Source organism: Delphinapterus leucas, chromosome 8 (genome assembly GCF_059928025.1).
Source record: "Delphinapterus leucas isolate spDelLeu-1000000601 "Yukka" chromosome 8, BTC_Dleu_Yukka2, whole genome shotgun sequence".
Classification (NCBI taxonomy): domain Eukaryota; kingdom Metazoa; phylum Chordata; class Mammalia; order Artiodactyla; family Monodontidae; genus Delphinapterus; species Delphinapterus leucas.
In genome coordinates, this window is record NC_143136.1 from 91,750,931 (window position 1) to 92,904,363 (window position 1,153,433).

Below are 1,153,433 nucleotides of genomic sequence, written 5' to 3' on the forward strand. Positions count from 1 at the left end.
TGATAGCAGTATTACATATTTGTTTCTTTACTTATTTATTGTCCATTTCTCAACCTTCTTAAATTTCACAGACAGGAAGTGTGTCTCTTCTCTCATACAAAGCTAGTTCCTGCTACAGTGCCTGCCATATAATAGACACTTAATAAGTATTTGTTAAATAAGTATATATATATGCTTGTTTAAGCATATATAGGATAGATGAATGGGTGGAGAGCTATCTTAAATTTCAAACACAAAATCTAAATTCTTTAAAATAATTTATAAGACTCTCCACAACCTGGCTCCTAGTGACTAGTCAATGAGTGGCTGAACAAGAAAGACTTGGTGTTGGAATCGGACTCTTCTGAGAGGTCACTGATCTGATCCATGGATATATTCACAGATCGATATTTTTTGAATAATTATTTATGCCAGTTGCTATGCTAGCTCCATCTCTCCCCAGTCTCCCTTTACCCTACACTTATGTGCAAATCATAGTGAACTCATTGTATTTCCACCAGGGTCAATGCTCCCTTTGTGTTGCTTATCCTTCACACATACTATTCTTGCTGCCTAACACGCTTTCTACAGCCACTTTCACTTGGATCATCCTATTCATCCCTGTGGTTTTGGCTTTGATAAAAGAAAATTTCACATACTGAGATATAGGGAAGTCATTCTGGCTTATACATGAGTTAACTTGAATTTTATGCTAACTACAACAGCCTGTTTGTGACCTATCACACATACATTGTGCATCTGCTTTAATTATTAGAGAAAAGGGCACACCAGAAGTAAAGAATGTCCATGTTAAAAATAAAGATGAAATGCCCCTCTTCTTGGGACACCAATGCTGGTCGTCCTTCAGCGATAAGACTCCCTTTCCAGATGCCAAGGCTGTACTGACTTGGTGTATATGTGCTGATCTGGTTTTTTTTTTTTTGAAATCTTCAAGGAATGTATCCCTGACTTGTTTGATATTCTTTGTTCTGAAAATATATAAAACTGTGCTGAAAACTCTGCTTCTCTGGAGCAGTTTCTAAGAGTTATCTGGAAAGCGGGCTTCCAGGCTAGGCCTCAGTTTGGCTCAAATAGAACTCTTTTCTATTCTTATTATTGATTGTTTATTAATTATTTTCATCAACAGCTTAAACATCAATTTTGAAAGGAAGGCTTTCTATGCTTCTAGATTAGTCAGGCCTCCTGCTGTAACTTTCCCAACCCCTTGAACTTTTCCATAACTCTCTTCTCACAATGTCATTATTACTTGTCTTAACTGTCCGCCCTCCCCTTAGACCAACAGCTGTATGACATAATGGACTAGGACACACACTTGTGCCCTGCCAACCTCTAGGAGGTAGCACAGTGACTAGCAAAAACTATCTGTGGGATTAGCTCGGTGTTCTCTAAGTTAGCAAAGTTAGATTCCAACTCTAGGCTTTCTGGATCAACCATCCATCAACTGGTGGTTGTTAATATGAAGACCCTACTTACCAAATTAACTTCAGAGCTAACAGGTTGTAAAACTCTGCCTTTAAACAACGTGTCACAGTATTTTGTGACCGGGCAGGCTTTGTACCAAGGTACTTGACTCTCTACCCTTCATTCAGTCCTTCTTAAGTCAATGGTTCTGAAACCATGGGTAATCAGTCAAACCCATTTCACCTGCCTTTAATAATCAAGGTCGTTTTAATTGTTGCCACAAAAGATTTGCATGTCTTCTGACCACTCATAGCCTAAACAATAAGACATTGCCTGAGTTGTTTTCCAGGAACTTGGAGTCAGTTGTGTCTAGTTCAAGCTGAGCTGGTTAAGACTGGATAGGACCAGTGACCCTTTAACTGGGCATGTGCGAGTGTCTGCTTGGTGACCTTTTGAATGTGCAGAGGCCTGTAGCTTGGTTACACCTGCGTAGAACTATGATTATCACACGTTTTTCCAATCACATTTCCCCATGCTCCCCACGCCTCAGACTGCCCTGCTCCTTTATTCTTTATCCCATAAATACCTCAATCCCCTTGCCTTTGGGGAGGTAGATCTGAGGCTTGCTCTTTTGTGTCCTCACTTGGCTGCCTTGCAAATAAATCCTCTCTGCTGCCAACCTCGGTGTCTCAGCATTTTGGCTTGCTGTGTGTCAGGCAAAACGAACCTGGTTCGGTAACAGTTCTACTTCAGAGGCAGTGATCCTTCAGCAACCAAGAGGTTTTGTGAATGCTTAAATGAGCACAAAATGGAATAATCCCCATTTTTCTCTGTGTTTTAATTTCTTGGCTCCTTAAATAGGATTTAAATAAGCCCAGTGCTTCCCAGAGAAAGCAGGCTTCTGCTGGCTCTGGATTTTCACATATGATTGCAGTGTTAAAGAAGACTGGTCGGTACCCTTGTCCAAAGACAGACATTTTACTAGGAAACCAAGCATTACATTGGTTCACTGAGGCTGGTTGGTGGAGACCAACATGCAGGAGTATACGATCAAGAGGCAGAGACCTTGGTTACTGGGAACCTGTGGACTAGTACAACCTGCAAGACATCCCCTGATTCACTGGATGCATTGGGTGAGTGGACCAAGTTGTGTGCCTTAGACTATTTCTTGACCTGTGACCTATCCTCAAATCGTTGATGCTGACACATGTCTCATGTTCCATACCAGCCTTATCTTCCTCTGCTCCGTTTCTTCTACCTGTCCTACACGTCCTTTAGGCTCTCTTCTTTGACACAGAACCTTGATTACACTCTAGCAATGCTGCTTTCTTTATCTCCTAGCTAATTCCACTCTTTTTAATTTTACATTTTGTACAATTTTAAAGGTTACTTTCCATTTACAGTTATTACAAAATATTGTCTGTATTTGTACAGGATGTTTAGAGCCTCTCTCACACCCAATAGTTTGTACCTCCCACGCCCCGACCCCTATGTTGACCCTCTCCCCAACACTGGTAACCACTAGTTCTCTAGATCTGTGAGTCTGCTTCTTTTAGGTCATATTCAACAGTTTGTTTTATTCTTTAGATTCCACATAAAAGCGATGTAATACAGTATTTATCTTATTCTGTCTGACTTATTTCACTTAGCTTAATGCCCTCCAAGTCCATCCACGTTGCTGCAAATGCAAACTTTAATTTTTTTTATGGCTGAATAGTATTCCATTGTGTGTGTGTGTATGTATATATATATATATATATATATATATATATCACATCTTTTTTTTAACATCTTTATTGGAGTATAATTGCTTTACAATGTTGTCTTAGTTTCTGCTGTTAACAAAGTGAATCAGCTATATGCATACATATATCCCCATATCCCCTCCCTCTTACGTCTCCCTCCCACCCTCCCTATCCCACTGCTCTAGGTGGTCACAAAGCACCGAGCTGATCTCCCTATGCGATGCGGCTGCTTCCCACTAGCTAGCTATTTTACGTTTGTTAGTATCACATCTTCTTTATCCATTCATCTGTTGATGGACACTTAGGTTGTTTTCACATCTTGGAAACTGTAAATAATGCTGCTATGAACATTAGGGTGCATGTATCTTTTCGAATTAGTGGTTTTGTTTTTTTCGGGTATATACCCAGGAGTGGAATTGCTGGGTCATATGGTAGTTCTAATTTTAGTGTTTTGAGAAACTTCCATACTGTTTTCCACAGTGGCTGCACCAATTTACATTCCCACCAACAGTGTAGGAAGGTTCCCTTTTCTCCACATCCTCGCTAACATTTGTTATGTGTGTTTTTTTTAATTAATTATTTTATTTATTTATTTTTGGCTGCATTGGGTCTTCGTTGCTACGCGCCAGCTTTCTCTTGTTGTGGAGAGCAGGGGTTACTCTTCATTGCGGTGCACAGGCTTCTCATTGAGGTGGCTTCTGTTGCAGAGCACGGGCTCTAGGCATGCAGGCTTCAGTAGTTGTGGCACACAGGCTCAGTAGTTGTGGCACCCAGGCTTAGTTGCTCCGCAGCATGTGGTATCTTCCCAGACCAGGGCTCGAACCCATATCCCCTGCATTGGCAGGTGGATTCTTAACCACTGCGCCACCAGGGAAGCCCCATGTGTGTTCTTTTTGATAATAGCCATTCTGACAGGCGTGAGGTGATATTTCATTGTGGTTTTGATTTGCATTTCCCTGATGATTAGCTATGTTGAGCATCTTTTCATGTGCCTGTTGACCATCTGCATTTCCTCTTTGGAAAAATGTCTATTCAGTTTTTCTGCCCATTTTTTAAATTGGGTTGTTTTTTTGATGTTGAGTTGTGTGAGCTGTTTACATATGTTAGATATTAATGCCTTATCGGTCTTAACGTTTGCAAATATTTTCTCCCATTCAGTAGGTTGTCTTTTCATTTTGTCGATGGTTTCCTTTGCTGTGTAAAAGCTTTGAACTAGGTCCCATTTATTTATTTTTGCTTTTATTTCCTTTTGTACTCTGAGTAAAAGATGATTTCTCATTTTACCTTATTATATTTTAATACATCAAATATTGCAAGGGAGAACAATACAGTCTGAAGCATCTTAAACAAACTAATAAAATAGAAGGCATTTATTGGCTTAGGAAGCTATAAAGGATACCAAGATTTGAGGAAGAGCTGGAAGAACCAAGGCCTCACCCCACAGAATAACCCTGGGATTCAAGTCCCATTTCTGTTTTTTGTTTTTAACCTTCACTTTGAAAATATCCCTCTAAGTGGATGGAAGACACCTTCCAACAGCTCCAGATTCATACCACCGGTTTATTAATTCCTGCGCAAGGATGGCTTCATTTTCTCAGCATCTGCGTATGCAAAAAAACACAAAAAACAAAAGTCAAAAAGCAAAAAAGGAATGTCTGTCTCTTGGACCAGATGGTTGTTCAGTTAGACGGTATATAAAAATTGGCCAGACTTAGAACATGTGCCCATTCCTATATCCTAAGGAAAGTAGATTAAGGAAGTGTGGTTCTCTGGAAGGAGTGGGAGAGACCGACATTGGGCATATCTGCTGATGTGCGGTAAGAATCCTGTGATAGTAAAGAGCTCATGGACTGACTCAGCCAATAACTAGCTGAGTGGCTTACCTTCCCTGTGTCTCAGTGTTCTCTTTTTCCATCCCACCTAATAGATTTATTGCATTATGAGTGCAAGGACATAACAAACTATTTGAAAACTTTTTAGAATGTTGTACCTAATTAGGGGGTTGACATCTTCCAAATTTTGTGTAATAACTTTTAGCTTTTGATGGTTGTCGTTTTTTTTTTTTCCTCTTTACCATGGCAAATCCTGGCTTAGATGACTTCTGGGGTCATATCACATCTGACCAATTTGAGTTTCAAAATAGGACAGTTTCTGCTATGTCGTTTTAACAAAGTTGTATCCTAGATGCATTAAGCCCCACGTAGGCCTGGAGGATTGTCACTCTATGCATGTCCCAAGAGAGGGCTGCAGATGTGGTCACCTGCCCTGGCTAGACAGTCTGCTGCCTGGTGGCTGTCTTGTAAGTTACTCTATCTTAAATCTGAGAGGTGCCCTGCATCCTGGAGGCTAGAGCATATGCCCAAATAAGACTAGGGATAGCAGTCATTTTTCCACAAAGCAAGTGCACTGAGACACCTATAGATACAAGATGACGCAAACTGAAAGTTCAGGCTCACGTCACTCAGGCGTCAAACCAGACAGTCAAGGAGGTTGAGAGAATATATTTTAGAACATGATCTTCCTGTTCCTGTTCCTCACTTGTTCTGACACAATGATATCTCGCTTTGAACTCAATCCATTTATCCACATCTGTATCTGAATTTCTTTTTTTTTTAAGGTTGCAAGCAGGAGGTGTAAACATGTTTCATTTGGTAACACAGCTCTTTCAAAGATACAGAGATATGAAGGGCAGCAAAGAACTTCAGTACTTCATCCAGATAATTTTTCAGGCTTCCAGTATTTCTAAGACTGGGAGGGAGGCAGGTCCTATGGAAAACTACAGAAATGTCTCAGAATTCTTCAGAGATCACACCATAGGCATATGTATTGCCTCATCTTTGCACCTATGATTTTATTTCCACAAGAGTGGAACTGATAGGCTCTTTGGCTACCATACAAAAGAGCAACCCTACTGGGTAGAATTTTGCCCCAATATATTTTACAGGCTGCCTTTCCTTCAAGCGCTAATCCATGACCTAATGAGTTAAGACTAAGAGAAAAAGTTTGCGATTATACAATACATGAACCACAGTTATTCCTGCAACTTCTTTTCTGCAAAAGTACCTGGGCTTATGGCAGGAACGTGAGGCTTCATTGTCTGGTGAACATCCTTTCCCTAATCTAGAAATTCAGACCTAATTTCCAAAGGGAATAGACCCAAGAATTTATGCATGAAATTCACTCCTTCTTTCACTCATCAAATGAATATCACTTAAACATTGCAGGTGCTGTTACACTCTGGAAATTGAAAGATAAATAAACCAATGTCCTTAGATCTGGAGGAGCTTAAAGTCAAGTGAAAGAGACAGATATGTAAATTGTCATTGTAACTTAATATGCTAAGTTCTGTGAAAGATATCCAAATAGAATGTTGTGGAAACACAGAAAGATGAGTTGAAAACCCTGGAGGCATTTCTGGAGTGACTAGAATACTCCAGTTATCCGTCTCCTAGAAGATTGCAAGAAGAGGAAGTGAAGGACTGTTTAGAACTGTTGGCTCCAAACTACATCTTGAAATACAGGTAATATTTTCTGCAGTTGAGTCCAACAATGATACATCCTGATATATAATGACAAGGCTGACTATCAGCTACCTATCTATCCACCCATAAGCTGAGAAACCTGAGGCAAAGAAGGCTCTTTTCAAAATTACCCAAGGACAGCAAGCATGTCTCAGGGTTTCTTCCACCAGATGCAGAACTGGAGACAAGTGTTTGAAAAATAAGCCACTTATTTGGGAGGTTCCAGGGAGCAGCAGTGGGACATGGAAGAACTAAGACAAGAACAGGAGGGAGGCCAGTAATAGATACACATCAAGTCAATTACCATCATGGTCATCAGGGGCCCAGTCGCTCTGAGAAGCTCACTTTAGAATACACCTCAGAGTTATCCCCCAAGGTAAAAAGTGTTTATTCTTCACCTTCCATCTTTCAGTGTCTGAGGCTCAATCTCAGAAGCATAAACAACTATACACTCTGGCTCGCCTCTATTTTGAGCCAAGAGAAAGCCCTTATAGAGGAGAGTCCCGGGTGCCTACACTGGGACACCTTAGACACGGACTTGAATGTGACGCCAAGGTGTTATAGGTGAAAACCAATAGCATCTTCTATGTTAACTGAGATTGTCTGGGACATATGGTCTCCATACTGTTGGCCTCATATATTAGGAATATGTTTGTCTTTCCCTCCTTGAATATGAATCTGAAGAGTTAAAAACAATTAAATTTGGGGGAGGCAAATAAAAACTTCCATTATTAGATTTCCACTAAGATCCTCTCCTGATATCTTGCTCATAGAATCCACAGCTATATAAAAACTCAGTGGCTTGCATTGCTGTTTCTTCATTCAGTTACGTTTGCTCCATCTGTACTTGCTTGTGGAAATTCTCTATCAAGCACACATTTAATTAAGCACCTTTTTAGTCACTTAGCATGAAGTTGTGAAAGTTGAAAAAGTGAGAGTCATATGAGGCGAATAGCAAAAAGCATAATAGACCCACCTGTTCAAATTGGTGGGATAAAATGAGTGTGTAGAGTATTAAATATTCCGAGGAGCAACTTCCACTTTATTGTTTTGCAAAATGGCTTTTGAATCATCATTAATGTTCTTAGTAATGAATGAACACCAGATGGAATATGCACGACGGGACCGCATCCATCCAGAGGTGTCTTCTCAGAGTTAAATGAGGCAGATCTTGGAAAGTTTCCTCCTCCCTTAGTCTTGGATCAAGAAAGGTCCTTAGATACATTTTTACATACTTTGGAGGAAACCTAAATGCATGCCTTGGTCTCTCTGATACCCAGATATGAGACACTGCACTTTCCTGCCACCCATGTATTTCTAATACAGAATTCTGCGATCTGACACCAAATGTCTTCAAGCAATTTTCCTTCTTTCCCACTAGGTAGAAAGAACAGTTTTGAGAAACTACAAATGGGTGAAAAGAGGAATAAAGCAAGCCGTATCATTCCATGTGGCTGGATCATGGAAGTGAATGAGCCAGTTGTTACTCCATGACTTGGGAAAGCAGGTGTACATCCACAGCTAAAGCATATTAGTATTAGTACTTCCAAATAGTAATAGAAACACAAGTTTTGAGGTTCTTTATGGTCCTGAAGGACAGGGTATCAGGGGCATAATTTAGGGAACTTCAACGTGCAGAGGACTGATTGAAGATGAGATATGGTGGGATTAGGTAGTAAATCAAGGTGCAGTGACTATGCACCATAATACAAGAATGAGAAGATGATCTGTTCTTTAGACTTTTCTATAGTTTTTCTTTTATCTGAAACTTGGAGAAGTCTCAGAGAATGGAATGAACTCTTTAGTTCTAAAAATAAAAATTATTAGAAGAGGTGGAAAAGAATCAGAGATGGAGCAAGGGAGGATGAGCTATAATGTAGGGAAGTTCTCCTAAGAAGTGAATAACACACAAATGTATATGGATAGATTTGTTGATTATACTCCAGGTCCTGAGTTTGCTTCTTATCCAAACCAGTTAGAAAGTTGGAAATAGGTGTTATGTAAGTTGGAAATAGGGGTTAAAAATGAACAAATTTCTACCTTTCGAGAATAACGATATATTGAGCTGTTTCCTTGTTTGACCTTACCATGCTCACTCTCAAATCTGGGCCCCTGGTCATGTAGTCCCCATTAATTGAATTACTGTCACCCATTATCTTTGCCCTTCCATCTATCTATATGATGGAACTACCTACCTTAAAGGCCCAACAAAAGTCTAACCCTCTCTGGGAAGATTTTCTTTATCCTTCGAGTCCACCCTGATCTCTCCCTCTTCTGAAATATTTTGACACTCATGATCTGTTCCACCCAATTCATGACTGAAATACAGTCTGTTCTATAATGGTTGCTATTGCTTTATGTGAATAGCCTTATATCTCCAACTAGACTATAGGTTCCTTGAGTCATGACTGTGATTTATACTTCTTCTGTATACCCATAGCACTGAACATAGAACAACATGGATTCATGGACTGTTTGAGCTGAAATAGATTTAAGTTAAAGTCCTGTATTTAAGGATAAGGCAAGTGAGACCCATAAAAGGAAAAATACTTTTCCAATGTCTTTTAAAGAGTAAGAGTGTCAAAACTTGGGTATAAAATTCGGACCCAAGTCTAATGCTTTTTCTTTTATACCAGATAGCCTCCGACATCTGATATGTATTGGGACAAATTTAATTACTTTAAAGAGCTGGAAATGCTTAGGGGCATTCTCCAAAACACATGGATCGGAACCCACCACTTCTTTTGTAGGGGGAGCATTTTTCAAAGTTGGCAAACTGAAGAGTTTCCATTGAAAGAACATTTAATCCATTTTGGTTGGAGCAGAGAGCTTTGGCTTTTCTCACCACTGTCTCTGCTTTTTGGTTCTACCTAATAATCATCAAGAAGGAGAGTTAATATCATTTAAAGTAAATCACCTACATGACTATGAGAGCTTCTTTCTGTCTCCTCTAGCAGTTAGGAAGTCTGAATGTGGTGACAAGTGCCAAGTGGAAAAGGTCTAGCTCGAACTTAAGACTTCACCAGAACCCCGCCTGTCCCTTCCAGCTACAGATCTCTCAGCATTTTCCCAGCAGCATATAAACTTTCTTCCAAACGAAAAGAAACGAACATGCAGTAAGAGAAGGAAGGAAAAGGGCAGACAAAAAGCAAAAGTGACAGAAAACACCAGACAGGTCTCTCTCTTGCAGAGATTATACTACCTGACCCCCATCCCAAACCTTACCCACAGACAGGTATGTGGCAGCTGCCAGCCTGCAGACACAGGCGTGAGCTGCCAAAAAATGTACACTAGTCGGGTTTCTGAAAACCTGAAAGCAAAGATTAGCCTGATGGAGTTTAATAGGGACAGTGCACATTGAGCATAAGGACACAAGTTGCTTGAGAGCAGCAACGATGGGGATGTACAGAGCGCTCTGTGAAAGTAGCAATCAGTATACATTTCCCTTGAATCCTGAGCAACATAGCTGAGCCTTAATCTTAGGGGAAAATGGTGGCCAAATAATGAGTCCTAGGCTTGGAAACTTGAAGTGTTGCTAATCAACTTCTTGATTTTTAAATTTAGTTTGGACTAATATTTTTTCTTCTCTCTGCTGGGCTAGGAAGCTATCAGAGCTGCCTTAAAATCCTCTCTCACATTTCTTTCTCTTTTCAAATGCGTTCGCAAAGTTGGATTTCTCAAATGTGCCAATTTATAAAAATTAATTCACACAGGAGAGAAAACACCAGGTATCTTTTATGTTCTGAATATCTCAGAAAAATAATTGAGGCTGTACTGGACAACTAAAGCAAATTAGAAAACATTTTATGCTTATGCCTCTTTGAAAACCACTCCTTCACCATACCTATGATTTTCTTTCTGTTGTACTGAACCACAGTGGTTCCTGGAACCAAAGATAGTAAAGGCATGTCCTACATGGTGTTGATTAGTTATAAAATAGTCTGTTACTGAAATATATTTGTGTATGGTGTACACAGTTTAGCACTGACTTATAGTATAGTTCGCTACAAGTTAAAGCTGATTTTTTTTTTTTTTTTTTTTTTTTTTGCGGTACATGGGCCTCTCACTGTCGTGGCCTCTCCCGTTGTGGAGCACAGGCTCTGGACGCGCAGGCTCAGCGGCCATGGCTCACGGGCCCAGCCGCTCCACGGCATGTGGGATCTTACCGGACCGGGGCACGAACCCATGTCCCCTGCATTGGCAGGTGGACTCTCAACCACTGCGCCACCAGGGAAGCCCAAAGCTGATATTTTTTCCAAGCTTCAAATGCTATTACACGTTTATAGCCAAATGTGATGATACTGTCGCAGTTCAGGGCCAGGACTAGGGCGAAATTCAGGAGACACTCTCAGAGCTGACACTGTATTTACACGACTCTCTGAGTGAGCACCTTCTTAAATTTTGCACCCTAGGAGTTTCACTGGCCTCACCTTGGTCCCAGCCCTAGTTGCAAATTGTGTTCTTCACTCTTTGCTAATCAATGATCTGCCATATTATCTTGAACTGAGTATTGCAGTGTTGTCTTCCCTGATAGTCTCTCTTCTTATCACCTCTTTGTGTTGTAGTAAAGAATTTAGACCTATAAGTGTCTGATTAAATGTGTACAAGGGATAGGCATGGATCAAAGGCCCAAAAGAGAATATCACACTAGAAGCTAAAATGCCAACTTCATGGTGACTGAAAGAAATGGAGGAAACCGTGGTCAAATTCCAGAAAGTAATTGGGATGGCGGAAGAGTTTTGGAATTATTTTTTTCTTTCATAGGCTTTTTTTTTTGATCTTTCTGATGTGCTGTGCTTTATTAATTGTGTTATTGAAACCCCATTGCACTTTATATTTTCCTAGGTTGAGTTTTGGAATTATAAGGAGCATTATAAATTTCTCCATCTGGGATTATTTACCAACAGTTATTTCAAGTGTAGGTAGAAGAAACTATGGGTGGGAACATGTCCAAACATCAGGGGATTTGAAGAGAACAGAAGAAAAATTGCCAGTTTATGGATCTGACAACCATCTCCTCAGACACTAACCTATAGAAGCTCAGCATAGCCGTGATTCAGCTATCTCTGGAGCTCACCATTTTGGGAGCGTTATTGACCTTGTTCCAGATATTTTGCTAGATATCCATCTAATTTTCACAGCAACCCGTTTTACAGATGATATTACTAAGTATCAGAGTGCTTGGAGTAATTGTTTGCACCCATAAAGCTAACAAGTGTCAGAACCTACATTTTAAGCCAAGTTCCTCAAACTCCAAAGCCTTCAGTATAAACCACTGTTTGTGTTACATGATTGTAAAATGTAAACAAACAAACACTACCATAATTAAAGAAGCCAGGATGATGTTATAATCCATTAGAATATATTGTGATTAGGCTTATGACTTGGGCAACATTTAAGCATCTCACCCTAAAACTGTTGCTGACACTTCGGCCTCCGTTCACTGGTGCTGAATAGAAATGCGGAGGCAGAGTTTTGGGTGAAGTAGAAAAGAATAGCTTTATTGCTTTGCCAGGCAAAGGGGGCCACAGCGGGCTAAGGCCCTCAGAATTGTGTGTCCCACCCTGGGGGGGCTAGTGAGGAGACTTATCGTGTTCAAGGAGCAGGGCCTGATCAGCTCGTGGGCATTCTTCTGATTGGTTGGAGGTGAGGTAATTGGGAGTCAGCGTCATCAACCCTCTGGTTCCAACCGGTCTGGGGTCTGCGTGCTTGTGGGCCGCATACGGTTAACTTCTTCCACCTGCTGGGGGTTTCAGTAGCTGCAAAACAGCCCAAAGGAGGTGGCTCAGAATATTATCTATAGCCCTTGAGGAGGAACTAAAGGTCCTTGGCTTTGTTTAATGGCTAAAGTATTATTATTTTGTCTTGCTTGACTGTTTTCCTTTCTTTCTGCATTTTCTCATTTCTCTGATTAAATTTATTATTTGACTCAAGTTTTTCTACAGACGGAAGGCAGGCAGAGGACATGGGTGGGGATCTATTCTGGGAAGGCCTCATAGATCCTGCTCGGTTCCAAAACCAGATCACTAGACTCTCTTGATTGGATGTATTCTCACTGGGTTTCCCAGTAGAAACACTGAACTACACTGGAACACAGACTCAAACAGAAAAATGTTTCTCTCATCTCAGTACGCAGAATTAAAGATCATCTTACTTCCTCAGTGCTTTCTGGGTTAGTATAACCTTGCAAATACTCAGCTTCCCTATAAACTTTTAGCAAAGCAAATATCTCAGCCAACTGGCAATCACAGCAATGTTGCATGGGTTCAAGAAGATTAAAATTCCTCATATTTTAGCATTATGAGCCTTATTTATCAATAGGAAAATTTTCATTTGCGTTTGCTTTTCATGTATTTGAAGAGGAGCTGCTATATCTAGTGTTTACAGAAAGTGAGAAAAATAACACTCTCCTTTACAGAGAACACATGTGCCTGACCCCATAGTTATTAAGATATATTTTTCTAAGTTGTTCCTTTCTGATTTGGAGGATACATTTGAATTACTCCATCTGTTCTCATACATGTATCACTGTTTGTGTTAGAACAGGAAGTGTGTATGGGGGAGGGTGGGAATCTGTTAAACATCTTACATGTGACCTGTTCAGCTCTTTACGTTGTTTTTCATTTCACTGTCACAAAATTTGATGATGCTCTATATTTTTCAGAACTTACAAGTGACAGAAATACAACTCAACATGGCTTAGGCAAAAACAATGGTTTATAAAACAGGCTTATATAACCACAAATTCAGGGGCAGCCTGGCTGCAGTCACAGGTGAATTCCAGGGGCTCATATAATATCATCAAAATGCATTCATACTCTCCAGCTCTGAAGTCTAAACTGTGTCATCTTGGCTCAGTTGTCCAGGAATCTCAAATCATATTAGCAAAATGGCTGCCAGCAACTTTTATCTGTATCTCATCAGCCCCAAGAGAAACCAAATTCATCTTTCAGTTACTTCATCGTGTCCCAGGATTGAGTCCACCTGGACCTCTTTGGGTCCCATGACCAGCTTTGAGCAAGAAACAGTGACAAGGAGACTTTAGTGCCTGATTAGCCAGACCTGTGTTCTATTGCCTGTTTAGTACTGAGGCAAGAAACTCTCTACCAGAAACACATGGGCTTACTTTGAGGGTTGGGTAGTTTCCCAGGGAAAATCAGGAATTCTCAGAGAATAGGGGGATGGGCGAAGCATAGGGTTGCTGGATAAAATGACAGGATTCTCATTTAAATTTGAATTTCAGACGAACAACGAATGTTTTTAGTATAGGTATGTCCCCAATGTTGCATCAGTTTTAGTATAAATAAGTCCCATGCAATATTTGAGACATTCTTACACTGAGAAATTATTCATGTTTCCTTGAAATTCAAATTTAAATGGATGTCCTCTACTTTTATTTGCTAAGTCTGGCAACCCTAAATGAGCAGAAACAGCAGGGGTCCACTACAGAGATCCTATTATTTACATTTTTCACATGGAAATATTTTAGCCCAGAGCAATTTTGTAACAAGCCCCCAAATCATACACATATCACAGATCTCGACAGGATATTATCTCATGGCTACCTGGTTATAAAGCCCCTGTTTATTCTACTCCCAACCTTACTGATCCCAAACCCCTTAAAATAAGAGGTACCAGGCCTTCCCTGGAACTAAGGAACTAATCTTGGCATTCAGCTTAGTAGTGCTTACCTGGGGTTCATTGAGATTAGCTCCTGACTCATCAACACTAACTTCAGGAAGATCAGCAAACATTTGCAAGCTTCACTTTTTTCTAAGAATTCAAATTAGCCAATATTGTATAAAACGTTCCTTTTCCCACTGGGTCCCTTGAAGAGAAAGATAATCTGGGAAGGAACACAGAGATTACACAGAAACTGACCTCCGTCACACACAGCTTACTGAAAAAGCAATAGGAAAGGGGTTTTTGTAGTGTTGGAGCCAGAGGGTTCCTCGTGACAAGAAGAGCTGACAACTTGGATTTTACAGCAGATCAGGAAGGTAAAAACCTAATAGAGGGCTTAAAAAGAAAAATCTTGTTTCGTTGGCTTTAAGTACATAAACTAAACACCTAATTTTAGACTCAGTTTTATCACACCAGTGTTACCTGCTTTGCTGTCATTTCAGGAAGAAAAATGCAACTGGTTCCGTTTCGTTTCCTGATACAGCAGATCCATAGTTTTCTTTAATCACCTCACACAAATTGTATATTAAGGTTAAATGAACCTTTATTTTAACTACCGATCTTCTCACTGTGCTTACAAACGTCCCTCTGGAGACAAAGTACAAAGAATTGAGAATGTAGACAGGGAAAGGGCCAAGAGAATGCCTGCTTAGATGGATTTATTAGCTCATTCAGATGAACGTTAGCCCCTGTCACTTACGGACACTCCGTCTAGATGAAACCAAAACAAGAGGTTGCTTCAGACAAAATAGTAAGGTGTAGTAATGAAATCAATAATTGGATTCAGTTGAGGAATAATAATCGGAGTCAGTTAATGATGACTGAGTCCTGTTCAGTCCATCCATGTTTCAATAATTGAGATAGGCTGGAGCCCTTTCCCAGAGTACTTGCACTTGCACCTGGACAGATGTCTCCTCCAGCAACAGCATACAAAGAAACCAGACGGGACTAAAAGTAACTACACAAATATTATAACTACAGGCATGGGCGGCGGGGGGTGGGGTGGGGGTGGGGTCGGGGGGAGCAATTATGAACAATAAGATACAAAAAGGGCACAAATTAACTGCCGCTTCTGAAGTCCTGGGAGCAAAAGCAGGGTACTCTGCACACATAGCACCACCAAGGGGGCGGGCAGACCACCCAAGCCACTCTCCAGCCCAACCCACCAGCCCACCTACCCTCACCCCATTTAAGGACCAGTTTCTTGTTTTTGCTCCCTCTTGCTGCCACACAAGCCCCAATGAAGCCTTGCCCGAATTCTTCCTGTGGTCTCCTATCAGTTGCTATTGATTAAAGAGTCCAAGGACCCTAGTTGGTAACAGAACGATCCAGCACCACCAAGTTGACATAATCAGGAAGAAAACAATCATAACCATGACAACAACACCACTTTCAATGATGTAGACTCTAAATACTTGTATTAGCTTATTTAACATTTGCAACAATTACATGAGGTAGGTTTTATTTTCACATTTTACAGATCAGGAGCCTGGGGTTGCAGGATTTGTAATGAAACTTGCTCAGTGGCAGAGCTGGGGTTTTAACACAAATCTATTCAGTTTCAAAATCCATGCCGTTTACCACTGCACCATACTGCATCTCTGGGTTGCAAAATAAGTATGAAAGCAACGTCAGAAAAAGCTTTAAAAAACCTTTTAACAATGTTCGAAAGCATCTTTATTCACACACTGGCTACTCATCAAAATAATGTAAGTAGATGACCTCTAAGATTCTTTTCAGGAAAATAATCAGGGAATCTGTCTTAACTGTGGGACGCAGAGCTTTTACCTGTGCTCTGATGCTCAGGGCTCTCATCTCAGGGCCTAACCTAGCACTTCCTTCCCTGTTTGGCGCCTGAAGGTCCCAACAGAATTCCCCCACCTGGAATGGGCACTGCGGCTCTTATTATGTGGAGAATCTCGGGTGGCTCTTTGTGGCTAACACCCCAAGCAGAAGGGGATGAGACACCCTCATCAAACACCACATCCTGGGTGCTGTATTCTCAGCCCTGCTGCTCCTCTCTGTACCCCCTTTTATTTCCAGTCCAGAATGATCCACCAACTAGTTAATTTAAAAACTACTATTCTTCAGGACACAATTAAAGAACCATCCAGACATATATTTTGGAGGTAAAACTCATATAGGGGCTGGTATTCATTTTTCCTGATGCCCCCAAATTCCCAACCTGACCTCCCACCACTTACTCAGCTGTTCAGACCACCAATCCTGATGGATTGGTCAGATAACTAATCACCTATGGCTGTGGGGTTGATAGGGTGCGTGTTAGGGTGGAAAATAAACCACAGCCATCTGGCTGAGGACTCACAACTTGTTTAACTCTGATCAGTTTTGTGCGTGCTGTTAGCTCTCAGATTAACTGTGTGCTCTTTAACAAGGACAATACGGAGTGACCTTAAACCCAGGAGAGTGAGTCCCCAATCCCAAGTGGTGAGTACAGAGAGTTACATAAGGAGAACTGTTATTTTTTTCATGCCTCGTCATGCTTTCACATGTGGATGCCATTTCATGTTTATCCAAAGCCAACCTTAGCAAGGTTGAAGGAAAGAGCCTGTACTGGGAACTGAGTCCAGAGAACCCTGTTATTATATTGGCTGCCACTAAAAAGGGGGGGATTTGGGGGAAAAAAGCCTTTTAATCCCTTTAAGACTGATTACAGAATTGTAGAAGTTCTCTAGAACTTTGTCCAGATTGCTATGCTTTTCTGATTCTATATACTCTAGTAAGAGGAATCTTTTTACCTAGAAGCATCTGAGTACTTGACTCAGTTCAGGCTGCTGTAACAGAATGCTTTGGTGGGATTGGGTGAGACCGTGTCTCTGGTTTGCAGATGGCTGTGTTCTTGTTAGGACCTCATGGAGGCTGTGCGGAGTGGGTAGGTCTAGTGTCTCTTCTTTTTATAAAGGCATCACTCCTATCTTAAAGGCCCCATTCTCATGGCACACTGGCATCAGGGCTTCAACATATAAATTTTGGGGGGACAAACATTTAGTCCATAATAATACTTTCTGTCTAAACATTATCATTATACTCATTAAAAAGTATTTAAGCGTCTGCTAATGTTTCTGTGCCCACAAGAATTCCACAGACAGGGAACTTTCCTGGGTAATTCTTAAATAGTGCTTATTAAGCACTTGCTATGCTCCAAAAACTGTGCTAATACGTGTTCTCATCTTTAAAATAACTCTTTAGGGTAAACATTATTACTCCCTCTTTGCAGGTAAGAAGACTAAAGCTCAGTGAAGTTTGTAACTTACCTAAGGTTTAAAAAAGCTAGCTGGTAGATGCAGTAAGATTTAACTCTAAAGAACTAGATTCTGCTTCTGGTCATAGGTATGAACAGAAAATTAGTATCCTTTCTGTATTACTGTGTTGATGAAAGTAATAGACAACCTAAAATAGGAAAAGAAAAGATTTTTATTTGAGCCAAACTGAGGACTGTAGCCCAGAAACTAGCTTCCCAGATTACTCTGAGAAACTGATCCAGAGAAGCATGGTTTTCAGCACAGTTTTATGTCTTGTCAGAACAAAGAACAACATCAAACGAGTCAGGGATATATTCCTTCAAGGTTTCAGAAAAAAAACAAAACAAAAAACAGGTCAGCATGTACACAGTGAGTCAGTATGGCCTTGGCACCTGGGAAGGGAGTCTTATTGAAGGAGGACCAGTATTGGCGTCCCAGGAAGGGAGGCATTTAATCTTTATTTTTAACACGATATTCTTTACATCTGGTCCGTGTGCCCTTTAATAATTAAAGCAGATCTACAATGTTCGATAGACCACAAACAGGCAGTTTTCATTAGCGTAAAATTCAAGTTAACTCATGTATAAGCCGGAATAATTTCCCCATACCTCAATATGTGAAAATTTCTTTTATCAACTGCTAAGTGGAGTAAACTGGACAGAAAATGCAAGAGATGGAGGAATATCATGTCATTCCTCTGATGAAGTATAGCAGAGTTATTAAGGGATTGATAGTTCCGTAGCCAGGGTTCAAATTCTGCTTCTGTTACTAGCTTTGTGACCTTGAGTGTTACCATGTGTTTCTGATGTTCTGACATCTGAGACCCCTGGAGAGGCTGCCCCTCCCAGGCTTAGCCTATTTCTAGAAATATTAAAGGACTCACCTGGAAGTTCACCTTTTCCCTGCAAACCGACCAATCCAGAGTCTGTGTCCTCAACAGCCTCCATTAGGGGACTCCTACACACCAGGCCACTCTCCGCCTGCCTTAATCACCCCTACCAGACAGCTAGGGGCAGCCCTTACACCCTAGAGCCAGCTGAAATTGTTCAAACTAGCCAACCAACCCTAAGCCTGTTTACCCTGCCTCGCCCATTCCTTGTCCTGGAAGGAGAATAAAGGCTCTGGCCATGTCTTCCTCCTGCTACTTCTGCCTGCTGACCAGCCCTGGTGCTTCTCTGCGTGGCCTTCCGTGGCGTGGCGTCATCAGTGTGGTGTATCTCCTCCACTCGGTAACCGTAAGAAGCTCTTTTTTAAATTACAGTTGTTTCCTGATCTGTTGGCTTTTCCATACCTGAAAGTTAATGAAATCTATGTTTTGAAACACCTTGGGAAATTCATTTAGCCTCTTTGAGCCTCGATTTTTTTTCTTTTTCTATGAAATTGTTGCTCACAGGTTTCTATATGAAAATGTGCATGAAAGGTTCAGTACAGAGCCAGGCTTGTGGGAAGAATTCAGCTGGTAGTATTGATATTATCCTTAATCAGATTATTAGTATTGTTACATAGTACGCCTCTGGAAAGCATAGGCCAAATCTGGTTCACCTCTGCATGCATCTCTAGTAGCTGACAGAGAGAAGACGCTCAAAAAAAGTTTGTTGAATTTTAAGTAAGTTAAGGCGTTTATTCTTCTCAGAGGTCCCTGTGACTGAAATTAAAGACCTACTTAAGCAACCTGCTTTTATGAGCAGAGTGCTATGAATTAGCAGCACCTTTGCAGGATGGCCGAGCAAAACCATTCATTCTTGGGTATATGTATTTTAATTTATTTTCTAGGTAAACACATGAACATAGCTAAACACACAAAAACAATAAAGTGACGGGACAGTTCTTCCACGTACACTTTTCTCAATCCTGCACTATAAACTATTAAGAGTTTGGAATTTGGGATATATCCTTTGAGGAAAAGAATTTTTAAAAATGCAATAAATAGTAAATGTTCTTCCCTCAGAGCCTGGTGTCTGCCGGGGACGAATGATTGCCACATTAAGTGGAAACAGTGCGCATCCTTTATTAACAGGGCTCTTCTAAAATTGCTGCATCTTCCTTGTTTTATTCTGATTGTGAATTCCAGTGGCATAGCATAGCAGTGAGTCCTGGTAAGTGAAGTGAAGCCACTCTCAGGAAGGCTTTGGACTAAAATGACAATTAGTGAGGAATGAGATGGTCTGAATTTCTGTCCCATATGTGCAGGCTCTGATCTGCCTCCAACATGGATTTCTTTGCTCTGCTGGGGAGACGTTACCCAGTGCGCCAAGCAGGAAGTGTTAAGAGCAGATACTGTTGTGTCTGGGCAATCATTTCTTGGAACCTAAAATTCTCTATAATAATTTCAGAACTTATGGTGGCTATGGGGGAACAGGATATGAGAGAGAAAAAATGTGGTGCTGTGGGAAACTCCTAAATACCATCAGCGGTGATGCTGACTGATAAGGTGATTAAGCGGTAATGGCTACAGAATTGCGCACGGATCCCCTTCTCTCCTTAATCTTGCCTCTCACGTTGCCCTCTCTGTGGGCTGATGCGGATTGGTTTAAAAAGGAACATAAGTTCTCTTTTTCCAGGTCATAGAGTCTCCCTTCTTTTCTTGCTGTTTGTCTTTTCACTTGTGTTGCGACATTTAGCCCTTATTTCAATATATATTAGGGCAATAGACAAGTTTGGACCCATATCAAGAACACATACCTTCTTGAGAATTTGATTTTTTTTTTAGAATTTATGATTTTTTTAAAGTACTTTTAAACACTGATTTTACATGGCCAAAATTGCTTGTTTTTTTTCCAACAATGGCTAACTATTAGGGTTGCCCTGAAAAAATAATCTATAAATAATATTAAAATCATTACTTACTGTGTGCTAGACACTGTGCCAAGTTTATTGCATTTATTACCTCTTATCATTACAAAAGTTCTCCAGGTTATACATACGCATGTTACAAACGAGGAAACTGAGACTCAGGTTCAGGTGGGCAGCAAAAGTCACTCAGGTGTAAGTAGTGCCTTATAAATCCTACAACTGAGGTATTTTTCTATGTGCTCCATTTTAGTGCTTCAAATCACTATCATTTTCAGTGAATTCCTAAAGTATGAAAAAAGCATTTATTTGGTTATTTAACATAGACATTCACATTATTTGTGTCCTTGGGTAGATTAAGAAACAGGGAAAAAGGATAGATTTTCTGGTTGATTCAGATAGGTCTAATTCCATAGCATTTCTGAGGAAAGCTGATCTTTTCAGTCTTGTCCAGGCTCCAAATTGCGTGTCTGTAACTGGATGCTTTTTCATTTCCTGTGGAAACCTTCTCCTCAATTGTGAGGAATCCCAGGAACGCACCAGGCCCCCTCCTGATGTCACAGTCCCCAAAGCTGAGTTAGGGTGGCAGACATTACAGGATTTCATGAAAACCTGGGATTAGGTGGGCCTTTTGATGAGGCATTTAATTTGGAGTTTAGCTTTAGCACTCTTTCACACAGCAGTTACCGCTGAGTGGTGGATAATGCCTGGGGCCTAGGCCTTTAATCACTGGATGTTTGTTCTGTCTTGCTAGAGTGATTTCTTCAACTTAGCATAGAAAACAATACACGTTATCAAACAAAGCTGCTAGAATGCCAGCGAACAAGCACGTGTCTGAAAAGTTTAATAAAAGTCATCCACAAAAGGCTCATCCTAGGGATAAACAGTGAAATACAGAGGAAGTAGAGGGCTGAGTTTCTCCCCTCCCCCTGCCCAGGACCCAGGGAACCAAAGGGCAGCCAGCTTTCTGGTTTGTTCCCTCTGTTAGCACCCACATGAACCGAAGGCCATTGTGGCTGTGATTTTCTTTTCCCCCATCTCTTTTTCTTTCCTTTGTTTTTGCTTCTCAAGTGTTCAAGGCTTAAAGCAGAGGGGGTTTGCTTGTTGTTTTCCCCCAGCCTTATCATAAAGTGTTAATGCTGAGAAACTGGAAACCTCTCAGGACTCATGCCCCTCTGTGGCTTCAGCTGTTCAGTGGTGTCAATCCCAAAAGGCTACATACTGTACAATTCCAACTATATCGCATTCTAGAAAAGGCAAAAATATGGAGACAGTAAAATGATCAGTGGTTGCCAGGGTATGAGGGAAGAGAAGAGTACATAGCTGGAGCACAGAGGACTTTTAGGGCAGTAAAACTATCTGTATGATACTATAATGGTGGATATACGTCATTAAATACGTGTCAGTACTCATAGAATATACAACTCCAAGAGTAAACCCTATTGTAACTATGGATTTGAGGTGATAATGATGGGGCAATGAAAAGTCATCAGTTGTAACAAATGTGCCACTCTGGTGCGGAATGGTGATAGCAGGGGAGCTTCGCGTGTGTGGAGAGGTGGACAGGGCAGATGGGGCATATATGAGAACTCTCCCTGTACTTTCCACTCCGTTATGCTGTGAATCTAGAACTGCTCTAAAATATTAAAAGTACACACAAAGATGAAGTGTTAACAAAAATAAGAGAATTTTTTTTTAATCAACATAGTTCGATGTTATTTTCTAGATATCAAGATAGGTTGAATGATTTATAAATAGATGGATAAGATAAATAGATATAAGTACTTGTATAAAATTTTAAAGTACATGCTATTTTAATAACAAGGTGTTGACTATTCTGGGTCTTTTGCCTCTCCATATATACTTTAGAACCAGTTTGAGATAGCTATAAAATAACTCGCTGTTAATTTGACTGGGATTGCATTGAATCTATAGCTCAAGCTGGGCAGAACTGACATCTCGACAATATTGAGTCTTCCTATTCACGAACATGGAATATCTCCCTCTTTTTTCTTTGATTTTGTTCATTAGAATTTTATAGTTTTCTTCATATAGATCTTGTATGTGTTTTGTTTGATTTATATCCAGGTATGTCATTTTGAGGGGAGGTACTAACGTAAATGGTACTGTGTTTTTAATTTCAAATTCAACTTGTTCATTGCTAGGAAAGCAGTTGACTTCTGTAATCGAGCTTTGTATCCTGCAACCTTGGTGTAATCACTTATTAGTTCCAGAAGATTTTTGGTCAGTTCTTTCAGGTTTTCTGCCTAGATGATCATGATATCCATAAATAAAGACAGCTTTATTTCTTCCTTCCTAATCTGTATCTCTTTTATTTCCCTTTCTTGACTTACTGTATTGACTATGACTTCCAGTATGATATTGAAAAGGAGTGGTGAATGGGGACATCCTGTCTTCTTCCTGATCTTAGTGGGAAAACATCTAGCTTCTCACCACTAAGTATGATGTTAACTATAGGGTTTTTGAAGATGTTCTTTATCAAATTGAGGAAGCTCCTATCTATTCCAAGTTTGCTAAGGGTTTTTATTATGAATGAGTGGATTTTGTCAAAGGCTTTTTTCTCCATCTGTTGATATGATCATGTAATGTTATTGACTTCCATATATTATATATTTTTTGGAATTGATACTTTTACAGTCAATTTCTCTCTGATTTAATCTTCAGCCCACCCCTTCTAAAGATTGACTTTGCTTCTGTTACGAGGTTAGGCTAGGGCAGACTAATCCAGTCAGGAATTGAGCTAATTTGAAATTGGGTTTCTGTCTTTGAAATCTCCCGATTTCCAGTTTACCTTTATTTCTTGTGTGTGGCCCTCCTATTGTGTGGTCCTTTAGGGTTGGTTACAGCTGGAAATCTGGAATACTTAACAAGGCTCTTTCTCCCTAGTGGTTCCTGAGCTCTAAGTTTTGTTGTTCATTCCTGTGAAATAGCCCAAATCCCTGCTCAGATTCTCAGTTTCTCTACCCTCTGCTCATATTCTCAAACTCTATGCCACAACTTTGAACTAGCAAAGTTTAAAGTGAAAAAGTGGCACAAATATGGGCTTCACCTCTCTGGGATTCCCCTCACTCTATGCTTTTAGCCCTGGACTAACTTTTTGCTTTGTTTCTTTTTTAATCTCCAGTAGTGAATTTAAATATATTTAATAATATATTCGTGTTTTTATTTACTGAAGGAGATTTGGTCTGAATTGTTTGTCCACCAGTGCCAGAAATGGGATTTTTGTTTTTGAAAGATATTTTAGCTAGGCAAAATTTTTTTGACTGTCTTTTTTCTCAGAACTTAGAAGTCATTGCTGTTGTCTCTGACATTGAATAATGCTGGGAGAAATCTCAGTCTCACCTTGACAATGGATTTGAGTTTTCTGCTTAGGTACCTAGCCTAGGTATCTAAAAATAACTTTTCTGTTCCTGACCTTTTACAGATTGCCTAGTGCATGTCTTTGTATAAAGCTTTCGGATATATTTTTCTTAAAAATGAAATAGAAATTTTTTGATATACAAATTTTTGTCTTTAGAAATTAAAGTATTCTTGCATTGTATTTTTCCTATTTCTTGTAGTATTCTCTACCAGTTAACATTGTGGTATACTGTTGTCTGTTGAATTTCTTTAACTTATTTTTACTGTCTGTCTTTTTTATTTTCTGTGTTTATATTATGTTTTACATCTATGTCAGTAATTTGAATAACAGAAATATTCTGTTACTTTCTAATTTATTTAAATGCATAATGTTTTTGGTTTTCTTTCTCATAACAATGGTTTTTGTACTAGTTCCCTTCTTATGCATCACTTTGTTTTAATATGTTGTCTTTTGAGTTCTTTTTGCACTAAGATTTTATAATTTGAAACAGTGAGAGACATTTACTTCTAATCTTTGAATTTTATTTTCATCTATCATGGACTTGTTTTCTATTATTTGCTTACGCAGTGCATTTGTTAAGGTAATGCTAGCTGCCATAACAAAGAAATAAAAAATATCTATAATGTTTCATATGCAATATAAGTTTATCTCTTATATGGGCATTCCTGAGAGTAGACAGCTCTGACAGGTTTCCTCCCAAGAACCCAAGCTCTTTCTCTGTTGTGGCTTTACCATTTTCAACCCGTAATTTTCAGAGTCAACATATTTGTCTGTATCAAGCTGGTAAAATGCAAGCAACCATATTGTATCTAATGTGGAATTTTTGAATGGGCCAGTTCGTTCTTCCTTCTTCCTTTTACCCTCCCTTCTCTTTCTTTCTTCTTTCATCCTTTCTTTTCCTTTTATTTTTTCTTTAGACTAGCCTAGTAGCCAAGGTTGCTTTATTTTCTATTTTGCTCCTTTTTGGGAGTCTGTATCTACACATTCTATTTCTTCTGATACATTGTGGTTAACTTTTAGACACGCCCCATAGAAGTATATCTTTGCTTTATTATTTTATTTTTATTTTTCATCATGAGCTCTAGTGGGAGCTGAATACTTTGTATTATTTCCATTTTTCTGCAGCCTGAGGAAATGGCAAAGAAATGGGTAAAACTTAGCTGAGGTGGTATGTATTCTTAGTTGGAATAGTTTTAATCTGTTCTCTCTCCTGAGACTTTCATAATGGAAATAATGAAGTAGTAACATTTATTACTGTGGCTAGGGTGAACTGGTTACACCATTCTGATGGGAATAGACCAGAGAGATTGGTTTTATTGCACTTATCTAGGTGGGGGAGGGAGGGATGCACTATTTCCTTGGCAACACACCTTTATATAGCCCTCAGGCTTTTCCATCTCTACAAGAAGGTTAGTTCCCTACTTCACTTTTTTCAATTACCTATTATAGGGATTTACAGTCTTCTTTCCAGCATTCTTGTCATTATAATCCAGAATTTCAAAGTGTTCTCAAGTATGCAAGTTGTTCAGTTCCTCTGGATCCTTAGAAGCTAGAGTAAAAATCCATTACCATACAGTCACACAAAGCAAAATAAACATGTCACCTCATGTCCCCTGACTATAAAGAGGGCAACAAGTAATAGATTCCTGATAGACAAGAAGCCACCTTACTGTAAAAATAAATGTTCTACCTACATCTCTAATAAAGGAAAAGTGATTCCTAAATCTTATTCCCTCTAATTAGGCTTTTAAATTATTTCCTTTTGCCAAAGCCACACAGAAAACTTAGGGCTCCCCTAAAGAAAAGATTGCCTTGGATAAATTGGATCTGGCCTGGCATTAAGTGAGGGTTTCTACCTCAAAACTCTCCTTTTGGCAATGCAAATAATATATTTAAGGGTAAGACATTTATAGTCAATTTAGATTTATTAATGAAAAAAAAAGAAACAACTTTTATGTTCCCAAATAGAGAAACAATTATGTAAACAATTGTAGTTCTCAATCATGGAAGGATTGTGATGCCTAAAAATGCTTAAATAGTTGTAAACGACATAGCAAAAACTGTGATAAAATGTCATACCAAGTTGTCAACTCTGCAAAGTCAGATACAATGTCTGCTCTTCACCATTTTATCCCTATGCCTATTACAGTGTCTGGCTGTATAAATGGACTGGAGGAACAAATAAATGAAAGGTCAGATCTGACTATAGTTGACCCCTGAACACGTGGGGGTGGTGGCGCTGACCCCCGCACAGTCAAGAATCTGCATATAACTTTAGAGTCAGCCCTCCATATCCAAGGTTCCACATCTGCAGATTCAACCACCCGCAGACCCACAGGTCATGTAGCACTACAGTACGTTTTTTTGTTTTTTTGTTTTGGATTTGCTTTTGTGTATTTTGTTAACTTTTTCCGTGTAACAGATTTCCCTAGAACTTTGTGGTAAAATTTATTATCACACACTTTCTGTGGGTCAGGAACCTGGGCATAGTTTAGCATGTGCCTTTTTTTGTTTTGGATTTGCTTTTGTGTATTTTGTTAACTTTTTCCGTGTAACAGATTTCCCTAGAACTTTGTGGTAAAATTTATTATCACACACTTTCTGTGGGTCAGGAACCTGGGCATAGTTTAGCATGTGCCTCTGACTCAAGGTCTCTTAAGGGGTTGCAGACACACTGTCAGCTGGGCTGGAGGTCTTATCTGAAGACTTCACTGGTGAAAGATTCATTTCCAAGCTCACTCATGTTCTTGGTAGGATTCAGTTCCTTCCAGGTGGTTGTTGAACTGAGGGCCTCAGTTCCTCACTGGCTATTGGCCAGGGGTGCCTTTAATTCCTTGACACATGGGCTCCCCCATTGGGTACAGTACGTATTTATTGAAAAAAATCCACATATAAGCAGATCCATGTAGCTCAAACCCATGTTCAAGGTCAACTGTACTTTCCTTCAAGAAAAGGCAGATCAGGTGATAGGTGCTCAATGTAATCAATTCCAAGACACCACTTCCAAATAGAGGTACATATCTAAAGGACACTACCTAAGATACTACACAAATTAACTTTTTTTTCTCCAAATGGAATTTGAAGTTTTTGAGTCTTCTTAATGAATTCAGTCCATTTAAAAATCTCAAAAGAAATATATCACATTGAAATTCTACCAAGTTCTAAGCAGCCACATTCTTTTTTTCTTAGCTCAGCTCCTAATTACTATAAAATTTTAACAAGTAGTTCACACATTCAAAATTCTGTGCTCTGCTCTTCAGATACCCCAAATCCTTTAATCATCTCAGCACTGCCAGCTGTGTCGGCACAGAACCAGGGAGGACTACCATAGCCAGTGAGGAGTGGAGTGGCCCAGGGCTTCCTTCTTTCAAGCCTAGAGTAGCAGACAGGATGCAAAGTAAATCACAGTCACAAAGCTTGGGTGTGTTTTTCAAAGACCAACTGAATATTTAATGAAAGGGGAAAGTTTTCAATAAGCTGAAGAATCAGAGAAACCAAAAAAGTTTGAGACATTTCTCTTTTAGTAGAGTCAGGAAATAGCAACTTTGAAATCAAAGAATGTTTAGCGTTTTGAATACATGGTCAGGTATTTTTAAAATACCGACTCTGCAAAGTTACCTGTAAGCGTACAAAGAAGAACAGTATGACAGTTTTCATTTCTCAGCACTTCAAAGTTTATTCATCTGATCATCAGAGTTTTGTGAATTATTTGACTTATACTCAATGAGCTAATAATTCATAAAAGAGATATGTTGTCCATTCATTCATTTATTTATTCATTCAGCAGGTGAGTGTAGAGTTGCTTTCTAAGCACAGGAGAAAAATAGACATCCAGACCATGTTGTGCACAGGCAGACAAATGAACAGATACGTAAGTGCAGTAAAATTCTGGCTGGCTATCAGGAAAAGACACATAGCTTGATCCCTACCTCATTCTGTGAAGTAAAATAAATCCAAAATATTCGTGTGGCATTGCTTAAAATGCATACAGAAAGACTCAGCTTAAATGTTTATGCCTCACTTTTTGAATGGTGGGAACAGACAAAAATAGTTAAGCAGGAAACACGCTATTATATGTAAAGACTTCAAGTTCTTCCAGGTTTTCTAGGGGCCAGCCAGCCAGCAGAGGGAGAAGAGTGTGATTACCTATGTTTGCATCCCAGCTCTGCTTCTTTCCAGCTGGGCGAACTTGGCTAAATTATTTAATTCCACATACCTCATCATCCTGAAAGTTGAACGGTAATAGCACTTAGAGGGTTTGTCTGGGAAGTCCAATTCGTTCGTAAGTCCAACAAAATTAGCCTAGGTACCCAACTAACACAATCAGCTATATAGTACTGTACTGTAATAGGCTTATAATACTTTTCACACAAATAATACATAAAAGACAAAAAATAAAGCAAACATTTTAAATCTTACAGAGCAGTACCTTAAAGTACAGCAGTCCAGTACAACAGCTGACATACAGGGGCTGGCATCGAGTGAACAGGCAAGAAGAGTTACTGACTGGAGGAGGGAGAGGAGATGGGAGATGGTAGAGCTGAAGGATCATCAGCAACAGGAGACGGAGGGCAAGCTGCAATGTCACTCACGCCTGACGTTGACAGAAAGCACGTTCACATCTTTGAAAGTGTGGAACTTTGAAGGTTCGTATGTGGGGGACTTACTGTATACGCAACATGAATATTTAAATAAAGTAGTAAAACAAAGGTAGAAAAAAAAATCCCCAGAAAGCCGAGATACCAACAACAAGGTTACAGGAATATATCATGTATTTGAAATAAGCTTGGATCTGGCAGAAACTAAAGAATTTCTGCTCAACTCAGCAACATAAGTATATGTGAATATTCTGAGAGTTTTGCCATCATCAGTATGACTCGGCTCCAAACTCCCAATCTCTATTTGCTTCTATTACAAGTTACATATTCCCTGAAGGAAAAGGCTAATGGGCCCCATCTTTATTTGGCTGTGGACAAGAGGAGAGGGTGATATTAAGCAGACCTGGGCTAGTAGCACCCTTGCCAGTACTCTCAGAGAAGAGGAAATAGTTTTGAGCTAGGAAGACACACCAAGATATTCATACTACATCAAATGTCCAGTTTTCTTTTATTATTCTCCATCTTTTATTCCCAATTTAGAACATTTGTTATTTCTTTTGTTGAAATTACCTTCTTGCATGTATCTCAGGAAAAGCCAGACAGGATTTATCTAGTTCCATGCCAGTCATTTTTCTCCAGCTGTTCTAGTGGTGATAAGTTTTCTTAAAACATTTATTTGAAGAATCATCTAGATCAATTAAGTAAAAAACTAACAATGAGACTTTTCACATTGTTTCTCTGAGTCTTATATCATTAAATTAAAAAGCAGTTCTAGGTTTACATTGAGTAAGCCCAGTTTAGCTCTCAAATAATTACTAGGTAGGTCATGTGAAATTAATTTTTTAAAAGTTACGTTATGAGGCCATTAATTTTATCTCAGTTACCTAGATTTGTCCAAAGAAATTCTTGAACCTTAATTATTTGCCACATACTGTCAAATTCAACAATTCTATAGCATTAAATCAAGAAAGTAAACAAATTTAAAGATACACATATTAGGAGTAAAAATATTAATTGCAGTTTATCAGTTTCTCATTGTTAATATTTCATTGCTGGCTTCATGAGGAGATTAGATTTAATAATCCATATAGTTTTCTCATGCTACCATTTATAAAAATGGTACAATAGAAGGATCATTGGCTTTAGGAGTAGACAAACTGAATTCAAATCTTAATTCTGCTCTTTTAGCAGGCATATAATTGTCTTCAATTTCCTTAACCACGGTGATCTCATTTGAGTCACATATAATACAAAAATGATGTATAACATGATTTGTTATGAAATAAATTGATAATGAAAACATTAAGGCAGAACCTCACACATAGTGGTTGTTTCATAAATGGTTACACTTATAAGTTTTTCTTATAAGATATGAGAAGGAATGAACAGAGAAATGCTGACACATGGCTGAACATAAAGGATAGTGAATGAATCCTTGCTTAAGAAGGGGGAGGGGAGAGAATGAGAATGAACAGAGAGAATTTTATGATTAATAGCAGGAGACATCAACAAAGGTATGGAATAGACAATCTTAAAAACAGCAAATGGAAAACAAGAAGAAAAGCTAATAGTTTTCTATTTCCAGAAGCTGTATTCTTCTTCAAATATACAGAATCTGTGGTGCTTTAGAAATAACAAAATGCTCTTTGATAATTTTATCTACGTTCTGTGGTGATAAATAACCTTTCTTACGGCCCCTATGTCAGATAACTTAGACTAAGTATCAAATAACTCCCTAAATCTCAGTGACTTCAACAGAAGTTTCATTTTTGCTCAAGCTATATGTTCATTTGGGGTTAAATTTAACTCCTTTTCTTCATTCTGGGACACAGGATGAAGGAATGACCCCCATTTGGGACATTTCCAATCTCATGGCAGAGGAAGAAGGGAACAGTGACAGAAGGACATGATAGTTCCAAAAGCTTCTACTCATCAATAATACCCATCACTTCCGCTCACATTTATTGGGCAAAACAAGTTATGGATAAGACCGAAGTTAATAATTTGGGATATTTAGTCTTCCCACAGGAAAAGTAGAGAACACGTTGTGTAGTAATATAATAATCTAAAAGAGGCTCCATCCCTTTCTTCTCTTCCAAAAAACAGTCTTATGGATTAGATAAGTACTTAAATACTGCTATGGCCGTAATTTGATACTTTGCTTTTCGTTAGCAGTAGAATGCAGTATCCTTTCCCTGTATGTCAGGTATATCCTAAACAAACAAGAATTCTCTCACATGTCTGGTGATGATCTCAAGATATATAAAGGGTTGAACACTGGCCTTTCTCATGCTATCAAAATATTATCTTCAGCTGACATGAATTGTTATACTACCAAAATATTTGGAGAACTATTGAAACCCAATTCTGAGGAAAATTTCTGAAATCTAAAACATGTAAGAGTTAGGAAAAAACCAAAACTTTAGAAGGAAATAGAGAAAACTAGCCTTGTTAGTTCAGCAAGTTCATCGCTGATATCTGCTGGATAGAAAATTAAGCAAAAAATTGAGTCAGCTTAGAACTGTTGTTCTGATTGGCATATGTTGCATTAAAAAAAATTCTAGAATTGGCTATTAATTTTGGGGGGGGACCCATCCAATTACACTTGGAAGTCACTCTTTTATGGTATTATGATAGTAGCTATGGCCACCCTCCCCCCACTATTTCACAGTAATAGTTTATTGAAAAATTTGACCAATCGCTCTGTCAGTATACATTAAGCTTTCCTATGTGCTAAGCATTGTGATATGCATGGGAATGATGTCTAACAGCTTCCAGTATTAAGGTTACTCATTGTATTAGAAACTTGATTAGCTCCCTATGTATAATGTTTCACCTTGCCTTATTGTCATGAATTCTGAAGGTTCTGAGATTTTACTCCTCTTGCAGACTAGCAAGTTAACCTGCCACAGTTTTATGGATGCTGGTAGATTACATACAGAGACTCCTGGTTCAGAAAAGGACTGTTTATTACTTTTTTTTTTGGCATTGTGAGTCCAAATCCCAATTCCTATGTGGTTACGTGAAGAGGAACAGAAAGCACTTGCACATGTTTTACAGGAGACAAACTGTGATTAGAACCCTAATATTTTGTAATAGGAACTAAGCATGCCTGTCCTTTGCTCCAGTGGGAAATGTTACTGTCATTATATTTGAGAGTAAGCATGTTTTCTCTTAGCTCTGGTGTGGGTGGGGGGGGGGGGAACACTGTATTTTCAATGCTGTTCTCTCTACAAACATCTTTAAAAGGATCAGAATAAATGACTGTAAATTCCTCCTTTTATAAGACATGCAAAAATATGAGAGGTCCCTGGAGAATTCTTTCCCAACAGTATCTGCTCCTCATTGGTACTCATCTTGTCTTCTGGCGAATTTCCCCATGAGTACGCCACTGTTTTTCATGCTTATTGATCTGAACAATGTAGGATGGGACCAAGTCCATTGATTTGCTTTATATGCCTTAGCTATTTACTGTAGTTACAGTTGATTTAACATTTTTTTGTCTTTTAACCTTCATAGTAGCTTTTTAAGTGGTCGATCCACTGTGCTTACCATATATTTGCCTTTAGTAGTAAGATTTTTTTCTTTCATATATTTTCTTATTTCTATTTATGGCCTTTTTTTGCTTAAAGAAGCCCTTTTAATATTTCTTGTAAGGCTGGTTTAGTGGTGATGAACTCCTTTAGGTTTTGCTTGTCCTGGAATTCTCTCTCTCCAATTCTGAATGATAACCTGACCAGGTTGAGGATCCTAGATTGTAGCTTTTTTCCTTTCAGCACTTTAAATGTTATCACACTGAATGAAAGAGGTGGGAGAGTTGGGTGAAATAGGTCAAGAGGATTAGGAGGTACAAAACTACCAGTTATAAAATTATGAAATAAGTCACAGGGATGTAAGGTACAGCTCTGGGAAAATAGTCAATAATACTATAATAGCTTTGTATGGTGTGTAATATATAAAAATATCACTATGTTGTACATCTGAAATTAATGTAATGTTGTAAGTCAACTATACTTCAAGAAAAGAAAAGAAAAAGAATGCATCAGCAGGACTCCAACTAGCAGGAGGCAGCCAGTCTGCAATATTGACCATTCCCCACAGCTGGACTCAGCCAGCCGAATGAATTCCGTAAATCTTCAGGGCCTATTACAGAAATACAAGTGATTTTCTTAAAAATATGCATTGACCTTTCTACTTGGCCCAAAATCGTAATCCAGGTACAATAAGGGGCATCAGTGATTTCAAGTTTCATCTTGTCCCACAAAGAGGAAGTCTATGGCAATTCTAGCCCATATCACAGCTCTGGCCATTGAGTTGTTGCTTACCTGAATGGATTTTAGAGCTGAGATGGTATGATTGATCATGTCAGCCAAGTTAAGGGCCAATTTTATACAATCTTTCCTAACTGTATATCTCCCATTATAAGAATAACTGCCCACAGGGTGTGTATAAATAATGAGCCATTTATCTCTCAAGAAATCTCCTGAGTAAGTAAGGGTGACCAGATTTGGGGGAGATTTCCACAGTCATCTGAGGGTTATATGGTCTACTGATAGTGTTTTCTTAAATACTTGAAGGTCTTCTGAGGTCAAGTCATCGTGCTTTCAGGAGGAAGTCAAGTTAAAGCCTGACTTACACACAAGAAGCAAATGGACATGGTACCCTTGGGAATAAAGTGCTATTTACAATTGTTGGTGCCCCCAAAGTAAAACCTCCATTGGTCAGGGTCACAGGTTAACAGGGCATCCAACATGGTCATTTGTTTAGTCGATAGATCTTAGGATCCCCAGCTCAGTTAGATGAGAACTTGTCTCAATTATATTTGGAGGAACTGCTTGAGGGAAGCCTGTCCCGTTTGTCTGTGCTACCAGTTGGGAGGAATTAACCTCATGGGACTGAGGAAGGGCTTTAAGAATGGAGGTGGGAAAAAGATCCAGATGTGTTGACAGATGTACTAAATGGGAGATATAGGAGATGCTTTTTCCGATAGACTTCTCTGTGAGGTTAAGAAAGATGGTGATCAAATCACGGTCACAGATACCTGGTGGGGGATGGAGGATGGTACCTCAAGTGGTCAGTTCAATTTAAAGCTCTTACAGCATTTTTGGAGGACAAAATCAGGAAATTTTCCTTTGTGAAAAGGCTCTAGAGGTAGTTCTGAAAAACAAAGATTGTTAACATTCCTCCCTTCTGGTGTCGGAGCCATTTCTCGCTCTGGTGCCAGGATGTTGTTCTCTCTCCACTGCCGCAAAATCAGTGTGCCCCATTTCATTATCAGTAACTTCACTTTTTTTTTTTTTTTTTTTTTTTTTACGATCATCCCCTACTCACAGCTAGACTTCTCATTGAGAAAGCCCATGTATGAGAAAAAAGGGCATTTTTACAAAATTACAGAAACCTATTATGTTCCCCAGTTTGGCCTGGATGGGCCACTGCCGGGGGACTCAGTGAGCAATGTAGTCAACCATTATCCTGATAAAGGACAATGTCAATCCACCAAGAGAACTCAAGTGGTTGAACCAGAATTAAGTTTATGTCCTTTATGCCCCCTTTTGGCTGCCATCCAAAGAGTATACCAACCAAGCTGGCCTGGGCTTTCCCTTAGGGGAAGGTAAAAAGCTTCATGCCCAGGAATGGTAAGGGAGGAATCCTGAATTTTTAAAATAGGTTTGTATAACCTTCTACCCCATTGATTTTGATCATTACCCAAGAAACAGCTGAAAGGAGATGATACTTTTCTGGGGATAGTTGCATTCAGCGTCCAAACTGCCTTACTCTAACGTAGGTTGGAGCAGGAAGAAATGAGAAAGGTAGAATTAAAAACTGACAAACAATTTCAGGGAATGATTTCGCAATGCACAATATCAGATATATGTGGATGGAAGGAAACATTGAAATTTCATCAAATATCTTGATAATCAACTCATTAAGTGATTTTTTTTGTGATAAAAAACACTTATTAGACTGCAAATGATTTGGAAGGCCAAATACATGACAAGGATTGGTTTCAAAGGACACAACTGTGGCCAGATACAGCTGATCATACAGGAACATCATGACAAAAAGTGTAAAGAGTACTGAAACACCACTGTTAGCCTTCAGAAGGAGTCAAAGCTTTGATCTAGTCAAGCTATATGAGTGGGTAAGAGCTATGCTTTGTCCAGTGTGGTTTCCCACGCTACAAGACAAATGGGTCAACTTTTGTCATGAGTAACAAATCTGGCAAGTGGTGGTAACAGAAATGGTACATGGGACTTCCCTTGTGGCACAGTGGTTAAGAATCCACCTGCCAATGCAGGGGTCGTGGGTTTGGGCCCTGGTCTGGGGAGATCCTGCATGCTGCGGAACAACTAAGCCCATGTGCCACAACTACTGAGCCTGCACTCTAGGGCCCACGAGCCACAACTGCTGAGCCCGTGTGCCACAACTACTGAAGCCCACATGCCTAGAGCCTGTGCTCCGCAACGAGAGAAGCCAGTGCAATGAGAAGCCCACACACTGCAACGAAGAGTAGCCCCCGCTCGCCGCAACTAGAGAAAGCCCGTGCACAGCAACGAAGACCCAACGCAGCCAAAAATAAATAAATAAATTTATATATAAAAAAAGTGGTACATAAAAAATGGAGTCCTTGAAATTGTGTCCAGCCTATGATGGTGGCTGTGTTGCCCTATCTGGTATGATGCTGAATTCAGGCAGCAGTGATGGCAATCTGAATAGCACAAGCTCTAGCCATCAGTCTTATCAAAGAATGGACCCTGACCATGGTCATCTACATGAGTAACCAAGATGGCTCCATTAATAGCCATGATTTGTTTTCACAGTTTGTGGCCCCAAAGAGGGTTTACTTTAGTCTACCAGTATGTAATGTAACAAGTGGTAGACCAAACAGCTAGGCTATTGGCAAGAGCCCAATAGCCAGTAAAAAATAAGAAGGTTCACCAAGGCAAGTATTACCCGCCAAAGAGAGCGATCGCATCCATTTTGGTTCTTCATAGCTGGTTGAACAGCACCATTGGGTTTCAGCTTAGGCATGCCATCACAGCAAAGACACACAGCCCAGGCAGTGTATTGAGAGGACAACTGCACCAGTTGTGCTCTCAATACACTGCCTGGGCTGTGTGTCTTTGCTGTGATGTTGCTTCAGACAGTGGAGTAAAGGATAAAGATTCCCCCGAAGTGATAGTTGTCAGATTAATATAACACCAAGTTGCTGCCTGGGACAGGCTTACTGATTCCATTTGGCAAGTGAGACTTGATGGGCCCTTTCACAACCTGTTAGCCATTGAGTCTAAACTGACCCATGCCAAGATGGGACTATCGGGCTGGAGAGTCATTAAAGCTGCCATAGGGCCAATGTTCAGTATCAACAAGAACCCGATAGCAAGCCAGTAGCTGCTTTTCCTTAAGGATGTTCCTGGTAGCCGTGGGAAGAAGTGGCAAGTCCAAAACCCAAAGGAATGCCTGCAGATGGAGGCTGTCTCTCTTTGCAAGGGGATCGAGTCGACAGAATCATCAGTTACAGAGATTTGTAGCTTAAAGGGTCATTGCAGAAATCCAAGCAAGATGAATATAATGAAAGCTATACCCAGGCACAAACATAACCAACCTGCTGAAATCTAGGGATTAAAAAGAAATTCTTTCAAGAAGTAAGAGAAAAAGTGATACATTACATAAAGAATAATAACCATAATAGCCAACTTCTTGTCAGAAAAAGGTCAGCAGAAAATGGAAGGGCATCTTTAAATTGCTGAAAGAAAAAAAATTCTTTATCTAGAAAAACTATCCTTCAAACCAGAGGGCAAAATAAAAATTTTAGATTAAAAAAAAAAAAGTAGAGAATTCATCTCAAGCACCTTGTGTTGTAAGAAATGCTAGAAAAAAATCCTTCAGTCTAAAGGAAAATGATACCAGATGATAACCTGAATCTCCAGAAACAAAAATCATGGGCAATGGTAAATACAGAATACTATATATATAAAATACCAATTTCTTCTCTTAATTAAAAAAACCCATATATTTAAAACAAAAATTTAACACTGTATATGTTAATATATATGGATATGAATATATGATAGCACAAAAGGCAGGGTGTTAAATGAAAATATTGTTACAAAGTTCTTATACTTTACACAAAATATATATTAATTTTAAGTATATTGTGATAACTTAATGATTCATACTGTAACCCCTAGAGCAACCACTAAAAAAAAGCAATGCAAGGAAGTACAGCAAAAAAGCTGAAAGATGACTCAAAATGGAATACTAAAAGTATATTTGTTTAACCTAAAACTGGAAAGAAGGAACAGAGTGACAAACTGATGATCCAAATAGAAAAATATTAAATGGCAGATTTAACACATGCATATTAATATATAGGTGGGCATCAGCTCGGTGCTTTGTCATCACCTTGAAAGTGGGATAGGAAGCATGGGAGGGAGACGCAAGAGGGAGGAGATATGGGGATATATGTATACGTATAGCTTATTCACTTTGTTATACAGCAGAAACTAACACAATAATGTAAAGCAATTATACTCCAATAAAGATGTTAAAAAATAAAATTTTAAAAAAATGTGAAAGAACTTTAAAAAAAAAGGCAGAAATCAGACTAGATAAAAAGCAAGACGCAACTATTCTCACAGAGATGCATTTTAAATATAGAGTAATTTGTACTTGATATTCTCATTGACAATAGTCACACTGTCTTAGCTAAACTTAAGTCTATAGTTTGCAAATATCTAGGTAAAAAGTGTAGAGATTTAGAGAGTCAGACTGGAATTTATTATTGTTATTTTCATAAGAGAGCAGTCCTAAGTCCTACAGAGAAAAACATGAAACTCTGAAAGACAGAAGAAAAAACTGGAATGGGGGACAAATTGGATACAAAATGGGATGAAAGTGTGAGAAATGACTTAGGACTTATTACAGAGGCATTTTGAAATTAACATTGAGCAGCGTTTTTTTGCCCAGTGATTTTAGTGGTTAGCATAAAGAGAGTAAATATAGTTCTGTGCATTTGATTTCTTCTCTCTCTTTCCCCCCCTTTTGACCTCAATTAGTGACAAATATGTTCCAGAATGGGGAGAAGCTACCATCCAGAGCCTTAAATTGTAAGAAATGGCAGAATTCAAGCAATTCATGAGAGAAGAGAAATTAAGTTTCTACCAATTTTGTTCATAAAGGTGTTTTTTTTTCCCTCCTACTCCTTAGTTAAATTTCCCCTTCTAGTACTGTCAAAATGCTCAGCTATCTTTTTCTCCTTACTAATTCTTACATATAATCTTACATGTAATGGAAAAGCTTATCTTCCCCAGGAAGTAAAACTCCAGGTACAAAATTTAGTCATAGTACAAAGAATCCATAGTGTGTTCGCCATCTCAACTCAGTATACAGAGACATGCACGTTATCACATTATGAGAATCCGAAGTGAATTCCACACATACAAACCTATTCAATTTCAGTATCTCTACCTTTTGAATAAGTGATACCTAAAATCAAATCTGCTTTGGTTTTTCCGTGAAGCAAAAATAGGATTCATCCTATAGGATGAATCCTATTTTTGATCCTATTTATGATCCTATTATAGGATTCATCCTATAATCATTCTAGGGACCCGCCTGGAGGGTTGAATTGATTGGAGAGAATGTTGTGTTCATTACCCTTTATATTTGTTATTTTTTGGCCAAGTCTCATGGACATGTTTTCTGAACAGATCTTTTGATTTTTTTTTTAATGTCAGTGGTGCCCCTATGTTCAGATTAGTTTTATAAGCTCACAGCAGGATAAAAAATAACCTCATGGGGAGAATATCCCTGCAAAAGAGACATTAATAATCCAAATAAACCCACTGTCCTGAAGAGATAAGATATGAAGAAATGAGTAGAAGGCTGAATGTAAATTGAACGAGAGACATCAGGTACACAAAAGACTATTCTAGGAAGGAACCTACCTAGTATTCTCCGTTTGAATACACACAGTGTTAGACACTGATGTAGTGATTTACTAGAGTAAGCATTGCTAAGGCTGATAAGAGTTCCTGTATCTTCCAAAAGCACATATCCTAAGTCTTAAAACGTATTGCATTACAAAGTCAGTTGAGAGAGCACCATATAAAGTAATTCTACAGTTTCCTTCCTTTCCCAATCCTGATGAGATGTCATCAGCTAAAGCAAGGAGACTTCGCATTCAATGGTAAATAGAAAGTATTTTGGAATGTAAATCTGTTTCCATAGTGTTAAAAAGTACAGTCTTGGATAAAATATATATTTTTGGAATAGTTATTGATTTTGTGTCTTGGGCTATATATTATTCATTTGTGTGGAGTGTACAGGACAGAAGCCTTATTAGGACTGTGTTCTATACACACAACTGCTTACCTGTTCCATCCACTCAGGGCACCAGAGTTTTGATTCTAATTTTATAAGATGGTTTCCATTCAATCCTGTATCACAACAGGGAGGGCTCTTTAATTTGGTAGTGTATGAGAGGACAAAAAAGGACCATAAGAACTACATAACATTTCATGTGCCCACATATAATGAACTCTAAAGTAATTCAATGGCTTTTGGTGTTTATTTGCTGTTCTAATTACCAAGGAGCAGATAATTTCTAACCGTGTAATAAGGGTCTAGTTCTGCTCTTCTCTGTGTTCTCTTTTTGGCTATGCTCAAAAAGAGAAGTCTGCTTCTTTCTTTAGGTTCTAATGCCTTATTTTGTTTTCACTTTTGCTCATGGGACAGCCTTTAGCAGTTGATTTCCATAGAAGCTGTATTTTACTCCCGTGAGTTCTGCTCAATGCTAGCTTCCAATTTTTCATATTATCAAAAATAGCTGTGGGGGGGCTTCCCTGGTGGCACAGTGGTTGAGAGTCCACCTGCCGATGCAGGGGACACGGGTTCATGCCCCAGTCCGGGAAGATCGCACATGCCGTGCAGAGCGGCTGTCCGGAGCCTGTGCTCCGCAATGGGAGGGGTCACAACAGTGAGAGGCCCGCGTACCGCAAAAAAAAAAAAAAAAAAAATAGCTGTGGGCTCTTGCAAGCTCCTCCCCTCTCTCTGAGGCCTGTGGCTGTGCTCTCTGTCATCTGTGTCCTCTCTGTGAAGTCAGTATTATCCTGGATGCTGTTGAGATGGGAGGGGCATTTCAAAACCTCTTCAGTGGAGAAAGTCATTTTCTGCCCAGAGACTTTATAGAAAAGGCACTGCACTCTAAGCCAATGTAATATGATGTTTCAAAATTGTGAGACTCTCTTTTGGTTGATACTGGGAAGTCTCCAGTACCTTGGAGGTGGTTGAGAGCTATAGATATTTCCCTTACAGACTCACTATGAGGTAGTAGGTTACAGTAAAAACAGATTCTGTTATGCATATCAGGATTTGTTAGCAAGCGTGCACAAAAATAATCATGGAACGTGTTCGGTAATATTGATGTGGTCCCAGGTCTCTGTCCATTTCACTGTTCCAACATCACCGTATGTGATGACTAAAGGCAGATGTGACATCATTCTAGAGGCAGCACTGACAATGTTATAGTTGGGGCAGATGTCAAATTCTCTGATAGGCGATTATGATGGTTAATTTCGTATGTCAATTTGACTGGGCCATGGGGTGCCCAGATATTTGGTCAAACGTTATTCTGAGTGTCTCTGTGAGGGTGTTTTTGGATGTGTTTAACACTTAAGTCAGTAGACTGGGTAAAGCAGATTGCTCTCCCTAATGTGGGTGGGCCTCAGCCAATCAGTTGAAGGCCTGATAGAACAAAACAGCTGAAGTTCCCCCAAATAAGAGGGGAATTCCTTCTGCCTAAATGCCTGTGAGCTGAGACACGGGTTTTATCTTGACTTCAGACTCAGACTGAAACATCAGCTCTTCCTGGGTCTCAGACCTGCCTGCCTTCAAACTGGAGCTTTCACCATCAGCTCTCCTACGTCCAGCTTGCCTCCTGCAAATCTTGGATCTTGTCAATCTCTGTAATTGCTTTAGCCTGTTCCTTATAACAACGTAATCTCCTGTTGGTTCTGTCTCTCTGGAGAATGCTAATACAGTGATAACACACAGGTCTCATTGCAGAATCCTAAGCCTAAGACAACGTTCTGTAGGACTGGGTTTGCTGTCTCTTACTCTCTGTTCTCACAAAGGTGCTGGAGTGGGCCCTGCTGCCATGAGCAATAACTCTCCTCCACACTCATATTAAATGCCACTCAGTTCACTGATGAAAACACATTGTATCACCCAGTATGTTAACTTTGAAGGGCCCTGATGGTGATTGGAGATAAAGACAGCTAAAGCCTCTGGACAGGAGAATACAGAGTTATAGGCTGGTGTATTCCCAGTCAAGGCACTTTAAATGTTCACTCAGTGCCCCTAAGTTATAGATTAAAAATAACAGACACACATATATTGTCTGTACTGAGGTATTTTAAAAGTAAGTACAGACAATATAACAAAACAGGCTCCTTATTGCCGGTACATGGGCAGCAGAACCCTTTCTACATAAGCTAGTAATTTCCTCTCAGCAGTGTAACTTGAGCCCTTCCTGTTTTATTCTACATTCTATATTATGGGGCTTTGTGAGAAATATGGCATTTCATATTTTGTACAAGACCAAATCTTCAGATTCAGGCTTTCTTATCAACTTTTAAGAGCATTTAGAGACAGGTGTCTTAATGTGACACATTCTCACAGGCTTGTATTCAGAATCTTAGCATACAGGTTTTTCTGAAGATAGGACATTTCATTTTCCAAGTATAAATGCATCTTGCAGCATTTCATGGAAGCAAATTGCATGGCTTCTGGGTTCTTTTGAGTACGTGAATTCACAGACACAAAACAGATACTCACTCCGTATTATCCCAGCCTCTCAGTTGGATAGCTCTTTCTTTAAAATGATTCCAGTTCCTACACACTTTCCTTCATATTCATATTCATTTCCTTGGAATAAGAAAATAATATATACTTCCCTGTCTTTTTACAATGTTTTAAAAAAGAATACCTTAGGACATGGGGCTGGTCCTCACTACCCCCCTGTGAGACCCTGGCATATAGATGGGATTATCCAGGGACTAAAACCTCTTCTCTTTCGATAATAACCTTTGTACTTTAACATCGCCATTGCTGGTCACCTTCCAGTGTTGACTCAGCTTAGCAATGCCACCAACGCACTGGTTATCGGTAACCACTAGCTAACCCTGCTAATTGTGCTGGTTTTCAGCCTCAAATGCAGTGACCAATTTAAATTCCACATACATGAAAAACATGTGGAAATATCAAGCCAAAGGCGATATCAAATAAAATGTCTCTCCCATCAATTTGGTACTCAACACAAGAGAGCAACACATTGAGGGAACTTCTGCATCTAACCTGAGCGCTTCTGGGGAAACAGTTGGTTCCTTTCTCCTGGATCCTTCTCGAGTCTCATTAGGCCATCAGGAAAGCTTCAGCTCCATTTTGGGTTTTTCGGTATCATAACAACATACTCCTTAATTAAGCTCACAGCTTATTATTGGGGTAAAATGTGGGCTGTTTCCCTTGGATACAATCTGAAATGGAGGCATCAGGCCTGGTCCCCAGGTTCAGCCAACTAATGTGCAAAAATAGCTTTCACAATTCCTTAATAACAGGTCAATTAGCTAAAAGCAATAGGCCAGTGAGTTATTTGACTGAGCTACCCTGTTAATTGACTGAATTTAGCAGCCTGTTTAGTTAAAATAAGTAACCTGGAAATATCAAGTTAATTAAGTGGGGTCCCTTCTTTCTAGTATGTTAGAAACTACTAGCAGTCTCTGTGGCCTGATTGGATTGTTGTAGCACTTTCTAAATTCGATGACACAACCAGTGGGAGAGGAAACGGTGATTTTATGATTAATTTTGCTCTTGCATCCTCCTTCCCATCTCCAGAGTGATTTTGGAAGCCCCTGTGAAGTCCAGAGAGGCCGCTAGAGGCTACGAATGTCAGACAGTTTTATTTTGGCAAGTTTTAGTTTTACTCCATGGACCTGAATGCCTGGTGGGTATGGGAGGGTACAGGGCTGCAGCTTCAGACTGCCTTTGGGTCTCAGGTAGAAAAAGTACCTTGAAACAAGATTTCAAGGGCAGAAAAAGAAGAGCATAGTAGAAGCTTATGTGGGTGACAGGGAAGAAGTACAGTGCAGAAAGCAGAGAACGTAATGACCTGGCGTGACTGGGCATCACCCCAGTCACCCCCAAAAGTGACACAGCTGAATTGGTTGGGAGGGATTAGAGCACCTTCATGGGCTGGGGCAGCAGAGTGAAGTGCCTATTTAATAATCAGATTAGGGGCTTCCCTGGTGGCGCAGTGGTTGAGAGTCCGCCTGCCGATGCAGGGGACACGGGTTCGTGCCCCGCTCCGGGAAGATCCCACATGCCACGGAGCGGCTGGGCCCGTGAGCCATGGCCGCTAAGCCCGCGCGTCCGGAGCCTGTGCTCCGCCACGGGAGAGGCCACAGCAGTGAGAGGCCCGCGTATTGCAAAAAAAGAAAAAAAATCAGATCATTAGCCGCCTGTGCACTGCGATAAGGAAATGCAAATGTGACAGGGTTCAAGTAGGGGGGATAACGCACCATATCTTCAATTGACAAGTTCTAATTGTCCTGTAGGGCTGGGAAAGGCTCAGCTTTCTAAGGAATGCACTTCTAAAAATACCAGGCAGAAACCTCAGGCCTTTCAGGCTGCTTGGAAATCTGCGTGCCCTTTCGGTATCTCTCATTTAAGGGAGCACGCAGCCTTGCAGCGTTCAGCTGGTGTTAAAGCCACCGAAGGGGAGGAGCTGAACAAATGGGCGTATAGCAGGCCGAATTTCCAGGTCAGCATTTTGGAAGCCAGGGTTACGACTGGTTTTGTTTTTTTGTTTTGTTTTTCCTTAAAGCAGTATTGGTAACTGTTCAGAAGAAAAGTTCTGGAGTCATATGGATTCACATTCTAAGAGCTCTGCCACCTGCTCTGCGACCCTGAGTCGCTCAATTTCTCTGCCTTGCTTTACTCAACCTGTAAAATGAGGAGACTCATGTTGTTGGGAGGATAAAAGGGACGATGGGTATGGAGGGCTTCGAGGAACTTGGCACAAAAGGATTGATCAACCAGTGTTCGCTGTGATTTCTCTTGGAGCCCACATCCTGTATGTGCCTCGGCTGAAAGAAAGCCTTTAGAATTCTATGCCTATCTATGAAACAGAAACAGAATCATGGACATAGAGAACAGATTGGTGGTTGCCAAGGGGGAGAGGGTTGGGGGAGGGATGGAGTGGGAGGCTGGGGTTAGCAGATGTAAGCTTTTTTATATAGAATGGATAAATAAACAAGGTCCTACTGTATAGCACAGAGAACTATAGTCAATATCCTATGATAAACCATAATAGAAAAAAAATAGAATTCCATGCTTTCTCTTGACAATGAGAATGTGCATGGTGGCGTGGTCCCTTTCTGTGTGCCTTTTTAAGGGAGGGATTTGGGTGGTGATTAAAGGAAGGAAGCTGACAAAGAGACCTCCAGGGAATGGGGGTCTCCCTCAGAAGTCTGCTCAGAGGAGAGTGCCAGGCTCCCACACACAGACAGGATTGGGGGATCATTGCTGTTTTTGTCTTCTTTTCTTTCCATATTTAACTGAAGCAACAAAGCTTCTTCATGTCCATTCTTGGCATTTTCATCACATGCCTTTGTCTGATCCCTGGTTTCACAGTGGGATAGCTTGGTGGTGCTAAGCTATTTCCAAAAATCTGTTGGAAAACAGCTTTTGAAAGAAAGAGGCCAAGCACCTTACCCAGCTAAACTACATCACATACTGTGAGGAACCAAAACCGTTTGCTCAGTTAATGAAATAACAGTCTTTCACCTACGGCTTACATCACCTTGTCAGTTCAATTTACCTTCTTGCCCATTTTCCCTTCAGAATGCAAGGCTTTCGGAACTGAGCTTCATTTCTTTTTGTGGAGACACTTTTTATATTCATTTAGTTACTGTGTGGCATTTTTCTGCCAGAAAGACCGCATTTGCTGTCATGAAATGACCCTAACATAATAAACCATGAATTATCTTTAAAACCTGGTAAAGGATTTTGAAGTTATAAACAAGTAATAAAATAATTTGCAGGCACTGTTATTTCCCCACCAGATTTCCCTAAAGAGACTATTCTGTGGCAAGATCGATTTATTATACAAATCATTGTAACACTGGTTAATGTCTATTCCGATTTTCATTTACTTTCAAATTGAGAGAGAGCTGCGGGTGGAAGGTGTGAGGGAAAGTTCCAGTATCAGGTTCATTGAAGAATTAGAGAAAGAATTTTAAAGTGAGTAAGCACTCTTAAGGTCTCACATCATGTTTAATGTAAGTATAAGAAAGGGGGGAAGTTGCTTTGAATCTGGTATGGAATAAAATTTTAAATGTTCTTGTATATGCATACACATTGACATTTTATGACAGCAAGTGGTATGTCATGCTATGAAAATTGCTAGGATCAAAGATGTAGCAAGAGGACTTCTATTTTTCTTTTTTTTTTTTTTTTTTGCCAGTAACGTGTTATCATTTTATAACAAAAGCTCTCTCCAAAGAACACTGACCAAGTGTGTGTATAACACACGTGTGTGTGTGTGTGTAGCTAGTTCACTGACACTGTTAGTCATTGTGTTTGCCTGCTAAACTATCTCCTCTTTTTATTTTCCAAGATTTCAGTACCGCAGGCATTTGGGACGGTGAGAGAGAGAGAGAGAGAGAGAGAGAGAATCAAATATTAACTGATTTTTCATAGCTGTATATTTTAAAATGCATAAAATGGAAAAATAGATTAAAGAAGAAAAGAAATGGAGGTGAGGAAGAAAAGATAAGAGAAAAAAGGCAAAGAAAGGTAGAACAAGAAGGAAAGTGATGGGATATTGAAGAAAAAGAACTGGAAATCAGGGAAAGGAAGTGAAAAAGAAAGAACGCGGAGACACTGTCTCTCAATTATCCACAAGTAAGAGGCTCAGAAATAGTTCCTTGAGGGAAGAACAGCTTTATTAAAGAATGGGAGAAAAAGACAAGGAAATGACTACTGCCTGTCTCATGATTGAAGAGATGATGGGAAAAGGAAATCTTGCCAACCGTATACTAAAAGGACAGAAAGCAGACCTGAAAACAGTTTTGAGAAATCATCATCTCTTATACTCCACCTCCTCAAATACACATAATTCGCTCCCTTTTTATTTATTTTTCCCTGAGCCCTGTAACTATTAGGGGTTGAATTTGTTTGCCTGGCTTCCTGTCATTTAAACAAATTGGGGATTTACAGTCCACTCACACAAGAAGTCTGAAGCCAGGTACTTGCAGACATTGGTCCTGCTGCTAAAAGGTCTCCACACCAGGTTTCTGTGTCTCTCTTGGCTTTTCATGAATAGTTTTAAGAGGACTATTGCAGCACCAGCTCTCATTCTGGCAGCAGGCAGGAGGGAAGGTGATGGCAAAGGGTAGAAGGGTGTGAATCCATTGAGACTATTCCCTTTAAAGAGGCTTTTAAGGAAGATCTGTTAATTACTTGGACTTAGATCTAGTTGGTCAGAATTGCTCACTTGGCCATCACTGTTTGAGAGAGGGACAAGCTAAAGCAGGGGTTTTGGTTGTCTGTTTTTGCTTAGCCCTTTGTTGCTGCCCTTAAAATTGGATGCCAGTAAAGAAGGAAGGAATGAAAGCTAGGTAGACAGCTCTTTTCAAACTACATACATTAAATATACTGATGTTAAAATAACAGATGGGACTGGCCTTACCATTTTGTTGCTGATGAGATAAAAGTGTTGTATATTTCAGTGACTACTTACGTCTTAGAAAAAATGATTCGTCCTAAAACAGAACTAAATGTTTACCAGTGGCTGCATTTTCTTTCCTTGTTAATATACTCCAGATAATCACTGGGTGAAGTTGAAAAATTGACTTAAATAAATGTAATAAATGAACTATCTACATGAATGAAATCAACAGGAATAAAAAATATGAAAGTACTTTGTGTCCATGACATGGATGTCCACAAATCTCTGGAAACACTTGGGAATCGTTTGTAAGCAAGATTCCTTATTTTAAAAATAATAACAAGCATGTTTGGCACTTTCTCATGGGCTTTTATGATAAAATAAGTTAGGATTAGTTTGTCTGCATGAAAGAAAAAAATAACAATGAGATAAAAACACGTAAAAGGAAGCTAATCCAGTCTCATCTGATGACTTCACGAATGACTCAGCCACCTCCTAGTTTTCTGCTCAAATATCTTCACTACAGGGCTTCTATTTTCAAGTTTGCTTCATGAACAAAGATGACTTCTAGGGTTAAGTCATCTTTATCTTCAATACAGACAATACACAAGTAGAAGGAAGGACAGAGAGGCTGTGGAGCTCAGTCAACTCCCCCCTAAGTAACTTTTGTGGATGTCCCATACCGCACCGCTGTATATGTCTTACGGGCTGTAATGTAGTCTCATGCCCACACCTTGTGGAAAAGAAGGCTGGAAAAAGTAGTAGAAGGTTGATTATACTGTCACTCTAAATAAAAACTGAGTTCTGTTTTTATGGAAGAAGTAGAGAATGGATATTGGGTGGCAATTATCAGCATCTCTGCTTCCAGCAGTTAGCAGGGTTCTTGACACACTGTGTACCTCAGTAAATAGGGCAGTGGCCACCCAGCCCAATGCATGCTTAGAAATAGCTACTTCATGGCATACATAATGCAACAATTACAGCAAAGCCAAAAGGTTTTGGTTGCTAGCGGTAACATGTGTACCTTTGCAGCCTCTGCCCTGCTTGTGCTCATGGTCAGGCTGGTCTTAGCTTTTGATAGCCAAACCCCCAAATCCCAAATATCCGACCTTGAAAGCTTTGCTAAATAATAAAGATATCAAGGAAGCTTTGTGTGGGGAAAGAGATGTTGATCACTGCACGTCCTGCAGGAAATGTCCCTGGAAGACACTTTAAACCACTTGGTCTTCCTTCATGGGTGTTTCCCTCTGGTAACATCTCCCCTCTCTTCCAATCCTTTCTTCAGAAGTTTCTCCTGCCTTCTGTTCGGGCCAAACTCTTACTCAAATTCCCAAAGCCTTCGTATTTCATTTATGGTAACACCAACAGCCCGGAAGTCCTTCAAACAAGGACCAGTGTCCCTTATTTAACCTTATTACTTATTAAACAGTTGTTAGCTAATAGATACGACAGGGTTCTGGATTCTTAGCAGAGTACAAACGTGTATAAAGCATGGTCACAGGGCTCCAGAAGTTTGAACTTTGGTATAATGTAGAATGTCAGTTCCATGGGGACAAAGCCTTGCTGTGCTTGGTTACCAGTGAATGCTGTGAGCATCAGTGAGAAAACTCGTCAACAAGGCTTCATTTCTAATGGGGCCCAACATACCTTTTCTGCAGCTCCTTGATTCGAGAGATTTGATTTCTTTGTAACAGGAGAAGAAGGTGTGCTCCCCACAGGGCTAATAAACATAGCTATATTTATTACACTTTAATGTGTGCCAAGCACAGTGCTAGGTACCTTACAGACGTAATTTCATTTCATCCTCTAAACAGTACATTGAGCTAAGTATTTCAAGCAGAGCATAACTAAAATACTTGAGGGAGACAGGGGTCTTGACTAAAATTGGGTAGTGTTTTCACCAATACAGAAAAAAACTATAAATTGTGTTTCATAATTTATGTGGATGTTGTTTTCTACTTTTGACGGTTTTATTATAATCTCAGTGATTAAGATATTTCCTACCCAGCAATCCCTGACCTGCATTTTGGAGGTTGAGAGCAAGGTACCTGTCTCTGTTCTCTGTACCTGGACCACATATACCTTACCTAAGATAATTAACATATCTATGAAGTATAGGTGAAGAAGCTGAAGCCTAGAGACATGAAATAACTTGCCCAAGGTTATGTAACTAGTAGCAGGGCAGGCATTTAAAGCAAGAAGTGATCAACCAGAAAGTTCATTCTCTTAACCATTATGCTGTTCAGTTTTTTAGGTTCTTAATATTAGGGGGAGGCTTTCCCATAAACAAAGAATTAAACTTTTGGGGGTCAAACTTTGAATGACCAGATCACTCATTAAAAAGAATATCCTGGTAAATGTTTAATGACTGGCTGTCAAAGAAAGAAAACCAGCCCCGATTTTTAGCGTTTGCCAATTCCGTGCCATAAATACCCCTCTCCTGGCTGATTTCAAGCAACCAAGGTGACAACATCCAAAGAGGGGCTGGGAAAAGATGTACACAAGAGGCTCTTGTTGTTAGCCAGTTTGAGCCCACATGTCACTGATCTATGATCATTAGTAACAATATCTGTGCTCTGCATTCACAGTTAATTAGATCATTAACCAATCTGTGAACTAACAAAGGTAGTATGTTGTGTGGCAAAGGCTTAAACGGTTTAGCCAAGTCAGTCAGAATTGAATCCTGGCCACACTACCAAATAGCTACGTGCCCATGTGATTGTGGGCAATTTACCCACCCTCTTGGAGCTTCAATTGCTTTATCTCTTACATGGAGGTTAACACCACCTACCTCAGGAGATTTGGTGAGTTTTTAATGTAATAACTTATGGAAATTGCCTGATACAGGGTGAGTGTCAAGTATATTTAGTTGCCTGTATACTAACACTTATTTCTCTTCACTCATTTCATTGACAAGCACTAATTGATTACTAAAAATAAAAATATTTACTGGCTTTATGAAATATTTTTGTTTTCTTAATCATATGAAATCTTATACCTTTTATTTTCCAACTTTTCAAAGCGATGCTGATGTAAGAAGTATTTTACTTTCCTCTAATGCTACTATTAAACAAACAACAAACAAAACGACACACAAAACTAGCACAGGTTAAGTAGTGACTATTACCTTGGTCTCAGTAGGGAGTAGTGGGGTTTGCTCCATCTAAATAAAGCAGCAAATACTCAGATCCTGCCAATTATTCAATACTATGAGACAGGGGCTTCCCTGGTGGCACAGTGGTTAAGAATCTGCCTGCCAACGCAGGGGACACGGGTTCAAACCCTGGTCCAGGAAGATCCCACGTGCTGCAGAGCAACTAAGCCTGTGTGCCACAACTACTGAGCCTGCGCTCTAGAGCCCCTGAGCCACATACTGAGACCTCATGCCACAGCTGCTGAAGCCCATGTGCCTAGAGCCCATGCTCCACAACAAGAGAAGCCACCGCAATGAGAAGCCCGTGCCCCGCAACGAAGAGTAGCCCCCCGTTCACGGCAGCTAGAGAAAGCCCACGTGCAGCAACGAAGACCCAACACAGCCACAAATAAAATAAATAAATTTAAAGAAACTACTATGAGACAACATGCAGGCTCAGTGTTGCCAGATCGTTCCATTTTGCTGAAGAACCAGGAATCAATCTTTTGGTGAAACCTCCTAATTTTTAAACACCTTCTTTTAAGATACTATAAAACCAGTACTCTGTAAGCCAGATCTGACAGATCAGCTACCAGTCTGCAGCTTCCGAATTAATGGATAAGGAGGGCTTGGGTAGTAGAAAAAGTGGAGAGAGAAGCCTGAACTAGGCAGAGAGGCAGGAATGATGAAGGGAGGGGCATACTCCAGGCGGAGTAGGGAGCCTGCCATGCTGGAGAGAAGCACTCTTGCGTAGATAAGCTTGGACCAGTACCTTTGGGAGAAATTGAGCCCAGTCTATCTAGTAGTCCAAGAAATAGGATTTTTCTTCCATTAAAAAATGGAGAATTTTTTTTGTCACGGAAAGTGATATAATGAATCTGATAGTTGGAGATGAATTCAAGAACGGGAAGTGGAACGTGTGTTTTCAGAGCCTCATCCTTGGTGCCAAACTTGGTGCCAAGTTTATATCTGGCTTAGCACTTTATACTTCTGCTGTAAATGGGGAAGATATTTTATCCCTCTGGGTCTCACAGTAATAAGACTGTTGTGAAGATTAAATGAATTACTGATTCTGAAGTGTTGAGGCAGTGCCTAACACATAGGAAGCATTCAAAACAAACTTAGCTGTTATTGTCAGCGTTCGAATAAAGGAAATGAGCAGCGTGAACATTAGTTAAGAGGTTGCTATAAATTGCAGGTGTAAATGGTTCGATGAAAGGAAGTCGTTTATGGCCATAGATAGAGAAAGAAATGAAAGTGTAAAAGTAAAGACAGTGTTTTTACATTTTTAAAAACATGGCTAACAAGAAAAATGTCCTACCTTGACAAATATAAGGACTTGTGAAAGAGGAATCTTATGATCATGGGAAGATGAGTTCAACTTGAGATGTGAGTAGAATTCGCGGTAAAATATATATAATGTGCTGTCATCAGTTGTGTAGAGCAAGATAGATTGCACTTTAGATACGACACTTTTACTGAAAAGGGAATGGTGTGCAGCACCTTGTGTTCAGTGCTTAGAAGAAAACCAGATATGTGAAATGCAATCTAAGCCCTTCATCAAACGATATGCGTTTTTTTTAACATGGCAAATTAGACAAGGACACACATGGCCATTCCACCAGTAAACGCTGGACAAATGGCGGCTCTGAGTGTTCACAGGACAGAAGGATAAAGTAAGTTGGAGATGGAGGAGCGTGGGGGACTAAGTCTTCCTATGGGATGTGTGACAACGCGGTGCAGAATCTGGAGGGAAGAAAGTAAGCTTGAGAAAAGATACACTGGGGAGTATATAGGTACGTTGGTTGGGGATCAAGAATCAAGTTAGTTTGGCTGGAATGTGGAGTTTTTTGGGTGTGTGTACACATTGTTGAAGCAGGAAAGATTGGGTAGGGGCCTATTAAAGAGGGTTCTACTGTCAGGATGAGGACTTTCCCTGTATAAGGTGAGGAGTTTGCACTGTGCATTTTGGCAATGCAGTAATACAAGGAATCTCTGCTTTTGAAACATGGCCATTTGTCTACGGGACTGAGTCGACAGATGAGGCAAGTACATGAGGTGCGATCTGCATGATTTTGTTCTATATGAGGGTACTTGGAGGAGGAGATTAGATATGCCTTTAAGAAAAGCAGCAAAATTCTGCAAAGCAGCTGGTGCCCAGGAAAACATCTGTAATTCAGGAAAGAGAATGGGATTTAAATTGCAAATTTAATAATCACCTAGAAAGCATCGTTGAAAGCAGAAAGTAAACGAGATTTTCAAAGGAGCATATTCAGAATAAAAGAGATTCTGTGTTAGAGCCTTGGGTGATACCCACATGGGAGGAATGGGAAGAAGAAGAAAACTTAGTTTTCTAAGTTTTCTAAGGACAGAGAAAAAGGGTCATTGAGGTGGAGGAAAAGCTGAGACAGGGCCCTGTTATGGAAAACAAAGATGCCAGAGTGCTGGGCAGCAGAGAGCCAAAATCATGCTTGGAGGTGAGTTCCTGGGGCACCTCCACTCTTTTCCCCCAAAGAAAAGAGGACCTGTGGAAAAAGGATAAGGGACCCCTGAGCTCAGCCAAGTCTGCAGAAGTCCATAGTATTCCAAATTATAACTACGACTGCAATTGGATTTATTGGAAATTCATCTATGTGATATATGCCTATATAAATTAAACTTATTTAGATTTTATAAAGTTGCTTACTTTTAATGGAAATGTCTGGTTCTATGTAGACATATCTTGATAATGAAACTCCAGAGCATTAAGGTAATAATTCTGTAGTTCAAGATTTATCAAACTTGGCACTAGTGACATTTTGGACTGGATATTTTCTGGTGTAAGACTGTCCCGGGACTTGTAGGATGTTTAGCAGTATCCCTAGCCTCTGCCCACTAGATGCTAGAAGCACCTCTCAACAGTTGTGACAACCCAAAATTTCTTCAGTAGCCAAATATCCTTGGGAGAGCAAGATTGCCTCTTCCCCCTGCATTGGGAAGCAGTGCTATGGTGTAACAGTAGCCAAGGAAAGTTTTTTTTCCTTCTTTCCTTCTGCAAGGGGAGAGAAAACATACCTAGGCAATGAAGTTCTTGGAGTAATAAAATTATAGTTACCATATTTGTGACATCAAGATCTTTATGTATATGACAAAGACATATACATATTCATATATTTGCAAAGAGAAAGTTACACTTTTGACCATGAAGAGGAAGAGGCTGAAGTTATAAAACCACAAAATAAATTATTATATCTAAACAGATATGCCAGAGGGTAGTATTTTCATTTAGTGGCAAATACAATTAAACAGACATTCAGTTTGAAGCAAATAAAATCCTCCACGTATCTGGTGGCATCTTTATACTGATATAAATTGCAGTGAGAAGCAATTTGTATAAATCACTATTATTCCAGAGAGAGAGATATAGACCAAGCAAATCTAATGTGACAGATGTTATAAATGTCATCATTATGGTTTTTCGTTTCAATTCAAACAGTTCATAGACTTCTGATGGTATTAAACAGGGGATTGGAGCTTCTACTGTCAAAAAAGACAGTAGGCTTGTCACATAGCAACTTTGCGCACGTTGAGCATTTTTACCTTTTTGTGGATAAAATGGGCTCCATTATATGGTCTTCAAAGCAAATATCTTAGAGTCTCAGCCTATTCCTGATCCATCTGAAATAACAGATTAAGACAGAACAAGAGAGAAAATAATTCTAGTCAGTATGTAAACAATTTTTGATGTCTATGTAAAACAATAGTGGATTTTATATTTTTCATATCAAAAAATATTAAAGTGCACGATACAGGGCCATATCGATAGTTCACAGAGGTCTCAGTTCTCATATGCAGAGAACATAAAACTGTCTTGTGCAGAAGTTGGCAATTTCTTTTTACTCCCTCAAATGCAGTGGATGATGTAGAGCAGAATTTATGTGTCTATAAATGTAGGTTTGTAAGGCTATTTCATGAGAAATATTATTTCCCCTGAAGATCTTTCCTAAAACAGCAATATATGGCTATCTACTGGCTAGAGAGTCCATCTTCCATATTTGTGGGTTTCTCATCTGCTGATTCAACCAACGGCAGTTCCAAACGTGGTTAGTTGAACTTGTAGATGCAAAACCAGTGGATACAGAGGGCTGAGGGTCAAGCGTATTCTTTGCACTGTACCATTTTATGTAAGGGACTTGAGCATCAGGAGATTTTGGTATCCAGAGGGACTCCTGGAACCAATCGTCTGTGGATACAGAGGGAGGACTGTATATTCTTTTTTTTTTTTTTTTTTGTGGGGAAAGTTTAAGGAGTTTACTTTAGGTTAATACTATTTAAAATATGTGACAGCATGATTTAAAATATGTGACAGCATGATTTACTATTCTTTTTTTAAATTAACTGTAGTTGACTTACAATATTATATTAGTTTCAGGTGTACAACATAATGATTTGATATTTTTATACATTACAAAATAATCACTAGTGATTTAGTTACTCTGAGTCTAGTCACCACCTAGCAGCAAAGTTATTACATTAGTATTGACTACATTGCCTATGCTGTACATTATATCACAGTGACTTATTTATTTTGTAACTGGAGGTTTGTATCTCTTATTCTCCTTAACCTATTTCACTTATCCCTCTGCCCCTCTCCCCTTTAGCAACCCCTAGTTTGTTCTCTGTACTTATGAGTCTGTTTATGTTTTGTTATGTTTGTTCAATTGTTTTGTGGATTCCACATATAAGTGATATCATACAGTATTTGTCTTTCTCTTTCTGACTTACTTCATTAGCATAATGCCCTATAAGTCCATCCATCCCTTATTGGACATATCATGTGCAAATATCTTCTTCCATTCAGTAGGTGGCCTTTTCATTTTGTTGATGGTTTCCTTTGCTGTGTAAAAGCTTTTAGTTGAATGTGGTTCCATTTGTTTCATTTTGCTTTTGTTGCCCTTGTCTGAGGAGACAGATCCAAAAATTACTGCTAAGACTGATGTCAAAGAGCATACTGCTTATATTTTCTTCTAGGAGTTAATGGTTTCAGATGTTACATTTGAGTCTTTAATCCATTCTGAGTTTATTTTTGCGTACAGTGTAAGAAAGTGGTCTAGTGGCCATATTTTTACATGTCCAGTTTTGCCATAAACATTTATAAAAGACTGTCTTTTCCCCATGGTATATTCCTGCCACCGTTGCCATAGATTAACTGACCATATAAGCATGAGTTTCCTTCTGGGCTCTCTATTCTGTTTCATTGATCTATGTGTCTATTTTTCTGCCAGTGCCATACTGCTTTGATTACTATATCTTGGTAGTATAGTTTGAAATTAAGAAGCATGATACCTCCCGTTGTGTTCTTCTTTCTCAAGATTGTGTTGACTTTTCAGGGTCTTTCATAGTTCAGTACAAATTTTAAGACTATTTGTTTTCATTCTGTGAAAAATCCCATGAGTATTTTGGTAAGAGTTGCACTGAAACTGTACTTTGCTTTGGATAGTATGGACATTTTAACAATATTCTTCTAATCCATGAACACATTACATCTTTCCATTTATTTGTGTCATCTTTGGTTTCTTTAACATCTTGTAGTTTTCAGAGTACATGTCTTTCACCTACCTGGTTAAATTTATTCTTATGTATTTTATTATGTTTGATGCAATTGTAAATGGGATTGTTTTCTTAATTTCTTATTCTGATAGTTCATTATTAGTCTATAGAAATGAAACAGATTTCTTCACATTTATTTTGTATCCTGCAACTTCACTGAACTAATTTATTCTAATAGTTTTGGGGTGGAGTCTTTAGGGTTTTCTAGATATAGTATCATGTCATCTGAAAATGGTTGACAGTTTTACTTCTTCCCTTCCAATTTAAATGCCTTTTATTTCTTGTCTGATTGCTGTGACTGGACTTCTAATACTATTGTACATTGATTAAAAGTGATAAGAGTGGGCATCCTTGTCTTGTTCCTGATCTTAGAGGTAAAACGTTCAGGTTTACTGCTGAGTATGATCTTAGCTGTTGGCTTGTCATATATGGCCTTTATTATATTGAGGTGTGTTCCCTCTGTACCCACTTTGTTGAGAGTTTTATTTTTTAAACCATAAATGGATGTTGAATTTTGTCAAATGCTTTCTTTGCATCTATTGAGATGACTGATCACGTGATTTTTATCCTTCATTTTGTTAATGTGGTATATCATATTGATTGATTTGTGGTTATTGAACCATCCATGTATCCCTGGAATAAATCCCACATGATCATGGTGTATGTTCCTTTTAATGTATAGTTGCATTCAGTTTGCTAATATTTTGTTGAGAAGTTTTGCATCCATGTTCATTAAAGATATTGGACTGTAATTTTCTTCTTTTTAGTGTCTTTGTCTGGTTTTGATATTAGGTTAAGGCAGGTCTTGTAGAATAAGTTCAGAAGCTTTCCTTCCTCTTCAATTTTTTGGAATAATTTGAGAGAAACAGATACTAACTTTTCTTTAAATGTTTGGTAGAATTCACCAGTGAAACTTTCTGGTCATGGGCTTTTATTTTGGGGGGAGTTTTTTGATTACTGAATCAATTTTACTGATAATTGGTCTGTTCAGATTTTTTAATTTCTTCCCAATTCAGTCTTGGAAGATTGTATGTTTCTAGGAATTTATTCATTTCTTCTACAAGGGCTATCCGATATTTTGATGTATAATTTGTATTTGTATTTTTGTGGTATTGATTGTAAATTCTTTCATTTCTGATTTATTTGAGCCCTCACTCTTTTTTTCTTGATGAGTCTGACTAAAGGTTTGTCAATTTTGTCTTTACAGAGAATCAGCCCTTAGTTTCATTGATCTTTTCTATTTTTTTAGACTTTATTTCATTTTTTCTGCTCTAATTTTTTTCTTTTACTAATTTTAAGCTTTGTTTTTTTCTTCTTTTTTTTTAGTACCTTTAGATATAATGTTAGGTTGTTTATTTGAGATTTTTCTTGTTTCTTGAGGTAGGCCTGTATTTCTATAAACTTCCCTCTTAGAACTGCTGTTCCTGCAGCCCACTGATTTTGGAACATTATGTTTCCATTTTCACTTGTTTCCAGGTATTTTTGGATTTTCTCTTTGATTTATTTGTTGATACTTTGGTTTTCAGTCACATGTTGTTTAGTCTCCACATGCTTATATTTTTTCCAGTTTCTTCGTATAATTCATTTCTAGCATACTGTTGTAGCCAGAAAAGATGATTAATATGACTTCAATCTTCTTACATTTACTAAGACTTGTTTTGTAGCCTAGCACATGATCTATCCTGCAGAATGTTCTATGTGCACTTGATAAAAATGTGTATTCACAGTTTTGGGGTAGAATGTTTTGTAGATATCTATTAGGTCATCTAGTTTAATGGTGTCATTTAAGGCCAGTGTTTCCTTATTGATTTTCTGTCTGGATGATCTATCTATTCATGTAAATGGAGTATTAAAACCTCCTACGATCATTGTATTGGTGTCTGTTCTATCTTTAAGTCTATTAATATTTGCTTTATATATTTAGGTGCTTCTATGTTGAGTGTATATATCCTTACAAATATTATGCCATCTTCTTCGATTGGCTCTTTTATCATTATTTAATGCTCTTTGTTCTAGTCTTTGTTTTAAAGTCTATTTTGTCTGATATGCGTATTGCTACCCCAGTTTTTTTTTTTTAACATCTTTATTGGAGTATAATTGCTTTACAATGGTGTGTTAGTTTCTGCTTTATAACAAAGTGAATCAGTTATACATATACATATGTTCCCATATCTCTTCCCTCTTGCGTCTCCCTCCCTCCCACCCTCCCTATCTCACCCCTCTAGGTGGTCACAAAGCACTGAGCTGATCTCCCTGTGCTATGCAGCTGCTTCCCACTAGCTATCTATTTTACGTTTGGTAGTGTATATATGTCCATGCCACTCTCTTACTTTGTCACAGCTTACCCTTCCCCCTCCCCATATCCTCAAGTCCATTCTCTAGTAGGTCTGTGTCTTTATTCCCATCTTACCCCTAGGTTCTTCATGACATTTTTTTTTCCTTAGATTCCATATATATGTGTTAGCATATGGTATTTGTTTTTCTCTTTCTGACTTACTTCACTCTGTATGACAGACTCTAGGTCCATCCACCTCATTACAAATATCTCAATTTCGTTTCTTTTTATGGCACTACCCCAGTTTTTTTGTTGTTTTGTTTCCATTTCCATGAAATATCTTTTCCCATCCTTTCACTTTTAGTCTTGGTGTGTTTTTAGATCAGAAGTGAGTCTCTTGTAGGAGGCCTATACAAGGGTCTCATTTTTAAAATCCATTCAGCTACCATATGTGTATGTATGTGTGTGTGTGTTTGTGTATATTTTAATTGACTACAGTTGATTTATAATGTTGTGTTAACTTCTCTACAGCAAAGTGATTCAGTTATACATATACATACATTCTTTTTTATATTCTTTTCCATTGTGGTTTATCTCAGGATATTGAATATAGTTCCCTGTTCTACACAGTAGGACCTTGTTGTTGATTCTGTATGTAATAGTTTGCATCTACTAACCCCAAACTCCCAGTCCATCCCACCCCCACCCCCACTTGGCAACCACAAGTCCGTTCTCTATGTCTGGAACTCTGTTTCTGTTTTGTAGATAGATTCATTTTTGTCATATTTTAGGTTTCACATATAAGTGATATCATATTTGTCTTTCTCTTTCTGACTGACTTCACTTAGTATGATAATCTCTAGTTGCATCCATGTTGCTGCATATGGCTTTATTTCGTTCTTTTTTATGGCTGAGTAGTATTCCCTTGTATATACGTACCACATCTTCTTTATCCATTCATCTGTTGATGGACATTTAGGTTGTTTCTATGTCTTGGCTATTGTGAATAGTGCTGCTGTGAACATATGGGTGCATGTATCTTTTTGAATTTTAGTTTTGTCCAGGAGTGGGATTGCTGGATTGTATGGTAATTCTATTTTTAGTTTTCTGAGGAACCACCATACTGTTTTCCACGGTGGCTGTACCAGCTTACATTCCCACCAACAGTATAGGAGGGTTCCCATTTCTCCACACTGTCTCCAGCATTTGTTATTTGTAGGCTTTTTTTTTTTTTTTTTTTTTTTGGCGGTATGCGGGCCTCTCACTGCCGTGGCCTCTCCCGTTGCAGAGCACAGGCTCCGGATGTACAGGCCCAGTGGCCATGGCTCACGGGCCCAGCCGCTCCATGGCACATGGGGTCTCCCCGGACCGGGGCACGAACCCATGTCCCCTGCATCGGCAGGTGGACTCTCAACCACTGCGCCACCAGGGAAGCCCATTTGTAAGCTTTTTAATAGTGGTCATTCTAACTGGTACCTCATGGTACTTTTGATTTTCATTTCTCTAAGAATTAGTGATGTTGAGCGTCTTTTCATGTGCCTATTGGCCATCTGTATTTCTTCTCTGGATAAGTGTCTATATAGGTCTTCTGTTCATTTTTGTATTGGGTTGTTTTTTGTTTCCAGCTTTCTAATTGTTGCCTCTGCACTTGGACTTGGAGTGAGTTTGTGCATGAGCCCTTTAAGAGCATAGTCTCAATTTAGTACAGCCCTCTGGCTCTCCCAGACTGAAGCCCCATTGGATTTCAAAGCCAGTTATGGGAACTTATCTTCCATGTGCCTATCGTCAGACCTGGGGTGTTTGATGTGGGGGTTCAAACCCCTTGCTTCTTGGGGAGGACCTTGATGGTTGTGATGTCCCCTCCTGTTTGTAGGTCACCACACTGGGGTTTGGGTCCTGACTAGATGGTGTCTCTGCTCCCTTTATCCATCTCAATGTATTCTTTTCCTTTATATCCTTAATTGTAGAGGAGACGTTTGGCTACTCTTTAGGTTGTTCTGAGAGTGAGTTGCTCTATATATTGTGGCTTTTGTGTGTTCGTGCAGGAGATGAGCTTAGGATCTTCCTACTTCACCATCTTTTTTTTAAATTTAATTTTTATTTTTTATTGGAGTGTAGTTGATTTACAATATTGTATTAGTTTCAAGTGTACAGCAGTGACTCAGTTATACATATACATATATCAATTCTTTTTCAGATTCTTTTCCCATATATAGAATACTGAGTAGAGTTCCCTGTGCTATACAGTATGTCCTTGTTGAATATTTATTTTATATATAGTAGTGTGTATATGTTGATTCCAAACTCCTATTTAATCCCCTGCCTCAGCATTTCCCCTTTGGTAACCATAAGTTTGTTTTTGAAGTCTGTGAGTCTGTTTCTGTTTTGTAAATAAGTTCATTTGTATCATTTTTTTAGATTCCACATATATGATATCATATGATATTTGTCTTTCTCTGTGTAACTCACTTAGTATGATAATCTCTAGATCCATTCATGTTGCTGCAAATGGCATTATTTCACTTTCTTTATGGCTGAGTAATATTATTGGGTTGACCAAAAAATTCATTTGGTTTTAAGTAACAATAAAAGACACATTTTTCATTTTCACAAAGAACTTTATTGAACAGTGTATTCACTAACCAAACAAACTTATTGGCCAACTGAAAACATTGTATATATGTACCGCATCTTTATCCATTCCTCTGTTGATGGGCATTTAAGTTGCTTCTATGTCTTGGCTCTTGGGAATAGTGCTGGGATGAGCATAGAGGTGCATGTATCTTTTCGAATTACAGTTTTCTCTAGATATATGCCCAGGAGTAGGATTGCTGGGTCACACTGATAGTTCTATTTTTAGTTTTTTAAGAAACCTCCATACTTTTCTCCATAGTGGTGGTACCAGTTTACATTCCAACCAACATTGTAGGAGGATTCCCTTTTCTCCACACCCTCTCCAGCATTTATTGTTTATAGACTTTTTGATGATGGCCATTCTGACCAGTGTGAGGTGATACCTCATTGTAGTTTTGATTTGCCTTTTTCTAATAATTAGCGATGTTGAGCATCTTTTCATGCTATCTCACTGGCTTGATCCCATCTCTTGACCATGTAATCTTAACAGCAAAATGAAGACTTTATTTTGAGAATCTTTTCAGAATTTTAAGTGTAATACTCATTATATGCATAAATATGTATTATATAATAATCTTTATATGATTTATTTTATATCAGAATGCAGCAACATTAAAGATTATTCCTTTGACAGGGCAGATACCCATGATATCCAAGAATCCCGAGTTTTTATTAGATCTTATGGGCTGGATTGTGTCCCTCCCAAATTCATGTATAGAAGAAGCCCTAACCCCCCACTGTGACTGTATTTGGATATAGGGCCTATAAGGAATTAATTAAGCTTAAATGATGTCCTAAGGGTGATGCCCTAATTCAATATAATTAGTGTCCTTATAAGAGGAAGAGACATCAGGGTTGCACATGCTCAGAGAAATGGCCATGTGAGCACTCAGTGAGAAGTTGCCATCTGGAAGCTGGGAAGAGAGGCCTCAGGAGAAACTTAATCTTTTGACACCTTGATCTTGGACTTCCAGCCTCCAGAAATGTGAGAAAAGTAAATTTTTGTTGTTTAAGACACTCAGTTTGTGACTGTGATATTTTGTTATGGCAGTCGTAGCAGACAAATACACCGAAGAAGGTCACCTTTGCCTGAATTTCCCAAAAGTCCTATGCTCACTGCTATCATCTCTTAGACTTACAGGAACATACAGACTTTGAAAGATTCTGCCTCTTCAAACATCTCCAAAATTCCCTAGGAATGCATATGTTTATATCCACAACTGAGAATTTAGTGAGACTTGCTGTTCTCTCCCAGTAGAATAGCAATGCATGTGTGCCTTTCAAGAGAGGATTCTACAAACCTTTGACTTAATGATGTTACCCAGGAAAATTTGGACTACTACCATCTTGTCCATTGCTCCACAAAGATAATCATATAAAATCTGACATAAATGCTACTGTTCTTGACAGATTATCCTGGAAATTTCATTGCTGCCATGATATTCTAGATGTCATTTCTACAGAAGTGAATGGGGCTGCTGCTACCACCTCTGTGGTATTTTGTGGGCACAGATTTAAGAGCAGCAAGGGCAAAGCCCCTAGGCACATGAAGCTTGTAATATTGTGGGAGAAGCAGCAATTAAGTTATCTTGTAATTAAAATGAGAGCATTTTCATGTAACTGAAGTACCTAATCTTGGAAGTTGGGGAAATTTTCTCTGAAGAAGCACCTTTAAGGCTGAGGCCAGAATGATGAATAGGGGTCAGCTACTTGAAGAGTTAACCAATGAAGAGAATTAATGAAGACCTGAGGAAGCACAGAGCTGGGGGAACCCAGGCAACAGAATACCCATATGCTAGAACATAGTGAGCATGCTCAATGGGGCTGGGTTGGCAGTGGGAGAAAAGCCTGGTAAGAATACACACTAGAGGAGGATAGGGAGAGCCCATGTGACATGATACCTTGGAAACCACATTTTGTGTCTGGCAAAAAGTGAAATCTACTTTGTAATACTTCCAGGTGATTGATTTTACTACACCAACTAATCATAAAACAAATTACCTTGAAGTGATGATTTAACATGTGTATTGGCAGTAACTGAGTGGTCAAGTGAGATTAATTCAATTGATTTCGTATGTGAGAGTATTTCTTTGGAGCTGGTGCAGAGACTACCTGTGTTGGGTCTGTTGCTTGAAATATATTCCTGTGGGAAGCATTTAAGGTGTTGACGACAGAGCTAGAGAGTGAGTTTCACAGTATGTAAAAACTCTTGACTCTTGATAAGAGTCTCCGCTTGCCCAAAAAAGAATGGGGTTGTCTCTTAGTTTGTGGCAGCCCCAGAAGTCAGCTGCCTGAAGACCTCTGAGACTAATTATTTGCCAAACCAGAGAGTTGCCCAGACTCTGAGAATTGATACTGCTAGGACCAGAACTCCACCTTTCTGCCATATGCTGTGTCTCCAGCAGGAAGGCAGAAGTGTGGGTTCCTTCTGCTGCATTAAATGCCTCACTTAGTCTTAGATACAAGAACATTATCTTTTATGACAGGTCAACAGAGCTAGTGAGTTTATCCTCAGTTCACATTGTCAGTAGAGAAATACTCCTGCTTACTTTAGAAATTATTTCTAAGTCAAAGTAGCTTTTGAAAGTCTTAAGCAGCAGGTGCCTCAGCCACAATCTGTTAAAACGCAGCCTGATAATTTTCAGCAAATGAGTCTTAAATGCAAATGGCTCAACAATGCCTTTAGCTTATAATTTATTTCTAAGACACTTACTATTGTCTACCACAGAGCTGTTGAAATTGTTTAAGCTAGAAAAATAGTGATGCCTTTAAAAATGAAAACTAAGTAATTAGGGATGGCCCTCACAATATCCCCTGGGTAATCACTGGATCCATAAAGCAAAGATAATTGGTGAAATAAGACTTTGTTTTAAGTGTGTATCATTGTGGAACTAGTTGGTAGTCTCTACAGTAAAGATTGGGACATTGTAGGTAAAAGAAATCTTGGTTTGCCCAAACTTTATTTTCACCTATTTCTCATTCAACCACCCACTGAATTCTTTTTTTTTTAATCAATTGCTCCTGGGTCGCATGCATGGCACAACCTAGCAACTTATTACTGAGCACTGGCTGTACATCAGACATATACTAGGGGCTGCCTGGGTATGATGGGGAAGATGAAGATAAATAAGAGCAACACTTTTTTTCCTCAGGAGAATAACACTTAATGGAAGACAGAGAAAGATACATTAATAAATATAATACTGTGAAATGACAGGTACTAAAAGTGAGGAATGAAAGGTGCCATCAGACCAGGGCTTTGGTGCCAGTTGATCATGAAATAAGGAAAATGTATAGAAATTTTTCATAAAGTTAAATATTTAATTGAAAGGACTTAATTCTAAGGTAAATGTCCTTCCTGATTTTTTTGAGGTGAACATGATTCTTTTATGAAAAGATGGTGATAGAGATGGTAACTTGGGAAATTCTGTGATGGACTCAATCTCTTTCCTTTAATGGATAGAACAGCTAAATATCTGAGATCCACTGTTTCGAGAGCTGAAGAGGAACCATTCTGTGCCTGTATTTAAGGATGTCTTCAGGAAGGAGGTAGCTTTGAGGTGGGTCTGCCTTGAATGAACTACTCAGCATTCTATCTGATTTTGTTCTCTGCTGCCCACAATTCAAAACTAAAATGTTGTTGATAGAAGAATAAATGTTGAACAGATCAATCTAGTCACCTTAGCATTCTGAAAATAGTGAAAATGCTCTTTACAATCAAGAGATGTAACTCATACATATTGTATTAGTAAAGTCTCTTTCACTGAAAGAAAAAGAAATCAGGTCAAGGAAAAATGTAAACACTAAATATAAAAACCCATAATTATTCCCTAAAAGTCAAGAGATAACTACAGCTGGGCCTCAACAACAACAGCAAAATTAAGCATAGCCACAACCACAACTCCTAAGTTCACTTGTTCCAATTCAAGTTATGAACAGACACTAACCTGTTCTCTCAGTATAAATTCCATATTCCCAGTAGATCATCTGCTTAACTCAGCATGGAACAGTCAAATTAATTCCATCCTGGGATGAAGATGGGGAAATGGACCCATGGGTTTCTGTAAAGTAATAATCATATGTCAGATACTCTCTTAAAAGCAGTACTTGTATCAATATTATTTAGTTACATTAGAGAATCAGTATTGTATTTATTATTTAGTCCACCCAGCAATTCAGTGAGGAAGTATTATAATCATCATCCTCAATTTGGAGAAAGGGAACTAAGGCCCAGTAAGGTTAAGATGTTTGTTCAAGATCATATAACACTTAAGTAGAAGAGCTGGTATGAAAACTTATGTAACTTGGCTGTGGAGCCAGAGATTATGTGACATAACCCCTAGGCTCTCATGCCTGTGGATGAGAGAGCAATTCCCTCAAAAGGGGGGATCATTGTGAGCTGCAGGGTAAATATATGAGAGCTATTCTAACTGCAATCACTGAAGGATTCAATCATTCAAATTGCAGGAGGAGCTTTATTTTTTAAGACAACTACAAATGGAAAGTTAATTTTTAGAATGTGCAGTTAGGATATAACCACAGATATAGCATATTATTGATCTTGTTCTCATTTTGATACAGTTATGTAAATATGTTCTACCTGACAGAGAAAAATCAATTACTCTGTATTAAAATAGGGGTAAGATAATTGTCATGCTGAATTCTTTCTTATTGAAATTACAATATTATATAATCTTAAAATTAGAGAGAAGAACAACTTATGGATATTTTAGTATCCACACATTAATGAATATGCTGCTTTGGACATTAGAATATATCTTGACCATAACAGTTATAAATATCAAGTCATTTTAAGTACCATAAGACAATGCAGGATTATCATTGTGATAAAACACAACATCCAAGATGAGATGGGGAAATGTTATTTAAAAGATAAATTTGTGCAGTCCCTCCCATTAGGAAACTTGCACAAGCCTCTTAGATAGCCTCATCCACCAGAGGGCAGATAGCAGAAGCAAGAACAACAATCCTGCAGCCTGTGGAACAAAAACCACGTTCAAGAAAGATAGATAAGATGCAAAGGCAGAAGGCTAGGTACCAGATGAAGGAACAAGATAAAACCCCAGAAAAACAACTAAATGAAGTGGAGATAGGCAACATTCCAGAAAAGGAATTCAGAATAATGATAGGGAAGATGATCCAAGACCTCGGAAAAAGAATGGAGGCAAAGATTGAGAAGATGAAAGAAATGTTTAACAAAGACCTAGAGGAATTAACAATCACCTAGAAGAATTAAAGAACAAACAGGGGCTTCCCTGGTGGCGCAGTGGTTGAGAATCTGCCTGCTAATGCAGGGGACACGGGTTCGAGCCCTGGTCTGGGAGGATCCCACACGCTGTGGAGCAACTAGGCCCGTGAGCCACAACTACTGAGCCTGCGCATCTGGAGCCTGTGCTCCACAACAAGAGAGGCCGCGAAAGTGAGAGGCCTGCGCACCACGATGAAGAGTGGCCCCCGCTCGCCGCAACTGGAGAAAGCCCTCACACAGAAACGAAGACCCAACACAGCCAAAAATTAATTAATTAATTAATAAACACCTACCCCCAACGTCTTCTAAAAAAATAAAAAATAAATAAAGAACAAACAAACAGAGATGAACAATACAATAACTAAAATGAAAAATACACAAGAAGGAATCAATAGCAGAATAAGTGAGGCAGAAGAACGGATAAGTGAACTGGAAGACAGAATGGTAGAATTCACTGCCACGGAAGAAAATAAAAAGGAATGAGGAGAAATGAAAACAGCCTAAGAGACCTCTGGGACACATTAAATGCAACAACATTCGCATTATAGGGGTCCAAGAAGAAGAAGAGAGAGAGAAAGGACCCATGAAAATACTTGAAGAGATTATAGTCGAAAACTTCCCTAACATGGGAAAGGAAATAGCCCCTAAGTCCAGGAAGTACAGAGAGTCCCGGGCAGGATAAACCCAAGAAGAAACACGCTGAGACACATAGTAATCAAATTGGCAAAAATTAAAGACAAGAAAAAATTATTGAAAGCAGCAAGGGAAAAACGACAAATAATATAAAAGGGAACTCCCATAAGATTAACAGCTGATTTCTCAGCAGAAACTCTAAAACCCTGAAGGGAGTGGCAGGATATATTTAAAGTGATGAAAGGGAAGAAGCTAAAATCAAGATTCCTCTACCCGCCAAGGATCTCATTCAGATTCGATGGAGAAATCAAAAGCCTTACAGACAAGCAAAAGGTAAGAGGATTCAGCACCACCAAACGAGCTCTACAACAAATGCTAAAGGAAATTCTCTAAGTGGGAAACACAAGAGAAGAAAAGGACCTACAAAAACAAACCCAAAACAATTAAGAAAATGGTTATAGGAACATACATATCGATAATTACCTTAAACATAAATGGATTAAATGCTCCAACCAAAAGACACAGGCTCGCTGAATGGATACAAAAATGAGACCTATATATATGCTATCTAAAGAGACTCACTTCAGACCTAGGGACACATACAGACTGAAAGTGAGGGGATGGAAAAAGATATTCCATGCAAATGGACATCAGAGGAAAGCTGGAGTAGCAATACTCATATGAGATAAAATAGACTTTAAAATAAAGAATGTTACAAGAGATAAGGACACTACATAATGATCAAGGGATCAATCCAAGAAAAATACATAACGATTATAAATATATACGCACCCAACATAGGAACACCTCAATACATAAGGAAACTGCTAACAGCTATAAAAGAGGAAATCAACAGTAACACACAAATAGTGGGGGACTTTAACACCCCACCTACACCAATGGACAGATCATCCATACAGAAAATCAATAAAGAAACACAAGCTTTAAATGACACAAGAGACCAGATAGATTTAATTGATATTTATAGGACATTCCATCCAAAAAGAGCTGATTACACTGTCTTCTCAAGTTCACATGGAACATTCTCCAGGATAGATCACATCTTGGGTCACAAATCAAGCCTCAGTAGATTTAAGAAAATTGAAATCATATCAGGCATGTTTTCTGACCACAGTGCTATGAGATTAGAGATCAATTAGATGGAAAATAATGTAAAAAACACCAACACATGGAGCCTAAACAATACACTACTAAATAACCAAGAGATCACTAAAGAAATCAAAGAGGAAATTAAAAAGTACCTAGAGACAAATGACTCTGAAAACACGACGATCCAAAACCTATTGGATGCAGCAAAAGCAGTTCTAAGAGGGAAGTTTATAGCAATAAAGCCTACTTCAAGAAACAAGAAAAATCTCAAATAAACAATCTAACCTTACACCTAAAGGAACTAGAGAAAGAAAAACAAAACCCAAAGTTAGTAGAAGGAAAGAATTCATAAAGATCAGAGCAGAAATACGTGAAATAGAAACAAAGAAAACAATAGCAAAGATCAATAAAACTAAAAGCTGGTTCTTTGAGAAGATAAACAAAATTGATAACCATTAGCCAGACTCATCAAGAAAAAGAGGGAGAGGGCTTGAATCAATAAAATTAGAAATGAAAAAGGAGAACTTACAACAGACATTGCAGAAATACAAAGCATCCTAAGAAACTACTACAGGCAACTCTATGCCAATAAAATGGACAACCTGGAAGAAATGGACAAATTCTTAGAAAGGTATAGTCTTCCAAGAATGAACCAGGAAGAAATAGAAAATATGAACAGACCAATCACAAGTAATGAAACTCTGATTCAAAATCTTCCAACAAACAAAAGACCAGGACCAGATGGCTTCACAGGTGAATTCTATCAAACATTTAGAGAAGAGCTACACCCATCCTTCTCAAACTCTTCCAAAAAATTGCAGGGGAAGGAACACTCCCAAACTCATTCTATGAGGCCACCATCACCCTGATACCAAAACCAGACAAAGATACTACAAAAAAAAGAAAATTACAGAACAATATCACTGATGAATATAGATGCAATATCATCAACAAAATACTAGCAAACAGAATCTGACAACACATTAGAAGGATCATACACCATGATCAAGTGAGATTTATCCCAGGAATGCAAGGATTCTTCAATATTTGCAAATCAATCAATGTGATACACCGTATTAACAAATAGAAGAAAAAAACCATATGATCATCTCAATAGATTCAGAAAAAGCTTTTGACAATATTCAAAACCCATTTATGATAAAAACTCTCCAGTAAGTGGGCATAGAGGGAAACTACCTCAACATAATAAAGACCATATATGACAAACCCACAGCAAACATCGTTCTCAATGGTGAAAAACTGAAAGTATTTCCTCTAAGATCAGGAACAAGACATGGATGGCCACTCTCACCACTATTATTCAACATAGTTTTGGAAGTTCTAGCCGAGGCAATCAGAGAAGAAAAAAAACTAAAAGGAACACAAATTGGAAAAGAAGAAGTAAAACTGTCACTGTTTGCAGAGGACACGATACTATACATAGAGAATCCTAAAGATGCCACCAGAAAACTATTAGAGCTAATCAATGAATTTGGTAAAGTTGCAGGATACAAAATTAATGCACAGAAATCTCTTGCATTTCTATACACTAATGAGGAAAAATCTGAAAGAGAAGTTTAGGAAACACTCCCATTTACCATTGCAACAATAAGAATAAAATACCTAGGAATAAACCTACCTATGGAGACAAAATACCTGTATGCAGAAAACTGTAAGACACTGATGAAAGAAATTAAAGATGATACAAACAGATGGAAAGATATACCATGTTCTTGGATTGGAAGAATCAATATTGTGAAAATGACTATACTACCCAAAGCAATCTGCAGATTCAATGCAATCCCTATCAAGTTACCAATGGCATTTTTTTACAGAACCTGTAAAACAAAAATTAAAATTTGTATAGAGACACAAAAGTCCCCCAATAGCCAAAGCAGTCTTGAGAGGAAAAAACGGGGCTGGAGGAATCAGACTCCCTGACTCAGACTGTACTACTAGAGCTATAGTAATAAAGATAGTATGGCAACTGGCACAAAAACAGAAATATAGATCAATGGAACAGGATTGAAAGCCCAGAGATAAACCCACGCACCTATGGTCAACTAATCTATGATAGAGGAGGCAAGGATATACAATGGAGAAAAGACAGTCTCTCCAATAAGTGGTGCTGGGAAAACTGGACAGCTACATGTAAAAGAATGAAATCAGAACACTCCTTAACACCATACACAAAAATAAACTCAAAATGGATTAGAGACCTAAATGCAAGACTGGATACTATAAAACTCTTAGAGGAAAACATAGGAAGAACACTCTTTGACATAAATCACAGCAAGATCTTTTTTGATCCACCTATAGAGTAACTGAAATAAAAACAAAAATAAACAAATGGGACCTAGTGAAACTTATAAGCTTTTGCACAGCAAAGGAAACCATAAACAAGACAAAAAGACAACCCTCAAAATGGGAGAAAATATTTGCAAATGAATCAACAGACAAAGGATTAATCTACAAAATATACAAACAGCTCATGCAGCTCAATATTAAGAAAAGAAACAACCCAATCAAAAGGCAGAAGACCTAAATAGACATCCCCAAAGAAGACATAGAGATGGCCAAGTGGCACATGAAAAGCTGCTCAACATCATTAATTATTAGAGAAATGCAAGTCAAAACTACCATGAGGTATCACCTCACACCAGTTAGAATGGGCATCATCAGAAAACCTACAAACAACAAATGCTGGAGAGGGTGTGGAGAAAAGGGAACCCTCTTGTACTGTTGGTGGGAATGTAAATTGATATAGCCACTATGGAGAACAGTATGGAGGTTCCTTAAAAAACTAAAAATAGAATTACCATATGACTCAGCAATCCCACTACTGGGCATATATCCAGAGAAAACCATAATTCAAAAAGACACATGCACCCCAATGTTCATTGCAGCACTATTTACAATAGCCAGGTCATGGAAGCAACCTAAATGCCCATTGACAGACGAATGGATAAAGAAGATGTGGTACATATATACAATGGAATATTGCTCAGCCATAAAAAGGAATGAAATTGGGTCATTTGCAGAGACGTGGGTGGATCTAGAGTCTGTCCTACAGAGTGAAGTAAGTCAGAAAGAGAAAAACAAATATCATATATTAACGTATATATGAGGAACCTAGAAAAATGGTACAGATGAACTGGTTTGCAGGGCAGAAATAGAGACACAGATGTAGAGAACAAACGTATGGACACCAAGGGGGGAAGTGGTGGGCAGGGCATGTTGGTGGAATGAATTGGGAGATTGGGATTTACATATATACAGTAATATGTATAAAATGGATAAGTAATAAGAACCTGCTGTATAAAATAATAAATTTCAAAAATCCAAAAAAATTTTTAAAACAGAATAAAAATAAAAAGGTAAATTTTCTTGATTCAGGAAAATAATATGATAAACTAGAATTTGCTATGGAAAACTATGATGTATCTCAATGTCTTAAAGGAATATCCAAGAAAAATTAATAAATCAACTGAAGGGTGGAAGAGGCCAATTATTCTTTTATATAAACATAAAAGGTTGAAAAGTAGATTAAATATACATGAATCATATAAAACAGCAATTTTTATTGTTAAATATTTGCCATAAAAAGATGAAGAATAAAAATATATTCATAAGGAAGAAAAAATCAATGTTAGAAAAGAGAAGTGTGGAATCCTCTATGTAATTATTAACTATTCAAATAAACATATATTGAGTATTTCAGATGCAAGGTAGCTGAATGGAAAATACAATTTCATTAAATTAGTAGGTAAATGTTTTGGTTTAAAAATTCTATCATGAAAATGCTCTTTTTATAAATGTATTAAAAGTCTTGCGTAAACAAATAGTATGAAAAGTACACTTATTTTTAGTCAGTCTAAAGTGAACATGAAGATGTTTTTAACCCTTAGGAAGGTGGAAATAGGAAAAAACAGCCCTATCTTTTCAGCCTAAAAAAGAGCTGGATTCCCCCTTTTCCTGTGTTGCAGGTCTAAAATCTAGGCCAGCTGATCCTACAGGTACCTCAGATTAGATGTGTCCCCAAATCATCTCATCATGTTTTTTCCTCAAACAAGACGCACATAACTTTTCAGTTCATCTCCTTTTCATTTCCATAGCAACTTCCTCCTTGCCTCTATTACCCTGCCCCTATTCCATGTTACTAAAATACAGATCAGAGTTGTGTTCTGCTTAAGTATATTGAATGGATCTCCAGGCCTTTGGATAATTTGCACGCTGCTTATTATGTTATGCATAACTCTCTAGAATTCAACTCTTCTCTACTTCTCAAGAATTCATTCCATATCCCCACTTATATCTATGCTCCTGTAATTATGGTCTAATTATAGTTTCTAAGTATTTCAGGTATCCTATACCTCCATGATATCCTGCCTCTGTTTTATTTGCCTGGAATGCCATTCCCCAGTCTATCCCAAAACTTAGTTCTAAATCCTTTGAGAAGACTTCTGATCATTCCAGGCAAATTTAGCATCTTTGGGCCTCTAATATATTCTGAACATGCTTTTTATAATGCTAAATATTTTATTGCTGAATGTTTTATTGTACCATACCATTCATGAGTCTTTCTTCCCCATAATAAACCATAAGTTTCTTGAGCATAGCATGCATATCTATTTCATCTTTCTGTCCCCCAACCCCTAATGTTGAGTAGGTGTGGTTACATACTAGTATCCTAGCAGTTGTGGCTACACAATGTCCTAGATAAACTAGAAAAGACAAAGACATCCTGGATTGTAATGACTTATGAGATTTTATTATCTTTCTGAAATCAGGACTATCAAAGCAGGTAGCAAACAGAACTCCCATGGCTATCTCAAAGGCATATATTTTGACATACGTTTATATCAGAAAAAATATTTCTTCTCTCTTTTTAGTTATAATTTGCTTATGGATTTTGGCCTTTATATGTTAACAGTGGCGTCATTTTGAATAATGACAGTGCCTTTCCATTATTTGTCTTACCTTACCACATGCGATAGGACGTTTAAAATAATATTGAATAGTAGCAGTCATACTGTGCACCCTTGAGTTACTCCTAATTTTCAGAAGAATACCTCTGACATCTCCATTAGCAACGATAAGTCATGTAGATGACTCACATTAGGCTACGGGAGTTCCCATTTATTGTTAGTTTGCTAGAAGTTTTTATCATTAATGAGTATTGAATTTAATCAAATGCTTTTCATAATTTTGAGATAATAGATTATTTCTCTTTAATTTCTAAATGTAGATAGTTACACGTATAAATTCATTTTTAACTGTTCACCATCATTCTTGGGAAAAACTGACAGAGTCATGACATTTAAAAAAATTTTATTTTGTATTGGAGTATAGTTGATTAACAATGTTGTGTTAGTTTCAGGTGTACAGCCAAGTGATTCAGTTATACATATACATGTATCTATTCTTTTTCAAATTCTTTTCCATTTAGGTTATTACAGAATATTGAGCAGAGTTCCCTGTCCTATACAGTAGGTCCTTGATGGTTAATTTTTAAAATATAGTAGTGTGTATATGTCAATCCCAAACTCCCAATTTATCCATCCCTCCCCACCTTTCCCCTTTGGTAACCATAAGTTTGTTTTCAAAGTCTGTGAGTCTATTTCTGTTTTGTAAGTAAGTTCATTTGTATCATTTTTTTTAGATACTGCATATAAGCAGTATTATATGATATTTGTCTTTCTCTGCCTGACTTACTTCACTTAGTATGATATTCTCCAGGTCCATCCATGTTGCTACAAATGGCATTATTTCATTCTTTTTAATGGCTGAGTAACAGTCCATCGTATGTATGTATCATATCTTCTTTATTCATTCATCTGTTGATGGACATTTAGGTTGCTTCTCTGTCTTGGCTGTTGTAAACAGCGCTGCAATGAACACTGGGTGCATGCACGTTTTGAACCATGGTTTTCTCCAGATTTACGCCCAAGAGTTGGATTGCAGGGTCATATGGTAGTTCTACTTTTAGTTTCTTAAGGAACCTCCATACTGTTCTCCATAGCAGCTGTACCAATGTACATTCCCACCAACAGTGTAGGAGGGTTCCCTTTTCTCCACACTCTTGTCAGCATTTGTTTATAGACTTTTATGATTGCCATTCTGACTGGTATGAAGTGATATCTCATTGAACTTTTGATTTGCATTTCTCTAATAATTAGTGATGTTAAGTATCTTTCTATGTGCTCTTGGCCGTCTGTATGTCTTCTTTGAAGAAATGTCTATTTAGGTCTTCTGTGCATGTTTTGATTGGGTTGTTTTTTGATATTGAGCTGCATTGGCTGTTTGTAGATTTTGGAGATTAATCTTTTGTCGGTCGCACCGTTTGCAAATATTTCCTCCCATTCTGTGGGTTGTCTTTTCATTTTGTTTATGATTTCCTTTGGTGTGCAAAAGTTTTTGAGTTTAATTAGGTCCCATTTGTTTATTTTTGTTTTTATATTCATTACTCCAGGAAGTGGATCAAAAAAGATATTGTTGCGATTTATGTAAAAGAGTGTTCTGCCTATGTTTTCCTCTAAGAGTTTTATAATATCCAGTCTTACATTTAGGTCTTGAACCCAGTTTGAGTTTATTTTTGTGTATGGTGTTTTAAAATGTTCTAATTTCATTCTTTTACATGTAGCTGTCCAGTTTTCCCAGCACTACTTATTGAAGATACTGTCTTTTCTCCATTGTATAGTCTTGCTTCCTTTGTCATAGATTAGTTGACCACAGGTGTGTGGATATATTTCTGAGCTTTCTTTCCTATTCCATGATCTGTATTTCTGTTTTTGTGCCAGTACTGTGTTGTTTTGTTGACTGTAGCTTTGTAGAATAGTCTGAAGTCAGGGACCCTGATTCCTCCGGCTCATTTTTTCTTGCTCAAGATTGCTTTGGCTATTGGGGGTCTTTTGTGTCTCCATACAAATTTTAAGGTTTTTTTTTTCTGGTTCTGTAAAAAAATGCCATTGGTAATTTGATAGGGATTGCATCAAATCTGTAGATTTCCTTGGGTAGTATAGTCATTTTGACAATATTGATTCTTCCAATCCAAGAACATCTTATAACTTTCCATCTGTTTGTGTCATCTTTGACTTCTTTCATCAGTGTCTTACAGTTTTCTGGGTACAGGTCTTTTGCCTCCTTAGGTAGGTTTATTCCTAGGTGTTTTATGCTTTTTGATGCAATGGTAAATGGAATTGTTTCCTTAATTTCTGTTTCTGATCTTTCATTTTTAGTATATAGAAATGCAAGTGATTTCTGTGTATTAATTTTGTGTCCTGCAACTTTACCAAATTCATTGATGAGTCCTAGTAGTTTTCTGGTAGCCTCTGTAGGGTTTTCTATGTAAACAGTGACAGTTTTACTTCTTGTTTTCCAATTTGGATTCCTTTTATTTCTTTTTCTTCTTTGATTGCCATGACTAGGACTTACAAACTTATGCTGAATAAAAGTGATGAGAATGGAAATCCTTGTCTTGTTCCTGATCTTATAGGAAATGCTTTCAGTTTTTCACCCTTGAATATGATGTTAACTGTAGGTTTCTCATATATGTCCTTTATTATGTTGAGGTGGGTTCCCTCTATGCTCACTTTCTGGAGAGTTTTTTTTTTTTATCATAAATGGGTATTAACTTTTTTCAAAAGCTTTATCTGCATCTATTGAGATGATCGTATGGTTTTCATTTTTCAATTTGTTGTCGTGGTGTATCATACTGATTGATTTGCAAATATTGAAAGATCCTTGCATCCCTGGGATAAATCCTGATCTAGTCATGACATATCTTTTTGAAGTAAATGTTTGGATTTGGTATGCTAATATTTTTAAAAAGATTTTTGCATCTATGGTCAAAGTTGGCCTGTAATTTTCACTTTACTTATTTTTGGTCTTTTATACTTTCTTTTGGGGCTTTAATAATTACATTTTCTATTGTTTATCTTGTATTTACACTACTGTTCATTAACTGTAAATGTGGTCATATTATTAGGGTTGTATTTTTCTTTTTAAATGTGCCTAATTCTGTTGTTCTTGTCTTTCCTTGCGTATCAATTCTAACCTTCTATCTAAGAATGTAAGCACTATTGAGAATTTCTCCAAGATCTCACAATAATGTATAAATAGGAATATGAATATAAAAGATATATTAATATGCATTCAAACATATAGATGATTTTATAAAAATTGAAAACCCTATACCATTTTCTTACTTTTCAGCACTTTGCTTTATTCACTTGATATTTCACAGAAATATTTCCAAGTTAAATGATAACTCTAATTTCTTCTAATGGCTGCATAATATCCACTATGTGCACATATCGTTACTTATTAAACAGTCCTTACTGAAGGCCATTTACCTCTATTCTTTTACTATGAAAAATGCTGCAATTAACATTATTGTATACATGTTGTTATACACTGGTGGTCTAATTTTATTATATCCTAGGAAATAGATTCCTGGAAACATGTAAATGTATATTTGATTCTTTCTCAGTAAACTTTTAATAACATACACCATACGTACTGAATGGTGCACAAATCATAAATGCACACCACATAGTTTAAGATATAGAAGATTAGTAGTACTCTATAGTTGAACATTACATAGACTCAGACAGTATACACTCTCTTTTTTTTTTCCTCTGAGTATTTGGGTTTTTTTGTTTTTAATTTTTTTTGCCTATCTTTAATATTTTATTTTAACAAACATTTAAATGTATACATTTATTGGCAAATCTTTTAATGTGGAGCCAAGGCCTTTCATTTGACTAGGATCCAGTGATGGAGCTTCTCACTGTCTTCTAGGCATAAATAACACCCGTGATACAATGTCAAAGATTCCCAGGTTTGTTTTCTTTAACGAAGAGTGAAAATTTAAAGACACTTGTGAAGCAGTATGAAAACAGAATCTGGAAGCTGCCCATATTTTTATGATTTTCCCTAATCTTTTATAATTGACTCATCTTTATCCATCTGATAGTAATTTGTCTTTATGGAGTCTTTCCAAAGGTTTTCACGGAAATGATGGCTTTCTCTGTTTTAGCACACACATTTCATCAGTTTTCATTCATTTAATTAAATTATGCCAATCACAGTAACAAGAAGACCACATATAAACAGATTTGGGAACAGAGTGCCTCTTGGTAAGCATTTAACTCAGTGAGTGGGCATCTTCCCCTTTATTTAATTTTTATACAGCAGGTTCTTATTAGTTATCTATTTTATACATATTAGAGTATACATGTCAATCCCAATCTCCCAATTCATCACACCACCCCCACCCCCCACCCCTTTCCCCCCTTGGCGTCCATACATTTGTTCTCTACATCTGGGTCTCTATTTCTGCCCTGCAAACCAGTTCATCTGTACCATTTTTCTAGGTTCCACGTATGTGTGTTAATTTACAATATTTGTTTTTCTCTTTCTGACTTACTTCACTCTGTATGACAGTCTCTGCATTCATCCACATCTCTACAAATGACCCAATTTCGTTCCTTTTTATGGCTGAGTAATATTCCATTGTATATATTTACCACATCTTCTTTATCCATTCATTTGTCGAAAGGCATTTAGGTTGCTTCCATGACCTGGCTGTTGTAAATAGTGCTGCAATGAACATTGGGGTGCATGTGTCTTTTTGAACTATGGTTTTCTCTGGGTATATGCCCAGTAGTGGGATTGCTGGGTTGCATGGTAGTTCTATTTTTAGTTTTTTAAGGAACCTCCATACCGTTCTCCATAGTGGCTGTATCAATTTACATTCCCACCAACAGTGCAAGAGGGTTCCCTTTTCTCCAGCATTTGTTGTTTGTAGATTTTCTGATGATGACCATTCTAACTGGTGTGAGGTGATACCTCATTGTAGATTTGATTTGCATTTCTCTAATAATTAGTGATGTTGAGCAGCTTTTCCTGTGCTTCTTGGCCATCTGTATGTCTGCTTTGGATAAATGTCTATTTAGGTGTTCTGCCCATTTTTGGATTGGGTTGTTTGTTTTTTTTTAATATTGAGCTGCATGAGCTGTTTATATATTTTGGAGATCAGTCCTTTGTCCTTTGATTCATTTGCAAATATTTTCTCCCATTCTGAGGATTGTCTTTTTGTTTTGTTTATGGTTTCCTTTGCTGTGTAGAAGCTTTTAAGTTTCATTAGGTTCCATTTGTTTATTTTTATTTCCATTACTCCAGGAGGTGGATCAAAAAAGATCTTGCTGTGATTTATGTCAAAGAGTGTTCTTCCCATGTTTTCCTCTGAGAGTTTTATAGTGTCCAGTCTTACATTTAGGTCTTTAGTCCATTTTGAGTTTATTCTTGTGTATGGTGTTACAGAGTGTTCTACTTTCATTCTTTTACATGTAGCTGTCCAGTATTCCCAGCACCACTTATTGAAGGGACTGTCTTTTCTCCATTGTATATGCTTGCCTCCTCTGTCATAGATTAGTTGACCATAGGTGTGTGGGTTTATCTCTTGGTTTTCTATCCTGTTTCATTGATCTGTATTTCTGTTTTGTGCCAGTACCATATTGTCTTGATTACTGTAGCTTTGTAGTATAGTCTGAAGTCAGAGAGTCTGATTCCACCAGCTCTGTTTTTTCCCTCAAGGTTGCTTTGGCTATTTGGGCTCTTTTGTGTTTCCATACGAATTTTAAGATTTTTTGTTTTAGTTCTGTGAAAAATGCCATTGGCAATTTGATAGGGATTGCATTGAATCTGTAGATTGTCTTGGGTAGTATAGTCATTTTCACAATATTGATTCTTCCAATCCAAGAACATGGTATATCTCTCCACCTGTTTGTGTCATCTTTGATTTCTTTCATGAGTGTCTTATACTTTTTTGGGTACCAGTCTTTTGCCTCCTTAGGTAGGTTTATTCCTAGGTATTTTATTCTTTCGTGGCAGTGGTGAATGGGAGTGTTTCCTTAATTTCTCTTTCTGATCTTTCATTGTTAGTGTACAGGAATGCAAAAAATTTCTGAGCATTAATTTTGTATCCTGCTACTTTACCAAATTCATTGATTAGCTCTAGTAATTTTCTGGTGGCATCTTTAGGATTCTCTCTATATATTATCATGTCATCTGTGAACAGTTACAGTTTTACTTCTTTCCAATTTGTATTCCTTTTATTTCTTTTTCGTCTCTCATTACCATGGCTAATACTTCCAAAACTATGTTGAATAATTGTGGCGAGAGTGGACCTCCTTGTCTCCTTCCTGATCTTAGAGGAAATGCTTTCAGTTTTTCATCATTGAGAATGATGTTCGCTGTGGGTTTGTCATATATGCCCTTTATTATGTTGAGGTAGGTTCCCCCTATGCCCACTTTCTGGAGAGTTTTTATCATAAATGCATTTTTAATTTTGTCAAACGCTTTTTCTGAATCTATTGAGATGATCATATGGTTTTTATTCTTCAGTTTGTTAATATGGTGTATCACACTGATTGATTTGCATATTTTGAAGAGTGTTGAAGAATCCTTGCATCCCTGGGATAAATCCCACTTGATCGTGGTGTATGATCCTTTTAATGTGTTGTTGGATTCTGTTTGCTAGTATTTTATTGATGATATTTGCATCTATATTCATCAGTGATATTGTTCTGTAATTTTCTTTTTTTGTAGTATCTTTGTCTGGTTTTGTTATCAGGGTGATGGTGGCCTCATAGAATGAGTTTGGGAGTGTTCCTACCTCTGCAACTTTTGGAAGAGTTTGTCAAGGATGGGTGTAAGCTCTTCTCTAAATGTTTGATGGAATTCACCTGTGAAGCCATCTTGTCCTGGTCTTTTGTTTGTTGGAAAATTTTGAATCAGAGTTTCAATTGCATTACTTGTGATTGGTCTGTTCATATTTTCTTTTTCTTCCTGGTTCAGTCTTGGAAGGTTATACCCTTCTAAGTATTTGTTTCTAAGTTTCTTCCAGGTTGTCCATTTTATTGGCATAGAGTTGCTTGTAGTAGTCTCTTATGATGCTTTGTATTTCTGCAGTGTTTGTTGTAAGTTCTTTTTTCATTTCTAATTTTATTGATTTGAGTCCTCTCCCTCTTTTTCTTGTTGAGTCGGGCTAAATGTTTATCAATTTTGTCTTCTCAAAGAACCAGCTGTTCATTTTACTGATCTTTGCTATTGTTTTCTTTGTTTCTATTTCATTTATTTTTTCTCTGATCTTCATGATTTCTTTCCTTCTACTAACTTTGGGTTTTGTTTGTTCTTTTTTTTCTGGTTCCTTTAGGTGTAAGGTTAGATTGTTTATTTGAGATTTTTCTTGTTTCTTGAGGTAGGATTGTATTCCTTTAAACTTCCCTCTTAGAGTTGCTTTTACTGCATACCATAGCTTTTGGATTGTCCTGTATTTGTTGTCATTTGTCTCTAGGTATTTTTTTATTTCTTCTTTGATTTCTTCAGTGATGTCTTGCTTATTTAGTAACATATTGTCTAGCCTCTATGTGTCTCTGTTTTTTTATGTTTTTTCCCATGTAACTTATTTCTAATCTCATAGCATTGTGGTCGGTAAAGATATTTGATATGAGTTCAGTTTTCTTAAATTTACTGAGGCTTGATTTGTGACCCGATATGGGATCTATCCTGGAGACTGTTCTATGTGCACTTGAGAAGAATGTGTAATCTGCTGTTTTCAGATGGAATGTCCCATAAATATCAATTAGATCTGTCTGGTCTCTTGTGTCATTTAAAGCTTGTGTTTCCATATTAATTTTCTGCCTGGTTGATTTGTCCATTGGTGTAAGTGAGGTGTTAAAGTCCCCCACTATTATTGTGTTACTGTCAATTTCCTCTTTTAGAGCTGTTAGCATTTGCCTTATATATTGAGGTGCTCTTATGTTGGGTTGATATATATTTATAAAATTGTTATATCTTTTTCTTGGATTGATCCCTTGATCATTATGTAGTGTCCTTCCTTGTCTCTTGTAACATTCTTTATTGTAAAGTCTATTTTATCTGATATGAGTATTGCTACTCCAGCTTTCTTTTGATGTCCATTTGTATGGAATATCTTTTTCCATACCCTCACTTTCAGTCTGTATTTGTCCCTAGATCTGAAGTGGGTCTCTTGTCGACAGTATATGTATGGGTCTTGGTTTTGTATCCATTCAGTGAGCCTGTGTCTTTTGGTTGGAGCAATTAATCCATTCACATTTAAGGTAATTATCAATATGTATGTTCCTGTGACCATTTTCTTAATTGTTTTGGGTTTGTTTTGTAAGTCCTTTTATTCTCTTGTGTTTCCCTCTTAGAGAAGTTCCTTTAGCATGTGCTGTAGAGCTGGTTTGCTGGTGCTGAATTCTCTTAGCTTTTGCTTGACTGTAAAGCTTTTGATTTCTCTGTCAAATATAAATGAAATCCTTGCCTGGTAGAGGAATCTTGGTTGTAGGTTCTTCCCTTTCATCACTTTAAGTATATCATTCCACTCCTCTCTGGCTTGTAGAGTTTCTGCTGAGAAATCAGCTGTTAACCAAGAGCTGATTGGTTAACATGGGGATTTCCCTTGTATATTATTTGTCATTTTTCCCTTGTTGCTTTTAATAATTTGTCTTTGTCTTTAATTTTTGTTAGTTTGATTACCATGTGTCTTGGCATGTTTCTTCTTGGGTTTATCCTGCCTGGTACTCTCTGCCCTTCCTGGAGTTGGGTGTCTGTTTCCCTCCCCATGTTAGGGAAGTTTTCAACTATAATTCTTCAAATATTTTCTCAGGTCCTTTCTCTCTCTCTTCTCCTTCTGGGACCCCTGTAATGCGAATGTTGTTGCGTTTAATGTTTTCCCAGAGGTCTCTTAAACTGTCTTCATTTCATTTCATTCTTTTTTCTTTGTTCTGTGGCAGTGAAGTCCACCATTCTGTCTTCCAGGTCACTTATCTGTTCTTCTTTCTCAGTTATTCTGCTACTGATTCCTTTTAGTGTATTTTTCATTTCAGTTATTGTATTGTTTATCTCTATTTGTTCTTTAATTCTTCTAGGTGTTTGTTCTTTAATTGTTCTAGGTCTTTGTTAAACATTTCTTGCATCTTCTCGATCCTTGCCTCCATTCTTTTTTCTGAGGTCCTGGATCATCTTCACTGTCATTATTCTGAATTCTTTTTCTGGAAGGTTGCCTATCTCCACTTCATTTAATTGTTTTTCTGGGGTTTTATTTTGTTGCTTCATCTGGTACATAGTCCTCTGCATTTTCATTTTCTCTATCTTTCTGTGAAGGTGCTTTTCATTCCACAGGCTGCAGGATTGTAGCTCTTCTTGCTTCTGCTGTGTGCCCTCTGGTGGATGAAGCTATCTAATTGGCTTGTGGAAGCTTCCTGATGGGAGGGACTGGTGTTGGCTAGTGCTGGGTGTTGCTCTGTGGGGGCAGAGCCCAGTAAAACTTTAATCTGCTTGTCTACTGATGCGTGGGGCTAAGTTCCTTCCCTGTTGGTTGTTGGGCTTGAGGCAACCCAGTACTGGAGCCCATAGGCTCTTTGGTGGGGCTAATGGCGGACTCCAGGAGGGCTCATGCCAAGGAGTACTTCCCAGAACTTCTGCTGCCAGTGTCCTTGTCCCTGCGGTGAGCCACAGCTGCCCCCCGCCTCTCCAGGAGACCTTCCAACACTAGCAGGGAGGTCTGGTTCAGTCTCCTGTGGGGTCACTGCTCCTTCCCCCTGAGTCCTGATGCACACATTGCTTTGTGTGTGCCCTCCAAGAGTGGAGCCTCTGTTTCCTCCAGTCCTGTCAAAGTCTGGTAATCAAATCCCACTAACCTTCAAAGTCTGATTTTCTGGGAATTCCTCCTGCAGTTGCCAGACCCCCAGGTTGGGAAGCCTGACATGGGGCACAGAACCTTCACTCTAGTTGGTGGACTTCTGTGGTATAACTTTTCTACAGTTTGTTTGTCACCTACCCAGTGGTTATGGGGTTTGATTTTATTGTGATTGTGCCCCTCCTACTGTCTTGTTGTGGCTTCTCCTTTGTGTTTGGATGTGGGCTATATTTTTTGGTGAGGTCCAGTGTCTTCCTGTCAGTGACTGTTCAGCAGTTAGTTGTGATTCCAGTGCTCTTGCAAGAGGCAGTGAGCTCATGTCCTTCTACTCCGCCATCTTGAACCAATCTCTACATTCTTGTGTGTATAACTGCTTTTGCTTAATCTGTGTGTGAAATTAATCATTGTTGCAAGTAAAATTGTTTGCATCCTTCTCATTGTATAGTATTGATTGTGTTACCACATTTTATCCAGTTCACAGTTTAACATTTAAGTTGTTTCTAGTTTAGGGTTATTAATAACAGTGAGGTTATACATTCCTCTACATATCTTTTGGTGCACATAGGTCCACATATACCTATAAATGGAATCCATGTGTCACAGGATGTGCCTTTATTCCACTTCATTGAAGTTTATCTAAACTTGCTGTATCAATGTATACTCCCAATTGTATTAATAGTATATGAGGGTTTTTATTGCACTACATTTTTACCAACATCTGGTACTATCTTTTTCTTTTAATTTTTTTTTTTTGTGTGTGTGAAGAGAGCAATGAGGCCTTGGGGCTTAGAGTCTTCTTTTATCAGCTTAATGCCCTGGAAGACCTCTTTACTTATAAGCTATCGATCAATTCTAGGGAGAGGCTTTGAAGGGTCAATTTGGATCTTAACAGGAGGTGCACTGTGGATTCTGCCAATATCACTTGAGAATATTGCCCATAAGGAGGGTGGCAGCTGATCCAAGAGGGACAAATGATTGGTGTCTTTGGAATTTACTTTAGCATCTTCAGAGACAAGAGCAAACAAAAGATGCTGAAGGATCATTTGATTCACCTGATTGGCTATTTTGATTGCTGCTGTCAAATCCTGAAATTATTTTTCTTTTTTAGGATAAAGTAATTCCAGCATAACATTTTTCTAAGATATCTCAGCCCAATAAACGAATAGTGACAGAGTAACTAAGGAGCAATGGGTGGGTATCTCTTAGAGGGCCTAAACAAAAGGGGATAGTTTGGAGACAGGAACTCACTGAGGTTTGGTTGAGATTCCCACTATTTGAATCATTTTAGAACTCCAAGGCAGGAGTTGTTTAATGACAGTGGATTTCAGCACAGAGAGTGTAGCTCTGATGTCATTAAAGAGAGAGAGAAATTTATTCCCAATCTAAATAGGAATTCCCAATTTCTCCAAGTTAATTATGGGGAAGGACTGGGCAAAGCCCCTGTAGTTCCTAAAAGTCCCATCATTGGGAGATAGGAGAGCATTGGAAAGACTGGTCAGAAAACTAAAGGCACCTGGAGGGCTTAAGCTTAAGATTGTAATTGCCTCTTTCAACGTCCTGCTTTTTGTAATAATGGCTAGAGGATTTTGGTTTTGTTTAGGGTTTCCACCTGTTGGAGTTGGAAATTAAGGATTTCAGTGGGTTTCCTTTTTTGTTTGTTTGTTTTTTTTACATCTTTACTGAAGTATAATTGCTTTACAGTGGTGTGTTAGTTTCTGCTTTATAACAAAGTGAATCAGTTATACATATACATATGTTCCCATATCTGTTCACTCTTGCATCTTCCTCCCTCCCACCCTCCCTATCTCACCCTTCTAGGTGGTCACAAAACTTTTTTTTTTAATTTTAATTTTTATTTTAGCCATTTGGCAAATGTGTAGTGATATCTATTTGTGGTTTTAATTTCAATGTGTTGAGGACTAATGAAATTTAGCACTTTTTCATTAATTGGCCATTTAGATATTCTCTTCTATTAATTGGTTTTTCAGGTCTTTTGTTTATTTTCCTGTTGTGTTGTCTTCCTTTTATGGACTCATAATAGTTCTTCATATATTCTGGATACATACATATATCTTCTACTTCTTGTTTTACATTTTCTCTCTCTGTAATGGTGGCTTTTGATAAATAGGTATTTTAAATTTTTATGTAGTTCATCAACCAGTCTTTCATTTCATGGTTTATATTTTTATGTCCAGTTTAAAAAATCTTTCCTAATCCCAAGCTTATTAAGATATTCTAACATATCTTCTTCCAGAAGTTTTAGTGCTTTATCTATTACATTTTATAGCCCTTCTGGATTTGATTTTTGCATATGATGTGAGGTACGTGTCAAAACTAAATATTTTTCTATATGTATATCCAATCGACTGAGCATCAATTATTGAAAAGACAGTACTTTCCACACTGTATTAGAGTCAACTTTGATATAAATCAAGTGATTATACATATATAACATATATAATAATATAACATCATAACTAATATAATTTATATTAATTATATTATTAGTGTAATATATTATAATAATTAATATATAAATAGTATAATATATATATGATAATATATATAATATATAAATCAAGTGATTATATTTATTATATATATATATAGTTTTTTATTTTATTCCTTTGATTTATTAGTCTGTCTTGAACCAATACCTTAATTGGTGTAGCTTTATAATATGTTTTGATATCTGGTAATAAAATTCCTCCAACTTTGTTTTTCTCCTACAGATTTGTCTCGTTTATTCTTGGCCCATTGCATTCTCACATATGTTTAAGAACCAGCTCATGATTCTCCACACACACACACACACACACACACACACACATTCTGAGATTTCACTTAATTTATGGATCAATTTGGATAGAATTGGTATCTTTACATCTCAAGATTGCAATTAATAAAGCTCCATTTTCTTAGGCAGACCACCTTTAATTTAAGCATAGTGGAGAAAGGTGAAGTTTAGATATTCAGGGACAAAAGGTAAACATGCATCCTTTTTCTTCATCAGACTTAACTTTCCTCTTTTGTTCCCATATGAAGTCCCAACAGACAGCAATTCAGTCATACTTCTTTCTGAAATCTAAAACACTGCTCTTTGCTCTTTTTTGTGTGACTATCTATGACTTAATTGAGATAGCAAGAAAAAATGTACATTGCAGTTTTGATATCAGTTAAGTCATAGATAGTCACAACATCAATTGATCACTCCTGTAACATTAAGAAAAAACAGATGGACTTTAAAAATATATACTTTTTATGCTACAGTAATCAAGACAGTATGGTACTGACACAAAAACAGAAATATAGATCAATGGAACAGGTTAGAAAGCCCAGAGATAAACTGATGCACATATGGTCACCTTATCTTTGATAAAGGAGGCAAGAATATACAGTGGAGAAAAGACAGCCTCTTCAGTAAGTGGTGCTGGGAAAACTGGACAGGTACATGTAAAAGTATGAAATTACAACACTCCCTAACACCATACACAAAAATAAACTCAAAATGGATTAAAGACCTAAATGTAAGGCCAGACACTATCAAACTCTTAGAGGAAAACATAGGCAGAACACCCTATGACATAAATCACAGCAAGATCCTTTTTGACCCACCTCCTAGAGAAATGGAAATAAAAACAAAAATAGCCAAATGGGACCTAGTGAAACTTCAAAGCTTTTGCACAGCGAAGGAAACCATAAACAAGACAAAAAGACTACCCTCAGAATAGGAGAAAATATTTGCAAGCAAAGCAACTGACAAAGGATTAATCTCCAAAATATACATGCAGCTCAATATCAAAAAACCAAACAACCCAATGGAAAAATGCGCAGAAGACCTAAATAGACGATTCTCCGAAGAAGATATACAGATTGCCAACAAACACATGAAAGGATGCTCAGCATCACTAATCATTAGAGAAATGCAAATCAGAACTACAATGAGATATCACCTCACACCAGTCAGAATGGCCATCATCAATAAATCTACAAACAGTAAATGCTGGAGAGGCTGTGGAGAAAGTGCACCCGCTTGTACTGTTGGTGGGAATGTAAATTGATACGGCCACTATGGAGAACAGTATGGAGGTTCCTTAAAAAACTAAAAGTAGAACTACCATATGACCCAGCAATCCCACTACTGGGCATATACCCAGAGAAAACCATAATTCATAAAGAGTCATGTACCACAATGTTCATTGCAGCTCTATTTACAATAGCCAGGACATGGAAGCAACCTAAGCGTCCATCGACAGATGAATGGATAAAGAAGATGTGGCACATATATACATTGGAATATTACTCAGCCATAAAAAGAAATGAAATTGAGTTATTTGTAGTGTAGTGAGGTAGATGGACGTAGAGTCATACAGAGTCAAGTAAGTCTGAAAGAGAAAAATAAATACTGTATGCTAACACATATATATGCAGTCTTAAAAAAAAGGTTCTGAAAAACCTAGGGGCAGGATAAGAATAAAGATGCAGATGTAGAGAATGGACTTGAGGACACGGGGAGGGGGAAGGGTAAGCTGGGATGAAGTGAGAGAGTGGCATGGACATATATACACTACCAAATGTAAAAGAGATAGCTAGTGGGAAGCAGCCACATAGCACAGGGAGATCGGCTTCGTGCTTTGTGACCACCTAGAGGGGTGGGATAGGGAGGGTGGGAGCAAGAGGCAAGCGGGAGGAGATATGGGGATATATGTATATGTATAGCTGATTCACTTTGTTATAAAGCATGAAAGTAACATACCACTGTAAAGCAATTATACTCCTATAAAGATGTTAAATAAATATATATATATATATATATATATACACTTTTTAAAGTCATCAGAGAGCTATGGGCACAAAGAAGTCTAAATAAAATAATTTATAAAGATGGTAGCCCTTCAGAAATGAGCAAAGTCCAGCAGCATTCTTTATTTCCTAGTGCTGTTGCCAAGTGTATATAAACAACTGGATGGGAAAATAAGACTGTTCTCTAATGGTCTTACGTTAATGAGAAGAGATTTGCTGAGATTTTACCACTGGAAAATGGCTTACATGGCTGCTTACCGATTCTCCACATAAAGAATTTCTAGTGTTCCTAGAAAATAGTTGGAAAATAAAGAGAAGTTGCTTAATTTCTCTTTGATTAAATTTCAAAGTCCTGCTGGAAGCCAGGGCTTGACCTCACTGCGGAGAACCAGAACACGAATCACATAAACCACTAATTAAATTGAAGTCATAAGCACCTAGCTGAATAACAAAGGAACAAAGCAAGTCCTTTCTGGGAGAATGTATTATCCACATGAGTCTCTACTGCTATTTTATACCCTAGGTACAGTGTATACACAAAAATCTAGAAGACATGAAAAGTAGCAGAACAGTGTGACTCAGAATAAAAAGTCAAAAGAAGCAGACCATACATGACACAAATGCAGTAAGTAGTAGGCTAAAAAAATAAGAAAAAGATGGATGAAGTGGTGTAAAGATGAAGAATTTCAGCAGAAAAAAAGAAAACTAAAAAATTATAAATTCTAGAACTGAAAAATGTTATATTTGAAATGAGTACTTCATTTGATTGGCTTACAAGTAGGCTGGACACAAGAGAAAAGGATTATTAACTTCAAAGAAGGGCATTTGGAATTATCTGAAGTGAATCACAGAAAAAGAAATAATAATTTATAAACGGGTTAGAAGCTCTTTAAGAGACTGTAAAATGTTCTTACATAGTTTATTAACACATAAGTACAATTGTAAAATGATACAATTGCAGCCCTCCAAAACATAAAATACTTAATAATTTTAAAGACCTATGTGTAAGACCTATATATTAAAAATTGTTAAAAGAAATTAAAGATCTAAATAAATAGATATACTATGGTCATAGATTACAAGTCTGAGTATTAAGATGCCATTTCTCCTGAAGTTGATCTATAGATTCATATTTATCCCATCCCATTCCTATTCAAATTCTTTTTTAGAACTGGAAAGTTTATTTTTAATAAAAGAATTATAAAATTATCATATATAATTATACATTAATATATAATTAATGTAATAATTGTAATGTATATGTTATACATTATATAATTATAAAACATAATACATATGTAAGTTTATAACATATACATAAATGCAGAGAAAGAAGAACCAAGGCAATCTTGAAAAAGAAAAATAAAGATGGAGGACTGACTTACCATACTTCAAGACTTAGAATAAAACTACATTAATTGAGCCAATGAGATATTAGTAGAGACAAACAGATCAAAGAAACCAAAAAGAGAGTCTATAAATAAACCTCTATATACAATTACTTGATTTTGACAAAGGCATCAGTGTGATTCAGTAGCTTAAGGAAGGGTTATTTTAAAAATTATTAGGGTTCTTCAGAGTACTAGAACCAATAGGAGAGATGATAGCTAGCTACCTGGATAGATAGATAGGAAGATAGGAAGAAAGAATTATGATAGGACCTTTCACACAGTTATGGAGGCTGTGTCCCATAGTGTCCATCTGCAAGCTGGAGGACCAGGAAAGCCAGTGGTATAATTCAGTCTGAGACTGGGGCCTGGGGCTGGGCAGGACTTGTGTATGTCCCTGGGTCCAAAAGCCCCAGAACCAGGAGCTCCAAGGTCTGAGGACAGGAAAAGATGGATGTCCGAGCTCTAGGGGAGAGAGAGAGAGAGCGCGAGAGCGGGAGAGAGAGAGAGCGCGCGAGAGAGAGAGAGAGCGAGGGTGAGGGAGAGTGAGAGAGAAGGAGAGGAAGGAGAGGGGGAATCCACTCTTCCTTCACTCTTTTGTTCTATTCTGGCCCTCAGTGGGTTGGATAATGCCCGCCCTCTTTGGTGAGGGTTGATGTCTTTACTCACTCTACTGAAACAAGCGCTAATCTCTTCCAGAAACATGCTCATAGATACACCCAGAAATAGTGTTTTATCAGCTATCTGGGTCTTTCTAAACCTAGTCAAACTGATACATTAGGTTAATCATCACCACAAGTATTGCTGGATATCCAAATGGCAGAGTGTTTACAAAATCAGTTACAATTGACCCCCTCATTCTTACTCCTTACACCAAAATTAATTTTAAAATATATCATAAACCTAAATGTCAAAGCTAACATTTGAAAGCTTCTTGAAGGAAACATAGACAAATCTCCTGGTCTAGGCAAATATCAGTATTTCTTAATTAGAATGAAAAAGGCACTACCCATAACACTTTTTAAAAATCGGGCTTAAAATTGAAATCTTCTGAACACCAAAGATAAAGAAAAGGAAGTAAAGAGACAAACCACAGACTCGGAAAGTATATTCATAAAACATATATCTGGCAAAGGATTCATATCCAGAATAGATAAATCCTACAAATCAATAATAAAACGACAAGCAACTCCGTTTCTTCAAATGAGCAAAATATTTGGATGAACACTTCAGAAAATGAGATACTGAATGACGACGAAGCATATGAAAAGGTTCTCAATGCCATGGCTAATGCAAATCACACTCACAGTGAGATTTTAGAATTAAAAACAAGCAAAAACAAAAACTACACCTATCAGATCAGCTAACCTTAGAAAGACTGAAAACTCCAAGGATTTGTGAGAATGTAGCGCAACTTAAACTCTTGTGTTGAGAGTCTAACATTGTACAACAACTTTGGAAAACTATCTGCTAGTCTTTCATAAAGATTCCCAAACTTTGATCATATAACAAGCATTTCTGCTCTAAGACTGACTTGCACAAGGTGTTCATTAAAATTCAACTTATGAAAGCTCATAACTAGAAACAACAAAAATTTTAAGCAATAATAGATTGGCTAAATGAATTGAGGGCTCCAAGACCTTCAAACACGTTAAATCCCCAGCTGCTATGAATAAGGAGGTAAAATTTCTTTGTTGGATGATTTGGTGGAATCCTAAGAGGAATCACTCCTACCCTGCAATGGACTGAATATGTGCCCCGCTCCCAGATTCATATGTTGAAGCCTAATCCCCAGTGTGATGGTCTCTGGGAGGTGATTAGGTCATGAGAGTGGAGCCCTCAGGAATGGGATTAGTACCCTTATAAGAAACACCCCAGAGAGCTCCCTATTCCCATCATGTTGAGGTTAAAGCAAAAAGACTGGTGTCTAGGAAGTGGGCTCTCACCATACATTGACTCTGCTAGTGCCTTTATCTTGGAATTTCTAGAACTACAAGTTCTTCTACTTCTGAACTGTAAGAAATAAATTTCTGTTGTTTATGAGCCATGCAGTCTATGATATTATGTTATAGAAGCCCAAACGAACTAACACACATCCCCCATTTTGATTTTACAACCTGTTCATGGGGGAGACCATTGCTGGTTTAAGACAACTTAAAGGGACTTACTGTATCCACAGTCTCCTAATTGATATCATCCATAACCAATTCCACCATTTGAGCCCGCTTCTTATGGTTTATGGAAGCATGTGGTAAGTCTACTGAATTTAGTGAGCCTATTTTCACACCTCATGTGTCATACAATGAGTTCCATAGTTCAAGGTAATATTTTGTGGAACACTGGCAAATAAGAATACATTCTGTAAGTCCTTTAATGGAGGTGCTGAAACAGGAAAGGGATACTAAATCTGACCCCAGAATGTATTTTAATCTCTGTAAGATCAACTCTTTGTTCCCCTTCTTTTTTTTCATTTTGGATTTTATTTTTTCATTTTTTTATTCAGCAGGTTCTTATTAGTTATCCATTTTATACATATAAGTGTATGTATGTCAATCCCAATCTCCCAGTTCATTCCACCACCACCAACAACAACCCCCAACGCCACTTTCCCCCCTTGGTGTCCATATGTTTGTTCTTTACATCTGTGTCTCTATTTCTGCCCTGAAAACTGGTTCATCTGTACCATTTTTCTAGGTTCCACATATATGTGTTAATATACGATATTTGTTTTTCTCTTTCTGACTTACTTCACTCTGTAGGACAGTCTCTAGATACATCCATGTCTCTACAAATGACCCAATTTCGTTCCTTTTTATGGCTGAGTAATATTCCATTGTATATATGTACCACATCTTCTTTATCCATTCGTCTGTCGATGGGCATTTCGGTTGCTTCCATGACCTGGCTATTGTAAATAGTGTTGCAGTGAACATTGGGGTGCATGTGTCTTTTTGAATTATGGTTTTCTCTGGGTATATGCCCAGTAGTGGGATTGCTGGGTCATATAGTAATTCTATTTTTAGTTCTTTAAGGAACCTCCATACTGTTCTCCATAGTGGCTGTATCAATTTACGTTCCCACCAACAGTGCAAGACGGTTCCCTTTTCTCCACACCCTCTCCAGCATTTGTTGTTTGTAGACTTTGCTGATGATGCCCATTCTAACTGGTGTGAGGTGATACCTCATTGGAGTTTTGATTTGCATTTCTCTAATAATTAGTGATATTGAACAGCTTTTCATGTGCCTCTTGGCCATCTGTATGTCTTCTTTGGAGAAATTTCTATTTAAGTCTTTTGCCCATTTTTTGATTGGGTTGTTTGTTTTTTTAATATTGAGCTGCATGAGCTGTTTATATATTTTAGAGATTAATCCTTTGTCCGTTGATTCATTTGCAAATATTTTCTCCCATTCTGAGGGCTATCTTTTCCTCTTCTTTGTAGTTTCCTTTGCTTTGCAAAAGCTTTTAAGTTTCACTAGGTCCTATTTGTTTATTTTTGTTTTTATTTCCATTACTCTAGGAGGTGGATTAAAAAAGATCTTGCTGTGATTTATGTCAAAGAGTGTTCTTCCTATGTTTTCCTCTAAGAGTTTTATAGTGTCTGGTCTTACATTTAGGTCTCTAATCCACTTTGAGTTTATTTTTGTGTATGATGTTAGGGAGTGTTCTACTTTCATTCTTTTACATGTAGCTATCCAGTATGCCCAGCACCACTTATTGAAGAGACTGTCTTTTATCCATTGTATATCCTTGCCTCCTCTGTCATAGATTAGTTGACCATAGGTGCGTGGGTTTATCTCTGGGCTTTCTATCCTGTTTCATTGATCTATATTTCTGTTTTTGTGCCAGTACCATATTGTCTTGATTACTGTAGCATTGAGGTATAGTCTGAAGTCAGGGAGTCTGATTCCTCCAGCTCCGTTTTTTTTCCCTCAAGACTGCTTTGCTATTCGGGGTCTTTTGTGTCTCCGTACAAATTTTAAGATATTTTTGTTCTAGTTCTGTAAAAAATGCCATTGGTAATTTGATAGGGATTGCACTGAATCTGTAGATTGCTTTGGGTAGTATAGTCATTTTCACTATATTGATTCATCCAATCCAGGAACATGATATATCTCTCCACCTGTTTGTATCGTCTTTAATTTCTTTCATCAGTGTCTTACAGTTTTCTGCATAAAGGTATTCTGTCTCCCTAGATAGGTTTATTACTAGGTATTTTATTCTTTTTATTGCATGGTAAATGGGAGTGTTTCCTTAATTTCTCTTTCAGATTTTTCATCGTTAGTGTATAGGAATGCAAGAGATTCCTGTGCAATAACTTTGTATCCTGCAACTTGACAAATTCATTGATTAGCTGTAGTAGTTTTCTGGTGGCATCTTTAGGATTCTCTATAGTATCATGTCATCTGGAAATAGTGACAGTTTTACTTCTTCTTTTCCAATTTGGATTCCTTTTATTTCTTTTTCTTCTCTGATTGCCATGGCTAGGACTTCCACAACTATGTTGAATAATAGTGGTGAGAGTGGCCATCCATGTCTTGTTCCTGATCTTAGAGGAAATGCTTCCAGTTTTTCACCATTGAGAATGATGTTTGCTCTGGGTTTGTCATATATGGTCTTTATTATGTTGAGGTAGTTTCCCCCTATGCCTACTTTCTGGAGAATTTTTATCAAAGGCTTTTTCTGCATCTATTGAGATGATCATATGGGTTTTTTTCGTCTATTTGTTAATATGGTGTATCACATTGATTGATTTGTGTATATTGAAGAATCCTTGCATCCCTGGGTTAAATCCCACTTGATCATGGTGTATGATCCTTTTAATGTGTTGCTGGATTCTGTTTGCTAGTATTTTGTTGAGGATTTTTGCATCTATTTTCATCAGTGATATTTTTCTGTAATTTTCTTTTTTTGTAGTAACTTTGATTTTGGTATCAGGGTGATGGTGGCCTCATAGAATGAGTTTGGGAGTGTTCCTGCCTCTGCAGTTTTTGGAAGAGTTTGAGAAGGATAGGTCTTTGCTCTTCTCTAAATGTTTGATGGAATTCACCTGTGAAGCCATCTTGTCCTGGTCTTTTGTTGGAAGATTTTTAAACACAGTTTCAATTTCATTACTTATGATTGGTCTGTTCGTATTTTCTATTTCTTCCTGGTTCAGTCTTGGAAGGTTATACCCTTCTAAGTGTTTGTCTGTTTCTTCCAGGTTGTCCATTTTATTGGCATAGAGTTGCTTGTAGTAGTCTCTTAGGATGCTTTGTATTTCTGCAGTGTCTGTTATAACTTCTTTTTCATTTCTAATTTTATTGATTTGAGTCCTCTCCCTGTTTTTCTTGTTGAGTCAGGCTAAATGTTTATCAATTTTATCTTCTCAAAGAACCAGCTGTTAGTTTTTCTGATATATGCTGTTGTTTTCTTTGTTTCTATTTCATTTATTTCTGCTCTGATCGTTATGAATTCTTTCCTTCTACTAGCTTTGGGTTTTGTTTGTTCTTCTTTCTCTAGTCCCTTTAGGTGTAAGGTTAGATTGTTTATTTGAGCTTTTTCTTGTTTCTTGAGGTAGGCTTCTATAGCTATAAACTTCCCTCTTAGAACTACTTTTGCTGCATCCCATAGGTTTTGGATCGTTGTGTTTTCATTGTCATTTATCTCTAAGTATTTTTTGATTTCCTCTTTTATTTCATCAGTGATCTCTTGGTTATTTAGTAATGTATTGTTTAGCCTCCATGTGTTTGTGTTTTTTACGTTGTTTTCCCTGTAATTGATCTCTAATATCATAGCATTGTGGTCAGAAAAGATGCTTGATATGATTTCAGTTTTCTTGTATTTACTGAGGTTTGATTTGTGACCCAAGATGTGATCTGTCCTGGAGAATGTTCCGTGCGTACTTGAGAAGAAAGTGTAATCTGCTGTTTTTGGATGGAATGTCCTATAAATATCACTTAAATCTATCTGGTCTATTGTGTCATTTAAAGCTTGTGTTTCCTTATTAATTTTCATTTTGGATGATCTGTGCATTGGTGTAAGTGAGGTGTTAAAGTCCCCGACTATTTTTGTGTTACTGTCGATTTCCTCTTTTACAGCTGTTAGCAGTTGCCTTATGTATTGAGGTGCTCCTATGTTGGGTGCATATATATTTGTAATTGTTATATCTTTTTCTTGGATTGATCCCTTGATCATTACATAGTGTCCTTCCTTGTCTCTTGTAACATTCTTTATTTTAAAGTCTATTTTATCTGATATGAGTATTGCTACTCCAGCTTTCTTTTGATTTCCATTTGCATGGAATATCTTTTCCATCCCCTCACTTTTAGTCTGTATGTGTCCCTAGGTCTGAAGTGGGTCTCTTGGAGATGGTATTTAAATGGGTCTTGGTTTTGTATCCATTCAGTGAGGCTGTGTCTTTTGGTTGGAGCATTTAATCCATTCACATTTAAGGTAATTATCAATATGTATGTTCGTATTACCATTTTCTTAATTGTCTTGGGTTTGTATTTCTAGGTCCTTTTCTTCTCTTGTGTTTCCCACTTAGAGAAGTTCCTTTAGCATTTGCTGTTGAGCTCTTTTGCTGGTGCTGAATTCTCTTACTTTTTGCTTGACTGTAAAGCTTTTGATTTCTCCATCGAATCTGAATGAGATCCTTTCTGGTAGAGTAATGTTGGTTGTAGGTTCTCCCCCTTCATCACTTTAAATATGTCATGCCACTCCCTTCTGGTTTGTAGAGTTTCTTCTGAGAAATCAGCTGTTAACCATATGGGAGTTCCCTCTATGTTATTTGTCATTTTTCCCTTGCTGCTTTCAATAAATTTTCTTTGTCTCTACATTTTGTCAATTTGATTCTATGTGTCTCGGCATATTTCTCCTTGGATTTATCCTGCCTAGGAGTCTCTATGCTTCCTGGACTGGGCGGCTATTTCCTTTCCCATGTTAAAAAAGTTTTCGACTGTAATCTCTTCACATATTTTCTCGGGTACTTTCTCTCTCTCTTCTTCTGGGATCTCTCTAATGCGAACGTTGTTGCGCTTAATGTTGTCCCTAGAGGTCTCTTAGGCTGTCTTCATTTCTCTTCATTCTTTTTTCTTTATTCTGTTCCATGGCAGTGAATTCCACCATTCTGTCTTCCAGGTCACTTATCCATTCTTCTGCCTTAGTTATTCTGCTACTGATTCCTTCTAGTTTATTCTTTATTTCAGTTATTGTATTGTTCATCTCTGTTTGTTCTTGAATTCTTCTAGGTGTTTTTTCTTTAATTGTTCTAGGTCTTTGTTAAACATTTCTTTCATCTTCTCGATCTTTGCCTCCATTCTTTTTCTGAGGTCCTGGATCATCTTCACTGTCATTATTCTGAATTCTTTTTCTGGAAGGTTGCCTATCTCCACTTTATTTAGTTGTCTTTCTGGGGTTTTATCTTGTTCCTTCATCTGGTCCATAGCCCTCTGCCTTTTCATCTTGTCTATCTTTCTTGAATGTGGTTTTTGTTCCTAGGCTGCAGGATTGTAATTCTTCTTCCTTCTTCTATGTGCCCTCTGGTGGATGAGGCTATCTAAGAGGCTTGTACAAGCTTCCTGATGGGAGGGACTGGTGGTGGGTAGAGCTGGGTTTTGCTCTGGTGACCAGAGCTCAGTAAAACTTTAATCCACTTGTCTGCTGATGGGTGGGGCTGGGTTCCCTCCCTGTTGGTTGTTTGGCCTCAGGCGACCTAACACTGGAGCCTACCTGGTCTCTTTGGTGGGGCTAATGGCGGACTCTAGGAGGGCTCATGCCAAGGTGTACTTCCCAGAACTTCTGCTGCCAGTGTCCTTGTCCTCATGGTGAGCCACAGCCATCACCCCTCCCGCCTCTGCAGGAGACCCTCCAACACTAGCAGGTAGGTCTGGTTCAGTCTCCTATGGGGTCACTGCTCCTTCCCCTGGGCCCTGATGCACACACTACTTTGTGTGTGCCCTCTAAGAGTGGAGTCTCTGTTTCCTCCAGTCCTGTCGAAGTCCTGTAATCAAATCCCACTAGCCTTCAAAGTCTGATTCTCTGGGTATTCCTCCTCCCATTGCCAGACCCCCAGGTTGGGAAGCCTGACATGGGGCTCAGAACCTTCACTCCAGTGGGTAGACTTCTGTGGTATAAGTGTTCTCCAGCGTGTCAGTCATCCACCTAGTAGTTATGGGATTTGATTTTGTTTTTGTTTTTTTTCTGTGGTACGCGGGCCTCTCACTGTTGTGGCCTCTCCCGTTGCAGAGCACAGGCTCAGCGGCCATGGCTCACGGGCCCAGCTGCTCTGCGGCATGTGGGATCTTCCCAGACCGGGGCATGAACCCGTGTCCCCTGCATCGGCAGGCGGACTCTCAACCACTGCGCCACCAGGGAAGCCCTATGGGATTTGATTTTATTGTGATTGTGCCCCCTCCTACCATCTCATTGTGGCGTCTCCTTTGTATTTGGATGTGGGGTATCTGGTGAGTTCCAGTGTCTTCCAATTGATGCCTGTTCAGCAGTTAGTTCTTTGTTCCCCTTCTGATGAGAGGTCTGTTAGAGGCAATCAGCTATCTAGTGCCTAGCTGGTTTCCTTGGAAATGGTGCCATTTGGATCTCAGTGTTGGTCTCTGTTATTAACAGGTTTTGCACACAATAAGTTTGAGCTTTGGTGAGAGAAATTTCAGGCTGCTGAGGTCTGTATAGCCTCTACCCCTCTATCAGGGGCTCATTGAACATGAGCTCATTGAGCAAACATCAGAGTGCCTGGAGAGAGAGGCTGACTTCAGAGAATGAGTGTTGTGTATCTAATTATTGAGAGCGTCTGATGTGGATAACCTCTGGTGGGTATTTATGTAGAACATTTTTATACTCTGTGCCAAGATATACATCAACTTTCTTCACTCTCAGACCTCACTGTCAACTATTTTCAAGTCTGTAATTTATCAGCCAGCATATAGTGTCACCTAGGAATTGGTGTCAGTTTTTACCATGAGCCATCTCCATCTTATGTAAAGTGGAAAACCAACCCACTGGGAAGATACCCCATCACCACTCTCTTTCTCTTTTCTCCATTTCCACCTAGGACAGAACACTGTGTATGTACAATTAATAATGCAGATCTTTCCTTTTCTCTTTTTCCATTAACGGGTCTTACAGTGTTTTCTGTGAGGCTGTAAGTCCGATGAGGAAGAGACAGTGAAGCAGAAGGTGTAGGCACTGAAATCTGAACCACTTTGTGCATTTTACCCACACACTCTGGATTGCTAGTGTTGGATTGTGTGCAATTTCCACTTTACAGTGCAGTGACTGCTGAAAATGTCCCAATTTTATGATTGGTAAATGTACAACACCAAGTACATAATAAGTGATTTAGATTGCATAGATACTTGGTACCCTGTAGTCATGTATTCAGTTTCTTCTTGTGCCCAGTCAGCAAAGCAGAGGCTGCTTTCCAACTGGAGTATAGTTGTCAGGTAAAGAAGGCCAGCAGGACATAACCCAGCTCCAGAGTGCTCAGGGTCTGCACTGTGGTTCTTCTATGGGAGTTTGCTAGATGCTTTATTCAGCATCTCTCTAGCACAGATATTTCCAGAACAGTATGTCTACAAGTCCCAAGTCCCAAATGACAGGGCGGCATGCACTGTACTCTATACTTGCTGCAGAGCCTTTTTGCTTCAAGCCCTCACTCAAAATCAGGAGGCTTTCAGTTAACACAGTAAATACCTTGAAACAGTGTGCTGGAATAAATGATAGTTACCCCCAAATTTAGAGTACCACTACCATTGTGTCTCTTTCTTCGTTGGTGAGCCGCCATCCTATCCACGGGCTCTGCTCTCACAGAATCCTCTGTGAGAACCCATACAGAACCCATGGATACAGAGGGCTGACTGCACTGCACCATTTTATATAAGGGACTTGAGCATCCACAGATCTCGGTATCTGTGGGGATCCTGGAACCAATCCCCCGCCCATATCAATGGACGGCTGTGTAGCAGGGGTTTTTTTGGTGGTGGTGGTGGTTGGGTTTTTGTTGTTATTGTTTTGTGGTGTTGTTTTTTTTGTTTGTTTATTTTATAGAAGATACTCCAGAGTGTTACAGATCAGTGGGTCCAGGAGCCTCACTGTGGCAGGCCTCTAAATGTTCATGGGTATTTGGTGCCCACCTCTGGCACACATTTGTTAGTTCTTACTCATTAGGTTCAAAGAGGAAAATATTATCAATATAAGGAGCCAGAATAATATTTTTTTGGCTATCAGGAAAATCAAGCTCCCTTTGGAATATATTATGGACAGAGAAGAGGAGGTTAGTATAGTTCAGTGACAAGATAATAATAGCATAGTCTTGTCCCAAAGATGTGAGGACAAACAGCTTCTAACTAACTTTGCACATAGTAATAAGGGGAGAAGTCGTCAAGTTAATATCTGTATACTGGGTGCCAAGGAATGTGTTGTTTTGTTCCTGAAAACGACCACATTCACGAAGACCACTGTAATTGACATCATTGCCTCATTAAGTTTGTGCTGATGTATATTAGAAAACATGATGGCTTTTGCACTGTTCAGACAAGATAAAAGGGAATGAATGGCTCTCATTACGAGGGTCAGAAGATCATTTTTTGAGGACTGCTGACTTAGAACACCAGTTGGTTACCTGAGCCAAAGAACAAGGGCTATTATGATAGGTAGGGTTCTCAAAATATGATGCCCAGACTAGAAGCATTGCTATCACTTAGAAACTTAGACATGCAGATTGATGGGCTCCATCAAAGCCCTACTGAGGCAGAGACTTTGGAGGTGGTACCCAGCAATCTGTATTTTAACAAATCCTCCAGATGACTCTGGTGTATGATAATATTTGAAAACTACTGTTCTCTACTTCTTAAATCTATACCAAGTCTTAATTCTTGGACAGTGTAAATCATCACAGGATGTCTTTGAGCTTTTGAGATGGATTGGAGTCATCAGTCTACCTATGACCTGACCTCCGTAAGTCCCCTCTGTGATTTGTGAAACATATTAATATTTTCAGTACCTAGGGATTAGCATTAGTGACTAGCCAGTACCTAATTATATCCAGAAGGTCTGTGCATTTCCACTTGTGTAATGCACAGAAATGGTGGGAAATGGCCACAGGCATCTCTGGGTAAGGCTCGATCTGTGATTTTTAGTATACTGCTCTGGTTACATTGTAAGGTCTGCTTTTCTATCAAGGGATTCTAGGTCCCTTAAATTAGTTTAAGTCTGGGCATTTTATAAGAGGCCACAATTCTCTAGTTAGTCATATCTGTGCCACCAGACATAGACTCTTTCTCCCTATATATGTAAAGCACTGCCTTAATAAACTTTAATCTATTTTTTAATTGAAGTATAGTTGATTTATAATATTTGTTAGTTCCAGGTATACAGCAGAGTGATTCAGTATTTTTACAGATTAGATTCCATTATAGGTTATTACAAGATATTGGGTATAATTCCCTGTGCTATACAGTAAATCCTTGTTGCTAATCTATTTTATGTATAGTAATTTGTATCTGTTACTCCCATAGCCATACTTTGTCCACCCCGCCCTTTGGTAACCACAAGTTTGTTTTCTGTGTCTGTGAGTCTGTTTCATTTGTATATACATTCATTTGTATTGTTTTTTAGTTTCCACACATAAATTATATCATATAGTATTTGTCTTTATCTGACTTATTTCACTAAGCATAATATTCTCTAGATTCATACACATTGCTGAAATTGACAATATTTCATTCTTTATTATGACTGAGTAATAATTTATGGAGATTTTATATATATATATAAAATCTCCACATCTTCTTAAGCCAATAACTTGTTGATGGGCACTTGAGTTGCTTCCGTGTCTTGGCTATTGTAAATAGTGCTGCTATGAACATTGAGGTGCATGTATCTTTTTGAATTAGTGTTATCATTTTTCCAGGATATACACCCAAGAGTGGAATTGCTGGATCATATGGTAGTTCTATTTTTAGTTTTTGTGAAGAACCTCCATACTCTTTTCCACAGTGGCTGCACCAATTTACATTCCCACCAACAATGTATGAGGTTCACTTTTCTCCACATCCTCTCCAACATTTGTTATTTGTAGAATTTGATTCTGACAGGTGTAAGGTGATATCTCATTGTAGTTTTGATTTGCATTTCTCTGATAAATAGCAATGTTGAGCTTTTTTTGTGTGTGCCTGTTAGTCATCTGGATGTCTTCTCTGGAGAGATGTCTATTCAGGTCTTCTGTGCATTTTCTGATTGGGTTATTTTTTTGATACTGTGTTGTATGTATATGTTGGTTGCATTGTTTGCAAGTATTTGCTTTCATTCCATAGGTTGTCTTTTTATTTTGTTGATGGCTTCCTTTGCTGTGCAAAAGCTTTTAAGTTTAATTAGTTCTCATTAGTTTATTTTTGCTTTTATTTCCTTTGTCTTAGGAGACTGATCCAAGAAAATATTACTATGATTTATGTCAAAGAGTGTTCCACCTGTGTTCTCTTCTAGGAGTTTTATGGTTTCAGGTCTTACATTTAGGTCTTTAATCCATTGTGAGTTTATTTTTATATATGGTGTGAGGGAATGTTCTAATCTCATTGGTTTACAAGTGGCTGTCTAGCTTTCCCAGAACCACTTGTTGAAGGGACTGTCTTTTCTCCATTGTATAATCTTGCTTCCTTTGTCATAAATTAATTGACCTTAGGTGCACACGTATATTTCTGGGCTCTCTATTCTGTTCCATTGATCTGTGTGTCTGCTTTTAGCCAATATCATGCTGTTTTGATCACTGTAGCTTTGTAATATAGTCTGAAGTCTGGGAGGGTTAAACCTCCAGCTTTTTTCTTTTTTCTCGGATTACTTTGGCAATCCAGGGTCTTTCATGGGTCCATATACATTTTAGGATTATTTGTTCTAATTCTGTGAAAAATGTCCTGGGTATTTTGATAGGGATTACACTAAATCTGTAGATTGTTTTGGGTAGGTTGACCATTTTATTGATAATAATATTGATTTTTCCAATCGAAGAGCATGGGGTATCTTTCCATTTCTTTGAATCATCTTCATTTTCCTTCATCAGTATTTTACAGTTTTCAGAGTATAGGTCTTTCACCACCCTAGGTAAGTTTATTCCTAGGCTTTTTTATTCTTTTTGATGTAATTTTAAAGAGGATTTTAAAAAACTTCCTCTTTCCTATAGTTCATTATTAGTGTATAGAAATGCAACAGATTTTTGTATGTTAATCTTTTTTTTTTTTTTGCAGTGTGCAGGCCTCTCACTGTTGTGGCCTCTCCCGTTGTGGAGCACAGGCTCTGGACGCATAGGCTTAGCGGCCATGGCTCACGGGCCTAGCCGCTCCACGGTATTTGGGATCTTCCCAGACCGGGGCACGAACCCGTGTCCCCTGCATCTGCAGGCGGACTCTCAACCACTGTGCCACCAGGGAAGCCCTGTATGTTAATCTTATATGTTGTAACTTTGCTGAATTCATTTATTAATTCTAATAGTTTTTAGGTGGAGATTTTAGCGTTCTCTATACGCAGTATCATGTCATCTGCAAAGAGTGACTGTTTTACCTCTTCCTTTTCAATTTGGATACAGTCTATTTCTTTTTCTTGCCTGATTGCTGGGGCTAGGACTTCCAAAAATATGTTAAATAGAAGCAGCAGGAATGGGTATCCTTGCTCCTGGTTTGGAGTGCTAAAGCCTGTGCAGGGCTTAAGGCAGGACTTCCTCTCTGCACCAGGGCTGTCAGGGGCAGAGTCTTCTCCCCAGGTGCTGGAGCAGAAGCCCTGAGGGTCAAGTTTGAGCAGGCTCTGTTCCCTTAGAGTGCATGTTTTGCCCCAAAGGAGGGGAGTGCTGAAATAAGTGAGGGTTGTGCACTCACTAAGGTTCCACATGCTGCCTGTGTAGCTGTTCACTGCTCTGCTTTGACGAAGGCCAAGGTTGTGTCCCTTCCCCTGTTGTGGTTGTCCCATATCTAGTACCAGACTGCGGCATAGGGTAGGTGGAGCTGACACATTCGCTAGGCTGGGGCTGGGGTTCGGGCCATCGTGGCTGAAGGAATTGAAGGGGTGGCACTGCTATCAGAAGTTTATGTTGCTTCTGTGGTGCTGATTGAGTATCAACACTGGCTGCTGCTGGCCCTCCTGGAACACACCTCAGGCCCCTGAGCCTCCTGTGCATCCCTGGATCAAGTCTTCTCCCAGGACCTGTCTGCCCCAGATCCCTCACTAAGCAGTGGTGTGGAGTGAGTAGAGCAGGGCTGTTCACCCAGCTTGGACTGGGGAGTGCAGCAAGGTGACAGCTGCCAGTGCAGAACTCTTTCTGCCCTGTCTATTTGCTAGATGGCACCCACACACTCCTTGCAAGTGGAGTCTAGGCTTCTGCACCCCTTTTATCTATCCTAGTGGTTCTCCCAGCAACCAAGGGGGCTTGTCTCCTCTGCAGGGGACCCCAGGACTGGGACTCCCAGTTTGAGGCTCAACCTGCTGACTCCCCAGGGTAAGTATCTGCCCTTGCTGCCCTTCTTTTCCTTTCATATCCCTCCCAGGGTCACTGGTCCCAACCTGATACCCCTTTTCCATCTACCTGGTTATGTGGAAATCCCTTGATTATATAGGAGTTCTGCTGGCTTCCAGTTAGTTTTCTGTAAGAATTGTTCTACACGTAGATGTATTTTTGATGAGTTTGTGGGGAAAGGTGTGCTCCATGTCCTCCCACTCCACCATCTTGGTCCGACTTCTCAATCTATTTTATTTCTAGGGAACTTGTGATCAATTAACAATCACCACAGACCCCTATGGGTCAGAATATTCTGATTATCATACTGTTCCTGTGAATTTTGGTGAAAATTGTGCCGAAGTTTTGTTGCTGACTTTTCAGTATAACAACCTGACCTTCCCATGTAGAGTCTTATTATTCTCTTTAGAAGCAGGGATCTCAATTCCATTGCAGCATCCTCCAGCATTATCTCTGACCTGCAGAAGTTAGCTACCAGAGAACTTGTTTTGGAAGCTGGTGCTCTGTTGTCAATGTATTTTTTTTTAAATTTTTCTTTCAGTTTTATTGAGATATAATTGACATAGAACACTGTACAAGGTTAAGGTATACAGTATAACGACTTGACTTACATATATTGTGAAATGATTACCACAATAAGTTTAGTTAACAGCCAGCTGGGGGAGCCAGATGTCCACCCCGGGTTCTCTTTATCCCAGCGGAGGAACTACCTGTAGGCTCAGGGGAGTCCTCTAGGTTTGGTGCTGTTCCAGCCCCGGGGAAGGGCGAGGTGGTCAGTGTGTAGCCATTACTGTTACCCTTCTAATGCCGTCCATCTCTGTCTCTGAGGTGCAGGGTGTGCTTCAGCCACACCCCCATGTGCTAGGATTTTCAGTGTCCATAAATAGTTCTTAGTTGTTCTTGGAAGGGGGAGTGAGGTCAGGAACAACCTCTGACACCATCTTGGTGACATCGCTCTCCCAATTTGCCAATGTATTTCTTAATGCATTTCTGAGCCTTCCATGAAGATAAACTGAGTGGGTGGCTGAGCAGCTTCAGAGTAGTTCCATTCAGACATCTCCATCTCCTTGAGCTTTTGTTCTCTTCTTCTAGAGAAGGTTTAATCCACCATTGAATCCAGGCTTAAATTAGCCAACCTAGATGTCTATTAATATGACTCCTAGATGCTCAAGGTAACACATTAAATCATGAATTCTGGGTGACAGTATAAACTCAGGTTAATAAAGTCTTATATTGTTTTGCATTTTTGGTCTAACATCCCTAGAATCTTCTCACATGAATGCTCCTCATATTCCTGCCTAAACAAATTTGATGAATATTTTCATTTTTCTCACCAGGTCTATACTTGATATTGTGATCTAATTCTGTGAGCCTCTAGGAAGTAAGTAGTGACGGTAATTGGTCCTGAGAAGAGTTGGCATCTTCTGTGATAACAACTTTCAAATGTTTCTATGCAAGGAGAAAGCTAGTTCCATTAAAAAAAATAAAATGGGGAGAGGAGGTGTCTGTTTGGTAAAGGAGTCCTAGGGATATTTGATGGTTTAAAGCAGCAGTCCCCAACCTTTTTGGCACCAGGGACCGGTTTCATGGAAGACAGTTTTTCCATTGATTGGGGGGATGGTTCAGGTGGCAATGTGAGCAATGGGGAGCGGCAGAGGAAGCTTCGCTCGCTCCCCCACTACTCACCTCCTGCTGTGTGGCAGGGGTTGAGGACCCCTGGTTTAAAGTTCACAAGATTATTTGTGTCTGCTTAAATGCCCTGTCCCCATATCTCAGAGTCCCATGATTATAATCAAGACTTGGGCTTATGTTCCAGCCATAATTGTCTGGATTCACCAGCTGGCATATAGGTGTTCTAATTTTTCACCTAAGTTCTAAATTGGCATTCAGGGCCTTTGATTTCTTTCTTTTCCTTGCTTGCACTCTCCTGCATCTTTTTAATCACCTTTGTCATCATAACAATGAAGAGTCATACATGATCTCTCAACGTGTTATATTTTATTTTCACTCCATGACACTTTACCACAAATGTTAATCTGGGTATTTGTGAATCCATTACATTGTCATCAATTACTAGAGCAAGAAAGTAATTTGTGTTCTTCTTAAACATATGAGCAATGCAATATTAGAGTCCCATTTCCTAGGGTCACTTGTACAAATTACTTGATCTCTCAGAATTTAAGCAGAAAAGAAGTAACTTACTCAGTTGATTAATTTGAGTTTAATAAAAATATTTTAAAGTAAGTGAGCAGGATTAAGGGAAACCAACAGTCACGGGCAAGTATCTCTCTTATGTCTGAAGGGGCAAAGGACAGGAGACAGAGTGAGTGGGAACCAGAACCAGGAGGGAGAATCTCTAGTCTTATGAGAGAGTCACTTGACAGAAGCTGTAACCTTCACTAAAGGGATGTAATCAATCCATTGCAATCCAGCAGGGAGGTGGGTGGATGAATAAATACTCTCTCTTTGCTCTCTGATCTCCTGCAATTACCTCTTATTGGCTGATGTCTAACAGAATCCAGAGTTCAAGGGAGCCCATTATGTAGTCCATAAATTCAGTCTTCCAGAATTGGAGAAGAATTGAGAGTAGGTCTGGAGAAGTCATGGAAAACATCTAAGATACACTCCCATTTATTTGAGTTTTCTTTATTGCCTCTAAATAAACTATTATCCTACAGAAAGGTCTATATTTGGAGGGGCTTACTATTTAAAATGGCATTTTAAAAATTGCATTTCTAACTATATTTCTGTTGGTATAAGGAACGGCAGTGGACGTCGATATATTTTTGGTTTCAGGTATACAACATAATGATTTGATATTTGTACGTATTACAAGATTATCACCACAATAAGTCTACTTGACATCTGCCACCATACATAGCTACAAATTTTTTCTTATGATGGGAACATTTAAGATTTACTCTATTAGTAACTTTTAAATATACAATAATGTATTATTAACTATAGTAACCATGCTGTACATTACATCCCCAGATCTTATTTATTTTATAACTGTAAGTTTTTACCTTTTGACTTCCTTCATGCATTTTACACCCCCCCAAAACCCTACCTCTGACAACCACCAAACTATTCTCAGAAGCTATGAGCTTGTTTATATTTTATTTTGTTTTTAAGGTTCCATATATGAGAGATCATTGGTATTTGTCCTCTGTCTGACTTATTTCACTTAGCATAATGCCCTCAAGTTCCACCCATGTTATCACAAATGGCAAGATTTTATTCTTTTCTATGGCCAAATAATATTCCATTACATAGATATACCATAATTTCTTTACCCATTCATTCATGGATGGACATCTAGGTTGTTTCCATTTCTTGGCTATTATAAATAATGCTACAATGAACATGGGGGTGCAGATATGTTCTCAACGTAGTGTTTTCCTTTTCTTTGAATAAATGCCCAGGAGTGGATTGCTGGAATATAGCAGTTTTATTTTAAATTTTTTGAGGAACCTCCATACTGTTTTCCATAGTGGCTGCATCAATTTACATTCCCACCAACAGTGCACAAGTGTTCCCTTTTATCCATGTCCTTGCAAACACTTGTTATTATTGTTTTATTGAAAATGGTTATTCTAGTGGGTATGTGATATCTCATTGTGGTTTTGATTTGCATTTCCCAGATGATTAGTGATGTTGAGCATCTTTTCACATACCTGTTGGCCATCTGTAGGTGATCTTTGGGAAAAAAGATCTAGTCAGATGTTCTGCCTAATTTTTAATTGGATTTTGTTTTTTGTTTGTTATTCAGTTATATCTATTCTTTATGTATTTGGATGTTAGCTCATTATCAGCTTTATGATTTGCATATATTTTGTCCCATTTGGTAGGTTGTCTTTACACTTTGTTGATGGCTTCCTTTGTTGTTCAGAAGCTTTTTAGTTTGATACGGTCCCCCTTGTTTATTTTTGCTTCTATTTCTTTTGCTTTGATGAGAGATCCAAAAAAATCATCAGCAAGACCAAAGTCAAGGAGCTTACCGCCTATATTTTCTTCTAGGAGTTTCATGGTTTTAGAGTTCCATGGCTACATTCAAGACTTTAATCCATTTTGAGTTGATTTTTGTGTAAGGTGTAAGATAGGGATCCAGTTTCATCATTTTGCATGTAGCTATCTGGTTTTCCCAACCCACTTATTGAAGAGACTTTCCCCATTGTATATTCTTGGCTCCTTTGTCATAACTTAATTTGTCATATAGGCATGGGTTTACTTCTGGTCCCATTGATCTATGTGTATGTTTTTATGCCAATATCATACTGTTGTGATTACTATAACCTTGTAATATAGTTTGAAATCAGGGAGCATGATGCCTCCAGCTTTGTTCTTCTTTATCAAGATCGCTTTGGTTTTTGGGGTCTTTTTTGGTTCCATACAAATTTTGAGATTGTTTGTTCTGTTTCTGTGAGAAATGCCATTGGAATTTTGATAGGAATTGCCTTGAATCTGTAGATTGCTTTGAGTAGTATGGGCAATTTAACAATACTAATTTTTCCCATCTATGAGCACAGAATATCTTTCCACTTGCTTGTGCCTTCTTCAATTTCTTTCATTAATGTTTTATAGATTTCAGTATACAGGTCTTTTACCTCCTTAATTCAATGTATTCCTCGGTTGTGTTTTTTTTTTTAATTGAATTGTGGGACATATGTTTGGCTATAATTTTTTTTTAACATCTTTATTGGAGTATAATTGATTTACAATGTTGTGTTAGTTTCTGCTGTATAACAAAGTGAATCAGCTATACATATACATATATCCCCATATCCCCTCCCTCTTGCGTCTCCCTCCCACCCTCCCTATTCCACCCCTTTAGGTGGTCACAAAGCACTGAGCTGATCTCCCTGTGCTACATGGCTGCTTCCCACTAGCTCTTCCTAGGTATTTTATTCTTTTTGATGCAGTTGTAAATGGGATTGTTTTCTTAATTTGTCTTTCTGGTTATTCCTTGTTAGTGTATTGAAATGCAGCTAATTTTTGTATATTTATTTTGTGTCCTGTAACTTTACTGAATTATTCTGTTAGTTCTAACAGTTATTTTGGTGGAGACTTTAGGGTGTTTTATATATAATATGTCAGCCGCAAATAATGAAAGTTTTACTTCTCTTTCCAATTTGGATGACTTTTATTTCTTTTTCTTGTCTAATTATTTTGGATAGAACTTCCAATATTATGTTGAATAAAACTGATGAGAGTGGGCATCCTTGTCTTGTTCCTGATCTTAAAGGAAAAGCTTTCAGCTTTTCACTGCTGATAATGAAATGATGCTAGCTGTAGCCTTGTTATATATGGCCTTTATTATGTTGAGTTATGTTCCCTCAATACCCAGTTTGTTGAGAGTTTTTGTCATAAATGGATATTGAATTTTGACAAATGCTTTTCCTCCCTCTATTGAGATGATGATATAATTTTTTTATCCTTCATTTTGCTAATGTGGTGCATCACATTTATTGATTTTGTAGATGTTGAATCATCCCTGCATCTCTAGAATAAATCCAGCTTGATCATACTGTGAATTTGGGTTGCTAATATTTTGTTGAGGATTTTTGTATTATGTTAATCAGGGATATTGGACAGTAATTTTTTTTTCTTTTGAATTCCTTGTCTGATTTGATATGAGGATAATGCTGGCCTTGTAAAATGAGTTAGGAAGTGTTCCCTTCTTTTCTAATTTTTTGGAGACTTTGAGAAGGGGGTGGTATTAATTCTTTGAATGCTTGGTAAAATTCACCAGTGAATCCATCTTGTCCTGGACTTTTCTTTGTTGGGAGGTATTTGTTTACTGATTTGCTCTCCTTACTAGTAATCAGTCTGTTCAAATTTTCTATTTCTTCATGAATCAGTCTTGGTGGGTTGTATATGTTTCTAGAAACTGATCCATTTCTTCTAGATTGTTGAATTTATTGACATATAATTGTTCATAGTAGTCTCTTATCCTTTATATTTCTGTGGCATCAGTGATAACATCTGTTTCATTTCTGATTTTATTTATTTGGGCCCTCTTTTTTTCTTCGTGAGTCTGGACAGAGGTTTGTTGATTTTGCTTATCTTTTCAAAGAACCAGCTCTTAGTTTCATTGATCTTTTCTATTTTTTTAATCTCAATTTTATTTATTTCTCCTCTGATCTTTATTATTTTCTTTCTTCTACAAACTTTGGTCTTTGTTTGTTCTTCTGTTTCCCTGAGGTGTCATGTTAGATTGATTATTTGAGGTTTTTCATGTTTACTGTTGTAAGCATGTTTTCCTATAAACTTCCCTCTTAGAACTGCTTTTGCTGCATTCCCTGTTTTGGTATGTTGTATTTCCATTATTATTTCTCTCAAGGTATTTTTTTAAATTTCTCTTTTGATTTCTACTTTGACCCATTGGTTGTTTAGTAGCATGTTATTTAATCTTCACAATTTGTGATTTTTTTCAGTTTGCTTCTTGTAATTGATCTCTAGTTTCTTGCCATTGTGGTTGGAACAGATGTTTTATATGATTTCAGTCTTCTTAAATTCATTAAGACTTCTCTTGTGCCCTAATATATGATCTATCCTGGAGAATGTTCCATGTGCACTTGAAAAGAATGTGCTTTTGATGGAATGTTCTGTATACGTCAAGTTCATCTGGTCTAACCTGTCATTTAAGGCCAATGTTTCCTTATTGATTTTCTGTTTGGATGATCTAGCCATTGATGTAAGTGGCACATTAAAGTCCTTTACTGTTATTGTATTGCTGTCTGTTTCTCTCTTTAGGTCTGGTAAATTTTGCTTTATATATTTAGGTGTTCCTGAGCTGGGTGAATAAATATTGATAAATGTTATACGGTTGATCCTTGAACAATGCAGGGGTTAGTGGTGTTGACATCCCATGAAATCAGAAATTTGCATATAACTTTATAGTCAGCCCCTTGTATAGATGGTTCCACATCTGTGAATTCAACCATGGATTGTGGAGTACTATAGTATTTTTTGAAAAAATCAACATAAAAATGGACCTTTGCAGCTCTCTCTCTCTCTCTCTCCCCCTTTCTCTCTTTCTCCCCCCCCTTCCCTCCCTCCCTCCCTCCCTCTCTCCTTTTAGGATCCCTATAATGTGAATGTTAGTCTACTTGATATTTTCTCATTAGTCTCTTAAGCTATCTTTACTTTTATTTTTAATCTTTTTTATTTTTTCTGCTCTGATTGGATGAGTTCAAATGCCACGTCTTCAAGTTCACTGATTCTTCTGCTTCATCTAGTCTGTTGTTGAACCCCTTTGGTGTAATTTTAGTTTGGTAGTTATATTTTCTGTCTCATTGTTGAAGTTCTCACCATATTTATCTATTCTTCTCCTGAGTTCAGTGAGCATCCTTATGACCATTACTTTTAACTCTTTATCAGGTGAATTACTTATCTATGTCTCATTACATGTTTTCTTTTGTTTCTTTCTGAGTTTTATCTTGTCATTTTGTTTGGAACATTTCCTTTGTTTCTTCATTTTACTTGACTCTTTGTGTTAGTTTCTATGTATTAGATGAAACAGTCAAATCTCCCAGCCTTGAAGAAGTGGCCTTGTGTAGGAGATTAACCTTATTGTTCAACCCTTCCCTAGCTCTTGGTTATCTTTCAAACCTTTATGATTGTCCCAGCAGCCTATTTTATTTCTAATAGCTTCCAGTAGTTGAGTATTTGCCAGGACCTGTCAGTATCCCACAGGGGAGGATCTCGGTCAGCACCTAGATTCAGGCTGATGCAAGCCAGATCCTAAGGCAGCAGCTTTTAAAATGATCAAATATATATAGTCCTGTGGGACCACAATTGTATGACCTACTGGCCACCAGAGCCAGGCCATCTCGAGTCGTCACCTGGGTGTCAGTTGCAAAACTCCATTCTCCAAGCAGGTGTATAAACTCCTATCTGGGTGATACTGGGGAACTGTAGCAAGGCAGAGGGAGAGTGCAAACATAGCATCCATTGGCCTACATTCCCTGAGAGCACCTCCATAGGCCTCTCAATGTGTGCCCAAACCTGAAGCCTGGCCCTCGGGCTGAAACTCCAGAACAAGCAAATAGGCCTCTTTCATAGAAAGGCTTGGGGTGTGTTTCAGTCTGCTATCTGTGCAGTGCCCTGGGGGTGTAGCCTGCCGAGAACTGCAGGGGTGTTGCAGTCCCTGGGACCCAGTAATGCAAGCCACTTGACCACCAGGGCCAGGGGCTCAAGGGGTGTCCCCTGGGTGGCAGTCATAGAAACTGGGGTGCCAGATGTGTGTCAGAGCTCCCCTCTGGGAGACACTGGCACTCAAGAGCACTGCAGAGGGAGAGCACACATATAATGCTGACCCTCCAAGGTCTCTGGAAAGCGTTATAGTCAGCCGTTAGATGTGTGTTTAATTAGAATTCTGCTCCTCAGGCTGAAGCTATGATGAGAAACTAATAGGCCTCTTTCACAGAAAGATTGAGCTCCTGGGTCTATTGCCTTTTGCTGAGCCCTAGGAGTGGTCACTCTTTAAGAATTATTTGTCGGTTGCTTTTAGTCCTGTGGGACCTGTGAGCATAAACCCCGCTGGCCACCAGGGCCAGGTGATGTAGAGCTGTCCCCTGGTAGCAGCCACTAAAATTGGGGCACCAGACAAGGGTATAAGTTCCTTTCTAGGGAATACTGGCAAGCTAGAGTAAGGCAGAGGGAGAGTGCAAAGATTGTCTCTACTGGCCTCTGTTTTCCGATAGCCCCTATGCATGCCCCTAGGTGTGTGCCAAACCAAAAGCCTGACCCTCAGACCAAAGCTCCAGGATAAGCAAATAGGCCTCTTTCTCAGAAAGATTGGGAGTGTGTTTCATTCTGCTGTCTGTGCAGTGCCCTGGGGGTGGTAAACTGCCAAGAGCCATCCCTCCGATCGTTCTAGTCCCGCAGGACTGTCCCCCTGACCTCCGGAGCCAGGTGATCAAGGCACATGCCCAGGGTGGGCCCCACAAAAACCAGAGAACCAGAGAAGAAACCCAGAGAACCAGACACATGTAAAACTTCCCCTCTGAGAGATCCTGGCACACTGGAGTGTGGCAGAGGGAGAGCGTGCAGATGGTAACTGCTGGCTGGAGTGAGGCAGAGGGGGAGAATAAGGATAGTGCCGCTGGAAGGAAAAAGAAGATGGTAAGTGAAGATGGTGCCCACCAGCCCCTGACCCCAGAGATGATCCCAGCAGACTTCTAGGTATGTGGTAATGTAGATGCCTGCCCCTCAGGCTGATGCTTTAAGAGAAGCAAGTGAGCTTCTTTCATACAAAATCTGGGCAAGATCAGCTGTTTCCCTGGGGTGAGTGAGTACTGAGTGTGTGAGCCCTTTAAAAGCCGTTTCTCAGATTGCTATTGCCTTGTGGGTCTTGTGGTCATGACCCCCAGTGGTTTTCAAAGCTAGGTATTTGGAGGCTCATATCTCAGGTGCAGGTCTTAAAAGTTGGGGTGCCCAATGTGGGGCTCAAACCCTTCACTCTACAGGGAGAAGCTCCTGATGGGGGTCATTACTCCAGGGGCGGGCTTTATGGCAAGATTGTGTCTCAGCTTCTCCTACCCACTTCATTGTGGGGTTTTTTGTAGTTCACTTGATGTGTAGTCATGGTTTAGCTAGTTTTTAGGTTTTTCTCAGAGGAAATTGTTCCATATGTAGCTGTAGATCCAGTGTGTCTGTGAGAGGAGGTGAGTTCAGGATCTTTCTATGTTGCCATCTTGAACCAATGACGTCAATATTTTGATTTCCTATCTGTCTAACTTACTAAATTCTCTTATTTACAATTTTTTAATTTTTTTTTTTTTTTGCGGCACGTGGGCCTCGCACTGTTGCGGCCTCTCCCGCTGCGGAGCACAGGCTCCGGACGCGCAGGCTCAGCAGCCATGGCTCATGGGCCCAGCCGCTCTGCGGCATGTGGGATCCTCCCAGACCGGGGCACAAGCCCGTGTCCCCTGCATCGGCAGGCGGACTCCCAAGCACTGCGCCACCAGGGAAGCCCTTACTTACAATTTTAAGTGTGTCTGTATATTCCTTTGCATTATCTATTGAGACAGCTTTTTATCTGTAAATAATTTTTTTTCTGATTTCACAATCTTTGTAACTTTTCCTCCCATCTTTTTTGGTTTGTTTCTCACTGCCTCTTTGATCAGATCTTTATTCAAAATGAGCTGTCCAAAATGATTTGACCTTGATGGAATAAATAAATTTAAGTTTATACAGCAGCCTTCTTCTGTGGATTTCTTTTCTGCTGGCTTTTCAGCTGGTGGTTTCTTGGTAGCAACAGCCTTTTTTTCTTTCCCTCCAAAGCTTTCAAACACCAACAGTCTTTTCTTTCTACCCTACCACTGGCTTCTTGCCTGGAAACCCCTTCTCATCTGATTTGGCTTCTAGTGCTGTGTTGTCTACCTGGACTTTGTGATTCTTGGCCTGGTGAGGAATGATGTTCCAGTGCATGGTTTTTGCATATGGGTTTAGCTTCAACATGATTCTCAGATTTTTAAGTGGATTCTTCTGTAGGAGTCTGTGATGAATCTTCTTGCGTGGTTCTTGGATCTTTGGATCTCTGGGCTTTTCAAGATTCTGCTAAGGTCTGTATTGAGCATTTTATGCATGGGAAGGTTGCAGTCATTCTTGAGGGAGGCAGCTTCGCATCAAGTGCCACGCACATCACATCCTTTTGTGGAAAGCACTTTCAGTCCAAATGCAGAAACGTCCCACATGCCCACCAGGAGCAAGTTTCAACATGTTCGCTTTGCTTATTTTAAGCAGAGTGATTGTAGGAATGTTTCTGAAGTCCTTGATAATGCAGGGCTCCCTGTGCTGGATACAATTATAGCTTCTCATTTTGCTTTGCCAGCTCTCATTTGCTGAGAGGCATAGACCTTTTTGATATCATTCCAGGCCCTAAGCTTCTTAAGAAGCAAGATAACCTCCTTGGTCTTCTGGTAGCCTTCAGCTTTATCTTCAGCCACCAAAGGAAGTTCAGAAACTTCCTCAGTATGATGAGCTTTAGACAGGACCAGCACGGGCAAGGCTGAGACAGGGCACAGCAAATGGCACATCACTTCTGTGTTTTTGGTTGATGCCAACATGCAGCCCACAATACATATTTCCAAAAGCACCCTGGCCATAATCATGGGCTGAATACTCACTACCTCTTAAATAAAACTGTAGGTCACTTTGAAACTTTGTGGCATCCCTTGTGTTTTCTTTCTAAGACACACACGCTTATCGGACATCTCACTCTTCAAAGCAAGGAACGGACTTACTGGGTGCGGATTGTGGAGGTACCAGCAAGGTCATGCTAGTCTAAAGAAGAGTGACTTTGTTGGCAGTTCCAACCCAGAATTCTTGATGGCTATCTGGGGGACAGGTACCAACACTAGAACAAAAACAAACAAAGGTTTCTCAAAATTTGGGAACTGGACCAATGACCAGATGAAAAGCAAGCTGGATGTGCACATGTTCTGGGATGGCTGCCTGAAGCCCAGAGGATTTCTGATGCATTGTCTTTACGGACAGGCATTGCTTGCTGTGTGTATTGAGCTGGCATGAAAGTAGAGCAGCAACTGGGACACACTGGCTTTTGTCTCTTAATCTGCAAGCCCGTGGTTTTCTAGTGGGCAGAATGGTGACAGTGTAATGATGATTCTCAGCTCATATGAAAAAGCTAATTCTTTATGGTAATATAAATCCATCAACCATGAGCTGAGTATAGCTGTGAAGAAAATTTGTCAGGTTAAGCAATTAAAGCACCTTGGTGACACAATATTTGACAGAAACCACATTTCTGTTACCTTAAGGCATCCAAGTTGATCTTTTAAAGCATGACTTTCTCTTATTTTTTAAACTGTATTATTATAACACGTCACTTTTGAGCATCTAGCAATATACCATCCTGCCCTATTGCTCTTGAATTTGATATGAGTGAATGTCTGCCTTAAAATGCTCACAGTAACACGTTCTTTGCTCCCCAGCCCCCAGGGAACAATATGTTTTAATTAACATATACATTATACAGATATCTGCTCATCCTGGTTTTCTGCGTGAAAGGGATTGAGACTTATTCCACCAAAGAAGCAAAATCAACACACTCAAAGGCTGGGTACAGGTATATTAGCATTTCAGAGGCTCAAGTGTCATAACTGGTTTAACCAAACAAAGCCGTAATGTACATTTCAGAAAACTGCCAGGAAGGAAGATCAATTCTGTATTTTAATTGAATTCAAATAAATCCAGCACCATGTATCTGCACTCAGCATATCCCTACTAGGGTTTCTACAGATTATTTGCAATCAAAATCTTAAACTTGTTTGAAAAGAGACAAAACTGAAAGGTTTGTCCTCACAGAGTTACGGAAATATTTTGTGTCCTTAAGAGTGGTTAATGGTGACAAGCTATTTTTCAATTTCTACCTTGGTATAATTATTAAAATTTTAGACTTTAATAATAAATGTATTCATTTTGTTTGGGAGATGGACTGAGTGAATAGATGGTATATAATGCCTAGAGTCAGATTGATCAATGGTAGTGAAGAAAGCATACCAGCTATTATGTGTACATTTATATGTTTCTGCAAATTGATGTACATTTATATGTTTCTGCAAATTGATAGGAAATTGGTCTTTTAAAGGAAATGTAGGAAGCTAAGGAATTGGGATTACTCTTTAGTACTTAAAAAATTATTTTTCATCTATTCTGAATCTTAGGATGAGGCAAGATGCTGGTGTAGTGTTATAATATTTCAAAGATACAGTGCAGATGGAAAGCTGACAACTTGAAGATCTGTTTAAAGAATAAAATCAACAGAACACAGTTTTTCAGGTTAAAAATAAATTTATAGGATTTCTTTTTTCCTTCAAGTCTCTGTTTATTTGGCGCTCTAGTTTGTGTGAAACATTGTACCTTATTCTTCAGTTAAAATATAAAATATGATACGTTTCTTTTAGAAATGCTAATATTAGAGGCAATTATTCCACATCATGAAGCCCACCAGAGCTGCAGCATTGCACAACTGCAGTTGGAATTGTTCACATAGAAAATGGCAGCCCCACTGTGCAACTACTTGTGAATGGAGCTTGCCGGTGCTGAGCAATGCCCGGCAGCCTCCATGAGGGCTGTGAATGTTTCTCATCTTTTGTATCAAGTACATAAAGAGGAGGACTTGAAACTCTTCACTAGTTTTCCACTCTCTGTCTCTCCCCCACTACTGACAGCTCTTTAAATTACCTGAGTATCTTCTCCATTCCCCTGGAGGTGATTAGCCTCATTGGCTTGTCCTGTTATTGTGTCCAAGGGAGATGCAATACAGAGCCCTTAAGAGAGTACTAGCTTCTTTTTCTGTTAAAGATAAAAGAATGGGAACAATAAACCAGGATTCTTCAGTGACCCTATGTAGAGCACAGCCACACGTTCTTGCTTGACATCACAGACAAATCTGTATAAAGATCTTAGTTTGCAACGTGATACCCAGCCATTCTTAACATTGGTTAGGCTAGGAGATTGCAGATCATAGCCTGTCTTGGTTAAAAGATGAATACCCTAAGTACTTGCAGGCCTATTCTAGTGGATTCGTTACAACTTATTGATGGAATCATGTTTCAAAGTACTTACCTCATCTATAAAATGAGGATAATTCTTTCTTGGCTAATGTAGTGACTCTACAATGTATTAATATATTAACTCTTGAATGGTCTCAGAGCTCCTCTTGTTGGTCTTAAATTTGGGTCCCCCGAGGAAATGCGTACACACCTATGTATCTGTGTGTGTGTGTGTGTGTGTATATGTATATACATACATGTGTATCTATGTATACACATCTCTATATGTATTCTCAGACAATTTTAGTTATGAACAAACTTTCATAAGTTGTTTCTTGTGGCAATGGCTTTGGATCCTTTCAATTTATGATGCAATATTTAGTGATTGAAGATTTCTGTACATTTTTACCTCTTTTTATTCAATATCTCTGCCACATTTTGCTATCTCCTGCCTGTGCTCCAATTGCATGTTTCGTGGTAACTTTTTTTGTTATATGTAAGTACCATGATGTTAGCTAGGTATTAATCAGAGATGTTTGGGTAAAGGGTCTGATAATAGAAAACTTGGGGGAAAGTGCATATTACTCCATTTTAAAGACACCCTCTATAAAAATAATGTCTCTACTGAACATATTTACTAGGGGTGAGTGATCACACACAAAAAGTCCTTGGACTGCTCCCCTTGTGCTTTTAAATATGCAGCAAATCAGTAGTGTTTGGTAGGGCTTCCCTGGTGGTGCAGTGGTTGAGAGTCTGCCTGCCGATGCAGGGGACTCGGGTTCGTGCCCCGCTCCGGGAGGATCCCGCGTGCCGCGGAGCGGCTGGGCCCGTGGGCCATGGCCACTGAGCCTGCGCGTCCGGAGCCTGTGCTCTGCAACGGGAGAGGCCACAGTGGTGAGAGGCCCGCGTACCGCAAAAAAAAAAAAAAATAGTGTTTGGTAGAAAGATATTTGGGAGATTTGAGAAATAAGTTGAAGCTGTATTTTTAGTATCCAAAACAACAACAACAAAATGAGGCTCAAGTGGTTATTTATCCCTGAAATGAAAACCAAGCCCATGGAAAATAAACATGCATATCTAAAACTCTAATGTATTCATGGCCCTTCAGAAACACAATTCTGATTGGCTGTGTATCAAAATCTCTTTGGGATTACATTCTCCGGATTTTAAATTTATAAGGAAAACACTGCAAAACACAGCATCTGTCAGATATGATGTGAACTACTAGCTTAAGGCAGTTAATATTCCTACATTAGTTTGTACTCCATTTCTGTCGATGATGTCATATCTTTAAGAAGCTGGGTTTTCATTGATCTGACAAAAAATAAATACTGAACAAAAATCAACATGCAATGGGAAAGGAGGGTGGCAGCATCCAATCTGATGCCTTGATCTGATAAGTTCCAAGAGTTGGGGACTTCCCTGGTGGTGCAGTGATTAAGAATCTGCCTGCCAGTGCAAGGGACATGTGTTTGATCCCTGGTCTGGGAAGATCCCACATGCTGTGGAGCAACTAAGCCTGTGCATCACAACTACTGAGCCTGTGCTTTAGAGCCTGCGAGCCACAACTACTGAGCCCACATGCCACAGCTACTGAAGACCACGTGCCTAGAGCCCATACTCCGCAACAAAGAGAAGCCACTGCAATGAGAAGCCCGCGCACTGCAACGAAGAGTATCCCCTGCTCGCCACAACTAGAGAAGAGCCTGCGTGCAGCAACGAAGACCCAACCCAGCCAAAAATAAATAAATAAATAAATTTATTTAAAAAAAAAAGTTCCAGGAGCACAAATCCATTTAGTGTGTAACTGTGGCTATTTAAAAATGAAACATATTCTTTTTCTCTTTTAATTTATATGTATTGTTGATTCAAAAGTTACTAAGTTGTTAAGACATAAATTATTAAGTTGTCTGAACCTAACTACTTCATAAACAGAATGATTAGGTGTTGCTTTTGGCCTATCAAATATCATGGAAATATTACTGAGACACTAAGTGTCCTGTAAACCAAGGGAATCTGGGAACCTCTGAATTACACAGTTTTGTTGTTTGACGCTTGAAAACTTTGGATCTGTTGTTTTTCTTTGAAAATAATCAACAAGGGCCAAGTGATACTCTAGGAAGTGTTTTTTGGGGGGTGTGCGTATGATTTCTAGACTATGGCTAAATATTCCCCAGATCACCAGTCTCTAACTCCCAATGAATTGAACTGGCGTTTTCTTATTTAGATAGTTTAGTTTAGTTTAGTTCTACTTTCCACAACCCTCACTTCTGGTGTGAGACCGATGAGGCTGCTCCACGGTAGACATAGAAGTTCTTTACTAGGGGGACTCCTAGTGATTTGGTTCTGAGAAGCCCAGCCATAAGGAGGTGTAAATGGGAAACCATTTCACACTGCTTGATGAAGGAATTGTTACATCCAGGTTTGGGATTCATTCTTGGACCAACCTGAGAATGTGAAAATTATTCTCACCTTGGTCCTCATTCCAAAGGATGTAAAAATTATCTTAAATCTCCAGGGCAGCAATACAGAGTCAATTAGCAGACACCTTTCCTCTACCTCATGAAAAAGTCTTCACTCTTCAGTGTTTAGCTCAAATTCCATTTTCTTCCTGAGTCTCGCCTTAATCCCCCAAATGAAGTTAGTCCAAGGCTTCCTTGGATACTCGTTTATATCAGTGTTCCTTATTGTTTATTTGTGCTTCCCCTAGTTTGTAAATTCATGAAAAATAGAAATATACTTAGGAAATCTTTTTCCAGTTATCCTAATGAGCTTCATAATCTCAGCAGTAGCCACAGACTCAATGACTTCTTTGTCTTTTGGAAAACAAGTATCATTAACAAATTATTACTGTTGTCCATTGCAAGACTTCTTAACCTTCTGACACTCATATAAAATGATAATAATTCTATAACATATCAGGATAAATGGATAAGGGCATGACTGACTGAGGGGGAAGGCTCTGGTCACCCCCACTGTTGTGAGGCATTGATATCTCAGCGCACCTGTAACCCATGGGTGGCACACCAGTGCACTCTGATATATTGATTGGTAAGCTGGGTTTTATTGTACTTTGGTTACAATAACATCTTTGTGTATTCTCAGAAGACAACTTATAAACATTATAACAAATGTAATGTGTAAAACTTACAAAACTCCCATAAAATCTCTCTGTTCCAAAATCACTGAGCTTGCTATTTAACGTTGTTATTGAAGTACCGTGCAGAGCTTGCCAGGAAACCCATCTTTCCCTGGGGCTTCTGCCCACAGAGGGATGTTCTGGGGTCGAGTCATTGAACACTAGTCTTTTGAGATTCCATTACTGTAATCATTTCTCATTCATGGACTATTTGCTGGACTGAGATCTGGAGTGTAAGTCAGGGAAGTAACACATGAATAGGCCTGAGTCAGTGCAGGGTAAGGAATGTAAAAAGTCATAAGACCATAGTAGTCTGGATCCATCATGTAACTCCACTGTTTAAAACCTTACAGTGACTGTCCGAAAATTTAGAATATAATCCAAATTCTTCACTATGATTTCCATGGTTGTATGCTGTACACTGCTTATTTCTCTAGCCTTTCAATCATTCCACAAATAGTCATTGAGTACCTACCGTATTCCAATCACGTGGGATATGTATGTGAACAAAATTAAGATCTTTGCTCTCATGGTGTTAACATCTGAATGTAAAGAAAAAATAGACGGTAAGCCATAAAATAAACATGTAAATAGAATTTTAGAGGCGATAGGGCTGTGAGAAAAATAGCTGGGGAAGTTATAGGGGATTGAGAGTACCAACAGGAATGGAGTCAGCAATTTTTTGTGTGTGTAAAGGGCCAGATAATATTTTAGACTTCGCAGACTGTAGGGTCTCTGCTTATAACTCAAAGAGAGCTACAGATAATATGTCAATGAATGGGCATGGCTATGCTCCAATAAAGCTTTACAAAAGCAAGCAGTTGGCCTGATTAAACTGATGGGCTGTAATTTGAAGACTCCTAGATTACAGTATTAAATCATCACTCAGGAATGCATCATTGAGAAGGTAGAATTTGGGCAAAGTTACTTTCTGTCCCATTGTCCTATATCATTTTAATCAGAGCATTTACCACGTTAACATGTTTTACTAGGATGTTTGTTGGCAAGCTTTGTTTCTGTCTCTCCTAATGAGTATGTAAGTGCCATGAGAGCAGTGAGCTGATTTCCTTTTTGCTCAGCACCTAGAACAGTGATGGCACATAGTAGATAGTCAGCAAATATTTGTTAAGTGAATGAGTGCAGAGTGAATGTCATTCTAAAGAGAGCAGCCTATATTTAGTTCCAGCAAATTATAATCATGATAGATTGAGGTGTTTGTTACTAGATCTTCTGAGTTTGCAAGAGATTCTAGAGATCCAAATTTATATGTAAAATCTCTCAATTTCAAATGACTGTAACTAATAGAAAATATAAAAACATTTGCATGTCAAACTAAATATTTGTGCAAATATTTATCCTGGACTTCTATATTCATTTATGGGGTGAATCAGTTGGTGTTTTTACTTGAGTATCTTTTCTACACTGTGTGGTATGAAAGGTGATTTAAGTGACTTGTGTAGGTCAATGGGTAGTTAGTAGCAGTATAAATTGCACTCACTTCTTATGACTTCCTACCAAATATATTCTCTGCCGGTAAGAACTGCACATGTTAAAATCTCATAGATTTTGGGTTGTTGTGTATTCCTTGTCATTTGTCTCTAGGTATTTTTTAATTTCCTCTTTGATTTCTTCACTGATCCATTGGTTGTTTAGTAACATATTGTTTAATCTCCACGTTAGTGTTTTTACAGTTTTACTTTTTCCTGTAATTTATTTCTAATCTGATAGCATCGTGGTTGGAAAAGATGCTTGATATAATTTCAATTTTCTTAAATTTACTGAGGCTTGATTTGTGGCCCAATATATATCCTGGAGAATATTCCATGTGCACTTGTGAAGAAAGTGTATGCTTTCTTGCTGCTTTCAGATGGAATTCCCTGTAAATATCAGTTAAATCCATCTGGTCTAACCTGTCATTTAAGGCCTGTGTTTCCTTATTGATTTTCTGTCTGGATGATCTGTCCATTGGTGTTAAAAGTATTGTGTTACCGTCATTTTCCGTCATTTTCCCCTTTTATAGCTGTTAGTATTTGGCTTATATGCTTATATGCATATATTTAAGCATATATATATATGCTTAAGCATATAAATTATGCTTATATATATATATATATAAGCATATATATATATGCCAAATATATATATAAGCATATAAATATATGCCAAATATATAAGCATATATTTGGCTTATATGCTTATATGCTGAGGTGCTCCTATGTGGAGTGCATATATATTTACAATTGTTATATCTTCTTGGATTGATCCCTACATCATTATGAAGTGTCCTTCTTGTCTCTTGTAACAGTGTCTATTTTAAAGTCTTTTTTTCTGGTATGAGTATTGCTACTCCAGCTTTCTTCTGATTTCCATTTGCATGGAATATCCTTTTCCATCCCCTCACTTTCAGTCTGTATGTGTCCCTAGGTCTCAAGTGGGTCTTTTGTAGGCAGCATATATACGGGTCTTTGTTTTTGTATCCATTCAGCCAGTCTATGTCTTTTGGTTGGAGCATTTAATCCATGTACATTTAAGGTAATTATTGATATGTATGTTTCTACTGACATTTTCTTAACTGTTTTGGGTTTGTTTTCGTAGGTCTTTTTTCTTCCCTTCCTCTTTTGTTATCTTCTCCTGTGATTTGCTGACTATCTTTGGTGTTGTGTTTGGGTTGCTTTTTCTTTTTTGTGTGTGTATCTCTTGTAGTTTTTTGGTTTTCTATTCCCTTGAGGTTTTGATATAGCAGTCTATACATGTACAAGGTTGTTTTAAGCTGCTAGTCACTTTCCCACCTAGAAGTTCCTTTAGCATTTGTTGCAAAGCTGGCTTAGTGGTGCTGAATTCTCTTAGCTTTTGCTTGTCTGTAAAGCTTTTAATTTCTTGGTTGAATCTCAATGAGAGCCTTGCTGGGTAGAGTATTCTTGGTTGTAGGTTTTTCCCTTTCATCATTTTAAATATTATCATGTCACTCCCTTCTGACCTGCAGAGTTTCTGCTGAAAAATCAACTGACAGCCTTATGGGGATTCCCTTGTACATTATTTGTTGCTTTTAATATTTTTTCTTTGTCTTTAATTTTTGTCAGTTAGATTAATATGTATCTTGGCATGTTCCTCCTTGGGTTCGTCCTGTATGGGACTCTGCGCTTCCTGGATTTGAGTGTTTCCTTTCCCATGTTAGAGAAGTTTTCGGCTGTAATATCTTCAGATATTTTCTCAGGCCCTTTCTCTTTCTCTTCTCCTTCTGGGACCCCTGTAATGTGGATGTTGGTGAACTTAATATTGTCTCAGAGGTCTCTGAGATTGTCCTCATTTCTTTTCATTAATTTTTCTTCTCTCTGTTCTGTGGCTGTGATTTGCACCATTCCATCTTCCAGCTCACTTATTCATTCTTCTGCCTCAGTTATTCTGCTATTGATTCCTTCTAGTGTATTTTTCATTTCAGTTATTATATTGTTCATCTCTGTTTGTTCTTTAAATCTTCTAGCTCCTTCTAGCTCCTAACTTTCTGTGTTTGTGTTCTCCTTTCCACAGGCTGCAGGATTGTAGTTCTTCTTGCTTCTGGTGTCTGCCCCCTGGTGGGTGAGGTTGGCCCAGGGGCTTGTGCAGGCTTCCTAGTGGGAGGGACTGGCACCTGCCCTCTCGTGGGTGGAGCTGTGTCCTGCCCCTCTGACGGGCGGGGCTGTGTCAAGGGGTGTTTTTTGAGGTAGCTGTGAGTTCAGTATGGCTTTAGCCATTCTGTCTGCTGATAGGTGGGGCTGTGTTCCTGTCTCGCTGGCCTGGGCGTTCCAGCTGTGGAGCCTGTAGGCTGTTGGGTGGGGCCTGGTCTTGGTCCAAAATGGGGACCTCCAGGAGAGTTCACGCTGATCAATATTCTCTGGAGCCTCTGCCACCAGTGTCCTTGCCCCAACAGTGAGTTATGGCCAACTGCTGCCTCCCCAGCAGACCCTCCCAGACCCCTAGTCAGGTCTAGCCCTGGTTCATATGGACGTCTTGCTTTGTGCTGGATCCCAGTGCACGTGAGGTTTTGTGTGCACACTCTAAGGGTGGAGTCTCTGTTTCTCCCTGAGTGTGGAGCTCCTGGACTCAGGCCCCACTGGCCTTCAAAGCCAAATGCTCTGGGGGTTCTTCCTCCTGATGCCTGACCCTCACACTGTCTTGGACGGCTATTTTAATGTGGAAACATCCCTGTATAGTGTCTGCATGTTTAATATTTTTTGATGCAAGGGCTGTTTTTATTTTTATTTATTTATTATTATTTTTTAAAATTTATTTATTTTACTTATTTTTGGCTGCACTGAGTCTTTGCTGCTGCGCGCAGGCCTTCTCTAATTGCAGTGAGCGGGCTTCTCGCTGCGGTGGCTTCTCTTGTTGCGGAGCACAGGCTCTAGGCACAAGCTTCAGCAGCTGTGGTGCACGGGTTCAGTTGCTCCGTGGCACGTGGGATCCTCCCAGACCAGGGCTCGAACCCATGTCCCCTGCTTTGGCAGGCGGATTCTCAACCACTGCGCCACCAGGGAAACCCAACAGAGGCTGTTTTTAGAATGGATGTCTGCTGCCTTTTTCCTCAGTGTATGCTGGCCATTATCCCCTTGATAGGAGATGTGACAGTTGTTGTGGTGACCTAAGCCTGCAGTGGATATTAAGCGGGGCCTCCCCTTTGCTCGGTGGCTGTGACTGCTGTCAGGGGCAGGGTGTACTCCCTAGTTGGTGGAGTAGAAGCCCCCAGATCTCTTTCTGAGCTGTGTTTCTGATCTGTGGTGTGAGCTAGGTGGGATTGGAACACTCCCACTGGGAGAGAAGCCACTGAGTTTTCCTCCTCTGGAGGTGTTCACCTGTACTCTGTTGTGTCACTTTTCACTCATTGTGCTGGCTCACAAATTACACTGTTGTTGGAACTGCTCTCCGCCCCACCTTAATCATGGGTATGAATTGATGAATTGGCCCTGGTGTCTCTCAGGCATTGTTTTCACCAGGCCACCAGCACAGATCCACCAAAGTCAGGTCCCAGAACTGCAGGAACTGTGTATGTGGACCTGCTGCGGGAGCTATGGGGGCAACTCAGATTCTGGCCTGGTCAAATCCCTGCATGTACATGCCCACAAAGCCCACAGCTGCTAAAGCTACACCCATGTCAGCTGTGGGAGCACTCGTCCGTTCAGATACTCCACAAGCACTGAGTTTACAAAGCAGCATCAGGGGTGTATGTTGGTGGTTTCTGCAGCCACGAGGAGAGATTTCAGCTCTTCTTCCTTCATTACATGACCCCTGGTTTTCAGCTGTGGTTTCAGCCCCACCTCTGCCTGTGTTCCTCCCATGAGCATCTGCTTCTCTAGAGTATCTGCTTCCCTAGAGCATCTGCTTCTCTAGGCTTCCCTAGAGCACACACAGCTGCCCAGGCAGGCGGGGGCAGCGGCAGTGACGGGTCGGGGTGGAGGTGATGATGGGCGAGGCGCATGAGCCCACTGGGCCTGGTGGGTCCAGAGGAGGCATTGGTGGGCAGGGCAGGTGAACCTGCTCAGGCACATGTCCCTCCTAGTGCCCACGGAGGCAGGAGCTGGTGCATGGGGAAGGGGGCTGCAATGGCGGCCCCGCCTCTTATGCACCACTCAACAATGACACCCTGCTTCTATGGTGGCCTGGGCTTCTTCCACTAACATTCCCAGTTGTGGAGCTCCTTACTCCCATCCCTTCACTATGTCTCTTCACAGCCAACAGCTGTCCCCTTCCTGGGTCCGCTCTCCAAACCCCATGTTCCAGTACCCAGCCCCCTTCTGTACCAGCAGACACATGACTCAGGCTGGGGCATGCAGGGTTGCAGCATGTACCATCTGTGTAGGTTTTTTTCTGTCCTGCCTGCCACAGACCAGATGCTGTGCTCTCCTTTGAGTCCCCAAAGCTTCCTTTCTGTCCCAGTTGATCTCCCTGCCACTGAGGGGGCTTCCCTCAGAGGGGGAACCTCTCCTGTCCTTCAGCTCCCCACACCAGGGGTGCAGGTCCTGTCCCATTTCCTTTTTTCTTCTTTTCTTCCTTTCACCCTAGCAGGTTGTGTGGGGATTTTTCTTGTCCATTTAGGTGTCCAAGGTCCCCTGCTAGTGTTCAGCAGGTGCTCTGTGAGAACTGTTCAATTTGTACATGTATTCTTGATGTAACTGTGGGGAGAGGCGAACTCCATGTCATCCTATTCTGCCCCCTAAAATCACATTATTAATCTTATAGTTAGTAAATGGTAACAGAACTATTAGTACATACTAGTAATTTTAGTTTTTCCTACATTTTTCTTTTTTGTTCTTAATTGAGATAAAATTCATAGATAACATTAGGTTAACTTCAGGTATACAACATAATGATTCAATATATGTATATATTGTGAAGTGATCACGGCAATAAGTTTAGTTATTATCCACTACCAAATATAGTTACAAGTTATTTTCTTGTGATGAGAACTTTTTTTTTAATACTGCAGGTATTAGTCATCAATTTTATACACATCAGTGTATACATGTCAATCCCAATCGCCCAATTCGTCACACCACCACCCCCATCCCCCCGTGGCTTTCACCCCTTGGTGTCCATACGTTTGTTCTCTACATCTGTGTCTCAATTCTGCCCTGCAAACTGGTTCATCTGTCACATTTTGCTAGGTTCCACATATATGCGTTAATATACGATATTTGTTTTTCTCTTTCTGACTTACTTCACTCTGTATGACAGTCTCTAGATCCATCGACGTCTCAAAAAATGACCCAATTTCATTCCTTTTTATGGCTGAGTAATATTCCATTGTATATATGTACTACATCTTCTTTATCCATTCGTCTGTCGATGGGCATTTCGGTTGCTTCTATGACCTGGCTATTGTAAATAGTGCTGCAGTGAACATTGGGGTACATGTGTCTTTTTGAATTGTGGTTTTCTCTGGGTATATGCCCAGTAGTGGGATTGCTGGATCATATGGTAATTCTATTTTTAGTTTTTCAAGGAACTTCCATACTGTTCTCCATAGTGGCTGTATCAGTTTACATTCCCACCAGCAGTGCAAGAGGGTTCCCTTTTCTCCACACCCTCTCCAGCATTTGTTGTTTGTAGATTTTCTGATGATGCTCATTCTAACTGGTGTGAGGTGGTACCTCATTGTAGTTTTGATCTTGCATTTCTCTAATAATTAGTGATGTTGAGCAGCTTTTCATGTGCTTCTTAGCCATCTGTAGGTCTTCTTTGGAGAAACGTCTATTTAGGTCTTCTGCCCATTTTTGGATTGGGTTGCATGTTTTTTTGATATTGAGCTGCATGAGCTGTTTATATATTTTGGAGATTAATCCTTTGTCCGTTGATTCATTTGCAAATATTTTCTCCCATTCTGAGGGTTGGCTTTTCGTCTTGTTCATGGTTTCCTTTGCTGTGCAAAAGCTTTGAAGTTTCATTAGGTCCCATTTGTGTATTTTTGTTTTTATTTCCATTACTCTAGGAGGTGGATCAAAAAAGATCTTGCTGTGATTTATGTCCAAGAGTGTTCTTCCTATGTTTTCCTCTAAGAGCTTTATAGGGTCCAGTCTTACATTTAGGTCTCTAATCCATTTTGAGTTTATTTTTGTGCATGGTGTTAAGGAGTGTTCTAATTTCACTCTTTTACATGTAGCTCTCCAGTTTTCCCAGCACCGCTTATTGAAGAGACTGCCTTTTCTCCATTGTATATCTTTGCCTCCTCTGTCATAGATTAGTTGACCATAGGTGCACGGGTTTATCTCTGGGCTTTCTATCCTGTTCCATTGCTCTATATTTCTGTTTTTGTGGCAGTACCATACTATCTTGATTACTGTACCTTTGTAGTATAGTCTGAAGTCAGGGAGTCTGATTCCTCCAGCTCCGTTTTTTTCCCTCAAGAATGCCTCGGCTATTCGGGGTCTTTTGTGTCTCCATACAAATTTTAAGATTTTTTGTTCTAGTTCCGTAAAAAATGCCATTGGTAATTTGATAGGGATTGCACTGAATCTGTAGATTGCTTTGGGCAGTATAGTCATTTTCACAATATTGATTCTTCCAATCCAAGAACATGGTATATCTCTCCATCTGTTGGTATCATCTTTTTTTTTTTTTTTTCACTACACGGGCCTCTCACTGTTGTAGCCTCTCCCGTTGCAGAGCACAGGCTCCGGACGCACAGGCTCAGTGGCCATGGCTCACGGGCCCAGCCACTCCACGGCATGCGGGATCTTCCCAGACTGGGGCACGAACCCATGTCCCCTGCATCAGCAGGCGGACTCTCAACCACTGGGCCACCAGGGAAGCCCTGTTGGTATCATCTTTAACTTCTTTCATCAGTGTCTTATAGTTTTCTGCACACAGGTCTTTTGTCTCCTTAGGTAGGTTTATTCCTAGGTATTTTATTCTTTTTGTTGCAGTGGTAAATGGGAATGTTTCCTTAATTTCTCTTTCAGATTTTTCATCATTAGTGTATAGGACTGCAAGAGATTTGTGCATTAACTTTGTGTCCTGCAACTTTACCAAACTCATTGATTAGCTCTAGTAGTTTTCTGGTGGCATCTTTAGGATTCTCTATGTATAGTATCATGTCACCTGTGAACAGTGACAGTTTTAGTTCTTTTCAAATTTGTATTCCTTTTATTTCCTTTTCTTCTCTGATTGCCGTGGCTAGGACTTCCAAAACTATGTTGAATAATAGTGGTGAGAGTGGCCATCCATGTCTTGTTCCTGGTCTTAGAGGAAATGCTTTCAGTTTTTCACCATTGAGAATGATGTTTGCTTTGGTTTGTCATATATGGCCTTTATTATGTTGAGGTAGGCTCCCTCTATGCCCATTTTCTGGACAGTTTTTATCATAAATAAAATGCTGAATTTTGTCAAAAGCTTTTTCTGCATCTATTGAGATGATCATATGGTTTTTATTCTTCAATTTGGTAATATGGTGTATCACATTGATTGACTTGTGTATATTGAAGAATCCTTGCATCCCTGGGATAAATCCCACTTGATCATGGTGTATGATCCTTTTAATGTGTTGTTGGATTCTGTTTGCTAGTATTTTGTTGAGGATTTTTGCATCTATATTCATCAGTGATATTTTTCTTTAATTTTCTTTTTTTGTAGTATCTTATCTGGTTTTGTTATCAGGGTGGTAGTGGCCTCATAGAATGAGTTTGGGAGTGTTCCTTCCTCTACAAGTTTCTGGAAGAGTTTGAGAAGGATGGGTGTTAGCTGTCTTCTCTAAATGTTTGATAGAATTCACCTGTGAAGCGATCTGGTCTTGGACTTTTGTTTGTTGGAAGATTTTTAATCACAGTTTCAATTTCATTACTTGTGATTGGTCTGTTCATATTTTCTATTTCTTCCTGGTTCAGTCTTGGAAGGTTCTACCTTTCTAAGAATTTGTCCATTTCTTCCAGGTTGTCCATTTATTGGCATAGAGTTGCTTGTAGTAGTCTCCTAGGATGCTTTGTATTTCTGCGGTGTCTGTTGTAACTTCTCCTTTTTCATTTCTAATTTTATTGATTTGAGTCCTTTCCCTCTTTTTCCTGGTGAGTCTGGCTAATGGTTTATCAATTTTGTTTATCTTATCAAAGAACCAGCTGTTAGTTTTACTGATGTTTGCTATTGTTTTCTTTGTTTCTATTTCATTTATTTCTGCTCTGATCTTTATGATTTCTCTCCTTCTGCTAACTTTGGGTTTTGTTTGTTCTTCTTTCTCTAGTTCATTTAGGTGTAAGGTTAGATTATTTATTTGAGATGTTTCTTGATTCTTGAGGTAGGCTTGTATAGCTATTAACTTCCCTCTTAGAACTGCTTTTGCTGCATCCAGTAGGTTTCATTTGTCTCTAGTTATTTTTTGATTTCCTCTTTGTTTTGTTCAGTGATCTCTTAGTTTTTTAGTAATGTATTGTTTAGCCTCCATGTGTTTGTGTTTTTTACCTTTTTTTCGCCTGTAATTCATTTCTGATCTCATAGCATTGTGGTCAGAAAAGATGCTTGATACGATTTCAATTTTCTTAAATTTACTGAGGCTTGATTTGTGACCCAAAATGTGATCTATTCTGGAGAATGTTCTGTGTGCACTTGAGAAGGAAGTGTAATCTGCTGTTTTTGGATGGAATGTCCTACAAATATCAATTAAATCTATCTGGTCTATTGTGTCATTTAAAGCTTGTGTTTCCTTATTTATTTTCATTTTGGATGATCTGTGCATTGGTGTAAGTGAGGTGTTAAAATCCCCCACTATTTTTGTGTTACTGTCGATTTCCTCTTTTAGAGCTGTTAGCAGTTGCCTTATGTATTGAGGTGCTCCTATGTTGGGTGCATACATATTTGTAATTGTTATATCTTCTTCTTGGATTGATCCCTTGATCATTACATAGTGTCCTTCCTTGTCTCTTGTAACATTCTTTATTTTAAAGTCCATTTTATCTGATATGAGTATTGCTACTCTAGCTTTCTTTTGATGTCCATTTGCATGGAGTATCTTTCTCCATACCCTCACTTTCAGTCTGTATGTATCCCTAGGTCTGAAGTGGGTCTCTTGTAGACAGCATATATATGGGTCTTGTTTTTGTATCCATTCAGCAAGCCTGTGTCTTTTTGTTGGAGCATTTAATCCATTCACATTTAAGGTAATTATCAATATGTATGTTCCTATGACCATTTTCTTAATTGATTTGGGTTTGTTTTTGTAGGTCCTTTTCTTCTCTTGTGTTTCCCACTTATTGAAGTTCCATTAGCATTTGTTGTAGAGTTGTTTTGGTGGTGTTGAATTCTCTTAGCTTTTGCTTGTCTGTAAAGCTTTTGATTTCTACATCGAATCTGAATGAGATCCTTGCTGGGTAGAGTAATCTTGGTTGTAGGTTATTCGGTTTCATCATTTTATCATGCCACTCCCTTCTGGTTTGTAGAGTTTCTGCTGAGAAATTAGCTGTCAACCTTATGGGCGTTCCCTTGTATGTTATTTGTCGTTTTTCCCTTGCTGCTTTCAGTAATTTTTGTTTGTGTTTAATTTGTCCCATGTTTATTACTATGTGTCTCAGCGTGTTTCTCCTTGGGTTTATCCTGTATGGGACTCTCTGCACTTCCTGGACTTGGGTGGCTATTTCATTTCCCATGTTAAGGAAGTTTCGACTATAATCTCTTCCAATATTTTTCTCAGGTCCTTTCTCTCTCTCTCCTCCTTCTGGGACCCCTATAATGCAAATGTTGTTGCATTTAATGTTTTCCCAGAGGTCTCTTAAACTGTCTTCATTTCTCTTCATTCTTTTTTTCTTTATTCTGTTCCGCAGCAGTGAATTCCACCATTCTGTCTTCCAGGTCGCTTATCCGTTCTTCTGCCTCAGTTATTCTGCTATTGATTCCTTCTAGTGTAGTTTTCATTTCAGTTATTGTATTGTTCATCTCTGTTTGTTTGTTCTTTAATTCTTCTAGGTCTTTGTTAAACACTTCTTGCATCTTCTGGATCTTTGCCTCCATTCTTTTTCCGAAGTCCTGGATCATCTTCACTATCATTATTCTGAATTCTTTTTCTGGAAGGTTGCCTATCTCCACTTCATTTAGTTGTTTTTCTGGGATTTTATCTTTTTCCTTCATCTGGTACATAGCCCTCTGCCATTTCATTTTGTCTGTCTTTTTGTGAATGTGGTTTTTGTTCCACAGGCTGCAGGATTGTAGTTCTTCTTGCTTCTGCTGTCTGCCCTCTTGTGATGAGAACTTTTAATAATTTAATCTCTTAACAAATTTATATATATAATAGTATATTCTTAACTATGGTTACCATGCTCTGGATTACATCTCTAGGACTTATTTATTTTCTAACTGGAAGTTTGTAACTTTTGATGTTTTTACCCATTTTAGTGACCCCTACAATCCGTACCTCCCAACTCTGGTAACCACCAAGCTGTTCTATGATTTTTTTTAAGATTACACATATGAGATCATATGGTATTTGTCCTTCTCTGATTTCTTTCACTTAGCAAAATGCCCTCAAGGTCCATCCATGCTCTCATAAATGGCAGAATTTCCTTCTATTTTATGACAGAATAATATTCCATTTTATAGATATTACATTTTCTTGATCCATTGATCTGTTGATGGAGGGAACAACTTAGGTTGGTTCCATGTCTTGGCTATTATAACTAGTACTGAAGTAAAAATGGGGTACAGATAGCTTTTTGAGTTAGTGTCTCATTTCCTTCAGATAAATACCCAGCTATTGAACTTCTGGATCATATGGTAGTTCTATTTTTAATTTTTTGAAGAACCTCATACTCTTTTCCATAGTGGCTGCACCAGTTTACATTCCCACCAACAGTGCACAAGGGTTCCCTTTTTTCCCACATCCTCACTAACACTTGCTATTTCTTGTCTTTTTAATAAAAGCCATTCTAATAGGTGTGAGATGATATGTCATTGCGGTTTTGATTAGCATTTCCCTGTTGATTAGTGATATTGAGCACTTTTCATGTACCTGTATGTCTTCTTTGGAAAAAAAAATTTCAGATCCTCTCCACATTTTTTAATAGAATTGTTTGGATTTTTGCCATTGGGTTGTATGAATTCCTTAAATATATTAGATTTTAATTCCTTATCAGTTATATGATTTGCAAATATTTTCTCCTGTTTGGGAGATTGCTTTTTCATTTTGTTGATGGTTTCCTTTGCTGTGCAGAAGCTTTGTAATTTGATACAGTTCCAGTTGTTTATTTTTTGCTCTTGTTGCCTTTGCTTTTGATGTGAGATCCAAAACTATCACCAAGAGCAATGTCAAGAAGCTTATCACCTTTGTTTTCTCCTAGGAGTCTTATCGTTTCAGGTCTGTGTCCAAGTCTTTAGTCCAATTTGAGTTAATTTTTGTGTATGATATAAAATGGGGGCTCAATTTAAATCTTTTGTATGTGGCTGTCCAGTTTCCCAGCACCATTTATTTGAAGAGACTATCCTTTTCCCCACTGTATATTTTTGGCTCCTTCATAATCAATTAATTGCCCATATATGTGTGGGTTATTTCTGCATTCTCTATTTGTTTCCGTTGATGTATATGTCTATTCCATACCAGTACCATACTTTTTTGATTACTAAAGCTTTGTAATATAGTTTGAAATCAGAAAGTATGATGTCATCAGCTTCATTGTCCTTTCTCAAGATTCCTTTGGCTATTTGAGGTCTTTTGTCATTGCATAAAAATTTTAGGATTGTTGTTCTATTTCTGTGAAAAATGCCATTTGAATTTTGATGGGAATTGCACTGAGTCTGTATATTTCTTTAGGTAGTATGCACAATCTAACAATATTCATTCTTCCAATCCATGAGCATGGAATATTTTTGCATTTATTTTTCTTCAGTTTCTTTCATCAGTGTCACGTTATTCAGTGTAAATATCTTTCACTTCCTTGTTTAAATTTATTACTAGGTATTTTTATTTTTTTTGCAATTGAAAATTGGATTATTTTCTTAATGTCTCTTTCTGATAGTTTGTTATTAGGGTATGGAAACACAACCAATTTTTAAAATATATTCATACTGCATTCTCTAAATTAATTTATTAATTCTAACAGTTTTTTGGTATAGTCTTTAGGGTTTTCTATATATAATATCATGTCATCTGTAAATAGTGAATTTTTATTTCTTCCTTTCCAATTTGGATGGCTTTCCCCCCCCCCCTTTTTTTCCCTAATTTCTCTGGCTAGGGCTTCCAATACTATGTTGAATAAAAGTGGCCAGAGTAGACATCCTTGTCTGTTCCTGATCATAGAGGAGAAGCTTTCAGTTTTTAATATTAAGTAAGATGTTAGCTGTGGCCTTCTCAAATATGTCTGTATTATGTTGAGGTACAATCCCTCTATACCCAGGTTTTTGAGAGTTTTTATCATAAATGGAGGTTGAATTTTGCCAAATGCTTTTTCTGCTTCTATTGAGATGATCATATGTAATTTTATCCTTTGTTTTGATAATGTGGTATATCACATTGATTGATTTATGGATGTTGAACCAACCTTGCATCCCTTGGATAAATTCACTTGATCATGGTGTATTATCCATTTTAATGTATTTAAAAATTCAGCTTGCTAATATTTTATTGAGGATTTTTGCATCGCCATTAATCAGGGATATTAACCTGTAGTTTTCTTTTCTTGTAGTGTTCTTGGTTTAGTATCAGGCTAGTCCTGCCTCATCAAATGAGTTTAGAAGTTTCTTCTCCTTTTCTATTTTTTGGAAGAGTTTGAGGAGGATTGGCATCAGTTCTTTAAATTTTTGATAGAATTCCCCAGATGAAGCCATTTGGTCCTGGACTTTAGTGTGTTGGGAGGATTTTGATTATTGATTCAATCTCCTTACTAGTAATTGGTCTGTTCAGATTTTCTGTTAACTGTTGTCTTTTAAGACTCCATTTCATTTAATTCCATTGTGACCTTTATTATTTCCTTCCTTCTACTAACTTTGAGCTTTATTTGTTCCTCTTTTCTGTTTCCTTGAGGTGTAAATTTAGGTTGTTTGAGCTCTTTCTTGTTTACTAATCTGGGTGTTTATTGCTATGAACTTCCCTCTTAGAACTGCTTTTGCTGAATCCCGTAAGTTTGATACGTTGTATTTCCATTTTCATTTGTCTCAAGATACTTTATTTATTTATTTTTTTTGCGGTACGTGGGCCTCTCACTGTTGTGGCCTCTCCCGTTATGGAGCATAGGCTGTGGACGCGCAGGCTCAGCAGCCATGGCTCACGGGCCCAGCCGCTCTGCAGCATGTGGGATCCTTCTGGATCGGGGCACAAACCTGCATCCCCTGCATTGGCAGGTGGACTCTCAGCCACTGCACCACCAGGGAAGCCCTCAAGATACTTTTTGAGCTCTTTCAATTTCTTCTTTGACCCTTTGGTTGTTCAGTGTCATGTTGTTTAATTTCCACATATTTGTGACTTTTCCAGTTTTCTCTATAATTGGCTCCTGTCAAAGACACTTGATATGATTTCAATCTATTTAAATTTATTAAGATTTATTTTGTGGCCTAATATCTGATTTATCCAGGAGAATGTTCCTTGTGTGCTTGAGAAGAATGTATATTCTGTTGCTTTTGGATGGAACGTTCTTTATATGTCTGTGATGTTCATCTGCTCTCATGTGTCTCATAAGGCTAATGCTTCTGTATTGATTTTCTATTTGGATGACCTATATATTGATGTAAGAGGGGTATTAAAGTCCCCCTACTATTATTGTATTCTTCTTGATTTCTTACTTTGGGTCTTTAATATTTGCTTTATATATTTAGGTGCTCCTATGGTGGGTGCGTAAATATTTACAAATGTATCCTCTTGTTGAATTGACATCTTTATTATTGTACAATGACCTTCTTTGTCTCTTATTAGAGTTCTTTGCTTAAAGTCTATTTCGTCTAATATAACTAAAGCTACCCTAGATCTCCTTTGGTTTTCATTTCCATGGAATATCTTTTCACTTTTAGTCTGTGTGTCCTAACATTTGAAGTGAGTCTCTCATAGGCAGCATATAGACAGGTTTAAAAAAAAAAATCCATATAGCCACTCTGTCTTTTGACTGGAGAATTTAGTCCATACACGTTAATGTAATTTTTGATAGATATAGACTTATTGCCATTTTGTTCATTGTTTTCTGGCTGTTTTCTAATTCATTTCTTTCTTCTACTCTTGCTCTGTTTCCTTGTGATTGGCTGATTTCTCTAGTGGTATGCTTAAATTTCTTTCTCTTTAGTATATCTGCTGTTGGTTTTTGCTCTGTGGTTAGCATGAGGCTTACATATAACAACTTATATTTATAACAGTCTATTTTAGTTCATATATCATCAGTTTGAACACCTTCTAGAGCTCTACATACTTACTCCTCCTCCTCCCACATCTTATGTTTTTGAATTCACAATTTACATTCTTTTAATCTTGCATATCCATTAACAATCTGTTATATTTTTACTACTCTTGTCTTTTAACCTTCATACTACCTTTTTAAGTGATTAACTCACCAACTTTACCACATTAGATTTTTAGATTATTCTCACTTTTACTATGTATTTGCCTCTACCAGTAAGATTTACATTTGCATACATTTTCCTGTTACTAATTAATGTCCTTTTGTTTCAGCTTAAGAAATTTCCTTAACATTTCCTGTAAGGCCTGTCTCGTGGCTTTTTGCTTCCAGACAGCTGTTGCTTGTCTGGAAATCCTTTATCTTTCTTTCAATTCTGAAGAACAACTTTGCTGGGTATTCTTTCTTGGCAGTTGTTTTCTTTCAGTACTTTGAATATATCATGCCACTCCCTTCTGGCCTGCAAAGTTCTGCTGAAAATTGCTGATATTCTTATGGGGTTCCTGTGTGTAATGAATTGTTTTTCTTGTGTTGCTTTTAAGATTCTTCCTTGTCTTTAACTTTTGAAAATTTAAATATAATGTGTCCTGGTTTGGGTCTCTCTGTGTTCATCTTATTTGGAACACTCCGGACTTCCTGAATCTACACATCTGTTTCCTTCCTCAGGTTAGGGAAGTTTTCAGCCATTATTTATGTAAATAAGTTTTCTGCCCTTTTCTCCATCTCTTCTTTTGGAAATCCTATAATGAAAATCTTGCTCCACTTAATTTTGTCCTGTAAGTCCCTTAGGTTGTCTTCACTCTTTTTCATTATTTTTCTTTTTGCTGCTCTGATTGAATAAATTTGTCTTGTCTTCAAGTTTGCTGATCTGTTCTTCCACTTCATCTCATCCATTGTTGAAGTCCTTTAGTCTGTTTTCTAGTGCAGTTATTGTATTCATCAGCTCTGTGACTTCTGTTTATATGGTCTTATATTTTCTGTCTCTTGTTGGAACTCTCAGTTTGTTCATGCATTCTCTTGACCTTGATAAGCATCTTTATGATGATTATTTTGAACTCTTTATCAGGTAAATAATTTACCTCCCATTTCATTAACGTCTTTTCTGAGGGGTTTTCTTGTTCTTTCATTTGGAACACATTGCTCTGTTTTTTCATTTTCTTTGACTCTCTTTGCTGGTTTCTATGGAGTAGATAAAACAGCCATCTCTCCCAGTCTTGAAAAAGTGGCTTTTTGTAGGACATGAACCTTTGCATTCAACCCTGACCTTTCTTGGTTCTCTATCAAACCTCTTTGATTGTCCAGTTAGCCTACTTTGTTCTTAGTAGCTACCAGTAGTTGAGGGTTTGCCAAGACACGTCCGTGTTCCAAATGAGAGGATTTCTGGTAACAACACCTAGATTCAGGCTGAATGGATGCTGGGTCCTCAGGCAGCAGCTTTTAAACTCTGCAGATATACTTTTTCCAGAAAAAGAATGGGAGATGGACATTTCTGTCTGTCCCTTCTGCACCTAGCCCTGGGGTAACAGACAGTTAAGAACTGTCTCTTTGTTTGCCATCATCATGTTGAGCCCATGAACACAGACTGCACTGGCCAGAGCCAGGCTCAAAGGATGTGTCCTCTAGGCAGCAGCCACAAAAGCTGGGGTGCCAGACATGTGCACAAGCTCCTTTTTGGAGATACCAGTGACCTGGGGTGAAGTAGAGAGACAGCCCAAAGATAGCACTCACCAGCCTTTCTGGTTTCCAGAGAGGATTGCAGTTGGCTCCTAAACGTATGCCTGTGCCTCAGAGGACAGCTATAAAGAAAAGCTAATAGTCCCCTTTCATGGAATGACTGGGCATTTCCGCCTGCTGCCACCTTGCTGTGCCCTGGTTGGGGGGGAAGCTGGTTAAGGAGTGTTTCTCTTATATAGCCCTGTGGGACTAATAATGTGTGGGCTAATGTAAGCCCCACTGGCTACCAGAGTTAGATGTTCAGGATGCCCAGATGCCTGGGTGGTAGCTGTAAAAACTAGGGCACTAGATGTGTGAACAAGCTCCTTTCCCGGAGATGCTGGGGACATGGGGTAAGACAGAAGGAGAGCTCCAGGATGGTTCCCACCAGCCTCCATGGCCTTTGGAGAGTATTTCAGTTAGCCCCTAGATGTGGATTAAATTAGATGCCTGCCCTTCAGGCCAAAGCTTTAAGATATGCAAAGAGGCCTCTTTCACAGAAATTCTGGACACTTTTCGGTTGGGTGCCTCTGTGTTAGGCCCTGGAAGGTGCCCACAATAAGTCCATGCAAGCTTCTTAAGAAGTTTCTTTGTTCACTATGGCCTTGTGTGTCTTGTGGCCACAAGCCCTGTTGGTTTTCACAGCTAGATGTTTTGAACGCCTGTCTCTCAGGTGCAGGTCTTAAAAACTGGGGTGAAATGTGGGGTTCAAACCTTTTACTTCTCAGAGAGAAGCTGGGGATTGTGTCTCCTGATGAGGGTCACTGCACCAGGGGTGGGGCTTACGGAGAGAATGTGTCTCAGCCTCTCCTACCCATTTTGATGTGGGTTTTTTCTTGTGTGCCTGATGTGTAGGAGTCACTCGGCTAGTTTCTGGATTTCTTTTGGAGGACTGTTCCATAGGTAGCTGTAGATTTGGCATGTCTGTGGGAGGAGGTGAGTTCAGAATTCTTCTGTGTCGCCATCTTGAACCAGAACCCCCTTTTACATTTATTGTTAATGTCTACCTAAGGAGGAAAATGATTTCATCATCTCACTTTGTGAGTCAAACAACTGAGGCAGAGACAATTTGTCATCCTTGCATAGGCTCATACAGGCAGTAAAGGGCACGGCTAGGATTCGATCTCCGAAGCAGGATATCTTGAACTACCATGAAGACTACTGAAGCTTTAGCTAGAGTGAACTAATGAAAGGACAATTCTAGGAGCTGTTTCCTCAACCACAGTATTGACATAAGCTATTCTCTTTTCACGTACTTTTTTCATTTAAAACCATGGTGCCACTGAAGAAAATCAATTAGTGTTAAAATGGTTATCAAATGTCCTAGTATAAATAAAAACATCCTCTGTCTTGCTCATCGTATCACACTTCTAACAAACAGTTCCATTTTCTCGGGCCTCTCAGTTCATTTACGTGTCAGTGTTTGCATTATTATTATTACAGCGGTTTGTTCTAATGTTAGCTAAGCTTTAAATATTCCTTCAAAGCTACTCTGTGTAATCATGCTTGGCTCCATTTTATAGCATAACCATTAGTGCTGAGAATGTGGGGTAAGAGTCCTTTTTCTCCGTCAGTGATTTCAGCTGTCAACCTCTAAAACAGTGACACTGGGCATCTGTTATTAAAGCTGTTTTCGTCAAAGCATGGGCTCTTCAGTAGGGAATAAGAAGTCTGCAACAGGCAACAGTTAACATTTCAGTCTCTTGAGCACTTTATTTGCTATAAATACAAGTCAATACCACAAGATGGCACCGTCTTACTTTCCAACATCTACAATTACAAACATCGATCTTCATAAAATGGTTTCAGCTTTTTCATGTGTTGTTTTAGATTTTGAAACCTTATAAAAGCAAGACTTGCTACAAACAGGATCAGCGTTCGATATATATTAAATGAGGTCAGATAATTAAATTCAGAAAAAGAATTTATAAATGTTCAATAAGAAAATTGAAATTACAAAAGCAGCGTTTTTCATCATTAAACTGAATTACGACTGTGTATGGTTAATGCTATATGACTAAGTTTTTGTTCAAATACACAGTTTTAGTGATGAAATAATTAATTTACCTCTTTCTCCAATATAACCACCTATTACTTCATTTGTACACCCTAACAAACAAACATTCAATACACATTTCATTCAAAACCACCTAGCTTTCATCTAGTCCAGCAATTACACACATTCCATTTGTTTTCAATAGATGCAACCCATGAAGTACCATCATGCCCCTGGCTACAAAACAAAATACAATTTGTAAAGGTAAAAACTCAGAGAATTTCTGAAATGGTAACCCATTCTCTCTATGTTCATGAAAATAAGCAATCCAATTTGAAAGTCTTTGAACTGATGTAAGCTCTAGAAAACTCAGTGTTGAAGTATGGGAAGAATAAGGATTTGCACTAACATAGTGCATAACAATGCAGTGTCAGGCGACTCATCATTTACAGTAAATGCCTTGGTTGGACTTTCCTCTGGATTGTCATCATGCTGCTAAGGATAAAGTTTATACTCGAGTCTGTGGGAATTCCATCATGTTTTCTTCTTCCCATTTCCAAGCAGGAAGAGAAGGGTTTTCAGGTCCCTTGGGGAAATCAAAGAATTAAACACACCCACAAACACCTTGAAAGCAAAATGGCAGACAAAATATTCCTTGACTCCGTGTCCAAATGAAGTTGAGTCAATATTACTTTCACAATATTTGTATCCTGCCTCGTATTAACACATCATGAGATTCCTCAAAAAACTGAGAATTCTGAGAGCTACAAAAGAGAAAGCAGTTAAGGCAGTTGATGTCTACATTTGGATTTCTTTTTCAGGTTACATGTCTAAGTCTCCGTCGTAGGCTAAGGTCAGAGGCTTCTGTTGGGGAGGTGTGCTTTGATGTGGTTTTGGCTTCTTGCTGTAAAGGGAAAAGAATTCCTGAGATAAAGAAAGTTCACAGAGCTCTGTTTCACGTGCCAGACACAATTGTGAGGTACAGAAATTCAAGTGGTTAGACAAAAGATTGATTTCTCTGGACTGGTGGGTTCCTTTTTGGAATATTGGTGTACTTTGACCCTTAAACCAGGAGAAGCCTTTGGTTTTTTTTTTTTTTTCAAAATCTTAAAAATGGTTTAGCGGAAACAATGAATTTGGTAAAGGCTACTTTCCTTTGTTTATATGCAGTAATGCGAACATCTGTTGCTAATTCCTGAACTACTACGACCTCCACAGCACAGATGTTTAACATCATAAGTAGCTAGAACAGCCAGACTCCCGTGCCTTACTCTGCTCTTGTTTTCAAGTAAACACGCTTCTGCTCTGGCCTGAATCCTGACATCTAGCTGCCAAGTCACCAGAGCCTGTCAGTCAGGAAAAGTTCACTGGTTCTGCACCAGGCAAAGCTATTCTCCCCTGGTCTCTGTTCTCCTTGAGGTCAACCACGTTGCCAGATCAGGGAGGGCTGCCATTCCTTCTCACAGAGAGAGAAGCTGAACTTGATTGAGTTACATTCCCAAATCACACAGCGATGCCCCAGATCTGGGCGAAACATGCTGCATTACGCCCTTTGATTCTCAGTATGCGTGAATCTCAGTTGAGGAGTATTTATAGTTTGAATTCTACCACACAGTGCCCCACCTCCCACCGTTCTGTCTCCCTTCCCTCCTCAGTGCCTTGGCTTTGCTGTGACTTCAGAGCTCAGCCCTCTTCGGGTTGTCCTCAGCAGCGGGGAGCCATCAAGTGCCAAGCCCTGTGCTGAGGATTTACAGAAGGTATCTCAATAAATCCCAGGACAGCACTGAGAGGGAGGCATTAGGATTACTGCTACTTGACGGAGAAGGACTAGAGAAGTTATTTACCTTCCCTCAAGTCACTGAGTGAGTGGCACAGCCTGGAATGTAAATGCATCTAAAACACGCAGCACAAATGCCTTTAACCCTTCAGTGCATCCTCCCTCTATCCAATTCGTTAATTAGGCACTTGGTGGAAACAACTTCTTTGTCTGTATGTATTAATTTTTATACTTCGAGTGAATGTAAATGAAAAACAGACATTTCAGTGTGTACAACTGGCTGGCATTTCGAACACTGTGTTAGAGTGTTGCATAACCATCACCCTAAAGGGAAACTGGTCCCACTAAGCAGTCTCTCTCCGTTCTCTTACTCTGTCCCTGGCAACCACATATCAACTTTCTGCCTCTGTAAATTTGCCTATTCTCGATATTTCATATGCAATCATACTATATGTGTGGCCTTTGGGGTCTGGCATCTTTCACTTAATGGTTAAATTAGAGAATCGTTTGATATGTGAATTTTACCACAAAAGAAAAAGATGTTTGATAACATGGTTGTAGGGAGAATCTCCTAGGTTAAAATACGCAGGTTCTAAGTCAGGAGAAATTTTGATGTTTGGAGCGATTCATAGATGCTAAAGAGGTAAATTACAACTACAAGGAACCAGAGATCCTACTGTGTCCCTACCCGGCACCCAGCGTGTAGCAGGTGCTCAGTGTATGACTTGCTGAGTGCTGGCTGCAGGCAAACACCTGCCTCTCAGCAGAGGGGAGGAAGAAATATGCTTTAAATTCTCTGCAGAGGCGTCCTCGGCCTATGATTTCCCGTTTCCCAGGTCTGTTCCGCTTCTCAAGAGCAGTTGCTGTAATTATCTGAATAACATTCAACTTTACCTATATTAAATATATGTATATTCCAGTGTCCCTAGTCATATTGCCAGGCCCAGGCTCCTGATCAGTTATCTATTTTATAGATAGTAGTGTGTATATGCCAATCCCAATCTCCCAATTTATCCTCCTCTCTTTCCCCCCGGTAGCCATAAGCTTGTTTGCTACATTTGTGACTCTATTTCTGTTTTGTAAATAAGTTCATTTGTACCATTTTTTAGATTCCACATATGAGCAATATCATATGACATTTGCCTTTCTCTGTCATACTGAGCGAAGTAAATCAGACAATCTCTAGGTCCATCCGTTTGCTGCAAATGGCATTATTTTGTTCTATTTGGCGTTGGCTAAGGGCTGTTTATTTGACAGAGAAATGGGAGAGCTGAGTCCTGGGGCGTGGGGAGGAGGGATAGAGATGGCTGGATCTTTACAGAGACAATAATATTTGGTTCCCAAAGTGGGTGGGGGGATGAGAGATAAATTAGGAGTTTGGGATTAATACATACACACTACTCTATATGAACTAGGTAAACAACCAGGACCTACTGCATAGCACAGGTAACTCTCCTCGGCATCTTGTAATAGCCTATAATGGAAAAGAATCTGAAAAAGAACTGATGTGTGTGTGTGAGTGTATAACTGAATCACTTTGCTGTACACTTGAAACTAATACGACATCGTAAACTAAGAAAAGAGACAATAATAAAGTTGTCCAGCCTCTAGGACTGTGCCTGGAAAATTCTGCTCAAATATGAGACAGATTTTTATAGCAGCTTCCAGGTATGGAATTATTATGAACATTGTGTTCACCTCTAGGGAAAAAAAAAAGAGAAAGGGGGCTCCCAGTATCTAGGTCTTGGAGTTTTGTGGCTCGTGGTGTGTGTTGGGATGGTTGTGATGAAGGCTTCATTTCATATGCATCTTTTCACACTGTGTAAGCTCTCAATAGACAGATACTAAAGTCACGTCTATGAATGTGCGAGATCCGAGAACTTTTGGAGAGTTTAAAAGTTAGCAACCACTGAATAAGATGGTGACTTTGCTGGGGAGCTGTGGCTTTACAAAGCTTCCTGGCTGGTTAAAAAGAGCCCTAAGAGGAAGAGCTGAGTGGGAGGCTGCCCTCTGCACAGGCAGCAAATAGGAGACTTGTCCTTCGAAGTCCCTGTTCCCTTTCCTTTATTAGGCAGCTCATTTAGGAACCATTTTGTAAGTCACTTTCTCTCCTCAACTCTGGTATCGGGGAAGGTGTGACCACCTCACTCCTACTAAATCAGGAGCCACCAATGCCTGGCCCATGGGCTGCCGCCGCCACCCCTAGGCATCCTGTACCCGCGGTGGACGTCTCCCATCCATCACATTATTGTTTACTGCTGAGCCCAGGAACAGCCTCATAACTCTTCCTAACGGAGCACTCTTGACAGCCACCATCACTTTCAGAGTTGGCCCAAGGGAGAAAACCAGTATGCAACCCCGGCTGTAAGAGATCATTGATGGACACGTTTTAAAGTCACCTCTTCCATGACCATTTGCGTTTTAGCAAAGGATAAACCCATTAAGCCAGAAAAGTGAGCTCATTGTAAACGGGCAGGCAAGTGCTGGCACTTCTCAGCACTCTTGAAGTCAAGCCACAAGGACCCATCCCCAGACCAGAAGACATTAACAGGCAGCTACGCAGGAGGCCCGGGCCTCGGAAGCGGCGACACCACCTTCAAACTTTCAAATTTGAGAGCCCCTTTCCTGCGTTGTGCTGAGCAAGGTAGAATAGCTGCAGTTCTCTGAGTAATTTCCAGGCACTATGTCTAGATTACCTACAAGCTCACCCAGTGGTCGTCCCCACTAAATTACCTCATGAGTCTTTATTGCCAGGGGAGCCGGGCATCAGTAATATTATTTCAAAAACTCCAAATGCTAATGGCAGACATGCAAACGGTCATATCTGAACGAAGCAGTCCTCGAGAAGACTATTTTTCTCACAAACATGTCCAAGTGTTATTAAATTGCCTTCATCTAAAGTGTACACCTAACAACTGGCATATTTATTAGAGGCGCTCTCTTGTCCTAAGCTTTTTATTTTGGGGGAGAAACTATAAAATCTCCAAAACTGTCATCCTCTAACTCTTCTGCAAGCTATTTAATAGAAATAGATGGTGTGAAAACACCTATTTGGATTCTTTAGGCAGCTCCTATATAACAGTAAATGCTTTGATATCAATAGGTCTGTAGCTTACTTGGGAAATGAAGAGCCCCTAAAAAAATGTGAAAGGTGTAGACACTACCTCGAGTCTAAAGAGTTTTTAGGATTACTCGAGGGAAAGAGACTGAAAGTCCAGTGGAAAGAGTGTACATTTGGGGGTTAAGACAAACCTGGAGTTGATTTCACCAGGCTGATGTCCTTATGTAAGTTATTCAACTTTTCTGAGGATTACTTACTCCCCCTTTAAAATGAAGCTGATATTAGCAACGCCTCATTGGATTATTATGAAGACTGAATAAGGCAAGGCAATCTATGCAAAGCACTTTGTTTGATGTATGAATATTCGATTTTTTTTTCCTGGCGGCCCGGGTGTGATCCCTGGTCAGGGAGCTTGATCCTACGTGCAGCAACTAAAAAATCCCACATGCCACAACTAAGAGCCGGCACAGCCAAATAAATAAATAGGCCTATCAACACACCAGGGTATAGGGAAACAGTAGAAAATGAAGTTGAAAGAGTTGTTTGGGCTCAAATAGTGGAAGACTTTAATTGACTGGTAAGGCAGCCGGAACATGACTTTCATTTTGCTGTCAATGGGTGTCTGTCTGAGGAGGAAAGGGGCTGCTCACTTGGCTACAGACTGCTGAAGGCAGCATTTGTAAAGAATCCAAATATGGAAGTAACTGTGCTACTTCCAACAGGGGATTATTAAGGCTGGGCATTGAGGATGAAAAAAATAGGTATGAGAAATACTGTACATAAGTATTTATATAATTTGGCCACAAAAAAGTAAGGGGCAATTCCATTGATCTTTTATAATAAAAATTTTCCAGAAAATTATATGTTTGTCATCAGAATTCAGTGAGGCACCTAATTAATCCCCAGCACCTAGAGTTATACAGAAAGGGCCACAATAAATATTTATTGGTGAAGGAATGGATTAAGGGTAACACAATTTTAAGGTGAAGGAAATGGAGAAATGTAAAAGGGTGAAATTTATGACTGTTATTAAATTTTAATTTTTAATCTTTTAGATATTCTAGGGAAGAAGGAACCATAGAATCTGGAATTGGGGATGTGGCTATGAAGTAGAACACATCCAAGCCAAGCTTTCACAGACTAATAGACTAGCTGATTCTCTTACACTGTATTGGGCCATTGCTTTGAGAGCAGTGTCTCTTCTGTCAACCCTTTATGTTCTTTGTTGCCATTTAAGACCTTTTCCTGCTTCTAATCTTTTTTAGTGGTGAATCTTCCTTCCCCTCTCAACCTCATATAGGGCTTTCCACTTCACATTTGTTCATTAAGACAGGACCTAGACAGTACTCACAAAACTTACCAAGTCAAACATAAGTGGTCGAATCATTTGATTCTGGGGTAAACGACTAACTGAAGGTGTTCCTTTTCACTACAACACTGTGGAAATATTAGTTGGATAGATATCCAACTTCTAGAAATTCAATTTCAATCACTATAGGTGGCAGAAAAAATGAAAGTCACTTAATTTTCTTCACTAACCTTCACCGACCAAGAGTAACCTTGGAAGTACAAGCTAGAAATACAAAGACTGGATTTGAGCTGCAATTAAAACTTGGGTGAAAATTCTCAAGGAAATAGTTAGTTAGATGATGGATATAAATATCTTGATTTAGAGAAAAAAAGGAACACTTTGATCTCATGAAAATTAAATTCTTCTTAGGAAGCTAATAAAATATTCTCAACACACTTGAAAACATTCAAATGTATTTACTTCTGTCTGGTTTCAAGACCAGCTCATCAAATAAACTATATTCTATACAATAAGCTACTCATCATTTTCTGAGAATAACGTATTTTTAGGAACTAGTCACTTACAAATTGGGGTTCCTGGAATGGACAGTCAGTTAAATTTTCTCTCATGGCTGGTCAATGTAGATAAAACCGCTGGCTCTACTATTCAAAATGTACTAATAGGTTGTTTGAACCTACAACTGGTCAATTTAACATAACTGGTCAAAATTGGTCATTCTGAGAAGAAAATTTAAGAACTAGCTAGAGTGTTGGTTCTCAGCCTTGCCTGGATACTAGAAATACCTGGGGCACTTTTAATTATTCCTGCATGTGGTCAGGTTGTTCGGATGCTTAAATCAGATTCCCTGGGGCTAGAAATATCAGAAAGGGAATGTAAAAATACAATACCTTTTAAAATCACACCCCCAAAATAAAATACTTAGGAATAAACCTGATCAAGGAGGTGAAAGACTTACATGCTGAGAACTATAAAATATTAATAAAGGAAACTGAAGATGACTCAAAGAAATGGAAAGATATATCCCATGCTCTTGGGTGGGAAGAATTAACATTGTTAAAATGGCCATACTGCCTAAAGCAATATACAGATTTAGTGTGATCTGTATCAAATTACCCATGACATTTTTCACAGAACTAGAATAATCCTAAAGTTCATATGCAACCATAGAAGACCCAGAATTGCCAAAGTAATCCTGAAGAAAAGGAACAAAGCAGGAGGCATAACCCTCCCAGACTTCAGACAATACTACAAAGCTACAGTAATCAAACAGACCTATGGATCAATGGAACAGAATAGAGAGCCCAGAAATAAACCCATACACCGATGGTCAATTAATCTTCAACAAAGGAGGCAAGAATATACAATGGAGAAAAGACAGTCTCTACAATGGAGAAAAGACAGTCTCTTCAGCAAGTGGCGTTGGGAAAGTTGGACAGCTGCATATAAATCAATGAAGTTAGTTAGAACGTGCTCTCTCACCATACACAAAAAAGACTTATACATAAGACATGACACCATAAAACTACTAGAAGAGAGCATAGGCAAAACATTCTCTGACATAAATCGTACCAATGTTTTCTTAGGACAGCCTCCCAATGCAATAGAAATAAAAACAAAAATAAACACGTGGGATCTAATCGAACTTAGCTTTTGCACAGCAAAGGAAACCATAAACAAAAGGAAAAGACAACCTATGGAATGGGAGAAAATATTTGCAAATGATGCAACCAACAAGGGCTTAATTTCCAAAATATACAAATAGCTGATACAGCTCAACAACAAAAAAACAACCCATTCAAAAAATGGGCAGAAGACCTAAATAGACATTTCTCTAAAGAAGATGTACAGATGGCCAATAGGCACATGAAAAAAAAGATGCTCAACATTGCTAATTATTAGAGAAATGCAAATTGAAACTACAATGAGGTACTACCTCACACCAGTCAGGATTGCCATCATTAAAAACTCTACAAATAACAAGTGTTGGAGAGAGTGTGGGGAAAAGGGAGCCCTCTCACACTGTTGGTGGGAATGTAAGTTGGTGCAGCCACTATGGAAAACAGTATGGGAAACTCTTTCTCAGAAAACTAAAAATAGAATTACCATATAATACAGCAATCCCACTCCTGGGCATACATCCAGACAAATTCGAATTCAAAAAGATACATGCACCCCTATGTTCACAGCAGCACTATGCATAGTAGCCAAGACAGGGAAACAACCTAAATGTCCATCGACAGAGGAATGGATAAAGAAGATGTGGTACATATATACAGTGGAATACTACTCAGTCACAGAAGAGAATGAAATAATGCCATTTGCAGCAACATAGACGGACCTAGAGATTATCATACTAAGTGAAGTAAGTCAGACAGAGAATGACAAATACCACATGACGCAAATTAACCTATCTGTGAAACAGAAACAGACTCATGGACATATAGAACAGCCTTGTGGTTGCCAAGGGGGAGGGGGTTGGGGGAGGGATGGAGTGGGAGGTTGGGGTGAGCAGATGTGAGCTTTTATATACAAAATGGATAAACAACAAGGTCCTACTGTATAGCACAGAGAACTACATTCAATATCCTGTGGTAAACCATAATGGAAAAGAACATGAAAAAGAATATATGTATGTGTAACTGAATCGCTTCTGTACAGCAAAATTAACACAACACTGTAAGTCAACTATACTTCAATAAGCAAAATTAAGAAAAGAAAAAAAAAAGAATCTCTGGGACTAGGATTCAAATATCAGTCCCCAAGAGGTGCCAGGAAATGCCAGTGTGCCATCAAAGCTAAAAAGTACTGATCTGAATCAAAATTCTAAAATGGGAAAGCCCTGACTAATGACGTGCCTCTTATACCTTCTGACAGTATTTGAAAACCAAATAAAAGAATGTTATTTCAAACAAGGACAATAAAGATAATGATTTCCCATTTCAACTATTCACCAATTCTACTGTTGATGATTATTTGTGAGTTCAAGGGTCCTGTTATAATGGCCAATGATCTGACGACATGCCACCCCCGAAAATATGGAATATTAACTTTTTACTAGTTAGTACTTACCAAACAAAGTAGGAAGTAAATACGAGGAAAATCATGATAAGAAAACCACCACCTGAAACGCCATAAACCCAGATTTTCACTCGGCCATCTGTTTAAAATAGAAAATAACAAACTTATCAACAGAAGCTTTATTTCTTATCTAAATTAGTGTATTATTTATTTCTCAGCTGAATTCTGAGATTTGCGTAAGTCAGAAGCATAGGTGGAAATACCCACATGTGACAGCTATCAAATGTCAAAAAAAAGGTGAAAATATAAAATGTAAGATAGTCTATCATTTTTTCACAATGCCAAACAAAGACCAGAAACCAGTACTTCATAAAATCTAACAACTGGCAGGATATTTTGAATTTATTTTCATTTGTATATACTTCTAATACAAAAGTACTACAAAACATATACATATGTGTACAAGTATATATTATTCTGGACTTGTTATCTGCTGGAGTTAAAAAAATAGAACCAAACAGTCTGATCTATTTTGTGATTTTTACTGTGTGAGGTATACCCGACTGTATGTATGGTGTGCATGTGTGTGTATAAATTTGAGTTGTTTCTGGAAATCTCATGGTTTTTGCTCTGTTTTACATGAGCGCACAGTTAACTAAACTTAGTAGCAATGCCTTAGCATCTCAAAGGAACTATGTTCCTTTCTGAAAGGTATACACACAAAAGGTTCATTATACTACATGAATGTAATTAACTGTGGGTCCAAAGAACATAGCAAAATCTTATGCTAAAGACTTTCGTGGGATGAAAAACAATCAAAATCTATTGTAAACAACACTTGTTTGGAGGAAAATCACAATTACTTTCCATTGTATTATGACTACCTATTACAATTTTTGCTTACAAGACACTTTCAAGCCTCAATCAGGTTTTAGAATGAGGTTTCAATGTAGTAATGATATATTTCTATGGTCATACAACTTTTAACAAAGCTTTGATTCTTATCTCTTAGAAACACTAATGATGAAATTCCCTATTCTGAATTTTTTACATTTGCAGTAAGAAAAAAAAGTCTTTCCTGAGTGAGAATGCATCTGTCATCTTACTACCCCTTAACCTCATAGAGCTGAAGTATTGGAAGATACAGTGTTTTTCAATCCCTAGTACAGAGGTATGTGGTCCATGACCTTTAAGCCATGTTACTTAAGAAGAATCAATATAGCTTTTTATGACAGCATAATGGATAGGATCAACGTTCAAACTATTAAAAAAAGATAATGTAGTGAAAAGTCAGTCTTCCTGCCACCCTCTCTGAGCGCCCTACACAGCCACTACCACTGTAACCAGTTTGCTTGCGAACCATCTTACAGTTTTCTCTGCACATGCAAGCAAATGAGTACAAACACAAAATACCTGCACTTTTTAAAAAAGACACAAATGGTGCGTATCACTCACTTTGGTACTTCTTTTCTACGTCACAATATATGTTGGAAATATTTCCATGCTAGTTCATAAAGACAGGTCTGTCTCATTCTTTTTAATACCTCTATGAGACATATTGCACAGTTGTATCTATTTTTGTTTTTCTGTTATTCTACTTATAGACATTTAGGTTATTTCCACTCACTTGCTATGTAATAAGCAATCATACAAGGAATATCATTTACATACTTCTCTTAGTATACGTGTGTGTATATTTGTACGATGAATTCCTAGGAGGAAAATTTTAGGCCAAGATGTATGACAGATTTTTGCCCAATTGCCCTCCTGAGAGGCTGCTCAAGTTTACAATCTCATCACGAGAACCTAATGAAAGTTACCAACCTCCCCAGACTAAATATATATTTTATATATATACTTACACACATACATACATATGTATACAATAGTGTATATATGAATATACATATGTGTGTATTTGTGTCTTTGTATGTGTATCCGTATATATATACACACACACATATGCACATACACATATACTCACATACGTGCTATTGATGCTTTAGTGAGACCTCCCAAGGTAAGTGTGGATTTGAACACTCATTTCCCTGGAACTTCACCCTAATTCTCTTCCTGAAATAGGGTCTACGAGCAGTGGGTGAACCTAGCTACATTTCATATCACGCTTCCCTCAAATTTAAGTCTATTGCTATAAATTAGCTAAATCACTAAACGTCACAAAATGAATAAGATGTTTTTGAATACCTATGGCATATGCCCCGACATCCACAGGAATCAAAGCTTGAGTAAGATATTGTGGCCATCCTTAAAAGTTAGTTAAGGAGTGTACATCTTGTCTCTTCCTCTAGATGTAGGGTCCTTTGTGCCTGGGCTCTGGTTTTGCTTCATTTAAGCATGTCATTGAGGCACTTTGGTATGGCCAACGCCTAGGGTCTGGGAGGAAAGTTCCCAAGGTATATTTTGGCTGAGATTTCTGTGTCTCTTCCCTCTCAATGCTCCCTTTCCTCAGTCATTCACGGCGTTTTGTTTTCTAGAAGAGGTACGTACAGTAGGCACAGAGAATTTTGCTTTCATTTTCTGCCCACTTCACAGAGTGGGAAGTAGAGACCAGTGCTTTGTAAAGATCTTATTGGCCTGCCTTTCAAACCTTCCTGTCACTTACTGGTGGTGTGTCCTTGGTCAAATTAGTTTGCCATTTTCAGCATCCTAATCACTAAAATGGGGATAATGGCATCTCATCATGTGCAAGAACGTAATGAGTCATGCACCACAACCAGAATGGAACCACAGGGTACACAGAAGGCATCTAAAAAATGTTCTTTCTTGTCCCTAATACCCACTAATTTTTGAGTCCTGCAGGCCTGACAATGTGCTAATAGTCATGACAGTCGTGCAGGGCAGGTGCCTCTAGATTGATTCGTAGATGAGGAAACAGTTCCGGAGAGGTGAAGAAACTACAGTCAGTCGCAACATCAGGACCTTCTGAGCTATGATGCCAGTTAAGGTCTGTTGGCCTCGGAAATGGATGCTCTTTACTATTTCACTGGAGTTCCTCAAACCAGATAGGGTCCCTGCACATTTCCCTAGGTACCTACCTGCATGTTCCTGAGAATCTATTCCAATTTTTGCTTTTAATTTCAATTATATACACAAATTCACAGTTATAAAAATAAAGTCTTTGGCAGAGATAATTTACAATTCAAATATTTTTAAAGATTAATATTTTGGGGCTTCCCTGGTGGCACAGTGGTTGAGAGTCCGCCTGCCGATGCAGGGGACACAGGTTCGTGCCCCGGTCTGGGAAGATCCCACATGCCGCGGAGCGGCTGGGCCCGTGAGCCATGGCCGCTGAGCCTGCGCGTCCGGAGCCTGCGCTCCGCAGCAGGAGGGGCCACAACAGTGAGAGAGGCCCGCGTACCACACACAAAAAAAAAAAGATTAATATTTTGGTTCCTTAAGTCAGTGTCTCTTAAACTGGGATTGACAGACTTATCTTCAACCACCCCATGAGAACATTTTACACCACACAACACTCAAATTTGAGAAACCTTGAACTAGACCATGTTGCTTTTTCCCTTCTCTCCTCTTCTCCTCCTTCCCTCCATTCTTTCCATCATGAGCAGTAGTCACAATCTGAACCACAATCCCCCATGAGAGAATTTACGTTTCTGACTCATAACCGATATGTACCTGGATCAAGGGGTTGAAGAGACCATCCTTTAAAAATATCATGTATTTTTGAATTCACAGGTCTGTTTTTCCCAGCAAGATTTTTCACATCAGCTTTTTTGTCCTCTGAGCCAGGTACTTTCATGCAGTAATCCAGGAAACCGTTGGATCTCATGATCTCTGTATAGCCCTTCTCACAGCCGCACACTCCACCCTATAGCAGAAAAAAATGTTGACGGTTACACAGTGAGTTGTGTAGATGAAACAAGAACGCTTTAACCGCTGGAGGCACTTAACATTCGCATGGTATGTCATGGCAATTTAGGGTTTTCCAGCACCACACTTGCCAAAGAGGTGAAAATTCAATAAACAGTTCATCTTTTTGAATTCCAAAGTCAACCGTTAAATAAATCATCAGTTCTTTCTAGTGGTTTATAATTCTTATACCTTCCAAATATGAAATCACAATTCTTTGTCAATAGTGGGCATTAACTACAACCTTTTCTCTCTTACAGAGATGTTTAAAGCGTCTAATTCAATATTAGCCTCAACTCTTCCCCCAGCCGTTTCAGATTCCTGCCCACTCACTCCAACCTGCCCTTGACACCGAGAAGCAAAGCAACAGGAATTATGTACGTATCTTCTTTGAGCTTTATGCTCTTTGAGGTCTATTTCTGCCTCTCTCATTTTCTGCCATTGATCACTAACTAGTCTGAACTGCCTCTCCACTCAAAGGCTTAGTTCTTCACTCAGAGGAGACAGCCCAAGGCTGTGGAGAAAAAAAGACTTCACCAAAGGCACATGTCCAGGAGAGGGAGGAGAGAGAGAGAGAGAGAGAGATATTGATATCTTGTAGTAATCCGAGTGTCACATCACATCATCACATTCCTAGTTGGCGTCATGACAAGATGACCTTCATATTTGTGGGTTCTTGGTAATTTTCATGTACAATAAACCTCTCCAAGAAACGGATTATGATAAAGTATAACGGACGAGGATTTCTATCTGTCTCTGGAAGTGAAACTGAAAATAACTGCTCTTCCTTCCTTCAGCAAACATAAAAGCAATAGAAAATAAGCATACGATTATGAATCTCTATAACTCTGCTATTAGAGCTCCTCACATAAAACTATATCTGGAATTTTCTGAACAGCCTTAATAGCCACTCACATCAGTCCTTATGCATCAGGTCATCAACTCTTGAACACGTGATTTTGAGAAGCAACAGATACTAAAACTAAAAATAGGGTACCACAATCTTCCACAAAAAGTACAAGAGACTTCCCCGGTGGCGCAGTGGTTAAGAATCCACCTGCCAATGCAGGGGACACGGGTTCGAGCCCTGGTCCAGGAAGCTCCCACATGCAGCAGAGCAACTAAGCTGGTGTGCCACAAGTACTGAGCCCACGCACTGCAACTACTGACGCCCACGCGCCTAGAGCCCGTGCTCTGCAACCAGAGAAGCCAACGTAATGAGAATCCCACGCACCGCAACTAGAGAAAGCCCGTGTGCAGCAACGAAGACCCAACACAGCCATACATACATATTTATTTTTAAAGTCAGAAAAGCATATAATTAATAAATGCCTACAGTTTAGGTAGCACTCATATAATAATGCCAATTATTGTAGTATTTCCAGCGGTTTTAACTGAAGACATTATTCAGTGTTCAATGGGGAGAACTAATTACGAAAAATTGGTATATGCTCGGCTATGAAAGCCATCTTTTCAAGATGCATCTCTGTTTAGTTTGAGTGAAAAGTTGTAACCAGTCACATATGCCAAAGTTTCGAGGGAAATGGTAATTTATGTTTTATTAGAGAGGGTATCCAGAGAGTTGGGGGAAAGCCACACCTTCTACTTAGCAACAGCCTTAGCCCATGAAGTTGCTGCTGGTCTCTTTTTTCCCAAACTGGAAGCTTAATCACTCACTCGCTTTTCTGTGGTAAAGAATTAACCTAACTTGAAGTAGAAGAGCCATATTAACAGGATGGAGCATTTGAACCATTTTTAACCAAATCATTTTTGGAAAGAACACACTATAAGAAGAAACTCGTTTCTTTAAAAGACAGGGCACACCTTTCTTCTATGCGCACCGCACACAATGAGTGCCACTGTTGAGAATACATGGCACATTTTGCATTAATTCCTGAGCAGTGGTTGACGGGAATTAAGGCAGAGAAAGGGGAAGAAAAATTTCTGCTTTAAAAAAATGTATGCACACACACACATATAATTATTACCCATAACCACATATTCAACTTACGTAAAATCAACTAAAATTTAGACACAGTAATCATAGTGTAATCAATTTTAATACATAATATCTAGCAAATATGAACATGCCCTTTTTAATATCTTTCAAAACAGTTTAGGTATATGAAAGGCTAAGAAGGAGGAAATAAATCAACTGAGAACACGTTGATAAATAGAGGATAAACGGAGCTAACATAGATGAGATGTCTGAAAGACGGGGTCGGCTATAGGTGGATTTAGAGGAAAAAAGGCTGCTTTCTTGAACACATGCCCTGGAAAGAAATTCTTAATAGCTGTGATTACTCCTGCAAATGCCTCTCTGTGGTATCGTGGGCCCATGGAATTGCTACTTGGGCTGCAGGAGACTGGAGAACATCAGACAGCATACATATAACACAGCGATTACCATACTTGTCCAAGCCTCCAGCACATGACTCACCTGTGTACAGTAGGAGAAAGGTTTTCTGCAGGCCGGGTTACACTGCCGAATAGCAGCAGGGCGTGCCTGAGGGGAACAGCCTCCTACAAAGGAAATCCCACCGTCATTTACAGATTTTTCTATGATGAATACTCATTTCTTTTCCTCTCTGGCACTGGCTACCTTGTAACAGTATTATCTTTAAAAAATCTGTTTGCTGACAGTGTGGCCCAGTTTTATATGATTGATTACAGTACTCCAGGAAGGGCTGTTTGAGATGGGAAACTCTGCTACAGTAGAGAAGCTGTTTACAGTAGAGATTTTATACCTGCGCATTGGCAGTGTGATTCTATCGTATGGCCATGCTTGAGGGCAAAGCCTGTGCGTGTCAGGATCGGTAAAAGAATTGATGAAATCTCAAGTGGAGTTCAGGAGCAGAAAATATATATGCGCGAAGATCTTTCTACATATTTTTTTTTCCATCTCCCGCATACCCCAACTAGGCACTAGACCAATTCCCAATAACCAAACGGTAAAAGAATGCCACTAATCGATTCATGGGACCACAATATCAAACATTTTGGTAACATTTTAAATGTATTTCAACCCGCATACACAGTCACACAGTCACATACATACTCCCACACCTATTTTTAACAGCAAATGTATACACTCCAGGAGGGATAATCACAGATCTGACATAGTACTTGCAGGTCCTTATTAAATATTTTTGAGTAAAATGGATGGAATAATGTCTCTATAATCTGAAAATCACTGAATATTAGTCATGCCTTCCTGGATTCGAGGTACTAAGCAAAGGAGTTGGCATATTACTCAAGGGCAATATTTAAACTATATTTATATACTACTGGTTGCATTTATAGATTCTAGCCTCTGCATTACTATAATTGTCAAACAATTATAGTTTATGATTTTGTAACTAGCGAAAAGCTTTGGGCTTACGGCTGTGTAGGGAATAGATCTACATTTACCCTAAGAATGAAACAGCTGAACTCTCACTGTTACTTGAAAAAATAAAACAAATAATCCTCACAGGAAAAACAAAACAAAACAAAACAAACCACCACCAGGATCCGGAATGAGCAGGTAGGTGTGAAATTGATCATGTGGGTGTTCGTGCTGCCAGCACAGCCCCGTTGCTGCCAACAGAGTTTGGAGGGGGTGTTTTGCACTCAAACCAGGGATCGCCACCATGCAGTGTGTGAACCCCATGGGGAGAGGATCTCCTGGGAGTCGGGAAGAACATGTTAGAATTTGTACAGTTTATCTAACATTTAAAATTTTAAGAATGAAATTAAGGTCTAATAATACTTAGCAGGTGACACTGGTAGCCTGAACTCATTCATCAGATGGCCCCGTGATGTACACTGGGCACTCCATACAGAGAATTTGATAGTGGAACCCTTACCAGTCCGTTAAGTCTCAGCATATTGCAGTGTGTGATGCGTTCTGTGTTCCTGGTTAGGTAGATTTACAGTATATTAAGTTTTAACAGTAACTTACAAAATGGACGAGCAGCTTAAAATAAATTATTGTATGGAAAAACTGTGGATTAAAGGGACGACCACTAATGCAAAAACAGGTAAACTAGAAAAAGGTGACGCTAACAATCTTTCTATTCCAATAGAAAAATCAAAATTCTCCTATTCTGATGAGTTCTTAGTCAGCCACAGGACTAAGTAAAAAGAATGACAATTTAATTTTCTTTGATAAGAAGGCATCAAAAAAAAGCCCTTTCAAATGACTGAGAAGACCATTTGTAGAATCAAATTGCATTCACTGTCATAAATGAAGACACCTTCACCTCAGTCTATAGTCAGATATTAAATAACGATCATGACTAACACATTGTTAAAAAGTGAAGCTTTCAGTACCTGAACATAAGCATCTATAATTTAAAGCAAAATGTTTTTTTTACATCATTAATATATTTTAATTTTTATTATATCCTTATCAACCCTTTTAATTTCACTTTCTGTACATGTTTCATATCATGATACATTAGCACAGTAGTGAAGGATTTTAGAATACGTTGAGATCTGTTCTCAAATACTTTTTACTGAAAGGTACATCTTTAAACATTTTAGAGACCATTGTTTTAAACTAACATCTGTCTCTTTCAGTCTTTGTCTCAGATCATGATATTTAAGGAAATCTTATTGTGTTTCAGCTTATTTTTTTAAGTTGTCTGATATATGGGACTTCTCAAATAGAAGTGTTTGCTTTCTAAGATGCAACGGTCTAATGGCAACTTGTCGTGAAGCTCGTCTAAGGCCACTGCCCAGTCTTCCTTTGCTTATAATTTGTACGCTAATTCTTCTCACCACCAGCAGCACTCAGAGATCTTTTTGAAGTGCCCACATGAATCTTAGGCAGGAATACCTGTGACGTTAATGCCATCTGAACGTTGGCACCATACAGTTCGTTCATTATTGTTCCAAAGACTTGCTTTCCATGTGTAGTGATAACATTTACCTCCTGCAAGTAAATATGATAACAGCGGTTCTATTATACGTCACATCAAAGCAGAAGAAGCATTGATCAGTCAAGGCTAAGAGTTGAAAAGTGCTCTTGGTACCTGTACAAGGGCGTGTTTCTACAACCTGCTGGGGGCAACTGTCTTGGTTCTCAAAAGACTGAATTATAAATGTCCTTGACCTAGACTGGCGACCCACAGTCTCGAAGCTTCTTCCCTCGATGCAGGTCAGTTCACACGTGCTCCACTCTGACCATTCCGTTAAATGGCAGTCTCCTGGAGGATTGCACAGCACAGAGCAGAGGAAAGAACGTGAAAACTGGCCCTTAACGCCATCTACACGCACAGGTTCACGGTGAGATTTGTGTGGTGGTCCAGTGACGGGGTGGGTTCCAGAAACTATGCATTCCGCACTGATAAATTTTCTAATTAGAAAATACTAAGAATGAGGAAGTAATCTATGGTTTAATCTAGTTGAGCAAAAGAGCATCAAACACTACGCTGCCATCATTTTGCTTCCAATCATGGCAGTTTTATCTAGAGAACGCTGCGACTACTAGTGATAATAACATTTTTAAAAGGAAGTGTAAAGATTACATCAACTCAGTTTTTAAAGAGCAGCGTAACATCATAAAGTAGATGTTCACAGAAATCATATAAAGGGAATAAGTCAGTTACTGAAGTGGAATGTCTTTGAACTTAAAGAATGTTTAATTTAATAATCTAAACATACACACATCTATGTGTATACATATATGTCCATATGTAGGTATGTGTTTTTACACACACATATGTTACATGCCATGTTATAAGGATATATTAAGCCACGTTAAACTCATGTCGTATAAGCTAAGCTGTGTTATTAGGATTAAGATAACCTCGTAAATCTTCTGTAACTAATAATGACCTTCACGATTACATAGAACTTGACTGTTTAACAGAGTGTTTCTGTGCACTTATAGCCTTACTTGTCCCCACCCATGTCATCACCCAGGGGTTCATCCACTCATGGATTCCGTCAGTATCTTTTGAGCGCTGGCCAATGTGCTAGGTGCTGTCATGTCAGGTATTATTAACACATTTTCTAGATGGAGCAACCATTGCTCAAAGGGACCAGACTGTATGTCCCAGGTAAAACACCAGTGAAGTGATACTGACAAGATTCTAACTTAGCTCTTAAATTTCCAAGTCCAGTGCTTTTTTTCCCCCCTCTGGCCTACTTTGCCTCTGTTGAAGCTGTGAGGTATATTCCAAAGTGATAACCACAATGACAAATGAATTAAAGTTAGTTAAAAACTTCAACTTGGAGGAGAGAGAACTCAGGAAATTAACAGAAAAGAAATGAATAGAAAGGTCACCATGGAAGGCATTCCCGATCATTTAAAATTGCCTACCTGGGCAAGGCACAGAACATGGCTGCTTCAGAAAGAAATGAATAGAAAGGTCACCATGGAAGGCATTCCCGATCATTTAAAATTGCCTACCTGGGCAAGGCACAGAACATGGCTGCTTCAGGATGCCATCTTGAAAGGGCATCTCTCCACACAGTGCATTGTCTACAGGTACAGTCCAGTGAGACATTGAACCACTGTGGACCACACAGGAGAGGCTGCGGGTCTGGACTCCTTCCCCACAGTCTCCACCCTGTCAGAGGAAAGGATGCTGTCAGCATTACCCAAATCATGATCATCTCAAAGTTTGGGCCCCTGCCATCTCTTGCTCAAAAAAACCCTTGTTGCATATCCCGGCAGCTTCCTCCTCTTGAGAGTTATCTTTCAGTTGTTGACGATAAGGCATCCCTGAGCAATTCTCCTAGAGCTGATAGAGCAACTAAAAGTACAAATGAAAATCTATGCCTTGGAATTTATGCACTCAGAATATGATGATTCATTTTGGAACTCAGCCAGGGTTGACTGAAAAAGAAAAACAATACCTAATTTGTCTAGGTGTATGTGATAAAATGGCCTAGTCCATAATCACTCCCCCAAGAGAGCATGTACAGCCACAGAGCGTATATTTCTCTTTTGCTTTGCTTGTTTTTCTTTTGTAGGGAATTCAGTACTTTCTCACATGGATTAGGTTTGGGTTTCCAGTAAAACGCTGATTTTCTCTATTGCCACGAGAAGTTGTTTTCCCAGAATGCCTTCTGTGCTGAATACTATTCTTTGAAGATATTTCATACAAGTCCCGCTTATATTATTCTTGGCGACTAGAAAAAAATTGTGCAGTGTCTCACAGAAACAGAAGTTTAGAATTGGAAGGCACTTAGTGGTTATCTAGCGCAACCATCTGCCTGATGAAAGATTTCCTACCGTAACATTTTTAGCAGATACTCATGAGATGAGTATTATCTCCTCGGTTTTAGTCAGGGGCTCATACTTCAAAAAAAGTCCACTGGCTATTTGGATAACTGTAGAGGGGTAGCTCTGTTTTTGCATAAATGCCTCAGAAAACAGAGCCTAAGACAAAGCTTCTACACTAAGGAGGTGAAATCCCGGGATAGCAAGAGTGAGGGTGAAAGAGCCATCGCAGGCATGGAGGAAAAGGAAATATAAGGTAGTGTGTTGTCAACTGGCCTAAACTTCCGAGCAAACACAGCTGGTTTCTCGGTCAATCACAACATCTTCTAGACAGGCTGTAGGACCATCCATGAGGTGGGGAGGGAGGAAAAAGGGAGAGGCATTACATGTAGCTCCTCCTTGGATTCAGTCCTCATTGATCAACCTTCACCCCATGGAGTATTAACTCCTCTGTACTTCCAAGGTATGTTACTCAGCTCCCACTAAGTCCAGAAATTGGTGGAAGAGCTACAGCTTTCATGACTACTACTGGTACGGATGGAGAGAGAGAGAGAGGGAGAGAGAGGATGACCCTCTGCACGGGCTCTGTTGCTGCAGGTAAGGATATGCTCCATGTTACAAATCATTATTAGGTGACAGTCAGACAACCGGGCTCCGTACTGGGAAACTGAGTTTCAGCTCCTTCTTATTTCCCACCCCCCTCCCACCTCAACAGAACCCAGAAACTGCATTGCTAGGCCGGGGAGCTTCTGTGGCCGTGGCAGCAGCAGGAGCGAAGAGGGACGGGGTGGGCGGCGAAAGTAGCCATGACAGTGCTTCTGGGCGTGCAGCCGTACTGGGAAACTGAGTTTCAGCTCCTTCTTATTTCCCACCCCCCTCCCACCTCAACAGAACCCAGAAACTGCATTGCTAGGCCGGGGAGCTTCTGTGGCCGTGGCAGCAGCAGGAGCGAAGAGGGACGGGGTGGGCGGCGAAAGCAGCCATGACAGTGCTTCTGGGCGTGCAGCAGGTGACCCAGGGGTTGACGGGCCTGCTGAGCACCAGCCAGGTCAAGGCACTGCGGCAGTGGCTGCTGAGCATCAAGGGCAGGTTGTGGATGGACTGCCGGATGCGCAGGATGGTACAGAGTGGCTGCTGAGAAAAATTCTTTACAGAAGGAAGTTCGGATTCAAAGCCACACTGGCAGAAAGGAAAAGGGGAGACTTGGAGGAGACTTTTCCTCTCCTCCTCCTGAGTTGCAGCAACGTAGGGCCTGATGGAACTGAGTAGACACACAAATAGGAACGACCACCTCCTCTTCTAGAGCCGTCTTAACAAGAATTATGATTTGTTTATCTAACAAGGGCAAGCCCCACACTGGATCTATCAATACCTCATAGCTGCTCTAATATCTCTACGGTCACTGTGAAATTGTTTAAAACAGGCACCCTGATTTTGAACCTGAGTGTGCTTTTTTTTGGAGAAGTAGAAGTTCAACACCAATTCACAGTATCTTCATTCAAACCAAATGTTCTGGTAAATGTTCACCCCCTAAAGTGGAAAATACCTAGTGTAAGTTAAATTTCTGTTTGGGACTCTCTCTCTCTAAGTGATAGGATTCTCTCTATCACTTATTATTCCAGATGATGGATCCACGGCAGAATTGTCTAAGGTGTACGTTTCGCTATAGAGTGTCAGAGTTCGCGAACTTGGAGTCTGAAGATACTGTAGCATGTCTGAAATTTGAAGTTACTGCTCTCTGGAACCTCCGGTAACAAGGAGATGCAACTGATTAGAGCTTTGTTTGACATTCCAGGAGATGGGGTGTGCATAGAGCTTTGTTTGACATTCCAGGAGATGGGGTGTGCAGAAATGACAGGAAACAAGTCTACATCAGGGATCACTTTCAAAACCAAGACCAACAATAATGTGCTCCTAGTATGTATCCATGATCAACCTTAATCTCATACCTTGACAACAACAGCTGCTATGTGAAGACAAATCACCGTCAGCATGATAGCTTCATTCATAAAGCAAGCATTCATTCAATCTCACTCACGAGGCTTCACACGCTAGGGCTTGAAAACAGAGCCAGGTTTCTTAGAACCAGATGGTCAACGGCAAGGATTCTGTCACTGACTCTCTCCTGTCCAGATCATTAAGGGACTTTCTGTATACCCTGAATCGGCATCACCAGATGTGGATCAGCAGATGGTGCAAACAATCATAATCAGAGCTGGAATCGAACCTGTAACAACAGCCTCAATTTACTGAGCTCTGGACTTACGTCAGACACTATGCTCAGCACTACATATTAGTTTGTCTATCCCTACCGAAAGCCCCTAGCAAAACAGCTACTCTTGCTACCCCCCATGATATACATAAGAGAACAGAGGTTTGGAGAGTTTGAGAACTTGACAAAAACTGCAGAGCGAGGAACTGGAAAAAATCTTGACCAAAATGAGGCCCTGCTGGACTCCAGAGTCTGAGCTCCGAAACGGGTTTTGCAGCATACGTGTGGATGCGTGCTATCAGCTGGGGAACTTGGGAAGAGTTAGGAAACCCTGAAAAAAAGTGAAGCCTGAGGATAAAGATTTCCATTTGCAAATCCCTTTCCACATCAGATGGAGGCAGGATTGGCATATCCACTGAGCCCTGTGCGAGCTCCTCTTATTAGGGTTCGGTACACTTGATGGCAATCAGCCACTTCAACATCTCTACCACCTCCGGTGAATGAGCTTTCAACCTGCATTTGGCAGGTATTACAGAACGAGGAGAAGCAGGACAGCTGTGGGAGAAGTGCGCTTCCTTTGTGTGTGGAGGCCCACGTGTATTTTAATCAGGAATTCCCCAAACTCAGCTTACATAAATGTTTATGAAAAGGCAACTCGCTGAAAAGATATTGTGTTAATTTACCTCACAAAGCATTCACAAGTAGGCTTTGAAGAGCGGGACTACAGTTCAAACTCAGGAAAAACTCAACTCAAATATCATCAAGATTCACTTTCTCTTTTGCCTCTGCTTTTTAGCGTCATCTTCTTTGTTCTTCTTGCTTCTAAGTGACTAACTTTACCTACAAGGTGGGAAAATGTGGCAGCTAAGAATTCCTGAAGACAGTATCTTTGAACAGCTTCAATGCCATTCCAGATTCTTGGGGAAGAATGCTGACTGGCCTCCTTTGGGTAAGGTGCCCACACAGGAATAATTACTACAGCCTTGGTTTTTGAGAGCTTTGCCTGGATTGAGTCCAACTCCAGTTGCCTCCCGACTGGAAGTGTCAGTGAGGGAATAACCTCATCTAGAAATCTGAGACACTTCTCAAATTTCTAGATACACCTGCTCTCGTGGTCTCCAGGGTCTCCGTGCCCGGGTATCTCCAATAGAAGCCACAACGCCCCCTCTCTATCCCCACCAGCACTGCTACAGAGAATGTTCGCAACCCACCACTCTGGCCCCTGTGGTTCTGGCTAAAGCTCAATACTTGACAGCAAACTGAAACATTACATTTGACATTTCCCCTTAATGTTCCTATGGGACAAATTGGCAGACATGTCTATTAAAAAAAAAAAGGTTCCTGATACCTGAGAAGGTAAAAGGGAAAGTACAAGAGAACATGTGAGGTACAGTAGCAGTTGTATGGCTGGTAAGACATGGAGTGTGGAGTTTGTCCCCCATCCTTCCCCTCTTCTTCCTGTGTTTTCTCTCCCTTCCCCTGCAATGGGTTCCTGAATTCTTTGAATTTATTTTCTGTACTTTCTCAACAATTATCAGGAGAAATCTTCCTTCCATTTTCTTAATTGTGATTCCAAGCAGCACTTAAAAAATTGCTGAAGGTTCAGGAAAGAGGGTTTTAGACTAAGACAAAGTATTCATATTTAAAGCTATTAGGTTACTATTTAATTAATTAGCATGGTTACCTTCTTTTCTGTAAAAAGGAGACTGAACAAATGTACCAGGCATTTTTGTTCCTCTGGGACTTATTAAAATACATGGGCATTTAACTTCTGCAAGATAATAATGCTGCATGACAATGTCATCCTGACAGGAACGCTAAACATCTCCATGAGAATACTCTGCAGGTTTCTTAATGCATAATCAAAGTTATTGTTACCTAATTAAAATCTGCTTTGGAATATGAACTGAAGGATAAACCAGTAAAATAAGAATAGAGAAAATCAACGTGCTTTTTCTTATACAAGAAGCCAGAGAGAAAAATGCCCTAGAGGATCTTTGCTGACCCAGCAAAAGTTCTGGGTATGTGATATATCATGATGTTACTAGGCATTTATATTTCAGGTCAATAAAAAGCAATCATTGAGGAAAATGTAGTAACCTTGGTTCGTGTAATAATGTTAAAATATAACTTTCATACACTTTTGGTTTTCTGCCCACATGCAAGATTTTGTCTAAGCCTAAAAGTGCTTTTTTAGGAAATAGAGTCTACAGCAAGCTGTGCATTTCCATAGCATCAGGGTTTTGCCTAATTGCATAATGCTTTGATATTTCCCACAAGCCAAGAAGATAGAGGATTTTTCAGAATGCCAAAGAGATTGGAAGTCCCCTGAACCAGCTTATTATAAATAGTGCCTAATGAACGGCTATTTATTTTCCTAGCAATATCACTCTGTGTGAGGTTAAGTCATTTGGTTCTTTTTTCCATGTTCTCCATTGCATAAAAATACACCGTGCCAGGCCCCTGGTATTGTGAAATTTGTGCCATCAGCACATAGGTTTGACTAGACAAGTGCTTTGGACATACTGAGAAGCATTTCTCTGTCATTCCATGACCTACCTCCAATTTACATGCAGACCAGTTGCTGAGGACCCAGCTGTAGCAGGGGGTCACTGGGCAGGTTTTCTGCTGGGTAAGCTCTGTGGGGCATGGCCGTCCTTCTCCTTGGGTTGGCATAATGATAAATCGAGTCCGGCTCATTCGACCTAAAATGATAAGGAAGATGTCAGCTTTTCCCTTAGAGTTTGGCTTGGAAAGGGAATTAAAGGACAGAATGTTGCCTTACATACAAAAGGCTTCATTAAAACACACTGAACTTTGTCATGTCCAGGTTTCAGTTTTTCTGCCATTTTAATTTAGGTTTCTATGGAGACACAAGTTATCTAAGGTCTGCATAACGCTTAAGGATCTGAAATTCTGTCTGTCTTCTACTTTAGCCGGCTTAAGTCCAAACTCTGTATTGTTGCCAAATAGACTGATCCCCATAAACACTGGCTGAATGTGAACAAATATTTATCTATTAAGCTTTAAAATAATCCAAGAATCCTGCCTTGGGCTAGGGATATAGTGGTGAAAACGCCAGATGTACCTTCTACCTTCACAGACCTTATATTCCATGCTAGGATTACAAATACTAAAGAAAAATAGAGTTGTATCTTCTTTGTTAGGTTCTAAATCAGAAAGTAAGGTAAAAATTGCATATAATCCAAATTACCCTGGAAAATTCCCTAGGAAGGTGCCACCCTGAGGTTCCAATAGTGTCTCTCCATTAATTCAACATGGCCAATTTTCCTAGATTTTAGGACCAATTTCTTTTTTCACCGAGTACAAGATAAAATTGTTGACTTCTGTGAAGAAGCCATGTTGTTTGAAACACGTATGTTCAAATGCTAGTCCTCCATTTCCTAATGAAAGGAAATTGGTTAATAAGAATAGCTCAAGAAAGAGTAGGGCTCCCATGTCATCTTATACCCACTCCTAGGCATCAGGTCATAAGCTCATTAAGTGGAAGAGTGGATAGAATTTAAGTGTCTTTGTTTCTGTCTCTTGCTCTCCCTCCTACTCCCTCTTGTCCTTACTCCTTTTTTACTGATGAGGTATGATGTGCATATAGTTTCATTACTATTAGCTATCTGTGAATTAATTATCTGTGAATCCATGCCCTTCCATTGGTGTTATAAAGTTAATTATGTAATTGTATCTGTGATAAATGTTAAAGGCAGAACAGAAGGTTCTATGAGAGCATGTTATGGGGATGCCGCCCAGTCTGGGAAGGAATCAGTTGAGCAGTTGAGCTTTAAGCAGAAATCTGAAGGAGCAGAACAGGTTTGAGGGCCTGACAGGCCAGTGTGGCTGGACAGAAAGAGCTAAGAAGAGAATAGGTTGAGGGAATACTGTTAAAGCTATTAAAAGTGGGGTCTCTTCGTTGATGTCAAAGATTCTACATTTACCTCTTAAGAGAAATGGAAAGAGAGTAATGACTTCACTTCTGCATAGAATTCACTTGAAAACCTTGGCTAAGAATTCCCACATGCCCTCAAGTTCAGGGAGAAGTAAGGGTAACTCACACCTTCAGTGAACTAGACCTCTTAGTGACCACCAGAATATTATCATAGATTTGGTGGTAAACTAATTCTCTCTGAGAAGACCCTTGAGGAAAACTAGGAAGTTCTAGTCATTGGATTCTAAATTCCTTGAGGCCTGGGATTCTGTCCCTAACATGGTACTCCATATATATTAAGCACTAATTGAATATTTGTTTAACTCATATTTTTATAAATTGTCTATATGATATTATCTGGTATCTGAAAATGTGTGATGATATATCACCGTAATTATTTGGCAGATACCATGTGGTAAGCAATTTTCTAAATACTTTAAATATACTGACTCACTGAATAATCATAACAACCCCGGAGGGAAATGCTATTATTTTTCCATATTATAGGTAACATAGGCTTTGCGAATAACAGAATCTACCCATTCTGCCCCCTGGGCACTGAGAAGAACATATGCTTTGGACAGATGTCCCTTCCCAGCACCACTCAAATCAAATCATACAGGTTGGACATCACCTTATTCATATGAAACACTGTCCCTGCTTGATGAACACATTTGGCTCAAGATTTCACATTAATTCTTGTTTAAATACTCTTCAGTTTTATGATAATCTTTATGTTTATTCTCTTGAGCTAAGTATCTATTACCCGAATGTTATTATCATTGCACTCTGTTCTCTATCCATCTATGTAAGAATAATGACAATGTAGTATCACTTTTATCACAGCTAAAGAGGTTCTATTTCATTAAAACCAAATAACTTCAAGCTTGTTCTTGAATTGATGGCATGCATCATGGCCATTACTTTAGGACTATTTTATTTATTTCCATTAAAGTGACAGATATTTTCTGCTGGACATCAAGGTGGGGGGAACCTAATGAAGTCAATGGAAAAAAAAAATGATGCCGTTACTTTTTGAAATAATGAAGTCTTACAACCACTCATTGAAAGCACATCCATGTGATTTCTCTGCCTTTTGCTATCCAAACACCAAGATACGATTTTCAAACGATGCCAACTTCTATCAAGAAGCATATAATCATTCTACATTTTGAAGTATATTATCATGTTTAATTGGCTAATATTAAAGCTCGTAAAAAAATATTGCCAATGAAGGCACGAGGGTATAAAAGGTACCTACTGCACCTCAAGTTTCTTTGGGTTCCTTGATATCTTTTAATAAGTTCCTTTTTCTAAGTCAGGGGTATTTGGCTGTATAAATTAAATAATCAGAGAAAATATCCCTTAAATTAGGCACTTTCCCCACAATTACTGAAGTTGTAAATATAAAATCTAGCTACATGGAATACAGATGGTATAGACAAGGAGGCCCACCATTTCCAATGGTCCCTGGAATTCTAAAAATCACACTGGATTTAATATTCAGCCTTGCACCTATCTCTCGGCAGTAATTATTCTATTATAAAAGGGACCTCTAACGGCAGGAGACTTAAGGAATTGTTTTGTGATAGTGATTTTTCATGAGAGGAGAAAGCAGGGGAGGATGTGGGCAAATGAAAGATATTTAAAGTTATGATCTGATATAGAATATGAGAAAAAGAACATTTTAAAATAGCTGATGAATGGCGCAAAGAAACCTGGACTTGGCATCAAAATTCTCTTGTTGGAAACAGTTCTCTCAAATTAACAGCTAGTAAATGATGTGACTGTATGAAAGTACTTTAACTCCTCTGAGCATAAATTTCCTCTCCTGTAAAATAAAATTAAGTATACGGAGAGTCACTATCTGAGGATAATTCATGCTGGGGAAGATGCCACTTAAAAATGGATGTATTTCAAATAGGAATTCAATTATTTTTAATAAATAATGAAAAATGTCTAAATGGGACTTTTTCTGCAAGTAAAAAGTATGCAAGTGGGTTTATTTTATCTAATATCAACTACCGTGCAGGTAATTGCAACTATGCAGTTATTATTAGGACAAAGAATAAATCAACCATTGATATTTTTTACATAATTTTATGATGACCCTATGAAAGTTTTATTCTATTGTGACTGGCTTTTGCAGTTTGATCATAGAATCTTTGTTATTTGAGTCACTTTTCATCAATTTTCTCAAGAGCTCCGCTTAATCTTTGGTGTACAGATTGCTCCATTTTGTGCCCCTTTTTTGTGGGTAAACATTCCATTTGCAGCTAGAGATGGACCAACAAATACCTTGATGCAATGACAGGGCATGTGCGTTAATCCAGGAGACTCGCTGACTGGGGGACGGCTTTACAAGTGGTCAGTTCAACAGCAAATATTTTGATAGTATGAGGGGTTCTGCTTCCTATAGATCTCACAATTATGCTGATTCAGGTGAAGAATACTGAGATGATGAGGACTCCTTGGACTAATCTCATGTTGTATATGAATTTAAAAATACCATATATGAACTACCTTAACAACATAACTAAAATAGAGTAGGTGCTGGCTAAATCTTAATATTTTTAATCGTTTATTTTGACAACTACTATTTCATATCAATTCCTAGACCTGGCCCTGGAACAAACCTGTAATGGGTATATAAAGCATGCTACTTGTATTCTATTGGGCTTTTTCACATTAAATGCACACAGCTACGAAGTCCATAATGATTTAGCCTGGTCCCACCCAACCTCTTACACCCTAGCCTACACTCCTTCTGCCCTCGGAGTAAGAGTGAAGGTGGCTGCCGTCCACATCCTCATGCTTCCAATCTAAGAATAAGAGAAATTTCTTGGACACTCTCCGGACAACTCTTGTTTGGGTTTACAAATCTATTTGAAACCTGAATTCAATAGTTGATATAGACAATATGTTTAATGGGTAATACCAATGAGATATAGAAACGGATTCTCTTATTCTTCTGCACTTCAGGCTATAAAAGAGAGAAAAGCACTAGCTCCAAAATGTTTCCACTTGAATAAAGACCCAGATTACAGTAGGTTAAGTTTGCTAGCAATTCTCTCTGAAACTTTTCCTCCCCTCCCTTTAGGAATATTGGGAACTCATTATAAGCAACAGTGATACTAGGCCTACTGTTAAATTAGCAATAATTTCTGGCATTGAAGGAAAAAGGATTGCATGGTAAGACTTCCAGAAGAAAACAGACAGTGGGGCACACTAGTTGTAACACACACACATCCCCCCTCAAAGAAAGGCCAATACTGGTATCTGCATACAGTTTTAAAGCATATTGGACCAGATCACACTCCCATTGAACTCAGCAGCGGTCAGGCTTCACTCTGAGGCTCCACTGACAAAGGGGATGTGGGAAATTTTAAGCAGTAAAAAAAAACCCCTCAAAACTCGTTACATAGGGCTTCCCTGGTGGCGCAGTGGTTGGGAGTCCGCCTGCCGATGCAGGGGACACGGATTCGTGCCCCGCTCCGGGAAGATCCCACATGCTGCGGAGCGGCTGGGCCCGTGAGCCATGGCCGCTGAGCCTACGCGTCCGGAGCCTGTGCTCCGCAACAGGAGAGGCCACAGCAGTGAGAGGCCCGCGTACCGCAAAAAAACCCAAAAACAACAAAAAACTCGTTATATATTTGTCAATGTATACATTCATAAAAAAGAGATGGAGTCAAACACAACGGTTCTCTGTTCTGACCATACACTCAGATACAGGGAGCCAGTCACCAACACTGTTACAGTGATAGGCTCTACACAATGGTTCTTCTGTGGCCCTGACAGATGCTCATTGAATTAACTGAAAATCATGGTTTTGATAGCTCTGGACAATTTGAATATGACCCAGGCACACAATGCAAAGTACGTTTGAATGGGAAATTGGAAAAGGAAATATAAGAATAGAGCAATGAAGAACATACCTGTTTAATCTTAAATAGTTCATTAAATATCTGAGCAATTTATATGAACATACCTATAAACTCCAACATACCGCAGCCATGTAAATACGAAGACAGTAGTATATGAAGTCACTTTGAGCTTATAGAATGTTATTTGAATATTACTATTACTGGTTTGCTTTCCACCTGGGAACTATTTTTTTTTTAACATGAGTTATATTTTCAAGGCATGTGCACAACCGTTGGCAGGGAATGGTCTTCCTGAGCTGACATCTGTAAGGGTTGGCCAACCTACACCGCAAAGAATGATGTTCAGTGTCACTAACCTCAAGGTGATGATGGTCCTTCCTGATATGCACCAAAAAATTAGGTTACTGAATAAAATGTTTCCACTTTTAAGTATTTGCTACTTTGAATTTATTCTTAAGCCTTTGGTGGCTGCTACCTAGTATTAGTCAGTTGAAAATACTAGCAGATTACAAAATAAATGAAAACAGAAGCAAAGGGATACTAACAACCACCTCGTTAATAGCTGGTCAGGTCAATCTATTAATTTTAATCACATATGTCTCTGTGGTTAAGGCAATTTATTGTATAATACCTTTTGTCATTATAAAAGTATTCCTCATTATGGAGGGAGGGTCTAAATTAATTGAGTGAATACAATGTTCTAGGATATAGAGATGATATAGCATATTCTTGCTTAGTTCTGTTCCCTTCCTTATCCTGTTTTCTTTGTTTTCTTTCCCCTGAGAGCACCTGTTCTCCCCACCCGCCTCAAATGTATCACTTCAACAAGAATCCCAGTCTCATCTCCTATGTGATAAACTGAAGCCCAGAGAAATTAAATAATTTTTGCAAAGTCACACAGCTAGAAGGATGGGAACACAAATTGCTTTTACTCCAAAAGCATCTGCTTTCCAACAAATCTCACCTGGTCCAAGTCAGGTATCAGATGCTCTGCTGAGGTCATTAGGCCACTTGAACAAGTTTGAGAAGTACACTTAGGCCTCCCCTCTGCAATAAATGGGTTACCTGTATTCATACATTTCATATTTTCCTTTAGAAGAAACTACTTACAATTATGGTATTAACACCTTACTCTGTGATAACTCTTTATTTGCTTTTGGGTACTTGGCAGAGTAAATTTCTGAAAGCAGAAGTAAGTTAGATTGTCTATAAAATGCTCAGTTAATTTCATGCAGTTCTTTATGCTGGACATCTGTTTTTTACTTCTTTTAACACACATCATCTGGAATTTTTATCCAAGTTTACTTTTTAAGTGCCAAGTTTGTTGTAAATATACAGCCTGGATTGACATGGAGTGGGGATCAAGGTTATTTTCTAATATAACGGAGTGGAGAAAAACTACGATCTTGATCTGCAGCCTCAAGATAGATCTTCAGCATGTGTTTGGCATTGCTGAAGATGGAAGGTGCAGTAACGATTCTGCCTTCAGAGCTACAGCCCATGAGTTTCCCCTATAGAGGGACTCCTCGGCTTGTCTAAAAATGGCTTCAGGCATCCAGACACCTTTCATCATAGAGAACACTCAAGTTAGGCAAGGCAAAGAGTCCATAAGTTTTTCAGAGTAAAATAGATGAGCCCCAGCCATGACCAACTATTTGGGGGTGGGGTTAGCGAAGTAAGGAAGTAACAAGACCACAGTTTTAGAGGTCAAGATAGACCATGGTATCACGGGAGTGAGATAGGTCTTTTAAAGGCAGATTAGGCACCGTTGCCTTTGCTTGGAGATAGAGCTCCAGATTTCTCTGTGACAGTGCGTATGCATTCTAGCTGCTTATTTTCAGTTCTATTCCCAACAGTCACATTTCAGACCCATTCAGAGGTATCAAAACTTGACAGACCACTGTAAGTATACAGCAGAAATACCCACAACGAGGCTCTCTCCGTGAGATGCAAGATGACAAAGTCACAGAGAGTGATTTTAGCAATCCTGGAGCTATTCTATCAGTCTCACACATTCCCTGTCTGGAAGACTGGCTCCCTGCAGCTATATTCCAATTAGATGGAAGAGATAATAATATGCAACACTGCTAATTATGAGACAAGTATACATTTAGGAGGCTTAAAATTCAGAGAGACTTAAAGCCCTCACTGCCCTTTATGTTCCAATCTGAGATCCATTTCCTCTGCTTATTCTTAAATACACCTAAAAATGATGAGAATTTTTATAAAGTGACATAGCACCCAACCCAGGACCAAGTACATAACATGAACATTTACATATACAGTGTCAGATGTAAAGGGGCACAGTGGAGAAAATGGGGCTTAGAAGACACCTGAACTTGGGTTCAAATGTTTCCTCTACAACTGACAAGCTGTGTGACCTTGAGCAGGTTACTTAATTGCCTGTCCCCATACCTGTAAAGTTATGCCTATAATTTCATAGTACTCTTGTAAAGAGCTAAAATACTCCTGGTACCAATAATTGTGCCTTTGACCAATAGATATTAAAAAGTAATTATTCTAATATTTCATCTTTTTACCAATAAAAGATAGTGGAAGTGAATTCTGCAAAGGCTGGCTCAGTCTTACAACTGGCCATTGGAAAAGCCAGCTTTAAAACTGGATATTCTCCTCTAGTCTTTCTTTTTTCCCATTCTATAATTCAGCTGCTTGTTCTCTGTCATAGGAACTAATTACTTGATATAGTCAATAAGTTTGAGCTGTTATAACTATTGGACTGTGTGTGATCAAGGATATGACACTGATCCTGTTTTATTCAGACACAAACTGAAGGTTACTGGCTTGCCTTTTAAAATCTTTAAACAAAAAGAGAAAGAAAAAAGCTGGAAAGCACAAACTTGTGGTGCTTTGGAGTTAATACAAAATTATTATTTTCATTATGGACTAGAGTGGACAGAAAAATCATATGCCATCTGTGAAACACAAGAGGCAGGCTGGATTACATAGTATAGAGAAATATTATAAACTCATACACCCTGAATTAAAAACTATGAAAGAGGAACAAATCATAATCTGGGATTAACAACCTTCTTGGAACGTTTTGCTTAAATAATAATTATGAATAATTCATGATATGCTAAATTTAGGGAGTGCTACATTCCACTGAACTGATGAAAATTCAACAAAGATCATGACTAATCCAAATATTAAGCTCTTCTATTACATGCTTTGATCTTTGAAATCTATCTAAAAAGATCCCTTAGTGGAAGTCTAGAATTAGTCTCTCTTTAACGTGAAATAAATTGGATTCAAGCTGTTCTAACCTTGAAATCTTTAACACAATTAGAAAGTATATGCCAAGCATCAGGTGTACATTAAAGAGACAACCCAGACTCTTGGAAATAAAGAGCTCATTTCAAAGTTTCCCCTCAGATCAATGTAGTTCTGTGGGTTTGATGGGGAAGTGTGGCTATGGGGGAAGCATCCAGGACACCCAGCTTGCTAGGATTTGCCAGACAGCCCGGTGATTTCCTAAACGGAGACAACGGTGTGCAGTTTGCTCTTGATAAAGAAGTCAGCGGAGAGCCGCAGGTGCTGAAGTCAGACTCCCCTGCAACTTGCTTGCGCACTTTCATGTGACTAAATAAACTCTGTCTCCTCTTGTGGTCCCTGCCCCACTGCCGTCACCACTTGGAAAAAAGAAAGCGGCTAGTACAAAAGACAGCTGCGGGGCCGCATAGCACAGGGAGATCAACTTGGTGCTTTGTGACCACCTAGAGGGGTGGGATAGGGAGGGTGGGAGGGAGACGCAAGAGGGAAGAGATATTGGGATATGTGTGTGTGTGTAGCTGATTCACCTTGTTGTAAAGCGGAGGCTAACACACCATTGTAAAGCAATTATACTCCAATAAAGATGTTAAAAAAAAAAGAATAATAAAAGGTGGCAAACTTATATTAATATAAACTGACTATGGAAAGGCCCTAAATAAATATATTCTGAATTGGAAAAATAAAATAAAGTGATTATTGAAAAAAAATTTAAAAAGACAGCTGCGGGCACACCGTTTTAGAAGAGACAAGGCGCAGGTGTTTTTCAATGATAGTTTCCAACCTTTTCGGCGCCAGAGTTTGGTCTCTTTTAAGAAACAAGTTCATCTGTGCCATACATTGCTGCATTTGATTATTTGCTGGTTGTCTGTCACTTTTAGCTTGTGCTGCATGAGGATTAAGGCATGATTTAAATGCAGAGTTGTCTCATTTTGGAAACAGTACTATCTACCAGGGGGCTGGTGATCAGAAAAGAGAGGTGCTGGAAGAGTATTGATAGTTTGAAGGCTGGTAGAATAGAATAGAATAGAATAGAATAGAATAGAACAGAACAGAACCACAAAGGCTGTCTCAGCAGTGTCCTGACGGTAGCTGCCTAAAAATTCAAGGACTATGTGTCCTATTCTTTGTACTGGTCATTTTATTTATTTTTTTAAAGATGAAGATTGGGCACAAATATAATTTATAAATAGTCCTTTTTATATTTTTGTTTGTAGGTTCTGATATAGAGCCTTGAATGCAACAGGTAGTCAAAAAATGCCTGTGAGATTGAACCCTGAGAAGCCTAGTAAAGAAAACACCAGTTACAAGAACTACGGCACCTTGTCATTCAATTCTGACATAAATATCACCTCCTCAGTGGCCTCTCTTCCCACATCCCTCACTCCCCTGCAAGACACTTGTTATTCTCCATCACATAACTTGTTTTTTGTTTCGACACAGCACTCATCAGTGTCTGTTACTTTTGTGTATATTCACCTGTCTATTTGCCGTCTCCCTGTCTTGTCATCACCGTCTAGTTTCCTACTAGAATGTTAGTTTTATGAAGTCAGGGGACTTTGTTTCCCTGGGATCTTATCCTTTCTATACATGGTGTATCCTCAGCTCCTGGGAGAATGCCTGGCTTTGGGGAAACTTCCAGTGAGTATTTGTGAAATATATGAGTAAACGTCTCTACAGCCCTGACTTCTAGAAGTCAAAATAGCAGGATGACCATATAATGTATTTTCTGCACTGCCACTTTTGACAGTGAAAGAGTGCACCAATAGGTGTCAGGATAAGGATAATAGATGTAAACTTTATAAATCCTGGTTCAATAAATAAAGGAAAAATAGAATACATATAAATTTAGATTCCTGGAAGGTTTGCCAAATATCAGGATTACGGAATATATTTTTAAAAGGCATTATTACATCTTAATTCAGGAGATCAAGGCATCTAAAGGTCAAGAAAGGATTCTCAAGAACTTATCCTAGCAGACCCTTAGAAGCTAGCTAGAGGTGATTTATAACTACTGCTATATTTATGTGCCAGTGGAAACTATCAAATGACTTCCAAGTGCTTTACACAATTCGATTTCTCTACGTAGTTAACATCCCTTCTTTAGTCCTTCTGTGCCTTAGGTCACACGATGACTTTCCTTAGGAAATTTTCCATCGTTTGTCTTTGTTTATTATTCTAAGGATTAGAAAAGGTGAATTTAAGTTCAAACTCTAATCGCCTAGAAATCTCTAATAGTGGGATTCAGATTTGCAAAGTATTTTTCCTTGTTTGTTTTTGTTTTTCAAGTAGACTAACGAGGTCTCATGAGTCCACAGCACTAACAGAACTGCTTGAAAAATTAAAGTCATATTTTATAATACTAAACTTACAACTGGGGGGTCTTAGTTTCAAAGGTAGTGTATTAGCATAACATGGAGATCTGTTATGTTTCACTGACTTTGTACAGTGGCAGAATTAGGATATCTGGGGCAAAAATAATTATAAACAGAGGTTCTGTCTCCTTGCATTGAACACATTCTTGAGTAATGATACTCAAGACTTGTGAGTTTAATTAGAGAGAGGTGAAAATAGCCCCTGGCAGGGATTGGCTGCCTTTGGGCTTACCATCCAGTCTGCAAGCTTTTCCCCTTCAAACTTTCCCCTATAGTCCAGAACCACCTGGGCAGTGACAAACGTTAACTGAGATTTCCCCCATGTGCCAGGTACTGTGCTTCATGGGAACTAGAGGGATTCACCTATGAAGAACCCAAACAAGGTCACTGATTCCTTAGACAGACGGATATTAAAATTGATTCAGGGACTTCCCTGGTGGTCCAGTGGGTAAGACTCCACACTCCCAATCCCCGGTTGGGGAACTAGATACTTGCATGCATGCCGCAACAAAGATCCCATGTGCCGCAACTAAGACCCGGTGCAGACTAAATAAATAGATAAATAAATAAATATTTTTTAAAAATGCCATTTGAAACATTGTAAAATGTCTATATTGACATGATGACAAAATAAAAATTCTAAAAAAATTGATTCAGTTTATACATAATTAAAGTATTAGAAGGTGATAGTGGGGGTGATGGTGAGATACTCCACGGGAGGCAAGGAATCAAGGTGGAAGGAAGCATACACTCAAGATCGTGACTGAAATATACTATATCACAGCAGAGAGATCCAACATGATGGTGGAGGGTGATGGGGATAGAGAGGCAGGCATGCGGGAGATCCTACAGGTCCTCGTGGACCATGCTCACAATACAGGACTTCATCCCTTCTCTACTTTTCCATGCTATCCTTTACGGCTGTTCTCATAGCTGTAGGAGAGTCACACCTCCTAGCAGAGGCCCAGGAGGACAAGACTGCAGTGCTTCTGGCTGTGGGATAACCAGGGTAGCTCACGCTGGACAGGGAAGCAACCAGTTATTCACATCACTAATGCAAATAACACCTCTAGTTTAATGAACTCATCTACATGTAATATTACCTATTTGTTTACTGTGTATTGTCCCTCAACTAGATTGTAAGCGTCATGAGAAGAGGGAAATTGTCTTCCCGCCCCCCCCACTGCTTCATGTCCAACACATTGTACTATGACGGGCAGATTAGTATTTGTTCAATGGATAAATGACTCTTAAGTCAATAGGAAAACAACTCTTTGGATTTGCATTTTCAAAATATTACTTAGACTGTGATTTTAATGTATGGACTTTGAGTGGGGTAAAAGGAGGAGATGTGAGAGTGGACCATGAGAGGAACTGAGTCTATGGGAAAATCTTTAAAAGACCCTAGGGAGTCTCTGATAACACTCTTTCCTGCTGGTGCGTAGGAAGGTGGAGATGGAAATTAACACACATAATAAACACCAATGCTCTGTCAGGTACTGTGCTAGACGCCTACATATACTTCATAGCATTTAATTCTCAAACCCCAAACAAAGCCTCTAACATGTGCATGAATTCCATTTTAGAGATGAAGAAGCTGAGACTCAGATAGAGTAAGTCATTTGCCTAAAGAGCTGCAATTTGAAACTCGATTTACCCAACTTTAAAGTTGATGCCCAGCTGGAAACTATACATGCTGCCAATCAGAATATTTGAGAAACTAATATAGGTCAATCGATCACTGAAATCTTGGTCCTAAGATTTGCCATTTGGTTTCCTGAGGTGCTTTGCAGGCTCTCAATTGTGCAGGAGATGGCATGCTGTTATTTCTGGACATTGTGATTCCCAGAGTTTCATTTTGAATGATGCTCTTTATGAAAATAAATTTCAACTTCCTCAGCTGTGGTTTTCTAAGGCATATCCTGAGTACTGTTGTCAGCTCTGCCCTCTCCAGGATCTTAGAGTTGAGTTCGCAGGTGAGCCCCTTTTCCTGCTACATCCTGCGTTTGCTCCTCAGACAATCCCAACTAAGGCAGAGAATTATCAATATGCCCAGTATGCTCATTTGTGAATAGCTTAGAAATGAGCCCATATCCTAGTTCCAGTGGTCCAGTCCCAGAGCTTCTAAAAACCTCCTTCCAAATATCTTTGTTTGGTGATCAGATCCAGGTCTTTTAACCCCTTTCCCCATCAGATTCCATGATTCCTCCAACATGCAATTCTTCTTCCCTTTTCCTCCCCTACTTAGTGACTAACCATATAGCAGGATTTTCCCTAGGTCCCTATTCCAAATTTCTGACATTTACCTTGTGATAAACTGTAACTCTTTTTCAGGATGAGAACCCTATCCTAAACCACAGCTCTGTGCTTGCCTGTTATGCTCTCCTTGTTCTCTTTATATGGACACATGTTTTGGTCCCTACTTTAGCCTGATGGCTGGAGTGCCATCTGTTGCTGCCATTTGCCTAGCTCCCGAGTATCAGCTGCCCCCTGAATTCCTTGCCATTGTTCATTATTTACCCAGGAACTTATAGTATTAATAGCTGTCTGTTCAGCAAAGATTTATACTCCCTTTCCTCCACAGGAACTGTTTCCTCCATAACACTGTTGCTAAGAAGCGACTGGCCATCCAGAAACTACATTTCCTACTCTGCTATCTTGCACTGAGCTGGAGAAGTGCAACCAAATTTTATCCGATGGAATATAGATAGTAGAGATATACACAACTTCCAATCTGGTCCATTAAAAACCTCCACAGGACGAGCTGGATATCACCCTCCAGAGAAACTTGATTACGTTTAAGCGGTAGGGCCTCCATCAATCCGTGTCCATGGTTGACTTCGTGAAGCAGAAACTACCCCTTCCTTTATGGGAGTGAAAAATTAGTTTCTAATCTATGATATGAAGCCACTGTGACTGGGGGGGTTTACCTGATACAGGAACTAATTTTACTTATAGGATACATCTTCTTCTAAAAGCCACAGAGGCTAACAAATTTTGAATTGGTTGAACTTAGGACCTTTACAATAAACACTGTCCCATGGGGTCAGCGGCCCCTCTGGGGTCTGTCACTGTTACTAAGCCAGTTCTTCACCCTCTGCCTCATTATAAAGGACTGATACTACTCAGCCATAAAAAAAGAACGAAATAGTGCCATTTGCAGCAACGTGGATGCAACTAGAGATTATCATGCTAAGCGAAGTAAGTCAGACAGAGAAAGACAAATACCATCTGGAATCTAAAATATGGCACAAATGAACCTATCTATGAAACAGAAACAGACTTACAGACATAGAGAACAGACTTGTGGTTGGTTGCCAAGGGGGAAGGGTGTGAGGGAGGGAAGGTCTGGGAGTTTGGGCTGAGCAGATGTAAACTAATATATAGGAAGGATAAACAACAAGGTCCTACTGTGTAACATGGGGAACTATAGTCAATATCCTGTGATAAACCGTAATGGAAAAGAATATTAAAAAAAAGAACGTCTACTATGTGTATAACTGAGTCACTTTGCTGACAGCAGAGATTGCCACAGTACTGTAAGTCTACTATACTTCAACAACAAAAAAGAAACATTAAAAAATAAAAAAGGACTGATAGGAGGCCAGGCTCGTTCCCTCTGCTCCCCTGGGTCAGCCTCATGTGATGTCCAGCTGGCCAACATGCCTTATCCCGTGTGTCAAGCTATGGCATATGGAGAGATACTTAAAGACTAAATTGTTTTGTGGGAACCAACACAGGGAAGCCACATACCTCCATGGCCACAAGTCTGTGAGCACTCTGTCCAAGCCGTCCACCCCGAGAGCTGACAGTTGACCACGCATTCCACCAGGCAGTGAAGGCTCATCCTCTGGGGCTTCTCCAAGTCATGCTGCAGATGGGAGGGAAATGTGATTGTACTGGAGAATTCACAGCAACATCCAATCAAATCACTATCCTTTTATGGGATAATAATCTTTATTCTATGAGAATAACCTTTCTGCATTTTTGTGGGGAAAAATATCCTGGCTTGTAGAAACTGATGGCAAGCCTAGAAAATGATGGTCCTTATTTCACGAAATAGAAACTTGTCAGCCCCAATTTTTTTTTTGATAAAATCCTCAACTTTAGAAGTAGATTGGCAGTTAAGGTACCGGGAAAGCAGGCAGTTATGTGACACAGAGATCTGTCCTGTCACTCAGCCAGCAAGGAACCAGGAGGATGCCTCACTGTTAAATCTAGGCTCCTTGCCCTCTGGATGGGCCAACAGTACATAGAGAGCTCAAATTAATAGCTACCTAGGCTAAAATAATAAATAGAAAAAGAATAAAACTCAAATCTACAAACCACCTAAAGTTTGTAAAGAAGACCAATTAGCTAAAAACAATCACGGTCTTAATCAAGGGAAAAGTTGATGATACTGTTTCTTTTCCTCTTATCCTCTCTGAAATCCACATCTAGGCAAAATTACACATTTTCTAATGGCCAAGGTAGAAGAGGTCTTAGTGAAAGAATAAATCATCCAAGAAACACAGAAAGAATAATAAAAAAATTCTGTTTTAGGAATCACACACTGTGTGATTGGGGAAAATGCTAACACTCAATACAAGTTAAATATTAGCAATGTCCACACTGAGATAAAATTAATGATTATAGCATGATTACTTGCTAAGTGGGCAAAATAGAAATGACCAATGGGACCTATGACCCATTTGAGATATATAGGTATTCTAGTTAGGTTAATTTGGGACTTTAACGTTCTTTAAATATTTGCTGGATATATGGGAATTTAGAAAGCAGAGAAACTGATTTTTCTATTAATGAATAGTTTATATCACTCTTTGTATCAAAATGAAAGATTTATTATGTACACTAAATGTAAGATTTTCACTTATTTGGAGTTGTTGTAGATTGGTGATTTATTTGTCTTGAAGCAGACAACATCTTGAGAGGGAGATGAAATTAAACAAAATGTTAAAATAAATCACTGACACTTGGTAGATGGAACTCTGCCCTGTATTAGCCAGTCTCAGCATTTCATTAAATGGGATGTTCAATATCAGATGGTCTAGTCTCAGGGCTGGTGTTGGTCCATGGTGATACTGTTGGTTTAAAGAGATGTTATGGCAGTACTTAACAAGGCTGAATCAGGATCGGTGAGGAGGGTTTTGTTCTGATTTTAATTTCCACTTGTGGACTCTTCTTACTTAAGGAGAAATGGGACAACTTTTATTTTGCTGGTTTCCGTGGAAACCTGAGCTAACTGGCCCCACCTATTTCCAATTATTCCAAAGACTGTTTTAGTGATTCTTATAATGGGACAGCGTATGGTCATCTTTATTTCTATTAAACTGCCCCCATCGTGCATTTCACTTATACGTTGGGAAGGAAACGCCAACTTTCTTGGAACAGGTTTGATTACAGTTTTTGTCCAAACTCCACATATTTTGTCATTGGGAAAAAAAGGGAGCAATAAAATTACAAAAATTCAAAAGCCACTAATTTGAAACTTGGTAGGCAGGCATTTTGACTTACCTTGAGAAGAAAAACGCAACTGTGCTAATTACCTAGCAATCATTTGCTCAGCAAATTAGCAAAGTATTCTAATAGCAAGTGTCAGTATTCATCTTATATGCAAGGAACAGTGTTTCCTATTTAGGCAAATGAATCACTCATACAAAGAGTCATATTTAAATATTAGAGTCACCTGATGCCAATAGTTTGTTGGCAAATAAGTTCTTTAAAATAATGGAAAAAACTATATTTTTAATGAATCCATTTCCCCAATGCAAAATGACCTTTCCTGGTCATTTTAACTAAGTTCAGACTAGTGAGATATAACTGTATGATACTAGTATCTCTACTCTAACTGAACCTAAGCTGTGATGAGTAGAAATCAGACTGTCATTTATATCAAGCATTGTGGAGGTTGCAGACCAATATTCAAAAAAGTAAACAAACAAACAAAGCCATGGGTGTGGGATACAAGTATACACAACTCACCTGCTCGCACTGGTCCACACTAACAGGCTTGCCATCACTGCGCACACAGCTCAGAAGGCGGGTCCTGATGCCTTGCCCACAGGTCGCATTTTCACTCAGCTGGCACGTGCTCCACTCTACAGGCACAGGGTCACCACACTGAGTTTCAAAGTTATGACCATGTGAGCAAAATACAACACACCTTTGATTCTCTGCATTGGTGGAGGAGAGTGTGCACAGAATCCTAAAACCATTTTCAAGTGGCTTCTAAAAGCATCCTGCAATTCTTTTATTGAAAAACAATCAATCAGATCACCAAATAACAAAGTGAGCTACCTTCCTAAGTTTGGTTTCTTGAGGTCAAAAGCCAAGTAATTTTTAGAAACCATCTCATAGTTGGCTGAGGTAGGAAAAGAGAAACACTAAGCACAAGGGCAAAGGAAAACCAGTTTGGAATCATCTATTTGCTGGGGATAATTGAGAGAGGAAAACAAGAACAACAACAACCAGAAATGATGCTAGTCTTTGATGTAAACTTGAAGATGTTTTCAAGGAATAAACATAATTTTCTAAATCATTTGGTATATTTGGTACATTGGAGCCAAGAGAGGTACCCCAGAAGGGAAAGGGGGCAAGATATATGCACTATTTCAGGAACTCTCATTTTAAGAAAATTATTCTCTCATGAGAGAAGCTTTTGTCAGTTTGGCTAATTGTATTACAAACTGGACACCAGGAGTTAGAATAAACCATCCCATGACTAATTCTTTTAAAAAAAATCTTATTTTGTTGTTGTGGGTAGAAAAAAAAAAAGATCCTAGATCATATACAGTAAGAACCTATCTAAGGAGATTTTTCATATTTGGTAGATGATCTAAGAGTTTAACAGGAAGAGCAAAGCCATATATAGTAAAATCAGCATTTTAAAGACATGCTCTTCCAGTAAAAGGAAATTTTACTGTATTTCTCAAAAATTATTATGAAAACTAATGATCTGAAGGACCTTTAACTAAAGAAAAAGGGAACATACGCCAGGTCAATGTTTACCTATAAAGACAATCAGACAGCCCCATAGAATTCCCTAGGAGGTTCTCTACACGAGAAATCTCGGTAGTGCCGCTGTGTCCTCAGTGGGGAATTAGTTTCAGGAAAAGGCTATTGTTTTGCCTCTGCAGGCATGTGGCCATTTGGTCATCAGTACTGAATTCTATGCTGAGACAACCGCTTCCACATTTTGTGGCATTCTGTGTGTCTGCCGCTACAGGGAATGGCAGGGAGCAGATCAATGTGACTACACAGTCCTTTGGTATCAGACACTGAGCCCTATGGTGCCCAAGAGAAACCTGAGCTGTGTCTGAATGAGGCTGTGGTGATTTTCAGTGCCTCTAAAACATCCCTATCCAGTCAGGTCCCCCATTCATCCTTCGTGAGCCCCATAGAGCAAGTACATCACAAGCTTGAATTTCTTGAAATAACAAAAGCCATGGACCAGCTCCATTCTATGACAGCTTGGTTCCTTGCTTCGTGGTTTTCAACCGTACCTGTTAGATTGTACTGGAACTGGAAGCAATTTTCATTGAGGAGGCAGGGCCGCACCTGTGAGTCTTCAGCGCACGTCCTTGAGCTCAATGATGGCCTCAGCAGATGGCGGGTCCTTCTCTGCGTTGTGTGTGGATCACATGACTGTGAAAATCAAAGAGCAGGCAGAGTTATAAAGGACCCCACGTTTGTTGATAAATTCTATGTGCTCATCTGTATACACGGAGACACATGTACAGCAGCCACAGGGTAGAGACTGTTGAGAGTATGAAACAGAATATTTAGAAAATAAAACCATTATGGGATTCAATGTAAATAGTTTTGGGGGTTTTCACCTGACAGCTCTTTCTTGTTCTACATTACAATGAAGCCTACATTTCTATCTCCCATGTATAGTTAGGCACATGAGACTATTTTCATCCATTAAACACTCTCTATTCTAAAATTCGTCTGCCATGTAGCAAGAGACGAATGCATTTTGATGTTTCAATGAATGAAAAAAAGGAAGATAATGTCCCTTGTGCCCTCAGATAGTCTAACCCAATAGAAATAATCACACAGGACATTTTAATGAGAAAATCATTTAAAAAAAACAGAGAGAGGGAATTATGAAATCAATATTGCCGATATACCAAAACTTTCCTCTTATTTGGGAGGACCTCTGATCTGCAGAAGATGAGCCACTGCATGCTGTTGCCATTTCAGCAAAATAAATGTACAAATATGAACTTCAAAGATCTCCTGCAAAAACCAAAATCTACCCAGGGGTCTCACATGTCCTCTTATAGCCTCAACTCATATGACATTCTTGAGCCAGGTAAAGCTACCTGCTACCTGTCATCCATCTGCTCTACTCACAGAGGACCTTCAGAAGTTCCCCACTACTGGAATAATCTCCTTTCACATGTCCTAAATCCTATACTTCTTCTTCTTTAGAACACTAACCAAGGCTTCATCGTTGACAGTCTTTCTCTTAAGAATGACAGATCCTTCTCTTCCTTCCTAAGCAACCCATGCTGAAGAGCACAGGCTTTGATTCTAAACCTATACATATATGTTCCACCTGCCCTTATATGATCATTCTTTGTTTATTACTCTGTCTCCTTTTCTTTATAAACTCTTTGAAGGCATGATGGATCATGATTTCTACTTTCCATATCACTCCCTGAAAATCTTGATATACATTTTACCCACAGTGGTTGTTCAATAAACACCATTAAATATGGTCACGACAATGTAATTCCAGACCTAAAAACCTCGGGCACATAGATGTTTAAGCCACAGGAAAAAGAGAAGTCTCTGAAGTGATGTCATCAAATCATCATTTCCATAATTGGGATGTTTTATTTTTTTATTCCTTTACCTTTTCAGATATTGTAGCAAGAACAACCTGTAAACTTAATCTTGGCTGTTAATTAAAATGATAATGTTGGATGGCACTGAAATATGCAGAAAAATGCCACAAAAGTCTCTTCTAATTTTAAATGTTTAGAGCCATTGAAACACATTTACTATCCATGTGGCTTTATAGTTGAATCATCTGTCAATACTTTTTTTTTTTTGCGGTACGCAGGCCTCTCATTGTTGTGGCCCCTCCCATTGCAGAGCACAGGCTCCGGACGCACAGGACCAGCGGCCATGGCTAACGGGCCCAGCCACTCCGCGGCAAGTGGGATCCTCCCAGACTGGGTCACGAACCCATGTCCCCTGCATCAGCAGGCGGACTCTCAACCACTGCGCCACCAGGGAAGCCCTGTCAATACATTTAAAGTCGTTTTATGGTTTAATTGTATCAAATTGTCTCTAGATGATCAAGAAGAGCCATTGAAATCAGGTAATTATTCTGAATTATCTGAAAAGGAATCCCATGCTAAATGCTTACAAATAATTTCTTATTAGTTCACCAATTAGTTTGTTTGTTCTCATGGGAAGGAATAATAACTTAAATGATTTACCAATGAAAGAAAATGGAAGTATCTTAAAAGATACTCCTTCTTTGAGAAGATAAACAAAACTGATAAACCATTAGCCAGACTCATCAAGAAAAAAAGGGAGAAGACTCAAATCAATAGAATTAGAAATGAAAAAGGAGAAGTAACAACTGACACTGCAGAAATACAAAAGATCATGAGAGATTACTACAAGCAACTCTATGCCAATAAAATGGAAAACCTGGAAGAAATGGACAAATTTGTAGAAAGGCACAACCTGCCAAGACTGAATCAGGAAGAAATAGAAAATATGAACAGACCAATCACAAGCACTGAAATTGAAACTGTGATTAAAAATCTTCCAACAAACAAAAGCTCAGGACCAGATGGCTTCACAGGCGAATTCTGTCAAACATTTAGAGAAGAGCTAACACCTATCCTTCTCAAACTCTTCCAAAATATAGCACAGGGAGGAACACTCCCAAACTCATTCTATGAGGCCACCATCACCCTGATACTGAAACCAGACAAGGATGTCACAAAGAAAGAAAACTACAGGCCAATATCACTGATGAACATAGATGCAAAAATCCTCAAAAAAATACTTGCAAACAGAATCCAACAGCACATTAAACAGATCATCCATCATGATCAAGTGGGGTTTATTCCAGGAATGCAAGGATTCTTCAATACATGCAAATCAATCAGTGTGATAAACCATATTAACAATTGAAGGATAAAAACCATATGATCATCTCAATAGATGCAGAAAGAGCTTTCCACAAAATTCAACACCCATTTATGATAAAAGCCCTGCAGAAAGTATGCATAGAGGGAACTTTCCTCAACATAATAAAGGCCATATATGACAAACCCACAGCCAACATTGTCCTCAATGGTGAAAAACTGAAAGCATTTCCACTAAGATCAGGAAGAAGACAAGGTTGCCCACTCTCACCACTCTTATTCAACATAGTTTTGGAAGTTTTAGCCACAGCAATCAGAGAAGAAAAGGAAATAAAAGGAATCCAAATCGGAAAAGAAGAAGTAAAGCTGCCACTGTTTGCAGATGACATGATACTATACATAGAGAATCCTAAAGATGCTACCAGAAAACTACTAGAGCTAATCAATGAATTTGGTAAAGTAGCAGGATACAAAATTAATGCACAGAAATCTCTGGTATTCCTATACACTAAGGATGAAAAATCTAAAAGTGAAATCAAGAAAACACTCCCATTTACCACTGCAACAAAAAAGAATAAAATATCTAGGAATAAACCTACCTAAGGAGACAAAAGACCTGTATGCAGAAAATTACAAGACACTATGAAAGAAATTAAATATGATACTAATAGATGGAGAGATATACCATGTTCTTGGATTGGAAAAATCAACATTGTGAAAATGACTCTACTACCCAAAGCAATCTACAGATTCAATGCAATCCCTATCAAACGACCACTGGCATTTTTCACAGAACTAGAACAAAAAAATTTCACAATTTGTATGGAAACACAAAAGACCCCGAATAGCCAAAGCAATCTTGAGAATGAAAAACGGAGCTGGAGGAATCAGCTGAAGCCCTGACTTCAGACTATACTACAAAGCTACAGTAATCAAGACAGTATGGTACTGGCACAAAAACAGAAAGATAGATCAATGGAACAGGATAGAAAGCCCAGAGATAAACCCATGCACATATGGTTGCGTTATCTTTGATAAAGGAGGCAGGAATGTACAGTGGAGAAAGGACAGCCTCTTCGATAAGTGGTGCTGGGAAAACTGGACAGGTACATATAAAACTATGAGATTAGATCACTCTCTAACACCATACACAAAAATAAGCTCAAAATGGATTAAAGACCTAAATGTAAGGCCAGAAACTATCAAACTCTTAGAGGAAAACATAGGCAGGACACTCTATGACATAAATCACAGCAAGATCCTTTTTGACCCACCTCCTAGAGAAATGGAAATAAAAACAAAAATAAACAAATGGGACCTAATGAAACTTCAAAGCTTTTGCACAGCAAAGGAAACCATAAACAAGACCAAAAGACAACCCTCAGAATGGGAGAAAATATTTGCAAATGAAGCAACTGACATAGGATTAATCTCCAAAATTTATAAGCAGCTCATGCAGCTTAATAACAAAAAAACAAACAACCCAATCCAAAAATGGGCAGAAGACCTAAATAGACATTTCTCCAAAGAAGATATACAGACTGCCAACAAACACATGAAAGAATGCTCAACATCACTAATCATTAGAGAAATGCAAATCAAAACTACAATGAGATATCATCTCACACCAGTCAGAATGGCCATCATCAAAAAATCTAGAAACAATAAATGCTGGAGAGGGTGTGGAGAAAAGGGAACCCTCTTGCACTGTTGGTGGGAATGTAACTTGATACAGCCACCGTGGAGAACAGTATGGAGGTTCCTTAAAAAAACTACAAATTGAACTACCATATGACCCAGCAATCCCACTACTGGGCATATACCCTGAGAAAACCATAATTAAAAAGAGTCATGTACCAAAATGTTCATTGCAGCTCTATTTACAATAGCCCGGAGATGGAAACAACCTAAGTGTCCATCATCGGATGAATGGGTAAAGAAGATGTGGCACATGTATACAATGGAATATTACTCAGCCATAAAAAGAAACGAAATTGAGCTATTTGTAATGAGGTGGATAGACCTAGAGTCTGTCATACAGGGTGAAGTAAGTCAGAAAGAGAGAGACAAATACCGTATGCTAACACATATATATGGAATTTAAGAAAAAAAAATGTCATGAGGAACCTAGGGGTAAGACAGGAATAAAGACACAGACTTACTCGAGAATGGACTTGAGGATGTGGGGAGGGGAAGGGTAAGTTGTGACAAAGCGAGAGAGAGGCACGGACATATATACACTACCAAACGTAAGGTAGGTAGCTAGTGGGAAGTGGCCGCATAGCACAGGGAGATCAGCTTGGTGCTTTGTGACCCCCTGAAGGTGTGCGATGGGGAGGGTGGGAGGGAGGGAGACGCAGGAGGGAAGAGATATGGGAACATGTGTGTATATATAGCTGATTCGTTTTGTTGGAGGGCAGAGGCTGGCACACCATTGTGAAGCAGTTATACTCCAATAAAGATGTTAAAAAAAAAAAAAAGATACTCCTGATTAGTGTTCTACTACTTTTCTACCTTATAAAAATCCATTAATGTGTGAACCAAAGGAGCATGTGTAAGGATTATGAACCTGCTTAGTCTAAACCATCAAATAAAACAAAAGAGAAAATAACACCCACAAACATGAACACACAATTGAAACTACTAGGTAACCTTGAACAATTCACTTATATATTCTGTATCTTAGTTCTTCACCTAGACCTGGGTGAGAAAGGGGTTTGAAGAAGACAGGGGCATAATTTGATAGTCTTTAAGAATACCTTCCCTCAGACCTTATATGCGTATCAGTCTCTAGTCCGCTGGATATGCTTTTAAGATGATACCCTCTCTCTGCCTGTCATTCATAGCCATGTAGACTTTAATTATCACTTTCTAGAAATTAATAATATTGAAAACTAACACTGCAGCTAACTGTCTTACTAACACTATCCATAGAAACAGGCAAAGAAGAGGCGCAGATGACTGAAATCCACAAACACAATCCAACCTAATCTCAAGTGATATTTGTACATTCCACCTTTTAAAATTGCCCTAGTGCTGCTAACAAGTCATAGATTGACTTAGTGTGTCTCCTCACTCCTTTCTCTTCATTAGCTATTTATTGGAAGTTCATAAGATAATGAATAGGTCACTAGGGAGATGAGGGTGGGCTAAGAAAAAAAGAATGACAGAGGAGGCTTACACCCAGATGATTTCTTTATTGGATCAAGACTCTTCACATATAAACTGGGATCTTTTCTCCTCTACAGTATTTATACAAAGACATACTGTCAACTTCCTGAATAGAGAAGCGAGAAACTGATGTGTTGATAACTAACTGAAAGTCAACTTTGGACCAGTCTCATTATAAAGGACAAAGTTATATAGCTAAAGTTTATTTGCTAGGGAAGGAGATGACCAATAAGAACCAGTAGAATCTGGTACATAAGCCCTTTTATGAGACTAGATTTTTGAACTCTGAAAACCAGCACTTACCTTAAAGTTCAATCCTTCATTACGACATTGTGCCTTCACACCTTTTGTTCTCTCTAGCAACAAGGCCTTTACCCTTGGGCCTGACCTAAATATTTGTATTCATCTGTCAAAATTAAATCAGATATTCCCTCTGAGAGCCTCCACTGACTTCCCTGTACTCTTATAAATGGACTCACCACGTGTAGTAAACATTTCCACTGCACTAGTATTGATATGTGTGTATTCCTTCCCATGGGCTATTTGGAGAGCATGTGTCTTAATTTTCTTGGACATTGAGAGCCTTGTCCTGTGTCTGACATACAGTATGTAAATAATAAATATTTGGTGGTGTAGGATAATTTGGTTCTTTCTGGGCGATAAGACTGGATTTTTGTAAGCTGCCATTAGCAGACAAAAGGTCAACCCTCGACTATGATCACACTCTCTAAATGTAAGGGTTCCCCATAGGTCTGTATGTCTGATAAAATGAGAATATAATATTTTCTCTCCTTCCCATACTTTTTCTATAAAATCCAAATGGTATTTCCCAGAATTACAGTCTATCATTAAACTAATAAATTATATCAGTAAATGAGTTTTTAATTTACCCATATAAAATAACAATTTAGATGATTTATCTTCAATAAATCCAACTAAGAATGTATAATTTGATTCTTTTCTCACAACACTGAACTATTAACAATGACAGTTTAATAAAACCTGGCATAAATCCAGGCACCTGTGAATTGAAGTCGCTCTGTAAATTTCTTGTCTTGAGATAAGCATGACTCCCTAAGGCCTGGCCTTGTCAGCGCCCATCAGATATTGAAACCCAAGGCCTTTACTCTGTTACAGGGTATCTCTGATAATTCTGAGAGTGTCTCTCCCTCATTTAGCCAATTAGCCCTGTTGTCAGTCAGTAGTTCTGCTTTCTCTCTGTCTTTCATGAGGCAAAAAAAAAACATTGCGATGCTTTGTAAGGAAATTTTTGAATGAAACTAAACCCTGATTCTCAAAGGTTGATAAGAGAAAACCTCTAGGATAGAAAAGTTGCCTGAAGAATGTTACTCATGCCTCTCTTGTTTAAAATATTTCTCAGAGATTCTGAGAAACCCATTACAGGCGTGAAAAATAAACGTTCTTTGTATATCATAATGCAACACAGACAGCAAAGTCAAAACCATACAGACTATATGCTCAGTAAAATTAAGTGACAATTTGTCTCCACAAACCTCAAACTATGAACAGGTGGGGACCAATGACTGAAGTTACGGAACTGTGTGAAATCAGCATCCAGCAGGAGAAAGGAGAAGGTAAAAATGGGGCATCTGACATACCCAAGAATACCAAACTGGAAGACTAAACCTGGGAGTAGGAGATTTTTACATTCTCCAAAAGCAGGTGGCTATAAGGGATCCGTGGAGAGATCAGTAGGTGATTATCAGTTTGGGCAAAGTTTCTCCTTACAGTAGTACTTCCACAAGTAAATGAGAAAGGATGAAAGAATTGGAAGGTTGCCATTTTGTGTTTCCTAAATGATAAAGAGTTTAGGCTTTGACCATCAATGATAGCCAAGCACATAAAAAGGGATAACCACACCTTGCGTGCCTCCTGAAAAAGAGCACATCTTCTATGAAGGAGTCTTGCCAAAGACCCAAATCTGATTAACTCTTTGCATCCAACTTCCAATTTACGGGATATTCCAGGACAGAGGAACATGTTAAACTTCACCACGGGGATGCAATTTAAGAGACAGACTGGGAAATTCAATAGGAAAGGTGACCTGTTTCCTTACCAATAAATTGCTGGAAGAAAAAAAAAAAGAAAGAAATGGAAGAAGCTAGATTAAAAGAGATTTAAAGACATACATAAAAACAAGCTTGAACTTAGTGGCTAGCCCACACAGATTACAGATCTAAAGAAAAAGTAAGAAAAAAGATTATCATAGAAGTCTGTGCAGAGTTGCCTTTTGAGGGAAGTGAGGAGGTCATAAGCTATGAAGCTTTTTGTACGTCACTGGCAAGTTTCTATCTCCTAACCTGGGTGGCTACTTCAAGAGTGTTTACCTGATCATTAAACTGTACAATTTGTTTTACATGGTTTTCTGTATTTGTGTTAAAATTAATATTTTAAAACATTTAAAAAAGTTATCTCTCCTATCATCCTTGGAAAATTTAGGTTTCTTTTCATTATGGGATTTGATAGTCTCCTGATAGCAGTCTTTCCCGAAGTATGTCGTTTTCTACAGTGTGTTAATAGGCGCCGAGAGACAAGAGTTTCACAGTCAAATGCATTTAGGAAATATTGAGCTAAATAGTGCTAAACAAGGATCTTTGTAATAGAGCTTTACTATGTTTTTACAGAGTCTTCTATTAAGGCATCAAAATCTGTTTTCTCCTTTCTTCCAGGGCACGGGAGTAGATCATATATCCCAGCCTTCCTTGCAGGTGGGTGTGACCAGGTAACTGAGTTCTGACAAATGAAAGGTAAGTAGGAGGCTATGTGTGACACCCCACCTCTCACCCTAAAACCTCCCACATGCTTTCCTCTGTGCTCTTCGCCCTCTCCAGGGATCTGGAACGGTGATAACTGGAATGGCTTTGAAAGCCAAACTTGAAGATGGCAGACGCTCCATTAGCCTGGATCCCAGGATGACTGTGTGGGGCAGAGTGTCCTATCCCTACCAGGAAATCCCACCTAGGACTGTTTGCTGGGAGATAAATAAAATTTTATTCCATTTCAACAGTTACAATTTGGGGTTGTTTTTGCAAATAATCTATTATTATACTATATATTGTGATTCTCTCAGAGTCTCAAACTTTTATGTATCCATTTAGCATTCCACATAACACATTTTGGGAAGCATGGACTTGCAGATTTTAAGATATAAATGAACAGGAAATTCTTCATAAATTACAAATTTATTAATTTATTATCTATATGAAATCAATTGCTCTCCTTAAGAACTCTTCTAGTAAGGTTTCCTTTCACTATTTTTTTTTTTTTGGCCATGCCATGCAGCTGTGGGATCTTAGTTCCCTGACCAGGGATTGAAGCCGGGCCCTCGGCAGTGAAAGTTCAGAGTCCCAACCACTGGACCCTCAGGGAATTCCCTCCATTTACTTTAAACAAATAGTTTTTGAGAAAACATTAAATGCAAGGCACTGTACCAATGAATAAAACATCATCTCAGGGAGGATTTTCCTTTTATGCTTTGGATTTGCAAGAGATCATGCCTTGTCTCCCCCATAGATTTACATTTTAGAAGAACATTTTAAGGTTTTAAAAGGAAATACAGTTTTTTCATCTTCCCTATAAAACAAAGGTGTTTACTAAATTTGCCTCTAAGGAAGTTTAGTTTACTAATTCGTGTCTGTTGTAAGGTAAGGTAGCAGGTGAGATTGATCTAGGTCATCTGAAGGGGTGTTTTTTGCAAACTTCAAGTTATGACAAATTAGTGGGTTGTGAACACACTTTTAATAACTAATAATTTTATAGTGCTTACTATGTGCTGGTCACTGTTCTAAGTTCTCTAACTCATTTCATCCTCATAACAGCCTTGTAAGGTAGATATATTATTTTCCCCATTTTACTGATAGCACAGAATAGTTTAGTAATTTCATCAATATCACACAGCTAGAAAAGGGAAAAGCCAAGATTTCAACACCATCAGTCCAATACTACAGTCCATGTGGACTATGTCCTCAGTTTAGTGGGTAAAAATCAGCACTTTAAAAACTGATAGAGCATAGCATGGAATATGTCTGTCATATACTCAGGGTGAGAATTATTTCATGAAACTGTTATTTCTGAGATATATGTATATATACATGTATGTATATATATACACACACACACACACACACACACATATATACATATCTCCAGAAGTAAGTGATGATGTATGTGATCATTTGTGATATAAAATGTATTTCTCACAGTGTGTCATGGTCGAAAATGTTTAAAAGCCACCAATCTAATAAAAAATGCTTATCAAAAGAACTTTTCCATTAAATAGACTGTCATGATCATTATTGCAAAACTGCTTTTTCCATTATGTAGGTATGTGGTTTTCATTTTCCAAGTATAAACTATTACTCTATTTAAGAGGTAGATGTTCATCCTATTTTTCATTCTACAGTATTTCTATCAAAAAACCTCTTTTATTCTTTAAATACCAGGATTAATTTCAGGATAGAACAATTATTAAGTTTTTATCTATAAAACCCACATTTGGGCTTCCCTGGTGGCGCAGTGGTTGAGAGTCCGCCTGCCGATGCAGGGGACACGGGTTCGTGCCCCGGGTCTGGGAGGATCCCACGTGCCACAGAGCGGCTGGACCCATAAGCCATGGCCGCTGAGCCTGCGCATCCGGAGCCTGTGCTCCACAACGGGAGAGGCCACAACAGTGAGAGGCCCGTGTACCACACACAAAAAAACAAAAAACAAAAACAAAACTCAGAAAAAAACAAAAATCAAACAAACAAACAAACAAAACTCAGAAACCACTGTTCCCCATTTAGGCATGAGCTAATACACAGTGATCTTAGCCCTAAGGGGGTTCTCCCACAGTAAGGCACAAAGAACATTCCAGCACCTGTGATTTCACTCCTCTCATCTAACGATCTGGGCGTTCTCTTAACCTTAGCCAACGTCTTCTGCAGATACACCCAGTACTAGAGTAGTGGTTCTCCAAATGTAGTCCCAGTACCGTACCAGCTTCGTCAACATCACCTGAGCACTTGTTGTAAAGGCAAATTATGGATCCCATCCCAGACCCACTGAATCAAAAACTCTGGGTGGAGGAACCCCCAGGAACACCAGGGGTGGGGTTCAGCAACCTGTGTTTTAAGAAGCCCTCCAGGTGATTCTGATATACTCTGTAGTTTGAAAGCCACTGTCTTTGAACCACTGTTTGAACTTTCTATGTACGATAACAAACTCCTAATTTTCCATACCCCAGCATCTTCCTCTAGTCTTTCCTATCTTTTTCAATGGCAACTCCAGCCATCCAGAGGCTCGGGTCAAAAACTCCGGAGTCAGCTTTGATTCTTATTTACCTTACACCTTATAATCATACCCTGAGTAGATCCTTTCAGCTCTAACTTCAAAGTAAAATCCATGATCCAGCTGCTTCTCATCCTCTGCACCAATCCTACCCTGGTCAAAGTCACCATCACCTTTCACTTAGATTATAACAATAAGCTCCTATCTGATTCTGCCCTTCCCATTCGATGATTATGTTGAACTATGGCACCAGAATTATCCTTTTAAGATAATGCAAGTTGGATCACGTAACTCCTGTCTGCCACACTCTTCAGTGATTTCCCAACTTAGCCTGAAAACCAAGTCCTTTCCTCGGGCCTACAAAGTCCCACCCAGTCTGGTGCAGCACTGCGTGTGAATGCTCACGGCCTTCTATGCTCCCTGTACATGGCTTCATAAACCACTTCCTAGTTGTTCCGGGACAGCTGCAAGCACTCTTTGTCTCAGGGCTTTTGTTCTTGCTCTTCCCTCTGCCTGCAATGCTCTTCCTCCCACACCTGCATGATTTGCCCCCTTACTTCTTTCAGGCTCCTGCACAAATGCTCTGCTACTTGAGAGGTTTTCTTTGAGCAGGCTATATAAAAACATCAGTAACTCTTCCATATCACTTTGTTTCCCTATAGATTTTTTCTTCTCCATATCACTTACCACTACCTGATATGCTATATACTAAGTGGGTGTTTTCTGATGTGTTTTGTTTGTTTTTAATTATCTCTCTCCCCTGTATCAGAACGTAAGCTCTGTGAGGGAGGCCTGGAACTCCTAGAGGAAAACATAGGCAGAACACTATTTGACATAAATTGCAGTAATATTTTTTGGATCCATCTCCTTAAATAAAGGAAATAAAAACGAAAATAAACAAATGGGACCTGATTAAACTTAAAAGCTTTTGCACAGCAGAGGAAACTATTGACAAAATGGAAAGACAACCTACTGAATGGGAGGAAATATTTGCAAATGATATGACCAATAAGGCATTAATATTCAACATATGTAAACAGCTCATACAATTTAACATCAAAAAAACAAAACAAAAATAAACCAATTAAAAAATGGGCAGAAGAACTGAATAGACATTTTGCCACAGAGGAAATGCAGATGGCCAACAGGCCTATGAAAAGATGCTCAACATGACTAATCATCATGGAAATGCAAATCAAAACCACAAGATATTCTCATTGATTACTGATATTTCCAGTACCTGGAATATGCCCAGGCCCATGAAAAATACTCAATAAATAGATTTTCACAAACAGTGTATTAGTGAGTGACAACCCACACCTTGCAAGGGCACTCTGGCCTTCTCATTGGCTCAAACAGAAAAAGCATTTATCACTTAGTCTCTCCAGGACTTTGGGATATTTAAGGAGTCAGATGAAATTAACGAATGTAAGCATTCTGAGTGCTGGAAATTTTGGATTTTGCAAGTGCAGGGCACTCTTATTATTACTGTATTTTGCACAGGTCAAAAGATAGCGTACAACAAAGGAATATTTACTATGACATCATAGCAAACATGATCAGAAATTAAAATACTGTAAACTAAAATTACCGGTCAATCAGAAGGGCCACAGGTTAAATTCCTGGGTCCTACAATGATTGGCTCTGTTTCTTCTGATACTTTACCCTAGATGTGAGGGGTCCAAAAAGATATGCAAACCTCTGTATAGCAGAATAGCCTCTTAGAGCTTCTGCTTGTCTTTCGAGAGATTAAATGGATAATAACAATAGAGACTGAGACTATATTCTGGATGTGGCCCTATCCCCCAAATAATAGCAAAAGGCAACATTTATAGTATGAAGACATACCTAGCATTGTGGTGAACATTCCGTGAGATTATCTCCTTAAAGCCCTTCAACCTTCCAATGATCTAGGTGTATTTTGAATATCCTTGTTTTTACACATGATAACATTGAAGGTCAAAGAATAAAACAACTTTATAGTAGGTGCTCCAATCAGGATTTATATCTGGTAGGGCCCTTTGCCCCTCAGTATCTTCAACTGTTCTGCTTGAAAAGTAGCAGTATTTGTGGACCATGTTGAGGTGGGGACAGTGGCTAAAACAAGGCATCACAGTTTCACTGTGATTACTGTGGTTATACGATATGTGGTTGTTGTGACTGCTATTTATTTTAACCTGGAAAACATTTAGTATGGACAATGGTAATGAGAGATGGAAAGGAGAGAGAGAACAGACACAAGGAACTATGGCTTATAAACCAACCAAAAAGCCAGGCAAATGACAGACTGAAGAATGGGAGAGTCAAGCTAAGGTTAGGAAAATAAATAAGGCTTCCTGCCTGCCTCTGAGGAGCCTGCGGTTCATGAAAGATATTCCCAGTCTAGAGGCTGGCTCGTCAGATTTAGGGAGTTAATTGGAAGGAGTACTAGACACGTGTCTTAGTATAATGGGACTGACAAGAGCAGGGGCAGAAGCTACGATATCATCAAGATGATATAATGTTCCTGGTAAGGCTTTGCTGGACAATTGCAAAGAGGAAGTTAGGATGACACATAAATATCAGGAGATTTTTGCTTAGCTAAGATGTTTGGGTAAAAATTTTATAATGGTCAGGGACAACCCCGCATAGTTCTTTCGGCTGGTATTTTATGACACCAAGGAGTTGTGAAGGTGCATATTTATAATCCAATCAGAGGCCTTGGAACAGATGAGTGATGTATGGCATATCCAATCAGAGAATCCTACTGTCACCTATTTATATTATTGTTGGGGCTTGGGAATGAAGAAAGGAGAATGGCCTAAACACAAGCCAAAATACTTTCAAAGTCACGAAAGAGAAAGAAAGATGGAAGAGACTTAAAGAAATATGCTTAGTGAATGCAGTATGGTTTGGAGCCTGTAATGAAAGGAATGTAAATGCTACAGAGGGCATTATTTTGACCATTGAGAACATGGGAATATGGCCTACAGTTGGCTATAAGTATTGTGTCAATATGGCCTACAGATTAGCTATAAGTATTGTGTCAATAGTCAAGAATTACTTGACTATTCTGTGATTATGTTAGAAAATATCCTTGTACTTAGGAAATGCATAATGAATTAACAATATTATAGTGTAAAGGGGCATGATGCCTTCCTCATATGCTTAAATGGTTCAGAAGTAATAATAGGGTGTGTATGTATGTACACATATACCATTATGTTTTCATGTGTGTGTGGGAGTTAATAAAGCTTAGGTGGCTAACTTAAAGATTGAGGTTATGAATTTTTTGTAAATTTGAAATATTTCTAAATATTTTTTGTTCAGTAAGAGAACTATAAGTGACACTGGCACACCAATGTTCAGGAGACACTAATGAGTGTCATAAATGAAGCTCAATTCATAGCCATCTCTATGGCACCCAGAGGATCCTAGGTGGCAACTCCTATTTGAATTGAGGGCAGATAAACTCCTAATCTCAATCTCAATCACTCTCCCTCTCCTTGCTTTCCTTCTCTCCTCCTTCTTCCTTTTAAAAAAATGTTCCATGTGATGCTTACGTCTCTTTCTTTACTCTAAACCCCAACCATTCAAGGACCAAATAAAAAGACAAGCCAGACTAAGCAATAAACTGCACTGGGGCTCCTGGCCTATAATGGGCCCCAGGATGCCATCTGGAATGAGAATCCCAGGATGAAAGGTTTGGTCTCTGTCAGCAGGGTAGGAGTGCCGGACCCCTCTTTCGACCCCAGAAAGACTGAATGAAAGTCAGTTCTGTGATATTTTTGTGCCCCATTCCATTTCCAGTCCCCACCATAAACCAAAGAAAAGGGGTCCATCACTGCATCAATAGAATGTGCCAGGGATCTCCTTCTCCACTTTTGCCTTTCCTCTCCCACCAAAGAGTACTGGGCCCCTTTCCTGTCAGAAGTATCTTATCCTCTGGTAGCCAAAGTCATTTGATCTGCTAGAGGAAGAAGTGTTACCAAGTTCTGTACACCGGGCTAACAACATAGAGGGCGCCCGCACGGCACTCTGATCTGGGTTCATTCTTCCTAGTCATACCATTGCTCTAGGCTCCCTCTCACACTGAATCTTTTCTTCCTTTTTTCCCCTCCTTCCCCATCACTCCTCCCCTCTCCTTTGCCTAACTAAACCTTACCCATCTCTGAGGTTTCCTAAGAATGTTCTCTCCCTGGAAAACTTCCCTGATCCTCCCAGAGGTTGGAAAATGTGCCAACATATGCTCTCATTACACCCTTCGCTTTTTCCCTATTAACAGCTTCTACTCTGTTGAAATGGATTAGGAATTTTCTGCATTCCCCATTAGACTGGAGGCTCCATGAGGACACGGAATCTTCACTGCCACAGCCCCAATGCTTAACATAGCATTTATCACAGAGGAGGCACTTAATATTGGTATTCACATAATACTTACAATTTATTTGTGTACTTATATGCTAGATACTGTGCTAAATGATTTACACATATGAGTCACCACTCTGACTTCTGAGATGTGCACTACTATTCCAACTATTTAACTTCCTGAGGTTAAATAACTTGCCTGAAGTGCCAGTACTAAGAAGGGAAACAAGGAGGAAAGAAAATACAGTGCATTGGGGATGCTTCTAAATCTCAGACTTATTTCCCACAATTGTTATTCAGCATTGCTATGTACCTAATGCTTGCCTTTCAACATGGAAATGAGGATCTCAAAAATAGACATGCAACCAAATTGCATTTTATCTGGGCACCTCCTGGAATGGGGGAAAAATCTGCAGGAGGAGACTATGGTTTCCATAAAATCTGTAATTATAAACTAATTTTAAGGTTAAAAACACCCATAGTATTTCTACCTGCGAGTACTATTATTTTTCTCTATTACTACCATGTAGCGAATATAGTATTTTAAAACTTAAAAATAAAAACCCTGCAAATATGAAAACCTAAGGAATACTAATAGGATATGATGAATCTAATATAGTCAAACACATTACATCCTTCTTTAAGAAACCATAGTTCACTTGAAATTATTCATAGGGATTTTTCAAGGTAATATGTATATTGTGACCAAAATGGAAAGGAAGTTAAGACTTGGAGAGGAACACATAAATTTTAAAAAGCTGAAGTGTGTACAAAAATCAGCAAGAGAGCTCTCTGTCCATTAAGACCCGTCAGACATACCATTTTACGGAGAGGTTTCCTGGCAATCAATGCTGTAGTGCACCATAAGAGAAATTATTTTTTCACATTTTTTTTTCCCATGTAACCAACCTGGGGGATTGAAACGATGCAAAGGAGGACCTGTAGGATAACCCTCTGGTTCTATAAACACATGTTTAAAATTCAAAGTGAAAACCTGGCCTTTTCTTCTTGGACATGAAACATACATTTGGGATGGAATACAAATCACAAGTAAAATGGAATACGGATCACAAACCTGAGTTCAAAACCATTAATACAAAGTAGTTTCACAGGAAAGTTAATAAAAGCCATCATAATAATGGAATATCATTGACAGTGAAGACAGATCTCACATAGATCAAAGAGGAATTGAGTCATTTCAGAAAATTAAATTTTATAGTTCACTATTTAAAAAAGTTGAAATAGTTGCTCTTTTCATACTTTTTGAAGAAAACTTTGTACCTACTTTCAGAAAGCTATGAGCAGGGCTTCCCTGGTGGCGCAGTGGTTGAGAATCTGCCTGCCAATGCAGGGGACACAGGTTCGAGCCCTGGTCTGGGAAGATCCCACATGCCGTGGAGCAACTAGGCCCGTGAGCCACAGCTACTGAGCCTGCGCGTCTGGAGCCTGTGCTCCACAACAAGAGAGGCCGCAATAGTGAGAGGCCCGCGCACTGCGATGAAGAGTGGCCCCCGCTTGCCACAACTGGAGAAAGCCCTCACACAGAAACGAAGACCCAACACAGCCATAAATAAATAAATAAATAATTTAAAAAAAAAAAAAAGAAAGCTATGAGCAATTACAAATATTTATTATAAGTGAATTTGGGCTCTGCCTCTGATGTTTTTAAACATTACTAATGCTTTTAAATATTACTAATTTTTGATGTACTTGTAATGCCAATAAAATCATATTTGATACTCCAGAAAGCAGTTATTATACACACTTTTACAGACTAGTAAACAGAGCTTCAAAGAGTGTCAGCAGCCTGTCAAAGTGACACAACATAAAAAGCAGAACAGAAATCAGAATCTCAATGTCCCCTCTTTGCTGTCTTCCTGAATGTCAAGAACTGCATCAAGTACTTTTTGTTTAAATTTGCTAACACCAACATATTCATTTATTAAACAAATTATTTTCATCCAGTACTATCTTTATATGTCTGCTTTATGAACAATGTTTTACCAATATTCATTCAATACCAAGAAGACTAATATTATTATTCTAACAGTGGCTAATTAGTCTTCATTTCCCCGTTTTAAATTATATGGGTGACTAAAATCCTCCAAGTATACTTCAATGATCTGGATGCTCCTATATCAAAACTGTCCTATAAAGAAAGAGATTTTTCAGAACCTATGTTAGCACATGGTGATTATGAAGCAGGCACTGGCAGAAGTCAATTTCCTTAAAAACCTGAAGTCATTGCCTCCATAAATAAATAAATGTAATTTTCCTGTGTCTTTGTTTCTTCACTCATCGATTTACCCTATGTGTAATTCACAATGAAGTCAAGACAGTGAAATGAGATCAGATTGAGAGTACTTTGAAGAACAAAAAGCATTCTACAAATACAAAGTAGTGCTGTCCGCACTGCAACTGGGGGGCACTCAAGTGAGGGGGGGGCTCATTCTGGGCTGTGCCGAGAGACAGCAGTTCAGCAAAGCATCATCTAAATGAAAACCAAGAGCTAGCAAGTTCCAACTCATCACCAATTACCTAAAGGTTGGAGCCACTCAGTCAAGTGCCAACAGAAACAAATTGAAAAATGGTGGAGCACAAAACAGATGGCAGTCAGACAGACCCTGGAATGTGAGTTAGTGAGCATGAGAAGGGCTGATGTCCGTTGAAGCAGTGTCTTTGGGGAGGGTAGACGCACATGTGTGGTGTGGCACTAACAGCCCCATTGCAAGGAATCTCTCTACTCCCTATTGCCACAGACTCAGAAATAAGCAACACTCTTTTTTTTTAACAACTTTATTGGAGTATAATTTCTTTACAATGGTGTGTTAGTTTCTGATTTATAACAAAGTGAATCAGTTACACATATACATATGTTCCCATATCTCTTCCCTCTTGCGTCTCCCTCCCTCCCACCCTCCCTATCCCACCCCTCTAGGTGGTCAAAAACTACCTAGCTGATCTCCCTGTGCTATGCGGCTGCTTCCCACTAGCTATCTACCTTACGTTTGGTAGTGTATATATGTCCGTGCTACTCCCTCGCTTTGTCACAGCTTACGCTTCCCCCTCCCCATATCCTCAAGCCCATGCTCTAGTAGGTCTGTGTCTTTATTCCCGTCTTACCCCTAGGTTCTTCATGACCTATTTTTTTTTTCTTCTTAGATTCCATATGTATGTGTTAGCATACAGTAACTGAAACCATTTTCACTAAGATCAGGAACAAGACAAGGTTGCCCACTCTTATTCAACATAGTTTTGGAAGTTTCAGCCACAGCCATCAGAGAAGAAAAGGAAATAAAAGGAATCCAAATCGGAAAAGAAGAAGTAAAGCTGCCACTGTTTGCAGGTGACATGATACTATACATAGAGGATCCTAAAGATGCTACCAGAAAACTACTAGAGCTAATCAATGAATTTGGTAAAGTAGCAGGATACAAAATTAATGCACAGAAATCTCTGGCATCCTTATACACTAGTGATGAAAAATCTGAAAGTGAAATTAAGAAAACACTCCCATTTACCACTGCAACAAAAAGAATAAAATATCTAGGAATAAACCTATCAAAGGAGACAAAAGGCCTGTATGCAGAAAATTATAAGACACTGATGAAAGAAATTAAAGATGATACAAATAGATGGAGAGATATACCATGTTCTTGGATTGGAAGAATCGACATTGTGAAAATGACTCTACTACCCAAAGCAATCTACAGATTCAATGCAATCCCTATCAAACTACCACTGGAATTTTTTGCAGAACTAAAACAGAAAACTTCACAATTTGTATTGAAACACAAAAGACCCCGAATAGCCAAAGCAATCTTGAGAACAAAAAACGGAGCTGGGGGAATCAGGCTCCCTGACTTCAGACTATACTACAAAGCTACAGTCATCAAGACAGTATGGTACTGGCACAAAAACAGAAATATAGATCAATGGAACAGGACAGAAAGCCCAGAGATAAACCCACGCACATATGGTCACCTTATCTTTGATAAAGGAGGCAAGAATATACAGTGGAGAAAAGACAGCCTCTTCAACAAGTGGTGCTGGGAAAACTGGACACTTACATTTAAAAGTATGAAATTAGAACACTCCCTAACACCATACAAAAAAATAAACTCAAAATGGATTAAAGACCTAAATGTAAGGCCAGACACTATCAAACTCTTAGAGGAAAACATAGGCAGAAAACTCTATGACATAAATCACAGCAAGATACTTTTTGACCCACCTCCTAGAGAAATGGAAATAAAAACAGAAAGAAATAAGCAATACTTTTAAAGGATAATTTGAAGTGTATTCCGTCAAGAAGCCTGGTGTGCTCTCTTAGCCTGGAGGCCCAATGCAACCAGAAAGAGGCAAAGGAAAGCAACAGAGGTAAACGTGTGAGGGAGCAGATCACTGCAAGTTTGGAAACTCAAGCACGTTAACGGAGGCACAGTTTCAGAGCATTCTACTGAATAGACATGATGAATTTTCATAAGAATAGAAGAGCTTACCATAGTTATGAACAAATAGGTCAAGTTGAAAGAACACAGATGCTGGCTTTTGAATTAGGCTCAATTTCAAATTCGGACTCTGCAACCTCAGGTATTATGAGTACAATTAGTTATTCTACTTCTGTATCTTTCACTTTCCTCCCTAATAAAAGAAGGCTATATTATGAGTATTAAATGCCTAGCACAGAGAAACACTTTTTTTTCACCCTTATTTACAGGAGTGGTTCCAAGGATATAACTGAAATCAGTAGTCTATATTGTTTCCAAAGCTGAATGCCCATTTTACTTCTGATGTGTCCTAAATTCTAATAAAATTGATGGCGTCCAGAGGAGACAAAATGTGTCCGCATTGGTTCCCATATGATAATGTGTGGGGGGGGGGGAAGAAGGAGGAGGAGGGAGGAGAAGAAGAAAGGGGAGAAGAGAGAGCACAAAGGAAGCTTAAAGGCATTGGAAAATGGTTACCCCCTGTGACTACAAGCCTACAGGGAATTCCCGAGTCTTCCAAGAAGGATGGCTTTGTAGGGAAAGGGCAAAAGGATACCTGAGTGATTGACCCAGCTGTGAACAGGGAGTCACTCCATATGCTTCTGGTGGATTCTTTCCTGTTATATATTAAACCCTCTACCTTCTATTAAAAAGTAAAGCTTTATAAAAGCATTCAAAATGAATTTCTTTGAGCTAGATGTTTGCCGATCTAGCTCATATGAGAAGGGAGAATAAAAAAAACAAGAGAAAAATCTCTAAGGTTTTCTTTGGAGAGTTGCAAATCATTGAATTATGAATTACACAGGTATTTACAAGCTTGGCCTACATAGAGTATAGTAATCTATAAATGCTGTGCAAGTGATTTATGGCACAACTGTTCTAACACATTAACAATAGCAGGAAATATATTTAATTTGTTCTCAGGGAGGCACATTTACATTATTCACAACAAGCCATTTACAGGGAAATGTGCAACCCTTAAACTAAAGTGAATGCATCTCTAGTGGGTTTTGAACAGTAATAACTGTCTAATAAATGCTTGTAACCTAACTTACTGTACAGCCAATGTAAATGTTCACTAGCTATCCTGTAAGCACTTTATTCTCTGAATTAGCAAACAGCTGTGGGACGCATGGCAGAATCTGTAATCTGACGAAGTTCTCTGAGTACTGAATGATAAAGAACCTACTTTCCTTGCTGAGATTTTGCTGAAGTGTGCAAAAGAAAACAGTCTTTTATTCCTGATCCTATATTCTAGATTTGTCAGATGTAGCAGAATGATATATTTCAAGATTCTGAAGATCTCTAAGCATATTTGGCAACTGTCTGAAAATGTACCACCTGGCAGACTACTATGGCATTGGACTAATTTGCATTCTACTGCACCAAGACAAAAAAGCTGTCATAAAATGTATCCTGTTTTTATAGTTCCCATATATCTTATTTTTTCAAAGTTGTGCTGAGATTTACTCTTAAACTACCCCTAACATTAGGTACTTCCAATATACTAATCTCCATTCTACCAAATTTCAAAACCACACAACACATTACCTCATACTCATGATTTTGGAACCTGGACTACTAGAAATACTAGTTTCAAACTTTTTAAACTTTTTTTGTGTGTGAAATACCATATAACAGCTTAAATATTTATGAAAGCAACAAACGTTATATTCTTATATTCTATTGTTTCTATGGCAATGCACATTCTGTAGCATCTCTGAAATTTATACATGCTCATCTTGCTTTTATGATTATTACCTCACTTCAAACCTTTATAAATAATGTCAAATATATAGTAATGGGGGAGTAAATGTACTGATCAAAACACTGTTACTGGACCATAGAAAATACCACACAGTGCTACCAATTGCGAAGAGAAATGAAGAAGAAGGTTCTTTAAAAAACTAAAAATAGAAGTACCATATGATCGAGCAATCTCACTCCTGGGCATATATCCAGAGAAAACCATAGTTAAAAAAGATACATGCATCCCTATGTTCATAGCAGCATTATTCACAATAGCCAAGACATGGAAGCACCCTAATTTTCCATTGACAGATGAATGGATAAAGAAGATGTGGTACATATATACAATGGAATATTACTCAGCCATAAAAAGGATGAAATAATGCCATTTGCAGCAACATGGATGGACCTAGAGATTATCATACTAAGAGAAGTGAGTCAGGCAGAGAAAGACATATATCATAGGATATCACTCATATGTGAAATCTAATTTAAAAAAAGATACAAATAAACTTATTTACAGAACAGAAACAGACTTACAGATATTGAAAACAAACTTATGGTTACCAAAGGTGAAACATGGGTGCAGAGGGATAAATCAGGAGCTTTGGATTAACACACACACAACATTGTATACAAGACAGATAACCAACAAGGACCTACTATCTAACACAGGGAACTCTACTCACCATTCTGTGATAACCTATATGAGAAAAGAATCTGAAAAAGAATGAACGCATCTTTATGCATAACTGAATCATTTTGCTGTACACCTGAAACTAACACAACGTTGGAAATCATCTATACTCCTATAACATTCAAAAAGAAAAAGAGAAAAAGAAGAAGAAAGAGGAAGAAGAATAATATGAAGAGGAAAAGGAAAGGAAGGAAGAGAAGGGGAAAGAAGAAGGGGGGAGGGGAGAAGTCGGAAGAGGAGGAACAAGAGGAAAAGGCGGATGGGGAGGGAAGGGGAGAGAACAAAGAGAGAAGGAAGAAAAGAAGAAAAATAAAAGAAGCTATACATGTTAGAAACTCATAGCACAACTCTAACATTAACTCAATTTGTGTGCACTTTGATTAATGTGATTGAAGTCAGTTAATTTTATTTCAATGTAAGGTAAGTACAAGTTGAGATACAGCTAGGAACTGTTTGATACCTGATCAGAGTCTGTTTAACTATGAGGATAAGATTTTGGTTTCAGGAGCATTACCTGCTCATCTGAGCAATCAGAAAATGATGTCAGAACACAGTTAAATGAAGTGCCATTAAAGGAATATTTTTAATGGAAGTCTTTAAGAAGTGTGCAGTTTTCAAAACACATACTAATTCTATATGCTGGCAATTTAAAAATAATTCCTTAATTTGCCATGCAAAACCTTTGTTCTCTGTTCCCATTTAGATGAATCCCTGCTGTTTGTTAATAGCTACACCGTACTTGAGGTAAGACACATTCTGCCCTGTCCATGGAGGATGCTATATCATACGGTATGTATTCTTGCTTTTTGCCTGTTTGATGACTTTATCATCTTTCTCAGCTTCTTGGGTTTACAATGATCTCATGACCCCACAATAAGATTTAAAGGCTGAAATATATTTGACTATTTTGTATTGCTCTCTGTTTTTGCCACTTGTACCATTATTCAATACTTAATAATTTGAACTTAAATAGACATCTAATATAACCTTCCCCTAAAGGAGTTTGTAATAAATTACATTATTTTAAGAAGTTTTGTGTGACTAATACATCATTCATGATGCATCTATACCTATGTTCATTACCGTATGTGTAAATGTGTGTATGTGTATTTTTAAAATCAGATTCCTCATAAAGGACAATCAGCAAAAAGGGATATTAGCTTATATATAAAAGATCGTTCATTCTGATCAAAGTGAAAGTTGAGTTCTCCCAAACCAAGCCAATATAGTAAATTTTACTTAAATTGCTCTGGATCAATATTTGAAAAAGTTTTAAGCTAAACTGATTTGGAAATATACAAACAAGACAACAAAAGTGTTAGGAATCAGAAAGGTTTTTTTTTTTTTTTTGCGGTACACGGGCCTCTTACTGTTGTGGCCTCTCCCATTGTGGAGCACATGTTCCGGACACTCAGGCTCAGCGGCCATGGCTCACGGGCCCAGCCGCTCCGCGGCATGTGGGATATTCCTGGACCGGGGCACGAACCCGTGTCCCCTGCATCGGCAGGCAGGCTCTCAACCACTGTGCCACCAGGGAAGCCCAGAAAGTATTTTTATGTATTATACAAACAAGACAACAAAAGTGTTAGGAATCAGAAAGCATTTTTATGTATTACATCACTCTCAGCCTTTTGAGAATGTGTGTGTCTCTTGGTTTTTAGGATGTGTCTCCTTTAGGGCTGCTTACTTGGCCATATGCTATATATATGATATAAAGAATGCCAAGACTTATGAAATGCTCCACAACAATCTTCTCATACTACTTTCCATGAGAAGATATGAACAGACTGACAAATAAAAGGAGCAGGTGTGACATTTTCATATCTTTTCATACCTCCTTTTAATTAAATATTGTCATTTGGAATAGATAAAGCAGTATAGGAAATGCATCAAAGAGGAGGATTTAGGTTTTGGAGACCATGATATATACTATGGTGATGAAATATAAGGAAAGGAGTCCATCTCATGAAGACTGGAAAGACTGTGTTTTCTACAGAAAAAACAGTGCTTTTAGCACTAGTGATTCTAGCATAGTAATGACATATAAGGTCAATTTTTGAAAATTAATGAACACCAATCAGCAATCAACAACGGGAAAGTGAAAATAGCAATTTCATTTATAGTACTGAATAACATCAAAAATACAAAAACAGAAGCAATAAGTTAACATATGCAAGACGTCTATACTGAAAACTATAAAACGTTGCTGAAAGGAACTGAAGACCTTAAAATGGAGAGACATACCAGGCTCATAGACTGGAAGACTACTTTTAAGATATTAATCCTCTCCAAATTGATCTACAGATTCCATGCAATAGCAATCAAAAGCACAGCAGCGTTGCTGGAAGAAATTGCTGATTCAATTTTAAAATTTATATGGAAATGCAAGAGACACAATAGGTATGACACTCTTGAAAATTTTAAAAATGGAAGATTTTAATTACCAGATTTTAATTCTTACTTTAAATCTATAGTAATTAAGACTGTGATATTGGTGTGTGGATACACAGATCAATGAAATAGAATAGACAGTCTAGAAATAGAAACATATATAACTGTCCACTTGATGGTATACAAAGAGAGGAAAAGAAGATCACTTCAACAACTGATGCTGGAGAAATGAGCTATCTGTATGGACGAGGGGAGCATTCATTCTACAGTATATACTCTTGGTGCACTATTTAGATTACTTTGCATATTTTTAATAGTTCTGAGTACCCTTTGTCTCTGTTTCTGCATGCTTTGCTGCTAAGGACTTATAACCGAGACTCTCAGATGATTGCACTTGGACACTTATCCTACCTTTCTGAAACCTTAAGGAGAATCAAGTGCCTATAAGATTTAATACTCAACCCAAAAAGGCATCTTATAGTGGATGAATGACTAGTAGCAGGATACATGAACCTAGTTCTTTTGTCTCAAGAAGGGAAAACTCTGTAGTGTAATGATGCTCTAGATCTGCTTTCAAAATCAGGCTGAATCGTGGACTTCATTTGAAATGGCACCCTTGCTTGGCTTCTTTACCTTTTCAATTCTGCTTCCCCACTACCTTATTGGTTTCTCCTTGGAATATTTTCTTAATAAATCATTTGTACTGAATTATTGGCTTAGGATCCAACTTTGGAAGAACCCAACCTGATACACACCTAAACCATGCTACACACATACAAAAAATTTTGAGGTGGGCCACAGGTCTAAGTGTGAAAATGAAACCCATAAACTTTTTAGAAAAAAATATAGGAGAATGCTTTTATGGCCCTGGGTTAGGCAACGATTTCTTAGGACAAAATAGATATGAAACATAAAACAATAAATTGGATGACATCAAACTAAAATCCTCTGCTAAAACAAAACAAAAAACCTATGGTAATGAAGGTAAAAAAGATAAACTAGAGATTGGGAGAAAATATAACATATCTATCTGACAAAGGATTTATATCCAGAATATATACAGAACTTCTTTAAATCAATAATAAAAATAGGAGAGTGATGTGTGCAAGATGGTGAAACAGGTGGTTCCCAACTTCAATCCCCCTCATAGAAAGGCCGAATAGCAACTATCCATGGATAAGATGCCTTTGCAAAAATCCCAGAACCTGGAACTAAGACTGAAGCAACCCCTTGGACTACAAAAACTGAGAAAAACAAACTACATTAGAAGGTAAGACAAATGGTTTCACTTTGACTGCAATGCCCCAGCCCCAGCTAAGCTAGCACACTGCTGCCTCCAGAGGGTCCCCCGGGCCTACAGTTTCTCCAGTGGGAAAAAGAGAGCTCAAGATGGGCATCTAGCTTTCCCAGTGTTGCAGGACACTTCCCAGAAGGCCCACTTAGGTCTTGCCTCATGGGGATCACTAGAATAGGCAAGCCAGACAACTGTGGGTAACCTGGAGATAGAAAAGTGGGAGGGGACTCACAGCAACCAGCACATAGCTCTTGGCTGACTATGTTTCTGCTGCTGGTGGCACCCAATATACTTTGCCCATGTGCATAGCTGAGCTGGTCGCTCTCTGTGGCCAGAGATCTCGATCAGCAGATCTGTCTGATTTGGGTCCCCAGCAAATGGGCCATCCTGGCCATGGACCCCATTTTATAGCCCAACCAGGACAATGAAGCACATCAGCAGCCCTGCTCAACTACTGAGCATAGCCTCTAGTCCCACCTAACCAGGAAGCTTTGCCAGAGACCACAGTCAGCCATGGAGTTCAGCCAATGGCCAGCCTTAGCAGAGGACCATGCCAGCAGCCCTCCACAACTGTTAGGGAGAGCTTCCAGTCATGCCTGACCAGGGAGTCCAGCCAAAGACCCTGGGCAACCATGGAGGTCATCCTACAGCCCTGCTTAGGCAGAGAGCCAAGCCAGCAGCTTGGCCCAAATGCAAAGCATAACCTCCAGCCCTGCCTAAGCAGGGAGCCTGACAGTGATCATGGGCAGGCTTGTGGCCCAGCCTACAGTACCATCCCACTTTGCAGCTCAGCATACCACCCCACCAAGCGAAAGAGCCTGTCCTGTGGTCCTTCCCAATTGCTGAGCACAGCTTGTGGCCTCACCCAGGCAGGGAACACTGCCAGCAACACTGCCCAATTATGGAGTCTACCAAGTGGCATTGCCCTATCATAGAACACCGCCTATGATCCTGTCCAACCAATGGTGGTTGCTGAGGCCAGGTAGTGGCTCCATCTGATGCCAGAGCCCAACCAGCAGCCCAGCTTCACCAGTGAGCCCAGCCAGTGGTCCCACTTGAACGTGGAGCCTAGCCAGCACTCCCATGACCTCAGAGCCTGGGCAACGGCCTGACCCAACTAGAGATCACAACAGCAAGTCTCATCTGCCTGCATATGTTACCAGATAACCCATCCAAAACCCCAAACTGAGCTGACGGGTGAGGTCTTTCCTTGCTGAAGGGAAACTATAAAGCCTGGAAGAAGAGGCTGCTTCCTCAGATGCACAGATAACAATGCAAGGACACGAAGACCACAAAAATATAAGGTAAACGTGACTATATATATATATATATATATATATATATATATATATATATATATAAAAGAATAAAGATCCAATAACTGATTCTAAATAAATGAAGATCTATGTACTGTCTGTGAAGAGTTCAGAATGATCTTCTTAAAAATTTCAGTGAACATACAAACAGCTAAACAAATTTAGCAAACACTGCATGAACAAAATGAGAAGTTCAACAAAGATATAGAAACCATCAAAAAAACAAGCAAACAAACCAAGAGCTGACACATACAATGACTGCACCAAAAACATTCAACAGAGTTTTAACAGCAGACTTGACAAAGGAGAAGGAAAAATTAGTGAACTCAAAGACAAGTCATTTGACATTAACCAGTTAGAGCAAAAAGAAAAATGAAAGAGTGAAAAAAGCCTTTGGTGCTTATGAGACAACATCAAACAAAACAATATATATGTTATGGGAATCCCAGAAGAAAAGGGAGAGAAAGGGATAGAAAGTCTATTTAAAAAATAATGGTAGAAGGCTTCCCTGGTGGCGCAGTGGTTGAGAGCCCGCCTGACGATGCACCGGACGCGGGTTCGTGCCCCGGTCCGGGAGGATCCCACATGCCGCGGAGCGGCTGGGCCCGTGAGCCATGGCCACTGAGCCTGTGCGTGTGGAGCCTGTGCTCCGCAACGGGAGAGGCCACAACAGTGAGAGGCCCACGTAACACACACACAAAAATAAATGGTAGAAAATTTTCCAAATGTGGGGAGAAAAATGAACATCCAGATTCATGAAGCCCCAAATCCCCAACAGGTTGAAACTAAAAAGAGTTAGAGCAAGACACCTAAATAAATTGTCAAAAGTCAAATACACAGAGAGAATTCTGCAATCACAACACAAAATATACATAAAAACATATGAATGTATAAAACTCACAAGTAAATATATAGTCAAGGTCAGATTCTCTAGTATGTATTGATGGTGCATAAACTGAAATGGAGCAGGACCCTATGGTCCTTCCCCCACCACATCCTCTGCCTGCCTTTTGCCTGTGGAAAAACTTTAGCCAAAGAATAAGTTTAATCAGAGAAGTAAGAAGATGCTGAAGCAAAGGAAAGCAGTCAAACAAGACAAAATAATAATAGTTTAGTCATTAAGCAAAGTCAAGAACCTTTAGTTCCTCCTCAAGGTTCTACAGATAGTATTCTGAGCCATATCCTGTGAGCTGTGTTATAGATACTGAAAGCCCCACCAGGTGGCAGGAGTTAACTACAGGATGACCAGGCTGTAGCCATAACATAAGCTGCCACCATTCCGAGAACTGGCCTCAAGGAAATGGGAACAAACTGACCCTGGAACTGAAGATTAACTGTACCTAAAACAATCAAGATGACACTGATCAGACCACCAGATGGCCAGTTTCAAGGTGTCCGTCAGAGCTCACTGTGCTGTTTCTATATGTAGCCCCCTCCCTCGCCTATAAAAGCTCTTGCCCTCGGATTGTCACTGGGGGGGAGTTGGCCTTTTGACAGCAGTCTGCCCTCCCTGCCCCCCACCCAGGTTGCCAGCATCCAAAATAAATCAAACTTTCCTTTCCACCAACCTTGCCTCTTTATTGGGTTCAGAGCGGTGAGAAGCCAGATACCCACTTTTGGTAAGAAAATCACTTTCAACTCTAGTTTAAAAGGTAAAATAAAAGGTATTAAAAGTAACTATAATTACAATAATTTGTTACTGTATATACAATATTAAAAAAGATGCCAATTGTGACAGCAATAGCCTAAAATGTGAGGTGGGGGAAGAAAAAGCATAGACTTTCTCTATACTATCAAAGTTAAGTTATCAGCTTAAAATAAGATATTACCACTATAAGTAAGGTATTTTATGCAAGCCCCATAGTAACCACAAAGGAAAAATCTGTAGCAGATACACAAAAGATTAAGATAAAGGAATTAAAGCATATCACCCCAAAAACTTATCAAGCCACAAAAGAGGACAAGCAAGAGAGGAGGAAACTAAGGAACTACCAAACAGAACACAATTAACAAAATGGCAATAAGACAACATAACAATAATTACTTGAAACATAAGTGGATTAAATTCTCTAATCAAAAAACACAGAATGGTATAATGGATTTTTAAAAACATCCAACAATATGCTGCCTACAAGAGAGTCATTTTAGCTTTAAGCACACACAAGTTGAAAGTGAAAGGAGGGAAAAAGATTCCAAGCAAATGGAAACCAAAAGAGAGCAGTAGTGGCTATACTTATGTCAGGCAAAATAGACTTTAAGTTAAAAATAGTCACAAGAGACAAAGAAGGTCATTATATAAGGATAAAAGGATCAGTTCATCAAGAAGATGTAACAATTGTTAAGTATGCACCCAACACTGGAGTGCCTGAATATATAAAGCAAATACCTACAGAACTAAAAAGAAAAATAAATAGCAAATAACAATAGTAGGGGACTTTAATACCCTATTATCAACAGTGAATAGATCATCCAGACAGATAATCAAAATGTAAACAGTGGATTTGAACAATACCGTAGACAAAATGGACCTAACAGACATTTATGAACATTTCATTTAGCAGCAGTAGAATACACATTATTCTCAAGAGTACACAGAAAATTCTTTAGGAGAGATCATATGTTAGGCCATAAAACAAGTCTTAACAAATTCAAGAAAATTCAAATTATATCAAGTATCTTTTCCTACCACAATAGTATGAAACTAAAAATCAGTTAACAGGAGAAAAGTTGGAAAATTCACAAATAAGTGGAAATGAAACAACACACTCCTGAATAACCAATTGGTCAAAGAAGAAATCAAAAGGGAAATACAAAAATATTTTGAGACAAGTAAAAATGGAAACGCAACCTACCAAAATTTATGGGATTCAACAAAAGCAGTTCTAAGAGGGAAGTTTATAACTATAAAAGGCTACATTAAGAGAAAAAAAGAAAAATCTCAAATAAATAACCCAACATTACACTCAAAGAACTACAAAAAGAATAGACTAAGCTCAAAGTTAGCAAAAGGAAGGAAATAATAAAGATGAGAGCAGAACTAAATGAAATAGAGAGTATGAAAACAATAGAAAATATCAACAAAATTAAGACTTGGTTATTTTAAAAGATTAAAAAAATTATAAACATTTAGCTAGAATCACCAAGGAAAAAAGATCGAGGACTCAAATAAAATTAAAAATGAAAAAGAAGACATTAAAACTGATACCAAAGAAATACAAAGGATCATAAAGGCCTACTATGAACAATTACATGTCAACAAATTAGAAAACTTAGAAGAAATGGATAAATTCCTAGAAACATACAACCTACCGAGACTGAATAAGGAAGAAATAGAAACTCTGAACAGACCAAAAATCAGTAAAGAGATGGAATCAATAATCAGAAACCTCCCAATACAGAAAACCCCAGGACTAGATGGCATCACCAGCAAATCCTACCAAATATTTCAAGAAGAATTCCAATCCTTCTCAAACTCTTCCAAAAAATAAAAGAGGAGGGAATACATCCAAACTCATTTTACAAGGCCAGCATTACCCTGATACCAAAACAGAGCACAACAAAAGAAACAATTAACAAAATGTAAAGGCAACATACAGAATAGAATATTTGCAGACCATACACCTGATAAGTTTATTTGAAGAAAAACTCATAAACTCAATAGCAAAAATCAAATAATCCAATTAAAAAGGGCAAAGGACCCAACTAGACATTTTTCCAAAATACATACAGATGGCCAACAGGTACAGGAAAAGATGCTCAACATCTGTAGAGATGTTGCATCAGGAAAGTGCAAATCAAGATCACAATGAAATATCACTTCTTAACTGCTGGAATGGTTATCATCCAAAATACAAGAGATAACAACTGTTGGCAAGGATGTGGAGAATACAAGAGATAACAACTGTTGGCAAGGATGTGGAGAAAACCACTGTGCACTGTCATTGTGAATGTAAACTGGTATAGCTATCATGAAAAATAGTATAGAGGTATCTCAAACAATTAAAAATAGTATTACTGGGCTTCCCTGGTGACGCAGTGGTTGAGAGTCCGCCTGCCGATGCAGGGGACATGGGTTCGTGCCCCGGTCCAGGAAGATCCCACATGCCACGGAGTGGCTGGGCCCGTGAGCCATGGCCGCTGAGCCTGCGCGTCCGGAGCCTGTGCTCCGCAACGGGAGAGGCCACAACAGTGAGAGGCCCGCGTACCGCAAAAAAAAAAAAAAAAAAAAAAAAAAGTAGTACTACCATAATATTCAGCAGTCCCATATCTAGGTATATATCCAAAGGAAGTGAAATCACCATCTTGAAGAGGTATCTGCACCTCAATTTTCATTGTAGCATTATTCATAATAGCCAAGACACAGAAACAGCCAAAGTGTCAGTCAACAAATGAATGGATAAAGAAAATGTGGCATATATATGTACATATATAGACACACATATATAAATGTAATATTATTCAGCCTTTAAAAAGAAAATCCTGCCATTTGCGACAACATGGATGAACCTTGAGGGCATTATGCTAAGTGAAATAAGTCATACAGAGAAAGAAATATACTGTATGATCTCACTTATATGTGGAATCAAACATGTCAAATTCATAAAAACAGAGTTGAATAGTGGTTGCCATGGGCTAGGGAGTATGGAAAACGGTGAAATGTTGGTCAAAGGTACAAACTTTCACTTACAAGATGAATAAGTTCTGGGGATCTAACATATAGCATGATAACTATAGTTAACAATACTGTACTGTATACTTGAAATTTGCTAAGAGAGTAGATGTTAAATGTTCTCACCACAAAACTTTTACAAAAGGCATTTATATGAGTTGATGGATGTGTTAACTGACCTTATTGTGGAAATCACTTCACAATACATATACATATCAAAATATTACATTATATACCTTTAAACTTACACAATGATATGTGTTAATTATTTCTCAATAAATATGGGGGGGAGAAGAAAACCACCTCCTCTCCCCCCAAAATAAATCGATGCATTTAAAAAACAAACAGGTAAATGATTTGAACAGGCAATTTACAAATAAGATACCTAAATGGCCATAAGCCTATGAAAAGTTATTCAATATTATTAGTCATCAGGGAAATGCAAATTAAAATAACAATGAGATATTACTACAAACCCAATGGAATGTCTGAAATTTAAGAAGGAAAAAAAAGAGAAAAAACCCCAAACTCCAAATGTAGGTGAGGTTGTATTGGAACTGAAACTTTCATATATTGCTAAAAGTAGTGTAAAATAGTTCTGTAACTTTGAAAATTGCCTGAACGTTTCTAATAATAAATATACTCCTATTTTATGACTTAGCTCTTTCACTCTTAAATATGCACTGAAGAGAAATGAGTGCATATATCCACAAAATGACTCAGAATGTTCACAGTAGCTATATTCATAATAGCTCTAAACTGAAAATGACCCAAATGCCCCCTAACAAGAGAATACGTAAGTAAATGATGCCTACAATGAAATACTATTTAGCAACAAAAAAGGACAAACTACTGACCTTCTCAACAACACTCATAAATCTCAAAAACATTATATTGAGCAAAATAAGCTAGACACACAAAAACATACTGTGTGATTCCATTTCTATAATGTAAAAGACAAAATATTAAGCTAATGATTTCAGACATAGAAGAGTACATATTGCATTATTCCAACTATGTGAAGTTCAAGGCAGGCAAAAGGAATTAGGTGTGAAAGAAGTACAGAGAGTGACAAACTTGGGGCAGGGAACTAGGCATATAAACTGAAAAGTGGCATTAAGGCACCTATAGGGTACTGAAATTAGCCTATATTTTGATGTGTTTGGTGCTTAATCAGATGTATAAAAAGTAAAAATGCATCAAGTTGTAACCTTAAGATTTGTGCATTTTAATGTATTACACTTATACCTCATCAGAAGATTATTAAAAATTTCCTAGAATTGGAAAGGGAAAATGCAGATATAAAGACCTAAGCCATACAACAGTGGATAATAGAATAATGCAACACAGATAAAGAAGCATCTAGTAATAGGTGAAAATGAGAGGTAGTGTAGGAAAAATGGTTATGGGCTTAGAATACACTAAAACACTTGAACTTGAAATTTTGTTAAAATGAAGTAAAGAGAAACATGAGGTTTCATTTCAACTTACTTGAGGTGATATAATTAAAACACAACAATTAGAGTGTAACGTGCTCTTAAAAGCAAAAATGGTCTAATAGGAAAAGAGAAAAAGATTAACATTTCCTATGTTGAAATCTACAAATAATATGTGATTATGTAAGATACAGAAACTGACAAAAAAATCACCTACCTATAATATCAGATTATATTGACAAAGATAGGAAGTTTTGGGAAGAAATAAAACAAGCTAAATATCTTTGATATACAGGGTTCATAATTTAATACTTTTCATAAGTTTAAAACAGAGATATATATTCAATATTGTTTATAAAAATGAAAGAAAGTAGTAATGTTAAATTATGCAAGTGCATAGAAAAATGAAAGCAAACGGAAACAGTCAAAACTTCAAGGATCCTTCTTTTAAAGCATAAAACACAACAGATGCCAGTTTTAAAAATTAGAATAAATTTTAAACGGTCCTATGAAAAGCCAAAGAAAATGAATGTATACTTGTAATAGAAGTCTTTTTCAAAAGAAAATAGCATAGAAAATATTGAGTGAAGATAACACAAATAAAAAGAAAGTAAAGTAGAAGGAAGACAAAAATAGAATAAAAAGGCAAAGTTTTGATGAAAAAAGATCCATTGAAGCAAACATTTATGAAGTTTATTGTGCTAAATACTATGGTATCAAACTATAGAAATGAAACACAATTATAAAAGCAAGGAGAATCTGACAGAAATACAATCATAATAGCATGCTCTAGTAGACCACTGTCAGTCTATAACTTTTCAAATGGCTAATGACAAATATGGACACAAGAATATTGAAAACTACTATAAATAGAGCTGAATTTTTCCATATATGTGCATGCATCCTAAGAAAGGCAATAACTCATTTTTTTTCAAGCATAGCATATTCTTGAAAAAAGCATATGTCAATATTTGTTGACATCAACAAATATCACACACAAGTTTCCTAAGCAAACCACATTTTTTTTTAACATCTTTCTTGGAGTATAATTGCTTTACAATGTTAGTTTCTGCTTTATAACAAAGTGAATCAGCTATACATATACACATATCCCCATATCTCCTCCCTCTTGCATCTCCCTCCCACCCTCCCTATCCCACCCCTCTAGGTGGTCACAAAGCACTGAGCTGATCTCCCTGTGCTATGTGCCTGCTTCCCACTAGCTATCTAGTTTACATTTGCAAACCACTTTTTTTTAAATGGAAATAGAAATAAATAAAAAAAGATTAAATAAGAAAAGCTCTGAAATTTAAAAACGTAAACAGCTGTTTTACAAAGTATATGTAAGACACAGAACATCTGTATTTTGATGAGCTTTTTAGATAACACTGAAAATGGGAATACTTCATATCAAACTTAAGGTCAGAGCAAAACTTAATATTCCAGCTGGTCTCACCCTGCCCAATTCTATTATAAATAAATCCTATAATATCCTTGATATTAACATCCTTGAATGTTTTCATTACTACAAAATGCAGTATTAACACACATTAACAAGTGCCTTATTCTAGTTGGAAAAATATGCACCTTAACCCCCCCCAAATAGATTAAGTACAACAAACAAAAATAAGCTGGAAAATTAAAAGACTAGAATTGAGAGAAAAAAATTAAAACTAAAATAGACAAACTTCTGGCATATCTAGCCAAAATAAATGAAGAGAAAAGAAATAAATGAGATGAAAATGAAAGGAGATACAATAACAGATACAGAAAGCCTCCTCCCCAAGGGAAATTTTAAAACTTACTGAAATATATGTATATTATTCTCACAATTAACTCAAGGGATAATATGGAGTGGAGACAAGCCCCCTTGGCTGGTTGGAGGACAAGTGGGAATAAAAGAAGGGCTGTTAGAAGCCTGGACTCTGCTCATGAGGAATGTGTGGGGCTGGCTAGCCCCCAAGGCAGGATGGAGAGGGGTGTGCTTTAGCAGCTGCTGGTTTCCCTGGGCTGCCCTGACACATGCCCCAGCCCGAGACAAATGAACACTCCAGCTCCACTCACTCCATGCTGTGACACTGGATTTGGGGTGGTCACAAGCAGGGAAAGGACTTGACCATAGGACGCAGAGGAGACCCGATCCCAGGGAGGAGCCCGGGTGGGGAGGCGGTGGCCTTTGGTGGCGTTTACACAAGCAGTGCCTCAGCAGGAGCCCAGATCTCTGATGGCAGCTGCTCCACCACAGCTCACCCCCTGATATAAGCCAAGAGTCTACAGGGGCCCTGCCTACCCTGTGGAGCAGTTCCACAAAAGGGCAGGGGCAACAGAGGCTGGGGGCAGTGATTAGCTCTGAAGGACCAAGGGGACTTGCACCTAACGCTGCATCTGAATGGAGCCATGAGCACCTGTACAGGCAGTATATCTAACCTCTGTCTGCTGCTGACATGAGCCAAGAGCCTGCATGGGCCCCTCTTGCTTCAACACTCTGCCCCTCTGAGTTAAGGGTCCTGGTACAGGGAGAGGGAAAAACATACACTTAAAGGGAACAGAACCAGCTTGGGGCCGACCCTCAGAGTTTCTGCTCTAGAAACTTGGGATCAGACCCCACCCTTGACAGTGCAGTGATGACCCTTGAGCAGAGGGGAAGTCCTGCCCAACATCTGGCACCAGCTCTAGCACCTACCCCCTACCAGGCAAAAGCTGCCAGCAACCCTGAGGAAAGATGTGACTTGCATCCACATCAAATCCAGCTCTCCCACCAATGACACAGGGCACATGCAGTCTGTATGGGGGTGCTCCCACATAAGGACACCTTTCAAGACTGCTATATTCATGAAAGGCAGAGAAAGTTAAGCCAAATGAAAAGGCAGAGGAACTAGTCTCAACTGAAAGAGCAAGAGAAAACCCCTGAAAAAATACATAATGATACAGAAAAAAACATTTTACCAGATAAAGAATCCAAGGCATTGGTAATAAAAATGTTAACTGAATTAAGGAAAAGAACTGATGTCCACAGTGAATGTGTTAATAAGGAAGGAAATAGAAAATATAAAAAAGACAAAATCATAAATGAAGAACTCAATAGCTGAAATAAAAAACACACAGGAAGGAATGAATAGCAGACTAAGCAATAAAGAGGGAGGCATAAAGTGATCTGGAAGCAGAATGATGGAAATCATCCAATCAGAACAGCAAAAAGAAAACAAATTAAAAAAATAAAAACAGGACTTCCCTGGTAGAGCAGTGGTTAAGAATCTGCCTGCCAATGCAGGGGACACGGGTTCGATCCCTGGTCCGGGAATATCCCGCATGCAGCGGAGCAACTAAGCCCATGTGCCACAACTACTGAGCCTGCACTCTAGAGCCTGCGAGCCACAACTACTGAGCCCGCACACCACAACTACTGAAGCTGCGTGCCTAGAGCCCATACTCTGCAACAAAGAGAAGCCACCGCCATGAGAAGCCCGCGTACTACAGTGAAGAGTAGCCCCCACTCACTGCAACTAGAGAAAGCCCGCACACAGCAATGAAGACCCAACACAGCCAAAAATAAATAAATAAATATATTAAAGGAAAATAAATTAAAAAAAACAATTTAAGAGATCTATGAGATAACATTAAGCATACCAAAATTCACATTATAGGGGTCCAGGAGGAGAAGAGAGAGAGAAGGGGATCAAAAATGTATTTGAGGAAATTATGGCTGAAAACTTCCCAAAACTGAAGAAAATAGATATCTGGATACAGGGAGCACAGATGGTCCCCAACAAGATGAACCAAAACAGACCCACACAGAGACATATCATAATTAAAATGGCAAAAGTTAAAGATAAAGAGAGAATTCTAAAGGTAGCAAGAAGAAAAACAAAGTGTCATATACAAGGGTATCCCCATAAAGTTATCAGCTGATTTCTCTACAGAAACTTTGGAGGCCAGAAAGGAGTGGCATGAAATATTCAAAGTGCTGAAAAGGAAAATCCTGCACCTAGGGTACCCTACTCAGCAAAATTATCAGTTAGAATAGAAAGAGAGATAAAGAATATCTCAGACAAGTAAAAATTAAGAGTTCATTGATCCTAACCTAGCCTAAAAGAAATGTTAGAAGGTCTTCCCTAAGTAGGAAAAAAGTAAGAATCTACAGGAGAGGGAAAATTCCACTAGGAAAGGCAAATTTATAGTAATGATTGAGGATCAACCACTTAAATAAGCCATTATGAAGATTAAAAGACAAAAAAAGTTGTAAAAGCAACTATAACTACAAGAGACAGTTAAGGGATAAGCATGAAGATGTAAAACATGACATCAAAACCACAAAATGTGGGGGAGGGGAGTAAAAAAATGTAGACCTTTTAGAATCTGTTTGAACTTAAATGATTACCAATTTGAAACAAGTAGATATAGTTAGAGGTCAATGTATATGAACTCCATGGTAACCACAACTCAAAACCTATAACAGTTAAACAAAAACAAAGGAACACAAACATATTGCTAAAGAAAATTATTAATCAACAAGGGAAGAAACAAAAAGAAGACATGAACAGGAAGAGCTACAAAAACAACCAGAAAACAAGTAATGAAATGGCAAAAGTACATACCTATCAATAATTACTTTAAATGTCTATGGACTATATCTTCCAATCAAAAGACATAGGGTGGCTGATTGGATAAATAAAAAGGACCATTCAATATGCTGCCTACAAGAGACTCACTTTAGAGCTAAAGAAACAGACAGACTGAAAGTGAGGGGATAAAAAACGAAAAGAAAAGAAAGCAGGGGTAGCAATACTTACATCAGACAAAACAGACTTTAAAACAAAGGCTATTACAAAAGACAAAGAAGGGCATTATATAATGATAAAGGGACAAATACAAGAAGAGGGTATTACACTCATTAAAATATATGCACCAAGTATGGGAGTACCTAAATATATAAAGCAAATAATAATAGTCATAAAAGGAGAAATTCACAATAATACAAAAAATAGAAAAATAGCTGGGAATTTTAACACCACACTTACATCAATGGAGAGGTCATCCAGACTGATAAAAAACAAATAAAACAAACAAAAAAAACAGCAATAGGACAACAGCAGTCTTAAATGACACATTAGACCATAGGACTTAATGGACATCTACAAGACATTACACCCCAAAACAACAGAATACACATTCTTTTCAAGTGCACATGGGATACTGTACAGGATAGAACACATGCTAAACCACAAAACAAATCTCAACAAATTTAAGAGGATAGAAATTATATCAAGCCTCTTTCTGACAACAGTTATGAAACTAGAAATCAATTAGAGGAAGAAAAATGGGAAAATAACAAAAACATGGTGTCCAAACAACATGCTACTAAAGAACCAATGGGTTAATGAAAAAAACCAAAGAAGAAATCAGAAAATACCTCAAGACAAATGAAAATGGAAACACAATACTCCAAAATCTATGGGATGCAGCATAAGCAGTTCTAAGAAGGAAGTTTATAGCAATGCAGGCCTTCCTCAAGAAACAAGAAAAATCCCAAATAAACAACCTAACTTACTACCTAAAAGAACCAGAAAAAGAACAAACAAATCCCAAAGTCAGCAGAAGGAAGAAAATAATAAAGATAAGAGAAGAAATAAAATAATGATTAAAAAAATAGAAAAGATCAGTGAAACCAAGAGCAGGGTTTTTTTTTTAAAAGATAAACAGTATTCATAAACCTTTTGCCAGGCTCACCAAGAAGAAGAGAGAAGGGGACAAATAAACAAAATAAGAAATGAAAGAGAAGGAATGAAAAATGATACCGCAGAAATACAAAAAATCATAAGACAATACTACAGTTATTATGTCAACAAATTGGACAACCTAGAAGAAATGGACAAATTTCGAGAAAGCTACAACCTGACAAGACTGAATCAAGAAGAAACAGATCATTTGAAGAGACTGATCACTAGTAATGAAAGTGAATACAAAAATTCCTAGCAAACAAAAGTCCAGGACTGACCAGAAGGCTCCACAGGGGAATTGTACTAAACATACAAAGAAGAACTAATACTTATCCTTCTCAAACTATTTCAAAAAATTGAAGAGGCTGGAACATTCCCAAATCCATTCTACAAGGCCATCCTTGCCATGATACCAAAACCAGACAAAGACACTACAAAAAAAATAAAATTACAGGCCAATTATTCTGATGAATATTATTCTGATGAATATAGATGCAAAAAATCCTCAACAAAATATTAGCAAACCAAATCCAACAATATGTAAAAAGGATCATACAACATGATCAAGTGGGATTTATTTCAGAGTTATAAGGATAGATCAAGATTCACAAATCAACTAATGTGATACACTACATTAACAAAAGGAAGGATAAATATCACAAGATCATCTCAAGATGCAGGAAAAGCATTCGACAAAATTCAATATTTATTCATGATAAAAACTCTCATCAAAGTTGGTATAGAGGGAATGTATCTCAACATAATAAAAGCCATTTATGACAAACACACGGCTAACATCATCCTCAGCAGTGAAAAACTGAAAGCCTTTCGTCTAAATTCAGGAATAAGACAAAGATACCCACTCTCACCTCCCCCCCCAACATTTAACATAGTATTGGAAATCCTAGACACAGCAACCATATAAGAAAAAAAGAAAATAAAAGGCATTCAAATTGGAAAAGAAGAAGTAAAACTGTCACTATTAGAAGATGACATGATACTTTATACAGAAAACTCTAAAATCTCTACCCCAAAACTATTCAAATTAATAAATGAATTCAGCAAGGTTGCAGCATTCAATATTAATATACAGAAGTTTGTTGCTTTTCTATATGCTAATAATGAACTATCAGAATAAGAAAGTAAAAAAAAAATCCCATTTAAAATCACATCAAAAAGAATAAAATACCTATGAATAAACTTAACCAAGAGATGAAAGGCCTGTACTCTGAAAACTATAAAACATTGATAAAGGAAATTGAAGATGATATAAAGAAATGGAAAGATATCCTCGTGCTCTTGGATTGGAAGAATTAATATTATAAAATGGCTATACTGCCCAAAGCAATCTACAGATTTAATGCAATACCAATCAAAGTACCCATGACGTTTTTTACAGAACTAGCACAAATAATCCTAAAATTCATATGGAATCACAAAAGACCTCTCACTGCCAAAGTAATCTTGAGAAAGAAGAACAAAGCTGGAGGTATCACCCTCCCTGACTTCAGATTGTACTGCAAAGTTACAGGAATAAAAACATCATGGTGCTAGCACAAAAACATAGATCAATGGAACAAAATAGAGAGCCCAGAAATAAACCCATGCACCTACAGTCAATTAGTCTACAGCAAAGGAGGCCAGAATATACAAGAGAGAAAAGACAATCTCTTCAATAAGTGGTGCTGGGAAAACTGGACAGCTACATGTATAACAATGAGATTGGAACATTACCTCACACCATATACAAAAATAAACTCAAAATGGATTAAAGATCTAAATGTAAGATCTGAAACCATAAAACTCATAGAAGTGAACATAGGCAAGAACACTCTTTGACATAAATCATAGCAATATTTTTTGGATGTATCTCCTAAAGCAAAAGAAATGAAAGCAAAAATAAACAAATGGGACAAACTGAAAAGTTTTTACCTAACAGTGGAAACCATTGACAAAACAAAAAGACAACCTGTAGAATGGGAGAAAATACATGTAAATGATATGACCAACAAGGGGTTAATATCCAAAATATATAAACAGTTCATAGAACACAATATCAACAAAACAAACAACCCAATCAAAAAAATGGGCAAAAGAACTGAATAGACATTTTTCCAAAGAAGACATACAGATGGCTAAGAGGCTCATGAAAAGATTCTCAATGTCACTATTAGAGAAATGTGAATCAAAACCACAATGAGATATCACTTCACACCTGTCAGCATGGCTATCATCAAAATGTCTACAAATAACAAATGTTGGCAAGGATATGGAGAAAAGGAAACCCTTGTACACTGTTGGTGGGAATGTAAATTAGTGCAGCCACTATCAAAAACAGTATGCAGATTCCTCAAAAAACTAAAAGTAGAACTACCATACGAACCAGCAATTCCACTCCTGGCTATATATCCAGAAAAAAACCCAACTAAAACAGTAATTCAAAAAGATGAATGCACCCCAACGTTCATATCAACACTATTTACAATATCCAAGATAAAGAAGCAACCCAAGTGTCCATCAACAGACGAATGGATAAGGAAGATGTATTTTATATATACAATGAAATATTACTCAGCCATAAAAAAGAATGAAATTCTGCCATTTGTAGCAATGTGGATGAACCTAGAGAATATTATGCTTAGTTAAATAAGTCAGAGAAAGACAAATAATGTAAGATATCACTTACATATGTAATCTAAAAAATGATGCAAATGAATGTACTTAGCAAAAGAGAAAAGACTCACAAATACAGAAGACAAACTAGTGGTTACCAATGGAGAGAGGGAAGTAGAGAGGGGCACGTTAGGGGTATGAGATTAAGAGATGCAAACTACTATGTATAAAACAGATAAGTAATAAGGATATATGGTATAGTATAGGGAATTATAGCCATTATCTTATAATAACTTTCAATGGAGTATAATCTAGAAAAATACTGAATCACTATGCTGTACACCTGAAACTGATATAATGTTGTAAATCAACTAAACTTCTATTTAAAAGAATGGCTCAAACATCACATTATGATTGAAACCAGTAAAAAACTGAAATAATTTTTATTTGATTTTTAGCATTATTTAGAAAGTTCCTTCTAATAAAATATGTCCAGAATAAAATGATGTAAATATCAAAAAAGCTAGATAAAAATAGTTATTTGCAGATTATATGATTATATATAAGTTGTATGATTATATGATAAGGGAAACCTAAATACAGAACCAATAAAGAAAGCTACCAGAATTAATAAGAAAATTTAGAAAACATGCTGAATGTGATATATATATATTTATATATATATATATATATATATAAAAACATCCAATAGTTTAATTAGACATCAGATCAGAGCTCAAGAAACAAAATATTATTAGCAGTGCCTAAGCCCAGATCATGCCTTCTTCTAGTCACAAATCACTCTTAGACATTGTGAATGTTACACTGTTCAATTTTTATTTTTTTTAATTAAAACAAATTTTGTCTTCCATTTAAGTGTGTTGAAGTTTGTTCTGGCAGGCAGTAAAGTTACTGGTGGATCTCCTTGATCCTTCTAAGGTTTGTCTAAATTTCATTAGGGTAATTGTAGAGTAGACTTTACACTAGGGTTAATTTAGCCCTTCTTCTAGGGCATAACCCTTGTCAGGTCATTGTCAAATGGCCTGAGGGCTTGAAGAGGTATCTCTGAACTGGCTCCGGAGTCATTCTTTGTCTGAACTCATGGAGCTTCACTCCATGCATGTGCAAATTAGTTTTAACCACAGACTTAAAGGGACCCCTATATGGATATCTAGATTTCTTTCTTTGCCTAGCTGTACTCTCTTCAATATTTTGCCCTTCAAATTTCAGCCTCCTCTACCTCTCAGACCTCTGATTTCTGCCACTTCACTATATTCTTGTTGGGATATCGTTCCTGGAACCATAATCCAGAAAATTCTCTATCCTGAAAGCCATGGTGATTGTAAGGCTCACCTCATCTGGTTTTCTTCCCTTAGGATCATGGTTCCATGCTACCTATTGGCCAATGTCTAAAAACTGTTGTTTTATATATTTTGCTCTTCTTTTAGTTGTTTACAATGGGAGCATAAATTGAATCTAATCCAAATAAAACAACTGATATTCCATCCTTGCTAGAAGTTCTCTGTCCTCTCCAATTCTCCTTGAACCTTACAATCATGCTGCTTTAATCATAAATGAGTTAATTAATTTTTGACACTTTGTATGACAGTCATGTTTTTAATTTTTTGAAAATCATCCTCCTACAAGGTATAAAAAATACTGTGGTTTTTCTGTTGTCATTGTAATTAGTCTTATTTCTTAGGAAGATATATAAAAGTATTTATGGATGAACTGATACAAAGTGTGGGATATACTTTAAAGTCATTTATAGGAGAAGGGATAAGAACTGGGGAAGAAGAAATGAGTAAAATTGTCATATGTAGATAACTACTGAAGCTGGGCGATCAATATTGAAGTTGGGTGATTAATTTATGGGGCTTATTACATAATTTTTTCTGAGAATTTATATTATAAAGTAGAGATAAAGACAGGTAGAGAGAGAGGGAGAGAGAAAGACAAGCATAGACAGACAGAGACATTGAGAGCAATGGAACCCTTATTTTGTATTTCAAGTTGGTGTTAGTGAGAGTCAGAAATTGTACTGCATAAAAAAGAACGATAACAAACATTAAATTTTAAAAACTGGAGCAGCTCAAAGACTGCTTCTATAGGATTGTCATTTGCTGCTAACCTGAATGAAATGAGATACCTTCTGTTATAGGACCTAATGTGGTTGTGGAAATAAGAATGGTTCTGAGTGATATGAAAGCTCACTGCACACAGGGGTGAAATACTCCACAAGTCCCTGAGTAATGAATTACTGGCTTCTGACAAGAGCCAGTATCAATTTAACAGAAGCAACCAGAATTTGCAATCCAGAATATAGGAAATTATCATCTTTCTCCTCTGGCTTTCAGTTGTGAGTCAAAGGAAAGCACTGGGCAGCCTGAGGGTCGTGATCATTAGACATGCCCTCCAGAGACAAATAGAGGTTGTCATGTGCATGTTACTGACCGTGAGGAAAGGCTGATGAAGCACTTGGAGCTGAGGACTAGTCGTAAACATTGGGGTAAACTGCTTTCCTGGAAACGTAACTTTCAGAGGTAATGCCAAGGTGCTGAAAATGCTGAGTCATCAGCAATAGAATGTCACTGTTGATAGCCCTTACCAAAAATAACACAGGAGCACCATGAAAAAAAAAAAAAAAGGTATTTTTCTTAACTTCAAATGTTTAATTCTGGAGCACTTATCAGAAAACTGGCATGAATTTCTCCTTCTCTTTTAAAGCAGTGTCTGTGTCTTTGCCTGCAGGAGTAATAGCAGTGTGTACATGCCGGTATATATCTGCACTGGCTTTCATTAGTGTATGCTGTATAGATAAAGAATTAGAGAAAAGAGTAAAGTATAGAAGAAATATGTATTTTGGAAGTGCACTAAGACTATGACAGGATCTAGATTTGATGACACTTAAGCCCTATATAGTTTCTTTGCAAAGTTTCCCTTTGTGATCTTTCTCCAGAGGTTGTTCTGGTGATAATGCAAAGGTTTGAATCACTGTTTGATCGTGAGGTTGTATTCGGACCACTGTTTAATGAGCCTCCAATTTCCACAGTGTGAGAAGATGCCCAGCTGCAGCTCTAGCCAGCCTTTGATGCATTCAGCTGGGAGTGAATCAACTGAAGTTCAAATACGTTTGCTAAACTTAAGTCATCTTTCTGGAGAGGGTTTGTGCAGGCTTCCTTCTGTAAAGTATACAGCAGCTTGGAAATTCATCTCCAAGACCCTCCTTGCTGCTTCTTGTCAATACAATTGTTTAAGAAATTTCTTTGCCAAGCCTCCAAGGAGAATCATAAATAGGAACTCTTTAATTCTCAATGGAGATTTTCTGTCAGGGTTGGTATCATAAATAAAGAGAACCATGTATCCCTTCAGATGTGTCAGGCTCTGAGAAGTTTGTGAATTCAGAAATTTATAAACCTCTCCTGAAGATTCTGTGAATACTCATCAGTATAATTTTGAAGTATGAAGGATAAGGAATAAAAACTGGAAAACATTAGGTAGATTAAAGAGGAATATTGGGTAATAAACAATGAACTATTAAATATATACATATATGTACTTATACATATATGTAGATACATACACATGTATACTTATACACACATGCCTGTAGAGAGTGAACACTATTTCAAAAGGTTTTATATGTATAATTCCAGAAGCTTCCTTTCACATTAAAGCATTCTACAGAAGTGAGCATATTGGAGTCAAAAAACATACATACATGTTGATGTGTGTGTGTATCTTATGGGAACAAGAAAAAAACAGAACATGAAAATCAGTGAAACACATAGTTTTCCATTTTCTTCAAATTCTGCTTTGAATTGTGTTTGTTTCTGCTTGATCCATTTATAGTCTCCAGCTCTTCCCAGGACAGTTAGAATGGTCCCATTCCAATTTTTACTGCCTCTGTCTTGTTTCCTTTTCGTTATAATTGGCAATTGGCAGCTACTGTACGTGCAGTAACCCATCCATTCAGAGTTGTCATTCGGATGCCTTGCTTTTGGGGACCACTATTAAATTAGGCATAAGTCATTTTTCAGCAAAGAAGGTGACATTTTATTTCTGTAAGACCAAGTGTTAACTCATTTTGTGTGGGGGGAAGGGATATTTCCCGTATGTCTTAGAAAATGTACAGCTGTCTTCTGTTTCCTGACATTATGAACAATATAAGGGGGAACTGTGATTTGCTGCTTCTTCTTCCTCCTTCACCTCCCGCCTCCTCTTTTTTTTTTAAACAGACCTGTATTAGGTAATATCCTGTGCTATTCATTTTATAGATATTATCTCTAATCCTTAAGCAATCTGGAAAAACAGTTGTAATTATCCTTATTTTTCTGATAAGGAACCTACAACTCAGAAGTGTAAGTAACTTGGCCACAATCACATAGCCAGCAAGTATTTCAGGGCATTAGCTCGCACCCTCTGTCATGACTCCCTTCCCTTCCTTCTTTGGCAGACTATTCAAATGAAGTAGACTGTTCAATTTAGAAATATCTTCCTTCACAAATATAATAACCACGTAAACCAGAAAAGGAGACTACAAGTTTACAGGAAGTGTGGCTTCTATTTCTTTTCCAGTGGGTAGGAGGGTATATGGTCTCCTGTGTTATACAGTCACTGTGCCTCTTCCTGCTCTTTAAAAGCAAGAGGTTACTAATTTCTCTGAGACTCAGTTTCCTCATCTATACATTGTGGGGATAATAGTATCTATTTCATACTCACATTATGCAGATTAAGTGAAATAATAAAGTGCTAAGTACATTGTCTGGCAGGTGGAAAGCATCTATAAATATAAGCTAAGTTTCCACATAATGCTAGGTGCTTATTCAGTATTCAACTGAAGCATGTTGTGTGACAGGAACTTACAAAGTGTTGTAGGTCAATTATACTTCAAAAACAAACAAACTCATAGAGAAAGAGATCAGCTCCGTGGTTAGCAGAGGCGGGGGTGGGGGGAGAGGGAACTGGAGGAAGGCAGTCAAGAGGTACAAACTTCCAGTTATAAGGTAAGTATGTACCAGGGATGTAGTGTACAACATGATGCATGTAATTAACATGGCTGTCTGTTACATATGAAAGTTGTTAAGAGAGTAATCCTAAGAGTTCTCATCACAAGAGGAAATATTATTCTATTTCTTTAATGTTCTATGTAGATGAGATGATGGATGTTCACTAAACATACTGCGGTAATCATTTCATGATGCATACAAGTCAAATCATTATGCTGTATACCCTAAACTGATACAGTGTTGTATGTCCATTATACCTCAATAAAAGTGGAAGAAAATAAATTTTAAAAATGCCAGTTCCCCCAAAAATGAATAAGTAGGATTATGCCAAAAATTTTAATTCAAATGAGATTGAGAAATAACATGACTTAGAGATAATGCCCAAGAGCCTTGTGAGTGGAAAGGTGTTTCCAGAATAGCAGAATCAACATCACCTGGAAAGTTGTTAGACATGGAAATTCATGGGAACCACCCCAGGCATGCTGACTCGGAATTTCCGGGCTGGGGCAGAGGATCTGTGTGAAAATCACTGACCCAGAGGTTAGAAAAGTCTATTTTTAATTATTTTATATAGTGCCTACCGTCTTATTAGGGAACACTGTGTGACTACTGAATCCTTTGCTACAGTACGTATTTATAAAAGATACTGAGAGCTGTAAACCCCTCGATGCACTGATACTCTGGTAGACATGTTTGGCCTCAGAGGGTAGGACACATACAGGAATTCAAGAAATAGTTTTTAATTAGTTAATTGGTTTTGCTGAGTTTCTTTTCATTAACTGCCAAATCTATTTACTTAACCATGTTTAAAAACATTAGTAAGCTTATTTCACAATAAATAACGTTTTTATAGCTAAATCAAAATATAAATTTCAGAGCATTTTGTGGATATATAACAGAAACATATTTTTGTCTCAGAAATACTGGTGGGTTTTTTTGGAACTTATTTTTTTGTTTGTTTATGCGTTTGGCTCTAAAGAACTGTCCTGGGAAGAAAAAGAAGAAGAAAAAATAACAGTGAATTGGTTTCGTTAACATATGTCACACTGCAGACTATCAAGGAGAACTTGGTAAAATAATGGCCAATATTTAGAATCCATGAATCCGCACAATTATACAATAATTGTTTCCTTTTTTCTCAGGAAATGCACACTGAAGTGCTAATTAAACTTCAGGCACGCAGATCCAGCTTGCTAACTTTGCTATAATCATGACCATGATCACCATCAAGCACCACTTATGTACCCGTGATGTTGGGGCATTATGCCAAGATGCTGCAATTTATTAAAATGATGCAACATATCTGGAGATAGAGAAGACACTCAGGCATGAGTCCTGATTACCATTTTTTGTTTCCCCCATTCTAAAGTCTTTATTTACACTTGAGAGCAGGGTGCACCTGAGAAAGAACGAGGCCATTGTGGTCGGATAGACCTGAGTGACCGTGGATAAGTGTTCTAACATCTTAGCAAAGTGTAGTTATGAAACTTCAGCATGGTGTCAGTTCCATAAGATGTGCTCAATGACAGTATTGTTGTTGTTGTCAGAGCTATTATTATTACTATGTAACAAAGAAGGAATATAAGCAGTTTAAAAAACAACCTTCTCACTTCATGCTGACAGGAAAGTGACTGTCTGTGTCATCCTCCAGACACATGAAAGGAAGTTAAAATACTCTCTCTAGCTCCAATTTCTAAACACTCCAAAAATAAAGTGATTATGTTTAAAGAAGCAGACCTTAAAGAAAATTGCCTCCAAGAAACCTGAAGAAGCAGACACAGAATGCCAGGGCCATCACAACATTGTATAAAATGCTCCCAAGACAAATATGTTAGCTCAGTGGCCAGATACCTTGACTTAAGGGGGCAACGTTTTCATGGCAAAGTGATTACAGCTTGATGGAGTCTTCTGTGAGCAAATTAGAAAAAAAGAAGTGACGGAGATAATGACCTCTGCAATTAATTAAACTTGTTCAGGTTGCTAATTCTTCTGCAAGTTGATTAATAATAAGAGTATATGCTGTCACACCTTCTAAAGTGTGAATGTATGTCCTCAGTCATGGAATAATCATACAGACAGCTCAAACAACTAGCTGTTCTTAAAATAAATGTTGCAACTTAAAGAAAGAGAAGTAGTGAGACTAAATCTACCTTAATTCTTCTAAGATAAATGAGCCAAGAATGTGAGATCAAAGGCACTGGCTCCATCAGACAGAATACAGCTCATCCCCAGCTCCAGCAATGTGTAAATGTGAAACTTTGTGAAAGCTACTTAGCCTTTCTGAGAATCATTTTCTTCAGCTGTCCAATGGGACTGGTAACAGGATATACTTAGCAGGATTATTGCAAGAGCTAAAGGGAATCATTCTTACACATGCCTTGCACAAAATAAGTCCTCATGAAATGTGAACTCTCATTATATTCAAGTTATACACAAAATAAGTGACTTAGTAGGACGAGCATTCCACTCCTACAAATTATCCTTTATTGGTGCCTCTTTATCTTTTTTTTTTTTTTTTTTTGCAGTACGCAGGCCTCTCACTGTTGTGGCCTCTCCCGTTGTGGAGCACAGGCTCCGGATGTGCAGGCTCAGCGGCCATGGCTCACGGGCCCAGCCGCTCTGTGGCATGTGGGATCTTCCCAGACCGGGGCATGAACCCGTGTCCCCTGCATCGGCAGGCGGACTCTCAACCACTGCACCACCAGGGAAGCCCCCTCTTTATCTTAATACTGTATGGTCCTATCCCCAAAGAACAAGGAAAATCCCTTTCAGGAATAGAATTATAGAAACATCAAAGATAAATTTTCAATAATTAATAAGGAATCAACAATTAAAAACTGCAAATATAAGGTATTAACTAACTTCAAAAATATTTTCCAGGCAAAACATTCTCTGACGTAAATCATGCCAAAGTTTTATTAGGTTACTCTCCCAAGGCAATAGAAATAAAAACAAAAATAAACAAATGGGACCCAATCAAACTTACAAGCTTTTGCACAGCAAAGGTAACCATAAACAAAGTGAAAAGACAACCTACAGAATGTGGAATGGGGGACAATATTTGCAAACAATGCAACTGACAAGGGCTTAATTTCCAAAATATACTAATGGCTCATACAACTCAACAACAACGAAACGAACAACCTAATCAAAAAAATGGGCAGAAGACCTAGACATTTCTCCAAAGAAGACATACAGGTGGCAAATAGGCACATGAAAAGATGCTCAACACCACTAATCATTACAGAAATGAACATCAAAACTACAGTGAGTTACCACCTCACACCGGTCAGAATGGCCACCATTAAAAAGTCTACAAATAACAAATGCTGGAGAGGGTGTGGAGAAAAGGGAACCCTCCTACACTGTTGGTGGGAATGTAAATTGGTGCAGCTACTATGGAAAACAGTATGGAGGTTCCGCAAAAAACTAAAAATATGGAGTTGCCATATGATCCAAAAATCCCACTCCTGGGCATATACCCAGATAAAACTATAATGTGAAAAGATACATGCACCCCTGTGTTCATAGCAGCACTATTTACAATAGCCAAGACATGGAAACAATCTACGTGTCCATCAACAGAAGAATGGATAAAGAAGGTATGGTATATATATACACAATAGAATATTACTCAGCCATCAAAAAGAATGAAATAATGCCATTTGTAGCAACATGGATGCAACTAGAGATGATCATACTAAGCGAAGTAAGTCAGACAGAGAAAAACAAATGCCGTATGGTCACTTATATGTGGAAGCTAAAATATGATACAAATCAACATATCTGTGAAACAAAAACAGATTCACAGATATAGAGAACAGACCTGTGGTTGCCAAGGGGGAGGGGGACAGGGGAGGGATGGATTGGGAGTTTGGGATTAGCAAAGGCAAACTGTTACATATAGGATGAATAAACAACAAGGTTTTACCGTACAGCATAGGGAACTATATTCAATATTCTGTGACAAACCATAATGGAAAAGGATATGAAAAAAAACATATATGTATAACTGAGTCACTTTTCTGTACAGAAGAAATTAACACAACATTGTAAATCAACTACACTTCAATAAAATTAAAAAAAATACTTTCCATTTTCATACAAAGATTTCCACAATCTTTCCATAAATTGTCAGTATCACCACTGAAACCAAAGTATCCTAATTCTTTCCTCCCCAACATTTGGAGCCATAAAATATGCTCCTCATTCTCATTTTGTTTTTTAGCTTTTTAGGCAGAAAGGTTAAGTCTAAAATATCCAACGTTATCTTCTGAGATCATTAAGTCGAACCACGCTACGTGAAGAATATTTTGTCATACTCCTCTTATGCTTCCATTTTTTTTTTGAAAAAAAAAAGAGGAAAAAGGCAAGTGCTTTAGACTTTAAAAAAAAAAAAGTGTTTTTTTGGTCAGCTTTGGAAGAAGACCATGGCAAAAGAACACCTCATTTTGGGAAAATAGCACAAGGCAAAAACAGATCATCACTAACGGAAGCTAAATCACACAGTGGAGTTAAGCTACTTAGATATATTGATTCTGCAAGGGTAAAAATGGATTAGAACCAACAGATTATAATGAGGATCATTTTGGTACCACAGAAGCCCCTTTAACAACGGGCGTGCATTCGAATCCTAGTGTGATCATTACAGGCTCATTTTCCTTGTTCGTGTTCCCAGGATAAAGGCCTTAAAGGAAGCACTGGCATTTTAAATTGCTCAGTTTCACATGCTGAAATTTTTTTTTTTTCTTTCTTAGGCAAAATTATTTTCCCATGTTATGAGAAGAATGCTTTGGAGGGCAGCACTGTGAAAGTGCAGAGAACAAAAGGGATGGCAGCCCTGGAGGATTAGGCCACTGACAAGGGAAAAGAAATTACCTGTGGGCATTTGCTCCAAGGTCCCCACTCAGACATGACACATTCACTGGGACACAGAAGAGAGCAAGACTGGGTTTCTGAGGGAACTTCATCCTGGTTGCAAAGGCTGTTATCCACTGCTCCCCCTTCACCATCGGCAGCATTCACGCATCTGCAAAGCAAGATCACGAGATAGCTTGATCGCTTAAAACAGTGGGGAGTAAATTTAAAATAGCTGTGATGTATCGTAATTACTTACCCCTCAGAGATAGTAAAACATAAAATAAGACCAGCAGAGAAACCAGGAAAAAAAAAATCCTTTCTCAGCCAGTCCAGCTTTATTGAGTGATAACTCAGGGCAGAGCCCTTTATTCGGCAAAGCAGAAGACAAGGGACAATTGTCATCTTTGAAGAACTCTCCATCTAAATAGAACTATCTACTGCCGTGGCCTCTCCCATTGCGGAGCACAGGCTCCGGACGCACAGACTCAGCGGCCATGGCTCACGGGCCCAGCCGCTCCGCGGCATGTGGGATCTTCCCAGACCGGGGCACGAACCCGTGTCCCCTGCATCGGCAGGCGGACTCTCAACCACTGCGCCACCAGGGAAGCCCTTTTTTTTTAATTGTAACAAATCTTGAAGACGCTCCTCTGAATAAATCCATTACTTTGTAATAACTAGACCTTTCACAGTTCCCGTGACTCTCTTAGACCTTTCCTAGACTTCTCTTTCAGAGCATCTAAGCTTCCCTAGTTTTTGTTTAGTACAATTAAGGTCATAGCAAAGTTATGCAAAAAATAATTGAACATATTTTTCTTTCAGGTATTTTCTGCATTTCAGTAAGGAAGTTTCGTATCATAAACCAAAGGGCAATTAGCAAGCATTTTCATGCAGCAATTGAGCACATGCTATATAGATGCACATATTGTAATTGCTCTGAGATAAGTGCTGATGAAGATGAGATAAATAATCATGTTATTGATTCAATCAAATTAAAACCAAAGTGTTATACTACTATATACCCGCCAGAACGGCTTAAATCAAAACCATGGTAAATATCAAGGGCCGGCAAGAATGTGGAGCAATTGTAGCTCTTCTCACTCTGCTGGCTGGAGCATAAATACTTTGGCAAACTAGTTGGCAGTATCTACTAAATCTAAACATATATATACTATGTAACCCAACAATTTCACTTCTATTTATATACACAAGAGAAATGTGTACAAATGTGGACCACCCCCCCAAAAATAAAACCTGCCTGAAAATGTTCATAGCACCACTATTTATAATCAACTGAATTAGAATCAACAGTAGAATATCTACAATATTTATTCAGCCACAGTAAAACAGAGAAATATATTGTGATAAACTCATTGAATTAAATGCTATAAAGTAAAGAGAATTCATAAACTACTGTTGTATGAATGGAGCTCACAACCATAATGTTGAACAAAAGAAGCTGGACACAAAAGAGTATAGTCTGCATGGTTCCATTCATAGAAAGTTAAGAAATAGGCAATACTCATCTATGGTGTCAGAAGACAGAACAAGCTCATATTTAAATTATTTTCTCAAAAATGTTTAATAAAGACTTGCTATATATAAGCCTCTTTTGCTAGGTGTTGGGATACAAAGATATTTATTAATAATGATTCATTTCATAAATATTTTGAGCGGCTTACTCTGCACCATGCCCTTACTTGGGTACTGGGGTACAGAACTGAAAAAAAAATAGGGACAAGATCCCTTCTTCTTCCAGTGATAATGATCAAGGTAAAGGTGAAAATGACAATGATGATGAGCTAAATGGTGCCATTTACTGATCTGGTAATTTCCGACACAAAGCCACAGCCAAGGAATAAGCATTTTAAGAGGGCTGTGCTGGAGAGCTTTTGGTGCTCCCCAAATCATGCTATGCTGGAATGAATTACCCTATACATTCTGAGTTTCTTTTATACAAACAATATTTTTTTTTGATTCAGGAAAACTGCAAAGTAGTCTATCAGCTGGTGCAAAATAAAATAAACTTTATGAGGTGCTAAGTAATACAAACTTAGATATTGTGTAAAGCAGGTTAACAGAGGATGGTAAAAGGAGAGAAAATGTCGTGCCTTCTAATATAGGGAGGCAAGGTACAGAGTCATCTACGGACTTTAATTGCTTTTGTGGTAATAGTCAATAGTGGAAGGAGGGACCACGAAATGGCTTTAATGTCTTTCCCTGGGCAAACTTAAAAGCTGAAAATTGCTTTCCTTCTTGCCTGCACACTCTCAGCTGATGTTCTTTTATGATTTCACTGAAAAAGAAGAGGTAATACTTCTGGTCAATGGTGTCCAGTTGAACATATGCATTAGTCTTTGTTCACTCCCAATAAGCCACAAAGACAATAGTAAAGGAATTTGTTACAAAAAGACTAACAAAACAAAACAAAGGAGGGAGGGTAAGGCAGTATCCTACAAGGACAAAGAACATGGGAGAGGACAAAGGCAGCAATGGAAAATAGATAGGCTAGTGGTAACTGACTTAGCACACCCAGAAAGCTGATTACTAAGCCTTGGAGGGAAAAGAAAGAAAGTCACTCCATTTACACATCAGAACACATGGAAAATTCAGGCATTTACCTTTGGAAATGTGAATGAAGGTGAGGTAGAAAAACTGGAGGATTTATTGAGAGTGTGTTTAAGAAGTACCTAAGCTCTCAAATCCCAATTCCCCAATTCCCAGAGCGAGGTGATGGCCCCAGCCCTGCCCCTGCAGGTAACTGAAGGTTTATTATCTGGAGAGGTTCACAAAACAGGTCTTTGGATTAGAGAACACATGGCCCAATTAAGGATGGGAACATCATATTGAAAACAGGGTTTAAGGAGAAGTTAACATATTGAAAAGAATGACTACTACCTTAGTGACTTAAACAATGCACATTTATTATTTTTCAGTTCTGTAGTATAGAAATCCAACATGGAACTCACAAGGCTAACATCAGTGCTCTGGCAGAGCTGCATTCCTTTCTGGAGGCTCTAGAGGAGAATCGTCTCCTTACCTCTTTCATGTTCTAGAAGCCACCCACATGCCTTGGGGCCATGGCCCCTTTCTCTGTTTTCAAAGTCAGCAGCCTTCTATCTCTCTGTGTCTTGCTTCTTTAGTCACATTTTCTGTTTTTCCTTTCCCATCTCCTCATCCACTTTTAAGGACGCTGGTGAATAAAATGTTCCCATCCAGAGGATCCGTAATCTTTCCATCTCAAGATCTTTAACTTAATCACATCTGTGAAGAATCTTTTGCTATTTAAGGTAACATATTCACAGATTTCAGGGGCTAGAATGTGGATATCTTTGGGAGCCATCATTCTGTCTACCACATCAGCCTTTTTTCATTGGGTTTCCCAAATACTGGTTGCTAGGATTATCTGTTTCACATGTGATTTAAGAAGAGTGTCTTCTAGGGGTCCTGACAAGCACAAGAGTAAAGACTTAAAAGACTGAAATTGAAGGTGTTCCCAAATAAAAATGCCCCTGTAGTTACATATCCTGCATCATCGATTTCCTTGCCATATCTCCCTTTGATCATCACCTTCATTTCCACTCAGGCTCATTACAAAACTGCTTTAAAGCATGTCTATATTTACTATCTCCACACCCTCTCTCCTCTTCCTCCATTATTACCTCTTGGACTTACTTTAATCACACTTTTACTATCATTCCAGAGAAAACTCATATCAAGATCATCAACAGAGTCCCCTTTGCCAAACTCAATAGCCAATTCTTATCTTAGTAAACTTCTCAGAGCCATTTGAAACAATTGATTACTCTTTCTTTTTTGAAAAACTCTAGTCTTCCCATTTTCTTGGTCTTCCTTCTAGTTGACTGGCTCTTTCCCAGTCTCATTTGTAAGATCTTTCCCTTTGCTCTAATCTATGAATATCTGTGTTCCCCAGGGCGCAATTTCTTTCTTTCTTATCAATATATTTCAAATTTATAGCTGACGCCTAATTTATACCCCCATTACTCTCTGAACTCCAATCTGTCACTCCAAGCCTTCTCAGTTGGAAAACTAATATCTCAAATTTATTGTGTTCCAAAGCTAGCTTTTGATTTTCTCTCTCAAATTTGCTACTAATATTTCTCATCTCAACAAATGGCACCACCATTCTCATGATTGCTCAGGCCCTGAAACCTAGCAATCATCTTCGATACTTCTCTTTTTTCCACATTCTACAATCACTGTATAAGCAAATCCGGTCATCTGTACCTTCCAGATACAGTCCAAATGTGACCACCTCACCACCTTCCCTAGTACAAAGGCCGTCTGACCATCAGCCTCTCTCACCTGGAATTCTGGGATGTCATTCAAACCTTCATCCCTGCCGCTGCTTACACACCCCAAAATTCCTTCTCTATACTCCATCTAGCAAGGTCCTTTTCAAACGTAAATAAGAGCATGTCATTCACTCTGTCTCAGACCTCCCATAGCTTCATGATGCTGTTAGAAAAATATATTTTAACCTTATTTTAGAAGACTATACAATTTGAGTACTGACACCAGCCATATGGGACGTGGTGTAATCCATCTTGTTATAACAAGCCAAGAAGGTTCCTGCTTTGGAACTCCTTCCCCTTGGAATTCTCTTAATATAGATCTTTACATTCATTCAAGTCTCTCACATTTTTCAGGTCTCTGCTTAAATGTTTTGCTGACCAGCCTCTCCAAAACAGTAGCCTCCATCACACCAATCCAATTTTATTTTTTTCTTGGCATTTCATAGCAAAGACATTCCATTATATAGTATTTTATGCATTTATTTTTTTCCCTGCTGCTCTAAGTTCTTTGAGGACAGTAATTTGTTCACTTTTGCATCCCCAATGCCTGATACATAAAAGGCAAATATTCATAAATATTTTTTGAATTCATAAATGATTGCTGTCATGTATGAACCATGAAGATGTCCTCTAGTTTGGAGGTTTCACCAAAGATAAACGGATAAACTGTTTCACTCACTAGAACACCATTTTATTAAGGTCAATAATGGTTTGGAAAGCAATATGGCTGGAAAACCTGCTTCACATATATATAAAGTATGTAACACAGTGAGTCTGCATTAGTTAGCTAGGGCTGCCATAACAAAATATCACACACTGTGTGGCTTAAACAACATACGTGTAAGGCTTGAGACTGAAAGTCTGAGATCAAGGTGTTGGCAGGGTTGGTTTCTTCTGAGGGCTCTCTCCTTTGACTTGTAGATAGCCACCTTCTACCTGTATTTTCACATGGTTTTTTCCTCTGTGTGTGTCTGTGTCCTAATCTACTCTTCTTATAAGGACATCAGTCAGATTGGATTAGAGCCTGCCCCAATGATCTCATTTAACATTAACTACCTCTTTAAAGGCCCTGTCTCCAAATACAGCCACATTTTGAGGTATTGCGGGTTAGGACTTCAATACATAGATTTGGGTCAGGGGGACACAATTCAGCCCATAACACATATCTTGTAGTTGTGTTATTTTTATTATATCAGGCTTCATCCATTTGAGCTGAGAGGCATGGCTTAAAGGCCCTCTTGTTCAAGTGTGTTTTTCCTCAATCAACCTGCCACAATTCTGCCACTAGCAATTTACTCTCTTAAAGCTTTCCTTTCTCTCCTGAGACTTTGCTTTAATACTGCTAAGAGGCCAGGCTGGGGTGAGAGTGAGAAGTGCCACAGCTCATTTACACATATTACTTGATAAGCTAGCCTGGTCAATCATTTCTCAAAGCCATGAGAAAATAGGACGTAACAGACACCGATTTACCATATGCTAACACATATATATGGAATCTAAGAAAAAAAATGTCATGAAGAACCTAGGGGTAAGACGGGAATAAAGACACAGACGTACTAGAGAATGGACTTGAGGATATGGGGAGGGGGAAGGGTAAGCCGTGACAAAGTGAGAGAGTGGCATGGACATATATACACTACCAAACGTAAAACAGATAGCTAGTGGGAAGCAGCCGCATAGCACAGGGAGATCAGCTCGGTGCTTTGTGACCACCTAGAGGGGTGGGATAGGGAGGGTGGGAGGGAGGGAGACGCAAGAGGGAAGAGATATGGGAACATATGTATATGTATAACTGATTCACTTTGTTATACAGCAGAAACTAACACACCATTGTAAAGCAATTATACTCCAATAAAGATGTCAAAAAAAAAAAAAAGAGACACAGATTTTGAAGAAAAAGAGGTAGACGCCCAAGTTTGGCAGCCTGAGCAACTAGCCCCCAGGGGAGCAGGCAGTGAACAAAGGGAAGGAAAGACAATTTGTCTATTAGCCCTTTGCCTGGGTTGGTGATCAGGAGCACGTCTATGATTATGCTAGCAGCTATTTCTTCCAACAGGCTTACCAGTGATTTTGCAACATTGCGACTAGGTAAGACTCAGAATTGGTGGGTATTGAATTACTGAATCAAGTAAGTTCACTGGTGCTGAATAACAATAAACACATAGAAGTAAGCTCTGCCTCGGCAACTGACTTCATAGATAACTTGATAGGGAGCTACCTGCTTTGGGCACCGTGTGTCCACTTGAAATGGAACTTCCTAAATCTAGCAAAATGATACACTATGCTCATGCAACTGAATAGTTGACCACACTGGGTTTTCTTCTTGATTTTACATACTAAATCATTGTTTACGATTAATATTTTGGCTTTTGCTTATTCATTCTCTAACATTTGTTGCTATTTTCCTCAGTTGGTAATAAAAGTATCCTTCTTTCTTCCCAAATCATTTCTAAATAGACTTTTTCGATGAACTCAGCTGTTTCCTTTGCATCGCTGCCATATTTACCAAACAAAAATGTTAAACTCCCTCAGTAAATAACTGAGCATTCACTAAATTCTTTCAGAGCTGTGTTCTTTTTATATTAAAATATATCATTACTGTTCACAGGTATTCTCATATTAGTTTCCAAGGCTAACGGTGGAAATTATTAAAGGCCTTAAATTGACCTTTCAATGTACTGACATCCAAAATTAAGATAATGCCCATCAATTGTACTAACACAGCGCAAAAGAGAGACATGGCATCACAGTCAGAATCACCTAATTTGTTAGCAGTGATGGCCACGTATCACTGCAGGGATGTGGGCGTGCTCCATGCAGTTGGTTTTTCCACTGATATCATTTGCAGGAAATGTTAAGGATTGTGGCTGCGATGCAGACAGAATCCCACAATATTCATGGCAGCTCAAGGCACATATACTTCCAGGGATACTTAAAGATGACCAAAAGCCAGAGGATACTGTGTGAAAATCAGAGTATACTTGGATAAGCAACACTGTTGTTTTTATAAAAATATATAAATTCCACTGCCACATTTCCCCAGTGTCTCCATTTCCACACACCTGATTTTCCTAGATTGCATTCCTCCTCCACAGCGCAGGGACCTCAGCTCATTGTGGATTTTGCATGGAGACCAGTGTTCTACAACCCAGGAATACTGATTGCACTCACTGTAACACGGGACTGCCTCGTGTACCTGTCAAGAATAGGAAAGGAAAAGAAAATTATGTGGCACTATCCAAGTTACGGAGAAACAGCCTATCTTTTAGTAAAGTCGGCTGAACAGAACCCAAGAACTGTACTCTGGCCCCAATAGCCAAGTTGTGTTCCCCAAAAGCAAGATATATTTGGCTTCTCTGAAATTACTGACTTACCTAAAGAAACATACAGGGGAAATCAACTAGAATATGATGGCATGCCTTTGCAGAAGAGAACAAAGGACAGTCCTTATCTACCGCCAAGAACAGGAATTCCATTACCTTTTCATTTCCTCAAAGAGCTCACACAGCATCTATTAAGATGGTCCAGCTCTCAATTATATGGTATACTGTATTCTCAGATGTACTTTACAATGTCAATTGACACAAATAGAGGTAAGGCAAATTTACTCTTGAATATAAGGTTCTTAGAATGCAAAAGGAAAGTGGTATTATTTGCACCAGAAATTTCTTTTTATGTCCCCAAATGATCAATGCTAATAGGCAATCATTTAGCCTTCTGGGCATTGTGGCTTTATATGAATTTAGAGATGTGTAGGGTGTTTTCAGAGCATGGCTAGAACACACAGACACACACATACACAAGACAAACACACATGTTAGAGGCTGTGCATGATTACTGACTGTGAATATATATAGATTTATAGTAGAAACAATAAATACAGTCAATGAATTCTTAGGTTACTTCCTATGCATTTATGTGTGATGATTTTCTCCTGAAATTTTATACCATTGGGTGGTCAATTGAGTTTGCCTCTTCAAGACTGAATTTAAAAGGCATTCCTCCTCAATAGTAAACACAGTGTTCTCCCTTGGTAAGAAAAAAAATTGTTGTGTCATATGATATGTTACTCTAGATCACAAAGATGGCTCTAGTGTAGCATGTCGATGAGTAGTGATTCAACCTATTACCAAAATAGTTAATTAGTGCTTTTCCTTTTAAACAAGGACTTAAGCCCCATGCCTTTCCTCCCCCTTGCCTTTCCAATTCCATAAAATTGCAAATGATGACTAGGCTGTGCTATCCAAACAGAACCATTACTTGCAAGTTTCCACTAAATGCAAGGGAAAGCACTATGTAATGGGATAACCAGAAAACAAGATTGGAGCACTGTCAGCAGGTGAGATGGAAATCAGATGAGAAAAGGTTATTGGCGAGACTACATCTTAGGAATCACAAATAATGTCAGAAACTATTTTTAACTGTGGGGTTCGATTTGACTCTCTCATGTAGAGCATACAACAATAAGGGAAACTGCAAAGTGAAAAATATGTGAGGGCAAAATGAAAGGAGATGGGAAAATAGAAGTGGAAATGGATGTGAGGAAAGGAAGGAATTAAGTAATAAAAGAATCACATTTCATGCTGTGAATGCTGACAAGAATGGAATGAAAGGGTCAGAAGCAGTGCCTACATTAGAATAAGGAAGTAATAGCTTGGAAAGGAAAAAAGTCTGCCCCCTAAAACTCATAAAGGTAAGAGAAAAAAATCTATAAAAATGAAAAGACGTGACCCAAATCTAAGAGACACCAGGGAACGAAGCTCATGACAGTTGAGGGTTTAGCTGACCCAGATTCACCATGGAAATAAAGCTGTCACTGAATTTACAGGTTTGTTCTATAAACACTTCAATATGTATCAGACAATTTAAAGAAAGCTTTTTGGCTTTCCTATGAGATATAAGAAAGTCTGCTAAAGCACTTTGCACAAACGGGGGAGATGAAGAAATTAATTAAAAAAGTAATTTTTCCCACAGCTCATGCATGAATCTGAGAGCAAGTGGATAGGATAGACTCTGAGATGGACCTATTTTTCTAAAGCTCTCGATACTAAGCAGAGCTTACCCTGTCCTCCTCCCTCCCGTATAAAGCCCCAAGGTCAGATGGAAAATGAAAAACTGTTTAGTTGCATGTACCTTTGATATACACATTTGAACACCTGGTCATGTATTGGCTTACTGTTTTTATTCTCTATGCCCCAGTGATCTACATCTGTAGCAGAGTCGCTAACCTCATCGCCAAGCTACCGGAAGGCAGGGAGCAGGTCTGTGTAGGGAGATGTTGACCCACCTTCTTGAATAATGGTGTAAAAACGGGACCTCTTGAAGGAGATTCTCCATCACATGGATTTACCTGATTTTTTCCCCAATGTGTCTGCCATTTTAGAATTGCTTATACTGTCACTTCTTGCTGACAAATCCCCACCTTCATCGAAAGTCCAACTGACTCCCACCACTTCCACAAGGCCTTTCCCGTGACTCCAGTTGGCATGTCTTTGGTGCCCAGTGAGAGTTTCAGCTTTAAGCAGATTTGTAGCCAGATGATAATGTCAGGTGCCATGTGCAAGGCTGGGCCAGTGGTGGCAATTAGGGCCACATTGTGTGGAGCTTGGGGACGAAACACATTCAATGAAGTCATCACCTTGACTCCTCTCTATGTGTCTCCTATTCTCTCATCTACTTGAGCTTTTCTGCTAACTTTAGTCTTAATGTCTCCTCTGTACTGTAAATCATACTGAAAGAATACGCCGAGAGAAACACAATGTGAACCCTCTACTCATAAATACGCTTCTGGTTTTAACCAAAGCCAGACCCGGACTCTCAGTGTTTGCTTATATGACTACCTGAACAAAACTTGTCTTAGGAAGCCAGGGACTATGCTTCTACGCTGTCCGCATTTTGTAAAACATTCCGAGGAGGGGGTGATGCCCAATCAGTATTTGTTGAATTGAAACAGATTTTTGAAGGGGCACAGATTGCTCAGTGACCCTCACTTAATTTTCCAGAGAAAACAGGCTCATAAATGGAATGTATAAGGGGTGTTTTACAAAGCTCAGAGGACAATAAGAGGGAACAAAAATGAAACCCTTTTCTTTCCATTATGGGGCTTTGGTGAAGAACAGCCATCATTACATTAGCAAAAGGTGCTGCCTGACGATTTTTGTTATGGGAAAGAAAGGCTGTCCCTAAAGAACTGTGAGAGCTGTTTGTTTAGAGACCTTGTTCATCAGGCAAGGAATCTTACCTAGAGGATCGAAAACGCCCACAAGAGGCAAAAAGGCAGCAGGCCATCAAGAATAAACATTTACTACCCAGATGCCCAATTTCTTCTCATGTCAGTCCTTTATGTTCTGGCTATTTCATACTGGTATCTGTTTGGCACTTATTATAGTTTCATAATGGAAATGTGTTAAAGCATTGACTTTATCGGGGAATCATGCGGAAATGTTCTGAAGAAGAAAAATAAGCCATGGGAAAGTTAAATGAAAATCATTTCTAAATGGTACAAATTAGGAAGAAAATAACAGGGTTTAACAGGGCCACCGATGCTAAGAAATGCCACTGAAAAATCTAAATCCTCTGAGAGAAGTAACATTTCATTCTCCTGGTAATGAGTCCTATTTATTACTTCTTTATTGGGAATTGTTTTTTTGACATCTTTATTGGAGTATAATTGCTTTACAATGCTGTGTTAGTTTCTGCTTTATAACAAAGTGAATCAGCTATACATATACATATGTCCCCATATCTCCTCCCTCTTGCGTCTCCTTCCCACCTGTCTAGGTGGTCACAAAGCACTGAGCTGATCTCCCTGTGCTATGCGGCTGCTTCCCACTAGCTATCTATTTATCTATTTTACACTTGGTAGTATATATAAGTCCATGCCACTCTCTCACTTCATCCCAGCTTACCCGTCCCCCTCCCCGTGTCCTCAAGTCCATTCTCTACATTTACGTCTCTATTCCTCTCTTGCTCCTAGGTTCTTCAGAACCATTTTTTTTTAGATTCCATATATATGTGTTAGCATACAGTATTTGTTTTTCTCTTTCTGACTTAACTTCACTCTGTATGACAGACTCTAGGTCCATCCACCTCCCTACAAATAACTCAATTTCATTTCTTTTTATGGCTGAGTAATATTCCATTGTATATATGTGCCACATCTTCTTTATCCATTCATCTGTTGATGGACACTTAGGTTCCTTCATGTCCTGGCTGTTGTAAATAGAGCTGCAATGAACATTGTGGTACATGACTCTTTTTGAATTATGGTTTTCTCAGGGTATATGCCCAGTAGTGGGATTGCTGGGTCATATGGTAGTTCTATTTTTAGTTTTTTAAGGAACATCCATACTGTTCTCCATAGTGGCTGTATCAATTTACATTCCCACCAACAGTACAAGAGGGTTCCTTTTTCTCCACACCCTCTCCAGCATTTATTGTTTGTAGATTTTCTGATGATGCCCATTCTGACTGGTGTGAGGTGATACCTCATTGTAGTTTTGATCTGCATTTCTCTAATGATTGATGTTGAGGATTCTTTCATGTGTTTGTTGGCAATCTGTATATCTTCTTTGGAGAAATGTCTATTTAGGTCTTCTGCCCATTTTTGGATTGGGTTGTTTGTTTTTTTTGATATTGAGCTGCATGAGCTGCTTGTAAATTTTGGAGATTAATCCTTTGTCAGTTGCTTCATTTGCAAATATTTTCTCCCATTCTGAGGGTTGTCTTTTGGTCTTGTTTATGGTTTCCTTTGCTGTGCAAAAGCTTTGAAGTTTCATTAGGTCCCATTTGTTTATTTTTGTTCTTATTTCCATTTCTCTGGGAGGTGGGTCAAAAAGGATCTTGCTGTGATTTATGTCATAAAGTGTTCTGCCTATGTTTTCCTCTAAGAGTTTTATAATGTCTGGCTTTACATTTAGTTCTTTAATCCATTTTGAGTTTATTTTTGTGTATGGTGTTAGGGAGTGTTCTAACTTCATTCTTCATGCCTGTGCCCATGGCAGACATTACTAGTCATGTATAGTGTTCTTTTCCAGCATCTTTTCCTACACTGAAGGCCAGGCAGCCACTACCAATGGATTGCAGTATGTGTGTGCAATCCTGATCGATGTACATTAGAGAGAGTGGGCAGCTGGACCAGCAAGACATCCCTATGACACCAGATGGGGGAAGGGGTGTATTGCTACAGACCCAAGGAAATAAAATTTTATAACATCAACTTAGGTTTCCACACCTTCCAAGAGAAATTAAGGAAACACTCCCATTTACCATTGCAGCAAAAACAATAAAATACCTAGGAATAAATCTACCTAAGGAGACAAAAGACCTGTAAGCAGAAAACTATAAGACACTGATGAAAGAAATTAAAGATGATACAAACAGATGGAGAGTTATACCATGTTCTTGGATTGGAAGAAACAACATTGTGAAAATGACTGTACTACCCAAAGCAATCTACAGATTCAATGCAATCCCTATCAAACTACCAATGGCATTCTTCACAGAACTAGAACAAAAAATTTAACAATTTGTATGGAAACACAAAAGACCCCAAATAGCCAAAGCAATCTTGAGAAAGAAAAACAGAGCTGGAGGAATCAGGCTCCCTGACTTCAGATTATACTACAAAGCTCCAGTAATCAAGACAGTATGGTACTGGCAAAAAAACAGAAATATAGATCAATGGAACTGGATAGAAAGCCCAGAGAAAAACCCACGCACATATGGTCACCTTATTTTTGATAAAGGAGGGAACTGTGTTTTTATAATTTTGTAGTTCCAGAGTCATATCATAAACTCATTCATTTAGTCAGTCTTTTAATATTTATTAAATAAGCCTTTGCTCACTGTAACTGATCAATTTAACTAAGGACTGTTTTCTGAAATTACTCTCCACCTATGGACTGACTGGTATAAACTTGGAAGCAGGGTCTCATTGGGGTTCAGTAGGTATCAATATTGTACATCAGAGTCTTAGCGTTCAAGGGCTCAAATAAAGCAAATAATCCAACAACAACCAAAATTAAAAAAAAAAAAAAAGAAAGAAAGGAAAAGTCATGGCCTCCAATTTTCTATAGAATAAATTTTTGCTCCAGTGAAGCTGCCAGTGAAGACCCAGGTAGAAAACTTCAGGCTTGAGACCTCCATGCTGGGCACTGTGCTGCTTGGAACTTGAACATGAGTTCAAAGGTCCAACTGGGACTAGAGATTTCTGCAAGGCAGAGCCAGGGTCTATCCCATTGGAATGTGAGAGGAAATGGTCTCTAGGAGTGGTAAGATCGGTAAAGCACTACGGGCTTCCTTCTCCCGCAAAAGGTTGTTAGTTCTCAGCCAAAAGTGCACAAATTTGCCTCTGATTAGGTCTACGATTCTCATCGCTTAATTCAAAGAACTTCCCTGCTAGCCATTTTCTGCTGGTCTATACTTTCTTTCTTCCTCCAGGGCTTACGCTTTCCTTTCAGAAGGGTCCTCTAGGCTACACCTTCCTTCAACTTACCAAATTCTGTCCCTTTTCTTATTCAGTCAGCCGTGAAGTTACGCTCTCCTCCATTACGACTTGTCTTACTGACTGGAAATTATCACATTTACACAAATAATCTTTTGGTTCCATTTTTGTTCATCATGCATTTATAATTTGTTTGTGTACAATGTAGTGTGTATATGCAATGCTAAAAAGTTCAGTCCTAATGCAACTGCAGCCGCATGCTTTACAATGAGCCCACCCATCACTAGTCCTTGGTCATCAGTGGTAACACAATAACACTCTGTGGATCTTTATGGCTTATACAAGACATTCCATGTCTTAGGTCTTGATCATCACAATCGTTTGAGATAGAAAATGTTGGTGGATCCCTATTTACAGGTAAAATAACTGAAATTTGAAGAAGCTAAGTTAGTCATTTATGGCTTATAAATGACGAGGCTGGTGCTTAAACTGAGATTATTTGAGAATCCCACCCTGGTGATGCCAAGAGTTCACAGGCTCTGCCTGTTTAGCTTGTACAAGCACATCACCATGCTTCGAGAGCCAGTCACTATCTTTTCAATGATGAAGATAATGCTAACATTTATAAATTCCTGAAAAACGAAAACCAAGAGCTGAATATTCAAAGATGTCTATACAGTAAACGATGCATATTACTTTATGTAGAAAATAATATTGCCTAACCAATTCATTCCTAGTCTTTAGGTATGGAATCTCTTTTCATAATTTCAAAAATCCAAAAAATGTCTCAGAAAACTTGCAAATTTAAAGCAAGATTAGGCCTGTGTCTTTTGAATGGTTGCAACCGTTTGTGTGAAGATGATGGGTTAAAACAATATTCCACAAATGGTTTTAAATTGGTATCTGTGGGAAAATCATTATGCCTGTCATTTTGTGCTATGAGTTGCTCAAAAGGGCAACACTTGGAGTCAGGATTTTCTGGAAATCTGGAGTCTGGTGATCCATAATATAGGGTGTGGGTAACTGTCAGTTTTAGCCCAGACGTTCAAGTCTGAGGCCCTGGCTAACCTCCTCTTCCCAGGTGTTTTCCCACACTACCTCCTTAGCTTCCTGAGAATTCTCTGAGCTTACCATCATCCCTGGTATGTAAGATTCACCATTGGTTTTATTTATCTATCTATCTATTTATTTATTTATTTAATATTTTGGGCTGCGTTGGGCTTTCGTTGCAGCGAGCAGGGGCTTCTCATTGTGGTAGCTTCTCTTGTTGCAGAGCATGGGCTCTAGGCACACGGGCTTTAGTAGTTGTGGCTCACGGGCTCTAGAGCGCAGGCTCAGTAGTTGTGGTGCATGGGCTTAGCTGCTCCGCGGCATGCAGGATCTTTCCGGACCAGGGCTCGAACCCGTGTTCCCTGCATTGGCAGGCGGATTCTTTTTTTTTTGCATTACGCGGGCCTCTCACTGTTGTGGCCTCTCCCGTTGTGGAGCACAGGCTCCGGACGTGCAGGCTCAGCGGCCATGGCTCATGGGCCCAGCCGCTCCACGGCATGTGGGATCTTCCCGGACCGGGGCACGAACCCGTGTCCCCTGCATCGGCAGGCAGACTCTCAACCACTGCGCCACCAGGGAAGCCCGGCAGGCGGATTCTTAACCACTGCGCCACCTGGGAAGCCCTCACCATTGATTTTAAACATGCATTATATATTTTCTTTTCAATTCTGATGTTAAAAAAATCTAAAAATGAACTTAATAATGCTGAATGAGTTTTATTTTCAAGATTTATTGACAAAGTGTTGAACTTTAAAGCCAATGGGAAGTTTATTAAAATAATGACCATGGTAGTTTCATTCCCTATCTCCTAAGAATAGTGGTTTCCAAGCTTGCAGACCCAGAGAACTGTCACATTGTTGCAAGGGGCCCGTGAATGCATTCTCATTCCAAACCTTATCTGTAGTCTCAATGAATAATATAATCACATAAATGTTAGTCCCACCACTTGTCAAATGAAGGCAGGGAATGTGATTTTAAAGTTTTAATTTCATTTGAAGGAACTGCTATCACTCATTAGGAATTTTCTCAACCCAGGCTAACTAAGAGCACAAGGTCCTCGTATCAAACACTCAGGGAACCACTGCCTTTACATGTAAAGAAGAGAATAAATAAACTGAAAAGGAGGCTATGCCCTACATTGTTTATATTTTGATAAGATGTTATACAGAGAAGCCCTCTTTCTAAAAGTGAATATTGAAATAAAATTTTCCTGAGAAGTTCTAACCTCCAGATTCTTTACTTTTTATTTTCCAGTGGTCTATAACACTTAACCCCTTCCCTCTGGTCTGAATATCACTGCTGACCTTTTAAGCACAAGGTCCTCGTTATCAAGACCAACACCCACGCACGGCTAAACTGTCTCTGCCATCCACATAGTCTTATTTTCCTCCCCCCACGGCAGGGGGTGGAGGGATGGGAGATGGGAGAGCTGGGTACTGAGATTGAGTAAATGTGGCCTCAAGCCATGCATGTACTTCTTCCCCTTCCCCATGTTTCCTTCCCATTCAAGGATGTCACACACGGGCCGCCCATTACAGAGGGTATTTAAAAGAGGAGAACCACAAAGCCCTCATCCAAAAGGCCATGGTTAAGCTCAGTAATCTGTGCTGATGTAACGTAGATTATTTATAATGGTGAATAAGCAGAAATGCCTTAGTTTTTTTTTTTACTGCAGAGCATATTTCTCCTTTAGCAGATTTACATTTCTTATTTGTGACATTTAAGCAACTATAAAAATAAACCATGGTCTTAAAGTGGACTACATGGTAAGGGACATTAGCAACAAAAGTTGTCGGTGTGCAGATCCCATAAAGCACAGGATATTCTACAGTAAAGTGTGTGTGTGCGCACACACGAGCACTAAGCAGAATCCCTCTGTGCCTGGTATGTGATACAGAACTGGCGGAACATACTGACACAGGCAACTTGGGGCAAGTTGAACTATAAAGCCCACTCTCTGTACCACAGCAGTGTAAACAATCATAACCAATAGAATGAGAGAGGGAAACTCACTCCAGAGTCTGGATTGCCTTCTCCAGTCCCCTGGGAGATGCTGCCCACTGCCATGCTGTGATATGAGAGCAGATGGAATTTTGTAGATTGCTCACAGTATACCAGGGACTACTGTCACAGTGGCCCTTTGGATTTTCATAGAACAGATTGCAGTTATCAGTCAAGCTGAAGTGGAAAAAAAAAAAAAACAAGAGAAACAAAAAGCAATCCCATGCCAGCTATGATCGATACTTCCAGAAAACTCTGGAAGAGCTGAACACGTAACCCTTCAGAAAAGAGGTTATGGATGAATCTTGAGGATATTATGTAAAATAAGCCAATCTCATAAGGATAAATACTGTATGAATATACATATATGACGTATATCCGACAGTCAAACTCACTGAAGCAAAGAATAGGATCGTGGTTGTCAGGGGCCGCAGGGAGGGAAAAACAGGGAATTGCCAATCAATGGGCAAAATATTTCACATGAAAAGTTCTGGAGATCTGCTGTACAGTACTGCCTATGGATAACAATACTATATTATCGACTTAAAATCTGTTAAGGGGGTAGGGCTATCTTATGTTAAGTGTTCTTACCACCATAAAATTAAAAAGAGTTACATGTCTCAGAGGGGGTTGGATTGTACCATGGAAACCTGACCAGTGAAAGAACCTTTCTGCTCTTAGCAGCTATAAGATGCTGTCTAGGGGTCTAGTGTACAGATTAGATAGACAGAGAGACAGATACAGACAAAGTAAGTCTGGGTCCAGAATATGACCACCAGAAATCACGTGAGAAAGGAAAACTTTCTTTCTCTGTTGCAATACAAAAGAGAGTCTGAAACAGAGACTACTTTGGCTTCTGGCAGGTAACAAAAGTTTTACAAGTTATAGGTATAAGGCAGTGCTAAAGCAGAGATTAGCGGATCTCAGTTCTCACAAACAGATGCCCAAAGGTTAAGTCAGAAAGGTATATGCTATTGTTTGAGGTTTATCAAGAAAGGGAGGAGAAGGGATTTAAGCCCGAGACTTGCAACTCATTATGTAAGTGTCCAACACAAGTGAAGGCTTTGGGGAAAACCGTTACCTTCCTTTGCTGGGAGAGGGTCTTGTATAGCTCTCACTCATTCTCAGTAGTTGAGAGCATCATGCTATCCTTACTCTAGGATACAGGCAACTGTCTCTGCACTCGAATGTAAGAGGCCTATTGGAGCATGCCTAGGAAATCAATGTAATTTGAGTTATAAAAAATGTATTTGTGTAAAGAAGCAGTATGACCTAAGTTGCACATTCCTTGGGCAAAGAAATCCTATGTTTGTGTGGCTGAACTATCAGATACAAATGGACAAGGATGGGTAGCCCTAGTTGGGATTAATCTACTAGGACCTACTTCAGATGAGAGATTTGTCAATCAAGCAAACAAACCAAAATCTAAATCTAACTCTCATAAACTATACACAAGGCCCTGATACATACAGGATGAAGCTTGAAGACTGCAGCCACCTGGGGTAAGAAAATGGGAAATTTGATGAGGTAGAATTTAATTGGTAGATAAGGGGCACGCGCCACTAAAACTTCTGAGATTTATATCAAGAGAGATATTCCAAACGAAGTTTGGGACACGTAAGTCATCTTAAATGTGAGGAAGAGGAGATGGGAATGTGTGAGGGCACTGAGAAAGGTGAAGTGGTCCCAATATGAGGTTACGGTTATGAAAAAATAATCATTATATCTACTATTTTCACAAAGCTTCCAACATAACAAGGAAGAAGAGATACCAAGATTTGGTGGTGAAAATGAAAGAGACAAGTAAAACCTTAATGCTACTTTTTGAACTCATTTAAGATTAGCATATTCTAGAACCTAGTGACGCATTAAAGTTTCCTCTTTTTTTACCAACAGAATTGGAAGAAAGAAGACAAGGCATCAGCTTCCCCAGTGCCCTGAATTCCAGGGGGTATTGCTAATGAGCAGAGCAGCAGAAACTTGGATGTTTGCCAAGAAAACTTCTTCACATAATACTTTTACCATCTTATTTCATCTTATCTTGGCTTAGTTGGGCTAAATCTGAGACCATGTGTGACCTGAAAAGCAATCTAGTCTTTGGGAGGTTTGCTCAGAACTTCCCAATATTCACAGTAGGCGAGCATAAAACTGGCTTCTAGGACCAAGTCCAAAAGGAAAGCCCCAAATTGGCAAGAAACGACTTTTCACGTGTTTCCTAACATGCAGTGAGAACTCTGGGCCCACCATGTTACCGTCTCTTAATCATTGCAACAAACAAATCTTTCCTACTCTAAAATGCATTGGTTCTCATCTGTCACTTACTCCAAAGTCTATCAGGGAGTTAGAGAGAACAGAACAAAAGAAGGAGCCATCAAAAATGGCCTTTATTCTGCCTAGTAGAAGGAAAGAGATAAGAATTGCAGTCTGCAAACTCCATTCCTAATGTGGCTAATTTCTAAATGCTCCCGCTATCACAAAAGGCAGGGGAGAACAGTGTATTTTTCACCCAAGAAAAAACAGGTAATTATTATTTTCATATAGTTTGGGGCAAAAAAGAAAGAAAATAAAAAAATATTATAAAGAGTCTTTTGCACAAAGATATTATGTGTCACACACACACACACACACACAAAGTAGTCTTTTTCTTCTGCAGATAAATGCATGAGGAAGCAGTTCTAAGGCCGCATTGTGCCCTAACAGTTCTCCCAGTTAAAATACAAGGCCAGGCACAGCACAAAATGGCTTTTAAAAACATGAACTCTTAGTGTGAGTCCTTCCATAACAAACCTGAGGTGTCCAAGACAAAGTTAAAGTGAAACAGAGCCACAAGTGATGCTTTATAACCAAGGATGGCACAGCCTGACCTTTGCAGAAATGAGAGGCAAGATTGATTGGCTAATGGAATCCCTGCCATTCACTTACATGGTGATAAATTGCGATCCTGGCTCTGATTTCCACCCTAATTTCATCAGTTGGAGGCTCTTATTAGGGACTAATTGAAAGCTGCTTCTTTACGGAATAAAGAGTATTTTGTTGGAAACAGGCTTCCCCTGAGGCAGAAAGTGAAGAAGAGATAAAGACTGATACAGACCTTTTAGGCCCTTCACAAGATAAAACCAGAAGATGATTGCTGAAGGAAAATGCTAGTTTAAGGCAGACCTGTTCCTGACCTCCATCTGAGTAAATTTTGTTTTGACCAAAGGAAAGACAGCTGATGGTAAAGTAGAAGTCATGTCTAACAAGCAAATATCACTATATACAACATAAACGATGAGCCTATTCCTGGGTACTTGCAAAACACAGGTTATTTGAAAAACTTGACAAAGAAGTTCTTAAAATGTGTTACAGGATGATCAATTAACCCATTTACATAAAGTGGGCAATTTTCTACAAACCTGGACTCAATAAAAAACTAAAACATGAATACATAGCATGTGTGCAACCAGTGACAGCTTTTCTGAGACATTTACTGAGAACTAAGATTTCCAGATACCATATTTTCTATAAACAATCCTTCCTCCACCTCCACCCCCCAAATAAGAGAACTTATACACTGTGTCCCTGGGTTATACTCTGTGCTCAATAGATATATACTGGTATAAATATGAACAAATGACTACAGAAATATTCTCCCAAGCATGTTCCTAAAAAATGTACATAGACCAAACCATGATGCTGGTATGACTTGGAGTTAAAAGTTGTGCCCTCTTTGTAGTTAACTTTACAGAAACATTAGTATTATGTATCAATTATTCAAATCTAATTGCTTGTAACTGTACTCTGGTCCCAACATTTCAAAGCAGATATCCAAATGAATTCAGAGATTTATATTTCTTAGATTTTATTATTTCAAAATTCTCTCATCTCTGATTTCATTTTTGATTTCTCTGAATATAGATGATAGTAATTGGACAGTGTAACCCCACCTCCCCATCCCAATCGTGGATGCCTTGAATTAATTATGAAAAATACAAGCTCCTGAAAGGACTTTTTCTTTCCCTGAAGGCAGGTAATATTTGAGGCGTCCAGGACTCAACATGTCTGCTAACTAAAAGCAGACCCTGCTGGTATGAGGGAGCCAGGCTCACAGTGACCACTGGATCTCTCTGAAGATAGGGACCATCTCTTGCACATCTCTTATGTTGCACTTAGCATCTGACATGTGCAGGGCCCATAATAGGCTCACGATAAATGCATGTTGAACTGAATGCTAGGAAGTATAGGGCTTATGGTTCTAGATCTGAGCTGGCATCTCACTTGGTGTGTGTGTGTAGGTCTGTTAAAATAGTCTTCCTTAGCAGGAACCACACTGCTCTGGATTGATGACATGGCATCCGTAGAGCAATTTAGGAGATGGGCGGCATCAAGTACTTTACTTGGATTGAATTCCTGTCCTCCATTATTGGATTCCTTGGTTGGATCCTATTAAGTTGATAATGAGTTCCTCTGCGGGGGTGGCTTCATTTCAGTGATGGGTGACGTGATCCTTTATACTGTGTTAAAGATTATCTGTGGTCTAGTGAGCAGAGGAGTATGAAGAGAGCCATGAGAAAGGGGTTATGATTCAGGTTCCGCCATTGATTCCTGGCAGCTAACTTAAGGGTCTCTTGGGGTCTAGCTTTTCTCTTCATAACCTGACATGAATACTTATTCTCAAGAGAAGTACAGTAATGGTATATGAGCTTTAGAAAGTCTGAGAGAGTTCACTATAAGAAGTAATGTTTGTTTGAGTAAGATTAGCACTGAGGCATGGAGTTGAAGAAATTTTGGAGTTGGAAGTAAACTGTATGATCATCTCTTCCAACTGCGTTATTTTCTTCATCAAAAATACACCTGCACTCTCACCTACATTAACCTAATTAACTTTGAACATGAACAGTTATTAACACTGCACCCTCAAAACTTGGGAGATGTGACACATTGAAAGAGACAAATGTCTTGGATTTTTATCCTTCCTCATCCTCCACATCACCTAATACATTAAAGAGGAAAAGAGATGCCCAGTCAGTAACAGCTAAGCCAGCAAAACAACCTGGATCATTCTAGACATATTATTATTTCTGATAAAGATACAAAAGACTATTTACAATTCCATAGTCACATCAATTTTTGACATTTCTCTTGAGCACGAAATGATTCCTTCTAAAAAGGAAAAGTCTTTAATTTTATAGCTGAGACATAAAACGTGCCCTAGGCTGAAAGTTTTAATTTAAAACTATTAACAATTTAGGGATCAGTTACTACATACAAGGTAGAGATTAAGTTATTGATTAGGAATAGAAAGAAAAGAGTATGAATATCATGAAAATTATTCTTCATTAAAGATAAATGTCATGTGATAACAACACTTAAGGATCTTTTAACAGTTGGAGCTTTTAACAGTTGCAAGCAGACCTCTTGTACTTACTTTTTTGCTAATGCTTTAATTCACCAGGCCTTTACTGATTTTCTACTGTGTAAAACCCAGAATCTCCTTAGACACTGGATAAAGAGCACACAAATTGTTTTCTCTTGTGTTGGTGTTGGAAAATTATGTCCATGGGTCAAATGTGGCTTACCACCTACTACTTTCCTTCTTCATTAAAAAAATGGTATATAATTTATAGCCCATGAAATTCACTCTTTTAAAGTATACAATTCTGTTTTTAATATATTTATAAAGTTGTGCAACCATCATCATTATCACTAGCTTTATAATATTTTATTCACCTCAGAAAGAAACCCTTTATCTGTTAGCAGTCACTACCCATTCTCTCCTTACCCGTCCCCCTGGCAACCAACCACTCATCTGCTTTTTGCCTCTATATGGATTGGCCTATTTGGACATTTCATATAAATGAAATCATAATACATGGCCTTTTGTGTCTTTTTACTTTGACTTACCATAATGTTTTCAAAGTTCACCCATGTCATAGCATGAATAAGTATTTCATTATTGTTTATGAATGAGTAACATTCAATTTTGTGGATATACCAGATTTGTTTATCCATTCTTCAAGTTGATTAACATTTGTGTTGTTTCCATCTTTTGGCTCTTATGAATAATGCTGCTATGGACATTTGTGTACAAGTATCTGTGTGGATATATATTTTCAGTTCTCTTGGTTATTTACCTAGGAGTGGAACTCCTGTGTCATGTGGAAACTATGTTTGCCTTTCTGAGGAGCTGTCCATGAGTTTTCCAAAATAGCTACAACATTTTACATTTCCACCAACAATGCATGAGGGTTACAATTACTCTCTCTACATTCTTATCAACACTTATTATTGTCAGTTTTTTGTTTTGTTTTGTTTTTTATTGTAAGGCCAGACACTATAAAACTCTTAGGGGAAAACATAGGCAGAACACTCTATGACATAAATCACAGCAAGATCTTTTTTGACCCACCTCCTAGAGTAATGGAAGTAAAATAAAAAATAAACAAATGATGGGCTTCCCTGGTGGCACAGTGGTTGAGAGTCCACCTGCCGATGCAGGGGACACGGGTTCGTGCCCCGGTCTGGGAAGATCCCACATGCCGCCGAGCGGTTGGGCCTGTGAGCCATGGCCGCTGAGCCTGCGGTTCTGGAGCCTGTGCTCCGCAACGGGAGAGACCACAACAGTGAGAGACCCGCGTTCCGCAAAAAAAAAAAAAAAAAAAAGAAAAATAAACAAATGAGACCTAATGAAACTTAAAAGCTTTTGCACAGCAAAGGAAACCATAAACAAGACGAAAAGACAACCCTCAGAATGGGAGAAAATATTATTAGTTTTTTGATTATAGGCATCTTAGTGGGTGTGAAGTGCCAACTCATTGCGGTTGCATTTTGTACTTCCCTAATGAATACTGATGTTCAGCATTTGAGCATCTTTTCATGTGCTTACTGGTCATTTGTATATCTTCTTTGGAGAAATGTCTATTCAAGTCCTGTGCCCATCGATTAATTAGGTTGTTTGTCTTAATTTTGAGTCATAAGATTTCTTTATATATCCTGGATACTAGATCCTTATAAAATATATGATTTCCAAATATTTTCTCCCGCTCTGTGGGTTGTGTTTGCACTTTCTCGATTACGTCCTTTGAATTGCACAAGTTTTTAATTTTGTTGAAATCCAAATTACCTTTTTTTCCCTTTGGTTACTTGAACTTCAGGTATCCACTGCCTGATCTAAGATTACGAATATTTATACTGGTGTTTTTCAAGAGTTTTATAGTTTTAGCTCTTACATTTGGTCTTTGATCTATTTTGAGTTAATTTTTGTATATGCTGTGAGAGTAGTACAGATTCATTCTCTGCATGTGGATATCCAGCTGTCGAAGCACCATTTGTTGAAAAGACTATTTTCTCTTCATTAAATTGCACTGCCATCTGTGTTACGCTGAACAATAGCTTCACCATGTCCTAGTCCCTGAGGCTAGTGAAAGTTACTTTATATAGCAAAAGGGACTCTGCAGATGTGGTTAAGTATCTTGTGATAGAGAGATAATCCTGGATTATGAGGTGGTCAAGATGTAATTAAAAGGGTCCTTATAAGAGAATCACAGAATGGTCCAATACAGAGGGTGATATGAAAATGAAGCAGAGGTTAGACTGACGTAGCCATGAATACCAGCAGCCTCTAGAAACTGGAAGAGGAAAGAAACAGAATATCCCTTGGAGCTTTCAGTAGGAACTAGTCCTGCTGACACCTGTGAGACTTATTTTGGACTTTTCACCTCCTGCACTGTAAAACAATTTATGTTGTTTTAAATTTTATCACTAACTTTGTGGTCATTTCTTATAGCAGCAATAGGACACTAATGCAACATCTTCATCAAAAATCAACTATCATATCATGGTACATGTTTAGTATATGATTATTTTAAAAGATGCGACAGATCCATATTTTCTGGCATAAAAATGTCCAAGGTATAATGTTGAATGAAAATATAGTCACAGAAAAATATATAACATCCATGTTAAATATATACACACTTAACTATGTCCTGAATATAAATACCAGTAACTGCGATAAAACATTCTGAAGTGATAGCTATAAAACTTTAGGGACTCCCCGCCGCAAAAAAAAAATCAACTATCATAAATGTGTGGTTTATTTCCAGATTCCTGGTTCTATTCCATTGATCTATAGGCCTGTCCTTATGTATAATACAATATACTGTTAATTATTGTAGCTTTGTAGTAACTTTTGAAAATGTGAAGAGTTCTCAGACTTTGTTCTAAGATCGTTTTGGCTATTCTGATCCCCTTACACACTTGGTATGATTTCAATCCACTTAAATTTACCGAGACTGTTATAGGCCCTAACATAAGCCTATCCTGAATAATGTTCCATGTGTAATTGAGAAAAACGTATATTCCAATATTATTGGCTACAGTGTTCTGTACTTATATGGTTTTCCTTTACCTTTACCAGTACTCTTTATTTCTTCATGTAGATTTGAATTACCGTCTAGTGTCCTTTCATTGTGACATGAAGTACTCCCTTTAGCATTTTGTGTAGGGCCAGTCTGCTAGCAACGAATTCTTTCTGCGTTAGTTTATCTGGGAGTTTTTAAAGTTTTCCTTCATTTTTGAAGAATGATTTGACTGGATATAGAATTCCTGGTTGAATCTTTTCTTCCCCTCCTAAATGCTGAATATGTCTTCCCACTGCCTTCTGGCCTTAATGGTATCTGATGAGAACTTAGCTGTGAATCGTGATATTGATGATCACGTGAATATGATGAGTCACTTCTCTCTCGTTGTTTCAAGATTCTCTTTGTGTTTGGACAGCTTTTATTATGATGTATCTATGTGTAGATCTCTTTGACTTGATCCTACCTGGAGTTTGTTGAGTTTTGGAATGTGTAGATTAATGTTTTCTTTTCCCACCAAGTTTAGGAAGTTTTGACCCTTATTTCTTTAAAAATTCTTTCTGTTCCATCTTTCCTCTTGCCCTGGGACTCCCATCATGCATATGTCTGTATGCTTGTTAATGTCTCACAGATTTCTGAGGCTCTATACATTTCCCTTCATTATTTTATTTTTTTCTTCAGACTGGATAATCTCAATTGACATATCTTCCAATCAAATGATTCTTTTTTTCCACCTGCCCAGATATACTGTTTGGTCCCTCTAGTTAATTGTTTAATTTCAGGTTTTGTACTTTTAACCTTCAGATTATCTATTTGATTCTTCCTTATAATGTCTATTTTGTTATTGATATTCTCTATTTAGTTCCTTAGTTCCTTCCTTTAGTTCCTTAAATATATTTAATTAAAATAACCAATTCAAAATCTTTGTCTAATAAGACCAATTTCTCAGCCTCCTCAGAAACAGTTTCTATTGCCTGCTTGCTACGTATGGACCATACTTTTTCCTTTTCATGTCTCATATTTTTGGCTGAAAACTAAACACTGAAAATAACATAATATGGCAACCCTGGAGACCAGATTTCCCCCTCTCTCTAGTGTTTGTTTCGTTGCTATTTATTATTGCTACTGTTTGTTTGTTTAGTAGCTTTTTTGAAGTCATTATGAGAAGTCTGAGCTGTTTGTCATGTCTAATGATGTTTCTGTCTGATTCCCTTTAATGGCTGGCACCAGTGAATCTCCTAGTCTTTGCTGAGGGGCTCTACGTGTTGGGGCACACATTCAACACTCAGCTAGGCTATTTACAGCTTCAAGTTTGTCCTCACTTTCTGCTTGCACAGAGACTCAAGGTTAGCCTGAGGAGAGAGGGTCTTGCCAGGGCTCTCCTAAATATGTGCACTGCCCCATGCTTGTGCATGGCCTTTTACTTTCCAGGAATACATCGGAGTTTTTCAAAACCCCTATGGACATCTCATCCCCTAGCCTTTCCTTTTGAGCATTTTTTAAAAATTGAAGTATAACTAGCATATAGTATTATACTAGTTTCAGGTGTACAACATAGTGATTCAACGTCTATATATATTTCTAAATAACCACAGCAATAAGTCTAGTTACCATCAGTCACCATACAAAGTTAATACAATATTATTGACTATATTCCCCATGGTTTATATTATATCCCCATGACATTTGAGCATTTAGACGAAGCTTAGCCACAACAGGAGTTATGACATCATAAAAGTCTTTGGATTTGCTACCTAGCCCCCAATCAACAAAAGACTGGGTAGGTCTGGAGTTGCACATTTTATACCCTCCCCAGTACATGGAATCCAAACTACTTAGCCATTTTAGTTTTCCTTAGTCCTTGTAAAACTTTGCACATGAAAAAAATCTGGATTCTCCTGTGACTGACAAACTCAGTTTAGCTGCACTTAGCTCCAGGTCCCTAAGGCATCACAAATATTACTTTAGTCTACTACACAGGTAGCCTCTGAAAATATTATGAAAAAAAAAAGTTTTTTTGTTGTTTTTTTATTACTGATGTTTTTGTTCATTATATGACCAACAATATTTCAAATAAAATTGTGGTGGACAGAAATAGCATGTAGATTTATTAAAACTATAAAAGTAAAGAACCTGAGATTTATATGAGATATTGATGTAATCTTGAAAAAAGATTAACACCTTTAAAAAACAAGAAGGGACAGAGATTGAGAGAGAGAAAGCTACTGATATTCTGAAGACTATTTGTTAAGAATTTGGTGATCCTAGAATCAGCATCTTGATAGCAGGCTACGTATGGAATTCTCCATACTAAGTCTGGAGCTACAGAGATAGTGCACAATGCCATCTAACATTACTCTGAAAGCAGAAGGTTAATATCAGAAACCTTTTCAGTCTGGTATATTCTGCTGATTCTAAAATCTCAGAGCACTGTTTTCTTTATATCATAAAATAAGCCAGGCATGGCCAATTCAAGAAGACATAAATCCGTTTTCTGGATTTCTGAAATAGTCACTTTGCTGATGTAAAGGAATTCATTCAACAGCAACATATACGTAACTAACTCTCCTATGGGAGGATTTTTTTTCTTCCATGTGTGAACGATGTTTTGATCAGGGTTTACAAAGAGAAAAAAAGCTGATTTGTGAAAGAAAACATCAAAGCTTCTTTTCACTAAATGAAAACAGTAAAGATCAAAACAGATTGCAACACCAACCTGAGCCTTTGTAGAAATCCATGTTGGCAGTGCATGACAAGCAAAAGGGAAAGAAAATTATATATGCATTAGTTGAGCTGCTATTATAATGCAAATTAGAAAAAAAGTAGAAATTCTTTCCCTTGGTTATTCAAAATTAACAGCTTATACTTTAGCTCGAATGTGAATGTTTCCCTCCCATTTTTCAAGCAAAATACCCCCTCTAAGTGGAAATCAAACGTATGGGTGTGTGGAAAAATAAAGAACACGTGGATCTGAGAAGGTTGGGCAGACTTCCTCCAGCTGTCCTCTGGTTATGATAGCTGATTCCTAAGACCAAGGCTTAAGGAAATACAATAAAGCTCTGAAGCTTATCCCAAACTCCCTAAGAAGTAGCACAAGTATCACAGTCACAGCTTATTAATCATGGCAAAGAAAGAAAAGAAAAAAATACATAAGGCTTATTATTTTTGAAGGTTATAGCACACACAGACCAGACTAAATCTTAGAATATGGATTCCATGACACTTGGTTCTACTGCCCACTCCCCCCCACCATGTATTTTTACTCCTCAATCTTACCACAATTATAATTTTTAATTTATTTAAGTGGTTATCTAATTACTGTCGTCTCTACAAATAGACTGTACGCTCCCTGAGGGCAGGGCTAGTATCATTTTGTTGTTGTTGTTCATCAGTGTATTCTCAATGCTTATCCAGTGCTTGACATTGAGTAGATACTTCAAAAATATTTTGGAAAGGTGAATGAATGAATGTAGTCCCAAGGCAATATAAATTATAAATATTTAGATTTATCTAAAAATTATAAACCAAATCAAAAATTCATGCTCAATTTGAATTCAAGTTTTACTCTTTTATGTAACAGATGGAAATCTTAATTTACAGAATATTTCCACAGGAACTAGGTTGGGTAAATTGATCAAACATCCATTTACCTGCATCTTGGGAATTCTAATCACATTGAAATCAACCCACCATCATCACAATGTATAACTAATGATTGTTTACACCTAGAAGTCACTGAACCCAAAGGGCTTCACAAACTTAGCAGGAGGCCAGACTTAACTATCACTACTTCAAAAATATTATTAAAATTGATATATTTGGGCTTCCCTGGTGGCGCAGTGGTTGAGGGTCCGCCTGCCGATGCAGGGGACATGGGTTCATGCCCCGGTCCGGGAGGATCCAACATGCCGCTGAGCGGCTGGGCCCGTGGGCCATGGCCGCTGGTCCTGTGCATCCGGAGCCTGTGCTCCGTGACGGGAGAGGCCGCAACAGTGAGAGGCCCGCGTACCGCAAAAAAAAAAAAAAAAAAAAAAAAAAAGAATTGATATATTTGCCAGCTATAAATTATATAGGTTAATCAAAAGAAGAATATCTTTGGCTTTAGGTAGAGATATTAAAAGGCTTAAAAGTCCTTAAAGATAAGAAGCTCAGGAAAATCTCTGACCTGAGAATGTCTGTTTTCAGGATAATAGCTAGATATAATTAACTCAGTTAAGTGCTCAATGAACAATCTTCACAGGATTATTTTATTGCACATTAGTATCACATCTTATGGAAATGATTTATGGGTTCTTTTAATATAACTGTCAAATCTTGATGACTATTGCCCATGATGGATTTAAATCAATGAACCAGGAAACTTGGGTGTATTGCCTCTTTCACTCCTGTTTCTGTGTAGGCCTCCTACACATTTTGGACTGTCCAGAACTTAGAGTTCTAGGTATACAGCTCCATGGTTCAGTGATTGCTAAAACTATTTAATTTCAGTTCACTGCACTTCTAGAGCAAATATGTACAAATATGTGTAAAAAAAACAAACATATTATTAACATTAAAGGCCAAGAATTCTCTCCATGAATAATAGTAGGTAATTTCCTTGATACAGATGGTTAAATTTCTACAAGGCAATAAATAAAGGCAATCAAAAGTACCTCTTTTGTTATTCCCCAGGATACATACTGAAGTTTTCCAAAGCACTGGTAAACATGTTGGATATGGGAATCTGACTGTACTTTGAAGAACTGAGCTCTCCAGAAATTACATTTATTACTTTTCCTTTTACTGCCTTTTAAAAAATTTGGTGCCATAATTATTTAATTTCTGGTTAAAATATATACATTTTAGATAAAGATTAATCCTCTATCCTCCTGGCTCAAAAGTCTTTGAGATATTTCAACCACTTTACTTCTCTATGCAGCTTCCATTTTTCTCTTTGGCTTTAGTCAAACTGCTTTTTGGCTATTTCTACTTTAAATACTACTATCATATAAATATAGGTGCTTAAATAGACCCTGCTTAACATTTCCTACTGGGCCTCCATTTCTACATGTCTAAATACTATTCTCTCCTTAAGATCAATTCAGGTCTTAATTTCTCTTACCTTAAATTTTCCCAAACCTGGGCTTCCATACTCCCCTAATTTCCTGAGGCTCAACAGATAGTTCCACAGATGTGGATTTTTATACATATGTTCTATCTCCCTAGATGAAGTCCAGGTGTGTTTTGAGACTGGGATCCATAGCACATCCATTAGACAAGTTCAGACCAATTCACTTGACTACTCAAAACACTGCAGGGCTATCACACTTATAAACATTCCTGTGGTTCTCTTCCTCATGGCCCACTGAACTTTAAGTGATTCCCACCCTGCCATTTGCCTAAAAGTACCTCCGACTTTTTCCCTCTAGCTCATTTTCTTCAGCCACACCACCCTTCATGCACATAAAATTTCCCCAGAAGTTATGCATTTATTTGGTATTTAGTGGATTGTGGTAAGAATGAATTAGGTATTATATACATTTTCCAATTAAAGATAGAAAAGTTGAACAACAGACACAACTCAAACATGCTTCCTCTTTCCTTAGAGCACCTGTTTTTTGCTGTCTCCTCAAAGACGAAATGAGAAAAAAAAAAATGCATTGTCCCGGAATCTCATCAATGTTATTTTCAAAGAGTACAACTGCTAGTTGGTCATAATATGCCATTCTATGCCCACAATCACATAAAAGGGATTGCTACACACTATTTAATAGCCTACAATGACTTCTAAAAAATAGATGTACTGCTGCTAGAACCCTGGTTCTCATTAATCCTCTGAAATCCTCCAAAAATAGGCAGGAAGGCAGAAAAAGAAATGACTATTTCTATTTGATGGTACAGAAACTAAAAATGGAGGAATAAACCTGGATCAAAGGCAAAAGGGGAAATGGAAGGATTAGGAAAATAATCAGTGTTTCAAACTCTGTGGAAAATCAAAGTTGGAACAAAACAAGCTCCTTTGCTAACACCGTTAACTGTGGTATGTGTGTGTGTGTGTGTGTGTGTGTGTATGCAAGCACATGCATGCCCATGGGCACATGTGCGAACATGTGTGCATGGCACAGTTATTTAACATATACTTAAAAAAATAAATTTATTCATTGTTTATTTATGGCTGCGTTGGGTCTTTGTTGCTGTGCGTGGGCTTTCTCTAGCTGCGGCCAGCGGGGGCTACTCTTCGTGGGGGTGCGCAGGCTTCTCATTGTGGTGGCTTCTCTTGTTGCAGAGCATGGACTCTAGGCACTCGGGCTTCAGCAGTTGTGGCTCGTGGGCTCTAGAGCGCAGGCTCAGTAGTTGTGGTGCATGGGCTTCGCTGCTCCGCCACATGTGGGATCTTCCCGGCCCATGGCTCGGACCCGTGTCCCCTGTATTGGCAGGCGGATTCCTAACCACTGTGCCACCAGGGAAGCCCTAATGTACACTTTTTACAATATTTGAATAAACAAGAGTGATATTGGAGAGAGAAAGCTCCTAAGACTGGAGCTGACAAATCAAGTGTTTAGTCAAAGTTTTCATTGTGATTCCATCTAATAAGAGAACCAATCAGGCAGTCAAACAAACAACGTTATCAGAGGCAAATTGCTGGGTCTAAGAGTCCTTTAATCAGATGCAACTTGCTGAAATCTCAATAACCTAGAAAGCCCAGTGGCAGCCAAGGCTAAGGGCATGCATGCTATGACTACATTAAGACAAATATATTAATCTATCTAGGGAATCATTACTTTCTTCTTTTGCAGAGAGCTATTTACATAACATTTGAAATGTGCTGCTTTGCCTATCACTGGACTACGTCGCTAAACAAAGCCTTTGTTGGAATGGGAGATCCAAAACAAACAAGGCAAAATCCAAAACAATCACAACAACAACGAATGCTCCCACAGCTTTGCTTAACTTCTTGCTATCTATCAGAATAGCAAGAATCTTTTTTTTAAAGTAGGGAGTTGAGATGAAGGATGGGTAATAGAGTTAGTGGATTAAGGTAAGTCTGATAGCTATAAAGTAACATGACAGAGGAGTTTTTATTCATGTGCATATAGAGAGGAGAGGTAGGTTTAACCAGTGTAGGAATAACAGGTTTTATTCTGTATTTTACTTATTTTCTATGAGACAAAATTCTGGACAGTCATGTTATAGGGAATTGGAACATTCCCAATACTAAAGGAATGAGTTAGGAATAATGCATTCTGAGGAAACTAAATTAGCAATAGGGAGTCATTTATACACAAAGCAATTTCATGAGTTAAAATAAAACAAATATATTTTGTCTTCTCCATCTAATATTTCTAAGCTACATTGTTAAAATTATGCTATTTCACTATGCATTTCTGTATCACTATGTATTTATATATAAATATTATGTATTGTGTCTATTACATAAGATACATTCAGTATTACATAGATATGTATATATACCTAGATATATACCACAGATATACCAGATATCTATACCATATAACTATATCTATCTTATCTGAGCAAACAATGTGTGGGTCAGATACTCACTGCCCCATTTTTCTAACCCAAATATTTTAAGATGTATGATTAAATTTTTAATATCAAAACCATGGCTTATCCACTACTTTGATTCATTATTTGTCATAAAACTTATTTGTCCTAATGACTGTGATTTTATTCCTACAGTCACTAACAAGTTTATGGACTTGTTTTCATCATGATCAGTTATTATAAAATTTCTAAATCACTCATCATTTAAAAAGAAACCAGAAGTGAGATCATAAAACCCTGCAGATAGGAGGAGAGTCAGAATAAGAAACAGAAACGAGGATACAAGGAAAAAGCCAGCCATACTCTGTATCTGGAGACAAACTCTGAGGGATATGAAAAATGTATTTAGTCTAAATTCCATAACCAAGCAGTTCAATTGTTTATAGCAAAGCATTTAATTTCTTGCACTCTCTAATAAGAAAATCTTACCTCTGAGATGTTAACTTTTCCCCAAAGGCTGTGATCTCATCAAATTAAATCTAAATTAAATGTGTTTTATATAGGAATTCAGTAAGTTGTAAAACAAATAGAATCAGAATAACCTAGAATAATTCTATTTTTTCCTTAATCTAAAAGTTTTACCTTTTCTATAATTAGATTATCTCTGGTTTCTTCAGTGATTAGTAATAGCAAAGATCTAAGAATTTCTCTTTTAGACGCTAAGTCAGTAATAGCTTCATCTGTTTAGAAAAACATCCTTTACTGGCATTTAATATGCAGAGAAACTAGCAAAATACATTTGATCAAGATGGTTCTAATGATACCCCAAGATGCAGATTCAAAATGGTCCTAAAATAATTGCATTCACCAAACTTTTATCGACATCTACTGTGTTCTCAATATTATGCTAAACAATTACCTTGGTAAATCAGAGCTTCTCAACTCACTTCTTGAAGATTCAACTCCAAAAATACAATTAAAATGAGTTCTTCCTTTCAAGTACACCTTGCTCTGTCAAATACACTCCCTCTGTTTATTTTATAGAAGTTTAATCATCTCTATTTGGCTCTGAGCCCTAGATTAGGGCTCATTTCTTTGCCCTAGATTAGGGCTCAAGAAAACACTGCTTCACATTCTGTGAGCAAAATACTGCAACTCACCCAAAGTCTCCATGTCACTCCAGGAAGACACTTTACCTACTGAGAATTTAAAATAATGCTAAATTAAGCATAAGATCCTAGGTAGTGACAGAAAGCACACAAGCACTGAGGGGAAACAGTCACCCAGGCTTCTTTTTTTTACGTGCACCTTTAGCCCTTGCACGTAACTGCAGGGGTACAAAATTGCATGCAGATATAACTGCACCTGAAATTAGCTGACTGCAGGTGCGACTGGTCAGTCGTACCCTCCCAAGTGAGTCTTTGGTTAATTATGCCAATTATTAGCTAATTATAGGTATAATTATATGAAGTCCCATGTAAGTTTATTGCTTAAAAAACCCTACTGCAGAAACTCAGATATGAACATAAGCTTTCATAAAGTTTTTCATTAAGTGAGAGCGCTTCTGGGTTTGAAGTGCTTAAGAACTGAATTTCCCACTAACAGTTCTTAGCCTGGGGGCCTGCCTGTGTAGGCAATCGTTGTTTACTTGAATCATACCCATAGGTTTTCCAACAAAGTGATATGGCAAGGGCATCCGTGACAGGAGATTTTCTTGGGCTCAGTGCCTAATGGGCTCCTGCCTAAATGCCATCATTCATTGTAGAGAACATTATACTCTGATAAGACTGCTTTACTGATCTTCAGAACCCAAGCAATGTAAATACTGTGCAGTCCAGTGCTGTTGTCAGAAGAAAGCAGGGTATGTACCTCACCAGGTCAGGCCTTACTGCTGTGAGATAGAATGCCTAACTCCCCTAGTAGACTGGGCCTTGCTCACTGTGATTTTATTTTCTGGCAGTGGAAACAATGAGGTTGCATCTTTAAACCCACCTTTTAAGAATAAGATCCAGGCTACAAAAATGCTCAGTACTGGGACTCCCCTGGTGGTGCAGTGGTTGAGAATCCGCCCACCAATGCAGGGGACACAGGTTCGATCCCTGGTCCGGGAAGATCCCACGTGCCTTGGAGCAACTAAGCCCTCAAGCTACAACTACTGAGCCCGTGTGCTGCAACCACTGAAGCCGGGGCGCCTAGAGCCCATGCTCTGCAACGAGACAAGCCACCGCAATGAGAAGTCTGCACACTGCAACAAAGAGTAGCCCCTGCTCGCCGCAACCAGAGAAAGCCTGTATGCAGCAATGAAGACCCAACGCAGCTAAAAGTAAATAAGTAAAGTTAAAATGAAAAGAAAAATGCTCAGTACTGATAGAAAATCTAACCCGGTTTGAGAATGGATAAATCTAGCTAGTTATACAGCAAAATTCAAAGACCAATGGTACCTCTCCTCCTGTGTATTCTAATTCCAGCTACTAAGTTCTTGCCATATTTCTTGTGGGACCATACCCTATCACTTATCACAATTCTAATCATAGGTCCTATTCTTGTTCCTACATGCTTTAGTCTACTCTGTGCTTTACACAACCCTGTTTGCTCTTTGCAGGCCTCCTGGAGTCCTGCTTCTGCACCCTGGCCCCCAAAATCAGACCTATAATATTGATCACCAGGACTCTCCTTAATGCTGCCTCTTTGGACCTTCCAATTTTGCCCGCAGCGGTGTAACTCATCTTCCTGTGTGAGTAAATGAAAGAGCCTAGTGCTAAAACAGCATCATTAACCAATCAAGGCCAGCGATCAAGCTGACTTGAAACTCTATCCTGTCATCATTGTAGGGATCATCTGACAAGTCCAAGAAACACCACTTCTTTTACAATTCAGTCCCATTTCAGTTGTGCTCCAACAACAGCATTTGCAGGGACGACAATATACATAGTGCACCTTGTCATTGAGAAACACGGTGAGGCCTGGCAGGTCTTTTGGCCACGTGCAGCAACACCCCATGCAGATCTCACAAATGGCTTAATCGGATTGCAGCATCTTTGTGGTCAAAGAAAAAGCTGTACATCTGTGAAACATTCACAATCTCTGAAAAGGTATGCAGTCAAAAATATTTGTGAGGCATTGCGTTATATATGTATGTCACCCTTCTTTCACAATGCATATTTATATATCGGAAGTTCTGAGACTACCAGAGAGAAGCGGTTTTAAATTTGTTAAAATTCATGCTTTTCAAACTTATTTTAATACAGAATCCTTTTGCGAGCAGAATATCTGATAATAGCCTTTATCACATCCCTGGGACATGCTCTGAAAAACACTGTTCAAAAGTTCCTTTTGTAAACATGGCTCACTCATTTTGGATCCCTAGAGCTTCTTTACTCACAATTTAGTCAACTGACTACTGCAAAGGGTAGAAGAGATAGACGCATCTCTATACTAATTGCAATAGCAAAGGTAGGATGCTAATTTTTTCCTACAGATTCGCACAACTTTTAAGTTCTAATCCTTCCAGGTGTGCTACAGAACACACTGCATTACTAACAGTAACTTTTTCAGTTAACAGTCAATATTTAGAGGGAGTAGTAAAAAAATTTTAAAAGGCTCCTTTCCGCTTAATTTTCCCATGCGCTGCTTAAAAGGCACTTTTTTCCCTTTTAATGTTAATTGACTGATCACCCACTTGTCACTCAAATTTCAGATGCATGCAGGACACTTCTCTAAGGGCTGCCATGTAGTTATACGGCCACACTCTAAAACCACATGTCTCTATTCTCACCTCTCGTCTCAATCACAGCAAGAAAAGCGTGATCTCTAAAGGACAGTGTCATTCTCCAGATGGTTAAAAACATCCCTCTCTAAAAGCTTCAACTTTCTATTTGAATTTCTGAAGTCTCCTATGGTTTCTCTCAGCACAGATGCACTTAAGATGAGAACAGACTTGTGCTTGCCAAGGGAGGGGGAGGGAGAGGGATGCACAGGGAGTTTGGGGTTGGTAGATGCAAATTATTACATTTAGAATGGATAAACAGTAAGGTCCTACCGTATAGCACAGGGATCTATATCCAGTCTCCTGGGATAAACCATACCAGAAAAGAATATGAAAAGTGAATGCATATATGTGTATAACTGAGTCACTTTGCTGTACAGCAGAAATTAGCACATCACTGTAAATCAACTATACTTCAGTAAAAGAAAACTGGCGGGAGGATTCTAAGTTCCTTTTAAAAAAATTAAAACAAAATTTTTGTCTGCATTGGGTCTTTGTTGCTGTGCGCAGGCTTTCTCTAGTTGCGGCGAGCATGGGTTACTGTTCGTTGTGGTGCGTGGGCTTCTCATTGTGGTGGCTTCCTTTGTTGCGGAGCATGGGCTCTAGGCGTGAGGGCTGCAGTAGTTTGTGGCTCGTGGGCTTAGTTGCTCTGCAGCATGTGGGATCTTCCCAGACCAGGGATCGAACCTGCGTCCCCTGCATTGGCAGCCGTATTCTTAACCACTGCGCCACCAGGGGAGTCCCTATATTCCTTAAAATATCCAGACTCCTTGGACATTCTACATTACACTTGCCTGTTTTTACTGCTTGTTTATTCTTCTCCTTCAAGGCTCAAGTCCTACTTCACCTTCTTTATGAGGCCTCCCTAAGCAGAGTGAAATTATTTAGCCTTTATCTTTCAAACAATAGTTAGTCCCTTAGCATGTGCAGGCCTTATCTTGTTAAATAAACCTTAGGAGAAAGAGCTAATTCCCCAATTGCACTGAAAATCCTCACTTTGCCTGTATGTCATTGTATTTCTAATGCCTGCTACAAGGAATCATTCATTCTGTCTTTCATTCATTTATTCAACACACATCTATAGAGGACCTCATTATATAATAGTGATCATATCTCAATTACTCATAGTCCAGTGGAGAAAATAAGGGAGGGGAGGTGGCAGTCATGTAAAAACAAATAATTCATAAAAGTGAAAAGGGTCTTAGAAAGAAAAAGGACTATCTCTGTCAAAGTGGGGGAACCCTGAAAGATTTCACTTAACCTCTCTCACTAGAGATAAGTAGGAATTTGCTAAAGAGTGAAGGGAAAGATTTTTCAGGTGAAAATGATCCAAGTATGAAAATTTAATGACTAAAGATAATTGTATGCTCAAGGAATGCCAAGAATTTTTGGTGTGGCTGGAATGTAGAGGATGGAGGAAGAACTAAGTGGTAGAAAGATGAGTCTGCAAAGTGCCAGACAGCTGAGAGCTTTGTGTACCATCCCAAGCAATGTGACCTTTACCCCGTGGGCCAGTAGGTCTTGAAGTTTGGCGTGTACTTCAGAAACTCCTAAGGATTCTAATGGAGAGGTCTACAGTGGAGTCGAGGAATATGTATTTGTAACATCTCTGGTGATCCTGATACAAGTTGTCCACAGATGACACCTTGAGAAAGGCCATGTGTGTGCAATAGGAAACCTAAGGGGGTTATAAAACAGGCAATGTGGAGGCCAGATTACACTGGGGAGTTTAATTCTCCATTACTTCGAGGCTTTGGCATTAGATCAGGCAAGGGGTGTCAATTTTAATGATATTGATTATAAACAGATTTATTTAGTTAACTCCTTGCTACTATTCTTGCCTAAAACAAGATTGTACCTGAATGATCTGCAAGTAAAGGCACTGAAATATCTTTTGTTTGATTCACAATATTCCAGCATCTATCACTCTTCTCTTGTTATACAATATGCTATCCCACTGAAGCCTCATAAAAACCCTACGAGGTAGTCATTGCTGTGTCTGACAGATGAGAAAACAAGGGCTCAGGGAGTTGAAATGACACGCTCAGTGTTACACAATACATACATAATAGGAATGTGAATTAAAATCTAGGTCTATCTGACTCCTTTTCCTAGCCATGTTGCCTTCCCAAATAACTGCAAAGTAACTTGCAAAGTATGCCATGAAATGCAACAGACATCAATTCTGTGCAAGACAAAACTGCACATGAATTTGATATTACTACAGGTTAAAAATGTAGGTATCCAGGGAATTCCCAGGTGGTCCAGTAGTTAGGACACAGCACTTTCACTGCCGGGGCCTGCGTGGGATCCCTGGCCAGGGAACTAAGATCCCACAAGCTGCGCAGCATGGCCGGAAAAAAAAAAAAAAAAAAAAAAAGAACAGAAAAGAAAAAAGAAAGAAAAAATATAGGTATCCAATTAGCTTGTAACAGGATTGTCCTTACTGCAAACGGCAAAAACTTAAGCCCAAAGGGTTTAAGCAAAATGGGAATGCATTGATCCTTAGGGCTGAAAAGCCCATGGTAGACTCTAGGTATTACTTGATTCAGGAAACCAAAAAAGTGACTCTAGAAAGCAGTTTCTCTCTCCGCATCTCTTGACTGCTTTTTCTGTTATCTCCGTGTCCGGTTCCACTGATCCTGGCAAGATGGCTTCCTCCAGAGCTCCAGCCTCAAATCCTCCAAAGTTCAAGTCTAATGGAATACAGTGCATTTTTTCCCCAGCAATCTCTGTCAAAGGTCAATCACAGTTCTTATTGGGTCACATGTCCACTCCTCAGTCAACCCCACACCCAGGGCCACTCAGTGCTCTGATTCTCCATGTGGGAGTCTCCGTTTACCTGTGGATCCAGCACAGAGTAAGTTCCACCCAAACATCACAGACTACATGTGGGGGAAAATGGTTCTTCAAAGTAAAGTTGGGGTTTCAACCTGGGGACGGCAACACTAGCAAATATCCACTGCGTTCAGCTAAAGAGAAGAGCAAGATAACTGACCACGGTTTTATAGTTTTATGACAGAATCAATTAAACTCATTGATGAATTAGATAATACTTCCCTAGATTGCCCTATTTCCTTAGGATAACACACCACCAAAGTAAATAAAACTTTATTTTAACAAAGAATATGTTTATTTTATTATTTTTTCACACACACTGTATTTTATTTTTACAAGAGATGAATCAACTGACACCAAGCATTGTAAATGGATGACCACAACAGAAGCAACAATGACTGCAATTACCAAACACGAAACACACTCACACTATGTCATAATATTGACATTCAGCCCAGGAATCCTCCGCTGTAACAGCTCCTTTATATCAAAGAATATGTTTTAGATGGTCTCTACACACACACACACACACACACACACACACACAGATTTCTACAAGACTCCACTGTTGATATGAATTGAAACCATAAATAAGATTACTCTGTAAACAACTGACTGAATTCTGTCATTTCGTTTTCAAAATAACCCACTGATCGATCTAATTCAATCACTTAAAAAAAAAACACTTTAATTTGTGTGCACACAGAGCTAACATCATTCCTCAGTCAAAATACATTGGTTCTTTTAATCCTTTAATCAGTACTTCCTTCCAGCAATTCATATTTCTTTACTCCCTTTCCAAAACCATTCATTTCTCTAAAGAAAGTAGAAGGTTTTTACTGATCTGTCTCTTTGGTGGTTTGTTTCAGATTGGAAAAGCAGTACAAAATTCCTGGCCGTTTTCCTGTTTGGTGATATTTTATGTACCTTTGAGTGTATGTGTTAATTTTCAACCTGCTAATTCTTCAAACCACAGTTCAAGCCTCTAAGACACCACTCCTCTATACTGATACCCCCTTATTTCAAACATTTAGCACAGTGGGTCACCATTAAGTATTCATACCATCATAATAAAATTAATTACACAAATAAAAGTAATTTAATTGAACTAAAAAAAATCAGTTTATTCCTGCATCAACTGCATTCCTGCATCAACTGAAAGCTCATTGAGGTCACAGCCCTGATTTTTCAGCCTCCAGTGTGGTGTCTTGTAAATAATAATGGTTGGCTGAATGAATGAAGATATTATATGCAGTTATATGGTAACTGAGTATTTTGTATTTTCAAAAAGCTGATTTTGCTCCATCCTCCTGGATGAAAAGGTTAGAAATGGAATATACCCAGGAGCCAGGGATGCTATTCTTGCAAGGCAGAGGCTGGTAGGGGACATAGGTCTATCCCTCCCTCTCTCTAGGCAGTAAGTGTACTGACACTGGGGAAAGGAGAGAGAAGTGAGTCAGAGAAAACAGGTCAAATAGCTGTCAGATTGGGAGGAATTGGCTCCGTGCAAATATCTGGAGCTGAAATGTCAGACGGAGCTGGCAAGCAAAGACCCAGGGGCAAGAGAGGAGATACTTACAGACTAAGGAGGAAAGGGGCTGGCTGGCACTCCAACTGTGACAGTCTGGGTGAAGCTGGCTCTTATGTGATCCCTAAATCGGGATGTATGACTATATTATGAGCTAGAAAGAGAGGGAGTCATTTGGTTACAGACACTTATCCAGCCCCCTCTGACTCATTAGATACTTATAAATGTGTGAACTCACCAGCAGCGCTTTACTCTTCAGCTTTGCTTGCCATTAGTTGCTCCTTTCCGACTGTAAGATTTCCATTTGTAAGCAGGGCACATCATGAGATAGTGGTATTAATGATATTTAAACAAGTTAAACTGCACTATTATTTTTGCCAAGTGTGGCCCACATCGATCAACACAACAAATTACAAATGTGAAATGCTACTTAGGCTGCATAATGACAGCATATTTTAAAATCTGTCCCTGAGTGGCAGAGAGGAGTTTCATGAGAAGAGAGAAGAATTGTAACATGGCTGGGAAATGGATAAATAAGTAACCTGTTCTTGCAAAAGGGTTTGCCTCATGCAATGTGTGCTCCAAAGGCATGCCAGTAAGCTGCCTGCAAAGTGAGGAGGATTTGCTGCTATCAAAGAAGTGAAAGTTCCCACCCCAGCCATCATCTGGGGCGGTGGTTCTCTTTTTCGATGTTAAGAATTAGAACAAACTGAGATGTCTGGGGTCAGTCAGAGAGAGTGCTAGAAATTGTGCATGGTATGTATTTTATTGTCTCTTTAGCAGTTCACGCTCTGGAACTATCGACTGGAGAAAAACACACAACCTAAAAATTGCCAGTTAGGGGACCATACAGAGGACTAGAGCCTGGGAGACAGCCTCTCAGATGCTCTGAGGAACTGCTCCAAAGAGGTATGGGAGGAGCCAGGACACATAGGAGTTTTTGGCTGGAAAAAAACAAAACAAAACATGTAGTCGAACATCAAAAGATTACTGCTAATCACGAAAACAGACATCTCAAGTTAATGATTTTAGCACTTTTCTATGTATGGTAAAATGCAAGAATCTGAGCTCAATGAAATTATTCTTTAGATATGCAACTTAACTTTCTAGGGCCAGTATCCAAAGCGCATAATAGGTCCAGTGTTCCTCTATCCTGAATTCCCCTAGGGCACACTGTGAAGGGGGGTAGCTGATGGCTCGATCCTTTACTGGAATGGCAGGCAACATTGCTTGTCCACAAAGCCATCCGTTTTAACCGTATTGCTCGAGTGAACAGAACAGGCATGAATGATCCCACTGCTCTTGGTACTGTGAACCTCCTAACCAAAAAATAAATATTTATTTCATACTAAGTACCAAGGATGTGCCAAGCATATGGGAAATATAAATCAAACTCAAGCCAAGGAACAAACAAAAAGTCACACCAACAACAACCCCACAAAACTCCTCTCTGTCTTCAATCCTGGTTGTTGTCACTCATGAAAAAGAGGAAGCAGCAAAATACCAAAAACTATTATCAATAATTCAAGTGAATAAAAGTTCTAGAGCAGTGATGATATTCAAAATACTTCAACCTGTTTGGCTGTGTGACATAAGAAGAAATATATATTTAGTCTGTCCCCTGTCCCTGACCCAGAGCTCCTAAATCCTAAATCCCTTGGAGTTTCCTGGGTGATAAGAGCATCCTTTGTTCTAATGAGGCAACTCTTGATGGTCTCCCAGATAGCTTCAAGATGTGGACTGGTCACCAGGGAGACCAAGCCATGATTAGGAGCCTGGATCTTTCAGCCCCAACCTTTGACTTTCAAGGTGGAGAGAGGGGCTAGAGATTGAGTTAATCACCAATGACTTATGATTCAATCAACCATGCCTATGTAATGGAACGTCCATAAACTCTAAACAAAGGGGATTCAGAGAGCTTCTGGGTTGGGGAACACATCCATGTGCCAGAGGATGACACATCCCACCTCCGAGAAGAAGAAGCTCCTTCATACGGGACCCTTCAGGACCACACGCTAAGTACCTCTTCAACTGGCTGTTCATCTGTATCCTTTAGAGTAATACCCTTCATAATAAATCAGTGAATGTAATAAACAAATAACTGTTTCCCTGAGTTCTGTGAGGTGTTCTAGCAAATTATAAAACCTGAGTTGGGGAGGACAGTGGGAACCCTTGACTTTATAGTCAAGTCAGACAGAGATGTGTTGTACCTTGGGGGCCCAATACTTGTGACTGGCATCTGAAGTGAGGACAGTGAACCCTGAAGCCTGTGGGATCTGAAACTAACTCTGAGTAGTTAGTATCAGAACTGAATTTAGTTATAGGATATCCAGTTGGTGTCCAGAGAACATGTCTGTCCTAAGAGGATGGGCTGCCCCACTTAGGAACGACCTAAGATTGGAAGTTCACCTCAAACCACTGCACGTGGACTTCGTGACCTTATGAACGCATATTCTTTTTCTGCACACTCAATGCCTAAAGAGCAGAATCTAAGCTCTTTGTGAATTGGCACTGTTTCTTATTCAACATTTAATGCATGGTGGGTGACTCTCTAACATTGGTTTGGCAAACAGAAACAAGGAAACTGGAGGCACCTATTAAAACCGGAGATACTTCTGTTCTTGATTGTGTGGGAAGCTGAGGAGGCACACTGTGCTCCAGAATACCCTGGACCCAAAAATGGTAGTGAGCAGGAAAGAAAGCAAAATCTACCTTGAGCTCTAACAAGCATGGGCCCCGTTGTGCTGCCCACCAAGCAGCAAATTCCAGTAGCCAATGGCAGGGATGGGGAGGAGGGGGTTCCACACAACAAACTCCTTCATGAGTCGGAAAATGTCTCTTAGGCGAACTGCACAGCCTCCCCAAGCTGGGCTGGGATTTTCCAGTGGCTTACCAAACCTCAAGGCATTCTTTTAAAAATGAGCTTTTGATGTCAAATCTTTTGATATTTTGACAGGCTACAAAACTCAAAGCAGCAGGAATTTCCGTTTGTTGCTGTTGTTTGGGTTTCAAGGCAGTAAACATACATGCAGTTTCACTCAGTAGACTGTAAATAGAGCTGGATGAAACCCAGACATTGATTAGTAGACTATTTTAATGGGGGAAGAAATCCATAAAGAAACTACCTTGATATAAATTAAATCCCCTCAATGTGTTTTTTAACTAAGAGGCATGTGTTGAGAATGTATTTGTTCAAATGTGCTACAGCAGTGGTTTTCCACCATGGCTTCACATTTAGAACATAAAATAATCTTTAAAAAATGATGGTACCCTATGCCAAACAACTAGCAAGACAGGAGCACAACCTACCCATTAGCAGAAAGGCTGCCTAAAAGCATAATAAGTTCACAGACACCCCAAAACACACCACTGAACATGGTCCTGCCCACCAGAAAGACAAGAACCAGTCTCATCCACCAGAACACAGGCACCAGTCCCCTCCACCAGGAAGCCTACACAACTCACAGAACCAACATTACCCACTGGGGCAGACACCAAAACCAACAGGAACTATGAACCTGCAGCATGTGAAAAGGAGACCCCAAACACAGTAAGTTAGGCAAAATGAGAAGACAGGGAAATACACAGCAGATGAAGGAGGAAGGTAAAAACCCACCAGAACAAACAAATGAAGAGGAAACAGGAAGTCCACCTGAAAAAGGATTCAGAGTAATGACAGTAAAGATGATCCAAAATCCTGGAAATAGAATGGAGAAAATACAAGAAACATTTAACAAGGACCTAGAAGAACTAAAGAGCAAACAAACAATGATGAACAACACAATAAATGAAATTAAAAATTCTCTAGAAGGAATCAATAGCAGAATAACTGAAGTAGAAGAATGGGTAAGTGACGTGGAAGATAAAATAGTGGCAATAACTACCACAGGGCAAAATAAAGAAAAAGGAATGAAAAGAATTGAGGACAGTCTCAGACCTCTGGGATAACATTAAATGCACCAACATTCGAATTATAGAAGAAGAACAGAAAGAGAAAGGGACTGAGAAAATATTTGAAGAGATTATAGTTGAAAATTTCCCTAATATGGGAAAGGAAAGAGTCAATCAAGTCCAGGAAGCACAGAGAGAACCATACAGGATAAAACCAGGGAGAAACATGCCAAGACACATATTAAGCAAAGTATCAAAAATTAAATAAAAAGAAAAAATATTAAAAGCAACTAATAACATACAAGGGAATCCCCATACAGTTAACAGCTGATCTTTCAGCAGAAACTCTGAAAGCCAGAAGGGAGTGGCAGGGTATATTTAAGTGATAAAAGGGAAAAACCTACAACCAATATTACTCTACCCAACAAGGATCTCATTTAGATTCAAAGGAGAAATTAAGACCTTTACAGACAAGCAAAAGCTAAGAGAATTCAGCACCACCAAACCAGATTTAAAACAAATTCTAAAGGAACTTCTCTAGGCAGGGAACAAAAGAGAAGGATAATGGGCTTCCCTGGTGGCGCAGTGGTTGAGAGTCCATCTGCCGATGCAAGGGACATGGGTTTGTGCCCTGGTCCGGGAAGATCCCACATGCCGCGGAGTGGCTAGGCCCGTGAGCCATGGCTGCTGAGCCTGCATGTCTGGAGCCTGTGCTCCACAACAGGAGAGGCCACAACAGTGAGAGGCCCGCGTACCGCAAAAAAAATAAAGAAAGCAAGAAAGAAGGATAAGACCTACAATAGCAAACCCCAAACAATTAAGAAAATGATAATAGGAACATATATATCAATAATTACCTTAAATGTAAATGGATTAAATGCTCCCACCAAAAGACACAGACTGGCTGAATGTATACAAAAACAACACCCGTATATATGCTGTCTACAAGAGACCCACTTCAGACCTAGGGACATACACAGACTGCAAGTGAGGGGATGGAAAAAGATATTCCATGCAAACGGAAATCAAAAGAAAGCTGGAGTACCAATTCTCATATCAGACAAAATAGACTTTAAAATAAAGACTATTACGAGAGACAAAGAAGGACATTAAAATAATGATCAAGGGATCAATCCAAGACTAAGATATAACAACTGTAAATGTTTATGCACCCAATAGGAGCACTTCAATACATAAGGCAAATGCTAACAGCCATAAAAGGGGAAATCGACACTCACACAATCATAGTAGGGGACATTAACTCCCCACTTTCACCAATGGACAGATCATCCAAAATAAAAATAAATAAGGAAACACAACCTTTAAATGATACATTGAACAAAGTGGACTTAATTGATATTTATAGGATATTCCATCCAAAAACAACAGAATATACTTTCTCCTCAAGTGCTCATGGAACATTCTCCAGGATACATCATACCTTGGGTAACAAATGAAGCCTTGGTAAATTTAAGAAAATTGATATCATATCAAGTATCCTTTCCGACCACAGCACTATGGGACTAGATTTCAATTACAGGAAAAAAATCTGTAAAAAATACAAACACATGGAGGCTAAATAATACACTACTAAATAACCAAGAGATCACTGAAGAAATCAAAGAGGGATCAAAAAATACCAAGAAGCAAATGACACTGAAAACACGATGACCCAAAACCTATGGGATGCAGCAAAAGCAGTTCTAAGAGGGAAGTTTATACCAATACAATCCTACCTCAAGAAATAAGAAAAATCTCAAATAAACAACCTAACCTTACACCTAAAGCAATTAGAGAAAGAAGAACAAAAAAACGCCCAAAGTTAGCAGAAAGAAAGAACTCATAAAGATCAGATCAGAAATAAATGAAAAAGAAATGAAGGAAACGATAGCAAAGATCAATAAAACTAAAAGCTGGTTCTTTGAGAAGATAAACAAAATTGATAAACCATTAGCCAGACTCATCAAGAAAAAAAGGGAGAAGACTCAAATCAACACAATTAGCAATGAAAAAGGAGAAGTAATAACTGACACTGCAGAAATACAAAGGATCATGAGAGATTACTGCAAGCAACTCTATGCCAATAAAATGGACAACCTGGAAGAAATGGACAAATTCTTAGAAAAGCACAACATTCTGAGACTGAACCAGGAAGAAATCGAAAATATAAACAGACCAATCACAAGCACTGAAATTCAAACTGTGATTAAAAATCTTCCAATAAACAAAAGTCCAGGACCAGATGGCTTCACAGGCAAATTCTATCAAACATTTAGAGAAGAGCTAACCTATCCTTCTTAAACTCTTTCAAAATATAGCAGAGGGAGGAACACTCCCAAACTCATTCTACGAGGCCACCACCACCCACCCTGATACCAAAACCAGATAAAGATGTCACAAAAAAAGAAAACTACAGGTCAAAATCACTGATGAACATAGATGCAAAAATCCTCAACAAAATACTAGCAAATAGAATCCAACAGCACATTAAAAGGATCATACACCATGATGGAGTGGGGTTTATCTCAGGAAGGCAAGGATTCTTCAATATACTCAAATCAATCAACGTGATAAACCATACTAATAAACTGAAGAAGAAAAACCATATGATCATCTCATTAGATGCAGAAAAAGCTTTCGAAAAAATTCAATACCCATTTATGATAAAAACCCTCCACAAAGGGCTTCCCTGGTGGCGCAGTGGTTGAGAGTCCGCCTGCCGATGCAGGGGACATGGGTTCGTGCCCCGGTCCGGGAAGATCCCACGTGCCGTGAAGCGGCTGGGCCCGTGAGCCATGGCCGCTGAGCCTGCACATCCGGAGCCTGTGCTGCGCAACGGGAGAGGCCACAACAGTGAGAGGCCCGCGTACCGCAAAAACAAACAAACAAAAAACCTCCACAAAGTAGGCATTGAGGGAACTTACCTCAACATAATAAAGGCCATATATGACACACCCACAGCCAACATCATTCTCAATGGTGAACAACTGAAACCATTTCCACTAAGATCAGGAACAAGATAAGGTTGCGCACTCTCACCACTATAATTCAACCTAGTTTTGGAAGTTTTAGACACAGCAACCCGAGAAGAAAAAGAAATAAAAGGAATACAAATTGGAAAAGAAGAAGTAAAACTGTCACTGTTTGCAGACGACGTGATACTCTATGTAGAGAATCCTAAAGATGCTACCTGAGAACTACTAGAGCTAATCAATGAATTTGGTAAAGTAGCAGGATACAATATTAATACACAGAAATCTTTTGCATTCCTATACACTAATGATGAAAAATCTGAAAGAGAAATTAAAGAAACACTCCCATTTACCATTGCAACAAAAACAATAAAATACCTAGGAATAAACCTACCTAGGGAGACAAAATACCTGTATGCAGACAACTACAAGACACTGATGAAAGAAATTAACGATAATACAAGGAGATGGAGAGATATACCATGTTCTTGGATTGGAAGAATCAACACTATGAAAATGACTCTACTACCCAAAGCAATCTACAGATTCAATGCAATCCCTATCAAACTACCAATGACATTCTTTACAGAACTAGAACAAAAAATTTTACAATTTGTATGGAAACACAAATGACCCTGAATAGCCAAAGCAATCTTGAGAAAGAAAAATGGAGTTGGAAGAATCAGGCTTCCTGAGCTCAGACTATACTACCAAGTTACAGTAATCAAGACAGTACAGCACTGGCACAAAAACAGAAATATAGATCAATGGAAAAGGATAGAACGCCCAGAGATAAACCCACAAACATATGGTCATCTTATCTTTGATAAAGGAGGCAAGAAGATACAATGGAGAAAAGACAGCCTCTTCAATAAGTGGTGCTGGGAAAACTGGACCGCTACATATAGAAGAATGAAATTAGAACACTCCCTAACACCATACACAAAAATAAACTCAAAATGGATTAAAGACCTAAATGTAAGGCCAGACACTATAAAACTCTTAGAGGAAAACATAGGCAGAACATTCTATGACATAAATCACAGCAAGATCTTTTTTGACCCACCTCCTTAGCAAAATGGAAATAAAAACACAACTAAACAAATGGAACCTAATGAAACTTAAAAGCTTTTGCACAACAAAGGAAACTATAAAGAAGATGAAAAGACAACCCTCAGAATGGGAGAAAATATTTGCAAATGAAGCAATTGACAAATGATTAATCTCCAAAATATACAACCAGCTCATGCAGCTCAATATCTAAAAAACTAACAACCCAATCCAAAAATGGGCAGAAGACCTAAATAGACATTTCTCCAAAGAAGATACACAGATTGCCAACAAACACATGAAAGGATGCTCAACATCACTAATCATTAAAGAAATGCAAATCAAAACTACAATGAGGTATCATCTCACACCGGTCAGAATGGCCATCATCAAAAAATCTACAAACAATAAATGCTGGAGAGGGTGTGGAGAAAAGGGAACCCTCTTGCTCTGTTGGTGAATGTATATTGATACAGCCACTATGGAGAACAGTATGGAGGTTCCTTAAAAAACTATAAATAGAACTACCATATGACCCAGCAATCCCACTACTGGGCATATACCCTGAGAAAACCATAATTCAAAAAGAGTCATGTACCAAAATGCTCATTGCAGCTCTATTTACAATAGCCAGGACATGGAAGCAAGCTAAGTGCCCATCGACTGATGAATGGATAAAGAAGATGTGGCTCATATATACAAAGGAATATTACTCAGCCATAAAAAGAAATGAAATTGAGTTATTTGTAGTGAGGTGGATGGACCCAGAGACTGTCTTACAGAGTGAAGTTAGGCAGAAAGAGAAAAACAGTACTGTACGCTAACACATATATATATGGAATCTAAAAAAAAAAAAAAATGTTTCTGAAGAACCTAGGGGCAAGACAGGAATAAGGACACAGACGTAGAGAATGGACTTGAGGACACGGGGTGGGGGAAGGGTAAGCTGGGAGGAAGTGAGAGAGTGGCATGGACATATACACACTACCAAATGTAAAATAGACAGCTAGTTGGAAGCAGCCACATAGCACAGGGAGATCCGCTCAGTGCTTTGTGACCACCTAGAGGGGTGGGATAGGGAGGGTGGGAGGGAGACGCAAGAGGGAGGATATATGGGGATATATGTATATGTACAGCTGATTCACTTTGTTATACAGCAGAAACTAGCACACCTTTGTAAAGCAATTATACTCCAATAGAGATGTTAATAAAAAAAAGAAAAAATGATGGTGCCTGAGTCCCACCCTTGAGCTTACAAAGAGATCTATAAGTAGAGATTGTAAGAACTGGGTCATGGGCTGACTAAAGCAGCATCATGGAATAACCATGGCTCGCTTAGACCATCTTGATAAACTCATTGGAGCTGAATGTATAATTGACTGAACACATTTGGGTTCTATGAGCATGAAGAAAGGAATGGAAAGAAGAACTGCTATTGGCAGTTAATCGTTGGGTGGGCAATCGACTGTGTCTGTCATATAATCTAAGTATCTCAAATGGTTCTTAGAAATTTTCAGAGTGAGATGAGAAACTTACCAGAGCACAGTCTGAAAATAAAGTAGTTATCATATCAACTCTTCTAGTACCCTTCCTGTTCTGTGTGAGGGCACAAAGTAATTGACAGTGGCTCAGGAATCTATGGATTGGATTCAATAATTTCTAAGCTTCTTCTTACCTCCAAAAGCCCATGATTCAAGACACTATGGGAAATTCCAAATGTGAGAAGAACCAGGGCTTTCTGGCATTGAAAATATGATGATCTCTTATGGCGACGTAACATGGACACATGGAAAACATTTGAAGACTATACTGACAAATGAAATTAATGTAGCAAAACTTGAACTTTGAATTAATGAAAGCAAAAGCGATTAAGATAACAAACACAACCTATAATCAGAGCACTGACTATCCTCACAGTCCATTTCTGTATCCGTGAATCTGAAATGATATTTATAGCATTACATTGGCCTAAAGAAAGTACATCACTCCTTGCAGATTTGTAGATTGTGGCATTTACAATGTCAAACACTAATCCTCCAGCATATTCACTCAACACACATGTCTGTTTAGTAACTGCGATGTGGAACATTCCCCACCATGTGTTAGGGGTATTTAAAGATGAGTAAGATGTGATCCTTGCCATCAGACAGATACACAACTAGTTTGAATGCAATCACCCAGCACAAATGGTAGTACCTGGCAGAGTCTTAAATGCAGAAATGATCTATCTAGAGTAAATATATATTGTATCACAACGAATAATTCTAAGTGCTCCATTCTGCTCTGCTCAGAGATTTCTAATCAAAATGTGCTTTGTTCTCATTCAAGCAGCAGGTGGGTTTACTGCAAAACTTTGCCGTCATGAAGCTGGGTTTATAACGTCAATGAAATAACACAAAGGAAAAGAAAGGGCAGAGCCAAAGCAGTTGCAACTAAGGTTTCTAACTGCTAAGGAATTTCATTGTTACCCCATCCTTATTCTTTCCTCATTTATTAAAAAAAAAGCCACTTGGAATTGCTTCCTTTCCCTCTCCTGAAATTCATTCAACAAACATTCATCAAGTCATTCCTACGTGGCCGGAAAAATGCTAACCACAGAGAAGAAAAGTAAGCATGAAAGGCAGTCACAACACTGTGGGATTTCTGGGTTGTTATCATTCTGCTTTCGAGGTGAAGAAACTGAGACACAAACTGACCTACGTTACAAAAGAAACATGCACAAACTTAGGAATTAAGTTTAGGTTTTTTACACCTAGATGCTATTTATTCAGGGCATCCATGGGGATGCTGTGGTTACTGCACCAAGAGAAGGTTATCTGAGCTGGTCCAAACCTCAGAAAAAGATGGCCCAGCCTATACAGTCCTCAGGCTGAGTTCAGGAGAAAGGGACATTTATCTCCTTGTAGGAGGCTGTACAGGTTTACGGAGGGCAGGGCCAAGGAGGACTGGGACTGTGCTTTATAACCTCCCCAGGGTGGGGGGGTGAGGTGGGATTCAAGCACTGGGTATCTCATGATCAAAAGTAACACAGGAGGACATGGTCTGAGGTTACTTAACAGACCAGGGATACCCGCCAGGGACACATGCCTGCTCGGCTGTGTGGATGCCCTATAACTGCCCTCCAAAGCTCTGCCGTTCGACACGGTGGCCACATGCTAAGAAGCACTCCTGCTGTACGGGAAGCCAAATTGTCAGAGAAGTCTCAACAGCCAGGCCGATGCCAGCATCCCTCTACTGTCCCTGATCTTCCAACAACAGCCTTGCCAGCTGTCATCTCCGCCCCCTCCAACCACGTCTGATTACAGACAACAAACAGGGCTGAGACACTAACAGCTCGATTCCCCCGTATCAGGACAACCCTGCCGGTGAGGGATGAATGCATGGGCCAGGGAAGGGGTCCAAAGAGAGGGCAGAGAGGCAAGGGGTGAGTCTGACTGTGCCTTCCTCTGGGCTTCTTTTCCTTAGACAAGCCTGCATTGCACTTTGCATGACCCATTCTAATTTATCTCTTGAGTAGTTACCCCTACCCATCAGAGTTCCAGCTTCTTGGTGACAGGGATGGTCTCACGGTCCTCAGTGGTCACAGCTCCTACCTCGCACGATGGCTGGGACAGAGTGAAAGCTCAATAAATATGTTTTGGGGTTTTTTGGTCAAGAATGATGCTGTGGTGATGAATTGAGATAGATTTCCTTCCAAACAAGGACTGTGACATTTCCGTAAGGTGGGACCCTGAGATCCCAGGAACAGCTCCTTCTCACCCAGAGATCCATACAAATTACATGTCGCTCCACACACTATGCCCAAATGGCTAATTGCCTCTATAGCAATTTCACCCCTGTGCCAGCTATACTGCCAGGCGGCAGAAACAACCACCACCACCACAACCCCACTCCAGGTCAGAGAAATGACTGGAAATCAGGAGTGCTAATATTAACTTCTGCCTGACCACTGAGTTCACCCACAACAGTTCACTAGACATAGCTTTCAAACAATTTGGAGATGTGTTCAAAGCCCAAGTGCTGATGACTTCTAAGCACTAATCATGACTCATCGAGGATATTAAATTATCAAATATAATGCTGTAGAAATTACATCACCCTCAAGCATTATGAAAGCGATAATATATACTTGCAATTCAATGTGAAGCATTGCCCTATTTATTGGTTTCCTAACATCAATACGTACAGTGTGCTGAAGTACAAAGACACAAAGATGCTGAAGATGAAGTACCTTATACCAAAGAACAGCACATGACTGGACTGGTAAAAAGGAATCAAGCATTAAATGACCTTACCATTCTCCCAGGTGTTCCTGCTGTAACAGTGCCTACCTAGAAGCCTTTGGATGTAAAACACATCTAGTTATTTACAGGCATCTTTCTCCTACACATTCAATGCTTTTATCGGAGAGTCGAAAATTAGTTTCAGTTCTGGATTCAGCTGTCTTCACATAAGCAGGGTAACTAGTTCACTTCCTTACACCTAATTTGCTCCTCTGTTAAATAGGGGTGCTTCAAATATATTAATTAGGATGGTTATTTTATGTACAGTGTAGTCTAGTGTCTGGCATATGGTTAGCTAGAATTCATAACAATTAGATTCTATTAGTTATAGAGTTTGTCCCCATCATCATCTTTGATGAAACAGAACAAAAAAGCTGGACAAGACCTTAAGAGACCTAATTAATCCAAGCTCTCTTTTTTCTCCAGAGAAGAGAAAGCACACTGTGTTAACCAATATCGTACACCAAAATCATCCAACAAGGCAGGGAGAAAAATGAAAACAGGAATGCATCCTAACTCCAGGTCTAGAGCTTTTTCATACAACTGTTAAATGACACGTTTTTAGGTTACTAAGGGCGCTGAACAGGAGGTCTCTATCTGTTAGCATATCTTTTGCCAAGTTCCTGTGACAATGCTTCCCATACCTCAGGGCTCTCTGTCAGAAAGGAAACGGCAACAGGTATTGAAAACTTTTTATAGTTTTTTGCTAACATTCATTCATTCTTTGACGTGTATGTTTTCTTTTAAACGTCTCAGCGACCAAGTAAAGTTACTGTTTCTACATTTTAAGTATTATAAACTGTTTCTAAGAAACCATTTTTAAAGAAGACTTGAAAGACATTATAAAAAGGTCTAAATGTATAAAAATAGGACCACTAAAACTCCTACCTTACGACAGATGCTTTAGCTTTTGTTTCCTTTTAATCTGTGAGACGTTTACCTATTACTTTTCAGCCCCAAACTTGTCCTTCTAGGTTGCCCTTAAACCTGCTAGGGCAATTTGCAGGCTTCCTTGCTAGCAAGTTTCTGGTTATATTCTGTCACTTAGAATTACTCCTGCCAAAATGGAAATCAGTAAGAAGTCAGACATTCTGTTTCTGGCGGACACTCTCAGAAGTGGTAGCAACAGCAGCAGGATCAGCAGCTCAAGTTCCACTAATGAAGCATTTGAGAAGCAGGAGCTCCATCAAATGAAGAGACAACGGCTCCCGCTCACAGCTACCTGCTGCCGTTTCAGCAGCACCGAACGTGGCAGTTCTAACAATTTTGGGGGCAAGAATGCTCTTATGGGTATGGGCCTGCAGCTGGTAGTGTCTACCTGACATCTGGGTAAGGTCTTCTCCTTTTACTTCTCCAGCTCTTCGGACTCTTTCGTAAGCTTTTCTATTAAAAAAAGTCCTTCTCTGACTTCAATATCAGATTGGTGTTGATTTCCTGACTGGACAATGATACTGGATTAAGATACACTTAATGTTTACAATGACTTTTACAAATTTAGAATGACTCTTCAAGTCCGTATTTTTATCTCCACTTTACAGATGAAAAAAATAATTCTTAGAAAATTTAAGTGATGTGCCCAGGGTAAGCTGGCTAACAAGTAAAAGAATTAGAATTGGAACTATAGTTTTACTGGGCTCAGATACCCTCATTATTCAATGTTAAGTACTACCTATTTAAGCAGGTTATGAACACTTTAAGTGGGTTTTATTCTAATTTTCAAACAGTCCACGGTAAATTTTAAAAACTTGGAGTAAAGGAGAAATAAACATTGCCTTTTAAGTCTCCAAATGAACTGAGCAGCTCTCTGATCATTTCCCACGGGCCTTTAATTGATGTGATATACAGTATAGTATATTTCACATACCTGTCATATATATCAGCAGTAAGGAAGGGTACAAGGTCAATTTTAAGGCATTCATCAATTTTCAGTTGCTGTCCAGTGAGAAAACACTATCAATAATGAAAAGAGACCATCATCAGAGAAAGGGGGAGAAAAAGAGAAATACAGTGAGGTATAGAGGTTGAAAACAACTGAATTACTACTTTGAGACACATAAAAATTATATTTAACAAAGGTAAATGGAATGGTATAGTCAAGCTCTGCGTCTGACACAATTCATGTGCCCTCTCAGAGCCTCTGGATATGACGTGTCTCCTAGTACTCGGGCTTTGTCCATAAAGACTCCCACCTTCCACCACTGCCCCATCTGCAAACTCTACTTGTCGCCTGGACAACCCCTGATTAAGCATTTGGTTCCAGAACACCCCTCACCACGCTTCCTCTAGATTTGTGCCAGTCTCTGTTTCCTAGGGTACCTTGAATAAGACAGAAGGCAAAGAAAATCATTCTTAACGAAAAATTTACCTATTTGAGTTAAATTACAATATTTTTGGTCAAATTCATACTACAAGATTCTTATTGGGTTTAGTACGTGACTATATACACTATAAGTTACTAAAAGTTTGAAGTTATCAGTGCACACAATGTATTTATGCCTACCTGCAATATGTGGATCATAGTTTTCTGACTATAAATTAAAGGATTTTATTTTCGCTTTTCTGCTCTATTGATCAAGTCTAGATTTTTAAGTGAAGCTGAATCCTATACTCTCCATTTCCTCCCTCTCCAATTAAAACATCAATGCTATAGAGATGTCATGAATTTTTCAACAATTCACTTTATTATGTCCTTTCAGATACATGTTGCAGCAAAACCTCCTATCTTCCCCAAATTCTTGACCTCAAAAAAGTCATACAGAATGGCAATGCAACCTACTGCATATTATTATTTCACTGGTTGACAGTACTAAGTATGGGGTGCTAGAGAAATAAACACCATTGTTAAAAATGTGATGAATATGTCCCAATGGCTTAAAGAACCTTGAATTTTTCTATGTGGGAAAGCTTTAGGGAAATATCAGAAATCTATACTTTCACCCTTCTGAGGTTTTCAGTGGTGTTGCTTGGACATTTTCAGTTTTTTTTTTTTTTTTTTTTTGGGTTAATTCAGCCAATGCCAGAAGGTGAATAACAGTCTTTGAGAACTTCTGATATGATGTCAGGTTTGTTTCTCTAATATTATGAAAGAAGAGATTGCGTTTGATGGTGATTGTCCCAGAATGCCTGAATTTGAACTCTGTCTCTGTCATTTAGTAGCTGGGTGGTCTTAGGCAAGTCATTTATCCTGTTTCTGCTTAGTTTACTCATTGAAAATAAGGATAATAATAATACTCCCTCATAGGAGTGCTGTGAGGATAAAATGAATTATTATAGGTAATGAATTTAGAATTGTGCCTGAATTAAGTTAACCTTTAGGAAGACTGGGATTGACATATATATACTAATATGTATAAAATAGATAACTAATAACAACCTGCTGTATAGCACAGGGAAATCCACTTCGCTGTACAGTAGAAACTAATCCAACATTGTAAAACGACTATACCCCAATAAAAAATAAATAAATAAAATAATAAAAGTTAACCTTTAAATACATGACATCTTTTATCACAGGCTTTTCAAGGACCTTTAAAAGTCTCTAATGCTGTTTGAAAAGAAAATAAAACTTATATACATACAGATTCTATGAATGATTTAAATAATCTATGGAAACATTTAAAATAAAGTTAAAAAATTTAAATTGGTCAAAAATATTAAAAATAATCATTTCAGGACATTGAAATATGACCAAAAGTAAGCAATTTGAAAATTGTTTATTTGTGAAACACTGCTAACTCATTCATAAGACTAGTGATTTTGTGGCCATAGTGCTGGACACATTTCCTTTCCCTCACCTCAGGTGGCACAATCCTGTAGCTTTACCAATTGGTGTTTGCAGACTCAGTTCAGGGCAGGTGGCAAAGCAACTCGAAATTTCAGTGAGGAACTTTGGAAGTAAGGAAGATATAGAAAGCCTGGAAAAATGAACTCTCCACACATCCCTGGCTTATTCTTAAACTATACATGCAAGTAGGACACACCAGGGATCCAGGTACAAACTGAACATCTGGGGAGAATTGAGCATTTGTCATGCCTTTGAGACCATTTGTCATGCCTTTGAGACCATTTGTCAAGCAACACATAGTTCAGGTGACAGAGGATGGAAATCTTACAGGAGCATAATGTCTGCATATATCACTGGTTGACCATGAACTCTACAAGGGATCCAAGATATCAAACACTGAGCAAACACATTAGAACTGTACACTGTAGGGCATACAGATATTGCAGCTTAAATCCAGGAAACCTAACTGCCTGTTAAAACAGCACAACAACCCTCAGAATAAAAGGACACTGACATAAAAGGAATGAAAACATATCATCTACATGGTTCAGTTTCTCACAAAGTAAATTACTAGACATGTAAAGAAACAAGAAAGTTACCAATGCCCAGGGAAAAAAGATAGTCAATAGAAATTGACTTGAAGTGAATTTAGCAGACAAAGACTTCAAAGTAGGTATTCTAAATCTGCTCAAACTTAAGGAAAACATATACAAAGAACTAGAGGAAAATACACTCAAAGCATTTGAAAATATGGAAATAATAATCAAAGAAATAAATCTGAGGACAGATCAATATCTCATTAAAAGAACAGAGAGAAAAAGTGCTTAAGAGAAATGAACTAGAGTCTCAGAAATCTGTAATACAGTATCAAGCATTCCAACACTCATATAATTGGAGCCCCAGGAGACAGTGAAAGCAGGAAAGGGGAAGAAAAATATTTTAACACTGATGGCCAAAAAATTCCCAAATTGGTAAAAAATATTAACTTATGAACCCAGGAAACTCAGCAAAACTCCAAGAGATTGCACCGATATACATGATAGTCTCCTGCTGATATAGACTATCTTAAAAGTAGCAAGAGAAAAATGACAAAGGAAAAACTATACAATTGATGGCAGAATTTTCTTCAGAAAGAGTGGAAGCTAGAGACATTGGGATGCCGTTCAAAGAGCTAAAAAAATTCAGAAAAAAAAAATCAATGAAGAATTCTATATCCAGCAAAATCATTCTTAACTTCTTTAAGACTTAGAATTGTATAAAGCAGAATTTATATTTGGGGGCTTATAATAATACAGATGTAGCATACTTAACAGTGCAAGGATGGGGGAAATGGAGCTACACCTGTGCAAAGTTCCTATAATTTATCAGAAGTCAGTGTTATTTTATGTTCGATTATAATAAGCTAAAGATGGTATTATAATCCCTAGAGCAATCACTTTAAAAAAGTAAAGGAATACAGCTAAAAAGTCAATAGAGGGTGAAATTATTAACGTATATAAATGAGGATAGAAAGGAAAAAATAGAGGAATGAAAAATAAAGAAATAGAAAACTAGCCAAATACCATATGTAAATCCAACCATATCAATTATTATATTAAATGTGAATTTACTAAACATATAAAATGGTAGAGGTTTTCAGACTGGACAAAAACCAAACTCCAACTATATAATGTCTCTAGGAAACATGCTTTAAATTCTAAGACATAAATAGGATAAAGGGTTAGAAAAAGTTCAACTAAATAAATAATAAATAGGAAAGAGATGGGATTGCTATACTAATACCAGACAAAACAGACTTCAAGAGAAGAAATATTAGAGAAAGTATTAGAGAAATACTAGAGAAAGGAATTTCATATTTAATGATAAAAAGAATAATAAATCATAAGCCTATAACAGTTACAAAAGTAGAAGTATCTAACCAGAGGAGTAATTGCAAAAGGGCAAGAGGGAAATTTAAGGGATAATAGAAATGTTCTAAAACTTGATTCTGGTAGTGGCCAAAACTCTTCTCACAGTATAGTTAGAATGGCTGGATTTTATTGTACATAAAGAAAGCTAAAGAAAAAATGGAACACACACACACACACACACACACACACACACACACACACACACACACACAGAGGAAGGTGACCTTAGACTACATAGGGCTGTCATAGGGGCTGCAAGTCTCTGGGCAATTATTTTTGATGGCCCTCCTGTCTCCATAAATGAGTCCTCCAAAATGAATGTCAGCACTCTTCTGGAAGCCTGATCTCATATGATGCTGAAAAAGAAATATTGCTCTGGTTGGCAAGAATAATTCCCTTGCCAGGTTCTCCTTTAAAAACCAGAACTTGGCCATCATACACTAAGACACTGGTGAGTCTTGGGAATTCTTGGTTAACCCTGCATTTCTCTGAGGCAGAAAACAAAACAAAACCCCAACTAGGTCAGGTCTAGTTCTGGCTCAGGACCCGACCCAGACAGCACTGCTGATCCTGGATGATTCTAGGCTCAGGATATTTTCTATCAAGGAGGGCATTCCAAAAACTCAAAGTCTTTGAGAAGGTACAGAGGCCCTGCTTTCCCAGGTATAAGGGCAGTACTGAGACTACACTTATGCACATAAATTCACTGAAACTAATTCACTTTCAAAATTATTTCTTTCAAGCCACTGAAATCTAAACTCAGGTCAACTCAGCTTGTCACTTTGCAAATAATACTTTAGGCATCTTTTTATTTAACAAATACAGTGATTATCATATGCCAGTCAATATTTTAACTGTTTTGCAAATATTAACTTAAGGTATTATAACAATCTCATGAAGTAGATACTATTTGTTTTCCCCACTTTAAAGATGACAAAACTGATGCACAGAGAAGTTGAGTAACCTGTCCGTATTTACACAGCCAGTTAGTGGGAACAGGATTTAATCCCAAGGAGCCTGGTTCCATAATACCTGCTCTTAATTACTCTGGTACGTTAATTAAAGCCTATATATGCAGAAAACCTATTGTTTGGGGTAATGCTTTCAGCCCAAAACATCTTTCTAAAAAAATCTATTTCATGCAACATAATTTTTTTTTTTAAAGGAGGGAAAGAAGGAAGGGAGGAGGAAAGAAAAGAAAATGGATCTGAACGTAGCAAGAAGGATTCAGGTTTGATATTAATCTACTATTTGGAGAGAAATTACAACTTTTCAAGGAGCTTGGTTTCCATTTATTACCTATTTCAGGCCTTTATTAAAGTCAAGAGGGAGGAAGTGGGGATTTATGACTTCATGGAGGTTAAGCCACCTACCCAAAGTGGCAAAATAGCTAGTAACAGAGCAGATCTGATTCTGACCCTACGGAGTTTATTCCATCAAACGGCACTCCAGAATTTTTAAATCACAAAACTCCAAAGTCAGGGGAATTTGTTGCTGAGGGCTTTCTCGTATGATTTATATTCTGAAAATCCCAAATTTACAACGCGTGATTGCTGTTTGACCTCCCCTGGGGCTGGCCATTCTTGGACTTCCTGTTGAGGTGGCCCTATTTCAGCGGTTTGAAGAGACACCTGAAGGTAGAGCGTTACCCACTTGTAACTTCCCTCCTACTGCCGTCACTGTAAGATGATGGTTGAGAGGCCAGATTTTGGATGAATGAGAATACTCCGTTCCTGGAGGGATTATCAACTTTCTTTACAAGGATATAATTATGCACTGTGCTGCACTCCCAAATATCTTCAAGCACCTCAAGTCTGCCAGCTGAGCTTCTACTGTTATTCTAAAGTAAAGGCTACTTTCTTCAGAGAATACCGATTACGATCACGTGATTGTTATGTTTTGCAAACCTCCGGGAATGAGTGTGTTTGCTTAGTTGAAGGTTGCCAACTCACCTTTCTTTAAATGTGCTGTGCAGGACTCCTTTCTGATGCAGAGATTTTTACTATTTGCTGCCTCCTGAGCCCAAGAGACCGGGCAAGTCGCCACAGCCTCCAGGACATTCCCAGACAACAAAGGCTTCAAGGGCATTACCACTGAATTGGGTTTTCCTCAGGAGGTCATCACAAAACTTGAAAGGACATTGTAAAAGAGATAGTTCTGGAGAGAAAGATGCCACTCTGAAGCTTTATTTTGTGGTAAATGCTAATGTATGAGTCTCCTTGTGGGCCTTCCTGACCCTCCCTCCTGAGTGTTTGCTTTCCACTTCCCCCTTTGTTCTCCACAAAGCAATGTTTGAAACTCAGAACTACCGGAAGCCAAAGGAAGGTAGATTCAGCCTTCTTAGAGAAATAGAAGGGTTATTTTAATTGACATTAACTGATATCTGTACAGAAGGAAGGATTCGCTTAAGTTTTCATCCAGGAGTATTAAAGAAATCAAGAGGAGGGGTAGAAAATGCTTATTCTGACTAGAAAGTAGTTCTCCCAAGGGCATAACAAACCTCTAGAGCAAACCCCCCCTTGGGAATAAGTGAAAATGCTTAGGATGAAGAGGCATCTAAGGGCTTTTTCTGCCCACAAGTCACTTCTGAAACAAAGCCCCTGGCTGTGTTAACCACAGTTCTAGCTTCTGTAAATTTCATACTTCAACATCTAACCTACAGGCATATGCCGGACATCCCTAGTTCTGGACAATCTGACAATATGCCAGAGCCACCTTGCCATGGCCTCTTGACTCCCTCATCCAGCCCCACCACTCCTCAGGAGGAATCCTTTTTCCTGGGGATGCCCTTTTCAAACACAAACCAATCAATCCAGAGCCCACATTCAACCATCTCCGTTATTGAGCTCTCACACTCTGGGCTACTATACACCTGCCCTCATCACCCTAGGGCCAGATATCAGACAGCTAGAGACAGTGCCTATGTCCAAGAGCCTGCTGGAATCATTCAAGCCAGTCCATCCTAAGCATGCTTACCCTGCCTTGCCTGTTGCTCCCTGTAGAAACCACAATAAAGACCCTTACCCGCCATCCCCCCCACCCCTTCCCTCTACCTCCTGCCAACCCTCGTGCTATCTAGTGTGGTTCCCCATGGCGTGATATGCCCCGTCCTTTTGGGATCAGTGAAACCATCTTTTCCAAAGCAGTCATTTTCCTGATCTATAGGCCTTCTAGACATCCAATTTTCTATTCATTCACTGAACGCTCTCTACCACTGCAACCCAATGGTGGACCTTGAACCAGAGGGTTAAGCAGTTCCTGGGGGCTAGTAAGAGCGGCAGGCAGAATCTCAGTTCCCTCCAAAGACCTCCTGAAACAGAACCTGCACTGTAATGGAAATCCCTAAGTGGTTTGTATGCTCACTAAAGTTTGAAAAGGACCCCGTGTGGTAGTCATGAGAATGAGCCGCTCAGTACCCCAAGCTGCTGAACTCTGAAATCCTTCACTGTGTTTGCACGGAGGCCAAGCTTCCCATGGGCTGCTCCCAATCTATGACTGATTGCAACAGGAATACTATCCAGGCCCGTTCTTGGGAAATGTGGGCCTCCCCTGACAGGTAAATTTGGCTCAAGGACTCTGATGGCCTTGGTAAATTTTCCTTAGAACGGCATTCTAAGATGTTTGCCCCATCCTTCCTTCCTTCCCTCTATCCTTCACCCAGGGTCAGACCTGCATGGTGGTCCAATGGCTCTCTCAACACACTGCCATTCCTTCTCACTGCCATTGCCCCCAATAAATTGCTCAAGACTTTAATTCTGCCTTGGAGTCTGCCTTTAGGATTAACACACAGGTCTATACCATTTCAAGTGGCAGCTTTCCAGATCTTCAGAGGTTACAAACCTGACATAAAGAAAGAAACTGGTTGGAGTTGCAGTTACATGATTAAGGCAATATATATATATATATATATATATATATATATATATCCCTAATGATGCCTCACTAACTATGCAACCGTCTTATATATCCCTTCCTGAGTTTATGATCCAAGATTGAATATTGGATAGATGTTGGACCCAAGATGACTATGCAGAAATGAGCAAAAAATGAGCAAGATGACTATGCAGAAATGAGCAAAATATGTAGTAAGACTCCTACATATCAAAGAGTTCCATTCCAAAAGTGTGTTCATAAGTCCAATTTGTTTGTAAGTCCAACAAAGTTAGCCTAGGTACCCAACTAACACAATCGGCTATACAGTACTGTACTGTAATAGGTTTATAATACTTTTCACACAAATAATACAAAACAAAATAAAATACAAAATAAAAAACAAACACAAAAAATAAAACATTTTTAATTTTACAGTACTGTACCTTGAAAAGAAGAGTAGTACAACAGCTGGCATACAGGGGCTGGCATCGAGTGAACAGGTAAGAAGAGTTACTGACTGGAGGAAAGAGAGGAGGTGGGAGATGGTAGAGCTGAAGGATCATTAGTAATAGGAGACAGAGGGCAAGCTGCAATTTCACTCAAGCCTGATGTTGATGGAACGCATGTTTGCGTCTTTGCCAATTTGCAACTTGAAGGTTCGTAGGTAGGGGACTTACTGTACCAAATCTGCAATGAGGATCTAATTTTTGTTTGACTCAATTGTATTTGTATTACATCAATAGTCTTTTTTTTTTTTTTTTTTTTCCGGTACGCAGGCCTCTCACTGTTGTGGCCTCTCTCGTTGCGGAGCACAGGCTCCGGACGCGCAGGCTCATTGGCCATGGCTCACGGGCCCAGCCGCTCCGCGGCATGTGGGATCTTCCCGGACCGGGGCACAAACCCATGTCCCCTGCATCGGCAAGCGGACTCTCAACCACTGCGCCACCAGGGAAGCCCACATCAATAGCCATTTTAAGTAAAGAGAGTAATAAGTATCCTTGTTTAAAGAATAGGTGTACCATGGAGAACAGTATAGAGGCTTTTTAAAAAGTAAAAATAGAGCTACCATATGATCTGGCAATCCCAGGCCTAGACATATATCTGGAGAAAACCATAATTCAAAAAGATACATGCATTTCAATATTCATTGCAGCACTATTTACAATAGCCAAGACATAGAGGCTACCTAAGTGTCCATCAACAGATGAATAATAATGAAAATGTGGTATATTTATACAATGAAATATTATTCAGCCATAAAAAAGGAAATAATGGCATTTGCAGTAATATGGATGGACCTAGAGATTATCATACTAAGTGAAGTAAGTCAGAGAAAGACAAACATCATATGATATCATTTATATGTGGAATCTAAAAAAGTGATACAAAGGAACTTATATACAAAACATAGATAGACTCACAGACATAGAAAACAAACTTATGGCTACCAAAGGGGAAGGGGGTGTTAAATTAGGAGTTTGGGATTAATATATGCACACTACTATATATAAAATAGATAACCAAAAAAACAAAATAGATAACCAACAAGGACCTACTGTATAGCAGTGAACTATACTCAATAGTTTATAATAACCTATAATGGAAAAGGATCTGAAGAAGAATAGATATATGTATATGCATAACTGAATCACTTTGCTATACATCTGAAACTAACACAACATGGTAAATCAACTATACTTCAATAAAATAAATAAATAATTAATTAAAGGACAGGTGTTGGAGTTGCTGCTGTTATTTTGGGTTAGCTCATAAAGAAAAAAAAAAATAGTCTATGTGGATTAGATGAGAGGGAAATAATCCAACACCACCCTTAGACCCTGATCTCTCAGCAGCACAATAGGAGTTAAGGCAGAATGGCTAGGACATACTTAGACAGATGTAAGAAAGGCTATCTTCTTAAAAACACACAGGGATAAGGCTTTTTCCTATTACACTGTATTCCACGTATGAACGTATATACTTCCCATGAATTTCTGAAGTATTCTAAGAATGCTATAAATTCAATTCATCATCCTGAACATAATAACCCATGGAGTTAGAGATATTGACCAGGGTTAAGACAGACCAGAAGTGGTCTTCAGAGTATAAGTAATTTGAGGGTAAGGTATGGCTTAGCACCTTAAAGGTGACAATCACTGCACTGAGTGAATCATCCATGGGATCTCATTTACTCTTTTGTATTCTCTATAAGTAGATGTCATCTCCATTTAACAGGAGAGGAAACCAGGCTTCACAGAGGTTATGTAACTTGAATAAGAATGATGCATCAAGCAAGTAGGTAATCTGGAATTTGAAAGCACTGAAGCCCAGTACTGTTTTTATTACTCTCCATCTGCTTTGGTTAATGTTCTCCCCATGAGAAAGGTATAAACATCAAATTTAAAAAACTGTAGTGTCTACATGTACAATTTTGAAAATATTTTCATGTGTCTCTGTCCCCTAACACATAGCATGTTTATTAGTACTGAATATGAAGACAAGCTTAAAATGGGGAATATCTCTGATTTTCAACCATACCATAGAAACTGAAGCAAGAGTGATGGTGACTGAAAAAAGGGCATGAGGAAACCTTTTTGGGGAGGAATGTTCTATATATTGATTGGGGTGGTAGAAGTATTTTGCATTTCAATTGGGTGGCAGTTACACAAGTGTATACGTTGGTCACAACTCATTGAGCTGTACCGTACACTTAGGAATTAATTTCATTATATACAAATTAAATCTCTAAAGTTGATAATATGAGTTAAAAAAAAAAAAAGTCCCAGGGTTACAATAATGGTATGCTTACAGATTATATGTTCTTTTTGGATACATGATTCTCTGCAAATAGCAATGACAGAATGAAAGTTTTACTTAAAAATATGCATTTTTCCCTGCTACTACTTTGAAAAGATTTCTTACTGTTTACAGCCTGCTATTATAGAAAATATATAATATATAATAATGACTATCATCTTCTAAAAATGACACAGGGAAAAATTTTTTTCCAGTTGCCTTGTATTCTATGAACATATACACTTTGCATGATTTTCTTCAGTACTCTAAGAAGATAAATTCTTCAGCCTGAAAATAAACATTCCAACTCACGACCAGCGTAGTCAGAGACATCATACAGGGCTGAGATTCACTAGAAGTAGTCTTCAAAGTAAGGGTAATTTGAGGACAAGGTGTGTCAGTGAAACCGAGCAGGACCCTGTGGGGCTCCTGGTACAAATCTTTTCCGTCCCCCATTTCCTGTTTGTAGGAAATGGGCTTCAGTCAGCCTCTGTGACCTTCCCGGAGTTCCAAAGGGCAGGTTCAAACAGCTGCTAATCAGGGAAGGGAGGGGATGCAGAAACAAGGGAGGAGCAGTCAAGAAACCATAGTGCAGCCTTGGGGCAGCGTCCTGTTTCCTCCTCAAGGGACATATAGAACAGTATCTTTGAGCTCTTCTGCAGAACTCAGGCCCCAACCCAGGTGGAGGATGGCAACTTCAGACTGAGCACAAGATTCCTGGAGCATCACCTTGCTACCTCACCACCAGCCAATGAGAAGAAAGTCACACACCCTGCAGCCCTCACCCCAGATATTGCCTATGAAAACTTTTCCCCATAAACCACTGGGGAGTTCAGGGTTTTTGAGCATAAGCCACCCGTTCTCCTTGCTTGGCCCTTGGAATAACCCTTTCTCTGCTGCAGACACCAGCGTTTCGGTTTGTTCGGCCTCACGGTGCACAGGGTACACCAATTTCATTTGGCAGCATCAGCTCTGGATTAAATACAGTGGGGTTGTCCCAAGGTGTACAAATCCCAATTCATTTACATTTATCCAGCTAATATTTATTGCAGCCATGATGAAAATTTTAGCTTGACAGTCAGCTGGTTTCACCACATTTTAGTCTTAATCCTCAAGAAAGGTAGTGCTTTGGAAGTGTTTACTTAGTGCCAAGGGTCAAGTTTAGCAAGAAGCTAGACTGTATTATTTTGCTCTTGAAGGTTTATTAACAGAATCAGTGCACTCCCTTTCAAATGTCAGAGTTGTCTCCTCTCTTTCTCTGGGTCTCTGTCTCTCTTTCTCTAGATGTATGTACATATGTACACTAATACATAGACACAAATACATGTATGTATGTATGTATCTAGTTCCCTATCGTTAGGATTTATGTTGCATAGTGAACTGCTAATCTGATTTATTCTCTGACTTAGTAAAAGAACTGCTAAAGTGCAAAATCATTATGATGAAAGAACATTAATGTTGGAAGAATAATAAATACAAGGATCCTATCCTTAAGGCACAGAACCTGAATTCATCATTCTTGGTTTTATTAGCTAACGTATTTTCAGATTACGCTAAAACGTTTCACTATGCATCATTCATTGGTTTATGAGTTTCTTGTATTTAGGATTAGGATAAGCACTGAGAGCTGACAAATCAACACTTTTAGCTTATGCATTGATCATCAGTGCCCATTTAATCCTTTCCTGTTTAAAACTACGCAATTCATTAGCCAAACCACAGTCACCAAGACACTTCCACTTGCATTCAGGGGAAACTCAATGTTCTTCATTGAGGGAGAGCCCAGTTTAGATTTCTATAACAATTAGCTGCTGATTTTAACTTACCTCTGCTCTTCTGTGGTTTCAGAGATGTTAATTTCCTTACTAACTCACAATTAGAGGAGTAAAGCATAGGCAATTTTCTTGAAGAAATCTTGAGTGAAATGCAAATTACTTGAGTGATTCCTATAAGTAAAATCAAATTGCTAATGCACTGATGACCCTTTGTGTGTGTTTGGAGGGGGCGGTTAGGGTGCGGAGGATAGGGACCATATATCTCTTTTATTCTACTTTAAGGAAAGTTTCCCATCTCTGAAGCAATCTAAAGAGGCATCAACCAATATGAGAAAAGCAAAATAAACGGAGGAATGGATTAATTTTCACAATGTCATAGAGTAAAACCCAATCAAAAACTTTTTTTGAGATTATGTATTTTGACCTCTGATAAAATACCTTTATCAAATATATTATTTTCTTTTAAAAGATAGATGCAGAACACCTCCATGTAACACTGACATGATCCTAACATTAGGAATAAATTCATTCAGCATTCCACACATATTGGGCTAGCATTTTTTTTGGGGGGGGGCTAGCATATTATTAGATACTTTGTGGGGAGAGATACACCCACATATTCTATTGTAGGTGAACAAAATTCTGCCACTTCTAAGTGTCTCTTTGGCATGCTGATTATTTTAGGCTAAAAACAATCAAGGACAAAAAGACTCAGGAAGAAACTTTGACCTTCTCTCTAACTGCCTAAAGAATGTAGATAGAGGACCTGTTCCAGGAAGGGAGCTATCACCATAGATAAAATAGTATGAACTAGGTGTATAGACAAGGAGGAACCTAAGAAAGTCTGTCAAAATTCCTCTCTGTGTTCCATTATCTCTTCATGCCCCAGCAAACATTTGTTTATGAAACATTTGCTTTTCCATCTCCATGTGAATTGCCTTCTTCCCCTTTGAAGTCCCAAATCACTACCCCCAACATCCTCTTTTGTCTTTAGCTGAAGATGGTATTTAAGGTGAAGGTTTCAGCCATTTTGGCAAGTTACTCAGTTTTCCTGGGTCTCTCCCATGTATATATGTTACTAAACTTTTGCTTGATTTTCTCCTGTTAATTTGTCTCATGTCAACATAATTCTTAGACCAGCCAGAAGAACCTAGAAGGGTAAAGGAAATTTCTTCCTTTCCCTGACGCTATTCTATCAAGAGAGGTATTTCTATTAGGAGAGGTAATCTGTCCCCCACCCTTTTGCTAGATTGTGGAATCTCTTCTTTTCAGTATATGAATACCCTTCAATGTTGATTCCTGTTGCCGACTAAAAACTGTCACTTGCCATCTGGTTCTACAAGAATGAAGTCACTAGCCACTGCAGTTACTGACCTTCAAGACCCCCTGAAAGGAGTTCAGGGCGGAGATCAGGATTGAGGTACTCTGTGCTCTGGGAAAAACTGGCAAAACAGGCCTTCAGATAGTTAGACATTTTCAGGAGAAGATTTTATGAGCCCAAATTCTTGCATCTCCTCATATCTAGAAAGGCACTAAAACAATTAATGGAGACATCTGCTCATGACTGGCAGCAACCTTCTTGAGACTAGCAGCCAGCCTCTGCCAAAATGTGTACTTGACTGCACGTACCCCCTGCACCCAAATCACGTATATACTGACCTCCTCCCTTGCTTCTTTGGATCAGTTCCTCAGAGCTCTCTGAGATGCCATTATCTGGGCTATAGTCCTAATTTTGTCCCAAATAAAACTTAACTCACAACTCTCATGACGTGCATTTTTTTTCAGTTGACACTGTTTCCCTATATCAATGGTATCTAATTCCAAAAGGAAGGAGGTCCTAGTTCTATGACTTTAGAAAAGGGTGCTAGGTAAAGCCCTACAAGAACTGCCCTTTTAAAGTAAATGTCACAATTCAGGCAGTTGATTTTACTCTTGTGTGAGGCACTAGAATGTTTAATCTTACAAATCTAACAAAATTGCAAGATGTTCCTCTTTTTCTTTACTTTTTTTTTTTCCTTCATAAGATAAGAAGCCACAAAATCTATAAGGCCTGAAGGTCAAAGTCACAATGCTCATTTTCAGTAATTCTTTCTTGTGCAACTGCCATGATCTAGGCTGTAGGTGAGGGTGCAACAAGGCACCAAGTGATAGACTTAGTGGATATATAGCATCCACTTCTCACGTGTACTGTAGTACTTAGAAATGCCCCAAATACGTTTTATGAATGTGTGTATAAACAAAATGATACACATTACTGAATGCTTGCTGAATGGCAGATTCCATGTTAGAAAATGTACACACATCATTTTGCTTAATCCTCATGGAAAACCTCGGAAACACAGGACATGTGTGCCTGTTTTACAGATTTAAAGAATAGCTTCAGAGCTAAGTGACTCTCAGGGTTGCACTGTTAGTAAGTGATTGAGCTGTAAAGCAAACAAAAGTGAGCCGGACTTACAACTTAGATCTTTTTCTCATTTGCTTCCTTTGCTTTGTTGGTGAGTCAACTCTATAGGCCCTGGAAACTTGACAGAACTGTGGCACATACTGAGCTGAAATGAGGACTGAGCCATCAGCCTAAATATGCACACCTACACTATCTAGATCTTTGCTACTGAGTCAGAAAGCCGTGTCTCTCAATTATCCACATAATTGCTTTAATGTACAATTCCTATGGGAGATCTAAACATAGAGTCAAAGTTTATACTTCTGTTAGGTTGTTATGATATTATCTTATGTACTCACCTAAGTTTTGTTATTCAACATTCAATTCTTTATTCTGAGATTTCAAAATGGATATCTTAATTAGGTCAGGATTTCGCTAGTGAGTGATGAAAGAATGGGTTTTTCAAAGAATAGGGAGACTTTAATTGGAATTGAGAGTTTTTGTCTCAACTCTGTGCTGAAACAGTGGGTGTCTTGAAGTCTACATGCTTTTGTTAACTTTTCTCTATATTATCAGGGATTAGACACCACTACAATTTTTTATTATCCTAATTTTCTTCATAATCTTTTTTTTTTCTTAGAAGATTTTACCCTCATCTTTTCCCCTAGGATTTGTATAGTTTCAGTATCCTCCTCATTGATTCTAGATCATACTGTATTGCCTGATCTCTTGCAATGTACTCCTTCTCCGAGAATATCTGACAGTCTTCAAGGTGTGGAGCTACATCTAGCCACTTTCTTGTCATTCAGCTACAATCACCGCATGGTATTTCTCAGTCAGTCAGTCCTCTCCTGGCCCAGCTCATGTTCCCCATTGCCGCTGTGCTCTGTTCGTGAGGCCACTTGAAGGAGCTTCAATTGTCATGGCTCATGGTGCAGCTGGAGAGAACACTATTATCCATTGATGGACTCTGGTAAGAACTTAAGCAATTTAATACTTTTCATATGTAAATAACATTTGGAACATATGAAAACCCTTTGGTGCTGTTGGCTGGTAATCTTTGCTACAAAATGTTGAAAGAACATAAGAAGAAGATGAGACGGATCCTCCAATGCAAAATTGGGAATGAGTGTAAAATTAGAGAATTTGTGAGATGATGAATGTTGCAATGAGGAAATTTTGTTGTTGCTTATGCAAGCACTCATTAGAATATACTTGTGCCTTTGCCAGGCTGAAAATATCCATACGCTTTTTTCCCCCAAGGTATATTCAAAATTTCTCAAAATTCTGCAGGTTGGACAGGTCTCTGCAATCTCTATTTTACCTTATGTTTACAATAAACAATTGAGTCTAAAAGAGAAATTGGATCCTGGAATAGAATAGTTTGAAGCAGTAAATACTCTCTGTATCCTACTATTACATATGTATAATTGGTCCCATTACACTAATTATTGAGATTTCCTGATCTTGCCTCATTTGCTCCCAACATACCTCCACATTTACCCCTCTCCTAGAAGAGGTTCCCCAACTACCCCAAGTTTCCTATAGTTCTGAACAGGTGTCTACAGATGCTTGTGAGTCAGACTCTCGATCACGATGATACGCAAGAGCTTCAGAACCTCTTTGCCCATATTCTGTGCCCAGCAAGCCACCAGAGGTAGGCTCAGTACTGCCCCTACTGGTGGTCACGGTCATGCTCACATCCATGTCAAATGTTCACTCTGTCTTGATCCCTCAGAGGTAGAACACCACTGTATTCTCAGCAGAAGTGGGGAGTATATCCCTTTCTCCAACATAGCACAGCTCACTCTCATTTGGGTCCTGGGATAGTTTTGCTCTCTCCTAGAGTTTCACAAAGGCTACCATGAAGATCATTTTCTTCAGGTTATAATACTCATCTCTCTACCTTCTTACTCACATCTAATCCAGGTGGCCAATTCCTACCTTTTCCCTTTGTGTATCCCTTTGTCTCTGAATGATTTCTATAGGTGACTACAAAATATCCAACAAACCATTAAAAGCCTCCTTCTTCCACCTTTGACTTCTCTCCTCAAAAATAAAATACCCCCATAGAATATATCCAATGAAGGTCACTGGCCAGTAAACTTTATAAACTCTGACCTTAGTTTGAGATTGGGAGGACATCTGTTCTAGATTATTCAACTTGAGAAGATACGTACGATCACCTGGTCGGATGCTTTCATTTAAGGATAAGAGACTGAGACCTCAGAGGCATACCCAGTGTCTTAGAGCTACTTGGTGATGAACTCAATTAAAATAATCCAAATCATGATAATAAACTCTGCACGTAAACCAAGACTTCACTCTCCCTTTACAGAGATGTGATATACTAAACTCAATAGTCTTAATTTTTTTTTTGATGTGCACCACTTTTAAAGTCTTTATTGAATTTCTTACAATATTGCTTCTGTTTTACGTTTTGTTTTTTTGGCCACAAGGCATGTGGGATCTTAGCTCCCTGACCAGGGATCAAACCTGCACCCCCTGCATTGGAAGGTGAAGTCTTAACCATTGGACCACCAGGGAAGTCCCTTAAATTATCTTTTTATTCCCTGTGCCTAACAAAATACCTTGGCATACAGGGAGTGGGGTGGCTCAAAAAATACCAGTGATGGGGGGGGCAATATAGGGGTGGCGGAGTGGGAGGTTCAAACTATTGGGTTTAAGATAGGATACAAGGATGTATTGTACAACATGGGGAATACAGCCAATATTTTGTAATAACTGTAAATGGAGTGTAACCTTTAAAAATTGTATTAAAATACATTAAAAAATCATGAAATCACAATAAAAACTATGTTCTCAATGAAGTCAGAGAAGGTAGTATAATCTCTAAATTAATTTCATTTCATATTTACCTGAAAATATTTAACAAATCACAAGAAACATTAGTTACCATACTACCATTTTATATCTGGCTAAGTTCTTTATGCCTTAGGTATTCAAATTGCAGTGGTAGTGAAGTCAGTATTCTATGGTACAGTGAGTTCTCCTATGGTGCTTAGCATCCAGGATTACAAGAAAAATAAATGACCATCGAATCTATACTCTCGACAGGAAGGTTACATTTTGTCTCATCTTGGTAGAAAATATTCCCTTGAGATTTCTGATCCTTAAAATGAAACCAGCTTTCCATGCAAACTAATATTAGTTTACTCTCTTAAAGTTGAACATGTGTGACTTTAAAAATGGGAGCCATTGAAGGAGTCATGAAACCTTCCTGCTATTTTAATAATGCCTTTATTTCATAAGGGCAATTTTAGTCAGCAGCCTGTAGCAGTCGGAATTAAGTTATACTGCTGTTAGAGATTTTTTAAAGTAGTCAACAATTTTTCCTCATATTTCCAAGGGAGATTCTTCGTTCAGGTAATTTCTTTTTTTTTTTTTCTATATTCTATCACAGAAAGACTATATGCAATTGGCACATTTGGAAATGAATCTAGTCTCAAAACAAGGCTAAAATAACCATGGTTAATAATATGTTGATCATGGATATCGATATAGTTTACCAAAAAGTTGAAAAAACTTTTAGGATCTCAGATTCTTTTGCCAGGAAGTTGAAAGAGAAGCTAATTATATTAAAAGTAATTGTATCATCAATGTTAATAAACAGGCCTTTAGGCAAGGGTTGGCTTGAATTAGTATTTCTTAACCTTTTTTTTTTTTTTAATGAAACTTTGAAGAACCAAATGAAAATTATGGTTATTTTCTGCAGGAAAAAAAAGAATAAACAATCACATAGAATTTTTCCTACAATTTCAAGTGGTTCACTGATCCCAGAAGAACAGATAATTGGAACCTCTCAAGGGCAACCACTGAGTGTATTAATTTTTAAATCCTTAAGGTCAGGTACATTGTAGACACTCAAAAATTGTGACTAGATTAAAAAATTATCTTTATGAAAAAAATTAATGAGAAGCCACAACTCTATGTCTATAAATTATATCCAATCTTTTAAACTGTCCCTACTCAGAGTATTTACAACATAATAATAAGTAATTCTCATCACTATAGAATTCTTCCAATTATAAGAGTTTATCTTATAAATAAGTGGATCAGAGATTTATGCTGCCAGAAAGATCAAATACTGCCCATGGTTGTTTAAAAGTACAGTTGAAAGAGAGAAGTTATTGATGTAACGGTAATTATAACTAGTAATAACTTAAAAGAGCTGGCTACATGAAAGAAAGCTGTATATAATAAAAGCTGGCCATATTTTTGGGAGTGAAAAAAAATTGTAAAACAAAGAGGACTCAAAGAGGTAAGAAATGGGCCTATGGGTGGGAGGGGACAAAATTTTGGCAGGGAGCCTGATTAATATACCTAGACTTAAGTCTATCTTTAAAATGTAAGAGGAGACAGACCTAGATTAGCTAGGGTGGTAAGTGTACTGATTTGGTTGTCAGGAGACCAACAAATCAGTCACTCTTTGGCTACAGAAGGAGACCTCAAGAAAGTCACCTAAGAGTGTTGGGTCTGGAATCTATCCATTACTTGTAAAATGAGGGGGCTCATTACCCGAGCTTGAAAGTCTTTGGTAGCTTTAAAAATTAACTTTCCTTTTTTTTTTTTTGTTTTTTGTTTTTTTTTGGCCATGCTGTGCAGCTTGAGGGATCTTATGGATCTTAGTTCCCCAACCAGGGATGGAACTTGGGTCCCCTGCAGTGGGAGCGCAGAATCCTAACCACTGGACTGCCAGGGAATTCCCCCAAATTAACTTTCTTTGACACCTCTTTACTTACAGAATTTCAAAGGATGGCTTAAACTACAACTCACCAATTTCTTTTGTACAAAAATTATTTAGGAAGCAAAATATATCTTATGACAAAAGTAGATACAAGGTAAGGAAAAATATGCAGGAAGAGTAAAAAGCGTAGTGAGGAGGGATGGTCAAGTGCTGTTTAATAAGTGCATATGCTTCCTAAGGAAGATGAGATTTCTATTTTGCTTTTATCTGCTAAACTAGATCCTTAAAAAGGGCAGGAGAATAAGTAGACAGACTGTATTCCCTGTCCATATATCCTATGATCATTTCTGGTTAGGGTACAGAATGAAACCAGAATGTATAGGATCTCAACTAAATACTATCCTCATTTTTTTTTTTCTGTACTTAACTTCCAGAAATAAAGACATATGAAGAAAAACTAGCAATAAGTACCAAATGATTTTTTTTAACAGAGTAAATTACAAGGAATATATTTGATACAAGATACAACTTACTTGCCTATATCTTACGAATTATCATCTATTGTACTCTTAGGTAAAAAATGATGATATTAAGGAAATATAGGGATACAATCATCAGAGAATATTCTATTCATTATATACAGCATACATCAGAGAATATTTTATTCATTACATCCAGAATACTATTTAATAAGGCTATGAAGTAGAATAATAATTTTTAAGCTATTCAACAGTAAAGATTAAATTAGTAACTTTCTGTTAACCACAGCTTTAAAATATAATGATAAATGTCCTCTCCTCATGCATCTTGGTTAATCAAGAGGCAGGAAGATTGACTTCTCTTGGGAAAATGATATGCTATTCTTCAATTTACTAGTAAAAATGTAGAGTCAAAAACAGCATGCATCAAATTTAATTACTAAGGAGATCATTCCATATAAAAAAGCATAAAGTAATAATGAAGTGTGAAGATTTAAGTTGAACTTTTAACACTATCATTTTCCAAAATGATGCAGAGAGTATAACATCCAATGGTAGGTAGATTTTTATGAGTATTCATATCACTCTTCTTAAAATACATCTTGATCAAAATGAAAAATTAAAAAACTAAAGTAGGAGCAGGGGATAACACTTCCATTATGTTACTATTCTTTGCCTTTTAGAAAATTTCAGATTTTAAAGGTTGTCAGCATCTTGCCTTACATTTGTGTGGCTTTGTTTCTCTATGAGCCAGAAACCAAAGGTAAAATTGGACTCATGAGCTGACCTTTACCACCAGCCATTCTATTATTTGAAGATGATAATGGATTTTCCTTATGGTGGAAGTTGTGAGCCAAGAGTGCGTTCACTTAACTTACTGTTCAGGCGTGTGAAGTGGTGATAGCAGTGGGGAGCAAGAGGAAGCAGCTCTTAGGACAACAGAAGCCAGGCATAGCTGCATCATGGTTTATTAGCCTCAGAATGTTCTCTGATTACATATAATAAAGTTAATCTCTTGCTGACATTTAACCTGCATCTTTGTGGCCAAAATAATAAGACCCATTCTACAAGCTGTTAGAGAAAGCAATTGTTAAAACTATAAAGGAAAGGCCTCTGTGAATTTCGTTCCTAGCTTCCTATAAATCTCTATCCAGAAAAACAAGAAAGATTCAAAGAATACTATGGATATAACATTAAGGAAAAAAAAAAAAAGAACTGCTGTCCAAAAATATCTTCCTTAGTTTATTGCCACAGTACTTAAAATTGCACCATTTCTAAGTGCTTATTTTTTGTATTATTTATTAACTGCAAATTTATATCAGACGCTATGCTTGGTACTTCAGATACATCATCTAATTTAATCATAGCAAGATTCCTGAAAAGTAGCCATTGTTAAACCTTTTTACAGAGGGAACTGAGGAATAAATTGTGGCTGGAATGACTACTCAAGTGTTCTGGACTCCAAATCTCAAACTCTTTCTGTTAAGCCCTTCTACCACCTCTTTACTTAGCTTGAACCGGGAATTTTTCTTTTGCAAGGCAAATTATATTGGGAAGGTGACAATACTAGGCCTATCAGCCACTTACTCAGTTATACTATAAGGTGACTTGTTTCATGTTAGATGATTTCCCCCCTAGAGTTGGTTTAGTTGATGTAAGAGTGGGAGCAGGGAGGCACCTAAATAGAGAGAGATGATAAGAGGCTCCTAGCAGGCACAGGGACAAAATGGATATTTGGTAGATAGGAACACCGAATCCTGGAAAATAGGTGTAAGATGGAATGAAAAGGAAGTTTTAAAAATTAATCATTTTGGTGTTAGCCAGCCCTACTTAACTAGGGTTAAAATCTGTTCTGAAAGTTGGAAGATAAAGTCTTGTAGATAAGAAGAACAAAGAGTGTCACTCATCATCCTGTTATATAAAGGGTTGTTACAACCCACTGAAGTTGTCCAATGACAGTGCACCCTGAGGGGAATCTGGGAGGGGAAAACAGGATGATGGCTATATGGGCCCCTACATAATGAAGGTACATATCTAAGGAAGAATTTCAATGATCCCAGGTTCTTACATCTTCCCAAACATAGAAAAGCAGTAAAATCATTAACTTGAGTTATTTTTTCCTTTAGCAGTAATCTTTCACCAAGGTGTACCCTTGACAACATGTATTTCCCAGGGAAAAAATTCATATATATATGTACTGGCTCCTCCCCTACCTCTTTGGAGCTACTGAGAGGCTGTTTCCAGTGCTATAGTCCTTAGTAAGGTCCCTGAATAAAACTTAACTCATAACTTTTCCGTGGTGCACTTTGCTTTCATTCAACAGTTTTGGCAACCACGAAGGGACCCAAAGCAGACTTTTCTCTCTCACTTGAACTCCACAAGGATCTGGAGCTTTGTTACCAGCAAGGGCCCCTTGAGACCGTTCAGCATCTTGGTGAATATGTCGTAGGCTGGCCTGACATTTTTCCTTGAATTGACTACTCTAACAGAGTTTGTCGGAATAAAAGTGAAAATACCATATGAAAGCTCTCAAAGCTCCAAAAGTAAGGGATACAGCTCCTCTTGGCTGGTTATGGCTTTCTCAGGCAACTGTGAAAACTACAGGAGTGGTAGAGGCAAGCCTTCACACTATGCAACAGTCCCATAGAGAAATCCACTCATTAATTTAAAGAAACTTGCTCATCCAGAAGCACACACATAAGGATTGGCCATCCAGTGTTCCAAGTGCCCGTGGTGGTTTTAGACTGCTAGAGGGAGAAACCAAGACACGTCAAAGAGCTGAAATGACTCTAGGGTGCCACCTAGAGGAGTGAAGCTCACAAACAGCACATCAGCCCACCACACAGTCTTCAACAGTAATTTTATCCTGACAAACTGACCCTGAAATGGAAAACAAAGCTTTCAAAACAGAAGAAAGAGGGATGCTAGAAAACTAACCTCCAACTAACAGCCTGGCCTGGTTTATGTACATATAGAACTTATACTTGCAAGTACTTATTTAACTGGGGAGTAAGAAAATCTTGCCCTTGAAATGGCCAAATGGGGCACTTTTGACATTCCCAAACTGGAGAGAACAAAAGTCCTTCTAGGAGGATCTTGCATTTCTCTCCCTGTGCCTTTGAGATGTAAATATTCTACCAGGTCAGGGAACACTTATCTAGATCATCTTCAATTCCAGAGATTAAGGGAAAAAAGGGAAAAGAGCCCTGTTTTAAACTCAAGCAAAGAAACTTAACTTATTCCAACTGTTACTTATAAACTAGTGAGTTTTATATTGTAATACCTGATTCCTAATAAGTTTTAACATAAAGCTATGAGGTCTGTGGTTATGACTGCTCTGCTTTTATGTGTGTGTACATTATAGATATGTTATATCTCTACCTTCAGATGGTATTATCTACACTGATTTGTAAAAGAGCTCTATTTAATTAACTTAAAAGTTCTTATAGGGCTTCCCTGGTGGCGCAGTGGTTGAGAGTCCACCTGCCAATGCAGGGGACACGGGATCGTGCCCCGGTCCGGGAAGATCCCACATGCCGCGGAGCGGCTGGGACCCCTGAGCCATGGCCGCTGAGCCTGCGTGTCTGGAGCCTGGGCTCTGCAACAGGAGAGGCCACAACAGTGAGAGGTCCGCGTACCGTGCAAAAAAAAAAGTTCTTATAAATTATTTCTAAATATAGTAGAAACTAACCTAAATGAACTTCAAGTTCACATGATCTGGGAAATGTTCAGTATTAAATTAACATGTGAGATTAAAGTTTGTTGGTTTAGTTAGTATAGACATGTTTTACTTCTACTGCACATAGGTTTACTAAAAGTCAAATAAGTTCATATTACCTCTGTTACAAAATATATCAACAAGAAAAATAGCTTGGGGTGATAGCTGACTTGGTCTAATGTCTCATGAAGTTTTCGTGGGTAATCTAAACATAATTGTTGGGAACAAGTGAAGTAAATAAATACAAATGGGGTAAGAGCTTTGAAGTGAATTTTTTAAGAATAATCATGCTTTATGATATCCTACTTCAAAATAGTTTCTTCAGATTTTTGGTAACTTGAAACTTTAGAGTTTTGCTAAATTAAGTTAAATGATAAAAAATTTTTGACTGTGTCATTTCCAAATAAGATAAAATACTGAACCACTAATTATGAAACAGACTTCCTTTTACAGAGAAACTAAAGATATTAGTATTACGTATGTTTGGTGCCACACTAAGAGATTTTCTATAAGAAAGCACATGTTTTTAGAAACTATAAACAGTATTTATAAGTTTGCCAATATATTGGGCTGGCCAAAAAGTTTGTTCAGGTTTTCCCATAACACCTCCTGAACGAAGTTTTTGGCCAACCCAAACCCAATACAAATGTTAATGTAAAAGAGAGTTCATAATTGCGTACTTAATAGTTTTCACTAGAAAATAAGGTTTTTAAAGGTTAAGGCGTCTAATTAAAATATATAATTAAAACCACTAAAATTAATAAGGAAAACATCTTTGTATGCACGGGAAAAGAAGGTATAAGGAATTGAAATGCATTTTGTTAAGGGAAAAAAAGGTACTTTTGTCCAAGAGAGAGGTTAAGAGAGAGGGAGGGAGGGAGGGAAGGAAGGAGGAGGGAGAGGGAGAGGGGGAGAGAGAGAGAGAAAAGAAAGTCATAGGACAAAATCTGAAGTTAAGGAATTTATAGAAGGTTATGGAAAAGGAATCCTGGGGAAAGAGTTTAATGGGTGGTCAGGACAGGCTAAAAGTAGAATAAATTTAATTGAGTAGATAAATTTTTAATATTAAAGGTAAGGTAATACAAAATAGAATTAGGTTTTCTTTCTCTGTTAAGAGGACAAACTTTTCTTGATATATTGATCTGCTTCTGATAACAGATTGTAAAGTTTCTTTACCTTTTAAGCAATCTTGTTATAACTGTAAATATTTGCTTTTAAAATCTTTTACTGTCACTTTGGTTAAGTGAATAAGTATTGTTTCACAGTGACCTATGATCCTTTTTGACAAAGTGTTTTAAAACCTTTTGACAGCTTTGAAAAACTTCCTCAAATCAAATTCTGAATGAAGTTCTTTTGATCTCTAGCTAACTTTGGGATGCTTCAGAGGGCCCATGAAACATCTCAAAGAGAGATATTAAACTAATTAGGCTTATTTGGTATGTTAAATTACACGATAAACATTGTCAAATGAGTGATGATAAACCTTCTCAGGTTATACTGTACAGCTAAATGTTATTATAAAAATTACTAAAACTTGGATATTACTAACATATGTCCTGGTATGTTATCAGTCATATTTCTAGTTATTATCTTAAAATGTTGTATGTCACAGAAATAACCAAAATTCCTTGTCAATTATATTGTAATCAGATCTTTAACCATGCCATTTAAAGCCTTTTGTCATTTCTAGACAGGTATTATTTTACTCTAATACTTTTATAAAAATGGTTCATCTTCAAGAAGTTTCATAGAAAGGACTTTTTGACATGTATAGATTTCCAGAAACATTCAGATCACACCGCTGAACTGGGTAAGAAATTAGAGAATTCTAATGGAAAACCTGATGGCTTCATAAAACTGTTAACAGAAGATCAAGATTCACAAAAATTAGTTACATAGGGCTGAATGGTAATTTTTACGGCTTTTTGTCTGAAATATTCCTGGCTTTAGATCTTTGTTTTCAAGATATGAGAAAAACCTTTCTCCCTTGGGCTAAGTATAACTTACAGCAATTAGGTAGATTATACCTTTGTAAACAGAATTGAAACATTTACCTTTGCTCGCTACCTGATCCCTCCAGAATTTGGAGACTTTTAGTGAATATTCTTATTTTCATGGCAATACAGTTATTTGCATAAGTTCAATAAGAATCTGTTCTCCTTATAACAGGACATAGTTGCTATATTACCATGGCTTTGACTAGAATGTCATATTTGAGACTTTGCATAGAATCAGATATGACCAGACAGCTTCAAAGAACTAAGATAGACTTTATGAAGTAGTAAAGTCCCTTGGAAAAACAACCGAGTACTTTGCTGAAAGGTCTCCCAAGCAGCCTTATCAAGTAAATAAGGAAGGCTACTTCCTGGCAGGTGCAGAAATGTCAAGATATATTGGGGACCTCAAGAAGAGAGGAATCCACCCAAATCTGTATGTATTATAGGCAGAATGTGATGACAAGTCCTTGGCATGGCTTTCCTGGTCTTGAGAGGCCTTCTATAGTTCAATCTGAGATACCTTATGAAAAGGTCCACCAAAGTTAATTTAAAAGAGCTTATCTGATCAATTACAGCTATGTAAATAATCAGGCCAAGTTTATTGAAGCCAGACTTATTTTGCAAACACATTAGCCTTAATTTGCCTATATTTGGTAAAAATGAGGGTAATTTTAGAGAGAAACATTATGTTTCAGTGGATATTAAGTTCTAGTATTGTTAACTGTATTTGCGGTTTGGTGTTTACTACCTAAGACTCACTTCCTAGATGGTTCCTTGTTACTATTTTGCATTATTGTAAGGTTTAATTGAATTATTAAAAGGACATCCTAAGCTTGTTTCTGGAGCTTATCACTGTAATCTATCTTTGGATGAAGATCAGATGTCCTACAACCAGGAGATTATGTATACTGGAAAAGACATCGTTTAAAGGACTCTCTCCAGCCTAGATGGAAGGATGCTTATCAGGTACTCAACCAGCTCAAGTGCAGCAAAACTGAAAGAATTGACTCTTGGACTCATATTTCACAGTTAAAAACACGAGTCACTTACAGAGAGGACTGCTGACCACAAACCCACCTTAAAACAATGCTCTAACAGAGAAGAAATGACACCTGTGCCAAGACAAGAAGACAGCATCACAAGTAGACAACTATCTTAAAAGGCTAGACCTTACCCGTATGATTATTCATAGTGTTTTCGTGAATTCTTGAACTTTTGCACAGGAATCAAATGTTTTACTGTCATAAGCACAATCTTAACGCAGATTTTATAAATCAGTCCAATTGTTGGGTTTATGGTCAATTACCTACATCTAGTACTTCTGGTTTACCCTGGTGGATTTCTCTTCTCCAAGTCTCTGATGGGATGGCCCTTAGAAATTTCATTTTAGAAGAAAAAAGTGGTAGTTCTTTCCAGGTCACTACTGATATAAGTCGATGGGATCCCCTCCACTTTGCCAATCGATCATATTTGCTCGAAAGAAAATATGAATTTTCTTTCAAAGTTACTCAAGCACAGTGAGATCAGTGAGCTGAACTTCAGTCAAAGAATATAAATTCCTGATTATTAAGAGGGACCTTTCCTCAGTTACAGGGTAGATTTTTATGACTAACACCAGGCTATTGTCATTTAAGTTTAAAGTCCCCCACTATGTTGGGAACAATTAAATTATACTAAAGATAATCAGCCTAATAGCACTTGGAAATTAGGCTGGGTGCCTTATGAAAAATGTCAACGTCTCATTTCCCTTAAAGAGAGCAATTGGTATGAAACAGACAGGGTTAGGCAATCAGGAATTTACTGGGTCCTAATGGAACTCAGTAGGTTTGCAGCACCTATCTGTGGCCCTGGCTTCTATCAGGATGGATAAGAAGATGGTCCCTAGGATTATCTTGAGTCAAGATCACATGTATACCAGTTTGGATCACATGTATACTAGCAAATTTAACATCAGTACAAGCCCAATGGATCAAGAGATCTGTATTTCACTGGTATAATCATTTAGCAGCCATTTTTGTGCCCTTGGTAGGATTGGAAGATGTAATCGCCCACATGGAGGCCTTAACAAAATTCACCTAATGGGCCTTAAAAGATAGAATCAGGCTTTTAGCTTACTGATAAAAGAGGTATTACAAAATCACATGACCCTCAATATCCTTACAGCATCTCAAGGAAGTGCCTGCAACATAATTCAAAATGAATGCTGTCTTTTTATACCAGATGAATCCTCTAATATAAGACATTTTAAAATGAAAAATCAGATTTCTGCCTTAAGTGATCCACTTTCTAGTCTTGGTTATCTTTTAAAGAGCCAGTTTGGTTCTGGAAACTCATGGTTTAAATCCATATTTATGATCTTATTACTGTTTCTAGCTATATTACCTATATCCTGTCTATTTTATAAGATTGCTGTTTCTTGCGTTACCCAATGTGTAACCAGATCTCCAACAAAATTAATGACTGTTAAACATCCTGAAGCAGTTTATCACATATATAGCTCTATATAAAGTTAAATGGAATAGTGCAACTCTAGATATGGGAAGAAGCAACAAGGGAACACATTTCCCTGATCATAATAGACTAGTAAAACAGATAACCCAGAGAATTTTGAGTTTATTAACAGGGCCTAATCCAGATATAGCACATGAACGGCCTATCACTGAAATCCTGACTTGACCTAGGCGTGAGCCTTCCTAGCACCGTGGGAAAACTGGTCATGAAATGCCTCCCAAACCTTTGTCAAATTTATGTCTAAAAGGGAGAAGCTCTAAACAAAACAAAGAATGTCACTCATCATCCCGTTATACAAAGGGTTAAGTCACAATCCACTGCAGTGGCCCACAGAAAGTGCACCCTGAGGGGAATTCAGGAGGAGCAAAACAGGGTGAAGCATTCTGTGCTTTGGACATATGGGCCCCTAGAGAGTTAAGATGCATATCTAAGGACAAATTTCAATGACCCTAATTCTTGCAGCTTCCCATAAATAGAAAAGCATTAAAATCATTAACTTGAGATATCTGTTCTTTGTGATTATCAGTAATCTTTTCCCATGATGTATGCTTGACAACATGTATTTCCCAGCCAATATATATATATATGAATATATAAAAATATATTAAAAAAATATGTGTATATGTGTGTGTGTGTGTATGGCTCCTCCCCTGCCTCTTTGGGCAGTCTCCTTAGAGCTACTGAGAGGCTGTTTCCTGGGCTATAGTCCTCAGAAAGCCCTCAACAACACAACTCACAACTTTTATATCGTGCATTTTTATTTCAGTTGATAGTCTCATTTCCCTTCCATTGCAATACTGGGTATGTACTTGTATCCCAAAGTAGCAGAAAAGGAATTCAGGGTTAAATGTAAAACTATGAAGGATGGATACATTTGAAAATAGAGCTAATCAAGAAATTGAAATGCAAAGATTAGCTCAGACCAAGACCAGATTAGAAGTAGTACTCTTAAAAAAAAAAGAAAAATAACAGCTTTAGATTTTGAAAAGATCAAACAGCACTGATTGCTTAATAAAATCAGGTAATAATCACAGCACATAGAATACCGGAAACAATCTGGAAATTAATAGAGTTGTACACTAATCTTCTAGGAATAACGTAATTCATTTCCTTCAAAGAATTTTCCCCCAACTTGTAACTTTTAAATAGTTTAGCTTTCTTCCAGTTGACACTGAAATTAGGAAAGGCAAAATCTTTCAAAAAGGAACTGGAATATAATTTCAACCAGAGTAGCATGAAACAGGTTTCAGCTCAAAGTTGTGCTGGCTTCCAGCAGGCTGGGGTGAATGAAGCTTGTCAACAGCTAAACCTATTGGCAGTCCTGCATCCAAACTTGTACTCATCTGACAGGAAAGAAATAGTCCATCTAGATAAAAATACTGAGGATAGAGGAATAAAAGTCAGCAATCAATAGATTCCTTGGTATTATGTAAATAGAACTGAGCAGTTCACTTGACTTTATACATTTCCTTTGGTTCCCAGCTGTTACATAAGCCCAGATTAATGGACAAAGTCAGAAATATTGATAGCGCAAATGAAAAAAGTTGGTCACACCTATAATTCCTGATAGTCCTTTTCAGTAGTTAATTCAGGAAAAAAAAAAAAGATGAATGTGTTTTCTCTCTCTCTTCACCCTTCTCTCTTCTCTTTTCACTTTAAATCTGGTTAAGGGTGAAAAAAAATCACTATTTCTGGTGTGTGTGTATGGGCTGCATGTGTATTTCCTTCAATGATCAACTGAAAAGTTCATCTTTGTTTTGAGAGTTCCTAGCTTTATTACACAGTGTTTATTTTTTTGCACATAGTAAGTACTCAAATTGAAAACAGCCTATCTGCTGGAGAATACATCCTTGTAATAATCTGGAACAATGTGTCTCTAACTTAAAAATACAGGGACACACAGAAAAACTGTGATCCTATGTTGACTGCAGCATTATTTACAATAGCCAAGATGTAGAAATAAGCTAAATGCCCATTGACCGATGAATGGATAAAGAAAATGCAGTATATATATACAATGGAATATTATTCAGCTTTAAAAAAGAAAGAAATCCTGCCATATGTGACAACATGGATGAACCTTAAGGACATTATGCTAAGTGAAATAATCCAGTCACAGAAAGGCAAATATGGTATGATTCCACTTGTATGAGGTCTTTAAAATAGTAAAACTCATAGACGCAGAGAGTAGAATGGTCATTGCCAGCAACTGGAGGGAGGGGGAAATGGAGAGTTGCTATTCAACAAGCATAAAGTTTCAGCTATACAAGATGAATAAGTTCTAGAGATCTGCTCTATTACAGTTTACATTTAGCTAACAATACTGTCTTGTACACTGAAAAATTTGCTAAGGGGGTAGATCTCATGTTAAGTGTTCTTACCACAATAAAACAAACAAAAAAAGAGAGTCAGCTGTCACTGTCACTAGTCTGTGGATCTCAAATTAAGATTTAAGGTAAACCATTTAACTAATTACTTGTTATTAGTGTGACTAGAAACAGAAATGTGAAAAAGGTTCAACTAATCATATCACTTGTTTGCCTATAAAGCATTTATTTGGATAATCCAGAATAAGTAATACATAAATTTCTTTTCACAAGAATTATCTTTGTAATTAAAACAATCATAAATACATGCATGCACAGTTCCCGCCAACAATTTATGGGCTGTCTAGACTATGTCCATTATCCTCTGGGGATACTTGGGCCCCAAAGGGATAAACTTTCATATAGAAGGTTAGCATATTCATCACTTTCTCAACAACAGTGCTTCTGTTAGAATCTTGTGAGGGACCACAAAAATTTGTTTTAATTTAAAAAGCTCTAGCATCCTATTAAAATCTTTAATTTACTTTAATTTCTAACATCATTAGGAATGAATTTTTTAAAATATGGTCTTGTGTATTTAAACTGTGAATTATCAACATGAAACAATTAAAATTTACACTTTGAATTCTATAACATCTAGCAAAAATAAATTTCTGAAAAGTCACCGTCCTATCAGTTACCAACTGCGCTTAGGTGGTACTTAATGAGTATCTTTTGAACGTTCATAAACAAATGCTAATTAATGGTGAGGAAATGTACACATTTTAGCTGTGCTCACTTTACCACTCTTGATAACGTCATCATCCATGCTAGCCTGGTGATTGCTCTGATTTTATGTTCTGTTCCGTGGTGAAACCCAAATTACCATGGTTTCTTTGATGGGTTTTTCTAATGGATATCTATTGTTCTTGAGTTGATCAACTTTTTTCTACATGATAAATACACAGAAAAAAAAAATGCCCTTCCATGGACTTCACAATCAGTGGTGTTTGTGTAGCAACTGGGGAAGGAGACAATGAAGGAAGGAGAGGTTTTCTCTTCAAACTCTGAGTGGTTTGAGATATGATCAGTGATTTTAGGATGGCAACACACAAAAACATTCTATATTGAGGATGTATTTAGGAGATGTGTGTGTGTGTATGTGTGCGTGTACATGTGTATACATTAGGAATAATACTGGGTTCCAATTCAGGATTTCCTTTTTATTTATTTTTTCATTTAAAAAAAATTATTTACTGATTGAAGTATAGTTGATTTACAATATTTCAGACGTACAGCAAAGTGATTCAGTTATATATACATTCCTTTTCAGATTCTTTTCCATTATAGGTTATTACAAGATATTGAATATAATAGTTCCCTGTGCTCTACAGTAGGTTCTTGTTGTTTATCTATTTTACATACAGTAGTGTGTATTTGTTAATCCCATATTCCTAATTTATCCCTCCTCTCCCCTTTCCCCTTTGGTAATCATAAGTTTGTTTTCTACATCTGTGAGTCTATTTCTGTTTTGTAAATAAGTTCATTTATATCATTCTTTTTTTAGATTCCACATATAAGTGATATCATATGATATTTGTCTTTCTCTGTCTCACTTATTTCACTTGTATGAAAATCTCTAGGTCCATCCATATTACTGCAAATGGCATTACTTCATTCTTTTTTACGGCTGAGTAATATTCTAGTGTGTGTGTGTGTGTGTGTGTGTGTGTGTGTGTGTGTGTGTGTATATGCACCACATCTTCTTTACAGGATTTCCTTTTTTTTTTTAACAGCTTTATTGAGGTATAACTGATACAGAGTAAAAGTTGTACATGTTCGACATACACGGTTTGGTAAGTTTGGCATGTGCATGTTATGAGCTTGACACGTGCATCATCAACCCATGATATCATAAGCACAATCAAGGGAATAAACATATATATCATCTCCAAAAGCTTCCTTGTGTCCCTTTCTTTGTAAGAACCCTTAAGATGAGATCTACTCTCTTATATTCTTAAGTGCACAACACTGTATTGTTAACTATAGGCCCTATGTCAGGATTTCCTATTTTCAACCATTCAAATCATGATTAATCTGGATCGTATCATCTACAGAGTGACTCAGCCATGATTTTTAAAGCTATGGTAAAATTTTTCAAATATGCATTTGATTTTTAAATCAATGAATGCACTTCTTAAAACAAAAACAAAGCAACTTATGGTCGCTAAGACTAAATTGGTAAACACTATTAAGAAAAAAACCTAATTATATCTATTCTAGTTGTTATGGGATTGAATGGGTTAATATTTTCTTGAGAAGAGGCGATATATAAGACCAAACCATCAGTTGCTATGTCTTTTCTCTTTGTTAGCATTATAATTATACCCATTGTAAATTATGAGTAGGTCCAGTCCAAAACAGTCCCACCCCCAAATCTACTTCTCGATAAATGTTTTGAAACTCAAAGTGCTTTTTCTCATAGAATTTTATATATATAGTATATAATATATATATAGGTACAAATGCATTATAATATGTATGTGTATACATACATAGGTGAGAATACCTTACCTAGTTAAGTATTATTTATTTCATAACATTCTTTAAGTATAAGAAGTTACTTCTGATTTTATTACAAAAGTTACTCTCAGTTGAAATATTTCACCCTTTTAGTTACACCTCAGTGTGTCCCGTATTGAGCATTTTCCTACACTTCAGATCTAATATCCATCTATTGATTGGAAATCCACACCTAACTACCTTAAGGAACCTCAAGCTAAGCATGTCTGAAAGTAATCACATCACATCCAGCCCTCAAGGTGTCCTCTGTCTATTAATATTGTTAGCATCTCACCATCCATCCAAGCTTGAAAGATGATTCTTCCTTAGCCCTCTCTGCCTCAAGTTCCAATCCATCAACATGTCTTATAAATTCTGTCTCTGAAATGATGCCATGAGCTATAACCAGCTGTACCTGACATCTCACTGTTCCCCGCCTACACCAGGGGCTGTGGGCATTTGTGTTTTCTCCTGCTCAGAAGGACTTCCTTCTGCTTTCTGTTTGCTAAAATCCTCCTACAGACTCAGCTCCATGTCACTTCTATGGAACCTTCCCTAACTTCATTAACTAGAATTAATTGCTCCTCCCTCAGTGCTTCTGAAAATCCATCTATAAAACAATAAAAGCAAATACACAGTAACTAGTGAAGCAATGCCGTGGGTAAGTACCTTCAGGGAAAATGGTGGATCATATTCACTTCTGAGTGTCCTGCTTCTGACGCAGTGCCCAGCACATTCAGTGATCATTAAAAGGCTTCAGCTGGGATTAGGGGTGTCTGCTCCCTTATGCACTGGGTCATTAGAGACAGGCATTAGCTAGGACTCTGGAGACAAGTTCCCCGGGGTTTCAGTCCTAGATCTACCACATACTAGCTATGCAACTTCGGGCAGTAACTTAAACCTTTTTCCTCATCTATAAAAACAGCATGATAGTAGTACCTTCTCCTCAGGGGATTAATCCAGCAACTAAAACAGATGATAGAGGTAAAACATTCTGCTTATTAGTTGGAACTCTTATAATTCCGTGGAGCAGGAGAGCCACTAAAACACCAGAAAAAAATGACAGCTGGCGGGCTTCCCTGGTGGCGCAGTGGTTGAGAGTCTGCTTGCCAATGCAGGGGACACGCGTTTGTGCCCCGGTCCGGGAGGATCCCACATGCCGCGGAGCGGCTGGGCCCGTGAGCCATGCCCGCTGAGCCTGCGCGTCCGGAGCCTATGCTCCGCGATGGGAGAGGCCACAACAGTGAGAGGCCCGCGTACCGCAAAAAAAAAAAAAAAGACAGCTGGTGCAGAAGAGGGTAATGGGATGAAGAGTGGTAGGTTCCAAGGCATCTTTGTGGGGACACTTCTCAGTTCCACGTAGGACAAAACATACTCTCATAGCTTTTACCCATGGCTTCTGTCACTTGATAACTCCCTATTCTTTCCCCCTCATTAAACTGTTTGTTAGAACCAGAGCACTCTGCATGTTTATATATCCAGAGGTCTTAAGTATATTTTATCTCTGTTTCAGAGAACCTAGGTTGTTTCAGGCATAAGGATATACCCCAGCTTTACTTTTTTTTTTTTTTTGCCGTACGTGGGCCTCTCACTGTTGTGGCCTCTCCCGTTGCGGAGCACAGGCTCCGGACGTGCAGGTCCAGCGGCCATGGCTCAAAGGCCCAGCCGCTCCGCGGCACGTGGGATCTTCCTGGACCGGGGCACGAACCCGTGTCCCCTGCATCGGCAGGCGGACTCTCAACCACTGCGCCACCAGGGAAGCCCTGCCCCAACCTTCTTTTTTTTCTCCTCACCCTTGTCCGTTCTTCCTGTTCTGGAGCAAGGGGAGAGTTCGGAACACAAAGTGGAAAAGGTGGTCTGAGAGTACAAGCTGAGGAGAGACAGCCCTAAATGGAGGCTGACGAGATACCCAAGTCAGGACTACCTAGACTAGCATTTCTCAAACTATGTTCCGTGAATCTCCCATGATTACTCCATGGGGGTTCTATGATTAAATAAGATTGGGAAACATATCATCTCCACACTGTCACCCGGAGATTTACAGTGTATCACAGTATATTAAAAGTTTTATAAATAAAAACTGTAAATAAACACATTTGATTTTGTTCAATTTCGTGTTTCTGAAAATTATTTGGACATGAGAATTTACATAACCATCTCTAACCTTATTATTAATTTCTTAGTGAACATGCAGATTATAGATGAAAAGCTGCCCTATACTAATAGCTAAAGTAGCCAACAATTTTGTATGCAAAAATGAACCTTTGGCTAAGCATTTATAGAATGCAGTTTCCACTAGCCCAAAGGAGCCACAGCATCTAATTTTAACAGGCACTGTGCCTGAGAGTCCTTGGATGTGTGAAGGGGCTCAGCTATTTATGTGATTTCTGATTTTTAATATCGTCGCTAACTCCAGATATTCTGAAAAACTCTTCATTTATAGGGATGAGGGTTGGTAAACTATAGTCCACAGGCCCAGTCCAGTCCACTGCCTGTTTGTGTAAAATTTTTTGTGGAATCCGGACATGTCCACTCGTCTACATATTGTTTATGGCTGCCTTTGCCATACATCAGCAGAGCTGAGTGGTCCTGGCAGAGAGAACATGGCCTGCAAAGCCTAAAATATTTACTAACTGGTCCTTTATAGAAGACGGTTGGTGACACTGATTTCTCAGATTATTTTTGATTTAGAAATCTTTCTAAAACTAATCTTACAGAATTTGTTGTCCACATTATTTCAATCTGCAAAATGTCTAGTTAATAATCTCCTCTAGTGCCAGGACAAAACCTTACAAGTGTCATAGAGGTAAAACTATAACATCAAAAACTGGTATTTCTGTATGAGCTGCAAAAGTCACGGCATGAAGAAAGTCTCAGAGTTTTGAGAGGTAACTAACAGTTGGACATACAGTACTTCTGGGAGAACTTTTTTTTGCAAAATTCGGACTTCATTTTTCAAAAAAATAAATCTATTTATTTATTTTTGGCTGCATTGGGTCTTTATTGCTGCGTGCAGGCTTTCCTCTAGTTGCGGCGAGCAGGGGCTACTCTTGGTTGCAGTGCACGGGCTTCTCATTGCAGTGGCTTCTCTTGTTGTGGAGCACGGGCTGTAGGCGTGCGGGCTTCAGTATTTGTGGCATGTGGGCTCAGTAGTTGTGGCTCGTGAGCTCTAGAGCACAGGCTCAGTAGTTGTGGTGCACGGGCTTAGTTGCTCCGCAGCATGTGGGATCTTCCCGGACCAGGGCTCAAACCCGTGTCCCCTGCACTGGCAGGCTGATTCTTAACCACTGAGCCACCAGGGAAGTCCTGACTTCATTTTTAAAACTTTATAAAGTTGCCTTTTTAAAAATCTAGATGCTTCCCACAGTCCTTCACATGGTTAAAATTTTAATATTGTTAATTCATTACTGAATGCACTTAAATGTAGCCTCTTCTGAACACTAATGAACATCTCTATTTGAATTATAATTAATTAGAAAGTTCTTGAAACATGCAATTTAGGTTAATCAAAAGTGAAAATTTTCATCTTTTCTCAATAAAGAGAACTCCAGAGTAATTGCTCAGTATGTAGAACACTCTACATGTGAAGTGAATAAAATAATCCAATACTTAGAGCTAGTTTTTTGTTGAATTGCAGAATTTGATGAGAACTACGTATTATGATAAATATCTTGTGTTGGTATTTTAAATTAGTGTAATATACTATAAATCAAAATGAGTTTCTGAAAACTCTGTAAGATAGCATGGGCACAGACTTTTTGTAAACATGGAGATGATAGCTATGATTTTAAACTGTAGATGAAAGAATATCCTGAGCATATTCTTTTTAGAATTGCAAACGGTAGTCTAATCTATATTCTTATCCCAAATGTTAAACATTCCAGAAGTACTTCAGAAGTGATAAAGTCCAACGACTTTAACATTCGTTAAGGTTAAATACATAAGAACAAAGACTCCAACATGATGGATAGAAATACATATATAAAAATAAATGACATCACTCAAGCACACTGAGGACACTGGCCTTTCTGAAAAGAGTTTCTTTCTTTCTTAGAGTCCCTGAAAAAAGAATACCGAGTCCTGGTGAGTCTTACACTTGGACAGAATTACATAGAGCTAAGAGGAAAAGTGAGTAGAAATGGGAGATAAGCTTTTAGAATGACTTATTAACATTAGCAATGACAGCTATCATTTATTGAGGATTAATATAGCCACAGACTGTGGCATCTTTATATTATTTTTATGTGCTAATAATGTAAATATGATTATCACCATTTATAATCAGGACACTGGGATTCTGAGAATTTAATCTTGCTGGAGATCAAACAATAAATAAATGACTACAAATTTTAAGACATGTTTACCAGACCCCAATGCCCAGGCCCTTCTAACTGTGTCCTAAGACACTAAAGAGAGGTTCCCTAATTAGAGCAGATCGAAAGATGGGCCAGGAAAATACAGGTAACACTTTAAAAAATCTTAATTGTCTAAGGTGTATGTCTTTTGATCAGAGTTTTGAACTAACGCCAAGCTTACAGGGGTATATAAAGGAATACTTCAAGGCTTCCCTGGTGGTGCAGTGGTTAAGAATCCGCCCGCCAATGCAGGGGACACAGGTTCGATCCCTGGTCCGGGGAGATCCCACATGCTGCGGAGCAACTAAGCCTGTGCACCACAACTACTGAGCCTGCGAGCTACAACTACTGAGCCCACACGCCACAACTACTGAAGCCTGTGTGCTCTAGGGTCCGTGTGCTGCAACTACTGAAGCCCATGTGCCTAGAGCCCATGCTCCACAACAAGAGAAGCCACCACAATGAGAAGCCCACACACCACAACGAAGAGTAGCCCCTGCTCGCCACAACTAGAGAAAGCCCATGTGCAGCAATGAAGACCCAACGCAGCCAAAAATAAAAGAAGTGTACTTCTTGAGAAATATCTGGCAGTCCCATACATCTTTGTCAAGTTCAGTTGACTTTGTAGTCTCTATCTTGGGAGGCTGGAGGAAGAAAGTGCCACCAGTAAAGCTAGGAAAAAAAGAGAGAAAAGCCTCAGACTTTGACAAGTAAACCTGAAGCCATTCCATTTCTTCCTTCCAGGTCTGATGACTTAAATGAGACCTGGAATAAGAAGAAAAGAATCCAAGGGGAAAGACTGATCGATGACTTACAAAAGTTTTTAAAGAGCTGAAAGTTACCAAAAACAAAAATACAGAAGATCGAGGAGCAATTTAAGAGCAGTATTTACAGAGAGGAATTATAAGTGACGTGGGAAGACTCTGTACTAACACAATGAAAACTTCAGTAGGAAGGATTTTGGTCATCAGTGAAAATAGCTTTCTGAAAGTGAGCAGCATAAGAATTGCAATGTCTTGGAAGAAGAGGTTAGGCAGCATGCTTAAAAAAAAAACACTTCAAGTTGTTTTATAATGGATTTAATATGACTAAGTGGGAAATCTAAGAGGAAAATGCAGTTTTCTCCTCCTTTATCTTTCAGAAGGTTCTACACTCATCCTTCTACTTTTAAGGTAGTGGTTTTCAAAGTGTGGTTTGTGGATACCTAGGGAGTGCTTGAGACGCTTCCAGAGAGTCTATAGGTCAAAATTATTTTCATAATAATACAGATGTCATGTTTTAAAACTCTTAAGACATTTGTAACAATTCAAAAGCAATGGTGGGTAAAAATGCTGGTCCCTAAAATGAACCAAGGAGTGGCACAAAACTGCACTAGTTGTCATTGTATTCCTCACCACTACACACTGATTACACATCTTTATAATATTCTGCCTAATTTTAAATGCGTGAAGCACTTCTACTGCATACTGAAGTCTGCTGGTTCTGTCGAGAAAACACACTTGTGAGACTGAGGCACAGGCTGAACTAGTTCCTTTGACCATAGAATAACACTTTTACTTAAAAGAATGTTTTGCAGACAAACTCTGGTTATATAGAGAGACTTAAATATTTAGCAGACAATTTCTCAATAAATGGAGTCTGTCATTTTCAGTAAAACAGCTAAGTGTATTTGTTTGCAATGATAAAATTCAAGCTGTTAAGTGAGATTAAAATTTTGGAAAACTTGATTCTGTCACCATAAGCTTGGGAGCTTCCCAATACTTAAAGACTTTTCTGATAAGTGGCGATATTAATAAACATGAATTTTTGATACTATGTAGTGAAATAGGTCAACATTTCAGAATAACTCAATAGACAAATAAATTCCAAATGACCCATGCACGATGTTACAAAATCATGCATGGATTAAAGATTTATTCAAAGTGCCAGGTAGCCCAATGGATTTTAATGTAACAGAGTAGAAAAAGTGGATTGTTATGATTTCAGATTTCACACTGCAACTAAACTTCGAAAAAAACTACCACCTGTCAAGTTTGTGTATATTATCAAACACTATCCAAAGTTACCTAAAAAAGGTCTACTAAAATACTTTTCCTTTTTCTATCTGCATATCTGCGTAAGTCTGGAATTTCTTCATGTACTTCACTAAAGCAACCTATTACAAAAGGCTGAATGCAGAAGCAGATTGAGAATTCAGCTAAATTCTGTGATGCCAGGTAGCAAAGAAATTTGCAAAAATCTAAAACAGTGCCTCTTTTTACAGCTATTTGCTTTGAAATATGTAGTTATTTTTAAATAAATGTTAGCATGTAAGGGATTTCATTTTAATTACTTCTAAATAAAGTAATACTTTTTCAGTATCTTATTTTAAATTTAGAGAACAGTAAACATAGGAAGACACAACGCATATAAACAAAAGCTCTGTGAGATCCTCATTCCTTCTTGAGAGTCTAAAGGTTACTAAAACCAGAAAAGCTGAGCATCACTGGTTTAAGGGCACTTTCCTAAAAGGCATTTTAGATGAACCTCTCCTAATTTCTTTCTTACTTCGACTGAAATAATTTAATAAGTGTTCCACAAATCTCACACTCTGGCATTGTAACAAGCAATTAATAATCGTTAGCAGCCACTATGTATCATAAGCAAGACACTACAATCTGGGCAGGAAGATGACTAAACCAAGGGCCTCAAACTCAAACACCTGCAGGCAAATACAAGGCATATGATACGAGTAATCTCCATCTGAAAACTAAGCCCTTTCCATTTTCTTGAAACTCTCTAAGTTATTTTTCTATCATTTACGTTGTTTTATGATAGAGACTTGAATTCCCAAATTAACGTTGTCATCTTAAAGGTACCCTAAGAAAGCAGTAGTGCAAGTTTCATCATAAATGGTCACTGACGGTACTGCCTTTTGGCTTTCCCCTCAGCACAGAGAAAGCTTCTCTGCCCTCCTCCAGCTGTACCCCTTCCGGATGGGTGAAGAGCCTGCGGAGACAGGCCCCTGGCAGCCTTCTCTCTGCCTCCTTCTAGAGTCTGTTAGATCACATTCCACAAACCCTGGACCCCAGAATTCTCTGCCAAATGAGTCTGAGCCACCTTCATGACCCAGATCTGTCCTCCTGAGGAGTGGGGCTGCATCCCCACGTGAGTATCCCTAGGCCTGGGCATGGGGGTGTCTATCTGCAGCTTGTCCGAGGAACTAGGGTGTCTGGACAGAGTCGAGGCTGCCAGACCAGAAGCACAAACCACAGGCTGAAAATTGGATCTCCCAATGGCATCACATTCCACCTCAGAATTTTGAGAATCTCAAATCTGAACTTAGCCTTCTGGGCTGTGATGAAGGTATATTTGGTAAGGTCGGATGATAAAACATGTTTCATGGAACAGTTCTCTGCCTTGGTTTGTAACTTAATTATGGAAACAGAGGAAATGTGGGTGTCTTTTTGTCTTCTCTCCCCAGCTCACAGATATTCAGAGATGAACCTGGCTACTGATGCTTGGCCTAGGTGTAGGGGAGCACTGTGGGGAGAGAGAAGGAAGGTGGTCATTATACTGATAGAGTCTGTTTAAAGAGGACAGGCATTCTCAGATTCACCTGAAACTGGCTAGATATTCTGATTTTAAAAAAGATTTTAGAAATCCAAATTTTCATGCAAATTTTTCTATTTTAAAAGTCTTGACAACTAGTCAAAAGTATTAACACCTGGTAGCAAACACTGAACAGTCCAAATAACACTCTGGCATCTAGAGCTTGCCAACAGACCACCAGATTAGAAACTCTGGGCTTGAAGAAAGTTTGTAATACGGTGGGGTTTCCAAAGACTTTCTCCCGGAATGCTCACCAGCCTCATGATTAATAATGATGTGACTAATAATAGCTACTACTTAGAGAATGCCCAGTACAAAGCCAGGCATTACATTAGCACCACTGAACACATTCTCTCAACAGCATTCATACTTTCGAATGATTTTTTCATCTATGAAAAAATGTTTTGGAGTTCAGCCATCAATTTTCACCTAGCCAGTCTCCTTTATAGTAAGTCTTATCAAGAAATCTGTTTATGCTTTTGCATGGTGCCTTTACTGTAGCAAGGATAAAGTATGTGCATATAAGTTAGAACAATTTACTTGGTCTGTGGAGGGATTAAACTTTGGCACAAATTGTAATTAAGCGGATTAACCTCCTTCCCATATCGATTCCAAGCCTGTTATTCAGTAACAGATTCTGGGCAAGTGAAACCTGAACCCCTCTGAGCAAAAACTCTTCTGCTTCTATGCCAATAAAGTGTCATCTCCTGATTATGACTTCATTTACACCCTTTCCATAACTCCTTCAAATGTTATTCTGGATGGGCTATAAAGTAGTTAGTCAGAATAAATTAAAATTTGTACTTAGCACTAAAATGTAAATTAATTGTATGTTTTCTCCCAAATCTAACCATTTTAAACATCTGGTATATATATTTTAGTGATTCATTCACTCTAATGGTGATAATTTTAGCAAGTTGTTAAAACTGCTTTTCACTTCCCCATCATAGCAGTCCAAGGGATGCAGCTAATGTGTCAGCATTGAAGCATCTCTTACAAACTCATTAGAAAAACAACTGGTCCACTTTGGTTCATCATAAAGTAAAATAGAGCAGAACGTTACCATCTGCCCACTGCCAACCACACAATGAAACCACTGGCCTTACTGTGAAGAAAGCTTAACGTTTTCACGAATCAAGGGCATTGAGTACAGAAGATTAATTTTTCCACTGTCATGTTTTATACTTTTGAATATCAATTTTCACCAGCTGTGAGAGCGTCTTTTGTAGCATCTGCTAGAAAGTAGAAAAAAATGTACAGCGATTGTACGTAAGCACAGCAATAGTTTTTTTGATGATTAAGGCCAACAGTATTATGGGAAATTCATGACTTGTAAAATATACAAATTATATAAGATTGAAAATGCTCATAACTTACTTTTAATTAAGTAATAAGCCAGAACAGATTTTTCTATAGTTTTGATTAATGTGCATTTCAAATGACAGGCAATAATTCATGCAAAGACTATCCCATACTGAGTTCAAGATGTCCATATTTCACTTTTACATTCCAAAGCTGTTTCAGTTCCTCTCTCTTAGTTCTTTGCTATTCTTATTTAGCATTAAATAGCTAACTTGACCAATTGTTCCCCCAGAATTATTTGGCATTTTAACTCAATTATCCTTCTGGTTTGATTTCCTAGACATAGAGGGCTTTAATTCCAATGCTTAAAATTCCAAGGAGAAAAAAACCATAATGCAGATAGGTCTATATTCAGGTCACCAAATGTTCCATTTTCATGGATTCTTTTCCCTTGACTTTACTGAATTTGTCATTTGTTTCAGCTTCATATAGACATGGCTTCAGTGATTACACATAGAAAAATCACCATTTTTTAAAAAGTGGACACAGTTAGCAATTCAGATTTTAACAAAAAGCTGCAATCTCTTTTAACCAAAAAGAGGAGAATGAACCATTCTGATATAGCAAAATGACTAAATTAAACTTTGCTTCTTACTCTAGATCCCAGGGCTTGATTCTGCTTGTCTAATTGCTAGTTCTGAGTGATAAATTCAAACACCATAATGAATCCATAAGGGCAGTAAATAATAAGGCTAAAAATGGAATCTGAACATAAAGTACCTAAAGAGTTTAGTTAGGGCTTCTATAACAGAAATACCATAGACTGGGTGGCTTAGAAACAACAGAGACTTATGTCTCACAGTTTTGGGGGCTGGGAAGTCCAAGATCAAGGTGGTGGCAAGTTCAGTGTCTGGTGAGAGCCTACTTCCTGGTCCACAGACAGCCATCTCTTCTGTTTCCTCACTTGGAGAAAGGGTTTAGGGAGCTCTCTGGGGTGTCTTTTATAAGGGCACTAATTCCATTCATGAGAGTTCCACCCTCATGATCTAATCACCTTCCAAAGGCCCTATCTCCAAATGCTATCACATTGGGAATTAGATGTCAAAATATGTATGCTGGGTAGAAACAAACATTAAGCCTACAGCACTCGGCCTATTCTACAATGACTCATAATTTACTCAGAGCAAAGAATATTACAGTTTCACCATGTCAGAAATTCTATACACATATAAAAAATCCATTTGCCTCTATAATATTTTTCTTTCCTTCTTTTTTTAATTGTTAGGGGAGCACATGGAATTTACTGACATGGTTGTGAGTGCTCAGTCCTTGGAAGAATTATGATGGCAGTAGAAAACAAGATGTTTACCTTCTAGCAGCCTAAAATTCTCAGGATGAACTAGGACAGACACACAAATAAGAAGAACATTACAGATAACTACATGGGTATGTACATATGAAACCACGCTCTAAGTGTCTGATGTCTCATTGTTTTGTATTTTCTAAGATTCCACCTGTACCTATTCTGAACGTATCATCCCTCAGGGTCTGTTAAAATGTTTCCTAGCAGCTATATATCTAAACCTAAATCTATAAATCTCTTTAAATGAACAATTTCACTGAGATTTCTTTTCCATAAATATGAGCACTTATTTCACCTTCATACAAAATGATATTCAGCTCTACTTATTCCTGCCATCTGCTATTGTCACCCACAAAACCAAATGGCACTGCAACACTGAATAGTCTACAGAAGGTTTACTTGGATCAAAACACTCTGGAGAAATCCAAAGGAGATATTAGACTTGGCTTCCTTCATTAGTGTTGTTGAGCCCTCCCCAGTGCATGCATAATTCCAATATGACTTAAATTATTGATAAATAACCCAAGAAAATGTTGCATGGGCTACATAGAGTAGAGAAAACAGGAGAGACACATGGTGTATGAATGTATTACTTATCTGATATTTAAGTCTGCTTGTTTATCATTTAGAGTGAGGCACTGGTAGGTTGGTTATGCCAAATAACTTGCAAAATGGAGCGATGTCCTTATCAAAAAAAAAAAAAAGTGTCATGGAAGAGCCCTAGTCGAGGCAATTCATATCCTCATAGGGAAAGTATTAGGTCATATTTCTTAACACAATAGACTTTCAGATATTCAATTAAAAACACTACTTAATTTTTCCACCTTGATATAAGGCTGAAAATGTTACTTAAAACTAATTATACTCATCAAATTGAATGCCAAAAAGAGTTAAAATTAAGAGTATATGGTGGACATTTAGATTGCTTCCATTAGGAAAATGTGTATGTATGTGCATAGATTATAAAGAAATAATTAGAAAGAAATAAGAATTGAGACTCTTGATATTCATTTCCATATATTTACTGTAATTATTTGAAGAGCATGAGGTTATCAATGCATTTCTTTTTCACATACATAAAATTAATAAATTTTCCAAAATTAAAAAAAAAAGTATATAATAGATATTTTCATTCACTCTTCAACATGCATTCCACCCCAGGTAATGTCTAGGAGAGAGCTGCCAGCTGGTGCACGTTAGCATCTCAAGGAATAATGTGTATACCAGCAAATTTGCCACCACCTGGAAGCTTGTTAAAATTACAGTCTCTTTGTCCCCCCAGACCTACTGAATCAGAGTCTGCATTTTAGCAAGCTCTGTTATGTAATTCATATGCACATGAAAGTTCGAGAAGCAGGGTCCTACCATACCAGGGTCTCCTATGTGGATTTCAGGGGAGCCTGAGACATTGCTAGCACCATCCCATGGAGACTAGGGTCGCAGACCATTCACTCCTCACATAAGTAGCTTTGAATACATTTTCCACTTTGCCAGATGAATATTATAGTTTTATATGTGTCATGAAGTTTAGAAAAGTTTTGGTTGGAAAATACTTGTTTGAGCTAACGAGTTTATCCCATGACTGCTTCCAGAGATTAGTTTAGGAATGGACACAAAATCCAACTTCAGTCACTGAGGTGTGAGGTGAAGTCCTTGCCGGGAGTGGGGGAAGTTCTGGGAAAACCGTACTGTTCCTAGGATTCCCCAAAGAGAGACACTCTCTTACTCTTTTGGTCATTGCTGCACCAGGAGGCTACGCCTGGCACTGCTGATTGTGCTAACATCCTGAGTTTCATCCTTCATTCTTCAGTTGGCTTCATGCCAACACTGATGACGGCAAAGCAGAGACTGAAAAAAACTATGTCCCTGATGACGTTGCTGAGCCACAGAACCAAGCAACCCTGGAGCCCACATGATCACTGTGTTTCTTGTTATATGAGGTACCATTAATACTTTCAACCTACCCAATCCCTCACTCAAGTTTCTGGGAATGCAAGTTCCCAGTGGAAACTCTCAGAGGAGTGGCGTTGAAATGAGCTTCGGTAACTCCTCCTGGCACATCATTCATTCTTAGAAGTGTTGGCTGAATGAATGAATAATGGCACAGATGCAGAGAATTATAGTTGTCTTCCAAAACATTTACGATTACCCTAAATTCAATTTTGTTTTTACCTCTTCTCTTTTTGAAAGCTACCAAAGCTCATTAATAAATTACTGTTGCTTACAAGTCCCTGTCCATGTCATACACTCACATAATTTACCTGCCACATTAAATTTTTATATGTCTGTCCCAATGTCCCTAATTATACAGCATGAGGACATACATGTGAGATTTGTTGAATAACACGAAGAAAAATACATCCACTACCGTATCATACCACTCCAAACCATGGATCCATGCAGTATATTTTTCCACCTTTTCAGGGGTATTTGCACAGCCACCAGGTAAGTTCCCTCATACAGGAAAAGGAAGTTGTTGGAGGCCTTATGATCAGTTAAATCATCTCCCAAAAGAGGTCACCTGCTCATGGTAAAGGCCATTTGCCTTTAGTGGGCAGAGAGGTGAGGGGGGAGGATGTTGCAGGATGAGGTCAGAGGGCCCCCTACTTGTTTTCCTAAGTGAATAACATAGGGATAGAGCACATTCACATCACTGACATTTCTTATTGCACTTGTGTTCATTCGGACAGAAGAGGTGTTCAGATAGGAAAGGAACGACAGACAGGCAGGGTCCCTGTTCTAGGTGGTAATTAGGTGTCATGTCACCTCCCTGAGCTCCAGTTAGCTCATTTGCAAGATACTGCATTCAACAGTTCTCAACCCTAGCTGCACATCAGAATCACCTGAGGATTTTAAAAAAGATTGTTGGATACCATCAGCAAAAATTCTGATTTAGTTGGTCTGGGTGGGGAGGTAGGGAATGTAACACTTCTCTCTAGTAAATCAAATGGGCAGCCATGACTGAGAACTGGGAGACTAGATACTTTTAGGATTTTTCCTAACCCGAACTATGATTGTCCTGGAACTCCTTAGTTGTGTTCAGACAGATACTCTTTTCTCATGCATGGAGAATGCTGCCTAAGAGTCTCACATGCCAGTCCCAGCCTGCTCTGCCTCCTCTTATATCTATTTTCAGGCCAACAAAACAGTATGTGGTAGTAGCCATAGAGAAAGGGATATAATATGCTGTACAACACCTAAAGGAAAAAATGAGGATATATGTAGGGTGGTTCTGAAGCCCGTTGAATTATCTTATTTCCAGCTCATGAATCGGGACGTGGTTTGGTCTCCGTACCCAGATTTCCTCTTTCCCATCACCTTGGTCCAGCATCCACAAAGGGCATGGGACCAGTTTCAAGGGAGAACAGATGAGACTACACAGCCAGATAAAGATAAATCTAGTTTTACCCCAAATGCAAACTACTCAAAATACACATTCCAGCGGCCGCTGGGCTGTAGTAACGTATGCTTTTATTGGAAAAAAGTGGACTTCTGGTTATGACATGGATTATACAGACTATATATAACCCCAGTTAAAAAAAACAAAAAATACTAACCAAGCAACTTCAATGCATCTTGGTACTGTAAATCACAGAGGGATGACACCAGTAGCAACCTTTCACTGTGCCCTGGTTAAATTCCAGCTGCCAGTATCTGGATCTGTGCCTATGAGCTTTTTCCAAAATAGAAGACTGCCTATGCTTAGCCCAAAGTGCATAGACTGAACATTCTCCTCTACGAGGGACTCTCAGAAATTTCCATACAAATAATCCAGTTTCCTGGCTCTTCGGGTCTGATCAAACCATGTGTTTTGCACAGTCTCCCAGAGTTTAGGCTTCCACAAGTTTAGGCTTCAGTGGCCACTATGGTACCTGGCATCGTAACACAGGTACCATATTGTTTCTTCCCTTCCCTGTGACACTTCTTATTCTACCCTAATGGTGTGCCCTGCACTTGATAAACACAATTCTTGCTCTTGAATCCTATCTCAGGCTCTGCTTCTGGGAGAATCCAACCTAAGACAACACTATTGTCAGCTTTCAAGGTGCTCAACGAGAACTGGGCAGTATATCTGTTTTGGGGGGTGGTGTGGAGAGACAGCCAAAAAATAAAAGCAAGAGTAAATGAGGAAATCATATAGTAGGAAAAGCAGAGCTAAGTAAGTGTGAATGGAAGGAGTGAGGGTGGTCAGGGAGACAGAATACAGTACAGATGGTCCCTGACTGTAAACATAAAATAAAAATAAACATTTAACGCATCCGTATGGCTTTCACACCTCTTTTCATGGTGTCAGACAGGTCACATTTCAAGTCATTATCTAGAATTATGTACTAGCTATGTTTAGAAAGATCTGTGATAGTTTACAAGTGAAAATGAAACGCCAATTATCTATTGAAGTTGAAAATATGCATAGCCTATGACCTAGGAATTCAACTCTTAGGTCTGTATGCAACAGAAATGCACACATGTGAGCACCAAAGACACATACAAGAATGGCTGCAGCAGGGTTATCTGTAATAACCCCAAATTGGAAACAACCCAAATTTCCATCCATTAATGAGAACAGACAAAATGTTGTATATATAATCTAATAATGTGATATATACAAGGACACAACATAAAGCAATGGAAATGAACAAAACATTGCTATACATCGCAACACGGATAAATCTCACAAACATCATGCAGAGGAGAAAAAGGCAGACACAAAAGATTATAGTGCAGAATCCATTTATGTAAAGGTTTTTTTTAAAATGATAAAACGAACTTATCCTGTTAGAAATCTGAAGAGTAGCACTATTTGGTGAGAGGAAGGTGGTAGAGAAGGAGCTGGAGCTCAAAAGGAGGCACGTGAGATACTGATAAAGTATTATTTCTTGATGTGGGTAGTAATCGAATGGGAAGATTCGATTTGTGAGAAGTCATAGAGCTCTACCCATAATGATTTGTGTATCTTTCTGTTACACACCTTAATAAAAACATTTATATCCAAAGAATCACAAGTTGATAGAAAATTAGTTATAAACATGTAAACAGTTACATCCCTTTTTGCCACCAGGAAAAAAAATGCAATGCCAAATAAGATATTTAGAAATAAAATAAAGCAGACTTCCCATACAGGAAGCAGTGACAGTAGCTTTTCCTATATATATAAGCTGAGTGATTACATCTAAAATATTTGACTTCAAATATTCCAGTAGCTAAATATGAAAAGAAAAGCAATCTGTATAACTTAGGTCTAAAAGGTAATATAGATGAAAACAAACTGAACTGGAAACAGAAATTATGTGTTAGAGACCACGGAAACATAATCCTAACATTTATCAAGTACTTAACTATTTGCCAGAAACATTATTTTCATTTTATATTAATTAATACAATAATCTTATAAGGTAGTTGTTATCGTTATACCCATTTGACAGAACATGAAACTGAGACTCAATTTGACAGAACATGAAACTGAGACTCAATAAGGTTACGTAATTTTCTCATGTTCTCACAGCTAGAAGATGGCAGGGTAGCATTTGACCTCAGACCTGAATGACTCTTAACCCATTATACACATCAGTGGGTAAAGTTGGTCAAGTAATTACACCCCTCTAAGCCTTAGTCTCCTCCTCTACAAAATGGGAGGTTCCTCCCAGACTTGCTTTGAGTGGTTGTATTCATCGTTGATATTAGAAAGGGCAGGTTAAGTCAACTGCAGATAAATTCTTTTCCAGAGCTGACTTCAGCAAAAATGGTAGCCTCAGTGACAAGACTCTCAAATCAGCAGTGTTCCTCAATTTGCCTGATCAGAAAAAGGAGCAAAGACAAAGCTTTGTTAACAAATACACTTTCCTGAACTTACTCAGAGCAGGAGCCTGGGAAACTGTTTTTATACCAATTTTTCCCCCACCCATATGGTGATTTTTCTACTCTTATGATCAGTAAAGGTTATGAAGCAATACTCTATATTCCAAAAGATTTAGATAAGCTTCTCAGGGAGACTCTTTTTATATGGACTCTTAAGTCATACAGAAAAATTAAATCATGATTCAACAAGTGCTTTTCTGCAGGGATCTATCACAGGACCTTGTCAGGACCTAGGTAACTTGCTTTCTGGTAATTTAATAGTGGGATAAAGCTTGAAAAATCTAAAGGGTATAAACTTGCAATTAGTAGATAAATAAGTCCTGGAGATCTAACGCACAGCATAGTGATTATAGTCAACAATACTGTATTATAAATTTCCAAGCGGCTAAGAGACTAGGTCTTAATTATTATCACCACAAAAAGGAAATGACGATTATGTGATGTGAGAGGTGTTTTAACTAATGCTATGGTGGTACTCATATTACAATATATAAATGTATAAAAATCCACACAGTGTACATCTTAAACGTACACAGTGTTATATGTCAATTATATCTCAATAAAAAAAGATCTAGAGAATGAACATGCCATTTAGAATCTTTCTTTTAAAGAAGTCTTAAGCAAGTTATTTTTAGAAGGTGCTACGCTCCCATCAATACATGGTTTAACATTCTAAATGCTTGTGGTTAAAGTCAGAGCCCTATCTCTTTAATGCATGAGAGGAGGAAGGAAGTTTCCATTTCGCATTCAAAGGTTAAAAGACAGGATTATTCAGGAAAGATCTGAAAAGTAGGTTCTGTCAATATTTTTTTCGAGAAAAGTACATAAACACTTCTACTTGAAGTCCCTGGTTAAGAAGATAGTTTTGCAAAATTTCCAATACAGATGATGTGATTTCCTGCTGAGGCTGATGTTATATATTATAATATTTCAGAACTTCAGGAGTTCAGAGGCTAGGGATAATATGAGGTATGACAGCACATTGAAAGGGTTCCAAAGACAAAATCTGACAAAATTTGCCTGTTTCACAATTTTATAGCTGTCTCCTGCCAATCCTGGAAACCCTGCCTAGGGACAGCATTAGGGACATTTGCCAAGCCAGCTTAGTAGAGAACGTTCTAGAGATACCTCTTGCATAACAACTAAAAATGAGTTTGAATATGTGCAGAGTAGCAATACCCAGGATAAAAAAAAAAACACAGTAAAAGACAAGAGAGAGTGGACAACAGGTAGGGGAAAATTGGTTCTCATGAGTGACTCTGGTAGTTCTCAAGAAAAATGATCAAAGTTGCAAAAGATTTCAACAAGCATGAGGGGTAGTCCTATGATCAAGAATAGGGTATGTGTAGACACAAGTGTGGCGGAGAGGAATCTCTTGAGAAGAAAACATAATTTGTTTGCTTGGAAATGGTGACAGGGCAGGAACAAAAAAGAAAAACTGCCTCTCCTGCAGGCTCCACGCAGCTCAGTTAGTGCAATGTCACAACTTGAGAGCACGGTGTTTGCGTTGGCAGACAGGCATAAAGGGTATGAATGGATGAACACCAGCCTTTAGAAGTCATTTCACTCTGCCTCTGAGATGGGGTGTGGCGTATAATAATCAGTATAATAATTTGCTATCATAATTAGTATGTTGGCGAGAAGTAAAACGTTTTAGGAGTATCTGCCTTTATTAAATCCTCCCAAGTAACCCTGAAGAATAAATCACTCTGCATCTCTTAATTTTATGACATATGATATTTCATAATTAAAACAAGTTCTTCTCAAAGGTGCAGTCACCAACCCCTACTTCCCGACACAAGAACGGTACACCTGAACGTGCTTCATCATGGATAACTGTGGGCTTTTCCGTATTAACGCCCAAGATGATGACCTCTAGCTCCATTATGGTCTGGAGCTCCTGCCAAAGTGCTATGTCCAAGGTGAGCAGGACTCTGCCAGGAATGATTTGGACTAGGTTAGGACGAGTGCAAGTCGGGCAGGTCCAAAAGAAGCAAGAGGCCAAAATTGGTTAAATCAAATTAAACTTTTTTTTTTTTTTTTTGCAGTACGCGGGCCTCTCACCGTTGTGGCCTCTCCCGCTGCGGAGCACAGGCTCCTCACGGGCCCAGCCGCTCTGCGGCATGTGGGATCTTCCCGCACCGGGGCACAAACCCGTGTCCCCTGCATCGGCAGGCGGACTCTCAACCACTGCGCCACCAGGGAAGCCCCAAATTAAACTTTAAGTGAGCCATATTGTTCCGGGTAAACAAACATTCAGTTTGAATGACAGTTATCCTCTTTCCACATCCTAAAATGCTATTAATAATTAATGAAGCAGTATCAAAATGAGCATAAGATACTTCTCTATAGAAAATTTTCTCATCCAAAGCCACCTTATAAGGGAGAAATGATCTCGCGAAAATATACCTGTTTATCTTTGGAAAGAAAGTATTCTTTAAAATAGTATTACCCTGCTATGGAAAAGAAAAAGCACTATACTCATTATTTCCAAATTCAGGCCACTTCTCTTTGTAGAGAAGACACACCTTTAAAATAGCAGGTGTTTCTAGAAAACCCATATATTTAATTTATATCCACTCGTTCAGTTGCAAGCACAATCAAAACTCTTTCAAAATTGTGTTTAAATAGATGCATTTTAAAAAGCAGAGAATGAACCTCACTGCCAGATTTTTATTCCAGCACATGGGACACACAAATGTGCAACATATAAACAACATAGAATTTCCTGGCACTCCTTTGCCTTCAATTGTGTAAAGAGCTCATAAAGGGAAATGTAAGTCCAATGGAGCTTTAATGTCCCTATATTTAATCTTCTATTAAGCAGAACTTCACAAGGAAAAAGATAGCAAAAAGATACAGTACAAGTGCACTTAAATCCACTCACCACATTACAGACTATAAAAAATTAAAATACATTATGTATTAGATTATGCACAGCGTAGTCAAGGGTATCAGTCAACTGACCTGATAATTCAATAAACTATTTAGCAGTTTTCCAACTAAATAAACGCTTTGGGTCAGCTGCATGCTCGAGCTATTTATCATCACAAATCTACTTAGCAGAAAGCCACCAAAGTACTGCTGTCACTTTGGCAGTTCTGGAGAAAGAGCTATCGTGTTGATAGGTTTTAGTTTAAAAGGGAGGTTTTTTTATGAGAGATTATAAATATTGATTTCACAAACAGATTCAGAGCAGTTTATGAGCTTGTGTAGGTACTACCAACCTTTTCATTTATATCACTGAGTTAGATTTCAGTGGGGATGCAGACACCCAGGATTTTTCAGGCAAATCATGAAAAACTCTTTGGGCAGTAATAATGTGGAGGTTCTTTTTTCTTTCTTCTAGAAGAGCTCATGTGTTTTGACAATTCGAATGACAAATCGCAGCTTAAGAGACCAGAGTTCTAAAATATTTTTTCTTTCTATGGAGCTAGCCACACACTCATCCAGAGAGGTTTCTTTTCAGCTAAAGCATCCAATGAATATAATTTGACAATCCACAGGATGGTGTACCAGGAGCTAGAATGAGTTACAAAAGTAGAAAGACACCCTTTGCCCTCAGAAAGACCTCATGTTCTAAAGAGAAGCAAAGGAGAAGAATGATTAAGTACATGCAGGTATACTAACATTTACATAGTATATGCATAATATATATATACACATAAGAAAGTTCTTTCTTTTCTTTTTTTTTTTTACAAGCAGTATGTTAGACTCAATATGCCATATACTGAATTTTCCTCATTCACAGGTATTAAAGGTATGTACCTCTCTTACTGCTATAATTTGGTTACATTTTTTGTAAGCTCTTACTTATGGGTGAATGGATGAGAGAGGATTAATCCGGTTCCAAAAATAGAAAAATAAATCTAGACCTAAAAACCAGTTGGAAAGGAGACCAATAACCTAAGGCCAGTAGTAAAATTGAACTTTAAAAAACAGCCTCAGTGGGTGTACCTCTCACTAGATCATATTTCCAGCTTAGGGAAACAAATAGTGAGCTCTTCTAAAGAAGAATTGCCATAAATAATAGAAGCTGAGGAATATTTCCTAAATCACGAAGATTCCTGACAACCCAATTTATATTCAGATGAATTAAGAAAATATGGATATCTTCAACAATTTCAATATATAACACACACACACAAAGGGGATTCTACCATGTATAAGAGCAAATACATAATGAAGTCCACAGATAGCTTTCCACAAATATACTTACAGGTAAAAGTGTGCTTTCTTTAGAAAAGGAAGGGCTCTGGGGACAATTTCCTTTAAATTTAGGATTTTTTACAATAGCATTTTTCCTTGACATTCACAGACTTACAAGTGAGACGGAGGGCTTATGATTTACTGTCTTGATCAATTAACTTATGTTAAAACGTAAAGTATGGATTGGGGTGAAGTTTTCCAATTCAAGTTTAAGCCACATACATTCTAGATACCTGAAACCTCTTTACATCAGAATATATGCTACACTAAATTTGATTTCTGATAATTAATCCCAGGATTCACTTCTGAGCATCACAACAAATGTCTTTGGAATGCTACAATTTCCTTCCCGAACTCAAAAGCTAGAAACAGCTCCTGCAGACAAACCCACCCCCGCTTAGTTTTCACATGTGGGATTTATCTAAATTAGTCTTGAACTTGGGCTTAATTTCCGGCATGTACTACTTCTTAAGGTTACAAGTTTTATATGTCAATTAAGTGTTTAGAACAAGTTTTCTTTAAGTCATAACAGGCTTACAAGTACCCTTATCTTACGCATACTCTCAAATTTGATAGACACATTTCCATGCATTTGCCTATACACACTGAGAATACAGTTTTAGTGTCTGTGCTACAATGAAGTCCTTTTACTCACTTGATAATTTCCTAGTTCATAAAATTAGCATATTAAAATTAGTGTTTAACGCTAGTGCTATAAAGGCTCAGGTTTCATTTGTGTTGAGGAGAGAGAAGAATTTTCATACATTATTTATAACTATAAAAGCTTAGTAGTCATTTCCCTTTTTAAATGCCTGGAAAATCCCCTAGGGAAGGTCAAATAGCCTTCGTACCTTCATATGAGTATTCATTTGAAAGTTCTTCTCTTGACCATCAACCTGTATTATTCCTTTCTTCATAATGAAGAGGCTTCTCTCCTCAGACTCTCTCTGCTCTGATTATTTCTCTCCTGTTTTCATTAATCATATCCCACTCTTCCCTTCCCCAAACTACTGTACTTGTGAAGTTTGTTTTGGCAAACTTTATGCTGATTTTACAATCCTCTGCATCATTTTTTTCCCAATATGCTTTATATCTGCTTTGAAGGAAGAAACCAGGGTCATCACTTTATCCCACGTAACCTTAAAAAACAAGACTCGCCTAATACTATGCCCTGTCTTGGAACATAAATATTTTTTGTCAGTATGATAATTTTTCATTTTCAGTGAGTTATGTGCCTTTTATCAAAATTTAGGAAAAAAAAAACAGCTAGAGATGTCAGTCTTAAAATGACAAATGGTATCTACATACAAGCAGTACTAGATATGCTATTCAAATTAATTAACAACAGATGCGTGGATTTCCCTTCCATTAAACAGCCTGTATAGAAAGTCTAATCAAAATGGAGTTAAGAGGGCAGAAATGAACACAATAGAATTAGGAATAGAAGCCTGTGTAGCTATTTTCTTAAAAGTTTCGGAGTCACAAAGAATCTACAGACCCATATAAGACACAATTCACCTCTCTAAGAATAAAGAACTTTTCACAATCATCATCTTGTACTCCACCTATTGAATTGATTACAATGTATATATCAGTCCTAATATAATAACAGTATGCAATCATGGGAGAAATTTTAGTTATTATAATTCTTAATTAAATCTTAGACTCCATTATGTAGGTAAGGCCAACTGAAATACTCAAATCAACTTTGATTGCTCAAGATGGCAATTTTATTAGATATCTACATGGAAGAGTATCCTTTAGGGTTCCATTTATGAAAACAGCTTTGATCTTGGGGGGAAAGGTAGAGAAATAGCTCTGAAGAGACATGAAGAGCTGTGGAAACACTGATAAGATTAGGAACAAAGAAAATTAGTATGAAGAGCTAGGCGTGGGAAAATTAGGACACCATTTTTGGAGTATGTGGGTGAGACCATTAATTGTATCTATAGCCATAAAGTAATTGACATTCTCCCAACATTATGACACACACACACACCTTTCATAATATGATTAATCAAATGACATTTCACGGTAATTTAAAAACCAACTGGATTTAATTTTTGTAAACATTATTATTTCTAATATTACCAAGTCGTTCTCGCCATTGCCTAGAAGGGGGCAAGGCTTCTCTTCCTAATTCTATTATGTTAATTTGTACCCTCTTATCCACTCTTCTGAACTTGTAATAACTTTTTGCGAGCTACTTATAACAAGATGATGACTTCAATCTCAACAGGAAATAATAAAGGAGATACTTTTTCAGCTTTGTATTTGTTGCTTCATGCACTTTACCTGATTCTTGAGATCCAGTTTGGGACATGGGCGACCTCCATTGTATGGTTTTTCTTTCAGCCATTTGGATCGAATTCTCACTCCAACACAAGATGAACTGCAAGACCCCCAACTAGACCAATCACTTAACTTGCAATCAAATGGACAGGGGATGACACATTCTTCTTGAATATAACCTGAAAGAAAAAGATTTAAAAGAATGGAGGAAAGTCTGATCAAAATATACTAATCAAGCTTACTTTCTGTTTCTATTATCACAGATCAGACTGCCTAACAATACTGCTGCAAAGGTTTCAATAAACAGACAAAAGATTTCAGAGATAGATACATATGATTATTTCTGCATTCCAAATTTGTGCCATCTTTCTCCTTCATAGACAATTCTGGGATTGAGGAAGCAGGGAAAAGTGCACAGTAAGTCTTGCTATCTGATAAAAGGAAAATGAAGAAAGAAGAAATGAAGCAGCTCAGGGCTAATGATGATACCATCTCCCTCCAATGGACCTACAATTCCCTGTCTGGGAATAGAGAGCATAATAGAGTCAATCTTAGTGCCTGTGATCTGCAAGGCTTTCACAAAGATTCCTTTTTTAAAATAAAGCAAGATTATTTTTTTAATTGAAGTGTAGTTGATTTACAATGTTGTACAGCAAAGTGACTGAGTTATACATATACGTATATATATATATATATATACACACATTCTTTTTTTATATTCTTTTCCATTATGGTTTATCTTAGGAGATAGGATACAGTTTCCTGTGCTATACAGTAGGACCTTGTTGTTTATCCATTCTGAATGTAATAGTTTGCATCTACCAACTGTAAACTCCCTGTACATCCCTCTCCCCCTACCGCTTGGCAACCACAAGTCTGATCTCTATGTCTGTGAGTCTGTTTCTGTATTGTAGATAGGTTAATTTGTGCCATATTTTAGATTCCACATATAAGTGATACCATATGGTATTTGTCTTTCTCTGTCTGAGTTACTTCACTTAGTATGAAAATCTCTAGTTGCATCCATGCTGCTGCAAATGGCATTATATCATTCTTTTTTATGGCTGAGTTGTATTCTATTGTATATATGTACCACATCATCTTTATCCATTCATCTGTTGATGGACATTTAGGTTGTTTCCCTGTCTTGGCTACTGTAAATAGTGCAGCAATGAACATTGGGGTGCACGTATCTTTTTGAAGTATGGATTTCTCCATATATATGCCCAAAAGTGGGATTGCTGGATCATACAGTAGTTCTATATTTAGTTTTCTGAGGAACCTCCATACTGTTTTCCATAGTGACTGCACCAACTTACATTCCCGCCAACAGCGCAGGAGGTTTCCCTTTTCTCCACACCCTCTCGAGCATTTGTTACTTGTAGACTTTTTAATGATGGTCATTCTGACCAGTGTGAAGAGGTACCTCTTTATAGTTTTGATTTGCATTTCTCTAATCATTAGTGATGTTGAGCATATTTTTATGTGCCTACTGGCCATCTGTATGGCTTCTTTGGACATCACAAAGAAAGATCTTGATTCTCACTTCTGTGTAGTGTGACTTAGAGGTGGGAGGAGGACAAAGAGTGGACCACAGACGAGGAAGAGCAGGATATTATCGAAAGAAGAAAGAGGAATAGTGAAAAGTTGTATATGAGACATTGGACTGGAATCAAGAGGTGTGGGTTGAAATACAGATGCAGATGTTCTGGCTTTGCTAGCTCTTGCTCCTGTCCTCAGCCCACTTCTTGCTACAGTCTTTCTCTGGATGGTTAACTGTCACCTCCACCGATCGCTCCCAAACATGTATTTCCAATTCCCATCTCTTTACTAATTTCTATGCCACCTACTGATCCACTCTAATTGGGTGCCCAAATACCCCCAAATTCAACATGTCTAAAACTGAGGCCACCAGTTTCCTCCTAAAACATTCTGATTCTCTTATATTCCTCACCTTAATCAACTGCAACATATCTGACTCCTGTACGCTGGTGTATATGAGTGTATAATCTCTTCCCTTTGAGTTTGGGCAAGATCTGTGAATATGATAGGAAGTCAGCCCCATGATTAGGTTATGGTATGTGGCAAAGGGGAAGGGAATGCACAGATACTATTAACATGCCAAATCATTGATTGTGAGTCAATCAAAAGGGAGATGGCCCTGGCTGGGCCTGAATTAACCAGGTAAAAACCCTTAAAAGAGAGACTGGGCCCTTTTCGTGGAGAAGGAAACTCTCCTGCTGGCCTTGAAGAAGCAAACAGCCATGCCATAAAATGCCTATGGTGTGGCCACAGGGTAGGGGACTGCAAGCAGCCTCTAGGGCCTGAGGGCAGCCCTTGGCTGTTAGCTAGTAAGAAAACAGGGGTCTCAGCCTTATAGGTGCATGAAGAGGAATTCTGCCAACAATTCCAAGGGAGATTGGAAGAGGAGCTTTCCCCAGTCACACCTCTGCTGAGACCTGACTCTTGGTTCACATCTTGGTTATAGCCTGGTGAGACTCTTAAGCGGAGAATTTAGAGAGGCCATGGCTGTACTCTCGACTCATGGAAACAGTGAGATAATAAATGTTTTGAATGGCTAGGTCGACAGTAATTTGTTATGCAGCAATTTAAAACTAGCAAATTATCCAAAGTAAAAAAAATCTCACAGTTATCTTAGACCAGCCTTCATCATTTTACACATATATTAATGGGTGTAATAAGCTCTTATGCTGAAGCATCACAACTATGTCCCCTACTCTATAATTCTTTTGCTCGTCCCTGGTTCAAGATCATACTCTTTCTGGCCCAGAATACTGAAATATTCTCTCCACTAGTCTCCCTTTCTCCTAATCATTCTCTTTTGGTATTGGTTAGTCACTCTGAGGAAAAAGTTACTTTTCTAGAATAAATGATAATTTACACTATCCCTTTTTAAACCCTTTGCTGATTCTCCATTGCCTTGAAAATAAAGTGACCACCACTTTGCAAAAACTGTAAGATTCTTTATAAGAGGCTCTAAACAAGGGTTTTCAACTTTGGCTGTAAAATATGTTCCCATTGCCCAGGATATGCTATGGACTAATTCAACCAAATCTCAGAGGATGGGACCTAGGCAATGGTAGTTTTCAAAGATCCCCAGAGAATTCTAATGTGTAATCAAGTCCAAGAACCACCTCCCTAACTTGTTTTCCTCCTTCCCTTCCCCCTCCTATATCTTGAAATCTTTGCACATAGACTACTTCATCTTCTGCAATAATATTTATGCCTTTCCTCATGAAAAACTCTGCCCTTTCTCTATCCAGTTTAGCCTTCATTACTACAATGACTCTCTGGCCAGTAAAGTAGACCATCTGGCCCCGTTGCTCCTTCTGCCATGCCGGTCTGGCAAAACTTCAGAGCTAGATTGGTCCAGCTGTTTCCCTACTCTGTTCTGAATGCTGGACATCAAGTGGAGACTAAGGCACTGCTAATGCCACACACTGCCTGGTGATTCTTCTGAGCTTTCTTCTCACTCCCATTCCACTTCACAGCTTTTTCAAACCTTCTCTACCTATCTTCAAACTTCTTAGATCTCACCTCTTCTTTCCCAGAAAAAAATAGAAAGAAATGAATAAGAAGAACTCCTTCAATTTCCTATGAATATATCTGTATGAATTTCCATATCTTCTTCTATCTTCATATCATGATGGAAAAGGCACTCATTTTCTTATATAAGGCCCATTTTCACCACTTGCTATCTCTCCAAGCTCTCTCACTCTCTCTCATTTTATAGTTATATTTCTCTTACATTAATAGTAGAATGACTTTACAGTATCTAAATAATACTCATTGACAAGAGAGAGTACATCAAACACCTAAGTCACCAGGAAGGATCTTTCTAAGGTTGAAAAAAAAAAAAAGTCTATTTGAGATTGTTAAAAATTCTCTATTGTTTACCATAGTTACAATTCTACAGTCCTTTCTAAGGAGGTTTGACAGTTAATTCAGTATTAGGTATATAATAAATGCTAACTGTAGGATTAAATATAAGCCACAGGCATTACTTAGTTTTACAGAGAAACTGAGTCACAAAATGATTCCATTTGCTACTGAATGAAAACAGCAGCACTAGTAATTAAGCAGAATTAACTCTCATGGTGTAAATGCTTCAAGTATGAAATTTCAGGAGACTTCATATAAGTAACTTGTAAATATCTGAGGGCCTATTTAGATCCTATTTTAAAGCAGATTTTGAATCAGATGGCCTTTTAATTTAATGAGATTTTAAATCATTTTCATATATACTTGCATACTGATGGATTTTAATTAGAGCGCCTCTTAGCAATACTGTTCTCTTTTTATTCCCTATGATAAGACATAAACCCAGAGGATCTCTATGAAAGTCAAGGTCATAAATTCAGTGAGTATAAAATAATTCTGAAATTCAACAGGTCTAAGCAACAGTGACATTTATTTTTCAGAAAAGTTATTTTCATGCTAGAGTATACCCCAAAGGAAAGCCCATAGTGAGAACCATTAATAACTGCATATTCTTATACCTATCTCATAATGGAACAGATCAGTTCTACCCACATACTTAATACTTACAACTGTTGGAAGCAGAGTATGACCAAATGTGACTACCTACAAGGTTAACCTCCCGTAAGAGAATTACAATTCCTGACTATGGAAACTTCACTAATGTTTTAAAAACTCATTTACATAAAATATACCACAGACTAGCTGAACTGGCAACATTCAGAAATCTAAATCTAGCTTCAATGAAAGAAGCAATTTTCCTACTGAAAATATTTGATGCTATAATTTATATGCAGAATACACTGCTTGGACCATCATATTACTTAGCCTGGGGATGCTTTCATGTTCTATTTTAGTTATCTGTATGCATATGATATTCAGTAGGAAGTAGTCATTACAGAATTATCAATAAAGAATGCATCCAACATGGTGATTCTGTAAGCCATATACATTGTACATAGTAGGTGTTCAAAAAGGATCTGTTGATACTATAGATGAAGATGAACTAAATAGAATCCACTAATAGAGTCTCTATGTTATAACTGGAGGAATTTATTGAATGACTTACACCCAATAGGGCTGAAGCCCAGGAACCTGGCTTCAGTCTATATAACTAACCCCCAAATATTGCTCCAATAGACGTAGGTGAAAACACTGCTCTCTTAACACAGTGGTCCCATTGCTGAAACCACTTCCCAGGATAGTACCTGCTGTGCATTTTTTTCTCTGGCATTCAAGTACTAACATCTCCCCTGCTCCCCTGCTCCTCCCCCTGCCCCAGTAAGATCTTGTTTTGGAAGACGTGAAAGGAGATATTGATGACATTAAGCCTGAGGAAATAACCTAGGTTAATTTACTTATATTTTCCTACTGTGTAAAGTAATGGCAAACATCCTCCTAGACAGCGAATGCTCTATTTACTGACACTTTGCTGAAATAATGAAAACATACTACCAAAAATAAAATCAGGAAAAGATAAAGAAAATGCTGATCACCTCCTTCCCTAGTTCAAAGTGAAGATCTGGGAGAACTTTGTGAGTTAAAATGATATCATGTCTTCATTTGTCAATATTTAAAGATTTATTATTTTAATTTATACATTTTAGTTCTACTATTTATCTAGTAACATGTATTATACTTAAAAGTATCTGATGACTTAAGTCAGAGTGGTTTAAAGTAGATATCCTTTAGGAGAGGTGGGAAAAGTATGGGGGCCGATGTTTTGATATTGTCACAAGAAAGAATTTGAGAAATTAGACCAGTACTTTGCCATTGTTCTCAAGGGAAACACTAACTGTTAAATATTTATTTAAAATCTCAATCCATTAGTGTGTGGCTATGTAGTGCAAACTCAATAAGGTTGCCAGCTTGCTTTGGTGAATTTATATTTTGGCCTGGGAATACCGCTTATGAACAGCAGTTACATCCTTTCAAAGATACAGTCTTTCAAAGATGGGTCCAACCTTGTTTGGGCTTCTGTGGGGCCCGAGAGGGGAGCGCTAGAAAGCACCTTAGTTATCATTATCTCTTCCTTTAAAATTTTGAGTTATTAAAAGAATATTTTTGAAAATACTCCCTACTCGTAGAAAAATACCTTTACTACATATATAAGAACGCATCAGCAAAGACTCTCTGATATTAACCATTATAAAATGATGGTTATGGTATTGCAGATAACAAAATACCTTATTTGGGACCCACAACCTAATCAGATACCTGAATACAGCTGAATGAGAAGTTGCACAAAGTTCAAACAGTCACATTAAGGAGAAAGTTTTCCTGGATTCCTTAAAACTCAAATATTTCACAGCATAATTATGTATTAAAGTTTATTACATCTACCAGAAAAAATCATCTAAGTGTCAACCGGTTTTCTTAATTAACAATATAATTTACTGGTGAACTTTTAGATGATGAGCTATTCAAAGTCATCAAGGCCAAAAGCTTCATTTTACAGACTGGTCAGAATTAGAAAGGGATCTTGAATCCAGACTTGACGGAGATACACAGCTCACTATCAAGTAGAAAAAAATCATCATTATGACCTCAGAATGTTCTCTTTAGTGCTGGAGTGACAAAGTAGATAATCAACCCTGGCCTTAAAGAAATTCATATTTTGCTAGAGAGCAGTCTTATAAATAAGAAAAAAAATGGTATATAATAAATGACATATTAAATGATACAAATACTATATACAAATTATACAACAATCTGAGGTAACAAATGGATTCTGGCTTCAATTTTCTACGTATTTCATGTGCAAATACTTACTGGCAAATTTTTGCAGTAGACACAGGCTTTTGACTAATTGCTTAACCTGGTTCACTTGCTCTAACTAAATGTATCAGTGTCAATTTAATCAATCAACCAAATCATATAAAGAACTGATCTTTTAAATTGAATTGGCCAGGCAATTTAATCAAGAAGGTATCTGCAGCTGTTCATATAGACAGAGTTTCAGCATTTACAGCCTCGTGTCTGGTTCCTCCAGGCAGACAAAAGAGATATTTTGCTCTTAGAAGATATTAAGGATGTTAGGGACAAATGAGATGCTAGACACAGAATCATTTGAACTGTTCAATTAGGGCTGTATGTATCAGTTTTTAGCATTACTGCAAATAAATGCTGTTAAAATTTAAGTGACTGAACACTTTAAGCACATAATAAACTTGGCATTTGAAACACTACAAAGATACAGATTGTTGACAACATAATATTACTGGGTAATTTGTAGAACTGTGGCTGCAAGAGCCTGTATTAAGTTCTCTCATGATATCTCCTTGCCCTGAGAAAATCTTGACTTAAATTACAACAGACATTCTATAGTTTATATTTCCTTCCAAAGCTCTGAAAGCTGATCTCAGAGCATGTCTGAGTCAGCGCTATTCTCCTCACGTTGTCAGTGCTGTTCTCCAAATATTTTTAGGTTTTGCTCCTGAACACGTGGTATGACTACACTTCCCTGCCCCTGGAAATTAGGTGTGATCTTCTTACTTGCTTTAGCCAATGAAATGTGAGCGGAAGTGAAATGTGTCACTTCTAGGTGGCAGCTTTAAGAGCCCGAGTGTAACTTGCCCCCCTCTTTCTTTCTCTGTACCACAGGGTCCAAAAATGTATCAGATAGTGGCTGCCCCATCCTGGAGCGAAGAAGAAACCCAGCCAACGCAGGATGGACATGGATACTGAATGATATTGCTGGCTTTCAACAGCTGAGATTTTGAAGTTGTTTCATTTGTTCCCATACTACAACCTATCTTATCCTAATGCATCAACCTTGGCGTAGGAAAGGGTATCTTCAGAAGACAAAGTAAAAAGCTGCATGGAACAAATATTTAGAGTACTTTGAGAATCTATACATAATGTCCTGAGAAAACAAGATTAAGCTATATAAGCAGATAGCACAGTCTGAATGGCAGCACTATCAGATGAGAATGTGACTTTGCAAAAGCTGAACCTATATATATTTCAGGAAAATGTATTCTTTATTATTTAAAAAAACACTAGCGATATGAATTATAAATCAAGGTCTGAACTTACGTGATCTGAAATAAAACATTAAACCTCAATTGTTCAGTTTACTCATGTGAAAATAAAAATGTATAATACATGTCCTTTTTAACTCCCTTTAATACTGTAAGGTCAAAAATTATAATAAGTAGGAGTCTGTGGAAAAATTAACATACAATATAAGTGGCATACTAGTATTTTACCACTACTAAAAGCTATATAGCAAGGTAAAAATGCTTCTTCTTAGTCTGTTTTTCATGCTAGTGATTGATAGAAAATATAATTCTGTAAAGATGCTTAAGCACAAAAATTATAGGGTAATAATTTTCAAATTTGGGTGCCATTTCTCATTCCAGATTATTTCCATGATAATTAAAGGCTAGAATAACATTGACAAAATGAGTGATTCTGTATTGGATCAGTAAATCAGTTGTGTTTTGAGTCCATCTCTGTCTTTCCAAGTCTGCTGCCACCAGCCAAGGCCAGATGCTCATTATCTTTCACCTGGACTATTATAATGGCCCCTTAACTGGACTCCAGGTGTCCAGTCTCTTCTAATCCATTACATGTCTGATCAGCTGCCATATTAATGGTCCACAAGTACAGCTCTAAATAGATCATGGCCTAACTTAAAATAAATAATCTGTAAAGCATGGCAGAATTATGAAAAAACGAAAGACATGCAGAAGGCAATCTAGGCAGGACAGATCCTACAAATTAAATTAAGAAGACGAGCGTGAACCCCAAATGTTCACAAGTCAACAGAGGAATCTTCTATGCAGGAATTGAGGTTGGGGAGAAGTAAAAAATTGGCTGTTGGGTGGATCCACATTGGGAGGTCATGCTGGAGGGCTTAAAAAGTTAAGAATTCTGATCATTAATTCAGGTGTGCTATTGGATTGAAGAAAAGACAGCATGAGAACAGGGCACCTTCTCAAGAGATGACTGGAAAATTCACATGTAAAGTAACAAATGGCTAAGCCTTAGGCTAAAAGACCACTAAGTGTAATTTTATATATATATAGAATATTTATAAATATATAAATATTATATATAAATATATTAAATGTAATATATATTGTTAAAGAACATAATGAAACATGATAGAATATTATAATTAAGTAGCTCTGACATGTACACATGGCTAATATACTGTCTAAATAAAATGGACTATTCAAAATGACCAATGAACCAGCTCTTTAAATAGCAGCTTCATTTCCTGTTAAGACAGGTTTAATATAACTAATTCTAACAACCAGCAATGGCCAGTTTATGAGTAGATAGATACTTCTAAGTATCCCTTGGGATTCAGAAATATAGGCACTTAGAAGAAAAGTGTCCTTTTGCTCCATCTCAAAGGTCCCTAGAGGAAGCTCTGACCTGAATCCAGACATTATACTGGAATAAAATGGATTTATTATCTACCTGCTTATTTACTTTCTTGTTTATATATTTATTTTGAGACCAAAAGTTCAAAAGTGGGGGATTTCATATGAAAACAAAGATTTCTGGCTTCTCTTGAAAAGTGGAGCATCTGTGAACACTGAGCCCTCATTCTAGCCTGTCAACCATTGGCTAGAACCAGGAAGTCAGGCCTCTTCAGATAAAATATGCCTTTGCCGTCCGCTGCAGTCTCTTAGACGATCATTTAAATTTCTAAACTAAGTATTTCTCCCCCAACTAAAGCAAAGCAAAAACCCAATTCATAATTCCAATATAAAGCGAGGCCTCTTGTATTGTAGGAAAAGGCGGAAGATACAGAGATCTGCCAGTCAGGGCTCCCCCGCTACTCATCACATGAAGGGAGCCAGGAGGTGTCTATCTAGAAAGCTCCACCTTAGAAGACGCCCATGCAAGAGACAGGTCCTGAAGTTTAAGCTTCATTGTGTGGACTGAGTTCTACTGCCATCAGTACCCTGAATATTACGAACACCAGCATTTAAACATAATTCCTAAAGGTGGCAACAAGAGACATCAAAAATACCTGCAACAGCAAGAATACCTAGAAAGAGGTAGATGAAGGCATCCTCCATTCAGAGACAACCTCCTCCAAGCCCTGGAGCATATCAAAGTGATAAGGTGTACGTGGAACAAACTGCAGGATGAAACTCCAATTATTATTTTTTAAATATTAAATCTTGTCTTCTTGGTCAGTACATTAGTCCTTATACCTTACATTTTTATGTAGAAGCCATATTCTTTTTTTTTTTAACATTTTATTTTATATTGGAGTATAGTTGATTAACAATGTTGTGTTAGCTTCAGGTGTACAGCAAAGTGATTCAGTTTTATTTATTTATTTATATATATATATTTTTGGCCACACCATGCAGCATGCGGGATCTTAGTTCCCCAACCAGGGATCGAACCCATGCCCCCTGCACTGGGAGCACAGAGTCTTAACCACTGAACCACCAGGGAAGTCCCAAAACTCCAATTATTTTTTATTTGCTGGAATGTTGGGTCATCCAGACAATAATTTGTATTCATGAACAATGAAATAAGTTGTTACTATAAATTCTGAATTATGGATTACGTGACCAAGCAAATTTCCCTCCAAAAGTTTGCTTTCACCAAAGAACTGCATCTTTCACTGAGCTAATGCAGAAATCAATGTACTGGAATGAATGCACAGCACATTAACTCCTTGCAAGTTACTGTAAAAACCTTTGAAATATCACCAAGGTGTAAAACTAAATAGGACTCCCAGCCTTGATTTTTACTGCATGCTGCTGATAATGGTGAACTTGTCTCACTTACCAATAAATTTGTTTCCTAATGGATTGTGTATCAGTCAATCCAGAGATTTACATTTAGGCTTCTCTTGTCTTCTGTAGACAAACGGATAACTTACGATTTTATTTAATTATATTTAATGATATAACTGCTAAATGAACAAAAGAAGAGGCAGGGGAGGGGGAGATGTTTAATTAATTTTCTGAAATTGAAATAGTCAACGATCTTCTAGCTGAAGTAATCATGTCAAGGAACTGTGGATAATTCCAATTCACAAAGAGAGAGGGCCTTTTAAATCAGGAAAAAGTCTCAAGAGCAACCAGAAGTATCTCTCGGACGAGAGAACAAAAAGTGACAGAAGAAGAGAGTTTATTCATTTCCTGGGGCTGTCATAACAAATTGTCACAAACTTGGTGGCTTAAAACAGCAAAAAGTATTCTCTCATAGTTCTGGAGGTTGGAAGTATGAAATTAAGGTATTGGTAGGGCTGTGTTCCCTTCGAAGTCTATGGGAGAAAATCCTTCCTTGTCCTTCCAGTTTCTGGTGGTTCCTCACGTTCCTTGGCTTGTGGGAGCGCACCTCCATCTGCTGTCTTCTCTTCATAAGGTTGTCTTTCCTGTGTGTCCTCTGTGTCTCAAATCTCCCTCTCCTTTCTCTTAAAAGGACACCAGTCATTGGATTTAGAGCCCACCCTAAATCCAGGACGATCGAATCCTAAGTTCCCTAACTTAATTATATCTGCAAACACCTTGTTTGAAAATAAGGTCACATTCACAGGTACTGGAGGACTTTAACACATCTTTTGGGGACAAAATTCAACCTACTAGAGAGAGGAATGAAGACTATGATAAGGAAGATGATATAACATATGGATGAGAATTTGGCCTTTGATATCATGCCTTCTTAGGCTCATACCCCATTTTAACAAGAGCTACCTAAATCCTCTAAGCTTCACTTTCATCATCTATAACAAAGATTGGCCAGCTGTGGCTTTCAGGTCAAATCCAAATTGCCTCTTTTTGTAAATACCATTTTGTTGGAATAAAGTCGCAGTCATTTGTTCAAGTGTTGTCTACGGCGACTTTTCCACTGAAACAGCAGAGGTGACTGGCTGTGACACAGAGAGTATGACCCACAAAGTTGAAAACATTTATCATCTGGACCTTCATAAAAATGTTTGCAACATCTGATTTATAAAATGGTAATAGTAATAGTACCCGCTGCATAAGACTATCATGAGGATCAAATGAGAGCACCAAACAGTGCTGACCACACAGCAAGCACTCAGTTTCTATAAGATAGGAACAGTGCCATGTTTGATAACAGCATGGGCTTAAAAAATGAGAAAGAATTAATTTCAAAATCAACCAGGACACTTACTATTAGTGGCTTTAATTTGCAGCTGTCACTGAACCCCTACAAGCCTCAACTTTTTCGTCTGCAAAATGGTGGTAATTATTACACCTACTTCAGAGAATTGCTTTGTGCATTAGAGGGTCTGGAACGAGGGGTTAACCATTGCTGCTGCTATTCTTATTTGCAAAGAAAAGGTATAACATCATCTTCAGCGCATCAAATGGGGATGGGCGGTAGGAAGATAGTCCCAGCTTGAGAAATCCCCTATAGGAGAAGATCCAACATCTTGAGTCTTCGCACGAATGCTGCTTTCACATCAAGACCCGGACCTCTATTGCATAGAGGGATGGGGAGAGTGTGCATGTGAATTTTTGTCTATTTGTTGATCAAATAAATAGAATAGGTAATGATTATCTTTTGGTACATGTCAATAGTCCCATGCTAATTATAATAGGCATATTTAAAATACTGAACAGAGCTTGAAGGCCACTAGAGACTGAGGCAACGTTAACAAGACCTTAAGGAAAAACACATTGAACTCATTACCATCTCCAGTCCTAACCAATCATGTTCCTCCTTCTGAGTTCCCCATCCTACTCCTATATTAAAGTCCTATCTCTTGAAATGACTTAGAGGGACTTCCATAAACTGTTGCTTCCATGTCTCTCCGTTATGAAACTCTGTCCATTTACAATGTTCAACATGTGGTAATAATTTCAAAAAGTAGAGATATAATTCAGGAAACACGGAAAACAGCTTCTTTTGTTTTATTTCATGCTCTACACAACCATCTTAGCTTTATATGGGTGTCTTTACAAACATCATCATATCAACAGAGACTATGGCTGTGTATCTTTAGAATATAACTCTGGTCCAGGAAAGGGCTGAATTATTCCATCTGGAGTTAAAATGCACTGCACTCATCCTTCTAATGCCCCAAAAGATGATTCAGAAGAAGAGATAAGATAAAATCCTCAAGTCTTATCATTTAAGAGAATTGAGATAGTACCAGCTAAGGTATTTTAAGGTGTGAAGTTTTCTTTTGGAGCTGTTGGAAATACTCAGGTGAAACCAACCCATACCTAGATTAAGCAAAACTTCAGGGACACAATATACAGACCACACACCTAAAAATTTGGCTCTAGCTCTGATTTCATATATGAGGCTCAAAATCTGAGGGTTGTCAATGGTACAATTCTAAATGTAGAGATACAGAAATGGAAAGCAAAGAGAAGAAAGAGTTGGAGGAAGAAAACATTCTTAGATTTCAAATGCTCTCAACTATCATCATTTTGGTATATTTCTCCTTATTTTGTTAACTTTCTCATTTTGTTTTTCTGGTAAATTATACTATCTTACTAGCTACCTAATGATCATACTGTAGTGCAGGTGCCATAATAGGGCTGTTCACATCAGTAGTTGATTGGCTAAGACTGGAATGAAGCATGGATAATTTATCACTATTGGAAAAGAAATATAAAATGATAAGTATGTGTAAAAGATAGAATACTACGCAGTGCCTGCAAAAGAATAAATAAATCTACATACAGAAGAATGAACAGAGGTAGTGAATATACTAATTGAGAGACACACTCTGGAACCATATTGCCTGGATGAGGAAACAAGCTCTGACATTCCTAGTTGAGCAAGCTTACAGAAGCTCCTTTACCTCTCTACTCCTTGATTTCCTTATCTGTAACATAGCAATAGAACTAATATCTAATTTAGACTGTTGATATAAGAATAAAAAGAGTTAATAGAGAACATTTAGAGACAGGTACAGCCTGCTGTAAATGTTCAATAAACATTAGCTATAATTATTTATCAGGGAAAAAAAACAAAGAAATAAAATAGCACTGCCCTGTGATTCAGCAATCCCACTACCAGGTATAGATTCAAAGAAATTACATCAATGTCTCAAAGAGCTACCTATGCTCCCATGTTCACTGCCACATTATTCACAGTAGCTGAGATACGGAAACAATCTAACTGTCCATGGATGAACAGATAAAGAAAATGTGGCATATACATACAATGAAACATCACTCAGCCTTATGAAGGAAATCCTGCCATTTGTGGTAACATGGATGAACCTGGAAGAAATTATGCTGAGTGAAATAAGCCAGACAAAGAAAGAAAAATACTGCATGATTTCACTGATATGGGGAATCTACAATAACTGAACTCATAAAACCACAGAGTAGAACTGTGGTTGCCAGAGGTTGGGGGGTGTGAGAGCCATGGGGAGATGCTGGCCAAAGGGTACAAAGTTTCATTTGTACAAGATGAATAAGTTCTGGAGATCTAACGTACAGCATGGTAGTTAACAATACTGCATTATATACTTGAAATTTGCTAAGCGGGTAGACCTCAATTGCTCTTACCATACACACAAGAAATGGTAACTATGTGAGGTGAAGTACATGTTAACTCTCTCGATTATGGGGGATTATTTCACAATGTAGATCAAAACATCAAGTTGTATACCTTAACTATATATGACTTTTATTTGTCAATTATATCCCAATAAAGGTGAAAAAAGGAGATGGATATATACTCTGAATATACATTAAAACACAAGCTAAATAATTATGTTTATACTTCAGGAATACAAAGGCTTTAATATAAGCAGATGCAGAGAGGATTGGAAGGTTATAAATTAAATATGAGGGAAGCCAATAGGATTGGAGGTATAGAGCAATAGGGGAAATTATGAAACCAAATTAAAAATAAAAGAAGGATGTGCATGGACTGAAGGTGAGAGCACACAGCAGCTCAGTCTAGGCTGTCAAGAAAGACTCAGGAGACCAAAGGCACAGTCACAAGACTGAGAGGGTCATACCGTGGGGAGTAGAAGCAAAGAGCAGAACCAGGAACCACCGTGTTCCCTCCCGAGATGGAGAAGGTTCTTTTTGCTCCCTTAGCTCTCCATGTACCCAGCAACGGGCCCTAATACATGATATTACTTCAGTCTGTCCTCATACTTTGAAATTAAAAATAGCCTAATACTGCGTCTGTTTGATCGGGCACTCCACAGAGAAAATTTCCCTAGGACATACATGATAAAGTGCTTTAGTTCAACTTCAGACATAAAACACAAGGACGTAGAAAACTATTACAATGACCTTCAAGATAACTGTTGTTATTTTTGTCCTGCTCAAACCCCAGCAGGGGACATGTTGTGGGACAGCAATGGGAAAAAACAGTGTACTTAAGATCCGTGTGCATGGTGACCCATTGTCCCACTCCTTTGTCTCATGTCAAGAGTTTGAAAAGATGTTAAATATTTTAGTTTCTTCCAATGAGATACCATATCGAGAGTGAGCTGTGTGGGCCTTGAGATTTTATTGCTGTTAAACAGATGTTATAAAAAAGAAAAGAAAAGCCCCTGGCAGAGTGCCTGACACACAGCATACATTCAAAAAGCTAAGATTTTAACCCTAACCTTCCCCAACTATGGCTCCAATATCCAAGAAAAACCTGTCAAGCTTGTAAAATTAATTGATTGCAACTTACATAGATGATATAAGTGGAAAGGAATATGACTACTGATGAGAAATCTGGAATGAAGTTCCTGGGACTTAATAGTCTTAGATATGAGGATAAGGAACTTTGTGGGGAGGGGTAGATACAGCTGGTATTAATAGTTTTTTCCCCTAGAAGAAGCCTCTGAGAAAGAAGAGGAAGAAGGACATAGAAAGTAAAGTGCTTGTAGTATAGATAATACTGAAGATCATAATTAAGTATTTTAGGCTAAGAAATAAAATGGACCTCTTGGCAGACAAGTACCAAGAGGGGAATCAAAAAATGTTTTGCAACTGACATGAACCATAGGGATTTAAGCCAAATTTGAAGGAGGGGAAAAACAAATGGACAGGAGAAATTATAAAACTGAGAACAAGACTACAGTCAAGCGTAGGGGAGGTCCAAGTTCTTGTAAAGAAAATAACAGAGTAGGAACTGAAGAAGAATAATTGTAGCCACTGCTATCTTTAGACCAACACACAGAATATGGAAAATAAATACAGGAAAACCAAGACTGGGGTTAAATCAAGGTAAGAAATATATTCTGCAGTTATATCCCCACATTTCTTGCCTGCCTACTGAACAGCATCACTACCTGAAAGGAACTATGAACTGTTAAGAGACCCATACTCAGTGGATGCAGCAACTTGGCCTGGGCTTCAAGCCACTAAGACATTACCTTGGCCCAGGGGGGCTAGGCATAGCCCAAGGGGACAGAACTATAGGTGGTTACCATAAAGCTACGGCAGTGCCCAAATCTGACAAAAGTCCATAAATCTACTATTAAAGAGCTTGTCAATACTTCAATATAGAAGTAGTGGGCGTTGGACATCAAAATGAGCTCACTGAGGTCAATTCAGAAAGTGATCTAATTTATTATTATTATTTTTGATTTAATTTATTTTTGATGGATTTAGACTTCTCTAGACAAGTAAAGAAGAAAGAAGAAGATGCTATAAGTAGAAAGTAACATACCAAAAAAAAATCTCTCCTGACACCCTCATAAACAATTTTAAGGAGCTGGATGAATTTCTGTAGTTACCCAATACTGATTAATAGATCAGGGCCATCGGGAGGGATGGCTCCCTGTAGCTGGATGCTGAGAGGGAAATGCTTTGTTCTTTTTTGGTTAATATTTTGATTAACAACTTAAAGACACAGATGGCATGCTTATCAAATTTGGGGATGATATAAAGCTGAGAGTTATAGCTAATACGCTGGGTGTCAGAATCAAGATTTAGAGAGCTTAACAAGCGGGAATAATGAACCACAACTACGACTATGAATGGCAACACAGGGAAAAGCACGGTTTTGCATTATGGTATCCAACAGACAACTGAACACATATACTCAGAATGGGGGTTCAAAACTTTATAGTTCTTCCTGAAAAACAGACTTCAGGATTTTTTTTTTAAATGCAAACTGAAAATACATCAATAGTCAATAAATTAAAAATTTAATTAAAATTTAATGTAAATTTCATCTACCAAGAAGTATTTGAGATGGTTTACAAAACAAAACCTGACAAAAGTACTATGAAAATGGTCCAAAGAATGTGGAAAAATACAATACAATATTGGGAAAATTGTACTTCTATTTATTCAAAAGACATTATTTGAGCATGTACTCTGGCTGAAAGAGTATTCTTTGCCTATTATACACTCATTCTTGACATTTTAGATCCTATTTTCTTCCCTAGAGTGGCCTTCTCTGATTCCCCAATTTAGATAATGCTCCCTTTTACTATTCTATCACAGTACCCCCATCAAGTTTGTCATAGCACTTAGGACAAATTGAACTTACATATTCTGTGTCTATATTTTCTTAATCTCTCTCAAACACTAGACTGCAAGCTCATTGAAGGCAATGACCACGTATTTTGTCTAACACTATGCAGCACAGTGCTTGTTTGGAAGGTAAGACGTGTAAAGACATGCAAAGAGGTAAAGTCTACTATAAATCATGTTCTACACGAAAGTATGACTATATTTCTGTGAAAATACAGAATTGGTCTAGCAAAGTTAGGGAAGAGGCTCTCTGAAGAAATCAACGTGATTTCTGGCTCAAAAGATGAGCAGGAGTTCACTTTGAAAAGAAAAAGACACCTGACAAAGGAAGGAACATGGGCAAAGGAATGAAGTGACACAAGGACAGAAGGTGTGTGGGGAACAATGGGAGGAAGTCCAGTATGGATGCAGCATATGGTACATGAAACATGGGGTTGAAAGTGACACTGGGACACCTTGTTCCCTTAACTATCACTTAAGGTTTTATTGCCAAATGGAAACATACTGGAGAAAAATAAGCACAATAATGAAGGAACTAGAAATTGTACACGAGTCAGAGTACAAAGCACCCTGGATATTTAATCTGGAGAATAAAACATTTATATATTTATTAATATGTCATTACATATATTTTCAGATTTTGGGAATGTTCTTAGGTAGATAATATTTTAGATCTATTTTTAATTGAATAAAGTTAATTTGGAACCAATGAGTGGAGGAAGTTGCATTTCGATTTAAAAAATAAAGATCTTTCACATTTTAGAGCTGTTCAGTTGACTGTGATAGTAATAAACTTCTAGTCGGTGAGAAGGTTTAAGTCGAAGGAAGATGACTTCTATTACCATCTCAAAGAAAAATATTTCTTAGAGTTCTGTCTGGGGTCATCTCTTCCAACTGTCAACATCATTTGTATCATCTACCTTGCCACCTATAAGCTATTCTAAACTCTCTATTCCAAATCTGTAATTAAAGAAGTTTCTCTCTTGACTTCAAATATTCTCAGTTGTGTGGGGTTTTGTTTTTACATCTCTAATAATCGTTCTGCTCAGTCCTCAAACTGTCCAAAACTGAGTTTTCTATTTTCTACTCTTGAGTTTGTACCTTACCCTTGTTAATGTCACCATCCATCACTGACCCAGTTTTCAAAAGTTTTCCCAATTCTGCCCTGTTTCTCTACCTTTAATAAGTGTTACCCCTCCTGACTTTCAAATACTTTCTTCTCTCCCCATCCCCATGGACTCTGCCTTGTTTCATTCTCACAGGGGTCACTGCAACCCTCTTCTGAGGATTTCTCTACGTTTCTCTTTTATCTAATCCAACTTCAACCCTGAAGCCAGAAATACCTTGCTAAAATAAACACAGAATCCTATCACAGCCCTGTTTAACAGCCTTACTTTCTAAAGCAGCAATGTCTTGACAGTTTGGGATTTGAAGAATCAGTGGGAGAGAGAAAGGTAGTTAGGACAAGGACTTCTGGGTTTCTCATACCCTCAGGCAGTCTTATCTATGAGGCAGCCTGTAGGGACTATCCACTTCCAATGAGTATCTCCTAGGTATGGATACTTCATTCTTCTAATTGTCAAGATAATTTGCATTATATATGCTACATTTTATTTATCCACTTATCAGTAGATGAAAATATGGGATGTTTCCGCATTTCGGCTTTCATGAGTAATGCTGTGACATATTTGTGGGTTTTATGTGAATACATGCTTTCACTTCTCTTGGGTGTATATTTCACTACTGTTGGGTCATATGGCAACTCTGTGTTTATCTTTTTAAGGAACTGCCAAACTTTTTCAAAGCAGTTCCATCATTTTACATTCCAACCAGCATGTATGAGGATTCCAATTCTTTCACATCTTCACCAACACATTGTCGTTTTGACTGTAGCCATCCTAGTGGATATGAAGTGATATATCATAGTTTTGATTTCCATTTCCCTAATGACTAATGATATTGAGCATCTTGTCAGGTGCTTATAAGTCATTTGTATCTCTTCTCTGGAGAAATGTCTATTTAAATCCTTTGATCATTTTTCAACTAGGTTGTCTTTCTTTTTGTTGACTTTTAAAAGACTTTATTCTGGATACAAGTCTCTTCTTATCAGATATATCATTTGCAAATATTTTCTTCCATTCTGTGAGTCTTTATACATTCTTGATGGTGTGTTTTGCAGTAGATAAATTTTTAATTTGGATGAAGTCCAACTTATCTACATTTTCTTTTGTCACTAGTGCTTTTGGTGGTGTATCTAAGACAACTTTGCCTAGCCGAAATCACAAAGATTTACTGCTGTTTTTCTTCTAAGAGTTTTATACTTTTAGTTACCACGCTTAGGTCTATCAACCACTTTGTGTCCATTTTTTGTGCATGGTATAAGGGAGTGGCCAAACTCTGTTCATTTACGTGTGGATATTTAGTTGTTCAGATATCATCTGTTGAAGAGAATATTCTTTCTCCATTGAATAGTCTTGGTAGAGTTCTTAAAAATCAGTTGAGCATAAATGTAAGGGGTTTATTCATGGACTTTCAATTCTGTTCCAAGGATCTATATGTCTATCCTTATGTCACTGTCTTGATATCCACAGCTTTGTAGTAAGTTTTGAAATTGGAAAGTGAGTCCTCCAACTTTGTTTTTTTTCTTTCAAGATGTTTAATTATTCTTGGTCTCTTGCATTTTCATATGAATTTTAATATCAGTTTGCCAATTTCTATAAAAAAGCCAGCTGGGTGCTTCCCACTAGCTATCTACCTTACATTTGTTAGTGTATATATATGTCCATGCCTCTCTCTCGCCCTGTCACAGCTCACCCTCCCCCCCCCCATATCCTCAAGTCCGTTCTCCAGTAGGTCTGTGTCTTTATTCCTGTCTTACCCCTAGGTTCTTCATGACATTTTTTTTTCTTAAATTCCATATATATGTGTTAGCATACGATATTTGTCTTTCTCTTTGTGACTTACTTCACTCTGTATGACAGACTCTAGGTGGGAGGGAGGCGCAAGAGGGTAGAGATATGGGAACATATGTATATGTATAACTGATTCACTTTGTTATAAAGCAGAAACTAACACACCATTGTAAAGCAATTATACCCCAATAAAGATGTTAAAAAAAAAAAAAGCCAGCTGGGATTTTGATAGGGATTGTGTTGAATCTGTAGCTGAATTTGAGAAGTAGTGGCATTTTAACAATATTAAGTCTTCTGGCCCATGAACATGGTATATCTTGCCATTTATTTCTTCAATTTCTTTTAACAATGTTTTATAGTTTTTAGAGTACATATTTTTACTTATCTTGTTGAAGTTATTCTTAATTATTTTTCTCCTTTTGTGCTATTATAAATGAAATTGTTTTAATTTCATTTTCTTATTATTTATTGCTAGTGTATAGAACTGCAACTGGTTTGATATATTGATCTTTTACTTTTTCCAGCTTTGAGATATAAGTGATGGTATATTGATTTTGTACCCTGAAGATCTGATGAATATCTTTATAAGCTCTATAATAGCTTTATAGGAAAATTCTTCAGGATTTTCTATTTACAAGGTCATGTTGTCTGTCAGTAGATACAGTTTTACTTCTGTCTTTTTAATCTCAATGCTTTTTGATTTGTTTTTCTTGCTTAATTGCCCTCACTAGAACCTCCATTAGAGTGCTGATTAGAAGTTAAAAGTGGACATCCTTGTTTTATTCCTGATTTTAGGGAGGTTTTTTCTCTCTGTTTTTTTTAAAGGCAATGTAGGCAGAGAATTACTTTGCACTTCATAAGATATCTAGTTGTTTGCCTCAAAGGAAAAAAGAATAATAGATATTGATTTCTTGGAGAAAAACAGTTTAGACGTCCTGGTTATTTGTGATTTAGAATAAGCTATGCTGCTTTTTATCTCAATTAGGTTAAAAGAACGTTGTACAAGGATTTCATCATGGGCCCACAGTTTCTCCAGAGGAAGATTACAACACACACTGCATTTTCTAGAAAGGTATTCCAATCAAATCCACAGATACTAGGCTATAGGGCCCTAGTCAAATCTTCCCTCATTGTCTACCTCTAATCACCCAGAGAGAAACCTTTATTCCACATCTGGACATAATTCTGGATAAGAAATATAAGGTACATGAAACTGCTTGGTTGATGTACTGAAATTTTTGTTTCATTTTAATTCCAAAAACTAAAGTATGCTCTGACTCAGAGACGGAAGACAATCTCAAATTTGGAAATCCCTAAAACAGTCCTGCATTAGACTATAGATATCTCCAATGAGTATCACTTACTTATCTTTATACACTGTTATGTAGAAAAGAACATGATGAAAACCAGATGTTCCTTTGATGTTAAAAAGAATAAATGAATATATAAACAAGTGAACCACTGTTTCCAATGTATCCTTTCATTAGGTGAGTTCTTGAAACATTTTCAGTAACAGAACCAATCCTCTCTTCAAATGAGATCTTATCAGTAAATCTTTATCTCTAGTAATTATTAAATAGGTCAAAATTAAAACACAAAATGTAAGAAACAAATAAGGTAAAGCTAATATATGACCTGGAGACAAGGGTGTGGCCCATACCCTATTAAAAAAAAAAAAAAAGTGAAAAGAAATACTGATTCCATATATTGTTCAAGGAAATAACCAAAGGATGCATTTGCTTTCTTCACATTTTAGCCATTATGGTATTTTGCCTAATAATTTTCCAGATGATGGTATCAACTGTTCACATAAATTCCCTTGTGTAGGCACTACACACATGAAGAAATAAAGTAGATAACACTACGTGAGTGTTTCCAACACTTGAGAGGAGTTTCCAATTCTTTTTCATTTGCACATCTTTAAAAGGTTTAGCTTCAAAAATACAATAGCCTTAACATATTGTGGTATGCTAAATAACGGCTCCCCAAAATATCCGGGTTCTAATCTCTGGAACCTCTGAATGTTACCTTATATGTAAAAAGAGACTTTGCAATTGTGATTAAGTTAAGGATATTGAGATAGGAAGATTAACCTGGAATATCAGTGCAGGACAGGCAATCCTAAGTGTCCTTATAAGAGGGGGGGAGATTTGGTACAGAATTGACACCAAAGAAGGTGATAAGACACTGAAGCAAGATGTTATGCCACTGGCTCATGGAAGAGGCCATGAGCCAAGGAATGCAGCTCTAGAATCTGGACAAAGGTCAGGAAACATATTACCCTCTAGAGCTTTTGAAAGGAGTGAGACTGACTACACCTTGATTTTGACCCAATGAAACTGATTTTGGACTTCTGACCTTTAGAAGTGTGAAAGAGTAAACGAGTCCACCAAGTTCGTGGTTTTGTTATAGCAGTCATATAAAAAAAGAAAAAAACGAATACATATATGTACATATGTACATGAAAATTCTTTACACAGAGCATAGATTTATATTCTGTTTTGTTAACAATTATTGAGTATGTATGATGTGCTGACACTTTGCCAGATGTTTGTGATGACAGAGTGATGAAGTAGACACAGTCCTTCCCTCAAGAACCCCACACCCATCTGTGGCAGGACAGACTAGCTGTATAGTAGGTAAAATATGAGAAGCACTAGGATTGGGGACCTGCATCTAGGGGTTGGGGAAGAGCGGACTGGCAAGATTGCCTGGTGTTTCCCAGAAAAGGTGAAACCTAACTTTCTAACCTAAGTCCTGAAAGGTTATTAGGAGTCTACTAGAGAATTAGGCTGTAAGGAGGAAAAATTAAAGTCATAGCAGAATTAATGTGTGTAAGTAGAGAAGGCAAAAGTCCCATGAGAGAGAATGGTATGCACGGAGATATGCGAGATTCCAAGATGGCTGAGGCTCAGCATGGGAAAGAAGAAGGATGAGGTTTCAGGGGTTAACAAAGGGTAAAATCATGAAGAGACTTGTACGCCATACTAAGGGGCCTGGGCAGTTGGTGGACAGTGAGAGTGATCATCATATTGGCCTGTGGGAAAGATTCTTCTCATTGAAATGGGACAAAAGGGTGGTGGAAGGAAGGACTGAGTCCCCACTGCAGTGGATCTAATTGGAAAGGTGAGAGAAGTCTAAGCAAGTAAGGGAGAGCCACTGAGATGGAGAAACATGGATAGAGGAGAAAAACATCTTTAAAGTAGTGATTTCATATGAATTTTTATAGCAACATTCACATGAAAAAAGAAAAAGCAAAGGAAGCAAAAATCTCCACATGAAAAACACAGAAACATATTCATCTTCTCAAACCTAAATTTCTTTGCCCCAGAGTAGGCACTATTATTCCTCCTCAAATGGTGATTTGAAGAGCTTTTCAACGTCTCAAAAAACATACAGGTATAGAAGATTTAGGAAACAGGTCACTTGGCAAAAATTGCAGATGACTAAAGGGTTTCTATTTCTTTCTGCAAGAAACATAACTATTCAGTCCCTCTGCCTGGTAGATTCATAAAGGAGAGCTCACAATAGTTTTAAAGGTTTGTCCCATCTTTGATACAAACAAGTCTTTGCCAGGACACTATACAAAATGCTCTCTTAGCCAACTCAGTTAATAAAGATGTAAATTTCAGTCTCCTATCTTGGCCGAAATAAACTTGTCCATATGCAGTTGTGATAAATCTTTCAATAATACAAATTCAATACATACACAGAAACTAAACTTTCTAAAGATATTAAGATTACATTCACATTTTTGCCAGTAACTTCGAATACATGAAATATTATTCTTTAAATCACAAAGATTTTATAGATTATTTTGCTTTGTCTGCTATCCATACCTCCTTATATATGACAGCAAATTACTGAAATTGCTGTACTAGAGTTAACCTGCAAATGCCAAGTTATTTCTGGATGAAATATTAATGATAATTAATTGCCTATCAAAATCAATCATAATTTACCTAGAATCAGATATGAAATAGTTTACATTTTCACTTTATAATCGGATGAGTTAAAGTTTTTTTTGTGTGTGTGTGTGTGTGTGGTACACGGGCCTCTCACTGTTGTGGCCTCTCCCGTTGCGGAGTACAGGCTCTGGACATGCAGGCTCAGCAGCCATGGCTCATGGGCCCAGCCGCTCCGTGGCATGTGGGATCTTCCCAGACTGGGGCATGAATCCGTGTCCCCTGCATCGGCAGGTGGACTCTCAACCACTGCGCCACCAGGGAAGCCCAAGTTAAAGTTTTATTCACATAGTTATCACTGGATCCCTAGGAAAATTGTTTTTCTGCAGTTTTTCATTCTTTCAAAAACATTCCTTGTCCACTGGTTGCAGAGCAATTTCATTTCTTCTAACCCCAAACTGTATATAAAGGGCAAAATAGAACCAAATATTCTAGTGTTTGTCTGACAACTTCTCTATGGCTCTGTGTTTATTATACATAGCTATTCTACCCAAACATCTCTTAACACACACACACACACACACACAATGCAGAACTTTTATCTGGGCATGCGTGTTTGAGGCAAGAGGCAGATGGGCTCCAGGTTAGAATTTACAGCCAGCATCTTGTTTACACTTCCAGACAGAAATAACAACAGGAGAAGATTAGTTCAAGATGGCAGAGTAGAAGAACATGCTCTCACTCCCTCTTTCGAGAACACCAGAATCACAACTAACTGCTGAACAATCATCGACAGGAAGATAGTGGGACTCACCAAAAAAGATACCCCACATCCAAAGACAAAGAAGAAGCCACAATGAGATGGTAGGAGGGGTGCTATCACAATAAAATCAAATCCCATAACTGCTGGGTGGGTGACTCACAAACTGTAGAACACTTATACCACAGAAGTCCACCCACTGGAGTGAACGTTCGGAGCCACATGTAAGGCTTCCCAACCTGGGGGGCTGGGCAACGGGAGGAGGAATACCTAGAGAATGAGACTTCGAAGGCTAACGGGATATGACTGCAGGACTTCGGCAGGACTGGGGGAAACAGAGACTCCACTCTTGGAGGGAACACACAAAATAGTGTGTGCATCGGGACCCAGGGGAAGGAGCAGTGACCCCATAGGAGACTGAACCAGACCTACCTGCTGGTGTTGGAGGGTCTCCTGTAGAGGCGGGGGCAGCTGTGGCTCACCAAGGGACAAGGACACCGGCAGCAGAAGTTCTCGGAAGTAATCCTTGGCGTGAGCCTTCCCAGAGTCTGCCATTACCCCATGAAAAAGCCCTGGTAGTCTCCAGTGTTGGGTCGCCTCAGGCCAAACAACCAACAGGGAGGAAACCCAGCCCCGCCCATCACCAGACAAGCGGATTTAAGTTTTACTGAGCTCTGCCCACCAGAGCAACACCCAGCTCTACCCACCACCAGTCCCTCCCATCAGGAAACTTCCACAAGCCTCTTAGATAGCCTCATCCACCAGAGGGCAGACAGCTGAAGCAAGAAGAAATACAATCCAGCAGCCTGTGGAACAAAAACTACATTCACAGATAGTCAAGATGAAAAGGCAGAGGGCTATGTACCAGATGAAGGAACAAGATAAAACCCCAGAAAAACAACTAAATGAAGTGGAGATAGGCAACCTTCCAGAAAAAGAATTCAGAATAATGATAGTAAAGATGATGCAGGACCTTGGAAAAAGAATGGAGGGAAAGATCGAGAAGCTGCAAGAAATGTTTAACAAAGATCTAGAAGAATTAAAGAACAAACAAACAGAGCTGAACAATAAGAAAACTGAAATAAAAAATACACTAGAAGGAATCAATAGCAGAATAACTGAGGCAGAAGAACAGATAAGTGACCCAGAAGACAGAATGGTGGAATTCACTACTGCCAAACAGAATAAAGAAAAAAGAATGAAAAGAAATGAAGAGAGCCTAAGAGACTTCTGGGACAACATTAAATGCAACAACATTCGCATTACAGATGTCCCAGAAAGAGGAGAGAGAGAGAAAGGACCCAAGAAAATATCTGAAGACATTATAGTCAAAAACTTCCCTAACATGGGAAAGGAAATAGCCACCCAAGTCCAGGAAGCACAGCAAGTCCCATACAGGATAAACAGAAAGAGAAACACACCAAGGTACACTGTAATCAAATTGGCAAAAATTAAAGACAAAGAAAAATTATTGAAAGCAACATGGGAAAAATGACAAATAACATACAAGGGAACTCCCATAAGGTTAACAGCTGATTTCTCAGCAGAAACTCTACAGGCCAGAAGGGAGTGGCATGATATACTTAACGTGATGAAAGGGAAGAACCTACAACCAAGATTACTCTACCCAGCAAGGATATCATTCAGATTTGATGGAGAAATCAAAAGCTTTACAGACAAGCAAAAGCTAAGAGAATTCAGCATCACCAAACTAGCTCTACAACAAATACAAAGGAACTTCTCTAAGTGGGAAACACAAGAGAAGAAAAGGACCTACAAAAACAACCCAAAACAATTAAGAAAACGGGAATAGGAACATACATATCGATAATTACCTTAAACATGAATGGATTAAATGCTCCAACCAAAAGACACAGGCTCACTGAATGGATACAAAAACAAGAGCCATATATATGCTGTCCACAGGAGACCCACTTCAGACCTAGGGACACATACAGACTGAAAGTGAGGGGATAGAAAAAGATATTCCATGCAAACGGAAATCAAAAGAAAGCTGCAGTAGCAATACTCATATCAGATAAAATAGACTTTAAAATAAAGAATATTACAAGAGACAAGGAAGGATACTACATCATGATCAAGCAATCAATCCAAGAAGAGGATATAACAAATATAAATATATATGCACTCAACATAGGAGCACCTCAATACATAAGGCAAATGCTAACAGCTGTAAAAGAGGAAATCGACAGTAACACAATAATAGTGGGGGACTTTAACACCTCATTTACTCCAATGGACAGACCATCCAAAGAGAAAATTAATAAGGAAACACAAGCTTTAAATGACACAATAGACCAGATAGACTTAATTGATATCTATAGGACATTCCATCCAAAAACAGCAGATTACACTTTCTTCTCTAGTGCACACAGAACATTCTCCAGGAGAGATCACATCTTGGGTCACAAATCAAGCCTCAGTAAATTTAAGAAAATTGAAATCATATCAAGCATCTTTTCTGACCACAATGCTATGAGATTAGCAATGAGTTACAGGGAAAAAAATGTAAAAAGTACAAACACATGGAGGCTAAACAATATGTTACTAAATAACCAAGAGATCACTGAAGAAATCAAAGAGGAAGTCAAAAAATACCTAGAGACAAATGACAATGAAAACATGATGATCTGAAACCTATGGTATGCAGCAAAAGCAGTTCTAAGAGGGAATTTTATAGCTATACAAGCCTAACTCAAGAAACAAGAAAAATTTCAAACAATCTAAGGTTACCTCTAAAGGAACTAGAGAAAGAAGACCAAACCAAACCCAATGTTAGCAGAAGGAAAGAAAACATAAAGATCAGAGCAGAAATAAATGAAATAGAAACACAGAAAACAAGAGCAAAGTTCAATAAAACTAAAAGCTGGTTCTTTGAGAAGATAAACAAAATTGATAAACCATTAGCCAGACTCATCAACAAAAACAGGGACAGGACTCAAATCAGTAATATTAGAAATGAAAAAGGAGAAGTTACAGCAGAAACTGCAGAAATACAAAGCATACTAAGAGACTACTACAAGCAACTCCATGCCAATAAAATGCACAACCTGGAAGAAATGGACAAATTCTTAGAAGGGTATAACCTTCCAAGACTGACCCAGGAAAAAATAGAAAATATGAACAGAGCAATCACACATAATGAAATTGAAACTGTGATTAAAAATGTTCCAACAAACAAAAGTCCAGGACCAGAGACATCACAGGTGAATTCTATCAAACATTTAGAGAAGAGCTAACACCCATCCTTCTCAAACTCTTCCAAAAATTGCAGAGGAAGGAACACTCCCAAACTCATTCTATGAGGCCACCATCAGCCTGATACCAAAACCGGACAAAGATACTACAAAAAAGGAAAATTACAGACCAATATCACTGATGAATATAGATGCAAAAATCCTCAACAAAATACTAGCAAACAGAATCCAACAATACATTAAAAGTATCAGATACCATGATCAACTGGAATTTACCCCAGCGATGCAAGGATTCTTCAATATATGTAAATCAATCAATGTGATACACCATATTAACAAATTGAAGAATAAAAACCATATGATCATCTCAATAAATGCAGAGAAAGCTTTTGACAAAATTCAACACCCATTTATGATAAAAACTCTCCAGAAAGTGGGCATAGAGGGAACCTACCTCAACATACTAAAGGCCATATATGACAAACCCACAGCAAACATCATTCTCAATGGTGAAAAACTGAAAGCATTTCGTCTAAGATCAGGAACAAGACCAGGATGTCCACTCTCACCACTATTATTCAACATATTTTTGGAAGTCTTAGACACAGCAATCAGAGAAGAAAAATAAAAGGAATACAAATTGGAAAAGAAGAAGTAAAACTGTCACTGTTTGCAGATGACATGATACTATACATAGAGAATCCTAAAAATGCCACCACAAAACTACTAGCGCTAATCAATGAATTTGGTAAAGTTGCAGGATACAAAATTAATGCACAGAAATCTCTTGCATTCCTATATACTAATGATGAAAAATCTGATAGAGAAATTAAGGAAACACTTCCATTTACCACTGCAACAAAAAGAATAAAATACCTAGGAATAAATCTACCTAGGGAGACAAAAGACCGGTATGCAGAAAACTATAAGACACAGATGAAAGAAATTAAAGACGATACCAACAGATGGAGAGATATACCATGTTCTTGGATTGGGAGACTCAATATTGTGAAAATGACTACACTACCCAAAGCAATCTACAGATTGAATGCAGTGCCTATCAAATTACCAAAGGCATTTTTTACAGAACTAGAACAAAAAAATCTTAAAATTTGTACGGAGACACAAAAGACCCACATAGCCAAAGCAGTCTTGAGGGAAAAAAACGGAGCAGGAGGAATCGGACTCCCTGACTTCAGACTATACTACAAAGCTACAGTAATCAAGACAATAATGGTACTGGCACAAAAACAGAAATATAGGTCAATGGAACAGGATAGAAAGCCCAGAGATAAACACACGTACCTATGGTCAACTAATCTATGACAAAGGAGGCAAGTATACACAATGGAGAAAAGGCAGTCTCTTCGATAAGTGGTGCTGGGAAAACTGGACAGCTTCATGTAGAAGAATGAAATTAGAACACTCCCTAACAGCATACACAAAAATAAACTCAAAATGGATCAAAGACCTAAATCTAAGACTGGACACTATAAAACTCTTATAGGGAAACATAGGAAGAACACTCTTTGACATAAATTACAGCAAGATCTTTTTTGATCCACCTCCTAGAGTAATGGAAATAAAAACAAAAATAAACAACTGGGATCTAATGAAACTTAAAAGCTTTTGCACAGCAATTAAACCATAAACAACACAAAAAGACAACCCTCAGAATGGGAGAAAATATTTGCAAATGAATCATCAGACAAAGGATTGATCTCCAAAATATATAAATAGCTCATGTAGCTCAATATTAAAAAAACAAACAACCCAATCCAAAAATGGGCAGAAGACCTAAATAGACATTTATCCAAAGAAGACATACAGATGGCCAAGAAGCACTTGAAAAGCTGCTCAACATCACCAATTATTAGAGAAATTCAAATCAAAACTACAATGAGGTATCACCTCACACCAGTTAGAATGGGCATCATCAGAAAATCTACCACCAACAAATGCTGGAGAGGGTGTGGAGAAAAGGGAACCCTCTTGCACTGTTGGTGGGGATGTAAAGTGATACAGCCACTATGGAGAACAATATGGAGGTTCCTTAAAGAACTAAAAATAGAATTACCATATGACCCAGCAATCCCATTACTGGGCATATACCCAGAGAAAACCATAATTCAAAAAGACACATGCACCCCAATGTTCATTGCAGCACTATTTACAATAGCCAGGTCATGGAAGCAATCTAAATGCCCATTGACAGACGAATGGATAAAGAAGATGTGGTATATATATGCAATGGAATATTACTCAGCCATAAAAAGGAACGAAATTGGGTCATTTGTAGAGACGTGGATGCATCTAGAGACTGTCATACAGAGTGAAGTAAGTCAGAAAGATCAAAACAAGTATCGTATATTAACGCATATATGTGGAACCTGGAAAATGGTACAGATGAACCAGTTTGCAGGGCAGAAACTGAGATACAGATGTAGAGAACAAACGTATGGACACCAAGGGGGGAAAGCCATGGGAGGTGGGGGGGTGATGAATTGGGAGATTTGGATTGACATGTATACACTGATGTGTACAAAATGGATGACTAATAAAAAATAAATTAAAAAAAAAAGAAACAAAAACAGAAACATGGTATATAGCTGGACTTTGCCTCCGGTGAACACTTCAAGATAATAGTAATGGCAGGGGTAGAGCGGAACTGAGTCTTGCCCAGGCAAAAGATAAAGAGACCACATATTTCTCATTCTTAAGGTCAAGGAGACCTCCCCAACTACACATGTGCAGAAAGGCTCTTGGGGGTCAAAAAGGAGAGGGCACCACCCCATAATAGGTAATGGCAGCCCTCCCATACGCCTGTGGGCTAGACTCTATCTTTGAAAAAAGTTTTGCACACATGTTGGGGCGGATCCTAGGGCAGGTCAGGTGTGGAAAAAGAAACAAGATAATTGGCCAAAGGTAAACAGAGACCTGGAAGAAAAGCCCTATATAAATGACTTAACTGCCTCTTTACTGCACTCCTTCTCATTAGGGGGGATGCCCACACCCTTTTCTCTCCGGGTGTGTATCTCTGCCTTGCTTCTCTCTTAAATAAACTGTATCTCTGCGTGCTCTCCCACTTCTTGTTCTGTGTTTCTAATAATAAACTTTGTTCCAGTTTTTACAGTTTTTGCCTCCTTGAGAAATGCATTTTTCAGTGGGGGCAAAAGCCAGGGGAACTTTGCTTCTAGCCTCTAGCCTCTGGTGGTCTAGTGACTAGGATTCCTGGTTTTCATCCAGACTACCCAGGTCCAATTCCTGGGCAGAGAACTAAGATCTCGATTCAAGCCACCACTTGAATCTGAGATCATATTGACTCTTGTCATATCTAAACTCATCTTTTCATTCATTCAGCCAACATACACTCAGAGCCTGTGATGGGCCAGACCCTGTGTTAGGCACTGGGGATGGAGAAATGAACCCGCTTCAGTACACCTGAACTGAAATGAGCCTGATTCAATAAACAATCGGGTTAGTAACAGAAACAGAAATATACATGGGGATTTAAAAAAATAAAACTAAATATATTGATAAAGAAAAGCATAGGACTCATGGGAACTCTCCAGGATGATCCCCTCACACACCCTGGGATAGGAAGTAGGAAAAATGCTTCCTGGACTAGGCATCACTTGGTCTTATCCCAAAGAAGGAGGAATCTCACGAAAGGAGGATAAAGAGCATGCCAGGCAGACTACACAGTCATGGAATTCCTTTGATGTCCTGTCAAGGAGCTGGTATGTGAAGAAGAGACCGGGAGAAACTGACAGCAGAGCACGGGCATGGCCAAGTTTGCCTTTTCCTGTGATGGCTGATGGCTCTTGGCATAATAAATATCAGCTGTGAAAACAAGATTGTAACATCTGCCACTGGGTGTAGTAGATCGCAAGAGAAAAGGAAAAGTTTGAGAAATGCTTAGGAGGTACAATTATTAAGACCTGATGGTACAGTCATGTACTCAAAAATACATTTTAAATACCTACTAACTTTCAGGTACCATTCTAGATGCCATGGATACAGTTGGAAAAAAAACCCCTAAAAAGCAGTTCTTTCTTTCTTGGAATTTTACCATCCAGTCATAGGAGACGGTATTTTTTTTTTTTTTCAGTACGCGGGCTTCTCACTGCTGTGGCCTCTCCCGTTGCGGAGCACAGGCTCCGGGCGTGCAGGCTCAGCGGCCATGGCTCACGGGCCCAGCCGCTCTGCGGCATGTGGGATCTTCCCGGACCGGGGCACGAACCCGTGTCCCCTGAATCGGCAGGCGGACTCTCAACCACTGCGCCACCAGGGGAGCCCAGGAGACAGTATTTTTAAAATGTAGATGCATAATATTTTAGTTGGTGATTAAGTACTATGAAGAAAGGTGAAAACTGGTAAGGGGAATAGGAAGTGATAAGGTAGATTGATTTTTTAGAGGAGTTAGGCAAAGACTTGCTATGAGCAGAGACTTCAGTGAAGAGAGAGCTGAAGGCAGGGAAAGGGAGAGAGAATGAAGTGTGTTGAGGTGTGGGGTGCTTTTATGTCCTATTCTTTGTCCAAAAAAATCACTGGGATAAGAGACATAGTTGGAAGTAATTCACCTCAAGTATCTTTATTTTGGCACACGCTATTCTGTTGACTGAATTAGGTAATCAGAGTCAACATCTGCCCTGTTGTCACGCACAGCTGGGAACTACGTGCAACACTTTAACATTAGGCAGTGATGGAACGCAGTAGGAGCAAACAATTGCTGACAGGATATAGATACAAATTCTACTCTGAATTTTGTTTGTTTGTTTCTTTTTTTTTTAATGAAGCGTAATTTTACTACTGGTCCCCTCCGTGATGTTCCTAAAGACAAAGAGACCTGGCTAGTATTATCTGTGGTTCGAATCTTCCAGGAAATCCATCAGCATAGATAATTCAGAATTTAGTGAACTGTGTTGCCCACAGCTATATGTAGCAGCAGGGGCCACCTAGGACACCTCAGCGTGAGGAATAATTATCCTCATGAGGAAAGTTCTCTGATATTATCTTGGGGAATCCCATTTGTGTCTTCCAAATGCAGGCTTAAAGGGGCAAAGCATTTACTGTTCTTATTAGGAAAGCCAGATTGAGGTCACTGCCCTCTGCTTCAGTTTGTCTGGGATGAAAATAGAATTCTTAATAGTGAGTTAGTACTCATGGATATTAAAAAAAATGTCTATTAGTGACCATTAAGCGTTCTCTTTTCCCTTGACAGATGGATATGTCTCTTATCCTTAGAAGTGACCCATTGGGAGTATTTTCATTTACTATTCTTAAAAATCTTTTTTTTGGAAAAATGTATTGTAAAAATATCTTAACACACATATCATAGAAGTTACAAGTCTCTGGTAAATCTTGATCGATGCACTGTTTTCATTCAGTGAAAATCTTTTAGATTCTCTAACAGCTTTTGCTATTGCTCTGTAAATTGGTTCCATTTTCAATGCTTCCTCTTCCTTGAGGATATGTTCTTTTCTAACCTGAAATGATTATTTCTAACTTAAATACCACATACACACATATAAACCCTTGAAAAATTAGAGATGAATGAGAGATAATATATTTTTTAAAAGGTGACTGGCATTTGGAATAATCTTAATTCTATCTTTGAATTTTATCTTAACACTATATTTGCTCTATTACTGCCATCTTAAGTCTTACCTAAAATCATGTATTACATTGACTATTGCAATAGTCTGCTAATGGCATCCTTGCTTCATCGAAGCCAATCTATACACGCTAGTCAAAAGTAATTTTTTTAAACACCTAACTTGGATCACATCATCTACCACTCTTCCCACCTGATGACTTCACTTGAATTATATCCAGATTCTGCCTACTTCTTCCACAGCATTTCAAAACAACTCTCCTCATTCCTGAGGGCTTCCTTTGTGTTATTTTGCCAGTACTTCTTTTCTGCCTTATATGCTCTGGACATGCTTATCCCACTAACTGAAATTAACTTGTATGTACTTTTCACATGGTTGTCATCTCACTCTTCACATCTCAAATGTATGTCACTTCAGTGAGGACTTCCCTAAAGTCTCAAGATTTTCTGTTCAGCATCATAAGGGCTAATAAAGACTTGAAATTCCTTTATTAATTTGTTTTTTTTCTATCCTCCACTAGACAATAAGCTGCACAAGTCCCTGATTTCCCCATAATTGTATACCGAATTCATAGAAGACGACTAGGTACATAGCAGGTGATCAGTATACAGGTTTTGATCAAATGACTAATAAACCAATATGTAGGTGACATCAGCATCATGGTAGTGTCTCTCTTCTCGTCTCTTTCCTCTCTGTAACAACTAATTAGACATCTATTACCAAACAAAAGTGCTTCTGCATATTTCACAAAGGGATGTGGAGGTTTCTAGTCCACCTGTGCATCCAAAAATAAACAAGGGGGATCTCAGTGAGGGTTGCTGATACAAGGGAGTTGGCAAACTGGCCCCAGTCCCACTCACTGAGATTAGAAAAGAAAGAACCTGGAGAGTGCAAAACTGGGCAGATAACCATGGAGAAGAGAATGATTGGAAGTCCAGCCTGCCTAAAGGGAGATTCCAGAATGCCACTGGAGTGAGAAAGAGAAGAGTTTGGAAGCAGAGGAGAGGTAGAAAATTTCCAAGGTGGCCTCCCCTCCCCACAGATGTACAACAAGGGGCTGGGCTTTTGGAAGCAGCACTGGCTACCTCTCTGGCAGAAGAGGTAGACAGTGGTGACCTCTTTCATAGAGGAGGTGATAACCACAAAGCAAAAATCTAGAGTAGATTCACAAAACGTAAAAAGGGGGAGACAGAGCATACCACTATAGAACACCACTGCTTTGCAAAGGCAGGGAGAAACACGGGGAAGAAATAATGAACATACAAAACAACCAGAAGGCAGACAATAAGATGGCAGCAGTAAGCCCTTACATATCAATAATCACTCGAAACATAAATGGACTGAAGTCACCAATCAAAAGGCAAAGCGTGGCTGGGCGGATAAAAAACAACAGCAATGAAAACATACAGAAAACAAACACACAAAGAAAAAACAACCAAAACAGAAAAACAAGATCCAACTATATGCTGCCTACAAGAAACTTCTTTCAGTTCTAAAAACACAGAGGCTCAAAGTGAAGAGACAGCACATATTCCATGCAAGTGGAAACCAAAAGTAAGTGGGCATAGCCATACTTATCAAACAAAATAGACTTCAAGCCAAAAACTGTAACAAGACACAAAGAAGGTCATTTTATAATGATAAAGGGGTCAATATACATGGAAGATATAACAATCATGAATATATATACACACCCAACACTGGAGCACCTAAATATATTAAGCAAATACTAACAGATATGAAGGGAGAAATATACAACAATACAGTAATAGTAGGAGACTTCAATACCTCAGTGTCAGCAGTGGATAGATCATCCAGACAGAAAATCAACACGGAAATGTGGGAATTGAACCATACTTTAGGCCAAATGGACTTAACAGACATATATAGAACATTCCAGCCAACAGCAGCAGAATATACATTCTTCTCACGTGCATACAGGATATTAGATCATGAGAGGACCAAGATAAATCTTAGCTAATTTGAGGAGACTGAAATACTATCTTTTCTGACCACAATGGTATAAAACTAGAAATCAACAAGAAGAAAGCTGGAAAATCTACAAATATGTGGAAACCAAACAATACACTTCTGAAAACCAATGGATCAAAGAATCAAAAAGGAAAAGAAAAATCTTGAAGCAAATGAAAATGGAGAGAAAACATATCAAACCCTAGGGGATGCTGCAAAAAGCAGTTCTGAGAGGAAAGTTTATAGTGATAAATGGATGTATTAAGAAATCAGAAAGATCTCAAGTAAATAACTTTACACCTCCAGTACCCAGAAGGAAAAATTAAGCCCAAAGTTAGCAGAAGAAAGGAAATACAGATTGGAGAGAAAACAAATGAAATAGAGACCAGAAAAACAATAGAAAGAATCAATGAAAGAGCTGGATTTTCCAAAAGATAAAGTTGACAAACCTTTAGCTAGACTAAGAAAACAACAGAAGACTCAAAATTAGAAATAAAAGAGAAGAGACTACAACTGATACTACAGAAATAAGAGAGTACTATGACCTGCTATATGCCAACAAATTAGACAACCTAGAAGAAATAGATAAATTTCTAGAAACTTATAACCTACCAAGACTGAATCTGGAAGAACAGAAAATCTGAACAGACCAATAATGAGGAAGGAGACTGAAACAGTAACCAAAAATCTCCCAATACAGAAAACCACAGGACTAGACGGTTTCACATGATGTGAATTCTACCAAACATTTAAAAAATAATTAATGCCAATCCTTCCCAAACTTCTAAAAAACTGAAGAGGAGGGAACACTTCCTAACTCATTCTACAAGGCCAGTATTACCCTAATACCAAAGCCAGATATAGCCACTATAAGAAAACTATAGACCAATATTACTAATGAATACAGATACAAAATTTTTCAACAAAATATTAGCAAACTGAATTGAGCACACTAAAAGGATTATACACCATGAGCCTGGGATGCAAAGATGGTTCAAACTGATAAACGTATTACATCACATTAACAGAATGAAAGAAAATAATCACATGATCATCACAATAGATACAGAAAAGGATTTGACAAAATACGACATCCTTCCATGATAAAAACCTCAAAAGAGGTACTTCCCTGGTGATGCAGTGGTTAAGAATCCACCTGCCAGTGCAGGGGACACGGGTTCGAGCCCTGGTCTGGGAAGATCCCTCCCACAGGCCGCAGAGCAGCTAAGCCCGTGCGCCACAACTACTGGGTCTGCACTCTGGAGCCGGCGAGCCACAACTACTGAGCCCGTGTGCCACAACTACTGAAACCCATGTGCCTAGAGCCCATGCTCCGCAACAAGAGAAGCCACTGCAGTGAGAAGCCTGTGCACCACAACAAGAGTAGCCCCCACTTGCCACAACCAGAGAAAGCCCGCATGTAGCAGTGAAGACCCAACACAGCCAAAAATAAAATAAATAAATTTATTTAAAAAATAAACTCAAAAGATTGTGTATAGAAGGAACATACCTCAACATAACAAAAGCCATCTATGACAAACCCAGAGCTAACGTTATACTCAGTAAAAAAAAAAAAAAATTGAAAGCTTCTCCTCTAAGATTAGAAACAAGACATGGTTGCCTACTCTTACCATTCTTATTCAGTATAGTATCAGAAGTCTAGCCAGAGCAATTAGGCAAAACAAAAAAAAATAAAAGATACCCAAATCAGAACGGAAGAAGTACAGCTGTCACTATTTACAGATGATATTATTTTGTATATAGATAATTGCAAAGATTCAACTAAAAACTGTTGGAATTAATCAATGATTTCAGTAAAGTTGGAGGACATAAAAATCAAAATAAAGAAATCAGTGTTGTTTCTATTTGCTAATAATGAAACATCTGAAAAATAAATTATCCCATTCACAATAGCATCAAAAACAAAAAATACCTAGGAATAAATGTAACTGAGGAAGTGAAAGATCTGTACATTGAAAATTATGACTTCATTGAAAGAAACTGAAGAAGGCATAAGAAATGGAAAGACATCCTTTACTCATGGATAAGAATATTGTTAAAATGTCCATACTACCCAAAATCATATATAGATTCAACACAATCTCTATCAAAATTCCAGTGGCATTCTTCACAGAAATAGAAAAAGTAAACTCCTAAAATTTTTAAGGAACCACAAAGAACCCAAAAAAGCCAAATAAATCCTGAGAAAGAACAAAACTGGAGGTATCACACTTCCTGATTTTAAACTATACTACAAAGCTACAGTAATTAAAACAATGTGATACAAGCATAAAAACAGACACAGACAAATGGAATAGATTAGAGAGCCCAGAAGTAAACCCCCACATATTCAGTTAACTAATATTTGGTAAGGGAGTTAACTAATATTTGGTAAGGGAGCCAGGACCACCTGATGGAGGAGTGATCGTCTCTTCAAAAAATGGTGCTGGGCGCATAGCACAGGGAGATCAGCTTGGTGCTTTGTGACCACCTAGAAGGGTGGGATTGGGAGGGTGGTAGGGAGGGAGATGCAAGAGGGAAGAGATATGGGGACATATGTATATGTATAACTGATTCAGTTTGTTATAAAGCAGAAACTGACACACCATTGTAAAGCAATTATACTCTAATAAAGAAGTTAAAATATAAAATGGTGCTGGGAAATCTGGATAAACACATGTAGAACAATGAAATTGGACCCTTATCTTACACAACTCACAAATATTTACTTGAAATGGATAAAAGACTTAAACATAAGACCTGATACCATAAAACTCCTAGAAGAAAATGTAGAAAAGAAGCTCCTCAATAGTGGTCCTGGCAATGATTTTCTGGATATGACACCAAAAGCATAAACAATAAAAGTAAAAGTTAACAAATAGAATCACAACAAACTTAAAAGATTTTGCACAGAAACAGAAACAACTAACATAATGAAAAGACAACCTACAGAATGGGAGGAAATTTGCAAACCATATATTGGATAAGGGGTTAATATCCAAAAATATATAAAGAATCTTACAAAACTTAATAACAAAAAACAAACAACCCAGTTAAACACTAGGCAGAGAACCTAAATAGACTTTTTCCAAAGAAAACAACCAAATGGCCAAGAGGTACACGAAAAGATGCTCAACATCACTAATCATCAGGGAAATGCAAATCAAAACCATATGTGCTATCTCTTGACACCTTTTAGAATAGCAACAAGAAGACAAGAGATAATAAGTGTTAATGAGGATGTAGAGAAAGGGAATACTTGCACACTGTTGGTGAAAATGTAAATTGGTACAGCTACTATGTAAAACAATATAGAGGTTCCTTAAAAAATTAATAGAACTACCATATGATCCAACAATTTCACTTCTGGGTATATACCCACAGGAAATAAAAACAGGATATCAAAGAGATGTATGCACTCCCATGTATATTACAGCACTACCCACAATAGCCGAGATTTAGAAACAATCTATGCACCCATAAACAGATGAATGGATTAAGAATTTGTAGTGTATACACATAATGGACTATTATTCAGCCATGAGAAAAACATCTTCCATTTGTGACAATCTGAATGGACCTTGAGGATATTATACTAAGTGAGATGAGTCAGACAGAGAAAGAAAAATACCGTGTTATATCACTTATACGTGGAATCTAAAACAGCCAAACTCACAAAAGCAGAGTAAAATGGTGGTTTCCAGGGCATGGGAACAGAGGGATAGACAGGGATAGAAGAGTTTGTTTAATGGTACAAACTTGGACTGAGTAGTAGATAAGTCCTAGAGATCTAATGCACAATACAGTTAATACGGACAACAACATTGTGTTATAATCAAACTTGCTGAGACTAGATTATTCCAACCACTAAAAAGAAATGATAATTATATAATGTTATAGGTATTAATTATCACTACAATTACAATCATATTACAACCTATGTCTTGAATGAATATGTTATAGCATTGCATAAATTCAAGGTGTATATGTCAAATATATTTCAAGAAAAAAATTTAAAAATAAACCATTATGTATATTAAAGGTGAAAAACAAAGGCCAGAGCAAACCAACTTTGGCCTCTGTAAAATGGGTCCATTACTTGCTTGTGATGTGTTTAATGTTTCTGAAAGTAAAATCACTGAATGCAATTCTGTAGACTAACCTAGGAGGTAGAGCAATGATGACACTAATTAAAAATCGTTAAACCTTAAATTGCATTCCTATAATGATCCAGGTATATCCTAACTAAAACGAACTGATACATCAGAAATACAGAATAAGGATGAAGTATGATTTACTTGTGTGTTAAAAGTGAATTCAATTTGCCATTTCTGGTATTATTAGGAAGCTTATTAGGATATAAGACCTTGATGACAGAGACAAAAATCTTTCATCTTTTTTTAGAGTTTGCCATTCCAGCATAAATTCTCTCTATCCATACCTTCTGTAAAATCCCTGACTTCAGTTTCTTAAGGTAATTAAAAACCAAAAAATAGAGCAGGAAATTCATAAGTTCCATTGTAATCATTAGTCTCAGCCTCTTCCATCGATGTTTACCCCAGCTGTATTTAATCATCATTCCTTTCTCTGTTCCCCATATCTTTTAAATTTTCCCAATGTTCAAAAATAAGTAAATAAAAATCCAGTCTTCTCCTTGATTAACAACTCAAAAATTCTGCCAGATTGCCTCATTCCTTTTCTACAGTTTTAGTCTATAAATTTGGGTATACTTACACATTGTACCATAAAACACTTAAAATTAACTTTTTCATTGGTATTTTGTCAACATCCTTATAAGAAATTCAAGGACTGATGCCTTCTATATATATATGATCAGAGTACCAATAAACACTGTAAAATATATTCATTTGCGTTGGGCTTTGGCTTTCTTAGAGGAAGAGCAACTGAGCTCACCGCCAGGAAACAAGTGGCCAGAGGTGAAATATAGAGTGAGGTGAGTCAAAGATCCCAAACGATCAAGTTCCAGATAATCAGTGTGATATGGATATGTGCATTCCATATGTCCATATTTTATGAGAGGTGGTGTGTTTTTGACAAAGAAGAACTGAAGTAATTACTAAGGAACGAGGCTACCAATTCTAGACCTGGGATGGCCCTCCCAGGCTGTACGTCAATGTCCTCATCTGTTACTCCTCACCCATCTCCTTACCAGAGCTGTTGCAGTGAGTGGGGTCAACAGGTCTTCCATTTTTATCAGAGCAGGCTATTGCTCGAAAACGCATGCCTTCTCCACATTCTTTGCTGTCTTCTTGTACCCACAATCCTCTCTGAGGCTCCCTTCTGCCTTCAGGAAGAATGCAATCTGACCAATTTCCGTAAGGATGAGATGTAAACACATCACAAGGACATGGTTCTGTTTCCACTAGAGGGTACAGGTCAGCATCCTGGCATTTCTCCTTCTTCCTGCTTTTCCCTGTTCCAATGAGAGACATTGATGTATTAATTTCACATCTGCTGTTTTGTTAAAAGTCGCTCACATTTTATGTAAAAGCTCTTAGACTATTGAGTCTTAAATAAAATAAAGCCTTTCTTTTTTACACTCTTTTTTTTTTTTTAAACACAGAAGGAAATCCTAGGACAATGAAAGCAATTCCCACAGCAACTGTGAAATTTAAGTTAATTTGAAAAAAAAGAGGCCTCATGTTAGAGAGAGGCAAAAAATACTTAGAAGATGTTTGCTACAGTGGCTCAACAGATAGAAAAGTCCTTGATGTATTTAATATCGGTTTCCCTATAATTTGTTGATAAAAAAACAGATAGATTACCTTGTCTCCATTTTCCGTGAAATTATGGTTACCAGGGAAATGAACAGAACGGGGTAAGTATTAAGTCCTTCCCTTTTTCTCAAGTAACGTTTTAAAAGCAGTTTATTTATTCAAGGAACAAAGTGATATCCTCCCAGACAATGGCCCTGGCGTGAGCCTGGGTGTCACTTGGTGTGTGGTGGACAAACTGGAACTTATTTTTGTTCCTCTTATCAGGCAGCTCACAAATGCTGACAGAAACAATAGGTTGAAATAAATGCTCAATTCATTTTGGATAATTTAATCTGAGAAAAAGGTATGACTTGCACTCTGAGAGACCTTTTTAGGTTATGTATTTTAGAATATGACCTTACCTTACCAACTGACTTTGATGGACCTTTGAGGTGTAATCCCAGCTTTGAGTAATGACAAGGCAGAGTCATTTTTCAAAGCTGTGAGTACTTGATCATTATGGTTGATGGATTCCAAGGTGGCCTGTAACTTGACTCAACTTTGCTACCAACACACTTCCTCTAGATTTTTAAAAGTATTCCTAGATCTAATAATTCCACCTTGCTTCCTTATTAATGGGTCATTAGTGAGAGTCTTGGCTGGTTATGTATATATAATAGGCAGCTTTATTAGTTTATCTCCAGTCCTTACGGCTGTTTGGGAAACGCTTGCAATAAGCTGACGCACAGACTACTTTCTTACTGTCAGTCAGTTTACTTTACACACGGCGATTCTACAGTTGTCACCTGGACGATTGGCTTTATGCCTTCTGTGATGCTTATGGCCACAATAAATAAGGATTCCTGCAGGACCCGAAATGATCTTGTAGAAGCTTCGGTCACACCACTGTCCCTCTGGGAGGAAGTATTCACTTGCCTCTACCATTAGGGGCACGTCCTGAGAATAAGTTTGAGGAGCAGAGCATCTATCACCACTGTGAGAATTTACTGCATGAGAGATACATCAATGGATGAGGAGGATTGGCGCCTTCTTATCAGCATTTAACATGTAACCCAAGTCTCTGGTGCTTTTCAAATGTCCACAAAGTACCGTTGTCTCCATCTCTTATATTTCCATTCTATTCTCAACACACTTAACCCTAGATTTTGACTCTACCTATTCCTTAAAAGTACTTACTCTTGCCAAAGTAATAAAGTCATGAATTTTACGTCTTATCTTTCAGACCTGATCATTCAACAATAGTTCTGAGTGTTGACTGTGCCATCATTCTTGAAATATCTTTCCCAAGTTTCATCACACCTTACCTTTATGTCCCTCACCCCTACTCCACACCCTCACCATCTCTCTGGGCACACCTTTTTTGTTTGTTTGTTGAATTCTTCTCCCTCTGTACCTCTCTTAACTGATAGGTTTCCTCAGGGCACTGCCCTAGATTCTCTTTTCTGATCCTACACCTTCACCACCCAAAGAGTTTAAATAATCGTCTACAACCTTTAAATCCCTCATTAGTATCTTCAGCGCAGATTTCTTATTCAAGCTTCTGAGCCATAGACTGGAAATCTACACCTAAAGAACCAAACTCAACGTGGCAAAAGCTACACTCACCTTCTGACCATCACAACCATTCTTTCTCCTGCGTTTCCCAGTTTTACCAATATGACTGAGTCAAAAACTGGAGTGTCACATTTGAGTGATTCTGTTGTGCTACCTGTATCTGTTTAACGACAAAGATCTATCATTTCAAATACCTAAATATCTCTTGAATCAGTCCGCTGTATCCATTCTGACTGATACCACCCATATTTAGCCCTCCTCCAAATCTCCAGCTTAAATCACTACAATGGCACCTCCCAAGATCTTATTGCCACCATAACTCACTTCCTTCAATCTATTCCCTGCACTGCAGCCAGGACCAACTTACAAACCTGGAAATCTGATCACATGACTCATCTATTTAAAACTCTCCAGTGACTTACCACAGCTCATGGAATGAAGTCTAGACTCCTCACCTTGGTCATCAAGGTTCCATAGGATCTGGGTCTATTAGTGTTTGCCTCCGACTGTGTTGCATCACTCTGCCTCTGGCACGTTATAAGTAATACTGAACATTTTTTAGTTCTTAGAAGCTACTCATTTAACTGCTGGCCTTTGCATGTTCTACGCCAGAAACTGTCACCAGTTCTACCTTCCCTCCATTTCCTAGCTAATGACTATTTGTCCTTTAGGTCCAAACTGATAGATCACTCCCTCCGGAAAGTCATCCTTGAATACACTCTTCATCTCAGTTCTAGAAGAGGTGTTCTTATGTACTTGTGTAGCATGTGGTAGGCAAAATGATGGCTCTGCAAGAATTTTTTACATCCTAATCCCTGGAACATGTGAACACGCTACTTTAGATGGCAAAATGAACTTTGTAGATGTGACTAAGCCTGCGGATCTTGGGATAAGGAGATTATCTTACTGGGTTCAACATAACCACATGATCTTAAATTCAGAGAACGTTTCCTGGCTGAGTAAAGAATCAGAGGCAAAATAACTATGAAAGAAGGATCAAAAGATGATGTAATGTTTCTGAATTTCAAGACTTTGGAGGAAGGGAGCCATGAGCCAGCGCCTAGAAGCTGGAAAAGAAAACATTTTCCCCTAAACCTTCCAGAAAAAAATGCTACCCTGCCAACATCTTGCTTATAGCCCCGTAAAATCTATGTCTGACTTCAGACCTATAGAAGTGTAAGAGAATAAATTTGTTGTTTTAAGCTATCAAATCTGTGGCAATTTGTTAAAGAAGCAATAATAAAAAACGAATACAGCACCCTATATGACAGCTATTGTAGCAGGTACTAATACCGTGTTGTAACTGTCTGTAGCAAAACTCTATCTCTCATTAGACTGGAAGCTCTTAAATTAGGGTCATGTCTATCTATTCCCTTACAGTGTCCCCAAGGCCTAGCACACATAAATGGTAAACAAGAATTGTTCCTTGAATAATTGAGCAAAGTTTTTTAAAACAAGGACAAAAAAAGTAAGGAAGAAATGAGAGAGAGAATAGGAATAAATAATAAAATGTTCATGTACAAAGTAACCAAAAGTTACTGGCAGAACAAATATTTTGTACAAATATATGCTGTCTCTATATTTGTGATATCCTTCTTAATCACATGGCATCACTGTTTGAAGAAGGCTTTGACCAAGTTAGTTAATGTAGAGATGGTTTTCACAATAAGAAACCGATTACCAGTGGTCCTTAACTTTGATTACATTCTAGTCATAATCAGTATTAAACCTTGGATTCAGGACCAGCCAGTACTTTAAAAATTTTTTAAAATCAATCTCTACTACAACTCTAAAGACTTTTTTTCCTCTTAAGTCAGAGAGAAATTTGTAACTGATTCCACAAAAACACAAAACTACAATATTTAATAGGTATTAGTTACCCAGTTGTTTTTTTTTTTGTTTTTTTGTTTTTTTTTTGCGGTACGTGGGCCTCTCACTGTTGTGGCCTCTCTCGTTGCAGAGCACAGGCTCCGGACGCGCAGGCTCAGCGGCCACGGCTCACGGGCCCAGCCGCTCCGCGGCATGTGGGATCTTCCCGGACCGGGGCACGAACCCGTGTCCCCTGCATCGGCAGGTGGATTCTCAACCACTGCGCCACCAGGGAAGCCCTACCCAGTTATTTTGAATATATAGATACATATGAATAACATAGATAGATTATACTATTTGAAGGATCATTTACAGCATTGTGTAAACAACTGCTTTAATTATCACTAAATCTGAAACCTGTGATTATCTAGTTTGCATACAACAAACACCCAGATATTAAATTAAGGTTTCTGGTTAAAAAAATGGAAAAAGAAAAATAAACACCGTAGATGGTCCCCTATACAATGAAGATGCTTGTACTTGTGTCTGTACTCTCTTCTGTGTGTGTCTGTGTTAGAGAATCATACTGCTTTAGTCTAAGCCCATCCCTTTTTACTATCATTCATGTTAGGGAAAACCCAAAACACAAGCATTAGTATCACAATAAAAATAAAGCTTGAGAACTGCAGATTTTTCACTACTTGTTTTTCTACCAATGATACTGCAAACAAAAGAGTGAAGAGTATTTTGCTCTCCATCTATGTCTACAAAGATTAAACCATTGAAGTTGCTGACTGACAGTGATCTCAGTGTTTCACACAGAGGAAATTAAAGACGATAACAGGATGCTCTGTGCTTGGACAGACAGACCCTTAGATACTTAGATGCATTTCAGGAAGAATGTAAATAAACCCCACTTCTTGTATCTTCCCATACACAGAAAAGCATTATGATCATTACCTTGAGATTGCTGTTCTTTGTGACTAGCTCTAAGTTTCTACCAAGATGCATGCTGACTGCATGTATTCCCTAACAGCAACAAAATCACATATAAACTAGCCTTCCCTCCCTACCTCTCTGGAGCACTTCCTCAGAGCTATCTGAGAGGCTGTCTCCTGTGCTAGAGTCCTCAGTAAGACCCTGGATAAACCTTAACTCACAACTCTCATGTGCATTTTTCTTTCAGTTGAATGTTTTGGTGACCACAAAGGGACCAAGAGCTGACTTCTCTCCTTTGCCTGAACTCTACAAGTATCTGGAGCCTTGGGCCCAACATGGGCCCCTTGTGCTGGTCCACTTCCTTGGGGAGTCCAGACAACTGGGTATGTCTCTCCTGGGTCTTGGATCTCACATCTTGATTGACGATTCTGAGTTTTATTTGGTGGTTGTTAAACTCCTTGCCATGAGGGGTAGGTTTTCCTTGAACTTAGGTTCAAGAAGAGGTAGCTGGGTTACCAAGTCGAAAGACACTGGGAAAAGTTTGCTCAGTTGAAAGATACTGAGTGGGTTACCCCCATTGAGAGGCAGCGGGAGGTTGCTCAGTTGAAAGACACCAAGTGGTCTGGACTAGGTGATTAGGTAGGGGGCTAGCCTGGTGTCTCTCTTGAATACCTTAACAGAGTTTGTCTGAATAAAAGTGAAGATAGCATCTGAGAGCTTTCAGCTCCGAAGGTTAGGGACACAGCTCCTCCCCACCAGTTGCAGTTTTCTCAGTCAACTGGGAAATTTATGGGAGTGGCAGAGGCAAGCCCTCACACCATTCAGTGTGAGTAACCCACTCATTAAAGAAATTTGCACTCGGGAAGCACACATAACATTGGCCAACCAGTGCTCCAGTCTCCATGGAGATTTTATACAGCCAGGGGGAGAAACTGAGACCTGTGAAAGCCCTGAGATGACTCTAGGGTGCCACCCAGAGGAGTGACATCAGCCCACCAGTCTTCAATAGTAATTTTATCCTGACAAACCAACACTAAAATGGGAAACAAAGCCTTCAGATCAAAAGAAAGCGGTACCAGATAAACCTGGCAGGGTATGAGCCAGAGGTTTATGTTTATAAGGAGCTTATACATGCAAGTAGTTAATTGGGAAATGGAGGAAATGTCATCCTGAAAAAGGTCAAGATGGGACTCTCCTGACATTCCAAAACTGGCTTTTACATACGCAGTCAGAGGAAGCTGGCTTTATAAAACATCTTTTCAAAATTCTGACCCAAAGGGAACACAAGTCCTTCTAGGAGGAGCTTACAATTATCTCCCTGAGCCTTTGAGATGTAAATGTTTTACCAGGTCCTCTCAGGAAACTCTTACCTAGACTACCTCCAATTTCTGCGATTAAAAAAAAAAAGGGTGTGTGTGTGTGTGTGGAGGGGGAAGAAGCCTTTTAAAACCCAAGTGAGTTAACTTATTCCAACTGTTATTATAAACTAGCAAGTTTTATATTGTAATACCTGATTCATGACTTAAGTTTTAAAAGGAGGCTATGCGATCTCTGGTTGCGCCTATTTATATGTCTGTGTGTACATTATAGATATACGTTTCTACCTTTGGTGATGGTATTATCAAAATTAAACTGTAAAAAAGAACTATTTAATTGGCTTAAAGAAAGTTAAATGCTTGTATACGTTCTCAGAAATACAATACAGATTAACCCAAATGTTTTTTTTAAGATCACGATTGCCAACTGAAAAAAAAAAAAGCACAACCTGAGAGTTGTGAGCGAAGTTTTATTTGGGGCAAAATGAGGACTATCGCTCGAGAGACAGAATTTCAGACAGCTCTGAGAAACTGCTCCAAAGAGGTAATGGGGAAGGTCAGTATATGCAGCTAAAATAAATAAACCACTAAAATAAAATGATTTTGGTGAAGGGGGCTACATGCAATCAAGTGCATATTTTTTTGCAGAAGGTTTCTGCTAGTCTCCTGAAGGTTACTGCTAGTCACAAGGAGCAGATGTCACCATGAAGGATTTTGGTGCTTTTCTAGATATGAGGAGATACAAGAATTGGGTTCATAAAATCATCTCCTGAAAATATCTAACTATCTGAAGACGTGTTTTTCACAGAGCACACAATGCTTCATTCCTGATCTCCACCCTGAACACCTTTCAGCGGGTGTTGAATGTCAGCAGCTACAGCAGCTCCTGATTTAATCCTTGTAGAGGTAGATGGCAAGTGCCAATGCCAAGTGCCAGTTTGTAGTTGACATGATCTACGATTAATCTTTACCCAATAAAAACAAGTTTGTTGGTTTAACTAAAAGAGTCCTATCTTTAGAATTAAGATTATATGTACAACTGTTATTGTGTCCATTTACTAAACGTCAAATAAGATCATGTTATCTCTAACGATTTGTCAGCAAGAAAACTAATGATATTTTCATAAAGAAATTTAGATCCAAATGGGCTAAGACTTTTTTAGATGAATGCTTTAAGAACAATTATGTCTTATTGTATGTCTACTTAAAAATAGCTTCTCCGGATCTTTCAGTAACTTGAAATTTTAGAGTTTTACTAAGTTAAATGATGGGAATTCATTGAATGTCTAGATCATTTCCAAATAATAGAAAATACTGGGAAATTACTTGCTAAGCAAGTCTAAATTTATCTACTTTTGTCTTCCTATTTAAAAAAAATACCTAAAGATGTTTGGTTTCTTGGTCACATGTCTTATACCACAGTGAGGAAAAATTACACTGAAAAAATGTGTTTCTAGAGGTAATGGAATATGTTCGTAAGTTTGCCAATCAGGCACGCTCACGTGACAAACAGTTCATAACTGCTGACTTCTTGGTTTTTGCTAGAGATTGGGGTTTTTAAGGGTTGAGAATTCTGATTAATATGTGTAATTAGAACCACTAAAATAAATAAAACATCTTTGTATGCAAGAATACTTTTTAAAAGGGTAAATGAAAAGGAAATGCATTCTGTTAAGGGAAAACAAAGTAATTTTGTCCTAAAGAGAGGTTAAGAGAAAAAGAAGAAAAGAGCAAGGGAAAGCATAGGACACAATCTGGAAGAAAAGAGGCAAATTACAGGGTTATGAAAAGAAACCCTGAGAAAGAATTTGATGTATGACCAGGGCTGGCAAAGATTAAAATGAACTTAATTGGCTGAAAGAATTCTAATATTAAAATAAGCTGGTGCAAAACTAGAATTTGAATTTCTCTGTGTTATGACCTCTAGCTAATGTTGGCATGTCTCCAGGGGACCCTGAAACATCTCAAAGAAAGATATTAAACTAATTAGGTTTATTTGGTATATTAAATTACATGATTAGCATTGTTAGATAAACGATGATAAACCTTAGGTAATATTGTATGAGTAAATGTTACCAATATAAATATTCTAGAAGTTCTAGGAAATTCCTAAAATTCAGATGTCCTACTCTAATGTTATCATAGTCCAATTATCTTAAAATGTGTGTAACAGAAATAACCAAATTTCTTTGTCAATTGTAATCGTATCTTTAACCATGCCATTTTAAGTCTTTTGTCATGTATAGATAGTTATTTTACTCTGTTGCTTTTATTAAAATTTTTCATCTTCAAGAAGAGTCACGGAAGGACTTTTTTTTTTTTTTTTTGACAATTACAGGTTTCTGATAGCTTTCAGATTATACTACTGAACTGGGTATGAAATTAAAGAATTCTAGTGAAAAATCTGATGACTTCATAAAACTGTTAACAGGAGGTCAAGATCAACAACACTTAATTGCATATGACTGAATGAACTGATGAATGTGGTTATAATTTTTATGACCTTTTGTCTAAAATATTACTGTTTATCTTTGTTTTCTTGATATAAGGAAATCTTTCCTCTTATGCTATGACTAACACCAATTTGATAAATTATACCTTTGTAAGCAGAATTGAAACATTTATCTATTTCTCTCTTCCTGATCCCTCTAGAAGTGGAAACTCCTTATTCTTATTTTCATGGAAATATAGTTATTTGCAAAAGTTCAATAAAAATCTCTTCTCTGTTTGACAGGTTACAATGGCAACGCTGGTTATATTAACATAGCTTTGACTGGAATGCCTTATTTGAGAATATGCATAGAATCGGATATAACAAGTCAGGTTTAAAGAACTAAGATGGACTTTATGGAGCCATAAAGCCCCTTAGAGAAACAGCCTAGTGCCTTATTTGCAGGGTTCCCAGCATCCTTATCAGGTGAATAAGAAAGGACCCTCAAGATATTTTGGGAACCTTGAGAAGGGAGGAATTCACCCAAACCTATACAGGTAAATCTGATGGCAAGTCCTAGGCATAATTTTCGTGGCCTTGAGAAGCCTTAATAAAGTTCAGTCAGGGACTGTTTATGACAAGCTTCAAAAAAAAAAAAAAACAAATTTAAAAGAGCCTATATAATCAACTGCTATTCTTGGTACACTTATGTAAATAATCAGGCCGAGTTTATTGAAACCAGACTTACTTTGTAAACAAGTTAGTCTTAGTTTGGCTGTATTTGGTGGAAATGAGGATGACTTTAGAGAAAAGATATGTTTCAGTAATATACGTTTATAGATATCAAGTTCTTGTGCTATTAATTATCTATAAGGTTTTGGTATTTACTGCCTGAAACTCACTTTCTAGATGGCTCCTGTTGCTATGTTACATTATCACAAAAGTTTAAGTCACTTGTTAAAAGAACGTTTTTAGCTTGTTTCTGAAGTTTATCACAGTAATCTATGTTTGGATAAAGATCGGATACCCTATGACTACAACCAGAAGAATATCTACTGGAAAAGACATCATTTAAAGGACTCTCTTCAGCTTAGATGGTAAGGCCCTTATCAGGTACTCTTAACCGGCTCATGCACAAGAAGACCAAAGGGAATTGACTCTTAGATTCATATTTCCCATTTAAAAAGGGCCCTGCACCGGACTGGTACATAGAGAGGATTGCTAACCTCAAACTCACCTTGACACAATACTCAAACAGAGAAGAAACCATACCCACAGCAGGAAGAGATGAGGGCGTCGGAAGCAGATAGCTATTCCAAGATGCCAGACCGGACCTTGATTTCTTGGATTTTTACATGTGAACCAAATGTTTTTGTATCATGGGCACAATCTTATGCAAATTTTTAAAAATCTATCTCATTTTTTGGTTTATGGTCAATTACCTACGTCCAGTACTTCTGGTTCACCCTGGTGGATTTCTCTTCTCCAAGGATGTGATTGGATGGTCCCTTAGAAAATTTATTTTAACCTAAATATGCATTTTCTATCAGAGTTACTCAAGCTCAATCAGAACAATGAGCTACATTTAATTCAAAAAACATAACCTCCCACTTATCAGGAGGGACTGTTCCTCAGTTATGGAATGGATTTATATGGGTAACACCAGGCAACAGTCGTTAAAGTTTAATGACTCTGTTGGGCTTGTAATAGAACACATTTAATGACTCACATAAAAAAAATCAGATTTGTGCCTTAAACAATCTGCTCCCTAGTCTTGGTGATCTCAAGAACTGGTTTGATGCTGGAAGTTCATGGCATAAATGCTCACTATGACCTTATTAATACTTCTAGCTATAGAACTTGTGTTCTGCTTATAAGGTAGTTGTAGATTTGGTAATGCAAGAATAAACAGCGTCTCCAACAAAAGCAGTAATGACTAAGAGATTTGAAATGTTTGATCGAATATATAGTTCTATATAGAATTAAAGTGATTATAATAGTGTAACTCTAGATATGGGAAGAAACAATCAGGGAGAATCATTTCCTGGACCGTAACAGACTAGTAAGACATGTGGTCCAGAGACCTTTATGGTAACCATTAGAAGGGCCCAATTCAGTCATAGCACACTGAGAGGCCTATCAACGAAATCCTATGAAATCCTTGACGTAGGGCCCTAGGACAAATTGGTCATGAAATGGCTCTCAAACTTTGGGTGAATTTACGACCAAAACGGGGGAACTTGCAACAAAAGAAGAGCAAAGAGTATGTCATTCTCCATCCGAGTCTACAAAGATTAACCCATTGCAGTCACTGATTGACCGTACACTCAGTGCTTCTAACAGAGGAAATTAAAGACAATAAAAGGATACTCTGTGCTTTGAACAAACAGACCCTTAGATAGTCAGACGCACTTCAGGAAGAATTTTAATAAACTTCACTTCTTGCGTCTTCCCATACACAGAAAGTGCTATGATCATTACCTTGAGATTGCTGTTGTGACTAGCAGTAAGTTTCTACGAAGATGTATGCTGACTGCATACATTTCTTAACAACAACAAAATCACATATAAACTAGCCTTCTCCCCTACCTCTTGGGAGCAGTCCCTCAGAGCTATCAGAGGCTGTCTCCGGGGCAACAGTCCTCAGTAAGCCCCCTGGATAAACCTTAACTCATAACTCTCACGCTGTGCATTTTTCTTTCAGTTGACACTACTATATAATTCATTTGATTGATTTTAACAACTCATGTATTTCATGAAATTAGCCAGTTGTTTAGGTGTCATCTAGATACTGAAACATACAAAGATCAATCAGCTAGGCAAAAGCATAGCAGTTAATAATTTAGAAAAGAAATTCTAAATATTAATGTAATTCTTAGGATAGAGTTTGCAAGCAAAAATATAACAGTTCTTCAGTATTTACCTTAAAAGTATATGTTAAATAAAAGTCAAATTCATCGAAGTTTTGACAATTGATAACACAAACTGTACTGGTTGCAAAATGAATAAGTATCCTAGGATTTTCAATTATTTCATTCTCAGTTTACAGATACAAAACATCATTAGCAAACCTTCAAGACAAAGAGAAAAATTGGCCATTAATTAAAAACTTTCTTTCCCTCTCAAGGAAATTCTCTCTCATCTCAAAGATATAGACAGAGTTGCTAGGATAATGGCTTCTGAAGGATTATGTAGGAACATGCAAACCAAGTTCCATTAAATCGCCCCTGAACTTGGAATTATTCCTGTCATATACATTCTATCCCATCATATTGTTAGAGAATAAGAAACTTGTTTTATCTTAGAAACATAAGCAATGTTGCATAAAATTATATATGAACAAATTTTTATAGAATAAAGTATAACATTTAATTTGATGTTTCTATTTGAGAGTATACGTTTCACCTGTACTTACAAATGGGCTTCTGATTTGTGCGCAGAAATCCTGTTAAGCGCTCTCATGGATTTTGTCAATCCATTAGAGTGAGCTAAATGTAAAACAATCTGGTATGCAATGCTTTCAAACAAAGGTCTTGAAACTGAGAGAATTAGCACTTGAATTGCTCATGAGAAAAAATGGTCATCTGTGCTTAATTCTTCAATGTCAACACCAATTTTATTAACCCAATTATTATTTTGGCATTTTCCTTTGATTCTTCATTCCCTGAATTAAGTTTTCTGCGAATATGAAAAAGCATTCAATGAAGAGATGTTCTGCCATATTTATCTAGATAAGAAGTAGGATATATATTACTACATCAATTATTTGTATATTATAGCAAAAATTGCTCTAAGACCTTGATTAAACTATTCATTGCTTTAATTTCCATTAAATTTCAAGGATGTAAATAGAACCAATAATTAGCATATGCCACAAAAGCAGAATCTATGTATGTAATTCGATTTGATTTTTCTATTTTTGGCTGCACTGGGTCTTCCTTGCTGCACACGGGCTTTCTCTACTGAGGTGAGCAGGGGCTACTCTTAGCTGCCGTGTGCAGGCTTCTCATTCTGGTGGCTTCTCTTCTTGCAGAGCATGGGCTCTAGGTGCAGGGGCTTCAGTAGTTGCAGCACGTGGGCTCTAGGGCATGTGAGCTTCAGTAGTTGTGGCGTGTGGCTCTGTAGTTGTGGCTAGTGGGCTCTAGAGCGCAGGCTTAGTAGTTGCGGCACGCAGGCTTAGTTGCTCCGCAGCACATGGGATCTTCCCTGACCAAGGATTGAACCTGTGTCCCCTGCACTCACTGGCAGGCGGATTCTTAACCACTGCACCACCAGGGAAGTCCCTGTAATTCAATTTTTGCCTTCCACCACTAAAATTTTAAAATATCAAGTTACTTATAAGGTAATGGCAAAAGATAATGACATAGGTGAGATCTGCCTTTGATGTTCTTTACAAATCAGAGACTGCTTTCAAACTTGCTGAGATCCTGGCATGGAAAACATCAGAAACTCTGCCATTAACTACTCCAGGAAGTTGGTGGATATATTGCCATTTATGACTACAAAGATTATAAGCTGTATAGAGAAGAACTTCATAGCTTTGGAATAGTTCACATCTTTCATTTGTTTCACAAGTATTAACTGAGTATCTATTATGTGCCAAGCTTTGGCACTGAGGATGTATAATGGCGGGGAGGGGAGGGGAGGGGAGAGACCTGATACAATTTCCCATCCTTCTGGAACATATATTCTCCTTGATCAGTTTCAGGAGAGCATCACTTGCCTGAAGCTAAAGAATGAAAAGCACACCCTACCTGTGAGCTGTCGCCGTCTACTTCGAGTTGTTTCACAATTCGTGGAGCAGGGCGTAAACTTGGACCAAGCAGTGAAGGTGCAGTCATCATGACAGGGTACTGTACATTCTTGCACAAGGGGAGGCATGCCATTTGTCTGCTTGAGGCATTCCGTCATTTCTGCCGACTGGTTATTACCAGAGATGCACGAGACAGCTAAAAAAACATGGATTCTTTTGTTATTATTTTAATTAAATCAAGCTGCTGCTGGTTCTTGGACGAAATTGCAGAATTCCCCAATGTTTGAAAAGTTTGGCTATCACTGTGATTGCAAAAGGTGTTCAACATAGCTAACCTTATTTCTCTGGAAATTAAACATTTATTGTTGTCAGTGGAGGTATTTGAGAATTTAATTGGTTTCGTTATTAATCCGAACCCAGCATTGACAGCAACCAAAATAACATTCAGTAATTTTCTGTATGTCTTGCCTGTGAGCATTTGATCTCTAGAGATGATACAAAACTAGAAAAGAGAATCTGTAAAAGAATAATAGGAGGTCCACCCACATCTCTACAAATGACCCAGTTTCATTCCTGGATGGACCTAGAGTCCGTCATACAGAGTGAAGTAAGCCAGAAAGAGAAAAACAAATATCCTATATTAACGCATATATGTGGAATCTAGAAAAATGGTACAGACGAACCGATGTGCAGGGCAGGAGTAGAGATGCAGACATAGAGAACGGACATGTGGACACAGGAGGGGAAGGGGAGGGTGGAAGGAATTGGGAGATTAGGATTGACATATATACACTATCATGCATAAAATAAATAGCTAGCGGGAACATCCTATAAAGCACAGGGAGCTCAGCTCGGTGCTCTGTGACGACCGGCCTAGATGGGCAGGATGGTGGGAGAGAAGGCCTAGAGGGAGGGGATATAGGTATACATATAGCTGATTCACTTCACTGTATAGCAGAAACTAACACAACATTGTAAAGCAATTATACTCCAAAAAAAAAAAAAACCAACAACTAGAAAAAAAGAGTAATAGGAGGACAAAAAAGGCCAAAACCACCAAAAGATCATCTGAACTTTTCCTAGATTTGATTTTTCTTTACTTGTTTAAATGGCACTTATGTAAATGGCCCTATTTTTCACTTCAGTCAGTATTTTAAAAGGAATTTCTGCTTTCTACAAGTAAACTTTTTTTCCCTTGCTAACATTTCAGGATCAGTTAAAATTTTTATTTCTTTTTTTAAATACAGGCATAATCTATCCAGATAATCCCCAATACAAATATTCTACCAGTTGCAGATGTTTCTCACATACTTTTGCAGCTGGAATGTCTCCAGTCATACCATGAACTGATAATCTCAAGATAAGACATTTTTGAGATTTTGCTTAATTTTTTGAGTCTTTGGACTAATGCCATTTATTTCATTAAGAATGAATGATATTTTTGTGCATCTTTTATTCACCCTAATTATGGACTCTAAGGATATATCTTTATTTTCTAGACCAGCATGTCTCAACCTTGGCACCACTGACGATTTAGATTGGATAATTTCATTTTGTGGGTACACAAGTGTGTCCTGTGCATTGTAAGAGGCTTAGCAGCATTCCTGGCCTCAACCCATTAGATGCCAATAGCACACACACCCTCCCAGTTTTGAAAACCAAAAATGACTTCACACATTGCCAAATGTCACCCCCTGTTGAAAACTACACTTCTCAACTGATTCCTAATCACGGATGTCTTTGAAAACATAGAGATCTGATGGCATAACTTCAGACCTACTAAACCAGCATCTCCGGGGAAGAAGTCCAGGAATATTTTTGTCTTTAAGTGTCCCAAGTGGTTCTGATCCAGCCTGTCCGCTGACCACCCACTTTTAGCATGATGCCTTTGGACATGGTATTTGTTAATGGATATTTGCTGCGTTCATCATCCTAAAGAAACTATGGCTTAGGATCATTTTTATTACAGCTCTTTAAAATCTACCAAGTCACAAGGAATAAAGAGACCACAGCCTAGGAACAATGTTTTTAGGAACTCTTTATATACACTTTTTTAACACAGGGTAAGTATACACAGGGCCTTTCAGTTGCCCATTTCTCTTATATTCTGAATTCCTTTCTTTATTCTGAGCACAGCAGAGAACAAGTCAATCTGAACACCATTTATCCAACTACCTACCTATCTATCTATCTATTTCCTGGTGAAAGCCAAACCTAGCTAATGTTTTAGGACGAAGGAATCAGCTAAGATGACAGTGGATACAGGCACAACACTTCCCAGTTTGTACATCTGCTCCACAGCAGGTGGGGCTATTCATTAATTTTGAATAGTTTTTGTTCTTGTTTTTATCCACATCCTAGGAACAAAATCCATGGCACATCAAACCAACATCACCTGCATTTTCTTTGTTGGGACTATTATAGCCATTAATGATGAATAAAATAAGATACTTTCTTAAGTAGTGTACAAGCAAATGTGACTTGAATTTCATGTTTAGATAACTAATTTGGAGTTAATTTAGGGGATTTTTATCATGCCAAGTTTTCTTTTCCAAGATGACAATGCACCGAATAATATGAAGAGGAATTTTAAATACTTTCAAAAAGTACTGCTATTTGAAAATTAAACCTCTATGAATATACAAATGAAGAGTTTTTCCAATGATAATACATTATTTTAAAATATTCACTTTCTAGGACTTCCCTCATGGCACAGTGGTTAAGAATCTGCCTGCCAATGCAGGGGACACGGGTTCGAGCCCTGGTCCGGGAAGATCCCACATACCGAGAAGCAACTAAGCCCACGTGCCACAGCTACTGAGCCTGTGCTCTACAGCCCACGAGCCACAACTACTGAGCCCACGCACTGCAACTACTGAAGCCTGTGCACCTAGAGCCTGTGCTCCGCAGCAAGAGAAGCCACCGCAATGAGGAGCCTGCGCCCCGCAATGAAGAGTAGCCCCTGCTCGCCGCAACTAGAGAAAGCCCATGCACAGCAACGAAGACCCAACACAGCCTAAAATAAATAAATTTATAAAATATTCACTTTCTATATTTCATTTCAATGAGTTTAAAATTTGAAAGCTATGATAAACATTCAATGATATTTTTAAGTTCTACAAACTGTCTAAATTAGAATACACTGGATTTATGAATGTCTATATTGAACTCTTTGCACAAGAAACTAAGAAAGAATAGCTTTAGCATATGACAGAATTCACAGACACTGTTGTTAAGTGCCATGAATGCAAATTCCATCCCCAAACACCTGGGTGTTATGTGAACTGAGATGAGTTATTTAAATTGTTTATGCTTTGGTCTCCTCATCTTTAAAATGAGTATTATAAGAGCACATAAACAAAGGGCTGTGAGAATCCTCAAAGCCGTGTCTCACACCCACCAAGAGCCAAATAAAGGCTATTATTATTATCCTTTATATCTGCTTTAAATCAAGCAGGCTGATAGTTCTAGCAAGCATACATGCACACACTCTCGCTCACCACACCTCATTTCTTCCTTGGCCATCCTCAGATTAAGGTGAAGAGAAAACTGGGTGAATCTTCACCTGATTCTGTACTACACTTACAATCGCCATTAGTCAACCGGTATACTAGATATGCCCTTAACACATTCAATGCATTCACAGGACTACGTACAATAAATCAGATCCATCACTCCTGCCCAAAGTGACCCAGTAGTCTGATGGAGGCTTTAGAGGATTCTAAGGGCCACAGAATGCATTCAGAGTTGTAGTATGAACTTGACCCACATTAGACTGAAGACCATTGCTCTAGGTTATCACTGATGATCAGCTCAGGGGTGACGGGCAATCGATACGCTACAGAGCATGCAATCATCCGTTTAGGCCAGGCATGATGGTTCTCAGATTTCTTCAGATTCAAGATCCTCACTTACTTTCAAGTGTGAAAAGAACCACTAGAAATAAAAACATGAACAAGCTGAATAAAACAATTTACTTCTTGGGCATGTTCTAGTATAAAAGGAATCATTTAGTAAACATTTATCAAATGACGGGGCATTGAATGATACTAGAGGGTAGGCAAAAAATGAAGAAATAGCGGCGAGAAGTATGCAGGACTGGAAACCCAACAAAGGAAAGATGACAGATACATACAAAGGAAATGAAAAGGGAAGACATTTAGAGTAAGTGGGGATAACTAGTAGCTAGAAGTACAACCCAATTCAGAGGCCCCTTCCACTGGGCAACTCATGGGCAAAGGATGTTTTTTTAAATTTTTATCTTATATTGGAGCATAGTTGATTAACAATGTTGTGTTAGTTTCAAGTGTACAGCAAAGTGATTCAGTTATACATACAGATGTATCTATTCAAAGGATATTTTTGAACTATGTTATTTTTAACCTACAATATAGTTCTGTGGCCAATATTAAGTGTGTATAGACTCCTTAAGTCAAATAATTTCTTTGAGGACTAAATCAGCGGTGGTAAGTAGAGTGTACTTATCAAATTATGGGCCTTGGTGTTTAACAGAACTAAAGAGACTTTCATTTTTTTTTTTTTTTTTTTACTGTTACCTTGGGCAAATTATGTAAATTCTACTAAAACAATTAACTCATCCATACAACGGGAATGATAACACCTACATCTTATGATAAATTGATGCAGATGAAGTGTTTAGCACAGAACTAAGCACTTGGTACATCTGCCTAGAGAGTTTCTATTATTATGAGGAAGGCTATTGGAAATGAAATTTAAGACATGGCTGCAAAGAAGATTCCACCATCTCTTGCCTTGGCTCAGGAAGAATTTTCCAAATCCTACCAAACCCTCTTGACCCCTAAGAAATGTGACTGGAGCCTCCCTTAAATTATAATATTGAAGTCAGTAGGCTCTTCCAAGGACTGCATGGCCCTCCCAAGGATACTGTGTTATATTTCCAAGTGATGCTCTTGCATTATGCTTAGTGTCTATAAAAATGGGGCTACAGTAAAAGCTACCATATAAGACCACAACTCCAGGAAGTCAGAAACTGGAATCTAAGGTCTGCTGGCAATTCTTTCCAGAAGCACCAAGATCAAAATCCCTAGTACTTAAAAGAGTCTAATGAGAAAAGCGTGAGTATTTGCACAAGAGTGCTGGCCATATTTTCACCTCACTTACGGAGGTGGTCATATCCAACAAAAACAGGTGCCCCTCTGTGCTAATGCTGAATTCATGAGAATTTTAACATCTAAGTAATACTTAGGGGCATATATTGTAGCAACGCTTTTCAGACCATTAGGAGCATTTGAGCTTCATTACCGATCACAAGAAGAATAAACATAAGGCAGAAAAAATAGCTCATGCCCTGGGATCAGGAATAAACCTTCTTAAGGTCACTTTCTCTACCCCCATGGCAGACTAGACACTAGGCTGCTTATACACCTGGATCTTTATTACCTATACCTTCTTCCCTAATAGACCTTACTGAAATTGACCCATTTATTCATCCATCCATCCAATCACTTGGTCACAAAATATAAGGAACTATGAATATTTATAAAAGTATTTTCTGTGTGTGTATGCACATATACATGTACATATAAATAATCTAGCTTTGGGGAGGCTATAGTAGTGGCAGTGACAGGCAGGTAGACAGATAATAGCAGAGTAATGTAGTTTCCCTAAAGGCAATAGCCAACGGGGAAATCCTGGTAAACAAGAGAAAAGCAGGTACTTCAGTCTTGAATGGAAAGGATGTGCTCAGGGCAGGCATGAAAAAAAATAGGCCATTACAGAGAATGGACCTGTCAGACACCTGCTATTTAGTTGAACTCTGAGTTCTGGGACTTGTGGATCACAGCACATCACTTGCAGGTCACAATCTAGAGAAAAGATGTCTCTTTTGATGTTTTTAAGTATTTAAAATACTGTACTATACTAGGGGGAAAGGTCTTTCCATCACGCAAGGAAGAGGTATTCACTAGTGACCATTCCTGTCATATACTTCTACCTGGAATGAATCATTTAAGCAGAGTGATAATTGGATGCTTAATTATATTTTATTTATTAAACTTGAAATACTGCTGTCTTTACTGGAGGAAGACTGTACTCCCAGGTAAAATTAGCTCAAATAGCTTCAGAACAACCTCACTGTGCATTGTTTGAAATTTAGCTATCTTAAGCTTTGGGCAGAAAGCTCTCAAGAGTAGCTGCCGGGAACAGATGGGTATTCTCATTAAGGAATGATGGAGAAGCAGGTGGTTGAGCTAAGCTATTGAGACAAGAGCTCTCAGACAAGAACAGTCCCCTGGTAAGTGCATATGGTCGGGTGACCTGGAACCCTCCAAATATCTGTGATGCCTGAGGTCACATTTTCCTATTCATAGTGTCTAGCAATGTACATAACACATAGAATTGAGTTCAGCTCGATCTTTCTCTTAATCACCACACAGCCTGAGCCTTGGGAGAAAAAAAATCACCAAAAAGGGGAAAAAGGTTACTAATTGCTTTCCACTGTTATCTAATTATTTTCAATTCTAGCAACATGAAAAGGAATGGCTTAGCAGGAAATGTAAAATTATCAGAGAATTTAGCTAAAGAAATAAAGCAAGGACCTGTATGAATTCTCCTTTCACTCCCAGCTGGATTCTACCCCCGGAGGGACCGTCTTACACTTGTGAATTCTCTGTGTGTCTCGTAGTTAACTTTTTGAAGACGCTGGCTGTCAATGTGGGACGGTTAGGTGGCCTTCTTAGACTTTAATGGTGGCTGAAATCAGATTATGAACTACTACTAAATGGCTGGTCTTTCTGTCCCCTATCACCTCTAAACTCTGATAGTCAGACATGGATAAGTTTGTCTTCTTTTCAGTTATGGTATGAAGAGGGCAGGGGCTGCTGGCCTTATAATAGGAAATGATAATGTTTTACCTGGAAAGACTAAGTAAGCAATGGAATCTGCTACTTCAGATCTATTCACATCCATCGTCTTCACCAAGGACACCCACATTACTTCCCCAAAGTTGCTCCTGACCAGAGTTCAACTCTAACAGTTGACAAGGAAGAGTGGGAAGAATTTGTTTCAAGAGGTCATGATTTCCAGGAAATGAGGGTGACATGCTAGAAAAATAGAAGAGCTGTGAGCTTGCTGTCCTGCAATCATGAACAGCTTCAATCAGGTACAGAACCCAGTTTACATGCACATCAAGGAGAGGAGGGGAGGGGGCGGGCAGCCACTGCTCAGCTAACACGACAGTCGAACAACGTGTTCTATAGGGCAGACCCTGCACTGGTGGCCTGGGATACACAGATGAAAGAAACACGGAAAGGAAAGTTCACCATGCCCAGGGTCCTGCAAGAGCATGGCTCTGGGGCCTCAGGCACTGCACAGTCAGGAGCCTTCCTGGATGGAGGGGACGCACGAAGGATGAGTAGGAGGCACCTAGTGAAGACAGGAGCCTGGCACACCTTATGCCTGTGCAGACGAACAAGCAATATAACAGGCCAGCTTCCCGCCCTTGCTATGCACGTTCTAAGACCCTTGACCTCTCCTTTGATAAGGCTCGTAACATTTGTAATGACATGTTCCATGTCTGTGTAGCAAGGTCCCTAATTTAATGAAGCAATGCCAGGTTGCCCCTAACACATGTTGGGACCAGCATTGGAATATAAGAGGAGGTCACAAACCACAAGACTAAAGAGTTAGAAGTTATCTCTGAAATTTACAAACCTGTAATAGATCAGTTCTATTCTCCTACTTAACATGTATGGCTTCATGACTTGGAACATGAGGGTTCAATAAAAATCCTGGAATGACTTGGAGTTTCAGGCTGGAATGTGGCAGCACACGGACTGTGGGCCCAGCCCTGGGTGTCTGGCCAGCCCTCTTCTCCTTTCACTCCCAGCTGGATTCTACCCCCGGAGGGACCGTCTTACACTTGTGAGTGGGCACTACAGTCAATCCCCCAAAGCTCAATTCACAAATCAGCCACCCCTGTCCACCCGTCAGATCTAGGTTGTAGAGTCAGACTCAGAGAAGAGGCCCCATAAGTTCTTGAAGCTGGTTCAGGGCCATTAGGGCAGGGAATTCCAAGGTCCTGACAGCTGAGCAGGGTTTAGATAAGGGGATGGATGGGGAAGCATGGGCTCCAGTGAGGCTCCTTGCCTGTGGGAAAGAACAGGCTAGAAGAAGGTCAGAGAAGGGTCCTCTAAGGCACGGAGGCCAGGGCAGGCCAGCTCTTGCTGAGTCTAAGGACAGAAATGCACTCCACTCCAATGATTTCATTATAGACTGATGCAATCTTTCTTAAGAACTCCCTTCCTAGCAGGTAATCAGGAAAGGTACAAATGCCAATTAAAGCTCTCTCAGCTTTGGCCATTTTACTTAGCCTCCTTCCCATTTGAAATAATTATTTTCAGGTAAATGTGCAGTTTTTCTTCCAGCCATTTCCCTTTCCCCCCTCCAGGATGGTATCTGGGTGCCTGGAAGCCAGCAACGGTCTCAGATCTTCATGAAGAAGGGCCCTGCCAGCGTCTGCAATAAGAGTGGCCCTCGTCCACCGGCTGGCTGCTCACCCTGGTGACATCCACCAGGAAAGTCTCACTTCAGGGTGAAAATCTCGCAAACCATTCCCTCTCGGCCTGATGAGGGGCTGTTGTCATCTAAGCTGATGAGAACTCAGCCCACCTGGCTCCCTCCTGGTGTGGTATATCCGGCTGGGGCCCCGTGATCAGTGCTCTGGGAGAGTCAGAGCAGGTGCTCCTGTGAAGCCTGCCGGCACCAGCAGCTATCCCACCCTTCCCCGGGGCATGAAGGCATTTCTGCAGACTCTCTGTAGCACGGGAAACCCAGGGAGCTTCTGGGGCGGCAATAAGGCCCTACTTCTGGAGTGGCGCCTCGTAGGGCATCTCTTCCCAGAGTTCTTTTTTTGTTACTGTTTTTTATTGTGGTAAAAGTCACATAACATGAAACATACTATTTTAACCATATTTAACTGACAGTTCAGTGGAACAAAGTACATTCACATTGTTGCACAGCTCTCACCATCATCCATCTCCCGAATTTTTCACCGTCCTAAACTGAAACTCTGTCTCCATTAAACACTAACTCCCCATTCCCCCTCCCTACCCCCTCACGCCCTGGCCCCTGGCATCTACGGGTGTACTTTCTGACTCTATGAATTTGACTATTCTAGGTACCTTGTATAAGTGGAATCCAACAGTATTTGTCTGCACTAATGCGTACTCGAATGCATTTTTAAGGTTAACTCAATATATGTCCTGCAAACAGATTGCACCTTTTTCTCCTGTGCTATACAGTAGGCATTCACCAGCCATCTGCTTCATACATAGTAGTGTACATACGTCAATCCCAGCCTCCCAATCCATCCCAGAGTTCTTCCCAGAGTTCTAAACAAGACACGTTGCAGAAAACTTTCAGCTTTCTTCTCTGTTTCCTTAGCCAAACTCTCACCTCTAAAACATCAGCCCTGAGTCAGGGAAAACCACGACACACGTTTCTTCTGCTCTGCTTCCCCACCCTGCAAGCCCCCCTTCTCTTTTACTATCAATCACCCACCCTGGCAAGGAGGAGGGCTTTTCCTTCTCCCTGTTTGAGAGACACATCCGCCTCCCATCTGAGGTGGCCTTTATCCTGTCCCTTTCCCTGAAGCCGTAATGGCAGACAGAAGGCAGAGAGAGAAATCTGATTGGATTAAGGACACTAATTTAAAAGCATTTTAAAAATATTGATGTGAAGCCTGCTATACATATGCTTCACCACCAGATGCCGAGGCCCTGCAGAGCTGAGCCTGAACTGACGTTGTCTCCTGAAAAGGGAGCACACACATTAAGGCGCCCCTAAATACAGTAGACAGATTCTCTGAAGCCCCACAATGAGGTAGGAGGCAGGGGGTTTGGGGCAACCCGCCTCTGGAGAGCTAGGTGTCGGTGCTGAGGACTTAGATGCTCTCCTGGACAGTTCAACGTCATTGGTCCTTTACTTTCAGAAAGAGTTTTTTGTTTTTTTTTTTTTCTTTTTGCGGTATGCAGGCCTCTCACTGTTGCGGCCTCTACCCGTTGCGGAGCACAGGCTCCGGACGCGCAGGCTCAGCGGCCATGGCTCACGGGCCCGGCCGCTCCGCGGCATGTGGGATCCCCCCAAACCGAGGCACGAACCCGTGTCCGCTGCATCGGCAGGTGGACTCTCAACCACTGTGCCACCAGGGAAGCCCCGGAAAGTTGTTTTTTAATGTTAATTTGTTTCCAGGGTATTACTGTTTTCTGTTGCCGCTGTAACAAATTACCAAAAATTTAGCCGCTTAAAAGAACAGAAAATTTTTTTCTTACAATTCCAGGAGTCAGAAGCCCCAAATCAGTTTCCTCAGGCTAAAGTCAAGATGTCAGCAGGACTGCTTCCTCCTCGAGGCTCTACGGAGAAACAGGTACCTTGCCTTTTCCAGCTTCAGTGGCTGCCTACACCCTTCACTCCTAGCCTCTTCCTCAAACTTCAAAGCCAAGACTATGGCATGAGCACGACCGCTTCTTCTCTGTCTCTTTGCTTGCGTCATCATACTGCTTTCTGCCTCCCTCTTATAGGGTCTTTTGTGATTGCATTGGACCCACCTGAGTAATCCAGCCTGTTCTCCCCACAAGATGCTTAACTTATCCCTTTTGCCACTTAAGGTAAGATATTCACAGGTTCTGGGGATTAGGGCCTGGTCATTTTGGGGGCTGTTAGCCAGCCTACAACATAGGGCAAAGGTATTTCCTCCTAGCTCTGAGGCACTGCATCATCCACTGGAGTAAGAACCAAGCCTACCTCGTCGACTTCCAAAAATAAGAAGAAAAACAGTTGACACAATCAGGTTTACCGTGCCTTCCCCAGTCATTGTTTTCACAACAGGTTGGTTTTGTTTTGTTTTAATTCTCTGGTTTTTCAGTCACCCTGCCCGGCTTCCCTCAGCCACTCAGGCTACCTTTAGAATTACTCTCCCCACCCTCTGTTGGGTATCCTCAGGGAAAAGAAACAGGCAGACTTATTTCTTATTCAAGACGAAGCATAAGTAAGAATGTACATCTATATCAAACAAAAGTGCATTCCAACGTCAAATACCAGGATGCGGGTGAGTCTGAGCCACGTGAAATGCAAAGCCACTTTCTCCCGTCCAACTATAACGCTTCAATTGTTGGCTTCATGAGTGAATGAAGGGACAATCTCTGCAGAGAACTATTGAAATTGAGAAGGGAGTGAAAACAGCTAGAAAGAATAGGAAGTTCTGGGTCCTGGAAAAGAAGGCTACGTCCGTCTAAGCCCTCATTCACAGCAAGCGTGTCTTGTTGACCCTGCTCTGAACTGTCCACTGTGAATGATACAGCCCACCTCATGCTTGAGAGCCAAGAGCTGGCCAGGGCTGGGATGGACATCAATATGGGCTTTCAGATGCTGTGTGGAATCGTCTTCCCAGCTTGCTTGTGCCTATTTAGTCTGGCCTCAGGGAGAGGGAAGGGCTGCTCTAATCCTTCCCCTAGGTGGCCAGCACTGGCGTGGGGCATGGCCAGGAGCGTGGGTAGCATAAATGGGAACTGACAAGGAGGCCCCCTAGTATTGCATCTCCCAGGACAGAGACGGGGGGGTCACCCTGGCCTGACCAAGCCAACTTCACTCAAGGACCAAACCCAGGCCCTCCCCCTTCAGACGTCAATCACCTGAGCTCAATCTACCGGCCATTCCACTTAGTGTAATTCTCCCAGTGGATGTCCTAGCGATTCCATTTCTGTGCCAACTGTATGTAGTAGAGAAGACATTTTCACTTGCTGTTATCCAAATGAGGCAATTTGGAATTAAAAGCCAGTTCTTGCCATATTCCAAGGGTTTTCATTTTCCGTGGGTAGAAGCACAGTATTTGGAGATCCCATTCTTCAAAAACTACACTTGAATAAAATGTGTGCTTATTATTACATGCTAAATGACATAACATGCAACTTTTGAGTGGAACACTGTGAGCTGTGGAAATTGAATTAAACAGTAAACCCGTAATTGCTTGTTAGGGTGCTTTAATTGACTCATAAGTACCATATGGGAAGCTGTGTGCCTGCAGGAGCCCAATTATAAGCTTGCTTATGGAAAAATACAACTCACTTTGCATGTTGGAAACATATTCCCCAGTTCTTGTCGCCCTCTCAGGAAAATAAAAAGAATTTTCAAATAAATAAGAAATGCTTAATAAGCTAATAATGTAAACATAGTCCCTTGGTAACTTTGAAGCATTGTATTCAGGTTCTAATACAAGATCAGGAAATGAACAGTTAAAAATGCCCATTCATTTTATTCTAAGGGATTTTTAAGTCCTGAATCTCTCTGTGTTCACAGCTAACCAAGGAAATATACACAGGTAGGGCTCTTGGCTTTAAGGGATTTGTCCTCTAATTGAAAAACACTGGCTTCAAGGGATTTGTCCTCTAATTGAAAAACACTGGCAAGAATGAAACACTTCAGGAAAAAAGTGAACAAAATAAAATTACAAATCATTCATGAATTATATCAAAAACAAACAAAAAGGATAGCTAATACAGGTGAGAGTAACAAAGGAGGAAGGGAGATCTTAAACTCTGACAGCTAATCTGCTGTGGCAGATTCCAGAAGGGAATGCTAGGACTTGTGGTCAAGTTACCCAGCCATGGTTGGAAGCAAAATGATCAGGATCATCTGTGGGCCTTGGGGAGTGGGAAACACAAGTCCAAGTTGACTACCAAGTAAAATCAGGAAATCAGAGTTTCCAGACAAGCAGGGTGAGCACCTTCAAAAACTCGAGTTGAGAGCTTCCCTGGTGGCGCAGTGGTTGAGAGTCCGCCTGCTGATGCAGGGGACGCGGGGTTCGTGCCCCGGTCCGGGAAGATCCCACATGCCACGGAGCGGCTGGGCCCGTGAGCCATGGCCGCTGAGCCTGCGCGTCCGGAGCCTGTGCTCCGCAACGGGAGAGACCACAACAGTGAGAGGCCCGTGTACTGCAAAAAAAAAAAAAACAAAAAACAAAACAAAACAAAAAAAAAACTCTAGTTGAGAAAGAGTAGTCATTAAGAATCCTAAATCCAAGGAAAAAAAGCATGAAATTGTCCTTCTCTAGGACACAGTGTAGCCTGACAACTATGTCTGCATGCACACAAGTGGTCCTGGAGTAGCTTTAGACCACCAACGATCTCCATTAGCCACAATGAAACCATCCAAAATAAATATTTAAGTACAGAGAGTAGCTTGCTTGTTGATGAAGCTGCAAGACAAGGCTCTTAATTAATCTCCAACCACTCCCTCCCCTAAGCCAGACCAAAAAAAATATATACTCAGAATAGACAGGACAGGTTATGCAAACTCAGCTTTAAAAGTTCTCAGCCTCTCCTTCCATTTAAACTGCCTCTCTGAGTCCTTCCTCCTATGGAGAAATATTAAAACCTGTCTGGAAGAAAACCATTTATAAATGCATATAAATCTTCACATTCAGTAAGACATCTGGCAGCCATCACTCTAAATTAAATCATGACAGTGAATAGGAAGGAGCCATCACCACAACCAAGCTTTTTATACATCAGTGACTCTCCCCCTGATTTTACAGCACCTTAGAGTAGCTCCATTTATCTCAGTTGACTTTCTTTCATTAAAACTAATTCAATGGGGAATGACTGCTCATGGTAGAGTGCTTCTTTTGGGGGGTGGTGAAAATGTGCTGGAATTAGATTGTGGTGATGGTTGCGCAACTCTGTAAATACACTAAAAACTACCAAATTGTAAACTTTAAAGAGTGAATTTTCTCTCAGTGAAGCTACTAGAAAAACTTCATCATTTAAATATTCTGAATCTCAAATAAATCAATATAATTTTAGAAAAAGAGCTCAGAAGTCATATCACAAAATTGTCAATTAGATGCTGCATTTCCAGAAATCCTGGGAATTAGAACTCTTTACCAGCCAGCCAAGAAATGATTCTCGCAAAACTTATGCTCAACACCATTTATATTAACTTTCATAAACAATTAGTAATAAAGTTAAGATTTTATTATTAATGCAGTTCTTTTCTCATGTTTCTAACCTGCTAGGTTTTATTTTTAATTTTTTTCCTTCATTAAGAAAAAAAGACATTTGCCTAGACTTTCTGTGGTGCCATATTTACCAAGTTAGAATCCTGCAGAACTCTATTTGGAGGATATAACTTAACAGTTTAATAGAAGACAGAATTTCTGCCCTATGAGGGCTCATAATACGCAACAGAATACTCAGCTTCCAGCAGGTGAGGAGAAAAGGCTCACTAAATATATCAATATCTATGAATCACCTGCCTTTAAATGTGTTTAGAATATACGAGCATTGCATGGTGGTTAATTTCTCACCATGTGATAAAAATCTGTCAGGTAAGAAATCACCTAACTCCCCTTATAAACGTGTGTTCTTTTTCTTTCCTTCCTTCTATATCATGGGCTCATTAGAGGTGTAAACTAATGATGAGATGCTTTCTAGTGTTTCCAAGGCATTTTTCTCACAGCCACGAAAAAGACATCAGATGAGATTCCTTCAGAAATATCTTCCACGTCTAAATTCTGTGTTCTTCTGTCGAATGAAGCCCTCAAGTCAAACTGTATGACAGTTTTTTGAAATTTCTTTCATATGTCTGGAAAAAATTCATACACACTTTGTTCTACAGAATATTGTCTATAAGTATGCAATATGCTAGAAGCTTTATGCTTCTCCGGTCCCTATTTTATGTACACGTATAAGGGAAATGTATATTTGGCAGGTGTGAAAGAATGGATATGCTAATTCACACACTGCATGTGGAAAGTGGTTTATTCCATCTTTAAAGGAATATGGCAGTATTTACATGAGATTCACCTGTATCTCTGCAAACAGCTGTTGTGCAACCAACGACTAAATCAGGAGGGAAAATGGGCTGGGTATTTTTTAACAGTTGCTCTGGGTTTGACAGATGGATGGTGCTTTAGTTGCCTGCTGCACTTCACAGAAAGGCACAGGGAGGAGTTGGGCCAAATCACTGCAGCAAATAATTATAGATTTAAAAAAAACGTACTTCCCCTTGGAGCATAAGAGATAAGATTCTTCAAAGCCTTTGTAAAACAGAAATTTTAACTATATCTGCCACGAAATAAGCTATCTTGATAATGAGTGCTATATTATTACTCAGAAAGCTAAACTTCATGTCATATAATCATTCCAGTACCAGTAACTAAGTAACCAATGAGATGTGAAACTCGAATTTAGAAATAATTTGGTGTTCTCTATTGAAAAGCAACTTCAAACACCCAGGATATTAATTGTTGCATTGCTACAGAGAAACAATAAATCAGCCCCGTATCCACATTTATCTTCCCCCCACCCCCTTACTAAAGCATACTACATGTCCTTGTGGATCTGTTTACTTAAAACATCTAAGGAACTCTCCTTTTTCTACAAATGATTTCCTCTTTGTAGATCACTATGGGTACTCACGCTTTACATGGAACCATAATCACTGCCATTATAATAAATTGTCTGTCATGTGCAAAGCTGATGTCATGTCAGAAGACATTTGTTTTCATTTTCTTGTCTCCTTCTCCATAGACTCTGCCAAGATGCTGCTGAAATTATGTTTATCCATTCCCATTTCCTCTTTGGTCCTCTGGAGACCATGCATTTGCTACATCCTTTACGATAAGCAAATTTGTTACACTTTTTAATTCTGTTCCAGAATCTCAAACTTAATAAAACCCCATAATAAAAGTCTGAATAATGGTGTATTCAGAGGATCATATGCACTATATATATTCACTGGTCATACAATTTCGTTTCTCTCTCAAGACTTTTTAATGAAGAACAATTCACTTCCCATAATATGTAGATAGATTCCTGAAAAGTTGTATGCAAGAAATATGAGGGAAATGAATCTATTTTCATGCAACAGGGAAGCCTGCTATGGAAAGGCTTTCTATCCAGAATAATGGTATTTAACCTCAAAGGTGCATTTTTTAATGTAAACAGCCAATATTGTGCTTATTGTGTGAAATTGAATTTGTTTAAAGTGATATATATCTCAAAAACAAATGCCTCCAATTTTTTTCTTTTTTTCTAGATTTTTTTTTTTTTTTTTGATGTGGACCCTTTTCAAAGTCTTCATTGAATTTGTTACAACATTGCTTCTGTTCTATGTCTTGGTCCTTTGTTACGACATTGCTTCTGTTCTATGTCTTGGTCCTTTGGCCGCAAGGCATGTGGGATCCCAGCTCCCCGACCAGGGATCGAACCCACACCTCCCATATCCGAAGGCTTAGTCCCAACCACTGGACTGCCAGGAAAGTCCCTCCACTTTCTTATGTGTAAGTTTTTACCAGCTAAAATTAGCTGAATTAAGGTTCAAACTGTCTTCCAATGTCTTACCAGTTATGAGTGAAGTTGGGAACTTGATCTAATTTTACTTTTAAGCACTGAGAAATAATGAATCTTAATGTGACTAACAATATTCAATCCATACATTTAACTACTTTGAGGAAGTACTGGCTACCTGCGTGATTGTAATCAGATCTTCTCCTAATAACACGTTTCACACATTTGTTTCAAATCTTCACAGCACCCAAGTGAAACTTGCTTTACAGCCAGAGTTCATGCCAACAACCCAGACCCAAGAAAAATCTGAAGAGGCAACATGACCAGTCAGGAGAATGAGTCTGGCTCTGGCTTTTCCTATAATAGCTGCATGACCCACTGGGCTGGGCTCATTGAGACTTAAGTGTATTTATATGCAAAATGAAGGAGATGGACCAGGATAATATTCCTTGATTATATTATGGGTACACGCATGTACAAAGCATTTTGTTGTGTATTGTTACCGTCCATGGTTCTACTGAGAACGTGCAAGATTAGCACAGCCAGCTGGTACTAAAGCATTTATGCATAATTGTTTTTATTTCACTTAGTGACATATTGTTAAGTACACACATCATGCTAACATACGATAGAAAACATTCTAGAATTTTGGTAAAAACAAATTCCATACTTCTTTTAAGAAGGCATTTTAGATAACAAATATAAATTAATTAGACTTCCAGGTAAAGATAGCAGAGTGGGAACTTGCATACACTTCTGATTCCTGCTTAAACTTCATTAAAATTTTGTGAGTCCTTAACACACTAAAAGAATGGGACAGAACAGAATGGTGTCCTGGTTCTGGAAGCTGTAAATCAGGGGACGAGAGGTAAAGGATTAAACAGACTGGAGAAAATATTAAATTCTAAAGTGTAAACTGCAAAAGCCAAAGATTAAGCTGTCTTACCTCACAGAATCTCTAGAAGTGGGGTTGAATGGGGGGAAACAGGGGTGTTTAAAAGAGCAGAAATTGCCCAGAGTGTTTATAAAGCAATCAGATGCCCGGCTCACTCCTCATGACACATTGCAAGAATATTGACTCCCCTCCACCCCGCCCCTTTGCAAAAGACTGGAGGTTAAAATGACCATATCATAGGCTCACTGAACTGGAAGCAGCCAAAGACCTAGTTGAGATTTAAGATTACTTGATCATGGTCATACTGAACACTGAAACCTCTGACCTTCTTCCCTAACTCAGCTCCCAGAAACTGACAACTAAGTCTGCCTCCTCAAGGCACCCAATGTGGAAGTCTTCTTTAGGAAATACAAAGTACAAGAGGAAAGACCTAACTCTGTTGACATGAAAAGTTTCCCAACTGAACAGCCCAGCTGGATCATGCTATTCTTAAGCTAGCAGGGGCAGCCAAGTTCATGGAACTCGACTTTGCGACTTGTAAAGAGAGGCAGAAAAACAAGGATTATCAGGTATCTGAGGAAAATGTCAACATAAAAGAAAGAGGAACCAATACAAACCATGAGATAAAATGTTGAAACACATTGAAATCTTGTAAGGGGGAGAAAATTGAGAACAAAAGGACTAACACTAAAACAGTATATATATAAATATTTCAACCATGACTCTGGAACTGAATAGTCTGGAAGAGGAATGTTGAGCAAATAAAGACCCTTTAGAAATTAAAAGAAAGGAGCAGAAACTAAAAAAGAAACTCAACAGAGTGTAGGATTAAGTTGAGAAAATCTTTTTCAAAAGCAGAGTGAAAAGACAAACAGATGGAAACTAGGAGAGGATAAGATTTAGAAAATCTATCCAGGAGGTCTAACATCTGGATTTTAGGAGTTCCAGAGCTAGAGGACAAAAAAGTTTACGGGGAGAAATCATTAAAAAAATAGTTCATGAGAATGTAAAGGGTATATATTTCCAAATTAAAAGGTAGTTCTGAATGCTTAATAAATACAATATAGATCTATTGAGGGTACATCTTAGTGAAATTTTCGAACAATGTAGACAAAGATCTCAAATGCTTCTAATGTCTCACCCCTACTAAAATCCAGAAGGAAAATATCTACAAAATTCTGTTTCCAGCTTAAAATTTTATACCTCATCTAATTATCATTCAAATGTGAGAACAGAATGAAGGTGTTTTCAGACATTCATGGTTATGAAAACTTTACCTCCAAATCCTTTCTCAGGAAACTACAGAAGGATGAATTTCACTAAAAGAAGAGAGTAAATCAACAAAGAGCAGAAGACAGAATGAGAAGAGAGGATGATGTTGGAGAGAGGTCCCAGAAGGACAGATATGAATATAGCAATTGAGCCGAGATTGAATAGGTCAGAAAGATCCATGAGAGTTTTTCTGAAATATGAAACTGATGGATCTGATCATCTTGAGAAGACATTTACTCAACCAGCAGAGTTTGCGGTTTTTTTCAGGGCTGAGAAGATGAAGACAAAGTAAAGAAAAAAATCTAGAAAATGATGAACTCCAGGCATAATAAAATGTTACATGAAAAGAATGATTAGCATAGTTTACTTACACATGTTAAGGCTTTCAAAAACACTGATACAGTTATGCTAATATAAACATTGAATATATTGATCTAATAAAATTACATAATTACTGTACGGGGTAATGGGAATTGTGCCTGCCTAGTTAGGGCAGGGTGAGACAAGAGAGCTACATCCTTATAATTCATAGTGGGAAGGCAATAGTTAATGCTTAAATTTGAAAATAGAAGAAGCCACAAACCAAACACAGTTTTTGGAGACATGGTTCAAAAAACAACTTAATTAGTTAGAATAAATGACAGTAGTTGACTCTGGGGAGGGGCAAATGGAGGCAAACATCATAGATTATTTAAATTTTTTAGTTTTGTTGTAGAACTATGTGACCCTTCAAATTATGGACACGTATATATCTGATAAAAATTAAAATTAAAATGAATGAGGGAGTGATTAAAACAGATTAAATCTAACATTTAAAAATACTCTCACAAGTATACATAATAGTATATTGAATCAAATGTATAATATACTGGAATATGTATCATAAATACATACAAAGCCTTTCAATTTTCCTCCTTTGGCCAATATAATACAAGGGAGCATAATTCTATATTTTGGTACTCTAGTATTCCGCCTATTTATTTCTTATCTTTCTCAACAAAACCAACAGAACAAAAAGTGGCAGGTTTCTTTTTTCTTCTGACTTTGTGAAAAGAGCAGAAACAGCTAGTCCTGCATTTCATTTATTAATGGCTTACTATGTGCCAGTTATTCTATTTAGCATTATGAAGTAAAAACACAAAAAAAGACGTCCAGTCCTTGGCTTTTGACAGCTTACGTGGTTGGTTGAAAAGGTGGTTGGTTAGATGTAATTTACTTTCAACCTCCAAAGGAGAAACTAGAACAGGATGCAGAGAAAACTGCTGGTAACAGAAGTCAAACTGATGAAGATGAAATGCAATGGTTATCAGCTCATAATGAGACAGGAACTAGCAGGAACACCAGGGCTTCCAAGAGAGAATAGTTATTACTGATCTGTGAGGAAAGGTAAAGGTAGCTGTTTACTTAGAAGTTCTTGGTTCACTTCCTTATTTACAACTATTCTGCCTTTTTCAGGACATTCAACCCCCAGTGGTTACTGGTTAAAAATCACATAATCTCAGGGTTTTTTTTCCCCATGTTTCTATTTCTCCATTTCTAAGAAAGTAGCTTTAATTTCTGTATCTCTTTGATTTCACAAGTCACAAAGAAATAGTGCAGTGCAAATCCAAGACACTGGACATGAATTCTATTATTGAGGGCATGCCTACTCCTCCAACCTGCTGCCTGCTAAAGCAAATAATGCCAGAAATCAATTTGAGAGACTGCTGACTGCAGTTATTAACAAAACCAAGTCGAAATAATCTCATTTTATTCTCAGCCAAGACAAACTCATTAGTGACTGTGAGGGATCTGCTTCTGTCCAAACTGTGCAACCTTTTGGGGAAAAGAGATGCAAATGTACATTATCTGAAGTTGTTTCAAAATAAAACAAAACAAAACCCGGGAAGGATAGTGGGCAAGTACAACCCAAAACATCCAAGAAAATGGTTGGTGGACTGGGTGCAAAAATGATAAAAGTATTCTTGAAGTACTTGGCTTTAACACGTTTAGGTACTGCTAACATTCAAGTTTCCCAGTAGCCTGTTTTCTCAGAAAAGTTGAACCAACGAAACCAAGAAGACTCAGTAATCTATATCAAAGTGAAAGTGAGTGTGAAAAATTCTAAGCAGAGTTAAAAGACTGCTATTTAAATATGATTGAAGATTCCGAATGTCATATTTGTCTTTCTCTCTCTGACTTACTTCGTTTAATACAATAATCTCTAGTCCCTCCATGTTGCTGCAAATGGCATTGTTTCATTCACTTGGGGTTGACATATACACAGTACTATATATAAAATGAATAACCAACAAGGACCTACTCTATGGCACAGGGAACTATACTGAACATTTTGTAATAACCTATAAGGGAAAAGAATCTGAAAAAATAGATATATATGTATGTATAACTGAATCACTGTGCTGTATATTTGAAACTAACACAACATTGTAAATCAACTATGCTTCAATAATAAACAAATAAAAAAATAAATACAATTGAAGGTTCTGAAAATTACATGATGGGAGTTTTTTGTGGTCAGGATTTCAAATGCAAATAACATAATGAACCCATTTTCTGGGTAAGTAAGCATTAGGAATTAATGAACCAGGATAGAGCTAAAACACACAGTCTTCAACCTAATGGGTTGTTATGAAAATTTAGTTTCCTTTTAAGTTACTTTCCGAATGGTGGAAACTTTCATTACATCTGTTTTTTAACTGTGAAATGCTCTTGGCTCTATAATGTTCAGTTCTGATTGTCTAAATTAGCACAGTAAAAATATGTCTAGAATGAAACCCAGACTTTTGAATAGGACATCATTGACAAAATGAGTTTGCGCTAAAATCAACTGAATTTGTATGTTATCCTTTTACAAACAATTGAATGGAAGCCAGCAGAAGAATCCAGTATTAATTTACCTAATACCCTCTCTACTGATAACTTAATTTTCATATGGCTAGGAGAAACCTAAAGGGTTAAATAAATGCCTAAGTATAGTGATAAATGCCTAAGAAAAGTGATCCACACTTTTTTTTTTTATTTTAAGAGAAAAAAAATGAGGGAGAAAAGAGGAGAAAAAATAGCTTAGTCTTTTGGTAAGGAATCTTAGCACAAAGTTTTCTAACTTCTTTGTAAGCTGGAGATTTGGTTGACTTTCAGATAATGTTTATTTTATGTATCCTAAATTCATCCCTCTATAATTTTGGGAGATAGTTCCTTTTTCTTTCATTAACAGCAAAAGAAAACAATGAGCTCACATTCTCTGCATCATCTTCAGATATAGGAAAGCTTTTCTTCCTTCCCAATCATCCACCATCAAAGGAAAATGGCCTTGAGTCCTTTAGAACCTTTAACTACATAACCAACCCTTTCCAATATTTTCAGGCAGACACACTAAAAGGGTTATGTTATGGACTGAATATTTGTGTTCCCTAAAATTCAACATGAAGACCTCACCCCCAATATGATGGTATTTGGTGATGAGGTCTTTGGGGGATAACTGGGTTTAGATTAGGTCATAAGGATGCACCCTCATGATAGAATTAACGGCCTTAAAAGAAAAGGAAGAAAGAGAGAGATATCTCTCTACATGTCCACAACCAGGAAAGACCATGTGAGGACACAGGTAGAAGGCAGCCATCTGCACGCCAGAAAGAGACTTCTCACCAGACCCTGATCCTACTGGCATCCTGATCTTGTACTTCCAGTCTCCAGAACTGTGAGAAGATAAATTTCTGTTGTTTAAGCCACCCAGTCTGTGGCATTTTGTTATGACAGCCTGAGTTGGCTAATACAGATTATAAATATTACAGAATTTTAAAGCTGGAAAGGTATTCAGAGATGACTCATACCAAGGATTAAAAATTGGTGGCCTTTTGAACTAGCCTATAGATTTGCTTTGTAGGTGTCCACAGAATTTAAAAATACCTAAAAGCATACCTTAGGGGTGATAACTCTGTAATTTTACACAAGCCCCGTCACTGTCAATTGCATTGGCCCGCCCTAATAACACATTTGTGTTAACTTGATGTACGCTTGCGACTCTGGTTACTGCTGATCTTCTCCTTTTATACATGGGGAAAATAAAGTCCAGAGATGTAAGGTGACTGCCCAAGCTGAGACAAGTAATTAAAATGAAAAATGGGTCTCGGATCCAGATCTCTTGATAACCTATCTGTTTTATTCTACACAGCCTGCCTAAGGGATATATCAGTGAACCATAGCACAAGGATATGAGGCTAGCAAATAATCTGATTACCTGAAGCATGGATACCAGGGAAAAATATCAAGCAAAAAGGAAAAAAAAAAAAGGTCATTTTTACAAGATTTTATCTATTCATCCATCCAGATGGATTAATTCTGAAGTAGTACACAGTAACTTTGAAGATGAAATATCATCACTTCGGTAGCAAAGAGGCAAAACAAAAATTCTATACTCTATTCATACTTTGAGTTCTGTTACTATTGGCTTCAGAAAGAATTTAAAGTGCTTTCCGTAGGAAAATATAATAGAGATTATATCAAAGGAAATAACATAAAAAGTAAAAATAATTATGGAAATTCTATATTCTATTATTGTAATAGAGTAAGTAAATCTATTAAAATGTCTGCTCTTTAGTCTAATTACGTTATGTAATTCCCCATGAAATATTAAAGAATTATTATAATTGGTAGTGAAAAAGTTTCCCTTTCCAACACAACCTGTGTGCTACATCCCCTTATGATATTTCTTCCCTTCAAAACGTCCTACTGATATACAATCAGCAAGATGAAACTAGGCATTGATAGGACTTTCTTTCAAATCTTGCAAAGACCTGAAAAAGGCAAAAAATCAAAGACTCATTCCCTAGCTAACAGGCCCTTGAACTCCTCTCACTGTAAACGCGTATATCAGTAAAAGTGAAATGTAACATTTGTATGATGTGATAGTTTACCAAGAAATGTCCATAGGTATTATTTTATTTGATCCCACCCCAAATTCTGGGAAACAGATAAGGCAGGGAATTATCTCCATTCAGAGAAGAGGGAAATGAGGCTCAGAAATGCAAGACCTCATGTCCAACAGAGTCAGCCACGGATCCGCATTTTCTGCAGCCTTACGATTCCACATTTCACATGTTAGGAGGTAATGTTTCTGAGGACATTGCTATATTCATGTGAACTTCAAAAAAATTCACAGAATTCAACATGTCCTGTTGGGCAGGGTAACTTTTAGCATTATCTAAGCCTAAAAAATTTGCAGTTACTCACTTCACGTAGCCCTGCCAGACATACTTTAAGCCTGCTTTTATATTTCGTACTGGACTTCATGTTAAGAGTCCTATATTACAAGTGAATCACCTATTCATTAATTTATTCATTATTTCAATAAAAATAGTTTGAGTGCCAACTGTCTTGGGGGCTTGTATGTGTTTGTGATTGTGGAGTCCGAGTGTTGTGGGGAGGATAGAAAGATAAATATAGAACAAACCCCAGAATCTACACAGGACCTTACAGTAGAGCAGGAGAGACATATCCTACATACAACTCAAAAGAGTACCTGGCATACGGCTTGTTTTCCTAGAAGTTCATGGATCCCCAGAGGGGACTGAATGTTCTTCCAAGTGTCCAAGGTTACAAGAGCCCATAGGTTATCATTCCTCTTTAAATGGTAGGTCTGGAGTAAATCCAGACCAGATAAAGGCCAGAGGCCTCTTGTAGCATCCTGCACCTCTGTCCTACTGCCCACCTTCAATGAGAATCTATCTTGAAAACACCCACCCGCCTCTTGGTGGCCTTCCTTGGTTGTGACAGAGTTTAAACTTCCACGTAATCCCTCTAGATTTCACCTCTTTTTCCTCTGCTCTGATGCCTTGACACTGACTCCTCCCCTTTGCTTTCATTTAACTCACATGCCATTTTTATGTAAAGCAGTTATTTTCTGTATCCCGGTGCTAAGCCCCATCAGGTCTCTCTTTTAAATACAACCTGTCAAAGTCCCAGTCCATCCCCCTCTGCAGGTCCCCCCACCTCTGGACAGAGTTGTGGCTGAAATGCCTGGAGGAATCCCCTTCCGAGGACCAGGAAGGATGCATACAATTTTGCCTGATAACATGGGGAAGAGGGAGATCCTACAGAGAAGGAATGGCATGGCTAATTAGCCCTCCTCTGACTAAAACCTTAAGTTTCTGTAGGAAATAAGACTATAAAAGTAAGTACATGCAAAATTGTGGAAGGCCCTGAATGCCCTATTAAGGGCTTTGGTCCCTACAGGTAATGGGAATCTGTGGAATTTTTTTGTCTACTTTCAGCAAAGGAATGTGTGTTTTAGGATATGAGATAAATGTCCGTAAGTAAAAACCTTCTTTGAAAATAGCTGCAGGCACCCAGAGAACCCACAAGTCCATGAATTTACAACCAAAGACATTGATATAAATGGTTTACGAAAGCTGATCGTGTTAAGATGTCTGAAAAAAGTTATCAAAACCCCGTTGAAATAGTCACCCTCTGAATAAGTATTTACTAAGCACCTTCTAAATTCGAGATACTGCATTTGGCACCGAAGGTATCCGAAGTATAACATATGGCCTCTGCTCTCAATGGGTCTACAAGTAACTCCCGAGAGCTCTCACTTCCCTCAAAGCTCTATGTGGTGACAAGTGACACCACAAGCAGAATGCTGAAAGTCACTAAAGCTGCCAGCAGGGCTGCTCATTGGAGAGCTGCTCTCCAGAACACATTCCCTTTGTTTCCTGGGATGGTATCTTTCATAAACCAATAACATGTTTGGCACTGTTTAAGACATTTTTCAAATTAATTTAGGATAGTTATATCCACTCTTAAATAAACATTTTTTTTGTAGTTGTAATAAGTTTACATCAAAGTCATTTACTGACTGCAAATTAAATCAGACCTTGGGGCTTCCCTGGTGACGCAGTGGTTAAGAATCCGCCTGCCAATGCAGGGGAAACGGGTTCGAGCCCTGGTCTGGGAAGATCCCACATGCCTCAGAGCAACTAAGCCCGTGAGCCACAACTACTGGGCCCACGTGCCGCAGCTACTGAGGCCCGTCCGCCTAGAGCCTTTGCACCACAACAAGAGAAGCCACCACAATGAGAAGCCCATACACTGCAACGAAGAGTAGCCCCCACTCGCCACAACTAGAGAAATCCTGCGTGCAGCAACAAAGACCCAATGCAGCCAAAAATAAAATAAATGAAATAAATTAAAAAAAAATAAATCAGACCTTAATTGTGACCAAAAATACTATCGCAGATGCTATTACATGAGATTGAAAGGTTAGGTCTATTTGAACCATTTCATAAAATAAGAGAAAGAGGAATAAGGTTCTCATTAGAATCTTGGCTAGCAATTTAAAAGATGTGTCTTTTCAGGGAACATGTCCTTGAGGAAATTTCAGTAGGAATCTCAGAATTCCTTTTAGGTCAAAAAAAAAAAACTGACTAAAGAGACTTCTACCCTGCACAAGAAGCTTGCTTTACTTGTTCTCTGATATTTGAAATAGGCAGCATCTCAGGATTGGTACCCGAGGGCACAAATGCTCACTTATGCCAGGAAAGCAAACAAAGAAAAAAACGTTAAGAAAAAGAAAGTATCGGGGCAAAGGCACAAGAGAATAAATGGAGAAATACTCTGCTCTGAAATGTGAAAAAGTGGTAAGATTAAAATGCACACTTAGAAGGGAAGTATTTGAAGCACAGGCTAAAACCTCACCATCTGAAGTATTCTAACAGGTACGAATAGAGTGAGCTGCAGAGTGAATTATTATAGCTCTTCCAAGAGTTACTACAGGGGCTACTGCACTTTCATCACTATTATCTGTCTCATCCTATAGCACTGTTGATCAATGTCTTGACATATGGAGATGAAAGATTAGAGAGTGGGGTAGCAGCACTGGAGCTGCACTAGTGCTCAAAAGAGAGACAAATTAGAATATCCATTTTCTCCAAATATAGTCTTCAAACAGGAATTATTTCCAGTGGTTTCATTTAAAGTATGTCCAGATGTCCTCAACACTAACAAATGGAAATAGGAAGAAGAGAGAACTTACTAAACAACTACCAAGACATTGAAGGCCCAGTATTTTTTTTTTGAGGAATAATTGATATACAATATTAAATAAGTTTCAGGTGTACAACATAGTGATTCACAATTTTTAAAGTTTATACTCTATTCATGGTTATCAAATATTGGCTATATTCCCTGTGTTTTACTATATGTCCTTGTAGCTTATTATTTTTTTACATAGTAGTTTGTCTGTCTTAATCCTTTTGTCCTTCCCTCACCTGACTAGAAACCACTAAGTTTGTTCTCTATGTCTGTGAGTCTGTTTCTTTCTTTTTTTAACATCTTTATTTTTTTTTGATAAATACCCAGTAGTGGAATTGCTGAGTCATATCGTAGTTATATTTTCAGTTTTTTGAGAAACTTCCATACTGTTTTCAATAGTGGCTGCACCAATTTACCTTCCCACCAACAGTGTCAAGGGATCCCTTTTCTCTACATCCTCGCCAACATTTGTTATTTGTGGTCCTTTTAATGATAGCCATTCTGACAGGTGTGAGGTGATAGCTCACTGTCGTTATGATTTGCATTTCTTTGATGATTAATGAGGTTGAGGATCTTTTCATGTGCCTGTTGGCCATCTGTATATCTTCTTTGGAAAAATGTCTATTACAGTCTTCTGCCCATTTTTCAGTCATGTTATTTGTTTTTTTGATGTTGAGTTGTATAAGCTGTTTGTATATTTTGGATATTAACCCTGTTGATCACATCATTTGCAGATATTTTCTACCATTCAGTACGTTGTCTTTTTGTTTTGTCAATGGTTTCCTTTGCTGCGTAAAAGCTTTTAAGTTTAATTAGGTCCCATTTATTTATTTTTGCTTCTATTTCCTTTGCTTCAGGAGGCATATATCCAAAAAAAAATATTGCTACAATTTATGTCAAAGAGTGTTCTGCCTATGTTTTCTTCTAGGAGTTTTATGGTTTCTGGTTTTACCTTTAGATCTTTAATCCATTTTGAGTTTACTTTTTTATATGGTGTTAGAGAATGTTCTAATTTCATTATTTTACATGTAGCTGTCCAATTTTCCCAGTACCACTTACAGAAGAGGCTGTCTTGTTTCCACTGTATAATCTTGCCTCCTTTGTTTGGATTAATTGACTATGTGTGTGGGTTTATCTCTGGTCTCTCTATTCTGTTCCATTGATAGATGTGTCTGTTTTTGTGCCAGTACCATACTGTTTTGATTACTGTAACTTTGTAGTATAGTCTGAAGTCAGGGAGCATGACTCCCCCAGCTCTGTTCTTCATTCTGAAAATTCTGTTGGCTATTCAGGGTCTTTTGTGTATCCATACAAATTTTAAAATTATCTGTTCTAGTTCTGTGAAAAATGCCCTGGGTATTTTGATAGGGATTGCACTGAATCTGGGGATTTCTTGGGTAGTATGGTCATTTTAACAATATTAATTCTTCCAATCCATGAACACACTATATCTTTCCATTTGTGTTGTCTTCAATTCCTTTCATCAATGTCTTATAGTTTTTGGATTTATAGGTCTTTTACCTCCTTTGGTGGGTTTATTCCTAGGTCTTTTATTTTGATTGTAAATGGGAATATTTCCTTAATTTCTCTTTCTGATAGTTTGTTGTTAGTGTATAGAAATGCATCAGATTTCTGTAAATTAATTTTGTATCCTGCAAGTTCACCCAATTAATTGATGGACTGCAGTAGTTTTCTGGTGGTGTCTTCAGGATTTTCTATGTATAGTGTCATGTCATTTGCAAACAGTGACAGTTTTACTTCTTCTTTTCCAATTTGAATTGTTTTTATTTCTTTTTCTTCTCTGATTGCTGTGGCTAGGATTTCCAACACCACTTTATTTTTTATTTTAAATTTATTTGTTTATTTTTGGCTGCATTGGGTCTTCTGTTGCTGCATGTGGGCCTTCTCTAGTTGCGGTGAGTGGGGGCTACTCTGCGTTGTGGCGCGTGGGCTTCTCACTGCGGTGGCTTCTCTTGTTGAGGAGCACGGGTTCTAGGCACGCAGGCTTCAGTAGTTGTGGCACACAGGCTCAGTAGTTGTGGTTAGCAGGCTCTAGAGCGCAGGCTCAGTAGTTGTGGTGCATGGGCTTAGTTGCTCTGCAGCATGTGGGATCTTCCCGGACCAGGAATCGAACCCGTGTCCCCTGCATTGGCAGGTGGATTCTTAACCACTACGCCACCAGGGAAGCCCTCCAACACCACTTTAAATAAAAGTGGCAAGAGTGGGCATTCTTGTCTTGTTCCTGAGCTTAGAGGAAACACTTTCAGCTTTTCACTGTTGAGTATGATGTTAACTGTGTGTTGTCATATATGGCCTTTCTTATGTTGAAGTATGTTCCCTCTATGCCCAATTTCTGCAGAATTTTTATCACAGATGGATGTTGAACTGTGTCAAAAGCTTTTTCTTCATCTACTGAGATGATCATGTGGTTTTTAATCCTTCAATTTGTTAATGTGGTGTATCACATTGATTGATTTACAGCCTTTGAAAAATTCTTGTATTCCTGGGATAAATCCCACTTGATCATAGCGTATGAGTGTTTTGATGTATTGTTTAATTCGGCTTGCTAATATTCTGTTGAGGATTTTTGCATCTATGCTAATCAATGATATTGGCCTCTAATTTTTTCTGTGTGTGTGATATCTTTTTCTGGTTTTGGTATCAGGGTGACACTGGCCTTGTAAAATGAGTTTGGAACCATTCCTTCCTTTGCAATTTTTTGGGAATAGTTTGAGGATAGGTGTTAACTCGTCTCTATATGTTAGGAAGGATTCACCTGTGAAGTCATCTTGTCTTGGACTTTTGTTTGTTGGGAGTTTTTTTTTTTTTTAATTACTGATTCAATGTCATTACTGGTAATTGGTCTGTTCATATTTTCTATTTCTTCCTGGCTCAGTTTTGGGAGATTGTACATTTCTAAGAACTTTATATTTTTTCTAGGTTGTCCATTTATTTGGGCATATAATTGTTTGTAGCAGACAAGGGCTCAACATTTTGCTACATGCCTTAGGAAATCGCTGTCTAGTACTTGCAACAATCCTTTAGATAATATAGTGTTCGGTTTGTAGGCAAACTAAAGCTCAGAAAAGTCTATTATTTTTCCCCAAATCAAAACCTAGTAAATGGAACTTCCAAGATTTATACCTATGGCCACCCAAGCTTCACAGCATGTGGTCATTTGCTTCTAAATGGGGAAATAGATATTTTTGAACAATGTTTAATTGTCAATTTTTAATATCATTTTTTTTTCTCTTCACATTTTTTTTAAGGGTTACTTTTCTTAATACCCAGTAAAATCTTTTCCTGGGCATTTACTAAATCTTACATTTAGTGAATCATATACATATAATGTCAATAATATGTTTTGACAGTATAATTAAAAAACACATTTCTTAAAAACACATAATGTATTTGCAAGACAATTTTAACAATGTCTTCTACTCCAGAATAAAAGTGTGCGTGTGTGTGTCTTAACTAGAGAGAGAAGTATTTGAAAGTACTGTAGCTTGAATAGGAGGCATTGACACTGTATCCATTACCTATTTCTGCATACAAACTACCCCAAAACAATGGCTCACAACTATGGGTTGCATGGGAATTCTCCTGGTTTTGCCTGGGCTCACTCATGGGACTGCTTTCAGCTGGAGGGTCAGCTAGAGGCTGAGCTGAGCTGTCACAAATGAGAGAGCTGGGCTTCTTTTCCATGTGATTTTGCACCCTGAAGGAATACAAGACTTCCTCAAGTGATGATGGTAGCTATCTAAGAGGGCAAGTCCCAATGGGCAAGCTCTTACAAAATCTATGCTTCTGTCATCTTTACAGATATCCTATTAGCCATAGCAAGTCACATGCATAAGCACAGAATCAATGTTGGAGGGGACTACACCAAGGACATAGATTATTAGGCTATAAGACTCACTAGGAGCTATTAATGTAATACTCTACTACTGATACCTTCTTGGACTTGAAAATAGCTTTCCTTGGGAAGGGAAGCCTTGTTGTTCAGGATCATAAAGAAATGCCATCAGATGATTGCTGTTTGACGATTTAGGAGGAAAGGTGTCTAACCTCTAACGTTGATTCCTATAGAGATAAGAGGGGAAGTTTTAACCCATGAATTGCTGGATCATGTACTCAGTCCTGAATGGACACCGTAGGCCTGGTATAGCCCTCAGATGCGGATATGTGTGAGAAATAAAAGTATTGAGCATAAAGATATGCAAAACTGGTAACCCACTACAGTGCTCCCTTGGGTCAGAGTTCACCCTAGGGACTGCAGAACTGTCTTCACACTAAGAGCCCTGGTGGCCCAGTGATACTCAGTGAGGATTAACATGACAGGATCACCACAGTAGACTAGCCTTCAACAGCAAGTCCCTGCGTCACTGAGAAGCCATGCCTGCGGTGGACTTCACAGATGCCCATTCTTTCCCTGTTTGGATGTGCATGACAGACTACCACCTCTATAATTTTCAGAAAAGAATAAGATAAAACAGACGGGCAAAGAGCATAGTGTTAACTTTACAGAGTGCTTACCATGTGCCAGGTACTATTCTAAACACTACAGTTGGATTCTATTATCATTTCCATTTTATAGAGAAGAAAACAGAGGCAACAAAAAAGTTATGGGGCAGAGCTAGGACTCAAAGCCTGGGAGTCTGACTCCAGAGCCTGGGTTCTGAACCACTGGTCATTCTGCCTCTGTAGGGGACCAATTAATTAAAAAATTAATCGTGTGACTATATTTGCAACTCTTTGGAAAGTCCATGCTGATTTTAAAAAGCATTCATGAATTGGGAATTGTCTATTAGTATGTTTTAACCTTAACCATACTTCTACTCCCTTCCCAGATACCTGTGTCTGAGAAAACATATATTTATTTTTCTTGACAGTGAACTGATATTTCGTACACTTTTCATCTTGTCTTGAGAAGATTTTACTTTTAGAAGAATATATTGGTGTTAAAATAGATCCTTACAAAAGAAATCCTTTATTCTTATGTAAATCTTCCTGCTTATGAGTGTGTCATTCAGTTCATGTAAAATAAATATCAATCATACAATATTACTTTTTTTGTAACACAACTTTCATGGACCATTCTGATCTTTGGGCCTTGTGGTATTTAAATGACCATCCACGTTTCAATGTTAGAGCTGATGGCAACTGGTTTATTTTTATTGCTTTGGCTCCAGCAAAAATAAAACCTACCCTAAGAACATGAGGCACTTAAAAAGCTTTAAAGTTTGTGGCTCTTCTTAAAAAAACATAAATATTTGAGGTCTGAAATTCATTCATGATTACTCCTTTCACAAACCATCAAAAACTCGAATCATTCCAAATAAATCTATTAACGATACTTACAGTGACTGCTTACTAATTTTTTTTTATTTGGTTGTTTACTTTGCCATTTCCTTGCTAGACTGCAGTAGTCCCTTGTTATTCTTTTTATTTAACAGTTATTTCCACTCTCTCATAACATCTGCTTGAAGCCTCACTGTTAATTTCAGGCAAAATGAAAATGCATTTAGAATATTCCCTTTTGATTAGATGATCAAGACACAGAAAAAATGACTGCTCAGATACCCAGAGGGACCTGAAATTCAAACATCAATCAAAATAGGACTGAGTTTATGAGCTGTTTTTTGAACAAAAATAGTCCCACCTTGATTCTAAATTTCACAGCTACCAAAAATATGCAAGATTACCATAGATTTCGTAATAGAATATATAACCATAAAGGCAACCACCAAACAACTCAGTCACAAGCAATGATAAAACCTGATGCAAAACTCTTAACGAGGCTATTTCCTACCTGCCAGATGTACCCTATGTTATTTAAAAGGAGAAAAGTATAAAACTAATTAATTATAGTAAAATCTATAACAGAAAGAATCTAAATGTAACAATATGTGATTTTTATATTGCTGAGCAGAGGATTTGAATATATGAATATTGAAGAAAAATCCATCCATTTGGTCAAACTATGAATATGATTATAAGTTATTGGTTCTTCCCAACAGTCTACCTGTAGGGTATTTAATCAATTTTCCTTTTCTTCTTAAAAGAGAGATTTTTCAAAGGTAACGTGCCATGCATTACACAGTTATCAGAATTAAGATAGCCAGAGTAAGGAGTTCTTTTCTGACTGTATTAATTATATTCATGCATTCAACATCCAAGATCTACGAAGCCGTGGGAATGGCAAAGGCAAGTAAGACACTACACCAGCCCTTAAGAAGCTCATCATCTCATGGGAAAGATAAATATATAAACAAATAACTATAATAACAATGTAACGAAATATTTCAGTGGAGGGATGCACATAGTTGTCTGGAAGCGGAAGGGAAAGAAATACTAGCTTTGCCTTTAGGACCAGCCATGTAGCTACAAACACGATTAGTCTGAGACAGAGAAGAAAGATCAGACATCAGACCCAGTTGGGGGGCTGGAAAAGCAGACCATATGGCTGGAAGATTGCCCTTCTCTAATAAAAAGTGACGCAGAAATTGATTTAAATGTCTTGTATTTTTTTTCTTGTAGCTACAGCCTACTAATTCTTCCAAAATATACTCTACCTCTTTTGCAACCATATGTGGAATCTCCTGCAGTATGTAAAATAAGGATTCTGAAAAGTTTGAAGGAAGGCTTCTATGTGGTTGAAGCCTCTATTTTATTTGGCAGAAGTAAGTATATAAGATCCTTTCTATTCATATGTATTTTTTTCACATTTTTAGTTTCACATGATTCTTTTTTAAAAATTTATTTTATATTATAGTTGTGAATGGATATATGTATATGTATTCATATGTATTTACTTACCTTTATCTAGAAAAGCCTTTATCTAGAAAAATGAAGAGGATGAATCCAGATGGATTCTCGCTGATAAAGAGTGCCAGCCAGGCCTGAAGACAAACTACCTCATCTACAATGGGCTCTAGGAAGTCTGGAAGAATAGACTCGTCACTCCTGTGATTCTTTGGGGGAAATCCAGGCCCTTGTGCAGGATACAATACAGAGTCACCTCCTGCTCTGGACACACTCCAGCTTTTTAGGAAAAGGAGCCTGGTTGGTTAGGGCAGTGAAGGATACACAGGGAAGCCGGGATGCATAGATCACTCACTGTTCATAGCCCAACACTTGGCCTTGTGGAGAATTAGGACAAAGCTTCACCACCAGCCAGATGCCAACAGCAACAGGAACCATCTAACAGTAACTCTGGTAACTGACACAAGCTGCTGAACTCTCAGATGAGGCTGCTTATGTCTCCCTAAGTCAGCATTCCACTGTTATCACTCAGTTTTTTCTGACCATTCTTCTAACTATATGCATCTCCACATACTCCTGACTTCCTTCCAACTCTGCATCTCTGTCTTTCCAAAAATGAGAGTCTGACATCCGTCACCGACTAACACAGAACATCTAAATTGAACAGAATTCCAGACCTAGGCCAATTCATAGGTACCTAGTCCTTTTTATGGATGACTCAACATTTGTATTGTATTCCAGGGGACAATGATTCTAGGAGATGTTAATCAGAGTTTATTCTGCCTTCAAAAGAGCTACAGAAAATTCATACCAAATCTACCTGTTGGAAACTCACAATACAGACTTATATACTGAAGGCTCTAAAATGTTACAGTATAAAAAAAAGCCTGTTTAACTCTATTGAATTGTTTAAGGAATCTCTTTTAAAGACAAGACCTTATTTTTGTCTTGAACACTTTTTATTGCTCTGAACATTTTAAAGCATTGCCACAAAGAGCTTAACCTTTAGTCTAGTTTGAGAAGCACTGCTTTAGTTGGCTTCAACTAGGATGCCGAGATCTGCTTCCATGAGCTGTGGGCGGAGGGTCAGAGACACATGACACATACTCAGCAATTTACACGTCAGGACCCACTGGTGGACATTTGCCTCAAACGAGGCCTGCAGTGATGGCAGGAATTTTGAATCATGTCAATCCCACTCTAGGTAAACCCCATAAACCATGAGACAATGACTTTAAGAACAAGACTGGTTAAAAGAGTCTCTAAGGCTGAGAGGATTAAGTTATTCAACGCATGAGCCAGCTCAGGTTCCTGAAGCCCCAACAGAACCAAACTGCTTTTGAGTGGGAAGGGAAAAAAGTTTTTGTCCCTCCTTAAAAAGAGACACATTCAAACATGCAGACTTTCAGAAGCAACTACGGTTCATCTCATATGATTCATCTGTCCATTAACTTCATCTGGATCAGGCAGGCAGATGAGAAAAGAGAGCAGAGGCTCTGTTTTGTCCTGACTAGCATTCAGAATCCATCTTTCCCTTATAATTATATAAAATGCTTTTTTTCCCCCCTCTCTTTTCCTTTCCCTTTTTAGGTAAAGTGCTGCTTTGAAGATAGAATAAATAATGCAACTCTTTGGTGCTTTGTGGTTTTTAGGGAGGATTAAAAGAAAACTATCAGTATGATTAAAGGGCCATCCTTAAAATAAACTTGCAGTTGGCAACATTTATGTCCATGCTTTCCCATCTCCTAGGTGTCTTAGCTACATCTGGGTCTCCCCTCTACCTCCCTTGTGTTCAGGGTCCTTACGCTGCAAGTCACCTAGAGTCCCATGCTCTTAATCTTCTACATTTTGTCTATTTCCTAACCTCTATCAAGACTCACTCATCCAATGCCTCATTCTATCAGAACTGTTTTCTATTTAGCTGGAAAGAAATCATCCCTAGTAAAAATGTCTACTAAAGTGATAATCTACTCTGCTTATGCACAGTTGGGTAGCCTTTAATTTTACCAACAAATAAACTGAAGCTTTAGAGGCCACGACTTGCCTGAAGTCTCAGAAATATTGTATGTGTCCTGCTGAAAACACAGTACTTCACTGGATGGCAGTTAAAATATATATCACGAAAACAAACTTATGGTTCCCAAAGGGGAAAGGGGGGAGGGATAAATTAGGAGTTTGGTGTTAACATATATACATTACTACATATAAAATAGATAAGCAACAAGGACCTACTGTACAGCACAAGGAACTCTACTCAACATTTTGTAATAACCTATATAAGGGAAAATAATCTGAAAAAATATATATAACTGAATCACTGTGCTGTACACCTGAAACTAACACAATATTGTAAACCAACTATACTTCAATACAGAAAAGAAAAAAAACCAAAAAATACCAAATATATGACTTTGATGTTCAATGTTAAGCATACCTTGCTAGTTTCTTAAGTTATTAAGTGGCACCTAAACTCATACGATGTTCTGCCACTTGCCCTTTAAATGCTGGAGTTCCTCAGGGCTTGGTCTTGAGCTTTCATCTCTTCTCACTTAATATACTCTCTCTCTCTCTCTCTCTCTCTCTCTCTCTCTCTCTTAGACTAGCAGGTCGCATCAAATCCCAAGGATTCAATTACGACTACCAGGTTTGAATCTGCAGCTCAGACCTTTCCATTTAGCCCTAGCTATCTACCAGGCATCTCCTCTGGGGTATTTTTTCGGGCTATGCAAACACGACATGTTCACAGTTCTATTAAAGATCTTCTCTGCATCTTGCTCCGCTCTAAAGGTTAACTCACTAGTGGCCATCACCATCAATGCTGTCCTTGCTCAAGCTGGAAACCTGAGTGTTGTCCTGAATACTTCTCTCCTTTTTACTCCCCTATTCGATTAATCTTGGGTATTCTACTTTTTAAATATCTCTTCAGCACATCCTTTTCTCTCCATCTCCCTGGCATCTTGATGATCAAAGCCACTCGCCTGTCTTTACTGGATTATGAAAATAGCTTCTTACCTGGCCTCTCTCCCTCTAGCCTTCCTTCCTCCCAGCTCATTCTCCACATTGCTGCCAGAGTAGTCTTTTTAAAACAGAAATCTAATCATGCCACTCTTGAGCCCGACACTCTACACTGGTTTCATTGCTTTCATCACAAAGCCTAAGTACATTACTGTGGCTTACGTGCTTCTGTATGATCCTCCTTCCCTTCCCACCAGCTATAGTCACCACAGTTCTATTTCAATTATTCCAAATGAACTGAGCAACGTCCTTATGTACAAATTAACACTTAACATTCCCTTTGTTGGAAATATCCTGTCTGTTCTTCTCGACCAATCAAGTTCCCTTTATCCAGTCTCGACATTATTAAACTCACTCATTTTACTCTGAACGTTTCACGTATAACACAGAATAATAATTGCTAAAAATATATTTGTTAGAGGGAGATCAGCTCGGTGCTTTGTGACCACCTAGAGGGGTGGGATAGGGAGGGCGGGAGGAAGGCGCAAGAGGGAGGGGATATGGGGATATACGTATACGTATAGCTGATTCACTTTGTTATAAAGCAGAAACTAATGCCATTGTAAAGCAATTATACTCCAATAAAGATGTTAAAAAAAATAAATATGTTAAAAAAAGGAAAAAAATATATATATATTTGTTTAATACATAATCACATCATTAAAAGACCCACAAGGGTAACATTGCATGTGTCCTGTTCTCCATTCTATCCCTGGTACCCTGGTACATAGCAGGCTATCAAATAGTACTTCTTTTTGTAAATAATTAATAAGAAACACCTAATATTTAAGAGACCTTTTTAGTGACATTTGATAGCAATAGCACTCTTTCCAGCCCCTAACTGTGTGTGCCATAGCAGAAGCATGAGAAACTTAGTCTAGTAAAAATTGATTAACAATTGCCACGCCTTATGATTTATCTCAGAGTTAGCAGAGAAGATAGATACTTTTAAAAAGACATTTCTCCCTCCTAATCTCTGGTGGGTTTTTTTTGATGTTATACCTTTAGCATATTTTAATTCTCGTTGGCTGATCAGTGAGCAAGGTTTTGAAAAAGCATGGGCTCCTTTTTAAAACGAGAGAATAGAAATTTGAAAGAACTATCACAAGTAACTACCTGGGTATTCAAGAGTCAAAGAAAAACGGTCTCAATAAAATGTTGAACACAGCAGGCAATGGCAATAGCCTACTTTGAAACTGTAACTGGAAACAGAGTTTGCAATAACTATAAGTGGGTCAGACAATGTTGCCCCCATGGCATAAGTTTTCAAGGCAATTGAAAGATTCATGAATTAAAGATAGACCTCTCTAAAATATTACAAATCTATTGCTATCACCTGGCACATTATTTAACAAATTGCTAAGGATTTTCATGAACTCTGCACACGCCAGGCATGATTCTTACAAACAGCGCTGGGGTACTGCGTCCCAGCTGGCTTTAATCAGCTGAAATGGAATGCAATCAGCATCACAAATTAATAATATTCCTTTTCACGGTCATTTTGTTCCATAAAGAAATGACAAATGGGTATAAACGCCGTTAGAAAAAAAGCACAAAATAATGTCTCCACAGGAAACATAAGTTAGTGTGATTTGAAGATTCCCGTGATTGCTCATACATGATTTCACAAAGCAATAGACTTGAATGGCTACTTCTGAAGCCATTTTCCTTTTTGATCATAGAGTCAAATAGAGGGCTTTGCCACAGGACAAAATGTATCACCAGCCTTATCTAAATGTATAATAGACTGTGGAAATAGTTACACACACGCAATATAGTTACACACACACACAGGTGAACATATTCACATTCAGGAAATCACCGTTTTAGATGGCCAGAAAACTATTATTTCATAATTATTTTATACTGTTATTGATTTTTCAAAACTTTCAGATTTTTTATCACTTTTTAAAACCTCAAGAAAAGTAAAGAACAATATTTTGTAGCAAGGGATATTCTATGTACATGCACAAATTTCTAAACTTTCAAGACAATAGGAATGAAAAAGTCAGCATTTAGATTCCAGAGCCTTGACTTTGACCTTAAGTTAAACTTTTGTGCTCCACCACTCCCTAAATAAAACTGGAAAGGTAAAAAGGAAAAAAAAGAAAAAAAAAAACAAAGGCGTTCTTAGAGATAGGATAACGAACTATTCTCCCCAGCTCGTGAAGTACGATCACTGCTTCAGATAGACACTTTGATTGAATGCGCATTGGCAGACAACTCAAAAATTATGACTGGGTTCTTATGTAACAAACGTACTCGCTACAAAGCTTGAATTACTCATGTGTTTACCTCATAAAGCACAGGCTGGTACAACATAAGGGCATTTCTAGCATCCTCCATGGAGACATAATCTGTAAGTGTTTAAAATGATAAAAGGCTAACAAAACAGATTGAACATGGCGTATCGAGGGCATATGATTAACAGCACTCAGGAAATCAAAAACTAGAGAAAATGTCAAGAAAAAGCATGAGTCTGAACATCTGGCCTTGCAGTTATGGATACTGTCACTAGGCATTCAGTGGCAAACAACTGCTTTTTAGTTACTAAATCATGCTTGGCTTTCGACATCACTTTGTATAACCTGAATTCAGATCGTCTATTGGTGACATTTTAATCATATCTTTTGCTGAGTGTCTACAGCAATTGGATATCCATGAAATGTTGCACTTGGTTCTTTCACAGAATCTTTCTTCACATGAGAGCCTTTAAGATGGATCAAATGCCTCCATCTAGACTTTTCCACAATGCTGAATTAACACAAACAATGATTAATGGTCCAGTTTAAGGGCAGCTACTGTGAAACTGTGGTCTAGATTCTCCAAGTAATACCACTTTTTTTTTTTTTTTTTGGAAAATGAATCTCCTACAACTCAACAACAGAAAGAACAAATCACTGATTAAAAATGGGCAAAGGACTTGAAGAGCCATTTCTCTAAAGAAGATGTATAAATGGCCAACAAGAATATCAAAAGATGTTCAACATCACTAGTGATCAGGGAAATGTACATAAAAGACCACAATGAGATTCGCCTCACACCCATTAGGATGGCCACTATCAGAAAAACAAAACAAAAAAAAACCGAAAAACATAAAGTGAAAACAAGGTTGGTGAGGTTGTAGAGAAACCAGAACCCTTGTGTACTCTTGGTAGGGATGTAAAATGGTACAGCCTCTGTGGAAAACAGTAACAGTAAGATGATTCCTCAGAAAGTTAAAAATAGAATTACCATATGATCTAGCAATCCCAAAGAATTGAAAATATATATCCAAAAGAATTGAAAGTAGGACCTTGAAGAGATTTTTTCATACCTACTTTCACTGTAGAATTATTCACAATAGCCACGCTGTAGAAACAACCTAAATGTTCACTGGCAGATGAATAAAGAAAATGTGGTATGTACACACAATATTATTCAGCCTTAAAAAAAGAAGGAAATCCTGTCACATGCTGTAACATGAATGAACTTTGAGGACATTATGCTAAGTGAAATAAGTCAGTCACAAAAAGACAAACGTTACACGATTCCACTTCAGTGAGATTTCTAAAGTAGTCAAATATGGGAACAGAAAGTAGAATGGTGGTTGCCAGGGGCTGAGGGGAGCAGATGGGAGGAGTTGTTTTTGAATTTTGAACGGGTATAACATTTCAGATTGGCAGGAAGAAAAAGTTCTAGAGATCAGCCATACGACAATATACATATAGTTAACGCTTCTATACTGTGCACTTAAAAATGGTTAAGGTGCAAATTTTATGTTATGTGTTTTTTACCACAGTAAAAAAAAAGAGGCCCTCAAAACAAAGGTAAAGGGTTATGGAAGGTACACGAGGCCGAGAAGCAGCTGACTGGACCTCAGCCTTACACAGAAACAAAGGGGCAAGTTCTCTGCCCCATTCTCCCCACCACACTAAGCATCCCAGACACTTCATCAAAGGGGGGTGGGGCACAGGTGTTCACTAAATTAAAAAAAAAAAAAAAGAATATATCTTGTTTAGATTTCTTATACTGTTTCTTACTTTTTCCTTTTATCATTTATTTATTTATTTTGCATCAGCTGAATTGCTTACATGCCAGATTTAATTCCTAATCTCACAGGCTATCTAGTCCATGATAGCTGCATGTCCCCGTCTTCCTCCTGTTCTAATCTAGGTTAACTGCTCTCTAGGCCTGATGCACTGCTGAGTTCCCTTGTCTTTGTTTAACTGATCTTCTTGGTCACAGTCACTACTTCTTGGACCCCATATTCATTCATTCCTTCCTTCCTTCATTTATTCATATTCTCTCTCTCTCTCACTCTTTCCTCCCCTTTAAATTTTTATCTCTAATCTTGATTGCAGACATCCTTAAGTATCTAAGTAGCATTGATTCTTATATTTCATTATTTTCCTAAATTATTTTTCTTGTTTCTGAGACCCATCTTTACTTTTCCTCAGAGAGGTCTGTGTCTAGAAAGTCTAATTTTTTTTAAAGTTTTATTTTCTCTTCTCACGTGAATAGAACAGAGGGGCTTGGCGTGACATTCTAGGTGGCAAGTTGTTTTCCCTTAGTTCTCTAAGATATTGTTCCATTATCTTTGTGTAGCCAGAATGCTGAACCAAAAAAACCAATAATCACAATGCACTTTATTCTACATGTGCTTCCTCAATCAACTCTTTTTTTTTTGTAGGAGATTCTTCCATTCATTCAGTCTTCTTCCTTGCTTTGGTGATGGTGTCTTTCCTTAAATGTTTGGAGACTAATAGCTATTTGGATTAGTTTATAGTTTTCTATAAGACAACTGGATGTATCAGTACATACAGCCTACCTGAGGGTGGAGGTTAGGAAAGGCAAGAAATGAGCTCTTTGGTTTGTATTCACATTTGTTTTCAGAAGGAGGGAGTAGGGGGCTGAATATGTAGTCAAAGAAGACCCTGGCGTCAGTCTCCGCATGGGATACTCCCTCTTCCACTTGGATATCACCAACTTGTCTTTCCCATATAAGCTACCACGTATCAGGCTCCATCTTATAACAAGTCTCCCCACCACTGCTGTTCGACCCAGGTTGGAGTAGGGAGATATGCAAGGGTCCACCCGTTTCTCTTCTGTTAATGATATAACTACCCATTCTTTCATTTGCCCTTGGACCACCCTCACGCTCTTTACCTCCACTCATTCCAGGCATGGTGCCCTCTTGCCTTTGCAAAAGTTAATTCTTATGTAATCATTAGAGAAAAATGGTTCTTCCCAACTTGTGATCTTTCCTCCACATGAAGGAAGCTTCGCTAGCTCTAACACTCCTGGTCTGTCTCATCCTTTACAATATCCCTCTCCTAGAGGGGAGGAAATTGACTGAGGTATTCGGAATAATGTGGGCAAACCAAACCCAGTGCCTTCCTTTTTCTTCTCACCCCAAAATGGCTCTGCCTGTGGAAATCATGGGGTCCTCTCCACTCAGCCATACTATGGATGCTACGAGGGCATCAACCACATTTTTCAATGTAGGAAGGTCTGCCCCAGTCCGGTGTTGCCACAACTGACTAGTAAGTCTGTTTCATTCGCATATTCAGAAACTCATTTGTCCCTAAGCCACATTCTCCAATATCAGTTTAACAAGTGAAATATTTAATTTCGAGTCTTAGCCCATTGACCTTTTTTCTCAATTGATTCAGAACTCAAGGAGCAAAGAGGACCACTATTTATGAGGCACCTCAAAGCTGAACATGTATATCTGAGACCATTGCTTTCATCATCTATCTAATCTTCCATTTTAGCAATTTCTGGTCCACCAAGGAGTCAATGTATTGCAAAAGAAAGAAGTTATGCATTAGTTAAATTACTTTTTCTATCATTTCTAAGGATTAAGTGTGGGAGTTGTGCACTATAGTATGTGCTCAGCCTAATATCTGGAACTATATCCCTTCTTATGGAAGAAATAAATATCTAGTCTAGTCCAGAGGTTTTCAACTGGGGGTTAACAGTGCTCCTCTAGGCAGAATTTAAAACTGAGGAGCATTGTGGCTGTCACAATGACGAGGTGGCATTTGGTATCTAGGGACAGAGAGGCTAAACATTTCGCATCTTCCATGTCAAAAGAATCCTATGACGTAATCACTAAATCACCACCCTAGAGAAAAGAAAACTAGGGTATCAGAAGATTCAGAGACTTGCCAAATATCACCTGGTTGGTAAGTAGAGAAACTGGGATAGTCTCAGGTCTATCCGATATAGAAAAAAGCCCCATTAGTTTCCTAAACTATTTCTCTTCTTTCTGAGGCACATCTTTCCATATTTTCAGAGCAGCCTGTGCCTAGAAAACAATGCATGCTGCTTCCTCCACAGGTTGGCCCCTTCTCCTAGAGTCACATCACAATAATCACTTGGCTCAAAGCACCTGCCTTTATTCCTCTCACTGAGAGACCAAGTTATTAACAATAACTGCCTAATAAATTTCCCCCAAACCTCAAACCACAAGTGGAGAGTCTTTCTTTCTTTTTATAATTCGATTTAGAAATGAGGGCATCCACGTTAATAACCCCAGTTCCCAATGCCTCCCTTCACAGCCCTGTGCTTTCCCTCTGCTCTATCCCTTCCCATATTCACAAGTACGGTGAGAAAGACTTTCTCTGGCTATTTTTATTTTCCCTTCTTTCCCAGCACTCAGTAGAGCATTAAGGAACTTTTGCTCATTTGCTCTTCTCTAGTTATTTTTGCGTCTACCACAATCACACCTGCTCCAGTGATTTCTGGATGCACTGGACACCCGCCATCTGACAGGAACAGTTGTGCTTATTTGTTTGAGCAGAAGGACTCCATGGTTAACGGCACAGGACTCTGACTGATGACACCGTTCGTGGAAGACAAGGACCAGAGGTCAGTCCTTAATTTGTCTTAAAAAATATTTTATTCAGAAAAAAAAAAAAGTTTGTCCTTTGTCAGATTTTAAAAGAAAGTTCAGGCTGGTAGTACCTTACGTTACAGAGAAATAGTTTGTAAGTTCCTTGACAGTGGAGACCTGTATTTATTATATACGCTACCTGTGACTACATACAACTAGTCAGTTACAGAATCACAAAAAGAATAAATTCCTGATGCTGAGGGACCTTAATAAAATCTCTAAAGAATAATTCACATCCACAGACATGAGCTTTACTATTTTTTCTGTCCTCGACCCCATCCATCTCCCTCCATCAGTAAATGATTTCATGATGTGCAGTATACCTAGAGGCTTTGTAATTAATTAAACGATGAGGTTTTGGTGTGTCAGATTCAAAACCTCCTTCTCTGCAGCACTCAGGACCACATCCTAAGCAGAAGTTTGGTTTCAGTGAGGCAACATCAACTGTCATGTTAAATGACATCAACTATCGTGTTAAATTAATATTGTTAATCAAAAATACATGGGAATTTTTCCTTGCATTTAACTTGTATTACTGTACAATTCATAAGCCCTGTAAGCCTAAAGAATATTTCTTAGTTTTATGTATTTAAACATAAAAATGACGTTAAAATTAAACTAATTTAAATCAAAACTAGGTGTGTATAGCGGTTAGTCTCTAAGATGTCATCATCAATTTCTTCTCTCCATTTTGTGCAGCCCATTCCCCCATTGAGAGGAGGAGGCCAGGCCCCCAACTTCCCAAACTTGAATCCACTGGCCTATAACTGCCCTCATCAACAGAATACAGCAGAAGTAATGATGTATGACTTCTGAGGCTAGGTTTTCCAGAGCCTTGTAGCTTCCACTTGAATCCCTTGGGACATTTGCCCTGGCAGAAACTACCTACCATGTAGGATGTCCACCTATTTTGAGACTGCCATAATGTGAGGAAGTCTAACTAGCCATGTGAAGGAACGACATGGAGAAAGAAGTACCTGATGAGCCCTCATGTTTTCCAAACTCTTGGCCAGGCTTCAAACATGTAAGGACAGAGGCCTTCAGCAGTCTTAGCAGCTGTTTGACTGAAGCTATTCGAGGGGTTCCAAGTGAAAAACACCTAACTCAGTCTATCCCCAGAAGCACAAAAAACAGTAATATAATGTCATTTTGAGCCACTGAGTTTTGGGTTTGTTACATAGCATTAAATAAGCAGAATGGTGTCCATATTTTTTTCCTCTTTAGAAAAATGTTAATACGCAGAGCCAACTTGAATGAGCTCCCAATGGCCAAATTTGGAACAATGTGAACAACAAAATAATGATAGTAATGGATTATAACTCACTGACTAAAATAACTATCCCTGAGCCCATACTGTTATAAATAATTGAATAATTAAATTGATGGGGAAGAAGAGACAATTTTCCTGCCAGTGGTATTCAAATGAATAAATATAGTTAGAATGATGGAAAATCACCACTTGACAAATATTACATTTATAATTTTTGCTGATAAGAATCATTGATGGCTGCTAAAATCCACAGGCAAGAGAATGATGAGAAACAGGGTATTTGTAGAGCCTCAAAGTAACTTTCCACAAAAACACTCTCACAGAGAAAAATAGCTACTTTACAGTGGAGAAACTTACCAGATACCACATTAGCAAAGTGCTCAAAATGAATCTATAATAAGACATGCTGATATCATGTAACTTTCATGCTATTCCTGCCTAAAACTGTATAACCTCAATCTAGGCACGAGAAAAAAAATCAGACAAACCCAATCCGGGAAACACACTGTAAAAATAAATGATGATCTTCACGATTGTCAGTGTCACCAGAAAGACTGGCGAACTATCTCAGATGGTGGGAAATGAAAGATGCATGAAAACGAAATGCAATGTGGAATCCGGGATTGACTCTTAAACCAGAAAAACAAAAACAAACCAAAAAAAAGAAAGTCATGGGATAAGTGGTAAAATTTGAGTAAGGTCTGAAGATTCCTAATAGTATTACATCTATACTACTTTCCTGGTTTAGATAAGTGTATTACTACTGTTACCATGTAAGATGTTAACAGCAGGGAAAGTTGGCATACGAAAAATTCCATGTGTTACTTTGCAACTTTTTTGTAAGTCAAAATTATATTAAATGGAAAGTAAATATCAATACATCACAGGATTACGCTGGAGGAAGACTGGGTGTGACCTCAAAGTTGCTTCATTTTATCCTTGAAGAAGAGACATTTAAATGGTTATTTTAAAAGACATTTAAAAGAAAATAATGGAGAACTTTAGTGCATGTAATGTTTTAATAAACAATTCACAAAAAAGTTGGCCTGTTACTGAAGGTTGACAAACACAATCGTGTGGACTTCTGTCCAAAAACACGGCTTCATAACTTAATTGCCTGTCCTGTGGTCTCATTGCTGCATTTCAGGTTCCCAGCACAGAGAACAAGACCGTGATAAGAGCTGCCATCTCGCAACTGTAATTGATCTGGTGATAGTTTTACACGTCTTGATTTTGGTTAGATATGCAACCCATTCTGGAGGTGGACATGGAAGGGAAGGAGGTGTGGGCTCTCTAACACCATCTTTGTAAAGAATTTTCTGATGCACAGGGTAGATCCTTGGCTGGCAACTGAATACTGCAAAACCCTGCCCCACTGGCCATAGCAGGTTGAACCAAGAGTTGAAAGATGAAAACAAAACTTTTGTGGGTTGAAGTGGAGTCAGACAGAGGCCATCATCCAGTTCCAGAAGAGCTTCCACAGATTATAAAAGTAGAGGGTGGGAAGGAGGCACATCACTTACTAGCTTTTCCTGCTTCAGCTCTTTATACTTCAGACTTGGCAGGCAGTTTTCTTAACATCAGACATAAATAGTAAACTATTAATAGTCCCCAAATATTGAAAGTCACCTTGAATATTTTGGATAATCTAATCCTCATGATTAACTGCTCCCCTGACGCATTAGTATTGATAGTTGAGAACTTTCTTCTACTGTCTCAAGAAAGCAACACTTAACTTTTAATGACCAACAAACCTTGATACTTTATACTTTTTTTAATACTCCTCTAATTAGTAAGCATCTGTGTTCTTTGAAAATTAAGGCTATTAAATAATATTCATTAACGGTTCACTAGTGGAATATCTTACCACCAGAATGAAGTCCCAAGTAGATCAAGAAAATACATAAATAAAAATAAAGCAGCAGAAAGAAACAAACTACTAAAAAGTTAAAAAGGAAAGAAAAACAATATGGGAACATATGTATATGTATAACTGATTCATTCTGTTATAAAGCAGAAACTAACACATCATTGTAAAGCAATTATACTCCAATAAAGATGTAAAAGAAAACAAACAAACAAACAAAAAACACTTCATTTCAAGCTTGACAGGGCAATATTCTTCACTTAAAACCCAAGAAAGTTTCCTCTGAAGGTGTTACAGCTGAATCCTAATCACCATTCTCTGTGCAGGTAAAACCACCTAAAATCAATATTCTGGCCTTTCTTAGGCTTTTGTTATCTTCAAAACCAGCATTTGGCCTATTTACACAAAGTGCACTGAAGGGCAATAACTACTCAAAATCACCTTACTACCCCCTCTGTCCTTAATCTGGTTCTAATCTGTCCGACTAATGTAATACACGTCAAGCATTATTTCTCTTCCAAAACTAATATTATCACTGACTGTTGCCGATTTATTTAGGGGCTGTGAGGATGGGTTACTCCCTTTGGCAGGAAAATTCAATGTGGATGAGAGAAAACTCTTTCCAAGAGGGGAGGATAAAAGAAAGGCTAAAATAAAACTCCTTCCAAGAGAAGAGAAAGAAAACAAGCAAGAATTGATGTATCCGCTGCTAATCTGTTATGTGTTGTTCTATGAACACTTTACGGAAACAGCAGAAGGATGAAGATCAGAGACTGTTTCCAGAACCTATGGAGAGCACTCCCCCCCTTGGCCATCTATGGCTCACAGTCAGTGCTCTGGTTACCTTATCTGTGAGCACTCAAAAAATCCCAACACTGAGCAATTCTTGGCTTCAATAGGATGAAGAGGTAGTTTCTAATTTATGAATGGTTGTATTCTAAAAGTTCAAATGTTATGACTAACTCAATTTGAATCTCCAAATAACTACTGTATTTGCCTATATAAAGAAAAATTTCCTGGGATACATTATAGAAATCTAGTTAACCCAATTCTAAGCATATTCAACTGTCTTCTATAACATAATCTATATGGGAAAAACACACTCAGAAGTACATGTCTTTGGAAGGCCAGGGGTATATGTCCTTGGCAGATGTCCTGCTGGGTCAGTCACTGGCACTGACCTGCTGGGGCAGAGGTCACAGGAGAGGGGGCCCGGGGGGATGGGGGGATGGAAGCATTTGTGGGAGGCATGATGAGGAGTTAATACTGGGCTGAAGGGTCAGGAAGAATTTGGCACAAGACGTGGGGTATGACAGAAGGGCTTGGGTGCGGAATCAGGGTGTGGAGAAAAATACAGGCAGGGTTTATCCTCCCCCTCCCATCACTTCCCTTCTCTCTCCCCATCCACATCCTAGCTCTAGTGGAGCTGATACTGGGCTGGATAAGCTGAGCAGGGAAGGAAAGATGGTGGAATAAAATGTATCAAATGTTCTTCTGGCTTTCTCTCCTTCTTTGGCCACTAGCATTGAGGTAGAAAAGGGATGGTGTAGCTATGAATCAGATTTGGACTGCTGCCTGTTTGTAAATAAACAACAAGGTCCTACTATATAGCACAGGGAACTATATTCAATATCTTGTAATAAACTATAATGGAAAAAATATGAAAAAGTATATATATACATATAACTGAATCACTTTGCTGGAAAGCAGAAATGAACAAAACACTGTAGATCAACTAACCTTCAATAAAATTTCTTAAAAAAGAAGAAATAAAGTCTGACTGGATCGCAGCCACACCCATATGTCCACATATCGTCTATGGTTGTTTCTTTGTTTAATAGCAAAGTTGAGTAGTTAGGAGAGACATCATACGGTCCACAAAACCAAAAATATCAACCCTCTGGAGCTTCACAGAAAAAGTTTGCTGACTCCTAGTTCAGATTCATACTGAAGAATGGGTTGAGGTATGGATTAAGAAAAATCGTATTGAGAGAGAGCTTTTCCATCCTACCCTCTCTTCGCTGCTTCGCGCCATAATCACTAGCCATGTCCTGATACAGGCTACTGTGACACTGGAATCACGCAAAAGAAGGAGACCAGGGATGATACAGAAGGATACCAGGGAGACTAGGGGATCAGGGATAATAAAGGATGATAAATAAGTGGTCCAAAGTGCAGAATTAAGGAGAGGAAGTATAGAGAGAGTACCTGGGAAATCAGAAGGAAATGAAGTATCTTTAGCTATCCAAGGAAATCACCAAAGGTTAAAAGGAGGCTCCTTGGGATTCTCTTTTATCTAGTTGTCTATGCTATAAAATTTTGCATTTCATCTTCCTTCTGGCTCTCTTTTTAATCCACATGCAGATCTTCTTTTCCCAACCAGGCAATATCTTCTTTATGTGCAAGAGCTATATGTCTTTTATGTCTTCCATGGGGGCTGGCACAGTCCAGGTACAGGCTGAGTAACATAATCAAGAGTGACTGATTGATGGATTAGGTACAGAAGCTATTTAGTCGTGTAGAACTGCTCAGAAACAAGAAAATACAAGATTTACTTTAGTCAGGTGAGCATCCCTGAAAATTCTCAGAATGTACTGATTAAAGTACTACTATTTTTACATATCTTCCCTAAATGTTCCTGAATTTCAAGAAGTTGCAACTGGAAAATAAATGTATTTGTATTAAAGATTTTTGTTTCTTATCCATTTTAGGAAATTGCATCCTGAAAAGGTTGTCATTTTATCATTATTATTTTTTTCTTTCAATATTGGCTCTCCATTGCATGCTTGTTATGCCAACATTCATGAGACTCTGAGTGGTTACATGCTGAAGAAAGACACTACAGAGACATTCCAATGACGAAAGAAAGCCAGTTAAAAGAGATCCAGATGTTAACAAAATCCAAAAGTTTATAGCACAGACAACTAGAAAAAAGTAGACAAAGTCTATAACCTAGAATTTTTATAGCCTAGACAACTAAAGAAAAGAGATCCAGAAATAATGTTCAATTCCTAATGTCTGATGGCTCGAAAGAACTTCAAAGAAATACCAATAAAAGACTGCATTTTTAGCATCATACTAACCATGCAATTTGGCTAGCTTGCTATAAATTGCCCTTAAGGGAAATTAGAATGTTGATTAATGCAATATTAACATAGAGCTAAATATAATAGCAATGCATAACAGTAATGGCATAACATTCCTGGCAATAATTTTATTGAGACATTATCTAATTTAATCTTTACAATCACCATGTGTCACATTATTAGCCCTGTTGGAAACTGAGTCTATGAATGATTATGTAAGTTGACCAAAGTAAGTGCTTTGTAGTAAGTGCTAGAAGACATGAGGCATCATAGAAAGATGTTAGTAGTCTAGGGGACAGAGAAGTTTTCACCAGCTGAGGAGAGGATCTCAGAAAGAAGGGAGAGGTCTACAAAGGACTGGAAGTGGAAGAGAGCAATATCTGTTCTAGGATCTGAGAGGGGACTGGTGTGGCTAGAGCACGGAGTCTGAGGTGGTTTTTGTTTTTTTGTTTTTTTTGTTTTTTTTTGGTACGCGGGCCTCTCCCCTTGCGGAGCAACAGGCTCCGGACGCGCAGGCTCAGCGGCCATGGCTCACGGGCGCAGGCGCTCCGCAGCATGTGGGATCCTCCCGGACCGGGGCACGAACCCGTGTCCCCTGCAGCGGCAGGCGGACTCTCAACCACTGCGCCACCAAGGAAGCCCACTGAAAGGTACTAAGCAAGCAAATGGTATCATTTAAGACACCACCTGGGCAGCAGAGGAGAGCACGGATTGAAATGCTACTCTGAATAGTGGTGGTGGAGACAGGGAGCTCTTAGAAGGTAGATGTGTGAGAACTTGGTGCTGGGCTGGAGGTGAAGGGGGAGAGATGTCCAGGATGACCTCTAAACCGCCAGCATGGGCTACCTTCTTCTCCACTTGTATAACTGTTTCCTCAGCCGCACAGACCCTCCCAATATTTCTCTGGGCAACTTACGGTGAATTGATGCCCTTGGTTTCTTTAGCTCTTGGATACATATGACTATGTGAACACCTAACTCATTCTATGGCTCCCTAAACCTTTCTGTGTGAAGAGGATTTGGGAAGGTATGCTGGAGAACAGGAAAACTACTCAGGCATCCCTGGACAGTAACTTTCGAATGCCTCCTTTCAAAGGAAGAAATGTAATCACTACTAGTATATATTCTGCTACGATGCTTTCTTTCTTTTTCCTTATTGAAGTATAGTTGATTTACAATGCTGTGTTTGTTTCAGGTGTACAGCACAGTGATTCAGTTATATATATATATGTTCTTTTTTACATTCCTTTCCCTTATAGGTTATTATAAAATATTGAGTATAGTTCCCTGTGCTATACAGTAGGTCCTTATTGTTATTTATTTTATATATAGTAGTGTGTACATGTTAATCCCAAACTCCTAATTTATCCCTCCCCACCCTTGCCCTTTGGTAAGCAAAAGTTTGTTTTCTATGTCTGTGGGTCTATTTCTGTTTTGTAAATAAGTTCATCTGTATCTTTTCTGTTTCCTTCATTCACATTTTAGACTGATAATAAAAAAGATTTTGGTTTTGTTTGTCATGGTAAAATAAAAATAATGGGATAATTTTTTAATGGGATAATTAACAGTGTCCTGTTTAACACTGAATTTTTTTAATGAAATTTCAGAAGTGTTCTCCATGAAATTCAATAAAATCAAGCCTTAGAGTAAGGGGACAACCTGTTGCTACTGGAAACTGCCTACTGTATTTGTTCGTGAACATTTTTCTGTATAATTTTTAGTAGAGAAACTCTTATGGGGTAAAATAAATTCAGTGAAAAAAATTAGATATTTTTTCAATTGTATTTTCTAAAATTATGTGTTTTCTTTATCTAATTGATTAGATCCATACATGTTTTTCTAAGAATAAGATGTCAAATCTTATAGAAGCATGTCCCACTTATAAAGAGGAAGCAGTGGAAAATACCAATTATTTCTAAATAGCTAACTAGAAAGCAAGAATCCCCGTATGAATACGGGAAAGACACTGCAAGAACTTTGTAACTTTTTGCCTTAGTGTTGTCTTGAAAATTCATCCAGCTGAGGAAAAATGTCAACTTGGACTATGTGCTTTTCAAAATGTCAGCCTACCTTTCACAAAAAGGTCCCTGAAGAATAATTGGGGAAACTCCGAAGGCCACATCTGTAAAATCTGACAGCTTTTATTTAAAATAAATAACGCTGTTTAGCTATTGTGCTATAAAGAAATACATGTTTAGGACTAGAAATTCGAATTATTTTCAATCTAACAATTCTGAAACTGTTGCTGGAAAACATCTTTTTACTATATCGAGCTCTACATATTTCAAAGTCAGAGCTCACTTAAAATTACACGCTATAAATCATGGTCTCACTCATGTTTATTGATCTATCTACAATAAGCTTGCAATAAATATTTAATGAGGGAGAAAGGTAGAGGAGAAAGGAAGGAGATGGAGGGAGGAAGTAAAAAGGGAGTAAAGAAACGTAAGAAGAGAAGAGGATAGGTAGAAGGGAAGGAGAAATGGAGGAGACTAGAGGTTGTGAAGAAGAAGAGCAAATGAAGAAGGAGGAGACTCAATAGAAAGAAGAGGAGAAAGGCATTATTGGAAAAGCATCAGCCAGAGGTCAGATTAACTAATCATAGTAAGACAATGTGAGTTTCCCCTCCTTGGTATCATATGATAAGTTAAAAAGAAAAGAAAAATCACTATAATGAAGTACTTCTAATATTAACAAATCAAAACTAACCAGTTAAATCCTGAATCCACTGGCTAGTTGGTAGGGACCAACACTCTGGGGCAAGATCAATAAGGAGGTCCACTTGGATACACAGCAAGGTCCTGCTGTGTAGCACAGGGAACTATATTCAATATCCTGTGATAAACCATACTGGAAAAGAGTATGAAAAAGTATGTATAACTGAATCACTTTGCTGCACAGCAGAAATTGACACAACACTGTAAAGCAACTATACTTCTATAAAATTAATTAAAAAAAAATAAGGTCCACAGTATTCAGCCTGTGTCACTGAATGTCTCAGGCTTGGCAGTGGCCTGTGCATTAAATATACAAACATTTATTGAGCACCAATTGTGTGTCCAGCTACTCAAGGCTTCAGGGCTATAGATGTTAAAGGATTTGATCTCTGCCTTAGGGTGTTTAGGACACAGAGAAGTAATTACAAATTGCAAAACAGTGTGACAAGTGAAAGAAAAATAGCACTATGTGTCAACTTCCCAGTGTAACCTCTCACTGTTACTTCTGAAACACATTACATCCCTAAGAGTTTTGACAACAGGGGAAAAGATAACCGAAGTCTAAAATGATGATATCTCTTTGGGTCACTCATTGCTGTGAGCCTCAAAGAGTGATGTATTTTCCTACTTAAAATTCACTTGCAAAATGATTATGACCTAGGGAAAACATGGAAATAAATGAAAGGCATTACTGCTGACAATACTGCAGCATTTTGCTTTGCCAGGACTGGACCCTTTATTCTTGTCAAAAAGAATCTCATTCATCTTCCTAAATTTTCTTATGTCAAATGATGAATATTCATCTGTGAAATTTATGGAATTAATATCTTAAAAAATTACCAATTCACTGCAGTTTGTTTCCAGTGTGGCTTGGACACCAATTTGTCATCAAGTTTCCAGTCAAATTCATTCATATAAGCAAGAGATGAAACACTCAGTCACTTAGTCACTACTACTTCATCAAAACAGCTTCCTTCACTCCCTCAGTAGCTAATAAGTGTCAGAGAAGAGATTCCAGCCCAGAGCTCTGTGTAGCCAAAATTCTTTCCTTAATGCCACACACTACCTTCCAGCATAGTCAGTAAAGAAAAGACGCTTTCATTGTTTTGACTGAAAATGAGAGGTACTTACAATATTTCAGTGGAGAGTGGGAGAGTGCTGGCAGGTTATTCTGTCAGGCAAGAAAAGAGGAAGACTTCATGGGAATACAAGCGGGCACTTTGAACACCAAGCTCCCAGTGTGAGAAAGACACTAGGGTCCACAGCAACTAGAAGGTTAAGCTACTTGTTCCCTTGCTCATGGGCTGGACAGTGTTTCTATTATGCCATCTCTACCTCTACGTTAATATTTGCTCCACTCTACTCTCTCTGTCAGCTCTGCTCTGTTTTATTTTTATTTATTTATTTATTTATTTTGCGGGGGTACGCGGGCCTCTCACTGTTGTGGCCTCTTCCGCTGCGGAGCACAGGCTCCGGACGCACAGGCTCAGCGGCCATGGCTCACGGGCCCAGCCGCTCCGTGGCATGTGGGATCTTCCCGGACCGCGGCACGAACCCGTGTCCCCTGCGTCGGCAGGCGGACTCTCAACCACTGCGCCACCAGGGAAGCCCTGCTCTGTTTTATTGATTGATTGATTTGCTCTTCTATTTTGTAGATTATTTTTAATCCCATGGTTTCTGCTCACACACAGTTTTTCCCATTCAAAATTTCATATTGAACATGAGCCATCATGGCCTTTTCGGCTTCTTTATCATCACATTCCTTGAGAGTCCACTAAACTATGTGTATAATTATGCGTTAACTGGCTTAGGTCAATGAGCTTTATCCAGGAGCTGGGAATGTGAAGCCAAATTGTAACAACAGTGTTGGGTAAGGGCTGCCCTTTCAGCAGGAGCTTTGGAATGACTCTCCTCTACAGAAGTTGAGTGTCAGCCAATATTATTGATGTGTTTTGTGATAGAGGTAACAAAACATCCTCTCCTCCGTGTCCAACTCCCACACCAGCTACGACTAGGTTTCTGTACCTTCAAGACAACAAGGTGAAGCGCTGTGACATACAGAGATGTTCCAAGTCTGGAAATCAGAATGGATCAGAGGCTATTCTTGGAAATTTCTTATATCCATCTAAATTTATCACAACCATTCCTAAGACTATGGGTAATGTCTGATGACATCTCAACTCAAGGTCTAAGTGATTTTTTTATCAGCTTTAGTCAAAGATTTACCAGCTAACACTCATGAAAAAGAGCACAGTTCAGGATGCCAGCTCTGGAGTAAAACTGCACGAGATTGAATCCCACGTCCACACTTTCTTAAGGAATGAGCCTGGCAGTTAACTTCTCTTGAGATTTAGTTTCCTCAAACATAAAGTGGGTACAAAAATAGTACCCACCTAATAGGATTTCCTAAGTACTAAATACAGCGATCCATATAGTTAGAGCTGAAAAGTCACTTTAATTAGTTATTATTATTACTACATGCCAGGCTCCCTGCTACATGCTCTCCTCCTGTAATTGCATATTAATCATCATAACAGCTCTACTGGGAAAGTGTTATCACCTGTCTTTGACAAGAGAAGGTGATCGATCTGGGACTGGAATTAACGTTTTCACAGGAACTTCCAGTCCAGCGATTTGCAACTTTATAAAAGCATCTACTCAAAATCAAGATTAGGGTTGAAATTATGATGCCACACCAGGGAGGAAAAGGGAACTGAGTTTTGGAATGAGCAAATGACTTTTTAAAGTTTCAAAATTATATTTCCACTGTTATTAACACTTGACAACCTTAATGCTCTACAACCTCAAAACCCTGCTTAATTCAACACATGAGGAGTAATGGCAACGCATAGGCAGCCACAATGCAGAAGCTTGGAGTGCAGAAAAAGCATCTCCTTCTCCATAATGTCTCAATGAATCATTATGACAAACAGAAATAAAGCCAATGCATCTCACTGCATAGCTGATCCTGCTTTTCTGCTCAAAAGGCACAGGAGTTAATTATTATGAACAGATTGTGCTTAGACTGGACAAGAATTTATACTCCATGAAATTCAGCCTGGACTATGTGGTTGGTATATCTGTATTTCTTGGTGGTTGCTAAAAGTGACGCTCACCATCCCTGAGTGTAGATTTGAACGCCCTTGTGGGCTGGATTTTCCTATTGCCAACCACTTCACATACACCTCACTCCAGAAGAATCCACTTTATGCATTGCCCTACTGCTTCACTCTTAAGGTGTCTGTAATTGGTTGGCTCAGTTGTTGACGTGCCAGACTGAAGAAGCTAGGAATATGAGTATCTTTCACATCTGGGGTGTCAATTTTATTCAGTATCTCACCCCTTTCTCACACCTTATGATCAGATAAGAATACATGGATTCAGTAGCACAAACAAAATACTTCTCCTATAATAGCTCAGAATGTATATGCATATCTTTGTATACAAAGCACACAAACTCAATTATTAATTAATCCATTCATTCAAAAGATACTTGTTCTAGATTTATCCTCTTCAATAAATGTGTTACTTACCATTTAGGTCAAGGCTACTCAAGGACAAATAAGAAGCTTTTCCTTTTCTACATTGTACAGAATTTAGCCTCTAAGAGACACAATGCTCTAAACCAATGGCCTAAATATATAGAGATGAACTCAAAATGAAGGACAAATTCTTCATCTAATGTTTTTTCCTTAATCAAAGACTGATAAACATTAATGAAGTTACATGATTTCAAAATAGTTATGCTTTCCAATAAACTTGGATGATTCTTTTTGGAGAAAAAGGGCACATTTTTTCCTACTGTAAGTATTGTACAGTAAGCTAAAAATATTTAACAGCACCGTACTATGTAACAAAATACACCGATACATATAGAAAAATATAGGATATCAGAATATATGATGGGCTACAATGTAACATAATTATATTTAGACTTGTATGAGATCATATGCATTTGACAAGAACAAACAAAAAGGGAAAGTCTATATGGGAGTCTATCAGTTAGGAATTATATTCAGCTGCAAATAACAGAAATCCAGCTATCGTGATCTGAACACATTAAATTCTCTTCCAATTTTATTCTCTCGTATAAAACAAATCCAGTGATAAGTGGTCCAAGATTGCTAGAGCAGCTCCCCTAGGCTCTTTCTGTCTTTGTGCTCTATAATCCTTGGTGCATGCCTACCATCCTCAAGGGCACAAGATGGCAGCTGGAGCTCCAACAGTCTCATCCACAAGCCAGGCCAGAACAAGCTGAGTGGCAAGCTGAGTCAGCCCCATTTAAGAATATTTCCCAGAAGCCCTACCCAGTAATTTCTGCTTATCATTTACTTGCTAACTCTAGCTTTGAAGCTTCCTTGAGGAAGCCTGGGAAGCGATGATTTTTTTTAAAGCTGGGAACCACTAAAAACATCAAAATCTGTTATTAGGGGAAAAGGAGAGAATTAAAACTGTGTAGACAGCTAGAAGTCTCCACCATAGTGTCTGATGAATAATCCAAACTGTTAAATAGGTTGAAAAAATGGCAGTGAGAGTAATGAGGACATCTTTGTAGTGCTTTACACTTTATAAAGTGCTTTTGCAGTCCACACAATATTGAACATGAAGCGATTAAACAGCAATTACCTAGATTAAACAGACTTGAGCATGCAGATACTAAGATACAGAAAGTGTCACTGAGGGATTCCTAATGAGAAGTAATTCTTTCAGTCAAGAGCATTCTAAAGCACTCCTCTGTGGCCATCACAGACCAAGTGGCAGGTGAACATAGATACATCGTCCTCAGGTGAGAATTATAGCTGTAGGTAGCAACATGCAGCCGTGTTCATTATCATATGGAAAAGGAAGTCAGCAGCTGGCAGAGAACACGGGAGGCAAGAAAAATCTTCCAGGGAAATGAACAGATGAGCGCTCATTCCCTAAGCTTTGAACGAGGGCACAGTGAATAAGTACTCTGTATATGAGAAAAACAAGACTAGCACCCCTCTGAAGAGAGTAGTAAGAACCTTGAAGCTGGAGGCGGACATCACGAAACAGGTCATTTGCAATAAAATGCAGGAGACCTAACAGCACTCCCAAAGACATGGAAGAAGAGTACAGAAAGGAACGTGTCCAAAACCCAATGTGAGACACATTACGCTCAGCACCTTAGTGAGGATGAGCTGGCTCTCAGGACACACTACAAGTGCTTCACAGAAATATACACATACACAATTAGTAAGATCCAGCTGTATAAAAAAATAAAATTCAAAAATAAAAAAGAAATATCCACATACAGAGTAGTCACTTTAACAAAGCGTATTTTTGTTTGTTTTTGGTTTTTTTTGCTTCAAAAAGCCCCAAGTTTAAGAACACTCTGTTCTTCATGTGATTATAGAGTAGAGAGAGATACCTTGTAGGAGGTATTATACTCTAACAGAGTAAAGGTTTTAGGGTCAGAAAGAGTAAGACAGAAAGGCAACTTCCATTCCAAAATCCTGCTTAATGAGTCTTATTCCTAGTTTTGCTGAACATGACACCTTTCCAAATTTGATGCAATTCAATATTCATAACATCCTTTGAGAGAAACTCTTCCCATTTTAGAGATGGGCAAACTGAGGGACGGGGGGATAGAGGGTTAAAATCAAGGTTACACAGCTACTAACTGTAGAAACAAAATTCAAATTCACATAATTAGATTCCAAATTCTACCCTGCTTCCACCAGAAAGGGATAGAGAAATGATGTAGGACCATGGCTTTCCAAAGTTACTGTCACCCAGCGTACACTCCCCTCCATCCTATTCTGTCAGCAGCCTGCTTTTTCCTTGGAGCGGGGCTAGCTTTTAGTAAATGTGTTTGTGATACTCAACCCCATCTCACACCTCCTGGGGTGGGTACCAGTCTTAGGGCTGACATAGGAAAGTAATGGTGATTGGTTTGAAGACATGACCCCAAATCAGGGCATTAAGCCTCAATTTGCTGCATTCTTTGGAAAGGCAAAGTTCTCACTGTCCTATGGTTATTAAGTCTGAACCAGAGAGGTACTTCCTCATGGCTCGGGGCAGCCAGAGAATGTAAGAGAAAACTCAAGTCCTGATGACATCATTTGATTCCTCAAATTCACTCATGCTTGACACAAGATCTAGATTCTAGTTTTCAACTATGTGAGACAATAAATTCCTTTTTTATAATTAGCATAGTTTGCTATATTTTCTGTTATAATAAGTAAAACAATCTCAACTAATGAAGTTTATAAAAGATAAAAAATATGATGTAACTATAGGATGTAATTAATATTGATTATTTAGAACTTAATCAGGAAATACTACATGTAACCTAGGATCAATACTTTTTATTTTTTTTAAGCATTTCTGGCCCATCCTGACATAGATAGACAGATAGACATATACGCATATATATTTATATATACATACACACATGCTTATTATATACACATAATTTATTTTATATGCAAATTTATTACATATGCATTTATGAAATTTAATTACAGGCAGGCATAACTCATTGCATTTCACTTTATTGTGCTCCACAGATATTATGTTTTTTTTAAAATTTACTTTAATTTATTTTTTTATACAGCAGGTTCTTATTAGTCATCTCTTTTATACACATCAGTGTATATGTCAATCCCTATCACCCAATTCATCGCACCAGCACCCCCACCCCCCTGCCGCTTTCCCCCCTTGGTGTCCATATGTTTGTTCTCTACATATGTGTCTCTATTTCTGCCCTGCAAACCGGTTCATCTGTAACATTTTTCTAGGTTCCACATATATGCGTTAATATACGATATTTGTTGTTCTCTTTCTGACTTACTTCACTCTGTACGACAGTCTCTAGATCCATCCACATCTCTACAAATGACCCAATTTCGGTCCTTTTTAAGGCTGAGTAATATTCCATTGTATATATGTACCACATCTTCTTTATCCATTCATCTGTTGATGGGCATTTAGGTTGCTTCCATGACTTGACTATTGTAAATAATGCTGCAGCGATCATTGTGGTACATGACTTTTTGAATTATGGTTTTCTCTGGGTATATGCCCAGTAGAGGGATTGCTGAGTCATATGGCAATTCTATTTTCAGTTCTTTAAGGAACCTCCATGCTATCCTCCATAGTGGCTGTATCAATTTACATTCCCACCAGCAGTGCAAGAGGGTTCCCTTTTCTCCACAACCTCTCCAGCATTTATTGTTTGTAGATTTTCTGATGATGCCCATTCTAACGGGTGTGAGGTGATACCTCATTGTAGTTTTGATTTGAATTTCTCTAATAGTTAGTGATGTTGAGCAGCTTTTCATGTGCTTCTTGGCCCTCTGTATGCCTTCTTTGGAGAAATGTCTATTTAGGTCTTCTGCCCATTTTTGGATTGGGTTGTTTGTTTTTTTAATATTGAGCTGCATGAGCTGTTTATATATTTTGGAGATTAATCCTTTGTCCGATGATTGGTTTGCAAATATTTTCTCCCATTCTGAGGGTTGTCTTTTCGTCTTGTTTGCAGTTTCCTTTGCTGTGCAAAAGCTTTTAAGTTTCACTAGGTCCCATTTGTTTATTTTTGTTTTTATTTTCATTACTCTAGGAGGTGGATCAAAGAAGGTCTTGCTAAAAAAAAAAATCTTGCTGTGATTTATGTCAAAGAGTGTTCATCCTAAGTTTTCCTCTAAGACTTTTATAGTGTCCGGTCTTACATTTAGGTCTCTAATCCATTTTGGGTTCATTTTTGTGTATGGTGTTAGGGAGTTTTCTAATTTCATTCTTTTACATGAAGCTGTCCAGTTTTCCCAGCACCACTTGAAGAGACTGTCTTTTCTCCATTGTATATCCTTGCCTCCTTTGTCATAGATTAGTTGACCATAGGTGCATGGGTTTGTCTCTGGGCTTTCTATCCTTTTTCATTGATCTATATTTCTGTTTTTGTGCCAGTACCATATTGTCTTGATTAATGTAGCTTTGTAGTATAGTCTGAAGCCAGGGAATCTGATTCCTCTAGCTCTGTTTTTTTCCCTCAAGACTGCTTTGGCTATTCGGGGGCTTTTGTGTCGCCATACAAATTTTAAGATTTTTTTGTTCTAGTTCTGTAAAAAATGCCATTCGTAATTTGATAGGGATTGCATTGAATCTGTAGAATGCTTAGCGTAGTATAGTCATTTTCATAATACTGAGCCTTCCAATACAAGAACATGGTATATCTCTCCATCTGTTGGTATCATCTTTAATTTCTTTCATCAGTGTCTTATAGTTTTCTGCATACAGGTCTTTTCTCTCCTTAGGTAGGTTTATTCTTAGGTACTTTACTCTTTTTGTTGCAGCGGTAAATGGGAGTGTTTCCTTAATTCCTCTTTCAGATTTTTCATCATTAGTGTATAGGAATGCAATAGATTTCTGTGCATTAATTTTGTATCCTGCAACTTTACCAAATTCATTGATTAGCACTAGTAGTTTTGTGGTGGCATGTTTAGGATTCTCTATGTATAGTATCGTGTCATCTGCAAACAGTGACAGTTTTACTTCTTCTTTTCCAGTTTGTATTCCTTTTATTTCTTTTTCTTCTCTGATTGCCATGGCTAGGACTTGCAAAACTGTTGAATAATAGTGGAGAGAGTTGATATCCTTGTCTCGTTCATGAGCTTAGAGGAAATGCTTTCAGTTTTTCACTGTTGAGAGTGATGTTTGCTGTAGGGTTTGTCATATATGGCCTTTCTTATGTTGAGGTAGGTTCCCTCTATGCCCACTTTCTGGAGAGTTTTTATCATAAATGGGTGTTGAATTTTGTCAAAAGCTTTTTCTGCATCTACTGAGATGATCACATGGTTTTTATTCCTCAATTTGTTAATATGGTGTATAACATTGATTGATTTGCATATATTGAAGAATCCTTTCATCCCTGGGATAAATCCCACTTGATCATGGTGCATGACCCTTTTAATGTGTTGTTGGATTCTGTTTGCTATTATTTTGTTGGGGATTTTTGCATCTATATCCATCAGTAATATTCGTCTGTAATTTTCTTTTTTTGTAGTATTTTTGTCTGGTTTTGGTATCAGAATGATGGTGGCCTCATGGAATGAGTTTGGGAGTGTTCCCTCCTCTGCAATTTTTTGCAAGAGTTTGAAAAAGATGGGAGTTAGCTTTTCTCTAAGTGTTTGATAGAATTCACCTGTGAAGCCATCTGGTCTAGGACTTTTGTTTGTTGGAAGATTTTTAATCACAGTTTCAATTTCAGTGTTCGTGATTGGTCTATTCATATTTTCTATTTCTTCCTGGTTCAGTCTTGGAGGGTTATACCTTTCTAAGAATTTGTCCATTTCTTCCAGGTTGTCCATTTTTTTTGGCATAGAGTTACTTGTCATAGTCTCTCAGGATGCTCTGTATTTCTGTGGTGTCTGTTATAACTTCTCCTTTTTCATTTCTAATTTTACCGATTTGAGTCCTCTCCCTCTTTTTCTTGATGAGTCTGGCTAATGGGTTATCAATTTTGTTTATCTTCTCAAAGAACCAGCTTTTAGTTTTACTGATCTTTGCTATTGTTTCCTTTGTTTCTATTTCATTTATTTCTGCTCTGATCTTTATGATTTCTTTCCTTCTACTAACTTTGGGTTTTGTTTGTTCTTCTTTCTCTAGTTCCTTTAGGTGTAAGGTTAGATTGTTTATTTGAGAAGTTTCCTTGCTTCTTGAGGTAGGATTGTATTGCTATAAACTTCCCTCTTAGAACTGCTTTTGCTTCATCCCATAGGTTTTAGGTCATCATGTTTTCATTGTCATTTGTCTCTAGGTATTTCTTGATTTCCTCTTTGATTTCTTCAGTGATCTCTTGGTTATTTAGTAATGTATTGTTTAGCCTCCATGTGTTTGTGGTTTTTACGTTTTTTCCCCCTGTAATTGATTTCTAATCTCATAGTGTTGTGGTCAGAAAAGATGCTTGATATGATTTCAATTTTCTTCAATTTACTGAGGCTTGATTTGTGACCCAGGATGTGATTTATCCTGGGGAATGTTCTGTGTGCACTTGTGAAGAAAGTGTAATCTGCTGTTTTTGGATGGAATGTCCTATAAATATCAATTAAGTCCATCTGGTCTATTGTGTCATTTAAAGTTCTGTTTCCTTATTAATTTTCTCTTTGGATGGTCTGTCCATTGGTGTAAGTGAGGTGTTAAAGTCCCCCACTATTATTGTGTTACTGTCGATTTCCTCTTTTAGAGCTGTTAGCAGTTGACTTATGTATTGAGATGCTCCTATGTTGAGTGCATATATATTTATATTTGTTATATCTTCTTCTTGGATTGATTGCTTGATCATTATGTAGTGTCTTTCCTTGTCTCTTGTAACATTCTTTATTTTAAAGTCTATTTTATCCGATATAAGTATTGCTACTCCAGCTTTCTTTTGATTTCCGTTTGCATGGAATATTTTTTTCCATCCCCTCACTTTCAGTCTGTATGTGTCCCTAGGTCTGAAGTGGGTCTCCTGTGGACAGCATATATATGGCTCTTGCTTCTGTATCCATTCAGTGAGCCTGTGTCTTTTGGTTGGAGCATTTAATCCATTCATGTTTAAGGTAATTATCAATATGTATGTTCCTATGACCATTTTCTTAATTGTTCTGGGTTGTTTTTGTAGGTCATTTTCTTCTCTTGTGTTTCCCACTTAGAGCAGTTCCTTTAGCATCTGTTGTAGAGCTGGTTTGGTGGTGCTGAATTCTTAGCTTTTGCTTGTTTGTAAAGCTTTTGATTTCTCTGTTGAATCTGAATGAGATCCTTGCCGGGTAGAGTAATCTTGGTTTAGGCTCTTCCCTTTCATCACTTTAAATATATCATGCCACCCCCTTCTGGTTTGTAGAGTTTCTGCTGAGAAATCAGCTGTTAACCTTATGGGAGTTCTCTTGTATGTTATTTGTCATTTTTCTCTTGTTGCTTTCAATAATTTTTCTTTAATTTTTGTCAATTTGATTGACTATGTGTCTCAGCATGTTTCTCCTTGGGTTTATCCTGCCTGGGAGTCTCTGCGCTTTGTGGGCTTGGGTGGCTATTTCCTTTCCCATGTTAGGGAAGTTTTCAACTATAATCTTTCACAGCTACCTGAGAGGCTGCCTCCTGAGCTTGAGTCCTCAGAAAATCTGCCAAATAAAACATAATTCTCAACCCTTGGGTTTTGCATTTTTTCAGTTGACATAGGGAAAGACAAAAAGCTATTATAAAAATAGACAAAAACATTTGAGAGGCAGTGTTTACAAAGAAATATAATTGACTAAGAAATACTAGCAATCAAAGAAATAAAGCAGAAAAACAAGTTATCACTTATCCATTTTGACTGACAAATACTAAAAATCTTGACTAGACCTAGCATTAGCTAAAGGAGTGAAGAATAGGCACAGTCCTATGGTTCTATGTTGAGAAAATAAAATGATACAACATTTCTAGAAGCCAATTTGGAAATATTTAGTGAAATTTTAAAGATACATGTTCTCTCACTCAGCACTTCTAGAGGTAAATTCTAAAGTTAAAAGTGGACAAAGTTGTCGTGAGTTCTATTTCTAATAAACACCTTCACATCTGTCAGTCACAGGTTGGTTACCACAGAATGGAACATTCATGTAATGAGTAGCTTTGTATCAATAATAAAGGGACTCTTAGAAAGGTCTATTTGTATTAGGAAGTATTAAGAAGGAAAAAAGTAGGTATGTTTCCACATATATATGTATAAAAAGCTGTCTGGAATGTTGCTAACTAACATGTAAATAGTGGTTTCCTCAGGCTGGTGAGATTTCTGGTGATTTTTATGATATTATTTTCCTACAGAATTCTGTGAAACAAGGGGAGTTTTTTGCAAATATATATAACATTTTAAAAATATATATAACATTTTTATCATGATAAAGTAAATTTTATTTTGGAAACTAAGAAAATTATATAACTACAGAAAACAAGCCAAAAAAAAAAAGAAGTGGCTTGTCTGAAACCTGTAACTTGACAATTATGTGTTAATGTGTGGTAATGGACAATTTAGGGCTGGGATACGTCAAATACGTGTAATGATTCTGAATGAAATCTAAAATAGGTCTTCTGAAATGTGGCATGTGATATCTAATGGTACTCCATCACTTAGAAAGCCCGTACATAACTTCAAAGTAGAAAATTGGTTTTGCTGGATCTCTATTCACAGATGAAAGATGCTTAAAGAGAAAATAACCTGCTCTGGAACCTGGTCAGGAAACCCAGAGCCATTAAAATGAATCATCACACACTGTTTGAAAAGGCTCGGTCTTTTCCTCCTGGTTATCTTTTCTGCTTGAAGCTCAAATAGAGCAAGGCCATCTTCATCACAGCTGGGGTTGTGGCTTGAGTTTGTGTGAGTGTGACGTGTGCAACATTGTAGGAGTAAGTGGAAGAAACGAGAAGGTGTTAATTGAACACCTGGAGGAAAGGATAATGGGGAGCCTCCATATTTTCCCCTATGGTGCATCACAAATGCTTATCAGATGAGACAGCAGGGACAGAATGATAAAGAGCTTGTATGACAAGAAATATTGCCCTACTTGCATCCCTACCTCCCAGCAGAATTCTTACCTCCTGCTGGCAGGTGATAGCTGCTTCTGTGCATGAGCTCTAAGACTTCCTCTGTCAACAGAAAAAGTCCCCAGAGAGGGATATCCCTGCTGGTCAGATTTTGGAGTCCTCTGACTAACGAAGGCCCCAAAGCCAAGAATGAGAAATCCTACAATACATGCTAACCCTACAATTCATTCTGAGAAGAATTTAACAGACGTTTGTGCAACATATATCCAATTGATGCCTAACAGTGTCCAAACTGCACACAGAATAGTAATTTTCAGTGGTATATGACCATTGTTTTTTACCTTTCATGAAGATATCTGGATGGTCTCCTAGGAATGGAAGGCTGATAGGATTTTTAGGGACACGTTTCACATTTGGCATTTGAGCTTCCCATGTCCACACTTTGATAAATAACACTGCAGTTTATCCAGAGCATTCTCATGATTTTTCTAACATTATGTCACCAGGAGGTAAGTGAACACCACCTTTGAATTCAGGATGAAGTAGAAATTGCTGCTGACTCAGAGCTTCCTCTTATTCCTGACTTGTCATCACACATTCCTGGAAAGTTTAGTGTCTCTTTTGTTCTTTACATGCCTATGGTCACCTCATGCTCCCTGTCATACTGGGGTTCTGGAATTTACCTTGACTGAAGGTGTTCTCTGCTAGGAGGGCTAAAAAAGGAGCCTCTCCCAGGTCTGCTGGGAGCACCGGCACCAAAGGTTATTAGTAGCAAAAAGTCAACTTGACCTCTTCTTCCATTAAAAAACTGCATGTGTTGTTAAACATGAAAGAAGGGCTAATCCCCAAATAATCCTTCTCTTCCAAGGGAATATGCCAATTTGTAAAGCTGCTGCAGAAGCCCATGTTTCAAAATAGTCCTTCAAAGCAAATATAAATGAACAACGAAGAATCCCAAGACATATGAGGAAAACTAAGGCTTAACGGCCAAGATGAACAGAGATAATGCAGATTACAGAAGAGAATTTAAAACAATCCTCTTCTCAAAGATTTAAGAGGACCTTGCATCATTTATTTTAAAAGGCTGTTACTTGAAAATATTGTTATGTTCTATGTATCATTTATCTATCTATCTATCTATCTATCTAATCTATCTAGCTACGTCTTTCTTATACTTTTTGAAAAAAGCAATCAGAAAATAAGAAAAAATGAATTAAAAAAATAACATGATTGATATTTACAAACAATAATGTTAACAATGTTAAAAATAGAATAGACATGGCTGAAAACCATACCAGAAATCTGGACGATAATTTTTTTTTTTAATTCAAGGGGAAAAAGAAAGAGATAGACAATAAGAGAAAAATTAAGAAGATATAGAAGATAGAGATAGAAGTTATTCATCAGTCTAAAGATATAGAAAAAAGAATAGAAATTATTGACACCATAAAATAGAATTCTTTACTACAGAGATGTAAATCTTCAAATTTTGCCTACTAACTATAGAGAAAGACTACAGTATCTTATTATAACAATAAATAATATAGATGAGGATGAGAATAAAGATAATGGTGATGACAAACACATTGGCAAGTTCTGGTAAAATGTTAGAAGTCCAGGGTAAAAAGAAAAGAAGTTTGGAAAAAAAAAAACGAATAAAAGGACACAAAAACAGGCTACCTAAAAAGGCCTGTGATAGTTTTGAATCATGTCAACTTGGCTAGTTTCCCAGAAACTTGACTCCTTTTCACATGAAACCCTTACTGGTATATTTCAGGTTACACTGACCCATAAGGGAGATTTTTAGGGATTTGGAAGGAGGAAAAGAAGCTGTAGCCATTTCGTAGCTCTTATGCATTGTTGCTGATCTGCTGACTTGCTTCCTTGGCATGAAGCAGTAGCTAATCCTACAACTGTTCTACTTTCTGGGTCCTCTTTTAGCTTCTCCCACTCCTGGGCTAGGTTGTGTGTTTAACTCTGACAACAAACAAACAAACAAACAAACCCCCCCAAAAAAACCTAGCTTCTTCAGGATACCCTCATGACTAAGGTCAGAGACAGACCAGAGTTTCAGTTTATCCTGCAAACAGTGCTGATGAGTTTAGGCTACTCATGATTTCTTCTTCCTGAGTGCACAGCCTGTAGACTTCAAGCTTCAGTATCATTCTACAGAGACTTGCTTAACTAGTTTCCACAATTCTGTAAACCAAGTCCCTTAATAAATCCACATCCCCTACTGATTCTGCTTTTCTGGTTGATCCCAGACTGATACAGTGAATGTCTGATTGGCGTAAGATTTCTGACCTGCAACACGGGAAAAACTATTTCAAAGCCAGAAATCTTGTACTCAGTCAAACTGTCACTTCAGTTTGAGGGGAAAATAAAATCATTTTTGAACACAAAGGATCTCAGAAAATTTACCACCTCAGGACTCCCAAAAAGTAAGCCAAGCAAAATTAAATATAAATCCAAGAGAAAAGGGACTTCCCCGGTGGAACAGTGGTTAAGAATCCGCCTGCCAATGCAGGGGACACAGATTCGATCCCTGGTCCGGGAAGACCCCACATGCCGCAGAGCAACTAAGCCCGTGCGCTGCAACTACTGAGCCTGTGCTCTAGAGCCCATGAGCCACAACTACTGAGCCTACACGCCATAACTACTGAAGCCCACGTGCCTAGAGCCCATGCTCCGCAACAAAAGAAGCCACCGCAATGACAAGCCCGCACACCTCAACGAAGAGTAGCCCCCGCTTGCTGCAACTAGAGAAAGCCTGTGCACAGCAATGAAGACCCAACACAGCCAAAGATAAATAAATAAAATAAATAATTTTTTTTTAAACTCCAAGAAAAAAGAAGTAGAACTAAATCTAAGTTCAAGCCTTAGTTTTATAATCATATAATAGGTCCAGAAAGTTCCACGGATATGTGCTCAAGAAGACGGTATACACCATTAAGTAGACTGTATAATCAAAATCCGGAAAGTACAGTTATGATACACAGTTGCTAAGAAAAATGCATAACATCTTTTTTTAAACACGTAAACAAAAAAAAAGGAAATTTTAGGGGAAAAATGTCCTAAGGAGAGCCATGGTTCAGAGACGAAATAAGCTAAATGTGGTGTGACTTGAAGCAATTAACAGCACATACCAGAATTTTCCAGAAAAAACAACATCATACGCATACCAGTGAAGAAACTGCAGAGATTTGGGGGCCTACTGAGAATATGAAGTTATGCGATTTATCATTTTATATAATTTATAAGTATTATTCATTATCTAATGATGTACTACTTTTTCTTTAAAAATCTTGTATCACTTATAAGAATTTTGCCTTTAAGTTAACCTTTCCTTATTACTATTTCTAAAAGTAGATTTATATCTGAAAATGTATTCTTGTTTTTAAAATAAATGTAAGTTTCAGAGGCAAGGCTTCTACCTGCATTGAAATTATTGCCTTTGCATTTTCTAAAATAATGCCTAGCACAGAGTACTTGATAGATATTTCCTGAATTAGTTAATTAATTTTTAAAATTTAGGAAGATATAGTTTGCTGTTTAGACATCAATGGCACATTCTAATTTTTAGGATACAATTGACTAAGTGTTATTACTGAAAATAAACATAAGACCACTAAGAAACACACAAGTAAGATTACAATAACTCCAACTTATTAATGTTTCTCAATTAAATAAAACTGCAAAGGCTGTTATACAGTATGAACTTGTATTTTTAAAGTGCCTCTCTGTGTGTGTGGCTATGTGCACATATATTTCTGGAGAAACGCACACCAATAATTACTTTTGAGTTTATTTGAGAGGTAAAATTGTGGCTGGAGGAATGAAGGGTAAAGATTGTATTTATAATATATTGTTTTTCTTTTCTTTTTTAACGGTTATAACTTCATTTTTTAATACATAAAAGAATAAAAAAGCAAAACTCATCCCTTCTTGCCTTTATTTAAGGACATCCTTCCAGCAATTCTCTTCTCTTTGTCCCTCCTGAGTTTCTCTCTCCACTGAATCATTCCCTTCATCTATTATGTTTCCAATATTAGAAACAAAATCAATGAACAAAGCCCCTTCTTTATTTCCAGCACATCAAAAGTTGTTACAAGGTTTTCATTTTACTTTATTTTCCAGGTCACTGTCTCTAGCTATCTCTTGACCCCCTGTAATCATGGTCTTGCAGTCCTCTCCACACCTCTGTGTAACTTTTCCTGTCAAGATCAACAAGGACCTCCACATTGCTACATTTTATGGACAATTCTCCAACCCACCTTACTTGTTCTTTCAGCAACATTTAGCCAGTCAATCCTTCCTCCTCCTAAAATATTTCCTTCTCTTCATGCTGAAGACTCCACACTCTCCTGGTTTTCTCCTATATCCCTGGTCTCGTTTCCTGTCTCCTTTACTGATTACTCCTTATTTCCCTAATCTCTTAGCCTTGGCTCAGTCCTTGGACTCTTCCCCAGCTACATGGAATCCCCGGGTGATCTCATCTAGTCCCATGGTTTAAATATCAACTATGTGCTCATGACTCTCAAAACTGTATCTCTAGTCATCCTTGGATAACCTTTCTCTCGTAACATTTATCCAATCCATCTGACCATTTGACCATCTCATACCTCTAATCATTGTGTCTCGGTCAAAATCATCACCCCCATTCCTCATATCATTCTAGTAGCCTCCTAATTGGATTCTTGCTTGGATCCTTCCACTTATAGTTTACTATCCACTCAACAGACATGTAAGTCAGATCATATCAGTCTTCTGCACGATGCCTTCAATGGCTGCCCATTTCACGCAGAATAAAAATCAAAAGTCCTTATAAAACTGTTCACAATTTGTTCCTTCTCCTTCAACTTTCTGGCCTCCTCACTCCCTTTTCTCCTCCTAGGTCTTCTGCTCAATCTTCACTGTCTTTAGCTGTTCCTTGAATGCAACAGGTTCTTTACTATCCCTGGACTTTTGTATTTCCCTGACATAAGCATCATTCACTCCGTCCCCTCCTCCAAATCTTTGCTCAAATACCACTTTCTTAGCAAAAGCTTCCCTGATCAACATATTTAAAATTACATCATTTTTCTTCTGCGTTCATTATCCCCCTTTCCTGATTCATATTTCTCCAGCACTTATCACCATGCAACACACATAACATTCCTTTATTTTGCTGACAATCAATTTCTCTTCATGATAAATAAGTTCCAGGAGGTAAGAGATTTTTATTTTGCTTATTATTATATTCTACCATCTAGAACTGGTGCTCAAGATACAGTAGGTGTGAATATTTATTCATAAATAAAAAAATAAGTGAATGAATTAATAAACAATAATGTCTGAAAGAGTCACAAGTAAGTATTGACAACTGGCGTCCACAGTCAGTTACTTGAGAGTCAGGAAGGGAAAAGCAAGAGCAGCAGTTCCAAAGGAAGCTAAGAGCAGTTGGGTTAATGCCCATAATAAACATTAATGGGCCAGCTGTGATGCAATGCCGGGTGTAGTAATTTCTGTAAAGAGCCAGCGGGAGGGAGGTTTTTATATTGTTTTATGAATTATAAGAAAGGTTATAAATTACAATTATAAAAAGACTTTAATTCTTTTGTCAGTGATGAGAATTGTAATAAAACACTTCATGTCTAGCACCGCTACCTATACTCTATTCTCCACACTCCCTCCAGTGTGGTTTGTAGAGCTTCAATGCTTTTTCCCCAGATATTCTCTGCTGTCTCTGTCCTCACTGGCCTGGTTGTCTTCTACTCTCCTTAGTCACTGCAAAAGCCTTTTCAATTTTTCTTCCCATACACATTTGTTCCATCATCTCTTACTTTTGCCATATTCCAGTATCAAATCAACCATCATCATAAGTATGAATGTTTCTTCTTGACTGATTTCACTTTTCCTTTTTCCAGATTGTGCCTTCAATTACTGCTATCCTCTCATGAATTCTTATAAATTTCCCATCTCTAGATTTTCAGGCAGTATATATTACATGTTGAGGACAACTTAATCCTTCTGTTCCACATAGAGTTGTTAATAAATTTTGAAATTTCATTTTCCACATGGAAATGTCCTAATGAACAGCAGTGGGATAGGCACACGCACGTACGCACGCGGACGCACACATACACACACACACACACACACACAAACTTATCCTATAATTCCGGACCAAGTTGTGTCACTAAAAAGATAGATGAAATGCAGATGACATAAAATACCATTATTATTCAAAGAAAGGAAGGAGGGAAGGCAAGCTTCTAAATTTTCATAACCTTGTATAATTACACAATAACTTGCCCAGGTTAAGTTGGTCATTATAGCCTTTAAATGATATTGCAATAATCATTATGGGTATTTTGGCTGGAATAGTTTTTTTTTTTTTTCTTTTGGTTTGGAAACATGAAGAAGGCAGGGGTGGGTAGGAAAAAGAAGCAATAAAAATAGAACTAACTTTATAAATACTAAGTATGAGATTCATATGTGATTTCCCTTAGCACATAAAATGTAGAGGAACAATTTCATCCATGAAACAGACTTCTGAGAAATCATAACCAACCTTCATCTATTCCTATTCATTCCATAAAGTAGATAAAATATCTTTCATCAAGCACGTAACAGACAGACATAGCAATGCTCCTGTAAGGAACACTGTTTAATACTTTATTGCCCAATTGAGAGAACAGACGTAAACGACTGCATATAATATCATGTTTTACGGTAAAGACAATTTCTCGACAACATAAATCTATAGAGAAAGTTTAAAGATCATATCTATCATTCACTGGTGGCAAATCAATTTTCTATACTGAATAGAGAAAAACCCATGATATAACAGCAACAATTCAAAGTTAGAAATATCTAAAATGTTTACGTTTAATAGCCAGTTAAGCACAGAAGTTTAGCTATTTTTAAAAGTGCATTGAGAGTGCAATGTTGTTTTTCAATCAAAGGTGTCTCCCCAAGTCTTTCTATATCTTAACAAAGTGGCTGGTAGTTACACTAAAATTTTGCTGTTTTGTAACCTTTGCCTTCTGACATTTCTTGATCTGAAAAATCTAAATGCAACGTTTCAATAGCACAAAATAAAATCAACCGCTCTTGTAGCTCATCATATATTTATACATGTTTAAATAAAGACTACTACAAATTAGTTTAGTAAAATTGCACTAGAATATTGTCTGTGCTATAGAAGTTAGGCACTTTGGATTCAGTCCAAGAGTAGGAGAGGAGAAAATGATGTACAATACCAACTTCAAGGTCATGTAATGAGTCATGGTGGAACTTGGCTTTAAATTGCCATACTTATGGAAACACCTTTTGGTGATAAATTTACTCCCTTTTAAATATCTGAGTATTTCTGGAATTTGTCGCTTTAAAAGGATTTCAAATATGACCAAGTTGAACTCAGTATATTTACCTATAAAATATGTGGAAAGGCTTGGGAAAGGATGGTACAACAGTGAGGTCACCCTACCAGCTATTTTCTGAGATCCCCTCCAGTGCTCACATCTATAATTCTTTGGAAAAGACAATAAATCTAAACAAAAGTGCACAAGTCTCAGCACTAAAATGATAATAATAAAACCATTCACTGGAGACAAAAACAGAAAAGGCAAAGCAGTACATGAGCCAAGTAATGTGCTATGAGAATTATAGGGAAGTAGATTTGAAGAAGATAGGTTGTTTTTTTGATTTATGTGTGTATGTGTGTTTTGTTTTGTTTTTTGGGGGGCGGGGGTGGGCAGGAGCAGCTGAGTGCATTAGAATGGCCCAAGAAATGAGCAAGGAAGTCACAACATCCATGAATTCCCAGTCAGTGTGAAAGCAGCTCTTTTGCCCCTTGCCTATTTGCCTATTTCTGTCCCCCTCTAACCTTGAAAGAACTGAATTAACCTGTTGATTCCCTAGATAAAAAGAAGAATGAAGAATTAAGTAGCTGAAGAATGACTAGCTCTCTACTCCCAACAGTCCCCTTAGTAATCCTGCAGGCAGATCAGGCAAGATAACATCTGAAGAGAGAGTCAGCCAGCCTGCATGCAATGGAGACTGATGCAGAACCCAACCTCCTGCCTCCGTGATTCACTGAGATTCTTCCCCCTTTTTCCCCTTTAAAAACTGTCATGGCTAAGAAGAATTTTCGGAGTTGGTCTCAGGACATGAGTCCACCTTCTCCCCAGATTGCCAGCTTTTTTGATTAAAGCACATTTCCTTTCTATTGACACTTGCCTCTCGAATTATTGGCTTTTGCGTGGTGAGCAGCTGAACTTGATTTTGGCAATAACAGGAGCTTGCCCCTAAGGACCAGCTACTGGTGAAGGTTAATTTTGTGTGTCAGCTTAACTCAGGTGCCCCGATATTTGGTCAAACATTACTCTGGGTGTGTACGTGAAGGTGTTTCTGGATGAGACTGACATTTGTACTGGTAGACTAAGTAAAGCAGATTGCCCTTGTGGGTGTGAATACACTTCATCCAATCAGTTGAAAGCCTGAATAAAACAAAAAGACAGAGTAAGTGGGAATTTCTCCTACCTGATTGTTTGAGCTAGAACATTGTTTCTTTCTGGTTCTTCCTGGGTCTCAAGCTGCTGACATTCACATGCAAATTTACACCATGGGTTCTTCTGGGTCTCCAGGTTGCCCACTGCTGATCATGGCTTTTCAGCCTCCATAATTATGTGAGTTAATTCCTTATAACCAATCATTCTTTCTCTCTCTCTCTCTCTTTCTCTTTCTCATTCTTTCTATTTTTCCTCTCTGTCTCTGTTTCTGCCTATCTATATGGTTTTGTTTCCCCAGAGAAGTTTTTGGTTTGGTAACCAAACCAAATGGAGGCCCCGGGGATAGGAGCTGTATTCTGCACCTGATAGGTCCTGCTTCTATGCATTTATTGCCAACGATCATGATGGTTAGGGAATTAGGGAGGTCCTTCAAAATATCTTCAATTTATCTGTCCGTGTATGTGCAGAGTATTTGCTTGTCAAAACTGTCATTTAGCATTCAATTGTAGTACTGGTGTTAATCATTGCTAAGTATGAGCTACACAAAATGACTTTAAATCCTCTCTGGCATCATAGGTTTAGAGTCTAAGGCAGCTACATTGCTCCCAATCGCAAAATCTGAAAGGGACAAGGAATCCCTTGTACAGCATTCCTAAGAGATAATCACTTAGCATCAACAGCTCCATGAATGCTGCCTTATTAACTCACATTTTAGAGCCTCATATTGTGGAATATCTCTATTTCATAGAAAGTTTTGTGTTAGCTGGGTAGCAGACTGAGTCACTGCAACCAAGAAAGTAACACCAGATAATTTTTAAGAAATAGGTGAAAGAAAGAAAGATAATCTTTAAGTGTAACAAGAGTAAAACTGAAGAAAATCAGTAAAAAAATTCCAGTTAAACATAATATAAATGACAATAAATTTGCAAATAATACGGCATGAATTCCCTTCATAAGTCTAGGAGCTCATAGGTCAATAGAGAATGTTTGGAAGAAATTTGTTATAGGGAGTATATGAAGAAAAAAGTCATTTTCAACCCAAATGGATTTTTCCCCCAAAGAATCCTGATCCACTTACAACAGGAGAATAATGGTATTTGATTTTTTGTTTTTTTTTTTTTTTTTTGCAGTATGTGGGCCTCTCACTGTTGTGGCCTCTCCTGTTGCGGAGCACAGGCTCTGGACGCACAGGCTCAACAGCCATGGCTCACGGGCCCAGCCGCTCCGCGGCATGTGGGATCTTCCCGGACTGGGGCACGAACCCATGTCCCCTGCATCGGCAGGCGGACTCTCAACCACTGCGCCACCAGGGAAGCCCTGGTATTTGATTTTTGATGTTCTGGGTTAACATGCTATACTGTGACTTACTCGTAGCCATAAAACATGTATCACCAAAAAAAAAAAAAAAAAAAAATCAAAGGAAGAACTCAATCCTTAATGAGTGAAAGAGGGCAGGTCACGAAGGACATGGATTTACATAGCTTAATCTCGCTTGGCCAACAGAAGATAACGTATTTTGGGACTCCAGATATAATGGAAACAAATCAGTCACCAAGAACCTGATCATTTAAAGATGCACAAGCCTGGAAATTCTACAAACTAAAAGGACATTTTCATTTCACTACGGTAAGATGTTCTATTTAATACTGATAATGTTTTTCATTGTCTGTTTGGCATCTGTGCTCTGTTTGAGGGGTGGGAACATGATATATAGCAAAGTTCAAAATCCCCAAGGGAATCATGTAAAGGGAATAGATACAGAGGGAAAAAAAGACAGGTGTACTGTATGTGTATATTAAATATATTTTAGAGAAAATGTCAAAGAATCTGTCATTCCGATACTGTATTATAAACTAGATAAAACAGAAACATAAATATTTATTCAATTGACAGTTTGTGTCATTTATTCACATTATTTCTTTAGCATCTGTTGTTATGATATTGCTGGCTGTGCTAGTATTTTAATTGGTACAGACTTTGTCGTTTATCTTTAGTGACTCCGATGAGAAAATGTGCAGAAAACGGAGATAATTACAAGGTCACCTAAGAAATTACAACTGAGAGGAGTGAGCAAATGTCAGCAGTGATGCTAGGAGAAGAAGAAGGGGGGAAAAGGAAACATGAAAGTAGTATATTAATAATTAGTTAATATGGGTATGAGTTGTAGTTTTGAAACTTTTTCCATAACAAGTAAAATGTCAGTATTAGTTAGAATTCCATGACAGTAAGAAAAGATAAGCAACAAATTATCAATTTTCTAGATACTTATTGGAGACCTAGAATGTGCCAGACACAATGTACAGGGGATACAGAGATGAATAAAGCACAATTTGGCCCACTGCTAGGAGACAGATAAGTAAACCAACAATTACAACTAGCACTAAATGAACCTAAAAGAAGGACGCTATGGAAGAAGAGAATCTCCCATCCTGAAGAGCACGGTAAAGAGTTTGAGCAAACAAAAGAGAGTGGACAAACAATCCAGGGAAAATTCTGTGTTAAAATAACAAACAACCCAATCAAAACAATAGGTGGAAGACCTAAACAGACATTTCTTCAAAGAAGACATAGAGATGGCCAAGAAGCACATGAAAAGCTGCTCAACATCACTAATTATTAGAGAGATGCAAATCAAAACTACCATGAGGTACCACCTCACACCGGTCAGAATGGCATCATCAGAATATCTACAAACAGCAAATGCTGGAGAGGGTGTGGAGAAAGGGGAACCCCTTACACTGTTGGTGGGAATGTAAATTGATACAGCCACTATGGAGAACAGTATGGAGGTTCCTTAAAAAACTACAAATAGAATTACCATATGACCCAGCAATCCCACTACTGGGCATATGCCCAGAGAAAACCATAATTCAAAAAGACACATGCACCCCAATGCTCATTGCAGCACTATTTACAATAGCCAGGTCATGGAAGCAACCTAAATGCCCATCGACAGATGAATGGATAAAGAAGATGTGGTATATATATACAATGGAATATTATTCAGCCATAAAAAGGAACGAAATTGGGTCATTTGCAGAGACGTGGATGGATCTAGAGACTGTCGTACAGAGTGAAGTAAGTCAGAAAGAGAACAACGAATATCGTATATTAATGCATATATGTGGAACCTAGAAAAATGGTACAGATGAACCTGTTTGCAGAGCAGAAATAGAGACACAGATGTAGAGAACAAACGTATGGACACCAAGGGGGGAAAGTGGCAGGGCGGGTGGTGGTGGGATGAATCGGGAGATTGGGATTGACACGTATACACTCACGTGTATAAAATGGATAACTAATAAGAACCTACTGTATAAAAAAATAAATTGAATTAAAAATTAAAACAAAGAATTTAGCACTACTCCAGCTTAAAATGCATTTGTAATGAATTTACAGATATGCACGCAATTAACCAATTATTAACAATGAGCTCAAGTTGTAAGAAATATTAATTATATGTGAAGCATTCTGATTAGTCCTTTAAATGAAACGTATTTTTAAATTAGATGTGTTTAATCATGAGGAAGTGAAGCTAACACTATACTTCTGGTGCTAGAAGCAGGATTTCTAGACCTCAGCACTACTGGTATGCCAGAGCTACATACATCAGTTGTACCTCATGCTCCCTGGTCATGACCATGAAAAATGTCTCCAGATGTTGGCAAATGTCCCATGGGGAGAAGGTTCACCGATGGTGGAAAACCACTATTTTGTAGAAAGTGAAGCAACATCTTTTGTCCACTCTGCTATAGGTAAGGGACAAAATCCTCCCACTTTCACATGCATTCATGGAAAGACACCTACCTGATAACTATAGAAGTTCAGTTCATGAAACTGACATCAGAGAATTAGCTTGTATGGTATTTTATCATCACCTTTGAATGCTTCACTAGAAATACACTTTTGAAGCAATTTGTAAAATATACACACTATAGAGTAAAGCTGATACAGCCTCTACCCTCTAAGAGGCTAAACTCTCATAAGTTCCTTTTTCCATTACTTGATCTAAGCATAGGTAAAATATTTTATAATAGTAATTTTAATGTCATAATTTCTGTTTCTCCCTTTACAGAATAAAACTATACATGCATTACAGGTACCTTTATTCATCATATTTGGCCAAAGTTCTGAACTTCTTATTCTAGTACACAGAGTAATAATTATTGAGCAAACATGTATTGAGCAACTACTATGTATATAGTATGGGGATATTTGGGAGCATCGGTGATATGAAGGTGAATACGGTACATTTTCTGCATTTTGGAAGTTAAAAGATATAATAGGGCTTCCCTGGTGGCGCAGTGGTTGAGAGTCTGCCTGCCGATGCAGGGGACACGGTTTCATGCCCCATTCCGGGAAGATCCCACATGCCGCAGAGCGGCTGGGCCTGTTGGCCGTGGCCGCTGAGCCTACGCGTATGGAGCCTGCGCTCTGCAACGGGAGAGGCCACAACAGTGAGAGGCCCGCGTACCGCAAAAAAAAAAAAAAAAAAAAAAGTGCACTTAAAAGCAAGGATTATGGGGAAAAAAACAAGAACAATGATTATGCAGAAGCCTCCAAAAGTTTTCAAAATTCCAAAATAGCTTCACTGCAAGATTAACTGTAAAAGGCTAATGAAAAACAAGAAATAAAAGGTGCCTAAAACAAAAGATGGTAAGACTGACATGTAAGACTGACATCATTTCAATGGTTCCTCTCTATCCTCCTTTATTTGGGTACTATGCATTTTAAAATAAGACCACCTGAGACTACAGGAGATCCTATTTCGATATCTTTTACTCTTAGATCAAAGGCCAATCTAAGGGTCACAGTTAATTTCTTAAACCCAGCAAGGATCCTCAGAAGTTTTTGTAAATGGATTACTTCCTAAAATTCATGAATAAATAAAAAGATGAAAAATAAAACGGGAGGCCACCAGTCTGACTGAACTTTGATCATGGCTGATTAACAGTGCCTGCCAAGAATCTTTTTTTCTTTTTTTTTTTTTGGCCTTCTTCTAAGGTAGATGTACCCAGATGGAAAGAAATATTTCAATAATACATGAATTGAGTGTGTCAGTCTTTTTGCCAATTCCAAAACCTCCCCTATTTATCTGCAGATACTTGTAGATATTGGGACCTTAGAAACAGAAATGTCCCACAAATATGGCCTCCAAAACTCCATGTTGGAGGAATCTTGAATACCTTCACTGTGCCTTTGTGATATAGATTTTCTACCTCCATCTTCTCTAGGATTTAGAACCATTCTTTGAAGTGCAAAGGCTTCTCACCAGAAGTGAAAAAAGGAAGCACTTGGAAATTGGGCCAAAGAGAAGTCTCACAAATCTTCTCAACAGTTATCAGAAACTATACGGTCGCTGGGTCTTTGTGTCTGTCTGTATGTCCATATATATGTATGTTGCAGATAGGTGGTATTTTTCTACCTCTAGATGGTATTATCAAAATCAATTTGTAATGAAGTTCTATTTAACCGGGTTGAAAGTCAAGCATTTGTAAGGACTATTTTAAAACTCTCATCAGAAATATAGAAACTAACCCAAATGATTATTTCAACTTCATGCGATCTAAGATCATCCTTAGTAAATAAAAGCCAGTTTACTTTGTTGGTTTACTAAAACAGACATGTCTTTAGAGTTATCAGCATTAAATATAATAATTTTATTCTACCTAGGCTTACAAATTTGTCAGCACGAAAAATAACTCAGTATGATGAAGTTTTCGTAGGTAATCTAAACCTAATTTGGGGGATCAAATGACTCAGATAGATGTAATTGGGATACGAGATATTGGAAAACTTTTTAGTAATAATTACATTTTATAGTATATGTACTTAAAAAACAGCTCCCCAAATGCTTTTTGTTAACTTAGAGTTTTGCTAAGTTAAATGATGAGAATTCCTTGAGTATCTAGGGTATTTCCAAATAAGAAAAAAAATACTGAAACATTAATGAACACAGGTTTATCCACTTTGGGCTTCTTATACAGAAATACTAAAGATAAATTTGGTTCTATTAGCAAACACGTTTAGTGCCATGCTAAGAAATTTAGATGTCTCTAGAGATTATAAAAAACATTGATTATTTTGTCAATATAAAAAGTGGTAGTTTAAGAGAAAGTCCATGATTCTTTACTTCCTAAATTCTCACTAGAAATTAAAGTTTCTAAGGGTTAAGAATTCTAATGTAATCAAAGCTACTAAAAACAAAAGAAGGAAACATCTCCTCATGCAAGAAAAGTAGGACGTGTTTTTAACTAAGGAAAAGGATGAGAAATAAAGATGCATTTGTGTTTTGGGAAATGAGAGTAATTTTGTTTAAACTGGAACGTCTGCACATAAAGGACAAACTAAAAGTACATAAAAGGTTGAAGAGAAAGAGAATTTTTCCTTGTGTAATCAGACAAAAATTTAATTGTTATTATAAGGGGCTTTTAATTAAGCTTTGATATCAACAGTGTACTTATGCAAAACAACAGTGTACGTAATGCAAAAAGCTTTAATATCAACAGTGTACTTATGCAAAACTAGAACTTAATTTTCTTTCAACTGCTAAATAGCTAACTATTGTTTCATATCTATCCGTGATCCTATTTAGTCACATGTCCAAATCTTTTGATATCTTTGACAAACTTCCCCAAAGCAAATTCTAAAAATAAAGTCTTTATGACCCTGAAGAAACTTTGGGATTTTTCCAGAGAACCCCTGGAACATTCCAAAAGATGTGTTAAGCTAATTAGGCTACTTGATATGTTAAAGTACATGGGAAACATTGTCAAATGAGAAGTTGTGATGTTGTGTCTGTTTAGGAATATGTGAAATTATGTGAAATTCCTAGAAATCTGATATGTCCTGACATTAACTGTTGCTAGTCATCAAAATTGATGCTCACACTAAGAGGACTGAACCTGAGAATCAGGGAAGTACCCTAGCTAACTTTCAAATAAAGGCAGCAACAACAGAATCTATAAAGATTATGGCACATGTGGATAAAGTCCATTCTACTTCTGCAAAAAATAACCTCTCATTGCCAGACTTTTGCCGTCCTGATGTCCTTGTGACATGGCAACAGTCTGCTCCTGAATCAGAGGAATTAAGATGGGTAAACATCGGCTGTAAGTGAGACAGCTGGGGCCACCGGGAAGAAAACCCAAGACAGCTGCTTGGTTATTCCCGGCTCTCTGGCAAACTCCAATTTAGGGCTTTGCATTTCTTCACCCATCATAGTGCATTTACGCAAAACTATTTTCATCCTTAGAGGCCTTAGACCTCCTCCCTCTGGACCCTTTGAACACACACAGTGGGACTTTTTTCAACTGCCACTTAGTATGAGTTGTCAGTATGTTCTTATTGTATGTATGTTTTCCAGAAGGGTTGAAGCCACCCCATCTCACAAGGCTGGTGCCCTCACAGTGGCAAAGAAACTGTTAGAAAATGCTTCCCACTTGAGGTACACCTTCCACAATCTTCAGTGATCAAGACACCCCTTCACTGGGCAAATCATACCACTCTTAATGAAAACCTTGCAAACTTCTTGGAATTAACACTGTCCCTATCACCCTCAATCACGATTGAGAGAACAAATGGGAAAACTGGATTCAAGCAGAACAAGTATTATTTACATGGAACTACATAAACTGAGGAGAGCGCTCTAATGTTTTGTTTTTCCAGTTTTAAGGAGACCTTTTCTTTTCTGCTATCCATGACATACAGCAACTTGGTAAAGTATACCTTTGTGAACAAAGATGAAACATTTTCTTTTTCTCCTTAGCTGATCCCTCCGGAATTCAGAAACGCTCAGTGAGTATTCTTACTTTCATGACAATATATTTGTCTGCATAAGTTCAGTGAGAATCTGTTCTCCTAGTAACAGGACGCAATTGGAAACAGTGGCTATATCACCATGGCTTGGACTGCAATGTCGTATTTGAGAGATGATCATAGACTCAGATATGACTAGACAGCTTCAAGCAACTGCTTGGAAAAAATGAACCTGGTACCTTGCTTACAAGGTTTCAGCAAAGGTGTCTTAAAAAATACTTTATAGGGCTTCCCTGGTGGTGCAGTGGTTGAGAGGCCGCCTGCCGATGCAGGGGACACGGGTTCGTGCCCCAGTCCGGGAAGATCCCACATGCCGCGGAGCGGCTAGGCCCGTGAGCCATGGCCGCTGAGCCTGCGTGTCCGGAGCCTGTGCTCCTCAATGGGAGAGGCCACAACAGTGAGAGGCCCGCGTACCGAAAAAAAAATATATATATAAATAATAATAATTTATATGGTCAATCATTATTCTTGCTTCACTTACATAAATAACTAGGCCAAGTCATATATAAACAAATTAATTTTACTGTGATTATATTTGGTGAAAAATGGGGGTAACTGTAGAGAGAAAAATTAAGTTTGCAGCTTTGTAGATATTAGATTCTAGTCCTGTTAACTATCTGTGGGGTTTTGTTAGATACCTGCAAACTTGGATCTTGAATTCTTTTAGTTGCCTCAAATATCTGGCTATGACTCACCAAACTAATGTTTCCAATTTTCTCCTACACTTCTGATCTGGAATCACTAAGAACAAAGGCAGAGCTACAGCTCCACCAAGTACCTTGAAGGAAAGGACCTCACCAAGTACTCCTGACCACTGACATTGCTGCAAAACTACAAAGTATTGATACACATCTCACAGTTCAGGAAGACTCCACCTGACACCTGGTCCTACACAAATGCTGGAGACCACTGCATCAAACTGAGGAGTAGAGAAGTAGCTGACAAGAATGTAGGTAGATTGCTTCCGCTCGAGATGCTAGATCAAGACTTCCTCCTTTAGCTAAACATGAAACGCTTTCTTCTTTTCTTTCTTTCCTTCATTCTGTCTTTGTCCCGGGAAGATAATCCTGTCATTTCTATCTTCCAGGCACTGCTAAGGGGGTGGGGGAGTAACCTCTAGAATTTAGGTTGCCTCTTTATTGCAGGCTAGGATACTGTCTTTTCATATGTGCTAAAAACCTGACTGAACCCTGGCTTGAATGGGTAAACAAAGCAGTCCCTGTGAATGAATCCATTCATCGTACCTCCTAACAGGAATGGGTTGTGCCCTGACAGGTCTCGTGTTTGTCTATGGTGGTTGTCATTCTCCTTGGGCCTATGAATGCCTAGATGGCTGGCTCCAAGCTGGGCTATGCCTCTTAGGCTATCTAACTGTGTCCCTAATGGTTCCAGAAAGGGCCTACCAGGAGGCATTCATGCTTTAAGAACTGCTTCCTTTGGCAGGGCTCTACTTCCCTGGTTAGGAGTTAACACAAATGAGAATATGATCAGGAACATTTCCTTAACTCTTGGAGACATTGCAGATTCCTTTATAAAGATACTAGCTGTTCAACAAAACCCTTGGACTCTCACACCAAAGCTTGTTTATGATAATAGGATAGCTCTTGATCACTGGCTGAGCAAAGAGGTGTCTGTGCTGCACTGTACTTGCTGTACCTGGATTGACACTTCTGGGGAAGTTAAAACTCAGTTATGTAAAATCAGTGAGTAAACCACTTGGCTTAAAAGGGTGTCTCCTTCAGCAGGGTCTTTCTCTGATTGATTTAGATATTGGGGACCATGGCTCTGAAGTACACTCCGAACACTGGGCACTATCCTGCTTATAATTATCATAGTAGTCTCGCTGGTGCATTGTATCCTCTCAAAAGTTTCAGATGCTGGTGTGCAGCCACTGACCAGTAGGAAAATGATCTCCCTAAGATGAGAACATCAGAAAAGAAGCAACAAGAATGACCAACTTAAAAATTGTGGATCTGGATAAAAACCATACGATCATCTCCATAGATGCAGAAAAAACATTGGACAAAATTCAACACCCATTTATGATAAAAGCACTCCAGAAAGTGGGCATAGAAGGAACCTACCTCAAAATAATGAAGGCCATATACAACAAACCCACAGCAAACATCATTCTCAATGGTGAAAAACTGAAAGCATTTCCTCTGAGATCAGGAACAAGACAAGGATGTTCGCTCTTGCCACTATTATTCAACATAGATTTGGAAGTCCTAGCCATGGCAATCAGAAAAGAAAAGAAATAAAAGGAATACAAATTGGAAAAGAAGAAGTAAAGCTGTCACTGTTTGCAGATGACATGATACTATACATAGAGAATCTGAAAGATGCCATCAGAAAACTACTAGGGCTAATCACTGAATTTGGTAAAGTTGCAGGGTACAAAATTAATGCACAGAAATCTCTTGCATTGCTATAAACTAACAATGAAAGATCAAAAAGAGAAATTAAGGAAACAATCCCATTCACCCCTGCAACAGAAAGAATAAAACACCTAGGAATAAACCTACCTAAGGAGGTAAAAGACCTGTACTCAGAAAACTATAAGACACTGATGAAAGAAATCAAAGATGACACAAACAGATGGGGAGAAATACCATATTCTTGGATTGGAAGAATCAATATTGTGAAAATGACTATACTACCCAAAGCAATCTACAGATTCAATGCAATCTCTATCAAATTACCAATGGCATTTTTTATAGAACTAGAACAAAAAAATCTTAAAATTTGTATGGAGACACAAAAGACCCCGAATAGCCAAAGCAGTCTTGAGGGAATAAAACGGAGCTGGAGGAATCAGACTCCCTGACTTCAGACTATACTACAAGGCTACAGTCATCAAGACTATATGGTACTGGCACAAAAACAGAAATATAGATCAATGGATAGGATAGAAAGCCCAGAGATAAACCCACGCACCTACGGTCAACTAATAAGGGAGGCAAGGATATACAATGGAGAAACGACAGTCTCTTCAATGAGTGGTGCTGGGAAAACTGGACAGCTACATGTAAAAGAATGAAATTAGAACACTCCCTAACACCATACAAAAAAATAAACTCAAAATTGATTAAAGACCCAAATGTAAGACCGGCCACTATAAAACTCTTAGAGGAAAACATAGGAAGAACACTCTTTAACATAAATCACAGCAAGTTCTTTTTTGACCCACCTCCTAGAGTAATGGAAATAAAACCAAAAATAAACAAATGGTACTTAATGAAACTTAAAAGCTTTTGCACAGCAAAGGAAACTACAAACAAGGTGAAAAGACAACCCTCAGAAAGGGAGAAAACATTTGCAAAGGAATCAACAGACAAAGGATTAATCTCCAAAATATATAAACAGCTCATGCAGCTCTGTATTAAAAAAACAAACAACCCAATCCAAAAATGGGCAGAAGACCTAAATAGACATTTCTCCAAAGAAGACATACAGATGGCCAAGAAGCACATGGAAAGCTGCTCAACATCACTAATTATTAGAGAAATGCAAATCAAAACTACAATAAGGTATCACCTCACACCGGTTAGAATGGGCATCATCAGAAAATCTACAAACAACAAATGCTGGAGAGGGTGTGGAGAAAAGGGAACCCTCTTGCACTGTTGGTGGGAATGTAAATTGATACAGCCACTATGGAGAACAGTATGGAGGTTCCTTAAAAAACTAAAAATAGAATTACCATATGACCTAGCAATCCCACTACTGGGCATATGCCCAGAGAAAACCATAATTCAAAAAGAGTCATGTACCACAATGATCATTGCACCACTATTTACAATAGCCAGGACATGGAAGCAACCTAAGTGTTCATCGACAGATGAATGGATAAAGAAGATGTGGCACATATATACAATGGAATATTACTCAGCCATAAAAATGAATGAAATTGAGTTATTTGTAGTGAGGTAGATGGACGTAGAGTCTGTCATACAGAGTGAAGTAAATCAGAAAGAGAAAAATAAACATCGTATATTAATGCATATATGTGGAATCTAGAAAAATGGTACAGATGAACCGGTTTGCAAGGCAGAAATAGAGTCACAGATGTAGAGAACAAATATATGGACACCAAGGGGGGAAAGCGGGAGGGGGCTGTAGTGGTGTGAATTGGGAGATTTGGGTTGACATATATATAGTAATATGTATAAAATAGATAAGCAATAAAAAAAAAGGTCCTACTGTAGAGCACAGGGAACTATATTCAATATTCTGTGATAAACCATAATGGAAAAGAATATGAAAAATAATGTATATATATGTATAACTGAATCACTGTGCTGTACAACAGAAATTAACACAACATTGTAAATCAACTATACTTTGATTAAAAAAAAGACTGAATGCACAAAAAAAAAAAGAAAGAAAAGATATACACACCCCAATGTTCATAGCAGCATTATTTACAATAGCCCAGATATGGAAACAATCTAAGTTTCCATCAACAGACGAATGATAAAGAAGATGTGGTATAAAAGGGGAAACATGGCAGGGAGGGATAAATTAGGAGCTCGGGATTAACATACACACACTACCACATATAAAAGAGATAACCAACAAGGACCTACTATATAGCACAGGGAACTATACTCAATATTTTCTAATAACCTATATGGAAAGTGAATCTGAAAAAGAATGAATATATGTGTATGTATAACTGAATCACTATGCTGTACACCTGAAACTAACACAATATTGTAAATCAACTATACTCCAATAAAATTTTTTAAAAAAGAAAAAAAAATTGTGGATCTGAAATTTTGGCCTGTGAATATCACCAGGGTTTAGCAAAAACATCATGACCTATGATTATCCCACCAAAGATCAGCAAAGCTGCAAAGCAACAGCTGAGAGTAATGCTAACGCCTTAAATTTTGATCATATTTCTCAGTTAGGCTGATATCCGATCAAAATGGGGTAACTGTTAAAGAGAAAAAACACAGTCCCAAAATGGTGTTACATGTGCAAACTTGGTAGCAAACGTAGATTTAATACCTAACCTAATTGCAGTTCAACCTTCTCCAGAAATGTACCAGTCTAGAATTTGCTGGTCTGCACCAGTGAGGTACTTTGCCATAGAGGCCCTCTGCAGCCCCTTAGGAAGAAGGGAAAATATGCATGATCAACCCTAACACCACCCTTCCCACAAAAAAGGAAGTCCTGGCTTCACAATCCTTTCTTTTCTTTTGTTAATAGCTCACTTACCCCATCCTTCTTCCTATATAAACCTTCCATTTTGTACAACCCCTTGGAGCATCCTTCTAGTTGCTAGAAGGGATGCTGCACGATTCATGAATCACCTAACAAAGCCAATTAGATTCTCAAATTTACTAGGCTGAATTTTTTAACAATACTCAAATATTGTATCTCTCTCTTCCCATTTTTATGTTGGTTATTTATGTCAATTATATCAATTTTTTGTGACAATATTGTCCATTTTCATTCACCTAAAACCACTGAATCTTTCAAATTCTTCACTATCCTTTACTCTGTATATAAATATAGCTAAACATTCTGATTTTTCCATAACATGCCTTTTATGCATATTCCTTGTAATCCATTCCCTAAGTCACTACTGTGGTACAGGCTTTCAAAACCCTTTGCAGTGTAATTACAAAGCCTTAGTGACTCCCAACCCAGTCTTCCTACTTTCAGTTCCTACTTTCAATATCTTATTAAGAGGTTAATCATCTTATAAACGTACTGAGTTTAATTGACTATAACAGATTTTTAATTCTCATTCTTCATGTGTCTGGGTTAAAAGATTGCTTTGTGTCCCACTATGTGAATCCTTCAAAACATGGTTGGCCTCAAAGAATTACCTGTTTTGCAACTTCTGAATCTACAGTCAGCCCTTGGTGTATGAAGGGCTTTGGTTCCAGGACCCCCATTCGGATGCAAAGTCCATGGATGCTCAAGTCCCTTATATAAAATGGCATAGTACAATTGGCCCTCTATATACACTGGATTCAAACAACCATGGATTGAAATTTGATCCACAGTTGGTTGAATCCTTGGATATAAAACTCATAGAAATGGAGGGCCACCTGCATACTTACTGAAAAATACCTGCATATAAGTGGCCCCATGCAGTTCAAACCCATGTTGTTCAAGGGTCAGCTATATTCAAATCCAGAGCAAAGGTGTGTCTGAATTTTGATGCTCCTCTGTTAATTTTTAGGGCCTCTCTAAAGGGGGGGGCTCCTTCAGGTCTTGCTGCTACTAGAGGAAGGCTGAAGTTTCTGTTTTCTTTAGAAATGCAAATTAAAATGTAAAAACATAACCTCCTTTTGATACAATCCTAAGATTGCCCCTGGGCCAAACAGAAATGAATACCTTGACCTTAGTAGCCTGAGAGCTAAGGGAAGCCAGGAGATTCACATCTATCTGAAGATACTGAATTCTGGTTCTGAACAAGAGAAGGATAATTCTATTATATTTACACAGTTTGCAGTAGACTTTGAAATTCATATTAACATTCCTGAAGGGGAAGATAGTTCTGTAACAAAGAGCCATGCAGTCAGAAGAGAAAATTATTGCTCCTAGTTTAGCAAATAACTGCATTCCTCAAACGAAAAAAAAAAACAAAAACCCCTTCCCATCCTCACTCCTCATTTCATCAGGGAAATACCTGCTGGTGATGTGGGTAGCAGGGAGGTGGACAGAGGAGTTACTCTGTGGTTTGCATTATAACTTACTATGTTAAAAACGGAGAGGCTGGCGTGAGACAACATCTCTGAACCTTAGTTCACATTATGTCACTAAAGCATCATGCCTTAGGTCACTCACTTCCTTTAATATTTATTTCTAATTTACTGCCAATTTTTGAAAAATGTACAGATTTTACCTGCAGCAACCATGAAAGCCACAAAGCTAATCCTACCCTAAAACATGTAAAGGAGATGAAAAATAACTCTCAGAATCATTATTCACTTATTAAAATGCAATCTGTGCTATAAGTCCCACACTTTACTCTCTAAACCAATGCCTATGTTATTGTAAAACCTATTCTTTTGTTAAAATCTAAGGATATTTTCACTTAGAGAGTTGCCCTACATTGTTAATTTAATTTCTACACTCTAACCTGATCTTTCTTTTATTTTCACACTTTAAAAAATTGTATTTAGAAGAGATTTTTTAAAGTTCCTTAAAATATTTATAATGAATCATTTTGGTATCAGGGACTGACTAGTAAGATAAATTAGCAAAGAACATTATATCCTCCAGTTGGTTTTTCTAATGTTTAAGTCAGAACTGGTTAGAAATCCCTCCAAGAATGATATTTGATACAAAGAATAATGGGGTCTGATCTTTTTTCCTATGAGATGAGCACTCAGTTATCAAAAATGAAAACACAAAAGTTATTGAAAATAGTGTTTCTCATTGCCTAGATTGTAAACCCTAGTACTTTGATTTGGGGTCACAAATGGTGTCATGCACTCCCTTCTTGAAATAGACTGGAAAGATATCACCAAATATATTTGCTCATTTAAGAAATAGTTACAGGGCTTTCCTGGTGGCAGAGTGGGTAAGAATCCACCTGCCAAGGCGGCACACACGGGTTCGAGCCCTGGTCCAGGAAGATCTCACATGCGCAGAGAAACTAAGCCCGTGTGCCACAACTACTGCGCCTGCGCTCCAGAGCCTGCAAGCCACAACTACTGAGCTCGCGGGCCACAACTACTGAAGCCTGCATGCCTAGAACCCATGCTCCGCAACAAGAGAAGCCACCGCAGTGAGAAGCCCGTGCACCGCAATGAAGAGTAGCCCCTGCTTGCTGCAACTAGAGAAAGCCCGCGGCCTGCAACGAAGACCCAATGCAGCCATAAATAAATAAATAAATAAATAAATAAATAAATAAATAAATAAATAAATAAATAAATAAAAATTTATTAAAAGAAAGAAAGGAACAGTTACATCTATGGACGGAGTTCTGGAGGTAGCTAGAGTTACTCCTGATTCTCCTGGAAATGCCCACAGTTCATAGCTATGTAACTCATTTTTGTTCAAATCTTGAAGCAAATGGAAGAAGTTACCTTTCCCCTCTCCCTCCCTCACCAAATATGGAGATGACAGTGACTGTCTTTGTCTTAGACTATTGCTCAGTCTAGTTGAATCCTGTATGTTTTTTTTCCTCTCTGAATCCACTGAAACGACTTCTTGCTGGATCTATGTAGATGAATATGACAGAAAATAAACTTGTGCAACTTCTAAGGTTAAATGACTATGACTGCCTCCATGTGGAGAATAAAAAGTCCAATCATCCAGACTCTTAAAATGCAAGGATACTTGTAAACTTAACTTCTTCCTATTCTAACTTCCTGTCTTTTAAAAATAAAAGTAATCCAGAACTTATTCTGAAAGTGGATGACTTTGCCCAATTTTTTTTTTTCTGGAAGAGCACCTTTTAAAGAGATCCCTTGATTAAGAGGTACAGACTGCCGTCTATAAAATAAGTAAGTCATGGGGATGTAATGTACACACAGGGAATATAGTCAATAATATTGTAACAACTTTGTATGGTGATGGATGGTAACTGGTCTTATTGCTGTGATCATTTCACAGTGAATAAAAATATCAGATCACTATGTTGTACACCTGAGACATACAATACTGTATGTTAATTATAACTCAACTTAAAAGATAAAGCGATCCTTTGAATGAAAAGAAACACACAGATTCCATCAAAACTATTGTGGAAGAAGCCTGTGCCTCTCACAGTAACAAAAACCAATTTAAGGAAGAACGAAAAGATTTGACAGAAGATTTGAGATCTTCCTCCTTTGGTCCACATAAACATTGTTCAGTGAGAACAAACCAAAAAAAGAATGCAGGTACTTCCTGGAAGTCAAGGATATCTAAGGCAGCACAATTTTGATCTCCGGCACCTACTCTGTATCCATTACAGTGTCATAGATGTCAAGTCTCTCTGCTAGGATAGAGTATACGCATAAACTTTTGAATGAGAGGAAAGCACTACCCTAAAGAAAATTACTGGCAAGTCCATTAAGCCAGTTTTAAAGTAGTCACTGTGAGTAGCAAAACAAGAATCAGATCATATCCATAGACAAATTCACTCCCCCAGCATCCTCACTTTGTCTTGTTTTAGTACTGATAGTCTACCCTATGAAGGGCAGCTACATCAAAGTATGTTGCAATATTTAAGTTTCTTCCTCTTACATTTTCATTTGCCATAGAAGCTGAGCTATCATCCCTTCTTAATTCAGATAAAGTACAAGAAGCTGTGCAGGGAGAACACCCAGCTCTCCCTGAAGGATGGTACAGCTAGGACAATGGAACCCAAATTCCCATTTCCTTGAAGATGGTATAAATGCTTAGTGACAGCTGTAATTCTATCTGCCCTTCTGTGTTCTTTTCTTTTTCTTCTTTTTTGATTAGAAAAGTATTAAAGTATTATATAAATGTATTCTTACTGTAAGTCAATTAACCAGGTCAGCAATATAAACACAATGAGATAAAACAAGGAGCACTTCTGTCTGGGGCAGTTTAATGGCTTAGAAATTATAAAAGACCTTTCTAATGAAAAAGAAAAAAAAAAACACTGGATCAAATATATATCTTCTAAATGGATTGCTGGGCTGGCCCAGAGGAAAGGAACCCATAAAGCACAAAACGAAGTAAGAACTTGGGATGCAAGGTAAGCAAGAGACCTTTATCCTCAGGGTTTCTATTAAATTTTGGAGAACCAAGTTTCCACTTTCATGACTTCAAGAACTGTTATGGAGAACCTCATAAAATACCCCATACTAGAAGTGATGACCACAAAGGCTGGCCCCCAGCATAAGGATAGACTGGAAATAGACAGGCCAAGTAACATTTCTTGGCAAGACCACTTACATGTCTACAATTTAACATTGGGTAGTGAGAGGACCAAAATCTCTTGTGAGAATTTATAATCCCAAACTGGCCTAAATTCATGCCTCCCTCTGTGATTTAACAAATCCTGGGGCTTCCCTGGTGGCGCAGTGGTTGAGAGTCCGCCTGCCGATGCAGGGGACACAGGTTCGTGCCCCGGTCTGGGAAGATCCCACACGCCGCGGAGCGGCTGGGCCCGTGAGCCATGGCTGCTGAGCCTGCGCATCCGGAGCCCGGGCTCTGCAATGGGAGAGGCCACAACAGTGAGAGGCCCGCGTACCGCAAAGAAAAAAAAAAAAAAATGCTGAAATAGAAATTTAAATGGAAAGAGTTTCCAGCTTGCTCGGGCTTCCATGGGACTGAAGGGTGTAAAAGCTGCCTGACCAGAATGCCCAAGCAGGGGAGGAAGGGACTGAGGGTCTCCTAATTCCTTCTTCAGACTTCCCTTTGATCCTCCTGACTTCAGGACAGCCCCTTGCCTCCACCCTCCTCTGCCTGTTGTCCTAAGTCCACAACCTCTCTGGTTCTAACATCCACAGAGAATAAACCTCCAGGCTCCCACAAAAATAGCAATAGGTCGGAGCCTGACTCTGCAAGGTGAAGGGCTGGGTGTGGAGAGTGTTCACTGCTCTTTAGTCAGACTCTCAAGAGCTCCTGATTTTTCTCCCATCCCCTACACATGCGCGCGCTCATACACGCGCACACACACAGCACGCACACACACACAGCCTTGCCCACTTCCTTTTGCAGAGGTGGTGCCTTTCCAGAGTTGTCCAGGCCATATCATCTTGTTTCTCTTCAGCCTCCACACCTTCAACTGCACCAACACTTAGGTATAATGCTGCTCTGCAAAGTACTTTCCCTATATCTCCATCCACTTTCTACATTATACAGTATGATTGAGGTTACAGATGGCCCTAATTTACTTGAAGGTGAGCTTATTGCGCTCCTTGTTTTTAGGAACAATTTTATAGAGGGGATCTCATTGAAGGTTACTTTTTTCTTACTCTTTCATGTTTTCCGTGCTGGTTTTGAAGTAATTTTAGAGAAAAGATGGGAGTAGAAATATCTTGGCTCCACTGTCTTAAAATTGGACACCCATCCTACTGCTTTAAAAGTGTAAATTTCCCAACAGGTAAACACAAGGAATTCTCTAATGGTGGAGTCTAACTTGGGGAAAACTCGGGTATCTACTTTGCCTACTTTAAAGGACAATCTGGCCTCCAGCCAGAATCCATTTAAAGTACTTCTAAGACAGATAGAATAAGTTACCATTATAGGATAAGATTCCACACAGTTGAGGAGCAATGTCTCTGCAGAATGTACTAAATGGCTTTGCAGTGAAAACAAACCATAATGATACTCTAGTATCACAGAGCATCAAAGTCCAGGTCAACATATAGAGTTAAGTTGTGCCCTGCACAAAGGTACCATTTTTAAAGGACTATTTATGTAGATTTTGCTGATCTAGATATTTTATAGCAACTTTGCAGCAGAAAGCAAGCACAAGTCTTGTAATAACAAGATTATATTATTATAATTTTCTGACATATGGAAGTAAAATGTTTTCAGGAAGTGGTCCCTTCTTGTAAATTACAGAATCACTGTATAGCCTCCTAGCAGCCCTGAATCAAACTACCTTGCAAATCAAATTTACATTTGCAAATGTTCCCACAGGGACATCATTTCCAAGGCGTAACTATTATGGACTGAATTCTAACCCCAAAAATTCATATGCTGGAACCCTGACCCCAAATATTAATGTACTTGGAGAAAATAAAGACGGCAGAAGCAGTCTGCTCTAATCTGGCAAGGCCAGCAATATACTCTCACTGTCCTTCCTCGGGGGCTTATCAACTTCTAGCCCTATTTCATATATTAGTTTGCAGGGATCTGATCACTTTTCCTTCAACAACATATCACATTGGCCTTTACACTGTTGACTATCTTGATGGGACCTAGTGAGCAAGAAGAAACAACTACCCTGGACTCATTGGTAAGACATCTTCATGTCAGAGAGCGGGAAATAAAAAACTTGCGAAAATTCAGTAGCCTTCGACCCCAGTGACATGTCTAAAGGTCCAGTGGTGTGAGGCATGTTGAGATATCCCTTCTACGGAGAAGACAGGTTGTTACATCTGGCCCCTCCTACAACTAAAATAAAGACACAACATCTATCGTACCTCTTCGGATTCCAGGCAACATAGTCCTCATTTGGGTGTGTATTTACTCTAGCCCATTTGCCTGCCAGGGGATCTGAAAAGCTGCTAGTTTTGAGTGGGATCCAGAAAAGAAAAGGCTCTGTAACAGCTCCAGACTGCTCTGCCACTTGGGGCACAGAATCCAGCAGATTCAATGGTGCTTGAAGTGTCAGTGGCAGACAGGGATGCTGCCTGGAGCCCTTGGCAGGTTCCTATAGGTCAATTGCAGTTTAGGTCCTTAGGATTGTGGAGCAAAGCCCTGCCATCCTCTGCAGGTAGCTTTACTCCATCTGAGGGACAGCTACAGCCTTAGTAGAGGCTGAATGCTTAACCATGGGCCACCAGAGTTACCATGCAAACTCGATATTATCTGACCCTTCAAGCCACAAGGTAGGGCATACACGGCAGCACTCCATCATCAAATGGAAGTGGTATATGTGTGACTGAACCCAAGTAGGCCCTGAAGGCATAATAAGTTACATGAAGAAGTAGCCCAACTGCCCATGGTCCCCACTCCTGCTAAGCTGCCTTCTCTCTCCCAGCCTGCACATATGTCCTCTTAGGGAGTCTCCCACAATCAGCTGACAGAGGCAAAGAAGACTTGGGCCTGGTTTACGGATGGTTCTGCATGATATGTGGGCACAACCCCTAAATGGGCAGCTGCAACACTATAGCCCTTTTCTGAGATATCCCTGAAATACAGAGGGGAAGGGAAGCCTTCCCAGTGAATAGAACTTCAAGCAGTAAACGTGGTTGTTCACTTTGCTAAGAAGGAGAAATGGACAGATGTGGGATCATGTACAGATCCACAAGCTGCGGCCAATGATTTTGCTGGATGGTCAAGGACTTAGAAGGAACATGATTGGGAAACTGGTGACAAGGAAATTTAGGGAAGTGGTACGTGGAAAGACTTTCCTGAATGGCCGAAAACGTGAACATATTTGGGTCCCATGTGAATGCTCCCTAAAATGTGACCTGGGTGGAGGAGGATTTTAATAATCCAGTGGATAGGATGACCCATTCTGTGGATACCAGTCAGCCTCTGTCCTCAGCTACCCCTGCCATTGTCCAATGAGCTCATGCACAAAGTGGCCATGGTGGTAGGAAGGAAGGTTATGCATGGGCTCAGCACCGTGGACTTCCATTTACCAAGGGCGACCTGGCTACAGAGTGCCCAATCTGCCAGCAGCAGGGGCCAATGCTGAGTCCCCAGTATGGCGCCATTCCTCATGGTGATCAGCCAGCTACACGGTGGCAGGTTGATTACATTGGACTACTTCCATCATGAAGGTGCAGTGTTCTGTTCTTACCAGAATAGGTACTTACTCAAATAGGATAAGGATTTGCCTTTCCTGCACACGATGCTTCTAGCAAAATTACCTACCATCCATGGACTTACATAATGCCTTGTCCATAGTCATGGTATTCCACACAACACTGCTTCTGATAAAGGAAATCAGTTCACAGCAAGTGACATGTGGCAATGGACCCATGCTCATTGAATTCATGGTCTTACCATGTTCCCCACCATCCTGAAGCAGCTGGCTTGATAAGATGGTGAAAAGGTCTTTTGAAGACTCATTTATAGTACCAATTGGGTGGCAATACCTAGCAGGGTTGGGAAAAAGTTTTCCAGAAGCATCCAATATATGGTGTTTTCCCTCCCATAGCCAGGATTCACAGGCCCAGGAGTCAAGGGTGGGAATGAGAATGGCACAACCTATTATTACCCATAGTGATCCACTAGTAAAATTTTTGCTTTCTTTTCCTCTGCAGTCTTATGCTCTGCTACCTTATAAGCCCTTATTTCCAAAGGGAGGAATGCTTCCACTAAAAACACAGCAATGATTCCATTGAACTAGAAGTTAAAACTGCCACCCGCCCACACTGGGCTTCTTATGCCTGTGAATCAACAAAGAAGGGAGTTACTGTGCTAGCTGGGATGACTGATCCTGATTAATGCAATAAACTATCCAACAGGAAGAAAAACAATTCTCAATATGCCTTTTAGTTGAATTATGAGACCAGCGATATGCAGTTGGTCCTACAAGGTCTGATTTTGCTACATACATCCCTTTAGTAACACAGTGGTCAGATTTTTAAGAATAAAGCACTTCTTCTCATTCCGCACTTTGGTCTGAGTGCTCCCTGGTTGCAAACTGTCTTTTTGGTGTGTGCACAATAAACTTTTACTGATTAGAAAAAAGAATAAATAAAATGAAGAAAAAAGAATAAAGCACTTTTTATCAAACCTCAAATCATTGGCATCTAGATTATGAATGAAACAAAACAGTGAGCAATCTGATGAGTTTCTGAGTGGTTTTCAGAGATTTCAAAATGCCACACCTTCTAGACATTGATGATAAACGGCACTTTTACTCAGATCCAGAAGCCTATGCACAGCATCTTCCAGAAATTTTAATGGTTCCTTTCTATGTATATTACATATAAAACATACTCTAAGTATGTGTATAACAACCAGGTTTAAGTCATGATTATTATGATTAGTTAATTCATTCAACAAATATCTAATGAGCAGCTAAAAAGTACAATATGTACTATTGGGTCCAATCTCGACACATCCTTCATTCCTTGACTAATATCCAACATGCACTTGGACCACCAGCACTGGCGTATGCTAATGGCTGAGAACAGATATTTGCTTACATTGCATTAGTCCTTAGGTGCACTAGCTAGTTACGGTTAAAATATCACCATTAACTAATGCCAAACTTAAACTCAAACAGTAATAAATATAAATAATCCAAGCCAATAAGATCACAACTTATTCAAATATAAAAATAGGCAACAGTTTATAAGAGCAACATAATTTTGAATTGCATTTGAATAGAAAAACTGTTTTAAAGTTTCCTTACCTCTTGTTTGCACCCCCTTTCCGCAGGCTTCACTGGTGCCCATTATTCCCTGCCTGACAGACTCTGGCACTAAGATACAGGGGCTCCATTTCTGTGGCCTCCACCTGTGATGACAAAGGATAGCAGACTAGAAATTTCACCATGACAAACATACAAAAGAAATATCTGAAACAGGTGAATTTGAAATCCAGAAACATAAAGGTAGTAATTCAATAAAAATGGATTTGAAACCAACGTCATAAAAGGGAGCTCTGGCACACACTAGGGATGGTAACAGTCCCTCTGCCCCAGATCCATGGTTAATGCAATAATTCCACTTTTTAAAATGTGGACGTTTTGCACACAAAGTGGCCATAAAAAGCATTAGAAGCATAGAACTAATCTAGAAGGCTTAGCTCTTTACGAACTAAAAATTGTTTAAAGAAAAACAGTAAAAGAAAATAAAAGAGAGAAAATCCCTATGTCCCATTGGAGAATTAGAGAATCAAGGTTCGAACACCTGAAAATTTGGGGTGCAAGCTTTCACACTTGATCTTCTGCTTCAAATTTTTCACAAGGTGTTTCCTAGGACTTTGGCGTAGCTCAAATGTCTCAGTACGTTATAGAGTAAAAGGGAGGTGGGGGGCCATGGGGACTTATCTTATGTGATCGTTCCTCTCAGGGAAGAGGAATGGATCTGTCTCTGAGGAATTAACAATATTTCTTCTCCACAGAGGAAACAGTATCTAAGGAATCCTTCTGGCTTTCTTTTAAGGTGAACAAAACTCTACTTTTATGATCCACAAGACAGACTATGATATAAGCCCTTAAACCTGTGTCTTCAGAATAGTCCAAAAAACCCAAACTCTAAATGTAACCACAGATTCTCCTCCTTCACTGGGTATATTTTTACCCTTTTTCACATGGGCCAATACCTCTGAAAACAGATGCTACTTCAAAAAATGAAACAGAAACATGAAGTAAAAATATTACTGATCAGTTTTGCAGGATGAAACAATTCAGAGATCCATTGCACATCAACGTGCACGTAATTAACGCTACTACACTGTACACTTAAAAATCTTTAAGATGGCAATCTCTGCTGTACAGCAAAGTGACTCAGTTTTACACATATACACATTCTTTTTTTAAATATTCTTTTCCATTATAGATTGGCAAAACATTGTAAATCAACTATACTTCAATTTAAAAAAAAGTAAATTTAGCAAAAAAAAAAAAGTTTCAGATGGTAAGTTTTATGTTATGTGATTTTACCGCAATGAAAAAGAAGTCTCAGCAAAAGAAAAAATAATGTATATCAGAACATGGAGCAGACTTTCTTTGCTCAGGAAAAGTCACTTCAAAGGATTCTCTTAGTCATGTGAACATAGATTCATATAGCGTGTGGAGATCACTTAACATAGCCCGGCTTTAATCTCCGCACTCACCACCACCTCTCCCCCATCTAGACTAGGTGAGTCTCAGGTGTCTTGAACAATTGGAGGTAAGTGAGGCAGTGGTGGTGTTAAGGGATAGATAACAGACCATCTTTCAGAATCAAGCAAAGTACATTAAAATATAAAAGTAAAAAATACATATCATTGAACTCATTCAAGTGGCCTCCATAATGAGAATAACTGAAGAGCTAGGGAGAAATCAGGAAACAGGTAAATAGAAAAACCTGTCACAGTTAAAGAAATCACCTATTACTTTTAAGTAGTAGAAATTTACTTTGTAGATGCATAGACGCATTAAGCATAGTTCCAAAACACAGAAACTCAAATGGTAGGGGGTTTAATTTAGCTTTTCAACTAGGACGTGTCATTCACTCAGATCCCTCAAGTTCACAAAAGACTTTCTAAAGTAAGATCAAGGGATTCAATCTAGCTTAGCATGCTAAATAAAAGGAAGACATGTCCAGGACTCTCTTGCTAGACTCTTAGTTTTAGAAGGATAAGCCTGGGCTCAGAGATGTTAAGTGACATGTCTGAGATCGCACTCGTCAGGGCAGGCCAGCTGTCAGTCCTAAAGCCCTCAGTGCTCAGCCACAGACTTCTGGGGACACCCCACTGCCAATTCTATACAGGGGCACATCGCCCATGCTGTCTTCCCTTTTGCTTATACTGTCAGCCACTCCAAAATGTGCCTCAATTGCATATTGATTATTTTGAATTAAAGTTACTTTAAAAATGGTTCATGTAAGAAGGACACTCTGACCCTCCCTTCTGTCTCCCTGAAAGCAGGAAATAGAACTCTCCTGTGAAAGGTGCCCTCCCTACATCTGGAGGCGGAAGGACACCCTTATCACCAGAGATAGGGAATTCCGGGCTATATAAACAAACCTGTTACTATTTAAACTTACTACCCCAAGCCCAAACTCTTTCATGTCAAGATTGAGCACCCAAACCCTACGTTTCTTCGTCCTGTCAATTCTTCACAGATTTATCGTTGCTCTGTCTAAAAAGTCTAAAAGTTGCCTGCTTCGGCCACTTTTAAGGTACAATTTCTATGGGACCTCCATGCATATGAATTAAAATTTGTTTCATTTTTCTCCTGCTAATCTGTCTCATGTCAATTGTATTATTAGGCCAGCCACAAGAACTCAAGAAACGAAGAGGGGGAAATTTCCCCTCTCCGACACTTAATAACAACATGGTGGGAAATGCTCAAACTTACAGAAAAATTTCTATAGGCATTTTGATTCTGTTTTAATTTGGTAAACGTGAGAATGTCTCACCTTAATGGAATTAGAAAAAGAAGAATCAGAAGAAAATGATAAAGGTCTACATTAACTTGCCTCCCTAACAAACCAATGAGGGGAAAGCAAAATCTAAATTGGAAACATATTGCTCAAAATTCAAGGATGTTTGACTAAAGGGCATAGACTCACGCTGGCAACTTGGACACATGTTAAACGACGCATCAGGAGACATGATACAATCATCCCATCCATGTACAGCGGAACTGATTTCTGGGGAAAATGGCAGGAGGTCACTGATGGAAACTAGTTCAAACATGAGTGACTAAATTGAAGTGCAACACGAGAGTAAAGAGAGTGAATAGGAAGGAGAGCCCACCAACAGTTTCCAGGATTTTCTCTGATTATAATAGCACTGGGATCATAAAATGTCTAAAAATATTTGATTTGGCTAATTTTTTCAATTGGCTACCTTCCCTGAGAGCTTTTCTTGCTGAGCTCAGAAGTCTCCATATTTATACGTGGCACAAAAGGAGGGATATTGACAGTGTTCCCACAATGGCCCTGTGGATGATGAGCAAAAACTGGTAGTCTGGGCTTGTTCCAGTGTTTTTTTTTTGTTTTTTGTGTTTTTTCTGCGGTACGTGGGCCTCTCACTGTTGTGGCCTCTCCCGTTGCAGAGCACAGGCTCCGGACGCGCAGGCTCAGCGGCCATGGCTCACGGGCCCAGCTGCTCCGCGGCATGTGGGATCCTCCCGGACCGGGGCACGAACCCGTGTCCCCTGCATCGGCAGGCGGACTCTCAACGACTGCGCCACCAGGGTAAGCCCACTAAAGGCATTTTTAAGTGTGCTGATAACAGCACAATTTTTAAGACCATGGTCTTGTTTTCACAAATAAGTAAAACTCAACAGTGACTGAATTTAATCCAGAAGTCCTTTAAAGCACTGTTTCAATCCAATGTTAAAAGAATGGAAGTTTATGACTAAACACACAAACCTCAGGTATTGTTTTTATAAATAGTAATCACCAACTTGCCAAAGGGGCACATATAGAGTTTAAAAGGTACTCATTTTCTTTTCTAAAAACAAAAATTTCTCCATAGGTTAAACTTTTTTCTAACATTTCTTGAAATGTGTATATGACAAAAATTGCGAACCAGAACCATTTTTAAACTAAAATACACAACTATTATAGAAGTACACATTTGTTCTTAGTTCTTGATTAAAGTCTCTAGGATGAGAACAATAGAATGAGGTAAGTTGTGAGTGTGTGTGTGTTTGCAAGTAAGGACCTCCTCCTGAATCTCTCTGGATCCTGATCCTGAAAATTGATTGCCTGGGTGGCAGAGCTCCAGCAGCTCACTTGCAATCAAAACATGATTGTTTCTTTTTTTTTTTTTCCTGTTAATTAGACTTTGATATTCTTTACTCTTCCAAAATCTATTCCAGATAAGAGGGGAAAAACAGTGAGATAGCCGAAGATAAACAATGCTACTACCGCTTTGTATTTCTCACTACAAGTATTTCATATAATAATCATATATTATATGAAAGGAAACGGGTCATGACTTATTCTAAGGTCTAATGATTATTTAAAAAGGTAATTAATTACCGATATATGGGGCACAATGACACATCTTCACACTCTCGCTCTTCAAATAAGGTATCTGGGCATTCTTGGCCTCCATTGGCTGCTTCTTGGATGATAATCCTGTATCGAGACTGTTTTATTGTGGCATTTCCTGAAGTAAAGAAAAAATAAAATTATAGTGCCCTTCTATGTGGATGCAGGAAACAGTCCAGGGTTAGGGAGCAATTGATAAAAGGAAAAAAACGAGAAGAAATAAGAACCTGTGGAAAGACTACTTGGGAAATGAGAATAACAAGCAAAGACCAGGGATTAATACACAATCTTACTTCTATGAGGAAGACACGTCACACTTAATAATTGTAATTTCAAATCTATATGTTCTAATATGCGAAGATTGTTTCCCACTGTCTTAATATATTTTAAATTAATCAGAATCTATATTATGTTTGGCATAAAAGTTCCATGGCATAATCCGAGAAACTCCAGAAATGCTCTTTATTCTCAAAACAACAGCTCAGGGGGCTAATATTTTAATTAGCGATTCACTCCCTCAGGGGGGACACTTCCTTCTTTAGGCTACTTTTTACTCTGCTAATACTCTTATTAAAATTAATACATTAGTAGCATATTTATTTATAGGTATTAGTTTATTTGATTTCTTATTCCTCATAACCTGAGATAATGTGGGTATAACTGGAATTTAGAGAAGAGGCACTAAAATTATGACAGAACGAAACATAGACATATGTCTTGCTGGTGATTCTGCTGAGCTGCAGAAGTGGTAACAGGCGCCTCGATAAAAAGACAGCTGATGTTCACTTTAACATGGGAGGGCATTCATTTCATAATTTGTAGATGCCTTCTAGTCAACAGCAACTACCAAAATCAATGATGCTGTTTAGCAGCTACTTCAATTACCATGTGTAAGATATTGCACTTGATACGCAGATACAAATTCTTGAACTTACAATTAAACAGAAAGAAGAGGGGGGCAGATAGATACGCAACTAGTTATGAGACGTTGTAGAGTAAAAAGCTTCAGACAGTGGACACTGTCAGGAGAGTATAGAAGAAAACGTAATCATTTTTAACTCTGGAAATCTAAGGCAGCTCCTTGGAGAAGGCAGATTTTATTCTGGCACTTGAGGGCTAAGTAGAAAAAAATTTTTTTTTCAGAAAGAGAAAGACAAATACCGCATGATATCACTTTATGTGGAATATAAAATATGACACAAATTAACTTTTATGAAACAGAAACAGACTCACAGATATAGAGAACAGACTTGTGGTTACTAAGGGGGGACTGGGGGGAGGGAAGGATTGGGAGTTTGGGATTAGCAGATGTAAGCTCTTATATATAGAATGGATAAACAAGGTCCTACTGTATAGCATAGGGAACTATATTCAATATTCTGTGATAAACCATAATGGAAAAGAACATATTAAAAAAAAGAATGTATATATATGTACAACTGAATCATGTTGCTGTATAGCAGAAATTAACACAACCATATTTCAATTAAGAAAAGAAAAAACAGTTTTAAAGCCTGAAGCCATTTCAGGTCAAGGGAACAGTTTGAGAATAGGCACTAAGATATAAGGGTGCATGGACTTTACAGAGAAAGACACATAATTGCATTCAGGAGAAAGATGGGTGTGTGTGTGTATATAGGGCTTGTGGGCCAGTGCTTCTAGGGGCTTGGGGAGAAGCACAGAGAGGATTATAAAGAATGGAGAAAAGGGGAAGCATAGGAGAAAACTGAAAAAATTTTTAGGTTTAAGACAGATAATGGGGACTTCCCTGGTGGCACAGTGGTTAAGAATCCACCTAGGGGACACAGGTTCGATCCCTGGTCTGGGGAGATCCCACATGCCAAGCAGCAACTAAACCCACGAGCCACAACTACTGAAGCCCGTGTGCCCAGAGCCTGTGCTCCACAACAAGAGAAGCCACAGCAATGAGAAGCCTGCGCACCGCAACGAAGAGTAGCCCCTGCTCGCCAAAGATAGAGAAAGCCCGCTCGCAGCAACAAAGACCCAATGCAGCCAAAAATAAACAAAAATAAATTAATAAAAAAAAAAAACGAACCTAGGAGACTTATATCAAAAAAAAAAAAAAAACAAAAGACAGATAATGGACATAACCATATAAAGAAGAAAATTTCTTGAAAGCCAGTACACTAAGCGGAGCAAAACAAAAGGACAAAAAAGGAGCTTTCATTAATATTATATATTCACAGGGTTTCTAAAAAATTATAGCACAAAAAGACTTACTATATAAGTATAGTGAGAAGCAACTGACCTAAAACCCTTTCCCTGTCCTCTTCCTCCCAGAACACTCTGAACTCTTTCTGTATTTAGTTCTTCTGTGGTTACCTCCAAATCTATAAATAATATGTTCATGTCATCGCTTCCCATTTTATTAACTTTAGACATCATCTATTGATTTTCTGCTATAACTGATGAGTATTTACTCTGCACCATCTTTCAATTTTTTATAATTGTATCACATTTTTATGCCTCTCCCGGTTATTTAAAGGCTTTAAATAACCTGTATTTTTTTCCATCCCATCCTCATTCCCGTCCTCCATCAGATCAGCCACCAGGGTTCTAAAGAGTCTTACTGGGTAGACGAGCTTCCTCGTCTATTGCCACCCACTTCCTGCTAAGTTAGGTCCTGGCTTCCTGTGCTGCATCGCCAGTTTCTCCGCTCTTCACTCTGTCCACTGAACCTTTCATAAATGAGTTTAGATCTCTCACCCACTGGTGGTCCTCTCCTTCTGTTTTTGACAAGGACCTGGAGCTTTTTAAATTCATTTCTACCACTTTAAGAGATTATGAAAAGGGGAGACCAACACACTTGTATATTTCATGATCCTGAACTGAGTTAAGGAGATGCATGGGGTCTTTTCCATCTACTCCATTTTTTTGGCTCTTCTTTAACCTGCTTTGTACCGAGAGATCTGACTATAGAAGGTATGTATTAGTGGCCACCTTGTGCATTGGTTTCTGGTTGGCTTTGGCCCTAAGTGATTTGAGGCACACAGTGGAAGGAAAAAAATGTTGATAAAAGGAGGGAAAAGGAGAGAGAGAGAGAGAGAGAGAGAGAGAGAGGGAGGGAAGGAGGGAGGGAGGGAGGGAGGGAGGGAGGGAGGGAGGGAGGGAGGGAGGGATCAGGGTATTTATTCCTCCAGATTTCATCCTCTGAATCAACTCACAAAGCCACAGTTCCTATGGAGTGGTGCTCTCCTGCAGCTACTTTCTCTGAGTTCTTCTAACTGCTCCTACCCATATCAACTTTCAGGCTCCCAACTTTCCCTAGCCAGGTACTGTCAGTTTACATTAACCCTGTCCACCCCTTTGTAAACAGTTCCTTCACTGAATTTTCCCCAGTTACCCGATATGAGTGGGCCATCTATTTCCTGCCAGGACATGCTTATAAAATCAAAGGAAAGTTGCTACTACTTGACAGAGAGGAATGGTATAAGTGGCCCCTTTATAATGTAGTTAAAGCTCAGTGAGGAGTATGGAAAAAGAAGCTTAAGAAGAAAAAAAAGTGTAATTAAAACAGTTCTGTATAATAATATATTAATACAATCTATCTCCATTTGGGTGGGGACAATACAGATAAATAATTGTGCCTTTAGGAAAAAGAAAAAGTCTCTTCCACCACTGTCAATTCATTCCAATTACACTGTACTTACTCTGATAATTATTGTTTACCCTTAGGATGTACACATGAATATGTGTGTATGTGTGTGTTTTGTCCAAGTGTTATCTCAGGAGACCGGAAATAAAGATTGAAGACAATAGGAAAAACTAAAGGGTTAACTTTACGCCACATTGAGAGAGAGCATGGATCAATGCCTCTCCCTTCATAGGGCATGCACAAGCGTATGCACACACACACCACACACAGTGAACACTCACACACAGAGGTATTCTACTTTATGGTGTAATCCCAGATCAAATAATTCGCAGTTTGGGAAAAATAGCTGCATTGATTATCATGCCCTGTAGATGTTCAGGTGAAGGCTGAGAAGGGTGTGTTCTATGGGCAAAACAAACTTTTAGAATTGAGCTCAGGTTTTTTAAATAGAAAACTGATTGGCACTGTACAGAAATGAAGAAATATTTATATGTCTTTGAAGAGAGAGAGAACCAAGGGAGGATCCTGATGAAGGGAAACGCCACCAGGATCTGGGAGACACCTGTTAAGAGTTTCTAAGTGAACATGTGTGTTTCTTTTGCCTTAAACATTGGAATGGTCACATTCAGCATTCACTTTTTTGTTTGTTTGTTTGTTTTTAACATCTTTATTGCAGTATAATTGCTTTACAATGCTATGTTACTTTCTGCTTTATAACAAACTGAATCAGTTATACATATACATATGTTCCCATAACTCTTCCCTCTTGCGTCTCCCTCTCTCCCACTCTCCCTCTCCCACCCCTCTAGGTGGTCACAAAGCACCGAGCTGATCTCCCTGTGCTATGCGTCTTCCCACTAGCTATCTATTTTACGTTTGGTAGTGTATATATGGCCATGCCACTCTCTCACTTTGTCACAGCTTACCGTTCCCCCTCCCCATATCCTCAAGTCCATTCTCTAGTAGGTTAGTGTCTTTATTCCCATCTTACCCCTAGGTTCTTCATTACCATTATTTTTTTCTTAGATTCCATATATATGTGTTAGCATACGGTATCTGTTTTTCTCTTTCTGACTAATTTCACTCTGTATGACAGACTCTAGGTCCATCCACATCACTACAAATAACTCAATTTCATTTCTTTTTATGGCTAATATTCCATTGTATATATGTGTCACATATTCTTTATCCATTCATCTGTCGATGAACACTTAGGATGCTTCCATGTCCTGGCTATTGTAAACAGAGCTGCAATGAACATTGTAGTACATGACTCTTTTTGAATTATGGTTTTCTCAGTGTATACGCCCAGTAGTGGGATTGCTGGGTCGCATGGCAGTTCTATGTGTAGTTTCTTAAGGAACCTCCATACTGTTCTCCATAGTGGCTGTATCAATTAACATTCCCACCAACAGTGCAAGAGGGTTCCCATTTCTCCACACCCTCTCCAGCATTTATTGTTTCTAGAATTTCTTTTTTTTTTTGCGGAACGTGGGCCTCTCACTGTTGTGGCCTCTCCTGTTGCGGAGCACAGGCTCCAGAGGCACAGGCTCAGCGGCCATGGCTCACGGGCCTAGCCGTTCCGTGGCATATGGGTTCTTCCTGGACCAGGGCACGAACCTGTGTCCCCTGCATCAGCAGGCAGGCTCTCAACCACTGCGCCACCAGGGAAGCCCCTGTTTCTAGATTTTTTGATGATGGCCATTCTGACTGGTGTGAGATGATATCACATTGTAGTTTTGATTTGCATTTCTCTAATGATTAATGATGTTGAGCATTCTTTCATGTCTTTCTTGGCAATATGTATATCTTCTTTGGAGAAATGTCTATTTAGGTCTTCTGCCCATTTTTGGATTGGGTTGTTTGTTTTTTGGTTATTGAGCTGCATGAGCTGCTTGTAAATTTTGGAGATTAATCCTTTGTCAGTTGCTTCATTTGCAAATATTTTCTCCCATGCTGAGGGTTGTCTTTTGCTCTTGTTTATGGTTTCCTTTGCTGTGCAAAAGCTTTGGAGTTTCATTAGGTTCCATTTGTTTATTTTTGTTTTTATTTCCATTTCTCTAGGAGGTGGGTCAAAAAGGATCTTGCTGTGATTTATGTCATAGAGTGTTCTGCCTATGTTTTCCTCTAAGAGTTTGATAATGTCTGGCCTTACATTTAGGTCTTTAATCCATTTTGAGTTTATTTTTTTGTATGGTGTTAGGGAGTGTTCCAATTTCATACTTTTACATGTACCTGTCCAGTTTTCCCAGCACCACTTATTGAAGAGGCTGTCTTTTCTCCACTGTATATTCTTTCCTCCTTTATCAAAGATAAGGTGACCATATGTGCGTGGGTTGATCTCTGGGCTTTTTATCCTGTTCCATTGATCTATCTTTCTGTTTTTGTGCCAGTACCATGCTGTCTTGATTACTGTAGCTTTGTAGTATAGTCTGAAGTCAGGAAGCCTCATTCCTCCAGCTCCATTTTTCGTTCTCAAGATTGATTTGGCTATTCGGGGTCTTTTGTGTTTCCATACAAATTGTGAAATTTTTTGTTCTAGTTCAGTGAAAAATGCCATTGGTAGTTCGATAGGGGTTGCATTGAATCTGTAGATTGCTTTGGGTAGTAGACTCATTTTCACAATATTGATTTTTTCAATCCAAGAACATGGTATAACTCTCCATCTATTTGTATCATCTTTAATTTCTTTCCTCAGTGTCTTATAATTTTCTGCATACAGGTCTTTTGTCTCCTTAGGTCGGTTTATTCCTAGATATTATATTCTTTTTGTTGCAATGGTAAATGGGACTGTTTTCTTAATTTCACTTTCAGATTTTTCATCATTAGTGTATAGGAATGCCAGAATTTTCTGTGCATTGGTTTTCTATTCTGCTACTTTACCAAATTCATTGATTAGCTCTAGTAGTTTTCTAGTAGCATCTTTAGGATTCTCTATGTATAGTATCATGTCATCTGCAAACAGTGACAGCTTCACTTCTTCTTTTCCAATTTGGATTCCTTTCATTTCCTTTTCTTCTCTGATTGCTGTGGCAAAAAATTCCAAAACTATGTTGAATTAAGAGTGGTGAGAGTGGGCAACCTTGTCTTGTTCCTGATCTTAGTGGAAATGCTTTCAGTTTTTCACCATTGCAGATGATGTTGGCTGCGCGTTTGTCACATATGGCCTTTATTATGTTGAGGAAAGTTCCCTCTATGCCTACTTTCTGCAGAGTTTTTATCATGAATGGGTGTTGAATTTTATTGCAAGCTTTCTCTGCATCTATTGAGATGATCATATGGTTTTTCTCCTTCAGCTTGTTAATATGGTGTATCACGTTGATTGATTTGCGTATATTGAAGAATCTTTGCATTCCTGGAACAAACCCCACTTGATCATGGTGTGTGATCCTTTTTATGTGCTGTTGGATTCTGTTTGCTAGTATTTTGTTGAGGATTTTTGCATCTATGTTCATCAGTGATATTGGCCTGTAGTTTTCTTTCTTTGTGACATCTTTGTCTGGTTTTGGTATCAGGGTGAAGGTGGCCTCATAGAATGAGTTTGGGAGTGTTCCTCCCTCTGCTATATTTTGGAAGAGTTTGAGAAGGATAGGTGTTAGCTCTTCCCTAAATGTTTGATAGAATTCGCCTGTGAAGCCATCTGGTCCTGGGCTTTTGTTGGTTGGAACATTTTTAATCACCGTTTCAATTTCAGTGCTTAATTGGTCTGTTCATATTTTCTATTTCTTCCTGGTTCAGTCTCAGCAGGTTGTGCATTTCTAACAATTTGTCCATTTCTTCCAAGTTGTCCATTTTATTGGCATAGAGTTGCTTGTAGTAATCTCTTATGATCTTTTGTATTTCTGCAGTGTGAGTTGTTACTTCTCCTTTTTCATTTCAATTCTATTGATGTGAGTCTTCTCCCTTTTTTTCTTCATGAGTCTGGCTAATGGTTTATCAATTTTGTTTATCTTCTCAAAGAACCAGCTTTTAGTTTTATTGATCTTAGCTATAGTTTCCATCATTTCTTTTTCATTTATTTCTGATCTGATCTTTATGGTTTCTTTCCTTCTGTTAACTTTGGGGTTTTTTTGTTCTTCTTTCTCTGATTACTGTAGGAGCAAGGTTAGGTCATTTGAGATGTTTCCTGTTTCTTATGGTGGGATTGTATTGCTATAAACTTCCCTCTTAGAACTGCTTTTGCTGTATCCCATATGTTTTGGGTCATCGTGTCGCCATTCTCATATGTTTCTAGGTATTTTTTGATCCCTCTTTGATTTCTTCAGTGATCTCTTGGTTATTAAGTAGTGTATTGTTTAGCCTCCGTGTGTTCTTATTTTTTACAGATCTCTTCCTGTAATTGATATCTAGTCTCATAGCATTGTGGTCGGAAAAGATACTTGATACGGTTTCAATTTTCTTAAATTTACCAAGGTTTCATTTGTGACCCAAGATATGATCTATCCTGGAGAATGTTCCATGAGCACTTGAGAAAAATGTGTATTCTGTTGTTTTTGGATGGACTGTCCTGAAAATATCAATTAAGTCCATCTTGTTTAATGTATCATTTAAAGCTTGTTTCCCCTTATTAATTTTCATTTTGGATGATCTGTCCATTGGTGAAAGTGGGGTGTTAAAGTCCCCTACTATGATTGTGTTACTGTCGATTTCTCCTTTTATGGCTGTTAGTATTTGCCTTATGTATTGAGGTGCTCCTATGTTGGGTGTGTAAATATTTACAATTGTTATATCTTCTTCTTGGATCGATCCCTTGATCATTATGTAGTGTCCTTCTCTGTCTCTTCTAATAGTCTTTATTTTAAAGTCTATTTTGTCTGATATGAGAATTGCTACTCCAGCTTTCTTTTGATTTCCATTTGCATGGAATATCTTTTTCCATCCTCTCACTTTCAGTCTGTATGTGTCTCTAGGTCTGAAGTGGGTCTCCTGTAGACAGCATATATATGGGTCTTGTTTTTGTATCCATTCAGCCAGTCTGTGTCTTTTGGTGGGAGCATTTAATCCATTTACATTTAAGTTAATTATCAATATGTATGTTCCTGTTCCTATTTTCTTAATTGTTTTGGGTTCGTTATTGTAGGTCCTTTCCTTCTCTTGTGTTTCTTGCCTAGAGAAGTTCCTTTAGCATTTGTTGTAAAGCTGGTTTGGTGGTGCTCAACTCTCTCAGCTTTTGCTTGTCTGTAAAGGTTTTAATTTCTCCATCCAATCTGAATGAGATCCTTGCTGGGTAGAGTAATCTTGGTTGTAGGTTTTTCTCCTTCATCATTTTAAATACGTCCTGCCACTCCCTTCTGGCTTGAAGAGTTTCTCCTGAAAGGTCAGCTGTTAACCTTATGGGGATTCACTTGTGTGTTATTTTTCCCTTGCTGCTTTTAATATGTTTTCTTTGTATTTAATTTTTGATACTTTGATTATTATGTGTCTTGGCATGTTTCTCCTTGGATTTATGCTGTATGGGACTCTCTGTGCTTCCTGGACTTGATTAACTATTTCCTTTCCCATATTAGAGAAGTTTTCAACTATAATCTCTTCAAATATTTTCTCAGTCCCTTTCTTTTTCTCTTCTTCTTCTGGAACCCCTATAATTCGAATGTTGGTGTGTTTAATCTTGTCCCAGAGGTCTCTGAGACTGTCCTCAGTTCTTTTCATTCTTTTTTCTTTATTCTGCTCTGCAGTAGTTATTTCTACTATTTCATCTTCCAGGTCACTTATCCGTTCTTCTGCCTCACTTATTCTGCTATTGACCCCTTCTCGAGTATTTTTAATTTCATTTATTGTATTGTTCATCATTGCTTGTTTCCTCTTTAGTTCTTCTAGGTCCTTTTCAAATGTTTCTTGCATTTTCTCTATACTATTTCCAAGATTTTGGATCATCTTTACTATCATTATTCTGAATTATTTTTCAGGTAGACTGCCTATTTCCTCTTCATTTGTTAGGTCTGGTGGGTTTTTATCTTGCTCCTTCATCTGCTGTGTGTTTTTCTGTCTTTTCATTTGCTTATCTTACTGTGTTTGGGGTCTCCTTTTTGAAGGCTACAGGTTCGTAGTTCCCGTTGTGTTTGGTGTCTGTCCCCAGTGGCTAAGGTTGGTTCAGTGGGTTGTGTAGGCTTCCTGGTGGAGGGGACTAGTGCCTGTGTTCTGGTGGATGAGGCTGGATCTTGTCTTTCTGGTGGGCAGGTCCACGTCTGGTGGTGTGTTTTGGGGTGTCTGTGGCCTTAGTATGAAATTAGGCAGCCTCTTTGCTAAGAGTGGAGTTGTGTTCCTGTCTTGCTAGTTGTTTGGCATAGGATGTCCAGCATTTTAGCTTGCTGGTCGTTGAGTGAAGCTGGGTCTTGGTGTTGAGATGGAGATGTTTGCCGTTTGATATTATGTGGAGCTGGGAGGTCTCTTGTGGACCAGTCTCCTGAACTTGGCTCTCCCACCTCAGAGGCACAGCAGTGACTCCTGGCTGGAGCACCAGGAGCCTTTCATCCACACGGCTCATAATAAAAGGGAGAAAAATAGAAAGAAAGAAAGAGGATAAAATAAAATAAAATAAAGTTATTAAAATAAAAAATAATTATTAAGAAAAATTTTTTAAAAAGTAAAAAAACAAACAAAAAAAATGGACAGACTAACCCCTAGGACAAATGGTGGAAGCAAAGCTATACAGACAAAATCTCACACAGAAGCATACACATCCACACTCACAAAAAGAGAAAAAGGGGAAAAAATAATATATCTTTGCTCCCAAAGTCCACCTCCTCAATTTGGGATGATTCGTTGTCTATTCAGGTATTCCACAGATGCAGGTTCATCAAGTTGATTGTGGAGCTTTAATCCGCTGCTTCTGCGGCTGCTGGGAGAGATTTTCCTTTCTCTTTGTTCTCACAGCTCCTGGGGCTCAGCTTTGGATTTGGCCCCGCCTCTGCGTGTAGACGCCCTGAGGGCGTCTGTTCTTTGCTCAGTCAGGATAGGGTTAAAGGAGCCGCTGATTCGGGGACTCTGGCTCACTCAGGCCGGCGGGGAGGGGGGGGCATGGAGTGGTGGGGGGAGGGAGGAGCATGGAGTGCGGGGCGGGCCTGCAGCGGCAGAGGCCGGCATGACGTTGCACCAGCCGCAGGCGCGCCGTGTGTTCTCCCGGAGAAGTTGACCCAGGATCCCCGGACCCTGGCAGTGGCGGGCTGCACAGGCTCCCCGGAAGGGGGGTGTGGATAGTGACCTGTGCTCGCACATAGGATTCTTGGTGGCGGCAGCAGCAGCCTTAGCGTCTCATGCCCGTCTCTGGGGTCCGCGCTGATGGCCGTGGCTCGCGCCCGTCTCTGGAGCTCCTTTAAGCAGCGCTCTTTATCCCCTCTCCTCACGCACCAGGCAACGAAGAGGCAAGAAAATATCTCTTGCCTCTTCGGCAGGACCACACTTTTCCCGGATTCCCTCCCGGCTAGCCGTGGCGCACTAAACCCCTGCAGGCTGTGTTCAAGCCGCCAACCCCAGTCCTCTCCCCGGCGCTCCGACGGAAACTGAAACCAGGGCCTCAGCTCGCAGCCCCGCCCGCCCCGGCGGGTGAGCAGACAAGCCTCTCGGCCTGGTGAGTGCCGGTCGGCCCTGATCCTCTGTGCGGGAATCTCTCCGCTCTGCCCTCCGCACCCCTGTTGCTGCTCTCTCCTCCGTGGCTCTGAAGCTCCCCGCTCCGCCACCCGCAGTCTCCGGCCGTGAAGGGGCTTATAGGTGTGTGGACACCTTTCCTCCTTCACAGTGCCCTCCCAGAGGTGCAGGTCCCGTCCCTATTCATTTGTCTCTGTTTATTCTTTTTTCTTTTGCCCTACCCAGTTACGTGGGGGGTTTCTTGCCTTTTGGGAGGTCTGAGGTCTTCTGCCAGCGTTCAGTGGGTGTTCTGTAGGAGTTGTTCCACGTGTAGATGTATTTCTGATGTATCTGTGGGGAGGAATGTGATCTCCGCGTCTTACTCTTCCGCCATCTTCTCAAATCTCCCAGCATTCAGTTTTAAAGGGATTTTTCCCCTCCCTATGATGTAAAGTGCCTCAAATTATGACCAAACCTATAGCAGAGTTGGTTACGCAGAACAGACATGGTTTAGCAGATGTAATAGGAAACTCAAGGTCACGCAGCCTCTACACTTGGGATGAAGTAGCCAGTATAGTCTTCTCACATTGTATTGTTGTTTTAATTTTTTGGCTGCACTGCATGGCATGTGGCATCATAGTTCCCCAATCAGGGATCGAACCCATGCCCCCTGAATTGGAAGTGTGGAATCTTAACCACTAGGGAAGTCCACTAGGACCGCCAGGGAAGTCCCTTCACACACCTGTATTTTGAAGCCAGCACGAGGGCAGCAGTTTTGTATCAAAGTAGGACAATCATTCCAGAAATCTGAGAATTAGCAAGAAAGGAAGTGGATGCCCCTGATAGCACCCAACATCATGGTTTGAAGCAGACAAGAGAGGATGAGCAAAAGGCCAAGTAAAAGCTCTCAGGAAGTGATGTCAATGCCTCCTTTTCCTTTGAATACACAAGAAGAAAATGATTTCTGGGAAGTAACAGAGAGAGGCAAAGACTGTGGCTTTGCAGGTGGAAAACATTTGTATTACATATGTATCTAAAAAGTATTAGAAATTTCCTGGAATTATCACCTTAATCTATATCAGATCCACTTCTAGGCATTTTGCATATACTCTCTCATTTTATTATTACAACACTTTATGAGGTTGGTATTATTACTATTGTTGTTTTTATTATTATCATTATTATTGTCATGATACCCATTTTGCAGATATGAAAATAGAGGGTAGAAGAGGTAAATAATTTCCAAAAAATCACCTACCTAGGATTAAAATCTCAGCTAAATAGACATCAAAACCCATGATTTTTTAATAAAAGAGACTTTATAGTAAGATGAAGAGAAATAAAAGGGCATTCCAAGTCGTAGTTCACACTGCAGGTTCTTTGTTATTCCCAAGGGATACCTTTTCTTTTCTAATCGATTCTTCAACAGTACCTTGTTGGCAGAAGGCTTCAAGTATCAATAAAAGCAATGTTTGTAGGGCTTTGTGAGTGATGCTTTCAACCTCATTATGAAAAGTAACAATAAATTGAAGTGCCTGTTCGCAAACAAACAGCCGCTCAACCATGATTACGTCTAATAAACCACTAGTCTACATTCAATTTTAATTTATGCATATTTATCATTAATAAGTCATCAGGTATAATTAAACTGAAGTTATTAATTATAGTCAAACGAAGTTAACATTTAGAAAAGATGGCAACTTAAAGATCAAGAGCCATATTTCATAAAGGAAATATATAAGTGGGCTACAAACATTGAGGGATATTTATAGATTCTCTGTGAAGTCTTTCCCAGAAAGATGGTAGCCAAGGTGGAGGAAACGGTGCATAAAGAGTACCTCTGGGTATTCACAGCCAGGTAAGCTGGAACACATTACACTGAATTGAAGAGTCATGGGTGTTGAGCCCTGATACCAGGGTTATTCAGTCAATGATTTGAAGTAAAGAACTGGACCTCTAGATTTCCAGCTGATTTGAAATGTGAGAGTAGGAAGCAAGGAGAGCCTGGAAGAGCACAGTGAGTATATGCAGTGTCTGACAGGAGTTGGAGATTCTCCTAAAGGCAAGAGGATGTGCACAGTAGATACAGGATGGATAGGTAACAGCAATTCACAGAAGTCATTCCAACGCCAATCTGCAGAATTCTGCTGGTACGTTTATAAAAAATGACCTCTCTGGCTCTCCCTTGTTTCTCAATTGTCTCAATTACTAATAGGTCTAATTACAATTGTTCTAATTACTAATAGGATTTCAGTAACCCACTCTGCTTCTAGGCACCAATATCCTTCCAGGCTTATTGCCTTGTAACTCTTGATTCCCACCAGGCTTATCGCCTTGTAACTCTTGATTCCCACCTGACACCCTTTTCTCCTCCCCACTTACACGTCCTGTTCACCATTAAACAAACAAAACCAAAATTCTATTGATCATTCCTCTCTAATCAATCGATCTGGAAGCAAAAGGATGGCACCAGTGATATTTTAAGATCCATATCATGTAAACAACCACACATTAAATGCTTCCTGGGGTGGAGTTACAACTCCAGTCCCTATTAGATTTCAGACAATTCCTTTAAACACGCTAAGCCTCAGCTTCCTTGGCTATAAAACAGGCCAAAGATAAGTTTTTATTTCATATGATTTCTGTGAGGATTAAATGAGATACTGCATGTAAAGCATGTCCATGCTGTGTGGTACAGGGAGTCTTTTCCAACATAGTAAAAGTTCATGAGAGAAGGTGAGAAGAAAGGTTTTGAAAAATAGTAGGAGAAAAGCTTCAATAGTTGAGGCTCTTTCTAATTAAAAGAAAGATGTGAAAAAATGGTCTTCTATTCAGTTCTGGGTCGCATTCATGTTCTGAGCATCCAAAGGTAGACCAGGAGTGGCTTGAAATCCTTCCACGTTTCTGGTAAATTAAACTCCAGCTGCAAGGCAGTTAGCACCAGCCACCTTCTGATAACACTGGAGAGGGATGGGTAGGGTGATCAAACATCCTGGTTGCTCAGGGTAGTCCTGGTTAATGCCTGTTATCCTGACTTAAATATTAATAGCTCATCTACTCACTTTCAGAAAGGCATCATTTTGTGTAAAAAATTACATGATCACTCAGAAAAAGACCATCACTCCCATATGAATGCAAGGAACAAGCACATTTTGCTTCTCACTGCACCAAAGGGTTGCATTTCAAATGTGTGGAAAAAGCAGACTGCACTGCTGTTCTTATCAATTCAGTCTGATCACTGGATCTTATTGCTTCTTGCCACAGAATTTTGCTTGAGATAGCAGTTCATGCAGCCCAAGAAAACTGTTTTGTGCCCCAAACACACTTGCTTATGAATCATTAAATTAAAAATTAAAGGGAAAGTAGAGTATAAGGCTTACCTCAAAATCATTGACTAGAGCTACGATACGTGTTGTTATGATAGAAACATCACACATAGATGCTATGTAACTAAAGAGAACTGGCATTGAATCAAACTGTGTAAGAATATGAGGAGAAAACAAGTTTCACTTGGCAAAAATTCCAAATGGTCATTAAGAAGTCTGTTTCCAAGTCGATTCTACAGACAAACAGAGATTAAAGTAGGATGTTAGGCAGCCCGAGTTTCTTGAACCTCAAATCCCCTAAAAAGTAGATTCTATCTTCTGATTCATCATACACAAGAGAATTTCCCTTTCTAGCTTATTCACAACCATTTTTGAGATTCAGAGCTCATTTCCTTTTTAGAAAAAGTACCAAACCAGGATTCACCAACCCAACTGTCTCCCACTTAAATTTGGAGAAATACTGTGACATCTGAGTTCTCAGAAGGAAACACTTACCACATACAGTGTTGTCATCACTGATAAATATTTATCAGGTATCTGCTATATATGGAGGAGACACATGCCGGTGCTGTGTGTTATACTGAAGTACACATACATGCATTATTAAATCTCCCCAGGGGAAGCCTCCTGCACTGTTGGTGGGAATGTAAACTTATACAGCCACTATGGAGAACAGTATGGAGGTTCCTTTAAAAACTAAAAATAGAACTACCATATGACCCAGCAATCCCACTACTGGGCATATACCCAGAGAAAACCATAATTCAAAAGGTCATGTACCACAATGATCACTGCAGCATTATTTACAATAGCCAGGACATGGAAGCAACCTAAGTGTCCATCTACAGATGAATGGATAAAGAAGATGTGGCACATATATACAATGGAATATTACTCAGCCATAAAAAGGAATGAAATTGAGTTATTTGTAGTGAGGTGGGTGGACCTAGAGTCTGTCATATAGAGTGAAGTAAGTCAGAAAGAGAAAAACAAATACCGTATGCTAACACATATATATGGAAACTAAAAAAGAGGTACTGATGAACCTAGTGGCAGGGCAGGAATAAAGACACAGATGTAGAGAACCAACTTGCGGACACAGGGGGTAAGTGGGAGCTGGATGAAGTGAGAGAGTAGCATTGACATATATACACTACCAAATGTAAAATCGATGGCTAGTGGGAAGCGGCCGCACAGCACAGGGAGATCAACTCGATGCTTTGTGACAACCTAGAAGGATGGGATAGGGAGGGGGGGAGGGGGGGAGGGAGGCTCAAGAGGGAAGGGATATGGGGATATAGGTATACATATAGCTGATTCACTTTATTGTACAGCAGAAACTAACACAATATTATAAAGCAATTATACTCCAATAGAGATGTGGGAAAAAAAAATCTCCCCAGTGAAGAAGAAGTGAAGCATGATGGATGGATAATAATGTAGAAGTTCTCTATAGTTTTATAAACATTCAGAAATGATAGTATAAACGTTGTATTTACTATCCAAAGACCATTAATCTGGTATGTTCTCTCTTTGCTCAAGGAGGAATGGAGGGCTGAAGTGGTGAAAATGCAATGCCCTAGAAGAACTATGAATAGGAAGTTTTCATCTACGTCCTTCCTATCCATCTTGGTCTTCTATATATAGAGCAAATACATCAAGAGCAGCCTCCTCCCCCAGAATTCCCTCCCAGCTGAGACCTCCAAGTACTTCAAAATGAACACTGAGCCTGTCTATATATGGATGAAATTAAACAAAATCGCAAAGCTTTTCTGCTAAACTTCCCAGGAATGTTAAAAAAAAAAAAGGTTCCAGGATACTCAAATACGTCTTTCGTTTTGAAATGTTGCCTGAGAAAATGTATTCTGTATTCTTAAATTTTCATAATCATCATTCACTTTGCAACAGAGGCCAAATTCAATGGCTCTGGAAATAGACAAGTCCTCCAAGGCTCTGATTTCTAAGCCCAGCTCATTACCAAATTGCTGTATGACCTTGGGCACTGCACTTAACTTTTAGAGCTTCAATTTTCTTGCTTGTCCTATGTGGGTAATACTGTTGAGCCAACCCACAGGATAGTTGCTAGGAATGCCTAATTGAATGAGATTTAAAGCATTTTGTAAATTTTATATATATACACACACACATACAGATATATATGTGGCCACTAAGCCACAGATATATATGGCCACTAAGCTTAATGCAAGCCTTTAACACAGATTTCAAAAGAAGCAACTCATGTTTGTATCTGCATAAACCATCAGGATGACAGTCAAGGCAAGTAGACATTTTCCTTCTAAGGCAGGCACTCACGGAAGCCTATAGGCAATAGTTCTAATTTCTAGGGACTATCTCCAGTGTCCTCTACTTCCTATCCTCAACCACCAAGGCACTTAAAACATCTCCAATTTGGAGAGCTAACCTTACAAATAGTGACCGGCCCTTCCTCTCTCTAAATATCGAAACTAACTCTTACATAGTTAATCTAGCTGTCAGTTTAGTCCATGTGGTCCTTAACCCTGGCTGCATATTAGAATCTGAAAGGGTGCTTTTATAGACTCCTAACACCCCTCAATCCAAACCATTTAAATCAGAATATCTCATGGGTGGAGCCCAAGCAACCATCTATTTAAAAAAATCTCCAGGGCAGAGAACCGTTGATTTAGCTCTTGGAGAGCTAGCATCTCATATTCGTCCAATATGTAAAATAGGAAAGATAATGCAGCATGCTTAACCAAGCAACAGAAAACAAATGAGCACCAGCTAAATCATTACTGCTCTCAGCACATTTAAAAAATGCAAACTGCCCTCTAGCTAAGTATGTCATAAGGTGTGTAATTGGAAATGTGCGCTATAAAGGAGGAGGGGTAACAACACTATAATGACGTGTTGCACTTGTCTTTTCTTTTTGCCAGTGTGTGAGGGAATGACGGGGATTTATTTTCCCCTCAACCTGACCCCTTTTCGTTTTAGCAGATGAAATGTCTAGAGGCTGCCTGCCACAGGGCTACCTAATGTGTTCCACTCCGTCAGCATTAAGACTAAACTACACTGCAACGCCATATTGCACTGTATCCAGGCAGGCTTTTGGGGGGCACAGATGTCATCTAAGATACAAGCTCAAGATGTTGCCATCATTATTAGGCATGGATCCAGATTTATATATTAGAAAAATACTTTTAGATAAATACATGCTGCCCTATCCCGTTAATGCTTTACGCTTTCATGGGCATGAAAGGATGCTATTCATGCCCAGCATTGTGCTGACAGCTAAAGGACAGAAGGGTTTCCAGGTCAAGCTCATGTTTCATAGCATAGTAAGAACACAACTCAGGGGCACAAACTTCAGAGGCTTCAGAGATAGAAACTTCAGCTAGAAACTTCAGAACCTCAGATCCTCCAAACTTTTTACAAGAGTGAAATGTATCACTTGGCCATTTGCTGTATGGATGGAGTCTGCTATGTTGTAAATGCACCATCGCTCGTGATGGCTCAACCACATAAATCCTGGTTTCTGCAACTTTTTGCAACACCCTTTCCAGGATGCGTCTACATGTAAAAATTAATTTACCTGAAATGTAACCTGTGGGGAGTCAATCACACATTAATATCAGTTATGATATTAAACTTTTTGGTTTGGGAATCATGGTAAAACAAGTTAAAGAAAAATAAGTGTGAAGGCAAACCGACTGAAATAAAGTTTTTCATTCAACTATAAATATTAACACTAATTATCCCTTTTACGCATGAGGTACATGCTATCACCCGTCTTGCTGTTTTGTTTTGCAGTGTCAACCTAAAGTCACTACACTTCGAAATTCCTTTTTTGGCTAAGTGTTGATGGAATAACAACACTAACTTTAGAATCAGGGAATCTAGAATCCCAGGTTTGTGAACTTGGGAAAATTACTTATCTCCTGGTGTCGCAAAGGGAAATAATTAGAATACCTTCTTTGGGACTTTGAAGAAGAAGAATTAGATAAAGCGATGGATGTAAAGGTGTTAGTTCAGCGTTTGGCATCCGGTAAGTACATAAAATTGTTAATTGGTAGACAGGTTAGTGTGGTAGACAGGTTAGTGTGGAGGATAGGGTAAGTGCATTTCCTCTCCCTCTTCATCTATATAACCCCTCAGCTTTCTTTGAGACCCAAGAGAGGATCATCTCTTTCAAGTCTTTCCCACCCAACCCTCAGCCAAGGGGCCCTCCCGCCATGCCTCCTTCCCTCTGCTTCTACAGAATCTGTGCTGTATCCTATTGTCTTCTTGCCTCTTTCTGCCTCCAAACAGTAAGCCTCCTCAGGTCTTGTTGTAGCATGTAAAACCTGGTAGACAACTAATGAATGATTGCTGAATAAATAAAAGGATGAATGAGTGACGGTCATGTCTGCATGAACATATAAACATCGACCAAATATTTATTTTCTTAAAAGGGAAGTTGGAGATATTAGTTTCTACCCATGAGGCAGAGAACATGTCTGGAGAAACTCTGCTGGCATAGAAAAATAGATTGCTGGAGAAGTTTGTTTTTTAATTCATTTGAAAATATTTATCTTTTTAAATTTTGGAAATTTTCAAACATATTAAATAGACCCAATGTACCCAACCATCAGCTGCAGTAATTACATGCCAAGCTGGTTTCATCTATGCCCCTACCCACTTATATGCCCCTACCCACTTATATGCCCCTACCCACTTATATGCCCCTACCCACTTATTCACACCCAAATCATTTCAAAGAACATTCTGACATCATATAATTTCATCTGTAAATATTTCAGGACAGATGTATAAAAGATAAGGGCTCTTTTTTAAACAAAACCATAGGAACACTATCATACATAGAAATATTAATACCAATTACCCTAAAATACTTATAAACACCCAACTGTCATTGAGCTGCAATTTGGGTCCAGTTGTTAACTGGGCTACAATTGGCTGATATGTCCTATAGGAGCCTCCTCCTTTTCTTTTTGTTTCCTTTGCAATTCTCTTTGAAATGAGTTAAAAATATTTTATGAATGCATTGTTTAAAAATTGGACATTAAGGAAAAATTTTGGAGTACTGGCTTTTGGGAAAATTTCTCCATTGCTGATGGTAAGATCCTGGCTTTTAATGGATGTCATAAATCAGGGAACAAGAGACAAAGCCTGTGGCCAGAGTATTCTCCCCTACACACACACACACACACACACACACACGCACACGCGCAAAAAGCCTGAATCCCTTAGTGTGTGGACTGGGAAATCACCTGTTTTGACAGAGAGAAAAGTGGGGTGCTTGTCTGTCTTGGCCCTGGTTCTAGAAGGAATAGAAAAAAAAGAAGTCACCCAGAGATTTGCTAAACAGATGCCTACAATTAATATACATGTGGAGCTGGAATTTTCACTATTCTCTCTGGAAGAAGAATACATAAGACATAACTGTTCATAAGGTGTTCTGGATTATTCTGGAAGTGGAATAGTGAAATCCTCTAGGGAGGAGATACCGTTCTAGAAATTGAGAATACAGCAAAAGAAAAACATTATTCCTGTACTCATAGACTTTACATTCTAGTGGAGGGAGACAAATACAAAATAAGTGTCAAATATTTAGTGTTTCATATGGCAATTAAATGATGTGCAAAAAGCCAAAAAACAAAACAGAACAAAGCAAAATGTGGAAGGGAGTGCTAGGGAATGTGTGTGTGTGTGTTAGGGGGTAATTTTAAACTTAAAAGCCTCAATGAAAAGGGAATATATGAGCTGGAACATGAAGGAGGTTGGGGGGGGTCATCTGTATAATATGTAAGGAAAGAGAAGTCTAGGCAGACTGAATAATATTTGCAAAGGCCCAGAGTCAAATTCCAGAAAGAAAAAGGGAGACAAGAGTGGCTAGATCACTGGGTATACTGGGGTGTAAAGGGAAGATAGAAAAGGTCAGTGCCTCCACATGGAAAAAGAAATTGTACTCTTATCTAATATCATACATAAAATGAATTATTACAGACATATGTAAAATTTTCCAAAGGTAAAGATAGGGAAACTTTATGTCTTTGGGATAGGAAAAAATATCTTAAAACACAAAAATGAAAATCATAAAGTAAATGATTGGTAAATTTAACTACGTTGAAATTAAGTATTTCTGCTCACTGAATGACAAACCGTACCCTGAATGGTAATATTTGCATTACACGGAACCAAGTAAGCTTCACTCTTCAGAATACAATCTCCAAAATACTAAGAAAAGAGCTTCCCTGGTGGCGCAGTGGTTGAGAGTCTGCCTGCCGATGCAGGGGACGCGGGTTTGTGCCCCGGTCCGGGAAGATCCCACATGCCACGGAGCGGCTGGGCCCGTGAGCCATGGCCGCTAAGCCTGTGCGCCTGGAGCCTGTGCTCTGCAACGGGAGAGGCCACAACAGTGAGAGGCCCGCATACCGCAAAAATTAAAAAAATAAAAAAAAAGAAGAAGAAGAAGAAGAAAAAAGACCCAAGCACTTACCATGTTTCATTCACTTGCCAAGTGTTTTACATGAATCAACTCAATCCTCATAACAATCCTAAACCACAGTTACTCTCATTCCCATTTTTCAGGTCAGAAAATGGAGGCACCGAGAGGTTTGGTACCTTGTCCAAGGTGCCAGTAAAGTGATAGAGAGAAGACGTGAAACCCAAGCAGTCTGGGTCCTGAGCCTGTGTTCTTACCTGCTTTGCTTTGCGGTCACCCTCCCCCACTTTTTTGCAAATCCCTCTGCTCCTTCAACATTCTCAGCCACCTGCAAGAATTGCAATCCAATACAACGGTAATCCAATAATCTGGGTTAATGTCATAGTCACGGGGTATGACAACTGTTCCCAGGAATCAAAACTCCAAGTCAGTTAGAATCCTTGGCCCCTAGTGGAAGCCTATGAGCACCAGGACCAGCATCATGGGCATATGATCCGTGCGGGTTCACACAGGCTCAGTGGGGCTCTTGGTTTAATGCTCTCCTGCAGCTAAAAAGTGTTAGTAATTTTTGAGCAAGGCACTCACGTTTTCGTTTTGCACTGGGCCCTGCAAATTATATTGCTGGTCCCTGATAAGAACAGATGATGGTAATGTGGTGAATTAGTGAAAACCTCTTTGTCTTTGGGCTCATTTTCCTCCTTGGAAGTATATACTCAGAGAGGTGACTAGGAAGGGTTTGCTCCATCCTGGAGTTGACCGTTGCTTACTGTGTGTTTCTCTCTTAGCACTGAAATATCTTGAGCCAGAAAGGATTTACATAATAATCCAGTTACGTGAACTCCACAGGATGGGCGAAGAACTCAGTCCACTCCGGGTCATGAAGACATGCTATTAAACAATGTTGAGTTATGGAAATTTATACGCTTACCTACACATTTTATTTTTATTCAAGAAAACAGATTCTCCTCATTTCTTGGCCAGATAAAACACTAAAACACGAGTCTGATTTTATCACACCCATGCTTAAAATTTAACTTGTCTATCAGAATTCCAGGTAATGTCCATACTTCTTAGAAAGGCACCAATCTCTTCATGAGCTGGCTCCTGTATGTCTCTCTAGCCCTATTTCTTATCACTCTCCCATATGAACTATACAACTCAAGCATCACAAGCTACCTGTAACTCGTTTAATTAAAATGGATTTTCATGCTGCCAAGCCTCTTCACACACATCCCCTCTTCTATCTTTAAGATACTTGTAGTCCATGTTAACCTGGAAACTCCTGATCTACCAAATCTTGTCTCCTCTAACCACTTAGCTAAAGCAAGACACCCTCCTCCTGGCTATTTAATACCCTGTGCTCATTCTTGTTATAAAAGAATATGTTTACATAGTTGAATCCCCTAATAAAAAGCCCCCCGATTAAAGTAACCTCATCTTATTCATCTTAATGCTACTAGCAGTTGGCACAAAACTTGGTATAGTCAGCCCTATGCAAAGCTTCCCTGAATGAATGATACCTTCGTCCATTATCATTCATTCAATAACCCTTCAGGCACTTACTTTGTGGCAGCGTTTCAGTGTTTCTAAACAGTGAACAAGACAAAGAGCTTATGAGTTTCTAAACAGTGAACAAGACAAAGAGTTTATGTGTTTCTAAACAGTGGACAAGACAGAGAGCTTATGTTCTAGCTGGGAGACTGGGCAGTGCAGTGAGGAAACTAACACGGGGTGATGAACAAGAAAGAGAAGGGGAAGAAGGTGATTTCTAAGGTAGTCAGACAAAGACTCTCTGAGATATGGCATTTGAACTGAAAACAAAGCGTTGATCGAAAGGTACCCATGCTAAAGGCTGGGAGAAGAACACTTTAGGGAGAAGGAATAGCAAATGAAAGTCTGAGCAAGGTAGAACAAGCTTGGTCAGAAAGGAGGCCAGGGAATTCCCTGGTGGTCCAGTGGTTAGGACTGAACGCTTTCACTGCTGAGGGTCCGGGTTCAATCCCTAGTTGAGGAACTAAGATCCAACAAGCTGCACGGCACGGCCAAAAAAAAATTTTTTTTTAAAAAGAAAGGAGGCGAGCATAACCACAGGAATTTAAACAGTGGAAGGTAGGGCTTGAGTTCACAAAGTCGCCTATTAGAAAGAGACGGTGAGGGTGGAGCCTCCTGATGATTTCGACCATGTGAGGGGAGGTCCACTTCTACAGCCCTCATCATCCCTGGACCCTCTCTACCTCCCGTACTTATGTCTCCTTTGGGAAGGATAAGTGGCCCCTAAATCATGACTTTGCGAGAAAGAAGTGTACAGACATGGCTCTTCTTTCTCTCGCCTTCTCTTTCTTCGGGATACATCTGCTCGGAGGATGCACGTATTCTGATCTGTTTTTAACCAGACTCATTCAAGTTTTTAGGTGTCCAGCAGGGGCTGTGATCTGGTAGTTAAGTCTGTCTAATTCTTTTCTCTTTTTTTTTGCGGTATGCAGGCCTCTCACTGTTGTGTGGCCTCTCCGATTGCAGAGCACAGGCTCCGGACGCGCAGGCTCAACGGCCATGGCTCACGGGCCCAGCCGCTCCGTGGCATGTGGGATCTTCCCGGACCGGGGCACGAACCCGTGTCCCCTGCATCGGCAGGTGGACTCTCAACCACCGCACCACCAGGGAAGCCCAAGTCTGTCTAATTCTAGGGTTGAGAATGAGCTAATATTTTGATCTCCCTCTGCTTTGACGAACTCAATTGTTACTGAATTTGGGAGGGGGAAAATAGGTGAGAAAAGATAGACACCCCCACTCAAAGTCTAAAACCCCATGTGAGCTTGTTGGTCACGTAAAATGTTATTTCATGTTCCATGCAATGTAATACAATATATATTTACTAAACTCTATTATTGTCCTGCTAGAAGAGTGTGTCTCTCTCTCTTTCTCCCTCTCTCTCATTTTCTCCTCACACATATGTGCACACACACACACACACACACACACATACACACATACACAGCACTAAGTATCTTCTGTTTATAAAATTAACAATTTTTGTGGCTTGGGCTTGGGTACTCACAAATCCTACAATTTACCCAAGGAAGGCAAAGTATGAATCAGAGGACAACGTGGGTATTCTCAACTGAGCAACTATTGCTGAGGTAGCCTCTTCACATAGGATAAGAAAACCCTAGGGAGCAAGCTGACTTATAAAATCTGTAGTTCCAAGTTGACATATTAAGATCACAACATTTAACTCTAACTCTAGGCTTTGTTTTAGTAATACAAATTAAATCATTCATAAATCTACCACCATGAGTCAAAAACCAATGAGTCAAAACCTCCTGAAACCACGCTTTCATTGAAAGGCATCTTAAAATTGGACCAAAGCCAAGGAAGTGAAAAATAATTAATTCATTCTTTTTAATTGTAGAAAACTATTTAATAAACTGAAAGTAACACTCCAGCTAAAGCAAAACTAATTTATTCTATTTCTTTGTAGAAAGTACACTGAAAGTCTAAAAATAAACTTCTAATTAGAATGGGTACCTTGATTTCTGAAAGGCAACTCATTCACCTCTATAGGGAAATAAGGATTACATTGTGTTGCACTGTATTGTCTGAAGAGAATTCTAGAGATATGAGAAAGAAACCAGCCGGAAGTAAAAACATTTTGACAACAAAGAGCATTCACATTCAAGGAAACACAGACTTTTGCTAACAATAAACCATTATGAACATCCATGTAAGCCACAGGATTTATTTATGGTAATGTAGCTTGACTGTTGAATGAAGAGAAATAGTGTTTGAAAGCAACTTTTAGATGCAGACTAGAAGGCATAACAGTGGATTCCAGGCGTAAAAGACAGAAGAACCTCATGCATCAAATCTACATTCGATTCTTTTGTTTGCTTTTTTATTGATTTGATTTTGTTTGGTATGTTAGCTTTTTTTTTTTTTTTTTTTGCTGTACGCGGGCCTCTCACTTTTGTGGCCTCTCCCGTTGCGGAGCACAGGCTCCGGACGCGCAGGCTCAGCAGCCATGGCTCACGGGCCCAGCTGCTCCGCGGCACGCGGGATCTTCCCGGACCGAGGCACGAACCCGTGTCCCCTGCATCGGCAGGCGGACTCTCACTGTGCCACCAGGGAAGCCCCGCTTTTTTTTTAAAAGACAGCCAAGACAACACTGTTTACGATAGACAATGGATAGGAACAATAGCATACGTATTTTGATATGAATTCAAAGTACACGGAGACTCCGTATTTTGTTTGTTTGAAGTAAACTTTCTGGCTCAGATCACGCCCAGGGTGAGTGCCTTCTCCCTCCTCCCAGTTTCTGTTCTACATGAAGCTGTCATTCGACTGCATTTATAACCCCTGGAGCTTCATTTTCCTTTTCTAGATTTCTACTTAATTTACGACAGCTCTCTTCCTGAGCTGAAACTTTGAAGTGAAAAGAGGATGACGTTTGTGGTGGAGGCAGGCGGGCAGGTTCTGCACTCCTCTGCCTATATAGTTCAGCACTGAGAGGGATGGACAGAAACCTAAGGAAGTGAAGGGAGTCAGGGTCTGAGTTCTCTCCCAAAGGGCTGAGCATGGGTGTCCTGGAGAGGCTGGTCTCAGCGGTGAACAATCAGTGTCCCTATCGGTTCCTGCTGCCTTCCAGCACCACTGTCCCCTTCCCCTTCCAGATGCCTCCTGACCTGAAGGGGGCTGATGAATCCACGGGCTGCTGCGTGATTGAAGGACCAATCTGACACAAACTGGGCCATCAGACTCGCTTACTTGGTAAGCCGAATAAAGACCCTGAAGGGAAGGAAGCTTCTATGGGTGCTGGGTTCTTGACTTCCCTGGTGTTTTGTAGCGTAAGGACTAGAGAGCCATTCTTGGGCTCTATAACTGCTACTTATGAGAGCAGAGATTCAAAGGAAGCCTGTTAGAAGGGGCAGGACAGCAGGTATACACAGAGAAGCAGAGATGGAAGAATCACACTGATTCTGACAGTTGAAGAGAGAACCCTCAGCTCCTGTTTGCATTTCTAGTTATTATACGTCCATAAATTTTCTTTTTCTTACTTTCGGACATCTGTGAGATTTCCTGTTCTAACTTCCCAATAAGCCTCTTTTTACTTACTGTAGATTGGAAAGCTTCACAGAAAAACCTTTGATTCTTGAAAACCAAAATAGACTTGATTAGAACAATACTGTAGAGGGAAGTTACACCTTTTTTAAAGAATCCATTGGCTCATAGTTAAATTAAATATTTCTACAGGTCAGTGGTCCTCAAAGGTTAATGTTTCTTAAAATGACTAAGGCAGTTGGTTTGAAAATGCAGATTTGGAGGCCCAAATCCTGACTTCAAAATCAGAATCTCTTAGGGTTTTAACAAGCATTCCAGGTAATTCTGAGCTAGAATTCCATGGGCCACACTTTTAGAAACTTGTTCAAACTATTCTAAGTTTTACCCCTTAAACAATCCAGGCCACTGAAAGACTGCACATGACCATAATTCTGCATTTCAACATTATACCCTTCAGTCATATATTAAAAAGACTCTATGACTTTAATGCACTGCCTATAGACATATTGCCTCAGTTGATGACCTCAGTTAAAATGTGGAGTTCCAGTAGGAAATTACTTTTAGGAATTAGCAATCAAATAGCCTTTGCTTCCCTTAAGATACTCATACGACTTCATTGAAATATTAATAACCAAAAGAACAGACTGACTGCACAAAAGAATGACTGACTGAATGAGTGAGTGAATGAATGAATGAATACAAGGGACGGAATGTGTTTCCACTTTAACCACATTTGCCAGGAAACCAGAGACAGATTTGATTCCCGAAATCCCACATCTTCTATTGCCGCCATCATCACGTGTTACAAAAGATATTCAGTTGTAAAGGCAGATCACCTTTCCTTTTAGCAGTCTGTTAGGTTTTGCTTAAGCACGTAAGTTCTAACTAGCATCCATTTATTTGACACAGATATACTGAATTCTATTCTGTTTTACGTTTCTTATGAGGCATTTTGGGAAAGAAAACTGAAAACCGTTTAGCTCTCAAAGACTTCGTGTCTATTCGGAGGGACCCAAAACACGTTTACCAAGAGTGAGAATGCAAGCCATTCAGACAGCGTTATGAGACCCAGGAGTGAGAAGTGGTTATTTCCAGCAGAAGGATCAGAACAAGTTCTCTGGAGAAGGTAGGGCTTTACATCTGGTAAGACGGGCAATGAGTAGAGATGAGAAAGATACTCTAGGCGCAGTGGAATTCTGATTTTCCTTACTACCTTTTCTTATAGCTCCTTGAATCTCTGCAGAGCACATACTATATTTTGTAACTGCATATTCATTTAGGCAATTATATATTCGATGCCTCCATCTTCCGTCACTAGGCAGCACTCACCACAGCAGAGGGCTGTGTGTGTTTTCCTCACCACTTTACACCTATACTTACAGTACTTAACACAGCGTCTAGAACACAGTGATGGTTCAGCAAATACCTGCTACCGAATGAGTGGTTAAGAGCCTAGGCTTCCTCGTGCTTTTGCCATTTATTCGTTTTGCAATCTTGGGACCCACAGCTAAGCCTCTATGTCCTCCTATGTAAGATGGAGTCGTAAGAGTCCTTTCCATATAGACATGAGGTAACAAATAGGACAATGTATGTCAATAAATTATAGCTATTATCACTTTGATAGGAAGAGGCAGTGATGTGAAGCAAAGTAGAAGTTACAGGCTTTTAGCAATAAGCATTTGAACTTGTCTGGATTTTTTTCCTGTAACTTTACAGGCTCACCAGGCAAAGCAGTGTAGCAAGTTTAATTTAAACTGGGTATTTGGACCTGGTCTTTGCTCCTGTTGGACGAGGTGGCCAGGAGGGCTTCCCTTGAAGATCCCGTTGCTTCTTTTATGGAATAGGACTAAGAGAACGGCTGTTCCTTTATCACAAAACTGCCCTGATGGTCAATGAGAGAGCACACGTGAAAGCTCTGTGTGACAGATCTGTGCTGTACAGAGCCTGTGCCTCAGGTTTGAGAGTACCTGGCTCTGAATCCTTGAATTGCTAGTAAACAAGCAAGATGAGCTGTGCCTCTGTGAAAACAGGGCTTGTTGTGGCATGAAAACAGGCAGTCTCTCAGGTCAGAGAAATCTGGATTCCAACCCTGGCTCTAGATCTACCACCTGGGGCCACTGGAGGAAGTAAAGAAAAATCCCAGCTGGCGATACTGTGAACTCCAGGTCCCTGTAAATACACATCAATCTCTGGTCCAGAAAGAAGGGGGGCTAGAGGGTAGGAGGAAGAGTGTGGACTGAGAAGGCGACCCAGTCAGCTATTAAGTGGACTAATATTCGCTCTGAGCGAGGGGTGTAGGTAACGCCCATTAAAAGCCCCGCCCTCTGAGCAGCAGCTCCCCTCATAACCCAGTGGTGTTCTGGGTACTGGGGCTATGTAGTGATCTCTAGGCTTTAAATTATAGACTAAAGGGGGCACATCCTCCCCAATGGAGCCTATAAAAACAAAGGCACCTATACTCTGTGTATTGGGGTTGTGGCTTGGGATGTATATGTAAGATACACATCTTATTTTATTTAGTTTTTCAAAAACACTTGGGAAAAGAAAACATCCAAAACTTATAGAGGTTGTAACTTAGATTTAAATTAAGTCACTTTCTCAAGGAAAGTCATTAGATGATTATATTGCCTTCAACACTATTTTGGGGGCTGGTGTTCCAGGACCCAAATCTTCATTACTCAAACACAAGAGACTCTTCATTCTTTTTTTGTTTTTTTAAACAATTCCTAAGATTTTAAAAAATTAATTAATTAATTTATTTTTGGCTGCGTTGAGTCTTCGTTGCTGCACGTGGGCTTCCTCTAGTTGTGGCGAGTGGGGGCTACTCTTACTTGCGATGTGCAGGCTTCTCATTACGGTGGCTTCTCTTGTTGCGGAGCACAGGCTCTAGGCGGGCAGGCTTCAGTAGTTGTGGCTTGCGGGCTCTAGAGTGCAGGCTCAGTAGTTGCGGTGCAGGGGCTTAGTTGCTCCGCGGCAAGTGGTATCTTCCTGGACCAGGGCTCGAACCCGTGTCCCTGCACTGGCAGGCAGATTCTTAACCACTGCGCCACCAGGGAAGTCCCGATTCTTCATTCTTTGGGTATAAATTAGTACTCCATCCTCTATTTCCCAGGTGGAGAAAAGTATAGATGATGGGCCTTAGGGGGGAAGGAAGGGACCATATGCACTCGAAAGGAGTAAGTAAAGAGAGAGGCTGATGTTAGTATGCCTTGGAGTGGGAGAAAGGTGATTTTTGACCTATTTGACATTCTGAATGACCAATACCTTTTCCTCTAATTGGCCTGGACGCACTGAACACTCTGTTAATGCTTTGATTTCATCTAAATGGAAGCAAAATCTTTAGGAGTTAGAGCTGGTAGTAGGACAGATATGGAGTTCATTTAGTCATTCATTCAACAACAATTACTAAACACCCATCATGTGCCTTCTAGATTTTATAATCTAAGAAAAATACAGACATGGAAACAAGTGCATTATACCAGCACATGGATGACTAGATAATGCAGGATAGCAACAAAACAAAAGACACAAGTTCCCCAGTCTTAAGGAACTTACATCACCATCATCAACATCAAAATTGCTGCCATGTGTCCTATTCTCATTTAATCCTATGAGTTGGGTGCCAATATTACCTCATTTTACAAAGGAGAAAACTGCAGCACAACGAAGTTTAAAGTGCATCTAATACGACTTGTACAGCGAAGATCGGATGCGAACCAAGGAAGTCTAACTTGAGGTGCCATGTTCTTAACCACTAAAGGGTACACCACCTGGACATTAAAAAAGCATTACTGTCTTTGACACTGGAAACTCAAGACGTAACTCCAGGAGGTTCGACGCAGGAGCAAAGGATCCCACCAAATAAAGTTGCCTAGCAATTCCCAGCAGTAGTTCGCCTTCGGCCTTCCTATTACCATGACACTGCTGGCCAGCAGGCCCCTTAGAGATGAAAGTTAAAGGAGCTCCCTCGGCCTTAAATTATTAAGACTGACAAATAATTAATCATTAGCTCCATGGTTTCTAGGAATTTACAGAAAGACCTATTTTGAATATGCCACATTTTATCTACTCAAGTGTCTAATAACTTCACCTCTTACATATTTTTCCCTTCCATGGAAGTGATATACACATCTGGGAATCATGACAAAATTAGCCACTGGCAGTAAAAAGGGGGATAACAGTAAAACAAGCAAAACAAGGGTGGCCATGAGCTGATGGTAATTTTTACTTGGTGATGGCTGCGTAAGAGTGCATTCTATTAATCAGTAATATTTTATATTAGCATTATATTAATTTATGTAGATGTCTGACATTTGTATTATTAAATGTTGAAAATATAAAGTGAGCTCCTTTAAAGGTAGCTTGAGAGAAATCTTGGAAAATCAGTACTGATTTGTGACTTTAAAGTAAAAACATTAAATGTGATAGTTGTGAGATCAATGGCCAAGATAATTAATTTCCAATATTACCCAGGCAAACAATTATCAATGATAATTGATAAATGTATTTGAAGATACCCTGAAAGGATAAAGCACTAAATGAGCGTGCCTCATCCCTGCGCACGTGTAAGAGTCACTTATGGTGAGTTTTAATACTGCAAAGTTCCCTTCAACGTGAAGAGATTCTAACGTAGGATGAGGTGAGGCATCTGTGTATTGAAAAAACCCCATGGGGCTACCTCTACAATGAACAAACTGTAGCTATTATTAGGCAAACGGTATTGAGTAGTTATGCAGGTATTTGCGTTACAGGCTGAAGGAAGAATAGAGAAATTAGTAAGAACATCACCAAAGAATGGTTCTTGATCATTTGGCTAATTTTTTGCTGGGACTTAAAATTTGGAGAGTCCACAGGAGCGCCACAGCCTTGATAGCTATTTGATTTTCTTCGAAGAATGTGGGACCACCATTCATCCTTTAAGGAGAGACTCAGATGAACAGGAATAAGAAGACAGGAAGCAAGGCTAGCCACTAGCTAGAGATTGTTCATGGCTTGAGAATACTTTTAAGTTGTAAGGATTTTTAGATCATGAACACAGCCAGAAGCAAATAAAACCTCATAGAACTCACCCATTACTAACACACAAATCACTCCTGGTACACTCTGCCCCTGGGAAACCACCTTGGCTTTCTGAGAGGTTTAGAATGGATTTGGTTTGGGATTCACATAATCAAGTGATTCCCTGGTCATACCAAAAACCTATTAAATCGTAATACCTTGGAGTAGGCCCCATGCATTGGGATATTGAAGAAATCTCTAGGTGATTCCATTGTGCAGCCAAATTTAGGGACTAGGAGTATAAGCTCTTCTCCACTTTGATGACTCAACCTGAAACCACAGGTGCAAAAGAGTTCCCCCATCCTCATTAGTGGAGGTTGCCACCTACTCAGGCCCATCCTTCTCTTGATCTCTCAGTTTAGGTTAAGCCACTTCACTCCACCCCACACCCCAATCTACCTGTGTCCCCACCTGTTGGTCTGTCCCTAGTCCACTCTTTTCACTTTATAACTTTGACCATGTCATTGCCTTGCTAAAAAATGCCTAACCCCACCTCTACCTGGAGCTTTGTAATCAACATACAGGTTATCACCTTGGAGCTTGTAGAAAGGTCTAATTCCAGGTCCAGGTATACTGAATTAGAACTTACATTTTAATTAGATCCCCCAGGGACTTGTAAAAGCATTTCATTTTGACCAGTACTGCTTTAAAACACTATTTCCCAAAGTATCTTTTGAAGGATGTTCCCGAGAACAGAGAATCTACTGCCTGGATTCAAAACCACACTCTTCTCTCTCTTCACAGGACATCTGTCCATTCAAAAACTATTAATTGAGTGACAACTATACCTTTTACTATGCTGGGTTTAGAGGATCTAGTGGTGAAGATGACAGAAGTGGTCCCTGCACTTGTGGACGTACACTGTAGCAAAGGCAACTCTAGCAAAGGCAACAGGATGCTATGGGATGACCTAGTCAGTAAAGTGCATGGGGAGGGTCTACTGCTGTCTAGGAGATGAACACAACGTTCCTGGGGAAAGGCTGCTATAGCAGGTCCCTGCTGATCTAGAGGTCAGAGGACCAAGAAGGAAGCGCAGCTGAACACAGCTCCAGCACCACACAGGGCAGGTGCAAAGGCTTGGAACGACGATAGAATTGCCTGCCCCATGCCTACCCCACACAAGGTACTGAGGGCTCTAAGTACTTTCCTTATATGTAGGTGTGGTTATTAACCCTGTTTCACAGATGAGGAAACTGAGGCACAGAGAGATTAAGTAATGCAGCCACTGTCACAGAGCTAACCTTGGGACTCAAAATCCTGGCCATCTGGCTCCAGCACCTCTGTTCTTAGCCATCATACTCTACCATGCTTGAGCCGGGAAGAATATGATGCATTCAAGAAGCTGAAAAACAGGCTGTATGCCCAGAGTTCAAGTAGCACTTGTTCATGGGTCTATGATCCTTTTTTATCTTAAGGGAGGAAATACATCACCATTCAGCTTCTTACAACACAAATGTTTGGAAACATCCCATAGTTACTGAGTCAGAATATCTAGTCATGGAGTTGAAAATCTGCATTTTAATAATGCTTCCAGGTGATTCAGAATCAATAAAGTTTGAGAACCATAGATTTAGCGGTACCATTTCCTCCTATAATCTCCTCCCTAACATCATCTCCCCTAATTAACCCATAGTTATTTAAAAAAATATTGGTCCCAAAGTATAAACTAAACACGAGGGTAAACAGTATTGAAGCGGAAAGCTGGAAGAAACCTGAAAACTGAATCAATGCTCCTCCCGGTTGCTGGCTGCCAGGCTGTGAAAAGAATTATCTAGGCTTAAACAATTGGAGGTAAAAAGAGACCACAGAGGCTTAAAACTATTTTCATTACAATGCTAACCATTTAAATAACTAGTTGAATCCCTGGAAGTTGTAGTAAAATCTAAAATTGCTGGAAGAGCAATTATTTCACATGCCCTATGATTCCTCCATCCTTAGGCAGCACTAGGAGAAGATGCTCATGCAGCAGAGAGAATTTTCTCGAATATAGCATGCATGCAATAGCAGTAGCTGAAGTAATCTCTGGCCACTGGGGCACATGGGCTCAAAAGAACTAATATGCCTCCTTAAGTGTCAGGGGACCCTGACAGCTCTAACACCAATATCTGGCTGACAGTAGGGTATTCTTTTTAATTCAGTCTTTTCCTTTCTTAAAACCATTTAACAGAAGAATTATGTTAAGCTCTTATGAGGACGAAACTAAAAGAAATAGCTGAACTTCAATAAACCTCCATCATCATAGATTATTTTATCTTCTTGCATTTTCCCAATGTTTATCTTTAAGAGCTTGAATGTTTTGCAGGTACATTACTATTAAAATTTCAAAAGCCAACCTGCTAGATGTTGCCTTTCAAATGGTTCAGAATAGAGATCACAGCTTTTCTGTCCTACTCTGTCTGGAAATGACATTCCCCTGGCTACTCTACAAACCCTGTTTATCCATATCAATCACTTTGAATTTTCATTTAAGAAAATAAGTTTTGGAGCGCCTCTGGAAGAGATTGCTATCTCCACCCCTCAAAAGATCAGATAAATATTCCACTGTATTTTCAAAGCTCTTTTGTATTCCACACATTTAGTTCTGATTCTCTCCATAAGCAAAGTTTACTGGATGCTACTCGGTTAACACTGACAAAGGACAGTTGAAATGGCAGTTAGAAAACCTTATGCAGGTGCCCCATCACTGAAGTACAAGATACCGATGATGACCATCTCCAAGAGCTGTCATAACCCCCTTGACAATCACTGAGAGGCGGTTTGAAGTGGCAGGCAGATCTGTGTCAATATTGGCTATATTGTCATGCCACCGCCACGAAGATGTGGGAGTCAAAGAGCAACTGGGGGATCCTAGATGCACAGGGCCGGAATTTTCCGAGGAAAAGTGTTAGTAATCTCAATCTTTGTGGCAGGTTGTCTCTTCACAGAACTGCATGCTTCCCTCTCCCTTCTTGCAGGAGGCTAGTGCAGAGATACAGTGAGAGCCAGGCCGTGCTTGAGAGGACGTGACAGCCAAGACAAGGCCAGGGAGGTGTGGATGAGACTCATTTTACTCTGAGCACTAGGGTCAATATTCTTCCATCCTTCCTTTTCCTGGATGTGCCTTTTCTTGCTATGACAGTGGTATGATCCATAGGACCAAGGCTAGGGTGTCAGACTAGGGGAAATGGACCAAGTTATGAAGTTTAGGTCTTAGGCCAGAACGGAACTTTGGGACTAGGAGGTTTTGGATCTCCACATGGACTAGCTCCATCACGGGACTGAAATAAGTGTAGGGGAAAAGACCTGTTCTAAGAAAGGCAATAATTTTACAAAGGTTCTCCTGTGTGTTTATTAGGACTTAGCTATTAAGTATCCTGAATCACAGCACTCCAAATACACCCAGATGTATAAAGCATCACCGTTAAGAGTAAAGAAATAGAAATCATATACTGCCAATGTCTGTACCTGTTCAACACTTTTTAATGTATTGGCCCCTATTCTTCTATAGGCTTATATTTATCAGTGATGTGCGTATAGTGTTTAAGGCCCTACATTCTAATGAAGATACCTGGAGTCAGGCTTAAGCACACAGGAGCCACAAAGGAACTGTGATGGTATTCATGCTTTATAAGGAACCACGTTTGAATGGCTGTTCAAAATGCCACAACAGGGTTAATAGAAGATGAGGACCCCTACAACGCACACCTGTAAAATAATGGCATGTAATATGTTTTCCCTGCCAAATCTTAATGGATCTGGAAATCCAAGACTTCATTTACAAATGTTACAAACTTTGCTCCCAGGGTGACATGCAAATGGAAAGGAAGGGAGCCCCCATACCACCATCTCTCGCTTATTTAGCAGTGGGAGAGGCATTCAGGAGATCAGGAAGGAAAGAAAACACTAAGAAAATAGCGTCCACCTACCTGGTTGGCACAGCCTTGGGCAGGGCGTCCACTCACTGAAGGCGGTCACAAGACAGTCTTTTTTGCACGGGAGCAGGCAAGGGCGTACTGTTTCTGGCCGAGTAGATTCCGGACATCTGCCAATGTGAAGAGACCAGATCAATATTTCCTGGAGAAGGTAAGTGGTTTAGCCTAGAACCATAGGATTTCAGAACTGAAAACACTGAGACCCTGTTGTTCCTTTTACAGACGTGGGAAGAAAGACCCAGGAGGAGAAGCTACTTGCCCAAGGGCTCAGAGCCAGAGGCAGAGCACAAAACAGACTTCATCTCTCTTGATCCAGAGACCAAAATATTTTTCACTAGACCAGGAAAGGAATAACAATCGCTGAAACCAATGAAAGACAAATCCTAAGTGAATTTCTCCCCATTGCATGAATTCAAATAACACTTGATTTTTTTCAGAGTGGACAAATCTGATATATTTTTTGAAAAGTGTTTTATCCAGGGTAATACATCAATTCAGTGATATTGTACAAGGCAACATGTGGATATACTGGGAAACAAAAAACAGTGAAGACCCCTGAAAATAATATACATATTTGATAATTAACATGATTTTAGAATATTGAAGTAATCAGCAGGTGTCTTTTTAGAACATGTAAATTGATGAGTTAGAATAAGCAAGACATGAGAATAGTATGTTTGTTTGCAAATAACAAACACACTAACAAGCGAAACATTTCAATTCTGATATTTTGCTGATAATGTAATATTCAGACTTGGGAGGAACGTAGTCAGTGGATTCATAATCACTTGGAAGAACTAAAGTCTCAGAAAATGGCAAGCAAGTTTTTTTTTTTTTTTTTTTTTTGCGGTATGCGGGCCTCTCACTGCTGTGGTCTCTCCCATTGCGGAGCATAGGCTCCGGACGCGCAGGCTCAGCGGCCATGGCTCACGGGCCCAGCCGCTCCGCGGCACGTGGGATCTTCCCGGATTGGGGCACGAACCCGCGTCCCCTGCATCTGCAGGCAGACTCCCAACCACTGCGCCACCAGGGAAGCCCAAGTTTTTGTTTTTATTTGCATGCTTATCTGCTTATTTTTATGAGTGCAGGGGGCTAAAATCCACATTTATTATCTTATAAAACACTGATATGCTAAGAGGAAAAACAGGAAAGCACTCTGCAACTTATATTTGCATTTTAAAATTCTTTTTCCTATAAATTTCTTATAAAGCACAGAGATGCAGTGTGTATAAAGCCTGAGAGCATGAACTTTGGTATTGGACAGTCAGTGGTGAGTGAAGTGCTTTTCCCACATTCTTTCATTTATTCCTAAGGACAGCAGTGAAAGGCATTATAGTCTTCATTTTCAGATGATGAACTGAGGTGCTGAAAGAATAAGTAATGGATCCAAAGTCACATGGATTAAGTAAATTAAATTATTAGTAATTTAATAAAGTATTGATTATCAATAAATTAATTAGTGGCATTATTATTAATCATCCTTAATACACACAAAAAACTGTCTATCAAATAGATCAATGAACCTAAAAATAGAAAGAAAAAAGAGTGTCTTTCGAGGAAATAGCATTATTTAAACAAGATATTCTAGTAAGGAAAATTTATGTCATACTTTAGTAGAACTAGCAAAAAACACTAAACTCATTCCCAAGTCCTGTTTTCGTACCCTGAAAGCTCCTAAAATTAAATTAAACTGCTATTTATTCTATCTCCTCTCCAATCTCTCCTGGTGTCTAGCTGGAAATGAAAGTACAACGTGAGGAATGTCATTTTCCTGTGTGCTCAGCGGGGCAGCAGGGCTTGGGGGTGCAGGGAGCCAGCTAGGACACACTCACTCAGACATCCACAAATAGCTCAGAGATGCTTGCGGTGCTGGTTTGGTTTCAGGCTTTCTGGGAGAGTGGCTTTTTCTGCAGGGACTTTGTTCACTTCAATTAGCAGTAGGTGTTAATCTCTTTTTTTAAAAATATTTTAGATATATCTTTATTGAGGTAGAATTGATACAGAAAGAACTGCACCTATTTGCATAATTTGATGAGTTTGGACATATGCAAACACCTGTGATACCATCTCCACAATCAAGGTAATAGACATATCCAACACCTCCCAAAGTGTTCTTGTGTCTCTTGGTTTTTATTTTTATTTTTGTGTGTGTGTGGTGTTAAACTCTTTTGGGGAACTGATATTGCCTACTTTTCAATTTATACTTTATTAACAGCACTCACAATAAATATTAACTGGGCACAATGTCAACTCTTCGTGACATGGTGCCCTTTCTCTATCTGTGTTCTTCTTCTAGGTCCACAAGTGAGAAACGGTATCATACCCTCAATGGCAAAGGTCAAGCTCAGGTTACACTGCTTTTATAGAGACCATGAACTGAGGGCTTTCCTGAAATGTGATCCCTGGTCTGATAGGTGCCAAATATTCTCTTAGGAGTGAAACTGTCTTTTTGTTCATTTCTTTTCCCAATAATGTTGACCTTTTCATTAGAGGTTCAACTTCCTCCTCCCTTCTATTTACATGCTGTCTACCTCTCCCAGGATCATCACATTTCTTTTTTTGTTGTTGTTGATTCAATTAAAATATACTTGCATGCAACCTTTCAAAATTACATTTATTTTTGTATATAGTCCTATCTATACTCTTGAGATAATGTACATACCAATAAAAGATAAATTAAAAAATGAGAATCAGAACTGTAGGGTTAAAATTGGTTTGAAAAGTCATTTACCCCAACCTCTCATCTGAGTTTTCTTTTTTTTTTTAATTTTTGAATTTTATTTAATTTATTTTTTTATACAGCAGGTTCTTATTAGTCATCAATTTTATACACATCAGTGTATACATGTCAATCCCAATCACCCAATTCATCACATTACCATCCCCATCCCCCGCCTCTTTCTCCCCTTGGTGTCCATACGTTTGTTCTCTACATCTGTGTCTCAACTTCTGCCCTGCAAACCAGTTCATCTGTACCATTTTTCTAGGTTCCACATACATGAGTTAATATATGATGTTTGTTTCTCTCTTTCTGACTTACTTCACTCTGTATGAGAGTCTCTAGATCCATCCACATCTCAACAAATGACCCAATTTTGTTTCTTTTAATGGCTGAGTAATATTCCATTGTATATATGTACCACAACTTCTCTATCCATTCGTTGGTCAATGGACATTTAGGTTGCTTCCATGTCCTGGCTATTGTAAATAGTGCTGCAGTGAACATTGGGGTGCATGTGTCTTTTTGAATTATGGTTTTCTTTGGGTATATGCCCAGTAGTGGGATTGCTGGATCATATGGTAATTCTATTTTTAGTTTTTTAAGGAACCTCCATACTGTTCTCCATAGTGGCTGTATCAATTTCCATTCCCACAAACAGTGCAAGAGGGTTCCCTTTTCTCCACACCCTCTCCAGCATTTGTTGTTTGTAGATTTTCTGATGATGCCCATTCTAACTGGTGTGAGGTGATGCCTCATTGTTGTCCCAGAGGTCTCTTAGGCTATCTTCATTTCTTTTCATTCTTTTATCTTTATTCTGTTCCGCAGCAGTGAATTCCACCATTCTGTCTTCCAGGTCACTTATCCATTCTTCTGCCTCAGTTATTCTGCTATTGATTCCTTTTAGTGTAGTTTTCATTTCAGTTATTGTATTGTTCATCTCTGTTTGTTTGTTCTTTAATTCTTCTAGGTCTTTGCTAAACATTTCTTGCATCTTCTCCATCTTTGCCTCCATTGTTTTTCCGAGGTCCTGGATCATCTTCACTACCATTATTCTGAATTCTTTTTCTGGAAGGTTGCCTATCTCCACTTCATTTAGTTGTTTTTCTGGGGTTTTATCTTGTTCCTTCATCTGGTACATAGCCCTCTGCCTTTTCATCTTGTCTATCTTTCTGTGAATGTGGTTTTTGTTCCACAGGCTGCAGCATTGTAGTTCTTGCTTCTGCTGTCTGCTCTCTGGTGGATGAGGCTATCTAAGAGGCTTGTGGAAGTTTCCTGATGGGGTGGGTAGAGCTGGCTGTCGCTCTGGTGGGCAGAGCTCAGTAAAACTTTAATTCCCTTGACTGCTGATGGGTGGGGCTGGGCTCCCTCCCTGTTGGGTGTTTGGCCTGAGGCGACCCAACACTGGAGTCTACCCGGGCTCTTTGGTGTGGCTAATGGCAGACTCTGGGAGGGCTCACGCCAAGGAGTACTTCCCAGAACTTCTGCTGCCAGTGTCCTTGTCCTCACGGTGAGACAGAGCCACCCCCCGCCTCTGCAGGAGACCCTCCAACACTGGCAGGTAGGTCTGGTTCAGTCTCCTATGGGGTCACTGCTCCTTCCCCTGGGTCCCGATGCACACACTACTTTGTGTGTGCCCTCCAAGAGTGGAGTCTCTGTTTCCCCCAGCCCTGTCGAAGTCCTGCAATCAAATCCCACTAGCCTTCAAAGTCTGATTCTCTACGAATTCCTCCTCCCGTTGCCGGACCCCCAGGCTGGGAAGCCTGATGTGGGGCTCAGAACCTTCACTCCAGTGGGTGGACTTCTGTGGTATAAATGTTCTCCAGTCTGTGAGTCACCCACCCAGCAGTTATGGGATTTGATTTTATTGTGATTGCGCACCTCCTACCATCTCATTGTGGCTTCTCCTTTGTCTTTGGATGTGGGGTGTCTCTTTTGGTGAGTTCCAGTGTCTTCCTGTCGATGACTGTCCAGCAGCTAGTTGTGATTCTGGTGTTCTCGCAAGAGGGAGTGAGAGCACACGTCCTTCTACTCCGCCATCTTGGTTCGGATTATTACATTTCTAATTTTCCTAAATTTACTCTTAATCTCCAAAACTACTCTCCTTGACTATTAGCAACTTATGTGTCCTCCACTTCTAAACACTACAATGTTTATTTTATGTATTGTTTATTGTCACTGACTAAAAAGAAAAACCTTTTGATATCTTCTGCGTTGCTGGTTTTCTGTGTGTGTGTTTGTGCGTGTGTGCATGCACATGGGCATGCGTTATACATACACTAATTTTGAATGCCTTGATGGTAGAATTCCATCTCATACCATATCTTAAAAATACCAGATCTTAATGCTGTGTAAGTATCTAGTAACAGTAAGTGAATGATTGACAAGTATTCTATGCTGTGGAGGCTGAAGACAAATCTCTGGGAATATTAGGCAAATTTATCCAGCCATTTTCAAAACAAAATTGAAGCCTTAAAAAGCAGGGTAACATATGGATTCATGTTTTAGTGAGTAAACACAGTATGGCTTCTTGCCTTTTGTCATAATTTATTCTTCCTGCTCTCGTGCAACACTCTGATTCTAGATTGGCAACACTCTTGTTAAAAGGGTGAATACACTTCATTTCAACACATATATTTTCCTGGACTTGCACTGGAGTATTTCATAATGACTGCCTCTTGGTCACGCTGTAGGTTTTAGTTCCTGTGCTGAAATGCATCAAACTGAGCTACAAAGATCTGCCATTTCTCAGTTATGTGTCCATAATCATGAGGCAGACACTGTGCTCCATCTCCGGGAGCAGTCCTCCAACCCAGGGACTGAGGGATCATCTCAACCTGCCAACTTTTTAAACATTAAATGTGTAAACGGAGCTCGCCATTACTATATCTCACCAAATGCCCAGTGTTTTCCCATGAAAGGCAGAAAGTGTTTTACATGACCTTTGGATGGCTTTGAGTTGTGTGATTTAAATCTTTATTATTATTTTTTGCACACTACAACTGAAAAAATGCACATTGGGTAGTGAAACAAAACCAAACAAAATCCCCCAAATATCCCAACAAGCTCTCACTTCTGTTTGAGTTGTGCCCTAGCTAGTCCTCATTTTCTGATATGATTCAGTTCTATTACTCATGCTATGGTAACATTCTCACCTATACAATTACGTGGAAACCAGAACACCAACCCTGGGAAGCAAGAACTTGCAAGGAATTCTGTGCATCCCCGTGCAGTGGGTTTAGAGATAAAACATATTACGATAGCCCATCCAATCCATGGAGACATGCTTCTTTTTTCTACTGTGAAGGCCGCTCTTTCTTTAGGATATTTTCTTTTTCTTTCCTCTTTCTATTGCCATTACCCTCACCCCAAGGATTTCACAAATGGAGGGACATTTTTTCCACTGCAATAGCTTTCACATAAAAAAGAGCAAAAGCATATTATTCTGAAAGGGCAAGGCAAAGGATACTTTCTCTTGCTGATAATCTCACTATTTCACTATGTGCTTCACTGGACACTGGGTATTATTTTCTTAGCTCAATTAATCTCATTAACCTCAAGAATTTTAATTAACTTTACTTAAGTCAATGCAGGCTCCTCTTGTTTAGCAGGATCGTTTGGAGACATACAGTAAGAATTAAAACTAGGTTGTTAAGTCTCCAGCCTCATTAAAAGTGCAAAAAGTAATCAACAATGTCTTTCTCTCTCTGTGTGTGTGTGTGTGTGTGTGTGTGTTAGGGAAAACATCTGTGCAATTCATTTTTCTATGTTGGAAAACTGAGTAAAACTGGAGGTTATTCACTGTAATAATATTTTAGTCTTACTTATGTAGATTATCAAATAAAAGCATATGCATTTGTGAATTATGCTTTAAACTATCAACTTTTGGCCCTGTGGTTTTTCTGGTCACAAAATATCATTAAGTTAACATCTGTTAATATTTTAGTCTTACTTATGTAGATTATCAAATAAAAGCATATGCATTTGTGAATTATGCTTTAAACTATCAACTTTTGGCCCTGTGGTTTTTCTGGTCACAAAATATCATTAGGTTAACATCTGTATAAGCTGATGGGCTCAGAGACTTTAATAAAAAATTGTCATTCAATATAATCGTGAGGTTAGACGAGGAGGTACAGGGCTATTTGAACACATAATCCATCCCCTCATGTCCAAATAGCCTTTCAAGTGTGATGATAATGTATTTGGTAGTTGTCAGTCTCAATTCTAATGCTTCTTTACTAACAAAAAAACCAAATTAGAGTCATATCAAGTGGAATTTTCCTGTTGTGGTTCAGAGGTAAAAGTTTTGTGGAAGGGAGAAGATCAGACTTCAGGAATGCTAAATTTTCTCATCACTCTAAAGAATAATAATTTGCTGCGTTTCACATAGCATTTATTCCTATACCTAAGCTATATTTATTTCTATTTGTATATTCAAGCTAATATTTCATGCATCTTTTTTTAAGCAGTTGAAAATTTACATCATAAAAATAACATTATCAGGGCTGCAGTACTTTTCAAGATAAAAGGAGCTCTCTTGTCTGCAGGGTATCTTTATAAGCCTTTTAGGATTGTACCATAACCCCATGAATTAGATTATCACCTGATCCAAGTGATACGCAAACATTAATGTCCATGTTTGGCTATATCGGCCCATTGACCCAATCGGTCCACATGGTATTGTGGATACCAGGTAAGTTGAAACACACAAGTGATATAAACTGATGCTCCAAAAATATCACAAGCAATTTAGAGTTGGATGCTAAAGCAGAAATAACGTTTATGAGTTAATAAGAGCAGAAGGTCATACATATGATCTGTTCATTACTCTTCAAGGTAGTCCCCTTTGCCAAACTTTATCGTGGTAGATAAAATACTTTTTCTTAAAGCAAAGGATAAACGTCAGCTTCTCAAACTTCTGCAATTCATATCCATTCCCCGTCAAACCCTTTTACTTTCCTACACACAGGTCTAATTAATTCATGACTTCTAAAAATGTTTATGGACAATAGCTACATGTCAGATACTGTTCTAAAATCTGCAGTGGCAACAATGAAGACTATCCAGCCCCAGCCCTCTGGAAGCCACATTTAGGAGGAGAAAAAGAGGAAGTCTTACTGACTGTGCTTCACTTCAAGTCATAGTCATCTTCCCTTGCATTTTCATAGCCACCTGCTCATCAAATGCTCCAAAACCGGCAGTATCTAGCCAGTCTGCCCTATATCTTGCCGTTAGCAGTTCATTTCCTTAACTGAGCTTCTATGACTTTCCTTACACACAGCTGAAGTGGCTTCCATAGCAGTGTGGATAAGGCCCAGAGCCCATCATCATGGGGCCCCCAAGATGAAATTAATCAGGTGTTTGAGTTGCCCATGACAGCAACACAAATTGGACTGAATTAGGCAGAAGAGCAAATGTAGTTGCCTATGTTGCCAGGAAAGGCAGGAGTGTACTTAGGGGGGCTGGGACCAGGGCTTGATGCTGCCAGCATTTGTTCTGCTTCAGCTTCTGAGCATCAGCTTTACTCTCTCCCCCTGCTTTTTCCACCAGGCATGACCGTGGCTATGGCAACCGTCCATCCATATACTTAGAACATCATGAATAGAAAGAAGAGAGGGTTTCATTTTCCCAACTTAAAGATTCCGGGAAACAGCTCTAAGTTGCCTAGCTTGTGACACTAGACCAAAGCTTGCACCAGCCCATCCTGTTGACCCATCACTACCGTGGCTGGAGTAGGGGTCTTTCATCACTTGAAGGGAACTATTTCAAACATGGCCACTTGGAAATCTCTACGGACAGGCCAGTTACCCAGTCTCTGTATATGACTTAGGTGCCTTACATTTTCTTTTTCATGAGCCTTCCTGCAGGGACTTGAGGAAGAGTTATGTCTTCTCATTTGGTCTATGTGGGAGAAGAAACTCCCACAGCTGAGCTCTCCAGTCAATTACTCTTTTTCCTCTATCTCTTGCAGTTGTTCCTGGCCCTTTTTGATATCTATATCCTAGTCCTCATGTCCAAATTCTCCTACAGTTTTTAAAAAATTTACATCTCCATGTGCAGAGTATAGCAGGTATGAGATTGTAAACCTACTTGAGGACATGGATTAGTCTATTCAAAATATCTATATGGATTTATCGCTCACTGCAGACAAGGTCCATGAGATCTAAAGAACAGTATAACACGGCCCCATATTTTCAAAGTGCATGACCTACCTTCTTGTGGACCTAGTCTTTATGTGATTGAAAAAGAGCCCAAAATATTGATATCAGCTCTAGAAAGTTTGATTACTCAAGCAGATTCAATATTTGTGGGCATTATATTTACTGTTCTCCATTAATTAATGCATACATACCAAAAAAGTATCTACCTTTGGTTGAGGCACATTTTTTAGTCTTTAAGAGTCAAATAAAACAAAACAAAAATCTCTTACTCTAGCACAGACTGAGACATATTCAGTGCATGAAAAATGCTTCTGACTAAAAATACTCAACTATGCAATAGTCCTATGCACTTTCAATTAATTATTGATAATACCTTTTTGTCATCACTTGTCCCACATGACTCTTGACACAGAAGACCCTCCGCATCTGAATGCCCACACCACACGTAGCTTCTCCATTCCAGCCAATGGTTGCATTAAGGGCAGTTACCAATGTGTCTTCAGAACAGGGGCCCCAAGCTGATGTCTCCCAGTAGAGTTGCATACAGGAATGGTCATTGCACGAACGATACTCTTGGAGGGCCTGACTAGGGGGGCATGGTTTTCCACCTGCAAAAATCAAAATAAAAAAGAATACAGAGTTGTTGCTGTTATTACCATGTTGCTGTTGCTGTTGTTACTGCCATTCTTATTTTTTGTTGTTTTCACTGTTTTAATGGTCTAGAAAGACAGCATTTTGATACAATCTTCCAAAGGCCTGGGCCACCGCACCCCACTTCTGACGCTATGGTCATGGTTCTTTTATCCTGAGGACAATACATTACACCCTTCTCTCCTCAATAACAGGCAACGGTATGCCAATTAGATTTAAAAAATCAATTAATTCTACTGCTCACCTCTGTGTCATGTATCTCTGAGATAAACTCCAAAGAAATCTGCTTTTATTTTAATATGATTATGCCTACATAAATTAGTCAGTTAGATATAATAGCCCATGACCTTGAAATGATATAAGATCAAACACAAATACTCACACACACACATTACCTACATATGGTCTCTCTTTCCTAAGACAGTATTATGTTTCTCAGAGAACCACTTTAAGACATCCATCCTCCCTCAAGCAGTGCATTTTACTGCAGTTTGAGAAATCCAGAAATCTCTCTTAAAGTTTGGCAGGAGAGAGCCCATCCTTAAGCTCTGAAATAATATCTGACAATGTGTTATACACTGGCAGGGAGACCAGACAAATGTGCAGCCTTATACTCTTGGGTGAGTCAGACAATCAGATTTCATTACTATCTTTTCTTTCACAATTTTATATCCATGTCAAAACTGGTATTTATCTAAAGTATTGATTTTTTTCCTACTCTCCCACACCACAATGTTTTATTCAGTGGGCCAAATGCTCGGGAAGACTTGTGACCTTAGTTTTGTTATTCTTGTTATTTTTTTCCCCATTATATTGACTTTTTTCTCCTTCCAGAAATATAACAGACAAGAGGGGGAGGCCACTGCACTTTAAGAATATGAAAATTTTCATTCCTCTTGACCCTGGCCCCATTTCTTAGGACCACAGACAGAATCTTGTCTAAAAAGGAGTCCCTCAAAGCCAGTGGCCATATTGCTCTGCTGTCCCAGCTCAGCTGTTGGCAGATGAAGTCAAGGGAGGGCCTGAAAGAAATGAAATGACGTATGTGTCTGGGGACAGAGACCATTGCTTTAAATGACAGGAACAGCTGCTCCTCTAATTTGTTCTGAAGTCACCTGTTTATATCCCCATAGCACATTTTAGCTTCCTGAAAGCCGTTTTCACAGCCTTCATCTTTTTCCCTCTCACCACATGCCAGACTGACAGAGCAGGAAATGAGGACATACAGATCAGGTAGTCTACCAATGTTAGTGGCAGCTCCCAGTCAAGAAGCCATGTCTCTTGATTCCTAATTTAGAACTCGTTTTACCAGACATATTCCAATTTTGTTCCCAACTGCATGAGCAATCTGAAGCTGGATGTGTATCAACCAAGCCTTGTTTCCTTCCCTAAAAAGGTATAATGAAAACTGACATCCACCTGATTGCCATGGCCTGTACATAGTATGGGCTAAAACAAGTCATATACATATGGGAAGCCAGCATAGATAAACTAGAGGATTAGAGAGAAAAGGCATGCATGGAAAGCAAACTGTTCATTTGGATTTAGGGAACAGAAACCTTTCCTATTACTCACCTTCTCCAGCCAACGCCAGGATAGTCCTTGACCTGGTCTGTTTCCCATCGGAGTTTTTATTTGAACAAGACTGGGAGCAAGATGACCACTCTGTCCACTCGCTTACCACACAATCCATCCGGCAGGGAATTTCACACACCATCTCTTCAGGAGGAGGAGATGCTGGGCAGAGAGTCCCTGATACATCTTCTCCTGTAGTCAACCAGAGCAAGACAGATGTCGATTAATGTAAAATCGAGGCAAATCCCAGGAACATTTAGGTTCCTCTATTACTTCAGTTTAGCTTAGAAGACTTCACCTGGTGTCTCTAAACCAATAATGTGCAAAAAACTGATTATTTTTTTCAGCCGTTCATAATATTTATTTCAAGAAAAACTGTCAGGAGATAATTTGGCATTTAGAAAGGTAGATACAGCATCAAAACTGTGATTTGTCATCCTTCCCAGGGACGAGTGAGCTTCCTTCAGGAACAATTTAGCCATGGATGGCTGGAGACAGACAGGATTGACATGCTATGGACACCATGTGTAACAGGTACATGTATTTCTGCAAAATGGGAGTCAGAGGAATCTTTTGGCCTGAAAACCACAATTTATGTTGAGCAATCTATTCAGCAGCCCCTCGCAAATTATCAGTCTAATTTTTTATTGGGTGCTTTCACCTCCAAATATGTAACCTTAAGCGAGATTATCACACAGTGATACTTTTATTCTGTTTGTGCACAGTGGTAAATGTGCACAATAGAAATGAATCTGTGGCTAAAATTATATAATGTGTTGAGATAAAAGTTGAAAGCAAGTCCAAAATTTTCCCTAATCTATTCCCTCTTTGATGATGTGATGATTTAGTCCAGCCAAAATACACACACACACACACACACACACACACACACACACACGTATATATGATAATGGGGGATGGAGTTTTACAATTATCAATAACAGACAAGACTAAGGGGATCATTTCTAAGTTGCTTTTCCATATCTCAAATGATTACAATGAATTTTTTCTAAGCTCTCTTTTAGGTTACTTATTCACCATTTTTAGAATTCAAATATTCTTCTTTATAGATAACAATTCAACTCTTACTATGCCCCCCCCCATTCACAGTCACCTCATAAATACAGAAGACATGAAGAATAGTAAAACCATTTATGGTTTGAAGCAACAACATGGAATGTGGAATGGCAACTCTAGGAGACAGGTAGTTTTGTCTTTGTGACTTATGCCCATGGAATTCTCCTGTCAATCTGTCTGACACAAAAAATAACTAATATTTATGCAGTATCTTCCTTGTGCCAGGCACTGTCCTTATAAGATGCTCTTACAGACAGGGTTGACCCATCTTCTTTTATAGATGAGAAGTCAGTGGCTCTGGAAGGAAAACTTGCTCAGGGTCACACAGGCCTGAGCTGGGAAGCAAATGAAAACTTTCTGACTCCAAAAATTCTGGTTTCCCCATTAGACATATTATATCTAATTCCAAGAGAAGGATATTCCTTTTCAGAGGAAGTAAATAAAACAAGCTGACAGTGAGCAAGACTGCCTGGAGGAGAAGCTAGTGCCCTCCTAAGATCTGCGTTCATATTTGTAAATGAGGCCAGGCTCATTGCCCTTGAGGTACAAATAAAACTTTTCAAGCATATTATGAGAAGTAATGGAGATTCTAGTAGATAATCGAGCTGAAAGACCAGTTCCAATCACTCTCTTTTCAGTCTCAATCTATTTTCAGGTTGAGTCCACACTGTATATAGTACATGCAAACATGCACACGGATGTGCATGGACGCACGCGTGCGTGCGCGTGCGCGCACACACACACACACACACCCAATACAGCTTAGGGGGAGTGCTTTCCCAAGTACAGAAGTAGGCAGGTCAAACTAAACATACAAGCTACATCTAATCAAAATTCAATTTCCACATCTGTGAATATTATGAGGATAATTTTTTATAGAAAAACACTTTAAAGCAGTGTCTTGCAAAGAACATTTTGATGAATAAGAGATATTCGAAGAGCTCTTACTTTAAACAGTGGGGGGGGAAACTGAGACGTCCTAGATTAAAATAGTAAAATCGGTCTCACCACTGGAGAGTAGTGTGTGTTGAAAATGCCAATTGCCATGTAAACTTCCTTCGATGGAAATGGTATGTAGTATTTTTCAGTCTTATTTGACTAAACGCCATCCTTTTTTAGGGAGCACCTCTCCCAGGAATGGTATTTTTACTAACAAGTTTTGAGAAAACCCTGCCTTCAAGAGTTACAAAATTATCAACTACTATTTGATGAGCATATACCATGTCCAAGTCATATAATGGGATAAATATATAAGTGAAGATACTACAATTTACCCCCCTAGAACTCATGATTAATAAGAGAGATGAGCTATAAATACATAAAGATAAAACCTAGTCCAAAAGTAAATGTCAGGTTGCAAATGTGTGTTTTCAATAAAGAAGTGCTGTAGTGATTTAGGGAAGAGAAGGACCTCTGGGGAACTAGTCTGAGAACAGAAGGCTTTCAACAAGGAGAAAGAGACAGGGTGAGAATTGGTGGCAATCAGGGAGGGCATGCCAGTCAATGCAACTGTCAACAAAGGTATAATGATGGGAAAATACAAGGTATGTGGAAGACAGTTAATCCTGAAGCTGCCTGAGGAGAAGAGGAAGCCCATGTTGGAAGAGTTGTTTGACATCAAATTCTGAATAACTTAGACTGACACACCAATTTTGTTCTATTTCCGCCTTCCTTCAATTCTCAAATGCTCAGGTTTCCCGTGACCTAAATTTAACTTCCTCCCCAGTCATCCATCATTCAGCACCCTTAGTATTCACTTCTGGTGCTGGGATGCTTTTTAAGACCTAAGCTTTCCCATAAACTGATATATCCATTTCCACAGTGCAGTGAAATGTCAATACTCCCACCAACACTTTGATAGCTTGTCGATATGGACTAATTTGGAAATGTGAGCAATCAGATAAGTTATTCTTTAGCGAAGCCAAGCTAATAGTCATGGGCAGGCTCTTCAATTCTTGTGTGAGCTATTTTATAAGAAATCTTGCCAAAGAAAAGCTGCACGATGGGATCCTAGTCACAGGTGGCCTAGCCAGACACAGTTAAGTATCTGAAGGTGAAGCCCAGCACCACTTATCCTCTGGAGCATATCACTTACCTTCTTTGAATCTCAGTTATCTCATCTGCAATAATGAAATAATAACACTTACTTTTCAAAGACAGTCTAAGGATTAGAAATCACTTATACAACAAACACAGCAGGGTGTCCGACAACAGAGGGGGGACTCAATATAGAGGAACGTTTAAAACCTTTTAAAAAATGTTGTTTGGGGCTTCCCTGGTGGCACAGTGGTTAAGAATCCGCCTGCCAATGCAGGGGACACGGGTTCGGGCCCTGGTCCGGGAAGATCCCACATGCCACGGAGCAACTAAGCCCGTGCGCCACAACTACTGAGCCTGCGCTCTAGAGCCTGCAAGCCACAACTACTGAGCCTGCGTGCTGCAACTACCGAAGCCTGCGTACCTAGAGCCCGTGCTCCACAACAAGAGAAGCCACTGCAATGAGAAGGCTGTGCACCGCAACGAAGAGCAGCCCCACTCGCCGCGACAGAGAAAGCCCACGGGCAGCAATGAAGGCCCAACACAGAGAAAGAAAGGAAGGAAGGCAGGAAGGAAGGCAGGAAGGAAGGCAGGAAGGAAGGAGGGAAGGAAGGAAGGAAGGAAGGAAGGAAGGAAGGAAGGAAGGAAGGAAGGAAGGAAGGAAAGAAAAAAAAGTTGTTTGCAAAGATGTACACCGCCAAAACCCAATGGCATTCTTGATCTAAAAAATCTAGATACTTATGCCATAACCATGGAAAGCACTTGCTTTACTGTGCATATATGGGTACAAATAACCACCAACAACTTCACAGACGAGTTCACATGATATATAAAGACTGCTTATAATTATCCAGATCACTTTATTTATCTGTGGTCTCATCTAAACCATTTAAGAGCCAAAAATAAAGCACTTGAGCCTGAATAACCTCATCTGCCCATCTACACTGGTAATAATGATCTTCCTATTGCACAGGGAGAACTCATTTCAAAAGAAGAGCATTTATACTTTCTTGTTTTCATTTTCATGGATGGATCAATGAGACCAACTGAAATCTCAGGCAAGTGTGGAAAATAAAGCAGCATGTGGGACAGAAACTTAGTCATTAAAAGTGATTTTCACAAGCTCTTAAAATCTAATATTACAAAAAATTGAGTATATTTAAGAGGGAAATTGAATTCATTTTTCAAGGAGACTCTAAAATTACTCCAGTTCTCGTCACACTCCCTGGGATCAATAATGACAAACTCCACATTCTCTCCTCATAGAGTAGACTTATTTAAACCAGTTGTGATTCTGAAAATATGGGATATGGTGCCACTCCAACCTTGTCACTCACGATTTTTTAATAATTTAATATGGTGAAATCCACATTACATAAAATTAAACATTTTATTTATTATTATTATTTTTTTTGGCCACGAGGCATACGGGATCTTAGTTCCCCGACCAGATATCGAACCCGTGCCCCCTGCAGTGGAAGTGCGGAGTCCTAACCACTGGACCGTCAGGGAAGTCCAAAGTTAACCATTTTAGAGTAAACGCTTCAGCGGCATTTAGGAAATTACGATGTTTTGGCAACTACCACCTCTATTTAGTTTCAAAACGTTTCATTACTCCGAAGTAAAACCCTTTACCCATTAAGCAGTTTCTCCCCATTACTTCCTCCCTCAGACCCTGGCAGCCACCAACTACTGTTCTATCTCTACAGATTTATCTATTCTGAATAGTTTATGTCAGTGGAATCATATAAGTTGTGACTTTTTGCATCTGGGTTCTTTCACTTCGCATAATATTCTGGAGGCTCATGCAGGTTGTAGTATATATCACTACTTCGTTCCATTTTATGATGGAATAATGTTCCGTTGTATATATATACCAAGATTTGTTTATCCATTCATCCAAGCTCATACTTGTTTGAGTCTCTGAGTTCAGTTATTTTCAGTATATACCTAGGGATGGAATTCCAGGGTCACATTCATCACTCAGTTTTGTTTGTCTGTGATTCTGGAGACCTTGGAATAGATGACCAGACTGGGGCCTGGCCCTAGTTCATACTACTGTCCTCATGCTTGGCAATTCCTGGCTAAAGACAACAGTTCTTAGATGACAGAAAGATAGATTCTTTTCTTTTTTTTAAAGTATAGTTTATTTACAATGTTGTGGAAGTTTCAGGTACAGCAAAGTGATTCAATTATTTATATATACATATATATATATATATATATATATATATATATTCTTTTCCAGATGCTTTTCCATTATAGGTTATTACAAGATATTGAATCTAGCTCCCTGTGCTATACAGTAGGTCCTTGTTATCTATTTTATATATAGTAGTGCGTATCTGTTAATACCAAACTCCTAATTTATCCCTCCCCCTGCCTTTTCCCTTTTGGTAACCATAAGTGTGTTTTCTATGTCTGTGAGCCTATTTCTGTTTTGTAAATAAGCTCATTCATATCATTTTCTTTTAGATTCCAAATATAACTGATATCATATGACGTCTGTCTTTCTCTGTCTGACTTACTTCACTTAGTATGATAATCTCTAGGTCCACCTGAGAGAAACCTTCTTGAACATATGAATAAACTCAGGATTCCCTAAAAAATGCTTCTTTTTCTGGTTCAAATGTATACGGTACTTAAAGTATAAATAGCTCATGACAGACTCTCTTTGGCTACTGGTCAAGCAACCATGTAAATTTAACACTAATGTAGCTTTCAGATTTTGGGCTTTCCACATCAACTAATGTTTAAACCATACCTATGCTATATACTATATCCTGTGGCTTTCTTTGTTTTATAATCCTAAGGAACTAGAATTTAATATTATGAGCTACCATCTCTCTTTTGTAGTGATAGAAAAAACAGCTATAATTCTTAGTTTTCTAACCTATACTGTAAGTGTCCAAAATTAGAAAAGTTGTAGACAAAATAGAAAGAGAAACCCAGATATCCACAAATCTACAGTCATATTTTTAAAGTAGACCAGCATTTTATCATTATACACACTTCAAACTACCTTATCTTTCAAAAATAATGCAATTTGGGTACTTTGTCGATATTTCTCTTGTGTGTTATTACACTCTCTATGGAAAATAATGAAGCAGTTATCAGAAATACATGTCATAAAATTGTATGTCCTATTTAAATCTCAGAAAAGAATGCCAATAAACGTTGATTAAACACCTGCCGACAGCTGAGTAAGATGTCAACGGATGGCACATAGCAAATTTACTGGAATTCATATGCACTTAATTCCATTTTTTAAATTTAAATATCTCCCTAAATGCAAGTAGCTTCTGGCCACTTCTGGACTGGGACCCTAATCAGCTAAGGAAATGTTTATATTTCAAACCAATAAAATATGAAAGAAAGCTAAGGGCTAAACAGAAGCCATGTGCAACTATGCAATGCCAGCAACTCAATTAATGTTTCTGCTTGCTGATTTTACCATTTGAAGTGTATTTGTCTATCTAGTTTGCACATATAGGAAGGCAAATTTTAGAACTCTGACGTTAAGTATTATCATATTTATAATAACAGAAACAACAACTGCAATAACAAAATGGCATCAACATGTGATGTTTGGGAAAGCACAGAGTGGGCTGTACTCTGAGCAAACCGTATGGTCTACTGAATATCCATATTGACATCATTAGTTAGGTACTATGGTCACACCTAAGGTAGAGAGAGGTTAAAAATACTTGCTCAAGAGTCACATGGGGGCCTCCCTGGTGGCGCAGTGGTTGAGAATCTGCCTGCTAATGCAGGGGACACAGGTTCGAGCCCTGGTCCGGGAAGACCCCACATGCCGCGGAGCAACTGGGCCCGTGAGCCACAATTACTGAGCCTGCGCGTCTGGAGCCTGTGCTCCACAACAAGAGAGGCCGCGACAGCGAGAGGCCCGCGCACCGCGATGAAGAGTGGCCCCCGCTTGCCGCAACTAGAGAAAGCCCTCGCACAGAAACGAAGAGCCAACACAGCAAAAATAAATAACTAAACTCCTACCCCCAACATCTTCTTTAAAAAAAAAAAAAGCCCGATCACACTTGATGTCTCAACTATTCCTTTATAGAAATCTACCTGCTTTAGTTTTATTCTGAAAAAAAAAAAAGAGTCACATGGCTTGTACGTGTCTGAGCTAGAACTAGAAAACATACCTGCTAGACGTTACAAGCTATATTCTTAACTGTTTTGCTGTATTGCATCCTGGTTCATATCTCACATATGTCTTTCTCATTACATTACTTTTAGCTGATGCCAAACCACAAAGAAGGGATTCTATACAATTCATTGGCAGCTAGCCAGTAAAATTCGTATTGGAAAAAATAAGCCAAAAGGAGTGAGCAGTTCCTTGATTATTTAGGAACTGCATCATAAGATGAGGCAGAATAGTGCAATACTTTTCAAAAATAGAAAAGATAAGCAGATGAAGAGAGTTCAGAATGGAGAGATGGAAGATTAAGATAGAATGCAAGACCAAACAGGAACAGGTATGGACATTCAGCAAAAACAGTACAATGTATGAGTAGATAAATGACACAAACACAAGCAAAAACTATAATAATGATGTAAGGATGCTCACAAAGTGAAAAACAACAAAACGCTAATAGTTGATAAAAGGAAAAAAAAGAGAGAACGTAAGTGCAAAGGCTAAAATAAACATAGTGGAAAATTCAAATGTTAAAAGGAAAAGACTTTAGGAAAGCAATAATAACAGCTAAAAATAAGAAAACAATATTTCCAAGGTTAAGATGTTTACAAAAGCCAGAAGTTAGCTGAAATTGCACCTAATGGCAGATGAGTTGTTTGTTCAGAAGCCTAACTGACCAGCTATATGAAGTTCCTCAGCATACAAGAATATAATAGCAGCTCACACTTTGATCACTTAGAATGTACCCAGCATAATGTTACATTTTACACCTATTTATTGACTCATTTAAACATCAACAGTAGTAAACAAAAAAGCATCAATAATAGTAAACATGTATATTGTACATAATAGATGTTAGTGATTAAGTGAACTACATGTATCAACTCATTTAGACGTCACAACAAAACTATGAGGTAAGAATTACCATTATGTTCATTATCTAGATGAGAATATTGAGTCTTAGATAAATTAAAATTACCTGCCCAAAGCCAAACACAAGTAAAATGCTGGAGCTTGAATTTGGACCTGGGCAACGTGGCTCTAGAGTCCATTTCTTAAATACAATGCTTTATTGACATGCACTGCTTCTACTCACCGTCAGGACAATATATGTACCCGGCTACACAAAACCCGATCTAGTGGAGAATCAGTCAAGTGTAAAGCATCCCAATACCTTTGGCTCATGAATCCTGTGCGTTACTCAGGGTGAGAGAAGATGCAAAACGGCAGAAACAGTATATGATTTAGGAGCAAACTACAATTGCTCAAAAAAAAAAAAAAATCCAGGTAAAATCTAATAAAATGTCTCAGCGGGGAAATGTTACATTTTCTTGGTCTCAGTCACACATTCCAGGGGGAAGTAACCACTATTTTATGTGTGTGGGAAAGGTCTGAAAATTACGCACTTAGGTTTACAAAAACATAACTATGTAGTTCTGTTTTTGACACCTACCAAAATGGGACCTTGAAAAAAAAATTCTTTTTTTCTAACAATGACATCAATTTGCTCACAAGCCCTAATTTCTGGTTGGTAGCCAGGGCCAGATGGGAGTTGGGGAAGGAGGTGGGGAACAGAAATATATCCATTTAAAGTAACTTAACACCTCATGATCAAACTAGATCTTTTCAAAATTGACTCAGTCTCAGTTTCTCAACGTTTCTTCCTCTCCTTTCCTCCCTTCTCTTTGGGTAGCAGCGGAGTGTAAGAGGAATGTCTGTTTCAAAGTTGCACATTCTCCTTTGAATTCAGCTGGTTCCCTACTGAGCTATTTCCATCGACTTGGTCTTTGCGTCTCATTACCTAGTCTTTGAAGGTGCATCCGCATCCTCTGGTAATTTCCAGGGTCCCTGTCACAGCTTCTGATTTTCTAATCCACACGCTTTATACTCACCTAGACCCGACTCCGAGCTAGTCCCAGTTTCCTGGGGCAGTCAACCCCTCCACTTCCCACAGTGGGGCATGATTTCAGGATCACCCCCATGTTATAAATAAACTGGGGAGACCAGGTTGGGAGGGTGATAAGCAGCTGGCTTACATCCACTCTGTGACTCAACACACCACATCACTGTTTCACTACAGCAATACCATCACTTTACGTTGGGATGCAAGGAACCCTGTGCGCAGAGGCTCTTCCTACAGTCTCAAACCTGGGAATGAGGCACCGGCCCCTCTGCTTTTGCTTTCCCTTTAACCTATCTGAAATGTCCATAGTTTTCACTTCCTCAGCCCAACGTTTCATGTGCAGAATGAGATGGGGCCAAGAACCCTCATGTCCATGTACCTCTTCTCAACATCCTCCCTAGATTCCTCCTTTCTGATCCAGAAAACTGGCCAATGCAGGATTCTGGCTTATGCTAAATCTGTATTCTGAATCTTCTGGCCTCTCATCTTGATATCTGGAGGGAGCTCTTTGGAATTTACAAAACACTTGTCTTTCATATGCCTGGCTCTTGCATGCAAAAGCCTGTTTTTCAGGATTATTGTCTCCGAAAAGAGCTTCAAGATTTCATTCTTGGGCACTAACTTGTTCTGTCTGTTTGCATTTGAGATATAATAATCCTAATTTTTTTGGACACAGTAGGTAGCTCAGAAATTTGGTGAGGTTGCACCGGGGTGGGGTGGTGATAGGGTGGGGAGGTCCTGTCCAAGAAGGCACAGAAGCAGACACCAAAAGAAAAGCACGCTGATATATCTCAGAACAAAATTTGAGGACACCTGCTTAGTGTGGAAACCCTGCTTCTCATGAGAATTTTATAGAGAGACTCTGTATAATTTTTTAAAAGATGAATGCAGAATGACAATAATGGAATAAGTGCCCTTAGTAATGCAAGACATGTTTCTTCAAAAGGGAAAATCTTGGAGTAAATAAACAGTGCATTATAAAGGGCAGAATATTTGATGAGGAGTTGTGACATCTGGATTTCAGTTCTGCCTTGAATACTTACCAAAATGTGACCCTAGAAAATGGTTAAGCATTTTTAGCCTTCAGATGCCTTGTGTAAGTAGGAGGTGGGGGACTGCTATCATCCTTGATTGTATTATCAGGTCTGATGATAGATCAAAGAGGCTAATGTAAAATAATACTTTGGAAATTGCAAAGCACCATGGATATATAATGTAGTTTTTAATTACTGGTGAAAATTGGGCTAAAGGACATTCCAAATAGGAAAATGATTGGAGTCAAAGATACTATCCTTCTTCTCCATCCCAATTTTGTCTTAGCTAAAGAAATAAGAGGAACTGAAATGATTATAAAGGCAGAAATAATATTACTCATGTCATCTACCTACTTGTCTAGCTATATATATAGCTATTAAGAAAAAGGATTTGGACCAGCTTGAATATGTGGTATACCTTTAGAAAGCACTGCAAGTTGTCTAAAAGTTTTCAAATGTTTGAAAATCAATATTTTTAGGTTAAACTGGGGAAGTCAACAGAGTAAACTGACATATCAGTAAAGCATGATCATTTCTCTCTGTAATTGACCTACAGGAACATAAGTTTAATGCCTATAAGTGGGAAATATATTATGATTTATTTAACTACCTCACTTTAATTGCACAATTAAGATGTTTTCAATTTCTCTGTGATAATACTGCAAAGAACATTCTTCACTGTATCACTGACTGCTTTCCTAAGAATAAATTTCTAGAAATGGAAAAACAAAGTCCAGGAATGTGAACTTCATTAATGTCCATGCATGAAAAATACTGCCAGTTTGCTTTCTTTCCATTATTTATCATCACCCTTCATTTTTAAATTTATATACAATAAAATTCACTCTTTGTGCTATACCGTGCTATGGGTTTTGACAAAATGCATAGAACCTTCCATCCACTACCAAAACCAAGAGACAAAACAACTCTATCACCACAAAAATTTCCTTGTGATGCCCCTTTGGTGTCAACCCCTGCCCCTGATCTTCATGCCCAGGAAATGCCGATCTGTTCTCTGTCCCTATAGTTTTGCTTTTGTCCCCCAGAATGTCATAAAAATGGAATTACACAGCATACAGCTTTTGTAGCAAAGTACATTTGAGATGGATGCATCCACATTGCTGCATGTATGAAGAATAATTCACTCTTTTTTGTTGCTAAGTAGTATTCCATTGCATGGAGATAGCACGTTTTGTTTATCTATTCTGCTGAAGGACATCTGGGTTGTTTCCACAGTTTGGTGATTATGAATAAAGCTGATATACAGGGTCTTGTGTAAATACAAATTTCCATTTCTTTGGGGTAAATGGTTAGGAGGATAATTGTCGGGTCATATGTAAGTGTAGATTTTTTTTTTTTTCCGGTACGCGGGCCCCTCACTGCTGTGGTCTCTCCCGTTGTGGAGCACAGGCTCTGGACACGCAGGCTCAGCGGCCATGGCTCACGGGCCCAGCCGCTCCATGGCATGTGGGATCTTCCCGGACCGGGGCACGAACCCGTGTCCCCTGCATCGGCAGGCGGACTCTCAACCACTGTGCCACCAGGGAAGCCCAAAGTGTAGATTTTATAAGACACTGTCAAACTGTTTTCCAAAGTGGCCATACCATTTTTCATTTGATCAACAATGTATGGACTTTCTGGTTGCTCTGTCTTCTTATCAGCACTTGACAACTTCTTTGTTGCTTGTTTAATTTTCATCATTCTTACAGCAGTGTAGTGGTAATACACTGTAAATTTGGTTTGCATTTTCCTCATCACTAATGACGTTGAACATCCTTTTATGTCCTTATATGCCATTTCTACATCTTCATTGGTGAAGTGTCTATTCAAATCTTTGACTCATTTTTTAAATTGGATTGGGTTGCGGATTGAATGTTTGTATCACTCCAAAATTCATATATTGAAGCTCCAACCCCCAATGTGATGGTATTTGGAGGTAGGGCCTTTGGGAGGTGATTAGTTTTCGATGAGGTCATGAGAGTGGGACTCCCATTATGAGATTAGTGTCCTTATGAGAAAATAAAGAAAGGGCACACAGCGAGAAAGTGGCTGTCTACAAGCCAAGAAGCAGGCCCTCACCAGACATCAATCTGTCTGACATCAACCTTGATTTTGGACTTCATGGACTATTCAAAATAAATGTCAGTTTTTAAGTCACCCAGTCTATGGTATTTTGTTACAGAAGCCGGAGCTAAGACAGGTTGTTGGCTCTCATATTATTGTTTTGAGAGTTCTGTATATATTCTGGATACAAGTTCTTCATCTGACTTGCGATATGCAATTATATGCTCACTGTCTGTGGTTCTTCTTTTCATTTTCTTAAGAGTATCTCTTGCAAAGCAAAGTTTTTCATTTTTAACTAAGCTTTTAACTTAAGTCCCATTTGTCAACTTTTTCTTTATGGGCTGTGCTTTGATGCCATATCCAGTTTGCTTTTAAAAAGACAAAATTTCAGGAAGGAACAGAAAGTGGATTGTCTGCTGCAAACAATGAGTTGAAACTTACATATTAGGACCTAAAATTTCATAATTTTGGATATAGTGACCTCTCTAACTAGTGTATCCTAGTATCTAATGCTAACGTAAGTTTTTCAAATATGGTGTGAGAGCCTAGTTTTTCCATGGAAATTATTTACTGATGTAACAGCTGAGAGTCCAGCATTATAACATACTGACAATATGTGTGATGCAATGATAATTAGCTTCTGGGTAAAACCCTCATGTAGTATCCAAGCAGTATAATGCACAATCTATGAAGTTGGGACTTTGTCTTTTATAAAACTGCATCAAACATCTGGCACAATGTCTGGTACGTAGTAGATCTCAACAAATTTTGGCTGAAGGAATGAATGAGAAGGGAAAGATATTTAATCTATTTAAGATATGAGCTGTAGCTTATGCTTTTGTAGTATATGCATCCCAAGCCCAGCGGAGTATGCACTGAGATACCTGTGATGAATTCATATGGGGATGTCAGGCACTAACTGGGAAATAGGTCAGACTTCTAACCCCAACATTAACTGAGAGATAGTACAGCATAACGGATTCTGGAGTCAGACCGCCTGGGTTCCAATACTACCTCTGACGCTTATTTCCTAATACTTAACTGCTCTGTGTCTCAGTGTCCTCATCTGTACAATGGGGAGTTCTATTTCATAGGGGACCGTGCTGAAAAGAGTACCTTTTCCCCAGCACTCCTATTCTCCTAGGTTATTGTAAAGATACAATCAGTTGATATATGTAAAGTCCTAAGATGGGAGTCTGCAACCTAGTAGTTAATATTATAGTTATATAATTGTGGTAGTAAGGTACTGAAAGTTACAGACCATGGTGAACTATTTTCATCCCAACAATTTTTTAAGCTCAAGCCTCTGGGAAGCTTGTCTTTGAACAAAGCACAAGAAAATAAGCTTGCGTTTTTCTTGAATTGGTACATCCTCTTCATTTCTGTCTAAATCGCATGCCTGCAACTGTGGGAACTATAATATTGCCAGTTCTTCCCTTCAGACTCTGCACCATTTGAGATCCAAGAAGAATATGTAGAGTTCACGAGCATCTTCTAAGTATTTTTGTACTGGGGAAGAATTCTACAAAAGCAGAACTTTTTAAAGCAGTCAGGGCTTCCCTGGTGGTGCAGTGGTTGAGAGTCCGCCTGCCGATGCAGGGGACACAGGTTCGTGCCCCGGTCCGGGAAGATCCCACATGCCGCGGAGCGGCTGGGCCCGTGAGCCATGGCCGCTGAGCCTGCGCGTCTGGAGCCTGTGCTTCGCAACGGGAGAGGCCACAACAGTGAGAGGTCCGCGTACCGCAAAAAAAAAAAAAAAAAGCAGTCAAATAACCCCGATTGTGTAATTCTCAGGGGACAACCATACTATTTCCTTTTAAAAGTGTTGTTGATGCCTTTTTTTCTATGTCTGATCCCCTGGCTATTAAACTGTTCCTATGCAATTTTGCAGAACATGGCAGGGGTCTAATGATTACTTTTTGTACCACGTTAAAGAAGTATAATAAAAACACCAAACCACAAATCTACATTGAAGGTTTGCAGTGTTGAACTAGTGGAGAATCATGCTTGAATATCGTTTTCTTATTGAAATGTTGCAAACTAATTAAGACTCTAAAATCATTATTGGATACTACTTTTACAATTTGTTTCACGAACTTATTTCAGATACAGGATTACAGTGCCACAGACCAGAGAACACATAAACTGATTCTCAGAATATGTTTCATCATCCAGCAGAATTTGAGATCAAAACAGAAAACAAATAGCTTTTAAAAACTTAGTTTGGTCTTTTAGAAACCAGACAGATGAAAAAACTAAAATCTCCAAATGAAAATTAGGTAGGCAATAATTAGAAAAACAGGATGGTGAAAGAATGAACACTGAAGGTTTATTATTCTTATTCAAGTCAAGCTGATGTCAGGCGGATATCTGTATGTATAATAAGTAAAAATGTTTTCACCTAGATTAATTATGTGGTTGGTACGAGGTCCAAGAGTATAACGATTTCCACTATAATAACTTTTACCTACTATACCTCACTAGTATTTCTTAAGACTGATATTGATATCTTCCAGCAACTGAAAGAATTCTAAAGTAGAATAAACCCTATCTCTTTTTGTCTATCTTCCCCAAACTGATCTACAATTATAATGATAATTCGATTGGCACTGCCGTTTTTCCAGCCAATCTCAAGGAGCCCCAAAAAATCAATAAATAAACTTAAGTAAAGTTTAAAAGATTAAAATAAAATGTATGCTGAGAGACTTCAAAATACAAGGTTCAAAGTCAAGCAAATATTTCAAACCTCACTTTATACCATTGCCAAATTTGCCTCGATACTTCATCAGAGTAATTGTAACATTTGATTCAAGCTGTACGCTCAGAGTAATAAAAGATAAATACAGACACTTGAAATCTGTGTACTCCTTTTTCTCCTGCACTGAGCCCAAGAAGAAATATGTTCTTATTTCATGAAATAAATATTATTTTATTGGATGTCTGCTTCCCTTAAGAGGTCAAATCCTTAATTACATCATTAATAATTATGTAGACATTTACTGCCTGCAAGGCATGGTTTCTTTGGAAGCAATTTAAGAACACTAGATATTTCAGATCATTTATCTTATTCTAACTGGCCCACTGGTTAGAAGAATAATTTTCTAATCCTTCCAGGCAGTTAACATAGCACTTACTAGGTTATTTGTAAATAGGCACTTTTTCCTGAGATGTAATAAATGGAAAGAAATGTCTGCTTAATAAATTTAAGGTTGCATAATGTCTTAAGTCTTTAGCCCATTACATTGATTGTTTGGCCTGAGAAAATGATGTGTCTTCTGTATTTCTGAATGCCCAGTGCCTAGAACAGTACATCATTCATAATAAATATTCAATAAATACTCATTGAACTAAAGTGTAATTGAGCTGAACAGATGTTTTATTAGAGTCTGAGACATTTCTGGCACCCATAGGGGTAGCACAAATTGAGGACATTTTTAAATGCCTAGGAATGTACCAACACAAATATATCTGATCAAGGTCCTACTGCTATGAGTAAAAACATTGATTTAGAAGCAGAAAGGCCTGGGTTTGAATTCTAGCCTGTCCTTAATAGTTGGGCGTCACTGGGTAAGTTATTTCAATTCTCTATATTGGCTTCCTTATCTAAATACACAAATAACGATTCCTACCAATACATCACAGAGTTACGTGATAATTAAATGAGTTACGATTAAAGTAACAGGTGCACAATAAGTGTTCAGTATGTCTTGGTGGTGACGGTGATGATCGTGACAATGACAATGATGATGACATATGTCTACAAACCTTTATTAATGCCTTTAGATTTTGCGTAAATTCACTGTAGAGACAAGCAGATGTGTGAAAGACTATTCTAGCACAGGAGAGGAGTTAGGAAGGATGTAGAAAATAATGAATACACCAAAAGGCATTTATGCAAAGATATGCAAGGCACCACCTGATCTGTCAGTTTGCTTGCTTAGGCAGTGGGTTTACCTATCCATGGCTTTTATTTTGCTTGGGGTAATATTCCATTAGCATACATTTCCTTAGGGGGAGATGCTGAGAAACAATGCTGACTGGCAAGAGGAACGTGTCAAAAGGAAAAGTTTGCAACAGGGGTTGCCTTTAGGTAATCAAAAATAACTGAAAGTGCCAAGGGGGAAGATAGCAGAATATTCAAAAAAGAGTCAAATTCCCATTATAGTTACCTCTCAGAAGATACAGGAGCAAACTTGCTCCGAGGCAATCAGGGGAGGTAAATCAGTGCTACTGAGCAGCCTTAAAACAGGAACACTGGCATTGGCCGCCTGAGCATCTGATGCGTTACTCTGCTTACAGACCTGGCGTCCTGTGATTTTCCAATCTAGTTTGCACAGATCAGCCAAAGCTCAGGAAACCCCATTTTTTCTTTCCCGGTGAAATTTGACCAACTGTGAACGCTTAATCACCAGTCTGTTTCATACAGCAAGCGAAAGCCTGGCTGACTTACGAGATCTGCACTAGGCCTATCAAACCCATCCTTGGACATCTGGGTACCACGGGGCACTTGTGTTCAACTCAGAAGTAATTGTACATTGTTTACCATCAGGCTTGACAGAGGTTCCAGTAATGTCATACAGATGAAATTTCAGCAACACAGAAAGGGAAATCTATTCTGTTTCCCTCATTAATTGCTTTACCTGAAATCTCAAGTCGGTAGGGAATAATTTGGACCCACTCTTCCAAACTGAGATGTGTAAATGGAAGAGGAATATGTGTGATAATTTGCCTCAAAATACAAAACCTCCAAAGTTAGAGAAAGAAATATTGTTTCTCTAACTTAGAAAATGCTCTTCAATTCTCTTCATTATTCAGTTATAATGGAAGAGGATATCCTGACAACTGATTTGGGCAGAAGCTGTTATGTGTGCAAAGGAAGAAGTATATAAACGGAGAAAAATATAAAACTTTCAGTGTTAATCTATATTTTAATACCCAAGCATATCTTGACAAACTTTCAAATACAGAACGCATGAAATCCATAAAATATATATGAGCATGATTGCATTACTGTTTCTAATTTATTTTCCCCCTCAACAAAATTCTGCCTTTGAATTCTTATTTATTATGCCTTTTATTCAACTGAGTACCCAGGCAAAAAATACAATAAAGCTTTGCTAATTTCATAAAATACGGAAACTGCAAATAGAATTCCACTATCTTTATGTACTCTTGGTCCTATCTCACAGCTTAATCTAAAAACCTAGTTAAGGAAGGCATGATTTCTTAGACCCTTATCCTGATAAATAATTACTTTCAGCACCTCAGAGAAGAAATTTTCAGACAAAACTCAGAAATAACATTTCCACTTGTTCAAAAGAAGTCAAAGAGCTAATTCACAAAGATCAAGAGATTAAAGAAGACCACAAATGTGGCCAATGTCTTGACACAATCCTTCCAAAGCAAGTACGTCTCCTACCCTCTTGCAAGGTCTAGGACTGAATCAAAATCTTGCGAGAAAGTTAAAACTACTTCTAGGTGGTCATCTTTATTAGGTCAACATTTTAAAACGTACTGTACTGTCCTAATTTCCTAATCTATATAGCTCCTTCTGCTGAAGGCATATGGCGCTCTCCAGGCCACCATTCTCCTCCGTACATTACAGAAAACAAACGCTTTACTCCAAATGACTCCTCTCTCTATAAGGACTTTGACTATCGGTTTTAAGAATTTGTATAACCTGCCTCGGAATCTGCGGTGCCTGTAGAAGAAGTTGAGAGCAGTCTGTTAAAATGCTTATATCTCTCTTTACCTTCTACCAAAGGCATGACTTTTAAAACTTGAATATTCATTATAAACCATGCTAGAGATTCGTATTAGAGTTCACATTCTTATTTTAATAGGTCCATTTCCATTTGTTCCCTAGTCCTTAATGTCAGCAACCTTATATGCTAAACACAGGAAAGACAGTAAACAGAAGGAAAATCCAGATAAAAAGTAAATAAATAGACATAGTAACAATGTTAAGTGTTTCTTATTTCCCAAAAATGGCTTATATGGGAAAAGCACATATACTACCATTAATACATAAAGTCTATGGGATAGGTTATCATCTAGAATCAGAGCTTTCAACTTACTAGTTTATTTCTTTTTCTCCCACTTGAAACATACTGACATGTAAATTCTCATAATAAAGTTCAACATTATTACCATTATTTTTATTCTTATTCTTACATGAGACTCTGAATTTTACTACAAAGGAAACATTTTTAAAAGTCTTCTAGTTTTCATTGTTAGATTATTGTCAGTATTCTTTCCTCTTTCTCTATTACGTTAACTTGATTCTCCATATATTCTAGGAAGTAAAATATAGTCATCCTATTAAAAACAAAGGTTTATGTCATAATCTAAAGGGCATGTGTATTATAATATATAATATGCAGGTGTTTCCTTACGTGTATATCTGACACATCCACATTTACGTTAATCATAATAACTGCGTACAACGAGAATAACTTTTTTTTAAAGCTATGTTTGTACATCATTTGTTTAATTGAGACACTATACTTTGATGGCAAGTGTGAGCAAATAAAACTGACTGAGGTCTTTGGTTTAACTTTGGTCTTTAACTTTTCCTTCTTTATTTGAAAAGAAGATGAGACTTTTGTCCATACTTTTAGAGGTTAAAAAGGCAATCTTATTTAATTTTAAACAGCGCAGAATTTAATTTTATACACATTAAAACATAAACAGAACTTGAATTCATGACTTCAGCATATTAAAACTCCACCCTAATGCCACAAAAATTTTAATTGCATAAAATATAGAATTGCATTTTTGTGAGGTTAAAGGAATGCCTGGGATGAGCCTGAGTAGTTAGCTGGGTGTTCCTGGATCTGACTGTGATCCAGTCCCGCCTGCCACTTGTCATCACCTGGTGGCTGGTGGTTTAAATGAGAACGGGGACAATTCCAGGTCCTAAGACTGGCTGAGATTTCCAGGATCAAGATCAAGATTCCAAAATGAGTTTGTCAGTATGGGTTTTATCAGCTCAATCTGGCTAAGGAGAATACTGGGGATGAAGGGGGCAACACTCTGCTTGTCCACTTGAATTTTGTTTCAGCATTAGTAGATAATGATATATGTTATGCATAATAATTAATAGTATGATATGGCATATATAATGGCAGATAATCACATAATCAATAGATCATCTGCTATTATATATGCCATATCATACCATTAATTGCATTATGGTATAATATAATTATATTATATACTATATATAAGCTAATATTAATGTTATAACCTAAAAATATTGTATCATATATTACCTTTATATTATATAGATTAGACAAACAGTACCAACTAAGATCAAAGGTATTATATATTATATATTTTACTCTATATTATATTATAATTATATATATAATTATCTGCTAATTTAGTAAAAAAATTTGAGTGGAGAGAGTTGGTGTTATGTAATACCAGATATACTGAAGATGTGTCAGATATATACAGTGTATCTGATAACTGATATCTATTTATCTGCATCTATATATATCATTGGGATATAAATTTTAAAAGTAGTCACAGAAAATTTTGACAGAGATTATGTGCTCTGTCAAAGAAAAACCAGAGATGGATAGTAGTCAAAGCGGTAAAAACAGATTCTATTCAGGAATCTTGCAACTGGGGAAAAGAGACCTCAGTACAGAACTGGGCTCAATTCTGAACACAATAAGGAAAAGTGGGGCTTTATAGCCAATGAGCACAGCAGTGAGTTGGTGGATGGAAAATTACTAAGAGGGCGGTGTAATTCTTGCTAAAATGACCTAAGAGGATTCTTGCTGAAGCCTGGCCAGGATGATCAGATATCACCTGGGGGTGATAAAGGATGAGGAATTCGGTCAGGTATTGAGGGTGATCAGATCAGATATCACTGGGGCTTCTGTCTAACCTGACTTAGCAGGATTCTTCTAAAAATGGACACTACAAGGACAGAGATGAAAGCCCAAGGTGTGGCCTAGTTAAGGAGAGGGTTCAGAGGAGTTTGACTAAAGTTTGGTCAAGGAGAGAATCTTTGTCAGCCCCAAGTATGCTATTTCTCCGTGTATTTTGAAATAACTCACAGCTTTCTTCAAATGCAAGTTTTCAAAGATACTACATATCTGATAAGGGTTCCCTGTAACTTTTTTTTAGCATACACATATTAGCTTATAGAATTTAGGACAATTTCTGTTTAGACAGATTCCATAAATCTGGGCCTGGGTTGAACTACATTCCTGTCCTTGAAACTTTATTCAGGTACTAACTATCAAGAAAAGTATTCTAGTTCTTATTTTGATTCCTGAGCCATAATTTTATATAATTTGCTCTTCTTTCCCAGGCCTTCTCTTCCTAGCATTTTAGCTTTGTCCCTGGAGCTGTCCTCAAGACTTAGTGCATCATTTTACATATTAAACATACTCAGAACTCATCGTAAAAATGCTTTATGTTCATGACTGACTAGAGATTGCCTTCAGCTACATAGTTTCTGAACTAAAAGTCACAGGACAAAAATGACACTCTTTGTATAGTAAAGAAAATGCCAACTTAACGATAGGGCCTGCCTTAAAGCACCTGGTATTACCGTATCAGCTCTCAATACCGTCCACTTTCCAAGCCACTGGCCTCAATTCAGACCATGTTTTAATTTGCCTTAAAATTATACTACATACTATTTCTCTTGGGCACATTTTCTATTACCCAGTTTGACAAAATTTCTTGACAAATCAAATTAGCTCTGAATAATTTTCAAGCATTCTCAAATCTTTCCAAATATGGGTAAAGAGTTTCCTTGTGAAGGTTTCTTATACTTCTCACATGAATAGCTGATTCCGTACCATTTCAATGGCTCTCAAATGCTAGTGGAGACACAGCCTTTGAAAATAAAACCAAAAGTTCATTCATGACAAATGAATCCAGGAAAAGACATCTACAAAACTATGGTATCTGCCAAAAACAAACAAAAGGTAAAAACTGACGAGAATCAAAGGGTAGTAAATCCAAAATCCAAAAGTGACGTAGTTTTATACAAAATATAGCTTTTAAAGATATGTAATGAAAGAAATATTTAAGAAAATTGTTGACTTTTCAAGCACATATTAGAAAGCATCATTACAAGTACTATTGTGGTTTTACATTTGTGTGATTTTTTTTTAAATGCTTGGATTAATGTTAGAATGCCCCTTTCCTTTATTAAGCTCCAAGATGAGTCTATTCCTATTTTTCTCAGCATGGTATCTTCACTCCCACCATTGAACCTAGCACAGAATACGAACTTAATAAATACATCTTCAACGAATGAATGTAGGCCTAACAGGAAAGACTGATTTATTTCCCCCCCCACCTTTACTGAGTTATAATCGAGATAAACATTGTGTTAGTTTAAGGTGTACAATGGGATGATTTGGTACACATGTATACTACAAAGCGATCACCACAATATGGTTAGTTAACACCTCCTTCAGCTTATATAATCATTTTTTTCTGTTTGGTGGTGGTAAGAACATGTAAGACTTACTATCATACACACTACGATACACAGAAGATAACTGACAAGAGCTTGCTGTATAGCACAGGAGGGCCTATTCGGTGCTCCGTAATGACCTCTATGGGAATGGAGTCTAGAAGAGAGGGGATATATGCATATCTACAGCTGAGTCACTGCACTGCACAGCAGAAATGGACACAGCATTGTCAGTCAACTCTACTCCAATAAAAATAATTAACAAAATAAAGACTGATTCTCTTAGCAACTTGCAAATATACAAGAGTGTTGTTAACTGTAGCCACCATGCTGCACGTTAAGTCACCAGAACTTATTCATGTTATAACTGAAAGTTTGTACCCTTTGACCAACGTCTCCTCACTTCTCCCACCCTCCAGCCCCTGTCAATCACCATTCTACTCTATGCTACTACACGTTTGGTTTTCCTAGAATCCACATATAAGTGAAATCATACTGTATTTGTCTTTCTCTTATTTCACTTAGCATAAAAACCTCAAAATCCGTCAGTGTTGCCATAGATGGCAGGATTTCCTTCCTTTTGTGGTTAAAATAATATTCCATTGTATGAATATACCACATTTTCTTTCTCTGTCAATAGACAGGTTGTTTCCATGTCTCGACTACTGTGAGTAATGCTGCAATGAACATGGGAGTGCAGATATCTCTTTGAGATAGTAGCTTCATTTCTTTTGGATATATACCCAGAAGAGGGAACTTATGGTAGTTCTACTTCTAATTTTTTGAGAAGTCTTCATACTGCTTTTCAATATTGGCTGTACCAATTTACATTCCCACCAACAGCGGACAGGGTTCCCATTTCTCCACATCCTCACTGATACTTGTTATCTCTTGTCTTTTAGATGTTAGCCATTTTATCAGGTGTGGGGTGATATGTCCTTGTGGTTTTAATTTACATTTACCTGATAATTAGTGAAGTTGAGCACCTTTTCATGTATTTGTTGGCCATTTGTATGTCTTCTTTGGATAAATGTCTATTTAAGTTCTTTACCCATTTTTCAGTTGGGCTATTTGATTTTTGTTTGTTTGTTTGTTTTTGGTATTGAGTTGTGTGAATTTCTAATATATCTTGGATATTAACCTCTTGTCAGATATAAGGTTTGCAAATATTTTATCCCATTCCATATGTTGCCTTTTCATTTTGTTGATTGTTTCTTTTTCTGGGCAGAAACTTTTTAGTTTCATGTAGTCTATCACTTGTTGATTTTTGCTTTTGTTGCTTGTGCTTTTTGTGTGATATTCAAAAAATCACTGCTAAGACCCATGTCAAAGAGCTTCTTCCCTATGTTTTCTTCTAGTTTTAGGGTTTCAGGTCTTACTTTTAAGTCCTTAATCCACGTTGAGTAACTTTTTGTGAGTGGTATAAGACAAGGATCCTGTTTCCTTCTGTCATGTGTGAATATCCAGTTTTCCCAACACCATTTATTGAAAAGACTCTTTTCCTCACTGAGTCTTCTTGGGTTTCTTATCAAATACTAGTTGACCATATATGGGCTTATTTGTTGGCTCTCAATTCTGTTCCCTTGTTCTATGTGTCTGTTTTCATGCTAGTATCATACCGTTTTGATTATTAGAGCTTTGTAATATAGTTTGAAATCAGGAAGTGTGATGCCTTCATCATTGTTGTTTCTCAAGATTGCTTTGGCTATTTGAGGTCTTGTTTGGTTCCATACAAATTTTAGGATCGTTTTTCCAATGAAATTTTACTAGGGATTACATTAAATCTATAGGTGGCTTTGGGTAGTATGGACATTTTAATATTAACTCTTCTGATCCACAAACACAAGATATCTTTTCATTTCTTTCATCAATGTCTTAATAAATATTTCATTTTTGTTTGGTTTTTTTTTGTTTTTTTTTTAATTTTCATTTTATTTTTGGCTGCACTGGATCTTCATTAGCTGTGCACAGGCTTTCTCTAGTTGCAGCAAGTGGGGGCTGCTCTTTGTTGCAGTGCAGGGGCTTCTCATTGCAGTGGCTTCTCTTGTTATGGAGCACGGGCCCTAGAGCGTGTGGGCTTCAGTAGTTGTGGCATGCGGGCTCAGTAGTTGTGCCACATGGGCTTAGCTGCTCTGAGGCATGTGGGATCTTCCCAGACCAGTGATCAAACCCGTGCCCCCTGCATTGGCAGGTGGATTCTTAACCACCACGCCACCAGGGAAGTCCCCATCAAGGTCTTACAGTTTCAGTGTATAGATCTTTCTCCTCCTTGGTTAAATTTATTCCTAAGTATTTTATTGTTTTTGATGTTGTTTGAACAAAATTGTTTTCTTTATTTCTTTTTCAGATAGTTCATTGTTAGTGTATAGGAATAGAATTGACTTTTGTATGTTGATTTTGTATCCTGAAACTCCATTGATTTTGTGTGTTATTCCTAAGAATTTTTTTTCTTTGGTGGAGTCTTTAATGATTTTCTACCTATAAGAGCATGTCATCTGCAGAAAGAGACAGTTTTACTTTTTCTTTTCCAATTTGGATGCCTTAAGGCTGCTTTTCAATCCTCAATTTTCTTTCTGTTATCTGATAATAGGCAGGTACTCAGGTAAATTCCATGAAAAACTCTTTGAAATAATAACCATTATTTCAATGACAAAAATAACAACAACAACAACAAATAAATTCATGGAGCACTTAACTGTCTATTAGTTAATTTCCCACATTGTGAGTTATATAATCATCACCATAGGTATTAGTAGAGATCTCAGCACTAGTCTTATTTTCACAAGGAATCTGAGGTAAGAGAGGATTAATTGGGTTGCACCAAGTCAGCTAATGCATGGTAGAGCCATATCTTAAACGTCTTTCTATTAATATTGTTTATAAATTCTATGCTAAAAGTTCATCTAAATAATTAAGGTAAGTAATTATAATATTAAAATACACGATTTGAAATAAAAATTACATAATGTACATATGCTTCCCTAGTTTAGTGTTTTGCATTATTTTTTATATAAAATGCTGGCTTTATTGAGAAAATCTTGAGTTGGAGACATTAAGACCACAGTTATGGCATAACCTTGTATGCGTGTATGTGTCTCTGTGTGTGCTGTGAATGTAGGATGGGTAGAGTCTGGGTGAAGTCACAGACAGGCAAGATGGGTTAATAGTTTTATATGGGCTATGTCCCATTGCTCAATGTCAAATTTTATGAACAAAAATATCAAACAGTTGGACCATAAAATACACCTTCTTATGGCCAGTATCTATTTCTGTTTATGCAAATCTCACCTCCTGAGTGGATGTGAAGGATATTTGAGATCACTTGCTACCTTTGAAACATTAAATGCCTGGAAAGTACCTTGCCATATAATAGGTTCTCAATGAATGTTCACCTTCACAAGCTGCTGAACTCCAGACAAAAAAAGAAAAAAAAAAAGCCAAAAAAATACAGCTAAGAAAGAATAGCTAATATTCCTGCAATCAACGGGATCAAAGTTTGAAAGAAACAACTATAATATGAATAAATTCTCTTTTCTCTCCCAAATGAATTATTCTAAAAACACTTCAAAATAAATGAAAGATAGATAAAGAGTTCAAAAGCCGTATGACATCCCAAAGCCTGATGTACCTAAAAGGCTAAGTTCTATCTCCTGAAATAACTATTTTAAAACTCTAACTAGAACATAATCTCATTAAATGACATAATGCAAAAGTGAACATAAAAACTGTACATGAGAAACATTAAACACTTTTCAGAAGAAGTTAATGTTTATTACCATAGTCTTTGATATACCTCTCATCTCTAGGTTAAATGCTGTGTAAATGTAGTGCTGTGCACCAAACTAAGTCGGCCTAGTAATTTCTTATAAAATTCCCCCACTCATAGTTTATAAAGTTTGGCAATGACTTATAGGTATTTTAGAGAGAGATTTATCCTTGAATGTTTTCAATGTTTAAACTTGAAGAGAAAATAATAGAGGTTCCTACCCGACTATAACAGCAAATACTTGAATCTGCTTCGGTAGGTAATTTAAAATAAATGTATATATTTTAACATCACTTTACAGAGTGCTTCATTTCCTCATATATCTCTGCACCGATTATGCAAATGTCTTCCAACTACATGTGGCAGAACTTGTTAATATTGTATGCCTACATGCTTAGGCATGAGCTACTTACGCTTATTGATCACTTAGTGGTAACAGCTACTTGAATGTCAAAAAGTGGAAGCTTGATCGGCTGTGAGGAACTCAGATGATGTAGCATCATTGAGGAAAAATACACAGCATGCTGTCTTAGGTTGCTCGGGCTGCCATAACAAAATAGCCCAGCCTGGGTGGCTTTAAACAACAGAAATGCATTTTCTCACAGTTCTGGGGGTGGGAAGTCCAAGTCCAGGTGTCAGCAGTTTGAGTTTCTTCCGAGGCCTCTCTCCTCACCTGGAGAATGGCGGCCTCCTCGCCGTGTCCTCACATGCTCTTTCATCTGTGAATGCACCTCCCTGGTATCACTCTGTACACCTGAATTTCCTCTTCGCATATGGATTCTGGTCATATTAGACTAGGGCCCTAAATCTAACTGCCTCATTTTAACTTAATCACTTCTTTGAAGGTCCTGGCTCCAAAGAGAGTCACATTCCGAGGTCCTGAGGGTTTGGACTTCAACATATGAGTTTTGAGGGGACACAATTCAGACCATAACACACACCAAGTAACCGTAACTCTCAGGTTTCTTAAATTCAGATAACATTGGTAACTTGCTCTCTAGCTCCATGTACTTAGAATTGCCGGTACATTAAATAATTATTTGGGCATTATTGTAGGGATTTAATCATTTGCAGAATCCGGCAGTACCTAGTTCCTGTTCTTACATTTAAATGTGAAACAAGTTAAGTTTCCAGATATGACCAGATTTTTAAAACAGGTAAAAGGTATAGCAGTAATTACATTACTTCCAGGTAAGCAATGTAGTCACAACTGCATTAGAAATAATTTAATTACCGCTGTACCTCTTAACTGTGTCTGACCACAAATCAGGCACAATGCGGGAACTAGTAATAGTCACTAGTGAAGAGGTTAAACTCAGTCCATTCACTCACACATGTATTTTTTCTTATCCATTTATTTTTTATGAAAGAAAACTTCCTGTGCCAGAGTTACGGATTCAAGAAGAATTAAAGCCTAATTCCCGCCTTCAAAAGGCTCAGGCTCCAGTGGAGTCAGCCATGTAGGTAAAGACCTATTTGATCAGTGTTAGAGGTATTTGAGAACAGCAAGGATGGCACATAGGAGGTCATGATCGATCACAGGTGCCGAGGTCAGAGAAGGCTTCACCGAAGTGGTGGCAAAGGGACTGAGGCTTGAATGAAGTCACTGAACTCCAGGAGGAAAGCATGTAGCCCAGGTTTCTGTCCTTGTGTGCTTGTCCCATCCCCGACTTCTTGAGTCCCCACCCACCACTGTGTATAAAATATTCAATTCGATGCCATCTCATAACATCTAAAGCCACAATGGCTGCCCATCCTACTGCTCACTTCATTTGTCGTTTTTTTTTTTTTCCACCTGTTTTCATGTTGCATGATTTGTTGATGTTTTTCTTCTCGTAAATGATTTGCCTCCTGCTCTGGTGACCAAAAGGTGAAGAGCCAAACACTATGTAGAAATTTGTCATCACCAGCTGCCTCATATGCATTAATTCAATAGATCTTGATTAACTGAGGGTTCTTTATAATATGTATCCATTCTAGGGCAGTGGAGTTTGGTAGAAAAGTGATGTAGTAAAATGAGCCAAGCTTTGGACCAGAAAGACCTAGATTTGAGCAATAACATCATCCATTTCTAATCTTCTGGGCTTGAACAAATAATTTCAATTTGCTGAGCTCAACTTCCTCATTTGTAGTAAAAAAAAAAAAAAATGTTGATTATAAACTCTACTTGGTTTAGTTGTTAACATATGAAAGCACCAAAACACAGTAGGTACCCCACTAGTAGATGCATTACCACCATCTTCCTCCTCTTTTACACCTTGCTTTATCTCTTCATTCCTTCTGACACTGTCCAAAATTACCTATTTAAATATCTCTTTCTTTCTAACATCAGCATCCTCTTTCCCTCTAAACTTTCCTTTCTAGAAAAACAGTGATAACTTTCCTCAAGCATCAGCTGATCCACTCCCACCCCTTCCGTGAACAGTAGACACTTCTGCTCTAATTAGATCAAATCCTTGTTTATTTAATTGCTTTTATTTCTCTCAATATATTAATTTGTATTCACAGCTCCAGCCATGAAATTGCATCTATTGCTCTTCTCCCGTTCAACTTCAAGTACTGCGTCTCTGCAAACAATGTGCCCATGAATAGTGACTGCCTAATAAAGTTAAACAAAATGTATTCCTGCCCTTACTCTGATACATTACCACAAAACATACCTCTTCCCCCTACCCAGAATGCCTCCTGCACAGAACTCTCCAAGAGTTTATTTTGTTCCAAACATGAGCCCTATTCAATTCTTCAATAGAGAACAGTGATTCTCAGCCCTGTTTGCATATTAGAATCACCTGGGAATTTTTTAAATATATATTGATGCTAGGGTTCAAACGAAATTCAATTAAATCAGTGTGTTCGAGGATGCAGCGCACCGATATATTTTTAAAAGCTCAGCAGGTAATTCAAATGTGCAGTCAGGGATGAGAACCTGTGAGTGGCAAGCGGCTACATAGGACTGTGTCTTTGGGGCTTTAAATACTTTCATTTATGCTTATCCTATCTCCTTCATTAATTTTACTGTTGAATGCAAAGACCATTTCCCTGTTAAGTTTGCCCAGGTACTAGATGCATGTCCTTAGGCAAGTCATCTAACCTCCCACAACCAATGTCCTGATTCTCAGAACTTAATGGGGCCTCCTACTCCCAGGGAGTGTCAAGAATTAAATGAGGGTGCAGTTGTAAGATAAATACAGATTATTCAACACCTGCTAAAGAATCACCCACTAAAAATAAAATGCCCTGCCTCCACAATCACCCTCCCCAATCCGCCCCCTTTAAAAAAAAAGGAAATATGAAGACATGCAGATGGAAAAAAAGCAAAAGGAGACTCTTTGCTGAAAACATAAACTACTTTCTTTGTCAGAAGAGGCACAGATTTGGGACCTCCCTGGTGGTCCAGTGGTTAAGACTTCACCTTCCAATGCAGAGGGTGCGGGTTCGATCCCTGGTCAGGGAGCTAAGATCCCAGATGGCTCACAGCCAAAATACCAAAACATAAAACAGAAGCAATATTATAACAAATTCAACAAAGACTTTAAAAATGGTCCACATCAAAAACATCTTTAAAAAAAAAAAGAAGAGGCACAGATCTGTATTGTAAATGAAGTTCAGTAATATAAGAAAATAAGTTAGTAAATGCTATTAATGTGGACAAATGTGCTGACAACAATCTGCTGTTGACATTATTCTTAACACAAGGATAACTAATGTATTAGAAGAGCAAATGGGGTCTGAATTAATGCAAACTACTATAAAATAAATGTGCAGCTGTTGCAGAATCACTGCCCTGGGATTTAAGATGAGCATAATGTTAAAAGTAAAGATATTTAAATTCAAAAGTAGCGCTCTCCAGGACCCTAGAACCTGAAAAGATGGAACCATTTCTATCTGTCGGCATTTTTGCAAAAAGGAACAAATCTGGATATAAAGAACTTCCAGAGTTGGGAGTGATGTTCAAAGTCATCCAAAGCCATAATGCTGTAGAGGTCTCAAGATATCTACTGAACTCAGAGATAACAGTGAGAAACAGCATTTGCCTCTATTGTACTATAACCAAACAAACGAGAACTAAAAATCACATAATTGAAAAACAGAATAAGCATCAAAGGACTGGGTTTAACTATCCAATTTCTTTAATTTCCTGAGAAAATTTTCAGTAAGTGGTCCATCATTACTTGACTTTTTCCAGTAGCAATAAACTGAAAATCTTCCTGATATTGACTGAAAAGATTTCTTACAAATTCCATTCATTTGTGGTAGAAGAATCTTTGTGATTCTCCGGAGTCCCATCGAGACCAAACAGAACAAGTTTAACGCCTGTTCTACATGGCAGACTTTTAGATGCCTGATGACAACTTTTACAAATCCCAGGAATCTTCTCTCAAAAACGTACGGTTTTGCCACTGTCAACACTCTGTTCAGCAATAAAACTGGCATTAGAAAAATGGTACCCTGTGGCATCCTGCCATCTTCCTTCCCTTGGGATTTGGACCATAGGGGGATCTGAACCTGGTTTACACAGAGACAACAAAGAAACTGATGACAGTAGTAGATCAAAGACCCTATTCTAGATCATCCACTTGTGGTGCACCCCGACCTTCTCGCTTCTTATAGAGTAACTGGGCATTATATTCAGAGCCCGTATTCCGGGATGATGATGATTTTTGTCATGCATTAGTGATGCCTCTTGACTCCAGTTTTTGTTAATCATTTCACGGTCTTACAAATGCCAATGTTTTAGTGGCTCTTTTCTTTTTAGTAAATCTGCTAAAATTCTCTATAAAATCACTACGTCATCAACTATGAAAACCGCTATGTATCATAACTCACACTTTTCAAGTATAACTTCTTAAGGGTTTCCGTTGATTCTTGATTTCCTGATATACTTCATGTAGGTAATATGCCTGAACAAAGCCACATTTATACTAAATAAACGTATGTGTATACAAATAAAAATTGTATATGTATTTCTAAAAGAAAGTCTCATTTTTGAAATGGTTTCCTTTGAGAAAAACATCAACTGTAGAATGTCAATTATAATTTCTCTTTTACCTCAGATCTCAATCACACATAGACAACTGAACACTAGAGCCGCTGACAGGCAAAAGGTTGCTAATAAAAATTCACAGCTGATACTGCAGCACAAAAAATATGGAAATCTGAAGAACGCAGCACCAAGGGAAAATAAGATGCACCATGGGCCTCCTGACCATTACCAGGCATTTTCTACTGGAAGTCAAGTAAATAAGCCGGAGAGCCAATGTCTCTCTTTGTCTCTTCATTAGGATTTGGGTGTATTCATATCTTAAGTTTATTGACGGAAAGAGTAAAGCAACTTTTTAAAAATGGACTTTTCTTTGAAAAAAAAGTTGCAACTTTAACAGATTGGAATGTCATTTTCATGGTGCCCATCCCAGGTGCCATGTAACAGACTGTCTTTTACTTAGAAACCTCAGAGGACTCAACAGTGCACCTCTTCTCTGTCATTCTATTCCAATTATCATCCCATCAATACTCAGAGAAAACATTTGATGTTAATTCCCTTGCTCTAAGTTGTTCCTTTTCCCTTGAAATTGTCTATGGTAATCTTTCTTTTACACACTTCTATTTCTCATTTAACGGCCTCCATGCTCCCACCTGACTCTATTTTCTGAAGTTCGAAGACCCTACTTTTTAACACACACACACACACACACACACACACACACACACACACACCCCTTACTCCTTGTTGATATGATTTAAAGTTCCCAGTGTCAAGAAGGCAAACAGATGACCAAGAAGCACATGAAAAGATGCTCAACATCACTAATTATTAGAGAAATGCAAATCAAAACTACAATGAGGTATCATCTCACACCAGTTAGAATGGCTATCATCAAAAAAAATCTACAAAAGTGAGAGAGAGAGAGTGGCATGGACATATATGCACTACCAAAGATAAAATAGATAGCTAGTGGGAAGCAGCCACATAGCACAGGGAGATCAGCTAGGTGGTTTGTGACCACCTACAGGGGTGGGATAGGGAGGGTGGGAGGGAGGGAGACGCAAGAGGGAAGAGATATGGGAACATATGTATATGTATAACTGATTCACTTTGTTATAAAGCAGAAACTAACACACCATTGTAAAGCAATTATACTCCAATAAAGATGTTAAAAAAAATCTACAAACAATAAATGCTGGAGAGGGTGTGGAGAAAAGAGAACCCTCCTACACTGTTGGTGGGAACATAAAGTAGTACAGCCATTATGGAGAACAGAATGGAGAGTCCTTAAAAAACTAAAAATAGAACTACCATATGGCAAAGCAATCCCACTACTGGGCATATGCCCTGAGAAAACCATAATTTGAAAGGATACATGCACCCCAATATTCACTGAAGCACTATTTACAATAGCCAGGGTGAGGAAGCAACCTAAATGCCCATCAACAGAGGAATGGATAAAGAAGATGTGGTACATATATACAACGGAATATTACACAGCCACAAAAAAGAACAAAATAATGCCATTTTCAGTGCCATGGATGGACCTAGAGATTGTCATACTGACTGAGGTAAGTCAGACAGAGAAAGACAAATATCATATGATATCGCTTATATGTGGAATCTAGAAAATGGTACAAATGAACCTATTTATAAAACAGAAGTTGAGTCACAGATGTAGAAAACAAACTTGTGGTTACCAAGGGGGAAAGGCGAGGGGAGGGATAAATTGGGAGATTGGGATTGACATATACACACTACCATATATAGAATAGATAACTAATAAGACCTACTGAATAGCACAGGGAACTCTATTCAGTTCTCTATAATGACCTATATGGGAATAGAACCTAAAAAAGAGTGGATATATGTGTATGTATAACTGACTCCTTTGCTGTAGAGCAGAAACTAACATTGTAAATCAAATATACTCCAGTTAAAAAAAAGAAAATTAAAGTTCCCAGTGTTATTATCAGCCATATCAGTTCTTAAATGTCTTAAGCAATCTGTATACCTACTAATAAATTACACTGTTAATTACTAACAAATTAATTAAAAATCTTTTAGTTTTTCCCTCATCTCATCTCTCAGTGCAAACGAAAGATGGAGTATTGGGCTATAACGGGAAGCATGACCAAGGTCCAGTACACTTGTAAAGTAATTAAATTGTTTATTAACAAATAAAATTAGATACTATTTATTTTCCATTACACTACTGAGAACCAGAGAAATGTACCTTATTAAAATTTGAATGATCTGTCTTTACTCCCTTACACTCATACCACTGTCAGAAAATTGAATGTAATTATTATTTTCCTATCCAGACAAGAAGAAATCAGGAAACAGCTTTATTTCAGGCATTTGAAATATTAATACCAATAAGGAAGACAGGAGTTCTTGTTCTATTCACTGCTTGTTACCTTAGATCAGGGAATACCTTATTCAAGAATTAGATACAGTTATTTTTCTTTCTACAGAACAAAGTATATTCGGGAAAAAAGTAGGAAGAGTTCCAATTTTTAAAAAAGTTTACATAAGGGCTTCCCTGGTGGCGCAGTGGTTGAGAGTCCGCCTGCCGATGCAGTGGACACGGGTTCATGCCCTGGTCCGGGAAGATCCCACATGCCGCGGAGCGGCTGGGCCCGTGAGCCATGGCCGCTGAGCCTGCGCCTCTGGAGCCTGTGCTCCGCAACGGGAGAGGCCACAACAGTGAGAGGCCCGCGTACCGCAAAAAAAAAAAAAGTTTACATAAGACTTCTGTTTTGGGCTATGATGGAATAGCTCAATACACACCAACAATCACACAGAGAACAAAGTAGGAAAGTCAAATAAAATACTGTTTGTCTATCTGTCTATCAGTCCATTGAGTGATTGCCATAGAACTGCTGAGTCATAGAGAAATCTGCAGGTCAGGATTTCAAAAAGATGGAAGCACAGGGACTAGACTAGAATCTGCAATCTCTGCCCAATTCTTGGAGAGAACCTGGGCTAAATTCATGCAGTCACAAACGTAAGAAGCCCTATGAAGCCTGTATTAGTTTCCCAGGGCTGCTGCAACAAGTGACTATTAACTTGGTGCTTAAGACAACAGAGATCTAGTCTCTCATGGTTCTGAAGACTGGAAGTCCAAAATCAAGGTATCAGTGGTGCTGATCTCTCTACAGAAGCTGTAGGGGAGAATTTGTTCTTTATTTTTCTAGCGACCGGTAGGCAGCTTTTGCCAGTCCCTGGCTTACAGTCACAAAAGAACCTGCTTCTGTCTTTTTACTTTGCTTTTTCTCTGTGTTTTCTCCAGTGTCTTCTCTTCTGTCTTATAAGGATCCTTGGAATGACATTTAGGGCTCACCTGAGATAATCCAGGATTATCTCTTCATCTAAAGATCCTTAAACTTAATCATATCTGAAAACATCTTTTTTTCCAAATAAAGTAACATTCACAGTTTCCAGGGATTTGATGCAGGTGTCCTTCTGGGAAGCACTGTTCGGCCTACTATAAACCCAAGGAAGATAATAAAAAGAAAATCTTACATGAGCTCATTCAGAAAAGCAGAATCATTAACAGAAAATTGTAATAAATTTGTTACGTGGAAACGAAAAACTTCTCTTCAGAAGACACTGTGACGAATGTGAAATTGCACAGTACACAGTGGAGGAAATGATTGTGTGAAACAAAGAACCCATAATCAGAATATGTTGATAACCAAGTACTCTTAGAGATTAACAAGAAAAAGGCAGAGTGGCCACTGGGAAAATGGACAAAGACCTGAAAAGGAATTTCACAGAATAGGTATACAAGTGGCTGACAAAGATGAAAAAATCATCTTTTGCATTTAATACAAATTAAACGACACATGAGACACAGCTACTCTCCCACCTAAGTGGCTAAAAGGAAAAAAAACAATGGTACCAAAAGTGACACAGGTGTGTAGAACCTAGCATTCTCCACTGACCCTGGGGTCTCAAGTGGTACAGCCACATTGGAAAACTGTCAGGCAGCTTTGACTAAAAGTGAATATATATGAAGACCATATGACATAACAATTCTGCACTGATCTTTCAATGCAACAAAGTCACTCATAGAAATGACTGTCGACATAGAATGGATAAATAAATCTATCATAGCCAAAGGATGGAATGCTTTTTAGTAATGAAAGACAATAAACTATGTGTATATTTGTCAGTAATATTCAACGTGGATGAATCTTACAAACACAATGTGGACTGAAAATATGTTATTTCTGCATAAAGTTCAAAAACAGGCAAAACTAGAGTATGATGTTAAAGTCGAAATATTAGTTACCTTGGAGAGTGTATATAACTGAGATGGGGCATAAAGAGGTATTCTGGGGCCTTAGGGATGTTCTATTTCTTAATATGAGTACTGTGTAGATATGGGATTATATTTTAAGGTTTCATACAGGGAACTGCAATTTATGCTGATTTCCATATATATATTATAGCTTATAAAAATTTACTTTAAAAATAAATAGGATAAACTCATTTAAAAAAATCAGTTCCTAAAAAACCAAGAAAGAATAAAACTGTGAAGAGTAGTCTAAACCAACTTGAACACTCAAGTTAAAGTTTCTACATAAATTTTATGTATATTATGCCACAATAGCATAGGTTCAAATGGAAATTTAAATTTAAACTGATGATTTAGTTCCCTCACTAATTCTTCAAGCACATATACATGTCATACCCAAATTAGGGTGGGACTGAGTAAAATATACAGGAATATACAAGATGAAAAAGGCACTTCCATGATCTTGAATATTTTATAGCCATCACAGAGAAAAGATATATATGCCTAAAATATCTAAGGGAGAATGCAGTGGTACAGATGTAACGATTTGAGTAAAAGGAAGATCATTAAAGATTAAAAAATATTCAAGTTTCCAATGTTCCTTGTAGAAGTAAAAGAGGGTAATTATGTGAAGATTCTGCAACAGTCAGGTCAGATTCTGAGGCTATTTCTTTCCAAATATCAGATATGTCTCTAGAAATATTTGGCCACCAGCATTGTTTTCTCATTAATCACTCTGGACACCTGGCCATTGGAAAATATTTTACACTCGCTTCATATTTCTCATTTTCTGCATAAAGCCTATTTCCAAGTAAAGTTCAAAAGTGTAATGCAAGGTTCTCATATTTGCATATTTCCCTTAGTTAAGCAGAAGAGGAATTTTCAAAAATCTGAGATAGGGAAACAAACTACCCTCACTTATCAAAAGCAAAGATGCAATGTGGTATGTTTATTTTCAAAATTCTTTTAGGGATATTCATGACAGAATGATTTTTTTTCCTTCACTGCATGAAATGAGGACTGGGATTAGCTTTAACAATCCTTTTGGGATGCTCACCACTGAAACCAAATATTTAGGACCCTTAGAGATCAACTAAAAGGAATTAGCCAACAAGTCTGCATTTTAATCCATGACAAATATAAACATATATTTATAGGTATGTATACAGAAATATTTTTTAAAAACATTAAGTTAATATGCCAAGTCTTATCAATCATTGGGGCTAGAGGGAGGGGGTGACTGGGGAAGGGGCTTTATAAGGGCAACATGCATTTTCAATGTTATATACAGTCTTATTTATAAAGTATTTATAATGTGTATAAATCTGTATATTGCATATTCTTAAAGTTCTAAAAGATTAGTCACATCATATTCTCTTTCAATATATTTTCTAGGGCAGAAAGAGAAATGAAAATGAAAGGCTGAGAAAAGCATTGTTTTTAAAGCATGTTCACCATTGCCAGTGAAGAGCTAGACATAGAAGGTTCTGGAATATAACTCACTTGCAGAATGGCAGGGTACAGCCGTTACTCATCCAATCACACTGCAGGTCACACAAGACTCTGCTGGGGACGCTGCATAACTCACCTCTGCCCCCAGTTGGAATGGTGAAGGACCTCAGAATTATCCATTCTTCCCATTGTTCATTTCAAATAAATAATGCAAACCTAGGACATTCAAATTCCCCTACTCAAAATTCTTAAGTGAAACCATAGATATCCTCTCCAGAGGTATCCTAATATTCAAATAATAAGGGTAAAAAAATAACAGTAAAGTAATTTAAATTCTTCATCTAGAAAACAAAAATGCCTTCCAAAAGATTTTTCATGTATAACTGCTCAGTTACCAATCTATCTCAGAATAAAAGTTTGTTTTGAGAGATATAACCATTTAATGAGAGTCCACGGAAATCAGGAGTTAATCAAGATACGTGTTCCCATTTTATATATATAAAGCCCCTCCCTTCAGCCTCTTTCAAAATACATTTTTACCACTCAAGGAGCACATACACAGTGGAGGGGAAGGGGGAACACCCTCCCTCAGATGTTGCAGGCTAGCGGAGGAGACCCTGAGTCTCTTTTCCTCAGAAGGTTAAGTGGTAGAAGTAGTAGCAACGACAGCAGAATGGTCTTGTAAGTGTAGCTTCTAAAAGCTTTGGAGGAACTGCAGAGGAAATGTAAATTTTTCCCTTTACTCTCAGTGAGCAGATTTTAGTTAAATAGAAGTCATCCCTCTCCAAGTGTCCAAGCCTCCCTTCAGAGGTTTAGGGATGTTGATACAGGTTACACCACTGAAAGATTACAAGGAGAAAATACCACTTCTCATAGTCTCCTTTCAGAATCAGGGGAGAGGGACAGGCAGCGGAGAGAGGAATCCCAGAAGGAGGAAAACAAATGAGGATGAAAGAAATCCACTCATCCCGTTGATTTCTGTACCCATAAAGCCTCTGAAGAATTTCTGAAAAATGACCATATAGACTCATTAGTATTTCTGCTTCACTTTTTCCCCTTTGGTAAAGAAGTAAGGAAAAGTAGGAACTAAATAATTGAAGAGCAGGCAAGCAGAAAGATGGAGTATAAACAGAGGCACAAAGGATGTACGTGGTAGTCCTTGGACATAAAAACTAAACTTACCCACTGCCCGACCCCCCCTCCCTCACACCCACCCCATGCATGTGCCTATACGCGTGCCTGAGTGTGTGTTGCAAAGGAAATGGCCCAGGTCATTTGATTTGATACAGGACTCAGTGGACTGTCAATGACCCTGTAGATATGATCTTACTCTCATTAATATAATGGGAACCTCCTACACTGAAGGGAATCATGCATTCTCAGCTTTTACAAACAGTGTGTACTAAACTCTGAAAAAATGTCAATGCCCTAAGATTACGGCAAGGTAATGCTGAGGCTGTTTCAGGGATGTTCCTATGCACCCTTTAGCCGAGAACAAAGATTCCTCCTGCCCCTCCTGACTAGAGCATTTCTGAGCTGCCAAGTGTGCTCTATGCATCCCCAATTCATCTTCATAAAACGACTTACTCTGACGTCGCCTACTCAAACCTTCAATAGCTCCCCTTTTCATAATGTCCAAATTTCTCTCTATACATAGTCTGGTATCTCTGCTTACCCTACCAAATGCTTTTTAACTGACACATATTTTGGTCAATTAATCTTTTTTATTTTTTAATTGGGGTAGAGTTGTTTTACAATGTTGTGTTAGTTTCCACTGTACAGCGAAGTGGAGTTCCCTGTGCTATACAGCAGGTTCTCATTAGTTAGTGTATATATGTCAATCCCAATCTCCCAGTTCATCCCACCCCCTCTTCCCCACCCGACCCCCCGGGTGTTCATGTTTGTTCTCTACATCTGTGTCTCTATTTCTGCCTTGCAAACAGGTTCATCTGTACCATTTCTCTAGATTCCATATATATGTGTTAGTACACGATATTTGTTTTTCTCTTTCTGACTTACTTCACTCTGTATGACAGTCTCTAGGTCCATTCACGTCTCTACAAATGACCCAATTTCATTCCACTTTATAGGTGAGTAATATTTCATTATATGTATGTACCACATCTTCTTTATCCACTTGTCTGTCAATGGGCATTTAGGTTGCTTCCATGACCTGGCTACTGTAAATAGTACTGCAATGAACATTGGGGTGCATGTGTCTTTTTGAGTTCGTTTAATCTTTATTTTATTTTTAAATTTTTACATGATGGTGCCTTGATCTTGGACTTCCCAGTCTGTCTGTAGTATTCTGTTATAGCAGCCTGAATGCACTAAGACACAGACTTACATAAAAATTACAAGAATAAATCAAAGTATTCCTGCAAACCATTCAACAAGGCTGCCTGAAAGTTATATTTTACTATACACTACACTGGATTATTTTTCTCTCTCTCTCTGCATTTCCGACCTCTTCCTTCCTCCCTCTCTCTCTTCTGCATTTCATAAACAATGTAACTTAACACTGAAAATAATATCCTCATCTAATTTCCAGGCCTTTTTGAGATTTTGCTACCTATACCAATAATGCAAATCCAAATTCATACCATATTTTGCATTCAGTTATTATGACTCTTTTTCTCCTTTAATCTGAAAGAATTCCTCAGTCTTTTTCTGTATTTCATTACTGACCTTTTTGAGGTTATTTTGCAGAATGCTTTAAATTTGTGTCTGTCCCAAGTTTCTTCTTAATTCCATTAGATAATCCCTCAGGATTAGATTCAGGGTACACAGCTTTGGCAGGCAGGGATACCATAGAAGTGATGCTGAGTTCTTCCTAGGGTATCATAACAGGAGGGGCACGCTGTCCATTAGCCTCATTACCGCTGATATTTGACCGTTTAAAGTGGTATCTGCCAGTTCTTTTCATGTGTAAAGTTACCATTTTACCGTTTGTAATTAAAATGTATTTTGTGGGCATAGACCTTCAGATTATGTAAATATCCTGTGTCTCCTCAAATATTCATCCACTAGTCTCAAAATCCATCGATATTTTTGCCTGACTAAATTATTATTATGATGGTTTCAAATGTGATTTTCAAATTCCATCATTCATCGTATATTTATTAGTTAGCTCTTTTCTGCAAGGAAGAGCTTTCCCTTTTCCTCATTCATTCATTCGTTCAATCAATCAAAGCAGATTTATACTTTATCCAATAGATTCTAATACTTAACTATAATTTATTTGAAGTTCCAATCGTCCAAGATTTGTCTAGTAGGAACCACTTCAAAATGGCCCCTGCATTCTTTTGCAGTAACCTTACCATTCTTTGAGTATTTTCTTACTTTCGGCACAAGAAGATGTTCCAGTCTCATCTTGTCCTTTTCCTAACCCAATCCCAGAATCAGCTGTTTTTCCAAGAAGCCCAGGGTCATTTTAGTGGAGAATGACATTTAGAAACCAAAATCTTGGATCTAGGAGTATTCATTGCTACTGAGGTATCACTGCTTCTAGACCCTCTTCAGGAAACGTTGAAAACTCAATGTATGTTTACATACAGACACATACATATACACATGCACACATATACATATATGCATGCATTCCTTTATATACAGTGCTTTTTCCAGCTTTTAAATAAATATTTTATATTTATAGAAAAGTTGTGAATATATTTAGTACAAAGAGTTCCCATATATTCCACATTCCACTTCCCATATTATTTACATCTTACATTGGTATGATATATTTATCACAACTTAATGAAATATTGATACCTTACTACTTAGTAAATTCCATATTTTTCCAGATTTCCTTATTTTTTTATCTAATGACTTTTTGTTATCCAGAATCCCATCCAAGGTACCACATTAAATTTAGTCATTATGTCTCCTTTAGTGCCTGTTGGCTATGACAGTTTTCACCTTTTCTGTCTTTTTGATACCCTTGACAGTTTTGTTTTTTTTTTTTTCTTTCAGTACACGGGCCTCTCACTGCTGTGGCCTCTCCCGTTGCAGAGTACAGGCTCCGGACACGCAGACTCAGTGGCCATGGCTTACGGGCCCAGCCACTCCGCAGCACGTGGAATCTTCCCAGACCGGGGCACGAACCCATGTCCCCTGCATCGGCAGGCGGACTCTCAACCACTGTGCCACCAGGGAAGCCCCCTTGAAAGTTTTGATGAGTATCAGTCAGGTATGTTATAGAATATTTTTCAGTTGGGGATTTTCTGATTTATTTTCATGGTTGGACAGAGGTTATGGATCTTGAAGGAGAAGACAGAGATAAAGTTCATTCTGATTACCTCGTACCAAGGGCATATACTGTCAAGATGATTTAACACTGTTGTCAACCACGGCCTCTTGGTAGAAGAACTGAAGTCACGTTGGTCTGGCTTCTCCACTGAAAAGTTATTATTTTCCCCACATACCACAAGCTGGAAGAAAATCCACATGTGCAGCCACACGTAAAGGTTGGGAAGTTATACTATACCCACTTGAGGGTGGAGTATCTAGATAAATTATTTGGAATTCTTCTACATGTGAAATTTGTTTCTTCTTCCCTGTCTATCGATCGATCTAGTCAATCCTTTATTTATATCAGTATAGACTAACAGATACTTATGTTATATTTTGGGTTATAATGCATACTACTTTATTTTCTTGCTCAAATTGTTGCAGCTTTGGCCATTGGGAGCCATTTCAGATACGTCTGAGTCCCTTTGACATACCCACATCATTGTGTGTGTATATGTGCATGTGTGCGTGTGTGTAAAAAATGTTTAGCACTTCATTTTTTTTTTTTTTTTTTTTGCATTACAAGATACTCCAGGCTCATTACACCTCAGTCTTAGGTCTTATTATTCTTCTTTTCTCCAAGAATCGCTGGTTCCTTTTATTGGAGAATGGTATTAGAAACCAGTGTCTGGGTTCTAGGTGTGCTTATTGCTACTGTGATGTCATTGCTTCTAAGCCCTTTCAGCTGACAGAGTAAGGAAATGTATGTTTATATAGAGCAACCCATGTAGACAGACATATCTATATATATTTCTGTACATATCCATCTGTAGCTACATTAAGCAAAACTGAATTCATCCTGATGTCTCAAACCTATTACCACATGGATCATTCTAGCCTTTTTCTCTTTATCTGCAACCTTCCATTCCAACAGTGAGAAACCTGGCTCCCATCATCCACCATCTATTTATTTAATTCTTCAATTCCAATATACACGTATAATGGTTTCAGAGTTGTTAACGTACACCCCTCCATGTGGGAAACAATCTAATCACCTGGAGTTGCTTATGTAGAGCTCCTTTTGCCCTTACTCTTATACTTTCCAGTCATTTCCAAAGTTACTTAGGTAACTGCCCACACTCTTCAGTGAAGTAATTTCATACAGTTTAACACAGGTGGATTATTTTGTCACAGTATGAATTCCATCCTAGGATCCTAAATTATTAAAAAAAAATAATTTTCCTTATGGCTTTCCTGAAGATTTTCTCTTTATCTTTGGTTTTCTGAAGTTTCAATAAGATATACCTAGGTGTTTTTGATGCTGTTTTTGGTATTTATCCCATTCTTGAGCTTCCTAAACTGCTCCATTTTCCCCTTCTTCTCCATCTGTCAATTACATCATGTTATACCTTTGAAATTGTCCCACGGATCTTGCATGTTCTACTCTATCTTTTTCATTCTCTTTTCATTTCATGTTGGGACCTTTCTATTGATCTGTATTCCAGTTAACTGATTCTTTCTTCACTGTGTCCAGTCTATGGATGGAACCATCAAAGGGCTCATTCTTTCTGTTACAGAAATTTTTATTTCCAGCACATCCTTTGATTCTTATATTACTCATCTGTTTTTGCATGTTGTTACTTTTTCCACTAGAGCCCTTAACAGTTTAATCATTATTTTAAATTCCCTCTCGATAATTCCAACATCTATGTCATATGTGAGTCTGGTTCTAATGATTGCATTTTCTTTTCAGAGTGTGTTTTTTTTCTTGCTTTTGGCATGTGATTTTTTGTTGAAAGTTCGACATGCTGTACCGGGTGGTAAGAACTGAGGTAAACAGAACTTTATTGTGTGGATTTATGCTAATCTGAATAAAAGGTGTGCTGTGTTTAATTTTGCTTCTAAGTATAAATATCAAAGGCTTCCAAATTCTTTAGTGACCTTGCTTTTGTCTTCCCTCTTGACTTTGGCTTGCTTATATATTCCTGCTTGGAGAGGGTCTGTGCTTTGCAGCATTTTCAGCTGTAATCTACTGTTATTATAATGGAGCCCTGGTGGTGGGTGCTAATGTCCAAGAAAGGAGGAGCATTCTACAATCTCGTGATTAAACCTCAGTCTTTTAGTGGTCCTGTGCCTTGGGACTGTGACTTTAACAGTATTTCTATGATACTATACCTTTTTCTGTCCCCTATTCTGTTCTCTGGCTGCCGCATTCTTAATGAATTCTCTCTGTTGACTTAATCCCACCCCCACTTAAACGAGAGGAGGGCTGGAGGAGGGAAGAATTCCCTTCTCCTGGCTAGGATAAAGCTTTAGTCTTGAGCTCTGGTAAAGTTCTTTCTCAGGAAGAGTAGGCGTTTGTGATGGAGGAAACTTGGCATATTTACTCTTCCTCTCCCCCTGCCAGTGCCAGAAGGGGATCCTCTGATACCTTCAACATAAGAACCTGATGGGGTTCCTGAAGGGAGAGCCCATAAAATTGTGGGCCCAGCCCTCAAGACTGAAGCTCCTAGGAGTTGCTCATTAGCCCACATTCCACCTCTAATAATTAGTCAAAATTACTATTTATGTGTTCCTATTTGTTTACAGTTCCAGCTGTTTCTGCTCAATATACACAGATCTCAGGTGCTGTATTTCTGTGGATGCACCTGTCTCTCCAGATGTTAGAATGACATTTTGCTGAAACCTGAGTTCTCTAATGGTTCCAAAAAACTAGTTAATTTTCAGTTTTTCCAGCTTGTCCTTGTTTTAAATATGGAAGCAAAGACTTTCAAGATCTCTACATGCTAGAATTGAAGCTGAAAGTCTCTATCACATTTTTATCTATCTATACCTATCTATGTATCTATGTATCCACCTATCTATCTATCTATCATTTATCACATAGTGAAGGCCATAATTTCATAGTGATATTGTCAATTCTAAACCAATACGAGGGTTTATTCCATGATTTCCCCTTTCCAGGTTTGAAACTCATTTCTCCAACAGTGCAAAACCTGGCTCACAGAATGAATAAAAAGTAGTTTCGAAATACTTCTGCAAAGAAAACTTTTTATTAGACAATTAGAGTTCAATATGTCTTTATAGTTATTTAGTTTTCTGTTGGTTTTTTTTTTTTTTTTTTTTTTTTTGTCTTTTGATCAAAAGCATATGATCCAAATACTCTGTTTGAAAGTTACTGGAGTAAATGCTGGAGAGGGTGTGGAGAAAAGAAACACTCTTGCACTGCTGGGGGGAATGTGAATTGGTACAGCCACTATGGAGAACAGTATGGAGGTTCCTTAAAAAACTACAAATAGAACTACCATAAGACCCAGCAATCCCACTACTGGGCATATACCCTGAGAAAACCATAATTCAAAAAGAGTCATGTACCAAAATGTTCATTGCAGCTCTATTTACAATAGCCCAGAGATGGAAACAACCTAAGTGCCCATCATCGGATGAATGGATAAAGAAGATGTGGCACATATATACAATGGAATATTTCTCAGCCATAAAAGGAAACGAAATTGAGCTATTTGTAATGAGGTGGATAGACCTAGAGTCTGTCATACAGAGTGAAGTAAGTCAGAAAGAGAAAGACAAATACCATATGCTAACAAATATATATGGAATTTAAGAAAAAAAAATGTCATGAAGAACCTAGGGGCAAGACAGGAATAAAGCCACAGACCTACTAGAGAACAGACTTGAGGATATGGGGAGGGGGAAGGGTGAGCTGTGACAAAGCGAGAGAGAGGCATGGACATATATACACTACCAAACATAGGGTAGATAGCTAGTGGGAAGCAGCCGCATAGCACAGGGAGATCAGCTCGGTGCTTTGTGACCGCCTGGAGGGGTGGGATAGGGAGGGTGGGAGGGAGGGAGATGGAGACGCAAGAGGGAAGAGATATGGGAACATATGTATATGTATAACTGATTCACATTGTTATAAAGCAGAAACTAACACACCATTGTAAAGCAATTATACCCCAATAAAGATGTTAAAAAAAATAAAATAAAATCTAGGTTTTAAGAGGAAAAAAAAAAGAAAGTTACTTGAGTTAGTTCTTCTCCCCCCTCCCCCAGCTCCACTTCATTGTGACTATGTTTATTCATTGTAAACAGAGTTCAGTTCATTTATTTCAATTTGTTTTTGCTTTAACTCCACCTCCCCCTTAGTCTTATGAACTTTATTTATTTTTTATTATTTTTCTATTTTTAATATGTGAAACATTGACATGGTTCTAAAAATCAGGTCTGTAAAAAAGATGTATTCACAGAAGTGTCATTCTGTATCTACCACCACCCCCCCAATTCCTTCTATCCTTTCCACTCAATTCCTACTCACACACTGTAGGTAAAAGGTCTTAATCTCTGGGTTTCTTTTCTATGTTTCTTACACAAAACGTAGCATAGTACAGTAATTTTTTTGTACTCTGTATCTTTAATTTAATAATACGTCCTAGAAATTAGTCTACATCAGTTCATGAGACCCTCCTCATTCTTTGTTCACAGCTGCATATGACTTCAGTAGGTGGATATATCTTAGTTTATTCGCCATTGTCCATTCAACACCTCTCCTATGTATGGGCATTTTGATCTTTACCAGAATTTTTCAATCACAAACAATGCCACAATGAATAACCTTGTGATGTATTTTTTTTTTTTTTTTTGGTACTGTGGGAGGTGCATTTTCTGGGTAAATACCTGTAAGGGGGAATGCCAAACCAAAATATAAAAGCATATATAATTTCAGTAGGTATTTCCAAATTACACTTCGTAAGGGTCAATACTAATTTTTATTCCAACCAGCAATATGTAGAAATGCCTGTTTCCCCACAGTTTCACCAACAGACTGTGTTATAATTTTCTTAACACATGACAATCTGATAAGTGAGATATCACATCTCAGTGTAGTTTTCGGTTGCACCTTCATGAGTGAATGTGTATTTTTATAGGTATAAAGGTCATTGATATATGTGTTTTTTGTGAATTGTCTACCATGCTTTTTCAAAATTTTATATTGATGTTCTTACCTTTTCCCCTCATTTTTAGAAGAATTCATTATATAGAAGGAGTGTTGACCTTTTAGCTATGATATACAAAATAAGCAATGACAAGGAAAAAATAACTTCAATCAGAAGAGATTTAAAAAACACAAGAAACTACTTCAGTTAACTATCATGCAAGTAAATTTGAAAATCAAATGAAATGCATAATTTCCTAGAGAAACACCGTTTACCAATATTCACTTCATTGAATATAGAAAGCTGAAACAGATGAATTTTCCTAGAATAAACAGAGAACGTAATCATAGAACCACACCACACCAGGCCCACATAGTTTCACAAAGGAATTCTTTCAACCTTCAAAAACCAGACAGCCCTCATGCTCTATACTGTACACTGTTAAAGAAAAGAGCATTGATAACTTAACCTAATAAAGACTATTTAAAATGATACAGAATATAAAAATATACCTAAATATGCCTAAATGTTAATGTAAATATTCTAAATAAAATATTAGTGAACACAATTATAATAATATGATTATTATTAATAATATCATGCCAAGAAAATAATACACCATGGCCAAGTGGGACTTATCCAAGGAAAGCAAGGCTGGTTCAACATTATTCCTAATTTATATAACACACCATTTGACAAAATTCCACATGCATTCCCAATTAAAAAATATATAAGAAAAGAGAAACTGATGGATACATTCTTAAAATATATTTACTGTAGTCCTAAAGCCAGCATCTTTCTTAATTGGGAGACACTAAATATATCTCTACTAAGATTAGGTAAGAGCAAAATTTCTCACTGTCTCTATCACTATTCATCATGTATTAATCAATGAATTTAGACAACAGAAATTAATCACTTGGATAAAACCTGAACTAAAATAAAGTAAAATAATATTTTTGTACAGATATAGTTATGTATTTGGAAAACCCTGGAGAATCAATGGTAAAATTAACCCAAATAGCAAAAGAATTTAATAATAGCAAGCTATAAAATTAACATAAATCAATAGCCTTCAGTTACACAAATAATACTTAATTAGAAGACACAAAGAGAGGAAAATACACCATTTACAACAGCAACAAAAGGATGAAATATTTAGGAATCACTTTAATATGAAATTTACAAAACCTATGTAAGGAAAATATTAAAACAGTCCTGAAAAACACAAAGGTTGACTTGAGCATAGGTAAAGACACACTCGCTCTCTGACAGGAAGAATCAACATTAAAGACGGAACTTCTCCCTAGGTTAATTTATAAAGTTACTGCAATCCAAATAAAAATACGAACATACTTCTTTCTCCCTGAGGAGTATTATCTTTCCAGGACCGCCTGGTCAGATCAGGCATGCACTTTTAAGTCTCTTCCCAAAAGTGAGAGCTCTGAACTGGAGTGCATTATTTTAATATTTTCATATGTAGGGTGATTTTTTTCTTTCTCGTGGTGACTTTAGGTCAATTTTAGGTCTGCTGTTGGCTCGCCTGTTCTCTCTTTCCTACAGTGCACCCCTCTCTCCCCAACCTCAGATACCCTTGTACTCCCTGAAGGCAGGGGTGTTGGAGACAGCCCACTGGATTTGGTGGTAATTTTTCTACTTGATGTAATTGTAAGATTGGTTCTTCTCTGTCTTCTAGTTATACTTACGTTGTGAATTGTGTGTACTTTTATTTGTTACTCTCACTATTCCCTACTGTTTTCAGAGGAGAGGTTGGGAATATCGATTTTACGTGGCCTGCATTGACTTGGCTAGTACCTCATTTAATCTTTACAGGAATACTGTGAGATTAGACTGTCAACTCAATTTCCAGATAAGAAAGCTGAAACTGAAAATTCACACTCTCATCCAGTGTAAAAGAGCTAAAGAGATAAGGAGCTAAAAACTACAGCGTCTGGAGTATTATCTAGGATGCACAAGTTTATTTCTATGATTTGCCATCTAGGTCTAGGAGAAGGCTGATGCTTCAAGACATGCAGGCCAGAAGTTCTGTGTGCATCCCCTATCCTAGGGCTTCTGGCTTTCACAACCCAGTTTATATAACTAGCATCCCTTAAAAAACAAATTCTTAATTTTATAAGATTCTGCTCTTTCTGTTTACGGAAAGTCCAATGGCACGCTTATTATTGGGGGTATCAACAAGGTAGGACCCCTTACTGCCAAAAGCAACTGCAGCATTCTCTCCCTTCAAAATCTGGGTCTACTGCCTCGAGAGGCTTTCTTATCAATCAGATTTGTCCTGTCACTTCTTGTTTCCATCTTCACAGTCCTCTCCAAAATAAGCTAACGTACAGTCACATACAACCCAGCTTATACATATACATTAACACTCAGGGGTGTGCATGTATGCAGGCACACACACACACACACATACACACACAGCTACTGGTGTGGCATGGTACCCACCGGGTTGCTGGACTGTGAAGTCTGGTAAGTCTTTGGAGAAGGGCTGGGCTGTGGAGGGGTACAGTACCCCATCCACCTAGGAGTAAGTGGATGAGCAACCATTTACCAAGGGTGCTAAACTACTTTAATATCTCCACAACTAGTACATATCCTCTGAATATTAGCCAAGCAAACGCATACAAACACACATACCCTCACATACATACACACACACTGACAAACTTTCCTTTGTAGGTTATGGAAAAACACATCAAGATCAGACTTCAAAGTAACATGTCCAATAACTTAGCTTAATATAAAAACCTCATCAAGCATTTTCTATGGCTCCCCTTCCTTTGTCCCAGGTTTTCCAAAGGTTAAGGTGAACAAGGTTAAGGTTTCCTTTTAAGGAGAAATCATTTTCTTTTTTATATAGTTATTTACTTAACAAGCCTTTTTAATTTCAAAATATATATGACATGAACAAAGCATGCAGTTATAGCAAGAAGCATAAAGGCGGTGTACAACTGACAAGAGTTTAGAAAATAAGCACGGATTTTTCTTATTCATATGGCAATTGGAAACTCTCACTATTCTGGAAAAAATGCCAATTGATTTTCTGCTTCCAAGCTTTGCTTTCACAATTCTTTCTACTTAGAATTTTCTGTCCATCTCCCAGTTCTCTCCTCCAGTACATCACGCCAATGCTTTGAGTCTCATTTCAAATGCCACCTTATCCAGAAAGCTCCTCTAACCCCAATCACTGTGGTCAGAAAAGATACTTGTGATTGATACCAACAGCACTCTAACTACCCTTCCCTTATGAGTTTTTCCCTGCTTATACCATTTCTGAATGCATCTTGTTCACCTCCTTTACTATAAGATGCTTAGTGACGATTTTACACATCTTCCCAAATCCTAGAACTCATATACATGCCCTCACCCTGTTCTGTTGAATAAACACATACTGTATAATAGCATATTCTTTGTGATACGCCTGTGATCAAACTGGAATAAACTTACACAGTCACAGGACTCTGTGTAAGAAGGAGGACCCCACCTCCTTCTTTTCTCCCAATCTGAGGTTAACTCTCCAATCCCAATAACAACACAGGAGATAAAAACTCACAAAACACAAGTGGTAACAGCAGTAATTCTTCCTCTAACAACTCATCCTAAGGAAAGCACAAACATTCAGTTATACACATATTCATCTCAGCATTGTTTATAATAACCCCAAAATGGAAACATCCCGAATATCTAACAATAGGTGAGTCTTAAATAAACCATGGTACATTTATCCTATGATATACAATGAAGCTATGAAAATGATGTAGGAAACCATATAAATGATACATAAAGTGCTCTTAACACAGTGGCAGGACATTACTCAGTATATATACTATAATCTATATCTGCAGAACTAGGGCTGTAAGACTGTACCCACGCTGCAATGGGAGGAATAAATGGGGGTCCCGAACCGAACGGGGGACGAGAGACAGCATTTCACAGGAGACAACACCTAAACTGAGATGACAGATTGAGTGATGATGGGAGGGCAGTGATGGGGGAGTGGTATAGAACACACTCCAGGAAGATGCAATGGTGTGAATAAAATCCCAGAGGCAAGAAGAAGCCTAAGTTTGGGGAACCCCACGTAGTTTACTAAACATGCACAGACACCTCGTAAAAAAAAGGCAGAAGTATGACAAGCACAAGGTTCCCTACTTCTGTGCTAGGCTGGGTGAAAGCAGAGGCAAGTCCTCATTCCAACCTAAGCCGCAGACTTAGTTCCCAGCTGAGCCTTGAGGCTGCAACAAAGGAACAATGAAAAAACATGTGATAATGAGAGAATTCATGTAAATATTTGAAAATTAATTATATCTGGACTATAGAAAACCACAATGATATTTTGTAATAACAAACTAATGTGGAGAGGATGAAGTTGAGGAGGAAATCATAAACCCTGCCGCTAATGGACAATGTCTTTTATTGAATAAATACTTGCCAGGCCAGTAGTGAAGGGCACTAGGGCGGCAAAATACGTGCTTTTAAACCTGCTTCCCGTTCTCGAGAAGACTGATTTCTTCTGCCAAGGTTATCACCAGCATCTCTGCAGGCTGAGATTAAGACAGTAGCCCCTCCTGGTCCCCAAGACCTTTTGTAAGGTCAATAGCACACTGCAGTGGGCAGCTTGGCTTGCGTGATCCCCTCTCAGCAGCGGAGTGGCTGTGAAATGCAGCAGCTCTCAACCCTGGCTTAGCCCCTCGATAAGCGGTCTGCCCCGAGGAGACATACGGCAATTCGTTGCCAGCTAACAGCGGGCAGCCGTCTCCCAGAGGACCAGTGACAGCAGATGGGGCATGTGCCCACTGACTCTCCATGGGAGGGAAAAGGTGCAATCCCTTAAAATCCCTTAAAAAAGCCGACCATTTTCAGAAATGTGATTTCCTGACACTGTGAACAGCAACTCTTTTCCTCTATGAATTCAAGTGGTAGATATGCACATGTGCTTTAACCGGCCCTGGGGAGCCTTGTCCAGTATTTAGTGCTGAAGTTGTCACTCTGACTCATGAAAGCCCAGGAAAGGATAACCAGAAAAGTCACGCAGTACAAAAATCAAATCGGGGCCACAAACACCCAAGGAGACTTTTGCCAAGTGTCGTCAAGGTCAATGGGTTCAGAAAAAGAGCAAGCTCCCTTGCTGCAGGAGGGTCTGGCAGAATCTTTGTCACCATGGCAACCCCACACTCCTCACCCTCCTTGGAGACGGCTGGGAGCAGATGTTCTCATGTTGATGCCTCAGCATATGCTGCCCCAACTCAGGCAACTTGCTCCAGTTCTTTAAGCAATTTCAACACAGAAGAATTGGAAACTGGTAACACAACAATTGACATGAACTGTAATATATCAAATGCCTGATATGTCCCAGATTCTGAATAATATATGACATGGACACTGTCTCACGTAACCCTCACCTCGAGCCTTCAGATTTCGTGAAATCACTCCATGCTGTTGATGATGGGAAATACTGAAGACACAAAAAAGGGCAAATTCCCTAGTCGGTCAAAGCCAGAACAAGGCTTCAACCATCCAGACCTTCAGAGTCTTAACTGTGGGCTACTCCCCTCTTATGAATCAACAAATTTTCCTGGCAACCTGGATTGACCTTCCACACATAGGTGACCTCATGCAAGTTGCTGGAAATGTTTAAGAGCTGAATGAGATGATGTCTAAAACACCTTCTATAGTTAAAACTCCCTGATTCATTTGAGCCTTACCATATGTGAGGCAAGGCAGGCAATTTAGAATCATTAAGACAATCTCTATTTTCGAGAAGTATGTATTATAGGAAAGAAGCTCAAATTAAAATGTACAGTTGAGAAATTAAGTGTAAAGCTGTGTAGTAATAGCTACACAGAAATAGGAGAAGTAGGGGAAGAAATAAGGAAGTAGTCAATTAAGGTAACATAGAGCAGGCTCCACCTGCAATGCAGAGAAAGGTACCATGACCAGTAGAGAAAGGGAGTTGATTGACCAGAAGACCCAAGTGAAGAATCAGGAGGCTCCTGTGGATGGAGCAGACTTGAACCTGCAAGCGTCATGAGAAACGGCAGGGCCTATAGTGGACACCATGATGGGTATGGACAGCACAGGACCTCAGCTGGACACTATGTTACATGGCCCATTTATGTACAGTCATCTTGTTGGTTTTAATTTTCTGATTATTTCCCTTAAAGGTTCTTAGCAACAAACATGAAAATTCTTAGGTGGGGAGAAACCAGATTCCATGTCAAGAATTTTGAGAACCTCCCTTCTGGTGAAAAGAGCTGGCCCCCAGATTTCACAAAGCTAGCAGGTGACTCTGCATAATACAGCAGCAATAGGGGAAGCAGCGAGAACTGAACATGTTGTGGAGGAAGGTCTAAGAGGAAGATGAGATGGGAACTAGCTGCCAAAGGAGAGAATGAAATGAAGAGAAATGGTGACTAACGTGGTGGGGCTGAGCTTGGGAAGATTACTATGTGCCCAAACCAGGACACTTCGGAGACTGAAAAGGGATGAGATGTGTGATTATGGAAGGACAATGGAATAAACTGGGTTTACTGAGCAAATCAGGGTGGACGGTCACTCTACGCAAAACCCTTCTTCTGTCCTTCCTACTCCCAAATGCTTGGGCGTGACTAGTATCTTTCAGGGAAAACAGCTCAGTTCTGCCTTCAGATTATCACACTGCAAAAAACAGCAGAACAGAAAACAGGCTGCTCCGAAGGACTGCAAAGCACTGGGTAACTTGGTCAGCCCTGGAAGTTAGATGCCAGCAATCCCCAAAATGTCATCCCTGGGAACACTGTTCTACAAAGTGTCAGTATGCACATAACAACTAAAGTGTTCAGTGCTCCAACAATTTTAGGAAACTCCCAAGGAAACACAATTAAGTAGGTTTCTTCAAAGGTGTTCTTCTTGGAACCCTTTCTATGGCGATGTGCATTATGAGTTTCCATGAGAGAGAGAACGTGTGCAGCATTTTCCACTTTTATTCAATCAGAAAATCAGCTTTTCCAGCTTGCTCGCTGGAAAACCCTGAAACTAATGTCCCATGGTACATAATTTGGAAAATACTCTGTGAAAGGGATAAGTGAGATTTCCAGATATAATATCTACCCACGATGTCCCAACTCATAAAATCAGGAACATCAAAGTAGCTCTGCTTTGAGAAATGGAATATCCAGTTGTTGATAAATGGAGTGGGAGAAAGAGGACTTGGCAGGCTGCTAGGTGACTGGATTCCAATCTCAACTCTACCACCTCTTTGAAAAACCAAGCTTTTTTGGATCTCAATATAATGGCAGGATTGAATTCAACGTCTAAGAGTCTTTCAGTTCATAAATCTTATGATCTCTATGTGCCAATCTAGCATTCCTTTAACTCGTCCAACAAATCCTGAGTGCCTAACATGTGTCAGGTACTGTACTAAGTTTGAAAGCTACAGGACGAGCAATGAGACCTACTTTGCAGTGTCTGGACCTGGTATCTTTATCCCGTGGTGATTCCCCACGAAAAGCAAACAAACTGCTCTTTTAAATTGGGCATAAAAACCGTAGATCTTAAATAAATACACTGTTAGGAAAGGGTGTGGATGGAGGGTACCATTGAAAGAAAATTAAATATAGTTAAAATCAATTACCCACATTGAAAAACATTGAACCATATATAGAAACATACATCAAAGGAAATGCCGGGTGAACGTTCTACCCTAATCAGCACAAGATATTATTTCACGCAAAATAAACACTAATATACTTCTCAGCTCAGGCCCCTCTCTCGGGATACTCATGCTTGGTCTGGGGTGGCAGCAGTGCTGGTTGTTACTCGGCATTTATTTCAGGCCTCCCAAATCATATCTCCAAATCTTGGACTTCTAGCCTCTCAAAAACTGAGGGATCAGGAATATGCCTGCTAAGCTGTGCACTGGCCTGTCACCTTTATTCAAGATTATTAACACCCTTTCATTTTTAAAAAAAATTATTTTAGTGATGTAGAGTTGATTTTACTGTACGGGAAAGTGATTCATATGTACACGCTCTTTTTCATATTCTTTTCCATTATGGTTTATTACAGGGTAATGAATACAGTTCCCTGTGCTATACAGTAGGACCTTGTTGTTTATCCGTCCTATATATAATGGTTTGCATAATACCCCTTCAGAGCAGAACTTCCGACAACATCAAGGGATCTAGATTCCAAAACACTCCCTGCCCTCTAAGCCATAAAAAGGTAGTCCTGGTCTTCTTGAGTTTTGTGTAAAACTGGCACACATGGTCTGTTTGGTGGGTCACTGTGTACAGTGCCCAAATCTCCTGAACAACAGACACTTCATCCCTTCCTGACATGCATCCACACTCCGGTTGGTTCACACACCCACCGGCCATCCTAATCCTTGAGAAGACAACCCGCCATTCCCCGATGCCTGCCTCTCTCTTCACAAAGCAGTTTGGAAGAGCAGTAGCTACTCAGTATGAAACATTAGGCAATGGTCTACGTTTTCACAGACACAAAAATGCCTTCAAATGTCATCCGTTAGTGAAAGAATCAGATTACGGCATAGGATAAAGAGAGTGTGGGCTGGGCTTCCCTATCGCTTAAGCCACTTGGTTTTCCTGAGCAGAGTTTTTATAAAGCACCAAGGATAAAACTTCACGGCTAGCCCTGTGGCTAGAAAGTCCCCACAGATTTTCTTCCTTAACGAGCGTTGGTTTCGTTTCGTTTTTAATATGTTGGTTGTATTATGGGGAGTTTATTCTTTTCCGAGTTGGCATTTGCCATTCCTGGGGTTCTTTTGGGGGGATATTCTAACATTTGATCAAGCAGGTCCTTTTTATTCTCCAGAATGTAATTCTACACTATTTGTTGTAGTACATTAGTCACTGGGGAAATGACGAAATAAAACAGAAAGCTAAAAGGTGGTCATCTGTGACTATAAATAAGTATATATGATTAAAGACAGAGTACAGAACTCCTCCCAATAATTTCACTTGGGGTGAGTGAAATGAAGCCTCATATCCCGAAAAACCTATCAACACCTCCAACCATATTTCAAATTAGCTTTGGCCCACCTATGCCTTATGAATAGATTTCTAGAACAGTGGACACTATTATTTTTCCTTACCTCTGGCTCCCTAATTCTTTTTCCTCCTCTTCCCAAAAATATGGTCTAGGGAATCAGGATTTTAGATGTAGCTAGGTATAGATATAGATTTAAAGATATAGATATAGACATAGGTGATATAGACATAGATGGATATAGAGATGTGGATTTTTAAACATTTCCCCTAGATTACATAAGGGATATAAATATTAGTCAATGTCTCATGTATATTTCATTATTTAGTAATAGCTGTCTCAACTCTGTTTTCCTATATAGAATCCCAGGATTCAGTAGCCAGACCTTGGAAACAAACCAGTTCAGGAGTAAGAAGGCAGCACAAGCGTTATGCCTGTGACCTCAGACTAGTTACTTAACCTCTCTTGTCTTCAATCTCCGCTGTTGTAATATGAGGGTGAGCCACTAATTCCTGACTACCACACAGGGCTGTCCTGAAGGGTGAAATGAAATAATGTAAGTGAAAGAAAGGGTTTTGGAAAGTGCAAAGTACTCTATAAATGGAAGGTGCCGTTATCTTTCATCAAGACTGCGGGAAAACATATGCATTTTTCATCCTTATTGCATACCATAAACAAATTTGAACTCTAAAAATGAAATCAGCCCAAAGTAAACTGTTAGAAATGACAATGAGTCATTTTTCAACAACAAAGAAATTGATTTTCCATAGACGCTCTTTCCTGTTGCATGTAAAGTTCCAGATCCATCAATGCCTAGGTCCCCTGTTTTGACCTGGGTATAATTATGGCTGATCACATCGTCACTTGGCTCAGTTTACTATCAGAGCTTGAGGCCACTAAGTTTCCTCCCTATTACCACAGGAATATGACAGGATTTATAGTAAATTGTGCTGTTATCGAGGCATTTTCTTTAATTAATTGGAAAAACAAAAATAATTCTTTTCAAGAATACGATCTAAGCCTGAAGCTTCAGCTAAGCATATACCTTCCAGTTTAAAAGTTCTATATCTTTTACGATCGTTTTCTTTTTTTTTGGTACGCGGGTCTCTCACTGTTGTGGCCTCTCCCGTTGCGGAGCCCAGGCTCCGGACGCACAGGCTCAGCGGCCATGGCTCACGGGCCCAGCCGCTCCGCGGCATGTGGGATCCTCCCGGACCGGGGCACGAACACGTGTCCCCTGCATCGGCAGGCGGACTCTCAACCACTGTGCCACCTGGGAAGCCCCACGATCGTCCTTTTTAAGTGATGCTTTCAAACATCTAAATTGAAGAGTACCAGACACCCTACTTTTGCAGACAAGATCCACTTCTAGAAAAATCAAAATAGCCGCCAGAGCCTCCATTAAGCCCTTTTATTATTTTAGTTAGTCCCCAAAACCAGCTATATTGTACCAGTTAATTATTGGTTTTTAATAATAGAACTATGGTCATGTGAGATGTTAACAATGGGGGAAGTGGGTGACAGATATAAGGGAACTCTTTGTACTGTTTTTGCAACTCTTCAATTTTTCTGTAAGTCTAAAATTGGTTCAAAATAACAGGCAAAAAATCTCACAAAATAGCATCTTATTCCCATGAGTCTGGATACTAGGCCTCAGAGAGTAATCATTTGCCTAAAGTCAATGATCATTTCCATTACCTTATGCTACCAATTCATTCTATAAAGTATTTAAGGCAGTTTGCTTACACAAAATACAAGTTAATAATTGTAATAAAAAAGATAGCTAACATTTTTGTAGCAGTAACCACATGCCAGAAACTGTCTTGGAACTTGACATAGATCAAATCAATACCTACATCAACCGTAAGATGTAGGTCCCATTCTAATTTCTACTGCACAGGAGAAAATGGAGATGCCAAGGAGATTGGTAACTTGCTTAAGGTCACATATCTAGCAAGTGGGGAAATGAGGATGATACCCAGGATACAGGATGACATTCACATGGCAGGGAAGAAAGGCAGAAACTAAGAGAGAACATGAAGTGAATCAGGAGGGAGGCAATATGGGTGTTGGGTCAACGGTACAGTTTTCTGAGTACATTCAACAAAAGCCGACCGTATGATCAGGTCATATCTAGGACCAGCCAGCGCTTCTTCTAGGGATCCTCATACAGGATGCTGATACATATAATTTAAAGGACCTAACTCTCATAGCTTTTGAGGAAGTGACAGTGAGTTTTGTGGGAAAGAGTCTTATAACCTGACACACTATGGGCAAATGATGTCAGCGATTCTGTAAAAACAATTTGTAGGTTGTCAATATTATATGCTCCAGGCACATAGCTCTCCTCTTCCCTGACTTAATTCAGGGAAAGATTTCAGAATATCTGGACTAATATTGTTTCTCTCGGCTGCATTTGTGAGAAGTATTGGATGGAAATGATTCTGAGATTGTGCTCCTAAAGTTCAGGGTTCTACTTCTCTCAATAAACACACTCCCACTTGCCTTATACTATTCTTCTAAACAGGAAGACACACTTCCCCTCACATCATTCTCCCACCCTCCTGGAACATCCTATAACATGAGGAACCTTATTTACATATCAGGAAACTGGCCCTTCTAGATAAGTAAAATTCCTATTTACCTGAAATCTAAAATTTTAACTTGCAGCATGATCTTATTTTAGCAGGTGCTTTGAATTGCAATTCATTCAAAATATGCTGCAACAGTCCTTGTCTTAATTTTTATTAAGTATTTAAAATCGATGAATTAATTAAAGTTCATTATTTAATTAAGCATAACCTTTTCTTGGTGACTTTGGAAGGCCTCTGGGCATCTCCCTGTCCGTAGTCTTCCATCAGGAGAAATTCTCCTGGGGGTGACTGGAAATATGTGAGGCCTGATATGGGCTGACGCAATGGTTAGAGAACACAACTGGCATTTTATGGGGAGAAATGGAGATGCTAATTATCCTCAAGTACAGGAAAATTAAGAATAATGCAGAACTCTCCTGTCCAAAATAGTAATGAAAGATCCACAGAGCAACCCTCTCTTGCAGAATAGTGAGGAGATTCCCACCACAGTAACCCTGAGAGGGGGTCTCCAGCCTCTGTGTAAACGTCTTCAGTGACAGTGAACTTGTTTTTCTAATCACCATTGCTAGATACCTGTGGGACACGTATTCAGCTGTTGAGCCAAAATTTCATTTCTACCTATTTCTTTTTGGAATAATATGTCATAGAGAAATTATATGCTCTTCTCAATGAATCACGATTCAAATATATTTTAATAAATGTTGATGTAACCTGAAAAACCGCTTTTGTGTGTAGAAATCGTTTACTTTTTACCAAACTCCCTAAAACTTCATGACACCATGTTATTAGTGGTTCTGTTACTGCCTCTCTGTGTAATTCCTCTACTATGAAGCAGTGAAAAGCTGGTTGTCCCTGAAGAGCTGTCTTCTACTTTCTCCTTTATGGTTTCGCATATCTCCTTTTTCAGAGAATCTGCTTCTCTCTGTACTCTCAGTCTAGTCTGATGAATAAATTCTACTCTGCTTAGCTGTCTGAATACAATCAGGATTAGAACTAAAGTTACCAGGGAAAACCAGATAACTAAGTCCTATATATCAAACTCCAAGACAATTTGTGCCAGATGAAAACGGGAAACGTGTGTCGGCTTTACGTTTTCATTGTACCCAGTGATCTCTCTCTTGCTGTTAGCTCACACCAGGGGAGAGAGTCAATATGCTCACTGTGCATATAGAAATGGGTTTCATGCTGTGGACCTACACCGGTCAGCGGGCAGTGGTTGCCTTTACTGCTGCCTTGAGAATGAATTTCAGCCCAAGCCTCGCTTAACAAAAAATAACATCTTAACCAATGAAAATTATTGGGTGGGTCTGAGACATGGCAACGTCAGTGTTGTTGGTACATGTGATATGTATTTGCTGACACTGATACGGTAGAACAACTACTGGTTAGGAGTCCTAGGTCTGGAATTCAAAATTCTGGTGTTAGAACTGACTGGCTGAGTGACACTGGGCTATCAACATCGCTGGGCTAAAACATCCTCATCAATAAAATTGAAATAATAATTATAATTCCCAATTGGGCTGCTGTGCAAATCAACTGAAGTAACTAAGTTCTATAAATATTTATTGAGTACATTCTAATATGCCAGACACTCTGGCATCATGCCAAGAATAACACGAGGAACGAGTCAAGGTCTCTGCACTTGAGAAGTTAAGAATCAAATGGGAAAAGCAGATAAGTAAGCAGATAATTTCTTTTTTTTAAAATTTATTTATTTTATTTATTTTTATTTTTGGCTGCATTGTGTCTTTGTTGCTGTGCGCAGGCTCTCTCTAGTTGTGGCGAGCGGGGGCTACTCTTGGTTGCGGTGCGTGGGCTTCTCATTGCAGTGGCTTCTCTTGTTGCGGAGCATGGGCTCTAGGCACGCGGGCTTCAGTAGTTGTGGCTCGCGGGCTCAGTAGTTGTGGCTCGCAGGCTCTAGAGCACAGGCTCAGTAGTTGTGGAGCACGGGCTTAGTTGCTCCGCGGCATGTGGAATCTTCCCAGACCTGGGCTTGAACCCGTGTCCCCTGCAATGGCAGGCGGATTCTTAACCACTGCACCACCAAGGAAGCCCAGATAATTTCAATATAATGTAGTAAAGACACTGATAACTGAATAACAAAGTGTTAACAAGAACACAGAAGACAGTCACCCCATCAGGTAGGATGATTTCTGCAACAGCTGATACAAACTCTGATAGAAACTGGCTTTATAAAAAGGAAATCTATGGACTAACATTACAGCCAGGGCTCAGACTGTTGATTCAGCAGCTCAGCAATGTCTTCCAGGACTCAGAGTATCTTTACATCTCTACCCTACGGTACGCAGCAGTGCCTTCATCCTGAAGCCAGACCATACAATGGATCGTGGCAGCAAGTGAAATACCTTGCCTTAGCTGTGTCCCTCCTCTCACATCTCATTGGTCCAAACAGATTTAAACTGACACATTTCTGAACCAATCATCTATAAAGGAAATGGAATTATCATAATTGACTGTGACAAGAATCTGAGGTAGACGGTAACTATAATGTTCACTTGAGGTTCTAGACCAGCTTAAAGAGGTAGAGTGGGAGTGGAGAGATGGTTTCCTGTAAGACATCAATTGAAGTTGTTAAAGGATGAGTAAGAATTAGCCAAAGGAAGAAGAAGTGGATGAGCATCTCAGACAGGGGAATAACATGATCATGACTGTGGAGGCAAATTACCATGGAGGTAACAGACAGAGGCAGCACTTACGGTGAGCTATGGAGTTCCTAGATGCTTGTTGTTGACTGAAATCTACCAATGGAGTAAGAGAAGTATCATGGTCTTAAGATATTCCTAAATTAACTTTCAAACTATTTTTTCTTTAGTTTATGTTTCTTTGATACAAAATGTATGATTTCTCTAAACATTTTTTTATTTCTACTTCTTAGATATCTCTCCATGGAAAATTATGTCATTCTTTGGGCATAGCATACAACTCACTAAGTGCATACAACTCACTAAGTATGGAATGAACAACACAGCACAAAGGGTTATACACTATGAATTCTTAATTTTGAATCATCAATCAGTTAAAGTATATGTATAAATTATTTTAACTTAGAAATACAAAACTTTCTTAAGTAAAATGTTCTTCAAATTGGTTTTGTGTGGGGTGGATTAGCCCATCCAGGAACGTTTTGCTTCATTATATTTTCCTGAAAACACTCAAATGGGTACAGACAGCACAGGTTATCCTCTGATTGCATTTACTAATTGAGTCATATTGGCTATCTTATCAGTGGAAATTACTCCATCATACTAGAAGTGTGTTTTAATCCAAGTTCTTTACTTTTCCTATGTCTACATAGAGGAGAAAGTAGAGAGATGGTATGTCAGGAGTAACCAGTCAAAGGCCATTTGAAACATCCATATACCACTTTAAAATGCATTTCAGAATGAGAAAGCAAAATTATATCCCTGTGACTAATGTTATAACTAATCCCTGTTAGTAATACTAGTGGAATACACAATGGAAGAGGGAAACTCAGAGCATGTCCAGAAAGTTGAAAGTAATGGGAAGGGTGACAATCTCACATTAATTCCCACTGAAAGGTCGGGATGACCATTTAATCATGTGAACTACATTTTGAAGTATCAGTACAATTTAAGATTTATTTTGCTTTTTGACACAAGGAATGGGAACAGAAAGTAGACGGCCTAGTGAGAATTTCAGAAGAGACAGAAAAAGGAGACAGTCTTTCAATGAGAGACTTAGGCACACTCAGGAAGCAATTTACTCTAAGCTATTTCTAAGTATTATAAATCTGGAGAAATCAGACTGTATTTAGTCTGATCGTAGAATACTGCTGGGTCGTGATGTGAATACAGTCATTTCTTTAGGCATCTCAGCAAAAGAGAAAAGAGACAAAAGCTCTCTTGCCATGTCTAGGTAGGTAACAGAGTGGAAAGAGGATATAATTTAAAATACAATACCTGTTTATCGACATACAACATACAATAGACATATTTAAAACTACATTGCAGCTCCTCCCTCTTTAGCATTTAAATTGATTCACCAGCTTACATCTACTCCCCACCTTCCCGTCAAACATGGATGGGAAAAGTCTGATTAGAATGAGTCTATTTTTCTCTTTTGGATCCCCTCACTGCCAAACATTATTAAAGTTTCACCATTAATTTCACTGCAAGACATCTGAATGAAAGGGAATGATGAACTTGGCTACAGGAACTCTCAGATTCACTCTCCTTTACAGTCTGATTCCTGCAGTGTGAATAGCAGCCTGATCTTATTGGCACTTTCAACTGCAATGTCAGGTTCATTTCAAAATTTAATACAACGTATTTGTCATCACCACACTTCCTTCGGTAAGGACACTGACGCCAAACTGCTATCAGTTGGTGGTCGGAGAAAGTTAGCTTGCTGAAAATGAAAATTCTCTCCTCTAAGCCTAAATAACTCATCTCGCATATTATTTGTCTTCTGTTTCTGCAAGAGTACACTATTGCTTTCCACTATTTGATCTTCTAGTAATCCATCTAGGTAACAATAAAGAAATAAAAGAATATTTACTCACTGCTTCCTTCTGGAAAGACAGTAATCTGTTTCATGGATTTCAAGAATAATTTCCCCGGCAGGAAAGAAGAAACGACAGATTAGAATCAATACCACTGCTGATTATGAGGAAGTGTAAGATATGCCTTTCACTGTTCTAGCCTACCTCCGTTATGTACTAACGTGATGAGACTGCCCACAGGCCCCTTTCTGCCTGGAACAGTGTTTCCCAAATTATGGTCCCTGGACCAGCATCGTCAGCATCCCTTGGGAACTTGTTAGAAATATCAGTTCTTGAGCCCCATCTCAGATGTACTGAGTCAGAAACTCTGGAGTGCGGGGTGGGTGGCAGACTTTTGTGCTTTTATAACCTCTCTGAGTGATTCTGATACATACCATCATTTTAGAACCACTGATCTAGAAGAGAGGAGATAAAGCCACATGTCCCCCGACACAAATAAGTCTGTTAACGTCCGAAAAAGTCTGATTGTCTCGTTGTTATTCAGAAACATTCCAATACCCTCTGGAATCACTACAAAATGAAAATATGAATAACCTATTCCTCCCCTGAGAGTCATAAAATGACTCGACTGTTGGAAAACAAGACTCAGGAGGATGGTATAAGTTACTAGCATTGCCTAACTGGGAAAGAAATAGGATTCAACAGTGTTTTTTTGTTTTGTTTTGTTATTTTATGTTTTCAAAGGGAGGAAAGAAGCAGTATATTGAAGCCCTTCAGATATTACCCAACAATTGATAAACAGTCAGAGGTTCTCAAAATATTGAATGAAATCTCATGAGAGGCTATATCATTTCTTCCTTGTAAGGTGAGTTTTAAATGTCATCATCACTATGGTATGATTTGAATTGAGCCCTGTATCTCCTACAATAGTGGATCCACTAAGTATCTTTCCAAGCATCCTTGTCTTAGTTTGAGATGTACCATAACCAAACTCTGTGATAAAGATTTATGGGCACGTATTTACTGTATTTATTGGGGAATAATGCCAGGGAACCAGTGCAAGAGTAGGGGAGGGACACAGGAAAGGGAAGGAGGCTGATAAAGTGTGTATAATTTAAAAAATCAGACCATCCGTAAGTGGTGTTTCATCTCACTGGGAACTCTATGACACAGCATAGAATATATGCCTCAAGGTTATTCCATCTGAGGGGCAAGGGAGTTGGTATTTATACATCAACTCTCAATCACTGCTTGAAGCTTGCTCCCTGGCATTGTTAACTCCCTGGCACTTCTAACTGCATATATGGGCAAAGAAGGCTCCAGTGACTGAAGAAATTCCTTAGGCAAAGAGACGCAGGCAGTGTCAGTTGAATTTCTGGCTGGCATGCACAGATATGGTAAATTGCCAATAGGATCTGGGCAGGACACAGTAGTACTTGCTAAGTCTGAGTACTCTAAAAAGCCATTTCTCTGAATTTACATTGCTAATATAAAATGCATGTCCATGTTCATTCTCCTCTCTTTTGAATTCCTCTGAACACCTGGCAGCATAGGGCAAAGATTCCCAAACCTTAGGCAAAGGTTAAGTGTTTTATTGTGCTTTTTTTTAAACTAAAAATAGAAACAAAAAATTAAGAGATTAAGAAGAAAATGATAGCCACTTTTTTAAAAATAAAATCCCGGGCTTCCCTGGTGGTGCAGTGGTTAGGAATCCGCCTGCCAATGCAGGGGACACGGGTTCGATCCCTGGTCCGGGGGGATCCCACATGCTGCGGAGCAACTAAGCCCATGCACTACAACTACTGAGCCTGCGCTCTGGAGCCCGCAAGCCACAACTACTGAGCCTAAGTGCCACAACTACTGAAGCCCACATGTCTAGAGCCCATGTTCCACAACGGGAGAGGCCACCGCAATGAGAAGCTTGTGCACTGCAACTAAGAGCAGCCCCCACTCGTTGCAAATAGAGAAACCCGTGTGCAGCAACAAACACCCAATGCAGCCAAAAAATAAATTAATTAATTAAAAAAAATCCCAATTACTATTATCGTTTCCAAAATGCACATCTTAATAAATGTATACTTATTTGAACGAAGCTGCCATTGTTCAAAACTTTTAGAAGACCCATATTTGAAATTTAATTTAGAGGCACTGTATTCTCTATCATGGCTCTCATTGTGTGGTGTCTCTTAAACAGGTTGATTTATTGCAGGAATATACTTGAATGGCAAATACATCAAATACCTGATGAATATCCCTTGTTCTTCCTAAAATACAAGAAAATAAATACTGTGCTGAAACAGTAGTTAGAAAGTCTTGTTAAAAAAAGAAAAATATATACAGAGAAGTAAAGCAGTACTCATTGACCAACATGAGATACAACATGATCAAAAGGTTTAAAAAATAATGAGTTGAAAACACAACAGGGGTTCTATTTATTGTTCTGGTGAATCACAAAATATTCCAATCAACAATTTCCCATATGAATGGAGTCTGACCTTATTCTCACAGGTCAGCCCAAGAACATTTCTTGAGATTTAAAGATAAAAATAAACAAAACAAAACTTCCAACTCCAATCACAGACTTAAAAACATGTTTAAACATTTTAATCCAACTCAGGTAAACGATTATTCTAGCATGCTTTCCACCAATTAAACTCATCCCAGAAAAGGCACTTACGGTAGTTAAGGATTGCAAACAAATGCCATTTTAGCTAAGATTAAAGATCACATTTTTGGATTGTTCAAGGTTAATGATACAAGGCAAGAACTCAAAAAAAAAGTGCCTCTAAAAGGAAAAGCCAAGTCCCCCTTAATGATGGAAAATCATTCCTCATGCTTTCTGTGCAAATATATATACCACTTAAGGAAAGTATTTGCATGGAGAAGGTCAGTGGAACTGTGAAAATAATAAACCTTGCATGCAAGGGAGTGGTGAAGAGGTACCAGAGAACTCTTAACTCCTTGTACCTGTCAGTGTGTGAACCTTGTTCTTCCTGATGTATTACACTCTTCTCCAGCAGGGGTATTAGCTTTCTACAAGTGCAGAATGTACACTGCATTATCTCTGAATAAAGATGCTTGATGAAATATACAGACACTTTTTAAAGACAGCTTATTTGGTAACTTATGGAGCAAAATATGTGGCGAGTACTCAGGGTCTGACCACACCAGTGGGCAGTCTGGTGTTTATCCAATGGCTCTGCGGTGTCTACCCACTTTGCATCCTGGAGACATGAACAATGATAAATAGTGGTCACCTGCCAGCCACTGGGAATGCTGTCCACTGCCCTGGCATTATGGGGATCTTCCCAACCTGCTCTGGGAAGATGTCACCTGATGCTAAACCTTCATCTATTGCCAGTGAAACCTAGCAACAATAAACCAGTTACATGTCAGAGAAACAAAGTTGAAAACAGTGAATTAACTTGAAAATCTAAGGGAAAAATATGTCAGCATGCAGTTTGGATCACACTCCATTTACTTTCAAATGCCCGCCTTTTTATTGAAGTATAATTGATTTAATATGTTGTGTTAGTTTCCAGTGTACAGCAAAGTGATTCAGTTACACATATATGTGTATGTATGTAACTGAATGTGCTATACAGTAGGACCTTGTTGTTTATCTATTTTACATATGGTAGTGTTATCTGTTAATTCCAAACTCCTAATTTATCCTTCCCTCCCTCCCCCCCCCTCCCCTTTCCCCTTTAGTAACCATAAATTTGTTTTCTCTGTCTGTGAGTCTATTTCTGTTTCATTAGTAAGTTCTTTTGTATCATTTTTTTTAGATTTCACATGTAAGTTATATCATATGATATTTGTCTTTCTTTGTTTGACTTCTTCACTTAGTATGACAATCTCTAGGACTGGAAGAATCAATACTGCTAAAATGACCATACCACCCAAGGCAATCTAAAGATTCAATGCAATCTCTATCAAATTACCAATGGCAGTTTTTGCAGAACTAGAACAAAAAATTTTTAAACTTCTGTAGAGCTGGAGAGGGTGTGGAGAAAAGGGAACCCTCTTGCACTGTTGGTGGGGATGTGAATTGATACAGCCACTATGGAGAACAGTATGGAGGTTCCTTAAATAACTAAAAATAGAACTACCATACAACCCAGCAATCCCACTGCTGGACATATACCCTGAGAAAACCATAATTCAAAAAGAGTCATGTACCACAATGTTCATTGCAGCTCTATTTACAATAGCCAGGACATGGAAGCAACCTAAGTGTCCATCAACAGATGAATGGATAAAGAAGATGTGGCACATATATACAATGGAATATTACTCAGCCATAAAAAGGAATGAAATTGAGTTATTTGTAGTGTGGTGGGTGGACTCAGAGTCTGTCATACAGAGTGAAGTAAGTCAGAAAGAGGAAAACAAATACCGTATGCTAACACATATATATGGAATAAAAAAAATGATTATGAAGAACCTAGGGGCAGGACAGGAATAAAGATGCAGATGTACAGAATTGACTTGAGGACACAAGGAGGGGGAAGGGTAAGCTGGGACAAAATGAGAGAGTGGCATGGACATATATACACTACCAAATGTAAAATAGCTAGCTAGTGGGAAGCAGCCGCATAGCACAGGGAGATCAGCTCGGTGCTTTATGACCACCTAGAGGGGTGGGGTAGGGAGGGTGGGAGGGAAGGAGATGCAAGAGGGAAGCGATAAGGGGATATATGTATATGTATAGCTGATTCACTTTGTTATAAAGCAGAAACTAACATACCATTGTAAAGCAATTATAATCCAATAAAGCTGTTTTAAAAAAATTTAAAAAGTGTTTTTCCTCAAAAAAAAAAAATTTCTATAGAAACTCAAATGCCCCCTTTGAAATGTAGAAAACCTACTTGTCAATGAGACAAGAAAAACCTATATGTACTCTATACTTAGTAGACTTCTTTTGACCCATATTAATGATTAGATGTGCAGAGGAGAGAAATCAAAGCTAATTCACCAATCAAAGTACTGGAAATCAGATTCCAAGCCAGAATACTCATTCATGTAATCTATAATACAATTTTCTTAATGAAAATAAATATTACTAACAGAATATTTGCTATAATCACAGGCTGGGTGAGAAATAGCAGCTTTAGTGAGACTGATTGAAAAGTATCACTAATAAATCAACTAGAGAATGGGTCAAAGTACTATATATCTACAGAGATAGCTGTAGAAATTCATAGATGACTACTTGAATTTTAAGTAGTCTGAAGTAGATCACATTCTTAAACTAACCCACAAGATTTACGTATATCAAAACTGCTATTTCCAGTTACTTCCTAGCTTCAATGTGGCATAGATTGTGTAATTTTTAAGTTCCCAAGCTAGTGGTATAAAGGAGCTTCTGAAGAAGAGAAACACGTCTTTCCAGTGGCAGGAGTTAATGCTCCACAAAACATTGTCAAGAGTCCTACAGAGGGCTTCCCTAGTGGTGCCGTGGTTGGGAGTCCGCCTGCTGATGCAGGGGACACGGGTTCGTGTCCCGGTCTGGGAAGATCCCACATGCCGCGGAGCGGCTGGGCCCGTGAGCCATGGCCGCTGAGCCTGCACGTCCAGAGCCTGTGCTCCGCAACGGGAGAGGCCACAACAGTGAGAGGCCCGCGTACCGCAAAAAAAAAAAAAAAAAAAAGAGTCCTACAGAATCTTGGGACTTCCCCGGTGGTCCAGTGGTAAAAGAATCCACCTTGCAATTCAGGGGACGCAGGCTTGATCTACGGTCAGGGAACCAAGATCCCACATGCCGTGGGGCAACTAAGCCCGCATGCCACAACTAAGCTCGCGCACCTCAACTAGAGAGCCCACATGCTGCAAACTACAGGGCCCATGCGCCTTGGAGCCCACATGCTACAACTAGAGAGAGAAAACCCGCACGCCACAACTAGAGAGAAGCCCATGAGCCACAGTGAAAGATCCCGCATGCTGCAACTAAGACCTGACGCAGCCAAAAAAATTAAGAAAATAAATAAATAATTTTTTTTTTTTAAAAAAGAGTCATACAGAATCTTGATCACGGCTATGCGAGAACCTCTTGGCTCCGCTATCTGAATGGGTTGTAGACATTTTGCAAGGACACTGAATGTTCCTTTTGGCATAAGGGATACCTGGAGTGAGTCAATATGGACAAGCCTTTAAATAAAGGACATAGCAAGTAACCTTGGAAATTATAGCAAGCCTCAAGTCCAATTAGATCTAACATGAGTTTGTTTGATTTTTTTAATCAAAAAACATTTATTTCTTTTGGTCTCATCCATTTACGGATGAATAAACTCTGAAATAAAAGGCCTATGAAACAATTAATAAACTCAGAGTGATGAAAAGGAAAGTATCAAAAGTTACAAGAAAAAATCACAGGAGATTCATTAAATAGATCTCAGTCCTTTTTTTCTCACCAAGCATTTAAATGTGTCAACAGTTCTGTCAATTCCTATCACTAAGGAAATGCTATGATGATATGTAGAGGGTCAAACGGGAGCATTTCTCTGGCAAACTTTGATCATCAATCATCCACAACCTCACTGAAGCTGAACTTCAAAAAGTGCAACCAGATCACATTTTCAATTTTTCACTGGACAAAAGACTGCTTCAGTCATCAGGAGGCCAGTATGTTCTCGTAACCACAGCTGTGGCTGTTATCCCACAAAACCCACAAAGATTTCATGAAACTGATCTGAACCAGTAGTAATTCCTACATATGCCATAAAAATGGAGAGGGTAGGTCAATGCTGAAAATTAGTTATTTCACATGAATAGCAATAAAACTGTAGAATTTCTATAAAATGGTAGAGTTGACAGCTCTGTAAAAAAGTGTTCTACGTTCAGTCACAATGTGTGCGTATGTTGGGGGGGGGTGTTATTTCCCCACCTTACACTAAGCGAATTCTCCAATACCAGCTGGTTATCCTACTATTCAACTCAATTCTGACACTATCTATCTGGAGGTAGCGTCCTATTCCACAGGTAAAGGGCTCAGTCCCATAAGGCCGCCCTCCGCTTAAGACACCCATCTCAAGCCCCGGTTACCTGTGCTTCTGACCAACTGGCTACAAATTGGGGGTTCCAATGACCTCCTCCAACTCAGGATGCCACTCACAAGTCCAAGTTGTTCCCTGTAGTTCTGACCAACTGGCTATAAATCAGAAGTTCCCATGACCCCCTTCCTGAGTTTCATTAATTGGCTAGAGAGGCTCACAGAACTCAGGAAATCCACTTTGCTTACTAGATATCCAGTTTATTATAATAGGATAAAACTTGGGAACAATCCAATGGAAGACATGCACAGGGCAAGGTATGGGAAAGGGCAAGGAGCCTCCCTGCGCTGCTCTTCCCAAATCTCCATGCATTCACCAACCCGGAAGCTCTCTGAACAATGTCCTTTGGGTTTTTATGGAGGCTTCATTACGTAGGCATGATTGATTAACTCACTAGCCATTAGTGGTTGATTCGGCCTCTCGTCCCTCCCCCTCCCCCGACATCAGGGGGTAGGGTTGAGAGTTCCAACTCTCTATTCACAGTTGGTTCCTGTGCAACCAGCCCCACCTTTAGGTACTTTCCAAAAGTCATCTCATTCATATAAACCCAGTTGTGGTAGAAAGGGGCTTGATGCGAATAACAAGACACCAATTTCACCTTCATGGAAGTCATTTCAGGAACGGAGGGCCGGAGACCAAACATTATATAACAAAACCTACTCCCACTGTTCTTACTCCTCAGGAAATTCCCGTGGTTTTAGAAACTGTGTGCCAGAACACGGACGAAATATATATTTCTAACTATAAATCAGAATCTCACACTCTGCAATACTGTAGAAGGGACAGTACACATTGTGAAAGAAGTTCCTGGCCCTGTGGCCATAGTATGACAGCCTTGTAAAGTCTCCAGTTCCTGCTATGGGATGACAAATCCTTACAGTCATTTGTCATTGGGTCTCAACCCAACAAATGATTATGTTTCCACAGCTGGAGGTTGGGAAGACGAACTAGTATGGTTATTCTAATCCTCATTATTATTTTCATTCATTTCATTTTTTAAAAGAATGCTCTTTGCACAAATCCCCCAGGACAGAGAACAGTGATAAATGTGCATTACAACTAAATAAGCTCATAGCTTATTTTGAATGGTTATGTGCCAGACACTTCACTAATCACTTTTATGTAAGTAATTTAATTCTCACAAGCTGAGGGTGAGAGGTAGGTTTTATTTTCCCCACTTTACAGCTGAAGGAAAGGATGCCTCCACAGTTAAATAATTTTCCTGATATTATCTAGCAGAAGAGTAGCAGACTGGAAATTCCAACCTGTCTGACACTAGAGCCCAGGTTTTAAACATCTATACTACTTTTCTTGAATTCAAAAAGTGATCTTATGGGCTGCTGGTAATAAATTTCACACATGTCAACGCAATTCAAAAATTATTCACTAATATTAGAAGCCACTGTGTTAACTATTATAGTCAAAAAGGACTGTAGCTAATATAATCTGGTGTGGCCCTACTTCATTAAACAACTACCTGGCTTCATGAGGTAATCAATTACATCACCTGATAAAATGTATATTTGTCTAAGTAAGGTAACGATTTAAAAAAATGAAGGAACAATGGATGGAGGGAGAGAGGGAGGGATAAAAAGAAGAGGGAAGAAGGAAAGAAAGAAGGAAGTGATGGGGGGTGGGGAAGGAGAGAGACGTGGTGGGGAGAGAGAGAAAGAAGGGGAGAGAGGAAGGAAGGGAACAGGAAATTCATTGCTGAATGTCAACCCTGTGTGGATGCTAATATCCATTCTGAATCCACTTGGAAATTTCCTTCTGTTCTATAGATTTCTTTACTCCATAAGTCAAAACATTTCACTCCACACGCCAAGAGCATTATAAATTATGACTTCTCATGGCAGAACTCATTAATAGACATACTCGATACTCTTCCGAAAGACCGAATTTTTTTAACTCTATTTAAATGTCACTTTTCTCATCTCCATGTGACTTACCTATTTTCTAAATCACCCTTCATTTCACACAACCAGAAGCTTGGTGATGAAGGAAAGACACCACTGTTAATAGTTTTGTAAATCTTGACAACTTATATTTTAAAATGGTTCTTTAGAAACGTAAGCATTATGTCTAGAACTGATTCTAATCTAATGTTATATAATTGAAAAGATACGGCTTAGTACATTTTTTTTTTCTTTTTAACTCGGAGGGAGCTGCAGCCCTGGAATCTTTACCAGGCAGTATTTGTTAATAATATATAAAAGCATATTACATATCAACATCAATAAAGGCAAATCAAACTTGTTTTGTACTGATAAGTTGAAGACTCTCCAGGAAATTTCTGTGTTCTGTTTGCCTTAATGAATTAAAAACTCCAGAGAACGCTCTGGGTTCACTGTATTACATTTAGATATAATCAGACAGTGTTCTTTTGTCATGGAGTACTTGGCCCTGTATTAAGTCAAAGAAGCAATAGGTCACTTGACTTAAACGTGAGTATTCAAGAATAGGAAAGACTGTGTTTCTCTCCCTGGGGAAGATGGCCTGAGAGTGGTGACGTGTTATTTGTCAGGTATTACTTAAAAATCCTCGTGTTCCTTTGAGCCATACCTTGCTCATTCTGGCAGACAGCCTTCAGGATGCGATGTCCGGGGCCACACTTGCCATGATCAGGGATACAGATCCCTTCAGATGTCAGCCACTGATAACACACCGGATCCTCACAAGGAACAGATTCCACCAAGTGAGGGCAGTGCCCTGCAGGCCCTGTGGACTCCATGAGGACGTGGCGCTGTCTCATTCTAAATCCTAAAATGAGAAAGAATAAAAGGTTCATGGGATTCCATCCTGATCCAGCAAAGGAAAAGAAGCAGCAGCTAGGAAACTGATGAAACTTTTATTTGTGTACCTACAGCTAACTCTAAAGCATGTATTATTTTTATGTGTTTTATTTTATGGGAAATGGGGAGATGAGAGGAGGAAAGGAAAGACAAAAGGGAAAAGAACTGGAACAGAAAATCTGTCTTCTAAGAGTTTACAACTTAGGAGTTAGAGCGGCCAGGCATAATCAAATGGAGTAATAAACAGCATATGTCCAATGGTATCAGTAAATCAGAACAAATAAATGAAGACTCACAGAAACAGCCTAAACGTAGATAAATCCCCATTTTCTTTTTGTTGTTGTTTTTGACATTCTTGTTACTCTGTATTAAGCTGAAATACATCTATGCTTTGACATATCCCAGGTCACTGTTTCAGGCCCTGAGATCTCCCTATATCACTCTCCTGAGATTTCCAGGTCAGCCTGCCCTGTGAAGATAGGACATCTTTGGGCTGCACTCCCCACCCTGGCTAGACATGGGTCCCTAGATAATTACTCAGCTTTTAAAAATGTACTGTGGGACTAGGCCCAAAGTTATACCATAATAAGGACGTGAATGGGTCTTACATGCTACAACCCTACAGTCACAAACTCAATATCACAGGAGTCAAGCAGGTACAAATTGAGGGATATGGGTCGACCACAAGACTGTAGGGAGTGGTGCGTTCTGTGGTGAAACGGAAGATGTGTGCTTGTTTTAAAGTGTTTGACTATTATTCAGTTTCCACTGACTGTTACCACAAGGAAATATGAACCCTATGTTGTCAAGTCTTCCAATTTTGACTAAGAAGCCAGAAATGCAAGTTATGTTTGTTTTTTATATGACATCTCTCTATTTTTAAATGATGGGAATTAATTTACATTTTAAAAAGCCACGTAAGCTTTAAAAAGCCACTGAGAACGAGATGCAACCCTTTTGTTTGTGAGTTTTCCATCTCTGGCCCTCAGGACATATCACTTCTAAAAACTAGGCCTACCTTCCACGGATCTCATATCTTACCGTCCATCCTTTATTTATTTTTTTAAAAGAAGATGTTGCGGGTAGGAGTTTATTAATTAATTAATTAATTTTTGCTGTGTTGCATCTTCGTTTCTGTGCGAGGGCTTTCTCTAGTTGTGGCAAGTGGGGGCCACTCTTCATTGCAGTGTGTGGGCCTCTCACTATGGCGGCCTCTCTTGTTGCAGAGCACAGGCTCCAGACACGCAGGCTCAGTAATGGTGGCTCACGGGCTTAGTCGCTCCGCAACATGTGGGATCCTCCCAGACCAGGGCCCGAACCCGTGTCCCCTGCATTAGCAGGCAGATTCTCAACCACTGCGCCACCAGGGAAGCCCCCGTCCATCCTTTAATTCTCCAAATTCAGTCAACGGATTTAATTCCTTTTTTTTTTTTTTAAACGAAACCAATCTTATTACATAATAGCATCTTAAGAAATGACCATTTATTCCTTGGGACAGGTAAAAATAAATAAATAAATAAGAGACTTTTAGGAAGATAGCATGAGAACGCTGAATTCACAGCAGAAGACTGTGGTACCCCACCACTCTTCTCACAAGAGGAGGGGAGAGAGATAAGTTTGGGAGCATGAGAGGTAACAAAGCCAGGTGTACCCCTCTCAGTTTGCCAGGGCCATGCCTATTTCCTCACAAATAGTAGTGAGACAAAAAGAATACAAGGCTCAAGGTGTAGTTGGCAAAAGATTGGCTCCTCTTAAGTAGCCAAGAAGGATGGAACAAATGGACACTTGGTTTTAGGCCACAAGATGGAGCCGAGCTCCCTTAGAATATTGCAGGGCTGGGCAAGTATTTTAGATACAAAGTTGTAAGGGCTTTATCGGTTTTTTTCTTTTTGGTTCAGGGTTAACCCATGAGCTCCTTTTAAAAGACAGACTCTTACCTTATGGATTGACCACCTGTGGGCAGGCATCATTTGGCCAGTCAGAGAACATATCCTCATGGCATTGAAAATATTAAGGTCAGAAGCAATTAAAACAATAGATGGCTTCTGCTGCGCTTCATACCTCCAAGTTTATGTCATTAATTAGCCAAAATAAAACCTGCAGGAAAATTCAGCTCCTTTCCCGGGCCACCTCGAGAAGAGCGGCGGGAAACACACAGAGCTCTAAACTACACTCGACGGCCATCAAACTACAATGACCTCTGAGGCCTCATTGCCACACAGCATGGATGATCCCTGAGCCCTCATTGCCACACAACTTGGATGACCTCTATTCTTACATGTAATGTCCATATGCTGCTTATTTATTGTCTTATGCTTGTGCTTGTTTAGTTTATATCTTTGAGCAAGACACGGCATGGGTCTCCATGATTTACAATGTTTGACAACCGGCCCAGAAACTTAGCAGTCTTTACGGAGGGACGCTGAGTGTCCTATTACTTAGAGCTTAACACCAGTGAGGGGCAGGTGCAGTTTTCCTCTATAAATCAAGTTGCATCTATCTCGCCATAAATCTGTAGATTACATCTCCTCAGTCAATAAATTCTTGCAGTCGCTCATTTGTGCTGCCCTTGTCCTGACTCTAACTAGGATCACATCAAAGCACAAGCTCAGCATAAACAAAAACCTTGGATTCTCTTGTTAGCACTTAACTTTAATCACACACTGGTGTTCATGGCTGCAGTAGACATCAGGCTTCCTCTGGGTACTTCTGTTCTGAGAGATACGCAACCGCCAAGTTCACAGTGGCTGGGCCCAGCCAACCACTTACCTTCATTCACTGAATTCTGTACCAATCAGATAGTACCATTCAGTAAACAGTAACTGCCATATGTAGATCGCTATAATACACTGTGGGAAGCCACAGGAGGAACAGAAAACATAAATCTATTCTCCACAGAGCACAGTCCAACAAGTCAAAAAGCACATATATTAACTAAGCATCCACCCTATACCAAGACTGTGATAGCCACTTTACTTCTATTACCCCAAATTAATAAACCCCCTAAACAATTTCATAAGTTACTATTCTCATTTCACATACGTGAAAACTAAGACTAGATGATAACTGATTACTTCTCCTAAGGCACATAACTGATTAAATGGATATGTATGAGGGATAAGTTAGGAGGTTGGTATTGACATATACACACTACTATATATAAAATAGATAACCAACAAGGACCTACTGTATAGAACAGGGAACTATACTCAATATTTTGTAATACCTATAAGGGAACAGAATCTGAAGAATATACACATATATATGCATATATGTACATATGTATACATATATGCATACATACATATATATAACTGCATATATACATATATACGTATAACTGTGCTGTACACCTGAAACAAAGTATTGTAAATCAACTATACTTCAATTACATAAATGGATATGTATGAAATTCAGCTGAGGTCTTCCTGAGTTGTTACCTCTTCACAAGAAAGAATTCAATTCAGCTCTTGTGTATGACGTGTTCTAGCCCCACTTAGAACAGTGAATCTGACAGGTACAATGGATCATTTCCTTAAAATAAAGCTGTGCAGATTACATATCAGAACTTTAGATACTGAGTAGCAAGAAGGAGTTCTAATAATCGCTTCCTGGCCACAGATTCAGTTCATCTTTAGTGAAACTATATTTGCACGGTTTTTCTCTGTGAACCCAAGGATTTAGTATATATTCTACTATTTTAGTGCATATGCTACTGAGGATAATTAAAAAAGAATGATTCGTGGGTTGGGAAAAGAAAAGGAAAGAAGTGCCAGTGGCAGAAGAGAGGTCAATGTTTTTTAACTGAAGCCATAGAAAACTTAAAGGAGGCTCAGGAGGGTCAATCCAGGTCTAAGGACCTACATCTTCACATGCTAGTGGCTCAAAAGTGTCCACGTGAGCTTCTACAAAGCCACCAATGCCAACACTTGTCTCTACACTAACTCTGTTGGGACAGGCTTGAAGAAGCATCCAGCAGGTTGACCAAGGATAACAGAAGCTTATTCTCTCTTAGAGCATTCCAGTTGCCCCTCACCTCGGCAGCCTTGGACGCTGGTTAACAACTCTGAGTCAAAGAACCTGAGCAGGGCTTCCCTGGTGGCGCAGTGGTTGAGAGTCCGCCTGCCGATGCAGGGGACACGGGTTCGTGCCCCGGTCTGGGAAGATCCCACATGCCGCGGAGCGGCTGGGCCCATGAGCCATGGCCTCTGAGCCTGTGCCTCTGGAGCCTGTGCTCCGCAGCGGGAGAGGCCACAACAGTGATGAGAGGTCCACGTACCACAAAAACACACACACACACACACACACATACAAAAAAACTGTCTTACATGTGATTTGTGACAAAGCAAAATTATTTCATAGACTTCTCATTAATGGTGGATCTTTCTAGCAGGCATGGATGAAAATGGAAATTTTCCCCATTCTTGTTATATAAGATCTAAAACATGTCAATATTTTCCTACTTTAGTGTGTCATCTAAATTGATTTCTTTCAGAGCTTAAAAGACTATGTTCATAGATAGTCATGGCTCCTCAGTTTCACGATGTCTTTTCCTATGAGGATTTTTAGACCTTTAGGTGCTATAATGGGGGTAGGGGTAAGGGATACTATACTGAGGGAGGGTAGGATTTCCTGAAGTCCTAACACACAAGCAGTTACCTATTGTAACGCCATATTGGGAAGCCTCCATCAAATTTCTCTTAAGAACAACTTCTGTAGGCAAGGTTGCCTTTCTAGAATATATCTGAAAAGGGACAAGGATGTCATATAAATATATGTCTATGTATCAAAAAGAATTTTTAGAAATGCACTATACCTATGGGTAGAGTTCGTCCATCAGCAAGTTTTGCAGGGTATTTCTCTTTCATATATCTCTAATTATAACCCTCTGGGAGAGTACCAAAGATAAAGCAATGAATGATAAAACCTGATCCAATTTAAATTCCTCTGAAAGGTGTCCTAGCTTCACTTGACAAGTACTGACCTGCCGAACACCCATCCCCTTGTCTGCCTGTCACAGACCTGACGGAAGGAGCAAAGGCTGTGTACAACGGCGGATTTCCTAATGTACTTTGAACGGCTGACGGCCACAAACCTCAGATGATTCCTGATGGAAGGGTGTCTGCCTAAAAATAACAGCCACATGGAAGATAATTTCTATAGTAACTAATTTCTTCTATTAGATAATAAAACATTTCATGCTTTCTTGTCCTCTTCTACTGTATTTTTTAAAATGTGAACAAAAGGGACCACACCAAAGCGATAACATGTGGCTGGGAAAAAGACGAGTGAGGAGAAAAAGTCATCACCTCCAACTTTACACATTTATCTCTTGCCATGGTGGTTTGCTTGTTTTTCCTCCTCAAATCCTCCACCATGCATACATAAGAGGAGTATAAAGTATCCCGGAAAATATGACTATCCTAGATTTCTGCTAGGAGGTTCACTGCATTTCTTTAGGGTAGGCAATTCAAATATGAAACTAAACAGTTCAGTTATATCCCAGAGTTGTGTGATGTTTAATGCATTAACCAGTGTACTCCAGCCTCCGTGGAATTCTCAACTGCATTTAGTTTGTGACAGTCAGAGACTCTGGCAGAACCCACGGTAGGACCATGCGACAGACCTAGATTGAGAGGATCCTGGAACTCATGCTCACGAGTCAATGGAAATAACAAGATGATTTAGCCTCACCCTAACATGCTTGGACTCCGTGTAGGTACAGAATCATTTCCCTGGAGGGAGGACTCTATTTTTTATTCTTCCCAAGAGGGATGACAGGCAGGTGGTCCTGGCAGGTTTTAGTAAGACCTTACAAATAAAAATTCTCTCTACTCTAGGGAGACATCTATAAAACTACAAACTCCCAGAATTGAATAACAATCACTGTAGCTTATACTCTCTCCCGTCTGTGATTACTTAGTTCCTAGGGCAGGTCACTTAGCCTCAGCAATTCTCACCAATCCCAACATGCCCCTAAACTCTGCAGGTGGCTGGCAAAACTACCACCTTCAGATAAAGAAGTTCTACTGTCTCTACCCTTTCCTTCAAGCCCCAAAGCCTAAGCCTTTCTTTGAAAAATTTATTGTTGAAGGCAAAAAACACACATCCCAGATACCTGGTGCTCTCCAGCTGTTCTTGGAATACCCTCCCCTTCTCATATAACTGCAATCTACTTTTGCTCTCTCTCCAAAGATGATGCACTGGAGCTAAGGTGAATCCCATGCCTCACGCCATATCTCCTACATCAGGCTCAGTGATTCGCTCTCATGGATAATGGTTCCCACTGGCCTCTGGGCAGAGGGCTTCTCTGCTAACCTCAGTGTTGGACTTGTGCCTTGATCCAAACTTCTTTAGACTTACGGAGGAAATCATTAAGGAAGCCAGTGTTAGAAGGAACAGTGGACTGAGAAGACAGGAACTCAAGTTCTTAGTGCTGGCCTGGCCATTATTAAATCACTGTGGGATTTAGGATAATTTCTTTACTTCTCCACACTTTAGTTTTGACATTTTAGGAAGTGTTGGATCCTTGCTGAAACTAAATGCTGATACAAAGTTGGGCAGTATATTAGTTTCCTTGGGTGACCACAAACTGAGTAATGTAAAACAACAAAAATCTGCCTCATAATTCTGGAGGCTAGAAGCCCCAGATCAAGGTGTCAGTAGAGCCATGCTCCCTCTGAATGCTCTAGGGAAGGACTGTTTTCATGCCTCTCTCCTAGCTTCTAGTAGTTATTGGCCTATAGAAGCCTCACTCTAATGTCTGCCTCTGTCTTCACATGGCCTTCTCCTTGTCTTCTGTGTCTTTGTATCTTCATAAGGCACTCTCCTCTGTGTGTAGCTCTGTGTGCAGATTTTCCTCTTTGTATAAGGATATCAGTCATTAGAATAGGGCCTAGCCCAATCCAATACGACCTCGTCTCAACCTGATTACATTCGCAATAACCCTATTTCCAAATAAGGGCATATTCACATGTCCAAGGGGTTGGTATTGAACATATCTTTTTGGAGGACACAATTTAACCCACAACAGGTGAAGTCTAATGAACGATGCACCAGGGTGCCTTTGTCAGAGCTGACTTATGCAAGAGGGGGAGAGAAGCCAATGATGAAGTAGTTTGGCATAAAAGCATCTTGGGAAAATGGGTTGAATGAAAGGGTCAGAATGTTGTGAGTTTCCCAGATGAGTTCCATGGACCTGTTCTGAGTTACGTGGAAGAGGAAGACAGAAATAAAAGTTGAAAGTGCGGTTTTTCACAAAGGGTTTTGTGAAAAGTTGGCTCAAGTAACCAAAACTGCAACACAGGATTGGGAAAAAGGAGCATTTTCTGAATTGTTACAGAGACTCTATGGGCCAGAACAAAGGGGGACAAAGCATTTAATAAACATCTATTACGTTTGACCCCTGCATTGCTTCTATCTTCTTGCAGGATCAGGACCTCGTATTTCCTTAAGGGAGTTGCTCCTGCCCCACTCTCAGCTTGTGAGGCTTGGATGGGGTTGTCCCTCCAGTGGTGGCCACATGCCTAGGACCTGGCTGGTTCAGCCCCACATCCCGCAATCAGAGCGTTTGGGTCAGAGAGGAACACATGACACAAAGCAGCCAGTGAGAGTCAATTCCAGGACTCTTCCTGAAATTACTAAGGAAGACACTTCTTGCTACTTTATTTACCATCGAAAATAAAAATTACCTTATATGTGTATGCGTGGTGAGAACTTTTAAGATTTAATCTCTTAGCAGCTTTTAAGTATAAATACAGTATTGTTAACCATGCTATACATTGGATGCTGTACATTAGGTCCTAAGAGCTTATTCATCTTGCAACTGGAAGTTTGTACACTTTGATCAACATCTCCCCATTTTTCCCACCACCTAGCCCCTGGCGACCACCATTCTACTCTCTATGACTATGAGTTTGGGTTTTTTAGAATCTACATAAAAGTGAGATTATACAGTATTTGTCTCTCTCTGTCTGACTTATTCCACTTTGTATAATGTCCTCAAGCTTCCTCAATATTGTCACAAATGGTAGGATTTCCTTCTATTTTTATGGCCAAAAAATATTCATATATATATATATATATATATATACTTTGTATATATATGATATAAATATATATATATGTGAGATATGTACATATATATGTGTGTATAACATTTTCTTTACCCATTAATCTGTCTTCGGGCATTTTATCTGGTTCCATATGTTGACTATTGTGAGTAATGTGTCAATGAACACAAGGGTACAGAGAGAGAAAAATATTAAAAGTCCTTACCACAAAAAAAAGGTAACTCTGTGAGGTGACGGATATGTTAACTAACCTCACTGCAGTAATCATATATATATATATATATGATTATATATCAAATCATCATATATATATATATCAAATCATCATGTTGTGTACCTTAAAATTACACAATGTTATATGTCAGTTATATCTCAATAAAGATGATAAAAATTAACCATAAAAATAAGATATCATCCTTTATAAGATGTTAAGTTGATTTTATTACAATGCTCTAGAGAAAAAAAAACCTCCACATAAAATGTGCTTATTGATTTTGTGACACAATTAGATCTAGAAAACAAAACGTGTGAAAAGAATGGATCTAAGAATCAAGGAAACAAAATTTTTATCTTTATTCTCTAATTTGTGATCTGCAGACCATGTTGATGTTAACTGACCTCTGAAAGTTTCTATGAAATTGAGAGATTTTTACAATCTGCCCCAGTAAAATCATAAATGGATTTTACAAATTGAGCTTAGATAATTAGGATGATTTAGGGCTGTCTAACTTTTTGTTTTGTTTTAAATCAAACATCAACTGCATAAAATAAGGTTCGAATGTAATATTGCCTCTTAAGCAATAAAAGACAATTATTTATATCACTGAAGGGATTTAGAACAACATCTAATACTTGAATTTTTGTTAACAAATTCTAAGAAATAGATGTTTCAAATCAGAGTGCCTCAAATAGTTACAGAATTTTGTTGTTGCCTTGTTATCCATCTGTCAAGGACACCAATAATCACTAAAAGGCATACGTTAGCCAAAACTAAATCTACCAACAAGAAGGATATACAATAAAAGTTTAGTGGTTGAAAAAAAGAAAAGAAAGAAAATTAATGCCTGGTCTTTGCTCCATGGAGAGGACCTGCCTTAAACTGAACCTAATAAAGGGAAAAGTAGAAGCAAGAGATGGAGAAATAGATTATAAATAGAAGGAGAAAAGAACAGAAGATTGTAGAAACAGAAGGTTATAAAGAGGAAGATAAAGAATGAAACTGTGCTCTGTTGACCTCTTGATACTTTGGGATGCCACCCTATGTCCCCTTCTATTTTCAGCTAGATGAGCTAATAAGTTCCCTTATTTTGGCTTATACCAGTTGGAATTGGGCTTCTGTCACTTATAACCAAAAGTGTCCCAATGAATATAGGGTCCACTTGGCCTGGTGTGGGTTCTCCAGCTTTGAAAGCAAAGGAAGGCAACACTCAATGCAGTAACTTTGTGCCAGCAGGGACAGCCGTGGCCACAGTGGCTGCGGGAGCCTAAGTCCCGCGTCAAATGATGTTCTAGACAGAGACCTTAAAACAGAGACACACACATCAAACATAAGAGGACTGGTGCTAATAACAGGTAAGTCACCCTGGGGAGCCTCACATACAACTACAAGAGACTTGCATAGTCCAGTTATACACGTGTGGACCACAAGACAACAAATCGTGAGTGTTAGAATTAATGGGAAATTATTTGTACCTATAAGCTAAAGAGGCTTGGGGGGGCATTCTGGTTACATGTCTAATACAGGAGTAGCATGAGCTTTCCAATAGACCCCCATATTCTATTGAGATTCAGATTTCTATTGTTTGACAAAAGACTTAAATTTAGTCTTTCTGTCCTAGATGCAATACACATACTCCTCTTCTACCTTAGAACAAAAGAGACAGAATAAAGAGAAAAGCCAAGGGACATGGGTGTGTGAACCTGGGCGTGCCCATGTGTGGCTGTGAGCCCTCTGGGGAGTGCTGAAATGTGAGTTTTCAAATGGAGGTAGAATTAAGCTGAGAGCATCAGTATCGTAGCATCAAGCACTTGGCCATGTGCTCTTCTTTTCCGTGGGAAAACTGGAAGGATTAGTGCTTAGCAAACACAACCTAACTTGTGGAATGTTCTTGGATCTCATTTCTCTAAGTAAAATGAATATTTCCTTTTAGCACTGCCATTAAGGAACACAGTATCAAGAAAAACTGAAGGATCAAAAAAAAACAAAAACAAAAAAAACTGAAGGATCAATAAAAGAGAAGTCAAGATGCCACTAAAAATGTACATTTGAAGATGCAGATGTGTATATAACAGCAAACCAAAGAAAACAGGACTGCACAGACCTATAAATTTTATTTAACATCTTTTCTGGAGTGTGTGTGTATATATATATATATATATTTTTTTTTTTTCACTACAGTGCCCATCAAGGGCTTCTTTTCTTTTCTTTTTTTTAAAAATGTTTTTTTTTGATTATTTAAATTTCTTTATTTTATCCATTGTATCTGTCTCTTGGCCACTGAAGAGTTTTGTGGGGTTTTTTTAAACATCTTTATTGGAGTATAATTGCTTTACAATGTTGTGTTAGTTTCTGTGGTATAACAAAGTGAATCAGCTATACATATACCTATATCCCCACATCTCCCTCCCACCATCCCTAATCCACCCCTCTAAGTGTAAACAAAGCACCAAGCTGATCTCCCTGTGCTATGTGGCTGCTTCCCACTAGCTATTTATTTTACATTTGGTAGTGTATATATGTCAATGCCACTCTCTCACTTCATCCCAGCTTACCCTTCCCCCTCCTCATGTCCTCAAGTCCATTCTCTACTTCTGCTTCTTTATTCCTGTCCTGAACCCCGTAGGTGCTTCAGAACCTTATATATATTTTTTAGATTCCATATATATGTGTTAGCATACGGTATTTGTTTTTCTCTTTCTGGCTTACTTCACTCTGTATGACAGACTCTAGGTCCATCCACCTCACTAAAAATAACTCAATTTGTTTCTTTTTATGGCTGAGTAATATTCCATTGTATATATGTGCCACATCTTCTTTATCCATTAATCTGTTGATGAAAACTTAGGTTGCTTCCATGTCTTGGCTATTGTAAATACAGCTGCAGTGAACATTGTGGTACATGACTCTTTTTGAATTATGGTTTCCTCAGGGTATATGCCCAGTAGTGGGATTGTTGGGTAGTATGGTAGTTGTATTTTTAGTTTTTTAAGGAACCTCCATACTGTCCTCCATAGTGGCTGTATCAATTTACATTCCCACCAAGAGTGCAAGAGGGTTCCCTTTTCTCCACACCCATTTATTGTTTGTAGATTTTTTGATGATGGCCATTCTGACTGGTGTGAGGTGATACCTCACTGTAGATCTGATTTGCATTTCTCTAATGATTAATGATGTTGAGCATCCTTTCATGTGTTTGTTGGCAATCTATTTATCTTCTTTGGAGAAATGTCTATTTAGGTCTTCTGCCAATTTTTGGATTGGGTTGTTTCTTATTTTGATATTGAGCTCCATGATCTGCTTGTATATTTTGGAGATTAATCCTTTGTCAGTTGCTTCGTTTGCAAATATTTTCTCCCATTCTGAGGGTTGTCCTTTCATCTTGTTTATGGTTTCCCTTGCTGTGCAAAAGCTTTTAAGTTTCATTAGGTCCCATTTGTTTATTTTTGCTTTTATTTCCATTTCACTAGGAGGTGGGTCAAAAAGGATCTTGCTGTAATTTATGTCATAGAGTGTTCTGCCTATGTTTTCCTCTAAGAGTTTTATAATGTCTGGCCCTACATTTAGTTCTTTAATGCATTTTGAGGGTTTTTTTTGTGTATGGTGTTAGGGAGTGTTCTAACTTTATTCTTTTACATGTAGCTGTCCAGTTTTCCCAGCACCACTTATTGAAGAGGCTTTTTCTCCCTTGTATATTCTTTCCTCCTTTATCAAGGGTAAGGTGACCTTATGTGTGTGGGTTTATCTCTGGGCTTTCTATCCTGTTCCATTGATCTATATTTCTGTTTTTGTGCCACTACCATACTGTCTTGATTACTATAGCTTGGTAGTATGGTCTGAAGTCAGGGAGCCTGATTCCTCCAGCTCCGTTTTTCTTTCTCAAGATTGCTTTGGTTATTCGGGGTCTTTTGTGTTTCCATACAAATTGTGAAATGTTTTGTTCTATTTCTGTGAAAAATGCCAGTAGTAGTTTGATAGGGATTGCACTGAATCTGTAGATTGCTTTGGGTAGTATAAGTAATTTCAAAATGTTGATTCTTCCAATCTAAGAACATGGTATATATCTCCATATGTTTGTATCACCTTTAATTTCTTTCATCAGTGTCTCACAGTTTTCTGCATACAGGTCTTTTGTTTCCTTAGGTAGGTTTATTCCTAGGTATTTTATTCTTTTTGTTGCAATGGTAAATGGGAGGGTTTCCTTAATTTCTCTTTCAGAATTTTCATCACTAGTGTATAGGAATTCAAGAGATTTCTGTGCATTAATTTTGTATCCTGCAACTTTACCAAATTCATTGATTAGCTCTAGTAGTTTTCTGGGAGCATCTTTAGGATTCTCTATGTATAGTATCATGTCATCTGCAAACAGCGACAGTATTACTCCTCTTTTCCACTTTGGATTCCTTTTGTTTCTTTTTCTTCTCTGATTGTTGTGGCTAAAACTTCCAAAACTATGTTGAATAACTGTGGTGAGAGTGGACAACCTTGTCTTGTTCCTGATTTTAGAGGAAATGGTTCCAGTTTTTCACCATTGAGAATGATGCTGGATGTGGGTTTGTCACATATGGCCTTTATTATGTTGAGGTAGGCTCCCTCAATGCCTACTTTCTGGAGGGTTTTTATCATAAATGGGTGTTGAATTTTGTTGAAAGCTTTTTCTGCATCTTTTGAGTTTATCATATGGTTTGTTAATATGGTGTATCACATTGATTGATTTGCATATATCGAAGAATCCCTGCATTCCTGGGATAAACCCCACTTGATCATGGTGTATGATCCTTTTAATGTGCTGTTGGATTCTGTTCGTTAGTATTATGTTGAGGATTTTTGCATCTATGTTCATCAGAGACTTTGGCCTGTAATTTTCTATTTTTGTGACCTCTTTGTGTGGTTTTAGTATCAGAGTGATTGCTGCCTTGTAGAATGACTTTGGGAGTGTTTCTCCCTCTGTTATATTCTGGAAGAGTTTGAGAAGGATAGGTGTTAGCTCTTCTCTAAATGTTTGATAGAGTTCCCCTGTGAAGCCCTCTTGTCCTGGGCTTTTGTTTGTTGAAAGATTTTTTTTTTTTTTGCAGTATGCAGGCCTCTCACTGTTGTGGCCTCTCCCACTGTGGAGCACAGGCTCCGGACGTGCAGGCTCAGCGGCCATGGCTCATGGGCCCAGCCGCGGCATGTGGGATCTTCCCGGACCGGGGCACGAACACATGTCCCCTGCATCGGCAGGCAGACTCTCAACCACTGCTCCACCAGGGAAACTGTTTTGAAAGATTTTTAATCACGGTTTCAATTTCAGTGCTTGTGATTTGTCTGTTTATATTTTCTATTTCTTCATGGTTCAGTCTCGGAAGGTTGTGCTTTTCTAAGAATTTGTCCATTTCTTCCAGGTTGTCCATTTTATTGGTATATAGTTGCTTATAGTAATCTTTCATGATCCTTTGTATTTCCGCAGTGTCAGTTGTTACTTCTCCTTTTCCATTTCTAATTTTATTGATATGAGTCTTCTCCCTTTTCTTCTTGATGAGTCTGGCTAATGGTTTATCAATTTTGTTTATCTTCTCAAAGAACCAGCTTTTAGTTTTATTGACCTTAGCTATGGTTCCCTTCATTTCTTTTTCATTTATTTCTGATCTGATTTGTATGATTTCTTTCCTTCTGCTAACTTTGGGGGGGTTTTTTGGTTCTTCTTTCTCTAATTGCTTTAGGTGTAAGGTTAGGTTGTTTATTTGAGATTTTTCTTGTTTCTTAAGGTGGCATTGTATTGCTATAAACTTCCCTCTTAGAACTGCTTTTGCTGCATCCCATAGGTTTTGGGTCGTCATGTTTTTACTGTCATTTGTTTCTAGGTATTTTTTGATTTCTCTTTGAGTTCTTCAGTACTTAGTATTGTATTGTTTAGTCTCCATGTGTTTGTATATTTTACAGTATTTTTCCTGTAATTGATATCTAGTCTCATAGCGTAACAAATATAAACAAGCACCCAAAGGTTGAAGATTTCGCTTTAAGCCTGAGGACAACATCAATAGAAAACAACACACATAAATGCCCCTCATGAAAATTTGAAGTATAACATCAAATTCAGTATGTGATTCAGTCTTTGGGAATCTGAAAATAATAAATAGATATGGAAAACCATTGTTTCTTGATATGATTATAGAAATCGCATCTAATTTCTACAGTATAACCATTACATATAAAAAAATCATTAATTTATGGCTAGCAGCTATTTGATCCAGTCCAAAATGTCCATAAGACATTTGGTGCATGGCAAAAGCTCCTTGAAATTTGGTCCTAATCAAATCATGTGGCATGGGATAAATATGCTCATGGATGCTTTGGATAGGACCAAATATGAAGGACATTTTGGTGTGGAACAAATGTCTTATGGACATTTTGGTCAGGACCAAATATCTTGTGGGGTTAAATTATACCATTTTTCAGTAATAGTCACTTCACCAGCTATGAGCCTAATTGGAAGGTCAACCAAGGTAGGATTCTGTGCCCACAGAAATGTCTCCAATGCTTCCTTAATAACTGAATGCTGTCAGACTTGAGCTGGTTATCTACATTTTACAAACAAATATTGTCCTAAGCGGACTTAAGGGGCTATTTAGTGACCAGAATAAATAGCGTGCACTGGAAGGAAATGAAGCACATACAAACAAGGCACTCACCTTTTCTTCCCTGAGGATCGTGGCAGTTTTCATGGACGCACAAGCCCCAGGCTGACCAGGAAGATACTATACAGTCTGTAGAGCAAGGGATATTGCAGAGCTGAGAAGCTGAAGGGGCAGGTCCTAAACATAATGTATTTTCCACGGGTCTCGAGACTGCATGGATGGAAAAAAAAAAATGGCCTGAGTCACATTCTCTGAACATCCCTAGAATTTTTCCCATCTTTATTTGGGTGGCTGCCTTGTTCACATCAGCTTTACGGTTAAACAGATTATATGCAAACAAACTATCAACACTCTTGCAATATGTACTACTTAGCTCCACATTATTAGCATTTGGGGTGAGGAAAGGCAAGAAAAGACAGTGACAAAGGGCATGCATTTGAGTTTCCTGTTTGACAGAGTATTCCCTGGGAATCCAAGAGAGGACTGGAAACCTAGATAAAAATTATCTAGAGTTATGAAGTTTAAAAAATTAAGTGGCTTTGTGAAGTTCTAAGATGAGTCTATCTCGACTATACAAATGACTGGGTTGTTGTGAAAAATTCAAAATTGAACGCCGAGGTGGGGTGTTTACCATAACCAATCTACTGCTCTTACTCCCCTGAGGGGTGGACCTCCCGAAGACACGGAGGAAAAATGGTTTTTAGAAGAAGAAGAAAAATCAGGATCTGCAGTGGCAGAATTAGCCCCTGGAAGTCAGTTGCATTAGAAAGCCTAGCCAGAGGCACAAGGAGTGCCTGCGTAGCCACAGGAAATGTCAACTAGGAACCTTCCGGCTCTTCCTGGTGTGCACCTGCGCCCGAAGAATGCCCAGAACTGGGTCAAGGCAGGAGGAAGTAATCATCTATCCATCAGTGGTGCTCATCAAGTGTCCTCTCTATGCGGACCCATGCTGAGAATCATGAAAATACGCCGATGAAGAAGAAGACGGGCTCCTGATTCTCATGGAGATTATAACACAATAGGAGCTAGGATAGCGATACCCCAAAACGACCCAATAAAAGAACAGCCAAATGCCTGACTACACTTGCACAGAGTGATCCCACACTAAGCGGGTTTCGGAGCAATTCAGACTTTGTGAGCCAATGGTTTAAGACCAGACGGTTTTATCTTCTGGGTTGCCTTGTACTATGATTGAAATATTTCCTATATGTCACTTCCATCTCTTAAGCAGATCAGAAGCGCTTCAAAGATGGAGACTGGTATGAGACAATAGGGAGGTAAATCACCCCATCTACTTTACCTCCTCGCTCTTTACATAAGATGTGAATTGAATCAGATACAGATCGAACTAAATCACAGCTGTGACCAGCAGACTTTGAATGTAAACCAAAGCAAGAGCAAAATCAAAAAGATACTGTCATGAAGATGTTTTAAGCATCGGGGAAAGAAGTGGAGCGGCTTGAGGTGTCTATGAGGGTGAATGGGACAAACAAAAGCTTGCAAAGGAAAATGATAATAACGGTTTGTTTGCAACTAATTCTTTTACAGTTTACCAAAAGGATTTGACCTGACTTAAAATAAAAGACAGGAACAAAGCAAGGTTGCTAACGTAAATGTCAAAGCTTGCAAGCCATGTGGAAGAGACAGGCAAGGGAAGAGAGAGCAGATATTGGTGGAAAGTAAAGGGGTTTCCTGGGAAGGCTGAGGAGAGGTGATGATCAGAAATTGTGCTGAAGATAACAACAGCTGGGTGGGGAGGTTGGCGCGACCAGGACTGTGCATGTACATATGACACTGATGGACCACAGGTAAAGAAGAACCTGTGAGATGGGGGAGGGGTTTGCAATTCCTTCCCCAGGAGTGAGTAAAAGACCAACAAGCAGCCATTCACTGAGTACATCATGCATTCATTCCAAAACCACCGAGTACCCGTTTAAATTAAGCCCTATTGGATGGTGTCTGCTTTCAAGGAACTCTCAGTCGAGAAGGGTAAGTCAAGTAGCATTTTAACAAGATTGATGGAAAGAGATGCTTTAGAGTATTGTATAAATAGAAAGCTGCACAGCCAGAGGTCTTAAGGCAGAAGTGTGTTTCGGTCCAGGCCCATGCTTGGTTAGCATGTGTTCTCACAAACTCAAACTTTAGTTCCAAAAACAAAACCTAAGTAATGATGGAAAAGGACGTGGGGGCATGTAAACTGATTACCCTAGCTGTTTAATAAACATTTATAGTGCAGGCCAGGCACTGTTTATAAGCATCAATTCATTTATCCTGCATAACTTTGAGATATATACTATTATTATTCCTACTTTAAAATGGGGAAACTGAGACACACCTTACTCACTCGCTCACATTCCCAATTAGCAGGATTTGGAACAAGGTGGTCTGGTTCCAGAATCTGTGCTGTGAACCACTGCTCTGTGTGGCCTCATCAACCTACATTGCTAAGTACTTACCATGAGTTAACACTGTGTTAGGTGCTGAAGCTAGATTTGCAGTGAAACAGACAAGGTCACTTGTCCTCATGTAGCCTCTTTTTCAACGTGAGTTGGTACTAAGCATTCATGAGTCCATGAGCCTCAACAATAAGACTAGAAAGCCATTATTGCTGCTTCTCTTTCCTTTGCCATGGCTGTCTCCCTGTAACACCAGGCAGAACTTAAGTGTCTGATGATCAATGCTGAGAAGGTACCCCAAACGTCTCAGCTCCAAGACCCAGCAGACACTTGCTGTCACAGTCTCTGAACTTGAGGTTGGACCCTGCAGTTGAAACTGGTCAATGCACCAGCGCGATACCTAGGCTCACAGCAGGTCTGAACTAAATCTCGTTAGAAGCGCCAGAATGGCTTAACTGTCCAGAAGGTAGTTAAGCCTTAGGGTTGGTAGTGCAGTTGGAAAGAGACTGGGGAACTTGACATGAAGCTGCATTTGTCAAAGACAATGTTTTTACAGATATTATGTTTATTTGGCTTATTTTTGGAGGGCTGTTGATGATTATTGGGAGGTGAGGGGTTAAGTCCCCTAAGGTCCCCTTTGATAAATACTTAACTGTCAATCAACTGACTGTTTGACATTAGGGTTAATGGTACTAAGATATGAAATTAGGGAGAGACATGGTATGCTGGTGAGGAATGGGGGGATTTCCCTGGAGGCTACTAAGCGGCATAATTGGAGGCCCAGGGGTGGGAGTGAGGCCATTTGTCAGAGCACTCATGCCTCTTCAGCACCTGCTGCTTTGAAAGACAGTAGATCTTAATCCATGTCAATAAATTCTTACAGTCTCAGGGACATGTCTAAGATGCTTCATTTAGGCATTGAATCAATGGGCTTGGGTCAACTTTTCTCTATTTCAGCCCCCTGGGATACATTTGTTCTAGAAATAAATCATGAGTAAGTCACGAAGCACTTACCAGCTTCAGATCACTTAGGTAGTCAACTCCCCAAGAAAACTGAACATAGGATATCGCTACGCCTATTGACTCTTAGAGCTAGAAGGGGAGCTTTAGAGCTAATTTAGTTTAATTCAGCAATTTTACTGAAAAACTGAATTCCAAAGACCTTAGGTGGTTTCTCCAAGTTCACTCAGCCAGTCCAAGGCAGAGCAAGACCTGAGCCTTGTCCCTGGTGGCTGACTCACCTCCACCTGTTCCTCTTGGTTTTCCTTCCATGGAATGAAGGCATCAGACAGAATAGATGAGGTCATTCGTACCAAGCATATTTTGTTTATGAATCACAGTGACCACAGTGGAGGCAACCAGTGACACGACAGATCCAAGATATTCATGAAGGTTGCAGGCTGTTTAACCCTTTAAACAAAATCCAAATTCCGCTCCTACTTTATTGCCACTTCAATACTCCTTCAAGCTCCATCCCACACCTCCCTGACAAAGCAGGAGGTAGTGAGACCAAAATGTGCTCCACTTTAAACAACTGTTCTTTTATTTGTAGCTGTTCATGATGTAATAAAATTATCCTGGGAGGTGGGTGGGGTAGGGGGGCATACCTGAACCACCTCAAATTGGATGGTCTGGGTAGTTTGCTCTCTACTGAGCCCTCAATTCTTCTTGACCAAACTCCAGCCATGATGTCTGTGGGAAGAGAAGCTGCTTTTCTAGTCACCTGAAATCCTTTCTCTAGATATACCGACTGAAACAACTTTATTTCTATTTGCTAATAACTGTCTGCTCTAATGCAATGGATCCCTGCTGCAATCAGTGTACCTATTCAGTGAAGGTCTATGCTGGTCCAACTTTCTCCAGCTGCCTTAGACCATGTCACCTTGACACCTTCTGCCATTCCTGTGTTGACCAATTGCCTGAATAGGTAAGCAATTAGCCAAGGTTTTATAGGCTATTTAGGTTTTGTAGGCTGCAATGTTAGCCCCTATAAAGACCTCTCACGGCCACAAAGTGTTAAAGACACAAAGTAACTTTTAACTCAGATCAACTGAGATCACTACATAGCAGTAGCTTTCTAAAGCTAGGGAATATATTACAGCCTGATAAGTGATTGCACATATGCAGTAGTCATTAATGCTTTGAATATTTCGGTGCCTAACCTGGAATTTTTCATTTGCAATAAGAAATTATTAAATTGACCTGCCTTACAAGAAATGTGCAAGTCTGCTACTAATCACCTTAAATAATGAATTACTCCATGAACAGAATGCTAATTAACAAAGGGGGTGGGAATATGCTGGAGTTGATACATTTAATGTTAAAGAAAAAACTGTTCTTAATTCTAGCAATGTGCACAGTTCATGATTTTCCTTAAGGACAAAGTGATTTTAGATGAACATACAAATTCCATCGAAATGATTTGTAATTAAGAGGAAAAATGCCTGTTGTTATCATTAGCATGTGACCACCACTGTAAAGAAAAATGAGTGCCTTCACATCTCCTCCTCTGAAACTAAATCAAGCTCTGATCCAAACTAATTTGAGTCAACACAGAAATAAGTTGACAAAGATTCAATAAGAGTATATTACCCCACCGCCCCTACTGCTGGCCATTTTGTAAGATCTAAAGTTCAATGTCATTTAATGCCTCAAAAAGAAATTAAATGGAAATTGCATCATCATCATCAAAATTAGTTAATTATAATTAATAACTAGGTACCCTCTGTATTTTATTTAAAAAATGAGTAATGTTTGCTTAGAGTAAAAAATGTTATCACAGGAGCCAATGGCATTTTCTTGTTTTTTAATATGTCTATTATCAGATGAAACATCAAATGAGTCTTTAAAAATTTAGCAAGAGTTTCAGGTAATTCTGCCATGGCGTAATGGAACTCAGCTTTCCCTCAGAACAGAAAGAAAGATCTTGATCATGGGCAAGAAATTAGTCAAACATATTGATTTTTTTCCAGTACTTTCAGGGAGGTAGAGATGAAAAGAAAGTAAAGGTGATGCTACTTCCTGGGAACTCTTAAAACCCGGATGATTTTGCCTGCTTTCTATCTTAGGGGTATCTGAGAACCCCTGCATTCTATCTTCAGTTGATTTTACATAAGGTATTTGATTTGCAGAAAGACATCAGCCTTCACAAAGAACTTAGACCAAAAAGTTATACTCACTTCAATTTTCCAAATCAAACGCAGGCCCTGTCAATCCCAAAGGGAATTCTCACTCAAAACTCAGAACCCCCTCGTTCCACAGGGTGTCCAGGAAATCATAATATAAACAGCAATTGCTCAGAGTTAATTCAAAAATAATGAAAGAGCCCACTTATGTAAAAATGCTGCTTTCTAAATGGTTTTTGAGAAACAGTATTGCCTCTGGCATATGCATTTAGGGAGCATACTGACTTGGCAGAAATTCAATCCACCTAACTGCTGAAATAAATAGGCTTCCACAAACTGAAGGAGTCAAACGGTTGAAGGGGAAAGATAAATAATATTACAGTTTTAACCAGAAAGCTATTTTCCTTAAAGAAGCTTCATGTATTATTTCAATTGCCTTTTGCCACTGGGATTTGCAAAATAATGCATCATTCTTTTAACTTAGTGGTTAGAATAATAGCAAATATGTCTTCTAGCACTTATAGGCAGCTTAAAGAATTAAATCCCATCTCATCCTATTATATCTAATAAAGCTTAATTTTAGCCATATTGTGACTCTCTTGGCAAAGTACTGTGCAATACAGTTTGGCAGGAGGATGTATGTACCATAAACATAATATCTAAAAATAATCATTTCTAATTGCGGGAATTATGTGAAATTCGGCCACATGTCAAAAAATTTTCCAAATTTCATTCATTTCACATAGTGAATTCGAAAATACCTACCAACTAGTGATTTCTTAATGCTACCGAGTAACAACATGATAAGTAAAGATGGAAAACAATATTCAGAATAAAAATGGACAAAATAAATGAAGTATGTATTCAGTTTTAGAAAGTAATTAGATCAATATCCAACAATTACAAAATTAGGGGAGAAATACAGTAGCCTTCAGACCTATATTCATATATTTCTTTATGATATATTCTCTCCTCTGCTCCTTTTTTTAATTAATTTTATTGGAGTATATTTGATTTAGAATGTCGTGTTAGTTTCTGCTGTACAGCAAAGTGAGTCAGTTAAACACACACACATATATATCTTCACTCTTTTATAGATTCTTTTCCAATATAGTCATTACAGAGTACTGAGTAGAGTTCCCTGTGCTATACAGTAGGTTCTTATTAGTTATCTATTTTATATATAGTAGTGTGTATATGTCAATCCCAGTCTCCCAGTTTATCCCTCCCCTCCTCCTTTCCCCCTTGGTAACCATAAGTTTGCTTTCTACAGATGTGATTCTGTTTCTGTTTTGTAAATAAGTTCATTTGTACCATTTTTTTAGATTCCACATATAAGTGATATCATATGATATTTGTCTTTCTCTAGCTTACTTCACTCACTATGACAATCACTAGATCCATCCATGGCACTCCAAATGGCATTATTTTATTCTTTTTTATGACTAATATTCCATTGTATATACATACCACATCTTCTTTTGAAAATTTCTTTCTGATCGTTTCTCAGACTAGTGATAATTAATTAGGAAAATGAATAAGTGAACACTATGTCCCCTTCTAAAAAATTCTTAAAGAGAAATAAAATGAAAAAAATAGGTTTAAAAATATCAGTATTAAAGGCCAAACCTCAGAAAGGTAGGTGTTTTAGGGGAAAATGAGGAGCAAGGTGGGTGTTTCTGATGTGATTCTGAAACGTACTTAAAATTATTACTGGGGCTTCGCTGGTGGCGCAGTGGTTGAGAGTCCGCCTGCCAATGCAGGGGACACGGGTTCGTGTCCTGGTCCGGGAAGATCCCACATGCCGCGGAGCGGCTGGGCCCGTGAGCCATGGCCGCTGAGCCTGCGCGTCCGGAGCCTGTGCTCCGCAACGGGAGAGGCCACAGCAGTGAGAGGCCCGCGCACCGCAAAAAAAAAAAAAAAAAAAAAAATTACTAAAAGTTTGATGGAGAGGATGAAACTAAATTATAATGATTATTTTCATCTTAAAATTTAAGATTAAAGGGACTTCCCTGGTAGCACAGTGGTTAAGAATCCGCCTGCCAATGCAGGGGACATGGGTTCGAGCCCTGGTCAGGGAAGATCCCACATGCTGGGGAGCAACTAATCCCATGCGCCACAACTACTGAGCCTGCGCTCTAGAGCCCGCAAGCCACAACTACTGAGCCCACGTGCCACAACTACTTAAGCCCACGCACCTAGAGCCCATGCTCCGCAACAAGAGAAGCCACAGCAAAGAGAAGCCTGCGCACCACAACAAAGAGTAGCCCCCACTCACTGCAACTAGAGAAAGCCCGTGCGCAGCAACGAAGACCCAATGCAGCCAAAAATAAAATAAAAATAAATAAATACATTTATAAAAAATAAAATTTAAGATTAAAGTCATTCCTAAGTTATTACCATGAGTTCACAATAAGCAGCCCACCCCTAGATTTTCTTAAAGAGCAAAGGATGACCAAAGAAGCCATTAAGGCAACTTGGAACTTGGAGAAGGAGGGCTGTAAAGCTGACCCTCCACTGGGTACACATAGCGTCACTAGCCCAATTCTTTTTCCTTATCAACCATATCCAACCCATCAACTGAGGAAAAACAGAGGTGACCGTAAAACATCCCTAAGTCCATTGGGCAAGAATTGGAAAGAAAAAGGATATTTTAAAAATACAAAAAAAAAAAACGTGGTTGAGATAGAAATGTGTCAGAGAGCAGGGACAGGGAAAGGGACACGGAACAGGAAGATCTGGTAAGAAAGGTCAGAAGGTGGCAAAAGAAAGCAGACCTAAGTCTCCCAGACTTCAGTACCGGTCACAGGATGCCCTGTTACTCCATCAGCAAGAAGGGCCTTCATCTGATTTAGAAGGTCTGATTTAGGTGGATATAGAAGGTGGATGTTTCAACCCGGGAATAACTCAATGGAAATTTTAAATAATGGTAATGAGAAGGGGAAGTCCATGTTCTCTGAGGTGACACAGTCCTCCAAGAACATCACAAACTCCAAAGCTTAAAGCCATTCCTAAGGGGCCACAAAAGGGGAAATATGTGGTGATTACTTAAGAGAGCCAAGAAAGAACTATTGCTCTCTAAAACAAATATGCGCACCATCCTGTTTTTAAAGGAAGGGAAAGAAAAGGGCTCACTGTACCTGACAGCCTTGTTAGCATACACTGCTTTAAATCTGCAAATTGTTTTAGACTGAACAAGTTAACTTGACTTCAAAGGAAGGCTCATGGGATTCACCAGGTTCCTAAGTAGTGAGGGGAATGAGACACCACCTAAAACATTTTTAAATGCAGAATAGTTCACTCTTTTGTACGAGAAATTGCATTATACATTTTTAGAAGTAACACAAAAATTACAAACCAAAACCCCTGCATTGCAAAACTGGTTGAAAGTTCTTTTCCTCCCAGGCCTATTCATATATTACAAGTCGTACTTTCTATAGCTCTTCACTATGTCAAGGCCAATATTATAAAGTAGTAGCTTCCCACTTGGATAAACCAGTGGGGTCTAAGGTAGATCCAACTCAGAAGAACTGGGTCAGGACTGGAAAGGGGATAGCAGAGAGTGCAGTAAGGACTTATATCTTCAAAAATCTTTATGATTAACAGGTCAGGGAGTCAATGTTCTGAATAATTTATTGAGTATGATTTTGCAAAGCCAATTGGCCAAATATCAATACTGTCATTAAAATCCATTAAACTGAAAGTCTACCAGTACCTGTGTAAATTGGGCAAATTGTTTAGCAACTGATCTTCTGTAAAATAAAGAGACTATCCAATGTTTCTCACCTTTGTTGTGTTATCTCCTCCCCAAGGAGCATTTGTAAACATTTTTTCCCTTATTTTCCCTTTTTCCCCTATAACATTTTCACACCACAAATATACTGTGTGTAAGTAAGTTTTATACACATACACTGTATATGTAAAAGGTGTAAGATTTTTTTCACCCCAAGAACCTTTTTTTGTCCCCTTGGGGGCAATATCATCTCCTTTGGGAATGCATGGACTAGACCACATATTGACCTTAAGTTTGTAGACTAAGCAATCTACAAGTATATTCTGGTTCAATTAGCAAAATATTCTATGAGACAAGTACTACTAGTATCTCCAGTTTCCAGTGAGACAATTGAAATTTTAAAATTCTGCCCCAGCTTCTATAATTAGCAAAAGCAGAGGCAGGACCTGAACCCGGCCAGTGTGATTCTGGTTTTCCCTTTTCTTCACCATGTTAGACTCTTCCAGCTCAAGGCTCTGAAATTCTTGAATTCAGTGCACATTTTCATGGCTGTAGGTTGGAACCTATCTTTTTAATTTGACTACAGTGCTTCTCAGTACCTGTGTTTTGCTTGAAGTCGGAATCTACATGCTGAATTTTTTTTTGCAATAATCAGGAGATAATACATTAACTGGTATGATATGTTATTCTCTGGCAGAATTCTGATGCATACAGACAATACAGACATTTAAAACAGCTGAAATGCTGTAGAATTTTACAAATTTTGTCTTTTGTTTAGACAGTAGTCAAGTTATTAAAAAGCTGTCTTGAGAAGTTGCATACTCCAATTTTTTGTACATTTAAATATATCATCAGAGCAAAACAGGTTATAATATCAAAAAGACAGTGATTTATGTTTTAAAATATTACAGTTGCTTTCTATGAAGTCTTAATTTGAGAGAAAAAGCAACAAAAATAATGAGATAATTACTTAATTTTAAAACTCAATTAGATGATTTTATATTAAAAGCAGTGTGGATGTACTCATAGCTTATTTAAATACAAATAAACATTAATTCTGAAAGTATTCCTACGTATTTTTAAAAGGGAGGGTGAACTGAATTTTCCAAAGTAATATAGATGTCTTTATATCATAAAATGAGATACAGCTGCACGCAACAATTTTTTTTTTTTTTTATGTTTGTATATGTGTTTTTTTTTGCGGTACGCGGGCCTCTCACTGTTGTGGCCTCTCTCGTTGCGGAGCACAGACTCCGGACGCGCAGGCTCAGCGGCCATGGCTCACGGGCCCAGCCGCTCCGCGGCATGTGGGATCTTCCCGGACCGGGGCACGAACCCGTGTCCCCTGCATCGGCAGGCGGACTCTCAACCACTGCGCCACCAGGGAAGCCCCTATGGTAAAATGAGAATTTTAACTGCACAAATATTTTATGAAAATCTCATTCAACCAAAAGCAGAACTTCTAGAAGAATCTATTGACAGTACATTCATAGTGGAAGTTGTAAAGAAAGTAGGGAAAGGAGCTGCTACCCCAGAACAAAGTCTGACAAATGAGAGGTTATCTTTGGCAGTGTAGACATGACAAGAGCACTGGCAGAAAGCAATCTGAATGGGATTAACTGAGATTCTGTCCCCTACAGTCCTATTTAGTGGCAGTATATAGACACTATTTTTCTAACCCTCAAACTTTTGATTGGCTAAATATAGTATGGTTAACATAAAAAGAAGTGAATTGTCCTAAAGAAGGAGAAGAAGGAGAAGGAGGAGGAGGGTATGAGTTTAAAGAAGAAAAAAGATAAAGAAGCCACCAAAGAATAAGAATTTGGAGGAGAAAATTGAGGCAGAACACTGTGCCTAATGGCCCAATGAGAAATGCTACTGAGTTGAAGAGTATGATGTAGGATATGTCTCTTCATTTTTTTCTTCCTCCAAATCTTCAGGAAAACATCCATTTCTCATTAAATCATTGTTTCATTGGAGCTCTGTTTGGAGATGGCGTTCAGAGACTGAGCCTTGTTCCAAGACGGAGATGGGTCCATTGGGAACCAGCCATGGATGGTCCTGCTGCACCCTGGTTTCCCTTCAAGTTCCTTAAGAGTTTGTGACAGACGCAGGAGCTGAGCTAGACTTGCACCCAGAATTCAGAAATGAAAGTTCCAAAAGTCGTGGGCTAAATCTCATAAGATGGAATACATTTTATGGTGTAGGCTCACCCTGAAAGGGATTCTGTCCCTCCAAATTACAAGAACACCATAGAGGATTTGACAGAATAAAGCTCCAAGGGGGCTGTGGAGCTGCATGGGAACTCTCCGATGAGCACACATTGTAAAGGCTTGCACACATTTAAAAAGAAGGAAACACAGCCGAGACCATATGTTAGTGAGTTTAGCATGGCATTATAATAATGTTATAAGGGTTAAAGCTTGGAATAAATTGGGCCTGTAAAAATGCTAAAGAATGCAAAAGAGGGCAAGGGGCACTTTAAAAGTTTTACGGTTAAAATAAAAATGACTGGATGACTTTTCAGCTTGGCAAATAGAATAATGAGACATAAGGGGGAGAATAGCAATGATAGTTTAAGAGTTAACATTTACTTTTCTCAGTGCCAGGTACTGAGCTAATAAGCATTTTATGTTTACTGTTTTATACGATGCTTATAACAGCCCTGTGTAACCAGAGCTATTATTAATTGGTCTTATTTTAGGCTTGGAGAAAACAGGTTCCTAGAGGGTAATAAGTGACTTTGTCTAGGTCACACAGCTTGCAGGGGACACGGACTGAGTCTGAACACAACATTCTGAGTCCAGAGCCTGCCCTTTTAGGCACCATGCAGTAGTGCACCTTTCAAATTAGCATTGTTGCTGTAATTACTGAAATCCTTGTCTCCAGGTGAAAAAGGTAGAAACATCTTGGTTAAGGAGGGATCAAAAATCTAAAGTAGACAAAGAGATCCTGTAGCTTCTCAAAATAAAATTAACCTCCTGCTCCAGGTAAATTACAGCCCGGAATAGATGGAACTTATAGAACCAATGCCTCAACCACTGCTGAGATGGTAGAGCAGGGCCCACAGGTTTGCTGTTTCCCTTTGGTTTGCAAACCAAAACATCCAAGTCCTCACCCCACACAGCTGTGGAAGGCCTGGCCCTGGGTATGGGTCTGAGGATTTCCCCCAGAGTGCAAGATCACTTCCTGGGGCAGATCCCATTTCCCCTCCGGACCACTGGGCCAGTTGACCCAGGTGCCTTTGTGGCCTTGGTTCCACCACTGCAGGTGTAGGTCCAAAATCCCCCCTACTTCCCCTGCAACCTTAATCCCCACAGGCACGGTCAACAGGCAGCCTCTGTTACTAACCTGTAAGTTAATCAACACCACCAAAGGCTTAAGGATACCATAGGGAAACTACATCCATCCATAAAAAGCAATTTGCACCTCAGTGTCAGAGTTTAGTGGCCACACCCCATCACAGGGAACCATCTTGCCTGGCCTTTCCTTCCCAAACGCCAGGCCCACTGCTCCCATTTCTTGAGGACTTGCTTCCCTCAGAGGGCCCCCTGCCCTGGAGCAGTGGTTAAGAACACAAGCTCCAGAGTCAGACTCTAGATCAAATCCTGGCCCTGTCATTGTGACTTTAGGCTAGTTACTGCCAGCGTAGAGCCTTCTTTCTTATGGGTATAATGGGGGATAATAATGACTCATCTAAAGCATTTATATAGCACTTACGTCTCATAGCAGTGTCATGTACAAAGCAAGCATCAACAAATACTAGCTATTTGTATTATTCCCAGGTTCTGAGATATCCAACTCTCTATACCTTGAGCTGTACGATCCAATATGGTACCCAGAAGCCACATAGCCACGTGTAGTTAATGAGCACTTGAAATGTGGCTAATCCAAGAGATATGCTATAAGTACAAAATACCTACAACATTTAATACAAAAAATAATTCAATAATAATTAATTTAATAATAATTTTAAAATATCTCAGTTATTGTTATACTGATTGCATGTTGAAATAATAATGATTTAAATATGTTAAGCTAGATAAAGTATATTACTAAAATTAATTTCACCTATTCCTTTTGACTTTTTGAATTTTTTAATGTGACTCCTGGAAAAATTACTGTGTGACTCCTATTTGTGACTCACATTAGACTCCTACTGGATAGTGCTGTTCTAAGTGTGGTCCATGGAGCAAAAGCATAGGCATCTCCTGAGAGCTTAGAAATGCAGGATCCCAATCCCAGCCCAGACCTACTGACTCATGGTCTGCATTTTAAAAGATCGCCAGGTAATCTGCACGTTCATTAACATCTGAGAAGCACTATTCCAGAGGGAAAACCAGTCAGCCTTCCATATTGTCTGCACGGCAGGGAGGGGAATCCCTTTTTACGCTGTTAGAGAAAGAAACTGGGGCCCCATTTTTCAGACTCCACATAACTAGATGACCCATTAAAATTCCTATACTCCCCACCTTCACCCAGGGAACTCTGTCCCTTTAGGCTGCTTTAACATAAATTATTTAGGGCCTTACTACATAAGAAATTTTAGACATGGAAGTGGAGGGAGAAAACAAACCAATTCTGAACAGGGAAAGAGGGTAGATTTCACAGGGTATTCAGTATGATAATAATCCCAGGCCAAATTCAAAGGCTTATTTTTAAAGAGACAAGTAACCACAATGAAAGGAAATCATACTTCATTATGAAATGATTAGAGTTCATTAAGCATCCTTTATGATGAAAGAATATGAAAATATGACCCTTGAAGATAAAGTTGAAGATGGGAATGTTTGGTATAGAGAGAAAAAATGTAGGGAGTTTAGTGTGGCTAGCTTTACATTCTGAAGGGTTTTCATATACAAAATAGATCAATTTTATGTAGCTCCTAAGCACAGAGCTGGGAGAAATTAACAAGAAGCAATTCAACATAAGAGAAGTCTATGCAATAACTGGAAGTTTATATAGTAATAAATTAGTTATCACTAGCATGCAATCTCAAACTACACTGAGGGACGCTTCAAAAGGAAATCACCGTGTCAGAGAAAGGTCTGCACCAGACAATCAATCCAGCCCCTTTCAAACTGCAAACACTATGATTCAACTATCTCAGTTAGTAAAGATAACAGGAATGGTCACAATCACACTGCTAAGGTTATACTTCGACTTCTAGCCTTCACCTACATAAAGAGAGAAGGGTTAGTCTAGAGCTGAGAGACAGTCACTTAATATTAGGCAGTTAATAAATGTATTGCTACTATGTTACATGAACACAAGTAATAAAGTTTCCTGGTCTATTCCAATACTCTCCAATTAAAAGGAAACATTTCCAAGGACAGATGTGTACATGGCTTCTCTGAAAACGGAGGTGGGTTTGAGGTAGGAGTGGGAAGTCTAGTAATTATGGAGATTATAAATGATGATACAGGGCAACCCTTTGAGCAAGTAGGGTAAGGCTACATATACTGTTAAAATATGTTAAGGAATTAGCCCTGCAACATGTGTCTTTTCAGTGACTGTCTCATCCAGGTCCTCGAAATCAACCTCACCTGCCCATATCCACAATTAGTTATGGGCCTCACCCACCTGTCAGTTCCATCCCCCAGCCCCTTTCTCTCTCCTCTATCTCTCCAACGCTACCCCCTCCCAAGGCGGCTCTTACTTGAGTTATGAAGGACCTCCCTTTCTCCCCCCCCCAGCCTCAACAATTCTCTGGATAAACATCAAAACATATTCCGATATGTCCTCTAACATCAAATATCAAGTACACTTGAATAAAAATTTCTTTCAAGTCCTACATTTTCCCCAAAATACTCACCTATATTCTCATTTGGAAATGATCATGAGGCACTCAGAAACAGATCTATTTCATAAGTTCCCCACCCCAGGATAAAAATGGTCAACGGATAGGTAAAGAATGTTTGTAATTATAAATGGAATGAGGAAACTGCTGTGGAAAGCTGAGTTTATAAGTATTATATAATGTTCAAAATAGGACGGGAAGAAAAAGAAAATAAAGCTCCTTTAAGAAGCCTTCTTTCTGACATAGAAAGAAGAACAAAACACAATTACTTGTGACAACAGGGTCTAGATTATACTGTATAAGGCTTCCCCCCCTACTAAGAATCAAAGAGAAAGCCAGAGAAAGTCTTACTAAATTAAGATTCATAGACTGATGCCTGGTATAGAGCCACCATATCTTTTAAGCTTTAAGTCTACCTCGAGCCATTTGGAAACTGAGTACAAAGATAATCATCTTCGTCTTTATAACAGGTTACAGATTTTCAAGGATCTTTGACACAGTATTATCACAATAGAAGCTTTCTGCAGGGTCATAAAGAAAAGCCACGTAGCTTCTATAAGATGTAAGAATAACCAGGAAACAGAAACCCATAAAATCCTAGCTGAAAAACAATTAGAGTTAGCAAATCATTCAAAGCTTCGATGCTAAAGCTGCAGACTCCACACTGAGCCTCGACGTCTAAAGTTATCATTGGAACAAGTCCTTACAGGAGCTCTGTAATTCCTGGGGCTGCTTTCCAGACCCTAGAACTTGAACAGTTGCCAAATTTAGCTGGAAAGAAAGTATTAGACTAGTGAGCGTGAAGAAAAAAATCAGTGTAAGTTAGTATAGATGGTGCGTATTTTGTAAGCACATTAACTTTTAGGCCAGGGTAATAGGTGAAAAAAGTGGGCAATGAATAGAAGTCTAAGGCACTGGGCTTACCCTTAGGTCTGCGATGAACCAACACTGAGGATCAGTCAAGTTCAACTACTGCAGGTCTCAATTTGCATATTTAGGATAAAAATATTAAATTGTGTCAATGTTCCCTAACCTTCCTCTTGTATAAGAATCACGTGTTTTATCATTTTAAAAATTTACAAATTTCTAGACCCACTGAAGCAAAATGTCAGGGGAGGAGCTGAGAAACATATACATTTGACAAGTACCATAGGCCATTCATACCATCAGGTTTGTTGATAATTACTGCTTAAATGTTACCTAATTTTCCTCTCAATTAGTTCCAAGATTCCATTTCTTTAACTCTTGCTTCAAACAATAGTTTCTCATAGTCTAAACACACAAATGCGGAAAAGTACCCTTAAATCAACAAATAACTGCATAGTTTATTTAAATGAAGTTATCAGTCTTAAAAATGATAGATGTGGTTTCAAGCTTTATCCGGTCTAAAGAATACGAAATGAGTCTGACCAATTTCATAGCATATCCTAACTAGAAAAAAGAAAATTGCAGGTGTAGAATTTTAGGGAAATGATGTACCTGTAGTGTCTCCAATCAATTCTATTTCAGGGAAAGGAGACTATACAGGTAACCAGAAAAAGATAATTACATATAAACAAATTTTCTTCAGAAAATAACTAACTTGTATTTCCCACTAGTGTTTAAGATACCTGTGAGGTGAGAATGAATACATTCTATCATCTTTAATTGATAAAAGGATAAACTGAAGCCAGAATTGAGTAACCCACCTGCCTAAGGCTAAGTATCATCATCAGTGGTGCAGACAGAATTAGAATTCTAGTTACTTCATTCTCAGTTCAGTATTTCTTTCCACATAATTCCATTTTATCGCAGTGTAATAACCATTATCTCAACTTCATGTACATCTGAAAATGCCCACAATAAAATCTTTTATTTTTTTTAAAGTCTGTTACCTTGAGATTAATAGGTGGCAAGTTATACGTACAAAGCTTTCATTGTCTGGAGTAGAATTTCCAAAATATTAGCTCTACCAACCAACGATTTGGCAGAATCATTTAAAATTTCACATCTCAAAAACTTCTGCAGGAGAAGCCAATCTGTTACATATTTGTTTCTCTACCCTTAATAAATTCTTCTTAGACCTTGCTGGATAAAGGTGCACATCAATAGCCCAATACTTTTACAGCTTCTGTTTGATTCAGGGAAATAGAACACATTTCCCAGAAGTCTGGATGCTGTAATTTTCAAAATAGAGAGGATGTTTTCTAAATAGAAGTATCTGTTGACTGTGTGTTTTTACTGTAATAATTGCCTTTTATGAACTAACACCGCAAGATAGGATACTGTAAAAGGAGGTTGCTTTTAGCCAATCAAAGATTTTGGAGAGCATGGGGCATTCTATGGTTTCATATAGTGGAGATACTAGGTCTTGATTATAATCAGAAAACCAGCAGATTGCTCACTATATACAATTTGTTACATTTTTCGTTGTAAGGGATATATTAACCAATGTGTATGCATGTGTGTTGTTGTTTTGTAGCGAGAGTTTCTCCATGGATCTGTCATATTTCTGCATATCTTGTGATCAGAGATAATGACAGATTTTGTTCCAGACTATTTTTTAAAGTATGTTTATAGAGCTAACAGCCTTGGAAGAGAAGGATAAAGTCACCCTCTAGGGCAAAGGTTGTACAGGTTTGCTTCTAGCCCATTATGAAGGACTGGGGTCTCTAAGGCTCAATGTCTCTCTCCCCTTACACAACTCACTATGCGTGCAGGCACCACAGGCCCCTGTGTGTTGCACTATACGAACTGGGGCTCCAGAAACCAGTACCAATGATGACATTCTGGCAACTGACATGGCTGTGAGTAACAAATGCCCTTTGTCTCTGACCAAGGGGTCTGATGTCTTCTGCCAGTATCTATGAAAAGATTGCAGGCAAACATGTTTTCTGGCAAGTAGAATAATATCTGAGACCCTTTACTCTTCTTGAGATGTGTGTGTCAGCTATTCACATTTGAGCTTACTAATAGCTCTTGCAACAATGACTTTGCACAATTTCTTTAGAACTGTTTGTCTTTCAATTCTCTGTTTACATACTAAGAAATCCTGGAGAGTCATTTTATGACTGGTCATTTCAATTAAGTAACTGAACAGCCCTGGGGAACATTTTGAAAAAGTCAAAACTTTTGTTATATGTTCTATTTATTATACCATTCCAAAATTCGCACATCTACTGCTTTTTCTGTGTCAAACTGGTGCAACAGAAAGCTTAAGTCATGGTCTGTGGACTTCATCCATTAAAGTCAACTGGGATGCTTTGAATGGGATGTTTACATACCCACCTCCCAATTTCTAGGGAAGTACCAAATCTGTTAGCAGTCGATTCTGAAGGCACTCGTAGAGAACTCACAGATTAGTGCCATGTTCTTGGTGACTGACTAATCTCAAGAAGATATTAACTGACACGGAGCTTCAGGAGTGACCTTTCCTATACACATCATACCAGATGCAGGGCAGTGAAGTATCAGATGCAGGGCAGTGAAGTATCTGGCCAGTGCCTGAGTCACGCCCTTCCCAGAGAGAACTGATCACATAATCTTATTAGCGAAAGAAACTCTGCTGTTGGATCATATTCTAATTTCCTCATTCTACAGATGAAGAAGCTGAACTATTTGCATTTTAATAGAAATTTTAAAAGACGTACTCCTCTCCTCTTCTGGGTTGCTTGCTTTTTAACCTTGCATTTGAAAAATACTTTTTACACACCTGGAATATAACATTCTTTATATTATACCTACATAATTCATTTTTATGTTTCTCCAAATTGGCTTTGACCTCCTGACAGTCAAGGTTGATTTGTGCATCTCTCCATCTCTAATATTTGATACACTGTGTCACCAACGGCAGGGCCCCGATAAATGTGCGAATACACAAGAAAGCAAAGCTTTTACTGTCCGAAAAAGAACAAATAACACTTTGTTCTTATTGAGTGCTCAGTATATATCAGGTACTGGGCTATGGCTTTTTTCTCCTTTAAATATGGATCATCTCATTTTCTCCTGACAACTCCACTGTCATCTCCATTTTATTTTATTTTTATTCATGTATTTATTTTTAGCTGCGCCGCACGGCACGTGGGGTCTTGGTTTCCTGACCAGGGATCGAACCCTCACCCCCTGCATTGGAAGCACAGAGTCTTAACCACTGGACCACCAGGGAAGTCCTGTGTTATCTCCATCTTACAGAGGAGAAGACTGAAGGCTTAGAGAGGCTATGTGACCCATCCAACATTATATAGGTAGGAAACAGGGGAGCTGGTGGTCAAACATGGCAATCCCAACTTCAGCACCTAAATTCTTAATTATAAGCTAATTGGACCTCTGTACCCCCTAACATCATACTACATACCCATATATTCACAAGGACCACCCTCTTGTTTAATTTCAGTAAACCGCAAGTATTGGTTTATTTCTCAGTAGAGAAAGGGTTTGAGTAGTCAGAATAATGTCTAAATCTTACTCCCTACTACCTGTGATACATTATGTTACATGGCAAAGGGGAATTAAGTTGGTGTAGAATTGAGATTCCTCATAAACTGACTTTGAGATGGAGAGATTATTCTAGATTATCCAGGTGGGACCAATGTGATCACAAGGATCCTTATAAGTGGATGAGGGAGGAATAAAGGTTATAGAAAGACATCTGAAGATGTTGCCACGTAGCTCTGAAGACAGAGGAAGGAGTCATGAGACAAGAAATAAGGGGGGCCTCCCGAAGCTGGGAAAAGTGAGGGATGGATTGTCCCTTAGAGTCTCCAGAAGGAAGACGGCTCTGCTCACATCTTGATTTTAGCCCAGTGAGACCCATTTCACACTTCTGACCTCCAGAACTGTTAGATCATCAATTTGTGTTGTCTTAAGTCATTAAGTTTATTACAGCATCAATAGGAAATTAATACAGGGGTAATTAATTAATAGAAAAGAATACCGGTGGCAGAGACGGCGAGTTGCCCCACAAAGATCTGTGTTTCTCTTCCAAAGTGCGCAGCCATTGCTAGAAAATGCCTGCTTAGCCAGGGGATTCCCCCTTCCCTCATTCTTCTTCATTGAAACAGGGACACAATGACTAGTCTCTTAAATGTACTGTGCGAGAGTATCAGCTCTGAATCAAGATGTTTAAGATCTGGGTCCGTGATTCTCCTGTTCTTTGCTGCCTAGGTGACTACGCGATGCTAGCCTCTAGCCACAAGACGGAAACTCAAGCACAGAAAGGTCAACTAACTTGCTCAATGCCACACCATGTGGCTGGAAAAGAATGAATGGAAGGGAGGGTGTTGAGGCTGGAGAGGTATGCCAGGGCCAGATCGTACATGGCTATGTGAGAGATGTTATGAAGTTTTAATTCAGAGGGAGTCACTGAAGTCATTTTGCACGGGAGCAATAGACTCAGGTAAGCTTTCTTGTAAAGTTGCTTCAGCTGAGCGTGGGAAAGAAAAATAATAATAGCTCATAGTTATTCAGTGCTTATTGTATAAGGGCCTGATGTAAGTGATGTGTAAGGGCGTGTGTTCATGAGCTAGGAATGATCATCATCCCCACACAGCTTGTAAGTGACAGAGTGAGAATGTGGACAGAGGTAGTGTGTCTGCAGAGACCATGTGCTAAACCACATTAAATAGGCCCCACTCTATTTATATGGGGGTAAGAGTAGAAGGAGGGAAATAAGTCAGGAAACTATTACAGTAGTTCAAATGAGAAATAATGCTAGAAGGGAGATAGAAATAAATAGAATAAACAAACAAACAAAAAAATAGTAGAGCTGTAACCAAGCAGGACCCTGTGGGGCTTCCCAGAACAGTCCCGTCCCCCTTATCCTCTGCTTTAGCTCCTCTGTGGAATACCTAGATAATAGTATCTGATGCATGTTTCCTGAGTTGCTTTACAGATGCTAAAACCCCAGCAAATTAACTACTTGATGACCATGAGCACATAGTCCCCAGACCTACTGGCACCTGAGGATTGATACCGTTAACCCCTGTGTCACTGCCCTGTTACCTCATCATCAACTAATTGGAGAGTTATGCACAAGCTGATCACATGCCCTGGGACACCCCTCACTCACCTCGTCTTTAAAAATGCTTTGCTGAAAGCCATAGAGGAGTTCAGACTTCTTGAGCGCTAGCTGTCCCAGATACCCTGTAAAGCGCCTTACAATAAACGCTGCACTTTCCTTCACCACAACCCAGCATCAGTAGATTGGCTTTACCGCATGTGGGCGAGTGGATCCAAGTTTTGGTTTGTTAACAGAACTAACAAAATTTGGTGACAGACTGAGTGTGGGCAAAGAGGTGAATGACAGTGAAATGCCAAGGATATTGCCCAGGTTTTTAGCATGAACATTTGGCAGCAGGAGAGTCAATATCCTGAAGTTTGGAACCCTGGGAAAAAATCTGATATGGGGCTGGGCAGGACAATAAAAATTACAATGTGGGAACACTGCATTTAAAATGCTACAGCTTATTCAAAAAGAAATATCTGGGTTCAGTACTGAGCTTCAAGCCTAAAAGAATTGGGACAACTCAGGTACATTTCATCAACAGTTTGAAATAAAATCAAAGTCTTAGAAAAGCAGACCTTGAAAGAATAAAATGAACTACAATCATATTCCACATGGAGACACAGAGAATCTTAAAATTAGAAGGGGTATCACAATTCAGCTGCTTTTTCAGCTTTTCTCTTGACATAGAAATTTTTTTTTTTAAGCAAAGTGTCTTTATTTATTTATCTATCTATCATCTATCTATCTATTTATTTATGGCTGCGTTGGGTCTTTGTTGCTGTGCACAGGCTCTCTCTAGTTGCAGCGAGCAGGGGCTACTCTTTGCTGCGGTGCACAGGCTTCTCATTGCACCGTCTGCTCTTGTTGCGGAGCACAGACTTCAGGCGCGTGGGCTTCAGTAGTTGTGGCTTGAGGGCTCAGTAGTTGTGGTGCCTGGGCTTAGTTGCTCCACAGCATGTAGGATCTTCCCAGACCAGGGATCAAATCCGTGTCCCCTGCACTGGCAGGCAAATTCTTAACTACTGCTCCACCAGGGAAGTTCCTTGACATGGAAATTGATTCTTCTCTCCATTATTGAGAAAATGGCCAGAAGACACAAAGAGTAATTCAGCCATTCTTAAACACACAGAGATCTTATTAAGTGACTCTTCCCTCTTGAGGACAGAACCCGGTGTGAAGTTCAAACTAGAGCATGGAAAAATGCTAATGACTAAAATAAATTGGTGAGAAAGTTGTGAAACTTTCCTGCAGGAAGAGCTGGACAATAAGTGGATATTTCTTCTATGTCCTACTTGCGTTCACATATTCAACAAGGCTGGAGAAATAGATTTGGAAGGGATAACTTTGTTTCAGAAATTGCACTGCCAAGAGGAACCTCATTACATCTTGGCCTGGTGTTGGAGAAAAATCTAATCCAGCTGACAAAATGAAGTTTAGTGAGACAGCCAACTAAAGACTGTAAATGCACTAGTGTCAGCAGATTTTTTCCAAATGCAATCTTCGACTCTGAAAAGAACTTAACTGTTCACTAATGAAGTGCAGGTGTATGTGAACGATCGCAAAGAAGAGAAGAGCTGTTCCAATGTGAAAAGAAATGCCTGAAACCGAATGGTAAGACGGGATGCAGGGGTTTGAATTCATTTGTTCAAGAAATACCTACTGAGCTCTTCCTCCTTTTGCTGGATGATGTACTGACTGCTGTGAAGTCGACCACAGGTACTGACAATGTTGTTGTTCTCAAGATTTATGCCAGATGAAAAGAAGAGGGAAAGGATGAGGAACAGGAAGAAATGAAAAAAAAAATTGGATGATACATAAAAGAAGAGGAAGGAAAATGAGGTTGAGAGAGGAAAAAAAGAGAAGGAAAATGAAAAAGAAGAGCTTTTACAGCTGCCACCATCCTTCAGGCTCATACTATGTCTCATCTAGATTATTATTATAAATCCTTAAAAATAGCATCTCTCGGGCTTCCCTGGTGGCGCAGTGGTTGAGAGTCCGCCTGCCGATGCAGGGGACACGGGTTCGTGCTCCGGTCTGGGAAGATCCCACATGCCGCGGAGCGGCTGGGCCCGTGAGCCATGGCCGCTGAGCCTGCGCGTCCGGAGCCTGTGCTCCGCAATGGGAGAGGCCACAACAGTGAGAGGCCCGCATGCCGCAAAAAAAAAAAAAAAAAAAATAGCATCTCTCATTCTTTCTTTCAATACATACTCATTGAGTTTTGTTGTCGCTGAGCTCTCTAGAAAGTAGAGCTTACGATGAGAATTAAGGTGTTAATATTTTATCTGGGACTTCCCTGGCAGTCCAGTGGATAGGACTAGGTGCTTCCACTGCAGGGTACATGGGTTCAATCCCTGGTCGGAGAACTAAGACCCCACATGCCACAGGGCACAGCCCAAAAAAACCCGCTTTCTTTGCAAGTTGCAAGGCAAGGAGGCAGTGACAGGGGAAAAAACACCAGGAGTAAAGCAAGGAAAATATGAAGCAATGCTATGCAATGTGTTTTACTGGCTACCATTTTATTGGGTTGGCCAAAAAGTTCATTCGGGTTTTTCCAGAAGATGGTACGAAAAACCCGAATGAACTTTTTGGCCAACCCAATACAATAAAACACAAAGGTATATAGGCCAGATTTGTGTCTTTGGAAAACCGGATTTCTCTGGAAGAATTAAAAAGAAGATATTGGAATAATATACAAGTGCACTGGGAATAGCCTGGCTCCCTCCTAAATCACATTTCCCTTGAGTGACGTTTCACTCCTCACGGAGCTAAGTCTCCTACCCTTTCAGGTTGTATCTCCCAGGTTGAACTACCGGCCCCTCAGCTGCTACTCAAGAGGCCAGATCCCAGGCACTACAATATGCTGTTTTATCCAAGTCTGAAAATGGACTGAGAACCACGTCCTTGTAGAGCATTGGCCAAGAGAAAGCAAGACAAAGGTGGTAAAAGAAACATGAGAAGCGGCAACGCTTGAATTCAGTTCAAACATCTTTTATTTACCAGATACTGTGCTAAATGCTGGGAAAATAACAGTGAACAACACAGATGAGGTCCCCAACGTCACAGACCTTGCACAGTAGCCTGGTTAACAGCGCACACAAGCAGTGCAATTACAACGCAGTGAAGTAACGTGACTGGGGAGCAGAAAGCCTATGTCATCTCAAAGGATTCCCAGAGGAAACAATTTCTAAGAAGTAGAGGTTATCCAGGTGATAGGTCAGAGCTAGGGAGAAGTTCATGAGGGTGAAGGGGAATGAGGGAAACCTTAGGATCATGGTCAGTGGTCAGACAGAGAATAGCTCCAAAGGTCTAGAATGTTAAAAAAAAATGTTTAGTATTGTTGGAGCTCAGAGTGTTGCACAGGGATAGAGAGGGTAATACTTCAAGTTCTAGCATCTCATGACCATTATAAGGCCAAAGACCACAGCCTAGAATTCTGTCTCTACCCTAAATCCATGGCCCTCACCTTCATCCACTCCATATCCATGTCCAACTTGATTACTGGTTTTACTCTAAATATGTTCTATGACTTTCCACTTCTGTGTCTTTACTCACATGGTTTGCTTCACCTGGGATTCTGTCTCTTTCATATGAACCCCTGTCTAAAGCATGCCCTTCTGCTAAGGCCCATGTAAAAGCTTTCTTCTTAACAAACATACCCTATCGCCCTCACATCTCACTGGTTTAGCCTCCCTTTCCCTAAAATTCCTATTTTCTCTTAAGCCACTTATTTCTGTACTTATTTGCTTGTCTCATCTCCCCTCCTAGACTGTTAAAGATCAAAAACTGATAGACATAAATAATTTGAAATCATTTGTGGTTTCCATGATCTCTTTTCTCTGGGGAACAACAAAGGGGGCAATATTTAACTATAAAAATTATTCAAAAATCAACTACCTAGTGTATTGAGCCAAGACCGCTGGGTAAAGCCACAGTTTCAGTCCAAGCTGGCCCAGTGACTGTCTTTGTTTTCTCTCCTTTACCTTCCTCCTCAATCTTTCTGCAAGTGATGGACCATTTCCATCACTTCATGATCCTCATATCTTCTATTTAATATGATTTCATTCCAGGGCCTCTGGACCACCTGGCCTTGGCATGGAATGCTGATCTCCACACAGGAGATCATTTTGGTTTTGTCAACAGTAAAACAATTTCTTCCTCTGTGTTACCCAAAAAGAAAAAAAAAAAAAAATTAACAAAACTCAGTATTTCACTCTCACTTGACGAGCTTTCCATTTTGAGTTCCACAGCATTAAAAATTTGTCCTTTACATGATAGATGCTGGCACTTGGAAATATAAAGAAGGACCCCAGCATGTCTTTCAAGGGCTTTACAGCTTAATGAGTAACAAAGACAATCAGAATGGCCAGATATCAGGCAAAAAGTGATGTGCTGTTACAGGAGTATGGTCTTAGCGCAATTTTAGGATTAGAAAAGCTAAACGGTTACTGGCAAAACCACTGGAAAAATCCAAACTCACATCTAGTTCTAGGTTCTTGATGATCTCCCTCCTCTGTGATGCCACATACTCTGGTTTCAGTAGTACGCTGTACTGAATCATCAATTCAGTTGTGCTAATTCTGAATAAATATATAACATATTAAACAAAGAAGAACATGTGTTCTTGCTTTTTAGGAGATCAAATTAAGCAGGGCTCACATGTTGTAAAGAAGGCCCATTTTTCCACAAGCTTATTCTCCTCCCCAAGGAGTAACTTCTATTCAATAGTAGACTTTCTCCTCAAATACCCTGCCTCTATCATTTGTCAAGGGAAGCTCTCTCCCGCTCTTATTTCAATCATGTGAATTAAACCCTGAGATAAATTTTAAAAAAATTTTAATGTCAAGAACAGGCTGATAATCTAATGGATGCTTAAAGTAGGCACTCTTCAATATTTTCACTAAGTACAGTAATTCAGTAAACATTTGCTATATCATACTGAGATAAGTCTGTTACACTTGATTTAAAAAATCACTAAACTGAGACACAAATGCAATAAAACAGAACCACTAGAAACTAATCTCAATTTAGACACCAGGTGACCTAATCCCCTCTAAGTATTTAATGTTCCTTTCCTTTTAAACTTTTATCAGCTTTCACACTTTTGGAGAGAATATTTGAATTATATTCGTATATACTCTATATATTCCTAATAATTGAGTATGTTTCCAAGGTAGAAATATTACAGGCCAAAAGTCTTCTATCGCTTGGGCTCATGTGAACTGCCATCCAATATCGTGCTATTAATTAGCAAAGACTACTTCATCCAGTTATCTGTGATTCTCTGTTACTATAAAACAAAAGAAAATGCTGTAAGCCCATTGAAGCAGTCTCATTTCTCCTCTAAGCGTTGATGCTAAGGGAATTTCTAAGCATAGTATTTTCCTGACACTTTATTCTCACACCCAAATGAGCTTACTGACTTTTAAACCAATTTCTAAAGACAGGTAAAGGACATTTCTAGACCCTCAAATGATGGTGGAATACCTCCTTCAATCGCCCCTTAAGAAATCTGTTCATAAGGTAAATTAGTTTATTTCATATCTCAAAAAGTTCTTGTATAAGTTTTTGCAAAATAAGTTTGCAAATAGGACATGACCATTCACGAGAATTCTCTTAGCACACTGACATTTGTACTTTTTAATCCTTTACCCCTATATTGCCCCTCCCCCTTACTCTCTCCCCACTGTTAAACACTAGTTTGTTCTCTATATCTGTGAGTCTGTTTATGTTTTGTTATATTCATCCATTTGTTTTATAGTTTAGATTTCACATATAACATCATGCAGTATTTGTCTTTATCTGTCTGACTTATTTCACGAAGCATAATACCCTCCAAATCCATCCGTGTTGTTGCAAATAGAAAAATTTTGTTCTTTTTTATGGCTGAGTAGTATTCCATTGTATATATGTATATACCACATCTTCTTTATCCACTCATGTAATTGATGGATGTTTTGGTTGCTTCCATACATTGACTATTATAAATAATGCACTATGAACATTGGAGCACATGTATGTTTTCGAATTAGTGTTTTTGTTTTCTTCAGATATATACCCAGGAGTGAAATTGCTGGATCATATGGTAGTTCTATTTTTATTTTTTTAAGAAACCTTGATACTGTTTTCCACGGAGGTTGCACCAATTTACATTCCCACCAAGAGTGTAAGAGGGTCCCCTTTTCTCTACATCCTAGTCAATATTTGTTTTTTGTGGTCTTTTTGACTATGTTCATTCTGACAGGTATGAGGTGATACCTCATTGTGGTTTTGATTTGCATTTCTCTGATGATTAATGATGTTGAGCATCTTTCCATGTGCCTGTTGGCCATCTGTATGTCTTCTTTAAAAAACGTCTATTCAGATCTTCTGCCTTTTCAACTGGGTTGTTTGTTTTTTTGATACTGTGTTGTATGAGCTGTTTGTATATTTTGGGTATTAACCCCTTACTGGCCACATCATTTGCAGATATTTTCTCCCATTCAGTACACTGTCTTTTTGTTTCATCTATGGTTTCCTTTGCTGTGCAAAAGCTTTTAAGTTTAATTAGATCTCATTTGTTTGTTTTTGCTTTTTTTATTTTTTGCCTTAGAAGACAGACCCCAAAAAAATATTGCTATGATTTATGTCAAAGAGTGTTCTGCCTATATTTTCTTCTAAGAGTTTTATGGTTTCCAGTCTAACATTTAGGTCTTTAACTCCTTTTGAGTTTATTTTTGAATATGGTGTTAGAGAATGTTCTAATTTCATTCTTTTATATGTAGCTGTCCAGTTTTCCCAGCACCACTTATTGAAGATATTGACCTTTCTCCAATGTATATTCTTGCCTCCTTTGTCGTAGATTAATTTACATTAGTGTGTGGGTTTACTTCTGGGCTCTCAATTCTGTTCCATTGATCTATGTGCCTGTTTCTGTGCCAATACTACATTTTGATGACTGTATCTTTGTAGTCTGAATTCAGGGAGCATGATATCTCCAGTTCTGTTCTTCTTTCTTAAGATTATTTGGCTATTCTTTTGTGTTTCCATATAAATTTTTAAATTATTTGATCTCCTCTGTGAAAAATGCCACTAGTATTTTAATAGGGATTGCACTGAGTAGTATGGTCATTTTAACAATATCAATTCTTCCAATCCATGAGCACAGAGCATCTTTCCATATGTTTGTGTTGTCTTCAGTTTCTTTCATTAGTGTCTTATAATTTTGCAAGTACAGTTCTTTTACCTCTTTAGTTAGGTTTATTCCTAGGTATTTTATTATTTTTGATGTGATTGTAAATGGGGTTATTTGGTTAATTTCTCTTTCCAATAGTTTGTTGTTAGGGTATAGAAATGCAACAGATTTCTGTATATTAATTTTGAATACTAAAAATTTAATGAACTCATTGATGAACTCCAGAGATTTTTTTAAAGTTATCCTTAGGATTTTCTATGTATAATATCACATCAACTGCAAACAGTTATAGGTTTACTTCTTCCTTTCCAATTTGGATTCCTTTTATTTCGTTTTCTTGTTTGATTGCTGTGGCTAGGACCTCAAATATTATGTTGAATAAAACTGTTGAGAGTGGGCATCTTTGTCTTGTTCCTGATCTTAGATGAAATGCTTTCATACCACTGAGCATGATGTTAGCTGTGGACTTATCATATATAGCCTTTATTATGTTCCTTCTGTATCTACTTTGTGGAGAACTTTTATCATAAATGGATGATGAATTGTTTCAAAAGCTTTTTCTGCATCTATTGAGATAATCATGATTTTTATTCTTCAAACTATTAATGTAGTTTATCATATTAATTGATTTGTGGATATTGAACCACAAATGTGGTTAATGTAGTGTTGAATTCGAACTGCTAAAATTTTGTTGAGGATATGTGCATCTATGTTCATCAGTATACTGGCCCATAATTTTTTTTTTTTGTAGTGTCTTTGGTTTTGGCATCAGGGTGATGTTGGTCTCACACAATGAGTTCAGAAGCATTACTTCCTTCTGAATTTTTTAGAGTATTTTGAGAAGGATGAGTGTTAACTCTTCTCTAAGTGTTTGGCAGAATACACCCTTGAAGCCATCTGGTCCTGGACTTTTGTTTGTAGGGATTTTTAAAAATTACTGATTCAATTTCATTACTGGTAATTGATCTGTTCATATTTTCTATTTCTTCCTGGTTCAGTCTTGGGGGCTGTACATTTCTAGGGATTTGTCCACTTCTTCTAGGTTGTGTATTTTATTGACATAGTTGTTCAGAGTAATCACTTATGATCTTTTGTATTCCTGTGGTGTCAGTTTAATTTTTTCCTTTTTCCTTTTTGATTTATTGATTTGGGTCATCTCCTTTTTTGTCCTCATGAAGCTGTATAAGGGTTTATCAATTTTGTTTATCTTTTCAAAGAACCACCTCTTAGTTTCATTTATCTTTATATTGTTTTTTTTTTTAGTCTCTATTTCATTTATTTCTGTTCTGATATTTACAATTTCTTTCCTGCTACTAACTTTGGGTTTTGTTTTTCCTTCTTTTTCTAGTTCTTTTAGGTATAAGGTTAGGTTGTTCATTTGAGATTTTTATTTCCCGAGGTAGGCTTGTATTGCCACAAACTTCCCTCTAAGAACTGCTTTTGCTGTGTTCCATAGATTTCGGGTCATTGGGTTTTTGTTCGTTTGTTTGTTTTCATTAGTTTCCAGGTATTTTTGATTTCTTCTTTGATTTCTTCAGTGGCTGTTTAGTAGCATATTGTTTAGCTTCCATGTGTTTATGTTTTTTGAATTTTTTTTCTTGTAGGTGATTTATAGAGTCATAGCTTTGCAGTCAGAAAAGAAGCTTGATATGCTTTCAATGTTCTTTAATTTAATGAGACTTGTTTTATAGCCTAACATGTGATCTATCCTGGAAAGTGCTCCATGTGCACTTGAAAAGAATGTTTATTCTGCTGCTTTTGGATTGCATGCTGTATATATCTATTAATAACTATTAAGTCCATTGGTCTAATGTATTATTTAAGGCCCGTGTTTCCTTACTGATTTTCTGTCTGGATGATCTGTCCATTGATGTAATTGGGATGTTACAGTCCTTTACTATTATTGTGTTACTGTCAATTTCTCCCTTTATGTCTGTTAATGTTTGCTTTATGTATTCAGGTGGTCCTATGTTGCCTGCATATACATTTATAATTGTTACATATTCTTCTTGGATTGATCCTTTAATCATTATGTAACATCCTTCTTAGAGATTAGCTTTTAAATGTTATTTAACTTCCTTATTTCCTTCTTAGAGACTAGTTTTTAAGTGTTATTTAACTTCCTTATTTCCTGTGCTCCTCTCATACCACTTCACATGCCACCACTGAATATAAACATCTCTGTTTATTTCCATATGTTCTCCCTCTCTCCACTTAGAACATGCTTTCATGTTGATCCTCCAAACTCTCTTGAAGCATTATCTCCATTATGAAGATTACTCTCAGGCATCATTAAATGGTTTTAACTATGTCATACATATATATATGGCCTATATATTACAAACATATGTATATATATAAAATGTAACACACTACTGAAGACACATTACCTAAGACGTTATAGCATAATTGTTAGTACAACTGTTGTCACAATTAAAAGGCTGTATTAATGAGGCATCTTTACAATTCCAGTGTCTAGGACAGACCCTAAGATATAGCTAGCACATAACAAATTATTTTTGAAAAAAAAAAGTTATGTGTGATGGTCATCCACTTTTTACTCACCAAACCAACATATTTAAAACTAGGACATGTTCCCTTATCTTATCATGTACTGTCTTAATGCCAACTCTGGGCCCAGCATTATAGAGACATAGGACTTTCAAGAACTATCTTACTGGTGTGTAGTGGTTAACTAACACAATTAACAATTCAAAGCTAAATGGTGTGCATTCTAAAGTAGCTGTGTCCATTTAATGCCAAATACTGAATTTAAAACATGGTGTTTAACTGCCACCACACCAATATCTTCTCCCAATTTTTTATTTAGTTTTTAGGTTTTTGTTTTGTTTTGTTTTCTTCACCATATAAATACACTGCATCTCTAAGCCATTTCATCCCACATTTGTTGATACGCCAATCTCTAGGCCACACTGTCATGAATGGAATAAATTTTTCCCTGTCTTTATTAGATTTTTGAAAGTGCATCCCTTCTTTCAATGTTTTACCATCTGAGAAATATCCCTTGAATGCAGGCTGAGTGGTTTTAATTTCACCTAACAAAAGGGCAAGAAGAAAACGGCCTCACCAAATCCAAGCTTTTAGATTTATAGGTTAACATCATTCTTGCTGGTACTTCTGAACTATAAAAGAGAAATACAATTCTCTCTACAACAATAACTGGTAAACAAAATCATAAATACTCTGCTACATTTTCATTCACAATCTATTGGCCTGTCTACTATTACTAGTAACACTTCTCACATTGACTATTGTAGCATTATTTTGGCTACAGTTACAACACCACATGGACAGTGAACAGCAGAACCAGGTAAATATGCCATAGATGTTATTATACTATTCCGACAAACACCCTGAATTGAGGTCAAATGGAGAATTGGCTAGCAACAAGAATAAGCTGGCAACAGAACTGCACGGAAGTCCCATTCATCCTCAGCATCCAGCAGGAGGCTCTGAGGCCCTTGGGAGAGAATTAGCACTCTTTTCTGGGTTTTGTTGTTGTTGTTTTTATTCTGGTATCTAGATATTCTATTACATCTTATTTCATGAGAGATCCATGGAAATTAACCTTATTTTTTCCCTAAGATTGTGGGTTCCTCTAAGGTCAGGTTCTTGGAATGCAGAGTAATTAATTTACAGTGGATGGTGGGATTTTCAAGGAAGAAAAGTCAAGCGATTCCACTTCAGAGAGTGAACAGAGTATCCTGGAGCCAAAGGAAAACTTAACCTTGTGGAAAAGTCAATTATGACTGAGAAAAGAGTTTCCAAAGTCAATGCTATTAAAATCCCCTCTCCCTTCCAAATCTAACAATAATTTAAAAAACCCAAAACAAAAAAGCGCTTCTTTATAAAAACTGAAATGCAAAAAATGTCATCAATTTTGGTCTTTGTTACTGCATTAGCAGAAAGGTTAGAAATATTTAAACTCTGCCTCTTTAATTGGGCAAACACTCTTTGGTCCCTTATAACTGCAATTCAATTGTTCTCTTGAACAATTTGACTTGAGCCAAGAAGACATTTTCATGTTGCCAGATTTGTCAAGGTATATCCATAAATAATAACAGCAGGAAATTAAAGCATTTATAAGAAAGGAAAGTAATGGCTAAATAACCTTTCTGGTTCACTTCCAAACAAGAGCAAAAATCAAACCTTTGTAATGATTACAAAGATAAGTAGTCATCTTTACCATGCCTTTAATGCAATGTGGCTGTTCTGTATTTTCCAATGCAGCAATAGTTTGACTACTGTATTCAAATTTCTACAAGAGTACATTGTTGCGTTATATACATCCATGTGTATGTATCTTGTCCCCACATCTAAGTGCCCCCCCTGAGAACTGGGTTACCTGGCTTAGGCTTTCTAAGGGCTTTCTGTTTCCATGTGTACCAAAGTATTAATTTGGAAGTATGCCTTGGCCTAAGATTTTTTTCCTCTTTTTCAGATGCTTGAAGCACACTGTACCAGGGCTTAATAAGCTGCTAAATCTGCACTTAACACCCCTCCTCTATTTAACATCCCCCAACATGTAGCATACGACTTCCAATGCTAGAACACCATCCTTCCACTTTCCTCCTAATTACAAATTTCCTGCCCAGCATGTTTCCATTAAGAAAGCTGGAATGATTAAGGTTGAAAAAACTTTAGAAATAGGTGATCGATAAGAAAGCTATTTTTACTAAAGAAACTTTAGGAAGATGAAGATGTCAATAGAAGATTAAATGTTGAAGCTGAAAATTGATCATAATATATCAGTTCTACAAAATTCTTATATATGTGTTGACCCCTGAAGATCCTAGTACTGTAGACAACAGTAAAAGGGAAGAAGGAGAAAGTAGAATAGAAAGATCACCAAGGTCTGAAAGAATAATCCGAAGCTTTTCATCTAAATTCGTTCTTCCAAATTCAGAGGAGTAAGCACAGTCATGTTCTATGCTGGAAGAGAAAGCGTGTAAATTGTCACTTTCCAAAGGTGACATTAGAGAAGGAAGAAAATTTAACTACTAATTTTTAAATAACTCTAGCCCTATAAATTTGACACTGTAACTTCAATTGTTGAAGCAAATGCTAAGGTATCTGTAAAGATGATCCTTCTATGAGTCATGAGCTGAATCATCCAAGGCTATGGTCATGGCCTCTGAAATGATGAGAGGCCATGTCACACACACAAAAAAAGGCACCTGGTATGAAAAGCTTTACAGGATGAAATGGATGTATTTCTACAATAAGAAATCTCACATCTTCTCTCTCTAACCGAGTCCTACAGCAGAGAATGTACATGCACACTCAAGGAAACATTCTCACCTTGACCACTTCTACAGAGGGCACTGTTGGGTTCCCCAATGCGCCTGGAAGAGGCCATATATTTTTCTAGAGTGGAAGCATTACTGCACACTCTTAGCTTTTCAGTCCATTGACTTATATAAATCTGGGCCAGTTTTTCAGTCCTTATATGTTATCACTATCCTAAACTCTGAAACAAATGGATTGTATTATACATGCCTAATAGAGAGCATACCATGGAGAAAGTTGTTTTTCCTCCTCCTTTTCCTCCTTCTTAGTTTCAGATTATCTAAAACCTGGCAATAAATGAATGGATCCTTGATATCTGAAAGTGATATGTCTGTAGAATTTCCCACACTCACAAATTCACAAAAAACTTCTCTTACAGAAAAAAGAAAAAAGAATGCTACTAACTCTTCACCAACTGACTCACTCCAGCGTACCAGCCCCTTAGCCTGTAGCAGTCATTTCTACTAGAGATCTTAGGTATATTTTCTCATTTAAGTTTCACAACGATCCTTTGAGACTGATATTAGTAGCAGTACTATTTTGACTATTCCAAACTACTTCAAGTAACAGAACTTACGGATGGCTTGTAAAGAGTCAACAAAACGTTAAATCTGTGAATGCTGACGGTCCATTATATCAAGGAGGATATGAGAAGATGGTGTTGGTGTTGATTTCCCTTCCAATCCGCAGCAGAATCTGTCCCCAGAACTGGCTGCCTACCTTCCTTGGCCCTCTGTGCCGCGGGTGCTGGTGTGCTCTGGGTACAGTACACCTCCCGGGTCTGGATCCCACCTCCACAAACGGGTCCCGTCACATGCCAGTGGGGGTCTTGCTGCTCGAGGAGGAGAGAGACTTGGCATTCTTTCCATTCAGAGGTCCTCCAGGAATACCTGTTTGGTTTGATTTGTTTAAAAGAAGAAGAAGAAGTAAGGAAAATACAAAATTCTACAGGAAACTTAAGTCATCGACATCAAATGTACGTAATCATCTCTCTTTCTAGTACCAAATCTTTGCCTATGGATAAAGACGTTTACCAGCTTTGAATACTAAATCCCTTTTATTTCCTACAGCAAAATCACAGCAGCCTATCATGCTTATAGTACAGGCCCAGAGGAGCGAAGGAAGGAAATATGGATAAACAGTAGATATGTCTCAGCCTTAAAGCTCTAAGAGAGTACGGAATCAAGGGAAGGAGCTGGAAACCAATTGAGCCTAATGCATAGCAGGTAAACTTGTCATGGGGTTTCATTTTACAAACCTCTAGATGACTTTGCGTGAAAGTTGGCCTTTCTTTTTTAATTAGTAGGCCAGTGTATGAATGTCTGAACATATTAGTTTAAATGGACAGAGATTACCTCCAATTTTTCAACCTTCTTGATATAGGTACTTCTATCAGTTTGATTCCACTAAGATAAGGGTATACATGTTAAAAATGAGTTCACAATGTGCCACTATATTTAATTGACAAGTACTTTTTTTTTTCTTACATAAACAGACATGCCATGGTTATACTGATTTAGAATATGTCTTCCAGGTTTACAACTGGTTGAGATACACACTGACAGACACACACACGCACACACACAAATAAAAGGAAAAAACACAGTGAAGTTTGCACATAACTTACAGAAAACACAACAACCATAACAACACTACACTCATACCTGGAGAATGATTTCAGACAGAATTTCCTTTTGTGGCTTATTACAGCATTCCTCAAGCCCACAGCATTAACATAACCCTACAGAATTCCCATAAATACCAGAAGACTCATTAGCTTCTAAACAGTAAACCAAACCTAAGAACATTCTCATATCCGCTGTCCCATTTCAGATTTAAGGAAAGTTTTCTCAGTTATGTGATTGTTTAAAAGAAAAAGTAGCAATAAAAATAAACATGTGTCACCAAGGCCCTGGCCTTACAGAAACCAGAGTAAAAATGAAATCAAGTAACAGACATCAAAATCAGGAAGCAAATCTCTAAGAAACCTAAGAGTGAGCAAAGCCTCTCACAATGAGCGTCATCATTCTAAAAAGCTTGAAAGCTGAGGATCAACTGTCTTGTGAAAAGCCCATTGTAGAAAAAGAATTTGGACAATCCTGTGGGGTTTGTTGTAATAATTCTTCTCCCTCTGCCTCACTATTTGATCTTCACAGGGTTTTCCAAGTGAAAATCAGTCACCGGGCTGGGCAAGAGTCTCAAATGTAGAGTTCAGGTCCTGTTTATTACTAGGGGAATATAGACAATAACGTGTTTCTAATTCCTGGGCATGAGATCGAGAAAAGTCCAGGTCTTCCCAGAGACGGTCCTTCTCCAGAGGTGATGCTCCAAAGCCCTTTCTCCTCACTAGACAGAGTTGTCTCCCTTGGCTTCATGGTGACCCAGGCAGAAGGCTTGTCTCTTGTGTCTCTGAGTCTCAGGGTACAGGTAGGTCGCTTGTCTCTGGACTCCAGGGCAAGGCACAGTGAGGTAGGGGTGGGTTATTGGATGGTTATCACATTCTCATTTCAAACCCTCTTCCTCCAATGATTCCCTAAAAGAAGAGCTCTCTGTCTATTAAGGAGGTCAGATATAGCCCTGACTCCAAGGCTCCTATGATATAGTGAGCACATAAGGTAGGCAGAAAGGGGCAGTGCAGTATAGACAGCAAGCATGCTTTCGAGTCAAACCGACGTGGTCTGAATCTGAGCCTTGCCACTTACTAGTCATGTGACTTTCACTGAGTTCTATTTTGTAAAATAGGGATAATAATACCAAATGTGAATCAAGGAGTATAATAAATGTTCAATAAATGTTCATTCCTTTTTTTCTTGTGTCCTTCTACACCTGCCTTTTGTCCCCTGCTGATACAGAAAACACACACACACACACACACACACCCAACACTGTACTTATAAGAACTTAATTGATTTCATCCAAAGTCCTAATATTAAGGATCCAGGAATGCCATGGTCTAACTTCCAAGAACCTAAGTTCAGCAAAGAGCATAAAAGAAACTTAGAGAGTTTAGAATTATAGCAAGTCATAGTAATCTGTTCACTTGTTTGAAAGGAATGGGCCATGCTGTATAAATTGCTTTTTAAATTAATTTATCATGACCCTATAAGAATTAGCAATGGAGGAATTTGGGAAGTCATTATGGAGAAAAATGAAAAGGAAAATTTAATAACTATATATATATATATATATATATATATATATATAGTCTTATATATAATGTAACAAAAACCCTGTTGCTAGCTCATTAACCAAAAACACCCAAATTCTATTCATTGGCAAACAACGAATTCTCTAAAGATAAAGAAGACATTCATCGCTACTGCTATTGTTTACTACCTCAGAGAAAATACCAACCCAGAAAGAGGCAAAGGAAAAAACACACCAGTGAAGGGCTTCTAAATTCCTTTTGAAAATGCAGGTCCTTTCATAGTCTGTCTTTTTTTTCCTTATTTTTTTTCAAATGCACTATCTATGTTTAATCACAAATCACCCAGAAGCCATGAAAACTGAACAGTCTGAATTCCACCAACCTGGGAAAGTGTCTCTAGGATCTGACAGAATAAGAAATCAAAGGAGACCGCTCAGCTAAACGTTGCTTGTTATCTCCTTTAGTAGTTGTTACAGGGATAGTCCTCCAGGCTCCGGACAACTTGGCTTTCTGACTGCCAGGGGCATCCTCTTTAATGGCTAAGTCCACGTCAAAGATCAGGCCTTTTCACCCACTCTCTCTCAACTCTGATGCCTTTCAACCCAGCCTCACTTTGTCCTTCTGCTTAGGAGGGAAACGGGGGGCATTTCAAAGGCCAGCGTCCTGCCTTTTGTGGGTGAGCAGCATTCTGAAACCAAGTGTAGAAATGCCTCAAGTAAATGGCCATGACATGAAAACAATTAGTTGATCCTCATAGCCCCTTACGAACGTGACCTAGGATCCCTTTGTCTTGTCACACACCCCAGCTGAACAGGATAAACAAAGCATTCATTTATTCAGGCTTCTAGGGTATCATGACAAATCCCCCAAGGAATAATAACATCCAAATTGTTCTGCATGCTTACTCAGTACCAGGCACTGCACTAACAAATCTAGGTGCATGACTTCATGTCATCCGCCCAACAAGTCTATGAAAAAAAATATAATTTCCTCTTTTACAGATGGGAGAATTGGCTTAAAGAATAAGACATTTGCCAAGGTCACATAATTAAGTAAGTGAAAGAGCAGGATGCAAAGACAAGAACATCTGATTCTAAAGCACACCTTCTTAATGAAATGATTCTCTGGTAGATTAAAACGGTGAATGGTAAACTCATGAAACTTGGTCTGCGGATATAAAAAGCAAGTCCGTAGATGACAGTTAGCTACCTGCCCAGCCATGATGAAGACAAATAAATGTTGGTCTTGGTCTGAGGAATTGCTTTCTGGGATGAAGCAAAAAAATATCATCACTTGATGACAATGATACTGTCACTGACAACTGACCAGTAATATTTTACAGTGCCAGTATAATATTCCTTCCAGTCTCAAACACAAAGACAGTTTGAGAATATCACACAGCCAATCACTTTATAATTCGAACGTTATATGTGGTCACATAGGGTCAGATTTTAGCACTTTCAGGAGATAAGTACAAGTTAAAAAGAGAAACAAAATATAAGCCAAATAAAGGAATCTCTAATTGTAAAAATTCAAATTTCCACCAAATGGTGCAATGACACTTTTTTTGATGAGTAATGCTTTTTCAAGGCCCTGAAGTCAAATCCTCCATTTCGCTCCCTGGTCACTGTGAATGTTAGGTAAACCTGCCATCATCTGTTCATGTAAAAATGACTCCAATGTCCCCACCATTAGTGACAGAGAACACTGTCAGCCACTCATATACTGAATACACAGGGGAAACAACTTGTGAAAGAATATCTCAGTTAATGTAAAGGTATGTACGAGAGATGGATGGCAGAAGGAACCAAAAAGCAGGACTCCCTAGCTCCTAGGAACAAAAATAAGCCTGCCCAAGAGTAAGCAAATCATTTACTCAACCATGTGTTCATTCCTCCTTTCTTTCAAGAACTAAATCTTGAGCTCCAACTGTGTGCCAAGTATGATTTCTGACAATAGAAATGCATAGCAGTGAGCAGGACAAAGTCCCTGACCTTGGGAAGATGACCTTCTAGTGGGGCAGACAGACAGAAATGAACCAACACATAACACGGCATCAGTAACATGTCCATCAGAGAGAAATGGAGGAGGAGAGCTATTTCAGTGCCATGACCAGGAAAGTCTGCAGAATCCGGAATAAAACGAAACAGTGGGCATAAGAAAAGGTGGACAGGGAGAATTCTAGGCAGAAAGAAGAGCATGTTCAAAGGTCCCAGGGAAGGACAGTGCTTGGCACTTTCTAGGAAAGCACAGAGGCCAGTGTGGTTGGGATAGGCAGCTCAAGGCAGGAGGGAGAGGGAGTGAGAGACAGTCAGGGCCCAGGCTACAGAGAGCCTGGTGGGCTGAGGAAGGGCTGTTTGAGTGTTACTCCAAATGTGCTAGGAAATCACTGCCAATTTTTGAGGAAGGCAATCATATCATGATGAGATTTAAATTTTTAAGAATCATCCTGGCCACTGATTAAAGAATAGACTATTAAAGAATAGATTAAAGAATAGACTATAGGGGAGTGGAAGAAGGGAGATGAATTTGGAGGCCTTTGCCAGTCCAGGAGACATGATGTTAGGCCTTTAATTGGGGCAGTCACAGTGAATGTGATGAGAAGTGATAAGATTCTGGATATACTGTGAAGGTGGAGACAGCCTTCTAATGGATTATATGTGGATAGGAGATAAAGAGAGAAGTGAAGAATGATTCCAAATTGCTTTTGTCCCAAGTACTAGCAGCACAATTGCTTGGCACTGAATTCTTACCTGAGACAGCCCAGGAAAGGGGACAAGAACTCAGACATCAGGGCAACCATGTATTATAACTGTGAAATTCAGTTTTTCTTCATTTACCTTCTAGAATCTGCTTTCTGAAGCTTTCTCCCACCCCTGGAACTCACTGCCCGATTTCTTCATATGTACCCCATAATTTAAGTCTATTCTTAGGCAATGATCAATAAATGTATTCACAAGATACATATTAAAAGTTAATATTAAATATTTTATCATTCTAAAAAGGTATATGCAGTTTAAAAGAAGAAACCAAGATTAAGCCAAAGAAAGATATTTCTAATGGTGGGAATACATATTCCCATGAAGAGATAGAGGAGACAAATTCTGGATTAGGAAAAGCTACTCGAGGGCCAGAAATTCAATCGCCCAGGTAGCCAGCTTGTCTTCCTGAGAGTGATGTTGTCTAACCCAAGGAATCCTGTATTCAAACCATTCTCTAAATTGATGGGGGGAGGGCAGAAGGAATGAGGAATGAATGCATTGTTCTGAAGCAAGGAATAGAGATATCCTAAATTAGCAAAGCCAAAATTAGAAAAGTAGGCACATTTAGTGACTATTTTTAAAAGACTTCCATCCTACTAAGGTGACATAAAGTGATTCTAATAGCAATAGGATGGCAGGACCATCAGAGTTTTATAGCAACCCCTGCCCTTTAGAATGCATGCTTTGTCACTTTCAGAACGCTTAGAATTGCTTACAAAATGTGAATTTCTTTTCTCCTTCTTCTAAACGCTTAGATTTAAAGCAAAGCAACATGGAATAGAATCTTAAGTGATTTAATGATGACAGACTGAAAGAATAATTGCATTAGTGAATGGTCCTGTTTTGACTAAGCACATATAGATTTGCAAACACTCTTGGAATTGAAACCCTAGTGCAAGGTATTCAAATTAAATGCGCGTATATTAAAAATCAGTGTACTGCAGCAAGACTAATTTATGATAATATCTGTTGTTCTTTTAAAGTTGTAAATTCATTTAGAAAAGAATTAACTTGTCATTTTTTGCTGAACAGACGACCAAAATAAAGGGAGCCAATTAAGCTTTATACATCTTACGCTCTAGTAATCTTTTATTGAATAGAGTGGGACTATTGATTATGGAAAGCTACTCTGAAGTGCAAAGCTCTTTGGCAGATGGCTTTGCTAGCCAAACTCCACATATGTATTATTAATAGATTTCTAGCCCTATGCACAGCACCTAGTAATACATTAACTTTCTTACACTAGCAGGGGAACAGATCTTCCATCCAGGAGAGCTGAAAGTGGCACAATGGGAACTCATGAAACAATATGCACCAGTAAAAGCTGGACTCAGTAAAAAGGCATCAGTCTCCTTCTGCTGAAACAATTTACAGATTCTTTGAAACTGTCGTTTCTTTCCTGAAACAGGTTCTCCTGAGGGTTCCAGGTCATGACTCCTTTACTCCTCAAGTCCTACAAAGAGCTGCTTAATTAAAACAATTTTAAAAAATGCTTCCTTAAAGAACCCATTAATTCATTTAACAACCATTTATTGAGCTTCTATTATGTGCAGGGTGTTAGGTGCTGTGGTAGACGATCAATTGAAAAGATACATTAGAGATGGTAGGTGACGTGTGTGCCATTCTTTTCCAGAAGGCAAACTTACATATTCAGATTGTGATCTCATTACTCATCCTTCTCGAAGCTACTCTTATAATCAATGAAAACAGAAACTTCTTATCTGGAAAACCAGACACACTTAGCAAAAGCAAGGCCGCCATTGGGGACAAAGTCACATCAAGCTCTGTGTGTTTATTCCTTCCCTGGGTCGGCATCCTTACGTAATCTCCTTGATGATGCCAATTTTAGATGCTCTTTATAAGAAATGACTTTGAATCCTTCACACACATAATATAATAAGTATCAGCCTGGAATAAAGTACCCTGTGCATAATATTGTTCTGGATCTGCCCCACATTTAATGATTCATCCTTTGTCTGCTGAGCATTTACTCCGAGCCAGGCACTTTTATAGGTGCTACCCGCTCTAAAGTAGAGGAGAAAAATGCATTAACAAAAATTCCAGATACATATGTTTGGAATGATGTGCGGGAACATTACTAACTATGAAACACTCTTAAAGAACATGGTTATCAGTTCAAGATGCTCTAGTTTTTAATGAGTATATTACACAGGATTCTGAAGATGAATAAACTAAGTGAACACAGACTAAAATTTCCTGAATTCTCCAGCAATTAGCACAGTGACAGTCTGAAGCAGGTGTTGAACAAACATCTCTTTCAAGACATGTCAACACTGTTCCAGCACTCACTTCGTTCCAATGGGCAGAGGAAGCCAACTACCAAGCCAAGTTTTACTCACCATCCCTTCTGCTGGCACCATTCCTGGCTTCAACATTCATCTGAAAAAACCCATCAACTAATCCCCAGAGTTTTCTCAAGAAAACTTGAGAAAATTTTAGATTTTAGAAAATATAAAATCCGGTTCAGTGTCTTAAAGAGATGGTAGGAAAAAACAGGCTGGTCACAGGGGGTTGTTTTAGAAGCACATCGAAGTGGGATGCAGGAGACCCAGATAGATCTCTCAGTATGAATCTGCACAGATAGACCTTTTGCGAAGAATCTCTAGTTCACCCATAATAAACTCATACGTACCAGAGATAAGGAGGGACAAATTATGAGACCCCATCTATTCAGTGCCAGACTGGAGTGTTGAAGCAATGTTTAGGAAATTGGCTTTTCTGTGCAGTAATATCACACAGTCTATGTAATACTATCAGCCATGCAGCTTCTGCCTTGAGATCGTCTTTAAAGTTTTACTCTATGTTGGTCTTTATAACAGCACTGTCTTATATTCAATTTTAAACTCTAAATGATCATTTAAGAAATAGAACAGCCATTTTGGTGTGAAAGCCTCCTTGTGAGGTGGTGGAAGTCGCTGGTAGGTCATCTGAGGTGTCGCTTCCAAGAAAGATGTTGACGTTTTTCAGTATTCTTGTGTGTTACAGTGTCTTCAGCCAAAACAGGCTCTCTGCTTAGGCATGAAGGATCTGGAGTCATAGCTGTTCCAGCATCAAGTCATGTCTCAGCTACCTGTGTCCTCTGCCTTTCCTTATGCTATCCAGTAAACGGGGCCACCTTATCATTTATGGTCTTAGAATGCTTTTCACCTCCCTCTTAGTTGAGATGTAGGATCTAATGCTTTAGATGCTAATTAGGACAAAAGAAAGAACCCAAGTGCCAAGGCATCTTATAAAGCACATATCTTTCAGTGTTTTGAGGCAGAGAGTAACATAATGCCTAAAGCCATGATGACAATGATAAGAGGTAAACACACCAAGAGAAAAGGTAGCCAGTGACAAGCAGATTTGTTCCATCTCTCTCATTTCTATCCCAACCCCATAATGTACAGTGTGAGTTCTTAGTGTTACGTTGGAGGGGGGAGCACAAAATTTCAAGGATACTGTATAATACTGAAGAAAGGGGTTTCATGGAGTCTACACACATCTTGGTCAAAAATAGCATACTTCTGAGACGAGCTTAAGGCTACACAATGCTAACTCCCTTATACAGCTGACCCTTGAACAATGTGGGGTTAGGGGTGATAATCCTCCGTGCAGTCAGAAAATCTGCTATTACTGATAGTCACCCTTTGCATCCATGGTTCTGTGTCTATGGGTTCAACCAACCTCAGATCATGTGGTGCTGTACCATTTACTATTCAAAACTATTCGCCTCTAAGAGTACCTGTGCAGTTCAAACCCCTGCTGTTCAAGGATCAACTGTAGTTCTAAAATTCCCCAAGTTAGCTTAACATAGGCTGGCCTCTGTCTCCTTTCAGGTTAACTTATGCTAGCTGCCCTGAGGCGCCTCCAAAGTGTTCACTCTCAGGGAGCTCTTCGAGAAGGGGTTCCTCATGGTCACATTTCTTTTCATGTACTCATGCCTTAGGGATTGGCACACATTTTGTTCACAGTGAAAATGCTGACCAGTGGAGTCCAGCTGGTGAGATGAGTAGTCCCCAAGCTATGCAACTAAAAACCGTTGTGAGCATTATGAACATGCAGGAACCAGAGCACATCTCTAGCTTATCTCTTCTTGGAATATTCTTCCTCTAATTAGATGAAAGGCTAATTTCCTCCCTTCCTTCAAGTCCTCCCCACAGATCCTGCTAGTTCAAATGAGGCTCCTCTAAGGACAGTCTCTTTAATTCTGTAACCTGAGCTGATCCCCCATCACAGCACCCCAGAAGCCTCTATCTTTACCCTGCTCCAATGCTTCATTTTTTCCATATCTTGTACACAAAGTATATAGTTTATATTATTTATTTGGTATATCTTCACTAAAATTTAGGTCCCACAAGGGGGAGGGAACTTTGTCTAATGTGTTCTCTGAGGTATCGGAAACACTTAACGTACTGCTTGGCACATAGGAAGAGCTCAGGGTATATTTACTGAGAAAAGGAACACATCTCCTATAGCATATATTGTGGAAGGGTAAAAGCCAAACCACATTCTAAGAGGGGACATGTCCCTGCTGGGGAGAAGGATGGTGAATTAAATTGCTTGATGCATATGAAGTGCTCATGAATTCTGGGAAAGGAAAAATGGACATTTTTGTTCCCTAAGAGATTTTTGTTTCCATTTCCCTTGTTCACAATGAATTTTAATCACTGGTGTCCAAGTAGAAACAAAAGTTAGCACACGGCCTTTATGCTTTCTTGCGGTAGAGGCCACAGCTCGGATTTCAGACAAATAAGAATGTCAGCCAATGTTAATTTTGTTGCTATTATTTATACATGCTCTTTTCCACCACAAAGTGGAATCATTAGCTAACACGTCAGTCTCCCTAGGAAACGCTGGTTGGTGTTCAGTGAATTTTCGAAGACTCCTATTTCCTACAAATTCACTATTTGAGAAGGTTTTCAGAAAATGTCATACTCAGTAACATTTCCAAACAGCAGAACTAGAGGCCCAGGTTCATCTCCAATGAACTTTGTCAGGCCCTGTTTTCAGATGTTACGGTTCAATCAAATGAAAAATACAGAAATTAATCTTGGGTACATCTTGAAGTATTACCATTCCACGGTATATTGTTGGAAAAAAAAGATACATATGAATACATGTATATGTGTGTCTATACCCTTATCTGGATGTGTGTCTTCACTATGATTATCATTAGGGTCAGTGTGATGTATTGGAAAGAGCACTGACCTTGAAGTCAAATGGACTTTAATTTGAATCCGAACAGTACCGATTTACATCCCTTTTACTCTCAAAAATGTTCTATTTGGATAATACATTCTATGTTATTCTAAATAATCTTTATAAACTCTCTGATATAGTTATTGGCCAACAGTAGATGCTCAATAAAAGGTAGTCGTTCTTTAACAAAAGGTTATCCAACTCAACTTTCTCAACATCGTCAAGGAGGCACCACTCTGATGATTCGAAGAGAATCGTAATAGTTATTAACAAAGAAAAGAGAAGAAAAAAAATAGGCAGGGCTTCCCTGGTGGTGCAGTGGTTGAGAATCTGCCTGCCAATGCAGGGGACACGGGTTCGAGCCCTGGTCTGGGAAGATCCCACATGCCGTGGAGCAACTAGGCCCGTGAGCCACAACTACTGAGCCTGCGCGTCTGGAGCCTGTGCTCCACAACAAGAGAGGCCGCGATAGTGAGACACCCGTGCACTGCGATGAAGAGTGGCCCCTGCTTGCCGCAACTAGAGAAAAACCCTTGCACAGAAACAAAGACCCAACACAGCCAAAAATAAATAAATAAATAATAAAAAAAAAATAAAGGAATTCCTTAAAAAAAAATTTTTTTTTTAAATAGGCAGATGTCTATAAATCAAAAAACTGTCAAAAATATCAGGAAGAGGTCATGCCATTCCGTGAAAGGAATGAAGAAAAAAGGTGCCAAGGTCAAGGTCATCATTAAGCCCAGATTCTATTCCTAGCAGCCTAACATTGAGAACCCTCCTAAATAAGGCCTCCACGGGGGAAAAAAAATCTCCAAATCACCCAGAAGAAACAACTTTCTACTCCATTAAATTACTACAGTATGCCTTCCAAGGAAAGGAGGGATTCTCTTACTGGAGGAAATGAGACCAAAACCCACCTGCAAAGAGCAACAATAAGAGTCAGTATTCGTGTAGTGCCTCATGTGTTGAGCACTGGGACGGACAGTGCTAGTCTTTAGCTGTTCAACCTTCAACACAGGCAGTATAATTAGACACTTTTATTGAAGAGGGGAAATGTCTTAGAGAAGTCGTACAGCTTGTCCAAGGACACACACTTTAAGTGTGATGGCGATGCAATTCTAACCCAAAGCCTATCCAAGTTCAAAAGGGACAGAGACCTCAGGTTTTCTTTCCAATCCCATGTTTTGCCCCAAATTAGTGTCTTGAAAGATTGGACACAAACTCAATACAATTAGGGAGGATTCTGTGACAACAGGTTAATCTGTCAAGGATCGTGAACTACATCTGCTCTCTCCGCTTTTCAGGCAAGAAATGATGTAAATCTAAGGAGTCATTTTAGTAAAAAATGAACAATCAATATGTAAGGAGTATGTTGAATCCACCCTGATTTCAATGGTGAGGTGGAGGAAGTGAATGACTATGAATATGTAAACAGGAACTTGCTCCTCTATACCCGCCCCCAACCTCAACCCCTGCCCCGCCCATACATGCTTTATTTCAGGTTTAAGGAATAACCAGGCCCATCAACAACACCAGCTGAGTTTGTAACCCACTTACCCTTCACATATCCCCAGATGATTAATTTCTACAAGAAGTTATTTTTTGCCTCATTTTATTTTTCACCGAGGGAGTGATCTCAAATCTCAGAGACTATAGAAAAGTTCTATCTAAAATAGCTATTTAGGGCTTCCCTGGTGGCGCAGTGGTTGAGAGTCCACCTGTCGATGCAGGGGACGTGGGTTCGTGCCCCGGTCCGGGAAGATCCCACATGCCGCGGAGCGGCTGGGCCCGTGAGCCATGGCCGCTGAGCCTGCGCGTCCGGAGCCTATGCTCCACAACGGGAGAGGCCACAGCAGTGAGAGGTCCGCGTACCGCAAAAAAAAAAAAAAAAAAAAGCTACTTAAATCTAAAATACAGATTTAAGATATAGTTCAGGGCAGCTGTCCAGCAGGAATTATTACAAATTCATCCGCAACAGACTTCTAAACAGCCAGCCCCAGTGATTTCTGTCATTATCAGACTGATCCTACTGTAAGCCAACAACCAGAGGAAAATGCACTGGAGGTCTTCACCAACGGCTACACAATCAGGCAAAATATAACTAATATCAAGATATTAAGTTTAGCTACTAATTTATGTCGACCCTTTTCTCAGCATTCTCTGGTTCCCTAGGGACTCTGAAATAGAAACAATGCCCAGAGCAGCAGTGACTTTCAGAGAAAGAGCATCCTTAGAATCAGGCGGCTGTCACTCATTAACTATGTAACCTCAGAAGTTACTTAATCTCTCTGAGCATCAATGGCCTTATTTGCAAAATGAAGATGCTTATGAATGGCTTCTTAGGTTGTCATAAAAATTAGGTGTGACATGTCAGGTAATGATAACTAATGGTTATCAAGCACTTATGATATGCCAGGTGCTGGATGAAGTAAGTACTGCTAGTAGAAAAGTAAACTGAGGCACTAGATTTAAGCCACTTGCCAAAATTCACATAAATTAGAAAGTCATAACAATCACATAATTAGAAATAGGATTGGAGCCCAGGCAATCAACACAACCCATGCTCTTACCCCCCCTAGGCTTTACTGCCTAATACGAAACTCTGCACTGAGTCATAAGTCACAGCTACAGTTATTGTTAACCTCTCTATACCACATAAAATGAGGTTACATAGAACAACTGAACACTCATGCCAAAGAATACACAATACCTGGGACATGAGTGCAAAAGTTCTCCTTCAACGATGCAGGCCTCTTTCTCAAGAAGTTCAGGGCAGCCCTCTCCGCCTCCAACAGCAACGTGCTTCACGTTCCGGCTCCTGCTTCTAAATCCTGGCGAGAGGCTCCCTGAACGGCACGTCTTGGAGCAGGGGCTCCAGGAGGACCACTCGGTGGTTTCGCAGTCTTTCGGCATGATGCAGGACTGGATGGTCACAGGCAAGGAATCTTGCGTGCAAAGGCTGAAGGAACAGAAACAGAAAACAGTAGGCCGTAGACTAAATGGGTACAGCCGACATTATGAAGTGCCTATTCTGGATGAAAAGAAAAAGCCTGAAATCTGGGATAGCGTTCAAGTAGGAGAGTTTTTCTTTTTAAATGTTAGAGGCATCATGATAAAATACTGAAGGACATACATTTTAAGAATGAACGCTCTATTTCATCTGAAACTGTGAAGTTATTTCACTCTCGCAAGACGCATGTGTAAGGTGAGTCCACATTGTACCTTGTCCAAAGCATCATCAGAAATAATGGAGGTTCTTCTCACGTGCTTTCACCTCTGATACAGCCTAGAGTTACCCTTCGTTCAGTGGTTCCTAGGTGTCACACACTGTCCTGTACTTCACAGGCACTTTCTTACAACAGTCTCTTGAGTATATATATTATTATGTCCATTTGTAGATGACAATACTTAAGGTCAGGAAGGCTAAATCATTTGTCTAAGGTCAAAGAAAGGTAAATGTAAGCTTCCGAGTACTATTCTGTCCATTCTTTTAAATACTGAGCGATTAAAAAATAAATAAATGTGGTATTATGTTTCCCCGTACTGTTAGGCTCTGTGCATCAATTTCCTCGTCTGCAAAACTGAAGTGCTTTCAAATACTAACAATGTAATTGGAAAACAGATAAATAAAAAGATAACATGATAATGTGATGAACTCAACATAAAAGCACTTACAATGATGAGGAGAAAAACTGATGAGACAGTGATAGACCACCTGGGGAAGCTGGGGGTAGGGGTGAGGCAGGTTCTAAGACAGAAGGACATCTAAGCTGCATTTTAAAAGATTAATGGAAACTTCTCAGGCACGGAAAGAAGACTATTTTAACTCAAGGAAGTAGCATATTTGAAGCCCTGAGATAAAATTTGTGGGTATAGGAACCAGTGGTATGCTAGAGCTGGATTTACTGTTTAACAAGGACCAATCTGTAAAATTTTCAGGAATTTTGCAAGCCCGTTGATTTCATGTAAGTAGCTTAAAATTAGCCATGGTGGAAGTATTTACACTATAGAAACCAGCAAATGCCATAAATCAAGTCCCTTTACCCTACCCTGACCCCTTCAACCTCCAGAACTGGTGGTCAAATATTCACAAGCACACCAATGGGGGAAAGTAAAAGCCAACTTGTCAATTGTCATAAATGTGTCCATTTATGACACATAAAGTTCAAAGAGGAATGTGGATAAATATTAGGTATGTAGTTCTTCAAAAGGGATTTCCGGAAAGGCTAAGGAATTTGGATTTAATTGAGCATTAAATAATGTTAAAGGGAGAAAATCAGACTCATGTAGGGAGACAATATTTTGAGTATTATTGGCATTTTTTTCTTTTTTGCACTTTGTTGTTAGTATTTCCCTTATTCAGTCAAAGGCATCCATTACTTTGTGGAAGAAAAGGATAATTTTGACAGGAATGTAAATCAAAGAAAGGGTCAATGTTCAAACACTGACTTCCAAAATTGAGCCTATGAAACTTGGTGGAATAATACACAGGGTTTGGCAATAGTTCCTTTGTATGTGTTTAAAAAGAGAGAAGTATTAAAATGTTTCCAAATTTCTGACTTGGGAAAGTATGTAGAGTAAGGGAGCCACCAAAAGAAATGGATTATAGTAGACAGTGTGTAGGGGAGAATGAAATATGTTCATATTTGGCCACAGTGATGAGTAAAATATAGTGAGATTTCCATACTGATATTCATCATGAAGCCATAGAGGATTAGTATGGCTTTCAAATTTCACAATGATATAAGATAAACCTTTGGTCCAATATTTTTTAAAAGCCTATTCAGATCATATTATCCTCTTCAAAATGAAAAGAGCAATGTATACCTCATTACCATCACTCACTCCAATTAGATATTTGGGGGGCCTGGGATCAAGACAAAATAGGAAGTACCTCTCTTGAAAATGCCCCACATAAATCATAATGTATCATCACTGTACAATGTGGAGGAAAGAGGGAAGGCCCACCTATTTTTGGTTTGTGATATAATAGAAAGCTGTTAATCAACAAGTTTCTACGTTTTAACATTTCAGAAATTATTATTGGCTGAGTTATGCCCCTCTCAAATTCATATGTCAAAGTCCTACCCTCCAGTGCTTCAGAATGTATCTGTATGTGAAGATAGTCTTTTAAATGTGGTCACTAGGGGTGGCTCCTAATCCAGTATGACTGGTGTCCTTGTAAGAAGAGATTAGGACACAGACACATACAGGAAGAGTATGAGAAGGCTTGGAGAGAAGACAATGGTCAACAAGCCAAAGAGAGGCCTTAGAAGAAACCAACCCTGCTGAAACTTGATCCAGCCTCCAGAACTGTGACAAAGTTAATTTCTGTTGTTTAAGTTACAGTCTGTGGTACTTTGTTAAGGTAGCCCTGGCAAACAAAAACAGAACTTTAATAAAGTTTTTAATTTGTGTGTGTTTTTAGATAAGGAGTTTTAATTTCTCAGAAGGATTTTCTTCTTCCTTTCCTAAAGAAGATCCCATACTATACAGTTCTCTGTCTACAGAAGTAGTGGTTTGGTTCTTACCATTTCCTAGCTGTCACTCTCGTCTTTACTGAACTGACTCTTCCTATTGGACCAGAAGAAGGGGTAAGATTCCAACAGTACAAGTACTTGCATGGAGTTGCAGGGATCAATCAAGGCTTTTGTAATTTTGAAAAGGGCTCCTAATTCTTGGAATTAGGAAGGGCATATAGTCCACTGATTACATATTTACTTATTTTTAAAGTTATTTTTATTAACTTGCCTCCTTGGTTAAAAAAATAATAATAATAAAAGGTATGACATGGGGCCCTGGTCTAATGTGATCACTGAGACTTCTTTTTACCGAAATAGTGGAATAAGCACTAAATGGTGAATCAGAAATATGTGCCCTGAAATTTGCATCACAATACATTAGCACGACCTTAGTCTCATGGCTACTTAGTTTCATTATTTGCAGAAAAATAAAAAAAAGAATAATAAAATGTGATCTGCTTAGCTCCCCAGAGTTACGGTACCCTTCAGTTCAAGTAGAATCACCTTATAAACTAAAGTCCAAAACAAACATTCCTGCCTTTACACAGAATTGGGACTCAATCTTTCCACAGAAGGTGGTAGGCCTTTTTAATAAAACAGACATATAGTGTTGATTTATCTTAAAAAAAAAAAAAAGAGAACCTACGGTAATTAAACCTCCTTGAGATTTATAGAGTACGTTGTCATTTGTAAATTACTTCACAAGTATTCAACTGTAAAGGAAATCTTTGAAACCAAAAATAACTCGTTATTGTTACTTCCTCTGGAAATGTAAGGAAATCTCTTTACATACAAATTAAGGACAGGGCTCTTAAAAGATAAAAATCAACAGAAAAATACCCTCATTTCATTAACACTTCAATTACCACTTTAAAATAGTATTAAATATCTCAAACATTCAGAAGAGTAATGTAATAAACACTCCCATACTTTACTAGCAAAGGCTAACATTTACTTCAGATTTCATTAAATAAATAAAAAATGATAAATTCAGGTGAATTCCCTGTGTCTTTTGCAATCCCAGTTCCATCTCTCTTCCCCAGACACAGCCACTATCCTGAAATTGATTTTTAGTATGCTCCACCGCATTTTTATACTTTAACTAAATATGTACGTCTTCATAAATAGCATTCATTGTCTTGCATGTTTTTACAAGTCTTACTTAAATATTATTTTGTTATACATATTACTGTGGAAATTATTTTCCTCACTTAATATTATGACTTCTAGATCTAACCACGTTGATAAATGCAGATAATGTACCTTCATTTTTATTAGCGAGTAATATCCCCATGTGAATACAGGGCAAGTTATGTATTCATTTTCCCATTAGTACACCTTTTGGTTGTGCTTAATTTCTTATGATTCCACAGGATTATGTATTAAACCTTCTTTTACATGTCTCTATGTGGTTACACATGTGTGAGAGATTTCCTGAGTATTTTTGCCTGGAGTTAGGCCATAAATAGTCATGTAAACAAATATAATAGGTATTGTGGTATTTTCCCTTTCCTACACGCTCAAAATTCTTGGTTTTATCAGACTTATTTTTTCCAAAATATTGAGAAAGTGCACTTGGTTTTTCAGGTAACCACTGAGCTTTATTCATATTTTTCTCAAATCATTAGTGATTACTCAGATTTCCTATCCTATGAATTAATCATTCATATTGTTTGTCCATTATGGTAGGTGGACTAATGGTGCCCCCAAAATGTCCACATCCTAATCCCTGAAAGCTGTGAATATGTTACCTTACGTGCCAACATAAACTTTGCAGATGTGACTGTTAAGGATTTTGAGAGGAAGAGATGATCCTGGATTATTCAGGTGGGCCCAGTGTAATTATAAGGGTCTGTCTAAGAGGGAGGCGAAGGGGCCACAGACAGAGAAGTAGATATGATATCAGAATCAGAGGCTGGGATAATACATGACCCAAGGAATGTAGGCAGCCTCTAGAAACTGAAAAATGCAAGAAAACGGATTTCCCCCTAGAAGCTTCAGGAAAAAAAACAAACAAACAAACACAGAATAATGTCTTCATTTCAAGATTTCTTAACTTTTAGGCTTCTGACCTTCAAAACTAGAAGATAATATATTTGCATTATTTTAAGCCTCTTAGTTTGCTGTAATTTGTTACAGAACCTGTAGGAAACTAATACATCTATCTTTCCATTTGGCTGCCTTTTTCTTATTGAATTTCATAAGTACACACAAACAGGGGATGATGACAGTAAACAGATATACAGAGAGAAATACAGATTCTTTATAGTACCCTGTTGTTTTCTCTATATGCTACAAATAACTTTTCCCATAATTTTACTTTTAATTTTGTTGATAGTGTCTTTTTGTGGTACATAACATTTTAGTTTGTTTTTCAGTCTTTCCCTTTATAGTTTGTGCTTTTTTTACCACAAACAAGATTTTTTTCCCCATCCCAATGCCAAAAGTTGTGCTCTCATATTTTTTCTTCTAGAAAAGTTTTATATTTCCAATTTGATATTTGGCTCATCAGTCAATTTGATATATATTTTCATGTACTGCATTTTATAGGAAGGACCTCCTATTTTGGAAACATCAACATTAAACACATTTGTTCTTCTTGTTTAACCTATATAATTCTGATTTTCCCCCCTATTTTCAGTATTCTTTTCTTTCAAAGAGATTTCCTCAAAATTATCTTCAGACCTTTTTTTTTTTTTTTGCATTTTATTTTGCTGACTTCATTATAATAGATCCCATTCATTGTCCCTTTTGAGGTATTTTCAGTACTTGAATGGCAGATTTGAGTTTTTCAGAGTATGTGTTTTATCTGCTAGTCTTCTCTTCTCTCTTCTTCATAACTTTCTTTCCCCTGACTTGCTCCTTTTGAGTTGCTTTGAGAAATGTTTCTTATGCCTAAATTGGAGGCAAGTGTGATAGAAATTATGTAGCTCCTTATATTGGCAAAGGAGTTCAGTATGGTTTAACTTTGTATAGAAGTTAGAACCAGCTATTGTTACATGTAATATTTCAGTTCAGGATTTGAACTGAAGGAAGGGAAGAAAAGAATGTGATTTTTACCTTTTTTAACAAATGTGAAAGAATCAGTTTTAAAAATTTCATAATAGTGAGTTGTTTGGTATTTTTTACATGTATAGAGAGAAGACTAATAATCTATATTTATAACTAAATCATTGAAACAGAAAAAGAATCCCACTGACTCTACTTTCTTACACTTTGTTTTTCTTTCTACATCCTCTTCAGATTTGGCTTCAGGACTTTGGTTTGTGCCGCTAGTTTCCCCTTCCCTCTTTTTTTCCCTTCATTTTGGAAATAAGTTTCTGTATATGTTGTGATTTTAACTAGTTTGTTTTTTAATTAACCCTTTCTCACCCTACTCCTCCCCCCTTCCCATGAAAAATAATATAATAACCACTGAATTTTCAGAATTTAAAAGTTAACCTTTTTTTTTCCACTTAAAGGTAAAAAATATTTGGAGCTAGCAGAGACAAAGTGAGAGGCTTGAACCGTGGTGAGCTCTAAAATAGATAAGATTATATTCATGAAAGAGAAATGTCAGTTACTTAGAGATGCAGCTTCTGACCAGTAAACTGTAGAGATTTGTTATAAACATTGTTCCCAGCCCATTACCAACATTTTTACTGTCTGTGACAACTTAAGTGACAAAGTACTTCTTGGTAAATTCATGGGTCATTTGAGATGTTGAGTTACTTTAGATTTTTTTCAAATAAGTAAATAATATTCATGTAAAACTCTGGAGAAAGAAAGAATAATGAAATGTGCTTGTTGATAGCAATACATTTTTTTGTTATTGTTGTTTTTGGGTGTTTTTGTTTGTTTTTGTTTGTTTGTTTTCGGTACGCGGGCCTCTCACTGTTGTGGCCTCTCCCTTTGCAGAGCACAGGCTCTGGACGCGCAGGCTCAGTGGCCATGGCTCACGGGCCCAGGGCTCCGCGGCATGTGGGATCTTCCCGGACCGGGGCACGAACCCGTGTCTCCTGCATCGGCAGGTGGACTCTCAACCACTGTGCCACCAGGGAAGCCCAACAGCAACACATTTTTTACTTTAAAGATTTAAAAAAGGTCTGTGACCTGTAACATTAGAGTGCCCTCTCTTCTCCCTTCCCCTCCTCCCTTCTTCTCTCATCATTTTAATTGTTTGGCTTTTGGAGGCAGTATTGTCCCTTCTGACATGCCAAGAGCCACATGAAAGGGAAAAATATGTGCTTTGGTTCTGGCTTTTTGTTCCCACCATTTGCTCCTAATTGACTTCACACCTATTTGCCATCCTGCAATAGTACAAATCATGAATAAAAATAATTTTGATGTTTTGGAGTACATTAGGAGAACTTAATATGAGTTTTATTTCCTATCATTCCCATCATATCTCTGTTAAGATACAGGTATAAGGATAGAAATGGTTGGTGGTTTTTTGTTTTTAATTGGTAATACAGGAAGGTTTTCACAAAAATAAGTAAGATAATTAGTGAAACTTGTATCTAGAGCACTTAATAGTCTCTGTTTTCAATTTGATTCTTGATTTCATTTTTCTCTGGATTATATTGGCCTTCTACACTTATTACTGAATTACTTTACAGAAATAAGCTGGTTTATTTCTGGTGGAAAGCTACAGTGTCTGTTGAGTTCCAGATTTGAACATTCTTTGTAAATAGTTGTCTGCATGGATTATGATAAAGAAGATGCTACCAATGAAATAGAAAACCAACTAGATGTTATAAGACAGTGATCCTCATGACCACTCTAGAAGGCACTTCCATGCATAAGTCATAAAGGCCATATTCACTGAATGCAGTGCCAATGCCCCATTTTTATGCTTGTGACTCAACAAAGGCCTTTTCAGTTTATAGAAGCAGTTTGGGGTTTGTATTTACAACTTCCTTGATGGTTACCTGCATGTCCATTGCTGGCAACGGACTTTGTCATTAAAATCTGACTCCTAGGTTAAGGGAGCTATGCTGTGGTTTATTCTTTACTTACTTGGATAAACTAACTTGTAATAGAAATGTACTTTGGTTAATTCTGAAATGTGTCAATTTTTGAATAATCAATCTTAAAAGCAATACAGAATTGTGATTTATTAATTTTAAATTAAAATGTTCACATGTTGTTGCAAGAAAAATTATATCTGAATCAAGATTCATTTTTTTTTTAATAACTGCCTTTTGTATTTACCTTTTTGTCATTACTTTAGGGTGAAAATTCCCATTTAAATCTAAAAAACAAACAAACTTTTTATTAATTATTTTGCAAACATATTTTGTAAGTTTTTAATGTCCAGTATTTCTTTCTTATTTCCTACTTATTTATTTTTAATATTACCCGGCTTTTATTTCATGAATGAATATTTAGTATCTTTGACAATATTAAATGTAACCTTTGTTTTTACTTTCATGATCCTTTGCTCTTATGGATTAGAATGAAGTATCACAAGCACAGATTGGAAGCTCTTTGATCACAGGTGGGTCTCATCAAATGGTAAGCATTTCTGTTGGCTGATTATGCAGAACTCAGACCATTTTATTGGAGAGCCTCAAATGTTGGCCTCCATCAGTCTTTATTCTTTAGTTCATGTTTTTCCTAAGATAAGAACTCTCCTGTCTCTTGTACTATGTGTATAGAGCTGGCTGTCAGCTTTATGAAAACTGATTGGAGAAAGAGCTGTCAGGACACTCTCACAAACTATGGACAGATTTTCACTTAACCTGCATGTTCACAGGATGATGTTTCACACACTATGTCCTGCAGGTAAGGGAGTAATTTTTAGGCACACTGAACACATTTTTAATCAGAGCTGCTTACTACTACCTATAATTCTTAAACCTTCCAAGAATCTTGTACTAGAACAGAATAGGCTATACTGTGGTAACAAATAAACCCTGAAATCTCAATGGTTTAACAAAATAAGTGTTCATTTTCCCTTCACAAAGACTTTGATGCAGGTTATTCAGCCCTCTTAGAAGGCTCTTTTCTACCTGAAGACTTAAGGACCCAGTTTGTAGCCATCTTAAAAATTCACCATCTAGAATACATGGCTTCCAAGTTCACCATTAGGTAGAAAGGTAGAGAGAGCAGGAGGATGGCCCAAAGTGATTTATGATTTTACCCTAGATATGGCTTATGTTACTTCTGTCCACACTGCATCGGTCAGATCTCAGTCAAATGGCTCCAACATAAGTGCAAAGCGGACAGTGAAATATCTTTCTATGTGCTGTGAAAGAGGCAAAAATGTGATAGGCAGGGCTTCCCTGGTGGCACAGTGGTTGGGAGTCCGCCTGCCGATGCAGGGGACACGGGTTCGTGCCCTGGTTCGGGAAGATCCCACATGCCGCAGAGCGGCTACGCCCGTGAGCCATGGCCGCTGAGCCTGCGCCTCCGGAGCCTGTGCTCCACAACGGAAGAGGCCACAACAGTGAGAGGCCTGCGTACCGCAAAAAAAAAGAAAAAAAAAAATTGTGATAGGCAAATGGGTTTGTGTCTGGTACAGCTGTGTCATGTAAACTGATTTGCTTCTTGCAGATCTTCCAACTGAAGGGGACCATTCAGCTTTTTCTACTCTGCTAGGTAAATTACCACTCATTCATCTACTTTCCAGCTCCCCAAATTCATTGAAATTTCTTTTTAGCTATTATATCCTTTCGTATTATATTTGTCCTTGAGAGTTCATGCCTTTTTTTATTACTTTACTGTTATTTAAGTGAGGTTCCAGAATACAGCAGTAATAAATGATTATGTTCAGTTGCCACCTTTAACCAGAAACCTAAAAAGTTCTTTGAGAAAAAGCTTTGTGAAAGCACATAATGATCTAATCTATAAATAAACAAATTTCTACAGAGCTAAATCTGCCCTACGCATGGGAAAAAATACTGGTTAGAAGTAATTAAAAATGGATGAGTAAAGTTTTGAATTGTGAAAGAATTTTCATTTCCATTATACTTGTTCTAAATTATGTAATATTTGTTTATAGAATTTAGTACTTGCAAAATGTGCTTTACAGTTAAAAAGTTATTTTTATAGAAGTAAAATTGCAACTAACTAAGAAAGTACTTTAGCAACCTTTATAAAACTGTGGGTCATTCAAAAGTACAGTTATTCCAGTTATTTAGCAAAAATACTGCTATCCATATGGTAGCAGCTTACCCAAATTATAGCATAATAACAAGGGAACAGTTGCTTCTAGAGCTTACGTATTCTAACTTAGAGAATGATTGCAAGATCACACCATGAAAATAACACCAGGGAATAAAATGTGAATGGTGAAATGAAGAGAAAAGAACCAGAACCTAGATAGGCTTAAAAGAGAACAGATTTGGGAAATCAGATATAATATATGTTATTTATTTAAGTGATTTTGACTGCAAAGTGGTAGCATTTTTCTGCCATAAGTCAACCTAATAGGAATATCTGAGAAAAACAAGAATAATAACTTGAAGAAGGAAAACATGCACATACCAAGGTTTACGTGAAATCCCTGGCTGCTTTAGAAACTAGACTAAAAGTAAGCTGCCTACTATATATATGATTCAGCAAGTGAAGACATTTGAAAAAAAGGTGAGTTTAAAAATTTTTTTCTGGAAGACAATTTTGAAAATTTAAGAAATAATTTCAAATTACCAAGAAAAATATTAAGGATTACTGAGAAATTTTAGCTGGAGGATTATGAGTTTCCTTTTCTAAACTCCCTTCGTGGACAAAGTAGCCTGAGGTAATTTATGTCTTATTTGACAAAAAATATTTATATTACGTTAGAATTTATAACTAATGGGGGCCTCTGATTGAGATATACAAACTTTTTCCTTCTAATTCTCAATAAAATAAAACTGAGCTATTAAAATGCCCCTTGGGACTTCCCTGGTGGTCCAATAGTATATCTGCCTTCCAATGCAGCAGATGCAGGTTCAATCCCTGGTCATGGAACTAGGATCCCACATGCCGCGGGGCAACTAAGCCCACATGCCACAACTACTGAGCCCGCGCACCTCATCTAGAGAGCCCACGTGCCACAAACTATAGAGCCCACGCATTCTGGAGCCCGCACACCACAACTAGAGAAAAGCCCGAGTGCTGCAACAAAGAGACCGTGCACCGCAATGAAAGATCCCACATGCCGCAACTAAGACCCAACACAGCCAAAAAAATAAAGAAAATAAATATTAAAAAAATAAAATAAAATGCCTCTTAATGTTTTATTTTGATTTATACCATTTTAAATTGTTCAATAGATAATAAACCTAAAATCATGCACTAAAGCTAAAATAGCAATATGAAATTATACTTTAAATATGCTGTTCAGTTGCTTCTGTAGGATAGAGAGATTTTTCTATGGATAAAGAGATAAGAGCACAGATATACTGACATATTACTTTCCTGAGAAGAAATATCCTTGAGTGATATTATATCAAAATGGAATGCTTTTAGTATTGTGCTCATTTCCTGTTATCAGAAAACATTATTCAACAGAGATTTAAAATGCAGTATAAGTCTCAGAATAAAAGGGATTCTATCTTCTCCAAATTTCTTAGAGTACTAAGAATATGTTGATACATATTTGTGAATGCTTAGAGATGAAAGCAATATCAGCAATCATTTGAAGGTCTTAGCAGCTACCTTCAATTTACAGAGAAGTACACTGATGCCCAAAAATGCTATGTGACTTTCTAATGGGCACACAGCAAAAAATTACAGAATGGCCAAGACTAAAATTAAATTTCTCTGCCTTTTAGGCCAAAATTATGTTTACAGTTAATCCATGTGACAGCTCTTCTTCTTAGAGACTCAAATTTATGACCTGAAAGTTGCATTAAAAAAAAAAAAAAAAAAAGCCTAGCTTGACTTTCAGGTTTGGAGAACATTGGCAGTTGCCTGACTCTGAATTTCTCCTACCACCATTACCTCTCCAAAAATAATAAGAGTAAAACAAACCACACATTACCCTTGTGTTCACCGTTACTGGATAAAGAGAACACACACACACACACCCCTTCAGATCACAAGTAAGTAGAAAAACATTCTAACAGGCTACCCACTGACCTCCTTCAGATGAAATTTACTAGGTGTGGAAAGTAGAGGAGAGGCATCCTAAAAGAGTCTTATAAAAATTACTACAGAAATTATCATACTAAGTGAAGTAAGCCAGGCAGAGAAAGACAAATATCATATGATATTGCTTATATGTGGAATCTAAATAAAAAGGATACAAATGAGCTTATATACAATACAGAAATATACCCACAGACATAGAAAACAACTTATAGTTACCAAAGGGGAAAGGGACGGGGAGGGATAAATTAGGAGTGTGGGATTAACAGATACACACTACTATATATAAAATAGATAAACAACAAGGATATAGCACAGGGAACTATACTCAGTATTTTGTAATAACCTATAAAGGAAAAGAATCTGAAAAAAATATATATATATATACATATGTATAACTGAATCACTTTTCCATACACCTAAAACTAACACAACATTGTAAATCAACTATATTTCAATTAAAAAAAAAAAAGACTACAGAGGTGTTAAAAACTTAGATGAATCAAAGACAAATCTTTTCCAGAAAAAGTAAGTTAACCAAACTTCAAAACACACAATACAGGTCAGAAATTGGTAGTCCTAGCACACATACAGAGGAGGGCCTTGAAAGTGTGCAGGACTGGAAGTGGCAATCTTGGAGAAGCATACCTTTGGAGGATAATCATATATAGAGAGGATGGCTGGTAGTCCATAGAGGTGACACAGTGAAGGAAAGGAAGGAAATAGTGGAGGAAATTAAGAATCCCATACAAACAAAGGTGAAATAAGACACACCTGGGACTTCCCTGGTGGTCCAGTGGTTAAGACTTCTCCATGCAAAGCAGGGGGTGTGCATTCGATCCCTGGTCAGGGAGCTAAGATCCCACATGCCTTGTGGGCAAAAAACCAATACATAAAACAAGCAATACTGTAACAAATTCAATAAAGACTTAAAAAAAATGGTCCACATTAAAAAAAAAAAACAAGGCACACCAATCTTTCCCCACCACCACTACAAGCAATAAGGTCCATAAATGACACGTCACAAAAGATGGCAGTACTCACAGAAGAGGACGTTTTTGAAATATGAACTGTGTTCAGGAAATGAATGAAAACAGAAATAAAGCAGACTACAGCCATTGAAATTTACAACAAAAAATCAGAAAGTGTGAAAGATTTTCTGCTGGTAAGAAATATCCTCTAAACAACCAGAAACGGGCTTCCCTGGTGGCACAGTGGTTGAGAGTCTGCCTGCTGATGCAGGGGACACGGGTTTGAGCCCTGGTCTGGGAAGATCCCACATGCCGCGGAGCAACTAGGCCCGTGAGCCACAACTACTGAGCCTGCGCGTCTGGAGCCTGTGCTCCGCAACAAGAGAGGCCGCGATAGTGAGAGGCCCGTGCACCGCGATGAAGGGTGGCCCCCGCTTGCCGCAACTAGAGAAAGCCCTTGCACAGAAACAAAGACCCAACACAGCAAAAATAAATAAATAAATTAATAAACAACCAGAAACAAAGTACTGATAGAAAAATACTGTCATTCAACACGCGAAACTGCAGTAAATATCCTCAAATAAACATTGAAAGATATTAAAAAAAAAAAACAACCTAACTTGAATCAGAAATACAAAAACTAAGACCACAATGGATTTAAAACAAGACATAAAATGAGAATTCACTGAACTCAGGAAGAACACAGAAGGAAAAAAATCATTTAAAAATGAATACCGAATTACAAGATGCCCAAGAAAGAACAAATTCCAATGAAAACACAATATAGGGTACTGAAGGAAAGTAGGGGGGAAAAAAAAGAGAAATAAGATGAAATAAAGAAGTAAAATGGGTCAGAGAAAGAAGAAACATAGGCAGAGATGTCCAACACACATATTAGATATGCTTGGGAAAAAAGAAGCCAATACACTGGAAAAAGCTAATGTTTACAAATATAACCCCCCCAAAAAACCTTTCCAAAAATAAAAGAAGATTGGAATCAATACATTTAAAGGACCCATCAGGTACCCTGGAAATCTGACCCAGAACAATCAACTGCAAGACACATACTAGTAAAACCATTAAACTTTAAAGATAAACAATCAGGTTTTCAGGCAAAAAGATGAAATAACTTACAACTACCAAAAAATTAACTGGCAACAGACTTTTCAAAAACAACATGTAAATCAAGACTACACTGGAGTAGCAATTTTCAAGAAAAGTAAAGAGAAAATGTGAACTAAGAATATTATATCCTGCTAAGCAATTCTTCAAATAGTTTTTAATCTGCCAAATTCAGGAAATACTGTACACTGTGACTTTACATAGGAATCTACTGGATGTTGAGCTTCATCCAACCAAAGACAACTTGTAAAGCTGTGGCAAAAGAACTGACCTTAAGCATTTCATATATATAACTGTAAAGCTAAGACTACAATGAGAGTGGGATCATGGGTAGAATAATATATAAACGCTACATGTTCTGACAAGTAGAAAGAATTCACCTAAAAGATGAAAGGATAAGAGAGAGAAAAAAATGGGGAGGTAAAATAAAATTAAAGGTCTCAGTTGGGAGTCATTTAAAACTGATATAACACATAATAATAAATTAGATTAGAAAAATGGGAGTGAAGAGCACTATAAAAAGTTTTAATACAAAGATAAACCCTAAAATTAGAATGCACCAGAAAATATGTAAAAGTAAAAGCTATACACCAAACAAAAATACAATTAATATGATATTATATATACTGCAACTTAATCTAATATAATATGACAAAATGAGATGAAACATAAGTCAAGTCCACAAATGTGAATAAACTTAATTCATTTATTATAAGAAATTTAATGTTTACATTGACTCAGGAAGCAAAACCCAACTCCACACTGATGCTGAATATGAGACGTACCTAAAGTGTGATGATTAAAAAGGCTAAATATAAAGGGATAGAAAAATATTTTTCAGGAAATTGAAAACAGTAAGAATGCACATGTTGTAATCCTAATATCAGACAAAGTAAAATTAGTCAAAAAGATTAGAAGAAACAAATAAGGATACTTTATAATGCTAAAAAGCTACATTCCACAATGAAGATATGGCACCAAATTATACCAACAGCCATGCATAGAAAAAATATAGAAGATACAGGAGAAAAAGAAACACACTAATAATAGGAGAATTTAACAACCATTTTCAATGTAAGTCAGGCTTGGCAGACAAAATATAAGGAAAGATAAAAAAAACCTACAAGGTATAATCAATAGGTACAAATACATCAAACAATTCACACCAGTAACAGAGAATATACTTTCTTCTTAAGTGAACATAGAGCATTAATAAAGACTGATAACAGATTATAACACAAAGAAAACATCAGTAGGTTCTATAATGTAGAAGTATTATAAACAGCAGTGTGCTTACAATGCAAATAACTAGAAATTAAAAATAAACAAAAACAAAACAAAAAGCCCTTTCTATCTGGAAATTAAAATATCTTGCATCAAACACATCTTGGGTGAAAGAGGAAAAACAAAAAGAATCTATAAACATTTTTAAATAAAATGATGATAAATAAAAACACTACGTGTTCAGAATCTATGGGATCCATTTAAAGCAGATATCAGAGGAAAATTGATGACCCTAAACATGCACGTCAAAATGAATAAAGATAAATTAATTAAACACCCTATCTAAAATCCTAGAAAAAGAACTAAAATAGACACAAAGTAAACATAAAGAAGTAAATAATGTAGATAACATAAAAACAATAAAGTAAAATCCTGTTTTTTGTGGGGGTTTTTTTGGTCAACCAAATAAACAAACCATTATTTTAAACAAAACTGAAGACAGAAACACGCATATATAAAAATAAAAAATGACACAGGATAAATAACTCTTTGTACAGGATATACACCAACTGATATAAATAAATCTGAACATCTGGAGGAATGAGTCATTTCTCTTAAGAATATAGTCTATCAAAATTATTCCTAGTATGAACAGATTAGTCTCCATAGAAAAAAATAGAGAAAGTTTTCAAAGAAATACCTCACAACAAAGAATCAGGTCCAGCTGGATTCACAAAGAAATTCTACCAAACTTTTAGTGACCAGATGGTCCCAAAGCTATATTAATTGTTTAAAACATAGAAAATCAAGGAAAACTTCCATATCATTTTTATAAAGTGAGTATAATAATATCTCAATGAGATAAAAAGAGCAAAAAAAGAAAGAAAATGACAAATGAAAAAATGGTTCAGTATTCAAAAATATATTGATATAATTCACCATATCAATAGGTTCAAAGAAAAATATCATATGATCATCTGCAATGACACTCAAAAAGCCTTTGACAGAATTCAATATTAATTCCTAACACAAACTCTTGGCAAAAACAGAAATGGATGGATACAGCCTGAATATGATTAATGACACACACAGACACACACACTTGTGACAGGGAGAATACCACTCCCCCAAAAGGTCCATACTTTAATTCTCAGAACCTAAAGGTATTTTGCATATGTGATTAATTAAGAATCTTCAAACGGGAAAATGACCCTGGATTATCTTGGTGGCCCCAGTGTAATCTCTAGGTTCCTTATAAGTGAAAAAGCTGTGCAAGAGAGTGTGGGTCAGGGAAATCTTTCAGACAAGATCTGAAGAAATGACACTGCCAGCCAGAGAACACAAGCAGTCTTTAGAAGCTGGAAAAGGCAAGCAACCAGATTCTCCACTAGAGCCACCAGAATAAAGCAGCCTGCTGAGAACTTAATTTTCTTCCAGTGAGATCCATTCCAGACTTCTGATCTCCAGAACTGTGAAATAATAAAGGTATTGTTTTAAGCCACTAAGTTTGTGATAATTTGTTATAGCAGTAACAAAAACTAACAGATACCTCAATCTTAAAACCAGAATCTTACTTAATGGGAAAATTCTGGAGGCATTCTCAATGAGATTTGAAAAAGGGAAGAATGCTCACTGTGTTCACTACTATTTAATATTTTTTCTGAATTCAGTACACTAGACTAGAGAAAACAATGAGAGGCATGATATTAGAACAGAAGATCTAAAACTCTCTGTGTTTACTGATAACATGATATTATATTTGAAACTGACTAAAAAATAAATGATAAAAAATACTCAAATAAAAGAATTCAGCAAGCTACAAACTATAAAATTAGTATATATAAATCAACAGCATTTTCTGTTAACTACTTAGTGAATACAACAGATGACAAAACATCTACAGTAGCAAGAAAAATATAAAATACTTAAAAAAACAACTTAAGAGTTGTTCAAAATCCCTATAAACAAAACTATAAAACACTAATAGACACAAAAATAGATTTGAGGGACTTCCCTGGTGGTCCAGTGGTAAAGAATCCGCCTTCCAATAGAGGGGATGTGGATTTGATCCCTGGTCAGGGAACTAAGATCCCACATGCCACAGGGCAACTAAGCCCGCATGCCACAGCTACTGAGCTCACACGCCTCAACTAGAGAGTCTGTGTGCTGCAAACTACACAGTCCACACACTCTGGAACTTGCGCCACAACTAGAGAAGACAAAACCCACATGCCACAACTAGAGAGAAGCCCCTGCGCCACAACAAAAGATCCCGCATGCCTCAATAAAGATCCCTCATGCCACAACTAAGACCCGATGCAGCCAAAAAATAAAATAAATAAATAAATCTTTAAAAAATTGATTTGATACAAATGAAAAGACATCCCTTGCTTTTAATTATGATCTTTCAACATCAAATGTTAGTTCTTTGTACTATTAGAAGTTAAATTAAGAAAGCAAATCCCATTTACAATTGCATAAACAAGAATAAAATGCCTAGGAAAAATTTTAACCAAGGAGGTGAAAGACCTGTATAATGTACTATTAGACATTAATAAAAGAAACTGAAGAAGACATAAATAAATGGAAAGATATTCCATGCTAATTGATTGGAAGAATTAATATTATTAAAAAGTCCATACCACCCAAAACAATCTATAGATTCAATTCAATCTCTATCAAAATTCCAAAAGTATTTTTCACAGAAATAGAACAAACTATCCTAAAATTTATATGAAACCACAAAGGACTCCAAATAGCCAAAGCAATCCTGAGAAAGAAGAACAAAGTTGGAGGCATCATGTTTCCTGATTTCTAACTATATTACACAAATATTGTAAGCAAAACAGTATGGTACTTGCAGAAAAACCGACGCACAGATCAATGGAACAGAATGGAGAGCCCAGTAATAAACCTCCACCTATATTATAAAAAGAGAGAGCCCAGAAATAAAATTACATCTATATGGTCAATTAATTTACAACAAAGGAGCCAAGAATATACAGTGGGGAAAGGACAGTCTCTTCAATAAATGGTGGTGGGAAAACTGGACAGCAGCTTGCAAAAGAGTGAACCTGGACCAGTTTCTTACACCATATACAAAAATTAACTCAAAATGAATTAAAGATTTGAATGTAAAACTTGAAACCATAAAACTCCTAGGGAAAACAAAAACATAGGAGTTGACATAAGTCTTGACCATGACTTTTGGATTTGACACCAAAAACAAAAATAAACAAGTTGGACTACATCAAACTAAAAAGCTTCTGCACAGAAAAGTAAACCATCAACAAAATGAAAAGGCAGCCTACTGAATGGGAAACAATATTTACAAACCATATATCTAATAAGGGGTTAATAGCCAAAATATATAAAGAACACATGCAATTCAATAGCAAAAATATAAGCAACCCAAATAAAAAATAGGCAGAAAATCTGAATAGTTATTTTTCCAAAGAAGGCATATAGATGGCCAACAGGTACATGCCAACAGGTACATGAAAAGCCACTCAACATCAGTAATCATTAGAGAAATGCAAATCAAAACCACAATAAGATATCGCCTCAACCTGTCAGAATGGCTGTCATCAAAAAGACAGAATAACAAATGTTGGCAAGGATGTGGAGAAAAGTGAACTTTTGTGCACTGTTGGTGGGAATGTAAATTTGGTGCAGTCACTATGGAAAGCAGTAGGGAGGTTTCTCAAAAAATTAAAAGTAGGCGTATCATATAATCCAGCAATTCTACTTCTGTGTATCTATCTATATTTTATATTTTATGTATAATATAATGTTACATATATATAACGGAATATTATTCAGTCATAAAAAGAATGAAATCTTGCCATTGCAACAATATGGGTGGTCCTTGAAGGCAATATGCTAAGTAAAATAAGTCAGAAAGACAAATACCATATGATCTCACGTATATGTGGAATCTAAAACAAAACAAAACAAAAAACCAAACTCATAGATACAGAGAACAGATTGGTGGTTACCAGAGGTGGAAAGTGAGGGGAGAAATGGGTGAAGTAAGGTGTAAACATCCAGTTTTAAAATAAATAAGAATGGGGATATAATGTACAGCATAGTGACTATAGTTAATAATAATACTGTACTGAGTATTTGAAAGTTGCTAAGAGAGTAGATCTTAAAACTTCCCATCACAAGAAAAAATATTTCTGTAACAATGTACAGTGATGGATGTTAACTAAACTTATTGTGATTATTTTACAATATACACAGATATAGAATCATTATATTGTATACCTGAAACTAATATAATGTTATATATCAAATATATTTCAGTATTAAAAAATAAAGGGACATATATTATTAAAAAATGTTAGTTCTTCCTATGTTAATTTATAAATGTAATATAATCACAAGAAAAATTCCAATGAGCTAGTTTTATTGAGCTAGACAAATTGATCATAAATTTTATGATCAGGAATGATTATCTTTCAAGTAAGCTAGGAAATACAGAAAAAGAATAGTTATAAGAAAGGACTACCCAATCAGGTATTAAATTATTAAATTATGTTAGCAAAGCCCCTCTAATTACAATAGTGAGGGACTGGCTCATAAATAGACAAACAGAATAGAAGTCCAGTAAGAGACCCAACTATATATAGATATCTAATACACGATAAAGATGGTATCTCAATTACAGGGTCAAAGAGAGAGCTTTTTTTTATAAATGGCATTGGAACACTGGAAAGACTTTTGGGAAAAGATAAAATTAGATCCATTCACACCATATATAAGAACACAGTGTAAATTGATCAAAGACTCAAATATAAAAACAAAATTAGGCACACACTAGGAGAAACTATGTTATATTTAAATTGGATGTGTAAAAGAACATGACTAAATTTCCAAATGCAATAAATTAAATAGAGAGACCAATATGACTATTAAGAAAACTTTTTTTAAACTTTTGCATAATAAATATTACCATAAGCAAAGTCAAAACCCAAATTGCCAACTAAGAAAAAATGTGAGAACACATATCCCAGATACAAGGCTAATATCCCTAACTACAAAGACTGGGAAATGAGAGCCGAGACAAAACTTCCTATAGAAATATAGGCAAACAACACAAACAGGCAATCAGCAAAATGATCTAGAAAGATGGCCCCTGAATACATGGGCAAGTGTTCAAATTCACACATATTAAGAGAAATGCAATTATGATACCATTTCTCATATTTCAGATGTTAAAAAATTTCAAAAGCTTGACAATACACTCTCTTTTTATAAATGTGTTGATGGAAATGTAAGATGGCATTACTCCCACGAAGGAGAATTTGGCAATATCTAACAAAACTTGTATGTATTTATCCTTTTACCCAGCAATCACACTTCTAGGAATTTATCTTGAAGATATACCTGCAACAACATCAAAATATATGATCAGAGTTTATTTACTGAAGAATCATTTGTAATTGAAAAATACTGGAAACTACCAAGATGGCCAAGCATAGGAGTTTGTTCAAATAAGCTATGGTGTAGAGTCAGCAAAGTACTATGCAAATGTAAAAAAAAAAAATGAAGAAGACCTTTAATAACTGATGTGGAGCAATTTCCAGGAAATAATATTAAGTTTAAAAAAATGCCAAAGAGGTTAGATAGTATGCTCTCCTTTGTGCAAGAAAGAAGAGAAAGTATAAGAAACACAAGGAAGATAAACTAGAAAACAAGAAAATGCATTATCTACCGTATTGAGGACGGAGTAACACTTCTCTGAATTTAACTTTATGTATACATTTGGCTTTAGAAACATGCTAAAATTAAATATATTTTTAATTAAAATATATATAAAATATATTTTTTAATTAAATCAAAGATGAGGAGGGAAAAAAATCTAAAACTTAAGGAAAACTGGAAAAAAGAACAAAAAGTCCTCTATTCCCATTCTCACCAACACAACAAAAGCAACAAGATATTCTCTACTGTTTTCAAAGAACGACGTATGAAAATAACATTTTTGTTTGGGGTCTGCATGTGTTTGTGTCTGGGGAGTTATAAGAATAGAAAATTTCTTTCCAAACCTACTATGGCGGCAGAGATAAAAAGCAAACAAAGTAATAATGCTATTTGAGCTTCAGGAATGATGCTTCTTTTATGGTCTTAAAATTTACTATCAGGATTTCCTTTCAGGGCAAATCACAGAGTATTCAACTACAGTGGTCTGAGAATTTAAGGTATGTTTAACATGTAACAAATGATCACAGTGCTTAAAAGATTGTCCATGTTCCCCTATATTAAAAGTAAAATTCATTCGTCTGAATTTTATTCATCCAAACAATAAATAGGAATCATTTTCCTACTCATATAAACAGATTGCCTAGTCTACAGCTAAGAATTCCTAACTCAGATATCCTACTTTAAAAAAAAAAAAAAAAGAAACAGTGAAACAAAACAAAAAAACTGAATAGAAAAGACTACTTCATTTCATCAAGTTAAGGCGTGGTAAAATTTCAATAACAGCATCACTCATGATCTGAGAAAAAGAATGGCTGTAGGACAGCTATGTTAAAATGTAATAATGGAACCTCAGAGAAAGTCCTGTCAAAATAAAAGAAAAAATAGGATATGCAATAAGACAATTAATAGATCTTTAAACCCAAGAGGCAAATCAATGATGAGGGAGAAGAGTGGCGCCAAGAGTAATACAAACTGCCTACCACATTGCAAATAGAACTGTGAAGGGAAAATTGCTTGAGGTGATTATCAAAAGTTACAGTAATCAATGAGAGAGCTACTACAGGGCATCAATTAAAGCTCTGTGGTGTCCTAGATGAAGAAAGTGACTTTCCAGCAAGGCACAAGCAGGAGCTTGCATTATGGAAGTAAAGACGAGGCCCTCCTATTCTAAATGCTAGGACAACCAGTCATTGCCATAATCGAAATAGAGGAAGCAAAATGACATTTGTCCCTACAGTATCACAGAGTCTACCAAAAGGAAAGCGATCTAAAGGTGCATACAAGTACAGAGTAAAAGGAATCTGTACTTGAGGATAATTTTTACCTACTAAGGGAAACAAAGTTCATCCTAGAAGTCAACAGTTACACAAAAATGACAATGTTTTCTTGAATGAATGAGACCCACAAAAAGAAAAATGTATACTTTTTAGAGTTGGATTTGAGCCTTTTTAGCAAAATCCTGTGGACTATGTTCACATAGTTCATCAGGTTTGATAGAAATAAGACAATATTGTCAACAACTCAACCACACAGTTGTCAAGGATAACGTTTCTGTTTATTGCAGTGGAAGGTAGAGGAACAGAAATGTCCCCACTGAACACCATATTTTCCTAGTAACTCTAATAACACCATATTTCCCTAGTTTGTGAGTAATTTTATAATTCTTTGCTGGCTGAATGGAATGAATAGTATAGATTTCATGGAAAAATGGTTTTAAAAATCTGCTTTAGCTCGACATGCTGCCTAGTACTCAAAAGAGAACAGGGTGACTTCTGGCTCCCATTTCAGCATGTAAGCAGCTTAGAAGGGATCACTTCAGTCCCTACAACAAGACTGGACAAACTGAAAATCAACAACGTTTCTTAGATGCATCAGAGAATTGTAGTCATAGGGCAGATAACTGCTCCAGAAATTGGAGAGACAAAGGTAGATAAAGAGTATCACACATTACTATTGGAGGAGCATCCCAGGAGCAGAAACTGCCACTGGAGCCAGTGGCACGGTAGGAAAACTTGAACTGAAATTGACAAATTACTGGTGGTTCAGTATGGACAAGCTTTTCAGCTAAAAACTCCGGGGGACGGGGGGCAGTTCTGTTAAAGAGGCCACATTTTCACGAGTATCACCTCCAGAAGTCCTACCAGATTATCACAGTGAAGACAAACATCTCTTCATGCTTCCAGCAGGGGAAGGGAAACCTAGCTATTCTGAAATACATCCAGAGAATTCTTAAAAAGGTCTGCCCGCAAAGGAAACTATTTTACCAAAGCCTAACCAACTGGGATTTTACCAGAACCTAATGGACCTGGGGGGAGGAAAATATGCAACTCCAGCCCCCTCTAGCCTTCCTGTTTTACCTAAGTGGGGAGGACGAAATGAGAAGTATTTGTGAAGACCTTATCGCAGGGGCACATGTTCAATAAAAGACTGAGACCTAGTCACAGGACTATAAAACACTTCCCCTCTCCTCAAAATTTGACATATCATCAGTAAGTCTGTTGCACAATAAAAGGAGATTAAAACAGAAAAAACTGTATGTCCCAGACTTTATTTAGGGAGAATTCTCTAAGTAATCCCCCAAAAAAAAGGAAGGAAAAGAAAAATAAAAACAAGGACACCAGAGGAAAATTTTAGCCTTTAACACCTATAGCAGTAGCAAACATAGCCTAAGTCCTAGCTAGATAAATACAAAACCTCACACTAAAAGCCTATTTATCTCCATTCCTTATACCCAATACATCATATCCAACTTTCAACAAAAGATTACAAGGCATACTAAAAGACAAAACACAGAGTTTGAAAAGACGTAGGAAGCATCCAATTCAGAATCAGATATAGCACAAATTTTGGCATTATCATGCTGGGAATTTAAGACAACTATGATTAATATGCTGAAGGCTCTCTAATGTAAAAAATAGACAATATGCAACCAAAGATGGGTATTATGAGCATAGAGAGTGAAATTCTATGAAAGAATCAAAAGGAAATGATAGAAATCAAAAACACTGAAACAAAAATGAAGAATGTCCCTCAATAGACTGGAAAGAGCCAAAGAAAGAATCACTGAGCTTGAAAAAACATCAAAAGAAACCTCTAAAACTAAAATTTAAGGAAAAAAGAAGAATGAAAAAGATATAACAGAATATCCAAGAACTAAAGGACAATTACAAATGGTTTCACATGCCTGAAATGGGAATGCCAGAAGGAAAAAAAAGAGAGAAAGGAACAGAAGAATTGCTTGAAGTAATCATGAGTGAAACTTTTCCAAAATTAATGACAAACAACGAAATCACACATCCGGGATACTCAGGGAACACCAGGCATAGGATAAAGATACTTAAAAAAAAAAAAAAATCAACACTGGGTATACTATATTCAAACTGCAGGAAATTAAACACAAAGAAAAATCTTGAAAGAAGCTGGAGATGAGGACGGAAGGTGGAGAAACATCTTACCTAGAGAGAAACAAGGATAAAATTATATCAGATATTTTTTTAACATCTTTATTGGAGTATAATTGCTTTACAATGTGTTATCATCAGATTCTTTTTTCAGAAACCATTCCAGCAAAATGAGTGGAGTGTTGAAAGAAAAAAATACTGCCTACCTAAATTTGATATCTAGTGGAATTATCTTTCAAAAGTTGAGAAATAAAGACTTTCTGAGGAGACGAGGGGAAGATGGCGGAAGAGTGAGACGCGGAGATCATCTTCCTCCCCAGAGATACACCAGAAATACATCTACACGTGGAACAGTTCCTACAGAACACCTACTGAATGCTGGCAGAAGACCTCAGACCTCCCAAAAGGCAAAAAAACTCCCCACGTACCTGGGTAGGGCAAAAGAAAAAAGAATAAACAGAGACAAAAGAATAGGGACGGGACCTGCACCAGTGGGAGGGAGCTGTGAAGGAGGAAAGGTTTCCACACACTAGGAAGCCCCTTCGCGGGCAGAGACTGCGGGTGGCGGAGGTGGGGAGCTTCAGGGCCGCGGAGGAGAGCGCAGCCACAAGAGTGCGGAGGGCAAAGTGGGGAGATTCCCGCACAGAGGATCGGTGCCGACCAGCACTCCCCAGTACGAGAGACTTGTCTGCTCACCTGCCGGGGCGGGCGGGGCTGGGAGCTGAGGCTCGGGCTTCAGTAGGAGCGCAGGGAGAGGACTGGGGTTGGCAGCATGAACACAGCCTGCAGGGGGTTAGTGCACCACAGTTAGCCGGGAGGGAGTCTGGGGAAAAGTCTGGACCTGCCGAAGAGGCAAGAGATATTTTCTTCCCTCTTTGTTTCCTGGTGCGCGAGGAGAGGGGATTAAGAGCGCTGCTTTAAGGAGCTCCAGAGATGGGCGCGAGCGCGGACCCCAGAGACGGGCATGAAATGCTAAGGCTGCTGCTGCCGCCACCAAGAAGCCTGTGTGCGAGCACAGGTCACTATCCACACCCCCTTCCGGGGAGCCTGTGCAGCCCACCACTGCCAGGGTCCTCGGATCCAGGGACAACTCCTCCGGGAGAATGCACGGCGCGCCTCACGCTGGTGCAACGCATGCTGGTGCAACGTCATGCTGGCCTCTGCCGCCGCAGGCTTGCCCCGCACTCCGTACCCCTCCCTCCCCCCGGGCTGAATGAGCCAGAGTCCCCGAAGCAGCTGCTCCTTTAACCCTGTCCTGTCTGAGCGAACAACAGACGCCCTCCGGGGACCTACACGCAGAGGTGGGGCCAAAACCAAAGCTGAGCCCCGGGAGCTTTGCGAACAAAGAAGAGAAAGGGAAATACCTCCCAGCAGCCTCAGGAGCAGCGGATTAAAGCTCCACAAACAACTTTATGTACCCTGCATCTGTGGAATACATGAATAGACAACAAATCATCCCAAACTGAGGAGGTGGACTTTGAGAGCAAGATTTATTATTTTTTCCCCTTTTCCTCTTTTTGTGAGTGTGTATGTCTATGCTTCTGTATGAGATTTTGTCTGTATAGCTTTCCTTCCACCATTTGCCCTAGGGTTCTATCTGTCCATTTAAAAAAAATTTTTTTTTCTTAATAATTATTTTTTATTTTAATAACTTTACTTTATTGTATCTTACTTTATTTTATTTTATCTTCTTTCTTTCTTTCCTTCCTTCCCTCCTTCCTTCCTCCCTCCCTCCTTCTCTCTCTCTCTCTCTCTCTCTCTCTCTTTCTTTCTTTCTTCTTGTTCTCCCTTTTATTCTGAACGGAGTGGATGAAAGGCTCTTGGTGCTGCAGCCAGGAGTCAGGGCTATGCCACTGAGGTGGGAGAGCCAACTTCAGGACACTGGTCCACAAGCGACCTCGCAGCTCCACATAATATCAAACAGCGAAAATCTCCCAGAGATCTCCTTCTCAACACCAGCACCCAGCTTCACTCAACGACCAGCAAGCTACAGTGCTGGACACCCTATGCCAAACAACCAGCAAGACAGGAACACAACCCCACCCATTAGCAGAGAGGCTGCCTAAAATCATAATAAGTCCACAGACACCCCAAAACACACCACCAGACGTGGACCTGCCGACTAGAGACAAGATCCAGCCTCATCCACCAGGGGACACAGGCACTAGTCCCCTCCACCAGGAAGCCTACACAACCCACTGAAACAACCTTAGCCACTGGGGACAGACATCAAAAACAACGGGAACTACGAACCTGCAGCGTGCAAAAAGGAGACCCCAAACGCAGTAAGATAAGCAAAATGAGAAGACAGAAAAACACACAGCAGATGAAGGAGCAAGATAAAAACCCACCAGACCTAACAAATGAAGAGGAAATAGGCAGTCTACCTGAAAAAGAATTCAGAATAATGATAGTAAAGATCCAAAATCTTGGAAAAAGAATGGACAAAATGCAAGAAACATTTAACAAGGACCTAGAAGAACTAAAGATGAAACAAGCAAAAATGAACAACACAATAAATGAAATTAAAAATACTCTAGATGGGATCAATAGCAGAATAACTGAGGCAGAAGAACGGATAAGTGACCGGGAAGATAAAATAGTGGAAATGACTACTGCAGAGCAGAATAAAGAAAAAAGAATGAAAAGAACTGAGGACAGTCTCAGAGACCTCTGGGACAACATTAAACGCAGCAACATTCGAAGTATAGGGGATCCAGAAGAAGAAGAGAAAAGGAAAGGGACTGAGAAAATATTTGAAGAGATTATAGTTGAAAACTTCCCTAATATGGGAAAGGAAATATTAATCAAGTCCAGGAAGCACAGAGAGTCACATACAGGATAAATCCAAGGAGAAATATGCCAAGACACATATTAATCAAACTGCCAAAAATTAAATACAAAGAAAACATATTAAAAGCAGCAAGGGAAAAACAACAAATAACACACAAGGGAATCCCCATAAGCTTCACAGCTGACCTTTCAGCAGAAACTCTGCAAGCCAGAAGGGAGTGGCAGGACATATTTAACGTGATGAAGGAGAAGAACCTGCAACCAAGATTACTCTACCCAGCAAGGAACTCACTCAGATTTGATGGAGAAATTAAAACCTTTACAGACAAGCAAAAGCTGAGAGAGTTCAGCACCACCAAACCAGCTTTACAACAAATACTAAAGGAACTTCTCTAGGCAAGAAACACAAGAGAAGGAAAAGACCTACAATAACAAACCCAAAACAATTAAGAAAATGGGAAAAAGAACATACATATTGATAATTACCTTAAATGTAAATGGACTAAATGCTCCCACCAAAAGACACAGACTGGCTGAATGGATAGAAAAACAAGACCCGTATATATGCTGTCTACAAGAGACCCACTTCAGACCTAGGGACACATACAGACTGAAAGTAAGGGGATGGAAAACGATGTTTCATGCAAATGGAAACCAAAAGAAAGCTGGAGTAGCAGTTCTCATATCAGACAAAATAGACTTCAAAATAAAGACTATTAGAGGAGACAAAGAAGGACACTACATAATGATCAAGGGATCCATACAAGAAGAAGATATAACAATTGTAAATATTTATGCACCCAACATAGGAGCACCTCAATACATAAGGCAAATACTAACAGCCATAAAAGGGGAAATCAACAGTAACACATTCATAGTAGGGGACTTTAACACCCCGCTTTCACCCATGGACAGATCATCCAAAATGAAAATAAATAAGGAAACACAAACTTTAAATGATACATTAAACAAGATGGACTTAATTGATATTTATAGGACATTCCATCCAAAAACAGCAGAATACACATTTTTCTGAAGTGTTCATGGAACATTCTCCAGAATAGATCATATCTTGGGTCATAAATCAAGCCTTGCTAAATTTAAGAAAACTGAAATTGTATCAAGTATCTTTTCCAACCACAACGCTATGAGACTAGATATCAATTACAGGAAAAGATCTGTAAAGAATACAAACACATGGAGGCTAAACAATACAGAACTTAATAATGAAGTGATCACTGAGGAAATCAAAAAGGAAATTAAAAAATACCTAGAAACAAATGACAATGGAGACACGATGACCCAAAACCTATAGGATGCAGCAAAAGCAGTTCTAAGTGGGAAGTTTATAGCAATACAATCCTACCTTAAGAAACAGGAAGCACCTCGAATAAACAACCTAAACTTGCACCTAAAGCAATTAGAGAAAGATGAACAAAAAAAACCCAAAGTTAGCAGAAGGAAAGAAATCATAAAAATCAGATCAGAAATAAATGAAAAAGAAATGGAGGAAACAATAGCAAAGATCAATAAAACTAAAAGCTGGTTCTTTGAGAAGATAAAAAAAATAGATAAACCATTAGCCAGACTCATCAAGAAAAAAAGGGAGAAGACTCAAATCAATAGAATTAGAAATGAAAAAGGAGAAGTAACAACTGACACTGCAGAAATACAAAAGATCATGAGAGATTACAAGCAACTCTATGCCAATAAAATGGACAACCTGGAAGAAACTGACAAATTCTTAGAAATGCACAACCTGCCAAGACTGAATCAGGAAGAAATAGAAAATATGAACAGACCAATCACAAGCACTGAAATTGAAACTGTGATTAAAAATCTTCCAACAAACAAAAGCCCAGGACCAGATGGCTTCACAGGCGAATTCTATCAAACATTTAGAGAAGAGCTAACACCTATCCTTCTCAAACTCTTCCAAAATATACCAGAGGGAGGAACACTCCCAAATTCATTCTACGAGGCCACCATCACCTTGATACCAAAACCAGACAAGGATGTCACAAAGAAAGAAAACCAAGGCCAATAACACTGATGAACATAGATGCAAAAATCCTCAACAAAATACTAGCAGACCGAATCCAACAGCACATTAAAAGGATCATACACCATGATCAAGTGGTGTTTATTCCAGGAATGCAAGGATTCTTCAATATAGGCAAATCAATCAATGTGATACACCATATTAACAAATTGAAGAAGAAAAACCATATGATCATCTCAAAAGATGCAGAGAAAGCTTTTGACAAAATTCAACACCCATTTATGATAAAAACCCTGAAGAAAGTAGGCACAGAGGAAACTTTCCTCAACATAATAAAGGCCATATATGAGAAACCCACAGCCAACATCGTCCTCAATGGTGAAAAACTGAAACCATTTCCACTAAGATCAGGAACAAGACAAGGTTGCCCACTCTCACCACTCTTATTCAACATAGTTTTGGAAGTTTTAGCCACAGCAATCAGAGAAGAAAAGGAAATAAAAGGAATCCAAATCAGAAAAGAAGAAGTAAAGCTGTCACTGTCTGCAGATGACATGATACTATACATAGAGAATCCTAAAGATGCTACCAGAAAACTACTAGAGCTAATCAATGAATTTGGTAAAGTAGCAGGATACAAAATTAATGCACAGAAATCTCTGGCATTCCCATACACTAATGATGAAAAATGTGAAAGTGAAATCAAGAAAACACTCCCATTTACCACTGCAACAAAAAGAATAAAATATCTAGGAATAAATCTACCAAAGAAGGCAAAAGACCTGTATGCAGAAAGTTATAAGACACTGATGAAAGAAACTAAAGATGATACAAATAGATGGAGAGATATACCATGTTCTTGGATTGGAAGAATCAACATTGTGAAAATGACTCTACTACCAAAGTAGTCTACAGATTCAATGCAATCCCTATCAAACTACCACTGGTATTTTCCACAGAACTAGAACAAAAAATTTCACAATTTGTATGGAAACACAAAAGATCCTGAATAGCCAAAGCAATCTTGAGAACGAAAAATGGAGCTGGAGGAATCAGGATCCCTGACTTCAGACTATACTACAAAACTACAGTAATCAAGACAGTATGGTACTGGCACAAACATAGAAAGATAGATCAATGGAACAGGATAGAAAGCTCAGAGATAAACCCACGCACATATGGTCACCTTATCTTTGATAAAGGAGGCAGGAATGTACAGTGGAGAAAGGACAGCCTCTTCAATAAGTGGTGCTGGGAAAACTGGACAGCTACATGTAAAAGAATGAAATTTGATCACTCCCTAACACCATACACAAAAATAAGCTCAAGATGGCTTAAAGACCTAAATATAAGGCCAGAAACAATCAAACTCTTAGAGCAAAACATAGGCAGAAACTCTATGACATAAATCACAGCAAGGTCCTTTTTGACCCACCTCCTAGAGAAATGGAAATAAAAACAAAAGTAAACAAATGGGACCTAATGAAACTTCAAAGCTTTTGCACAACAAAGGAAACCATAAACATGACCAAAAGACAACCTTCAGAATGAGAAAAAATATTTGCAAATGAAGCAACTGACAAAGGATTAATCTCCAAAATTTATAAGCAGATCATGCAACTCAATAAGAAAAAAACAAACAACCCAATCCAAAAATGGGCAGAAGATCTATATAGACATTTCTCCAAAGAAGATATACAGACTGCCAACAAACACATGAAAGAATGCTCAACATCATTAATCATTAGAAAAATGCAAATCAAAACTACAATGAGATATCATCTCTCACCAGTCAGAATGGCCATCATCAAAAAATCTACAAACAATAAATGCTGGAGAGGGTGTGGAGAAAAGGGAACACTCTTGCACTGCTGGTGGGAATGTGAATTTTTACAGCCACTATGGAGAACAGTATGGAAGTTCCTTAAAAAGCTACCAATAGAACTACCATAGGACCCAGCAATCCCACTACTGGGCATATACCCTGAGAAAACCCATAATTCAAAAAGAGTCATGTACCAAAATGTTCATTGCAGCTCTATTTACAATAGTCCGGAGAAGGAAACAACCTAAGTGTTCATCACTGGATGAATGGATAAAGAAGATGTGGCACATATATACAATGGAGTATTACTCAGCCATAAAAAGAAAAGAAATTGAGCTATTTGTAATGAGGTGGATGGAGCTAGAGTCTGTCATACAGAGTGAAGGAAGTCAGAAAGAGAAAGACAAATACCGTATGCTAACACATATATATGGAATTTAAGGGAAAAAAAGTCATGAAGAACCTAGGGGTAAGACAGGAATAAAGACACAGACCTACTAGAGAATGGACTTGAGGATGTGGGGAGGGGGAAGGGTAAGCTGGGACAAAGCGAGAGAGTGGCATGGACATATATACACTACCAAACGTAAGGTAGATAGCTAGTGGGAAGCAGCCGCATAGCACAGGGAGATCAGCTCGGTGGTTTGTGATCAGGTAGAGCGGTGGGATAGGGAGGGTGGGAGGGAGGGAGACGCAAGAGGGAAGAGATATGGGAACATATGTATTTGTATAACTGATTCACTTTGTTATAAAGCAGAAACTAACACACCATTGTAAGGCAATTATACTCCAATAAAATGTTAAAAAAAAAAAAAAAGACTTTCTGAAACAAAAACTGAGGGAATTTGTCACCAAGAGACCTGCCTTGCAAGAAATTTTAAAAGAAGTTCTTCAGAGAAAAGAAAATAATATAGCTCATGATGACATATTTAAGATCATTTAAAAATAAAAATGGAGTAACTATTGTTCAGGCCTCCAAAATGGATCCAGGTGGCTATTACGGATATGGTTTCAGACATGTTCCTGCATCACTGAGAATCTGAATTTTCTGTAGTGTATCAAACTCAAGGACACCACCCACCATTTTCAAAACAACATCTGCTAGCAGCTGCCAGCTGCAACCTTATGGTCTCAAAGTCTCCCCCTGTAAAATATGCAACCATTTTTGGACCCCAAATAATCCTTGCTTATCAAGCACCCTTAGTTCTTGACAGCTCCAATCCTAATTCTTGAGAAACAACTATGTAACTTTATGGTTTTACCTCCATTTTCCATTTACTCCATTCAAGTACTTCTTGAATATGTGTCTCCCGGGCTATAGTCCTCAGCTTGGCTTGAATAAAACTCTCTTCTGTTCCTTATTATAGATTGTTTACTGATTATTTGTGTTGACACTCAGAAACTTGGATCTACATAAAGAAGGACTGTTTGAAAAGGAATACATGAAGGTAAAATAAAATATTTTATTTTTCTTATTCATAATTAATAGATAATTTGTTCAAAATTATAATAACAATGTATTTGGTGGTTATAGGTTATGGGTAAGTGAAATTAATGACAACAGTGTCTTAAGGGATGGGAAAAAGGGATGGGGAATACTCTTATTTATGAGGTACTTGCACTATGTGTGACGTGGTATAGTGTTATCTGAAAGTCACTTGGATTAGTTGTAAATTTACATTGCAGACTCTAGGGCGACCACTGAGAACGGTAAAAAAAAAAAAAACATAACTGTTATGCTAAAAGAGGAGAGAAATGGCATAATATGAAATGATCAATTAAAATTAGAGAAATGGAAAAACAGAGGAAATAAAAAAGTGGAACAAAGAACAAGGGCAGTGAACAAAAAAATAATAAATATGATAGATATTAATCCAAATACAGCAATAATCATTTTAAATGTCAATGATATAAATATAGCAATTAAAGGACTGAGACTGTCAGACTGTCAGGGTGGATAAATAAACACAATCCAACTGTTATCTATAAGAAACTTACTTTAAGTATAAAGATGCAGACAGATTAAATGCAAAGGCATAGAGAAAAATACATCATATTATCAGTAATCAAAGGACCCTGTAATAGTTATATTAATTCCAGACAAAGCAGATGTAAGAGCAAGGAAAATTATCAGGAATAAAGACAGGCATTACATAACCATAAAAGGGTCAATTCTCCAGGAAGACATAGCAATCCTTGATATGCATGCACCTATCAATACTGCATCAAAATATGTGAGGCAAAAACTGATAGAACTGCAAAAAAAGAATAGATGAATCTGCTATTATAGTTGGAGACTTCAACACCCCTCTATCAGTAATGGACATATACAGTAGGCAGAAAGTCAGTAAGAACATAGTTGAACTGAACAGCACCACCAATCAACTGAATATCATTGACATTTATAGAATACTTCATCCAACAATGGCAGAATACACATTCTTCTCAAAATTATACAGAACATTCACCAAGACAGACCACATTTCTGGGCTGTAAAACACACCTTAACAAACCTAAAAGAATAGAAATTATACAAAATATGCTCTCAAGACACAATGGAATTAAATTACAAATCAAAAACAGAAAGATGGCTGGGGAACCCCCAAATACTAGAGGATTAAATAGAACATTTCTAAATAATACATAGGCAAAGAAGAAATCTCAAGAGAAATTAAACACTTTGAATTAAATCAGAATGAAAATGTAACTTATTAAAATTTGTGGGATTCAGTAAAAGCAGTGCTTAGAGGGAAGTTTATGGCACTGAATTCACAAATTCGAAAAGAAGAATTATCTAAAATCAGTAACCTAAACTTCCACCATAGAATACTAGAAGAAGATCAAATTAAATCCAAAGTAAGCCCAATGAAAATAATGAAAATTAGACTTGAAAGCAATAACATTAGAAACAGAAAATCAATAGAGAAAATAACTGAAACCAAAAGCTGGTTCTTTGAAAAGTTCAATAAAATCGATAAACCTTTAGACAGGTTAACTAAGGAAAAGGAGGGATGGGGGAGAAGGAGGAGAGAGAGAGAGAGTGGGAGAGAGAAAAAGATATATATAGATATAGATATAGGTATAGATATAGATATATATAGAGAGAGAGATAGAGGGAGAGAGGGAGAAAACAAAGCACTAATATCAGTAATGAAAGAGAAGTCATCACTACCAGTAATGATCCCCATGGACCCCAAAGATAATAAAATAATATTATAAACAAGCCTATACCCACAAATTTGTTAACTTAGATGAATGGACCAAGTCCTTAAAAGACACAATCTCCTAAAACTCACCCAAGAAGAAATCTATAATCTGAATAGATCCATTATCTATTAAAGACATTTAATCAATAATTAATAACCTACCAAAGCAGAAAACATCAGGCCCAGATGGGTTTCATTCTACCAAAAATTCAAGGAAAAAATAATATCAATTCTTGACAATTTATTTCTAAAAATCAAAGCAGAGGACATATTTCCCAACTCATTATATGAGGCCAGCATTATCCTAACACTAAACCTAGACAAAGACTTTATGAAAAAAGAAGACTAAGTCCAATATCTCTCATGAATATGTATGCAAAAATTCTCAAGAAACTATTAGCAAATAATATCCAACAATGTATAAAAAATATTAGCAAATAATATCCCACAGTATACTTGGCTATACATATCATATAGCCAAGTATAATTTATTCCAGGTATGCAAAGAGGGTTCAACATTTGACAATCAATTAATGTAATCTATCCTATTAACAGACTAAGTATAAAAAATATATAATACCTATATATGCAGAAAAAGCACTTGACAAAAACCAACACCTATGATGATAAAAATTCTCAGCAAACTGGGAATAGAGGAGGACTTCTTCAACTTGATAAAGAATATCTACAAAAACCTACAGTTAGCATCATACTTAATGGTGAGAAACCAGATGCTGTCCTGCTAAGATCAGGAGTAAGGCAAGAATGTTCCTTCTCACTACTCCTACGGGACAGCATACTGGAAGTCCTAGATAATGCAATAAGGCAAGAAAAGGAAATAAAAGGTGTACTTACTGGAAAGGAAGATATAAAACTGCCTTTTTTGCAAATTATACACTTGTCAACATAGATAATTCCAAAGAATCAACAAGAGCAATAATAACCGAAAAGAAAAAAAAACCCTCCTGAAACAAATAAGAAATTATAACAAGGTTATAGGATACAAGGTTAATATACAAAACTCAACTGCTTTCTTGTATAACAACAATGAATAATTAGAATTTGAAAATAAAAACACAATACATTTATATTAGCACCAATAATATGTAAAATCCTTAAGTGTCAGTCTAACAAAATATATACAAGACCAATATGAGAAAAAGTACAAAACTCTGATGAAAGAAATCAAAGAAGTTTTAAATATATGGAGAAATATTCCATGTACCTGAATAGAAAGACTCAATATCATCAAGATGTTAGTTCTTCCCAAATTGTTTATACATTATAAGCATTTCCAGTCAAAATCCTGGCAAATTATTCTATAAATATCCACAAACTGATTCTAAAGTTTATATAGAAAGGCAAAGCTCCAGAAGACTCAAGACAATATTAAATACAAAGAAATTCAGAGGACTGACACTACTCAACTTCAAGACTTACTATAAAGCTTCAGTATTTAAGACAGTATGTTATTGGCAAAGAATAGATAAATAGAAGAACGGAATAAAGATACAGGGCCCAGAAGTAGATCCACACAAATACAGTCAACTGATGTTCAACAAAGAAGCAAAGGCGATTCGATATAGAAAAGATAGTCTTTTTAACAAACAGTGCTAGAACAAATGGACATTCACATGTAGAAAAACGAATCCAGACACAGACCACAAGATTTTCACAAAAATTAACTCAAAATGGATCACAGACCTAAATGTAAAATGCAAAACTAAAACTTCTGGAAGATAACATAGGAGAAAATCTACTTGACCTTGGGTTTGGTAATGTTTTTTCCGATATAACACCAAAGAATGATCCATGGAAGAAATATTGACAAATTGGAATTCATTAAGATAAAAAACTCCTTCTTTTTTTTTAACATCTATATTAGAGTATAATTGCTTTACAATGGTGTGTTAGTTTCTGCTTTATAACAAAGTAAATCAGGTACACATATACATATGTCCCCATATCTCTTCCCTCCTGCACCTCCCTCCCTCCCACCCGCCCTATCCCACCCCTGCAGGTGGTCACAAAGCACCGAGCTGAACTCCCTGTGCTATGCGGCTGCTTCCCACTAGCTATCTATTTTACATTTGGTAGTGTATATATGTCCATGCCACTCTCTCGCTTTGTCCCAGCTTACCCTTCCCCCTCCCCGTATCCTCAAGTCCATTCTCTAGTAGGACTGCATCTTTATTCCTGTCTTGCCCCTAGGTTCTTCTGACCATTTTTTTTCTATTTTTAGATTACATATATATGTGCTAGCACACGGTATTTGTTTATCTCTTTCTGACTTACTTGACTCTGCATGACAGTCTCTAGGTCCATCCACCTCAGTACAAATAACTCAGTTTCGTTTCTTTTTCTGGCTGAGTAATATTCCATTATATATATGTGCCACATCTTCTTCATCCATTCATCTGTTGATGGACACTTAGGTTGCTTCCATGTCCTGGCTATTGTAAATAGAGCTGCAATGAACATCGTGGTACATGACTCTTTCTGAATTATGGGTTTTCTCAGGGTATATGCCCAGTAGTGGGATTGCTGGGTCGTATGGTAGTTCTATTTTTAGTTTTTTAAGGAACCTCCATACTATTCTCCATAGTGGCTATACCAATTCACATTCCCACCAGCAGTGCAAGAGGGTCCCCTTTTCTCCACACCCTCTCCAGCATTTATTGTTTGTAGATTTTTTGATGATGGCCATTCTGACTGGTATGAGATGATATCTCATTGTAGTTTTGATTTGCATTTTTCTAATGATTAATGATGTTGAGCATTCTTTCATGTGTTTGTTGGCAATCTGTATATCTTCTTTGGAGAAATGTCTATTTAGGTCTTCTGCCCATTTCTGGATTGGGTTGTTTGTTTTTTTGATAGTGGGCTGCATGAGTTGCCTGTATGTTTTGGAAATTAATCCTTTGCCAGTTGCTTCATTTGAAAATATTTTCTCCCATTCTAAGGGTTGTCTTTTTGTCTTGTTTATGGTTTCCTTTGCTGTGCAAAAGCTTTGAAGTTTTATTAGGTCCCATTTGTTTACTTTTGTTTTTATTTCCATTTCTCTAGGAGGTGGGTCAAAAAGGATCTTGCTGTGATTGATGTCATAGAGTGTTCTGCCTATGTTTTCCTCTAAGAGTTTGACGGTGTCTGGCCTTACATTTAGGTGTTTAATCCATTTTGAGTTTATTTTTGTGTATGGTGTTAGGGAGTGTTCTAATTTCATTCTTTAACATGTACCTGTCCAGTTTTCCCAGCACCACTTATTGAAAAGGCTGTCTTTTCCCCACTGTATATTGTTTCCTCCTTTATCAAAGATAAGGTGACCACAGGTGCGTGGGTTTATATCTGGGATTTCTATCCTGTTCCATTGATCTATATTTCTGTTTTTGTGCCAGTACCATACTGTCTTGATGACTGTAGCTTTGTAGTATAGTCTGAAGTCAGGGAGCCTGATTCCTCCAGCTCCGTTTTTCTTTCTCAAGATTGCTTTGGCTATTCGGGGTCTTTTGTGTTTCCATATAAACTGTGAAATTTTTTGTTCTAGTTCTGTGGAAAATACCAGTGGTAGTTTGATAGGGATTGCACTGAATCTGTAGATTGCTGTGGGTAGTAGAGTCATTTTCACAATGTTGATTCTTCCAATCCAAGAACATGGTATATCTCTCCATCTATTTGTATCATCTTTAATTTCTTTCACCAGTGTCTTATAATTTTCTGCATACAGGTCTCCTTCGGTAGGTTTATTCCTAGATATTTTATTCTTTTTGTTGCAATGGTAAATGGGAGTGTTTTCTTAATTTCACTTTCAGATTTTTCATCATTAGTGTATGGGAATACAAGAGATTTCTGTGCATTAATTTTGTATCCTGCTACCTTACCAAATTCATTGATTAGCTCTAGTAGTTAAAAAACTACTTCTCTGTGAAAGACACTGTTAAGAGAAAGAAAAGACAGGTTATAGACTAGAAGAAAATATTTTTGAAATACATATCTGATTAAGGACTGGTATCCAAAATATATAAAGAACTCTAAATTCAATAATAAAAAAATTTTTTTAAATAGACAAAAGATCTGAACAGACACCCCACCAAGGAAGAGAAAGATGGAAAATAAGCATATGAAAAGATGCTAAACAACATATGTTATTAAGGAACTGCAAATTAAAACAAGGTACTACTACACACCTATTAAAATAGCTAAAATCCAAAACACTGATAACACCAAATGTTGGCCAGGGGGTGAAGCAAAAGGAATTCCCATGATAAAGCCACTTTGAAGAGACTTTGGAATTTCTTACAAAAGTGAACACAAATTTATCATAATATCCAGGAATAGTGCCCACTGGTATTTAGGCAAATCAGTTGAAAATTACATTCACATAAAATCTGCACCTGAATGTTTACAGCATCTTTATTTATAACTGCCGAAACTTGGAAGTGACAGTAAAATGATCATTGGTTTCCAGGGGTTTGGGGAGAGGAAAGTTGGGATCAGTAGAGGCAGTACAAGAGATTCTTAGGGCAGTGAAACTATTGTGTATGATATAGTACAGGTGGATACATGCCATTATACATTTGTCCAAAGCCACTGAAGGTACAACACAAAATATGAACTCTACTGTAAACTATGGGCTACAGTAATGTATCAGTATTGGCTCATCCATTGTATCCAATGTATTACACAACTTGTACTAATGCAAGGTGTGTGTATGAAACTGTGTATGTGTGGAGAGGGAGTGATGAGGAGATACATGGGAGCTCTAGATCTGCTGTTCAATTTTTCTGTAAACCTAAAATCACTCTAAAAAGTAAAGTCTATTAATTTGTTGATAAAAAATAGAACATGGTAAAGAAAACAAGTAAACTATAGACTGAAAACATTCTGTGTAATATCCAATACAGGATATTACGAAACAATGTTTGTACAGAATCACACATATGTGTTCAAACAATAATCACCCAGTCATCTGCTTAATCTTTTTGGCTTCACAGAGGCAGTCAATGAAAGGCAGAAAATCACTCTTCAATGGACTTGCCAAGTTACATCACATAAATCAGAAAGAAGCATCAAAGATAAAATATGCTCATTTGTAAAGTCGAATGGGGAAAAAAAAACAAAAAAAACAATCATCACATTACTTTGCTCTGAAATAGCAGAGGTAGTCTTTGAGCCAGCTGTGGATCCTAAGAAAACAGTAACTGATGCTAATGATCAATTCTAGCAATGAGTATTTCATTGTTTGGTAATTCCAGTACTACTGAAAGGCAACTTAATTTGGAAGAAATTTGGTAATATATCAGTGATTTCATTTAAGACCTTTCAGGAGAAAAGTAAACAGATACCACTTTTAACATATTTCTATGATTTACATCAAGATAAGACCATGTAAAGTAAAACAATTACAAATAATTTTGAAGCCTAAACTATTGGGGGTTTTTTTGCGGTACATGGGCCTCTCACTGTTGTGGCCTCTCCTGCTGCGGAGCACAGGCTCCGGACGCGCAGGCTCAGCAGCCACGGCTCATGGGCCCAGCCGCTCTGCGGCATGTGGGATCCTCCCGGACCGGGGCACGAACCCGTGTCCCCTGCATCGGCAGGCGGACTCTCAACCAGTGCGCCACCAGGGAAGCCCTAAACTATTGTTTTTAAAAGTTTTAGTCCATTCCCTCTATAGGCTTGTAATTCTAATTATTGCTGTGCAAGTTAATATTTTTAATCAAATCAATGCCAAAGAAAACATTCTTGGATTAACTTATTGGTATTATCACTACTATAAAATATCTACAATTCAGATGTAAAAGAACCTGCTTAATCATTGAAACAAAGTAAACAAACCAAAAACAATTTTAAAAAACGTAAACATGAAGAACAATAAATATTTACATAATTTATATCCCAAATTTGAGAGTGAACTTGAATTTTTATCATTATAATAAATCGTTTAGTCTTTTATTACTGTAGTAACAAAAGACCAATTTTTTTTATGGAAGGAAAGATTCTTTAAATTCTATAGTGCTTTACAATTTTCAAAAATTTTACACATATGGTTTCATACAATCCCATAATAACCCCGTTTTCCCCCTACCCCTATATTGCCCCTACCCCTTCCTTCTCCCCCACTGGTAACCACTAGTTTGCCTTCCATATGTAGGTGTCTGCTTCTTTTTTGTTTTATTCACTAGTTTGTTGTATTTTTTACATTCCATATATAAGTGCTACCATATGGTATTTATTTTTGTCTGACTTATCTCATTTAGCATAATGCCCTCTGAATCCATCCACGTTGCTACAAATGGCAGAATTTCATTCTTTTTTATGGCTGGGCTATATTCCGTTATATATATACATACCACACCTTCTTTATCAATTAATTTGTTGATGGATAGCTATGGCACAAGATCTATTTTTTTAAGTGACATACTGATAGAATAGATATGTGACAATAGATGACTTATCCTATATGGTTGCACTACTACACTAATTACACCAGAGTTCAGAGCACTGCTGGCCTAGACTCTAAAATACTTATACTTGACATTGAAAACTTCTCAAATGAGACTTTTAAAAGCTCAAATCGCAAACCTGATTAAAATTTTCCTGTTGTAGAAAATCATAAAGAAATCTTATAAAATTACACCGTAAAATATTTAAGTGAATCAAAGATATAAACACTGAAGGCCTCCTACCTTAATGTAGCATTTTTTCCGTCACTTCTTGTACACCAAACCTGGCGGGTTTGGTAACCTATCTCTATGTCGCAGGACTTGGAATGGTGATGTGCCTTGTAACTTTGATGTCTAAAGGTGACCAGCTCCTTCGAATCAGAGCTAAAATCCAGAATGGTTCTTCCACTTAGGTTAAGTTCTTTGAGAAGAGGCAGTCGGCATTTACTCCACGGTCCAACTTTAAGGCTAAACATATATTCCTCTGCCCCAAGAGGACAGGAAATGGGAGCATCACAGGCTCTTGACTCAGTCAGGTTGGGACACTGCAACCCTCCATAGAGAGGGGGGGCAATGGCTGAGCGAGTTCTATGCTGTAACTGCTTCCCACATCCCTTGCTACACCTGGACCACTGTGAGAACTCAGAGACCACACAATCCCGCGGGCAAGGGATGAGACAAGCTTGTTCCGTGGGGGGCTGAGGGGCAAAGTGTTCACATATCTCATTCACAGCCACGGTTCTGTTCAGCTTCTGAACGCAACGCACCGTCCGGTGCTGCAGCCCATGCTGGGCTGTCACGCACTCTGTAGCCCGAGGTCTGGCTTGCCCCAGGGCGGGAGGAACAAGCACACAGTGGTGCCAATCAGAAACCTCCCACTGGAAGAGGTTTCTGTGCCAGTCACAGACTCGGAAGCAGCTTCTTTCCTTCGGAGGCCTATTGTTCTCATCACAGTTAGACAAGTGACTCGTCCACCCTTCAAAATGGAAACACCAAAGAGCACGACTCTGGAATCCTCCTGGCCCACAGTCTCCTGTACACCTTCCCCAGGGGCCTGTAGGCAGAAAGACAAGGGTGTCAGTTACTCCAAGATTCCACACCACCATCCACACAAAAACGGGTCAATCTGCACACCTCCTGACACAACCAGTGTGAAATTATGAATAATGATGAAAAATATAATTGAGTGGCTAAAAATGGGGATTCTACATCAGTTGGCCCTTCTTGAAATCCCCAATCCGTCTCTTACAGCAGTATCAACTTGGATGAATTACTTCAACTTTCTAAGCCTTAGTTTCCTACATAAGGGAGAAGATAATAAAAGCACTGACTTATAAAGATGTTCTGAGGATCAGTGACATAATGTGATGGGAAGTAGACAATACACATTTAATAAATGATTGGTCTCGTTATAATTATTATGTCCCAAAGCCTATATACCTAACTCAATATTAATACTTTCTCGTTAGGCAGAGTTTCATCTAAAAGAAAAGCCCTAAATCCAGGATTTTAATAAACTAGGATTTTTCATGTTTCCAGTCCTTCAGCTCACACCTTAAGTAGCTCAGAAGAGAAATACATTTTTAAAAATAGCTTGCAAAGCATCCTAAATATATTTTCATTTTCTAAATAGCTCTGCTCAGCTCTGGTTTTTGCTTGCAGAGTGAATTGCGTGAAAAAGAAAAATCTGATACAGAGGGGCGGGGTGTGGGGAGAAGGTAAGTTAATAAAAGAAGCAGCAGTACTGAACTGTCTCTGGAAATTCTGCCCCGGCAATCCTTGAAATATACCTGTTGGGTAAAGCTTCCAATGTTAGCTTGTAATATGCCAAATCTTTTCATTAATGAATTAGTTTTGTGAGAGAGGGTTCAAAAGATGGACATATGAAAGAGCTACCCACTGATTTATTTATTTATTTTTTGCATCTAATCTATAGACATACCAGCTGGCCTCATCCAGAAGGCTGAGCATCTATCTTTCCACGAGGACAGCAAGTAATCCCATTTTGTGTCAATGGAAAAAAAACAAGTTTCCTCCCTTTTGCTTTACTTAAAAATGTAATATGAGCCTGAAAAAAGTGTATCAGCTTAACCATGTTACGTTTAACCCTTTACTAGGTTTGTGATCATCATAAAGGCATTTCACACCCCGAGAAACATTTTAATTTACACAGGCGGGAGAAAGAAGGTGCAGCCTTTCTTTCCTTCCCCAAATCTGATCAAACCCCAAATGCCACTTAATTACTTCCTGGACTGTATTTTCATGCACATCCAGTACATTTCTAGGAGCAATAAATGTGTACACAGGCACGTGCCTTTAGGAAGAGACGTGCCTCCCCAGAGAAGCAGGTATTTGCACTTGGGGCCACGTGCTTCAATGAGGATCTCTCACTTTAGCAGGACAACAGTTTGGGGGTTCTAATATACACAGTCCTCCTGGTTCTTCCTCCCAGCCCTGTTCTGGGTGTGCAAACCTGCTGTTCTAGGCAATACCATGTTAGGTACAGGGCCGATGATTTCTGTCTCCTTTTAGTGAGCCCACGCTAGAGTCTCCTCTTGATGAAATGGACAGAGGAGTTTTACTGGATTAAGTCAGCCTATAGTCACCAAAAGGCCCTTGGGTTTGCCCACACTCTTCCCTAGGTGAGTTATCCCAGCACTGCCTGCTCAGGGTACAGTAAGTGCACATGGAAAGTGCGGCTTTCAGCACAGGATGATTCAATCAACCATCCTTAATTCTGATGATTTCCTCTTCAATCACCCACAGTTTAGTACTCTGAAAAATGAGAAGTTCACTGTCACATGACAGCTATTTGCGGGCTCCACATGTCTAGATGTTCTGGAGCAGTTTCAGGTCCAGTATGCCATTCCTTATCCGAATCTCAGACCACGCATGAAAATGTTTATTATTACCAAAAACAAAACCAGGTTACTCAGTAAAGGACTATTTCAAAAAATACATGGTTGCAGCAAACTTTAAAAATCTAAAATCAGTCTTGACTTATCTAGGAATTTGGGAATAATATATACACACTACTATATATAAAATAGATAACCAATAAGGACCAATAAGGACTGACTGTACAGCACGGGGCACTGTGGTCAATATTTTATAATAATCTATAAGGGAAAAGAATCTGAAAAAGAATATGTATATAAAGAATATATATTCAGTTTATATATATATTATATATATATATATAATATATATATAACTGAACCACTTTGCTGTATACCTGAAACTAACACACTGTAAATCAACTATACTTCAATTAAAAAAATAAAATAAAATCAGTCTTGAATGATATAAAACTGTTATTGGTTAAAATGAAAACAAAGCTTTTTTGTAAAGCACTGGGTTTTAAAATATAGGCTGTCAGTTTCTCTCTGTTTAGGTACCAAATACACGCAACTCTCTACTTAGGATTTGTTCACGTAAATTAAAGAATATAAGACCAAGAACGTGAAGCCCCTTCTAACCAATCTTGAAAAGCTAACATTAATCAATCTAGAATATCTTACAAAGTGATCCTTATTCTTACTTTTAAAACATCTGATTAGCACATTTTCTTATTATTAATATTCTGTTTTCTTCTTCTAAGTTTTTGCCTACTTTCAAAATTGTTAAGGGAGCTCTTTTTTATTTGAAATCATTAATATTTTAAACTATATAAATTACTATTCTTCCCTCAGATTTCATATCTCCATCTATACAGAATTTCACCAAACAGCCAAATTTTTTTCTCGATCAATGGAAGACAAAATATAACTATTAAGGAATAATTACTACCATTTGTTAAAGGCTAGCACTGGTGTGCTGGGCTTGGCTGCTACCAGGGGACTGTTAAATATTCAGGAACTTTACCAGGTGGTTGTTAAATCATTCATGATTTAAAATCAGCCATGGTGGGAGTATTTACACCACATTACAAATCAAGTCACATCAAGGCTTTTTTTCTTTTAAAACAGAGAGACAGCTGGTTTATAGTACACCAATGGTGATTTCACAGGTGCCTCCCTTCCTTCCTTCCTTCCTTCCTTATAACAATCCCATGAGCTGGGGCTAGTTTGCTCATTTTATCAGTTGTGGAAAATGAAACTCAGAAGTTACAATGCACACCCAAGGTTACACAGCTAGTGCATGCTAGGCTAGAATGGGACTCCAGATCTGTGGGACCCCAAGCATGGGCTCTTGGCCTGCATTTGAAAAGTGTCTTTTCTAGGGTGTGCATTGGTATGTGTGATCCTACGATCACAAGGCAGATCCGTTTGTTCGCTTAGCTATGATCTCTCCTATTTGTTTGTTAATATTCCTTTGGATATGAGGAGAACAAGTCATCAAGGTGGTGTGTGCGCCATGATTTCCCCCTCTTGACCCTAGAAATTTAGGGCAGCAGCTCTTGCATAGTAAGACACAAGTGTGTTTATAAACATTAGTCAGTGCATTTAGGAAGGCACAGTCAAGGGAGAATAGTTTTTCCACATGTTAAATCGAACTCTGCAGACCACTGAAAAACATGTGAGTAACAGGCAAACCTAAAGTGAATTGGGTATGCTTGGAATGAATGAAAAATAAATTGCAAACAAGACGTCCAAGATACAGACAAGACCTCTCAGCAACTGACCTATAACAATTTGCATTTCTCAGGCATGGAGAGAAAATGTGTTCCAGGATTTATTCAGTTGTGTTTGGAAATGAACTTTAAACACACACACACACACACACACACACACACAATAGTGAAAATCACACAGCCCTGAGAGATTTTGCCATTTCAAAAAACATGCATATTGAAGTAATAAAATGTGACCTGCAGTTTGAAAAATCTTATATCCCTTGTCCAAGTTCAGAAATAGAAGAGCCAATTAAAATTTTGAGCAGTTGCATGGAGAAAAAGAATATCACTTTTAAGTTTGACATATATATAAAACATATGGTTATATTCAGAATATAAATCTGAGATAAATAACCTAAAGAAACAAATAAGAAACCTATGTGTAAACAGCAGTCATTTTATACTTCTTAATTGGAAATAAGCCTCAAGTAATACAAATAAAACAAAATTTTCATTACTCTAGGAGATGGACCCTAAAAGATATTGCTGTGATTTATGTTAAAAAGTGTTCTGCTTATGTTTTCCTCTAAGAATTTTATAGTATCCAGTCTTACATTTAGGTCTTTAATCCATCTTGAGTTTGAAGTTTCCTTAAAAAACTAAAAACAGAGCTACCATATATGATCCAGCAATCCCATTGCTGGGCATATATATGGAGAAATCCATAGTTCGAAAAGATACATGCACCCCAATGTTCATTGCAGCACTGTTTACAATTGCCAAGACATGGAAACAGCCTAAATGTCCATCAACAGATGAATGGATAAAGAAGATGTGGTACATATATGCAATGGAATACTACTCAGCCATAAGAAAGAATGAAATAATGCCATTGGCAGCAACACAGATGGACCTAGAGATTATCATACTAAGTGAAGTAAGTCAGACAGAGAAAGACAAATATCATATGATATCAATTATATGTGGAATCTAAAAGATGATACAAATGAACTTACTTACAAAACAAACAGACCCACAGACTTAGAAAACAAACTTATGGTTACCAAAGGGGTAAGGGGGGGAGGGGGAGGAACAAATTAGGAGGTTGGGATTAACATATACAACTATACGTAAAATACATAAACAACAAGGACTACTGTATAGCACAGGGAACTCTACTCAATACTCTGTAATAACCTATATGGGAAAAGAATCTGAAAAAGAATAGATATACGTATATGTATAACTGAATCCCTTTGCTGTACACCTGAAACTAACACAACATTGTAAATTAACTATACTCCAATATAAAATAAAAATTTAAAACAAAAAAAAAGTAAAACAAAATTTAGAACAATTAAAGGATTAAAAGTTTAATTATATACGTAATGGGGCTTTAAATTAACACTTGAAAACATTTCAATGGTATAATAGGAATAGTAATTTTATCCTTGTTTATGTGCACAAAGATTATGTAAAAACACCATCCACCTGCAACTCACTATCCTTTCTATGAGATAAGCACAGCCACTCTGTAATAAACTGTGAAGTATTTTAAGTCACATCAGTTTTAATTAACACGTTAACATTCTGGTTTAGTAAATATTTTGGACACGGAAGGGTAGCATCAGTGAATTCTCAGGTTACATTCACCTTTAAAACCGTGTGATTCCTCTTTTTTTGCCTGTGTTTTTGCAGAAAGTGCAAATCGGTGAATGCTCTAATGTAATATTCCTCTGGAAGCAGAAAAGTGCTGGCAAATTGTATTCTCTTAATTAAGTTATCCTTAAGTGGAGTAGTTTAGATGAATGTATCACCCAAACTAAATCATCACAGGTAAGGCAGCCCACTGGATGCCTGAATTTTAGTTGTAGTAATCAGTAAGAAGCCTGCCACAAAGAAAAAAGAGTATTCCAGAGAACGGGGAATAAACATATTCCCAGGAGCTTTCACACAGTACTCGCCACTGTTTGAGGCAGCAACCCTGATTTAATACCATTCATGCAATAGGAAGAGATGTTTGCTTTATTTTTATTTTTTTTTCAACCACAGCTTTTATTACCCTGACATTGCTTTATATTTAACTTGGGCAAGAGTACTGAGGAATGACATGAATGACAAACCCGAGCATTAGAGCCCTAAACAAATTACTGGTGGATAATTACTATGCCAAAGCACTCAGAAGCCTCAGCATTATAAAATGTGACATAAAACAGCGCTGATCTACTTGTAAGATGACTCACCTCCAAGAAATGGCTTGAAATTTCTGTCATAATTTTCACATCTCAAAAAGCTTTCACACTGATCATGGAGGAATTAAAGTAATATCTCCATTACATAGCGCACAATTATCTAGGAAATCACACTTTCTAAAATACATCAAAGAACCCAAGGGATGAAAACAAAAGCAGCCAGCGAGCACTCATTCAGTGAAACAACCATTATTCTTTACCTGCTAGTTGATACGTAGTGTGTTAGACTCTGGGAATATAAAAATGAATGAGACATTAAACACGCGTCATGAGAACTGTGCACTAAATATAATGGCAACATGCTCGTGAAGAGGACATCTGGCCACTCCCTCAGGCCTAGCTGCACTGAGTTTGTTCACATTATTAACAATCTTAATTTGGTTTCCCAGAGCTCATTAGATAGAAAGCAGCAAACCAGAAGTTGAGAGGGACTACTGGCGGCAGGTACACTGGTGAAAGTCAGAAGAGATGATAGTTCCTGAGTCTACATTTCAAAATCTATCATGATAATTAATAACGTCCACTAGCAGGGGATGTATAAAGCCACCCAACACTTTCTAACCTCTCAGAGCAAACCTGCTTATTAGATATATCTATTTGTGAGTTATGCCTCTGACAGAAACAGACACACAACATAAAAAATGGAGAAACTGAAAAAAATATTTAATGGGAAGGAATTTAAACCCTAATGCATTTCATTTATTTCTTTTTTATTTTATTTTTTAAAATATTTTATTGGAGTATGGTTGATTTATAATGTTGTGTTAGTTTCAGGCATACAGCAAAGTGAATCAGTTATACAAATACATATATCCACTCTTTTTTAGATTCTTTTCCCATATAGGCTATTACAGAGTATTGAGTAGAGTTACCTGTGCTATACGGTAGGTCCTTATTAGTTATGTATTTTATCTGTAATAGTGTGTATATATCAATCTCAATCTTCCAATTTATCCTTCTTCCCCCCTTACCCCCTGGTAAGTTTTAAGTCTATCTCTGTTTTGCAGATAAATTCATTTGTACCCTTTTTCTAGATTCCACATATAAGCAATATCATATGATATTTGTCTTTCTCTGTCTGAGATACTTCAGTCAGTATAACAATCTCTAGGTCCATCCACGTTGCTGCAAATGGCATTATTTCATTCTTTTTTATGGCTGAGTAATATTCCATGGTATATATGTACCACATCTTCTTTACTTCCTCTGTTGTAAAAACAACAAGCACATGGAGGTTTAACAATATGTTACTAAATAAACAACGGATCACTGAAGAAATCAAAGAGGAAATCAAAAAATACCTAGAGACAAATGACAATGAAAACATGATGATCTGAAACCTGTGGGATGCAGTAAAAGCAGTTCTAAGAGGGAAGTTTAAGCAACAATCTTACCTCAAGAAACAAGAAAAATCTCAAACAACCTAACCTTATACCTAAAGCGACTAGAGAACAAAGAACAAACAAAACCCAAAGTTAGTAGAAGGAAAGAAATCATAAAGATAAGAGCAGAAATAAATGAAACAGAGACAAAGAAAAAAATAGCAAAGATCAATGAAACTAAAAGCTGGTTCTCTTAGAGAAGATAAAATTGATAATCCTGTAGCCAGACTCATCAAGAAAAAAAGGGAGAGGACTCAAATCAATAAAATTAGAATTGAAAAAGACATTACAATGTACACCACAGAAATACAAAGGATCATAAGAGACTACTACAGGCAACTATATGCCAATAAAATGTACAACCTATAAGAAATGGACAAATCCTTAGAAAGGTACAACCTTCCAAGACTGAGCCAGGAAGAAATGGAAAATATGAACAGACCAATCACAAGCACTGAAATTCAAACTGTGATTAAAAATCTTCCAACAAACAAAAGTCCAGGACCAGATGGCTTCACAGGCGAATTCTATCAAATATTTAGAGAAGAGTTAACACCTACCCATCTGAAACTCTTCCAAAAAATTGCAGAGGAAGGAACACTCCCAAGCTCATTCTATGAGGCCACCATCACCCTGATACCAAAACCAGACAAAGATATCACAAAAAAAGAAAATTACAGGCCAATGTCACTGATGAACATCGACGCAAAAATCCCCAACAAAAAAACTAGCAAACCGAATCCAACAACACATTAAAAGGATCATACACCATGATCAAGTGGCATTTATCCCAGGGATGCAAGGATTTTTCAACATCCACAAATCAACCAATGTGATTCACCACATTAACAAATTGAAGAATAAAAACCATATGATCATCTCAGTAGATGCAGAAAAAGCTTTTGACAAAATTCAACACCCATTTATGATGAAAACTCTCCAGAAAGTGGGCATAGAGGGAACCTACCTCAACATAATAAAGGCCATATACGACAAACCAACAGCAAACATCATTCTCAATGGTGAAAAACTGAAAGCATTTCCTCCAAGATCAGGAACAAGACAAGGATGTCCACTCTCACCACTATTATTCAACATAATTGTGAATGTCCTAGCCATGGCAATCAGAGAAGGAAAAGAAATAAAAGGAATAAAAATTGGAAAAGAAGAAGTAAAACTGCCACTGTTTGCAGATGACATATAATACTATACATAGAAAACCCTAAAGACGCTACCAGAAAACTACTAGAGCTAATCAATGACTTTGGTAAAGTTGCCGAATACAAAATTAATAAACAGAAATCTCTTGCATTCCTATACACTAACAATGAAAGATCAGAAAAAGAAATCAAGGAAACTATCCCATTTACTATCTCATCAAAAAGAATATCATTTAAAAAATTCCACTGCCCTTTTTACAGTAATCAAAAAAAATCCCTTATTAATACTAAAACTATTTTCAAGATACATATTTGTGGCCTGAAAAATAAGTGTGCTAAAGAGTTCTAACAATTATCTTCAGAAAAATTTAACAGCAACAGTTAAGAGCTACCAAACATTATTTTCATAAGTATATAGATATACTTTTGAAGACAGTTCATGATTCCAAGTTCAAGACCACCACAGAGTATCTGGACTGAATATTTATACTTCCAGTAAGCATACGTACTGCTGTTAACATCCCAAGCTCTTTTTGCATGATTGTGTTTTGTTTGACACCTAACAGCATGTTCTAAGTCTATTTCATCACTGTGGACAGATACCTCTGTCACTTATCATTTATGATTATAAATTATTAGTTGCCAGTGGCTAGAACATACATTAAAAGAAGCCTGACAGCAGAGCAGATTAGAAATATATCTGAATGGCTAATCAGCTAATGCAAACACCACAGAGACAGAAAACCACCTTTTAAAAACTATTTATCAATATTTCTGGTTTCTAAAAATTCTGAATCCTAAAAGGGCATCTCAAACCTCATATACTTCATTGCATCTTGACACAAAGTGGGTCTTTTCAGATTACTCAGATCTACAGCCTGCTAACCAGCTAGATTGTGGGAATGGGAAGGAAATCTTATAGCCCACAGGTTTTGGAGGAGGAAAATGAAGTCCCGACAAATTCAAGGACTTGCTCAAGGTCACACAGTCATTTGGAGCAGAAATGGAACTGACAACTACCTTCCAGAGGCCCAATCCAGTGATCTTTCCAGTATATCACACTGGCTTCCATTATAACACTCTACAAATGTAAGGGAAGAAAAAGGGCTCCATCAGTGGTTGTAATCCAAGGTGTAGGGGAGGGGAGGGAGGAAAAAGAGAACAAACAAATGGAAATTACATAAAAACACACATTGCACAAGCAATGAACTGCCCGCGAATGCTGAGGGAATTTAGTCTCCTAGATTAGCACCTAGGAGCAGACAGCTGTTCCCAGGGGCCCTTCACAATTGATTATGTGAAATGGGATCCTTCCTGCCTCTGCATGCTTGAGAACACGGACAAAGCTACTGCTGAGGTACATCCAGCAAGGCTCAGGGGTTGAGCGCACAAAGAAAGCTTCAGGCACCAATAAGAATGGTGTGTCCCTAGAATAAATATAGCAATAATAGTAACAGCTGTCATTTTTGAAATACCTACTATTTCCCAAAACCATATGCATATTATTGATATTGTTGTGCTTTGCTAGATGAAATCATGAAAGCCTGGGGTCAAAGAGCTTTCTCAAGGTAAACTGCTCGGGTGCCCTGACCAGAGCAGTTTCTGGCACTTATATCAACTCCAAATCTTTCCCACAATAATCGCAATTTAGAAGCCATATTTCTTGAGCAAATGAAGCCTTGAAATGCCCATTTGGTAAAATATATTTAGGAGGGGATCCGTCCTGAGTGCAGCTGGTGTGAGGTGCTCAGGGTCCTGCCCTTCCTCTCCTGCCTAAAGCCCCTCAGCCCTGCCTCAGTCCCAGCTCAATGGCCTGGCTCCCTGATGGCCCTGGAACTCCTGGGTTACTGATACTTGTCAAGGGATATTGATGGGGTGTACTCATCCTATAAATATGGCTCCACTCAACTTTGACTTTACTTACAACAAACGCTCCAGCTAAGCCCTCTCGATTCCCTGCAGAAGCAGAAGAAAATCATTCATTCAGCTGTTTTCTTTTTTTGTTTTGTTTTGTTTTTATTGGAGTATAATTGCTTTACCATGGTGTGTTAGTTTCTGCTTTATAACAAAGTGAATCAGTTATACATATACATATGTTCCCATCTCTCTTCCCTCTTGCATCTCCATGCCTCCCACCCTCCCTATCCCACCCCTCCAGGCGGTCAGAAAGTACCGAGCTGATCTCCCTGTGCTATGCGGCTGCTTCCCATTAGCTATCTACCATAGGTTTGTTAGTGTATATATGTCCATGCCTCTCTCTCACTTTGTCACAGCTCACTCTTCCCCCTCCCCATATCCTCAAGTCCGTTCTCCAGTAGGTCTGTAACTTTATTCCTGTCTTACCCCTAGGTTCTTCTTGACTTTTTTTTTTTCTTAAATTCCATATATATGTGTTAGCATACGGTATTTGTCTTTCTCTTTCTGACTTCCTTCACTCTGTATGACAGACTCTAGGTCAATCCACCTCATTACAAATAGCTCAATTTCGGTTCTTTTTATGGCTGAGTAATATTCCATTGTATATATGTGCCACATCTTCTTTATCCATTCATCCAATGATGGACACTTAGGTTGTTTCCATCTCTGGGCTATTGTAAATAGACCTGCAATGAACATTTTGGTGCATGACTCTTTTTGAATTTTGGTTTTCTCAGGGTATATGCCCAGTAGTGGGATTGCTGGGTCATATGGTAGTTCTATTGGTGGTTTCTTAAGGAGCCTCCATACTGTTCTCCATAGTGGCTGTAAAAATTCACATCCCCACCAGCAGTGCAAGAGGGTTTCCTTTTCTCCACACCCTCTCCAGCATTTATTGTTTCTAGATCTTTTGATGATGGCCATTCTGACTGGTGTGACATGATACCTCATTGTAGTTTTGATTTGCATTTCTCTAATGATTAATGAAGTTGAGCAATCTTTCATGTGTTTGCTGGCAGTCTGTATATCTTCTTTGGAGAAATGTCTATTTAGGTCTTCTGCCCATTTTTCGATTGGGTTGTTTTTTTGTTATTGAGCTGCACGAGCTGCTTATAAATTTTGGAGATTAATCCTTTGTCAGTTGCTTCATTTGCAAATATTTTCTCACATTCTGAGAGTTGTCTTTTCATCTTGTTTATGGTTTCCTTTGCTGTGCAAAAGCTTTGAAGTTTCATTAGGTCCCAATTGTTTATTTTTGTTCTTATTTCCATTTCTCTGGGAGGTGGGTCAAAAAGGATCTTGCTGTGATTTATGTCATAGAGTTTTCTGCCTATGTTTTGCTCTAAGAGTTTGATAGTTTCTGGCCTTACATTTAGGTCTTTAATCCATTTTCAGCTGATTTTTGTGTATGGTGTTAGGGAGTGATCTAATCTCATACTTTTACATGTACCTGTCCAGTTTTCCCAGCACCACTTATTGAAAAGGCTGTCTTTTCCCCACTGTATATTGTTTCCTCCTTTATCAAAGATAAGGTGACCACAGGTGCGTGGGTTTATATCTGGGATTTCTATCCTGTTCCATTGATCTATATTTCTGTTTTTGTGCCAGTACCATACTGTCTTGATGACTGTAGCTTTGTAGTATAGTCTGAAGTCAGGGAGCCTGATTCCTCCAGCTCCGTTTTTCTTTCTCAAGATTGCTTTGGCTATTCGGGGTCTTTTGCGTTTCCATACAAATTGTGAATTTTTTTGTTCTAGTTCTGTGAAAAATACCAGTGGTAGTTTGATACAGATTGCATTGAATCTGTAGATTGCTTTGGGTAGTAGAGTCAATTTCACAATGTTGATTCTTCCAATCCAAGAACGTGGTATATCTCTCCATCTATTTGTATCATCTTTAGTTTCTTTCATCAGTGTCTTATAATTATCTGCAGACAGGTCTTTTGTCTCCTTAGGTAGGTTTATTCCTAGATATTTTATCCTTTTTGTTGCAATGGTAAATGGGAGTGTTTTCTTGATTTCACTGTCAGATTTTTCATCATTAGTGTACAGGAATGCCAGAGATTTCTGTGCATTAGTTTTGTATCCTGCTACTTTACCAAATTCATTGATTAGCTCTAGTAGTTTTCTAGTAGCATCTTTAGGATTCTCTATGTATAGTATCATGTCATCTGCAAACAGTGACAGCTTTACTTCTTCTCTTCCGATTTGGATTCCTTTTATTTCCTTTTCTTCTCTGATTGCTGTGGTGAAAACTTCCAAAACTATGTTGAATAAGAGTGGTGAGAGTGGGCAACCTTGTCTTGTTCCTGATCTTAGTGGAAATGGTTTCAGTTTTTCACCATTGAGGACGATGTTTGCTGTGGGTTTCTCATATATGGCCTTTATTATGTTGAGGAAAGTTCTCTCTATGCCTACATTCTGCAGGGCTCTTATCATAAATGGGTGTTGAATTTTGTCAAAAGCTTTCTCTGCATCTATTGAGATGACATATGGTTTTTCTGCCTCAATTTGTTAATATGGTTTATCACATTGACTGTTTTGCGTATATTGAAGAATCCTTGCATTCCTGGGATAAACCCCACTTGATCATGGTGTATGATCCTTTTAATGGGCTGTTGGATTCTGTTTGCTAGTATTTTGTTGAGGATTTTTGCATCTATGTTCATCAGTGGTATTGGCCTGTAGTTTTCTTTCCTTGTGACATCCTTGTGTGGTTTTGGTATCAAGGTGATGGTGGCTCATAGAATGAGTTTGGGAGTGTTCCTCCTTCTACTATCTTTTGGAAGAGTTTGAGAAGGATAGGTGTTAGCTCTTCTCTAAATGTTTGATAGAATTCGCCTGTGAAGCCATCTGGTCCTGGGCTTTTGTTTTTTGGAAGATTTTTAATCACAGTTTCAATTTCAGTGCTTGTGATTGGTCTGTTCATATTTTCTATTTCTTCCTGATTCGGTCTTGGCAGGTTGTGCATTTCTAAGAATTTGTCCATTTCTTCCAGGTTGTCCATTTTATTGGCATAGAGTTGCTTGTAGTAATCGCTCATGATCTTTTGTATTTCTGCAGTGTCAGTTGTTACTTCTACTTTTTCATTTCTAATTCTATTGATTTGAGTCTTCTCCCTTTTTTTCTTGATGAGTCTGGCTAATGGTTTATCAATTTTGTTTATCTTCTCAAAGAACCAGCTTTTAGTTTTATTGATCTTTGCTATTGTTTCCTTCATTTATTTTTCATTTATTACTGATCTGATTTTTATGATTTCTTTCCTTCTGCTAACTTTGGGGTTTTTTGTTCATCTTTCTCTAATTGCTTTAGGTGCAAGTTTAGGTTGTTTATTCGAGATGTTTCCTGTTTCTTAAGGTAGGATTGTATTGCTATAAAATTCCCTCTTAGAACTGCTTTTGCTGCATCCCACAGATTTTGGGTCGTCATGAATCCATTGTCATTTGTTTCTAGATTTTTAAAAATTTCCTCTTTGATTTCTCCAGTGATCACTTCGTTATTAAGTAGTGTATTGTTTAGCCTCCATGTGTTTGTATTCTTTACAGATCTTTTCCTGTAATTGATATCTAGTCTCATAGCGTTGTGGTCAGAAAAGATACTTGATACAATTTCAATTTTCTTAAATTTAGCAAGGCTTGATTTGTGACCCAAGATATGATCTATCCTGGAGAATGTTCCATGAAAACTTGAGAAAAATGTGCATTCTGCTGTTTTTGGATGGAATGTCCTATAAATATCAATTAAGTCCATCTTGTTTAATGTATCATTTAAAGTTTGTGTTTCCTTATTTATTTTCATTTTGGATGATCTGTCCATGGGTGAAAGTGGGGTGTTAAAGTCCCCTACTATGATTGTGTTACTGTCGATTTCCCCTTTTATGGCTGTTAGTATTTGCCTTATGTGCTGAGGTGCTCCTATGTTGGGTGCATAAATATTTACAATTGTTACATCTTCTTCTTGGATCGATCCATTGATCATTATGTAGTGTCCTTCTTTGTCTCTTCTAATAGTCTTTATTTTAAAGTCTATTTTGTCTGATATGAGAACTGCTACTCCAGCTTTCTTTTGGTTCCCATTTGCGTGGAATATCTTTTTCCATCCCCTAACTTTCAGTCTGTTTGTGTCTCTAGGTCTGAAGTGGGTCTCTTGTAGACAGCAAATATATGGGTCTTGTTTTTGTATCCATTCAGCCAATCTGTGTCTTTTGGTGGGAGCATCTAGTCCATTTACATTTAAGGTAATTATCGATATGTATGTACCTATTCCCATTTTCTTAATTGTTTTGGGATCGTTCTTACAGGTCTTTTCCTTCTCTTGTGTTTCTTGTCTAGAGAAGTTCCTTTAGCATTTGTTGTAAAGCTGGTTTGGTGGTGCTCAACTCTCTCAGCTTTTGCTTGTCTGTAAAGGTTTTAATTTCTCCATCCAATCTGAATGAGATCCTTGCTGGGTAGAGTAATCTTGCTTGTAGGTTTTTCTCCTTCATCACTTTAAATATGTCCTGCCACTCCCTTCTGGCTTGCAGAGTTTCTGCTGAGAGATCAGCTGTTAACCTTATGGGTATTCCCTTGTGTGTTATTTGTTGTTTTTCCCTTGCTGCTTTTAATATGTTTTCTTTGTATTCAATTTTTGACAGTTTGATTAATATGTGTCTTGGCGTATTTCTCCTTGGATTTATCTTCTCTGGGACTCTCTGTGCTTTCCGGACTTGATTAACTATCTCCTTTCCCATATTAGGGAAGTTTTCAACTATAATCTCTTCAAATATTTTCTCAGTCCCTTTCTTTTTCTCTTCTTCTTCTGGAACCCCTATAATTCAAATGTTGTTATGTTTAATGTTGTCCCAGAGGTCTCTGAGACTGTCCTCAGTTCTTTTCATTCTTTTTTCTTTATTCTGCTCTGCAGTAATCATTTCCACTATTTTATCTTCCAGGTCACTTATCCGTTCTTCTACCTCAGTTATTCTGCTATTGATCCAATCTAGAGTATTTTTAATTTCATTTATTGTGTTGTTCATCATTGTTTGTTTCATCTTTAGTCCTTCTAGGTCCTTGTTAAATGTTTCTTGCATTTTGTCCATTCTTTTTCCAAGATTTTGGATCTTTACTATCATTATTCTGAATTCTTTTTCAGGTAGACTGCCTATTTCCTCTTCATTTGTTAGGTCTGGTGAGTTTTTATCTTGCTCCTTCATCTGCTGTGTCTTTTTCTTTCTTCTCATTTTGCTTATCTTACTGTGTCTGGGGTCTCCTTTTTGCAGGCTGCAGGTTCGCAGTTCCCATTGTCTTTGGTGTCTGTCCCCAGTGGCTAAGGTTGGTTCAGTGGGTTGTGTAGGCTTCCTGGTGGAGTGGACTAGTGCCTGTGTTCTTGTGGATGAAGCTGGGTCTTGTCTTTCTGGTGGGCAGTTCCACGTCTCGTGGTGTGTTTTGGGGTGTCTGTGGACTTATTATGATTTTAGGCAGCCTCTCTGCTAATGCGTGGGGTTGTTTTCCTGTCTTGCTAGTTGTTTGGCATAGGATGTCCAGCACTGTAGCTTGCTGGTCTTTGAGTGAAGCTGGGTGCTGGTGTTGAGATGGAGATTTCTGGGAGATTTTCACCATTTGAAATTATGTGGAGCTGGGAGGTCTCTTGTGGACCAGTGTTCTGAAGTTAGCTCTCCCACCTCAGAGGCACAGCACTGACTTCTGGCTGCAGCACCAAGAGTGTTTCATCCACGCGGAAAAAGAGGAAAAGGGGAAAAAATCAAAAATCTTGCTCTCAAAATCCACCTCCTCAATTTGGGATGATTCATTGTCTATTCATGTATTCCGCAGATACAGGGTACATCAAGTTGATTGTGGAGCTTTAATCTGCTGCTTCTGAGCCTGCTGGAAGAGATTTCCCTTTTCTCTTCTTTGTTCTCACAGCTCCTAAGGGCTCAGCTTTGGATTTGGCCCCGCCTCTGCGTGTAGGTTGCCGGAGGGCATCTGTTCTTCGCTCAGACAGGACGGGGTTAAAGGAGCCACTGGTTTGGGGGCTCTGGTTCACTCAGGCCGGGGGGAGGGAGGGGCACGGAGTGCGGGGCGGGCCTGCGGCGGCAGAGGCCGGCGTGACATTGCACCAGCCTGAGGCGCGCCATGCGTTCTCCCGGGGAAGTTGTCCCTGGATCAGGGAACGCTGTCAGTGGCGGGCTGCACAGGCTCCCCAGAAGGGAGGTGTGGATAGTGACCTGTGCTCGCACACAGGCTTCTTGGTAGTGGCAGCAGCAGCCTTAGCATCTCATGCCCATCTCTGGTGTCCGCGATTTTAGCCGCGGCTCGCACCCGTTTCTGGAGCTCCTTTAAGCAGCGCTCTTAATCCCCTCTCCTCTCGCACCAGTAAACAAAGAGGGAAGAAAAAGTCTGTTGCCTCTTCGGCAGGTCCAGACTTTATTCCCGGGCTCCCTCCCAGCCAGCCGTGGTGCACTAACCCCCTGCAGGCTGTGTTCACGCCGCCAACCCCAGTCCTCTCCCGGCGCTCCTACCGAAGCCCGAGCCTCAACTCCCAGCCCTGCCCGCCCCCGCGGGTGAGCAGACAAGCCTCTCGAGCTGGTGAGTGCTGGTTGGCCCTGATCCTCTGTGCGGGAATCTCTCCGCTTTGCCCTCCGCAGCCCTGTGGCTGCGCTCTCCTCCGCGGCTTCGAAGCTCCCCACCTCCGCCACCCGCAGTCTCCACCCACGAAGGGGCTTCTAGTGTGTGGAAACCTTTCCTCCTTCACAGCTCCCTCCCACTGGTGCGGGTCCCGTCTCTATCCTTTTGTCTGTTTGTTCTTTTTTCTTTTGTCCTACCCAGGTACGTGGGGGATTTCTTGCCTTTTGGGAGGTCTGAGGTCTTCTGCCAGCATTCAGTAGGCGTTCTGTAGGAGTTGTTCCACGTGTAGATGTATTTCTGGTGTATCTGTGGGGAGGAAGGCGATCTCCACATCTTACTCTTCCGCCATCTTTCCGGCAGCCCTCAGCTGTTTTTTATTGGTTCAGCAGGAAAGGCAGTGAAGAGTAAGCCAGACACAGAGTGAATCCCACCCAGTGTTTGTCTGAAGGACTTTCTCCCTTTCCTTGTTGACCACTAGGCAGTGATGACCCTTCGGGGGTACCAGAAATCTGTTTGCTTTATACCACAAAGACAGCAAAGTGGAGCAGGTGCTTGGGATGCTGAAATTTTTAGGCTGTGTCTCTGCCCAAAAGACAAGAATCAAGTATTATTTCCACAATGAATAATCAATATGTGTTGGGCTTGACGAAGGAGGCCTTGCTTACTGTTGTCTATTAGAGGTTCACAGGAAAGGCAGCAGTGTTGGCACTATACACACAGGCTTTAAAAATACATAAAGCAAGGGCTTCCCTGGTGGTGCAGTGGTTGAAAGTCCGCCTGCTGATGCAGGGGACACGGGTTTGTGTCCCGGTCTGGGAGGATCCCACATGCCGCGGAGCGGCTGGGCCCGTGAGCCATGGCCACTGAGCCTGCGCATCTGGAGCCGGTGCCCCACAACGGGAGAGGCCACAGCAGTGAGAGGCCCGTGTATCGCAAGCAAAAGAAAAACAAAAAACATAAAGCAAAGGGCTGGATGGCATCCAAACATTTTATTTACCATTAAGCAACTCAAGAGTTAATTTTGCCTAGGATGAAAATTATGCCAGAGCACACTTGAGATAATATTCTTTCTCAGTAACTTCAATGTTTTAATGGTTCCATGGAGTCTATCTGCCTCTTAATATATAACCTCTCTTTCTAGAAGCAGATCTTCATCTGGCTGATGAGTGAGAGAGAACAAAATGTAAGCTGCATTTGGGTGGACAGAACATCTAGTGCATCTAATTTTTTTCAAAGGAATAACTACTTCTGTTTTGAACCAGTAATTTTAAGACTATTCAAGCTCTACTCTTGTCATCTGGAAAATAATTTCCAAGTAACTGCATTTGAAAAAATATTTCAGAAACTGCAGTACCATGGCATAATCACAGTATTTTTTTCTATCTAGAAACAACTGGAAACATCTCTTTATGCTGTATAGTCTAATAATTATACTGAAGATTCTACAAAGGCTTTACGAAGATCAAACCCAACCAGTTCCTCATCAGCTTTATCTCCTCAACATCAATCCAATCTGTCCATGTTTCTTCATCCCTACTGTTACCACCCTCGGCAAAGTTATCATCTTTTCTTACATGAATAAGAGGAGTAGCCTCCTGTCTGGCCTTCAGAATCCACTGCCTCACCCCGCTCCCTGCCGTCAGTACTTTCTCCTTATTACAGATATATATCTTTTAATAATTCAAATCTGTACCACTTTTGGTGCAGTGTGTTGTCTATGTATCATTTCCATGCTCAAAGCCCATCGGCAGCTCCCTATTCCTCTCGGAATAAATAAAACCAAATTCTTAATATAGCATACAAGTGTCTGCCTGATCGGGCCCCCCATCCTTTCCCCTTAGTATCCCAATCGCCTGACTCACCCACATTCACTCACTGCTCTCCCATGATGTTTGCCCTCTTCCAATTCCTCCGATGCTCCAAGCTCCCTCCCAAACCTGGGCAACCACATGTACTGTCTTTTAAGCCAAATCCCATGCTCCACTCCCTACAGCCCAACTCAATTTCCACTCACTCTTCACTTTCTTAGGGAACTCTTTCCTATTCTCTGACTGTACCTTACTCTTATACATAGCATTCATCACTCTTGCAATTGCAAATCCAATGGTATGGTTCATTGTTTAATACATGTCTCTCTCACTTGATTCTAAACTCCATGATGGCAGAAATGTGCCAGACCTGTTCACCACTCTATTCCCAGCACTAACCCAGAGCTTGGCACATGGTAAACATCCCATCAATACCACACATTATTGAAGCTAGAACAAACAGCAAAGTAGGAAGCAGAATCATGTCTTCATGTAATTAGCAGTAATGTCACCAATGAAAACTCATCACACCAATGGGTTGATGGTTTTACCCAAATGAGGAAAAAGTTAAACAGTCTCCTCTGTGTTTCCTTAGCTTATGCTTAAAAGAAGAAACTTCCAACATAATGCCCAATGGAATTCTTAAATACTGGTTTTTACAAAACTCCACTTGTGATACCCATTACTCTTTGTTGCAACTCTCTGGACTCCTTATTGTCAGGCTCCATAAAGGCCATGCACTCAGGGATGGAGTGTCCAATCTTCTTATGGTGGTTAGCATGTTAAATGTACTGAAATACACATGTCTACAGAAATACCTTTGATCTTAGTCATAGCTCTAATCAGAAAATACTAATTGCTTCAGGAACATCACTGAACAAGATGCTATTGTCTTTTTTTTCTTAGAGGATTCAAATAAATAAGAATTACATATCAGATCTTATCATCCCAGCCTATGACTCACATCCTAAAAAGCGGCAGGAGGCAGAATTATCATGGTGGTCACAGGCTTTTTAAAATAACAGCAATAGCACTGTGGCAAACGCTATGCCCGACACTTTATAATGATCATGTCACACAGTCCTCAAAGCAGCCTTGCAAAATAGGCTAATTTAAGAAGAACTTCTGGATGCCCTAAGTTCCCTGGATATTTTCAGGAAAATCAGCAGAAGGAATAAAAAGAGAGCAAATATGATCTTTTCAGAGTTTGTTGACATGATAACATTCTCACGCACCCAGGAAAACACCTAAGAAGGGAAGGGTCTGGAAGGCCCACGTTAAGACTGTTAACTTGGACCACTCCTCAGCCTGAAGAGGAAGCCTCAGAAGCAGAGAGAAACCTGAGAATCCAGCCAGGATTAGGTTCCCAGCTGGAACCTTGAAGATTCTGTGGAAATATCTTCATGTTCACATCCTAGTGGGGCTTTGAGTGGTACCATTATTCTGAAGGGTAAAGTTTAGGTCAGAGACCCAGTACCCACATTCGTATGGGGTTGAGGGATGGGAGAACCATGTTTAAAGGGTATGTTTCATTGACAGAAACACAGAGATTTATTAGAAGGAAAATATTTTTGAAAATGAACATAGCCCAACTAGTCTCTGGCTTTTGTGTTGCCAGAAGTCTAGTCCATTAAGGTTCTGTTGGACGTTCCTGAAGAGAGGTTTCCCTTCCCCTGGCACGTGCCTCCTGGCTCAAAAATAAAAGCTTCCCCTGACCCTTCTCCTGTCTGGAACAAAACTGATAAGAATGGAGATACTGATGTTAGTGAGAGAGAGATAGAGAGAGCCTGTATTTTGCTTCCCCAGAAAGGAAATGGCAGCCATGGGTGTCCAGGCAGAGCAGGCCAAGGCCACTGGGCACCTACTAGAGATCCAGGGCTCAGCGCAGTGGGGAAGCAGCACAAAGGACCAGGTGCAGCACAGAAATTCTAGAGAGAGTTCCCAGCCCACCTATCAGGAATAAGGGCCTTCTAAGTGGTGACCAGTATGAAGTGATGGCTGAGGAATAGGTGGATCTCCCAGACAAAAGAGAAAGGACCCTGGTGGTAGAAGGGTTCAAAACAATCAAAGTAAGCCAAAGTTGAATGAAAAATAGTATATTTCTTACACACCTAAATTTTAGGGGGGTGTGTCACTAATTTATCCTGGAGGAATCTTGAAAGAAAGTAGAAATATAATGCCATAAAAATGCATATAGTCAGTAAGGCAGAAGCAGGAGGGTAGAGAGGTAAAGCGTAATGCCCACCAGGACTGGTCACTGGTGGTGTCCAACTGGAGACACCCCCTCCCGCCATTACCCATTCTAAGGCCAATGCTTAATTCTAGGCAAAATGAGATTGAGGAACAAAATGAGAATCAATCACCAAAGAGCAGATAAAGCTGATTCATTTCCGAGCTGGTATAAAATCAGTACAAAGAACTTGAAGACTTGGCTGCATAAATATTAAACGAGAAATTCTGGAATAGACATTGTCCTCCTTGGAAGAAGGTGGGATCTCAAGAAAACATCCCTTTGAGGTGAAGGCTGCTGCTGGCAAAACTGGCAGCCTGAGTTTTCAAGAGCTAGGGTGCATCAGACATTCTTACAAGTGGCCATGGATCAGCATGAACTGAAGAAGGCCTACCTGGGTTCATGATCTACTCGGTTCATATAGTGGTGCACCCAAAGTTTTTAGCTGAGATGGGTACCCAGTATAATAATCACCACCACATATAATAATTAAAGGGAATCAGAGAAGTAATAATAAATACATCCCCCACCAGCGCAAGGTCTGACAGCCCCACAGGACAGCAAGCCCTTCGCTCGATAGAGCATTGAGAAAATCCATCCTCATGACCCTTTTCTAACTGGGTGAATACAGGGCAGTGGCCTGCAGCCTGTGTCAACTCCTTTTAGCCCCTCCACCTCTCCACTCACGCATGATTGGAATTTCCCAGAGTGCTTTGTGGGAATTCAACTTACACTGAAAGTGAATTGAAGAAATGTCATTTGAGATATAGGGGTAGTTTACAGTCACATAATGAAAATAATGATTATTATAAGGTAATAATCACTTGATAGACTTAATATTAGTATTTACACAGATGATTGAGAAAAAAAAAATACTGGATTTTAACCGTTCCTGGGGACAAGTAAGTACTGTGCTGCCTCCCTGCCTTTCCTGTATCATCAGATTCCCACCTAGATTCCCACCTAGATCACACGTCATCATTCAGGGATTCCTAAAATGTTTTCAGTGCAACGATGGCATCCTCTGAGATCAGTAGGCAGGGACAGGCTCTGTTATTAAATAAATTTGGGAACAATAGAGAGTTAAACCAAACTTAAGGTTTTCTTTTTTGTAGGACTCCTCCAGTGTATGTAAGAGCTTTTAATATTCATGGCGAATCCCCAAGAATTGATCCCTAGTGTGTAATGTTCACAAATTTCTTTGCCTACCTCACTCTTTTCCAAGACAAACAAAAAGAAAATATTTTGTACGTGTGATGTTTTGCTCTTGTTAGATGAGGTAGTTGATCATACTTTATAACCTTAACAAGTTGAGATAACATGAAATAAAAACACTTTTATAATTTTAATTTCAGGATCCATATCCTACGTCAGGGTTGAAATGCCACTTCCTATTCAAAGACTAGCACTTACATCCCTCCCAGCATATGAACACACAAAACCACATAGCAAAGAACACGTCAGAAGTCTAAGATCTGCCACCTGTCTACAAAGAAGGAGACAGATGTAAATCACACAGCAGAGATTGCAGATTTGTTAGGCATTAGTTGAGTGATTTAAAAAGTCTAAGACACAAGACCAAAGCACATGGAATAGTGACAAGGCTTAATGCTGGAAAGGCACAAACCAATTCAGAGCAATCATTGAACATGTCACTAATTTACAGCCCAATAAAAGGATCTAGCATACAGTACCCATCATCTAGGTTTAGATTTTCTGTATCATTTCAAACATAGCTCGTGTTATGCTGGGTTTTACTTCAGGATATGACAAGGTGTACTTTATAGGCCATGCATTAGTTAATTATAGCAATGTAATCATCGATTCCAAGTTTAGAACACAACTTACTGACTCTGTATGCCATGCTAGGAGTATTACGTGAGTCTAATATTCTGCAATAATACACAATAAGCAGGACTGGTTTATACATATTTATATAATTATATTAGCATTTTATTATATTAAATATATAGTACATATGATATTATATTAATACATTATATACATTTTAGCCAATTCAATTTCTTATGCATGCTATATTTTATATATTTCATTACATATATTATGTACTATACAAAATATATAAATGTTATATAACCACAGATATAGTATGTATGAGTTTGTGTGTATATATATATATACATACACACACATGCACATATGTATATTGCCCACTTAATCTGTTAAGCTCTTAGTATATTTCAATAGTACATCTCAATACCCGCCCCTAACATGTATCACCTCAATTAGAGACAGTCCTGCTTATCTGCAACTCCCAAGCTCATCCCAGCACCAATAACCTCAAGAAGTCTTTTTCTGCTTCTCTTCCCTCTACACAAACAAATGGGTAACTATCCCCCTTAGTTAAAATTCTGTGCTTATGCATACAACCATCAGAGTACCGATATTCAACATGTGAAAAACGTTAGTTCTCTCTCCATACAGAGACCACACAGAAACTGATGGAACATAGGTATTTCTGAATCATGCCCAAGATGATTAATTTACATTCATTGTCATTTTAGAGTGAACTATACTCTGTTATATCCTTGTTCTCCAAAAATCAATACTTAATTCATAGTCTAGATGGGGCAATTTAATGTGGACCATACAATTCTACTCCCTGGGCACTGGCTTACTGTAACACGCTATTAGAACTCTTTATCCCCCTTGTGATTTCAGAGAATTAGTCTGAGCACCTTGTAATTCCTATCCTGATGAAACACATTATCAAAAGGCTATACCACTTGGAAGTAATTGAAGTCCACACTTCCTAATCCACATTAAAATTTATTTGAGGTTTTTTTTTTTTCTTACTCTGTTCAAGACAGATGTAGTCTCAGCATGAATCCCTGTCCTTTACCTTTTTCCAGCTGGACAACATAAACCATGGGATATGTTAAGCAAGGGATCTCCTAGGTCCCAGAAAGAGATCACGCGACCTCTTTGTTCACCTAGGGGAAGGGAAGAATCAAAATTAGCTTTCATACTTAGTCTAGGGTTGGGGGAGGCCGGTGACCCAATAGCTCCTGTATGCCTTTCTACTGGAACACATTTTCAGCACTGTCCAACCTTTGGAATTCTCACTGAACGGTCCATTTGGGAGTGAAACACCCCGACTCCTCTTTGACATGCTTCTTTCTTGTGACAATCACCAAAAACAATGAAGGTAGAACATCACTCACAATGTGGCCAAATCTTTTGCTCTACTACACGGGTGACTGCAGATGTGGACATTTTGTCTGTGGTCTGGAAGCCTGGCCAGGAAATCAGCACCTTCCCTGACCACCTGGACCTGCTAAAAGGACAGAAACACTGTAGAGTAGGCGGGGCTCTGTTCACAGCACCCCAACAAACTAGCCTTAAATGTTTACATTAATTTATTCTTCTAAAAATCTAAAGTGAAGAGTCAAGGACCTCAACTACTTTAAACTAGGAAGAGACAGGTTTGTGGGAAGTGCTTCGTAGCTATACAGACTTTAGTCCAAATCTTTATTTTGCTGTTCAGCACTCTGTGACCCTGAGCAGTGCTTTTGGCTTCAACCTTCAATCATCGCAACCTGTAGGCACGTGAGAACAGAGACGAAGTACGTAAAGCTCCTAATGCAGTGCCTGGCACAAAGTGAGCCCTGAATGAGCAACAGGTCCCTGCGGGAGGTGCTGTCTGTTACCAGGCGCTTGTCCTACACAAGTGTTGATCCCAAGTTTGAAATTTGACACTTGGGGTCAGATAATTCTTTGCTGCGGAGGGTTGTCCTGTGCGTTGTAAGATGGTTAGAGGCATCCTTGGCCTCCATGCACTAAGTGGCACTAGCACCCCTCCACCCCCAGTTGTGACAGTCACAAATGTCCCCAAACGTTGCCAAACGTATCCTTGGGAGCAAAACTGCCCCGACTTAAAATTGCTGATCTACACTATATCATTCATTCCTAATAAAAATCCTGGGAAGTGGGTGACTCGTCCATTCGACAAAGAAGCCATATTACCTGTGCGGGACCCGGGCAGTACTAAGGGGGCAATCCAGGAGAGTGAGTCAAGAGCCTGAACTCTGCCCCTGTGTTCCAAATCTATAAAATGGGTATTTTTAAAGAAGAAGAACAGAAGTGTCACTGATGTGTATTCGGCATTCTAAGTTCAACTTCTGGCTGCCCAAAGCCAGAATGTTTATATGACTGCACGTTTCACCTCTCCTCTGTTTTTATTAACTTTCAATAAACAATTTTTCAGAGCCACCCTCCCCATATACTTCAGTGCTACTTTATCAAGGTCCACTTTACCCTCCTCCTCTGCTCTAGAAAACAACCCGGACTTGGGAATCAAACAGACTGGATTTGAACTGCAGTTCCTCCATTTTCTAGCTATGTGACTGAGGGCAGGTAACTTAATCTCACCTTTGTATCCTACATAAAATGCACACCAGATTTTGCAGACTTCCCAGCTGAGTGGACAGCCAGTTCTCCAGGGCGGCCTGCTATGCAGAGCATGGGTAAAAGGTACAAAATTGCAGTTGCGGAGCTAAACCCTGCCCTCAACCTTCTTCTGCAGGGCCCTCGCCACAGGTGGTGTGATTCTTTCCCCCTCATTAAATGTACTCTGCCTATCCACAAGCTCTAAAAGATTAATTGTATCTTCCCCAGAGACACACAAATTAAAAATAATCCAACTTCCTCAACAAATTGAATACTAGTCAAATGTAACCCAACTGCCCCATTTACTCTATGACAAAGAGAATGGTGAAATGGACCTGGCAATAGTGCCTGTTAGCGGCCAAAGGCAGTAGTGGCTCTTTTCCAAGGAAAGGGGCCAGGGTCATCAGCAGTGGGAACTGTCCATGAGCGGGGAGTCAAGACCTGCTGCCCAGCACAGAGGAATGATTCCTTTTCATCAGGTGCGCTTGAACTTGACCCTTTAGCTTTCAACCCCTTCCCTGTAGTGATTTTGAATGAGGAGGTTTTAACATGATGCTTAAAAATCTCATAGAGAAAATGTCAAACATCTCAATCATCTTCCACTCCTAGAACTTCAAAACTCATGAAACATTCTTAGAAAGGACATTTTTAAAGACACACAGCCCCTTAAATTCCAAACTGGGTGATAACTCTATGAACATTTTGAGCCCAAATGTAGAGTGAAATGAAAAACTATGGGTCAGCGTTCCATCTTGTGTTAAAATTTTACAAGGTTAAAAAAAAAAATCCCGAGTGATTCTCCAAAGGAAGAGACCAACAAAACATTTTTATTTTTCTTAAGCATTAAATAAGATGAAAATCTTAACACAAAAATAAGAACATTTGTGATTATCCTTCTCATAGGTGATATGACCAATGTGGATTCTGCTTTATACATTATTCCTGATTTAAAACATCCTCCTTAACATCCCTAAAGTTATTTTTAATATTCTCTGAATACCCTTTTCCATACTTTAAGAATGCAGCTAATACAAATTGCACTGTTTATACTACCTTGTCACACAATTGGATACATGTGAGCATGAAGGAAAAAGCAATCCTTAGATACAACTTGTTAGTGCAGAAAGTACTTCAGCCAGATAAACCCATATTTATCTTCTTAAGAGATGAAGAGAGGAGGGAAAAAAGCGAAATCGTGATTTCAGGCCCCCCAGGTCAAGACTTGTTGGGAAATAAAAACAAGACTTTCTCTCAGACACAGAATGTGAAAAATGAAAACAGCAGACTATAGTTACATGGAAAAACAAACTAGATTCATAAAGGTCCGTTCCTTTAGCACAAAAGTACAATATTCATAGCGCATATATATATATATATATATATATATACAATTGTCCCTCACTATCCACAGGGGATGGGTTCCAGATTCCCTATGGATACCAAAATCTATGGATGCTCAAGTCCCTTATACAAAATGCTGTAATATTTGCATATAATCTATGCACATCCTCTTGTATACTTTAAATCATCTCTAGATTATTTATAATAACAACACAATGTAAATGCTATGTAAATGGTTGCCAGCATGTGGCAAAATCAAGTTTTGCTTTTTGGAACTTTCTGGAATTTTTTTCAAATATTTTCAGTCCAAGGTTGGTTGAATCTACAGAGGTAGAACCTCAGATAAAGAGGGCCAACTGTATGTATATGTGTGTGTATGTGTATATTCAGTTCAAAATACATGAGCTCCATTTTTATATGGCCCTTCATAGTGCAAGTAAAAGAATCTAGTGTCCATTTATATTTAGATTATTTTAATATATAAGCATAAAATATTTTAATAGTTGAAACAGTACCCACCTATATAAAATATTCAATTAAGTATTATGTGCTATAAATAGTATTATGGTAGTATTTAAGTAATATAAATAGCACTGTAATACTAGTTACTACTGTAGTATTGCAGTACTATTCACAGTACTCACATATACAAACTTAATTCAATTCAGTATTGAGAAAATGCTATGCAGAAAACATAGGTAACAAAATTATACCAGAAATGTCAAAAATTGGTACCTAAGAGGTCATTTCTGCCCTAAGATTGCTTAGAATTCCACAGGGAAAGAAAACTTAGCGCCAACCAATGTACAAAGACTTTAGAAACCTTGAATCAGAAAATTATTTTACTCAGAAAATGGGGTGTCTCGTGGACAGTTGATTGTGATAACTACACTTTCTTCCCAAATATGGATGTGGAAAATGGGAATGATGTGGGCACTTCATTCTAAAGGGTCTCGATCTTTTCAATCAAATGGAGAGAAGCAGAGAGAACAGTTCAGTCCAGCCACTGTGAGACACATGAGGAATCCAGAAGGGATGAGTAACTGTCCCTTTAAACCTGCTGGTTGGTATTACACTACACAAGTAGCTACAGGTATTGCATCCGTGATAGAGATACCCTTTCAATGATATTCCAGTCCTTTGCTAAGTCCCTCTGGGAATGGAATGCACACACCATTCTGACTTAATACTTACAGAATGATGTTCTTCTACAGACACTATTCAGCAGTTGGAGGTATTTCAAAATAACCTTATTTAAGCAAAAGTCTACCGTGACAGGTATGTCTTCTTATGTTTGTGAAACCCATAGTCAGAGAGTTGTAATAGTTCCCTCAAGTACAATGAAGTGAATAAGCACTCTTTGGCAACATTGGTAATGGTAATACATTTCCATCACTCACAGTCCCTCATAAGTTGGCTAGTATAACTGAGAAGGAGAAATGAGTATTTCTCTGAAAAAAATTGCAAATATAGTATTTACCATGTTGGTGCCATAAAACAAAGGTGTAACCAAAAGATGATGTGTGCTGACACTTCATTAAAAACTCTACGGACGTTTGTATACAGCTATTAAGCAGGAACATCAGGAAATAAAGATCACCTTTTTAAAAAAAGAAATCATAAGGTAGTTCTATCAAACATTTTTCAGTGAATAGTATTTCATGAGAATTGGTGAAAATAACTAAAAATTGCAGCGTTCTTGATAGACTTAAAAATACATAAATTCCACATGAAAAAATCCTCTGAATCATTTAACTTTTTTTTTTCTGAAGGCAGCTAGTCATTTGTTTTAAGTGTTTGTACATTTTGAGTATATGGAAGCACATTTTATGTACTTCAGAGTACTGCTGATGTAGTAAGTAGTGTATCATCAAATCACTGCTGCAGCAAGTCTAAGGTCAAAGCTATTGCTTTTGGATTTGATACATTTTGTGTGTGATTTATGGACTAATTTTATGGAAAATATGTAGGCTATATGTCCCAAAAAGCACTTGATGGTATTATAACAATGAAACATGATAGTTATGGGATGCCCTTCATCTAGGCATATCAAAGGCCTTTCCTGACATTAGTTAATCCTTGCAATACCCTCAGAGGCAAGGAAGTACACCTGCACCACCTTTTTTTTTAGAACATAAAGAGCACTGGGGATTTTCACAAATCTACCTAGGTTTAGAAAAACTCTTAATCATTCATGCCTTTATTCATTCATTCTAATACAATAAGCTTCAGACAACGTGCTAGGACCTGGGGATAGAATGGTGTGGAAAAACTAGGAGCACCATCCCTGTGCTCCCTCTTGGAACTTACTGTGAAATATGTGAAGTGCTTTCATTTATGGTAAACAAAACAACATAGTAGCTTTTCTCTTATCTAGGATTTTACCCTTACAATCTGAAAACACACCTCTCAACAAAGCTTCTAGCAGCAAAGAAGTAAGCTTCCAAGTTGTGAAAATGTATTACAAACAGGAGTGCTCCTCCTACCACAAATCTTTCTGAGAATTCACTTTACACGTATCCCGAACCCACATTGGTCAATGGGATTATAAGCAAGAGAGTCAAAGCTAAATTAAGCTAAATGAGCTTCAGATTCACATGAACTGGGAAATATTCAGTATTAAATTAATACCTGGTATTAATATGTTTGTTGATCTAACTAACATAGACATGTCTTTAGATTCATCAACATTAAGTATAACACTTTCACGGCACCTAAGTTTGAGAAAAGTTAAATGAAATCTTGTTATATCTGTTGCAAATTTGTCAGCATGAAAAATAACTTAATATGATGAAATTTTAAAGTATATGTAAACGAGATAAGAGCAAGAGAGACCTTCAAGATGGCAGAGGAGTAAGACGTGGAGATCACCTTCCTCCCCACAAATACATCAAAAATACATCTACATGTGGAACAACTCCTGAACGCTGGCAGAAGACCTCAGACTTCCCAGAAGGCAAGAAAATCCCAATGTATCTGGGTAGGGCAAAAGAAAAAAGAAAAAAAAAAAGACAAAAGAATAGGGATGGGACCTGCACCTCTGAAAGGGAGCTGTGAAGGAGGAAAAGTTTCCACATACTAGGGAGCCCCTTCACTGGCGGGGACAGGAGGTAGTTGGGGGAGAGCCCCTTACTGGCGGGGATGGGAGGTAGGTAGCGGGGAAGCTTCAGAGCCATGGAGGACAGTGCAGCAACAGGCGTGCAGAGGGCAAAGCGATGAGATTCCCACACAGAGGATCAGTGCCAACCAGCACCCACCAACCTGAGATGCTTGTCTGCTCACCCACCAGGCCGGGTGTGGGCTGGGAGGTGAGGCTAGGGCTTCAGAAGTCAGACCCCAGGGAGAGGACTGGAGTTGGCTGAGTGAAGACAGCCTGAAGGGGGCTAGTGCACCACAGCTAGCCGGGACGGAGTCCAGGAAAAAGTCTGGACTTGACAGAGAGGCAAGAGACCATTGTTTTGGGGTGCGTGAGGAGAGGGGATTCCTGCTCCATGTGCCCACAGAAGGCAGAGCACTGCCTAAGAGAGCTCCAGAGATGGGCGCAAGGTGTAGCTATCAGGTCAGACCCCAGAGACGGGTATGAACCACTAATGCTGCAATCGTTGACAACAAGAATCATGTGTGCAAGTGAAGGTCACTACCCATAGCCCCCCAGGAGCCTGTGGAGCACACCACTGCCAGGGTCCCCGTGTTCCAAGGACAAACTCCCCGGGAAAACACATGGCATGCCTCAGGATGTTGCAACATCAGGCCAGCCTCTGCTGCCAGAGGCTCGCCCTGCATTCCAATTATGACGTCCATACCCCTCCCTCTCTTCGATCTGAGTGAGCAAGACAGCGTTAATCAGCTGTTGCTTTAACCCCCTCCTGTCCGGGCAGGGAACAGATGCCTGAGGGCAGCCTACGTGCAGAGGCAGGGCCAAGTCCAAAGCTGAACCCCAGGAGCTGTGCGAACCAAGAAGAGAAACCGAAATTAATCTGTGCAGCCTCAGGAACAATAGATTAAAACCCCACAGTCAACTTGATAAACCCAACATCTTGGGAATACCTGAAGAGACAACAGATGTTCCCAAAATTGAGGCGGTGGACTTTGGGAGCAACTGTAAACTTGGGGTTTGCTGTCTGCATCCGACTTGTTTTTGGGTTTATGTTTATCATAGTTTCGTTTTTAGTGCTTGTTAGCACTGGTGGATTTGTTTATTGGTTTGGTTGCTCTCTTCATTTTATTTTATTTTTTATTATTGTTTTCCTTTTTTCTCTTTTTGTGTGTTTGTATGTGTATGTTTCTTTATGTGATATTGTCTGTTTAGTTTGGCTTTTATCATTTCTCCTAGCGTTCAGTCTGTTCGCTTTTTTGTTGTTTTCTTTTTTCCCTTTTGATTAGTCTCTAGGTGTATGTTTCATTCTGTGATTTTGTCTGTTTAGTTTTGCTTTCACCATTGGGTTTGGGGTTCTAACTGTTCATTCTTTTTTTTCTTCCTTTTCTTCAGAACTGTGTGGCTGGCAGGCTCTTGGTGCTCCAGCTGGGTATTGGGCCTGGGCCTCTGAGGTGGGAGAGCCGAGTCCAGGAATTGGACATCAAGAAACCTCCCGGACCCACATAATGTCAATCAGCAAGATATCACAGACATCTCTGTATCAACACTAAGACCCAGCATCACCCAACGGCCAGCAAGCCCCAGAGAAGGAAACCCTATGCCAAACAACTAGCAAGACAGGAACACTACCCCACCCATTGGCAGAGAGGCTGTCTAAAGTCATACTAAGTTCACAGACACCCCAAAACACACCACTGGACATGGTCCTGCCCAAGAGAAGGACAAGATCCACCCCATCAACCAGAACACAGGGACCAGTCCCCTCCAGCAGGAAGCCTACACAAGCCACTGAACCAACCTCACCCACTCAGGTAAGACACCGAAAATAAAGGGAACTATGAATGTGCAGCCTGCGAAAAGCAGGCCCCAAACACAGTAAGGAAAACAAAATGAGAAGACAGAGAAACACGCAGCAGAAGAAGGAGGAAATAGGCAGTCTGAAGAGGAAATAGGCAGTCTGAAGAGGAAATAGGCAGTCTGCCTGAAAAAGGATTCAGAGTAATGATAGTAAAGATGATCCAAAATCTTGGAAACAGAATGGAGAATATGCAAGAAACGTTTAACAAGGACATAGAAGAACTAAAGAGCAAACAAACAATGATAAAAAACACAATAAACTAAATTAAAAATTCTCTAGAAGGAATCAATAGCAGAATAACTGAGGCAAAAGAATGCATAAGTGACCTGGAAGATAAAATAATGGAAATAACTGCTACAGAGCAGAATAAAGAAAAAAGAATGAAAAGAATTGAGGAGAGTCTCAGAGGCCTCTGGGACAACATTAAATGAACCAACATTCGAATTATACGTGTACCAGAACAAGAAGAGAAAAAAAAAGTGACTGAGAAAATATTTGAAGAGATTATAGTTGAAAACTTCCCTAATATGGGAAAGGAAATAGTCAATCAAGTCCCGGAAGCACAGACAATACCATATAGGATAAATCCCAGAAGAAACATGCCAAGACACATATTAGTCAAATTTTCAAAAGTTAAATACAAAGAAAAAATATTAAAAGCAGCAAGGGAAAAGCAACAAATAACACACAAGGGAATCCCCATAAGGTTAATGGCTGATCTTTCAGCAGAAACTCTGCAAGCCAGAATGGAGTGGCAGGACATATTTAAAGTGATGAAAGGGAAAAACCTACAACTAAGATTACTCTAACCCAGCAAGGATCTCATTCATATTCGATGGAGAAATTAAAATCTTTACAGACAAGCAAAAGCTAAGAGAATTCAGCACCACCAAACCAGCTTTACAACAAATGCTAAAGAAACTTCTCTAGGCAAGAAACACAAGAGAAGGAAAAAACCTACAAAAATAAACCCAAAACTATTAAGAAAATGGTAATAGGAACATACGTATCAATAATTACCTTAAATGTAAATGGATTAAATGCTCCAACCAAAAGCCACAGACCGGCTGAATGGATACAAAAACAAGACCTGTATATATGTTGTCTACAAGAGACCCACTTCAAACCTAGGGCCACATAAAGACTGAAAGTGAGGGGATGGAAAAAGATATTCCATGCAAATGGAAACCAAAAGAAAGCTGGAGTAGCAATTTTCATATCAGACAAAATAGACTTTAAAATCAAGACTATTAGAAGAGACAAAGAAGGACACTACATAATGATCAAGGGATCAATCCAAGAAGAAGATATAACAATTGTAAATATTTACACACCCAAAAAGGAGCACCTCAATACATAAGGCAAATGCTAACAGCCATAAAAGGGGAAATCAACAGTAACACAATAATAGTAGGGGACTTTAACACCCCACTTTCACCAATGGACAGATCATCCAAAATGAAAATAAATACGGAAACACAAGCTTCAAATGACCCATTAGGCCAGATGGACTTAATTGATATATATATAGGACATTCCATCCAAAAACAACAAAATACACTTTCTTCTAAGGTGCTCATGGAATAGTCTCTAGTATAAATCATATCTCGGGTCATAAATCAAGCCTCAGTAAATTTAAGAAAACTGAAATCGTACCAAGTATCTTTTCTGACCACAACGCTATGAGACTAGATATTGATTACAGGAAAAAAATTTTTAAAAAATACAAACACATGGAGTCTAAACAATATGCCACTAAATAACCAAGAGACCACTGAAGAAATCAAAGAGGAAATCAGAAAATAGCTAGAAACAAATGACAATGAAAACATGACGACCCAAAACCTATGCGATGCAGCAAAAGCAGGTCTAAGAGGGAAGTTTATAGCAATACAATCCTACCTCAAGAAACAAGAAAACTCAAACAACCTAACCTTACAGTTAAAGCAATTAGAGAAAGAGGAACAAAAAAAACCCCCCAAAGTTAGCAGAAAGAAAGAAATCATAAAGATCAGGTCAGAAATAAATGAAAAAGAAATGAAGGAAACAATAACAAAGATCAATAAAACTAAAAGCTGGTTCTTTGAGACGAAAGAAAAATTTGATAAACCAGTAGCCAGACTCATCAAGAAAAAGGGAGAGAAGACTCAAATCAACAGAATTAGAAATGAAAAAGGAGAAGTAACAACTGACACTGCAGAAATACAAAAGATCATGAGAGACTACTATAAGCAACTCTATGCCAATAAAATGGACCACCTGGAAGAAATGAACAAACTCTTAGAAAAGTACAACCTTCCATGATTGAACAAGGAAGAAACAGAAAATATAAACAGAGCAACCACAAGCACTGAAATTGAAACTGTGATTTAAAATCTTTCAACAAACAAAAGCCCAGGACAAGATGGCTTCACAGGCGAATTCTATCAAACACTTAGAGAGAGCTAACACCTATCCTTGTCAAACTCTTCCAAAATATAGCAGAGGGAGAAACACTCCCAAACTCATTCTACGAGTCCACCATCACCTTGATACCAAAACCAGACAAGGATGTCACAAAGAAAGAAAACTACAGGCCAAAACCTCTGATGAACATAGATGCAAAAATCCTCAACAAAATACTAGCAAACAGAATCCAACAGCACATTAAAAGGATCATACACCATGATCAACTGGGATTTATCCCAAGGATGCAAGGATTCTTCAATATAGGCAAATCAGTCAATGATATACACCATATTAACAAACTGAAGGATAAAAACCATATGATATTCTCAAAAGATGCAGAAAAAGCTTTCAAAAAATTCAACACCCATTTATGATAAAAACCCTCCAGAAAGCAGGCACTGAGGGAGCCTACCTCAACATAATAAAGGCCATATATGACAAACACACATCCAACATCATTCTCAATGGTGAAAAACTGAAACCATTTCCTCTAAGATCAGGGACAAGACAAGGTTGCCCACTCTCACCTATTATTCAACGTAATTTTGGAAGTTTTAGGCACAATAATCAGAAAAGAAAAAGAAACAAAAGGAATCCAAATCAGAAAAGAAGAAGTAAAATTGTCACTGTTTGCAGATGACATGATACTATACATAGAGCATCCTAAAGATGCTCCCAGAAAACTACTAGAGCTAATCAATGAATTTGGGAAAGTAGCAGGATACAAAATTAATGGACAGAAATCTCTTGCATTCCTATACACTAATGATGAAAATTCTGAAACAGAAATTAAGGGAACACTCCAATTTACAACACTCCCAATTGCAACAAAAAGAATAAAATACCTAGGAATAAATATACCTAAGGAGATAAAAGACCTGTATGCAGAAAATGATAAGACACTGATGAAAGAAATTAAAGATGATACAAATAGATGGAGAGATATAGCATGTTCTTGGACTTGAAAAATCATCATTGTAAAGATGACTGACTGTACTATGCAAAGCAAACTACAGATTCAAGGCAATCCCTATCAAACTACCAATGGCATTTTTCACAGAACTGGGAAAAAAATTTTACAATTTGTATGGAAACACAAAAGACCCTGAATAGCCAAAGCTATCTTGAGAAAGAGAAACGGAGCTGGAGGAATCAGGCTCCCTGACCTCAGACTATACTACCAAGCTACAGTAATCAAAACAGTATAGTACTGGCACAAAAACAGAAAGGTAGATCAATGGAACAAGATAGAAAGCCCAGAGATAAACCTACACACATATGGTCACCTTATCTTTGATAAACGAGGCAAGAATATACAGTGGGGAAAAGACAGCCTCTTCAATAACTGGTGCTGGGAAAACTGGACAGCTACATGTAAAAGAATGAAATTAGAACACTCCCTAACACCATATGCAAAAATAAATTCAAAATGGATTAAAGACCTAAATGTAAGGCCAGACACTATAAAAGTCTTAGAGGCAAACAAGGCAGAACACTCTATGACATAAATCACAGCAGGATACTTTTTGACCCACCTCCTAGAGGAATGGAAATAAAAACAAAAATAAACAATTGGGACCTAATGAAACTTCAAAGCTTTTGCACAGCAAAGGAAAGCATAAACAAGACAAAAAGACAACCCTCAGAATGGGAGAAAATATTTGCAAATGAAGCAACTGACAGAGGATTAATCTTCAAAATATACAAGCAGCTCATGCAGCTCAATATCAAAAAAACAAACAACCCAATCCAAAAATGGGCAGAAGACCTAAATAGACATTTCTCCAAAGAAGGTATACAGATTGCCAACAAACACATGAAAGAATGCTCAACATCATTAATCATCAGAGAAATGCAAATCAAAATCACAATGAGATATCATCTCACACCAGTCAGAATGGCCATCATCAAAAAATCTACAAACAACAAATGCTGGAGAGGGTGTGGAGAAAAGGGAACCCTCTTGCACTGTTGGTGGGAATGTAATTTGATACAGCCACTATGGAGAATAGTATGGAGGTTCCTTAAAAAACTAAAACTAGAACTACCATATGACCCAGCAATCCCACTACTGGGCATATACCCTGAGAAAACCATAATTCAAAAAGAGTCATGTACCACAATGTTCATTGCAGCTCTATTTACAATAGCCAGGACATGGGAACAACCTAAGTGTCCATCGACAGATGAATGGATAAAGATGATGTGGCACATATATACAATGGAATATTACTCAGCAATGAAATGAAACGAAATTGAGTTATTTTTCATGAGGTGGATGGACCTGGAGTCTGTCATACAGAGTAAAGTATGTCAGAAAGAGAAAAACAAATACCATATGCTAACACATATGTATGGAATCTTAAAAAAATGAAAAAGTTCTGAAAAATCCAGTGGCAGGAGAGGAATAAAGAAGCAGATGTAGAGAATGGACTTGAGGACATGGGGAAGGGGAAGGGTAAGCTGGGACAAAGTGATAGACTGGCATAGACACATATACATGACCAAATGCAAAACAGATAGCTACTGCGAAGCAGCCGCATAGCACAGAGAGATCACCTCAGTGCTTTGTCCCCACCTAGAATGGTGGGATAGGGAGGGTGCGGGGGAGAGGCAAGAGGGAGGAGATATGCGGATATATGTATATTTATAGCTGCTTCACTTTGTTATAAAGTGGAAGCTAACGCACCATGGTAAAGCAGTTATACTCCAATAAAGATGTTTAAATAAAAAATGGATTAAAGACCTAAATGTGGGCTTCCCTGGTGGCTCAGTGGTTGAGAGTCCGCCTGCCGACGCAGGGGACACGGGTTCGTGCCCCGGTCCAGGAAGATGCCACATGCCGTGGAGTGGCTGGGCCCGTGAGCCATGGCCACTGAGCCTGCGCGTCCGGAGCCTGTGCTCCGCAACGGGAGAGGCCACGACAGTGAGAGGCCCACGTACCGCAAAAAAAAAAAAAAAATTTAAAGAAGGGTAATAGAAAGATGGGAGAAGGGTGAAATATCTTCAGAAAAGAAAAAAAAAACAAAGACCTAAATGTAAGGCCAGACACTATAAGAGTCTTAGAGGAAAACATAGGCAGAACACTGTATGACATAAATCACAGCAAGATCCTTTTTGACCCACCTCCTAGAGAAATGGAAAAAAAACCCCAAAAGTAAACAAATGGAACCTAATGAAACTTAAAAGCTTTTGCACAGCAAAGGAAAGCATAAACAAGACAAAAAGACAACCCTCAGCATGGGGGAAAATATTTGCAAATGAAGCAACTGACAGAGGATTAATCTCCAAAATATACAAGCAGCTCATGCAGCTCAATATCAAAAAAGCAAACAACCCGATCCAAATTGTGCAGAAGACATAAATAGACATTGCTCCAAAGAAGATATGCAGATTGCCAACAAACACATGAAAGGATGCTAAACATCAGTAATCATTAGAGAAATGCAAATCAAAACCACAATGAGATATCACCTCACACTGGTCAGAATGGCCATCATCCAAAAATCTACAATCGATGCATGCTGGAGAGGGTGTGGAGAAAGGGCACCCTCTTGCACTGTTGGTGGGAATGTGAATTGGTACAGCTACTATGGAGAACAGTATGGAGGTTCCTTAAAAAACTAAAAATAGAACTACTATACGACCCAGCAATCCCACTACTGGGCATATACCCTGAGGAAACCATAATTCAAAAAGAGTCATGTACCACAATGTTCACTGCAGCACTATTTACAATAGCCAGGACTTGGAAGCACCCTAAGTGTCCACTGACAGATGAATGTATAAAGATGATGCGGCACATATATACAATGGAATATTACTCAGCCATAAAAAGAAATGAAATTGATATAGCTGTAGGGAGGTGGATGGACCTAGAGTCTGTCAAACAGAGTGATGTAAGTCAGAAAGAGAAAAACAAACACTGTATGCTAACACATATATATATAGAACCTAAAAAGGAAATGGTTCTGATGAACCTAGTGGTAGGACAGGAATAAAGAAGCAGATCTAGAGAATGGACTTGAGGACACAGGGAGGGGGGAGTGTAAGCTTGGATGAAGTGAGAGAGTAGCATGGACATATATACTCTACCAAATGTAAAATAGATGGCTAGTGGGAGGCAGCTACATAGCACAGGGAGATCAGCTCGGTGCTTTGTGACCACCTAGAGGTGTGGGATACAGAGGAGGGTAGTGAGATGCAAGAGGGAGGGGAATGGGGATATATGTATGCATATAGATGATTCACTTTGTTATACAGCAGAAACTAACACAACCGTGTAACTCTATACTCCAGTAAAGATGTTCAAAAAAAAAACGAGATAAGAGCTTTTAGGTAAAAACAGGCAAATATCGTATATTAACACATATGTGGAAACTGAAAAAATAGTATACATGATCTTATTTATAAAGCAGAAGTAGAGTCACAGATGTAGAGAACAAACGTATGGATACCAAGAACTGGGAGATTGGGATTGACATATATACACTATTGATGCTATGTATAAAATAGATAACTAATGAGAACCTACTGTATAGCACAGGGAACTCTACTCAGTGCTCTCTGGTGACGTAAATGGGAAGGAAATCCAAAAAAGAGGGGATATATGAATATGTGTAGCTGATTCACCTTGCTGTACAGTAGAAACTAACACAAGGTTGTAAAGCAACTATACTGCAATAAAATTTTTTTTAAATAAATCAATGTAGCTTTGATTTTTTAAAAACAGTAAAATTAGAAAAGAGAGGGATATAGTTAAATGGCTTTGAGAAGCAGGCACATCAACAGCAAAGATAACACAGACAGCCTAATGATAGGGAAAGAGACCCACGTACTCCCCAAAGAAAGCCAGTAATAGAGCTCAAAGTTCACACTGTTCTGAGGCCAATTCGCATCAGGAGCTGAAGTCTTTGAGTTCACGCTTTCTTGATGATGCTATAGTAGGTTGTTTGCAAGAAAGCCCCCCACATTTTCAACCCTCCCTATATCTATACCTTATGCAATATGACCCTGCAGCAATTCCATCAAGATGTGGCATTTACTTCTTCACCCCCTGAAACTGAGCGTGACTTACTTTGGTCAAAAGAATGTAGTGGCAGTGATTATGTCAGTTCTGACAGAGGTCTCAAGAGGCCTTGTGGACCCCTGCTTCCTGAGCACTCCTGCCACTGCCATGTGAACAAGCCTGGACTGGCCTGCTGGTGGATGAGACACCACATGGAGCAGAAATGAATCATACCAGTTATGACTATCTTAGGTCAGCCAGCTTCTAGCAGACCCTCCCACTGACTAGATATGCAAGAGCAAGTCCAGTCCAGGTCAGCTGGGTCCAGCTCAGGTAAGAAGAACCACCTAGCTGATCTGCGGATACAAATAATAAAATTATTGCTTTAGGCCACTGGATTTTGGGGTGTTTGTTACCAAGTAATAACTAACTAATGTAACTGAATTTCAGCCAATATTATCTGTTCCATAATGATGAACTTGAACCACTAGAAAAATATTAAATTCTACCCTGATCCTCTGTTGAATAAGGCAAAGACACATGAACACATTTGAGAGATATTTCCATCTGAAATGGCCATGAAAAATACATAAAGGGAAAAAATCCAAAACCTCTTAATAACTCCAATTATTCAGTGTGGTTTATTCATGAGGTGCCATATAATCTCAGTTTTGCTAGACATGAAAATCAGAATTATAAAAATGACAAATTAGAGGGTACTAGACATATTATATAATATTTTCATGCTTTGTCAATGATCTGTTACATGGCTCCAATATGCATTTAAACTCTAATCTAAATTTTTGAAAAATCTACCTTTCAAGCAAATTTTCAGAAACACATCATATGATACAAAGAACACTTTATTATCTGGACTCCATGCCAACCAGGGCCTGCCTGGAGGAACTTTTGTGCCAAATTTGTGAAAAGCTAATTTGACTAAGTACCCTAATATATTCTAGGGGAGTCATGAGGCTATTCTAAGAGAAGTGGGGCATTGGTGAGCATCTGCTGGAGATGCCTTTTTCCTTTGGGGGAAGACCTGGGATAGACAGAAAATATTATGAGTCAAGTCCCCAGCTGGGAACTACTCAATCCCTTATGTAATAGGGAAGAGCAAATCTGACTCCATGTTGGATCCGTTTCTTTTTCTTTAACCTTTCTGCTCTGTGGCCTGTGCTTAGTCATGCTGGCTCTGCACCTTTTGTAAAAGAATGTTGCCTGTAGCCCGAAATATACAAGATAACCTTTTCTCAGGGCTTTAAGAGTCCATTCATACAGAGATAAAAAATGGCAGAACAGAGAATAACGTTTGTCTTGTTGCAGGTTTAGAGCAACATGGTGACGTGACCTGACCTACACGGACAGCTGCAGGAACAAAGGATTTCTGCACCAAGAAGTTTGCAAGAACCAACCACCCTCCTCCCCTTTTTTAGTACAAAAGAAGCCTGAATTCTGACTGGGTTAAGACAGTTTTGGGGGACACTAGTCTGTCATCTTCTCGGTCTGCTGGCTTTCCGAACGAAGTCATTATTCCTTGTCCCAACAATTCATCTCCCAATTTATTAGCCTGTCGTGTAGCAAGCAGAATGAGTTTGGACTCGGCAACACTTATAGACTCAAAAAGTACTTCCTGAGCACCTATTATGTGTCTGGTTAGACAGTGTTAGACACTAATATATACAGGGATGACTAAGACAGCTCCTGTCCTTGAGGAAATGTGATGTCTTTAAAGACACCAACAAGTCTGAGTCAGGGATCTAAGTGTCAAACAAAAGACCTGCAGTCGAATATCAACATACGACAAAAGATACTTTTTTTAACCTCATGCCTCAACTCATCAGGGTGCTCTTGGAATGCTGTGTTAAGAAGGTTTATGAGACCCTATCCCAGCTCATTAAAAAACATGCAACGGTTGGTCAATAATGTAATACACGGGTAAGAGAATGTGATGTGGTGACACAGGTAATTTTAAAGCAAATATATTTAACAAATACATTGTATTATTCTCCTCTGTGAATACATTGAATGAGGTACTACTATGAGCTAGGTGTTGTGCTAGTCACTGGGAATATGCTGGTGAACAAAACTTACATGTCCCTGCCTTCACAGAGATTACAGTCTAGTGTCATCCCTGTCATACTGCCTCTAGGGCAAGGTGTGACAAAATGCAAGGGCTTCAGTAAAAATAAGAGACTACTCAGACCACTTTCCATAGAGAATTGGTAATGGTATGTAAATATTTTTTGCTGCTTTAAAATTTCATGCTAGTTTTTTATGGTATGCCAGTAGTAGGGGCATGAATATTTAAAATTAATATAATATTCGTAATGACAAGAACTACAACCTAGTGTTTATGGAAAGCTTACTTTGTGTCAAGTGCTTAAAATATGTTATCACTGGATGTTCACAACACACCAATCATCCCCATGTGGGAAGCTGGGACCTAGCAAGGTTAAAGTATCTCTTCACGGTCACCCAGCTCCTGAATTGCAGAGATCGGATTTACATACACAACTTTCTGATTCGCAGCCCAGACTCTTAATCAGTAGGCCATGCTATCTTGAATGACATATTCTTGACATGTGCTGGTTAAACCTAATATAATATTTCATATCTAATCTAATACTAATGATGAAGAGTTCCAAAGGAATGACCCTAACACCCACATGCATATTAAAATATGTTTTCCTAAGCTCTTCAGCAAGCTGTGAGATCTCCTTTCTCTAAGTATCCTGCATGTCCCTCTCCTGGAGTATTTATTGTGGTCTGTATACAATACAGATATTTGTGTTTATACCACCAACCCGTCTCCACATGCATATACTCATGCCACCCTGCACACACACACACGTACACGCACACACACACAGTTATCTTGATACAGTAAACCCTTAAGGGCAGGATCTGCTTCTCATATGCTAACATATGCCCCATGGGGGTGTAGCACAGTCTTATACAGAGCACAAATATTTGATCAATGTGAGTTGAATTAAGGCACAACCCTTCCCACCTTAGCTAATATCATCTTTCAGCCAGCAACAGGCTGCCTAAAAGTTATAATAAATCAGTCTCTACAAGTCTGTGCTCCATGGCACACTAGCGGAGCACATGAGGAGTTCTACATAAGCAGGATACCACGATCAAATATCTTTGGGAATCTCAACATAGTGATAGACCGCCTCTCTTAGAGATTAGCAATGCAGGTTCGCATATTAAGGGCACCAGGAAATCCCACAGTAAACTGTTTTATACTAAGTAACATTTTGACGGACCTCTTGGTTCACATAACACAGAGGAACAGAACATGATAATGACTCTAGGAGGATGATCGAGAGATCAAAAGTATCAGAAGATTCTGTTTTGCCGTCGTGTAACTAGGGAAAATTCATTCTTCCTCAATTTTACTTTTTGAGCTATCCTCAGGAGATGTAGATTTTGCCATATTACGACAAGTTTTACTGACCTTCTAGGCTAGGTTTAGAGACCTCTTTAGCTCATCTCTGTAAGCCCAATGTCAAGCACAGTGATTGGATGTAGATGTTAAGTGTTAAACATTTACTGAATAATTGAAGGTTTGGATGTTTTCTCATTTCCTGAATATGCTGCATAAAGCGTGGCGAAGATAATATAATATCAGTATTCTGGAACCAAAATGATCACTTCCCCCTTTACACGGTATCTTTTCTTAAGGCAGCTGATTTGTGGGGTAACTTGTCAATAATTTAAATTTCTCATGAAATTTTATCTACAAGCCATTTCCTGCATACCCAGTTAAAGGATAACGGGGATCCCTGCCATTTGTTATACAACTCTATCAGCATGACTACCTAAATACTATAAAGTGACACATGCATGGGTGCCATTGGTTATATAATTTTACCAGCGTGACAATTTAAGTACTGTACGGTTAATATATGCTCCTGTTGAAGGCTCTCAACTTGCTTCAGGTTAGAATACAATACCCGAGATTTTTGAATCCAAAACAGTGAACTGTTTTAACATCAAACTCCTGCTTAGGTCCCAAAACAACCATTTTAATAATGGACCCTGTTTTAATTCTACTTAATACTTAATTCTAGTGAAATGCTGCCCAGTTATCCTCAAATTTTCAAGATATGGTACTTGGGATAGACGTATACATATATAATGACAAGAATAATACTAATATTACCTAATACTTACTAAATGCTTGCTGTGTGCTGGGAATGATGCTGAGTGATATATATACCTTATCTAGTTTGACCCTCACTTTATGAGGTAGACAGTATGATTTTACTCTTTGATGATGGGAAAATTGAAGCAACTATCTTGAGTTGACGATAAATGCCAGAGTCAGGATTATGAACCCCAGAGTCCAATTTGTAAACCACAGTCATTCCTTCTACAAATATTTATTGAGTACCTACTCTAATCAAGACATTGCTCTGTATCCTGGGAATAAACAATAAACCAATAAACAAACAGAACGTCCCTGGGCTTCTACAGCTTACACTTTAATCAAGATAGACAGAAACTTAAGCATAGGCATGTACGTGGCAAAGATGGCTGAAAGTCCATCAAAACATTTATTTCCTCTTTCATAGAACGGGTTTGTCACTGGGAAGCAGCTGTTCAGCCAGGATTAAAATCCCAGCTCCTGGGCTTCCCTGGTGGCGCAGTGGTTGGGAATCTGCCTGCCAATGCAGGGGACACAGGTTCGAGCTCCTGGTCTGGGAAGATCCCACATGCCGCGGAGCAACTAGGCCCGTGAACCACAACTACTGAGCCTGCGTGTCTGAAGCCTGTGCTCCGCAACAAGAGAGGTCGCAATAGTGAGAGGCCCGCGCACCAGGATGAAGAGTGGCCCCGCTTGCCACAACTGGAGAAAGCCCTCACACAGAAACGAAGACCCAACACAGCCATAAATAAATAATTTAAAAAAAAAACAAAAAACTCAGCTCCTCTTGCATATAGATATGGCCATGTGACTATTTCTTGCCAATTGAATGTGAGCTAAAGAGACTTGTGTCCCTTTTCAACAAAGGCTTCAAGGAATCAGGTTTGGGGTGCAATCCCCACTTCTCTTTTTTGTTCTGTGATCTGAATGAAGACAATAATAATAATGAAATCCTGAGAAATAAAGGAGCTTTCACAGGGAATCTGCCTGAGTTCCTAAATCACTACTTGGAGGAAAGATGCTTGCCAACCAGGAAGACATGTCCTGGACTGCTCTGTGAGTGATAATAGCCATCTATGGGCTGAGGCATTACAACGTGAGGTCTGTTTGTTAAAGCAGCTAGCACCATCCTAAAGAATATAGAACGTGGTGATTTGATTTGGGTGCCGCCATGAAAATAACCTAAATATGCGGCATTGATTTAATGGTCAAGCACTGAGTGGCACGGAACAGATATCATAGGCTAGAAATATGAAGATCCACAATACACAGTTACAAAATACTTGAGGACACTGTTGCCTACAACAGCTGGGAAGGCTGACCAAGCATCTACTTAGCCTACAGCTCCAAGGAGCGTTACTTCTGAGTATTAGTTTGTATTGGGTTATAGTTACTGCTTTTTCCAACGCACTATAAAAAACTAATAAGCTCAGGGGAAAGGTGAGTGCTTAGTAAAGAGAAACTAAAGGACTTGCTGGGATGGAGAGACAAATGATCAATGACCATAAATATGAGGAGATGAAAATAAAAAACGAGGACAAGTGCTTATTAAAAATTCTAATTTAAACAAATAGACTCCACTAGAAACAAAAATATGATTATGAGTATTGCTTTCCAACGAATACATATTGTTTCAGGAGGCTGTCATAAGACCAAGGGTGAGAGGCATGGGTTTGAGGAAGCAAAGAACCAAAGCAGTTTTAAAAAGCATATATAGGAAAAAAAACCATGGATAGGGAAACAGACACACAACGCTGATCAAAAGCGAATAGATTTAAAGGCTAATAAGTTTTGAGGGAACTTTATTGCCAAAGAAACCATGAGTCTGGCCTTTAAAAAGCCTTGGATTCTCAAATCCTTAAAGCAATCCTTGATCTCCCAAAGGTCTCCCATGAGCAAGAAGCAAGTTGCAAAAATTGCACCGACTCTAAGGAAGACCAACTCCCAAAGCTCACTGCAGATGTGACCAGGGAAGAAACTGAGCAAGGAAGAGCTTCTGAGAAGGCAAAGCAAAGAACCACAGAGAACAATGGAGAAGGCAGTTCCTCCTAAATGCAGTCTAGGTTCTAACCAGGTAACTTCCTTCACTGGAAAAGCAGAGTCTTCAAAATCCCTGTCCCAAAGATTCTGTCATTGTTCTGAACTATTGACTCTGTGTGCTTCTCAATCTTCCCTTTACTGAATGGGACTTGTGGCGTACACATATTGTCCCTGTTCTACCGTTTATTTAGGGGTGGGAGAATAATAGCTCATCTTTCAATTAAGTCATCAGAACGTGAGGAACCATATCAGGACTTGATGGAAAGAACTGAGCATGACTCAGAGATTCTGGACGTTGAGATGGATGTAGTATCTGAAAGCGGGTTTGGGTTGTCTGGCTTGGAGAGGACATGAGTTATGCTCTGGGTGGAAAGAAAAAAAACAAAAAGGCCATGCAAAGAAATTTATGTTCAGAGGAGCAGATGTGGCAGACACGTCAAATTGCCAACAAAATCTGCATCTCTCCTTCCGTAGTATATTTTTTGGTGGTGAGCAGCTTGCCAGTTAGGAACTCAATGTCATCACCTCCACCGCCTTGCAAGTAGGTAAGGCCATGTGACTAGTTATCACCTCCACAGCCTTGCAAGTAGGTAAGGCCATGTGTCTAGTTATCACCAAAATAATCTGAACAGAAGTGATATGGGCCAGTTCTGGGCCAACCATTTTAGGAAGTGAGCATGCTTCCCACACACTCATTTTCTCCTTCTGCTGACTTCAGGCTTGGGAGAATTAGCAGAGCTACAAGATGAGAGGCATCTGGGTCCCTGAAGCCTCACAGGAAGGAGAATGGTCAGCCAAACAGGAACACTTACCTTCAACTATTACGCGAGCAATAAATTAACTTCTGTAGTGTTAGAACTAGGATATTATTGGGGGATCTCTTTGCTACTACCACTTAGCCTACCCTAAATAATTCACCATCCACACATAAGATTCCAAAGAGTGACGTTCTAGGAAAAAAACAAAACAGGGTGATAGATAGAACCATATCCCAATTAGTTGGGGCGACTTACTGAAACACGAAGATTAGAGAAGGTCTCTCTGAAGAAGTTACATTTTAGTTGAAAAATGAATAGTCTGGCAATATCTATGGGACAAGCATTTGGGGCAAAAATTATACCACATAAAACTTTTAAGGTAAAAACCAATTTTACAGTTTTAAGGAGGAACAAAGAGGCCAGTGTGGAAGACACATAGAGAGAAAAGGGAGCGAGACAGGGCTAGCTGGTATTTGGGTCTTACTGGCTTGGTGAGAAGATTAGATAGATTTTAAGTCTAACAGGAAACTTTTGGAAGGTTTTAAGCTAAAGGATGACATAAATGATGTAGTTCATCCTTCCGGCTGCATGGAGAATGGCTTTAGGGAAGCAAGAGGGAAGGATGAGATCCGACAGGAGGCTACTGCAGGACTAGGCCTGGGGGGATGGTGGATTCTGAACGGGTGGTGGTGTTGATGGTGCGATGTAGCAGGTTGGGCTGTATCTTGAAGCTAGAGCTGAAATAGCTTGAATATGGATATTGTGGGTGAAGAAAATATCCATAGATCAGATATTATGGATGAAGAAAAAATGAAAAGCCAATGATACTTATATTTTTGACCTGAAAAGCTAAGTGGATGGTGGTGTTCTTTACTGAGATGTGAAAAATTGAGGGAATATTCAGTTGATTAGGTATGAGAAAACTAGAAATTGTGTGTGTATTTTTATCAGAGTGCCTGACACAGGTTATGTATTAAATATCAACTTTGAATACAAGTATGCTAATACATGCTTTTTTTTGCTTTCAGGTCACCCCTATTATAATAAGAGAGGGCTGCTTACTTTTGGAGGTTTTAAATAAATATATCACATCTCCCTTCTCCTCCTAAATTTGAAATCGACTGAGAAAAAAATCCAGGGAGCAACTGTATGGAGATCTAAATATCACTTGTATAAAGGATGATGCTGATTAGAGAATACAAATTTAGACCCTCAGCTAAGTACCCTTACTAATTCTAAGCCCCACTTCCTTCCCTGTCACAGGCAGCTCTGAACAAAAGCACGCCGACACTGTAGGGAAGTCCATAAACACAGAACCTGGAACACATCGTCAATGCATGCTTTATGAGAAACAAGCCCAGAAGGGCCTGAGCCACACATACTTAGATTATTCCCCCAACTCCACCTCCAGTCAGTAAAGTCTGTCCTGAGAAGAGAGTGAGGCAATAGATCAGGAGTTCAGGAAATGCTACCTACACAGAAATACAGAGAGAAGGGAAAGGAGTTTCTCTCTTAAAACAAAGACAAATAAGTGAATGTTACTGACGTCTGGAAAACATCCATACAGGATACAGTGGGGACAAAAGAAGGGAATTTTCAATGGATGGATGTCATTTCAAAGATGAATGAACATGTCCTCAATGACCTTTGCCTTTACACTTTCAAACCCAGTTCTTGGAACGCAGGAACAGATTGAAGCAAAATTGAGATTTTACCTTATTTCAGGTAGTAAAAGAAGAAGAAAAAAAAAAAAACTGGAAGAGAGGAAGAAACAGAAAATGTCTTGTCCATTAGTTGGATTTGGAGTGAAATTGTTTTCCTATTTTCCAATCTCATATTACATGGGTGGCTCCTACCCAGAGGGAAGAACTGCCTCCAGCTTAAAAAATTCCAGCTCGCATTCCATCACTGCCATCACATCTCCCATGCTCCTGATGATTTACTGACAGAACTGGTAATTCCATCTGAAGACTTTGTTCCCGGGCCTTTCATCTTATTCTTTCTTGACTAACCATCTTCCCTGAGGGATTAAAGAGTAAAACTACTAAAAAACAGTGCACGCAGAGGAAGGAGATAGGCTGCACAAAATGTTCTTCTTGGCTACCAGGCTAGCTCAAAGCTCCTTACTTCCCTTTAAATTTAGGTTTAATATGCGGACTGAAAATGCATTGCTCTGAGGTGCCTTCCCCACACTTCCCAGGCTCTGCTGTGCGTTGGGGGGTACCACATTGCACAGATTCCCTTCCCGATGCAGGACTACCCACTGTCAGGCACCTGTAGAAGACTAGAGATGCAGAAGGAAGGGGGAAACTCTGGCAGCTACTGGACTTCTTCCAGAGTTTGGTCCCACGGGACAGCTGTTCTCTCTGTAGTCCCAACCCTGAATGGCCCCTCCCAATACGGCACTGGTTCCCACCAGGTGGTCTCTGAGAACATAAAGCTTATGTAACTTCATGACACGCAGTGTCTAAAATATTTACCTGCTGGCCTTTCGCAGAACATGTCTGCTGACTCCTGCAATAAATAAAACAAGGCCCTCTGTCGAGAGGCCCAGGTGGGCTCTGTGATCCAATTAGTCTAGACCAGCATTGTCCAGTAAAAACATGGTGTAAGCCACCTCGTAATTTTACATTTTCTAGTAGCCACATTCCAAAAAAGAAACAGGTTAAATCGATTACAAAAATATACCTTATCTAAGCCAATGTATCCTATAATCGTTTCAACATGTTATTAATATAAAAAACTGTTGAGATATTTTACATTATTTTTAGTAGTGAGGCTACAAAATTCAGGGTGGATTGTATACTTAAGCACATTTCATTTTGGATGCTCAATTTGCCTTACAAATACTTGATCTCTATGGAGATTTCATAAAATTTACAGTTGAAAAAGTAGATTCACACTACACACCTAGCAGAATGGATAAAACAAAAAATGGTGACAACACTAAATGCTGGCCAAGATGCAGAGAAACTGGCTCACTCATACAGTGCTGGTAGAAATGCAAAATGGTACGGTGACCCTGAAAACAATTTGGAAATTTCTTATAAAACTAACATGCACCTACACCACGATATGGCCTTGCACTCCTGGGTATTTATCCCAGTTAAATAAAAACATGTTCACACAAAAACCAGTATGCAAATGTTTGTGATAGCTTTAGTCATAATAGCCTGAAACTGAAAAAACCGCAGATGTCTTTCAGCAGGTCAGTGGTTATGCAAACAGTGACGCAACCAAACCATGAACTATTACTTAGCAATAAAAAGGAGCTAGCTATTGAAACATGGAACAATATGGGTAACTCTCAAATGAATTAAGTGAAAGAACCCAGGCTCGAAAAGATGCTTAGTATATGATTCCATTTCTACAGCATTCTTGGAATGACAAAATTATAGAAATGAAGAACAGATTAGTGGTTGCCAGGGTCAGGGCTGTGGGAGGTGCGGAGAGATGTGGGTGCGACTAGAAAAGTATAAAAGGGCACATGAGGGACCCCTGTGGTGATGGAAGTGCTCTGAATCTACATCATTGTCAATATCCTGCTTATGGATCTGGTGCTACAATTTTGCAAGATGTTATCACTGGAGAAACTGGGTAAAGGAGACGGGATTTCCCTGTCCTATTTCCTACACTTGCATGTAAATCTACAAAATAAAAAGTTTAATTTTAATAAAAGTAGATTCACATAACCGAGGCTCTGCAATAACTGAAAATCTTTCAATAACTCAAATATCATTTTTTTAATTTTAAAAATTAATTAAACTTAAAAAAATTCAATCTTTAGTCACTCTTGCCACACTTCAAGTACACAATAGCCACACGTGTCGCTAGTGGCCAAAGTATTACACAGAGTGACTCTAGATCCTCTTTTGGGGCTAGAATGGCTAAAAACAGAGCCAAATTTGAGGCATTAGAGAGGAAAATGGCCACACAATACTACTCCCAGAAAGCACGCTTCCTGCAAAGAAACACACATTTCTGCTCTAAATACTCTGCAGTTCCAAAAGAGGTAATGAAACCTCCATGGTATTAAAAAACTAACCAGTGTGACAAACTGCTTATAGAGAGGCATTGTTCTCTAGACAGTTCCTCAGCCAGCTAACAGGATGTTGTCTCCTAGACAAGATGTGCCTTTCCTCCTTAAACTCACATGTTTGAAAAACATGAATAAGATAAATAAAAGTGAATTATTTTAGATTACAGCTTTCCCCACCAAGCCCTATTTCTGCATCAACAATGGAGTTTAGCATGATGAGCACTGATGACACACGTTTACAAGAAGCTGACACTCAGCTCAGAAGGTCCCTGTCTTTGACAAGCTGACAGATGACATTGGAAGATGAAATGTAATTGTGACTCCTCCAAGCACTGGCTGCCCACCACGCAGAAGGACCATGGGAAACGGGGGGGTGGGAGGGGGATGGTCTCTGTTAATGGACCGCTAGAGAGGGATGTGCAGGGTTCAGGGGCTCTGCTCTCCTTGGTGACCACTGTGGTTAGATTCTCCAGGAAATAATGGGGAGCCTGGCACAGCTTCATGTGCTCTTCTGCTTATGTGTGTTCCCAATGGTGGGGCCTTGGGTGCCGTAAGTGCCTTTTAAATGGACAGTAACAGACCACACTGCGAGGAAATCACCAGGAACAATGGTCCAAAGGGACTGCAGCAGCTGACCAGTTCCGGGAAGAAGTCAACAGACCCTCATTCTATTGAGCAAGATTCCCCACCATCTGGACCTTTCTGCCTGCTCGCTTTATGTGCCTCCACCCTCCACTCATGTTGGTTTAACTTGCTTCCTTCCTTCAGAATCCCGCCTGGTTGACCCCTATAGCTCTGCTCAGGCTGTCCCTCTGTCTACACCAGTTCCCTTTACTTAAAAAAAAATTTTTTTTTGTCTTTATTTTTTTTAAATTGAAGTATAGCTGATTTATGATTTACAATGTTGTGTTAGTTTCAGATATACAGCAAAGTAATTCATATATATATATATATATATATACACACACACACACACACACATATGTATAAATCTATTCTTTTTCAGATGCTTTTCCCTTATAGGTTATTACAAAATATTGAGTGGAGTTCCCTGTGCTATACAGTAAGTCCTTGTTGGTTATCTATTTTATATACAGTAGTGTGTATATGTTAACCCCCAACTCCTATTTTATCCCTCCCCGCCCTTTCCCCTTTGGTAACCATAAGTTTGTTTTTTGTGTCTGTGAGTCTACTGCTATTTTGTAAATGAGTTCAGTTGTATCTTTTTACATTCCACATGTAAGTGATACATGATATTTGCCTTTCTCTGTCTGATTTACTTAGTATCATAATCTCTAGTCCCATCCATGTTGCTGCAAATGGCATTATTTCATTCTTTTCTATGGCTGAGTAATATTCCATTGTATAAATATACCACATTGTTATTCATTCATCCATCGATGGACACTTAGGTTACTTCCATGTCTTGGTCATTGTGAAGAGTGCTGCTATGAACGTTGAAGTGCATGTATCTTTTCAAGTTAAGACTTGACATAAATCCCATTTACTTTTTTTTTTTAACCCATTTACTTTTATTAGGGTCTCATCCCTCCCTTAAAGTCCAGGTAAAACCACACCTCCTAGAAATACAACCTCACTGTAAATGATCTTGCCTTCTGCAAGATTTCCATTGCTAATAGTAACAGCAGCATTTCCTTGGGCAACTATCTGTTCCCAGTTCTGCGGCTGACAATTTCATACTCCCTAACTTAATCCTCATACGCTTACTGTGTGTGAATTATTACCATTTTCCAGACAGGTAAACTGAGGATGTGAGCTATTAAGTAGCTAGCCTAAGGTCACACAGCACGTGACAATCAGAACGAGTATTCAATCTACATCTGTTTTTCTGTCTCCAAAAACCTGTACTTTTATCTCTGTACTATTCCATTAACTCAGGACACAGTCATTTAATCAGACCATATTTACAGAGCATCTGATAGACGCCAGGCCCTGAGCTAGGCTCTAAGGACACAACAAATAATAAATTAATGATGTTCATAATACAATCATATAAGTGCATTTGGTGAAGAAACGTACAAAGAATTATAAGGCTTCACAGAAATATGTCATTTATGGCGGGTTTGCAAGATGTATGAAAGTTTACCAGGTGGAAAGGACCTGGCCAAACGCATGGCATGGGGGTGGGAAGATGCAGGGCAATATAGTCTACACCGAGAAAATGCATGTGCAAAGGCAAAGAATTAGAAAAGTCCACAGAGGGTTGCAAAATAATTCAGCAGCATGCTAGAAACACTGTCAAGGACAGGTTATAAAGGCTTGCTTTGTCACACACAGGAGCTGCAAGGTATTCTGTGGGTAACAAAGCCACAGAAAAGGATTTTTCATCAGAAGGTGATCAGAACACATAGGCATCCCTTTCATTTATTCATTAAGTATATATCGAGTACCAAGTATTGTGCTGAAATTGGAGACATAAAGAAGAGTTTTCAGTTCAGTGGTGGAAAGAAACAAATGAATCAACAATTAGAGAAAAACAGGGTAACTCCTGGACAGAGGTGTGGGCAGGATGATACGCAGCACAGAGGATTGGGCACTGGTTAGAATGGCAGGAGGTGACAAGTGTCGGGAATGGCTCCCTGGAGAAGATGTCACACTGGGGGTGGCTGGAGGATGGACTGAAAGGTGTTAGATGGGGGATACAATGAGGGAATTGAAACTGTAATGAGAATATATTTGAGAGTTATTTCATAAAAATTATTAAAGTATTTAGCGGCTTGCTGGAGGGGGGTAGGGACAGGGCAGAAGTAGAAAGAAGAATAGAGCTTGTGACTAAAATCTTTAGTCCACTGAGGTTATGGGAAGGCAAAGTACTGGGAACAGAAAAAGCAGTAAGTTTGCAGAGAAAAGAGCCTGCATTCAGTATTGTACACAATAAGAGAAAACTGTCAATAATCCACAAACAGGACAAACAAAAAGAGAATCGAATAGAAAAAAAAAATTGGAAAGGATAAATGGGAAGTCAGATAACAATAATATCATACTTATGTTAATTTATGTTATGTTAATTTTTAATACTAATTATTGCCTTATTTAGCAATAATGGTAAATATTGAGCCATCTCACTTATCCAAATAGTACATGTTTGAGCTTACTAAAATAATAAATACTATTTTATTTGCTTTCTTGCTCTATACGCTAAGCCTCTTGCTTATCCATGAATTCCCTGCAACTTTGTAACCTGCACTTTTTAAGTGTACAATGGAGTCTTCTAGAAGCTATATTTTGTTTGATGACAGCATCACCCACCCTGAGAGCATAAATGAGTGCTTATGCATCCTTGTGTGTTTCCAAAAGTTTTCAATGTTTAGAGTATAGCTATATACCTTTCCAGAGATGAACTCAGCTTGTTTTCAGTACTACTACTGTGCTCTTTTGACGTTTCTTTGGTTCTACCTGCTATCATCTTTGTAACCTCATTACCTACCAGTAAATCATTGTTTGGAAATCTTAAAAATGTCCTTCTGCCTACATGGAAACACAGTAAGAGGTAAGTATACAATATTTTAAAATATTTTTTGAAATTTTTCCAAAGCTTAAAATTTTATCTGCGTGCTATAATTTGAATTTAATAATATTTTATCCTAAAGTGAAATAAAATGCATTTATAATGCATTTTCCTTACAGTTTAAGGACAGATTGCTGTTTTTTAAAAAAAAGAGAGAACTCTGAAGACTCACTTTCTCAATGCACAGCAACAGAGATCTACATCTAAAGATGTTGAAAAAGATCAGAGTTCTTGACTGAAGAAAGGGGAGAATCTACTCCAAAGAAAGTTAGCATGAAATGAAGACAGAAAATCTCTTCGGCCTCATAGATGTTAATAATTTCTCTTGTTGAGTCTCATACACCAGAAACTTTGGAAATATATTTATAACGGTGCAAGCTAAAATGCAGCATTAATTTTTAATCCACTTCTCAGGATTTAAAGAAAAAGGAATGGGATATACCTTTCTGATCAGATATTTAGAAGTTAAAAATGGTTTTCTGCAGCTTTTCAAACTAGAAGTGAAAAAGCCGCAGAAGCGTCTTATGGGGTAAGACGTCGTATTGCACCGAGTGGAGAAGGGCCCACAGCACCTGAGGGACTAATAAGGTCTGTACAATTGACAGAACATAAGGGATGCCCTGAAGTCAAAAGTTGGAGAACCAGGAATCTACACTTCAACTGCCTCCTCTGCTTTGCTCTTCCACTTGACAGTCTGACTCACACATCAGCATCTGCCCCTTCCAGCCCAAAGGTTGCCCCTCTAACACTGAGATAACACCAGGCCCCTGTGATAACGGAGGACGAGGGTACCAGAGCTGACCTCCATGTCCTGCCTCGCTTCACATCATACAAGCCAGCTGTTTGCCCACACTCTCCCCCTCCTGCATAAGAGTTGGCCATCCTGGCCCTCCTGTTCTCTCCAAGGTATGTCTCTCTCTTCTAAGCTCTTCCCCAAATTGGTTCCATCCCTGCTAATAATTAATTTTTTCTTACAAAAAGAGACAGACAGACAGAAAACACACAGAGCCTTCTCTTTCAACTCCAGTTTTGCCTCAAGTTACTATTACTATTACTATTACATTTTTTTGGTTTTCTCTCTGGTTAATAACGGTGGATACATACTACAAGTCCACAATCTCTCATCCACATGCTAACAGTACAGAAAGCTGTGAAAATAAATGATTTGGCAACTCATTTGAGGGCCACACCTGATCTTCGGATTTGGCAGTAGAATCTGATGGAAAGTGCCACCTGAAGTGAACAGTCATATTCTGCTGTGGAAACGTCACTCTGGTTGGTTGGGACAGTGCACTGGGTGAGGGGATTGTAACATGAAGTGTACATGCACTCTATTACATTTTCAAAACATCTGCATTTTGAAAAACATCTGGCCCCAAGCATCTTGGGGAAAGGACTGTAAACAGGCACTACCTTTCATATCAATCTCAAGATTTAGGAGCAAATGCAAAAGTATTTACACTCTGTCTTTGATTAATACAGAGGCTGATACGAAACACCAGTGGTTTCCGATTTAAGAAGCCTGTCTATAGAACTGTGGTCTAATTCACACGGCAGGACGACATGAAGGTACATTAACATGTCTAGACACTCTTCATATACCACTTAATATTCTCAGAGGATGTCTCCTTGTGTAAGTACAGAGAGTTGTCTTAAGGAAATAAACCTTGGTGATTCCCATGAGAATCAACAGATATAAAGACAGAAATAACTATGGCCATTCTCCCTGCCAGGAGCCTCGCAGATCAGTTTTCCCAGAAAGGTGGGTGGACTAGTGACAGCGTTTCACACTCAGATGTCAATGTTTGTCCAACTTAGCATGGAGGTGGGTAAGAGTATATGCACCATCATTCCAAAAAGAGGTCAAAATTGAAGCTCTCTAAAAGGTGTAGTTCGAGAGAGATGGTGACATTTGTCAAAAATGTCTCCCAAAGTCTCCTGGATACTATATTCTTCTATACCCTGAAACTCTCATATTTGTTGTTATTCTTTAGGAAATAAAAATAGGGCTACCTGCTTGCAAAAAGCTGCTGGTAAAAATTCATTTTTATTATTAGGTGGTTAGGAAAGCTCTCCTCTTCAGTGACTTTAGGACATGACTTAACCTTTCTGAGCCTGTATCCTCACATATGAGATTATTGCCTACCTCAAAGCGTTCTTGTGAGGATGACATGTGATTTTCTACGTAAAGCATTTAGCAGAGTGTCTGACACATAGTAAGCATTCAACAAACGCTACAGTAGCAGAATATGAACACTTGGGCTCCTTTATTATGCACATTTAATTCCTTTGTTTTACCATTCACTACTGTGCTAGAAGAAAGGAACACAAATATTTCCACTTCTCTTCATTTGCCAGGCGGTTTTGATGATTAAGCCCTCCCTGATCTCAAGGGAAGGGGAACTGATCGTTGTGCTACTAGTTTAGATTCTGAACTTTATAGGACACCGAAGTCTACTTTGGAAAGAAAAAGAGAGTGGCTGGTGTTAGGGAAGAGATAAAGAGTCAGAGAAGCAGGAGGCAAAGACAGGTTTCCTGAAATTAGAAAGAAACTTTAAAGTACGAGTAATGGTACAAGAGAGGTCTTGGGTTCTAGAATAATAAGGGCTCAGCTCTTATGACACTGACTGTACCCAGGGAGGCAAAAATTACCTTCAAGGAATGAAATGTGGCATGACAAAGGAAGAATGAAGTTCATATGGAATTTCACATGAAATATGGGATGTCAAGGGAGGTGGCTGGGAAGGCCTTGAGGTATCCATCCTCACCAATGATTTCCAGTGCCATTCAAGACACTAAAGTACCAGAAAGCTGCAGAAACAATGGATGTCTCAGCAGTAACCTCTGTGGACACATGAGAGATAAGGGATAACTAGAAAATGTCCAATGTTATGGCACAACCAAGTCTAACCAAGTTGAATTTCCTAACAGTCCACCAGAGTAACTCAGAGTTAAAAAATATGTTGACTCGTAGCAATAAATAAAGGCCACATTTCTTGGATACCTGGTTCTTAGAATGAGACTGACATCCTCTACTTCAGTTATCATCATTATGACGCTGTACTCCTATCTGTGATAGATGCTGGGTATACAGGAGTGAGCAAGAGATATGGTCACTGCCCGCGGGAGTTCATAGTTTAATAAGGGAAACAGATACTTTAAAAGTAATTTTAATAAGCAGTGGTGATATGATAGACGAAGTAGAAGATAAAAGTGGATTCAAGGGAACAGAATCAAGCCCAGGAGTCAGAAAAGGCCTCTCTGAGGGAGTGCAGATAACACTGAGCCTGGAAATGTGAGGGGTTAGGCAGGTGAAGTGCTCCAGGCTGAGAGAACGGTGTGGTCAAAGCTCCAGAGACAAGAAGTAAGAGCATGATGTAGGTAAGGAAATAGAAGATATCTAGTGAGACTACAGCACGGAAAGCAAGGAGGAAATGGCTTGAGATGAGGTCTGAGGGAGGCAGAGGTCTGATCATGGGGGGCCAACCTCTCTGAATGACTGTGATGAACTGACCAGGGCAGGTCCCGGTTGGGTCAGGGCAGCCCTTGTTGTCATGACCATGAAAATCAGGTAAAGCCCTGAGGCACCAGATGAGGGAGAGGCAGATGCTAAGCAACCTGGACGGGGAGCAGTAAAGGAGGACCAGATAAGCCTGGGCAGAGCATTAAAGAGCTGGATGTGGTGGCAGTGTATAAGTATTTGTGTGGTATGTTTTCCTGTAAATTAATGAGAGCGTTAAATGGAAATTAATTAGGGAATATACTCTCCCTTACTGGATAGAGAACATTTCCAGTCCAGGGTACTGATATGAACTGAATGTTTGTGACCTCCCTAAAATTCCTATGTTGAAGCCCAAATCCTCAATGTGATAATATTAGGAAGAGGGATTTGGGGAGGGAATTAGGGTTAGATGAGGTCATAAGGATGGGGACTTCATGATGGGATTAGTGCCCTTAAAGGAAGAGACTAGTGAGCATTCTCTCTCTCCCTCTCCCTCTCTCTGGCTCTGTCTCTCTCACCCTTTCCCCACACCCCCCATCCCCCCTTGCCATGTGAGGATATAGCCAGAAGGCAGCCATTCGCCATCCAGGAAGCTGGCCCTCACCAGAACTCAAACACACTGGCTCCTTGATCTCAGACTTCCCAGCCTCCAGAGCTGTAAGGAATAAATGCCTGTTGTTTAAGCCACCCAGTCTATGGGTGTTTTGTTATAGCAGCCTGAGCAGACTAAGAAAGCCGTTTACATTTTTATGGACCAAATAAAAGTACTCCAGGGCTGAAAATCCTTGAAAACCCTAAGCTGAGGGAATGACTGGCTTTAAGTAAGCAGGCATGGCTCTAAGCTGTTGTGGAAAAACAGCAAAGACAGCTGTCAATCCTGGCCTGCAGGAGTGGAGACATATCCTAAGCAAAGGGTCCAGCTGGACGCAGGCACAGCAGCACCACAGTAAGGACCACCGTCACTCAACGGTCCGATCCCAAGACCACTCACAGCACATCTATCCTGCAGAATTATTTACAGCCACACTAACCTGTGCTAATGGAAACCAGGACCACGAAAGTAGATGCAGTGACACGTGAATACTGAGCACAGGGCTTGAATCCCGACTCAGCCACATCCGAGCTGCACGGCTCTGGGTGAGTTACTAGGTTCTTTGAGCTTCACTTTTCTCATTAGGAAAACAGAGGAAATAATTTCTTTCAAGGCTCTGTGGCTGGCAGAAACCCAGTCAACCAGCCCAAGCAAAAGAAGATGACTGTTTTCAGAATGAGGATGATGACATGGAACCTGCTGGCAGGACATGCAAGACAGGTCTCCCCAGGGAAGGGAAGCAGGAACCAGAAAGCTGGTGGGAAGCAATTACTCTTCCAAAGGCTCTGATTCCTGACCACTGCTTTACTTTCTCCTCTACATCCTCTGCTTCCCCAACAGGAACCTGATGAACTGTGGCTCCCCATGACCCCCGGGTTAACATTTAGTTACTAGAAGAGGCTGACTAGTTTCTGTGAACCGTAATTTCTAATTCCCAGGAGAGCACCTGAGTGCCCAGCTCTGTCCTAGGGGCAGCAAGTCACACACACACCAGCCTGGCCCCCAGAGCCCTCTCAGAGGGAGGTGGAGAGTCGGGCTGGGGAAAGATCTTAAAGAAGGTTCTGTGAAATGACAAGTACCCCAAAGGCGGATCCTCTAAAGGGAAACCTCACGAAAGGTTGTGGTTAGGATTTATTTAATTGTTCCATGTGGATCAGCTAGCACATAAAATAATCCGTATGTTATAACCTAGCCCCTTACTGTACCCTCACAATGAATTTAGTAAATATTTGTTTTATACAGAAGGATCCTGAACGGCTAAAATGAATCTGAGTGGGTATGGCCTCCTTCACCACGTGGGCATTTCACAGGTAAGTCTAGACCACAGACAGTTTATATCCAGTTGTTATATTTGGAAATAATACGGTTCACTTGACAATTTAAAAGAATTTATTTATGAGAAGTCTGAGATAGGGCTGTGTCTCAGAAATCCCTACACAGTCTGTGAAATGTACACCTGAAAGCAGAGGGATGGCTATCAATCACGACGTAAGTGGAAGAAACACATAAGGAGTGCTAGCAGGTGATGTTAGAAAGCCATGGTTGTCCTACACTTCTCAAATGTCATTACAGAGACCTTGAACTTGGTTTGCCAACGTTCAATAATTACCTGAATGCCACATGAGTACTGAATTTACTGAACAAACTGATACCCTCTGAATAACAAGTTGTGTTCAGACAGAGAAAGAATTGAATGTGCAGGCTTTTCTTCCAGTGACATCTATGCACCTCCCCTTCAAAAGTTAATCCAAACCATCAACTCTGGAAAGACACATGCGCGATTTACCTGAATGGATGACCCTTTCCATATATTCCCCTCAAAGGACCTTATTACCTTGTTACCAATAATGATCTACTTCAGGGTCCTAAATGGTTACGTAACCATCTTTTGCATAAAGAGCTAAATTAGGTGGAGCCTTGCTGCTGAGGTGGAAGACCATTGCTTACAGTGTCTGACTCTCCAAACTCTAGATCACCCTGGGTTAACATCTTCCTTCAGAACAAGTAGTTCTATAAGCTCAGTCCCTCCAGTATCAATTACTGAACCTCCACTGGCATTAGATGTTAGTTTTACAAAAAAGAACTTTCCAAAATGCTGGATTGTTATAAAGACAATACCAGTGATGTTATCTATCACTTCTCCAGGTTAAAGATGGGGTTGTTGGTGGAGGTTTTTTCTAGATGCTCATGAAGACGCACAGGGGACTAAGGCATGGTCCTTTCAAAGAATTCATAATCTAGTTGAGATTAAAAGATGTAAACCTTTCAGTAAACAACAGTGGGCTCAGCTAATGGATGAAGATGGGAATGATCAAATAGACAAGCTTCAGAATAGGAATTTGGAAGTAGAAGAGGGGGAACAGGCTACGGCGCATAGAGGAGGCTTTATGCAGGAGGTCAAGTTCTAGCTGAGTCTTAAAGGATGGGCAGGATTCAAATGATGGGAGAAGAGAAAGGAGCCTGTGGTGCTGCACAAGCAAACACGAGTGGGGCAGCAAAAGCCATTGTATATAGTGCCTCCAACTGTTGTATATAGTGCCTCCTATATACAGTGCCTCCTATATACAACAGTTGGAAAGACTGAGAAGGTTCCTAAAATGGAGCAGTTTTCAGCTGGGGCTGACTCTGTTCCTCAGGGGACACTTGGCAATGTCCACAGACATTTTCGATTGTTACAACTAGAGAGAGGGCTCTAGTGGGTACAGGTCAGAGATACTGCTGAACATCCTAGAATATACCCAACAGCCACCCACAGCAAAGAATTGTCTGGCTCCAAGTGTCAAGAGTGCCAAGGTTGAGAAACCTTGCTAGAAGAAGAGATTAAAAAGGATTTGAAGTGGCTCACTGAAGTTGCCTTCTTTATACCAACAGAGAGAAAAATAATGGTGGGGGGGGGCGGGGGCGGTGGTTAGGAAACAAATAGTATATAAATTTACTTCTAAATTTAGAGCTAAAGCTTCCTTATAGAGGGCCTCCTAGGCAGACTGTCTGATGAAGGCCACAAGTTTGATTCACTCCATGCTCAAAATCTCCATTTCAAAGTGGTAAGATCTACCCCCAACCCCATTTCCTACTGTTGGTCTCAGGGGGAACCAGGTCAGAGAACATGAATATTTCAGCATCACTATTAGGAAGATGAATCAAAGTACAAGTTCTCCCAATGAAAGGCTAATAGCATCCCCTTGATGATAATATTAATTATGATAATGATAAAAATTACAAGGTTAATTATTTCCTGAGAAGCCTTCCCTTGCCACTCTCTATAAAACAGTTCCCCCCATCGCTCTCATCTCACCTTGCTATATTTTTTTTCATAGCACTTACCCATTTACAACTATCAGAAGTTAGGGAGGTAGGTAAGCAGTTAGGCAGGTAAGTAGAGAGATGATTAACAGAGGTTTCAGTTCTTATTGGCTGCATGACCCACTAGAATGCAAGCTCCATGAAGGTAGGCACTTTCATCTACTCCCTGCTATATGTATTTCTGGATCTAGAGAGTGCCCCAACTTGGCTTTGAAAAGCAGGTGCTCATTAAACATCTATTGAATGAATAAATGACGACTACTAACATTTCTACAGCTTACGCTATTACAAAGCACTTTCATGCCTTTATTTCAGGAAAAACATGCACTGGCATTGTGACCCAAACTCTGGTGAATGAGAGAGATATGAGCTCACCCCTTACATACCTTACAGGCCAGCAAGAGTACAAGCAAAGGAAAAAATAATTATAACCAAGCGATGAGTATTCCAATATGGAATGTTGAGAGTAAGAGGGAATCGCATAGCAGAGACCCAAAACAGGGTCAGAGGAGGTAGATCCTACTGTTCTTTTAATTTTATCAGTGAGAAAACAGCAGGTCAGAGAACTCAGCAGAATTATCCCAAGTCATGTAGTTGAAAGGTGAAGATGAGATTCTCATAACTATATACTGACCCCTTAGATATGAAGATTCATACAGTGTTACTATAACTGAAGTAGGAGCGTTATCTTCGCTCTGCCAGTATCTAGTTTCTTCCACCTCTGCTGGCTGTGAGGGTGTGTATGCATGGCTCTGTATCTGATTGTAATGTATTCCACCACTTCTCAAGTCAAAATGAGCTGGAGATGTCTACACAGCGACATGACTCGCTGTCAGCAGTCTGCCGGCATTGCACAGCTATAAGTCCTCAAGCAGAGACTTGAGGGAATGGGAGGGCAGTGGGGGACAATAGGGAAAGTCACCCAAATTTACTGAGAGTTAGATAACAGAATTGGTTGGAAAATTGGAGCTGCCTTTCCACTCTGACATGACTAAATAATATTTTCGGAGCCATTCAAACCCAGAACAAACTTCTGTATTCACCGGTAGAGATGTTACCGCTTTATGATATGTCAATAATTGCACTTACTGCTTCAGAAAATATTTACTAAATGTCCACCATGGTCCGGCTCATGTGCCATGAGCTGGTCCTCATCTGGAGACTTTTTTTTTTTTTTTTTTTTTTTTTTTTGTGGTACGTGGGCCTCTCACTGCTGCGGCCTCTCTCGCCGCGGGGGACAGGCTCTGGATGCGCAGGCCCAGCGGCCACGGCTCACGGGCCCAGCCGCTCCGCGACATGCGGGATCTTCCCGGACCGGGGCACGAACCCGCGTCCCCTGCATCGGCAGGCGGACTCCCAACCGCTGTGCCACCAGGGAAGCCCTAGAGACATTTTTGATTGTCATGACTGGTAGGCGGGGTGTGCTGGCACCTAGTCAATAGAGGCCAGATATGGCGCTAAACAATCTACAATGCATGGAACAGCTCTGCATCAACGAATGGTCTGGATCAAAGTGTCAACAGTACCAAGCTTGAGAAACCCTGATGTAGACCTTAAAGATCCAAAGAAAGAATCCCCACACTCAAGGACTCAAGGCATGCAAATAATGCCAACCCAACACGCTAAGCCCCATAACAGACAATACCTAAGATGCCTGAGAAGCACCAGAGAAGCAGTACCTATATCCACAGTCCTGAGAGTCACAAGAGGAAATCGTGGCTCTCTACCCTTGCTCTCAGATACTCAACATTGTTCCTATGTCATAATTAATCTGGGTCTTAAATTCTGGTGCCAGATATCACATCAAATCTTAAGGAAGTTACTCCCAATGATTTTTAACTTATTCTGATCCTTCACTGTCTGCAGAAGAAAAAAGCCCCATGTGGCATTTCAGGTTTAGAGACTGTCAGAAGCATTTTAATGTCAACCTTTAAGAGCAGACCACACTGATGTTTCAAATAACAGAAATTACACTGTAGTTTGCACATGAATGTGGAACAAAGGACTTAGTTCAAAAATGAATGAAAGGAGACCACTTTAAGGTCACTTATATCTCCAGTGGTTAAAAAGAGGTGTAAGGTGGAGCCTCCCTGGTGGCGCAGTGGTTGAGAGTCCGCCTGCCGATGCAGGGGACACGGGTTCGTGCCCCGGTCCGGGAAGATCCCACATGCCGCGGAGCGGCTGGGCCCGTGAGCTGTGGCCACTGAGCCTGTGCGTCCGGAGCCTGTGCTCCGCAATGGAAGGTATGAACTATCACTATTACCTTCACAAACAAACAATATCTTTACTATGGCACCCCTCATTTAAGTGAAACAAAATGTTCTACAAATTGTATAAGATAAGCTTTTGTAGAAAATTTGAGTTCTATCTTTTTACTTTGAACAGACACACACACACACACACACACACACACACACAGAAAGCAACCACATCAAACAAAAGTGTCTACTCAAATTTAATCTTATGCCAAGAGATCATACTTCATCTGATGAACTAAAGCAATACACCAAGCGCTTTTGACTCTCCCATAGGTCATAAATTCAGTTTTATTAACTGCTAACAGAGACATTTTACAAATTGACATCTAAAGATGCAATGTGCCCTAAGGGCTGAGTAATTTGTTCCATAGTTTTCCCTTAAAGTTGATTTCCATCTTACTTTTTATTTAACTTTTTTTTTTTCCAAAATGGGTTTCTTAAAATAATGCGTTTCTACATGTTCAACTCACTGTCAAATGGACATTCTCATTAAGACGCATTTCCACCCACTCCTCTATCATGACATCATTTAACAGTGCCCTGCAAAGGGTAGAGAACTTAGAAAGGGCTTTCCACTCTGGGTTGCAAATAGAAATTTTGGCCAAAGGGTATTTTCCTGATCCAGTCCAATCTAGGATACAGTCTTTTTCTGATAATACAATACTTATTCATGCCTTTGCTAATAGAATGGATTAAAGAGGAAACCATTAAGCCTCATAGACTTGACATCATATAAAACTTACATGGCTAGCTGAATCCTCCAAGTAATTACTGCTGAAACCAAGCCAACTAACATCAGTTATGCTCAGAAAAGTAGCCCACATATCACTCCATATTTTACAATGGATATTTGTTTCATAGATATTTAAAGAACTAGTGAGAACATCAATTGACCTGGATTTAAGGTGGCATTTAGGTGATTCACAGTTAAATAAAAAGACTTCTGGCCTCATGAATTCAACATATAGAGTTCTTTGTCCAACTTTTTCATTGGCAATATGATCCCTATAGAAACATTACTGCAGTGTTTGCCTTAATTCCTGCTCTTTTATGTTACCACCAAAATGGCAGGAGTGTCTTTGTAATTCTTATCTAACTAGGTTGTACCTCTGCAACAATTAATGGTCTGAGTTTAGAATTCAAGGTCTGACCGGGCTATAGACTTCATTTCTCTCTCACTGATGCAAATTTTACGAGCCATCTTCCATCACCTTGTATTTTTTTCATGAGCTGTTTATTCTCTGATATAGAAACATATTAAATGAGGCATCACTAATCTTTGCTAGAGAGCCACTGCTTCCATTTCTCCATTATGCGGGCATCTGTCTTTTTTGGATGTTACTGTGATTCAAATCCACAGGAAACTTAATTGCTGAAATGCTTCATAGTGTAATTTAAACATTCCTGTGATAATTAGTATACCTTTTAGTCGTCTAAATTTTCTCAAACCTAATTTACGCTGCCCAAAAAGTGACTTTCCCTCAAAGTGGCATATGTCTGACAACTACAGCTTCTTTCACTACTGCCCCTTTTTATAACAGGAATGTTTACCATCTTAGAACTGAGACAGCCTACACATTCACACTCAGGAATGTCTGTCTGCGTGCAAATTTTCACTATCAGTCATATGCAATGATGTGACATAGAAAAAATTTTTAAGTTACCCTTATAAGATTTAAATGTAATACCTTCAAAACTAAGAGGACACTAAGATTAATTTGCTTCTCATCTACACAGCTAGGAAAATGTTTTGTACAATATGGATTTGAGTAAAATTTACATTTTTATCGTGGAAAATTCTCTTGAAATTATCTACATTATAGCCTTTGACATCACAGTTTCATAGCGGCTCTGAGTGCAGGTTCAAAAATATTCAAATCTATTATGAGAAATATTTGATAACTATAGAGAACACTGAAGAATAGATGACTTGGCATCTGAAAAATGTAAAATGGTCAATAAATGTGAAGTGAGACACATGATATTTAATTAATTCATATCTGCTACAGGGTTAACCTGGGCTGAGATAAATATGTAATTATTTAGTTACGTCCTGCTGACGTCTACAAGGACTTGAGAGACTTGGTTACATTTTCTCTTTCAGCATTAGCGGCAGACGGGGGACAGGAAGTATAGCAGGGACGTGTCAAACAAACCAGTAGGACGAAGATGACAAGAAGCATTCTTTAACTTTCATTACACAAATTCCAGGCCATGTCACAGTCAAACGCATATGCTTCACACAAACAGCCCATATTTATCCCTTAGAACAACTCAGACGGCACATTTTTTGAGACAGTTCTCATTGCTTTTGTATTTAAAGGTGTGAAAATGGTTCTCTATTCAATGCTGTTATTAGCTCCGGTCTTTCTTCTTAACAATTTGAAAAAGATGTAAATTCAATGATTTATTTTAAATTGCACACACACACACATACATAAAATCTCAAATGAGTTCTCTCTCCACTCTGGTAACACCCAAAATATATAATCAATACTTTATTCGATTTAGTGTAATTCTAAGGCAGAGACAAAAAAAAAAATCTTTTGAAGGTGAAACAAGCTTCAGTTAACAATATAACACAACTGTGCTATTTGAAACATATACAAAAGAATCTAGAAAAATAAGCTTTTTCTTCCTCTTTCTATAACGAAAAGCTTAGATTGCAGGTTCATTTTTCTCTACACTAGAAGCCAAATTAATTGGCTAACTTGAAATTCATGAAACTTGGCAACTGCAGAAGTCGTTATGACACAGAGTTGCCAACAGTACAGGTGTACAATTACTTCTGCTCAGATATCTCAATTTCTTCCTGCAATCATGCCAGCCCATGCAGCCTGGTCTCCAAGCATTCCAACATCTCACAGCTCAACTGATGTGAAAAGTCACAAGGTGACTACAAAGTAAAGGATGGGCAGCTTCACTGATGGCCAAGCAGAGCTACTGCGCTGGGGAGAGAAGATAGCGGATGGTATTTTCTGGCTCATACCCTACTTTTCTTTTCCTTGGGGAATTCAAACATAAAACAACTGACATGCTTTGGCAGGCTTCAGAACCTTTCAACTCCACCAGCTGACTTGATCATAAGCATTTGCTGGCTCAAGAGGAAAATGACTGGTAAAGTATGTTGGCCAAGTACTCAAATCATATTTTCATTTAAAAAGCCTGAAACCATTCCAGCTTTCCTGGGCTGTATCAAATAGTGCTTTAAGGGATTGGCAAAAGAGTTTCTTCTGATATATAATATACATACTTCAGAGGATTTTCTGAGCAGTAACATGTATTTGTTTAGTAAGACTGTTTATTTTGTAAAAGTATTTTATAAAAGTTAAGAAGAGTTATAAAATGCACTCAGGCATGAGGAAATGGTACTTTTATATTATATCCAGCCTCAAAAAAAAAGAATATGATGATTTAATTATTTACAGATATTTAGAAGTGATCTAAGGAAGGTAGGATACATTTTAAAAAAATTTCAGTGAATTCATGAATATATTTCAAATCATTATAAAAACCTAACAAAATGAAGACTGTATACTCTTTTTTTTTTTTTTTTTTTTTTTTTTTTTTTGCAGTACGCAGGCCTCTCACCGTTGCGGCCTCTCCCGTAGCGGAGCACAGGCTCCGGATGCGCAGGCTCAGCGTCCATGGCTCACGGGCCCAGCCGCTCTGCGGCATATGGGATCTTCCCGGACCGGGACACGAACCTGCGTCCCCTGCATCGGCAGGCGGACTCTCAACCACTGTGCCACCAGGGAAGCCCTGAAGACTGTATACTCTTGAGAGTAAGTATTCACAAGGAAATCAGAAATTTTACTCAAATAGCTGGGTTCAATAAAATGGCCATGTAGCTGGCTGAATATTTTAAACAGAATTTGAAATTGTATCAACATCATCACAATACTTCTCCAGAAAAAGGCTGTTGGGATTTTAAAAGCAGATTTTTTCATAGTTTGGTATAGAGCCATAATTTTCCAGAAAGACAAATTATCTGAGTCAGACATGCAATTTTCCCCTTCATGGGGAAAGCCTGTTCCTTTGTATTTCACTGTCTTTTTTTAAAAACCCATCATAGGTGGTACTTTGAAAGACTTTAGTAACCTCCAGGAACCCATCAGTAAACAATCGTTCCCTTAAGAATGATGTGATTTACAGAATAAAGAGCTACAGTCACATGACCTTATAGCGATTCTTCTACAATGATGAGTATATGTGTGTGTGTGTGTGTGTGTGTGTCGGATCAGGGGAAGGAGGATAAAGGTGGATGAAGGTCAGAAGACCAATCTATGAACGTGTAAACGTGCACACTTCTAATTTTACACAAAGCCATCTTTGAACCCTCAACATAATGACAAGTTTTCTTTTGACTGATGGAAAAATAATTCCCTCCATAATTATCAATTAATGTTGATTTTTCAGAGACTTCCCATTTTTTCACAACCAAGACATGAAGGCAGAGTTGTAACTGCACCAAATGCACCATTACATTAAGGAGGCACTTGTGAGGGTGGGGAGGGAAAGGGTGTATTTTTAGGCATCAATGGATAAGAACAGACCAGGTAGGGTTTTGTGACTAGAGTTCATAAAATCTATACGGTATGTTTAACACCAAGAAGTAATGTAGCCGAGAAAAAAAATTTAATGCTGTAAAGTCAGATAAATGTCAGAGTTGAATCTTAGTATTACCACATGCATTGGTCAACTGTGGACATACTGCTTGACTCTTTGTGACTCTTTTCCCTTGTCTGTAAGAAGGAATTGATAACACTCCACCCAGAATTAGCCGTGATGACTGATAAGCTGATAAACACAAAGGAAGGCCTAACACAGAGTAGGTACAGATTAAACAGGGGCTTATAAGGAGTTTTTCTATGTGAAGAAGGTCGTCCAGAGAAGGCACTGGGTTGGCCAGAAAGTTCTTTTGGGTTTTTCCAGAAGATCTTACAGAAAAATCTGAACAAACTTTTTGGCTAACCCAATATACTTTAAAGAAATTCATGTGAAAGTCAGAGCCTTTCCAGTCCTTCAAAGGAAAAGACACTTTCATTTAATGAGTTTGCATCCCAACAGTTGCCATGTCTTGCCTTATATTTCCTTTTGATACCAAATAGGAGATTTTGGGTCACTGGCTTCAAGAATTTGAGCAACTCTTCTATTCTTAGACCCTATTTTCTCTTTAATCCACTCTTTGATTTCTGTCAAAGGCAGGAAAACACAGTAACCTGCTCCCTCTCTCCCCTCCAAAGCAGTAAGTCATGCCTTTTCTCATTCCTGGAATGGTCTTCCCACTTTCCTTAGCAAAACTTTCAACCTTCCTTTTTCAATATTGTTTTAAAAGAGCAGGACTCCAAGACAATCAAATTATATCTTTGAGCTTTGTATGTTATGCATTTATAAAAAGTAATGTCTGGATGCTTCCAGTTCATCAGCACAGAAAAACAGCATCTAGTTCAACTCTTTCCATTAGGCACAATACCATATAGTTGTTAACTGATTTACAAACCAATAAATAGATTTCCCAGTGAAAAACGTCAAACACTTCAAAAGGTCATGAAGGAACTGCAGTCAGCTAGATAAAAGACGAGTTAGACATGGAGGGTTAATTTATTCAGACTCCATATAAATAAATAAAGCTTAATGATGCCAACAATACTCGACACCCTGCTATTGGTTTTTGCTGCCCACCTGCTAAAAAAAGAGCCATTAACTACCTACCTTTTATCTTCTAACTGAAATCTAGTTATGATATAAGAAATATAAGAAGATATCTGAGCACAAAATAGAAAGTTAGTATGAATCGGATAACTATAATTTTAAAAGTAATGAGAATGTGTGACGGGGGAAGGAACTAAGGCCAAAAAAAAGAGGGGAAAAAAAATGAAAAGAAATGGGAACAAGGATATGGAATCAAATATATGGAAATTAAGGCAGAAAACAGAAAATAAAACTGGTAGAGTGATCCAGACAACATTTAGGAATATTTACCAACATTTAGTGAACCCTTCTAGAGAATTCAATATGGGTTAGATATTATGGAGGATGATGGAAGACAAAAAGCAAAGAGGTACAGTTCATGATCTGGGATAGCCCAAGTAAGCCACTCTAGACCACAGTTTTCTCACCTATAACATGAGAAGATTTGACTGCATGATCTCAAAGATACTTAGAATAGTCTATGATTCCAGTTCACTGAGGAGGCATACCCCACAATCGAGATGTAAAAACTTCTTGAAAGAACGCAATTCTGAGGAGAAACTTACTTAAAGAAGGCAGTGGGGGGATTGGATTATTGATAAAGCGCCAAAGAGGAAATGGCAGGCAAAGGGAAAGTTATGTACAAAACCCCAAAGCTAGAAATGAGAATCATACGTGAAATGCAAAACTCATACCTGGTTGGCTGCCATGTGGACTCAGTCAGAAATAACAGTAATGAGATGGGGAAAAAAGGGAGGGTCTTAGAGACCAGAAGCTTGAGTGAAGACAGGGCAACCTCAGAAAATACATAGGTATAAAATAATGAAGAGAGTATCTGATGAATGAGAAAAATATTTTTAAAGGCAAAAAAAAAAATGTTTGAACAAAGGGAGCAAAGAAATTGAGGTGCAATTATAAGTCAGAAAAGTAGAAAAATAGCTGTTGGATTGATAAATAGGAGAGAAGAGTAAGTAGGTACGAGAAAATGAATGAGCAGGTAGTTTAGCTAAAGTGGATTCAAGTTACAAGGTAGATAAATGGTCAAAGATTTGAGCATTATTTCTGAATTGCAGCCTTTAGTGCTGCATCAAAATGGGCATTTCAGGGTCGTTGAAGCAGCCAAGAGAGTTTGGCTTCAGCAAACATTTTAACTGCCAAACTCGAAGCATCTCCAAGCAGCACAAGTGTGGAAGAGGGAGTGAAATTGTTGGAGAATTCTGATGAAATACTTTCTTCCTCCTGAGCTCAAAAGCAATTCATTGGTCTGAAATTGGACTTCCAGAAATAGCAAATGCAATGTAATCCAAACAATAATTATTATCTTAGCTAACATTTATTGAACCCTTCCATGAACCAGGAACCATGCTGTTTTAAAGGCATCATCTCATTCAGTGCTTCCTGTGGAAAGAGAGAAAAAGACGCAGGTGGCCAGAAACTGTGATTCTAGCCTGCTTACCCTCTCCTCATTTACATATGAAATTCAACACTCCTAGTAAGCAAGACTATTAAAAAGTCAGGTGCTGAGGGCAAAACTGAACTCTTCATCAGTTGTCACCACACCAGGGAAGAACGGGTAGAAGTATCATTACCACCTCACACAGGAGAGTCCAAACGAAACCACGGCATTAAAAAGAAATCAACGAAACCTCAAACGTGAAAAGGACTGCAGTGCATGAAAGTTAAATGAGGCAATCTAATAGAACACATGCTCTTAAAACCTCCAGCCTCCTGTTTTTATTCTGTAATGTAAACATAATATTACTACCTGGATGAGAAGTGGATGAGAAACAGCTGAGGGCAGTTTAGTTCTCATGAGGAGTGAAATAAGGGAACATCACTCACATTTATAATTAACTACATCGTTTCTGTAACTACTATGGGAACCACTCAAAATGCAATGGCTTGAGGTTTCCTTCTCATAACTAAAAATTAAAAAATAAAATAAGAACATCGGCAAAGGTACGCCTGGTAGTTCTCTAATTAATGATCAAAAGTGCATTTACTCTGCACAATTTCACATTTTTATGTAAAGTCTTATTTGATTGTAATTAGCACAGACTAGAAAACTTAATTAGGACCAGTCATTCCTTAATGCAATCAGAATCCCAGAAGAACAATATCAACAGATTTTTTATTGGTATTAGTGATGCAAACTTGTAAAATATAGAGCCAATTAACCTATAACAATGCTTCCAAAATAAAAAATAGAAATAAATTACGGTGCATTACCAAACAGTTTAATGAGGACACTAGGAACATAATAACAGAGTTAATAATCAAACCTCACAGGATCGAGCCTCCTTCTTAAGTACTAAAGACAGCAGTTACAACTGTGAAGCATGTTAAAGTATGCTACCTCTCAATGAGATTAAGCATTAAAAGACTTTCTGAGACACTGCAGGTTCTATGATGTCAACACAGCTCCCAAGCTAAATTCTGAGAGATAGGAGTTCCACAATTTCTAGATCACACAACAAAATTCAATTACAGTCTCCGTATGTTTTGAAAAGTTAAGCTTAGGGGAAAAAGTAAAGGTGATGGAACCTTAGTAAACATTTCTGCTTTGCAAGCTTCAGGAGCATAAGCGGCAACTGTATTCCTCTTGTCCATTACATCCTAACTTTGTAAGATTCCCTTTTCAGCCTCATGAAATGGTTTCAAACCCCTCCAGAGAGAAAAAATTATCTGCAGTGAGACATTCCAATTTCTGAAAGGACAGTCAATAGAATCTGTCTTAACATTGAACTCTCTAATGAAATTTCTCCAATGGAATTGGAATCCACCCTAAAAAGTCTGGAATATTTCACACAATTAGATTTGGAACTCCAACTGTTCTCCGACCGTTTCGCAAAAGTGCCAAAGTGAGCACGTTAGCTCACGATGGATTCTCTTGACTGAGCCTTGAAGCAAAACTTGAAAAATACAAATTGGCATACAGCTTCCACTGAACCAAAATTACTTCCCAGCTGGGCTTTAGTCAGACATTAAGGGGGAGGTGCAATATTTGAAATATGTAATCTAAACAGTATGCTCCTATTTCTTAAATATTGTGAGTTTCCCCTCACAACACTGCAGTTTCATAGCAGCTTGCTACTGAGGCAGATGCCAAAATCACATGCTAGGAGGGGAGGGGAACAGACTTTTAGACTTGGAGAATTAACTGATCCCTTACCTGCTGTCATAATTTGTCAGTATTTCTAGGGGATGTTCAGCCAAGTTCATATTGATGTGCCAAAAGGATAAATCAAAACCACCACGATTCAACAGGTAACAAAATCTCTGACTTCATCTGTCATCCTCCACACTTTCGGCCAGAACCTTCCTAGTTCTCCTTTTTTAATCAACACACAAGTTCATCACGCGCAGCCTTTTATTAAACACGACTTAGTAGAGCTGATTAAAAGGGTTCACCAGGTATTTCTAAAAGATTGTGTTGTTTATTTGGGATAGTCGAGTGGCTTTAGCGTTAGTTACCAAGATCTAGTTAATCTCCTTTGTGCCCAGAAGGGTAGGCTGACATCGTAAGACATGGGTGCTGTCTTTATGGGGCTTATAATCTTTCCTGAGGAAACAGTAAACCCTCATAATACTACTGACAATTCTTGAGGCAAAATATAACGAGTCCCTGGGCTGCCCTGGTGGTGCAGTGGTTGACAGTCCACCTGCTGATGCAGGGGACACGGGTTCGTGCCCCGGTCCGGGAAGATCCCACATGCCACGGAGCGGCTGGGCTCGTGAACCATGGCCGCTGAGCCTGCGCGTCCGGAGCCTGTGCTCCGCAATGGGAGAGGCCACAGCAGTGAGAGGCCCGCGTACCGCAAAAAAAAAAAAAAAAGAATTAGTGTAACTTAAAATAACACTATCACATTTTAAAATTATATGTTGCTGTTCAAAGATACAAAATGTTATATGAAATGGAGAAAACAAACAAAGCTGATTCCTTAAAACCTTTAGGAGAAAAATCAGTTGGTAGATCTAAAATGAGGGCTGAAAAAAAAATTGACTCAATATGGCATGTAGAATTTTACCTTCAACCAGTTTTTTTTTTTTTCCTTCAATTTCCTCACTAAAATGAGAAGGACAAAAGCAGGTAACAACCACCTTTCTTTCTTAGCAAGATGCTTGAGATTTGGGGTCCTTAAGATGATGCAGTCAGGACAAGTCATTATTTGCCAATCATCTTCTTTTCCCAAGTAAGGGGAAAACGATGGCTTCCATATTGATTCACATCACACTTCCCCAAAAAATGCCCCCTTAAATGGGGTCATTCCATTTCAAGAAACAGAAACATAATCAAGACCAGTGTGAATTAAAAATAGGTATTTATTGGAAGAATGAGGAAAACAGAACAGAAATATAGGGAAGACGAAGAGCTTGATCTCAGAGGAGGGAGAGATGAGGAAGCACTGTTAATCTCTCCATTTCTCAGGGACGCTGGTTCCTGCTTCTCTCTGTGATTTTGGCTTTACTACTTATAATCTATCCATCTCCCCTTCTCCACCTCCAACTCCCTCCCAGCTTTTTGCTGCTTTGGTGACACATCACATTCAACAGCCACTGGCAAACATCCATTTCCCACCTCTGGTCACAGTCCCCACCACAGTTCGCTCTGAGACAGCCATCCTCAGCCATGAAGTTCTGGGTTAGGGAGAACCGACCCTCCCCCTCTACTCCAGGGGCAAGTTTTGAAATGCTCGAGATGTCTGTTGATGGCTTAACACATTGCTCTGAAAAATCTACCTAACCCGTTGGAAAGACTCCAAGAGGCACATGGGTCATGGGAGGAATGCAGTCAGGTTAGGTCAGGCACCATGAAAAGTACAAGCTCTACCGAAAGTCCCCAAATCGAGCAACAGTTATCAACCTATATTCCAAACAGGAATATCACACATAAATACAAATTAATGCCTAGTTCCCTACTTTCTGGAAAATGCAAACGATTTTGGCTGCTTAGAAAATCATATGTACAGGGCTGCATGCATACTTTAAGGAGTATGATCTGTATATGAACCTTGGTGCTTAATGTGTATTATTTCTATAATCTGGAGCAAGTCGTTTAAATTCTAGGTCTTTGCGTACAGCTATAAACAGAGGGGTGTATTTTCCCTTTTCCAAAATGGTTCCTTAACACCATACAAGATGGTTGTTGGAACCAAATGAGATAACAAAGGGAAAATATCTATCTCAGGACTCAGCACCCAGGAACCCTCAACATATGCTGTTTCTATTCTCAAGCTACGATCCAAAGTCCTTACAAACCTCTCCATGCCTTCCTCTCTCTCACAAAATAAGCAGGGTAAACCTCTTACCTTACGCCAGACCTATCGAGTTATGGATTTCCCTCCAAATCTGCCTTCACACCAAGAAACCCCTCTTGCAAAAGTCTTTTCTGATAAAGGCAAGGAGTCAGTGATGTGCCAATGGCAGAGTTGGCCTTGAAGTGGAAACATGATGGAAATGGCAGGAGTATATGGAAAATAGTTATCTTTATATCCTCCCTACTCATCCTGTCAGAAAATATACTTAGTTCATTGTTTTCAATAATATGTATGCATATATTTATACACACACATATACATATATATATATATATATATATTCACCATGAGCACAAAGATGATTCTCTCTCCCTTCCCTCCCATCCTCCCTCCCTCTCTCTGTCTGTCTTATACAAACACACACACACACACACACCCCTCTTCCACATTCAGCAGTGGAAGTCATCTGGTATTCATACTTCCCTCTGCGTCAGAGGCCTCCAGCTAAATTTGGCCTGCGTGTTGAATTTGGTCAGAAAATGTGTTTTATTTGAGCTACATAGTGGTTTTTTTGCTTTTTGGTTTTTGGGTTTTTTTTGCGGTACGCGGGCCTCTCACTGTTGTGGCCTCTCCCGTTGCGGAGCACAGGCTCTGGACGTGCAGGCTCAGCGGCCATGGCTCACGGGCCCAGCCGCTCCGCGGCATGTGGGATCTTCCCGGACCGGGGCACGAACCCGTGTCCCCTGCATCAGCAGGCAGACTCTCAACCACTGCGCCACCAAGGAAGCCCACTACATAGTGTTTCAAATGTTTACGAATTACCTACTCATTTAAAACTTTCAACAATGTCACATGAGCATCCATACACCTACTATGGAAAGTTCAGTTGATCCATAACCACTGGGACCACGTCTCCACATGGCAACCTGTCCGCTTTAGACAGAGCTCAAGTTCTTCATTTTACAAAAGATGCCACCACTCAAATTATATTCTTGACCATGAGGATAAGTGTTACCTACTATCTGTCATATTACACCTGGCTCACTTTCTCACTCACTTTACCTTCATGGCCATTAGGGGCGCTTGCTTTTGTGCACCCTGGACTATGCTTTTATATCCATTTCAGGATATAAGTGTCTTATTCAGATTTTAGACTCCAGGGGGAAAGGAGCACATTGGTTTGGCTTGCTTTTTGTATTGCCTAAAAGTGTCATGTCATATTCAAATGGAGATGCCTACTACATGTGTGACATTATGACAGTGACACAAGCACTAGTTGATTTGTTCTTATATTCAGCTGAAACATCTAAAGCATCCTCTTAGTTGCAAAGGATTCTGACAACCCTTGATTATGCATGGCCTGCTTCTCCAGTTTATGAATCATTCGAGTAGCTTTGTTTCTTCTCATTTTGCCCACTGCCTGATTGTCTCGGAGTATTTCTTCCAGGGAGAGAGCATAAATAGAAAGATGAAGGAATTCAAATCTCTTGATTAGACTATAGATAAGGGGAAAAGAAAGACAGAAGTAATGGCTTAAAAAGAGAGCCGAGATTTTAGGATTTAACTTTGTTCTACTCCTCAGTCTTTCAGATAATCTAAAATTGGACCAACCAGTTGGAGTAGGGGCTGTCAATGGCCCCTGCATTTTCCTGGGACCATTCTGTGTGCTGGGAGTAGGCTGACTGCCAATTGCCAGTGGCTGACCTTTGTTTCTGGAATGATGGAAAGGTGGGTTGCCCAGATGTGCTACTGCATGGCAGGCCAGAAGTGCCAAGGAGTTAATACTCCCGGGGCAGGGCAGTCTTCAATCAATGTCTTGAGACTCGATGTACTGTATGTTTTGCCTCGTTTTCCAGACACCCATTGCAACGTTGGTTTAATAGCTCACCTTTATTGGCTGCCTTCCTTTTCCTGTATCACTTCCTCACTCCCCATAGGCTTTTCCTGCACTTCCCGAGTAAATTACATTCCCTCAATCCTGATCTCTGGATCTGCTGCTGGAAGAACCCATAATAAAACATGTACATCAGAAATAGCTAAACTACCAAGAAACAAACAAGTAAATCGGTTCCCATGATTTCCACAGAATCAAAATGACACTTTAAGATGGAAATGCCTTCAGATCCGTTACAGCCTTCCGTCAGTGAAAGTTTTGCTAGGGAACAAATTTTATGTGCCATACTTTAGTCACTTAAGTAAGGTCTTGGTAACTTGAGAAGGAAGATTATTGTGAAACAGACACTTGAGTCAAGCTTTTTATCTCGGTTGATCTAAAATGACTTTTTATTGCTGTATCAATCAACTAAATGATTTTTTCTAAGTCTGAAATAAAATTATATATTGGTGTGATGGGCAAGAGAGACAATGAGGATAAAATTTTAATTTGTTTGCCTCACCAGAACCCAACACCACACTTGGCCCATTAGAACTGCTCAAAAAAAAAAAATCTCTTGAGTTAAAATGCTAAATTATATATCTAGTACTTTCTGATGAGGTAAAAATTATAGCCTTTCTATTGAATCTCATAATTGTTCAGACTCATCATATTTAACAGATAACCATCTTTCTTTTTTATTTTTTTTGGTATCCAACTGTGCCAACAGAGATGCTGTGACAGTTTTGGTGTCTTTTCCACGTCTGAATCTCCTGTTTTACCTGCCAATTCGTGTTACAAAAATCACCTCATCTGTCCGGTTATGCATTGTTTCACTTCTGAGTATTTTACCTTTAACGGAATTTTAATTTCTGAAAATGTGCAATCCTCAAAAGAAATGCCATCGGCCGGGCACTGTGGCAGGCCTTAAACGGTATCCATCTCAAACAGGGAATGAGAGAGGGAAGGACAAACTGCAAATACCTCCCTGCTCCCTCAATCGAGTGCATTTAACGTAAAAAGCTGTTGTGAACTTGTCCACAGTTACAGGAAATGTCCTATGAAATAAGACCATTCCCCCCATGTTTTGCAAAGCACCTCCATCACGAGTAATTAGTGTCAATGACAGTGCCTCGCGCCCCATGCTCCGACGCAGCCCATCTGCTGACTGCCCTGTGACGCCCTCAGACAGGTTCGGGTTCATCTGCTCCCTGCCTGGCGTTTGCCTCCCACCGTTCTGTCCATCTGCTGTCTTCATCGTCACTCTGACCTTTTAAAGTCCTGTCGATTTGCTGACTCTCCGCCAACCTTGCTCAGGCATTTGGATCACCTTGGGTTGGCACAATGATCAACTCTGCCAGCTTGTCCTATTAGCTCAGGCCACTTTTTTCCACTGACCCATCCATCTGACCCTCCCATCACAGAATACTAAAATGAGTATGTTTTTTGAGCACAGAAACCAGGCTAGACCTTAGGGGAAGGAGCAATCAATGACATACCTGGAGTCCTGAGTTCTACTCTTGGCTCCATCATTATTTAGATGTATAAGCTCAGACAAGTCACTGACTTTCCTCTTGACCTCAGCTGCCTCAATTCCAGAATAAGGAGCTTGCACTATATGACCTCTAAGAACATTTCTGATCAATGATTCAAAGTCATCCTCACTGTAAGTGAGCCAATTCCATGAAGACTATTTTAAAAAAAAAAAAAGGAAAGAAAGCAGAAGATATGTCACTAACGGATGCACAGAGAATGAAGAGAGAATGCATCATGTAAAGAATCAACATGTGAAACTACTAGAAGGCATTATGATCCTAATAAAAGTCACTGCCATTATCACCTCCAAATGGATCTCCCAGCTTCCTCACATGAGACAGATTCCATTTTACACCCAGCCCTTAGTGTAATCTGGATTCAGTGTTATTAATCAGATCACACCACTATCCCTCTTCCCTCTGCCCCATGGCTTCCTATTTAACTTAGAATAAATTCCAAATGCCATGGGTCCCAGCCTCTCGGATCTCACTTTGGATCACTCTCTCCCTTCTCAAGTTGCGGCCACACCAATCTTGCTTTGGTCTTTCAGACACAGCACGCTCATGCCCTGCTCCTTCTGGCCATCACTATGCTCTGTGCTTGGAATGCCCATCTAGCAAATCTTCTCTTGGCTGGCTCCCTGTGTGACTCCAGTCTAACCTAAAATGTCCATTTCCTCGTAGAAGTTTCTCCTGATCCCCTATTTATATTAGCCCCGCCATCTTGCATCACCAATCACGCCTCCTCTAACACCCTGCTTTGATTACTTTCTATCATCGACCTCTGTCTGAATTTACCTTATTTATTTGTTTATTATTTCTCTCCCCTTACTAAAACATAAACTTTTGGACAACAACTTTTGGGAAACTTCTGGGGAAAGATTTTTTCTTATTCTTATTCTGTCTATCATGCAGAACAGAATAATGCTCACAATGACAAATTCTTGTTCAATGGATGAATAAGAGAAGGGAGAGTTACTGGGATATTAAAGCCTTCTTGGAGATTTGGCAGGCTTGATTTTGAATATAGCAGGAGTGGAACAGACTTTGAATGGAAAATAAAGAATAGGGCATCCTCGCTTCCAAATCTGCCAGAGAGAGTTGAGAAGCTTCCTTAAACAGTAGTTTGAGATGGTTTGGTCCTTTCTCTGGCCAGAGTGTGACCTCAGGTGATTTTGGGGAAGATTGGTGTCCACTGACATGGAGTAACCAGGCTCAATGTGTGGGAAGCTTCCAGCAAAGAATGTCCTTGGTGTGGCTACAGGTGAAAATATTTCCATTTTCCAGGGAAACTTGTCTATAACCTTGAGAAACCTCTCATGGATTTCCGCATTTGAGCTTGTGAATTTTTCCTCACAAATTCAGATTAAGTATTGTTTCTTCCACTTCCCAAGGCCATTTCTTGTACAACAGGTAAAGATCAAAAGACTTACAAAATTCAGACTGCAATACCTGAGCTCATAGCTAGCATCCCTACCTCACTTCTGAGGCCAGAGACACCAAAATCCAACCAAAAATCTTCCTGGTCTATCTTGTTCTCCTTAAAGTAAAGCCTTTGTCAAATCTATATAAATCTAAAGTACATTAGTGGTTGCCTATAGCTGAATGGAAAAGGGGATTAACTAAAAAAGGGCACCAGGGATCTTATTGGAGTGGTGCATGTGTTCTAAAACTGGATTTTCAGGACAGCTGGGCAACGCAGTACATTTGCCAAAAATTATTAAATTGAATGCTTAAATATGGGTGAATTTTATGGAATGTAAATTAGATCTCAATAAAGTTTTGTTGCTGTTGTTTTTTAATTAAATCTTTGGTCTTAACCAGCTGAGTTCCCCTGGCTTTCAGTTTCAAGGGGGACAATATTTCTACTCCATGTAAAAATGATTTTTTTTCTCGTTTCTTCTCTCATCTGCATCTAAGGACCACTTAGATTAGTCACGTGATAAGACTGCCAGACGAGGTAGTTTCCGCTCCAAAAATAATGTGTTATTTCTACTTTAACACTTTTTGGCAAACAGAAAGTAAAATCTTGCACACATTCATGATCAAATCCAAAAGGACATAATTACTAGATTATGTGAAATGTTTAGGGAACAATTCAAACCGAGTTAAAATGACACCATTCTGCAGCTAAAGTCAGAAGCCTGCGTTGTGCGATGAAAGGCTGGTGAAAATGATGAGCTTCCACACCTTTCTTGCTATCCCCTTCCCAACTTGATGCTTCCAGTCTCCGTGGCTGCCTCATCCCTCTCTCCATGTAGTGAAGATGAGGTCATCATTTCCCATTTAAAGCCATCGTCACATGCTCATTTCTTGTTTCCCAATCCATTTATAGCTACCCTTTGATTTAGTTTTCACTCTATATTTTTTACATTTTTAAAAGTAGCCCTTTCATCAGGTAATAAATAAATGAATAGTTCTGGTGGTTCCCACCAGCTTACTGTCCCAAAAAGGACACACCAATCTTTGATTCTGTAGCAATTATAGCCACCTGCCCTGGCTAAATGACTCTGCAAAATCAAAAGAAGGGCTCTCTTTTAATTGCTCTCTAGCATATATTCTGAATGCCAGATGGGACAGATCTATAGATACGGTTCATACTGAAATGTGACTTGAACCACTGTGAATCTAAATGTTCTCATTGGAGAAGTGGAGGTATTGGTAACTACCTTTCTGTATTGATGACAGGTAGTAAGACAACACCGTGATGCTGTCACAGGTAGGTGGTGAATTCGGCGGGGGGGCAGGGTACTAACAGAGTCAACACTTTTGCCGTCACCAATACTTCTGGACTCTGGGATGGCACCAAGTTACTCCCCAAACCCACTAGACAAATCTTTAGTTTGTCACAACAGCATTAGACCTATTTCCAAAATTATAAGCAGTCTTCAGAATCACACTTACTTACCAGTGAAAGCTGACAAAGTGACAGAAATAAACTTCCTGGGATGACGGTTTACAAAGGTACTCTTGCTGCGTTGGCAGGAATGGTTACCTACCCTGTGATTCATGTTCTCAGATAACATACACTGAACTGACTCTGAACAACACCAGTGCTGCTGACATTTCCTTAGGAAACCCAGGAGAAGCATTCCAACCATCCCTACATGTAGAAGCCCGTGTTGCTTGTGTCTACATACCTGCTCATTCCACCCCTTTTTCAGCTAGATCATTCGGTAGGATGTGATGGGCAGATAATACCTATTGAAGTGGAAGAATACGGACTTCATACGTCATACTTATTGTCCAGCTGATAATTCACCACAGACCTCCTCGTTAGTGCTTATGGAGTCTTTTCTTTAAAAAAAGCTTACTTTCAAGTCTTTCCTGTCTGAGGATAAGTACCTTAAGGGCAGAAACTATGCTTACACTCTGCACCTTGCAAAATACATCAGCTGGCACACTCAGTGCCCAATGAATCTTCATTGATGTGAGGTGTTTGGACTGTCCAGAGACTTTCCATTCCACTTGGCTGCACTACGTACTAAGCACACTCATGAAGTCCAGGTTAGCAAACAGCAGGTTCCTGAAAGGAGGGACTTATCACATTGTATTTTCCATATCATGTGTATCATGCTATTTCTTCCATCTAACACAGGACATATTTTTTCCATAGCTTTCATTTTTTTAATCGAAGTATAGTTGATTTACAATGTTTCAGGTGTACAGCAAAGTGATTCATATATATTCATATATTTTTTTATTTTTCAGATTCTTTTCCATTGTAGGTTATTACATGATACTGAATATAGCTCCCTGTGCTATACAGTAGGTCCTTGTTGGTTATCTATTTTATATATAGTAGTGTGTATCTGTTAATCCCTCTCCCCTTTCCCCTTTGGTAACCATAAATTTGTTTTCTATGTCTGTGAGTCTATTTCTGTTTTGTAAATAAGTTCCTTTGTATCATTTTTTTTTACCATCTTTATTGGAGTATAATTGCTTTACAATGGTGTGTTAGTTTCTGCTGTATAACAAAGTGAATCAGCTACATGCATACATATATCTCCTCCCTCTTGCGTCTCCCTCCCACCCTCCCTACCCCACCCCTCTAGGTGGTCACAAAGCACCGAGCTGATCTCCCTGTGCTATGCGGCTGCTTCCCACTAGCTATCTATTTTACATTTAGTAGTGTATATATGTCCATGCCACTCTCTCACTTCGTCCCAGCTTACCCTTCCCCCTCCCCGTGGCCTCAAGTCCATTCTCTGCCTCTGCATCTTTATTCCTGTCCTGCCCCTAGATTCTTCAGAATCATTTTTTTTTCTTTTTTAGATTCCATATATATGTGTTAGCATACGGTATTTGCCTTTCTCTTTCTGACTTATTCACTCTGTATGACAGACTCTAGGTCCATCCACCTCACTACAAATAACTCAATTTCATTTCTTTTTATGGCTGAGTAATATTCCTTTGTCTATATGTGCCACATCTTCTTTATCCATTCATCTGTCGATGGGACACTTAGGCTGCTTCCATGTCCTGGCTATTGTAAATAGAGCTGCAATGAACATTGTGGTACATGACTCTTTTTGAATTATGGTTTTCTCAGGGTATATGCCCAGTAGTGGGATTGCTGGGTCATATGGTAGTTCTATTTTTAGTTTTTTAAGGAACCCCCATACTGTTCTCCATAGTAGCTGTATCAATTTACATTCCCACCAACAGTGTAAGAAGGTACGCTTTTCTCCACACCCTCTCCAGCATTTGTTGTTTGTAGATTTTTTGATGATGGCCATTCTGACCGGTGTGAGGTGATACCTCATTGTAGTTTTGTATCATTTTTTTTTTAGATTCCACATATCAGTGAAATCTTTTAGACAAACAGTTCACACTATGTGACACTCAGTGGTTGGTGTGGCTATCCCCTAAATAGGTCGTGATCTCCTTGAGAACACAATGGAGTCACATTCATCTTGGTATCCCAAAAACCTCACCCAGTGCCCCCAGCATAACAGCTCTTAAGAGCTCCGTCAGAGCCAGGCATTGTGATAGGCGCCAACAACAAATGAGTAAGACAAAGTCTTCAATGTCATGGAGCTCACTGGCCAATAAGAAAGAGGGTTAGTAAACAAATGATCACAAGACGCCACGTGAGGCTCAGGTGGCCTGCAAACTTGAGTGGAAAAGATCAGAGGGGTCAGGTAAGATTTTCCAGGTAAGCTGACAAAGAAGAGGAAATGTATTGCACAAAAAGAAAAAAACTCATGTAGATGATTTAAATTATAAATGCCATATCTAAGGTGTAAGGTGGATCCTCACCGCTAAGTGAGGACACACGGCGGAACCCATATCGACAGAAAGCACTGCCTCTTCTTGCCCAATACTCAGCTCTTTCTCTTCTTCTCAGCATCCTGTGTTGGGTGGATAAAACTAGAACCCTCAGCTCCTGCACCTGTCACCATGTTTAAGATTAAGGTCACCAGTAGAGCATCTTCTTGTCCTGTGTGGTTTTAGCACTTGTTTGCAGACAAACAGCTTGCTCTCATTTCTGTTTAGAGCTGGCGTGCACTGATGTCTTTGAACAACACTACAAAACACCTGGCAGTCCTCCCACAGGAAGAAATTTTGCCCAGACCCTCGATCAAGTCTCTAGAAGTCATTTCATAAGACGCACTACAGAGAAGGTTATTTAAAAATCAACAATTTGGATTTATGTTAAAGAGACTTCTTTGTTGTAATAGATATGGCAAATAAAATCTGCTAAGTTTATTTTTCAGTTTAGTATTAATTTTTTCCATATACAAAATCTCCTTTGGGGGTTATAAGAAGAAAATTGATACTTTAAGTTTTAATATAAAAATTATTTTGGAAGCTCATTCTATGGATTTCATCCAAAAAGAGGTCTAATATACCATGATTTTTCTCTAAATAGACACTTTAACATTCTAAGTATGTATGTATTCCCAGTAGGAAGATAATTTTTAAAGAAAAATATACGTAAGCACATCCCCTTCATGTCTAATAGGACTAGAATTCATTTATTCATTCCCTCCTTGTTTTGAGTATACCAAGTTTAAAGGTACACAGCTACCTTTCATGGAACTAACTATGAAGACAAAGGAGCACATATTAGCTGAGGTAACTGCCCATCTTAGACAAGTTTGGGAAACATTTAAAAACATACACAATTATTTAAAATTCTTTTGTTTCTTTCAACGTATTTTTTTAAAGGTAGATTAACACTAATCAGACCTTTTTAGATTATGCACTCATATTCCTATGTAACATTATTTTTTTATTTCGGCACACCTACCCACACACATTCATAAATACAACAAATAGTGATATTGGGCAATGCAAACAAATTAATCTGAATGATATAAATTTTATGAAGCAAAACACTTTTAAAAAATTGAATTATGACAGACAAATTGATCATTTCCCAAACAATTCAGGCATTTGGCAATAGTAGCCAACTCTTAAGCAATTCGATCACTGTCTGTGCCATTTTGCTTGATTACCAAGCTGTATAAATTCAGTTTTTGTTTGGTTTTGTTTTGTTTTTTTGCAGTACGCGGGCCTCTCACTGTTGTGGCCTCTCCCATCGCGGAGCACAGGCTCCAGATGCTCAGGCTCAGCGGCCATGGCTCACGGGCCCAGCCGCTCCGCGGCACGTGGGATCTTCCCGGACTGGGGCACGAACCTGCGTCCCCTGCATCGGCAGGCGGACTCTCAACCACTGCGCCACCAGGGGAGCCCTAAATTCAGTTATTTTGATCATCCTGACAAGTCATACACATCGTGCAACAATCTGACCAACTGCTCAGTAATTAACATTTTTAATCTCAAGACTAAATAAAGTGATAAGCTGTCTACTCAGGGATAACCTGGAAATATGGTCTTTTAAACCTCGGAATGTAAGTTCCATTTATTTACCAATTATCTCTACCCAAGCCCACATCTCCTGTGCTCTTCTTTGTGATCCTGGGGCTGGAAGTCTCAGAACTACATACATTTCTCAGATTCCCTTGACAGCTGCCTTCTGGTTAGCTTCCGTCACTAGGAAACTCTGATGGAAGGTGAGAAAGATGGGAAGGAGAAAAGGAGAGCTAAGGCTTTGTTTCCAATTCCTGTCAGTACTCTTCCAGCAGCGGTGGATAGCTCTAACTTTCCCTCCCTGTGGCATCTAAGGAGCAGCCCCACGGCACACCTGAAGGACGAAGACCAGCCTTGCAGAACTCTCCCAAAGGTCTTAGCCTGCTGGATGGTGCTTCTCAGAGTTACCAGTCCTGGCTCCATGGTGGCCGCTCCTTGAGCTATTTAGGTTCTCATAGCATTGCCTCTTCCCTTTGTTATCCCAGACAAAGAAGTGAAAGCTACTTCTACAATTACAGTTACCAGTTTCTGGGTTATCGCTTTGTCTGCTTGATACTCTCTCAGCTTCTCAGCTTCCCAATACCTATACTAAGGTCATTCTGTTTTAAATGCCTATAGTATTTTCTATTTCTTGAATGGAACCTGATTGACATACTATATAATGTATTTTGAAAGAACAAACGTTTAATGTATAAGACCAAATGAGGCACACAATGTGTTTCAAACGTACATCTGCCACAAGACCTGTGTGGATTCAGAAAAATTCCATAACCTCTAAGCCTCTGTTCACTCATATAAATTGAATATAATAGCAATACCTATTTAAGAGGTTATTATTTGTTTTGGTGAGGTTAAAAGAAATGATGCAGGTTCATCCTTCACAGTTTCTGGCATGTGAAAAACATCCAATAGATGTCTATATTATTATTATCATTATTACTATTCACCAAATGAAACGTTTTACCCAGTGTTGCCAGGTGATGGTGCATATTCTCAAAACATACCTAGAAAAAGACCCCATAAAATTGATTTCTAAAACACCATAATTCTAAAACTATGATATTCTGTACCACCCCTTATACGAAGCATCACAGGAGAATGGTCTCCCTTAATTCTTTTATTTTAAGATCAACAATGAAATCTTTATTCGAAATAAACTTCAGTATCTCTAGTTTCTTAATCACTAAATTTTACCTAAGAAAGTTAAATTCACCCTTTTATATATATTTCAATATAAAATGTAAAGTATAAAACTTTTTATAAAAGTAAAATGGTACGTTTTGACACAAACCATATAAAAGCATTTTTGAAGCCTAAGGATACCAAAATATTACAGAAATAACAATACACAATGCAAGGAGCAAATACTTTTCAATAGCAGGATAAAAATAAATGTCCTAAGTTCAGGTGAACATTCATTAAACTCTTACATAAACCATAACGAGAAAAAGAGCATAATCTGAATCATTACTTAAGCACTTCCATTTCGTCTAACTTTCATTAAAGATAAAACCCTTTTGAAATCTGTCTCTGTACAGAGCAGTCAGTATCTCACGATGCTTTAACTTTAAAATATTGTTTCCCTAACCAGTACAAGTCACTAAGGAATAAAACATCTGCTTTCATCAAAACCCCACATACTAACTTTTACCCCCAGAATGCCAGAGTTCAAAAATATCACCCTAAATATTAAAACTCAAGGGTGTTACTCTAATGAGCCTAATTATGGAAAACACCAGATGCAATAATGTGCTAAAAAACACAGCAATTTGAAACAATTACAACAGCTTGCTACAGATGGTATAGCAGTGCACTCAATATATTCGTCAAGTTTGGCTTTGATCAGAAAAGTAAACTGAAAACACTTTTCTCCTGGCACAATAATACAATGAATATGTTGAAGACTTGCAAATCTGTTTTCACAAATAATTTTTGAAAATGATGAAGTGTGCTTGTCCTGTAATGACAAATACCGATTTTTAAAAACGCCATTACAGAGAAGCGTTTATAAAGAAGAATAAATAAAAACAAAGCTATGTAATCTTTAAATTCAATCTATTTGCCAAAATAGGATGTAAAAGTAGAAACTATGTATTCCACCTGGAAATGCAAGACCCATTCATATTGAAAGAAACCAAATGTGAGGGGTATAAAAATGGACAAGGCATTAATCCCATATTTGAAAGGAGAGTTAGGTCGCTTAAGGAAGCACATAGAATTCTGAATGGCCAGTACAGACAAGACATCGTCTGCTCCTCTAGAAAAATGAGAAGACTGGTTACAATATAAAGTAAGGAAAGAAGAAAGAAGCCATATCCCCCTGTTATAACTTTTGCACTTCCTAAGATTCCTTGCCTTGAGGCATGGTGTTCAGACTGTGAGTGACAGGGAAGGCAAGACTGGAGATGAGAGAAGATATGAAGAGGAAAGTAATAGGTTTAAGAAATTACATAATTTATAATCTTGATTAAATTTATACCAATGACATATTAAATGTTTTTAAATCATGATTTTTTTAGAGGGGGAGGGTAATGATCTCCCTGAATTCAGTGATTTTCACACTTGCATATTAACTATATCACTGGAAGAATTTTCAAAATAAACTCAGGTCTATGAAGCTGCCTCACCCCCAAAAGAAGTTCTGATGCAGCTGTTCTGGGGTGCAGCCCAAGTAGTGAGATATTATAAAATCTCTGCAGGTGATTCAAATGTGCTGCAGCACTTGAGACCCACAATTTTAACCCTTTAGGACTTCCTCCCTAGTAATAACTTGCCTCAAACCCAGGTTTACTTAGTGTCTATAAGTCTGTTTAAAGTATTTTAAATGAACTAAGTCTCATGCTTCATGACCCCTTCATGATTTGCAATAGTAAAAGTTTTCAACAACCTAAATACTTTTCAATAGGGGGCTGATTAAATGTTATGGGGAACTATGTAATGGAAGGTTATGCTGTTACTTAAAATTATGGTATTAGATCTTTTATTATTTTACTTTTTAAAATAGCATTTTATCAAATGCATGTGCATTGTTTAAAACACCAAATAACACTGAAAGACATAATGAAGTATTAAATTAAAAAACCCAAAACCCTGTTGCTACTCTCTCTGCCTGTTTCCCAGAGTAACTACTTTGAAATTATTTTTACTGCTGATACTGATCACCAGATTTCTAAATAATATACTTCTATATTTTAATTCATCAAATTGGACATCATGTACTAACTTCCACAGTAGATAAGAACATGGCTCTCACTACTTCTGAATACTTCCTATCCCAGCCAAGTTCACAGCATTATGCTGGTTACCTATCCAACATTTACCCTTGGTCTAAGACTCTAAGGCCGTCATGGTGGTCCATTCTCCTTGACAGTGATAAGGTTTTAGATGCAGACATATAACTAATCCTGTCATAGTGACCTGATGGGAAGGTTCTGGGGAGTTACTGGGAAAGGTTTCCTAGATCCTAAGAAAGAGATTTCAGCAGGGGTGATCCTCTTTCTGTTTCTGGACTGTTGTGTACAGTGATAAACAATGATTACATTTGCTTTTCTATGCAATAATTTTCTTGGAATTTAAAATATGACACATTTTTCATTTGCTTAGTTTTGTGCCTATAGCTTTTTCTTGTTACACCATACATAAGTCATTCAAGATAATTTCTCCCAAGAAAGGACATGTCTGGTGTGACCATGTAATTTAATATCCTACCTGGGACACTTCTGAGGATGAAAGTATGAATTATCAATGATTATGCCAGAACAATAAGTATAAATCAGGACTGTACTGAGAAAAGCAAGACAGTCTCCATAAATATATCTAATAATCTATCAATGCATTTTTAATTAAGGAGCTCCCTCCTTGTGTTCTCCCTTCTCCAGCTACAAACTAAACCAGCTACTTTTTAGGCCTGCGAGCCACAGTTCTGTAACTTCCCATCACAGACTTACTGGAAATTCCCTCTGTCTTACTCCTTCTTGTTTTAGATATTCTGTACATGGTTCTTGAGTTTTTCTCTTCATTTAGGTAGAGAATATTCCAGTAGTTTCTGCTTTCGTGGATTACTCCACTGTTTTGTTGGAACGCATCATTAAGTAGCATCATTAAGTTTTGAAATATGGAAGTATGAAAGTCTCTTTATTCTACATTTAAGTATAATTATCTGGCTAGAATTTTAAAAGCTTTACTACACTACATTATAGCTTCCAATCTTACTAGCCTGAAACCCAAAGTAATTTTAGTCTCAGCTCTCAGTATATAAGCTTTTTTTCATTCTTTTTCTCCAAAAAAATTTTAGGATGTTTTATTTCTGATATTCTGTATTTCGTTATTTGTACTTTGGAGTAGGTTTGCTTCATTTAACTTACTGAGCTGGACCTTGATAGGACCTTTCAATCTAGTTACTGATATAATTCGATTCTGGGAAATTTCTTGTGTTATATCATTATTTTATCACTTCGTTTTCAAGTTCTGTATTTCTGAAATTATTATGTGTCAAGTGTTAGACCTCTAAAGTTGAATTTCTAATGGTTTTATATTTTCCTTTTGTTTTAACTCTTTCTTACACTTTTCCTTTTCTTTCTTTTTGTGTAGTTTTATTTATTTGGATCCGAACATTCTTCAACTTTATCTTCTAAGATTTTACTTGATTTTTTTGTTTTTGTTTTTGTTTTCTCCAGTTTTACTGAGAAATAACTGCCACACATCACTGTATAAGTTTAAGGCGTACAGAATGATGAGTTGCTTTACATATATTGTGAAATGATTACCAAGATAGGTTCAGCTAACATCTATCATCTCATATACAATAAAAAGAAAAGAAAGAAGAAAAAAAAAATTTCTCCTTGTGATTAGGACTCTCGGAATTTCCTCTCCTAACAATTTTCCAATATATCATTCAGTCGTGTTAACTATAATCACCATGTTGTACATTACATCCCTAGTACTTATTTCTCTTATAACTGGACCTTTTGACTGCCTTCCTCTAATTTCCCCTCCCTCCCCTCCACCTCTGATAACAACAAGTCTGATCTCTTTTTCTGTGTTTTGGTTCTTGGTCTTTTTTTTTTGGATTTCACATATAAGAGAGATCACAGGGTATTTGTATTTCTCTGTCTAATTTCAGGTAGCATAATGCCTTTAAGGTCCTTCCATGTTGTTGCAAATGGTAGGATTTCCTCATTTTATATAGCTGAATAATATTCATATATATATGCACACATACATACACCACAACTTCTTCATTCATTCATCCATGGAAAGATACTTTGGTTGTTTTCATGTCTTGGCTATTGTAAGTAATGCTGCTATCTATGTACATGGGGGTGCAGATAAATCTGAGTTAGCATTTCCATTTCCTTTGGATATATATCCAGAATTAGAATTGCTGGATCATATGATAGTTCTATCTTTAATTTATTGAGGATCCTCTATACTGCTTTTCTGTAGTGGTTGTACCACTATGGAAATCCCACTAAGAGTGTACAAGGGTTCCATCTTCTCACATCCATGCCAGCATTTGTTATCCCCTGTCTTTTTCATGATGGTCATTCTAATAAGAGTGAGGTGATAGCTCACTGTGGTTTTAATTTGCATTTCCCTAATGAGCAGTGCTGCTGAGCATCTTTTCACCTACCTGTTGGCCTTTCATATAACTTCTTTGGGAAGATGTCTATTCAGGTCCTTGCCCATTTTTTAAATCAGGTTATTTGCTGTTGTTATTGCTATTGAGTTCCATAAGTTCTTATTATTTTATGAATATTAACCCCTTATCAGATATAAGGTTTGCAAATATTTTTCCCATTCCATAGGTAGTCTTTTCACTTTGTTGATGGTTTCTTTTGCTGTACGGAAGCTTTTTAGTTTGATGTAGTCCCCCTTGTTTATTTTTTATTTTATTGCTTGTTTCATATCTAAAAAATCATTACCAAGACTCAACAAGGAGTTTTTCCCTATGCTTTCTTCTAGGAGTTTTATGGTTTCAAGTCTTACATTAAGTCTTTAATCCATTTTGAGTTAATTTTTGTGAGTGGCATAAGATATGAGTCTAATTTCATTCTTTTACATGTGAATATCCAATTATTTCAGCACCATTTATTGAAGAGACTGTCTTTTCTCCATTGAGTATTCTTGGCTCCCTTGTCAAATATTCGTCAACTGTATATACTTAGGTTTATTTCTGGGCTCTTGATTTTGTTCCATTGGTCTTCCTGTCAGTTTTAAAGTAGAACCATACTGTTTTAATGACTATAGCTTTATAGTATAGCTTGAAAACAGAAAGTGTGATGCCTTCTGCTTTGTTCTTTCTCAGGACTTCTTTGGCTACTCAAGGTCTTTTGTGGTTCCATATAAATTTTAGGACTGCTTTATTTTTACTTCTGTAAAAAAGTGCCATTGGAATCTTGATAAGGATTGCATTAAGTCCACAGACAGCTTTTGGAAGTATTGACATTTTAACAATATCAATTATTTTAATCCATGAACATGGGACACATTTCCACTAATTTGCATCTTCTTCAATTTTTTTCATCAGAGTGTTATTGTTTTTAAAATAGAGATCTTTCACCTCCTTGTTTAAATTTATCTCTAAGTATTTTATTGTTCTTGATGCTATTGTAAATGGAATTAATTCCTTTACTTCTTTTTCAGAAACTTTGTTGTGAGTAAATAGAAATGCTACTGATTTTATATGTTAATCTTGTATCCTTCAACTTTATTGAATTCAGTGATAGATTTTAAAAGTTTTTTTGTTGGGCTTCCCTGGTGGCTCAGTGGTTAAGAATCTGCCTGCTAATGCAGGGGACACGGGTTCAAGCCCTGGTCCAGGAAGATCCCACATACCATGGAGCAACTAAGCCCGTGTGCCACAACTACAGAGCTGAGCTCTAGAGCCTGTGAGCCACAACTACCGAGCCCGCAAGCCACAACTACTGAAGCCTGCATGCCTAGAACCCATGCTACAAAACAAGAGAAGCCATCGCAATGAGAAGCCCGTGTACCACAACAAAGAGTAGCCCCCACTCACCACAACTAGAGAAAGCTCATGCACAGCAGCAAAGACCCAGCGCAGCCAAAAATAATAAGATAAATAAAATTAAAAAAAAACAATGTAACACTGAAGCCAAGAGATTTATTTTAAGAAAAAAAGTTTTTTTGTTGAGTGTTTAGAATTTTCTGTATACAAAATCATGTAATCTGCAAATAGAGACAATTTTACTTGTTCCTTTCAAATTCTGATACTTTTATTTCTTTTTCATCCCTGATGGCTCTAACTAAGACTTCCAGTACAATGTTGAATAGCAGTGGTCAGAGTGGGCACCTTTGTCTTGTTCCTGATCTTAGAAGAAAAGCTTTCAACCTTTCACCACTGAGTATGACATTAGCTAACAGCTTGTCATATAAGGGCTTTCTTATGTTGAGATATGTTCCTCTATGCCTAATTTGTTAACAGTTTTTATCATGAATGGATGTTAAATTTTGTCAAGTGCTTTTTCTGTGTCTCTTGAGATAACATGATTCTTTTCTTTCATTCTATTAGCGTGATGTATCACACTGATTAATCTGGGTATGTTTGAACGATTGTATCCCACTTTATCATGGTGAACAATCCTTTCAATGTGTTGCTGAATTTGGTTTGCCAGCATTTTACTGAGAACTTTTGCTTCTATATTCATCAGGGAAAGTGGCTTGTAGTTTCCTTTTCTAGTAGTATCATTTTCTGGTTTTGGTATCAGGATAATGTCAACCTTGTAAAATGAGTTTGGGATTGTTCCCTCCTCTTGATTTTTTGAAAGAGTTTGAAAAGGATTAGTGTTAATTCTTTAAATATTTGGTAAAATTCACTAGTTAAGCCATCTAGTCCTGGACTTTTCTTTCTTTTTTTTTTTTGCAGTACGTGGGCCTCTCACTGTTGTGGCCTCTCCCGTTACGGAGCACAGGCTCCGGACACGCAGGCTCAGCGGCCATGGCTCATGGGCCTAGCTGCTCCGCGGCATATGGGATCCTCCCGGACCGGGGCACAAACCCGCATCCCCTGCATCGGCAGGCGGACTCTCAAACATTGCGCCACCAGGGAAGCCCCTGGGCTTTTCTTTGTTGGGAGATTTTTGATTACGGATTCACTCTCCTTACTAGTAATCGGTCTATTCAGATTTTCTATTTCTTCCTTCCTGATTCATTCTTGTTAAGTTGCATGTTTCTAAGAATTTTTCCATTTCTACTAAGTTGTCCAGTTTATTGGCATATAGTTGTTCATAGTAGCCTCTTGGGATCCTTTGTATTTCTATGGTATCAGTTATAATGTCTCCTTTTTTGTTTATAATTTTGTTAATGGGGCTACTCTCCTTTTTGCCTTGGTTAGTCTAGCTAGGATGTTTTCAATTTTGTTTATCTTATCAAAGAACCAACTCTTAGTTTAATTAATTTTTTGTTTTTCTGTTCTCTTTGTGCTTCCACTTTCATCTGTCTCAAGAAACTTTTTAATTTTCCATTTAATTTCTTCTTTGATCCATTCATTGTTGAGGAGAGTGTTGTTTAATTTCCATGTATTTGTGAAGTTTTCCAGTTTTCCTCCTGTTACTGATCTCTAGTTTTACATCACTGCGGTCAGAGAAGATACTTGGAATGATTTCAATCTTCTTGAATTCGCTAAGGCTTGTTTTGTGGCCTAACATATGACCTATCTTAGAAGATCACTTCTAAGATAGATCACTTAGAGAAGAGTGTGTATTCCCCTATTATTAAATATAATGTTCTGCACATGTCAGTTAGGTCCATTCTGTTTATATTATTGTTCAAATATGCTGTTTCCTTATTAATTCTCAGTCTGGATACTCTATCCACTGTTGAGAGTGGAGTATCAAAGTCCTCAACTGTTATTCTGTTACTGTTTATTTCTCTTTTTATCTCTTGGTATTTGCTTTATATATTTAGGCATTCCAACGCTGGGCACATAAATATGTAAAACTGTTTTATCTCCTTGATAGATTTGTCATTATGTAATGACTTTCATTCTCTCTTTTTACCATTTTGAGTTTAAAATCTATTCTCTCTGATATAAATATAGCTACCTCTGCTTATTTGGGGTTACCATTTACTTGAAATAACTTTCTCCATCCCTTCAATCTAAGTCTATGTGTGTCTTTAAGGCTGAAGTGAGTCTCTTGTAGGTAGCATATCATTTGATATTAGTTTTTATAATCCATTCAGCCATTCTATGTCTTTTGATTAGATAATTTAATCCATTTACAATTAAACTATTGATAATTATTGATAGGTAAAGACTTACTCTTGCCCTTTTGTTAATTGTTTTCTGGTTGTTTGGTAGATCTATTGTTCCCTGTTTCTTATCCTGCTCTCTTTTTTGTATGTTTTGGTATCAGCATGCTTTGACTTCATTACAATTTTCTTCTGTGTAATTGCTACAGGTTTTTCCCTTGTGGTTACCATCAATCTTAGATAAAATGTGTTAAAATTATAACACCCTATTTTAAGCTGGTAACAGTTTAATTTCAACAGAATTCCTAAACTTCACACTTTTACTTCTCCACCCTGTCACAATTTAGATTACTGCCATTATAATTTACATATTTTGATACTGTGTAACTAATAACAGATTATTATGGCTATGGTTCCTTTTAACTTTTTAAATACAACTTTTAAAGGTTACACTCCATTTAGAGTTATTACAAAATATTTGCTACATTTCTCATGTTTTACAATACATCCTTGTAGTCTATCTTATACCCAATGGTTTGTGCCTCCCACTCTCCGACCCCTATATTGCCCTTCCCCCCCAACTGGTAACCACTAGTTCATTCTCTATATCTCTGAATCTGCTTTTTTGTTATATTCACTAGTTTGTGGTTTGTTTTTTTTTTTTAGATTCCACCTAGAAGCAGTATCATACAGCATTTTTCTTTCTCTGACTTATTTCACTTAGCATAATGCCCTCCAAGTCCATTCATGTTGCTGCAAATGGCAAAATTTCATTCTTTTTCATGGCTGAGCAGTATTCCATTGTGTGTGTGTGTGTGTGTGTGTGTGTGTGTGTGTGTATCTACCTACCACATCTTCTTTATCCATTCATCTGTTGATGAACATATCTTGGCAATTGTAAATTGGTTGCTTCCATATCTTGGCAATTGTAAATAATGCTGTTATAAACACTGAAGTATGTGTATCTTTTCAAATTAGTGTTTTTGTTTTTTTTTAATATATACCCAGGAATAGAATTGTTTGGTCACATGGTAGTTCTATTTTTAGTTTTTTGAGAAACATCTATTCTGTTTTTCACAGTGGCTGTACCAATTTACATTCCCACCAATAGGGTAGGAGGGTTCCCTTTTCTCCACATCCTGCTGACGTTTGTTATCGGTAGACTTTTTGATAATAGTCATTCTGACAGTCATCAGGTGATATCTCATTGTGGTTTTGATTTGCATTTCCCTGATGATCAGTGATGTTGAATGTTATTTCACCTGCCAGTTGGCCATCTACATTTCCTCTTTGGAAAAATGTCTCTTCAGTTCTCCTGCCTAGTTTTTAATCAGATTGTTCGTTTGTTTTTTAGCGGTATGCGGGCCTCTCACTGTTGTGGCCTTTCCTGTTGCGGAGCACAGGCTCCGGACGCGCAGGCTCAGCGCCATGGTTCACAGGCCTAGCCGCTCCGCGGCATGTGGGACCTTCCCAGACTGGGGCACGAACCCGTGTCCCCTGCATCGGCAGGCGGACTCTCAACCACTGCGCCACCAGGGAAGCCCAGATTGTTTGGTTTTTTTGATGTTGAGTTATATGAGATATTTATATATGTTGGATATTAATCCCTTATTGGTCATATTATTTGTAAATTTTTTTTTACCTTTTAAACTAGAGTTGTAAGTGAATTATGCACCACAATTATCAAATTACAGAATCTAATTTTGACTATGTATTTACCATTAGCAGTGAGTTTTAGGCTATCTTTTTATGTTTTTATGATGTTAATTACTATCCATTTACTTCCATTCAAATAACTCCCTTTAGCATTTCTTGTAATGCTAGTGGTAATGAGCTCCCTCACCTTTTATTTGTTTAGGAGTCTTTATTCCTCCTATTTCTGAAGGACAGCTTTGCCAGGTATAGTATTTTTGGTTGACAGTAGTTGTCTTTCAACATCCTGAATATGTCATCCTGTTCTCTCCTAGACTGAAATGTTTCTGTTGAGAAATTCACTGATAGTCTCATGGAGAAATTCACTGATAGTCTCATGTAACTTCTCTCTTTTCTCTTTCTGCTTTTAAAATTCTTTCTTTGTCCTTGACTTCTGACACTTTAATTTTATATTTCTCAGTGGAGCTCTATTCAAGTTCAATCTGTTTGAGGTCTTTGAGGCCTCACGGATCTGTATGTTCACTTCTCTCCCCAGGTTTAGGAAGTTCTCAGCCATTACTGCTTTAAATATACTATCGCTTTCTCTTCTCTTTCTGGAATTCAAAAAATGTGAATATTATTTCTTTTCATTGCATCCCATAGGTGTCATAAGATTTCTTCACTTTCTCATTCTTTTTTTCTTTTTGCTCTTTTACTGGAAAATTTCTCATATCCTATCCTCTGGGTCACTGATTCTTTCTACTGCATGGTGAAGTCTTCTTTTGAAACTCTTATTGCATTATTCAGTTGCATTATTTTCAACTCTAGGATTTCTGCATTCCTTTTTTATGGTTTCTATTGCTTTGTTGAACTTGTTTGTTCACGCATTGCTTTCCTAATTTTGTTTAGTTATCCGTCTGAGTGTTCTTGTAGTTCACTACACTTCAAGAGAATTATTCTGAATCCCTTGTATGAATGTGGGTAGGTTGCTTTTTCTTTAAGAACAGTTATTAGGGTTTTATTAGTTTCCTTTGGTGGTATCATATTAACCTGTTTTTTTTGTGTGTGTTCCTTTATTCCTTACATTGGTATCTGTGCATTTGTATAATTAGGTTCCTCTTCCAAACTTTGCAGGTTTGTTTTGGCAAAGACAGATCTTCACCAGTTCGCTCAGTTGGGTTTCTGGGTGTGTCTACTGGTAACGTCCATGGGCAGATGGGGCCTACTACTGTGATCTATTTTGGGGTGAGGCAACTGTTCAAGCTCTGTGGTCAGGGATGGGGGGTGTGCCACTGGTTAAGAATAGTTGGATAGGACTGCTGGCCTGGTTCCCTACCAAAGTGAGGATGGGATCCACAGTTGCCAGAATTCTCTGGTCAAACTTACTAGATGGTCAGGACTGGGTACTATATTCAGCAGTAGATGGGGCTATGAATTAGCTTCCCTCCCTGTCAGGGCAACAGGATAGGACCTAGGTCCTACATGGTTCATTGTTTGGGGACCTTATTCAGGCAAAAATGTGCACTGAATTCCCTGGTCAGGTGAGGCCATCACTTTTCCTCTCCAGACACACAAAGCCACAAGCTGTGCTTTCTGTTCAAGTGTCACTGTAAGCAGGCCTACTAGATGGGCTACATAGCTTCCCATGTGCTCCGATTAGGTCCCCTGGTTGGGCAGACTGCAGACTGTATTCAGCAATGAGCAGGGCTATGGATTAGTTTTCCTCTCTGGGCACAGTGAGACAAGCAGCACCAAAGCTGGTAAAGCCCTTTGTTTGTGCCTTACATCAAGTCAACCTGCACCCCAAGTTCCCTGGCTGGACAGGACCATTGGCTTTGCTCTGCAAACTATCAGTTCTGCCTGCCCTTCTCTCGGCTCAAGCAACACTGACCACAGAGATTTCAGATATTCTTGCCAGCCCTTCTGGTCACATGCGGGGGCAGGAGCCACACTGAGTGGGGCTATATCTCAGCTCCCCTGCCTGGGTGGGAAGGGGAAGAGCCACTCCAGGTAACTCTCAATTTCCCAACAGGTTCTGCTGTTGGAAGGGGCCAGGAGCTACCCTCAGCTGTGGCTATGAATCAATCCCTGCTTATGCATAGCAGGGCAGCTCTCTGCCCAGTACTGCCTTTGCTCTGGGGGCAATCAGCTCTACCTGCTCACTTCTCGGCTCAAGGATCAGTGGGCTACGCAGCTTTCAGGTGTTCCCACCAGGCCCTCTGGTTAGATGTGGTCAGCAGACATTCCCCACAGCAGATGGGGCTGTGACTCAGCTCCTTGCTCCTTGCCTGGGCACGGACAAACCAGGCCCAGGGCCACCAAAGTAACTCATTTGAGGATCCAAATAAGGCAAATCTGCACCCCATCAAGATCCCTGGTCAGAGTGCACCACCCACCTGGTTCTGAAGATGAGCAAACCACAGGTTGGGATGACTACTTGGGTACTGCAGGGACAAACTCATTTGCCAAGATCCATGTGCTGATTGTTGCAAAAGCCCTTCCTTCCCTCTCCATCATCATCAGGTTCTCAGTAGTTGACTTCCTCAGATTTCCCTGAGGGGCAAGATAAGAGTAGGGGCTCCCACAAAGCAACCTACAATGCTGGGAGTCTCTGGTTGTCCTTTTTGGGTTCTCCTTTCCCACTGGAGGAACCAGAAACTCAGAGGAGACCTCTCCAGGTAGTGCTGTGCTGGCCTGGGGGAGGGGCAATGGGTCAACGTGTAGCTGCTTCCCTTACTCTTCTAATGCAGCCTCTCTTGGTCCCTGTGGTACAGTTGCACCTAGAATATGGTACCTCCATATACTAGGATTCTCCCAGTGGGATCTTCTTCTTAAATAGTTGTTAGTTGTAATTATTATGAGGGGAAAAAAGTCAGGAACGACATACTGGTGACATCGCTCTCTGATTTTTTTTCTTTACTGTATTTTCTTTTTAATTTTCTAAAGCAAACTGATATTCTGAGTGTTTTTTTTAAAGTGTCCTGATCTTGTGTCATGGATTCAATATGTTCTCCTATTTCTCTCAAGTTATTAATTTTAAAAAAATATTTTGTGTCCCGCATTGCCTCTACTTCCTTCCAGTTCCTATTGTGGATGTGTGATTGTCTTCTTGTTCTAGACTATGACTTTCACATTGCAGGTTTCCCTCACATGTATGGTGATCCTTGGATATTCAATAATATTGCACACGAAATACCGAAAAGCTGACTGGAAGCTTGTCAACCAGTGGGCTTCACTTAAGGTGATTAGGTGGTAGCTTTTTGTTAGGGGGGACTTGGTTCCCCAAATATTGGTATTTCTAGGACTTTCCTCTAAGTTTATCCAGTTTTTTATAAAGAAAAATCCCCTATGTCCTGCCTGATGTGTTCTGGGAACAACAGCACAGCAAATGAGGGCTGGAGGTCTCCATTTATTCCTTCCTTTATACTTTCAAGATTTTCACAAAATATTATTGCAAAAAATTACTCTTATAATTATATAATTTTTATAAACTCACGTTAAGAAAGAAAATGAAAAAGGATGAATTGATGATGAAAGAAATTTTAAAAAAATATTTTTGAGATTCTACAATATGTAGAGCATGTTTGATGTGCTCTGAAATTGAAAAATTATTAAGATTTAAACATTTGCTCCAAAACAGTTCACAATCTACTGGAGAGAGACGCTAGCATAACTAACAAACTAACTTACTTACTTACTTTATTTATTAATTTTAACATCTTTATTGGAGTATAATTGCATCAGCTATACATACACATATATCCCCATATCTCTTCCCTCTTGCATTTCCCTCCCTCCCACCCTCCCTATTCCACCCCTCTAGGTGGTCACAAAGCACTGAGCTGATCTCCCTGTGCTACACAGCTGCTTGCCACTAGCTATCTATTTTACATTTGGTAGTGTATATATGTCCATGCCACTCTCTCCCTTTGTCCCAGCTTACCCTTCCCCCTCCCCATGTCATCAAATCCATTCTCTAGTAGGTCTGTGTCTTTATTACAGTCCTTCCCCTAGTTTCTTCATGACCATTTATTTTTTTTTTTTTTTAGATTCCATATATATGTGTTAGCATATGGTATTTGTTTTTCCTCTTTGACTTACATCACTCTGTATGACAGACTCTAGGTCCAACCACCTCACTACAAATATCTCAATTTCATTTCTTTTTATGGCTGAGTAATATTCCATTGTATATATGTGCCACATCTTCTTTATCCATTCGTCTGTTGATGGGCACTTGGGTTGCTTCCATGTCCTGGTTATTGCAAATAGAGCTGCAATGAACATTGTGGTACCTGACTCTTTTTGAATTATGATTTTCTCAGGGTATATGCCCAGTAGTGGGATTGCTGGGTCATATGGTAGTTGTATTTTTAGTTCTTTAAAGAACCTCTATTCTGTTCTCCATAGTGGCTGTATCAATTTACATTCCCACCAACAGTGCAAGAGGGTTCCCTTATTCTCCACACCCTCTCCAGCATTTATTGTTTGTAGATTGTTTGATGATGGCCATTCTGAGTGGTGTGAGGTGATACCTCACTGTAGGTTTTTTTTTTTTTTTTGCGGTACACGGGCCTCTCACTGTTGTGGCCTCTCCCGTTGCGGAGCACAGGCTCCAGATGCGCAGGCTCAGCGGCCATGGCTCACGGGCCCAGCCAATCTGCTGGCATGTAGGATCTTCCCGGACCGGGGCAAGAACCCATGTCTCCTGCATCGGCAGGTGGACCCTCAACCACTGTGCCACCAGGGAAGCCCCTCATTGTAGTTTTGACTTGCACTTCTCTAATGATTATTGATGTTGAGCATCCTTTCATGTGTTTGTTGGCAATTTGTATATCTTCTTTGGAGAAATGTCTATTTAGGTCTTCTGCCCATTTTTCGATTGGGCTTTTATTTTTATTATTATTATTTTTTTGATATTGAGCTGCCTGAGCTGCTTGTAAATTTTGGAGATTAACCCTTTGTCAGCTGCTTCATTTGCCAATATTTTCTCCCATGCTGAGGGTTGGCTTTTCATCTTGTTTATAGTTCCCTTTGCTGTGCAAAAGCTTTTAAGTTTCATTAGGTCCCATTTGTTCAGTTTTGTTTTTATTTCCATTTCTCTAGGAGGTGGGTCAAAAAGGATCTTGCTGTGATTTATGTCATAGAGTGATCTGCCTATGTTTTCCTCTAAGAGTTTTATAGTGTCTGGCCTTACATTTAGCTCTTTAATCCATTTTGAGTTTATTTTTGTGTATGGTGTTAGGGAGCTCTAATTTCATTCTTTTACATGTAGCTGTCCAGTTTTCCCAGCACCACTTATTGAAGAGGTTGTCTTTTCTCCATTGTATATTTTTGTCTCCTTTATCAAAGATAAGGTGACCATATGTGCGTGGGTTTATCTCTGGGCTTTCTATCCTGTTCCATTGCTCTTTCTGGTTTTGTGCCAGTACCGTACTGTCTTGATTACTGTAGCTTTGTAGTATAGCCTGAAGTCCGGGAGCCTGATTCCTCCAGCTCCGTTTTTCTTTCTCAAGATTGCTTTGGCTATTCGGGGTCTTTTGTATTTCCATACAAATTGTGAAATTTTTTGTTCTAATTCTGTGAAAAATGCCATTAGTAGTTTGATAGGGATTGCACTGAATCTGTAGATTGCTTTGGGTAGTGTAGTCATTTTCACAGTGTTGATTCTTCCAATCCAAGAACATGGTATATCTCTCCATCTGTTTGTATCACCTTTAATTTCTTTCATCAGTGTCTTATAGTTTTCTGCATACAGGTCTTTTGTCTCCTTAGGCAGGTTTATTCCTAGGTATTTTATTCTTTTTGTTGCAAAAAGATTTGAATAGGTATTTAACAAAAAGAAAATCCAAATGGACAATAAACATGAAAAGATTCTCAACTTTACCAGTAATCACAAAAATGTAAATTAAAACTACAAAGAGAAGACTTTAAACACATATACATTCACACACATACATACACACAAATAAAAACAAAAAAACTTTAAAGCCTGATTATACCACATATCATTAGGGCATGGAATAATACAGATACCCATGTGATGCTAAAACAAATGTAAACTGGTTTCCTTACTTTGTAAAAATGCTTGTCATTAATAGTACATTAAAGATATACATGCCTATATATCCAAAGAAAACTCTAATTCAAAAAGATACATGCAGCCCAATGTTCAGAGCAGCACTATTTACAATAGCCAACACGTGGAAGCAACCTAAATGTTCATTGACAGATGAATGGAAAAAGGAGAAGTATACAAACACACACACACACACACACACACACAATGGAATATTCCTCCACCATAAAAAAGAATGAAATAATGCCATTTGCAGCAACATGGATGGACATAGAGATTATCATACTGAGTGAAGTAAGTCAGAGAAAGACCAATATCATATGCTATCACTTATATGTGGAATCTAAAAGAGGATACAAATAAACTTATTTCAAAAACAGAAACAGACTCACAGATATGGAAAACAAACTTATGGTGACCAGAGGGGAAAGGGGGTGGGGGATGTATTAGGAGTTGGGGATCAGCAGATGCAAACTACTATGTATGACATCAATAAACAACAAGATCCTACTGTATCACACTGGGAACTATATTCAATATCTTGCAATAAGCCATAATGGAAAAAAAAAAAAGATATACATGCCCAGCAAATCCACCCCAAATGCAAATTCCACAGAAACTCATGCACATCCATATTATGATGTTTATAAAATGTTCCGAGCAGCGCTATTTGCAATGGTAAAAAATGGTAACAACCCAAATGCTCATTAATAACAGAATGAGAAAACAAATTGTAGAATATTCATTCAATAGAATGATATAGCAATAAAAACATACAGCAATATGGCACTATGTGGATGAATCTCAGAGAGGAATGAAAGAAGCAAATCACAGAAGATCCACATACAATATAATCTAATTTACATAAAGTTTACATAAAGTTGAAAACTGAGTTATCTTCTTTAGGGAAGCATCCATCCATCAGTGGTACCTCTAAAGTAAAGAAATGGACACATTATTACAAACATCATGGAAAATGCTTCCCTCTGGCTGATGAGGATGAGCACGTGGGGGTATAGGAAATACACCACTTCTTGGCCTGGGTTGCTGCATCATGGCTCATTTCACAATTATTCTATGAACTTACATTTACATGTATTTTCTCTAAGAATATCAACCAACAAAAAGTAAAATAAATTCATAAAGATTCTGAATACATGAATAAGGCAAAAGACTGGGAGAAAGAAAAAATCAAAAGTAGAGAGATGGGTTATTGTAACAACTCAGGAGAAGACCTGAGGTCTTGAACAATGACAGAAGAGGGGGAAGGAATGGGTCTAGAGTTATCACAATAGAGGTAGAAGTAATAGGATTTGGTGAATGATTAGATACAATAACAAGGAGAAATAGAAGAAATGAAGATATCTTCAAGATGTTACTCAGGTGACTAGTAGGATAAATACACCATTTAGTACAGAAAGGCAATAAAGTAAGGTGAGAAAGTACATTCAACAGGAGAAAGGTGGTGAAGATGATAGGAACTGCTTGGGCAGTTTTTTTTTTTTTTTAATAAATTCATTCATTCATTCGTTTTTGGCTGCATTGGGTCTTTGTTGCTGCACGCAGGCTTTCTCTAGTTGTGGTAAGCAGGGGCTACTCTTCATCATGGTACGTGGGTTTCTCATTGTGGTGGTTTCTCTTGTTGGGGGAGCATGGGCTCTAGGCACGCAGGCTTCAGTAGTTGTGGCACGTGGGCTCAATAGTTGTGGCTCATGGGCTTTGGAGTGCAGGCTCAGCAGTTGTGGCACACGGGCTTAGTTGCTCCGCGGCATGGGGGATACTCCCAGACCAGGGCTTGAACCCGTGTCCTCTGCACTGGGAGGCGGATTCTTAACCACTGTGCCACCAGGCAAGTCCCTGCTTGGCTATTTTGAGTTTAAGCCCCTCTCTGTGACACTGTAGACATACCCAATAGGCTTGAAATACTCGTTTGGAATATAATTCTATTGCAATCATTTCTTTCAAGCCAGCCAAGAAATGTTTTTTTGAGTAACTCCCACTTACAAGGTACCATGCTGAGAACTGTAAAGGACAAATAAAACCTAAGCATCATTTTCTTCCCCAGGAAGCTTATACATTAGCCAAGGACATGGGACATGTATAATGGGAATGGCACCTAAATAAAAGGCAAGGATAAATGAGTTACAGAGATGATGAGTGACAGAGACTTTAGTAGTGGAGGAGGAAGTATGGATGTTTGGGTAGATACATACATGCATACATAGGCGAGAGAAAGGAAATCATTTACAACTAGTCTTTTTATGATCTGTGTCTTGGAAGATGAATAGAGCTTAGAAAGAAGAAAAAAGTCTTTCCAGACAGAGATGGTGCTAAATAATATATTCAGAGGACGCTAAAAAGACCAGTCTGGGAAGAATTACAGGAATGGCAAAGACAACATGAGAATGGTAGAATGGAGCTAGATTTTTTTCATTAGCTGAAGAGGAGATAAGAAAACAAACAGAAGATAAAGAACACAGGTCAGAGATCATGGTACTGCAGTAGTCAAGACAAAAAGATATAAGACCAGAGCTAAAAATGAAAGTGAAGGAACTGTCTCAAGAAATGTTGTTTAGAAAGAATTAATATAAAATTGATGGGGGGGGAGGAGACAAAAGCTAAAGCCACCTCTGAGGTTTGAAGTCTAGACAGCAAGATCCTTGAGACCACTGTGAAAAAGAAGGTAGGCAGGATGGGGAGATTCTGGAGAGGGACAAGAGCTCAATTTTAAGCACTGGGAAGATAATGAGACAGAAGCTGATTAATCAAGCAAAAAAATCCCAATACGGTCTTGGAAAATTAAAGCATCTACTCAGGAGAAAAGCTAGCTCAGCAGAAGAATCAAGATGTATGCACAGAAAAGTGAAAGCTGAATGTAGAGAAGTAAAAAGATCTCTAATGAACTTATTGAAAAATCATGTATTAAGTACCAACCACATGTGGTATAGCATAAAAGAAGCTTTGAGTTAAGAAGGAAGAAAAAGCATTATAGGAAGAAAGTAAGAGAAATTCACAAATTTAACAAGTGAGAAGAAAAAAACATTTAAAAATTACCATGATTAGCAACTCCCCACTGCCCCCAGCCCTACCCCCAAGCAACCACAGGTATAAAGTCTTAATTATGCAAGCTAAACAGTTTCTAGAGATCTGCTGTACAACACTGTGCCTAGTTAACAGTACTATATTTACACTTAAAAACCCATTAAGGGGGACTTCCCTGGTGGTCCAGTGGTAAAGAAACCACCTTACAATGCAAGGGATGTGGGATGGATCCCTGGTCAGGGAATTAAGATCTCACATGCCACGGGGCAGCCAAGCCCGCGCTCCATAACTACGGAGCTCGTGCGTCTCAAGTAGAGCCCACGTGCTGCAAACTACAGAGCCTACGTGCCCTGGAGCCTGCGCGCCACAACTAGAGAAGAGAAAACCCGCACGCCACAACTAGCGAGAAGCCCGCACACCAAAACGAATGATCCCACATGCCTCAGTGAAGATCCCACGTGCCACAACTAAGACCTGACGCAGCCAAAAATAAATTCAATAAATAATAAATAAATCTTTTTTAAAAAAGAAACCCATTAAGGGAGTAGATTTCATGTTAAGTGTTCTTATCACAATAAAAAATATTTTAAGATATGTTCCAAGAAAATAAAAGTCAAAAGCAAAAAAACAAAAACAGCTTATCTCAGCTGGACAGGAAAATAAGTGACTGAAGCAAGGCTAATACAGCCAAATACAAGAGAGATGTCAAGGAGGAATGGACAGAGAAGGGACCTTTAAAATGCCACCGACAATCAGAAAGTTATTGGTGAACTTCAGGAAAGCAGTTTCATTGACGTGAAGTGGATAGAAGCCGTACTGAGAGGGGAGAGTTCTGCACTGGTCTCCACTACCCAGAGCACTTTCCTCATGGCTGCTCCTTCTTCTCCCTCAGATCTTTGCCCAAATGCCATCTTCTGAGTGAGAACTTTCCTAATCCTCTTATTTGAAACTGTATCCCTTCAGCACTCCTTTTCCATCCCCATGCTCTGTTTTCATCACAGCACTTATCACCATGCATGTTATTACTTACATTTGTTTATTTCCATCTCATCTGATATCAACTCCATGAGAGCAGGGATTCATGTCTAGTGTTTATCACTCCCGGGCCTAGAACAGTGCCTGTACAGAGGATGTCCTGAAAACTAATTTGAGAAAGTGTATCAAGACGAAGGTGTAGTAACTGTGTTACATGAAAGGCCAGGTAACAAGAGGACAGAGAATGGACACTAGGATTTTGGAAGATGACCTAAACATGGGCAATTTCAAATGAGCAGTGTAAAAAAACACCAGGCTGCAATGGGTAAAAGTATTAATGGATAGGGGGGAGGTAAACACAGGAAGTATAAACAACCCTCCTAAGGAGGTCTGCTATATAGAGAAGAGAAAGGAGATGATAGCTAGAGAGATATTTTTGTTTTTGTTTTGTTTGGAGATGGGCGACGTTATAGAATATTTGTATAAGGATGAGAACGTTCAAGTAAAGAAGAAAAAGGTTAATAATGTAAAAGAAGAGAGATAGTTAATAAAGTGATACCCTTGCAAAGTCAAGAGAGGGCAGATTCTGGTGCACACAGTTGGGAACGGCACCCGAGCCAGAAGGAGAAACAATTACCCCACTGGGAAAGGCAGCGAGGTCTAGCCTGGATGCAAGTTGACCAAAGACGAGGACATTCTCTTCTGATTCCTTTCTTCGTAAAAGGAGAATTGAGTCTGCTGAAGATTTAAGAAGATATGAAAAAATAGAAGATATGAAACAGGTGTCTTGAGCGTGAGAAAGTGAATCTACTAAGGAGATGTATAGAATTCTTAGGTATTATTGAACGTCAATGGGACTTTCGGGGTATGGGATTTTAAGTGAGGACACTGAGCAACAAAATTGTGGATTCTTTCCCGGCTATGTTCAGTTGCACAGGTAGAACTGTAGAGCGGATGAAGGGTTGGGTTTAACCACCATGACTAGCAATGGTTTCTACCAAAGGATAACATAGTGATGCATATACAGCTGTAACCTAAATAAAGAGCAGAGCTCCCTGTGGCCTAGTCTCACCATTTTAGTGCATTAACCCACACATACATAAAGTCTAGTAATCCAAAGGAATTATTTATTCAGACCTCTCAAAGAACACTTGAGAAGATCCAATTCATAACATACAAACACCATGTCCTAATTCTGTTCACTAACTGTCTCACCCAGGGATACCCTTGAAACTTCCCACCACAATTTATCCACAACTCTCCCAACCAAAACTTCTGTGACACTCGGTTGGCACCAGCTCTGCTCTTTCAGCTTAATTTCCCTTTTCTGTTGTCTTCGTTCCTTTCTACTTCTCTCGAGCAAATCCTGAGCCTTTCCAACAAATTGTCTACCTTTCCTTCTCTTATTCTTCCCTACTAATTATTGTGATAGACAAAATAAATGGAGGGGTGGGGTGGGAAAGATGTAAGAGAGCATGCAGGCCATATAGGCCAATCCAAACTTTTCCATGAAGAGTAGGGACAGGAAAGCAATGGTAAAAATTCATACATTCATCCCTGTTACATAGCTTTAATTATGTAATTCTTGTGCCAAAGAGCACTGTTTTGAACTCTTGTCTCCATTTCTGGAATATAATGTTCAAAAACGGTAACATAATCTCCGTTTGCCATTCCATCAGAACTTCTACCTTGATCCTCTGTTGAAACAAACAACAAATAAACACAACAACAACAAAAAAACTGAGCTTCAAAATAAACATTTTATGATCAAAATTGAAGTATTAGTTTTTAAGTTCCTTTGTTCAAACTGTATGTATGTTTTTTTAGTTTGATTGAAGTAGAGTTGATTTACAATGTTTTGTTAATTTCTTCTGTACAGTAAATTGATTCAGTTCTCTCTCTATATTTTCTCATGTATGTATGTTTCACAAATGGCAAAAAAATACCCCCCCACACTTATTTCCATAAGAAAAGAAATAGATCACTTATCTTTATTAAATTCCTCAGCAAAAATATATAGTCCTGTAACATCATTTTACTGGGAATTTTTCCTCAAATGTCTTGTGAGTATTTCTACAGTGAAGTCTTAGGGAAGTTACTCTAGCCCAGAGCAACCCCTATCTCCTCCCTTTCTTCTATTCAACCATCCCCAGAGACCCTCTTTGCTGTGTCTTCAGTGGCTGACATGACGGGCACTACTTTAGAGGTGCTGCCCTTGTCCTTTCCATTCGAGACTCACTGTGGAGTAGGGTAGAGCCATCCCAGCTCTCCACAAATCTGCTGCTTCTAAAGGCAAGGGCTTATTCAACTTTTAGGATTTTGATTGCCATCTACTGTGAAGAAACACACAATAGGTTTCAACAATACAGATGGTGTATTTGTTTCCTGTTGCTGCTGTAACAAATTATCACAACTTGGTGGCTTAAGATAATGCAAATTTATTATCTACAATTCTGGAGGCCAGAAGTCTAAAATGGGTCTCACTGGGCTAACAATCAAGGTGTCCTCGGGGCGATGCTCCTTCTGGAGGCTCTAGAGAAGAATCCATGTCCTTGCCTTTTGCAACTTCTAGAGGCTGCCTGTGTTCTTTGGTCACAGCCTTCTTCCATCTTCAAAGCCAGCAATGGCCAGTCTAGCCTTTCTTATGGGGCATCACTCTGATACTCACTGTTCTGTTTCTCTTTCACACATAAAGACCCTGGTGATTACATCAGGCCCATCCAGAAAATCCAGGATAATCTCCCCATCTCAAGTTCAACTGATTAGAAAACTTAGTTCCATCTACAACTTTAATTCCATTTGCTACGTAACATAATATGTGCCAGGTTCTAGGTGGGCCAAGAGGCCATTATTCTGCCTACCACAGATACAAAGAGTACAAAATCTAAGAAATCTTTTTAAGTTCTCAAATTCATTTCCTTTAGTTCTCAATTCCCTTGCTGACATAGTAAGTAACTGGAAGTCATCTAAGGCCTCTATGCTCTTCCATTATTATAGCAAATGGAGCTTACCACAATGCCCTGTTCATGAATAGCCCACATGGACTTCCCTCCTCTGTGATCATTTATCTTCCTTAAATATAAAGCTAAAGAATCGATAAATCCACAATAATAAATGCCTCCTGGTTTCAGTTGGACATACATATGCTGGAAGGCCTCCACAGTAAACGGTACAAATCCTGCCAGGAATGATCCATTCTGGGCATTCCCTCTTAGTTTAACTATTAACGTTGAAAAATATATGCCTAAATACCAGTAACACCTATAAGTCAATATGACAGCTTTCCATCAGAAGCAGAAACCTTAATTTGTACCTGGGAACTTTCCAGAACTACTGGACTCATGTTTTCAAGCAAGTCATTGCCCCCCACTGCCCAGGAAGCCCACTCACCCCCCATTCTTTTATTTGTTGGACTGTAAGTAACAGTGGCAGCTCCAGAATTTCTCCATACAAACAAGATAGGGGATGTGTTGGCTAGGGAAGCCCTGGCGTTAGGGGCTGTGCACTAAAGCTGCTCTTTGAAGGCGCTTATCAGAAAGGACAGTGAAATATCCATTTCTAAGCATGGAGAGAAGCTGAAGAAGCTCATGGAAAGACTAAAGGCATTCGCATCCCAAAGCCTTCCTTGTGTTACCAGCAAGGATGGACAATCCATGGAAACTTACGTTTGAAAGAGACCTTGGAGGCCATTCCAGTCTGGGTCCCAATCCCCTGAACTCCCTCCTCTGAGCCATGGGTCATCCATCTGCTGCAGTATCACCGCAAACACCACCTAGAACTCACTAGCTCGGAATGGTGAGCATTTCAGCTCTGAGTTCTAAATCTGGGCGATTTAAATTCTGAATCAGGTAATCCTTACTCCAGTCCGGTGTCCTAGTCCTTTCCAGAAACTGAATTTCTGATTCCTGTCTCTGAAGTCTCCCTCCAGAGTTTCTTTTCCTTTTCAGTCCTCAGCTCCAGTTGGAGATAAATGTCAGAATTATTTCAAGCATCGAAGCATCCCTAACTATCTCTGCAATATATATATATATGGGAGGATTCACAGAAGCAGGAACACCTCCCTCTTTTTATATATGTGTTCTATTTCTGGTCACCCAGATTTCAGGTCGGAAAACATTTGGCCGAGGAGCAGGAATGGCTTTAAGTGACTTGAAGTTCAGCCCACCCTGCTGAAACACCAACAAGGAAACTCCAGATGATTCCTCTGATCAGATAAGAGGCGTTCTTTGAAAAAGTGCATGAAACGAGTGTTCTGACAACCAGGGAATTTCAAGAGAATGCGGGAAGTGGTGGGTTTCTCCAAAACCTGTGTTTAGGGGCAAAGTGATGCAGTAAATTCAGAGAATGAGAAGTTCCATGACAAGAAGAGACAGGACATCACAATGCAGTTCAGTAATTCACTTCGACAAATGCTGTGAATTGGACTGAAAAGTGCTGAGCTGCTGTTCCAAGGAGAGAGTAGGAGCTTACCTGTCTCAATTTCTGCTTTCCTGAGCAACCTCAACTATTAGTCTGGGAAGAAAGCTGGACCATCAGACAAAGCAGCGGGAAATGATGATATCATCATGACTGAAGCAAATGAGTTGAAACTGTCTTGTATCAAAGTAGCTCTTGACTCTCAGATGTGCTAAGGATGCCGAGATAGTGTCTAATCTCTTGGGTTTCCTTGCACCTCTGCCCCTGATACCACTTAAAACCAATTCCACTTCTGACAGAATGCACCACAATCCCAGGATGGAGGGAATCCTAAAAGTCAGCTGCACTGTCCCTCTCCACCACCTCCTCGCCACCTTGAGGCTTCTCTGTCTGAAACCCACTCTGGAGAAAATTCAGCCCACTTTGGGGCAGTTCTGACTAGGAGACTGCTAAGAAACCTACCTCTAAGATATTAGGCCCAGCTTTGCTCTCCAGTGCTTGCCCAGAATATACTGACTCACTGTCCCATACAAATGCCATTAGAATATTTAATGACAATTATGTCACCTGAGTCTTCATTCCTCTAAGGCAAACGTGTCCAATTTCCTCAGAATACTGACAGATCCTCTCTCCTTTGTTCTCCCTTTCCTCTGAGCCCTACACTTTGGTCAATCTCCGCCAAGCACAAAGCCAAAAGCAACCACCTGATTCCTCAGATGTGGGATAACAATCCCAGAATGAAAGGTGACCATTACCTCCCTACTGAGTGAAACCAATATATGTATCTGAATCAAGGTGTCCAAATTAACTATTTTGGCCAGTACACCAAACTATTAAATCATATTGTTCTTGCAATCAACTAAAACCACTGAATTACAGTGCTGCTGACAAACCAAACATCTTTATCCAGTGCTCATGCAGTCTGCAGCTTATTTGAAGGACATAACTCTAGATCTTCACCTGAAGAAATTCTTAGAGCTACTTTTGCTTTTAGTTTTTCAAAAATGGAGCTTCCAGTATTTGCATTTTGATAAACTCGAAAATATCTTTCTTCCGTCTCCTCGTTCATTACTTCTGCATTTGAACTTGTTTCCGCAAAGTAAATTAATTCAGATGGAAAGAAATATTAATTTGTTTTGGTAAATGCATTAAAAATGCTGTAATTAATAAGAAAAACAAGCGTGACAAATCTTACCACTGTGTTCCATTGTAAAAATTTAGAACTCTGTTAAATTTCACCTTGTTACGTAAAACAATTATTCTACTTATCGGAGACCTTTGCATATCCTGATTTAGGTATGCGAAATATTAATCATCACTTTCAGCTTTGTGTCCAACTCATAAATGTCTCCATTAATGGCTAATTTCAAGATGCTGAGAGAAATACTGACCAGATTTAAACTATTAACAGCCCTAAGGCACACTGTTAGCAACTAGTATTGGTTAATATGGCAGCTTTAATTCTCACTATTTGAGTACAGCCTTTCAATTTGTCAAGAGTCCCTCTAGCTTTGGACTATCATTCAGCTTACGTTTTTCACACTTTACCCACAGGTGATGAGCTATGGCATCGTGTGCAATACTGAAATGTACATGACCACATTCGCTCAGATGTAGAGTGTTTTCATCCAAATACAAAACACAAAACTCAGGAGGCTCTTTGCAATACAACAATAAAGAAAATGAAATGCTTTAGTCAGACCCATGATACTGTTTATCAGGACTCTGCTAAAAGTTTCTGGAAGAAAATATTAATAATAATGATAGCTGAACCAGTCAAGGTAAAATAGATTGTATTGGCTCATGTAACTGAAAAGTCTACAATAGCCACAGCAGGATTCTGGGTTCACAGGGTACCATAAGGACCTAGTTCCTCTCCATCTCTCAGCTCTGCTCTCCTCCAGGCTGCCTTCACAAGACCTCTCGGAATCAATTCCTGGTTGAAAAAGCATGTCTCTTTGTGGCCACACCAGCCCAAGGTCTGGGAATAACTAAATGAACCAACATAGGAACTAAATGACACTGATTGGCCAGACCAACTCACATGCTCCCCTCTGGATTCAGGAGGGAAGCCCTTCCTGAATACAACCTGAGGGAGGCAGTGGGAATTTGAACTACTGTAACCAGAGGAAGGGGCAACGGATGTTGGATGGGCCTAAACCTCAAATGGCTACTACGTTAAGTCTAATTAAAATCTTACAGTACACTCACCACAGGAGGACACTTTGCCAGATAAAACAGAGAGGTGGACTGCTATCAGTGAGACCAATAGGCAAAGCTGTGATGTTTCCAGGCGCAAAGAGCTGAGAGATCTCTTTCAGATGTGCAAACCATATAACCACATTTTCCATTTTAGCCAGCATAAGTTCCAGTCTCACTCAGGGCCAAACTGCCAGTGTATGATGCCAAAGGATTGATTTTGCTGACATGCAGTTAAAAACCAGTCATATCTGCTTTGCAAAGTACCTTTGAGATCAAAGGTTTAGCTCAGAATTCATGCGGCTGGCCCCATTATGTATTTTAAAAATTTAGGGTGAATTTAATCTTACTCTATGCCTGATTTTTTTTTTTTAAATTTCTACTGCCTGAGAGTAAGAACCTTAACTTTTTTATGTGCAAGAAAACATGTAGTTTTTATATTCCTCTTTTCTACAGATGAAATGCCCTCACTTTTGTCCTTCTTTTATATCCACATCCTTCATATACAACACTCTGAGAAATTTCTGTAGATTTTAAAATCTAAAAAAATTTGATTTAAAAAAAAAACTCACATCCTAAAACTAATTATTACCAAAAAAAAAATTTTTAAATGTCAGGCAACTACAGCTTTATAGGAACTCTGAAGACTGATTCTGTGAGTGGATTTCCGGAGGTGGCATATCTGTTTCTCTGAGAGCTTCCTTTTTAAGGAGCATGGGAAGCTATTATTAACACATAGGAAGAATCTATACAGAGTAGATTATGTTAGTCATATCAAATCCAATTCCTTTCTGGAGTGAGGCTAATTTAGCTAGGTGATATTCTAAATTAAGTTACAGTTGGCTGTTATAGGCTAAAACTTACTCAGTTAAAGATCAGAGCAAACAATAGTTCTCGAAATTTCCTTTTATACATCAGCTCTATCAAGGTGACCCAATATATTCTAGCTATTTGAAATTCACCTTAAATTGCACACAATTCTGTCACTAAGTCTTTGGTTACAAAAAAGGTCAGAGTTACCCAATTTGGGACTCAGGTTCACCAGTGGGCCGTCCTCATTTCCACACCGTTAGGGTGACTTGTCCTCTCTTCACTCTCCAAAATCATCTTCCAGGCTCCCTCTACTAAAAATCAATACGAATATGTGGACTTGAAGGATAATAACAACTAAGAAAGCAAGATTACAATCTATTGATAAAAAACAAAATGGTTTAACTCTAGAGCCTATTCAAACACAAAAAGAACTTACTACAGACAACCATATGCAAATGCTCAATGAAAAACAAAAAATCTGGATACTGTAGGCTAAAGGCTGAGAACCCAGAAATGCATTCCTTTACAGTCTAGTAGAAGAGGCAAGAGAGAAAACTATAAGACAAAGAATAGGAACGCTTTTATGTGATGTCTTAAAATCAAGGCAGAGACACTAACTGGTCAATAGTTCAAATGAAGAGGAAAATCACTATGAGATGAGAAGACCAAGGAAGATTGCGAAACATTTTACCTTTTTTCACCTGGCTACACTTTGATGGATTTCTTTAAATCTCAGTTGAAATATGACCTCTTCAGGGAATCTCCTGACTCCCAGGGCAGATTCATCTCCCACACCCATTAAACTCCTTCAGTAGCCCATTTTTCTCTTTTGGAGCACATTTCACAATCAAGACTTCATAATGAATGGAGTAATGATTTCTTAAGAATATCTGATTACTCTCTTGCAAACTCAGTGACTGCAGGGATCATGCCTTATTTTCCCAGCACTTACTTGTCTGTGTCAATAAATAATCCTCTAAGCAATTTTTGAGTGAATAACTGAATGAACCGTCTAACTCTCTCATTCCCTAGAATACGATTCTAGAATAAAATCCTGAAATGTATCACTATTTAGATGACTGAGTGAGGCTGTATTTCTGACACATTTGTCACTAAGCAGATATCCTACATCTCTTCCATTCCAGCTCTGGCAACGTGGACAATTTTGACAACTCTCAGTCCCTTAGAAAAGAGTGAGCATAGTAAACAAGGTAATGTCCATGAAATTCTCAGAGGAGAATAAAAAAGCTATTTAAGGATTAGGAATTATTGGTGCTTTCAGAATAGACGCTTATTTGTGTTTTAGGGTTGAGGAGATTAATTTATGAGCAAAGTGATGTTTGGCTGATGCAAGAAAATGGGGAAGTGGCTCTGGGGGTCATTTCTCTTCCGCTATGATGCCTCATTTAAACCTGACCCATGTGATCCCTCACCAATGAATTGCACACATTTATGCCTAAGTGGCATAATAACAAAATAACTCTAGAAATAATCTCTACATGTACCAGAAAAGCTTAAGTATAAGGATATACAATTCTTTCTTACTGCTTCTCTGCTTGAGTCCCTTATTACTTGGATAGTAAATACTGTAACCTAGTATGGAGAGAAGTTCCCCAACCTGAAAATAGTTGTTCTTTAAAATAGCTTAATGTGTTCTTTGAAACCAGTAATCGGATTAAGCAGCAGGGTTTTAAAGGAGTTATTTAGCCTTTAAGTCTAATAAAGAAGTTTGTCTTTCCTACAAAATTAATCTAAGAGCGAATTTTCATCCTTACAAAGGGCCTTCGACTATCCATTCCTTTTTTTCTCAAAGTACAAGTTAAAAACTGTAAGTGAAAGATTTTAACCATGTTTATATTACTGTTTTTTCTCTATACACTTCTCCTTTATTTTTGTAATGTTCTGCCACTTTTTATTGGATCAGTAATAAATAAAGTCTCTTGCCATGTTACCAACACAGTATCACATATTAATTCATTTACCTTGGTCTTTATTTTTTTCCTAAGGAATGTATACCTTTAGCCAAACGACATGATTTATCTAATGTGGTTTGGTTAAACTTATAAATTACCATAAACATTTGCTTTGGAAGAATCCATATGAAACTGTAATTCTAAGCGGTTTATGAATTTTTTATTCCCACTAATAGCAAATTTCAGATATACACAAGGGAGAAGGTAACCCACTATCTTAATGTTCTACACGGGTATCTCTAGAGAGTCAAACTTCATAGGACGTCCAAGGTCAAAGGTGAAATGGGCTCAAAGTCTTCACAGTACTTGATTCGAGAGAACATGATCAAGACAACAAAAGAATAACACCTTTTTGTTATTTATATTAAACATAAAATTCATGAAGAATTTTAGATTCTTCGAAGAACCTCTTTAGAGGTGCCAGTAAATCATGCATTTGACAAAGTAATTCACAAAGGGGAAAAATATTAAAATGGATTTGGGTCTCTTAGATGATTTACTGTCTTACTCACATGCAAAACACTCCAAAGATTAAGCCTTTGCCACTGAACAAGCCTGCACTTAAATCAGCTCAGAGATTTCTAGGAAAGGAGAGTCAATAACTAACAAGGAAACAATACACTCAACTAAGAAAGTCTTCTGCCCGGACTATGTCTCTCAGTGCATATGTTATTTTTTTTTATGGAAACTGAGAAATGGAAGCTACAGTACATTACTCATATTCAAGTGCAGGAAAACGTCATTAAAGCAATTAATCTGAAGAAGAACAATTTAAATCCCAAAATTATTTCCATATCATGATCCACTGAAATATATTTAGTTAATGGGATTTAAATGAGTTCATTATAAGTGCTATTTTTTTCCTGGCCCCTCTTTATTTAAAACATATTAGATTTTTTTTTTAAATCTTGATGATAAATTACTTGCATTGCAATGGCAGAGAGAAGCTGATTTATGATTTAGGTTGAAATTGTGATAGTTCTTTTTTCTGACCATCAAGGAAAAATGATAATACTGGCAACTACCCTATCTGAAATATTTGAATTCAAAAACCCACCAACACTATCAAACCATCCTCTCCAGTAAAACACCATCATGTAGCTCTGGAAGTTACTACCTGTGCTTTCTTAGATTTTACTACAATGCTGATAAGACTTAGTTTACAAGCAAAAGGAAGATGTTCATATCAACAGAGAGCTGATGCTGTCATCATTCACAGAGGCAGGACTCTCAGGTGTGGGGCAGAGGCGACAAGAGCCCATTTGGGATACATCAGTGTGACGTGCCTGCAGGACATCCCCATGCAAGTTGGAACATGGCAGGGAGAGACATATTTGTGAATGGTCTAAATTGGGGTGCCAAGTTTCCAAGACAGGAAAAATGACAGAGGAAAATGCATCAATTATTACATGCAAAGCCACAATCATGTAAAAAGTGATCTATAGAAATCCCTCATGATTTATGCAAATTAACAGATTACAAAAGTTCAGTCTGATACGTATGTGTGTGCATCCTAGCATCAATGATGAAAGTAGGATTTCCCTTCTTTTGTTCCTTCATCTAATGGGAGATGACCAGGGACAAGACAAACAGAAGAGAAAGAGGAAAACCAAAATAATCTGCAAATTGGATAATCTCTGATCAGGGTGGGCTGTTATCACAAATCCTAAGATTTAACCTGTCTCTCCTTCAGGAAGTCATACCTATAACAGAGTAACTTAAATGGAAACAACCCCTGACGGGCATTTGACGTACTCTTCTGTGTTATAACAGGTAGCATTGTTTATGAAGGCATTCCAACAAATTTGAAAAATCATTTGAAACATGATTCCCTTACCCGTGTGCTTAAGGAATTTTTTTTAAAGGTGAAAGAATTATTTAATATATCAGAGACTACATATCATGAGAAGAAAACTAATCTCCATAATTCTTCAAAAATCTCAATTAACCAAATATTTCTAACTACCCATCACATCTGTGCCATTTCTCACCTCTCCAATTTTCCTTTTCAATGTGGTGATAGCTGAAAACACAACAACAAATAGAAAACAAAAAAGCTTCCAATATTTTCCCTGGTTGAAGAAAGACTTTCTCTCAGCTGTATACGATCACAGATATTAAGATTATACAAAAAAGACCTATTTGAGGGTTAGCTTTTCAGACCCCATTTATTATACACAAGGAAGGATTTCCTGGCTAGGATAGCAGTTATACACATTACTATATGCAATCCCTTTTCTGCACAAAAACAAAAGCTCTGGGTCACCAGTGAGTACTCTGGGATGAGATGGCAGTGGCAGTCAGTGCGGGTAGTGGGGAGGGAGTACTATATAATTTAAATTCTCTTGTCTGGAGATCCCTTTAATAAATGCTGCCCCTTCACAAGAGGGCTGAACAGAGTTAGGGGTATAATCTGTGTCTGTGAAACAAAATGAAGGGGAACAAACGGTCCAGATGTGAGATGGTGAGAGGCATCTACATTATATTAATGTTATAACAGAGAGAGAATATGCTATGATGGTTCCATAAAGAAAAAGATCATTGCTGTTGGTCAGAGAGAAAGGAAGCCTTCATGGAAGAGACAGAGATGAGCTAAGCCTCAAGAAATAGCTGGTGATAAGGAAAGTGTACACCACATTCATGGTAATAGGAAAGATCCAACTTGGCAAGAATGGTATTAGAAAATCACAGGGCAAAAGGTAACAAAGTCGTAAAGGCCAGCATGCCAGGTGAAAGTGAAGGGGATGCTTAACTATAGGTAATGGGACGGGGGGAGATAGTTAAAAATCCCAGTAGCAGCATGATAACATAAGAGCAACTGTGTCTGGGGAAGATGAATCGAATATTTTCCATGCTAGAACTGATTGATAAAGAACATATACACACAATGGAGAAAAATCTGGAGGCTGCTGCTAGGGTGGCAGCAATAGGAATGCAAAGGTAATCTGAAGAAATTTTTAAACTAACATGGAAATGAATTGGGCTTGGGAGACAAATGAGGGAACTGAGTCAAGGCAACTTGCAGCTACAGGAATGCAAGCTCAGATAACCAGACAAATTATGAAGCCAATGAAAGGGATAAGAAATTCATTTTTATTGGAACCTGCTGAAAGGAAGCAACGCAGGAAAGATGCCAGGGAATCTAGTTTTGCATGGCCAGGTGGATGAGTGGCCGGTAGTGAATCAAGGAATAGCTAAGAAGTTATGTAAGATCCTTTTCATTGCTATGGTCAAGGCACACAGATGTATCTTGATTTCTATAGCGCTGTGGGTTGTATTATTTTCCTTTTCCCCCCATTAATTCTCTAGTGATTAGAGTCTGCGTGAGAACAAAAATTCTATTTTGGCAACGACCTCTGTTATGCCACACAAAGTCAGATTGGTTTATTCATCGAATTACTCTATTACAGACACGGACACAATGAGGGCTTCATCAACTTGGGTCTTCATTTCATTTTTTCTTTTCAAAAGCTCTGTCCACTCATTACAGCATCAAATAACAACCCCCCCCCCAGTGATGCGCCGTGGAACAGAAAGGGAAAATGTGTTTCAATACAGTCTAATCCCTGCTGTAACAAAAGCAGAGAACATTATCTGTGACTCCAAACTAAAGGAAAAGAACATCTATTTCAGATCCTACGCACTACAAGTGCTTGAATAAAAGCCAAACACATGAAGAATATGTATGTGTGTGGGTATAATATACATATGGAATAAATTAAAATATTGTATGTGAGGGGAAATGGGGTAAGGCCAGTACAAATATTAAGGTTTAAGTGGGGCTTTTCTTTGGTTTGTTTCAAGTTGAACAGAAAGAAAAGGTATTGTTTTCTTTTTAATTAATTTTTATTGGAGTATAGTTGCTTTACAATATTGTGTTAGTTTCTACTGTACAGCAAAGGTAAGTGAATGTATACACATATCCCCTCTTTTTTGGATTTCCTTCTCATTTAGATAAGTGTTTTAAATGAACGAAAAGAAGACATTTCTGACTGCCTTTCGCCACTGAAGCATAAACTTGAACTGAACTATGCCTTTATCTTCCATCAGCTCCTCAGTTCCGGGTTCAGCATATTTCCCTTCCTTCTCCAACCCTGCCTTAGCATTCTTGGTTATTCAGTGACTCAGGCTTATTTTCCTTCTTTTCAAGACCGGCTCCTCTTAAAATCCCACATGCAGCTGTTTAGAAAGGATGGGTGCTTCATTCTCTCCTAGCACTGCCTCTCCGGTTATCCCCAGACCATCCCTCCTCATCACCATCTCTTCAGTGTAGGCAAAACGCAGATTCCAAAGCACAGCTCAAGGCTAATGGAGTTGGACTTCTCACCCCTTCCTGTACCTCATACTTTTGGGTGAACTTCTTTCACCTCTCGAAATTCCCTTGTATTTTTCCTTTACCCCAACTCAAACTTCATCAAGTTGGGTAGGAGTGGAGTATGTCTTGACACAAACCCTACCCCTATGGGATGCACCTACCTAAGACCATCTCTTAACTATGGCAAGTATGTTATTTACTCGATCACAAAATCAAGCGAGCACTCGACTCAACTGTTTCTTTAATATAGTTAAACTCAAGATCTCTTCAATTGCTAGTGAGGTCATAGTTTTTTCCAGACAAGAAGTATCCACCATGGGTCCAAGAAGCAGATCTCTTTCGTCATAACAAAACGTAGATGACTTAAAGACTAATTTGGGCAACTGTGTCAAGCAGATGAGTGAATAGAGATGACAGTTAACATTAATTTGTGCTTCGAGATAAAAATCAACAAACATTTACTGAATATCAATGCCATACAAGGAACCATTAAATACTCTGTAGGATACTTATAGATCAAGCATCCAGTAACTAATTTGGGAAAGTAATGCCAATATACAAACGATTAAATAAGATTTCAGTTTAAAACTGCAGAAGGTTTGGCACAACACTGTATAAAATATGCCTGCCAACTGGAGCGATCCAAGCTCAGAGGAGACATAATTCAATTCACCTTGATGTCAGCAAAGGTTTTACAGAGTAGATGAAATGTGAACTAGGATTAATTGGCTCTACACAGGTAGAAAAGAGAGGGACAGGGTTTAGCAAGGTGGGGGAACGAGATGATGGGACAAAAAGACAGAAATGGCAAAGCAAAACCCATTTACTGGCAAAATGGAGTAAACCAGAGGGGCTGGAGTAGAAATTCTAATCAGAGGAAATGAAAGAGAAAGGCTCAAAACTGAGGAAAGAAAGGAAATAGATTAGTGGTTGCCTATAACAGGCTGGGTAGTATAGGGAATGGCTGCTAATAGATATGGAGCTTCTTTTGGGGAGTGACAAAAACTTTAAAACTAGAATACAACTGTATAACAAATATTATAAATGGTCAAGTATTACGGTACAAGAATGCTATCTCAATAAAGCTGTTTTAAAAAAAGGGAGGGAAGATGGTCTTGACAATCATTGTCATTAAAGGATCTTCAAAGTTATCTCTTATATAATTATTCCAAAATCTAACAAATATCTCTGCATATACCAAAAAATGTGTGACCATCAGTGTTCCTTAACTCTACTCCCCGGCAATCTTCACAGAGTATAACCTTCCTTCTCTTCCCCATGTTCTTATTTATTCCAAAGTATGGACTTGGCTAGCATTCATCACAGCTTTGGGAAGAGCAAATTATATTAGTTACATCTGATTTTCTCATATTGGAGAAATGACACTGAGCTCACAGTGTATCTCAATAGTCTGCTTTTAGCCCATGGGATTTTTCCATCAAGTTACAAACATGTGTCCCTAAATTCATTCATTCTTTTGCTATACAAATAGCTTAAAGTGGCTAGTGATTGGTGGATCCTAGGATATATTCAATATATTCCATCTAGCTCTATCCCCTACGTTAAAAAGAACAAAAGTGACAATAAAAATAGCTTAACTAGGGCTTCCCTGGTGGCGCAGTGGTTGAGAGTCCACCTGCCGATGCAGGGGACACGGGTTTGTGCCCCAGTCCAGGAAAATCCCACGTGCCGCGGAGCGGCTGGACCCGTGAGCCATGGTCGCTGAGCCTGTGCGTCCGGAGCCTGTGCTCCGCAACGGGAGAGGCCACAGCAGTGAGAGGCCCGTGTACCGCAAAAAAAAAAAAAAAAAAAAAAAAAAATAGCTTAACTACATTGTTATTAGTATGTGCTAAACACCTTCTATAGATTCTCCTCATCAGACCCTCACCACAATGCCATGATACAGGTTTAAGGACCCCCATCATATAGATGAAAAAGTTGAGGCTCAGAAAAGTATGGTAATTTTCCCAACCACTAGGAGGTAGTTCAAGAAGGTCCATCTGACACAAAGCCTATGAAGAAAAGTTCCAAAGGGAGAAAGAGTAGAGTTGTGCCTAAGTACAAACATTAGCTGAAGTTAAAACATAGACAAGAAGGTAGTTTTACATCTGAATCACTGCTCAAAAATCTTTGGATGATTTAAGTCTGAAAATGAACCCCTAATTATCTTTTGACATATGAGCCTATTCTCATAATCATAGTCTGCATAAATACTGCAATTTTATCTTGAAAGAATATAAACATCTTTTACACTCATCTTAAGTTTCTTGAAAGTTCTAGAAATAATGAATTGTAAGTGAGTATTAGCCTGTCTATTCACTAGCTAAAATTATCATGTGCTCTAAGAATAAAAATCAAAATACATAGGATTTAGCGTTTTTATAGAATGGACTGGTAGAAATTTTGAGCTAGGCTAAAATGATTATAATTTAACATGCACCCGGAAAAAAAAGCGAAATTACATGTTAAAATACTAAAATGGCTTAGGTATGCCTAATTTCTTTTTGCTACACTATATTTATTTTCTAAAGTTAATGCTGACCAATAATCTCTTTTTATGAAAAATGAATTTTCCCTGGTACATATACAACTGTTGTCTATCTTCATCTACAGAAGAGGCTAAGATTCCTGCATCTTTCCGGACACACAAAAATTCTGTGGGTGTACAAATTCACTTGGCAATAATTTGTTTATGCGAAGATAAAGCAGTGAAGTTATCCATGTTTAAGTGTAAAACAATGAAAGATATAAATTTATTTTTACTGGAAATGAGAGAGTGTTCCAGAGTTCTGCACAATCCATTAACTACTATACCTAAACAAAGTCTTTATAAATGTTATGCTTCTCATTTTATGATTTTATAGCTAATGTGTTTTCAGCCAAGAATAATGTGGTGATTAGAAGAGAGTTCAATACAGATATGTGGCAATGCAGTAAGTACAGAGGTTAATGAATTTCTCAGTGACTAGAAAACAATTATTGATCACCAATTTTTGGAAAGCTTTAAATCAAAATTTTTACTACAAAAAGATACTAAAAAAAATTCAAAGGAGCTAGATAAAAGGTTTTGAAACTAATAAGATATTGATTTTTCTAACTTTGTATGCAAATTTGTGGATTTAATAGTCCCTAATTTAATTAGACTAATGCCTTTTGCATGGACTGGCTTGTAGAGAAAGGCTACGTGACAAACTGTCTGAATTTGTGAACTGATGTATCTCCAAAGAGGGGAAAATTAATACACCTCTAGTTTGGGAACCTCAATTAACAGCATAACCTAAATAGCTATGGATTTGGAAGATCCATGTAGTTTTATACCTGTTTCTTATTTACTTGCCACTTGAGGTCAGTAGAAAAGATTAGGAATTGGTTTAAAATTTGATCAATTAGGTCCACTACCAATTAGGTTAATACAATTCAGCATTAGAATATGAAAGAAGGGTGGACAGTCCATTTCTATGATAATGCTAAATGACTGGGGGTGGGGATGGGTAGGGGAAGCAGAGAAAAAAGGGGAGAGACAGAGAGAAAGATATTGATTATAGAAATGAGACTCATGTAATTAACATCTATCAATAATAAAAAATCCGGGAGTCTCTTCACAAATTAAGAATTTTTTTACGACAGCTACTAGGTAGCAGTCACAGTAGATCTGAATTTAGCTTTTGTGTTTTCTGAGTCTAACCTATTTAAGTATGTATAAAACGGGGGGGAGGGATAAATTAGGAGTTTGGGATTAACATATACACACTACTATACATAAAATAGATAACCAACAAGGACTTACCGTACAGCACAGGGAACTATACTCAATATTTTATAGTAATCTATAAGGGAAAAAAAAAATCTGAAAAAGAATATATATACATATACATATATATATATATATATATATATATATGAATCACTGTACTAACATAACATTGTATGTCAACTATACTTCAATTAAAAAAAACAAGGCATGGGAAAAAAAATAAAGTCTATCTTTGTCAAAAAAATGTATTAAAGAAACAATGAAGTAGTTGAGTGCTAAATAGAAATAAAATAGGCAAGATATAAATGAAGTAATTACCCCCTGAATAAAGTCTGCTATTAAGATACTCCCTGAGTGACAGAAAACAGATTCACAAATATTACTTTTCCCTTCGTTTAATCATTCGCAGCGCCACCAACGCTTTATCTACACCCCAGTCAGCCCTGCTGCCTGTGGTGTCCTCCAAGCTTCTCTGGGACATTACCACCCCCTGGTGGCCAGAAAGGGGAACTACTGATCCCTCTTGCTCACTTACCACCGTGTTTCTCCCCAACTCTAAGTATTCACATTGTACCTTCACTGTTTCTGTATCTTCCAAGAAATTCCACCTCAAGGAATCAATGTTGAGATTCATTCATATATCCAAGTATCCATTTCTTCAACTTCTATATCTCTTCCAACTTTTAGTAAATTATTCAGGAAAATAACTTTCTACCTTTCTCCTTACCCTTCTATCTCACTCTTTGATCTCCATAATGAGCTAAAAATGGATCAATGAGTTTAGGGTTCAGGTAAATCATCACTAACAAGTGTATTACTTCTGGTGGTAGGACTTTAGAAAATTATACCAAAGAGACATAAATGGGATATAACTATATCAAGAAAAAAGTTACAAATGTGACTGAAATAAACATCAGAATTAGTACTCTCTACATCAAATGTAATCTTTAAAAATCTTAGAGCCAGTAAATCTACATTAAGTGTAATTGAAATAAAAAGCAGAATTATTACTGTCATTAAATAATTTTTAAAGTGTCTAAAATGTCATTTGAAAACTCCACTACTGTTTCCCGCACCTAGTAAAACCTTTTAACTAAATATACCTATATACTATAAGTGTTATACATTAAAAGCTAGTCCTAATTTAATTTTGCTGCTTTTTGTTTTGGGCAACAACACACTCTGCTTTTTTTATTATTAACATGGAATATTTTATAGTCTATGAAATAATATAGACTTTTATTGGCTAGTGTTTGACTCAACACTTTGTGACACTTTTTCTAGACAGAAAAGCTTTCCATGTTTCATACCACCGAGAGTCACGTGGATGTGGAGGAGAAAATATCACCTTCCTACAGCACAGAGCAGAACTACAACGACTGTGTTTGCCGTGAATACACCCTAGAATCATAAAAGAAAGACCAGGAAAGTGCAATTAATTAGTATTTAGTTCGAACAGACTCTCCACCACCATGACGATAGGCAGTCTCATAAAGAAAAAGGTAATGATGGTTTGGAACTAAGGCTTCAATTCTCAATCTATCATGTAAGTAGCTATTTAATCTTGGCCAAACGGCTAGGTTTTCTGAACGATGATTTCCTCATCTGCAAAATGTGGCTGTAAGCACCTGAAACTAACACAACATCGTAAATCAACCATACTTCAACTTTTTTAAAAATGTGGCTTGTAAGGCTTATATTCCTAGGGCTGTACTAATGTTTGCATGTGCACACATACTTATACACGTGCATACACGCAAACACACACACACACACACACACACACACACACACACACGTATTTCCCTCCAACCCCTTAATTATTGATCTTCTCACTACATCTTTCTGCACTGGCTTCACTTTCTCAGATTTGCTCTCCCGTGAAGCTGTAACAATACTGGCAGACAGATCCGGTCTTATATCTTTATGGCTTCATGGCCAGAGAGAAATAGGACTTTTCCTAACTAGAATAACCTGAAAAAAATCTGGGAAAGCACTCTTATTGGCCCACAATGGGTTAAATATTCACGGCTACACAAATTACCCTACCCCAGGGAACGCACTAATATATTGAACCAGCTTGAGCAGGACTTAAGGGGCACGAGGTCTCAGCCGAGAGAGGCTGGGCGGGCCTCCTGAGCAGACATAGATGCTGGTCTATACAAAGACCATGTCGGCATCTTGTTTCCTCATTTTCTAGTATTAATATACTCTTTCATTTTTAAACTAATTACTCACCACTCACTCCTCAAATAATTCTATCCGCCTGAATGACTGCAGTAGTTTTCTAGCTGGGTACCACTTCTAGATTCATCTTCCCACCACTGTCCTTTCAGATAACTTTCAAGTTCAAGAACCAACATGGGTTTTGTGTGGCCTGTCATAAAAGATCAAACTTCTGCCATATAGCCTTAAAGCCCCTTCAAAGTCTGGCTGTCCCTTATCCAGCCATCCTTATTTGCCGTCGGTATTCATTAAGAGGAACTGTTCTTCTCAAATACTTTATATTCCCTGTCATGTCACAATCATTCTCCCCCAGGCCTCTGATTATGCTAATCTCATTAGCTAAACTCATCTACTCTTGCATTTCCAAATCCCACTCATCTATTACAAAGGAATGTTCCAATTTTGTCCTGTTTTTATATGCAACTCAAACTGATCCTGCCCGCCCTTGAATTCTTACAGCATCCAAATGGATTCAATTATATAACAATTTATTACTTCCTATTTGTTTTGCCATCTCTCCGTTTAGGTTATAGGTGCTTAGAGAGGACAGACATACCTCAGAGTTACCTTCCTCTAAGATATCTTCCTTAGAGACACTGTCCTCACAGTGCCAAGCATAATGGGCACCACCAACAGATACTTGATTTTCATGCCCTTTGCAAACAAGAGAACTTCAATAGCCTGAACAGTTAACCCTAGGATAAAAACAAACAGAATTGCCCTGTGATTAAACTCATCTGTCTCATTTCTCTGTAGCTGTCATGAAAATGCTATGTTTCTAATTCAACATTTAAGTCCAATTCTGCTGCTAGATAAAGGTCATCTTCAGATAGGTCATATGATAGCGGGGGAGTCAGAAACTGGAAATTTGCACATGTTTACAACTGTTTTTATCACATGCAACTCTCCCACAGGGGAGACCCAGTACTCTGGTCCACAAATAGGTCAGCAGTCTGTCATGTGGACATCAGCAGCCATCTCATAAATACATCTGAAAAGTTTATCTCCTGAATCTTAAGTAGCCAATTCATCCTTGCATCAAGCTGATAAGAAAAACACCAGTTCTTCATGTCTTAACTGGACTGCTGTCAGGGGTTGCTATTTTCCGGAGTGATGAAAACTTTCCTACCGAGTTGCTTCTTACGCTGCCATTTCTCTTTTTTTTTTTAAACTTATGAATTCACAGAACGTAAAACTTACTAGAAGTTAGATACAAATACCTGACATTCTGAAGCAAAGAGGTCAGACCAACGACCTTGTAGAAAAACAAGATGTATGTACTGATTTATTTAAGTAGAAAGCCACAGAAATGGGGAGTCAAATCGGGAAGGGATCAGGAAAGTAAGCAACTGCTGACTTACAGTGATAAGTATTTCAAACCCAAACTGAATAAACTAAAGCAACCATCTGTTTTATAAACTGAAATTATTAATTTTTAGTAAACTTCTGATGGGGCACTATTTTGGGCAGAGCATTAATTTACAAGAAACAGAACAACAGGCAGTCCAGCACATTTCATAAAGGATAACTACATTTCCCAGTTATCCATCTGGGTCTTCTTCATTTCAGCGGTTTAATTAAAACTCAATGGTATTACCAATCTGTTACATTTTTCATGTTGATGGTTATTACATTCACAGTGCAGCAGGACTACAAATTAAAGTGAGAAGATGATAAATCTCATCTCCAGATTTCATTTCTGTTTTTCTAGTAACTAATACTCTGGTAATATTTTTTAGCTCACTCATGTTTATAGAACAATTTCCATTATTTTTTATGATTAAAATAAAGGGAAAAAAAGAGATGCGTGATTTTTTCCACAGCTTTTTTCTTTTTGTATGCATTATATTTTCTCACTCTTCTATCAACCCACTCTGTAGATCTGTTTGAGTTGGGTGCCTCGAAATCTGTAATAAACTTGTTTTATGACTTTCTTTTTAAAAACATTTGGGTTTGTTCATGAATGAATCTTTTAATATTAGACTTACTCAAATTGAAATAAGAAGCATACCATTCAATTATGAATTCTGGGGATGTAAATTCATATGTAAAATATGGTTATTTTCTGTTTAAATCATTAACATAAACAAATGATTACCTTTTCATATCAAGAATGCCTCTTCAAACCTATACCATTAAATATATATTCTTTGAGTTATACCAGAGATATAATCATACACTCTTGTTTATAGATGATTGGAAATTGGTTTAAGATAATGCCAAACATAGGATGCAGTGGGTTATACTGGAAAAAAAAGTGCTATACAAATGCTTTCAAAATATTAAAAACTATACAGCTATATGCAAAGTTGTAAAAAATCAGACTGAGGCTGACTTTCAGAAGGAAAAGCATATCTACAAAATACCTCTGCCACCTCCCTCCCTCCTGATCTCCAGACCTGGAGAGGGTGCACATGATAAGAATGGATATAATCCAATGTGTCTTGATAGACAATCAAAAGGGCTTTAACTTGGTGACCACCCGTTAAGAAACAATTGTTTTGAAATAACTGGTGTCAAAAACTGATCTGGAAAATCTCCACTCCTGTCAACATTCTTGCATTCCTAAGCATTGGTTGTTCACTGTCAATGTCTGCCATCAGTCAGTCTTGAATACCTACAGTCTCCTTGTTTGGACCAAGGTGGATTTCATTCCCTGGAGGCAAAATTTACTTGATTCAGCCAACCTTTCTCAGAAGGAAACACCCACTCCTCAGAAATGCTAATGAAATGCCCTGCAGTTTGACAAACTTAAGCCCTGTGAGACTTACACAGATAAAGGCAGCTTTATCTGCTCTGCAGTTTGAACAAGGGCTCCATCCCTGAAGCCAGTTATTTAATAGGGATCCCATAACATTATCTAAATGTCAAAACATGTATGTTCTAGTACAGTGACAGTATAAGAAAATCTGCTTGCTAGTATTCCAGAAGTCAATTTGCCTGAAACTCAAACCATCTTAGGCAACATAACGATAAAAAGACAACTCCCCTGGAAGTCAGCATACCTGGGTGCCCAACTATGGTAGGCCTATTCTCACCAAGTGTGAATGTGTGTGAGGTGGGTGATCAGGGTGGAGCTCACACTGCAGGTAATGTTTTGGCTGGTCTTAAAAAACGACAAAGAAGAGAACTGTATTTTCCTGGAAGGACAAGAAGTTCCATACTGCTCAAAATCGTATGTGATGAAAGACAGAATATAAAACTGAGGCAGAAGACACATTACAAGGAGTATAATCCTGTACATATTGTTGTACAAAAGAATTCAGGTTTTATCCTAAAACTGGTAGAGAGTTACTAAAGGATTTTAAACAGGGAATTGTTAGAAACAGGTTTGCATTTCATGAAGATAACCTTGAACCAATTCAAAAGTTAGAGACAAGGAGGCCATTTAAGAATGATAGGATAGCAATGCATCTGAGAAACAAGGAGAAATAATGGGAATATTTAAGGCACAGACAAGGGTAAGGGACTTAGTGAGTGGTGGGCTGCGATGAGTAATTGTCTATTAATACAGCCAGCATGACTGAGAAGATCTCACAGAAATTCATAGAAATGGCAAGTGGAATGGACAGAAGAGGCCCTCAGAGCTGCTGAGAACAGGTGCTGATGGACAAGTTTGGACCAGCTGAGTATGAGATGACTGCAGCATCCAGGGAGATCTGCAGGCCACAAACATGTCTGGATTTCAGAAGAAATTTGGAAATGTGTGTATGTATCTCCCATGTATATATTCTGTATCCCAAATGAGTATTAGAAATGTAGATATGCTTTTGAGTGCAAGAGCTCAAGTAGAGTGAGCACAGATAGAAAGAGAGGTGAGGGCAAATCCCTGAGGAGCAAAGACACTAAAGGGCAAGTAAAGGAAATGAGCCTATCAAGAAGAAAAAAGGAAGGGCTAGGGTTGTAGGAAGAAAGCAAGTAAAATGTTTTCAAGAGAGCAAACAATTTCCAGGAAGAAGATACTCCAACAGTGTCAAATGCGTTAAGAGATGTCAAGGAAGTTTGACCAACATGTCTGTTTGATGATCTTTACAATCCCAACTTTATAAGGGAGGTATTATCATTATTGTTGGTATCCTTCCTTTAAATGAAGAAAATAAAGGCCCTAAAGGTTTATGTAATTTGTCCAATATCACAAAACAAGTGACTGTTAGAGAATTTTGAATCCACACTGTTCTTGTTGTATCCAAGCTCACAACCTTTCACAGCCTTTCACAATTTGACTGTAGAAATTCCAGGAGTAAATAGAGATAAATTAAGGTAAATTGAGAGGAGCAATTTTTAAGAGATGAAGAGGAAGCCAGAGAGAGAGACAGAGCTGATATAGAGTAGGACTACTTATTGGTGCAAGTTAATGGAAAGACATCATCAGGATAAAGAATCCTGGGGAAGGGATGAAACCAAAGTAGCAGAGGGATCTACCTGCCTCAGATGTGGGAGAAAGGAGGGAATAACATACACATAAGCAAATGCAGTGCCAAGAAGACTGTAAAAGTGGACAGATAATTGGCCTAAACTTTTTTCTTATTGTTTGTTTGTTTTCCTGGTGAAGTTGATCAAGAAGCTATTTGCAGAGGGGAAGGTGACTGAGACTATTAAAAGAAACTTAACATTCTGTCTACCATTCCTAAATTATTTTACTCTTTTAAAGGAGTATTGTCATATTCCTTTCCTTCTCTAATAATGGCAACAAATACATGTGTTGTGTGTTTTGGAGGGAGGAGAAATCAAGAAAATTGTGTCATCAAATTTTTTTAAAATGTGTATATAGTAAAGAGATTGAAATAGTAATCAAAAACTCCCAGTAAAGAAAAATCCCAGGATAATATGGTTTCCCTAGAAAATTCAACTAAACGTTTAAAGAATTAACACCAATCCTCCTCAAATTCTTCCAAATAATTGAAGAAGAGAGAACATTTCCAAACTCATTCTATGAGGCCAGTTACTCTGATATCAACACTAGCCAAAGACACAATAGGAAAAGAAAACAACAGATCAATATCCTTGATGAATATTAATGCAAAAGTCCTCAATAAAATAGCAGCAAACCTAACTCAAAGGCGATTAAAGGACTAAACACCATGATCAAGTGGGATTTATACATGGAATACAAGGAGAGTTCAACATACAAAAATCAATCAGTAAAATACACCATTTGGCAAAATGAGGCACAAAAACCACACAATTATCTCAAATGATGTGGAAAAAGCATTTGACAAAATTCAACATCCATTTATTACAAAAACACTCAACAAACTAGGAATAGAAGGAAACTATTTCAACATAATAAATCCATATATAAAAAGCCCACAACTAACATCATACTTGATGGTGAAAGACTGAAAACTTTTCTTCTTAAATCAGGAACAAGGCCAGGATGCTCACTCTCACCACTATTATTCAACATAATACTAGCAGTTCTAGCCAGAGCAATTAGATAAGAAAAAATAAATAAAAGGCATCCAAAGTGAGAAAGCCGTGAGATTATCTCTGTTCACAGACAATATGATCCATATGTAGAAAACTCAAAAGATTCCACCAGAAAAATAAAGCTGTTACAACTATGAAACAATTTCAGCAAAGTTATAGGATACAAATCAACACACAAAATTCAGTTGTGTTTCTATGTGCTAACAATGACCAATCTGAAAAGGAAATTAAGAAAACAATCTTATTTGCTGTAGGACATCATAAAGGATAAAATACTTAGGGATACCCCTAAACAAGGAGGTGAAAGATGTGTACACTGAAAACTACAAAACACTGTTCAAAGAACTCAAGGATGGTACAAATTAATGGAAAGATATCCCATGCCCATGGATTGGAAGACTTAATATTGTTAAAATGTCCATACTACCCAAAGCAATCTATAGATTCAATGCAATCCCTATGAAAATCCTAATGACTTATTTTATAGAAATATAAAAAACAACCTAAAATCCATATGGTATCTCAAGGGACCCAAAATAGACAAAACAATCTTAAAAAAAACAGCAAAGTTGGAGGCCCCACACTTCCTGATTTCAAAACATAGCACACAAAGCAGCAGTAATTAAGACAGTATGAGACTGCCATAAAGACAGATATTTGGACAAATGGAACAGAATAGAGAGCCTAGAAATAAACTCCTGCATATACGTCCAGATGACTTTCCACAAGCCAAGACTACACAATGGGGAAAGGACGGTTTGTTCAAAAAATGGTGCTGGGAAAACTGGATATCCACATGCAAAAAATGAAGTTGGACCCTTACCTTATAACCATATTACAAAACTTAACTCAAAATGGATCGAAGACCTAAATGCAAGCACTGAAACTGTAAAACTCCTAGAAGAAAACATAGGAGGAAAGCCTCAGGACATTAGATTTGACAGTGATTTCTTGGATATTACATCAAAAGCACAGTCAACAAAAGCAAAAATAGACAAATGGGACTATGTCAAACTGAAAAACTTCTGTGCATCAAAGGAAACAATAGAGTGAAAAGGCAACCAACCTACAGGATAGCAAAAATATTTACAAATTATATATCTGATAAAAGGTTAATATCCAAAATATATAAGGAACTTCTACAACTCATCAACAACAAAACAAATTTGATTTGATTTAAAAATGGGCAAAGGACTTGAATAGATAATTCTAAAAAAAATTATGTATGAATGGCCAACAAACATATGAAAAGCTGCTCAACATCACTAATCATAAGAGAAATGCAAATCAAAACTACAATGAGATATCAGCTCACATCCATCAGTATGGCTACTATCGGAAGAACAAAAACTAGCAAGTGTCGGCCAGAATGTGGAGAAATTGGAACCCTTGTGCACTGTTGGTGGGAATATAAAATGGAGCAGCCATCATGGAAAAGAGTATGGGGGTTCCTCAAAAAATTAAAAATAGAATTACTATATGATTCAGCAATCCCACTCCTTGATATATATCCAAAGGAATTCAAAGCAGGAATTTGAAGAGATATCTCCATATTTGTGTTTATCACAGAATTATTCACAAGAGCCAAGAGTTGGAAGCAACCCAAATGTCCATCAGCAGATGAACATGTGCTATATACACACAATGGAATAGTATGCAGCCTTATATAAGAATGAAATCTTGTCACATGCTGCAACATGGATAAACTTCACAGACATTTTACTAAGCAAAATAAACCAGTCACAAAAGATAAATACTGTATGATTCCACTCATACAAAATAACTAAAGTAGTGAAAACCATAGAAACAGACAATAGAAAGGTGACAGGTTGCCAGGGGTTGAAGGGAAGAGACTGGGGAATTACTGTTTATTGAGTATAGAGCTTCAGCGTTGCAAATTTAAAAGTTCTGGAGATCTGTTGTACAACAACGTGAATATACTCAACTCCACTCAACTGTACACTTAAAACTGGTTAAGATGGTAAATATTATAGTATGTGTTTTTTACCCCAATAAAAAAAAATTAGAAAACAAAACAACCATGGGTCCATGTGAACATATAGAGGAATGGCAATTAGGGTGAAAGAAGGGTTATAGGGCAGCAACGTTCTCTGATGTGCAAATAAGGGGGTTAAAAGTTTGGCTTTGGTGTTCTACTGGAATGGTGGGCTATGGCTAGCTTGATAAAAATATAAACTAGTCATGGAAAATAGGGTAGTACACGGTTTTATTTTAGAAAAATATATAATTCTGTCAAGGTTATCTACTTTAAAATTTAAATATAGCAAACAACAGTTCATCAATCAAGTACAGCAAACAGAATGTATATCTCATCTCTATATTTCCAGCTCACTGGAGGAATTGAAAATGGAAACATATAGAGATAAGGAAGCTTATTACATTTTTTAGGTATAATTTCTGGTTGATAGGCTGAAAAGATTATCAACTGGAAATTACATCATGGCCAAATAAGTGGATATTCGCCTCCAAAATAATGTAGCTTGTTAGATACACCTCCCTTCTCCTTTCCACTACCTTCAGAGAGCTGGAATTGGCAAGATTCTTAGCCTAGAGAAATTGATTAAGGGGAGAAGAGAGTAGGAAGGGCATGGTCCCCATAGAATCTGGTGGGGGAAGAAGAGCTGAACTTACGATATGTAATTATATAACATATTATAATACTGTATGCCGTCTATCCCGTCTGGTCTGTGAATTGCTGCAGTAGCCATCCACTCTGAGTTCACACAGTGGACCAGGCAGCCAAGTGGGAATTAAGGAAAAGTTGATGCCAGACACAGTCACCTTGGACTTGGCTGCTCAGGTCCATCAGAGGCGGGGCGCAGGTACTTGAGAACCAAGAGGACAGGCAGTGAAGGAGAAATTAAAGAATATTGCAGAAAACAACCAGGTCCTACTGTATAATACAGAGAACTACATTCAGTATCCTATGATGGGATTCCCTGGTGGCGCAGTGGTTGAGAATCCGCCTGCCAGTGCAGGGGACACGGGTTCGAGCCCTGGTCCAGGAAGATCCCACATGTTGCAGAGCAACTAAGCCCGTGTGCTGAGCCTGCTCTCTAGAGCCTGTGAGCCACAACTACTGAGCCTTCGAGCCACAACTACTGAGCCCATGTGCCAAGAGCCCGTGCTCCACAACAAGAGAAGCCACTGCAATGAGAAGCCCGCGCACCACAACGAAGAGCAGCCCCCACTGGCTTGCAAGTAAAGAAAGCCTACGCGCAGCAACGAAGACCCAACGCAGCCAAAAATAAAATAAAATAAATAAATTTATTTTAAAAAATCCTATGATAAACCAAAATGGAAAAGAATATAAAAAAAGGAATGTGTATATATGTATAACTGAGGCACTTTGCTGTACAGCAGAAATTAACACAACATTGTAAGTCAACTCTACTTCAATTTAAAAAAAGAAGAATATTGCAGAGAGCACTGGGGCCTTTTATTCTTTTGCTAAGGTGTATGAAAGCATACCTAAGATTAGGTAATAAAAACTAAAAAGAAACGAATTCTAAAAAGCACAAAAGCAAACCCAGGCTCCAATTCCTCCAACCTATGTTTACAGCTTGAGAAGCTTCTAAGTATAGTAGCCATTTCCCTGCAGAGTGACAGCCAATCAGAAAGATAAGGGACATCTGAGTTCTCCCAGTGTAGGGACAGGGTGCAAATTGGCCCAAAGGCTCTATTGACTAAAACCACAGTGCTCTGTTTTGTAAATAATGGTTTGCAAAAACAGAGGCTTTATGAATTCCATTATCTAATGATTTTCCATTAACATGCTAATTAATGCTATAATTAAGAAAACATGAAGACCCTTAAAAGCCTAGAAAATCAAGGAAATGCTGAACTGAAATTGCCATCCAGTCCTTAAGACAGTACTGCCAATAGTTAGTAACATCTGGAACAAATTCCAAGCATTCTACCTTCGTTATCTAACTGTGCTTTCCACCTTCCTTAGCTTAGTACTCTTACCTGGCCTACTGTCTGACCTTACAAGAGAAATAAAATCCAGTTTATGCTATATATAAAAGTAGCCTTGCACGTAAGTAGAGTACGATGCCAGCGGATACGGTGTTCTTTGTGGGTCTGCAGAATGAAATGTTCCCTGAACTTCAGTGTGGACAAGCCTGCCGGCCACAGGTGTAGACGGAGTCCTCTGAGTTAAGATGCACATTTAGAATAAACCTATTGGGAGGGAAGCATTCTTATGAGAAAGAAATGATATGATAAACAATCATGAACATAATTTGATCTGGGTCATCAGAAAGAAGCCAGCCAGGCTCCTAAGAAAAGCACACTGCTGAAGGTTAAAAGAAGTGTAGACAAGAAAGGGAGGGGGAGGGCTTCCCTGGTGGCGCAGTGGTTGAGAGTCCACCTGCCGATGCAGGGGACACGGGTTCGTGCCCCGGTCCAGGAGGATCCCACATGCCGCGGAGCGGCTGGGCCCGTGAGCCATGGCCGCTGAGCCTGCGCGTCTGGAGCCTGTGCTCCGCAGCGGGAGAGGCCTCATCAGTGAGAGGTCCGCGTACCGCAAAAAAAAAAAAAGAAAGAAAGGGAGGGGGAACCATGCAAGGGAAATTGCCTCCTTTGGTCCTCAGGAGACTAGTCCTAATTATCTGGAAATAACCAAGAATCCATTTTGGCAGAAGGAACAAGATACACCATGGTATTACTATTTTAAGCAACTATTCCTTTTGTGGTGGTTTTATGTGACTGTCATCTTTAGTCAAGGGTTTCAAGAGAGTAAAAAGGACTAAAGCTATCGAATTGCCAATTATTTACTACTCCGTTCCTAAACCGCATGCATTTTTAAGGAATTCATCATTTGGGAAATTGTTTTGCTTTGGGGCTTAGGAAGCTCTACTTTGAAGGACTAGAACTAAAGCTACTTTTTAAAGGAGTTCTAAATTGAGTGCTTAACGAGGAAGACCCAAGGTAGAAAAGCCTCAGTGAGGAGAATGTCAAGTCCTGCCAGCACTACACTCATACGGTACTCATTCCCCAGGCCTCCAGGTGTTAAAAGGAGCTGTGTACTTTATTCGCCCAGGCCAGAAGACCAGTACAGTATATGTACTAAGAAAGGGGAGAGATCAATTTGAAGAAACTAACATCCCTTTAAACTCCATTGGCTGAGTCTAGATAATTTTCTTAAATGGGGCAGCCCATTGAACATTGCACTTCTGGAAATTCACTAAAGAAGTCAGGTTCCCCATCTGGTCCCAGCCGCTGGAATTCAGAATGCATCACAGAGGAGAGTAACAAAGCTCTGTTGCTATCCTTCACTGCAAGGAGTGTGAGTCATAAACCTTTTAGCGGTGGGTCTACAACTATGAGATGTGTAACTTCAGGGATGCTGTCACATGCCACAGTCTACCCCAATGTCTTCATTACACGCAGTCAGGAAGAAATAAGGACAGGCTCAAGGAACAGGTCTTATGCAGACAAGGATAAGAATAGATAGAAGGTAGCAACTATATTTAGCAAGTAAGTCAACAAGAGGAAAGGGCAGATGGATTTAGTTCCCTTTTACTTTTCTATTTCCAACTTGCTGAAACCAGAGTGGGGAAATGAACATGAGAGAGACCTGGGCTTTGATTCTTTGCTAAAGTAGGATTATGTGAGTAACAAAGACGATGTACCAGAAAGGTTACTCCAGAAATCAGATGACTTTGGTTGTGGTGTGACCTTCATCAAGTGGATTTTGTTTCTAGACCCAGAGCTCTTCACCTACAAATTAAAGAAATTATAGAAGAATAACCTCTGTGCTCTGTTTCATTTTCCAAACAATCCATGACTAAATACATTTATAATCAAACTAAATTTACAAGTGAAAAAAAAAAAAGAACTTTTCAGAGTCTATGAAAATGAATGGAGTTTACAGATTCAAGTTTCTTCAGACTACAACTAGTAATACTGTTTTGGAACTGCAATTAGTGTTCCAGAAATTTCTTCCATCCAAGCCTAAACCATTGTATTTCAGTGAAAGGATGCTAAGCTTTGGGATATTGTACTTGAGTCTTTACGCCAAAGTAATCGCTCAAGGCACATTTGAATTTTTATGACTCTAACGATGTCAGTTCACAAGATGGACTATTTCCCTTGGAAAACAGAGAGTCCTCCAGGTGACAGAACAGACGGAGGGCCAACTTTTACTTATGGCTCAGGTTACACAGGCGCTGCACCTTAAATAATGTATACGATGTGATCATACTTGGCCTCATCTGTGGGAACAGACTGAACTGAAACCAAATATGCCTCAATCTGTATAGTAATCACTGCTCAATAGCAGAGACACAGTGGAAAGTCCATTAGGCTAGCCAGAGTCTGGAGGCTCATGCCACTTAAGTACTGAGCAGATGATCGACTCTGGTTAAAACGCCCAGTTCCACCCCACTCCCAGCTGAGAGCTCAGCAAAGCTGACTGGCTGCCTCAATTAAACAACAGCTGGCTTTGGGAGGCCATAGATGAAACCAAGCAGCCGTCAGCCTCTGACATTCCCCCACGAAAGAACCCAATACGGTATGCTGTTTCGATAAGCTGAATGAAATCTATAGACACCGTGGCAACGTGAACCTACTTCCATTTACTACGGGGAACTAGGAGAATAGGAATAAAGTGGGGAATGGTAATACTACCATTCCAAACTGAAGAGTTCATATAAATTCAAAAGTTGTGCTCCAAAGTTTGAGAATGGGTACTTTCATCATTTGGAAAAACCCAAAGCACGGTTGAAAATGTTCCTCATGAAAGTAATTGATGGTTTATCCAAATTGCCTCCTGTATGAGACTGCTACCAGTGTTAATCTGAGTGCTATTTTTCTAGGTATTTCTACAAATTTTCTTTTTAGAGCCTCAAAAATAACGCTGACTGTAACATAGGCTGGATAACTCTAATTATCCATTTTATCATTAGGAGCCCTGAGGTTTAATTCCAAGAAGTGCAGTGCCATGACTGGAGAATGAAACCATTGATTCATGACCAGCAGCATCAGGATTCAGGTCCTTTTCCACTATAAAGTGCTAAGTGCTATCTGCCTTCTGCATCCCTACCAATGAGTATGCAGCGTGGCCAGATGCCGTCTCCACATAGACGAACTCTCTGGATCAAAAAGGAGGCAAGGGGAGGTGAGAGACTCCAGAAAAAACACATCTGCTGGAAGCTGCACTTCATGCCCAGTGAGAAGCAATGGGGACCAAGCATTTTCTAGATCACATGCTTGGACTACTGTAAGAGGCACTATGGGATGGTGGGAAGTAGGCAGGAGTTGCAGAGATCCAAGCTCAAAGCTGAGTTCTGTTGCTCATGAGCTGTGTGACTTGGAGCAAATTTCTGAACTTCTTGATGCCTGGCTCTTCTCACCTATAATACAGGATAACTAGTCTACCTGGCATGGTAGGTCTTCCATAAATAGCACCTTTCTTACCAAGCCTGCTGCTTGCAGCCACCAAGTCCTTTCAAGGCCACGAAGTTCAGTTTGAATCAATAGACCTGATATTCTCCTTGCCCATCATGAGTAGAGGCTAGTATATGCTTTTCCCATTCAATTCCCTACAGGCCACAGACAATCAAAACAACCCTACATCTAACAAGCACACTGAAATCTGCTCTCCAGCACTTTTCTTTTGGCAGCTAGTAGATTTTTTAAAAAATAAAATAAAAAGCCTGCCGTGTCTGGTCTCCTTCTTCCCTTTAGCAAAGATTAGACCAAAAAGAAAGCAATTTAACAATTATTAGGTAAAGTAGGAGCGGCTCTTTATCTCTTTTTGTACCAGAAGGGAAAGAGATGGTTGGTTATTTCTGCAATCATTAAAAAATGTGCTTCACGTACACACACTTGACACAAACCTGGAAATGAAGGGTCATGTTGAGCAGAGATTTCTTTTTTTTTTTTTGCTATATTTAACTGTAGCTATTATTATAACCATTCACAAATATTAAGCACTTATTATATAAGGCATTAGTTTAGGACTCAGGCTCTGGAATCGAAGTGGGTTTGAAACCTGGCTCCACCACTGACTTGCTGTGTGACCTTGGGCTGAGTTAACCTCTCTGTACTTCGGTCTCCAGCTCAACAAAATCAAAACACTACTACACCAACCACAACCTGCATGAGGCAAAAGAATATAAAAATCCATGCAAAGCACCTGGAAGAGTGCCTGACTGTTAAGAAAAAGTAGTAAATGTTAGGAATTATGCTTAGTTATTACTGACTGAACCTCATAGGTCTTGAGAGAAATGTGATAAATAAAGACTGGTTGGGCTAGTTAAACTCTTGAGAGTTTGAAATAGCATTTTATAACAAAGTCGATGAAAAACTCTCCCATACTCATGTTGCCTGCTGCTATCACAGGAGAGACAACATCCTATCACCGCCTGATACAAGACACGCAGCAATTTATGAGAAAGCCTTTTCTCTGGCTCTGGACTGAGTGTCCTGATTATTTCTACACTGTACAAAACTAACCATTGCACTTTGCTTCGAAAAAGATTTCTTTAAGTCTCGTAACTCAGTTCCGAGCACAGTTTGACCCCCATGTGAATGTTTCCTCAATACTGCAACGTCTTGAAAAAGACTGGTACCTCACCCTATTGCATGGACGTGGTTTCCCTACACCTCTCTGAGATCCCACCCTACAGATAAAACCCTCTTCTGTTGGGCGCATTTTATTGTACAAGCAGTCCAACTCCCATCTAAGATAACCCGGAAAACATATTTGTGTTCCTTCTAGCTAAAATCCAATTATTTTCATCTTGAATTGTTCTAGCACAAAATGGCATCTTAAAAATGTCATTGTATTTACCTTATCTACCTCTTTATATTTTTTTCAATACTGTTACTAATAATATAGCTCAAATTATATAACTATAAGGTACCTGTCATCGGAGAGACACTGATCACAACAATTCACATAACTCATTTTCATCTGCATAATAATAATGTCATAAGGTCATAATAATAGTTATATAATATTAACTATAATATATTGTATTATAGTTGTATGATATTATATATTGTATAATATCATATAACTATTATTATGACCTTTTCAAAGGTGATAAAACTCAGACAGAGAGAATGTAAGTGGCTCAGGATCATAGAGCCAGAAAGCAGAGAGCCAGAAGCACACATACCACTATACTACAGTTGAATTCCTCCCTTCCTTTCTGCCTTGCACCATCCATCCACCCTTTTATCTATCTGCCCATCTCCTCATCCAGCTATCAACCAATCAGTAGAGGGGAAAGAAGGAATTAAAGCATTTGCTTAGAAAGGAATTTGGAATTTAACTAATTCAAGTATATCAGTAGGATTTGGTGGTTGTAAAGTGCTCACTTGCAGTAGGTTCAGCATGGCATGCATTATTAAAGAAACTGCTTTAAATGAGTGTCAATTTTTCAAAACGTAAAAACTGGCTCTATTCAAGAAACCCAGCAGACTTGAAGGGATGCATACAATATAACTATACAGCGGCCACGTTACTAAGCTATGAACATTATATCTGAAAGGAAAGACATAATCAACAATTATTCTTTTCTTTCAGTAAGAAGAAAGCTAGGTAGGAGTATGTCTAAACTATCTTTCCTTCCTTAATGAAACTGTTATTGATTTTTCATCCTACTGAAGCACTGCCTTGAAGCAATTTCTTTTACCTGCAGGTTCTCACATTTAATTTGGGTCTATGCTTAAGGAAGAGTTTATCAATAAAAGCTCCAGAGGAATGCCAAAAGGTTTGTATTAGGAAGAAACAGTGAAAGCAATTCTATGAATTTTGTTAAACACAAAGATGATCAAAGAATTACTAATGAATGGCATTTAAAGAGCAATTTCAATGTGAATCTGGGTCATATCAACATAGTCATCACTCTGAATGTTCTCAGTGGGTATAAACATTAAAAATTTCCATGCACAAAACATAAATTTGATACTGTTAGAGGAAAGGGCAAATATATTCGTTCACCAACAGCTGGGCTTCAAGTTGACTTTGCTGACCAAAATTAATATCTCCCCACGTTCTTTTAGCATCATCCCTTATTATGTACCTGTTATTGAACAAAGCATGATCTATGTACTATCTCATTTGATCTTATAATTCAGGTACCATCAACCACAATATTATACACAAAGAAAGTAAGGCACAGAGAATTTAAGAAATTTGTGCCAAATTATATAATTACCAAATGGCAGAGCCAGCATTCAACCTCATGTTTGTGTGTTTCCAGAACCCACATTCATAACTCCAGGAAAGGAACAGTTCGTATACACAAAGTACTTTGATTCTCTACCATGTACCAAAAAGCCTCTGAATAAATAAATATTTTCACAACATTCATCAATGCTTCAGGACCATGAATTTTTTTAGACTTAATGAAGCTATATTTGCACAATGTGACCAACCACAAAACCCATGTGCAATGTTAGAAAATGCTCTTGGGATTCAACCTACTTTAGATTCTCAAACATATGCTGGAACCATCAAGTCCCACACGGAGATGACTAAGTCCCTCTCAGAACACTGCCCCTTATCCCTAAAAGTGTGCCACCTTCTAGAAGGACCCCACCACAGAAAGGACTAGTTGCAGGACCACCTGCATGGTGACTTTTCTCCGCCCCTCCTCTCTGAACTCTCCCTTCATTCTCTCCTGCTTTCTCTCCTGCCCCACACCCCTTGCTAAACTATACTCAGTTCTAAATGTTTATAGGTCAAGTTGTTTTCTCCCTCATGGATTAATTTCTCCAGAGACAGATGACACACTATTTGAGTTCTCTTTCCCTGGAAAGCTGTTCCAGGAGTCCCCAAACCAGCCCTGATCTTGAAAGGAGCTCAAACCAGGGAAGATACCTCCCCAAAGACCCCAGAGGGGCCCCAGCAGTCAATATAAATCTGAGAACATGACTGTCTTCTCTGCCTGCCAACAACTCCTTCCTATGCCATTCTACTCTCAAGGTTCACAGCAAGTCATTCCATTATGCCAGTAATTTGTGCCCCCCCCCCCAAGGAAATCATGCAGGAAAATGAACAGTGACAATAACCAAGACCAAAACAAAACAATCAGTAACAACAGAAAAGGACTTAAGTTGTTTGCGATATTACAAATACTAAAGTATCACATACAATACATTCAGATTTATTCATTTTGAACGTTGATGGAGCATGTTCACGAAACCTCCATTAACAATGCCATCCACCTTTCCCCTTTATTTCCTATATGGTTTTTGACTATATGTTAGACACAACCTGACTAGTATTCAGGGTTTCATAGATCAATAGAAGCTCAAACTGGATTTTCCAAAGTCACGTATGTATTTTGTCATGCATTCATTCTTCTATTCACTACACATTCATTAAGCTCAAAACTGAACAAGAACACTGGGGTGCATGTATCTTTTCGAATTATGGTTTTCTCCGGATATACGCCCAGGAGTGGGGTTGCAGGATCATGTAGCAGCTCTAGTTTCAGTTTTTTAAGGAACCTCCATACTGTTCTCCATAGTGGCTGTACCAATTTACATTCCCACCAACAGTGTAGGAGCGTTCCCTTCTCTCCCCACCCTCTCCAGCATTTATTGTTTGTAGATTTTTGGTGCAAACGAACTTATTTACAAAACAGAAATAGAGTCACAGAAGTAGAAAAAAATTATGGTTACCAAGGGGGAAAAGGGGGGGGAGGGATAAATTGGGAGATTGGCGTTGACATATTCACACTACTATATATAAAATAGATAACTAGTAAGGACCTACAGCATAGCACAGGGAACTCTACCCAATACTCCGTAATGACCTATATGGGAAAAGAATCTGAAAAAGAGTGGATATGTGTACATGTATAACTGATTCACTTTCCTGTACACCTGAAACTAACACATTGTAAATCAACTATACTCCAATACAAATTAAAAAAAAAGAATATTATACTTCAAATTCCAACTCTACTACTCACCTGTTTCCTCAGATGTCATATGGAGATAATAATCTCATACTATATTTGTGAGGATTCAATGAGATAAAGCATGTAAGAGCAACCAGGGATGTAATAACTGGTCAATCAACATAAATAGTGTCACTGCTATTACTCCTAGCACATTTTGTGGGAATTTTTATAAGATTTTGCTTGTATGTGATTAATTTTGTGCATGACACAGTATCTTATGTAGCTCTAGAGATTTTTAAATGAGCCTAGGAAGCAAATTTTGGCAGCTCTACTCAACATCTCTCTGCAAAAAAAAAAAAAAAAAAAATTAAAACTATTAAAAAACATGAAGTATTTTAAATCAAAGCTGTCTTATAAATTCTCTGAAGAGATTAAATGAAAACTGAATCACTCAATTTTGGAGAACTTTAAGATACAAAATTTTCAGGCAAATATAAAAACTTCAGAAAAATGTTTTTTCATCAGCTATAGCTGCCTATGTCAAATTTCCTCTACTATTAGTGTCACACCTATCACCTAAAATACTGCACCAAAGGAGAAGTCCCCCTGCTTAATGTTGGTGACATTTATTCTTCAGCTTGAGAAGGCAAAACAAAAACCTCCAAACTGAAATATCTGTAGGCCAGTGAAATACAGCAGTTGTCTTTTCAAAAGAAGGAGAAAAAGACAATGTTTCATTATTTGAGACCATAATTACTACTTCAGCGTCTCTTAAACAAAAGTTCTCAGATTTTAAGGAGTTGATTTTCACTACAAAACAGTTCATGAAAGTAAACTGTCAATTACTGCTAGGTGTACAAATTATTAAGATAATAGCTTTTATTACTTAAAAATTAAAATTATCCCATGGCCCTTGTTTATCGTATTTTCATTTTATCATTTTCTTGTTTTGTTTTGTATTTTCTCTCTTGGTTATCAAATATTGCTTTGAGGCAGTGCGCACGGTGGTCCCCCAGATCTGTCTCTTGCTTCAAGTGTTTGGACAGAACAGACCCAGGGACGCCCTTTGCTCCAGCCTCCGACCACCCTCCAACCTTTCTTCCAGTCGCAACCTTCGGAGTCAGACCCTCAGCTATCCTCAGGACCAGCCAACACCATTTTTTGAGCTTAATTCCTTATCAACTGTGAGCTCCCAGATTCGTCAGAATTATTCCACCGAGGTGGAGACCGCCGTCAACCGTCTGGTCAACATAACATCTGTGGGCCTCCTACACCTCCCTCTCTCTGGTCTTCTATTTAGACACGCGCCGATGTGGCTCTGGAGGGCGTGGGCCACTCATTCAGCGAATCGACCGAAGAGATGCACGAGGGCGCCAAGCGTCTCTTGAAAATGCAAAACCAGGGCAGCAGCCACGCCCTCTTCCAGGACATGCAGAAGCCATCTCCCGATGAGTGGGGTAAAACCCAGGACGCTATGGAAGCCACCATTAAAATGGAGAAGAACCTGAACCAGGCCCTTTTGAATCTGCGTGCCCTGGGTTTTGCCCGCACAGAACCCCGCCTCTGCGACTTCCTGGAGAGCCACCTCCTAGATGAGGAGGTGAAACTCATCAAGAAGATGGGTGCCCACCTGACCAACCTCTGCAGGCTGGCTGGTCCCCAGGCTGGGCTGGGCGAGTGTCTCTTTGAAAGGCTCACCCTCAAGTATGACTAGGAACTTTCGGAGCCCAGCGGCCTTTGAGGAGCCCCTCTGGCGTCAGGGCTTCTGCCTGAAGCCCGTCTCTGCAGCCACTGGGCAGCTTTCTAACCATCCTGGACCCCTCTCCCAAGCCTTGGACCAAATGGAAACAATAAAGCTTTTTGCAGCAAAAAAAAAAAAAAATTCTTTGATACAATGTAGGTGAACAAGTGGATTGAAATGTACCAACTTGTACAGATTTGAAAATAAAAAATTTAAATTTTCATAAAAAATTTAAATTTTCATTTAAAATTTTAAAAACAGTATTTCCTATCTTTGTAACTGATTCAAAGAATAAAATCTGAAAACTACTTAATTCTACATCAATGCTTCCATTTTTGTCCATTTTTAATCAAAGATATAATGAAACCTTTTTCACGTTTCTTATCTAGAAAATTTCTTCATGTGCTTAATTCTGCATATAAGTGAAATCATCACAGTATTTGTCTTTGTCTGACTTATTCCACTTGGCATAATTCCCTCAAGGTCCATCCATGTTGTCTCAAATGGCAGGATTTCCTTTTTTATGGCTGAGTAGTATTCCTGTGTGTGTGTGTGTGTGTAAAACACATTTTCATTATTCATTCAGCTGTCAATAGAAACTTAGGTTGTTTCTATGTCTTGGCTATTGTAAATAGTACTGTATAATACTGCAGTGAACATGGGGGCTCAGATATCTCTCAGGACAGTGATTTCATTTCCTTTGGCTATATACCCAGAAGTAGGATAGCTGGCTCATATGGTAGTTCTATTTTTAATTTTTTGTGAAACCTCCATGCTGTTTTCCATAATGGCTGTATGATGACTCCCAAAATTTCAGGTTTATTTTATGTGACTTCACCCCCCGCTTCCAATAAATCCTCCTTTTCTAGTAGGAAACACCTGCAAGTACAAGAAAATCAAGGTGTGCACTTTCCCCACCCACACACCTTCCTCAACCCTTTCCCTCCCTCCCCTTCCCTCTCCCCCTCTCTCTTTCTCTCTCTATATATCCACACACATATATACATGTATAAGTATATATACACGATATATATACATACACATTCTTTTTCTTTCTATCCAATATTCAGAACACACTTTGGAATACTAGAAATTTTTAAGTTAGGAGGCTCTCATAGGGTATCTGCCTGCAGCTGAACACAAAGAGTTCATCCCTAACCTCAGATTCCCCTGGAAATCCATCCCAAACAAGGGAAATAGGATAAGCAAGGGAATAAAGAGTATTTTAAAGACCTCTATTAAGAAATGGCGAGGAAATGAGAAAAGGGATCACAAAAAGCAGAGCAGAGGAAGTGGGGGAGACCAGGTTAAATGGGCTAGAATGCTGAGATTGGGTTCTCCCACCAGCGACTGAGAACCTCAGTTTGTACTCGCAGAAAAATGCCACAGCTTGACTCTGCTGGTGGCTGGGAGTGTCTCCCACTGGTATGCAACATTCAGAGCCGCCTGCATGCCTCCCTACCCTCCCTGATGTAAAGAGGTTTTTCACACTAGCCCCAAATGTCCTCTTCTATCAGACTCTCACTGTTTTTCTGTCTTTGCAAGAGACTACATGCTCCCTCAATTTTAGATAATCCATAATAATAATCTGTCTCAAGGTATAATGAGGAATTTGTCTCAAATTGGTTATCACTGGTATATCTACCTACAACAAAAAGTGATACGTTATTCCTGATATATGCTTTTTCATTACATACCAGAACATTCTATGGAAGCTTGGGAAAGAGAATAGGTACTATCAGGATTAGGAAGGATGACTATAAACCTAGATATTAATTTAGGGCCAATGAAATGGTCTTTCTAATACATAAAATAATTTGCGCAAAGCACTTAGCATACTGCCTAGCATACAGATGACAGCTCTTTTCTACTGTTCAAAGAAATATTTCTCATGCAATCTTTGTATTCTCATAATGCTTTCAACATATCTCTGTTGGTTTTTCTTTCTGCAATTGTCTGCTTATGTGCTATGCCACCAACTAGATGGTAAACTCCCTGAGAGTGAAGAAAAGGAAATCATCATTGTATACTCAGGGCCTAGAATATGGTAAGCACCATGGCAACTGCCTCATAAATATCTGACAGCCAACTGAAGGAATGAAGGTAGAGTTCTGCAAAGTTCACTACCAATTAAGTAGGATGATAATAAGAGCACCCAACCACTTATCTGAAAAGCTGGGTTTTGATTCCATCTCTGCCAATGACTTCCTGCAATGTCCTAAGCAATCCACATGGAATTGGAGACAAAGACTTACCTACACATTCCCTAGGGTTGCTATGAGGATCACATTAGATAAATACGAAGAGGAAGGCCAAGGAGTCCATTACAGAGTCACCTCCCCTCCCACAGGTTCAGTTTTCCTAGTTGAAAAAAATAGAAGGCGGTACCAGCTCCAGCACTGTATGAGTCTCAGGAATCCCTTGACCACCTACACTAAAGAAGTTCTCAGATGAATGAAAACAAAAAAATCGAATCAAATGAAACACACATTTGCTGGAAGCAAGAATTTTTTTTCTTTTCTCTCAGCTTGTGCTAATTCCTTTGTCCAAATTATTTCATTTGTTCCAAAATTACCTCCCAGTGAGATCCAAGGGCCAATCATTGAAGGTTCCTGGAGGTCTCCAGACCCCTCATTGCTTCTTCCCAACTGGGATGCACCATCATTGCCTCAGCACCAGCTGTCCCACCGCTGGGAGGCCAGGGATGGCCCCGGCCAAAGAGCAGGAAGCCTCAGCCAGGTACCACCATGGTTTTCCCATGCCAACAGTTCAACTCTAGCTCAATTTTACCTCCTAATTTGTGCTAAATGTTTTAGAACATTATCCAATTTCATATTTTAAAACAGCTTTCTGGGGTACATATAAATAACCCAGTTTGACAGAATACGGTAGAGGCCATAATAAATGCTACGTGTTTATCAAGTGAATGAGGGAAGGAATACAGAGCTAAGTAGAAGACTGAGGCCGGGGGGCAGGGGCGGGGGGAGGATGCTCAAGTAGGCTAAACTCACACGCTAGTAAGTACAAAGCTCTGACACAAACCAGTTTCATCCAACCTCCAAATGCCTTTGTGCTGGCCTAATCTGTAATGTCGGCCATGCTTGGCATTGATTTTAAGATGACGTTTCCATTTTTATAAAACAGAAATAGACTCACAGGCCAAAAATAAACTTACGGTTACCAAAGGAGACAGCAGTGGAGGGGGTGGGGCGTAGAGGTGGGGAGATAAATTAGAGTCTGGGATTAACAGATACACACTACTATAAATAAAAATAGATAAACCACAAGGACCTAATGTATAGCACAGGGAGCTATACTCAATATCTTGTAATAACCTATAATGGAAAAAAATCTGAAAAAGAACACATATATAGATAGATAGATAGATATAGATATAACTGAATCACTTTGCTGTATACTTGAAACTAACACAACAGTGTAAACTTTCTCTCCTTTTTTTTTTTAATTTTTATTGGAATATAGTTGATTTACAATGTTGTGTTAGTTTCAGGTGTACAGCAAAGCCACTATAAATTAACTATGATTCCATTTAAAAAAAAAGAAACCAAAAAAATAAAATGAAGTTTTTCCCACAAAAATATTGGGAAGTAGCTGCTCTCTTCATCCAGTTCCAGAGCTGCAAACTCTGGTCCAGATTCTCAGGTTCTCCTCCTCTGTCTAATGATGGGAGAGGAATCCTGACCTTCTGACAAGCCATTCTGAACATCTCTGCTATATTTTTTCATCTGTCTTTTCTCCTGAGAACTCCCAGCTGAATTCATTGATTTTTAGCTTCCACTTTTAATGACCTCCTACTATTCAGACTATAGAATGTAGCATGGGTACCACTAAGGTCCACCATCTGCCCCCTTATAGGCAGGCTCTGGTCTTTCCATCATTGGCTCACGTGGAAGAGGGAAGTGAACTGTACCTGAAATGGGGCGCGGAGGATGGACTGAGAGGCCCCATGTCCCATTCTGTCCCTGTTGCTCCAAGCTGTCTTCCTGGCCCTCAGCTTGCTCACCTGTTACTGAGAAGGCCAGGTCTGATGATCTCAAGGTCCCTTCCAGCTCTAAAATTCTACGAAAGTATTTGCTTAAATATATGTTTCATAATGATCCAAATAATCACAGTAACCTTTGAAATTACTAAAAAATAAATTGTACATTAGCTGACCTCTGGTGTCAGTACTGACATCGGTGTTCAGGCTGCTAATTTAATCATCCTACAATGTGGTCCCTAACCATCGACTTAATTAAGTATATCCTGCATTTGTCCTTTCCTCCATTTGTTAAGCTCTAGATTCTTTATCGGTGCCCCAATTTCCATTATGAGACAAGTGAACTCATCCCAGGTTAAGAGGCACCAATAAATTCAACGCTTTGATATTTAGAGTTGGAGACCTAAAGGAAAAGGCACCACTTTTAGGTCAACGTGAGGGTATCAGATATCAATGACATATACTCCACATCTGTTCACTAATTCATCCTGAACACTGTTTCAACATACCATCAAATTTGATTTTGGTTCTTGGGTTCTGTAATAATTAAATCATTCTCCTGCTCTAAAAGCTGGCTCATCTATTTCAAAATCAATCAAGGACAAACCAGAGAGTCCAACAAAGATGGAATGAGAGATGGCAAAGCCTACCTTTGAATGCATCTGTGCCTTTAATATTGAATACAAAATGATTTTCAAAAAAACTTTTTAAAAAGTATCCTTGATTTGTGAAACTCCTGTTAAGGGTGTACATTCTTCTTGAGTATTACAAATGAAACTCCCTGGGGAGAATCTCTCCTTGTCAAAGTTCACCCTAGTGGAAATGTCTTCAAAATATCAAAAGGACTTAAAGAGCTAAAGCGACTTCCTCAATAAATTTAAAAAATTTACCCTAAGTGCTGAGGAGTGTTTAAATATCTGTGAAATTCTTCTCAAACATCCCCTTTCCAGTCATCTTGTGACCATCCTTTACTGACCTCATTGTCTGTTTCAGAATGCAGTGATTAGGAAGCACTTGTGTATTCTCAGAAAAAACATCCTAGGGCTTAAAAAGAAAAAAATGCAAGAAGCACAGAGTAAGGGATATATTCTTAAAACATCCAAAGTTTTGCATCAATATAACTTAGAAGGAAATTCTTGGTGTTCTTTCAGGATGGGTCTTCGAGGGCCACACGGTCTATTTGCTCCATGTTGCAATCAGTCAATGGCAGCCCCTCCCACTAAAAACAGGAGCTTGTCTTGCTCCACCCTTTAGCTTTCACAGCATAGCACTTGCCATAGAGTAATGCCCAAGAACTACCTGCTTCATGAATAAAACCTTAGCATTCAAGCGTAAAGGCAGGAAAAAGAACCTAAGACATTTCAGATAAAAACTTCTTTATTAAAACAATCGGCAAATCCAAGGAATGAGAACGGTTTCCTGATTTACAGAAGCACTGAGTAAAAGTTCTTATGATGGTCTTCAAAGTATCACGAATTTATACAATCCTCTCAACTTCATGCCTTATGAGAGAGACTTGTATATAAGAGACACTTTCCAAAAGAAGTATGCATGTGTTCTATTTATTCAGGGATGCACACCCACTCATTTACAGACTCAGAAACAAAACTCATTCAGTTTAAGCTCCATGCTAAAATCACAGCTGTGAATCCTTATCTTTATTTCATCAAAATTTGAACCCACCAGTTTTGATGGATGTTTTATTTTGCTCTTAAAAATTAAGTTTTCAGTCACTTCTAAATTGTCATAAAATATTTATTTTAAAAATTACAGAATACATGAAAATGAAAGGGAGTGGCATGTAAAAGATATATTTAAGATGAAAAGTGTTCCTTGAAAATATGAAGTATCAAATCGATGTAAACTGATAAAGTATTAGATAAATAGACCCTTTTTTTGTTTGTTTTTTTATAAAATGTAATAAAAGTTTTTTCTCGGTGGTCACACTGCTGTAATATTGAAGATGTTTTCCACACTAGAATATAGAAAGGTTCTGTTGTGCAGTGGTGTGTGTGTGCCTGTGTGTGTTCTAAATTAAGCCATGGTTCTGAAGCAACCTTGATGCTACTGATCAATAACAACATGCAACTCAAAGGCATCCCTAGGGTAAAGGAGCCAAAGGAACCTTTCCAACTGTCACAAATAGCTTGTTACAAAGACAGAGAATGGTAGCAAGAACAGATACACTCACACAGGTGTGCACTAGGTTATGAGCAAGACTCAATATTTTATAGACCAAGTGGATAAGTATCATTGGTTTAGAGATCCTATTCTCAGCACTGGTGGGACACCATGTAAGGGTACAACTCTCCACTGCAGAGATGTCAGATCTTCATTCATGGCGTTCCAATTGGATTCTCTTTGAACATATGCCCTTTCAAGTGAAATTAATCAATCTCTTTATCACTTTCACTGCATCTGGAGCCATAATCATTACTCAACTGCTGAGAAAGAAATGAAACAACTAATTGCACAGGGAGTAGAGCTTAAGTGTTCAGACCGGGAAAGTTTTTATTAAGTTCTAATTCAAAAAGTAATTTTTCATGACCAGCCATAGCAGACATGCTATGTGCAGGAGACTGCACCGCCAAAGCAGCCAGCTAAGTATCCACAAGCATGTTATCGACATGTTAACAACTATAGAACTTATACTTTGTTTAAAGTATTGCACGACTGAATCTTAAATATCTTACAAGACTTTACGTGTAGTATTCTGGGTAGGAATATGAGAATCCTTCTGATTCTCTGAACTTAACATAAATGCTGGTAAGCATCAAACACATGACTATCTAGTTATTGGTAATCCTCAAATTTCCCCACCAGCAATTTTAGGAACCCCGCCTACAACTTTAATATAAACCCAATGAAATGCAACGAACAAGATTCTCACCTACTTGCTACTTTTTGAACTTTTTAAAACCTCCCACTATTTCAGGATACTAAATATAGCTGCGATTCACTGGAAACTATAGGTGTGTTCTGAACAAAACCAGTTTATGTTAACTGAAATACACTGTCCAATTGATTTGCCTTATAAAACTGGACATGTGTTCCCAGAAGAAAAGTTACAGTGTCAGAATACAGTTTTAAAATCACATTTAAGAAGGCAATAAACATCTTTGCACCATGTAGTTGAAATGATAAATAGTAGTTACTTGAAGCATATAATAATACACAATGGAGATAAATATTAAAACAAAAACAAGACACTTAACTCTCAAGAGGCTAGAATTAGAGTGTACCAGGCATAGACTGCAGGACTGATCTCTAAACAGAGTTTTAGGAAACAGAAAAACAATACATCTTTTCCATTCAAACCAAGTACCCTCAAAAATATAAGCTAAAAGATACTGGCCAAGTTCTCCTATGTCTTAATAGTCTCTTCATTTAACTAAGGGTATGTTTTGTAACATGGTCCATTGGTACTTTAAAGGATGTTTTCTCTATTCATTTGTTTGCAGGAAAAAAGACTCTTGCCGTGATAAGGTGCTAGGAGAGGCCTTCTGGACAAGAGACGTAGCAGAGATCATTAAAAGGCTCAGCGCCCCCTTATTATACCCTAACACTACAAGCTTCTGTTAGGCAGGAAGTACTGCAAATAAATTTTACTCCTACAATTAATATCCAGGAAGTCCAGAAAATTCTACATAGCTCTCTACTATCATCAACTTTAAATCAGGGAGTAGCTTAATCATCAAATAATAAGCTTAACAACCAATCATGGCACAGACAAGATCTGTATTAAAAATACTGTAGAGCACAGGGAACTCTGCTCAATAGTCTATAATAACCTAAATGGGAAAAGAATTTGAGAAAGAATAGATACATGTATATGTACAACTGAATCACTTAGCTATACACCTGAAACTAACACAACATTGTTAATCAACTATGCTCCAATATAAAATAAAATTCTTTAAATAAATAAATAAATAAATTGTATTTCTTTGTACTACCAGTGAATAATCTTAAAATGCAATTAAAAGAACTTCATTCAACATGAATAAAATGCTTAAGAATAAATTTAACAATAGAAGTATAAGGTTTATCCACCAAAAATTACTAAAAATTAGAAAATATTACTAGGGGAAATAAAAGAAATGGAGAGACATTCCATGTTCATAAACCGAAGACACAATATTGCTAAGATAGCAATTCTTTCTAAACTGAACTATATATTTGGCATAATCCCTATCAAAAGTCCATCAGGCTTTTATGCAGAAGTTGACAAACTGATCCTAAAATGGAAACAGAAATGCAAAAGACTCAAAATAGCAAAAGGAATTTTTAAATGAAACAAAGTTGGAGAACTTCCCAGTTACAAAATGTATTATAAAGTTATCAAGATAAGCTACAGTTAGCAAGACTGTGTAGTAATGGCATGAAGATAGACATTTAGATCAATGGAACAGAGCTCAAAGTCCAAAAATAAACCCTTATATATGACCTTATATTCATGGTCAATTGATTTTCACAAAGATGCCAAGGCAATTCAATGAGGAAAGTACAGTCTTCTCAATAAACAATGCTGATACAATTGGATATCCATATCCAAAACAAAAAAATGAACTTAAACCCTTACCCACACCATACAAAAAAGAATTTCAAAACGTATCACAGACCTAAATGTAACAGTTAAACCTACAAAAATTTAAGAAGACAGAGGAGAAAATTCTTTGACAACCTGAATAAGACAAAGATTTCTTAGCTATGAGACCAAAAGTACAATCCATAAACAAAAAAAATATTGATAAATTGGACTTTAAAATTCAAAACATTTGCACTTCAAAGACACCACTAAAAACTGAAAACGCAAGCCACAGACTGGAAGAAAATATTTGCAAACCCCATATCCAATAAAGGGCTTGTATCTAGAACATAAAAAGAACTCTTGAAACTCAATAACAAGAAGATAACCAATGCAATTTAAAAATGCAAGAAGGATTGGAGTAGACATTTCACCAAAGAAAATATACAAATAGCTAATAAATACATGAAAAGACACCATAATTAGTCATTAATGAAATGCCAATCAAAACTACAATGAGATACTATTTCATACTCACTAAAACAAATTTAATCAAAGACACAGACAAAACACATGTTAGCAAGAAATATGGCAAAACAGGAACCCTCTTATATTGCTGGTGGGAATATAAAAGCTATGGCCACTTTGGAAAGCAGTTTGCAATTTCTTTAAAAATTAAGCATCTATTTGCTATATAACCCAGCAATTCCACTCCCAAGAAAAATGAAAATGTCCACACCAAGACTTGCACACATATATTCACAGCAGCATTATCCATCGTAGCCAAAAAACTGGAAACAAGCCAAATGTCCATCGACTTGTGAATGGATTAAAAAAATGCTACATCAATACGACAGAATATGATACTATTCAGCAATATAAAGGAATGAAGTATCGATATGCTATAACACAGCATATATCAATGAAGTTCAAAAACGTTATCCTAAGTGAAAGACGCCAGGCACAAAAGACAACTTCCTGTATGATTCCCTTTATATGCAATATCCAGAAAAGGCAAATTCATAGAGGAAGAAACTAGATCAGTGGTTGCCGAGGGCTGGGGGTGGGAATGGGAATTAACTGTAAATAGGTGGTCGTGATGGTTGTATAACTTGGTAAATGTAGTAAAAATAATTAAAATATACACTTTAAATGGGTAAATTTGGGTATATAAATTATACTTCAATAAAATTGTTAAAAAGAATCATTCTTTCATGGTAATAATTACTGTATTATAACAGCATAGAATGCTGTAAAGAGAACCCTCCACTTGGCATAAAACATTTGTTTATCTGGATCATCAACCACCAAAATGATAACCAATTAACATGAAATCTAAGGAAACATAAAAAGTGGTATTTTTTTTGGCTCACAAGCCCCTCTGTTGAGAATGGCAACACCATTTAGCAGTTCTAAGTTCAAAGTTTCAAACAAGGAAAACCAAAGACCTTTGCATAATGAAAATTTCACTAAAATTTGAAAGGGCACTGGGCTAGTGTTGATTCCATCACTTAATATCTATGCTATTCAAACTTGGTTTCTTCCCGACCCTTCCCAAAACATCTCAGGCTATTGTCAGGACCAGGTAAGATAAAAGAAAAGGTATTATAATATAAATTTTTGACCTTATCATCAAATATAAAGGTGTCGCTCACATCCTTGATTTTTCTCACTCCAAATTTGAAGATGGAGGAAGTCAATCATATGGACCCATCTAAGTTCAACTGCAGGTTTGGTCAAATCGGCTACACATTCTTGGCTCTTAAGTAAGCTTTGAGATTGCATTCTGCCTGGTAATTGTATTGGATAGAATCCCCAGCTCTTGCTTTAAAAACAATAAAAGCATTCTATAAATGGAAATGTCAGGGGACAAAATTATTGGAGATCCAATATTTGAACCAGCTAAGGTACATGAGGAAGGCCAATAGAAATAAGCAATAAAATGGAAATTTTAAAAACACTTATTTTAGAAGATAAACTTTAAAGTAAAAGAATATCAGATGACCTCTTGAGAGAAATAATATTCTTTATACTTGCATGTCTATATATCTAAACTAAATTGTGTTCTACATGCCAGGCAGTGGGAGGGACAGGAAATAATCTCTTACAGTAGCATCCATTAAATAGCAATAAAAAGGTAGCATTAATTGAGTACTTAATACGACTTTGATCATGTAATACTTTGAGTATAGAAAATGTACTCTGAGTATGTAATACAGAATATGAACTATGCTTTACATAGACTTTCTCATTTATTCCCATTTTAGTGATGAGAAAGCAAAGGCGTAATGTTCAGGTCACACACCTTGGCTTAGCACCCAGACAGTCTGACTTTGGTACCTGTGATCTGAACCACCCCAGCAGCCTACCTAATGTGTGATGTCAACATCTCTATTGTTTACAGGTTCTCTACAAATACAGCTAAGTAATTAAGCCTCAAAATGGTAGTCTAAAAAGATTTAAAAGGAAGCCATTCCTTTTCAACATAGTGAGTATACTTAGCAACAAAAATCCTTGAGCAGGTGCATTCAATTAAAAAAAATTATTAACCCTGAGGAAAAATCCACACCAAAAAAATCCATATGTTATTCTTACCAGTTTCATTCATGAAGTGCATCCATGAATGAAATTCACCGTTAGGTGATAAAACTACTTCCTTCCACAGTAGCTTATTGTTTTCCTCATTTGGGGGAAAAATGATCAAGGTAAGAGGGTAGTAATATCACAGATTGCCTACAGGAACCACAGTCTGGCTACCATAGTTATTCCAAAGAATAAAAGAAACAAAAGGATGAGATGGTTAATTCATATGCATACATTTGCTATGAAAATAAGCTTTAACAGTACATAGTATTAAAGAGAGTAGTAAATATGAATGGTGTTAAACATACACTTTTGAAATTATTTCTCTGAGTAAGTCTCAGATATTACCTGTGGCACTAATGTCTGTAGCACAGATGTCACCTGTGGCTGTAAAGTTGGGGGAACTTTGTTGATATATCAAAATAACTGCACAAATTGAGTAAATCTATAACCAACCCACAAGAAGCTAGGCTTTTTCTCCTTTTTTAGTTCCAATCAACACTGCCTGTGATTCACGGTAATAAGATGATGGCCATGAAGATGTTCATAAAATCAGCTTTTAAGGTTGCTTTATGAATTTGTAATACTGTCGTTTGGTCTTTAATTCATATTTCAATCCCACTTTGATAGGTCTGACTAGTTTTCATCTTTGACTTTCATACTTCTTTGCATAGAATCCTCTGTTTTCTTAGTCAAGAAAAAATGAAACTTATCTTAAATATCAAAATTTCACCATGAAAGAAAAAGTTGAAGGAAGATAATTTCCAGGTGGCCATAAAGGAATTGTTCCATTGATAATCTGACCTCCAAGGAGAAATCTTCTCCCTATAAATCCCCAATCCAACAGCTCAGTCTGACACCAATCATACAGAGGCAATGAACATTTAGATTAAATTAAAACAAATTTTTAACCTGGGAAAAGTTTGGTTGGCCAGTGAATTTTATTATAAAACAGATTTTGTAGTACATGCTCAAAGAGAATAACTGAGTCAATCACCACAAAAATTAACATTCAACATCCATCCTATTCCAGAATAAATAGCCTAAAACAGAAGTGACAGAAAGGTTAGAAGACTTCCCATTAACTTGGGGGACATGAGACACTTGTATGTATTTTCACTCCTTCCTAATACTCCCTTGAAATGACAGTAAAGGTATTAAAAGATGGAAGTCAATAAGGGACAAAAATATAGAACTAGAGGTGGAGAATAGACAGCAATGAATTCTGGAACAGGTAGAGGAGCAGTAAGCAAATTGAAAGTGTAAAGGAAGCTGAAGATTCTGCCTACAGAAGAATATGGTAACAACAACAGAAAAAACTAATTTATACTTACAGAACTCTGAGAAAGTTTGTGTCCTAAAGGCCCTAGAAAAAAGTAATAAGGCTTATGGCTTGAAATATGGGATAATTAAAAGCCTATAAATGGAATTAATTAGCCCCTCAGATCCCTTCCTCTGTCCCTTCTTCAATATTTGCAGGAAAACAGGCAACAAAATTGAACTCCTCAGGAAAATTTTTTTTTTTTTTTTTTTTTTTTTTTTTTTTTTGCGGTACGCGGGCCTCTCACTGTTGTTGCCTCTCCCATTGCGGAGCACAGGCTCCGGACGCGCAGGCTCAGCGGCCATGGCTCACGGGCCCAGCCGCTCCGCGGCGTGTGGGATCTTCCCAGACCAGGGCACGAACCCGTGTCCATGCATCGGCGGGCAGACTCTCAACCACTGCGCCACCAGGGAAGCCCTCTCAGGAAGATATTTTTGAGAAGAGCACCCAAAGTGAAAGACAGTGATGAGGTATCATATTCAAAAGAGAGGAATTAAGTGAAATGCTTAGGACTAAATGTTAAGCCACTTCTGTTAAGATTCTGCCTTTATTCTTTTATCAGTAACCCAGTGTAGGCAGGGTTCATTTCAGGAAACACTATGATAGTAAATTTCATGTGTCAACTTGACTGTACTGCAGAGTGCCTGGATGTTTGGCTAAACATTATTATGGGTGTACCTGTAAGGGTCCTTCCAGATGAGATTAGCATCTCAATCAGTAGACTGAGTAAAGCAGATGGCCCTCCCCAGTGTAGGTGGGGATCATCCAATCTGTTTGAGGTCTCAGTAGGATAAAAAGAGGAAAAAAGAACTCACTCTTTTTTGACTGTTTGAACTGAAACATTGCTCCTCTCCTGCACTTGGACTAGGACTTACATTATCAGTTTCCCTGGTTTTCACGCCTTTGGGCTTAGACTGAAACTACACCAATGGCTTTCCTGGGACTCTAGACTTCTCAGCCTTTATAATTGCACGAGCCAATTCCTTATAATAAATCTCGCTCTCTCGCTCGCTCACTCTCTCTCTCTTTCTCTCTCTCTCTCTCTCTCTCTCTCAATTTCCTGACTAATCCAAACACTGAATAGTCCCTGTTATGAAGACTGATAATCATGACTGAACCTATTTTTCCTTCTTACATGGCTGTCCAACTGCAAACTACATTTCCCATCATGCCTTGTGGCTAGCAGTGACCATGTGACTACATTCTCACCAATGGAGTGTGACCAGAAATGATGGGTCATGGCAAATTTAAAACATATATCTGTAAATTCTTTGCTACTCCTCCAATCAAAAGATGAAGTCTAGGCCCCCTCCTTAGAGGCACCCTTGCAACCAATAGAATGCAGCAGAAGTGACCATGCATGGCTCCTATGCTACATTAGAAAAAGCCACGCAACTCCTTCCTATTTCTCTTTGGAAGCTTGTTCTGAGAGTCTTCAGATATCACGTAAGAATTCCCACCATGCTGAGGTCTCCATATAGAGAAAGCATGTGGACACAACCACACACAGAGAGAGAAAGAGATACCTCAAGAGTCCCAGTCATTCCAACCTCAGCTGTTTGAGTCTTCCCAGTTCAGGTACCAGATATGTGGATGAAGATGCTTTCCAGATGAGTCAGCCTCTGCCCCCATCTGAGCACCATGGTACAAGAGACCCCAAGGAAGAACACCCAGCTGGGCCCATCCACTCCCAGATGTCAGAGCCAAAATGAAGACTGTTATTGCTTGAAGCCACTTTTGGAGTGGGCTGCTACACAGCTACAGAGAATTGGAACATATATGGAACGTCTATGTCACTTGTTGAAAAATCTTTTTTGAGATTTTAGCTCTGTGCTCTTTTCATCACTAAAATACGGAAATGCCTGTGATCCAGCTTGGGTGGGCACAGGCTCCGGAAGCACAGGCTCAGCGGCCATGGCTCACGGGCCCAGCCGCTCCGCGGCATGTGGGATCTTGCCGGACCGGGGCACAGACCCGTGTCCCCTGCATCGGCAGGCGGACTCTCAACCACTGCGCCACCAGGGAAGCCCTATTTTTAAACCATGTACTTGGGTACATCATTTTTATAGCAGCTTAGCCTTCACCTTAAATAATATCCATAATAAGCCCTGGATAAAAGACCTTCAGGTACTGATGGATATAGATTTTTTGAGAAATCCATCCCCCAATAAAAAAAGCCAGTGCACCACTCAGTAGAGCCTGAAAGAGAAGCCCAAACAGCTGAGTCACGTACACAGAATGTCAATCAGCTTTTAAGGCCTCACCCTCAATAATCAGAAACACTAAAGAAATAGTCAATGATCAGCAGACATTAGAAGAAAACTCCCCATATCACAAGCCATGATCAAACAAATAAAGGAATAAAAGAGTAACAGATTTAGAGGAAGCATAAATGGTACAGAGAATGAAAAGGAGAAGGTTAAATTAATATTAACATCCTCTCAATGAAAACACAGTGCATCTGTAAAACACGATGCAATTTTAAAAATTATATGGTGGAGTTAAGATGGCAGACTAGGAGGACATGGAATTCGCATCTCTGCACAACTAGGGCACCTACCAGGCACCGGTGGTGGACCACGTCCACCTAAGGGGATGGAAGGAACCCCCAGCGACCGGGTAGGACATGGGGTGTGGGGGGGAGTGAGGGGGGAGGAGAAGTGGAGGCAGGATGGGACCAGCCCCTGAGGAGTGGCTGGGGGTGGGGAAGGGATCCCACTCCCAAAGGGGGAAATTGGGGGGTCACTGGGAGGGCAGAAGATTAAAAGTGAATGTGGCCAGGTTTCCCCTGCCCACTAGGGCTCCTGGGAGCCTGCTGAGATGCCGGGCCTGATCCTCTGCCCACTGAGGCCCACTCCAGCCATTCAGCTCCTGAGGGAATGGAAGTGGGGGGAAGGGGGGAGCCAAAGTAAAGGCCAGACCTACAGGACTGGCAAGCCTGAGGGGCAGCTGGGGGAGGGGAGGAGTTCCTACATCCAGTGGGACCCACCCACTGTTAGGGGTCCAGTGGCAACAGGGGAGACCCTGGGGGAGACAGGCGTTGGGTGGGAGTGGAGGAACAGAAGGGAATGCAGCCAGTGCTTTCCCTGTCCACTTAGGCAGCGGGGCGGCTGTTGGGCTCCTGGGCCTAATCCTCTGCCCTCAGAGCCTCCCTCCTGCCATGCAGAGCCCAAGCCCCGCCCCTAAACCCCCACCCAGGGCCCCACCTCTACACTCGGAGACCCCCTCTGAGACCCCCTCCAACTACGCTGGGCCTAAACCCCACCCACACACCCACATCCAGGGCCTTACCACCAAACTCCCGAACTTCACACTCCAGAGGCTCCTCTTTGGACATGCTGCTTTTCCCGTGCTGTGCAGGTTCTAAGCAGAGGCCCTGCCCCATGCGTGAACGTCACCCCGCCTAGGCCCCACCCTCAAGGTCTTTTCTGGCTGTGCCTAGGCACCCCCCCCATGCTCAAATGTCACCCCCCCCAGGCCTAGGCACCACAGCACCCTAAAGCTCGCCCCTGCCTAAGTTCCACCCCGACCCAAACTCCACACCCCATAGCCAAGGCTTTCTTTTGTTTTTTTTCTTTTTTCAGGGTGGGGTTCTGTCTTACCTTGTTGTTGTTGATTCATTTATATTTTTATCTTTTCTAATAAATCTTCTATTTTTCTAATTTTATTTTCTTCTTTCTACTTTGTTATTGTTCTGCTCTTTTTGGCTTGTTCCCCCCTCCCTTTGTTTTTCTTTTTTCAGTTGTGGTTTTGTTTTACATTGTTGCAGTTTTTTCAATTACATTTTTATTTTTCCTAATATTTTTTTATCTTTCTAATTTTATTTTATTTTTTATTCTTTTTTAGTTGTACTGCTCCTTTTTTTCTTTTTTTTTTTTTCCTGCTGTGCCACACAGCTTGCAGGATCTCAGTTCCCAGCTAGAGGTTGAGCCCAAGCTCCAGTGGTGGGAGCACAGAGTCCAAACCACTGGACTAAGAGAGAACCTCAGACCCCAGGGAATATCAATCGGAGTGAGGCATCCCAGAGGTGTTCATCTCGGCACCAAGACCCAACTATACCCAACTGCCTGCAAACTCCAGTGCTGGACGCCTCAGGCCAAACAACCAGTAAGACAGGAATACAGCACCCCCACTTCAAGAAAAAAAAATGAAATGACAGAAAAAATGTTACAGATAAAGGAGCAAGGTAAAAACCTACAAGACCAAATAAATGAAGATGAAATAGGCAACCTACCTGAAAAAGAATTCAGAGTAATGATAGTAAAGATAATCCAAAATCTCGGAAACAGAATGGAGAAACTACAAGAAAAATTTAACACGGATCGTAAAGAACCAAAGAGCAAACACACAGTGATGAACAACACAAGAACTGAAATTAAAAACACTCTAGAAGGAATCAATAGCAGAATAACTGAGGCAGAAGAAAGGATAAGTGAGCTGGAAGATAAAATGGTGGAAATAACTGCCAGGGAGCAGAATAAAGAAAAAAGAATGAAAAGAACTGAGGACAGTCTCAGAGACCTCTGGGACAACATTAAATGCGCCAACATAAGAATTACAGGGGTCCCAGAAGAAGAAGAGAAAAAGAAAGGGTCTGAGAAAATATTTGAAGAGATTATAGTTGAAAACTTCCCTAACATGGGAATGGAAATAGTCAATCAAGTCCAGGAAGTGCGGAAAGTCCCATACAGGATAAACCGAAAGAGAAACACGCTGAGACACATATTAATCAAACTATCAAAAATTAAATACAAAGAAAAACTATTAAAAGCAGCAAGGGGAAAGCAACAAATAACATACAAGGGAATCCCCATAAGGTCAACAGCTGATCTTTCAGCAGAAACTCTGCAAGCCAAAAGGAAGTGGTAGGACATATTTAAAGTGCTGAAAGGGAAGACCTACAAGCAAGATTATTCTACCCCGCAAGGATTCCATTCAGATTCGATGGAGAAATCAAAAACTTTACAGACGAGCAAAAGCTAAGAGAATTCAGCACCACCAAACCAGCTCTACAACATATGCTAAAGGAACTTCTCTAAGTGGGAAACACAAGAGATGAAAAAGACCCACAAAAACAAACCCACATCAATTCAGAAAATGGTAATAGGAACATACATATCGATAATCACCTTGAATGTAAATGGATTAAATGCTCCAACCAAAAGACACAGACTGGCTGAATGGATACAAACACAAGACCCTTATATATGCTGTCTACAAGAAACCTACTTCAGATATAGGGACATATACAGACTGACAGTGAGGGGGATGGAAAAAGATACTCCATGCAAATGGAAATCACAAGAAAGCTGGAGTAGCAATACTCATATCATTTAAAATAGACTTTAAAATAAAGAATGTTACAAGAGATAAAGCAGAACATTACATAATGATCAAGGGATCAATCCAAGAAGAAAACATAACAATTATAAACATTTATGCACCCAACACAGGAGCACCTCAATACATAAGGCAAAGGCTAACAGCCATAAAAGGGGAAATCGACAGTAACACAGTAATACTAGGGGACTTTAACACCCCACTTACACCAATAGACAGATCATCCAGACAGAAAATAAATAAGGAAACACAAGCTTTAAATGACACAATAGACCAGATAGACTTAATTGATATTTTTAGGACATTCCAGCTGAAAGCAGAAGAATACACCTTCTCCTCAAGTGCGTACGGAACGTTCTCCAGAATAGACCACATCTTGGGTCACAAATCAAGCCTTGGAAAGTTTAAGAAAAGTGAATTCTTATCAAGTATCTTTTCCGACCACAACGCTATGAGATTAGATAACAATTACAGGAAAAAAAAAACAGTAAACAACACAAATAGATGGAGGCTAAACAGTGTGCTGCTAAACAACCAAGAGATCACTGAAGAAATCAAAACGCTAAAAAAAATACCTAGAAACAAATGACAATGAAAACACGATGATCCAAAACCTATGGGACACAGCAAAAGCACTTCTAAGAGGGAAGTTCATAGCAATTCAAGCTCACCTCAAGAAATAAGAAAAATTTCAAATAAACAATCTAACCTTACACCTAAAGCAACTAGAAAAAGAAGAACAAAGAAAACCCAAAGTTAGTAGAAGGAAAGATTCATAAAGATCAGAGCAGAGATAAATGAAATAGAAACGAAGAAAACAAGAGCAAAGATCAATAAAAGTAAAAGTTGGTTCTTTGAAAAGATAAACAAAATTGATAAACCTTTAGCCACATTCATCAAGAAAAAAGGGAGAGGACTCAAATCAATAAAAATAGAAGTGAAAAAGGAAAGATTACAACTGACGCTGCAGAAATACAAAAGATCATAAGAGACTACTACAAGCAACTCTATACCAATAAAATGGACAATCTGGAAGAAATGGACAAATTCTTGGAAAAGTACAACCTTCCGAGATCGAACCAGGAAGATTTAGAAAATATAAACAGATGAATCACAGGTAATAAAATTGAAACTGTAATTAAAAATCTTCCAACAAACAAAAGTCCAACACCAGATGGCTTCACAGGCAAATTCTATCAAACATTTAGAGAAGAGTTAACACCTATCCTTCTCAAACTCTTCCAAAAAACTGCAGAGGGAGGAACACTCACAAACTCATTCTACGAGGCCACTGTCACCCTGATACCAAAACCAGACAAAGATATCACAAAAAAAGAAAATTATAGACCGATATCACTGATGAACATACATGGAAAAATACTCAACAAACTACTAGCAAACAGAATCCAACAATACATTAAAAGGATCACACACCATGATCAAGTGGGATTTATCCCAGAGATGCAAGGATTCTTCAATATACGCAGATCAATCAATGTGATACACCATATTAACAAATTGAAGAATAAAAACCATATGATCATCTCAATAGATGCAGAAAAAGCTGTTGACAAAATTCAACATCAGTTTATGATAAAAACTCTCCAGAAAGTGGGCACAGAGGATACGTACCTCAACATAATAAAAGCCATGTACGACAAACCCAAGGCAAACATCATTCTCATTGGTGAAAAACTGAAAGCATTTCCTCTAAGATCAGGAATAAGAAAAGGATGTCCACTCTTGCCACTATTATTCAGCATAATATTGGAAGTCCTAGCCACAGCAATCAGAGAAGGAAAAGAAATAAAAGGAATCCAAATTGGAAAAGAAGTAAAACTGTCACTGTTTGCTGATGACATGATACTATACATAGAGAATCCTAAAGATGCCACCAGAAAACTACTAGAACTAATCAATGAATTTGGTAAGGTTGCAGGATACAAAATTAATGCACAGAAATTTCTTACATTCCAATATACTAAAAACAAAAGATCAAAAAGAGAAATTAAGGAAACAACCCCATTTACCACCACAATAAAAAAAATAAAATACCTAGGAGTAAACCTACCTAAGGAAGCAAAAGATCTGTACTCAGAAAACTATAAAACACTGATAAGAGAAATCAAAAATAACATAAACAGAGAGATATACCATGCTCCTGGATTAGAAGAATCAATATTGTGAAAATGACTATACTACCCAAAGCAATCTGCAAGTTCAGTGCAATCCCTATCAAATTACCAATGGCATTTTTCATAGAACTAGAAAAAGAAATTTTACAGTTTGTATGGAAACACAAGAGACCCCAAACAGCCAAAGCAATCTTAAGAAAGAAAAACGGAGCTGGAGGAATCAGTCTCCCTGACTTCAGACTATACTACAAAGCTACCGTAATCAAAACAATATGGTACTGGCAGAGAAACAGAAATATAGATCAATGGAACAGGATAGAAAGCCCAGAAATAAACCCACATACATATGGTCACCTTATCTTTGACAAAGGATGCAAGAATATACAATGGAGAAAAGACAGCCTCTTCAGTAAGTGGTGCTGGGAAAAATGGATAGATACATGTAAAAGAATGAAATTAGAACACTCCCTGACACCATACACAAAAATAAACTCAAAATGGATTAAAGACCTAAATGTAAGACCCACACTATAAAACTCTTAGAGGAAAACATAGGCAGAACACTCTATGACATAAATCACAGCAAGATCCTTTTAGACCCACCTCCTAGAGTAAGGGAAATAAAAACAAAAATAAACAAATGGGACCTAATGAAACTTCAAAGCTTTTGCACAGCACAGGAAACCATAAACAAGACAAAAAGACAACCCTCAAAATGGGAGAAAATATTTGCAAATGAATCAATGGACAAAATGATTAATCTCCAAAATATACAAGCAGATCATGCAGCTCAATATCACAAAAACAAACAAAAATGGGCAGAAGACCTAAATAGACATTTCTCCAAAGCAGGCATACAGATGGCCAACAAATACATGAAAAGATGCTCAACATCACTAAACATTAGAGAATTGCAAATCAAAACCACAATGAGGTATCACCTCACACCGGTCAGAATGGCCATCACCAAAAAATCTACAAACAATAAACGCTGGAGAGGGTGTGGAGAAAAGGGAACCATCCTGCATTGTTGGTGGGAATATAAACTGATACAGCTACTATGGTGAACAGTATGGAGCTTCCTTAAAAAACTACCATATGACCCAGCAATCCCACTATTGGGAATATACCCTGAGAAAACCATAATTCAAAAATACATGTACCACAATGTTCACTGCAGCACTATTTACAAGAGCCAGGACATGGAAGCAACCTAAATGTCCAACAGCAGATGAATGGATAAAGAAGATGTGGCACATATATACAATGGAATATTACTCAGCCCATAAAAAGGGACGAAACTGAGTTATTTCTAGTGAGGTGGGTGGACCGAGAATGTGCCACACAGAGTGAAGTAAGTCAGAAAGAGAAAAACAAATACCATTTCTAATGCATATATATGGAATGTAAAAAAGCGGTACTGATGAACCTAGTGGCAGGGCAGGAATAAAGACACAGATGTAGAGAACGGACTTGAGGGCATAGGGGGAAAGGGAAAGCTGGGATGAAGTGAGAGAGTAGCATTGACATATATACACCACCAAATGTAAAATGGATGGCTAGTGGGAAACTGCTGCATAGCACAAGGAGATCAACTCGATGCTTTGTGACCACCTAGAGGAATGGGATAGGGAGGGTGGGAGGGAGCCCCAAGAGGGAGGGAATATGGGGATATATGTATACATATAGCTGATTCACTTTGTTGTACAGCAGAAACTAACACAACATTGTAAAGCATTTATACTCCAATAAAGATGTGAACAAAATTAAAAATTAAAAAATTAAAAATTATAGAATAAGATATCTTAGAAATTTAAAATGTGCTGGCTGAAATAAAAAATATTCAGTGGGGCTTCCCTGGTGGCACAGTGGTTGAGAGTCCGCCTGCTGATGCAGGGGACGCGGGTTCGTGCCCCGGTCCGGGAGCATCCCACATGCCGTGGAGAGGCTGGGCCCGTGAGCCATGGCCGCTGAACCTGCGTGTCCGGAACCTGTGCTCTGCAACGGGAGAGGCCACAGCAGCTAGAGGCCTGTGTACCGCCAAAAAAAAAAATTCAATGGAAGGGTTGAAAGATGAAATATAATAAATATTTTAGAAATTAGAATAAAAATGCAAACAGAAGAAAAAACAGTGGAAATATCTAAAATTTGAAGATCAATTAGAGAGGTAAAACATCTGTCTAAGGAGTTTCAGAAGAGAGACAACAGAGGTAGAAAATCATATAAAAAATAAATCTCAGAACTGCAGAGCATGAGTATATTGCTAAAATATTCTCCTAATGGCCAGTAAAATAAAGGAGAAAGGACTCACCCCAAAGTACATAATTATGAAATTTCAGAACTTCGTGGATAAAAAGAAGATTCAGAAAGAGGAAAAGAAACAAACTGGTAACATACAGAGATGAGATCAGAATGACAAAAACTTCTTAGCAACAATACTGGAGGCTGGAGTACGTAGAGCAGAGCCTTCAAAATTCTGAGGGAAAAGTGCTTTTTAACCTTGAACTCCACACCCAAGCTATCAGTCAAGTATATGACAAGCAGAGACACTTTCAGACATGAAAAATGACTTCCAATGTACCCTATTTTAGCAGTTCTAGAAAATAAAGCCACAAAGGCAAGGAAGAGAACTGGTACTGGAACTGGGAACAAGGGGTTCAAGATGAGAAACTGTGCAGCAGTCCACACTGAATCAGGAGGGCAGAGGGCTGTGGAAAGATCTTCCCCCAAAAAACATAATAAAGTGTTTTGAACAGTGCTTAAATGTTTGAAAGAATTAATATGGGGGACCTCCCTGGTGGTCCACTGGTTTAGGATCCGCCTTCCAATGCAGCAGACACGAGTTCAATCCCTGGTCGGGGAACTAAGATCCCACATGCTGCGGGGCAACTAAGCACATGAGCTGCAACTACAGAGCCCACGTGCTCTGGAGCCCATGCCGCCACAACTAGAGAGAAGCCCATGCACCACAACAAAGAGCCCGCACCCTGCATCGAAATATCCCACATACCACAGCGAAGGTCCCATGTGCTGCAAACTAAGACCCAATGCAACCAAAAATAAAATTAAATAAATAAATATTTTTAAAAAATAAAGATGCTCCACATCGCTAAAAGAAAAAAATTAATATGGGTATGTCAGCTGGAGCATCAGGGGGAAAGCAGCAGTAGACTCGAAGAAGGCAAAGCAAAAGAAAAGATGAGGCAATTTTTAATTTCTGTATAAAACAAAAAGCTGAAAAAAAAGGAGGCGGAAGTATGGTACACTGCTTGACTCAGCAGAGAACCGTATCTATGTAGAAATAATAATACAATCACTGTTCATTGATCTAAGTATTTTGATATAACTACTTTCAAGGGAGGCAATGAGGAGGGAAAGGGGTAGGTAGATGAGAGATAAATCTTCAGCTGACATAGGAGAAAATCAATAGGAAATATTCAACACAAATCAAGAAATATCAACAATGAGTATATTACTTGAAATATGGAGGTAAACATCAGGATAAACAGTAAAAAGAGTTGAAACTGTCTGTCTCTGAGGAAATTAAATGGAAGACAACATGCAACTGTAATATCTCATCATGAGAACTGCAGTAATAGTTAAATTTCTTACTATGTGTACCTATTTCTTTTCATACAAATTGTGTTCAACATCTTTTCCAGAGATGATCAGAAATGGTACTGGAACCAAGGAACAAGAAAATACAGATCATTAATTTTCATATTTACTGATTTATAAGGTTGACTTTGGTTTTCATCATTTCATATCCTCTCTTCAATACATATTGGATTGGCCAAAAAGTTCATTCGGATTTTTCCGTACCGTCTTATGGGAACATCCGAACGAACTTTTTGACCACCCCAATATTTCAAGTTCTAGAATTACATGTATCATATGTTCTATTTCTTCACCTCTTCACTTCTCAACTCCCCTAAATACACACACGCACACACACACACAAGACAGTGACCCTCATTCTACAAGTACTTAATGTGCTGGGGATATTTTATGCAACATTTATTTATGTTCTGAGTACTGGGAATATATCAGTGAATAAAACCAACAACATCTCTCTCCTCAGGGAGCCTCCATTATAGTAATACTTAGAAAAAAATCGGAGTCATTTATTTCAAATTATTTAGGTAATATAGACTTTTTCTGGCTTATTGGGAACATTACCAAATTAGTACTTGTGGCCTCCAAGGAGAAATAATTAGAGGTTTTAGCAGTGAATCCCATGCCATACATTTCTATGTTTTTTGACATCACAGAAATAACACCATTGAGAATTTATTATACACATAGCTCTAAGATAAATTAATAGCCATAGATGTAATTTAAATGATTCCAATTTAATAAAATTCTCAGAAGAAATATTTTACTAACTTCTAGCACATATTCAAAAAATTAGCTTTATTCTAAGAACACTGTATTGTCTCTAAGGTTCCTAAACTTAAATATACATATATATATATAATATCACTTTTCTTTAAAGTCCTTTCAACTCTGAAAATGTTATTATTTAAGCTATAATTAAATATTAACCTAAGTAAGATCCTTTTTTCTTACCCAACATCATTTTCATAGTCTCGCTTTTTTCTTTCAAAAAGATTAATTTTAACTTATCTACTTAGTTCTTAGAACACAGGTCATTATTCTCACCCTTTTTATTCACCGGGAAGGATCTACTGAAATTAAAACGTTCCAAGAGTCTGTCATATAGAAAGTTTTAGAGCTAAAAAGTCAGCAAAATTACCTATGACCATTCACTAAGAAAGTATATATAGCTGTCAAGTTGATCTCACCTCTTTTGTGAGTCTAAAGGAAAAAAGTATGCAAAAACTGCATAACATAAAAGCAAGAATATTTCAAACATCAAATAATTATATAATAATGATAAATAGCTAACATTTATGAGTAGCTACAATACACTAAGTTTTTCAATATATTTGTTTTACTTTGATTTTCAAACCAGTCCTTTTAAGTTATTTACTGCCCTCATTTCCAATAGATAAATAGGGCTCAGAGAGGTTAAATAACTTTCTCCTTTCTAGATGCTTAGGACTTGAATGTGAGTCCGCCTGCGTACAAAGTATACAAAGTATGCTTTTTCTGGTATACGGAGTGACCTCTGAGGATGACTTAAAGCTATTAAAAGAACCTCTCACAAAAAGACAAATATGGATTTTTTTTTTTCTTTCAGACCTCATTATTCACAGCAAATTGTTCTCCAGTCTGTTTATAAATACTTGTAAAATGTAATTTGGAACAGTGAAAATGTTCTGGAAGTAGACAGTGGTAATATTTGCAACACACTGTGCATATACTAAATGTCAATGAATTGTATACTTTAAAATGGTTAAAATGGTAAAGTTTATGTTATGTGTACTTTACCACCATGATTTTTGTAATGTCATTTGGCCCAGAGGAAGTAAATTAGAAACTTATCCTTTATATACACAGGATCACAAATTTCAAGGTCGCCTCTTCATTTCTAAGGCTATACATTTAAATTCTACCTCACTGCTAGGGACTTCCAAACTTATATCTGCCGCAGAGACCTGACTCCTGAATTCAGACCCAACTCCCTGGTCAACATCTCCATGTGAATTTCTAACAGACTTAAAAACTGAACATGTCCAATACCAAGTTATTCATATTCCCTCCATGCCAGCTCCTTCCCAGTAGCCCAGGTTAAATGATGGCAACTCCACTCTCCTGGTTGCTCAGGGCAAATCCTCAGTATCACCCTTGTATCTCTCTCCCTCCCCCTCCCCACACCAGTAAATCATAATGGTTTTACCTCAAAACAATGTCTCTCAATCTGGGCTGACATTTTGGGCAGGATAATTCTTTATTGTGCGGGCTGTCCTCTACATTTTAGAGTGTTTAACAGCATCCCTGGCTTCTACTCACAGATGTAGCTAGCACAACCCAGTTGTGACGACCAGTTGTGACATTCCCAAATGTCCCCTGCTGGGCACAATCTCCCCTGGTAGAAAACCATGGCCTTAAATATATCCGACCTTCAACCCCTTCTCACCACCTTCTCTGCCATGACCTTCATTCAAGCTATTATCATCAACTCGTCCTTATTTCTATAGTAGCCTCCCAGCTGCTTTCCTCGTGACCACTTGCTCAACTGACCACCCAAGATAATCCTATTAAAATATTATTTAAAAAAAAAGATCACGTCACCACTCTCTAAAAAATCCCCCATGTCTTTCTATCTCGCCCAAGAGTAAAAGCCAAAATTGTATTCCAACCTATGAAGACATACCTGATTTGGGCCTCATGACCCCTCTGACGTGACCTCCTATCACTGCCCGCCATGTTCACTCTGCTCCAGCACGGTGGCCTCTTCTCTGGTCCTCAAACATGCCACAGCCACGCCTGCCTCAGGGCCTTTTGCTCTTGTGGTTCCCCCCATCTGGGATTTTCCCTGATATCCCCATGGCTGGCTCCCTCACTTCCTTCAGGTCTTTACTCAAATTCCCTTCCTCAGTGAGGCAGCCCATAGCCCACCCACTTCAAATGTCAGTCTCTCAGATATCACTTATGTGTAGAATCTTAAAAAATGATACAAATGAACTTATTTACGAAACAAAAACAGACTTACCAAGATAGAAAACAAACTTATGGTTACCAAAGGGGAAAGGTGGGCGGGGGGATAAAATAAGAATTTGGGAGTAATATACACACACTACTATATATAAAATAGATAAACAACAACAAGGCCCTACTGCATAGCACAGGGAACTATACTCAATATTTTGTAATAACCTATACGGGACAAGAATCTGAAAAAGAATATACATATAACTGAATCAGTTTGCTGTACAACTGAAACTAATACATTATAAATCAACTATACTTCAATAAAAAAATAAATTAAGGGCTTCCCTGGTGGCGCAGTGGTTGAGAGTCCGCCTGCCGATGCAGGGGACGCGGGTTTGTGCCCCGGTCCGGGAAGATCCCATGTGCCACGTAGCAGCTGGGCCCGTGAGCCATGGCTGCTGAGCCTGCACGTCCGGAGCCAGTGCTCCGCAACGGGAGAGGCCACAACAGTGAGAGGCCCGCGTACCACAAAAAAATAAAAATTAAATAAATTAATTAATTAAAAAACTACAATGAGAAAAAAACTCTTAGTCTCTCACCTATCACTGCATATCCTTCCTCCTTGCCTTATCTTTCCTCGTAAGCACTCATCACCATCCAACACACTCTCTATTTAACTTCTTGATCGTATTTATTAGCTTGTTCATGAGGATCAAGGATTTGTCAGTTTTATTGTCAACTTATCTCATGTATTTGTAATAGTGCCTCGCACACAATAAGGTCTCAACAACGATCGGAGGAATGAATGAACCTCTTAGGACCAATATTGAGAAATTTTTTAAGAGACCACTAGTTATTGTGGCTTCAGAGTCCATGATCGGTTCATCTCTACAAAGCATGCAGACATGAATAGCTATGTGTTTACTTAAAACAACAAGCAGCATAGCATCACTCCTTATCTGATACCCTTGCTGACATGATCCTTCTTTCTTGGCATGGATGTCCAATTGCCCAACACTAAATATTGATCAACAGATCTCATCACAATGATGACAGCCTTGCCAGATCAATGACCCCACAGCCTACATCTCATCAGACTCTCACGCAGTAGAGAAATCCTTAGCAACATAACATATCACTCACTTATTCTTCATCAATCCATTGTTTTTCCAAAGCCAGGACTCACTTAGAAATGCTTCTAATTTGGATGAGGTTGACTAACATCTAAACTATGGATTCAGGGGAAAAACAACAGATACCAGCAAAGAGCTTAAGTGATTGGCGCCACAGTCTAAATCCAGAGAATGGTTTCCAGGTTTCTAAAATAAGGTACGTTTATCTGGGTCTCCAGGGAAATCTATTCAAATTCCAGATTACACTGGACCTGAGTTGTTGGATTTGATAATATACTACAAAAAAATGCAGTTAATTTCAACTGCAATCGAGCTTTTCTTTAAACGCAAATGAGAAATGATAAATCATGCATAAGTAGGTACAGATTCTAAGATGTTGAGGTTGTCTTTGAAGGTGATGACCCAGAATGCTCTGGGGCATATGACTCCTCAAATTGATTTACTGCCTTTAAAATAATGTTGCATTCATGTCAGTACTATTTATAATAGCAAAAAACTAAAAGCCACTGAAATGCCAGGCAATAGGGAAAGAAAAGATAAACCAATAGGGCACTGTTTAAATAAATTATTAAACAAAAGTACAAAAGAAAACTATGCAACCATTAAAAGATGAAACTGACCCATGTGCACTAATGTGTAATATTCATCAAGACATCATTATATGATAAAAGCAACCTGGAGAAGATGATTCTGCCAAGTATGATTCTGATTGTTTGAAACAGTGTTTGTGTGAATGTACAAACAGGTATGTAATAATTAGATATTTTCAGATCCACATTCTCCACCATTCCACACTTGGCTTCCTGCCCAGGAGGCAGGTCTGTATGGACCTGGGACCTACAGGGCAAGGGATGGGTTCCCTTCCCTTGCCTTGTAGCTTCTGGTTGGATTCAGCCAATGAGATCCCTGGCAGGAGACGTGAGGACAAGGACGATTCATCACCTTGAGCCTCTTCCCAACTTTTCTCTGCACTTTGTTTATATCCCTCTAAAGGCCACAGCATCTCTCAAGCACCCTCTCCATAAAAAAGTTTTCTCTCCAGATTCCGGAAACTACTTCCTTCCTTTGCTGCTGCAGACCCAGTGTCATAAAGATTGATACCTGCTTAGGGGCACTCCACAATTCCTGGTAGCTGATCTTAAACCTTGCTCATACTTTCCTACTTCTGTAAATAGTTCTTTTATTAAACTCTTCTCAATGACCTACTTCGCATGTACCATTTCTTTTTTTGGCAGAACCCTAACTAATAATTATAGTAAAACTTATGTGTGTGTATTTTGTGTGATTTATATACACAACTATGCATAGAGATGTACTTACATGTGCAAGGAATGTTTCTGAAGGATATATAAGAAAAGGGAGAGTGGAACACATGGCCTGGACTTTGGCTTTTAGTTTTATATCTCTGAAATTTTGTCAACTTTTAAAATGTCTGATCACAAACAAGTAATAAATTTGTAATTGAGAAATGAAACCATATGGGAAAAGATATGTGTTATTACCTTTTTGATGGCACACTAATGAGGGAAAGAAGTAACGAATACCAGAGAAAATAAGAGTGATGACACAGATATTCATTTTGAACAGTGCAAAACATCTGATGGGAAGGATGCTCACTTCTGAAACTTAAGTGTGACAGCTATCAAAGTGTCCATCCCCACTGTAGAGTGGGTCTGTACCAGCTTGTTCCATTGACCTACTTTTAGAAAAGCAGGCCTATTTTTAAAATTTCCTTCAAAATAATCCCAGTTTCTTTTAAATTTATTTACTTTTTAAATTTATTTATTTTTGGCCGTGTTGGGGCTTTGTTGCTGCACGCGGGCTTCCTCTAGTTCCAGCGAGCAGGGGCTACTCTTCGTTGCAGAAGCCCATTTTCTTAATGCATCCCATTCACGTTTCAGATTTGCTACTTTCCATCTTAATTGCACTTTTTTGAGAACTTTAGACAGGAGTACAGTCATATAAATGTGCTTCTTTAGATCTGATAAAAGGTTTACTCTTTTCTGATTAAAATAAAATAGCCTCCTTCACATAAATGCAATGTTGACTTTTAGAACTATTTCCAAACTTCCTAAAACTACTGTGAGGTAAAACATGAAAATCATTAATGTGGTATTAGAGCCCAAAATTAAATTAATTTATAGGGGCTTTAATGCAATTCAATTTCCTCCAGACTGTATCCCTAATGGTGCTGGGATTTTACTCAATATACTTTAAAGCATAATTCATTTTTGTTTTTGCAAAACCATTTAAATATTGCAAATGACACTATTATACATATTTCCATGGTGACATAATATGTTTGCAGTCTGTTTAATTTATGGATGGTGAGACTAAAGTGAAAACTCTCTGAGGACCATAGATCTTCTACAACATCACATTTTCCAGTTCTAAGATATCAGGTGTATAAGTTATCTATATTTGCAAGAATGGACTCTTGAAACAGTAATACATATTTTAAATGATCTAATTGTGAAACTTTAAGAAAATTAAAATCTAGGGCAAAGAAAAACCAGTGATACAAACAGCCAAGATATTTGGGGTTCATAATCTAAGCTGATAAAGTATTAGCCTTTAAAATTAAACAGATCTTTTCCAAAGCCACATTAAGGAAATATCTAGAAAAGAACGTAAGTTATATGCAAGTCTCCAAACCTCAACTCAACTTATTCATATACTTATGTACGAGGTAGCTAAGGATCTCAGAACACATTAGGGCAACTGTAAAATTATAACTAATGGGCAAAGTTGTTAGGATAATTTTTCATGCTCCAAAACTTAGATATACAGAATCTATGCTAGAAAACATTCAATAATAAATAGCTAACTAGTTTGTACCCTAAGAGAAAGAGACATATATTACTGGTCCAAAGCATTTTTAGCTGAGGATATCAGCTAAATTCAGATGCCATTTTCGCTACAAATGTGCTGCACAGCGGTGATATATTTGAGAAAGGAGCAGCAGATGTAACTATGGAAATCATCACTTTAATTGACAACAACATGAAAATTCAGAAGGATAACAAGCATCATGGATGGAGGTGACAATTATGCAGGAATAAGAATCAAATGTATTGTAAAGAAGAAGAATCGAGTTTTTCCCTCTCTGGAGATTTCCCACTACTCCACAAATAAGAAGTACAAGGATGGAAAGAATAGTCTTCTCATTAATGAAAATGGGACAAAGGAAGAGCCAGGACATTCCTACCTGGTTTCCAGATGAACTGATTATCCTTTTTGCCTTCCAAATGAGCTGCATGGGACAGCAAGAAAGAAAGTAACAGAAATAGCTTCCTCATGCCCCTCCATAACCAGCGAACGACAGCCAGATTACCCTTTGGACACATTCTTCAGATTTTCAGCCTCTTGACTCGCCTATTCCTAAAAGAAAAAAGAACATCGCATAAGTTTCTTCTGTAAAGAAATTACAAAAACTCACTTGGACTGCTAGAACCTTTAGCATAATGGCACTACAAATGTGCCATGACCATAAAGAAAGTTTACAAGATATTAACATTTTAAGGTCAGACGTGAATTAGTCCATGCTTTCAATCCTTACCCATGAAAGGTGTTATCAATTCTAGGGATTCTACAGTCCCCCAATCAGTTTACTTTTGCTTTTAAGAGCAGGGTTGGCAGATACCTGGTTCATTCCCTCCTTCTACTCAGCCAGACTCCCTGAGGAGCCCATGATTTTTGGAGGAAGATCTGTACATACAGCAAAGTCCAAATAGGGGAATGAACATTCTAACAATGGTATTAAGAGAATGACAGAGAAAGAATGAGGAAAAGGCAATCAGTTCTTCTGTGGTGACGAAAAAACAGAGGGAAATCTCCACAAGGTAATATTTGAGAGGAGCCAGGGGAAAAGGGCTTGAAGGTGCCAGGAAGGGCATTTCAGGCCAAGAGAACTAGGTGCTGAAATGCATTTTGTGTTTGGGGACCGGGGAGCGGGCAAGTGGCTACAGTGAAGGACACATGGGGGAGGGAGGAATGGACAGAGATGAGATTTAGAGCATAGGTTGGGAAGCAAATTATAAAAAGCCTTGAATGTCATGTGAGAGATTTGGGTTTCGTGCTGTAAATAATAACAATAAGAATCACAGGAGAGCAAATGACTTTTAAATAACTGACATCAGTGAACATAATGTTCATAACATGATTACAGAGAAATTGAGGCCAGTTATGAAGCTAGAGATATAGTCCACGCAAGTACTGATGAATGAGAGAATCAGGAGAAGTTTGAAAGGTAGTGCGGAGGCTGGGTTTAAAGGATTTGGTTAACAACTGGGTGGGATGTATGAGAGACAGAGAATAGAAAAGACAGATTCCAGACCAATGGGACCCCTCTACCAAAAATGAGAAATGGGAAGATGGGAAGGTTTAAAAAGGAACATAAAGAGAATTTTCTTTAGAGAATATTAAGTTTGATGTGCCTACAGGACATCCAGGTAGTTGCCCAAAAGATAATAGGAAAATTCTACGTGGAATTAAAGAGATCTGGGGTAACCTGCCACAATACATGTATTGGAAAAATACATTAAGACAGATAAGTGTAGGGCAATAAAAGGATGGAACAGTAAGAAAGGTTGTCAAGGGTAGAAGCTTTTCCCCCTAAATATTTACCAAAGAATTGCTAAAAGTGGGTAGCAAGTCTGACTGTGACCTTCCTTCCTAGGGACCAAAAAAAAAAAAAAAAAAAGTCGCTACTATAGCCCTCATATATGTAGGAGTAAAGTATATATTCTTTTTTTATTGTTTTAGGAGAAGGCACTCCCCTGCTTCCAAGCACTGGTGGAATTTTACCCCAAGAGTTCTCATCAACACAGATGCTGTGCTGAGCAATGCACTCAACACATCACCTCATCTATAAAACAGACAACAGCAATGTGTGGTCAGTGGGGTCTTGGGCTCTTCTAGAACACTCCAAGGGTACAGTGGCAAAGTATAAATCAGTGAAAATGATTCTACAAGGAATCAACCAATAGAGTTCAAGTACACAGCTCTCTGATGACCTGCCTTGGTCCAGGGATGAAGATAATATTTGGTAAGTAGCCGAATGCTTTTCTTCAAATTTCTGCATTGCACGCCAATATCGAAAAGAGCGGAATCCTCCAGCTGAAATTCAACAGAGCTCCCCTGTTTGACTGTTTGTCCCTATGAGTGGCCTGTTAGACTATTCCACGGAACCTTTGGGGCACTACTGGACCCAATTCATAAACCTCTGGACTAGATGCAAACTGTACCCCCTTACATGAGACATCTTTGTGTGTATATACACACACACACACACACACACACACACACAAACACACACCCTAGACGATGGGTATTTCACTTTGCTAATGGCAAATCCACATGCTTAACAAGCAACACAACAGTGAATGGTTTGGGAACTGTATCATGATATTTTAAAGTCTACACACACACACACACACACACACACACACACACGTGAATAGGTGATTAATTCTTCATAATATAGATTTGCTACAAAACTTTAATACGGACATTATTTAGAAGGCACCACTGCCATGAATTCCATTAAGGCACCTGAAAAACATCAAAATACTGCTCCCATAGAACAAGATAACTTCCTAGTGAATCCTACAAATCAAGTTAGTTGAAAAATATACCCCTGGGAAAGCAAGTGAACTGGCCTCCTGTACAATGATGGATTAAGTCATTGTAATGTTAGAGAACTTTTGATAAGAACGATGATTTGCGTTTTGGGGTAGTTTACCTAAAGCTATTATTATTACTATTAATAAATTAGGTAACCAGCAGGACCAGCTGTCTACTGAGGCCACTTCTTTTGTGATGGGAAATGACCAGGGTACGGAAGATGACTGTTCATTCTCATTAGCGGGAGACATAGTTTCAGCATATCTAAAAGCGTATTCATGTCATTACAATGTAAGCCAAAGATATGGAGGACCAGAAGCATGTTTGTTAGACTCTAAATGGCCATAGGTGGGAACCCAAAAAGAGATTTAAAAGGAGTTCCAGTGAGACTGTATGTGAGCTGGATTGATTAGCCAATAATTTATACATAAGTATTTTGAATTTTGCATCAATTTTGGGTTTTAATTGCAAGACCTGAACACACGTTGCTGTGAGCCCTGGTCTTTTAGGCTCCCTCCCTGGCACAGAGCCCTGTACTGACTCTGCAAAGGGACCCACTGGCTTTAAGGGTCCTTTTGTGTTCACCAAAGCCAGTGGAAGATCCCTGAGCAGAGTGGCTTGGGGTGCCTACTGGACACCTGCGGTCACCATTATCTCCTGGCTATCACTAATTAACAAGGATAGGGACAGTACAGACATAGAGAACAGACTTCTGGTTGCCAAGGGGGAGGCGGGTGGGGGAGGGAAGGATTGGGAGTTTGGGATTAGCAGATGCAAACTATTATAACAGGATGGATACACAACAAGGTCCTACTGTATAGCACAGGGGACTATATTCAATACCCTGTGACAAACCATAATGGAAAAGAATATGAAAAATAATATGTATAACTGACTCAGCTGTACAGCAGAAATTAACACAACATTATAAATCAACTATATGGCAATACATTTTTTTATAAAAACAAGGATAGTGACAGTAGAAACCTAAGACTAATCTTGACCAAAAAAAAAAAAAAATTCTGAAATAGAGCTCTTAGAGAATGCGCCAAAACATCTGAGTTCAAGATGCCACGGCAATCTCACTCCTAAAAACACCCACACATTTTTAGTATCTGTATTACCTATAATCCTATACCTCGTTACCTCTCTTTTCCCAAGAAGCGTGAGGACAGAAGATGGGAAACTAGATTTGATGAAGCTTCCACCATTCGCCATGCTGCAAGCTTTACATCCACTAATAAATGGAGAATCTCTGTTGAGCTGATGGAACGCGCAGGATGGAATTTGAACACAGGTATGTCTTACTCCACTAAACTATGCTGCCTCGCTTCCCTCTAAAGACCTGAAACTCACTAAATTATTCCTCAGAAGACATCGGAAGTCATTCTTGTATCTATTACTTGAATAAGCCACACAAGAGTTCACAATAAACAAAATAAGAGGAAACAAGAAACAATTAGAGCTGCCACTCCTCTGTTAGTAAAACACAAATGGAAAAATGCTGTGACTATGATGAAAAAACATACTATGCAGGAAGCATGTGCTACCCACGATGGCATGAATAATTTATCTCAGGAAGATTGTTGAGTATCCAAATCAGCATATTTACGCTATATCTTAGCATCCAAAATGTATTTGCAAGGTTAGCTCTAAACTGATGAATATTAAGAGAAATAAAAAAAGTTTCTCCTTTTAGCCTCAGTTTTCTAATCATTTAAAGGCCATTCAAACTATGAAAAATGTGCCTTACACTTCATATGCATTTCATTTCCCCTTAAATGTAATCTTATTGCTGAAGTCCTTGAATAGCTAAAAAGGTACAAAACTTAAAAATAAAATAAAAACTGTTCCAATTTGCTAGCCGCCTGAAGGAACAGCAATGAGGAGGAGAAAAGCAAACTTGAACGTGCATATCCCGATAGCGCCATCTGATGGCAACTGTGCAGAGACAATGGTTCAATAAAAATGGCCCAGTAACAAGGGCTGGAGGGGAGGACGCCCACTGTTAGGACCGACTCAACTGACCAGGATGGGGACTCCAACCAGTTGCCTAATTCAAGTTAATTAACACTGCTGGAGAAATCACAGGAGCATTTGCTTTTTCTCAGCAATTTGCCTAATTTCTGACTGCAATACGGTGCACTGCATTCCATCCCTCATAATCTGTCAATATACAAAATACTGACCTGAGCACTCCACTGAACTCTCACCACAGCCTTATGAATTAGTTATTCACATTATCCCCCACTTTAGAGATGAGGAAACTGAGGCATGGAGAGGTAAGTGACAAGCCCAAGGTCACAGAGGTAGTAAGCTGTTCGCAATCGATCTCAGTGTGACCCTCCTCTAAAAGGAGAGAGACTTATAATGTGACCTAATACCAACGCAAGTAATTTTCCATAGCCCTGAAAATATAGATCCTTTCTAACCCTGTGTAGGGTCTCTCAGCAGCTTGTGCAAGGCAATTTACATCTCATTTCACTTAATCCTCACATGATACTATGAGCAATTATTCTTATTTTTCAGATGTAAAAGAAACTGGTCATTGAGGATATTAAATAATTATCCCAAGGTCACCTCAGCTAGAAAACATCAAAGCTGGATTAAAAATGGCCTGAGCAGGGCTTCCCTGGTGGCGCAGTGGTTGAGAGTCCGCCTGCCGATGCAGGGGACGCGGGTCTGTGCCCCGGTCCGGGAAAATCCGACATGCCGCGGAGCGGCTGGGCCCGTGAGCCATGGCCGCTGAGCCTGCGCGTCCGGAGCCTGTGCTCCGCAACGGGAGAGGCCACAACAGTGAGAGGCCAGCGTACCGCAAAAAAAAAAAAAAAAGTACTTCACGAACTATATCACACTATTAATGTGTGTGTACGTACACACACACACACACACACACATTCTTTTAAAATAGTAAAATGATCAAAACGCAAAACCAAAATTTTCAAAGAGTGATTTGTCTCAGAGAAAAAAGAAAAGTTCACTGGATACCCTGGCAATTTGCCACTGGAAATTTTACATTTAGAAATTTAATTACAAACTTTGATAAGTGGATTATAATGAAAGATATCTCTAGCAAGGGAGCCCAGACAGAAGCATCATGAATGCATTAAAGAAAACACCAGAGAGAGAACTTTCCATCAGCAGACTTTAATTAAACAGCAATAGGATGTATCTCTTCTGTGAAATGACATTTCTGTCACCCGCAGTTCATTAAAACTATTTACTATATATTTTTTGAAACCATCCACTCTAGAAGGTATGTTTAAACCGTTCACTCTCAGTTATGAGGGCAGAAAACTGTGGGTATGGAGAAGCAAAAAGATCCATTGGTAAAATGTCGGAATGAAAACCCATCTCTTTGCATGTTGTCCTTGGTCAATTGAGCCTGAAGTGGTTCCACACTGCATGGAGACCCATGGGCTTCAGGAGAAGGCAAATGAGCCAGCAGTGACCACCAAAGCATCCAATGAATGTTAGCAGTGGTTCATTAGGGACAACCAAGAGGATGGCTGAGATCAGTGTTAATAACATCACTTGTCCACACTTTTATTTTTGGCATGAATTCAAGTATTTACTTGGAGTACCAGGTTGTTAAAGACAGGCATTTTCAAAAGCTTCAACAATATTCCTGTGACTTCTGCAGTGTCCAACCAAAAGTTTTTTCCTCAAGGTCAGGGGTCCTATTTTCTTCATTTTGTATTCCTAGCTTGTAGCCCAATATCTAGACCCAGTAGGTATACAGCAAATGTTGAATAAATGAAGGGATGAATGAAGTGAATAGGTACAACAGGATGCATTCTATTCTAATAAAATTATAATGAACAAAAAAAATTGGGCTCAGAAAGCCAGTAACCTCAAACACAGACAAAATAATTATTCTAATTATGCTTCCCCCCAACCATTGCAAAATTCTATTCTTCCAGACTTTCTTAGATATCTAATGTTTACTCTTCAACCTATCAACATCACACCTTTTCTAACACACACTTTTCAGACTGTTGCCAATTCCACACTTGGAATGAGGTACAATGGTGGAGGATCTCTATGGCCCCAAGGAGGGAAACTTTTCTGAGTGTTAATAGTAGATAGAAAACGAAATGCCAAGTACATATTTTAATAAAACAAGTAAACATTAATTAAAGAATAGGTAAAGTTCTTAAAATAACATGATTCATATCTCTTGGACTAGCAGTCTTGTTGAACTGTCAGATGCCTTATGATTTCTAGAAATAATGACTCACTTTTCCAGAGTTAAGAATGAATTTCAGGAAGCCTTCAAAGGACCTGGATCTTTCATATACTTTAATATGTTTTAGCACAGTATATTTTATTAAAATTCAAAATATAACTTCCGACACTTCTGCTGTATTTTCTATATCAGAGAATCAGATATTAACAGCAACACAGACATGACCTCTTGTCAGTTAGGGGAGGAGGAATACTGCCTAGAAATCTGAAGGTCCGGAAGAGACGTCTGTGGGAACAAAAGCTACAGTCTGAGAGAGAGAAACCTCTTAAAATCATTCAAATGAAAACGATACAATCTAAATGCATTAATTCAAACACAAGGTGAGCTTATGAAAAACTAGGTAAATGACAAGAATGAAACTAAAACAGGCATTCTCACAAATGTCTCAAAAAGAAATCTCTTTCTGCCCTGTTGGCTACATCACTGGAAAAGTGACAATCACACCCACTCCACAGGTATTTATAATATTTTGGGGGAAGCAGAGGTAAGGTTCATCATCCAAGCTGATCAAATCATACTCACGTAGAATTGTATATTAATGAGACAAGAAGTAACCTAATATGTCACCTGTGGGTCATTTGTATCACTTTGTTCTGCGGCCACAGGTGTACTTTAATCCGCCACCTACTTTAGAACTTCCCACTGTCACAGGGTGTGGGTGCTGACTAAGCCAAGGGGAGATGATTCACTCCAACAAATCTTTGCCATTGTTTTAAAAAAGTAGACTGATATTTACAGAGGATCGATAGTCTTAAGAGGAGAACGCCGCTTCAAACTGCTGATGTCAGCTTCCAGTGATGATATCAATTCTCAACTGGTGATGTCATAGTCCCTTGACAATTTCCAATACATGCCACTGGTTTTCTATACACCTGATCCTCCTCTTCCTCTGGAGAAACTTTTCTTGCATATTCTAGCTCACAAACACAGGAGGAAGTGGATGTTGAAATCAATGTTGAAACATGTAAAAGAATATTGATAGCACTGACACAAACAATTAAAGGGTCAGCGTATTCAAAGGATGCTAGAAGAGATTTCTATAACTCAAAGTTTCTCAAATATTCTTAGCAGTAATTCGATATTTTCAGTGATAGGGAATTAATTCAATGCCCTACAAAGCAACCCATTCCATTTCGGGATAGCGCCGATTACTGGGACATGTGTCTCAACCCAGAATAGCTGTTCTCCTTTCTTTATCTAAAGGTTTTGTTCTTAACTCTTCCCTTGGCAGTTATAGCTGAAGGATATCTCATCTGTCTTCCACAAGACAGAACTTCAGTTTTCCTCTTTTCTAGGCTAAATATGTCCAGCTCTTTCAACTATTCCCCATTATTCTTGGTTTCCACATCCTTCACCGATATGACCCCTCTCTCCAGACATTCCTCCAAAAGGTGAAGGTCAGTTCTCTGGAGAGGGACAGGGCTGTAAGGCATCAGTGCTCAGAATCACAGTAGCTGGCCAGGTAAAGGGGTTTGGATGGGGCAACAACTGGCCCAGAAATAATCCTAAGTACAGGGAGGGAAAAAAAAAAACTGTGCACAGAAGTATTCATATCAGGGATTATTATTAACATTAATTAGAAACATGGTTAATGTTAATTAGAAAGACAGTAACCTAAATCTCTACTCTAAAGAAATGATTAACTTTGCTATATCTACTCAAAGGAGTACTGTGTAGCCATATCACACCGTTACAAAGAGTACAAAAATATGGAAAATGGGCATAAGTTAAGTTTTTTTTTAACTTCAGTATTTATTCTATTTGACTAAAATGATGAGGGAAAAATTTAAGCGTGACATTTTTTTTAAAAAAAATTATACGAAGAATGTTAGTTGTATTTAAGTGGCAGAAATAGGAAAGATTTTATTCTCTGTCTCCTTACTCAAGCTTAAAAAAAAGTTAATTAGGATATGCGATTCAGACTACCTTCATTTTACAGGTTTTCGAAAGAAACCCTGGAGAATACTCTGTGCGTACCCAACAGCAAATGCGGCACAACTTGGAGCGTATATTGAGTGCTTAGTAAGCATCTGGTGCCTGTTGGAAGAAGCCAAGTCAGCCAGGCCATTTTACTGCACTGTGTGATTTTGGCAATTTGTCAGCAAAACTATGTTTTTCCCAGGAAGAAAAATAATCTGCTGTAAAAGAAACGTTAATGACTGTTTTTAAAACAGTGTCGTCTCCCGGTCTTCTTCAAGTAGCAAAGAGTGGGTGAGCTTCTCCCCTCCTCTGTGCTCCACAAAGGGCATCTAAACACAGTCACCATCAACTTTTTAATGGAAATGCCTGGAGCAAGACAGGAAGCAGGCCCTTGGGCTTTATGGTCCCACAGAAATAATCAAGGCTTGTTGCTGGATAACTTTTATACCTTTTATCATGAAAATTACAAAAAATGTAAACGATTCTTTCATGCAGGTAATCTTTACCTTCTTGAAAGGTAATCATTACCTCTTTCATGAAGGTAATCTCAGTTTGATTTATTTGTGTTGAAGCTGATCCCGGGCTCGATAATGAAAGCTTCAAATCAAACAGAGATCAAAATGTCTACCTCTTCTGCTTTCCCTTCCCATTCTTCATAGTTGCAGCCAGCCACGGAAGCCCCTTCCTAGTCCCCTAAGCCAACCCAAATACATTGTAATATCCTCTTCTCCCAACATGCTCTGCTCCAGTTGGCTGGCCATTCAGAGAACTGAGGCCAAATTCTACCAGTGTTAAGTCACTTCCCCCAGCCAGCTACCAGTTGATTTCATTGAATATTATATGAATTCTAGCACAAAAGCATCTGGGTGGTCCCTTGAATGCTGTTAAAATCTGACACACACGTAACTCCGTGATGTTATGTCTCAGCAACACAGTGAACAGAATCCCATGATTCTACTCCTACTTTAACATGTTATTTCATAGCAAATATTGCCATCATAAAATATTTAATAAATACCAGAATGCAGAGACAAAGGAGAGTGCTGGGCTCAGGTGAAACCAAGAAGGGGTGCATATGGCCCCCCTCCTCCTAGGATGTTCACCAAGGAATTGCAATTACTGGACATATAATAACTAAAAATTTAATTAACTAAACAAAGTAGCTTACGGAAGTAGCAATTTCCCATTACAGACACTGAGCATTCTAAGTGTTCCTAGAATGACTTCAAGGAGGAGAATCTGACAGATAGGTAGATATTAAACAAGGTTGAAACATGTAACAATACATGGAATTTCAAGCAAGGGAATGGCATGAAGACAAGTACTGATATTGGAGATAAAGCTTTAGAAGACTGACCACAAGGTAAATGGTCTGAAATGTGAAAGCTTCTGATTTTACTCGATAGGAAATGGTGAAGCAATCAAGTGTTTCTCCAACAGAAGACAATTTAAAACTGTACTTTAGGATATAACTGACAGCAACATATAGGGCAGATTAAAGAAGACAGACTCAAGTAGAAGACTAGGGCAGTAACTTACACGTGAAGGCCTGCTGGAGATAAAGAGTGACCACTGTGGAAATAGAAAAATGGAAAGGCATCAAGAGACGAGACAAAGAAAGTGCAAACTAGAAGAGAAAAAGGAATAGTCAAAGATAACAATGAGGTCTCAAGATGAGAAACAGAGTTGGAAGGAGAAGTTGGTTAAGGAAAGTGATGACAAGCTTTGCTTTGTCACACGTTGAACATAATGAAGTAACATTCAAGTAACAGTATCTATTGGAGAGCTAGAGAAGTGGAATTGAGAGGGGTCAAAGTTAGAGAGATGATTTAGAAAATCAGGCCCAGTAAAGTTGGTAGTTAAGTCCATGAAAGTAGAAAATCAGGCCAGCTCTCCGAGTGAGAGAATGCAGTACAGAAAAAGCAGGAAGCTAAGGGCTAAGCCTAGTAGTCTGCTCATACTTGGGAGGAAGAAGAAGCAGTTTTTACTCATGTTGTCTCTTCTGGGTAAAATTCTCTTTTCTACTTGATGGCTTTATGAACTTTTCTGCAGCACAAAGGGCTAGAACAAATGGCATCTCATCTCTGGGATCTTCTCCAGCACATCTGGGCAGAATCGCTCACTCCCTAATTTATGATCCCAAAATATGTTGTACAATAATCCTTTATACATCTCTTTCATCCATTAGACGGTGAACTCCACCATGATATTCTGCCTTATCATGTTTTATATTCCTAGCACGGTGCCTAGCACAGAGAGACAATTAATCAATGCTTAGTAAATGTTCACTGTCTAGCAAAGTTGAGGAAAAATGACCTGACGGGTACGAGGAGACCTAAAGCAGCAAAATTTTGTAGAATAATAGTAATAATACCTGGACCTAATTTAGATGATGGGATTTTGGACATTGAGCTGATTCTGTAAGATGAGACTGTGAGGGACCAAGATAGGGGGGGAATGCATTTTGCATGTGGGGACATAGGGAAGACTATGGAAGCCAGCCCCCAAAATGGTCTCCTACAATTCTCACCTCCTGGTATTCACACCTTGAACAGTCCCCCTCCCACACTAAATAGGAAACTGTGAATGTGAAGGAGGGCAACCTCCTAGGCTAGGTCATAAAAGAGATTGCAGCTTTTGCCTTACGCTCTCTCTTGATCATTCATCTGGGGAACACCAAGTGCCATGTCATGAGGACATTCCAGAAACCCTACTGAGAGTCCAGGTGGCAAGGAACTGAGTCCTCCTGCCAACAATCAGCACCAACGTACAGTAAGTCCCCTACATACAAATGAGTTCCGTTCTGAGAGCACATACGTAAGTCCAATTTGTTTGTAAGTCCAACAAAGTTAGCCTAGGTACCCAAGTAACACAATCAGTTATATAGTACTGTACAGGGGCACGTTCGCATCATTGATAGTTTGCAACTTGAAGGTTCATATGTAGGGAACTTACTGTACCAGGCATGTGTGTAAGTCCCCTTGGAAGCAGATCATCCAGCCCCCCTCAAGCCTTCAGATGACTAAAGCCCCAGCTGATGTCCTGACTGCAACCTCATGAAAGACCCTGGGCCAGATTCCTGACTTACAGAGACTGTGTGAGATAACAAATATTAATACTTGTTTTAAACTTATTAAATTTGGGAGAAATTTGTTGCACAGCAATAAATGATTAATACATTTAGGTCCTATTTTTCTAGATCTCTCCCCCAAAAGAACGAAGAAAAGGGAAAGTCAACGGCAGTGACTTTTATAGAAGAGACACTTTATTATTCTGCTGATGATCAAAGACTACAAAGTAGAGTGAACCTGACTCAAATCTAGAAGTCCTCATTCTGTTACTGGCTTACTCTGTGACTCTGGTCAAGTCCCTTCATCTTTCTGAACCTCCCTTTCCACCTGTCCTGCAAAATGAGAATAATAAAACCTAATGAACAGGTTTATTGTGGGGTTGTCTTCAATGAGATAAAATTCCTTGAGCACCTGTCATCATAAGATCTAACACAAAACAGATGCTCAATAAATGAGTTGAATAAAAATCTAAAGACAATTCAAAGAGAAATCAGATTAACAGGCTGAGAGAAAAGTGGAAAAAAACATTATAGGAGCTGAACCACAAAATAATGAGGTCCTAAAATTAGACTTCTGTCTCCCACAAAACATTTCTATGCCAAGTCTTGCCTCCTACATGTGTCAGAACAGGTCCCTCTCACTTCTCTAGTAAATCCCTCCCATGCAACCCAAATCACTAACCTTTGGGCACATCTCATAATTCAAAATAATTTCATCTTCTCAAATCGTATTTAGTGAGTGTCCACTGTATACAAGTATTGTTCTTGGTGCTAGGGATACAGCAGTAAACAAAATAAACTTAAAGCAGATAAGGTGAGTGACAGGGATATCTGGAAAACAGTGTTCTAGGCAAAAGGAACAGTAAGTGCCCAACTCCTGAGCCATGGAAGCCAGTGAAGTTGGAATGAAGCAAGAAAGGGGAGAAATAGAGGAAATGATGCTAGAAAGGCAACAGACTGAGTACAGGACCTCAACAGAATACTATAATCAATGTGGCTTTTACTATGAGTGGAGTGGGGAGCCACTGGAGTGTTTTGAGCAGGATCTCTCTAGTGGTTGTGCTGGGAGTAGACGGCAGCAGGGGAAAATAGAGAAACAGGGGAACTGGATACGAGGCAGTTATGAGCAAAGGTGGTAAGAATTAGCCAAGTTCCAGAAATATTCTGAAGGCAGTACCAACGAGATTTGCTGGTGGGTTAGATGCGAGTAATGGAGAAGAATCAAGGATGACTCCAAGATTTTGGACATGAGCAACTGAAAGCATGACTTGTGACTAACAGAGAAGGAAGGCTGGGAGGTGAGAGGAGCAGATGTGAGGTAGGAGGGATGTCGGAGTTCAGCTTCAGGTGTTAAGACTGAAATGCTTATTATAGAAATGACAATTAGGAAATCATATCCATGAATCTATGAGTCAGGGGAGAGACCTGAGCTAGTGATATTTGGAAGGCGTTACCAAAAGTGAGGTTGGATGACGTCACCAAGGTAACGGGAGTGCGGAGAGAACAGGGATGGCACCAGGTCCACCATCAACAATCATGTACTCCCTCCACTCACATCTCCAACTCTTCTATGTTCTCTCTCATCCTACTTCCCTGGCCTCCCAAGGTCCTGCCCTCCACTCCTCAAATACAGCATGACGCATCTTTTCCAATCCACTCCAATATTAAACTGGGCTCCACACTGAACTCTTCCGGTTCCAGTTTCCGGCATGATTTGGTTTCTCTCACTTCTCTCTTCATCCACTGATCAACAATGGGAGAACTGATGGTCAATCCCTGTCGTCATTCCCACCACGGTTCAACTAATGTGCTGGAATTCTCCCTTCCCTTCTTTCCTGACACTTTTAGTTCTGGGCTTCTCTTCTGGGGTCATGCCACTCCTCTTAAGAAAAGTAACAAACAGTTTGTAAGAAAGCTGCTTCCAAGGAACATTAAAAACCTCCTGTGGCTGCATATACTTGATCACTCAGGCTTCTCTCTCGGACGCCACCCATAGGCAGGTCTGCATTCACAACCACACCAACCTTCCAATCAGTCCCTTTCTTTCTCATTTTACTTGGTGACTGCCACTCACCCTTCCTTCAAGCTCACCTCTAGGAACTTTGTAAATTCTTTTCTCCATGGATGTGGTCGCACCCTCCTCTGTTGGTTGCTGTAGTGGCCATCTATTAGCACATCCATACAGTGTTTGTTAAACTTCGCTGACTTTAGTCCATCTTCTGCACCAAATCCAGTTATGTGAATGGAGAATTTTTAATTTTAGTTAAAATGGCTTTTAAAATAGGCCCATGCATAATCCTTATCTCCTGACAAAAATTATTCACAAGCATGTGACAGCCTCCTTTCAGACACTTTAAAATAGGTCATGTTTTCTCCTTTTGAAAATGATGAAATCATAGTTCATCAAGATAAAGTGACTTGTCTAAAGTTGTGCTTCATAGTTAGGACTGATGGCTCCTAGTTTAGTAACCTGTTAACACATCACGGTTAAAGAAATAACAAGTTGATTAATAACAGGTGTCAATGGTAAGACACTACTAATTTCAGAGGACATTAGTTTGTTGATATATGTAGCCGAAACTATCTCACATTTCTTCCCATGCGTGTCAAAGAAACTGGAATTGTCAGCCCAACCCAAGTTTCCAGGGAGGTCATAAGAATGCATACTTCAAATTGTATCTCTGCTCCCGTAATTTGTCCTTCCCTGCTGTCACTCCCATTATGGTTCAATTAACAGCAGGAGCTGGGAGCGACTTGATGAACATCTGTCACATCCACCTGGAAATAATTCAATACGAGCTCACTATGGGACACCCTAAGTTTTGTTTTTTTCCATTTTCACACTGGGTGGCAAGAGTAATTCAGATAATGGAAGGGGAAAGGATATTCCATCACCTGGAAATATTAGGTCAATTCCCCAGTGTAGCATTCCAACACATACTGAAAAGGAATATAAAAATAATAACACAAATGGACTGGACTCATGAAGCTACGTGATCACAATGGCATCACTGTTTTAGACCATATAAGTAAAATACAGTGTTAACAGAAGCTGCTGTCAAACAAAGTATCGCTATCTAAACAGTGTGTACTGTATAAAAGAACATACTTTTGACATATTACCTAAGCATTTCATGGGATGCCCAAGGATGATCTGGAAATGGACAAAAAACCGAAGTACCATTAGCCTTGTACTGTGTGGAATAAATAGACAGTGACAATAGCAATTTAAGATAAGCCTGGAATGCAACACACGTCTGCATGCCTGAAATTCCCAAATTAAACCCAGTTATCATCGGACAGACCTACAGATTCTTTTTCTAATGTTCATTATTTGTTAATTTCTTCAAACTAGATATTTTCAATGCCCCAAAGAAAGTATTCCAAAAACATAGTAAAAATGTGCTGCCCAAGCCTAAAGAGCTATTTATTTAATAATCACCACTTTTAAATTGTTTTTAATTAGCATATCTAAATAACAAATCTCTTTTCACTTAAATTGTTAATTATTTCCCTCAAATGCTGTGCTCAGTTATGTTTTTAAGACATCTGTTTGTAATGCTACTCCCATCCAGAATAAAAAGCTGTGATACCAGGCTTAGGAAAAAAGGTTACAGAAACTACATGTATTTCGGAATAAAAAAAGAAGACAGCCAGTGAATAAATATAATCGCCTTCAAGCAATACAATGGGTAATAGACAAGGGAGGCAAACCAGTATTCTCTACAGATGCTAGAACAGCAAGAAATGGGCCTAAACTGCAGGTGCAGGAGACAGGATTTAGCTTAGACAGAGGAAAGATGATACATAATGTTCAACAATGGAGAACGAGTATTATGAAAGATAAAACTCCATTTTTCTCCCTCAAATGATTGTAAAACTGTTTGATTATTGTGTGAGGTTTTGTCAGTCATATGAATTTAGCAACCGTATCTGGTGGACTGCAAATCACTCCTCCAGATATACGATTCTGCCTCCACCTGATAATTATGCTAACAAATTTCACATAGCTGTAGGAACATTTCACAGACATTGACTAGGAGAGATCCAAGGGCAAAATTAACCCCAGGGAAGAAACACACACAGGATGCCTAGAAGAACTTGAAAAAGGGACATCTGCTTTAACACTTTCAGGGTTAGGGAAAGAGAAGCACAAGCGTCTGCCACTTTCAGGCACGTACTGCTGCATCTAGTGGAAATGAAAGCACGGACTCGCTGTGGGCACGTGAACCCGGTGGGAGCAGAGCACTTCCACCCCGCAGCCTGAGCCCAGGGAGGACATGCCAAAGGTCTCACGGAGAGCCCAACTCTGACAATTCAAGAACTTGTCGTTTTGTTTGTTGTTAAACATTTAAACTTGGTCACGTAATTGTGTGAGCTCATATCTCCAAAGTGGTAGCAATTTAAAATCAATATAGCCAGTTTACATTTTAATTTAATGCTTATACATCAAATGACTTTTCATAGAGGATGAGCCACATTTCTGGTGATGGATGAAATGAATCCACTCAAAATAAGAGTATATCACATCAATAAATCAATCTTGGTCTCTATTCTAAAAAAATGAAAATTAAGCATGTGAAAAATGTAGTTTCTGAAATCTTGGGTGCTCTCTCTCTCGTGCGTGTGCTGAAAGGAAGTACTAAAACGAAGATTTAAGGAAAACAATTCACAGGAATTCTGAACACTACTCAAATCTGAAGCTCATTATAATTGAGTGCTCTATCTCTTGAAGAGATAAGTAAATTGACCTAAGCTCAAGAGACGATTTAGCACTCACATTAAAAGTCATTTTACAGAAAATTTGAAAAAGAACCATGACACAGCAAGCAATAATAAGAGCCTTTAGGTGAAATGTAACAAGCAAGAGCTGGCCTCAGTCTATAAAAAAGGTAATTGGGGTGGGCTTTGAAAGATCCCATAACCTCCCCTTATATTTAAACCCTCCCAACTCCCTAAATGTCCAGATGTGTCTCATTCCATCTTAGTAATGTGGGAACAACTCATTCTTTCATTCAACAGCTATTTATTACAAGTCTACAACACGCCAGTGACTGTCCTAAGACCACGAGTGCCTGCCCTCCAGTGACATGGAGGAAATTAAGAAGTAAATCAATACTTATACAAACGTCTTTCTGAGACTGGTGCATGCTATGAAGGAAATAAAACAGGGCAGTATAATACAAAGCAGGAGTATGCAACCCAATCAAAAAATGGGCAGAAGACCTAAATAGACATTTCTCCAAAGAAAACATACACATGGCCAAGAGGCACACGAAAAGATGCTCAACATCACTAATTATTAGAGAAATGCAAACCAAAACTACAAAAAGATATCACCTCATGCCACTCAGAATGGCCATCATCAAAAATTCTACAAACAATACATACTGGAGAGGGTGTGGAGAAAAGGGAACCCTCCTACACTGTTAATGGGAATGTAAATTGGTACAGCCACTATGGAGAACAGTATGGGGGTTCCTTGAAAAACTAAAAATAGAGCTACTATATGATCCAGCAATCCCACTCCGGGGCAGATACCTGGAGTAAACCATGGTTCGAAAAGATACATGCACCCCAATGTTCACTGCAGCGCTGTTTACAATAGCCAGGACATGGAAGCAACCTAAATGCCCACTGATAGATAAATGGATAAAGAAGATGTGGTACATATATACAATGGAATATTACTCAGCCATTAAAAAGAATGAAATAACGCCATCTGCAGCAATGTGGATGAACCTGGAGATTATCAAACTAAGTGAAGTAAGTCAGACAGAGAAAAACAAATATCATATGATATCGCTTACATGCAGAATCTAAAAAAAATTGATACACATGATCTTATTTACAAAATAGAAACAGACTCACAGACTTAGAAAACAAACTTACAGTGACCAAAGGAGAAAGGTGGGGGGAGAGATAAATTGGGAGTTTGGGATTGACATATACACACTATTATATTAAAAATAGATAACCAACAACGACCTACTGTATAGCACAGGGAACTCTGCTCAATATTTTGCAACAACCTAAATGGGAAAAGAATTTGAAAAAGAATAGATACATGTATATGTACAACTGAATCCCTTTGCTATACACCTGAAACTAACACAACATTGTTAATCAACTATGCTCCAATATAAAATAAAAAATTTTTTAAAGCAAAAAAGAGGGAGAAAATGAGGAAGGTCTGAGGCAAAGAGAAGGACACTTTAAGTGTATTTCAATGTTTTATCGCTTTTAAAAGAGAGAAATCTGAAAGATATATGACAAAACATATGTATCTGTTCATATTCTGTGGTGGGAACATAATAATCTCTTTTATTAGTTTCTGTTTCTTTTTTATTTTAATTGTGCTAAAATACACAGAACATAAATTTACCATCTTAATAAATAAAAAAAAAGCAGGAGTATGGCCTTGGGTGGTATACAGGAAAAGCTTCCTTGAGAAGGTGCTGTTTGAGCTGAGACTTGAACGGTAAGAAGGAATCAGCCATGTGAAGATCTTGGGAAGGGGCAGGAGTTAATGCAGACGAAGGGGAAGAGTTACTGCAAGGCCACACAAAGGGAGTGAGCCTGGAGTATTTGAGGGGAAAGGGGCTGGATTATAATGAATGAGGGAAAGAGTGATAAGAAAGGAAGTAGGGGAAATAAGTAGATGCCAGGTCATCTAGGGCTTTTTAAGTCCTAGTAAACAGTTTGGATTTTTTTCTAAGATAATAGGGAGCCTTTTAAGATTTTAAGCAGTGGGGACGTGGGGTGATATGATCTGATGGAAAGACGTATTGGAAAATAAGATACTCAACTTTTAGTCAAGATGTACTCACTCTTCACTCTATACAGAGAAATAACATCCAAATAAGAAAAAAATACATACATAAACATACAGAAAGTCAAAGAGGTATATCTCTACAGACAAGCGGTCAGTAAACTACAACCAAAAGTGTGCTGCGCTCCATGTTTGGTAGTCACAGAAATAGACAAAAACTCATCTTCTGATGCAGAAAGGAAACTAAGAATGCTTTATATAATAAAGGAGACAGAGGTGAAGCAAATTACTTGAAGCCAGTGCCTTGGAAGGGGGTTCTCATATTTGGAAAAGAGATTAAAAGAATAAAAATCCTTTCAGTAAAAGAATACAAATCCTTGCTGACCATCATTAGAGATTCTAGCAACCAGGAACTGAACCAACACACCCACCGTGGCTGGATCTCCCACATCCCCAGTGTCACCAGGAGTCACGAGCACAAAATGCCACCTTAAAACCCTCGGCAGAGAGGGGTGAGTAAAGAAAGAAAGGAAAACTATGGAACTACTTCTCTCTAGCTGCCTCTCCTTTCACTTCCTCACTTCCCAAGTTCCCCTCTCACCTTTCCTTCCTTTTTCCCTTCCAGTCTTGGGGAACAGAGGTTTGGTGGAAGCAGGGCAATGAGGGAAGGTGAGTGGTGTCCTGAGCCCATAGTGAGGTGCACGGAGAAAGCAGAGAAGGTGCATCAACAGAGCCAGGTGGGGTGGTTGGGAAATGGGCTAACTGGGCAAATATGTTCACTGAGCAAAGAAGGAAATATATCAAAGATAATGGGAGCCATTTCTCACTGTCTGAGGACTTACAAATACAGAAAGAGGGACGACTAAAAACAACAACCCTGAGGTCTTCGATTAGAATTGGGAGTATTAAAAGATGTGGTGTATATACATATATACATAAATATATATATACATACACATACATACACACACAATGGAATACTACTCAGCCGTAAAAAAGAATGAAATAATGCCATTTACAGCAACACGGATGCAACTAGAGATTATCATACTAAGTGAAGAAAGTCAGAAAGAAAAATACCATATGATATCACTTACACGTGGAATCTAAAATATGACACAAATGAACCTAGCTACGAAACAGAAACAGACTCACAGACACAGAGAACAGACTTGTGGTTGGCAAGAGGGAGGGGGGAGGGAGACGGATGGACTGAAGATGTGTGGTTGGCGGATACAACCTGTTACATTTAGAATGGATAAACAACAAGGTCTTACTGTTGAGCACAGGGAACTATATCCGATCTCCTGGGATAAACCATAATGGAAAAGAATATAAAAAGAGAATGTCTATATGTGTGTAACTGAGTCACTCTGCTGTAGAGCAGAGATTGGTACAACATTGCAAATCAATTATACTTCAATTTAAAAAAGTGAGAAGAGAAAGAATTGGGAATATTAGTATGAACTCACAGAATTCATAATAAATAAATAAAGTATGTGTATGTATAACTCTACATATATAATTATAGACATAGGCATATGTTTGATTGTAATGTATACATACATATATATTTATTATGTCCATTTTTCCTAGCTCTGTTTCCTAAGAGGAAATGACACTCTTCTTAAGAGCAAATGACACCCAGTCATCCTAAGAGCAATGATATTCCAGTAACAGTGAGTATAGAGAGCTTCCCAATCTCGTCTGAAATACCACCCTCCAGAAAAAATAGTTGATTCCAGGCTGGGTCAGGAAAAGTACAAAATAACAAGATGAGCCTAGAACATCCTGTTATGCTAGAAAGTAAGGAAGTACTGAAAGAATGAGGGGGATATGTCCAAAGGACATAAACCAGCTTGAAGAGCTATCACAGGACAACCTGGGACAATTTGAGCAAAAAAGAAAAAAAGTTAATAAGAGAACAGGATTATTTATACCCTGTTGAATAAAATAAGAACCCATCCTTGCTCACGTAAGTAAAATAAATGAGTAGATAAATGGCAGAAAAGGGACAATTCTCTTCTCACAGCAAAAATGGTAATCTGCAAATGTAAAAAGAGTGAGAGAACTCGATAATCAGCATTTGGCAATCATGACAGTAGTAGCTCAAGCAGGAGTATCAGTGAATGTCAAGCCTGATCAGTGGAGGTCTGGCATAACATAGCAGTATCTCCCCTAATCAGACAAAAAGGGGAAATGGTGGTTACAGAAGTAATAAACATGACAGCCACCATCTTGACCCTGCAATCAAGTTGGCATCAACAGTGATTTGGTGGGTTTACATTATGGGTCTCCTGATCTTATGCACTGAGAAGAACATAGAATCATTTCTACAGTGCCCTGCCAAGAATGCATAGCCTCAGTGTCATCGTGGGAAAACACTGTTAAGGATCATCCTCCAGAACTGAGGCATGTACTTTTTAAGACTCTCGAGGAACATACGAGATGGGAAAAGATGGAGGAAGTGTGCTAGGCGGAAGGACCCTATTGAGATCTGACAACCAAATGCAATACACGATCCTGGATTGCATCGGGACCACATAGAAAAGAGAGAGACATTCATGGAACAGACGGTGAAATTTGAGCGAGGTCAGGAGGCTGGATAATAGTGTTATTTACATCAGTGTGTATTTCCTGATTAGGAGGGGTATACAGTGGTCACATAAGATTATAACTTCATTTCTGGGAGGCATACACAGGGTATTTAGGGATGATGGGCATTATGTCAGAAAAAAGACGATACACACACAAACACACACACACACACACACAGAGATGGTGGGGGGATGGGAGAAATACAGCAAAATGTTAACAATTATGGAAACTGAGTAAAGGGGATACAAGGGTTCCTCTACTGTTCTTTTAACTGTTCTGTTGATTTGAAACAATTTCCAAAAATTTTTAATTATCTATAAAATTTTCTAACCAAAATGCCAAAAAGCGTAAAGAAATTTAATGGTAAGAAGACAAGCCAGTATCTCAACAAATAGAACGTGAATTAACTCTAGATAAAATTAATTTTGTGTAGAACTATAAAAATAAAGTTATCCTGGATGCTCTTTTATTTATAAAATAAAAACAACTTTTAGTAAAAAGAGGAAATGAATCATCAAAGACAAGCATAAATTACATTAAAAGATACCAAATAAGAAAGAATACAATTGAAACCATGGAGATTGGATTCATTTTATACGGCTGATATAATAAATGACCACACCTTTAGCAGCTTAAAAACAACAACTGTTATCATCTCACAGTTTCTTTGGGTCAGAAATCTGGGCACAGTGTGGCTCAACTGGTTCCTTGGTTCCAGGTCTCACAGGACCAAAACCAAGGTGTCAGCAAGCTGAGTTCCTTTCTGGAGGCTCCAGGGAAGGATCCACCTTAAACTCATTCAGGTTGTTGACAGAACTTAGTTCTTTGCACTAAGACTGTAGGTCCCTGTTTCCTTGTCATCTGGCAGCTCAGTTCCACCCTTAGCTCCTATAGGCTTCTCTCTCTTCTGTGTCTATGTCCCCCTACACTGCAAAACCATTCTCAGTCCTGGAATCTCTCTGATCCCTTCTGTTACATCTCTTCAGCCTTCCTCTTCTGTCACAGCACTCTGTTTTAAGCCACAGAAAGTTCTCTGGTTTTAAGGGTTCACGAGATTAGACTGAACCTCTTGGATAATTCAGCATCATCGTCCTATTTTAAGGACCATAATATTAATTAAATCTACAAAGTTCCATATAATGTATCCACAGGGATTACGGTGTGAGCAACATTTGGAAGCTATTATTCTACTATGACAGAAATTTTAAAATATAGTGATTGCGGTCTACATTATTGGCCTCAATTCTTCCTCTTTCAGTGTGGTTATACCTTTTGTCATTGTCTTTGGAATTCCTCCCATAAAAGCAGAATACATCTCCACCTCCTCTGACTTTGGCCCAGGCAACAAAGATAACTTTGTCCATTACAAAGAGGCAGAAATGATGCAAGAGTGAGTCTTCAGAAATTTTTGAGTGCTTTCATTTGCCCTCTTGTACCTCTACAATCATCATGAAAAGAGCATCCCTCTCTGGACCCCTGGTTCAAGGAAGATGACAGAAACATGCAAAACAGCCAACCCAGATGAGCCCAGACAAGATGAGCTGATTTCCAACGGATCCACAGATGTGTAAGCAGTATACGAGATCGTTGTTTCAAGCCACTGAACTGGAAGATGATTTGAAGGAACAATAGCTAACGATATGACGCGATAAATGCTAGCCTACACAGAGCCAAAGAAAAATAATCATCTGAAAGTATTATAAGAATTCACCCAGAATCCATACAAAGAAGAAAATAGCAACAACAAGGAAGCTAAGAGACATGGAGAGTAAAATGAAGGCCTACCTAACATGCAACTGGTATCTGCAGAGAAAAGAATAAGAGGCATGATGGACAAGAATACTTACAGGGCTAACAAGTGAGAACTGCACATAATTTAGGAAAGACATGAATCTTCAGATCAAAAGAATATGTTTAGTCCAAGCAAGAAAATTAAAGATAAGGTTATATCTGGATATATCATAGAAAAACAACAGAATATAACAAATTTTAAAAGACTATAAATTTTCAGAATGAAAAGAAAGATGATCTATAATGGAACAATTACTCTGAACAGCAGAGTTCTCGTCAGCAATTTTTAAAAATAGAGCAATATCTTTAAATGGTTGAGGGAAAATCAATTTAAGTCTCTGACTTTATAAACAGACAAATAATCACTCCTGAGTCAATATAGTTTTAGACATACAAATACTAGAAAAAAAATTTTAACTATTAAAAGAGTACACTTCAGAAAGAAAAAAAGTGAAAATAAAGAGGATATGTAGGATATAAATAATAATGAGCACAAAATATTGATGAGAGTGCATTAGTAAATTTAAAATATAATTAAACAGTAGCTATAACATAATTCTTTTTTATGCTTCAAAATCGTTAAAACCGTCCTTTACCCATTGCCAAACATAGGAAAGAAATGTTCAACATCACTAATTAGGAAAACGAAAATTAAAGCCACATTAACATACCATTTTATATTTCCCAGACCGAAAAGAAATTGTATCTGATATTATAGTCTTATAATAAAGAACTCACATACTGCTAGTGATAGCGTCCACTGGTACCATGTGTTTGGAAAACTAGCATTATCCAGGAAATTCAAAGATGCATCATCCCTTTATCCCTGCAATTCCACCTCTAGTTATCTTATATTATTTGCCTTACCTTTCTTTAGCATATTAGAGAAACCTTTCAAAGGTACTCAAGGAGAAAAATATACAACAATCCTCACTGTATCATTGTTTTTAATAGCAAAATATGGAAACAACCTAAATGGCCAGTCAGAAGAGAATGGATAAATGACCTTTAGTGTACTCATACGATACAGCATTAGACAGTTGTGAAGATCGATGAACGAAATTGCACTTATCAACATAGACACATCTCCAAATACGTACGGTTGAGTGAAAAAACAAGTTGCTGAATTCTAATACAAAGCATGAAAACATTCATGTAAAGTTTAAAAACATCAAACAGTACAATATATTTCTATAAATGCATATATACGCAGCAACAGTACCCAAATACCTATTGGAATTATAAACACCCAAAAAAGGCTAGTGCTTAACTCAGCAGAGGGGCGAAGGAGAATGGGTTTGAAACAACGTAAGAGGCTTCCAGTGTATAAAAGAAAATTTTTTTAAAAAAGAATATTAGAAAAACTTCTGACGCAAATACAGAAAATTACTAAGATTTGATAAAGCTGGGTGGTATATACACAAGTGTTATATTATTCGCTTTACCTTTCTGTATTTCTCTAATATTCTGTAACAAAAAACACCTGAACTTTATTTTTTCTAAAGACCATTCAGCTTATTTCAGTAGAGAATGAAATGCAGTCTGGGAGGGTGTTTTAGTGTATTAGCCCTCCCAAGGGAGGACGCATCTGCAAAAGACGACTGGAGAACAAGGCTGCATTTATACTTATGAAACACTAATGGAAAAATAGCAGGCTCTCCAGCCCCAGAATAGTTTACTAGGGAGGCAGGGTGGGGACAGGGCTTCCCTATACTCTGCAAATCTCTCCAGCAAGAAGATTTCCTGTTCTGCCCAGGGGCAGGTCTGACCATCCTTAGGTGAACCAAGCACAACAGTCATCAACTTGAATAAACATTTAAGGGAAGACCATTTCAAGGCTCGGGGAAACACTGTGGATTTAGGATCCAGAAAGACTTGGGTTCAAATACTGTTCCCCAAATTATTTAGGTAGGTCCCTTACTCTTTCTTGAGGCTTCAGAATTCTCATTCTCAAAAGGAGGTTAACATTACTTCATTTACAGGGTATAGTGAGAAATAAATGAACTCACATATATACAATATACAGCATCCAGTAGGTACTCAACATGTCAGAATCTTAAGCTTCATTTAAGCAATTCTGATTTTAACAAAGACAAAATGCTTCAGAAACCAGAGGTATCATTTGTGGAAAACATGTGTTTTGTAATGAAGAACATGTAAGTCTTCACAACCTAAGATATCAAACTACATATGTCTTTGAATAAAGTCACGTGACATTTCTTAGTATCAATCTCCTCACCTGGGAAATAGAAATAAAAAACAAAAGTATTGGGAGACTCAGAGACCCCATACATTAAAGTGCTAGGCATAAAAAGGCACTCAGTCACACAATAAACAGTAGTTGCTGTTTAGTAGAAAAGTTTCTGAAGCAAATAGGAAAAATTTTGCTGTTGTTGTCAATGTTATCATTCTCTAAAACCAGAGGAGAGAGGAAAAGAGAAGAGGAGAAGAAACTGGGAATTTGTGATCACAGAGTAAGAATTTAATTATGAATTTTGAAACCACTAAAAATCCTGTTCAATCTCATGTATCTCTGAACAAACTTTCAAGAGAATAAGGACATTTCATCCTCAACAAAAATTTGCATAACTAAAACCCCTACAGCTTTCTCCAAATGATTGGCAGACTTACTCCTTGGCAAAAATGAATAAAAATGATCTAATAAATGCTTAGGTCTTAAGTCTTCATTGCTCTCAACAAATACATTCAGAGGAGCATAATAAAATCTAAAATTAAGATTTTTTCAAATGAGAAGCATACTTGAAAAAGTTATTAGAATTTATATTGTACACCTAAGTTAGCATCTGTCTTATTATTCCATGTTCTTTTGTTCATTTTCAAGTCTCAGGAACCATCCAAAACTGTAGGTTATATATCTTGGTTCTCAAAGTATGGTCTCTGCACTAGTAGCTCCTGGAAACTTGTTAGAAATGCTAATTCTAGGGCCTCATCCCAGGCCTACTGAATCAGAAACCACAGAGGTGCGTCCAGCAATCTGTGTTTCACAAGCCTTGCAGGTAATGGGGATACAGGCTACAGTTGAGAAGCCCTGGGTTACGTCACAGGAGATCCCAGTTTCCAGATCTCAAGAATAGCCCAGTGTTAGTTGTAGTGCCCTGACCACACCTGCCAGAGGCATGCTATGCAAGGAATTCGTACATTGGCCTGCAGCCTGAATTAGAAGACCTCTGAGATCCCTTACATCCTTGATGCTTTAAATAATGGTCCCTGTACTTGCAGAAGGTTCTTCAAAGCATAGAGGAGGAGAGTCCACATGATGAACTTTTAGGTCCCTTCCACCCCAAAATTCCATGATAGACAACCCAGGATGGCATGGGAAGAACTTTTGAATGCACACTGCAATCTTAGCAAATGTCCTACTGTAAGAAGAGATGAATCAGGTGGAAATGCGCTCTGTGGTTTTAGGATTCCACATGTTTTGCTTCTAAGGTATTCACTCAAACTAAATAAAAGCCTGAAGTGGAGAAAGAACCTGCCAGTATCTGAAGTAAAAATCAAAGCCATAGACAAGAATCTCAAAAGCCAAAGATCTGCTGGCATGCCCTTGGACATGGTTTTGAAGGGTGGGACTTAGGTAGAGCCGTATGTGGGCAGTGACAGAGACTTTATCAAGTTCAAGGATTCTGAGCCCCTCTTGAGAATCAGCAGACAATCACATACACATACATCTCTTACTCAGGCTTACTACAGAGAAATCTCTTAAAGGAACAATAATACACTGTATATGAAAAACGCACAGTTTACCATTTCAAAGTTAACAATAAATCCAGATATAAATTTACCTTTTTCCAAACTGGCCACTAAAGACTTTCTCTGAAAGGCATGGTGCCCCTCCCAGGAATACCCATCCCTTTTGCCTAGGAAACAAACATCCCAGATGACCCAAAATACTGGCCCAAATATTTCCCCTCTCAGCCTATAGTCTCACTCAACAGAAAGAGGCTTCTTGACTCTAAGACTGCCTTGCAGAGAGTTCTAAATGGAACTAAACTCAAACAATCCTCAATATATATTCATTTCCATCATGGAAGATCCACTCTCAGATTCTACTGGCCAAATTTGACTTTCTTATTCTGGGCTTATTCTTGGTTCTCCATGAGTGTATTAGTATACTGGCACCTTAGGCAGCCCCAGAGTATCTTTTAAACAGGCTAGCAGGCTTCCTTGCCGGAAGGTTTATTCCACATCAAAATGATTTCATTTATCCACACTAACATGTGTTCACGATACATCTTCATTCCCACCTTAAATTCAGCAATAAAAGTCTTCCGTGGCTGGGAGGGTGGGGGGAGTGTGGAGCACAGAGGGAAACTGTGTCAGACGAAAACTTTTCAAATGTGTCTCCTGGGGGCAGAACTAAGCTTCACATAAACTCTAAATAACCCATGTGCTTACACATGGATCCAGTAGGATCTATCAAAATTGAAATCTCAACTTTTCGCCATTATTTTTATTACTGATATTTACTGCACATCAATAGAGTCCTAGGAAAGAGAGTTGCTAGTAAATTCTAATGCTGTGCTAAAGTTAATATGGAAATTTGTGTATCATAAAACCCATACAGTGCGTCAACGCGTGATTGTCTTTTCCGAATACCAAGCTCGGGTCATATTCTCCCTGAATTCTACATCATAGCAGTAAAAAAGTTATATCCTAGTAGGGCAATTTTTAATGTATAATTATAATGATGCCTTTGTTGCTTGTACTCTGGATGAATTACCACGTAAGGTTAAAGTGGAATCACCAAGTGCTTTTTAATAAAACAAGGGCATCTATAAACAATTCTCATGTTGATTATTTAGCCTCAGTTTCATAACTAAAGAAAATCAGGCAGGTACTGGAGTGTTGCTCCTGCTTCTTGCAATACATAAATTTTATTATCAAATCACCGTAGCAGAAAGTGTTTTCATTTCTGTATTGAACAAAATGATTGCCTTCCCTAGTTATGGTTCCTTTCCCACACGACACTAAGCATAAAAGCGAATCCTAAGAGTGGCTTTCAGACATTTGTCTCAGTACCTGGTGTCTCCTTGGTCACCATATTTAGATCCCTATCAGAAGAGGCAATGCCTTGGTAAGGCCACTTCTCCAAGCTCAGATTGCTATGGATGTGGCTAGCCATGGCAACAGGGGCCTCATGTTATCAGGAAGGCCTTCCACTCTTGAGTCGACCCCTGGTGGTAAGCATACATCATGAATAAAAACAGAAAATCTCTAGTTGATCTCAGGAATCTAAGGAGTGTTCTCAGGGCCAAGATGAGGGTCAGTGACAGGACACATCTGACCACCTCCTGCGCTCACCAGAGTGCCCTCCTCAGGCCACCCACCGTGACCAGTAATGGCAATGGTCCAAACACGCCTTCTGTGTATACAACATGTCCTAGAGTTTTATAATGTCCCAAGAAATCAGTAGGAACTTTCCATTTAAGCTCCCAAATGTTCGGGAGTAACTTTTGATGATACCTCTCTTCCTCAACATAGCTATAAAATATTACTTGCATTTTTGGCATAGTTATCCTCTTCAGCGTGATAAATTCATGCTCACAGACCACCTAAATCTACTCTGGAAGAAACAGAAAAAGCACACCTTGCCTCTGTGTACTACCACACAATTCCTTTCCTATACCAAAGTTCATAATAATTCCATTATGTAATGTCTTACCATCGTGCCTTTCTGATTTTCTTTCTTTCTAATATGAAATCCCAGAAAATAAAAAGAATTTGTATTTGAACAATGACTTTTTCTACCTGGCTCAATGATGCTTTTGTGATTAAAGGTTTTTATGGGGCAAGAAAAAAAATGAGTCAGTATACAAAATCTTGTAAGACAGCTTATTTAAAATCTGCACGCCTCTCTCTGCCATACTGTGAAATATGTTTCCCCAGAGGCTGCAAAGTGTAAAAGAAAAAACTCTTTCTCTTATCGTGGCTCCTAGTGTACCCCTGGAGCAGAATTTAGGACCCAGGACAGGTCCTAAATTCTTGCACTACCTCTTGCACTACGCATGAGAACTCCCACTATTACACCTTCGACTGAGCTCTTCATGTCTTCCAGAGTCCCTCCTTCACAGCCACCCACCTATCCAACCACACACTCCTTTCTTCTCCTCCATGATGATGGGCCCAAGGTCCCAAAGCTCAGAGGACTTGCCCTTTTCTGGTACTTCTCTAATTTGTAAAGAGAACTACAATCTGGTTTCCCCTCCCAGATCTACAACGTGTTCTTTTCTCCCTCTGTCCTGGATCCTGTCTGAGGTTTGAATTGCTAACTAGGTCTGTGTCCAAGTTCAAGTGTATCTAGAAGCAGAAGCTGAAATGGAGTTTGAGGTACAAGATAATTATGAGGTATCAACATCTGTGAAAGGAAGAAGGAGGAAGCAGAATTGGGACCAGGGAGAAGTCAAATTGCCCTTCAGACCTGACAAAGTCTCCAACCCACGTTGGAGTTGTGGAGAGAACATTGCTCTTAGGGTTGCGCCACCTCCAACTCAGATTACTGGGCCCTTACACGTTTTCTAACTCAGGCAGCAGATGTGGGCTGCCCAAGTTGGGTGTAACCGCAGGCCAGCTGGCTCTCTGGAGCTGCGACAAACTGAAACAGCTGACCGTTTAAAGCTGTCTACTGACCACCCTTCCCGCAGCTAGTTGTTGCCTAAAGAAGGGCCCACCTTCACGCTGGTCTCAGCGCTCATCACCTGTTTGCACTCAGGTTCAATCTTGACCCTTCTCTGACAAACTACCTTTCTCAAGTTTCCAACCCCCTTACTAGGTTCCAACAGGAGGTGATTAGAGAGCAGGAGGAAAGGACAAGCCAGGGTACTTCTTGCCCTGTCTCTCTGTTTGGCCTCTCCTCCCTGGTTCCAGCTCCTGCTGAAAAATCCCACCCTCTGGAGATCCAGCATCCAATAGGCGGGCCAACCACAATCCCAGCCTCTACCAAGTGGCCCCAGCTCCTGGGCTTCAGCAACTCCTCTCCCTCCCCTTGTTTCTCCAGACTCAGGAATGGCAGTCACTTCCTAGTTGCCACATTGTCCACTGTTTGGCTTCTTTGGCTCTTCCATCACCTACATTACCAAACCCCTGTGTTAAATTCTCTCTGTTGGAAATATCAAGAATGATTTTTGTCTGCCTGACTGGACCCTAATACCACTTTCTCAGAAACAAAACCACATACAGAAGCCCTACATCTAAAAAAAAAGATAAAAGTCATGGACCTCTGGCCAAAGGGTGTGGGGAGCACTGTGCTCTCTGTCCCAGAAAGCCCTTGGGCCTCTCAGAGTACAGTCTGCAATCCATGATGGATGATCCTTAATTACTACTTTACACACTGCCATCATGCAACTGGAGTAAACTAGAGCTCAGAAGGGACCCCTGTGCTCCTAGGAGAACAAGGAGTATCCCAGAACCACCCAACTACATGACAATACAGCAGATAAGCAGCCACCTCAAAACTGTCAGGGTGCCCTATTCTGGACACCTCCTCACCTGCCCAGTACAGAAAAACGGGCTTACTAACACATGTGCCTTTTTTTTTGCTGTACGCCGGCCTGTCACTGCTCCGGCCCCTCCCGCTGCGCAGCACAGGCTCCGGACGTGCAGGCCCAGCGGCCATGGCTCACGGGCCCAGCCGCTCCGCGGCATGTGGGATCTTCCCGGACAGGGCACGAACCCGTATCCCCTGCATCGGCAGGCGGACTCTCAACCACTGCGCCACCAGGGAAGCCCCACATGTGCCTTTTATCTGCAAACCAGGGGATAAGTTACTGCACATGGATCATCTTTAGATATCAAAAATAACAGATACATGACTCCATTATAGCACTGTGTTTGCCATTGGTTCTTCATATATCTGTCTCTTCTACTGGAGTACGGCAATAATTCTGTCTTATCTATCAAAAGTCACCCATAAGGAAGCACATGGCATATTGTCAATTCTCCTTAATTTTCCCTTGAGTGTTAAAATTTTTTATTGAATTTTTTTCCATTTTTATGGTTTACCTATGCAGTGGGATGGTTATGATGCAAGAGAAAAGAACAACGGGACAATCATGAATATGATTCCATTATGAGGAATAAGCATATTAACATAAGTATCATCAGAGATAACTTCAGACGAATCTAGAATTCCTCTTGGGAAATGTATGTAAGAAACGTAATATTTAAGCAGACTTGATAAAATTCTAACTTTCCCCCAACAGGCACCAGTAACTATAACAATGGGACATTGTCTGACTTCAAATGAATGACTACCCTTGACAATAGAGGTATAAACAGTGCTTTAACTGTGTTCAGGTATATGAAAGAAAAGAAAGCAATGTCTTAGTAGGAACCAAAGGAAAAAGCAAAAAGAAAGAAACCACTGGTATGAGTGAACAGTTACTTTGCTCAAATTCAAAATTACAATAACATTTTTTTGGAAAGGGAGACCATGCCAACAACTACCTGATTAGAGTTCATTATTCAGGGAGAAAAAGAACACTTACTGAACAATTATAGTACGTGAAGGATTGTGTTTGATGCTCTCACATATATTTTCTTGTACAATCCCTAAAATAAACCTGTGAAATATCACCCCACTTCATGGAGAAAGAAACAGAGACCTGTAAAGATTAAATTACTTGGCCAAAGCCAAGTAGTGAAGTGATGGGATCAAAGCCAAACAACCTGATGTCAAATCCCCATATTTCTCCATCCCCACTGTACTGGGATTTGGGTGAAATTATTGCTCCCTTAGTGAAAACATTTTGTTTATTATTCTCAGAAATGTTTTCCCAAAGAAAAGAGAAATCTACTCTGCACTCCACTTTCAAATGTCAATTTTAGGAACAAAGCTCACCTTTTATTCTCCTGATAATCCAGAGGCAGAAACTGGGGGTTGCATTTATGACATTTTTTTCCCTGAAATCACTTCCCTAAATAATTGTTCTCATTATTGCTTTCTTGCTAAGATAATATCTGTTAAATGCATGCCTATTTATGAACTGGTATTCATCCACTTATTAGAATTAACCTATCTTTGACCCTCATAATGGGGCCAGATTAACATAGTTGAGATTAATGAGTCAATTATTTTTGGACAAGGTACAAGGAATACAAACTGTTTCACACTGACAGTACCTCATGGTATTCTTTACTTCCTGTGTAGCTTTTGACACCCATAAAATAACCCCGTGCAGCTTTTTCTCCCCTGACTTAACAATCATGAACACTGATATTTTCCCCAAAACAGAGAAATCATCTGGATGAAAAAGGCACAAGAGTGCAAGCTATTCTTTAAAAGCAATTGTCTTTAAATCCTTTTATTTGACAAATTCATGCTTCCACAGACTACCCTGCCCCAGAGTGTCATTTTTATAATTCAATTAGCCTGCTAGGAGGACTTACGTTCCATTATTGGTGAAGCAGGAGACACTGACAAATTAGCAATAGACTAACACGGGAAAACACTAGAAATCTCCAGAATCGCTGAGAAAAACTGTCTCATGAGATTCCAGATAAATGTGCTTATACAAACTGATCCTGTCATTTCTTCAAGCAAAATCTAAAAATCTTTATTTTCTTCGTAGAGGGTTAGGGTCCATACAGTTGTGAGATTTGAGTAAGATTTCATTGTGCTTTTTTAAAATTTATTTTCTCCATTTTTTATTTTATTGACGGGTTTCCAAACCCATCAATATCTACTGATGATTTTCAAATATTTTCCTCTGGCTCTGATTACTAGTCTGAGACCTAGACTCATGTATTCAAGCACCTGGAAGATATCCCCAGCTCAAATTCCCCCTCACCCCAATTGAAAGTTCACCAAGAGCAATAAAGCCAAGACTTGCTTTTTTGTGTAGCAAGACCCTGAACGACCATTTTTCTTGTTCCTGTTTTTAGATATTTTCTCATTTATATAATGAGTGATCATTTCCTTTAAAATAGATAATAAATATACAAATTTATAATATTTATTAATATACAAATTCATAATATTTTAAAGCAGATTATGAAGTCAGTAAGACTGGGTTCAAATCTTGGCTCTGACACTTGTAGTTTGTGACTTTGGCCAAGGCATCGAACACTTTGGAGCTCTGGTTCCTGGTATGTAAAATGGGGGATGGTGATGGTTCTTACCTCACAGGGCTATTAGGAGACTTGACTAAGAGTAAGGAACACCAAGGGCATGGCACACAGCATGTGCTTAATAAATGCTAGCTGCGTGGATGATAGTTTAGAAAGCTCTTCTTGCTGTTTTCCCTGTTCTTTGGTAACACCACCAACTGTCTAATCATACACACCAAAAACTCTGGAGTCATTCCATATTTTCCCTCTCATTTTCCACAGCCTGTCCTAACCTCCTGTCCTGTCACTTTACATACTGCATGCCTCTGGTCTCTTTTTCCCTTTTCCCCTGTAGTCTTTGCCACTTGCTACCTGGAATCCCAGCAGGCTCACTCCCCGAGAGGAAATTCTCCAGGCAACACCCAGAGCAAATTCTCTGGAACTCAGTCAGGCCATACCCTTCCTATGTTTAAAATTCTCCAGTGGCCCCCATTTTTAGGATAAAGTTCAAACTCCTTTGTAAGACATCTGAGGCCATTGGTGATCTGGCCCTACTGACCTTTGACAACCTCATTTCTTGCCAGTTTCTCGAAATTCCTATGCCCCAAACATATAAATCTATTTAGAGTCACTGAAACTGACCATGTTTGCCTCATTGCCTCTGCTTACACAGTTCCCCTTCTGCCTGTCTGCCAAGATTTTCTTCAACCTCCGACCCAGTGGTAAACTCCCCAGAGAGCCTATCCTGACCCGACCTGCAACTACCCAACAGAAGTGCCCTTACCCCTTTCTGTACTCTGTAGGTCTTCTTGTAGCTGTGCTATCAATCTGGCTTGTACTTATTCTTTTATCTGCCTGTTTTCTTTACTAAACTGCATTCTCCTTAAAGCTAAAATCCATGTCATTTCAATTTAATATCCCCAGAATCATAATACAATATCACACATATAGCACTCGATAAATGCTTACTGAATAAAGGTTTAACCTATACTAGCTACTGAAGACTTAGCTGCTTCAATTTAAGCAGAATATTGAATATCTTTTAAATACTTTGTAACTAATCCTTGATAAATGAAAAATGTTCAAAATTCTAGATTAAAAGATGTTACTGTGATTTTTAAAAAACGCTTATTGAACACACATCCTTGAAATAAGACATGTACATAAGGCATATAAGTAAAAGATGTCATTTTAAAGCCCACTGACTCTACTCAGGTATATGCATCTTTCCAGATCTGTTTGATTTCTTTGCTGCTTACCATGAAATTAGCAAAAAAACAACATAAACAGGTGAGATCTACATGCTCATCAGGTACCACAGAGCCAGGAGGACAAGGGGATTACAAAACATTTTAATGCAGTGATATCATCAATACATTAAAGAGAGGCTTTGATCATTTCTTTGAAAATCTTCTCCCCTTGCACCTCTCGCTTTTAAGGTCAAGTGTCTCCTGAGAAGAGGAGGGAGGGTTCTGCCTGGAGGAAGAAGATCAATGCTGGATGCCGAATCTCCCGCTTCAGTTAATGAGTCCATAATGAGACAATAATTACAAGGTCAAGGTTTTCTAGCAAAACTGAAAATCCTAGGTTTTCTCTATCACAATTAGAAACTCCCCATTTATATAAGAAAAGTAAACCTGTTAAATTCAGATCACAGAGTTTTACAATAAGCCATAGAGTTCTGGGGATGGAGGATGTGATCCCAGGGAAGCTTGTACCTGACCAGAAGCAGAAGGAATAATTCTTCCCCTGGTTCTCCTTAGGAGCAACTATGGAGAGAGAGGGAGAAGCAACAGATGAAAGGAGCATCCTCCCAGCCAGGAGTGACCCTCAGGCAGTGGGGAGGGGGTAGAAATCCTCAAGTTGAGAAGGAAACTCCACTGTAAGGGCCGCCTGATCTTTGCTCCTCCGAGCAGTGTCTAGGAAAATCTGCCAGCTCCTTTGTCCAATATGGCATGGGGGAAACACAGTAGTGTCTCAAAGGTGATTTAGAAATGGATGACAAAGGCTTGGAACTGGGTCAGCGCGTTCTGTCGCTGACTCTGGACTTTCAGCCTGGTGAGGCTAAGCAGCGGAGAGGTCCTGGCCTCCTCCCTGCCGCTCAGGGCTCTCCAGGAGCTGAGACAATAAAGGAACCTGAAGAGACCTTTACGTATAGACAAGGCTGGTGGAGACCTCAGGCAGGAACTGGAGATTTTTTTTTTTTTAACCAAAAAAACCCCAACAGACTTCAGCAGCAGTGTCCCACCCCGCAAATGTAGGGCAGGCCTGTCACACCCCTGCAGGCACAATGCCAGATGGCCAGGGCCAGGGCCAAATAGCCACAGCCCATCAGACTCCAAAACAGGCCCAGAAACCAGGGTGCCAGTCTCACAAGCCTCTCTTGCCACGTGGACCTGATTCTGGGAAGAAGGACGAGGAGAGCAGAGAAGCTCAGGAAAAAACTTTTTACCTGCAAAAAATTAAATGACCAAAATAGGGCAACACCCTCCACCTTTTTCTTAATGAAAAGACACTGGTATGCCCTTAACTAACAAGTTTATGTTTCCCCAAACTCTGGCACCTGGTGGAGGGAAGCTGACAAGCAAGATGAGATCAATTACAGAAAGTACAAAAACTACATTTATTACACAGCCTCACTTGTATTAGCTTAAATACTGACTCTACTACATATGTAAATGATAAAAGGCCACTTTTATCTATCTATCTGAGCCCCAAATACCACCCTTCTTAATTAGGAATGATCAAGCAAACTGGCCCCCCTCCTTCCCTCTACATCCAAATCACAACCCAAGAAAGCGGATCCTAACAAAAACCCAGAATCACAACCAGTTCACCAAACAAAGACTGACAAATGTGATTACTTGATGAGCGATGATGGGATCACCAAAAAACTTGTTTACACAATTCTTTCATACCAAAACTAATAGTAACAGCAAGTACCCTATCTGAGCCTTAACTATCAACTAGGAGGTCTACATACATGATTTTATTTATTCTTTACCACAAACAAATGAGTGTGGTGTCATTACCCCCAGTTTAAAATAAGGAATGAGATCAGGGGAAGTGAATTAAATTGTCCAAAATCCGCAAAGTCAGTAATTAGACAGCCAGCGTTAAACTCAGGTCTGTTTCTTTCCAAGTCCTGTGCCTGGACCCATTATGCTTTTTTTTTTTACTGCCTCTTAAATCAGATGCTCCTCTGTTCTAAAGGGACCAGAACATTGTTGAGTATTCATAGCAACACAGGCTGGGATATAAAGAGACAGTTTAAATCATCACAAGATGAAAATTAGATGGGTAAGGATATCAAGGAAGAAAGATTAACATAATTATATCATTTATTCATTCATTCATCACATGCTGGAGACACAGCGACAGAGACACACTGTGCCATGTCCAAAGGGAGTATCCATACTTACCGAGGAGACAGACAATGAGCAAACAAGTGAAACAGGCAATGTGACTTCAGGTAATGAGAAGTGCTATAAAATATTTAGCAATGATAAAGAGTAACAGGATCACTATTTTAACTAAAGTAGTCGAGAACGGAGTTCTGAATGAGATGAGGAAGGAAGCCCTGCAGGCGTCTGGGGGAAGAGAAAGGAGGGCTGAATGGGGGCAGGGAGTAAGCCATGCCTATAACTGGGAGAAGCAGGTTGCAGCCAGACAGAAATGAGGCCCTGAGATAGAAAGCTGGTGGCCAGAAGGGAGACCAGTAAAGCTAAAGAAGAGTGAATGACGTGGGGCAGAAGAGAAGCGGGAGAAAACGAGTACAGAGCCAGAGGCAATGGGCAGACCATGGCCGACCTTGCAGGCCAGGATAAGGACTTAAGATTTCATTCTCAGTAGGACAGGAAGCCTTTGGAAGACAGGGGGTGGCAGATTCATTTTATATTTTCAGCGGTTCCCTGTGAATATAGAGGGTGGCCACCAGCAGGTTAAGAGTGGACACAAATCTTTTGAGAAGATGACATCAGTCCAATCTAGGAAAATATCAGTTGAACTGCTATGATTTATTACGCGATACACGTGGGATATACCTTGAAAGTATAGTGACAGGACTTGCTAAGAGACTGAATGTGAAATGAACAGTGAGAAAGAGAAAGTTCGAGACGAATCCCTGTGTTTTTTGGCCTGAGGAAGTGGGTAAATGGTAATGCCATTCACTGAGGTGGGGAAGACAGAAGAGAAGCAAGATGGGCAAGAATCAATAGTTATTATTTCACACACACTAGACTTGAGATGATTTTAGACATCCAAGGGGAGATGTACAGCAGACAATGGACACAAAAGTCTGAATCTCACGAGCTACTGGGGCTAGAAATAAAAATATGGACATCTTTAGCATATAGATGGCATTTAAAGCTATAGGATTGGATGAAACCACCTAAGGAACAGGAGTAGTTACATAAAAGGAGTGGTCCAAGAGCTGAGTCCTGGAGCACTTCAACACTTTGAGGCCAACAAAGGATGAGGTTGCAGAGGGGGATCGAGGAAAAGTGATGGGGAAAGAAGAGCCAGCGAAGTGCTGAACTCCCTGGGAGGATATTAGGCTGCAAGGTGGTTTTGCTGATTGTCATAATGCATATAAAATGTTAATGTACATAAACTAATGAATCTCAACCCTGCTAACTATGCACACACACACACACACACACACACACACACACACACACAAACACACACACACACCTCCTGACAGTGAAGATGGAAAAGGGTTCCTCAGTTCTCTCTTCTCAACTCTGGCAAGAGTTGAGTATGTGCCAACTCAAAAAAGGAGACCAAATTAATATCTTTGTCCAATTTGTAGCTGTAGCTCAGCATCAGTGAAATTCTCATTTGTGATTACACCCATGGGATGTTTGTATAGCAGCACACATACACGTTTTTTTAATAAATATGTTTTTAAAAATGTAATAACATTTCCAAAATGGCCTACACTGTTTTGACTAGCAATTTCTTCAGCTCTGAAATTAACTTCAAGTTTGAAAACAGACACCCGCTGAAGGTTCGTCCCACATGCAATGAGCTCCTTTTTAATAATGCGGTCTGCTGTTTTCTGAAACAAAGATTAAAGAGTATAGTCAGAAACTTCCTAAATAACTTTGATGAGATTAGTTTAATTTCTTCCCTATTTATATCCAACCCTGTTGCATTAATGATTTAAAACATCTTACTGCAGCACAAAATACAGAAGGTAACATAAATTTGTCAGAAGCCACCAAGGTCCTCTTCTCTTAATCAATCTTGGAATCAAAGCAAATCTTGGAGTCAAAGCAATTCAAATAGAATGCATTTGCACCTACACTCACAGATATCAAACCTACAATCCCCAATCCTAAACACCTCCAGCACAAAATTCTGAGAATTCCACTAATATTTCACACAATCTACATGCATTCCTTTGGGAAATAATGCTAATGACAAAACAAGAAAGCAAAAACAAGCATAACTGCGCTCACTCTTGCCTAGATATACGGGGCTTTTTAAAGGCGTGTGTCTACCACTTGGAAGACTCTCCTACTAATTTTAAACTGGAACAATGTCTGTGAAACAACATTCAAAAGCCAGCTCTCAGCTTGGCAAGGAAGGGGAAAAAGCCATAACCACTGAGCTACACATCTGTGCCTGTTCCACGGCAGAGAGACTGAGCAAGAACAACCCAGGGTGACAGTCAAAACAGCCACCGATGGCAAGGAGCAGGGTCCTTGGTGGCCTCTGTGGTACTAGACAGTAATTCTTTAGCTCTTGGATTATGAGACACTTCAGCAGGCAGGGGCAGTGACTTTTACCAACCACTAGGGAAATATTTCGAGATTTTGATAACCAGCGTGGTCATAGGGCTGTGCACTAGCTACATGTTAGTCATGAGAACAACTGCTCAGCAGGAAAAAGTTTGGATATCAGTTCTGGCTACATTATTGAACTCTGAAATTCCAGTAATAAATCTCAAAAATATTTTGGGAGAATTTGGAGCCTATGCCATACATTTTAGACAAGCACTGAAAATTACGGTGAACATTTTTAGTATTTTAGTGAATTTGATCATTTTTATGAATTCAAGTGATTATCCGTGTCTCAACAAACTTTGCTTCCACCTGAGCCCAAGCCCCTTTCATTCCCTTGTCCTAATCAAAGGCTGGCTGAGTGAGTACACACATGAGGGAAGAGAAAAAGGATGTTTAATGATAGTCTAAATTATTCCACTGGCCTTTTGCACTTTGCCTGAGTGAAAAACACTCCCTTCTATGAACCAGGTTCTAAATCAGCACTTTTTAGAAACGTGGCTCTGAATACGTAAACGTAAAATCGCAAAGTAGGATATTTCTAACAAGATTCTTTACAGAGTCCTTTAAATTATGAGACCCACACTTGACCCTTCATAGTTATCCAGCCAAGGTTAGTTCTAATTATTGTCTTAAATCTAAAAAGGAAAAAGATGGGTCATTAAAGTACCAAACAGCTAACTGCTTTAAAAAAAGAGAGGGAGAGAGAGAGAAGTCTATAGAAAATAATCAAGATCCATGCACCTAATTGCTCTTTACTTTTAAACTTGGAGGCTTAATTTCTACCTGTATGATACTCATCCATCACAGCGTCCATTAACAGATTGTTCAAAGAGTGATGATTTTACCTGGACAATCCACAAATTCTGACCTAGCTACCAATACTCTCAACAGACGGCAAAGACGAAAGCAAGATTCAAGTTATATCTAGAGGACACTGGGCAGGCCCCAAAAGACAGTGGTGGAAGAAAGAGTACATCCCAAGTCTTCTACTTAATGGGCAAGTTACTTAAATTCCTGAGTTTCAGTATCTCAACTATAAATTGAAGAGACCAATACTATAAGGATCTAGCATACTGCCTGCTACATGCTAGATGCAAGACAAATGATAGCTGTCTTTGCAAAAGATTGTATGAATGGTTGGAGACTGTGATGACCAGTGACACACTGGTTGGGCTATCAGGGACAATATCCATCCACTTTGGTCAAACTTGTAATACAAAGAACTTTAAGCATGGTTCCATCCTCGAAACACCTTAAATCCCTTTGAGAAAGCAGAGCATTTACAAGAAAATTAAGACAAAATATTTGTTAAGTGCTAAATGCGCAGAGCAGACAGTTATTGTAGGAGTCTCCCAAAAAGAAGAGAACCCAGTGTTCTAGGCAACATGGGAGAAGGCCCACAAAGAAGGGCTGTGTTGGACTTTCAGGAAGAATAAGCCTTTCCTTAAATGGATTAGGGCAGAAGAGGGAGATGGTATACCGGTCATCTGCCAAGACAAAGAAGCATACTCCCAAGTGGTGATATCTGATAAAGCCTCAAATTCTCCTAAAGCCTCCAAAACCATTTGCCTCTAACTACTGAACCTTTCTCCTAGGTACACTGACTTTTGGCAGGTCCACCAAGAGCTGATGTCCATGGACTATTGATCAAGTCTTTACTACTAGGCAATATATTGTAATAGATTATATCTTCACCACAGAGAAATACCTTTATCATCTACTTTGGGGGACACCTCTTTATAAGGAACTTCAAAGCACATCAGTATCCACTTATGGGCTAACTGTTATACCAAAGGCATGGTGGAAATGTGCAGGGAAAAGCCCAAAGGCTCTGAAGCCTTTGGGTTGGAGCTCAAATTCGGCTATCCAAGAGCTATAAGGCCTTTGCTTGTTGATTTAATACTTCGGTTTCCTCATTAATAAACAGAATATAAATATCTGCCTATCTATAAGGTTAGTTTGTTGTAAGGGTGAAATAAAAAGATGAATGAAAACCGAGAAGAAATGGACAAATTCCTAGAAATGTACAATCTTCCCAGACTGAACCAGGAAGAAATAGAAAATAGGAACAGATAAACTACCAGTACTGAAACTGTATCAGTAATAAAATAAACTCCCAAAAAACCAAAGTCTAGAAACAGATAACATCTCAGGTGAATTCTACCAAACATTTAGAGAAGAGTTAACATTTACCCATCTCAAACTATTCCAAAATTTGCAGAGGGAGGAATGCCTCCTAACTCATTCTATGAGGCCAGCATCACCATGATACCAAAATCGGACAAAGATATAAGAAAAAATGAAAATTACAGGCCAATATCAATGATGAACACAGATCCTCAACAAAATATTACCAAACCAAATTCAACAAGACATTAAAAAGATCATACACTGTGATGAATTGGGATTTATCCCAGGGATGTATGGATTTTTTCAATATCCACAAATCAATCAATGTGATATATCACATTACCAAATTAAAGACTAAAAATCATATGATTGCCTTAATAGATGCAGAAAAAGCTCTTGACAAAACTCAACATCCGTTTATGATAAAAAAAAAAAAAAACAAAAACTCTGGAAAGTGGATACAGAGGGAACATACCTCAACATAATAAAGGCCATATATGACAAGCCTGCATCATACTCAATGGTGAAAAGCTGAAAGCATTTCCTCTAAGATCAGGAACAAGACAAGGATGTTTACTCTTGCCACTTTTATTCAACATAGTATCAGAAGTCCTAGATATAGCAATTACACAAGAAAAAGAAATAAAAGGAAAACTTGGGAAGGAAGAAGTAAAACTGTCACTGTTTGTAGATGACATGATACTATACATAGAAAATCCTAAAGCCACCATCAAAAAACTGCTAGTGCTCATCAATGAATTCAGAAAAGTTGCAGGATACAAAAGTAATATACAGAAATCTGTTGCATTTCTATACACTAACAACAAACTATCAGAAAGAGAAATTAATAAAACAATCCCATTTACAATCACATCAAAAAGATTAAAATATCTAGGAATAAACCTACCTAAGGAGGTAAAAGACCTGTACTAGGAAAACTATAAGATACTGATGAAAGAAATTGAAGATGACACACACAGATGAAAAGATATACCTTGTTCACAGAGTAGAAGGATTAATATTGTTAAAATGACCATACTACCCAAGGCAATCTACAGATTCAATGCAATCCCTTTCAAATTACCAAGGGCGTTTTTCACAGAACTAGAAGAAATAATTTTAAAATTTGTAAGGAAATACAAAAGACCCTGAATAGCCAAAACAATCTTGAGAAACAGAACAGAGCTGGAGGCATCACACTCCCTGACTTCAGGCTATACTACAAAGACACAGTCATCAAAACAGTATGGTACTGGCACAGAAACAGACACATAGATCAATGGAACAGAATTGAGAGCCCTGAAGTCAACCCACACACTTATGGCAAATTAATCTATGACAAAGAAGGCAAGAATATACATTGGAGAAAGGTCAGTATCTTCAATAAATGGTGCTGGGAAAACTGGACAGCTACATGTAAAAGAATGAAGTTAGAACATTCTCTAACACCGTATACAAAAATAAACTCAAAATGGATTAATGACCTAAATGTGAGACTGCAAACCATAAAACTCTTAGAAGAAAATATAGGCAGAACACTCTCTGACATAACTCATACCAGTATTTTTTTTGTATCTGTCTTCTAAGGCAAAAAATAAAAATAAAAGCAAGAATAAACAAATGGGATCTAATAAAATTTAAAAGCTTTTGCACAGCAAAGGAAACCACCAACAAAGCAAAAAGACAACATACCAAATGGGAGAAAATATTTGCTAAGGATGCAACTGACAAGGGATTAATATCCAAAATATACAAACAGCTCACACAACTCAACATCAAAAAAAATCAATCAAAATGGACAGAAAACCTGAATATACACTTTTCCAAGAAGATGGCCAAGAGGTACATGAAAAAATGCTCAACATCGTTAATCATCAGAGAAATGCAAATTAAAACCACTAGAGCTATCACTTCACACCAGAATAATGCAGAATGGCTATCAGCAAAAAGAACACAAATAACAAATGTTGGCAAGGATGTGGAGAAAAGGGAACCCTTGTACACTGTTCATAGGAATATAAACTGGGACAACCGCTGTGGAAAACAGTATGGCAGTTTCTCAAAAAGCAAAAGATAGAGCTACCATATGACCCAGTAATTCCACTCCTGGGTATATATCCCCAAAGGCCCACTAATTCAAAAAGATACATGCACCCCAATGTTCACAGCAGCATTATTTAAAATTGCCAAGGTATGTAAGCAACCTAAGTATCCATCAACAGATGAATGGATAAAGAAGATGCAGTATATATACACAATGGAATACTACTCAGCCATAAAAAGAATGGAATTTCCTATTTGAAACAACATGGATGGACTTGTAGGGTATTATGCTTAGTGAAATAAGTCAGACAGAGAAAGACAAATACTACATGATATCACTTATATGTTGAATATAAAAAATAAAACAAACTAGTGAATATAACAAAAAAGAAACAGACTCACAGATACAGAGAACAAACTATTGGTTACCAGTTGGGAAAGTTAAGGGGGGAAGGGCAAGATAGGGGTAGGAGATTAAGAGACATCAACTACTATGTAATAAGATAAATAAGCTACAAGGATATATTGTACAGCACAGGGAATACAGCGAATATTTTATAACCATAAATGGAGTATAACCTTTAAAAATTGTAAATCATTATGTTGTACACCTGAAACTTACATAATATTGTATATCAAAAATATTATAAAAATATTAGTTACTAAATATGTACATATATTATTTTTAATCTTTAGTTAAGATCCTGATTTCTTCTTAATGTAAAGATACTATTAGGAAATATCATTTTGAGTTGCCTCTGATGAAAAGGGGATCAGAAAAAAAATCCATTGGCAAAGTGAACACAGCTGAAAAGGATTATTCTGCAGGCCTACAGCACCATCCAAACATGGCAAACTAGGAAATAGGGGGCACAGTTCCAAAAGACTGTGAGAAGAAAAGCCAAATAGTTTTATTGATGGCAGTTACCAGCTGATGAATGTTTCGTGTACTTATAATTGATCCACATGTCATCTTCTGTTAAGTAATGTGATTCCTTCCTTTTCTAAAAACAATCTAAAAATGAATCAATGGGTATTTATGTATCATATGCCACAAGATCTAACTCCTAATTTCAAGAGATGTACAATCAAGATAGAGTAAAAAATTATCAAGCATTAAACTCAGAGCAATTCTGGACAGGGTGTAAGTAAGGAAGAAATCACGTATCGCACTAAATGCAATAACAATAATACAACCAATGAAATACATTTGGAAAAAATAAGCCACTGTCCATTTGAATAATCTAAGTAAAATATGTAGAAGGGAAAGAGGTTTTAGAACCTGGAAGAAAATGAGTAACTGAAAAGTCTGAAAGGGTAAAGAGAAGAAAAAAATGTGCACTCACAGTGAACTTTGACAGTGGAGAAAGAAAATATTGCAGTATCTTACTGGAATTCTATTTCCAAATACTTCAAGGTTAGCGAAACTCAAAACACCTTAATGCACTGTCTATGTAGGCTGAATAATAAAGGCAGACACAAAGAACCCCCAAGAGGAAGTAAAAATGAAATCTGACTACTTGAAAAAACGTATTCAGAAGATCACTGAGGGCCGAACTTATTTGTTTGGTTAAGTTCCCCATTTTATTCATTTACAATGGAAAAAAAAATGTTCATTACAGTATGCAGCTAATTTTCCATCTTTTAACTTAATATACTACAACAGTTTTACATAAAACATTTCATTTGTCAAACGCCAAACATCTGCACCCTTGATTACAGCCCTGCTATTGAGACTCTGGTTTCTTCAGGTACCATATGTCACACAGTATTTCACTTCAGCTCAATCCTTGTTTATGCACATGGAGAGGGAGGGAGGGAGTGTGTGTGTGTGTGTGTGTGTGTGTGTGTGTGTGTGCTCACACATGAGTGCACAAGAAAGAAAAAGGCATCTGGTACCTAGAGAAAGAAAAGAAGCAGAAGGCCTGGTAGAAAAGCAACGAGATTTGTGTGTGAAAATAAACCAAGCCACACACACAAACACAGTCACCGACAATGACACCCTGTGGGGTCACAACTTAAAGCTTGTATGATAAATATATTTTAAAAAGATAGAAGGAGGCAAGAGGGAAGATGACTTTTTAAAGGAATGTTTTAATGTATAATTATTCTATATATAAAAAGTGGCAAAGCATAAGGAAAATAGATATAACATATGCTTCCAACAAAAATAAATTCTAGACAAAGTTTTCACCTAATAAATAATCCATCCCTCTTTCACCTGGCTTCACCCACCCACCAATATTTTCCCCCAGCATCTTCCTGGCTTTCCCGGTCCTGATTAATTTCGATTCCCAGCATGTGTGCCTCATCCTATTAATAAGGGCTTAATCCTTCTTCTCAAAATTTAAATGATGCAACCCAGCAAAGAACAATTGGCCTGGAGTCACAGGACCCAAGTTACGGACACAGCTTTTCCTCTCATTAGTTATGCAACCTGGTCCAATTTACTGCACACCTGCCTCGGGTAAAGCGAGAGCGGCTCCTCTCCAGTATCAGTCTCCTGATCTGAAAGGTGAAGAGTGGAAGCCTGCCCTCTCTCAGGTTCCATAAAGCTCCCACAGATAAGGGGGTGCAAATCAGTGACGCTACTTCCACCTCTCATCTGTCCCCACAAGCTCCATGTCTGAGGGTGGCTGGAGGAGAAAGCCAAGAAAAGAGGTTCCATGTGCAAAAGATTATGGTTGAACTTCCACATACATGAAACGAAGGTAAACCAATTCCCAAGTATTGGCTCAAAGCCTGCTTTGTGCTCAGAATCATTGGGGGCACTCTGGAGGACCTTTTTTAAAGCATAAGATATATTCCTTGTCCTCAGAGACAATCTGTCCTTTAGAAATTACTATCTAGTTAGTTAGAAGAAAACTGTAACATACATTTTAAAAAGAGAACAACGGAAGACTCACACTTAAGCGATGAATACTTAAGGGAGAACTTCATGGTATGAATAGCTAACAAAGACTTCATAGAGGTCTATGTGAAATAAGATTTTGCTCATTTAACAAATATTTACTGAGTGCACACTCTGTGTCCAGTGCAAAAACAGGCGTAGTTTCTACTCTCATGGAGCTTATAATCTAGTAGGAAACAGTCATCAATAGAAAGGCCCATGCTGCAATGTGAGATAAAAGGGGGAAGGAATCTAGTACGGAAACTCAGAGGTCACTTCCCAGAAGTGACACTAATGCTAAAATCTAAGGACAAAATGGCATTAACCAGGTGAAGCAGAGAGGCAAGGATATTTCAGACTGCGGATACAGCATGTGCAAAGGCCCTGTGGTAAGTAGGTGCTTGACACATCTGAAGACCTGAAAGGCCATGGAGCTAGCGTACAGAGAGCATGGAACACAAATGATGCTCGGGAGGAAGTCAAGACCAGGCATGCTGGGTCCTGTAGGCCAGGTTAGCAGTTTCACTTTGAGATGAGAACATCTTCAGATGGACATGTCTGGCTGCTGCTGTGTGGGGAAAGGAATGGAACAAGACAAGAGTAGATATGGGGAGGTGTTTAAGAGACAGCTTCAACAGACCAGATGAGAGATGATAATAACACTCTGGACCAGCTTGGTGGCCATGGGGATGGAAGAGATAAAGACAACTAAATTTGCTGATGAAGTGGATATGGGGGTTTGAAAAATAGAAGTGGTCAGGGGCAGCTCCTGGGTTTCTGATGTGCCTAACAGAACAAATGATAGTGTCATTAACTGAGAAGGAAACACAGAAAAGGCTATTTTGAGGAGAAGATGCTAAGTGCCAAATGCTATTGAGAGGTTAACTATTACAAGATGAGGACTCTGAATTTAGAGAACTGAGGGTTCCTGGAGAACTTAGCCATTTTTTTGTTGTTGTTTGCAGATAACATGGTTTCTTATCTTTTTGCTTTTTATTGAAGTACAGTTAATTTACAATGCTGTGTTAATTTCAGGTATACAGAAAAGTGATTTGGTTATTTCAGTTATAGATAGATATTCTTTTTCATATATATTCTTATACACACATTCTTTTTCATATTCTTTTCCATGATCGTTATTACAAGATATTGAATATATACATATACTATATTCTATATTCAAGACCTTAGCCACTTTCAGTGGCATGAGAGGTCAGGTGACAGGTGGATTGAGGAGCTGGAGATCAGGAAGTACAGGGAATACAGCATAAGTATCTGCCCATCTTCCCTCATCTGTTAGCATCTTCATGGCTCCTATGTCCACTCATACAACACACAAGAACAAAGTACACACACATCTCAGATACTTCCTAGAAATTGGTACTCTCTCCCCTGAATAATTAGAAAGGTAAGAAATGGGCTAAGTTCAATTCTTGTAATCTGAAATAAAACAAGGCATGAAATGATCTAATTATTTTATCCCCTAGCTACCCTCCTCTCTTTCTCATTCTTTCTGTCTCTCTTGCCTTCTCTCTCTCTCTCTCTCTCTCTCTCTCACACACACACACACACACACACCTTTCAGTGTAACTGTCTCTAAATATCTCATATCTTTCTACTAACAACTATGGGCTACATCTTTGTAAGTATCAAAGTATCAACTCAAGAAAGTTGCCTGTGTCTTCTGCTAAAGAAAGTGGCCAATGACACATTCAGCACTGGGAGAGCTTCTGCTTGGTTTTTCATCCAGCATCTGAGGCTGTGAGGTCCTTTCTGGCACTCACCCCCCTACTGTAAATCTGCACGAAACTGTGGCAACATGCTGACAACAGAGGCTAGCCATCCGAGGGACATTCTTTCCTCAAATAAGACTTTGCTTTTATCCTCTGGTATACAGATGAACTGTCATCATTAACCTGGTCTAGGGAACTAAAGTTTCTCTCTCGTTGGGCTTAAGGCCATATGTGCTTCTTGTTCTCTTTGTTCTACATGTTTTAAAAATACCTATTCATCTTTTATTTCCAGAATGTTGACCCACATAGGTCGGGACAATAGGATACCATACATATGAGTTTTCTAAATATCTTGGATATTATAACACTCTTTATTATGCTGAGCAGTCCAAGTCAGTGAGAGACCCCTAGAAAAACTGGGTCAGAAATCCTGTAAAGGTCTGGAGCTGACCTAACATTGCCAGAGGGATTAGTGACTTCTCATGATTCTCTTTGCTGTGGTTTGACTATAAGGTCGAATCTGCTTGTTAATCACAGAAACTATGTTAATTACATCACTACTTAGCATGTTTTCTTTTCCTGCACTTGTTCTGGTTTTCTAATACTAGTATTCTACTTATCAGCACATGCCCTTTGATAGGAAAAGTCAGAAACTCTATTGTCAAAGAGACAGATATAAGTACATAAATTAACCAAGTAATCAATAAGTCTACCCAGAGTTAGATACTGTGCTCAAAGTTATTGCTAAAATACATCAGTTCACTCCTGTTCTATCACTGGACGTGTAGAGAGGGAGACATCGTCCACTGCAGAGAAAATAAGAAGGAGGATAGTGTGCCTTGGGAACCACCAGGAAAGCATCACTGCTAAGACATCCCTCTTCGGGCTTGCCTGGTGGCGCAGTGGTGGAGAATCTGCCTGCTAATGCAGGGGACACGGGTTCGAGCCCTGGTCTGGGAAGATCCCACATGCCGTGGAGCAACTAGGCCCGTGAGCCACAACTACTGAGCCTGCGCGTCTGGAGCCTGTGCTCCACAACGAGAGGCCGCGATAGTGAGAGGCCCGCACACCGCGATGAAGAGTGGCCCCCGCTTGCCACAACTAGAGAAAGCCCTCGGGGCTTCCCTGGTGGCACAGTGGTTGGGGGTCCGCCTGCCGATGCAGGGGACACGGGTTCGTGCCCCAGTCAGGGAGGATCCCACGTGCCGCGGAGCGGCTGGACCCTTGGGGCCATGGCCGCTGAGCCTGCACGTCCGGAGCCTGTGCTCCACAGTGGGAGGGGCCACAACAGTGAGAGGCGCACGTACCGCAAAAAAAAAAAAAAAAAAGAAATTCCTCGTTGCATCTGAAGCTCCATCACCTCTCTTCTTGGTAGTTTTCATGACTATTATAATGCAAACAAACATATTTAGCCAGGTATCATGAGTGAAGAATTTAACAGCCAATTTCGCTAGGACAAAAGGCTCCCCTTACCTTCCACAGGAGGTAAGAAGGGACAGTGTGACCTGGAAAGGAAGAGGAAGAAAGAGGCTGAAATCAGAAAGCACCATCGGAGCCTTGCCCCGTGTTTGTTGGACCAGACCTATAGGAGTTACTTAGTAATCAAACAGCTCTTGAACAGCAATCACCAATGAAAGAGACCATGGGCTTGGCACTGAGCATGATGCTTTGGGAAAGAGGACGGGTCAGATTTACCTCCTTCAGAATGTTTGGGAGTTCCAGTTTATTTGGGAACTACAACAAATGTACAAAGCAATTTTAAACCACGGAAGACAATATATTCTCTCAATTCTAATGCTGGGGCTTTGGCTTCTTAACCTGAGGAAATTTAGTAAATAGAGCCTCTTTATTTCATGTCTAAAACATCTTATTTCATTTCCTTAAACCTATTCCACTGCAGTACATTTAAATAATTACGAACGACTTTATATTTCAGAAAGTCTGCTTCAGAGTATATAATTTCATAAGCGAAAGGATGAGACTAACACTCCTTCTTCAATCTGTGCATGACAGTGGAGAACCCGTGGTAGGCAGAATAATGCCCCCTGCCCCACTGCCAACGTATCCATGTCTCAATCGCCAGCATCGGTCAGTGTGGTATCTTACATCGCAAAGGCACCGCAGCTGTCAGGATTTTGAGACGGGGAGACTGTCCTGGGTTATCCAGGTGGACGCGATCTAATCATAGGAGTCTTTAAAAGCAAAGAACCTTCACCGGATGGGTTAAAGAGATGAGAGGGAAGAAGGAGGGAGATTGGAAACATCAGAGACTGGACTGTTGTTGCTGGATTTGAAGCTAGAGGAAGGGGCATGAACCAAGGAATGCAGGCAGCCTCTGGAAGCTGGAAGGCACAAGGAAAAAGATTCTCCCCTGGAGCCTCCAGGAAGGAACATAGGCCTGCCTACACCGTGATTTTAGCCCAGTGAGACCCGTGTCAGACTTTTGACCTAAAGAGCAGTAAGATAATAAATTTGTTCAATAAATTTAAGCCATTAGGTTTGTGATAACTTGTTATAGCAGCAATAGAAAACTAACTTGTTTTCCTCTATATTTTGAAATCTGCAAAATGGGGACAATTACCTTTTCATTTTTCTTTTAAACTGTTATAAAATTAAGAAGCAAATATTAAAGACTGTTAAAGAAAACAGTCTGAGTAGGACGAAACAGCATTGAAAATTTTCTTCATTGCACCTCCTTTTCCTAAATTTTACAAGACCCAGTCAATCAGAAAATAAACCAGAAACCTTATATACCTTAACAAGTTTCATGGCATCCCCAGGTAATCAGAGGCAATCTCTCATATTGATCACAGTATAAAACTAGTTGAGTTATAGAGACACACATCTTATCAGTTCTTTGGCAAATATAAAGCCTCCCTTGGAAAAATACAGTAATGAAATATTCTCAAAGTCAGTATGCAGATCTCCAACTGCTAGGCAAGTTAATGAGATGCATAGCTAGGGACTTAGCATGCATCTGGAGCACTGGCGCTGCATAAGAAACACAGCTGATTCTGATCTCATCAGCTTATCCATTTTTTACAGAAACATCAGCAAAGAGAAGACACTCCATGTATTAAAAGTTTCTACATCCACCCTGAGCTCCACCCTGAGCTATCAGAAACAGGACAGAGTTAGAGTTTTCAAAGCGGATAAAATATTTTGCAAGTAACATATTTAGTCAGTCAAACATTGATTATATTTGGCACATTCAAAATACCAAAGCCCGGCCACACAAAATGGTTTCTCAACATGCCAGGAACAGCCCTTTGAAAGAAGGAACTTTAGGGTTTATACGTTAGATGGGTCCCAAAAAATGAGCTTCCAAGTTAACAGAAAATCATTTTGCAGATATGAACAAAAAAAGGATCTTCGCCTCATATAATAATAAATAATCAGAAGGTGCTCATAAATAACAAAAGAGTGCAAATTCCACAATTAATATTTAAATAATTTTTAAAAAAGAAAAGCCAAGAAGGGACAAAGCATGTCAAAAGCAACTCTCTCTATTCAAGTCTTTGCTACTACTTTGCATCTTTGGGAAAGTTTCTTAATTTCTTTTCACCTTGGTTTCCTCATGTGTAATAGTATTTTTAAAGCATTAAATCGCATTTAATAGCTCTTTACAAAGGATTTAAAATAGTCTCTGAATTTGGGGATCTGCTCCCCACTCCTCTCTTCACTCCATTTGTCCTGTCACACCACTGCACCAGAGACCTGGCTCTTTCGACAACCCTGGAGTGTTTCTGCGTGAAACCTTCTCATTTCCACTGTGGCATCAGAATCCACAAAGCACGGATTAGTTGCACTCCGGTAAACAGCAGCACCAGCACAATGATTAAAGCCTCTATTCCTATCTTCCCTGGTACCCTGGTGCAGGGGTGGGGTGGACAGGTGATGGGTAGAGGGTACCTCATGAAACAGTCCCTCTGGCATCCTCAGCCTAAACCGGGCCCCAAGGGACCACCTTTCCTTGGCTGTTCCCTCTGAGGAGCTTCTGTCTTCAAACCATACCTCACCACCACCTCGCTCCCAGTAAAACAGCCTATTTTCCTTCACTCAGTAGAAAAAAAGGCTGAGCTCCGCACATAGATGTGAAAATTAAAGGAGGTAATAGACACAAAATGTTCAGTACAATGTCTGAGCCCAAGTACCCACTCAACACATATTAACAACTATTTTCATCAATTATGACCATCATCCTCATGGTAGGAACACCTTGCCACAAAATCTGCTAAATAACCCAGTCAACAGACCACAGTTCATCAGATCCATGTTTTCTATGTCTTGGTCAATTTTCTAATGCTAATAGGAATAATTCAAAAGAAGAGACTTACCCAGATGCCCTTTGTTAATCTGGTAAAGAACCACAGAGAAATTTCCTTGGGAAATAAAACGTTAGAAGCAACTACACAATAGTAGATTCTAAACTTTAAGGAAAGCAGGAGAAAAATCAGGAAGACAAGAAAAATGAACTTTAGAAAAGAAAAATGTGTCCAAGTAATAAATTGGCTCAGATGAGATCTTTGTGGAAAATAAAGAGCAAATGGGAATGTCATGAAAAAGTAAAAGTAAAAAAGTAAAAGTTAGGCCAGGTTTTACATAGAAAGAAGTAAATACGTGAAGACACAGGTTTAGAAAATGAAAAAAAAAAAAAAAGTTACTGGCAAAAGAATAGAGGACCTTACAAAGCAAAACAGAGACATGGGAGGAAAGGTTAACTGATAATTGTAAGGCCATCTGGTGTTTTCACCTAAACTTCCTAAAAGACGTATCATCTGCTTTCTGCTAAGCAAAGCAAGTACCATCTGACACAAGAATAAAGAAAATGAGACCAGATTGGAGAAAGAAAGTACGAAAATGTACTTTAGCAGCCGGCTACCTTCAAATCAGCAGAGCCTTAATGGCCCACATTGGAGGACAGTTGAGGAATTTCCAAATGTTATTACGAAGAGCCCCATTCTCCTTGGTTAGCCGTTATCTCTGCCTTCTCATACGGAAATATCCTACACAGGAATGCACCTCTTCCAGATGATATACATTAAATAAGCAACCAACGGAAAGCATGCAGTGTGCCTATCATTCTGAATACGACCCAAGTCATAAAAGGAGATGCTTATTGATAATTCGGCCTTGTAATTACAGCCCTAACTTCTTCAAGGAAAGGCCCCTAACAATACTCCATAAAAATAAATTAGAATTCACACGTTTACTTAGAACAATTAATATGTATGGCTCAATCCAGTTAACTCTCTAGGGCAATTAGGACATCAGAATCACCTGGGGTGCTTTTAAAACTATTACAGTCCCCACTCCACCCGCGGAGTCACGATGCCTGGAGATAGGTGTCTCCCGTTTAAAACCTCTCCATGGTGATGTTTACACACACTAAAACATGTGTCCTGGGCCTTCTTCCCCTAGCTCCTTCCAAGGGGTGCTTCCTCCCTTCTTTTATTAGGCATATTTATGCATATTTTAAGACAGGGCCTAGGAGCAACAGACTATGAATCAATCAGAGCTAGAGTCAAAACCTCACTATAGAAAGTAATAGCCAAGTGACCGCTTGAAGTCTCAGGTTTTTATTTTTTTTTAAATTTGTATTTTATATTGGAGCATAGTTGATTAACAATGTTGTGTTAGTTTCAGGTGTTCAGCAAAGTGATTCAGTTATACATATATCTATTCTTTTTCATATTCTTCTCCCATTTAGGATATTACAGAATATCGAGCAGTGTTCCCTGTGCTATACAGTAGGTCCTTGTTGGTTCTCTACTTTAAATATAGCAGTGTGTACATGTCAATCCCAAACTCCCAGTCTATCCCTCCCTCCCACCCTTCCCCTCTAGTAACCGTAAGTTCATTCTCTAAATCTGTGAGTCTGTTTCTGTTTTGTAAATAAGTTCATTTGTATCATGTTTTTCTTTATCTGTAAAATGGGAGCAATAAAGCCTATTTCTCAAATTTGCTCTGTTGGTCTGAGGACTAAATGACTGCAAATGTTAACATGCTTGAAGGAGTGTTTGGCACTCCTCCATCCTTCAGTGAAGGACCATTAGTAAACCCCGGGGTGGTAGCAGCAACCAGTCAGTCTCCAGGAAGGCCTATGACAGCTTCTAGAAGGACAGGATGCCCTTTTGTGTTTCAGTACACTTGCCTATGCAAAAAGCCTAAGGTATCATTTGCTGAAACTAAATCATCCTCAAGTGGTTTTGGTGGAGGCATGCCTGGATGGGTTCTCAGAGCCACAGTCCTCATAACCCTGACCAATTCCCTCATCAAGGATGGCAACGCACTGGTCTCTATATCATTTGGAGAAATACAAGAGGAAAGAGGGTTGAACTTCTTCTTTATAACTCCCAACTCTTCCTCCAGTGATGTCCTTCTTACTTTGTCCTGTCCAGCATGAATATGGTTCATTCTCCCTCTTCAGAGGGTCTTGAAATTAAGTGATGTGCCTGGATCTGTGATCCAGAGCCAAGCCATCACGTTATACGGCTGGTCATTCATGTCCTGATATAATGTGTTGTGTTCTCTGTAGACAGCACATGTTTATTGATCTCCTACCAGGGCCCATGCACACTGCTAGGCTGTGCCCTGCTAAAGTCTGCAAGAAACGAGGCCGATTCATAGTCACGGGTGGGCTGTAGCAGGTATCACTGCAGACGTTAGAAAAGATGTGAAGACTCCCCTACAGGTCACTGAGTTTGGAGCCAGGACAGAGCACACGATTGCCTGTGCTGAGAAAACCAGTGCAGGAGAAATTCATAGGGGACCACAGTCAAAGAGAGCAAGGAGGCGTGAAAGAAGTCATGGCCGTGTACCACCAGAAGCAGCCAGAGAGGCAAGTGATAACAAGAGAGACCTCCTCCACCTGGTCCAGGTGCTCTGCTTGTCAGTCACAGAAGAGGACCCCCAACCCTGACCCCACAGGGCACTCCCACTCCTACACCCACCCAGCCACAGCTGCTGAGGACTCTGGGTTGGAGGAGAGAGGGAGGGAGGGGAGAGAATTCAGTCCACGGGAGCCAGTCCCAGGAGACACATTCTGGGGAAGCCAGAACCAGGGAGCTCTGAACTATTACACGGAATGGAGTTGAGAGTTTCAAACTCATTATACATGAACATCAAGTATGACAAAATTATCAACAGGGACTGAGAAGCCACTAATTGGCAACTCTACATTTTCTTTCTTTCTCTCAGCAAACACACAGAATATGGGTGATGAAAAAATCAGGCTGAGATAAATTACTGGGAGAAAATGTTCCATGTAAATACATCACTTAGGAAAGACTGTCCAGTCATACCTGCCACGTTTCCTTTCTTTTTTTAAAAATTTTAATTAAAAAAAATCAGACTTACAGAAAAGTTGCAAGAGTATTAGATGAACCACATGAAATTGGCACTTTTATAAATCAAATACGGCCAAATATTGGTTATATCAGACAGGTCTAACTAATAGTATTCTTGTAATTTATCTGTAAGTTTTTTTTAATACAGTGAATTTTCATTTACCCTTCACCTAAATTCTCTAATTGCTAACGTTTTGTTCCATTTGTTTTTTTGCTAGATAGATAGCTACAGGTATAGCTATGCAGGTAATTAGATATATATACAGATAGTGTTAAGATTTTTGAAAGTTGCAGACTCCATGATGATTTACCCCTAAGTACTTCAGTGCGTTTCACAAGAACAAGAACTGTATCTTATATAGTCACAGTATAATTATCAAATTCAGGAATGAGACGTTGATATGTATGCTCTTGGTACCTAATATACAGTTCATACTCAAATCCTTCCAACTGTCCCCATAATAACCTGTATAGCATTGTTTTCTAATCCAGAATCACACACTGCATTTGATTGCCATGACTCGAGTTTCCTTTAATCCAGAAAGTTTCTCAGCCTTTCTTTGATCATTTTAATAATGGCATTTTTTTGAGAACACAAGCCAGATGTTTTACAGAACGTTACTCCTGTTGGATTTGTCTGATGCTTTCTGATGCTTCCTTGCAGCTGTGGCAAGATGACAGAAGTGATGCTGTGTCCTTCTCAGTGCATCACATGAGGAGGCCCATGATGTCAATTCATCTGATTGTGTGTGATACTGACTTTGATCACTTGGTTAACATAGTGATTCCACCATACAAGTTACCATTTTCCCTTTAGAAGTAACAGGTCAGTCGTATCTGAAGAAATTAGCTACTATTTCACAACCAGTTCAAAAATATTTATTGAGCACCCACCCTATCCAGACACAAATCTCTTCCTTCAAGGAGTTCACATTTCAGTGGAGGTGGGGGAATCTGATGATATACAAATAATTAAGGATTTAATACTCTAGAAGGCATTTGAAGCGGGGGTTATGGAGGGACGTGTGTGCTTCCATTTTAAATAGAGAGTCAGGGATGGCCTCTTTGAGGAGGTGACAATTAAGTACTGGCTTGAAGGGGTAAGGACCAGAGTCATGGGGAAGATAAGAGCTTTCCAGACAGAAGGACCAGCAAATGAAAATGGCCTGAGGTACCTGGTATGTTTCAAAGTCGTCAAAGAGCCAATCAGGCTGGAATAGAAAGAGCTGAATAAGGAGAATAACAGAGTTTTCTCAGGATTCTTTCCATTACAGCTGAACAAAAGACTCCCTAAACACACGGAAGTAAGAGGAGGGGGAACAAAGGGGCTGTATTAGCCAATATAATTTTGACATTCATGGTAGAGCTCATTTCAGCCACAGCTGGACTGGGGGCTTAAGTGAGGACCTCAGGAGGCTGTTTCTCTCCAGGTCTTGCCTCTTGATTTCTTCTCCCCAAGTGGCGGCTCAGATGGCCATTCCACATCCAGCCTTTCATCATACTCATTTAGTTATCCCAGGGGGAAGGGAGTGCCTCCTCCCAAGCAGATTGAAGACAAGTCGTGAGAGCAATGTCCATTGACCTTGCCTGCCTCATGTTCCATTCCAGAGAGTAAATCCCTAAGGGATGGGGGCGGAGGGAAAGGAGGAGGGGGAGGGTGTTAGGATTGACAAGGTCTGCACCCCAGATCCACCCCCAGAGCCAGAGAAAGAGGTCTATCCCACCCTAGGGACACAGTGAGAGAATGAGCGAGTAGCAATTCTCTCCAAAGCAAGATTAAGGTCCTAATTCTCAAGAAATGAAGAAGATGTACTGAGCAGGACAAACAACAGATGTGTACTACTAGTGCATTTACATAATTATACTTTGTCTCCTTAAAAAAATAATAATAATCTTGACTTTCAAAGCCTCTGATAAATGACAATTTGACAGAGATTTTTTTGTCCATTATGTTCTTTTCAAGGACACTAGCTTAGATCCTTCTGTTCCCAGTGTAGACATTGGAGGGTTGAGAAGAAATAAGCAAAACACAGTGTTCAACACATAGCTTCTCAGTGGTTTTCATGTTCATTAAATCTGCTTTCACCCGTGCATAAACATCTAATTTTCTACTGGGATGCCAAGATATCAGGAGCATAAAAGTCTGACAGCACCTAAAATGACAATTCTCCTTTATAACAGCATCATTTTATTAGAGCTATAAGCGGCCAAATCCAGTCTCCTAAAAATCAACTTATTCGAAAGCCAATGGACATTGCTAAATGAAAAAAGAATTAGAAATGAGGAATCAGTGACTTTTTTTATACCACTGGCCTTAACCCACATGTGAAACAATTTCACATAGAGGCTGAAAAACTAAATTAAAACATAAATTCTGTTTTAAGCTAAAAGAAGCAAGGGACTGTAGTCATCTCCTAACTCATTCCGGGTTCTCCGTAAGGCTGAACACAATTCAATTCTTTTCTAAAAAAAAAACAAAGCCTTTTTTTAAAATGAATTTGAGAAGTAACACCAAACAAGACCTTAATATTTCTAAAAGTTCTACTTAAAAAGGGAAGCATTCAAAACTGCAGATTAATCCAGGTTTATTCACCCAAAGTAGGTGCTGATAGGATCACTGTCCTATCATTTTTCTTACTAGCGCTGTTTTTTGGCTCAGATAAGAACCAACCAACAAAAGAGACTTTTATGTGCAGCCTCACACACAGTGGGGAAAGTTGAAGATGTTCACTCCTAGGATTTACTCTAACCTCTCTGTTGTCCAAATGCAAACTGAGAGATTCATCTTACACACTTTTAGAATGAATAGGCCAGTTCAGCAATATAACCAAACACAAAATATACCCCAAATCATTGTTTTCTTAAAATACCAACAGTAAGTCTATGGAAAATAATGGAATAAAGATTCTCATTCATCATACCAACAGATAAATGGATCTTTGGGTATAATATTTATGAGAAATGTGCCAGGCCTATATTGAAACATTGTAAAACTTTTCTCAGACATATGGATATAGATATAAAAATAAATAAATGAACAAACAAACATGGCATTCACCTACATTCTCAGTAAAATATGTAAATTTGTATAGCCTTTCTGGAGGGCAATTTGCATTACATATTAAGTCTTACAAATATGTATACCTTTTAACCCAAGGAACGCTGTGCAAAAATCTATCCTAAGGAAATTATCAGAAATGTACCCAAAGATGAAGGTTGTTTATCTTGGTGTTATTTATAATAGCAAAACAAAACAAAATCCAAAATTTTAAGAATAGAGAATTGATTAAACTATGTCTCATTCATGCAATGGAACCCTATGCAGCTACTAAAATCATAGTTTTATCTTATTTCAAGAATATGAACTAGACTTAAATAATATACTATTATAGCAGGATGCCAAATTGAAGAGGCAGAATATTCTCCATTTCATAAGATGTCTGTATGTAATAGACACTTAAGATTATAAAAATACCTTCCAAGCTTCTCAAATTCCCATATCTGCAAGCATCTGTATGATAATCTCTCCCATAAAAGGCAATCAGTTGTAATGAAATAATGTTACGGACCTCTTCACTCAATATGTGAATAAACTCTAAAGATTCCAGGACAGAGAAATCCTTTTCTTCGTGTTCCAAATAATCCCAGGCCAAATTCTGACATCCCTCCCCTGATCTGTCTCCCCACTAGAAGAATAGTCACTTTCAAATGTCCTGGATTTTCCAACTAAACTCATAACCTAATTTGTTTCCATCTTTTTTTAAATAGTGTTTTCCAAATTTGGGTCATTTGCTTCCTAAGTTCATAATATTATCAAACTTACAAATTATCTGTTACTCTCTATTTCTTCTTTATATTGGCTCGTGTTTTATGTAAATATTTTGGTCACATATCAGCCATGAAATTAAGGATTTGATATTGTAATTATTTTTTCTAATATATCTTAAAATAAATACCTTGATCAAAGGAAAAAAAGCATCTAACAAACTCTCTCATACACTTACATCATTGCTGTCTATTCCAATAGGAAACGTAAGAGAAACACCAACTCCGTGGATGCTGATAGGTGACCTGGGTATAGTTTAACCAAGTTTAAGCAATGTCTTAATCCAAATTAGTGTCTCTTAGGGCACCAAGTCAAGAGTCATGGAAAGTTAGCCAGGGAGCATCTTTTAGGACAGGCCACAAATTTAACATCCTTCTGCCTGAACTATTCAAATCAATTCTCCCTCTGGATCAATGAATCCTATGCTTCTTCTCTCCAAAATCCAAGAAGCAATACCATTTATTTAGGAAATAAAAGATCTGTTTAAAGCAATACAGATATACTTTCCTGTAACTTGCGTGAAATCAAGAGTTGGCAAACGTTTTCTGTAAAGAGCCATATAGTAAATATTTTTGAGTTTGTAGACCATACAGTCTAGCACAACTACTCAACTCTGTCATTATCATGCAAAATAGCCACAGGTATGTAAATGAGCGAGCTCAGTGTGGTTGTGTAACCATAAAACTTTATTCATAGACACTAAAATTTGAATATGATATAATTTCAAGTCATGAAGTATTATTCTTTTTTAAAATTTTTTCCCAACCCTCGAGAAGTATAAAAACTTCCTAAGCTCAGGAGCCATACAAAAGCAGGCAGCAGGCTAGATCTGGTCAACAGGTCAGAGCTTGCTAATCCCTGCTTTAGACCATCAGGGTTGGCAATCTTACTGTTTATACAAACTGATGGAAGCAAAAGTCCAGTGTTTGTCACAATTTTTCCTGAAGATTTGTTTTTGCATAGTCATAAAATTATTTATCAACATGTATTTTATCCAAAAAAACATATCTTTAAAAACACTTCTAAGAAAAACTTCAAGTGGTGTCATTTTATTACGTATATAGTACATAATTACTATATACGTGATGAGTAAGAGACCTTTAACTTTTCTACTTCTTCCCATTAAAGGCCTGCTTTCATTTTATTTGGGAATTTAGGCATCTTCATCCAGGAACAGAACAATGTATGCACTTTATGTAATTGTTCTTCAATAATTATTCCAAGGAAATTCTGACCCAGTTCAAATATCAAAGAAAAATAGAAGTCCAAGTTCCTGACTTGTGGTTCCGGAGACTGTGTGCAACAGAACGCTGAGAGACACACAGAATGATGAGAGCCTGCAGCAGCCCAGGTCAGGAAACCGGAGGCCACCAGGTCCTGCGCTGCCACACACCAGCTAAGGGACAAGTCACCGTGTCACTGCGCTGAGCCACAGATCTCCATCTGTCAAATGGGGATCACTTCCCTCACAAAAGTTTTCTGAGAATCGAAGGAGAAAAGCCCTCTGTCAACTGAGGAGGATAATACTAAGGTAATGAAATCTCAAAGAGAAATTTGGTAGAGTCGGAAGCATAGAAATGAGCTGCTCAGATTCATTAAGTAAACATAACAAGCAATCTCACTTCGAAGAATATGTCCATCATGTCACCCCACAAGCAAAAGATCACCCTGTGGAGCTCCCTTAAGAAACGTGACAGAATATCACTTGAATTCAATCACGGCATTTTCATCAATATTCTTCTTCATTTTGCAGTTGACCGTTCAAAGTTGTATGAGTTCAAACTTGAAATCAGGAGTTAAAGACCTGCAGCTGTCTCCAAACTAATATCATTGTAAATACAGTCAAGCCGTTTGTCAATTCCGCGTGTGTGTTTCAGTCATTTCAAAGAGCAGTGGCTCCATTTTTCCTTCTCTTCGGAAATGAGAAGCATCCATCATTAACTTGCCAACCAACGTGAGCCTTGCAGTCACACTGTGGGTCTAATCCAAGGGGTATAATGCTCAGCGGTCTCCAGTAAGTCACAGCAGGTCTGAGGGCAGGTTAAATGGCTTTAATTAAGAATAAGAATTAAAAAGAAAGATCATTTGACACATAGGTCAATATTTTTCCTTCATAACTGAGGTAGGCATACTGGGACAATATCACTGCATATTCATCAAAATGAAGCCAGTATGAGACCTCAGAAAGGATATTAATTAAAGAGAGGAAAAGTAATTAAACATTAGAAAAAGGTGGTAGACAAGACATACTTTTGCCCAGCCATATTATTTTTTTCTCTTGTAAACCAACTGATTTAATAATAGCTGGGGAATTTCACTTACTGCTGGCTGAATGCCAACTGGTGTAGCTCATTTGCATCATCAGATATGTGTGAACAGATTCATATTCACCCAATAAAGACTGCTTGTATGAACTTTTAAAAATAATGTACTTTTAAAGCAAAGTTTACTATAGTCCAAAACACTTTGGTTTCCTCAATTAGAAGATTTGAGGACTGTCACTTATTAGCAGGATTACTTAGAAAGCTCATGGCGGTGACATCCAGCTGAAAGGGGCCCGAGGCTGAATCCCACTCTCCTGCCTCTTTGTGTGTGACGGAGGACAAATTGCTTAGTTCCAAACTTGTCTCTTCATCTAAGAAAGGAAGATACTGATGCCTACTTCTGTGAGTTGCTCTGATGAGTAAATAGGATAATGTATGTAAAGTATTCAGCACTGTGCCTGGCACATAGAAACTTCTCCACAAACGGTAATTATTATTATTTTTATTATTAGTGCATTATCATTTTGCTCAGCGTCTAAGTTTCAGCTTACAGCTACTTCAACATTTTATCAGAATCGTATAAACTACAGCATGGAAACATGCTTTTTATTTTACAAAGAGCCAAATATACATAATGTACTATTGTAAACTATCAAGCTTTAGGTCAACTTAGTGCTGTAATTTTTTTTAGATTCTTTTCAGATAATTCACTGCACATGCCATCAGAAGTTTTCATGACAATCAATATACAAATAACATGGGAAGGTGTTGGCCAGTTAAACAAGAAAAAAAAAATCACCATTTTTAGGCCAAAATAAGTGAATGTGCTCAAAGTGTGCTCCGGTGAATTCTGAAGGGCTCCAGAATAAGCTTTCAAATTACTGATATTTAAAAATTCAAGCTATACTTTATTTAGAATGAATTCATCACTTACTCATTATTCAAAAGATCCTCAAAGGTTTGGAAAAGATTGCTCTGACCGAGTATTTTGCTGATATTACACTTAGTAATTCCTTTTATGTTCGTTTAGATAAGAGCTGAAACTAAACTCTCAACTGCAAAGCACAGTCTCAGCTCTGCACAGGGAGGGACACCTCAGGCCTCAGGATAAATGCACAGTAGATAGCAGGTAAATTGCCGAGTGAAACAGGAGAGAAACAAAGGTGAGGACTCAAACCTTTCCTACTTTGGAGCTTTGCCTTCTGCCTTCTTGGGATGGCTCATGATCTAGGTTACAGAACACTCAGCAATTACCATTGGGTCACTTCTTTAGATTACATATATAGTAATTCCATAGTTCACAAGAATTATTTATTTTTTATGAAAATTTCTTTTCCTCAGCTCTTTTTTAGCTCATTTAGCTTATCGTTATTGTTAAAGCAAAAAGGTGGGATATACATATACTGGGGCGGAGCTTAATTAAGAATGAGCATTTCAGTGGCTGAAACCAGCCTTTTTTTTTTTTATCTTATGCTACTGTCTGTATTTTATAAAACTTTAAGGAAGTATTTTATTTTACATAGAGTGTTTTTTACAAAAGAAACTGGTATCAGTAGCTGTTTGAGGAGAGGAAAGCTGAGGCACTGGAGATTCTATTTGGGAAGGACTTACTTTGTGCTGCATACATTTTGGTACTGTTTTGGAGGAAAATGGCATGTTAACTTTAAAAAAATATTAGTGCATAGAGTTAACGCATGGACTGGAATACAATGCTCTCCAAGATTCCTTTCATTCTTAAAGTCTAGGATTCTAAATTCCTGTTGTGTGTTCAGATAGCCATTCTATATCCAAAGCAAGTAGAGCAAAACCAGTCTCTGCTACTGAGGGATTTATATTCTCAAAAGGTTGGGCACTGGTATATATATGCCAAGGAGAACATGAGAAATATATTGCCATTTATTTAGAAAAGCTTGGCTACCTTTTGTAGATCAAGTTTTCTAGACAGTCTTTTAAAAAATAACTTTTATTTTTTTAGGTTTTGTTCATTGAAATTCTGGGTGTTTTTTTAAAATTGAAGTATAGCTGATTTACAACATTGTGTTAGTTTCAGGTGTACAGCAAAGTGATTCAGTTATATATATATATTCATATATATGTACATATATACTCATTTTCAGATTCTTTTCCATGATAGGTTATTTCAAGATATTGAATTTAGTTCCCTGTGCTATACAGTTAAGCCCTTATTGTTTTGAATCCAGCCTTTAGACATGGTTTACTTTGTCTGAGCAATGTTTAGCATCTTTCGGAATTCGTTTCCATCATTTAAAAATTAGGTTTTACATTAAGACCTGCCGATTTCTGACTTCTGTTGAAATGTCTCCAAATGGCGACCGCGCTTATGCGTGGTGACCATTGGCACAAACTCAGTAGTGGCTGTCCTCTTCCGAAGGCTGTGTGTTCTCCAAGTTCCCACAGTCCTCTGTATTCACTGATGGCCCATCCCTAATTTCAGTGGGTATTGGATTTGGGGTCCTCTGCTCTACAGAATAAACTCTTCCAAAACTGTGCTTTGCAGTTGAGAGCTTAGTCCCAACTCCTACCTAACCTAACATAAAATGAGTTATGGATACATCCTGCTGACAGGCTACATGCCACATTCACCAGCATTCAGCATGTTGTTTTAGAAAGAAGTTGATGGATAGAAACCACCTCGACAGAGGGGACCTGAGGAGGAAATGAGACTCACCAGAAGCCTCTACCATGGCGGGGGGGGGGGGGGGCCGAGGGGGACCTGCATCTCCAGTGTCTATTGAGGTGATTCCCATCACCCCATGTTCAGTGCAGGGGCACAAGTCAAGCGTGATACCCCCATAAAGAAACTCAAACTCTCCATGCCAGGAGCACTGCTGACTTAAGGGTTACAACATCATCATCATTGCATTTATTTATTTATTTTAATTATTTATTTTTGTCTGCATTGGGTCTTCGTTGCTGTGTGCAGGCTTTCTATAGTTGCAGCAAGCGGGGGCTACTCTTCGTTGCGGTGCGCGGGCTTCTCGTGGCGGTGGCTTCTCTTGTTGCAGAGCACGGGCTCTAGGCGTGTAGGCTCCAGTAGTTGCAGTATGCGGGCTCAGTAGTTGTGGCGCACGGGCTTAGATGCTCCGCGGCATGTGGGATCTTCCCGGACCAGGGCTCGAACCCGTGTCCCCTGCATTGGCAGGAGGATTCTTAACCACTGCGCCACCAGGGAAGTCCCTACGTTTTATATCTTTATCTTTCAAATAGGTTTGGTGCCAATGCATGGTCCACAGGGCACATGCCTCAAGGATCAGACCATGTTGACCTGAGTGAAAATGGCATACAAACCAGCTAAAGGATATAGAGCTGAAGGACACAGCTAAACACCCACTTGCCGTGCCCACTGCGCTGCCAGAAAAGCCACGGGAGTGAAGCTCCCTTTCATAAGGAAACCCAACGTAAGCACCACCCAACGAGCTTGAGTAAGACATTCCCAGGGAAACCCCGCCACTTCAGCAGCTACAGAACACATGATGTACCTTCTTTGGTTGCAGTTTTGGACATGACATATCTTCAGACCACTTCCACAGTGGGAGCATGAGACTAACTACCAGACGCAGCTTGGAACCCGGCAGAGGTATCTAAGGCTCTCTCCTATTCTTGGTAACCGCTTTTATAGTAGTGCAGAGACATTTTTAAAAAGATATCACTTCTGTCTGCTCACAGAGAGAAGCCTGAAATAAATGACTGGGGTCTGTTTTCCCTCTTGTGTGGCAGGAGCAATTGCTTTGAAAGACTACTCTCTGGAAAATTCAAAGTTCAGCTGAGTTCTTCTGTAGCTGCTCTGCTTTCCAGGAAGAGCTTTCAAGGGCCATGAACTCAGGCAGCAGCACATGACAGCACAAGTGAAAACGAAAAGAGAAAGGCTTTTGTCACACCCCTCTCCTCTACACGTTAACTACCCAGAATCTCCTACACTAAATCCAACCACTTCCTGCCCTAACCATAGGTGACACACATCCTGCCTTCGCATGAATTATAAAAAGGCGCCTCTTCCCCTCTGGGGAGGAAGAATTATAGAAAGAGTGTTCCTCTCCCCCTCTCGGCTGATGAATTATGAAGTGAAAGGCTTAACAAGTGGAATGCAGCTGGACTGCCAGCTCAACCCACCAACTCTGCCGGTACCTTGAGCAGTGCACCAACTACACAACTGTACCGGCTGGCATTTTTCTCCTTACTGCCGTCACTGCCACCCAAGACCAAGCACCAGAATACTGTACTCAGGCTCCGGCAGCAGCCTCAGAGCTGGTCCCCCTTGCTTCCTCAGACGATTCTCCACACAACAGGCCAGGGAGACTTTAGACTTTTAAATCACATCACATCATTCCCATGCTCAGAATCCTCTTCAGAAGTCTATTCTCATTCAGAACGAAACCGTGACCAGAGTCTGCAACTTTGCTATTCGTAGTAGGATCCATGGACCAGCACCCAGAAGCCTATTAGAAATGAAAGGTCTCAGGTCCTGCTCCAGAACTACTGAATCAGAGTCTGCATTGCAAGAGATGCCCAGGTGATGCCCAGGCCCATCAAAATGTATGAAGTACTGGTCTACCAAATCCAACACGACCCAGTCCCGCCCCCTCTCCAACTTCATGTCCCCCCACTCTTGCTCACTCAACTCCAGCCACAGAAATCACTGCTCCTCCAAAATGGCAAGAGCCCTGCCACCTCCAGGCATCTGCTCCCATTCTTCTCTTTGCCTGAAATGCTCATCCCTCTGGACATCCACCTAGCTGACTCCCTCAGCACTTCCAGATCCCTGCTCACCGTCATCTTCTCGGTGAGCCCTTCCCTGATCACTCCCCTTCTCCTGAAAACTCCACGGTTCTCTGAAGTCCTAGACCCTGCTTTACATTGATCGTAGTATTTATCACTACCTTATATTGCATTATATTATATCACACATGAAAAGTTCTTCTCCCCCACAAATGTAAGCTCCACAACTACAAGGGCCTTGTCAGTTTTGGTTCACTGCTTTATCCCCAAGGGCCAACATACAGTAGGTAATCAATAAATATTTGATGAACAAGTGAATATATGAAACTAGTGCTTCTAATGAACAGTGGATTAGGCAAGTATCCAAACTTGTTTTTACAGACATTAAAAAAGGCAACTTAGGCACCTCTGACTTCTAAGAGAAAACGAGCTATAGTTGGCAAGTAACACAGTCACACCTCCAGCACAAGGACACAGATTTTTTAAAAGACCAGATGGCCCTAGGTAGCGTTAACTGTGGCCAGAAGCTATAGAATAATTCAAAATAGAAAATACATGTGTTTAAATGTAGGTATTTCTAGGGATGAAAAGAATTGGTAATACCAAGCACTACTGAGGACATAAAGCAAGAGGAACACTTATTTACTGCTGGTGGGAATGTAAAATTGTACAGTCACTGGAAGTCGCACACCTAGGTATTTACCCACCTGATTTAAAAGCGGATGTCCATACAAAAACCTGCACACAAAAGTTTATACTGGTTGCCTTAATAATCAAAAACTAGAAGGAACCATGTTGTCTTTCAACAGGTGAAGGGATGTACAAAGAGTGGTACATCCATACTATAGATGATACTGTGGACTGATGAAAGGAACAAGTGATTAATCCACACAACAACACGGACAAGTCCTAAATGTGCACCTGCTCGATGAAAGAAGCCAGTCTGGGAAGGCTACATATTGTATGATTTCATTTATATGACATTCTGGAGAAGGCAAAAGTATAGACAGAAAACAGATTGGTGACTGCCAGGGGTCTTGTGGGGATGAGGCAGGAGACTTGAACAAGTGCAGCTCAGGGGATTTGGGACAGTAGTGAAACTATTCTGTATGATACTGTAATAGTGAATACATGACATGACACATTTTTCGAAACTCATATAATTTTACAGTACAAAGAATGAATCGTAATGCACGTAAAATAAGAAAAAATATCAATCAGGAGGGCAAGATAGACCAAGATGGAATGCAAATTGTGACAAAAGGATCTAACTCTATTCCAAATGTATGACATAACCTCACTGAAAGGAGTAGGGAAAAAGAGGTGCCGACTTAGGTAACTTTGGAAATGACTGGAAACTGTAAGACTACAGACAAAAGGAACTGCCCACAATTGTGTACTTTAGTTGATAAAGTTGTTTCTCAAGAGGATACAAGTTAACAATTCGGAAAGCACTGTACATGTGTACCTGAACTGGACAAGTAAGTAAATGAATGACTGATGGTGGAAGCCGAGTTTCTCACTATTGCAGTTGGAGATGACGGCCAACCAAGGGGAGAAGGCTAGAATAAAATACGTGGTAATTGGAATTGGTGATACCAGTAGGAAGTCATGTTACACTTAATACAGACAGTTTATACATCCATATATTTCCTAGCTCTATCCACTGAGAGGGTCTAGAAGCAAAGAACACATCTAGTGCCCTGATATTCGTTTTCTTTTTGAAGATTCTTTTGATGCAGACCATTTTTTAAAGTCTTTATTGAATTCCTGACAGTATTGCTTCTGTTTCATATTTTGGTTTTTTGGCCAAGAGGCAGGTGGAGTCTTAGCTCCCTGACCAGGGATCAAACCCGCACTCCCCGCATTAGAAGGCGAAGTCTTAACCACCGGACTGACAGAGAAGTCCCCAGATCTTAGTTTCTAATACTATTCTCCAATAAAAGGAAAAAAGGTTTCTTGGAGAAATGGCTGGTTCTAGGACTGGAATGGGAAATAATACAAGATGAGCCGGAAAACATCATAGGGCTAGAAAGTAAAGATGTGCTCAAAAAAAACCCCCCAAATGCTGGGGGTATGTCAAAGGGATATAGGAACCAACTGAAAGAACACTCAATAGCCAAGACTAGAAGAATGTGAGCAACAAAATAAATAGGGTAGGACTGCATTATAACCCAAAGTATGATAAACAGTCATGAGTCCATGCTGATGGGAACTGTTGGATAAATAAATAAATAGGGAGGTAGGAAACAAATCTGCTGTACACAAAAATTCCAAATAACTTACGTAAATATATTTCCCCTCAAGGAGGTGGAGCACAACTTCCCATGCTTTAAGTTTGGGTTATACTAAGTGACTTGCTTCCAAAGAGCAAAGGAAAGAAAAGGAGGAAATACAAAGTAACCCGACAAACATGACCTCAGCCAGCTGATCAAGGTTAAAAGGTTAACATCAACGATGACGAGTCATGTTGATAGTACATACCCTTCATATGTTAAGAATACTTCATCTATGTGGTCTTCCTCCCCCAAATCCATAACCCCAATTTAATCGTGAGAAAAATAACAGGCAACCCCAAATAAAAGGACATTCCACAAAATTCCTGACCACTAACTCCTCAAAACTGCCAAGGTCATTAAATCCATGGAAAATCTGAGAAACTATCATAGCCCAGAGGAATCTAAGGAGACATGACAACAACATGACAACTACACCTTGGGTGGGATCCCAGAACCTAAAAGAAAATTAGGGAACAGCTAATGAAATCAGAATAAAGTATAGAATTTCATTAATAATAGATCAGTATTTGTTCATCAGTTGTGATAAATGTCCCAAAGTGATATAAGATGTTACAAAGGGGGGAAACTGGATGCTGGGGATATAGGGACTCTCTTACTATATTTACATCTTTTCTGTAAATCTAAAACTTAAAGTTTATTCAAAAAAAAATGAAGACAATACTGAATATAACATATTTATGTGTCCTCTTGCCAAGCTGCCATCTCTCATTATCATTTATTAAGTCTCCTATAGATACGCACACCATACTGCACTTGGTAGTTTGCATACATCATCCTACGTAGTCTCATAACAGCCCTCAGAGCCTAGTATTATTCTAGCATTTTACAGATGGAAAAATAAAGGTGATATAAAGTGCCCAGGGCCATGCAACTAGGAAGTGGGGCAGATGGTATTCAAACCTATGTTTTCCTGACTCCAGAGTCCACACTCTGTCCACTACACCATTCTGACTCCACAATACAACTCCTAAAACTTCTAAAATACCATGGACTGGAAAAGGCAAAAAATAAAAAAGGAGGTTTAATTCCACAATCCTGAAGAAGTAGCTCCAACATTATGATCTCCAAGAGGGAAAGAGTCAACTTTGGCAATGGCCTGGCCAAGTTACATTTGGTCATATTTACCAGAAGCCAGCACCACCCCTTGCCTGAATCTCCCTGAGGTTCCCACCTGCTAAGTGGGCATCAGCATTAAATGACAGCAGCAGTCCCTGGAAGACATAGATGGTACACAAAAACTGGGTAATACGAGGAGAGTTCAGTAAGGTATTATTTGGCTGGGTGTGGAGAAGCCACGAGGAATAGTGCCTTGGCCCAGAGCGAGCAACAGCAGAGCTGTTACCAGCCCCCAACCTGAGAGGACCAGAGGACAGAGCAGTTAACAGCCTGAGAGAAAGAGTCAGGTGAGGAAGGCCACCGGACAGAAGCTACAGACCCTGCAGGGAGGGGGTCAGGGGAATAAAGGCTCCACTCTTGATGTGGAGACAAGAGAACCCTCCTACACTGTTGGTGGGAATGTAAATTGGTGCAGCCACTATGGAGAACGGTATGGAGGTTCCTCAAAAAACAAAAAATAGAACTGCCATATGATCCAGCAATCCCACTCCTGGACATATATCTGGACAAAACTATAATTCAAAAAGATACATGCACCCCTATGTTCATAGCAGCACTATTCACAGTAGCCAAGACATGGAAACAACCTAAATGTCCATCAACAGATGAATGGATAAAGAAGATGTGGTAGATATATACAATGGACTACTAGTCCGCCATAAAAATTTTTTTTTTAAAAAATGGAATTCTTCCATTTGCAGCAGCATGGATGGGCCTAGAGATTATCATACCTAAGTGAAGTTAAGTCAGAAAGAGAAAGACAAATACCATATGATACCACTTATATGTGGAATCTAAAATATGACACAAATGAACTTATCTATGAAACAGAAACAGACACACAGACATAGAGAACAGAATTGTGGTTGCCAAGGGGGAGGGTGGGTGGAGGAGGGATGGATTGGGAGTTTGGGGTTAGCAGATGCAAACTATTATACATACAATAGATAAACAACAAGGTTCTACTGTATAGCACAGGGAAATATATTCAATATCCTGTGATAAACCATAATGGAAAAGAAATGTATGTGTGTGTATGTTTATTTATACATATATATATATGTGTGAATAACTTTGCTGTACAGCAGAAATTAACACAACATTGTATATCAACTATACTTCAATAAAATAAATTAAAAAATAAAAAAGCTCCACTCTTACCTTTCTCCCACCCTAGGTGCCCCCTACTGGCCAACCCCAATCAAAAGCCAATGGTCAACGGAGCTTGAAGATACACGCCACTTGGAGCTCTCAGCAGGATAAACTAAAGGGGAAAATGGATGTGAAGGGACAAATAGCAGCTCTTCAACACACGAGGGAAGCTGGTTAGCTGTTGTAACTACACACAACTACAACTGACTCTGATTGTGTTTGACTCAGGGAGGTCTGTTCTCATTGCCACCATTTTAGAGTCAGTTAGAGGCTGTCTCCATTCAGACTCCCAAAACAGATCACCTTTCCCAATTCCCTGGTCGGGACAAAACAATGCTCTCTTAATGTACTATATTTTCCCCTAATGTAAAAAGACTGAAGTTTGATCACTGTTTAACTGCCATTCTATAGGAGTCTATTCCAACAGAAGGTCTAGCAGTTGAAAGGAACTGATAAGAAACAGTGATTATCAATTCATCAATTCTCCCAAGAACAATAAGATAAGGACTGTATTGAATCACTTGTACTTGCAGTATTTTTCTAGGGAAAAGAAAGAAGGAACAGCCATGCCCTGAGTTCTTGAAGTTTTAGCTCAGTTTCCCAGTCTGCTATGTGGACATCACAGATTTCTAACTGAAGTTTGTTTAGCCACCAGCCCAAAAAGGCCCAACTCCTGGACCATCAAATGCCTGTAGGGGGCACCATTTTCCTAGAACAAAACGTGAACCTGGAGTGGTCCAAAATGCTGGCCCTGACCCCAAGGAAGGCATGCTTATCAGTATCCGGAAGCAGCATGACCCCTCAGTCTTAATAATTAAGCAAGTTTTCTTTAAAAGAAAGTACCCAAACAGAAACGACTTTATAGGTAATTCTTTTAAAATACCCAAACAGAAAAAGCAACTTCAAGCAAAAGGGATGCAAATAACTAATTAGCTCCAGGTTGTGTGCAGGAAGCATGATCCATAGCCTCTTCTTCAATACAATCTGAAGCTTTCATAGAATAAAGTCCAAGATCTTAACACCCTGGTTGACTAACTTACCAAGCACCATAACATTACTGAAACACCTCAAGCTAAACTTTGATAATCATACTGATCTTCATGGCCTTAAATTCAATAAAGAATCAGCTCTATTCTCCCCAGCATTGATATATTTAAGGATAAATCTCAAATGAAAAAGATGTGCGTGTGTGTGTGTACGTTGGTACACCATTTATAACACTGGTGCTAATGGACAAAAGGGGTGAACTAACGTTGAGCGTCAACCTTTACATATACATTAATTCATTATATCCTTTCTATAACTCTATAAGGGAAATCTTTGCAGCTGAGGAAACTGAGCATAGGAAGGTAAATTCCTGAAGACCACACAGATACAAGTGGCCAAATGAGTATTCACGGAGCGAGCTCTTTCCAATGCACCACATTCTTCAGAGACCATACTGTCCTAAGCTTTATATAGAGCATATAATCTCATTTTTTATTCTATATTAAACATCCAGGTAAAAAATTATATCTGTATTTTCTATCAAAAAGCCACTGCTGACCTTTCGTTTTCATAGTACCCGAAGTCTTCTACATGTGGTCCTATGTAGAGTACTTCTTTTAGAATTTCGTGTTGATTTTTAAAATGGACGTGTTCCCTCCTTCCTGATAACAAGAATTATTCAACCACCACCATAATATGCCTCCCAGCCTTGACCGCCAGGAAAACCAGCACCAAAATTAAGACTCAATCACAATAGCTTGATTAGGTTTTTGGTAGAGAATTTGCTTTCTCTTCCTTCTTTTTATGGTTTTGAGTGTTCATGATATTAATTTACTGTATGCTTAACGAAAATTCAGGCAGATCAAATCAACGAGTCTTTTACATATACGTATGCATATTCCAGGAAATATGATTTGATCCAAGATATATCTAAATTCATGAAGTAGGAATCCATTCATATCAAGGATGTTCCTATACAGTATATCAAATGTTTTTTTTAAAACGAGCATCTTTTCCTTAATCTGAACTATGACTCATAATTTTTTATGAGCTTAGATTTACTCTCTGAAAAATAACAGCGTTGAATCTGTTGTTAGCTGTTTGTTGCAGGAGAAATGTTTCCTAGCATGCCCATCATTAGGTGATAATAAAGACCTACATAATAATCATGGTGTTAATAATTTATTTGGTTATACAGCAAGTGTCCCTCTAAGTGAAGAGGAAGGTCTCACATTTCTAAACCACTCTGTGGCAGTTCAGCAGGTGAATTAAATATTTAGCAAGCTGCTTAATATTTCATTGTAGACAAATCATAGTGGGTTTTAACCACACTTGGGTACAAAAGCAGTGATCAAATGCCCCATGTATATCTAAATTTAATTGATAAATTGTTTTAAAAGGCATTACAGTCAACAGTACACAAGAAGGGATGCTTGAAGGACCACAACACTGGGTTATCATAAAGCAATTATAGCAGTTTGCTGATGGAAGATTTTGTTATCCTCTCAGGAGAAACAATCTGAGGACAGGTAGATTTCACTCCTGCTCTGTACATTTCTGAAATCAAGAGGAACTATGTTCCCTGCTCCTGTTACAAAGGAAGTCGGTACTTCAGCCAAAATATTCTGGCTCCCTTGCTACTACATAGCTTTCCCCTTTGCCTTCACTGAACATATATTGCTAAAATCTACTTGGAAATGAAAGGAAGTTAATTCTCCAAGGATCCATGGGATTGTGTTGCCTCTGGCTGTTCTCACGTCCTTTCCCACCCCGTACATATCTGTCAGCTTTGAAAATCTCTCGTGATGGTAATTGGCAATTTACCCTATTAATGTTCCCCTTACATTTGAAGTGTTTTTCTCTTTACCAGCTGCCTCTTATTCTGTCCCTTATAATGGGGAAGAATAATCCATCTCTACCCAAGTTAGTAGGACTCGGGGAGGTTTACACAGAATTGCTTATTAAACAGTTATTAACTGTTCGGAAACCACACATGGATTTGTGTTATTGTAACAGCCACTCATTTCCATACAAGCAGCTCCCTAAATATGCAGAAGCCATTTCTCTACAATACCAGTTTAACCACACGTCGACATTATGCAAGCAGAATGAAATAATGCTCCGGTTTAAGATACTCTCATTTCCTTCTCTGAAGTCCCCTCTTAGTTCCTGCCCTCCATATCACAGCATGTGCTGAAAATTACTGCCTTCGTTTATCCATTCAAAACTGCACAATCACACCCCAGCCCTCAGACACAACCCCACTCACTGCCTTGCCAAGTGCAGTACAATACCGTTCAAACCATCCTCCTCGGTTTCAAATGCTCTTATACTTGTTAGAGCCTCTTTAATGGGCCCTTCTTTTGCTTCCCTGCCATTTTTCTTCTCCTAATGTAGAGACTAACCAGAGAACATTGAAACAGAGAGAGAAAGGGGGAAAAATAAACTGTGTGAAGTATATTTGAAGAGGTGGTCTTAACTACCTCAGGCTGAGGTCAAAACAAACCCTTCTAAGAGGCTTGATGATGAACCAGACTAGGCCCACCATCTCTATTTCTTAAAACGGGTTCATCCAATGCTATCTCAAATGATTCCAGACACAACAAAGTCTGAAGAATGGAAACTGACCTCTGAGGGAACTCAGGTTTTCTCATCTGTAAAATGAGAAATCTGAACCGAAAAAATTTCAAGATTTCCTTCAGTTGAGTCCAGAGATAAACCCACACACATATGGTCACCAAATCTATGACAAAGGAGCCAAGAATATACAATGGAGAAAAGACAGTCTCTTCAGTAAGTGGTGCTGGGAAAACTGGACAGCTACATGTAAAAGAATGAAATTAGAACATTCTCTAACACCATACACAAAAATAAACTCAAAATGGAATAAAGACCTATATGTAAGACCAGATACTATAAAACTCTTAGAGGAAAACACAGGCAGAACACTCTTTGACATAAATCACAGCAAGATCTTTTTTGATCCACCTCCTAGAATAATGAAAATAGAAACAAAAATAAACAAATGGGACCTAATGAAACTTAAAAGCTTTTGCACAGCAAAGGAAACCATAAACAAATGAAAAGACAACCCAAAGAATGGGAGAAAATATTTGCAAATGAAGCAACCGACAAGGGATTAATCTCCAAAACATACAAACAGCTCATACAGCTCAGTATCAAAAAAACAAACAACCCAATCAAAAAATGGGTGGAAGATCTATATAGACATTTCTCCAAAGAAGACATACAGATGGCCAAAAAGCACACGAGAAGATGCTAAACAGCACTAATTATTAGAGAAATGCAAATCAAAACTACAATGAGATATCACCTAACACCTGTCAGAATGGCCATCATCAAAAAATCTACAAACAATAAATGCTGGAGAGGGTGTGGAGAAAAGGGAACGCCCCTACACTGCTGGTGGGAATGTAAATTGGTACAGCCACTATGGAGAACGGTATGGAGGTTGCCTGAAAAACTAAAAATAGAGCTACCTTATGATCCAGCAATCCCACTCCCGGGCATATATCGGGAGAAACCATAATTCGAAAAGACACATGAACCCCAATGTTCACTAGAGCACTAAATACAATAGCCAGGACGTGGAAGCAACCTAAGTGTCCATCAACGGATGAATGGATAAAGAAGATGCAGTACATATATACAATGGAATATTACACAGCCATAAAAAAAGAATGAAATAATGCCATTTTCAACAACATGGACAGGGACCTAGAGACTGTCATACTGAGTGAAGTAAGTCATACAGAGAAAGACAAGTATCATATGATATCACTTAGATGTGGAATCTAAAAAAATGGTACAAATGAACTTATTTACAAAACAGAAATAGAGTCACAGATGTAGAAAACAAACATGGTTACCAAGGAGGTAAGGGGGTGGGGGAGGGATAAATTGTGATTGACACATACACACTACCATATATAAAATAGATAACTAATAATAACCTACTGTATAGCACAGGGAACTCTACTCAATACTCCGTAATGACCAATATGGGAGAAGAGTCTAAAAAAGAGTGGATATATGTATATGTATAACTGATTCACTTTGATGTACAACAAAAACTAAGACAACATTGTAAATCAACTATACTCCAATAAAAATTAATTTAAAAAATACCAAAAAAAATACAGTTATTTGTGTCCCTGTTTCTCCAGTGGTCCTGGCAGACTGCACTGCAAGTTGCATCATTTGCCAGAATAAACGTCTCTCCCTTCCAAGGGATAAATTATATCGGGGAGCAGAGACATGTAAACCATAAGGATTTAGGACCATTCCTAGAATGGATGACATATGTACAAAGGATGAAGGAGAACTAGGAGAAGACACTCCAGGGCTACCTGGGAAAGTCAGGAAAGGCTTCATGGATGAGGTGGCTCTAGATGTGTTTTAAAGGATGAGTAGTTTACATGGCAGACAAACAGGATGAGCACATGATAAGTCCAGGGAACCACACAGGCCATAAAATGAAAGTCTGCAAGATCCTAGGTTATTCTGGACACTACAGAAGTTCTGCGCTCTCTAGAAGCAAGAAAGTTCAGGAGAAGAAAATCCGGAGAGTTGATCTCTCTTGCTCCCTCTCTCTGAGAATCCCTCTCTCAATATCTCTCTCTCTTTTTTTCTCTCTGTCTGTCCTTCCCTCCTTCCTTCCCTCCTCCTCTCTCTTCTCTTGTTCTCTCATTCAGCTCCTATACAGTCTTAGCCCATCATCCCAAATGTTAAGATGGAAAACATAAGAAAATTGCAAAAGCCTACACAAATCTGCATCTACTTGAAAAATAGCTCATCTTGTAAACATTTTATTTCCCACATACAACTTCGGCAGGTTTGATACAAGTTAAACAATATACTACTCTCAACAGATGCACTTAGCTGTGTGATTAACAGATGAACACACCCATCTTCCCCTTGATCACAGGTTTGAAGTTTTCTATTCTGATTTGAAAGCAACGAGTCATACAATATTACAATCCACAATGTGGGGAAGATATCACAAAATTATCACCTACTGATAGATATTGAATATATGCCACAGAGAAGTGAAATAAGCCAGGAGATGGTGGAAATAGGTTTCAAACCCAGGCAGTCTAACCCAAGAGCTTATCCTCCTTAATAGGATGTTTAACTACCTCCCAAAGAAGGAGGTGGTCACAAAAACAGTTTATTGTAAAAATAGTTGAAACAGATGCAAATATAATGATGGACAAAATTGTGGTGTTCTATGAGTTGACGAATATTTTTAAGGATATACTACATAAAAGATTAGAGAACCTAACAATCTGAGAAATGATGTGGGAGTTCAGATACAAACAGGTCAGGATTTCCTTAAAGTATGGAATATAAAACTGTTTTTTCAAAAGAATCCGAATTTCTATAGACCACCCTCATCAGAATATCTTTTAGAGTGGACGCATACCTCAAAGAAAACTCTACACATTTTAAAAATCTTTCTCCTTTCAAATTACCATTTTCAAGTATTAGTTACATGGTTATTATATTTACATAACGATTCAATCACGTCCATGTTATTGAGAGCAGAAGTAAAATCAAAGTGACCCATCTTGAGATCCAGAACAGTGGAACCACCGTTGTACGTATAGACATGTATTAATTAAGAATGAGCCTCTTAAGAATAACTTCCTTGGGGATGTAGAAATTTATGTTGATCCCATTGAAAAGGCAATATTCTAATCTCTGAAAGTTCTATATTTCTGCCAAAGTAACACTAATCCAAAAGAAGTACTCCCAAGTGACAAAAAGATTATGTATAATATACAAATAAAGATATACTTGGGCATCTATGTGTTTGTGGGGGGCGTGTGTGTGTGCACACACATACACACACACGTAGAGTCAAACACTCTTAGCAATTAACAAGTGACTTAGTTGGTGCAGCCACTGTGGAAAACTGTATGGAGCTTCCTCAGAAAACTAAAAATAGAATTACCATATGATACAGCAATCCCACTCCTGGGCATATATCCGGACAAAACTATAATTCAAAAAGATACATGCACCCCTATGTTCATAGCAGCACTATTCACAATAGCCAAGACATGGAAAAAACCTAAATGTCCACTGACAGAGGAATGGATAAAGAAGATGCGGTACACGTATACCATGGAAAACTACTCAGCCATAAAAAAGAATGAAATAATGCCATTTGCAGCAGCATGGATGGGCCTAGAGATTATCATAGTAAGTGAAGTTAAGTCAAAAAGAGAAAGACAACTACTATATGATATTACTTATACGTGGAATCTAAAATACGTCACAAATGAACCTATCTATGAAACAAACAGCATCATGGACGTAGAGAACAGACTGGTGGTTGCCAAGGGGGAGGGGGTTGGGGGGAGGGATGGAGCGGGAGGGTGGAGTTAGCAGATGTGAGCTTTTATATTTATTATAGAATGGATAAACAACACGGTCCTACTGTATAGCACAGGGGACTATATTCAATACCCTATGATAAACCATAATGGAGAAAGAATACTAAAAAACAAGAATGTATATATGTATAACTGAATCACTTTGCTGTACAGCAATAATTAACACAACACTGTAAATCAAAAAATGACCTTCAAAAATGTGACTTTGAACTCTGAAAAATCAAATGCTGATTGGCTGAAAAGGAGGTAATAACTTACAATATATCGGAAATGACCTGAATTAAATTATAGACCTGCTTGAAACCCAGGTCAGTGAATGTGAAGGTGAAATCGGGTTGCAAAAAAAGCAATCTATGGAAACTATTGATGAATGAGTAAGGGATTCTTTTTTTGTCACTGAAATGAAACAAATAGGCTCTAGTTAATGGTTCCAACTGTTTAAAAAAGAAACACTTCTAACGTTTGTAGAATTTAAGTGTTAAAATTATCTGCTCAATCTCCTAAAACACCTCCAAAACGTATTTTGTACTAGGAAATTGGGTGATTACAGTGTAGGTTAGTAATGACATTATAGTAAAATCCCAGGGCCAGCCAATGTCTTTCGTGCTATATGAAAATAAATCATTTTTCTTCCTGAGCTAACAGATAAGTGTTAACAACTACCCTACACGGCAAGTTTAGATGGAAAATATTGCTTTTGCTTAGTAAAGAAGAGTAGGAAAAGGAATTCCTTCATCAGGTAAGACAGCATTAAGTTTGCAAAAGGGAATTTCAGATGCACCCCCAAAATGTACTGATTCACACTGAAAGTAGCAACATGAAAGTCTACTAGGGCAAGATGTCCAAAACTTGCAAGTGAATTTCTGGGTAAGGCCTAAAGGAAGTCAGGAAATGGATAAAGACTACAAAATCAAGAGGAAAACATCACCAACTACTTCTACTGTCTATTTGATCAATGTTTACAGGTGTTTGAGTTTTAAGAGGAAATTGGCTAGGTAAACTGCAAACAAATAATTACTTTTTTACGTAAGTTCAACAGAGAGTGGTATAGACAGTGTGGCCTTTGTCGGTACTGATTTTGCAAGAGAGTAAGAATGTTTACTGGCCAGTTTGGTTGTTACTGATTAGGTTTTGGTTTTGGTACAGTGTTGATAGCATGTCAGTGGTTCCCAGCCTGGAACAGTACCACCTCTCCATGGGGTCTTTTGGAAATGTGTATAGACATTTTTGGTTGGCTGAAGGTAGAAACTAGCATTTGTAAGATAGGGAAGGGGACAAGGATGCTATATGTTCTATATGCAGGATGGTTTTACGTAAGGAAGGACTATGCCACCCAAAATGCTGTAAGTGACCCCATGAAAATATACTGGGATATTTCCCTACCCACCACATTCCCTCCCTTCAAAATGCATTCTGGGGTGTCTAAAGCAATCCCTAGACTTGGCAACCTTGCAAAGAGACCCCAGAACTGGATGCACAGTTTTCAAGGAGCTGTTCCCAAGTGGTTAGCGGCCAATCAAACTAGGCGACAATCAAGAGAAGGTCAGGCATACTCTGATGTGTAAAATAAGGGTTGTGAACATGCCAGATTTAAGCAATTCAGCCCCTGAATCCTGTTTTTCTAATGAAGGAGGGAAGACAGTCAAACTGAAGCAACTGATTTGAAAAGTATAATTTTAGAGCTTAATGTACTATATCAACCAATAGCTAACCTTGAGCCTCAGGTAGGGGCTCAAGAAATGATATTCTAAGTAGGAAATAGAGAAAAGAGCATAGGGGAGAGAAAAAATCAACTTAAGGGAATGCATAATTCTTCTAGCTTCTTCTAACTGTAGTAATGATAGCCCTTTAAGTTCTCTGAGAATCATCTTACATGTCAGTGTTTGCAAGGATGTGACTTGCCTCGCGTATAATCGCCTCCAAGGAAGACGAACCTTGCCAGGCCGTTTGGTTCAGGTGTGCAAAATACCCCATGTGAAAGTTCTAGTTTTAAATAACTGTAAGTGTTTGCATACTGTAGAGAGTACTCGGAGACAACGTTTTCTTTGTGAAAAGGTGCTCGTGCTTTGAAACCAGCATCAGTTGATATCATCAGGCTACATGCCTTATAGAATGCTAAGACTGAAAGGGAAGGATGAATAAAATGCAAACCATAAAATGTCCCCCCTAAACGTTCAGAAAATGGAAGTGCCTACACTCAATAAAAATGATTATAATGTGTGCAGAATTGCATTGCTTTCCATATGACCAGTCTCAAAAAGATCATGAACAATCATTATGTGTAACCAACGGCCTATTTATCTGCAACACATGAACAAGCCCATTTCAAATAAGCCCTGCTCCATCGTCTTGACTCTGACGTTTCATCTGCACTAGTGAGACTCCTCTGAGCAGACATCTGCTCTGAGTTTGTTCATTCTGGTGAGGTGACCTATGGAAAGACTTATGTCCTCTCCGATTGCTTTTAAGTCCGTTAATTCAAAATGCAGAGAGGTTATATAATTAATGTGTGTGTTTTGGTGACTCATGGCCTTGAGAGAGCTAGAAAAATGTGGTCATTTAAATCTTTCCCCTGACTTGGGGTTGGAAAGAAGTTGGTCTAAACCAACCTGTGGAGACTGGAATAATTCCCCAGAAAGAAAACTTCTCACCCTCTCTCAATACCCTGCTCCAGGATCTGAATTTAGTGATTCACACGCGTACTACTCTATTTTTCTTCAAAGGCTCCTAAGTGAAAAAAAATTGGATTTCTACCAAAAACGTCCCAGACACTTCACTTATTAAGAATTATTCTTGCTCTTCTTTTTGACAAAAACAAAAAGACTTCTCTTTTTTGCAAGATCATCAAATACAGTATCTTAATATCTTGGCCAGTAAAACTGACCATGGCGTACTCTGTCAAACGCTTCCAAAATTTAAGTAGGGTATCTTCATAAATGTCCCCGATAGAGAAGCACAGAAAATTCTGTTTACAATTTGCAATTACTGTTGAATAAAACCCCAATCTTAAAAATGGAAGCTCTTTAAGGAAAAAGCACATGACTTCAGTCTTGGGAGAATTTATATTGTGACATGCCTGTAACTTCATAAAGAGTTTCTTTCCAAATCTCAACAAATACTAAATTTAGAGGAACTCAAAAATCCCAGAATTGATTAGAAGCACAAATATAAAAATACTGGGGACTATTGCAGCTTTATAATTTAGTAATTAATCAGTGAAGATCTTGAATTAGATTTTATAACTAAATGACTCTCTACTGCCACCTACAGGTAGTACCCAACTCTTATAATCCACTCTTTTTTTTTTTTTTTTTTTTTTTTTTTTTTTGCGGTACGCAGGTCTCTCACCGCCGCAGGCTCCGGACGCGCAGGCTCAGCGGCCGTGGCTCACGGGCCCAGCCGCTCCGAGGCACGTGGGATCCTCCCGGGCCGGAGCACGAACCCGCACCCCCTGTATCGGCAGGCGGACTCTCAACCACTGCGCCACCAGGGAATCCCTTATAATCCACTCTTAAACGACTGCAACGAGACCTTTGTACAAGTAGACTAGCTTCGAAAGAGAACCTCTCAGAGTTGTGTGAATTAGACAGCCATCCAGTCTACTGTTGAAGTTCCACAAGTTCCCTGCAGGGATCCGTGCTATGTCCAAACTTACAGACCTTTCCAGGAAGAACCTACTAAAATCACAGGAAAACAAAAGCGAAAGTGTCCTTAAACACCAGTTCATGCCCCTTCTCAGGCTGAGCCAGGGTCTACATCAGGTTCCCTAACGTCTGCCTGCCATGCTCTCTGCAGTCCCTTTAACTTTACTCCCTCACAAATGATATTTCCTGACTCGTGATGTTACGATGGTTGTAAAGGTCATGGCTACCTGTTGAGGTCCTGCTGAAGCTAGTAAAAAAAAAGTATAAATTTCAAAAATCATATTTTCAAAGACATCAAAAAGGTGTGGGAGCAATGAAGTCTAGATGAACTAAAATTACAGAGCCAGAAGAACACTTTCTAGGTAAGTAGAAGGTAAATGAGGGTAAGATATTTTGTGTGTATGTATTCAGTAAGCAAATGAGACAGATAATCAAGAGAAAAAAAATGACAGAAGCAGATTCACAAATGATCCAGGTATTAGAGTTAGCATATAAGAACTTTAAAAAATGTACGTGATAAAAATAATTATTCAGGATGAACTATATAATGCCATGGATGCTTACTGAAATCTCTAAGGTAACCACAAAAAACCACAACTATGCATAGAAAGATTGGATGAGAAAAAATAGAATAATAAAATTCTTGTTTAATCTACAAGAAGGCAAGAAAAACAGAGCAACAAATAGAAAGTGAAAAGCAAGATGGTAGATGTGAACTCATTTATGCCATTAACTGTATTACATATTACATATTTATTACTTAAACAGACGAATAATCAAAAGACAAATTGTGAGAATAGATTAAAAAAATAGCAATAGCTAACTATATGCTGGTGTGTTAGGCAGATAACAGCTCCTGTAAAGATGTCCATGTTCTTTGTTACCTTACATGGCAAAAGCGACTTGGCAAATATGATTAAGTTAAGGATCTTAAAATAGGAAGATTATCCTGGATTGTCCAGGTGGCCCAGTGTAATCACAACTGTCTTTACAAGTGAAAAAGGGATTCAGGAGAGTCAGCATCAGAGTGATGCAATGTAAGAAATGCAATTGCTGGCCTTAAACATGGAAGGGGGCCGTGAGCCAAGGAATGTGGGCAGCCTCTAGAAGTTGGAAAAGGCAGGGAAATGGATTTTTCCCCTAGAGAGTCCAGCAGGAACGCAGGCCTACCAACACCTTGATTTTAGCCCAGTGAGACCCGTTTTGGATTTGCAACTACCAAAACTGTAAAAAAATTAATTTGTGCTAGTTAGGTCAAGACGTAATAGGAAACTAATATAATTGGTTGTAAGAGAAACTTCTCAAATATAAGGATATAGATAAGTCAAAAGTAAAGAACGGAAAAAGATATATCAAGCAAATACTAACCAAAGAAGCCAGGTGTGCCTCTGTGAATACTAGACAAAGCAGACTCTTTACAATAAGATTTACTACACATAAATGGGGATATTTCATCAATATAAAATTGTCAGTAAAACTAGAAGACATGGCAATCCTGAATTTTTTAACTCGAGGGGAAAAAAATGCAACTAGACAAATCCGCCATCACCACTGGAGATTTTAACAGCCTTCCCTCAAGAACTGAAAGAACAGCAGACAAAAAATTGGTAAGGGTGTAAAAGATATGAACAATACAATTAACTAAACTGATCTAATGAAAGGTATACAGAGAAATGCCCATCAGCTGCAGAATACACATGCTTTTCAAATGCACAGAGAACACTGCCAAAGTAGATCATACACTGGGTCACAAAGCAAAACCTGACAAATCCCAAGGGATCGAATCATAGAGACAATGTGCTCTGATTCCCAAGAGAATTAATTTAGAAATAAAAAGAAGATAACTGGGACAATCCACCTTGAAAACTGAGTAAAGCACTTCTAAATAGGAAAAAGTAGAAATTATAAAATATTTTAAGTGAATGAAAATGAAAATGTAATTTATAAAAACGCAATGCAGCTAAAAGCAGTGCTTGTAAGGAAATTTTAGCTACATGCATACATTAGAAAAGTATAAAGGTAGAAAATCAATTATCTAAGCTTCTGTCTCAAAAAGAACAAAAAATTAAAATTGAACAAATTACAAGGAAATATAAAGACATAAACTAATGAAACAGAAAGCAGATAAATACAATTCAATATAGTCCAAAAGTTGCTTCCCGTACAAGATTTGAAAATTGATATACGCTTAGCAAGACAGAACAAGGAAAAAAGAAAAACTACAAAGTTCACTTATCAGGAATTAATGAGGGGCATCACTACAGACAAAAAGATAATGAGAGAATATTATGAACAAATTTATGGCGATAAATCCGTCAACCTAGATGAAAGGGACAAATTCACTGGGAAATACAAATTACTAAAATGTATGGAAACATAAATGAATATCTGAATTCTTAATTAAAAACCTTTCCACAAAAGCTCAGAAGGCTTTACTGAGAAATGCCTTCAAACATCTAAGACAGAAACAATACCAAATTTAAACATACTCCTTTATGGAAAAAAAAAAAAAGTGGAAATACTTTCCAATCTAGATTATGTGACTAGGATAATCCTGATACTGAAACTCAAGAAGAATATTACAAGAAAAGAAATTAGAGACTGTCATCCCTCATGAACATGGATACAAAAATTCTGAACAAAATTTTAGCAAATTAAATGCGGCAATATATAAAATGAAGACACAACATAATCAAGCAGGTTTATTCCACAAGTGCAAGATTGGTTTAATATTTAAAAGTCAATCAACGGAACATGAATAATAAAAGACAAAATTCCTGAACAGTACTATATCAAAAATAAATAATTTCCTCTTCAAAAGACACTGTTAAGGAAAGGAAAAGATAAACTACACACTGGGAAAATAGAAAAATTTTGTGATATATATATATACATATATATATATATATATATATATATATATATAAATTTCAAAAACATTCTGGTGAGAGAAAGAAGCCTAACACAAAAGGTATGTTTGTGTGATTCCACTTATATAAAATTTCAAGGATAGGCAGTGTAACTATAGAGACAGAAGAAAGATCAGCAGTTGCTTGGGTGTGGAATGGGGATTTATTAAAAATAAACACAGAGAAAATTCTTAAAAAGGACATTATTTTTCGGAAATTTGGGGTCCAAAGCAAATCTTAAAGGAAATACAGAGATTTCCCATATAGCCCCGCCCCCATCCCCCCTCCCACGCACAGCCTCCCCCGCTAGCAGCATCCCACCCCACAAAGATACGTTTGTTCCAATGGGTGAGCCTGTGTTGACAAGTCATGATCACCCCAAGTCCATAGTCTACATTAGCGTTCGCTCTTGCTGTTGTATATTCTATGGGCTTTTGACAAATGTATGATGACATGATCCACTGTGACAGTACCATGCACAATAGTTTCACTGCCTTAAAAATCCTCTGTGCTCCATCTATTCATCCCTCTGCCCCCCTAACTCCTGGCAACCACTTATCTTTTTATCATCTCCACAGTTTTGCCTTTTCCAGAATGTCACAGAGTTGGAATCATACAGCCTTCATAGCTTGGCTTCTTTCACTCAATAACAGGCATTTAAAGTTCCTCACAGAAGAATTTTTGAGGGACGATGGAAGTGTTCTAACCCTAGACTGCTGACACAGAAAGATGCTCAACACCACCAGCCATCAAGAAAATACAAACCCAAAGTATGAGATACTACTTCACACCCACTAGGATCCAAAAGACAGACAACAACAAAGGCTGGTGAGAAGGCGGAAAAATTAAAACCTTGTATACTCTGGTGGGAATGCAAAATGGGGCTCTGCAAAACAGTCTGGTCATTCAAAAGGTTGTACAATACAGTTATCCTATGATCCAGCAATTCCACGCCTAGGAATACCCAAAAGAAATTAAAACAGACTCACACAAAGACTTGTACATGCATGTTCATAGCACTACTCATAACAGCTAAAAAGCAGAAACACTTAAAGGGCTATTAGCTGATGAATAAAATGTGGTATATCCATGCAATGGAATATTATGGGACAACAGAAAGAAATGAATACTGATAAATACTGATGAACATGGGTGAACCTTGAAAACATTAAGCTAAGTGACAGAAATCACAAAAGATCACGTACTGTATGATTCTACTTGTATGAAATTTCCAGAATAGAAAAATGTATAGCGAAAGAACGTAGATTAGAACAGCCAAGGGCTGGAACGGGGAGGCAGGGGGAGGGGGGAGGAGTTAAAGAAACCGAGGAGTGACTGTTAATGGAAATGGGGTTTCTTTGGGGGTGATGAAAATGTTCTAACATTTATGGTGGTGATGATTACACAGTTCTGTTAATGTTCTAAAAACCACTGAATTGTACACTTTAAATGGGTGAATTGTATGCTGTGTTAATTGCACTTCAATAAGATTATTTTTTTAAAAAAAACTAAGTCTGCTGTTTTGATGCAGTTATGAAAACAAATGGCTTATGGAGATGGTTACATAACTATACCTTAACAGCTTTCTTTGTCCAAAAGCAGCGTCTATTGGCACAAAGAGATGCAGGTTTTTTGGGGGGAGATGGGTGCCTAGGAGTGCTATATCTTCTGATTCACTAATTTTGTTTCTCTAAGACCCTTAGTTTTTCTCTCTTACTTCTTTCTTTCCCATTACTACGAAGTGTCCGATGGACGCCCCCTCATGCCAAGTCACCCCCTTCTCCACTAGATGCAATGCCTCCCTGAGACTGTCATGTTTATTCCCATAAACATTTAAGTTATTTCCTTTTAATACCCCAGGGGCCAACACTGATCTACCGAGTCTTAGACCTCCTCTTAAAACCTCCAATCCAGGTGGTACTTTCCTTTTTGCAAGTGAATATTCTCTATGTGTTTATCAATCCTCCTGTTTCCCTTCTCCTTTTTTCTCAGTTTCCTCTACTGGACTTGGGTGTTTCTCTAATTTGAGGTCAATTGAAGTTTGTAGTGTCCTGGGTCTCTCAGTTATGCTGTGGTTTTATTTGCTCTCTTTCTTGATCTGTATTCTTTCTTGGGAAGATACGTGGATAGATCTGGATTTAGAGAGACCCCATTATCCAATGGGAACTTAGAAGCCCTACGTAGCATTTTTACTACTACCAATATGCTATCATAGTGTCGATAGTATAAATTACAGTCCTGGAAATCTCCAAGGACTTTCATCTTTTTAGAGAGAAAATGTTTTAACCCAGACAACAGGAAACAAGATACAAGGCAATATGTAACTGAAAGCTCTATTAGCTACAGAAATTGTACACATTATAGAAATTTGAAATAAAAGTGGAGATAACTGTGACAAATTATTGATAAAAGCTTCATAAAGAAGGCAGGATTTTATTTTAACTTTAATGAACAAATAAGATTTGTTATAGAACTGAAGTCTGGATATGATAACAATATCTAGTTTCAATACAAGTAACCAGATATTATTTTAGTATTTTGAGATATTAAATAGGTTTTATTTTCCTCCACATTTTCTTTATTATCTATTCTTTCCCCCATTCAGTCTGTGAGGTTTATTACCTATGGGGAAACATAATTCATCAAAAATGGGGTAGGGGGAGTTGAATTTCAATACACACACACACACACACACACACACACACACACACACACACACACACACACACACACACACACACACACACACACACACACACACACCAAACTAGGAAAGGTTCCCAGGCACTAGGAGGCTACAGAGAGTTAGACAGGAAGCAACAGGTAGCTTACAATTTGGTAGGGCTTGGAGAACAAAGCCCCTTCCCTTCCCCAGGCCCAGGTAAATCTCTAGATATAGGTTTGGGAAATAAAAGAGCCTAGGATACCTCTCCAGAAGGCTCCACTCCTTTTGTCACTGAAACTGCAGGTCCCCATGTTTACATAATGTCACATGCTATAAGAACTAGGAATAAAAAAGCTATATGTTCTTCATTCTCTAAACTATCCCCTAGACAAAGCTTTTATAATGTCCATCTTAACTCTGTTTCTGTTCAGATTCAGAAGCCAATTTTGAAAGTAATATGTTTTTGTAATGTTTTACTCATCTTTCCCTATTTCCCCACAAGTGAATGAACTAACTCTCTCCTCTATAACATTCCCATTATGTCATTTATCAAGCTATTCCTTGCTTATTTTTTAAGGTTTCTATCTCCTTTATCAGGCTGTAAACCTCTTGAGGGCAGGGATCTCTTAATCTTGGTATCAGCAACTTAGCATAGCACACAGAAGGTACTCAGTGAATTGAACAGAAATTATTTATTCAAATTAAAACTAAGTAGTGATTATCAATTCTTTAGGATTGGGAAATCTGTATTCACCTTCTTTTTTATGTTAAAAAGATTACTTTTTGCTGAGGATTGAAGCGTAGAAGGAAATGGCCTGCAAGCAATTTCAAAGACTCTAAAACCTTTAAAAACCAAATTGTTATCTTCTTAATTATTAAATCTTGGCAATAATATCCCATTAGATAGTGATTTTTAAACATCCTTACACCTCTGAGAACCTAAGTCTGCACTGAATACGCAAATCTAGAGGTCATTTCATTTAATAAATACATACCCCCAGTCAGCTGCACACCAATGAGTTAATCTGAAGGCTAAGTTTCAGCTACGAATTAGAGACCCTCATCTCTGTTTCTTGATTGCCTGAATTATCTATACCCAGAAACTTCCAATACGTAGCAAAATGATCTGCTGAAAAGTACATCGTTTTGAAGATCAACTTCATTCAGCCAGGTGAGGTGAATGAAACGTGATGTGCCTCTAATTCTTAATTTTTATGTAACTCTCCTTATACAACACAACCATTTGTAACCACCTAGTAGGTAACTGAGCTAACTAAAGGCACACTGCGCAAGTCCGGATGCTGAAACGGAGCCATAAAACTTAAGATCCCTGAGGTTTGTAATATAGGCCAATACTTCAGCAGGAGCATTTATCCTGTTCTGAGAAATTAATTTGAATCGAAAAGAGAATGGTTTTCCCTCTCAATTCATAGCTCTCAAAGTTTATTCTGAGCATGTTTTCTCCAAAGGAAAAAAAAAAAATTCAAGTATGAAGGAATTTTTTTTCCTGAGTATGACATACATCAGCTGACATTTATACTTCAGTTGAAAATTAATTTGTGTGACTCTAAAAGCAACAGATTGTATTATTTCACAATGTGACAATGTAATTCAAATAACTATCTCAAATAGCATATCTGAAAGAAAAATAATTAAAAAGTCCCAGCTCACTTTCAGTGAATTGTTCCAACAGATCACTAGTGCTAACCACAGAATAGAACAATGTTCCAATCAAAGATTCTTTCTCATTCTTGCAATCAGTTGAGGTTTGTGGTGTTAGGCATGACTCTAATATCTTAAGGTGTCTCCCAATGGGCACCTTAACCCCATTCTGGTTTGGCAACTCACTTCATTGAATCACAGAGCTGAAAAGAAAAAGAAAATCCAGATACCTTCAAGTCAACTATACAAAGCAGTTCGCCATCTTTAAAATTCTCATCCATACCCTCCAGATGGTATCAGCACAATCCTGTATTATATTCATGCATCTCATTCTTTGTGGCAGTCAGCTGAGTCTAAGTTATGCTGCAGTAACAAACAGACCAAAATTTTAGTGGCTTCCAACTGCAAACACGGTTCATTTCTCGAATACACTACGTATTCATCACAGATCTAAAAGCCAGCTTGGAAGAGCAGCTGCTATCTGGGACATGCCAGTCCCAGGGCAGAGGGAGAAAAGGGCGTTGGAGAGACTGCACAGTGGTTTCTACAACGTCTGCTTGGAAACAGCACTCATAACTTATTGCCACATTTCATTGGTCAAAGCATACCACCTGGCCAAGCTATGGACAGGAGGCAACTAAACAGGGGACAGCGATATGCTTCTGATACAACCAATAGTAAGGTAATAATCCAATCATATAATGTACCATACCTCTTAAAGCCACCAATCTTTATGTTTCCCAAGTAAAACTTCAGATACTACTCTAACTCTCTGAGAGACTTTGATCTTACCATACAAGGGGACAAACAGACCAGCCAAGTGCCTTTTCTGAACTTACACTCTAGGCACCTTTTACAAAGCAGCCTGTTCCTAAAAACTAACTCTTGAAACTCTTTAAGAATCCAATTCCATCTAATCCTCCCAGCTGCCTTAGAAGTAGTCAGTATGCCAGAGCACAGGGTAACCTACTCCCGGCAAACAGAAGAGAATAATTTACATTTGGAGAGCTGAAAAGAGAGGGCTTATGAAGAAATTGTCAGAGTTCATAGAATTCGCATACTTAATCAAAAGGATACTCTACAGATATAAAGGGAGAAGTATTCCAACGTAAGACTTTCTTGAAAGAAAACTCATCCAACTTCAATTTTAGAAGCTTCTTAGATTTCATTTTTTAGGTGCCTTAAATTTTTAAAATAACATTAGATTATGGATTTCATCACTTTCTAAACTTTCACCCTCTTCTTACACCGATCGCAGGCATAAACTCAAAATCAACCGTTGTTAAAGTCACCCTATGCTTTCTTCCAAATTGTAGGCGTAATTCTTGATATTTCTAGCAATCCTGTGTGTCTCGGCCACCAAGATATGTCTCACCCAAAGACTACTAAGATCTGGCCTCCTTCCTAACCTGAACAGGGAAAAGCTGATGTAGCTACATTTTTTTAAGATCTGCCATACCAATCTCCATCCCTATAGCATACCTAGCCATTTCTTTTGATTTACAGTATCTTCGCTCATTACAACTGGTGCTGAAACTATTAGCTGAATGGTTGATGAGGAATTAGACACTGAAATAATACCAAAATAACCAAATACACATTACTTGCTAGACAGAGGGGGAAACGTATAACTTCAAAAAGGAAGGATCCGAGAGTCATCACCCTAATCTTGCCATTAACTTTAGTATCACTAAGATGATTTCTTCTGATATAATGCAATCTGAAGCATCACCAATGAAGCAAAGTTAAACAAATAAACACTTCAGACAAAACGTCCAGTTCACAGGAACAGAAGAACGAGCTAAACAACACCTTAAGAAGCAATCAGGCAAACCCGTAAGGTAAGACATTTCCCAGGACAACTGGAACTGGACACGTTCTTCAAAAGCCCGTGACATTGAAAAATGGACTGTTCTTAGTTAAAAGAAACATAAGAGACATAACAGACAGAAGTAATATGTGGTTCCCTTTTGGATGCTGACTGAGATAATCAGCAGTGAAAGACGTCTGGGGAACAACAAGGTAAACTGGAACACTCCCTGGTTCTAGATGAGATGAAAATTCATAACTTAACATATGCAAATATGTATATATACAGAGAGAAAGAGAGAAGTCAAAGTAAAAATACACTCAAGTGTTCAAACTAGTCATTTCTGCGTGTTGGAACACGGTGACTTTTCTCTTATTTTTGCTTGTAATCATTGCTTAATTTTCTACAACACACGTGTACTGCTTCTGTAATAATACTAGACTTTTTCTAGGCTTTGCCTCACCGTGGTTAAATGAGTTAACACTTTGAGTTATAGCCTTGACATGGCTTTCTGATTCTATTTGATCCTTGTGTATCTACTTCACTTAAACCTTTCTCTGTCTCTAAACTATGGAGGAAGGGGGAAGAGGAGGGGAAAGGACTAACAGGTTTTGACTGGTCACTGGGCCTTGCACTTGACCTAAGCTATCACATTTAATCTTCATAATAACCATCAAGCTAAGTATTATAACTCTTCTTTTACAGGTGAGGAAACAGGCTCCCAAGAGTTACACAACCTACTTTAAGAAAGTATAATGGGTATTATCTAAAGCACCCTCACCCCAGCTTTATTGCATTTCTTGGCTGTGACCTTAAGGCCTTTCCTCCAATCCCAAGGACTTCTACGGAATGGCTCCACTGCCTAAAGGTAAAGTCAAAAGAGAATCAGGACACAGAAATCTCAAGCTCTGGGATGTTTAGGCTTAAAGTTGGCCTTATATATGCGTTTGAAAAAGAGCAGAAACCTTTAAAGAGAAACAAAAGAGTTAGATACAGTTCGGGTTTCTAAGAAAGGGGCTGGACGGGAACAATAAGACCCCCTCAGAGTCTGGTCCTGCTTTTCTCTGAGACATTGGGAAATGGGAAGTGACCCCGTAGCCTGACATCTTACTGTTCCCATGCTGCCATGGCCCAGAAGACCAGGCAGTGATGAGAAAGGGGTGAAGCAGAGGAGACAGACTGCCTCAGCAAGCCCTCTGTGTGACCTGATGAAGCAGGGGGAGCAGGCAAACATCACCCTCACCACCAAGAGGGCAAGAGTGGGACATGCAGGGCAAGGCAGCAGGCCTGAAGGACCTCCCGCGGTGAGAGAGGATGCTGTGCAGAGGGCAGGATGGACCTCATGAAGGGAGAGGAGGTAGGAGCTGGGATATGCTGCAGAGGCCAGCACGAGGAAGGCCTGACAATGCCCAATACCAGCAAAGGCTTCGCATCTCAGAGGATGCCAGCTTGGACCATGCCCCACCCCCGAGGGCCACATACCTCTCCCCTAACAAGTGCCATACAGGGGAGAAAGGCGAGACAATACCCGAAATTGAATGACGGAAAAAAAAAAAAAAAACAACAGATGTAATGAAGTTAACCCACAATCCTGCCACTAGACTGAAAAGCATTCTGAAAATAGAGATTGTCACGCAAGAGAAAACTGAGCATTCAAGTATGTGGCTTTAAAATACTATAACTAGTGTAAAAATTTATCTCCGATTACAGAGCCAGTGGATCTCAGTATAACTTGCCTTGCAAATTGCACTCCACAGTGCTACCAACAAAGGCTAACAAATATTTCATCACGAGGACAATTTTGTAGACTAACAATAAAAATAATCCTGCATATGCCTTTGAAATGCGGAACAAAATGTTAGTTCTGAAATAAAACTATAGAACATATAGAAATGCAATAATTTTTTGAAATTTAAGATACATTTATTAAAATTAAATTGCATTTTTTATTTCAATAATACTTCCTCCTCCTAAGGAGGTGTTAGTCAACGACTTTAAAAGCCTCTTATTTGCACATTTTTCATTTCTTTCGTATATTTTACAAAAACAAAGAATGGAGCCTACAGTGTAAGTACAGTATAGTCTTTTCACTGGCCTGAGCCCTTTAATAATCTTACCAAAAAAGAAAAAATCTGCGCCTAGCCATTTCTGCAGTATATATAGCACTGTTGTTCTAAATGATACAAGGAATGAACCAAATAAAAAGGCAGCCCAAACAAAAACAACGTTCTCAGTCTAAGGGAGAATCTGTGCTCAAAATCATTATTTGTAAAAGCTCCATTTTGATTACTTTTGCTTTGCCCTGGAGAATACTTTAATATTCAGCTGGAAATATAATTTCTGGAGGACGATATTGCCTATAAACTGCAAGGACAATAAGAAAGACAGGGTAAAGGTGAGAAGCGCTGCCTTGCAACCATGACTTGAAGTCAAGAGACAGATTTCAATTATTAAAGAATATTTTGCATTATGACTCATTAGGGAAGAAGTTTCATGACGACACACATTGTTCCCCTCTGGTTTGCTGTATCTATGTGACCCACACCTCACACTTTTGATATCAATAATCCATTAACCGGTAAGTTTTCTCAAGGAAACTCTAACAGATGTCCTAACTCTTAGAATTTCTCTTACCAAGTTAACGAAGAAGGCTTTCTCGGAAGCATCCATAAGGCAACACTGATGCCACTGAGCAATCTGTTTGTTGAAAAGGAGGCAATGAACAGTGGGCCATGTCGATCATTTGCCCCATTGCTCTTTGCCTTAGCCCTGCTCTGCTCCGTGGGGAAGGGACCTGATTCCTGCAAACCGCATTCCCACCCTCCCTTGCCAGCAGGCTTCTGGTCAAGTTCTTCCAGTGGGAGGATCTGGCAGGAGACTGGGGGTGGGAGGACAGGAGAAACTGGGTGTTTTTTAAGCCCCTCACTCTCTCCACTCAGGGCAGCATTTTCATCATGGCCGTGACTCCTTTGTGGTGCCATATCCCTCTGGTTGGCTCTGGTAAGACCACCTCCTCTGCTGGTCTCTCCACTGAGCAGCAGCTTCCTGCCACAGCTAAGCTCTGAGTTGCCTCACCATCCTGTTTACTTATCTTTTTTTTAATTTTTATCTTTGGCCGCGCTGCGTGGCATGCAGGATCTTAGTTCCCTGACCAGGGATCAAACCCGTGCCCCCTGCAGTGGAAGTACAGAGTCTTAACCACTGGACCGCTAGCGAAGTCCCCCATTTACTTTTTTTTTTTTTTTAACAAAACTTGTGAGTATTTAAGGTGCACAGCATAATGATTTGTTATACATACACAGAGTAAAATGATTACTGCAGTCAGGCTAATTAACATACCGCCCTCAGAGTTACCGATGTGTGTGTATACACGTGGCAGGAGAACACCTGAAATCCACTCTCCTAGCAAATTTCCAGTATTCAGTACAGTGTTATTAACTATAGTCATCATGCTGTACATGAGACCTCTAGACTTATTTATCCAACAAAACTGTAGCTTCATACCCTGTGAACAACATCCCCCCTCTTCCCCCGCGTCCCTGCCCTTTGTAACCACCATTCTACTCTCAGCTTCTATGTATTTAACTTTTTAGATTCCATGTATAAGGGAGATCACACAGGGTCTTTTTCTACCTATGTCTGGTTTATCTCACTTAGCATAATATCTTCCAGGTTCATCCATGTTGGCAGAATCCTCTTTTAAGGCTGAATAATATTCCACTGCATGTGTGTGTATGTCACAATTTCTTTACCCATTCATCCATTGACAGGCATGTTATTTTTTAGCCCTCTAAAACAGCTTTTGAACAAGTACCCATTTAAGGTCCCTCCACTGAATAACTTGGCTTGAGCTGTTTTCCCAGCTCAATTCTGCCTGATACAATGGCCATGTGGAACATTAATAAAGAAACCATCCCAAGATTTTGCTCTCTAGGAAGAAAAACACACTAAGCCATAATCAACCATAAACCCTTCACTCAGAGGGTATACAGCAGGCATAAGAGTCCTGAGAAAAGGAAGATGAGAGGAAAGTATAACCGAGCAGGACCCTATGGGACCTTCCTGGGACAGGCCCCTTCCCCATATCCTCTGCTGTAGCTCCTCTTGGAAGTACCCAGATAATAATATCTCAGGCATAGTTCCTAAAATTTTCAGATGCTAAAAACCACCACTAAATGGAAAAAGTTAACTACTTGATGAGCACCTAGCCCCCAAACCTACTGGCACTTAAGTATTGCTAATGTTAACCCCTGTGACACCACTCTGTTACCTCACCATCAACCAATCAGAAAATTGTGCAGGAGCTGATCACAGACCCTGGGACACCCGTCCCTCAGCTGGCTTTTAAAAATGCCTTGCTGAAACCCTTCAGGGAGCTCAGGCCTTTTTGAGCACGAGCCACCGACCATTTTGGTCTGTTTGGCCTCACTGGGCATCAGGCTCACGAACTTTCATTCGGTAACAAAAGGAGACAAAAAGATTCTTCCCTTTGCCAAGTGCCTACCACTAGCCAGGGAACATGCTGGATGATGGGGCTACACAAATGAGGGAAAGCAAACAAAGCTCGGCGTCCCAGTCTCTAGTTTAATGGGGAACAACATGGGCATCTGTGAAAGATCACACAAACTAATGTAAACTGACAACAGCATACGCTCAGTTCTGCTATGACGCTTGTTTTGAAAAGGTGAAATTGACATATGAGGGAACAATTTGAGCAGAATGGGCTTTTGTGTTTGCTTATGCAGGGATTTCATCTGTGAGACACACTGGATGAACATGCAAAAATCTGCACCCAGCTTAAGAGAACCAGGTAGGAGTACACAAACAACACAAGAACAGACCTCCTCCTGGGACCTGTGTTCACCAGGAGCCACACTTTCCCAAGGATTTCAGACAACCCTCCGCCCACCACTTCACAACTCACAAGCAGCAGCCTTCTGAAGGCCACTTCCACTGAGTAAACTTCAGGGCTTTTTCAAGGTACATTACCATATTTATGGAAGTCATTGTGCATTTCTTAATGATTTTACATGTGCAAAAGCTTACTACCATTTTGGATTAGTTTCCGGTCTTTTTTTAGGTGTCACTGGGGAGGTTTTTGTTTGGTTTGGGTTTTAGTTTTTATTTATTTATTTTTTTATTTTTGGCTGCACTGGGTCTTCGTTGCTGCACGCAAGCTTTTCTCTAGTTGCGGCGAGTGGTGGCTACTCTACGTTGCGATGCACGGGCTTCTCACTGCAGCAGCTTCTCTTGTTGTGGAGCACGAGCTCTAGGTGTGCGGCCTTCAGGAGTTGTGGCACGCGGGCTTCAGGAGTTGTAGCACGCGGGCTTCAGGAGTTGTGGCTCGAGGGCTCTAGAGCGCAGGCTCAGTAATTGTGGCTCACGGGCTTAGTTGCTCCGTGGCACGTGAGATCTTCCCGGACCAGGGATCAAACCCATGTCCCCTGCATTGGCAGGAGGATTCTTAACCACTGCTCCACCAGGGAAGCCCATTGGGGAGGTTTTTCATTGTTGTGACCCTACCTCATTTTCCCATAAACCCTGTGGTTTTTATTGTGCCATTTTGCACAGCATGGTGATTTTTTTTAATGTATATGTTGCATTATAACAGAACTGACTATATTTCAAAAGTAAGGGCAATGGTGCTCTGAAAGCATAAACCAGAAACAGAAAGGGGGGCCAGGGGCAGGGCTACTATCCCTATGGGCAAGAGGGAACAAGGCATAGTACAGGGAACTGAGAAAGGCTGGGGCAGAGTAACAGGAAAACAGATAGCAGTGTGGGCTGGGAGGAGGCCAGAGAGCTTAAGTGGGAAGCAGGGACGGTCGGTGGAGCCTGCCAGGGCAGGAAGTGGTGAGGGTGTAACCGACCAGGACCCTACGAGGCTTTCCCAGAATAGACCCCTACCCGTGTCCTCCATCTGCCTCCTGTCTGTAGAAAAACTTTAATCAAAGAATAAATTTAATCAGAGAAGTGAGAAAATGAAGAAAGAAAGGAAAACAGTCAAGCAAGACAAAATAATAATACTTTAGCCATTAAACAAAGCCAAGGACCTTTAGTTCCTCCTTAAGGGCTATAGATAATATTCTGAGCCATGTCCTTTGAGCTGTTTTGCAGCTACTGAAACCCCCAGCAGGTGGGAGAAGTTAACCGTATGCGGCCCACAAGCAGGCAGACCCCAGACCGTTTGGAACCAGAGGGTTGATGACGCTGACTCCCAATTACCTCACCTCCAACCAATCAGAAGAATGCCCACGAGCTGATCAGGCCCTGCTCCTTGAACAGGATAAGTCTCCTCACTGCCCCCTTCAGGGTGGGACACACAATTCTGAGGGCCTTAGCCCGCTGTGGCCCCCTTTGCCTGGCAAAGCAATAAAGCTATTTCTTTCTAGTTCACCCAAAACTCTGTCTCTGAGATTTAATCTGGCACCGGTGTACAGAGGCTGAATTTCAGCAACAAGAGGCCAAAATGGACTAGCAGGACGGAGCTGGGCACCCAGACGTCGCCAAAGGAAGTGGTAAGCAGACCAAATATAAGGCAAGGCCCCGTTTTCTCAATGATAAAATGCAAACTGGTTTGGGGCCAACTTGAAATACACATACACACACACCCACACACTTTTTGGTATATATATATATATATATATATATATATATATATATATATTACATTGAAAACATCTACTTGTAAAAATTTAACTCATTAACTTTTACACAAGCACATTTAAAAATCAGGTGACATGAAATCACACAGTGATTTTAAAAGACGGCTTTTTACGCTTACACATTTCATGAAGTATTTTACTCATACACTGTATGCACCTTCACATCCTTTTTATGCACTAGTGACATCAATGTTTACCTTCACGATGGCTCCCCCGCTTCTAACTAGTTAGCTCTTTAATTATAGGTAGAAATATGGACCTGTTTGACACTTCTCGGAGCTCAGGAACTTTGGGGAGCCCTAACAGACTGCCACCTGGTTTGTTCAGTGAAGAGTTTGAAAAGTACTAAATGCCTGGTAGATTTAAACACTGGGCCAAAGAGATCAGATTTTGGATAAAGAATCTAAAAGCTGTGCTTAAATACTTATTTGAAAATTTACGGTTTGAAAGAGAACCCTACCTGAAGGACTTCACAGGTGATTCTCACTACTCAAAAGGAATAATTTGGAGAGGGGGGAGTCCTTTACACACAATGAAAATGAAAGACGAGTCAAAGGTAGACTCTAGGGAATGGTCAGCCTTGGGGCAAAGTGGAATCTGCTCACCCTGCAGAGAGGAAATAAATTCAGCAGGGGTGGGATGGAGGGGCATGCAGAGATAAGAGAAGGCCAAACATTCACACAACACAAAAAAACATATCCCTGTCGGACAGTCAGTCTGCAACCTTCTCCAGTCCACACCTCCTTCAACTCGGGCCTTTAAATTTCACCCAGATTCAGACCAGACTCCTTTGCTCTTCCACCATTTCTGTCCATTGTACTCAGTACACAACCTTCTCCAGCACCTCTGACGTCAATCCCTCCACAAAACTAACCCTCTGGCCCCCAAATAACCAGGGGACTGGTTATCTGCATCCATAACCAGTCTGGCTACTTTCTCCCATTGGGTAGCTGTAGACTGAATCAATCTTCATGCACGCATATCTATTCCTGTTTATAGCAAAATCCTATATGTCTAAAACCCCAGAAAATGTAAATAAAGAGAATTTATAGTGCCATTCAATGGTAATTGATTTTCTTAGTGTTTCTGGGAGTACTCCAAGTTCCTAAAGGAACTCTAAATCATCAAAGCGAGATTAACCTACATTCAATGAAGTTTCCAAGTGGCTTTTTTTCACCTTATTCTAATATGATTCATTTAAGAAACGCTTAAATTAGCTCCTACTCTACACATAGTAATGGGCTCAGCATAACGGAGGGAATCCAAATGTAATACAAGGTTGGGGAACTTAAAGCAGTTATAATACATGAAAAGTCAGAACATAAATTAAGCTACAAATATAACAGTATTTATATTAATGCCACTCAATAACAAAGACACTTTTCTTTCTGCTCTAATGTGTTCCTGAGAAACTGGGTCATAAATCAGATTATATTTCCCAAAGTAAAAACATTATAAATTATAACATATAAATTATAATAGAAGTTGTTTGATCAAAGATGTGGCATTTAAAAGAATGTACTATGTACACACGTATATATACACACACACACACACACACATCCAATATCACGTCACAAAACGAACAAAAATGGCAAGAAACACTGGCAGCCACTTAACATAATATGTGTCACCAAAATGGGATAATAATTATGTAGACATTATGCAGTGAGATCCAATGTACTCAAGTGTACACATAGCACAAAAATAAACCTCTAATGTAAACTCTAATATATCATAAATTTTACTTAATGCCATAATGCCAGCTCTGATAAACACAAGCATATCATTGACTATAGTTTTCCTTGACTTGTTGGATTTGAAAGAGTACTTCGGGGATGGCTTGAGGGCCTGAGTCTTTTTTTAAAATGAGCTGATAGGGAGGGTGGGAGGGAGGGAGATGCAAGAGGGAAGACATATGGGAACATATGTGTATGTATAACTGATTCACTTTGTTATAAAGCAGAAACTAACACACCATTGTAAAGCAATTATACTCCAATAAAGATGTTAAAAAAAAAAATGAGCTGATGCCTTCTTTTTCTCTAGATAAATTTCCCTGCAGTACAGCTGAGCTCTCAGATTTCCTCACTGATCTTAGAGCTGACGTAAAGGACCAAGGCAGGTGTCTAATAAACGTCTGCTCCTGACGGCTAGAGTGGCATTAGTGCATCCTTTTCTCTTTTAAAAGGACTGACCTAACATTTATCCCCTTCAATCTCTTCTCTCTTGAATTTTCTTAAAGGGACAGTTTCTGAACAAAAAAAAAAAAAAAAGGAAAAAAGAGGAAAAGGTAAATATGGAATAAACCTAGCGTCTGCAAACAGGTATCTAAGAATTTCGTGGGGAAACCCTACCCACCAGCAGTTGTTAGATAGGGGATTGAGGTTTTCTTTGAAAGATGATTTCAGTGGTAATGCTGTCAACCAGAGTACTCTACAGGCAGACCCTTCATTCTCTCTACACTATGGATCAGTAAGTTTGGTGCTCATAAGGGCATCTGTGACTAAGCACATGTTCATCTTTATGCATTCCTTAAAACTTTGACCGTTTTAACTTCTTCTTTAAAATTCCCCAGCAAGAGAAACATGTCTGTGTACTAAGCGATATTTCCCCTCAACCCCTATAGAGTTAATATGGTATCTTCCATAAAGGATAGTTATATTTTTGACTAATAAATCCTAATTAAATTTCCTGCTACTTACCCATGTCTGCCTCAATTTCCAAAGGCTAATATTCCAATCTCAACTTTATTTTGAAGCTATTCTTTTGGGCAAACTGTCATACATTTCAATCTTTCCCAGTTTACATTCAGTCCAAAATTACCCATTTTGCTTCTCTAAATCTCCAGTAGTTATTTTGGCAGCTTTGAAACAGAGAATCAAAATGGTAGGATCATGGGAATGTTACCAGTCCATTCTTGGCTTCTCTAATACACTAAGATTCTTCTTTTAATCATCACAGTAAAATGAGTCCGGAAAAAGTCCATTGGATTTGACAGCTAGGAAGCCATTCGTAACTTTGACAAGAACTATTTCAGCTGGAACAGTGGGGACAAAATCCAGGCTGGGTGATTTGAGGAGTAAATGCACGGTGAAGACAGCAAGCAAATTCTACTAGCTTCAGAAGATAGAATTGGCAGGAAAGGCAAGATATAAGGAGGTAACTGGAAAAGGAGTCAACAGTAGATTTTGCTTTACGTGGGAAAGACTTGGGCATATGAACTTCTCATAGTATTATATTCCACAGAGCATTAAATTTCACTATGTCAACCACTGCTTCATAGCGCTCCCATTTGTTTTTCTTCTTGATCATTTTTTTTCTAAATCTGAGAGAATGCGTAATCTGTTTGGGTTACACAGATTTCTCCCTCCTTTGCAACTGGCTTACTCTTTAGAGCCAGCAGTATGCTTTCTTTCCCAAGGCTTTTCCTCTGCCCCCTTCTAACAGTCTCATTTGGTGGTTTCAATGGAATGGTATTTCTAAACACATGTCTAGTCCCAACAGCTAAGAGCGTTAACTCCCTTTCAGGTGACTTGTTTTCCTCCTCTTCCCTCTTTTCCTGTCATTTCTCATCTTGGATTTGCTATCATTTTTTTTATCATTTAAAAATGTGTATGTTTTCTTTGGGGGGGAGGGGTGTGTGTGTATGGTCACATGTGCACCCTACCAAATTTCCATCATCCTATGTTCACTTCCTAAACCTTCACAGCATAAATGATTTCATACTATTTTCAGCATCTCTTAGCTTTCAGTTCTTAGGACTGACTCTTTGCTATTCTGATGCCTTTACCTTGTAGCCATCTACCAAACATCTATGCTTGCCAACCTTGCTGCCAAATCAATGGATAATTCTGTCCCTGTGTACATTTCCCCATCATGCCCAACACATGCCAGGACAAAACTGTTTACCTTAGCTTATAAGGATTTGGGTCTCACTTTATTTAGACTGCGAGCATCACAAATTTTCAAAACACAGAGTCTGAGAATGAGATCAAGTTCTATGCAGACCAGTAAACCAGGGATAAGCCATTCTGCCCCCATTCCCAGGCTGCAGGGGAGTTTAATGGTTACTTTTGTTGTTTTTAATGAATCTTGAAGAGGTTTCTTAAGCCACAGACTTCAAAATACTACGCGAAATAAGACTTTATATTAAAGAGAATATAAATATCCAGTCTAAAGACTAGCATATATGATCCAGAATCAGAAACAAAGTTGGAAAAACTATAAGAAAAACATATAGGGAGCCCAATTTATTCCTTCTCATGCTGAATCTACTCATCTATAAAACCCCATGGATGCAATTTTTATCTTTGAGGTACTTTCCTTTTTTTTCTCCTACCTCCACATGAATTCCATGAAAATTCCTTAAGCAGATGGCCAATTCTTGGGTATGGCTGTACATTCCACTGGGCCAAGGAAGTGCATTGCATACCGTAGAAACACAACGTTCCTTATTGGTGAATATTTTCTTTTTTTTCTTTTCTTTTTTAAATAAATATTGATTTTTTTTAATTTTTATTTTATATTGGGGTTTAGTTGATTTACAATGTTGTGTTAGTTTCAGGTGTACAGCAAAGTGATTCAGTTACGCAGATACATATATCCATTCTTTTTCAGATTCTTTTCCCATATAGGTTATTACAGAATATTGAGTAGAGTTCCCTGTGCTATAGACTAGGTCCTTTTTGATTATCTATTTTATATATAGTAGTATATATATATTAATCCCAAACTCCTAATTTATCCCTCCCCCTCCGACCTTTCCCTTTTGGTAACCATAAGTTTGTTTTCTATGACTGTGAGTCTATTTCGGGTTAATATTTTCCTTGAGGAACCAGGTAGTTTGAGAAGAATTATTTAAATCTATCAACGTGTACTGAAGCCCTTGCAGGCAAAATGATAAAGAAATGTCTTTCTGATGATCTGATGTCTTCATGTTTACATCAACTTTTCTGTAACTGATTAAATAGCCACACTAGCAAAGCAGCATATTCTGTGCACTTGATGGGATAGTCAAAGGGGGCTCTACCTCTGTAGGTTACATAGACTTGCTAACTTTTAGCTGATTCCTTTCGTTCACAAATACTAAGTGGTCTCCTGGTATTGCTTAGTCCTATATTCTTCACCAGTCATTGAAAACCCTATGCAGGCACATGTAAACACATTTTTACCCAACCTCTTGTGTGCATACTTCCAAGAATTACGTAACATGATTGAATGTCAAGGTTTATCCTCAGAACACAACAGCATCTTTTCTCGTATACTGAAAGAGTCTGTGACTGAGGTTAAATCATGATACGACCCTGGCATGCTGAGACAAGAGGCCTCACACTTCCATCAGGTTAAGACCATCTTTTTCAAGTGCAGCAGAGCTGTCAGAAGCCACCAACTGGATTCAGCAGAGCAGATCCAGCTAGAGGAGTAGCAAAGGAATTGGGGTTAGCCTTGATTTGTCTTCATTATTTAAAACGAGACTTTTATAGAAATGGTCCCAATGTAAATATGGCATTATAGCTATACTTTAATTCACAATATAAAGAAAATTAACGTACCACTTTCATTTAATCCAGCATACACCTGTCGCAGTTATTCTCGGCAAGGTGCTGAAAATAAAAATATGAGTAAGATGCATTCTCCACATTTTTATAGCTCATACTTAGTAAGAGAGCTAGCCGTATATAAAAAGGGTAATTTGGCTTTGCCAAGGGCAAAGGACGTGTGTGTCACATCTCACCGGTTAGACTTCCAATTCCTGGAAATCGAGGCTGTTCTCCTCTATTTGCTTTTATCCACTCTGTGCCATGGACACAGCAGGTGCTCAATAAATACGCTGAGTTTATTCATATAGCTCACAAACAAATGCATGTTGCATTTTCCACTGGTTTGTCTTGCTGTGTAAAGACTGCTTAGTTAAAAAAAGAAAAAATATGTGCTGCACGGGGGATATATTATGTCCACAAGCATTATGTTTTAATTCTACCAGCTCTATAATCCAAATGAAATATCTAATATTCATGCACATAAAATTAGATGACATATCCTTAGAGTCTATCTCCACAAGGAAATTCCTCCCTATGAAGTTTAGAATTTTTCTTTCTTTCCAATTGCAGCCTTGTTCTTAATATTTTTCTTTTAATAAGCAACTCAAGTCAGATTTAAGCTACCCATAAAATATGCTCCCCCCGCAAAAGAGACTTGGAACTATTAAAACGTTTCACACCCTCATGTGCAGCCGAATAGAAGTTGCAGTAACAGAAGATACACAAGACTTGTTTCTATATGTGCCATGCAATGAAAGGCATGTCACATTCTGATTTTTCAATTGAAGCATGCCACAGCCCAGAGGGTCGGTTACTGTCAGAAATTCAACTTGAGAAAAGCCCTTCAGATCACTGAGAAGAATGCTACCTGCCAAGCCATGCATCAAACCTACCCGAAATTACTATGATTTGATCAGAAATATCACTTTGGTGGGCCGCATGTCATTTTTGACTTCAGGAATCATAAGAATGTAGTAAAAGAGGACTGAGAAACACACATCAAATGTAAATGAGAAAAACTGGTTAAGTTCACTCTTCTTCGTTAAAGGTGATTTTCTCCCTTCTCATTCTTACTAGAGATAAGGAGATCCTTGACTATGCCCATTTCATACGCATTCAGGCTACACAGATACACCAGAAAACCAATAAAAGCAAAAAAAACATTAATAAGAAACAGCAAAAGAAACTGGGATTGTTTAGCCTGGACACAAGAAAGGAGAGGTGACTTAATCATGCATATGAATGGTTGTAAAGTTGAAGCAATCCAGCTATGCTCCATTGTCACGAGCGAAAGGCATATGGGATTTACTTTTTGACAGATGAAATACAGAGAAATCTTCCTACCTTACAGGTTTTAAAAGTAAACAGGTTCCTGAGAGAAGTCATGGAAGTGTTTTAAGTTGTTTTTTTTCAAGAGATGATTCATGCCGGCATTTAACGGCAAAATCAATAACGAGCTGAATGGCCTCACATATGCAGACCGGTGGTGTGTGCCTTGGAAGGAAACTTGGCAGCCAACAGACAGCGGTAGAGTGGGACTGTTCATAGCACGAGCTCTAGTCATGTCCCAGATGGCAGCCCCAGCCAAGTGTGGCTACTGAGTACTGGAAACGCGGCTAGTTGAGATGTGGTTATAAGTGCAAGTTACAGACTGGATTTCAAAGGCTTGGTACAACCAAGGTCTAAAACATCTCATTAATAATTTTCTTGTAATTGATATATTTTGAACTAATATTCTAAATATATTAAGTTAATAAAATACATTATTAAAGTAAACTTCGATCCTTCTTTTTTTCCTTTTTGACGTGGCTACTAGAAAATGTATGACTGCATGTGGGAACTGTTTTTGTGGTATGCATTCTATTTCTATCGAAAAGCGCTGCTCTAGAATCAGACTGCCCGAGTGCAGATTCTGACCTGGAGCAAGTCACTTACTGTTTATGCATCTATAAGATGGGAATAATGATAAAACAATCAACTCTAAGATTTTTGAGAGGATTTCATAAATTAATATATGTAGAACAGTATCTGGCACGTAGTATCTATCGCCAACTAAGAATTGTCACTTGCCGTCTGCCTCTACAAGGATTAGGTCACTAGCCACTGTAGCCATGGACCTTCAACACACCCTGAAAGGAGTTCAGGGTGGAGATCAGGAATGAGGCACTCTGTGCTCTGGGAAAAACTGGCAAAACAGGCCTTCAGATAGTTAGACATCTTCCAGAGAAGATTTTATGAGCCCAAATTCTTGCATCTCCTCGTATCTAGAAAAGCACTAAAATCATTAACAGTGACATCTGCTTCTCACGACCAGCAGCAAGCCTCTGTCAAAACGTGTGCTTGGGGCTTCCCTGGCGGCGCAGTGGTTGGGAGTCTGCCTGCCGATGCAGGGCACACGGGTTCGTGCCCCGGTCCGGAAAAATCCCACATGCCGCGGAGCGGCTGGGCCCGTGAGCCATGGCTGCTGAGCCTGCGCGTCCGGAGCCTGTGCTCCGCAACGGGAGACGCCACAACAGTGAGAGGCCCGCATACCGCAAAAAGACAAACAAACAAACAAAAAAAACGTGTGCTTGAATGCAGGTACCCCCTTTCAGTAAAATTATATATAACACTGACCTTCCCCCGCTACCTCTTTGGAGCTCGTACCTCAGCTATCTGAGACACTGTCTCCTGGGCTATAGTCCTCATTTTGCCCCAAATAAAACTTAACTCACAACTCTCACGTTGTGTATTTTTTTTTCAGTCGACAGTATATACTCAATAAATCTGTTATTAATATCCCATGCACGTGTCCTCTCTGCAGAATATGGTGACATGTAGCTGCTAGTTCTGTTTGAAAACCCCCAAAGATAGGGAACCCACATTTTCTTGAGACAGCCTGTGTCATTCCTGGACTTCTCTGAATGTGAAAAAGTTTATTCCTGGAGTGAGTAAATATCTCTCTTTGAATCTTCTGAGCTTCTTTATATACGATTGTGCCAGAGGCAGAGAGGAACTGGTCATATTTCAACACTATATTTCTACAGAAATTGTTGAAAGACTTTGGTATTGGAAATGGGGATATTGTACATTCCCACGGAAGTTCATGTGAAGAGACCTCATGCTGACCCAGCAAAACCCTTTTGAGAAACAGATCTTCAAAAATGTGATTCATCATACATGCTTCACCGAAGAACCACCCTTCTCTTCTTAGCAAAGTTGTCCCTTTTGACCAATTACACTTTGCAGTGGGAAAGTGGAGAAAAGAGGACAGACACCTGCCCTGACCAGATGGCTCAGCCCAATCACGAGAGTGACCAAGGCCACTGCCAATCTACCTACACTCACATCTGAAGACCTGTTTTCCTCTTTTTCCTGCTCTTTGTGCTAATTTCAAAAGTTAATGATTTGCATATTCGGCACAACCATTCTGTCTTAATGATAAACCATTAGTGAGAAGGAATATGATGTGGCTTTCCTAAGCATGCCTGGATTTTCAGAATCTTCCATGTTTCCTCAGGAAGCCCACACTTTTACATACGAATGTTTCAAGCTCTTTACAAATTCTAAGACACTATAATCTTCACGCATAGGATCTGCACCAAATGAAACTGCAGGCTTTTCCTATTTCCTGAGGACACGTCTACCTCCACATAGAGGTGACTCAGCAGGGCTCTTCCTGGTCGTCTCCATCCATCACACGTGTAGGCTCTGGCAGTAGGTGAGTGTGAGTGGGTGTGTGTGTGTGTGCACTTTTGCATTCCCGTAGAGGTTAAGATTAAACTTGCTGACCCAAACATCGGGCTCTAGGGCAGTCTAGCGTATCAGAAGCAAAATGGGTCTTGCAGACCAAAAGACGGGGATGCGAATCTTGGCCCTGTGGTTTACCGGCTGCCCTGGCCTTACACCATGTGCCTAAGGTCCCTCAGCCTCCCTTTCCTAGTATGAAAAATGAGGCTAAATAACAGACACCACTTTGCAACATTATTATGAAGTTTAAACATGCTGATTCTAATGCACCTGGCCTGGTATGCAGCATGTCATAGAGAAGCAATAATTAGCAGTCACTCTTGTCGCCCTCCCAGATACCGTTAAGTCTTGCCCCAGAGACCCTCAAAGGGCTATTGTCACCCTGCTCTCCATCCCTCTCTCCTCTCTAACACGTTCCAGAACCCTCGGTAGACAGTGGTGCCCTTTCCAGTCCTTTACTATCAGAACTGCACAAGTAGATGCTAATAAGACAATAGATTCAATCAAACATTAAAATAAGAATTTACCACCTGAGTTGTTTGGACAGAAAGAGGGCTTTGTGAATTGGCATAATCAGAGAAAGCTCGGTGGAAGTATAATTAAAACTGGGTCTTGACTAAAATCTGGATAACTGGGAGCTGGTGGTGGAAAAAGCAACATCTGGGGCCTTTGGAAATCACGGTGGGTCTTATGGGTGACTTAAGGGAGTCAGGCCTGAGAGCACAAGGTGGGTAATAGAAAATTAATGGCTGGCAAGAGTCTATGTGATGTAGGACCCGGACCACTATTTTTTCTGTTCACGAAAGAAGCATAACTTAAGCTGTGTTTTTCAGGGCCCATTTAGCACTGTTTCATTTTAGCTAGAAGAGATCCAGAAGAAAGCACCAAAGAATTCTCCTTATAGAGTCTGCAAGGTCGTCACCATCCCTTTCCTCTCCCCGATTGGCCGGAAGATATTCCAGCTCATGGAATGGGTTAATTATGGTGAAATGAAGCCCCATTAACAAGACAGTCACAAAAATGAATGGAAGTCGATACAAAATAAATTAAATCTGAAGACCAGAAATGGAGATGGAAAAAATAATTACTTTTTCCCCCAAAAGAAAACAGCCTTGTTGAACTACTCCCACATACATACATATATATATTTTAATTAAGTGGTGTGAGACAGCTGTGGGGTGGAAGGATGTACAGCTGTAGCAGATGACCTGGGTTAGAAATCTGGCTCTGCCCCTTACCAAGAGTCTGAGTTAGTAAGCCTAGTTATGTTTGGTGGAGGCCCGGGGGGACACATTAAATGGAAGGTAGAGTGGCTTCATAGGAATTGATAACTAAAAGGGGTCTAGGTACTTTGGGATCTTTGGTCATAGAAGTATGTGCAAATAATAATAGTTAAGTGTTTTTAACAGATATAAATGTTAGACATATAAAAATGAAAATATACACTTAAACAGATTTCACGTTCAACTACTTGATAATGCCAATGGTTGCATTCATTCGTGTTATGAGTAAACATGTCAAGGGATGATACCAGAAATATTTACCAAGTGGTAGGGCTGAAGCACCAACCAATCAGAACAGGCTCTAGCAACATCCCCGGGGCGGGTCCCCAGGCCCTCTTGCCAAAACAAGTCGTGACTGTCTCAGTGGCTCTAACAATAGATGATCTAAGAGGTGTCAGGGGAGTGGCCACAGGACCAAGGTGGTAGTAGGGCCTTCAGGGGCCTTAGACCAGCACGTGTTTACCTACTGGTACAGAAGTATTTAAATATCTTACAACCAGTAAAATATTTGGCTGTATCAGTAGCCAAATCACCCAGAATATGTCTAAAGTAAGCACAAAAGGCAGAAATCAATAGAGGAGTGCCCAGGAGCCAACTCCACAAGCAGAGATTACTGCAAGCCTTAGTCTTACTATAATTAAAATCTTTCATTTATGTGTAGTACATGCTATGGTTCTAAAAATCACCACCTGAGAAAAGATAAATTCAAATCTGCGTTACTCCAAAACTACAGTCTAGGACCAAGGCAATGGTGCCTGACTGCCATGAAGCTGAGAGCTTTTTCCAACATTGTGATTCTTTCAGTTAAGTAATGAGCTGTTCACTAACGTAACACTAGGGCACAAATCTGCAGTGAACCCTCATGCAGACAAGTGGAACGCAGCAGAGCTGCTCTCCAGTCAGGCAGGGAAGGACCGTTTGTGCATTAGTTACTTAGGATTCTGTTTTTAGCGGCAGCATATTTAATTACAAGAGGCTCATAATTAAAATATGCCTAGAAAGGCAAAATCAAAAGCAAGCAGCACGTCCCTTGCTGCAAAATACCCAAGTTCCACAGTGACAGCCTTTATTCCACATAGGGAATATTTCCACATTCTCACTGATCCTCACATCTAGGTCAATGTCCAACCTTTTCTGATAGAAAGACCTCTTCTTTTTTTTTTAATTTCAAAAAAGTCTACAGACTCCTACATCACAGGAAAAAAAATTGCAAAATTACCTAATGGCCAAAAGTGAGGATGAATAGCTTTCAAATGCACTGTGTGATTTTCATCACAAGAGCAAATACATACTCTTGAAATACAGTAGTTCTTATAGGTGCTGGATGACTTAATTGTTCAGCTTATAAACCGAGCTTGGGTTGAACCCTCCTTCCCTGCAATAAGCCTGAGCCCTGACCGGCAGTGGAAATCTATTCTACAGCATCTCCAGTATCGGTTTCAAAAGTCAGCCAAAAGACATGGAGTAAGTGGATTTCACTAATATTCTATATTCCCCTTCAAATGGATTGCTTGATCTAGTAGCTAGAGAATGCTCATAATCAATCATGGGTGGACTACAAGGGATGGAAATAACTAAGTATCTATATTTTGTTCACCTGGCCCACTCCAGACAACATGGCTCTGGATGAAAGTGTAATCCTAGGATTCAAGGACTGTGATCCCTATTTCCTCCTCAGTCAGAAGCTACATACAAGCTGAAGGGAACTGCACCTAATCCTCTCTGGCTTGCTTTCATCAATAGCTACTGTTAGCTCTTATGAATAACCATCCATGAAAATGCTAGTCAAAACATCAACAAAACAATCCCAACTAATGGAAAACTGTAAAGGGTGAATACAATGTTTATCATCTTGGAACAAGGCTGCCGCAGACTTCGCATCTGCAAAACACTGATCCCCCTCGAACTCACAATCTCTACAATTTCTAGAATTAAAAGTGGAGTTTGAAATCCTCTACTTTCACAGGTTTGTGTTAATTACCACTTCAGTATTAATCCTGTTAACAGCGCTAAATCAAGGACCTGTGTTATACTTGGGAAGCTACCTGGTGTTAACGGGAATGCAGCTGCTTCTTTCAGAGTTATATCCTGGGAAAAAAATGTCTTCTTTTAAAAACATAAAGCACTTATGTCAATAGTTTCTGATACTGTAATACCCTTTAGTTAGTCAAAAACCCAGCCTTTGTACTTCACCTGGAGAGGGTCTCTGGAGCTGTGCTGTTAACGGTGCTGTGTTTCTCTCCGCCAAGTAGCATAGTTGTCACTACTTAGAATCTTCTGTTTGTCTTGATCATGTGCTTAACATATTGTATCATTTGTCATCTGGGCTCTTAACAGGACCAGTCAACTCTTCTTCATCATTCTATCCAGAGTTTTGCAACGATGTTATTACTTTCCTGCCTAACCTTTATAAAGGTGTGCAGCACAGCAAAACTGCCGTCTGAGCAAGATTTTTTTTCTTTGAAGGAATCAAATGACTGCAGCTTCAGTTTGTGAAATACAGTTAAAATGCGTTACATGCCTTGGAATTTTGTTGTTGTTTGGACACTCCTCTTCCACCCACTTATAGTTCCTGTCTTTTTATTCTGCTCATTCAGTCTGTTATTTAAGGACAAACTCTTTTAAAACAAATATTAATGAAAGAATTACTCCTTTAGAAACAGGATCTGCAGCAAGTAGACGAGGTCCCTAATAGCCTTTCCGATGAAGCATTGAGTACATTTTAGCAGTACCATTTTTCTCTAATTCTTTACCTTGTCTTTCTCAAAAGGCACACTCAGCACAGAACAGAAAGGTACCTTTGGCTGCCATTTTATTAATGTCAATCCTCAAAAGTGGAGGCTGTGTTTATACTGCTTTTATCATCAGGAATTATTGTCTGCCCATCTCACAGTCTTTCTGTTTCTTAGCCCTTCAACTATTTAATAAGCAACAACTTTTATTAAAAATAATGGGGGGGTGGGTGCTGAGGACTAAGAAACACTGTAAAGATAATTTTTCAAGTATTGATTTAAATATTAAGGTAGTTATAAAGTAAGCCCACTTGTTATAGACCCTCAAAATGGACTATCAAAGTCTATCAGCAGTAGGCAGTCCTTCTGTGGGCTATGTATCTCCAAGACCCCACCATGGGTTACTCTCAAGTCTTCAGAAGCCTAAATGGTTTGTAGGTGTTCAGAGCCACTGGAACTGTCTGTGCTAATGAACAAGACTATCCCACATTTTTTAAGTCAACAATTGTATCTGCATATGTTGTTACAGGGTCATGAGAATTATCTTCATAATTCTTTTCCACTTAAATTTGCATGCAGAAGAGTTTCCAGTCCCCAACTCCCAGCAGGCGTCTTCCAATCTACCCAGTTGGCTCATCTACCCACAGAAAGTAGAGAACTGGCTATATTAAGTTTAAAAAGAAGACTGTTAGTTTTAATGGCGTCACGGTTAAAAACAGCAGTGCATCAAAGTGAAGCCTCATGACAGGTACTTTATATAGCTTTCAACGCACAAATATATAAGCTTTTCCCTTACCACTGGATAGGACTTCTTGATTTGGTTAGGAACATCCTAAGTGGCTTTCATGAAGCCTTAACCAATAGCTGAAATACAGTCCAGAATGCAAAAAGGCTTCCCTGGAGAGCACTACCTCCCAGTTACCCAAGAAACCATTACTGTCCTCGGAGACATCCAAAGATTGCCTGGCAAAAGGAAACTCCAGATGCACAAGTGCACGTGTACACACACACACACACACACACACACACACACACACCACAACCTGGCTGGCATGCACCCTGCCTGCATGGCTTACCATTTCCATGATAACACAGCACCCACAGGTGCACTCCTGAAAAACACCAAGAAGGCTCCTCCAGTCAGGTTGTCATTTACAAGAGCACAAATGCACTGTAAAGGTGGGAAACGGCAGACTACCAGCAGACCACCCTGGCAAGGAACAGAGCACCAAAGAACCCTGGCGTCTCCCATAGAACATGCCAAAGTACCATGATCTTAGTCAATTCCACCTTGACCAAAAGGAACTGAATTACAATAGCTCTTAAGGGATGCTCAGAATAATTCCAGGAAAAAGTACCATTAGATCACCCACCCTTCCTAGAAATAAAGTTTTTTTCCCTTGTATTTAAGAGATTGAGAAAGCTTAACGCCCCCTCCCCAAACACCCCACCCCCTCCAAGCTTTCCAACTTCAAGACTCAAACTACGTGGACTGCAAAAAGCGGAGGCTTCGTTTGCATATTCAAATAACTTTCATACTACAGGAGGTGTTGGAAGGGAAAGGTGACAGGAGCATATGGGTGATGCTTTAGAAATTTACTCGTGTCGTCTTCGTTGCCCCTCACTCTCAAGGCCAGTTCCCAGTTTTCTCTAGATAAACCGTGTGATGTCACGCCAGACCCACAAGACCCATTCTCCCCAGCTGGCCCCTCGCCCCCTGCAGGGACACTGGACGTGTTAACTGTTGCTGCAGCCTCCTGACACTCCGCTGATAAATCAGAGGAAGCTGCAAAACTTCTTGGCTTGCTCGGCTATCCTCCCAGGGCACTGAACGCCCACGCGCAGATTTCGCAGTCAGCCTTGCGAAAGGGAACCCTCAGTCAACCTGTTTGCAAAGCCCGCAGAACTCCCCGCCCTCCGATCCTGGGGCTCCCCGCGCAGGACTGGGGGCCCTTGGCTCCCTTCATCAGTACTCCCCAAAGCAAGCTGGAAGTGGAGGCAAGAGAGCTCCTGCCGCCCCATTTCCACGCCTCGGTCCTGTTGCCTGCGGTCTGCGCCCAAGTCTCTGCATGGGGTACCTCCGCCTTCCCAACCCTGGGGTCTCCACACGCTGCGCCCCTGGCAGCTCGCCCTTCCCGCAGCCTCAAGGCAGAGGCGTCCGGGAAGCTCCGCCTGCAAGTTCCAGTGTCTGGCCGGGAGAAGGGGAGAAGGAGGCTGCCCGGGGAGGAAAAAGCAAAGTCTGTGCCCGTGGCGCGCTCCCCGCCCCGGGCCGCTGCCACCTCGAGAACCGGGTGCCTGGCATCCCCAGCTCGGGGCGCAGTGCGGCCACACTCACCCGCCTTGCCCAAGCCGCCGCCGCCTTCGCCGGCACAGCCTCCGGGAGCCGCCGAGCCCCGAGCTTCCCAAGCGCAAGAAAGATGGTGGTGTGTGTCGGGAGACCACCCATTCCAGCGTCTGGCTCCTCGGCGGCGACTCTGGCTCCTCAGCACAGAAGGAAGAGGAGGAGGAAGGCACGGCGCAGTCGAACGCCATCTGCTGTACACCTCAGCGCTGCCATTGGCCGCCTCGTGCGTCCCCGGGAGCCTCGGGGCGCGGGCCGCCGGGAGCCACCTTGCGCCTCGCCGCCCGCGGCAGCTGCTCCCCACCTCCCCTTCCCCCGACGGGCGCACCCACCAGAACCTCAGCTCAGCCCGCACCCGCAGACGAGAGTCACGGGCGCGCTGGCCTCCAGCTCGCCTCCTCCGCTCCCCGAGACTGTTTTCCGCAACTTTGAATCTTCGGGGTCCCCTGCCGGCCTGAGCCCAGGGTACCCAAGCCTCGGCTCGCCGCGCACAGGCGAGCGCTTTGCACCTCGGGGATCTAAGAAGTGATAGGGGAGAAGGAGACAGAGAAAGTGGGGGGTGATTTACTCCCCGTTTATAACCCCAAACACCTCGCCAACACTCACACGCGCGCGCGCAAACACCCACAAACACACTCACAGGCAGAGCCATCCCGCCCGCCCGGCCCGATAGCTTGGCGTTCCTCTGCAGCCCCCCGGGCACGAGAGGGCTTCAGTGTTACAGGGGGAAAGACAAAGAAGATCCTAGCGGGACATGTGGAGAAGAGAAAAAGGGAAAATTGGGGGTGACTCCTGGGGAGCGCCCCGAGCTGGGTCCGTACCTGCCTGGACATCCCCCCATGGAGGGGCTCCCAGAGGCTCTCTGCCCACCCAGACCAGAGCCTGGGAAAACCCCTAGCTCCCGCCTCTTTTTTGAAGGGTTTGTGTCCTGGGGCTCCGGAGGCAGGGCGAGGGGCGTGCTGTCGTATGGGGTGGAGCGTCTATGGCAACTGGGTGGTGGGTTACGGTGGCCGGGGAGGAGGTGAGAGTCAAGTCCGCCCAGGTGAGGCAGGAGTGCAGAGAACACGTGGGCAGGCTGGAGCAGTCACAGCTCTGAGAGTCCTTCGCTTACTCCCTGACACTGTTCCAAACCCTCCCAGTTTTTGACACCTTTGATCTACGGAACTTCTTAGGCTTGTGCAGAGAGATGAAGTTTCTTCAACAGGGAAAGAACATGAGGACTACTTATTGCCAATTACAGGATATTTTGCCTGTCATGTCTCTTTAAATGTGTGAACCCAGCAACAGCAGGGATTGTATCTTTTCCATTTTATCCAATGCTTGGCACACCATGGGTGCTTAAAAAGAAGCAAAACAATCCTGAGAAAATTGAAGCTTGATGTCATAGCACAAATTAGATTTAAGAGATAAACAGAGCACCTAGGGTTGTCAAAGGGAGTAAAATTAAAAGAATGCAAGTGCCACTGGAAAGGGAAACGCGAATATGATGATGAAGGTTCTGATCCATCTTCCTGTGAGACTGGACTCTGTAAGTGGGAAAGGGAACACGCCTTACTTAATATTTTAAACAGCAACTGCTATTCCCCCGGTGGACACTGGCATCACACTCTGGGCTGTGCCTTTCTTTCTGACACCACTGTCTTAAATCAGAGGCCATCCAGATCCTAGAATATTTCCCCAAATCCAAGACCATGATTTATTACTCCCCAGAAATAAGATGCCAATCCTGTGAGCCTGGGGAAAGAGAAATGGGTCTATCATGTTTTATCGTAATCTCAATATATACAAATCAATAGCCAACAAGTCGCATTTAAGTAACTTCAGGAACAACAGGCAAGGAAAAACATTTCTGTTTTCCAGGACTGTTACATCCTGGCTTCCCAGATTTCAGTCTTTCCAGAGTCAGCGCAGCATTTTCAGACCACATCCCATGCACACATCCATATGGTAGAAAGATCCGTGTTTGCAATCCTTGTGGAAAGAGGCCATCAAGGACCCACTTCTGAGTATGTCATTTATGCATGTTTTTATAGTTATGTATTCTCCTCCCTCTTCAGAGGCAGCGATACGTATGTTTTTCTTTTAGGCTAGCAATTTGATTTCAATGTGCATTTTAATTTAATATGCTAGCCCGTTCTCATTAACCCCCTGCTCTATGTCAGTGATCACTATGGTAATCCTAAGAAGATTTTGATTCTTAAGGCACAATGTTCTTCCTCTGTTGCACTACATGCATTTGGTCTCCTGGTTTTTGACCACAATATAAGAGAGAATACCTGTATGGCAATCGTGTCCTATCCACTGGGCTTCTTAATCAAAAATAAGCAATTCATAAGAATAAAATCTAAAATACAAAGAGCGATGAATTTCAAGCATTGCTACCTTTTGTTAGCTTACTGACTCCTTCAGACTACAAAATAGTCACTTTTTATTAAGGCACTATGCCAACAGCAGGTATCTCAGTATAGTTAAATACTATAAGGTGCCTAAACTGTCTCTAACACTATTCAATTGCATACAAACCTGGTAGAAGGAAAAAGCAACCATTTCTAGCTCATATTCTCAATTTATATTTTAAATACACATTTTACTAATATGAGTTTCTTGCCAAGATAGTCAGCTTTTGGTCCTTAACGAAAGCACATCCCTCAAAATCTAGATTAGGTTAGAAACATTAGAAGGTTAATCTAGGGAGGGAAAGAGGTTTTCAGTGAAGATTGGGGGTGGGGTTTGGAGGGAACGACCAAAGAAAGGATTTGGAAAAAGGTAGCCTTGAAAAATAGGTGTCATTATTATGTGTAAGGAATAGATCAATATTCCAACAAGGAAAATAAACTGGAGATTATACATTCCCAGAGCTCCACAAACACAGGTGCCAAAGGCTCCAATCCCCTCCAGGCTTCCAGGGAGGATGAAATGAAACAAGAGAACAGTAGAAGAGGAGAGGAGGTAGGAGGAGAAGGTCTCTTGGGACCAAGTCCCTGGTGAGAACCAACGGGGGGCCACAGAGGAAAGCAACCCTATCGTATCCAAATATCGTTGGAGTTCATTTTCAGGTTTGTGTGTATTTCTCATTGTTTTTTTTCTGAACACTATCTTCTCCGTGCAGTCTAATAAGCTTGGATGGGAAAGTGCTGTGTAAATAGAATAGACAAGCATTGGCATTAAACAAATAAGGGATAAAGAAGACACGTAGATAAAGCAGCCCAATTTTAAATCGGAGAAAGAAATGCAAGCCTGAGCCAGTATCTTGGGCTCACCGCCCAGGAAGTCCCTGCCCAGGTCTACATTAGCCCATCTATGGAAACAATGAATTGTGTCAAATGTTCAGTCACCTTGGGAGGCAAAACCAGAAGGGGAAAGGGGAGGAACCGTGATTCTCTTCTTTACACAATTCATCCAGGCCAATTCCAGGTTAGATGTTCTATGGCAAATCGGGACATTTTTTTCTGCCAAAAAAAAGCATTTAATCTTGGCATACAAATGTAAGTTTTGAGCTGGGTCCAGTAATTTGATTTTGATGTGTCAATATCTTAAAATACAATGTAAAGACAATGCATTGAAAAGCAATGGAGTGGAACTCCACTGGCTTCTGGCCCGGCTCAGTCCCTCAGAGGCACCACGTTGCCAGTAGACACTGAGCATTCACAAACCTAGTTAGCCCTGAGACATGAGCTTCAGTCATTCATTCAGCAAGATATTTATTGAGTGCCTACTATGTCTCTGGCACTGTACATGTTGGTTGTTTGGTGATACAGTGGGCTGAGTCCTTCCCCTCATAGAGTTTACAATCTGATAGGGACATCAGACAATAAACAAACAGGCATACAAATGGTTATAAACATATAAAATAGGACTTCCCTGGTGGTCCAGCGGTTAAGACTCCATGCTTCCACTGCAGGGGGCACAGGTTCAATCCCTGGTCTCCTGGTCGGGGAACTAAGATCTCGAAAGCCGCACAGAGTGGCCAAAAAATAAAATAAAATGAAATGAAAGAAACAAGTTTTGTGAAAAAGGATGCAGTAGAGGGGAACAGAAAGGAAGGATGAGGCTCAGGTGGGATCTCTCAGAGGAAACGACGTTTAGTCTGACACCCAAGGGATAATAAGAGGTAAATAACATTTATTGAAATTTTTCTAGATACGAGACATGAGCTAAGTCCTTTACATGTACTACTTAATCCTCATAACTAGCCCATAAGGTAGGCCCTGTGGTCATGTTCATTTTATAGTAGAGACAGAGAGTTTAAGCAATTTCTATTCAAAGGCACGTGGCTGATGAGCAGAAAAGCTAAGATTTGGCCAGGCAGGCTGTACTGTGTACATTTTTAACCCCTAAGATACACTGCATCTCATGTAAGTAGATATCAGCCAAGAGGGGAGAAAAGAGAGATACCATGACCAAAGACCCTGTGGCTTGAAGAGCTTGGCACACAAAGAACTCATTAGGACCTAAAAGGGCTGCAGACTAGTGACCTTGGGGGAGAATCTCATGACACGGGGCAGAGGGGCAGGGTGAGAACAAAGCTTGCTGGTCCTGTAAGCCAGTGGACAGTTTTAACTCTGTGAGTGATATGATCTGATTTAGACCTTTAAAAGATCACATGCATTCTTTGCAGACACAAAGCAGCAAGAGTGGAACAGTCATCCAGTCAAAAGATGGGGGTGGTTTAATGGAAATGGAGAGAACGGCACAGGCAGAGGGGTATTTGAAAGGCTTGTCCATCTCTTCACTTCTGCTCTGCCTTCCCACCCCTCCCCAAGGCTGGCATCCAATCGTTTACCTCAGGATCCAAAATCCTAACTTCAGTCATTGGACCCTGGGTCTGTTTTCTTGTCACGTGTCTGTAGTGTGGGTGGGATGAATAGCGATGACCGCCCCCCATTTGGCCAGCTCTGGGACCTTCGCTTCTGAGCCCTGTCTTAGAATCCTCCCTCTGTGCCCAGTGTCATCTGAATTCTCTATTTTGCTGCTCAGCCTCCAATAATATTTACTGACCAAGAGATCTAGGGTGTGATGGATGATACCCTCTTCCCCACAGCTCTCTAACATCACCAAGCCAAAGCCATATCAGAGAGGCAGTCACTCAGTCTACACTAAACAAGAGAACATGTGCAGGCAACCTCCATATATATAAGAAACGACTCTCATTAATTTGGAAATAATAAAACCCCCGGAGTGACAACTTGGATCACATTCAAAATGACTTGGTTTGTAAAGACCAGGTGTTATGTAGACTAAAGCTTGTTATTATCCAAAGATTTGGCAACTCTAATCTCTTCTGCTGGGCACAAAGCCACACAATACTCACAGGCCTAACTCTGATGAGATGGGCAAGAGAGCCTCTATCTTCTATTTTTCTGTTTTCCAAGGACGCCAGCCTATCTGATGGGCAGCAGGTCCCTTTACAGGTAGAAAGGATAGAAAACATCGGAAAATGACAATAGAGCCAACAGATTGCAAGCTCGTGTTCATGAGTGTGGTATATGGTGTGGAACAAAGAGAAGAGGTTTTTCTCATTTCTTACTCATTTAACCTATAATACCCAATTACCTAGGAAACAAAAAATCCCCAGTACATACGATGTTGAAAAAATTTATACAACAGAAACTTCATAACCAAAACTTTCTAGCATATTCGTCTTAGATTCTAATTCTGCTATTTTTCTTGGTGCGACCTCACTGATTCTCCACTTTCTCCATATTACGTGTTATCTTCCTGAAATACTCTTTGTCATATCACTTTGATTCCCAGGAACCTACTATTCTCTTCATCTTGTCACTTAGTCCCTTCATAAATATCAGCTCCAAACTGGATGTCCATCGACAGAGGAAGGGATAAAGAAGATGGGGCACATACAGACAACGGAATATCACTCAGCCATAAAAAGAAATGAAACTGAGCTATTTGTAGTGAGGTGGATGGACCCAGAGTCTGTCATACAGAGTGAAGTACGTCAGAAAGAGAAAGACAAATACCGTATGCTAACACATATATATGGAATGTAAAAGAATGGTTCTGATGAACCTAGTGGCAGGGCAGGAATAAAGACGCAGATGTAGAGAATGAGCTTGACAAGGGTTGGGGGGGACGAAGTGAGAGAGTGGCATGGACACATATACACCAGCCAATGTCAAATAGATAGCTAGTGGGAAGCAGCCGCATAGCACAGGGACATCAGTTCGGTGCTCTGTGACCACCTAGAGGGGTGGGATAGGGAGGGTGGGAGGGAGGCTCAAGAGGGAGGAGATATGGGGATATATGTATATGTGTAGCTGATTCACTTTGTTGTACAGCAGAAACTAACACCACAGTGTAAAGCAACTATACTCCAATAAAGATGTAAATAAAAATAAATAGATAAATAAGCATCAGCTCCTCAGAAAAGCCTTCCCTGGCCCTCCACTACAGAAAGAAAACGGCATGTTGCACTTCTCTGTATCTCCTTATCCTGCCTTACTTTGCTTCATAGCACTTATCACAATGTGAAATTTTGCCACATAGTTGTTTCAATATTTATTATCTATCCTCTCATGAAGAATGTAAGCCCCATAAGGTCAGGGTCTAGGCACACACCCCCTACTTAACAATAGTGCCTGGCACATGGTGGGCACTCAATAGATATTTCATGAATGAAAGAATAAATGAATGCCATAAACTACGTCTGCTGACTTTTGAAATCCTTCCCACTGTGGCTCTACCCTACCTTTCCAACCATGTTTCAGGGGTCTCCTCACTTGCCCCTTCACAGTCTATGAAGCTCTGATTCAAGACCTCTCCATGTCTCCCTCCCCAGCCTTGCAGGTCCGACCTCCCCTAAGAAATGTTCCTAGATCTAGTTTCATTTCACATTTATCTATTTCTTCCCTTACCAAACTCTTATAATGCTCACTGTCTGCGCCATTCAGTTTTTCAATTAACTGTACACCATCTCATACTGTTCTCTAATGCTTTCATAAGCCATAGCCTAGTCCTCTCAGCTGCATCATTCTTCCTTAAGAGTAGAGGCTCAGACAGATACTTCCTTTCTTCTCTTCGATGTAGAACTTCTGGTATACTGCAGGCACTCAGTAAGTACTTAGGCTTCCTTTGGTCATGTGATGTTAAGAGAAACACTTATCACCTTATGTTTGTGACAACAAGGACCCTTATCACCTTACGTTTGTGGGAGGTGATCTTGCCAGGGCCCAGGCAAGACTGTTCATTCATTGAACAAACAGTGACTGAGAATCTTCTTTGTGGTAGGTACCATTGTAAGTGCTGGGAAGAGTCCTGGAGGAGATGATTATCTGAGGAAACAGACCCTTAAGTTGCAATAGAACAAGCTTTAGAGGCAACACATGGATATGGTGGAAACCTCCAGGAGTAGCATGTAACCTAGGGTTGGGTGAGTCAGGAACAGCTTCCCAGGTTGGATCTATCTGGACCAAAATCAGAGCCACAGGAGAAAGCAAGGAAAAATTCCTCAGATTTTGTGCCCTGCTGGCTTGAAATAATTTACAACTGTAGCATTTTTATAGTGTGCTGTGCTCCATTCATGACTTCATCCTAAAAAATCACAGCACAGGCTCTCTCTCACAACCAACAATCTAGGGTAAACATAACTGCCATTGCAATGTCCATACATGCTGCAAAATCACTCCTCCTTCTGCACAAATACTCAGGATTTGAACTCTAAGATGCCATTTTTACAGTTCATTTCTTCTCTTAGCTTCCTAGGTACCACATAATCCTGGCTTTCCTCTTTCACCTAACTCCTGTGTTTTAGAGCATATTAAAGTTCCAGACTGGGCTCCCTTTTCCTCTCCAACTACACTTTCTCCTTAATTGAATATGTCCACTCCCATGATTTCAGGTAGTTATCTTTCTACCCTTATTTATTTATTTATTTTGTGGCTGAGTTGGGTCTTCGTTGCTGCGCCCGGACTTCTCTCTAGTTGCATCGAGCAGGGGGCTACTCTTCGTTGCGGTGTGTGGGCTTCTCATTGCGGTGGCTTCTCTTGTCGCACAGCACGGGCTCTAGGCGTGCAAGCTTCAGTAGTTGTAGCACACAACTCTAGAGCGCAGGCTCAGTAGTTGTGGTGCACAGGCTTAGTTGCTATGTGGCATGTGGGATCTTACCGGACCAGGGCTCAAACCCGTGTCCCCTGCATTGGCAGGTGGATTCTCAACCACTGCACCACCAGGGAAGTCCCTCAGGAGGTTACCTTTTTACTGAAGGTGCCTAAATCTATTTCTCTGGCTATAGTAGTCAGTATATGCTAAGTTGTGCTACAGTAACGTATGAACCCCCAAACCTCAGTAGCTTAACACAAAAAAGTTTATATCTCATCCTGTACGACCAACATGGGTTAGCAGAGCAAACAGTGACTCTGCTTCACATAACCCACTCAGGGACCCAGGCTGAAAAGGGCTCTCCATCTGGAACATTGCTGGTTGCTATAATAGCAGAAGGAGTGGTCAGAGAGAACTTCAAATTCCCTCTTCTGTGCTTCAGCCCAAAGTGACATAGCCCATTGGTTAGACTGATCACATGACCCTCACCAAAATACAAAGCGGTTGAAAATATAGAAAAGCACACAGATATACAGTGAGCAATAACTCTGCCACACATACAGTGGGTGTCCTTGGTCCTCCAACTCCATAAACAAATGCTTATTTGCCATCTTAATTGGCATCACCTGTGTACTTTGAACTGAACATTGATTCTTTTTCCTTCCAAACCTGTGTACTTCACATTGAACATTTATTTGCCTCCCCAAAACTGCCTGCCTTCCAGTCTTCCTTGTCTTAGTATATAGCACCATTACGTTGTTCAACCCCAAGCTCTAAGAATCACCTCTCATTCCTTCTTTCTCTCACTTTACTCACATGGACATAACTACTTCTGTTATTTCTAGCCCCAAAATAAATTCTACGTGCATCTGCTTCTTTCCACCTCCACTGCCCCCATGCTGATCTACGCCACTACAGTCTTTCATGGTGGTGATAGTAGCAGATTCCTAACTGACCTCTTTTCTTACACTTTATCCTTATACAATCCATCTTCTGCAAAGCAGAGTGATCTTTTTCAGTGGTACGTTGATAAAATCTTTTCCCTGCTTAAAACCTTCCAATGATTTACCAATACACCTAGGATAAATTCCAAATTCCTTGTGTCTGACTCCTATCGATACTGAGCAGGACCCTGTAGGGCTCCTGGGCACAAAAGCCTTTCTGTGTTCCCCATTTCTTGATTACAGGAATAGGCTTCATTCAGCCTCCATGACCTTCCCCGAGTTCCAACAAGCAGGTTCAAACAGTTGCTAATCACGGAAGGGAGGGGAAACCGAGAAAAGGGAGGAACAGTCAAAAGAAACAATAGTGTAGCCTTCGGGCAGGGTCCTGGTTGCCCCTCAAGAGATATACAGAACAATACCTTTGAGCTGTTTCGCAGATACTGAAACCCCCACCAGGTGGGAGAAGTTAATGGTGTGCTGCCCACAAGCACTTAGACCCCAGACCTGCTGGACCCAAAAGGTTGATGATACTGACTCCCAATTAACTCACCGCCTACCAATCAGAAGAATGTTCATGAACTGATCACGCCCTCTTTGAACCACTGCTATAAAACTTCCCACTCCTCCCTACAGGTTGGGACACACGGTTTTGAGGGCATTAGCCCACTGTGGCCCCCATTGCCTGGCAAAGCAATAAAGCTATTCTTTTCTACTTCACCCAAAACTCTGTCTCTGAGAATTAACACGGTGTCAGGGTACAGAGGCCAGATTTGGCTTCACTATGTTTCTCTGAGAAGTCATCTCCTACTTCTCTCTGTTGACACTAAACTACAGCCTGGCGTGCCCAGTCAGTGCTGCCTTAGGGCCTTTGAGCCAACTGTGCCTGGAATGCTGACCGCCCCCCCTCACCAGATTTGCATGTGGCTGCCTCCCTGACATCATTCAGATCTCAAAGTCAATATCATTTCCTCAGAGAGGGCTTTCTGGACACCCAAATAAAGTAGCTGCCAGTTACTCTCTGTCACATCCCCCCTACTTGGTTCTTTGCATAGTACTTGGCACTATTTGGTATTTTGCCATTTCTGTATTTGTTTGCCCATGGAATGTAGGCTCTCTTATAGCCACACTTTGTCTGCCTGCTCACTCTTGTACCTCTCAGTGCCTAGAATAACAGTGCCAGGCACACAGAGTAAATGCTCAATAGACATGAACTAAAGAAATGCATTTGTCGCTCACTTAGAAAAACTTTGGTGCCACTGCCCATTCTCATCTTTATCTCATCTTGGTTTCTTTTCCATATATCCTTGTAGGGCAAAAGACTCAGACTGAAATCCTTATTTTCAACTGATGAAGACAAATTTAAAGAAATGAAACAGTGAAGCGATCATCCACGTGTTGGTGATTTGCAGTCTTCTCCTTGCCCGTCAGAAGGAAGAAGTTAACTAAAGAGGCAGCTACTTGTCACATCTAGAGGTTCTTTTGACCCCACTGATTAAGATGATGTGCCTGATGTGGTGAACTTTTATATTATGTTGCCAGAGAACTGGGAAAATAGCCCTTTGTCACACTGAGATCTCAGTTTTGATGATGGCTGTCACTGTTCTGGAAGGAAATGACTCACCCAAGATGGGCAGAGGGGGACTTGGGGCAGTGACGGGACAGGAGACAGGGCTAATCGGAGGGTCTGTTTCCAAGTCCACTGGAATAAATAGAAAGTGAAGGTGCCATAATACACAGGCCCATGTTGATACCAGACAGTATGTAACTTTGGTCCAATTTCTAAAGCCTTCAAGGAAGGAAAGCCCTATGTGTTCCTTAGCAATTTCCTCTCCCTACACTGAGGATGCCCAGAGACTAAAGGCAGTTTATCTTCCAATGTTTGGTTCTAGCCAGCTTCACAAAAAGGTCAGAACCGGTAGCTGGGGGTCATATAAAGGAAGCCCTTCACAGTCTATCAACCTTCATCCAGCACTGCTTTCCCTGCATATATTCTCACATTTTGGTTCTGAGTTTGCTCTCAATCCTCCCCATCACTAACTCCTTGATTTGGCTTCCTGTACCTGGTCCATCTCTCATGTGGTAAATGGCTTCAGTTGTTTGAGGACAACATCCTACCCTCAGTGTCCTTATTTGTGACCTCAGTGTCCTTATTTGTGACCTCAGTGTCCTTATTTGTGACCTCAGTGTCCTTATTTGTCGAAGACGACTCCCACTTTAGGTCACTGATTACAGCTACAACTTTCTCAGCAAGAAAGCTGTTATGGATGGAGTGTTTGTGTCCCCCTAAAATTTATAGGTTGAGGCCCTAAATGCCAATGTGATGATATTTGGAGGTACAGCCTTTGGGAGGTAATTAGGTTTAGATGACGTCATAAGAGTGGGGTTCCCACAATGGGATTAGTGCCCTTACAAGAAGAAACAAAAGAGCTCGCTTGCTCTCACTCTCCTTGTACTCTCTCTCTCCCTCTCCCCCTCTTTGTCTCACTCTCTGTCTCTCCTTCTCCCCCTCTGTATCTCTCTCTCTCCCTCTCTTTCTCTGCCATGTGAGGACACGGCAAGAAGGTGGCCATCTGCAAGCCAGGAAGAGAGCTCCACCAGAACCTGATCATGCTGACACCCTGATCTCGGACTTCTAGCCTCCAGAACTTTGAGAAATAAATGTGTGTTCTTTAAGCCACCCAGGCTATTGTATTTTGTTATAGCAGCTTGAGGTAAGACAATAGTTATTCACCTCTCTTAAAAGACTGTACATTTCCCCCGAAACATGTTCTATTAACTCGTAACCTTTAGAGTCAGTCGGGGAGGGAGGGTTCTTCTCTATTTCTAGTCTAAATTTATCAGGACTTAATTAGACCTCATACCAAAATAGAGATTTTGACCTCATTGAAAAAAAATGCTTCTTATTTCATTCCTATAAGAGAACTTTTTCAATCTTTACAGAACCTTATTTCAATGGTATTTGATCCATCCCTGATTATACAAATTATTAGCCTTTTGGTGATCTAACCTATGACATTTAAAAGGCTTGAATTATGAAATCACAAAACTTTTGAGCTGAAAGATGCCTCAGAGAAAATATAGTCTGATCCCTGTATTTAAAAGATAAGGAAAGTTGAGACCCAGATAGCTGAGGTGTCCTGTACAAGGTCACACAGCTTGTCAAGAAATAGAAGGGAAGGAAACATGTGAGATGGCCTTCTTACCATTCTACCTGTAGTTGAAGAAAAGTTTTTAGAAAGATAAAAAGGGAGGGAAATGGCTTTAGGGTCTTAAAAAAACGCTGATGCCATCCCAATGTATTTTATCACGCTTCAAGGATGGTATGTCATTAACATCGAGAAACCCTTAAGAACATAAGAATGTTGGCGAATCATAATTTTGAAAACAGGGATTAATTCCCAGATCACTGGGGTGAAGGGGCATGGGAAGTAGTGGGAGGAGAGGTCTTAAGAAAACCAACCTGAATCATGGTCCTTGGAACCAACTGCTCCTGATTCTCTCCTATTGGGAGTCTTTTGTAAGAGAAAACTGGAAATATTCAGCTGCACACAGATTGCTTTATTTAGCAGACAATCTCAGAAAAACAACATGTTCTCCTGTGATCTGAGGCTTGATTATCTAATTTTCTCTTTGTGGTGCTCCTCCACCAGCAACCACCTGCTCAACGGCTGGAACAGACATGACGACTCTGTTAATGGTCCTTGGTGCTCTGGTCTTCTCAGTCACCACGCTCTCCCCGGGACCTTCCATTCACTCCTGTGTCTCCATCTGGAGAGGCCCCAATTCAATCTCCAGGTCTTTCCCTTGAACTTTAGATTCATTTGTAATGCCCCAAGGTGTATCTCTACCTTGATGTGACCGGGCACCTTAAACTCAGCAAGTCTAAAACAAAATCCATGACTTTCTTCCCCATGACCCCAAATCCATCTCTTTCATAACCTATCTAACCTGCCTAGGTTAATGGTGTCACCAGGCACTCAGCTGCCTAAACTGAGCCCTCAGAAGCATCCCTGACTCTTTCTTCTACCTCACCCACCACATCCAGCTCATCACTAGTCTCTCCTGCCTACCTCTTAGGCATCCCTAGAATCTGTCTCCTATACTCTAATCCCTCGTCATCTGCCCAAAGTCCAGACTCCATCATCTTTTGCCTAGACTGTTACAAGGAACTTCTAGTAAGATAATAATCTTATTTTCCCCACCTTGCACAAATCCAATACACTCTTGCTAAAAACCCTTCTGTGGCTCCCTATTACCTAAAGAATAAATTCCAAATTCTTTAACATGAAAAAAAAAAAAAAGGTGACTTTAAATTGACTTACGTTTAACTTAGATATACTGAGTCTTAATATTCCATCCGGAAACTTTTACCCATTAGTAATGGATCTGTTCTCAAGAGCTGAATGTGGCAGAAGAATCGACCTAAGCCCTCATTCACAGAGAAGACTACGTATTGTGGTTGAGAGAATGGGCACAAAAAGCGGATGGAACTGGATGAAGTCCTGAGTCCACCATGAATCATCATTGCAACCTATGTCTTTATCTGTTAAATGGGGATGATAATAGTACATCATCATGGGAATTACATGAAATGTGTGCAATGTACCTAACAACAAAACTATCAATAAAGTGCATATATTATTATTAATATCATTATTATTAACATAACAACTCCTTAAATGTTTTAGGATAATTATGATAGGCCCCTCATTATTCTCTTCTTTAACCTAAACGTTCCCACTTCTGTCAATTTCAAAATCATATCTTTTTGAGAATGGTTAACTCCTGTGGACCATTAAGAAACTAACCATGACTTTATCATAAGACTTCAAAATAAACAGGAACTCATCCTTCCTAACAGTTTAAAGGTAATTAATAAATACAAAGTCTCTTTTTCCAAGGGTGTTTTCTCTTTTAATCATTACAATTCTGAAGGATTAAACACCTTTTTATGTTAGTATACACTTTCGCTTCCTAATTGGGGCTTTCAAGGAAATTTTAGAGTGTCTATTTCAGACCACAAATTAGTCTCTCCTTTCTAAAAATGCACCTTCCTGGTTTTGGTCAGAGAGTATTGGCAGGAAGTTAGGTAAAGCCTTTCTGTGGCTTCCTAGAGCTGTGCTATCAATCTAACACTTTTCACCAGCACTGAATTTATAGTTGTTTTAATAAGTAAAAGAGGGTAGTTGATAGAGCAGCAAATTGGTCTTCTCTTGCTATGAAAATGAAAACAGACAGCAAACACAGTAGTCTATTAAAGTAAGATAAGTACTCCCAAGAAGTCAAGATATTGTTAGAGATGTTTTCAAAATGTCAACAGATAATAAGATTGGGCAGTGAGCCAATGATACCCAAGAAGAATATATTTATTTGTTTTTTATGTGAATTAAATGATTCTTCAACCAAAAGGATCAGGGAATTTCCATTTAACACATTCAGAGTGTTGTTACTGTCATCTAGAGTATGAATATTGAGGACTTTTTTTTTTTTTTTTTTAGGTAGCATCATGAGAAAAAGCCCTGAAGTCTAAAATACCTCAGTCCCAATGTTGGCCCATCACTTAACTAGCTCTGTGACCTTGAACAAGATACTTAATCTCCCTAGATTTTCATTTATTCAACTCTAAAATGAAGAAGGGGAAATAAGAACATAAATCGGGGTTGGAATGAGGACCAAGTCAAGATAATTCATATCATGTGCCAAACACAGAGCCTAGCGCGCAGTAAGTACTCAACAACTGTTGGCCATACATGACTAGATTTGGATAACAAAACTGCTGTGAATCTCATTTCATTTTTGTTTAGAGATCTAATGCAGTGACACCAAGTGAAAAATTCAGTCAACAGTTTTAAATTTTATCTCTTCATCCATTTGTTTTCGATCAATGAAAAATCAAATAGCAGTAGGCTTTTTCCTATGGAAATGACCAGCTATTCTATCATCATGAAGAAATGCCCTTAGTGAATATTTCCTTTGATGCACTGTATTTCTAGTTCCATAAACTTAGCTGCTTCATAGAGACCTGTAAATACTAAAGAAATTTTACTCTCTAAAGTTCTCTGCAAGGTCAGGTAGTAGCAAAAGATTAAGAAAAAATAATCCAAGTATCATGATTGAGAATATTCTTCAAAGTGTTGATAATGAAAGGAAAGACTCTTCCTAAAAACCCCACCAAGCAGACAGGTGGCTTAAATTAGGTGCTAAATACAGGAACATGGATAACTGAATCCAGTCATATCCCTGTCAATCTTGAAAATATTATTATATTTATTAAAAGCAGAAGACATGTAGGCAGCAAGTTCTGAGAGAAGGTTGGGGACTACAGAACAACTATCCAAGTCTCAGAATTCTGCGGATTCAGTGGTAATTAGATTAGATATCGTTCTGCTGGATGTCAGATACAGAGGCATGCTATACCCCACCCCCATTGCTACACGGTGTTCAAGGGGCATTAATTAGTTGGTTAATACAGCATCATGATTAACTAAATCACGTCAATACAAAATGCCAAGATATATGTTTAATGAGCTGGGTTTTTTCCAGTATTAATCTAGATAAGTAAATAAACTACACTGTCTTAACACAAGAATATGTCAAATTTATTTTCTTTTGATTGATCAGGGTGGTTCACAGTAAATTAGCATCCTCTAGTGAAAAGGCTAGTGCAGAGAAAATGTTGATAATAATATCTGCTAACATATATTAATTTCTAGATATACACATGCATAGAGTTCTTTTAAATTGTTTACTGAAATATAATTGACATACAATATTATGTTAGTTTCAGATGTACAACATAGTGATTTGACATTTATATACATTACAAATTCATCACCAGGATAAGTATAGTAACCATCTATCACCATACAAATTTATTGCACTATTATTGACTGTATTTGCTATGCTATACATTAGATCCCTATGACTTATTTAATTTATAACTGGAAGTTTGTACCATTTCAATCCCCTTCAGCTATTTTTCCCAACCTCCCCACCCGCTCTCTCCTCTGGCATCACCAGTTCTCTGTATCTATGAGTCTGTTTCTGTTTTTTGCTTTTTAGATCCCCCATATAAGTAAAATCACGTGGTATTTGTCTTTCTCTGACTTATTTCACTAAGCACAATACCCTCTGGGTTCATCTGTGCTGTAAAAATGGCAAAATTTCATTCTCTTTTATGGCTAATGTTCCATTGCATATATATCCCACATCTTCTTTAACCATTTGTCTATCGATAGAAACTTAGGTTTCTTCCATATCTTGGCAACTGTAAATACTGCTGCTATGAACATAGGTGTGCATTTATCTTTCTGAATTAGTGTTTTTGCTTCCTTCAGATAAACACCCAAAAGTGGAGTTGCCAGATCATACGGTGGCTCTATTTTTACTTTTTTTGAGAAACCTCCATACTGGTTTCCAGTGGATGCACAAATTTACATTCCCACCAACAGTATAGGAGGATTCCCTTTTCTCCACATCCTCACCAACATTTTTTATTTGTTGTCTTTTTGATGACAGCCATTCTGACAGGTGTGAGGTGATATCTCATTGTGGTTTGGATTTACATTTCCCTGATGATTAGTTATTTTGAGCATCTTTTCACGTGTCTACTGGCCATCTGTATGTCTTCCTCGGAAAAGTATCTATTCAGTGCTTCTGCCCATTTTTTAACTGGATTTTTTGGTTTTTAAAAATATTGAGTTGTGTGAGTTCTTCATATATTTTGGATATTAACCCCTTAAAGAATATATCATTTGCGAATATCTTCTCCCATTCAGTAAGCTGCCTTTTCATTTTGTTGTTAGTTTCCTTTGTTATGCAAAAGCTTTTTAGTCTGATATGACCCCATTTGTTTATTTTTGCTTTTGTTTTCCTTGTCTGAGAAGACACATCCAAAAAAACATTGCTAAGACTGATGTCAAAGAGTGTACTGCCTATGTTTTCTTCTAGGAGTTTTATGGCTTCAAGTCTTACATTTAAGTCTTTAATTCATTTTGAGTTTATTTTTGTATATGGTGTAAGAAAGTGGTCTATTTTCATTCTTTTGCATGTAGCTGTCCAGTTTTCCCAACACCATTTATTGAAGACACTGTCTCTTCTCCACTCTATATTCTTGCCTCTTTTGTCATAGATTAATTGACCATATAAGTGTTGGTTAATTTCTGGGCTCTCTATTCTGTTCTATTGATCTATGTGTCTGTTTTTGTGGCAGTACCATACTGTTTTGATTACTGTAACTGTGTAGGATACTCTGGAATCAGGAAGCATGATATCTCTAGCTTTGTTCTTTCCCAAGATTGCTTTGCCTATTCAGGGTCTTTTGCAGTTCCATGCCAATTTTAGGATATTTGTTCTAGTTCTATGGAAAATGCCATTGGTATTTGGATAGGGACTTGATGAAACTGTAGATTTCTTTGGGTAGTATAGACATTTTACAGTATTAATTCTTCCATTCTACACATACATATAGTTCTAAGCACTTCAGGGATATTTAATCATTTAAACCTTCCAGCAAATCTACGACTACCTAACATAGATACTATTATCATCTCCATTTTATAGAGGAAAAATCTGAGGCACAGAAAAGTTAAGTAAAGTACCCGTGGCCACTTACCCAGTAGGTTGGTGAGCCAGAATTTCAGTGCAAGCCTTCTAATCCAGAGCCCTTAATAATAACCTCTATAGCACTGATCCTCAATCGGGGGTGATTTTACCCCCGGGGGTATTTGACAACGTCTGAAGATAGTTTTGACCGTCATGACTGGAAAGGGAAAACTCTACTGGCACCTAGTGGGCAGAAGCCAGGGATGTTGCTAAACATCCTATAATGTACAGGACAGCCCACCCCCGGCCGCCCCACCCTCGCCCCTTACCAAACAAAGAAGGAGCCAGCACAAACTATCACTAGGGTAGAGGCTGAAGAACTGTATTATACTGTATTATACTGCCTCTGGGATCAGTTATACCCTTGCTACGAAAAATGTGGTCTGCCGGTCAGCAGCACTGCATCACCTAGGAGCTTGTGAGAAAAGCCCACCTCAGACCTATTGAATTAGAATCTGCATTTTAATAAGATTCCCCAGGTGATTCATAGGTACCTTGAAGTTTGAGAGGCAGTGAGTTATACTATTAGCTCCATCATGCTGTGATAGGACTCGAATAAGACAAACGCACCATCTGTCCCACACAACAGTCGAGTCTCCATTCATAGGTGCAGAGAGACAATGTTAGGAAGGTGGTGGGGGGGAGGCGAGGAGGATGGACAGACCCATCAGGGATGGAATATCAGGGGCTGAAATTTTCTTCAGTTAGATGGTTACCTGAAGCAGTGGATGCAATCAGGAGGTACACACAATCTGGGGCTACCAAAGAGGGACTAAAACGACCCTCAAAATCCAACTCTGACCTCAGGACTAAGGACTATGCAGACGACCAGGAGCCAGGTAAATACAGGTATGGAGTACAGCCAGGTAAATACAGGTATGCAGTACAGCTAACACAACTGGAGGGGTGGCAGGGCAGGATAGTTGTCACAAACATACAAACCAGCCAGGACAGCAAAGCTCCTTGAGTCTGGGTACCAGCTGTGCGGACCTGGGATCGGCCTGGTTTAAAGGCTCCAGTGCAGAGAAGGCCCACCCACCTGATGAGATTTATATGTATTTCCACAAAATGCAACTTTCCTAGAACACTTTTTTAACAGTCAATAAGGCAAAAGCACCAGCAAAATACAAAACTCCAACAATCATTGGTCGTTCTTTTAAGACAAGACTCCCATCCTTTTAAGATATACATGCACAGTGGCTAATGAGACACAGAAAGAGTTCCTCCTCCCAAGTGGCCCTCAGAGTCGGCCACAAAGTGCTGTAGAACCGCCAGATCCTGATGCATAAACCGTTACACAATTTCGCATTTGGAGATTTAAGGCAATACTTTTGTCAAAACATGTTTCCTCCCCCACAGGTTTCTCAAAGCAATAAGCAAAACAACAATCTTTTGTGAGCTTTACCAAATGTTAACTGGGAAACCCTACTGTTTTTAATCGTGCTTGAATAAATGCAGACCAGGATCTGTGAGTGCAAATAAAGTGGTTTCTCTCCCGCTCTCTGCCTCCAAATCAGCTTTGCATTGATGGGTGGGCATTCCAAAGGCAAAGGCAAGATTGAGGGAAAATCCTCAGAGTCCAACCACTGTGAAAACCATTTCACGATAAACTAATAGTCTAAGAATACTTTTGTTGTGGTTATCCAAATAATTTCCCTTTCCATCATTCTCAATTCCTAAATCGCCACTCTAACTATTGCATGAAAATCATAGCATTTGGGGATGAACTGGATCTTAAAAGATTTTCTAGTACAGTAGTTTCCAAATGTGGGGGTCCTCTGATTTGGGGAGAGAGGGATACTAAGGAAAAAGCCCAGAGCCTTTTAAAAATGCATATTCCCTGGGTCCTATGCTCAGGAATTCTAATCCAACAGGTGTCAAGTGGGCCCAAGGAAGTTGTGCTTTTAACAATCTCCCGAGACTCTTCTGATGCTCAGCAGGTTCTGGGAACACTATCAAGTTCAATTCTCCCATTTTACAAGTCAGGAAACTGAGAACCGAACAGTTCATTTATTGCTATCATCCTAATCTCCAAGCTTAATTTATTCTGATGACCTAATCCTATTACTTTTTTCATTTGGTCAACAACACTGCATAAAGTAAAAGACAGCATTCCAGAATGTGAACTATCAAATGCAGAAGAATCCAGAATTTGGAGCTAGGATCTCTTCTATTTTTTCCACTTCCCATTCCTGCTCATTTTAATCCATGTAAAAGCGAAACAGCCTCCCAGATATGCCTAAATGCCAGCCTCCTGGCCTTCACAGGAGAGGATACGAAAGTTTTTCGATGAACAGTCTGCAAACTAGCTATGTAATCAATGACATTCCATACTTATATTTTCTCCCTTTTAATCTCTTACAGCTTTATTGTTCTTGAGCTTGCAGGGGATTTCTGGTTGCCAAAAGAAGAACTGCATTATTGTAACTCAGGATATGTTGCCTCCGTGGTCCTACTGAGTGGTCAAATTCAACTACTGTAATTGCCTTTTATCTACATATATACATACATAAAAGAAAGTTAACTTAGGGAACACATTCACTGTTTTCTTTAATTTCCCTCACTGCATTCTTGATTTTCTAAGAAGTGACTTGTCTAACTTAGCTACAAAACAAATAGCATTAAGAAAGAAAAAGTGCAATGACAAAGACAACGGTATTGTTTTGGTTTGGGCTTTTGAGGGGTAAGAAGTACCAAAAAAACACAAAGATTAATTATTTATTTTTAGGCAAAGGCCCACTCCTATTTGTGAAAATATATCTGCAGACAAAAAAATGTTGCCTGCCGTTTCAGTAAACAGTGAATGTCACCTGCCATCAAGCCATCTGCCACTGTAGCCACAGACAGTGTTCCCCGAGGGGAATTCAGGATGAAGAAAAACAGGATACTGGCCCTAGATAATTAAGATGCATATCTAAGGAATAATTTCAGTGAGCCCAGACTTTTCCATCTTCCCATATATAGAAAAGCACTAAAATCACTGACTTGAGATGTCTGGTTTTTGGGGATTAGCAGTAACCTGCTGATGTTCAACTACATTTTTTCTTCGCAGCAAAAACTCCTATACATCCTGACTCCTCCCTTTCCTCTTGGGCGCAGCTCCTCAGAGCATCTGAGAGTTGTCTCCCAAGCTCTAGTCCTCAGTAAGGTCCCTAATAAAATGGAACTCGCAACTTTCAGGTTGTGCGTTTTCCTTCATTTGACATATCCAAATTCTGGCTGGGTTCACTCAGCTTGCAGTTCTGCCCTGGGATACAAGGGTGCTCACTGTGTCTATTCCTTTTTCAGGCATTAAGGTTTAAAGAAAAGAAGAGTAGGTAGTCCTAAGAACCATGGCCCTCCTGTACAGCGTACCTGCTGTTTAGTCCAGAAAACGTAAGCTCATTTTTGGTATCTTAACCACATTATTTTCTTTTTGTTGTTGTTTTTTGTTTGTTTGTTTTGCGGTACGCAGGCGTCTCACTGTTCTGGCCTCTCCCGTTGCAGAGCACAGGCTCCGGACGCGCAGGCTGAGCGGCCATGGCTCACGGGCCCAGCCGCTCCGCGGCATGTGGGATCTCCCCGGACCGGGGCACGAACCCGTGTCCCCTGCATCGGCAGGCAGACTCTCAACCACTGCGCCACCAGGGAAGCCCACATTATTTTCTTTGGTATTATCAAGTTAACAAATATGTTTTTATAAAAGATCCCAAAGCATATTATATTTTGTCTCCTCCATCTATCAAAATCCTACAAGCTTTAGAGCCCACACAGTTCCCTGCCACCTCTGGGAAGCACTCTGGCTTCCATTCTTTATACCCATCTAGCATCACATATGGTAGAAGACCCTGCTACTCAAAGAGTGACCTACACACCAGCACATCAGCACCACCTGGAAGCTTGTGAAAAATGCCAAATCTTGGCCATGCTCTGGACCTACTGTATCAGAATCTACATTTTAGTAAGATCCCCCAGTGATTCATATGTACGTTCAAGTTTGAGAAGCACTGCTCTGTGTAATGTAAGACTTCATTACAGTTTGCTTTGAACCTCTTGTCTCCTCCAACTCAATTTTTATATCTTCCAGGGAACAACTTTTGTGTTGTCTCAGCATTTGGTACCATGAGAAATCTATGGTGGAACTGAAGACAATACTTGTGTAGCAGACACTGTTGGTTGCCTGTCCAACAGCTATTCCTCTTCTTCAATCTAGCTAACAGTACCTAGGCTTCTAGCAGGGAGGCATGTCCAGGTGTCCTAGGGATGTGGGATCCAGCTCCATTTCCAGCCTCAAGCCCAACTGTGGTTTGTGCTGATCATGGTGATCCTATGGTCCTACTTCTCTTCCCAGTCACTGGGGAGCAGAGAGTATGGGTATGGGACACAATTCTAGCCAAGTTACTGATGAGGGAGACATGGTTCCCTGGAAAAGTTTCTGAACGATTTCAAAGGGACACGAAGACTTAAAAACCCCAGTGTATGACTCTGGACATTTCCTGATGAAGCTATGATCCCTAAAACTAAGGAAACCATCTTGTAAAGAGAGCTAGCCCAAGGAGAATATTCAGAATGGTTGAGCAGAAAATTGGAAGGATCTGGATCTCTGCAGGCATTGAATTCACCAACCTTGGACCTGCTTTACTTCCAGACTTCTTATTATGTGACATATCAATCATCTTATTAAGCTATTAATGTTGGATTTTCATTACCTGAAACACAAAGTATTCTAACTGGCAGAACTGTTGACTAAAGGATCAACCAATACTTGAGGGTGTATATTCACCCTTTACATGTATTATCTCAGGCAATCATGTCAGTTCTATGAGGAAGGCACCGTTGTCCCTAGTATACTGACATGAAAACTAAAGTTCAGAAAGATTAACATTTCCAAGATTCAGGATTTGAACTCAGATCTGCCAGAACCCATCACTCAGGCATCTTCTTCCATCCTCTTACCATGGTTTGACTGTTAAGAGCCAAGATAATTTACTCACACTATTTTCTTGGGCCTGTATAAGAGTTGATCTTTGGGAGGATTACATTCCAGCTTGGATGGGGAGGAAAATCTTTTATAGGTTTTCTTGGGAGTGATTTATTATTTGCTTTATTGATGACACTGCACGAACAGATGTGTGGGTTATTTTAAATGGGAGTAGTCTCAGCCTACAAAACTCTATTCCCAAAGAATCCTGCAGCATGCCAAGCAGGTTCAAGATGAATAAAATAATGAAGCTCCCAGTTTGTGAAACTATTCATTGTAAAGAGATGCTGTGTTATAAAATTAATGAATCCTTCCAAGAGAGTTGATGGCAACGAACCGATACCCAATTCCTGACATGTACACATGGGTCTGAAGGAAGATGAAACCTCTACAAGTAGTGCCAGAGGAAAACATAACACTGTACTTCTTTTAATCTACCAGTTCACTTTGAAAGTATGTGGCTCAGCTTTCAAATTTGCCCAATTTAAGCAAGCATCTGCATTCATTTGTTCAGGTGTTTTGTCTGAAAGAGGAGATTTTAAAAAATATTCAAATATGTGGACGTCTCCAAAAACACCACCTAAATATTTCATTTGCCATTCCCACATGACGGACTGGTAGAGATGCTACCCTTGAAATGAGGCCGACAGTTTACTCAGGGTGGACTCCAAAATTATAAGAGATGAAAGGCTTTTGGATCAATCTTTAGCTCCCAAAAGAGTATCATTCTTATTCTTAGAAATGTCATTTCCCAGGTGTCTAGAGATACATAACAAGCAGAAATGTTTCTGTAATAAAAGGAGAACACAGCTTAGACACAATTAGCAACATTAAAGGAAAGAAGCTGGCTTTGCAGGAAAATAAAGCCCTGTCCTCACACAAAAATAAATGTCTTGGAGCACTGGCCTTCCACTCTGCATGTGCAGGCTACGCTTGGAAGGTCACCCTATGTAGACAGAATGCTAAACCTGGCTCTTAATTAGGTCACTTAGTCAATATGGTAGAAAATTCAGTCCCAATTGTCATGTAATGCATGTAAACAATGTCTGTCTTTTTTTCAGTTCAGCCTTAAAGATCTCTTTAAATCTGTTGTTGGAAGTGACCAATTATTTCAGTTAAAAGAGATGAACTAATAATTCTGTGCAGACATGGGCACTGCTGATTAACTCTAGAAATGGCATAATTCATTCAGTAGTCTCTCAAATATTTCACTTTAGCTTCTTAAAATAAGGACTCTGACTCATTATCGTGAGAATCAGAAAACTGTTTCTCATTCTCAACAGAACAATGAAAAAAGACTTATTTCAGTATTTTATCTTCCAATTGAATTTTTGAGTTTTGCACAGGTATCCTAGTAATTAGGAGGAACACAAAAGAGGTATGGGAATACCGGAAAATGAACCATCCCAATTGCTAAAGTCGAACATGTTCTACCAGCTTGTCCTTCGTACAACCATGGCATTTTAATTTTTCCTCCTAATTAAGAGTTAATTTAAAACCATCTTTTTGGGTAGATCAATAAGTAAATCAAAGAAGACCTGTGATATGATTGATAACTTTTATATATATTTTGGAATATTAAATAGGCTCATCATGGTAGATTTTTTTAAACTACAGACATTTAGGGGAAGTTGGAATCTTGAAATATAATCAGTTTTTAAAAAGAAAATCAACTTAATAATTAATATAGTGAGATAGTACTGATAGACATTTTGATTAAAATTCAATATGTAAAAATCTTAATTTTAAGTTGAGCATAAATAAATGCTGTTAAAAGTAAGGCATGTTGTAAATAAAGAATACAACCTTTTTTTAAAAAAAAAGTATGGCACGTTATCTTTGATACACACATACAGATGATATTTTGATAAAAACATAATTCTAAATCAATGATAGACACGAAATAACCCAAGAATTAGAAATCCTGAAATCACAATTTCTGTTCCTTTTGTTTATATCATAACAACAAAAAAAAACTTTAAATTGTGACACAGCATTAAAAAAAGAGACAAAAGTTTTCACTATTTTCAGCCAATCCTTAGCCCTTAAATTCTCACTCAATAATAAAGGCCTATGACTTTTAAATTTTTTACTAAGTAATATAAAACCATGACACTGTTTAGGTTGCATACGCTACCTATTCAGAGCCTTATAATTTACATGTTTGAATCGATTGTTTTCTAAATGATGAGCTATTTTATTAGAGCGAATGTTTATTCCTTTTATATAATGTTCGAAGCAAAGTCTAATGGCAGCTGGATGACAATCTCAAATTTTCCCTCACTGTGCACGTTGCTTCAGATTCCCAAAGCTGCCAGCAGACTTTATAGAAACAGAGAAGTTCTTTATAGCCACCTACCGGGAAACCTGCGAAGGTAGTATTACACTATTACACTGACTATTCTTACAGGTGAATAAAGGTTTTCTTCTGGGGAGGACAAAAAAGTTGCTATAAATGTGAATTCTAATAGCTATGGAGGTAGGCGAGGTATGGAGGGATGGATCTCTCTCTCTTGAAAATCATTTTCCACTAGTCGGTAAAGATTAAACAATCATTTGGTTCAAAAAATTTGTAAAGAGTGCTCTTTTCTAAACAGAGCTACAATTCAGTATGTCTATATTTCATTTTCCCCCTCTAGTTAAAGATTTGCTGACCCACCTAAATCCAAGAAGTTCTGTTCTTGGAGTCCTGCTTTCAGAGAAGAGTCTACACAATATTAGAAAGTGGGAAGAGACAGCAAACTGATCCATCCAGCAGTTTTTATTACATTTCAAGGTGGGGAACATTCTGTGTCCTTTTTATTTCCCCAAACTGCAACAGCTGATGTGATCTGAGAACAGAGTTCAAAGGATGTGCAGTAGGACCAAGTGAAACGGGCTGAGTAGGACCGACAGATCCTTGAACCCTCACTTGAAATTTATGAGTTCCTTCAAATGCATCTAATACTTTACAGGTGTGTCTCTTCCCAGCTCAGCAAGCGTGTGACTTCCTTGCTCGTTTCTCTTGGACAGCCTGCAGCCTATCAGACGTCTCTGTGCACCACTGCATATTCTCTCCACCCCATCCCTTGCTGAGACACTGTGACAGGTTGTTTTCTGAGCAATCAGCTTCACTTGGGAGTAACCTGACAGTGAAGCACACCCCAAACCTAAGCCTGAGCCCCACACCCCTCCCCTCCTGCCCACCACTGCTAGAGAACCATGGAATAAATACTTCTTGTGGTGGTTAATTTCATGTGTCAACTCAACTGGCCAAAGGGTGTCCAGGGAAACATTATTTCTGGGTGTGTCTGTGAGGGTGTTTCCGGACAAGATTAGCATTTGAATCAGTGGATTCAATGTAGACTGCCCTACCCAGTGTGGGTGGGCATCATCCAATCCATTCTTGCCCTAAATACAACAAAATGCGGAGGAAGGAGGGATTCGCCTCTCTTTTTCCTGCCTCACTGTTGAGCTGGGACAGCTTATCTCATATTCTCCACCCTTGGACTAGGGCTTGCAGTCATAAGTTCCCCTGGATGTCAGGTGCTGGAACTTAGACTGGAATGACATCGCTGACTTTCCTGGGTCTCCAGCTTGCAGAAGGCAGATCATAGGATTTCTCAGCCTCTTGTCATCACATGAGCCAATCACTCATATTAAACCTCCTTTTATATCCTATTGGTTCTACTGCTCTAGAGAACCCTAATACATTTCCCTTTTCAGACAATTTTGAGACACCTTTCATAAGGCTCTCCAGAAAGTCCTAACTAGAGTGAATATGTCGCCTCTAGCGGCAGCCAGCGCAAACACTTAATAGGAGTTTCCCTCCTTCCCTAATCCATTTCCCAGCCGCTCCCTCTTCTCCCTGGACTTAACTTCCCAAATCTACCTACATCCAAGGCTCTGACTCAGGCTCCACTTTGAGAAAGACTTAGCCTAAGAGACCTAGAACATCGTAATCATAACTTTGAAGGTGAGCCTGCCATAAGCAACTTTCTTAGAAAGCTGACAGTCTTAAGATCATTGGCACCGAGTGATGTAGTAAGGGTGTAAGTAGGATTCAAACCCAGGTGTGCTGGAGACTCTCAACATTGCCTTCCGTGTAGTCCTGCTCAAAACAACACTCTGTAGACACTGAGGCATCAACCAAACATAACATTTCAAAGTGTTTTAAGCTGTCCAGGTGCTTCCTGATATTAACAATAATAACCACTACTTATTGAGGGCTTCCTATGTGCCAGGTTCTGTGTGTCTTTGCGATCTCATTTCATCTTTAGACAAGCCTGTGAAATAAGCCAGAGGCTATTTCCTCATGTGTGTACCACGGATGCCTGCTAAATAAAGAGACACTCGGTACTTGCTTATTGGATTAAACTGAACTGAAATAAAATTTAGAAACCACAGATCTTTTCTATCTTCCTACTTCCTCGCAGAAAAATGAAGTGGACCTCATGCTCACAAATTTCCTGAAAATCTCTACTTTGTTCTTTGATAACATATTCTGAGGCCTCAAGAACAAAGAGAAACATATTTTCAAAGCACGGGTTAGTAGTCTCTTCAAAGGAGGAATAAAAATGTAGATTCACTCAAGGAGATTAGTATCATGGAATATGGAGTTATAAGGAAACCTCAGGAGGTTATCTAGTTTATAACCCTGGCTCTAGGCAAAACTACAACAAAGCTGTCGTGAACACATCTCTGCCTGTGTCTCCCGTTCAAATCTTATTATAACCCATGATAATTCTGATCTCCAAATGATACAAAGATCCCTCTGATCCAACAATTGGCCAGTTTATTTCAAGCAGTGTTTGGTAATGCCAAATTTCAACAAGAAACGTTTTAGTGGGCCAGAGTATGAAAACTCAAACAGGAGGAGAATTTCAAAAAGCTTCATAAAGGCCAAAGACTCTGCAAGCGTGGATCTGCATCAGCGTGTTATTTTTGAAACTGCAAACCCTGAACTCCGGGAGAAATTAAAGAGCAAAGAAATTCTGAAACTAAAAAATTTCATTACACCAATAAAATAAATACCTATTTCTTATAGGTCAGGAGTAAATGATCATTACATGTGCCTCTTTATTGGATTAATAAACATGATTTTGTCAAGACCCCTAAGGCAAATGTACAATAAAATGTGAACAAGAAGAAGATGAGAAGGATAATATCTTTGAGCACCTTCTAACCCAACAAGTGAATTTTTATGTACACGTATGTCCATTAAAAAAAATGCAAAGAGGGCTTCCCTGGTGGTGCAGTGGTTGAGAGTCTGCCTGCCGATGCAGGGGACACGGGTTCATGCCCTGGTCCGGGAAGATCCCACGTGCTGTGGAGCGGCTGGGCCCGTGAGCCATGGCTGCTGAGCCTGCGCGTCCGGAGCCTGTGCTCCGCAACGGGAGAGGCCACAACAGTGAGAGGCCCGTGTACCACAAAAAAAAAAAAAAAAAAATGCAAAGATCATTTGTGAAAATAGGACAATAACAACGGGGCTTAAAGTGCATGCATCAGAAGTCCATTATAATCTCACTTGTTATTAGATGCTTTCTGCATTCAGCTTGGTCAAGACATTCCCTTGGAGACATCTCAACTATACTTAGCAAAGCACAGTATCGTTTTCTCACAGTATCAGGTTTATTAAAATAGAGTCGAGGGGCTTCCCTGGTGGCGCAGTGGTTGAGAGTCCGCCTGCCAATGCAGGGGACACGGGTTTGTGCCCCGGTCCAGGAAGAACCCACATGCCGCGAAGCGGCTGGGCCCGTGAGCCATGGCCGCTGAGCCTGCGCGTCCGGAGCCTGTGCTCCGTAACGGGAGAGGCCACAGCAGGGAGAGGCCCGCGTACCGCAAAAAAAAAAAAAAAAAAAAAAGAGTCGAATTATCTTCATTCACTACAAATGAATGAAGATAGTGAATGAACCTAATTAATCAGTTAATTTATTAATTAAGGAAAGATGTCTTAAAACCACTGCTGTGTTGTCCATTAAGGATAAAGATGCTGACATTCTGCAGAGTCAGCTATCTAATGGGAGTAGAAAGTGGCTTTTCCATGATGAAATAACGTAAGAATAGAGCATTGGTTTCCCTATTTCCTTTCATGCCTGGGCCCCATGAGCGTTTTCCATGCTGCCTCACTGTTACTCAGACAAAGGTTCTGCTGTATCCAATACCATATATGTCATGTGTCTATTATATTTTTAATTTTTTAATTGAAGTATATAGTTGATTTACAATGTTGTGTTGGTTTCAGGTGTACAAGCTATAGCAAAGTGATCCAGATATATATATATCTGAATACACACACACACACACACACACACACATATATATATATTCTTCTTCAGATTCCTTTCCTATAGAGGTTATTACAAAATATTGAGTATAATGGAGACACATGTCATGTGTCTTCAGACTCTGCCTTTTCTATTTGCAGTCATCCGTGCTTGAGACACAGACCAAATTAACCATCAGTACAGGCTGCAGGTATACTGGCTATTGGAAACCCCCAGGACATGTGTCCTCTGGAAAACTAACCAAAGTTGTTGCTGTTGCTCTTGTTGTTTTAATTTTAAGAATTTTATTTGAATGTCTTCCTAACAGATATGTTTCTGCCTTAATATAATATACAATTGTCCCCCGAACAACATGGGGTTTGGGGCACCCACCACCTGTGTAGTCAAAAATCTGACTGTAACTTTACAGTTGGCCCTCTGTATCCATGGTTCTACATCCACAGATTCAACAAATCATGGATCGTGCAATACCACAGTATTTACTAATGGAAAACATCTGCATATAAGTGGACCTGCCCAGTCCAAACCCGTGTTGTTCAAGAGTCAACTGTACTGGTATAGTATAGTCTAATATAATACTGTAATATAGTATAGCATTAGTACTATAGTAAGTGCGATACAGGAAAATATTAGAATTGTAGTATATTATTAGCATTTGTATCAGTATTATAGTAAAATATGTTATAGCATAATATTAGTATAGTATGTTAGTACAGTCTGGAAGCATAAACCCAATATATATTTCTACAATAATCAGGTAGATAATGTTAGCTGCCGTAACAAATAAATCCTGGAGGCTTAATACAAAAACTTTTCCTTTTTCACTAGTATCCCATCTAATCCATAAATACAGCAGGTAGGTTCCCAGGCTCTTTCCATTGTGTGCCATGCTGTTGTCACCTCCAGACAGTGGAAAGGTAAAGAGAAGGTAGAAGGGGGCACCAACTTCATAAAAGTCTTGAGTGGAAGTACCACTCATCATTTTCATTCTCATTCCACTGGTGAGAACCAGTGTGTGCCTGGGATAGCCAGAGGGCCATATCTAGATGCAAGGAGGGTTGGGCAATTCAATCCCTGGCTGGGCAAACATTCTCCAGCTAAAATTCCATCATGTGGATAAAGCCAACAAACTCCACTAGGCATTCAGCCATCTCTCCCACACTGTTCTTTCTTCTGTCTCTCATACTGTTCTAGAGCACACCCTTAAAAGGCTTTTCCTCTTGCTGTTTGTTGAGAGGTGAGGGTTTCAGAGAGGTGCAGTTTGACTGTACGTCTATGGCTGTAGTACAAGATACTTAATGAAAGGGTCATCTCTCTCCTTGATATACCTGCTTTACTCACAGCCATATTCATCGTCTGAAGTTCTTGTCCACTTGGGTAAACTATTTAGTAGGTATCTAAGTGTCTACTCTCCTTCCTGCTTCTAGATCCCTAATTATATGATATCAAATTATCCTGTCTCTAACAAGCTTCATGACTTTTTTTTCCCCCTGAATTGAATAGATTCCAATGCTGAGGCAATGTTCTTTGGTGAAACACTTACAGACTTCATCTATCAGGGAAAAAAGAAATTCTGGTAAGCTCGCTATTTACTCAACAAACATTTACTGAGCATCTGCTGTGTACAAGATGTGATGCTAGACTGTGGGAGTCCTGAGTTATACAAAATGCAGTTCCTACTCCCAAAGAATGTTTAGGTAACGTAAAGAAGAAATGCAGTCCTCCCTAAATTTTCTTTCTCCTTTCTCTTTTCCCTTAAAGAAAAAAAAGAAAAAAAAACACACCAGAAAACTCCCAAATACATATTCAGAAGTTACTCCAGTAGAGGGCAGCACACACACGTACACTCACTTCCCCTGGCACCCCTACACCCCCAATAAACCTAGCTAAGTAGATAAAACAGGTGAAAGTTCTTTGCGCAGGACCCAGCACACCGTAGGTATGCAACTGATGCTTGGGGGGGAAAAAAAAAAAGACATAGAGTAGCAAGGGAGAAAGCACTTAAAAAGAGGCAAACGTGCATTAAATAAAATTAGTATTCTAAAAGATAACACAGAACTATCTAATTTATTCCTCACGTCTTAGTAATTGTTTCAAAAACACAGTGTACATAGAATGCAGTAAAAATCCACTTATAGTGAAAATGCTCTATAATTCAGCTCTATTATCATATTACTGTGTCTGATTTGTTTTCTCTGAACTCTGATACAGCTACGAAAATGAGAAAATCAAGTGTAACATTTTTTCATCAGTGAAAATAGAGACAGATGGAACGTAATTATTAAAACCGTCATGTACCTTAGTCACCCACATGCTTAGATAAATTGTCCAGTTCTTCAGCACATTTTAACCATGCAAGAGAGTAAGAGATAAGCACTAACTCATTAACACTCTGTGAAATGGTTCAGTTTACTAATAAAAGACTCTCTAATAACAAAGCTTTGTGGGTCCATAAGGGAGATTTATTGTATAACTAGCATCTGCAGGAAAAAAAAAATGTATACATTTGCTGTTAATAAACTGAGAGCAAAAGCTTTTTCTTCTTGGAATAAGCCTATATACATAGGTTTGTGTACTGGGTTGTAATTATGGTCTTCAAACCAGAGAATTGCTAAATTAGCACATCTAATGAAATCAATACATTCTGGGGCGCCAAGAACCTTTGTGAGGTCTGCAAGCAAAACTGTTTAGCAAGGCATGAGGGCCTTCTGTTTCCATAGAGTGCTGATTCATTACTTCTACTCAGACTACTGATGATTCAACTGGAAGAGTCAGTTACTGAAAGAGTAAGGTACAATTTTAACAAGTTAACGCATTCCTACTTAACCCATGAGAAAAAAATCCCTTTCATCTGAGAGTAACAAAGCTTCTTTGGCAACATCAGTAGTAGAATTAGCTTCTCCTTCCTCTTTCCTAGATGAGTGCAATTGAAGTGAGTAAATAAAAATTAGGAAAACTAAAATGGCACCAAGAGGAAAATAAGGCATTTTCAGGAACCCTGGGTCACAGAAGACATTTTATCCTTCCTTCCACTAAGGTTGCAGCCCATCAGATTTTCACGCTGACATGTGGGTTTTTTAATACTGTATTGGGTGTCAGAGTAAACATCTGTCATGCCTTCAGATCAATTTAGGAAAAAAAAAAATAATATTTTAAAAGAGTCTGTGTCAAAATGCCCCTACCCCTTTACCACTTTGAACTTTTTCAAGCTTTTAAAAGTTTTCTTCAATTTCTTTTTTCTAAAATCTAAGTGCTTTTTCCTTCCTATTTCATCAATTCTTGAAAATGAAAAAAAAATTCAACTATTCAATCTAACTTTGTTGATAAAGGAGAGAAAATGGGTTTCCATAGCTTATTCTCTCTGGGAATGACAATTTCCTGACGCATAATTCTTGCAAATATATGCATTTTGGCAGAAGGTGCCATCTGAGAGGTAGCAGCATAGGGGAAGCCCAAGTTTGGCCAGGAGAGCACCTCAGCAACTAAACTCCCTTCTATCCTAGAAGGGAGACAAAAACTTAGAAGTGCTGCACCAATAGCATTTTTGCTTAACAGCCTTTTTAAAATGATGGAACCTATTCACTTTGATTTCATGAAATGTCTTTAAATAATGCATTTTCCCCAAAATAATAAAAAGAAAAGGGTGGACTCTCGCTGGCTCCTGAGTTGGAAATGTTCTTATTTGGGTTGGAAGTTTGGAAAAGTTCAGTTCATTGCCCTGAGATTTACAAATTCTGTATTTGCCTTCCACAGTTTTAAGTTGGTCAGCTCTAAAGATCTTCATATTCATGATTCTCAAGTCTTATAATTTCTCACTGGAAGCAGCGATCAGTTTTGCAGTCACCTATCCTCTCCCTGCTGCCAGATAGCTATAATAAATGTTTGAGTAGCACTTTACAGTATGCAAAGTACTTGTATGATAGCTAGGGTAAGGCACAGAAGTACTGTGATGTAAACAATGTTATCTCTGAGGAACAGTGAACTATGTAAGACACATACCAAAAACAGACACACATCGACTCTGCCAGTCATTAGGCATGCAATTATATACTACCTTGTGCTTCTACTTGGCTGCTCTGTGTGTGTCTGATGTTTTTTCTTTTCAAACTGGCTTTTAAAACCCTTCAGAGATCATGTCACATATTTTATTTTTATCACCCTCACCTCTAGCACAATATTGAATAAAAAGTAAATGTTCAATAAATAATTGAAGGAATGAAAAAAAAAGGTGAATGAATGCAGGAACAAAGAATGACTCATTAGGGAAGAAGCCATTAAAATTTAGCCTGAGAACTCTAAAGCCAGAGCTTTTGAGTGTTAAGAAATGTGGCTTCATGTCTAGGCTGAATCCCTGCCTATTCAATTTCAGGCCTCCATCACTTTCACACTATGAAGTAGGGATGGAGCATAACTGATACCTTTTTTCTCTGCTGGGCAACTCTGCCTCAATGTCAAGATACATTAGGCCATTTTCCCCACCCTCCATAAAGTCCTCCTTGCCTGAGCCCTAAGATCTTCCCCTCCTCTGAATTTCTGTAACATTTATAGTCAAATTAGCACTCAGTCATTCCCTAGCTTTTTTTTTTTTTTTTTTTTTTTTTTGACAATCTTGTCTCTATTTTTGACTGTCTTCTACAACTTCTGGATCTGCCAGAGTATTTAGCACAGTAGCAGACTCACATGATGGGCATGTATTACATATTTTTATTCAGATAATGGTTTTATTCATTCATGCATTCAACAAATACTGTCAAATACCTAGTCTGTACCAGGGACTGTTCTGAGAATAGAGAGAAAGCACGAAACAAAACAAAGCCATTGCCTTCACGGAGCTTACATTCTAGCTGTGGGAGCACAGACAAACAAATAAGCTGGCATCTTCCACTCTGAGAATATGGCACCCTCTGTCAGCACAAAGAAGTTAAAGAAGCTGGACCTTTGCCCCTGATCCCACAGAAATGGAATGATGTCTGACAAATGCGGATTTGAGCAGCTCTTTTGCCCCCTTCCTGTTTGCCTATTTCTGTTTCCCTTAAACTTTAATTATAGAAATGAGATCCCTAGGCAATCTAACTTAATTCCTGATTTACACTCTCCTGAATGCACACCACACCTTGCCTAACCTGTTGACTCTTTCCCTAGATTAAAAGAAGTAAGAATGAAGAATTAAGTAGTTAAAGAATGACTAGCTCTCTACCCCCATCAGTCCGCTTAGCAATCCTGAAGGCAGACTGTGCAGGCAAGATAACATCTGAAGACAGATAACAAGGAGTCAACCAGTCTTTGTGCAATGGAGAATGATGCAGAGCTTGACATCCTGCCTTGATGATTCACTGACATTCTTTCCCCTTTAAAAACTGTCACGGCAGAGCAGAATCTTGGGAGTTGGTTTTGAGGACACAAGTCCGCCTTCTCCCCGAACTACTGGCCTTCTGATTAAAGCAAACTTTCCTTTCTACCAACACTTGCCTCTCAAGTATTGGCTATTTATTCTCATTTTTGTACCTGGGTTTTGTTACTGGCTTCTATTTGTTTGGTATCTTTGATGGAATCAGGGTATTCCTTTTCATCCCTTTTGGTCCCTTTTGTGCTTTTCATTTTCTGTTGTGATGTCTAAAAACGGTGTTTTTCATAAGAAAGAGAATCACAGGGTAAAATATAGGCATAGGCTATATTAGGCTGATGCTTGAGCTGGCCTCACAGACTGGTGGGATTCTCACCAGATTGGTGTCAGTTCAGACAAACTTGGCTTTGGGTCACCAATAAAACTGGATGAGGTTCTCCTTCTATTTTTTTTTGGTTCTGAGAGCTTGGCTTTGATAGAGAGACTGTGTTCTTTCTGGTTTTCTGCTTGCTGGGGGTGTGGGTTGCTGGCTCTGCATTCAGAGGACAAACATCAGGGATGGGTACCCAGGACATGAAGTGCACAACTCTTACCACCTCTCATGGGGTCCTCTAAGTCTAAATCTTCTCCGCTTCCAGGAGAAACTCCTGCTTCTCCAATATACTCTCGTTATCATCCTTATTCTTATATCTGTCTTTCTAAATGGCATCATTTTGCCAAGAATGATTTGTGCTTTCAGTGGCTCCTCTGGGAAACATTTGAGATGTTTGAGACATTTGAGATGGACAAAATTGTTCATTTGGGAGGCATCATAGAAAAGAGAGCATAAGATTACTTAGTTCCAATTGGTAGCATTTTTGTATTGGTATGCAGAGGTTACCAAGTGAATTCTGAATCAAAAATTGCTTCACTAAAAGATTCTTTGTCCAACGCTAATGAGCAAAATTTGACGAACTTAGGCAACAATAAACTAGACTCATTTCCCTAGTAAATCCTCCCTCTCCTGTCCTCCAGTTGCCTCCCTACATCCAGTCTCCTCTTCCCCTTTGTCCTGTTCTCTCTTCTGTCATCTCCTCGCTCCTTCTTCCCCTTTTCCAGGCTCCCTGCTTTTTCCCAGCGATTCCAAAACTCCAAAATACTTGTTGCTTCAAAAGATCCATCTTGGGCTTCCCTGGTGGCGCAGTGGTTGAGAGTCCGCCTGCCGATGCAGGGGACACCGGTTCGTGCCCCTGTCCGGGAGGATCCCACATGCTGCGGAGCGGCTGGGCCCGTGAGCCATGGCCGCTGAGCCTGTGCGTCCGGAGCCTGTGCTCCACAGCGGGAGAGGCCACAACAGTGAGAGGCCCGCATACAGCAAAAAAAAAAAAAAAAAAAGATCCATCTTCCTATGAGCCAGGTATGCAGGCAACTGTAGAACCTAACCCTTAGACCAAAGCTTAATTAAGAGCTATAATGAAGGATTTCCTTATACTCAGAGAGGACCAGCAACTATCCACAGAAAAACTTAGAAGTCTTTTGGGTGCACAGGGCCCAGGGTTACCTGATCCATATTAAAATGTACACATGTTGGACAGAACCTCAGAGGTTGAATCTTAAATGGCAAAACCTGATTGGACTGACCCAGAAAGTGACCTACAGGATCTTTCTTTCCACAGTAAACCTAAGGATCCATAATTAAAAAAAAAAATTTTTAAAGGCCAAAACATAAGTCAAGGCTCCCTAAAAACGACATTTGGACATTCTAATAAAATTTGTTCAGACCATAATTCAATCATATAAACAAAAGAGAAAACTATAAGTAGATACCTAATTAAGGAACAGAAATTAGAATGAGAAATAGCTCCTTTACTTGAATTACAGCTCCTGGCAGAACATTTTGAAAGGGCTTAAGAACAAAAACCATACAGGACCGAAAATAAATGTATGGCCCTACAGATCGAACAGCTGGGGGCCCACTTCCCAACTCATCACCTGGTAACAAGGACACTTGTACATGTTGTAAACAGAAAGGACACTGCATAAAAGATTGTCCTAGCTTGCAAAATGGAAACCAAGATGATGAACTATCAGAAAATTCATGCCGATGTGTGTGCTCCAAAGAAGGAAAAAGTGCCTAATATTGCACCTTATCCTTAAACACTGAAGGTTAGTCAACCATCAATATAGATGGTTAACCTTATCAATTCCTGGTAGATGTGAGGGTGACTCTTTCCACATTAAGCTCTGCCACTTTTTTTTTCAGCTTCTTCCGTGCAGTAGACATATCACACAGCTGGTAGGTATTTCAAATAACCCACAGATTTCTTCACGTCCCAGTCCTTAACTGAAACCCTTGGAGCCTTTGCCGAAAAACCCCTTCCTACTCTATGACACCACTCCTGCTTTTTAATAGAAAGGGCCACGGGCTTTACTGTAGAGGATCTCTGCCTTCTTCATTGTGCTTCTAGAGCAGGCCAATTCCTATGTTTCTGCCTTCACCTGGGAAGGAAAACAATATACCTGACAGGCATGCCCAGTGGTTCATGAAGCCCCCTTTTACTTCTCCATGTTTTTCAATCAGACTTAAATGATCTCAATTTTCCTCATGATTCAGTTCTAATACAATATGTAGATGACCTCTGTTAACCTTTGTTCAGAAAACAAGAAAGCCTGTCAAGAGGACTCCACTTTCTTGCTCACAGCCTTAGCAAAAAAGGGACAGGAATTGTTTGCCAAAACACAGTCCATTATTTAGGGCATGACCTATCTAAGTAGGGAAAATCACTGTCCCCTGATATATTAAAAAGTATTCTAATGTATCCTAGATACCTTACAAAATAACAACTAAGAAGATTTCTAGGTTTAAATGGATACTGCAGATAATGAGTGCTGAATTTTTCTGAGATTGTGACACCTCTGTGTGAAGTGACTAAGTCCTCAGTAAGAGGCCCTCTCCTCTGGAAACCCAAACATGAACAGGTCCCTGTAACTTGGATAAGGCTTTGCCACAGCCTCCTTCCCTAGACATCCCTGACAACAAAAAGCCCTTTTGTCTGGTTTTACATGAGATCTCGACAAGCCCTTGGGAATTTAATTCAACTTCTTGGGAACCATCAAAAACCCATCACTTACCATAACCTCATCCTTGACCCTGTTGAAAAGGCTTACTACCTCTGTCTTAAGGCAATGGAACCTCATGATGGACAGATGTTACTATTGACTGAGAACACACAACAGCCACACAATTAATCTCTTATGAGACTCTTATTCTTTCCTCACATTACTATTCACCGCAGTCACAGCCTGAATTCTGCCACGCACTTGACCCCACCAGAAGAAGGGAACCTCCTGACTGCCTTGACTCAGAGAACTTTCCTATACCTCATGCAGATCTGTTGACTCCCATTGAGAATCCTGACCTAACATTATTTACTGATGGAAAACTGAAAGCAGACGTTATCAAGCAGGATATGATATCATTAATTTAAGCTCTACTTTAGAATATCATTCCCTACCTGAGATAAAATCAGCCTGGATGGCAGAACTAATTGCACTTACTAGAGCTTATTAACTTGCCAAAGACCAGAGAGTAAACAAAGATGCAGACAGCAGGTATGTTCTTGGAGTAATACATGACTTTTAGATGCTTTGGAAACAAAGAGTATTTCTTACTTCTACTGGAACCACCATAAAGGAACTTTTGAATGCACTGTACTTGCACATACAGATGGCCAACAGGCACATGAGAAGATGCTCAACGTCGCTAATTATTAGAGAAATGCAAATCCAAACTACAATGAGGTACTACCTCACACCGGTCAGAATGGCCATCATTAAAAAGTCTAGGGACTTCCCTGGTGGTACAGTGGTTAAGAATCCACCTGCCAGTGCAGGGGACACGGGTTTGAGCCCTGGTCCAGGACGATCCCACAAGCCATGGAGCAACTAAGCCCGAGTGCCACAACTACTGAGCCTGCGCTCTAGAGCCCATGTGCCACAACTACTGAGCCCGTGTGCCACAACTACTGAAGCCTGAGCGCCTAGAGCCTGTGCTCTGCAACAAGAGAAGCCACTGCAATGAGAAGCCCATGCACCACAACAAAGAGTAGCCCCTGCTCACCACAACTAGAAATTGCCCGCATGCAGCAACAAAGACCCAACGCAGCCAAAAATAAATGAAAAAAATTTTAAAAGTCTATAAATAACAAATGCTGGAGAGGGTATGGAGAGAAGGGAACCCTCCTACACTGTTGGTGGGAATGTAAATTGGTGCAGCCACTATGGAAAACGGTATGGAGGTTCCTCAAAAAACTAAGAATAGAGCTACCATATGATCCTGCAATCCCACTCCTGGGCATATATTCAGATAAAACTATAATTCAAAAAGATACATGCACCCCTATGTTCACAGCAGCACTATTCACAATAGCCAAAACATGGAAACAACCTAAATGTCCATCAACAGATGAATGGATAAAGGAGATGTGGTACATATATACCATGGAATACTACTCAGCCATAAAAAAAGAACAAAATAATGCCATTTGCAGCAACATGGATGGAACTAGAGATTATCATACTAAGTGAAGAAAGTCAGAAAAAGAAAGACAAGTATCATATGATATCACTTACATGTGGAATCTAAAATATGACACAAATGAACCTATCTATGAAACAGAAACAGAATCATGGACACAGACTCGTGGTTGCCAAGGGGGAAGGACTGGGAGTTTGATACTAGGAGATGCAAACTATTATCTATAGAATGGATAAACAACAAGGTCCTACTGTATAGCACAGGGAACTATATTCAATATCCTGTAATAAACCACAATGGAAAAGAAAAAAATTAAATGCAGTGTACTTCCTATAGAGGTGGCTATCATAATGGTTTTGGCCCATGCAAAAAGAGACAATATGGAAGCTAAAGAAAATGCTCTCGCAGATCATTCTGCCAAACAAGTAGCCTTAACCAAGATTATGAGTCTATGCAAATCCTCAAAGAATAAATCTCTGAAATGATTCAGAGAATCGTTATAAAATATTAATGCTTAGGCTCCAATTTCTAAAAGAAAGAATGGGGGAAACTCTGGTTTTACCTTTCACTCAGATAATCTCTGGTTCTCCCAGGAAAAGCACTTGATGGCATCAGATGGTTTCAAACGGATATTAGCTAAATTTCTCTATGTAACTGCTCACACTGGTGCAGACAAATTGGTTACTGTCTTAAATTGGCACTGGTGGAAAAACTTTGGAAAGACAGTTGAAGTTATCTGTAGGTCATATGTTACCTATCAACAACGTAATCTTGGAAAAACTTGGAACCAAAACCTCAGGGGGCTTTGGAACACCTTCAGATGGATTGTACTCAGCTTCTACTCTCCATGAGCTTTGAATATATTTAGTTATTGTATGTCTATCTATATTTAGGATGGGTTGAGACCTTTCCTTGCCGAAAACCGACAGCCTAATAGTTGCTAAAATGCTGTCTGATTTTGTGTTTCCAACCTGGAGCAGACCAACTTTTATACCAAATGACTGAGGATCACATCTTATGAGAACTACTATAAAAGAACTCTGTAAGGTATTACCCCGCACTCAAAAACAATACTGTCCTTACCACCACAATCTTCTGGAAAAGTTGAAAGAATCGATATCATCTGTAAATTAAAATGATAAAAATGTTCAGAAACGCTTGGACTCCTTTGGCCAAGGATACTAGCCGTTATAGTCATAGAGCCCTCTCCCCTGAGAACACATCAGTTATTACCTTATGAATTGGAAACTGGAAGGTCCATGCATTTTAGGATTTCACCTCTGATACTAGACTTGCCCTGATGCACGCAGCTATGGCAAAATACTGCAAAGGAATCCTATGGTTTAGCCAGTCCTATCACTGACAGTTTAAGACTGCCTTCATACAACATCTTTTTTTTTTTTTTCCTACAACATCTTCTTAAACAGCCTGGTCATGATCTTGGACCAGAAGAGATTTTGTCTACTGAAAGAGACATCAGAGAAAAACTGCTTTTTAAGCTCACTGGAAAGGACCTTATGAAGTATTGTTAATAACAAATGCCGCAATGAGGTTCCAGGTAGTCTATCGTTGGGTTCATACTTCACAACTAAAGAAGCAATTCCAAGTCTGATCCAATTGAAAGGCTACTCCAGCTCAGACAAGAGCTTCAAAATGAGGCTCGTCTTTCATTATTCAGGCATTTTACCTAGGTGTTCACATAACCCATTCTTTATGTGCAAAATCAGAGCAGTGGTGCCATTGGTGGGAGTCATACCCACAGAAAGGACTGCAATGAACTTAGTAACTCTGGCAGCAGCTGTTAACAGTGCCATCTCTGCCCTAGATGGAGCAGAGAGCAATGTAAACTCATTGTCATGAGTATTAACGGGCGATCACACTGCTCTAGATTTCTTGTTGGCTAACTATGGTTGTGTCTGTGCCGTTGCTAATACTGCTAGCTCTATTTGGATCAAGGAAATAGACCAGATAGAACAGTCTATCTTGTTCCACATTCTACGCCATGTATCTTATGGCCTATGGGATTCGTTCTTTTGCTCTAGGGTTGACAGTTAGGGTTCCAAATTTTAAAGAATCTTACAGGGATTATTAACTGTTCTTGTTTTTGTAATAGTGATCATGATGCTGGACCACTGCATGCTATCCACAGCCTTAAATGCTTCTGCACAGCTGATCGCTCATGAGATGATTGCCATGATGACATAACAAAAAGGTCAAGAAAAATCTCGTGATACTACTGACTGTATCTTCAAAAGGCGAAGAGCTGAATCTCTAGATTTCCGTGAATTACTCAACCTTTCACAATCCAGAGAATGACCAAAAGGAGGAATGAAGAGACTGAATATATAAACGGATAATGGCCAGACCATATATGACAACAGAACTCTGACCCACAACTTCTGTAACAGCTAGCTTAGGAATCCAAACCATAACCTCTACAGCAACCAGTCCAGGAAGTCAAACCACCTCTGCAGCAACTGGCTCAGAATGGTCAGGACTTGGTCACTGACTGCCAGCTTCCATATTTTTGGCCCCCTCTTCCAACGCAAGACCAGCCAGAGAAAACCAAATACGCTCCTCAAAATCAATCACGTAAGATGCTCCACTTCTAGTCAGCCTGCCCCTGGCTTCCCGAACAACTTCCAATCAGCACAACTGAAGCCATCTTCTTTTTGCACCATAAAGCTTTCCTGCCATTCTGCTTGCCTTTGAGTTTCATGCCAAACACAAAGTGATGGTGGCTGACTGCCTTACTACAGCAAGCTCTGAATAAGTAACCTCTGTCCTTATTGGGGTTACCATTGTTTATTTACACACAGGAAAGAGAGGTGGGAGACAGACCCTGGCTGAACCCTGAGAGAAGCAGCCATGATTTGATTTAGAGAGTTATTAGAAATCAAGGTTTTCCCTGGATCTCGGATCCCTCAAAACAAATTCTTGCATTCCAAAATGTCTGTGCTCAGGTTCTTTAAGTAGAAAAAAATCTATTCCATGATATTATATCTTTTAATAATAATAAAAAGAAGTGTCCATTATTCAGCTGTCTTCAGCAATAGACAAGTTATTAAATGGGATTTCTATAGGCAATATCCCAATGAAAATGTTGGTTTGTTTGACTGATGGCTATCATGATATTGGAGCCTGGATACATGAAAATGGTGTTTTTACTGTCCATAAAGATAATAAATCATATTTGGGACTGGAGTCTAATTTACAGCTTATGTGCTTTTATATTACCTGCTGGCGTGCTAAAAGAGGTTGATGTAGACAGATAAATAAAACATACAGATTGTTAAAAATTTAAATATTCACTTAGCAGAATCCACTAAACTACTGAGTTTGGTGGATTTAAGCAATCAAACATGCAGATTCTTTAAGAGAAAATGCTGTTTAGGGGAAATGAGCTTCTACAGTGTTTTGGATTTTTCTTCCCCAAATATCCATTATTCAATTATCTCCACAACTGCAATGCCACTTGATGTTCTTTGCCTTACAAAAAGAAAAATGCCATCCTAATTTTTTGTCTTGTTTTGTTTTAGGCAAGTATGTCTAGAATGGAGGAAACCCTGGAACAATGATAAAGGCTTCTTCTATCTCCTGATGGACAGAAGGAAGAATACTGTGCAGTCATTTCTGGGCTCAAAAGTCAAGCAGACTTCAACAGGAACACTCTCAATGCGGAGCCTGCAGAGAGAGGCCTGCTGAGCTGGGAAAATGGTTGGTGTGATCTACATGCAGGCAATGTCACTTACTATTTAAAATTTAGGCTAAATTTAAGAGCCACTCTTTTCAAAAACATATTGATAGTTTGTAAGACTGTTGGATCTTGGGGATAACCTGTAGGAACCCTGGAGAGCAACACATTAATTAAAGGCCCCTCAAACTTCAGCTGATAATCAAGAAGGGTATTGGCAGAATTGATATCTAGAGTCAAAAAAATCTCGCATTAGACCTTTGATCTCCCAGTGACTGGAGGGATAAAGGTTCAGCTCATCTGCAAGTTTCACAAGGCTGAACTCTGTTAGGAGACTCAGTAGAAATGACTCAGGGATTCTTGACTACTTCACTTGGCAGTAACTGCAGATTTCAGCCCAGTCTTATAGCTTTGGTCTGGAAGCTTTTCTCAATGGCATGAAGTTCCTCTATGGCATATGTGGGTATTTTCTAACCCATCAAGGAGTGGCTTAAGTATTGTTGGGTGGCAAGTTTCTTCCCCAAGTCTGCTAATCCATGCCTGTAGCGAACTCAAACAGAATATCCTCATTACCTCCTCAGAATAATAATTACACTTCAGAGACTTTTCACATATATTAGGTCTTTGGTTTTGAAAGTATGTTCCAAAGACCACCTGGGATAGGAGCAAATGGAGGTTTAGGGATCTCACACCAGCCCTACTGAATTAGACTTTCCAGGAATGGGATCCTAAAATTTGTATTTTAATAAGCTCTCCATGTGAATCTTACACATACAGCTGTTTCAGAACCATTGCCTGTGATCCTCAAGCCATTCTTGGAGAGTGGTAAACCAGGGATCTTGTCTTACTTGTTCTCAGCAACAGATGAACATTTGTTGAATAAATGAGTGAATTATTAACTAATAGAAATTATTTGAAGTATGAGGCAAATAAGAGTCAAAGATCACTTTCCTTATTATATATATATGTATATATTTATATTTATTCTTATATTCCATTTAGCTTTGTATCAGAATGCTTAGGGAGCCTGTTAGAAATTAGGGTCCCCTAGCCCCTTTCCAGACCTACACTCCCATTCCTACAACAATGGAGCTTTGCTCAGTACTCTGAGTATCAGCCACCTTTCATGATTAACAAAACACAGTGAAAATAATGATGGTAATTAAATGAGATTGAATTTATTATCACAAAAGCCTGGAATAGAAGGTTCTGTTATCCATATTTTATATATGGAGAAACACAAGGTGAAGAAGATAAATCCTTGCCTTATTACCCAGTAAGAAGGAGATCCACAAGCTTAATTCACATCACCAGTCCACAGTGCTTCTAACATCATGGAAAAGACAGCCTACACATATAGAGTATATTCATCCTCAAATCTTAAATGTTGAGATTAAAGGAGGACAATAGGCAAAGCTACCATGTCATAGAGTCTTTTCTAGCAAGTCAAATCGGTAAGTATTTAGTGATAGTCTAATAGGTACATCAAAAGTTACACAGTAATACTGGAGCCAGATATCATGGCAAGACAGTATAGAAAAGCTTCGGGACAATGCTCCATTCTCAAATTAACAACCAAAAAATCAACTATAAATCCAATGGCGTAAAAGCAGGTCATGCTTGCAATAAACTGAGAGGGTATCTGGGAAGAGGGATTCAAGCTGGACTTTGCAGGGAGACAAGTTTTAATAGTCAAATGGAGTGAACAGGTGTTCTTTTTAATCTCTTTATTCAACATGTATGGATTATCTTTTAGAGACTAAAAACTATATTAATTAACAAGGAGGTAGTTTCCCCAATATTTCATCCTTTTGGGAATCATCTGTATCCCATTTCCTGTGGATAGAGTGGGACTGACTGTATCCACCTGCCTCAGGAGTAGACACATGACTCAAACATGGGCAGTTAAGTCCTCAGTTCTCTTGGCCACAAAGGGATAAGCATGGGACCCAAGATGAACTGATCAGAGTCCTCTCAGGAGGTATTCTTTCAGAGAAATTAAAAAGTATTAACTTTCCCAGCATAAGCTATATATTCCAAGTATGCAGTGGTTGCATATCATCTTCTCTGGCTACATGGAGGGAGCCTTCTTCCATGAGAGAAGATACAGGCAGTGAGCAAAAGAGTGAGCACTGATAATCATTTGACTCCCTGAACCCAGGTCTGACTGGAGCCTGGACCTTTTCAATATTTGAGCCAATAAACTTCCTTTTATGCTTAAGCTGGTTTGAGTTGGGTTCCTTTCTTTTGCAGCCAAAAGATATTCCAACCAGTAAAGCAATGACAGAAAGTAAAAAAAATCAACAAGCTTATATATAGTTAAGCAAACAAGAATACTAATATTTATAATGCAGTGTGATACATGTTATAATAAATCTTAAGCACAAGATGCTACGCTAGCACAGAAAAGGGCCACCTTATTCCTTATCTGGAGTTAGAACTATCACACTTCTGCTACTGAACGGTATCAGTAGGCATTTATTAGCCTTAATCCCTCTAACTAATCTTTCTCCTCTACTATAAATGGAAATGATCATTCAAACCGATCAGTAGACAAATCAACGTAATTGTCTTCTAAATACATAGCATATAAGCATTAAAAAATGGCACAGAAACCACGGAGAATATTCTTCCTTTATCTTCTTGACTTATTAAGGAAGTTATAATTTATAAGCAATTTTAAATAAGACCTTTCTTCACTAGAGAAACTGCCTGAAACTCAACATCAAAAGCACTATTTACAGTCTCTTAAAATCCTTTATTTTCTAGTTAAGTAGAAAATGCCCCGTTCAACAATGATCTTCAGGTCCGCAGATCCTATGGAGTTAAATATTCTCTGAAAACTGTCCTAATTTGTTTTTAGCCTCAAAGGAGTTGAGGACAGAGGTAGAACAAAATGAGGAAAGGGGAAGAACCTGATAGATAGACAGACAGATAGACAGACAGGCAGATAGATAGATAGACTCTACCTGTATAGTCAGTCATGTGTATGTTATGTTATCTTCAGTAATGGATAGATGTCAAAGTTAGGATGACTTCAGGTTACAGCCGGTATTACTCAATGGCAGGGGAAAACAAAAGCAAATGTTGTATAGGATTGTCAAAAGGAAGGAGCACCAAGATTTGGCAGGCTTCGTTGTAATTCAAGGGAAGGGAAAATTTCCAGCTCAAGAAAATATAAAAAAGTCAGTGTGAATCCCTAGATGAAAGGGTAAAAGATGCTGGGAAGTAGAAGGAAGGTGGGTTTTGGAAATACATGACTAATTGGAAGTATGGAGAATTTAAGCAAAAATAATGGAATAAATTAAATTCTGTTGCAGGGACTAGCTGAGATAGCCTTCTACGTAGAGCAGAGAAGAGGAAAAATAAACCCCTAAGATTATTTCCTGTTGGCTAATTCCATGATTTTTTTGAGGCCTGAAGACTTTTACTGAACCTGAATTTAAGCAAAATTAGCCCTAGTTGGTGCTCTCCCTTACCGCCAAATTGAGTTTGCCTTGCCACTTCAGCAAACTCGAGAAGTAACTCTTATACTACAGCTCTGCCTCCAGAAGGATAGGAGAAGCAGGGGGGAGGAAGCACTTTTATCTGTAGTGTATAACTTGCTGTTTCTAAAAGAGGGCTTAAAGAAAACTCAACGGTAGACAGTAAACTCCTTAAGGATGGGCGCTCTGTCATCTCCATCTCCATCTCTCTGCCAACACTGCTCTCATAGCTCTGCACATGGTAGAAGAGGATTAATATGAGTCTAATGAGTGCAGGTGGATTAATCAATATTCAGCAGAATAAACAAAGCTAAGAGGCCATCAATCGCTTGTCCTGCTAAAATAACTGGGCCCCTTGTAGCCAAATCTCTCTAGAAGAATCTCAGAGCCTAGCATAATGCTAGCCTCACAGTAGATGCTCTAAATGGCCTTTTAATGAATGAATGAATGAATGCCGTGGATTCAAATTTCTGTATTGAACCTTTCATCCTGGTTCACGTACACCCCCCCAATCACTAACACAGCATTCAATATAGAGAGATCATTAACCAAGGCAGAATGGCCAATTTCTCCCTGCCCTGGTCTCACAGTTTTGACAATGTCAGATGAGCTTTGGATACAGCAGTTAGAAAACTGTCCTTCTCCAAGGAAAAACTCCCCAATTACTGAGATAGTTTCTGCAGGCCCCCCAGATGAATTCACAGAGATGTAGATGTCGACCCTGAGGGAGGGAGTTTTTTCTTTCTCTGCTTGCTCTTATTCAAATGCTGTGCCCAAGTCAGTGACTTTGTGGCTTATTTGCAGAAGAGCTTCTGTACACAGGCGTGCTGCCCGTTTAGAGAACACATTGTGTGCCTCGCTCTGGAAGACTGCACACTCTTTAACCAAAGGATCTGAATCCTTCGATACATTTTGTCTCTCTCCACCGCTTTATGCTTGATGGGAAAGGCAAGATGCAGAATATTTTCCAAGCAACGGATCTATGATTTTCACTGTAAATGCAGAGTGCCCCAGGTAGGATTAGGCAAGCACCTTCTCAAGGGTGGGGGAAGTGTACTCACGAATGGGATGAAATTTAATCCAACTCATATTGTTTATCTGAAATGTTTCTTCAAAGCAGGTGGTGACGCTAAGTGACACTTCAAAGTCTCCTGTCAGTCCTAAGAGAATGTGAAATCCCACGTAAATGGTCGTGTTTAAGCTACTCTATCCCGATGCCCCCACTTGTTACCTAGAAGAGTGTCGGAATCACAGCCTTCACTCCCGATAGGGAAGAAATATCAGCCTGACCCCTCCTTCCAGGGAGGCTTCTTCCTCAAACTACCTATTAAGCAAGCATAGAAATAATTTCTTCCTTTGGGTGCAAATGTGGTGACAAAAACATCCAAAAGGGAGAAGGCTAAAATTGAACAGGAGCAGCCTATAGTCAGAGGAAGGCTTATTGGAGTCTATTTCTCCACAGCTGCACCATCCCTTCTAACAGAATCCCTGGACCACTTTTGTTTGAGAATATAAGAAAAGCTCTTTTTCCCAGAAGCGTACACAGAAACAAGTCATGTACCTATCATGAGGTGGTCTGCAAGGCCCCTTAAAGCCCATTCATGAAATTTCTAGGGGATCCTTGCACTCCAGGTTAAATGTTCTTACACCAAACTTTGCTTTTTTTTCGGTATCTTCTTGCCTTGATCAGACTAGGGAAAATATCTCATACTGTGGGGAAAAAAAAAAAAAAAAAGGAAAGAACAAGAATCTGGAACCTCTGGGCCAGCGCTAAGGTATTAAAAGAAAGCAATGAACCTTCCAATTACCCCAGCCAGATTCTTGATTCCCACTCTAGGCTTCATAGCTTGCACGAACAATGAGAATAGGATGCATTCTTTCATCTAGCAAGTACTTCTTGAGCATCTCCTATGTCAGCCAGGTGCAGGAGAAGTCACTAAGGTTAGAGATGAAAGGTGCTCGGTTGGTCTATAAAGAACTCGTAAAAAATATAGACAAGTACTCCATCATAAAACGGTATGGTGCTAATACGGATGTCAAGATGAGTGTTTCGCGGGAGCGAGGCAGATTGGGGAGTGTTGGGAGCGGCTGGAGAGCAGCAAGGAGGTCTCCGTAGGAAGCTAATGCCTGGGCTGAGTCATCAGTGAACAGTAGCGAACTGTGGCGAGAAGGAGGCAATGGCAGCTTGGAGGTGAGAAGGAACAGGATGCTTTCAGAACGGCAAGCAATGGCATGACTGGAACAGAGGAAGCGGTGAAAGGGAAGGCTGGAGGAGTAGGCAGAAGCTATCTTGAAGAGCCTCGTAGAACGTGCTAAGAAGCCTGGATTTTATTGAAGAGCAACCAAAGAACTTAAGCTGAGGAGTGTCATCCAGTTAGCATTTTCGAAAGGTTATTTGTAGATGCCCCCAAATATTTAATGGTTGGATTGCCAAAGGGTTCTAAGACTTCATAGAAGAGATGTCAGTCATTCCAACTCTAGATGATTCCAAAGCAAGTAGCAATCAGAGCACTTATACATTCATACCTTCCAAAGACCCTTAGCTTTATATACATAGGCAGTAATTCACTTCGCTGCAAGTCCTTCTGGGTATAGAACATAATGACCACATTCCCAATAAAAATGAAAAATATCTTTATTGTCATAAATATATTTACTTTCATTGTATGTTTTGAAATACAGTGTGTCAGCTTTCTATTGTTGCTATAACAAATTACCACAAAGTTAGTGGCTTAAACAATACAAATCCATTATTTTACAGCAGGTTAGAAGTCCAGTACGGGTCTCACTAGGCTATAACCAAGGTGTCAGCAAGGCTGCATTCCTTTCTGGAAATTCTAGGGGAGAATATGTTTCCTTGTCTTTTCTAGAGGCCATTCAAATTTCTTGACTTGTGGTGTCCTTCCTCTGTCTTCCAAGCCAGCAAGTTGAATCTCTCTCTGACTTTTGTTTCACAGTAACATTGCCCTCTGACCAGAGCTGGGAAAGGCTCTCCATTTTAGACACTCATGTGATTAGATTGGGCCATCTGGAAAATCTGAGCTAATCTTTCTAACTCAAGGTCTGTACCTTTAATTAGATCTGCAATGTAAATCAATATATTCAAAGCTTTGGGGGCGGGCTTCCCTGCTGGTGCAGTGGTTAAGAATCCACCTGCTGATGCAGGGGACAGGGGTTCGAGCCCTGGGCCGGGAAGATCCCACATGCCGCGGAGCAACTAAGCCCGTGCGCCACAACTACTGAAGCCCATGCGCCTAGAGCCCGTGCTCTGCAACAAGAGAAGCCACTGCCATGAGAAGCCCGCGCACCGCAACGAAGAGTAGCCCCCGCTCAATGCAACTAGAGAAAAGCCTGCACGCAGCAACGAAGACCCAACGCAGCCAACAATAAATAAATTAAATAAATAAATTTATTTTTTTAAAAAAAGCTTTAGGGAGGCTTCCCTGGTGGCGCAGTGGTTGAGAGTCTGCCTGCCGATGCAGGGGACGCGGGTTCGTGCACCGGTCCGGGAAGATCCCACATGCCGCGGAGCGGCTGGGCCCGTGAGCCATGGCCGCTGAGCCTGCGCGTCCGGAGCCTGTGCTCCGCAATGGGAGAGGCCACAACAGTGAGAGGCCCGCGTACCGCAAAAAAAAAAAAAAAAAAAAAAAAAAAAAGCTGTAGGGGGTTAGGACATGGGCATTTTGAGGAGGGGGGAGGGAGCCTTACTCTACCTACGCAGAGGGATTTGGCAATTTCTCCTTCATGCCACTGTTACCGCTTGACCAATGAAAGGCAATTTGACAACACAATATAATACAGCTTTATCTACTTCTGTCTTTTATTTTTAGCTCATTGAAAACATTTAATAACATGCTTATTTATATCCAAGGAGTGGGTTAAGGCCTTGAACGTGCTCTCAATATCATCAACCACTGCAGAGAAAAATAAATCAGTGAAGGAATCAGTGTTGGCAGATGAGGCCAACCGTGGAAACTCAACATGAGAATCTGAGACAAGTGAAAGCTGAGGAACATGGTGGATACAGGCCTTTGAAGAATCATCTGAGTAATATGATTCCCCTGAGACTAAGACAAGCTATAAACCTGAAAATATTATCAAAGCATTGAAAACCAGTCAAGAAATCACAAATATCCATGTGTTTAAAATGAGCTAATTGGGGCTTTCCTGGTGGCGCAGTGGTTAAGAATCCGCCTGCCAATGCAGGGGACACGGGTTCGAGCCCTGGTCCGAGAGGATCCCACATGCTGCGGAACAACTAAGCCCGCGCGCCACAACTACTGAAGCCTGTAAGCCTAGAGCCCAAGAGAAGCCATCACAATGAGAAGCCCGTGCACCGCAACAAAGAGTAGCCCCCGCTCGCCACAACTAGAGAAAGCCCGCGTGCAGCAACAAAGACCAAACGCAGCCTAATTAATTTTTTAAAAATTAAAAAAATAAAATGAAATAATCAACATTGTCAACAAGCATTCCCCATCCACCATGTACGTCCCAATGGCAAAGCTAACGTATGTTGTATTTTCCACAGCAACAAGCCTATTGTCAATACTGCACCAATAAATTTTAACAGTTTAAGCTTACTAAGTCGGCCAGTGCCTAGAAAAGTAGTTTAGATTTCAGACAAGAACCAGAGTTCTCAGCCCTCTCTGGCCATTTACCATTTTAGAACACTCCAACTTTCCCAAGAAAAGCCCATCTGTTTCAAAGGACATTACCTTTTCAACGTTCACTTTGAGGAGAAAGTAGCCAAGCACGCATATTAGACAAATGTTAAATCTCAGTCATCTGGCTATATTCAATACATGTTTCTAGAACACCCAAACGCTCTGATTCTATTCCAAATAACCACAAGTTCAACCTCAATTTCTTTTTTGACTCTTTGCTGTGTCGTCCTGAAATTCAGACTGTGTTCTATGATATCAATTCTAAAATAAATGGAAGATATTCTGCTTTGGGGAATGAGATGACTAGAGAGGAAATGAGGTCACCACCACATGGTGCCCTGGGATGCTCAGAGGGGACTCACACATTGGGCGGAGGTAGGAGATAGATTCGTTTCCAAATCTGAGGGCTACGGTTCAGTGGTGCGTAAGATATGTTCATCTTAAGGATGGTTCTGGATATTGCTGAGCTGTACTAGAAAGAAAGGCCCCTGAGAAATGTCCCCCGAAGGCTCTGTTCCAGATCAAGTCATCCTGCTTAGAGACATACGATGCAGTCCTACAGACTAAAAGTAGACAGCCAGCTCTGGGGTGTGATTTGAGATGCACCAAAGTCTGCCTCTCTCCCTGTTCTATGAGAGTCCCTCAGAGAAGGAGGGATACGAGGGATCCTAGGAAGCCAGATAGGATTTGTATCAGCTGAGAGTATTGGGGGACGATTCAAGGGAAAGGTCATGAGCAAACAAGCTTGGTGTGTTTGGAGGGGTGGGAAGAGACAGTTGGAGGGGCCATTTAAGGTCTTCTAGTGCAACCCTGCACATGAGCCCGTAACGCAGAGTCAGAACATGGAGGAAACTGACAGTTTACGGAGTCTGGACTCTGACCTCTAGGCAATGACAACTGGAAAGTAGGCACTGGGGAGGCAGGGCAACCCACCTGAAGCCACCTTGGGCAGGAGTTTGTTTGAGCAGACTGAGGAAAAAGACGGAGGGCCGTGTAAATTGCGACTGGGCCTTCCCCCCTACTTCAATGGTTTGGTGTTACCTTTGTTTATTCCTTTCACTTTTATTTTTCAAATTATTGAATTCATAATGTTTCAGAATGTCTCCATTTAGAGGCATACATACAATTTTAAAAAATCAATTTGTTTCATATAAAACATCTTCAAGCTTACCTATTTCTCAGTAATTTATTTTCCCAGAATTTTTAAATACATAGTGCTATATTGAAATGTGATATATGTATGTGGACATGTATATATGTATGCGTGTGCATATATACACACAACTATATAAATATATTGGTATATAAGCATATGTGTATACATATATGCATACACACATAGACATTTTTCTTTATTTGTGCTTCTCCCATTACTGTTTATCCTTCTCTGTAATGTTGTTTTTGAAAAAAATTCAGTGTCACCTAGCTGCACTGAGTGGAAAGGGAAGAACTGTGTATATACACACGTGCTTGTCCACATGGTCTGGGCATACCCCGTTCAGGGGAGCATTTATGCCCACAAACAGAAGCCCTGGGACAGAGGGCTGGGTACCAGCTGCAGGGGTGAAAAGGATTAGGGAGCCAGTGAGTCCTCAGAAGTTCATTCTTCCTAACTAGCACATTCCCAAACACTTTTTCAAGTAATATCTTGCCATGACAGACGTGAGGACCATAATGAAAAGGTATGAAAGGAAATGGATTAAATCGATAATTAGGTCAGAAGGTTTAATACCTAGAAGAGATGTATAGAGAAAACTGTCAAAGGGTGATACGTTTTTGTTTTTATACCTACTGCTCATCCAACAGCAGAGGCTCTGCCCCCAGACCCAGCAAAGGGTGATAACAGTAACTATTTCTACTCCTGAGACCTGGCAAAGTTTCAGGAGCTCCAGTATCTGCTGGCAAGTGGTATTTAACTTGCTCACTCCTACAGCCACAATGTTTGAGCATGGACCCCCAATGTCAGCATATTTATTTACAAATTGTTATAAAACATACCCCCATAAAATGTAAGAAATACAAATCTATGAAGGATGACATAAAATGGGATTAACTGTATTTTAAAACTAACATTTGTATCGCATACACCACATGTTGGGCACTTGTTTGAGCATGTTACACATATTAACTCATTTAATCCTCATAATAGCCCTCCAAGTAGGTACTATAATTAATCCCCATTTTACAGATGGGGAAACTGAGTCGTGAGGCATGTAAGTAATTCATCCAAGGTCCCACAGCTTGTAAGATTCAGAACCTGAGTTCAAACCCAGTAGTCTGACTCTAGCATCTGAATCCTAACCTCTGCACTACACTCTCCGAATTTTTCTAATGCTTCTCTAATTGTTATTCTGCCCCGTTGATCAGAATGGCATTAGTTACTCTCTCAAGACATGATGTGCACTTTGGGAGAAGTTCATCATCAATGACGTGGCTATAAATCTGCGTTTGAAATAGTCCTCTTGGTAATCATATCTGATTAGATTTTCTTTATTTTTTTACCACCCTGATGGAGCTGACCAGGAGCTTTGAACGAACAGGGCAATTACCAGCATGGCCATTTTCTTTTGCTCCCTTGTGGATACTCCTTTGGCATTATCATCAAGTCACAGGTGCTTTGTAGAATATCTGTTTAAGCCAGTTGACCATGTTGTGAGGGGTAGTTTAGTTAAACAAGATCATTGACCCTTAAATCCATTTACCTAGGCAACATAAATGTCCCTGTATCAGAGTAAGCAAAACTCAAGTCAATTTCCACTCCCACTCAGTTCGTCAGGATTCTAAACACTTTGTCCAGGACATGACCAGCTGACTGTCATATAGGTTCAACGAGGACACCAGTGCCTATCAGCAGCAAAGCTTAAGAACTATCCTTCGTTAAGATAAACTTCAGAAAAAGTTCTAAAATGTTATTCCATCACCATAACGTCCCCTGTAATAGGGATGTACATACCCTACTCTGGAGGCCCCTTCTCTAGCAGAGTATTTCTCAAAGGGGAGTCCTCAAACCATTTATATCAGAATCAACAGGGCTCTTATAAAAATCTGGACTCTTGGACTTAAGTCCATGTTTACTGAATGGGAATCTTGGGGTAGGACTCAGGAAATCTGCATTTTACATGAGTTCTTCGTATTATCCTTATACATATCAATGTTGGTAGCTGCTGCTTTAGGGGCTGCTCAGTCCCTAACACAACAATAACTCCCAAGGTTACAAGAGCCCTTCAGTGGCATCTACCTCAACTCTCCAGCCAATACTTGCATATCAGAGTAAAGAACCAAATACAGTGATGTTGATTCTCCTTCCCCTGAAGAGAGGATACATTTGATTACTGACTTTCAATTACTCAGATATATTTTGTTTCTTCAGTTTAATTATGACAACCTGGGAAACAAATGTGCTTGCTTTCTCATAATATCTGTAGTTCTGATTCAGCACTAGAATATAGTAGGCCACAGCCAGCAAAGAGCTTTTATCTCATGTGATGCCTGATTAATTGCTAGTTGCTACCGCGAGTACTCTGTGGACAAGGATTCTGAGACGGAATTGGGGCATAGTAATCAATCTCTGATGCATTATCAATGTCTGCCATGGAAACCATGCAGAGAAGTGGCAACTAGGGATGGGCATATGGTGACATCAATGAGCCATCTCAGCCGTATATTCTCAAAATGTATGAATACAGGAAGATATCCCAAACATTGCCTACGTGAGCAAATCGTCTCTCACTTAGAGAATTGCATGTTTTTTTCAGGTCATCTCTGTCTTGGAAGGTCATTCCCAAAATAAGGTGGCCGATATATAAGGAACTCATACAACTCGACAGTAAAAACACAAAACAGTTCAATCACAAAGTGGGCAAAGGACCTGAATAGACAGTTTTCCAAAGAAGACATAAATTGGCCAACAGGTACATGAAACACTGCTCAACATCAATAATCATCAGGGAAATGCAAATCAAAACTACAATGAGAGATCACCTCACACCTGTTAGAATGGATATTACCAAAAGACAAGAAACAACAAGGGTTGGTGAGGGTGTGGAGAAAAGGGAACTCTCATACACTGTTGGTGGGAATGTAAATTGGTGCAGTTCCAAGGAAAACAGTATGGAGCTTCCTCAAAAAATTAAAAATAGAACTATCATATCATCCAGTAATTTCATTTCTGGGTAATACCTGAAGGAAATGAAATCACTATCCTGAAGAAGTACCTGCACCATGTTCACTGCAGCATTATTTACAATATGCACAACATGAAAATGACAGAAGTGTCTATCAAAAGATGAATGGATAAAGAAAATGTGGTATATATACACAGTGAAATATTAGCCATAAAATAGAAAGAAATCCTGCCATCTATGATGACATGAACGGACCTTGAGGACATTACCCTAAGTAAAATAAGTCAGACAGAGAAAGACAAATACTGTATCTCATATGCAGAATCTAAAAAAAAATCCAAATTCATAGAAAAAGAGAAAAGATTGGTGGTTGCCAGTGGTGGTTGGAGGGTGGCGTGGTAATGGGTGAAGGTGGTCAAAAGATACAAATTTCCAGTTACAGGATAAGTTTTGAAGATGTAATGTACAGCAATGGTGACTATAGTTAACAATATGGTATAGCATATTTGAAAGTTGCTAGGAGTAAATCTTAAACGTTCTGATCACAAGAGAAAAATTGTAACTATGTGAGATGATGGATGTTAACTAAACGTATTGTGGTAATCATTTGGTTTTATATATATAAAATAATCATAATAATCATGTAATCATATGCTAATCATTATATATATAAAATCATATTGTACACATATTTATACAATGTTATATGTCAATTATATCTCAATAAAACCAGAAAAAAACCCACAAATAACAAACAAAACCACAAAAAGGTAGCCAGACCCTTCCAGAACTGAAGCAATAGCCACTTAAAAAGAATACTTCTGGGGCTTCTCTGGTGGCGCAGTGGTTTAGAATCCACCTGCCAATGCACGGCACGTGGGTCCGAGTCCTGTTCTGGGAAGATCCCACATGTCACAGGGCAACTAATCCTGTGCGCCACAACTACTGAGCCTGCGCTCTAGAGCCCACGAGCCACAACTACTGAAGCCCGCGCACCTAGGGCCCGTGCTCCGCAACAAGAGAAGCCACCACAATGAGAAGCCCGTGCGCCGCAACGAAGAGTAGCCCCCGCTCACCACAACTAGAGAAAAGCCCGCGCACAGCAACGAAGACCCAACGCAGCCAAAAATTAAAAATAAATAAATATTTTTTTTAAAAAAAAAGAATACTTCTGCCATGTCTCTTTCATGCCCACCACATATGTGGAGCCTCAAGTCAGGAGCACACTGGAGTTAGCCACAGACCTTGGACAGCTCCCACCATATTAGTGAAGGGGAATCATAAAACGACAGTTTAAAACAAGAAAGCAAGCTTGGTTTGTTTTTTTTGTTGTTTTCTTTGTTTTTTTTTGCAGTACGTGGGCCTCTCACTGTTGCAGCCTCTCCCGTTGGGGAACACAGGCTCCAGACGCTCAGGCTCAGCGGCCATGGCTCACGGGCGCAGCCGCTCCGCGGCATGTGGGATCTTCCCGGACCGGGGCACGAACCCGCGTCCCCCGCATCGGCAGACGGACTCCCAACCACTGCGCCACCAGGGAAGCCCTCTTATTAGTATTTCTGGCAAAGATAAACTGGATTCAAGAGAAGGGGACATTGGGATTAGAATACTAAAATGGGTTAAATCCATTGGACCCACTGGACATGTTTCAGGTTGTATTACCTGAATAAATGTTTGCTAGGTGGATAGATTAATGACTGGGTAAGAGAAATAAAAGAATTTTTACAATTTCAATCTGTTGAATGTTTGTTGGGTTTTCATCTCATCTGGGCCACAAATTGGAAGAGAAAAGAGTATCCAAATATTTAAATTATAAGTTATTTATATTAACATTGTAAATTCAAGAAAGCAAGAATGTTCTACCAAAAAGTTTTAAGTCGAGAAGTGTTCATCATATTCATCATTGTCATTGTCATTGTTATTAGAATAGCTCATAGGATACCATGGACTAACACAACTCCTTTTGCTTCAGAAAGACAGCTCAAAAGGAAAAACACCTCCTCCTGCTAGATACCCTGTGTTTTATTTCTTCCTGTAAGTGAGTATTTGTAATTGAGTTGTGAAAATCTGGAAGTGCCGACCCAGCTTTTACTGGCTCCCTCCGAGCTCTATAACTACCATAGAATGAATGCTCAGACGAGGCTGAGAAAGAAGAGTTCATTTCCCTCTATCATGTCTCGTCTGCTTCAAAAGAGAAAGCGTAGCCATGAGGGAGGACCCTCCAGCAGCTGTCAGCTGCTCTGAGCATCACCAAGGTACCAGCACCCAAACACTGTATTTAACCTGCCCCCAAGTCCTGCTCCTGGAAAATCGGCACAAAGTTTCCCAAGACATTATGCTTTTCACCCTCCAGAACTCATGAGATGATTCAAGTGAAAAAGCTTTCAGAGGACAAGCTACTTTTCTTCACCAAGTACTTATTTGGCCTTCTGCTTAAACACTTGGGAGACACACTGCAAAAGGAGGAAGCACGAGTTAACTTGCCTTCTTGACTTCTGTATTGATAGGTGGTTAGTGGCTGATGTAAAAGTGATCCAGCCCAAAACTGTTCCACCCGTTATCTATTTAAGTGGGACCATCAACTACCATTTCTGCCTGCTGGGGGCAGAGCTCTTGATTATGACATTAAACATAGAGCAGGAAGGTTTCAATTTGATCCTACTGGTGACTTACAAATTAGGATTAAAGGACACTAGATTTTTGCTCATGCCAACTACCACCCTCTACACACACAGACACCTCCACTTACCCTCCCCCTCAACCCTTGCTTCTTTCGACCTCCTTGTGCAGCTACTCAACTTCTATACTCTCCAGGGTCCCTGAGGGTGAAACATGGCTGTTGATTCCCACATCCTATGGGAACTGGTATCTGGGCAGAGGGTCCTCTGCTGAATTTCCTTAAAGCACAGAGGATCCTCAAGATTATCTGAAGTTAAAAGTGCATTTCCTTGGATTAGGATTTCTTCCTGGAAAAATAGGATTCCATGGCAGGATCATGTAAGAGCAGCTCTCTCAAGGAAAGCTAAGCAATTCACCAATGCAGAGAAGTTCATGAAGAAATTTTTTAATGTATTCATTTATTTTCCATACACATTTTGCCTAGAAACCCAAAAAGGAAGCTGCAACGTAAGGGTCAAAGCAAAAGAGAAGAGTGAGAAGCAAGGTGGAAATTTCTTTTCACCATTAGTGATGTTTTGTCACAGACAACCTAGCCAGCCTTTTCACAGCCAGAGCAGAGAGGTACTTGTAATCACCCAGCACTTTGAGCTCAATAGAAAATGCCTGCAAATTTCTGAAGCCTGAGCACAGGATAATTTCATGCCTGCTTCCCATATGCCAGTGCTGTGTTGAGGGCTCCTTTATCACACTTAGCAGACAGCCTCCCCATGCTGCCCGTGTGTTTGTGTTGTGCTCCCTCACTGAGCTTGTCTGTGTCAGCATAGACATTGTCAGAAGCCCCAAGGGCTGAATGTGGAATCCATCCAGGAGGGCAGGAGAGCCCAGTAAGCCAGGCAGTGGGAGGCCACTGCCCTCTCCCCTCCAGCTGCTGACTGTGACCACCTGTGCGCACAGACTTTTACAAAAACAAACGCCGTGCAGACCTGACCTTGGTTTTTGAAGCAATTTTCTAAAACAGGGAGCTAGTTGTGACGGTCAATTGAAGTCTAGTCCTGTCTGCTGACAGTGTTAGCTGAAGTGATTGGAATTTGAAAGCAGTATTTTGTTCAAAAGAAGGTGAAGTGTTCTGGCAACAGGAACAGTCAGTAAATAAGTAATCACCATTAAATTCATATGGATTTCTATTATGAAAATAATAGTAATTCCTCCACTGTCCTACCCTCTCCATGTACTTTGGAAACTGGAGAAAGCTCTCATTGTCCCAACTCCAGAACGCGGGCATGAATTTCACCATCTGCCCTGCCCTCCATCTAAAGAAAGACAACTGCCTTCAGATCTTCAGCTGGTAGACAAAACCTCACGGGCAAATGTTCATTGCTATGGGGGTATCTACTACGCCACCTAAAGAGTAAGGAAGTTAATTTCCAAAGATGCGTCACAGTCTAACCAGAGAGGAACTTCCCTTTCTCCTTTCCTTGGGTTGGGCTGCCAGCAGGGAAGGTTTGTCACAAAATACCATCCTACCATTCTCAGCCATAGCTGTTCTACTCTTACTGGAATTTGAAGAGAGACAGTTTCAACTCCATGTGCTACTTGAAAGCTTAAAAGAAATATTTAATAATTAGAATACTCATTACTTGCCCCCTCCAGAAGTTTCCATTTTAATTTTCACTTGCCTTTTGTGTTGGAAGCAAAAAAAAACACAAAGTGGCAGATAGATCAGAATACACTTTCTTCGTAGGAGAGCTCTGTCACAATAATGGCACCTCCTTAAATACATGTTGTCATGGCCCCCAAACATCTATCATTAAATCTGTTCATATTTGTGTTTGAAACACTTTCCAAAACTTAGGCTACGTTACCTTGAACTTGCCTCTCTACTCCCTCTCTATATTCCATCACACATGGTGGATTCCATCCCACACGTGATATGGTTCAGACAGGTTTACATAGCTGAACCCATCACTGTGCTCCTGGTACCTCTTTCAGCACCCTCAAGATGGAAGGTTGAAATTTCCAAATGAATGCTTTTCACAACTACCAGATGAGGTATGCAATATGGTCCACATTTTGCTTTAAGTAAACTGAAGTTCCCCATCATTGCTGGGTTTAATTTCATCGCTATCCATTAGGCTCCTACCTGTGTTGTGAATTTTACCAAGTTAGTAAGGTAGAAGTGATTTCTACCATCTCAAGTTATGGGGTTATGTGTGAACAGCAAGAGATGTCCATTGGAACACAGCCTGGAGTTTCACATGCAACACTGAATTTATATTCCCTGTGTTATTAAGGATGAATTTCTCAGTTTCCCACAACTGGTCTGAATTAACTGAACCTGATATTCCCGATAATATCTAACATGGGGTTTTCGAGTTCCCATAGAGCAACCTCTTCCCAATTCCCCACACATCTTATTCATTCTCACCTTCCTGTCATTGACCTTTTGTTCCTACTCCTTTCATGGCCAGAGAGACGCTTTGAGTTCAGAGTCACTGGTGGGGTCAGTCACACTTTATTTTGCCCATTCACACAGCTAATTTGTTCCTCATGTTAATGAACTTTTTAAGTTGAAGTTTAATATACATATAGAAAAGTACACGTATCATACATGTACAGGCCTGTGAATTATCATGAAGAGAGCAAGCTTCTCCCCTCTGAGATCAAGAAACAGAACATCATTAGCACCCCAAGGGAGCCCCTCTCTTGTCCCCATCCAGTTAAAAAGCCCCTCCTCCCCCAAGTCATCCGTTACTCCAGTGCCACAGATTAGTTTTGCAGATATCTGAATTTTATATAAATGGACCCTTCAGTACGCATTCTGTAGCATCTGGCTTCTCTCACTCACTATTATGTTTGTGAGACACAGCCATGTTCTTGTCTATAGCTGTAGTCTGCTTTCATTGCTGTATACTATGCCATTGTATGAATATATTATCATTTATTCATTTTGCTCCTGGGAAATATGGGCTGTTTCTAGTTTGGGGCCATTACAATAATGCTACTATATATATTCTTCCATGTGTCTTTAGACACAGACATATGCACTTTTCTGGGTATCGTAGCATCTACTGTTAATTCATCCCTATCCTCTGGAGTTGATCATTTCCTGGTACTCTGGCCCAACTTTCAGCTGTCCACACCGTGACTATACACTTGAAGGGTCTCTCTGGCCACCAGAGTCCTCTCTGCCTACACACTAAGCAAGCCAGAAGTACTAGAGGATTATTAACCCTGGGATAGGTTAATAATGGGATCACCCCTTGGACGAGATTAACTAGAGTTTCATCCTGGCTCCCGGTATTTCCCAGTATAAAGCTCCAGACACACCCACAGGTAAGTTTCTTGATAATGCATGCTTTATTGGCTTCCTTTCCATGCCTGTCTCGCTCACTCACTCCCCTACTTTTACTGAGGTCACCTCCCAAGTAAACTACTTGCATTTAAACCCTTGTCACGGGAACTAATTCTGGATGAACCCGAAGTATAACACCAACTTTCTCCTCTATTCACTACTCTTTACAAGAGTAAGTGGCTAGCCTAGAGATTACAAAATTAATCTTTAACTTATTCAAGTCTAATATAAATTAAGACGTATACATCTCAGACAACTCAGAGGCTTTCAGACACTAACTCCATCTACCCCTTCTTCCTTTTGAGCTTTTATTGTCATGTTTTAAGTAGGCTTTAAACCCAATGATATATGATTATATTTGTTTCATGCGGGGGATATTTAGATTTACCTGCATACTCTTTCCATCCTTTATTTCTTCCTATATGTACATGCTTCTGTCTGGGGTCCTTTTCCTTGTTCTCGAAACAGACTTTATTATTTCTTTCCTTGTGGGTCAACTGGTAATAATTTCTCCGTTTTTATTAGTCTGAAGTTATCTTTACCTTGCTTTTTGAGAATATTTTTACTGGGTGTCGGATTCTAAATTAGCAGGATTTCCCCCCCTGCCGGCATGTTGAAGCTGTCGACCATAGTCTTCTGGCTTCCACTGTTTCTGAATAATATACGTATTTCTTTGAAGGTAATATATATTTTTTTCCTATTGACTGCTTTTAAGGTCTTCTTTTTTGTGTTTAACAGTTTCACTATGATGTGCTTAGGCATGGGTGTCTTCTATTTACCCCACCTGGGATATGAAGCAATTCTTAGATCTTCTGACTTGAGGCCTTGTAAATTTTGGGAAAATCTTAGCAATGGCTCTCCAAATATTGCTTCTCACCCATTCTCTCTCTCCTAACTTTTTGGACTCCAATGACATAATATTAGGCCTTTTTACCATATATCTTTTGTGCTCTTTTGGGTATAATTTTTTCTTCCTATGTTTTATTCTGATTTTTTTTTACTTTTGTGTCTAATCTGCTATTAAACCCATATATTAAGTTCTTAAATTCAGTTATAATATTTTTCAGTTTCAGAATTTCCACTTGATAGTACCTTATAATTTTTGATTCTCTGCTGAAATTGTTCATTTTGTTAATTTCTGGAAAACAGTGATAACAGTTATGTGAATTTCCTAACTGGAATATGTGGGTTTCCTATGTTTGAATTTCTACAGACTTTAGTCCTCTTGATTTTTTGGCTAATTTTTTTTATTTCTGCATGCCTAATTTGGGTTTTTTTTTTATCTTGCTTTGGGGTTTTGTTTTTAATAACAATTACCACTTTAAGGCTCTGACCAATGTTACATTTCCTCCAAGAAAGGTCTTACTTTTGCCTGTGGCAGGCAATTAGGGTAGAAGTGGATCTTCATCTAACCTGGGATTGAGGTAATTTGGATGGAGTCTCAGTCTCTATGAGGACTGGTGAGTTTCAGCTTTTGTGAGGGTTGGTCTATTTCCAGTTGGTCCCTAACTCCTAGAATGTAGCCCTTGAAGGGTTCCCTCTAAATGCCTCAAGTGCTTATGAGGGCTCTTCTCCCTTGGCAGATGCTTAATTTCATTGTTCCTTCAGCCCCACGGGACCATCAAAACTGCCTCAGCCACTACTTTAAAATTTGCAAATATCTTGGGAGATAAGGCAGTGCCAGATGTTATACCTGCATCTCTGAACTTTCCTTTTCTCCAAGACCTTCAAAAGTCTTTGCTGCCTTCGAAGCTTTTCAATGGCTTTAAACAACAGTTTTTAAAGCCAGCTTTTCCAGTGGTGTTGGCGGGAGAGTGGATCTGATGCAAGCTAGTCTGCCAGAGCCCAACCAGTTAGTTTCTACCCAGCCAAAGTCAAGCTCAAGTCCTTCCTCCTCTAAGAGTCTTCTCTGTTTACTCTGGACCCTACGGTTCTCTTGTATCTGTGAACTTTAATGGCATTTTTAGTCTGCCTCATGCATTTTAGTACCTGAGCTCATTCTCTTTTATTTTCCTCCACTAGTTTATAGAGTTACAGAGTTAAATTACTATCATAATATACAACATATAATATACATGTATTCACGTATATTCAAATACCGTATGCATTATGATTATTACAATTACACAATCTACAGCATTAAATAGTTATAAATTGGTATCTCAAACACTTCTAAATTTCCTGGGAGCCCAGGACCTAGCACTTATGTTGCTTTATATTCATTGGAGGAAAACTTGGAAATCCAAAAAATCGTAGAAGTGGACCCTCTTATTATCCCTATTCACCAGAAAGACAGAATTAATTTGATTAATATTGCTTTGGGTAAGTTATTTAACATCTCTAAACCTCAATTTCTTCATCTGTAAACTAAGGATAGTGATGCTACGTCATTGGGTTGGTGGGAGGATTTAATGAGATAATTTATGTGAAATGCTTAGAACAGGGCATTACATTATGCTCATTCCGTTAATGTCAGATATCAGAGTAAGAATAGAGTTTTCATGTTTATTTCCTGTTTCCTTTCAATGGTCATGCTCTCTGTATAACATAATATCCCACTGATGTTTAATTTTATGTCATTAGGCAACAGGGGCCAGATATGGAACAATAAACTGAAGGGTTTGCTTGGGAGAGCTTGTACTGATTTCACCTCAACTCACACAGCAGGACATGTGTACACAGGGTCACACTGAAGGCAAAATCCCTACTTTCTCTGGTTCTTTCTCCCAACTGCTCAACATAGCCAGTTGCAAAATACTCATTCTCCATACCTCTAGCATCCCCAGGAGAGTCTCACACAGGTTCTTGAAAAGTACTCTGGCCCTCACCCCCGGACCTCTTGCCAGTGTACAAAGCTCAGAGCTTTACAACTGCTGGTGTCCACCAAAGGACAGTGACATTTGTGCCAAGGGGGCTTCTTTTCCATGTTCTGGAAGGTGTGAGTGGCAAGGTGCCAAAGGAATCAGAATCCTTGCAGGCATCCCTGGGCCAGGGCCATTCTACATTCTCTGCAGAAATGAGAAGGATGCCCCCTCTCTGTCTCCATGTCACTCTGTCTCCTGGACGCCAAGGTTAGGTCACTTGTTAGGTGGAAGCAGCTTCTTCTGTTTCCTTCTGTGTCTCTTTCTCAAAGGGCAATCAATCTCCTCCAGGAAGTCCTTCTTCAGACAGAGCTCCACATACTAAGCTTCTCCGCAGAAGTAAACTGTATCTTGTTTAGTGGAATTATCTACACATCTGAATTTATTTGCAGCTATTGCTAAGAGAAAGAGTAGCAAGAAAGAAGTAGCAAGAAGAAAGTTGACACACAGGGAAAAGGCAAGGAAGAAAACTAGTATTTACTGAGCACCTCTTGTATCTCTAGTCCTTCCTCCCAGAGAAAATCCAGAAAGAAAGTTTTAGTCTAAACAAATGCACAAAGTTGCTATAAACAACCCCTGGAGGTCCTCAGACAAGAGTTCTCTGCCCTAGTCCCGTCTGGTTTAAGCTTAACCTGGCTCCCGTAGATTGGATTACTGCCTTCCTTTTTCCCTGACCAAAGTTCAACTGCCTTCTCCAGGTCTCACTAGCATCAAGTATCAAATTCCCTTTGCTTATGTGGAAAAAGGGAAAAGCAAAGGCTCTTGGGTTCAGCAAGATGGTTTCTGTGGAAATCTCCACCTGCCTCTGAGGGAGGAACCACAGAACGGAAATAGCCCCGCGAACAGGGCAGTACTTGGCAATTGTCTCAGGCGACAAAGCAGCTCAAAGGCTGATGAACCAGAGTGCTTTTCTTGTCTAACACTGAAAGATTAGTTCTCCTATAGTAGAATGGAAGACCACAAATAAAAACGGTTCAACTTTTATGCATAAAGGGGAAAAAAAATCAGACCATATGGGTAATTCAGCTACAATATACACAAGACGCAGCCTTTCACCACTCCATGGAGATGGACCAATGGGCTTTTCAAAGGGCTTCGGAAGGCAGGGCCTGCCAGAACCCAGATCAGAGGTTGAGCTTGGTACAACCCTTTAACCCAAAGCAAACAGTTAGAGGAGAGTGTTTGGAGAGATCCCTTACGAAGTCAGAGCCTGACAAAAGGAAAATAAAATTGAACTTCTGTTTCCTTTCTCTAGGCCAAGTTTCCTTTTATTTGACTCTATTAGTGAATGTGGTCCCAGGATTGCAATAACAAAACGTCTTAGACTCACCATCATATAAGAACAAACTACTTTAGAAACATTTTCACACTTTCAAGCATCACTGTAGGCCAGGACACGAGAAACGTGAGTTTAAAAAATTTTTAAACCTTCCAGGTGTACTTCTTAAATAAAACTTTCTCTCTCTCTCTCTCTCTCTCCATATATATATATATATATATATATATATAAAAAATGTATGTATAATTTTTTTTCCATTCATGGAAGTTAAAGCCTTCAGCAAGCCTGATGCTTGCTAAAGGAGTTGACCATTCTGCTGTCGCTTTTCTGTGTCTTGCAGATGAGTTTCGTAGCTCTTTGGATAGCAAGGGCATTAGGAAAGCTGGAATTATTAACCAGGGATCAGGGGCCGCCTGAGGCCACTTGAATTTCTGTGTACGAACAGCATCACAGAAGAGTCCTGTTTGGACTCGGCCTGTGAAGGCAGGTCTGGAAGCTGCTCCAGTCCATTGGGATCACCAGGAAGCCATTCAGCAATGCTACTGCATAAGATTTTGTATCCAGTCCAACCAAAGTAGAGATTATATGGTAGTTTTGAGGCGCTGTATCAAATAATACGGTGTAATTTTTAATAAAGGTATCAGATGTTTTGGAACTAGAAACAGTCTAAAGGACACATTTTTAACATATGATAGCATACTGCACATGCAATTCTCAGAATGGGTTATTTAAACCACAGGTCTAAATTATACATACACACATATTTGCTGGTATATTCATAGACTGTTTCTGCAAGAACACATGAGAAACACGAGGATACGTGAGAAACAGCAGTAGACTCACTTGTAACCATATACCCTCTGGAAACTTTTGAATCTTACTCTATGTGCATGTGATGACCCATTAAAAACAAATCAGTATTATTTAACATAAAAAAATCAAATGATGTCATGTGGCTTAAAGTGATCTTCTAAAAGTCTCTAACTACGAAGATGAGAAGGCAGCTGGTCCCGGGTTGGCGGGGGACCGGGCAGGGGGTGGGTCCAGGGTTGACATCTCACGGAGCAAATGCCCCTGATCAAGAGGGAAGATGAGGCATTCGTTTGACAGATCGCTACCTCGGCACCAAGCACCATACTCACCAGGGATGGGTGAGGGATACTGAATGTCACAGCAACGTCCTCAGACCCGCAGAATATTCAGAGACTCCAATATAGAAAATAAAATACAACATGATTCTATCGGTAAAAGGGGCAGGAGTGGGATGTGATATGTTCTCATATAACTAGTTAAACCCACCAATAGGTTTCTTTGCTGCAAAATAAATTCATTTTTCTACACTGTAGACACTGAACAAAGGTGTTTATGACTTAAAGGTTGCAGTCACTGGCGTGATGAAACACTGACAACTCCCACAGCTGCATGAACCCCTGTGGAGTGTCTCAGGAGCTGTAGCCTGAGAACACCGGAGACAGCATGGGTACTTCACTCTGAGAGGCCAAAAATGTGAACTCTGCTACTTTCTTGATGGGTAACTCTGAGCAAATTGCCTAACATCTAGGAGCATCATTCTCCTAACCTGAAAAATGGGAATGAAAATCTCTGCATTGCAGCCTTGCTGTAAGGACTGCGTGTATATGCGTGTGTGTGTGTGTGTCTGTGTGTGTCTGTGTGTGTCAGGGTGGCGTGAGTGTGAGGGGTGTCATGTTATTATGCTGGCATGTAGAAGAAGCTCAATGAATGGTGATTGTTCAGATCCTGGTTATTATTAATAACAGCTCTGGAGAATGGAAGAGACCCTGATAAATGTTTAAGAGTGATCTTTAACTTACCACAAAAGGAAAACATAGCTCATAAAGAATAAACGTGAACCAGAACAAACAGCTAAATATGTGCTATGCTTGTGAGCATAAATTTTCCTCCTCTTGGTTTATGGGGCCCATGATTATCTCTGTCAGCTGGGATATTCAGAAAAATGCGCTATATGAAAGAGCAGGCCTATTCTATGGAAATCAATCAATAAAATAGAGTCCAGAAATGACAGCAGCCTGATGACTATTTTACTCGATCTGTTTATCTATTTGTCTCTCTGCCATCTGTCACAGCCATACCTGAGGGGAGTCTCCAGGGGCTTTACCTGACGGCAGGGGAGGCAAGGTTTAGGGTGGAAGGAAGAGCCAGGCACTGGTGGGGCAGCACGTGCGGCTGCTCGAAGGTCAGCCTGAATGGTGCAGGACTGGAGACGTGCTGTTTCCTCCCTGTCCCAGGGGCCCACAGAAGCCAGCTCGGGCCAAAGGACAAAGCCCAGAACAGGACCAGACCCTCTACTGTAGATCTACATCTTCCTTATTAGGAAATGGGTCAAAACAAAACACTAAGGACGAAGGGATCAGGCTGGGGCTCTCTTAGGTGGCAGCAGGAGGACCATGGCCAGAGACCCTTAACTTACATGGGGAGCCAAGTTCGCGCTCAGGGCAGAACAGGCTAGTGCTCGGTCATCAGGCCACAGGCAGGGACATGGGAGGCTAAAGGTAAAGCAGGCTGCCAGGGAAGTTAGGCCAATGGATTACTGCCAATGGTTGCCTGTAACGGGGCTGATCAGGGTTTTACTTGGCAGCCCTTCCCACAGGGAGAATGTATTTGCCCTCAAGCAGACTGTCCTGTTGTGAAATAGGAGAGGGAAAGAGGAAGGAGTCTGGTCCTGCTGGGGCAGTGACCACATCACCTAGGGGCCTACCCTGTCTCTCCTGAGCAGTCATGTCAATTCATTCATGGAAAAGGAAGATCTGGTAACTCCTGGATTAAAGTCAAATAAAGTACACATTTCTAACCACAGTCTACCAGATCCCACATGACACGGCCCCTGCCCACCTCCCTGACCTCATCTCATGCCAATTCCCACTTTTCACACTCCCCACCAGTCACCCTGCTTCCTATGTGTGCAAAGCTCAATCCTACCTCAACAGCTTGCCTTTGCTTGCTGGTGTCTTGCTCACTCTTCTCTGACTGTGAGTAGCTCTTTCATATAGGCCTTCGCTCAAGGCCACCTTCTTTGAGAAACCCTCCAGGGCCACCACATCTACTGGAGCCCCACTGCCTTTTGCCTCTCATGACACTTCTGACACCAAATGTGTGGGTTTTTTTTTTTTTTCCCCACATCACCCAATTTTCCAACTCTCCAGACACCAACTGCGTGTCCTGCATTTCAATTCAATTCTGACACTGCTGACACTGCAGTGTCAATTCTGACAAGACTCTTCCCCAACTCTAGATGCCAATTGCAAGTCCTGAGGCTTCCATGCTTCTGACTGACTGGCTATAAATCAGGGGTTCCCACAACACCCTCCTCAGGTTCCACAATTTGCCAGAATGGCTCACAAAATTCAGCAAAGCATGTTACTTACATTTAGTGGTTTACTATAAAGGAACAGCCAAATGGAGAAGATGCATATGGCAAGGTGTGTGTGTGCGCGTGCGTGTGTGTGTGTGTGTGTGTGTGTGTGTGGCAGGGGGGCGGCTTCCATGCTCTCTCCAGACATACCACCCTGGCAACACCTCAGTGTGTTCACCAACCAGAAGTTCTCTGAACCCTGGTGTTTGGAATTTTTATAAAGGCATCACTATGCAGTCTCTCCTGACCCTGCAGTGCAAGCTTTCCTTTCAGCTCCCAAAGCCTGTCTTCTTGTCTCTCACCCTCCTCCAGTCACACAGCAATCAGTGCTCCTATCCAGTCTTAAAAATACACTCAGGAAAATAGAAGAGTCTGACGGTCCTGAAATGAGGTGATCATTAATTTCGCATTTCCTTGTCCTCTTCATTCTCAGCCTCATGTGTAAGATGGGTAATGTTTTAAACAAACGGGATCATGCAGCTGGGAGGATGAGAGAGTTAGTATCAGCAATAATGAATATTCCTGCATTTTTACAGAACAACTATTGATTGCCTAGAAGAGTTTAGAGCTCAAGGTAACTCTACCATTAGATAGCCAGTTAAAAACTCCAAACGATTCATTATTTCTCTTTAAAAACATATTGTGAAAGAAATGGAGTTGCATTTTCTATGCTATGAAATGAAAAGAGCTAAAGATGGTATTTTCTCAATAAGCCTACACTGTGATTAAGAAGAAAATGAATATCACAGAAGAAAATATCAGCTAAGATGAAATGAGAAAAGGGCAAAAGCTGAAATCCAGTAATGTTTTAGCAATTCAAACTTCCAGTACCTTAATATTCAGTCATAAGATAAAACTGAGTTTTTAAACCTTTGTAACTTGAACAGTGACTATATACGCATAAGCATCACAGTGATGTCATGCCTCTAACTGGCTCCTCAGTTTCTGGGTTTTCTCTGGGCCTGAGCTTACGACCCCCACTGTGTCTCACTTTGCCAGGAAGACGCGCTCACTGAGGGCCATGAGCTACTGTCCATCACAAGTCCACCCGACCGCAGGCAGAACCCAGATACCTTCTGCTGTTTTTCCTCTGGCCCAGCCCACAAAGCTGCTCACCTCTCCTTCCTTCCCCAGAGACGCCTGCCACTTTCCTTCTCGACAGCTGGAATGCTGTTCTCTACTCTTCCTTGCTTAACCGAAGGACTCAAAGGTGTAACTCATTTCTACCTCCCTGAGACCTAAGATACATAATAGCCACCCTGTTCCCTTGGTAGAGACACTTGGTTTTCTGATGCTCCTTGAGAGCACAGTCTGGGCTTGTGTTTTTGTGTGCTGCCCTTGTACCTGTTGCTGATAGGATGTTGGGTCTGTGATAATATTTTTAATACTAAATTGGACCGGTGATGCAGCTACAACCCCCTCTTCTCTGCCTCAGTTATGAAGTCTTGCCGCGTTCATATCAATCTTAAGTACTGCCCTAAATACATCTTCTTACTCAGCAATGTGACAGTAATTGTTGCTGTTTGTTCTTTGAGAACCCGCTATGTGGAAATCACCGATCATACATTAACTCTCCTCGAATGCCTCATTGAGATGGGGTGAGAGTTATTTTGTAAACCATGACTCATCAATAAGAAAAGAGGCCCAAAGAGACAAAGTCAGTTGTTCAAGTTCACACAGCTATTAAGTGACAGAAAGAGAATTCAAAATCAGGTCTGTTGGAAATCCTTATACCACCTCTTCTCAAATGTCTGACACCTTCCTGCTCTATGAATAATTCTCAAAGGAGTTTTCCATTTGCAGAAACATTTAATTCTATGAATGGGAGTCCAGGCAGTGGGCTGAGCAAGCAGGAACAGCTTCATGTTGTATGAGACTCATTATTCAGGCTTAAGGTATGTCGCTCAGAGAGATCAAGAGAGCGAGATCTAGGACCATCGTCTAGAATATTCTGAGTGAAACAAGAGCTTGGGGCTGTGTGATTTTTGTCTCCACGCTGGCCTCCACCAGTGGGGGCACTTTGCCTCTCAGGGAGTATTTGGAAATATCTGGAGACATTTTTGGTTGTCACAGTTGAGGAGGTGGGTGTTGCTTAGTGTCACCTGGTAGGCAGAGGCCAGGAATGCCGCTGAACATCCAACAATGCAAAGGACAACCCTCTCCCCATCAACTCAGCCCCAAACATCAGGGGCACTGAGTTGAGGAGCCCTGGCTGAGAAGGAAGAAAGCTTTTACAGTCCTGCTCTCAGGCAGCCCCAGATGCCCCTCAGGTTGGCTCTCTGGATATGAAAAGGGTCACTGGCTTCTTAGCTGCTTCAGGTGATGTCAACTTTTAGTTTGGGGTCTGAGTGTTAGAGGAGGCTTTAAGTCCATGCCTGTACCTTTAAGGTACAGCCTTGAGAATGGGGTCTGGCAGCGCCTCTTACAGGACCACTCCTGGGATCTTGAGACCATGTCTCACATCTGATACCTCCCAGAGGGTTTCTGTAAGAACATGTGGCCTTGTCATTTCAAGCCCTCTTCTGTCATTTCTGCCACTCTAACTTCCCCCCATTTCCCTTCCTCCATACCCCATCTTTTTCCATTCTGTGCTCACCAGCCTGTTTCAAACGCTCTCTGGCCCATCCTCTGCCTTTGTCTTCTGAGATGCACTCACGTCAGCATGTGCCACAGCCCAAACTCAGTTCATTACTTGCCTCATTTAGGAAGAGAGAGCAAGAAAGGGAACTTCCTCAGCCACAGAACTTCTCAAAGTCTTCAACAACCCTGCTTATATGACCACACCTATAACAATCACTTCACCTGTGCAATGTCAGAGCTTGGGGCAGAATTTGGGACCAGCGTTCATAACCCTTCAGTTCTGGAACCAGGTGTATTGGAAGAATTTCCCAAAAATGCTTCCCCCATGTAAGTCCTCAGGTTTGTTCTTAAATCCCCCCTTCTACTCATGGTCTTTACTCCAGAGTCCAAACCACAGCAGAGAAGGGCACCACCACTAAAGAAACTAGTGGAAAATAATGTATTATAAGCCAAAAATCATTAAAATCATATTTTATAAGATATATTCATTAAATATATTCTGAGTAAAGAAAACACTTTAACCTTGAGGAGGCACAGGGAAAAAAAATTGCCCTTGGCTTGGTGATTGTTAGGGGGGAGTTTACCCCATGAATGATATGACTTTATATCAAAAAATAAACTAGGACTTCAAGAGCGCAGAGAACAGAGCCTTAAATAATGTGTTGAGATGGTAACTGAAAAGATATCTGGAGCCTATGCAAACTCAGAGTCAGAAATTATGTATTTCCTTCTCTTCCTCATAAAACATACTCCACAATAGAATATTTCACCTTTCATCTAAAAACATTTCTCTTCTCCTCGCCCCTGCCTCATAAATAACAGTAGTGAGGAGAAAAATTAAGTGGGTATCCGCATTGTCTGAGATGCGTTGCAGAGGTCCATTACTTTCTATAGCAGGTTTCAGATCAGAATCGTGTCATGTTTTCATGAATTTGGTCAAGGAGCCTTGTGTCACGACTCGAAGAGTGCCGTAAGACAAAATGCTGTTTCCGGCCACATGCAGTTCGGGGAGCGGGCCAGCTCAGAACTTTTGAAATACCAGGAGCAGATGAAACCTTGACACATCGACGGTAGCCAACGACTCAGATACCAGGGATGGGGGTGGGGGCAGGGTGCCACATCTTAACCTGCTGCGGGAATCGCAGATTCACCCAGTGCCTCATTCACTTCCCAACGCTCTCGAAGCTGGCTGGAGGCAGCCAGTTAATCCTCATGTGTATGACAGAGGGAGACTAGCTTGGAAAAGCCTTTGCCACCTGTGAGGACAAGATGTGCTTTAGGAAAGGGAATTTAAACTCAATTCAAACTCAAAGGGAATTTAAAGTGAAATTAAACTCAATGAAAGTTGACCAAATACCCTCTACATGGCAGATGCAGAATATATTTAAGGATCTTACTAGAACAGAGGGGAGACAGATAAGCAAGCTAGTATTCACCGATCAGTCTAATGAGCCACAAACTGAGCACAGAGCAGGATGTGAGATTCTCTGGTGAGGGGTGGAGATGGCTGGGATGTTTCACCAAGAACGCCGTCCTTGAACTAGGGTTTTGAAGCCCGAACAGGAGTTCTCTGGCTAAACAAAGTAAGAGGGATAATCTAGAAAGAGAGACTATTTATCCATTCACATGACACAACCTATTTGTGGGAGGGAGCATAGGAGAGTCTCGTTTTACATTTCTAAATGCCTAAGGGTGTGAGCCCAGGGATCCTCAGGGAACCCTTGAATAAGTTGATTTATCCAGGAAAAGAAGACCAACAAGGAGAAAATTTTATGACTGTGGCTGGGGACAGAGATGAGAAAGCCAGTAAGCATAAGAGGCACCTTCTGGACCCAGGGCAGTCCTGATCGCATGGTCTGAGCTCTATGAATAGAGTGCTGCAGAAATAGGCTGGAGGAGCAAATGTACACGAGGGAATTTTGAAACATGGTGCATGGCCACTATAAATGGCATCAAAGAGTGACACTAAGTACAGGCGACACATCAGTGCAAAATACAGCACTCCCCTGGCATTGAGAAATTTTGTTCATTATGGAAGGGCAAGTTAGCAGAAACTGAGATGCTTAGCAGGAGATGGCAGATGCCCAGTGGACATGGAAATGCCCAGTAGGTGCCTAGCAGGAATAACGGAAGCTGGAGCAACATGCAGTGCCCAGAGGATACTGGCAGAAGAACAGAAGCAATCTAGTGCAAGCCAACCTATTTGGAAACCCACTGTGATGGGGCTTCACATCCGGGGCTTCACATCCAGGGCTTCCAGGGCTCTGCAGATTCTTTATGCAAGACTGTGAACACAATCCAATGGCATTAGAATTAATATTATTAATGGGATGCCATTGGTACCTTCAGGCTAGAGAGATCTGGAGCAATTTTTGGAGTTCTGTATTTACTGAAGAGTGAAACAGAGCAATGTGACATTGGCTTGGCTCTCAGGTGGCAAGAAAATGGATATCAGAAGCTAGAAGGATGGCAGTCATGTTATATAAAGGCAAAACACCTGTCAAACTTTTTTTTTTATATGGTGAGTAAGGAGGCAGACATGCCTACTCAGTCTATAGCTCGAAGAAAAGAGGCTGAAATATGGAGTGTCAGTAATAAATGCCACTTTGTAAAGAACTGGCTGATTTGCAAGCAGAAATGAGAAAGGACAAAGAGCGAATATGCAAGGCTTTGCAGGACTGAAAAGCTTACTGCTTCAAGACTCCAAACACTAAGAAATGACAATTAAAAATAGTCCTGAATCACAAACATTTAAAACCTCTTTTGATTGATTAAAGTGGCCCAATGTAAAGATCATATTAAGGTTATATGATATCTATGCCACACGTAGTTTTAGATATCCTTCAGGTGACCATCGTAAGGTTGAAACAGAAAGGGGCATGGAAAAGAGGAAGCAATGAAATAAATCGGTATCAAGTATTATATCTAGTAATTCTTGAGCATGCTTACAGGCATCTGGAATTGACTAGAAGCAAATAGATCAGAAGATGATGAAGTTTTGAAGAAATGGTACTGCCAAAGAAAAGTCTTTGACTATTCCAGTGGTCCAATAACCTTCAGGTCCTCTAGTTTGCATGAGTAGGAAGAAGGCTGTAAAAGCGATGCAGCCCCTGAGAAGGGCATGTCCCCCAACACCTCCTTCAGATGTGGCAAGGAAGACATGCAAAAGAAAGAAGAAGAACATGGCCCATAAGACAGACCCAGAGGCAAAGGAGAACAATGAATGAGACAGCTGTCCCCAGAGAGCAGTATCAGGGCCTACAAAAGAAAATTCCCCACCATCAAGGTAGGAGGCCTTCAAACGCTTGCAGTTCCATAGCTGCTAAGGACCAGTGGCTGTGCTGTGTTTTGCATGCTTCCTTTTTCCAAATGAGAGTCTGTCCTGAGGTTACCCTGTCTCTGCTCGCCCACTGCATATTGGATGTGTGCCGCGGGGGCAGAAAGGATAATTTGTCCTTTTAGTTCACAGGTTGCTGAGTCAAGAGAGGCCATATCCAAACCTGATGGGGAAGAATGCACATCACTCAGAAATCACAGGCTGTGAGCTGGATACAGTGACCAACGGGGACTCTGGGTCAGCCCTTATGGGGAGGCAGTGAGTATGTGCTATGTGTTGGAATGAGGGGCACATGGATATTTAGTGACCAGAGGGTAGCAGAGGCATCTTTCTGATAACCAAAAGTTTGTGGGTGCTCTGGCTAGAAAGCAGCTTCCCCGTCAGGACTACATTTCCCAGCCCCCCTTGCATCTAAGTGGGACCACATGACTACTTCTGGTCAATGAGATGTGAGCAGAAATGATGTGTGTCCCTTCCAGTATGTGGCCATTAAGTATTCAGTATGTCTTCCTTCCCTTTATTCTTTTCCCTTTATATGGGCACCTGAGGCAGCATCTCAGGATGTAAGGAGCCTAGATCCACTAGAAGGAGTCTGAGTAACCACTTAAAAAGAGGGCCACCTAGAAAAGGTATCTATTCAGGAACATTGGACTCTGAGAACAAGAGAAATAAGTTCCACTGTACTAAGTGACTGTGATTTTGTTGTTGCTGGTGTTAACTGGACTGACTGACACGACCAGCACAGCCTAATGCACAGAGGTAAGAAATACCACATGTGGTTAAGGAATTAAAACAGTTTATACTGTGAAAAGCTAAGATGAACAGGGAGGATGGCAGGAGTTGAAGTTGGAGAGGTAGGCAAAGAACAGATAAGTGTTTCTCAAAGTGTGGCCCAAGAACTACCTATATTCAAATCTCCTGGGAGTCTAATTAACAATGCATTTGGGGGGTTCCATCCCAGACCTACAGAATATCTTAATAAGAGGCCCACAAAACACACATTTTTAACGAGAACTCAGGTGATTTGAAGATACACAACAGGTTGAGAGATACTCGGTTGGACGGTAAAGAGACCTTGTGTATCATTTTAAGATTCCTTTATCTTATTTTACCACACAGACAAATGGCAACTGGTAAAAGGTCATAACTGGTGAAAGGGAAGCAATATGATTATTCTCAGTAGGGTGTTAACTCCATGAGGGCGAACAGTTTGTCTCTTTTGTTCACTACTATATCCTTAGGGCCTTAAATAGCATCTGGTATTTAGTACGTACTCAATAAATATTTATTGAATAAATGAAACAGATCTGAGTTCTGATAATTAACTGGAAGGGAAGATAATCGCTCTTGTTAGGATGCCATTAAAACCGTTGAGGTGTGAGATGATGTATTTTTAAGCTAAGGCAATAGCGTTGAGAACAGGGGAGAGGGTATGATTTTGAAATATATTTACAAGGATAAACTGGTGTGTCTTTTATTTTTGGCTGTGCCGCACAGTTTTCGGGATCTTAGTTCCCTGACCAGGGATCAAACCCGGGCCCTGGCAGTGAAAGTGCCAAGTCCTAACCAACGGACCACGAGGGAATTCCCAAACTTGTGTGTCTTAGTGACCGATTCAAGTTAAGTAGCTGGGATAAAAGGGAGGGTCTAGAAAGACTGATTTCTTTTTTCTCGTCTAGTGAAACTGATGATCGTGTTATTCACCAAGATCCAGAACTTAAGTCAGTTTTCAGGAGGACATAAGTATAGTATGGGATAAACTGAGTTTCAAAGTCTGATAATACACCTAGACATTCAGTACATGGTTGGCTGCATGTTTCAGGAGCACACTGAAAATAATACAGATTTGGGAGTTTGCATTCATTCATTTGCTCTTTCACTCATTAAATGAATATTTACTGAGTGTCTTCCTTATTAGACAGTAGACTAGGGGTTAGACGTACAAATATGCCTTTCAAGAGCCTTAGAGTTTCATGAAAGGACAAAAGAGTAGTAAGCTCCCTGAGAGAGGTATGCCCAGGGAGGTCAGACAAAGGGTACCAAATCCAGCGGGAAGGCTGAGAGAAAGCTTCACAGTGGAGGCCTTCAAGGAAATCACACAACAGACAGAAACATCAGCGTGGACAGAAGTCAGCTGCAGCAGATTCAGAGAGAAGCCAGATGGCAATGATTGAGAAGTGGAGGGGAGATTAGGAAATAAGGACAGTGAATTTAACACAAGACTTGCAAGAAATTTTGACGCAAAGGAAAGAAGAGAAATGGGTCAACAGCTAAAGGAAGCTTTAAAGAGAGCCAAAAATTCCATTTAGAAAAAGAGAGCACTGAGCATGTTTTCTTGCAGAAGGACCAGAAAGGTAAAAGTTATAGAAGAGAGAGAGGTGAAAGCTGATGAAGCAAAATCAGAGAAGACAGAACAGGATGGAGTAAGTTCACTTGACAGAATGACCTACAGACAGGATGTAAGAGACCACTTCTTCCACTGCTCATGGTGGGAAGAAAATGCACAGATGGAGATGATGTCTGGAGGTGGGAGAGAGTGGGTGGGAAGGGGAAGGGGTCTGATGCATGTATAGGAAGCACTGGTAGAGGTTTTAAAGATGGAGCCAGCATGGCATACTTCTGGCAGGGGGGGAGGGATTAAAAGAGAAAAAGAAAAATGATAGAGTTATAACTTTTAAAGAGAAGCTAAAACCAATCAATCCAACATGTAGAAAATATGCAGTACGACCAGGGATGATATTAGTTTTTATAACATATACTTCTTCCCACATTATTAGAACTTCATAGCATCCTGGGAGCCTGTTAGCTATTTATGTTTGCAACCCTATACCTAGCAGAGTGCCCTGGCCCATGAGAAATGTTTGCTGTGTGAGTCCTGGGCCCACTCATACTGCTACGACATTTATCTATTTCTAACAGCTACCAATTTTGATTTATAATAAAACTAATATCTTAATTAAAAATAAATTACTAAGAATTAAAAGTAATAGCCATCCATTTCAGTAAAATAGGCATCTCATAAGAGCCCTGGACAAATATCACCAAGATTACATTCAGAAAACCTGCACATGGTTCAATGCAACTGGGGAAAAAACAGGCTAGAATTCATGACACTACCTCTAGTTGCTCAGAGTGATTTGTTGGTCTCTTTATATTCAGACAAGATTCCTTTGGATTTCGAGTAAGATTTAATCTCCTAAAACAACATATGCTCAACTCATAATTGTTACCAAACATATGTTCAGAATGCATAAGCCAGAAGCTCTGATTTATGCAAAAGCAGAAGGCAGCGAGCCTATTTATCTTTTTCCCATGCTCAGATTCCCTGCAGATCCAATATGAAAATAGTCATGGAAACTGTATCATTTCCTTTCTTCAGGTTTACCTGAATAGGTAATAGAAGTATGATTAGATCAATGATTTCATTGTTATCACCCTACTCACCATGACCAGCATCGCCACCACCCTCAGCAGCAGCAGAATAAATGCCTCTCTGAAACACCAAGATGCTGTACCAGTGATTCACACAATCCTTGCCCTTGGAAAGCTTATCAAGGTCAAGTGACACAACTGGAGGAAGAAAGGACATCCACTTGTGGCTAGGTGAGGCTGCTTCTCCAACTGTGCTGTCTGAACCAATTTATATTCAGGCCAGAGGTCCTCAATCCTCACTACACATTAAAATCTCATAAGAAACTTTAAAAAAATACAGTTGGATAGGCCCTACCCCAAATCAACTGTATCAGAATCTGGAAGGGGACATGTGCTGGGGAATCTAAGCATCAGTAATATTTTTTTTAAGTTTCTTAGATTATTTTATTGTTAAATTTTTTTAAATTTTGTTTTTACTTTTTTTATAGTTAAATTTTTTTGAATTATGTTTTTTTATAGTTAAATTTTTTTGAATTTTGTTTTATTTTTTTTAAACAGCAGGTTCTTATTAGTTATCTATTTTATACATATTAGTGTATACATGTCAATCCTAAACTCCCAATTCATCCCACCCCCACTGCTTTCCCCCTTGGTGCCCACGCGTTTGTTTTCTACATCTGTGTCTCTACTTCTGCCCTGCAAACTGGTTCACCTGGACCATTTTTCTAGATTCTACATATATGCGTTAATATACAATATTTGTTTTCCTCTTTCTGACTTACTTCACTCTGTATGACAGTCCCTAGGTCCATCCACATCTCTACAAATGACCCAATTTCATTCCTTTTTATGGCTAATATTCCATTCTATATATGTACCACATCTTCTTTATCCATTCATCTGTCGATGGGCATTTAGATTGCTTCCATGAGCTGGCTATTGTAAATAGTGCTTCAATGAACACTGGGGTGCATGTGTCTTTTTGAATTATGGTTTTCTCTGGGTATATGCCCAGTAGTGGGATTGCTGGGTCATATGTTAGTTCTATTTTTAGTTTTTTAAGGAACCTCCATACTGTTCTCCATAGTGGCTGTATCAATTTACATTCCTACCAACAGTGCAAAAGGGTTCCCTTTTCTCCACACCCTTTCCAGCATTTGCTGTTTGTACATTTTCTGATGATGCCATTCTAACCAGTGTGAGGTGATACCTCATTGTGGTTTTGGTTTGCATTTCTCTAAAAATTAGTGATATTAAGCAGCTTTTCATGTGCCTCTTGGCCATCTGTATGTCTTCTTTGGAGAAATGTCTATTTAGGTCTTCTGCCCATTTTTGGATTGGGTTGTTGGTTTTTGTAATACTGAGCTGCATGAGCTGTTTTTATATTTTGGAGATTAATCCTTTGTCCACTGCTTCGTTTGCAAATATTTTCTCCCATTCTGAGGGTGTCTTTTCTCCTGTTTATGATTTCCTTTGCTGTGCAAAAGCTTTTAAGTTTCATAAGGTCCCATTTGTTTATTTTTAGTTTTATTTCCATTACTCTAGGAGGTGGGTCAAAAGAGATCTTGCTGTCATTATGTCAAAGAGTGTTCTTCCTATGTTTTCCTCTAAGAGTTTTATAATGTCCTGTCTTACATTTAGGTCTCAAATCCATTTTGAGTTTATTTTTGTGTATGGTGTTAGGGAGTGTTCTAATTTCATTCTTTTACATGTAGCTGTCCAGTTTTCCCAGCACCGCTTACTGAAGAGACTGTCTTTTCTCCATTGTATATCCTTGCCTCCTCTGTCATAGATTAGTTGACCATAGGTGTGTGGGTTCATCTCTGGGCTTTCTATCCTTTTCCTCTTATCTATATTTCTGTTTTTGTGCAACTACCATATTGTCTTGATTACTGTAGCTTTGTAGTATAGTATGAAGTCAGGGAGTCTGATTCCTCCAGCTCTGTTTTTTTCCCTCAATATTGCTTTTGCTATTTGGGGTCTTTTATGTCTCCATACAAATTTCAAGATTTTTTTGTTCTAGTTCTGTAAAAAATGCCATTGGTAATTTGATAGGGATTGCATTGAATCTGTAGATTGCTTTGGGTACTATAGTCATTTTCAAAATATTGATTCTTCAAATTCAAAACATGGTATATCTCTCCATCTATTTGTGTCATATTTGATTTCTTTCATCAGTGTCTTATAGTTTTCTGCATACAGGTCTTTTACCTCTTTAAGTAGGTTTATTCCTAGGTATTTTAATTTTTGTTGCAATGGTGAATGGGACTGTTTCCTTAATTTCTCTTTCTGATATTTCGTTGTTAGTGTATAGGAATGCAAGAGACTTCTGCACATTAATTTTATATCCTGCAACTTTACCAAATTCATTGATTGGCTCTAGTAGTTTTCTGATGATATCTTTAGGGTTATCTATGGTCATCCACAAACAGTGACTATTTTACTTCCTCTTTTTCAATTTGTATTCCTTTTATTTCTTTTTCTTCTCTGATTGCTGTGGCTAGGAATTCCAAAACTATGTTGAATAATAGTGGCGAGAGTGAAAATCCTTGTCTTGTTCCTGATCTTAGAGAAAATGTTTTCAATTTTTCACCATTGAGAATGATGTTTGCTGTGAGTTTGTTGTATATAGCCTTTATTATGTTGAGGTAGGTTCCCTCTATGCCTACTTTCTGGAGAGTTTTTAGCATAAATGGGTATTGAATGTTGTCGAAAGCTTTTTCTGCATCTATTGAGATGATCATATGATTTTTATTCTTCAGTTTGTTAGTATGGTGTATCACATTGATTGATCTCTGTATATTGAAGAATCCTTGCATCCCTGGGATAAATGCCAATTGAACATGGTGTATGATCCTTTTAATGTGTTGTTCGATTCTGTTAGCTAGTATTTTGTTGAGGATTTTTGCATCTGTATTCATCAGTGACATTCATCTGTAATTCTCTTTTTTTAGTATCTTTGTCTGGTTTTGGTATCAGGGTGATGGTGGCCTCACAGAATGAGTTTGGGAGTGTTCCTTCCTCTGCAAATTTTTGCAAGAGTTTGAGAAGGGTGGGTGTTAGCTCTTCTCTAATATTAGATAGAATTCACTTGTGAAGCCTTCTGGTCCTGGACTTTTGATTACTGGAAGATTTTTTTTTTTTTTTTTTTTTTTGGCGGTACACAGCCCTCTCACTGTTGTGGCCTCTCCCGTTGTGGAGCACAGGCTCCGGATGCGCAGGCTCAGCAGCCATGGCTCACGGGCCCAGCCACTTTGCGGCATGTGGGATCTTCCCGGACCGGGGCACGAACCTGTGTCCCCTGCATCAGCAGGCGGACTCTCAACCACTGCGCCACCAGGGAAGCCCCCTGTTAGAAGATTTTTAATCACAGTTTCAATTTCATTACTTGTGATTGGTCTGTTCATATTTTCTATTTTCTCCTGGTTCAGTCTTGGAAGGTTGCACCTTTCTAAGAATTTGTCCATTTCTTCCAGGTTGTCTGTTTTATTGGCAAAAAGTTGCTTGTAGTAGTCTCTTAAGATGCTTTGTATTTCTGCGCTGTCCATTGTAACTTCTCCTTTTTACATTTCTAATTTTATTGATTTGAGTCCTCTCCTGCTTCTTCTTGATGAGTCTGGCTAAAAGTTTATCAATTTTGTTTATCTTCTCAAAGAACCAGCTTTTAGTTTTACTGATCTTTGCTATTGTTTTCTTTGTTTCTATTTCATTTATTTCTGCTTTGATTTTTATGATTTCTTTCCTTCTGCTAACTTTGGGTTTTGTTTGTTCTTTCTCTAGCTGCTTTAGGTGTAAGGTTAGATTGTTAATTTGAGATTTTTCTTGTTTCTTGAGGTAGGATTATATTGCTATAAACTTCCCTCTTAGAACTGGTTTTGCTGCATCCCATAGGTTTTGAATCATCATGTTTTTGTTGTCATTTCTCTCTAGGTATTTTTTTTTATTTCCTCTTTGATTTCTTCAGTGACCTCTTGGTTATTTAGTAATGTATTGTTTAGCCTCCATGTGTTCGTGTATTTTTACGTTTTTTTCCCTGTAATTTATTTCTAATCTTATAGTGTTGTGGTCAGAAAAGATGTCTGATATGATTTCAATGTTCTTAAATTTACCACAGCTTGATTTGTGATCCAAGAGGCCACCTATCCTGGAGAATGTTCCATGTGCACTTGAGAAGAAAGTGTAATCTGCTGTTTTTGGATGGAATGTCCTATAAATATCAACTAAAGTTATATGGTCTATTGTGTCATTTAAAGTTCGTGTTTCCTTATTAATTTTCTGTCTGGATGATCCGTCCATTGGTGTAAGTGAGGTGTTAAAGTCCACCAGTATTACTGTGTTACTGTTGATTTCCTCTTTTATAGCTGTTAGCATTTGACTTTTGTATTGAGGTGCTCCTATGTTGGGTGCATATATATATATATATATATATATATTTGCATGTTAGATCTTCTTCTTGGATTGATCCCTTGATCATCATATGGTGACCTTCCTTGTCTCTTGTAACATTCTTTATTTTAAAGTCTATTTTGTCTGTTATGAGAATGGTTACCCCAGCTCTTTGGATTTCCATTTGCATGGAATATCTTTTTCCATCTCCTCACTTTCAGTCTGTATGTGTCGCTAGGTCTGAAGTTGGTCTCTTGTAGACAGCATATATATGGGTCTTGTTTTTGTATCCATTCAGCAAGCCTGTGTCTTTTGGTTGGAGCATTTAATCCATTTATATTTAAGATAATTATCAATATGTATGTTCCTATTGCCCTTTTCTTAATTGTTTTGGGTTTGTTCTTGTAGGTCCTTTTCTTCTCTTGTGTTTCCCACTTAGAGAAGTTCCTTTAGCATTTGTTTTAGAGCTGGTTTGGTGGTGCTGAATTCTCTTAGCTTTTGCTTGTCTGTAAAGCTTTATATTTCTCCATCGAATCTGAATGAGATCCTTGCTGGGTAGAGTATTCTTGGTTGTATGCTCTTCCCTTTCATCACTTTAAATATATCATGCCACTCCCTTCTGGCTTGTAGGGTTTCTGCTGAGAAATCAGTTGTTAACATACAAGGGAACTCCCATAAGGTTATTTGTCATTTTTCCCGTGTTGTTTTTAATAATTTTTCTTCATCTTTAATTTTTTGTCAATTTGCTAACTATGTGTCTCAGCATGTTTCTCCTTGGGTTTATACTGCCTGAGACTCTATGTGCTTCCTGGACTTGGGTGGCTATTTCCTTTCCCATGTTAGGGAAGTTTTTGACTAAAATCTCTTCAAATATTTTCTTGGGTCCTTTCTCTTTCTCTTCTCCTTCTGGGACCCCTATAATGTGAACATTGGTGCATTTAATGTTGTCCCAGAGATCTCTTAGGCTGTCTTCATTTTTTTGCGGTACGCGAGCCTCTCACTGTTGTGGCCTCTCCCGCTGCAGAGCACAGGCTTCGGACGCACAGGCTCAGCAGCCATAGCTCACAGGCCCAGCCGCTCTGCGGCATGTGGGATCTTCCCAGACCAGAGCACGAACCCGTGTCCCCTGCATCGGCAGGCGGACTCTCAACCACTGCGCCACCAGGGAAGCGTTGTCTTCGTTTCTTTTCATTCTTTTTTCTTTATTCTGTTCCGTGGCAGTGAATTCCACCATTCTGTCTTCCAGGTCACTTATCCGTTCTTCTGCCTCAGTTATTCTGCTATTGATTCCTTGTAGTGTATTTTTCATTTCAGGTACTGTATTGTTCATCTCTGTTTGTTTGTTCTTAATTCTTCTAGGTTTTGTTCTTTCATTCTTCTAGGTCTTTGTTAAACATTTCTCGCATCTTCTCAAACTTTGCCTCCATTCTTTTTCCGAGGTCCTGGATCATCTTCCCTCTCGCTGTTCTGAATTCTTTTTCTGGAAGGTTGCCTATCTCCACTTCATTTAATTGTTTTTCTGGGGTTGTATCTGGTACATAGTCCTCTGCCTTTTCATTTTGTCTATCTTTCTGTGAATGTGAATTTTGTTCCACAGGCTGTAGGATTGTAGCTCTTCTTGCTTCTGCTGTCTGTCCTCTCGTTAAATTTTTATTTTGAGATAACTGTAGATTCACATTCAGTTGTAAGAAATAATATAGAGAGCGCTTCTGTAGCCTTTACCCAGCTCCCCCGATAATATCTTGCAAACCTATAGTCCAGTATCACAACAGGATACTGACCTTGATACAGTCAAGATACTGAACAGTTTCGTCACCACAAGGATCCCTCCTGTTGCTCTTTTATAGCCACACCCACTTCTCTCCCACCTCCACCCCATCCTCATCTCCAGGTAACCATTAATCTGTTCTTCATTTTTATATCCATTCAAGAATGTTATACAAATGAAAACATACAGTATGTGACCATTTGTTATTAGCTTTTTCTATTCAGCATAATTCCCTTGAAATTCATTCAAATTGCTGTGTTTATCAATATTTTGTCCCTTTTTATTCCAGAGCAGTGTTCCACAGTAAGGATCTATCTATCAGTTTTTAAAACTATTTACCTATTGAAGGACATCTGGTTTTTTTCATGTTTTAGGCTTTCATGAACAAAGTGCCTATGAACATTTTTGTATAGATTCTTGTGTAAAAATATGTTTTCATGTTTTGTGGGCAAATGGCCAAAAGTGTATTTGCTGGGTCATATGGTAGCTGTATGCTCAATTTTATAAGAAAATGCCAAATTGTTTCCCAGAGTAGCTGTATCATTTTACATCCCACCAGAAATGTATGAGTAAGTTTCTCTGCAATCTTCCCAGCATTTGCTACTGTCACTATTTTCTATTTTAACTATTCTGTGTACATTAATATCTTATTATAGTTGAAATTTGCATTTACCTGGTAGCTAATGATGTGGGACATCTTTTCATGTGTTTATGCCCTATCTGTATATACTCTCCTGTCTTCTGCCCATTATCTATTTGGATTGCTTATTTTTCAAATGTTGAATGTGGAGAGTTTATATATTCTAGTGACTAGACCTTTGTTGGACATGTGGTTTGCAAATATTTTTCTTCCAGGTTGTAGATTATCTTTTCATCTTCTGAACTGTGTTTTTCATAGAGAAAAGGTTTTAAATTTTGATGAAGTCTAGTTTATCGATTTTTCCTTGTATGGATCATGCTTCCAGTGGTGATGCTTCCAGAGTGTTGAGAGTGGATTTATTTTCCTTGTTCCCAACCTTAGAGAGAAATCCATCAGTTTTTCAATATTAACTATGATGTTTGCAGTACATTTTAGTAGATGTTCTTTACTTAATTGAGAAAGTTTCCCTCTATTGCTAATTGTTGAGAGCTTTTATCATGAATGGGTTTTGGATTTTATGGGGTGCTTTTTCTGTGCTAGTTGATATGATTATATCAATTGATTTAATCATTGGTTAAAACAATGATTATATCAGTTGATTTTTTCCTTGTTTAGACAGTTAATATTGTAGATTCTACTGGTTGATTTTGGAATGTTGAAACAGCCTTGTGTATCTGGAATAAATCCCACTTAGTCATGGTGTAAAATTCTCTTTACACATTACTGAATTCAATTTGCTAATATTTTGTTAAGTTTTTTTTTTGTGTCTAAATTCATGATTGATATCAGTCTGCTTTTTTTTTTTTTTGGTCTTTTATTGGGTTTGGTATCAGAATAATACTGGCCTCATAGAATGAATTGGGAAGTGTTCCTTCCTTTTATATTTTCTGGAAGAGTTTGTATAAAACTGATGTTAATTCTTCTTTAAATGTTTGGTAGTATTCACCAGTGAAATAATATGAGCCTAGAGGTTTCTTTTTCAGGAGACTTTATATTAAAAATTAAATTTTTAATCGTTACAGGACTATTCACATTGTCTGTTTTAACTTGGTTGAGTTTTAATAGTTTATGATTTTGGAGGAATTGATTCATTTCTTCTAAATTATCAAATTTATGAGTGCAAAGTAGTTTATATAGTGTTCCTTTATTATCCTTTTGATGGCTGTAGAATCTGTAGTGATATCCTCTTTTTTTATTCATGATATTGTTGATTTGTGTCTTCCCTATTTTTATCTTTGTCATTCTTGTTAGAGGTTTGTCAATTTTGTTGATTTTTTTAACAAAAAATTGTTTTATTGATTTTTTTCTCCTGTTTTCTTCTTTTGATTTCATTAATTTTGCTCTTTATTATTTCCTTTCTTTTACTTGCACTTCTTTTTCTAGTTTTTTAGGATAAAAACTTAACTTACTGATTTGAGACCCTTTCTTCTTTCAAATATAAGCATTTCATGCAATAAATTTCCTTCTTTGCATTGTTATAGTTGTGTCCCACATATTTTGGTATGCTGTATTTTCATTCAGTTCTATGTGTTATTTTTTTTTTTGCAACTTCCTCTTTGACCCATAGATTATTTAAAATACTGTTTAATTCTGAAGTATTTGGAAATATTCCTGTTGCCTTTCTGTTGTTGATTTCTAGTTTGATTCCATTATAGTCAGAGAATATACTCTGTATGATATCAATTTTTAAGGTTTTTTTTTTATGACCCAGGATGTGGGCTATTTTGGTGAATGTTACATGGACACTTGGAAAAAAATATGTGTTCTGTTATTTTCAGGTAGAGTGTTCTATATATGTCACTTAGATCCTGTAGCTCGATTGTGTTGTACAGTTCTTCTACATCTTCACTGAGTTTCTATCTAGTAGTTCTATTAACTGTTGAGAGTTGGGTGTTTATGCTCCCAACTATTTCTATTTTGAGCCCCATCAGTTGTTGTTTTTTTTTCAAGCTTCTGAGGATCTGTTGTTTGGGGCACAGACATTTAGGAATGTTATGTCTTCCTGGTGGTATGTTGTTTCATCATTATGTAATGTCCCTCTTTGTCTCCAGCAATTTTCCTTGCCATGAAGTCTACTTATTTGATATTAACATAGCCACTCCTTCTTTTTATTAGTGTTTTATGGTATGTCTTTTTTCATTCTTCTATTTTCAACCTAATATGTTGCTGTATTTGAAGCAAATTTCTTATAGACAGCATATTGTTGGACTACATTTTTAATCCACTCTATCAATCTCTGTCTTTTAATTGTTATATTTAGACCATTTACATTTAAATTAATTATTGGTATGTTAGGGCTAATTCTTCAATTTTATTGTTTTCTGTTTGTTTCCTCTGGTTTAGTTCCTCTGTTTCTCTTTCCATATCTTCCTATAATTTTTTTAAACATTTAAAAACTTTAACCTTGATTTATAGTATTTTTTAGTATTTAGCTTTATAGAGTTCTTAATGACTGCTATAGGTATTGAAATATGCATATGTAACCTGTCACAGTCTACTGTGTCTATTTTATCATTTTAAGTATAGAAAGCTTATTTTCTTCCCACTTTTTATATGTAATTATCAAAAATATTTCCTTTACATATACTGAGCACCACATCTGATGGTGTTACAAATTTTACTTCAACAACCAAATATAATTTAAGGAACTCATGAGAAATAGAGTATTACATCTATATTTTTCAAAACCTACTCTTATATTCTTCTTTTACCTACTCTCATGTTCTCGAGTCTTCTTTTGTTACAATTACTTTTGTGTTTAGAGAACTTCCTTTAGCCTTTTTTTTAAAGGTAGGTGTGCTAGCAAGAGATTCTCATCGTTTTCCTTCTCCTATAAATGTGTCTTTATCCCTTTCATTCCATAAAAATATTTTTGTTGAATATCGAATTCACAGCCAACAGTACTTTTCTTTCAATACCTGAAAACTGTTGTGCCACTTCCTTTTGGCCTCCAGGTTTTCATATTAGAAATACACAGTCATTCAAATTGGTAGCATAAGTAGTGTATTACTTGCTTCAAACTTTTTTGCTTTTAATTTTCAGAAATTTAATTATGATGTATCTCAGTGGGGATTTCTTTAGGTTTATCCTACTTGGGCTTGACTTCTTGAATCTGTAGATTTATATATTTTGCCAAATTTGAAGTTTTTCACCATTATTTTTTCAAATACTTTTTCAATCTTCTTTCCTCTCTCTTTCTGTGACCTTGAAAATACAAATATTAGCTCTTTTGTTATTGTCCAACAGGTCCCTAAGACACTATTTTGGTTTTTGTCTTTTTCCAGGCTATTTTCTCTCTATTGTTCATATTTGGTAAATTCTATTCATGTTTCCTCACGTTCATGAATTCTGTCCTCTGTCATCTCCACTCTATTATTAAGCCCATTAAGTAATGTTTTTATTTCAGTTATTGTATTTTAATTCTATAATTTCCATTTAATTCTTTTTTATAGTTTCTATTTCTTTGCTGAGATTTCTATTTTTCATTTTGTTTCAAGAGAATTCATAATTGCTTATTGATATATTTTTACGACAGTTGCTTAGAATCCTTGTCAGATAATTCCCACATCTGATTCATCTCTGTGTTGGCACCTGTTGTTTGTCTTTTCCCATCTCTGCTGTGATTTTCCTGGTTCATCCCATGACATGTGATTTTTCAGTTGTATTCTGGAAATTTTAGTTATTATGAAACGCTGGATCCTCTTTAATTTTCTTTTCCAGCAGAGAGTTCCTTGTTGAGGCATAGCTTGAAGGCTAGTTGGGTGTATCTGTTCAGCTTCTGACAGGGCCCCTATGATGCCATCCCAGCAAAAGTGGGGCATTGACTTAAACCACCTTGTCTCCTCATTTGGTCCTGCTGACACCACAGAGGAAGGAAACAGAGGGCTGACTCACACCACTGTTGCTGCAGGGTGGAGGTAGAGACTCAGTAGTTTTCTTTGACACAGACAGAGGGGGTGAAGCAAACGGTCAACTACCCTACTTCTCACCACCTCCTTCTGCCTCCTTAGTGCTGGGTGGAGGAGGAGGCGCTGCTCTACCTTGCCAACACTATCCTGGCAGGGGCATCAGAGCACTGCCTATTTCTGCCAGATGGGGAAGGAAATTAGTTCTCTGTTCCCTGGATATACCACTCAGTGAGGGCTTCCAGTACATCTATGCTTTTACTCATAGGGGTGGAAGATCAACTTCTTGCTGGATCACGTGACGTCATGGAGAGGGGATGAGGAGGTATAGTTTTAACACTGGTATTTGGTTGTAGTGGGCGATATTGCAAACAAGGTTTCCTGTTGCTAAGCCATCTTTTTATCAGTTCTTTGGCCCCGGGAACTGGCTTTTCTTGGAGTTTTTTCACCCATGCCTGCTGGCAGTTCAGAATATATGGGAGGCAATTAAAAAATCCAGAGAATTCACTGCTTTGTTGCTCCTCCATCTTTCAGAGACTTATTGTGCTTTTTAGTTGTAACACGGAGGACCTGGAAGGAATGGGCTATTCCATCTTGAGAGAACCCCTTGAGTGTTTTTAATAAGCAGCCAGGATTAAGAACCTCTGATTGAGTTCAAATGATTATTCTGGATGGTATGTTTCCCCATATAATTAATTGGTTGTTTGAATGATAAGATAAAAATTCTACAGATATTGATTAAATAAGTTTTCATGGTTGGCTTGCTACGTATCAGGCAGTTGTCTATGTACCGAAAATTGAGAATAGAGAAAAATCAAGTCCCTTCTTTCACAGAGCATACATGATAGTCACTAGAGTGGGAGAAGGATGCTTGGAAGACAGAACCATTATCCCCACTGCCACTGCTGGCTTTCAGCTCTTTGGCATCTCCTATTGAGGCCACTGGAATAACCACCTAACTGATCTTTCCTTCTTTGTACCTCCCTCCTTGAAGGAGATGTGGAAGTTTCTCTTCCACTTTAGAGTCAATGAATGACCGCATCTGTCTCCTATCTAATACCCTCAATTGACTGTCTGTCACTACAAGATAAAGTCTAAAGGACTCTTAGCAAGTCTTTAAACCACCTCCATGATCTCCAGAGACATTTCCTGCCACAGTTTCCAAAATCTGCAAGGGCAGCACAATGTGGTGTCCCACCTCTTGCCTTCTTTACCTGCTGCTCTCTCTCTCTCTGGAATATCCCATCCTCCTCCTTGATTGCTGGGTTAATTAACTTTCCAGTAACCCTTTTTCTGTAGTCCTGGCCCTTTGGGGTCTTGTGCTATTAAAATTTAAAAAAAAATCTAGTTTACAGGAACTTGGAAGACCTTATTCTAAGTCAAATGTGTTACAGAGAGAGAAAGTATCTGCCTACTGGAGGAAAGCCAACACTTGATCAAAAGGTCACATTTTTAAGCATTTTACATAGGCACAAGAAATCCCTTTTCAGAGCCCAAGGATCGCACAGTCTTTTTTTCCAAGTTCCAAATGCCTTTCAACACAGCAGCTTCAGCATCTACAATTATGTAATGGGCATGGATGCAACATTAGCAGAATGGAATGAATCACTTCACCACTGCAACCTTCCCTCTCTCTCATGGGAGAATTCTCCCATCATTTCAGAAGAGTTCTCATCAATTTGTGCCATCAACTCACAAATACATATGGACCTCAGCTCTCAAGGAATCTTGGCATTGATTCCCTTCTCTGTGCTAGCAGCTGTAAGTCAGTAAACGAACCCTCTGATGACACAGATCTAACGTATCAACTAAAGCAGGGTTTCTCCATGGGTAAATGTTGAGATCCACTGATTTGTCTATTGAACAAAGCCACCTGGGGCCACTCTTTTTGTCTTAGAATACTTTCCACCCTTCCCTAAGCCAGTAACCTAAGTCAGCATCAGAATGACACAGAAACCTTGTCAGAAATGTAGATTCCACGTCCTATTTCTCCCATGTTGGATGTATTAGTTCTGGATTTGTTAACAGAATAGAGTAGAACAGAATAGAATAGAAAATATAAGAATGCATCACAAGTAGTAAAGTTAAGAGTTTGTATTTCTGTAAGTGAGTGAGAGCGTGTGTGTGTGTCCATGCCACAAAGTGTATTTCTTACTGTGGATAGAGGTCAAAAGGTTTGAAAACACTGAGAAATATTGGGATTTTAAAAATGCAGGTGGTAGGGCTGTCTTACATTTAGAGCAGCTAGGACTTCATATCCCTATAATAATGGATAGGGCTCAGAATATGTCCTAAACTCTAATTGGAGACATTCCCCCCAGGAATTACCTCTTCTGTGAGGTCCTCCCTGACCTGCTTCTCCAGGCAGAGTCTTTCATGACCTCTTTTGAATTAACCTTTTTCTGTCCTTCTTACACTTGCCACTCTGACTATAATGTATTTGTTTACATCTGGTTTTTTTTCCCTCAACAGACTGAGGTTAGAGACAGTTAGATTGATCTATGTGTATGTCCAATAGCTGAAACATAGTAGATATTCACTAGATTGGTCGTTCAAAATGAATAAGGCAAGAATCGTGAATGGATGCTAAAATTAATGAATGGAAGTTTGATGAGAAACAGGATATTTATATGATATACTATGATTATGTTACAGAATGTTCTGTATTTTTAAGAAACACACACTGAAATATTTGAAGGGAGGAGAAAGAGAGAAAATGTAACACTCCTGTAAATTTAAAATTTTCAAAATCAAAGATAAAAATGAATAAATAAATGAATTAATGATACTATTATTAACAAGTAGAGAAAGTAATGGTCTTATGGCTACTTGATTATAGAGACAACTAGACTGAATTTATATAATTCCACTCATAATTAGGTGTCTTAGGTTCCAAGATCACAAGGCAGGAACAAAGCCCAGACCTCCTTCGTCCATAAAACATCATAAATAGGGGGCTTTGGCTATGCCTATTTTCATCACTAGTCCATCTCATTTAGCTGAACTGATGAGTTACTAAGTAGTTACAAGCTGGTAACCAGGCCATCGAGTCAAAATTTCTAAATGGCTTAAATGGTCTGAATCACCACTGGCCCTATGAAAGCATCAGCTGTCTGACCTTTACCCGCCTCACCCCTGGCCAGGTACCTACATAGCCTCATGCTGGTCCAACCCCATTACAGGTTTCCCCTCTTAACCTTAGCTCTTTAGAGTAGAAAATCCCCACCAGCAAGAAAGAATTATTTTTTTCTTTTCTTTCCTTTCTTTTTTGGTTGCACGCCTTGTGGGATCTTAATTCCCCAACCAGGAATAAAACCCGGGCCCTTGACGGTGAGAGCACAGAGTCCTAACCACTGGACAACCAGGGAATTCAAGAAAGCATTATTTAGAAAGAATTCCCCTGCAAAACTTCTACACCAGTTTACATACCTATTTTTATTATTTCATCAAAGCTGGACAAGGGCAAGGCCAGGCTTGGTGTTCTGCATGCATTATATCAACACAAAATGGCCAGACTGAGGGTTCTGATTCAAATGACCAGTTGTCTCAAACACTAATAGGTTCAGCCAATTTGGTTTTTATTCAGTGACTTTACCAGATGTTTGACCACACTGCGTAAATTGTGTTGTTTCAGCATCGGACAGACCTGATTAACTACCCTATGACAAAATCTCCTCTTGGCCTGGGGTGACTACAAAAAGACAACCTCGAGGTCGTGTCAACAGAAGACCCTTGGGCAATTATATCCTCTTTGCAGGGCAGGGTAATGCGTCTTCGTGGCTCTGATATGCAGGGGGCGATGGGGAGACAGAAAGGCAAGAGGAGAAGGCGACCACATGGCTTCCCTCAGTGAAGGTCGGGGAAGAGACACCTCTGAGTAGACGTAGCCCCAAGGCCCTGTTTCCCATTAACCACATTGAAAACTTTCCTTTTCACCTATGAGACTCTCAGTTCTCTGCCTATGCCTTCTAGCTGTCTGGACACTATGGAGTCCCAGGCAAGTTCAGGATCAAATATGATCATTCACAGCAATACCCACAATAAAACGTTGAGACATTGATTAAACTCAAATTTTTAATTTCTCTCCTAAAATATATTTCCCAAAAACAAGTTTACATGTAGAGAAGAGAGAAAGGGATATACGGTAGCAGTTAAAACAGGAAATCCCTAGGCTCCAACCCCAGTTGAGTTGTAGCATGTTGGGTTATGTTAAGCTAATTCCATAATTTAAAAAAAATCTTCGTAAGTACAAAATGAGAGTTTGGACTTAACAGCCTCTAAGAAGATTCCCATGTCCAAACTTCAGTGCTTCTAATTAAATGTTCCTCTTTGTATAACTAACTTTTTCAAAGGGCAAAACAAGCCAGACTGACCACCTTCTCCCACAGACAATTCATACTCAAGGTCATTCTCAGGGACGTTCTCATACCTAGACTTAAAGACCTAGTCCTGGATGTAAGGTACATGTGCGTGCATGTGTGGATAAACAGACACATACTATAGACCCACACATACACACATATACTATTTACTATATGCTAACTACTATACATATATATATATATGTGTGTGTGTATTTTTAAATGCTTAATCACACACTATTTCACAAGCAAGAGGAATCACTCCTCATTATTAAAAGACGCTAATTTAAAAACATTGCAAAGGTCACATTTACACAAAATGTATAGGACATCTCTGTAAGTGCATTGACAAGAACCAGAGACAGGCCACAGGACCAGCAAGGATATCCAGAATGGAAAGTCAGGAAGCTTCCAGGAAGACATCCTCGAAGTCATCAACATGCAGACCACACCTGGCCATGCATAAATGAGAGCTCAGACACACGAGTTGGTGCTAATGTGGATAAAATATGGATAAGGAGAGACCAGATATCACCTAAATGAGTAAAACCGAGACACTGGAAAAATGAAACACAGCCCTTCAAGCCAAGTGGCCAACATTCAATATCCAATTCAGAAAAGTGTGGAAAGGTGTGTAGACTACCAAACAGAGCAGAAACTTAGAACGATTTTAAGAGTCAGCTACTTGGTGTGTACTCACAGACAGGGTGGCAGAGCCCTTGTGGGTGAGCCCGCATGATGGGGCAGACTGAGCGGGGCTGCAGGCCAAATCCTGGGTCCCGGACTTGGCTCTACCATCACCTACAAGTGTATTGCTTAACTTTCTACCTCTTATCTCTTTTCATGAAATAATATATAGAAATGTAAATAATTATTTGCACTGAATCACTAGGAGCTGGTTAAACTGCATTATTCAGAAAAGGATCTCAGGATGTAGGCAACTACCCAAAACTCCGGAAGGATTTTTTGGCAGGAAGCATCTTTTATCAGTTAACAGAATCCCCAATGAGTGTTTGATATTATCACTTCAAGCGTACAATCTATTCTCGTTCCCTTCACCTTCTATGGCTCTCATGGCACAACAGAGCATGTTCTTCTCAACAACTCTCTGATTCTGATTTCTAAAGGTCAGTGGGCATCCCTCCTTACACAAACTCTACTGATCAAATCCCTCAGGATTTCCCCCCAAAATGCCCTCTGCCATTTTTACCATAACCCTTCCATCCTTCTGTTCTCCGAATGTCCCTGATATTCCCCTGCCCATCTACTCTCACACTGAATAGGTCTCATGAATGATGACTTCCATCTCGTACCTGCTGCCACCTTGGTCCAGGTGTCTATAGCACCACTCTTTTGTTTTTTTTTTTGCGGTACGTGGGCCTCTCACTGCTGTGGCCTCTCCCGTTGCGGAGCACAGGCTCCGGACGTGCAGGCTCAGCAGCCATGGCTCACGGGCCCAGCCTCTCCGCGGCATGTGGGATCTTCCCAGACCGGGGCACGAACCCGTGTCCCCTGCATCGGCAGGCAGACTCTCAACCACTGTGCCACCAGGGAAGCCCTATAGCATCACTCTTGGCTGATGACACCAGCCTCCAACCTCTTCTCTGCTTGGAGTCTCTAATATTTTCAACTTACTCTAAGTCCACTATCAGATCCATCTTCCAAAGGTACTGCTTTTTATACATCATCCTTTTTTTTTTTTTTTAACTACAAAAGTAATACACTCTCTTTATAATTTTTTGTATCAATTCAAAAATGTATGAAGAGAAGAAAACACATGCGATCATTCTCGCTCTTACTCTCAGGGTAAGCGAAGGGCATGGCTCTGAGGGGGCAATTTCACTCAATACTAAGTTAAACGAGTCCTGGTTGCAGCTCCCCACAGCGGTGGAGTTTCCAAGGGCACAGTTTCCAAGGGCAGAACTCAGGGAGGAGTGAAGGTCTTGCGCTTCCCTTAGACCTGTGGCTTCCAAACTGCACTCCTTAGGAACAAGGAGGCCACATTGAGGTACGTCAGGGAGGCCGAGGGTTTTCAGGGGCTTCTCGCCCTCGTCAATCTGAGCACCCCCATTTTTCTCTCTTTCCCACTGAGTTTCCAGGTATGATATCACTGGAAGAAAAAGACCTGATGCAAAAAAAAAAAAAGTCTGAAAACCATTCCTTTGAGACTATCTTCCTTAAATACCTCTTCTCTCAGATTGGATTCTGATAAAGGCTAGAGAGCTGACAATGTGAGGTTATTTTCTCTGACAGGAGTCTGGAAGGCAGATGGCCTATGTTATTGACTGAGAAAAGATTGATACGTTTTAAATACAAGGCAAAGAAGTGGCCGGATTTGATATTCTGTTATGAAGTCTTCAGCTATAGTGTGAGATTCCTAGGGGAAATGATGGTATCTTACATGCCACATGTATGCTCCAAGACAGTGTCTTGCAGTGCTCACAAGACACTGACATGTAATAGGTGCACCTCATCACTTTGAAATGTGCTGAATCTGTTTTGGCCAACAGCCTTGCTTTAGCTTCAGTTTTCCATCTGGGTTTATGCAGGGTCTGCATGTGTGTTTTTAGGGCCACTGATGTCAAAAGTAGACCCAGGTGTCCTAGCCCATCTTATAAATTTCCCAGCAGAATCCCAGGTAAGATCTGAAATATTTGCAGACCCCTCCTCCCCTCCATCCTACTTTCTTCTGTCTCTCCAGGCACCCAGCCTGCAGGGCTTCTATCCAGACCTGCCCTTCCATGACAGCCCACTGCACCTTGGTCAGATGACCAGCTAATCTGGTTCCTTCCTTTATGCTCACCCTACACTAAGGACCTTTCTTCCTCATCTTTACCAAAACATAGCCATCCTGTGTCCCAGGTCCACATTTCATCCCAGATGATCTGATATTAGAATTAACAGGTCCATGGCTTACTGTGAATCTGCTGCATGATACGCCTTTCCATTTTGACAGGCTGATGGGGAGTCACCCAAGTGGTAAAGGGTGACATTTTGAGACCTCAAGAGCCTTCAAGTCAGAATAAGTAGGTGACATCAGAATCATCTCTTCTATCTGGGTCGATAGCTACAGGAAAACAACTTGCACACTTATCCCTCCAGGAAAGTCAGAAGAAATAAAAGCGTATTTCTTCTCATGGCCACATCACACAACTACACCATAGACTGGCCATACCCACTGAACAAAGTGAAGGCCTCCCACTGGCACAACGATGTTCTTCAAACAGTATGAATCCATTCTTTCACACAGGTAATTGCTGAGCATCTGCTATGGATCCCTGTGCTAAATACCGGGGTTATGAGTAAGACAAAATTCCTGCCCTCGTGGGCATATAGTCTAATGGAATACACAGACATTTAAAAGGAAATTATACTAAAGCATATAAAGGGATCCTACAGGGAAAGTATAGGAAGTCCATAGCAAGAACACCCATCTCAGGCTAGAATACCCACACCAGACATTTACTGTAAACTTCCTCTCTCTATCCTCAACTACATCATAACTTTCCACTCTATACCCCTCTTCTGTTTCACGGGAAAAGACTAAGGTTCACTGCCAAAGACACTGTTAACATATGCCTTCTGTGTGCTGAAGACAGTACCTAGCAAAAAGATTCTTGAATATTTAGTGCCCCGTTAATGTATACTGACTTTAAAGATGGTGGTAGTAGAAAAGAGGAGTCTAAAGCATACAAAATTCCAATGATATCCTCAGTGAGCTGTAGTCTCCACCAAATATAGCAAAATCACACCTAGAGTCAACACGAAGGAACTCCACCTGGAAATAAATTATCCAAGGAAATGTTTTGCTCTTTCCCAACAGGATCGTCTTTTCTCCATTTATCAAAGCTTGGTTCCAAGCCCTCAGCCTCTCCCTCTGCAATCTAAACCCAGACAGAGTTCAGATATGCATCTGGGGGCACAAAGGAAACCAACTAGAGCCACCATATTGGTTATACAGTTCATGGGCCTTCCAGTTGGAGGGTTGAAATATGGGGCAGGGGTAGGGGAGGTCCTCTTAATTTGTTCTCGGATGATACATTTTAGGCTGGGGATATCTTTTCCAGGACACCCGTAGCCTAAAAGGGCCAAGTAGAGACTAGGGTAGGATCCAGAAGAGGAAACAACTAAGAGGCTACTTAGGGGATGGCTCTGCTCTAGGTTTTTGGTGAGAAGGATCAAACAGGAAGAAATTCAAAGTTCTTAAGTGGTTCAGCTCACCTAACCAGAGCAGCAGTGCAGCTAGGACTTTGTGTAGAAACTGGAAAGAAATGAGTTCTTATTTTTCTGAAGTGGTTTGTCTTGTGTCTTTTTTAGTACTTCAAAGGTGGTGGGATAATGATTTGAGATTTAGAGATTCCAGACACTGGTATCCTTTGAGAATGGGGGCCAAGGGACTGGAGGGGGGAGGTGAGGACAAAAGTGGAACATGTCAGACAAGAGGGCAGTGAGCATGAAGAGTGGTTGCTGCTGTCCTGTGACACGCTCCTTCCCCTCCAAGGAGAGAGGAGGAGAGAAGAGTCAGTTCTCTCACCCTCCGGGGTTATCACTTTCTTCACGGCTCTCTGAATAAACCAATTCCATTTAGGTAAAAGTTTACTGAGTGTCTGCTGCATGACAGGCACTGTGGTAAGCAACAGGAATACAAAGATTAAAACCACAAAAAGTCCCAAATCACAAGTCTCTTGCTATCCAAAAGGTTATAGCATGATAGAGGAGAGAAATGCACCAACAAGTAATTGCAAAGTGTCACTATAATGGCAATAAGAGAAGTGTGAACGAGGCCCTTTGGGTTACAGAGTGATCACTTCAGCTTGGGTGGGGTGCCAGATATCTTCTGTTTGCCCTTTCAGATCCACGCCTCAATCTTCTCCATCCTGCTCTGTGCCCCAGAAGGCTGACCAATACGATCTACGTCAAAGACTCCCTGCCCTCTCCTGTCCTACTCCTACTGATTTCAGCCGGTGCTGAGTGCTGGCAGGAGACAGAAGGGAGGGAAAAGAGCAAGGTTAGGGTATTTGCTCCCTTCACTCCCTTCCTGCAGTGAGGGCAGTTAGGTGGCTGTGGGCCGGCCGCATCCCTCTAACAGCCCTCTTTGTCTCTGGGTTCAGGTAACAGCTCCCCTGCGCAGGGAGGGGACAGACGTTAGCCCCCCGTTTCAGCCTCAGGGTCCTTACTGCTCTATCCTTTGTGATTTCCCCCACGTCCAGCTCACACCTTTGTAAATATTCTCTTTATTAAACTCTCCTCAAGTTACCCACTTTGAATGAGCCATTTCCTGCCAGAAAGTAGACTGACGGGTGATTCAAGAAAGAATTCGTAGAGAGATGAGTTGAAGGGATTTGACAGGAGGATTAGAGGAGAAAGGGAAATCAAGTATCAGGTAGAACACAGGTAAAAGCAGGAAGAGAGACTGCAAGGCATATTTAATGAGCCAAATGACAGAAGACCTTCTGTGCCGTGCTAAGAAGTTTAGACTTGGTCCTAGAGCCGCTAAAATATAAAATAGGATCGGTTTTATAACTGTATAATGGAAGTATGTGCCGAAAGGCAGCAAGATCCACTGACAGGCTACTACAGAAGTCCAGATGAGTGATGTTTTGAAATATGACGTAAAAATGGTTTTTTCCTCAATGAAGAGCCTCCATCTAGCCATACAACCGCTAAAGAGGATAAGAAAGGAAGAGATGTAAAGAAAATTTAAAGAAATAGAAATAACACTCACCAATTAGGACAAGAAATTAAAGACAATGAGAAGTGTGGGCTGACTCCCAGGTTTCTCACAAGAGAAGATGGTAGCATCACTAAGACTGGAAATCCAGGAGGAGGGAGAGATGTAGGAAAGAAAATGGATAGTTCTGTGCTTCTCCTTCTGCCAGGAGGTAGAAGCAGGGACAAGACGACGACTAACCTGGAAACAATACATGTCGTTTTCTATTTAACAGCACTGGGAAAATGACTTATGAACGTTTTGATTCCCAGTTAAATTCAGCCAGGCTGGACCATCAGAAAGGGGGTGTGCCCAGTGTTCATAGCAGCACTCTTCACAATAGCCAAGACATGGAAACAACCTAAATGTTCATCGACAGATAAATGAATAAAGAAGATGTGGTACATATTATATATACAATAGAATACTACTCAGCCATAAAAAAGGAGGAAATAATGCCATTTGCAGCAATGGAACCCAGAGATTATCACATTAAGTGAAGTGAGAAAGACAAAGATCATATCACTTAAATGTGGAATCTAAAATACGACACAAACGAACTTACCTACAAAACAGAAACAGACTCACAGACATAGAGAACAGACTTGTGGTTGCCAAGGGGGAGGGGGGTGGGGGAGGGATGGAGTGGGAGTTTGGGGTTAGCAGATGCAAACTATTATATATAGAATGGATACACAACAAGGTCCTGCTGTGTAGCACAGGGAACTATATTCAATATCCTGTAATAAACCATAATGGAAAAGAATATAAAAAAGAATGTCTGTATGTGCATAACTGAGTCACTCTGCTGTACAGCAGAAATTAACACAACATTGTAAATCAACTATACTTCAATACAGTAAATTTTTAAAAAAGAAAGGGAGTAGGGTTCTCATGGTCAGCTCAGAGGCCCTTCATAGCCTGGCTCCCCTAAGAATGCCATGTGAACTTCCCTCCACCCCAATTCCTAAGGCTCCCAAAATAAATTCTGTGCATATCTGCGTGAAACAGCCTTTTACAGTTAAGACTGTCAACTGTGAGACTGCAGGGACAGTAACAGCAAAATAGGAGGGGAAATACTGTTTTCATTTTTCCATCTAAAAATTGTATTTTCACTTGTAAGATGTGGCACATTTAATTTTAATGAATTGGAAACTGAGGTTTCCAAGAAACTGATCCCTCTCTCACTACGATAGTTTGTTGGAAGTCAGGCAAGTGACAAAGGGCAGAAGAAACAGAGAAGGTGATTGTGAGAATCAGTACTCCCATCCTTCAGCCTCCCTCCCACAAAAAAAGATGGTTATACTTTGAAATCCATAAGTTGTCTCAAAGTTTTGCCATCCCATTTCTCCAGTAGAACGAAACTCTGAAGAGCTAAGAATTTGGACTTGATAGGCCAACAGTTTCTTGATTTGGTTTGGCCAGAAGGCCATCTCAGAAGCACAGTAATGGACCAAGTCTAGACTCCATCTTTGGAGAGAAGCCAGTGGTCTATAAATGGCAGTGTATATGCAGCTGGACAACAGCACACCAGTTCCCAGAATAGGAGGGAATTCTCCCAATTTGATGCTTCCATTAGGCATGGAACTGTTTCCAAATTTAGATTAAGAACTGGTAATACTCCCAAACTATGAATCTCATGGCCAAACTAAAGAAACAAAAAATGGATGAAAGATACAGCATATTTTCCTCCCAAGTTTTTTGTTCTATGCCTGCTTTCTTTAACACTTTCACGCTCCCTTGTCACTCACACTCCTGACAATCCAGCTCCTAGTCACATCTCAGAACCCAGCAGAGTAGTTAGAACCTATGTAAACCATTTCCTTGTAAACTTCCTAAATCAGAGGAGAGGCTCCCTCCACCCTACTACCTCTGGAGCTTTATATCCACCTCTGTTATTCCTTTCATCACACAGAACTGAATCTACCATTTGCACGTCTATCTCCTCTACCTGACTTTGGTTTCTTTAAGGCAGAGAGTGTGTCTTATTTATCACTGCGTTCCTAGTACCTGGCCCAGCGTCTGGCACCTAGTAGGTGTTCAGTGAGTGTGTACTGAATGTCAGTGTGTTGAATTTTGTCCAGACACCAATGGGAAAAGGAAAAAGACTGGTTATGTTGTGACAGGCAACTGCTAAGCTCTCAACATGCATTCACTCATTTAACCTTCACAACAAGCCGGAGAGAGAGGCAACAATAAGATCCCCATTTACCAATGAGGAAAGTGAGGCATAGATTGGAAACTAGGAAGTTTGAGTTCAAAGTCTACCCCTTAATCTCTATGCAATACTGCTGCTTCTCTGTAAAATCTAGTACATGTATTTGTATAGTACATGGTGCTTTAGTCTCAGCTTTCTTCTGGGTTCCCTAACACTCACTTAGATACGGAATTATTTCCCTTTGAAGTCTATCTTTCGACCAGTCCCTCAACATGCCTTGGGGCTGTAACCCTGCCAGGAAGGCTGGGTGCAGATAAGCACAGGAGCTGTGTCTAAGCCTATGGTAAGGCTGCTGGATGCTCTCAGAGCAATCCCGCCACTCACTTGGCCTCCTCCTGGGAGCCAGAAGGTACACACAGCTCCTTGGCCAGGGCTTGTTTGCTTAGCGGTATTGACAACATTATCCATTAAAGACAACGGAGATAGTAATGTGTGCCATTAAAAGCCAGTGGGCTCTAATAGAAATCTGAGTTGAAAAACATCACAGTGTAGCCAGGAAACCATTCATCTTAGACCATCTATATTAATGAATTGAATCACATTTATTCTACCTTATCAGATGTCTGATTCAGTATGCAAATGAAATATTTTGATAACAGTCTGTGAAGATTACTCTGTTTGCTTAATAAATTACTATTTTCTAAAACATTATTTTTTTTTAAAAAAAAGGAAGATTATAAAAGGGCGTGCAGTGTCATCAACCTGTAAGGCATAACCTCTCTTTAACACTTAGTTTCCAGCTTCCATAAAAGGTATTCAAAATGCTAAGGAAAGTCTGCATGGGTTTTAATTTTAACATCAGAAAAGATTCCTGAGGATTAACATATCTTCCCATATTTAACGAATATCGGACAGGTACCCGCTATTGGTTTCCAGTTTCAAAATCAAGAATGATGCCAAATTAATAATAAAAGTAGCAGAAGACAGTGAACAACAGAAAGGGTCAAAGGCGACGGACTCTCTCCCTTTCTGGGCAATGTCTTGTGCTTTCGTGAACTTTTTAATGAGAATAAATCCCTCAGGTCAGACTGACCTTCTCCAGATGGTTCCTGGAGGGGGGAGGTGTCCCCGCCACCTCCAGCAGTGGCTCCAGTGAGACACAAACATGATCAGCTTAGCCCCGGCCTGGCCAGCAAATGTGCTGACAGCTGGACAATCTTCCAAATGACAGTCCTAACAGAATACTCAGGTTCACCACGAGCCCCTTCCCGCAGCATTCTGCTCAGAGCAATCAGCTCCCCTCCGTGCTAACAAACCATCATTGTCCTTGTCTGGCCCTTGTCATTTATCAACTGGATGGCTGCAGGCCCTAGGACTTGTCTTACTGTGTCCATTTCCACACCACCCTGGGTCACTCTCCTCACTGTTTCCTGAGTGATCTTACAGAGGTATAAATCTGGCCATTCGAATCTCCCTTTAAAAATCCTTCAGATGTCTAAGTCCCCCACCCCAAGGAGAATGGTCAAATTTGAGACTCAACCTCCAAAGATCTGGAGAAGGTGACCTCTCCAGAGACATTTTTGTGCTCCAGGTATCTTGCTCCCATTTCCCCCTGTGAACTGTTGCTCGTGGCAGTCTCTTCATCTCAAATGTTCTTCTCTACATCCTAGTTCTTCCTCTCAAGATAGACAAACTTATCTTAGCAGAGTCATTCCCGGGGCTGCATCTCTCAGACTGGGGTGAGGGCCATTCCTCTGTGTCCCTCTCCTGAACTCACTTCCCAGTACATAACTCTATTAAGGCATTTATCATGCTCTCTTCACTCTGTTAGTTGGCTGATATTTAATGAGCAAATGACAGCTAAGGACCAGAACTGTGCTCATAGCTTACGTTCTCTCAATAAATGAGCCCCTCTCTCCAGAAGCTTCTAGTGAGAGAGACAGGCAAGTACACAGCCACTGTGATACCACGTGGTAAGTGTTATTCTAAAAATTGCAGGAAGATGCGGGATGGCAGACGATGGATAGCTAACCCTAATTTGGGGGGTAGGGAGGAGGTAGATGAAGAAAAAGTTCCTAGTGAAGAAACCTGAGGTGTGAAGGACAAGTAGGAATAGAATAGGTGAAGAGAATAGAATGGAAGTGGGAACAGCCAAGGAAAAGACCTGAACATGAGAGGGGAAGAAAATCAGGGCCAGGGAAACAGACTTGGGAGGAAAAGTGAAGGGCTCTACTTTGGATTTATTGTAGCTGGGATGTCTGTGGTACTACTTAGATAGTTGGATGTTTGAGGCTAAACTGAAAGACGGGTTCTGGGCTAGAGATACAAATTTGGAAGGCATCAGCATAAATATGATGTTTAAATCTCACAAGCTGTGATAAAGTGACCTAGGAGAGAAAGAAAAGATGGCCTAGGACCAGTCATAATGTACTATTATCTTCTTTATACATTGCTGGATTGATCTGGGAGCTCTTTGTTGAGGACTTTTGTGTTTACGTCCACAAGTAAGATTAGCCTACGATTTTCCTTATTTGTACTTCCCTAGTTTGGTGTTAGGTCAACGTGTCCAGTTTGCCCACCAATTTTGGAAAATTCTCACCTTTTATTACTTTGAATATTGCCTCTCCACCATTCTCTAATTCTCTCTTTCTGGAGCTTCAATTAGGTAGACACAGGGTTTTTTTCATACTGTCCTCTGTGTCTGTTCACTTCTTTCGTATTTTCCATCCTTTGTGGCTATACTACATTTGGGGTAACTTCTTCTGATTTATTTTCTAGAACATTAATTTTTCTATTCATTTATGTTCAATGTGCTAGTCAGGCTGTACATAATGTTTTTTAATTTAAATTACTCTTTGTTTCTAGGTATTCTGTTTGTTTAGTTTCCCCCAAATCTCCCTGGTATTGTTTTGTCATTTTTTTTCCTTTCTCTTAAGTCTTTCTTTAAACATATGAAACATGCATGTATATTATATTCCCTACCTGGTTGTTGCAACATTTGCATTCTTCATGGCTCTGACTCCATAGATTGCTGTTTCTATTGATTCTCACACATGGTGGCTTTCTTCTTTGCGTATCTGGTGATTATTGATTATGATCTTCAGTTCCTTGAAACTTTATCTACAGAAATACTTGGAACCTGAGCTTTAAATGTAATTTCATAGAGGATTTGCATTTGCCAAGCTCTCTGGGCACTGTCAACTTGGGGGCACATTATATCAGATGTGTTTGTATGTTTTGTTTTTCATTTTAATTACACAGGTGGCATGAATTCTATTCTCAGACCTGTTAAGTGGGCATATGAGGCAGGATTTCTTAGAGGAACTTGCCTTCTTTCTCTTTTCACTCTACACAGAAACAAGGCAGAGACGGACAATTCTTCTGTAGGCAGTTCTAGTTCACCTACCAAATGGCCTTTGCGGATTGAAACTCTGAGCAGGAATTTCTAGTTCAACCTCCCATCCTGCTCAGGCCTCAAGCTATGCAACTATACAGCATGTACCCTCACAGTGTCTGAAAACCCAGGCTCTAGGACACCAGAGCTCTGAGCTCTCATTTAATATGCATGGCCAGGTGTGGTTTACATGAAGATGCCTTTGACCAAGTCTCTCTAGAATCACATGCCCTCAGGACAGTCACCAGCTCTAATGCTTACTTCCCTTGTAGACAGTGTGTTCTTATCATTTACAGTCTTTGCTCCCGCTCAATCTTGCTTTATAAATACATGTTGAAATTATCCAGCATTTTTATCTGTTCTATACTTGGAGGGGTTTATCTGCTCACCTACTATCATACTGCTAGAGATGAAATCTATTCCTTTAGAATCTAATTTTGACAACACGTCTCTGAACCATCCATCAGTCTGGCCTTGCAGTTAATCTGAACTGAGCAGACTGTTTCTCCACTTGCAAAAAAAGAAAACTGTGAAGTGCCTCTGAGGAGCAGAGGCATTTCCCAGACCACTTAAGGGGGCCACAGAAAGCTGGTCTCACGCCTGTCAGCCGCTCCCCGCCAGCTGGACTGGCACGCTGCCTAACGCCAATGCATCTGCATGCTGCCAGTTCTCCGCACCCTGCCATTCCAGCCCCTCCCCACAGCAGACCTCCGCTTGGCTTGGGTATACACTAGTATTTTTAAATAGCAGTAAAGCCAACCAACTGCATTATCTTCAAAGATTAATTATCACTCACTTTTAAAAAGTCAATTTTCTTTAAACTAAGGATGCAAATGAGAAAACAAATGAAAAATGGATTTCCAGAAGAACGATATTTCCTGCTATTCAGCAGGAATCATCCCCAAACACTGATTAAAATATTGGGATTGCTTCATATCTTGTTAATCTCCAGTGAAGAGGCAGTGTCATTAAAAATTAGCAAAAACCCTGTGATGTGGGAGGAAAATCAGAGCAAAGCATTTATAAATGTTAATGTACAATAGATTTTTACCAGGTCAGTTTTGGTTGGCAGTAGAGTAGCCAACCACTTATGTGTTCAGGAGGGTCTGTATTACCTCCTGCCACTTCCCACAGTAACCAGTCATTAGAGCATAAAAATTCCATTATCACTTAAGATTAGGCCTCTCTCTGTCTCTCTTGTGAAACGTAATTTATCTATCCCTTTCTAACTCACATTCTATTGGAAAGCAGATTAGGCAAAGTCCAGAAGAAATGAGTTGCTGTATTAGTCAGCTCAGGCTGCCATAACAAACCACCATAGATTGGGTGACTTAGACAGCAGACATTTCTTTTTCACAATTTTGGAGGCTGGAAAGTCCAAGATCAAGGTGCCTTCAAATTTGTTTCCTGGTGAGAGCTCTCTTCCTGCCTTCTCACTGTATCCACACATGAAGAGAGAGAGAGAGAGAGCACTCTCTGGTGGCATCTCTTTTTTTTTTTTTTTTTTGATGTGGACCATTTTTAAAGTCTTTATTGAGTTTTTTACAATACTGTTTCTGTTTTCTGTTTTTGTTTTTTTGGCCACGAGGCATGTGGGGTCCTAGTTCCCCAACCAGGGATCAAACCCCAACCCCCTGCACTAGAAGGCGAAGTCTTAACCACTGGACTGCCAGGGAAGTCCATGATATCTCTTCTTATAAGGGCACTAATCCTATCTTGAGGGTCCAATCCTTATGACCTCATCTAACCCTATTTACCTCCCCAAACCCCCATCTCATTAAGGTTTAGGACTTCAACACCTGAATTTTGGGAGGACACAAATATTCAGTCTATAACAGTTGTTCACTAAAGGCATATTAGAACTTTAGCAGTAAGCAGTGGAGAAAGTAAGGAGTTCTACAATCTGCAGAATATGGAATAGGGAAGAGTACAACTGTGGGTCTCTGCCCTGAGAGGCAGAGAGGATTTAGCAGTTCAGATTGCACCGTCTAAAAGGAATGATTAACTTGGACTTGAACTACAGGTGTGTCCCCATCAACGGGGGTCTGACCTATGGCATGAGACATAGCATTAGGTGTCTCCTCATGGTTGATCATGTGGAGTCAGGAGTCACATGGTTTCCTCACAGCTTGTAACAGAAGGCCAGCCCAGTGCACGCAGAGCATGCACCAGAGGACACGGACCAAGCAGAATGCCCGCATCCCCGTCAGCCTGGGGTCCAGACCAACACAGCTCTCCTGCCTGTCTTGGTTGACATGACTCACGGATTCCTGGGGCTGCTCCTCTGGGTACCCCACCTCCTGACCCCGCCATGAAATCCAGTGATGGCAGAGCCAGACCAAGGGCATATAAGACTCAGAGACGCTGGGCCCTAGCAGGAAGGAGAGAGTGCCAAGAGGGAAGAGGGTGGCACTGAAAAGTAGTAACCAACACATTCCACCTACCTTTCCATTTTCCCTCTGGCTGATCTCACATCTGTACTTTACTTGCTCTCTAGTTTCTTATTCATTCAGAATTGATTGGTATGGGCCTGAAAGGCGGTTTACTGCCCATTTCTTATTGGTATACTGTGGAGACCCTGACCTCAATTCACCTCCTCTCATGTGGGGCAGACGTGCTGTCAGAAAACTAGAAAGTAATAAGAGCCAGTGGTCTTCCATGACTGCCAAGTGCAGCCCAGGGGGCTGGAACGGGGCCCCATTCAGACTGGGATTGGCTCAGAGCAAAGTCGGACCACCTTTGAACCTTGCCCAGTGGTGCACTGCCCTACGTTTCAGATCAGCCAGCAGTGATGCTTTTCTTTGCCTGTTCAACACCTTCCTCTGAACTGTTCAGTGAGTCGGTGTTCACTTTTTAACAAAGTTTGTATTTCTTTCTTAAAAGGAATAAGAAAAAGATTCATGCTTAATTGAAAAAAACATTCAGACATCACTATTTATCTCTAGCTTGAGAAAAATTTCTTTAAAAATGGTTCATCTGCAGGAAATCTCCCTTGAAAAAAGTACGTGCTTCAGTCATTCTTGCCTCATTCACTGGACATTACTGAGAACCTTTTATGTATGAGCCCAGGCTACACTGGCTATGAGAACGCAGATGTTCTCTTCTGTGTTTCACCTATCGCTTCTTGCCAGGCACTAGGCCACATGCCTTAGCCTCATTGTCTCATTTAAGCCTCAACAACCCCCTAATACAACAAGGATAGTATTAACTCCCAATTGATATATATGTGGAATCTAGGATCAGAGAGAGTAAGTTATTTGCTTGAGGTCACCATGAAGTTAGAGCAGTTCCAGGACTCATGGTGGATAAGAAAGATCTCTACCCTCAAGAACCTGGCAACCCACTAGAGGAAAAGAGACCCACAGATAAATATGTACAATAAAGGGTCATGGGTGTTATGAATAAAACAGCTATACTGGGTAGAGCAGGGCACAGAGGTCTGAGTGGGCATTTCTAAGGGGCCAAAATCCAAAGGCATAACAGAGATGCTGGCTGGAGCTGAGTGATACTCACATCGCTGGGTGACTAATGTGTGTGTCTTGGTGGTGGTTGCCCATAGAAGGTGGGAAGTGGTTTGAGATTCATGTGGGGAGAGGTAACGGAGGGAAAATATATTGAATCCTTCAACCTTGTATTATAACATGAGTCTACACGGGAGGACAAAGATTTGCAATTTACACCATCTAGCATCATTTTCTAATATTTCCCTTTGTATATACTTTATATCTACAATAGATAATAAACTCCACCAGGACATTTGATACAAAACAGTTCTTAGTATGGTTTATAGAAGACACACTCCAAAATAGTTGCTGGTTTCTTGTTGAAGTGTCAGGAGCCAGGGGTACCTGTGATCATTACTTAGGAAAAGTCTTTCTGAGAAGCAGCAAGGTCCATTTATGACCTTCCTTTGGTTTTCCCAATTGTCCAATGAGCCTCAATCACTTTTATTATTGAGAGGAGAGGAAAACAAAAACCTTCTTCATAAAACCTCAACACTGAGCAACACTACCCCCTTTCCCTATTGTTTTAACCACCCCAGGATTTCTGTGTCACCTGTCAGTTCAAGAAGCCACTGGTTATCAGAGCAATGGTGCATCCTACTTAGGACTCAGCAGACCAGCATAGAGGAGTGAAGAACCAAGGTCATGATGGGTGACTCATCATGCTAACGGGAGAAACCCAAGCATCGCCAGGCTCCTATCAGCTGGGGTTGTGATCCGGGTAGAAACTTGTCTTTTTTTTCTTCTTTTTTTTAATGAGCTGTTTCTTTACACTGCCTCCTGCCTCTTTCCCTTCTCCCCTGTTCTATGAACCTTGTCAAAAACAAATAGAGTGATAGCGAAAGCAGCGCAAGGCCATTCTAAAAATAAAGACAAATACCAAGCACTGTTAGGAAGTAGCCTGTGTTTGTCACGGTCCATTAATAAGGGCTGCTTTTCTATCCTCCTCTTTTTATTTTATTTAGAAAGAAAATGTTGTCAGATATGACATTCTAGAGTTCTACCCCATGGAGTCTGGGTCCAATTTGGGGAACTGGAGACTGTAGGAAAAGATAGGGAAAAACCTATTGGGGGCAGGTAGGGGCGTACCTTCAGCAGCAGAGAATGGGATGGAGACTTCCCGGGCTGCCAGGTGAGGAAGTTTGTTTTTTTTTTTTCTAAATAAATTTATTTATTTATTTTTGGCTGTGTTGTGTCTTTGTTGCGGTGTGCGGGCTTCTCACTGCGGTGGCTTCTCTTGCTGCAGAGCACGGGCTCTAGGCGTGCGGACTGCAGTAGTTGTGGCGCACGGGCTTAGTTGCTCTGCGGCATGTGGGATCTTCCCGGCCCAGGGCTCAAACCCGTGTCCCCTGCATTGGCAGGCGGATTCTCAACCACTGCGCCACCAGGGAAGCCCAGCGAGGAAGTTTTTAATAAGGGGAAAACATCAGAAAACTCAGTCAGAGGATGAGGTGAAGGGTTGGGAGATATGAGTTGCTAAGCTGGACGACAGAGATTGTGAGTCGATGGGAAAACAAACAAAAAGGCTGGAGAAGCCCAGCAGTTAGCAGGGCTTCAGTGAAGCTGAAAGGTTCAGGCCTGAGGTCATGAGCTCTGGGTGACAGGTGAGGTGCTCCTGTCTTGGCCGAGAGACAGACCTTGAAAAGTTCTGGCAGGTGAAACAGCCCACGTCTATAAAACTGAGATTTTGAGACCAAATTAGCTGGGAGAGACCCTCAGTTTTACTGAAATAATGGATTTTTCTATTGACCTGTCTTAAGTTTGGCTCAAAAGATCAAGCTCATGATCTGACAGAGGAGGGTAATACAAGATTGAAGGAGGATTTATTGCTCTGCTGTTGAATCTCAGCATCTGTGTTGTTTGGACACATGAGCCCAATGCTCACGGGCTTGGAGAAAACCTGTTAACAGACTGGCATCGGGTCAGGAGACTTCAGCAGCTGCCATGCTCCAAAATAGATACAGATCTGGGCCACTAAAGATTTCATGCCTCCCGCCTTCTGAAATGAGTATTTGGACTTCTCAGGTTAATCACTTTCCATGGTGCTTCCCGGTGATTAGGGAATTGGCCTCAACTGAGAAGGTACTGAATGGAAAGTGGATGTTCTCTTTCTAAGAGCCATTTGGTCTGCCCAGAAGTCCTCACCTGAACTAGTTTAGTGCCTCCTTTCAATGGCACATCCCTGATGATATTGGCATATCAGCATCTCTCTTCAAAGACTCAGACCGTATCACGCTTCGACATCACACTTCATATATGGGTAAGAAGGCCAAACTTTTAAGACCTTTAGAGCTAGAAATAATCTAATCTGTTATTTCCCAAACTGATTTCCAAAAGTACTGAAGTATGGCAAACCCTTTACTCTACCCAAGTCTCATGGAGAGACACAATGCATATTAGCACATTAAAGGCTCTGAGAAGTCCTGCTGTAAAGAAAGCTATTAAAGTTTACTTCACCTAAATGTTCTCCAAACTTTTTTAGCCACCAAACATGTTTATTGATGTAACTGTTTGGGAAACATGGATCTAGCAAAAAGTCTTTTCATTCCTTCTCTCCAATTCCTTCCTCCCCCCCCCCACTTCCTCCCTCTCCTAATGAGAGAGCTGAGACCAACAGGTGGAGTGATCCGTCTAAAATCATGCAGCTCAATAATGACAAATCTGAGAAATGGAGCTATGACCTCACTACTGACCCTGGGTTCTTTCAATTTCCTCCTAATGGTGTCTTAACTTGTGACCTGAACGATGGAGAAAAGGTGACACTAAGCTGGTTCAGCGTCTCTTCACCACGGAGGTCTGAATTCAGGGGCACCTGCCTGGCCGTGAGGCTGACCCGAGCATCAGAGCTCTCTAGGCAGTGTTGGCAGCTTTGAGGCCCAGGAAGACCCCACAGCCTCAGACTAACTCTATAAACTGTTCCTGAAGACCCGAGCAAGTGGCAGGGGATGGTGGTGAAGAATTCAGGTGACAGGCAAAGTTCAGCAGACTGGCTGGCAGACAGCCATTAGCTCTATGACCTGTCCACCCAGGACAGTCTCTGCCACTAGGCTGGAGTGCCAGGTGAGGTGCCTAGCTAGCCAGTCTAGGACATACAAACCAGGCTCCACTGGGAGGGAGTTTAGGTCAGGCCTGCCTAAGAGAACCCTAGAGCATTAGACCAAGTAACGGGTCAGAACTCATAGAAATGAACCATGACAGAGACCAAGGATAAATCCCAGACCTGGGCCACTGGATGATGGGGAGAGGCTCATTCCTGGGAGCACCGATTCCCGGGGCCAGTTGGCAGAAAGGAGACTTAGGAACAACAGTCAAACAGCTGCTGGATCCTGGGTCTGGGAGTCTCTTCCGATCACGGGCCTGAGTGGGCTCTGCTATTTACTGTCTCAAGGACAAGTCAGGGCCAAGAGCTAGCACCTCGCTGCCCCACAGGCACTGTGGGTGGACAAACCAGTGCCCCCAGGAGGCTCAGTGTATCTCATCTCCACTAGATCCTGGTGCTTCTATGGTCAAGTTGCAAACTGTATGCCACATCCAAATACTCTTCACCCTTCTCATTCATTCATTCATTCATTCAGCCAACACATAATTATTGATCATGATAACATGCTAGACACCATGCTTGGGATTAAACGGTGACTCCCAGGTTTTAGAATCTAGCAGAGTAAGTAGACATTAATTGAATGGCTCTCACAATCATACAGTGGTGACATGGGTTACGAAAGGGATGTACCCAGCGTTTTGAAAGTCTATATTGGAGTGATTTGACCTAGTCAGGGAAAGGGAGAGAGAGGGTGCTTGGGTTGCAGCTGGGAGGGGACGGAGCACGTACAAGGGAAGAACACATGAGACGTAGAGGTGGAATGCTGAGAGCAAGAGTGCATGGTGCAAGAGGGGTCTGGAGAGATCAGTAGGGACCACACTACACAGGAATGTGAGTTCTCATAAAGGAATTTTGTCTATATAGAGTACTATCAGCATTGGAAGCATAAGTGTTTTAAGCCAGGAGGTAGCATTACTACATTGTGTGTGTGTGTGTGTGTGTGTGTGTGTGCACCCGTGCGCACGCACGCATGTGTTGACGTTTGGAAAATTCCAAACATAAGCAGGATTAGAATAGTCAAATGAATCCCCTTTGTGCCCATAACCCAGCTTCAATGGTAATCAACATGTTGCCTGTCTTGTTTGATCTTTCTCCTGCCCATTATTTTTTCTGGAATATTTTAAAGTAAATCTCAAACATCATACTACTTCACTTAGAAATGCTTCCTTATGCATCTCCAAGCGATAAGGACTTTTTTTTTCAGATGTTAGAGTGAAATAATCACTCTGGTTGCATTATAAAGAAAGAACTGGACAGGATCTAAAGTAGGTGTGGGTAAACTTGTTGGTGTAGCAAGACGGGAGGCTCACTTGGACACACTAGTGGTGGTGGAAATGGAGATGACCTAGTGCACTGCAGAAACATTTATGGGGTAAAACCTATAGGACCTGGGGACGGATGAGATATGGGGAGTTGTGGGAGTAGGAGGGATCTAGGCTGACACGATGTTTCTAGAGGGATGAATGATGGTGCACTCACCAAGAGAAGGAGTCTTGACAGAGGACCCAACCTGGGGAAGAAGAGTTGGATTTTGGACATGCTGAGTATGGGGTACCTCAGGACCTCCAAGACGTAAGGTCCAGTAAGCAGCTGAATATAGAGGCCTAAAGCTAGAGGATAACTCTTGGCTAAAGATATGAGTTAGGTACAAAAATAATATTGAGGCCATGAGCATAGCTAAGATTAAGCTGAGATTAATACCCAGAGTAAAAATAAGGAGAGAACCTAGGACTAAGGAACTCTACCTTTAATGGTTGGGCAGAGGAAAATATTCCTGCCAACAAGATCAAAAGGAATAGCCATAGGGGCTTCCCTGGTGGTGCAGTGGTTAAGAATCTGCCTGCCAATGCAGGGGACATGGGTTTGAGCCCTGGTCCAGGAAGATCTCACATGCTGCGGAGCAACTAAGCCCGTACACCACAACTACTGAGACTGTGTGCCACAACTACTGAAGTCGGCGTGCCTAGGGCCCATGCTCCGCAACAAGAGAAGACACCGCAGTGAGAAGCCCGCGCACCGCAACAAAGAGTAGCCCCCGCTCGCTGCAACCAGAGGAAGCCCGCGCACAGCAAAGACCCAATGCAGCCAAAAATAAATAAATAAAATAAATAAATTTATATTTTAAAAAAAGGAATAGCCATAGAGGCAGGAGAAAAACTCAGAGACCCCAAAAACTCAGGGAAAAACAAGTCCAAGATGACTTTCCACATCCTCAGGGAAGGTCCATCAGGGCACAGCGGGCACTGACAGCAACCAACCCTATTGCTCACCTGCAGGAGTGAACTACAGGTACACACTGATGATGTGTGTGTCCCCACCCCCATCCCATCACTGCCATCCCATCACCCTCATGGTACCTTAACAACCTTGAATCCTCAGTACCTGATACAGTGCCTGGCATATGGTAGCTTCTTAATAAATGTGTGAACTAAACTAAATACACAGAATACTGAGACACGGTTCCACCTTCTAAGAAAGAGGACTCAGACATCACAAGTGGTCCCTGACAGGTAGAACCTTCAGTCCTCTGAGCCCCCTGCAGAGTCTGTACCTACTACCCTCTATGCCTCCTCAATCAGCCAGAGCATATGGCAGGCCGAGCAGAATTAAACATAACTGACATGTGGATTAACCACCCCACCGCCTCCCCCTTCACTCACATGGATAGAAAGTTAACTGATTTTTTTTTTTTTTTTTTACAAATTTTCTTTGCCAGAAATATTTTTAATGATAGTTTTCATCAGTATTAGCCCGAAGGTTGCATCAGAGGTGTTTATCAACTTCCTCCTCTGGGCTCGGGCCCATGTGACTGATTCCTGTCATTTTAGTCAGAGATGGGCAGAAATACACAGATGGATCTTGAAGGATGGGAGTTACTCCTCAGCAAAGAATTCACAGAGATGCCATAATTCACTGTGGCAACACCAGCGACAGGTCAAGTCAAGTTGGGCTCACTGAGCTCCAGATGAGGGAGGAAAAATACCAAAAGGGCACTGCTGAGAAGCAGTAATCATGGATACCTTGACGGATAGAATACAGACAAAATAAATGGGAAATAGAGAAATCTTGGATTCCTGAAGGAAGCTGGCCTCCTACCAAAGTGCCCTTTTGGTTTTCTGGTGTCACGTGACCAGAGATTTCAGGATGCTCAGTTCCTGTCTGTATGCTCAGATAAAGGGCAGGGCTGAGTATGCAGACTCCAAAATGATGGTAAGTTAAGGATTGTTTCTATGAGGCTTTGGAAAGTATTCGGACCCAAGAATTTGCATGGCATCCAGGGCTCTACGAGTTCACAATTAGGGAGCCTAATAATAAGCCAGTACGCTGGCAGCTCCGAGCCCTGCCCGCCTGCTCAGTTTCTCCACACAGCATGCTGAAGGCATGGCTTCCTTTCTCAGGCTGATGCAAAGCGCCCGCCTTTGCTCAGCGACCCTTCTGGCCACATGGCCATCTACTCACTGGAACATAATCTATGGATCTTCTACTGATCCCGCAACAGGATCAGTGCACTTAAATGCTAACATTTTAAAGTTCTGTTTTTAATAACAGAAGCAGAGTCTGGTAGCAGCTAAATAAACTCTTTCCGAAACTAAATAAACACAAGACCCCTCATTCAAACCTGTGTTTACAAATGAAGTGCATTCCACCGTGCTTTCTCCGTTACAGCCATCACTATATTGTACGTGACGGTGTGTTTGCCTGACTATGTCTAAGTGAAGGTAAGCTCCTGAGGGAGACCGCATATGTTTATCTCTAAATTCCTATATCTTGATACTGCTCTTTGTTCATAGTTGGAGCTTGATAAACATCTTTGAATAAATGAGGTAGACGAAAATCCTCAGTTCAGTGATTTTCATCTTTCACTTACTTTGGGATATTCTCATAACTGAAAACTATAAGGGACAACAAAAGTAATCTAGTTCCATCCTCTTGATTTGTTGAGAAGAAAACTGAAGCCTACAGAGGTGAACTCTATGTGACCTGAATTTGGTGGCTTCATTCTGTCTTGACACCTGCAGCTTTACTGGTGTATCACACCAAACTTGTTTGAGTTGTTTCTCCTCATTGCTCTCAGGCCATGTCCCAGAAGACAACAAAACAAGGAGGATATCTGCAGTTCTGCTGGGAAAGACGTGAGGAATTCCAGGCCAGGAAGCTTTTCTATTGGAGAGACTTGAAGTCCTCCATGGATCATGAAGGGTTCATCAACAGTACTAGTTAGTAGTAGAGTAGAGACGGCTACTAGTTAGTGGCAGAGACAAACCAAACCCAGGTCTTCCCTGGTAGCACAGCGGTTAAGAATCCGCCTGCCAATGCAGGGGACACGGGTTCAAGCCCTGGCCCGGGAAGATCCCATATGCCACGGAGCAACTAAGCCCGTGCGCCACAACTACTGAGCCTGCTCTCTAGGGCCCGTGAGTCACAACTACTGAGCCTGCACGCCACAACTACTGAAGCCTGCGTGCCTAGAACCCACGCTCCGCAATAAGAGAAGCCACAGCAACGAGAAACCCGCACAGGGCCACGAAGAGTAGTCCCTGCTCGCTGCAACCAGAGAATGCCCGTGTGTAGCAACCAAGACCCAAGGCAGCCAAAAATAAATTAATTAATTAATTAAAAAAAAAAAAAACAAGTCAGACTTCTACTTTCAAATCTTTCAAGTCACCTTCCTCCCAAACCTCAGGAATTTATATTCCAATTTTCCCATATTCAAAGCCTCTCTGGAGCCTGTGACCCAGGAATCTGGAAGAAAACTTGTATTGACTCATCCACCTACATGAATGCGCCACTGAATCCCCCTTTTAGTCCTGTAATAAAAATTTCTGCTTGAGGCACCTGCCATTTTTAGCACAACTGCTTGTGTGCACTTCAGACCCCACCACCTCATTTTCCCCCAGGACGTCTAGATTGAGATTTTCTGCCTTTCTGTCTGGCTGATGTGCTTGAATTCTTGAACTTCATTTCTGTTGTCCTCCACTTGTTGCCAAGTGCTGTAATTATGTTATTTCAAGCAGAGCTTGTCTGTTCCACTGCACAGCATGGGGGTCATCTCAGTGACACACTGATGCCCAGCAACTAAGAATTTTCAGACTCTGGTTTCAAATGCCAGCACTGATTTCTCTCTCAAGTCCTCCCATGGAATGGTTTAGTTCTAGGAGCTCTTATCCAATAAATGGGAATTCCACAGGAATTTTCTCTGGATCCTAACTGAAAACTTGAAGTTTGAAGCCACCAGGGGAATGATTTGGGTCTACATGGGATAGTTTTTAGATAAGGTTGACCAGTAGTCTCTGCCCAGGAATCCTCTTCACACTGAGGGCATTCTTTCATCACCATAGTTAGCAGCTCCTGTCGAGAGAGACAACTTATTCTATGCAGGCTCCTTCCTCTTCTTAGAGCTGTCTGGGACTGTCAGGTTGAGCGAAGATTTGAGGGCTGAGGGATTCAGCTGTGATCTGTCTGAAGGTGATTCTTGGACTAGAGTTGCATGAATCACTGCTCTGGAGATAGCTGAGTCCAGAAGTAAACTCAGGATAAAGAGTACCTGAAAATTCAAAATACCCAAGGGACTGGCAGCACTGTGCAGAATGACTCTACTAATATTGCAGTGCGGTGCAATGAGTTTGGATTTTAATTATTCCCATAAAAGATCGATTCTCTGTTTGCAGTACACTCTCCCACTGTGTAAAACGAGCTCTATAGTCAAACAATCGCAAAGCAGTTAATGTAGCTGGACTTGATTTCAGTGAGTCCTTGGCTAGCTAGTGACAATGGCTGTAATACTAGATTAATGAGGCCAAGGTCAGGCGATCAATTTTCTTCTCCTATTCCACATCCAAAGATAGTCCCTTTTAACTTCGCTACACATGCATGCCAGGGCCACAAGGGAGATGGATACAGGAAGGGGAAAGAAGGAAACCTGGAGTAGCAAATTTATCGGAGATAACAGCATACACAACTCAGAACATATGCAGAGGTCTCCTCTGACATTACTTCCAAAGGATGTTACTTCCCTGCTTCTGTCTTACTCCTTCCCCATATGTTTAAGAAGTTCATCTATACAACCTGCCAGAACCTTGTACGTAACACATTAAAAAATGAGAGCACGTTCATCCATTCATTCATTCAACAAATATTTATTGACCATCTACTATGCTCCAAGCACAGCCCTAGGCTTTGGGAATACAGAACAAGGCCCTTGCCTCATGGGCGTTTCATTCTACTGGGAGGAGACAGAAATAAACATATAAACACTTATAGAAATAACTTCAGATGGTGATAAATGCTATGAGCACAATAAGATTATGGGATAGAGAGTAACTGGTGTCTGTTAAGGGAGGTGTCTCAACATTAGTTTAGGAGGTGAGGGTAGGGCTCCCTGAGAAGCTAGACCTGAAAAGAAGGAAGTAGCCATCCAAAGATCAGGGGGAGACAATTCAAGGTAGAGACAAAGGCCTGAAACAGGGTCAAGTTTGGCATGTTCGAGAGATATAAAGCTACGGTGGCAGGATCATAGTGAAAGAGGAAGAGCATGGTAGATGAGGTGGGAGAGGAAGGCCAAAGCCAAATCACGCAGAACCGGAAGACCGTGGTAGGGAGTTTGCCCTCTATTCCTAATTGTAAATCAAAGCCCCTGGAGAGTGGTGGTAGCCAGTGATGCCTGCCAATGATTCCCGCCTCCTGGTATTCACACACTTGGATTATTCCTTTCCATACTGGATCAGCATTTGTCTGTGTACAGTAGCATATGGCAGAAGTAATATGTGACTTCTGAGGTTAGATCAGAGTTTTTCAACCACAGCACTGTTGACACTGTAGGTCAGATTGTGTGTGTGTGTGTGTGTGTGTGTGTCTCTCTGTGTGTGTGTGTGTGTGTGTGTGTGTGTGTGTGTGTGTGTGTGTGTAGTGGGGGAACTGTCCTTTATACGGCAGGATGTTTGGCAGCATCCGTGGCCTCTACCTATTAAATGCTAATAGCACCCCCTAACCAATTGTCACAACCAAAAATATCTCCAAACATTGTCCCAGGGGAGGACAGGGAGATAAAAGTCACGCCTGGTTGAGAACCACTGAGGAAGACCTCGAAAGACAATGTACCTTCTGCCTTGTCCTCTCAGATCTCTCATGCTGGGGGAAGTTGGCTGTCATGTTGTGACCACATTGAAGAGCCCTATAGAGAGGCCCATATGGCAAAGAACTGAGGCCTCCTGTCATAGCCGTGTGAGTGAGCCGTCTTGGAAGGATCCTCCAGCCCCAATCAATCGTTCAGATGATTGCAGTATCTTGACGGTGCCCTGAGAGTAGTCCCCTTGAGAGACACTGATCCAGAACCTCTCAGCTAAGCATCTCCTCAACTCCTGAGCCGTATCACTGTGAGACGACAAATTTCTGTTGCTTTCAGCTAATTCTGTGGATAATGTGTTATCCAACAATAAGGAGGGTGTGTGGCTCTGCAGTGTGTAATGGTGTCTGCTGGGCAACTTCAGGGAGCATTCTATACAGTTCCTAGTCAGTTCCTGCGGGATTGAGCCCCCGTTGCCTACTTTCAGTAATATACTTAGGGCACTGGTTTTCTCTCCTTGCCTATTTCATTTCCCAGACCCTCAATTCTGTTCCTTCTGGATCACGTCCCGAAGTAAATTACGTGAGCCAAGCCATTGTCACAGACTCTGCTCTGCAGGTGAAACACCCTTAAGGCTGTCCCAGTCACGTGGTCAGTAGCCTGCCGAGAGATGTGAGGCGGGGTCTTTCTTGAGGTTCACGATCACCACCTTCAGCCTCATGTTTTAGAAACAGGCCTGGGCTTGAGCCCTGGTTGCACTGCTGGCTTACTAAGTAATCTTAGATAAAACACATAACTTCTGTGTGACTCTCAGAGAAGAGAGTCTCAGCTCTCTCATCCATAAAATGTGAAAAATAAGAACATCACCCTCCTACAGTGTTGTGAAATAATGGATGTGATAATGAGGCGACAGATGTGCACAGACTTGGTAGCTAGAATGTTAAGAGTGTGTGTAAATATAAGTGTGAGTGTTCTTTATTTTACCAAGCCATCTCCAAGCCATAATTATGCCAAAGTATATTTATACAATACCATAGCCACTAGCCACATGAGGCTATTTAAATTTACATGAAATAAGATTAAATGGAATTTAAAAGTCAATTCCTCAGTCACACTAACCACATCTCAAGTGCCCAATAGCCACATAGGGCCAGTGGCTACTGTAGCATTTGATAGCAAGATATAGAACATCTCCATCATCACAGATAAGTCTACTGAACAGCACTGTTCAGCGTTCCTATTGCCACAAAAGATGAGGCAGGGTGGGGAGGATGTCATGTCTCAAACTCTCTAAAGCTGTGACCATTAGTCAGCTATCCAGGAATTTTTCTCCTGGAAGCTTTCCGCCCAACTGGGCATCCAGGCGCATCTTGATGGTGCACAGTGCCTGGAGCCAGGGTCTCTGGGCCTCCTCTGCTGGAGCCAGTTCAAAGCATGTGCCCCCTTGGTAGAGGAACCACCACGTCTCTGAGCTATAGAATGATGCCTTCTCTCCCACTGGTGAGAGCAGCGGAAACTGGGCACTAAGAAAAAAGGAAGCAAATCCAGCCACACTACAGAGCCACACACCCTCCTTATAGAACTCCCAACTTGCCCACAGGTACCTGCAACCTGCCTGAGAGACACAGCATGGAAGGCAAGCTACTGGCAGCCTAAGGGATTTAACAGTGGAAAGTCCACTAGGTCCTGATGCTATTCCCTCCTGGACTCTTGGAGGCTGGAATGATTTTCCCCTGGGGGTGCTGAGGGGCCCACACACTTCTCCTGACCCACACATAAACCTGACAGGTGAAGGCAGCTTTGTTCCTGGTAGAGATGGGTCATGGGAAACTAAAGTGGAAAGTTGACCTTCTGACCCTCCCTTCGCTGCCAGCCCACTAGGTGCCCGCTGCTCTCACGCGGGCCTGGATCCCACCTCTGCGCTCACTCAGAACGTTAGCAGACTGGCTGATTTTCTGTCCTGACTTCCCCACCATCAGAATTTATCTATGTGTCTGAGTAATCCATGGTAACGGAAAAATGAGTAAAAATGTTACCCTCATCACGTCTAAAGTTAACAAAAATACTCTTGAGGTGCAAAACCTTAACCCAAAACTTCCCCAAGAGGAAGTCTATTTGTTGATCTGAAAATAACCAATCCCCGTGAGAAATGCCTCTCACTTTACATCCACCTCCACCTGCCACCATACACACAGGCACGAAGAATGATCATGGAGACTAGAGAAGTCAAAAACAGCCCTCTGTATGGATAAACAACAAGCACAGAGAACTAGATTCAATATCCTGTGATAAACTGTAATGGAAAAGAATATTAAAAAATCAATGTATATATAGGTATGACTGAATCACTTTGCTGTATAGCAGTAATGAACACAGCATTGTAAATCAACTACACTTCAATAAAAAAAAATTTAATTTTGAACTGAACGGAAACTGAAAAAGAGAAAAAAATGAAATATGTAGCATAATAAAAATATTGACTGCTACATAAATAAATATTTTAAAATATCCCTCTCTGAGGATCAAGTGTGCTGACCCTAGCCTTAACCTGACCTCTAACAGGGGACCCAAGTGCCCACCACACCTCACACACACAGGAAAAGGGAGATTTCAGCTCTTCCTGGCAAACACTCTGGATCTTCCTGCAACCTTTTCTCCTCATCTCTCACACTGTCACACTTGTGACATCTGACACCCTCTTGGATGTAATATGTTCTTCCTCCCTCCAATTTTCTTAGTTCTTTGTGACCACCTTGCTTCTCAATCCCTGGCTCTGAGGAACTTTCCCAGCATGAACTCCCCACCTGACATCCCACGTGATTGGCCAAGGCCTGGAAAGTAAGGCTCACAGTATAACCGAGAAAAAGGAGTATATCAAGCAGACACATAATCCAATAGGGGAGACATGGTTAGATCTGAGAGTCTTTCACATGACACCAACACCAGAAGCCATGGTAGCATTTTGAGTTTAAAAATCTTGGCTTTGGAGTCAGAAGGTCTGAGTTCAAATGATGACTCACTACGTAACAGGTGCAAAAGTATGACAGGCAGTGTACTAACCTCCTTACCCCTCACTTCCTCAACTGTGACACGTGACAATACCCCCTTCATGCTAGGATTAAAAGTGGGATAAAATATAAAAAGCATTTAGTACAGTGTCTTCCCCATAGTTAGTGACTAGTTAATGATAGCAATAATTACCAGTATTATTACCTTATCAATATATTTCTCATTATCATTATTACCCACTGATTTATCAGGACTTCTTGAAAACTGATTAAGAGTTAGCAATCTAAAGAGATGGAAGAAAGCCAAGATCTGTGTCCCTATACAAATAAAATCTGCCCTCTTGACTCAGGAGCCCCCCCAGCTGCCAGGCCACAGTTGCTACCCAGAGAAATGGTTAGACTTAAGTGACTATTTATTTTGCCACTTTTTTTCCTGTTCTCCTCTTAAATGCTTCTGGAAATAGATGTTTATTTAATCAGCCAGCCAAGGGAAATTTCCCTTTATAACTCTCATGGAACGGAGGAATATAAAGAATGTGGTCACTTACAAAACCAGGTGAAATGGCTCATTTTCCTGTAATTTGCACCACATGCTTAAGGCAACAGTTTCATGAACACAGCAAAGAGGATAAACAGAAAGCCAATTCGCTCTTTTCTCAAACAGGTTTTTGCAGTGACATTTTGCAACAAGATAGAAATTATTTCTCAAGGAAGAAAAATTCTCATCTTCACACACAAACAAAAGAAACAAAACCTCCACAAAAGTGACATTTTTCTTCCCTAGAAAATGCCTTTCTTTCTGTGAGACCTGCCTTTCACCTCTGCAGTCAGCTCCAGGTGTCAACAGAAAATGCTTTGGTGTCTCTACCTCCTGCAAACCATGAATCATTTCCAATCCCTGCAGAAATGAGAATTAACATCCTGAGTTTATGAGCTTGGCATTCATCTACAAAAACCAGGCCTCACATTTGAATATAAATATTTCTGGACAAAAAACAAGGCTTAGAGAAAAGAATCCCAAACTTCTCACGTGCTAGTCCTCTCCACGCCTCTTCCTCAACCTTTAAAAACATGCACACACACAATTTAAGACCTTTCGCACTGGTTCAAAAAGCTGCTGGCATCATAGAAAACACCAAACAAAGTAATTTGCTCCAACAAAGCCCTTCAAATGACTAGGCAGAACAATTCACAACTGTACCTTTGTCCTTCCATTTTAATAGCCATGGCAGAGGTGTGCAGGGGCCATAAGTAGTTACTTGAGGGGTGAGTGCCACTGGAGAGATAAAGCAGAGGTCATTCCAAATACAGATTTCACACCACTGCAATGACATCCATAGCCTCCAAAAGAAAATGAATCTTCTTTGGCCTTTATGGCCAGTTAGTGGGCCTCCCATTCTTCGTGTGGTGTGGAGGACCCCCATATTTTTCCAACTTAGTGAGTGTGAATGAGGCACAAACCATGATAAAGACAAACACTCTCAAAATATATACTTACCAAGCCTGGACTCCTACTGCAGGGACTGATTACAGGGGTAAGCTGCCCAGGTTTGCTCCCCAATAGCATTTAAAACTACAAAATGGCTAGCACCTTTCACTGCCTTCTTCATGGACAGCTTACCAAGAAGGCCAGTGGCTAACGGGCCTTGAGGACTCCCCTTGTCTTGCCCCTTAAAGTACTTAGCGATATTTTCAGGGAAGCCTGTGCCTCTCCTCTGGGAGCCAGGCCAATCCTGGCAGAAGGATGGTTACTGGAGAAATCAACATGAGCATAGTTTCTTATAAGCTGGTCAATTACATATTCTTACTGTTAATCTCACCTTGTGTCAAGCAACCGATTCATCTAAAACTAGGACTGTCAGATAAACGACAGCACACACCCAGTTAGGTTTGAATCTCAGATAAAACAAATATTTAGTATAAGAAGACCCACTGGGGGAACATTTATACTTAAAAATATTTGATTATCTGAAATTCAAACTTAACTGGGTGCCCTGTATTTTTACTTGCTAAATTTGGCAATCCTACTTGGAATCCCCTTGTAGCAGACTAAATTATTGTTCAAAGATATTCATGCCTCATCTTCAACGTGGGAGTTTAAATTCTCGCTTCATCAAAATTTATCTATCTTAACCATGTAACTTGCTTCGGCTTCATGGTGGGTAGAGTGTGCTTCTTACCTTGAATTGGGTTTGGCTATATAAATTACCCTGACGGATGAGAGGTTGGCAGATGTGACACAAGCAGAGGCTTGAACTGGGTTTGTGTAGTTGGGCTTGATCTCTTGTACTTCTCCCATTACCATGTGCCAGGGAGCAGTTCAGGCCCCAAAATGAACACGTGTGGAACAGCCCTGAGCCCAGGCATCTTTGAGGAGTGAAGCACCATCAAATACAGTGCTTGATGCAGAGGTACTCAGCCAAGCCCAGCCTAGATCAGCCAACTCCTAGCCCATCTGTAGCCAAATTCAGACACTGAATTTGGGGGTTGTTTGTTATGCAGCAGTAATGTAGCATTTGCTAACTACGACACTACTAAAATTGGTGTTAAACATAGGAAAAAAAATCTTTGTTTCCTTAAACAGCTCCTTAAAATAGCCAAAGCCTCCCTTCGGTCTTCAATTGCTGTAGGTGCGGTAATCACAAAACGTTAAAGGATCTCTGCCAGGGCCCCTCTGGCAAAACACTGTGCCAAGGGTCAGAACAAGTAGGTTAAAATCCCACCTCTGCTATTTGCAAACTGTTTAATTGTGGGTAAAGAGATGAACCTCTGAGTATGTTAGCCTACCTGTGATATGGGGGTCATTTCTATCCATCTGCTCACTAAAGTTAAAGTGAGTAACCGATGAGCCAATGTGTCAGAAGTGCTTTGGTAAATTGTAAAATTCTGATGGAGTATGTATGAAGCATTTCGAAACATGTCTTGCATAGAGTAAGTGCTGTATGTGCGTGTTTGCTAAATAAACAAGTCTGTGCATACAGAAATGCGTAGCTGTCTCCACCAGAACAATCTCCTCTACTCAGCAGGTTGAAGCACGTGCACGGCGCTAAGCGTGACAGACGATTATAGAGTGAGGAGGTTGTTAAGGGAACTGAGAGAAAGGTTTCCTGACCCAGGCGGGAAGGTCAGGAAAAGCTTCACAGAAGAAGACAGAGATGTGGGATATTGTTATTACATTAAGTTACAGTGATCTTTCTCACTCACATGCACAGATGCCGGCTGCACAAACGATGTCATGGAATTTCCTTCATAGGTTATGAGACGTGGTCATTTAGACAATGACAGCCACAGCCCCTCCCTCGTCCCACTGTAGTTATACTTTCCCAGCGTAAACATAAATGGGTGGTATGGAGAAGAGGAAAGGAGAGAGAAAAAGCCACAAAAGCCCGTCGGAAACTCTATAAATCAGCCTGACTGAAGCTGTCATTTTCAAGAAAGCTGGATTAACTTGTTTTGTTTGGCTTCGTTTTTGGTGGCATGAAACCCATTTTTCACACAAAGGATGTGAACTTTTCAATTTTCAATTTATCTTGTCTCTGATAAAGCTAAATGCAGGCTTTTATCTACCAAGGAAAAGAACCATTAATAAATTTTTCAGTCAAAATTTATATAGCTATTGTCATTTTTAGCAGGGCTCCAGGCTTCATTACAGATACCAGAACTGCATTTCAAGGTGTGACCCAAGATATGTGAAACTCAAACACGTGGAAATTCAAGAATGACTAACATCACTAATGGCCTTAATGAAGACAGAATATCAAAAAAAAAAAAAAAAAAAAGGGAAGGAAGGAAGGGAGGGATTTTTCTTTTTTGCCAATTTTAAATACAGTTTTATTTAAGACATTGCATTTTCCACTTACTACACAGTGCTTGTAAAGTGCAATGTTATTTCATTTCCCTGTGACACATTCCATGTTCAAGTATCAAGAATGCCCAGTTTACTATAGCCGCTCAACTTTAAAACTGCCGTGGAATTTGCCACAAATCTGGGTCCTTCAATGTTTGTGGAACAATGCTGTATCTATGCTAGGATGGCTTCATCAGCCTCTTCAATGGTGGGCTCAGAGGAGGCACCACCAGATGGAGGAGCTCCACCACGAGGGAAGCCCCCAGGCACTCCTCCTGGCGTGCCTCCTGCGCTCTGGTACAGCATGGTAGTGATGGGGTTGCAGACTTTTTCCCGCTGCTTCTGCTAATGTGCAAATTCTTCCTTCTCTGCAGTCTGGTTCTTATCAAGCCAGTTGATTATTTCATTACACTTATCAAGAATATTCTGTTTGTCCTCATCATTAATCTTGCCTATTATTTGATAATAGTTGTACAGAAAAATCAATAAACATTTATTGAGAACCTATATACATTGAATGCTGGACACTTAAATCTAAATAAATTATGTTTCTCACTTAAATAATATGTTAATAAAATGTTTCCTCCTTAAGGAGTTCACAGTCCCATGTAGGAAACAGACAGGCAGATGGACAATTAAGATACAGTAACAGAAACTTGATAGAAACAGAGAAATTATGATACAGTAAGAATAATAGGCTGTGGAGACACAGAGGACAGAGTCGTATGGAACTTTACAGAAGGATTTTACGGAGAACGTTCAATCAGGTACAATACTGAGATCTTATGGCGAAAGCTGTTAGTGATTCAGCTAATAACATTATACCCTTCCCTTCCTAACAGAACCCTCCTCTGTTTAGGTATCAAGCAGATTTCTAAGAAGACAGCTCTAGACCAAGGGAACGAATCAAGTTTGTTCTGACCAGTCACAGCCATCCCGTTTCCCTTTGCCTGTGACTGTTTAGGGGCAACCATGTGACCCGTTTCTAGACAATCAGCCATAAGACGAAACTTACTGGGCAGCTTCTGGGAAAATTCCTACCTGATTAATAAAACAGAAGAGGGCTCAAGAAAAAAAAGCCCTTGATCCACCACTTCTGTCTTTCGGCATCGGCATGTTGTCCTGTCTACATAACATCATACACCTTTTCCTTCCTAACAGAACGTAACCTGGCGGTTATAGCTGCTGCAACTCACATCACCATAAAAAGGAGACATCACTAGCCCTCCGAGGTTGGCAGAGGGAAAAGATGAGGACAAAAGGTCGTCAAACCGCAGAGCCAATCTTGGAACCACCACCTCTAAACTTCCTGTTAAGTGAGATGAAAAATTCCCTCTATCAGTATCCTGTTGCTTGTAGTTGAAAAATTCAAACTCAGAGTGCAGAGATGAATGAGACCCTGTCCCTGACATCATAGACTCACTGTCTAGTCAAGGAGCTTAGAGTCTAGGGACATTTGGTCTGGGTCTTGAGGTATGAGTAGGAACTTACCAGACAGACTAATAAGGGGATGATGCATGGTAATCCAGGGAAATGCACAGAGTAGAAAAGATAAATAGATGGCAGATCATGAAGGGCTCAGGCCATACTCGGTGTTCAGGCTGTATCTTCCAGGCAATAAAAGGCCAGGATTTAAAGCAGAGGTTAATGTAATAGAACTCACTCTGCCTGTAGTGTAAAAGCTGGATGGGGAAGAAGGAAGGCCAGAGAAAAGACACCAGTGAGTAGGCTGCCTAGTGGGGGTGAATTTAACACCTCCCTTGCCCAGGCCTTTTTGCTTTGCGGCGAGGTAAAGCCTAACTTTCCACACAGGTTAACCCAACTTCCTCTGGCTTGGCCTGTCACTTTTCCTGCACTCAGTGATCCTCCACTGATATTAAGCAGGATTTGTCATTTAAATTCTCCTCTCAGGAAGTAATTTACTTGGCTTTAGCATCAAGATCAGAACTCTAAGAAATTTGCCCTGCTTGGATGAATGACATAAACAAACAAACAAACAAAAAAAATCAAAACCAACCAAAACCCCCAAAAATAGGAGCAATTCAAGGCTGAACTCTGTTTCTCCAGGGAAGCAAGGAAGCTTAGCAAAAGGAACCCAGAACACAGACCAAATCCAGAAGCTCTGCTGCTTATGAGCTTTGCAACTTAGATGAGCCATTGATGTCTCTCATCAACATTAGCCGCCCCGCCTGTATAACTTAAAAGTTGGAGAAGATAATCCTCCAGCATGTGAAAATTTCAGATTCTACGATTCTAAGATGGGAATACTAATACTCGTGAAAGCCTACTCTAGGTCATGTACTCCACTAAGCCATTTACACATTTTATTTCACTTGATCCTACTACCAACCCTATGCGCGCTATTATACCCGTTGTTCAGATGAGCAAACTGAAACCCACTGATACTGATGATCTATCACAACAGGAAGTAGCAGAACCAAGATCAGAACCCAGGCTCCACTGACCTCAAAACCAATGTCTGTGTTTTTAGTAACTTTTCTTCCATGATGTTCTAAACATACATGATTAGTGTAGAAATTTTGGAAATACACAATCAATGTAAAGAATCATACTGTGTTGTCTTAAATCTGTAATGAGAATTGTGAGATCATGCTGGTTTTTATTTTCCTCTTTATGTCTACACATAAAAACATTTCATATTTCCTTTTTTACTGTATGCAAATATTCTTTCATAGTTGACATCTAACACTTCATACAGCTTTGAACCATGTTTTGTTTACTAAATATCCTTCTGAGCATTTGCTCTGTTATTAAAATTCTTCATAAATATTTTGTGGCTGCACCACATTTTTTAAACTACTCCCTATTACTAGATATTTAGGATAGATTTTCATGGGGTTTCTTTTTTAATATAAATAACACTTTGCCAAACATCTTTTGGAGTGATTGAGAAAATGATTTGCAAAATTTATATTTTCCACGGTCCTGTTATATATTATCAATATGCTTTGCCATTTTAAAAAGTTTAAGCAATTCACCCTCACAAGCACTCTATCAAAGTGTCTACTGCATGCAGTCCTCCTGACATTTTTTAAATCTTTAACAATTAGAGTCTAATGTATCTTCTATTATCTTTGATTCTTAAAGAGGTTGACCATGTTTTCTGTGTTTATTATTTTGATTTCCTCTCTGATGAATGGGCTGTCCATTTTTTTAATTAAGATCTCAGTGTTTTACCTATCAATGGGCTCCTTATACTTCAGCATCTTCAACCTATTGTCTGTCATGTACATCACCTGTACACCCAATGTAAGAATTCCTTGTTCTGCTTTTCCCACTGGTTCTATAGATCATAAATGTAATGGTGCGAACCAGACAAGCAGGAGGCTGCGGCCTGAAAAACTGACACAAAAGATTTTTTAAAATTTAGTTAAGCTGTCCAGGTCACTCCATTGGCCTGCACTACGGTGACCAGAGGCTGTGATGCAGGTGAGTAAGTTTGAAGGTTAAGGATTCCAGGAATCTCCTGTTAGTACATCTCCTTGGCCCTGAGATGATCACACTGCCTGTGGGGGCTGATGATTCCAAGCAGTTTGCCAGCAAGAGGTTGACCACCTTCACAGCAGGGCCCTGACTATCTAGGTCACTGCTTTCTGCCCCTACAGACTGGCCGCAGCTTATGTGATGACACGGATTTCTCTCCATTCCATTTATGCAATAAAGTTCATTGACATGCTCTCCTGTTTCTGTGAACCTTGACATTTTCCTTAATAGCAGTGAGATATGCCCTGAATGCCATTCGTTCTTTCATCCATTCATTCTTTCATCCATCCAAACAAATATTCATTGAACATCTGTTACTTGCCAGGCACCGTGATTGGCAATGAAGATGCAATAGTAAGCAAAAACAAACACAATCCCTAACCTCGTGGATTCTCGTGAGAAGAAATGACATTAACCACATAATTAAGCAAATAAAGGTGGCTGGAGCAGTGTCCTGGTGAAGCATAGGAGACATGGCTGAAGAGGTAAACCTGAGTGGATCCAACACAGCCTTGAATAAAAAGAAGCCACTGACTGTGGTAACCACATTTGGGCTTTGGAAAGGTCACTCTGCTTTTTGGACGGGGTAAAATGTGGGGTTGGGTGAAATTAACATTTCAGAGAGGCACAGGAGAAGATTTGGAGCCTAAATCATTGTCTCAGAGAAGCTATGAGAGTAGCTCGTACTACAGTAGACATAAAGATGGAGTTTCTTCATTTGCTCTTGCCTCCTTCTATTCATCTGTTTTGTTGGACCAGGTCCCAAACACCATAATAGTACGACTGAGTAGGGAAAATGCGCTAAGGGGAGGACAGGGACCTCCTATAAATACTATTTTAGCTATCACCTGAAGGACAAAACTGAATCTCAAGTGCCCTTTTTCCAGAGTGAACCTGGTGTTAAGAAGCCAGCTAGTCCATATATTAAGCCAATGAACCCCCACTCCATGTGGTGTTTTCTGACACCAAATACACCATTCCAACACCAAACAGTTCTCCAATTCTCTGACTCCAACTGGGGGTCCTACAGCTCATTTCTGACGGTAACTACCCAGAGTTAGAGCAGACCCCTCAAGTTGAGGGTTCAGTCCCACAAGACTTGCCTCTCTCCAGATGCCATTTGCAAGTCTCAGGTTTCCAGGCTACTTGCACTTCTGTCCAACTTGGCTACAAATTCAGGGCTTTTCACCACTCCTCCCTCAGACTTCATAATTTGCTAGAACAAGTCACAGAGTATAAGGTGCTATCCTTATTACTACAGTTTATTATAAAGGCTACAAATGAAAGCTACAAATGAAAGCTACATGAAGACGTACATAGTTTGAAGCCCAAAAGGGTCCTGAACACAGGAGCTTCCGTCCACATGGAGTTGCAGTGCACCATCCTCCTGGTCAGTGAGTATGTTCACCAACTTGGAGGATCCCCAAACGCCATTGTTTAGGAGCTTTCATTTTGTAGGTACAATTTATTAAAACATTGGTTAATGGTGATGGAACTCAATCTCAGGCCCCTCCCCGTCTCTGGACTTGGAATAAAGTAGGAGCTGAACATTCTGACCCTCTAATCATATGGTTGGTTTTTCTGGTGACCAGCCCCCATCCTGGAACTATTTTAGCTCACCTTTCACTTGAGTCATCTTGTTGGCCTACGATAGACATTCTTATCCAGGGAATTCCAAGGGTTTTAAGGAGCTCTGTGCCAGGAACCAGTGACAAAGACCAAGTATTTATTTTTTTATTATACCACACACTTCTTTTCCCAGTACATTTTAATCCCTTCTTATTTGTAAGGCAAAACATTAAAAGCAAGTCTTTCTTCCAGACAGAAAAGTAACATCATATTGGGAATTCATACAATCATTCTAACATCTATTTGGGGTCTTTTAATTAATTTTTAATTTAATGAATTAATTTTTAAAAAGGTAATTGTTAAGTACCTACTGTGTGCCAGATACTGTGTGCCAGGAGCTGAGAATATAGGCATGGCAAAGATGGACAAGATTTACACCCCAAGAGAATTTACACTCTACTGGGAAGATGGACATATGAACATATGTACAATGGACAAATATATTTCTATTCATATTTATAATCTCAGGTAGTGGTTAGTGCTGTGAAGAACACAGGTAGGACAATAGGATATAAGAGGACAGTGGGGAACTATTTTAGATAGAGCAGGGGTCAGAGGAAGTCTTTCTGAGGAGAAGGAGACTTTTGGCTGAACCTTAAACCTTGAGAGGGAGGAAACCACAGACTTTGGGAAAGAGAATTTTAAAAAAGAGGAAGAGAAGGTGCAAGAGATTTGTATTTGCCAGGCTGTGGTTATAGCTATAACAAACAGCCCCCAAATCTCAATGACATAACACTATAAAAGTGTATTTCTCACTGAGACTACAGCACAGTCCAATACGGGCCACAAGGGAGACAGAGGACGTGCACTGCCCCACGAAATCACTGAAGCGCAGACTCCTTCCCAAGCGTGGCTTCACCATCTGTTAAGGCCTCATCCTCCTCTGCATTCAAGTAGTAGATGGAGAAAGACAACACAAAGTTGCATGTGAATGGTATTATGGCCCAGAACCAGAAAAGTTCAGCCCACATTTTACTGTGGGCTACCGTCTACAACTCAGACACCCACCTGTCAGGAGGTAAGGGAATGCGTGTGTCCAGGAATAAGAGGGAAATGATTTAGTCAACAACTAGCCAGTGTTTGCCACAGGCCCTGGGATGGAAGTAATCTTGGTGTTTGCACAGGTCATGAAAAGAGGAGGGATTTTATCCTAATTGTCAATAGGGTGCTGACGATATATGATTTCCATTTGGAAAAAAAATCACTCTGGCTGCTGGGTAGAGAATAGATCGGAAAGGGGTACATAATGGAAGCAAGATAATTGCTTTAAGTGTTTGCACTGGTTCCAGGGAAAGCACTGCACGAAGGCTTTAGCAGCAGAGATGGTGAGAAGTGCTCAGACTGAGAATGTTTTGAAGGCACCGCTGACAAAATTGCTTATAGATTGAATGTGGGGTTTGAAGAAATCGAGGACAGCTCTTTTGAGTCTGAGCCCAGAAGAAGATGTGAAATTTCCTCAGATGGGAATGTCTAGGAGAGAAGCAGTTTCAGTGGAGTAGGAAAATCAAGAGTCCATGTTGCCCTGGGCAGATGTGAAGAGGGTAGGGACATCCAAGAGCTGCTGTCCCAGGAGAGCTGAATATGTGAATCGGGCGCTTAGGAGAGAAGTCAATGCATTTGGGAGTCACTGACGTACAATCATTATTTAAAGCCATGGAACTGGATGGGTGTATTGTGTCAGGAGGGTAGACAGAGTATGTGGGGTAAAAAAAGGTCAAAGGCTGATGGATTTGGGGAAGGAAATATGAGGACGGCAACCATTATTTTCAATGAAGAATAAGATATTTATCATCTGAGAGAGAGGCTTGTAGAAATGAGGCAGGAAGCGTATGTACAGAAAAGTGTAAACATACACTAAGAAAAGGCGCTGCACCAGGGAAGGGTGGCAGACTGTCCGGCAGAGCCTGGTGCTCATGTGAGATGTGTGTCTATGAAGTGAGACCAGTCTACCCTGTTTGGAGATGTTCTCCAGCACTGCTCAGCCACTTGGGCGCAGGCACAGAGTAGGAGGGTATGGATTTCACTAGGCCAGGGTTTCATCAGGTGAGTTTAAAGGGGGCAGCAGGCAAAGAAGGATGCGTGCTGTGTAATTAGGGATGTGGCCCATCAAAAGAGAGGTCTGCCTTTGTTCTGACATCTAAGAGCTAAACTCCAAACCCTTGGAATTTCCTCAATGATAGGAATGTCTTTTGTTATTCACGGCGGGCCCCTCAGACCACACTTAAGAGTTTATGGAAAGAAGATAGCTTAGGGTGGGACTGGTCACATCTGATAAGACTGGACAGGGGACTGGCCATTGCAGAAAAACCAAGTGTGTGTTTACAAAGCAGGGGCTTTGTGTCATATGCTAACAGATGACCTTGAGTCAGACTTTAACCACCTGGGCAGTCAATCATTTCTACATAATAAAGCTCCAACAAAAACTCTAAACTCCAAAGCTTTGATGAGCTTACTGAGTTGGCAATACTCCATGGGTATTATCACATATCAATGCCGGAGCTCTGTGTTTGGAACCCTACCAGACTCTGCCCAATGAGCCTCTTCCTCCAGCTAATTTTAGGATCCTTTCCTTGTAATAAACATAACTATGAGCATAATAGCTTTCAGTGAGTTCTGCGAGTCTGTCCAGCAAATTTTCAAACCTGAGGATGGCTTTGGAGACCCCTCTGTTACAGGTTGAACTGTGTCCCCCCCCCAAATTCATATGTTGAAATCCTAACTCTCAGGACCTCAGAATGTGACGTTATTTAGAAATTGGGGCATTGAAGATGTAATTAGTGAATTTAAGGTAAAGCCATGCTGGAAAAGGGTAGGCCTCTAATCCAATATGACTGGTGTCCTTATAATGAGGAGAAATTTGGACACACACACACACACAGGCAGAATGTCATATGAAGATAAAGGCAGAGGTTGGAGTGATGCTCCTGCAAGCCAAGGAATGTCAAAGATGGCCAGCAAAACACTAGAACCCAGGATAGAGGCATGGAACAGATTCTCCCTCACAGCGCTTACAAAGATTCAATCCTCCCAACACCTTGATCTTGGACTTCTAGCCTCCAGGACTGTGAGACTATAAACATATACTGTTTAAGCCACCCAGTCTGTGGTATTTTGTTACAACAGCTCTAAGAAATATCCCCAAGTTGGTGACAGAAGTTTTGGGCAGACTTGGCAGTCCAGAGCATGAGGCTCTTAATGTCACAGTTTGGCTGACTCCAGGGAGGTGTCCAGGCTAGATACAGAAGGATGTGATGACATGTGGAAACACGGATGGTGAGAAAATAGTAAGGACAACAGACTGAAGGTCTCAGTGTGGTTAAAGAATTACTGTACTTGGGATATTCAAAGAGTGAGATGGAAATGCAGGGTTGGTGATCAGAGGGTGATCTCACAATCCCAATCTTACAAGAGAGATTTGGGAGGTGATGCAGTTATTGGTAATTACAAAGTGCAGCACGAGACCAGGGGCAAGTGAGGCTGAAGTGGAGGAGAAGAAGTCACCATCAGAGAAAAGGAACCAAGAGAACCAGTGTTGACTGATCATCTACATAGATGCTGAAGTTCCCAATAATGATGACAGGAATAGTAGGGAAGAAGGGAGAGGCTTGGCATCATATTCTTCAGTGAATAAGAGGGAACAACTCAGGTGTCCATAGGTGAAATCTAAAAGAAAGGCTATTGGGTCTGATGACAGGCTTTCGTGGAACCTGAGCAATGACTGAAGGAGGACTAAAAGTGGCTCGAAAGTGTCAATGAGAAGGGATCACGAATGATACTCACCCACCTCCAAGTCTTAGTACACCTTGTACCGGATTATGAATTTACTCGTAATTCATCTACCTGCAGATCAGGGATCTGATACTCAGAGTATATACTGAGCATATACCCTCTAACCCTACAGATTAGCAATAACCAAAGTGGTAGTTTCAAAAAGTCCCTGTCTGCCCTAAGCATAAAAGTTATGTGGGGACTCCAGGCATCCAAGACATGAAATAGAGAAGAAACAGCACACCTTACATAGCTAGAAAGTTGAAGAGCTTGGATTTGAACTCTGTTCTCTGTGGCTCCAGATATAACACCTTTACAAACAGAAACAGCTGCTGCCCTTCCTTGGGAAGAATTATACGTCCCCATCTCACTGACGTCAGGCTTCGGTCAAAAAGATGTGAGCAGAATTAACGTGCATCACTTCCCTGAAGAAGTTTTAGGTCCAGTGTGTCACCGTGGTGTTCTCTTTTCCCTCTGCCGTAAGACCAGAATGTTCTAGAGAAAGGCAGCTCCATCAGTCTGGGTCCCAGAGGAGGACCATCTGGAGCAGAGGCTCAGATAATTGCAAATGACATCCAGCATGAATGCAAAAATACAATAAAAGTTGGTTGTTGAAAACCACAGAGACCTTGGAGTCACTTGTTATGGCTGCATAGCCTATCCTATCCTAACTGATACAGGGAGGAATCTAGGACTACCTGAGCTTCCAAGTTTGGGTACCTAGATAGGTGGAAATCCCACTCACTAAGCCTGCAAATACAGGAGGAGAAAGCAATTTTCCGCAAAATGCTGTTTCTCCAGCAGCCTGGGCTTCCTGATAACTATTTGCAAAATTTCCCCACAGCTTAGTCATTCCGTGAATGAACTTTGCAGTAGTAACTCTCCACATTGGAAGTAGCCCTCAAATGGTACCCCTGACATTCTACCCCAGTAGCCATCTCCCTCCAGCTTTACTGGGGATGCCGGGGTCGGGGAGGGGATGGTAGGGGCATCTGTACATGCCCAGAGGTCACAGGAAAATGTCTTACTGCTCTCCAGAAAAATGTTCACAATGTTGACACAACAAAAAGGGACTTGCTAGCAGCCAGACAACACAATAAGTATATTCCCATGGCCTGGAACAAGTCATTTTAAGACACACATTGTTTAGACTATAAGCGCCTCACAACTTCGCTTGTTTCTATTACACTTTACTAGTTAATTCCTGCTCAAACAGCCAGAAAAATAATGGGAACAGGAAAAAGCCTCCTTTCACCTAGAGTTATATCCTCCTTCTTCAGTTTTTCCCAGCAACCATTTTCTTGTATCTTATGGCAAGAGTTTACTGAGATAACAGCCCAGAAGGTAGAACCCTCACGCGTGCATTTGTAACATCACCCCACGTCCTTTCCTGAGTGTGACTGATAGTGGCTCCTTCATTAAAGTTATCTCCAGAACACAGGGAGGATGCACCTGTTAGTCACTAGCCTATTTGTTCAGTTCTTGCTCCTATCAGCCTTCCTTTATTTTGTTTCTTTATCAAAGGCCTGTTGGAGGAGTTGAACATCCAAGCCCAATGTGCAGCTGAGAACAACTAAGTTATCCCACCCTCTTTCAGATGGAGCTGCCACGCTACGGTAGGAGGCTGGCGGGAAGGACCCACTCTCAGAGACTCCTCAGGAGTAAACCCCAAGATGAACTCTGTTCAGACTTTTTCCGTCACTGCCCTGTTTGACAGTAATGGTCCCTTAAGTGCTCCCAGTCTCCTGTCGCACCCCATCCAACTGATCCATCATCCATCCACCATGCAGCAAGAGAGAGCTTTCTAAAATACAAATCAGATCACACCTCTGTCCTGCTTGGAATCCTTCTGCAGATCCCCATGAGGGAGAAAGTTAAGTACTCATTCTTTAGCACTTATACAAAGCCCCTCACCGTCTCTCCTCAGGCTAATTTTCTAGATTCTTCCTTCTGTGTGCTGCTCTCTTTGCATAAACTTTAAGTCTTTCCTACCTGGAAAACTCTTTTTGTATCTTTCAAATCCAAACCCTTCTCCGGAAGCTACCCCATGCGCGCCACACCCCACCCCATCCCATATTCCATCCCAACCTCAGTGGGGTAAAGGGCTGCCTCACCATGGTTCTATTACTGCACCCAGTTATAGTCTCACTACTTCTTATATGGTGTCATTTCCAACCAATTTTTATTTTCACAAGAAAAAAGAACCATCTTATTCTAGCATGAGTGTAGTGTCCAACATATAAACAGGCTTCATTTCTGTTTACAAGCATTTATAGTGTGAAGTGGTAGGAATCAAAGGTAAGAAAGTCTCAGTCCTTGCTGTAGAGGAACAGGCAGAACTGTAGGGCAAACAAGCACATTCACAAATAATTGTATTATGTAATAAATAAAACTACATCACAAGAGGTCCACATATCTTTCTTAAAGGAAAAAGGTGAATGAAACAAAGAACAGTTAGGAGGAATTATGACCTTATCGCTGGCTTTGTTTGGAGATTAAAAATGGTTTAAGGAGATACCTATGGGTGCCAAGTGGACAAAGTGTGGACTTGTGATGGTTAATTTCATGCAGCAATTTGACTGTGCCAGAGTGTCAAAATATTTGATCAAGCATTAATTTGGGTGCTTCCTTTGCAGTGTTTTTGGATGAGATTAACATTTAATTTTTTTAACATCTTTATTGGAGTATAATAGCCTTACAGTGTTGTGTTAGTTTCTGCTGTATAACAAAGTGAATCCGCTATATGTATACTTATATCCCTATATTCCCTGCCTCTTGCATCTCCCTCCCCACCTCCTTATCCCACCCCTCTAGATGTTCACAAACCACCGAGCTGATCTCCCTGTGCCACGCAGCTGCTTCCCACTTGCTATCTATTTTACATTTGGTAGTGTATATATGTCAAGTCTAATCTCTTTGTCCCAGCTTACCATTCCCCCTCCCCGTGTCCTCAAGTCCATTCTCTACATCTGCATCTTCATTCCTGTCCTGCCCTTAGGTTCATCAGAACAATTTTTTTTTAATTCCATATATATGAGTTAGCATATGGTATTTGTTTTTCTCTGACTTACTTCACTCTGTATGACAGACTCTAGTGCCATTCACCTTACTACAAATTACTCAATTTCATTTCTTTTTATGGCTGAGTAATATTCCATTGCATATATGTGCCACATCTTCTTTAACCATTCATCTGTCAATGGGCATTTAGGTTGCTTCCATGTCCTGGCTATGGTAAATAGTGCTGCAATGAACACTGTGTTGCATGACTCTTTTTGAATTATGGTCTTCTGAGGGTATATTCCCAGTAGTGGGATTGCTGGGTCATATGGTAGTTCTATTTTTAGTTTTTTAAGGAACCTACATACTGTTCTCCATAGTGGCTGTATCAATTTACATTCCCACCAACAGTGCAAGAGGGTTCCCTTTTCTCCACACTCTCTCCAGCATTTACTGTTTGTAGATTTTTTGATGATGGCCATTCTGACCAGTGTGAGGTGATACCTCATTGTAGTTCTGATTTGCATTTCTCTAATGATTAGTGATGTTGAGCACCTTTTCATGTGTTTGCTGGCAATCTGTATATCTTCTTTGGAGAAATGTCTATTTAGGTCTTCTGCCCATTTTTGGATTGGGTAGTTTTTTTGATATTGAGCTTCATGAGCTGCTTGTATATTTTGGAGATTAATCCTTTGTCAGTTGCTTCATTTGCAAATATTTTCTCCTATTCTGTGGGTTGTCTTTTCATCTTGTTTATGGTTTCCTTTGCTGTGCAAAAGCTTTGAAGTTTCATTAGGTCCCAATTGTTTATTTTTGTTTTTATTTCCATTTCTCTAGGAGGTGGGTCCAAAACGATCTTGCTGTGATTTCTGTCATAGAGTGTTCTGCCTATGTTTTCCTCTAAGAGTTTTATAGTGTCCGGTCTTACATTTAGGTCTTTAACACATTTTCAGTTTATTTTTGTGTATGGTGTTAGGGAGTGTTCTAATTTCATTCTTTTACATGCAGCTGTCCAGTTTTCCCAGCACCACTTACTGAAGAGGCTCTCTTTTCTCCATTGTACATCTTGCTTCCTTTATCAAAGATAAGGTGACCATATGTGCATGGGTTTATCTCTGGACTTTTTAGCCCGCTCCACTGATCTATATTTCTGTTTTTGTGCCAGTACCATACTGTCTTGATTACTGTAGCTTTCTACTGTAGCTTTCATACTGTCTGATGTCTGGGAGCCTGATTCCTCCAGCTCGATTTTTCGTTCTCAAGATTGTTTTCACTGTTCGGGGTCTTCTGCATTTGCATACAAATTGTACAATTTTTTGTTCTAGTTCTGTGAAAAATGCCACTGGTAGTTTGATAGGGATTGCATTGAATCTGTAGATTGCTTCGGGTAGTATAGTCATTTTCACAATGTTGATTCTTCCAATCCAAGAACATAGTATATCTCTCCATCTATTTGTATCATCTTTAATTTCTTTCATCAGTGTCTTATAGTTTTCTGCACACAGGTCTTTTGTCTCCTTAGGTAGGTTTATTCCTAGGTATTTTATTCTTTTTGTTGCAATGGTAAATGGGACTGTTTCCTTAATTTCTCTTTGAGATTTTTCATCATTAGTGTATAGGAATGCAAGAGATTTCTGTGCATTAATTTTGTATCCTGCTACTCTACCAGATTCATTGATGAGCTCTAGTAGTTTTCTGGTAGCATCTTTAGAATTCTCTATGTATAGTACCATGTCATGCAAACAGTGACAGTTTTACTTCTTCTTTTCCAATTTGGATTCCTTTTATTTCTTTTTCTTCTCTGATTGCTGTGGCTAAAACTTCCAAAACTATGTTGAATAAGAGTGGTGAGAGTGGGCAACCTTGTCTTGTTCCTGATCTTAGAGGAAATGGTTTCAATTCTTCAGCACTGAGAATGATGATGGCTGTGGGTTTGTCATATATGGCCTTTATTATGTTGAGGTAGGTTCCCTCTATGCCTACTTTCTGGAGGGTTTTTATCATAAATCGGTGTTGAATTTTGTCAAAAGCTTTTTCTGCATCTATTGACATGATCATATGGTTTTTATTCTTCAGTTTGTTATTATGGTGTATCACACTGATTGATTTGCATATATTGAAGAATCCTTGCATTCCTGGGATAAATCCCACTTGATCATGGTGTATGATCCTTTTAATGTGCTGTGAGATTCTGTTTACTGGTATTTTGTCCAGGAGTTTTGCATCTATATTCATCAGATATATTGGCCTGTAATTTTCTCTTTTTTGTGACATCTTTGTCTGGTTTTGGTATCAGGGTGATGGTGGCCTCGTAGAATGAAGTTTGGGAGTGTTCCTCCCTCTGCTATATTTTGGAACAGCTTGAGAAGGATAGGTGTTACCTCTTCTCTAAATGTTTGATAGAATTCACCTTTGAAGCCATCTGGTCCTGGGCTTTTGTTTGTTGGAAGATTTTTTAATCACAGTTACAATTTCAGTGCTTGTGATTGGTCTGTTTATATTTTTTATTTCTTCCTGGTTCAGTCTTGGAAGGTTGTGCTTTTCTAAGAATGTGTCCATTTCTTCCAGATTGTCCATTTTCTTGGCATATAGTGACTTGTATTAATCTCTCATGATCCTTAGTATTTCTGCAATGTCAGTTGTTACTTCTCCTTTTTCATTTCTAATTCTGTTGATTTGACTCTTCTCCCTTTTTTTTCCTTAATGAGTCTGGCTAAAGGTTTATCAATTTTGTTTATCTTCTCAAAGAACCAGCTTTTAGTTTTAATGATCTTTGCTACTCTTTCTTTCATTTCTTTTTCATTTATTTCTGATCTAATCTTTATGATTTCTTTCCTTCTGCTAAATTTGGGGGTTTTTTGCTCTTCTTTCTCTAATTGCTTTAGGTGTAAGGTTAGGTTGTTTGAGATTTTTCTTGTTTCTTGAGGTAGGGTTGTATTGCTTTAAGCCTCCCTCTTAGAACTACTTTTGCTGCATCCCATAGGTTTTGGGTCGTTGTGTTTTCATTGTCATTTGTTTCTAGGTATTTTTTGATTTCCGCTTTGATTTCTTCAGTGATCTCTTGGTTATTTAGTAGCATATTGTTTAGCCTCCATGTGTTTATATTTTTTACAGTTTTTTTCTGTAACTGATATCTAGTCTAATAGTGTTGTGGTCAGAAAAGATACCTGATACGATTTCAATATTCTTAAATTTACCAAGACTTTATTTGTGACTCAAAATATGGTCTATCCTGGAGAATATTACATGAGCACTTGAGAAGAAAGTGTATTCTGTTGTATTTGGGTGGAATGTCCTGTAAATATCAATTAAGTCCATCTTCTTTAATGTGTCATTTAAAGCTTGTGTTTCCTTATTTATTTTAATTTTGGATGATCTGTCCATTGGTGAAAGTGGGGTGTTAAAATCCCCTACTATGATTGTGTTACGGTCGATTTCCCCTTTTATGGCTGTTAGCACTTGCCTTATGTATTCAGGTGCTCCTACATTGCATGGATATATATTTATAAAATTGTTATATCTTATTCTTGATCAAGGGTTGATCCCTTGATCAATATGTAGTGCCCTTCTTTGTCTCTTGTAGTAGTCTTTATTTTAAAGTCTATTTTATCTGATATGAGAATTGCTGCTCCAGCTTTCTTTTGATTTCCATTTGCATGGAATATCATTTTCCATCCCCTCACTTTCAGTCTGTATGTGTCTCTAGGTCTGAAGTGGGTCTCTTGTAGACAGCATATGCATGGGTCTTGTTTTTGTATCCATTCAGCCAGTCTATATCTTCTGGTTGAAGCATTTAATCCATTTACATTTAAGGTAATTATCGATATGTATGTTTCTATGACCATTTTCTTAATTGTTTTGGGTTTGTTATTGTAGGTCATTTCCTTCTTTTGTGTTTCCTGTTTAGAGAAGGTCCTTTAGCATTTGTTGTAAAGCTGGTTTGGTGGTGCTGAGTTCTCTTAGCTTTTGCTTGTCTGTAAAGCTTTTGATTTCTCCATCAAATCTGAATGAGATCCTTGCTGGGTAGAGTAATCTTGGTTGTAGGTTTTTCCCTTTCATCACTTTAAATATGTCCTGCCACTCCCTCTGGCTTGCAGTTTCTGCTGAAAGATCAGCTGTTAACCTTATGGGGATTCCCTTGCATGTTATTTGTTGCTTTTCCATTGCTCCTTTCAATATTTTTTCTTTAATTTTTGATAGTTTGATTAATATGTGTCTCGGCTTGTTTCTTTTTGGATTTATCCTGTATGGGACTCTGTGTGCTTCCTGGACTTTGGTGGCTATTTCCTTTCCCGTGTTAGCCAAGTTTTCAACTATAATCTCTTCGAATATTTTCTCAGACCCCTTCTTTTTCTCCTCCTCTTCTGGGACTCCTATAGTTCGAATGTTGGTGTGTTTAATGTTGCCCCAGAGGTCTCTGACTCTGTCCTCAATTCTTTTCATTCTTTTTTCTTCATTCTGCTCCCTGGCAGTTATTTCCACCATTTTATCTTCCAGCTCACTTATTCTTTCTTCTGCCTCAGCTATTCTGTTATTGATTCCTTCTAGAGTATTTTTAATTTCAGTAATTGTGTTGCTCATCACTGTTTGTTTGCTCTTTAGTTCTTCTAGATCCTTGTTAAATGTTTCTTATATTTTCTCCATTCTGTTTCCAAGATTTTGGATCAGCTTTACTATGATTACTCTGAATTCGTTTTCAGGTAGGTTGCCTATTTTGTCTTCATTTATTTGGTCTTGTAGGTTTTTACCTTGCTCCTTTATCCATAACAATTTTTTTGTCATTTCATTTTTTTTTTTTTTTGATGGGTTGTGCTGTATTCCTGTCTTACTGGTTGTTTGGCCTACAATGTCATCAGCACTGGAGTTTGCAGGCAGTTGGATACAGCTGGGTCTTGGTGCTGAGATGAGGACCTCTGGGAGGCCTCACTCTGACTGATATTCCCTGGGGTCTGAGGTTCTCTGTTAGTCCAGAGGTTTGGACTCAGAGCTTCCACCACAGGAGCTTGGGCCCAACCTCCGGCCTGGGAACCAAGATCCCACAAGCTTTGTGGAATGGTGGGGGGGGGGAGGAAGAAAGAAAAAGGAGCAGTACAATATCAAAGAATAAAAAGCAAAATAAAATTAGAAAGATAAAAAATATATTAGGAAATATAAAACTATAATTGGAACAACTGCAGTAAGGTAAAATAAATCCACAACAGAAAAAAGAAAAAAAAAGCGGGGGGGGTGAACAAGCTAAAAGGAAAGATCACTAACAAAGTATAAAGAAAATTAGAAAAATAAAAGATTTATTAGGAAAAATAAAAATATAAAAGAATCAACAACAATGAATCAACAAGGTAAAACAGAACCCCAATCTAAAAGAGGAAAAAAGAAAAAGAATTCCACTCCCCTTATTTTGTTTTAATTTATTTTTTGGCCATACCACGTGGCATGTGGAATCTTAGTTCCCTGACAAGGGATCAAACCTGCACCCCCTGCATTGGAAGTGCAGAGTCTTTTTTTTTTTTTGGCTGCATTGGGTCTTTGTTGTTGCACATAGGCTTTCTGTAGTTGCGGCAAGAGGGGGCTACTCTTCATTGACGTGCATGGGCTTTTCATTGCGGTGGCTTCTCTCGTTGCGGAGCACAGGCTCTAGGCGTGCGGGCTTCAGTAGTTGTTGCACATGGGCTTAGTGGCTCCACGGCATGTAGGATCCTTCTGGAACAGGGATCAAACCCATGTCCCCTGAGTTGGCAGGTAGATCCTTAACCACTGCACCACCAGGGAAGTTCTCAGAAGTCCAGTCTTAACCACTGGACCACCAGGGAGGTCTCTAACATTTAAATTGGTAGACTGAGTAAAGAAGATTGCCCTCCCTAATGTGGGTGGGCCTCATCTAATCAGTTGAAGGCCTGAATAGAACAAAAAGATTGACTCTCCCTCAAGGAAGAGAGAGTTATTTCCTGCTTGTCTCTGATCTGGGACACTGGCTTTTTTCCTGGCTTTGGACTCAAAGGGAGACAGTGGCTCTTCCTGAATCTCAAGTGTGTCAGCCTTCAGACCCAAACTACATCATCAGTTTTCCTGGTTCTCAGGTCTTTGGATTCAGACTGGAACTAATGTGTCCAAGCTTGCTGACTCACCCTGAAGATCTTGGAATTTGCCGTCTTCCATAATTGCATGAGCACGTTTCTTATAATAAATCTTTTTATCAAGGGATTTATGCATGTATATATGTATATATGTGTCTTTATGTGTGTGTGTGCGTGTGTGTGTGTGTGTGTGTGTGTGTGTGTGTTAGTTGGTTCTGTTTCTCTGGAGAAACTTGACAAATACATCCTCTTACATTGATAATAATAAAGACAGTGTTGCTTAATCAGAGCTTGGTCTCTTTAGCCGGATGGCACGGTTGCAAATCCCAGCCCTACCATTGATTAGCTTTGTGACCTTGGACAAGCTATTTAATCATTCCAAGCCCTGAGATCCTCATTTGTAAAGTGGGGATAATAGTGGTGCCTACTTCATGTGGTTGTTAGGATAAGATTAAATATGCAAATACACAAAAAGAGCATAGAACAATGTTTGGGACATACTAAGTATGCAATAAACATCAATGATTAGCTTTCCCAGGCATCAGCATTTATTGTTAACCCACTAAAATGGTCACTATGCCGTCTACTATACACACACGGCTCCTTGAATCCACACAACTCTACTACAGGGACACTCATGTTCCCACTGTACAGTGAAGTAAACCAAGGCAACCTAGCCCAGTGGTAAAAAAAAAAAAAGTGTGGCTTTGGAAACTGATATACCACCTATGGGACCCTGAGCATAGGATTTAAAATCTCACTTTCCTTATAACAGAATTGATTTTAAAGGGTTGTCTGGAAAAACATAAGTTATGAAAAGCTTAGCCTAGTGCTAAGTACATATTAGGCACTCCACAAACTTGTCAGAAAATGTTGTTATTAAGATATTATTAATAATAAGTACCGTTAAGAGGATAAGTTCCCAGTGACATTAGAGCTGAGGCCTGAACTGTGGTCTGGCTGACTCAAACCTAAATGTAACCCTGCTCTGTCCTCCACCATCACACTAGCTCTGCCAACCCTGGAGCAGAGGCCAAGGATGTGATGCAGACCTGGGGCCTGCGGACAGTGGGGCAATAAGAGAGCAAATCATGGGGGAGGGATGGACTGGGAGTTTGGGGTTAGTAGATGAAAACTATTATGTATCGAATGGATGGACCACAAGGTCCTACTATATAGCACAGGAACTATATTCAATATCCTGGGATAAACCATAATGGAAAAGAATATGAAAAAGAATGTATATATATATGTATAACTGAGGCACTTTGCTGTACCGCAGAAATTAACACAACATTGTAAATCAACTATACTTCAAGAAAAAAAAAAAAAAAGAGAGAGTGAATCAGAAACCCCACCATAAACAAACATGCTGAACACTGCCTCTCCCTTTCACAGAGCTCTGACTACTTAAGATTCAACACCCGTGTCCTGTTCCATTTTCACAATTTTACTTCCCAGTAGAAGTTGGTATCGATGTTTCTGAACATGTTCCAGTTACTTTTAGTTTGTGAAAATAAAAAGACAAGAAAAATAATACACTGCCAATGATATCCTTCACTGTTTGTTTACATTAATGCGCCTGTTTTTTTCTCCAGAAATTAGAAAAATAAAAGCCTATCCCCAAGCAGGCACCTCTGGGCTTGGACAACACATTGCATAGGGTCTCCACTTGGAATTGCTGTCTTCATCCTGGGGACCTCCTCCTTGGGAGTTCCTTGAGGGAACAAGGGGTGAGTCGGGCTCTCTGGAAAACTCCAAGGGAACAGGGTAGGATGACATGTGAACCGTAGGGACACCTGGCTCCCCATCCTTGTCTTCAACAAGAGTTTGCAAAACACTTTCCATAGATCTATTACCAAGGGCTTCTCTCCTCACGCAGATATGTCCCTGACCTTCTGGCTTTGGAATGCTAGCTTTGAGCAATTCTTATAATAGCGATGGTGGGTTTTAGCTAAGACGCAAACTTGTCACCTGTGTTGGTCCTCTCTGTGACAGCGCAAACGTTGGTGAGACAGCTGGGGTGCAATGTCAGCAGCCAAAGGGGGACTCTGGGCTTCAGAGAACAGGCCTGGAACCCCGGCCTCATTAGCCCAGCACCCACCACCCCAGCAGGAGCCACTGGGGCCATTTTGTGACACCTGCCTCTCAGTTTTCACCTTCTCCCCCAACTTCCCATGCCTTGCACTCTTTCTCGGTCGTTCTCTCCATTTTCCTTCCCCCAAGGCCAGTTGCAAAACCACTACCTAGAAGGCTGGCCTCCTCAACCTACAGGGAAGCCACCCTTGTCACTAGGCCAAGAAGCCGCGATAGTGGTCTTTAAAAATAATTTGGTTTTTTTGGCAAGCACACTCCCTAAAGCACTTTTTTTCCCCTTAATTTTGTATCTCCTCAAAGTTTTAAGTTTACATTTAACATGTTTATCATATGTTTAACAGTTAAAGAGTATGTGATTGCCTGTATGTTGTGTGTGTGCTTTAAATATATTTTCATTAAAACCTTGGAGCTGCAGACTTTGCTCATTTAATTCACAGAAAATGTCTGCCATGTAATCTAACAGTCAAGGAGGTCTTCACTGTCAAACCAGTCAGCCAAATTGAGTTTGCATTCTGACAAAACGTGTGCTTTATTTTTAAAAATTCAACCCAATAGGTTAGTAAGTGTCCCTGTGACAAACATCCCATTTCTGAACTCTCAGTTTAAGACAGATGAGATAGATGGATCAAGCAATGGCCAGATGTATAGAGAGCTGGGAAGGAAGGGAGGGAAGGAGGGAGGAAGATAGATGGATAGATGGATGGATGGATGGATGGATGGATGGATGGATGGATGGATGGATGGATGGATGGATGGACGGACGGACGGACGGACGGACGGACGGATAGATGGATGGGTGTCTGGCCATGATTCTGAAACCAGCTCCCTTCAATACTTCTTAGCTGAACTCTCTTTCCCAAAATTCTCTCTCAGGAGCTATACTTTCCCAAATTACCCCTCTTTTTTAGGGATGAAGAGATTTTTACACCCTGGAGAAAAGAACAATAATAAAATTGAGTATAAGATATAGATATGGTTTCTTTCAAAGAGGGGACAAGGGTACTTGTAAAAGGGAGGGGTGAGTTCTCAGGCAGACCAGTTTTAAGAACGAGGCCACATGGAGGCTGAGGATCTCAAGAATCGTTTCCCTGCCGCTCGCATACCCAGGTTCAAAGAGCTACATCCTTCTGTCAGTCTGGGTCCTGCGTTATTACAATGGGCACGTAGCAGAAATGAGAAATCAATGTTTGTTGTATTAAGCCTCTGAGACTTTGGAGATGTTTCTTACCACAGAATAACCCAGTCTAACCTGACTAATACATAGGTAATAAAGCCAATGTTCAAATTGGGTCCCTACCTATACTTGTGTCTACATTTCAATTGATAGGAAACTCAGCCATTTAAAGAAGATGATTTATGATCCAATATTCTCTAACCATCCAAATCTTACCCACTCCTTAGGGCCCAGATTTCCTGTATTTGCCTTAGTATCTTCCTTTTCTCTTATCTCAAAATATACTTTTTCTCCTCTGAACACAGGCATTTACCTGAAGATGCAACACAAAATGCCTCCAGAAGCCAG

At 39.1% G+C, this 1,153,433-nt stretch overlaps 1 protein-coding gene and 1 pseudogene across 1 annotated transcript; both read right to left on the minus strand.

Moving 5' to 3' along the window:
• Positions 1-111,637: 111,637 nt before the first annotated feature.
• LOC111172932 (large ribosomal subunit protein uL4 pseudogene) lies at positions 111,638-113,286 on the minus strand (annotated as a pseudogene).
• A 24,734-nt stretch (positions 113,287-138,020) lies between these two features.
• THSD7B (thrombospondin type 1 domain containing 7B) lies at positions 138,021-896,487 on the minus strand. Its single transcript, XM_022569631.3, has 27 exons — positions 894,947-896,487; positions 719,256-720,066; positions 678,448-678,696; positions 665,346-665,515; positions 631,162-631,317; positions 615,972-616,169; positions 544,857-545,048; positions 543,004-543,238; positions 533,742-533,857; positions 498,783-498,912; positions 494,492-494,595; positions 398,565-398,759; positions 385,194-385,457; positions 344,232-344,407; positions 240,870-241,003; positions 233,513-233,663; positions 181,831-181,972; positions 180,311-180,426; positions 178,082-178,199; positions 163,401-163,546; positions 157,814-157,973; positions 156,432-156,605; positions 156,236-156,331; positions 153,854-153,936; positions 151,180-151,372; positions 147,580-147,667; positions 138,021-139,264 (listed from the first exon to the last, which is right to left on the minus strand). The coding sequence occupies exons 1-27, from the start codon at positions 895,083-895,085 to the stop codon at positions 139,183-139,185; spliced, it is 4,818 nt and encodes a 1,605-aa protein (XP_022425339.2). The 5' UTR covers positions 895,086-896,487; the 3' UTR covers positions 138,021-139,182.
• Positions 896,488-1,153,433: the final 256,946 nt, after the last annotated feature.

Bases quoted from the DNA above. Each gene is read 5' to 3' on its own strand.
- THSD7B (XM_022569631.3), bottom strand. From the start codon at position 895,085: ATGTGTCCAAAGGGTAATCTGGCTGTCGTTCGCTGGTTATGGAGGGGC. The intron at 631,318-665,345 runs GTAGGCAGCCAG...CCATCCATGCAG, and splicing joins GGCACAGAGGGCCAAGGAAG to TCTCGAGACCCGTGGAAAAT. The intron at 494,596-498,782 runs GTAATTAATTAC...TTGTCATCACAG, and splicing joins TCATTGTGCCCCATATATCG to GTGGAGGCCACAGAAATGGA.